This window comes from Chaetodon auriga, chromosome 11 (assembly GCF_051107435.1).
Source record: "Chaetodon auriga isolate fChaAug3 chromosome 11, fChaAug3.hap1, whole genome shotgun sequence".
Taxonomy (NCBI): Eukaryota; Metazoa; Chordata; class Actinopteri; order Chaetodontiformes; family Chaetodontidae; genus Chaetodon; species Chaetodon auriga.
The window spans coordinates 18239755-19367156 of NC_135084.1; the positions used below are offsets into that span (position 1 = coordinate 18239755).

At 42.3% G+C, this 1127402-nt stretch overlaps 28 protein-coding genes across 95 annotated transcripts; 12 read left to right on the plus strand and 16 right to left on the minus strand.

The window, feature by feature from the left end:
- Positions 1 to 3182: 3182 nt before the first annotated feature.
- On the minus strand, positions 3183 to 12651 carry klf5a (Kruppel like factor 5a). Of its 2 annotated transcripts, XR_013077825.1 has the most exons (5): positions 12270 to 12651; positions 10037 to 11204; positions 8722 to 8781; positions 3731 to 5839; positions 3183 to 3697 (listed from the first exon to the last, which is right to left on the minus strand). XR_013077825.1 is itself a non-coding variant. In XM_076743798.1 (4 exons), the coding sequence occupies exons 1-4, from the start codon at positions 12429 to 12431 to the stop codon at positions 5661 to 5663; spliced, it is 1569 nt and encodes a 522-aa protein (XP_076599913.1). In that variant the 5' UTR covers positions 12432 to 12651; the 3' UTR covers positions 3183 to 5660. The 2 variants fall into 2 exon arrangements, 1 of the variants encoding a protein (XP_076599913.1); XM_076743798.1 differs by having other exon boundaries at positions 3183 to 5839.
- A 1212-nt stretch (positions 12652 to 13863) lies between these two features.
- On the minus strand, positions 13864 to 30219 carry pibf1 (progesterone immunomodulatory binding factor 1). 2 transcript variants are annotated; one of them, XR_013077788.1, is made up of 18 exons: positions 29568 to 30214; positions 29266 to 29366; positions 28955 to 29153; positions 28700 to 28819; positions 27690 to 27823; positions 27070 to 27178; positions 26832 to 26951; positions 26667 to 26728; positions 26411 to 26536; positions 25513 to 25611; positions 21759 to 21924; positions 20419 to 20569; positions 19900 to 20040; positions 19278 to 19380; positions 17251 to 17381; positions 15718 to 15802; positions 14334 to 14513; positions 13864 to 14070 (listed from the first exon to the last, which is right to left on the minus strand). XR_013077788.1 is itself a non-coding variant. In XM_076743072.1 (18 exons), exons 1-18 carry the CDS (start codon positions 29832 to 29834, stop codon positions 14017 to 14019), a joined length of 2298 nt encoding a protein of 765 aa, XP_076599187.1. In that variant the 5' UTR covers positions 29835 to 30219; the 3' UTR covers positions 13864 to 14016. The 2 variants fall into 2 exon arrangements, 1 of the variants encoding a protein (XP_076599187.1); XM_076743072.1 differs by having other exon boundaries at positions 19950 to 20040; positions 29568 to 30219.
- Positions 29682 to 37371, plus strand: dis3 (DIS3 exosome endoribonuclease and 3'-5' exoribonuclease). Of its 2 annotated transcripts, none has more exons than XM_076743071.1 (21): positions 29682 to 29733; positions 31179 to 31336; positions 31593 to 31789; positions 31870 to 31943; positions 32121 to 32288; positions 32504 to 32668; positions 32857 to 32970; positions 33135 to 33272; positions 33433 to 33579; positions 33674 to 33790; positions 33883 to 33984; positions 34116 to 34180; positions 34362 to 34446; positions 34608 to 34735; positions 34996 to 35082; positions 35186 to 35342; positions 35703 to 35917; positions 36082 to 36250; positions 36396 to 36554; positions 36646 to 36768; positions 36990 to 37371. In XM_076743071.1, the coding sequence occupies exons 2-21, from the start codon at positions 31233 to 31235 to the stop codon at positions 37056 to 37058; spliced, it is 2583 nt and encodes an 860-aa protein (XP_076599186.1). In that variant the 5' UTR covers positions 29682 to 29733; positions 31179 to 31232; the 3' UTR covers positions 37059 to 37371. The 2 variants fall into 2 exon arrangements, with proteins under 2 accessions (XP_076599186.1, XP_076599185.1); XM_076743070.1 differs by lacking the exon at positions 29682 to 29733 and adding an exon at positions 30635 to 30949.
- Positions 37372 to 38635: 1264 nt separating this feature from the next.
- bora (bora aurora kinase A activator) lies at positions 38636 to 42086 on the minus strand. The gene is made up of 12 exons (XM_076743710.1): positions 42014 to 42086; positions 41555 to 41709; positions 41347 to 41453; positions 41146 to 41191; positions 40974 to 41052; positions 40805 to 40849; positions 40639 to 40695; positions 40255 to 40520; positions 39892 to 40054; positions 39226 to 39809; positions 38938 to 39078; positions 38636 to 38741 (listed from the first exon to the last, which is right to left on the minus strand). Exons 2-12 carry the CDS (start codon positions 41702 to 41704, stop codon positions 38721 to 38723), a joined length of 1659 nt encoding a protein of 552 aa, XP_076599825.1. The 5' UTR covers positions 41705 to 41709; positions 42014 to 42086; the 3' UTR covers positions 38636 to 38720.
- Positions 42087 to 42285: 199 nt separating this feature from the next.
- mzt1 (mitotic spindle organizing protein 1) lies at positions 42286 to 43670 on the plus strand. The gene is made up of 3 exons (XM_076743242.1): positions 42286 to 42485; positions 42657 to 42802; positions 43110 to 43670. Exons 1-3 carry the CDS (start codon positions 42434 to 42436, stop codon positions 43131 to 43133), a joined length of 222 nt encoding a protein of 73 aa, XP_076599357.1. The 5' UTR covers positions 42286 to 42433; the 3' UTR covers positions 43134 to 43670.
- An 8553-nt stretch (positions 43671 to 52223) lies between these two features.
- On the plus strand, positions 52224 to 75938 carry dachc (dachshund c). Of its 2 annotated transcripts, none has more exons than XM_076743628.1 (11): positions 52224 to 53002; positions 59788 to 59897; positions 63278 to 63388; positions 66685 to 66863; positions 68327 to 68447; positions 68528 to 68662; positions 71750 to 71946; positions 72414 to 72564; positions 73643 to 73771; positions 73955 to 74059; positions 75373 to 75938. In XM_076743628.1, exons 1-11 carry the CDS (start codon positions 52419 to 52421, stop codon positions 75408 to 75410), a joined length of 1860 nt encoding a protein of 619 aa, XP_076599743.1. In that variant the 5' UTR covers positions 52224 to 52418; the 3' UTR covers positions 75411 to 75938. The 2 variants fall into 2 exon arrangements, with proteins under 2 accessions (XP_076599743.1, XP_076599744.1); XM_076743629.1 differs by having other exon boundaries at positions 72417 to 72564.
- A 3051-nt stretch (positions 75939 to 78989) lies between these two features.
- On the plus strand, positions 78990 to 85943 carry ubac2 (UBA domain containing 2). Its single transcript, XM_076743846.1, has 10 exons — positions 78990 to 79180; positions 79630 to 79754; positions 80687 to 80806; positions 81209 to 81315; positions 81866 to 81989; positions 82121 to 82168; positions 82610 to 82718; positions 83613 to 83755; positions 83904 to 84050; positions 84190 to 85943. Exons 1-10 carry the CDS (start codon positions 79150 to 79152, stop codon positions 84295 to 84297), a joined length of 1062 nt encoding a protein of 353 aa, XP_076599961.1. The 5' UTR covers positions 78990 to 79149; the 3' UTR covers positions 84298 to 85943.
- A 19577-nt stretch (positions 85944 to 105520) lies between these two features.
- LOC143328042 (ankyrin-3-like) lies at positions 105521 to 231153 on the plus strand. 43 transcript variants are annotated; one of them, XM_076742901.1, is made up of 47 exons: positions 105521 to 106407; positions 168708 to 168809; positions 169092 to 169190; positions 171475 to 171573; positions 172158 to 172256; positions 173811 to 173996; positions 174439 to 174462; positions 176149 to 176247; positions 177835 to 177933; positions 178276 to 178374; positions 178961 to 179158; positions 179784 to 179882; positions 180086 to 180184; positions 180318 to 180416; positions 180519 to 180716; positions 182258 to 182359; positions 184280 to 184378; positions 186244 to 186441; positions 186575 to 186673; positions 187478 to 187576; positions 187674 to 187772; positions 187908 to 188003; positions 189371 to 189443; positions 194392 to 194515; positions 196012 to 196023; positions 198813 to 198900; positions 199770 to 199820; positions 200461 to 200570; positions 201403 to 201435; positions 202359 to 202583; positions 202836 to 202990; positions 203316 to 203527; positions 203775 to 203982; positions 204364 to 204460; positions 205368 to 205596; positions 206211 to 206336; positions 206767 to 206889; positions 207425 to 207451; positions 208990 to 209071; positions 210456 to 217733; positions 218648 to 218722; positions 219150 to 219281; positions 220072 to 220215; positions 223104 to 224583; positions 224785 to 224947; positions 227088 to 227179; positions 229106 to 231153. In XM_076742901.1, exons 1-46 carry the CDS (start codon positions 106339 to 106341, stop codon positions 227157 to 227159), a joined length of 13779 nt encoding a protein of 4592 aa, XP_076599016.1. In that variant the 5' UTR covers positions 105521 to 106338; the 3' UTR covers positions 227160 to 227179; positions 229106 to 231153. The 43 variants fall into 43 exon arrangements, with proteins under 43 accessions (XP_076599016.1, XP_076599010.1, XP_076599011.1 ...); XM_076742895.1 differs by having other exon boundaries at positions 182261 to 182359; positions 198798 to 198900; XM_076742896.1 differs by having other exon boundaries at positions 182261 to 182359; positions 198798 to 198900; positions 227091 to 227179.
- Positions 231154 to 232210: 1057 nt separating this feature from the next.
- On the plus strand, positions 232211 to 248687 carry LOC143328265 (coiled-coil domain-containing protein 6-like). Its single transcript, XM_076743333.1, has 9 exons — positions 232211 to 232532; positions 233685 to 233834; positions 235806 to 235934; positions 236590 to 236693; positions 237845 to 238005; positions 239973 to 240129; positions 241213 to 241313; positions 244097 to 244218; positions 247104 to 248687. Exons 1-9 carry the CDS (start codon positions 232278 to 232280, stop codon positions 247299 to 247301), a joined length of 1377 nt encoding a protein of 458 aa, XP_076599448.1. The 5' UTR covers positions 232211 to 232277; the 3' UTR covers positions 247302 to 248687.
- Positions 248688 to 253343: 4656 nt separating this feature from the next.
- LOC143328644 (monocarboxylate transporter 9-like) lies at positions 253344 to 262174 on the plus strand. 3 transcript variants are annotated; one of them, XM_076743913.1, is made up of 6 exons: positions 253344 to 253591; positions 254861 to 255118; positions 257066 to 257209; positions 258157 to 258252; positions 259394 to 260272; positions 260550 to 262174. In XM_076743913.1, the coding sequence occupies exons 2-6, from the start codon at positions 254920 to 254922 to the stop codon at positions 260732 to 260734; spliced, it is 1503 nt and encodes a 500-aa protein (XP_076600028.1). In that variant the 5' UTR covers positions 253344 to 253591; positions 254861 to 254919; the 3' UTR covers positions 260735 to 262174. The 3 variants fall into 3 exon arrangements, with proteins under 3 accessions (XP_076600028.1, XP_076600026.1, XP_076600027.1); XM_076743911.1 differs by lacking the exon at positions 253344 to 253591 and adding an exon at positions 253847 to 254104; XM_076743912.1 differs by lacking the exon at positions 253344 to 253591 and adding an exon at positions 254640 to 254755.
- Positions 262175 to 262504: 330 nt separating this feature from the next.
- LOC143327767 (protein FAM13A-like) lies at positions 262505 to 282506 on the plus strand. Its single transcript, XM_076742241.1, has 21 exons — positions 262505 to 262788; positions 263311 to 263512; positions 263690 to 263899; positions 264971 to 265151; positions 266938 to 267094; positions 268787 to 268908; positions 272847 to 273071; positions 273306 to 273429; positions 273664 to 273761; positions 274572 to 274626; positions 275307 to 275381; positions 276793 to 277000; positions 277909 to 278158; positions 278402 to 278534; positions 278840 to 278921; positions 279168 to 279403; positions 279532 to 279615; positions 279742 to 279846; positions 280104 to 280318; positions 280991 to 281092; positions 281538 to 282506. The coding sequence occupies exons 1-21, from the start codon at positions 262759 to 262761 to the stop codon at positions 281662 to 281664; spliced, it is 3021 nt and encodes a 1006-aa protein (XP_076598356.1). The 5' UTR covers positions 262505 to 262758; the 3' UTR covers positions 281665 to 282506.
- phyhiplb (phytanoyl-CoA 2-hydroxylase interacting protein-like b) lies at positions 281138 to 301429 on the minus strand. 2 transcript variants are annotated; one of them, XM_076742242.1, is made up of 6 exons: positions 301120 to 301429; positions 299280 to 301035; positions 289875 to 290071; positions 287996 to 288170; positions 286046 to 286163; positions 281138 to 284001 (listed from the first exon to the last, which is right to left on the minus strand). In XM_076742242.1, the coding sequence occupies exons 2-6, from the start codon at positions 299383 to 299385 to the stop codon at positions 283458 to 283460; spliced, it is 1140 nt and encodes a 379-aa protein (XP_076598357.1). In that variant the 5' UTR covers positions 299386 to 301035; positions 301120 to 301429; the 3' UTR covers positions 281138 to 283457. The 2 variants fall into 2 exon arrangements, with proteins under 2 accessions (XP_076598357.1, XP_076598358.1); XM_076742243.1 differs by having other exon boundaries at positions 299280 to 301269.
- An 8533-nt stretch (positions 301430 to 309962) lies between these two features.
- bicc1a (BicC family RNA binding protein 1a) lies at positions 309963 to 365481 on the minus strand. The gene is made up of 21 exons (XM_076743658.1): positions 365203 to 365481; positions 346824 to 346870; positions 337920 to 337989; positions 333951 to 334030; positions 332787 to 332945; positions 331306 to 331359; positions 326894 to 327076; positions 324037 to 324288; positions 322366 to 322497; positions 319971 to 320175; positions 317991 to 318152; positions 317184 to 317371; positions 316931 to 317072; positions 315016 to 315169; positions 314337 to 314496; positions 314204 to 314243; positions 313494 to 313648; positions 313117 to 313279; positions 312424 to 312587; positions 311642 to 311741; positions 309963 to 310296 (listed from the first exon to the last, which is right to left on the minus strand). Exons 1-21 carry the CDS (start codon positions 365393 to 365395, stop codon positions 310169 to 310171), a joined length of 2931 nt encoding a protein of 976 aa, XP_076599773.1. The 5' UTR covers positions 365396 to 365481; the 3' UTR covers positions 309963 to 310168.
- Positions 365482 to 367026: 1545 nt separating this feature from the next.
- On the minus strand, positions 367027 to 370104 carry LOC143328537 (ubiquitin-conjugating enzyme E2 D4-like). The gene is made up of 7 exons (XM_076743722.1): positions 369931 to 370104; positions 369350 to 369413; positions 369121 to 369152; positions 368696 to 368773; positions 368326 to 368431; positions 367556 to 367649; positions 367027 to 367461 (listed from the first exon to the last, which is right to left on the minus strand). Exons 1-7 carry the CDS (start codon positions 369952 to 369954, stop codon positions 367416 to 367418), a joined length of 444 nt encoding a protein of 147 aa, XP_076599837.1. The 5' UTR covers positions 369955 to 370104; the 3' UTR covers positions 367027 to 367415.
- A 5846-nt stretch (positions 370105 to 375950) lies between these two features.
- rgs7a (regulator of G protein signaling 7a) lies at positions 375951 to 426897 on the plus strand. Of its 3 annotated transcripts, none has more exons than XM_076742827.1 (18): positions 375951 to 376188; positions 377183 to 377301; positions 403207 to 403303; positions 407184 to 407234; positions 415994 to 416100; positions 417065 to 417116; positions 418157 to 418221; positions 418550 to 418626; positions 418829 to 418910; positions 419886 to 419960; positions 420130 to 420228; positions 420474 to 420535; positions 420993 to 421103; positions 421233 to 421358; positions 424645 to 424831; positions 425020 to 425109; positions 426263 to 426299; positions 426493 to 426897. In XM_076742827.1, exons 2-17 carry the CDS (start codon positions 377224 to 377226, stop codon positions 426281 to 426283), a joined length of 1380 nt encoding a protein of 459 aa, XP_076598942.1. In that variant the 5' UTR covers positions 375951 to 376188; positions 377183 to 377223; the 3' UTR covers positions 426284 to 426299; positions 426493 to 426897. The 3 variants fall into 3 exon arrangements, with proteins under 3 accessions (XP_076598942.1, XP_076598943.1, XP_076598944.1); XM_076742828.1 differs by lacking the exon at positions 375951 to 376188 and adding an exon at positions 376225 to 376328; XM_076742829.1 differs by lacking the exons at positions 375951 to 376188; positions 377183 to 377301 and having other exon boundaries at positions 403223 to 403298; positions 407178 to 407234.
- A 1132-nt stretch (positions 426898 to 428029) lies between these two features.
- On the plus strand, positions 428030 to 435378 carry LOC143328482 (gremlin-2-like). Its single transcript, XM_076743639.1, has 2 exons — positions 428030 to 428667; positions 433937 to 435378. The coding sequence occupies exon 2, from the start codon at positions 433938 to 433940 to the stop codon at positions 434514 to 434516; it is 579 nt and encodes a 192-aa protein (XP_076599754.1). The 5' UTR covers positions 428030 to 428667; position 433937; the 3' UTR covers positions 434517 to 435378.
- Positions 435379 to 435396: 18 nt separating this feature from the next.
- On the minus strand, positions 435397 to 473443 carry fmn2a (formin 2a). 4 transcript variants are annotated; one of them, XM_076743632.1, is made up of 17 exons: positions 471248 to 473443; positions 468248 to 468411; positions 464231 to 464383; positions 462068 to 462909; positions 461376 to 461517; positions 456146 to 456233; positions 452633 to 452694; positions 448599 to 448690; positions 448373 to 448502; positions 448126 to 448272; positions 447406 to 447465; positions 446624 to 446744; positions 444436 to 444528; positions 438883 to 438934; positions 437766 to 437915; positions 436678 to 436759; positions 435397 to 436496 (listed from the first exon to the last, which is right to left on the minus strand). In XM_076743632.1, the coding sequence occupies exons 1-17, from the start codon at positions 473418 to 473420 to the stop codon at positions 436470 to 436472; spliced, it is 4578 nt and encodes a 1525-aa protein (XP_076599747.1). In that variant the 5' UTR covers positions 473421 to 473443; the 3' UTR covers positions 435397 to 436469. The 4 variants fall into 4 exon arrangements, with proteins under 4 accessions (XP_076599747.1, XP_076599749.1, XP_076599751.1 ...); XM_076743634.1 differs by lacking the exons at positions 435397 to 436496; positions 436678 to 436759; positions 437766 to 437915; ... (1 more) ...; positions 444436 to 444528; positions 446624 to 446744 and having other exon boundaries at positions 447405 to 447465; positions 448128 to 448272; XM_076743636.1 differs by lacking the exons at positions 435397 to 436496; positions 436678 to 436759; positions 437766 to 437915; ... (2 more) ...; positions 446624 to 446744; positions 447406 to 447465 and having other exon boundaries at positions 448144 to 448272; positions 448373 to 448438.
- Positions 473444 to 478352: 4909 nt separating this feature from the next.
- Positions 478353 to 480308, minus strand: chrm3a (cholinergic receptor, muscarinic 3a). The gene has a single exon (XM_076743408.1). It carries the CDS (start codon positions 480306 to 480308, stop codon positions 478353 to 478355), a length of 1956 nt encoding a protein of 651 aa, XP_076599523.1.
- On the minus strand, positions 480206 to 639256 carry LOC143328331 (ryanodine receptor 2-like). Its single transcript, XM_076743409.1, is given in 107 exon segments — positions 480206 to 480327; positions 527264 to 527378; positions 577715 to 577781; positions 578944 to 578995; positions 580220 to 580320; positions 582100 to 582164; positions 582387 to 582543; positions 583688 to 583822; positions 584011 to 584157; positions 584528 to 584588; positions 585136 to 585143; positions 585421 to 585543; positions 586459 to 586501; positions 586719 to 586849; positions 587048 to 587210; positions 588404 to 588498; positions 588653 to 588797; positions 589120 to 589181; positions 589336 to 590627; positions 590743 to 590824; positions 590981 to 591085; positions 591277 to 591405; positions 591621 to 591709; positions 592448 to 592528; positions 592854 to 592927; positions 593067 to 593143; positions 593722 to 593801; positions 593949 to 594048; positions 594189 to 594239; positions 594554 to 594605; positions 595328 to 595407; positions 595810 to 595936; positions 596901 to 597013; positions 597853 to 597981; positions 598967 to 598987; positions 599081 to 599242; positions 599393 to 599479; positions 599591 to 599678; positions 600127 to 600364; positions 600465 to 600785; positions 600933 to 601045; positions 601442 to 601523; positions 601961 to 602208; positions 602653 to 602713; positions 602966 to 603015; positions 603269 to 603390; positions 604340 to 604416; positions 604649 to 604764; positions 605075 to 605198; positions 605389 to 605464; positions 605957 to 606034; positions 606185 to 606322; positions 606593 to 606682; positions 606835 to 606913; positions 607187 to 607350; positions 608727 to 608867; positions 608952 to 609042; positions 609406 to 609626; positions 610038 to 610207; positions 610515 to 610635; positions 611711 to 611806; positions 613622 to 613821; positions 614586 to 614721; positions 614916 to 615019; positions 615487 to 615619; positions 615833 to 615947; positions 616112 to 616386; positions 616824 to 616978; positions 617113 to 617218; positions 617466 to 617666; positions 617763 to 618371; positions 618481 to 618694; positions 618967 to 619193; positions 619471 to 619557; positions 619802 to 619961; positions 620098 to 620258; positions 620557 to 620671; positions 620968 to 621091; positions 621429 to 621615; positions 621770 to 621978; positions 622156 to 622330; positions 623034 to 623242; positions 623521 to 623668; positions 623956 to 624115; positions 624370 to 624453; positions 624606 to 624709; positions 624892 to 624996; positions 625150 to 625369; positions 625575 to 625767; positions 626272 to 626513; positions 628258 to 628391; positions 628774 to 628892; positions 629119 to 629214; positions 629441 to 629576; positions 629664 to 629847; positions 631286 to 631407; positions 631518 to 631682; positions 631869 to 632025; positions 632445 to 632519; positions 632618 to 632714; positions 633043 to 633166; positions 634282 to 634394; positions 634546 to 634624; positions 634745 to 634819; positions 636692 to 636796; positions 637305 to 637424; positions 639209 to 639256. Coding segments are annotated over 106 exon segments (14781 nt in total). The 3' UTR covers positions 480206 to 480327; positions 527264 to 527295.
- Positions 639257 to 640708: 1452 nt separating this feature from the next.
- actn2b (actinin, alpha 2b) lies at positions 640709 to 659702 on the minus strand. 2 transcript variants are annotated; one of them, XM_076743637.1, is made up of 21 exons: positions 659434 to 659702; positions 655791 to 655905; positions 655587 to 655706; positions 655363 to 655449; positions 655135 to 655222; positions 654736 to 654814; positions 651965 to 652046; positions 651658 to 651743; positions 651353 to 651445; positions 650857 to 651087; positions 650465 to 650612; positions 649967 to 650117; positions 647146 to 647254; positions 646182 to 646322; positions 645745 to 645927; positions 645291 to 645425; positions 644778 to 644957; positions 644390 to 644536; positions 643397 to 643462; positions 643111 to 643269; positions 640709 to 642902 (listed from the first exon to the last, which is right to left on the minus strand). In XM_076743637.1, exons 1-21 carry the CDS (start codon positions 659560 to 659562, stop codon positions 642744 to 642746), a joined length of 2688 nt encoding a protein of 895 aa, XP_076599752.1. In that variant the 5' UTR covers positions 659563 to 659702; the 3' UTR covers positions 640709 to 642743. The 2 variants fall into 2 exon arrangements, with proteins under 2 accessions (XP_076599752.1, XP_076599753.1); XM_076743638.1 differs by lacking the exons at positions 654736 to 654814; positions 655363 to 655449; positions 655587 to 655706; positions 655791 to 655905; positions 659434 to 659702 and having other exon boundaries at positions 655135 to 655165.
- Positions 659703 to 661036: 1334 nt separating this feature from the next.
- On the minus strand, positions 661037 to 676932 carry p4ha1b (prolyl 4-hydroxylase, alpha polypeptide I b). Of its 2 annotated transcripts, none has more exons than XM_076743825.1 (15): positions 676793 to 676932; positions 671568 to 671650; positions 671289 to 671385; positions 670935 to 671086; positions 670412 to 670549; positions 670022 to 670261; positions 668402 to 668622; positions 668129 to 668305; positions 664790 to 664860; positions 662991 to 663090; positions 662721 to 662774; positions 662567 to 662632; positions 662012 to 662080; positions 661469 to 661565; positions 661037 to 661235 (listed from the first exon to the last, which is right to left on the minus strand). In XM_076743825.1, exons 1-15 carry the CDS (start codon positions 676804 to 676806, stop codon positions 661165 to 661167), a joined length of 1650 nt encoding a protein of 549 aa, XP_076599940.1. In that variant the 5' UTR covers positions 676807 to 676932; the 3' UTR covers positions 661037 to 661164. The 2 variants fall into 2 exon arrangements, with proteins under 2 accessions (XP_076599940.1, XP_076599939.1); XM_076743824.1 differs by lacking the exon at positions 664790 to 664860 and adding an exon at positions 667182 to 667252.
- A 1122-nt stretch (positions 676933 to 678054) lies between these two features.
- Positions 678055 to 679987, minus strand: LOC143328332 (serine/threonine/tyrosine-interacting-like protein 1). The gene is made up of 5 exons (XM_076743410.1): positions 679968 to 679987; positions 679737 to 679867; positions 679465 to 679633; positions 678921 to 679057; positions 678055 to 678707 (listed from the first exon to the last, which is right to left on the minus strand). The coding sequence occupies exons 1-5, from the start codon at positions 679985 to 679987 to the stop codon at positions 678055 to 678057; spliced, it is 1110 nt and encodes a 369-aa protein (XP_076599525.1).
- Positions 679988 to 690176: 10189 nt separating this feature from the next.
- ecd (ecdysoneless homolog (Drosophila)) lies at positions 690177 to 695146 on the minus strand. Of its 2 annotated transcripts, none has more exons than XM_076742227.1 (14): positions 695013 to 695146; positions 694597 to 694828; positions 694371 to 694488; positions 694161 to 694248; positions 693854 to 694032; positions 693495 to 693687; positions 693159 to 693287; positions 692946 to 693071; positions 692705 to 692790; positions 692487 to 692590; positions 691776 to 692034; positions 691424 to 691491; positions 691098 to 691324; positions 690177 to 690992 (listed from the first exon to the last, which is right to left on the minus strand). In XM_076742227.1, exons 2-14 carry the CDS (start codon positions 694799 to 694801, stop codon positions 690756 to 690758), a joined length of 2019 nt encoding a protein of 672 aa, XP_076598342.1. In that variant the 5' UTR covers positions 694802 to 694828; positions 695013 to 695146; the 3' UTR covers positions 690177 to 690755. The 2 variants fall into 2 exon arrangements, with proteins under 2 accessions (XP_076598342.1, XP_076598343.1); XM_076742228.1 differs by having other exon boundaries at positions 695009 to 695131.
- Positions 695147 to 695523: 377 nt separating this feature from the next.
- fam149b1 (family with sequence similarity 149 member B1) lies at positions 695524 to 705059 on the plus strand. 2 transcript variants are annotated; one of them, XM_076743411.1, is made up of 16 exons: positions 695524 to 696037; positions 696558 to 696674; positions 697572 to 697716; positions 698448 to 698596; positions 698761 to 698904; positions 699615 to 699776; positions 699902 to 700083; positions 700184 to 700326; positions 700667 to 700735; positions 701273 to 701385; positions 701703 to 701927; positions 702737 to 702860; positions 703067 to 703192; positions 703284 to 703365; positions 703889 to 704026; positions 704169 to 705059. In XM_076743411.1, exons 1-16 carry the CDS (start codon positions 695991 to 695993, stop codon positions 704249 to 704251), a joined length of 2049 nt encoding a protein of 682 aa, XP_076599526.1. In that variant the 5' UTR covers positions 695524 to 695990; the 3' UTR covers positions 704252 to 705059. The 2 variants fall into 2 exon arrangements, with proteins under 2 accessions (XP_076599526.1, XP_076599527.1); XM_076743412.1 differs by lacking the exon at positions 700667 to 700735 and having other exon boundaries at positions 695545 to 696037.
- A 377-nt stretch (positions 705060 to 705436) lies between these two features.
- On the minus strand, positions 705437 to 707646 carry dnajc9 (DnaJ (Hsp40) homolog, subfamily C, member 9). Its single transcript, XM_076743413.1, has 5 exons — positions 707297 to 707646; positions 706430 to 706570; positions 705902 to 706156; positions 705667 to 705753; positions 705437 to 705574 (listed from the first exon to the last, which is right to left on the minus strand). The coding sequence occupies exons 1-5, from the start codon at positions 707468 to 707470 to the stop codon at positions 705473 to 705475; spliced, it is 759 nt and encodes a 252-aa protein (XP_076599528.1). The 5' UTR covers positions 707471 to 707646; the 3' UTR covers positions 705437 to 705472.
- A 799-nt stretch (positions 707647 to 708445) lies between these two features.
- ndnfl (neuron-derived neurotrophic factor, like) lies at positions 708446 to 718373 on the minus strand. Its single transcript, XM_076744007.1, has 4 exons — positions 717763 to 718373; positions 714776 to 715027; positions 712266 to 712390; positions 708446 to 710584 (listed from the first exon to the last, which is right to left on the minus strand). Exons 2-4 carry the CDS (start codon positions 714952 to 714954, stop codon positions 709134 to 709136), a joined length of 1755 nt encoding a protein of 584 aa, XP_076600122.1. The 5' UTR covers positions 714955 to 715027; positions 717763 to 718373; the 3' UTR covers positions 708446 to 709133.
- Positions 718374 to 731351: 12978 nt separating this feature from the next.
- On the plus strand, positions 731352 to 777256 carry ccser2a (coiled-coil serine-rich protein 2a). 7 transcript variants are annotated; one of them, XM_076743109.1, is made up of 12 exons: positions 731352 to 732203; positions 744081 to 745585; positions 745676 to 745887; positions 757028 to 757121; positions 759972 to 760080; positions 760203 to 760383; positions 762203 to 762268; positions 762411 to 762527; positions 764784 to 764930; positions 771244 to 771328; positions 772911 to 772950; positions 775948 to 777256. In XM_076743109.1, exons 2-12 carry the CDS (start codon positions 744124 to 744126, stop codon positions 776009 to 776011), a joined length of 2577 nt encoding a protein of 858 aa, XP_076599224.1. In that variant the 5' UTR covers positions 731352 to 732203; positions 744081 to 744123; the 3' UTR covers positions 776012 to 777256. The 7 variants fall into 7 exon arrangements, with proteins under 7 accessions (XP_076599224.1, XP_076599222.1, XP_076599223.1 ...); XM_076743107.1 differs by lacking the exon at positions 775948 to 777256 and having other exon boundaries at positions 772911 to 773289; XM_076743108.1 differs by lacking the exon at positions 772911 to 772950 and having other exon boundaries at positions 732095 to 732203.
- A 62598-nt stretch (positions 777257 to 839854) lies between these two features.
- grid1a (glutamate receptor, ionotropic, delta 1a) lies at positions 839855 to 1070409 on the minus strand. 4 transcript variants are annotated; one of them, XM_076743100.1, is made up of 17 exons: positions 1069960 to 1070404; positions 1068239 to 1068394; positions 934476 to 934760; positions 917848 to 918053; positions 889241 to 889294; positions 880101 to 880274; positions 877480 to 877641; positions 876337 to 876456; positions 867193 to 867294; positions 865768 to 865965; positions 864160 to 864490; positions 858391 to 858529; positions 851068 to 851263; positions 849117 to 849283; positions 846148 to 846388; positions 841792 to 841930; positions 839976 to 840748 (listed from the first exon to the last, which is right to left on the minus strand). In XM_076743100.1, the coding sequence occupies exons 1-17, from the start codon at positions 1070036 to 1070038 to the stop codon at positions 840336 to 840338; spliced, it is 3162 nt and encodes a 1053-aa protein (XP_076599215.1). In that variant the 5' UTR covers positions 1070039 to 1070404; the 3' UTR covers positions 839976 to 840335. The 4 variants fall into 4 exon arrangements, with proteins under 4 accessions (XP_076599217.1, XP_076599218.1, XP_076599215.1 ...); XM_076743102.1 differs by lacking the exon at positions 841792 to 841930 and having other exon boundaries at positions 839855 to 840748; positions 1069960 to 1070409; XM_076743103.1 differs by lacking the exon at positions 841792 to 841930 and having other exon boundaries at positions 839855 to 840748; positions 845914 to 846388.
- Positions 1070410 to 1127402: the final 56993 nt, after the last annotated feature.

A 1127402-nucleotide genomic window follows, 5' to 3' on the forward strand; every position in this document is an offset into this window, starting at 1 on the left:
GCAACAAAATTACTAAAACAACTTGTGATTGTGAAGAAAACAAGGCTTCACCCTTCAGAGCAGCAGCTGAAACTACTTAGGAATATTTTGCTGGTCATTTTTTCAAGTATTTCATTTCAAAATGGGAGATTATGAAATCACTACAGCCATAAAGTAAAAAACTCTACTTTGCCGAGTGAATTACAGCTGAGGTACCGCCTGCTGACCCTGCTGATTCACTGAACGATCGGTGAAGCGGTGCTGATTCGGTATTGATTACCAGCTGTCACCCACACATGATGATGTTGATGTCAGAGAGGGGTCAACTTGTCAGGGGGCAAAAATTAACTGTGGGTCTGGTTAATCCCCCTTTATCCCAGCCCGATAATCAGACTGAACGCAATTTCCTTTCCACTTTATCATTCCAAGGAGCAGTTTGTCGTGTCGATGGAAGAAACTGACCATTTAAAGTTGCACTGCGTATGTGGCAGACCAGACAAGCCGGCCTCGTTTTATGGGACTGGAATACAACCTGATACAGCCAGTCAGTTTCTGGTGATTTCAGGGCAAATACAGGAGGAAATCTAAATCATATAAGCATAATATCAGCTGAAAAAAGAATTTTGTTTCCCCTTCAGTAGCTTTAATGTAGGAAAAATCCCTTTATTCCACCCTGTGAGACTGTGTTGTATATATGATTTTTACAATAAAGTCAAATATTTAAGCCTTGGACTTAAAATTCATCCTGATATATTTGGTATCTATGAATGTTTTGGGATCTCAGACAAAGCATCAGTTTGTAAAGACTGATCCAACAGCTGGATGCTGCTTACGAAGGAGTTAAAGTCAATCTGGACTCAGGGGCCCTCTAAAAGAAAGGTACAAATTCAGGAGCCGCCTCAAGGCCTTTGTCATTTTACTGTTTATTCGGTTTATTGGAGCCATACTTTCCAACAAATTTGCAATTAATCAGTCCACAAACTAACTGCCCCGTTAATAATTTATCTTCAGCTGAGGCATGTTGAGTTGAGTGAAATGGTAAAACGGGCTGCACTGATGCAGAACTTTTATCCAAAGTGCTTTACTATTTGCCTCTAATTCACCCATTAACACACACAGATGGCTTCAAGCCGCCGTGCAAGGTGGCGGCCTGACGATCAGGAGCGATGTGGGGTTCAGCGTCTTGCTCAAGGACATGCTGACATGCGGACAGAAGGAAGAGGGAGAGATTGAACTGCTACCTGGTCACAGCCACCCAAAATGTGGTCCAGATGGCGCTCGGGGTGCACGTCCAGAGCGAAGAGTATCATGATGAGAACTTCAAATACAACTTTTGGATTTACCCTCTGGGGCTCATGTTTGTCCACACAGCTACTCCCCTATAGCAGTTCAGTACAGAAGACCTGAGGGCGCAGTCCCCTGCAGGGAACCGCTACGGACCATCTCAGCGGCCACAACGAGGCTCTGATATTTGTTTTCAAACCTCTAACATTTTTAAGCTCTGAGCAGATCACCTGAGGCAACATTTTTAAAAATGGACGTAGCGTCTCGGAATCAAGCCCTCCTCGATTTCTGATATTATCTTTAACTTTGTGATAGCATGTCAGCTGTTCTGGTATCTCCTCAATCTCTGATAACAACATGTTCTATTCTGAGAATATTGGGAAGGGTTGACTTTGGAGGGAGTTTCGTGTGCGTGTGTGTGTGTGTGTGTGTGTGTGTGTGTGTGTGTCTGCGTCTATCCGGGCTCCCCGTGGTCGTTCTATTGGTCTTCTGAGTGGGTGGTCTGTTCCAAGAGAGGAGCACTGGAAACATTACACCTACATACACACACATACACACACTCACACAAACACACACACACTCACACAAACACACACACACACATGCACAAAGGGAAACTGGGAATCACACCAACGCAGCACAGCAGAGGGTGGAGCAGGCAGGAGCCGTCTTCCAGATGTGTGACATTAATTTAGTTGATCCAAAACATGAACCGGTAGCTCCCACTCACTCATCACTGCAGTGTGTGTGTGTGTGCATGTGTGCGTGTGTGTGTGTGTGTGTGTGTGTGTGTGTGTGTGTGTGTGTGTTTGTGTGTGTGAAACATTCATCCTCACTTTTTAATATTCACACACTCAGATATACACCTGCAAGTCTACATTTTCATATATTCTGTATACTTTGGAGGAAAGGAATCAAGATAAGAAAAGAAAGTTTGGAGTTTTAGGTGGAGGAAAAGATGGAGCAGGACTACGGGGAGACAAGGTGGATGATTAAAGAAGGGGAAAAGATGAGGAGCGGAGCAGGTTATGAGAACAGTCTCCTCTCTGACCCATGGAGCAGAGCCCCTGGACTTTCATACAATACTTTCCACCGGGGAGGAGAGGGGGGGATACGGTGCATGGAAAGACAAAGAGAGACAGAAAATGAAATTAAATAAGAAGAGCGGAGGAGGAGAGCGCGAGGAGATGTAGGAGGACGGAAGTGGTTGATTGGGTCCCCCCAGAGATTCTTTTGTTTAGATTGTTCTGCATTTCACTTCTTTCACTCTCTCCCTTCCACCTCCCTCTTTTCTGACATCTGAGGTAGATTACAACAGAGACCCCGGGTCACATTTATGACTTAAATCAAGAACATATGGTGTGTGTGTGTGCGTGTGTGCGCACATGTTTGTACGTCCATTTCCATGCAGTGGGATTCCCCTCCGGTCCCCGAGTGGTGGTCAGATTTATTTTCTTGTCCATTGTCTCTCGCTGGGACATCAAAGGACTATTGTTTATTGATCAGCGAGGGTGCTGCAGGTTACTCGCAGGTCCCGGTCGAGAGCGCTTCGCCTCTCCTCCACATCTTCCCTTCTTATCTCCTTATGCCGAAGCTGAACTTTTAAGCGTGTCGGATCTCGGCGGAAAATCCGCAGGATCAGCACTTCCACAGCAACCATGTTTGGATTTTAAAAGATTAAGTGCGGTTGTGCCTCATTTGTTTCATTTAGGCCTTGACGAGGCTTGTTTTAAGGTCCCACACTCTCTCCATCCGCACGGCCCACTCTACAAAAACTGCTTTAACATAAACCTCATGGACAAAAAAAATAAATGTACCACATACTTGGATGGCTGCCGCACCTAAGCCCTGAGATTCAGTCATTGTTAGCAGGTAAGAGAAGAAATCTCCCCATTAATTTCAGCACAAGAGCACATCTGTAAAAGTGTCAGTTGACTTTATTAGGATCGGCTTCACTCAGTTGAAGAAAAACAACTTTTGTCTTTGGAACGTTTACCTAGGAAGAACACAAATCTACAAAATAAGTTGTTGGAAGGACAAGATATAAAACAATGGCATCAAAATATCTTTGACAAGAAAACAAAACCAAAGGAAAAAAAAAAGGCTCAAATATTTTTTGGATGCAGGGCATTTTCCTCTTTTTGCCCTTTTGTTTACAAAATAATAACAAGAGGAAAAAAAAATTAATAGTTATTTACAGTGCATATATTTACATTAAGGCATTTTTGCTGGGGAGAAAGACGGTTGATCTGATACAACCCCCACTTCTACACAACCAAATAAATAGTCAGATTTACCATGATACATTACAGTGCTATATTATCTTTATGCTACCTGCAGTGAATGAACAAATACAGTTATAGGCGCAGGCTAAATCACACCATCAACATGGACGTTCAAGTGTTTTTTAGAGGAGAGGTCCACTTTTGTTTGTCTTAAAGCAATGCTCTCATGTCTGTCTGTGCACGAGCAGAGTTTTTGATGGAGTGTTCCTCTTGATGCTGTGATGAGATCTCTTCCTGAAGAGATTTCAACGCAGGCGACGGGGGACAAAATCCTTGTTCTGTGCAAAAATGACATCTAAGTTTCAACCAAAGTTGCTATAAGCTAATAATGAAATCAAATGGGGATATTCCAAAGCCTTTACAGCCCTCTCTGTGTTATTCCTCATAGGGGCTCAACAGGAAACGCTGAGGGCTGCACTGATAAGACCAACCTTGAAAGATGCCCATGCCACTTTATCTTCAGCTGAGCTTCACAATGCGTTTTGTATTTCACTGTTGATTTTGTCTCCTATCATTTGTGCTAAAGATGTTTTAAGCAGGGATCTCTTCATGGCCAGTTTGTCAAGAGGAACACTTGCACCAACCCAGAATTTTTGACATACGTGCAAACCTGTACATGTGAACCTCTCCTTTAACAAAACATGCATCCATGTTCAATTGACTGATGCAGCTGAGTTGTATGTTAGTTGTGTACAGAGTCTGAGAGAACCCTCAGAGAAAGGACTGACTGTCAGTTTAACGAAAAAGCTCCTCATCATGTCAGGATGTCCGTGAAGTGGCCTGAGCCGAGCTGTTAAATCACAATGAATGATGGGTAAACTTGCAATTTAAAAGACTTGTCTTTTTTTTTTTTTCCAAGCTGAGTCTAGAGATCCAATAGATTAAGAACTAAAAACAGCACCATGTGTATTTAAAAGGACTGTCCACATTGATCACAGCTCTGCTACCACTGAACAAACACACATAAACCAGAGAAGGAGGCACTTAATAAGGTATCGATGATGAAGAAGATGATACTTTGGTTAAAACATCTGAAAGAAGTAAAACACTGGATGAGACAGACGGACACTAACTGTTTTTTGAAGACACTTCATTCAAGCTTGTGCATCAAATACAGTCGATTCTATTTTAACTGCGCGGATTGTAGGACATATCAAAGGGTTCTGCTTACATTTCTCTGGTTGGGAATCTGTCGAAAGACAACATGAATAATTCATCGGCTAATTGCTTCTCTTTAGCAACCATCCACCTCCCTCTGTTCCTCAGCTGTCCTCAGATCTCCTCTCTCTAAAATCAAAAATCTCTCCATCTCTGCGGCTCCACCCCTCCCTCGTTTTTTTCCTGCACTATCTTGCCTCTCTCCAGAGTATAAATGCCTTCAATTTTTAATATCTGAACAGCAATGATTTGTGTGGCGTTCACAGAGATTCAGTCTAGCAGTGATAATGATCGTTCCAGTGGTGAATTAGACGCCTGGGCCCGAAAAAGGCTCAGGCTTGGATTACCAATTCTAGTGCAAACTGAAAGATTTGGTTAAAAAAAAAAAATAAAAAATCAAATCTGGATATTCCAGTTATACAAACAAACTAACAAACCAAGGAGTAAACAAAGATTTGGCTTGACTAGTTTTGCAAACATAAACTTCTCCGTTATAAAAAAAAATTGAAGCCAGCTCTATATTAGAACAGAGACAAAAGATGTACAAGTTTTGAGTGATAAGTGCTTTCTTTCCAATCACACAAAAGAGTCCAAATGGACAGGAGACACATTTTGGAGCTACCATTTACTTTTTGTTATTATTTTTCTTCTTTGTATGTGTCCACAGAAATCTATACCAAGTAAATCTGCAGGTTAAGGGACCAGGAGCTTCATCTGGCCGTTATCTTTCTATTATACAACCTCCAAAGTGTCCCACTCTGGGTTAAGAGCAACACATTTTTTTAGGCAATCGTACCACTTTAGCACATGATACAGCACCAGGAGGAGCTGTGGTGTCAGTGAGAGTCGCTCTGCTTCAGGCAGCTTGTAGCGATGTAGTTGTGGGAGACGGAGTGAGTGCTTTACGTGTACCAAGACAGTGTTTGTGTATCTGCAGCGCGTGTGCAAACGCCGCTAGTTCTGGTGTCTCTTCATGTGCAGGGCGAGGTGGTCGGATCGGGAGAAGGAGCGCGAGCAGACGGCGCACTGGAAGGGTTTGGCGCCCGTGTGCTTCCGGTAATGGCGCGTCAGCTCATCCGAACGAGCGAAACGCCAGTCGCAGCAGTCCCACGTGCACCTGTAGGGCTTCTCACCTGCAGGACGGGAGAAAAGAGAGAGTCTGAGGAGGGCGGCTCTGGAAAAGTGAGCAAACAGCAGAAGCGAGCTGCATTTCTAGCGCGATCACATGATCTCCAGCAGTCTGTGAGCAGGGACGTGATTGTAAGCGCTCAGAGTACGGATGATACTGATTATCATTAGAACAGACTAATTCCCTCAGTTTCATGATTCATGCAGTTGGGTGGAGGAACTGGGAAAACAGGCTTTACTGGAAAGTCAAGCAGTGTAACAACATATACAGCCACAGGCATTCATCGAGCACTCAAAACTTAAGTTTCCCACGGACGACTCATCTGTATTGTCTGCTTTGGCCTCTGTGCATTTTTCTTTGATGGTTGTAGTTTGTTTCCCTGTCACTCTGCCATTCCAATAATCTTTCAGCTGCAGCCTCAGGCTCTCTGCAAAAACTGGTGTGACCTGTCTCCGTCAGCCCCAGTTCCATCTTAACCACGCAACCCAACCGCCCAGCCAACAACCAATCCAGGTCCACCGGCCCAAAGGTAGGCTTAAAGGATTTGTTCCCCCAAATTACTAAAAAGAAAAGAAAAAAAAAAAAAATCACACTCGTGGTCTCCATCCATGCAGATAATTTTGGATTTTACAGGTCCGGGTTTATCTGCCTCTGACATTTCTGCCACCACCCAAATAAAAAGGAGGTGAATGGAATTTCATCTGTGTCTTAAATTAAGACGTTTAGTTCTGTCTGGTAACAACGGACGCTTCAGAAAGAAGGCCAGATGGGAAGGAACTTGATTCTTGCTGAGCTAGATCCCCATTTTTCTTCTTTCTCTGCTTTGTCTCCTTTTCTTTGACCACTTTTTTATTTGGATTTTAAAACTTAGGCGAGATAACGTCCTATTTAAGTTTCCTGCCTCTCCGTGTAATTGATTAAAGAGCGCCTTAAGTGTTAGCCACAGTGCAATTAAAATGGAATTTAATGGAAACTGTGCTGTCTGCTTGGGAGTCTTTTCTTCTCCTCGTCCTTGTTCTAAACGTGTATTCACGTATTCAGAGTGATCAAAAACAGGGCAAGAAATATGCAGACTATTGGTAATCCTCCTGCAAATCTCAAATAATGACCCAACAACGGTGTCTCTGTCCAGAAACAATGTCCCCGTTAGTCTGGATAGTCCACAGATCTCGCTGTGAACAGATCCCACTGGAACTACTTCAATGGCGCAAAAATAGTGAAAATTGTTGACAGCGTGTTCTGCGGCTTGTTCAGACTAATAAGACAATGGTTCCGGAAAAAACAGTTAAACAGTTTTAATGTCATTTTTCAAAGCTCTGTGAACCATAAACATACTTCCATTCACATCCATTAAATTGGGGTGGAGGCAGAAATCTGGACAAAATAAAGACTATCTGCATGCTGGATACCACGAGAAGTAAGTAAATAAATATGTTTTTTTGTCATCCGTGTGAAGCAACTCTTCAAACAAGCAAAGCGAGCTCTGGTCACTAAACAAACAAGCAAAGTAAACCTGTTTGGAAATTAACCAGAGCGTCACCAAACTTGGAAACACACACCTGAGAGTGAACACAATGAGGAGAGACGGTGAAAAGAGAGAGAGAGAGAGAAAAAAAAAAAAAGAGTGAACTGGGAGGAGTGTTTTTACAAGACACACACATGCACACACATACACACACAGGCAAACAATCAAGGTAATGGATGTTGATGGAGATTAGAGTGGGAACTCCCACGAGGACCCAAACGCATTAGGAATCATCTCATACAGATTACTGACAGGTGTGTGCGGACCGGTGTGTGCGTGTGCGTATGAGTGTGTAAGTGTGCGTTCAAGCAGCTGAATAAGAGAAGTCGAATGAGTTACAGACAGAGACAGAAATGAGGGGGGAGGGCTGAAGGCGGGCGGGTGGCACAAAGCAGACAAGAGGGCGATTAGATGAATGAAAGCCATAGAAAAAGTGGGAGAAAATAACTAAGCGTGACTGACACAAGCAGAGAGGATATGGAAGCTGCTCCTACATCCCTCCGTACGTGTCATGTTCTCATCCTGTGGTCTGTAATAACTGCAAAAACCACAATCAGCCTGCAGCATGAATGACGCCAGATCTAATTGTCGTGTCATGTTCCCAATACTGAAATGCAATGCACGCACACCCACAGCCATGTTCTGAACAAGTAGCTCAGATTCATTAGTGGAGCAGATTCTGGATCAGTGCTGAGAGAGAGTTTTGATTTTGTGTGTGTGTGTGTGTGTGTGTGTGTGCGTGGGTCCAGATGAGTGAGGAATGCGTAGATATCAACAGAAGCTTTGTTTTGTTAGCTGGAGCGAGGTGGGGCCCAACACCTTAGTGCTTGTTTGTTGGCTTTGCTCGTGCAAAACTAACAAATCTAAATGCGAAAAGAGACCGATTGAAAGAGAGAGGAGAAGAAAGGCGAAGGGGAAGACAAAGGAACACGGACGGTGACGCGCGCACACATGACCTAACGTATTTTTGTGTCTGCACAAACAGATCTTGTGTATATTTATAGTGGCAAACGAGCCCAACTGGTCTCAGAAAAGCTCATCAAAGCATTTAAGCATCGATGTCTGAACAGGAACTGGGGTCCTAAGAGAGATGGCACCATACTACGTCCAGTGCTGGCCACATAGTCTGAAAGTCATCCCCTGGCAGAAGTGTGTCACTTCCACCTGTTTTGATGGAATAGTATATTGGGCAGAGGATGGGAATGGGGTAGGATACATTTACACACACATGCCAGGAACACAACACTCTGCCTAGCAACATGGTGCCAGTGCAGATACCGAAATACGAGCCACGCGGGCAGCGTCATTCTTTTTGACGGGTCCCGTTTAAAAAAGCTGCATTAATTAGAGGAATGTCTTACCCGTGTGAGTCCTGAGGTGGGCTTTCAGATGAGACGACTTGGTGTAGACCTTCTTGCAGCCTGACGACACACACGGGGAGATAAACACAAACAGGAGGCTTAATCCAAACCCAAATAATTCATGTGTCAGATATGCATTTACCCAATGAACTGAGCTGTGGTATGCCAGAAATGTGAACTAATGAAGAGCAGAAGCTGTTTGGAATCTGATATAGTAAATGGTAGTTTGTTTTTGTTCAACAAGTACATGTGACTGTGTTAAAGAAGGGGTCCGCACAGTCTCATTTGGTACTGAAGCTGCTTAAATTTGGTGTATTTACAGAGAAATTCGTTTAGCTGCGTGGCGCTAAGCGCACAGAACGCTGCTTAGCTGGAAACATCTGTTCACTGCACCTGTTAGTTTAACATCAAAGTCGAGATATTTTAAGTTCTGGATTACAAAACCTTTTGCACATTGTCACACACAGTATGTAGATTACAATGTCAAAAGGTCAGTAAGATTTTGAATGATTTACAAAGATATTCCTTAGATTTATTATGACTTTAAACGAGGGAATGACAGCATTTCGTGCATTGCAAAGACGAAGCAGCGAGCAGCTGCAGCAGCGTGACTAATATACACTTGGGTAAAGTGTGGATCTGTCCCTGTGTGGATATGATGAATCTGCTTCATCTGACTTTAAAGAAGTTAGACATGTGCTAACATGCGGCAGGAGGCTCCGCTTAAGCCTATTTTGCACGCTGCCATAGGCTAGTTGACATTACATGTCCTACAAGTAGCTGCACATCGTACAGCTCCAGTGCGTGTGTGTGTATGTGCCAAAATAAAGAATCTGTGCAAGCAATCTGAAGTGTGACTGTATGTAAATGTGTGTGGGTAAAAAGATCAAATGACTTAAGGAGAACATCTATCTAATTAACACACCCACACACAATTATACCAGCGGTGACTTCAATCCCACAACAATGTGTGAGAGCTCACGGATGAGAGTGTTAGAGCTGTTTGAGGTGTGATAATAAATGCAAAGCAGTTTTTACACCAGACAGTTAATTGAAAGGTACTGACTGACGATCTCCATTGCCAAAATATTTTAATTCCAGTGCAGCATGTGCTCTGCTGTGGCTGTGGTACATATCGTGACTCATAGGCCTGGGAAAGTCATTCGAAACACAACATATAATTTGCAAAAAATGCAATGCTGACCTTTGTGACTGATCAGACATTCACCTGACCACAGCCCAGGAAAAAAAAAAACACATACACACAGCAGTGACAAGAACCAGCATGCACACCCAGCTGTGCTGTAGCTCTAACCTGGGTAATCACAGTGGTGGATCCGCCGTTTCTCCAAATCCGGGTTGTTCCTCCGGTTGTAGCGGGCAGGCACGGTGGTCTGAGCTGGAGTTGGGGCTGGAGTCGCTGCAGGGGCTTGGGGAAGGCCTGCGGCTTGGCCTGGGACCGGTGTCGGACCCGTAGTGAGGGGCAGGGCCAGGCCGCCCGGTCCCGGGCCGGGGCCGAGTCCAGGGGTGCCACCTGCCAACTTGGAGGCGATGGTGGCTGCGTATGACGGAGGAGGGGACATAGTGTGGAGCACCTCCTTCTGCCTGTCAGGGCTGCCGGGCTCCGAGTTTGGCGGCGAGGGTGGCAGGTAGGGCACCTGCTGCTGGAGGAAATGGGGGTGCGCCTGAGCATGAGGATGCGTGTACGCCCCGCCGCCCAGGCCGCAGTAGGCGGGCTTGGCGGTCTCCTCTTGTTGAGATGCAGAAGAAGCTACCGGCAAATCATGGAAAGGTGCGTGGATCGTGGAAGTGGGAGTGTGTTGTATCTGCTGCTGCTGCTGCTGCTGCTGCTGCTGCTGCTGCTGCTGATGATGATGATGATGATGATGCTGAGCCTCCATACCATTGCCATGGTGATGGTCCAAGCCGGAGTTTAGTAGCTGAAAGAGCGAGCCGCCGTTGTCATGGTGGTGGAGAGCGTGCTGCTCGAACTGTGATGACATTTCCTGTTTGACGAACACTTCCTGCACTGACTCGACGCCGCGGCTGCTTCCCGACTGGTTGAAAACACTGGTGAAGTCCGGTAACCCCGTCAGCGTCATGTTTATGGCTGAGGTTTCCATGGCGACGCTGCCAGGGCCATGCCCGGACGTGCCGCAGCTACCGGCGGGCGTAGCGTTGGGGCAGTGCAGCTGTAGGCTGGGAGAGAAACACGGGGAGGCAGATTCTGTTTTGATTTGGGTAAGACCCGTGTGGTTCTGGTGCTGAGGGGGCCGCACCTGCTGACACAAGCCCATCCTCACGTAGGCGGCGTCGGGGAGGTACAGATTCATGTTGAGGGTGTAAGGAGCCCCAGCATGATCGTCGGTGAAGAAGTGATCCACCACAGACGCGCCGTCTCTCTGCGACTTCTGCTGGCTGTCTGCAGCAGGTGGAAGGGGGAGAGACTGAGGGGACAGATACCTGTCCATCTCACACTTTTCCTGTTGATCAAAGAAGACAAAACACACAAAAACATCTGGGTTAGACACATCTCATTTCACGGCTTTAAAGTAAACTTTGCTCAGATGATCATGTACCCAGCTCTGTCTTCAGCAAGTGCCTCTCATGAGCCACTACGAAAGTATTCTGAGGCGCTATTTTGAGAAGACAAAGGTTTGATAGGACAGTCACCGCGCAAACATTTATCATGTAGTCATCAATAGGCGGTTGCCACATTCCCTCTCTGCCTGCAAGGCTGAACTCAAAAACCCACCGGCTGTGAGGCCAGCAGTTGAGGATCAGGCCATGTTCTGGTGCAAGTACACAGTCAGACCTAACACCGCTCAATTCTGCAGTTATGAGAGCAGACTGAAGAAGCAGCCTGTCACTGATCAAAACTGGCATCGCTGCCGAACAACTTTACACCACACCGAGATCTGTTCATATTCTGCTTTGTGGTCTAATTCCTGCGAATCCGAAGCGTGTAGCTGGTGTAAAAGTTAGAGAAGCCCTGCAGCAGAGGATGAAACAGCAACATGAAAGGGAATGGGGAAACACCCATGCCTCCCTGTCCGCTGCAGCAGCAGCAGCAGCAGCAGTCTGGGGATGGGCTGCTATTTCTAGGCTCCTGATCCGACCAGCTGTTCTATGCAACTCTCTCCACTGCTGCACAAGTTTCCTGCTCACTGTGGGACAGAGTTTCCGGGACCTTTCTGTCCGAAAGCTAGAGTCAGTTGTTGTCAGCGTGGTATGATGGTGAGAGGGGGCGCCAAGAAGAGACCAACAACTGGTGACCAACTGGCTGGCAGAGAAAACATGCGGTGAATGCGTTTGCAGGCGGAGCAGCTCGGCGTCGCGTCCAGCTGGCCGCAGCCTGCTCGCTTATCGCCGCAAATAGTGCAAAACAAAGTGCTCGTTAACATCACGCAGCAAGGCCGGCTGACATTTGGAGGCCAGCGAAAACAAACAAACAAACAAACAACCTGGATCTACAAGCAATCTGCCACGCCCATTCAATGAAACGCATCACTAATGCGTGAAGTCGCTGGGATTCGTGGCCGGCTTACCTGAGTGTAGTCGTTTTGTCCAGTCTTGTCTGTGATCTTGCAATCCAAGCCGAACAACGCCGAGTCCTCCAGAGGGAATCCAGCGGGCAGGGTCGCCTTCTGCAGCGGATAGAAGGGATCCTCCTGCCCGCCGCCGCCGCTCATCGCGAGTGTCGCGGCCATGAAGCTCCGACGCAGCACCGCAAACGATCGTCCTGTTATGCAAAAGGGAGGATGCGAGCGCGCACTGGGAGAGAGTGAGGGGAGCCGACGGGGTGTAGTGCGTGTGTTGGGGTTATGAATGCGCGCCTGTCTGCTACATCTCCTTGCACTTGTTTCATCCCTCCACCGGCCCGCACACAGTTTTCTATCTCCCGTCGTAGGGCGGAGCGGCCCAGTGTAAATACAGCACACGCGCCGCCCACCAAACCTTTAAAAAGGCTTTGATCATTCATTCACTGGCCACCGCCCTACGCTCCATCTAAATACATTAGCAACACTGTCGTAAAGCGCGCAGACAGCCACAGAGGTGGAGGAGGTTCAACTCATGCACCAGCCTTAAAAAATAAAAAATAAAAAAATCATTTTCCTCTTTTCCTTTTGTTAGATTATATCAAAATCTACGAATCTGGAATGATTTCAAGGTTTTATAGAAAATATTCCCATGATAAAATTCTGGGAAACCAATTTTATTTTTGCCGTACTGATATTTGATATAATGCAGCTACAAATACAGTAGATAATATACAATATATAGTGAGTTGTGGGTCTCACAAGAGGCCTTTTAAAACAAGAACGGCCAAATTTGGTCAAGTTTTTTAGTTCCTAATATGGTTCAACATCCAAAAGCATCCTACATTTCCCATAATACAAATACAAATATCCAGTTTTTCGAGTTCGTAGGGCGAGCAGAGATAATTGATTTTGACAAACTCTGGAGAGCTCCTTCATAGAAGACATGATTCAAGTTTTCAAAGGTTGAACAGTGATAACATGGACTTCATCTGCAAAACTGGGGGTCACCCTTTAACATGTGATGGTCAGATGAAACACTGTCCAGTCAATATTATTTACATGTAAAATATCATATATTTATCATAGTTTATGATGGGAAATGGTTGCAGTGAATATAGAAAGTGCAGAGTCACACAAGTGATTCCAATGTATTTTATGATACAGGGACTATAGGCTCACTGAGAAAAGCATTAGAAAAGCATAGAAAAACTGGTGAAAAGGACAAACCAGCTTTAAAGCAGTTCTCTGGCTGAGTTTACTATGACACCGATAAGAACGCGGTCTGAAATCATAAAGGTATGCCTACTATGTCTATATTTAAAGCCAAAGGAGCCTCAGCTCTTGCAAATCAGAGGCTAAGGTTCCTGCAACGGTGTTTGTCTGTATCTGCAAACCTGGAAAAGATGAGGAAATAATGATAGACAGACCTAATAAAAGAGACCACTGCCAGGAAAGAGGAATTTTTGGGCAGTCAGTTAGCTCGGAATGTGTACCCCGTGGAAGGTAATACCTCTGGTTTTGGACCAGTATGCAGCGAATTTCTCCTCTCTGAACAATATGTAACCAAGGATAAGATCAACAAAACACTCGGACACCAGCAACAGTTTCTGCTTTTGTATTTCAAAAGTTGTTGAAATTTGAAGGGGAGTGTAATTCACATTTTTAAAGTACAAAGGATAAAACATAAGGTTGTTAAAGCCCTGAGTGACAATTAATAGCACCAGTAGTAACACACACACACACACACGACGGTTCATTTGGGTCTCTGCCTCAGCTTTTGGTACCAATCAGGAACGTCTTTATTGGTCTGCAGAAGAAAGGGGCAGAGAGGGAAAAGGATGGTGAGAAAAGCAGCAGCTCTTTTTGGATTCTGAGGATACTCTCACCCACTGCCTCAGGAATCAAAGACGTATACTAAAGCATATCTGTGCTCAGCTGACCGCAGTCAACAGCTCAAATGAAACTAAATGTCATTTCCTGTCAACCTCCTGCTCCTTTGTCTGAACTTGTGTCCGGGCAGGTTACAGCGGTGTGACTCACTCGAGGGTGTTGCCAAGTGGAGACACTTACAAACACAGTGGGTTTGGGTTTGTTTGGCGACTCTTCTTCTCTGGTCCCGTTAATACGTTTGGGCTGGTGTTTTCCTGCACCAGACGTCCTGACAGCAGCTTTATCTGTTTCCAACAGGTTGAGAGCGTCTCCCTGTCTGGACCGCATGCTGATCAGGACCTGCTTCATCACCGCCAACTCCTGGAGAATCACACGGTTCATAAAAAAAAGGGATGTGAAAAACAATAAAGGCGAATCTTTATGAGAATTAAGTGGGATCACCAGGTATGACTGAAAACACCATAATGAGAAGTTTCTACCCTTTAAGCAATTTGAGAGACCTTTGCTTTAAAATGTATGTTCTGAAGAATTTTTACTGCTGCTCTCTGATGACATGTTTGTCCTGAACCGCAGGCCAACACAGCTGAACTCCTGAAGTCCAACTATGGGACGACTTGCAATAAGCTTGACAAGCTCAAGGGTCTGCAGGGGTGGCAGCAGGGCAGAGGGGAGGACTCTGGGCCATTTCACGGTTCTATTTATCACCCCTGAGGACATGAGCCCTGGCATGTCACAGACACGCACGAACACACACACACACACACACACAGAAACACACACACACGTACCCTGGTGGCATCCCAAACAGCCAGGCTGAGGAACAGCTGTCTATGACAGGGCACATACCTCATACAGCAAACGGCTGGCTCGGGGTGACACACTCATGCACGCGCGCGCACACACGCGCACACAATCTTGAAGGAAGCTGCTATCAAAAGATTTTAATATAAAAAGTAGAGCTGTGACGATTAGTCGATTTATCGTTTATGTGTTGAGCAGAAAATTCATCAGCAGCTATTTTAAGAATAAATGTTTGTCGCTACGGTTTCAGGTTTTCAGATGTGACATTAGTTGCATTTTCCTTGTCTTAAATTATAAATAAATATTTTCAGGTTTTGGACAAAAGAAGACATTTGATGGCATCACCTAAGGCTGTAGGAAATTGTGATGGACTATTTTTTTTCTACAATTAACTGAAAGACTGATGAAAGTAAACTTAAGTTGCAGCCATAATAAAAAACTGTTTCATATTTACAGACTACAGTTTGAAAAGTGAAAAAGAGGCATGCAAGTGTTTGCATTTGTGTGTTTCCACAGGAGCACAGGTTAACACCCCGGTTGGCACTCTGACCTCGTCAAATGCAGACAATGGCCGATGTGCTGTAACTCGCTGTTTTTACAAATAAATCTGCATTTTCAAAGCAAGGTTTTGCTCCTGTTTACTATCCTGAAACAGCCCAATATACTGGAATAGACTGAGAGACATTGAATGCAGTTGTCCAACAAAAACATCAAATTTCTACCATAACAAACACCCAACAGTGCACGACATCATCGCATGTACCTCTCGATGGTTGAGGAGTCGCTCCAGATCGGCGGCCATGTTGTTTTTCACCTGCTGCAGAGCTGTCCGTTCTTTCCTCAGAGAACTGAGGTTACACCCAAAAACAGGCAGAGAGATCAGATCATGAGCAAACAGTAAAAAAAAACAAAACAAAACATTTCTATACTTCCTGTGAGTTATAAATTCAGTGTTATAGTTATAAGGTCATGTGACACTTCTTAAAACAGCTCAGTCCTGCAAATCAATAGTTTATGTGATTATTTAAGGCAGGACATTGCAAGACTGTAGACACGGTGTCATATACTGTATACAGTAGACATCCTTTGTTAATTAGCATGTGCTTTGCTTTGCTTCAGTGTGGGGTCGGGTTAGGGTGAACACAGGATCAGGTGTAAGGCGTGGTGTTTATCTAATTCCCCCTCGGGGATCAATAAAGCGTTCTGATTATATATTTGTAATTTGAATATTGCTTCATGTGCCACTGTGCACTTAGTGTGTATTTAAGGGAAAAACCAGCAAAACAAAGTGCTGGACTATAAATCACTCAGCCTACATGGCAGGTTTACTAGTGCTGCCAGTATAAATCACTGGCATAAAACCATCAACATGCAAACAAGCAAGTCATGATCTAAAATTGACCATACAACTCTGTTCGGCTTATATGTTGTGAGAAAAACTCTGTTGTGTTGTTCCAGTGTTTCTCCTGAGGCTGTGAAACATACAAGCAGGAGCTTGTAATGGGGGTGCTTTAAAGCAAATCATCTTGCAAATCTTGAAACAACAGCTTGGTAGCTTCACAACTGAGAGCCCTGGAAAACAGATTTCAACTCACGGGTCTAACAGCCTGAGTCGTTAGCTGATTGGAGCGGAGTGGATTTGGAATATCACCAAACAAACTGCGAACGCTTAAGACGGAGAGACTGGTAGCACATAAAGCGAGAATCTCCTGTGAGCTGTGTTCCTGCTGTTAAACAGATAGCACCGCACAGCCACAGGAAAACTTCAATACCTCCGTCAGATGGGGAGCTTTGAGAAGCTCGAGGGACTTTTAAAGGATTTTTTTTACTCTCCTGGTCGCCCCAGGTGAGCGCTCAGCGGTAGTGAGCAGCAAGCGAAAACCTGCAGTCTGTCAATTTGCATATTTCTCGGGTTAAAATACAGTGGGAGGCCAGCGGGGGGGGGGTTTAGGTCAGCGCCAGGTTGTGCTGATGAAGAACACTCTACATACTGGGCACAGACAAACGCATGCACACATGCAGGTTTGCACACAGGCAGAGCGAGGTAGGTGTGAGAGGGCCACAAGAGGACAACGGCAGATCCAGGTAAAGCCTCAGGGCAGGGAGGCACAGTATGGCGTACTGCCACGACGACCAAATTACAAGATACAAAATGTTAAGAATTTGACTGACACAGAAAGAGTTTGGCAAACGAGGCAGAAGGCCTGACGACCTTCAATTACTAAAAAATGTGTTCTGATTTTCTTTTTAGTTCTGTTCCGTCTGGCGTTTCCTCCGCGTGACTCTCAACGCGTACCTGACATCGTCCTCGAGTGACGTGATGCGTTCCTTCATGGCGCTGATCTGTGCATCCCTTTGTTTCACCGTCTCGATCAGGTAGCTATAAGGCTGCTGCGTCTGCTGTAAGAGCTGGTTGGCTGCCAACAACTGAGGAACATAATTATGCATAATTGAGCATTTATACAAACAATTACTTCACCAACATAAATCAAGGCCAATGTGGGTCATTTACATTTACAATTTACAATGCAACGAGAGTCTAAACATATGTCAACACGATGTTCAGTGTGTAGAACATGAGATTCGCCTTCACTTGTGATCGCTGATCTTAGCAGTTAACGAACATTTCCACTTTAAAACTGACCTCGTGTGGTTAATATTAAAAAATAAGACAATACTGTAGAGAATTGTGAATGACCCTGGAAGCGACAAACACAACAAAGATTTTATCTTAGCTCTGATGTCATCAGGAGTGGCTTATGTGCCCGTAAATGTGAGGTTTTATGAATGTGTATCAGAGCTGAGTCCTTTTTATTAATCGGAGTGGTACACTTTAACTTAAGATGAAGCCATAAAGGGGGAACACAATGAAAATTCACAATCTTAACAACCTCTTTCTTGCAATTACTGTCAGAAAAGCACCTTTGCATGCACTGTACAATACAATACTGCCCTGTCAGTGTCAAGCTTAATCCGCTAAACAATAGATAAAGTTAGGCTGTTACTCATTAAACCACTTTTACGGCCAGGCAGTAGTGAGTAAAACTGGGTGGGAGGGTAAAGACAATAGTTAGTTAGTCAGGGCATCTGTGTGGGTGGTGAAGTGGTTAACACCCTGCTCTGTCTAGTGACTAAAAAGCATAATATTTCACCCTTTCCTTTCATACTCGAGGAATTATGAGGTATTCCAGACGAGTGCCAGTCAATCACAGCTGACAGCTGAATGGCCAGCTTATTTAGTCTGAAATCTGCTCAGCCTGGCTTGCACAATCTTTCTTGTCAGACAATATAATAAAGAGTTGGGGGGAAAAAGGCAAGCGCACTGGCTACCACAGCTGTCATTCACACAGTCTCAGACCTTACTGGGTGACTTTTAGCATCAGAGCATGAGCAGTAGACACGTTAAGTTCACACACAGTCACGCACAGACAGAAATCACACACCCAAAATTAAAGTCTCAGCGTTGTACACACACGCACACGGTGTGCCAAACACAACAAAAGCCTTAATGATTGGTGTGGTGAGCTGTTGGGAGAGTGAAGAGCGTGGCCGTCACGGCTTTTGGCACTGTTTCCCACTGTGTCAACAAGTGTGACAGGTACTGAGGCTGCTCCGTGTCCGCTCTTAAACAACCTGTCATTTTCCAGGCACGGCTTTAAGGGAAGATCCAGAGTTTTCACGGTGCTATTGTTAAACTTGGACAAAAGTTTCAGGATAAAAATAAGCAGAGGAGGCTCTCATCAATGAGCCCTGAGGTGCGTTTGATTGCATACTGTACGTGATGCCGCACAAGCTGCTCGGCTCCTTTTTTCTGTCAGCCATTCTTCTTCCATCAGAGAGAAAAGTTACGACAAATGCGGTTGATGTCACGGCGGCGGAGTCTGTCTTTAAGAGAGCGATTAGATGCGCCGCTGAAGCTCACTTTCACAGCAGAGCGTCGTGCGATGGTGTGAGAAGATAAATGGTGGGTGATGAGAGAGGAGCCATCGAGCTTGGCTCTGTGATAATCGCTCTGTTATGTCATCAGAGAGCTATAAGCCAGTTAAAATAAGTGAGCAGGGCTTTGATAGAAGCTGTGGAGTAACCATAAACTGAGCTGCTGTGGGAGATTTGTGATGGTGGGAAAACAAGTGTGTGTTGCAGGTACCAGCTTGCAGACCTTTGGGTTGTTGTTTTTTTTTCCTTTTTTTTAAAAAAAAATGACATTAAATTAAACGTAATTCCATTAATGACGGTCCCCAGGCAGGCTCACACCTCATTACTGTACGCATGCGTGTGTGCGTGTGTGTGTGTGTGTGTGCGTGCGTGCGCGTGTGTGGTTACCTCTTCCGATATGTGTCCTGTCTGTGACTTGTGTCTCTCCAGCTCCCTCCTCAGCGATGTGTTCTGCCTCTCGAGCAGCAGCACCCTGCGGGCCAGGTGAACGCTGCGAAACAGCCACACAAACACACTTTTGGAAATTCCAAAACACGACAACGCCGACAAGTTTACACTGGTGTGTACTTCCACGCTGTTTCTCCTACACGATATGTAACAGTTACATCAACAGATTTGAGCTTTGGGCTGTGCATGCATGTTTCCAATCAACGACAATGTGTGGAGTAAAACGTACAACCAAATAATTATTCACTTCAATCTAGACTGAACACGTACTTTGAAGCCAGGAGTATATTCAAGCATAACCCTAACCCTGAAAACATAATGGTTGTAGAAACAATGACAATCATGGGTAATATGAAATATTAAATGTCTTATGAGGCAGAACATGCATTCATAATATTTATTAAGCCTCATAGATCGACAAACTGCATGCTGGTGACACATAATATATGCTGCTGCGGTCAGGAAGGGGCATCTGAGATTTTATGAAGTCCAATATCTTCCTGATATATCAGCATGCTACCATATTAGCATACATGCAATATATTTAGACAGAAGCACACACCGTAGCAGTGCGCCCTGTCCTCGAGGTGTGAAGCGTATGGTGGACTGTACCTCTGCTTCAGTCTTCTCTTGGCCGTCGTGGGGACATTGGCTCCGTAGCCGTATGAGAACAGAACCCTCTCTGCCTCCTCTTCATTCTCAACTGGCAACAGATAAATAAAATACAACACATGAATGCTGTCTGCGCCTCTCCAGCACCTTTATGAAATCAATGTGGAAGACTGTGCTTGTGTTGAGTTTGTCCTGCTTGCAGTTAAATTCTGCTTTTTTACACACCATCTCTCTGTTCTCCTAAACTTCTTTCCATCTGTCATTACAACTCCACAATAGCTAGTACAGATTTTTCCGTTACTGTTCCTGTCTTAATCCAAACGATGTTATCTGTCAGTTTTATTATGCATATTCTCTGATGCCAGACCCGGACATCTGAAGGAATCAGCGCTTGCTTTTTTATGCTTTTCTCTTCCTGCCGTCCAAATAATGTGAGCAATGTGCCGCAGAGCCAATGCTGTCTTCTTACTTTCAGCAGCCTGCATGGTGACTTGGTCCAACTCTTGCTCGAGTTTTTCATAGGTCTCCAGCCGGGACGCCTGCTCGGCATTCTGAGCTCGCAGCTCCGCCGACAGCTTCTCTGATGACGTCTGCAGTCTGTAAAACTCCTGGGTCAGGAGCTGAGGCACGGGAGGAGAGGAGAGGAGAGGAGAGCGAAAGGCAGAGGCAGGAGGACATAGAGAGCAAATATCAACACTTTCAGCATCGTTTTCTGTAGAAAAATCATTTCTTGCCCAAAACCATCTGCCTGAGGAATAATGTTCATGTAACTGTTACATTCTGTCAGTGTAATAAAATGGCAGATAATGGATTCATATCTCCAGAGTGGTCTTTTTCCCTGATTATTCAATATATTATTACATATACATTGCACACACACGCATTAAAATTAAAATGAATGAAATATTTAATTCAAACCGAATATGAATCCGAAACTCGACAAAACTTGTTTGTCTTTCAGAGCTGCTGGACGTGTACATTTACTCCGAAATGTTTACTTTAACCATTCGTCACTCCTCGTTTTCCCACATTTACCCTAACACATTTACTCCACAGACAAGTGAAACATTCACAAAAGAGATTTAGAGAGATTTTAGAGAGAAGAGAGAAGTTAAAGAAAAAAGAAGAAAAAAAACCCTAAATGAAAGGGTTTTTATCCCAAACTGGCTTTAAACCTCACTATTATAAAGAACTGGAGCTAAATCAAAGCTAGACAACAAAACCTAAAGTAGCTCTTCAGTCACAGAGACGGAGAAAAGATCTTCCTTCCTTCTTCCTTCCATAATCATGTGCAAGACATGATTACACCATGTATGCCCCTCTGGCAAGCAGGGCAGGGTTAAAGACAGGTGAAGAGGTGGATCTGAGCTAAGTGCATTCAAACATCAAGAACAATGTGCACTCAATTCACTTCTTGTATAAATGGGTGTGCTACAGTGGACAGAGATAAGAGTGGAGCCTCTGGACTGACATCCAAAGACTGAACAGACATATTCCAGAGAGAAGACCATTAATTTTTAAGTACTGTGGGTGGACTCTTCCCTCAATCAACACAGCACTGATGTTGAGCAGCTGTGAATTTTTGGTCGTGTTAATTCGTGTGATGTTTGCAGCAGGTGAGTAACTTCACCGCCGTCTTTCCTGGCTGTCACCGTGTTAATGAGTGGTGTCGAATAAGTGAATGTGCCACCGACAGCCTGCATCACAAGCACATGATGAAAGTGATTTTCCATTTCTTTTCCAGTTAATTTGACGAGCGTCGAAAACGCTGCTAATGAGGCAAAGTGGGATTTCTGATTTTCAGAGTACCTCCAGTTTCTTTTGCTGCTTCTCGCACTCCACCTGGCTCTGGGCCAAGGCCTTAGCCGTCTCTTCCTTGACCATCTGAGCGCGCTCGGCTTCGAAGGCGCGCAGCTTGGCCTGGTTGGACAGCTCTGCCACGCGGCTGTCGGTGCCCAGCTGCAGCTGACGAAACCTGCACGGATGCAGCGGGTGCGTTAAAAAAAGTGAGATACTGTGTTTTGGTGCAAACAGATCATGCGAACATGTCTAGATACTGCGTCTCACACAGAGGTGTAAGCTCAGCTCAGGCATGTCTGGTGGTTTCAAACAAGTGTTGCAATGTCTTCCTTCATTTAGATACAATTGCATTTGCTGCTAATTTGCATGGTGCCATGTTTGTTTGAAAAACTGCCAAGGAAGTGACTACCTGGTTCGCCTTGCGCAATGAACATTTTTCATGTCGAGCTCTTCTGTTCATAGTGTTCCGTGGCACCTTACAGCTTGGCAACTGCAGTGTTACAATAAGTCACCAAGCAGGAAAGCCAAGTCTTAAATCATTTGGTTTTAGATGAGTATTTCTCAATGGTGCTCGCAGCAATGTTTGGCCTTCTTTGATCTGTCATGAATGTAGTTGGCAGCTTGAGAAAGGTGATCCGACTAAAGTGTTCAGTAATTAGGAGAGAAGAACATACTCTACAGTCTCTGTAGTCAGCTGACACAGAGCAACGCCAAGTCGAAGCCTCGTCATATACATGCGTGTGGAGGGGCAGGTTTGGCACACAACATGGAGACAGTTACCAACACCTTGCCTTTAAAAAGCAATGATGACACCTTTGAATGTGCACAGACAAACAAAACTGCAAACAGAGCACAAGGTGAACACGAGCGGTTGATCGTTTTGGTAATATTAATCTGTTCTATAATTCTATATTATGTTATCTGTCAGTCGTTTATCATGAAATCCGCCTTTCGAAACATGAGGACTTTCTGCTTTGCTCTATTTGAAATCACTTTGAACTGAGTATCATCAGGATAAAAAAGCGACTCGAAGACTTTGCTTCATGTTTTTTTTTGATTATACCTCGATATTTTAGAGACAAAATAATTACCTGATTAATTGAAAAATAATCAACATATCAACAGAAAATGAAAACAATCATTTGCTGGCACCCTAAAAGCAAAACACGGACGAGCCCAGCTCTTCCTCAGGAAGCCTTCAAGCACACACACACACACACACACACACACACACACACACACACACACACACACACACACACACACACACACACACAGACTGTATCAAACCGTGGAGGTTGGTTGGATAATATTAATAACTCTCGATTACAGCTGACCTGATAGGATTTCATCATCCATCGAGCGCAGGCCTGCGCCGTGTGCTCACAGTGACAGACATGTACACTTGGTGGACATTTTAAACCTTCTTTTACTGTTGGCGGCTGCAATCTAGACGCAAAGTAGGAAAGTGTTCCTAAAAGAAATGTACTTTCTTTTCCCGGGGAGTCGAGTCAGCCGTGGTCCTTCTCTGTCCTTTCAAACGGCAATTTTAATAGCATATTTACAGTAAGTAAGAGCGGTCTTCCCGAAGGCACTTTGAATATAACATATAAGTCTGCTTGAGAGGTGACACTGAAAAACCGTGCTCAATACTTGGCCTTTTTTTTTTTTTTTTGGACGAGCTGATTGCCATAACCGGCCCGTTAGCCAGTGCTCTGATACAGAGCTGTGAGATTCAAGCTGGCCCTCCATGCTGCAATCATCCAACGCCATTTCAAGCTTGTCCGCCTCATTCTTTGCCCCAAAAATAGGGGCATGCGTGGGGTTAGGGGTTAAGGGCTTGTGGCTAGCATCTGTCGTTGCTGGCTTGCGATGCGACACAGAGAGGGAATGTGATCGCAGCAGAGACAGTGCAAGGGAGAGTGAAGTGTGTGTGTGTGTGTGTGTGTGTGTGTGTGTGTGTGTGTGTGTGTGTGTGCGCATGGAAAGACCAACAGCTGGTGGTTTGGATCTAGAGAAATGACCGGCATGTAGTAGTAACCCAGGACATGGACACTACTGCTGCTGCTGCTGCTGTTTGTGTGTCTGGGTCACTGTCTGACTGCTGTAGCTACAATACTTCAAAACAGAATTTTAAATTAAAAAAGCTTACAAGCGTTGAAAGGATATAACTAAGACATGTCGTGGAAACATATTTGTCAGCGTACTTCTGTGTGACTAGATGTATATTCACATGGCAGAAAAACAGGATAAGTGGTTCAGGAGGCTGACTGAAAACCTCCTCCAGTCAGAAAATGCAGACTCAAAGTATGTGTGTGCATGTGTGTGCGTGCAAAGGAGGGCTCACAATATATCTGTTGCAATTTCCAAGCAAGATGTGAAACTTCCTACAAGGCCATGGCCCAGAGGCACCTTTTCAGGCTACGCTGACATGGGCCTTGTTGCCTTGAGCAGAGACAGGGGCAAGCAACTTGGACACAAATCACTGAGAGCAACTTCGGAAAAGGGAAATGAATAAAAATAAACTAAAATTTAATAGGACCATAAATCAGGAGGGAAAAAAAACTAGAACAGCACACTCAGTACAGTGCAGATGTCCGCCAGGCGTGCAGATCTGGACAGGAACCATTCCAAAACACGGTGACGTGCATGCTCACGTCTCAGCTGCGTCTCACGAGCTTAGCTGCAACCTGAAGCATTTATTCCTTCTATTTACCCTTCAAGTCTACTTTCTGACTTCAAGCAGCCGTCAGCCCATCTGATTATTGCCAATAATACCTATGATTTACACTCATCATTTCTTGATCGTTGACAGTAACCTATCACATCAGTGCTCTTGATTTCTTATGATTCCTCTCATCTTCTCTGCTGTCTTAAACTTGATCAGAGCCGATAGGACCATGAGAGGGGAACATTATTCAGAGTGAAATCATCATCTAGCTGTCAAATATTTAAGGCCTACTGGTTTGGGCTCATAAAAATCTACGCACCAGCATGCACGCACACAAAAACAAATTCCGAATGACTTCAGAGTCAATCATCTGTGGTTTACACATGCAGCTGCCACATACATTGTCCCGAACAACAGACTGCCAATGGCTGACACATCGGAGCGAGAACAAGCTTTCAGGGAAATACGGACCATTTCACGCCGCATATACAGCTTACGTTATGATGAAACACACAATTAGAACTAAGTCGGTCATAAACACGCCAATGATGCCAGCTTTATCGATCACGCCCCCACAAGCAACACGCTAACATTTTGTTTACTGACCTACAAAGAATGAATTCAAAATATGGTGTGGTTAACCTTGATGCCAAAAAACTGTACCAACTGGCCTGAGTTTCCATGACAGTTGAACAACGGCCCTCAGGTGAAGCTCCATAACTTTCCCTGATACGTGCTTATTAACAAGGCATCCAGGAAGTGCAGCAGTTACAGTTGCCAGAAGTAGAGTTCAACCAATAAGCAGCCGCCGCAGCTGACGAACATGGCAATGTTTGCTAAAATGTTGATGTCGCGCCTTACGCCACCCATGATGCAATCCTTCTTGGACAGCAGAACAAGATCAAAACATATAACTATGTTTGTCAGAAAAGCAGCTTTTACCGAACATCCTTTCCTGGCTCCCGCTTCGCGCCATGCTGAAGGGTTGGTTTACTGAACTGCAGAAAAACACGCTTTCTTCTCCTGGTTTCTATCTATGCAGACAGGTTTCGTTTGATTTTCTTCAGCTTGTGATGGATGATAAAAACTCACTGGTCCAGCAGCTGGTCATATCTGGACTGAGTGTCTCTCTCAGCAGCCACTGCTCTGTCCTTCTCCAGCATTGCATTGTCTCTGGCCTCTCGCAGGTTCCTGGTCTCTCACACACACACACACACACACACACACACACACACACACACACACAAAGTAGAAAGATGCCATCAACACCTGTACAAAGGAAACGGCAGGTCATGTTACATTGTACATAGCAGAACACGTTATGTTGGCATTTCCTTTTATTCTAATGCTACTGTGAAGGACAATCCAATTCCAAAAATCTTGGGATGCTGTGGAAAACATGGATAAAAACAATCATCTGCAAATTAACTGTTCACTGACAACAGTTCTACAAAGTGTTCCTGAGTCCACGCAGTAATATCCTTTCTACAATCATGTGTTGACAAAGCGGTGAAGCTCGCTCCATCCTAGCTTGTGAACCACCCCTTTCGTACCCAATCATGATACTATCACCTGTTACCAATGAGCCTGTTTACCTGTGGAATGTTCCAAACAGGTGCTTTTGGCTCATTCCACCTCTTTCCCAGTCTTTAGTTGCTCCTGTCCCAACTTGTTTGAAACATGTTGCTGCATCAAATTGAGAATAAGCAGATCTTTGCAAAAATCAATGAAGCTGATGAGGTAGAACATTAAATATATTGTCCTTCACTGTTTTATTTATGTTTTACACAGTGTCCAGACCTTTTTGTTTTTGGGGTTGAATCTGGAGTGACAGCTCTTCCTCTATTCACAACTGGCGAGCTAAAAAAGCGATGGCGTGTTAACAAAATGTGTAACCTTCTCCGGTTTGAAAAGCGCACCTTGATATTTGTTCATGCTTTTTACCAACATACAGTTTCTTACAAGTTAAATAAAAAAAACAAACGGATACCTGTTCTCCCTCTCATACATCTCCCTGGAGGTTCTCTGCAGGTTGTCTATCTCGTGACTGGTTTTTAACCTGATGTTCTCCAACTCCTCTTTCAGCTTGGTCTCGTACTCTGACTTATAGTGGTCTCTGAAGTGGAGGGAAGGGGAGAAAAACATGAACAGAGTTATGGCAGACGAAACCTTCAGTGTCAACATTTGGTGCTTTCTACTGGCGATGGTTTGTGCTCAGACTGATATTCTGTGTTGCAGAGCCTAACCTGGATGCTACATATTTTTCATAGGCGTCCTCCCTTGCCTTCTTAGTGTCTTCTAATTGCACCTGGACCACAGAAACAAGAAGTGAATGCATGTTATATGAGGCCTTCCTGTTACTGACAACCCTTTGTATTTGATGAGCCTCCTATCTGATCAGCTGTGTGGACCTGCAGCCTCTCCAGCCGGTCTTCTTCGTGTGCACAGCGGACACTAAGCTCCATGTTCTGCCTGTGGAGGTACTCCTTGTCCTTCTGCAGAAGAGTCACTGACTGCTGCAATGTCGCCACCTGGAGGGCAAGAAGAGAAAAATGAAAAATGACTACAGAACACCCAAAAGACTTCAATGAGTATTATGAAGGCGAAATATTGCGTGCGCACGTGTGTGATTGGTTTTGTGTGAAGCACCTCTTTGCTGAGTGTGTTCCTTTCTCTGGTCAGCGCAGTGTGAGCCAAGTCTAGTGTCTCAAATCTCCTCGTTAACTCCTTCAGTTCTGCTTCGAAGTTGTCACGCTCACTATAAACCACAGCGTAAAAGGTTAACATACATTTGAACTTTCATATCCAGAAGTTAAATGTAGGGGAAAACCAGAATGCATTGTATAACATTTGTTGTCTTTATAAAAAATGATTGAAGTGAAAATTATTTCAGAAAATATTAGGACAAAAAAAAAAAAACAAACCAACCTACATGTTGGCTATGTTATATTTACAGTCATGTAATTCATTTCAGCAACTCAATGCACCAAGAAGCACATAGTTTGACGACAACAATCTGGTCTTCAAATAAAACAAAGTAAACTCTATATCTGCAGCTGGTCTCAGATCCAGGAGAGAGAAACCTGTGGTGTCAGTATGTTGTTTCCATGTATTGTTCTCTCGATGTTAGCTGGGTCCCATTTCAAGGACGAGCTCCTTCAAAGAACACAGCCCACAAAACTGTCCCGCAGCTTTCAGTGGAGTCAAAGGTGGGCTGACCCCTCCTCGTCAAATGAGCAGGCCCACAGAGGAGGCACACAAACACTCACCGTTTGATGCTTGGGTAGTTGTCTCTGCGATAGTCTCCCTCTTGGATCTGCTGTTTGGTATCGGCCAGTTCGAGGGTCAGTCTCTGGCTCCTCAGCTCCAGCTCAGTGCGTAGCCGCCGCTCCTCCTCGTAGCTCTGTGGATGCACAGAACAGACAACATTTACATTACCAAACATACTCATGCTGTAACCATCACATCCTTTTCCTGGAAGCATCTCGAGCTGATGAGTATTTAACCTGCTGGATGAATCAAAGTGAAAAAAAAAGAAAAGAAAGAAACTGTGACAGCAAAGCCAAACACCTGCTCAGTAACAATGTCTGGACACTCCGTGGTATTCAAATTATACTCATTAAGTCTCAAATGGTCCCCTGTTCACCGAGAATATATCCATCATGCTTCAAGCAGCACTTGCCTGGATTCATGCTATTTTCTGCCGAATTCTGACCCTGCCTTCAGCGTGCTGCATCATTATCTCATCAATGTGTCATTTGTGCCCACAGGGCCACTGGTGACTAGATTAACTGGATGGATTATTTTGTGAATCGTGCCACTCTCATTCTGAGCACTGCAGGCTGTGAAAAAGATCATTCTGAGGGTGCTGTGACTGACACAGAACAAATTTCAGGTGGCTCAGACCACGTGTCTTCCCCATTTTCACACTTAGTTGTTTAAGGCTAACTGAACCTCTTGACCCTTTCTGCGTTCTTCATGTCTGTGCTTTCTAAGCACATGACTCAAAGCCCGGAGGCGTGAGTGTTTGCTTAAAGTGAGTTTAGACAACGAAAACATCAAGCAAAAAAAGCAAAAAAAGCAGTGCCTGCACTAACAAGTTCAACAGTTACTTGAACTTTACTCTGTTAACAGCATTTGATGCGAATAGAGATGAAAGAGAAATAAACCAAAAATATAAAACACGTAGAATACAATAATGCACAAGTCAGATAAAATGCTAAATGAACAGCAACACAGAAGTGTAGTACAAGCTTGTGTGTGTGTATGTGTGTGGTACCTCCATCAAAGCCTTCATCTGGGTTCTGTGTGTATCCAGCTCTTCAGTCAAACTGCCTCTCTTCATACTGAGCTCAGCCAGCTGAGCCCGCAGAGGAGTCACCACCTCATAGAAGCGCATCTAAACACACAACGCAGAGACAAGGTCATCAGGAAACTCAGCGCCAGCCTCGTCATGTTCTGCATCATATCTGGTTACCATCTGTAGGGTTTGACATGGTGGCACAGAGTTTACGGAGAGCTCCCCCGTACTTACAGCTACGTATTCCTGTATGGAGATTTTGTCTTCCGGGAGGTCGCGGAGCTCCTGGTACCTGTCCTGAGAGATGTCCAGATCCCGTAGAGACCTCCGCAGCTCTCCAGCCTTCTCACACAGCTGACGGTTGGTCTCCTCTAGCTGCTGCTGCCTGAGCAGGATGGCCTCCATCTCTTGCTTACGCAGAGTCTGCTGCTTCCTGGTGATGACAACTGTTGTTAGGATGGTTCACATTTGTGCTTACCAGCTAACTGGCGGGATAGAAGATAGGTAATCCCAGTTAAAACGTTTTTCATGCTGCCGTTTCTCACCTGTTCTCCTCTTGAGCTAGTTTCAGCTGGCTGTCCAGTCTCAGGGCAAAAACTTGTTTCTGATGTAGAGCATCATTCAGCCTCTCCTCCAGCTCCTCAATCTGACATATAAGAACAAAAGCATGGAAACAATCACAGGGCTATTCTTGCATGATAATTCAGATAATGGTACTGTATCTCCAGTTGCTGCTTCTCAAAATATTACTAACTGTATACGAGATGCACAGTGTTTATGTTATTATGTTAGTAACGCTGCCCATCTTATCTCTGACTCAAACTTCGCAGCATTCCTGCCCCTCTACCTTGGACATATGATCGGCCTTCATGTTGTCAATGATCAGGTTTTTCTGAGAAAGCTCAATTTTCAGCAACTGGACGTTGTGCAGCAGCTCCTTCCTCTCAATCAGCTGGCGGGTCACCTTCTGGGAGCCGTTCCGCTGCTCGTCGGACGAGGAGACATCCTCTGTGGTAGGCACCGTGGTCTCCAGGCTAATGTCCTCCGACTCCAGGTCCAAGGAGCTGGAGACGTTGGCTGCTGTCGGCCTCAGCTGTTGCTTCTTAGGAGGCATTTTGTATTGCTTTGGTCCGAAGTTTGTGTCCTCTTTTTTGCTAGCCAACGTTAACTAGCAAGGCGAGCTAGTGGCTGCTAGCTAGCTTGAGGCAGTTACTGTAGCGGAGATTACGTGAGATTAGAAAGTTAACTAGTTAATTCAGAGTTTACCGACATCGCGATATGTGATACTTTAACGTTAGTTTGTTACAAGGAGAATTGAAAACAAATCCCGACACAGCACCAGTCTAACTATATACTTTAAGCAGAAACCCGATGTAATCATACTCAAGAAAATAGCATGTAAACTCTGATACAACGTTAAAGGGACATCTCCGAGCTCTTTTTATTTTCAAGGGTCCCGCTCCTAGCCGCCTGCTAACCGCCAACTGTTCGACTAAGGTGGAGTGGTCTTGATTACAGCGCCCTCTATGGTAGTGAACGTGTAATACAATCAACGCCCACTCGTCTATAATTCGTTGCAACGCACAGCAGTGCAGTACTACATCCGAAACACAGGGGGCGCTGTAAAATTAACTACCTCTTATTAAACCATCCACCCAGTCCCTCTTCTGCCTTCCTTTGCTTTGTTGTTATTGAAGAGACTTTAGATGGCCAACCAAAATTAAACATGGACTCGTAAAGTGTTTTACACGGAAACAGTAAAATATCGGTGTGTCCTGGTGCGTAACTTGCGTTTTATTTTCGGACATTGTTTCTAAATTGAGATTAAGATAAAGGAAAAACATACGTTAGAATACGAACTCCTAAAATTCGATTTTTCGTGTTCATCAAAACTCTGGGAAAGTTTTGTCGGCCGAGAGAGTTAGTTTACACATGGGTAGCTAACCGGTTGTTACCAAATTGGGGGATAAAAACATCGGGATTTACCATTTTGAGGCTTTTATCGTCGTCATGTTAAAATCTAAAACCTTCGTTAAGAAGACCCGGTCGGGTGGGGTGATGAAAATAGTGCGCGAACATTATCTGAGAGATGATATTTGGTGCGGAAGCGAAGGTTGCACTGTATGCAAACAAGAGTCCACGGTGCTGCAGAGAGACGCGTGTATTGAGAGCAACCTGTGCTCTTATCCACATTATCTGATTCCTGACACGAATGTGGTGCTGCATCAGGTAAAAAGAGTTCACCACTTCCACTGGATACGCAGCATCATACGTGTATTCAAACAAGAAGGCCTTTTGATCACCAAGCAGTCCATACTTATACTCTGTATAAGACCAATGTAGTATCCTATGTAACGTTATAACTGGGGCTAACCACCTTCATGATATGTATTTTTGAATGAATAGCAGGTCTTCTGAATATTGTGATGTTAATGTTCACAATTTCTGTGTCCTGCAGATTGACGTGTTGGAAGATCCTGTGATTCGTAATGTGATTATCCTGCAGACTGTGATGCAGGAGGTACGCCACCGCAGTGCACCCGTCTATAAACGCCTCAAGGACATCATACATGAGAAAGAGAAGCACTTCTATGCCTTTACCAACGAACACCACAGGTACAAAGACACCGCTGCCTTTTTTTTAACTTCATCACAGCATCATAATTGCACAATAGTAATAAAAAGTAAAACACTTGAAAGTAAATCAGCGACTAAATATATTGGCCACTTGCATATGAAGTTACATTCATCCTCACACAAAGATCTCCTTATTAGACCTCATGATAATCATTTGCTTGTGGAACTCATGAAAGATCCTTTTTTTGCCTTCATGTTTGTTACACATTCATCCATAAAATGTCTCTTCTTCCAGAGAGACATTCATTGAACGTGAACAGGGGGAGAGCGCCAATGACCGCAATGACCGTGCGATCCGTGTGGCGGCAGAATGGTACAGCCAGCACCTGAAGACATCCGAGTCCGGCGCAGATGGGCTCAAGGTGGTCCTCCTCACCAATGACCAGGGGAACAAGCAGAAGGCGGAGGACAGCGGCCTGCTGGCGTACAAATGTTAGTGGTCTTTCTTCAGAGAAAGGAAATATCAGTTGTATTTGTCACTTTGTCACAAACATTCATTCCCTTCCATTCAGGTGAAGAGTACATCAAGGGTCTGATCGCAAATCCTGAGCTTGTGGATCGTCTGGCTTTGTCCAATGACGACAAGGTAAACACAATGTTGGATTAATTACATAAAGAGATAAGAGCTAATTCAGAGACTGTATGGAGAATTTGTATCTGTACGTCCAGTTCACACCCCTGCCATCGCTTTGTGGCTAATCTCTATGGACATCATTCTCTCTATCTTCTCCTTCCATTCATGTCTTTTTCTTTCCTCCCTCAGAATGAGATCACGAGCAGTAAGGTGTTATTCCCGGAGCACCTCCCTCTGTCCAAGATCCAAGCCGGGCTTAAGAGTGGCTCCTTCCTCCAGGGCACCTTTAGGGCCAGCAGGGACAACTATCTGGAGGCCACAGTCTTTGTCCAGGGAGAGGGGGAAGACAGCACAGAGGTGTGTGTGCACGTTTGTTTGTAAATGTGCAGAGTTTCAACTGTTATGCAAAATCTGGAAATGAAAGAATCTTCCAGACCTCATCTGGGTTTGGGTCAGAATTCATCATGTTGTGTGTTTCCACTTGGAATTACTGCAAGTTAATTAGCTGTCAGTAACAGTAAAGTGCCTGCACTCGTTAAACGCTCTGTACTGTCCCTTCGGCTTGTTGCCAGGTTCTCATCCAGGGTCTTCAGAACCTCAACAGAGCTGTGCACCAGGATGTCGTTGCCGTGCAGCTGTTGCCACGGAATCAATGGGTGGCGCCCTCCTCAGTTGTGCTGCAGGATGAAGGCGTAGCAAAGGACGATAACACTGAAGAAGAGGACGAGGAAAAAGCGGTGAATTTGGGTTTTGGATTTTGATCAGAATGGCTTTGTCTCCGCTCAGTCTTGCAGGAGGTGTAGGTTGTTTCCCCTCCTCAGCTCAATTCACCAGGGTGTCTATTGGCATGGGCAGACAGTATCTGGGTGCTTAACTACACAGAGAGCTTGTACTTTTTTTAATGTATTCCTGTGTGTCTGAGCAGTTGAGGATATCGGCAGCTGAGGCAGCCAGGAAGCCCACCGGCAAAGTAATGGGAATCATCAAAAGGAGCTGGAGGCCATTCTGTGGCATGCTCAACGTCTCTCAGATTAAAGAGGTAAGTGTAGGCTGCTCTGTAGCACCGTCTGTCATACACAGTTTAATTCTGCTTGGTTTGAAAATTTGAAGCTGTCTCTCTCTGTACTCTGTACAAACTGTGCTACCACGTTTGTGTCTGTAACCCGTAGCACTGACCATCACTTTTCTTTCCTTTTCATTCAGTCAACCCGACATCTTTTCACCCCAGCAGACCGTCGGATCCCTCGCATTCGCATTGAAACACGTCAGTCATCCACACTGGCCGGCCACAGGATCATTGTGGCCATTGATGGCTGGCCCAGACACTCCAGATACCCAAATGTGAGTTGAACTTCTTTGAATGTCAGATCTTTGGAACTTCTATGAGTGGGTACATCTCCAGCTGCCAAAGTGTGACAAAAAATTGAATGGACACATAATAATATGTACAAAAACAGCCTGTGCATGGACAGAAATCTAGTTTTTTCCCCATCTTTGTTAGGGTCACTTTGTGCGCAGTCTGGGAGCTGCAGGGGAGAAGGACACAGAGCAGGAGGTGCTGCTCCTGGAGCATGACGTCCCCCACCAGGCATTCTCTCAGGCTGTGCTCAGTTTCCTTCCCAAGATGCCGTGGGCCATCACACCCGAGGTAATAGCAGCTGTTCTTGAGACACACAGTAATATTTTTGAAAGCACACATGTAAATACTTCTGCATACGTTAATGTGGATGTGTGTGGTAAAGGACATGGCGAAGAGGGAGGACCTGAGGCATCTGACGGTGTGCAGTGTGGACCCTCCAGGATGTACAGACATAGATGATGCCCTGCACTGTAGAGAGCTGGACAATGGAAACCTTGAGGTACACATATTGTACACACACTGTATATTATAAAGTAATAGTATTCAGTTATGTTTGTCTATATTTTACAGTGTGTTATTTGTTTGCTGCAGGTGGGCGTCCACATCGCTGATGTCAGCCACTTCATCAGACCTGGCAACGCTTTGGACAAAGAGGCTGCCAACCGCGGCACCACCGTCTACTTGTGTGGCAAAGTAAGGAAAAACACACACACCTCAGTGTTTTCACAACATCATTACAAACCTAAAAGCTAGAAATAAACAAAAGACTCCAGAAGCGTCGTGGTTTCACAGTTACATGGTGTGTTTGATTGTGTCTCCATCAGAGGATTGATATGGTGCCTGAGCTGCTCAGCTCCAATCTTTGTTCTCTACGCTCCAATGTGGAGAGGTGAGGACCAGAGATACACGCACACACACACACACACGCACACACACACACACACACACACACACACACACACACACACACAGTAATCAGTATCATCAGTGCTCATAGATTTACGCCATTCCATTTATTCATTTATTCATTCATTCATTCATTCATTCATTCATTCGTTCATTTTTACCAGGCTGGCTTTCTCGTGTATCTGGGAGATGAACCACAAGGCTGAAATTCTGAAGACCCGATTTACAAAAAGCGTCATTAACTCCAAGGTATACTGCCAACACGCAATGTATGACGACAGAAAACATAGATACTACAGAAAATTATAATAACACTACCCCCTGATTTCATTATCTGTTTGAAAGACACAGAGTCACAGGGTCCAGCGTGATTTTTGTTTATTCATGTTTCCTTGTTTGGTCTGGTTCAGGCATCTTTGACCTATGCTGAGGCCCAGATGAGGATTGATGACACCACCAAGAATGATGATACCACCAAGAGCCTACGAGGTCTCAACAGACTCGCCAAAATCCTCAAGAGGCAGAGGATAGAGAAAGGGTAAAGACTGGGAGTTTGGAGCAGTAGAGGCAGAAGAATAGATATACAAAATGCAGGATGGCTGTACTCTAATGCTATTGGTGGAAAATGCTGTTGGCTTGACTTTTTTTTTATTGATCTATGGCTCAGTTGCCTTCAAAATAAGGAAACATGCCTTCAAGTCGACAAACAACTTAAAATACAAAAGCATAACTCCATTAACTGCTGTATATTTAAACTGGCTGTATTGAACATGAATTGTGTTGCATTTGATCCTTCAGGGCGTTGACGCTGTCATCCTTAGAGGTCCGTTTCCACATTGACAGTGAAACCCACGACCCCATTGACCTCCAGACCAAAGAGCTCATGTAGGTAACCTTTTCTCCACAACAGCTGATTTCCTATTGTCTGTGTGTGTGTGTCATGCTGTGTTTTGGACGTGTGTGAATCAGCCCGTGTCTTGTTTATCAGGGAGACAAACTCCATGGTGGAGGAGTTCATGTTGCTAGCCAATATTTCCGTTGCCCAGAAGATTTATGAGGAGTTTTCAGACTGTGCTATGCTAAGGAAACATCCAGCACCGCCTCCGTCGAACTACGACATCCTGCTCAAGGCTGCAAAGTCCAAGGTGAGTGGGGAAAAATGCTTTGGTTTTCAAGTTATATGCTCACGCCGTCGCTGGACAGTACAAAACAAATCAGACACAGAGGCAAACATCCCAACAGCCCAGTGGTTCCCAAAGTGTTTGGCAGGCGTATGGTACCTCACCACAGCTCTGTCCAATGAACTCAAGTGTCCTCATCATCACGGCCGTTAATTACAACCATTTAGCCATCACTGTTAGCTAACTATTTCAACCATTTATCCTTTCCCTTTAGCCAACTGTTTTAGCCATTTATCCATTACTCTGCTAGCAGTGTATCCATCACATGACCAGCGACAGATACATTTTTTAAGCTGTCAACACTTTGTTTCCTTTTGTCATCAGGGTGTGGAGATCCACACAGATTCGGCCAAAGCCCTGGCGGACTCCCTTGACGTGGCAAAAGTGGATGACTTCTCGTATTTTAACACGCTGCTGCGCATCCTGGCCACTCGCTGCATGATGCAGGCTGTGTATTTTTGCTCTGGCATGGACAGCGATTTCCACCACTACGGCCTTGCTTCACCCATTTACACACACTTCACATCGCCTATTAGGAGGTATGAAAACAGATTTCTACACATTTTAACTTGGGTTTGGCCTTTTTAACAAAGAAATGTGCACAATTGGCAAACTACCACATGGCTGTTCTTTCTAACCTTTGAATGTCTATCTAAACCTCTACCTCCTCCATTCCTCCCTGTTCACCTGCTCTCCTCCACAGGTATGCAGATATTATAGTGCACCGTTTGCTGGCCGTGGCCATAGGAGCAGACAGCACCTACCCAGATTTGATGGACAAACATAAGCAGTCAGCCCTCTCCAATAATCTCAACTACAGACATAAAATGGCTCAGTATGCCCAGAGAGCATCTGTGGCCTTCCACACACAGGTAGACACACACAGACACACTGTCCTGTACCATCATCATAAAAATATTGACTGACCAGAAGTGTGACGATCAACACAGTGTCCACTGATAACCCCATGAACCTCTGCTGAAAATCACGCTTTTAACACAAATGATCTCTTTCCAGTTGTTCTTCAAGAGCCGAGGCATACTGAATGAAGAGGGATATGTTCTGTTTGTGAGGAAGAACGCAATCACTGTACTCATCCCGAAGTTTGGCCTGGAGGGAATGGTCTTCTTCGACACGAAAGACAAGGCAACCCCAAGCCTTGTTTTTGATGAGGAGGTATAAACACAAGTTATTTTTTAAAGATCAGCAGTGTTAAGCTGAAACCATCATGAAATGTTAAAAAGATCTTTCCTGTGTGTGCGCTCAGGGTCCCACTCTGAAGGTAGAGCAGCACACCTTCTGCATGTTTGACAAGGTGAAGGTCACCATCAGCCTGGATGACTCCAATATTCAGCACCAGAAGATCCGCATGGCTCTGATTGAGCCTGTGGTAAGGACTGACGACACGGAACATTCACTGTCAGACAAAATGATGTGATGGCTACCTTATGTCGAAATCTGTAAATACATTTTGTGTAACATTTAATGTTTTAGCCCCAGAAGTGGGTCTTTGTGCTGTGAAATGAGTATAAATAATGCTTTGTTTGTGAGTTTTGTTGTCCAGTGTCCTCCAGGTACGGCAGGATTTTTGATTTCTGATTGATTTTTCAGATCCCGGGTGTGAGTGTTCCAGCCCCAGATGTTGAGCCACAGGCCAAAAAAGCCAAACTGGACCGCTGACACAGAAACCGGCACAGTAATTCACCCAAACCACCAGCTCATCTTCCAGATCAAGAAATCATAGAAGACTATGAAAGAAGGAGTTTGGTGCATTGACACAATTAACTGTTCAACTGTCAGCAGGCGTATCTATTTTAATAAATGTACCACAGCGAGGCTGCACTGACCCAACCTCACACGTTACGCTTCTCCTGTAGTCATTTTATACTACGTGAAACACGTGTTTGTACACAGATGAGGACAGGCGCAAGGGACTGGAAGTCAAATAACAGAGCAGCAGTCGACTCAGTCATTAAAGCTTTCTTTTTCTTAACCCACTTGGTTCTGTGTGTTTTGTCGACTCACTATGAATCTTCGTCAGTAAAACTGAGATACTTGTACAAAGACGGTTCATAACTGATGGAAACAAGTTGTTACTGTCAACAGGAATAAAGAATTCTATATAAGATTAATATCATAACATCCTCTCAATAGATATGTGGCAACGATTTAACCAAATCCAACATTAAATGACTTAATCTTAGTAAATCAAAATCATTTTGAAAAATGGTATTCTGTGTATTCTCTACTGAAATCTCACACTGACATATTTTGGTCAAAAGTAATTTAAACAGCGTTTTGAACCACAATAATGAGAACTGTCACAATGCAATTAGACAGAGTGATAATAAGTGTTATTGAATTATCTGGAGCTCGACCCTGAACATCACGTCTCATTTCATTAAGTCAAAATACTCAGTGCTGAAAATAAACATGGTAGAAACACCCGACTCAAAAATAACTGTCCTCTCAAGCAAGACAAAGAATTCAAGTTAATTTAATGCGACGCTCCAGCCCATGCTTTCAAGTACAGAAAAAAAAGATGAACAAATGGCTCAATTTTAGTGGCATTATTCAGTGTTTCTTCACCAGGAATAAATATTCTACCAATCCAAATAAGATCCACAGGTAACCTGAATTCTGACAATTCTGACTCACAATAAAAGAAAAAGCTCTCATATAAAAACACCATGATAAACAGTTTTATAAAAACATAAATACAGTACAAATATGATGTCATCTGATAGTCAGGATCAATTCGGTCGAGCACCAAATAAAATTGAAATGATGGCATTAGCATCAGTCCAGCATTCAAGCTTATTGTTGTGCATGTTTAATACAGGATTGACGTTTTTCTCCACTCTTATCACACCACTAAACTTCTGACTTGGACTTATAGCTTTTCAGTGTCTTTAGTCTTCTCCCTTATAACCGGTGATAAAACACACTATGGTAGAGCACAACTTGAACTTTAAACCTTAACGAACCAATAACCACTAGAGCTGCAACCATTAGTTGATTAATCAATTAAATTAAATTGGCAACTATTTTTAATAATTGATGAATCATTTCATTTTAAAAAAAAAAAAGTCAAAACATTTGCTGGTTCCAGCTTCAATTAATCATGAAAATAAGCAAAAACAAGTTAGTTGCAGCCCGTTTAACCACTTGTGAAAGCTCTGTTCCTATTTCATTTAACATTGCAACTGCATTCACCCAAACCAAATTCATTCCACCTGAATGCTTCAAAATTTGTGTAAACTTTGTTGTATTTGATTGCAAAATAAGCATTTTTAGCTTCCACTGGAAGAGGCGTCCCTTTAAATGCATCAGTCAGATGGCTCAGTGGTGAGGATAAAATACCTGGAACACAAGAAACTTAGTAAGATGAAAAGTAAAATGAAAAAGCAACTAAGTCGCTAAAATAAACTGATACAGCTTTGCAGCATGCACAATACTGTCATAAAGTCTGCAATATACAGGTATTTTAAATAGCTACTGTATTAGATCTAAACACACAAACTGCACCCTGTACTTGTGTGTGCAGGGTTGATAGTACCTTTACTTTACTGTGTCGAGTGACCTGGAAAACATCTTCTACTGGGTTTGAACTGAAGGACTCTTTGCTGTGACAGTCCGAGCCGAGGCCGTCTATAAGACTGGCGGTGCCTGCTGAGGTAGTGTTGTATCCGCTGTCCACCTGAACACACATAAACAGCAGTGCGATGTAAATATTCAATTAGGCAAACGTATCAATATGTAATGACCAACAAGATCTCATTCATATAAGAGTAAGTCAAACATGCAGTGAAAGAACAAAGCAGCTCTTAGTGCCGCCTCCACCAACCTGCATGCTGGAGTCGTAGCGTATGCTGCTTCCCTCTGCCAGGAGAGATACAAACATCTGAGAGCTTTCTGTTGCCGACACATTGCCCATACGAGAGCTGGTCAGCTGTCCTGAAAGCCTTCCTTCTTCCTCATCCTCCTCATCTTCCAACCTCGGTTCTATCCCTGTGTCCTTGTCATCCTCCATTTTTACAGGTTCCATAGGATCCAGGCTAACTCTCTCAGTGTCAGCGGGATGAGTGTCACGGGCCATGGGTGAGGATGGATCTAGCTCCATAGGGGGGAGAGAAGAAGAGGAGGAGGAGGAAGAGGAGGAGCAGGGGACTTGTTCCTCAACCTCCTGATTGTCTTGAAGTTTTGGGTTGAGGATCGGGGAGATGAGGGGAGGGGAGGCCCAGCAGCGGACTCTGGACCGGGGCTTGGGTCTGCCGTTGTGCTGGGGCCCAGTGAGGCGGTGGAGCTGTTGTGGGGAGCAGCTACGAATGGGAGAGCAACCCTCGACAAACGGGCTCTCATTGGTGGAAGTGACATCTTTGTCAAGGGGGGCGCCATGCGGTGTCAAATTGTTCAGCTGCTTCCTCTCAGCTACAGAAAGAACACAGATTCATATAGAAAAACCATATCGGATTTTTTTTCAATACTGCTTTGTACAAAATGAATCATGTACCTGAGCCTATGGGTGTGCGTGCTACATTTGCAACGATAGGAGAGACTGATGGGGAGACGAGGCCAGCAGGAGACGACCTGTCAGGGAACAGAGGGCTGGTGATGCTGCCAAGGCTGCAGTCGCGGAAGCAGCCATGCTGGATGGGACTGGAGGAGAACTGACCCTGTAGTTAAAGCAAAGCCAATACATTTTTGGTTAACAGTGCAAGTGTTAATCTATTGCATTGTGTGACATATTCTAGAAAAGAGAAAAAATCTACAATATCAAAATTAAAGACACATCCACACAGATATTGTGGTGTGAAACTGACACATCAAAAGTATGGCACAGTAATCATCATGCTCAACACTACAGATCACTCACCGTAGAGGGAGTTGGAGCTGACACACCACAGGACAAAGGGGAGGAAAATATAGACGATATAGCTTCAAGCCCTCCTACAGCTCCCTCTCCCACACTTAGAGAAGGTCTCTGCGGCCTGGGATGGCTTCTGTCTGGGCTTGGAGGGCTGGAGCTGTCAGAGCCGCTGTAACTGCCCTGGCCATCGAGGAAGAGCTTTCGTCTTAAGGAGGAAGAACTGAGACTCTCCTGCACAGCTTCACATGCTTCCTCATGCCGGTAATAGTCCCCTGAGGACATGGAAGAAACAGACAGACAAAAAAAAAAAAAAAACCATGATGACTTGATGGGAGAGTACTCTTTCATAACACTCTAATTTGATTGTGCTGGCATTTATTAGAGGCTTACCTAGTAATTTCTCCAAATCAAAGGCCAAAGGTAACGACAGAGTCGTCTGGCAAGCAACTGGAAAAAAAGAGATCCAAAACAAATTAGTGGATTGTGAAGGAGAGAAGACATCATGGGAAACCGTTTGTAGAGAGTCATTTCAAACCCACTCAAGGAACACACCAACCTGAGATTTTCTCTGGCTCCTCTTCAATCATTGCAGATACACAACCTACAGGTACAAAGACACAATACAGTAACATGGAATGTACCAAAACCAGAATACAACATTACATTTTTAAGAGGAAAATGTGACTGTAAAAGATTTTGACGAGTTAAAAAGTAACATAACCTACTTTTCGTATAGATCTGAGGGCCTTTACGGGTGTCTGGTGCTGCCCAGGGGGACGGCACAATGGTTCCTTTGGTGAAAAACTTTATGGGGAAACAAACAACGTAATTACATCATGAATCTAAAAACTTCTCTATCATTATACAATATGATTAGATTTAATTAGAATCCCATACCTGCTCAATAGCGTTCTGACGCTTTTCCTCGATGTCAGTATCCATCCTAGATGTTTGAATAGAGAAGAGTTTTGTCACTTAAACTTCCTTTTTAATTCATTCTCTGAATATAATAAATCATGATGGTCTTAGTTCACAATGTCATCCTTATTATCTACATATCTCCTCCATCTCCTGTGACTACCGTGTTTCTGTACATACCTTGTCTGGCTGAGGTAGAAGGACTGTCTCTGGATTTCCTCTGGGTCAATGTGTACTGGGAGAAGACTGGCCATTTCATCAATAGACCAGTTAAACTTGGGAGGAGTCTTCAGGAGAGAGAGAGACGAGGAAATGAATCTTTGCAATAAGAGATGTGTCACATAAAAGTGGGTCTAAAAGATTGTAGGTGAGAGTTGTTCAAACTTACAGCTTTACAGGCCTTGGACCTGAAGACAGACGGGCTTGGCACCAGGGCTTCGCGGAGGTGGTGGTAGTCATTAGGACTTTCAAAGGGATTTCTAATGGAAGGCCTGCCTGGAGTCTCTGGAGTGATCTGTATCTCAACATGGTCCCCCATCTTAACTGACGACAGACAATATCGCAGTCAACATAAAGGAAAATAAGATTGCTAAGGAATACTTCACACAAACTGTCTCGTTGTACGGTGAATCGACGTTTTAGTTTGTTAGTTTGGTACGTTAGCTCCTTTACTTCCCTGTTTCCATGGCGTTAACTTAACCGACCTTCGAAGGAACCAATTGGTGTAGAAGGATTTTGGTCACAGCGAAACATTGCGTTGCCTCCTGCCGTATTTCTTAATACAACACTTTACTTAAAAATGAAATGTTTAAATATTAGTTATATACGTTTTGCCGTTGGTACTTACAACTGTTAATGAGCCAGGACTTTGAACGCACAGCTAAAACCAATCTTCATTGAAGAGTCTGCAAAGAAACAACAGTGAGAGGGCTCAAACGTTTATTTCAATTTCGGCCTCAAGCCCCGCTAGCCAATAGAAATGTTGCAGGAAGTTCTTGAGAACCAATCAGTGACCAAATGTCGTCACTTCCTCCTCCCGTATCGTACGGATTGGGCAGTGATAGTTTAGCAAGAAAGGTTGCTAGCTGCTAATATTGTCCCTTAAAGAATTTAGGAGCCCTTATCTAAAATGAATACGAAACATTTAAAGTCTGGCTGAACTGTTGCAATAACTTACTGTTGTTTCGCGTCAGAGACCTCTTCAAGTCCTGTTAGTTAGCCACCTCCTAGCAAGCGTTGGCTAACTGTATCCAGCGTAGTTTACGCCATGGCAAGCGCAGCAAATGCAAACCTAAACGCAGTCCGGGAGACAATGGACGGTAAATATATATTTGAAAAATGACTTTGATTCGGTCGCAAATCAGCTGGCTGTTTTGCGAACCCGCAGCTCGTGTGTAATCGTTTTGCTAACCTCGCACAGGACGTGCAGTAATCAAATGTCACCAGAAAATCTAACTGTAACTGGGTAACCTGTCATCTTTTTCATCCAGTGCTGCTGGAGATCTCCAGGTTGCTGAACACAGGTTTGGACATGGAGTCTCTGTCCATATGTGTGAGACTGTGTGAGCAGGGCATCAACCCAGAAGCTTTGTCTGCAGTCATCAAAGAACTGCGTAAAGCGTCTGAATCCCTAAAGGTACAGGAACAGGCACTCTTTCTCTCCCAGAGAGAGAACATGTTCGTATTGTTGTAGAGAATGTTTTTGGAGTTTAAATCGTGGGTTAAGTCCCAACCGCACTGCTGATAACGATTTTTTATGCTCTTTGCACAGATGTGGTAATATATCTTTATTTGTGAGGGGCCATTTCAATCACTGTTGAGACAAGTGTCAATAAAGAGAATTTGTCCTGTGCACAGGTGTAGCCCACCCATGAAGCAGCTGTAATTTGATTATAATGAATCATGATGATGTAACACTACTGTATATTCATTTTCTTTTTCAGGCCTCTGAAAACTGCACGAACTGAAGTTGCCGCCTGATCACCTCTGTTTGGGATTTCTGGGCTCAGGCCCCATTCCTGGATCCGAACCTACCATGGGCTCTCCAGCCAGTCAGATTTGTCTGTGTGTTGGCACTCTGTCCTCTGCGTGTCCTTGGTGACTAACTGTTCCTGGTCTGTGTTTTGACTTGTGTCAAAGTTCCTGAGTCGAGGTCTCAGCCTCGGTCTTCTTCGGAAACTCAAGTGTTCTCCTGGCACGAGGGCACGCTCAGCCATTCTGCCTCAAGTCTCTCACAAATTTGTGAAGGTCAGAGTGGTTTTAGCATTGACGTCCTGCCTTAATTTAAGAGCCTATTCCTAATTTGTGGTAGTCAACTTGTGTTGCACTTTTCGTGAGGAAATTTTTGTTCTGATGTTTTGCAATGTCTATAATTTGTTCTGAGTTGTTCTTAATTTTTTGTTAGCATAATGCATTTTTCATCTTAATCCTTTTGCAATTTCCATTGCCATGTAATTGTCAAGGATGGATCAAAGTCTAAATTAAAATGTTACAGTCGATGGCCACAAGGTGGTGTTGTGTCATTCTTCTGATCTGAGGTATCGGTGTTCACGGGGTGTTGGGTTCTAAACTATGCGAGTTTCCTGTCTTGAGTTTTTCTGATGTTTAAGACCAAATAGATATTGTGATTTTATCAGGTTCTTTTTAAAATCTCATTTTCCCTATTACCATTAAATTGCTGTCTTTTTCTGTGTGGTCTTGATCCCATTGTAGAATGTAGGAAAGCATTTTTCCCCAGTGATATCATTCTTACAGCCGTCAGATTTTACAAAGGAAATGATCTTTCCTGTCACGGTAGGTGAAAGGGACAAAGATTGTGGTAGAACATTTCACAATAATACAAACGCATACCACGCAGGGGTGATCACATCCACGTGTACAAAAGAGAAGACATTAACAAGGGTCATTCTGTACAGCAGGATGTCCTGTTCAACAGAAATCTTTGCCCCTTTATATCCGCACTCTATCCACAGAAAGTATTTGAGATGTATTGCAAACTTGACACAAAAAAAACACGTCTTTGATCAAGCAGAAACGAAGCTCCTACATCATGTGTCCAAGCACACAGAGCACTGTGTTGTTTCTCCACTGTCTGTAAAATAGCTCTATTCATCTTCGAGATGAGGGAAAATGCTGAGAGCACAGAACATTCCTCCACAGGCCAGTCTGCAGCCTAGAAGCGACCTCTCCTCCACGAGGGCTCCAATCAGTATCTTTTGAATGTATGTGTGTGTCCCTGTATGTGTGTGTGTCAGTTTAGTTCATGTAGTACTGTAGATGTCTACAAATGAGTAGCCCCTAAGCCATCTGACAGTAACGCCTCACCCCTCACAGGCGCACCACGGAGACAACCAGAGAGTGAGCAGGAGAGTGTGTGTAAGCATTTCTGTCTTCTCCTGCTTTGTCTCGCCATCTTGACTGACGGGGCCGTGAGTCTAAATCTCTGTACTGCTGCTTTGATCTCTTAACACAGTATCTCCTCTGTTCCTCAATACCAGCATCGTGTTAGCCAAGTATGAGAGGCATACAGATACGGCGCAGTGGCTCTGCTTGATGGCCCATCAGCCCCGGCCTCCGTGGGGGGTGACCTGCATGAGATGTTGATGGAGGGAGACCCACATTGAGAATCTGTATCTTTTACAAAGGAAAAGAGTTATGCATGGCTTGATTGGCTACAGTGGGCGTGGGATTCAGGATGCATTGCTCTCTGTTTGATGTGTTTGAAGGGTTTCTCCTGATCTTAGCCGGCTACTTTGATCTCTGTAAAACAAAATATTCACAAATCCCATAGTCCTCACTGAGAGATTAGCGTCCATATATGCATAAACATCTAAGAGGTGTTCAACTAGGGCACTGGTCAGGTCACATGACTGTATAAACTCAAGAGGCTAGCAGGTCCTCACATCAGAACTTCTAAAGGTGTTTATGTTTGTATGTCTGATAATTATCCAGGCTGAGGATTATTTTTCTGATAAATGAGGGCAGTCTCATTTAAAAGTGAAAGATGTATGTGTTGCAATTACGGTCCAGGTGTTTGCGTTGGATATTACAAAAATAATTAGACTGGACTGATTAGAAGTTCCTTATGCATAAGGAAACATGCTCTGTTGATGTTTGTACAAACCTAAATCACAAACATATTGTCTCACGAAAAACAACTTGCCTTGTGTGAAGCAGAGTTTAACAGAAAGTCAAAGATCTCCATGTGCACAGTTATCTTTGGGCTACTAATTACCATTAGCCATAAACAGCTAGCTTTAATGGTCTCCCTGCAGAGACAAGGCTTTGTTTATGTCCAGTTCATGCTTTATTTTTCATTGTAAGATGATTTCAGGGCCAGAATCTTCAGTCAGAAGATTTTTATTTCCGATGAATTCTGCTCGTTGGATGATTACAAAACAAAAATAAAAAAATTAAAAAAATGTGTCACTACTGCTAGTGTATTTTTGTGTCTTATAAATCTAGGTACTGGGAAAGTAACAAATATTTGCTCTCATACTTAGTACAATTCAGAGGTACTTCACTTCAGTACTTTAATTGTATGTTACTTTATACTTTAACACCACTACATTTTAAAGGGGAATATTATTATTGTTTAGTACTCTTCACTACGTTTATCTGACAGCTATAGTTTATCTGATGATTAAGAGTTTAAAAAACAATAATATCATGTAAAATATGTGTAATAATTCATTACACTAGATTTAACCACCCAACAGGCTACAGCTTGAATTAGCTCCACAGCAGCCAGCTATGACATTGAAATGCTGCTCACCTATTAATGCATCAGCAATACTGATCCAATAGTGTAATATACTATATAATAATGAAGCAAGTGAGAGGCCATTTTGACTGCATAATGACTACTTTTAATTTTGGAAAATTTTAACGCTGACATACTTTTACTTAAACGAGACTGTGACTTTTGTTAAATGGCGGCCATTGTCAGGCAACATGAGGACAAGTGGAATGGTACCAGAAGCACAGAACAACAAAAATGTCCCCTGTTTATTTACGGTCTGTTTACATCTTGTTTTAAAAGGTTTACCCTTTGTATACAACCCAGATTCCAAAAAAATGTGGATGCTGCGTAAAACATAAATAAAACAGAACATGATCATTTGTTTTTGACATACACACAATAGAAAACAGCACAAAGACAATATATTTAATGTTTGACCTCAACAGCTTCATTGATTTTTGTAAATATCTGCTTATTCTGAATTTTATGGCAGCACAAACATGTTGGGAAAGAAGCAACTAAAGGCTGGAAAAGATGTGGAACGCTCCAAAAACACCTGTTTGGAACATTCCACAGGTAAACAGGTTGATTGGTAACAGGTGATAGTATCATGATTAGGTATGAAAGGGGCATCCTGGAAAGGCTCAGTCGTTCACAAGCGAGGATGGCCCAAGGTTCACCACTTTGTGAACACATGATTGTATAAAGGATATGAATACATGAGCTCAGGAACACACTTTGTTTGCCATTGAGTGCATTCTGTTTGTATTTACGTCAGAGCGTCCCAACACTTTAGAATCGGAACAAGTAGGTTCAGTTTTATCTTTCTTAAGTTTGCTAACAGGAGTCACCATGAGATACAGATCATACCTGACCAATTAAGACTGCAGCTGCAAAGCCTCTGCAGCCTTTAACAGACCGTGCAGCTCTGCTCTGTGAGCTCTTATTTCTTCATTCAAGTTCTATAGTACAGCTTTACATATAAGGGACAATTTTTTACATGTGTATTTATACTTTTACTTAAATAAAGAATCTGAATACTTCTACCACTCATGACAAATGACACTAGAGTAGTGCAGATCCTGAGAAGATCATCCGTATATTAGTCTGTGTTCTGGCACTAAAATGACTGATTTATTAACATTTGTGTAACTGATCAAGTCTGTCTGGCCCTCATCTCTCCATCCTTCAGCAGTATGAAGCTTCACTGACTGTATTCGCCCTAAGAGGAGTTCTGTGACCTTGTTCGAGCAGACTGCAATACACCACCCTTGATTAAATACAGGCCACACTTTTACACTGTAAGATTATACTATTTAGATCCCAATTAAATTCATGGCAAGGAAATTGGATCATAAACTCTTTAAAGGATCGTTAACAATCATTAGACAGGATAATGGCATGGCAATCAAAATATGTTAAAAAAAAAAAAACTTCCAAAGTCTTTTAGTGACTTTGTTGTTTTTGGACATTTTCCAAGCTGATTAATGTAGAATTGATTGATTTACAGTTGTAATTAGCTGTCTTCTGCATAGATGCATAATAATTGTATATCTCCCTGCTTGTTTTTAAGTATTAATTGGTTTCATTAACAAAAGCAGTTAATTGAATAACAATTAACAAAGTTGGCGATGGCATCAACGAAGCGCGTGCAAACTCCCTTGTGTTTTCCCTCTGATGATAATGAAACCACCTTTTTATCAGATTGGAATTTTGTGTGTTGGACTATGTAATGACTAATATGATATTGGGCTTATTAGTTTATTTGAGTGGCTCACTGAGGCGTTAAGCTGGTATTGAACACGTTGTGTTTAACAGGTAGGCACCATATGCTGCCTTAATCAGACACTGGAATCACATTTGGTTGTCAAATTGTCTTCTAATAAAAGCAGGTAGTAAAACAACTTGAGCTAATTCAATTTCAGCCGAGTTTGGGTGAAGTGAACAGCTGTTCGTATTTGTTGAAATGTTTTCACATTCCCTCTCTTTGTTTTTTTCTTTTTTCTTTGTTTTTTTAAGGTTTAACTCCAACAGCCTGTTTGTTCTTCAACTTCTCTTGTAGAAAATAGAGATGGAGGGTGGACTAGCTGTCCACTCTCCTTAAAAGAAGACAATACCAGGCATATTGTAGTGACAGCTTGCATTGTGTGTGCGTGTGTGTGTGTGCGCGCGTGTATATGTGTGTGTGTGCTTGTGTGTGTGTGTGTGTGTCAGAGAAAGAGAGAAAGAAAACAGGAGAGTGAGCATGTGTGTGTGTGTGTATGCTCGAAAAACGAAAATTAGAGACTGTGTGTGTGAGGATGAGTGTGTGTGTGTCTGTATGTGCATGTGTGTATGATCGAAAAACAGAAAATTAGAGAATGTGTGTGAGGATGAGTGTGTGTGTGTGTGTGTGTGTGTGTGTCAGAGAAAGAGAGGAAGAAGACAGGAGAGTGAGCATGTGTGTGTATGCTAGAAAAACAGAAAAACAGGGAATGTGTGTGTGTGTGTGTGTGTGTGTGTGTGTGTGCGTGTGTGTATGTGTGTTACAGTGACAGCTTGTATTCTCCGTGATTAATGATGTGCTGTGTGACTTGATAAGTGCTTCGGAGGACCAACGCTTGTTTCAATTAGACCTTGTGAAGGTCGCGACGCCGCGCCGGCCTCTCATTATCATATCCATAATCAATCCACATTATCATGGGGGAATGTGGAATGGATGTGTGATATCTTGGTCATACACACACACACACACACACACAGACACCTAATCACATACCAAAACACAATGACATACTCTCTCACTCACAAGTGCGCACACACACACACACACACACACACACACACACACACACACACACACACACACACACACCCTTCACTCCAAGTTGATTTGAATCATAACAGTGGCTGTCGGAACGGATTGTCTGTTCAGATTAAGAGTGTGTTTCTGAGAATTAAGCAGCGCTGATGGTGGTGGCATTTCAGATCCCCTCTGCAGACATAAATGCCAAAACATCATTCTGTCACCCCCCCCTCCTTCTCGCTCACAACCTCATATAGGCTACGACCAAATGCACACACACACTCACACACTTAACCAGGACCCTGGGGCATTTTTAATAGAGGCGAAGTGATTCGTATGTTTTTACTGCTCTAATGAGAACAGATTGAGTGGTATTTACACTTCATCGGCTGATCTAACCACCTACACATTTCCCTCATGCTTCTGCTGCACACTGGCCAAAACAGACATGTGGAAAGGACCAGAGCTTGGCTTTCAAACAGCGACACAACATGAACATTATCTTTGTCCCTTTGGCTCACGATGGCACTACGGCAAGATAAATATGAATTATTAAAACAGGAAAAACTGTAGCCAGGTTTAGTTTCTTTTATTTGTCTCAGACAGTAAAACCTGTGCCTGAAAGCAGATTCAGATCTCTGGTAGGCACACTGGTCCGATCACTTGACTGCAGTTTCCCAGTGAGTCTTATTTTAATCAGTAAGTCTACCTCAGATCGAAATGTAAAAAATTAGCTCACCTATTTCCCCCGAAAAACATTTCAACAGCAAACTAACATGCACTGTATGATGCAGTGACATGAATCAAGGCAAATGTTGGAGGTCAGGACTTAAGAATCACACTGTACTGCAGCAATTATGGGAATTAAAGAAGTTATAAAAAATTCATTAGCTCAGTAATATTCAATGAGGGGAGAATCTTCCGAGATGGTCAAGACAGAGGAAGAGAAACTTGAAGTAATTAAAAGAGTATTCCACTGATTTAGCATTGAACTACACTGTCAGACTCACAATGATCAGTTTTTAACAAAATGATCAATATCAATGCAGCACAAGCACAGATATATTTTTTATTCCATGCATTCTTTGGAAAAAAAAAAAAAAAACTGGCACCTACATTACCCATAATGCAGCTCAACCTCTGGCAGCTAGGAGATTTGGGTGTGTTATGCTATTGGCAGCTAATGTAGCTTCGAGCAGAGATGAGGAGTGGGCTACAGAGGTCTGGTGAGCTCACTTCTAACTCCACACCTCCAGATTTTTTCCATTTTCGGACTTGCAAACTTCAGGCCCAACCCACGCTGACTCAAGTGACATCACTTGAGGCAATTCAACCCGCTGTGCAGCTCACAGTGGAGCCTCAAAAGGCTTCATCCAACTTTTTCACATGTGCAGTAGTGCTCCCAAAGACCTGTAAACAGGCTTTGATGGATAAAATCCGTGGAGTTCGCCTTTAATATTACCCAGCTGAGGTATGACTTTGTTTCTTCTCCTGTGTTACAGTACACCATATTTTCATACTTCAGCAACTGGAAAGATTTTGCAGCAAGTTTCATTGTTTCATTTCATGGGAGTTTAAGCACAATAGCGGCTGTACGAATTAAACCTATGACCTTCCTGTTGTGAGACAAAGTCACTTCCCACCAGGGCATCCTGAAACCTGCTGGTTACAGGGTTCTCTTCAACACTGCGGTTGCTTACCAGACCGTGGTTGGATGAAAAATTAAACAAAACCTACCATCTAAGGTTATAATCATTTCATTAGGCTGACATATTACTCATCAGGTCCTTGTTTACAATACTTTTTTGTGGGCTGACTGGCTTCAGACTCTCATATGGCCTGATACTCTATTATTAGATGATGCCACAAGCCTAAAAAGTTGCACAGCGCTGGCCTGGGAGGTTAAAACTCGACACTTCAGTACTCATTAAACACTTAAAGGTGGGAATTTACGGCATGAATCAGTTCTGCTTAACACTGATGGCTTTATCTGTGTGTTTTCTACAGATGGAGAAAGAGAGTCGTGACATTTCTTTTTGGCAAGGAAAAGGCCAGACTCAGCAGGAGTTATCAAAGGCAAAAAGTAAAAAGTTCGAGTTAGCTATCTCTCTCTCTCTCTCTCTCCCTCTCTCTCTTCCCCTGGAGATACTCATGTTAAGCATAATTAAGCAGATTTGATTAGCATCAAGCCTGGCTTCCTCTCTTGACTTTTAATGAATGTAAATCTACCATCTACATCCTAAAGATTAATTTCTGCCAATTAAAAAACACAAGAGGGCTTATTGGAGAGGGGGAGGGGGGGCTGTGAGGAAAAGAGTGTTAAAGTCCTTTGAGTTGGAGTACAGTCGGAGTTTTATCCTCTTCCCCCTTGTCTTATGGTGAGATGGTCTCTGGAGATCTGTGTCTCTCTCTCCCTCACGACCGAGATCATTATCAGCACAATGTTCCGTGAAAGCCACTTTGAAAGGACTGCGAGCTCCATATGTAAATGATGGGAGTGTGTGTGCGGGTGTCTGTGTGTGTGTGTGTGTGTGTGTGTGTGGACTGGATGAGGAAGCTGTACAGGGAACAGGTAAAGGGATCAATTTGTCAAGCCAAGGTTATTGCCCCCCACCTCCCCTCCATCAGACTTTGTACAGTCTCTCATCGCTCTCTGGTTTGACTTTTTCTGGATCCTTTTTTGAGCCTGATTCAGATTTTTGTTGATTTAAGACCACGATGGTACGGAGCACAAACAACATTACAACAATGACAAAACAATGGCACCCAGGAGGAATGAAGTGCAACATAAATTACTTGAACAGAGGTCAAACATCCTTTTTTTTGTTGTGGGGGCTTATCCAGCTATGGTGACAAAATTGAATTAAGCATGGATGTACTTCAAATCTGGCAGGTGCTGTTGCATCTCTAAGCCCTTACAGGATATTAGTTTATATAATAATGTATATTAATATAAAGATCACATGTTGACATACCTCAAACTTCATTGTGGCACCTGTATCATTTTATATTTGAGAAAAATCAGGAAAAAAAATCATTTTAAATGTCCTGTGTTTGTGGTTTCCTAATGCCTACTTTCCCCCCTTTTATTCTAAAACACTCTGTTACAATCAGCTTTAAGGCAGTCTCTATGATGGATCCATATTAACTCATATTTAGACATGCAGGATATTTGCTCTCAAGACAAATAACCTCAGCGATCAGATCATAACATCTTCAAGGATAACTATTAGTCCCACACGGTAACGTGGGAAGATTACAGCCGTACTATCATTTAAAATTGCTCTAAAGAAGACAGATTGAGTGCCACAGACACACTAAGCCCCATCAGAAGCATTAATATCAAAGTGTCTTCGTTAGGCGTTCATAAATAGGCTTATCCAAAGTTTATGTAGGCTAATCTTTGCTCTCTCTCTCTCTCGCTCTCTCTCTCCCTCTGTATGAATGTGTCTCTCACTCTCTAAGAACATGGCCAGGCTCCTCCTCTTTATGATAATGTGACAGTAGCATCTCGGAGACAAGCCTCCTCTCATTCTGACTCAACTATGTGATCTGTCTCTCCACACACGGACCTTGTCTCCTCTCCTCTTCTTTCATCCCCCTCTCCTCCTCCTCGGCACACTCGATGCGCACGGCTCTCTCTCGCAGAACAGCTGCATTTGTTCGGCGAAGTTTCTCCCTGTAATAGTTGACTTTGAAGTTTACTTTTGTTCTTAATTTTCGGACATGACCACCATGGCAACTCCGGCTGCTCCGGCTCTGCTCCCCGCCGCTCCGCTCGGGCACCACCCGGCGCCGAGCTCCGTCTCTCCGGCCACCAACTCTCCGCCACCTGCGGCCACCTCCGCCGCTTCTTCCCCGGCTACCCCGGTGGCGCACCCGGCGCTGCTTCACCAGTTCAGGGCGGACCTCTTACTACCGAACGGGACCCCGTTAAAGACCGGAGGAGCCCCTGTGTCCAGCAGCGCTAAGCCCGTGTACGCCACCCCGTCGCCCGTGGAGAGCACGCCGCAAAACAACGAGTGCAAACTGGTGGAGGTGAAAGGTGCCAAGCTGGCCTCGTTCACGGTGAAAGACACGGAGCTCATCTGCCTGCCGCAGGCTTTCGACGTGTTTCTCAAGCACCTGGTCGGCGGGCTCCACACCGTCTACACCAAGCTGAAACGGCTGGACATTTCCCCGGTGGTGTGCAACGTGGAGCAGGTCCGGGTGCTGCGCGGGCTGGGGGCCATCCAGCCCGGGGTGAACCGGTGCAAACTCATCTCCAGGCAGGACTTCGAGACGCTCTACAGCGACTGTACCAACGCAAGGTGAGTCTGGAGGGGAGAGGGGGGTGACCTGGGTGGAAGGACCTCTACTCACCTTTATACTGTCTGTCATATCAGTCTGGAGGCCACAAAACTTCCATGATGCTTCACAAAAATCCAAACAGTAAATTTCGTGTCAGCTGATAATGTGGAACCTTTTTTTTTTTATTAGAGTTTTATAATATTGCTGTAATATTTCAGGCCTTTACTCTGATTTGCATGAGATTAAGGCTAATGGAGTCTTCTGGCTGTTAAACATGTCAGCTACATGGGTTAAGGGAATAATCCATAATTTTTTTTCTGAAAATATAATTTGATTTGGCTTGTATTGGAGGGTTGAAACCGTTTGATGCTGAGTGGAGGTCCAGTTTGCCCCTCTTTATTTGGCATATTAGTGCTGCTTGGCCTGTCACTAATTACCATTAACAGATGATAAACACTGATGGGGATGATGGCGTTGACGATAATGAATTTTAGTAATCTCAATAAAGAAAAACACTCTTAAAAGTTTGTGGTGTTATCAGGGGCGATGATCTCTCGCTCTCTCCGACAGGCACACATACACACTGTCTCCCTGTCTCTCTGACACACACACACACACACACACACACACGCATTGAATCTGACACTGTCATTCTGAGAAATTGATTCTTCACAGAAATTAATTAATTTTCATTTGGCCCCAAGCGGCAGCTTAAATCAGGACAAGCTCACTCACTCACTCACTGATCCCTTTGCTCTCTCTCCTTCTCTCTGCCTCCCTCTCTCTCCTTCCTTAATAACTCGCTGTCTTATCATATCAACACTCTTTAGCCCTGAGCATCAGAACAGAGGAGATGATTAAATGAATTCTCGGTATTTATGATGCGATTATGTAAATGAGCTGTTTTGCAGAACTCCGATGGTGACCAACTACATGGGTCATCAATCCAATGCACCACAGAGATGTTTGGATAAAAGGGCTAAATTGGCGGGGATTTGTGGTTTCCTGGTGCCTCAGTCTGCTGTGGTGCACACCACATGCTCGCAACAGCATGGGTTTCAATCCAGAGGAGTGTGGATTAGCCTTAGTTTGGGGAATTTATATTGTTTGATAGTTAATCCCTGCTCCTTGGAGCACGAATGATCCCATTTACACCTGCCATTAAATTCAGATAGAGGATGTGTCAAGATGTGTACAGATAGACACCAAAAAACTGATTTTGCAAAGTATGAACTACTTCTTTTCCATTTCTCTCTGTTTCCTGGGGGTAGGTCAAATCATTCAGGTGCTCTTTTTTTTCATCTTTGAGCTGCATTTTGATTTTAATACCAGGTGTTAACTTTTGATACAAGCTTTGACTTGTTGAGCAAAACCAGAAGCAAACTAATCGTGAGAATCAGCTTCCAGCTCCACGTGCGTGGATGAACACCTGCGCCGCAGCGTTTGAGGCCCTCCAACCAGCACTAAATCCAGATGCATCTTCTTGCTGCTTTGAGATTTCTTCTATGTCAGGTGTTAATGGGAACGTTGTTCTACAACCGCCGAAAATACACAGCCTCCGTCGTCTCTAATTATCCACACAACACTCAAGCAGCCTTTAGTTAATGAGATCTGGAAACATCACTCGTCTGAAATCTTCAAACGGCTTCCGCGATTCTTTGTCTGAAAGCTTCAAATGTGCTGCGGTAGCCATTAGTACGTATCACCGCCCTGCGTTGGAAGTTTTTAAGTAATCCCTCGTGTAGGCATGGAGCATCATACGGTAGCAGGTGAAAAGTGGATTTGAGGTGGTTAACGCAGGAAGGCTGACCAACTGAACCTTAAAGTTGAAAGAACATCTTCAAGAATATGATGTTCCTGCTCTTTGACAGCGTCAAGGCTCAGTGAGGTTTTTGTTACTGATTAAGACAGCCATCACTTATTATTTTCCAGTCCAGTACAGTCAGACAGGCTGGAGGAGAAGTAACGACCTCGTCTGATAGTTAAACATGACGAACAGAACGCTTTGCGTGGATTCCTGCAGTTTGTTCTTTTGGCTTCCTCGTTCATTTAGAGATAAAAATGAAGCAAAGGTTACCCAAATGTCCTCTGTTTATCATTGTCTTTCCTTCACCTCTTTGTTTTGCTCTTTTACTCCTGCTGTGCACAAACACACACACACACACACACACACACACACACACACACACACACACACAAACGCACCCTGACCACTGACTCATCAAACCATGAAGAAGGGCCGACTGCACCCTCAGTCAAAGCCTAGTTATAATTCACGCATAGGTGGCACACAAAGGCACGCACACACTCTCTGTCATCTTCTAACACACACGAACTCACATGGTCACGCCTGTGTGTTTGCTGGCTTTGCTGCTAAATGACATTAGTTCCACAGAGAGAACATGGCGTGTAGGAGGCAACCTGATCCTCCGTCCTTTTCTTTCTCCCTCACAAAGGAACAGTTTCATTCTCTGTAAGGAACACACATCAAACAGCTCGCTCAGGTCCAACTGTGCGTGTGCGTGAATGTGTACATATTCTACGTATACAGTATGTGTATACTTTTGTGTGGAATACGCATACGCCACCCCACACATGTTACATAAAAGACGCATAATGTGGCGAGGTATAAGATCTCTGGTTACTTTGTAACAAAGCACGAGTTAAGAACAGCACATGGTTCCTGCATTTGTGTGCGTGAACACCTGAAAAGAAGCACAAGATCAGTTTCACAAGCAGTGTTGCTTTAAAGGCTTAGGTCATCTGAATTAGAAAAAGAGTATTTTATCATTAGGTATGTGTCTCCAGACCAGTAACATGGAGGCGACTGGAAATTTAAGCACTACTTGGGTGGAAGAAGGAAACTTCTGCAGCTCAAAGCCGACATGGCTACACGTATGTTTTTTTTCTATTTTGGGTAAGGTGACCCTTTAAGGGTGATGTTGGCAAATGACCTGAGTTCACATGTGTGTCTTTGCAGAGACCCTGTTAACAAAAGCGGAGTCAAATATGAAGCAGGTGCAGAATAAATATTAAAAAAGAAGTTGGTTAAATCAAATGATGAATGATAAATGAGACGAAGCGGCCTGCGGTGTACAACAAAAACCCGCTCTTTGTGTTTCTCTGTGGCGAACCTCGGCCGCGCAAGTTGGCAGCGCTAAGCCGTGTGTGTGTGTGTGTGTGTGTGTGTGTGTGTGTGTGTGTGTGGGAAGGTGGACTCCTCAAAGCCGAGCCCCACTGCCATGCCATAACTCACTGTCAAAGTCAGCAGCGTTAAGATGAAGGGGAGGAGGGATGTGTGTGTGTGTGTGTGTGTGTGTGTGTGTGTGTGTGTGTGTGTGTGTGTGTGTGTGTGTGTGTGTGTGTGTTCGGGTGGTGTGATTAGCTCAACTTTAACCTCCTCACTCGTTTGATGTTTTATAGAGAAAAGCACGATGAGATAGAGAGGGCCTCCACGTCTTCCACTATGACAGGTTTTAAGGGAGTACACACAGGCGCGCACACACTTTTCAAAACACACACACTCACACACACACACACACACACACACACACACACACACACACGGTCTTGACATCGTCTTGACCCTGGAATGTGGGAGAGGAATGCAAGGCGGTATCAGTTTAGGAGATCAGATTCTTGCCATGATCAAACGTCCTGTGTGTGTGACTGTGTGTGTGTGTGTTGTCCTGCCTGCTTCTTTCATGACATCATCACCCAGGCTTTCCTAATAACAATGGTGCATAAAGCTTTTTCAGCCCTCGATTTGAGAGGAAGATCACAACATCAATCTTTCCCTGCCTTCTCTAACCAGCAGCATAAGTCTTCCTGCGCACGCCGGCAACGATATGATTTATCAAACCGGACCGTGACAGCGAATACAAACCCGTGTGATAAACACAGATTGAAAGGATGGGAGCATGGGAGCTGTAAACCGCTGCTAATATATTCCAAACAAAATCTTGTTTGAGCTAGTTCTCTTTTTTTTCCCCCTCTCCTACACACACTCGCATAAACACACACACAAACACACACACACACACACAGCTGCTACCTATCAGCACCTCAGTCCCTTCAAGCCAGTAGCTGTTCCACTGTTTTGACTGTAACACTTCCTCTTCTTTCATTACTTTTCTCTTTCCCCTGTGTGTGTGTGTGTGTGTGTGTGTGTGTGTGTGTGTGTGTGTGTTAGCGAGGAAGAGAGAGAGAGAGATCTGTCATCTTTGTTATGTTTTGTTTCTGTTCCACCTGTGCTAAGCTCCAGCTGCCATGTTTGGCGTTTCGTGTTTCAGGTAACACACATGCTAAGCTTGGAGGGCAGAACTCAATGTACAGAGTACCCTTTAAAAAAAGTGTGTGTGTGTGTGTGTGTGTGTGTGTGTGTGTGTGTGTGTGTGTGTGGCCAGAGCGTTGGCATGAGGGAGGACGTCTGGGTGAGATTTTAATTAAAGTTTGAGACAAAGAGGTCATAAGCCATACACCCCCTCCTCTACACATGCACACACACACCTTGTACACACACTCACTCACACACACACACACACACAATACACTGTTTTCTCTCTTCCCCCTCCTCTCCCTCATTCCATCCCCTCAGCTTGATGACTTTTCCATGAAAGGCTTTTTCATTAATCCTACCTCAGGGAACCGGTGCTCTCCAACCTCACACACACACACACACACACACACACACACACACACACGCTCACAAAACACACTCGCATGCACAACACACACGTAGACCTCCCTCTATGGGTCACTTTGATGTATCAACGCACTTGCAGACTAAACACAAAATTAGGTTCCAGTTCTTTATTCCTCCCTAAAATGCAACATATACAAAGGCGCACACACACAACACACCCAGCCACCACACACACACACACACACATGCACACACACATACACAGAGGCCATTAATTAGTGTGTGCAAATAAACAGTAGTAAGGGAAAGGGAAGTGGCTGCAGTAAAAACCAACCACAGTCTTTGGTCTCTGTGTATTTTATTTCCCCCCACTGGTGTTTGCTTCTGAATTTGTGTGTGTTTGTGTGTGTGTGTGTGTGTGCGTGTGTGTGTGTGTGTGTGTGTGTGTGTGCATGTGTTCATTTGAGGTGTTTCAACATCAGTTGCAGTGGAATTGTGTTGCTTTACCTTCAAACTTGAGACCTAAAAATACATTTCCTGCTTTTGTTAAGCACAGTATGCTGCTCTATATGCATGGCAAAAAAATATTGTGTGTGATGTGGATGCACCCCCGCCTCCAAAAAAACACACACTCCCACGCACAGGCACACACACACACACACACACACATTCACAACTTCATCTGCACATTCCTGCTGTCTGTGTGTGTGAATATGGGTATGTCTACCTGAGCATGTGTCTCTGACTGTCTACATGCGTGTGTGTGTGTGTGTGCGTGTGTGTGTGTGCGTGTGTGTGATATCTGATGTCAGCTGTCACATCCCAGTCGGTCTGGGCCCATAATAAGAGACAATAATAACAACTCATTAAAACCGAGGGCAGGAACTGTGGAGCTCATCGGCTCATCAAATTAACCTTTGAACACTTCATACATACACACATGCCAGACACACACACACACACACACACACACACACACATGCCAGTATGCGCTCACACACACGCGTACCAGCTACCTGTTTTTCTCCCACAGTGACTACACAATCTTTCTCTCTGTCTTTTTGTCTCTCTCCATCTCCCCCCCCCTTCTCAGCCAGTGGGTGTGTCAACAGGGGATTGGTCCTTTCTGCTGGGTAATTGATGAATTATATGCAATATGCAAATGAGGCGCCATTAATCTCCTGACTGACAGCTTCGTTTATGGGGCCTTAATGACGGCTGGATTAGATTCTAATTAAAATCTGCTCAAAGACACCCCACGCTAGGAAGCTGCTGCTGCTGCTAGTCTATCTCAACCTTTTTTTTTTTCTTTTTTTTTTTTTACTCTTTCCCACCTTTTTTCACTCCCTTGGTCTCACCCATCTCTCACTTCTCACCTTTCCCTCCATCTCCTTCTTGCTCTTTCTGTTTCTTTTTGCTGTTTCTGTCACACCTTCTGCGTCGCCTCTTTCCCATGTCCCCCCCCCCCCCCCTCTTTCCCTCACTCTATCTTTTAACATCACACACACACTTCACAGACATGTGTGAACACTTGCCCACAGACTCATGTTAGCCAATGTCAGGCTGCTACGAGAGGAGATGAGCAGCGCTGCTTGTCATTAAGCCTGATGTGGCCCGTGTCATTTCCCCTGTCAGGACATTCACACCGTTTAGTCAGAGCCAAAGTGATGTCTGACAGCTTTTCACATACTTCCTCCAGGATTGATTGAGCATGCCTGGCACAATCAAACCATGTGAATCTGCTTGTAGTCACAGCCTTTATTGAGGGAATTCGCGACATGGCGGGAAAAGGGAATGAATGACCAAACGGGGAATGGATGGAGGGGGAAGGGGGCGAGCAAACACATTTAATAAGCAAACAAATGAATGAGTAAGCTGAACAGTAATGAGGTGCTTTATTGATGCCATAGGGAAACTCCTTTTTTGCTTGCTCGTATCCACAGGGAGGTCAGATTTGCTGTACAACAGCCTTCCTGGAACCGGTCAGGTTTCAGTGTTTTGCTTGTTGACACTTCAGCAGGATCAGAGGTTTAAAGAGTGAAGGACAGCTTCTCTAACCAGGCCACCCATCTCCGTCTCAGCATGAAAAACTGACTGACTGAGGGAGTAACGTATTAAACTGCCTAATGACTAATGTTAACTTGTGTTTTCCGCCTGCAGTTCGAGGCCCGGACGACCGCCCAAGAGGCTGCAGAGTGTGACAGAGGGCGGGACTCACCACATGCTGTCCCACAGCGGTCTGATGCACGCTGGGATCATGCCTCCTGCAGGTGACCACCCAGGCCTCGCCACGCACAAACAGTACACATGTACCCGCGTACTGTAGAAACAGTATCACACAGGCAGGCACACAGACATCCTAAACCAGCACTGCTGAGAGGAATCATTTCTGACACCATATAATTATGATTGTCCACTGTGTCTGTTCAGCTGACGAGTCTGCCATCATATTCAGGTTCCAAAATTTGCTCTTTCAAATACATATGGAAACATAATAAAAGCGTTTTTTTTTAAAATCTTTTGTTCAACTTAAATCTTTTATTTGTGTTTTAATTCTGCTTTTATTTAAATGTCCTGTTTGCGTGGGCAAGGCTGTAACTTTCATTTTTGACACGTTCTTGTTCGCTTCCTGTATTTTTTTATTTTGTCAGTGAAATAGTCCTGATCAGGATCACGTACAGTCCGTTCAGCAACTTCAGAGAGAGGCTCTGTGCACCGGGAATACAGACGTCAGTGCTCTGAGTCACACACAGGTTCATCTGCTGAACTGAAGACGTTTTTACCTTTACATCTCTGAGGAGGCCAATCAAAGAATCCTCAGTGACGATGATCAGTCAGCGACACGTCAGAGCCTGCGGCCCAACCAGGTGGCATTTTAGGATCGTAAAGCTGAGGACAACAAGGAAACGGGAAAATAGAGATATTAATTAAGTGTTCCGTGTTTGGAAATAAACTGCAGTCACTGACATGTGTGTCGTCATGTAGAATACTTCAATGCAAATGTTAAAAATTAATTGATCAGAACAAATTGAAGAATAAAATAATTAAAAAAGAAAAATAAGTTCAACCAAAAATATATTTTACTCCTTTTAATAAACCCTTTGACTCAAGTATAAATATATTTGAAATGACGTGTAATTGATATCTATGCTGTTTGAGAGACTACTTTCAAAATTTGATGATGTTATTAAATTTATTTAATTATTGTACACATTTATTCTACAATACCACTGAACTAGAGCTACTATTCCTACTAACTGTAATGCAAAAATAAAAGTGCACAGACCTATTTTCACATAATTCAGTTGAGCACAATTACGATAGAATCATTTTTCAATTAAAAGTTTAAGAGTTTAATCTCAAAGATAAAGCCTGAACAAAAATCTAATGGCCAAATCTGTTCAGTACACCCGCCAGTGTATTCTGTATCAAAGATTCATTAAAAGAAAGCCTCCCTGATTCTCTAAATCCTCCTTTTTCACAAGCTTTTCAGAAGGTCAAGGTTTGTAATTCTCCAGAACTGTACAGAAGTCACAGGAGAAATCCTCGTTTTGGCTCCAGGAGTGAATTAGCGTCATATTGTTGCTTCAGCCCTCAAGAGGAGCTGATCGTAAAGTTCAAATATTCTCTCCTCAGCTGTCGGAAAGTGAGAGCAATGACCTGGCAACCAGCTGCGTTAGCCCATCAGTTTGAAGAAAGAACAGGTTGCATAGGCGGAATAGATACACGGTGGCGCGGTCGTCTGCTTTCCCCTGCAGACCCTCACATAATGACATATTTCACCCATCATCGATAGTGTGAGGAGGCGGGGCTCTGGGAGGCGACCTGTGTGCTGATTAATAGAATTAGCATACACACTGCTGACATATGAGAAACAACTCATAAGTTGCAAGTTGGTCTTCTTTCTTGAATGGTAAGTACACAAAGTCCTCTGATAAGCTGGGCTGCATTGATCTTTAGGCCTCGGATCAGTTTCATAAATCCCTGAAAAATCTCCTGCTTTAAAAGGCGGGCAGGTTTGGAAGTATGTTTGATTTGTCTGACTGTTAAATTTCCCCTTTTTCTTTTCTAAATCACCCATGAATTGTCTCTCCAGGTATGAAATTCAGCTTTAGGATCATTCAGCTAGTTTTATTGCAGCGGCAGGTGAAAAGATGAGCGAAAATGTTAATGTGTCTGAGGGAAAATCTGTTATTTGTCATGTCAGAATCTGTCTTAGTCAAGTGCCTGCTAAAGGCCACAGTGCTGCTTGTTCTTGTCACAAACAGTTGTGTGTTTGAGTCCCTATTGTGTGTGCGTTTGTGTGTGTGTGTGTGTGTGTGCATGCAGCACAGAGAAAGGGAGAAAAGTAATTGTTGGCACCTCGCCGCTCTCAAAGTTGCCCTTGGCTTTGTGCTCTTCACTGCAACCTGATCTTTTCATTCCCCGCCTCAAAAGAAGCCATTTTCTGTTAGCGCCGCTTCCTCTCACTGTTCAAAGGTGCTTGAGTGTGTGTGTATGTGTGTGTGTACGTGTGTGTTGTGTATGCGTTGAGTGTTCAAGAGCATCTTTCTTAGCGGGAAAAGAGTCTTTTTCCACCAAAGGAGAGGGCACGGCGGCAATGTCAGCGCTACTGATTAGAACTGGCCACATGAGAGGGGAGAAAGAGACAGAGAGAGGGAGGACATTTGAGCGTAAAAGGCAGGGGAAATCTTTGATGTGATCCTCCTTAGTCTCTCTTTCTCGCCCTCTTGCACTCACACACACACACACACGCAACACGGTGGCTTATGTCCCGCTGTGATGCTGACATTTGAAAAGGTAAAGTAAGGAGAGGGGATGGGAGGAGAGCAGGGGAGAGAGGGAGAGGAGACGAGAAGAAAAGGAACAATTTGTTGTGGTTGTCTTGGACAGACAGACCGTTCGCCTCAGACGGCCATTGTGCAAGAAAAAAAAAAAAAAAAAAAAAAAAAAACACTCCGCAGCCCAGTTTGTTGCAAATGTTTCGACGTATCCAAGATCAGGAAATTAAGACTTATGGTTTGTTTGCATTTCCTCAGTGTTGTTTGCACAGTTGCGTGGTTTGTCCGACTTTAATAATTCTCCATGTTTGTCTGTATTAGTGCGAGAGATATTTAATTTTCTGTGGCGTAAGATTGAGTTTTAAGCTTTGCTCTGCGGGTCAAACTACCTTCTGAGGTTCAGGATACAAATTAAAACGTGGCTCAGCCCTCCTGCCACGTTTTGTCACTCTCCATTTCGTATCATCCAAAAGTGCACAACCCCTATTAAAAAGTGCCTCCGCTTTTTTTTCTACTTCCTCTCATTTGTACTGATAAAGAGGCATTTCTGGGGAAAAGGTGGAGCTGCTGCCACCGCCGAGTGTCGCCCTGTGTGCTGTGCTGTGGGATGTGATGTCCCTGTGTGGGAGAGATGGATGTCTTGGCTTGTTCCTATCACCGCTGATTCCCTGGCAGACTAAATGGCCAGTGCAGCGGTGCAGTCACAATGAATGGCTGGCCTCTGTCTTCCCATGACAGCCTCCTGCCTACCCACTGCTCTAATCCTCCACCGGGGGCCATTGATCTGGCTCATATTGATTCTTTCTCTTTCTTTCTCTCCTTCTTCTCCTTCTTCTTCTCCTTCCTCTCTACATCTGTCTGTCTCTCAGATCTGTCTGCCCTGGCCAAGAAGATCAAGCTGGAGGCCATGGCCGGTTACCACGGCAACCAACAACATGGCGGGCCAAACGGAGAGAACGGTGACCACAACCCCGGACTGGGTGAGTCCCGTGCGCACGCCGTCGCGTGACACATTGTCGTCGGTGCACATCTGCGATGCCGAGTCAGTACGACTCGAGCAGCTGTGTTTATGTGCGGCTGCTGAACCAAACCGATTAAAGACAGGATGTGACATCACCTCTGCTGCCTGCGCGCTTCCTCCGAGACGCTGAATGAAAAACAAACTGCAGCAGCAATGAGTCAGTTCTTCAGATGGAATTACAAATAGACATCTGGGTCAGGTAGTCTTAACATGAGGGCCAGATTTTTATACATATTTTTTATCAACCCCCCCCCCCTCCGCATTTCTTTCCCAGGTCGTGAATAAATGCCTGTAAAGCTGAATATTTATTTCAGCTTGGATTTGTTTGCATGCTTGTGGGATCCAACGGGATTCAGGAAAGGCCTCCTGAAAAACACAGTTGGTCATCTGCTCCGTGGCCTCAAAATGTTGCCGTCTAGTCATTAGCGTGTGTTAGTCATCGCATCAGGAGAGCGTAGACCCGAACCAGCTCTGTTACTCACGCTCAACATGGCATTGGCCTGTCATACTGAGTAACATTACCTCAGGATTTACTGTCTTTTCACAGCAAAGTAAGCCGTGTGTTCTCATTTACAGTCGCTTTGTCCCTGGAAAGCACAGAATCGCCTCGTTTTGCAACGGAGGCCCTTTGGCTGCTCTCTACGTGTGCAGGTATAATTTTTAGACACATGCCATTAAAAAACTGTTCCCTCTCCTGCAGCCGATCCCTGGCATTGCAGCCGCCAGCGAAAGTGGAGCACCGGCGGACGAGAGCGAGCGCGCCGGGATGATAGAGAGATGAATAAGATGAGAGGCTGAAGCCAAATCAATAGTCTTCTCTCTAATTCACTATCCTGAATGCAAACGACAAATGCTGGACAATCGATGGCGGAACGGACGCACGCACGCACACGCGCGCACGCAAACAGGGAGACACACACACGCAAACAAATGGGACGCACTGCCCCCACTGTTATCGACAGGTTAAAGCGGCATCAGTGTGTTTAGACAGATGACAGGGCTTATGGAGGCCTGTGTGGAATACACTATCAACCTGGGACACACACACACACACACGCACACACTTACGTGGCGAGGCTTTAGGACAGAAGTGAAGAAGAAGAATTTGTCCTTGTGTTTTGCAGAAATTAAAAGGAGACAAAGGCAAAATCACGGTTAAGCCCACTGCTTTTGTTTTTAACTTTGACCATTTGTGTGTGTGTGTGTGTGTGTGTGTGTGTGTGTGTGTGTGTGTGTGCGGTAACTTTTTTTTTTTCTTTACCCATGTCTGTAAACACTCCCAGTCTTAAGCATTGTTTACCATTGTATACACTCAGTTACGACTGCCAGCATCTGCGCGCAGTTAGATGGCATGGTTACCACCAGCTATTATAAACCTGTAAAGCTTAATCACTGTTAATGATAGAGTCAAGTGGAAACACACAAACAGACGCATGCACACACACACACACACACACACAGCGCAGGCATACATACACACATGAGCACGATGTGTTTTTCCATACCGCCACCCACGGCCTTATGGGAAGGATGGGCCCCTACCAGAGCTTTAACCACTACAAAGGCAATCTCAGATTACACACACACACACGCACACACTCACAAATGCTGAGTGTGACACCTTATGGGCTGGGGAAGAGCAGGGAGCAGCCATTTCTGCATTTAACAAGATCTTCTGGGAAATTTACAGTAACTGTTTGTTTACAGTAATGGTTTGTTTGGATAAACATAAGAGAGGCACTTTGACTTTTGATGTTTTTTAATGAAACATAAGAGAGAGTGATGGGAGGGCAGAGAAAGTGAAGAGAGGGGAGAAAAGAGAGTTAAAGAGAAGGAGAGAGTGTGAGTGAAAATGAAATTATAGGGGGGGGGGGGGTTTGGAGGGGAGGTGGGTGACAGAAAGTGGAGCGCTGGTTTCTAACCAAGGCTTAATATTTGGAGTTGGCTGCTCGTTGATTGTCGGAGCATCTGGTTATTTAGCTCCATTCAGACAGATCTTTTGTTTGGATTGGTTTCTGCTCTGGGCAAGTGAGAGACTAATCTGCCAAATGCACAAAGCACTGCACATATGTCCAGCGAGCCCGACTCATAAAATCAACGCCTCACTCTTTATTTCTTAGTTAGCCTTTTCTTTTTTTCTCTCTCTCTCCTTCTTCTCCCTCTCTCTCTTCTTTCTTTCCTTTCCCTCCGTTATTTGTTCTGTTTCATCTCTTCTCTTTGGATAGCCTTTTTTTTTGTTTCCATGCACTCGTTCTATTATTTGTGACAATTGTGCGGAATAGAGTCCAAGATTTTTTCCTTTGTGTTTATAATTACCCAGCGTGCATTGCTGGCCCAGCACCAGGACTGCCATCAGCTTCTTTTGTTCCACTTCCTCCCTGTGTTTCTTTTGTTTTTGTTTTTCCTTTTATTAAATGATAAATATTTATGTCATTTTCTACCCCCCCAACAGGATTGTTTGTTTCATGAATAGAGAGACTGCAACAACCCACTAGGGTGCTGTTGAGAGGAAGGATTTTCTTTAAAGATAGTGGATGCTTGTCTTAAAGAGAGGAGCGCGAACAACAGATTGGCCGAGATAATAAGACTTTGGTTTGAACGAGTGAAAACGTGTTGGATCATCATCAAGAACACCGGGGCATTGATAGAAAAGTTAGCCAGTTTGTCTCAAGTCCAGAGAGGCGGGATTGTGTTTTTGCGTGTGACACTCATGAAAAGCATTTAAAGCGTCACATACATATTGAGGCCATCGCCGTCTTTACATCTCTCTACATGTCTCTCAGTCACCCCTTCCTCCACGCTGCCTCCCGTTTTCTTCTGCTCTCCTTCTGCGCTCGTTTTTTTTTCCACACTCGACACCCCTTGACGCGCACATGCACACGTTTCCGAGTCGTGGTTCAGAAGCAGAGCAGTCATCCAGGTAATGTTGACATCACAGAAGGATGATATTGGTGTCCAGTTTCAATCCTGTCATCAGAGAACCAGAGACGCTGCAGGTTTTCAGTTCACTACACACTACAAGTCCCAGAGGAAGGCCTTTAAGTTGGGATGGGTAAATACAACTGAAGTAAAAATGAAAGGAGAAAGAAACCTGTTTCATGTTGGTTGCATGTGTAGCGCAGCTCTGGTGGCCTTTAAACAGAGCTGCTGGTCTGACCTTTGCCTTATATGAGCAGCAGCACACTCAGACTTACTGTACTCCACTGTGCTCCGTCTCTCAATACTTTTCTGTTTTATTCTCTTCTTTCCCACCAGTTCTGGATCAGTTGCCCTTCATGATGATGTCACATCCTCTGATCCCTGCCAGCCTGGCGCCTGCCTCCGTTTCCATGGCGATGGGCCAGATGAACCGACTGAGCACACTGGCCAGCATGGCCAACGTGGCGCATCTCCACGCCAAGCCCCCTGCCAGGGCTCCCACCTCCGTCATTAAGGTGAACTCAGAGGCCCATCAGCCCGGTGGACCTGACCACCAGCCAGTTTTCCTCAGAGTCCGCGTCGCACTTGGGAACTCGTGACATGAAAATTTGAGTTTTAAATATTGTTTCAAAATGGGATATGTACAAGAACGGAAGACATCACTAAGTTAAAGAACTCTCCGACTTGGCTTTAAACAGCCAAAGATTTACATCTCAAGATTATTTAATATTTTGATCATTTGAATGTAGAATCTCCATCTCTCTTTCGTCCAATAGTTATGGCTAAAAAGAAAGGTAATTGTCTACTGATGGATATCCAAGTTCTGGATCAGTACCAGAATGTAATCAGTTGTTCCCTGGCTAAAGGCCATTCCCATATCTATTTATATTTTTTTTTTCAGATATCCTGCATACAGGCAGATACCTTGTCAGCCAAGTTCGTCACTTTGCTTTTAACAGGCATCAACAGTGTTTTAACATGTTTCAGTGGTTTCACTCTTAAGGCTGATTAAAGAAGGTTTGGAAGGATGGCAAAAATTTCATATTGTGTCAGTCCTCACAAAGTATTACACCATGTCCTCGTCAGTCGCAGGATGCAACGTCTCCGGTCATAATGTAACAATGCATGCCATTGTGTTCCAAACACTGGCCTGGGTCCCAAAGATAGTTTACGAGGGATACTGAAACAAGCATCAGGTTTTCCCGTTACCACCAAACAATAACATATTATGTATTAGCCTTTCCAAGAATATCATTTTCTTTTGACCATAGATGATTGAATCCATAAATATTTTGTCATGTCATATCATGTCTTAAAATGTGTAATTTCTCTGAAAAATCTCCTGGCATTGCTCTCTGAACAAAGATATGGCCAAAGCAAAATAGCTAGCTTATATTAAATTAAAGCTAGCTAGCAAGATAGCCGTAGCTAAAACTGAATGTTCTTCTTTGTGCTCTTCGATTTTGATGATAATATTGGTAAGTCAGATTGTTAGCCATAACAAAATGAGATAGTATTAACTATATTCAGTCATGATGAGTAAGAAAACAGCTTAACTATTTCAGCTAAAAGGTAACCTAGCGTAACCTAGCTTAACCTAGCTCAGGAGCGTAGCAGTAACTGCTGTGCCAGCTTTTGACTGGAAAGTAGAATCCACCCCTTTTGATGTCCTGCCTCTAATTCACATGAATTGCTCAGTATCAACAGGACGTTTTTTAAGTATCATGTATAGTTCTGGAAGTTCATTTCTTTTGGTAAAATAATCAGCATTAAAGGGGCATATAATGGAAGCAGAAAAAGGTATTACAAGCTTTATGTAATTTTCCCACCACCCTAAATTTCCTCAGTTTCGAGGTTTTTAGTTGCTGCTTGGTGCCTCTGAAGGGAAGTATTGCTTCTTTATTTGTATGTTTTGTGTTTTGTATACCATAATATTCAGCTGATTTTGTGACCATAATAATTTTTTGTCGTTCGGCAGGAGCGAGTGCGTGACAGCCCCTCCCCTTCCCCCTCATTGGAGGAAGCTCAGATGTCATCCAATCACAGCAGCAGTGTGTCGAGTTCCCCATCTCACACAGAACGCACTGCGGAAACCACATGTACGTACTTACCTGTTCAGGTAGGATGCTTTAGCTCTAAGTTACGATCTTTTGACCTTTTTTTTGTATTTCCTTTCCAGACCCACTCGACAACGGGCTGCCGTCAAGTCAAACCGTGTTGGGACATTCCCCTGGTGTGGTGCAGGGGGCCAGAGAGACGGATGTGGCTTCAGCGGAGCACAGCAAGGAGAACAAGAGGGGCCAGACTGACAGAGGTAAGATGCACCATTATGTTTGTGTGGCATGCTTCAGCATTGCTTCTGGTTCAGCAGAACTCTTTAGACAGATGACGTATGTAGATGTATTTTGATGTCTTATTTCAAAAGCAACCTGACTTGTCTCACGTTGCACAAATTTATTGAATAGCATCGTCAGCTTCACATCAAAGGTCAAGTTCTTGCTGTTTTTTTCTTCCTGATTTATTTCTTGGACAAATCAATTTCCTTTAAACAAAGTCTCTCAATACAGCAAAGGAAGCACTCAGCTTCCATCCATCTGCGTTCATACTCTCGCTTGTTTCAACAGTGTGATGGTTTATTTGACGTTATTTTAAAAGAGAAAGGGCTTCTAACACTTTGACAGGGAAGAAATATCTCAGTAACAGGTCGATGAGGATTCGCAGTCTCACCACTTCTCTCCTCCTCTTCTCCTCTGCACTGTCGGTGGCCCCCCGGCTTCCCGCGGAGAGCAAAGACAAATAATTCTGCAAAACAGGGCTCCATTAGACCAGGAAGCAGTGTTACATTAGCGAGCCATTTGCCGGGCCGCGGCCTAACGAGCCAGGCGGCCTCCCGCGCTCTCAGCTGGACCTCATCTGCATAACGACCGCCTCCCTGTCGTTAGGGCCCGCGTTGCCACGGCGCTGCAACGTCAGTTGTTTGGTTCTCTCTGTCAGGGAGGTTTGCATTAGCTTAATGAGGACTGCTCAAGGACAAACAGTCAGCAGAAATCCACAGCGAGAGAGAGAGAGAGGGAGAAAGTGAGGGTTTGTATGTGTGTGCACGCGCCTGTGTAAATGTATTCTAATACTGAATCACATTATTCAGTAATCGAATCTAAAAATCACAAAGGCCTCCGATGTAAGGTTTCAAATGCTGTCAGGTATCTGTGAACGTATTGACAAAGCAGTGATGGCACCAACAACGTGAACGCCATGCATCACACATCGCATTTATGCAATTGATTTCCAATTTTTTTTGCCGCATGCAAATGAAACACTTGTACATTTGCTGGATCGTAGGTTTTCGTATTTGACCTACAACATCACAAGATAGGTTTATCGTGGATTTAACAGAATTTCAAAGAGCACTTCAGCGCTGTCACTCTATCAATCTATTGTATGATAATCTCTGCGTGTGTGTGTGTGTGAGTGAGTCAGTTTTGGCTGTGTGTGCTGTTTCAGTGGTCTTTGAACAACGTATCCATGCAGCAAAGATCAGAGGCCATCCCTGACACCTCACTCCCATTAACCAAACATCAGCAGAATTTTATTCTCTCTCTGTCTCTCTCTTACTCGTCCTCCCTCCCTCCCTCCCGTTCTCTTCCGCTGACTGGCAGTCTTCACGTGGTGAAGTTCATTAGCCCTGGGGACGGCTGGGAGAGGAATAAGAGAGATGAAGTTGGGAGAAAAGAGAAAAACAGACAGTGACCTTGGTTAGGGAGATGGGTAAATGATCAAACGAGCTGGCAGCCGTGTGTGTGTGTGTGTATTTATGCCAAACGTGTGTGTGAGTGTGAGGTAAAGTAGGCGTAAAACAGTAACTCAATAAAGGATCAGTCACATCCAAGGAGCCTGGGGAGCCCACGCTGCTGACTGCGCACTTCAGCGGCTACGATTGTGTGTGCGTGTGTGTGTGTGTGTGTGTGTGTGTGTGTGTGTGTGTGTGTCTGTATGTGAGCCACGAGAGTGTAGTTGGATGCCCTCCGCTGAGCTCGCCAGCACCTGCTAATTACCTTTCTCTACAGAGCAATGCTTTTAGCAAGAAAGAAGGAGAAAGAGGAGGGGGGCATTGCTTCTCATCTGTGAAACACCTTGAATGTGACAGTTGCCAAGACATGAGGCCGAGGCGGAGTAGGGGAGGTGGGTGGATTTGGAGCAGAAGATGCTGTGGTCAGCTAAGTGGAGAAAACACTGTCATTTGTCACAGACAGAGAAAAGTGCCAGATATCACATCGCACGTTCGCACCCGTCTCTGCTCCAATAACCGCCGGACTCCCAGGACGTCTTCGTCCTCAGCGGCTCGGATGACAGTCGACGCATGAAGTGAGCAACTGCCTGATGTGGGGAAAAAAAAATGCAGAAAATGGCTAATCTTCATCTCTCCCACTGTCACGAATCGGGAACATGCAGTCCTCAGGTTTACAAACAGATGGTCATCCATAATGCAGCTTCTTAGCTGTTTTTATGGGAGATGTCAAGCTGTGATGCATTATCAATAGGCACGGTGCCATCTAATAAAGGGTAACCACATTTTCAAATCCCCAAACCAGGACTTCTGTGTATGTGTACACACACACTGTAATTAGTGTAAACACCTATTTACTGTTGGGCTTGATATCTTTACAAGAAATTAAGTCAATGTATTAGTAAGCTACAAATGATAGAAATTTGCATTCAACCTTGGTTACATATTGTCTGTTTGCAGGTTTGAAACAAATATCACCTGAATGCTTGGAAACCAAAAATTAAAAACAGGAAAGACATGGTATGTTGGCGCTGTTAGTGGAGGAGACTGCTCACATTAGTCAGCGGCACAAGGACAGACAGGAAGTAAACTTCATTTACATAGCTCTTGTCAAAAGAGTACTTTCAAAGTCCTTCAAAGGAGGGAGGAAAAAAAAAGAAATGTTGAATTCACTGACTGTAAGTTGCCTCAGACAAAAGCATCTGCCAGATGAATGTAATGTAATATACAGAGTATACAATGCACATAAACAAAGATGTAAATGTGTATATATAATACCAATATAAAGACACAAGAGCAAGAAAAAGACAAGGAAAACAGGCGACTGTTAAGATGCTTTTAAAATGTTCATTTTGAAAAAAAAAAAAAGATAAAGACTAAAACAAACAACATCAAACACATTGATGTGTTTTTAATAGTAATTTGATATTTTAGGGACAGGAGTGGAGCTCTATGGAAAATACATTTTGGTAGGATCAGTTCATTGTTGGTTTTGATCTTTTCAAGAGAACAATATAGAAAATGTCAGCAAATGTGAGCTAAAAGCCTTTTGTGTTAAACTGATTCAACCAGACGAACCTTACTGACGAGAAATCAAAATGTCCCTCTGCCCTCCAGACTCCGGCTCCTTGGCAACTCACACGACCAGGGAGAGCTGTGATAGACAAGTCTACCAGAAACCCCCGTCAGGCAGGGAGAGCTGTGAGAGGGTATCTTACCCTGCAGGACAGAAGCTCCCAGCAGGTCTCCACCACACTCCCTTCATCTTCCCGGAAGGCTTGTCCTCCATAGAGACCCTGCTCACGAACATCCAGGTGAGGCTCTGGCGGGGCTTTATTATTATTATGCTCTGAGATGAATAGGAAGGGAGATGAGCCACTCTTTGGGATTTCCTGAAATGGCAAATGGCAAACAAGGCAGACATTTAGGATATGCAGTAATTGGGATGGGCGTGTGCTGACCTGCTTCTCAGATTCTACATGTCTTTGTTACAGCAGAGTCACAATGGACGCAAGAAAGCTCTCACTGGCTGGGTTTTCACAGGGAGGGGGGCATGTTTTTAATGCCACCTGAAGCTGATATAATGGCAAAAACCACTTTTTCTTCCTTCCCATCTCTGAGTAAATGCAGAAATTACACACCTGAGTTAAATACTTTGAAAATTTGTGCCAGACAAACAGAAATATTAAGTAAGGATAAGGTGATTGGACGGAGGAAGGGACGTCTCTCCTGGCCTTTGTTCAGTGCGTAACCTGTTGATGTCTGCCTGTGTGTCTCCAAGCAGGGCCTGCTGAGGGTTGCCATAGAGAACGCCCGGGCGCAGGAGAAGCAGGACCAGCTGGAGAGGACGGAGCTGAAGATGGAGCTGGTCCGAGAGAGGGAGCTCAGGGAGACCTTGGAGAGACAGCTTAGCATGGAGCAGAAAAACAGAGGTGGGCAGGCCGCAGCACATCAGGTGTCACATGCAGCGTCTTGGGGGGAAGAAAAGTAGAATCTGTATTTACTGCATTTTTCCAAGTGGCCACAAGTGCTGCCAACATTAGAAAACAAACTGGGGGCTCCACATGCTACACATAGTGAAATATTTACAACCTCCATGAAACAGGACCTGGTTATTGGCCACTGGCCATAATAAATTGAGTAATTTTGGCATTTTTTTAAGAATAAAATATGCCTTAAAAACCTGCCAGCGGGTTGCAGGGTTCAGTAGGTTAATTTCTGTTTCTATTTTCTCCCTGGAAATTATTCTAGTTGGCAAGTGTTGATTGGAACGTTGCTTCACACGCTCATAGAGCTACTATTCAAACCTATCAGAGTGTTAAATTTCCCCTCATGTAGTCATAAACACCGGCATGGCGTCGATATTTACGCCTAAACCCTGGTGGTCCAACCCACTTCTAAGCTGACAGGATGTCCAATCACTTGAAAAGCAGACAAGGAAGCGAGGACACCTACTGTATATTACCCCTCAAAGCATCTATAGAGATGAATTAGACTGATTTTGGCAGTAAACTACCAACTAGATCAAGTTTGGCAAGTGTTCACAAAAGCTGCTGTGTACATCGCAGTGAGAGCAAATGCCAATCAGGGAGGATTTGTTTGATTAGGTCACACCAGAGGGAGACGTGTGCAGCTTGTGATGGAAAGTGACTGTAAAACTTAGACCCAGATCAGCCAGTTACGTGATGTTGTTGACCTGCTGCAGGTGACTGTGTGTTTGAGGGGGAAGTAAAGCAGGATTTTCATCATTTCGAGCAGCTCTCATGCCTCTGTTTTGTCACAAACTCTGAGTTACTATCGACACAACAAACGCTTCAAGCTCACAATACCTTCAAAGTCCTTCAAACGTCTTGATGTAAAGATCCAGGAAACAGGGAGGCCACGCAGAAATACAGCAGAATAAACAAATTCCTACAACAATAGATTCAAACAAAGTATAAATATATTAGAAGCGTCTGAATAATTTGACTGTAACCTTTCCTCCTCTTCTTCTTCTTCTTCTCTGCTCAGTTCTGATCCAGAAGCGCCTGAAGAAGGAAAAGAGGAATAAGAGGCGACTACAGGAGGCCTTGGAGGAGGAGGTCAAACTCCGCGATCAGGCCGAGCACACCCTGCTGCACACTGCCAGCACACACACAGGTACACGCACAGAAACGGAAGATATCATGTTCCTGCTTTGGCTCAGAAATGAGCTCAAAGGTATCACAACCTGCGCAATTCTCATTTTCATATTGAATGTCACCGAGCCTTCGGTGCTACGTCGCCTTGGCTGTTTATTTGCTTCTAATTAAGTGTCCTTATAAATTAATGTCCAAACTACAGCCCATCAATCATCAGCAGCCCCTCCTCACACAGAGTCCGTGACCCAGGACGTGGACGGGAGCAACCACGATGACAACAGGCTGGACACCAAGACAACAGTACAAGGTACAGGTGTCCAGATAGCAAATACTGCCTCCTCAGTGTTTAGATATGAAGACGGCCTCGTGGTCCCATCAGTGGGAATGTTGTGGTTGTAAGGCAGAAAAGCTGCTGTCACTGCGAAAACGTTCCGTCTCCAAATGACAACTCAAAGGAAATTAAGACAAACAGCCTTATTATAGAGCTTTGAAATACCGTTTTTTTCCCTTCTTTGTGTGCTCTGTTACCTAAGAATAGAAAATACAAATGTTCACATTAAGCAGAAACATGAAACTTTTTGAAGCTCCGTGAAATGCAGCCTGTGATCTTTTCAGTTCGAGTCTAAAAACATTTGCGAGGACACTGCACCAAGTTTGCGGACGCACTTTAGTCACGAGCAGCGGCAAACTGGCCGTTCTGCTTACTTTGAACTGCCTTTTCAGTGCGAGGCTGGTGAAATAAACAGTGATATATACCTGCTGCTGGGGATGTATTTAGCTCCTTTAAACTGAGCTAGGACAAAAGATTTCATTAATTCACCTACTCACTGCTTCTGATGCTTAACTGACCAGTCTACTGGAAGGGTTTTCAAAGATCTCACAGGGAGACCGCTCCTGAGAAATTGAACAAAACTAAATGAAGCGTGAGGCAGTTCACCGGGGCTACCATTTTAATGGAGACAGGCGTTTAATATATTTATTTTGCCAACATTATTGTCCTCGCAGGGATAGATTAATGAGAAAATCGCACATGCAACATCTTAAACAGACAGAAAAAGAAATGGCCGTGATCTGTAGCCCGGCCTCATCAAATGGGTGCGTGGTTCCAGCCCACCTCTGCTCCGCGTCGTGCCAGGACCGCCGTACCAGACAGCACTCTTGTTCAAAGGCAATTTTTAATTGAATGTCAGTGAAGCAAGAAGAGAACTGGCCACTAATTAACGGCTGTCTTAATTGTCCTCGTGACGAGTTTGTTTGGACATCATTTGCATAATTAACACCCAGTAATAAATCATTTAAAGGGGAATTGTCTGTCAGACAGTAGGGCAGGATGTGCTTCCTTTGTGCCAGGAAGTTTTATCGCCAAAAACAGGGATCAGGGGCCAAAAAACACTTTCAACTGAGCCTTACTTAATAATGATCTTTTATTAATGATTCGGTCAAGGTTGGAGAAGACCTTGTTCAATATTTATATGAATACGTTAATAGCATGCAGCATCTTTCCTCCTACTGCTGCGGTCACTGTGGTAAAGAATCTGTCTGGATGTATTTAAATGAAGACTTCAGATGTTTAGAGTTTCCCTTTTGTTTTATTCATCTGCATTTCTGTGTGGATTTCAGAGGGCAGGGTGTTTCTGCAGACCACTGGGATGTACTGAAGGCGAGGTGGAAGGATGGATGGATGGACGGATGAATGGATAGATGAAATAGAGCGATGAAGATCCCTCCCTTTATGAGAAATACAATCGACAGGCATGCTCGGTCGCGCGGTGGCATCTCAGATCTCCACCTCGTCAGGAGGACTCCCCGACGTTTCAAGGGTGACATTTGAACTTTCCCATTGTTCTCTTGTTTAATTTATTGCATTTATCACCCAATCCCGCCCGTAGTGGGAACAGTACTTTCTGCTGATGATGTGTTTGACTGTGTTTCTTTCAATCAAGGTTTTTAGATTTCTAGATGAAGATGACCATAGTTGTTTTGTTTTCTCGTCAGTGCTGTTTATCTGGACACAAGTGATGAATAGAACTTGTTACAGAGTTGTGTACATATATAGTCATCATTTTTTGTTATTATTATCAGAAAATCGTAACGGCATGTTGTACAGTCAGTACATGACTTGTATTGTGTATGTTATGCAGTAGTGCAGTTTGACAATACAAACAATACAAATCCTTTTTATTAAATTGTGCCCCTTTCTTTATTTCACCACTGAATGCATCGTCCATTTAATTGTTTTTCATGCAAATAGATAGTTTTATTGATTTCTCTGAAACGCGCTGCACCTATCTGAAATGTGGATTGATGTTATTGTTTAGTTCGGTTTTCTTTTCTGTAACAAACAAAGCAGTTCTGCGTTCAGTAATACCTTGAGATTTATTGTGTGTGTGTATGTGTGTGTGGAAGAGAGAAAAGGTCCAGGTGCTTGCAAGTCTATACACACTGAATGTGAGGGCGTAGGGAGTGATGCCACATTGATTCTTGCTCCATCTCCAAAAACATACACGTATGTATTGACAGACAGACAGAAAGATGGTGGGCAGGGTCACGTGTAAGCTGTCCTTTAGTGAAACATGATGACGATGCACTCTCTCCCTGTGGTTGCTCCCCCCTCTCCGGATAGACAGTGAGGGGCAGGGTGCACCAGAGTGCATTTTGGGGTAAATTTGTAGAAAGATACGGCAAGAAACAGACAAAGAATTGTGTTTAAAAAAAGAACCATCATTCTCGCTGTGTGAAAATTTGTGGCTCTTTTATTATCTTTGCCTGCCAAATGTTAGTATTGCAGGATCTAATTAAACTAATGAATCACATTTTCTGACTCGCTTTGGATTGAAGCCCTGCAAATGTCCGCTGGTGTAAATCAACTGTAGCTCAACTTGTAATTTAGGATTTGAAAAATATATTTGTGCACACGTGTGAGAGATATTTGAAAGCATCATAAATTGAAGTCAGGAGTGTTCTGGGCCAGTGACAGCAAAGTGTGTGTGTGGCTGGAGACGTGCAAAACCACACCAAGTGTTCCTGGACTGATGGAGAGCGCTACGGGTTGAATGTGTTATAAATTATGTAATGAGTCACAAGAGATCACAAATCCTGCTGAACATTGATTGTTTAGAAATGTTTGAAGCTGATAATTTCTTCTAGGACATACACTAGATGCTCAAGATCCAAATTGGCAAGAAATATTAAGTCTTCAAGTCCTAAGTAATATATTTCACATTGTTCTAAACCTTTTTGTTGTGCCAAGAAAAAATCTTTTGCATTGTAGGCCAGATTTTTCTCATGCAACCTTGTCTGAATGTGCAGTGTGCCATTTCCTGGACAGAGGCAGATAAGCTGTGATGCAGAACTAAAACAATACCTCTGTTACAAGCAATTCTTCCTGAATACAGAGTGGCTGACAAGTGAATAGCAATGATTCACAGAAATGAATGTGTGAATGAGTCATCAGCTTTTCAGATGACCACCTCAGAGGCTTGTCTTTACTAAAAAGGTTTGTGACTTCATTCAGCACCGCTCTCCTCTTTCATGCTCGCTTGTATCTCTCTCTCTCTCTCTCTCTCTCTAGCACACACACACACACACCAATCCCTCACAATTCACCGAGTAGCATTGTCCTGCCGAGAGATGTGTAATGGAAAAGATAAATGGAGGATAAAGCTAAGGTGACAGGATCGAGCATGTGTGTATGTGTATTTGCGCGTGTGTGTGTGTGTGGGCCCGCATGTGTGTACTGCACAACAGACCAGCAAACCATCTGCTCATCTCCTCTTAATGAACAAAGCAAACAGCAGGAGTCAAGGCTGTCTCCAAATCTGGAGTCTCTTTATTGGTAAGCACACACAAACACACACAGAGACACATACACACATCTCTGCACTGTTTAATCTGATTATCTTTGATTGAGAACAGGGGCAAAGCAACCTTTTTAGACCTCACTCCTACATCAGTGACAGAGAAGGTCTGAAACACAATTAGCAAGCTGTTCCTGAGCTCTGCTTTGCAGTCACATCTGACCACAGGCGGCCAAATAGAGCTAATGGGTGGGAACTAACCAATGGGAACTAACACGCAACTGCATCTGTGGATGATGGGGAAATGCAACACTATTAGACAGCTGTTCGCCATATCTTTTCAAATGTACTTGGACGTAACATAAGCATTGGATCAATTGGCCCAGGCGCAATCACAGCCAGGGATGAAGGTATACACACGGTTTGATGTGAATGAAACTGGCAGCCTGTGGTGTAAGACAAAGCAGGGCCCCTGCAAAGGAAGTCTGGACCTTGACAAGATATGACACTGTATACATGAGGCCAGAGGACCATAAGAAAAAGTCATTAATCTGGACTTTGTGCAGCCACATCCTGCTCAAGGCCCCAAGCATAATTAACACTGTTACCACTCTGTCAGAAAGCTGACCACATGGCTTTGAAGACATGAAACACTCCCTGTCTACCACTTCTATGCATATCCAACACATAAACACATATTACATTCTGAGCAAATAGTCATACATAAAAGCAAAGGCTAAGGACCAGTGCTTCAGGGCCTGGATGTGCCGCATCTGAGGTGCATAAGAGAACAGCAGGGTGGTATCATGGGTAAGGAGACTGACCTTCATCTGGAGGATCATCTGGCATCTACAGCATCCCTGCTGAAATGTCTGTGAGCAAGACACAAAATCCCAGCTGCAGGGGTAGATCAGTGGCTCAAACGTGGGGTTACGGACTGCTTGGTGGCCACAAGGCATGCACTACGCTGTGCTGTACAGGGCCCATGATCTGTCATAAAACATTTTTACAGGTTTGCTTATATATACATTATTATTATTATTATTATTATTATTATTATTATTATTATTATTATTATTATTATTATTATTATCAGCAGCTGCAGTAGTGGTAGAATGAATTTTCTTTGTCAATTTTTGGCAATAAAAGATTTTACAAGTATTTTCGTTTGTAAAATAAATTTGATAAATTAAACTCTTAAAAACAACAAAAAATGACATTGTTATATTATTCAGATACATACCTAAATAACTTATTCATATACTACATTTTTTGTTGTTTCCTCAGTTTTAAAGACCTTCCGTGGAAATACGTCGTGCAGGTAAGGTTATCAGTAAAAATGTCCATGAGCCTTATGCGCCGTCAACATGGAGCGACAGCGCCCTCAGCAGGTCAGTCTCCTCCTAGTTTCAGCTGACTGCGGAAGAGCACCTTTTGGGCATTTCGGGCTTCTGTAGGAGATTCCCTTTCCCCTGTCTCTTTCTCCTTGTATTCACAGCATGGATCCTCTCTCCAACTTTATTTCGGTGTTTTAGTGTTACTTTTGCGCCGCCTTGGGATCATCGGCCGTCGTCTGGATTCCATAACTCACCTGGACACCATGTTTACCACCACCGGCTCTCGGGGCCTCTGTAAGTATCGCGGATCCGCCGTGAAACGACAGCCGGCCAGTCGCAGCCCTGTCGCAGCCTCCCCCGTTAGCTTCAACGGTAACGGCTAGCTTAGCTAACCGCTCCTAGCATTCCGCTGTCATTCATTTACTCGAGGCAGTATCAACCAGTCACAGCTGCGTTTAGCTGTAGTAATTAACAACCTAACGTTACATTTTGCTTTTTCGCTTAGTCGGTTGATTCGGTTGAGGTGTCATCGTTAAAAATAATCGAAATTTGGTGAAAGGACATCTTCTGAATAACTAGCTAAACTTGTGTTAACATTAGCCGCTTCTTCCATCGACACACCTCTTTCCCGATACACCTGAAAATATGCGAAGCTGCTGATTGGAAAAGGCGACAGTGCCACTTCCAACTATGTTGTGTGTGTGTGTGTGTGTGTGTGTGTGTGTGTGTGTGTGTGTACACAGACAAGGCTCCTCTGTCTAAAGGCCTCCTGCTGGTGCTCAATGGGCTGACTGTGATGCTCACCCTGCTGCCACAGTACCAGGAACTGTTCGTGTACAACCTCCAGGCTGTCACACAGCAGCACCAGGTATGCGTCCCATCTGTCAGTGTGTCAGTGAGTGAGACACAGAGGTGAGGGGCGAAACCCAACACCCAGTATCTCCAGATGTGTCTCTGGGTGCCACGCTTTTCTACTTTTGTTGTAAACACTCGCAGACACACATTGTTTCCTTTGGAGAGAGTAAGCACATTAAAGGGATAGTTAGGATTATTTGAAGTGGGTTTGTCCGAGGTGCTTATCAAGAGTCAGTGTATTACCTACAGTAGGAGGTGGGTGGCACGCCCCCGGTTTGGAGAAGCAGCAGACCAAACCAGACTCCTGTGACAAAAACACTCATTTTATCTTGCAGAAGGTGGGAGTTTCCGGTCCACCTCTGCCTTGATCGGTTGGTTGGTTTGTGTTATTGTGGGACTTCTGTCTTTTAAAGGCTTAGTTCGGATTCACTGAAGGCTCACAAAAACCCAAACAAACTAACTGATCAAGGCAGCGATGGACCAGAAACTCCCGCGTTCTACGGGGTAAAATGACTGTTTTTGTTAAAGGAGTCTGGTTTGGACTGTAGCTTTGGAGACAGCAATGTTTCAGAGCTTCAGTCCCCATCAGAAAGGGCTGTCTGACACAAGGTGAAGCGATGAAAATATTCCAAACATGGCACACGCTTAAACTGATAGTGATGTTTTAGAAGGGCCCTTTTTAGGTGGGTAAAATACATTTTGCTGCTGCTCCAAGTCTAGCATAGCTTCCTATACTGTACTTCTTCTGCCCCTCCAAACTGGAGGCGTGCTGGCGTCTACTGTAGACACTGACTCTGTTATCATCACGTCACCCACGTAACCTGTTTTAAATCCAATTTGGCATTGCAGTTCAGGACTTCTTCGTGTCTATGAAGTCATACTTATGTCTATCTTGCTGTGCGTTAGGTGTATGTTTGTATAACCTTGCCCTCCTCCGTGCTGCAGATGTGGAGGTTCTTGTGTGGCAGACTGGTCTGTCTAGACGTGAAGGACGCCTTCTGTAGCAGCCTGCTCATCTACAACTTCCGTATCTTTGAGAGGAGGTTTGGAACCAGGAAGTTTGCTGTAAGTACCAAAACCGCTGAAAGATGAATACAGAGATGGATACACAGAGTACAAATGTAATAAACTTGCTGATATTCTTTGCTACTGTCACACATCTGACATGTTCTGTGATGCCAGGTTTTTCTTGGTGTATTACTTAACCTCCTGTTACTTTCTTACAATGTTACAATGTTTTTTACAAGCTTTAAAAGTCTGATCATTGATTCTGATCGATGACCAGATTGTTGTTTCATCTGTGTTGTAGCTACATCTTTTAGGGAAGAAGAGACAACTTCCTCATCCGTCACAAAGCACTTCTCACTACCTTGCTGTATAATTGACATTCGGCAGTGATGTTGTGTTTGTGAAAATGCAGGGTTATGATAAGTGTCAGGTATGATAAGGTTCTCTTCTTTATTTCAGTCCTTCCTGTTGGGTACTTGGTGTCTCTCTGCGCTGATGGACTTCCTGCTGGCCCAGGCTTTCCAGTTTCTCTTTGACTATGAGGTGGAGGAACTGCCCGCAGGACTGTGAGTAGCTTAGTCACTTGAGCTCAGTAATGCAGGTGCTGCACCTCTGAAAGGGGAACAGCTTTTTTGACAGTTTCGTAGCCACTGAGGATGCTGCAATAAAAATATGAATACCCTGGTATTTAGTTTGGTTTATGATGTGTTAAAGTTCAAACTGAGCATCACTGAAGTGGAAAATCTTCATTTTTCATCCCACATATCACCATGTAAGCCTTGTACTGTATTCATTTTTTAATTTCTTAATCCCCTCCCTGCATTATATTTGGGTGTACGGTATTTAGATGGTGGTGGACTGTGACAGCAGCGTACAACCCACCTCCACAAAAGGAGGGTAATAAAAATGGCCCGACAGTTTTGAGATTGTGAGTTATTATTCAGTTAGATGGTGAAGTAACTCGTTCTTAAAGCCCTTGTTAATGTCTGGTGAATCGCTGTTACACTGATTTGTATGAAGCTGCATAAAGCAAAGCTTTGATTACACTGACAAGTTAGAAATTCAGGTTTGCAGTGTTGATGTTTACATTCCTCTTTTCCCTTTCTTGTCTCGCAGGCTCGCTCCAGTCTTCTCTCTGTTTGTGCCTTTCTACCTGTTGATCCCCAGGATGCCGGTCACCCAGGTCCTGGGCCACATCCACATCACCAACAAGTCTCTGGTCTACATAGTAGGCTTGCAGGTTAGCCTGCGCTCTGTTAGCGTGGCTCTATGTGTCTCTTCTACTGTTTATGAATTCTTCAGAATACTTGCTGTGCACCTAGTCTGATCTTCACTGTTTCTGTCTTCCTCTCTCCTCCTCTTGTGGTGCAGCTGTTGACTTCCAGCCCCTTCATGTGGCTCCTTGCACTCAGTGGACTGGTGAGAAGCCAAATTCTTCTTGTCATGTACAGTAGATGCAGGAAGTGTAATGTATTGCACAGTTTGGTGTCAATTCTCTGTCGGCTGGCACTGTGAACTAACAGGAAGTTTCCTTCATTGTAATGCTCACTCCATTACTAACTGTTGCTCAGTAGATAAATAATGAGAGATCACTTCTTAAAGTTAAACAAGGACAAAACTGAAATCCTACTAGTCAGCCCTGAAACAAAAGGAGAAATGCGTTTGATAATATGAGGAAATCATCATCATCATCATCAACAACATCAGTCCTGTTTATTTCCCATGACTTGGATGCAGCCACTTGAATGTATTTTCTGCACTTTTAGCTGAATTTCTCGTATGAAAGGTGCTGTACAAGTGAAGTTTGTTATTATTGTTAATACATGGCTTTTGATGTCAATAATACATCTTGCCTTTCAGATCTCAGGCGGACTGTACCACGCCAACGTTCTCTGGTTACAGAAGCTCCTCTTTGTGCCCACCTGGGTGTCTCGTATTGGACGGTTTATTCTGGAGCCTCTCTTCTCAAGTGAGTCCAACCGTTAGTGATCACAAACACAAATGCTGTTCACGTCCTTTGCACAGTGACCAGTGTTGCAGACAGACAGGGAGCTGTTGTCTCTCTCTGTCTAGTTGAGGAAGAATAATATTTTTAGATTCAGTCTGCGAGACTGTTGTGGCCAATTTCAATGCAATACAATTCAGCTGAAATAAGACTCAATATTAGTGGAAAGAATATTATTGGAAAACTGCAAAAAACAGAAGAAGAAAAACCTTTGACAGACTGTTCAGTATAAGCCAAAGAGGTGATTTGTGGGTCACTGATGTAATCATTAAACAGTGGTATGAAAACTTGCGGTGTACATTAATAAAAGTGGTTTCTGACTGACTGAAGATGTGCTTTCTCACATTTATGCATACACTACGTTTTTCTCTCAAAACTCTAACTTTACAGGTTGTTTCATTAAATGTTCTGCCTTAACTAGCTCTTAAATCTCTTGTGTACTGCCTGTCCTCTCATTTAAAGACTAACTTAACACCTGCTGAAAGTCTTGTCTTTGCTCACATCCAGTGGTTAAACTTTTCACCTTGATGCAACAGTGATGGGTGTGCTTACAGGTCCAACAGAGCACATCCACACCCAACCATACCTATCAGTGATACTGGGTGTGGTCAGGGGTGAAACAGGCGTAAAACTTTAAACTACAGGGGGCAGCAAATCACTGCCCTGTCAGCCTGGCGATCAGCAATCGAAGAGACGTTCAGTGCAGGATTTATTCTATTCACAAGCAACAGTTGCATAACTTGAAACTTCTTTTTTAAAAACAGGCTTTTTCTTTTTCCTGTCACCCTGTGTTACACTTTGCCTATTGATGCACAGAGATTTTCTATTAATGTGTCATTAACATCTGTGGTCATCAAGGCTCCCAGCCAAGCAGCGAGACGCCGCTGGGGATGGGCGCCACTCTGGACATCCAGAGGCAGCAAAGGATGGACCTGCTGGACCAACAGCTGCTGTTGGCCCAATACAACGAGGCCAGGAGGAACACCAGACACCAGGCACAGGTACATGACCACACACAGAATTAACGCTGCACTGAAGCACAGACTTTTAAGCACACACACAGTGTCTGAACTGACTTCACTTTAACTGTACTGTATGATCTCTACATATGAACAAAGTACTTGATTCTGCCTCCGTGTGTGTGTGCAGTCAGGGTTGTTACAGTGGACCAGGTTGTTCCCTTCCCTGAGACACAGAGGACAGAACCGTCCTCCAATGCAGCCCCGGCCCCAGGCTCAGACACCCCCATCCACACAGCCGCCACTGTTGGACAACTCTCCAGTGGCAGAGGAGCAGGTGGGTATTGGCCTCTGAGTGTCTGAGTCTATATATACAGACGTGCTTTTATTCTGTGTCCTTTGCAGGTTTTTTTCCCACGCTGTCTTAGCTGATGTCTCCAGCTGATGTTTTTTTTTGTTTGTGTTTTGTCGCACAGGTTGCAAGGTTGGTGGAAATGGGCTTTTCCAGGATTGATGCCCTCGAGGCCCTCAGAGCTTCAAATAACGATATCAACATGGCAACCAACTTCCTCTTGCAACACTGAGAGAGAGAGAGAGCTCAGTGAGGAAAGAAAAACAGAGGCGAAGGAGGACCGAGAGAGGAAGCAGGAAGAAGAGCAACCAAAGCAGAGGAGCAAAAAAACATTGAAAGGCGATGAACGATGGAGACAAAACGATACTTGTACAGATAATCTGAAGGCTGCGTCACTGCTCCCTGAAGTGGTGTTGGGCTGACCCAACCTGAACTGAGCCCGATAGCAAGGCTGATTGATGAAGAGGTGTGAAGCACAAAGTGGGAGACATTTGCGTCATTGCTTTCCTGATGGCCGCCGTCGTCGTGTGAAACGGGCGTCATCGCTCAAGGCAGACGAGTTAGACCTCCACCTCCGAGGGGGTTCCCTTTGAAAACCAAACAGGTCAGAGCTTTCCTCACAGTGCATCTTAAAAACAGCGGAGGACAGATAAAGTGGGTTTTCTCTTTGAAACAGAGCCGATGCTGAAGCACACAAATCAGCTGAGATCCCACGCACGCTCTCCACACGGATCCATCTTCTAGCTGTGTGAAATAGTTTCATATAACCTGCTGTCATGTACTGCCACTCTACTTCTGAAGTGGCTGCAGTGTAACCAGCAGCTTAGACCTAGTGAGTGGTGAGAGATGATACGTGTGACATGGAAAACAGATAACAGAGAGCATACTGAGACTTTTTGTTCTGGACTTCAGGCCATCCACTCTTGTTTTTCACTGACACAATAGGAGGAGAAACAGGAAAACAGCACCTGCTAGACGGTTGTATGTAACTCCACGAGGAGGTGCAAAGGTCACGATTACAACTTCAGAATGTATGACTAAAGAATCCATAAACGAGATAAGCTCCTCTATCACGATTTTATGCCACAGCTGTTATTGCTTTATGTTGGCAGCGTTGCCTTGAAGCAGCGGGGCTCAATCCTTTCCTGCCTCAGATGTTTCAACAAAGCAGTCGGCCTGACCGACAGCGACTGGAAAGCCAAATTTCTTGCGAGCTGATCGGTTTGGCCCGTTTGAGACTCTGCAAGCACACTGTTGGTGACAGACGCGGCTGTTTGGCAGGATATGGGTTAGATCTCAGGGTCTGTTAATGACGTAATCACATTACAGACACGAGTGCACGCACACGGTAGCCCTTCGAGGAGTTCATGTCTCACACCCGTTCGTTTCTTTCATCATTTCACGCTCTCACATTGCACACACTCCTCCAGGTTTTACTTATTTGTTTTAAGCTGTCCTTTCTCTGGCAGCACATGTGTCTGAATCATAACGAGTCTTAAAAGACAGGTTATATTTATTATGCAATGTCATGGCGAGAAGGATTTACGGAGACTGTGCACTGCATAGTAACTACTTTGTGTGTATAAATGTGAAAATCTTTTGTCCAAGAGAAGTAATATCGCAGCCACTATGTATTGATGTCAAAGACAGATGCTAATTTTATATTTTGTGCATAATAATATTGATAATATATGACCACTGAGATGAGTCTGTCCTCTGTGTGTATGTATTTTCTAGAGTGATCTAATACTATATGGGTGTGATGAGGGAGTTGTTGCATGGGCAGCTCTCTGATGAAATGTAATGAATCATATTTGATCTGTGGAATAAATCAACTTGCTGACTGAATTATTTATGTCACACAGGAGGCATCCATTCAACAGTGTGCGTTGTTCTCTGCATGACTGATCTTTGTCATATTAGCCGTATGCTTTATCACTAATTATCAACTATGGCACTCTAATGCAATCCATGCAAATGAGTTCTTTAACGTGCTGCCACTATCCCCAACGTTCCATCCAGCCAATGCCAATTCTAACACTTCAGATGAGCCCGTCATGTGAAAACTTGCTACAAATGTACAATTAGAGTCATTTATTCTAACAGCTTTAATGGGATAATACATCAGATGCTACCCCCCAGACACCATCATCACGTGTTTACAGGGAATCACGACACTGTCATCCCACTTTTCACCACATGATGACACTCTTGTGCTGAGATAGAGCGTGGGTTCATTGGGGTGAGGAGACTGTTCGCTCACAACGTATGAGCGATGGGGTCTGATTTTTATTTCTTGATTGTTGCTTTTCGGGTTGATGTTGGATGGTTCTGCCTTTTTATGCTGTCAGGCAGAAACTAGTCTTCTGCATGAGAACGTTTGTGTTTCAGGAAAATGATGTAGATATTAGAGAAAATATTGAATCACCAAAATGTACTATGGGTTTAATGGGCATGTAAAGGATTGCAGAATTTAGACTTTAACTGGAATGGGAAAATACAAGATAAAATCCTGCTGTGACAGATTTGAGAATTATCCTTTAAAGCAACGTGACCATGATGGAAAAAAATCCACCTGCTACTGTCAAGTTTCCTTTCATCACTAGATGGAGACATGGAGTCAGGTCTGCGCTCTTGTTATTGCCAGCGAGCCCTCTGCCACACCCTCCCTCTCCGATTATTCCACTGAGCAGACAGCTCCGGCAGACAGTCTCGCTCCAGGGTGGCTGAATATCAATGTAGAGAAATTATGCACATCTTCAAGTCAAAGAATTTCAAAAGCATATGGTTTGCCAACTATTCCATGAAACACAAAGGACAAATTTATCCTTTGAGCAGCCTGGATTTTTCATCTCGCATGTGTTGCACTTGAAATCTCATCTGAGCTCCCAGAGACACTCAAGAAAGTTTTTTTTTTTTTTTTTTTTTCTTTTTTGACTGAAAGGTCTCCTGAGTTCACCGTGACACAGTTCCTTCCACCCTCAGCTGACGTCGAACCCAGTCAAGCGGTGCAACTTTTAATGGCTGCTGAATTGAAAAGCAGCTTAAACCGGAGTGATTAATATCTGTGCGTCTCTTTGTGTTTCGGTGTTTAATTAAAGCACTGATTAAAAGAAAAAAAAAAAAAAAACTTCACTGACAACCAACCTCATTAGGCAGATTCTTTTTGGTGAAATGCCCGCTTAATGTGCAGCATTATCACGCCTCATTTGGGGGGCGATGATTTGGATTTTTGGAGCTTCAGGAGTACGTTAGCTTGTTTTTATTTAAAGATTATTTCTTGATGGGTGTCCATAGGTGCTAAAGCTTGTACTGAGTGGTATTTTTAAAACCACTGTGTGAAAATGAAGTTGCAATGTCCCGGCGTGAAACCAGGAGCATCAGCAGCAGTAGCAGAACGATGATGTATGTTCTGGGGGTTTCTCCTTGTCTGGCAGCGAAACCGTTTACAGTACAGCCGACTGTGGCCTTGAAGCATCAGCAGTTGTATCGGGCTATTTGTCATTCCAGGTAAGCCGTCTGCGGCTCTATTAGCCAAGGCCTACTGCACTGTATGTCATGACATAGCTCTACTGTATAGGAACAGAGTGACGGCTGTGTGGAGTTCTGCTTCTGCACTACTCTCCTTTGAAAAGGGGCTGAGTGAAGCCCGGTTGCTGGTACTTAGTGGCTAGCTGCCAATCAAAGGGGCCGTGCTCATAATTGTGCACAATTTAAGACTTAATATAATTCAAATGAGTGAGTTATGTAAATGTAAACCCTCGTACAGTTATCATGAAAGAGGATTCGTACCGTAAACATGTTCATTTCTGTAAAGAAATGGCGAATTTCATATCGGAGTCTACGAGAATTTACTCGCTTTTGGAGCCAGCCTGAAGTGGCCATTTGGGGAACTGCAGTTTTTAGCACTTCCACATTCATTTTTCAGGCCGGTTGCTACTTGGCGGAAACACGGTCCATCGATGAGTGCATTTAAACTATCTCTGCCATCCATTTTCGGAATCACCCTCTCCTACCAATTATTTCTCTTGCCAGTAGCTTCTCTCAAAATCACAGCTGAAGCATAATGTGTAAGTGATGTGTACCCTTCCTGTAAAACATATTTAAACTATCCACTTCATGTAGGAACTAGTTAACCTGATCCGTCTTGCTCTGATATTTTAAAGGTTGATTTTAGGATTCACTCTGTGCATCCTTGTTTAAATGTAAGGGGTATGTGGACAGGGGTAAGGGTGTTGGGACAGCTCAGGGTGGGGCACTGGAAAATACCAATGCTGACAGGTTTGCACCTGTTTCAACCAACTCTTTGTGCTAAGCTTATCAGCTGCTGGCTGTAGCTTCATATTTGACAGACATCTATGGTCGTGGTGTCAATCTTCTCATCTCACTCTCACTCTCCTATCACATGTACAGTTCTGGTGAACATGTGAGTTTCATCCAGCTCACATTATCCTTCATTTTGAGTCATGTTTCTGGCACCCCGTCAACGCAGCTTCAGTTTCAAGGTCCACTATAGAGTCGTTTTGCATGTCAGCACAAGCTTTTATTCACAGAACTAATATGTTGGTGTTTGTGTTTCAGTGTGAGTCAATTACTCGCTGATGCTGCGCTGCTGGCATGCATGCATCCCTTCAAACAGCCAGAGGCCAGCACCAGCTCCAACGCCGTCTCCGCTATATTCCCTCGCCAGCTCTGTTGCCATGGTGAGTGCATGCCGTTTTGTGTGGTTGCCATGGGGACCCCGTATTACAGCCTCCCTCCTGCTCTCATCATGTTTCTGCATGATCATTTGTATGCCTCCTGTACACTGATGCTTTAAAAAAAAAAAAAAAAAAAAAACATTAGCGGCACAGAGGAGAGCCCTGAGGGATTGCCTTCTCTAGAAAAGCACAGAGGTATTCCTGACGCCGTTTCATGACACAAATACCCAAAAAGTGTGAGTGACTCTCTCGCTGTGACTTTGCACGTATGACAGTGAAAATGCCAGATGTATGAGAATAACTCAGAACAATCTCTTTCTCTGTCTCACTTGTGAGCCCGTAGCTACGAAAGGCAAGAATGCCAAGTGCCTCCCACTGATATGGTAATAATATTCAAGCTAGTGTGCTTTGAGATAATGACATCATTTGTTTGCTCGATTCCTACTAACAATTACAGTCTGTCCGTGTCTTTGGCACTCACAGGTCGATGTATGTATGTGTGCATGCGTGTATGTCTGCACACGTGTCCGCTTTGTATGTGCGAGCATTTGCATCCCGTTCTCAAGGCAGAGAGAGAGCCGGCGGCGAAAGCCACTGATGTTTTGCCCTGGTCGTTTGAAGAGGAACTTCACAGTTAATGGGGCACAAAAACGTACCTGCCTTCAGGCCATTCAGAGGTTTGGCATTTCACATTGCATTGCTCGCTGTAGTATGCCACTTGTGATCTGTTTCGTCTCTGCTTGCTTCGGTTACGTCAAGAGGAGCGCAATCTCCTTTAATCATTCGGGCTTGGCTCTGTTCACATTAGGCTTTGTGGCTTTGTTCGACCTGTTTTTCATCCTGCAGTAATGATGACAGCTTGTGGATGGGCAGCTTGTTTTTCTTTTTTGTTTGTTGACAGCTCTCACCAGATCTGCGCCTAGACCTGCCTGAGACCAATTATGAGAAACCCACAATTCCTGCAAATCTAGAAAACAATCATTTGCAGCCCCAGCGTCTCCAGAAAAGTGCTCTCTACTCCAGCTCTCTAATCGGCATGACTCTGAGCCCAGCAGCCATCACTCCTGACCATCGGCTGTCACTGACCCCAAGAATATGCCCGGCCTTGCGTGTACAAATTATGAAAGCTTTGGGAGCAGTTGTCCTTCCATCACTGGGACCACGTAAACAGCACTTGGACGTTATGACAAAGATGTGATCACTACCTCTGTTTGTGCTGAGGTGACCAGGAGGAGATCTATGTGACCTTCAAAGACCACAGAAAAACAAAGTTATTAGTTGGTGGTTTTGGGGGGAGGAAAAAAAAAAAACTGTCAGTGTCATCTGGGCAAATTTGAGCTGATGTGGCTGTGGTCGTTTCCTGCTCGCTTACACACACCAATGAAAGTCTGATGCACCACAGACGCTCACAGTAAAACTTAAATGTCCAGAATGTTGACAGGAGTGGAAACAGCCGGCTTTGGTTGCTCCCTCCATAAATTTTACCACGCTTTTTTTTTTTTTTTCTGTGCCCCTGCATTGCATTGAGCTCACTCCCAGGAATCTCTCTGTGTCCTCTGACCTTTAATAAGGTTCACTTCCTCTGTAATTGTACACACACGCGGTATGGCATGAACGCATGCTTCGTGCGCGGGTGCGTTTATTTTTATGCATCTGTGTACTGTATGCATGCTTGTGTGTGTGTCTATAAATGTGATGAACACAGAGTACCCATTCAGACTTCTAGTTAAGGTGAAGGTGTTAAGCTGATGAAAGCTTTCTCTTCCGTTGCTCCTCTCAGTGAACTTCACAAAGCACACACACACACACACACACACACACACACACACGCACACTCCGGCAGATCCATTGCATCCGGTCTGAAACCAACTTTGCTAAACACTTCCGACATTGTCCTGACAGTGGAAGCGTCCAGCTGTTAGTGCATTTATCATGGAGGCTTAGAGCTGATTCTGGTTGTCTTTCTGCACCCCTGACACACGGCAGGAAGACATTTCCTTGACTCAACAACCTGGAGAGAGGCATTTTTAGCAGACCCATCCTCTTTCTCCACTCTCCTCTGCTCTCTGCCTACTCATGACCTTACCCTACCTGCTTTTCTGCTCCATCTGTCTTTCTAAGTAGTGCTAATTGGGCATCCTGTTCCTAAAATATATGGGCCGGCCATCCTCTTCTAGTCATTGCAGCCTCTGAGAACATCAGCCACAAAGCAGGTCTTCAGGTGGGTTTTGTTTGTCTGCTGTCCTTGAAAATGCTCAATGCTTTTGAAGATGATGATGCTAAATGCTATAGGCAAAATACAGAATCCAAAATCAGCCAGGCAAACTAATACCAGTCAGCTAACTCACTCAATCAGTCATTATTTGAATGCAGAATATGTACAGGATGTTCCTGTTGTTTTTAATGGGAAGTCCATGAAAACCTTTCAAGCCCTTTGCCCCATGATAAAGAATAACAGCAGATGCAAGCAAGTGATTGACTTTGACGTCATAAAAACATGTCAAGTTTATTTGATAGAGTTGTGAAATAGGTAAAATGTGCAAATCCTGTCAATAACGCCATGCTCACAGACATGCTCACTCCCTGCATTTTATGACATTGTCTCATATGTTGTGGTGAATGAATTAAAGGGGAAATTACATTTGATGTGCTTGAAAACACCACCAGATCAAAATTATACGGGTGTGTTAGCTGAAGACATGCTGGCACCTGTGCCGTGTCAGTACTGCCGATCACACTGACGGCAACACAAACCTGAAATTCACACATCTTTATCAGAATATTCTCGGCTCCTTTTCACATCTGCACGCACGGACGGTCGGACGCTTTGATCACCTCAGTATGGGGACTGAGATAACATGGAGCTCACAGTGTTCTTTTAGTCATGTTTAAACACAAAGAGACCCCCCCCCCCTCCCCTTCCCTTTTTAGTCTGTGCTGATTCACAACGGTCTGGAACCAGCCGGCTCTGGAAGCTTGTCTCCATGGAGACAAGGGTGGGAAGGAGAGTGATGATGTTGCTGGCAGAACAGCAGTCCCGAATCAGCCATGTGTTTCAGTGTGTGTTTGTGTGGGTATACAGGAGGCAAACATAGAGAGATGATACTCTCCCTCTGAAAAAGAAGGGTCATTTCTTGCCTTGCTCTGCTCCGCAAGATGGCTTTTACCCAGTCGGGGGGTTAATACGTGACCTGTCGAGTCTGAGGAGAAAAACAAGCAGCTTGTATCGATAAGTCACGCCACGCTCGACAGTGATTGACGGTACAGGTTGTGACAAGCAGAGAGTGCAACCAATTTCTTGTGGCATGCATATTCACACAGATTATAGATAAGAACACAGAAAAACAAAGGAACACCCAACGAGCAGCTCTCAAGCTGAAATGCCAATACGAAGGCTTGTCCCCGTCTTTGAATGTCCAGTTTGGAAGGGATGTTGGTAGAGGTGAAGAGTTTGAGGGGCATCATTTATAAATCTGACAACTAAACCAGTCAATCCGGGGAAGTAAGGTTTGACAGTTAATAGCAGTGTTCGTCTCAGCCTCTTAAATACTGTTTCAGAAACACAATTATTATACGTCCACAGAACTGGAATTTCAGGAAGCACTTAAGACGTAGACTGAGTTCACACTGGATTTGATTCACGATTTTAGTGAGTAATTGTGAGAGTATGGCGCACGGTCGCAGCCATTTTTCAGCTGAATTCTAAACCACCAATTATTGTAAATATCAAAATGGCACAAGTTTGCAGTTGCACAGAGAGCTGCAGAGAAGGCTGTGATGATGATGCTGCGGTACTATAATGCTGGCGTGCAACTTTTGAATCTGCCACTGAAAGCATCTTTGTTTTGTTGACCTGTTGTGACCCACTTTGCTAAAATTAAGCTCCGAGCTTTGGGTGCCATGGTGATGGAGGGGTGTTGCAGGCAATTTTAGAGGGAGGTTAGTCATTATTATGGCTGAGGTGTGTGTGTTCATGAGACGCGAGGGAATGACAATCAGTTGGTTATGAAGATGGAGAGACTGACAGCAAGGTGTAGCCTGTGCAAAAATAAGGTTCCCCCTACTGAATCCTGGTTTTTGTGTATCTGGTCCAACTGTAGCCCCAAGGACATTTGGAGGTTAAGGGAAACATGAATGCTGATATTTAGTGGTTGATTCTCTGTTTTGCCTGATTTGTAATTATGAACCTCAAGAAAATTTAAAACCCATTTTCATATTCGTGAAACTTTTCACCATTTCACAAAAGTGACAAAACTGAGTATTCTGGAAAAAAAAGTAAATACACAGTGACATGAAGAAATGCATGTGTACATTTAAAGTAAACACTAGACATTGTTCACAGAAGCCATGCTGCTTTTTCAGAGCATGAAAACCCCAGGTGTAATCAATCACCAGTGGCATTCATCGCACCTGTGCTTTTCATGCTTTGACAAGTCAAAAATGTCCGCTGAGAGAAAGTCAAAAAGCTGGTGGTGGGACAGCTCCAGGATAACTGGAAAACAAACAAAAAAGTAAAATGGTCATAAAAACTTTTTTTATTTCTTTTTTTTCCTGGAAGTACAAATTGTTTAAATGAAGTTTTCACTTCATGTTGTTTAAACCATAATTTTGAGCAGCCGAGTGAAGACAATTCTTCCGTCTTGTCAAACTGAATCAGAGATCCTGGGAATTTTGCTGCATTCACACAGTGCCGGCAGACTGGTAAGAACAGGAAAAACACTCCTTATTCTGAATTGTGAGTGTTCACACATTAATCTCGGTTAGCCCTGGTGCTAAGGCTGCATTCAAACTGAATAAATAGCCTAAATTGGAGGATGACGTGTAACTTTTTTTTTTCTGTTGGCTGTTTGTAGTTATGGTCTAAACACTTCTGACACACCTTGTGAAAAATCATTCTCCAAGTAACTCACTTGTTGAAGGATTGCTACAGATATGTTACAAAGGTAGCTAATTTAGGCTATTTTCCTGTCTGACTCCAAGGTTAGCACCAGGGCTAACCACCTTGGAATACTACCAATTCAGAATAAGGGATGTTTCTCTTGATTTTGCCCGTCTGCTGACATTCTGTGGAGGCAGCATGATAATCAAGCAGAATGACTGAAAACACCTGTTAAAGTGCGCAGGGTCTTCATAGGCTCTTAACTGTTGTTTTGTTGTTTTCTGCTGGGAAACGCCTGTAATTTTCCAAACCCTCAAGGGAGTTGAAAGAACAGGAACAGCAGCTTAATTGGTGTCCATCAAATAGGAAAATATTCATGTCACTTTTCCTGCTGACTAAAAATTGTTCAAATTGGCAATACAGAGAGCTTCAATAGGCTTTGCACCATGCATTGGATCATCACTCCGGACTGAAAACGATGCACTTAGGAGGTTTATGGGCATTACTGCAATACAAGGAACCTCCAAGTACACTGATGTTTTCCTTTAAACTCTAACTTCAACATAATCTTTAATGATGTTTCGCAGATACCTAAAGAGATGTTCACACAAAGGCAAAGACTTTGATTCGTGTTGTGCCTCCCTGTCCCTGTTTGCCAGAGTGAGCATGTGTAGAGGGCTTAGCACAGCAAAAGAACTCCTTTGCTCAAGGGCTGCTAAAGGAGATAACATAGCAGAGTACATTATGATGATATTAACCAAGACAACAATGAGTGACGTTTAGAGCTGCAGGGGTAACAGACTTTCCAGCATAATCAGATTTCTCAACATATTTCAACATGCAGACATAGTGATGTCGTAGCAGAGCCTCGGGGGAAAACAAATGACACTTTAATGATTATTTAAAATCAGACATGTCTAATGTTCAAAGAGATATGGTTAATAATTGTTCTTCCATTAAAAACAAGCGTTTTCTCCTCTCCAAAAATGATGCATAGTGAATCTTCATCCTGTCACTGGAGTTAAATTTTTGTATCATGCCAATTTTGGTCCCGAATGACCTCACATTTTTCCTGTCATCACCTCACTGCCTTCGGTTTTGCTCTCTCTACCCTCCTTAGAAAAAAAAGAGCTCTCTCACGCCGGCTCTCAATCTTCTGGGAATGCCATCCTGACACTAATGGCCCATTTAAGCAGGTAAATGTGATTTCATGCTATTTCAAACAAAGTTATGTCAAGCTGTAATGGTAGGTAATGGCGCTGTGTGCTGAGTCACTGGAATACGTTATCATCTGATTCCCAGGATAGAATGGCACGACCCACATGCCTTCTCATTTAGTCATTCCATGACTCAACAGTTATAATTGTAGAGAACAAACAGTGTTGATTGTCAACACCAGCACACTGAGCATTCATATAAGTGGTGAGCTATAAGTGGGATTTTGTTGCAGAAAAGGAGATTTTTGCATTGTTTTATTTTTCCTGTTCTTTGCACTGTTCTGTGCATAATTATGTTCTGTCATTCAGGGGTTTCCTCTCTTTGCACTCTCGAGTTTAATTACATGGGAATGCGGGAAATGTTATATAAAGCATAATATATGCTGCCAGTTCATTAGAGATATAGCACTTCTGGAATAAGACAATATGAATCCCCAAACAAACTTTATAGTGTCAGCTGAACATTTATTTTATTTCTAAGGGATCATGTGAAATATGGAAGTTTAAATGACTCAATCTGATGCTGAATATCAACTTTTATTCTATAAAGGAACAAATGCTTTTTTTTTTTTGGATAAACAATCATGAACTATTTTGAGCCATGGTAAATATAAATATAAATAAAATATAACATAAAATTCATGATTTTGAAAATCTTTTGAGCCTTAAAATTGTTGTGAAATTTAAATTAAGATTTCTAATCATACAGCCTGTTACTCCTGTGATGCCCTATAACTAATGCACTTTTTCCGAGCTCATCGTAAATGCAGGTGTTTAAATGAAGCCAGAACTCTAAGAACAGATGGATCTAAACATGTCAGAACTGTTTTGCTTTGTTGGATAGGAAGTAAAGATGAGCAACTGGGAAACTGGGGCAGAGAAGAGAGGTCATATGGAACAATAGGAATGAACCAAATTCAACCTCACACCTTTACTATTATGCACCTGAACCCATTGGTGAATTAGGCTAGATAAAGAGAAACACGATGTCAAGCTGACATTTTGAATTTTAGTTACATTTGTGCAGCCACGTCAAATTACCTGAAGTGAGCGGTTACGTTACCACACATTATGTAAATCAACAGTTAGACTGAAGTGAACCTGACTTCCATTAACAGAAGCCTCAGTAGTTTTTCCTCACCACAGCTGTTGACTGAGCCACATCATCAATCACAAAGGCACTTGTTTCTTGTCAAAGCCCTCCAGCTGTATTTAACATTTCAATAATGTGTGGCTGTTCTGAGGTGAATCCTGACCTGGAGTGCAAGCTTCGTCAGGTTTCATCATCTGCACCTAAAAAAAAAGAAAAAAAAAACAATGATGTTTTCTATCTTTTTGGGTCAATTCTTTCATGTTTTTTCAGACGTGTCTCATCACACTGCACAGGGAAACCTTCTCCATTTTAATTTAAAGGCACTAAACCTCACTTATTTTCTGTTTACTGTAAATTTCAGGATGAATACGGGTTTCTTTGTCTTATCCCATCATCATTGTTATTACCTTGCTTAGGGAGTGGTGACCTTATCATAACAGTAGTTATTTCATGAAATCAGGGTAATTAGAAAGGTCTTTTTGTGGTGCACCATCATGACTGAGGAAGTCTGTTGTTTGCCTGTTCTTATACCTTAAGTAACTCCCTTCCTCTGCTTCCCTGGCAGCTCCAACACAGAGAGACTGGATTGACTGGAGAGATCAGGCAGCCTCTGGACATTGCAGCGTCAGCAACAGAAAGGCAAGCGCAAGACTCTTCAGCACATCCACCATTTACACTGCGCTCACTAGATACAGGCCAATATTAAGACGAATCACACACACACACACACACACACACACACACACGTGTCCGTCTCTTAAAGCCCCTCTCCCACTGACACACACGCAGAAAGATGAATACAGATATTTGCACCTTCATGTACTGTACATGCATGCAGAGACATCAAAAGCCTCTGCATCAGCACCCCGGCCGTAAAACTGCACTTAAAGACGAAAATCAAAATGCAAAAATCGATAGCCGGCTCTTTGTCATGTTTGCATTGCATACTGCATTCATTTTCACAATAAGCAGCTAGTTGTGATGGAAGTGCTCGACACCAGGAACAATACACTGAATAATACAATACAACAGTATTGATTTTTAAGAACACCGCACCCTGGAAAGCAGAATATGCCTCTGCCAATTAAAGGATGACATGTTTATTTTCTCTAGCATGATGTGTTTGAATAGGCTTTACAGTGTTTGCAGGACGGATTAACTGGCTCTGAGGAAGTGACTCAGTGTGATACATTCCCGCAGATGGGGAAACTAGCAAAAAGAACTTTGAGAAAATTTTTAGTGGATATGTTGAGATGCATTTCTGTGTGTTTCTGCACATAGGAGTGGGATAGGGATTATGATTCTTGTCTGTTGGAAGCGCAGGAGGAAGTTGGGTGAAGGTCAAGGATCAGCAAAATGTGGTACTTGAACACCAGCGTTTCCAACCAACGGTCAGTGTCGGCAGATCATAAAACTGATTTATTTATTTATTTTTCATCCCTGGTTTTTAACAGTTTTTCTGAAGGCACAAGCAAATAATGTTGTTCTGTTGTGGGCAGCACCAGATAAGGAAATACTTACATAAGTCTTTCAGGGGGCACGAACAAAGGCTGTGCTTGTTGTTTCATTTGTTGAGTTGGACTTGAGAAATCTGAATATTTCAACAAATTATGTACGATTAATTGTGCAGAATGTTCTAATTCTTAATATTTGTACAAGTTTTGCAAATGTAAAGAAGACTGTGAGGGTTTTGCTGTCTGCTTTGCTTGTTTATATAATGTCCTTAAAAAAGAAACAAGAGGAAGGACAAAAAGGACGCTAGTGTTTGACTAAATTTCCAAAAATTGACTACATTCCTCTCCTCTCCTCTCCCCGAATCTAAATACCGTAAATCCCAAACGATATAAGCTAAATAACAGATGCATTGTGTTATAGCCCCTCTGAGGAGAATCAGGTTGCCTGCTGTGCTCATTTGTATGTTAATATTGGTGAGTAATACAAATGGCACCCCGAACGTTAAAATGAAATTGTCAGTAAAAATGGAGCCCTCCATCCTCACAGCTCGTTATCAGTCAGGGAGCACCTGTCCGGACCTGACCTGATTACTGTGAAAAGTAGGTCTGGAACCCTCATTGTTGTCACACTATGTGAAAGCACACAGCAGCGAATGAAGCCCTCACTCTTCTCTGTACAAACTGAGCACAGTTGAGAAAGAATTGTGTGCATGTGTTCGCCTGTGGTCCTGTATTTCTGTCTTTTAGAGATTGGGCATGTGGACAGCTTTATGCATTTCAGTGTGCATTTTGATGCAGGCTCAGTTCTTTCCAGGGTCTTTAATGGCTTGGCACTTGGCCTGGAATTAGTGTATGGTCCTCATAAGGACAGAAGTACAAGATGCACGTGCACGTTTTCTATTGTGGATATTTGTTTAATTATCTATCCATCCCTGCTGTTATATGTGGTAGCTGACTTTGAACGCAGTGGGGACACACTGGTCCACTACCCTAAACCTTCACCACAAATTCACTCCTGTGCTATGTTTGAGTCTGTGTGCAATTATAGGGACAACAGCATTTTTTCCCCTCCCCAATTTCTAGATCGGTGTGCATCAAATTTTTGTGGTAGTGCTCCATTTTAGTCAGAATATGTTTCACCTGTCCTGGCCCAGAGGCTCACCAACCACATCAGCACAGAAAATGACACGGTGTCACCCATTTCATCAGACTGTGCAGCCACTGCCAGCTGAAAGGTGGCTAAGATGAAAAAAGAAAAAGCCGTGTGCAGTTAGGATGCTGCTATGACCGAACATATTAGTCTTTAATTGCTTGGTAAGGTGTTGAAAATACGTTTTCATAGTGCACAGCTTGACTTGGCATATTGCTTATAGATAACTGCAATAAAACAAGAGCTGCTGCCAGAGGGAAGCTGATTGGGGTAATAACAACCTCGCTTGCACTTATTGATTGCAGATAAACATACCAGTCGATCTTAAAATGTGAATTGAAATGAGACAGAAGTTGCATCCGCTGTTATTTTGTGCGCTCAGGCTCGTTGAATTGATGCTTAGCTTGGTGGGATTGGTTGGAGGGTTGTTTCCACGGAGGAAGCAGCATTCATCTTATGTGTTGATTGATTTCTAGTGAAGGGGGCGCTTGATTTGTATGGCACTCCTCCCATCATGAGCCAAGGATGGGAACCCACTGTCGAGCTGTCTGTCAGGCACTATCTGCCCTCTGCATGCAGCACATTGATCAGAGACGTTCGATCCTGAGCATGATGGATGTGGGAAGACACTTCACTGTGGAGGCTTATAGGGTGGCTTTAGTCACAGGCTGCGTCGCTGACGTGTCTGAGTTAACAGTTGTGGCAGATTCCTTCCCAGATTTACATGCACATTAGCAACGCTGAAGCCACTGCAGCGGGGGCTTTCTGTTGGTGTTGCTCCTTGGATTAATGTGGATAAGTGACATCTGCACTATATTCCTGAAAGGACAGATGCCGGCTGCACAATCAATGAACCTGTCACTATTTTTAGCCAGTGTCCGAGCTCAATGGATGGTACTGTCAGTCAGTCCACCATTTTGATCCAGATTTCAATATCTCAACAGTTGACAAATTATATAGATGATGATGGTCCCCAGAGGATTGACTGAATCGCAGCAACTTTAGCTCTAGCGCCACCTGCAGGTTAACAGTTTTGGATCTTAGCAACAGCTGTTTTAATGAAACTACTGGATTGTTCCCAGACGATGAATCCTCATAACTCTGGAGATCTGAATTTTCCATTTGTGTCTCGACAACTGTTAGATGGATTGCCATGAAATTTGATTTTCTCATCCCCTCTTCAAGATGAATTGCAATCATTTTGGTGATCCCGTCAATTTTCAGTTACCGCGATAATCTGATAAAAATGTAAATTTGTCCAAACTTTCTTTATGACCAACACCTGAAAAACTAATGACATTGCCATGAGCCTCAGCTACACTTTGCATTTAGCATGGCCATAATTGAACATGTTTTGTCACTATCAGCATTTTAGTGTCAACATTTCGCATATGTTCGCATGCTGATGCTAACATTTGGCTCAAAGCACTGCTGTGCCTGTGGGGACACTCTCACAGAGCTGCCAGCATGGCTGCAAACTCTTACAGTAGAGAAACACAGAATCCGGGGTGGACCCATCCGAATGCACCGGTCCAATAAAAGCTCCGGCTGGAGGGTGACGTACTGCAAGTTGGACAATGTTCGGTTTTGGCTTCTCTGTTTTCCAACATGGTGGCTGGATCGCAAACTTTCTCATATTACAACTAAACAGTACAAGGCAGTCAACGAATCTTGATTCATATTTTACCAGCACTACCTAATTTGACAGTTTGATCTGATTTTCATCTGCTGGATGGACACATTTGCATAATGTTGAGTCAAATCGTGAGAAATTCAGACGCATCAACTGGTCTGACAACGAGCTGTGCTGTATCCATCATGCATTGCAAGGCTGGATCTCCCACTTAGTGTTTGAAAAGATCTTCAGAAGAGGTCAGGAAACAAGGCCACGTTTATACTTTAACTTGATTTTTAGGAGATCAGATTAGGACTTTTAAATTCTGCATGTCCGTACTGTTTCCCACAGGACTTTGTTTATTTGTACATCTCAGTTTCTTTTTGTGTTTGTCTCCATCTCATTTCATTGCCCAGACCCTGTGAATGAGCTTGACTCTTTGTAGACCACTTCCATCTCTGGTTTTAGAGGGCTGAAAGCAGTGTGAGCAAAATTAGATTTCTGTGCATCCCTTCATGTGTCTGACTGTGTTTGGATGATCAAAGTCACACTAATGGCAAATGTAACTGCGGCCAAAAGATCACAGTCTGATCCCATGACATTGTCTGGTCCTTGCCACAAGGACAAGACTCATATAATGATAGATCTGGAGACTGTGTGTCGTTGCTTACTGTCTGCCTCTGCCGGTTCCTTAGCAAATACTGGTGAACCACAGTCATTAAGTGCCCAGATTCTATATCCTGTACAAGCTAAAATCTATGAACAAACACACAATAATTACCCAGGAAACTGTGTTTATTCAGACCTAGAACCATATAATCCCCTTATTATGACTTACATCATCAAATCATTATTATACTTGGCATTTTATACCTTACTATCCTAATTAATATTTGTGCCATTATCAGTGCTATCTGTGCTATTATTGGTGTATTCATCCTTTTTTTCTAAAATTGTAATTAGTGGCATTAGAGCTCATTAGTCACTGTAAACCTATTAATATGGATTGGTAATCGTGGATGAGCACAGTCACTGATAGCCTTACAGATAACCTACTGTACTAAAGTGTCTCCTTACAATGAGGTATGACCTACCCCCACCCGCCCACCCACCTGACACTGCAGGCAGGAGTACACACCTGGTCAGGATCTGAATGTGACATATTCTCTGAATCTTACATTCAAAATATGGGGCTTGTTCGCTGGCACTTGTCATAATTGAAGCAAAAAAAGATGGATAGACATTTTTCATTTGGTCTGTTTTCACCAGAGGAAACGCAGTAACAGTGTGGGCTAAATATAAAACAGTTTCAGGAGAGGCTTGAGTGATTATCTAAACAAGAGCAGAAAAAATGCAGACGGAGGATGATGACACCACAGTTGACTGTACATCTTTTGTCTCTTTCTTTTGGTTCATATGTGAGTTTGATTACTATATCTGCTTCTGTCTCATACACCTTCTCCCTCTCTGTACCTCAAGCTACATTATCAGGGACATTACCCCCCCCCCCCCCCCCCCCCCCCCCCCCATGGCTGGTTTGGGAATGCTACGCCTGCCTCTTTAGCGGATTACTGCAATGAGAGAAATGCTCCTTTTGATATGGAAATCCCACATCCTCCCCACCAAATATAACTCCCCCTCTAAAAAGTCTAGCAGGAATAAGTGTGCGCACATGTAGTTAGGTCAACAGCTATAGCCACCAAATAAGCCAAGCCAAGTGTGTCCAAAGATAAATAAAGCTGAAAATAGTAGCTTCCATTTAGTGGGTAATGCAGCATGCAAACTCTTAAAAAACGGACACAACACAGTTATGTAACAGCTGAATTTTGCAAAAATTAAAGCAATGTAATCATTCACATTCACATGGTCAGTGCTCATCAATTGTGGCAATATTTAGATGGACATTGTTTTATATTTTACCCATTAACATGACAGCAGGATCTTACCGCCATCTTGACAGAACATATCTCCTTTGTATGAATGGAAGAGTGAGAAACGAGATCTTTTACTTCTTACAACAAGCGTCTGTCTTGTCATAGCATATTTTGACAAACCATCGTATGTTATAATGACTAACGTTCTCACTGTAGCCCAATTTCTTTCCCATGAGATGATCTTGAAAATATCTTCCCATCAAGAGAAATTAAGCAGACTTCATGGTGACGGTAATAAAGTGTATTACCATAAACGGAGATGTGAATGGTTTTAAATTCTGTATGACTTTGTGGTGTTCCCCGCTGTGAGGTGTGAGGCTTATAATTCCTAATAAGTGGCTCGCTGATGGAGCTGCCTCCTGGCACAATCAATAATAACTGCTGCTGGCACTGAGTCAGAGGAACCACACCCTGAAACAGACACACACACACACACACACACACACACACACACATACACACAGATGTTAGATTTTCATCACTTTTTGAGACATTACATAGACTTACATTCATTTCCTGGAGATTTAGCCTAACTTTAACCCAAAAATGTAATGATTTACATTATGGGGACCTGTGATTTTGTCCCCACAAGTAAGGTGAGTCCCCACAATGTGAGTAATACATGAGCACACACACATACACACACACTGCACACCGCGTGCATCAGCTGTAAGCACCCTCAAACTCAAACACATGCACACACCTCCATCATCTGTACTGTACATCCACACTTAGTGTGACACAAAATGGAGTGAAGAGAACATCTCCAGCTGCAGATTAATGCATGAAGCCGTGTGTAATCCTTCTCTTCCTCTCACTCTGAGGACTTGGTGTTGTAAGATGAGGGAAGGTGCAGTGAAGAGAAGCTGACAGAGAGGAGGATGATGGTCTTGACTGGGGGACGTCATCTGTCACTGCAGGTGCTAAAGCTCGTCATCTGGTGCGAGCTTTCACAGGGGTAGAGCACAGCGTCAGGGTTAGGAGACCTTTATTAAAGGTAAATCCTGCTTCCACAGTCTGTCTTCTTGTTAATGAGTCAAGTAGATTGATAGCTTTGACAGCTTTGGTCCAATATTTTGATTTAATGTGTGCATACATGACGCTTGGAGGAATTTGTGAACCACCCCGATTTCTGTCATATTGCAATTTATTCCGTAAGTGTGGCCACATCTTAAATGCATTAAGCAGTTAATACTCAGTGTAAATAAAACCCAAATAACACCAGTTTTACTGGTTTTATTTATGCATTAGTTTGATTTATTTATCATGGAATCAGCCTGATTTCGCTCGGTGGTTTGGGATGGGAAAGTAAACTGAAGAAACCTCATCATGCTCCCTCCATTTTCCTTCTCTAATGAGATGCTTCCTGTTTGCTACCAGACAAACTTACAAACATTTACCCAGTTACCACATCCGGTTTTTGTTTCTGGTTGTGTGACTTGGCCAGGCTTTTGCTGAAAAGGAAGTGAATATCTCAGTGGATCTCGCCTATCTATACAAGACTAATAAATATTTCAACATGTAAATCCTTCTCCATGGCATTACAGAGGGGGTGTGGTAGCATCCTGTAATCTTTATTCCAGCATGTCTCTGATTTCATTTCATTTGGAAACCGCCCTGCCGGTAATGCTTACTGACTGTGCCGGCTTGTGTCAGTAAAATAACCCATCTGAACTGATTTCCAGTGAAACAAGATTCATTCAGATTAACATCACCAAGATTGTTGCTGAACAATATGGTCACTTCCTGCACACTATTCTTTACTTTTTTTTTTATCATGAACCATATCTGCTCAAATTACATTTCAGAGAGCCCTAATCTCAGATCAGATCTGGCCTCTCTCTGTGCAAGGTCATCATAGCCTGACTGGTATTTGATTGATGGTCAATATTTGAGAGCATAAAACAATGTGCTCACAATATAACAGCCATTATTTTGGTCAGATTTTTGGGGAGATTTTGCTGTTAACAGGACATTTTACAGTTGAAAAATAACCTTGTCACTGCTCTGTGCTGGACAAACTATGTAATGGAGACACTTAAAGTCTTAAAATGATCATATTTTTGGTATTTCTGTACTGCAATTCCTTGCTATGTATCGGCTGATATATTTGCTGGTAATATATCTGCAAAAAGCTCATATTTGTTGATCAGCCCGCCTGATTTATTAGCCCAGCTCTGGCTGCCGTTGCTCAAGTCAATCAGTGTTAGCTGCAGGGCTTCACGTGCCTTCAGACTGAACGTGAAGCAAGTTTTTGTCACGTTATGATCGTGTGAATTTGACTGCTGGAGTGTTTTCGTTGTCAGTTTTTAACGTTCAGAGCCAGCAGATGGATACAGATGCTTGCTAACAACACATACCATCTGTGTGTGTGTTGGAGTGTGTTGATACAGCTCAGCAAGCACCAGGAATTTCTTTGTTTCATTTGGTTTGTTTAGTTTGCGTCTTGTCTCACGACGTGGCTTTCTGACATTACAGCGTCAGGATAAGGCCAGGCTGAAACATGCATCTGTGATGTTTTTTCTAGAGAATTCTTGAGAACGCTGATCTTAATCTCTCTGTTGGGAGGCCAAGGCCTAATTGACATCACGCAGCACAGTTTTGATGGCTTCCATCACTGCCCGTCAGGAGCCGGAGCGAGGGAGAGACGGTTAACCTCTCCGAATAAAGAACCTGTTGTTTGGCGGCCAATCACAACAAACGCTGCCTCTCTGTGCGTCTGCCTGCTCCTCATTTTTCATTTGTTCTTTCATCCTCTCCATGCCACCTTGGTTTGTCTGTTTCACTGATATCACATTGTTTTTTCACCCTCCCCATCTCTCCCACTGTCATTTTCGGTCTCCTGTCTGTTTCTCACCCTCCGCTCACCCCACCCCTCCCTCATATCTCTCCCTCTGTGTCACCCAGGGCTTTTTGTTCCCATTTTCTCCCCCTCTCCCTGATTCACTTGCTCTCCTCCTGTCTCATTAGCTTGATGTTTGATTGGTGGAGAGCTGTAGCTTGTTGAAGCTGGGAAGGCGTGGTCTTTCCTGTGTTTTCAAAGCCCCTCTCTGTCTGTTGAGTCGTCACAGAGACGTTTTGATGGTTATTGGTTGGATATTGTTAGGATATTATCAACCCTGTGTACACGTCTTGCTTCCTTCTTTACCCAAAGCCTGCCTGTCTCTGTCTGACACACACACACACACACACACACACCTCTATCAACCCAGTCAGTCAGTTAGTCAGTCAGAGCCGGGTGCAGTTCTGTTCTGTTCCAGTTTCCAGTAAGCTGATCCTGCTGGCAGAGGCTGGTGGGGAGACTTCCTTTTCTGGAAGGACCTGATGCATCGTGTTAATGATCCTCCCTCTCTCTCCCTCTCTCTCTCTCTGTCTCTCTACTGGCCTGTCAGAGGAGTGAAGAGTCTCATTTCATATCACGTCTGTGCAGGGAGCAACAGCAGAAATCATCCAGGCGGCAGAGTGAAGAGACCGTGTGGATCACGCCCCCCTCTTCTGTCTCAGCCTTGCGCTCTTTCTCTCTTTCACTAACACCAGTAACATCATTTCACACTCTTTTCACTCATCTCTTTTTCTTTCTTTCTGACCCACCTGTTTTTCTGTCTTTTCTTACTCTGCCTCTCTTTGTTTCTCCCTCTCTACCATTTTTTTTGTGTCTCTGTGTCTGTGTGTGTGTGTGTGTCTTTGTCTCTTTCTCTTTGGGAGAGTATCTCCAGTCTCCAGCCTCAGGTAGGCAGCACCCCATCCAGCCAGGAATACACTCCTTCAATCTCTATTTTTTTCTTCCTTCCTTCATCATACACATCCTCCTCCTCCTCATCTTCCTCCTCTGCCTCGACTGTCCTCCTGCCTCCACGCCCTGCCTCTGAGTGTGCCGGAGAGTGTCGCCAGTTGCACACGGCAAATTCAGCAAGTGGGAGTGGACCTTTGGCGAGCGTGATTGCAAGTGTGTGTGAGCGTGTGTGTTTGTGAAGGTGGAGAGGAAGAGGGGAGGAGGAGGAGGAGGAGGAGGGAGAGAGCATCAGCACAGTCCTCCCAGTCTCTCCTCTCTTCACGCGCACTCCCACTCTGCATGGAACAATCCTTCCTTCACTGCTTCTAAATGGACATTTCTGTGACAACGTTTCACCAGTGAAGACAGCAGCTGCTGCCGCTCTACTCCACAAGCTCCTACATGCTGGATTTTAAAAAAAAGTGAGGAGAGGAGTGGAACAGGGGGAGATCTCTGAACATGAGTGAGGAAGCTAAGGAGAAAGCAGGCGGCGGGAAAGCAGCCCATCGCAAGAAGAAAGGCAAAAAGGTATGAGAGAGGGAAGAGCTCTTTGTCTTGGTGTGCTTCATTTTGCTCAGTTGTTGCTTTGGCTCTGTGAAAGATCTTTCATGTGTTTGAATGGGAAGTAAGAGCTTCCTGGCTGAGGTGAAATCAATGGGTGAGGTTGGTGAACCCACTAGAAAGTGACTGATGGTGTGTTTGATCATATTTCTATTCGTTTTTAATAGATTTTGATCATTTATTCCGACCAAGTCTCCCTTTATCAACACCTTTCAGATGTTTAAGACTGAGTCGGTGTGTATTATGTAAGAACGGATTTATTTTAAGTACAGCCTACATACCTGGTTGTTTTTCTGTCAAGCGGTTTTGTCTGTCTTTGACAAGCTCGCATGTGGCTATTACTAGAAAGATAAATATTTGTCCAACCTCACCTGAAATGCTACTAAAGCCCATTGAAATGCCGTCTGTCAGTCACCAGTTCTTGTGATCCTGCCGCTGCGACTGGTCGGTCTGGTTGTTGTGCTCTGGGTGATTGGCTGGGGGAACAGTGGTATGTAAAGTAGAGAGAGAGAGAGAGAGAGAGAGAGAGAGAGAGAGGGAGAGAGAGAGCATAATGGGAGGCATGGGGATGTCCTCAGGGGTTGGGGCGGGGGCAGCAGAATGCACGCACTGCATAGGCATCTGTTGTACTGTCAAACTCCTCTACAGTTGTGTGTGTGTGTGTGTGTGTGTGTGTGTGTGCGTGCGTGTGTGTGTCTTTTTGTGTATGTGTATCTGAGACACATACACTGTATGGAATGTATGCATAGCTGTCCTGTTGTTTTCCTCAGGACTTGTTATTATGGTTTTTAATTTAAGGTGTTTTGATCCACAGAAACATGTTTTGACTCATGAAGTGGAATGTAGGGTGTGTGTGTGTGTGTGTGTGTGTGTGTGTGTGTGTGTACCTGTGCTCACATGTGTACACTTAATTGTGATTTTCAGGTTGTGGTCCACACCTTGAGCATGTCTGTCTGTCTCTGGTATAAGTAGTACCAAAAGCACGTCTGCTGTGCCTCCCATGCTGTTGTGTCAGTGTGGCTAGCCAATGATAAATGTGTTTTGGTGCTGAAAGCCACTGTGCACACACAAACAGTGCCACAAAATACACACGCTCACACACACACACACACACACACAAAGAGTATTTTCCAGAGCATTCGAAGCGGCCCTTGAGATTAGGGAATTGTAGGACAGGGGAAGACCAAAGCAAAGCAGGAAAGCACAGTTACAGCAGCCACTATAAGTTTTACGAGGCTGAGTGAATCTGTTATTGAGAAGGAAAATTTATTCTTTAAATAATTCACAGCTGCTGTCATGTGCCACCACCAGTGGTAAAGCTGTCAGTCTGGGTCGTCAATAACAGCAAGAGACAAGATGTCTTCAGTCATGAAACGTTGACACAAAGGAAAATCACACATTTTGTGTTGTAAGGGCTGTTGAAAACTAATAAATGTGAGCAAACGGAACCTTATTTAAGGTTCAAGTGACTGATATAGAATAACTGTTGAACAGAACAGTCAAACACTATGAATAAAACTAGAAGAACGCTCAAAGAGTGCCGACCTCCGCCAAGGCCAATAGTCCTCTCTTCTATGGTGTGCAAATCTGCAAGGGCAAACACTGTGCACGTCTGGATTTATTTCCAGAACTATTAGAATTTCACATGTGGATGTGAGAAGAGTAGAATTAGCTGCATATGTGTGTGTGTATGTTTCCACAGCTACACCTCAGTTTAAGAGTACAGCGTTGTCGCATTTGTGGCGATGTTAAAATTGTACCATGAAACCACAATGTGACTGTTTCCTGGATGAAGTTTGAGCTACTACATGTGTCCACTACCCCCAAAGGATCGTATTTCAATTGGCTGTACCATCTACTGGATTTTAAGATGTACGACATTTATTAAAAATAATTTGTATATCCACCCCTCAATCTGGACCCTCTCCAAAATTTAACAGATTCTTGTGTTGCGCATGTTACACCAGGTAGTTTTCTGTAATCCTGATGACAAACAGACAAACAAGACAACAAATCGGACAGATAATATGATAGCTTACATATATGTGTGTGTATGTGTGTATGCAGAAACCTTGTCTCCATCACGTAGTTCAGCAATGAGCGCTGAAAAGCTGATTTTTCAAGGTGAGATGTTCCACTCGCTACCTACTTTGGTCACAATTTTAAGGGATTTTAATCAAAATGTTCGCTCATGTCATTTATGTAAAAAAGAATATTGACAAATGTAACGTCATCAAATTTTTTACTCTTCCTGCATGTGTGCATATCAGTATCAGCCTCAGAATTCCAGTATCGATTGGGCCGTTCTTCGTTAAACAGAAGCAGGATGTTTAAGAATCAGATTGGAACATCCCAACACTATGAAGACTCAGTCTCCCTCCGGATTAAGATGAAGGAGGGTTGGGTTAAATTCACCAACAGGATTATCAGTGAGGCCCAAAGTTCTCAGCTGATTTCCAGCCGTTATCTCTCCCCCACATGCTCCAGACTTCCGCCATGAAACTGAAAACAGCGCCGCAACATGATGCATATTGATGCTTTTTACACATGTACGTATGTTTGTTGTGTGTGTGTGTATGTGTGCGCGTCCATCCGTGTCTGCGCTTCACCTTGTGCGCATGTGCGTGCCAGACGACCATGCCAGATGTGTTAATGATTGTAACCATGGCAACTAGTTTCTGTTGTGAGCGAAAGGTGTTGAGGGTGAGAGCAGGCGGGGGGGGGGGGGGGGGGGGGGGTTGGGGCGAAGAGGGGGTGGACTGGTGAACTTAGTGGCCAGAACAGAAATATATTTTTCATGAGGCAGCTGCTGTGACGGGGCAGAAGCTCAAGGATACAGTCACACATCTTTTGACTCAAGGCCCCAGACTTATCCCGATCAAGACGGGCTCGTAAATCAACACCGAACACGACGTTGTGTTTGCCTTTTTGTGGATTTTGCTTATCAGTGTGTGTGTGTGTGTATGTGTGTGTGCCAGCTGCGTGCGAGTTTGTGTAGCACTTTGATGTTTCTCCAAATGCTCTATGATCTCAGAGAGGCTTAATGATAAGAATTTGATGTAGTGATAGAGATAATGAGGTTTACATAACACGCAGACACACAAACACATACTCACAGTATTAACAGGGATTCAGTGCATGTAGTCCCACCACACAGAAGCTGCTGTTGGGTCAAGTGAAACCCTTTTATGCCATACATATATATATGTGTGTGTGTACGTGTGCATGAAGTACACGCTTGTCACTGGACATCTGGTTTGCTGCGCTCTGACGGGTGTTGGTGTAGTTAGTTTAGCTGCTTAAATTGGACAGAGAACAGTTTTCTTCCACAAAAGAAGACAGCAATAAGGGAGAAAAGTGTGCCTGCATGATAAAAAGACCGCAGGGGACTTTTATAGAAATATCTCACCTCCAGAATCCTAATAACTATAACTGAGCTCAACAAAATTCAGCTGGATGACTAAAGGAGGAAGTGAAGTGTTTGTATTATCGGGATGGTGGAGATGCATTTTATTTACCCTGATCGAGAGACTTATGTAAGTGTTATGTCCAGTTATGTAAACATATATCATATGTTTATATATGAAAGCCTATTCCCAATGAGGAGCAGACACAAAGTACAGAGAAGACGGAGGTTTCACATTAGTAAAGGATCTGCTGTGAGCTTGTGAATTAAAGTGAAATTCAAACTTATATGATGGACAAAAGGCTTTTCTGCCCACATCAGTGGCTTTTCCAAATAAATATCCCGGCAAAGTAAACACATTGTTACATAAGAGATCCTTCATAGCTTGAGAAACACCATCGTTTTACCACGTTTATATCCTCCAAAAATAAACCGCCCTTAACTGTGAGATGTGCTGTATGTTTACACTTCAGATGGTTGTGTAAGGCTTGTGTGAGGGACGATGGTGATTCTGTCAGAAAAAAACCGAAGCAGAGCTGGAGTTTTCTCTGTGTTTCTGTCAAACATGCTGATGGATGGAGACGTTCGAGATATGCGGTATTACCGAAACACTGAAATTCTGTCATAAACAAGCCACTGCTGCTGGTCATGTTTCTCCACAGTCAGTATGTCCTGCTGCCGCTCCTCACAGTATACATCACACTCACAAACTCACAGCTAAAAAGAGCACAGGGTTTCGTTTACTTGTTGCTATATTCGTGCCCAAATCGCAAGCACAAATGAAAAAATTAAGAATTAAGAAGCACTGATGCAGCTAATTTTCCTCATTCTTCCACCCCTCGCCCGTCTGTATACATCTCTCTTTTGTGTTGCCTCTGTTGTCTTCTTCCTAATGAGACAGCCAGGCAGCAAGGCTCGGGCAGCTCTGCTCTTTGTCTTGGATGGAAAAACCCTGCCAGAGACAGAGAGCCCCGCGTCTGGAGAACTGGTGAAATAAGCCGTTCTGTGACAGTGCTTTCAAAGAGATACGGCACATCACATCCCCCAGATAACAGCAGGGCACTGGTGAATGTGCTGATGGAAGATGTGAAATGTGTGTGTGTGTGCATGTGTGTGGGGGGAGAGCCTAAGAGGGAGAGAGCAAATGAAGTGCTGCTTTTGTTTTTCAGATTAGGCTAATGGACTTGGCACGGATCAAATCCTTAAGAGGGGTAGGTTGTGCTTTAAGGGCTGTTTGGGGGAGAATGTGCAGAGAAAATGTGTGTACTAATACAGTAAGTACAGTATACTGTAACAATTAATCCATTAGTTGATTGCAAAAAAAACATACAAACAACTAACTAGTAAATATTTTGATAATCAATTTATCATTGTCAACTGAATATCTTCAGGTTTTGGTCTATTTGGACAAAGCAAGACCTTTGAAGACGTCGCCTCTGGGAAACTGTGATGTCATTAATATGTTGGATTTTTTCAAAAGCGAGATGATATTACAGGAATGAAACCTAGTTAAATGTCAACCTTGGTTAAGATTGAAATCCACAAAACGTGTCGTGGGTAGATGTCAAACTTGTTCTGCAAACCTCTGCAGCAGCACACACACATAAAACACGGGACAAATCGATTGAACCTGAATACTGATATTGGTATCAGGCCAAACACTCCTGTAACCTGTGATTTCTGCAGCATATCCTTGGTGCAGCATAGAAATGTGATGACTTATATAAAGCTCTAGACACACACATGCACATGTGCTGTGAGTGTGGAGGAGTGAGTAAGTGCACATGTGTGCTCCCTCGGTAGATCTATAAATGTATGCATGCATGTGTGTAGGTAGGTGTATTCTTGCCGTTTCTGTGTGGATGTGTGTTTGGGGAGGTAGGCGTCGCAGAGCCCGGGCACAGCTGCACGCCCTGGGGAGAGGGCAGAGGGATCAGCCTGTCAGAGCTCCATCACTCGCAGATGAACTATCCCTGTTCCTCTCTTTTCACCGAGGGAGGGAGACTGGGAGCCAGAGGAGAGAGAGAGAGATATGAACGGGAGAGAAGGAGGTGAAATGCAGAGGGGTGAAAAGACAGAAGTGCGACTGAGGTGTGAGTTGGGCAGTGACAGAGGAGTACATGGAAGGGAAGGGGAGAAGGAGGTGTGAAGGAGGAGTGTTTCTCTCTCTGTCACTCTCCAAAGCTGGAGCTCTCCTTTGATCTCCACACTGCTGTAGGGGAGGTTTAAGGGGCCAGCAGCCTGTCAGGAACCCGATGCTTTTCGCAATTTTTAAAATGATCCAAAATTGACAAACTGACTTTCACGTCCACGTTACAGCCGAAATACATGGGACACGGACGTGACGCGACACATCTGCCCCATTATGCCTGCAGCAGAGCGAGTCCATTATAATCAACTAAAGCTTCTACACTGACCACGGAAGCCGCAGGCGTCGCGCTGCACATCTCTGCTTTCACGTCAGGTCTATTTTTTTGTGTTTATGTGCGGCTGTGTGGCCCTCCAACAGGTGAGAACTCTGTAAATAATGAGAAAAATCTGGTTAAAAATCATTGAAATAAGTTCATTGAACGTTTGGCTCACTGGTTGACGGGTTTCCTTACGAACTGACCGCTTAGACTGGCTTGCTGATGGCAGGGTTTGAATGAAAACCTAAGGCAGCTGTCGTCGTCGTCACTCAAAGAAAAGCATTCATACACCACTCCAGCAAGCTTTAATCTGTATCCAAGTATACAGTACTTGCAAACAGAAGCACAGAAGCACACAGAGACGAAGCATAGACATAGAGTGGCCTCGGCTGACTAACAAGGCTGTTGAACCAGACCTAATCAACAAAAGGGCCTAACAAGGTCTCACCACTCTTCGCTCCATCCATCCATTCCTCCACAAACCTCTCTCTCCCCCCCCCCGCTGCATCAACAAAAGCAAGCAATTTGAAGAAATGCCTTGGTGAGTTTTTTTATGTTCTGTTGGCGAGAATGAATCAATACCAGCGAGAGCTCAGCGCAATTTAAAACGAGTTTCTCTCCCTGTGAGAAACCGCTCAGGCCGGCGTTGACCTGTTATCTGGTACGAGGCTGCGTCTGTCTGTTAAACACACGTGAAACCCTGTCGGTAATTAAAAAGAGGCCAGTCTGAAAATGAAACTTCCGAATAATGTTTCGGGCGCGTGCTTTTCAATCAAAATGCAGCCATTTCATGTGAATACAATCGCTGAATCGTGACCAAATCTGAATGCGGAAAGGCCCCAACCTGGGCTGCTCGGTGGCCCAGACTGGAGCTGCTCTGAGACGTCTACAGTGTAATAAGGCATGCCTTCATATCCACTCTTCTGGTCTTTTTCTCTGCTGGCAGTCGCTGCTGCCTGAACCCCGCAGCCTCTTCCGTTTCCCACAGCTCCGTCCGGAAGACTCTTCACATCTCGCTCCGCTGTGCTTTTTCCACTCCTCTTCTCCTCTTTCACTCTCTTCTTCGCAGCGCGAGTCAGTAATAGAAAAAAACAAGCGGGAAAGGAGGGAGCCAAATGGAGAGTTCCACTGTCAGATTTAGAAACCTCTTTTTATCGAGTTTGGGATCCTCCTTAAGCCTCTTCAGGTTCGCCGTCGCCATGGCAACTGTTAAGCGCAACAGAGCGGGATAACAAAAGCTTTTGTTCTGTGAAAGCAGTAACAGTGGTTTATGCTCTGTCTGGCGACCTTGTTGTGACCGCAGCATTGTCTCACCTTATTTCTCAATTATTTAACATGAGCGGTTTTACTACGGCTTTGAAAACAGACAGAAACGTGTAAGCAGGCAGATTAAAGCCGCCGGTTTATTTATAGTCCGTACTTCGGTGAATCCAGTCGCAGATTCGCAGGCTGTTAATTGTTCTTCACAAAAAATTAGCACCACAGAAATGGATGTATGAGTTGTTAATAAGGCTGAGGTCAGGATGCAGGGAAGAGATCACACTGTTCCCAGAGGAGAGACGTCTAATCACATGATGTAAATTCCAGTTTATCACGTTTGATGTGCAGCCTGATTGTGTTTATCCACAATAAGATGCACAAAGCAAGCTGTGGTGGGTGGAAACAGTGGAGATTTCAGTCTCCGATTTCAGAGCAGTGGCCCGACCAGGACCTGGATGGCACCAGTGAAAGAAAAGCCATTTTTTTAATTAAAAGAACTTAATTTAACAAGGTGTCATTTTGTGCAAAGGAGGAAAGGAGGTCCGCATCCCTCACCGTCCCTGTGGTTCTCAGGTGTTGTTTATTTGAGTCAGATGATGTATTGCGAGATCAGAAATACATCCACAGTGGAGCCGAGCCAGATGGCTCACCCCTCCTCCGTGGGATGAAGAATTAAAGCTTGTTAGTGAATAAAGATAGGTAAATGAAATGAAAGATGAACTGTGTAATCCCAGGCACAGGATGGCTGCAGTCTCCCTCCAAAAGGCCACGTGTCAAGACCCTTCTGCTGGCTCCCAGCTTGAAAACGCACTTAACAGCAGGATCTGGCTTCCGCTGAAATTCAGATTGTCTGACAGATAGCCACCGAACTGAGGCTGTGTTTTGAAAAGTAGAGCTGATTGCCAATTTAGCACCATTCATGCTGAACTGTTACCGGAAAGGCAGGTGAGGGAGACATCCTGCACACTCTGCTAAGAGAGATTTGTTAAGGGCAATTCATTGATGCTTTTCATGGTCATAGTCTTATTTCAGACCAATGCTGGCTCCTTGAAATTACCCATGGACAACATCTGAATGTGTCTCTGTGATGTCACCCACAGGTTTCTGAAAAGCCACTGTGATCTCAGTGTCAGTGGCTCCAGTTGTCGCCATCTTGGCAGTGCCTGACTCCGCAAAGAGGTGGAGCATGGGTGGTGCTGAGGTGGAAAGAATGAAACCTGGTTACTGAAACCTAGCATCTAGCTGTCACTCGCAATAGCCATGGCCATAATTATGTATAACTTAGTTGTATGAAAATGTGCAGTTGTCATGAATGGGAATATAGAGACCAAAACTGTTTTTTGTTCCAGGCTGTTAACATGTGCATTCCTGCTGTAAAGCTGAGCATTTTCATACGGGGGTCTATGGGGATTGACTTTTTCAGCATTAAACAAAGACCATGGTTTTTCCCTCACCGACACCAAGTGCTGCAAGTATCTCAACATAAACATAAAAAAGTCAAACCATGCTTCAATTGCTGTGACGCAAGAGCTGAAATTGTATGAAATCTGGTGTCAATGATCATTTTACTGATATGGTCAACATTTGCAACTTGCAAAGCACGTTAATTAATGTTTCCTCATTATGTTGATTGAGTAAAATTATGCATGAATAATGGGAACTCCATCAGCCTTCAGCAGAGTTCCACAATGTTACGCTTACCTTATTCACGGTTTTATGGCTTTTCCCAGGCTGTCTGGCGGCTTTATACTGGGGCAACCCTGTCAGTGGGGCTTTTGAAACAGCACAGAGAAGAGGTACGGGGGTGGAGGGAAGTACGCCGACCGGGGGGACCATGCTAAATGCTCCCCTTTTTAAGATTTTAGTTCAGGGATGGCAGCAGCGTAATGTGAGTCCCAAGGCTACGTCACCTGAGCCAGATGCTATAGTAGCATTAGGGAAGAGGATTGGAAGGCATGAGTAGGTAAGTAGGTGGCACGGCAGAGGATGATGATGGATGAGAGACAGGAGAAGACAGGGAGAGTCACGCCTTTAAAAGAGAGCGAAGCGTAGAGACTCACGACAGGTGAAACCACAGGGGATTTTGAGATGTTAAGCAAAAGGGAGAATGGGAGGAGTTGTAGGAGAAGTGGGTGAAGATGTATGCAGGTGAATGCTCACATGCACGCCCTACAATAAAATCCCCACAGGCATGCATTAGATCCACATTCCCACGGGCTTTAGTGACAGTGATGGCACCACTACAGGTTTCTCTATCAGTGTTACATAACTCAGGAAATCGTCTCCGTGCTGCTGTAGTGGAACTGTGACATTTGTCAGGTTTCAGTGGAAGAACAAAAATGTTCAACTCGTCTCTTCTGTAACGCTCCCTGCCTTCCTCTCTCCTTTTCCTCTCTCAGCCACAGAGTGGAGGGGCCAGACAGATGGGATTTGCTTGATATTGATAACTCAATTTGTGTTGCAGAAAGACCAATGTGGTTTTGATTCGATGATATTCCATGCTCCTCGGAGAGGGAGTGAAAGGTGCCTGTGCTATTTGACCAGCCCTCCATTAGCCATTCATTTTCTGAGGCAGTTACTTTGTCTAATGCTGCTACAAGCAAACGTAAACCATTAATGATCAGACGGTCTCAGTCATTGTTACCATGTTGAAACGTTCAGCGTAACTCTTACTACATCATCTTCTCTTCTCTCCACCATCTATTCCCCCCATCATTGATTTTAATGAGCTGGCTATGCGCTCCGTCATTTTCCAAAACACCTGCTTCGCTCAGCAGCACTCATCCCAAGATGTTATTTCTCCATTTATGATGGCCATGGCGCAAACAACAGTGATGTAATGGCCTGTTAAATGAATAAGCTGCATGCTACTGGGGTGGCTTTCACAATCTCTTTTCAGATTCCTGAAGATAGTTGAGGATGTAACTATCTTTTCACCAAGCTACCACTGATTTTGTGTCTCAATAAGGCTGAACACAGAATAAAGGTGTTGTCATCGGCATATTTTTGTTATTTTTGTCAGACGACAGCATGAGCATGAGATAGTGATTTGACTGAAGGTGATAAATACTTCCTGCTAACTGGCAAACAGTAAATCCTGAGCAGCTGTGTAAAGAACCTTGACAGAAAGTTGGCTTCAAATCACTGCTGCTGCTACGTGGGAGTGCTCAACTATGTCTGCGAAGGTTGACAACCTTATCAGCATTTCTGAAAAAGCTCTGTTTTCTCCGTCGACACCACATGACACTGGCATTTTCTGTTATAGGTCTGGACAGTGCTTCGTCAAAGCTCAGTTTTCTGATGTTGGAAAGTACCTGTTTAGTACGGATTCGTGATTGGAAAAAGAGTGACATTGATCACTGATCATAGCCCCAGTGCAGAGCGCTTTCTAGCCATATCCATCATTGTATACACACACACACACACACACACACACACAGTGTTTGAATTGTGGTTACTGGGCTTGCAATACGCTGAAGTGTGAAAGCAGCATTGCCCAAGGCTTGGATGAGGCATGTGGGAGTTGTGCAGGGATAGCATGGTGATTTTTTTACATTTGATATATATAGGTGTGTGCGCGCGTGCGCGCGTGTGTGTGTGTGTGCATGTTGCCATTTAGTTTCGCTTGCATGTTGTGTGTATGTTGCAGTAAGCAGTGGTTCTGCAGAGGGCTGGTTGGTGTCTGGGTTGGTCACAGGGTTTCTCCTGCCCTGTGGTCAGTGACAGTACACACACAATGTGACAACCTCCAGCTGTGAGGGTGTGAGTCCGCTAATGAGATACCCTCTGGATGTGTGTGTGTGTGTGTGCATGTGTGTGCAGTTGTCTGTTAATGGAACAACCTGGACATCTTACGAGAGGTGATACAGGGCCCAGTCTGTCGTTACCTGCAGATACATTATTGACCTAGTAATTCCAAAAATATGGGCCTTCCCATGTCTTTAAATGGAATAGCATGAAACAAATTATGCAATTATAGCTCACGGACAAATGGACTGTTTATTTCATATCAGTTAAAGGAATAGTTCCACATTTTGGGAAACATGCTTGTTTGTTTTCATTTAGATGACATGATTGAAACAGCTCCCATGTCAATCTGCTCAATATGAAGCCACAACCAGCAGCCAGTTAGCTTAGCTTTGCGCAAAGACTGGGAAAAGTGGGAAACAATAAGTCTGTCCATTGGTCCCAGCCAAGAAATAGCTTGGTACATTACCCCTTGTTAAATGGCAAATTTGTGGATTTTGTCACCTTTGGAAAGAACCAAGATAGCTGTTTCCCTGTGCAAAAATAATCGAACCATCTGCTGATGGATTTTTTTTATTTTTTTTTTTTTTTTTAAATCCTACACTATGTGGTCATGCAGTTAAAATAGTCCCTTCATACACATTCAGTACTTTTGGGGGGGAGTGAAAATGAATTGCTCCTGACTCTGATTTGATATGATTAATATGAGTAGGTAGAAAATGAAGGGAGGGAGGGGGCACGTGGGCAGTATGGTGGGATTCAGCAGAGAAGAGTGAGGATGATGTGATGGTGTCTAGGAGGCAGCTGGGGAATGAGGGGAGGTGAAGGAAGAGAGAGAAAGGCTGAGTCTTCACCCACTTGTGTCATGAATAAATCACTGCTGAGATCTCCTTGCTGTCTAGCAATGGACCAGTATTGCTTTCATAGTTATAGCTCATCCCAGATGGCCTAGTTTACCCACAGAGAATAAGACAAGCCGTAATTTACCAGCTGGAAACTCTTTATGATTGCTCCATCCATCATCAATTACCCAGCACAACTGAAGTCAAACACCTCTAAAGTATCCGGGAGAGACTAAACAATGTGGACATCCCTGGTATTAAATATGACCTGCATGAACAGCAGAAAAACAGTGTTAAAAAGAAGACAGATGAATATCAATGTGTAAGACAGGTAGGGAGAGAGACGGCAAGTAAATAATGTATGTATACAAATCTTTTGGCGACTACAGTATGTGTACCTGAATCCTCCAACATTAAACTAAAATGCTGTCTAAAAAATCACTGCCCTCTTAAATACAGTCGCAGAGGAGGGTGTTATATAAAAGCGAGTGGGAAGACAAGATCATTGCCAAAAAAAAGGAAAAAAAAAAAATTGAGTCAAAATTACTAAATGATGTGGTCTTGTCAGCTCTGTACAGTACTGCACACCCATACAGACAGTAATGGAGTTGTAAGGGAACAAAGAGAAACCATTTCCTCCCTCAGCGTTATTAAACAATGGAGACATCCTCCTCGCTGGCCAGGACAGAGAGCGATTGAGTGGTTCTGGAAAGACCTATGTTTCACTATGGCCGTGATTGATAATGCTATTCGTCATGGCTTGTGTGTGTCTGTGGGTGTGTTTCTTTATTACAGAGGCATGTAAAAGGCACAGACACAAAGATGGAGACAGGACAGTACAATAGCACAATTGAGAGCAAGAGATAAAATATCTGTGTGTCTCTTCGGGGGAAAGCATCTGTCACAAGAAATTATCGCCATCACACAGTCAGAATGAAATGCCAACATATGTAAGCCTCAAACCACTCCAGTCCTCTGCAACATATGATTGTGTATTGATCAGTGACCACAGCTCAACAATCTCCGTGAGATTTATTTATCATTCTGCCATAAAGGTAACACGAGTAGTTTGTCAAGCCGAAGACTTTTTCTTCTGTTCAAACAGCGATTTCTGTGTCTTTCCCAGCCAAAATTAGCAAAAGTCAAAATTCACAAAATAGATCAAATCTGAGTGTTGCAGCACCTTACTCAGGAAGTGGACTGAGATTACATGCTGTTTGCTGTTTTCTGCTTTTGTTTGTCATTGCAAATGATTATTTGCAGTGTTGAGTGTCCTAATTCTTCAGTATAAAAAACCAAATGTGATATTTGGACAGAGGAATAAGGGCCTAATTTGGTGGGATTTCCTGTGGTGCAGTCAGCCAGATACAGCAGCAGGCATGTGCGTGGGCACTCAGATTTGGAAGAAGATCACCTTTTGTTTGCAAGTAAAGCCACATTAACACTGACTCTAAAATAACCGAGTTAAGAATTATCAGACTGTTTGAGCGTGATGTTGGGACTGAACTTCAAACCAAAATCCCCTAATTTGCAGGCTGCAAGGGCCCATAAAAACCGTCCTATCAAAATATTAGATGGAAAGATGCCGAATACACAGGAGAACTAGCATAATGCTAAAACACTGCTAAAAACATATTTAGCTAAAGCTCACTCCACAGAACTGACCTTCCATGCCCTTTTTTCCTCGGTCACGACTGGCTCCACACTCACCTCTTCCTCCTCATTTTTGGATGCATGGAAGTGTCAGCGCTCCGGTCAAAGCTTGTTTATTATTTTAGTCCTTTTTCAAGACACGACACAAGCACAAGTGGACATCTTTCCCTATATATCATCGTGCAAATATTTACTGGGCATTAATTGCACCATCTCACACGTCTCAAAATCGATATCGTACAGTCTGACACAGATTGCAGCAAAGATTTTATTTGACCCATCCTGCTCAGTATGACATCTAATGACCTTATAACACCTAATGTCTATAGGCACCTTTGCTCAAAGGTGCTCAGTCATGAACTGGTCTTGGACTTGACTTACTGCACTCGACTGCATCCCTGTATGTAAGACATGAAGTTTAATGCATCCTGTTGAGCAGCTGACTACTGAAGCGTCTCCAGGGTTCCCCTTGTGCCCTACTTCAGCCGTCCAGATGGCAAAAAATGTTAAAAATGTATTACTTACCCAAAGAAGCATTGCCAGAAAGACATTTCAAGCTGCATATTTTAATTATCCACATATCATCTTTCCAGTGATCTCAGAGAAGTGCTGTCCTCCATAGTACTATCTGCTATAAGACTGCACTTCTGGAATTGAATTTAATCTTAATCTGGTATTTAATTCTTAATCTGGTATTTAATTCAATAACATGAACACCCAGATAGTTTCCTGATTAGCATCATTGGAATAATGGCCCTGCACCCGGCCCTCTGTGTGTGCTAAAACGTCCAATACGTTTCAGAGAAAATATTATTTCCTGACTGAAACTGGCAGCTAATTGTCTGCTTCACCAGCACAGTCACAGTTAGAATTGGATAAAGACAGCATTAGTATTGACCCTACATAGGCCTGTGACTGGGTAATGTGCTGAGAGCTGAAGAGATGTTGCTGACAGTGTGGTCAACAGACGCAAATGGAGTTAGCGTGACTCCTGCTCCACTTTTGAAATCAGCACCTAACTTGGTTTGCACCGTTTAACTGTTTGGGTCTGATAAATCACAGCAAACAAATGAGAAAAGATCCAGAGGCATTTGAGGCCAAGACCAAGAGGTGCCCCTTTTTGGTGGCTCTCTTGGATTAAATATCCTTATAACTTTGTAGTTAGATTAGTCTCCTGAAGAGTGTTTCATACGAAACTCTGAAGGGATTTTCTGTCACCAGGGATGAGATTGGTGAGGAGGAATGATCTATGCTCTACAGTGGGGCTTTACCTTATTATTCCATGTATAATACCAGCTAATTGGAGCCGTCTGACTGCTGATAATCTGTATTAAAGTGCACCATTCAAAAAGGCACCGCACAACCTCAACATTTCCAAGAGAGATGATTAGAGAGTGAGTGTGTGTGAGTGCCAGGAGCCGAACGAATTAAAAAAAATCCTGCATCTAGTGAGTGAAAAAGGCCAAGCCCAACAGTGGTTTGTCTGACAGAAGACATAATGAAATAGATTGGTAATTCAAGAATTCTCCTCTGCTCTTTCTGCCTGTCTCTGAACACTTTTGAAGGCTTTGATTTTACTTTGTAAAGAAAAAGACAAGACATAAAATGACAGCCTGTGGCTCCGAGGCACAAACTACAGCACAGTCTTATGATGTTGTTGAAGTCTTTAAGTAGAAGTAACCTTAAATGATCTATTTTGCGCAACATAATCTTCAAGTCCCATATTATAAGTTACTTTGAGACTCTGCGCCAGTCAATTTTTCCATCCATTCATCCGACCATTTGTCATCTGCCTCTCAAACAAAAGCTAAACCTTCCACCTTCAGGCCTTCACACTCTCCGGCTCAGTGCAATAAAACATCCACTATCTGACCTCCTTTTCTCCTCACACTCTCTGCCTCCCACTGCACCTCCCTCTCTCTCTTTCTCTCTCACTGTCTTCTGTCTTTTTTCTCCTCCTCTCTTCAGTTTCCTCCCTCACTGTCAGCCTGCTCGTTTTCTCACAGCTGCCTCAGAGTGACAGGAAGGAACTGTGAAAACCTGAAGGAGGGTAGAATTTTTGACTGAGAAGCCTAGTAACACACACACACACACACACACACACACACACACACACACACACACACTCACAGGCGCACTGTCTGAACATCAAAGCCCCCGTCATCCTCTGCCTGCCGACAAGCCAGATCACTGGGCAGCCTCGGATGGAGAGAGAGCGGTGACGAGGTGAGAGAGTAAGAGGTTGGAGACAGAATGTAAAACAGATCATTGTTGAAATGTTCTTATCTTTGTGTGTCTGGGCATCACTACGTGTGTCTGTGCATCACAAAGCTGCACTGGAAATGTACGCTTTATGCAGAATCCTATGTCTATTTCCTCTCTTGGCACAGCCAGCAGCCACTCAGCCCAGCATGTGGCATCTGGAACCTGCCTGCGAGCACGCTCTAACAAGGCCCCCAGAGTGTGTGTGTACGTGTCTGTCACTGTATGTGTATGATGGACAAAATGTCTCTCCATCTGGGCTGCAAGCGTGCACGTCTAAAGTCACAGCATTAGCACTGATACAGGTTAGATGAAGAAGATGATGTTTCCTGATGTTGGCGAGGAAAGCCCTCTCTCGCCCCTTTCTCTCTCTGTCTCTCTCTCTCACTGTCTGCTGTCTCAGTGGCTCATACTCCTCTGTCTGGGTCAGCCGGTGCTACTTCACCATCAGCATCTGCAACAGCAAAACCGAACAAATTAGCTGTTTGCACACAATGTGGAATGAATACACTTTATCAGTATGGCCAGCTGTTTGCTAAAAAGAGATTTAAGGCTGCACATGTTAATTGAAGCCTCTGTCATCTAAGCCAGGGACGAGGTTGGTTGTTCCAGAGCAGCCACTGTTTGCACGTGCTTGACAGCAAAAGCCATTTCCCACTTTTGTGACTGCAAAGTTAAACAAACACTGTCTTAGTGTGTTTATAGCTATTTACAGATCCTCTTCGTGGAAGCATAACAGTTTCTTTATGGGAACTATAACAGTTATAAGCACAGAGTCATCACCAGACTGGAACTACATCCTGTTTTTGGAACTGACGAAAATAATAAAATCAATTTTATTTTCACAGCCGAGGCCAAAATGTGCTTAAACGGGAAATAATATGAACCATCCTTTCAAGGGGAATCTGTGTTGGCTTAAACATGGATTAAAAATGACTGGCAGCCCAGCCCTAAAGTAGTTAAATATACCAGACGCAGTTGTGTCTGACATATTTTTTATCCGGCTGAAGGCCTGTATGGGAGACAAACCGTGAAAGACGTGGGGCATCAGGTGTGCACTGACATGGCCTAATCCTGAATTTGTAGCATACAAACAACACTTTGTTTCCACGGGGTTGGGAAACATCTGGACTGGAGTCTGTGAAACGCCAGTAGCAGGACTCATGTTTTTCTCCCTCCCTTGCGATCGTCTATCCGCGGCTCCCGTGTGCCCGATCGTTCCTGCCTTTGTTTCCATGGAGACCAAACGAGGTGTGGAGGACCCTGAAGCCCCTCTGTGGTCACTGGCTTTGTCATACGTGCTGCCACCACTTACCCTTAATAGCCCTTCACAGCCGGATGCTCTGGAAAGGCACAATTTCTTGACATTGCCAATTAGAAAGAACAGGTGGTTGTACTAATTCTAGACCACATCCAGTGCCGTTACTCGTATTATGCTGTAACTCACACAAATGAACGCAGTCACAATTTGTCACTTTCAGACAACTTCAAATGTCTTGCTTTGAGACATGAAGTCAGCTCAATAATTAGTCCAATGCAAATTATTCCTGTAGAAATTCCCACCAGCAGGCACGGCTTAACGCTCCTGCTGTAAACTCAACCCACATTTTGATCTGAATTATGACAGTAATTCTTCCCTTCTATCCCTCCTGTTGTTCTCTTACACAATGGCATTGACCCAGTCCATTGTCTGTGGGGTTGTGTCCTCCTTTTCAGCACTGAGAGGCTCATTTGTTGATCTCCTAACTAGATTATCACTTGTCTGATTAAGTGCCTGTAACCCCTGCTGCTGCTTGTGGCTGACCTGGGTTGGGCAGGGCTTTATGTACGCTCTCACTGTCCCGTCTTTAGCCGGGTCATAGCCTTCCGTACACTTTCCTTTTTGCACCTGGTGCGCTTGCGGACAATGTCAGAAACAGTAGGGATTATCTGAAGATGCGTAGAGCTGAAAGGGTGAGTTGAAAAGCACAGTCGCGTGAATGTGTTTTACATGTCAGTGGTTTTCTATATTAAAACCTACTTACAGTACAACTTCCCACAGGGTTGCTAACGTTAGGCTACCAGGGCTGTGGTTGTGCTAATTAAGGTGTACTGCTAGCCCATTTATCTGCTTGTTGGATAAGTCAGTGTGAATGTAAGTAAAGGTGAGGTCATGCTAGGCAGGATCCTTATGGCTGTCTTTGTTACACCTTGTTAGCTAATGAGGCAAAACACACTAATGCAATACCTGATCTAATTCACCAGGATGTATGTTTTTGTAAGATTGCACTCAATCTAATAAAACTGCATGGTCATACTCTCATTTTGTTTAATTTTCATTTTTAGGCATCCTAACAACATCCACCACTTTGGTTCAGACTGAAATATCTTGACTGTTGGATGGATTGCCATTACATTTTGTATAAACATTCATGTTCTCTTAAGGAAAAACCCCACTGATCATCTTCTAAATTTCATGAGATTCACAGTTGTTGGTGAAATGTCTCAACTACAACTACGTGTATACCCATGAATATAAGATTTTGTGCAGGCATTCACGTTCCCGCCCTCTTTGAAATGACTATGTTGATCAGACTTCTCATCAGGTCAAAATTTTAATTTGTACAATACTTTGGTTTATGACAAAGTACAAAACTGATATTCTCATCAGCCTCAGCATTGTGCTTAGTATGCTAACATGCTAAAGAATGACAGTGAACATGGTAAACATTACACCTGCTAAACATCAGCATGTAAACATTCTCATTTTTAGTGTGTTAGCATGTTAGCTTAAGCTCAAAGCACACACTTGTTCGTGGTCTTTACTTCAGTGTGGTTAGTCTGATTGAATTCCAATATTTAAAGGCAATTTCCCAATTTTATATTACATTAACCTTTAAGGCATAGATTGATAGAGGATACTGGCCCAAGGGACTTCCTGTTTCCCCTTTGACCCATCACCTTTTCATTCTGGCCTCTGGCTAATTTACCATGACAGGTTGAACTCTAAGTATGAGAAGGTGAGCACACAATATGAAAGGGTTGAGGGAGGCGAGTCACGGTGGGGTTTTGAGACAGAAAGACACACGCATGGCTGGACAAATTTTTGCCTCCCAGTGCTGGAGTTGGGGTGACAGCCATCATGTGGGGACTCGGGACAATGGGCTGAGGGAGAATTGTGTGTATGTCTGTGTATGGCCTTTGCAGCAGTACTCCCCACGCTATGCAATCACTCAGACCGTCGACTGGAGTGACATTTCAGGAAATTTCCACTGATGTGGGACTCGGGCCCCAGCTGTCAAGACAGAGCAGCATGGAGGGGGTTGGGTGGGGTGAAATGAGTAGGAGAGATAGAGGGGAGTGTTGGATGTTGCTTATCGGACTTGGCAAGATCTCGCAGCTTTATGGCTTATGGGGGAGAACGCTGATAAGTTCTCTCTCTCGCTTCCTTTCTTTCTCTGTCTCTGTGCCTTATTGCTTTCACTGATAGAGTGAATGATAGCCCCTCTGTGATGTTAGCTGCCTATGACTTATCTCACAGAATGACATTGGTTTTGTTCTCGGAGCTACCTAGGATGAGATGTTTGCAGCTCCATGTTTATGAAACTCCATCACAACATTGGATATAGATGGGTTTCTGATCAGCAGAGTGTGTCTGAGTTGTATCAGCATTTCAACATATATGTTCATTGTTTGATGCTTTGGTGTTTCACTGATGTATTAAGGCAAAATTTTCAGTTGTAATAGGAAGATGTCGACCAATTTGGCATATGACAATGTGTTCTTTATACTTTTTATATGCATGTATGATAGATATTAATTACTATTTCTAGTTTTGCACATTTAAGACCATTTACAGCAAATAAAGACTTACCCCCTGATTCACTGAGGCTGGTGCAAACCGGCGAGATTTAAAAAAATATTTTTATGTTTGTAGCTAAATTCAAACATGCTTTCACTGGGCAGTAGATAGTGTAGTTGAATAAGTTTTTCTTTATCAGGCACAAGGGGCTATTATGATAATTAGAATAAACCAATCCTTCACATTGACACTCCTTAAAATACACATTTAGCATCTCTAAGGCTCTAAATGTTTTGATAAATTACTCTCATTGGCTTTTTGCTCGCAAAGCTTTTATTGTACTTTCGGCAGTATGGACAATCAACCTGCATTTGGCCTTCGATGGGTGTTAATTAGGGACCCTGCCTGTGTGTGATAGTGTGTGTGACTGTTGTGATGATGGCAGAGGATCAGTTGACTGTTTGGCCCAGACCTAATGTAATATTTTAATAACTTAGTGTAAACATGTAGTTTTACTTTGAGACAAACATTTTGATAAATAAAAGTCTGTCTTTTTTACATATATGAGTGGTAGAGGGCATAGGGATGGAAATGTTGGGGATCAGTCTTCAACTTGGTTTGTAAGAGGACTTGACATTTACATCACCTCTATCTTCCCCTGCACTGTGCCCAGGATCCAAACCATCCAGGGAGTGTGTGCGTGTGTGTGACTTCGCGGGCTGATCATTGCTAAGGTGTGAGAAAGATGAGGTTATTGGATGCGTGTGACCCAGACTTCGTTTGCATGTACAGTATGTCTGCATGCCCGCATGTGCAATTCACAGAGTTTGCTGCTCGGCTCTCACCGTGCAAACACAATTAGCTGATTTGCATCTAATTAAAACTTCACTAAACTCAATCTGTAACCTTTCCACACTCTCTCATTTCCAGATACCATATCAGACAGCATTTCAACCTTTTGGCAACACTAATATGGTAAATGGGATGAGCTAAGCGTACTAGTACTACATTTCCATTACCAAGAGTAAGCCGCACACGCCGGCTGTCTGGATGGCTAGCACCTCTGGCCGACACTCGGCCTCTTCTTTCCAGTGATTGAAAAACGAAGCCTGCATGTGATCAAACGTCCTAGCTGCTACTGTTACTAGGCCAGAGGTTAGTACTACTGAAACTTCATTCCAGTCGGTAGGCTTTATTTCACTCTGCACCCTACATGTGTATATTTTGATGGGAATCATGTTCAGGAAGTATTGCTGCTCCCAGAGAGCAGTGGAAAAGAAAATGTTTGAAAACACATTTATGGCTGAAAGGAGTAGTCTACACTGAACTCAAAGGCCGACTTCTGAAAAAGCTTTTCACATAAAACTCTGTCTGCTGGACTGTTCCCAAAGTGTACTGTACCGTATATTCCACCTGTTTGGCATGATTAACAGAGCAATGTAATTGATAGCGTTGAGAAACGGATAGGAGTGAGTATTTAAAAGTCACATTGCTTTGAGGATACTGCTAAAAATAGAAAAAGTTGCATTGATCCAACAGTTTGTTATTTGGCTTTATTTTACTTGAGCATTGCTCCAACATGCATGTATCTCATTGCAAAACCTGATATTCACTGCAACTTACTGACTGTCTTTACATGTTCATTTACCGGTATCTTTTTAAATCACTTCAACAGTACATTGGCTCAAGTATATTTGCCCAATATTTAGAGAGGTATACACATAATAGATGCAAGTTCTATGACGATTATTGTGCACATTGTGTTAGAGTCAGGTCAACATCTCTCGGCTCAAAAAAATACTGCAAATGCTCAAGTGGCAGTTGACCTTTCGTCTGTAAAAAAAAAAAAAAGGCATTTGAATGTGAGTGTATAAGTGTGTGTAAATGTATTTGTCTGTGCTTTGACTTAAGGGCTCTCTGGATCCGACTGTACTGTTCAGGTGGTTGCTTTGTGTGTTTGTGCAAGTGTGTGTGATGATACTTTGATGTGGGGCTGGCGTACTGTGTGAGAGTGAGCGAAGCTCCCTCGGCGGAGTGCTTCTTGGCACATCTCTGTGATCCCATCATGACGGGGGTAACTCGACACTGGGGAGGATATTCCACTGCCCAGCAGCTAAGGGAGAGTAACAAGGCTGCACAAACACACCACTCCTGCAATTCCAGTGACAGGGTCTGGTGAGGTTAAGCCTGCACAAGCACACAGGGCTTCACACGCTCCTGCACATTTCAACTTTGTCACAAACTCATGCACAGTACAGATTCCTTATATATATCTATATATAGATATATATGTATCTTCACACAGCCATGCACACACCTCCACCCCAGGACTGCACTAATGAACACTCCGATTGCTGAGCGGACAGTGAGATGATTGGCACAGAGAAAGCATTACACCAGCACATTCAGGCATATGGCATGTGGACCCACTGATGGGCACACACATATGGTGCTGGTGGCTTCTGCTGCTTCGCATGGGAGGAAGGCACTGTGCTCGCCTTTGATCAGACTCCAAATCGCAGAGCACAGTACAGAAAGTACAGCCTAAAAATCTCTAACTGTTTGGGTTGCATCATTTTGTCTCATTATTAAAAAAAAAAAAATTCAAATGTGACACCGCTTGCAGCTCCCTTTATTTTTTTGTGATTTTGCAATTACAGGATTTATTTTTAAATAATCAACAAAATACTGAAGTTTTTCACAACATGGTATAATGTGCAGTTTTACTACATAATTAGACTTTTTCTCGTAGAACAAAATGCACAGTTGTGTTATGGAAAACGGACTCCGTCGGTTGCGAACACTTATGAACACACCATCTGTTTGTGTTAAAGTTGAAAATGGTGTTTTTAAGTTTACCACATGCACAAAAAAACCACGTGTTCAATTTTGAACTTGAGATCTAAAAGAATTATAAACCTTATAAATTGTTTTATATCAGTTTTTGTGTTATTTCTAACTTATTAAATAAGAAATGGGACGATGCTCTAAGCTATATTCCTGGAATCCATGTAAATATATTCTACTCTAATGATACTTCAGTGAAAATGGTACTTATAACATCTTAAATCCACACTCACAGTGAGGTTCAACAACATTGATGACAAACACGGGGACGAAACAACACAACTCAAAAGCCTAAAAAGCCAAAACCAGTGACACATTTTCTGAAGCACATTTGCATTCACTGAGCATGAGTGAGTATGTGTTGCATTTATGGAGAAAATTGTTGCAGTTGTCAGTCTTTTAACACCCTCCTCATTCCCCTGTCAGCAAATCAGCCTCCAGTAACCATGGCAACTTTTGTTTTCTTGATGTTTCCTGTGTGTCAAGAATATCCCACCAGCTCGCCTCCCAGAGACTTCCTGAGGACTCTATAACTGCTCAGGGACTGTGTTGTCAGAGGAACCAGTCACCATGTTGCAAGTCATTTCCTCGAGGTTTGTGTTCTGGATCTGGCGTCTGATTGGCTGGAATGACAGGGGCATGACCTTTGAGGCCTCAGTCATGTACCTCCTTCTGCCTAATTCACCTGTTTCTCTTTCTGTTTATTGTTTCTCACCATCAGTTAAGATACACATCGTCAAAGACCCACACCTCCTTTTCCTTGTTTTGTTCCGTTTCTTCATTTTCTTTATTGCCCTCCCATTAAATTCAGGATATCAGAGTAAACGCTGCAGTTCTTTCCTAATGTTTTCAATTAAAAACCACTCAGGCCGAGTCTAAACGGTTGCCATCAGGAAATGGTGTTTTATTAATGCCCAAATTGAGGCTTCTCCCCAGCCACAAATATGATCACTCTTTCCATTTCCAGGACAACTTAATGTAATCGGGCGTACTGTATCATCAACAATGTACTTTGAATTACGAGACACATCTGAACAGCAGAACCATAAAACATTTTTGTGAGCACTATAATGGAAACTTTGCATCACTTTTGAATAATTACCCTGCAGAGTTTAGACACCGCCAGCATCAAGATGACCAATTCTGTTTCTCGCTCTTTTGTGTGACATATTGCTGCTTTTAAGATCCGCTCGGCTGTGTTGCCCCGTGGTGAAATGACTTATTGCAGTGTGGTGTGCTAATATAAAGCAGCCTGTGAATAGGAAGAAACTGGGTTTGATTGCGCGAGGTTGTGTATTACTGTTCCCAACAGACCGTGAAATTGTTTATTCTTCTGCTGCCATTTCTGTGTAAGACAGAAAAGGGATCACTTCCCCCACTGAACAGCCGTCGCAGTCAGAGCGCCACTTGTTTCAGCCAAGAAATTAACTCCCCGTTGGTTACCGGAAATTCTTGATCAACAGGCTGCGTTTGTGTGTTGTTGTTTGGATATCCCTCTCAAGTCGTGGCAATAGCCTGGAGATATTGTCGGAGAAAAGCTTCAGCCTATTAAAATTATTGATTATGGTTTCTGGTTTTTTCCTCATAGTGGCTAAGGTTCGTTCCACAACACTAGCTTCATGGTGAAATGGCCGATAACATGGATGCGAGCAGTTGTTCTTGTATTTTCTCATTGTTGTCAGGTGAAATGAACCCTTTCGTGGGTCGTTCAAAATGAAATATATTGCCGTTTTTGCTTGCAAGTGGTTTCTGGGTTGTAAATATGACTGCTTTGTTCCACCCGACTGGATTGTGGTTTTAAAGTGCCTGAAAGTGTGGCTAATGTTGGACAACCGAGGCTTTATAAAGTCATGTGAAACCTGGAGACCTAGCTCATGGGCTTTGGCTGCACACCACTTCCACTGGTGTAATAGAAACATAAATCCTTTTAAATCGCTTTTTGTTTCATGTGTAAATCCCACTTGCCTCCGGTGGGTTGTCCTGGGGTAACCTGGAACGTAGAGCAGTGGACAGTTGGCACTCTGCCTGCTCCACCGTTAACGCTGCATGAATCATAATTTTTTAAAAGCTTGCTTTGAAGTTGTTTGAAATTCTAGTGGGTTTCTCTATGCAGATTCATACGGGGGATTGTTTTCAATCTTATTGATCATCATCTGTGACCTTCCCTCTTTGGATTGCAACCACATTTTCATTGTTTTTTTTTTTTGTTGTTGTTGTTGATTACTTCATTGAGCGGCTTCACTGTGACCCACATTATGTGTATTTTTGAGTGTGAACTTGCTGATAGTCTTGTTTTAGTGCCTATCGAGATATATGCATTCACTGCTAACCAAAAAAAAAAAAAAACAACCATACCTCCCCCTACAGTCAATCATTGTTTAAGACCCCACCTCAAAGGATAGTGTATATTGGCTCTGTGTGTGTGTGTGTGTGTGTGTGTGTGTGTGCCTATTCCCTCCACTGTGAATGTCTGTCTGCCCCTCAGTGGGGAAACCATGGAAAGACATTTTGGTCTGGTTTGAAGGGGAGCGCTTGGTCGTGACACACATTTAGGTAGGTTACTGGTGGCTAACTGGGTTAAAGCGCACGTCTCATGGTACAATTTGCTTATCCGGAGGGGAGACATTAGAGTAATTTAGATGGAGAAGAGGAACGAGGCAGATATCGAAGGGGATAAGAAAAATACAAGGTGTGAGACTGTGAAGATGATGGGTGTGTGTGTGAGAGTGAGACCCAGTTTCTGTGTTTAGTTGATCCAGAGTGCACATGTAAATGATGAAGAGAGTAAAAACAAACCTCATCACAGCGACTGTTTTGCCTTCAGCTGTGGCCTTAATGTCCAGGCTGCAAACATCCTTCACGCGTCGTGTGGTTCTGTGAGGCAGGCAGAACTACAGTGGAACTGAATATGAATTGATGCTTGATGATTCATTTGTTTTGATCTCTGTCTGATTCTTAATTGTCTCTGCATTGTTTCTGCCCTGCCCTGCTCTCGTAATCCACCTCTCCTTTCTCGTAGGCAATTACTCCATCCAGAGTTCTCTCCTCTGAAACGCTCTCTTTGTATGCTGCGGTCTTATGATATGATATTCCAAACCCAATTTCTACTGTCCAACCCCCACCTCCTCTTCTCACCACATCCCCCCATGATGCATTAGCCCTGAGGCCAAGCGTAGGTGGTGTTAGGGGGTTCTCTGTGTGGGTGGATTTCCCATCAGTCTGAAGCACTTGCCATTTGACCTTGCACCTTTCATACCTTTCCTTTTCTTCTGCTTCCTGGAGGCGTTTCCAGTCCAGTCAGAGCAGACAAAGATTTCTCCGCTCTTGGGGACCGGCAGAGAGGAGGAAAGGAGGAGGTTTAGACACAGAGATCACACTCAGGTCCTCTCTGGTGTAGCAGAAACATACTTGCATTTCACTGAATCCAGTGAGAGAAAGCATAAGCAGAGAGGTAAAATACAAAATGTTCAATCTTGAAAATTTTGAAATCCTTATATGAGTGAAGTTATGGATTTGGAGAACAGGTGAAAAGCACTCATGCCATTTTTAGGTTTTAGGTTAGGTTGCCGAATTCCAACCTTATTTTGGTGCTGTTTTATCACAGTTCCATTTAAGGTGACAGATTGGTGGAGCTTACAGTATTTTTCCAATGTAACAAAAACAGCTTTCTTATTTCGATGCACTAAACCAGACCAACTGTGCACATTTTTGACTGTTGATGCTGTTGAACACTAGAGGGCAGCAGAGTACAAAGAATGGGTCCAGTCCTGTTGGACCACAGAGGGCTCACCGCTTATTATTTTACCTCAAAACAGATATTTAACATGACAGCACATGCACTGCAGTTTGTGACTTTATCCGCTCACAAACTACAATCCCTGCACTAGACTTCCTGCAGCATGATGACTGTGTTTGTGCATATACATAAATAATGTAGATGAGGCAGTAAAATGACCACAGTGAAGCAATATTCATATCTGTGTCACAGGAACTTGAGCATGACGTGGGCAGTGAAAGAAAAGGGCAGTTAGATTCAGATGAAAGCTGGTCACTTAGCTTCATAAAAACTATTTCTATAAAAACTGCCTGTAATCCCTCAGTTAAAGGTATCAGTGTAATTCCCTGTGTGCTGCTTATGGTGTAACCTCGCAGTGACCTGTCCAGCTCCAGCCCTCCAGATGCTGTCTTTGCTTGGCCTGGTTTTGTGTGTGTATGGGGACACGCTGTTGTGGCTGCAGAGGTCAAAAAGGCCAATGAGATTGATGCTGTGATTGGTCATGTTGCACCCACGGGAGTTGCCGCAGTGGGTTCCACAGACTCAGGACAAGGCAACTCACCGCAGATGAAAGACTGACAAAATGGTCTCAGGGGCATCTGAAGATATATGAGGGTTGGAAAGTTCGGCTTCCTACTTCCATGCTTGTATATTCATTGTGAGATACGTACAACCGTTCATTTGATTTGTGTAAATTGGGTTGATAGCCTCAATATCCTATGAGTGCTGCTACTACATTGCTATTACTACTACTAGTACAACTTGGTTTCAGTCCAAAAACAAGATTTATTAAAGTTATCAGAGGAGACCAAATAATCTAGCCAATATTCATATTTGCAACAGTAAAAAAAAGATGACTTAAACTAATCAATTATCAAAATTGTTGCCAATGGCTTTACCGCGTAGTCGTTGCAGCTCTAATTATAGCTACGCTCCTACTAAATGAAGATAACCATCTCGATAATGCTCTGATTTGACATTAGTTTCTCTGTGACTATTTTGTGCAAAATATTCTTCTTTGTTTGTGATTTCCCATTGTAGTAATGGCTGTGTTTTTTTGGCTGTGCGTGGATGGCATGGTGCCTGGAGAACGGTGGAAAACATCCAATAATCGGCCACTTCTAGAGTTCACCGGCCACCAGCCAACTCTGCTCTATTGTAGTAGTCGTGATTTTTCTTTTCCTGCAAAATGCTGGTGTTTGAAATATAGACACCTTGGCAGTGGCTTTTACTACGAGTGTGGCCGCGGGTCTCCTCTTGGCTATCGGACTGTGAATGGAGTTTTATCAATGAATGAATTTTTGAGAAGGTAGTAGGACTGGCAGCTACGAGCTGCTTGCTCTTGCACAATGACGTCGGTTCCTGGACTGTTTCTACACAACATTGTTGTTCAGCTGCAGATTCAAGGATTGTAATTTCCGGTTCATTCATTATGATTCCTCTGCATGTCTCTCCTCGGACAAAGGTTTTTCTCCTCAGAATAGCGGTTTGTTTATCATGTGCGCACATGCCCTGTCCTCTCCATGCATCTACATGCACTTGCACACATGTACCCACCCCCTGCTCCCTGCCTCCCCAATCCCTCTTCTTACCTCTCCACGCTCCTTATCCATCTATCCTGTTCTCCCTGAAGCCACCCCATCGGCCCTTGCCTAGCAACCGCATGATAATTTGGCATAATGTGACACCCCCTGATGCATGATGGGGGCTGCAAGTCAGCTTCATCCTCCCTTGTGCCGGTGGCTGCGTTTGGGGTTGAAGAGAAAGAAAAATTGGTTCGTGGAGGATGAATATATTTGAGGAAGAGAAAGGGGAATTTCACGCTCATATCGTTACATGACTGGTGTCCACCAGCTAAACCTGTCATCTGTCCCTGGAGGATTGTCCTCTTTCTTTAGCAGCAGTGACCGATCATCTCCTCTCATTCGTGGCTTTTCCCCATATGGTTCCCATTTATCCCATATGTGCAGCTAGAGCCGTGAACAAGTACAGTGGATTTTGAGAAAAGCAGACAGGCATGTGATGAGGCAGCCTCTCTGTGTCAGCAGGACCCTGCCAGGCTCATAGGTGCCTCTGACACGCAGGCAGGCAGGGAAAGAAACACAAAGATGGCCGCTGCGTGCTCCGTCTGTTCCCATGCTGCCATGTCTTACGTGAGCACGGCTGATGGGCAGAACATCCTGAATAAGACGCGTTTTTTTTCTCCTCCTCTGTGTCTCTTTTCTCCCCCTTCAGCCACAGAAAATCAAACAGGAGCTTTTGTTGTCTCTCCCTCTCTGTGCAGATCTTCCTGTCTCTCCCTCCTCCTCCTCCCCCTCCTCCTCCTCTGTCCCTCTGTATTCAACAAAGACCCGAGTGATTTGGTGAAACAAAAGCTTCCCTGGTCCTGTTTGACCTCTCCATCATGATGTCAATGAACCCAGATGGTGGGATGACCACACTGGGGTTAGAGAAGCACAGGACTGAGAGCTCAGAAATCGGAAATATACATTCACTTCCTCGACTTTTTAATTCATTACTTCACTTGGTTCATGGACTTGATAGGTTTTCGACATGGTTTTCAATTCACTCATTCAGTCATTGATTCATGCCTTTTGAGGTACACAAATCAAGCACATTCTCAAGTCCAAACAATGAAACCGGTGAACCTGAATATCATCAGTTATAGCTACCTTGTTCTTGTGAATGTGTGTCTGGGCATGTATTACTCATGTTGTGGGCACATAGATCTGTTTACAGTCTCATTCTTCCATTTTGCAACTCCCCATAATGTAATTCATTACATTTTAGGTTGTAGGTTTGGATTAAGGTTAGGGTGAAGGGTTAGGGTTAGGCAAGAAGTGGTTATGGGGCAGATTCTAGAGGTGGGACTCGGACGCATTGAGTCCCCATTCCAGTCTCCATCGCATGCCAAATCAAAATTTCTTCACCACCATTTACAAATAATATTGAATTCAAAATGTACACTGTACCATCACACCTTTCACACCAAAGACACCATATACACCAGCATTCAACACACCAAAGTGTTAAGCATTCGTTTTAGACCTTTCAGTCTCTTAAAAGACACGTTTTACCCAGAAACATGAGGACGATCCGGTGCAGAGCAGGGAGTGACACATGCATGCACCATATGACCGTTTGTTCTTCCCCAGTGTGATGGGTTAGCCAATGGCTGTGATTGGCTTTATGGCCGTTCAGTCAATCCAATCAATAGGTTTTCATGTATGGGGAACGCATTCTAATGTTTTTACAGATTTCCGTTTCATTTCATCAGTGACTATATCAGTGTGTAAGTCAATATAATGTCCTCTGATGTGATAGAAACACAACTCTGTGTGTGTGTGTGTGTGTGTTTTAGTGGGAGGGGGCTATGTGTGATATTTGTGCAGTGGTACCATCAAGATCACCCAGTCTCTCCAGCCTCCCCCTCGTCTTCACCCGTGTACTTAGCATGTTCTCTCCATCCTTTACTCCAGCTGGTAGTGTGTGTCCATGTGTGCACGTGGGTCAGAGCAGAGAGGTGGGGAGGTGTACACACACACACACACACACACACACACACACACACTCCCTGCCACCATTTGCTTTCCTTTCCCGACTGATGCTATTGCTTCATTCATGCACTCACACACCCTCTCTGTCTGTCTGTCTGTCTGTCTCTCTCTCTCTCTCTCTCTCTCTCTTTCTCACACACACACACACACACACACACACACTCACACACACTGGTCTCCACAGTGGAGCACGGAGGAGGACGGACTGAAACAGCGTGGTTGCCGTAGTAACCATTCCCCTCACACCCTCCCTCCTCTACCTCTATTCTCTCTCTCTCTCTCTCTCTCTCTCTCTCTCTCTCTCTCTCTCTCCTCCCTCCCTCCACCTCTGTGCTGGTGATGCTCGTGTCTCTTTTCTTTCCATCCGGTTTGTCCTCACCTCTCCTGGACGTGCTCCTCTCACACTGCCAGCGGATGACACACGAGGAGGAGGAGGAGGAAGAGGAGACAAGGAGAAGCCGCTGTCTCCTCTCTCCCGTCTTTCCATCACTTTAAAAAAAAAAAAGAGAGAGACAGAGAGCAGACCAGAGCAACAACCAAAAGAAAGGACACACAGGATATACATTCACACATAAAAGAAACCCTACTCTTCTCCATTCTCCTTTTCAAGGAGGGCATTTTTCTTCCCTTTCCCCCCCTTTCCTTTTCTACCCCGATTTTTTCCTCTGAGATCCCGGTTTTGTCAATTACAGCCCCTGAACTTCTCTGGGATTTCAGGTGAGGCACGCGTGTGTAGTGTGTGGTGCTTCTTCATTTTTTTCTTGCCTATCATGGCTCACGCGGCCTCCCAATTGAAGAAGAATCGGGGGGAAGTGGATGTGAATGCGATAGAGGACGAGAAGGAGAAGCGGAGGAAGAGCAGGAGAGCAGCGTCCCGGGAACAAAAGAGAAAGGTAACAGACGAGGGCTGGCTGGCTCACTGGCTGGTGGCTTCATCTGCTCCGCTCCACTAGCATCACTGGAGCGTGACTCTCTCTCTCTCTCTCTCTCTGTGTATGTGTGTGTGTGCATCTGTACATCTCTCTCAGCTTGACTGCCTAGATCAACTGGGTTTGGAGGTTGCCTCGTTACACATGTGTTCACACATGTTCACATTGCGCATAAATCGAGACACATGTTCAGTCTTCTCTCCATTTTAAGGAGCATCTTTGACCTTGTGTGCTGAATGTGTGTGTGAGATGGTGCTTCTCTGTTTCTACATCTGGGAGTGTGTGTGTTAATTGTCGGTATGCAAGTGTTTTCATACGTTTGTGTGTGTGTGTGTATAGGTCTTTCTACGTGTGATGCCGAAGTCAAAAATAACTTCACCTGTTTGTGCGTGATGATCTGAGCTGCCCATCTGGAGACGAGCTGTAGGGACACATGGAGCGTTTCGCCTTCCTGCCTCTGACTCTCTCAACGTTTCCTAATATTGTGCGTCTTTAGTAAAAAACTACGTCACACGGGGCTTCCTTCAATATTTGCCTTCCTTGTTTTATTGAGAAATGAGCTGGTGGTGTCATTAACATCCTGTGCGGGGCATGATTTGCTAATCTTCCCTTCCAAGGTGTAAGTCAACCTTGTTGTGGGATCTACACCAAATAAGACGGATTCTGGGACTGGTGAAGAGTGTGAGGCCATGTTTGCATTTTCAATAAGAACACATGTTATGAAATGGGGCAAACATAGGTCGAGATGGAGAAGACTCCTCTCAGGCTCTCTTCTCTTGATCATGGTTTTGGATCTGCGTGAGTACTTTAGTGGGTTTTTGCACGTTCTTGCTCATGTGTGTGTGTGTTTGTCTGCGTGTGTGCTTGGATGCACAGACAGCCATGTATAATGCATACACGACTGATTTATTGATGACAAAGCTTTTCGTATGATGGAGGAGGAACTGAAATACACGTGGGTCGCCCTCCTCTTCCTCCTCTCTCACATGTCGGCTCTTTACTTTGGACAGGCCAGTGGGAGAAACTCATGCAAAATAAAGAGGGATTCAATAAGATCACAGCTAATTATAAGCTCCTGCTGATGGAAACGAAAGCAAAAGTTTGCTTCGATCCACAGTTACTGAAATAAAATTTTCCCCCTCTGAACTATTCTAGTGTTTGGAGAGAGCATCCATTGCATTCTGCGTATTGAATGTGGGGAGATTTGACCGTGAGAGATCTATTCAATAACGGTGACATTTACTGCACTTCGTGCCCTGGGGTGCCTGGTTTTGAATTATGCTGCTGGCAACGTTATTTGACCTCAGCATAGACAAGAAGCAAGCTATCACGGCCTAATCTTTTCCAAACCAAAAAAAGAAAGAAACGAAGATTCGTAAGGTCAAGTGAATTTATGGATCCGCTCGTCTGAGCAGTCAGGTATGTTTTAGGTGTGTGTACAGAGGAGAGGGGACACGTTGTGTTTCGCTCTCCTCTGTGTTGCTGTGCATGTGTGTGTGAGAGTTATATGAGTCTGAGATGCTGATGTGTATGGGATTACGTTTTATAGTTCTCATGAAGGGTCATGTTTCATAGAGGAGACCAGGAGACAGGGATGATGAGCAGAGGAGAGGCTTGTATTGATTGGATTGTGCACAGTAGCATCCATGAAGATAATAAACTTTCTCTTCTCACCTCGGCCTGCCCTGCGTCCTTCCCTCTGTCCTCGCACTCATTGCCTTCTCTGTCTTTCTGTCTCTTTTGGTCCCTCTGGTTTCCCTCCTCACTTTTGGCTTGGTTTCTCTCTGGCCACTCACGCATCTCTCTCTTTGACTTTTTTTATTATTTATTAATGCTGTTGTTTGGCTCGTGCTGCTGCCTTAGAATAATACACTGTCCCAAAACAAAAGTCAAAGCCGAAAGTTAATTTGTTTGTCAGTAGTTGTTTACTTGAGGAATGTGAACCTTCAGCCTTTAAACTCACACACAGATGCACAGTAGTTGTGTTGCTCACACACCTCTTTCGCTGCGATGTTTGTGAAGAAACGACTCCTCAGAGGTTAAGTACCTGGAGCTCCCGACCAGTCTGTGAGAGTGAAGCCATTTGGATGAAAGGAGAAACATTTTCAAGTCCAGGTGCCCTTGATTCAACCCTCCTTGGACTCTTTTACTGTGTTTTTATTCCTTAAACTTAAGTTCAGCCGTGTCGCTGGCTCTCCTACTGCCACGAAACATGAGACTGGCTGACAGGTCTCAGACAGACTTAAAAGCTGTGTTTTTATCAGTATATTTTACGTGTTTTTTGAAGCATCACATCAGAAAAGATTGATGGAAATGGCAAAGTTCGAAAAAGTTCCTAAATTTCACCAAAAAGTCTGTTTTTTTAAGAGTTGATGCACTTAATGGGAGATTGAAACACCTTTTGATGTGCCTAATTAGTTGTTTGAATAAGTTCTGACATAGCAAACAACAAGCTCACATGACTGCACGTTAAAATGTCTCCTCATTGGTTAAATCACGATACATTTTGATGGATGTTCAACTTATAGAGATACATGACAAAAGACTGACACATGCAGAAAGACCTTAAGAGATAAGAGGACATTATAGTCACAGGCAAAAACAAATAATCACTGAGAAAACTCACATTGTGTTTAACAGTTTCCCTCCATCATTCAGCCTTAAACCCTTTATTTCTGTCTCCTTGCTGAACTGATATTGCTGTCTTGGTGCAAATTGTGCAACAGACTGCTTTGAGTCACTGCTTTCACAGCTCTACAAACACTATATTTAGATGGCAGAGCAGGTACAAAACTGTTTGCAGAGAGCACTTGTAAATGCAGAGTGGTATGTCTTCCATCCCATCCGAACATCTTTTTTTCTTTTTTTTTTGCATTAGTCACCAAGCAGGTGCATAACTGTATGTGTCATGAACTGCTGTAAACTATGCAAGACAATACGAGCCTGTTTTTGCCTGCTGTTTACAAACAATGTTTCATCAAAACATTAACAATTAAGTTATGAATGTTTAATTATTATTTATGAGTGTTGTTCGGTGTTAATTCATTAATCAAAGGATCTGCTAATCAGTCAGTTTGGGAGTGATAGCAGATCCCAGTCCAGAGTTTTGAGCGTAAAACATAAAATCACTGAAAATGCAAACCTCGTCTGTCCCTCTTTCACTCATTCACTACTTCCTGAGTAGTTTAGTGAGCCGTAATTTTGGTCTCTTATTGATCATCAGTTTGCACATGTTGCACCTATAAGATGCCATGAGTCTTGGTGGTCGGGTTGTGATATTAAATAGGGAGTGATTTTTTGGACACAGCCACAGTAACCGCATCAAAATGTAGGAGGAGATCAACAAAGTGCATGTGAGGGAGATGAGGAGTAGTTAGACGTGAGGCCTGCCGCTTTTATCAGACGGCACTCAGTTCAGTGTCGGCCTAATGGAGTCCGGGGTGTCTGGGGAGGCATCCCTGCCACAGATGCCTAACAACTTGGTGTAGCGCATGAGCGTGCTTGTAGTGCGTATCGTCAGGAAAGAGGCACAGACGGAGTTGAAGTTCCTACCATTATCGACATGGGAATTGGTCGGATGCTAACCTGAGAGACTGAGAACGAGGAGGAGAGAAGGGAGCACACCTGAGAAACAGTCAGAGAAACCTCCGAAGCCGCAGTGGTCAGCTGAACGGGAAAACCCCTGTTACACTGTTACATAAAGTCTCCAAGCTGCTTTACTTCTAATGACATTATCTAGAGCCAGGAGCCCCCAATGGATTCCCTGAGAGACAGAGAGAGAGAGAGAGAGAGAGAGAGAGAGCTCAGCAAAGCATAGATTTCCTACTGCCGAGTCCCAATTTTACACATCATTCTGGTACACAGAGTGTGCGTCGCTACAGTACCTATTGTTTCTCTCACAGGGCTTATATGGGCCATGTGCTAGCTTTGTTTCCCACAGGCTTATTCTCCAGTCTAATCTGATAGTGTTTCATCTTCCAAGGAAATTCTGCGCCTCTTCCTCAGCTGTGAACACCTGTGTCTTGACCGTGTTGTTGAAATCTAATATTGTGCCCTTTTTTTTTTGTTGTAAGTTTCGCTTTCAAGCTTCCGACGGGAAAGTGAAATTCGATCGACTCCATTAAAAATTCCAAAGATCACCAGCACGTCCCGCTCGTCAGCGGTGAATGTCATCATCATTTATCTCCATCATCGCTGTTCATTAGAGGTCTGAATCCGGATCACAGCAGTGAATCTAAAGCAAGACTTTGAAATGACTGCTGGAAGGCCGATGGCGGTGTTGAAATTGGATTTCAGCCCCGTGCTGCCTTCAGAGGAAGCCCTTGGCAACAGTGGTAAAGCCAAGAGTCTGCCTGGCCCTAAGAGGAAAAGTGAACCGTGGGGAAAGGAGTCATCTGGCTGTGGGCAGGCAGGAAGGGAGAAAACATCAGACCAGTGCATGTTTGAATATACTGCTCTCCTTTTCTTCTTTATTTCTTCCCTTTCTGTCTCATTACCCTCCACTCACTTTCTGGCTCGGCTGAAACAAAGCCGGCACGCGTGTTGCTTCCCTCCTCCTTCCCCCCCACCTACTCCTGCACCTCCCCTCCCCACCAGCCCATAATAGATGGAGGTTAATGAATTCAGCACTCATGCGTGCCTCAGCTAATTGCATTGGCATTGGGAACTCCTCCCAGTATTACAAAATGTTTTCACCATCAAGATGGCCACCGGCTGGACCGCCACTGAGCGTGACTTTGAGGAGGCTGCCAGGCTTCTGTTCCTGGAAATAATGACAATTGATGTAGCATATATTGAAATTTTATTTACTCAGTGGGAATATGATGTACATTGATTGAGTCAGATTAGGATAATCAGGTAAGAAGCGATTGACCAGCTTGTAGTAACACACACACTCACGCATGCAGCAGCTCATACACACTCATTCAAAGAGTGTAAAAGACACACTAAACACAAACTAGCAACATTACATTAAATTCCTGTGTTAACCAGAAAAACGACCATTTAGTGCAACTGTGCAAGCAGGTTATAATGACCCATATTTATGCTTATTGTTAGGCAGCGACCTCCAGTGACCATTATATGTTCCATCCTAGTCAAATCGAGTTATTTTCCAAAATTACAGGCATTTTGATACAAAATTCACTTTTTGTTACGATCCCTCCTCTGCAGCTCAGCACAGAAACACTGTCTGTGAGTAACTCAGACTGCTGAGCCCTCATATAAGCTTCAGATAAGCTTTTGAATACAATTTTGCCAAATGAGGAATGTGGATTTTGATAGGAAAGGGTCTTTTAATGGCCAATGTGAACAGGAGGAATGGCTACAGCAAGCACAGCCTGTTTCAGCGGTCACCTGACAAAATCAAAGACCGCCAGTAGAAGTCTCAGTAGTAGGGATGTATGTGAATGAGTTACTGTATGTGTGTGAGTGTGTGTGAGTGTGTTCTGCCTCTGTGCTGAGCCTGAATGGTGTTCACAGTTTGATGTTCAGTCTGCTTTAATTTTTGGGTGTTGCCAAATCAATTAGGATTGAAACTAAAAAGATTACAACTTGAAGGCTGCAGACAACCCATAATGCAACACTCTCTATAGGAGCCGGTGTTTTCAACATCTGCTTTTTCAAATGCAATTTCCATAAAAAAATACTATCCTGTGATTTATGCTCAAACCCAGAATGTCAGCAGCAACGGGCGTGCTCTGGTCCACTGAACCAACTTGTGATGTTTTCTGGCACATTGGTCAACTCTTCACTAGATCATCCTTCAGTAGTAACACCTCCTAAATCTTGACAACCCATGTTATGTTTCTGTATCATATTATCCCTTCACACACACACACACACACACACACACACACACACACACTAAGTAAATCAGTCCATTTTAATGCCCTCTGTCGTATTAAACCAGGCCTGAAACATGGAGGATCCTCCAATGGGCCGCACAGCGTCCTCGCTCTACTGTATGCTGCTGCCATTGTTCTACATTAGCTTCAGTCTCTAAGGGGAAATGAGAGCGTGTAATAAGGATTGTACTAATTATTGATCCACCACTTCAAGGGTCCTCACTGAGAGCTACTGCTGGGGGATGGTGTGTGTGTGTATGTGTGTGTGGTGATGGGATTTCTTAGGGAGCCTTCGTAACTGGAAACCCGTCTATGTGGGGATTTGTTTGTCCTACCACTGGGGAAAAAAAATCCATGTTGTCTAGTTGTGGTTCCTGGTCTGGTACATCTGACATAGACATCTTTTTCTTTTTCTCTTTTTTTTTTTGAGCATCAGGTGATTTAAATTGCATTCAATGCTTCATTTTTACATCCTTTTTCCAGTCACATGGGCGCTGGCTAATGTGTGTGTGCACTGAAGAGTCACACAGGAAAAGCAGTGGAAAGGAGAGATTGAGGTAGAATGAGAGAGGAAGAGATAAGGACTAATAGATGGAGGAAGAGTGTGAAGGGAAGGAGAGAGTGAGAGATAAGAAGAAACGGAGAGAATTAGAGAGGCAGGAAGTGAGGAGAGAGCGTGATCGTAAGCCTAAAGGTCATTTGAAGGTGACTGGCGTCTTTCTTGCCACTCTTCAAATCCACGTGCACCCTCCCTCCTCTTCATCCTTCTCGCTCTCTCTGATGCGTTGTCCCATGTGGAACTGCTGGATGTGATTTCACAAAAAAGCATATTAGAATTCATTTCATATGTCTTCACATGCTCATTTGTGGCTCTGTTTAAATGGGAGAACGACACACGGGAAAAGTTTTTTACTGGCTTGCATACAAAAAATGCAGCTTTTTCAATGGGTTTGTAGAGTGTTACATTAGCCAGAGATGTAGGGAAAGGGCATTTAATCGTTCATTATATCTGAAAATCTCCAAATACAGAGATACATGTTCCACACTGGACAGGACTGACATATTAAATTCATGTTGTATGATACAATATGAGATTTCACATCTCAGAAATATCAATTCATCACATGCATGCAGAAAAATCTAAAACAGGGCTTTTGGCTCAAGAGCTGAAACAGTTAAAATAATCTGCAGCTATTTTGAGAATAACTAAAAGTCCAATTTCAACTAAAAAAATAAAACTGCCTTATTTCAGCTTCTCAGTTTTGTTTTTTCTTTGTCCTCTGTGACTGAATAGTTTTAGATTTTTGAGTGTTAGTTGTGCAAAACAAGCAATATGATACCATCAGTTGGGATTTTACGGACATTCATTAGTCATTAATCAAGGAAATAATCTGCAGATTAATCAGTACTGAAAATAATTGTTAGTTGCAGCTCTAATGTAAGCACAGAAACAATATACTGTAGCTTGAGGCTACAGGAACAGAGAATATAATATGCATGTAAATGTACATTACCCAGTGCGTGTTGTGTAATTGTGCTGATACACAAATGAACTGTGTGTTGTCAATTTGTTGACATCACAGACACGATTCTCCAATCCTGCTTAGTAACAGAGGGTGAAAAGCCCTCTCAGCAGGATATGGGAGTGCTTTTTTGCAATTTCCCTCTCTGGAAATGTAAACTGGTGCCATCAGATATCCTATAAGGACGCAGGATTATAGTTCACGTTTAATGCAGCCAACTGAGAGGATAGTAAGACTCACTGGAGCAGATTTACACCAAACTGTAGACCACCTCTCCATCATTCATCTCATTTGGACAGAACCAGCTCACCTCCCATGCTCAAGGGTGAGACAGAGAAGGAGTTTAGCGCAGTAAGCGCAGTTCACCGTCAGATTATTCACACATAGTTACAGATACAGTGATGCTGCTTAATGATGTGATTATAGAGCTGAATGGTTTGGGGGAAGGCGGGGAGGGCAGAAGAGAAGGAAAGAGGAGGAGATAAGGGAGCACGGACTTGATGAGGCAAGGACAGAGGGACGGAACGAGAGGCCAAGGGGGAGCAGGTGTGGAGGAGACGCAGAAAGGAGACGGGGGAAGAGGTGACATTCTGAAAACGGGGAGTAAGAGAAAAGAGAGACGAGAATAGAAAACTGGACCACAGCCGATGCTGGAGTTGTCGGTAAAGGCAGCGCAGGGAGGCGTCGACTGTACAATCAGACATGACAGTGAAGGAGCAGCTCTCCCTCTCTCTCTGTACCGTCACCATGCTGCCTAATTGTTCTTTAAAAGCCTACCTACAGCTTCTTTTTCTGCCTTGTCTGTCTTGGGGTCACTCACAACTCGCTGCTCACTGAAGCAGCAGTGTGTGTGTGTGTGTGTGTGTGTGTGTATGTGTGTGTGTGTGTGAGAGAGAGAGAGAAAGAGACAGACAACACCCCCACTCCGACAACATCACACTCATTAATCCCCTGCTGTGCATCAATGCCAGACCTCTTCCATCAGGCTCTTAAATGCATCAAATGGTGTGTCACAGCCATATGTGAGTGTGTGTGTACATTTATGCATATATGGCAGGTGCTCCTCATACAGGCACAGATAAAGCTTATCCAATTGAAATGGTGCTGTCCTGCTCTCCCTCTCTCTCTCTCACACACACACACACACACACACAGCACTCTGTTGACCCTTGGGACTCACGCCTGTACAGCTTGATAATTACTTTCTTTTACTCGCCCCCACCTCCACCACAATGCCGTCTCCCTGTCCTCCACTTAACCACCTGCCATTCCACCGTCGCATGCAGCGATAACCAGAATGATGCGGTCATCAATTTTGTCGTCTGGCGCGATTAGCTCTACGAGACAACGGTGAAACCTGAATTTGATTAACAGGCAGCACAAGTCGATATTTGTGTAATATCACATCTCATATTTTATGGGTGCCGTCTCCGTCAGACGCCCTGGATCCAGTCTTCTCGCATTTTCTCCCCCAGAAAAAGCCTCTGTCCCTGGGCAAGGGCACGAGTGTGTGGTCCTGGCCTTGTGGAGCTCAGAGGCTCTGGAGCTGAGGAAACGGGCTGTGTTAGGACAGATCGATGGTAATCACACCTCTTCACAGTAAGCTCTCTCACATGGGGGGAGGGAAGGACGGAGAGAGGGAGAGCAAAAGGAGAGGGTGGCAGCAGGGGGTGGGGGGGGGTTTCACATCCCCCTTGGGAACAGAAAAAACACCCAGATTCATGATTAGGGAAAAATATTCACCCCACCCCCGGCCTCCTCTGCCAACTCCCAAACATGGATGCACCCTTCTGCCTGAACGTGCTCCAACCTGAGTGTGCTGGGAGTTTAGCTTCAACATGTGCATCCATCCTTCCAGCCACACCTCCATCCTTTTGCTGTTTTTTTCTCTAAAGGATGCAGCTGCTCTGGTTCTCATGCACTGCTTTTTTTGTGTATGGTTACTGTCTGAAGCACAATACACCTCCTGCACTGTCCAGCTAATAGACTCAGCTACAATACTGGCTCTTAATACCACTTTGTCACAACATATAGACTGTATTTTTGCTTTTGTCCCTGAGGGAAAGACTCCACTGCACCTTAAAGGAGGTAATTTAGTGTGAAAAGGTTGCAGTCTTTATTGCAGTGTAATATTGGCATGGAAATTCAGTATTTCCACTGTGTGTGTGTCTGGCCTTGGGTGTACTGTTCAGTACAGTGGGAGGTAAAACAAGCAGTGAAATGATCGCTTTTGTCATCTGCTGGCTAGTAGTGAACGTCTTTAAAGCAAGCCTGCAGAACGCAGTAATCCAGTATAATGCCTGCTGATAGGGAAAGGTTGATTGTAGCTCCAAGGTGGGATTGGTATTCTTTTACTCAGCCTGTTATGTGTCAGATCACCGGAAAAATAGACCTTTAACAGTAGAGCATCATACACACACACACACACACACACACACACACACACACACACACCAGAGAAGTAATTGGCTGCATTTCTTATGTTTTTATTAACAGTTGTGGGGACAGCGAGAATAGGAGCAAAGCGTTCTGTCGACTTAACGTTTGATACTGAATTATTCACAAGCAGCTTTGCCAAACATGTTTGGTCTCTGTTATCAGCGAACAGTCGCAGCATACTGTGGGAGGGAAGTGTGTTTTGTCGTCCCCATGAAGACTGTCCATGCTGAGAAAATTCTAAATAGTCGTAACACAACCTGGTTTTGCCACAGACTGACTGTGGGGTACTTTCAGAAAGGTCAGGGAGGATTCCTGTGGTGGTTCGACAGAATCGCACTGTCAAATTTGACTGGATGAAATTCAAGGATGAAGCTGGGGGAAGAGCAAAGTGGTGATTTATATCATGCCTAGGTATATTTGTGCTCCTCCCCAAAGGTCCTCAGATTTAAACCCACAGCCTGCTGAGATTTTTTCTTTTTACTTTGTCCTCCCCTCTCGTCCTCTTCCTGGTTCATTCTGACAGCAACCAGAGACGGAAAATAAATCCTCGGCCTGGAGCTGTTAGCAAAGAATTGTGGCTGTGTTCTGCAATCTGATCCAAACCATCACAGTTTCAATTACTGTCATCATATTGTCATCAATGATTACTTGTATGTTTTCATTAGGCTGGTAAATTGGAGTAAACATTTCATTTTCATATTCCTATGTGGCCTATTTCAGTCTGCTGATGATATCAGAATTATGATGGACTGTCATCTTTGGGGGATAGTTTTTTCCAGATTTTTTGCATGCAGGCCTAAAAAACATTTTAAGAGGGGCATTGTCTGTACATGTTGTGATACGAGTTTACCCCGAGGGCAGAACAGGTATTCAGGATTGATGCTGTGCTCTTGCTCGAGGTGCCCTCCGAGCCCACTGCTCCTGCCAGAAATCCATCACTAATACTGTACAGCGAGGGCAAAAACACAGTAGCAGAGGAGAGCAGAGGAGTAGGTGGAACCAAAAACAAGATGGTAAAGTGAAAGTTAAAGGTTAACACATCCAGACCAGATGTGTAAAAATGGAGAAGTTTCAGCAGATCAGTCATGAGGATTTGCTGCTTTATAACATTATAAACTGAATATCTTTGGAGTTGGTCGGACAAAAGAAGACATTTAAAGACGTTACACAGGCTTTACAGGAAACTGCGATTTGTATTTTGTATTTTAGTAGAAGCTGTTCGAGCTGAAATGACATTTTGTTGATCACAAGTCAATTCTTTTATCAATAATTGTGAAGATTCACTGGTTCTAGCCTAACAAATGTAAATATTGGTTGATTATTTTATTCCAGTGTGATAGTAGACGAATATATTTGTGGGTCAGTTGGTCAGATGAAGCAATCAGTCGAACTAAGTTAACTTGGGCTTTGGGAAATTGTGACAGACTATTTTCTGGCATTTCACAGACCAAACAATCAATCAATTAATAAACAAAATAATTGGTAAAGGTATTGATAATGAAAAAAAAAAAGTCCCACATCTCCAGGAATGTGGCACCACTGAAACTCTGCTAATGTTAAACATAAAGCAGGGATGGTGACTGCTATCGTTCTGATGATGATGATGATGATGATGATGATGATGATAATGATGATGATGACGACGGTGAAACTTAATCTTTGCTGTGTCAGCTTTCACCTCACACAGTCATTTCATTACCAACACATGAGCCTGCTTTCCCAGACATAACTGAGTCATGGCAATTCTCTCATCTCATGCGATTAATCATTTTTCTACACCGTCGCTGAGTGGGCGGCTTGCATATCATCTTCAGCATCATCCCTTCTTCTTCCTCTTCCCCTCTGTTTGGTACACAAACACCCATCATGTTGAAAATAGAAAAGACCTTCAGCACCTTCTGGTCAGCTCCCTGACGTGTATCGCCATGCTGATGCTCTCACACTGGATGTTTTGGGGTTTCCTCTCTGGTTCTTTTGAGAAGGGACACCCCACCCTCTGCTGTATCTGTGATCTGTCTCCTCTGCGTCTGACCAGAAATCCATCATAGTGTTACGATCCCACCCAGCTGTTTCCTACCTGGAGGGAAATGAGTAATAATACCAAGAGCTGCGACACTGCTGACAGTCTGTTTGTCATCATTTTGTCACTATTTTAGAGCAAACATGGACTGGACTCTGGATAGAGTAAATATAAAATCTGTTACTTTGGTTTTTGAGTTTAAACACAACTTGATTGTTGTAAAGTCTAATTTTATCAGTTTCTCATCATGTTGGTATTGCAGTTGTGCTGAAGCATTAATTAATTCAGTGATTAATCCTTCGGCTGAAAATTAAACACCAACGATTGTGAAGAGTGATTAATTGCAGAAGTCGATTATTAAGCTGAAATGCCAAACATTTGCTGGCTCCGGCTTCTCAAAGCATAGTGATGCACTGATCTTATGATGCAGATGTGACTGACACACACATAATACAGACCCTATTTACACCTGTTATTAAAATGCAATCTGTATCCAGACACATTATCAGGATGAGGAAAAATGCTGACTTTAGGTATTTTCCACAATAAAAAGTTGTTGCACTGTAGGATTCAGTCCCACAGGTTACTATCAGAAACGATGGACCTCAGTATTAGAAAGTCGACACTTGATCGTCTCCGTCTACATGAAGTTCTGTCTAATCGCACACTTTGCTCTCTGTCAGCATGAAGGCTTGATCTGATGCACCGAGACGCAGCAATATGAGTCAGGTTGTTGTTAGTGTTGCTGCTGACTAGGTTGCTGTCACTGTGTGTGTGAGTGTGCGTATGCCTATTTGTGCGTATGCGTGTGTGTTGCTGACTGGTATACTGTCAGCTGTGTGTCAGCCATCTTGACACCCACAGTGCACTTTTAACTTTTCTGGGACCTTCCCTCCTGACAGCCAAATGGCCGCTCCAGCCGTTAGGAAAAAACATGGACGCGCACACAAGTTGCTGAAGTGACCAATTAGAAGAAGTGTTGGAAGTAAGCAGAAATGACACAGAGTAGACAGCAGCGGAAAAGGCTGCGCTTGTTCTTCCTCCCGCAGGGTCATCGTGACTTTCGTGTCATTAAGGTCTTCACCTTTACAATCCATTGATATTTCTGATTAAAATGATCAGTTTTAAATGGATTTAAAGCCCTTGATCAGTTTCTTTGGTGACAGTCAACTGAATAAAATGGCGGCAAGGAGTCTCCTATATCATATTATGATGTGTTAGCGCAACTGAGATTGTTTCAATGTCACCATGATGCCAGTGTTGTCATGAGTCAGGCACAGGCCATTTTACAACTGGTGGAGAGAGGGAATATGGTGCAAATGGCTGATTGAATGGGTTGAGGGTATAGATATGTGTGTAAATATCCAGTGTGAGTGTGTGTATCCTCCATCTATGTGTTTGTGCTGTAGCTATAGCTTTCTGAATGTGTTTGTGTAGATTACATGTTAATGCTATATAGAAGAGACACTTCAAGGTGAGCTGAGTGCGGGGGCAGAGGCTGAACAAATGTGACTTCATTTGAGTTGTTGTTGACGCCGTCATAGCCTCAAAGTGTCCTTATGCACATACCTACCTTAACGTGGTGAAGCTGACCTCAGTTTCTCTGTCATTGCTGCTATGTGTGTCTTTCCTGACTGTACTGAGGGAACAGACGTGTGTCAATGACAATGTCACCACAAAGTAACAAACATGTAAGAAATGTGTCGCAAACATGTCACGCGCTGAAATTATTTCAAATACTAAAACCAAAAATTGTCAAAGTGTCTCTCAGTTTCGTTAAATGTTTGCATTTTATTGATGTCAGGAGTCGAGAAGCAAACAGAAACACTCTGTACAAAGCTGAGGTAAAATTAAGTAAAGCAGATCAGAGTCCTCCTCAGCGAAGAGAGCACATGCGGAACAATGATGCTGAGCTGCACAGAGCACAGCCCTCTGTGTGTGTCTGTTTATGTGTGTGTGCTCCTGTTGGCTGCTATAGCCAAGCTAACTGACTGTACCATCAGTCAAGGTTGTGTCTTATTATAGGTCATTAGTCTCTCTGCTCAGCTGCGACCTTGACGCTCCCTGCTGGGGCATGTATATGTACCACAGTAGGCAAAATGAGTGTGTGTGTGTGTGTGTGTGTGTGTGTGTGTGTGTGCGCGCACCTAGGCTGCTTGCACACTAAGTGTATTGCACTGCACAAAATTTGTGTTCAAGACTGCTTACTGTATGTATACGTGTTGTTTTTTAGGTGTGTGTGAGAGCACACGTAGCTGCAGCCTTGATGAGCAGTCAGCTCCAGCTGTGTGTGATGGATGGATGGACTCGGGGGGTCAGAGAGGGTCAGCCAACACACCCTCATACAGAGGGGGGCGGGGAAGGCTCATGAGGATGTCAGTCACAGATTTTAGTGCCACAGGACTAATGCTGGTCTAAAGTAAAAGTGCTGCCACCCACGATAAAAAACTGTCTGCCATGCAGGACAATAGGCTGAGTCCCAACTGCCAGCAGTCGTTTACTGGTTGTTGCCTTTTACTTACTCTGACAGTTACACAGTAATGTACAAACCACAGTAAATCACCATGTTCTCACCCAGATATTGGATGTATGTAAGCAATAAAGGAATAGTTCAATTGCCCAGCCAAGAAATACTCTGGCACATCAGCCCCTTATCATGTCTTTTTACACTTGTTTTTTCACAGATTGAACAAACAAGATAAAATGTAGTAATTAATGAGCTTTAGAGGTGCTGGTAAGTGGATTTTTCTACCTTGAGACAGAGTCTGGCTGTCTGTGTCCCTCTGTTTTCAGCCTTTGTGCTAGCTAAGCTAAGCTAACCAGCTGTTGGCACATCTATATACAGACCTGAGAGAGGTATCAGCCTCTCAGCAAGGAAACAAATTAGCATATATCCCAAAATGTTGCTGTGTTCCTTTGTAAACCACACTGATATACATAGCTTGCAACTGCACGACAGTCCGGCTAACCATCAGCCGCACCTTTAGACAGTTCTGTTGAACAGCTTGTCTCCACTGAAGAAACGGCTGTATTTACGCCTCCGTAAAGTATGCAGTGTAAGGTAGAGGAACCACCAAATGTTGTCTTGCATGATGCTCAAGCTGCTTTGCAAAGCACCCATCCTTGTGTTGTGTGATCTACGTGAGGTGGCGCGCATCCTGAGCCCAGCAGTGTAAAACCACGTCTCTGTTACCGGATTACTGTACACCAGTGGATCAGATTCATGTTGCAGTGTCCCGCAGTAAGAAAACAGCTGATCAAAATTAACCCAGAGAGGAGACGAGTGAGGGAGACATTCTGGATCGTCCTGTACCCCTCCCTCTATCGATTTCCGTGTCCCATGTCCTGTGCTAAACGCAGCACAATCGTTCGAGAGACACCGCTCATAAGCATATCCTGCATGAGAAAGAGAGAGCTGTTTATTTTCCTGTTTCCTTTTTTTTTCTTGAAGAAAGTCACATGATATGACTTCAGGGCCATTCCACCTCATGTGTAGGAACTAGGATTGTTGCACTGACATCTGCTGGTGTTATTAATCTAAATGAGTTGCTGCGAGCAGACAGACTGAATGGCCATTCCATGGCTCTGTCCCCTTAAATATATTGAAATCCTTCTTCAGGCCACGCTTGACCCAGTTGACCCTTTGAACTCTCGCGACCTCAGGGATTCATGTTGTGGTTTGGTCATGGCATCATTATTGCCACAAGGGGCCTAACATGGCTGAGTTTTTGCTGCTTTCCAACAAAATCAAATTCTGTTTCAAGCCTTAAAGATCTAAACTAAATTTCAAAATGCAGTTTTGCTATTAAAGAAATCCAGCAGTGGGCGTGGTGTTCTTTCTGGATATTGACCATTTCCGAGCAACAAAACGCAGGTGAATTTCTTCACCCTCCACACCCACAGTGCCTGTCTTGTAGCCATGTTTGGGGAGTGCTGCTATTATTGATTTAGGCGTCCCCATTCAACAGCCTATTACTTTGTGTTGCCTGAGGGGCAGCTGGCTGTTTCAGCATCTAATAGCCTTCCGTTTGCCAAGCAGAAACCCCAGGACCTGTAAGACCATTACTCCAGCAGAGGAGGCTGTAATGTGTAATAACCTCTGTATTTGTGGAGGGTACACGGATTTTAAGAAGTATAAATGAAAGATCAGCAGTTGTATTGGTGAGCGCGTCGGATAATTGTAAATCCCCTTTCACTTCCTCACAATATTTCACTTCTTTTTCCTCTTTCATCTCCCTCTCCTCCTCCTCCTCCTCTCAAACATCCTCCATGTCTGGATGGAGCATTTGGTCCGCTTGGCCTCATGTCAGAGGGTGATCATGGAGGATTAGAGTATTGTCCCCTAATTTTAACATGTTTACTGAGCCATGCGTGTGCGTGTGTACGTTTAGTTTAGGTCCTTGTGTGCAAGTTTACGTCTGCCTGCATATGTGTGTGTGTGTGTGTGTGTGTGTGTGTGTGTGTGTGTGTGTGCGTGCGTGCTGTGTGGAGATGGAGGGGGGTTCAGGGGGGACAGATGGCTCGTGGTCTGCTCTCGTCTGGTGCTTTCTGCCTGCCAAAGATCAGACGAAAACAGTTACAGCACTCTGCTCTTCATTCAGCCCTGCTCGACGGGCCAGAATAACAGATCTCTTTCTGTTTTATAGATGGCTTTTTGAGTTATCAAAATGTTATGGTGGGAGCCACAGAAATGACATTTAAAGCAGATTTTTTTCTGTCCAGTTGTCTCAATTTAAAGGCATCTTTTGCAAATGTGGATCCCATTTTCCATATTGATTTTAATGCTGATCGTCTATATTTTCCTTATTTTCCATTTAAAAGTTTTAGAAAGCTAAAGAAGTTAAAGCTGTCAGAGCTTTTTCTCTCCTTGTCACTGGAGACAAGTTAAAGTTCTGCAAAAGTTTTTCCATACAAAAGAATTGATGGTCACTCCCCAGATAGAGGAGGTGTTTTGCTGGATGTGAGAGCGCTGAGCTAAATGTATTTGTCCTCCATGGTGGTTCTGTGAGAAGCGATAATGTGGACAAGAAGCTTTTACACTTGGCTTTTTCCTCTCCATAAAGTCTGGCCAAGAGCCTCTCTGTCTGCTGTACGAGTCTCAGCAGACAGATAATTATCACACACACACACACACACACACACACACACACACACGCACGCACGCACGCGCACACACAAATACTGTACACAGTCGAAAGCACTTGCACATCTACTGTAGATACAGTGCAGCATATCTTTAGGAGATGCTCATACAAACACAAAAATGTGGTCTACTTTTCTAAAATTGACTGACCTAAGTGATCTAGGTGTGTGTGTTAGCCTACTGGCTCTTGAAGAGTCCTCAAACTTAATGTCCGGTGAAGACACAGAGAAAGAGACATTGAGGTGGAGAGAATAAGCTAAATAACTTGTTGGTGTATGTTGTTTGTGTAGATACGAAGGCATTAGGTCGTTTAGAAATCTACAAAGCAGTGCACAGTCTTTCCCTGTCCGTAACACGCATGCAGACACACACATGGAAATATCAAGTCTGGCAGGTCGGCTCAGAAGAGGCTGTGACGGGGGAGTACGCCGAATTTAGAGATGTTGAGTGGTGATTGCTGCGTATGAGAAAGGCAAAGGGAAGCAAGCAGGAAAAAAAAAACATAGATGGATAGAGGCAGTGGACAGATGGACGGGAGGAAGAGGAGACAGGGAAATTGATAAAGATGTGATGGAGAGAGAGGTGGAGGAAGATGGGAGGCAAAAAGGGGCCTAAAAGAGCGAGGATGGAGAGGAAGGAAGAGGATTATCAAAGCTTTTTTCACATCTGTCCCTCCATCACTCCCACTTCTTTTCCACCAGAAATTAATCTGAACAAGTTGAGAGGAGGAATGGAGTGACGATCATCAGTGATGGATGTCTGCAGTTGATGAAGTGGTTTAATCATGAACCTTTGCACACTGTTTTGAAAGAGACTTCGAGAGCCATTTCTCTTGTCTCCTTGCATTTAAAAGGCAGAGTTACAGGGAGGTAGCGGAAGAAATGAATTACTTTCTTGGAAGGAGCTGGATCTCCTTGTTCTTCCTCCTCCTCTGGATCATTGGCAGATCTCACATCCTGGTAACAGATACTCTACAGCTAAAACTGCCCTTACAAACTGAGGGAAAAGTCCATCCTGTGATTAATTATTTCACGTCAGTTCAGGCTGTCCAAGTTTATATGACACCCCGAGAAACAGAAGAGCAAAATGACAGGAAATAATTAATCCATGTTTCTGTCCTTGTGTCCGTGCATGTGTGCAAAGTGAGTTAGTGTGTCCATATCTGTCATTAGTCATCATGTCTACATTACAGCATCAGTCCATGTGTGCTGTGCAACCAGAGGAGCATGTGGCTGTAATCTGCTTACACAATGCTTTTTCTTCCTCTTTCATTTAACATGCACTGCATATACGTACTCATTTTGTTTTGAGTTTTAGCTCCATAAAAGTGTGAAGAGGGGGAAGTAGGGGACGTTCCTGAGGTTTGTGATTAAAACTCGGTGATATTAACTTTTTTGTTCTGCAAGCCTTTGTCTTATTTCTGATGTCTTTTCAATAGACTGACCTCTTTCTGTGTCACATTTTTCCCACACGCTCATTGAAATTCATAAATTTATGTGTCACATGGACCTCTTTCTCCCTTCCGTATGACCGCATACACACTTACAGTGCAACTCATCTCAATTTCAGCTCCCACAGCTCGTGTATGCTACCTGCTGTTCACACAAGATTGACTCTATTATTATTGGGAATAGTCATTTCAGTCCATCTACCGCTTAGTCATTTGCATTTTTATGTGTCATTACTGTATCGCAAAGATTGGAAACTCACTCCTAAGAAAAGAGAACTGCCTTTTTGACACAAAAGGTGTTTTAAGATGGTTTATGGACTTCTCTTCAGTCATTACCTTGAGATGGCTTCACCTCTGAGCCATGGGGATTCATATGGATTATTGAGATGATACAAAGGCTTTTGGAAATTGGAGGTCTGCTCGGTGAAATACATATTTGATGTCTAATAACTCCTAGACGTTGTGCTTGGGAGCTCGTGTGATTCTGTGTGTCTGTGTCTTGCACTGATTTCATTGTTGTTAAGTCATAAAGGAGCTATATCAATATTTTATAAGAGCTATGATCCGAATGACTGTATGTAATGTAAAAGGGGTCACTTATAGTGAAGAAGCCACAGAGTAACTCCACCCGACTGCACTTCCCCTCATCTCTACAGAGCTTTGTAGCCTCTTTCAGCTCATTGTTTTGGTTTTATGCTTCCACAGCTTTACTCTCCGCGCTCTAATAGCGTTATTTCCTGCCACAAAGCTCTAAAAACCCACTGCACTCTGCCTGCTCAGCACCGAACAGCAGACAGTCGCAGTTAGCAATTAGCTGGTGAACATAGTGGAGCATTTAGCAGCTAAAAAAACAGATATTTCCCTCAGAAGGTGGTGGAGACCAAAACAGAGTTAAATGGAGTTGTTTTGTACAAGGGGTAATAAAAGCAACGGCAAAAACATTTAGAGAAATGTTAAAATGTAGGAAACTACACATGATAGGTAAAGAAGGGAAAAGAAGGGCATCAAACAAGCGTAAAAAAAAACCCAATAGATGTACTCAGATGTAGCCACTGTATGTACAGGTATAGTTAATCTAAAAACATAGATTTGAATTTTAAGATCAGCCAAAGAATCAAGTTGATCCAGCTACGAGTCCTGTTGCAGTGTACTGACTTTGAGTGCACAAAACACAATAGTAGCCTTTTAACAAGCCATGTTTTTAATTTGTTATCCAAGAAGTGTTTTAGACAAACATACCACCAAGTGCAGATCTCCTCTGACCATCACATTTCCATCTACACTCCTCCATGAGTGACAGTGAAAAGTCCCAAAACCATCACCTAATAGTATTCTCGGACTGCCATGATGCAAAAAAACCACCAGTCGTGGACAAAATGTCACAGAGGGACCGGTGACGTTTTACACAGTTGTCATGCAGGATACTGTCCACCAGAGTCCAGTGTTTGACTGTTGAAAGCGACTGCTGCAGGTCAAACTGAGGCTAAAGGAGGAAGAGCAGTGGGGAGAGGAGGAGGAGGAGTTTGATGTCTCTGACTTTGTGGCAGATTTATCTAAACTCTGGTATGTTGTTCAGTTTTGTTTGGGCTCTTGTCAGTGTTTGGCCATTAACACCCTGTCCTTGTGTTTTCTAACTAAGTCTGTGCTGTCGTCATCTGTGTGTCCTGCTCTTCCGTTCTGTTTCTCCTCTCATATGAATAACCTTCCCGTCGCTTTACTCTCACTCTTTTCCACCACCTCGCTTTCTGACTCCTCTCAGCCATATGACCACCTCCACTTTCCTTTTACGTCTCCCCCTCCTCCTGCGTCTGCTTCATTGTCTCACCTTTGCTCTTCTGGAGTCTGTTTTAGGGTGACTTTCTAGCGGGACGGCTATTGATCCAGAACGGTGCACTAGTGTGTAGATTTCACCTGCACAGCTGACGAGTCAGTTGGATGAAATCCAATGCGACATTCAAGTTCTCCCCACTTCAGTGTCAGCATCATTGTCCCTGGTCCTCGACAGTAGAGACCAGGACGCTTCATGTGTGCTGCAGTGGTACAACTGTGTGATTACATACGGTGAAAAGGCTGTACATTTTCTCAGTTGTATGTCACCTCAGCACGCCTCCGACAGCCTCGAAACAAACACAAACAATAGGATTGTAAGAGCTAAAATTAATTCAATAGGCAGTGTAGGGCCTTTTCAATAAACTGGCTTCATAGTGAATGTGAACGTATACATTAGCCAAACTGGGCGGTGGTGGTTCGTAATGACGTCTGAGCTTTGCTGTTTCTCTCATTGCTCCAGTTCAGTGGTTCACCTATTTTCCTTTTCAAGTTCCATCCCTCCTCTCCTCCTCTTTCTCTCCTTTCTACCCTTTTCAAGTTCCCCCCTGACTTCCTCCCCCCTCCTCCATGGCGGTTTCATGTCCTAGGTGACAGAGGGGGGGCTGTGCCCTTGAGCGAGCTCCGTGCTGCAGGACCAGTAAATATCCGTCTGCTGGTTGTGTGTTGCATGTCCTCTACAAATATTCAGGATAGTCCCCAGAATGAGGATGGGGTGTGATATTTTTCCTCTGAGATGTTTGAGCTCACCTAATATGTTTGTGAAACCAGGAAAGGAAAGGCAGCAGGGAGACAAGTGGATTAGCCCTGAGCCATTTATATGCCTTTCAGTATGTAAGCATATCTGTTTTGTTAGGCCTGGATATCACAGGCGTATAGTCGCATACAGAAATGAAGCAAAGAGCTGCTTTCTCCAGTAATTACAGCATTTGTGATATAACACTTTTATTACTGTATGGTGACATTTGTCCCACCATATAGAAGATGACACAATGTAAACATGCATACATCAGTCAGTCTGTTAGTGTTTATCCACAAACGTGATGGTAGATCTCCTCTCTGTGTTATATCGTTTTCCTCTTTCTAATGATAGAATCTCAGTGCTCAAATATAAATACAACATAAAATAACTCACAAATGCCACCACAAGAAAAAAATCCTTTCAGCATCTGACCACAATGTTATTCTCCCAGATAACGTATTGAGCCATACTGGATTCGAGACCGTTGACAGGCACGAACATAAGAATGACTGAGGTGTTCTGTGTGTGTGTGTGTGTGTGTGTGTGTGTGAGGACAACTGTGTCAAAAGAGATAATTTTCCATAAGTAAGCTTGACTCTCTTTCTCTTCTGTTGTAACCTCCCCCAGTAGCCATGGTAACGCTGCTGTTTCAGAGGAGGGCTGCTGACTGCAGTGTTCGCGTGAAGGGATCTGTGATCCACCAATCACATGTTCAGCTCGTCTCTTCTGGTCCAGAGCATCTGTCACCCCCTCTGTCAGCTCTCACATAGGGATGTGATGCTATGGATTTTTTCTTACCGCGCTGAAAAAGCATCATGGCGGTTTACTTCATACTAAAATATGAACACATGTACTTATCAAACAGAGGGAATCACAAATAAAGGCCTGTCTCTAATAGAGTGCTGCAGGAACAAGTCCTAAAACCTAGAAAAGAGTCAGTTTGGATCCCTGGTCCAAAGTCAATAGGTTTTTTGAATAGATTCAGGTCTGGTTAAGAGATTTTCATGTTTTGTATCACAAAATAAAATGTGTGTGTAAATGAACAACTCTTGTCTGCCTTTACGGGCTCGCTGTGTTTACACTCATGCTCTCGCCAACCAGTCCAAGTTCAACTTTCCAACTTGCAGATTTATCAATCTTAGTAAAGTGTGTATAGTGTAGTGTAGCAGGAGGCTTCGTGGTGGTGATGCTGAAGTCATGCAACCATGGTGTTCAACAGTTCATTTATGCCCAACGTTAGCTTTTTACTCCTGGAGGTTGCATTCACACTTCAAAAATGATAGAAGTAGCTTGCCATGCAGCTTGTTTTCTGCAATAATCCAAAATCCAATGGTTAAATCCTGCTGGGTTTTTGTCAAGGGAACCAAGGAAATGCTAACTTCCGGGTGGGCCTACAGACATACGTCATCCCTGCAGCACTCTACATAAACCTACTGCAGTTAAGAAGCTTCGTAATCGAGCCTTGAACTGCTGTGTCCATTTGGAGACTCAGTAAAAATAATTATAATGATGAATCCAACATTGAATGTCTTCGGTAATTATTTATCTGTGTTTCCGTGTTGAAAACAGTTTTTGTTGACCGATCAGAGTCTGTATACCTGACTGGACGTGTGTGACAGTTTTGATCTCAAGCGCATTGCGCAATGGAGTAACATGAGATTGACCCCATTCTCCTATCAATAGATCAAAAAAAATTGTGGGGACGACAGTAATGAGCTCAACCCCATCGGCATCACATGACCGCTGTATCGCAGTCATGCGGTTATCATCGCAGTCCTGCTCTCACATACGCCACTCTGTCTCCCTCGCCTTTTCATTTTCTCTGACTCTCGCTCTCTTGCTCTCTATAACTCTCTTTATCTCTCGTCTGAAAGTTGATAGCACTGGAAAATACCCATAATGCTGCGGTGCCATTCCTCTGGAGTAGTGACAGAATGTGAAGCGGTGGCTGAGGGACGGATGGCTGCATGTGACTGTCTGTTCTGTCCGTGTGAATGTGCACGTTTGTCGGTGTGATCTTATAGGCAGAACTGCCAGAACAGCAGCATTCCTGCTATAAATAAAACATATGGCTCTGACACTGACGGGCTGTGTTTATCATTTATTATCAAAACACTGCAGGCAGAAGCAAAGGGTGACCACACAGCGGCGTGTCCCTGGGATTTTCCATATCCTGGAGGTTACTGACCACAGCAGTTGTTTACACATCTGTTGAGAGCGGCTTTTCCACTAACAATAAATTTATCTATTTAGCCGAACATCCCTAGGAATTATGCTTTTACTGAACGGTTTTGTACAGCAGTAAAGGTGTAGAGGTCACACTGGTGAATGTGTGCTTTGTGTGTCCGACTTTCATGCCAGAGACCAGAAGTTTGCGTCAACGATCATAAATTTTTCTTAACATTTATCAAGTGTTTTACTTGAACCATCTGTACCCCACTTTAACCATGGTTTATTTCCTAAACTACGCAATAAGATATCTATGTTTATCCACTTTCTTGGACAGAGTTAGTGAAAAGGCTAAAATCAAGCTCTTGTCTGTATGAGCCACATCGAGCAGCTGGTTGTCTTAACTTAGCGTAAAGACTGGAAGCAGGCAGAAACAGCTGGCCTGGCTGTGTCCAAAGGTCCAAAATCTACTACCAGCACCATTGAAGCTCACTAATTAATAAGTTATATCTCATTTTTTAATCCAAAAAAGCTTTTCAGGAGGTTGGCCAGCTGCAGTTATCACAGGTGTTTCCACCATTTGTCTGGCAGCCTCACACATCTCACACTCCAGGAAGTAGCTGCACCTGACAAATGTCAGTCTTATATGGTATAAATCTTCTCACCTATCTCTTGGCAATAAAGCTAAAATAAATACAACAACAACAGACCTTTGTGCAGCAGACTTTTTTTTTTTTTTTTTTGCTATGCAATGAATCATGACCTCTGGTCTAATAGCTTTGCTTCCCAAAGGGTAAAAAGATTTAAGCATACTAGCTAGCTGTGTGTGGTCCACCAAGATAAGATAATCAGATCACTTATCACCCACAGGTGTAATAGCCCATGATCAGACGTCTAACATGGATGTGGTAGTTTTGTTGCATGTTACGCTTGACGTCGACCGCCTTCTGCTCACACAGATAGCGATCAGATCCAGGCGTTTTCCAGGAGAGCGGAGAGTATTCTTGGCTCCTACCCTGTGCTGGGGTTCAGCTACGAGCAGGATTTGTGAGGGGGAATCAGTGGGGGTGAGCTTCTCATCCCCGGCTCCCACTCAGCTGGCTGCAGAGGGGCATGTCTCAAGAGGGGTGAGAGGTGGGAGGACAGAGGGTGTCCCTAATACCAAAGGAAAAGCCCCTAATCCTCTGTTAAAGTGTCCCCATTGACTGCTGGGGGGCGCCCCCACTGGTCCACTCACCCCAAAATAGCGTCTGGTGTTACTGTTGTTCATCTTTGCTGTTTTTGGACTCGTATACCCCCCCCCCCCCCCCCCCGCCGCCTTTAGAAGGCACATATAGAATCACTACCCCATGCGTTGAGATCCCCTGGTTGATTTCATGCAACCAGGTAGAGCAAGCCCAGCCTTAACACTCACCACACACACACACACACACACACACACACACACACACACACACACACACACACACACGCTGGTCTTTGTTAGGGGGAAAAAAGCTGATAAGCAGGATGACAATAAAGAGCATGCTGGCAGGGAGAGTGAGCCAGAGAGAATAAGTGGGAGGGAAAGAGGGAGAGTGGGTGGGAAAACAAGGGACAGGAGGGTGGGGGGGGGGGGCGATTTGACAGTTGAGTCATTTTAGCTAAAGTATTTGTTTCAGCTGCTATTTTCAGTTTGGCCCCTCTCCCTGCTTGCTTCCCCAACCTTGGATATCAAGATCACACTGACACGCCCCCCCCCCCCACCTCCACTCCCACCCCCTTCAGAGTAAATGAAGATGAGGAAGAAAAGGAAGGAGGCAGAAAGGGAGGGAGAAGCCTCATCTATTATGGTAAGTCAGAGTGCTCTTCCTGCGCCCTCCCCGCTCGAAGGTGCTTTCTGGGGCAGGAGGCGAGCGTCTGTGAGGCGGGAGGGATTTACCCTTGTTGACACATTTAAAAAAAAGATAGCGAGGGGACAGCGAGGGCGAGAGGCAGCAGAGGGGATTTGGCCTGTGTCCTTTCTGCAGCGTGAAAGACAGCGAGATGCTCAGCGCTTTGTTTACTCACTCGAGAGTTAGATAGATAGACCCCCTCTCATCTTCTCCCCCCCCCCACTCACTTCTTTCCTCCCACCATCCCTCCATCTGATGTGCAGGGTATCGACCAGACAGCGGAAGGAACTGCTGCCTCCAGTGCTTACTTTCGTTGGTGTGCTTTGATTTTTTTTTTTTTTTACTCTGTTACCTGAGCCAATGGCACCTTCCCCTTTTCCTCTGAGTGGGATGGATGCCCGTGAGGTTAAGATAAGGACAGACCTAGTTGACTGACTGACTGAATAGATGGCTGCTTGGCTGTTTGGCTGCTTGGCTGGCTGGCCACTCTGAGCTCAGGTTTCACTCCTCTTCACTCAGAGGAGAGGAAGAAAGAAGGAGGGGAAGTAAGTGAACATGGCTGTGGAAGAGGGTGCTGTCTTCCTAACACAAGTGAGTAGTGGGTTTATCCTGACGTTTATACTTGTATTTCTTTTTAATACTTGAACTTAGATCAGTGTTGTGATTTGGTATCACCTTAAAAAAATGCAGGAGAGGTTACTGACTGTCTCAGAGGTTGATGTTGTGAATTCAGTGGTGCACCTTGTCCTGTATCATTCATTTTGACTGCGTGGGTGTTTGAGTGTGTATGAACATGGAAAGCTGATCTGCTACAGTCAGATTTAAGGTGCATGTTTGTCTGCAGGGCAGTAACGTGCAGGAGTTTTTCAGCATACAGCAGGCAGTTTGCCGTACAGAAAGTTAATTGCGCCTGCATGTTCATGCTGTCTGTATACAGCACAGGTGTGTGTAAATTATGCATCCAGTTAGATGCTTTTTGGGAAGTGTGTTCCCCTTGTTTTCAGTCTTTATTCTAAGCTAAGCTAACCATCCCTTTGGTCCAGCTTCATTTAGCACACAATCAGTAGAGTGGTATCAGTCTTCTCCTTTAAGTCTTGACAAGAAAGCAAATATGGATTTCCCAAAGTGTTGAACTACTCCTTTAAGATGGAAGCAAAGCATGTGGTGTGGTATGCAGGACTTGTTTGTACTGCTTTAAGGAATTCACTACAAGTGCTATATTGATTAATGTATAAAATGACAATGTTAAAACAATATTCCCGTACGGGCAGTTGTCACCTGAATCTGGAGCTTTCTGTAGCTTTTTCTCTAGTTTCTGCTCATTGTTTAGTGCTCCATCCTGCATCCTGCTTTTTGGTTCACTCCCTCTGCTCTCATATTGTCATTTTTGGCCGTAGCAGACAGCTGTTATCAGTGAAAAAGCTCTAAAAAGCAGACTGTGCGCAGTAATACGCTGATGAACTGTTTTTTTTTTCAGTAAAGTATGAAGAACGCTGTCAAAAACATTTATTTATTGAACTCTTTTCAGTCATATGACACTTAACGGATCCAGGAAGCGATTTTCTGACTTATTCATTCAGGCATTCATTTACTGACTCATTCTGTCTCTCACAATCATTTCTCCAAGTGGCCATTAGGAATCATGACCCACTGAACTACTCCTCTTTACAGAGCTTCCTGAGATGTGTGGTGCTTTCCATCAGCAACTACTATAGAGGGATGTTTTAGAGTGATGTTGATACTTAAGACAACAGTGTACGTTGTGTGAGGTCATGACAGCTGTGGGGCAGATGATGATGCACTGCGCACAGAAAATCTTGTGCATTGAAATCTGAGGAGGCTCTTAAATGTAAAGACTGCTGTTATAGATTCATTGTCTTGCCAATAACATGATTTGCATCCATACCTCTTGAGGCTTTAATAATGATTTTCTGGTATGAGCATGTTGGGGGCATTAATTCATCAATAGCTTTGCTATATCCTTGAGAGAGAGAGAGAGAGTGAAATCAGGATGTCATGAGGGGCCGAGCAGGGTGGGGGATTTGAGATGTTTGACAGTTTAGGGGGAAAAGGATGTGGTGGTTGGTGGGGTGAGGTTCTTTGGCACCTCTGGGTGTTGTGGCCTGCCACTGGATGCCCCCGGCTTTGTGCTGGTGGAGCTCTGTCTGTTTTGTGCTGTCAGTACAGAGGGGGATAAAGTGAAACAATGCAGCCGCTGCTGGTCTGGCTCTCCTCTCCTAAGCTCACTCAGTTCACACGGAGCCTACAGCAACATGTGTGTCTACATTACACATGTGTGCATATTTTTGCCTGCATGTCTTTAAAGTGAACACTGTCCTTTTGTGACATTTATGTGTCGATATATGCTACCTTATACATGGATGCAGCGCCAAATGCTGCATGGGTTTGTTGTTTGGTTTCATGCTCGGTGCAGAGTGCCAAACTGACATCATCGCAGTCTGGCCGCCGGGGTTATCAGTCTTTATACATCTAAATATCCTCTATCCATCTAGACTATCCCAGCGTTGATGTCACGAGGAGAAGTGCCAAGTACAGATTCAGCAGAAATGAAAACAAATGCTCTGCAGCTCCAAAACCCCATGAATCTCCAAACCGACTGGCCAGCCTCTATTTGATATCATGACAGATACACTTTGTATTGTATTGTATTTTGCAGTTAGTATACAGAAAATCAATACACCTTATTAGGTTCTCATAAAAGCAAATGATACAATGCGTGCACTGTTTTTTTTTTATCAGACTTTGACTGTATTTCTACTGCTAGTCAAACCTACATTTTTCAGCAAAACTAAGTCTTCACTGTTATGTAGTGTTTCAGGTTTTTTCTCTCCCTTTTAAACAGCATCTGCACACACCAGTCAGTGGCCAGAGGGCATTTTTAATTAAAGCTGAGATGGTTAATTGTCATTTTTACAGCGACTTACCCAGAAATTAGCTGCATTTTGGACTTTGTGAGACTGTAATTGGGAATGATATAATTCTCGGCTTTTCCGGTTATCACTTGTGTGTCAGATTTTTCTCTCTCTCTCTGTCTCTCTCACTCTCTCATCCTCTCCCTTCAATCTAACATTAGATTATTGCTTTCCTTCAGGCTTAACCTAGTCTTTAATGGCCCCATTTTCTTTGAACCTCTGATCTGTGGAGGCTTAATGATATTTCTCTTACTAATCTCTTGCCCCGTCCTGTGTAATGCTTCATTCACAAAGACTTCAAGAACCCTCACGCTGGACATAGATGGGATGTGCATGGAGAGTTGGACATGTTGGTCACTGGTTTTCACAGCGAGCATTAAGGGATAAACTGACGAGAGCAATGAATGGTGACTTATGGATGAAGGCTGCTAAATCTGTTGCCACTCAAGCTTGGGCAGATGCAGAAGGAGAAGCAACGAGCGCTGCGTGATATTTAAAAGATTACTGCGAAATGGTAACCGTTGGAAAAACCTGCAAAATTTAGAAATGCTCTTAGACCTCCGTATTTTTAGAGATGTAGTCTATCTATTTCTAGAGCGAGAGCGTGTGTGTGTTAATATTTCATTGTTGTCGTATGTACAAACTAACTGTTGGACTTGTATTAAACATTTGTGTTGAATTATTCAGAGCAGACCACAGTATTACATATCATATTTGACTTACGTAATATTGGACAGTGTAAATCACTCAGTCCACAGCAGTGTGAGCCGTGTACTTCAATGTCTGCTTTTAGAGCGATGAAGCATTTGGTGACACTCAACAAAGCCTGAGAGTCGCGGGTCATACAGGCGTTTTACACACATGTCGGTTATGTAAGCAACTGGACAAGTGTTGGCGTGTGCACCAGCATGCAGGCTCGCACACAGACGCACATATTTTATTTATTTATTCATTTTGTTTTTGTGTGGTTTATTTGATAGGTACACATAGAGAATGCGTAGACAAACTGAATACAGCTATCTGATGCAAGTGTCATAGTTTTTTTCTGGGGTACTAATTTGCAACACCTGTGAAATTAAGAGATTAAAACACTGAGGTAAAAACAAAGTAAGATGAGTACGGCATTTAAAAAAAACAAAAAACATAACATTTAAAGACAGACATGAGGGCAGGTTTGTTGCAGATTTACCCACTTGGGTTTGGTAGCTTACTATGTGGAGAGAGTTTGACTTGAACCACTGATGATGACGCTGGGACTGATATACTGACTGAAATATTCAGATGACCTTGAGGTTGGAGTTTAAGTACTGCAGAAAGTCGAGTGAATTTATTCATAGTGCCCATTTAAAGACAACAAATGATGACTTATGTGCTCGACCAGAGGGGCTAAAGATGCGAGAAGATAAATACTACAAAATAATACTAAAGAAATTAATGAAAATAAATAATGATGGGTAAATATGAAAATATAAAATGCAAAGTGAAGTATGTGAAACTCCATAAATATAATAATCATATGATTGTCATCACAAAGACATTGTTTTCATTCCTCTTGTAAACAGCAGCCACTATAAATCATGCTGGCATCACTGGATGTGCAGCTTTAACGTGCAGTTATCGTGGAACAAGTGGAGTTTACTTCGGTGTCAGAGTTGAGGTGCGACAGTCTGATGACAGAGAGCTGCTGGCTGGTTTTAGACTGGATGGGATCCAAAGGTCGTCATGAAGGACGCTGATTCTTGGTGTCCATGTCTTACAAGACCTCGGTCTGGGAGTGTAGTGCGTAGTTCTTGTTTCAGCTATTGTAATTTACTGGTGTGTTTTTGAATTTCGATTAGTTTTGTTAGTTTGCTGTTCATCTTTGTGGAAATTAAAAACAAGCTAGTAGACAAGCGAAGGAGTTCTGAGGCTGAGACAGTTCATTTGCATATCCCCGATGTCTCTAAAGCGTTTTGTAGTTAGGCAACAGGAGATCCAGGCCACTGCACTGGTTGTTCATGAGATTTCACAGTCAGTGGCCTATTTCACTGTACAGTGCAGCTGTGCCAATATTAATGATTTTTTCATGTTTTTTTTTGGGGGGGGGGGGTTATTTTGTGCAGCTGCTTTCACATGATTGCTTACAACAGCCCTCAGTCTTCATGGACAGTCTTAAACTTTTATGACGCCTCTTTAATTTTTTTACAGTTTTATAATGTCCCCTCTTGCATGTGCGTCTCTTAATGGACGCGCTTGTATATTTTTGTCGTAATTGCTCTTGAACCACGGCTCGTGTTATTTGTGCTGGTTCAGTGACACAGTCTTTTATATCGTGACTTTTCTCAAGGCCAAGAACAGAAATATCATCAGTGGGTCAGTGCTATCAAGCAGCTCTCTGGGGGTTGGGGCTATGGAAAAAGGAAGAAGACGTTTCGAGATGTTGGCTGATTGGCTGCTTAATGGTCTCTTCTAAGCAGGAAATGACTTTGTTTCCAGTAACACTGCTCTATCTGCCATTGTTTTGTTTGTGTGCACATGAAAACACACAAACACAAATATTTTCCTCTTACAGTTTTGTGCAGCCTATCGGTGGAACAATCTGATGCTGGATGTCTTGTTCACTCACATTTTGGCTTTGGGTCAGATCCCTCTATGTTCGTCAGAGTTATTTCTGGAAAAGCACGGCGGAGGGGGGAGGTGGAGAGTACAATGTTGGATAACTGCTCGTAGCGTTTGGCCCTGCTGAGTTTATCCTAAGTGTCTCTGGACACAAGGCTAAATTTAGCAGGTCTGGGCTTTTGATAATTCAGGGGAATTTGGGTTTTGAGCCTCTATTATGGAGCAGCGTATCACAGCTTCTCTCGCTCCTGCTCTCAGCAGCTCCAGTGCTGACTTTTACAAAATGCTGTTTGCAAGGCAGCCTGCGAAGAAGGGACACAAAATGTGCAGAGTTTGCTGTGTGTCATTTTATGTCAAACCCGATGTCCTGGGAGTTAACATGAACACGGAAAAGAAACACAGCCTCCGTCTCTTCTATCTCCTTTCCTTGCTCTTTGTTGGCTCTCATCCTTCTATCCATTTCTCCCCCTCCCCTTCTCTTCCACACACACACACACACACACACACACACACACACACACACACACACACACACACACACACGTGCACATCACATTTGTTATGGGGCAGAAACATGCTTGCCTCATCATTTTATTTTGGTGTGCAAAGCCCTATTTCTGTAGTGTAATAAAGGACAGCCAGGCAGAATAGAGAAAGCTCGGCTTCTCATAGCACAGCGACATATAGACTCACAACTGCTTTACTGGTGGGTTCAGAAGACATCTCTGTGGAAGGGAGGACGTCTCTGTGGCAGCTGGAAGGACCACCCGGTCGCTGAACTTCCTACCTTTGGGAATCAGAGACATTTGGATTTAACAAAGCTGGAATAGCAGTCCGGCGGGATCTGATGGGGGACGGAGGATGACGATGGTTGTTGGGACGTTATGCTGTGGTTCTGCCGGCTTTCTCATGGATTTGCTTTTTGAGATGGTTGCGTTTTAGCTTTATCTTGATTTGAGACACCAGTGGACTTCACTGTATTGATTTTATTGGAACAATGGACCTACTGTGTGTGTGGATTTTGGCGTTGTTTTTTCCCTTTTTAAGATGCTTTTGGATGTCTAAGAAATTATGACAGAGTTCTTCCTGGTACAGTAACATTTTAGCATTTGTATGTGCTTTTGTTCTCCCATGTGCCTAATTCAATGCAGGTAAGCATGTGGCCAGAGTCTGAATTTCTCTTTCTCTGTCTCTCTTGTCTGCCTCTTTTCTCTCTTTGGCTCTTCTCCTCTCCAGTCTGACAGTAATGCCAGTTACCTGCGAGCTGCCCGGGCAGGGAACCTTGAAAAGGTCCTCGACTACCTCAAGTCTGGGGTTGAGATCAACATTTGCAATCAGGTATGTTTTCTGACGCTGTTATTAAGAAACTAAAATGATCTTATGTGCATCTGTCTCCCTTGTGGGTTCAAGTAGAATATCAAGTTATTTTTTTCTACACCCATAAACATGCTTACACCGTACTGCTGCAAATTTCAAATTGAGCCCTCGGGTCATCATGTCTAACTGAACAAGCAGGATCAATCCTCTAGATGGAATATTTTATGATCATAACCCTTTCATTAGGCATAATATCCTGGTGCACGAGGTGCAGCAACACCACTAAATATGTTTCTTTCTCAGAATGGTCTGAACGCTCTCCATCTAGCCTCCAAAGAGGGGCATGTAGAGGTTGTTGCTGAGCTGCTGAAGCTTGAAGCTGCTGTGGATGCAGCCACGAAGGTAAGGCCCACCCCGTCACCCATCAGAGCTCAGGTGATTTTACAGAAGACTACATTTGGGTCCAGAACAAAACATGGCTGCACTGTGGGATTAAACAGCATGCAGCTACTGTAAGTGTGCAGCCTTCATTAGGGTTTAATATTCGATCAATATTTAATGATCCCTGTGGGGATAGCTGCTGGAAAAAGTGAGAGAATTAAGCAAAACGAAATGAAATGTATGTCAGAATTAATCAAAAGGAGTTCAGTATGATAACATTAGAATGTATTAATGGGAAATATGTGTCATAAAGAAGGAGAGAGGTTTTGTTTGTGTACTGAACAATATGATGTCATTTGTTACGATCCATCAAGGGAGAGTCTCTTCCTTTGAAGCATCTTTACTCTGATGCTTAAAGGAGTGGAGAGGGAGAGCCACTGAAAACATTATCCAGATTTAAGCCCAGAAGGCTTTCACTCCCATTTCGTCGTCTCGTTCAGCCTCCCTGCCACAGGCCACGTGCCTCGTGCTGACATAAACACAGGACACAATGAAATATTCAAGATCAAGGAGAAAATCCCCCCAATTAAAACCTCTCTCTATTGTGACCCCGAGGATGCTGGGGGATTAGTTTGAGATCTTGGGAATCCACTGCCTGCCTGCACCCTGATGCCTCTAAATTTGTTTTTTTATGCAGCCGACGGAGACAATCAGGGAGTCGGTGCTGCTGAGGACACCTAGATTTAGTAACACAGGGTGTTTAATTTAGACTATGTGGGTGTTGAAAGTTAATTGTGTATCCGCCCCCAATGTTGTGCTGCTCTTGTTGTGGGAGAATTAAACATGAGGCCCTGTCCTCGGTTCATTGCCCCTGAGCAGGTCTGTACCAAACGCAACCCTTGTGAAGCTTACAGTGTCGAGACTGTGAGAGAGATGTGGATTTAACTGTGCTGTCACTTTTTTGCTGGTTTATTTATTTACTGGATTGTTTATTATTTGTGAAGCTCTCAATGTTCAGATTGAAATGGGCAGGAAAGAGTTTCTTCTCAAACATTTGTAGGCTGTAATGGTGTTCATGGAGCAACCCCTCTCTGCTAGACACAGTGGTGGAAAATACATAAATACAACTACAACTGTAAGGTTTTGTCGTATCGAGGTGGTCAGGGTTGATGGTTGAGGCTTGAGGCTACATTAGCCGCTACTAGCATAACATACACAAATCTCTGAACTGTCAGCAGTTGTGATGCATTGTGGGTAATAGGCAGCAGGCTGAATCATGCTTTACTTGCTACAAGCAGATACTCTCTTGCAAGAACAGATATTGTTGGGGAAAAAAATGTATTTGTTGTCAATCAGCACTAAATAAATAAATGAGCTGTCACAGTGGGTGTTCATAAGTTTAGTGTTGCAAAAGACCGCATCACTTCGACATTTTCTCACTTCAGTTGTTCCAAAATTAAAATGAACTTCAATCAGCACTGCTCTCAACAAACGCTGAACCATGTAAGCTTTAAGTTATTATTCTGTGTACTGCAGAGGTATTGCATGAGGCTGTATTATATCATAACATTGTTTCCACCCCCTGTAGAGGCCTAGAGGCATTTCTATGAATATATTTGCTATAAAAGTTTCCATGGGAAAAAAAGCGATAATAAATCTAGTACAAGTATGCATCTGCCATAAGTGTCTATATGAAAGCCTGTCAGCCATGATAAACTAACAGTACTTTCAGTTTATAACCTGATGATAGAATTGGTCTTACTGTTTTGTACTCATGTACTTGTCTTCAGCTACATTATATACCAGTAAGTCTTATCTGTCTCTTTATTAATCTGCCTCATGCCTCAGAAGGCATGGCTATCTGATTTCCATGCTACAGTATACAGTACATGTGACAGGTGATCATTATTGTGCAACAGCACTTGTCGCCCGGAGCCCGGAATCACGCGGCCAGCAGACCCGCTGAGGGTCAACTCTGCCTTCACAAGGACCTGTGCAGGCTCATAAAAAGCCTCCTGTAGTTTTATTTATGGCCGAGGCTCAGCGCGAGATCATTTATGTGTGGGACGTGAGGCATCGGAAGTGACACATTGTTGGCAGTGCAGGCAGGGGGATGCCAGAGCTGGAACACCAGCGGCACAAAAAGTGGCGTGAAGGGATTCACTGGGGCACATGGATACTGACATGGATATATACAGACTACAGTGACAAACAGTCACACACACACAGACACACGCATGTTATACGGTGGGACAGGTGCGACAGAGCTTAACACACATTCCTCTGGTTGTTCCATGTAATCTAGAAAGGAAACACCGCTCTGCACATAGCCTCGCTGGCTGGCCAAACGGAAGTCGTCAAAGAGCTGGTCACGAACGGAGCCAATGTCAACGCACAATCTCAGGTGGGATATGCTCAGCATGCACGCACACACACAGACATGTGCACAGTGTCCTGGTGGTCTGCAGTGCATTTAGGACATTAAACATCTTCAACGTTGTGACGCTGCTGTGGAGTTTGGGTGATACTGTATCATGAAGCCACTGACATTGAGGGAATCACTCAGTGGAAACATCCTCGCTGACAGAATCTGGCATCACGCCAACTAGGCCTCTGCCTCTCCCATGATACTGCTGTCCTTGCGTTTTACATTTAACTCTGTCAGATCAAGGTGAGAGGAAAGATTTCTTTCTCTCTGGTCTTATCAAACGCCGAAGCAGCCAATGGAGATGCAACAGCAACTCAAAGCTCCAACTTTACCTGAACAATTTGTTTTGTCAATGATCTTTTTGACTGAGTTTCTATCACTCCCAAAATTACACTGACATCATTTGATAGCGTGACAGTCATCATTTAAGGCACACTGGGGCATTTTACATTACATTTAGAGTGTTTTTATGATGTTGTTCATATGTGAAAAGCTGCAAAGTTCAGTCTTCGCCTGTTTCAACATGTTTCTAAGTGTGTGTTTGTGCATGCTGTGTGCAGAATGGCTTCACTCCGCTGTACATGGCTGCGCAGGAGAATCACCTTGAGGTGGTACGGTTCCTTCTGGAGAACAACGCCAGCCAGAGTATGGCTACAGAGGTACTGTGCATGTGTGTGTGTTTGTTATTGCGTGTGTGTGTGTGCTCATATGTGTATGTGTGCCGGTCCTGTGTTTACTCTGTTACAGTATGTCTCCATGCATTTTCTCTGCCTCAGTCATGTATGGTTTTTACATCTGTCGTACTAACCACGTTCGTCTCCTCTCCTCTCCTCTCCTCTCTTTCCTTCCTCCTTTTATCATCCCGACCCGACTCACTCTGCATCTGCCTGTGTCTCCGTATACTTCTCTCTCTCTCTCTGTCCTTTCTTTTCTTCCTTGTCTGTCTCTTTCTCGTCCTTTCTGTCTCACATTGTCGCTCTGTCTACCCTTTTTGTCTTTCCACCATCCTCCTCCGCCTGCCCCGTTCTCCATTTCCCCTCCTCCCTCGGTCCCCATCTCTTGATGAGGGACTAGGCAGAGCTTCATTGATTGGTAGTGTATGGTGGTGGAGGCAGAGTGACCTTGAGTGGGTCACAGATGAGGTCCGCTCCGCTCGCTGCCTCTCCTCCACGGCTGCTGCTGCTGTTACTGCTCTGATTTACGTTGCTCAGCCTGTGGAACCCATACACACATATACTTACTAGTCACCACACGTATACACGAGCATATGCACATACAGAGATAAATAGCTGATGGGGTTAATGGAATATCCCAGCCAGTCTCTCAGTCCACTGGTTTACATCTATGGGCTACATGGTAGAACATGGGATGCTCTTTAGGACATGTATACACACAGGCAGAGTATTTTTGCACATGCGCACTCAGATCCAGTACTTGTGTGAACGTGTTATATGAATGCAGGCACACACACACATTCAGACTTACAGTATGCAGACATGCACTCCTGTGGCAGGAAGCTTTCAGCTGAATTATGCATCTTAAGGGTGATATGTGTAGGAGATAGACGTGAGCCTTTTCCACCCCATCCTCTCCTTACGTAACTTGCATTAGTGTGCTATATGGTGAAGAGGCTTAAAAATGTATAGTAACCTCGACAGCTGTGTGACACATGGGCCCTTAGCAGGTCAGACGGTCTAAAGGTTGAACTCCAAAGTTGAAAAGCCAAAGTATTCAGATGACTCTTTTTCCCAAAAGACTCCCAAAAGCACCATGTGAAACTTAAACAAGAGGTTTGATAGAAAAAAAAAGTCACCTCCTCTTAAATTCATGAGGTACATTTGATTTCAATCAATCAGCTTTTTTAGTGATGTTTTCTTGACATTTATGCAAAGTCAAATCAAGTTTTATAAAGTTCTCAGACTAATTCATTTCTTTTAATCATTAATAACACATGCATTCAACCTTTTTTAAAACTTCTATAGGATTCAGAGGTCTTGCATGCTTCTCTGTAACCCTGCAGCTAAATAATAATTCAGCAAGATATAACATTACAGCATAATCTCTCCATTACCTGCTCCAAACCTGTAGGTGTGACTGGATGGATGATCATGTCATCCATCCAGTCACACCCAGCATCCCATATCAGCTCCGTCACCAGTAACGCATCACAGCGCTCATCCAGCCCAGTGACTCGTCTCTCCCCTCATACGCAGGATGGCTTCACCCCTCTGGCGGTGGCCCTCCAGCAGGGCCATGACCAGGTGGTCTCCCTGCTGCTGGAGAACGATACAAAGGGCAAGGTACGCCTGCCTGCCCTGCACATCGCTGCCCGCAAGGACGACACCAAGGCCGCGGCCCTGCTCCTGCAGAACGACCACAACGCGGACGTCGAGTCCAAGGTGAGTGACGGCGCTGATGCAGCCGGTCTCTGGTGGTGGATCATCAGTTGGTTGCCTTTTCTTTCTCTTTTCGTTTTCAATCTGTTTGATTTTTTGAATGTTTAATAGTTTCTTTGATTTTCGATGCCTTTGGTTTTCTTTGTCAGTTTTTGTTTCTCGATGCTTTTATTCTCTCCCTCTTTCTTGGTTGAATTTGCTTTTGATGCTGTTTTTGGCAGAAGGGGCAAAGGAGCAGAAGTACATTTTTGTTTATTCTTGAATATATACTAACGTCTTACCTAAAATCTTACCTACCTAAGTCTTAATAACAGCACTGATTTTATGATCTTGTACTGAGCTCCTTCTCCCCTCTCTCTGCTCCTCCACTTCATATCAGTGGAGGCCCTTTTCTGTTTTTTGCACACTAACTGCCCATTCTCTCCTCTCTTGGCTGACTCTGTAGATGATGGTGAATAGAACAACAGAGGTACACCTCTACTCTGTACATTACGTAGTCTCTCCATCGCAGCTCATAAAAACTCTGAAAACAACAACAACAAACACTCCAGTGCTCCTGACTTGATGCAGTAGTGTTTCTGCAGCCCTGTGTCACTTCCCCTTTCCCATTTTAACTCATCCTCCTCTCCATCGCTTCATTCATGTAGTGTATATCTCTAGACATTGACAGAGTCAGAGTAATAGCGCATGTTGCACTAATGCTAATTTAGGAAATCCTGAGGCTGGAGGCTCGGGTGTCAAAGTTTTCCTTGATCCTAATAGTTTCATGGTGTCCAAATCTTAAGCTCCGGCTGTTATTTTTGACTGTTGACAAAATCTTGTCCTGATGTGTCCTGACACAGTCCTTCCATGAAACTGATTAACGTGATAACCTTTATTAGCATGAAAAGTGGTTATCATTCATCAAAAAGCAGCAGTTTGTCCATAACCTGCATGGCAACCAAATCCCCATTAAGCTGTAAAGGAACCCAGCCTTCCAGCGACAGACACTTAGTCTGATGAGTTTACTAGCCTACCCTCTATTGATTTCAGTACTTCTAATCCTCAACCCTTGCACCTAAAGCATTTTGCATGGGACCAAAGCAACAAGCTACCTCAACACTGCTTCTATGTTAACAAAGGCCTCTTCGTCACACCAAAGAAAAGTGGCCACCCTCTGTGTGTGCCTGTTTTGGTTGGCATTGTCTCTGGCTTTGGCAGGCTGGCCAGTTATCTGGTATGATTCATCCAAAAACGGCTTTGTTGGTCTGAGGCTCCTGCATTGTGGTAAACAAATTTGGACAGTGCTCCGATCAAGACGGAAGAGAGGTATTGGAGATTTTATAAAAAGCACATGGAATTAACCAACTGTGTGTCCACAGATCAGATTGACTGTAAAAAAAAATGTGCTTATATCTATATCAATATCTTTATAGAGGCACCAGATATCAGTGGAGCTGAAACACATGTCTGAGACACCTGCTCTCCACTGGATTATTGGTTATTTGAAATTGGGATTCCAGCGATTAGATAGCTTAATGTGCGATTCATTCATCCATTGGACAGATTGTTTCCAGTCTCCTTCTGTGGCTTTGACAGCTGTTGCTCACTAAGCCCAGGGGTTTTGCCAGGAAATTACCTTCATTCAAGATGTTAACAAATGGACATTAGGTTCATTTGCGGGACAGTTCTTGCACACTAAAAGAATCAGGATGTTGTAACTGAGATCACACAGATTATCAGTAATTATCTCAAAATAACATCTGTCACACTGGAGTTGTATATTAATGCTCGTGCCTATAGTTGAACTTTACTTTGCCAGTGTGATAGTGTAATGACTTATATTTCAGAATCATGTAAGCACATAGAAGCCCTGATGGTATACTGAATGTAAAACCTCTGTAGCTGTCAGCATCCCACTGGCCCCATGTCTGATGCTTCAATAAAAGGACTTTCTCTGCCACTGTGAGGAAAGTCAGGTGTTAGTGTAACAGTGTATAGTAGAGTGTGTCCTTGTCTGATGGAGTGTGACTGTATGTCAGCCATAGCCCTGTGTAGACTGCTATGAAAGCCAAGTACAGAATTGTACCTGCGTGGTGTGTTTCACAGTCTGTAGTGTAACGTGCGTGCTTGTCTGTTTGCGTGTGTGTGTCGTCCGGCTTTCTCCAACCCTCAGAGTGGTTTCACCCCCCTTCACATCGCGGCTCACTACGGCAACATTAACGTGGCCACGCTTCTGCTGAACAGAGGGGCGGCCGTGGACTTCATGGCTCGGGTGAGTTTATTCTGCCCTCTGCTGTTTGGGAGGGGTATTACCAACATTGATGGTAAACAAGTGTGAATGTTTATATAGTTAAATACCACATATACTGAAACAAAGATCCTGCACAGCTGTGAAACAGTGCTTTAGTTTAGTTTCCATGACTTATTCTTGAGCAATCCCTCAAACCCCAGAGGCCTGTTTCAGACCAGACATTTTGACTTGTCATAGTAGAAAAAGCACAGATGTTAACATTAACAATGGCTGTGTTCTATTCGGGTCCCAGTAAGCCATGACAGTTTGACTGTGAGCCAGCATGCGCAATACCAGCACCCTGAAACTGAAGCAGCTCAATGGAATTCAGCCATCAATGATTTGACTTAAACCTGTGCTTTTCCTGCAGTGACATCAGTGTGAAAAAGGCCTATTGTATTTGTTGCACGCCATCATTTTTACAGTTATTGCAAACAAAAGCCATCTCTAAATGCTGACAGGGACCGTCATTGTGAGAGCATCAACTGAGGACACAAATGTAAAATGTGTGCAGAACTATCGTTATTAGTAGACTTGGCACTGAGAGGTGACGGCACGCCCTGCTGCTACTGCAAGAGAGAGAAACACTGTGAAACCAAAAGACCTCCAACGTAAAAGGCAACGTTAAAGTGTTGCACAAGTCTTCTCCAGCAGAGAAGTTGAGTTGCAGCACATTTCATAGAATCAAATAATTGAGGCATCTCTGTCAGAAACATAAGTTCAGGATATTCATAAATAATGACATGGAAGAGATTTGAGTGTAATGTGTTTTGATATTGAAAGAAAGAGAAAGAATTTGCTGTTTTTTGATGATTTTGACTCTGATGAAGGCAAGATAGCTCAAAAGGTCTGTTGAACTGTTGCACAGCGTGCTTTATGCTCGCTCACACTGGACCTCGGTGTGCATTCATTCTCAAAGTTACACACCATGAACAACGCCAGCTAGCACGGGGCGTCATTATCATTTGTCTTATGTGGGTGTTCTGTGGTTTAAATGAGGCATACAGCAGTGTAAGTGTTACTTTGGCTGACATGCCTCTCCGTGTTCATATTAGATGCATCATTTTACAAGTGTCCTGTTTATTTATTGTGATATTTACATTACAGTGCAAGAGTGGATTCCATTAAAAATGCGTTTGTTTCCACATTAGACTTTAGCCAACCAGAATCAACTATGGCCTGTAATTATATCAGCTAGTGTGTGAAGGAGTGTTTGTTTGTGCTGCTTTTTGAAACTGATTACAGGTTAGAGTCTGCTACAGCAATGGAATAGACGGGATTAAACAATGGAGCTGTTTTACAAATGTTTATGGGTAATAGAAGACTGTGTGTCCTTAGAGTGCAGGGTTTGTATCAGAGCTGACCAACTGGAAATAAATGACAATTTACAGTCTGCAAGATTACATGTTATATATCTAATTGATGAATTCAGTTTAATTATAAGCGTTTAAACGGGCCTGCATAATGTTTGCCCCTGTGTAAATAATAAACCATTACGTCTAATGAGACAGCTGAATCATAACACGAATTTCCTCTTCTTTTTTTTTTTTTTTTTTTTTTTTTTTTTAGAATGACATCACACCGCTTCACGTGGCTTCAAAAAGGGGCAACAGCAACATGGTCAAGTTGTTGCTGGACAGAGGGTCCAAGATTGATGCAAAGACCAAGGTGAGACTGTGGATCCAGTTATCAGATGCAGCGAGGCTGAATGTTGTGGTCTTTTGGAGGTCGACAGATCTCATTTTCAGCTGAAGTTTACCAGGCTGACTTTTCTTGTCTTCCATACACATGTGAAAATGGTGCCTGTTCCCCGCTATGCATACTGTACGTGTCCTTATCAGTAAAATGTAATGTATTTCAGTTTTATTGCCTGGACTACTTAACCATATGCAACAACGCTACAAACCACATTAAACCTTTAAATGTGTTTTATACCAGCGTGAGGATTTTTTTTTTTTTTTTTGTCTCCTGTGATGTATCAACACCTTTCCCATCTTTCCTCTTTTCCAGGATGGGCTGACACCTCTTCACTGTGGGGCGAGGAGCGGGCACGAGCAGGTGGTAGAAATCCTACTAGACCGAGGAGCTCCTTTCCTGTCCAAGACCAAGGTAGCTACTGGGATGATCAATTCAGGAGACGCTGCTTAGCTCAGAATAGGACAGGAAACATCACAAACACATTTTTTTTTTCACACTGGCTGTAAAAAAACAGAATAGATGCCATTTCACCTGAAACAGGGTACACATTGTTAAGAACATTCAAACAGAGGTTTTTGTATAAACTTTCCTGACCACTCAGAGCTATTTTACATCTGGACAATCAGGACAAGACAGCAGGCCTGTTGTTGTTGCTGTAGTGTTGTCGCATTGTCTCCATAACGTGTGTGCGACCTCTCCAGAACAGCCTGTCTCCGCTGCGTAGCCCTACAGTTTGACCGCGCAGGACGACCAGTGTAACAAAATAGACATTGTTGTAATGACCTCGTTATAACAATGCTTCTGTAACCTTCCCAACAACTTCCTTCACAGTCTTTCTGTGCAGCGCATTGGCCACGTCCTAACTTACCTTGTCTGTCTGTCCGTCTGTCTACGTGTCCGTCTGCGTGTTTGTCTCTCTCTCTTTGTCTCTCCTCTCTCTTTCTCTCCCCCCTCCTCTCTCTCTCTCTCTTTCTTTCCCTCTCTCCCCCCACTATAGAACGGCCTGTCGCCGCTCCACATGGCCACTCAGGGGGACCACCTGAACTGCGTCCAGCTCCTGCTCCAGCACGACATGCCGGTGGACGACGTCACCAACGACTACCTGACGGCGCTGCACGTCGCCGCCCACTGTGGTCACTACAAGGTGGCCAAGCTCATCTTGGACAAGAAGGCCAACCCAAATGCCAAGGCTCTGGTATGGTTAAATTGGGTTGAACAGGGTAGGAGGTGCACAGTCATATTGGACAAAAGCATCCAGTAAACGTAAATTGTAATATAAAACTATATGTAATAATTTAATCGAGGAAATGCACAAAGAACGTACTATTTTACCATCGCATTGAGTGGTTTTTGGTTTCAGAGGAACTGTATCATATACAGATGGTGCAACCTGAACCAGCCAATATGAAGTGATGGTTTAAAAGGAGAATGAGAGTAGAGTTATCCCAAAAGTGACAAAAACAAAAAACAAACTAATGCATGAGGTAGAAGAGAAGAAAAACAGACAAGAGGGAGAGAAAACTGAATTCTGAAGTCTTTGAAACTGACACAGAGGGATGAAAAGGCGCTTTCTAGCAATCGGGATTCGAGAAGGAGCAGAACAATTGAGAGATTAAAGGTTTCTTTCTCACCCTTGTGGTTTGCAGCTGACACTTTCCTGCACCACCCATTCATTTCCTGGCAGATCATTTGCTTCTCCTTATCAGCCTAATAAAAGCAGCCACACAGTCGCAGATGTTTCGTGGTGGTGGAGAGTTCGTTCCTTACGAGAGAACAGGCTGACAGTTTTACAGGTTTTGTCTCTTTCTCCCTGTGTGCAGAATGGTTTCACTCCGCTTCACATCGCCTGCAAGAAGAACAGAGTGAAAGTAATGGAGCTGTTGCTTAAACATGGAGCGTCTATCCAGGCTGTCACTGAGGTACCAGACTGGACCACAGTCCCTCTTTTCTGCCTGACTCTACCTGTCAGCACTTGGCACCAGAAGTGGTTTCTTTGAACTGTACTGATTTTTAACAGTTCTGAGCTGCTGCATTTTGGACTTCGTGTCGCTTCTTGACAGCTTTACTAAGATTTGATATATATTTCAATGTTTCGTGTGAATAATCTTCTGTTTCTCTGCAGTCTGGCCTGACGCCCATCCATGTGGCAGCCTTCATGGGCCATGAGAACATTGTTCATGCACTGACGCACCACGGAGCATCACCAAACACCACCAACGTAGTGAGTGGATCATTTCTGACGTGCTGTAACATGTTAGAAGTACATTTTCATCAAATGAATGTTTCTGTGAGTTCAAATCCCACATCATGGCACCTGAAAAGCTCCCGCTGATTACCGTGTCTGTGTCTTCCAGCGAGGTGAGACAGCTCTCCACATGGCAGCCAGGGCGGGCCAGGCAGACGTAGTCCGATACCTGCTCAAGAACGGAGCCAAGGTGGAGACCAAGTCCAAGGTTAGAACGCTGAGCCTCATTATCAATCACTGTGACGGGGAGAGAACTACAAACAATGATAAAACACCGGGCCAGAAGTCACTTTCTCCTCCTTCTCCGCAGGATGACCAGACAGCGCTGCACATCTCCAGTCGGCTGGGGAAAGTCGACATCGTCCAGCAGCTGCTGCAGTGCGGCGCCTCTGCCAACGCTGCCACCACCTCAGGCTACACCCCCCTTCACCTGGCTGCCCGCGAAGGACACCAAGATGTTGCTGCCATGTTGCTGGAGAACGGAGCCTCACTCTCCTCCTCGACTAAGGTGGGTCTGGTGGAGGATCTTATTCCAGTGGATGAGGTGAAGGAGTTGAATGTCTCTCTTTCTTTCACATGACGTCACATACAGTCAAACACAGACACACACCTCTGAAGAACCAAGTGACAGACCAGACCATCTTCATTATTTCAGTGCTATGTGTCTCCACTAGTGGGCGCCAGTCTCCATTTCCAATAGCCTCCATGATGCTTAGTAGTTGCAGTTGAAACATTCACTGTCTACACTTATGAGACAGTAACCTTCCTATAAACTGAATGCAAGGCTCAACCATGTTAAATTCCGTCACATAGTGCAGTCACATCAGTTTCACAGCTTTCACCTTCAGGTCAGCGGTTGCAAAAGTGTTTTCTTCATCCACACAGTTGACCGTGGATGAATAATGTCACTTTCTGGTTTTGGTGGCTTCATATATGACTAATTGCATGGATCGAGGGCTAAAAGAGATGGAAGATAGACTTGGAATTAGTTTGTGCATGTGTGTGTGTGTGTGATGTGTTGCTGGGGGCCGTCTTTGAAGGTGACCTCTGCCAGTGGAACCGATTAATGAAGAGTAAACCCCATGGTGCCAGACACACACATGCACACACATGGAGCATCTTTTGGGACATCACCTGAGTCAGCTGTTAAAATAATGTCATACCAATCTGGGAACAGAAGAACTGGGGGGTGGAAACCATAAATGGACCCATTTCTGAAACAAATTAATCAATATGGTTCCCACATTTTTAAAACGTTCAAATCTGACCTCCGTATCCACCAGCCATTCTTATCTAAAATGATCCTTCACCGCGTAAACTGTATGAATACTGACTGTAACCGATCGCACAAATGAGGTCGTGTGTTTCAGAGCGTGGAATGGGAATCTGTGGGAGTCCCACATTCCTCTGGAAAATATGACCTAATGCCTTTAAATATCTTCACATACACCCAGGAAGAAAGCCAAAATTAACATTATACAGGAGCCATTTATAGTCCTGGAATACATGAAGAAATGAGGGCCTTTGGATCAGCCTCTCAGGGCATCACAAACCTTAAAACAATCATAGTTCATGTGTTTTTATAGCTAAATTGGTCATGCAGAAATAATTCTTAGATCACCATCATCTTTAATGTAGTTTATTAAGTGGATTTGTGATAGTTAAAAAGCAGTTTAAATTGAGCTTCTTCTACAACAGTTATTTTAGTTTGGCAATGCCTTTGAAGGATTACGTCGTGTCAAATGTTATCCAAAGAAAAAGCTTTTATTGGATGGAAATTTTCATTTTTATTATGAAGCCATCTGTTTTAAATAAGCTAAATGGGCTTTGAATGGGGTGATAAGCCGCATCATTTTTCAGTTTGACTAAAAACTTTGTCTTTGTTACAGTAAGTTTATGTTCCAAGTGTGCTGCTACAGACATGCTGCAAATCCTTTATTTTTTCAGCTTCTAACTAAAAAGGGCTACTGTCATTCCTCTCATTCTTTCCATCCTCCTCCATCTCTCCGGCGTGTTTCATTTGGATGACTTATCTTGTTTTGTGTTCAGCAGAAAGGGTTCAGTCCCCTGCATGTGGCAGCAAAGTACGGCAAGATGGAGGTGGCCAGTCTCCTCTTACAGAAGCGGGCTGCACCCGACGCTGCTGGAAAGGTGAGATGTCTTAAAAGAAAAGAGTTGCACGACACACTGGAGAGCGTCAGTCTTAATCTTGAAGAACATTTAAAGGTGTTTTTATGTTTTTTGGTGCTGGAAAGTTTAAGCAGGGAGGGGCCTGGCACAGAAATGAGTCGACATACAGGCCAGGAGATGACGCTCCGACGCAGAGCGAAGTGAAGGCAGCAGGAGTATGAACTCAAATCATCATTACAAACAACTGGCGATATCTGGCCAAAATCAGGAAGTCATTCAGATACTGTGACCATTCATTATGCTCCAAGTCTCTCTGTCGCCTGTTCTTATCCAACCTGTCTGTGAGAGAGCAAACCCAATGTTTTGGAGTTGTATTCTCCAAGCTGCAGCTGGGCGTGGGGGTGGTTGTGTGGAGGAGTGGCGGGCTTAGGACTGATCCCAGGACAGCGCAGGCAACAGATGCTTGTCCTGTTGCAAAAACCTTCTGGGTAGATTTGCTTTTATTCCCCTGTTGACATGCACTCATTCCACCTCCACATGCACACGCATTTGTATACAAATGCACACACACATTGACACAGTTAGCACAGGCCCACTGGCACTGATTATGGTGTTTGCTAGTTGTGTGTGTGTGTGTGTGTGTGTGTGTGTGTTTGTCTGTGTGTGTGTGTGTGCGTCTGTGCCACCATCTGAGAGCATTTAACATAATGGCAGTCAGGTATGATAATGAAGCTTCCACAGAGCTCGGTGGTGTCGCGTTAAAATCAGTCTCATTGTAACTCTGAGTCGAAACATAAAGCGAAATCAGGCCTTCATTGTAGTTAAATCACACCGATTTTCTTTCCAGATTACAAGAAACACAATGATTTATTCGGCTTCCTCACATTTTAACCAACAAACGTTTTCTCCTTAAATAAAGGAATAGATGCTTTCCACCTGTCCAGGACAGTTGTAACAACAGCTCATGGGATGATATGAGTATATTCTGCACACTTTTTCTGAGTAAATTCAAGTTTTTGTTGAATACGCAGGACATTCCAGTGACTCAGTGAGCATCCTCGTGACTCAGGCCTAGCTGCTGAGTCTGGAGGGGATTTTTAATCCAAGATAATAACAACAACATGCTGCTACTGCTGCTGATAGCACTCTAACACTGTTACTCTTCATACTACTGCTAAACACAAATCTAATTGTCACATCATTGCCGTCCAATGAAAACCATCCATCTCCATATTTGGTGCTTTTAGATCTTTTCAGATAAAATGAAGGACTACAGATCAAAGTACGTACACAGTACTGTTGCATATGTGAAAAACGTTCTATAAAGCCTTTTGTGGCTGAGGTAATGACTCAAGTGATGTCACTTTGAGGCAGCGTCGGTTCAGTCTGAAGACTACAGGTTCAAAAATGAAACATATCTGATTTTTTGTTTGATTTTTTTGCAGGTGCAGGTTTACTCTTTTACACGTTATTTTACGGGTTGAAAGAAATTCTCCTTCTTAAGCTACTTAAGCTTAATGAACCATTTACATACAATTGTTGCCACAATGTTGAGTTAAAGTTGTCATTTTGGAGACACATTCCACAGGCCAGCAAAGACAAAATCATCCCTGTGTCTTTTGATGATGTCAGTCTCCCCTGACTTCTTGATTTCAGCATGAAGTTGTTGCTCTAAACTGTCTCTTGCACTAACTGTCATCTTAGTTCGCTGCTCATCTCTCAATCTCTCATCATGTCTTTACATTCTGTTGGTTTGGTTCTTTCATTTTACTTATCGGTGTGTGTGTGTGTGCGTGTGTGTGCGTGTGTGTGTTCAGTGATCTTCTAACCTGGTGCTGTGTTGCATGCTTGTGTGTGTGTGTGTGTGTGTGTGTGTGTGTGTGTGTGTGTGTGTGTGTGTGTGTGTGCGCGCGCACGTGTGGGTGGGTGTGGGTGTTTTAGAGCGGACTAACTCCACTGCATGTAGCTGCTCACTACGATAATCAGAGAGTGGCACTGCTGCTGCTGGATCAGGGAGCTTCCCCACATGCTGCCGCCAAGGTATCCACACAAACACACATAAAGACTCATACGCCTATAAATTCACCTGGCTACTTCCCCCAGAGCTGTCTCAAGCCACCGACATTGTTCTGTGTGTAATGTACATGTATGTATGAAGGTGTAATGCCCACCCATTTTCTCTCATATCATCTTGTCCAGTTTTTGAATGTGCAGCTTTGAAATCGCTCCACCAGCCAGAATTTAGCTCATACTGTCAGCATATTGAGCTTGGTGCTTTATTGGATGCTATATTTTCATATTTCTCTTAAAATAAAACTGGATAGCACATGTGAATGGACTGGTTATGTGGTATGCACGCCGTAAATTACTGCAGCCAATACTTCAAACCACCCACTTTTGTGATGTCTGTTCCATGGCTGTAAATTTTGTGTGTTCCCTATAAAAAGCAAACAACCCAAACAAAAAAAAAAAGCACGTTATTTACTGCGTTTGTTGAAATGTCTGACACACACAAACACACAGAGCCAGTGACATATGGTCAAGTTGTGGTCAGTCTCCTGCAGGGCTTTGGTAGTCTGTCAAAACCACAGAACAAGTACGAGCAGAATGGCAGAACAACCAAAATATGGCAGGAAATGTTTTTGGCTGGACCGTCGTTCAAGACAGACATCCTGCGAGGGGAGACCAAAGCTTGTAAAGCTAATTCATCTTTGCTCGCTGTCTTCCCTTTTTGCTACTGCCTTGTCTCCTCCTCGCTCTCTCTCTTTCTCTCCCTTCATCTGCATCAGTCTCTATTTATTCCTTTACTTTTCCTGCCTCCCTCCCACACCCTTAGTCATTCCTCCCTGCCTCCCTTTCTCTCAGTTTCTCCCTCCATAAATTGTTTTTCATTTGGCTGGGTACTAAAGTTGGTGCGCTTTGGACTAATTTAAGTGCTTTTGGAAAGGGATTAATCTCTGTGTGCTAGGGGAGTTGTCTCGAAGTGTTTGCACACACAAATACAAGCCCTGTTTGATCACAGCGCGGTGGCGTAAAACACGGTGCATGCGTCGTATCCATCAAAACACTGATTTAGACTTGAAATAAACGACCCAAGAAATGAAATTTCATTCAGAGGAGGAGGATGGTTTGGAAGTAACGTGTGACTTCAATGGAGTTTTCAGTTTTAGAGCTCAAACGCAGTGACGGTTGTGACACAGAGACCCTGGAAATATGTGTGACTGGTGCCTTTTCTACACTCACCTCTTCCTTTGACTTAAGATAGATGGTCATTCACAAGCTCTTCAATAAGTGCTAGTTCTCCCTTCAATAATAAATGTCCAATGTACAAACTGTGGCACAGCAGCCTTCATGATTGTCTGTAAACTGAAAGTCTACTCTTATTTTGATGAACTTCCTCTTCTTCTTCTTCTTCTTCTTCTTCTTCTTCTTCTTCTTCTCATTAGCCTTGGTGTCATGACTACGCGGATTATATGTGGAGATGCAAAATGTTAAATTTGGACAAATCTTGACTTTTGGGTTTTACTGCTATGGTTGCAGTAACTACTTTTGCTGAACTACTGAAACTTCTTGAAGCCTCTCGTGTTGATTCAGGATTGAGTCGTCTCAGAAAATGAGTATATCAAATTAACTGAATAGAATGAATAATAGACTATAAAATATAATGAATAAGCCTTACCGTGGTAGCCATCCTAAAACCTTGTCTCTACTTCAGTCTGTAATGTATGAATAGAATAAAATACATTAAAGAAGAAGGCAACTAATGAAAGTCTTCTTTGTTTTATGCAACACAGAGCATAACTAAGCCGTTCCTAAACTATAAATACATGAAATAATCCACCAGCCATCAAATCCAGAACTGGAGTGTGACATCCTAACCCCTGCATCTCTTCTGCTTGCCTCAGAATGGCTACACACCACTCCACATTGCTGCCAAAAAGAACCAAATGGACATTGGGACCACACTGCTGGAGTACGGCGCCGACACCAACGCCGTGACGCGGCAAGGCATCAGCCCCATTCACCTGGCCGCTCAGGAGGGCAGCGTGGACCTGGTGTCACTGCTGCTGGCCAAGAACGCTAACGTCAACATGTGCAATAAGGTACCCAGAACTAGTTCCCAGCGTCCTGTTTCCTGAGAGGGACGGCGTGTTTCAGTCTTGTTGTGTGCTCCCACTATAACAGATGAATTTGTGTGTTGACACGTGTTTGTGTGTGTCCTTTCCGCATATACAGAGCGGACTTACACCACTCCACTTAGCAGCTCAGGAGGACAAGGTCAATGTTGCAGAAGTCCTTCTCAACCACGGGGCTGATGTCAACCCACAAACAAAGGTAAAGCTTTCTCCGATAGTGCACGCACACACACACACACACACACACACTCACACTGTGAATACACACTGAAATATGGATCTAAATGTCTTTGTGAGGTTTGCTGCATAATCTTTTATTGACACGCATCATTGACTTCACTGCGTATGCTTGTCTCTGTGTTTTCTCTCTATTTGAACTTTTTCTAAATAGTTTCAGTGAATTCATGGCATCGGAAAAATACTCTCACACACAGCCACACACACACACACACACATGCACGTTCAGCCAGAATCATCTCAGGTGCTACATAAATAAAGGATTGATACCTGAGTGGAAGGTGTTCTTTATAGATGCATCACATGCCGCAGCAAACACACACACACACACACACACACAAGCATGCACATGCTCTAATATTCGGTCACACTCTGTCAGTTACATTCAGAGACACACATACGGGCCTCATAACAGGCTGCTCACGTTCATGTAGCTGAAGGTTGGAGTAACGCAAGGTCATCTTGTGTGTGTGTGTGTGTGTGTGCGCACGCGTGTGTGTGTTTGTGCTGATGTGACAGTTGTTTACAGCGAATAGGTTATTCACTCACTGATCTCATCCATTACCATTATGCACTGTACTCATAATTCAGCGGGGACATGAAGTAGAGATAAACACAGATAGCGTGTGAAGAAGTGGAGGCACCGTCATTTCTAAATTCTTACAATATCAGCCAGTTCTTTCAGTAACTGTACGGTGCTCTTCCTTTCATCCGCTCGACCTTTCATGCTGGCATCTCTTCCCTTCGTCTACTTTCCTTCACGCAGATGGGTTACACTCCGCTGCACGTGGCCTGTCACTATGGCAATGCAAAGATGGCAAACTTCCTGCTGCAGAACCGTGCCAGAGTCAACGGCAAAACCAAGGTAGGAAGACACAGTTTCGTATTCCTGTTGCGTAAATCTTCCTTTAGATCCAGATTTATGTATATTTGCCTGACTGTGTTTGTGTGTCTCTATCTAGAACGGATACACTCCCCTACACCAGGCAGCTCAGCAGGGCCACACCCACATCATCAACCTGCTGCTTCAGCACGGGGCCTCAGCCAACGAGCTCACCGTGGTCAGTGCACAAACACACTGGCACACCCCCACACACACTCTCTAACAGAGCTGAGGCTCCATGAAACACTGAATGCCCTTTGTGTTCTCGGTGAGCCTCCTGTGAATAACTTCCTGTTGGTCTGTCACTGGTCAGAATGGGAACACTGCCCTATCCATCGCCTGTCGCCTCGGGTACATCTCTGTGGTGGACACTCTGAGGCCCATGACGGACGAAAATCTGGCCGCCATGGTGAGACCCTGTCTTCCTGTCATCATCTCATGTAGTTAAATGCACACAATCTCTATCGCATCACCAAACTGATTTAAGTCTAATGAATATTTTGTGTAACTTAACCGTACACATAACTGTGTAACTTTCTCTTGGGTTTTTACCATATAAATAATAGAATTTTGATGTTTGTTAAGAGTGTTTCTGTTTGCTTAAAACTAATGGATATGCTTTAGAAAATCGTCTGTCTTAATGTAAAGTATCCATCACTATCGAACTAAAACCCGTAAAATTATTGAGCTGCTATATTGAACTACATCACAGACTCCTTGTCCGAATGAAAGCTTGGCCAATCAGCCAGCAGCATAGTGCAAGTGGAGTCAGTGTGTGAATCCTGCAAATCAGCCAGCAAGTAAGCCAGCGAGTCTCGCTGTGTCACATGTGTGAAGTTATCCTGATTAAGAGAACGAGAAAGAGGGCTTAGATTGGAGCTTAAGGTTTCTCCTCAAATAGCCCAGGTCACTCACAGCGATGTGATCACACACGTGTGGAGAAAGAGGGGCAGGGAGAAGGGTGTGAAAGTGTGAAAGAGAGAGAGGCGGTAGGATGATGAAGAGGCGACAGGAGTGTGTGTGAGGGGGGGGGGGGCAGAGAGTGAAGAGGCGGACACAGAGGTCGCTGAGGATCCTGCACAATCAGCAGCAAAGTGTATTAGTCATAAGTGAGGTAACTTAAAGATCAAGGTCGTTTCCTTAAACCTTTGTGTGATTGATCTATAATGTCTCTATTCAAGCCTGCAGGGCCTCTGCCGGTCAGTTACGAGGGTAAAATGGCCTTCAAACATACAGTATCATTACTTCTTACTGTGACAGGGGCCATGGCTAAGATTCAGTTTAATGTCCGTATTAGGAAATATGCACAAAGGTCACACATTGGTCGTTGTTTAATGACTACAGTTATATCTAAAACACTTTGTTTCATCTGATATAAGGCTTTCAAAATGATTAGTCTTCAAGGCATACTCGCCCATTGTATTACAGCAGATGAGAGCACCCCTAAATCCTGTATTTTACACTCAGCTCAGTGCTGCTTTGGTAAAGTCATTTGGAAGCTGCATTGAGTTTCAGAATTTTAGGGACTTTGGGGATTTGTGGCATTATTGGATGCTTTAACAACATCAGGAAGCATAATATTCAGGATTAGGATGTCAGTGTGTGTAAATATACAGCAAACGGCAAACAACTTTTTTGGAATCGCGCTTGTATTTTCCATTTGGAACTGGTTTATGCTTTCAGGGATTTGTTCAGAATGTAAATATGTTCAGCAATATCAACTTGTTTTTTCAAAACTGGGTTGTTCAGTTGTCCGTCTGCTTTTTATGTTTGCAGAGTGCATCAGAAAAACACAAAATCAACGTCCCAGAGACCATGAACGAGTTCCTCGACATGTCAGACGATGAAGGTATGTGAAGAATACTAAACTTTTCTCTTCATTCACGTCATTTTCAGCCACTGAGGTACTAAAATTAAATGAATTGATACTTGCGAACTGACTTGATTGGAATAAACACGCTGCACGATGTTCATACACTTGTGACTGTGTGCTATGTGACGTTATTTTCCTTAACGTGTGCATGTTTCACTGTATGTGTGTCCAAATCACACAGTCCGGGCCAATGTGCCGGAAACTCTCAATGAGGAGTCTTTTTCAGATGTTGATGAAGGTATTTGCCACCAGTGTGCCTCCACCGTTCTGTCTGTCTGTTTGTTTGTTTTCCTTTAACATAACGCACGTCAGCAGAACTCACCTGCCTTGTCGAAGAGCTAACCGTCAAGCCTTTGCTGTGCTACTATTCAGCTTTGCCAGAACACACACACTTTTGATACAGAATGATGTGATTATGCACATTAGTTGTTCTGCAGTTTAAAGCACTATGAATCAGATGTACTGATTCATACATAATCCCAAAGATATGTCTCTGAGGATTAATTCCTTGCCCGCCATCATCTGACGAAACATAAGGTCTCTGCTGTTTCCATGTTGTCCAAGAAATCCACCAGCGAACATTAAATTATTGAGCTGTTTCAGCCTCGAATCTGGTTTTCTGTCAGGTCTGAGTGTCCCATTTGTGTTCACGAACTGACACTGCTGATGTTATTTTCAGTGCGACTTGAAAACACATTTGTTATTTTTAACCGCTCACACACCGTCAGTCTCATACTGCATGATTCTCCTCATCAAAGACACTTTGTGAGGTTTCATCCTAACTTCAGTCATGCAGTCTCTTTGAAGGAGACACTGTGAGCGAGTGAAAACGAGGTCAGTGTGACTCACTTTATAATTCAGATGACAAACTGTGATTAGGCGTGCATACATCCAGTGAAAGAATCTCGTTTTACAGTATTTAAATGTTGATAAACGGCCTGAATGATATCATTGTTAGCTGCAGAGTAGCTGCTGTAGCTCTGCAGAGCACAGCCAAGTTCATGGTACAAGTCACATTGTGTCAGGCTGCGCACTTCAGTCTTCTGTCCTTTGTTTTGGAACCACAAAGCCAACAGGCCTGTAAAATTGATGAGCTTGTTCATGGGTTGTTGCTTAGGGGACAGCTGGGCGGGAGGGGGGTTCTGTGTCATGTGATACAGCTAGACTCAACAAGTTACGTACACACACATATCAGGTGATAATGGATGGTTTTGTAATGTAGCTGTTGGATGAAGGTCCTCATCGACATATCTTTAATTGGATGTGTTTTCACTACCAAGCAGGATTTATAAATGAAGGGTATCCATGGTATAAATACAGAGTATCCATGGCCTCATATACTCCACATAAACTGTTTATACTGTGTGCATAATTCATCAGCATTGTACTTGTGCACCGCAGCCTTCATATTCACTTTGACCAATGGTAGCAGCACCAGACTCGCTTCAGTTAGTGTGTGTGTGTGTGTGTGTGTGTGTGTGTGTGTGTGTGTGTGTGTGTAAAAGGAGTTAGAGGAAGTAAAGAGTTTCCACATCTCTCTTTAATCCTATATGAGGGGAGCCAATCCTGTTAAGCCGTAGGTTAGAGCGAGTGTGACCGGTCACTCCTGGTCTGGGAGTTATTGTGTGTGTGTGTGTGTGTGTGTGTTTGTGTGCGGTGCGTGCGTGCGTGCGTGCGTGCGTGTGTTTGTGTCTCACTCATGTTGTGGGTACATAGACCTGTTTGTGTTGTGGGGACTCATCTGCTAATGAGGACCAGATGTAAGTCCCCATGATGCAAATCATTACATTTTAGGGTGAAGTCTTGGGTTGAGGACAGAGTAAGGTTAGCTTTAGGTTAAGGTTAAGGTTAAGGTAAGGGTTAGTGTTCAGGAAATGAATGCAAGTACATGTAATGTCCCAAAAGTGTGTGTGTGTGGGGGGGGGGGGGGGGGGGCCTGCCTGTGCAATCACACGCTCACCTCATGCTTTCTATGGACTGCTATAGCTACACTAATTGTACCATCTTTAGAGAACAACTTAACTCTTTGTTACGCAGTGCCGTCAGAGCTGGTCTTGGAGAATATTATTACCACAGTTGGTGTTACAGAATGTATTCTTGGAGTCTATAACTGTCAAACACCTCTTGTGCAAGTTTTAGTCATTGTGTGCAACATGCAGAAGGAAGAACTGGGCAGAGAAATGTTGCTCAAGATGTATTTTAAAAAAAAGAAAAAGAAAAAAAAAAGGCAAAATGATGCCTGCTGTGGTTATTTCATCATTATTTTAGCCCCACGCGCAGCTTGGTGTGCAGCCAGACTCCCTCTGTAACTTCCACCATGGAGGAGGAAAGGGCAGGAGTGTTTCAGTGAGAGTTTTCTTCTGCTCCCCGTCACTGTCTCCTCCACTGAGGTTCCCAGGCATTCGCTCAGACGGCCTGTCAGCTGACTGTGCTCTCCACGGAGCGGTAAACACTTCCAGCCCCTGTTCACTCCCTGCAGCCGGAGTTTGTTGTTGGATGCTGTTGAGCCTGGGACGCACCGGGACTTTTCTCTCTTTAAATCCAATGAGATGAGCTTTTTTTTTTGAGCCGCTTGCAGGAGAATTAACCCCGGTGTGGCCGCTCGCATCAGATGGCTTGGACTGGCGCTGTTCCGGCTCAGCGGTGTGCACTGTTTTGCAGCGAGGAGACGCAAAACTTTGAGTTGGAGTCGCGTTTCTTTGCGGAGAAAAGGCGGCAGAGGTGTGCGCACCAGCTGAAAAAAACGCGCAAGTTCGAGTGGAGTTAAGTGCGTGGGGTGAAGAGAGGGCAGCGTTTTCCATCAGCACCACAGGCTCTGAATGGACCACTTGGTAGTCCTCGTCTCTCACTGGAGTTACTCTTCGTCCTGGGAACGTTTTGTGCAGCTTTAGAAAAATAGAAACAACTCCGGAATTAGAAGAATAGTTGTGATCAATATGGCTGCGGTGGACAAAGGTAAGTAGCGAGACGCTCACAGGGAGTTATTTGGCTTTATTTGGCTTTTGAAGGCAGAAAGTGGTGTCATGTTTTGTTTTGTTTTTAACTGTTTTCTTTTACTGGTTTTAGTTTGTAGCAGTGGATGAAGGAGATGGATGAAATTTGGTTTCTGTAGACATTTTTTTTTTTGAAGAAGAAGAGAGTATTTGATACGGTGACGGAGGTGTGTGTGTGTGTGTGTGTGTGTGTGTGTGTGTGTGTGTGTGTGTGTGTGTGTCAGGGGTGGAGTATGTGTGTGTGGGTTTATGTGAACTTGAATGGGACGGCGATACATTATTACAGCAGCGGGGAGCCGATTGAGACAGCTCGAAAAACACAGGAAGTTATGTGATCAGTGTTCCCATCAGAATAAAAGCACAACAAATGCACCAGGAAACAAAATCATAGCTACGCAGCTGCCTTGAATTCTAAAATCATAATCAGTGGGTTTATTCTTCTTCTTGCGTGGATCGACGTTTTGGAAATTGATCCCAAAAGTGGTATTATTATTCTGCGTCAGCGTTTTAGAACAAAGTTGCGCGGAAAGCTCCAGACTTGACTTCCTGTGGTAACGTCCACCAAAGTCCCCACGTTGATAACACCCTTAATGTACATAGTTTATTTAGCAAATAATCCCACAAGTTCATTCATAATGGGAAACGTCATGCATTTGTCAACACGCTCTTAACGTGCTGATGAATACAAAATGTTCACAGAATTGTCTTTAGATTGATTGAGAGTCATTTAAGGACAAGGACGTGTAAGAGCAAACAGAGAATGAGCTGTGCTGCTAAAGAATTTACTACTCTTCTTAATAAAAACCCTCCGGAATGCATTGATCATAAAGCAATATTTCAAGCCAAGGTTTATTTACCAAAGCATATTACTTTATATAGACCTATATTTCTGCTGAAGACTGTCAAAGCTGCAACACAAGTTGGTCACTTAAACAGTAAGACTGAGGGATGTAACTCCCGGTAAATGTGGCCCATCCAGATATCCAGAAAAATCTAGTGGAAGCACATGAATGCAACCAAGAGCACAATACATGTCTTAAATTAAACTTTTAAGTGAATGTTCAGTTGCCTAATGTAACCATGTTGCTTGGAGTTGACTTTGTCACGTGGTTCCATGAGTGCTGAGTGATAGGTGGTTAGCTGTTTTATCGTCATAGGTGAGGTTTGACGACTAAAACCCTTTCACCGCTCCTTTTATTTTGAAACGCAACACCGGAAACGCGTCTTTTAAATGCCGTCGAGCTTGACACTGGTGCTGGTGTCTGGTCGGAGTGCGGCAGTATTGAAGGTAGGGGGAGGGGCTGCGGTGAAGGAGCAGAGTGTTGCAGGCAGGACAGAGCCGGACATGAGGGAGAAGGGGAAGCACGGTAGCCGCTCCGCCGGCTTCGTTGACCGGCGTGTCATCGTCCACCGGTCCGCCGATCGAGGTGCGGTGCGGTTGTGCACTTTCCGTTTATTCTCTGCTTATGGTGCTGAGGCTTTGGTGGCTGTTAAACCCTCTGCTGCGCTCTGTGTTTGAGTGTTGTGAAAGGAGCTGCGTTTGGTTTTGCAGGGGAGCTCCAGATATACCGCAAAGTGGCTTTGCTGCTGCCTCTGATGGCATTATCACTGTCTCACCTGAGAAACAGTCAAGCATCTGCGCCGCTGTATGTTCCGGCTTCATGTTGTTGTTCTGCCCTGTCAGATGAATAGGCAAAAAGAAAAGTTGCAGGGGGCTATGCAGTTGCAGTGAGCTGTGTTTGGTTCGACGACAAAGTGATGTTGATAAACGATCCAGGGCCTCCTATAAGTACCATAATCAAATAAGTGAGAGACTGATGTCGGCAGTGAGGGCTTGTTTTTCATCCCGAGGTGCCGCATCGCATCTCTTTGCCGGATTAACTATTGAAGTTAACAGGATTTTATTATTTCACCCCACACGCACACACCAGGTGAGGATGCGATGACTGGGGACACGGACAAATACCTGCGGCCTCAGGACCTCAAAGAGCTGGGGGATGACTCCCTCCCTCAGGAGGGGTACATGGGTTTCAGCATAGGAGCCCGCTCAGCCAGGTAAGCACCTGTCATTTTTGTCACACACCTATGACAACCGCTGATGTACTCTGGTGCAGTGCTGTCAATTATTTGGGCCAAATTGTCCTCAGAATATCGTGGCCACATGATGTTTGTCTGACTACAGTAATTAAAGTGTGTAAGTGCTACTGATGCTGTGGTTGTTCACCCTTTACACACAGATTTATGATGCAATATCTGATATGATGGCCAGTTTTTTCTAGATTGTAAAATGTATGTTGGACTGAAGCTGATTATATAATGTACAGCCCCTCCAACACACACACACACACACACACACACACACACACACACACACACTCACACACACTCATGCACACACACGCACACAAACAATAATGGAAATCGCCAGAGAAAGCAGCTGGAAAGTTGCCATCTAATGATTCAACCTGACATAATGATTCAGCATTTTGTGTGGCCTCATTCAAACCCAGGCAAAGATTACAAATGGCCCATGGTATAATACACGAGATATACGCTGTATCTTTGAACTTTGATATCTTGTAAGTGAACAGCTGCACATCAGGATTCGGCGCAGGCCGAACCAGAGTTTCAAATAGCAGACAAAGCATGTAGTGGAAAACTGGCAGGCTTCAGTGAAAACACATCAGCGGCACACAGGACAAGTGCTGTGCAGCTCCACAGTGTATTGTGGCCGCGCTAACAGATGGCAGATGCACTGTGATGGTTGCATTGATAAAAACAACAAGGCTCACAGTGACAGGAAGCTGCTTACATCAGCGGGCCACAGCAAACAAGGGGAAACACTGAATTAAATGGAGAGATTCCATGTAAACAAGCTTGTTTGGTGAGCCTCATGGGTTGGCAGTGGAAAGAGTTAATGGACTGGATGATGCGAATAGTTGTCAGCAGTTTAAATTATTAAAATGGTACCAAAATACAAGCAGTTGGTGGCCATATTGGAGAGACTGAATTTTCACTTATTTTGAATTATTTTTCAGTTACTGCTGTTTACAGTTTATTGGTATTTCGAGAACAAAAAGGGTACTTCAGATAAAGTTAATATCACCATCTGCTGCAAAGTAGAGCTGCAAATACTAAATCTGTCCCTGTTATACTGCTGCTCTTCTGTTACTGCATGAGAAGTAGAAGAACAGTTTGTAAGATTCCTGAAATGTCTCATCGCAGGAGTGTGAATGTAATGCTGTGAACTACTGTATTTTATTGATCAATGAATGTCCGATGCTGAGCCAGTTCTTTCCTTTTCCTTACCTTTCTGTTTATGACATCGACATTGCATGGTTTGCTTTTTGACTGGGCTGCACACACACTCGTGACAGCCTAGGAACACTTGTGTCCAGTTGTGGCGTACAACCATGCAAAAGCACAGCATCAATGTCATATGGGAAAAAAAAGAAAGCCACATCATGCTTGAATGTCTTCAAAATGCTTTGCTTTTCACTCTTCTATTTTGTCCTTTTCCTTGTTTTCCTGCACCCTGTCCCTCATTCTAGCCCTAGAATCAGGTAAGAAAAGAGTAGTAGTTGTAGTAGTAGTATTAGGCAACATTAGCTGTGACTTGTGTCCCTCCCATGTGACCCCCTGAACTATCTAACCCCACACTCATAAACCGCTAACTCAAACCACAAGTCATCCATTCCACATTGGTGCCTTCCAGTGTTGCTGTGACTCTGTTTATGGTTGCAGATTTGTCACTCTGTTGCCGTCACGTGTTGTATTTTGAGACCCATTTAGGCGATCGCCATTCATCTTATTTTATCGTTGGCATTAAAAAACCCATCATATCTGCAAACTGTAAATGTATTTATTTTTTGATGCAGGTGTGGAAAAGAGGCAATCTTGCTGGAAATGGGAAAATAAAAGCCGCACCTTTTTTCTTTTTCTTTTTCTTTTTTTTTTTTTTTTCTTTTTTAGTTGTGTGGCCTAATCCCTTAACTTTTTGATGTGGCTTTTTATCAAGTGGCACTATATTTTGATAGTGCCCCTGAGTGTAACTTCCAGGGATCAAACACATCCGTTTGTTCATAATCCATCCCTTTTATCTGCCCTATTTATGTGTTAGCAATTGGAGATGTCCCAGCATTACTCGGGATGATTCTGGAGGTTAAATCATGGTTTGCAGAGATGGAAACTTTACTGTGGAATTTAGAAATCCCCCACACACATCAAGGAGAGACACTCATACACAGATGTGTTCACGTGCAAACACTCACATGGACGCACAAAGACTCAAACAGTTGTCTCTTTGAGTACACGCAGGCGCCTCGCTAAAAACATAGCACCATTGCACTGCAAAAGCTCAGCTCTCAGAAGCAAGAAGAAAAAAAAACAAGGAAATATTACTTAAAATGAGCAAAATCATCTGCCAACAGAGCTGGAAAATTTCACTGGCCAAGATTTCTAAAACAAGAAATTGAGTCTCAAAGAACTAAAAACAAGAACATTTGTCTGGATGCAAAGAAATTCTGACTTCGACAAAGCAGTTTTGTACTTGATCAAACAGCTTTGTGATTCTGGACATTCAAGTTTTAAGCGCTAAATCAGCATCAGTGATAAAATGTAGAAGAAGCTACACTGTCTTATTAAGATAGTTAAGGTCAAAAAACCCTGAAAAAGTGCCTGGTAAGAAGATCTTGTCAGACAAAAAAACAAGCGTATATTAATTTAGGATATTTCGTCTTACTTTTTGCAATATGGTGTATTCATGGGAAACAGATGAAAACATGAAAAAAGTGCATTTTACAACAAGGCAGACTTGATCTGCGAACAGTAAAATGAATGGAGTGGTGTGGAAAAAGGAAGGGAGGTGACGGAGAAGGATGGGGGTAAGAGGAAGGCAGCAAGGTAGAGAAAACGTGGAAGAAGTCTTCCTTTGAGTGAAATGAAGGGCGAACACAGTCGAGTCCGAGCAGCATGGCTCTGAAATAGAGCTAGCGCAGGCAGCATTAAAAGCAGAGTGCTGGTAGGGGCCATGACATGCAGAAATAGAGGAAATGGAAAAGAGGGCATATTTAGGGAGGAGAGGAGGATGGACAGAATGAGAAAGAGGAGGAAGCTGTGAAGAACAAACAGAGTCTGGCTATGAGCAGTGGGGGGGTTTGGGGTGGGGGGTGTGGGTCGTAGCACCGCGCTGCCATGCCAGCGAGTCCATTCAGGCCATGCAGAGTTGCTTGGTAACTTCGATGGTGGGGTAGGCAGGCTGTGCTGAATAAAAGGCTTCTCTCTGTGCTGAATAGTGTGCCCACTCAAACACGCTGAGCTCTGCATTTTCTCCCCCTCGCTCTGACCCGTCCGCCCCCCCCCCCCTCCACACACACACACACACACACACAGGACACATCCATACACACATACAGTAATACACTCTGACAAAATAAGGCACAGAGCTGTCTGCTTTGTCTCTGGGATTGTGTCTTTTTGGACGCCCCTCAGAGTGCACGAAACACATCGTATATGTTCTTCACATGTCTCTACACACACGATTTCAAGTGACTGTGAGTTCGCACAAACATTTTAGCGCTGATCAAATCCCCGTAGCAAAAACAGCACAAGAAAAAAAAAAAAAAAACCCTGAAAGGAATCTACAGCACCGCATCGAGTGAGTGGCTGCAAAAATAGGCACACGTCACCACACGCACAGCCATAAAGCAGACTGCAGCAAGGCAGACAGAAAAGACCAGCTTCCCTTTTGTATGTTGCTGCTCCTTGAAACAGACCTTGAAACAGGTCTGGGTCAGCTGCTAATCTTAGAATAAAGCGATGTCGCTCTTCCAGCTCAAGTGGGATTTAACAGTTTGATATGCTTTGGAGTAAGTCTTATTTCTGCTGCTGTCAATAAAAGAGCTGCACGGCGACTTCTTGCGACTCTCACCTGGCAGCCAGGTGCACATCTGCACAGTCCGCTAATGTGTCATATGTTATCATTTAGATAGACTTAGTTACATCCGTGTTCGTGATGCACGTCGACCACGCCCTCACGTAGAAATGATCTTTCAGTCTCGTCCTCTTTCCCTTCTATCTCTTGATGCAAACAAACTGACCTCACACTCATTTCCATCTCTGAATAACCTGCTGCAGTATCTGATCCTTGCTCAACCGCGGGCCCTTCCGCTTCTCTCTATTTTCCACTTGTCACTGTAGGACTCTCTCTGTCCAGTAAGAAAACTGGTTCCCTGGAGGTTGCATGTAGTAATGGATTCCTTGCTTTTTGTTTTATGTCGTGCTCCCCTGCCCATCACTTGTTGTTGCCCGCGGCTCTGGGTTGCGTGGTAACATGTAGCCTCCGCTCCTTCAGTTCGGATAGGTCCAACACACTCAACCGGAGCTCCTTCGCACGGGACAGCATGATGATTGAAGAGATTCTGGCCCCCACAAAGGACACGGTAAGATCCATTCCTTGTCCTCCTCATGTTTTCTGTGCTGTTTCTCGTCCGTTTTCACTGTTTATACCAAACCTGATTCTCTTTCTCAGTCTCTGATCACCTTCTTTGGTGTCTTTAGCTGGCGGTTTTTCAAGCTTTAGCTGTCTTTTTGTCAGTGGCCTTGTGAAAACAGGCTGAGTAGAATTATAGCAGGGAGCAAGGTAGCTTTCCTTGTCTTGCACAAAGGTCATAACAGAAGCAGTGCTGATGCCGTGCTTGCTTTTGCCAAAGTGCTGAGGGTGAGTGTACAGCACCTTGACGAGGAGTTTATTCAAACTTAAGGGCTTTGGGAGGCCCCCCCTCTGCTTTCTCATGGAAAAAAAGCTCTGCAGAGCTTGTCTCGTCTGTCCAACACTTGTTTTGACGGCGAGGAGTGAAAACAGGACTGTAACCTCTTACATTATGAACAGTATTAGTATTATAACCTACAGTGACAAGATCACTCAAGATCACAAACTATACATGGCCAAAATATGCCCTTACCTCACCTCTCTTCTTTTACAGAATGAGCAAATGTCTTGGACTTCTAAAGAGCTTCCCATTAAAGTGATATGTAACTGAAAATACACGGTTTCAGTTCCATCGTACTATAATCTGCTACATATGATCTGTGAAGTTTGGGTTACAGTCACACCTGCTACTATCTATAGTGTGATTGAATGAATTTAGATGCCTAAATCTAGTAGGTCGGTCTCATCTTCACAGAGATAAGATCATGTTTTCTTTAGTAGAAATTGGATCCTTTAGTGAAATAAAGCACCATAAATCACTCGTCTGGACCACACAGTGGCCTCAGCGTGACTTCTGAACTGTCTCTCTTCTCCCCTAAGCTTCAGAGTGTCTGTAAAGACATTTCCTACTTGGTTGACCCGCTCAATAAGGTATAAAATGTTCATGGGTGTCAGACTCATTCCTCACTTTTTCCGTCGCGGTGGTTCAGCTCACATTTGTCTTGAGTTTTGGTCTTTGTGTATTTGTTTGTTTTGGGTCTGCGCCACTCTCATCTCATTCCATTCCGACTGTGTTTTGTTGAATGGTCGTTCTCGTGCTGCTTTATGAGTTCCCGTGATTCACATATATAACGATTCATTACAGCTGATTTCCGTTTGTTCATTGCTGCACATTTCAGTGCCACAGCACAGTTATAGTAGCTCATTTACTGTTGTTGTCTTTTTGTCAGACTGTGGTCAGACTGTGGATAATGGCGACAAGTTTTGTTGAAATGTTAGTCAAGAAGCTGTAAATGTTATCAGCTCATTGCTCCATACCATGCATGACTCCAGGGTTGTGAAAAAAAGAAGAGAGGGTCACAGCTGTTAACTGTTACATCCGTGCAATGATTAATAACTAGCTTGCCTCTGTCTCCCTCTCTTCGTTCTGTTTTGCTCAATCATTTGCCTGCGTTCGATCGTTCTCATCTTCTCCATCTTGACTTTTCCCTCTTCATCCTCGTTGTTCTTCACGCCCCTCGTTCACCTTCAATCTTTGCTGCCTTTCCTCCGTCTCTATCCTCTTCACCAGCACCTGGCTGTGACCAGAGACTACAGCTCGGAGTGTATGCGGCGCTACAGCTGGACTCCGGACACCATGGACCACAGCCACAACACTGTGTCCAGCCCCATTCACTCCGGGTAAGAACAGCTGCTCTGTCTCCTCTTATCGGTCAAGATATATTGTACCAGCACACATTAACAACATGCGCAAGCTCGGTGCATGTATACAGGCACATGAACTGCTTGTACATCCACCGGTTCAGAAATCACACATTTTATATGCTTACCACACACAACTGTTGTATTGTCCTTTGTTCTCCCCCTAAGAGTCAATATTCAGCAAACCCTGCAGCACTGATGCAGACAAGGTGCAGGGCTGTGGGGGACTTCTGCAGTGCTGCTACTGTACACATGACATTACAGCAGCAAACAACACAGTTCATCCTCCAAAGCGCTCATGTCATACCATAAGTCGAGGGACATGTTCCAGAAGTCACCCGGCACGTTCGCTGACGCGCTCTATTTCTGTCATCGCAGAAACAAAGTGCAGACTCATGGCTCATACGCTCCATTTGTTTAAACTGATAAGATTTTGCTCTCATGTGGTACTTTGAATATATGACGCTATCAAATGTTAACAGTGCTGTCTTTGCACAGAACTTGATGCATCCTTTTGACGATGTTCTTCTCAGAAATGAAATGCTGGGATCTGTCATGTGCAGTTTGGGTTCTTTATTTCTATTTTTGTCTCATTATCACGTGTGTGTCTGTCTATTTATATATTATTTTTGTCATTTTGTCCTCGGTGCGTTTATGTTTTCCGTTCCCTTGATTTTCCACCCCTGTGGTTTTGAATCTTTCTTTGATCTTCAGTAGTTATTACAGATCCCAACAGTGACTGAAACTCTGATACTAAAACTAGGTTCTGGGGGTTTGCCTCCTGCATTGCCTCCATGTGTTTATTTTGCAGCTTCTCCTCCCCGCTCCCTCAGTATGACTCCAGGTGATGACTGAGTTCGCTGCTTTCACCCGTGATGCCGCAGTGATGTCACTCACTCCTCCACCTCTGTCTCCCCCGCTCATCTCGTCACTCTCTCTCCTCCTTTTAGCCTTCCTCTTCCTCCTCCAGTCTGTGCTCACATCATCCGTGTGGTCTGGTGTTTCATTTGCACTGCCTAGATATTAGAAGTGTGTAGTCGGCGTGTTTGGAATTCTTTCATTGATGTGCCATCTCTCTCTCTCTCTCTCTCTCTCTCTCTTTCTTCCTCAAAACCTTACAGGCTATTTGCAACACACAGTATAGGAAAAGCAACCAATAACACAACACAAGCCACATCTGGCTTTAGGCATAAGGACTGCTCATAAATAGTGCATAAACTAATTTTTTTCTAAGCCCACACCCCCACTCCATCCTCACTCTTTACTTGTGTCAATACTTATATTAATGTCGTGCCAGTGTTCTTAATTTGAAGAATGGGACACATCGCACACTGTATTAATCACATTAACCCGATGTTGGTGAAACATCTGTGCAGGTGTTTAATATTTGATCACTGAATGCTGCTTTAGGGGAACTGAAGCATTGGCAACAGTCTCACCTTCAGCCTCAGAGCTGGAAACTAAACTTTGAACTTTATTAGCACCCTGTTTAGTTTCAGACAGCGTTTTATGTTCTGAATCGAGGCAGGTGAAGGTGAGAACTGCCAACTTTCAGAACTCAAAGCATCTTTTTTTTCTGTCGTTCTGCCTTTTGCTCTTTCTCTATTTTTTTCTTTTCTCCCCTTTCCTTACTTTTGTTTGGGTGTACGGTGATCACAGCATGGGAATCGTCCTCCTCACTTGTGTCCATGGTATGGCTTCTGTCTATCTTTCTCTCTGTCTGTGATTTCTTTTCCTCCTCTGACATCGTTCTTCTTCATCTGGCAGGTTCTTGGTCAGCTTCATGGTGGATGCCAGAGGTGGTTCCATGAGAGGCAGCCGCCACAATGGCATGCGCATCATCATTCCCCCCAGGAAGTGCACGGCGCCCACACGGATCACCTGCCGCCTGGCCAAAAGGCACAAGCTGGCCTACCCCCCACCCATGGTGGAGGGAGAGGGCCTGGTCAGCCGCCTGGTGGAGGTCGGACCAGCTGGGGCTCAGTTCCTTGGGTAGGACGTTTGGGACTTCTTTTTTTCTGTGTCGATGAGTTGCGGTTTTCAGCAGAGCAGGGGGCGAATCACAGAGGATATTTTTCAGTATCTTCTTAAAATATCATGACTCAGAGAATGGTTATGGATTAGAGTGCAGCTAATTAACCAGAAATTCTCATTAAAACAGACAGCCTTTCTCAGATAAACTTTAGTTTATGGTTTGAGTATTTCCTCAAACTGTGTTTTATTGTGTTGTACTGCCTCTTTCAGGCCTGTGATTGTGGAGATCCCTCATTTTGGTTCCATGCGGGGGAAAGAGAGGGAGCTGATCGTGTTGAGGAGTGAAAATGGTGACACGTGGAAGGAGCACCAGTCTGACGCCAGACCAGAAGACCTCACTGAGCTGCTTACTGGAATGGATGAAGGTAAAGGAAAGGTTGTTCAGCGTGGTCCAACTGTTAGATCAAAGACAGGTTTTTTGTCCCTAATATGGGCAATATGTCAGATGGTGACCTGGAAAGTCAGATTTTCACTACAGAAGAATGTTTTTCTGTTTTATTAAATCTGTTTAGCCTTTTTAATGTCTTCTATTATAGTGACACTGACCAGAATGTCATACCTCAATATGACCTTACATTGAAATGCATTCATAAAGACAGAGTGTATATTTAATGGCTTCGTAGGAAAGAGATAATAACAATAAACGGCTGCTTTAAATCACATTTCTGAAAGCGATGTTTTCTGTCACAGAGCTGGACAGTCCTGCTGAGTTAGAGAAGAAGCGCATTTGCCGCATTGTCACCAGAGATTTTCCTCAGTATTTTGCTGTGGTGTCGCGGATCAAGCAGGAGTCTAACCACATGGGTCCTGACGGAGGCCTGCTGTCCAGCAGCACCGTGCCCATGGTCCAGGCCTCGTTCCCACAGGGGGCGCTCACCAAGAGGATCCGTGTTGGCCTGCAGGTACAGGAGGACTCCGTGGATCAGCTCAAATTTAAGCTGTTTCATGACTTTGCATTTTTGTTGCAAAAAACTGTTCACTGACTTATTATTTATTTATACGTGACCTATTTTTGGTTGAATATTTGATTCCGCCTCCATCCTTTCATTTCACGGAAAGTTCAGGAAAAGTTTGACAGACTACTTCTCAAAGTTTAATCAACAAACAAACATTATGGTTCTCTTTCTGTCTTCCTGTGTTTGTGTTTAGGCCCAGCCTGTGCCAGATGACATGGTGAGAGCGGTCCTTGGGAACAGAGCCACCTTCAGCCCCATCGTCACTGTGGAGCCCAGGAGGAGGAAGTTCCACAAGCCGATCACGATGACAATCCCTGTTCCCCCTAGATCGGCAGAAGGCCATCCCAGCGGCCACCGAGGCGACTCTGCACCCTGCCTGCGTCTGCTCTGCAGCATCACAGGCAAGTAGCCCTCGAAATAACTAGAGCATGACAACGCCGACGCTGCCTCTATCCATCATGCTTCTGCAGGACTAACTAGTTTATTGAGTAGTTTCATGCAAGTAGTTTTACAGTCATTGTGCACTTGATGCTAATAAATGTTATTTGAGACACCAGGCAGTTGTTTATCCATTTATTATACATGAACCAGAGTTAGCAACTCAGAGTCACCATGAAGTGAATAGCCGTGGGCACATCAGGCCTACTTTGATGTCAGAAGCTACTGATCGATGGAGGGAAGATGAAGAGCTGAGAAGATAAAAGGACGAGGATTATGAAAGCTAAAACAGTGGCCAGGCTGGAAAGGCAGTGAGCTCATCTTTTGGCTGCTGTTTCACACAGGAGGGACGTCCCCTGCCCAGTGGGAGGACATCACCGGGACCACACCACTGTCCTTTGTAACCGATTGCGTCTCCTTCACCACAAATGTGTCGGCCAGGTGAGACATGCATACACAATATATACATTTGATATTTTTGTTGTTTTTGTATAATTGTAAACTAAATATCTTTGAAGACCTGTGAAATTAATCACTGAGGAAATAATTAGCAGATGAATGGCTAATGAAAAGAGTAGTTAATTGGAGTCCGACCACTTACTCTATCACTGGAAGATACAAACAGTAAATGCAAGGAATTTTAAATCTACGCTCGAAGACATCTCAGAGGGCCTCAAAATGTTGACAGTGCAGAACTGTAAAGCAACGGGAAGTTGGCAGTGAAGCTATCACAAGAGGAAAACTCAAATGACTGTCAGTTGGCACTCAAATGGACAGTTTTTACTTCAGCATCTCCTTTTTTCATAAGCAGAGCGAGTTCTCCTCTTGTCTGTTGACCAATAACATGTATTAACATGTTATTGGTTTTTCTCCTCCAGACTCTCTATTTAAACAAATATTTTTCTCTGTGGCCCTGCACACTAACACCTCCTTCCTTACACATTTACACAAGCGGTACAACATCACATCAACCGCACATTGTTGCGGTCTGCCTAATAATCAGGCTGCTAAACTGACCTCAGCACATGAACTCCTTGCTTACGGTACGCAAAGTCATGAAGTCTCTTCCTAACCAGATTTGAATCATGCGGCGAGTGTGCAGCCTGATATTAACTAAACACCCTTAGGTGCTCTGTAATTAGATTACTACACAGCTGTCATGTGTTCACCCTTCAGAAGAACGACCCAGCTTGTTTGATTTATTCCTTAAGATGGTCACTTGTCCCGAGAAATGTGTGATACAGAAGTGGTTTGAATGTGCAGTGCAGATTTAGGCTGTTGCTCACCTGGCTGACTTTCAGAATTAATCCCCCCCCTTCTTCTCCTCTTTCCTCCGATCTCTCCTCAGGTTCTGGCTCGCAGACTGTCACCAGATTCCTGAGACGGTGAGTCTAGCGTCTCAGTTATACCGGGAGCTGATCTGCGTGCCGTACCTGGCCAAGTTTGTGGTGTTCGCCAAGATGAACGACGCCATTGAGGCTCGCCTGCGCTGCTTCTGCATGACAGACGACAAGGTGGACAAGACGCTCGAGCAGCAGGAGAACTTTGAGGAAGTGGCTCGGAGCAAAGATATTGAGGTGGGCTTGTATGTTCACGTGGACTTGCTAACGCTGCAATAAGTGGGTCTAACCCGCAAATTCCACCGGGCACGGCTGCATCGTGTTCTGGCTGTGACATGGCTGCTCAGGCTGATCGCAGCCGTTCCACACAATGCTTGTTTTTCCAACAGAAGCACCGCAACACGTTTCAGAACAGCGGCTCTCCACTCTGCTCCGGGTAGAATACCCATCCAGTCTATTTTTGACGGAAGCTGCGTCAAGCTGCACAGATCAGATTGAGCCAGGCAGGAAGTCAGACACAGGAACGGCATAGAGAATCTGGTCCACTTTCAAAATAAAACACCCTGTGCTGACTCTCAATCATATATCATCAATAAACAATTAAAACAAGCAAAAACAGGAAGCTATTTAACTAAGCAGCCCACTCACCTACGATAGAAGCACAAACATCAGGCAGGGAAACTGCTCTGCTTCTGAAACACTCAGTGGGATATGAGGCCGTGCGGAGGAAAGAACAAAACCACATCCCAGCGAAGCCCGGTGGAATCTCTGTGTAATAAACTGAAAAATTAACTGAAAAATCCATTATATTGTATTTATGTTGTTTATTTGGGGCCAATTAATTTCTGTAGGTTCTCGAGGGCAAGCCTATCCATGTGGACTGCTATGGCAACCTGTCTCCTCTCACCAAAAGTGGGCAGCAGTTGGTTTTTAACTTCTACTCCTTCAAAGAAAACAGACTTCCTTTCAACGTGAAGGTATGAAATGCACCCTCTCTCTCTCTCTCTCTCTCTCTCTCTCTCTCCCTCTCTGCTAGTAGTTACTGTCTCTTGTTCACTCTGGTTGCCTTGCTGATTGAATTATGTCCGCAATCATCATCCTTTCCTCATTAGCTGTTATTCATAGCAGTAGGAATTTTCCTGTGAAAGAGAAAATACCACAGTGTCTTACTGCAGAATGAAGTGAAAGTGAATGTTGATTATTCTCTCAGATAAGAGAAACACTCTGTAACTCAACTTTTGCCCTAGTCTTTTAATGTGCATGCCCACTCAGAAATTGATCCTCATATCTTTGTACTGTATGTCAACCCCCCCCCCCCCCCCCCCCGAGTTTTTCACTCAGCTGGGTTGTTCTTGAAATTCTTGTCGCGGTCGACTCGTGATGCAGCCTTTTTGCCGTCTTTTGCAGATCAGAGATATGGGCCAGGAGCCGTGTGGCCGCCTCTCCTTCCTGAGAGAGCCTAAAAGCAGCAAAGGCCTTCCACAGACTGCCATATGCAATTTGAATATCACACTGCCATCCCACAAGAAGGTAGGACCACCATGTCTGAATAGGTCTTCCTTTTAGGCCATATCACATCACCTACATGTAAATGAAATACAGAAAGTGTCCTGATATCAAGAGAAGCCATTGAAGTTCATTTGGTCTAGAAATGACTGCCTGCTGCTTGTGTCTTTTATTAGTGTTAAAGCCTGTGCCAGTCATTGGACTCCCACAACGTACACATGCAGCCACACCATGCTTTGTTCTATCGCCTGGCTTAATGTGGGCACACACCAATTCTGCAAAAAAAAAAAAAAAAAAAAAAAATCCAGACACTTCTCATTCGTATGTTTGTTGTGGTGTTGATGGATCACAAGAAACTGAAATTATTTTGCTTTTGCTTTTGTTACGTTGCTGTTTATTTTGTATTAATCCCAAAGATTTTTTCTGATGCCTTTTGTTGTTTTTGCTGCTCCATTTTCATCCCCTGAATTTCGTTTCCACCTCCCCGCTCACTATAACGTCCCTGCTCTCCATTGTGTCATCTTTCTCCTCTCCTGCAATGCATCTTGGAATACCACAGGATATGGAGTCTGATCCTGATGATGAGGTAAAACAGATTCTTCATCATCACATGGAACTGCTTCTTCTTTGTCGTCCTTTCTGTTGGCTTTACTGCAAATGCTGTAGTAAATACGCGTGTCGCAAATATTTTGTCTCAGTACGGTACCTTGGTGTGAAAGATGCACGTTTTCATGAACACAGCTACGTCATTGCTGAAGTGACCCCTTGTAGTGCACGAGTGGAAATGGCAGTTGTTGTAATCAGCAAGGATTTATTTATTGTTGTCTTCATCCCAAATCCACTGGAGCCAATTGCTGTGCCACGCCTCAGCTTGTTTTTCATCTCTCTTCCTTTCCATACATGTTCCACAGGATATCACCATGTCTCCATCCTTACTATTAACTCATAGGAAGTTTCGCACAGGACTATGGTATCTTTTTTCGGGCTAAAGATGAAACCCTAACGCTTATCATTTGTCTACTTAGTCATTTTGTTGTATTTGGGGTTTCCCTTCTTCACCATTGTCCTTGGCTTGTGTTTAACGAAGAATATTAACTCTCTCAGCTGCATGTCAAAGCAAAAGTTTGATCAAGGGGAGATAAGGCTGTTTCTGTGTTTGAGTATTTACATTATTTGTAGTGACCATATGTGTTATGTTCCCTCTACATAAATATATCAACCCACTCGTCAGACTGAATGTTGATATTGGACAATGCAGCACCCAGTTTATGTTCACTGACAGGATTTTTGAATGTTCAGTGCCAACATGAAAATATATATCCTAAAAACAACCACACATTGCAACTACGGTGTGATTACAGTATGGTTAAAGTCAGGCAAGCTACTTGGTTAAAGCTTGCAAAAGGTTGTGGTCATACTTTCAGAAACCAACATTGATTCTCTGAGAGGGAACTTTGGTCACAGCCATGAAAGACACACTAGACTCACATCCATCACACCAACCTCCACTCCTTCACTTTCCACTTTGTTACATAAAGGACACACTACTAACTGCATTGGCACTAGATGTTGGTGCATACTGTAAATCATCTAAAAGAATTGTCCAGTATGAACATAATTCCTAGAGACTTGGCTGAATATGCACCGCTGTCCTAATATTAAAATTTGACCCAATTACCACTATTGTTTGAATTTTAAGAAAGTACCATATCACCACATTTAATGATGACCTGAGGAAGGCATCTTCATGATATGAGGACATTCGTTTGAGATACCGGACCTATCTTTTGCCCATGCTTACCACTTACTGGAGTAGGCCTACAGACAAAGCACACATTGTCTGTAGTTATTTCATTGCAATGACATTGAGAAATGCAGTGAGTGAAGAAATGCAGGAAAACAGTCTGTTACTCCCCAGAGTAGACACTACAGTACACCTGCTGTGCCTCCTCGTGCCAGGACTAACAGCATGCACTGAGTCACTAAAAACAGCACAGTATTCGTGCACTGCAACAAAGTTAACAAGTTAACATTATCATTTAGACCTAATTCTGATAGATTAGAATAGCATTTCACAATATTTTTATGTTGAAGCATCTTTTGTTCTTTTTTTGTTTGTTTCAGACTGAAAAGCCAGAGCGACGTCATACCTTTGCCTCCTTAGCTTTGCGTAAGCGCTACAGCTATTTGACCGACCCAGCAGCGAGTGAGTTTGCCATTTTCACTTACATGAAATTTTTAATTGATTTCAGATATTTATGTGATTTTAATCAGCTTTAGTGTCTAAAGGTCCCTTTATACAGTGTACACATTTTTTTCATATACCCATAGTATAGACAGAGATCTACCTGACAAAACATGTTCATCAATCATTTATTCTATTCACCTGACATATACTCTTTGAACATCTGTCATTCATCAAACATTTGCATGGTTTACTGTGTGTTACGCTTTGCTTACCCACCCCATGTTGAAAAATAGTCTCCCTCTTTCAACTGTTATGTCATTTTACATTTGTGGAAACACTGGGATTCAATGTCTGTCTGCTCATTTATCATTTGAACAAAAAATGTTTTAATTCATGTTGAATAAAAATATTCTTTTGAATTGTTCTCATTCTTTTAATGGCCATTTCACTCTTATTGGCTTTAAGATTGTGTGCGGCTGTGTATATTAATGTGGAAACAGGTTGCACTTTACATTAACTTGATTGATTTTTCTACAATATTTTATTTTTGCCATTTACAAAATATTGGGATACATTTCCACACAGCCATTATATATTTAAGGAACAGATTTCAGACTACGCTTTGTGTAAAATCAGATCACAGATGTTTTAAAAACTCTGAGGTATTATCTTTTGTTTTATTATTCCAACCTTGTCTGTCTGAGCCTTACTGAAATCTAAAATCTTGTTGACATTGATTTGATAAGATTTAGAATATATTCATAGGTAAATCTTGGCAATTATTGATTAAACTGAAAACAGAGGACGTACTGGACAGGCCTGAATGGCTGATTTATTGTTACTTTTTGTAAAGTGCAACCTCATATTTTATTTTAAGTTATGACCAAACAAGTAAAGTGATATTTTTTTATTATTGGTATGCACTTATGGGGTCATCTCTGGCATTGAAAATGAACCAAATGAAGGATAAACACGTCAATCAAACATGTACAGTAAAAGGCACTGTTGCAAGGAGGCAAATACTGGAAAATAAGCACATCAAAAGTCAATGGAATTATGTTTTTTTTTTGTTTGTTTGTTTGTTTTCATTTCACTTATTTTTTTTGTCAACTCTACCATGTCAAGCGTTTTTGTTCCTCTACATGCTCTATTGTTTATTGGGTGCATTTTGTCATTAGTCATGATTTTAGATCATCATTTGTCATATCATCCTGGGTTTTTGAATAAGGGCCTTTCTTACATTTCATGTAAAATTTGTAAAATTTTGTCTTGCTCCTGTGAATGATACTGTTTCTGACTGACTCAAATTTCTCTTTCTGGTTTTTATGTTTTATTTCAAATTATTTTCCGTTACATTTTATGTTTACTTCCTTATTGCTTTTCATTTAAATTATTGTTGAAGAAACAACTGATCGAAGCTCGCCGAGAACACAGCCTTCTAGCTACCCTCACAAACCTGTCTTTTCAACGAGATCTTATCAGGCGTGGTCGCCTGTTCCTGTCGCCGTCCCTGGCCAAGCCAAGTCTGGGTTTGGCTCCCTCTCCAGTTCGTCATCCAACACGCCCTCTGCCTCTCCATTAAAGTCTGTCTGGTCCATCAACTCTGCCTCCCCCATCAAGACCAACATCCCTGGATCCCCTGCCTCTTCTGTTAAGTCAGTTAGTGACATGGCCTCTCCCATCCGATCTTACAGAACCATCTCCTCTCCTATAAAAACTGTAGTTCAGCAAGCCCAGTATCCAGTCCAGGTCACCCCCAGTCCCCTGGCCTCACCAGGTAAAAGTGCCCCAGATTCGATATCTATGAAAGGACTGGCTGCATTGTCTGCTAGGACCCCTCCTTTAACTGCCTCTGGAGGAGGAAGCCCTCTTCTTGAGAGAACATCCATAGGCCTGACACCACCAACCTCTCCTAAATCTTCTCTGAGTATGTTCAGTTCACCTCTGCCGTACAAGACTGTTATGGCGGGCTCTAGTGGCACAGCATCTTCCTCCTCACCTATAAAAACAGTCCCTGGTCTCTCATCTGTGCGTTCCTTCGCTGCAGATGCTATCGGCCCTGCAAGAAACCTGTTCTCCGCTCTTTCATCACCACTTAAATCCAACACCTCTCCAAGTGCTGCAGCTCTGATCAATGGAACTGTGTCACCTACACAGTACCGCTCTTCATCCCCTACATCTCATCTCACAAGCAGTCTGCAAGAGAGAATACAAGCAACCACCAATGCTGCGACTACAAGTGTCAACGCAGCTTTTGATGAGGTTGAAAAAACATTGAATTCTTGTTCTGCAGGCTATGGCACATTGAAGTCCTTGTCCTCCTCCGCATCCTCCTCATATCAGTCTATTAGATCATCAGCTTCTAATTCCCTGTATGCATCTCTAAGATCCTCTCCTAATGCCACCACCGCTGTAACATCCAGCACAATGACTGTTCCAGTGTACTCTGTTATTAATGTGCTGCCAGAGACCCATTTTAAAAAGTTACCTGAGGTGTCCAAGTCAGCTGCTGCACTTCTGTCCCCACGGAAGACCATGCACCCTGAGGTGAATGCTCAGTTGCAGTCTTCCTTTGCCAGAACTCTTTCCCCTATCAAAGCCCCTCTTTTCTCTGCTGGCCTGAAATCAAACACCACATCACCACTGTCATCCAGCCAAGAAATTCTGAAGGATGTAGCTGAAATGAAAGAGGACTTGATACGTATGTCAGCCATTTTACAGACAGACCCAAATTCCACAGCCAATAAAGGATTTCAGTCTGATTCTCCCAAAGAGGCTAAGATAGAGGACGAGGAGCCATATAGGATTGTGGAGAAAGTAAAACAAGATTTGGTAAAAGTGAGTGAAATCCTTGCTAAAGATGCTGTGAAGGATGGTAGAGTTTCCCTGCCAAGGGGTTCTTTGGATGACATACACTTCTCAAAAGTACAAGTTGAACAACCACCAAGTAATTGGAGTTATCCACCAAGATATGAGACTGTGGTTCCTCAAACCAAATCAAAAACAATACCAGATAGAGATTTCAATCTCTCCAAAGTAGTTGACTACCTGGTCAATGATGTTGGTGGCAGCTCTTTCTCCAAAATGCCTGAAACAAAGCATAAACCAGATGAGGGCAAGAGAGAAGGGGAGGGCAAGGAGAAGCAGAAACGTGTCCTGAAACCCACCATAGCAGTTCAGGAGCATAAACTCAAAATGCCGCCAACAAACATGCGCTCTTCAGCTTCAGACAAAGAGATCAGTAAAGTAGCAGATGCACTATTTGGAGCAGATACTGTGCTTGAATCCCCTGATGATATCTCACATGAACAGGATAAAAGCCCGCTCTCAGACAGTGGCTTCGAGACCAGGAGTGAAAGGACACCCTCTGCCCCTCAGAGCGCAGAAGGCATGGGCCCCAAGGCCCTTTTTCAGGATATCCCAGTTCCCCCAGTGATCACTGAGACTAGAACTGAGGTTGTCCATGTCATCAGGAGCTATGAGCCCCCAGAGGACAGCAAACAACCTGCAATGGAGGATGTACAGCCTGTCAGATATATTGATTCAGATGCTAAAGGATCTCTGAATCAAGCTACAACTCCAGAACAGAATAAATGCTACTCAATAAAAGTCAGCCCTGATGAAGATCCAATGGGAAAGGGGATGAGGGTTAAGGAGGAGACTCACATCACTACCACCACTAGGATGGTGTACCACAAACAGCATGGCAAAGAGGCAGCATCGGAGAGATGTGAGGAAACTATGTCTGTGCATGACATAATGAAGGCCTTTCAGTCAGGCAAGGACCCATCTAGAGAGCTAGTTGGACTGTTTGAACACAAGCCTGGCAATGAGGAAACATCACAAAGGGTCCTGGAGGACATCAACTCCAAACCTAAAGTTGAAAGAATAATTGAGGTGCACATTGAAAAAGGCAATAAAGCAGAACCCACGGAGGTCATCATCAGAGAGACGAAAAACCACGCAGAGAAGGAAATGTATTACTATCCAGGGAATAGACTGGAAGAAGAGGAGCCTGAGGAATCGCTACCAGTGTATCTTGACTCACCCAGAGTAAACACACCCATGTCACAAGAGGAAGACAGTCGTCCTAGTTCAGCCCAGCTCATGGCAGATGACTCTTACAAAACACTAAAGCTACTTAGTCAGCAATCTGTTGAGTACAATGAGGATGAATCATCAGAGCTTAGGGGAGAGTCTTATAATTTTGCAGAGAAAATGCTACTCTCAGAGAAATTTGACCAGTCTCATTCTGACACAGAGGAATACCTGAGAGATAGGTCTCGCTTCCACTCACCAGACAGAAGCAGTCACAGTGAGGGTAGATCAGTTGGGCCAAGGACAGAGTATGTCTTCAGGTCGTCAAGAAATGTGTTTGACAAATCTGGAAGAATGGCCAATGTTGATGATAACTTTGACAAGCTGACACTTTTGCAGTATTCTTCTGAGCCTGGTAGTCCAAAGCAGTCTGTTTGGATGCGTGTGTCAGATGACACACAGAATAAGGACAGAGAACAGCTTATCTATGAGGACAGAGTGGACAGGACTGTAAAGGAGGCAGAGGAAAAACTCAGTGAGGTCTCTCAATTCTTTCGCGATAAAACAGAACAGCTCAACGATGAGCTCTCATCTCCAGAGAAAAAATCTCGTAGACCAGACTTCAGAGAATCACGGTCAGGGCCCAGTTCTACACACAGCAGTCCAGAGAGGTCAGCCTATAGGAATGGGGGTAGTGGGGAAGAGTGGAGCAGAGAAAGGCTCAGAGACCGGTTCAGCTCCAGCGACAGGAAATGTGCCAGCTTACCGAGCAGTCCAGAGAGGAGAGTATTGCTGCAGTACAGCGATTCAGACCGAAGAAAACAAGGAGATGGTAAATCACAGGGAAGCACAGGTGAAAGCCCTAAATCTTTTCAAATGTCCTCTTCCAAAGTGAGTGCAGCAAGGTTAAAGTTTGAGCAAGAGGCTCAAAGGCAAGATAGGAGTCCTCAGGGTGGCCAAAATTCAAATCCTCCTATTAGGAAACTCCAGGAAAGTAGGCTACCAGTGTATCAGGTGTTTGCTGGTTCAAACATTCCAAAAACTCCAGATAGTCCAGGAAACCAGAGGAGATGTCTTGATAGCCAAACAAGCAACTCCTCAACCAAGAATGAGACCAGTGGAAAAGATAAGGAAGAGAAAAAGTTATTCAAAACTTGGGAGAGCCAAGAATATGGCAACTATAAGCCCCAATCTCCCAAATTATCTCATTCTTTAATCCATGATTCCATGAAAGATGGCAACAATAGTGATTCCCAAAGACAAGAAACCACCAAGAAAATAATCTACACAGAATTTGTTGTCCGAGAAAGTCCAAATAGCAATGATAGTCTAAAAAAAAACTCGGAATCACAAATTCCTGTAAGAAAGCCATCTAATTTCCCAGAAAATCACAAATCCACCACTATAAAATTAGATGCCTCTGTTGAACCATATGAGAGGTCTCATATACCTACATTAGCTAGAAATCGGTTACACAGCAGCTCTGAATCAAACAAGTCTACTCATGGATCATCAGTGGGAAAATCCACAGACTCATCAGACAGTAGCCAGTCAAATGTAGTGTGTAATGGAGTTGATATTGACCAAGTAGAGTATTTGGATCAAGTAACTCCAGTAGTAGTCACAGAGGGTTTCAAAGATATTAAACCCTTACCTGTGTATGTTAGCATCCAAGTGGGAAAGCAGTATGAGAAAGAAACAGCCTCGGGACAGCTGGGAACGTACAAAAAGATAGTAAGCCATGAGAGTAGGACAGTGCATGAGACTAGAGGTGCATTTTACACTGTCAAGCAAAAGCAGTCTCCATCCCCTCAAGGAAGTCCAGAAGATGACACTCTAGAACAAGTGACTTTCATGGACAGCTCTGGGAAAAGTCCTGTTACCCCTGAGACCCCCAGCTCAGAGGAAATGAGTCTGACCTCAAGAACACCAGACTCTGTGATAGGCTTCATGCCTGGCATGCCAAGCCCTATCCCAGAGGAGTCTGAGGAGGAAGAAGGGAAGACCTTCATCTACAAGGAGCCCTCAAAGGAAAAACCTAAGCTAGCTTCCTCAGAGAATTACAGTAAAAAACAGGATGGAGAGAGACAGAAGCCAAAGGAGAAAAGACTGGCTTATATCGAGTTTCCACCTCCTCCTCCTTTAGAAACAGAGCAGTCAGACCCTGAGAAAAGGGGGTCATGTGCTTCTTCTGAGGCAGAGACCGAGATGATGGAGGTCAACCTCCAAGAGGAGCATGATAGGCACCTCTTAGCCGAGCCAATCATCAGGGTCCAACCCCCATCCCCTATTCCCCCTGGAGCTGATAATAGCGACTCTAGTGATGACGAGTCTGTCTTCCATCCCATCCCTGTCAAAAAGTACACCTTCAAAATGAAAGAGGAGGGAGAGAAACGCACAAAACAAAAAAAACACGAGAAAAATGGAAATAAGGAGTCTGGAATCAATGGTGTTGTAAAGGGGGAGGATGTTGACTTTGACCAAAATGGCAATGACCAGTCAATCACAGACTGCTCTATAGCAACCACTGCTGAGTTCTCCCATGACACAGATGCAACTGAGGTAGACTCTTTAGACGGGTATGACCTTCAGGATGAGGATGACGGACTGAGCGAGGACCCCAAGACATCTAGTCTATCCAATGATGGAAAAACAACCGACCGCTCATTTAGTCAGTCAAAACTCGAAGTGATAGAGGAAGAGAAATGTGAGGAAGGGGGGGATAATGGAAAAACTAAAACCAGCACTTCATCAGTGAAAAGCAGTGGGGATGAAAAAGATTATACTCTTGAAGGAAGACATCCAGATAGGCAGGGTTTTGGAGAAAACTACTTTGGCTACCAACTTGAAGAAGAGCTGAATTCAACCTTCAAAACTGTTGCCACCAAAGGACTGGACTTTGACCCCTGGTCCACCAAAGGGGGTGATAATGATGGAGTTTTTGAGTCCAAAACAAAAGAGGAGGACCCCAAGCCCTTTGGGTTATCGGTGGAGGACAAATCACAGGCTACAACACCTGACACAACCCCCGCACGAACACCGACTGATGAGAGCACACCGACTAGTGAGCCTAACCCCTTCCCTTTCCACGAAGGGAAGATGTTTGAGATGACCCGCAGTGGTGCTATTGACATGAGCAAGCGGGACTTTGTTGAAGAGAGGCTTCAATTTTTCCAGATTGGTGAGCATTCCTCTGACCCTAAAACAGGGGAAAAGGGGAGAGGGGGCAAGATCCTGGGGGTAATTTCCTCCCAGTCAAAAACAGGGGAGAGGGCCACAGTAGATGGGATGGTGAAGGTTATAGATACTACCACAGACAGCAGCACTACACCAACAACACCAGCAGCAACAACAGCAAAATGCAGCCCTGCACAGCCTGGCAGTGACACTGGCTATACTGGTACTGATGCCCCCACCTGTGAAGCCATAGCTGAGACCGCCTCCTCATGCACAATCACAGCCTCTAAGGTTGACCCCAAATTACGCACTCCTATTAAAATGGGCATAGCTGCCTCTATAACTGTGAAAAAAGACTCAGGGGATCTCACTGATTGTAAAGCTGAGATGTCAGAGGGTCAGATGGTGCCAGAATACATCAGTCTTGAGGGTCAGTGTACAGAAAGCCAGTCGAGTAGACATGCTGAGCCCAAGTTAGAGAGAAGAGATTACCCTTCTGAAAACTGCAACAACAATAATAACCTTGAGTCCTCCAGCGTTCAGGCCAACTACATTCAATGTGGTAGTGTGGTGTTTAATTTGCAGTCCTCCTCTGAACCCACTCTTCAGAAAGCTAGCAGGATAGAAACACTGTGCTGTAGGGATTTAGAAGAGAGAGTAGAAGTACACAACAGCAGTCAAGAGCAGGAATTGAAAAATGAAACAGTTAAAGAAAGTGAAGTGAAGCAGCCCAAGTCAAGGCTCCCAGTGAAAGCATCAGGATGGTCATTTCACACACAGGGAACAGCCATAGGCAAACAGAAGCCCAAACAAGCAGTGACCGTCGAGGTCAGGAAAAGAGGAGAGCCAGCCATAGCCAAAGTAGAGCCCAGGTCTAGAATACCAATCAAAGGTGTTAAAAAGAGCAGTGCTGCTGCCACAACTAGCTCACTTGTTTCAGTTCGGGTTACCTCACAGCCAACAAGGGCACTGGACACAGACAGGGCAGTCATACAGTTGCCTGCACGGCTACCACTGAAGGACAGGCATCAGGTCAGCAATGTCACAGTTGAGGGAGCATGTAGACAGGACAGACAGGAGAACCCTAGCGAAGTTTGTAAGCGCACCATCGAATACTTTAAAGGCATTAGCGGGGAGACGCTAAAGTTGGTGGACCGCCTGTCAGACGAGGAGAAAAAGACGCAGACAGAGCAGTCGGAGGAAGACAGCACCTCCCGGAGCACCTCTCTGTCGGACGCCTCCCAGCCTTCCCAGCCCTCCCAGCCCTCCCAGCCCTCCCGCTCATCCAGGTCTGGTAGAGGTTCGAGGGCTGAGGCCGGGGCCGCGTCCGTAAGGGCAAAGGTGGCGACGACGGACAGGGCCTCCGGCAGTGAGAGAAGCAGGAGGAGTAGGCGGACTGGTGGGAAGGAGGGCAGTCAGGGACTCACAGGGTCTCGAACGCCTCCCATCGCGGAGATCAAGCCTAGTTTGTAAAACTTTCACACTATGTTTAAAATACATCTATATATTTATATACTTCACTTTTAGTTGCATGACATCGTTGTGATCGTTTAATGGATTGACTGGAATGCCTGTGGCGTGTTTACATATTCTCTTCAGAACAGTAGCTGTCATTTAAATTTATTTCTTTTTTGTCATTGATGTACTGTCAACTGTATTGTCCTTGTTGCAAGATTCTCTTTCCTCTGTTCCCCTCTTTCAACCCTTTTTAACCTCCGTATAGTAGAGTGAGCATGCCAGTAGTAGTGACTGGTCCACTGGCACAACCAGTCCCTTTTTTGACAACTCCCTGGTCTGTCTGTCTGTCTGTCTGTCTGTGCGGGGTGGCTACCAAGTTAATATAGTGGTTTGTTCTTAGAGAATTTTTCGTGCTATAAATTGTCATTTAAACTAACTAGTGTTGGCAAAGAACACACAAAAGCGTCTACGCATGTTGACATTTTAGATTCTAACATAGACCTTTCCACCCTATATTTGTAGAACAACGAGTCTGTTGTTGAGAGTCATGTTATGCTTTGTTTTGTGTGGTTCTCATGACAGTTACTGCCTGCCTAGAGGATACATACCACAAACAGTCACAGAGCACCACTTACTCTATGAACATATTTAAGTTGCCCATAATGTCTCTAATGTGAAATATCCTTTTCTTGCCATCCTGGGGAAATAATTGAACCTATAGTACAACTATATTGAAGCTATACTCCAGTAACCAATGTAATGTTAACATTTTTAACACTATCTTAATTAATGTCATTAATTCTGCTGAATAAGTGGCCAGAAAAGGAAAATTAAGCACATGTTCATTTTTCACTTACATTCGTGTATTGGGGGAGAGGAATGTGAAGGTTATTGATGAGTCATTGTCCTCTATCTTCCCAGGTCCCCAGAGTCCTTGTGAGCGAACAGATTTGCGCATGGCCATCGTTGCAGATCACCTGGGGCTCAGTTGGACAGGTGAGAAGCATTGCATATTGCTCTGTTTCTCTCTCTCAGTCCGTCCCTAACTTTCTCTGTGTGGCCTTGTCCTTTTGAAACCCTGTTAATTACTGCCATCTTCAGGCTAACAGAAAAAGCTACAAGGAATCTTCGCTGTTGTAAAGTGTCCCTGAAAAGGAGGAGCTTAAGATCTTTTGCTAAGTGCAAAAAAGAATAAAGCAAGCTCTTTGTTACAGAAAAAAATGAAATGTAGTGATGAGACGACAGAGTTATAAGCTGTTTCATCAATCACAGAACTTGAATCATATTAAAATCCAATATATGTATTGTCTATTATCCTCTGCAGTCTGTATGTTTGCACTGTAAGTAACATGGCAGACACTTAAAGGCTATACATTAGGGTTTGAATGTTTTTGTCTGAGTTGCTATCTGTGTCCTATCACAGAGCTGGCTCGGGAGATGAACTTCACAGTGGATGAGATCAACCACATCAGACTAGAGAATCCCAACTCTCTGACAGCACAGAGCTTCATGCTACTTAAGAAATGGGTCAGTCGGGAAGGGAAAAACGCCACAAGTAAGACTATTTTTATGACTGAAAATCTTATTTTTTTAGTCCACATTTCTAGTCCCTTTATATCTCTTTTTTCCTCTTTGCTACTCTTTTCCATCTTTCTGCTCTTGATTAAGGATACAATATGTAAGATATGGCCAAATTTTAGTTTTAAACATTGATCAAGTCAACTAATATTATCAACAGAATGTGAAGAAGTAATTCTGACATTAAGTCAAAGGTCTCTAGATAGAAAAATGTTGAGAGCCAGTAATCACTGTGTGCAGTTTCAATCCGGTCATGTTTGCTGGGAGGCTGCTGAGCCTGGTTCTGTTAACGACGGTGTTAGCAGCAACACTCCCCTGGTACACCGAGCTCTCGGGGTAGACTCCACTCAGCTAAAAAGGCCACTACAGGACAGCTAACTGAGCTAACTGACAAATGGTACAGCCAAACATAGCTACAGCGAAGGTGGTCTTATATGTTGTACCTTTAAGGCTGAAAAGTTTATCACCTTGACAAGACGAACGCTAGCTCATTAAAATTAAGTTTGTTTTTTTTTCCCACAAACGTGTGTGTGTACCATCTTACTCAGAGTGCCCTCTAGGTATTGAGGAGGTCTTTCGTCCTCAATACCTCTCTGCCTGTCCTTTCATCACTGTTACCTATCATCTGTTTAGAAGTCTTCAAGCGCCAGTGTAGAATCTGGAAGATGTTTAAATTTAGGAGGAGCCTTATTGTCTTTATTGCCCCCTTTGAAGAACAAAATTACTTTCACTAATATGTCTTTTTTTGATTTTCTTTTCCCCCACAGCGGATGCCTTAACTGCAGTGCTGACCAAAGTCAATCGGATGGATATTGTGACTTTACTGGAGGGCCCAATATTTGACTATGGTAACATTTCAGGCACGAGATGTTTTGCCGATGATAACGCTGTTTTCCGGGATCAGGCTGATGGTAAAGTTTAGCTCTGTCTAGCTGACCTCTTACCTCTCCCTGCTACCTTTTGTTGTGCCAATGCATGGATCACATATGTAGAGACCTTGTGTAAATCTCTAGAGAAGTTGATTTACAGTCAGATTTGGATTTTGTTTGGACAACTGGCTCCTACTGTTCCCCAAGTGCATTCCTGATTTCCCTGCTTTACAGTTTATGTGCCATTAAAATAATTATGTTATTCTATTTAAATTTCAATCCATCTTGCTTTCCAAATTAAATTATAACCAGTGATGGAAGAAGTACTGAGATCTTGTGCTTCTTGTTACAAGTAAAAGTCATGCATTTGAATTTTTACTTGAGTGAGAGTACAAAAGTATTAGCGTTAAAATGTACTTGAAATATGAAAAGTAACAGTACTTATTATGCAGTCTGACATTTCAGAGTAATGCATATTATTAGATTATAATTATTGATGCATTAATGTGCTCATTACTTTAATGTTGAAGCTGGTAAAAGTGGGTTAACTACTTTATATAGTGATCAATAAAATTTTACCTTCATCATTATTGAACTAAATCTGCAAAGTAACTAATAACTAAAGTTGTCAAATAAATGTAGTGGAGTAAAAAGGACAATATTTGTCTCTAAATTGTAAAGGACTAGAGGCATAAAGTAGCAGAAAATGGATATCCTCAAGTACAAGTACCTTGAAGTTTTACACAAGCACAGTACTTAGTTATGTTCCACCACTGATTGTAAACATGTTTTAATAGCACTTAAACACTTGCACTGATTTGAATTGACTTCTGTTGAATTAACCACCTTTTTTATTTAAATCAGGTCTTGCTCAATGTGAATGCTCCTCTATAAATCACAATAGTGTGTCCAGTTGTCACAAATGAGTTATATCCACTGTTAAAATCCCATTCTAAGTGCATGCTGCTTACTACATACTGCTTTGAATGTTTTTTTTTTTTAATTATGTCTGAGTTGAGTAGAAATGTTATAACCCTGTAGAGTCTGCTTTCCTCTGTTGATTTAGTTTAGTTCTCCTAGTTCTCCTCCAGTTCCTCTGAGCCTTCCTAGGATAGATGAGAGAATCTCTTCCTCTGTGAAACCAGACTGCCTCCTCCTCCTCCTCCTCCTCCTGCCTCCCATCACCTCCACACAGCAGTATACACTGCTGATAACAGCACATAACAGCTCTTAACAAATTAAGAGTCATGTGTTGCTGATATCTACGTGTACCCTCTCCTTATTCATCCCTCAAGTGCCTCCTCCTCCTCCACACATCCCACAGTCATGTTATTCATTCATCGTCTTGTTGTGCAGCATGTTTCACATTAAACATCTTTCGTGTATTCTGGTTCCCTCTTCATCCAATTCACTTTTTCTTTCTTCATATCTCTTTTGTATATATCTTACCTTATTCCTCTCCCATAGTTTGCATAATTATCCCTTTAACTCCGAGAAGCGATGAAGCTGCCTTCATCCTGCAGACACCCAGCCCCTACTTTCCAACGTTGACCCCAACACCCCCACCCACTCCCCTCACAGCTGCTACAGCACCCCACTGCCGTCCCTTTTCTTCACGCCGCTCTCCCAGTTACGAGTCCTCCATTTCGCTCAAAGACTTGGCCCCTCCAGCGCAGTTTGAATCGTCGCACTTCAATTTCCTCTCCCCTCCTTCCCCATGCGCCATCCCTCAGTGCTCCCCTGCTGACCCTCGCCAATCTCCTGCCTTCCCATTCTCACCCCACCCGTCCTCCCCGATCCCCCTCATCACCTCACCTTTACCTTTCTCATCTGCCACTAACTCTCCGCCACCCATTCCTTCTTCAGCTACTTCCGTTCCGACCTCTCCCACCTCTGCCCCAACCTCCCCAACACTTACCTCGCTGACTCCAAACTCTTCACAAGCAGAACCGAACACCTCCCCTCTCACACTAACTGGATCTATCTCCCCTTCTGTAACTGCAACCACACCCACCAACCTCACCTTTGTACCCCCCTCTGTTGGTCCTAATCAACCTGAATCCATCACCATACCTGTTTCTCCCATCCCCTCCTCACCCTCAGGCAGGGCCTCACCTTCTGTCACTGCCTCCTCCTCCCGCCCTGTTTCCCCTCTCTCCTTGTCCGCTCTCCCTCCCATCTCTCCCTCTGGGTCCCGTTGTCCTAGCCCCAGTCCTTCCTCCCCTCCTCTCCGCTCCCTGTCTCCCTGTCCTGTTTGCCAGTGTTCTTATGCGCCCTCCAATCCTCCACCTTCCGCTCAAACACGCACTGACCCTTCCACAATGGAAATATTAATTTAATGGCTCTATCCTTTATCTTGTTCCTTCTCCTCCTGTGTTCCTTCTCACATCTCTCATCTGTCAACTTTCTCATGTGAGCATGCAACAGAGCACCCTGGCAAACATTAATATCTTACCCTCATCACATCCCACGCGGCAGGAATAATGATAAATACGGCCTTACGTCACTAATGTCTCCCACTTTCAATGTCTTACCTCAACACAACTGTTGAATGAACACTCACTGAAAATCAACTACTGATATTGCTTTTATGATCACCGCCGTTTTAAATGTACTTCTTTATATATCTGAAATATTATTTTTGTGTTGAACGTGGCATTTTCAAACATATACAGTAAAATGTATGTATTTATTCCATTTTATGGCATATGTTTGACACTGGTTTGTCATTCTGCCATTATAAGTGACTGCTGACATGTCACTATCCCAGCTAATGGTTGTCTAGGTACATGCTTTACACTTCAGCCTCTGTGTCATTGTCCACGTCACACGGTGTGTGTTAGGGTGTGTGTGTTTGCAGTGTGTTGTATTCTTTTGTGGGATGCTTCGGTGTGTGTATGTCTCTACATTTGTCATCATGTCACCTACAGATTATCAGAGCATCCTAGCGGAGCTGCAGTCCCCCGCTGCACTGCACTCTAACCCCCACTTCCTGGAGCCTGAACTCCCAGTCACCCCCAACCCTTCCCTTGCCCACCACCAACACCACCATTACCCAGAACCAGACACCCCTTTACTGGCTGACTCCCAGCCTCAGACTCTGCCCTGGAGCCCGGAGATAGAGCCTGGTAGCGGAGAGCCAGACAGCCCTCCTAGGAGCCCCCCCAGACCCTGTGAGCTTGCCCTGTCCGTCCCCGCCTTTGAACTTCCCGATCCTGTCCCCTCTAAGGTCAGAAAGCCCCACATCGCTCTGAACGACCAGCTGCTTTTGAGCGAGGAGGAGGACAGGTCTTGTCAAGAAATGGAGCTGAGCCACAAGCCCAAGTCACACTCCCTCCCCACGATGTGCGAGTTAGACATTGACATGGCTTACTCCACATCTTCCCCTTCACTCTCATCAGTATCATCCATAACCCCTTCATCGCCTGACAGAGCACAAATGGGAGATGGAGTAGCACAGATGGGTGCCCCAAATGGGGTACGGGAGGATGTAGGTTTGAAAGGAGGTGAAAGGGAAGTGACAGAAGAAACAGAGAAGGTTGTTGAGGTGGTTGCAGCACAGATAGAAGAGGGTAATGGATTAGTGGAAAAGTGGGTAGAGCAGGACTTGATTAAAAATGTAGAGAGAAAATGTGAGATGATAACAAAAGATAGGTCTAAGTTGGCTGAAGAAAATAACATTTTGGAGGAACAGAAGGAGAGATTTGTAGAGGAACAGAAAGATGTGACAAATGAGCAGCTTGTTCTTATTCAAGATGGAAATAAGGAGGCAGCCTGTGAGGTGGAGGAGGTAAGAGATGTGCAGAATCTGTCAGAAGAAGATCAGAATCTCATAGAAATTTGTCATGATGTGAGAGAAGACAGTAGAACAGAAGCAGAGACCATCAAAGAGTGTATTGATGAAACACCCGAGGGTCAAAAAGTTGATGGGAACATCGAGAAAAGGGTCTACCAGGATGACACAGATGGAGAACTGCAGTTTAAGGATGAAGAAGGGTTGTGTGGCAGGGAAAGAGAGATTTGCGGGACGTCAGAAGGGGACGAGGCCGTCGAGGACCAGGCTGTAGCTCAGCTCTCCCCTCAGGCCTGGGTTGAGGCACTTGAGGAACGTCAACCCAATGATTCTGGATCCAGTGAGGAAGAGGAGGAGGGAGACGGAGTCAAAGAAATCACAGAAGAGGCATTGGGATCTCTGTTGGAGGAGGTGAAAAAAGAAGAAGGCACAGAGGAGGTGGAGGAGGACGAAGAGATGACCAAGGCCAGTGTTGAGGAGATCTTTGATCATGTTGAACAGGCAGAAAAAGACGTGTGTTCACTTTCAGGTTGGCACAGTGATTCATCCAGCGTCAATGTGGAACCGCCAACACCAGGCCGCAGTGTCAGCTCAGACCTTCTAGACAGGCGGGAAAGGTAAAGTATTATACAACTAAATACTCCTAACAAACAACAACAAAATATTGTTCCCAGAATAATTTTTTTCAACCAATTTATATTCCAAATCTGCCACTTTCCTCATGCTTTGTCTCCAGAAATCATTGCAGATTATCTGTTTATCAGCTCTTTACGTTAAGCAACAACTACAATCCTAATTCTGTGTTTCTTACCCAACAGCCAAGAGAACTCCAGTGACTCCATCACTTCCTCGTCTAGGGGAGAATCAGGGAGGTCCCGACAGAACGGCGACAACTCAAAGCACTCACCTCAGGACGGCTCCTCAGAATCATCGAACGGCAGAAAGGAAGAGGGAGCACTGGTGTCGGAGAAAAAAGTACAGGTAATGTTACGAGGAAATAATGAATGAACACTGTTGAATATTATGTTCTCTTTTGTCTGTAGCTGCTAAAACACTACATTGCATTGTGATTCTATTGCAGGAGAAATACCAAATTTTACGGTGTAATTTGCCCTAAAAAAATATAAACACCAGTGTTTTATTCCAGGTTTCTGGGGTTGAAGTACATAAAGGACATCAACAAAATCTCTCAACTAACTCATTTTCTTGCCTATACATGTGCACCTTTCCCCCCCTCTGTGTGTGTGTGTGTGCGTGTGTGTGTAATGACTTTATGATACCCTCCTCAGCAGCGGGTTAGCGTAGATTCCGGTTCAGAGGAAGAACAGACTGTAACCACCAGAATCTTCAGACGTCGTCTGATTTTGAAGGTACCCCGAAAGCCTGGAGCAGAAGCTGGGCTGAGCCTCGGTTTGGTTTGGTTTGGTTTGGTTTAGACCGGTCAGTCTGGTGTGCATTGTAGTGGTACTGCTTGGTGTCCTGATAGTTCTACTCTCTTTGTGTATTCAAAGGTGTGTTTGTGTTCACAACTGTTGAGCCTGTCACAGTTCATGGTACCTTGTACCATGGTGTTTACATTGGCTGGTTGAAGACTAACATAGCGCTCAGCCTCTTTCTGACATGCAGATTTTCTCTTGGGGTGCTGTTTCTGTGTGGTGATGGTGGAGGATTGTTTTATCATGTTTGAATCAGCAAGTTGTGAGTCTTTATTCATGTGCTAACCATGAACGTTCGCAGGGAGAACAAGCGAAGAATATCCCTGGTGAGTCCATGACAGAGGAACACTACATGGACCAAGATGGTAACCTCATCAGTAGAAAAGTAACGTATCACTTCATTCCCCATCCAGATCTGAAGTAAAACGGAGAGCAGCTCTATGTTTTTATAAAAGCAGACACCATCAGATCTTTTCCTCCTCTGTCAACATCCTTCTGCCACGAGCAGGTAATCAGGAAGGTCATTCGGCGGGTGTCTACTCCCACACCAGAAAACCAAGGCGGTGACATGTGGCACCAAGACCTTCAGCTCAGTCCCTTTCTGCAGGAAGACGTGTCAGAGGTTGGCATGAAGATACCCTTTTATCTTGTTCCTAGAGAACATTGGTGGGAGGTCAACAGCTATTGCAAACGTTAGGCTTAGAGCTGCACACACGTATTTTATCAGCCTAAATCGCAAAGTGGGGCTGTGACAAAAAACAGCATTGAGTCTGATCTAAATGAGAAACCTCTTCAACCCTGTGAGACCCGGCTGCAGGTCCGTCATTAAAAAGGTGGTCAAGCATAGTTCAAACTCACAGTATTTTAAGATTGAGATGGGAATAATGTCATGACCAGTTACATGGAAATGCATTTAAAATGCTATACACAAAATCTGCAGTATATATAGAATAATTCCACTATGTGACATTATCCTGCTAAAGCTTATGTAGGAATAATGTAAAGAGGGAAAAAGAGGGTAAAGAAATGCTGTCTCTGATAACACATTAGAGTTACATCTCACTGCTGTTTTAGTGCAGCTTTAAGTCAAACAGAGGATCAGATGTTTTCCTCCAGCCAGTGGCGGAGGTGAACTTTTGACTGACACTGGATTAACTGGTTTGGGATAACCGTCCTCATTATCTCTCTTCTGGGCAAAAATGCAGCAAAAAGCACAAATGCAGCCATTTGAAGTGTGTACTTGTGCACGTTGTGCTTTGACACTCTGTGGTGTGTGTTGTGTTTGCATAACAATGGGGATGCTGACTATGCACCTGACTGTGTGGTTTTAATGTTCTTTTTAAAAGTGTTTAACCGATTAGTCAACAGTATGACTAATGAGTACTGTGACTCTGCTGTGAAAATACAGTCTGCCTCTTTTGTTTCTGATTCTTTCATAATAACGTAATTTTTCTCCTTCCAGGTGTCTGGTTGGTGTGTGGTTTTTCAGTCCTAATCATATTCCTAACAATCAAGCGATGACTAACATTGGCTAGTTTCAGATTGCTGTTCCTACGCTGTGTGGACTTTTGCTTTCTCCTTTGCCTCAGTTTGCTTTCAGGTTTTTGTGTTGGCTTGCAGCTTGTTTTCCCCTTATGAGAAGATCAAAATGCCACGTCTCACCTATGCTTGTGTGTGTTTTCCAGCAGGGCCAGGGGTCAAGAAATGGCAGGCGAAAGGATGATAGAAGATCAGGGGATAAAAAGCTCCACTCATAGGGATGGCTATGCTCCACCAGGTACGGTAGCTTACTCTCTTTCACTGTAACACTGCCTTTGTGGATGTATCTGTGTGCAGTATGTATCTGTGCGTTATTGTCCTCTGTATCTCTTTATGCTGAATTCTTTTCCACATGAGTACATCCATGCAATACTCCACTGCTCCATCCCAGCTGCAGCACCGTCGCCCTCTTTACTGCATTCTGTTTAGCAGTGTTTTGTGCTGCTCTGTTCAATTCTACTGCAATCAGCTATTCCCTCGACAGCTGTACTCTTCTTTCTCTGCTTTGTACGTGACTCGCTATAGTGGTGCTTCATTCCTGTACTCAACTCACGCAATGAACTCTCTCCTCAAAAGGAAAAATACAACCTTTTGGCAAATATGCTCATTTGCTTTGTTGCTTTCTTGAATCCCACCAAAGTTCAAAAACATGCCTGCCAGCACCACCAATTACTTCGTAACACCAAGCAAACAGTGGATATGCTGCACATAAGCGCTGGACAGTTGGATAAACTGTTCATTTGGAAAGATTTTTACAGCATAAAACTCCACCTAAAACTACAAAAACACTGTCATGTTTGTGTTTGCTCGTGTTAGCGTTTTATTAATCCAGACAACATATCAGGTGTTAATTAGTGAGCTTTAGAGGTGCTGCTAGTTGTGTTTTCTAACTCTGGATAGAGCCAAGCTAGCTGCTTCCCTCTGTGTGCTGAGCCAATGGCCTCCTGGCTCCAGCTCTGTACCTAATGCACATGCATGAGAGTGGTATTGGCCTTCTCATCTAACGCTCAGCAAAAAAGCAAACGAGTATTTTCCAAAGTGTGAAACAATTCCTTTGATTTACCCCTCTCCAGATAGTTGCTCTGTCACACAGACTCAAATGTGCAAACGGCTGACTGGTTATCCTCTGGCAACATTTCTGCCCTGAGCGTGAGTGTGAATAGGGAACAGGGCCGATGGTGATGACACACCTCAGCATTATGTTGCCCCACTGATACCCTCCATTGCCAGTTTTTGTCCACTAAATCCCCAACTCACAATAGCTTTGCAGCATCCAAAAAGAGGTGGTTATCCCACTGGCCAGACTGTTGATCCCTACTGCTGTTCACCCTTATGTTATGTTTGCAGTGAATCAGTCCATCTGTACAAAACTGACTTGGAAATAATATGGCTCTACAATGTAGTCTGGCAAAGAGTTTCCATGGTAACAGAGGTCACCATTACAACCCACGGACCATCAGGTCTTGTTAACATGCTGTCATTTTGTCATACAAAGGAACGGGAGCTTGTGACAGTTTTCTGCCCTTTAAAAAGTGTTTTCACATGTAGAATAATAGTCTCTTATGAGAGAGAGGTTACACCAATGTTTTCTTTAAACAGGGTTCCTACAAATTTTGAGAGTTTGGAAGATGCTTCATTTTAACTGTTATGTTTTCAAGATTAGGAATATGCTTGAATTTGAATATACTCCTTGAAAAAAAACCTTGCTTTTCAACATAATCTGTTGTTTCATTAACACAGTTGCTCACATAAACCAAAAATCCGTTTGAAATGAAACGATCCTGTCCTCGTATTTGTTTGTTGTCTCCTGGCGCGTTCACTCGTCATTCATAGCTGCATAAGTCTGCTGTTGATCACTATCTCTGGAAATGAGCATTAAATAATCATAATCAAAACAAACAGTCAAAGTTAATATGAACAGCTGGTAAAATAGGCACAGTGGTAATATACATTGATTGCTGTGGGTGTAAAGGAATTCAGAAGGCTTTATTTTTCACAATTGCATTTATAGTAACAATTTAGATAAAGGCTTTGAGAGTCCGGAAATTTTTGCCTTAAGCATCTTGAAAGTGCTTGAATGTTATGACATTAATCATTATTATGGGAAATGTAATCTATAAACTAATGTGCTATAATATGTGATGTGCTATTTTGTGTCTTCCAGGAACCAAGTCACATGTTTCCTGGGATGAAGTGTTCAGAGGACTGAGAGTTCCTGTGTGAGGACTTCAGACAAGGGTCCAGACTGCAACTATCCGCTTCAAACAAATGGTTTTCACATGAGAGGAGGCGACCCTTCTGACTTACGCATGAGCATGAAAAACTCACCTCCTGTCAAAGGACTGGGAGCTTTCTCACTTTCTGACTGTGGTGGACCCGTGGACAATGATTCTGCTTCCTGTTTTGTGTGAGACGATACGTGCCATCGGTCCACTGGTATTTGTGAGAGCTTTTCGAGGAGCGTCGTTTGTTGTGAAAACGAAAATGACTCCCTTACTGACAACCACACAAGTGCAAACTGTGACCAAAGATGGCACAAGAGCTCAATCCACACGGTGGGTGGAAAGAATGAAGTAGACACAATAACACACAAAAAAATCTAATGGAACACTTCTGATCCAACTTCAACACTCGCCTTATAGTTTTTTCTTGAACCCATTGTTGTCAGGATGTAAATTGTTTGGGGATTTTTTTCTTCTTTCCTTTTTAAAACTTAAAACTAACACGAAAGCTTTTTTTCCTGTATATAAAATTACAATGTGTAAAAATCTTAAAAAAGGGGAAAGTTACTGGTTGAGAACGCACTGAGGAGAGCAGCCTTTTCAAGTGCTTTCGAAATTTATTGAAACAGTTCCACTTTTAAAGATTTGAGTGTAACTTCACGGGTTCTTGTATAATTAATTATTAGAGCAGGTATAATGTTTGTACATGAAAAAAGAGCTGGTTTGATTTTAACAGAAGAAATTTCCAGAAAATCAACTTTCAGTAATTCCCAAAGTGGGAATGGATCTAATCCTACAAAAAGCAGCCTTTCAGAGTTCTCATATTTTCATGCATGCTGTTCACATTATTTTAAGTACAATTTTTACAAGTTTGCAAACACTGTATTCAAATGACAAATACAACCCTTTATCTGTGTACACATATAACCCTAACATTTGTCACCGATTTTATATTTTCAATTGAAAAAGGATGCCATTAAAACATCTATCATGTTGGGGTGAGGATGAAAAAAAGTTCTATAGCTTCTTGAGGGTGTGATGTCTTGTCTGTCTATGTGAAACCGGAGGGCAGCTTCTGCTACAAGGACGAAATAATCTGAATGTAAATGCTAGTAGGCTGGCTCGCTGTAAAATTATAACTGTATTGTGCGTATTGGCTATAAGGTGTAGGAGTCTCTGTACACTGTTAGACTGTTTGTAATCATTTTAGCAGTGTGTCAATTTGGTTTTCAAATGGCTGCTGTGGTATTAAGGAAAACTGGGGCATTTCATTTTGGATTTTTTGGTGAAGTATTTCCTTAATTTACAACCTACTCACATTAAGGACACATAAAGACATTATTTGATTGTAGCTCTAAATAGCATATTGTATGACAAAAACACTGGATGGTCAAAAACAATTATTTAAGCATTAAATAAATTGTGTTTAACTCTGAAACTGTGTGATCTTTTTAGGCTTGAGAGTCTGTATATGCAGTGTCGAATAGAATTGTTTTCACTAGCTCATTGGCAATTTTTTTCTTTACATTAGGAATTATCTTTGTATTGGTTTTCATTAGATGCCCATGTAGTTCAAGTGTGGTGTTCTACTGGTGCGATGGCTCAGTATGCTGATGTCTATGCTGTGGACATGAAAACTATGTAACTTTTTTGGGGGGTGGGGTGGGGTTAAAGGAAGACAGGTAGGGTGCTGTACCACATCCCCTTATACTACTATGTCAATCAGGGGGTAGAGGATCCTTTGATATGGTTGAACTATCAATTTTGTCAATTTTGTTTGATATGTGTTTTCACCTGAGCAGATTTTTTGATGTACAATTCTTACTAACAGAGTGAAGCCATTGAAATGTAACTATTCTAGCACTTTGGTTATTCAAGGTCTTTTAGAGGCTATAGCAGCAATGATGCCACCACAAATGTTTCAGACGTCTTTAAAAAAAAATCTCCCTAAAAATTAAAAAAATAAAAATGCATTGATTTCGCAATATAATTGTCTCTGTTCTTGTCTTTGTGTCCTTGAACATATTTTGATATGGTAGCAAAGTAATGAAAGCAGGGTAGTTATGTCATCAGAGACAGTGTCCTTCAACCAGAGTCACGTGCTTCTTACCCACCGAAGTGTCCTTGAGCAAAATTCTCCAGGGCCGCTTGTTTGTATGCTTGGACCACATTGTGGGGCGAGGCAACAAGAGCTCTCCCCATGAGGATATAGCTGATTTCTGCTGAATAAGTAATTCATGGACTGCATTTGTATAGCACTTTTATCCAAAGCGCTTTACATTTGCCTCTTTCACACACAAAAATGTAGTGCTCAGTGTGTTTTCCCAAGGACACTCTGATGTCTGAACAGGGGGAGCCGAGGATTTAACCACCAACCCTGATCAGTGGACAATCCATTCTACCCAGAGCCGCCCCATGATAAATGATAAAATGGATAAAAAGCAGTCCCACCAAGTCTCTCCTCTCATATCTATTATTTATTCTCCTTTCATAGCCTGCTTAAAATGGATATTTTATATGGACAATGATGAGACTAATGTGTAGTTACTGTGGTACAAGTTGCTAATTAAATATTAATATTATTGGTACTCTTCGAGTTGATTGTGGTAGTTGTTTTTTTTTTTTTTTTTTTCCAAGGGGTGGAACACAATAAAGAAATTATCTGCCACTTAGCAAATCTTCCCACATCATCCTTACGTGGAGTAACAACAAACAGGATTTGTGGGCCCCTACTGACCCCCCTATTACTTGCTATTAAATGCAAATGTATTAAAAAAAATCCAACATGTAAATTTTGACACAGGGCTTGTTTAAAAAACGGGTAGACCTGATAGTACATACTTCAAAAGTCTTATCATTCAGATCAAAATTTGCTTTTTGGAAAGGTGCCCTCTTTGCTTGGTTGCAAATCCAGTCTTGTATGGAGCTGATAAAGATGCATCAAAGGTTCCAGTTTCATGTGTGGAGGATAAATTGTGCAGTACTGGAGACATCCTGTTGATGGCGCTATGCAGACAAGCGTGCGCAAGGTCACACGGTGTACCATTCTGCTGTCTGCGCTCCTCAAACGCTGCAGCTGCCGTCGTCTTCTCTACTCCACACTGTCGCACAACCATGGCGGACAGCGCAAGCGAGAGCGACACCGACGGAGCGGGGAGCAGCTCGGCCACCCCGATGTCGTCCTCCGCTTCAAATTCGGGAAAACCGAGCATAGTCATTTCACAGTTTCGGTTGGAGGAACTGACGAACCGCCTGGCCTCGTTACAACAGGAGAATAAAGTTCTTAAAATTGAGCTTGAGACGTTCAAACTCAAGTGCAAAGCCCTGCAGGAGGAGAATCGGGACCTCCGCAAAGCTAGCGTCACCATTGTGAGTAACGTTAGCTAGCTAACTACCTAGCTAGGTGCTATACCCACGCTACTTATTATATTGTATTTGTCAGTAAGTTAGCTATGTCTTGTGTTGTTTGTTTAGTGCTAAATAGTCAATATGAACCTATTTAACATGTTAAATGGAAACGTTACCCTTCTCGGAACACAACACTCTGGTGTTTTGCTGGCTGTACTAACATTAGCTAGTTGGGTATGTTGCTCATTTAGCCAGCAGGCTAACGTTTGCTAGGTAGCTGGGCAGCGATAGCCTCCTACTTTGCTTTGTTTTGCTTTCCGTTGCTAACCTTTGCTAACGGTAGCTGAACGGCTAACGTTACGTTAAAGGGCGTTAAAAAATAGGTGGGCATCTCACGATGCAAGTTGCCGGACCGCTGTTAGCTGTCTGGTCAGCTGACTACTCACTGCAAGACATTGTCGCCACGTTATGTCCAACGAGGATACGGTAACTGAGTGAAAATAAATAGCCCAGAAGCAGCACTGGCATGCGTCATATGTCTCCATGCTGGGTTTATCAGCATCAGCTTCATAAAACTGTGTAACCGATCTGTTGGATAGATGGGAAGTATGTAGGCCAAACTTAGCGAGCTAGCTATATGTCAGACTCATATGTTGGCAAGTGAGCCTCAATGCACCCTGTTCACCCTCTGTGAATGTGTGAAGCCTAACTAGCTGTTTGGTTTCTATTGTCCCTCTCATTGTTCTTGTACAATTGTCAAATACTCCCAGCTTGCAAAACAGAATTTAGCTTTGAGGTCAGTGAAGAATGAGAATGGACAATTTGAGACTGGTGCTAACAAGGACAGACGTATCATCACACTGTTATAGCTGTCCCAACACGTTTCGTTAGTGCCCCCCTGTTTCGCTGTTCCCCTCACTGCAAGTCACTCATTACTGCAATATCTCTTGAGTCATTACAGAGAATTCTGCTTCCTCTTTGGCTGGCAGACTTCACTGCAGCAGATTTTTGTTGATTGACGCTTGTGTTTGCAGTACGCCTGCATGTGCCATCGGTCATTACAATTTAATCAGGATAAATGTGTATGTCCGACAGTTTGATGTGCCAGATCTAAGAGTCTGCTTCACTGATGCTTGCCTCTGCCATTCTCTCCCATTTGTTTTTGTCTTGCAGCAAGCAAGAGCAGAGCAGGAGGAGGAATTTATCAGCAACACCTTGTTCAAGAAGATCCAGGCCCTCCAGAAGGAGAAGGAGACCTTGGCGGTCAACTATGAGAAGGAGGAGGAATTTCTCACCAATGAACTGTCAAGGAAACTCATGCAAGTGAGTGATGGGACCAGGATAGGAAAATACCCTTTTTAACTCACTAGTTGAAGTTGTTTAAACCGGACACAGTGGAGCCTGACATTGGTTTGAGCTTTCGCCCTTTCTGGTGACTTATCATGTGGTTAGAAGAGACATTTTGTTAATTCTCAATTATGCAAAGTTTTTGGCTGCAGTATTTTCGTGCATGTTCAGCTTGAGCTCGCTCGGTGTGTGTCAATACACACAGCCCCGTTTATGAGTGCACAGCAGCTAGTGCATTATCATCAACTGTATTGGTACTTGCCTGAAGCCTGGAACGGCTCAAGATGACTTCACTGCGGCTGCTAGCTACTCTAAACGACTCTCAAATTACTCTCATCCCGTCTGTCGGTTATTTGGTTCAGTCTGTTTTCCACATCTTATTTTCCCAACTGCAGTGCGTACAGCACGCACGTGCACGCTCTCACACTTTCAATGGCTAGCTGTAGGCTGACTAATGGTTTGTTGATGTGTAAAGAAGTGGGAAACTGGAAGGCACACATGCAAATGCCTCAGCAGACCCTGCTTAAGGTCATACAGATGGACTTGTTTGGGCTTTTGTTATCTTGCCTTGTCAGTTAACATGAAACAGACCTGTGTCTGTCTCTGCCTGTAGACTTGGTGCTGACAAAAGGTCCATAGTATATGTGTATGCATGCATGTGTATTTGGGCATGTGTTTTACTCTTGTGATGATAGAGGGAGAATTGAGCAAATGTGGGCATTTGTTTTACTGTGTGTGTAAACGCTCCTGTGCAGAAGCAGTTTTGTAAACAATTTTGTCTGACGTGCATTTTCCCCACCATTACTGTTGATGTCTAAACTCGAGTAGCCAAATGATTCAGGTGTCTCAGCAGGTATACAATCAATGCTCCTCCTTTCAGAACATTTTATTACCTGTACACTGTCAGTCTGAAATGTAATTTCCATCGCTCTTTTTAATATATATATCAATATAGATTGTTTTGTTTTAGAGAGGGAGCCGATAAAACATTTCAGACTATTTTGACCTAATTGTTATTATTAATGCATGAGATAATGAAGGGAAAAGACTTTCAGACAGTTGCCATTATGCACAGTACGTACACCCATAAGCACATTTCCACTATTCCGGCGTTGCTTACAGTCTGTGCTTGAAGGACAGAAGAACCCCAGTGGGATAAAATGTCTCTGCAAGGTGTCCATAGGCTGAAAATGAACAGATATAATTTCACACAGACTCAGACATGCTTGCCACTCACCGCATAGTACAGTGTGGTGGAGGCCTGTTAAAGGCTGTTAGTCGTATTGGCTGAAGGGAGGCACATTATCAAAACAATTCCTAAAATTGTTAGTGTGTCAATTAGAAGAAAAATTGCTGCACTGGGTGTGGCAAAACTTGGCTGCCTTTTCTTTCAGTCAGGATACCACAGAGCACTCGACTCTGTGTGAATGCAGTCATTGTAAGTTCAATCACACTGCGTTGTTTTGAGGCGTTCACGTTGTTTCTGTTAGCAGCATCATGGAAATGGTCATTTTTCCATCTCAAGTCTTTTCCTATGAATGAATTTGCGTCCCTTTCCCTGTAATGAGTAATCACTTATATAATTCATCACACACCGTCCCACTTTGAATCAGTGCTGAGCTGCACCCTTTCTTTGTGTTGGTGATCTGCCAATAGTGGTTACTTTGGTTGCCAAGTCATTATTTTAAACTGTTAAATTTCTGGGAAGTTTAACCATGAATCCAGTAGAATTGTTAACTTCCTGTTTTGCAATACTCTCAATGTGTAAGCTGAATGATCTGACACCAGTGTGTTTGTTCACTGTGGTCATCGAATAGTTTTTATCTGACTCACCATGAGTCTTGTCTTGTGCTCTCCTTCCTCTCCCTTCTTTCTCATCTCTCTTGCTTCATCCACCTCCTTTGCTTTTCCTCTGTCCGTGCACTGCCCTCCCCTTTTCCATCCTAGCTCCAGCATGAGAAGGCAGAGTTGGAGCAGCACTTGGAGCAGGAGCAGGAGTTCCAGGTTAACAAGCTCATGAAAAAGATCAAGAAGATGGAGAATGAAACCATCTCAAAGCAGCTAACCCTGGAACAGGTATGCTTGTTGTGGTAGAGCCAGAAGATTTCTGCATCCAGTGTGCAACAGCATATCCCTGAACTTGTGTGTGCAGTTACTGTTGTAGTGTGACATGCCAAAATTTCACCATCCTTAATTCTTCCCACTGAATGTTCGCTGGAAAGAACATTTTGGTCTGTGGCTGGGTTAAACCTGTGTGTGCAGAACCACTCCATAATTTTTCCATGCTCTGATGACAGGATTTTTCTGTGGATGTGCATCATACGTTCGTCGTTGCTGCTCACTCATGAATGTGTGTGTCATAGTGATGCTTGTGTAATGCCACTGTGCATTTTGCCCAGATGGGGTGTAATCAAATGGCATGTCTACAGAAACAAGGGACTTAATTTCAGCACAAAAAACACTCATGAGCAGCTTATTTTCACTTTAGGGTCATTTTATATAAATAAATCTCTATAGACCACCCTGCATCATTATTTTTCTGTCACTGTGGCTCTTTCACAAGCCAGCACAGGGACTGTAGCTCTGTGAAAGAGAAGCTTATCTGGACAGAGACCTTGGGTTTGCAGTACAATGCATTTGTGTGCAGTCCGATGAATGCTGTCTGCCAAAGTCAACGTCAAGGTTTTTGTATCGCTTAACATCACTCTCTGTTCTTCCTCTTATTCTCCAGTTGAGGCGGGAGAAGATAGACCTTGAGAACACATTAGAGCAGGAACAAGAAGCCCTGGTCAACCGACTGTGGAAACGCATGGACAAACTGGAGGCCGAGAAAAGGTGTGGATGATCGTATTATCTGCTAACCACTCAGTATCTAAACACAGCAAACATTTTAGAATCTGCTCCTCGTGGGTCTGGATTCAAGGCTTGTTTAAGCCCAGATACATACTTGAACACATTTGAAAGCTGCATTTTTTAAGTAGTATTAACAAAAGCTACAATGGCTCTTACAGGCTCGTGGGAGCACTTCTGAAATTAGAAAATAAGGAAAAATTTCCAGCGTTAATTCCCACTTCTCAGGTTCTCATCTTCCAGTTCCAGTTCCAACAGCAGTAGTTTCAGTTATGAAATCTGATGGGTGACATAAACTGTATAAAACTACTGACATTACACTTATATTCTTCACTCTGTTAAATATGTCATTACTTTACATTGAGTGGGGTTTTCAATACAGATATGTGTATCGCTTGTTTCGTCTGTTTTGATATTTGACGATGTTTGAAGCGTCAGTGTTAATAGTCACAAATTCTTTTTCGTAACGCAAACTAATTAACAAAATGAGAAATGAAAAGCACATTTTTGAGGCACCCTTCACCTGTCCTTAAGGCACCCACTGAGGTAAAAGCAAGCTTGATCGTGCCCAACAGTGAATTTCCTCTGACTGTCTCAAACACAATTACAGGCGCACGTAAAATGCTTCCCTGTCACCAAAAACAAGTGACTCAGCTTCACTTATGATGCAGAGTAAAACTGCCAATGATCAACCAACAGTAGCTTTCTGATTTAGCTTACACATTTTCAGGGTAGTGTTTTTAGAAGAGTGATTTACAGTTGGCTGATTAATTACCTCCTGAAGGGACTGATTACGTACGTCATTTCTCAGCCATTTCAAATCAGAGCCGTTTTCAATATGAAGATGCTGCAAACGAGGAAATGTTGAAAAGCTTTTTCTTTTCTTGAGAATTAACTACATTGTTTTACATGCAGCCAGGAGGCTCCAGGCGTATGTTAATTCTGTGGGATCTCAAATAGACCTCATCAGACGACAACTGCTCTTCCGATCGCCCGTCTTTGAAGATAAATGTTTTAAATGTTTAAGACTGTCATGCATTTTTGGTTCAGGCCGCAGCTGCCAAGCTTGTCATCATGCCCATCATCTCTGGTGATGAGTCGCGGTAACCAAGTGGGTCGTTTGTTTTCTAAACTAGAATCCTTCAGGAGAAGTTGGACCAGCCCGTATCAGCTCCTCCCTCCCCAAGAGACGTTTCCATGGAGATAGACTCACCAGAGAACATGATGCGGCATATCCGCTTCCTGAAGAATGAGGTGGAGAGGCTTAAGAAAAGCCTGCGCACCACTGAGCTGCAGCGTAAGTGGCCTCTCAACTTGTCACATGATCCAAGGCAGTGCGGGCTCTGAAGGGGCAGGTGCCCTCAATCGTTGATTAAGGATGTGATTGGTCCAACCAGTCCTCTGATACGCTATGAGGGCCGACACGCAGAGTCGGGTTGTTTTCCACAGACCAGAAAGTAAAGAAAGAAACCAGAAAGAACAGGATACCTTCTTGCCTTGTCTGACATAATTTATATCCTCATTTCCTCCTGCTGGTCACATTACACCTGAAGATGCTTAAGGGTATGTGAACTAGTGGAACTGCACAGTGACCAACAGGAAGCCCCTAAGAAAGTTAGTGTTGGTCCTAAACCTCTTTTTAAAGGTGTGCCCATTACACCTGAGCATCTCAGATTGGGAAAAGGTTTTGTTTTTTTGTTTTTTTTGGTGTAATTTTCCAAGTTAGATCTCCTGTCCATGTGCAGAAAGTTGTGGAAATTGGAGTTATGTGCCATAATTGTGGCAATGAATACAATACAATATCATACCCAACCATAAAACATTAAGGGACCATATCTGTAATTTGTTGTCATTTGCTAAATTCCTAAACTCTTTATCATGTCTAACAAAATTCCCAGCCAGTGTGTACTGTTTCTTTCATACATTGATACTTCATGGAAATGGAGTTGCGGTCATGTACCATAGAAGTGTCCTTGGTGCATTCAAGGACATGTTTGAGGACTATTGTGAAATGTTATCTTGTTGGTGATTTCAAGAGGGCTCCATCATATCATACTCTAAAAAAGAGCTACCTTTTCAATGCATAAAACAACCGCATTCATAATATCTCTTTCATAACATCACCTTTGTTATTATTTTATAGTGTAGCCAGAGACCAGAAAGATGACAACATGTTCTCTGTGAAATGTAACTTAAAATATAGCTGTAGTCAGATTTTCAGCTGTGTTGTTCAGTGAGGTGATAATGCCAACAGGTGGCATTATTATTTGGTTTATAATTTGGGATCTTACATCTGACACAATTATCCAGTGATTAATTAACGAAGAATCAGTATTGTTTTTTATATATTGTTGCTTCTGACACTGTAACGAAAAAATAGGCTTCGGTTTTTCTCTCGGATGAACACTAAATTTCATAAGTTCATAAAAATGAAGGGCAGGGTTAGGTTTAATCTGGTCTCTTAAAGGAGCACAATGCTCTTGTACACATGCCAAACCACCCCCTCCTACGATCTGTCTTCATGAACATGTCACTGATCCGTCCCACCAGCTTAAGTTAAGTCCAACCTTAACTTTAGTTTGTCTCCGAAACATGATGCTACTCAGTAAGGACAGGCCGTAGGCTGGGAAGGCATGTCATACCAGGAGGTGGAATCCATAATCCATACTAGGCCACAGCATTATCAACTGTGTTTGCAGGCACATTGAAAACAGAGCTTTTCATGTTCTGTGGGTTCTGCTAAACCTCATAGGGCGTGGACAAATTAGCAGGCGCATCTCAGTACAACAGCACAGCAGTAAATGTGATTTTTGTTGAAGATGATAACACCTGTTTGTTGTTCAGACAGTGTTGAGCCAGCTTCATGTACCTTACAGAATTTAATGAATTAATGATCAGTCTAAATGCATTTCTGGGAGTGTCATTGAGCATTATTTTGTCTATGCTTTACTTTCACCACTAGAGGGAGCTGTCAGTCCAACTTTGAAAGAAGCTGAGTCAAGCAGAAAGACAATATTGCTGCTGAAAAAGTGATGTTTCTATCATTATAATCCACTGTATTTATAGAGATCAGCACTGACCCACTTTCACTCTATTTTTTTAAACTGAATTTGAAAAGAAAACTACTACACAAACAATCTGTGTTGCACTTCGAGGTTTTTGGAAGGGTTGTTGCTATTATGGTATATTGCTGTGCAGAGGCCAGGATGGAAGCGTGACAATGTCTCAACTGATGTCATTTTTTGCATGTGTGTCCCCTCCCAGACACAGAGAAGCGTGCCCAGTACATAGAGGAGGAGCGACACATGAGGGAGGAGAACATCCGGCTGCAGAGAAAGCTCCAGAGAGAAATGGAGCGCAGGGAGGCCCTGTGCAGACAACTGTCAGAGAGCGAATCCAGTCTGGAGATGGACGATGAGAGGTAGAGGATGGGACACCCCATAGGACAGATGATCAAAAAGGCCTATAACCTAACAATGGGGTGCATATTCACGTGTCAGCAGATCAGGTCATGTGGATGAGGAGGACTTCATCTAAAGAAACTTATGCACTGCAGTGTGATGTTGCAGAGTGGCGGGAGAGGACCTCAGCCCATAACAGAGCTTTCCCTCTAGCCAGTTTTTGTGTTGCCGTTCTTTAGTTTTAGCAAGGTAATGGCAGGGTGTCCATGAAGCTTAGACTGATAAAATAAATGTTTAGAACTGATTTGCAGTTTTGATTTAGGACATAGCTGCCAGGATTGCTAAAGAAACCAGTGTCAAGATGGGTAAACATCAAAATAATTAGCTGTAGCTTAGCTTCATTTATCTGTGTTATCCTGATGTAACTGAAAAGGAGCCAAACTATCAGGACCGTTTAATTCACAGACGGCCTTCTTTCTTTGAATGAAGAGCTTATGTGTGATCTTTTTTACTACTGGCAGCCATTACTCTAATAGCTCAGGCACCCACTTGGTGCCCAGACGCCGCCCCAGTCTGTTCTGAAATCAAGACAGGGCTATGAGTTGGTTGCGATGGCTCTAAGGCTTAACATACAGTCACAGAAGCACTGACTATGAGGTCGTCTAGTAAGATTGAGTCTCGTACACATGTAATCATTGTATTTTATGTTGGCTAATGCGCTGATGTTACTGTTCGTCATGTCTGTGTTGTTGTTTTTCTTCTGTTGAGCCAATTGTCTTTTGATTCGTAGATTTTAAAATGGGTTGCGAACTTTTTCCTATCATCCTTTCAATTCATACAGAGGCCTCTTCTTTGGTGACTCTCAGCTGTCAGCTAAATATCTCCTCCTCAGACAATTGAAAACTTTCAGTGAGGCACGGTCACTTATTTTCATGTTTGGCTCACACACGAGTTGAAATTGTGTGTGAGAATACGTCAAGACACCAACTTTAACTAGCCATACAGGAGCTTTCATCTTATGACCAACTTCATTAATGTTGAGTATGACTGTCTTTTGTTGTCTATCTAGTACATTAAACATGTGGATTGATTGCTGCTTTCAGGTACTTCAACGAGATGTCTGCACAGGGATTGCGAGCAAGGACTGTGTCCAGCCCCATCCCCTATACCCCCTCCCCCAGCTCCAGCCGACCCATATCACCTGGTACGTACATTTAAGTTGGCTGCTGTCCAGCTAATACAGCAGTCAGACAGGTATATTACATCAGAGAGAATGGGCCAACGTGGCAATAGAAAGCACCTTTGATATCAATTCATGTGAACTGTTGCCAGACGAGCTTTATCTTTGCGACAAAGTTTGCCATTAAAATACATTTTATCTTGTGTTAAATCTAGAACAAACAGTCATTGACATTCAAGTCTCTTAAAGGTCAGTGAAACCATAAATACATTTCCAGTGTATATGGCTGTGAAATAAAAACCATTGCCCTGACTCTGGCCAATCAAATCCACTTCTTGCTCTCTTCTGCACATAGAAGGAGCCACACAGCTTCTGCAGCCCTTGTTTTTTTTCAAGAGGATCATAAAAGTCATCATGCTTACATAAGGAATGCTTACTTCACAAATTCCTTTTTCTGATTTGAATTTATGAATGCTGTGTAGAACAGTTCAGTATTTCACTGGAAAAATAAATGACACACAATGAGGGAGGTTAATGCACATAAAAATGGAGATTTGTGCTATCAAAAGGTATTTTTAGCATCTAAGCTAAGCAGAGAGTCCGAAGTAAAAAATATTTCAGAGGAAGATCACACCATTCCAGGTCTGCTCTGTCTTGAGAGATTAGATAAAACTTTATTGATCCCATGCCAGGACATTAAGGAGTTTGAGCCAGCAAAATATTGAAGAATAGACAAAAACAGTGGCATAGAAGGATCAAAGATAAAGAGTACAGGATACATTATGTGCAGATTAAAAAAGACCGTTGCCATTTTTCTGCAATATCTGCCAGTGCCATGTAGCACTGAAATTACATGAGTCAATATGGTTAATAAATACAGTGTTTGTACTGTTGCACAGTTGAAAAAAAAAATACAACATAGTAAAAAAAAATGCACAAGATGTAATGGATATGAGCTAGGGATGCACATGGTTAACCGTTTAACCGTTAACCGATAACAGTAACTCTAACCGATTAATACTAACGGTCAATTTTGTTTTTAAGCTACGTAATTCAATCAACTCATGGGGGCGTGTCGACAGGTGCAACACATGCCATCACGTGCTTTCCATCACAGCCCACTTTACAGCGAAGATGAAGAGAGCAAAAAGGAGTTCTGTGTGGGACAGTTTCGACCGGAAATGGGAGGAGGTCATTTGCAAATTATGCGGTACAGCACTGAAATACTCCAGCAGTACGAGTACAATGCAGTACCACTTAAGAAATAAGCATCCAGCATCAGACGATGGAGGACCATCGCAGCGAACTTTGCCCTCCATGATGGCCGGGAGAAAGTGTGACGCATGGCGCATGTGTCTCCATGCACGCTGGCATCATATGCAACATTAATATTACAGATATCAATGACGGCTCTGCAGATGACACCTGAAGTCACTGACTAATTCCAGTCTCCTTCGTGTTGTACAGTAGGGGAGGGTGTGTATCCTTGTATGCAATTACGCACAAAACACAGATTACATTGAATATTATTTTTTTATCTCCAGACACATCGCGGGTCGTCCAGGTTTACAGTAAAATTGTTTGGAATGAAGCCGCATCATCCAGATAAACATTGAGCTCCATCAGAACTGTTTAAAAATCAGATTTCAGAAGCTCAAACTTTATTTTGGAAATGAAGCAGAACACACAATTAAAGAAAACAGCAGCGCGCTCGCTCTCGACATAATTTAAAAAGCAGTAGCAGACGATTAAAGCCTACAGTACTGTTAATTATATCTAAAGCTTGTAGCTTTTTTTTTTTTTTTTACATTTTAGATGAGTAATCTAACTATTTCCCGTCATTGTAAATCTGCAGTTCAACACCGGACAGCGCCGAGTCAGTGACTCTCTGATTCCAACCTTTCCTTACATGGAAAGCCTTGTCGGAATGGTGGGACATTTGTGTGTCGGAATAGCGGTATTTCGGGATGGTGATATGTCTAAATGGTGGTATGTCGGAATGGCAGCATGTCGGAATGACAGCATGGAAGGGCATTTAAATCTTATCGGTTAACGGTTATTAATCGTTAAAGGGCGTCGGTTAACGGTCATAAAAAAAATCCAAAATGTGCATCCCTAATATGGGCATATAACAGTTGTGCAAAAAACACAAGGTTTGTGATGTTGAAATGGGAAACAACATCAACACAGAGCTGCAGTAGCATTCTGTTTTACACACTGGATGCAGCAGTCTGCTACTGAAGGAGCTGCTTCAGCCCCCAACTGTCTCGTGCAGGGGGTGGGATGGTTTGTCCATGATCGATATCAGCTTGGCTAACATCTTCCTGTGACCCACCTCCTCGATGGTGTCCAGAGGGCAGTCCAGGACAGAGCCAGCTCTCCTTACCAGTTTAAGTCTTTTTCTGTCCCTCTCAGAGCTGCCACAGCCCCAGCAGACCACTGCATAGAAAACTGCAGATGCCCCCACAGAGTCATAAAAAGTCTCAGTGTCCTACATACTCCATTGTTAGGTGTGATTCAGCAAGATACCACATTACAGCCTAAATATTTGCACAGTAATTCTTATTTTAGGCACCAGGTCAGGTTAGTTTTTTTGTATTCTGTCAGCCAGCTGCAAACTACATTCATCCATCATTCTTGGTCCAGGTAATCCTGGGACTGGTGTAAGAAATAGAGTAGAGAAATAGCCGGTCTTTGAGTCCCAACAACCAGACTTGAATTTATAGTTACAGATAATGACATGGAACAAAATTACATATGGTATGTCTGACTTTCTCTCCATGTCTGTCTTCCTGTCTCTGTCACAGGTCTCTCATATGGCAGCCACACAGTTGGCTTCACCCCTCCAGCAACACTGTCCAGAGCTGCCATCTCCCACTACAACACCCCAGCCCTGCACGTCCACGGAAGCTCCTCTCACGCTGTAGCGGTAAGTAGCATCCACCCACAACTTAAACGGGCAACTCCTGTTTTTGGGATCTCACAGCTTTATTTAAGATTTTTACTTGAAGTTGATGGAAGAACCAAAAATAAATGACCACCAGACCCCATGTGTTTCCTTTTCTTCAGGTGAATTTACACCCTGCCTACAAGTTTGAATGTCAAGGCCAGTTTTCTTCTGTCAATATTGGGACAGTTTGATTTAAGCATAATGGATTTTAAACAAAGTGATGACAGAGATTAAATGCAGCCTTTCAGTGATTTTTTTTTTTTTTTTTTTTTAACTACAATAGAACTACAATATCTACAAACAGTAATAAGGTCCTGCTCCGTACACCCAGCATGGGTGTGAACATGAGCAAACCTTAAACCTGCCAAAGAAAACTAGTTTGATCTTGATCTTGACACAGATATTGTTGTTACATCACATGTAATAGTCCACTCTCATTGATACGAGGAGAACTTACCGTACCTCCATAAATGTCCCAAGGTCCAGTCGGAAGTTCCTTTATCTGCTCAATAACACTGTGATAACTGAGTCAACACACCTTGTTTGCGTCACGTATATTTCTTTTATTAACTTTTTAATTTTTTTATAGTCATGGTCATTAAAGCTTCTCTCCTAACCAATTAATGTGGTTTTAGTTTCAGTAATAACACTACCTGCATGTCTAATTAGGTCATGTCAGTCTGCAGGACTGAAAGAACATGTGTGTTTTTGCTCTCATTCATGTTTTGCCTTGTCTTATTAGTAATATTTTTAAATATATTGCTGGTTGCAAGATACTTTCCAAACTAATGAACCTGAGTGCTCTGACTAATGTCAAAGGCAAATGTGCCAACAAAGTGATATGCCTAGTATTCAGGGGTAAAGATCAGAGTCAATGAAAGGTTTGGTTTTGGATTTTGTACGTCGCATGCTTGCAAGCAATTTGTGTCCTTTTACTCATATTGCTCAGCGACTCAGTCCAGAGAACCCCAGAGTGAAGAGACACGACTGTCACCAACGCTCCAGTTCATGAGCCCAAACGTTGTCATTGCAGTTGTATTGGATAGTTGTGTACTTGTTCCAGATACATCGTACTTCAGGGAGTAGGCTGCAAACCTGTTAGTCAGGTGGTTCTGTTGGTTTTAAGATGATTTGATGAATCAGTGAATAAAAACGAGTGTTGAAGATGAGTCAGCCACCACTTTGGTGGTATCCAGGTCTTGACTGAAACTGTTTTTCACCTTAGCTTTTTTTCTTCAAGTAAGACCTTGTAGAGTTCCTTTATCTTTTACAAAGTCCTTTTTTCTCCTTACAGGTTTACTTTGAATCACATCAAGATACGTGACCTGTTAGAAACTGTCTCACTGCTGTAAAGGCACGTTTTTGTGATCCAGTTTAGGGCAGCACCAGTTTAGCTGACCACTATCGTGTCCTCGGCATCCCTGTATTCGCTTTATAGAAACTTTTCACCGAACTCCCTGGCAGTAGCAACATCCATATGATTCATGTTCAAAGCATAATGCTATACCTCTACAGACAGCTGAAATTACTGATTCACTGATCGGTCCTCCCACTGTTCCCTCATTATTAGGATGGTCCAGACCACATCTCTCCCATCATCACTCAGCCCACCCAGGAGTTAAGACAGGGAAATAAGTCCCTCTGGGAGATCAGAATCTCAGACAGATTATTTTTTCTCTAAACCCCTGTTTTTTTCTTTTTCCATTCCTCTGACTGGAATTGCAGTTGTCGTGTCATGACCAGTAGCTCAGCGGGGGAAACTTGACTGAGACTAGTAGTCTCGCCGCAGTCTTATTTTCCTTCAGTGGTTTGTAACTCTAGAAACAAACAGTAAGAGACAATACTGCCATATTTACCTCTGCTTTTACATTCTGTTATTCAGATGTACCATCTCGCTGTGTCTCTGGTTCTCGTCAGCTCTGGTTCTCACATTTTAGCAGATGGATTTACCAGCATCCACAACATTGACCCTGGGTTAATTTGTTGGTGGGCTGACTTTTTAACTGACAGGTCCGTGAAAGTCAATGGCCTTTTATATTCCACCAGCTCCTCCGACGGGTGTGTCCTCTCACCGCTTTTCTTTGTGTTGTATACAAATGAGTGTCATTGTCATTATGAGGGCAGACATATCGAATTTGCGGATAATTCAGTTATTGTGTCGCTTCTCAGTAACGATGAAACTGACTGCGGTCCAGTGGTGGATGAATTTAATGGCTGGTGTTTTAGATGTAAATGTCTCAAACAAAGGAAATGATAATTGACTTGAGGAGGAAGCCTCCTCCTGCTCTTCCTGCTCGTTTTTATGGCCAGGCTGCTCTTCTCAGTACAAGTATCTGGTGACAATAACTAATGGCAAGTTAACCTTTGAAGCAGAATCTGATGTTTGTGCAAAGGCTCATCAGCGCGTGTACTGCAGAAGCTGAGACGTTTTCATGTTGACACCATCGTTACGATAATGTTTTACTCTTGTTTCGTTGACTCTTTTTGTAACCTTTTGTTTGCTGGTTTGGGTCACTTACACTTACTTACTGCAAAAAATCCAGGCACAAACCTCCCAGGTGTGCAAAGTCAGAGCCACAAAGAAGGCACAGTCAGTCCCTGCTGACCCCCGTCACCCTTTGTTCAGTGAGTCCAGGTGTCTTCCATCTGGTCACAGATATGATCTGCCATGGTGCAGGACCAGTAGATTTAAGTTTACCTCATTGATCCCTGCTGCTATTGATATTTAAAATAATATTAAGTAATGTTTTAAAATTGTCTGTGTCCTGATTGGAGTGATGATTGCAGAATGCCACCATCCAGTTCCATTATACAAGATGAGACACATTTATTTACTTTTCTCTCTCTCTCTCTCTCTCAAACAGAGGCCCTCCCCAAGAAGAAGCGCCAGCCCCGACAAATTCAAACGTCCAACGCCCCCGCCCTCCCCCAACACGCACTCAGGGGCCCAGCAGGCTCAGCCTCCACTACCCCCACCAGCTCAGCCCATGGTCCAGTCCATGTCCTCCCCGGCAGCTATGTCGCAGCACGCAGCAGCACAGCAGCCTCCCTCCCAGCCTTAACGCAACACACAGTCTCTGTCTTTGCGCGTGAGTGCGCCCACTGAATGCCACGACGCTACCGCAACAGCAGCTTCCATCATTACGAGCTCTGGAAGTCAAGTTTCTTACTCTTTACCAACTCCACAAAAGAAGCAGCTTCAAAAGTTTTCGAGGGGAAAGAAACAAGAAGGCGGCTCACCCTCAATGAAGCTAGCCGCCTGCCAAATCCACACGTGGCGTTACTTAACTACTCTTAAAGGAATGGATGGACTGAAAAATAATCGCTTCTGGGATTTGTAGGCCAATTATCTGTTCCACCTTCTGTCGTGTACATGTTATGTTTTTTTTTTCTTTGCTTGGGACTTTAGCTGGTTGGAATTGTTGTTGTGGCGCTTCTAAGATAGCACAAACAGCACATACAGTATGTTTCATGGTGGTGTTTTCTGATAGGTTGGATGTTTGGATCAATGGGTGGATGTATGGCTAGAGAAATTGTTGAATTGATAGGTGGGTGTGGTCGATTCTTTTCATGCCTATAATATGACACTCGATTGCAGTAATGTCCTCCACTCCTGCTCCTACTCCCTCTGTCTCTGAAGCAGTGTCAGCGATTCCAAGCTTTGATTAGGTCAACAGGAGGTGTCACAGCAAACTGCTCAGAGTTTCTCCGTTATAGGGCATTGATTAAACAGAGCTCGCACCACAGTTATTTTTGTTTCTCAGCGCAATCAAGGCACTGCTGCTCTTCAGTTGAAATGAAAAGGTAAAAAAGCATCAAGGAGGATGGACACTGGTACATAAACCACAGATAAATGTCGCCTTTTGAGGTGTTTAAAAAATGTAGTCTGAGGTGTTACAACTTAGTCATGTACTCAGTCTCTTCTCTGCTCTTCTCTCTCTCTCTCTCTGGTGTATTTCTGAAAGCTTCTATCATCCTTGTGGATATTCCTCATCAGAAAAAGGAAAAAACGTAATGCTCTTTACACTAAATATACATACTGCTAAAACATTCTAAATGAATGGTACTGTTGAACTAAATTTCTATGTATGATTAAAGCTCTTGAGATGACAACTTCTGTTTTTAATTGTCAGTTTTATGGATAGCGTATGCTACTCATCTGTAATGTGAGAACTATGAGTTTAACATTGATAGCATTGTAGACTTTCAGAACTGTTGCAAGTAACAATCAATCTGCTCTTTGTGATCATTTCTTTCCGAACGGGAGACTGTGATATGATGCACACGCTGACTTTGACAGGTGCACAGGTTCAGAATTGCATTGATCTTTTTGTGTATTTAGCTTCACTGCAATGTTTCCTTGTGGAAATCATGACGTCCCACCAAACCGCTACAGTAGTTGATGGAAAATGTTTGTGCCTTAAATAAACACGCACCATCAAAGCTCACACCCTATCTGAGAAAGTAAAAATGTTAATTTTCTTGTGAGAAAAATGTTCGGTACATTTGGCGATGTGTTGCACACGCACAGATGCGACTGAAGAAGCTTTGCGTTTGTCACAGTAAACTGATGTGTCGGGCTTCTCTGCACTGGTAAGACTTGATGTTTTATTATCTTACTACCATTGACCTTGTCTGGCTGAACAAACGGATTGCTATCAAGTTTGAGATTTTCGAGGTCTCTTGAGGATAAATTAAGATTACTGAAGTGATTCCCCCTGACTCTTCTTGATCAGCAGGTCAAGTTTTCAGTTCTTCACATTCATGGTTCCCAGATGATGCATCCTTCTGACTTTTTCTTTCTTTTTCGTCAGCAGGTTGCCTCTCAACAACTGATGAATGGATTGCAGAGAAATTTGGTCGTGGTCCCCAGAGGATGAATTGAAGCCACATCAGGTCAATTTCTTTTTGTCCAATGCTTTTTTTTTTATATATATACTTTATATACAGCCTCGACAGTGCTTTTGTTTAGTGCTAATAAGCAAATATTAGCATGTGAATTGTCAAACATAGCCTGCTAAACATCAGCATGTTAACATGTTTATGTAACCATTTAGCTGTAGGAACTGCTGTGGCAAGTACAGCCTTCACAGGGAACCGCAGCAAATACTGTTTAGCCACTTAATGTCAAAATGAGGTGAGCAGTGACTAGCTCATAGCTGCAGGCAGAGTTTGGGACTGATAACCATATTTACTGACAATTGTGATGCCATTGTTAATTTAAAATAAATCACGAAAAAAATGACTACATTTTGCTCTGCATTTGCTACGTCCAGGCCAGTTACATTTGACCCCTCAAGTGATCAGTTCAGCTTGGACCACAGCAAGTTGACCTCACAGTCAATTGCCAGGGCCGACTACATAGAGTACATCTGCACCACCACCACGTTTCATGTATTTCTTGTATATTGATTTTAAGGGTAGTGAAACACAACAAAAATGATAGCAATAATGCAGTAATTGTTAAAATCAATGCAGTGTTGGTTGAGTTATTTCAGTCTGAACCAAAGTGGCAGAACAATCAACCAACAGACAGATGTTGTCATCCCTACAGTAGAGGTAAACACTGAAATACAGGCCTATATATAAGCCTTTTAAACACCAGTGCTCCATTGACTCTTAATTCTGTGTCAGTATCTAACGCTCATTTCCTTATCTACAGTGGTTTTATCTGGTTCTAACTGGTTGGTGACCAGGGGAGTGTTCATGTTCCATGAATCAATCACTCCAGGATCATTTGACAGTGTAAATGATTGTAAAGTGGGTGCAATAAACTGTGGTGGCAGAATAACAGGGCGAGAATGACAACCTATGCAACACATTAGGCTCCCTTTAGGTTTCCAAAGGTAACTGTAGCCCATTCACACATACGGCCGGTTCAAACTGACCAGAATCAAAATATACACCCCATCATTAGAGTGACATGGGTATAGCTTTGTCCGAAGACTTGCTGAGAGCTCTGACACAGCCAAAGTGTATCCTGTGTTTTTCTACCACGTTGCAGTGTTCTCTCTTGCGTCTGAAGCCAGCAACCTGAACTAATCCAAGCAGGAATCTGGACTGGAGGCTCAGGGTGGCCATGCTGAGTGCTAAAGTGGCCTTTCACCTCCGCAGCTTTATGGAGCGTGATGGCCGAACCAACAGACATTTATCCAGACTGCAGGGTGGCTCTGCGCGTTTACACCTGCCAAGCCTCTTACGGAAAAGAACAGCAGGCTGCCACATCTCAGGTGTCACAAAAGTGCGAGAGAGAAAGAGAAGATTTCTTAAAAATGCCAGAATATCAGGTCAGCTCATGTAAAACAGAAATATGTGCATGCATGTGTTTACTAATGGGCTGCAGATGAGTAGGAGCTCTGCAACAAGGGCAGACGTAAGTGATACGTATATTATAATAGGCCATAATAGGATGATTTTTAATATTTTTCCCCATTGAATTCTCATTGTGACCATACATTTTTGAGGTATATTGCACATAAACAAAGAAAAAAAAAACTTGTTCCAGGGCAAAGTAGTCTTGGGCAGAAATATATTATCTCCAGTTATCAAGATAAAGTATTTTGGAAGCCATATTACGGGGAACATCAAACAGCTGATACCACTGCATGTGCTTTTACATCAAGTTTGCCTGTGATCCTCCTGATAGTCGAGGAGCACTTGCTGAAGTTTGTCCAACGGTTTAGAAAAGGTAAATCATTGTTTTCCTATTTTATTGTTGCAAGAAGAACACCAACATAAAAAGCTTAGCCTCACCAGTCATCCTGACCAAAGCAACGGTGTAATGATTAAGGGTTTGAGCTGCTAACAAGGTGACCTATAAGTTGCTTAACCCTAGTCACAATGTTTTGATATGATAATGTTCATGGTGTTTATCTCACTAATTGCATACACATTTGAAAAATATGGCTGAAAAAGGTTATACTGACCTATTTTAAAGGGTTTTACGTATGTTGAAGCTCACTATACTTTAATTATAATGTGTCAAACTTTACACAAATTACATGTGATATTCTGTCACACAGACCATTAATTTGCTACATGTGATTATACATGTTACTGATTTGCGGTAGAGCCAATGAAAGATGGTATTCATAGAAAATTGTTTTTTGAAGAAACATTCCGTATATTAATGAATACATGTAAATATTAGAGTGCCCCAAAATGGATCCTTGTGGGACACCAACATTTCAGGGGCTTCATTTCCAAACATCTGCAACAACAGTTTTGAGTTCTGCCAGCAGTGTCTGGGTTAAACAGCAATGTGCAACTTATCTAGCCAAACATTTTGATCAGCAGCCTCAAAAACACGAGACAGACTGCAAGACACTGCTGTTTTTTATCAAGCAAATTAACAATGTCGCAAACAACAACAGCAGTCGCAGCATTAGGTCTGAACCCTGATAGCTGTGACTGGAGGACATTATTGACCTCCAGGAAGGCACAGGGTTGAGCGTTTACTGGTGAGTCTGGGATTGTAGACAGCTTAGATATAGGCTAAGAATTATTCAGGTCAGCAGTGTCCCAGCCTCTGCGCAGTGGAACCGCCTGATGTTGTAATTACAGGGTCACCATGACAAAGAAGGCACTGATCTAAAGTATTTTCTCCAGCAGACGTTATACTGTATGTGTCCTCAAGCTCTCTGTGTCGTCTCAGTGTAGAGTTGTTGAATTGTCAGCTTTAGTATTCATACATTAGGAATCAATGAACAACATCATTGATACATTAGGAGAACACAATGATATATTTTTTGTCAGTAAGTGTGGGAATAGTGAGGGGATTTTAGCCAATGCCAGACTTTTCTGTGCAAAGATCGCAACCTTAAACCTTAAAAGCCTTAAACTTAAAACTTAAGCATCTATGCTACTTTTCTGACCCAGTTGAATTAGTAGTCTATTTACAGAAACAGAAAATGTGTCAATAAATGTATTGAATGACTTATGTAAGCAAGTGAAATTCAGCACCAACATTGATTCTAGGATCAGTCAATACTGTTTACAGTGAACCATAGTGGCACTGTAATCCAGTCCCAACCCTCCTTCAGATTCCTGCAGACTGTCCCCCACATGCTCTACATCTGGTTGAAACTGGTCTGGAGCAACGTGTCAATGCAAAGCCAGTGTAGAGTACAATTAACTGTGCCTCCCTTGTTCTTTTTTCACTTAATTTTTCAGGCAGAAGGGGATTATGGAGCCTAAATCTTTTCTGTAAAACCCTACTTGGCAGCAGAACTCGGCTATGGGAAAAAGTATCAAAGTTTCTGAAGAATTTTAGGAGCATTCAGAGTGAAAACCACGTTTCACCTCTTGTCTTCTCTTCTCCCCCTCCCCCAGTCTTGCTCTGCTCCCCAGCCTTTCATCTTTCATGGCCACTTTTCTTTGAGTTCCCCTTCCCCTGTCTCCTTTCTCTTCTCCACTCCTCTGCTTTTTTCCTCCTCCTGACTTGGTTCATCAGCGTTTCTGACCTGAGGTTATGAGAATGGCTGCGATCACATTGTGAAATCATTTTTTGATGATGTTGCTGTGTTCTCTCTGCTCCTACACCGCAGCATGAATGCAGAACTTTGTCCAGTTTCTGTGTGTTGCTCTGGGTAGAGAAAGGACTGTTTTTTTTAAGTTGGAGCCAAGTTATGCAGATCTTGCAAAAATAAAAAATGTCAAAATCTAGACATTTAATCCAAAATATATTCCCGTATGTGTTTCCTTAGCTACATCTACTTTATTTTACCACTCAATGTTAATGTAGGCCTCCTCTTTAGAGTTACTAACAATAATATTCATGCATGAACTGTCTATTATTAAACCACTATCAACAGTCACCTATCTCTCCTCCTGCAAGACTCCCTTCAGGCTATTTTTAACTCATGACAGCTCTCTGGTAGACTGCCTACATGCTGCTGCTGCTGCCTCTTCCTGTATCACTGTCATTTTCGTCGAACTCCTCTTAATTTCTAGTAACGATAGAAAGGTCGGCTAAGATTTGATGCCAGAGTTTTGTGCATGTGTTGCTTTAATCAAAGCTCACCGGGGAGGACTCCATGGCAGTGCACCCTGCTGGTGCAGTGTGGTTTTGTTGTTAACATCCGTCAACCGGTTCAGACTGGACTGATGGCAATATTAACAGTTCCTGGAGAGGAAGCGGCTCATTCACTCAGCACCCCTGTTGAGCGCATCAACCCTAACTTTCAGCATGACTAAACAGAAGTGTATTTAGATAAGCAGGGTTGATTTCGGTTAGGTTCATTTTTCATGTGTTTATAGTATATTTCTACGTATTTTCACGTTTTGCAGTTGATTAATGCGGTGCTTTGTTGAAAGACACTGATTTGTGTCGCACGTGCCGGAAGCCCATCAGGTAAACAGTGTTGTGTTTGTGCATGTGTGTGTATGTGTGAGAGTGCGCTTCCCGTTGAGTTTACCAATTACTCAAGACATCAGACTTAGCCCAGACAAAATAGGAAGTGCGCGAAATGACCTCAAACCCACGACCGGTGCATCCCTGAGTTCTGCGCTCCTCTGTCTGCTGTGCGCTCCAGGCGCGCTAGAGGAAGTTGCGCTCTTCCTCCCGTGGCTGCGTTCGAGCCGTTGCTGGACCAGCAAGAACAGCTTTGAACCGGTTTTGTCACCGGCTACAAAGCAGTATGAAACGGATGCAGAGTGCGCATTGTTGATGCAGGGTGCTCTCCTCACACACGGACATCATAGATCCCTGCACAGACAGACCGGCGTGCATGTACGAGGCGTTCTTCTTCATGTTATATGTAGTGATTTTGTAAGAAGGGGTTTTAACAGGGAAACCATCCTACATGGAAAGTTCCCGTATAACGCGCAGCTCTGCAGGGTTCCGCTGTTTTTTGTAGATGCTGAGGTGAGTGCTGCATGTGTTTTTAACAAAATAACAAGGACTGTATTCCTGTGTTTGTGCTGAAGTGTTGAAAATAGGATACGATGAGAAAATACGGTTATTGCTGGTGAAAACAGTGATGTCATCAGAATCGGGAGCTTGCGGGCATTTAGTGACTTTCAAAGAATATTACTGTGTAAGATTTTAATGAAACATTAGGCGTCAAAATGCTCAAAGCTAAGAGATCCCCCCCCACAAAGAAGCCTAATTGTAAACAAAGTGTGACCAGGGGGTTAAATGCTGCTGCAGGTATGACGTTATGAAGTTGCTACAAATTATTAATACCTGAGGTCTGAAAAACTTGCAGCTAGCACAAGAGATGGGTTTCTTTAATATGTATAACAAGAGCTGAATCAGGGAAGAGCCAGGTTAAAGGTGCAGGGCTGAGGGGGGTGGGGGGTGGGGGGGGGGCTCAAAGTAGTGCGGCTTACTTTCTCCTCCTTCTAGGTGTGGTTATAGACTCAGGAACAAAAGGAGCAGCTGCCTTTGGGGAAGTTTTAGTTAGTCAATGTTCAGGACCTCACACACACACACACACACAGGTTACCTGTTTGTGCAGGCCGAGTGCTTTCACTCCATCAAGGCGTTGCATGAGTGTGTATTTTGGAAGCTACTGTAAGTCCGTCACAGGAAATAACTTTCTTGTGCTCCACTTGTCATCGTTTGAATAATTTTGCAGCCTAACCTCAGCTCTAATGTTTGTTATTTGTTCCTTCCCAGGAACCCCTCCTCTGTCAAAGCTGTAGCAGATCCCAGAGGGCAGCAGTAACATCAGCACCATGACTACATCTACCAAAGTGCTGGATGGAGGCTGGGGATGGATGATTGTTGTGGCCTCCTTCATGGCCCATCTCCTGTCGTATGGATCACCCTCGTCGGTGGGCGTCCTGTACCCTGAATGGCTGCATGCTTTCCAGGAGGGCAAGGGCTTGACGGCCTGGGTGGGCTCCCTTGTGGCTGGAGTGGGACTAATAGCCAGTGAGTAGCACACACTGTAATAATGTAATAATCCTTGACAGGGGTCCACAGCGTGGTTAAAGAGCCAAATTCCATGGAGAGGGTCCTTTGGAGTCATATTAGAGTGGCTTTTTAGATGCAAATGGAGAAAAATGTCTGTAATCTTTCCCCACTTTGCCTTCCAAATTATTGTTTTAGCATCTGCTAATTCTACGCTGAGCCATAAATTGATGTTTTGGCACAACATATAATTCTGGGCAATATATTTGCTGATGCGTGTGATTGAGGGGGAGATAGTACGCAGTATGTGCTTCGCACTTGAAGTAGAGCAGAAGAACCTCACCTTTACACTTACCTTCCTATTTCCTTCTCTATCATCATGGCACATGATGCCACTGATAACAAAGCAGACAAAATGCTTGTTCAAAGTCTGACAAATGACTGGAGCAATACAGACTATCACAAGGGAATCTGTTTGTTATAGCTACAGGTGTTAAAGAGGTCCCCTTGCTGTAATGCTTCAATGGGATGGAGAGAAAAGGCAATGCTGTGACAAAGATGGGCACTTTGTGGCTCCCTGAGCAGAGTCGCTCTTATTGATTTTCTAGGAGAGCAAGACAAGTGCAAGTCATCTATGCTATGAATGTAGGAGGATCACTTACCCTGTAATCTAACCACAGAGGGAGGAAAAGTAAGACAGATGGAGAGACAGGCAGGGAGAGAAACATAGAGACTTAAACATACACAGACTTTGTTGAGCAGGTCTGTGTATATGAACTTGCTTGAACCCAAACAGAAACAAAAAGAAAGAGCGTGACAGCAAAGTAAAAGCTGATGCCTGAATGTAATGTACTTGTTAAGAGAGAGGAAAAAAAAAAGAATGAAACTCAGGACCTCCCAGTATTGTCTGGAGATGATTATGAAGGTATGATCCACAACTGTGTTGAGCAAACAGGATCAGTGATAGATAGTGCTCTTAGTTGACATTTCCATCTAAGGCAGAGCTCACCCGCCTGTCTGGCTTCTTGCTGTACTCTTCCTCAGAGGGGTGAGGTGAAAATCATGACTGGACAGATCTGGCCTTGGGCTTGGCCAAGACCTGGACACGTGTCCCAGCTGTCAGACAGCTGCAGCACTGCAGTTCCTGCTGCACAACGGCACGGTCTTCCCCCTGCTCAGAGGGGAAGAAAGCAGTAAATGTCGCATGGTGAATGAGTCAAGCAACCCGAGGACACAGGAGTATTCAGCCAGCAGTGAAAAAACATTCTTGTAGCTGTAGTGAGGAGGTGAAACAAGCTGATAAATATATTTTCTAGGTATGCTGCTCCTGCAGCTTGGAATTTGTTCCAGAATGATTTGTTTCTGGGGGAGCTAGTTGCTGTCGATTGAAGGAGTTGGAGGAAGGCTCATCAGGCTGTAGATGCTTTGAGCTATTTGCCCACGTGTGATCCAGGACAAAATGACCTCAAGTCTTATTTTGTACACTCTTACTTTGATCTGATATCTTACTATCAATGTTGTATAACTGTGACTTTGTTTAGCATGCTGCTGCCTGTCTTGGCCAGGACACTCTTGTAAAGGCAATTATGAATGAGGAATAAGTTGATTTCTCCAAATTAAAGTGGAAGGATGTTGACATGTTAAACAATCAGCACAACTGGTTTGAAATGTTTGAGGGAGGCATTCACACTGGACCTCTCATGGTTCTCCTCAGTGATGTGACCACACCTCTGACAGGTTGCCAGTTTGAATCTAATGTGATTTGGCAGTCGTGGTCAGACACTGCAGTGCATTCTGAGATGGGGTGTGATTTTCTCACAGTCCCTGTTTGTTATCCAGAGTTAAGCAGCAAAATGTATGTGAATATATGCATTAATATTTTTGTTCCTCTGTCACCTTTTCCCTCTTTGTATCCCTTTCGCCGCCTGACTTTGTCTCTTTTCTGTCTTTCTACCTCTTCTCCTTCAGGTCCTATCTGCAGTGCATGTGTGGACAACTTTGGTGCTCGTCCTGTGACCTTTTTCAGTGGCGTGATGGTGGCGGGCGGCCTGATGCTCAGTGCCTTTGCTCCAAATGTCCAGTTCCTCATCTTCTCCTATGGAATTGTGGTCGGTAAGGAAACACTTGATGATAAATTTGGTGGACATCCTGTAAGGTCAATGCAGCAATCCAGCCCGGAGACTTACTTCACCTGACCGTCAAATAGACAGTCGTGTAGAGGCTTGGGTCTTGTAAGTATGAGAAAAAAATGTGTTTGATGTTGCCGTGGTCATGGGAGTTAACTAAGCTTCTTATCCGTCTAACAGAAGAGAATCTCATAACACATTGTATAATCATTTGAAACAAGCAGGGCCACACGTCAAGTCCAACTATTATGTAACATCAGGGGCTGACTATATCCTAAATTACCAGTTAATGAATACCACTGCCACATAAAGTATGTGGAATTACACCAAAACGAGATAAAAGTTTCAGCATCGCACCATTTGTTTGACACCGCTCTTTGTATTTATTAGGGATGTTGACAGAACAATAACATTACGACGCAGCCTGATCTCTATGTGACCCGTTATTGCCTCAGCACCCTCACCAGTGTGCCCGCATGGGACCAACACCACCTGTTATCGCACATTAACTGACAGCCCAGCCGTGCTTAATCCTGGTAAACCCTTCACAGTCAGCACTGCCTGTGCAAAAGGCAGAGCTGACTGTGGACAGGGGAGGCCATGCATATTTGAAGACAGTCATTTATTTTTAGAGAGGCCTTCAGATGCTGGTTCTGGCTGTACACACACGTGCAGCTTGTTTACTGCTCATTGTAGGCTTCTTTTGTGATTTGCTTACTGTACTGCACAAGAGACCCTATGCACAGTGCCCTCTGAACTCATGCATTTATATACATTGTAATTCATACGTTAAACATAACACATTTGGCTGACAGGTACTGTGAACTGAATTGCCTTCTTGTGTATTTTTAGAAGTGAATCGCTAGCACCTCTTTCACCCCAGGTTAAAAGAAATCTGTTTTCTGTTTGTCTTTGTCCTCTCTCCTGCTATAGGCCTGGGTTGCGGTCTGGTCTACACAGCCACGTTGACAATCACCTGTCAATATTTTGACAAGAGACGCGGCCTTGCCCTCGGCATTGTCACCACAGGTACTGCCGCCCACCCTCTGCGCTCACTGGGTGCACACCAGTTCTCCATGCTCACTTCTTTCATGTTTGAGCTGCTGGGAGCCTTGGGATGCTGAGGTAAACATTTGTAGTGTAGCAAAGGCAGAGTGGTCTCTTATGTAGGGACGTGGAGTGTTGACCAGTGACTAGATCGATGGTAATGGTTTGGGAAGGTTGACAGGACATCGAGGGCAACTTCATGCAAGGTGTAGATGCGTCATGATTGGAATGTGATCAGATCTGCCTGACCACATCTGGAGGTAGTCTGACTTGCATTGCGTTCAGATCTTGGGTAGCAATGTACTGGCATCCACAGGATACACAACATACACACGTGTTTTTAGCTAACATGAAATTGTTGTTCGAATTTAGCGAGAAAGCGAAAAGGCTGAAAGAGACACGGCTCTTTACTGATTATTCATCTATCATGTGCCATGACATCACCAAAAGATAAGTTAGTCAACTATGTGAAAAATGAAAGCATTCCAGATGGGAAAAGAATGATAGACCATAAGAAATAACTGTGTGTGTGTGCGTTGTCTGTGCAGCTGATCTGCTGAACAAGGTATCATTTATCTAGTCACAGTAGCCTACATGCTGGTACTGCAACACGAAGGAACAACATGACACAATATTTTTCATGCAAAGAAAGGAATAACTTCAAGTGTTGATTTGCTGAATTCATATGAAGGGACAAATAACTGTTGTAGACAGCTTGTTACAAAGTTTAGAAAGATTCCCCTGTCTCAAAACTCACAAGATCCCCAAAAATCTTAGGCTGATGTGCCGCCACCTGGTTCTCCTCTGGAGGACAGTGATCCGATCTCAATGATCTGATCTCAATGAGGATAACAATAAAGCATTAGAAATATCAGGTGTTAACACTAAGGCAAGACTGGATCATTTATTTCCTGGATAATGTATCCAGATACACACCCCATTTTAATATCAGATGTAAATATGGTGAATGCATAGCTCATCAAATAAAAACACATGCCATCAGAATAATTTGAAAGGTGCCATACTCACATAAAATTCTACACATAATGGCTTTAATTTGTATTGATTGATCTGTCACTCTCTGACTCAGACACTGAATTTCTGCGTCCTTCTGCTCACCCAGGCACAAGCGTTGGAGCATTCATCTATGCCACTGCTCAGAATGAACTGATTGTGCTGTATGGCCTGGATGGCTGCCTGCTAATCATTGGAGCTTTAGCATTAAACCTCATGGCCTGCGCCGGCTTCATGAGACCCCTTAACATGCCAGGGTACTACCTCAAACAGAAGGCCGCCCTGGAACGCAACACAGAGGAGCAGCTTTTCGAGAAACCCCCATTGGATGACCTGAAGATCACAGCAGGTTCCACTGCAACCACTCCAGAGAAAACTTTAATGGTGAAGGAACTGCTCATCACAATGGATGCCAAGGACTTGGCCAATCAGACAGAAAAGAAGAAAAGCAGCTTTCTGTCTGGGTTGGCCATCATGAAAGTCATTAAGAAGAAGCAGCAGGCTTACTCGAAGTACATGCACTCCATATATGCGATCCTGCAAGACCAAGCCATGGTGGCCTTCTGTATTGCTGTCTTCCTGTTCAGCCTGGGGGCGTACCCTCCTGTGCTCTTTATAGAGGATGTTGCCCAGAGTCAAGGACTTATTGAGGAAGTTAGTGTCATTCCTCTGGTATCAATAGGGGCCATCGCCACTTGTGTGGGTAAATTAGTGCTGGGTGTGCTGGTGGACATCAGGTGGATCAACAGCATCTATTTGTACGCCTTCACCATGTTCGCAGGGAGTGCATCAGTGCTTTTCATCCCTATCACTAAAAGTTATACGGGACTGCAGATCCTGTCTGTCATCCTGGGTTTCTTCTCTGGAAACTGGTCTCTCACCTCTTACATTACCACTAAGATTGTTGGCTTGGACAGACTGACACAAGCCCATGGTGTCCTCATGTTCTTCGGAGGATTTGGGATCATGCTGGGACCCCCTGTAGTAGGTAGGAGGGCTTGTTTTTATCTAAATTTGTAAGCGTTGCAACACTGGCCTTATTAGTTAAATAGAAGAGGTATAGATATATAGGTATTTATTTTTTGTGCATAGATAAAAGTGTTGCAAGGTCACGTTTTCAGAGATATTTTAAAAAAACTAAATAAGCCAGGGGCATGTCGACTTCAATAAGAAGACAGCTCGTCATCATTTCGCTGACTGCTGTATCTGCCAGGAATCCCTGCTGACTATGCTCACAATGTCTGTTTTTCTCATCACTTTCCCAGGGTGGTTCTTTGACTGGACACAGTCATATGACTTGGCGTTCTTCTTTAGTGGGGGCTGTGTGCTCCTGGGAGCAGTCATTCTTACTCTGCTCACCCTTCCCTGCTGGAACAGGAAGCACTCCGAGACGGAAAGACCAGACGTCCATTACACCAGCAACTGTGACAAAGTTGCCTCTGTAGCCTGAACACGAGCGCCTTTCAGAAGGACGCAAATCTCACCCCTACTGCCCAGCAACTGTCCACTGACAAACTATACCTGACCGACCTCTAGGAGGAATTTTCTTTCTGTAACTATACTGTATAGGGCTTGCCCCCTTATTTCTGCTGCCAGGTTCTAATATACCAAAACACTTGTCAGAGGATTTGAAATACAGGCCTTTGCTCTGTACTTGCCTGCGTTTCTCAGGTTCAAACCAAATGATCTTTTTAAAGGTTTGACTCTGAGACCTGTGTTGATTTTTTTCATTATTGCCTCATTTTACGAGGTCAACTGAACAATATTGTTCAACTCCCCAATTCTACATCATGTTTATGTAAAAATAAAAAAATAAATAAATATGCACAAAGAAAAAAAAAATCTCCCAGGACTTAAACTGGAACAGAGAATACAGGGATTGGAATGAAGTAAGAAGCCGTTTTTTTTGATAATGGTAATTTTAGCAACACATTTTTATTTTGTATTCGAGTTTTAATTTATATCTTAATTACATCACTATGTATCTTACCAAAGCATCAATGATAGTCAATGCCTGTCAACACATAATGCCTGTTGGATCAATACAAAAGCCTTGCTTTGTTGATAATTTTCAGTTTTCAAGTGACTTTTTTTAAAAGATGCATTAAGTTCTGCATACCTCCTATTTATGGATCACTCAGAGACTTTTTGAATAGTTATGCTGATTCAAAAACATGTAAAAACACTGAAGAGATCTTACTGTATTTCCAACCATAGCAGCATGTTGATTCTCTTTGTGGCATGATTATCATGACCTTTGCTGGCATTCGGTTTGACCAGGCTGGTCCTTTTCCATCGTGTGTGTGTGTGTGTGTGTGTGTGTGTGTGTGTTTGTGTGTGTGTGTGTGTGTGTGTGTGTGTGTGTGTGTGTGTGTTTGTGTGTACACTATGTTGTGTGTGTATCTGTCTGCACACGCATGTTCGTATACCAGGTTCGTCTGTGTGCATTGTTTGATAAACTTTTGTATTAGCACTAGTTTGTAAGGTCCTATGTGCTAGTGACTTTTATATGCACAAAACGGCCACAGAGCTGTAAGAAACTGTTTCGTTAAGTTGAAAGTTGATTATTGTGATCATAATTGTAATGAATACATTGCAATAGGCTTTTAGAAACACTTGAATGTTGTTAAATATACCACTACAGATATTTTTGATAGTTCCAGTTTCAGGCGTAAGGGTAAATCTGGGACGTTAGTGTTTGCTTTCTGTGTTTGTAGAGGATATTTACAAGGTGCAGATGAGGTACAATTAGTACCAACCTAGAAGTGGAAGTATGTTTGGCTGTCACATTTTAGCCACTCTTATTTTTTATGCCAGTATTATATATGTCTATATTCCTGTTTTATTATTTTATTTAAAAAGTGCCAATAAAATATATTTGAATTAAAGACATTGAGTAACTAGGTTTGTAACGTATTTATCATGGAGTTGGAAGAACATCTGAATCCAAAGTTAACCCTAAATGCAGCCTTGCAGCCGTGTCTGTTGGCAGAAACAGGCACACGTTTGGCAAAGCTCCCATGAAACCATGAAAAACATGCCGACCTGACGATATTCTTCCCCTCTTAAGCTCATCTGATAGGGAAATCATCAAACTGCTGCATGGGGAATCCGGATACGAGCATTTTCCTTCCTGTTTAGATCAAATAAAGTCAGTCGAGCTAGCTTTAGCATCCCGAGCCTCCTTCTCCTGCCACAGGTCACTATGGTTACCCGTGTCACGTGACGAGCAACATAAACAATCTTCCAGGGCGCTAACGTTGGGGAGGAAGTAAGCTAACCCTGCGCGATTTACACACAATTTCGTATTTAATGTAATTGTAACGTTGAGATATGAGGTCGAGAGCGGTAAAAACACCTCCTGCGTCGGACCCTTGGTGTGTTCTGAAGAGTGGAGCATCATGTGGAGGAGGAAGAAATGCGTCTCGTTCCGACTGAGAAATGGAGAGCTGTCCCAGTCCGCTGAGCTGAAACATGGGAGCAAGCGCCTCAGTATCGCTCTGCGTAAGTCAAGCAACTGCTGCCTGAATGCGTTCTTCTGTGTTTTCCAGCCGACGGTCCAGTCGATAACGCTGTGTGAACGAGGGTTTTACCTGCTAATATTAGCTGTGAGGGGCAGAGCACGTCTTTCAAGGTGTTATCATCAAGTAAGGGTAACTCCACTCGAAAAAGCTAAGGATCTGTTGTTATAACATGGAAATATTCAGTGTCTAGGGTCTATAACGTTAGCCACATGTTGTTGTCTTTACTAGTTAAATGTACATTCATTTCAGGACGAGAACAATCTTCATCCAGTGTCATGATAATATGGATCATTGGGGTCTAGGTAAAGACTCCTCGATGAATGTAATGAAATGGACACCTCTAGATCACATATAAGTTTATAACATAAGCGTTTGAAATGATCACTACTTTTCTAAAGTGCCTCCGGTCATCCAGGAGTATGTCCACCGTTAATTAAGTTAATGATGGAATAATTTGATTTCTGTGCTTGAATTAGCTGCTGCGTGTCCTCTTTCCATGCAGAACGACCCGTCTTCAGTGAGAATCCTGAGACCCGGTGCTAAGGTCAGCCCGGAGCCCATTGCTTCCAGCCTGGTTTCGGAGCCTGAACTGGCCACCAGGTGTGTGTTTGGCGTTGCCTTGGAAACACTGAGAGAGGCTGGGCAGATGGTCTGTGGAGTACCCCTTGTGCTAACAGACATGGTGGAGTTCCTGGATAAGAAAGGTAATTTAGGCACATCCTTGCAACGCTTGTTCTGCATTTTTATCCTATACATCTCTTCTTCCTTCTCCCTTACTTCCCTCTTTCTATACCTCTTTCTATAGCGCTCTCAGTGCAAAAAAAATACTCAGACATTGCTTGCGTGTGTGCTGACTAAACCTACTTGTTTCCTCACCACAGGAATGCAGCACAGAGGTCTGTTCCGTCTGTGTGGCTCAGTGGTGCGGACCAGACAGCTGAGGCAGCGGTGGGACAGTGGAGAAAGGGTGGACCTGGACCAAGAACAAGATGTCCCCACTGTGGCTTCGCTCTTCAAACTCTTTTTTAGGGAGCTGCCCACCCCCATAGTTCCTGAACTTCAGCGAAAACAGCTGGTCCTGAGCCTCACAGGTACTAGGAAATCATGCAGCACTGTAGGGATCAGATTGCAGTAATGTTGTTAGTGGTGTTCTTCAGATTTGAGCAAGGCACAGCTGCACTCAATCAATATGTTACTGTACATCTGCACCCCATTCAAGAGCTACAATGCAAGTATTAAACTGCTGAGTGACATAGTATGGCAACGTTCAGTCTAGGCCTGCTGTGGGCAAGTGTCTGCCTTCAGCAAGAGGTTGAATCCCCTACAGATTCAGCATCGATATTCTGAAATATGCACTCCAGCCGGTGCGTGGAGAAAGACAAAGGAAGCAAGCACGCCCTAAAGAATAACTTATTTATGAGGCCGAGGTAATATAGACAGCAGAAGCTAAAAGCAGCAATTCATGACAACAAAGGTCACTAGAGGGCCAAGAAGCTCTTATATAAACAGAACTTTATGATGATGTATATAGATATTAATTAGTAATTAAGTCAAAAGTAATTGCTGTACGGTCAATGAAATAAATCAATATTAATTGAGGTGTAGACACTTAAAGAAATGTTGAACATTTCTTTCTGGAGACAGACATGTTATCTTGTTATCCCCTTCATGGATGAAGGATTAAAAGTCTAATGACTGAAGCCAGAATGAGAACTCGTGCTATTACAATAGGGAACAACTCTTTGCTTAGACATCAACAGTAGACACAGCTGGAGCTTCAAGCATTACTCAATCTAATGATTGAGTTCTGAGTGACCAGTTAATTATTTACTCAGTGAAATGCAGCAATTACTGACAAATGCCCATCTCAATTTACTAGTCCGAAGGGACTTAAAATGAATCATTTAGAGTGAATTTTTATATTGTGTTTTTTTATGTGTGTATGATGGTTGTTTCTAAAGGGGTTTGGTACTCTCGTATTGGGCTGCTTATATTCTTAAATTTCATGCTGTATTTAAGGCCAAAAGGTGCTTAGTCCAGTTTGTTAACATACCAACAAATATGAATCTGAGCCTTGTTATATGCTCTGTATCTATAGATTCCAAAGACGAGTGATTAAAGTGCATGTTAAATACTGTTTTTATGTTTTTGGGTGTTTTTAGGATACGCGGATGAAGCAGGAATGAACCAGTCTCTGAGGGAAAATCTTTGCCACCTCCCTGATGACAACCTTGTTATTTTGTCTTACCTCATCCACTTCCTGTGCAGAGTGGCTGCACAGAGCCAGTCAAATGACATGCCTGTGGAAAATCTGGCAACCATCTTTGGGCCTTGTATATTCCAGTACGTTGCTGTTTTGAATGCCACATTCAAATCTTCTCCAGACATGTACTAGGACACAGGGTTCCTCCAGACAGTTCTAATGAATTGTCACTGTATAACTTTTTCTGATTGCTCTGCTCTGTTTACATTGTTGTTTTTCACACTTAGGTTCGAGGGAGATGTTCTACAGCTGGAGAGATTTCTCTAGAAGTACAATCAGCAGCGCTAGAGTTTAGAAAATGAGAGGGCCAACGCTCTATTACAGTTACTGGAAGCAAATACTTATGCTCTCGCTTCAAGCTTGTCTTTGTCAGATGCAGATGTCGAAAAAAAAAAACCCTCTTTGTCATGAGAGCAGCCTCCTTAGTGTCTGGCCCAATTCATCACCCTAAGTGGTTGTGCATCTGTTCCATTTTTCCACAGCTGCACCACTAATTCAGGGGTGGAGTTGGGTTTGCCACCAAGGAAATGGGTTTGGATTGTAGCTGATAACGCCGAGCGTGGCACACAAAAAGACAGACGGATGTAACAGAGGTCATTGGGATTTAGTCGGTTGCTTCTCCCGTCCTGTTTACAGAACTTAGCCATCACTGTAAACAAACACAATCTCTGAGGAGACACACTGACAGTTAGACTTGGGTTCAGTTTGTGCCACAGTGGAAACTTCTGATCTTCTGATCACCGCGCTTTCAACTGTTCCCCCATCCCTCGATCTCCCAGTCTCATCTATGTCACCCCTGTTTCCTCCCAAAGTTGTCAGTGGAATGTGGAGTTAGTCACGCTGTTAAGTTCTGCATTTGAGGGGAAATGTCAGATGATTATAGCTAGGGGAAGAAGAGTCGGCTCGGGGGTGTGGATTTGGCAGCAGAGGCTCGGAAAAAGATGGGGCTGGGTTTGGGTTACGGTAGCTGCAGAAGGAGAATGTCCCGTGGTTTTTGCTTCTGCTTCCACAGACGTTACATCCACGACAGAGGGGAGAGGTACAATGCTTTGAATGAAAGCCATTAGAGGATAGATTATGAATGAGAGACACATGTTGCAAAAAAATGTCCAGCTCAACTGAGCTTTCAGGATATGTTTAAATACTTTTTAATGTTGCTGTCAATTTAAGATTAGTGTGACACAGGGTGTAGCACGTGCTCCTGGCATGCAGTATTTGTGACAACTTATTTGCCCCCTCCAGAATAACATATTTCTCATCCAGGCTGTTTTGGAAGCAGCCTGTTGCCCTTGTTATGTGTCTGTTACGTAATCCCTGTGACAGGCTACTCCTGTCCTGTCATTCCAATTGACCTGAATGACATGTAAACACACATGTATTAATACTCAAATTATTCAAATTCTCTTTGCTGGGTGCATGCCATGTTAACTGTTATGGACCTTGTATATGTTGGATGAGACCTCAAAACAACCCAGACTGGATGATGTCAGCAGCATGGCAACAAATGAAAACAAATAGCTGCTTCCAGGTAAACACATGAAGACTATTTTGGTCCGAGGTGGAGCTTACATTCGTATTGTGAGTGTTATGACCAGAAGCTGCTCATATCTGTAAAGTTAGAAGTTGTCAGTGTCGAAGTGAAGATTAGTGAGCTTTCACCGCCTGGCTGTTTTCCAGAGTGTTAGGTTTTGATTCACCTTGTAATTCTGACCAGTTATCTCAGTTTGTGTATATGCCCTTCCACTAGATGGAGCCTTCTTCCATTATGTTTGTTCCAACACTAATCAGAGGACCATTCAGAATACACAGTGTGTAGTACATGTAACACTGTGTTGTTGTTGTTTCCCCTCTCTCTTCTTTATGCAGCGTTCCAGCAGGCCCCAGGATGCTGGAGGAGCAGAGTGTGTGTAACGCCCTGTTGCTCCATCTTCTCAGGCATCAGAAGGTTCTGCTTCCAGGGACCGCCTTGATCGCCTCCTCCTCGCCCCCTCCTCCGACTCTCTCTGCTCTTTCACACTTTGAGGTAAGCCGTGTTTTGGTTCTTCCCGTTGACAGAAATTGTGAAGTAAATCCATGAGATACGCTCAGTAGTTGCATTCCTATACAAAACATTTAAAAGCTATCTATACCTCAAACAGCTACAACAGTAAAATTCTGCTTACATATTAATGCATGAGTAATGATTGTCTAATGGTATATAATGATATACTGTGTCAGTCGCAGTAGCTATTTTTTCTGTGTTGGGTATTTTTACTTGTAATAATTTAAGTACATTTTCCTTATTATTCAACCTTCCACACTTTTACCTACATAAGATTTTAAATGCATGACTTTTACTTGTAATGGATCTGGATTTGGATTATGATGAATTGGATCTTTTGACATTCTGCTAAAGAAAACCGGTCCTGAATAAAGATATTTGCCCGCTACTGGAGAAACTGATTGACTTTCAGTCCAGCATTTCTTCATATGAGGCTCTGTTCTGACCTTGGGGAAAGGCACTGAATCTTTCTTTGCCCTGAAAACATGGCTGATGTTGGAATGCCTCACACCTGGGATAAAGCTTATTGACAATTTCAGTATCAACATCAGACCTCTTTAGACCTGATGGGGTACATCCAAACATCACTGGTTACAGACAGCTCAGCGACAACCTGCAACATGATCTCTGCATGCTGTTCCAAACAAGAATGCACAGACAGGTGCCAAGATCAGCGTGCACATGCAGAAGGCCTCACTCAACCCTCTGCTTCACATCACCCAAGGCTCTCACACCCCTCTCCCCCCTCTTCAGCCCGTTCTCAAGGGACGTCTAAGTGCTTTACAAAGGCAACCGGACTTGCTTGAGGGTCTAGAAAACATTTAATCTCTCATCCAAGAGGCTTCTTCAGTTCTAAGAGATTGGTGGGGAGAAATTTATCCTCTTGCATGGTCATTGACCCTCGTAGCCATCATGTGAGTCGTTCGGGTCACTTCAGTTATGGTGTCAGTGGGTGTTATTAGGTGGATGGATGAGAGGCAAAACATATTCAATAACCTCAAGCAAGTCCAGTTGCCCTTTAAAGCACTTAGAAGTACCATGACCTGGATGAACGAGAATCTTCACAGACACCCTCCAGGGACCCAACCTCCACAACAGTCACCAGTCAAGAAGCCAGTTAAAGCTGCCACACTGAAGCGTAGTCAAACTGATGAGCTATTAAACAGCAATAACCTCAGACATCATCAATCAGGGGTCTGTCAGAAATGAGACAGACACCGTGCCACTTCCTTAACAAACAGGTGATCTTAAACAGCCGGTGGCATGGTCGCAATCACAGACCACCTGGTGCCTGTCTCAGTAATCTTACATTTGTCAACGTTCAGCCGCAGTCAGTCTCCTCTCCTCCTTCAGGATCCGTACAGCTGAAATGACCTCTTTTTATTGTCAGATCATCGGCTAAACAGCACCACTGGTGTGGCAACACTGATAGAGTCTTCCAAATTCTAATTTTCAATCAGTCAGACAAATCAGGAACAGAGGAGGCATTGCAGCCATTTTTTCTAAACAGTTTGTGTATATTGACATTGACCTGGGTGAATTTACATCATCTGAACATCTTGCTCCCGCACAAAGCTGAATGCAAAGTATAATAATGCAAAAAAAAGCTTTGAGGTTTAGTTATCTCTCTATCGAGGCGTGTATGCGTGTATTCAGTGTTGTTGTCGTTGATAGGTCCGACCCGGCAGCTGTCAGTCAGAGTGGAGTGGCGTGGAGAAGTTGGATGGAGAGATCACCTCGGTCTCAGCGACCAGTGCTTTTAACCAAACTATATGGATGCAGTCTCAACTCAACAGGTGCAGTCATCACCTCAACATTAACTTTGTGACTTCACAAGATAGATGGATGGATGGTATTCATTACTTATGTACATGCAGTTCTTTCAGATCCTTTTTTTTTTGCCTTAACTACAGTGCTACGCTGCCATCACTACACATACTTTCAATACACACAAGCGTCTCTCCTTATATATCGTGCCCTGTGGGAATAATTAGGACCTGACCTTTTTCCCTGCAACAGCTCACTCAGTGTTCAGCATTGTTTAGTCAGTTGTCAGGTTGATGGTTGTATCATAGGTGATAAGGCTGAGACGTCATTCACAGGCAATTAGAGCCAACCTCTGGAGGTCCTTTGCACTCTGTTCATGGGAGTCACAGAGATGTCAAACTGTGTCGCTGTGTTTGATGTTTGTCAGACGAGGCTTCCGACAGGCTTAATCAGATGTTACAAAAAGAAGAAGTACACCAACTTTACGATAGTTAGATATTCAAACTATTAGGCTGCAGGTCAGTTGTTCCTTCATTCAGTGACCTAAGGCTGATAGATTTTCATTTGCTAACAATATCATGGTCAGAAGGAGCAGGTGACAAGTTGCTGAAAAACAAAAACTTACTTTGAGCACGAGGTGTTCTGGAGTTGTGGACAACACCTGCCAACAGAGACACTGAATGACACCGAGTATCTGCAGTCAACAGGGACAAGCGCTGCTGCTTGTACAGATGACTGGCCTTTCAGTCTAATGTTGGGTAAAAATAGCACCACAGTTTTGCTGCTTGAAGGAGCAAAGAAGTGGAACAGTGGCAAATTGGTCCCTCAGACAGAATCTATATACCGAAGGCCGTCTGCTTGTGGGGAACTTTTCCCTCTCGCTACTTGGAGGCGACTGTGCTATTTTCTATTTTAGGTTGGTTGCCACGAGGCTACAATGCAGACGCTTAATTACATTCATATATTTTGTGGTTTTGTCCGCCCCAGTCACCATGCGACATTCCATTCACGTGCACGAGCTGACTCATTTTGTAGCCGTCACCCATGTATGCCAGTACAGTTGTGTGTCTGGCATTTTAATTTGTGCTCGTGTGTGGATGGGAGCTCTGCTTGAAGCTAATAGAGATAAAAACATTTTGTTATTGTAAGCAGACGTGGTTCTGTATACTTTGTGATGAAAAATATCTCTCAGCGAGATTCAGGTTAATGAAGATGTTATTTGAAAACAGGCACGAGGTATTAAAATTAAAATCCTTCTGGGCTAAAAGCAAAACGAAGCATGAAGGTCACAGAGATATTCATAGGCAGCATGGCAGCCAGATGTCAGACCGGCTGGACCGTGGTCAAACAAGCACACGTGTCAGTTTAAAGACGAGTTGTCAGCCGCTGTAGTTGTGCAGGTCCAGCAGGTGGCATGAAACGTGCACCGTGTGTTTGCGTCTCTCGCAGCTATCGTGTGGAAGGGCTGGTGGCCGTCTCTTTGCATACCAGCAGACACGACCCTCTATTTATTTCCACAGCTCACGTTGACAACAGGCAGTCCAGCTGCCCAACTGAATGCCCCCCACACACACACGCACATGCCACTAAAACCAGACACCGAGGAAACATCCCCATGTAGCCCACAGCAAGAAGAGCTTCATCTGTATAGACTGTGGAGTTCTTATCCAGGCTTTAGGCTCCCTCTGTGGGCACATCATCTCAGGTCACTTCCTACAGCGTGGACACTCCTACACACACAGCTACATGTATTCGATTCTAAGCTGTAAAGATTGAGTGCCAGGCTTCATACCACGCTTCTCACTGCTTCTAAGTGTTTGTTTTTTCATCGCTCACAGAGCAAACAAATATCAACAATTTATCATCCAACAGCTTCCCACTCTCAGCTGTTCAGAGGGGATAAGATGCTGCATCATCCCGACTGTCTGTCTTTCCAGATCTAATATATTGCCTGAAATCTAAGGCACACAGCTTTCCCTCTTTCCTTATTAGTCCAAAGCCCTGTTTCCTCGACTAAATTAGGGACTGTCGATGTCTGGCCCTCTAGTCTTCCCACTAACGTCACACTCCATATTGATTCTGCTTTAATTATAAAAGGGTTTGATTTCAAAACAAGGGCCTGTTTTCTGTCTCTCAGCAGTCATTCTGACTGTGCATATCAGCATTTTAACTGATGTGTTTGAGTGCGATTGTCTGCCGCTGTGGGCAGTTTGTGTGGGCTTTCTTGTCTCAGCCTCTTTGGCCTACGTCCACCTATATCACAGTGCTACAACTGGCAGTGTTGACCCCAAATATGACTAAGTGCTGGTGTATATGATTTTCTATCTGTGTCTGTGTATGTGTGCTTATTCACAAGTGTGTGTGTGTGTGTGTGTGTGTGTGAGTGTGTGAGTGTGTGTGAGGGAGGGAGAGAGCGCGGGTAATTGAAGGGGTTGGGTCAGCCCTCTGCCTCCGGGTGTCACTCGTGTCGCTGACCATCAAGCACTCAACATCTATGCTCCCTTTTCTTTATCTCTTTGGCTTTCTCCGTCCCTCCAAAGCTGCAAGCTCTTCACTGTCACATGTATTTCTAGGCTGCAGTGAGTTCAGACGTTTTGTCAAAGGATGTTTTCTTGTCTCATCTGCTTCAGCTTCACTGACAGCCATGGGTCTACAGTCCTCTACAAGTGAGTGAGAGAGTGCAAGGTGGTCTTCAGCCCAGGAGAGAAGTATGGTTGCTTACAGCAGGGGTCACTAATGTGTAAAGATATATCGATAACGACAAACAGATCTGTGGTTTTAGAAGCATGGGCTAATTTGTGCATCTCGCATATGAACTTACTGCTGTCTGGGTTGTTTGTCTCTCTCTCCTTGTTATCGATGCAAAGATTGTTTTGTTTAAGCTCGAAGCAGAAAAGGAATTTGCGCTCCTAACGCAGGCTGCTGTCTGTTTGGCTCAAACTTTGACTGCTAGCCTAAGTGGCTAACATTAGTTTCTCACTGCCGCTACACTGACCCATCTGCTGTCGGTTACAGCTCTGGAGTCATACACCGCTTTAAGCGAGTGCGTGACTGATGGGCTGTTTTTGGTTCACGTCGCCGCAAATCAGCTGTGCTTGTTTTCGCTGGGAGCAGCTCATTAGAGCCTCGTGACACGTGTCATAGTGTGGTATTAGATTAAGCACTGCTGATTCATGAGCCGCTGGGTGTTTGTTTTCCAAACTAACTACCTGGTGCAGAGGACAGCAGTTCTCATTGTTGGACACTCATGTCAGCCTTGTGATGCACTTAAGATCTGTTGTTTTAGATTTTCCGTTTATTGTAATCCTGCTAATATAACAAGGATGCATCTTTTGATTCTCGTGCCGTTTTTCAGTGTTTGTGAAATTTTCTACTCATTTGGTTGGAATTTTTATTCTTTCTTGAGTGTCTTCAGTTTTATCTATCGGTATTTTTTGGTCTTGTGGTCCTTGATGTCCCCCTTCTCTTTCTTACTTTTTTTTTTTTTTTTTAAGATCTGTCTCTCTCTTTTTCTTTTGCCATTGTCACATTTTTGGTACCACCTTCTCATAAGGCACCCTTTGTAAAGGGTTCATACATTGTAAACACGTCGTACTGTGAATGCTATTAATAGTTTACTAATGCTTTATAGATCAGAAATAAACCATGATTAAAAAAGTAATTTGGGGTTGCCAGGTTGTGAGAAATCCCTTTGCCTGGTATTTATCCTTGTGACATTTGCTTTGAAACACTGGACACCGTCTTTTTAGCTAGCTTTTGTTCTTCAGGAACACCTCCACAATGGACCATTGAACCACTTCCCTTCTGCACGAAAGGAACACCTGGATCAAAGTCCATTCATTAAGATTTTATAAGCCTATAAAAATGTGATGACTTCTTGTGAGGACCTGATAAAGGACATAATCCCCTCCTGTGTGTGCACCGTTTCTGTTTTGCTCACTCGTTCTCTATCTGTGTCTGTTCATAGTCCTGACACACTGGCGCAGGGTTGTGAAACCAGCTCTGACGTCAGCGCTGACATTCAGAGGCTGATTCCAGACCAGGAGGCTCCGGAGGAGAGCAGCGGATGTACAGAGACAGGCTGTGTGCTCTCCTGCACTGCTGACCCAGGGTCAGAGCAACACCCACGCCAGAGCAGACCATCCCAAAGCCTCCAGGGAGAGGCACCGGAGTTGGAGTGTACCACACAGGGGTGAGTGTTTCTTCAGTTTGTTCCTCCTTTTTCATGCACAGATGATGTTTTCAGCTTAAATGCTTAGACAAGGTGACAGCGGCGTCGCACCTGTGTGCATCATTTGGAGATGAAAAGAAACACTGGACCCTTTGCTTCCTCCTCTCTGCCCTTCTCAAAACTCAAATGTAGATTAACAAACATACAAACATTTAGGAATTCTGTGCAGTTAAATGAGTGTTTCTCTATCAACAGGATCTTTTCAGAGTACAAGATGCCATCAGTCACCTCCATGTCAAAGGAGAAAGAGGAGGAGGAAGGGGACGAGGTGGAGAAGAGAACGACACCTTCCTCATCCATCACAGACGCCTGTTCAACGGTGTGCATTGTTGATTTCCTCTTATTTTATTCATCTCCAGCTGTTGACACTCCTTCTTGATCTAGAACAATGCTGTAAATGAAAAGAAAAAAGCTGCTGCCTCCTGCATGTGCTGCAAAGTGGTGTTAAATGAAGTAACAAAGCGCAGTTATGCTGCTGATGTTTAAAGTGGAAAATCTTTTAGCTCATCGTGGGACTGGAGGGAACGGTTACACAGGCTGAATTGTTTTTCAGGCTTCCGCAGATGCGGGACAGACTTCGTCTATTTCAGACTGCTGCATAGCGAGCGAATCGCAGAGCAAAACCAGAGCGCAGACTCAGCACGCTGAGAGGTGAGAGGGAGATTTCAGCATGAAGACTACACAACATGACGTTTTGTTGCAGTTGTGTTTTCCTCCCTTGTGCTTGGCTTTGTCACAGCATTCATCATTTGTTCGCTGATCTTGACAGACAACATCCAAGTGGATTAAAAATGCCCTCAACTTAATCAATCAGCTAATTGGCATTGAACTGAGATTCAAACGCAGTCTCAAGACAAAGAGAGGAAATTCATTCGTTAGTAATTTTGGAGCAGTTTAAGTGATCAGATTTAATTTAACCTGATTCCTGCTGCCACAGTTGTTTTCGTCCCCCTCACTCTTGCTCATTTCAGCTCATCCCTCAGCCCTGCAGTCATTTGAGAAGTAGGTTATCGGAGCAGTGAGCGGCTCACAGTTGTGGTTTTGATATGATTCCAGTCCAAATAACACTGACTTGCCACGGGGGCACACTAGCTAGATTAGGCCAACCTTGCGTGGTGGCGCGTTGACTTTTGTGCTTGAGCTGCTTTCACAGAGCCACAGGACAGGTCATCTCAGTTATACCTCATTAGTGTCAAACATGAACAAGCCATAGCCGTAATGGCAGTGCCAGATGACCGCCTGGCCTCAGAACTACACAGCGCTGGGCAGTACTGCCTGTGAGCAGATTTTATACAGTATTGATTGTGAATACAGACAGAGCACAGTGTGTATCTAAGTCAAATGGACTGTGAAGCAGAGGGAGAAACAGCGTTGTGACAGATTTTGTGTGTGTTTTTTCTCACTAATACATAATGTGATTTTATTCTATTTGGCTGGTGCTGACAGAATTTTGTTTTTCAGCGTCCTGTGCTGCATGGAGCACCAGACAGAGGACAGAACAGTGTCTGAGTGGAAGGTAAACAGGCCTTTGTGAAGCGTGTGGCTGCCATCTTCAAATCATTTCCGCAGGCTCCCATTTAAATTCTAGCCAGTCTGTGATAGCGGGGACTTTGAGTAGCAGCCTTAGGCTTGTGAGCTAGCAAAATGTAATGCACTAATGCACATTAAAAAAAGAAAAACACACTGCTGAAAGAGCCGTAAAGTCAGTTCAGCGATATGGATGCTTGGTTACGTTCCTGACTGACACAGAGGATGAAGGGAGCATGTTAAATGGTTGTGTTGCTAGTTTTTATTGACACCAGGACGGATATACAACACTGTTACCAGATTACTCCATAAGAAAGGAAGATTTGGTTTAGCAGTAGGTAAAAGAAATAAAGTCAGTGCATCTTTTTTAGTTTTGAGGATCACACAGATGGATAATAATAAAAAAGAGGTAATTGCTATCAAACCCAGACCAGCGACTTCATTTCAGCATGAGTTAAACTTGAAAATATGTGGACTTTTGTTAAAGAAAGTCTTTTTAGCTGTGCCTGAAAAACTAACTGGCTCTGTTGAAGATTTAAAAATACAATCATTGTCTCTCTCTATGTGTCACTGTGACCTACATTTTTGCATGTGCCCACGCTGGCTTGTGTCAGTAAATTGGCTTCGGGAATGAGACTTCATCACCGCATATGCCGTCTGTTCCTCCAGGGGAGACGAGCAGGAGGGTGTAGTGCTTCTCCTGACAGACACAGTGATTGCAGAGGCAGGAACAACAGCCGTGACGTAAGTTCTCCTTCCCCACGGTCTTTTTAGATACACAAATTAGCACTTTCTGTAGGATGAGGCTATCTGTGACAACAGGACGGCAGATACCTCCAGTGATTGTGTGTGTTTTGTGTGCGTGTGGTTAAGTGCATACCTGTGTGTGTAGCTACGTGTGAGCTTCCTTGCCTGTGGGTGTTGTGCTTTAGTAATAACAGCCTCACTCCTTCCCCTCCCCTCCATCCTTCCACCTCCTCTGTGTGACGCACAAAGCAGTGTTTTTTTTTTGTTTTTTTTTTATGAATGAACAGCCGAGGAGGGTGAGAGAGGAGAAGCCGAGCCCTTATCTGCCATTGATGATGATGATGATGCTGAGAATGATGTCAGAGCACCTAAATATTCCATCCTTCCCACTGCGTGTCTTTGGTGCAGCTCGGTCACGCGTCTTTTCTTTTACACCGTCAGAATTCGCTGCTTACACACCTACATGCACACGCTCATACGGAGGCAAACGGTTATGTGACTCCCCGCAGCTCCATCAAATCGTCTCCTTCGCTCGGTCTGACAACGTTGCCGTGGAAACGCCTCATCACATACAGTGCCTCTCTCCTCCCTTGCACACACACACACACCCACACCGCACGCACCGACATGAGCGGTATTCCTGCCGCCCCCTTCTTCCGCGCATGATGAATAATCCATGTGGAGGCAGTTCGGCAGCAGAAGTGCCGGGAATGCCGGTCGGAGGGAAAACCATGTGGATTTAAGGACTCTATTTGGTGGCAAGCTATGCTCTCATACACTCACACATCCACAAACACGCACATCAGGTGATCTGGGAACCATAGCGGCTCTGCTAATGGAATTACAGCGTGTTGCTCATCAGGGATCCCGCGCTGGACGCTGATGCATGTCAGGAATTTGACTCACTGTCTGATAAAAGGCAGCAGGGTTCTTATCTCGCTGGTCGAATGTGGCACAGAGACCTGAGCAGAGCTAGAGCGGAGGAAAGTCCGTTTGTGCGTTGCTGAAAATACGCACCACCTCACATGTGCTGCTTGTAATGACCGCTGCTTTTGTAACTGACTGGGAGTCGTTGACCATCAGAGATTTGCTTTTGTTTTCTGAGAAGTTCTCATACTTCAGCCACCCCCGAAATCAGCCTGCTCATAGAGCTATATTCTACCCTTTGACTCATTCCTTTCTCAGAAGGACAAGACAACCACTCATTTCACTTCATCCTGCAACTCCCTCACCAACCACGCTTCAACGCCAGGATATCCCTTTTTATAGGAGAGACTAAAATTGTTTTACAAGACTTCTCAGGATTCCCAAGCAGCATGTGAAGCACTGAAGATTTCCTCCACACCAACTACGACTCCTCTCTCAGCCTGTGTGCATCCCTGAAGCCATGTTCTGCTTCTGTTTCCAGAGCCCATCCCTCAAGCTACAGGCCCTCGAGGCTGACTTGGGACCCCTGGCACCACCAATAGACCCCCAAGCTCAGGATAACCTACCTGCCCAGCAACAGCCTCTTCCTACTGAAGAGCAGAGCCTGTATTTGACCAACAAGCTGCTCCTGCACCCAGCACCGTCACCACCAGCTCAGACTCAGCAGACGGTCGACTCGTCACAGCCCGGTAAGACTCTGGCAATCAAGTGCTGATATGCTGATCATAATAAAGTTTCTGAACTTCTAATGTTAAGTATTTATTTAGGGCAAATAAGAAAATGATAAAGTTGTTAAGGTTGTAAAATCCAATAATTACGACTTCGATCCTACATTTATTTGGGGAGTTCTGTCAGTATGTTCTTCTTGGGGGGTCTCATTGGGAATCAAACCCATAACCCTGTCAGCGCAAGAGCCACAGTTCATTCATACCCTATCGCCGCTGTTATTTATAGTATCTGATTCGTCGTGTGTTTTGCTTCAGAGTGTCTCCCTAGCTGCTGTAATTCCTTTGGTGCATGTTAAATAACAGACAGTAAATCTTGACAGCGAGCTGAGCTTCATCTTTTCCCAGAGCTGGGTGTGTCTTTTCTCGATTCAGCTAAGATACGATGCTGCTTCTGTTACGTCACTGCACATCATGGAATGAATTGGTACATATTTTCAATGATATGTAATATGTTTGATATCCAGACACTGATTTAGATTTTATTTTGTCTTGCTGTCCTTCATTTCTATATCTATGTCCTCGTTATGACAGGAAACCAGTGTTTTTTGAACCAGAGAGATTATAACTGCTGGAAATGAAAACCGTTCACACGTGTTCATCACAGACAGACCACAGAAAGATGTTATATATGAGTAGCTTGAATGGAAAAGAGCCATTTGTCCTTTTTCACTCTCCTTTTTGTCTCTCTCTCATTCTCTGCCTTCCTTACTCCCTCCTTTCCCCTCTTTCTCCCTCTCTCATTTTGTCCCATCTACCCTCCTTTATTAATTTAAATAAGAATAACAATTATGCTCTAACAGGCTTGAATGAAATTGTTGTAGTTACTATAGATGTCAGTGAATATTTTGTCCTTCCTCTCTCTCTCACAGTACACACCCCGTCCCCTCATTCATCACCGTCCAGTCCTGTCCTCTCCACTGCCGTTCCGTCTGAGGGGATTTCAGGAAATGACACCCTGCCGAGCCCACCAGGTCCTCACACCAGCCCACTCCTCTCTCGTTTTGCAACCAGCGACTGCCCCGTACCGTCCCCACGCTGCCCCAGCCTCAGTCACAGCCTGCGCTACAACCTCGACCCTGATGCAGCCCCTTCTCCACCGTGCTCACAGCACATACGCATGTAAGACAACCGTTTCCTCACTAACTTTATTCAGGAATAGTGACTCACAGATGGGATAGTCTCAGAAGTGGTTTGAAAATGTCACAGTGCTAATGTAGCGCTAACACAGATGTATAGTGGAGGATTTCTACCACGTCAGGTGATCAATACACTATGTTAAATGAGAATGAGTCCTTATATCTTAGAGCCATGTGCAGAAGGTGAAGAGTTCAAGTGAATAAATGTGCACTTTTCTGCCTCCAGGGCTCGTAGCAGTGTCCACACAGAGCCGGACGAGGGCTTTGTGTCCATCTCAATGCTCAACAGACACATTCACACCCTGAGGAAGAGGATCAGGCGCTTTGAGGAGCGTTTTGAGCAGGAGAAGCACTATAAGGTGAGGGAGGAAATCTGAGCTGCGTGATCAGCTGGATTCTTGAGTTGTGATTGGTTATCGGCTTTGTTTTAATATTTGCTCTAAAATGATGCTGTGGATGCTAACCACACAATCATGTTAGAGTGAAACACTCCCTCTGCTGGTGCTTTGGAAAAATAGTATTTTGTTCCACAATAGATCCTTGGTCAGCTGGTTGATGGGGCTGTTTGAGACCTGGACCAAGGGAGCAAAGTGAGATACTTAATGAAAGAGACGAGCCTCTGCTCTGTCACTGATGTGAGTTTGTTGTTGTTGTTGTTTTTCAGCCGGCCTACAACGACAAGACGGCACATCCAGAGGTGGCCAGACTGATGAAGGAGCTCATCAAGAGTCGCAAGCAGCTCAAAGGTCAGTTACATAAACATAATACAGGAATGAATGAGTGCTGTGGTGCAAGAAATATTCAGATCTGTGTTTGAGTAAAAGTACAAATAGAGCACTGTAAATGTACTCCACTACAAGTAAAAGACCTGCATTTAAAATCCTACCGAAATGTAATTAAAGTATCTAAAGTAAAAGCACTCTACAGTCTTAGATTCACATGATCCCTGCTTCCATATCACCATATTTTTCTGAACTGCTGTCCCCTTTTAGAGCTGAAGCTCAGACAGTCAGAAGAGGGGGGGCTGAGAGGGCAGGGAGGCTCCAACCTGTCAGCTGAAACATGCAGGACCAACATAGACCAGAGGGAGGCAGCACTAACAGGCACTGAGCTGCAGCAGCTTAACAACAACAGCAACAGCAAGCCAAAGGTGGAGGAGACGGTCAACATGATAAGCAACAGACTGAAGGAAAGGCGACGAGAGCTGGGCCTGCCTGACGGCATTAAGGTTGGTGTTGCAAAAAGCTCTTCACCACATACACAAACACTGAGTGTCCGCCAGAATCAGTGTGTTACTGCTCCTGGATACATGGACTGACTACCTGTTAACAGTTTTCACTGTGCTTGTGTGTGCAGGAGATGTCCCATTTCCAGATGACTATGGAGAAGACGAGCCTGCAGAAGTGTTTGCTGTACTTTGAGAGTCTGCACGGACGGCCGGTGAGACCAGCCTGGATGTGTTTAGCTCTCTGTGTTTTTCGTCTTCTCTCTCTCCTTAGATCCTTGGTTTCTACTTCCAGTAACAAAGTGGTTTCCATATGTGTCTCTTTCTCTCTGTGTCTTCAGAGTACCAGACAGGAGCGAACTCTGATGAAGCCTTTCTACGATCGGTACCGCCTGCTCAAGCAGCTGCTGCTTTCTTCTGCTGCTGCAACCGTCATCACGACCATTGTGAGTGAACACCTGATGCTGCATGCTGATTTTTGATGGATGAAGACATGATTGAGAGGGATGAGATCTCAAGAATAACACAAACCCACATGTGGGTGAAACTGACCAAGCCTTCAGAGGCCAGTACAGAAGAGTGTTACTCTACTGCCATCTAGTGGCCAGATATAAGACCTACATCAGACTACCAAGAAACATTTCTCTTAATTCAAGCAAAATAAATGATAAGAGTGTATGCATGTGTGTGTATGTCAACATAGGAGGAAGAGGAAGACTCTGATGAAGAGCATCCCAAACAGCGAAGTCCCAGGCAGCAGCCGTTCCGGCTGAAGTCTCCCAGGTGTGTGTCTTCAGTTGAGTCGGTGCATCAGCCGTCCACGGAAATGTCTGAAACTCCTCTGGTGTCCCCGCTGGAGGAGATGAAGAGCCTCCAGCCACAGATCATGACCATGGCAACATTACATGAAGCTTCCAGGTATGGCGTGTGTGTGTGTGTGTGTGTGTGTGTGTGTGTGTGTGTGTGTGTGTGTGTGTGTGTGTGTGTGTGTGTGTGTGTTATCAACAGCTCTAGAGTGTGATTTCTAGTTTTTAGGAATATTATTTGTTATACAACAGCCGAGCTCGGAGGCATGATGTTTTTGGGTTGTCTGTCTGTACGTCTGTCTGTCCCATTTTCATGAACACCATATCTCAGGAACGCCGTGAGGGAATTTCTTCAAATTTGGCACAAATGTCCACCTGCATTCAAGGTCACTGTGACCACGCGAAACACATTTCTGGCCATAAATCAAGAATTCATACTGTAATTATGGCAAACTTTCACACAAATGTCTCACAGGATAAAATGATGAGGTGATGACATTTTATATCCAAAATGTCAACTTCACTGTGAGATCTTAATGATCTGCAGAAACACTTTTCTGACCTTTATTCAACGCCATAATTCAGGAGCAGAAGGAGAGATTGTGACCATATTTCACATGTGGTCAGATACTGAATTGGTGACACTAATCTTGGGCATCCACCTTCAAACTGTGCTGATCCTCTGTGCTGTCGGGTTGAAGATGTGCGTGAAGCATCTGTGTTTTCAGAATTTGTTGTCCTTTACTTCAGATATCTAAGAAATTCTTTGATTCTTTCGTCACAGACCAGAGTTACTGGATCACCTCAGGATGGCTCGTTCAGAGAAGCGGAGGCTTCACCATGCGCTCCGCGAGTTCGAGGACCACTTCTACATGCAGACCGGCAGGTAAAGCTCCCACACACAAACGACGCCCACTGCACGCATCCAAACGACTTTGCTTCTGAGTTTTATTTTGTCTTTTAATAAACTTGGAACATTTTGGTTTTCAACAATGCCTTGTGAAAAACAAAGAAAAAACACCCACAAAAGAAATTCCATCGTAATGGTACGACAGTGTAATGCACACTCACTTAACGTTAATACAGCACAGAGAGCTCAGGAAAGAGACGAAGAGATAGACGTTTGCTCTGAACTGTACACATCCTTTGTACTGTACATGTTAGTCCTCCAAAGTAAATACAGTAAGTTTTTGATTACAATACACACTGTACAAAGCTATCTGAGTAAGGCAACATAGGGACTATCAACCAGTTATGGAAGCTGCTGCAGGTTGTTTGAAACTACTTTTGCCTTTTGTTTGCATCTTTTTTCCTCCATGTATTGTTAACAGGGCTTGTCAGAAGGAGGACCGTGGACCAATGGCAGAGGAGTACTGCCAGTATAAGAACCTCAAAGCGAAGCTCCGTCTACTGGAGGCCCTGCTCAGTAAACAACAGGACTCAACCAAGACCAGCTGAGTGAACTCACAGTGGGACCTTTATCTAGCTTAGCAGGACTCGACCGTTCCTCAAAAATAAGGGTGTGAAGTCGGTGGGTCTGGTCTTGTTTCATGTCATGCTTATTATGTTGATGCACTTTACAAGAAGAAAACTGACGGAAATTGGTGACAATCTGAATTAAATGCAGGGCGACTGCAAAGTTTTTTTTAGTCCCAGAAACACATCCATGGTCATTCATGACGCATCATATAATAAACCTGATGTAGCAAGTGTATTTCATGTAGCACTAATTTATGTCAAGGATGAAGAGCTCTAACAACTCAATGTTAGTTACATATTAGTCATTTTTAAGATTACTGTACGTATATTATGGCACTTTGTTACTTGCTTTTTTTGCCAAAATACTATTTTTGGACATGTCTGTCCATAGTTAAGGTGGAAACTGCATTTAAAAAAAGTGCTATCTTGGCAAAAAAAAAACAAAAGTGTAAGCTTAAATGCAATCAATGAGACAATCCTGTAGTGTTTGTGCATGTCCGTTTTTTAGTCCTACATTGTGCTATGATATGCATTAAGGATTTCATAGTTGAGCTAAATTGTTCAATTTACATGTTCACCTCGGAAAAAAGGTGAACTTTGGTGAACGTCGGTGTAGTGCAAGTTGTATCTGCTGTCAAATTTGCGATTATCCCCTCATTTTGCCTATATGAAGTGAATTCCCCCTAAATGCAGTTGTCGACAATGATCAGAGCTTTTGACATTGTGCACTTCTGGTTTATATAATTTTCTATATATATATAGACATATATATATGAATGTATCAATAAAAATAAATATTTTTTCACATTTATTCTGCTAAACACAGTTTATGGTTCTACTTTCTTTCCACTGACTACATTAAAATAAGAGCGACTGTTGCAGAAAAGGTTGCAATGGTGGAGGTACTGACAGCTTTCATACTCATGCTGCACAGAACTGCATCATGCTTTTTTTTTTTTTTAAAGGTTAACAAGTCAACAAATAGTTCACACTTGGTCATCAAAGACTTTGTGAATACACATTTTAGAGGCTTTTGCATTAGTGCTGTTCAGATTCCACAGCGGTTTCATGTCTGGTTTTCAATACCTTTGGTATAAAGAAAGAGAACTCTTGATGCTGCAGCCCTAGAAAATTGTAGTACCAGTCTGTGCCACTAGTCGGAGGTAAAATGAAGTCTGAATTTGTCTCCTGTGGAATGAGAACAAAGCATTTCTAAAATGTCAAACAAAGTGATTGGAAACAACAAAATGCTTCTTGTCCACGCAGACAGCGGACACTCGATTAACAGCATATCAATAATAACAAGGCAAAGGTCATTGACAAAATATGGGACAACTTATTAAAATGAACAACAGGAAATTGAGTAGAAGCAGCCCATGTTCGTTAGTACAGTTAAAGGGTTTGGTCAGTGCGCCAGTGTTGACTTGCAGGATGGATGGATGGATCTGTGTTGTGGTGTCCCAGGTTTCGATTGCTCAGTTTCAGGTATGTCTTCAGCGTTTAAGGTAACCCTTTCCAGATGAGGAGACAGCGGTGCAGGTGTCAGTGAGTACCTTCCTCTTCTTTTCTCTCCACTCTTCTTTGGGAATGATGGTCTCTTCAGAGTACAGAACGGTGTCAGAGATATGTTGGTGTGCATGTCTGGGAGCCTACTAAATCTGCTGCGTCATGCATGTGTTGGTCTGCTTCATCAGTACATGTGGACTTCCTGTGTGTGTGTAGAGGTCAGTCACCTCCAGTCCTTCCCTCCCTCTCCTACATTCTGCCTCTCCTTAGCGCCCCACACTGATGTTGCAGGTCTTGCAGCTGGGGTCCTTCTTGGCGTTTACTGTGGACAGACTCATCAGCTGGTGCCCGCTGATCTCGGCCACCGTGCCCAACGCCAGGTCTAAAGGCTCCGTGTAGATCACCTCCAGGATGACATCCTGGGCGTGGTGAAACACCAAACTGCCGTCGCCCTCTTCCTCCTGCTTGCAGGTGAGGAAGCGGTTGTTGGTGATGTCAAGCGCAGGAAGCCTCTGCTTGCAGAAGTCGTCACCCCTGGAGCCCTTTGGTGCCAGGACCAGGATAACATAGTGGTAGGCTGTGTACATACAGTAGAAGTCTCCAAAGTACAGGTTGGTGTCGGGGTTGAAGAGCACGTCAGCCCGAACCTCAAAGCGGTGGCGGCCGTAAGGGGAGTCCTGCGGAGGCTTGCCCGTGTTGAACTCTGTGTTGCAGCTGAAGAAAATGCCCTCCAGCTTGCCACTGATGGGTGAGCCATGGCTGCCGCTGTTGTCTTTCACTGACGGCAGCATCCGGTTCTCCTGCACCTCCCTGGAGTTTTGGAAAAGAGAACAAACAGCCAGCATGTTATCACTTTCCCTTTAGGCCCAGTGAGTAACAAATCTGCACATTGCTTTGATCAAAACAAGTTTTCTTTTTGCTCCCCCTTCAGCCAATCAAAGTTTGGATTTTGGAAATGCCAGAAGGCGGCGTCCAGTATCACCAGCAGCGTTCCAGACAGTTTGACACATGGGACAAAGCTGATTAAATGTCTAAGATGCAGCCTGAGGCTCAAGACAATAGAGTGAACTCTCAGAATGGAAAACATATCTAGTGTCTGTAATGCCATTAGTGAGAGAAAACAATATTTATTTATCGTCGTGACAAACTGTGAGAAAACAAAAGCAGCTCTCAGAAAGCAAATTAACACGGAACATTCAAAGTGAGTGCTGCATATCTTCCCCACAGAGTAAATCTGAGCTCCCAAGCTCCAATTACAGACTGTAATTATACTGCCATCACTCCAGAGGTTGTCATTATATCCGTAATTGATGCTTTGTTGTGTGGCATTATGGAATTATTCACCGCAGCCCAGGTCACGGGAGCAGGGAACTAATGCTAATGTCAGTACTGTCACTCGCCACCTGATGGCGCAGTTTAACAGAAGCACTCTCAGTACACTCCACCAGCTGCAACTCAGCAGAAGGGAGAAGTCTATCCGGATGACGTCATGCTGCACAGCTCCAACAAAGAGTGCTCACAAGCTGTGGCTTTAGGACAGAAACTGTGTGCTTTGTTAGGCACTGAGCATTTCCTCCGAGGGAGAGAAGATACGAGGAGAAAAGACAACGACGTTACGGGAGGAGGATTGGACGGGAAGTTGGGGAGAAAAAAAAAGCACTCACATCAAACCGGAGAAAACTGCACAAAGCTTCAGCAAACAACTATAGGAGGTGCCTCCAGAGATATTCTTTCTCTCCTTCGCCTGTCACACTCTCATCTAACATCAAAACAGACTTGCGCAGCTTTTTCCCCGCCGCCACATCCCCTAACAACTGTCTGCTATTGTCTGGCGCAGCTACACCAGGATCTGGTCCTTCGCAAAGAAATGACAAGACAGAAGAATAAATGGCCATTTTCTGTTGCACTCATATGTATGTGTGCAGAGGACATCACGGCAAAAAACAGACTATGACTTTAATCAGTAGAGCCGGCTGCTACAGTGTTTCTGATGCACTGGATTTATGGAGCTAATTAGCATGCTTTGTGCAGCTGCACCCTTCAGCTGGATCTCCATTTTTGCAGGTTTCTATAGAGGGGGAATACATTAGCCCGAAATGACGTGATCATCATACTGTTTGCAGGTGGCAAGGCGCTGCTGTGGCACACAAACATATAGTGCTAAGTCTTTGGAGAGATGTCTTTTAATGTAAATTTACTCATTATCAAAAATACACTATTATCATCACAGCATTGATATAACAGCAGCTTATTAACACTATGTGCAGTGCAACTTTAGCTTAAGGGTTGTGTTAGATTCAGAGATTCAGTAATGCAGACTCTCCCTTCATTGAGTATTTTTGAATTACAAATGAAAGAGAAAGAACAGCAACAGGCAAGGACAACAAGCTAAGTCTTTAACAACAAAAATGAGAATCAGATCTTTCTTTTTAATTGATAAATTAAGGAAAAAGTTACCCTCCAGCCAAAAAGCCACAGTATGTTTATTGGCTCCAGTCACATGTAATAGAAAATAACAATTCTGAAAGCGCTGAGTTAGACTCAGTCTAGACTGATAATGGATCTTCAAAACTGGATGAAACTACTGTGGTAAAAGTGGCGAAGCTTCAAATGTGACCAAAATTCTACATTAGCAAAGCAGTGACATTTTAAAAATCAAAGAAATCAGAGAGAAAGAGTAGAGCAAAGCAACACAGACACATATTTAAAGATGAATACGCACAACAGCCATTTTCACACTGTAATCATATAAAAGTGGTCACATTAAGTCGAAACTAAAGAAAAGATCAAAATGAAACTGATGGACTGATCGACGACATGCACTTCTCAGTAATAACTGGGGTGTGTTACCAACCTGGCGTGGTCAAAGTACTCTTTATTCTGGTTCCTGTAGAAGACAGAGAAACGCAGCATCCGGCCGGCGATGACCTCTGCCTTTTCCAACAGCTGGTTTAGATGAACTGTGGAATAATCTAGAAAACAGACACGACACATAACAATGTGGAAATGAATGCTGGAAACCAACGTACAAATGTCATTAAAATCCAGTTCTTCAATCATAAAGAATAAGAGTGACCGTGCGCACTGCATAGGATGGAATATGTGCTGCATATGTGTGCTCTCATCCTTAACTTCTTCATCTTCATAGCTTGTAATGACTCAGCATTTAGGCCAGACACACTTTCAGTACGTCCTGTAATGCAGTCTGCTTTCACTCACCACCATGTGAGCAGCTCTGCCAAATGGGTGCGGACCCAAAGCAAATAATAAGATGATCATCATGATCAAGGCTCTTTACTCTATTCTAGTTTTCCGACAAGCGCTCACACTCGCAGACGTGGATGATTTGCAGAAAACTCTCTGCTCTTTCATGCAAAGATAAAGCACCTTGAACAAAAATGAAAGAAGACATTGAGGCTATTTTGATAGATTATTAATGTCAAGCAAATTTCAAGCACAGGCTGCCCGTAAGGTGTGAAAAATGCATCCAGCAATGCAGCTGTCAAAACATATGATCTGTTATTTTTTTAACTAAATCATGTAATTTATAAGACAGGGCTTGGACTGTTGACAGAGAGACATAATGGAATCAATGTCAGTTAAACAATTCATCTGAGAGATGAGGATTTTGCAGGAGTGGAAGCTCTTGGCAGCGGCATCTTTTGCCCGCTTGGGATGTTGAAGATCAATGATATCATTAAGCTTTCTCCTACATCAGTCTCTCTTACTACACCTTCGTCACACACACTCTCCTCCTGCCCGTTCTCCCTCTCCCCATCTCAGCGGCTCCTCTTTGTCCATCTCATAGCTGCCCCACCCTTTTTAGACCAGCTAGCGGGATGAGAGGATACCACGAGGCTCACGTTGGTGATTTTGAGTGAAATGTCTGACTGACTATTGGGAAGATTGGCCTGAAATTATGCACATTGATTCATGTTACCCTCAGGATGAACTTTAATACATTTATTGAGCCCTCATCTAGTGCCATCACCTGGTCAATATTTATATTTGTCCAATACTTCGACTAAATATATCATAAATATAAAGAACTAGAGACATTCCCATTAGCTTCAGCTGCACTTTGTGCTTAGTGCTAATCAGCAAATGCTAGCATGCTAACATGATAAACTAAGATGATGACGTAGTAAACATTATACCTGCTTTACATTAGCATGTTAGCATTGGCGCTGTGAGCCAGTTGTTATGCTGACATTAGCATTTAGCCTGCACAGCCTCACAGAGCTGCTAGCACGACTGCAGACGAGGATTTAACAGAAGTGGAGGGTGTTTGACGGATGACACAAACCATCACATTCAAACACCCGCCTTCATCAATTTCTCCCGGCCTTCATCGCACAGACTTGCCTTACACGCCCGTTCTCAACTGCTGCTCCTCATCCCTCTCACAACTACCCCTCCTGATGAATTCTACCCTCCAGTCTCCACCCCATCATCTCCTCCGCCATCCTCCCCTCCCCCACTCTAAGCCTCTAGCCAGCGATGTTGAACTTGTTGACCCCTGCATCAGAAGATATACAGCACAGCTCCCCTGCTTGCTTTAATCCTTATTTCTCCCTTCCTCCACCCATCTTTCCCTGCACTCAGTGTAAATTAGCTTCCCTTAAATGTTCTCCCTCATGTTGTGCTCCATCCTTTACTCCATTGTATTCCTCTCTCTTCACGGCCTACGCTATCGTTCAGTAGCTCAGTTGGTCAAGCAGAGGCAAAGATCAAAGGCAGCGCTGACGTCACGCACGCTGAAAATATACGTAGTCATGGTACTGCTAAGCTGTATATTACTCACCAGCGGTGCAAAACTCAATGATCTCGCTCCACTCAGAGATGGCGTAGTCCCCGTCGGTCTGTTTTGATGCGGTCTGGACGGCCACGGTGTACTCTGTGCGTGGGCTCAGGAACCAGTGGCCCCGAACCGTCATGGGCAGGGGCACTGCCTTGGCCACCAGCTTGGTAGGAACATCCTGGACAGAGGGAGGGAGTGCAGGAGGGATGGAAAAAGGAGGTGAATGAGTCAGAAAGAGACACTCCAGTTATGGCTTTCTTTGAGCCACATGCAGGGATTGCATGTAACCGCACACGTGCACACATTTCATATGAGCCGCCAACTGCAGTTTATACTTGTGGCTGCCCTTTCGTTTATGTATGTACACTATTTGTACACTATTCACTCCCCCCCCTCGAGTCTCAGTGGGCCTTAGCAGCTCATTGATTGGAGCAGGAGCCCCTGCCTAGCAACAGAGTCAGCCCATTAATCCACCAGCACTGTTGCTGCACACCAAAATCTAAATACCAGTATGAGGTCGTGAGCTATAACAGAGTCGAAAGAGGAGAAACACTCAGCTACGCAGCACCCAGGAAGTGCTGCAGGAGGAAAGGAGGGAGGCTGATGAAACAAGTCTGTAAGATAACTAAAGCAGATCACTGACTGATCCGCTGGAGGAGCTGGTGGTGCAATTACTCTCAGGCAGAGAAGGCCGCGTGAGTGATGTTATTGTATTAGGAGCAATGGCTCGCCGTGGAGTCAAAACCACCATGAAATGGGTCTTTTTGCCTCAGGCACGAAAGGTTATCTTGAGGTAAAACATGGTGTTCCTCTGTTACGTGCTTCGGCTTCAAATCAGTTGTTTTAGCTTTCAAACATCAAGGATTATCAGAGCTGCAGGTGTTTATAGCATCACAAAATGTATCACTAATCTGAGATCGCAGGATGGTAACGGCCATGACCCTAACCCGAACCCAAACCCTGAGCCTGACCCCTAACTCGAACCCAAACCCTGAGCCTGACCCCTAACCCGAACCCAAACCCTGAGCCTGACCCCTAACCCGAACCCAAACCCTGAGCCTGACCCCTAACCTTTAGTCCACTGTATGTTCCACAGTATGAGGAAAGCGAAGCCTTTAAATACATTGTTCCTTCCTCTGGGATCAATGTGCAGAAGGACTTTGAAATTGTCTGATTACTTTTGATGGTAGAATGTGTGTTTATTCTGTTTTCATAGTTTTGGAAATTGTTAGCCTGATGATGTGTTTGTATTTATTTCCTAAGGCCTCTTGGCCTGGTACAAGCTGAAAAATAGATTTTAATCTCAAGGAGCCGTTTAGGTGGTTAAATACAGGAATGATTTTTTCTTCATCAAGACTGACACATTGCCTTGTTTGTGCTTTCAAGACTCATTTTAATTTTTCAATTTTCTCACACAAATGAATCTCATAAACACAAAACCTCTTATTCGTGTGCAGACGTTACTACACTTGGAATAAATATTAAACATGCGTGAAACTTGTCCATTTTCGCCTCATGGCTGGTGGGAAGAAGCTACTTTTTCTTTAGTTCAGTTCCATGTCTTGACATCCTTCATGCCTTTAGGTCAGAGGTCACTGGGTCTGTGTGTGTGTGTGTGTGTGTGTGTGTGTGTGTGTGTGTGTGTGTGTGTGTGTACGTATGTGTGTGTGCTCCTCCACACACACTGACTGTTAGATTAAAACATCACAGTGTTTCTGAAATAATTTAGCTTCTTCTTATAGCCATGAGCTGCACATTTCTGTCTTATTTATGAAATGCAGTAAACTCTGTTCAGTGAGTCTGCATCGAGAGGCCTCCAGGTGAGTCATCTCCCCGTAGTGTTACCTTTAAACGTACTAATCTGCGCTGATTCAGCCGTTACCTTGTGTTTGAACTTGTTTGAGTTTTTGTTCTCCTTCTTGTTCAGGTCAATGAAGTAGTGCGTGATGCGCTCCTTGCTGCGAGGCTCCATGTCCCAGCAGATCTTGAAGGAGTCGCAGGTGATGTTGCTGATCTTGATGTTCTGAGGAACAGGGAGCTCCTCCATCTCGGAGATGCTGCCGTCCTGGGATTTACTTCCTGGGTAGTTGAAAAGCGGTGAGTAATGTTGATGTAATAACAATATATACAACAATAACAATACCAATATACCATAAAAATATACCAAAATTAAATCATATGGTTCGTGTTTACTGCAGGAGTTGTTAAATTCGATACAATATCAGCTCTGAATCTTTGCTCGTAATAAGTTAAGCACTATAAGACATTGATCAGTGATTGTAAATCAGATTTTTACTATCTGAGAAACCCTGTTAAATCAGTGCACTCCTTTAAATGTTGTCCAGCTTAAATTCAGACCTCAGAATTACCTTGTTTCTCTTCTCTTTCATACTAAAAACCATCCATACTACTGCAGCTTCTCAGTAATTACTCCACAGACAGCACTAACAGTAGTATATCCACCACACACACACACAAAGAAATGCCTGTGTTGCCGACCATATATGTTGCCATGGAAACACATCAGCCCCTCAGTACACACACACACACACACACACACACACACACACACACACACACACAAAAAAAAACCTATCTGCTTTCCAGAACATAGGAGGCATTAAATATTTCAAACGCTGCTGATTGAATCTTCCCTCTTCTCGGCAGAGATGGATCCATTTATGATCAGAAGTAAGAAAAAAAAACAAAAAAACTCAGCTACCACACTTCAGGAAATACACATGACCCTGCAACAATCACTGAAATGCTGCACTGCAACATCGTTTTCCATCAAATAGGCTGGTGAATCTCACATTTCATGCATTAGTCAGGTCCCTGTTAGTAACACAATATGTAGCAGAGGCGTACGACCCAAAGTGCACACTGAGGCCAATGCAAATGCGTCTAAACACGGGTGAATGAGAGCTTTGTAGAATTAGGGTGAATATAGACTTTGCGTCACATTCGGAGTCGCCCACTTGGCATGACAACAATGTGTTTTCTGTGCGCGCTCGGGGGTCCAAACACGAGAGTGAGTAAAACACAAGAATGCAGAATTTGGGAGTAATGCACAACACGACTGAACTCTATAGAGAGTAAACAATGGTGGAAGCAGCGGAGCATGGAACATCCATCTCCGCTCATCAGCTGGGAGAGGGCGACATGAAAGAGCAATCCCATAATTGGGTTGTGTGGACTCTCCTGTCTCGCCTCCAGACAACCCTCTGACAGTGGAGCATTTGTAGATTTAGGAAATAGCCAAACAGACGGTAATTCCTGCACTCACTGTGTATCTTCCCTTAAAAGCTGAAAACAGATAAAAGCAGCCGAGCCAAACGATTTTATCCTCGCTTGGCCCCTTTTTTCAAAGCATGGCTCACCAGACCAGAACAGGCCAGACCCCCCACTTACTTTTGTCCTAATAGCTAGTTCCTAATCACAACTAGCTGATTAGCAAAAATAATCTTTAACCTAAAAAGAAAGACCCCCTGTTGTTACATGTTTGGACCACACCGCTGCTCATACTGAATGAAACTAAGTGTATCTTCTGCACTGAAAAGAAAAAATGCACACAGCGGTTCCACCCTCAGCCTGACCGCGCCATGCTTTGCTCTCTGCTTGTGAAAACATCTCGTCCTGCGGCTGGTCTACATTTAAAGCCCATCTCATTATACTTAAAGCCCACTAAGTTTGGCTCAGACTGGGAGGGTCATGACGGAGCAGACCTCTGTCAGAAAACGCTCCATCAGGTCAGCACGCAGCAGACAGTGAAGTCAGCACTGTAACGTCCCACCTGAGACTTACTGTTGCTGACCTTTACCAAAAACAAGAAGAAGACAAGGCCTGCTGACATTCTCTGACTGAAATATGCCCAAAGGGAGTGAAACACTGCCAAAGATTTCCTTCACAAGTTTTCAAAATGTGAAAAACTGAAGTGTGAAATGCTCAGTAATCCAGGCTTTAAAGAGCAGATGTGAACATTATTTCATATTTTATCTGAGTTATTATCACTGTTATATGTCCTGTCAATCGTTTTTGCAGATTCCTAATAATAATAAAACATAAGCTCCCAGGTTATTCTTTCTAGTCCAAACTCTCACTACCTCAGGTCGCCATCAGCATATGACGGTAAACACTAATGCCTTGCCTGTTGTGCCTTGAAGCAGAGTAACTTCCTTGTTCTCTCCTCCTTAAAGCGTCAATATCAACACTGATGTTTTTCTTAAAAACTCTGAAAGGAGACTCCATGTGGGCCCGTGTCCTTACAGCTGCCTTTGACTCCACAACGCTGATTTAGCTCCTGCTTACTCTAATGCTTTCCTAATTAACCTGCAAATGAAGACACCACACAGACAAAGTAAGCTTTTCAAATGCAGTCGATATCGCCTACGTAACACTCTTGAGGCTACGAAGCCGAACTGAAAGTGATGTTATCAGGGAAAACCAGCTCTGAAGGCTGCAGTTTGCTGGGCAAAAACTCAAAAGGAAATGCTCATGAGACAGACAGAAATGTTTTAAGAAACACGCAGAACAGTCATGAACAAGCTTCAGACTTCAGTCAGTGCATGCTGGCAAATGAATGAACCAAATTAATGCACAGAAGTGACTCCAACTTTCTGGCTCTAAATGCCAATCTATGTGTGAATATAACGTTGACTCAGTAGCCCTGCCTGCAGGTAAAGACGCTGGCTTTGTTGAGAGGCAGGGCTAAGCTGTGCTCTGAATCCTCTGGGACTCCGAGAGCACAGGAAGAAAGATGGAGGAGTGAAAGCCAAGCAGGATGAAGGTCAGGCGATGAGGGAGAGTAAAACACTTTTACAATCTCACACGGGAGGCCTAAACCCTCAGTTCTGACTTATGTGCTTGTATTGTGCCTCGCACCTGGGTTGCTACTGTAGCTGATCATCATTTTGTTGAGTCATATGCTTAAAATTTACTGCACTGTATACGATACTCTGCAGGAGGCGGACAGTGGGGGATTTTTGCCTCATCATGATCAAGCAAAATGAGAGTTGTTTCTTTGAGCATTTTCTCAGGAGCGCAGATTACTCACACTGAGCACACATGTACGGTACAGGAGGTCAAAACGACACACACGGAGCACTGAACATGCTTGAGCAACGCATCAAACTGTAGCACACAGAAGATGGAAGGTGACTCCAGTGCATCTACTGAACCCTATTAAATGGACCTTATTGGGTATTGCTCTTTTACTCAGTGTGCAGTCAAATGTCACAGTGTGGGACTGCAATAGATGCAGAAGGATCAATAAAAATCCTGTTAACACGCATACGTGGAGCCATCTTAATGGCTCTCTGTGGCAGGATTTGTTCCAGTCACACCTGGTTTGATAAATGACTTGTTAGCATGCTTTACCAGTGAGAGGAAAGTTATTTGATTTCCATTCAGGCCATCTACATAACAGAGATGTATTGTCTGAGTGGTGGTTGGTGATAAAAGCGTCCGCCATGTGAGACCATGAGGCTCCATTTGAAGGTGCACGCTTCTCAATTTCAAAACTTTCAGTCAAGGTTACCGCTGAAAAATCAATATCCCAAGTACTGTTGGCAGGTGTGTTAGTGTGGAAAAAAAAAAAGATCTGGCAGATGATAGGAGCACTGATTGTCTCTGACTGCACAAGTGGGCACTCAGTTCAGACAGACGAACCTCCTACTGTTTAAGTTGCTGTGTTCAGTCTAAAACTGAACAGTAGACATGAGCTGTGCACCAGACAGACGAGGCGTCTCTGCTCTCAGGCCTTTGAAAATCACGCCTTTTGTTCCTCTCAGTGCACAGAGCATAAACGACGCCCTGTTCATCCAGGCTCCACAGTCTCTGCTCCACCTTTTACACATCAGTGAGACCCTGAACAGCAAACAAAGACCAAGACACTAATAACACAACCCTAAGTGGGGGAGAGGACTAGTCGGTTCAGAATCGACCTGTCATTACAAATTCATTAAATACAGAGGACCTTCAGGGAGGACAGATCTGGTTTTCTGAACTTTAACAAAACTAGAATGAGTCATTGTTTCTTATTTGCATGATTTGAATTCCCAAACAACAGGCTGCTGTAAACTAGGGAGTTTATTTAGGGTGGAGCTGGTATGAAAGTAACATGGGGCCAAGAGTTGGCATCACAATAAGATCACAATATGATTTTTTACTTTTAATGACAAGCTGACGTTATTGTTTCATTTGTTGCAGTCATGGCCATTTGACAGATTATTTAGTACTTTAACACATCCTGAAGTTTGCCATGCAGGAGTTTTTCCAGTATTGAAGCAAGTCAGGTTTAACTTTCGGGAGTCATTGGCTTTGTTCAGACTGCAGGCAAATCACATTTGATTCTCAAATCAGATCTTTAAGACTGACAGACTGTCCGGACTGTATTTTGCAAGTGATCAGATTATTTTTATGTGTCCAGGCATCACTAGCCTATCTGCATGGGCTGCTGTGGTAATGACGTACGCGTCAGATGCGGCTTTCCAGTAAGGAAGCATGAGACACAGAGATCCATCATCTTGCCTTCCAAACAATCGTGCTGTCAAGTTGCAGTGCAGACAATTTATTTCAGCGTCTGTCCACGGGTTGTCGTTCTCTGTGTTGTCCTTCATCTCGCTCTGCTAGTAGCAGCATGGACCCGCGCAGAGGCACTTCCATCACTCTGGATTTGACATTGTTGTTGTTGTTGTTGTTGTTGTTGTTGTGTTACATTGTGAATGACAAATAAGAAACTTCGAAAACCCAATTTGAGCGTCAACAGCGTCCAGACTGAAACGCATTTGTAGAAATATGATTGGAATCACATCTCAAACCACCTCCAAAATGTGGCTTGGCTCTGATTTACATTTGTTTGGGTTTTTTTTGGTTTTTTGCCAGTGCAGACTTTCAAAAATCGATCTGGATACAATCTGGATCTGCCCAAAAAGGTCATTATCAGGACAATAGTGATGTCTCTTTTTTCTCTCTACAGTAACGAGTGTTTCTTTTGCTCCGCTGTAGTTACACTGTGTACATAGCTTCTTCTTCTCTTCTGTTTGAAGAGAACCTCACACCAAACTCCATTCTAAATATGTGATGTTTAATAACTCTCTAGTGCATCCGTAAAGGTGAAGAGTGGATCTCCCAAAAACAAGAATAGCTTGGTATTTAACTACATAATCCATGGAGCAGCAGTTTATTTTAATGAAACTTAATTTTTAGATGTAAAGGTCAACTAACAATAACATACATACGTTTCTACATACATTTCTTACATTACTTAGCCAACATGTTTGGTCAGAATAAGCCACCTTGTATGTGTATCCATGGCACCGCTGTCTGATCTGCTAATTATCTGTTTATTCTTAACTAACCAGCCCTTATTTCATGAAGGTGTGATCATTGAGTCACACCTAAAGGAAGTCATTTCTACGATTTCCATCCAGTGGAAATCTAGCTGTTTATTTTTTGACACAAAACTGAAAATTTAAATTGAAAATGAATAATTTTATGTTTGAAGTTACATACAAGAATAATATAAACAATTACCTCTGATCCACCCGTGTGCTACTTTCATCCCAACTGACAGTCAAGTAACGACGTCCAGCTTCCGCCCAAATGAAAATTTGACAAAATAGCACCTGATAGTGACAGAATACACATGTGAGTGTGTGATTACAACCAAATCAGTTTCTGTCCATAATGTTATATTTTAAGATGAGGTTTATCTGGAAAGTGTTTCATAGCAGCATAATTAGCACGAAGCAGATTTTCAGGTTGAGATTGCACTGCACTCAGTCTCAATGAATGCTCTGAGCTGAAGTCAATAGCAACTGAATATTTTATGCAGCCAATAAGTGCCTGCATAATGTGTACCTGTAACTCTTGCCAGCACAGTCATGGCACACAACTGCTCACATTGAACATCAGCCAAACTAAAATGCCAGCTTACTCAGATGATGCTGTATGTCGTAAGGGCGGCTTGCTAATGTGCCATGTTGGAACATAAACTGTACACAAGTCCACTTATTATGACAGGAGTTTTGCTTTCCAGGCATGCTAATATTAGCATGCTAACACATCATTAGCAAATGTGTTAGTACTCTGACATTTGCTAATTAGCAACAAGCACAGGACAGCTAAGGCTAATGGTAATGTCATAACATTTGACCTGATGATGGGGCTCGGTGAAAAGACAGAGTTGCAGTTCAGCTACTGAGATATTTCAGTCTGGACCAAAGTGGTGGACAGACTGACGGACCAACATTGCCATCCATACAAGTACAACACTGGAGCAGAGGCTCCAATATGCAACACATTTGGGACAGTGAGATAAGAAATATTGCCCCAGCACAATCGTTTCTCCACTGTCTGTTTCATCTTGCAAGTCTTCTCAGGGTGTTGCTCCGGCTCCTTTGTGGTTTCGAACGGATTGAAAAGTAAGCCTTTTGTTCAAGTGTTGCAGCACTGTGCTTGAGGAAACAATGCCGTCGTCGACTAGTAATTGGCAGGCTCGACACTGAGGGAGCTTTACTTCAACTTGACACAGTTACTGACGATGTTAAGGAATATTTGGAAGATGATTTGCTATTTATCTACTGGTCTAGCTACGCATCTGTCTGTCTGTCTGTCTACCATGGGGGCACACACACACACACACACACACACACACACACACACACACACACACACACACACACACACACTGCCAGACTGAGCATGTCACAGCCTGAGCAGCAGTGTTTCAGGCTGAGAGATTTCAGACAGTGCAGATACAGTACTTGGTTGCATAAATGGCAGCCATCCATCATGACAACTTAATTATGTCAACAGCCATGGCACAAAAGCCTTGCAAGACACGTAGAGTGTATTTCATTACTCCCTGTAAGTATGCATTTATTGCGAATATAAAATCAAAATGATGGTCTCCTTTGCAGCGGTTCTTTGTGTCCCCAGACCTTTGCACACCAGTTGAGGAGACTTCTTAATCACACAAGACAGTTCTGTAATATTCCCACTACTCATCACTCTCAGCAAAAACCTTCCCTACACTCATTCAAGTCGCAACCCCTTCACTAAACTGAACCATTAAGTCTGTAACACCCTTTAATGCAGGGGACACACAAGAACAACTTGTATCCCACTCTTTCTTTTGTGCATTGAAACGCTCAAACAGTCGTCGGTTTGTGTGAGAGAGCTCTTTCCCACAGACAGTAGGCCTACTGAAGGTGCACGCATTTCCATTTGCTGGGTCAGCATAGGCACATAAGCCTCTCATGCTGCCAATTAAATATTAATGGATTTGGGAGATAAATTTAGAATGCTACGTGGAACTGAAATTAATACAGTCCTTGGAAAAAAGTACGTATTGACCAGATGATAAAACAGCCAATTTCCAAGAAAGCTAAAAGAGGGCTCTGCAGTCTTCTACACAGGGTGTGGCAGGGAAAGTGTGAACTAGACAGTTTGCTGGAGGTCATTTTAAAGTGAGAAACCGCTACATCAATATTCAGGGGGCGGTCAAAATAACAGGAACACTAATATAATCCAATCAACACTTCAAACCATTCCCAAAGAAATTCAACATTGCAGGCTTCACTTACTTTAAAACACAAATCTCAACCCTCACCATGAAGCTCCAGGATGTTGTCCACAGCTCATTTCACGCATTGTGCAGTGACAACACTTAAACTGCACTGATGTGTGTTTCAAGTAAACCACCTACACTATATGAATTACGTATCTGAACTAACAATTCTAGGAACTACTCAGCTGTACGAAAACCACCAATTGCTCCACACAATCAGCACAGAAGGTAGACAATGTAGCTGTGTTGCTCCATAAACAGAGAGCATGTGGGTGTCTCAAGGACACAGACACTATTTACACTTAATCTTCTTGATAAATAGGAAAGTGGCTCTCTTGTTGGAAAGACCGGGCTTATCAAAAAGAAAAAAAAAAAAAAGCTCCCCAATAAACCTGCAGCACAGGAAGCACAAAGCTGGCACAGGGTCCATTAGAGAAGTCCAGCCCGAGCCTATAAACCATTATTAAAATTACAGCTTCAGAATCAGGCCAGCAAAGCACTAAGAGGATATAAACTATGTGCTGCTGTATTACATTATGAGAAGAAGCCCAGGCAGATAACAAAATGAGGCAGTGTGCTACAATGGCTGCACTGTGATCAGATACTGGGGGTCGTTTGGAGGCTCAATGAAGACACGCCATTGACTCCACCAGCGCACAAAACTGGTCAGTCCAAATAGAGATCAAGAAATTTGGTATAGCTGAGAGAAAAAAAAAAAAACCCAATTCAATCCATTCAGCAATGAAAATGTGTAATCTCATTTCATTGCCATGGATGTGAATTAACTGACCGTCCTGATTAAAAAGGGGTCTCTGAGATCTGGACTCAGATGTGGAATCGATTGTGTGTAATTGCTCTGATGGGTGTGTAGGGCTGCACCGCCTGTGCACACACGTGGGTGCAGCCATGTTTGAGCCTCTCATTCTCTCCTGATGATGACTTGCTTTTTTTCTCCCCACCATTAAATTCGCATCAGGGTGAAGCCTGCTGGTGTAAAAACTGCTTATCCACGTTGACATAAATTTAGCTTATTGATGCCTTCTGATCTATGATCAGATATATGTTTCTTTGTTTGATGGTTAATAATCAGAAAACTTTTGAATAGAAGTCTGACTATCCAGCATGGGTGCAGCTGCATGACTTGATGATTTTAAACGTAGGGGGAGAGGTTCTCTTAAATTGAGGATGGGATATAAGATTTAAACCCGAGTCATTTGTAATATTAAAAATTATGCAGGGTGTCATGCCTTATGTGCAAAGAAATTGATGGAGACAGCCCCCTGAGAAATAGCCAAGAGGCAGCGGTTATAGGCGGGGTAGCTCCGGGCTCTGTCCATGTCTGCGGTGCTGAAATAAAGCCAATCATCACTGAACTCCTTATCCTCGCCTGTGCATGTTCAGTTTGCAGAAATATGCATTTCTTTTGAACAGAGACCGCTTTCTTATGAATGAACAAAACCGCCACCGTAGACACTCAGCCATTCCACACACGCACAAGCGCACCATCCATCCCTCTATCCATCCACCTCGGAACCGGCGGAGCGGTCGGCCCCTACTTCCTTTAGACACACAATAAAGGGACAACATGCAGCTAAAACCAATGACAAATCAGACCGTCCGCGCTGCCGCGGCTCTGAAATTGACATTAGCGCCTAATGCGCCGATATGCGCAAATGTCTCAACCTCCCAGTGAAAGGCAGACAAACCTCTCCTTACCATCTCGTTCGCACAGTTGTATGGCGTCCAAGCTCAGGTCCTTGATCATCCCCTCGCAGGGACTTAATGGGCTGGTGATGTTGTGCGCCAAGCCTGGTACCTCCATCTCCGCAGAAGAGTCTGGATGATGCTACTGGTGAATTGCTGTCACTCGTTCAATATCGTGCACCGGACTCGCGCGACGACGGGCTTCCGTCCACGGTCGTCAAGGAAGGAGAAAGGAAAGCGAAAGAGAGACCGTTTTCCAGTCAGTCAGTCTGTCAGTCGGTCCCCTGTTCGTTCCGCCGCTCTCAGCTCTCCTCTCTGTCTCCTGGGTGGTGCGGCTAGTGGCGCGTCAGCGGCATCGTCACGGGCGCGAACAGCACAAGCCGCCAGTTCGAGTTGGCAACGTGATTCATAGCAGCTTCTGCAGAGACGCGTTTGAATATACGAACCTCACCGATATCAGCGCGTGCCTTTATCTTATTTCACGCGTCCTTCGTGCGCTACTGTGCCTTCAGAGCCACAAGTGTGCGCGCGCGTGTGTCCTGTGCGTTATTGCGCCGCGGGACAGTTGAACATGAATAGTTCAGCAGATTAGTGCACAGACGTTCCGCAAATTCAAAGGCCTCTTATGTAACCAGATTAGGCCGGTGTTCCCCCTCCGGTTTAGGTCTCCATCTAAACCGTCCACACACTCCCGTTCTTTTGCTATTTCACGTTCAACGTCATCCCAACAAGGGTCTCTCACATGTCCTTATTTGGTGAGGTGTAGCCCTCTCTCACAGCAGCGCAGGTGCAAGTGGACCACACAGTAATGAGCTGCTGGGGGACGACTTTGACATATTGCACGACATAATGAACAAACAGCCTCTGCTCTTCCATCTTATAGACGATCCTTCTTGCCTTGCAATGGCACATAATAAAATATTAAACCCCGTGGGTGTCAGAAAGCCATCATGCTTGGCTGTGGGGTGTGTGTTTGCAGTTATCTCCCCTGCTCTACTACACCCTCTTTATCAGTGGCTCCCAGGAACAGAACTGCCAAGGCAATAAAGGTCAAGTGCACGCGTAAACAGTGGCTTAACACACACGCTGAAGGCTGCAGGCACCTCTAATAACACCAACATGGAGTCATTTTCATTCCTATATTTCCTAAAGCAGTGCTCTCTCCTCTGCATTCTCCGTAGGTGAGCATCAGAGTGAGGCGACGTTACTTTCTATTTGTTTTGTCTCTGGCGGCGTTACGCAAGGAGCCCTGAGGAGAGGCGACAGAGTGTTTATCCATTCAGCGGACAACGAATCTGCAGCTGAGTCACGCTGTTCAGAAGGGCTGAGGGGGAACTGCCGCACTACAGGATGCACTGTTGAATTATGGGAGGGAAGTCACCCTGACATGTGAGTGAGGCTCACTGACAGCATCATCATCACCGGTGAAGCAGGAAGAGTTTGTCCATGCTTCATGATTCATAGAGCAAAGTGGCTGCTGAGCATTTTCATGCACATTTTGAGGATTAGAAAATGGGGTTACGGCGGGCAGGCGAATTAAAAATCCCGGTAAGCTCATAATCACGGTGGCATTCAGATTCAGAAGGAAAGGTATTACACGCACCAGGCCTGAAATTATTTCCATGCTCGGTTTCATTAGACCATGGCTGCATCTGGCTCAAATTTCCTGCCCAGGAAGCACAACTCATTAAAAGTGAAGGTCAGCATGCTGAAACACACCAAACCATCTGTGTCCGAGAGGATGCTGCTAGATTCAGTGTGAAGTGATCTATAATATGAAACCAGTTATTAGTGCAGGAATGTTAAATGCAGAATTATGCTTTTATGTGTTTACTATATGAGAGTAACTTACCAGCTGCCCCCCTCTGCTGTCTAAGATGGCTTGATTACTAAAGAGCTTTGCACTGATATCCACAGATTAACACAGCATCTGTTTAAATGACTCTGTTTCCACTGTAATTCCATAAACCCGCGAGTGAGCTCATCAAAAAGCTACGGGCAGCAATCAAAAACACAAACAAAAAAAAGAACTAGAGCTCAGCTAATGGCCCTCGGTACACCAAAATGATAAAAAAGCTCATTGTTATGTATGCCATCATGCATTTCTCTTCACTGCTCTGCCTCCACCCCCCTCTTTCCCGCTCAGCCTGCTGCGCTTATCTGGTGTGGCTTAGGAGGAGGAGGAGGAGGAGGAGGAGGAGGAGGTGGAGGATGAGGCTGACCGATTCTGGAGGGTTCCTTCTCATCCTACCTCCATCCGTCCTCCTTGCCATCCCTCTCTCCACCCACCCATATCCCCTCCAGCAGGAGTCATCATGTGTTAGCGTCAGTGCTTCCAGAGCTGCAGGAGGATGAAAAAGAGCGACACAGTGTCCCATGAAACACACACCCAGCCAAGTTCACCCCCTCCCCCCTTCTCCTCCCTCACCCACATCTTTCCTCTTCACCCTCTTTTACATTTTTTCCTCTTCATGTCTCATCTCCTTTCTTTCTCTCTATCTGCCACTTTTCCTATATTCTCTCCTTTTACTCTAGATCCCACAAAGTGCATATTACTTTGCAGTGCAGTGTGTGCGCTACATGTCATAGTGTGCCCTGTAGTGGCAGTCCACTCTGATTTGCTCACTCTGCCGTGCTCAGAGGCCGCATGACACGCAGTGACAGATGGAGAAATAGCGGGGAGAAGGGTTTGTAAGAGTCGGAGAAAACAGGCCAAATAGGTTAGGTGATCCAAAATCCAAGTGTCTCTTCTCTTCTCCATCTTCTGCTGTCTCTAACACTCCCACATACACGCACCCTGCGGTCACTGCACATCACTTCTCATCCAAGAGGTCAGTCATGAGCCAGTAAATGGAGCACGCAGGCCACAACATTTTAAATTAGCAGGAAACAATACCAAGTCTCCAGGCTGTAATGTGTGTGTGTGTGTGTGTGTGTGTGTGTGTGTGTGTGTCACTGCGTACCACAAACACATTTGTCTGAGGGAAGCTAGTGAGGCGTGTCATTGATTTGCAGCGTGAGCTCTGGCCTTAGCTTTGCCGCAGCTTGATTGATAATGTCCATGTGTGTCTCTGGGTCTCCAAATGAAATCCCAGTTTATCTGAGATTTTCTCCCATGGTAACAGTAAAATCTAGCGAATAATGAAATTCATTCTTAACCAACAAGCCCACATGTTTTAATCAGGAGAGACTGATTGAAAGCAGGGATGAAGGACTATTAATAAATTGAACTTAATTGATAGATGATGCACTGTATCGGAAAAGCTTCAAGGAACAGTTTGACATTTTGGGAAATATGCTTATTGGATTTTTTGTTGCAGAGTTAGAGGAGAAGATCAATATCTCTGTGCAGTGCGGATGAGAAATATGTGGCTTAAAGGCAACAATTCATCGTTGGACTACATCTGTGTGCTGGATGACTTCTTGGCTGGGAACATCGACAGTATGAGTGGAGGTAGCTTTCTAATGGCCTGCGGGGGGCGACTCCACTGGATGCACAAAAGAAGTGATTGTATGTAAGCTTATGAGAAAACAACCCTACTTCTCATTTGATTTATTAAAGCAGTAAACATTTTCCTAATGAGTTTATGGTCTCAGTCTCCAGTTTCACATCTTCTTCAAAACAGCACGACGGTCATTTCGTTTTATGTTTTATGGTCCATTTAGAGTAAAACAGACAATAACGTAGCGTACGTTTTGGGTTTGTTTACCTTGTGTTTGACAAGTCGCTACCGCAGCGTGTGCTCAGGTTCTCTGTCAAATCCAATCAGGATCGAGACACAGCAATGCACATGCTTCCCAGCTCCACCTGCTTGTCCTCATATGGTCACTTCTGGGTCCAAAAAAACAAAGATGGCGACGGCCATAATGTCAAACTCAAGGCTTCAAAATGCTAGTCCACAAATCATTATACAGTCTGTGACTGGGAACAATAACATCCTGGAGTCTCTGGTGACCGGATCAAGAAATAATGGAGGCATAACAATCTGTAAAAACTTGTTTTTACACTTAGTTCTTGTACAGATTTAACAAACAAGACACAATGTGCTAATCAGTGATCTTTGAAGATGCTGGTAGATGGGTTTTGCTACCTTCGGGCAGAGCGAGGCTAGCTATGTCCCTCTGTTTCCAGTCTTTATGCTAAGCTAAGCTAACTGGCCTCGCACTCTAGCTTCTTAGTTAGCAGCGAGTGAATGTAAAGTAAATGAGCTATTATGTCTATGCCTTTTAGAGATATCATGAGAAGTATTTTCAAATTAAACCTTTGTGTGCAATTACTATTTTTATCATGACCTGCAGAGGAAGATCCCCCAGTGAAGCCCAGACAGATGTGGATGGACGAGAACTGAAGGGGGATACCTGGAGATCTCATGGATGGACTCAAAGCTGTGACACTGGCTCTAATGAAAACCGGAGGTGGCAGCTGGAACGACAGCTGACGGCAAGACGACTGGATCGGATTGGTTGAGGTGAATTGGTTAAATGCCTTCATCCATCTTATTGAGTTGGAGGTGGGAAAAGAAAATGCAGAGAGTTAAAGGAAAGTAAAAGTCGGATTCTTGAAGCTTCATTTTGGACCAGCGTTCCCCCTCTGTTAGAAAACATGCCCGTGAGGCCGAAACCAAAACAAGTGTTGTTTTTCACAGTCTGTCCTGAAAAAGAAAATGTTCACTACATCCATATTTATGAACTCTAAACTCTTTAGAGATGCAGATTAATGAAAGTAATAGAAATGCATAGTTTTGGATCTGAAAGGACTTTTTTCATAGAAACAGAACATTTGAGAACAGTCAGTTTTCAGCATCAGTTGCATTATAACTACACAGTCTCACACTGAGGAACTGCACATATTCAAACAATAAAATCATTTTCTGTCTTACTGAGATTTTTGTCATTTTGCATAAGAAGACTGAACAGGCGGGAGAAAAAAAACACACAATCAGCCAGACTTACCAGACACTGTGAGCATATGGTCCATTGGCTAAGAGCCAGGTGTGGTGAGGTAGCAACCAAGTCACAGCTCTTCTCATTTACACCTTTCCTGCAGAGGCAAGCTGCCCGTGAGAACAATATGTGATACTGTGGACTCAAGCTGGTCTTCAAGTGGGGAGGCCGCCAGGATGCAGACTAAATGCATGGTCGGTTAGTGATAAAGATCCCATCCCTTTCTCTGTAATTTAGCCGTCTCTCACTCTCTGTCTCTCACAATAGAACATGAAATTGAAATTAGTCATGCTGGGCACTGAGAATGATTGCCAGCTGTGCCGCACACGTAATTGCCTTAAGTGAGGCAAAGAGAGGCTTTCGTAATTGTGATTTAATAGCTTTTCTCTGGAACTATTATGGTGCATGTATGTTTCATGGGGTAAAATACAAGTATGTGTGTTCCTGTGGTGGATAAATCTACTTAAGATGAAACCATTTTCTGCACAAGGTATAGCTGAGCTTTCACCATAGCTCTGATCTGTTTATCATTAGCCAGCAGACACTGTAATGAATGTTTTTGTTCACATCCTTCCTACACATGACCCCGAGCTCCTCAGGACAACATACCAGTATTTACATCCTAGTCCAGTGTTGTGGTGTTACCGTGAAGGCGTTCTGTGATCTATACTTCGCAAAGCTCCTGTGGAAAATAATAACAGAGGAGGAGAAAGCAAGTGAGTCAGCAGCTGCCACAAAACATAGTTCAGTGGCACCACCTGTTTCTGTTAAAGGCTCATTTGCGTTGGATGAGAGGCTCTCTCTCCCTCTCTCTCTCTCTCTCTCTGTGTCTCTCTGTTTGCCATCTGAACAGTAATTTGTTGCCATAAACAAAGAGGCCTGTGGATGAGCTTGGAGGAGTTTAATATGATCAGAAATAAAATGGACAATTGAGTCCCGTTCCTCACCTCAGGCAGCTTGAAAAAGTGGCTGATTTGTATTTTTTGAATATTCATGCAGTCACATACACACACACCTAGGCAGCTCTTAAAGGTGCAGTAAGTGATTGTTGAGTTTCATTCCCATCTGATGAGCTGGAAATCCAAAGAGTCGGGTTGGTATTTTGGAGACTGAACTAACTAAATTCTGATGTACAAAACTACAAACTAATCTAAAAGCACTTTCATCTTATATATATGCAGGCCTAGATGTTCACAAGCGAGCATGATTGCATAAAGAATGTTACTACATGAGCTCAGGAAAACTTTGTGAAACTGGTCTGTTTTTATTTACATTTCACACAGTGTCCCAACTTCTTTGGATTCAGGGTTGTCCTGTATGTGAGTGTCTCAAGTCTCATAAGTTAATTTTCTTTTTGAAGGTGTCTGTTCGAACCATTGTCCACGGCATCCTGAGGAGGAGAGTCATTTTAAGTGACAACACTGCCCCCTTGAGGTATTTATTAACACTGCCTGAGTTTTTGTAATAGATTTTAGCAGGAAAACGATGCATTAAGCAGAGTGGTTGTTGATTCTTTGTCAGTCTTTCTCTCACTCTTTTGCTGAGCTGCTCATTAAGTAAGAAACATCGTCATGGCTTAATGTAATTAAATGTGCCTCAGCCAGGAAACACACTGTTGAGTTTGTGACCACTGTGACCTCAAACATGATTTTCAAATCTGAACTCATCGTGGAAAAACTGGATTATGTGACCTGGATAATGCCTGAGAAAAAAATGAAAAAATGACAGAGAGGAAGAAGAAAGAATCAAAGATAAAAAATGTACAAAATAAAAGAATATCTCGAAATAATTCTCACTTCTTTGACGGTCCAGTTGCCAGGAGGACAGGACAGATGGACAATAGTTTAAGAGCTCCAGACTTGAGACGGATCTTAAATTAAATTGCTTCTCATGCATGACGGTATATTTACTGTCTCTGCCAGAATCTCCATCAGTCACATCAGATTCATTCTGTTGGATTAAGCAGATCCTGGTTATGCGGATTAGCTCTCATACAGGCATGCATGGCACCGTAACCACATGGCATGAGATGGAGTTGTTTCTCAGCTTGAAGGCTATGGATGTTTCTGATTATGGTTAGCTGTGAGGCTTTCAAAAAGAGAAACCAAGATAAAGTAAATGCAGTGTGCGGCTTCACAATCGGCTCATATTCATAAGTCTGATTCTTTATGGGTACTAACTTTGTTACTGGTATTTTTTTGCATGAATATTTAAAAAGTACTGATTTCAATCCTGATTGTAAAAGTTGGGACGCTTTGTAAACCATCAGTAAAATAAGGAGACAGACAATTTCATTTAAGTAGCCTATATCAAAAGCTGATCAGTACCCATACATAGCTGTGTTACTCACTGAGCGTGGATGAAAATAGATCAAACTTCTATCAAGGTTTAAGTATGTAGGCTTAAGTCATATTGCAATATACAACTCCATTCCAAAAGGAGTTGGGACGCTGTGTAAAACATAAATAAAACAGACTTTGCAAATTCTTCTTGACATACACTCAATAAAAAACCAGCACAAAGTCAATATATTTAATGTTTTCCTCATCAGTTCATCAATTTTTGTAAGTATCTGCTTATTCTGAATTTGATGCAGCAACACGTTTCAGACAAGTTGGGACAGGAGCCACTAAAGACTGGGAAAGATGTGGAATGCTCCAAAAACACCTGTTTGGAACATTCCACAGGTAAACAGGTTCACTGGTACACCTGTTGTTCTGGTATATAATCAGGTCAGTAAGTAAATTCTGTTGAGATCTGACAACACTTGAACACAACACAGAATCACCATCAATAAGAAGAGCTCATCTGAGAAAAGTGTGCTGTGATGTGTTGCATCAAACTCAGAATGAGTGAATGTTTATATACATATAAAAATCACTGAAGTTCATCAGTTTGAACATTAAATATCTTTCTACAGTATTCAGATGAATATAGGTCAACACGGATTTGCAAATCATTGCATTTTGTTTTTATTCACGTTTCACACAGAATCCCAGCTTTTTAGGAGTTGGGTTGTAAGAACAGCATCGACAGACGTCACGGTGAGCAGAGCTTTGGCAACATGGAAATGTTTATTCAACTTTTCTCTGGAACTTTGTGCAGAACCGTATCTGTCTCACACAAGCACACTGATGCATACGATGAAAAAAGTTGTACAAAAGTTATGAATTACACCATTTTCTTAGTGGTTTACATTTATTATAAATGTACCATTTGATTGCAGTACAAAGACTCCTTCAAACAAATCCCTTTGGGGACAACAATATGACTAATACAACAACAAATCAAAGACATAATTGTGAAACTATTCTCTCGAGGGCAAAGACTAACCATGCTGGCAGTAAACGTTTGACTTGATGAGTCCCTTCACTGATCCGTAATCAATCCGCATGCATCAATATGTTTTTTTAAACAACATTCACTTGATAAGAACCTCTATTGCCCTCCGAACAAACACATCCGAACAAGGTGAAGCATGAAAACAAATGTCTGCTAGGCAGGAACACGAGTCACAGCACTGGGAGAATCAGTGCTCAACAGTTTCAATGCAGTACCATGATGAGTGGGGGCGAAGCGGCCCCGGGTTTCTCTCAGGATAAAGAATCCCTTTCTATATTAGCTTTCTCCCCCCTCAGCTCTTTTCTTAAGACTTCGGAGGAAAAATAAACAATTACCTGGTTGGCGTCGGCAACCGTGTCAGAATAATATTTAGCATAGTGTTATTTAACTTGACAACCACATTGAGAATGGCTCAAATCAGATGTGAGGGAGAGAGGAAAGTGGTTAAAAGAGAACATGATGGAGTCGCCTTAAAAGGGAATCGTGACAAACGGTCGACTTCTGTTTGAGATGGTGTGAGGACTGCTGGTACTTTCTTCCACAGTTAAATTTGTTGAGAAATGTTCAGGCAGTGATAACCGAATAGATTTTACACGCTGTACTCTCAATTAACCAAGATAAGAAATTCTTCAGTCGTAGCTTTTATACTTATTGAACTGCAAATATAAACACATTTTCCCAGGAAAAAAAAAAAAAAAAAAACTTTACAAAGAGGCACTTAATTGCACTTGATACAATATGCTCAGGACCTTGAAAGATGGACCGACTTGTGGGCTAAACTCTCAGATAAATCTGAAGAACATCACACACAATAAAACACTTGAGTTATCCAAAGTTAATGAACTGGTGAAAGAGGATGTTTTCCTTTTCAAAGCACATGACCGAACATAATACAGGAGCCCAGAAAAGACACAAGCTTTGAGGATAAACACTGCTGCCGCACGCATAATTCTGCTACTTCATTAAACACTGCTTAACCAGCTGCTCTGGATATTAGATCGCAAGACTGATACTAGAAAATTCCAAATTCGTATTTGTTTTCGGCTTAAATCTCAGTCCTTCTGATGGCTTTGGTTCCCTCGCTGTGTGTCTTGCAGAGACGCTCGTATGAAACCGACTTGGCTGTAAGAAAACTGGTTCTTTGTGTGATGCACCTCCTATCTGGAGAGCACGATCAGAGCAAAATATTTGTGTTCTTAACGAAATATTTCCCTGCTGAAAAACTAGTTATGTACATTGGCACTTCTCGCTCCAAAGGCTTGGCCTTGCTTTGTTACCAGCTCTTTTCTTGCTCTAAGTGGAACAGCCAGTGAATAGGAAGACAAACACACGCTCACAAAAAAAAACAAAAAAACAAAAAAAAAACAACAACAACACAGTTCTAGCATAGCAACTCATGGTCCGGATACATGGAGGAGTGCTTTGTGAGATTTTAGTCACACAGAAGGGGCCACAGCGAGGCCAACACTGACAAATAACAGATGAGACAAAAGACCATGTGCTATAAACAAACACAGAAGGAAAACCACAGAAAGATGCCTGTTGACACAATCAGAGAGAGGCCTAGAAAGCTGAGCCTAACTGCCTCACGTCTCTGCTGCTGTCTAATGGCACAGCCATATCACGGCTCCACAGATTAAAGGGCGGGGGGGAAAAAAAAGTAAAAGATACTAATAATCTAATTACAAAATCATAGAAACTCATTCATGAATGTATAAAAAATACATATGTAAACTGATTACCGTTAAACATCCCACCCGTTCCCCTAAAATGGTAATAAAAACTAAAAATCATAATGCATAATGAGTACAAAATATTTGAATTTTTTTTGTTTTGTTTAGAAATACACAGACACACAAACGAACTGTGGTCGGACACGAACACTGACCTCAGAGGAATGTCCACCAATCAAAACACTTAAGGCAGCCAAAGGTCAAAGGCCACAATACTTTCCTTTGGTACGTGTGTTAAAGTCGATGACGTCGCCACTTTGGCGTGCTGACATATTTCGCACTACATCTGGCGGCGCCCTAAATCTCACTGGTTAAGTGCTTACATTTGGTTTGGTACAAAATGCATCTGTGCTTTTAGTCAATACAAAAAAATGCATAGTTATTATTATTTCAATCTAAGGAATCAGGCTCTCACAGGCAAAAGTCTAGTATTATTAAAGTGCATGTCACTGATACAACAGCATCACACAAATGCAGGTAGTATCAATGTGTAAAATGATTGTACTAATCATTCTGCCTGTTCCCGTGAACAAGACGCGGACAGAAATACTGGACAGTACCCTTCTTCAGAACACAACAACAAACTTCATATATAAATACTCCAGATAGGCTCAATGGCTCTATCAGGAGTGAACACTGAACCTCATGTATCTGAGACATCCCTTTTTTTTTTTTTCCTTGTTGGCACTTCAGGTAAAACTATGGCTTTTTTAATATACTATGTATTTATACTATATGGCAACGTGAACATTTGGAACAGTCTTAATTCAGCTGAAGCCGAGAAGAGGGTAAACGACCACTGAAACCTGGGCTGCTGAGGAACAGAGAAATACTGGTCTCCATCGTGGACGGTTTTAGGACGGCCTGGAGGTCTGGACGCGTCTACCATCGCCCACTGATGCTGGCCATGTCCGCGTGGAACTGACGGGAGAGGCGGCCGCTCGCTCCCCCTTCCAGGAAGGAGGATCTGATGGGTGGCTCAAATAACTTCCTCCGGTTTTTGTTTAGTTCTGTTAAAGAAAAAAGAAAAAGAGCACCACAAAACACTGGTGGTCACAAAGGTGATACAAACATGGTTTTTAATGTTAATGTTCTCCCTGTGTTGTTTTGGGAGCTGCAGTGAATCAAAGGAAAAGAAATAAACACAACCCAAGAAGAACGTTAACATTGCTTTTTATCCTCCATTCATCGAGAACGACAAGAAAATTGGATTCAAATCGCTGCAGGATTTCTCAGATCAACAAAAGTCCTCATTGTGTCCATCTGGTTTTACACAGCCGTTTGGACAAAATGTCTTCATAAAAACGTCAGAAGCACGCTCTGGAATCTCTGAGTTATTCATATGATAGCCGCCTTCGGTCGCTGCCAGCATAAACCTTCAGTCTGATTACTGGAGACAGGCAGCTCGCTCTCGCAGCTCTTTTTACTGGCAGACTTGCAGGAAGCTAAAACCTGGATTACCTTGACTGGTGTTCTATCTCCTTATAACGAGCGGCAAAAACACAGAAAGACAAAGAGACAGAGGTGTGCACGTTCCTCTTCTGGAGCTCTACAGTCCGTCAGCAGAGATGAAAGCTGACCTGTTCTTGGCTGAGGCGTCAGAAAGCAAAACTAATTCTGGCCTTGGATCCCTCTGCTTCCTTAATAATCAGAGCACCGGCCTCGCCATTTCCCCTCGTTACTCTCACTGTCAACCCTGGCTCCGGTCTGACATTTCAGTCATAAAATCCATGGCAGGAAGCTCGCGATCCCAACACGAGCATGAATAACTTGCGCGGCCTAACAACTCCAGCTATTACAATGTCCAAAATATGACATCAGTGATGAAGCGTGACACCCACAACATTCACATTAGATCCGGTGCAACAACAGGACAGAGTCTACATCAGCATCAGGGAGGCAGCTGGAGCAACTGGAGAAGCACCAACACGCTCATCTGAGAGGAATGCGTCTTAGTCCCATTTACTCCTGCTGGTGCAAATTACTGTAACATGATTTTTTTTGTATCTTTACGAGATAAATAAATTACAGCTGTACTGTCTGGACTTCTCTACTAGTCACCTATAGCTTTCACTTCCAGTGGCTGGCGGTGGGGATGACCTTTGTCAGCTGGAGCACACTCGCTGCCTCCTGCACAGCTGGGCTCCACTCGGGCGGCTTGTTGCAGCGACAGACAAAGTAGGAAACAGTAATGAAACATAAACCGATTTGTGTGAGCGAACGCAGCAGGAGCGAGCTCGCCAGGACAGAGGCGGCCGTATGTGGGTGTTCTGCCTTTGCAGCTGACGGCAGACGGGGGCGAGGGACAACATGAAAAGTACAACGTCACAAAGGCATGCTCTTCTTCATTTGTACCTGAGATGGCGAGCAGCATTTTCCTGCGGGCTCCAAAGGTGGTGATGCCCAGCTCCTTCAGGTCCTGGTCTGTGAGAGTCAGGAATGTCTGGAGGTCAATCTGAAAGCAGCAATGAGTCCATTTAACACGACTATCCTCACAATTCAGCGGCTCCTACTAATAAGAGACCTTGAACCATAAACGTGACAAAAAGTACTATGAATAGACAATGAATGGACAGTTTCTACAGCGGATGTCCTCTACATGCCCTCCTCCAACACGTCTCATCAGCAAGGGAGCAACAAAAGTTGGCAAACCCGTTCCCTCACATTTCCCTTAGTTTCCCCACTTTCGTTCCTTGTTGCATGTACAAGAAACATTAAAAAGACACTATAATGCAACTTACTGCACTGTGGACATTTCACTTAATTTAATTTCAACATACTTCGGAGGCCAGAGGAAGAGTAAATATGACCACAAAGAGTGAAAATATTTTTTCAGGTACAGCTCATAGCTTTAGTTTCAGCCATGTTAGCCTTAAAAGTCTGAGCTAATCAGCACGCTAACATGTTCATAGTGATCATGCTAACATGCGGATATTTAACAGGTAAAATAAACCAGGCTCATCATCTTAGTTTGGCCTGTTAGCTTGCAAACATTTGCTAAGTACAGGTGAGGTGGATGGCATTGCCATTTGTTTTGCAGGTGTTTGGTTACAAACTTAAGTGATGATAAATACTGTGAAACATAAAAAGTTAACGTCCTCAGGTCGACTATCCCACGGTTAAAATCATAACGCTACCTCTTGTTGCTGGAAGACGTCTGTGTACTTCCCCAGGCCCAGCTTGCTGAACAGCTCAGGCAGGTCTGAGCCTTTCAGAGACGAGTTCAGGCTGCAGCCGTTGCTGCCAGTTACTGAAGAGATGCAGTCCATGTAGTTGCTGCTGCTGAGGTAATGCTCTGCAGCTGTCCATTAAAGGATTAAAGCAAAATGAAAAAGAAAAACACACAATTATGATCATTTTGAAGTAAGCATAATAAGTCATTTGGCAGCTATCACCGATGCTGCAACAAATGCAGACTTCAGAAGACTTAATGTGCTACCAATTAAGAATGATTAGACTAATAAAGCTCCTGTTTCAGCTAGCTAGGATGGTATTAGAGGCAGATTAAATGGAAGTTAGCTGAAGTGCCATCTCTGAACTGTGAACGCAAACTGCAAAGTGAGTGTGGAGATAAGGGTGCTCACACACCTTTCAGTAGAAGGTGTTTTCTCGAGTGTTTAGTGTATAGTGTGTGCTGTGGATTTAATGCTTCTTCAACACCACATCAAATGAAAAATGTGACCTCCTCTCTGTGATCTTTGGAGTCCTTCTGTGAAATCATTTCACCATCAATGCCGAGAATGTAACAACATAAGTGAAGCACCAGTGAAGTGTTGTTGTCTGTGCCCGTATGTCGTCGCATAGATATTACAAAACTGTGCTCAACTGACCAGATTTGTTCTGCTTCCTCTTTGGGCTGCTGACAGCGGAGGGGAACTCGGCGTGACTCGGCAGTCCGTTACCGGTACCATTCCTCTCTCGCCAGTTGTCTGAGTCACTGCCGTTCCCGACGCCTTCCCGGCTGCTGGATCGAGACAAGGACAGCGGGGAACCCTGAGAGGAAATAACAAACATTTAACAAGGAGTCCTGAATGCCGGCTGAGCTCTGAGAGACGACACTGCGTCTCAATACATGGTACAAAAACACTTCCTACCTCCCATCGTACACAGAGAGACACATAAAATCCGCCATATTATGCACACAATGACAGCAAATGCCAGAGGCTGAACGATCTATCAACAAACACTGATGCCTTCTATGTCTGACCTCGTAGGTGGTGCTCATGCTGGGCTTGTATGGAACATGATTGGCTCTCCGAAGCTCCTTGATGGTCTCTGCTGGCATGGACTTTGAGAAGCCCAGACCACTCCAAGTGTTGGTAGGGGTCCGCACCTCGGTCACCACAGGCTTCTTCAGCATAGCTGTGAGGGTACAGACATACAGTAAAGCACACATACACCTGAACAGAGATGATGCAAAATAACACTTCTAGTTACAACTGTATACGATTTCTTTTTTTAATCACACGATTGTCGTCCATGTTCCTCTTTAGTTAAAGTTAGATGAAACTAGTTTTACACACTGATTACACGTTAGGTATCGACTTGTTTTAGCACTTTCTATAGCAGCAGCAGCATGTGCAGGGTTTAATATACATCTTTGGAAGACTGAATCTGAGCTACATATTTCTATATAAAGTTTTGCGTGTTTGAATTTCCCTTGAATTTGTAATTACGGCGCCACCACAGACTTAGTGCCAGTTTCAGAGCTGTGGGTTCCGTATTTTGGCCATTACTAAAACGTCTTTCTGCAGCGATAAATGCTTGCTAAACTGAAACTGAGTCCTCTTTTGAAGATACATAACTGTTGATGAACTTACAGGCAGATGTGATCTTTAGATTAAGTGGCAGTAAGTCTTTAAAAAGGCAAAATTATGGGCAACATCCTCGCTACTAACGACACTGTTCGACACTTACCTTTGGTTGCCAACAGCTTTTTCTGTTCGTAGTCAAATGCCTGAAAGGACAGCAGACAGTTTTATTCCTTTTTTGCTTAATACCCTCAAACTGTGTCTTCTGTGTGTGTGTGTGTGTGTGTGTGTGTACGTACCTGCATGTTGGCGAAGGAGGTCTGCGGTGCCAGTCTGATTCTCTCCCTCTCGTTCTGCTGTGCCGCCCTCTCAGCCGCCCGCTCGCTACCCGGTGCCCTCTTATCCGCCACAGGACTGTCTGATGAGCTGGACTCGGCGTCCGAGAGAAGACAGTCAGAGCTGTTGGGATTACGCAGAAATACAGAGCTGTGAGCGAATGAAACAAAGCTTTAAAAAAAAGTACAGAGCCACAAGGCATTGCATAACCTTCACCTCATCGTTATCACTGAGGCTGTTAATGTTCCAGGCTCACCAGGTTTGACTGCATACGTACAGTAAGCCTTTATTATGAAGAAACAGTTGGTTACTCTTATAAGAGTGCTGTCCAGGGTGAGCATGTGTAACCCAGCCCGTATGGCAACAGATACCAACACTAAATCTCCATATGCGACAAAACAAGCATCTCTGTCACTTCGTGTCATCATCTAGTCCAATTTTTAAGAATAAAATCTGTATATTTGGGTTTGATTCAACGAAATGCAGCTTCATCCCAGCATTTCTGTGGCTGTCACTTTGTCCATGTGTGAAGGATTTTCAAGAGCACTGCCAAACTTTAACAGCATGAGTTGTAAAGGATCTCAGAAGGGATGCTAAACAGCAACAAGGCGAGCTGTAAACGGGCTCTTGATTCACGCTCACTGTAGATGGGAGTTCTTGGTGCCCTGCAGGAGCTCCACAGCCTGTCGCTTCCCTGACGACGTCTTACACGAAGCCAGCATCTGTTTCAGCTCGCTCCCGTTGGCTGAGTGAGAGGGGCTTCTGGGCATGCCCACTTCCACAAATGTGTCAGAGCCTGCAGGAACATACACATATTATCATTATCCTTTTCATTTCTTTCTAGTTAATTGGAAAATAGGCAATATTCCCCAAACCATAACTGAATTATTTCATAGTTCAGCTCTTTTTTTTTTTTTGCCATGCAGAGTCTGTCTGACTGGGTCACTCAGTGTGTGTAGGCTGGTGGGTGTGTGTCTAGTATGTGTGCACGCGTTTGAGTGTGACAAGCCTCAGCTGAATCCTGGATTAATTAAAATCACAGCAGCTGCAATTATAGAGCGTTTTTTTTTCCCCCTGCTACTCTGCTTTCAGCCTGACAGGAACCTGCTCTGTGTAAAAGGATGTGCACGTGCGTGAGTGTATGTATGCATGTGTATAATCAAGAATATCTGTACGTGCATGGTGTCCTGTAAAGTGTAAAATAATATGATGTCAGTCAATCTAATGAAGCTCTCTGGGGTCTAATGTTTGAACAAACTCCCTGCTCTCCCACCTTCGAGTTGAGTCAGACTGGGCGAGCCAGTCCAAACACATTCTGGGACACAGGAGGAGGTAAGGGAGGAAGAGGAAACCTTACTGGGATGCACCACATTGGGGGAGGACCAGCTCAGAAAACAGTGGGGAAAACCGAGACGCGTGAGAGTGAAAGTTTGAGGGGAAAAACCGCGAGTGTAAGACACAGAGGAAATAAGGGCCTTTCTGAACCGCTGGGAGACCAGCAGTTAATCTGTCTCCGTTCCAACACAATAAACGCAGTCAGAGGGAGTATGAGGTTAGGAGGACAGTATAGAGAAATAGAAATAAGTACATTCAAGGCATTTTTTCCGTTTTCCGTGCGTTTAAGGGTTACATAAATCTCAAGTGGAAAAGCTTAAATTGGACATTTATGTTACGTCTGCAAGGCCGAGCCGCCAGCAGCGTGGAGAATGTTAACAGCTCAAAAATTCTGTCTATCCAAGGTTACAATCACACATAAATCAAAAAGAAGTTCAATGTGTCTTTAGCATAACATAACCCACAAGAGGACAAGACTCCTGCTATAAGCAGACCTTCACGAAGCAAATTGAAAGTTAGATTTTAAATAAACACTGATTATAACTTCCTTAAAAAATACAAGGCCAAAGAAAATACTTGACAAAAGAAGAAATAATCTTAGATTAGGCTTTACTTTAAGTGTCGTGGGTCTGCCAAAGAGCCGGGAACACAGAGTTAAATATACTGCTGGTCACGAGGTTAGATACACATTACAGGTGGGTGCTCTAACGGCCTAATAACTTGTAAATTTGAACAGCATGGGCTCGATATTTTCAGTGGGATGTGATTAGCAGATAAGATATGAAATGCGGGTGCCTTCACCGATCTTTGCATTCTGCAGAGCTTAATGTACTCTGAATAAACTGAAAACAGATGCACATCCGGTTGTCTCCGTACATTATTGAACATGTTTAACACGTTTTTCAGTCTTTACATCCTGCAGACAGTATTTTCAGGCTGCATGTGGGCCTTCGCAACATGGGCAGATGATGCAGTTAACCTCATGCTAAGCCACTGTGTGGCCAGGTAAGCTTTAATTTGACCTTTAAGCACAGACAATATCACAACCCTCCTTTTATCTTTCTGTCCTGATACAGAATAAGTTACTTTTTATAGTAAAATAAGCGCAATGATGCATGATTTTGCAGCAAATACTGTAGCTCAGCCACTGAAAAATGCACATTTAGTGCTGACAAGGACGTTTTGCATGACAAGTTTCTTGTGAGTTACTGAAGAGGAATACCTTCATCTGGGCTGGACTTGCTGGACAGCGGTTCTGATGGATTGTGTCCACTGGCCTCCTGGACTGAGTCACACGGGGCTGGACTCAGAACAGTTTCTGCAAGTGACGCAGTTGCTATCCTCCCATAGACTGAGCCTGGATGCTGAAAACACACATGCAGAGCAAAATACATACATGACAAGTGAAGTTTACCAAACAAGACAGTCTGAGTGAACTGAAAGGAAAGCAGCACACAGCGCAGAAATGGGCCAACCTTGACATGTCCATTAAGAGTGCAGGGGCCCTTGGTGCAGTCTGGGACCCCGTTGGGCTGCTTGTCTATGGGGGCGAGGCCGGGCGGAGGGGACGGTGTACTCTGTGTGTAACCCTGCACGCCGGACAGCAGGATGCTACTCAGGGTGGCCTGGGTGGCCGGGTGCAACATCAGCTGAGATGAGAAGCCTGGAAACAGAAGTGGCGTAAAAAGCAGCATCAGCAATTCTGAAGTTTTCAGCAGTTTAAAGGGGACATGTGGAGAATTACCCTCGAGACCTGCAGGCTTCTGTCTGTGTGTCTGTCCATGTAATCAAATTAAAAGAACAATCCACTGATTTAGCACTGAATTCATCGTCAGATGCGTGACGGACTGTTTAAAAAGGACAGAAATTGATGCAGCAGAACGAGACATATCGTTTTTTTATTTATTTTGTTTTTTTTAGCTCATGCTTTCTTCTTCCTTGTCAAAACCTGGTGCCTACAGCACACACAATGCAACTTGACCCCTGATAGTTTGGTTGCTGATTTGGGTGTGTTATGCTAGTAGCAGCTAGCCTCAAGCAGAGATGAGGAGTGGGCTACAGAGGTCTGATAGGATCACTTCTTTTTGGCTCCACACCCCCAGATATTTGTAGTCTTCAGACCTTAGACGGTCTCTGACGTGTAAAATCAGCACAGTTCATGTTTAACTTGAACATAAATGATGTAGAACACAAATTCGCTCCATACATACATTTATTTTTTTTTCTTGAAAAACATGAATTGAAAGAGATCTTTGAGAGCAGACACTGGTTATCGTACCAACCTTGGGTGCTGGTGAGTGAACTGGGCCAGAGGGAGGGGGAGGGTGTGGGGGTGCTGGGGCTCGGGGTCTGCAGGGGGCTCATGGAGGAGTTTAGGCTGTTGAGGACGGCGTTTGGGGCAGCAGAGTTGGTGAGGGAATGGGGTGCCGTCGCACCCAGGAAACCTGAGCAGAGCGGAAAGGAAGGAGGGGGGCAGGAGATGAACAGATCAGCAGCAGTCCTGTGAAAGCGCACGGCCATTTTTCGAGCTAATCACATGCTACACTAAGGCCCTCCGAAAAAAATCTTGGTCTTCCAGCTATTTAACTGGAATTCCGTCAAACTGTCATCAACCAGGCAGCAAATGAGAGGAAGAATTTCTTAAATTTCTACAAGGTCATGGATGCAAAAGTACGTATCTAGTGTGCCCTCATACCCAATAAAACCATGTTATTGAGAGCACCAACAATGTGGTGCTTGGTGTCTTAACCCAAAGACAGTGTATGAAAACAGAAAGAAGCAGGTCTGTGGCTTTAACAAGGGGCTAGTTTGGCTCCAGGAATAAGGCCAGGGATTCTTCTGGCAGACTGGCCTGTAATCTGAGGAAGACAAGCATGTAGCAATTACTAAAGGCCAGGATGTGGCCGTCCACAGCTTCACCCCCGGGCCCCTGGGTTTAAAAGAGACGGCAAGAAAACATTTCTACTGTACTGGGACTTCAAGGCATATTGTTTTGTTTTGTGACCAATCTTTTAAATCTCATTTTCTAATCTCATTCGGTGGGGGCTAAAGCATCTGTTAATTAAAGACACACATGTGCTTTCATCCAAAAAGGACAAACGTGTTGAAATCTCCGTGCTTGACTATTCAAAATCAAAAATGAGCAATTCCAACAAATTCATTTTGCATTCATCAACACAAAAACAGATCCAACATCAGTGCTCACCTACCCCGTGTGTCCTATATAACTCCATGGCAGCAGAAAATAAACAAACACATTATGGATATAGTTATACTACGGTCACATTTCTCCTCTTTCAATATCAATGTCTAAGTAATATAACATAGATTTGGTGTGGTTACCATGCTATGACATCGATACACACAACAAACTGCATTTCTATCTGACCACATAATACAGATAAACTGTGATGGATCTACTGCCAGAATGCGCTCAGAGCCATGAGCCACTTCCTGTCAGCTTATTCCACTATCTGCTTTTCCTACTGCCGCTGATGCATTACTCACGTCCCCATGTCCACGTTTTTAATGTCTGAACCCAAAAAAATGATAAGCAAAAGCAAATAACTGAGGCTAAATATTTATCCTATAATACTACTCTCGCTAGAATCAATTAGAAGTCACCCTCGGAAACAAAAAAAATCCCGACATCTGTTCCAAGCCGAACTCTGTGCCTCCATGTTGAGGTCAGCGCTGCAGAAAAACAAACTCCTACACGATTCTAACCATTCATCATCCTATGATTCATAAGCTCACGATCCATTCAAAGCGGCGCGACTAAATTCGTATTGAGGTTATTTTCTGATGGTTCGCTGCTCAAAGATTTGTACATGCGGGACCCATTTCTTGGCAGCAGATTCAGCTGTGCAGACAAACAACTCCTACTGTACAGAGCCTATAGAGATGACGGTGCCATGACTCACTGGCTGCTGTTTAGGCTGGATGTTTAGAGGACATTTATATCCGGTTTTAAAAACACTTGCACTCAATGATTCAGTTAACCAGGTAATAACAGGCTTTCAGGAGATCAGGGGCAGATATATCTTCATTGTGTGTGACTGGTACAGATGTGAATGACGCTGATGTATGAGTACATTTATTCCTCTACAAAGACGTTTAATCTCTAATGCATTTCGTGCAAGGCACCAAGGGGGTTGCTTCTTATCTTTCCCGGCAAATTTATTGTTCCCCTCGCATCACGGAGAAAGAAAAGACAACTAACACAAGTAGCACTTTCTTAACAAGTCAGCCAGCGTCATTACCCAGATTGCTCAGCCCCAGGCCAGCTGAGGCCAGGATGTCCAGGCCGACGGGGCAGATGAGGGACGGGGACGGGCCGTTGGTTGCGGGATTCAACCCCACAGAGGGCGAGGAGGACGACACCCCATTGCTCTCCAGACCCAAGAGGAATTTTCGGGCTTCGTACATGTTCACCGCGTTCCTCTCCACGCTCTTCACTATCACAGACTGAGAGATTGAGGGAGAAGGACGAGGGATTAAAAGGCAAAATAGAAGAGGGGGAGAGGGAATGAGAGAGGGGCAGAGGAGGAAAGGCAGGGGAGGAGAATGTTAGCACCAGAGATAGGGAGCGCAACGGAGGATGAGGGGGAGACAAACATAAAAAGGGAGGAAGGAAGAGAGAATTAAGGGTAGATTAGAAGGATAAACATTGAGGCAGTGTGGGAGAGAGAGGGAGACATGAGAAAAAAGTCTGAGAAACAGCATTTCTTAATCAATTGCATAACACACCATATCTCGCTCATTGATACCAGTGAAGAACATATGAGGCAATATCACTCAGTGAATGTTACACAGCACCACGAGGCACTGAAGCAACACGAATCATAAACAGGAAAGATTTTAAACGAGTAGACTTTTACATTTTCCACATCACCAGGAAGCCTGCCCGTCAAAGCCGACAAAATAAAAAAACGAGCACAAATCACAAATCACGTCCTAGCTCTTTGTGTTGTTACCAGTGTTGAGGTTTTGAAAAATGGATTCCAATCACGATCAGTCCCACGCACACGCACACGCACAGACACACACGCTCACTCTCCTTCACGGATCTGCCAAAGTGCCGGGAACACAGAGGCACAGCATTTGGACGGGCCTTTTGGATTACTGCTGTCACCTCGTTAAAATGTTTAAGTGAAGGGTTCTTAAGAGGATCTGGGCTGGGTCAGTGTTTACACTGGCACCTCCGCACCGGTCCCCACAAGCCTGTCTGGTTTGGGCACTGAGCCCTGGCTCAGGGTGGGACGTGGGCACCTCAAAGAGACAGTCAGGACCGGGCCAAGTGGTGAAATATGATTAGGAATATTATATGTTGTAGAACAGTAGAGCATGGGTAACATCAGAGGTTGGCTTTGGGTAGAACACAGGTGTGCACCACAGTTACTGTAAGAGGCTGCAAATCACAATATAATATGGAAATAAACAACATAATTCACTAATTTACTCTGAGCACGTGTAAATCAAGCCAGTCGCTTCTTTAGCTGGAATATTTGAAGCATAATAAAAAGGCCGAGTGTTCCCGTCCATCAGGTGAAACATGCATGGTGGGCTGCGTGCAGAGCGATTCCCCGCTGTGGCAGACGTCGATCTGCCAGAACTCCTCTCAGTGTTGGTATGGCGCGATTCCCCTCGGTGGAAGGTTCCAGTTTCACTTTTTATACTTGACGGAATAGTGATGAAATGTGACATGGCAATCTATAATTTATTCCAATATCATGCAGTGACATTTGACGAAGTGTAACTCTCAAATGGAACAGAGGCTCATCTGTTTCTTGGTAGTCTTTTTCCCCTCCGTCTGACACAGCGTTCGAGCAAGTCAGACAGCAGCCATTTTCCTCAGGGTGAAAACTTTGATATGTTTCCTTCTAGACTTTACAGTTTAGTGGAGGTTTAGGTTTATTGGCCGGGATATTCTATGCTGCAACACTGTCCCTTAAAACTGAGATTACCTCCCGCAGATACAGGTGCCAAAGTGCAAAATGCACATACTATAGGTCAGTGCATCAGAATACAGATCATTTTTAAAGCCACTGAAAATGCTTAATAAGTACGATCCCGTATGCAAAGTCAACTGGATTAAGAAACCACCTTTAATTAGAGGCCCATTCGCTGCCTTGAGCTAAAAGCTAATGTTAACATGCTCACAGTGCTAACTTGCTGGCATACTGTGTTATCATGCTAACATTTGCTAATTGGCACTAAATACAAAGTTGAGGTTGATGGGAATGTCATGTGTTTTGCAGGTACACCAAAGGATTGTGTCACTGCTAGTGAGTTTTATATATTTTAAAAGCCCATCTAGAAACAGGCAAACTAACCCAGGCTAGAAATGCTGCATGTGTAGCGTTGGTGCGACAATACATTCTTGTCTCTACAGAAATAAACACGAACTCAACATATTTAAATAGCATGATGAGGCCAGATGAAACGTCAGGAGATCACCAATAATATCCAATGCATCCTCAGGGGAACATGAATGTCTGTGCCAAATCTTACAGCAATCCATCTGATAGATGTCGAGATATGAAAGTGACTGTCCGACCAGCTGACGTTGCCATCCCCGGAGCCATACCACTAGCGCGGTTAAAAAAATCCCCTGAACTCTTTGCGTGCTGTGAGAGTGTAAGCCTGCTGTCATACCTTGCTGGGCTGTTTTGGCTTTGGTTTGATGCTGATGAAGACGTCCAGCTGCTCCATGAGTGCTGTGATACACTGCGGCTCCACCTCAATGTCCTCTTTAATGTCAAACATTAATACCAGCGGCAAGCAGCCCTGCGGAGCACACACAAAATGAAAGTTTTCTCATGCAGCTGCAGATGAATATCTTTCAGAGCCATCTCTGTCCCTATATTACAGGCTGTCTCTCAAAACAGTAGTAAATTTCCCTTTATACTACACCATTTGTAGACCTACATGTTAGCCATACCAATAAATAGAAGAATCACTGCTGGATCCATCCCACACAGAGCTTGGGAAATTCCGCCAAGAGCAATCTGTTTTGCATGATCACCACCACAAGCGCCACAGACATCTATATTTTGGGCCGAGTGCTGGACAGCACTCCTATTGTGAGTGGGTGTAATTAGCAGCAGAGTATAGAGCCAGGCTGGCTCTGACAGCGCCTGAGATTGGAGCTGTAATCTACAGTCTGGCTGGAAGAGGCCAAATCCCACAGCACACTACAGAGAGCAGGAGTCCTCTCCTCACTCCTGTATGCCCACTCTTGGCTTCCACTTTCAGAGAGAATACCCCAGTCCTCTTTTTCCTCATCCCTTCTTTCTCAACCTCCTCTCCCGCCTCCCGTCTCCTGCTCTAACTCCTCTCTCATGAGTCGTTTTTCACTCTCTCGCTCAGACAGACAGTGACAGGCTCCTTCTTGTGTGTCCACACCAAGAGAAAGTCATGTTTAGTCACTGCAACAACTCTGGCATTTGCTAAATGTCTTTGGGGCCAAATGGGAGACCGCAGACAAAGAGAAGGCAGCTCTGGCAGAATTATTGCCCCACATTATGGATCTCCACACAGAGAGCCAAAGCTGTTTACGCCCGAGATGTCTTCTACGCACCAGCTCAGCAGAAGCTTTTAGCCAACGGTAATTAAAGAGCCATCACTTTTACACATTTTTGAAACAGACATCTGATTATATTCCTGAGTAATTCAGATAAGGGTAGCCTCAGCGGTCACAGGCAACACAACAAGAATGACCACAGAGCATTTTTAACCAACAGAAATTTAAATGTGAGGCGCTTCCTCCTGCTCCAAAAGCTAATGGTAATGTGCCGACCTCTGAATTACAGACAGGGCTGAAATTTAAATCCACCAAAACCTACTGCGTACGCAAGCCAAACCAGTACCATTAACACCAATAAGGATCATCTGCATACAGTCAGGACATTAAGAACTCAAGCCAAGCTGATGCAAAAGTGTGTGTCCATCTCACATGCAGGTATGTGGCTATAAATCACGCAGGACAACCTTGAGTCGGCTTCAGATTGTTGTATAACTGGACATTTCAGCAGCATGAGCAGAGCCAAGCAAACCTCTCCCAAGGCTATTCAAAACCCCCAAAGGCAATCATGGTTTAGTTCTTAAAACCCATCTCAAAACCCACGCATCATTCACACATACCATGATGATGTTAGTGAAACAATGACACCCATTATTGCTACCACACAGCATGTGAAATCTGTCTATGTAAGGGATATGCTGCCAATGCCATCCCTTCACCACAAAAACAAAGCTTAATAGTTTAAAGCCAACCTTTTCAACCAGCGGATGCCAATAAGCAAAACACACACACAGTGTACACACCATGAGGTACTGCCGTGCCAGGCAGACCGATTCAATGGTGCCCTGAATGTAGACTGTGGATTTCTTCTGGGGGCTGTTGGGGTCAGGGAAGTGGATCTGGGCTCCCGTCCTCTGGGTGATGTGCTTGATGTTGCTGCCGTTGCGGCCCTTCATGAAGAGGTGGTGCTGGGGTGCGATGTCCAGGTGGGTAGTGACTGAGATGGTGCTTGCCAGGCTACCAGCCAGGTGCTCCAGCAGCAGAGCCGTACCCCTCTGGAGGAACGAGGAAATGGAAAAAATACATGAATTTGATTATTTTAATATTCTAACAAGAGTCTAAATTCATTCCAGCGAGTCTGTGAAACTACTGAAAACATGCTAACACGCTAACACAAGAGCCATGTTTACCATTCACATCTCAGTTTAGCATGTTAACATTAGCCAATTAGCTGAGGAGAATGTTATTAGATTGCATGTATTTGGTCATGAACCAAAATAGTGGAAAATTTGGCCTGACAGTGGTTAGACATTTTACATGAAAATTAAAACCTTCACACTCGCAGGCCTTCAAATGATGACCATTTTCATAATTATTTCATCTGTTGATCATTTTATGATTAATTGTAATGTCTTCAAATTTCTCGTTTTGTTCCACCAAGAGCTCAAAACTCAGAATATTAAATTTTCTGTGATATGAAAAAAAGCAGCTAATCCTCTAATTTGAGAAGCTGGAAGCAGCAAATGTTTGGGATTTGTCCTTGATAAATAATTAACAAAACTGCTGGAGATAAATCATCTGCCAATTAATTGATTAGACCAGTTAATCAACTTATCTTTTCAGCAGTAATGCCAACATTCATTCTGTCTGAGCAGTGTGGAGTATAATGAGTGTAATACATGCTAACTGTAGAGGAAGATTTAACAAGAAAATAAAGGATATAACAGTTTACTGACTTGTCACACGATTATCAAACATGAGACGGATGAGATAAATAGTTAATGAACAAAGAACACGGCTGAAACAAGATTTCATTAACAGCAACAGCCAGATCACATTACAAACTAATTGGTTAACGAGGAGAGCAGCAGCAGAGCCACGTTGCCCAGAGAAAACACCAGTGTTTTCTATATAACCAGTGAAAACGATGGTATTTTCCACTGCGTCTGCTGGCCGCTCTCATTCCTCGATGTCTCTGCAAAGCCATCACTTGGCCTAGTAAAGTAAGTAATTTCCAGAGTGCAACAGGAATTCACACACTGCAGCCAGCATAACACAACAATCCACAGCGGTTTTGGCAATCCTTGAAGGTGTTCCAAGGGTCTCACACCACCACATAACATAGCACACATATTCCTCTCATCCTCTCGCCTTAGTCTGGCACGCTTCCCAATCCGGGCTGACCCTTCAGACCTACCACACACTCAGAGGGGGCCGTGCCTCTCCATATGTACATATGCACATATCAACTGTACGCAAAACACAGGAAGGTAAAGCAATACACGCTAGCGTGCAAATTCGAATTGAAGTGCGTAGGCATGCATGAATAAATAAATGCATATATGCCAAACGCAGTCACTGGCAAGACGAAATGAGCCCCATATTGTCAACAGAGTCCCGGTATTGGAGAAAAGCAAGTGGCTAGAAGATGGTGAGATGACCCCTTTGCAGAATGAACCACCTTTCAGATGCCAGTTGAGGAAGTGCATGTGTGTGTATCTACATATATAAACTGTAGAGTGGTGGCACTCTACAATAACAATGGAGCTCAGGAGAGCCTTCTGCACGTCAGTCGTGGGACAGTGTCTCTTTCTGTTACGGGGGGATCTGACCCAGCAGCCGCCCAGTTCAAGCGACCAAACATCTCTCAGCACTCTCTTGCCTCCGCGGTGTTAAAAGTAATGAGGCAGTTTACATGAGAAAAGTGAGGAACGCTGACAGTGTCGGTGGGTTTTGACACAGTAGCTCTGGAAACCTTTTCTTGGTCTGCGGCTCGCTGTGTAAACGGGTGGAGAAGAGTGAGGGTATCAACGCAAATATTGTTACACTGACAGGACTGACGAGGAGTGCGCGGGCCAGGGTTCAGCCGGTCGTTCGGGCATCTTTCACAGGACACACTGGCTGCAAGTCGGCTGGACCTTTAACACTTTGTCTCTTCATATTTTCAAAGATTTGCCTCTTTTCTTTATTTGTCTCTGAATTGAATATCTTCAGATTTTGGATCATTTGTCAGACAAATCAAGCAACTTCAAGGTCTCGGAAATTGTAATAGGCTTTTTTTCACTATTTAAAAAAATCATCAGCATAAATGATAACAGTTGCAGCTCTTTTAACAAAATAGATTTGGATGACTCTCTGCTTGCAGCTTTAAGACAGACTCAAATTCATAATTCAAGGTTGGCTTGTGAAGAAAAGCAGGTCATCCAGTAATTTGGGGTTCAACTGCCGACTCCTCTGGTCCACACGGTGTCCTTGAGCAAGACACCGAGCACCAAATTGCTCCAGAAAACTGCCTTTCATGTTTCAGCTCTGCTGCCATCAGTGTGTGTGAGAGTGGTGTGTGTGTGACTGAGAGGCAAACTGCAAAGCACTCTGGGTGAAAGCTCTCCATAAACACAGTCCATGACTTGTAATTTTTGCATTTTATGGTGGCTTTTAGTTTGAAGGCAGCAAATGGAAAAATGTTTACAATTCAGTTTGATTGCACTGATTTCAATGACTCAGCAATACAGAGTTGTGTATTCACAATCAGATGTTTTTGGGTAAATCTTTAACTTCTATTCAATAACCAAGTAACAGAAAGCACTGATCATCCCATTCACTTAGCTGTCCAACACCGCCATCCAATATTCACTTCCAAATTACGAGACCGCCCCTCACCTTGACGGCGTTGGCGTTGTTCTGTGAGCCGCGAACCACGCCGGTGGCCCTGTAGAGGCGAGTCGGGGGCTTGAAGGAGACTGTGAGGTTGTACGTCTGCGAGATGTGCTGCACGGTGGGGGAGCTGGGGTCCGACTGCATGATGGCGGGAAGCTCGAAAGACAGCACGAGAGGGAGCAGCTCCTGCAATATGGTGGGACAGAAGGAGAAGAGAGGAGGGAAACGCAAGTGTCATCATACATACAACAAACATAGTGTCACTGACACATCGCGATGGCTGCTGAAACACTGCAGTTACATAAAGTTAGATTGCTCATCATTATGCTCCAACTGCTGCTGCGAGAAAATCGGGAAATGAAACATGTCGTACCAGATTTCTTAACAAAATCACAACAGGCACAGTATGGCGGCTTACATCACATAGTGCTGTCGCTCACACTGATCGAGACCATTTGGACCCCAAGAGAAAACACAGAAGTAAAAGGGTGATTTATTTATACAGTGCAGACTTATGTGAACTGACACACAGACATAACAATCCTTCCTTTAGCAGAAGGTGGCAAAAAATGGAATCTGTCAGCTAAAATAAATCCAGAGACGTTAATCAAAATGAGGTCAGCAGCGCCAGCACTAAGAGAGACACCCTTTGTTACAGTGAGTATGCTACAGGGTCCTGGTGGTATCACATGGGAGGACTGATTTAGACATTACGGCTTCACGGTCTTGCAAGCTACGGTTTAAAAGTTCTGCAAAGTGGGTTCATTCTCAATCATACATTAATTTCAAGTCGCTGAATCAAACCACAGGAGCTGCGGCGGACCTCGTCGTTTGCATCCCAACAGTCATTCAAACAAAACACATGCAGACTGGAAGGCCTCGCTTCACGCATACACATATTTATGCATGCATGGGAGGCACACACCCACACAGAGACAAACTGAAGGGAATGTACAAACACACACTCACAAAGAAGAGAATGAATGCACGCTCTCACACACACACACAGTGTTATCCAAACAGTGACTCTTGGGCAGAGGGCCACTATGGTTTTGGCTGCCAGTGAAGGGCAAGCAGCATGAATTGCTCTGACCAAAGAAATGCAACCCTGATCAGTCCCATATGCGCTTGGCCTTACATTTATATCACGTTTCAGCACTCGCTCTCAGAGGTCTCGAGAAATTTAGGTCAGCACTGAGGGAAATGCAGGAGAGGACAAGCAGAGCAGCAGGAGTCAGGCGCTGAATGAAGAATAGGCTGATTTTTATGGTGGAGCTGACCTCAGCTTTTTTCAAGACGTCTACCTGGCAGATATGAGTTTCACATGTATTCAGTCTGAAAGCGCTGTTAGAGAGCCTCAGTTCTCCCGACACCAGCGTGAGACATGAAGAAAAATGAAAATATCGTCGAGGTAAAGCAACTGGCCAGACCTTTCATCACCTGCCCGTCAGCTCCACCTCTGAGCGCTCAGAGAAATCTCCAGAGAATCCATCACCTCAACAACTGCCTTGCTACAGACTCAAACAGATCTCCACCCAAGAAGGCCTCAGAACACAGAAGACTTACATGTCCACTGTCGTACATCTGAACGTTAAAAGGGACATTACGTCCATCGCTAATGCAGCCCAGGGGGAGAAGTCGCAGCCTGGCCACGTCTGGTTTCAGGAGAGCTGGGGGGAGGATGTGGTCTACAGGCCACCCAGGACCAAACACACATCATGCTGTATACTGTTGTGCACTGGCAATCTCAACAGTGGAACACTTTTTGTTTGGGGGGGGGGACAAGAAAGAGGAATAAGCTCTTCTTCCCTTCATTTTACAGTGTGGTGTTTTAATATCAGCACAATGCAACCTTAAAAAATCCCCTCTCACTCTTCCTTCTTAAAAGAACATAAAAACGTAATTGCAGTGTCAAAAGTAATTATATTCTCTCTCTCTCTCTCTCATATATATGTATGTGTGTATATATATATGTATCTATGTATGTATGTGTGTGTGTTTGTGTGTGTGTGTATATATGTATATATGTGGCCTATCTTATTGGCAAATTAAATCAACAAGGTGTAAATTAGCAGGCTTCAGAGATGTTAGTAGGTTGTTTTTTCCACTTTAGGACAGAGGGCTAGCTGCCCAACCTATATGCTGCTAAGCTAAGCTAACTGTGTCCTGCATTGTGGCTTCATACTGAACATACAAAATATGAAAGCCAACTATTCATTTAAAGCAAAACTGGTGCAAACATAATAAATTTGTTATTCATCAGTAAAGCAGACAGGTTTGCTCTACAATCAGACACAAAATTGCTTCAAGGCTAAGTGATGCGGCTCATACATAACTTAAAGCTGCGTATGGAAGGACTGTCTAATTGTGATCATTGAGTATTTTATAGAACAGCATACAAGGTTTTGGGGTATAATGGAATGAGGTGAGCATCAAAAGGTCTGGTTCCACTGAAAGGAGCCAACGTGACTTCAGGGGAAACCTGTCTTTTGATCCGCCCTCGTCATCCCGTGACTGTGTATTCTCGGGAAGCCAGACCAACCTCTGTGGTTCTCTACAGCTTATATTGCTACGGTTAGGTCTAGTTCTTCGTTTTTTCTCATCCATAGGAAAAAAGTAGATGAACTGGGTTGTGGCTTGCTGCTATGAAAACAACCATTAAGCATGGAGAGGTATGGGTATGCATACACGCCGACATCTGCCAACACACGCTGCACAAATATCCAGCGTGACCTTCTCCTTCCTCTCTCACTCACTCAGTCATCCTCGCATGCACACATACACACACGCACGCTCGGTAGCGTCGGTCAGTCCACAGTGAAGGAACGTGTTCACTGCAGACAACTGCCGCGGTGTGGAAATAAAGCAAAAGTTCAGGGATGTAACACTTCACACGACCACAGAGGTCCTCCGCCCACAGAGCTGAGGCTGGAGGTCGGGCTTCCAGTCAGGCTGAAACTGAAGATGGAGAGGAGGCTAAGAAATGGGCTGGAGATTCCACAGGGGCTGAGGCTCATGCTTGTATTTTACAATTGCTCTTGGGAAGTGGTGAAGGAGTAGGTTAGGAATGGTGCTTGCGGCTTCGAGGAAGTGCTGAAACTGTGCCTGGAGTGCACAATTACCTACTGTAACCCTGGAGCTCTTCCACTGGTCGGATTAGGTAGAGCACTTGGCCGGCTTGAGTCTGATGTTTTGTTTATTGACAAAGTAACCGCTTGGAGTGATGCATGTGGGAGCCAATAAGTAAACAACATCAGGATTTCTGACTAACACGTGAGCTGGAGGGGCTTAGTCAGGCTTAGAATTAATTTCATTAACAAAGACTATGACTAAATACTCTCCTCAGCGACCTTTGTTTCCATGAGTAAGACAACAGTGACATCATTAAACTGTGACTACATCAACATGCAATACTGTTATTGTCAGTAACAAAAAAAAGAGAAGAGGCAAATATTACAGACTAGAGTGGACTCTAGACATAAGTTAGATTAAATATTTTACAGGAAGCTGGTTTAAGTCAACAACACGGCTCAGGAGAAAGAACCAAGGTTTAGATATCTGGGCCCATATTGATTACAGCGAGGCAATGCTTTATCAGAGGGGAAGCAGTGTGGCCGTAACACACTGAGGCTCACCACAAAGAAATGAAGGTAGATTAATGGAACATTAGGTTTTTTTAAGTCGTTCTGACCAATGGAAGAGCAGGAGATGGGTACTCTAAGGCTGCAGTCAGGTTGAAATTTACTCACGTGTCGGAGGAAAGAGGAAATAGCATGAGAACGGTTGTAAACAAACACTTGGGCTGGTGTGGCTCGCAGGCTATCAGCCCCAGTCCACAAATGAGTTATTTAAGCAGGGTTTCATCAAACGTTTCGGGCTTTCCTGTATTTAATCTGCGCCGCTGTCCTTGTGCTCGTTACAGCCGCGCTGCAGCCCTCCTTCGCTGCTGCTTGCATTACTTTGAACCAATCAATACGTGCTGACTGAGAGGCCGATCTCACCTCCTCTCTCAAAGTGGCAGTGGACGTGATCTGACTGAGCTCTGCACAAAGCGAAAGAGGCGCGTCACTTCGCGACCTGAAGGCAAAGGCGTCTCACCTTCTTCCACACAGAGATGAATGGCTGCACCATAACCTGCAAAACTGACACACACGCCTGCACACGATGTCGGCGGGGTCATCAGGGCCGCGTGTGCAAAAACTCAAGCAGCCATATATTTGGCAAAAAAAGTGATGATGCTTTTTCCGCTGTAAAAATCGGTCAGCACTGCAGTCAATCGCAAACTGTCAGATATTCAAGTCGACCGCAATCGTTGTGCTGATTGTAGGTGAAAACTACAGATTTACAAGCCTGCTGGGAGCGCGTGTTTGGGTGGAGTATTCCTTTAAAACAAATGTGGCAGAGTTCCAACTTACCCTTATTTTTACTCGCGCTGCCTCCACCCCTCCTGGCTGCCCTGCAATGGACACCTGTTCACAATAAAACATTACATGTAAATCAGTTGGCCAGTTCTACTCCGATCCAAGACAAACAATGGCTCAGATCGTTGCATACAGTTGCACTTAATTTCAATGTTGAAAGCAAGATCAAGAACAATCATAATGCAAACCGCAAAAGTTTAAAGGCCTCCTCTAAACTGGAACCTAATCCCTTTTTGTGACATATTTCCAGTTCATGTTTTATGTTCTTGAACCACATCGTTACAGTCACCATGAATCCAACATTGTGATTAGAAATGGCCTCAACAATTAAAGTAATTGACCTTTTAAGTCAACCACAAACATGAGAGGCCAGATTAAGTTCATTTCCATTGAAATGAAAAAGGTGATAAACAGTCTCATTAGATTTCTCCTCTCCTCTTTCCCCTCTTTCATGGTCAACTGCTCACCACTGTGACCCAAACCAAGATCTGATCTGCAGTGTTGCTGCTCCAGAGCAAATAAAAACCTGATTTTGGGAGCAAAATCCTCAAAAAAAAGAAGAAATGAGTAAGCAAATATGAAGCGGGTCAATCTGGTTCATCTCTGGCCCCCATTACTTCCACACTAACAAAACTCATGTATTAAACATATCTGCACACACACACATGTATGACAGGGTGTGAGCAGCAATAATACTGGCAAACGTCTGCCCTCCTGAATCCTACCTGCTCCAGTGAGAGTGACGGGTGAGCAGCCAATTCACTGATGTTCACAGTTATCTTTATTTGCTTATCGACACTAAAACACTTGTCCGCACCTCAAAGGCTCCGCTGCGGTCAGTGAGCCTTTGACAAAAAAGAGACAGCTTAGGGGGTCTCAGGCCTAAAGGAACTGCTTGCGGCTTATCAGCATATACTTGCATCATCAGAGTAAGACGGCAGAGGGCTGAACAGCCTGAGATACAGAGCACTGCTTTAATGGTCTACACAGAGACCACTGAAAATCAGTCAAGTAGGAACTGACTTTGATACACAGGTGCACTGTGGAGCACCACGCAGAGATAAGTATCTAATGCCAGCAGTGCACTTTCCAGGACTCCTCGCTACACTATAATGGTAATTACAGCAGGATCCCATTGCTCTTCCAGTGAGTCCAGACAAAACACACTGGCTTCCTCCGGGTTGGCCAATCAAAACAGCCAACTGGATCTACTCTCTGCAACCTGTTTGGATCCTTAAACCCAACAACCAAAGCTACTGCTGGAGAAAACAAGTCGTGGAGGGAGCGACGACAGTAGACACTCGAGTCAGCAGAATGCAGTACACTTACACTCAAAACATAATCGTGGTGAAATGTTGTGGTTCAAGAGATTAAAGCGAACGATCCGATGAGAGAAACCCTTTGATCGGCCAGCAGTACAAAGCCCGCTCCACCCACTCTACGCCCGTGTAAATCTATGTTGTAGCACAACAAACCTGGTTGCTTTTCTCTGCCTGGTTGTTCCTGTTGGAGTCTGGGAAATGGATGTGGCACCCCGTCTCCTCCATCACCCTCTTGATGTTGTTGCCACCTTTGCCGATAACGTGCGAGTGCTCTGTGTGGGAAACGTCCATCTTCAGGGTTACCCTGTTACTCTAATGAGAAGGAAAGAGAGGGTCGGGGGGGAAACGGTGATTGAATGCACAGCTCAGTGAGTGGAGCATGGCACTAAGACAAATGTGTTTGATACATGTATTTTAAAGGCACTTAATAACAAAGATTGAGATCACGAAAAAATATTAAACTGTATAAATTTCCACTGTCAAAAATACTGAAGCTGTAAGTGTCTTTCCCGCAGTGGCTGCTGGGTAATGAAGCCATCTAGAGCAGTGCAGTTGATGGTGTGCTTGATAGCGTATCCAATATCACCACAGACAGCTTACTGAGCTCACCATCATCTCTGGTCAAATCTAACTTGTCTGTTTTTATGGCTATGTGACGTTTTAAAGCGCATAAACAAAAAAAAGCTGCACTCTCTGGTTCCCACCCTGCTCCTCGGATTAGAAACGCCAGAGCAGCAGCTGTCCCCGTTTACTCCATCTCCAAGACCAAAAACTTACAATCCCCCCCTCGTTTAAACACTTTCACATGCTGCAATTATTTAGAAAAGTGGCATATGAGCAACAAAACATGCAGCACTTAAAAAAAAAAAAAAGACTGAAATGATCAAATATCTCTGCTGAGTCTCTACCAGAATAAAATGGCATTCGTGACAAAACCATATGAAATGCTACAAACTAAGCCAATCATGTGTTGCTCCTTTGTGTCTGGCTGTTCAAAGTGCATGGATGATTGCCTGCCCCCAGGGGGTGCTACAGCGCAGTCGCCCAGGTATGTGATTTTCTTGGGTTGCCATGGCAATGAAGCCTGCAATGCACACACTGCAATCCCCGGCAAAGCTCGGGATGCGAGTATCCAGCGAGATTAGTGCCAAGTTGTACCACACTGCTGAGCGCAATCTGTCACTTAGACAGCGGGAGAGCGGACGTGAAATACATTCAGTCCAACTGGGCGTCAGGAGGGGGTGAGACACAAAGAACAGACAGAGGAGAGGACACACATGAAGTCCATCTTCAGTGGGATGAAGACGTTTACTGTACCTTTGTGTCAAGGACAGACATAATTCTGTCTTTGGCTTCCCTCACATTCTCCCTCTTCCCGCACACCTTGATGTGTGGATCTGCAGGAGGGGGGAAAAAAAAAAAAGAGAAACATTAACAGTGGAAGAGGAAGAGTGCGTTTAAGGTGCGAGTGAGTGCAGAGACAGAACGTGAGAGCGAGACACAAGCCAAACCCGTTTAATCAAACATGACACAGCAGTCTGCATTTGTCAACAAATTACAGCGCGTCAGAGAACAGCTCTGCAACAGTAATTGCTGCTTTGATATCTGCCGAGACTCATTTAAGTCGGCGAGCGACCACACCGCGCGGGGAGGGGGAGGGGTGGTGCAGCTCAGTGGAATTACATTCAGCCAAGCCATCAGTCAGAAGAGCCCACAGAAACACTGGAGCTGGAGTGAGCTGTTCTGCCGCAATTTAGCCTTGATAGAAGACAGAGACAGTCATGTGGTGCTTATCGCTTCATTTTCCTGAACCTCATTCTGTCAGTCAGTCACTGCAACTCACACAAGAACTCCTTTTTCGGCGTCTTTCTTTGAGACTTTGTCGCACATGACGCAGTATATCTACATGTGCTTTTTATCTGACGTTTCCTCAAGAAACAATGATTTACCACCCTGCAGGAGAAACTGTGACCTCCTCTTTTAGTGTAAATACGCTCAGTGGGCACAGAGAAGATGCATGTAAATGTCCTCAGAGCCGGAGTAAAGACCTCCTCAGCCTTGAGATACTTCAGCTAAAATAACCAAACACTGCATACCTAAACCATTCAAAGCTAATACTTGCGTCTGTGTAGTGTTGGGTAAGCCTACATCTGGCTCCGCCGCATGCCGGACCCCTGGAGAACGCAAATGTGAAAACACGTGAACGCACGCACACAGATTGAAATGTGCACACACATTTACTACACACCCATGGTCCATTGGCCCTGTGTTAACTGTACTGAGAAGCAGGAAGTCGGCTAAGCCCCCTTCCAGGAATACCCCTCCCCATTCGCAAACTTACAGCATCTCAGATTTACAGTACAGCCTTCAAACGGGACTCACTGATTCAGATTTAGTGTCACAAAGTCGCTGGGACCTTGGAGAACCTCATGGATGCATGTTTACACTTTGGTGCAGAAATGAAGACACCCCGAGAAAAGATGGTCGGAACATACTTTGTGGTGGGGATGGGGAAGGGTCCCGATTTATAGAATGCTTTGGATGATGTACTGCTACGTCACAACTCACAAAAGCCAAACCAAGATGCTCTCTGTGGAGCAGCAAAATGCAAGGAGAGCGCATGATCTCAGTTCTCTTTTGAGAGCGGCAGAACACGGGTTGGCTAGAATGAAGAATTCTGTTCTGACGGAGGTTCAGCTCTCGGTTTAATGGGAAACGGGGACTACGTGGATCATACTGTGCTAAGAAACTGATTGTCACAGTGGTCAGGCACGCTCAACACACACTACAAGAGGTACTAGATCAAATGAGAGAGTTCACAACAGCTCTCAGAAGGCTCGAGGGGTAAGAACTAAACAAAAACCAAGCTGAGACAGGAAAACAAAACCAAGGAAAACAAAAGGAAAACGAGCAGAGAGAGCGGTCAGAGACCTATCACAGCCTCAGCGTTGGTTCCAGGAAATTTTCCCATCATACAGCTGCTGCTGTGAACAAAAGAAATCCCTCCACTTCCTCCTGCGGTGCCCCGTATGACCAGTAGAGGGAGTAGGGTTCTTCCAGTGTCTAACCTGCACAGCACATCTGGCAAACATTAGCCAGCCTAAACGAGTGTTGCAGTCGTGATGTAGAACACCCCCGCATTTTTGAAATGGACTGTGCTGTGTGCTCCTTTTTGATGATTGATTGTGGAATAAAAAAATGAACACTTTAAGTCTCAATTTGGCTCACACAACACCTAGAAAAGCAAACAAAAAACAAGAGAAGACTTGCAGCTGCAAAAAGTGTTTCAGTCGCACAGATTTTACACAGCTCCACTTGACAGAGAAGAAACCTTTTGACCCGGAGCTCTGTACTGGCAAAGCTGGAGCATATTTCCAGCTGAGAACTACATTCAAAAATACCACACAAATGAAGGGAATTAAGCCCTTTTGGCTCTGCGTTTCTCATTCAAAACATCTGCAGAAATGTTGAAACAGACAATTGGCAAGAGGGAGCGGTATTAAGATATTTATCACATCGAAAACAAAAACTCTTAATGAGTTTTAGAAATAAGAACACGTGTTGAACATAAAGCATGTAACAGCATCGACCATCGTGTCACACAGCTCTGAAGCTGCAGATCTGACTGGTGTGTGTGTGTGTGTGTGTGTGTGTGTGTGTGTGTGTGTGTGATATGGCTCCTCGCTGTGTTAAATCACTAACAGGGTGCTGATGATGGCTAGCCCCGCAGGCTAACAACTGGCCTTATCACGCGTATGCAGGTGGCGGGGATGGCTAGCTGCAGGTGATGAATGAGATGGAGGAGCTGGCATTTTGATGGAGCGTCGTCCTGTATAGGGAGAGGTTGCAACATACAAATCTCCTCACGTGCGCTGCTATCCAGCCGAGTGTAACTGGTTCCAGACGGCCCATGAAAGCGAACGCACAAGTGCAGGAAAACAAGGCAAACTAAAGCTTACAGAGTATGAGTTTACATTAAAACCACCGGCACCAGCAAAACAACTACGTCACTGGCTATTTTAAGGGCAGAGCGAGTGAGTTTTGCGTTGCTCATGTCCAATGAACGAGTGATGAAGGGAGAAAGGAATGCGGACGATTGTTTCAAGCAATTTTCCTGACGGCTTCTGTGAGGTGTCAGCTACCAGGTGTTGCATCTTAACTCATCCACAGCCGAATTTAAGCCTGAGTGGAATATTCTTAATTTAGCCCTGGTGCCCTCCCATGAGCTCACACGGTCAGTTGCACATATCTCTTCTCCCACAAATGCATTCGCTCATGAGATAAAGTGAGAATGCAGCATTCTTCCCCTCCGCTCCTCTCGGTTTACGCAACACAGGGCGAAGAATCAGACTGACGATGGGTCAAATAGCTTCACTTCGTATGCAGAACATCTGACCCAGGTGGTGATGGATGCAGGTTTTGTGAATGAACTAAAACTTTGGGAGAAATGGATGGTTGGAGGTGAATGGATTGCCAGGACTTACAGTTGATTAAGCATCCAGGGGGAAGATTCTGATGTAACCCCGTCAACTGTTTTCTGTGAGGAAGTTACATAATGTCATTGGATTCCACATCTGGCTGGAAGACGCACACCAGCAATTCCCCAAAGGACAACAAAGTGGGCATAGCTACATCGACTCCTCACCCCCGTCTCACCTCCTCCCGGAAGAGCTTTAAATAACCGTGATAATGTTTTATTGGTAACAGAGCGCTGCAGCAACTTAGCCAATAAGTGCGTGAGCTCTGATACAAGCGACTCCCACCACTCCGCCTCCTCAGCTCTATCACGAATTCCTCAGTGCACATGAAGGTGCTGGCTCGAGAGGAACGGAAAACATGCAAACTTCCGTCTTTTCAACCTTCTCAATTAACTTTTTAATAATTCATGCCAGTGCAACCTTGAATCCTTCCCTCTGATCAGTCCAGTGACTTTCCTGAGAACATATTTCCAGTTCAGGACAACACAGACTCATGATCATTAACCTCTCAACTATGCTGTTATGCAAGATTCGCACATTAAGTTTAGTTTAGCTTTTACTTTCATTGCTACACATCATAGAAATGACCTAAGCGGCGTTTAAGTAAAACATTTCAGGGCAGGTATGCAAACTGCGCTTATGGACTTTGATGCATGGCAAGTTAAATATTTATTTGAAATCTCATCACACATTCTGTAGGTGCATCCTTCACTAAAGTTGCACAAGGCAAAAGCAATGGAAGCAGCACATGGATCCAGTGTAACAATAGCCTGAGTACGGGATTAAAAAGGAAAAAAAAAAAAGTCACCTTTTTTGGATTTGGCTCCGATTTTCAGCTTGGACGGCCAGGCTATCTGCGTCTGGGTCTCGTCCATAATCTGGAAGAGAGGGAGGGAGGTCTGACATCAGCTGATCGCAGATATGAGTATTGGCAGGTGAAAACAAACAAACACAAAATATAATGTTTAATGTTGACATCATGATTACATAGTTTTGCAGCAGCGCCCTTTGAACTCTGCTGCTCGCATCGGTTTGCAACACGTGAGCAAGCAGAGGAAGAACAAATTATCAGCCCGTATGCATGCTGATCATAATTATTATGTGAAAGCTAGTGGGGGTTGGGCTGCAGTCAGTATTATATAGGGCGTTTGTAGAATTACTTCAGTGTCTCAATGTGGTTTTGGCTGAGCTTGAAGTGTGCTCGACTCCTCGCTGCTCCTCCTGTAATAACAAACATTCATTTTCCTGATGTTAAAGAACATATGAAACAAGGTATCAGCAGCCAGCAGTTACAAAAAAGCTTTACATGAAGTACAACGGCTCACAAAAACAATCTTTAAGGGTCACAGAACCCAAGAAGTCAAAATAGCTGTGAGTCCAGTTTAAACATGTCTGGTGATATTAGTTTATATGATGTTTCCAGACACAGCTTCATTTCTGCTCGACACCCAAATTCTCCCAACCGAACGCCACCAGAAAGAAGAAGAAGAAGAAGAAGAAAAACCTGAGTGCACTTGGCTTTGGTACATGTGAAAAATGCCAACAACAATCTATACGAGAGCCCTTTGACAAGTCTAGTCATTGCAAACCAGGAGCATGTGTATCGATGTGAAAAAAGCAAGCTGCTGGCAGCACACAAAAAGAGTAAAGAGCCGGTCAGGACACTGTCAGTGTTCCAGTCAGGGAAAATCTATTATCCAAGCGCCTGCTCCTCTTTTCAGCCATGAGGAAGCTCTCACCTTGCTTGGCTTTCTGGCTACAAACCCACAAACAAACCCCTTGAGAGCTGCCAGCCATGGCTGATGTTAGCGAGGGGAAAAAAAAGCAAGTGGAAAAACTGTCAAACTTTCCCAAAAACGAGGAGCTGACAGTCTCTCTCCTCAGAGCCCTGTCCTCCATGTGCACTACCCGTGTTTTCACAAAGGTCCTGCGGTCTTTTCTTTGTTTTATTACTTTCCGGGGGTTTGTGCTTTCGGGGTGGAGAAGATATGAATTTCTCAAAGTGTTCAGCCACGTGATCCAGCACTGCTTCAAGCCATTACACGAGCAGCACTTTAGGCTCCTCGGTGGCCCAGCGCATTAAGCAATGAGCCATGTATTGTAACCGAAATGGGACAGAGGGTGCATTAAGAGCCATCAGCGCTCCCAGTGAAGATTAGATGTTCGGCTTATTAGCGCTGCTACGGCGATTCGCAGCCTTCATTATTTTAAAAACACTTTCAAATTATATCTGTTTTTTTTTTTTCTTGCCAAATAAAGAGCTGCAGCCTGTATTCCTGCGAGGACTGATGCACAAAACGAAAAGGGAAGTGCTTAAATTCCTCCATATGCTCTTCTGGAAGTAGCACAGTCTGTTTGGCATCCTTTACAACAAATTCTGACAGCTTATCCTCTTCCAGTCTCACACACCTGTAAAACAGAGAGGCAGCTTTGAAAGGCTGATATGCGCCTTTCTTTACTTTGGGCTATATACCCCAGAGTCCATGATGGTTGACTGGAAGCCTTTTCAAGCCTCACCGATTTTCTACAACATCATGTAATCACATAGAAGCACGAGAGGCCAGACGAGGAATGAGGCGCCGATGCCATTATTCTGCCACTGGCAGACTAAGATAAAACTTTATTAAGCACCGTTCGATTTATCAAAGCAAGCTGGAAGCCATTTCTTTCGGCCTCTGCATTGTAAATTCACAGCAAGAAAATGAAGAACTCCTCCTTCAAAGGCGAGTTTGTACGTTCTTTAGCAAAACAGGATTAGGGCATTCCTCAGAAAAACTCATAAAACAGATCGGTGGAAGCCAATAAAATCATTGCAAAACACATTTGCACAACAAAAGTCTATTTACTGATGTTTTGTTACATTCTTCCTTCTCCCTCTTAAGCTCTTGGCCCAAGTTGCATATCTTTGGGCATCATCATTATTCATCTTATGGCAGAGGAAGACTCTTCCAGACATTCTTCATGATTTATCCTGCCTGTGCCTCCATGTTTACGTCTAGGTTCTACTGAATGAATCACAGAACCAAACGGAATTTTCGTATCATCTTGAGCAAAGAAAAGAAAGGCCGAATTCCTTTCAGATGATCTCACCCAACTGCTTTTCTAAGGAATTCTTCTGTGGCATCATCAAAGTGACGAAGATGAAAACGGTTCCAGCTTTAGCATCCAGCATGCTAATGATCCTCCACTAATGTCCTCCAACTGGAAAGCTTCCCATCCCTGTTCTCTGCAATAATATCACAAGTGCTGCAATAACATTATCAGTCTATTCGCTCAGAATAGTTTTACACGCAATAAAATCAGCCTGAAACCAAAATCTGATGAGTTCTGCCTTACTGGGTTTCAAACTAACCCGCGGCAGAGGCCACTCTAATCTACAACATGACACCCTCCTGCCGTCCTCTCGTATATGTGAGAAACGCTAATAAATCACTAATTCCAGGCAGCTAAACGCAAACCTTTTCTCCATCAACTGAAGGCACGTGCTCACCACAACAGCTGGATGTAACAAAGGACAAAGAGAAATCCCTTTAACTTCTGCCTTCACTCTCTTCTTTTTTGGCTTTCGCACTGAAAAACAGTCGTACGTGACAATGGCAGATGCGTCTGGATTTGGCCAGGGAGACTTTCAATTTAAAACCACAAATTAAAGAAATACAACACTGTCACCACCTCTCAGGGGCACAGTGGCAATGTGGGAGCAAATGAGTGTAACGTGTTAAACACAATGCAGTGTAGAAGCCCCAGAAAAGCAAAAGTTTACTTTTCCATTTGTATCAGAGACAACTCTAATTATTCTTTCCTGAAATTATGAAACTATATGGCTTATGCCTCATCAACTTTTTCTCTAAAAGGGCCTTGTCCAGAGAGTCCTGTTTCCTGTCCAGCGTTGCTGTTCTTGGCAGCGTCCTGCAGATGGGACTGATTTCTGACAGACCACACACCATTTTAAAGGGTGGACGGCGTTTATTTTTATGAAGGCGCTAGCAAATACCTCTCAAATGGGTCACGATATTTGCACAAATTAAGTTACCTACACATTTAACGTTCCACCCTTTCTTCTCTGCCACTCCACCCTTTCTGGGATGAATAAATACATAAATGACCACGGTTCTGATCAGTTTCACGGTGCAACCTTGACACGATGATTGGCTCTTAGAGGTTTGCAGCTGGTGTACGCGGACGTGTGCGGAGCTGTACGTGAAATCAAACAGGATATCATTAAGGCGGTGTCCAGAGAGAGACCACATGTGCTCAACACACGTGACTGTGTGTGTGTGTGTCTGTGTGTGCGTCTTTGTGTGTATACGCATAAAAACAGCAGCAATCAACATGGCAGAGGCATGTTTCCTGGCCCGTACTGCAATGGCGCAGCTGTTGATACAGCTGGAATGTGTGTGTGTTTGGGAGGGGGATACGGAGGGCTGTTGTGGGGTGCAGAGAGGTTTCGAGCCGAGTTTAGAGGCTGACTGAGGGAACTGCATGGACTGAATCTTCCCCACGAGACTCAACAGTCATATCTGAGTTCATGTTCACAATCCAAGCGCCAACTTGCAGCTACAGCCCCCGTTACACCTCAGGGCTCATACGGACATGTGCACCGTTATGAAAGAGCAACACACACTGCAAGGAGGGAACCTCTGCAAAAACAGTGTACTGTTGAAATCAGGGCTGCAGCGGTATCACAGCACACCGTGGTGTGAAGATCGACGGTTATCATATCGTGTACCTTTACTTATCTTCGGTATTGAATTCTACATTTTTTGTGTCATTAAAAGCATTTTTTTCAAGTTGATAATATCAAGTTTCAGGTCTGTCTGGACATAATATTTTGTGAAATTATACCAAAGTTCATTTATTTCTTTAACAACAACAACTGAGTAATACCGTACACTCTGAGGCTTTTTCATCATACAGTGAATCTCATACCACTGCAACCCTAAAATGAATCAACCCTACATGTCATTCTAAATTAATTTAAGCCACTTAATAAACACAAACATTCGTTCATTTACATTTTGCTTCAATATCACTCATACTGACCCAGTTCTGTCAACATCTCACAATTCTGTGCCAACCAAATATTTCATCCTGACAGTGTTAAACCTGCGCTGTGGAAATTCTGTCTCCCCCGTCTGGCAGTCAGCATAAGTACACAAACACTGTCGACGTGCTTATGAAGCCACAGGCTCCGCCATGCTCCGAGTTGCTGTCGCCTACTCTGCTGCTACGTTGCTGAACCTTCAGTAAAACGGATCACTACTGCAGTGCCAGATTTAATAACTCCGGTAATGACATATCTGGTGGTGATAGGTTTAATCAGATTGTGTGAACTCGTTTGGCAAGAGCTTGAATGTAACGGATGTTCATTTATATATAAAAGTCCCGCACCGCAGGTTTAAGTTTTCCTATTTGCCGTGTCAGCGCAGTGAAATACAAGATGGCTCAGTCCTATAAAGCGAATGAAATGAATTACGCCTGGCCGGAGATCTGAGCGCACTGGCACTTCGACATCACGCCTGGCATTATTTACACAGCCACAACTCCTGGGATGGAGATGGAAGGGAGATCAGAGATGAACTCGCCAGGGGTTCAAAGGCATCTCTCAACCCAAATCCACTCCAAGCTCTTCTGTGGCGCACAGCTATCGGCTCGACCAGGCGAGCTTCTCGGCTCTCTGCTGTCCCACGCCTCAACTCCCGCGCAGCTCTCCAAACGGCTTTGTGGTCTGTGCCAATGATTTGACACTCCAACAGTTTAAAGTCCAAAACTTTCACTGCACAACAGCGCGCTGAACTGTTCACCGACACACGCTTTCTGCTAAACCATCAAGCACTTCATTTGCAGAAAAATCCCCTTTGTTGCACAAGCCTGTTCACAATGACACAGCAGCGGTTTCATAAAATGCAAAGATGAAATAGAGTTGAAACAGCAGGCGGGAAGAAGAGGAACGGGGGACGAGCAGGAGGGACAACACGAGGCAGAGACCAAAACAAAGACAAAGAAGAAAGAGGGACATGTAGCTGTTGAGATTCCCTCATGTGAGCAGCGGGGACTTGCACACGGCTAATTTCCCAGCTGTGGCACCCTCCTGTGGTCTGCCATCCTTTTTACTTTTTCATTGACTGCACAAAGAGGGTGGACTGTTTGCTCTCTGTCACAAAATGTTTCTCTGGACTCAAAGGAAGTCCAGCAGACAGTGAGTAAGAGGGTTTGATCAACCACAGCGAGCGGGCCTGGGGAGAAAGTGCGGGGGTGGACCATTTTATGCTGCTCTCGTCAGCGACTCCAAACTTAAGTCTCACTGCTGAGGCAACTACGAAATCTCATTCCCAAAGCCGAGTGAGTAAAAAGCGTGAGTGTCAGAAATGACCATATGCTGCCTTACGTGAGGGAGAGAGCTGCTATGCACTCTCACTGAGTGTGTGTGTGTGTGCGTGTGTGTGCGTGTGTGTGTGTTGTGGTAGATGGGTGGTGGACGGGCAGGAAACGGTCCAACTAAGAGTTTCCATTTTCATCAACTTCAAGGTATTTCACACACCTCATCCATTTTCTTTCAACAACAGTGTTCCACAGTCGCACTCAGTGTTTATTTTCCTGACTTTAATTGAGCATGTATGGTGATCACGCTATCAGAGGGAAACTGTACAGACGTATCCAAATGGAAATCCTACAATAAAAACAGGACTTTCGCCCTCCTCCTTTACTGCTCTTCGCCAGCCTGCCAACCCAAACAGCTGCACGCTAATTTCTAATCGACAGTTTAACCTCTAGTAACCACCGGGTCTTTGAACGAGCTGTGACAAAATTCAAGCCAGAGACTTTAAAAGCTGGCGAAGTCAAAACAGCAGCAGCAGCAGCCGTACGGCGAGGCAGACACCTCCACTGCATATCTTAAACATTGGAGTTATATCCAAACCAAAAGAGGTGGAGGCAGAACTACAGCATATCTAGAGTCCTTGTTAAAATTCCAAGGAGGGGAATCTTAAGGCGCCTGGTTTGCATTACTTGGTTTTTTGAAAACTGCTTCAGGGACAGTTAAATTGCCTCCTTCTTTGACATTTAACTCAGCTTCCGAACCTCCAAAACCAAATACGGAAAATAGACAAAAGAGGAATGCTAAAGCAAACCGCTGCCCATCATTTATTTCATTACAGCCCATTAACATACTATAGAGTTCAACATATTCAGGAAACTGGATTTTAAACAGGAACGAGTCAACTCGAGATGCTTACAGAGAACCACATAATTAAAGAGATACCTTCATAATAACTGCTGTCAAGATTCAATTAGTGTCAATGGTTAACTTTGCTGAAGATGTGATTGCTTTCATTTTTGGTGCCATGTGAAAAGTCTGTCTACGTTCATTCTTGGGGTTTTTATTTTTTTGATATATTGATTTTGTATTTTATAAATTAAACAAATTGCAGACCGAGGTCGTCTTTTTGTCAGTTCATGAACACGTTTACTGTCTCAACAAACATTTATGGTTGCTTTCCCTTTCATTGTTGATTATTCTCTCAATTAATTGATTAGTTGTTTGGTCTATAAAATGTCAGAAAATGGCGAAAGAAGTTCAGCAGTGTGTCCCAAAGCCCAAGACGATGTCCTCGAATGTCTTGTTTTGCCCACAACCCAAAGATATTCCATTTATGGTCACAGAGGAGTGAAGAAACCAGAAAATATTCATGTTTAAGAAGCTGAGATCAGAAAATTTTAACTCTTCTTTCTCAAAAAAATTATCCAAACTAAGTGATTATCAAAATAGCTGGCGGCCAATTTAATAGCTGACAACTTATCAATGACTTGTCACAGCTCTACTTATACGTCAAAAACATCAGAAAACGTTGTTGCCAAACAGGTCACTGCTGTCTCGACTGTTCACAACATTTTCGATAAATTCCAATCTGGTTCTCGTTAGAAGTGTTCCACTGACACGGCTCTTCTCAGAGTCTCCAGTGACATAATGACGCCTTCTGATGTGGGTCAATGCTGTCTTGGTGCTGCTGGTTGGCACAGCTTTCATTACTGCAGATCATAGCATCCTGACTGGTTCTCCTCCTTTCTGTGTTGCTTGGTCCTGACAAGCCTGAAACCGCTGCTCTTTCCTGCGGTGTGCCTCAGGGCTCTGTCTTGGGTCCTATATTATTCGCCTTGTATTTGCTTCCCTTAAGCCATATTATTAGCAAATTCAAAAAGGTATCACGTATCACTGACGGCATCCAACTGTAATCTCTTTTAAGCCTGATGAGACCAACAAACTGAAATGCTCTGATTGCCTTTAAGGACTGGATAACCAACATCTTTTTACAGTTAAATGCAGATAAGTCTGAGGTCGTTTCATTGCCTCAGATAACATAGCCTCCATGATTCCTCAATGTCGGCTCTTTTTTCAGTGGTACATTCAAATCTTACAAATCTCTGTGTTACATTTGATCAGGCAACGGGCAAACTGTTGACCTGCACATGTTTCTTCCATTTAAGATGCCAAACTCAGCTCTGCTGTATCACTGCCTGAGCTAGAGATGATAATTCATGCTTTTCTATCATCCTGACTACTGTCGTCTCTGGACTGTTTACAAATAGTACAGAATGCTGCTGCACGGCTGGTGAACAGGTCCAGCAGGAATGCTCATATCACACCCATCTTATCTTCCTTACATTGGCTTCCCATCAAGTTCAGGATTGATTTTAAGGTTCTTGCGCTAACATGTATAGACCTGCATGGACAGACATCTGTGCACATCCCTGACCTGCTGTCCTATCACCTGCAGGTCACTTAGATCAACTGTAAACAAATGGTGATTGTGGTTTTGAGGTGGTGGCTCCAACACTGTGGAGTGCTCTTCCTATATACTTTTATTGATGCCTTTAAAAAGCAGCTAAAGGCTAATTTATTCAAACTAACCTTATACTGTCTGGAAGTATAATTCTGTGTGTGTTTCAGGTCTGTTCTTGTTTTTTTTCTTTTTTTTTCTTTTTTTTTTTTTTACTGTTTTAAGTTGTTTTTATTTTGCAAAGCACTTTGTAACCTTGCTCTGTGAGAGGTGTCTTACTTAATAAACCTTACTCACTTACTTTAGGAAAGTCACTGCAACTTCATTAATGAACGTTCAGATATGATTTCATTGTTCGAGACACGGAGGCTTTAGCAGAACAAAGACTAATCCTCGTAGTTAAAATTTGTTGGACAATCATTAATTAACAGAAAGAACTACTTAAAAATGACAATAAACCCAGACAGGGTCACACACTCGAGTGATTTACGTGCACTAGTGTAATGAGTTGTGACAAAAAAATATATTCAAGACTATTAAAGATCACTGAGGCAAATCTTTGCTTTATTGCATGTAATGAAGCTTCAGAGCATTAATTAATTAAATCAGTGACAAAGACAAATCAATGAGGCAGAGCTGGCTGGAGCAGGCCTGTGTTCAGCCTCTCTCTCATGTTAGACTGCAGGTGATCTGATATATTATGTAAGTGAGAAAGGCCCACAGTGTTGTGTCAGCTGTGTTATAGGATCGGAGCCCTGGAGTGACTCCACGTCAGTGTTGTTCCCTTGTTTTTGTTTGTTTTGATGTGTAATTACAAGTGACTGAGGAAGCACCTGACATCTGCTCCTTTACCAGCAGAGAATCGCTGGCTCAGTGGGCTTGAACGCAACCCAAAGACAAAGCAAACACGGTCCAAGTTCAGACTGCAAACTCACCTTCTGAAAGAAATCCTCCCCGCCGTTGACTCTCCCCTCAGAGGCAGCTACAGTGAGACAGAGAGAGAAAAATAAATTCCTAAAACCACACAGAGCCATCAGTTTTACATACACAATGTAACCTTAACACGGCCAAATCACACGCAGATTATCCAGTCTCCTTGAAATGTTACGGTACCTTCACTCACAGCAGTGTTTATGGTGGATTGCCATTTCTTTGGATATTGTGTTTGGCACGGCCACTGATGCTGCCCATTTGCAGGAACGGACGAAAATGTTCCAAGTCATTTTCTATAATCCTGGAGATTGGACACAGCTTCCGTGTAACAAATTGACGGATACTTTGAAAATATTTGGGCATCTTACAGTGGCCGTTAATGGAGTATTTCAGACCACATTTGGTGTCCCTTTTCACACTTCTTAAAAGAAGCTTTCACACTCTAGAAATTCGTCTGTCAGCATACTGTACACTTCCAGCTTTGAATGAAAGAGCTAGCAAAAATGAACAGCCCAAAATCACCTGTAAACAAAAGAAGCACTTAGGAAAGCCCTGGTGTTTTAAAGTAGTTTTCCCAAGCAGGTAAAAATGCCAAGAAAGTCCCTGAGCTCATACAGTAAAGCTGGACAGAGACGAAGAGCCAACCACCGAAGCAAGTCAGGCCTGCGGTCGCTCCAACACATCTGCAAGTCCTTCAAACTGTGGCAGCTCCGTTGATGCAAAATACATATCTGCTCTCCAAGGAGAATTCTCATGTTCCTCTGTCATTTGGGAATACAGGGAATGTTTAATGATGCATTTCAGCCAGCGTTCTCGGGATGGATCTGCTGCTGTCTGTACAAATCTGGGTCAGGAGCAGCAGCACAGTTGATGTGGGTTACACAGTTCAGTCATAAATGCTGACCCTGGTGCACCGACAAGAATTAAGCCACAATTAGAAGAAAACCAAAGTTCTGCTGCGTTTCATCTGCAGATGACAAAGCTTCGATTTGAGAATAAATAGCTGAATTACTTCAAATATCAAAGTGACTGGGGAGTTTCAATTTCTGAATCCTTGTTCCAGCTTCGCAGCTGTGCTGATTTTCTTTGTCTTCATGAAAGGAAACTCAATATCTTCATATTCTGGACTGTCGGTAATCTGAGCAATCTGAAGACGTCTCTTTGGGCTTCAGGAAACTGTAACAGGCATTCGTCCCTCATTTCTGATTGACCAAATAATTTTTTTAAACATTATGTAAATTGGTAAATTAACTGATAATGAACAGTCCTTTGTTGCTAAACTTCAAAAAAATACAACCCTGATTCAAAAAAAGTTGGGACTCTGTAAAACATAAATCATCTGCAAGTGAACGATACTGACAAGCTTCTTACTAAGTGTTGCTGAGCTCATGTATTAACATCCTTCATACAGTCATGTGTTCACAAAGTGGTGAAACTCACTCCATCCTCGCTTGTGAACAACTGAGTCTTTCCAGGATGCCCCTTTCACACCCAATCATGATACCATCATCTGTTACCAATGAACCTGTTTACCTGTGGAATGTTCCAAACAGGTGTTTTTGGAGCATTCCACATCTTTCCCAGTCTTTAGCTGCTCCTGTCCCAACTTGTTTGAAACGTGTTGCTGCCATCAAATTCAGAATAAGCAGATATTTACAACAAAGTCAACAAAGGTTAGAAAAGTATCACACTGTATCACATCCCTACACCAAAAAGGTGACTATTAATATATATTATTAGGGAAAAAGGAGAGAGAGGACAGAGTTGGGAGTCTCCTCATCAGTACTTTAGTTTTAATACATGATAACATCCTCCAGACTGAAAATATTTCATGACTGTAAGCACAACACACACTGTCATTTCAGCTGTAATGAAACTGTGAAGAACACCAGAGCCACAATAGGAAAACCTGTTCCCTTGAAAAGCACTATATGGTGATCACCATCCATGTGAATCCTGGGTGTGAAAGGCATTGTTATGACTTTCTCTATCAGCACCACATTTCAAGGCACAAACACAGAAACTGAAAACCCTCACAAAACACAAGGTTCATTTTCATCTAGACGCGCCATTATGGCCCTCAGCGATGCAGTAATGCCAACATCATGAGCCTTTAACAAGTGTTTGTACTTACACAGTCTGCCCAGTAAACAAGCTCAGGCCACAGTTTATGAAGACATGGAGACTGGTGTGCCTTGGCTCAACGGCTAAGTCAATTTCACATAAAACCTGTGTACATCAAGCACTCATCACCCCATTACAGTGAGTGAACCGGTGGAGTCTGGCTACTCGTTGGCTCAACGTTCAAAACAAAGCATAACAAAAGGAAATCTAAGAAGGATGCAGATTAGAAACTGATTGTCAGTGTAGGGTAACAAAAGTTTAACGGCATTTCAGAGCCTATTTTCATGAAACGATCACAGAAATGAAAGAAATATTCCCACCACCATCACCCTTCCACTATTCTTATCCTCCTTAATCTGCTGCGTAGCCTCAACGTAAACAAGACAATGTCCAGTTCAATACTTCAACCGCAAAGTAAAGTAAATAAACAGACTGCCAATCCATTGAGCCACGGCACATTCAATTACGCCAGCGTTTTAATCACATGACCTACTTTGGAAACACAGCCGAGAAAATTCCAGCCGTCTACTGGAGGAGTAACATTAACAGATGGAAAGGGTCACAGATGGGGAAATAACAGCGTTGCTAAATCAATGTGGGACGCCTCTTCAGCTGCTTCAAGAGCAGCTAACGTTACAGTAATTTCACTGAGTGGCTGCCGCTCACGGCCATGCACGCAGCCAAATGCTGTGCAGAAACAGTAAATACAACGGAAATGCAGCAAGCTGTAAACACTGATGTGGACTGAATATAACACAAGCCACATTTATATTAAAGAGTTAGAACTATGACGATTCAAGTTCAGAGATAAGTGATTAATATTGACAATTACATAAATAGTTTATTTCGCAAAAATTCGAGTTGTTGAAGGGATGGGCCCTTGTCCTGATCTATGTCCAGGACAAATAGTGGCAGTTTCATTGTGGCTCTAGCTGATGATAAAACTATGTGTGCCTCATTCACATAAACAGAACACATTTGGATCATTTGATGATCGTAAGCAGAAGCGTTCATGTCCAATATTCAGTTTGGAGAACATGCAGCTTTGGGGTATAGTGACAGAAAACAGCTCTGAGTGAAGAGCTCAGCTCTTTGGTGGCCTGAAGTTATCCAAGATTATGAAAGACCCTGCTGCTGGTGACTGCAAGCGTTTCCTGTAAGTACTAAGACAAACAAAGCGGAGCACAACAACAACAACCAACAGACTGGTTTTTTCCTACTGTGATCGAGCCAGTCGCTCCTTTTCTCTGTGGTCTCAGTATTTTTTTTTTTTTTTAATCATCCAAACAAAAGTAAATCCTAAAGGTAATTCTCTGTCATGGAAAATGAATGAGACATAAAACAGGCCACATGGTCAACCAATTAAAATGCCAATTTAGAAACATTGGCACGAGGACAGTAATGGAATGATATAATGACGCTGAACTGGATTCTTTTAATCTTCTTATAGGTTTCACTTGAACTGTCGCTGATTTGTAAACTCACTGGATGCAGAACAGAGGTCTCCTGTTCTTCACAGAGGAAACGTGCTGAGAGGGAAACAGAAGAATAACCTCTCTGCTGTATGTCTGCCTGAGCTGTGCGGATGCTGTCATGCAAAGTGTCAGATGTGACCTACTGCTCCGCCACTAAGTACCACAATTACGCCCAGTAATCACCATGTGACAAACACCACCAGCTGGGCAGGCCTGTGCAGGTAGCATTAGCATGATAACTGCATGTTAATACTAGGGAATTCAAATTTCTGCCTGAAGGAATTTGATTTGAAATTTACAACATTTATCCATGAAATGAATCGGATTTGCTATGGACACATACAAATAAATACAGATTTAACATCAGCCTCTAATGTTCATAACATAGCATGCACCTAAACTGACACTGCTTAGCTTCTGTGTTGGTACTCGTGCCTGCTTCTCCAAACTGGGGGTGTGCTGACTGCCATCTGGACTGACTATACAGAAAAACCTCACACAGCTACACTTCCCATTACCCTGATCCCAGAGTTTCCTTACTGTATGTCCACTACACCTGACCCCAACAGCAGTGGTGGCACTACAGGAAACACAACTCTAATACAAGGGGAACATTTTCCAAGGAGGAACCAAGGAGGAGCAGCAACAATAATGGCGACTGCTACAGACAAGACAGACTGCTGCTATCGAGGCTGTTCTTTACCCGAGAAACAGCTTGTGGCCTTATAGTGATGTTACATTCTGCTAGAAATCAGCTGGATTGAGGGAATGTCACCCTGAAGACAGAAATGATGGAGTGTAAAGAGTTTTCTCATATGAGGCAAGCCTCTCGCGGAGAGTCATACACATGCACAAAAGGCAGTCGTTTCCTTTTTATCAGCCGATGAAGCCAACTGATGAATTAAAACAGCACACAGACCATTAAACCATGTTTTCTGTGGCACTCTGTCAGCAGTATTAGATTTTCAGTTATTAACATTTAAGTAAAAACTCTGAAGTCCAAGTCAAAAAAAAAAACACAAATTCACAAGAAAGGCTTGGCTTTTAACCCCACAACAAGCAAAAAGGCAAACACAAACAGTGCAACAGCAGCTTCGGCATTTGAGTGCAGGGAGCTGAAAGAAATCTGATATGGAAACATGAGTGAAAACATGAGCCATGTGCGCAGGCAAAAACATCCTGGTGGCACATGTGTGCCGTGTAAAGCGGCCGTGGGAGAACCCAGAGCAGAGACAGCAGGGGCACAGCAGGGCGTCCAATGAGCTCTGGAACATGTTAGCATATGGAGGCTGATCCTATGTTTCATCCTATGCACCACTTATTCTAAATCTGTGCTGTGTTAGAGGTCTTAAAGTGATGGCTCAGCGCTCTAAAAACAATTGCATGACAACTTTTGGCTTGAATTCGACTTAAAGCAATTTGTTATCAAGCAATAGCTAATTGAGGCATTTGTAGCTATTTGGGGGGCTGACAAACTCTCCTCATTACCCTATGAGCACAAGTCTGGTTCAAGACCTCTGAATGTAAGGTTAAGCTTCCTGTTCACTGATGACCGTGTCCCTGCTTGGAAAAACAACTGCACCAATGAGAGCCTTGTAGCTGGGATTAAGAATAGGAAGGTCTCATCTTGTGCCAGAGTCAGAACAACGGTGACATGCATGAATGAGATCACTGCAGCTACACGGTTCATTGTAAGAGCAGTTACAGAAACAAATCAGCGTTTTCCTTTGATTGACATGAAAAACATGAAGAGGGGAAACTCACCGACTAAACATATCAAAGTCTGTTTACGTGTTTTGGGGAGTGCAGCTGTATTTGTGGTGTAAAGCCTTTTGTGGCTCCAGAGGCAGCTGCATAAAGTCTGACTAATTGCCTTGAGTGATGTCACTTGAGGCAGCAATGGTTGGGGCTGTAGACTATAAGTATGAAAAGAGAAGAAACCAGATCTCTGTAGACCGCTACCCATCTCTGTCTGAGGCAAGCAGCTCGAGGACATGGGATGCTACTAGCACCGAATCCCCTACTGAACCCCTGGGGGTTGAGTTGCATTATGGGTAATGCAAGCACCAGGTTTTCACAGAAAATACAACCCATCCCAAACGGAAAACCGCTAACACAAACAGGATGTGATGGAATAATTTAGCAAAAACATGACTAATGTTATGACATCATTTAAAAAGGAGCCATGATGGTTTTGCACCCTTTTGACTGTAAACTGCATCTATTTTTTGATTGTTACTGACCATCTGGTTGAAATGGTCATTCAAGGGCGCACCAACCTCTGAGACTTGAGAGTCAGCTGCTGACTGGCAACCTTTTCGATGCAAATTCAAATATGGTGGTTCACAACTTCACATTCTTCACAACATTCACGTTTGCCATCTTTTAAATTTGATTTGCCAACAACACAAGATTAGAAGGGAAGAAGCAAAGATCTTTTTTCGTCTTTGCCCATTTTCCCAAAGAACTGACAGGGATATTACCACAAAAATGCATAGCTTATGCCTCATTACTTAGATAACCAAGAAACCTATTATTTTGTCTGCCATCTGAAAAACCCAATTTTAAATTATAGGCCTTTCTTAAGACAAAAATCAACTGAATGGCTGGACAAGACTTTCACAGCACATCCCCAGTTTAACATATATTCTTCAGCATTCAGTAGCTCTGATTTATGTCCAAGATGCTTTGTTTCATTCGTTTCTCAAGCACTCAAATGGTCTAATAGTGTTTTTTTGTTGGCCCAGGTTATGTGAGGACAATGCAATGCTCCTCCCTTCCAGCACAGCAGACTGGAAAAGCATCACAGCTGAAAAACGACACAGGACCCCAGAGCACAGATCACATGTTGCAATCAATTCTGTCCTCTGGTGTTTTTCTGAAAATGTGGAGCTAATAATGTGGCACTAATTCAAAGCAGTTATCTCTGTTGTCCATTAATTTGACAAAGTAAACATGGTGGTTACAGTTCAGATACCCACCCTGTAATTCCCTCCATCTAATTATTTAATGTATCTAATCACTGTCACCGCATGTAAAGAAGTGAGAGGAGTTGCTGTGAACGGCAAAAAGGACTCGACGCTGGCAGATGGAGCGAGGTCTGCTATCCATTATTTTGTGGAGAAGCTAACTTTCTGGGAGATTCCGCTGTTTGGACACTGAAGGAATGTAAACAGTGTTGATTTCTACAGTTATGGCTTCGATCCACACACAACAATCAAGAAAACAATAGCGACATAAGCCCTAATAAACCAGATCAAGACATTTTGACGTAGATGTTTTCACTGTGAGATAGTTCACATCCTACACGACTCAGGCCTGATAGAAAAGACTGAGCAGCGGTTCAACGAAAGCCAAATGAGAGCGGACAAATCCACAATGGCTCCCAAAAACAAGAGGGCAAACACCTCATAGTGCAGATGGAAGCCAACATCCATTTATTTTGACCATGCTATATCAGTCGCTCAGTAGCCATCAAATAATAAAGGAGAGTTTATACACCTGGTTACCTCAATATTTGTGCAGTGCCAGAATTATCAAGCAAAAATGCCTCATGTCAAAGGATTCCTATGAAGACAGGAGCTTTTTAGATTACAAAAAGCAAAGGGAGCCCCTAAAGGCACCAGCTAAATCTCTAAACTGCAGAGCTGCTTAGACAAAATCCTCTGCACTGGCAATAATCACAAGAGGGCTTAAGGTGAAACTTGGGACATTCACAGAAAAGTCTGCGCAAGCATTAAAACGAGAAAAGGTTATACAACGTCGGTTTCCTGTGGATGGGATTTCACAAGAAATGACAGCTTTAATCTGGGAAAAGTTTGAGATCTCAGTCCACCGTCTGCTCGCACGCCTTTGCTGAAGTGAGGCAGATTAATATTAAAGCCAGACTCATGAGCCGGCCTGACTGAGAGGACGACGACTCCAGATGAAAGGACTACATTTCCCATGTGTCATGAAAAGAGCGAGAGAGCGTGATGTTTTCACACCAGCTCTCCGGTGTCCCTCCTCTCCAGTGTGCAGCCGCTCTCAGCTGATTCAACATGGAGCTAATGAGAGGGCCTCAGGCAGCTGCAGCCAAACACCAACACACACGCAATGTGACAAACTCACTGGCTGAGAACATTAACACATGCATTTTGAGTGCATCGTACAGATGGCAGACTGAAGAACGTCCAATCTCCTGCTGTGATTAGTTTCAAGTGTTAATTTCAATGTAAAAGGGGAAAATGTGTCCAAATGAATCTGCGATCTGATTTTGGATAAATGTATGTAAAGTGGGTAATCTGCTAAACCTTTTTGACATAAACTCAACTGAAAACAGCACAAAGACAGTAGCTTTAATGTTGGACCTGATCTGCTTCATTGATTTTTGTAAATATCTGCTTGTTCTGCATTTGCTTCAAACAAGTTGGGACAGGAGCAGCTAAAGACTGGGAAAGATGTGGAATGCTCCAGAAACACCAGTTTGGAACATTCCACAGGTAAACACGTTGATTGGTAACAGGTGATAGTATCATGACTGGGTATGAAAGGGGCATCCTGCAAGGGCTCAGTCTTTCACAAGCGAGGATGGAGCGAGGTTCACCACTTTGTGAACACATGAATGGAGACACTTTGTGAAGCTGCTCTTCTGCAAAGCTGCCAACTTGTTTGGAATCGGGGTTCTATATTTCCTGGAATTTTTGATAAAAACAATGTCCGATAGGGAACGCCCAATTTTTGCTAATCAGCTGATGACAAATCAAGGTTGTTAATCGCGTTGCAACAATTGTGTAAATCCAGCATTGCCATCAGGCAGATCAGCTAAATGATTCACCCACAAAATTACTGGACAAAGCCTGAAACAACCAGAGATATTAAAAGGAAGCTACCGCTGTCTAAATGCTGCAGCAGAGTCTTTGACGGCTGACAAATTCATGTCTCGCTGTATCTTTATATGACCTACAACTATTCCTGTCTCTCTTTAGACTAATAAGGAAACATTCAGTACAATCAATAGCATTCAGTCAAGCTGCTGTTCTCATCAATCAAGCCTGAACGCTTCACCTTAAAGACAGGATGTTTCTACGAGTGTATCACCTTGCAGCTGACAGGGAGCTGCCAGTAATTAGGCTGACATCTAAATGAATACAGACCGGTGCCAGCACTCTCGCTCCCCTGTGAACTGCCTTGCACAAGTTGGCGTCTAAACAAAAGACCCCAGCGCCTGAGAAACACTTTAACTGCTTTTCCAAGACAACGGTGGTATCTAATCACCAAGTAAGGTTTGGGGAAGTGTACACATAAAGCAGAACAGGCTGTCTGCTTTATGTGGTCCTTCCTATCAACAGTGCCAGAGAAGTATCCTGAGCTTTCAGCACTAACTTCTTTGTCTCTGTGAAAAGAAAACTGGGAGATTATTAATAATTGGTCTGATACGCCTCCTTCTACTAATCCTGCTTTTGAGATAAAACTGTTTCACCATTCAAGCATCTTGTGCATCGAGTGATTTTTAATTTTACCTCATTGGTTCTTGTCTGTTAACACCTTTCAGTGTGCATGAATCTGGAGGGTATCAGATCTCAATTGCAATTATTTATGACTGACTTCTTTGATAAAAGTCCTCTGTTGCATTTCTGACAAAGCAGCTGCTCAGTGGGTGTTTGCTGCAGCATCAGTAGCAGCCACGGGCATCACCACCTCAACCAGAGCTGAAATATTTAGGAACTAGTGCAGTGGTGATGGCTTGGCCTGCAGCGTTGCTGCTGGCAGGTTTCTCAATATCAATGCCCTGCAGAGCCGGAGAGACCCCTCAGTTCTAGACCCACAGTTTCAGACCTACCAATGTGTCTGAATTTTTAATAATAACAGTTACTTCTGCTTCTTTGTTAAGTGACATTGAATTGACTGAACGTAGGTCAAAGACACAACGCACATGTGAAAAGCAAAACTTACAAATGATGCTGAAAGAAAAGCCCTGTCACTCAAACTCTAACCTTCATGCAGATGTGAGCAGTGAATGAATGAAATCTTTACTGCTAAATCATCACTATTGATAAAATTCCTGCTGAAGCTCGCCAGCTGCCCCATGTTTCAGCTGGTTCCCCGGGCGTTACAAAGGATAGGCTGACACTGTTCACTGACAGCAGCTAGCTAACGTTAGCTTAATAACAATAAGTCAACTGTGCGGGGTTATGAACACATGAACATCAAAACTCAAATTAGCTGAGAGAGGTTCATCCTATCCCTCTGGGTATGACGTAGTCACTGACTGTTGAAGCTCCTGCGTGCTTACGTCTTGAACTCTGGAAGTGCTGCATCTAGAACTGCAGGGGCCCTGCAGGGCAATGCGTTTCAGCTTTCTCGAGAACCGCTCACCCAAACTACTTCACACTCGACACCGCACTTACTTGGGTCCTCAGAAACACACCCGCCAAGTGTGAAGCCGATCAGATGAATGGTTGTTGAGAAAATCAAAAGAGACACGGAGATTCCTTCCATTTCAGTTAAACCACTATCACTTCTCCAGCTTCAGCAAATAACGTTAATACCCACAAAATTGAACACCTGTCATCGCGTTTCTGTGCCGAGCAGAATTCACCCTCTGCACTCAAAAACGCTCCTCTCTCCTCTCAACTCCTGCAGGGTTGCCAAGCAACTGCGCTATCAAATACATGCAGTAAGTGCCACACGTTGCTTTCCGGCAGAGAAAGATGAGAGCCCGACCGAGAAACTAGACTGACCCCGAGGTCACGCGGATGAGAAGCTCTGCAAATAATTACAAACACTGAAAAACTATTTATGCCACACTACAGCTTGAAGTATATGTCCATGCACGCCGAGTCCATTCTGACCTCATGTTAACAGATTTATTTACACACAGGCCTCTCTGCAGCGGGACCATCCAGCCCAGGAAACAGGACATACAGCATCAAGCTGTTTTTGGTAACATGTTTGGGTTATCGTCTCCTCTTTTATCTCCCCTTGCGTGAATGCTGCCAAGTGATTACACAACGCTGTACATTCCTGGTGCCTGGTATCTGCTGCGAGAGATCCCCCACGGAGCATAGGGAGTCAGTCTCGCTCAGGCCCAGAGGTGCACTGTAAACATTACATTGTACTGTTGGGAAATCGCTGACACTGACATCCACCAGCATTTCCAATCAAGCAATCCGTGCAGGATTTTAGTGACGGGAGTATTTCCTCGATTGCTGAACCTCTGTCCAATCAGAGAAGTTGATTCGTAACAGAATAGCTCAAAGGAAATGAATATGATGGAGAAACTCCTGCCCTTGGACTAACTTAAACAGGATGAGTTTTCCTTTTCTTCTCCCCCACCTTCCTCCTTTGTTCAAGTGGAGAATATTCTGGAAACAGCCAGCACGAGATGAAAAAGGTACTCCTATAAAAACGCTTTCTCTCCAATCAAGACAAGTGGAGAAAAGGCAGATTGTACTGGATGTTGAATGTGGAGAGAGAACAACAAACCAAAACCCGAGGTTCTCCAAAGATAAACACTGAAAGCTCTTGGGGGGGGGGGTTAAGGGCTGGGTGGTGTGCATGTGTGTTTCTACATTTATGTGTGTGTGGTGAGAGCACACGCATGCGGGATAAGTCAGGAACCCCCACCTCCCCCCCCTTCCACTGAAACATTTCTAAAATAGCAACCGCAAACCAGACAGAATGTAAATCTGCACTTTGAAAAGGGTTGAAGAAAAAGAGCTTTGAGGGACGTAGAAAAACAGGTATTCATTTCAGCCCATTTACAGTTCCAGGAGCATAGAAATGGGTCACAGCACTCCAGCTCCACTTGGACTGTTGAAATAGGACTCCTGGTTTTATTTTCTTGAGTAATGAATTACAGGTTTTTCCACCGGCTGAAGCTCAATTATATTACAGCTCCTGAAAGCTTCATCATGCCCAGGATGAAGGAATTCAACGCGTAAGCAAAGTCGAATAGAATTGTTTAATTGTATCAGCATGTTTCAGGAAAAATCTGCAAGAAGGAGCGAGAGGAGAAGAGAGGAGGAGAGAGGGGAGGTGGCAAATGAGCAAAATTGACTAAACTGAACTGCTGCAATTGCAAACTGAAGGATCTGATGTGTGTTTGTGTTCCACAGAGCTGGGATTAATTACCACAGTGCTAGATGTGATCAGTGTAGGTGTTCATGATTTGTCTTGTCAACACATTTTACTTCCTGTAACACTTGTTACAGGCATTTTGGAGATAAAAGGTTTTCATTGGGCAGGAAGCAGCAACATATAAGAAATCCTATCTATAGCTATCAATCGGTAGTGTCTTGTTCTTGTCAGATAGAGAGGATTGGAAGTGATATGTTATGATTATGAAGCAGAAGCTCGTGGAGCGAGCAGGGCTAGCATGCTAACTTTAGAGTTGAAAACAATCCACCGCTTTAATCCAACACTTTTTTCCCTGCATGCCTCTCTTCTCTCCTGCCTGTGCTCATTCATCATGACAGTATATACAATCAATACTTCCTGCACCACAGGTCAAGCCTACTCTTCAGCTCAAAACTGCCAATTGACAACTGCAGAGCCCCAATATTTCACAGGTCAAAGTTCAATCAGACTGATCTCTACTCTCTGCTCCCGACAGAAGCAAATGCATCACTGCTCCAGTACGTTTTTTTTTCTTTGTTCTGTCGGTGGCAGCTGCTCTTATGGTGGACCACAGCCTCAAAATAAGAACAGTTGCCGCTCTGGCACATTCACAGTCCAAACACACATTCTGCACAGAATCCAGGTCAGAATCTGGTTTTTACATCACAATATCTTCAAATGACAGATGACAATCTCATCTGAGGGAATAAACAATCTTCACATCTACACACAAGAGAAGGATTTTCCTCTCTGGCGCTGGCTCTAGCCTTCGCTTTCCACTCTTCGCTGCATTTTTTCCAAAGGGTGGTGGTCTGTGTTAGGTTTGTCTCCAAGTTCCCAGCTCCTCCATCTTTACTTTCACTTTAGACCACTTAAATAGACTGTAATGGGGCAGTCAAAACAACTTGATGATGTATGATTGTATACAATTAATTGTGCAGGCTCACTTATCAAGTTTTTAGCCACAAAACTGAGCGTGTGTTTTTTTTTTGGGTGGGGAGGTTTCGAGTGATGATTGTGTTGTAGTGTGAGGATAAAGACAAGGGAAAGTCCAACAACTCCACAGTGGATCTGATGGAAGCTGGAACAACAGAACAGTGTCTGAATGCTCAAAAGGGAGCGACAGAGGGGGAGAACAAGAGCGAGAGGAGAGAAAGCCTGCAGCACATTCCCCACAAGACACTCACTTCCTGTCTGCGAGTCTTACTCAGCACCCAGGAGGAAGAGGAGGATGAGGCCCTCACACACACACACACCCTCATTATGTGGGTATAAGAGCAAGCGAAATCATATTCTCGAAACAATAAAAGGGGGAAAACATTAAAAAATATAATGATCATACTCTCACCGGAGAGCCGCTGGCGTCCAAATGAAGCCGCGTGAGAAACATTTCAACACGTAATCAGAGCAGCTCCTAGCATTAGCATCCTCTACACAGGACATTAAGCAAAATGGCCGCACCTACTGTCTAACATACTGACACGATGACAGCACACTGAAAATACCTGAAAACCGTGTACGTTCTCATCGCCATGTGCAGCTGTTTTTCCGCTCAGACACAAAGCGACCCAATAACAGTCTGTGGTTTAGGAGCAGGAAAACAAATTAGTTCAATGAAGAAAATGATTCACTTAGCCTAATTGCAGGTTGTTGTTGCAGCTACTCGGCAAACATGTTGTTACGATGTGTGCACACACTGGCCCACCAGGAGGCTACGCTCAGTCACAGACACCACGAAACTCTCATCTCGGCTGGTCTGAGCAGGGAAACTCACAGCTCTTCAACCTGACCCACACACGGCACAGAGCCCCGCCGATGTCCGCTTACAACACTCATGGAAAACCTTGTTACGCATGCAGACACTTAATTTGGATAATCTGGGTTGGAGAAAATGTTACCTCTTTCCCACACTTGCCCCGAGTCTCTTAACATCATAATGAATGCAAAAAAAAAAAAAGAAGAAAAAGTCCTCTTACACTGCTCCCTGTGCACATAAAACTATCTTTCAAGCCTCCATGCCTGTGTCAAGGTCTCCAAGCCATTAACTCGGGAGTTCTATTCTCGGGTGCCAAGAGCACAACAGTTAAACCCAGATGGCTGTCAGGGTGAGATTTTGTTGTCACTTTACACCCTATTTACTGATCTGAGCCCAGGAACCTCGTCCCTGCCAATGCGTGAGACAGTAAATTTGTAATTGCTGAGCAACAATTTCCATTTTCTCCTGATGCAAACGGTGCCAGAACAGGGGAGTAAAATGCAGCTGATCTAAATAAAGGGCAGTTTAAGTGTGTACGCTGGGATTTTGCTTCAGCGTGGAGACATGCTGGTGAGTCACTGGCACGTATTTTAATGGGCACCAAGTGCTTCTGGGTCATTTTTATCCTCCACAATTTATGCAACCCCTGACTTCATGGCTCTTCTCCAGTCTGATGTCCCACTCTGACCCCTTCCCTGTATCCTCGGAGTGCAGCGAGATTTACAATCAGGAAAACATTCTCAAATACCTGTTTAAAAGCTAATAATTATTACCTATAAGGCCGAGGCAAATATATCCATCGATGTTGTTTCTTGGGGCGATATTTATCATTTTATTTTGCTGAGTTAATGGTCTGCGTCTGCTGTCAGTGACAGGGAGCTAACCCAGTGGCACGAAGAGGCCAGCGACGGCAGAGAGAGGCAGAGTATTTTCACATCTAACGCTGTGAATTCAGGTTTTATTTCAACCTGAGCTGAGCTGGTTTGCTGGAGCAGTGGAAAGATTAGCCAAGACTGTTTTGGTGAGTTTTATTTCTAGTTCTATTTCTGTCAACGTTGAATGAAGAGTGTTTTACGAGTTAACAAGGCAATTAAACCAGTCTTACAACTCAGATTCACAGAAAGTTGGGACTCTGTGTAAATAGAAACAGAATGCAATCATTTACCAAAGTGTCCTGAGCCCCTGTAGTCACATCCTTCAAACAATGTGTTCACAAAGCGGTGAACCTCGCTTCATCCTCGCTTGTGAACGACTGAGCTTTTCCAGGATGCCCCTTTCACACCCAATCATGATACAGTTTTATTTCCCTGTATAATAAGGAAACACACACCTCCATGAATATAGCAGCAGTCACCGGTTGTTGGAAAAGCTGTAACATATCGCCCAACCCTATTTTGGATTTCAGCCACATTGAGGTCAAATTTTTCTGACCACCTTAAAAACTATAGCGGTCTGTCTGCTGTGTGAGTCAATCAATAACTAACAGATAAAAACAAATAAAGTAGTACATAAATAAAGTGTACATTTAAAATATATCCAAAGCTCAAATTTTCCTTTTTATTAATTGTCATCTGCTATTAGATTTCACAGCAATGTCGCTTAAACTGACTGAATCAGGCCAACACGTCCATGACAAAAGCATGTAATCCGACAGAGTGTCAGGCTCATCACACTGCAGCTAACGTTACCCTGCATCACACCATAACACTAATGAATAGGCAGCAAAGCTAAAGTACTTGATCCAAGTGTTCAGGCATCGATCAACCAATCAATCAGGCACAGTGTACACCACAAAAAGGGGTCTGATCAATACAGCGTGATTATCATTTATTGGATGCAAATGAAACTGAACTGCAGCAACTAGATTTAATCCCTGCATCGAAGACAAAATGTGTTTAACATCTTCATGCTGTAACAACTCTTAGTTCATTGATCGACTAGCTGCAAAAATGCCCAATATTCTGTGGAATAGCTTCTCCAATGTGAAAATTTTCAGTTTTTTCTGTTTTATATTGCAATAAATGAAATATTGGGATTTTAACTGCTGTCAGACAAGACAAGACATTCACAGAGGTCTTCTTGGGCTCTGGAAATTTTGGATTTTCCATTATTTTGTGACCTTTCAAACATGAAGCAGTTTATCGAATAATCAAGGACATAATTGTCAGCTGCATCCCAATTTTAAATCTGACTGTAGTGAAATAGTATAACATACTGTAATATAAAATATATATACGAAAACTGAAAAAAATCTATGTCACTGTCACTCAAAATCCGTCTTGTATCTGAAGAGCAAAGGCCTGACAGCGAATTAATGTTTAGCCACACTGTATTCAAGCAAGTGTACATCACAGCAGCTTAATTAAAAATTAGCCAGTGACACAACAATGCCTAAAAGAGGTGGTTGTGAATACTGTTTCCACTGCAGAGTGATCTCTATCCATCTCTGAAACATAATCTGGAGTCACAACATCTGATATCTATCAATTCTGAACCAGACCGTCACTGAATGCAAACGAGCTCAGACGTATCACCTGGATCTATCAAGAAAACTTGATGCTGCTGTTGTTTGGGAAGAGATCGCAGCATGATTCGACCCGTGGCGCTTTGCCGAAGGTCCAGCGCACTTAATTTTCCAGGACGGGGAAGCCAGAGATACCGTCACAGACAATAAAACACTGAGTAAAAATATACTGGAGTTCCCATAAAATTATTTCATGATAGACCAAACTGGCCCCAAGAACACGATGTACCACCTCAAAGTCTCCATCTTATCCAATGAAAACACAGCCAGATGTTTCGAAGCTCTGACCCAACTGGATGGGACTGAAAGATTTATTCAGACTTAAATTTACACCTACGAAGACGCAGGAAAAATGAGACAAGGACCTCTGATTCAGTGAGTTGCAACAAATCTAAACCATGACTCCAGCTTTGTGGACTAATTAGTGCATCATGTGGAAAACTCAACACATGCCAGGACTGTGTACCAACATGACGCGACCAGACATCCTGGATTCTTCCGGAAGGCCGGAGGTCAAAGGTTACAGCAGTTTCACAGTTGAGATAGTGTGACATTTAATCCTGCACCTACAACTCAGCAGACAGTCGAACACAGCAGCCGTTTCTACTCTACAACCCAGCTGCAACGTCAACATGAGCAATGTGCGCCATGATGTCATGATGCAGCAGTTGGGAAACAAGATGCTGGCAGAGATACGAGACCAAACTAACAAACTGTAAAGTCCCAGTGGACTGGATGGATTATACGTAACACATACAGACGCACACACAGACGCATTTGGGCACGGCGCGAGACGTGGCGCGTGGTATGTCCGGGACGCTCGGATTTTAGGGCCGGCCTCTGGTTAAGTTGTTTTCCTGGAAGAGTTGGGGATGACATGGAGCTTTGAGGAATGTACCGAGCAGCGAGGCAGCAACCAGGACACTCTCAAGGGGAGCGACGTGTGTGCGTGCATGCGTCTGAGTGTGTAGGATAAACATATCAAGACAAGCTGCTCGCTGAGGGTTTCTCCAAACTTAACGCACGAGTGTTACCGGCAATGTGGACACGCTTAAAACCGTGCTTGTTTTAATTAGAGTCTGATTGTGAGTGATAACGGTCCTCCTCCTGAGGTCCCGTCTGGCTGCTTCTCAGCTCTGGCTTTCTATAGGGAATCCAGCCCTCTTGCCTAAGGCTCCACTGCTGCACACAGTTGTGTTTTGAAATGTGTGATAAATAACCACGGCCCGTGCGTTTCCAGGGACCTCTCAGCAGAGACTGGCCGGCCCGGTCTTTATGAGCCTGTCATCGCTTGTTTAAATGTTCACTGTCACTTGCACGTCATTAGAGGCGGGATCACACGGGGAGTAAATTTAATCACCACAACAGAACACACCGTAATACAAGGCTGCGGCTAACGATTATTTTCACTGTTGATTACTTTCTGGAGTCACCGGCTGGTTGGAAAATGCCAGAAAATGGTGCAAAACGTCAATCAGTGGTTCCCAAAGCCCAGGATGACGTCGTCAAATGTTTTGTTTTGTCCACAACCCAAAGATATTCAGCTTACTGTGACAGAGGGGTGGAGAAAGCAGAAAACATTTGCATTTAAGAAGCTGGAACTTCACTCAGACTGATTCTCAAAATAGTTGCTGATTAAATTAAGGATTTTTTAAAGGGAGTCTGGCATTGCAGTGGCCGTCATGTTAGTAATGTACACAGCCTCTTCCTGCAATTACAACTTTCAGTTCCCTTTTGTTAATGTCAGCCAAAGCTTTTGTATCAGCTGCCTCTTTGTGCAGACTTTCACTTTGAGAAGTCAGAAAACTGCATGTTCAGGTCAATTTCAGTTTAGTCTAAAAACAAATGCACACCATGGGAGTTTGTGCAACGACATCTTGTGGTCGGGCCGTGCCACTGCATCCTTCAGCACAGCACCACATCACTCATGGCCCCTTCACGTCCTCTGAGCTGTTCAAGCTGTAGTTTCAGGCGCTTATATGACTGTGAACTTAACTTCTTTCAGTGTTCAGCATCTCATCCAGTTGTTCGTGACGTGGTGGCGCTGACTGAAAGCCCAAAGCTTACTGACTCGCGCTAATTGCCCTAATTGATTCGTTCCGGATCTCGCGCATGATATCTGAAAGTTTCCCAACAATGCCAACGAGGAGCGCTAAAATGTTAAGTCACCGGAAGTAGTAATTATGTACTCAAAGTGTCATTTTATGCGCCAAAAATAAACAAAGGGCAGCCAGAGAGCTGCAACCCCGTGCAGCTTCTCGGAATCGACGACAGGCTACAATTAAGGTTACAGCAGATGAAACGTGGACAGCACAGAAGCTGAAAACGTGAAAACACTTAAACATGGCACCAACTTTCTCCTAAGTTACCAACTTAATTTTCCTCTTTTCTTTTTTTTTTACCTAATAACATGATTTCCAACTTCTTACGGTCCACCCGAAACCTCTCCTCAGTCCACTCCGGATCTGGCAGCGGATGGGGTCCGCTCAAATCCTCCTCGGATCCCGGGAGAGGAGAGTCGGTGCTGCGCTCGCTGTTGGAGCCATGGTCCGACTGCTGCAAGTATCCGCTTAAAGTGTCGCACTGGGCAGCCATTGCGCTGCGCACAAACTTCTCCAGTGGCCAGGTTGTCTGCCGAGTTAACGGAGCGCCGCACAGCACACAGCGGGCGTACCAACCAAGTCCTCGGGAAAGTTTCACGTGTCATCCCGAGGAGGAAAAAACGCGGAACTCCTCCCACAAACACCGAGCATCCACCTCCCCCTGGGCTCCTGCGAGGGCTTCCACAAGTGACTGTTTGTGAGAAATTCACTGGATTCAATTTGTGTTTTTGTGGGACCTGGACTTTTATTATGGGAAACTGCAGAGGGATTAGAGCCAATTATAGCCAACAAAATCATAGTCATTATGAGCTGAAAATCATATTACAGAGTCAATTTAACACAACTAGATATGAAAATAAAGTCGCTATAAACGATTGAACACAAAGGCAGGCTTGACTTGAGTATTTCATTGCCACTTTTCAGCCAGGCTGGCAGTTTATAATAACACCCCATGCAACCAATTTATTGGTTTATAGAGGAAACACTACACATCCTGAGAGTGGGTGAAGGGAAGCGATACAGGAAGGAGAAGGCAAAACAAATGAAGAGCGAGCTGACATTAAGTCAAACAGAGTGAAAAAGGAGCCAAAACCCAGAGAACAAAGATTCTGTTTATGTGCTGATGTTGAATAAAGTAATACAGAGCCAGGAGGTGCGATAAAGGTCAGGGAACTCAGTAATGTACACAACAGAAAGTTGCTATAAAAATATGATTGTGGGGTTTTTCTAGTGGCCAGGAAATGATTGATGATGTTTTCCGTATGTTAAATCTACATTTTTATGGTTTAAGCTGGTTTCTATTAATATTTTGTATTTTGCGATCTGCCCTCCACAACAGGAACCTGCCAAGCCAATGATGCTGGACCGTCATTGTTATTCCTCATATTTAAATGAACTCATGTGAGAGTCTCACTTGCTGGCCATGTCGGACTTCAGATAACCTGATGTCGACAACCTTCATCCGACAGCTGGAGCTTTTGTCACAGAGCCAGTTAACCTCGGTGCTGCAGTACCGCGGCGCTCTCACTGTCCATTTCTTTCTTTTGTGGAGTTAAAACTCCCATCATCTAAGATTAAAGGTGATTACTGTGCATCTGACAGTTTCAATTTAATCTTGACAAAAAACATGAACTGCATTCAGTTGCCCAATTATTAAAATGTTTCATTTCAGCCATTGCTTGTGTATGACTCGTCCTCACTGATCACAGTAGCCTGGTTAAATCGCATCAGCACAGCATTGCAGAGATGAAATATGTGTGATCTGCTCAATTAAATGTGTGTACACCAGCTTCACCAGCAACTGTGCTGCAACAAGCAGAGGTGAGAATAATGGGTGGTTTAATTTCAATGGACAGAACATCTCTTCTCATTTTCATTTCACTGCTAAAGCAAGACACAATAACAGCCACTATTCATACGAATAACCATTTACTAAATGGGCCTGAATTAAATGCGAGACAAGCATGAGAAAGTTATCCAGGAGAGAAACTGCCTGATGTAAAAGCACTGGGCGGTAAAAAGTAAAGGCTACCACCTAGTGGCCATGTCAATAATAGAATCAGGGGCAAACTGATTTGCTAGTTATACAATATACACAAGGAAGTATGTTATGCCACAGCAAGGTAGATCAGAACTTCAGTTTACTTGTGTGCATTGCCAAGAAACAATTTACAATTCACTTTTTGATTAATGTTTTTAATGAAAAATGATGAAAAATAAATCCAGTATAGTCTTGTACAATCTATTAAATGAAAAATAGACCATCCGGCCACCTCAAACTAATAATAGTAACAATAGTTATAATAATAATAATAATAATAATAATAATAATAATAATAATAATAATAATGCCAATTTAAGAGAAAAATAAACAGTAAAAACAGTTAAGTCAAGTAAAGTCCGAGTAGAGAAAGTGCCTCAAGCGAACAAAACACCTCAACTAGAACCAGTGTGGATGAGCATTTGAACCAGTATTGTCATATTTTGAGGTGTTCAGGGAAGCCTTACTCTCTTCACATTGCAAACTTCTGAGTCCATTCTCTGGCTACTTTGTTGTACCTGAAGAGAAAAGAGAATCAGAAGAAGTTTCTAAAGAGTAGTTGACTGATTCAAGTTCTTCCGCCTGCCAAATTCTGTGGCTTTTTGTACTCACTGTTGTCTGTCTGATTTGTAGATGTGTGCAATGTCCGGCACAAGTGGATCGTCTGGATTTGGGTCACATAGCAAAGAGCATATGGATAATAAAACTAGGGGGGAAAAGGAGTCAAAAATCAGTATGCACACAGGTTTCAATTAAAAAAGAAATGACTTTTTTAACTTCTGAGCTCGTTCTCCATATACCAATTTAAATACAAATGGACAAGCTTTGATTTTCTACTCCTTCATATCAAAATTCCCTTAGCCACTACTTTCATCACAGATACTTGAACATTCCCTCATTTGCTCTTCCAATTATGCAGTACAAGCCCTGAAATTTCACAATTTTCAAAGTGACAAAAGTACGCAGGGTGCAGAGGTTCGTTTTTGTATAATCAGGCCTGAAAATCCTGTTAACAGTGTTCATGGAGGCTGAAAAGCATTCATTTGGAAGAATCCAGATTTGGTGACAGCACACTGGATTATGTCACCCAATGGGCTTCACTGATGTTAACAAACCCATCTTTGGCATTCCCTCCTCGTGTTATCTTTTGCTTCAACATCCTTATATAACCTCAAGTATATCAAGTTAGGGCAAAACACAATTCTTATTTAATGAAAACATAATTTGCTGCCAATTGACCCTCCTAAAACATACATACTGGTCCTTTAAACAAATCTTTCCTTTTGACTTCAAACTAAATCTTAGGTACAAACCAGAGCCTATGCAGTGCTGCCTTAATGTACTATAATGCACTGTACAGGCGAAATGTAGACGTTAGTTACCTTTTGACACTGTAAGAGCAGGTGACCACTGTGACCTCAAGATGTCAAGGCAGATGCTACCATTGCTGTTTATGTTTGGGTGATAGATTTTCGTTGTAAAGGCAACCTATGAAAATGACAAAGCAGTGATAAATCAAATAACATGTTTTCCAAAGTGGATTCTGAAGGTGGCTGAGGGTCTCCATGAGAGGACACTCTCGTAAAATACATATATTTAATCATATACCATTTATGCTCTGAGCAGGGCTGCAAACAACAATTCATCACCCATTAATGTTCTCTATAAAATGTAGGAACATACTGAAACTTGCCTGTTATAACAAGGTGATGCACTTTTGAGCTACCTCATCGCTAAGCTATATAATCTTACCTTTGGTGGTTTAAAAGGATAGTCAGTGGGGAAATGGACCGAAAGGAAGAACACTCCTCCAGTATACGGGCTGTCATTCTGAAACAGAGGGGGAAAGGATTGTTAAACTATGCCTAATACTGTATCCATATGTGATAAAATGCTAGAGAGCAACCACACATTTAGATTATTATTTGCCTTTCTTTTGTTAAAGATTCCCTTTGCTTAAATTAAGACATTGCAGTATTCCCCCTTCTCCTATTGTCTCAGCTAGGCCATGGGCTTCAGTGAGGAACATTGGTATAGAGTGTGCTAGTCTGTGCTCTCCATACATAATAGAAAGGGCTGTAAAGTCAACATAAAACACTATTGTCAAGAGATCTAGAAGCAGCTTGATTTAAAAAAAAAAAAATAATAACACAGGAAACCAATCCAGAAAAGCTCACCGGTCCCATGATGCTTGCCTGCCAGTGAAACACTAAGGAAACAAAGATAAAGACATAATCTCTGAGACCATTGTTTAATATCAAGGTTTTACACCCACAATCAAATAAACTGCATCACAGTCCCCAAAGCACAACAGTATTGCTAACATATTGACAGGGTGTCGGAATACAGGGATAAAAAGTGAGAATGTGACAGGTTTCTCAACACGTCAGGTGTTCTCACACTTACAGTCGTCCCCTGCAGGTCCGGCTGAACACGAAGCGGGAGGGTCCCTCCTTAACTCGTTTAACTCCTGTACAAATCGACAAACAACAATTTTAGCGCTTGACAGCTTCCGCCTTCATATAGCGTTACTTACAATACTTTACAATGCTAACTAAGTTTACAGTTTAATAATCCGTATATTAACGTCTGCGGACGACAGACTGAAACTCCAGGAACTGAAAATACGTTGACAAGAAGCCAGAAACACACCTCAAAGTGCTTTCACATTACTCGCCTGCTAGGCCAACTTTAGCTGGCAGCGAAGTTAGCGCATTTAAGTTTATATGCTTAGCTAAGCTAACTGGCTTCTGTGTAGTGTCATCGCCACTGGCACGAAGTACGGACTTGCTAGCAGTAAAAGCTGTCTTACGAATTCATTTCATAGCGTTAACATATTTGCAAAACGCTGGTACAATAATCAACCACGCTGGGCTATCAAATAAGTGCGATTAGATGACTGACTAGCTAACGTTATAGCGACGCTTCCGTATCGCTCGAACCTTTTCTGTACATTAAATAAATTACGAAAGGGCGAATACTCTTACCTTCTGTATTCTTTTCAAAGCCATGGCAAATGCTTCAGAAGGGCTTAGACAAGCTACTGAGTTAACTTTTACAGCTGTCAGCTACAACTGCGCTCACTTTCTGCCGACTCGGTGTTATTTGTTTTGACAAACTGATTATTTCTTTTGTTTCCGCGTTTTTGTTCGACGACGAGGAACAGACCGGTGCATTATGGGAATGCGAGTTTTCAGCCAATCGTCTTAAAGGGGCCGTTCACCGAAACATGAGCTTTAAATCAGATATGCGGTTTAGCTCCCGGCCATAATTCCAACTCATAGCTCACCTTGCACACTCTTTCACACCTTCAGTTTCCCACTCAAACCTTAAAACATTCCAAATCTTTCACGTATTATGAGTTTTATTCAACTATTAGATTACATTTATACTTTCTGAAAATATTCCACTTTGAAGTTTAGTTACAGTGAAAAAGGAAAACCTTCAAACTAGCTCACCTTCAACCTCTTTAAAGTCATTCACACACTCGCGCAGAAACTTCACTCAAGCTACAAACCAGTCAAAACACTTTCTAGCAGCTTTCTAACAAACTTTTTCATATCTTTCATACAGTATAGGGGAAGCTTCTTGCTCTCTTTCATGTATTCATACATGTGTGTACAAGCAGGCACAGACACATTTTCACACCTTTTCGAGTCTTATCTACTCATTCATACTTTCAGCTACAAAGTATGGCTGCACTCAGAACCACCTACTATATACTACAGACAAATGCAGTGTAGAGTATGTACTACATACTGCATGCTGTTTTTCATAGTGGTACGCAGTATAAAACTGTTGAATTGATTTATTTATGCAGCATGCTTGGCCAGGCTCAGCCAGTTTCCAGTTTTGGTAAGCAGGAAGAATAACAATGGCAAACCCACGGTTACCATGGGGTATCCCCTAATGCTCTTAAAAAAAAAAGGAGAACTTATACATGTGGATGTTCCTGAAGATTAACATTTACTGGAGAATGGGTAACGCCTATCTGATGTTTGGAAGGAATCTGATTCAACCACATTTTTTGCATTACTTCAGTGCAAAGGTTCTCCTGGCATTTCTGTTACTTTGCGTCATGTTGTCTTTGTCCTTGCTTCAGTCAACTGGGTGCCTTTCAATAGGACTTGCTGACTGATTTTTGTTTGTGTTAATGTCCATGCTGGTTTGGTCATACTGTGATTATTCCCTCCTTGGCAGAAGCAGCATAATTTCAAGAAGATATGCTTAAAAAAATGAATGTAAAGACAGAGTACTGGGACACAGTGAGTGAGGTAGACTGGTGTGATGCATACTGGAGATTTTTGTAGAATCAGTACAACATCCTGGTATTTTTTGCATACTCAAGATTTTGCTTTTGTTTGCATACTGTATAATACATGCTGCATTTTGGCCAAATCAGTACGCACTGCTAGTATGACAGGCAGGTTCAAATACAGCCTATGTTCACAAAATATGCTCCACTATGCAAAACATGTTTTACCAGTAAAGACGGAAGCAGTCAGACATTTCATTCATCTACTCATTCACACTTTCAGCCAGAAAGTACATTCGGCTTTCAAACACATTAATTCAAAATACAGGTGAGGATTATGAGGCGTTGGGATGGGGGAAGATGGATAAATGGCATCATCATTAGCACAAAATATTGGTGGGCTGTATAAAAACAAGGCAAAGTACAGCAAGATGTCAGAGGAGCAAGTTTATTTGTCTTATACCTCTCTGACACAGAGCCAAAATCCACCTTTCAAAATATAACAAAATGGATGCTAAACTGTACTGAAATAGAATGAAATTAACTCACAAAAAATATTGATTAAAAAAGAAATTTTAGTACAATAATGGAGCAGGAAAGTAACAAATGTCTCAAAATTTAATAAGGGAAATAAAAGTGCAGCAGATTATATAATCAATCAAAGGTGCAGGATAATAAGGAAGTATTTAATTTAGATTGGAAAGGGGCTAAAGTTGGGGTGCATTTAGGATCATCGGGAAGCTGATTCATTCTGTGTGCAGCATAATAGCTTAATCCAACACAGTGTTTGGTTTTGACTCAAGGCACTTTTAGCTGAGTGCTTCCTGAAGATCTAAGGGGCCCACTGGGTTTATATTCTTCAAGCATATCAGAGATATATTTTGGCCTTAAGCCATTAAGTAATTTATAAACTAACAGCAGCACTTTAATGTCTGTTCTATAACTAACTGAAAGCCAGTCTAAAGAAGTAAGAATGGTTCTCGCAGCAGCATCCTGAAAGGGTCTGTGGGGATCTATTGGTCTCTTGAGAAAAGCAAATGAGGGAAAATTGTTGATGAAGGCATGAACAAGTCTCCCTGAATCCTGTATGAACATGAAACTTCCAATATATGCTGATTGTAGATTATAGAAGGGTCATTATTAGTAGTAATTACTGCTTAAATATGGCTACTGACGCTCAAATCTGATTCCAACACCAACATTTGTAACGCGTGTAGTCCAGTAACAGCCATGAGGTGAGTTTAGAGTAACTTGCAGGATTACAGAATTTGTCCTGAAGGTAACATATACTCTCAAGTGGAAAAATCGAGCTCCAAGAACTGAGCTCTGGGATGAATGTGCACATCATAGTGATTGGTTCAGATTCATTATAGCAACATAGCTCCTTTTCCTCATATACAACTTGTGTGTATGACATGGCTGTTGACCTGAATGAAAAGAGTTTTCTCCATAATTTCTCAATAAACTTAGGATCTTACTTGGGTGTATTTAGCACAGAAGAATCTAGGTTGCATGTTTTTAAAGATGCATTAAGTGACTAAGAAAACTGCCTGACCCATTAGCAGCACATCCAGTTTCAAAATAGGCTGTCTCACACAAACACATGACTATCATAACAGATGGTAAGGAAACAAGTAAAATAATGCAAAGATTGGATTAAATATGGACAGGAGTTGACACAGTATCCACCCATGGCTCTAACATCTACTGCTGTCAGGGTTCGTAACCTATTAGCTTTGCAAAGTAGTTAAAAGCACATGATGGTCATACGTTGTTGTAATTCTACTGGACTGAATGTTTCGTTCCACATGGCACAGAGCTTCAGTCCAGCACAAGGAAATAGGAAGGGAAGACAGAGAACAGATAAACATACAGACACATACAGTACATAGGGAAAAAGGGGCACATCTGTCATCTTTCACGCCTGGACTGCTGCATACCTCAAAGCCACAGATTGCAGCAAATAAAGAGATTTTCTACTTATTTATTCAGTTATTTCATGCAGCACTGGGTGCATTGAATCACACAAATGCAAAGCTAATTTATAATATTTTCTTACATTTGCAGTCAGTGTCTGACACAGTTTCATGGATGTTAGTGTAAAACGTGTGCTGAATTTGAGTGAAATAATTTATCTAATGCAGGTGAAAAATACATTTTCAGCTGCTCTGCATACCCCCAGCTATTCCTTTTAATGAAATAAATGCTAATCTGGTTTCTTTGGGATTAAAACTCTGCTAAATTATTATTATTTTTAAAAAAAAAAGAAAAAAAAAAGAAAAGGAATTCAACTCTGACCTTGATGCTTGTTAATTGCTGATTTATTTTCAATGCCAAAAACAAAGAGATGATTTGACAAGATCTGTTTCTATTCTGGTCTTGGAAGCAATTTCACTTTTCATCAACATGCATTTTATTATTGGAAGTTTTAATGAAGACTGTAAACCCTTAGGAATATTAGGCACAGCACCTCCAGATACTTATGAGCAAGGTTAGAGGTAACAGCAGAAAGTGCACTTTATCTCATGAAACATTAACCTTGTGTAAAGAAGAAAGACATCAGCTCAATTGGAGCAGCTAGGGGTAGAGATAGCTTTTCTTCAAGACACACTAAGAGGAGTAGGTATCATAAGACCTTTTCATTCCAAATTCAGCTCACAAGTTATACTCACAGACATACTAATGCACAAGGATATCACTTTTGAGAAGGAACAAATGATTGCAGACACAAATGGCAGCTTTATCATTATGACTGGTCAACTATTTAACAAGCCTGTAATACTTGCCAGTGTATATACCCAACTGGAACGATAGTGTTTTTATTAACTCATTCTTCTCAATTATCCCTGAAATCGATAACCATCATTTGATTATTGGGCTGGACTCTAACTGCGTGCTATGCCCTACACTTGATGGATCTTTTCCCTTGTTTAAAATAATACCATAGTCATTTCTAACTTAATGAGCAATATGGGATGGTCGAGCCCCGGCGCTTTCATTTCCCAGCAGAGAACTTCTTTTCCTTCTTTTTGCCAGTTCACCACTCCTTTTCAAGGATTGATTATCTTATTTCAGATGGAAGGCTTAAACCCTCTCCCAGGCCTGCCACTTACCATAGCATGGTGCCCCTCTGTCTTTTGAGTTGGTTTTCACTGACCAGCTGCTTTCAGTCAAAGTGTGGTGCTTGAATTCTCTTCTGCTGTCAGATAATACATTAAAGACATACGTCCAATCCCACACCAAGTTTTTTATATTCCATTCCACGGTTGATTTATATTCATACATCTTGAATCTAGACAGTCAATATACCTCAGCACCATCTCCAGAAATCTAACAAAAGCCAACTTGTTTTCACTGAGAGGAGACTGAGTTTGATCTGGTTTCTAATCCGCAAAACCAGACAAACTCTTATTAAAATCCCAACATATGTTTCATGAGTTTGGTGATAGAGCAGGTAGGCTCCTTGCCCACAAAGCCCAGTGTTTAAAGGGATTATATGGAGCAATATTACAAGCAAACTTTCCTTATATGCTGATGATCTCCTTCTGTATGTTGCAATCCCACTGAGTGACTTAACAATTTAATCATTTAGTTGTGGTGGTTTTAAACTTCATGCAACTAACTGTGCAAGCAGGATATAAACCACTGGACTATGCTGACCCTATCACCAGCTGGTCGATTTCGTCAAGTCAAGATGGATGTTTTCTCTAGATTTGTGTGTTTGTTTTAAAAATATACCAGTGTTCATTGCTAAAAAACACTTTGACATCAGATCACCTTACAGAGGCAATTTGGGAAAAGATCTGTCAGTCCCTTAGTGTCATGTACGACACCAAAATTGAGCTTTAGCTTTCCACTCCCCTCTTTGGAGTTAGACCAGGGACGTATGATGTTATTGCTTTTACTGTCTTGATGGCTCTTTCTGTACAGTGTGTGTGTGTGCGTGCGTGTGTGTGTTTTGGGGGGCTTGAGATTTATTTGAAATGTTGCAATCTTAATTGATATTGTGATAAAATCATTCTGTAGAATCATAAAAAATGTAGGCACAACAACTGTGCTTCAGTATTTATGTCGATCATTGTGTTTTGATTATTTTAGCCTCAAAGTATTTGCAGCAAAACGTTAAAGTAGAAATATAAATGCATCGCCAAGCAGGAGAAATGAGCTCTGTCAGTGCTTCATTATTATATAATTGGATAATAGCCCACTGATGCATTCACATGTAAGCAGCACTTTAACGTTGTAACAGCCTGCGGTGGAACAACCTCCACCCATTTTATGTACTGTAGGTAGGTTTTAATTGTATAAGTGCATTGTGTTTCATGTGTTCATTCTGTGGAGTGGAAATATGAAGTATCATCAAATTTCAATACTTTAGCTCCTGAAAATGTTGCTTAAAAACACTGAAAAACTGTCCAGATTGTGACTGAATATCCCATCACGTGCAGCAAACAGCATTGTCTGGCACAGGCTACATATGAAAACACGCTTTCTCCTCCTGGTTGAGAAAACATGGAAAATGAATATTTTGTCCCGTCTTGACCCCTGATAGAAGATTCCGATTGTTAAAATATTAATATACTGAAAGTCTGTTTTATCTCGACCTAGATTTGTGTGCCAGCCTATCACCGCGGTGCACATGTGAACGCATTTTGTGCTTAAAGAAAAAAAAAAAAAATAGCTGTACTATCTCTCCAAAACGGGTTGTAATTTATTCTTCACACGCTATTGGTCATGGATCGATGCGCGTTCACGGCGCTCGGAGGTGGCGCGCCCGTGCTTCTGAGCATCGTTTGGGAGAAGAGGAGAGGAGAGAGAGAGACAGAGAGCTGTACCACACCAAGTGTCCACCGAATGTCTGCCTCTTCACGCTGCCAATGAATAATCCTCGCATTCCTATGTCTGCCAGTTGACATACTGAAGGCGAAGGACCAGGCTTCCACCTCTGCGAGGATTCAGGAGTCCAACAGCGGACTGCGCGTTTTTTCAGGTGAGCGCCCCCCCCCCCCCCTTCCTCCTCCTTCTCCTCCGGTGACCGATGTCGCTGTGGATGTCTGTGTATTTACGCGCTATTCAGGATTAAGGAGAGGGACGATCGCGGGCGCGGGGGTTTTGCGGTAGCTGTCCAAGGTGCTGAAACGGACTGTGGTAAAGAAAAACACAGCGTGTAGTAACGCTAGCGTCCTCATGTTAAGAGCAGGTTACATGACTTCGCTGTTTCCATGCTATAGGCTATTTAGTGTTGCAGACTAAACCTCCCAAAGATGTCGTGTGGGTGTCGTAAGGGGAAGGAAGAATGATGAAGCTGCAACGTGCATACGATATCCGTTACATTTGCACAGCCTCGCACGTTCCGACTATGGCTGCTCGACCCGAATGCATGTATCTAAGCTGCATTGTAGAGTAGCCTACCTCCTCCAGGGACGGTGTGTTGTTTTAATGCATTTACCGTTGTCAGGGTCCGGGTCTTCACCTCACCGGATCTTGTCATTTGCAATCTGAGGATGCATAGCGAGTGCCGTGTAGGGCGCGAGCATTGCTGCTGAATCCTCCGATGTCAACAAACAGTGAAAGGTTGTCACTGTTTCAGACATTGATTTTTCATCTGAGAATAGAGTGATCGTGGTCCTGAGTGGTGTCAATCATTGCTTTTCAAGTTGAACTTTTGCCCCATTCACTGGGAATTCGCATTGTGCCGCCAGCCATACCACCTGCAAAAGCAGCTCCCTTTCTTTAAAAAAAAAAAAAAAAAAAAAAAAAATGTCCTTGTCAAGACCTTGTGAAATGTGAACACATGTGGGGTTCAGAGTACAACGGGGTAGGAGCTCTGCACAGATGTTCCATGGGGAAATGTCATATATGTTGAAACGTGATCCCCGGCCACATGTCATGTAAATTGTTCTCTTCTTGGCGAGGTAAGGGCAAGTCAGTTCAGGCTCCATTGTTCTTCTGATGGACCAAAATATCCGTTCTGTCCACACCAGGAGCACCTGACATTTCCTGTGGCAGATTTAACTACTGGATCATGGCACAGACCAACAGCGGTGGGCAGGGGACCAACGGGGTAGCGGATGAGTCCCCCAACATGATAGTGTACAGAAAGGTAAGGTGGCTGCTATTTTTAGTCTGCACGTGTGTGTGTGTGTGTGTGTGTGTGTGTGTGTGTGTGTGTTTGGGAGTGTGTGTTGCTCTCTTGAAACAATTTCCTTGACAATGAGCTGTGTTTTGGAAATTGCTGCTACAAATGACGACGGTGTTCATGCGCCATGGTTGATTTAGGGTTGTAATGCTGCATCAGCTTGATGAGTGCATGGAGGGATCATGTCGTTTTTCACACACATCATACACAACATGCAAATATTCAGAGCATGCTCGCACACATGTACAAACACACACACATCATGAGACGCTGTGATAGGCTTGCACACATTTTCGCAGTTAAAGCATCATCTCTTATTGCGACATGTTGGAGGATGGATTTTTAACTGACTGATATTAATGGAACCGAGAGGAAACCAAGGGCTTTTTAACCATTGCTCATTACTCTGCCAGTGTTGTATTTCTTCATGGTTAAATCTGTTACGACATTAGAGAGTTGAGAGAGAGAGAGGGAGTGGAGAGAAATGGCCCGCTGCTGAGGCACCTTAATCCAGTGCTGCTCCAAACATCAAACAGATTAATGAAATAATAATCTGCAGGGAAGGTAGCATTTGTTTACTGTGAGGCTTGAGGTCCAATTATAGTTTACAGAAATTTCGAAATCTCTCATGGTGAGCGTGTGTGCGCTGCCCTTTGTGTCTCCTCCCTGCACAAAACCATCCAAATTTAAGACAAACCTACAAATAAGTCGTTCCGAAAATTGCTTTTGTTGCCATCAGGAGAGGCTTCTGTTCCCTGGTGGAGCTGTTATTGTCTCATATTTAAATGATGTTTCTGATCTGTTTTAGCATAATCCACGCTGCATATGTTACATTTCTTGCACATAAAATCCACTGCCTATAATTCTCTTATCCCAGGTATCATTATTCTTTAATTAAGTGGAGCTGCGTTCGAGCTTATGGTGTCCCACGAACGTATTAAACGTCTGCAGTATCACACCAGAGCAACAACAGCTGTGTGTATGTGAATTCAGCGTTGCCTGATGGGCAATGTAATGTTTTACTTCACTCTCGGATGCACCAATGAAGTGATCATTTTCTCATCTTACTTGTGGATGACTCAAGCGTTGAGTGAATTTCTTCATTTCATTCTCTTCACCCTTCAGCGAATGCTCCCATTCCATCTGCGACGGCTTCTGCACACCAGAACGAGGATACACTTAGCATGATATCATGGATTGACGGTATTTTATAGCACTCACAGTGTGTTAAGCAATATTACTGCCAGTGTGGGACAAGATTTGCTGGAAGAGTCGCTACGCTTGACGCAGAAAGGAGTGCTTTCTATTTTATAAGTCACAATTTTCAGGATCTTCCCAAAGCAGGACGACAGGCTCATAAACCAGATTGTTCGTAAAATAGGACAAATATTGAGGATAATGGAGGTAGATGAATGTGACTGCTTTTGTCATTCCTTGTGCGTTTTATTTATGGAGACGTGCAGGAAATCATGCCTCTTACTGAATTATCAAAATATGCTAAGGCATGAAAATTAGTTGCATCCTGTATAAAAGCATCAGATATTGACGTCCAGCTATTCAGTTACATGTGATGTCTCCTCCTTTCTCCTGCTATTGATCCGTCAGTCCAGCTTTTTCGATCATGCCATGAAGGATTGTACGACCAAATATGCAGACAAGCAGTCCAGCTTTTACCTTCAGCAACAAGACCTAAATATTGTTGTTTTTTTCCCACTTCTTCAATATTAGCATGCAAGATAGAATTTAGACTTAAAGAGCTGTTTGGTCAGATTAATATCTTGTCACCCAGCTTTCATACATCATCAAATGCTTCACTTCTCCGCACTTGACCACACATGGCCGCAGCTTGGCTCTGTACACTGACTGACCTAGATACACTGCAGAATGAAAGAACATGGTGAAGGCAGCGAGGATGAAATCGTGTTTCTGGAGTGGGTTTAGCTTAAACTGCCATTGGAAGAGCGCTGTCTGTAGACATGTGGACACCGCCAGGATGAACAGGTGCCCCGAATGCTTTTCAGATGGAGATGACTTGGCAGAGGTGTACCAACCCACACTGACTGAGCCACACTAAGACGAGGTGAATTCTCAAGTGGGAAACATGCTTTTATGCTCTGTTTTGCTGCTTTTGCCTCATGTACATCAATATCGTAAATACACAGTGGAAACGCTAATGTTGATATTAAGCAACTGGCCACATCTACTCGATAGTTGACAATGTGCTAGTAGTGTATAGTAGTGGAAGAATTATGTAACATGAGCAGAGCGAGTTTTATGGTTGAGGACGGCAGAAAGTGGTTTGATAGACTTTCCACCGGGAGCATAACTATATCCTTTCACTCTTTCAATCTTTCTTTCTCTGTGGCCTGTCCACCCCTCCACTCCTGTCATTAACGTCTAATGAAAATGGATGGGTGAGCTAAGGTGTTGACCTACTGCGTGGAGAAGCACGCAGAGATGTCTGTTTTCCTCAAGGACGCATGCATACAATCAGCTTGCTTGATTGCATGCACATACATACATACATACATACATATATACTGTACATACATACACATATAAACACACACACACATATATATGGACTGCAAACAGGCACACATGCACACACATAAATGTAAATACACAAGTACACACACCTCATTTAACTAGTTACATGTGCAGAAACACACACATACACAGCTGGCTTTGTGACAAACTGATTTATTGACAACAGTCGCTGCTGACCCTGAAAATTTAATCAGTCACCAAATATGAATGCAAAGAGGATGCTAACCAGCAATATGTCAGAACTCGTCTGGTTTATCAGGAAATGCCAATAAAATGTGCAGTGGAATAATTCATCTGATATGCATCGCATGTCTGGACCGTTGTTTACCATATAAAAGCCTTTGTTATATTATGCTGCTCTAAGGTTAACCATATCGGGCTTATATCATCAAGTGTACCGGATTGTTCTGTGTGTGTGTGTGTGTGTGTGTGTGTGTGTGTGTGTGTGTGTGTATATGTTTTTTTCATTGCTGCTCACATGTGTGCACCATGAATAATGCTGTGATGCATGTGTGAGTATGTGTGTGTGCTGTATGTAGGGCGAATGTTGCTAAGATAGAGTCCTGAATTTTTTATGCGAGCCTAAAACAGCTCTGGCGAAGTTCATAGGCACTCAGCACGAGGAGGGAACATCTTCTCTCACCAGCCAGCACTTAATGTGTATGTGCGTGTGTGTGTGTGTGTGTGTGTGTGTCCGTGTCCTTGTATGTATGCGCCTGTGTGCATGGCCATGTGTGTGCTGTTTGTAATTACGTTGGTGGTAAGAAAGAGGAAAGAAAACAGTGAAATGATTGGAGCTGACATGCAGATAAATATTAAAATACTGAGGTTTTCTCTACATTTATCACATTCATCCATTCAGTGAGAAGCCACATTCTCCCAACTGAAATTTTGTCATTTACCAGACACCCACCTTTACAACCTCACCTATTATCATATCTTTGACACATTTTCCCTCAGAAATGGCACAAGCTTTTCTCCATCGCTACCGTGAGATATTTTCCGTGATCGAAAATCTTTTCTTCAACCGCAAAAGCTGACAGACCTCTTCAAACTGTGCAGCAAAAATGTTCTTCCAGCAATTATTTGTCTTGAATGTAATAATATCTCAGAGAATTTTTTCAAAGAGAACAGTTAATGTCACATGATTGAAGAAAATTTTTCCTGTAGTTTCTCGAAAAGTAGGATTTTTATGAGTCCATACAGATAAAATAAGTTGTTACAATTACAATTTCCTCCATGTATACCTTACAGTATTGTAACTACTGGAGTCTGATCTTCCTTTGTGGTGGAGTATCTGACAGCTGAGGCACCAGCCCACTCTTATTTACATCTGAACTGCTGACGGGCATCCAGTAATTGTTCGTGGAGCAGTCAGTGTGGCTTCTGTCTCTGTGTAGAACCATTAATTCTATACTGTATGTTTATTTTCTGTTCTCTTTCTCATTGAGCACTCTCAACGTTATATCGCACTGTTATCTTCAGTCCATACGGGAGCACTTTTTTACATTCTGGTGCTCACATAAATGTCAAAACTGTGCATCTTTGAAGTAATTGGTCCCTGGTGAAACTTGGTCTTTTCTGCAGATGTCAATGATGTAGAGTGTGTGAGTCTGTGGTTCTTATTGCTCTTGGACATTTCTCCACTGTACAGTATGTAAACACACTAACTGTGGGTGTTATGGCCAAACAATGTCAGATAATGGAATACACAACCTCACATAACGTTAAGTTATCGTCACTCTCATGTCTCGTTCAGGTAGCTCTTTGCCCTGACAGCTGACATGGAAGACAGACGTGTTTCTTCTAGTCGTTCCTTTACAAACATTAGCTTCAAAACAACATACTCAGGCAATTTATTTCATGTCATATGACCAAACACTACATTACATGTCATATTTATAACTTTGGCAACAATTTTGTTTGCTATGTGGAAACATTTTCCAGCGTTTATGAAAGCTGCCAAAGAATCTCAAAATGGGTTTTGCATGTAACTTATAACAGGAATTACCATCTCAGAATATGTCAAAAATAGTATTATAGTAATAGTTTAGTGATCATAAGTCAAAAATATGATTAACATTTCTTTATCAGCTTCCCTTCTTATAATGTTAGCATCCTCTCTGTGTTTTCAGCTTCAGGAAACTCTGTCCTTCACACTTCTGAAAAGGGTGTTGATGAGGCGCTGTGAGATTTGAACCATTTCCCCTTAGCGCGACTTAGTAATGAAGTAATGAACAAATAGAAATAACAAACAGGGCAAATGTATTAGTGCATGCTATTGATTTGTCAATTGATTAAGTGGTTGTATACAAGAGATCATTTTGCAGGAACACGATTGTCCCTCTCCTCTGCATCATTGCAACACAGCAGTAATACAGTATTGTTTGACGATGCAGAACTGCAGCCATTATTAATGCGCCGTTCCTTGGTTTAGACTACAACAAATTCAGCATAGAGCTCCTCATTGGAAAGCATTTTTCAGTCCAGGCCTAATCTACATCTGTTAAACCTACCCTATATCAGCCTGCTCTGTTATCAATATGATTTCCCGAGCATCCTACATTGTTCGTGAGTCATAAAGCGGAGGGAACTGAATACATTTTCAGCTTTTTCTCAGTTAAGAGCCAGATTGAAGGGTTCTTGTACTGCCTGTCTCCCTCAATCTGCAATCAGAAGATCAGGAAGACCAGGAGAGAGAAGGGGGTGGGGGGGGGGGGGTGGGGGGTGAGGTGGGATGATCTATAATTGCCAGATCAGAGAGAAATCTTTGTGTGTGAAGTAGGGCTCTTTGTGTGTCAGCTTGCCAGCCAGGCGATTTCTCTTCCTGTGTATGAAAACACGCATGTTCTTTTTTGCACACTCTGTTGAGGGAAAGTGTGGGTGTCTGGCAGACACTGTTGGATGTAAAATTGGCATTTATGGCTTTGTGCATTTCAAACTAATCCATTTTGCTTGTATTTGCTGACATCAATACCTAAACGGCAATTAGAGGGGCTGGCATTAATGACACACACCACAGGCGATGGGAGAGTAGTTTCAGTATATCTCATCATGGTACTGTGGACTGAAATAATCCACCTGGCCATGCTGTATCTTGTCACAATGCAATGTATAACTGATACAGTCCATAGATGCCATTAGCAAATAGATGCGTTCTTGATAAAACCAAAATGATATGTGTACAGTATAGTTTATGAGTAGTTAATTCTCCACACTCCTACTTTTGGTCTTTAAAGAGACTAAATAAGCAGAGAGAGAGGCACACAGGGAAGATATACACAGTAGACGGCATTATCAGAGGCAAGTTATGACTATCACTTACCACATCTGAATACTCATAAGTACTCTCTCTGTGATAGCTTGTCGATTAATCAACATTAGTGGCTATGAAACATTTAAATCCTATAGCCTCTTTTGGTTGGAGCTATTAACTGTGCTGGAGGCTGGAGCCATTAAAGTGACACTCTGCAACCAGATAACCGAGAAATATTTTCATATAGTATCCAACTATTTTTCAATAGCAAAATAGTGTTGGGGCACATGTAATGCTGCTTTGATTATGCATAATCTGACAAAACTTTAACACCATTGGTGCCCCCTGTGGTTGTAACAAAAACGACATGGGGGCACACAGCATTGCCACACAGCTGAGCTGAGCATATGTGACACTAAAGCTCACTAATTAACATGTTTTTTACGTGTTGTACAGATTAAATACATTCGATATGCTGTGTTAATTAGTGAGCTTTAGAGATGCTGGTAGGTGATTTTTGTTTCCTTCTGTTTCCAGTCTTTATGCTAAAGCTAGGCTAACCAGCTGCTGGCTCCCGCTCAATGAACAGACACATACTGAGAGTGATATCAACCTCCTCATCTAAATCTCTGCAATAAAGTGAATAAGCATATTTCTAAAAAGGTAAGACTATTTCTTTAGAGTGTGGATAACTTCAGGCAGAGGTTGCTGAATGATTGTGCTTAAACATTACAAAATTCAACATTTGAGCATATGACAGGATCCAAACACACTTTATTTGGCCATTGAACTCAAAATGGCACAACACTTCCTGCATTGACACTAAATGCTACCAGTGAGCATAAATCAGGAGCATTAGTTGCATATGAATTGCATTGTGGGAGACAAAGTTGCATGGCAAAAACTAGCTTGGTACATTAAATGAAAAATTTTGGCATGGTTCACCTGATTCTGCAGGGTTAGTCAGTGAGGTGAAAGATGTAATAGTGGACTTCACCGGGTTTGTTTTGGGCTGCTCTGTGGAGACAGTGAAAAGATACTTAGGCCTGTCTTGCTCTAAGCTCTCCTCTCTGTGTATGTCTGCCACAGCTGGAGTCTTTAGTCCTGTCTGTTAGGGTTATATAAGGGTCTAAGGAAGCCTGGGCATTAAGATACAGACTGACTCAGGCATCGCTTCTGTCTGGTCATTTAATTCCAGCTCAACATTTAGCCAAAGATTACAGGAGAACCCCTGCCAGAGTTGTGAATGAATCTTCTGCCATCTCTAATGTGATGGTCTTAATGAGGACAGAGATGCTCAGTTCGGACTAAAATGAAAAGGAGAAAATGAGAGGATGTAGAGGGAAACAGACAGGATGACAGTTTCATCTGAACGCCTTTGCTCTCTTTCTCTGCATTCACACGTGCTGGGTATGTGCCTGTGCATCCGTCCAAAACATCTACTTGTCCTTATTCTCTCGTTGTTTATATCTCCGTCCCTCCTCTCCTGACCCCCCCCCCCCATCTCTACATAGACCATCTGCATCGCAACTGTGTCCATGCAGTCTGTACTTCAATGCACTCCCCTGTTGTTTCTGGTGACAGCTCGTTCCTTCCCACACTCCGTCTACGAAGTATAAATTCCCGCTTGCCTGCTTGTCTCTATGTCTTGATGGGTTAGACGTTGTGTCTCTGTTTATCGTAGATGCTCTGCATCCTGATGGCTTCTCATTTTGCAATTGCGTCCGCCAACCGAAGTATCTTCGGTTGCGTTTAGCCCATACTAAATGATTCCTTGTCACGTACTTTAAGGCAGGTCTACAGCATTTTCCTCCTGATGTGGCCTAAGTCAGATAACAACTGCAAGGTATTTAAGATCTGTGTACACTGTGAAAACTGTCATCTTATGTGCATTAGTGTATCAGACATCAGATCCACTATGACACTATCACCTAATTTTTCCTGTTTGCAAAAATAAACTTTTTTTTTTCTCCAAAAATGTCAATGCTTCTCAAATCTGTGAATACAACCACTGAAGCATTCGGCCAAAGATAAATAAATTATCGGAGGAACGCCGTTCTCCAAAACAAGCACTGTATATTTCATAGCAGCCTCAAATCATTGCCAAAGCTAAAATCATATTTGCATGTCAAGAACCTTCAAAAGTAAATAGAAATAGGAAATCTTATCTTCTCCGCAGAGTATTTCACGCATTACCTCCCTTCTCTGCAGTGTATTTTGGCAGCTTGAAGCTAGAATGTAGTTTCTCTGCAAAACATCCTTTTACTTTTCTACGTCTCTGTCTCTGTCTCTGTCTCTGTCTAGACTTCTGAAAACATTTCTCTCAGTCCCAAGACTTTTTTCATCCAGCTTCCCCCCTCTCTCTCTGTTCACACTTTGCCCTCTCCTATTTCTGTTCCCCTCCCCTCCCCCCCACTCTCCCCTCCCACTCTCATGCCCTCTTTTGTTCGGTTTCAGGTCTTTGATGTTTCGCATATAGTCGCAATATCGCACTAACTTTCTCTCTTTGTATCTCTCACCCTGACACACATGTGCACTTCACTCTCTTTCTACCCCTCCCTCCTTACCAGTGAAGCATCCATCCACCTCTGTGTCTCTGTCCCCTCCTCTCACATCCCTCGCCTCTCTTTGAAGTCATCAGAGCCCTAGTCAGAGCTCATGCCACTCCAGTCAGCTTTTATCCTCACACAGGGAAAAAGAGAGGAGAGGAATGTATTTAGACCCTGCCGGAGCACAGTCATCTCTCCTCCTGTGTGAAATGATTCACTTGTGACTCATAGCTTTATTGGGAACTCTCTCTAAACAAACAACCAGTGGATGTGGCATTTTCCATCCAAATTGACTGGAACTGTAACTGAGAGTGCTGGCCTGATTGTCCCCCTGCAGCTCGGTGCCTCTCTCAACAATGAGGAGTCGGTGTCCCAGAAGCAATCGTGTCTCAGTGATGAGCCTGCCATGACATGCCGTTGCACAAATTCAATACCAGCGAAATAATAAAAGTCAAACAGCAATTGTTCCAAAGGGTACATTTTCATATGTTTCAGACATACACTTTCATTTGCCAAACAGACAGAGACACACCTTTGTCTAGAACTGTGTGCTTTTCAACTCATCATTGTTGCAGTCAGACACACACACACACACTCAGCTTGCAGGTTGCACTGTGCTGAGCAGCTTCCACCTGCAGCCTACTGAGGCTCACAGCTTCACACCATTAGTTCAGCTTAGCAAGCACAGCCATCCACAGTACAGCCTAGTCTATAAACCTCGGGCGCCATCTTGACTCAACCTGCTGCTGCTTCTAGCTCGTTTTGTGCCTTTCACCGCTAATATGCAGAAAATAATGATTTCCAGCCATAAACAAAATGTATGCAGCTTTGGTGCGAGTGTTGCATAAGTGTCCTTATATCAAACACTGATGTTTCAGCAAACTTCCCTGATAATGTTCAAGCCAGCAAACTGTTAAACAGTTTAGGTAAGAGCTTTAGGTTATATTTAAATACAGGGAGGCGAGGAATGAATGTTTGATTTGGAATGTGAGGTTTAATTAGCTTGGCTTCCAAGTTATGTAATGCTGAGCAGCCTATATTATTTCCATATACCAAAATATTTGGAGGTGCACTTAAAGGTATTATGGCAGCTGTAAAATATGAGAAGGTAAATTAGGATCTGGGTGGAGGAAAGTTGGCCCTATTAAATGAATTCAAAGTCTGTCTTTCATGTCCAGACAGCTATGTAAACAAGATGATTAATAGCAGCTATTCTGACAAAGTTGACAGTGGAAATTCATATTAATATACAGTTAAAAAAAAAAATAAAAAAAATAGATGTTTTTTTATGATAAGAGCTGTTTTTAGTCATACTAGCTGTGTAGCTCTGTATGGCACGGTCAGTTCACTTTGATACATAATGGAATAACACAGGAACTATTGGAAGGATTTTGTACAGACATTTGTGTTCCCAAGAGGATGAATTGTAATCTCTTTGGTGATCCTCCTCACTTTTCCCCTAGTGTCATCTTCGAATCAAAATTGTTCATTTTCTCAATACTTAATGACTAAATATGTGCAAAACTAATGCCATTATCATCAGCTCCAACTGTACTCTGTGCCCACTGCTAATTAGTAAATGATAGCATGCTAACTCACAAAATTTAGATGGTTAACATTACACCTGCTAGCATATAGCACACAGCCCAGCCATGCTAGCAGCCTCACACAGCTGCTAGCATGGCTGCAGACTCTGAGGCTGAAATTCTGCTGTGGTAGCTGGTGGCTGCTCTGTTGGCATCCCCATGACAACCACACCAGCAGTCTGTCAAATGCTATTATCTCAAACACTTCAACAATGTGCCCGGCACACCCTTAGCTAACAAAGTGACAGGACGCGAGTGTGTTTATGTGTGCGTGTGCATGTGTGTGTTGCAGACTTTCTGTGCTAGTCCATGCATATGGGTGAGCAAACATTCACACACTTTAAAGTGCTGCTCAGTCCATGTAAGCCTGCAGTGTGTCAGCACCCCATCTTTAGTTTTAGTCCTTACACTTCTAAACTTTTTGAATTCATATTTTAACAAATGGATAAAAAGTGTTTCACCGCCCTCTCTGGTAGAAAGTTCCCAGATTTGCCACATCTCAGCCACCATTACTGATGGGTATGGTCTGTTACACCTGACCACAACCAACAGTGAAGCCACAGTGTACCGACACACCCTTGGGTGCACCTCACATCACTTCAGACCACAGTCACACTTCAGACAAATTCAAGCCACAGAAGGTCAGCAGAAATAGGAGTTATTAAGTTACTCTTTCAGTACATTTTGCTGCTAATGCTAATGTACCTTTCCTCAGGTTTACACCATTTATTGCTACCTTTTAAAGGATTAAATTACTTTGTCCTGTTAATTAGAACATACTGCATATCAGATTCTCCATCTCTTCTCTGTAAGTCAGTGACTCAACAGTGTTAACAGTTTCTCATCTCGTAATAAAGCCTCACCATAGATCTGGTGGACATGTATATTGGCAGCATTGCCTCTTCTTTCTTGCTGCTTGTGCTGGACGAAAGATATAAAATGTAATCTAAGCTTGCACAGAGCGAAAAAGAAAGACAAGGTCAGGTTTAACAGTGCATTAGGATATGGTGGGAAAGGTCCCGTATTCCTCGCAGCAGACTGATTTGATTTGTCGATATTAGCTTCCCTTGCCTGTAATGTCAGCAGAGCTCTGTTGTTAATGGAAGAGCTGGTATTAGAGCAAGTGAGAAAGCGTATGTCCATAAGTGAGGATGGATGTACTGATTTGAATCGCCCGAGTTTGACAAGATGTACTATTAATGATGCTGTCCTGCATGAATGTACGAACTGAGTTTTTTTTTTCCCAGTGGCCTCATTTGCAACATCCCTGTCCTCTAAATTGTTCGTATATCCAAATTTTACGTCTGCCTGTATCTATATTTCTGTATCATGTTAATGGTCTCTACCTGATGATGGTCTGAGACTCTCCACAAGTAGCTGTCGTTTTGGAAGGTTCCATCATCTTCATTGCTCCGTAGTTCAAGTGTCACTTGCGTTAAACAGTCTGCTCTTATCGGTTTATTGTCTATCCTGACTGTTGTGTCCTCTGAAGTGTGCATGTGTGCGTGTCCTGTCAGATATCCAGTCCTTGTCTTGTCTCTGTTCTGCAGACAGGAGAAGGCAGAAGAATGTCAGCCTGCCAGTATCCAGCTGCTTCACTCTTATTGGTATTCGGGGCACACAGAGCCGTCCTGAGTGTCTGTTGCACGTGCCAAGGAGGAATGTGGGAAATGAGGGGATGGAGAGAGGAGGAGAGGAGTGAGGGCCCCCTCCATCTCATGTTATGTGGACCTAAAAATAGACAGCATCCTCCCTTCTTCTCTATTCCCAGTGCATCTCTGTTTCCATACCCAGCATCCCTCCCTGGATCTCTAGCTCTGTTTTCCTCTCATCCTTGTCCTCTTCCTCCTTGTCTCTGTGCTTAGTCTAAGTAAACATGCTCTCTGGTGCCCAATGATAAGACTCCTCAAGTGTAATGCCAAACAGTTTGGACACTTCTAACAGGCCCGCCTTGATTAAGGATTAACTATAGGGGTGATTTCATTTAACACAACAGTATTCCCATGGCCAGACTGTGTTGTTTAACCTCCAAAAATAAAAGCATGATTATTAAATGCACCAAGCACAAATCCCATTAGTGTCAGCAAGTGCTGATAGCAAATCATGAACAAGTACTGAAATGACGGCCTTTTGTTATGGTTTTATTGAATTATAAATGAGGACATGTAATTGTCTGTGCTAGGCTGATCAATCACATAACAGCATGCTTATTTTAGGTGTGTGTACATACAAACATTAGCAATCAGATAAACTGCTGTGTTCATTTTCGAAAAACTTTTGCACACTGCATCTGAAAGTAACGCAGCTTTCTTCTTCCTTTATCTACTAATTTATGATAGCATGCTGTTTGAGTGATGAAATCATGGTAGGTGGGCAGGAGGGATATTGGCTTTCAGTGGATTATGTTCTAGCACATGGCCAACCTTGGCTTAGTCATCGCGCCCACGGCCCGCCCACCAAGAAGATGAGAGTGAGAGAGAGATAGAGCGAGAGAGAACGAGAGTGAGAGAAAGGCCTTGCCCTAGGAACACTATCCCACCACCAGCCAGGAACACCAGATCATAGTAGATTTAGAAATAGACAGAAATCAGCGCCTAGAAAACAGTCAGATAAAGCTAGAGACAGGAGAGGGAAGGTCTAGGCCCCAGGTGTGCTGTTCTAACGTGAACCAGAAACTGATACGTAGTGATGAGATTAAGCCAACAATAAAGATAACACTCAAAACGGACATTTAATTCAGAGCAAATTAAGTGTGTGCGAGTGTGTGATACTGTGCCTTGGGTCACCTGTATCACACAACCATGGTATTACATTTGTTAATTATCAGCAAATAAAAGCACAAACAGTTTTTTAGTGGATCTTTTCCCAGACATAATCAGTGTCACCACTTACTGTCCCCGTGGTTACTGCTGCCTACTAATAAAAAAACTACTACAAGGAATACTATTACTACCGCTTGTACTGCTACTACTGCACCTGCTACTGCAAGAACCGCAGTGCCACGTACATGACAGTAGAAAAAACTACAAAAACAAGATTGAGTAACAATATAAAGGAGAATGACCTTTGGATAAAAGCAATAAAAGGTACATGTGTTCATTTATTTTAAAGCAGTATTCATTAATTTTTTGACCACCTTGGAGCAGAGCAACAAATGTAACTGTAAACGTGTTATCAAAGCAGTTGCCTATTTACATATTCACCAGATACAGAGCAATATTAGCATTATTTGTTTCTAGCGACCTGCTGAATGAAAATTTAACTCTTTTTTGGTCTCTTGCACCTCCTGAGGGAAACATCTGGCTCTTTTGCAGCCTGATGTTCTACCATGTTCATAAGCTAGCTGCTGAATGTAAGTTTATTTATTTGCCAGGGAAATATGGTTATTATAACCACCCTGGACAGAACGTAAGGATTTGGAACTGCCGTCCGTTTCACTTCAGTTATTGGACATAAACAAGCCTGGTGCTTGCAGATCATAGTTGATGGAGAAACACACAAACAGCACCAAGATTGTTATACCATTTCAAGTATAAAAAAGAAAAAGGGGAAAGCTGTAAGAGTAAAGCATTCATTATACCATAGATTAGAATATGAAATTGTGAAGCGCTCGATATTAAGCTAAACGGTTTGTTAAACCCTGTAAGAATCAACGACAACGATGGTAAGAATTGAAAGAGCCATCACATAGAGCTTTAATTTGCATTGGAACATGGGGCTACACTATAGTCCTTCGAGAATCGTATAATACTTTAAAATGTGCTGTAGATGCATAAAGCATGAGATGGCAGAAACCCACCGGCTGGCAAATTTGGAACAAGAACTGCATTAGCTGCAGCAATGTCAAACGAGGATAAATGCCAGTGTTTTTTTTTCAAGGAGCAGGCATTGCTGGCTGACTTCCTCTCATCCATGATTCAATGCTTGTCTCTGTCTCTCTAGTAGAGGGTTGTCCCTCTGGGAGGGTGATGTTGGGGAGTCGGGGGAAATATTGAACATCCTTCTGCAGCCGTTCGCCAGGGACGATGATTCTCTGGGGACGTGAGGGGGAAGGAGGCCGTGTGTTCTAAAAAGCTGTAGAAGTTGATGAAAATACTGTGAAGGAGGGCGCCGTGGATGCTGATCTGTTGGCAACCATCTGGAAAGCATTCTAAATGAAATAGTGATAATGCCATCTGTCCATCAAAACAGCTGACAATGCTGCAACTGCTGCTTCTGCTGTTGTGCGCGGGAATGCTTTACCACTGAGTTTTGATTATTACACTTCCAGCAAGGAACTGATGGAGATGATGATCCACCACCAACCAAGTAGTACACTGTGAAAGGTGTGTCGGAGGATTAAAGGGATAATTACTCAGAAAAATAACTAGATTACCTCAGTTTCCTGGAAGGATAAATTTGCGAAGTGAAAAGAATCCAGCAAATACTTATTAGCCTGCGAAGATCATGCAGATGTTCACTTTGCTCCATGTGGTCTGGCAAGGCCATGGATGACAGACATCAAAAAGGCTGTACAACAGATGACCAAAAGTTCTCTGCTTCACTCAGAGGTGAACCTTTCCTACACCTGATTAGACAAAGGCACCATTCACTGGGCTGTGATTGGTATTTCCTTCTGATTTTCAACCCGGAAATATTCCAACTATCCACTGAATAAATTAGAAGTAGATTATGCAGCTGCAGCATCAAGCTCAGTTAATGTCTTCAGCACCACATTTAAGTATTTGTTTGTGCAGTTAGAGTTTCACATGACAGCGAGACCTATCATAAATAATGGTTGTTACTTCTGAAATCCTGCAGGAAAAACGCTGCATAATAGATGTAGTCTGTTTGAAAAAACCTGCGTTGCTACTGCAGCACAACAGTGTCAGAAATGGGTTATGGGTTTGACACTAAAGGTGTCAGTATGCTCAAAATGAACTCGCTCATATGACACCTCGTCTCAAGACAAGTGTCTGAAGTGTTTATAGCTTTCTTGAAAGGCCACATTCAAAGGCAGGGTGAAAAGCCAGCTGTCGTATGGAGGGGCGAGTTGCAGTGAAACATCCAAATTGGGGTATCCGTGCACACTTTCAGACTGTCACTCCATGAATGCATTTATGGTGTTGTGCTCGGTTGCACTCGCAAAAAGTGACAGAGGTAATTGTGTGAAAATGAAAGAAGAGAGCTCGAAAGAGAAGTTCAAACACTGCCTACATTCTCACCTCTGCACACCAGGAAATTTGATGTGTGAGGTGGGCGTGCTTTTGGGATCGTCGGTTTCGGAAAGTTAGAGAAATTGTCGGATACAGCGCAATCACTTCTGACATCGGGAAGGTGTTGGGGGAGAGGAACAAGCACTTTGAGAGAAGCATACTGACACCTTTATGAGTCCGATGCTCATTTCTGGCACTTAATTATCAGCCAGGTCTTGCACTACCTCTGGTGACAGTTTCAACACATTACATATATACTGATTTATAATATGTGTTCACATTTCACCTGACAGAGAGGCTTAATGTTATTTTCTCCAGACCTGATGGGTCATTTAAAGTGAGAAGAGTGAGAGAACATCCTGATCCTGGTTACATTCAATCATTGGACTATTTTTCACCCCATTCTTTTGGTTTCATTCAGTAACCGAGAAGAAACAATAAGGAAGTAGACAACACACAAGCAACAAGTCTATGAGCCTATTATGTTGCTATATTAAAGGCTCCCAGTGGAGTTTTGACCTCTAGTAGGGCTATGGAGCTGTTGTTTTATGAGTGGGACTTGTTTATCTTGTGTATGCGCACACAGTTTTGCCAATGGTTTCACACTTTTCCACTAATCTGCAGGTGGCGGTAAGACGCCGAGATATGCTGCAGTGCACCAACAAAGACAGGGAAGTCAAGACTGCTTGCAAGTAAAGATGGATGAAAGCACTTCTGAATTCAAAATGCTTTAAATATAGCTTTGCAAATGCTTTATGAGGAAGGAAATGCATTCAAGACACTTGTTAGAATACATACAATTCCTTCTGGTGAGCAACGCTGAGTGTAAACAACTTTTTTTTTGTTCACAGGCGCACCTTTAACACCAGGATCAATCCACAATTCAGTCTGCTTCAAGTACATTTGATTTAGTTCAGTTATTTGATGTATTCATCGCATTATCATCCTTTCAAACAAACTAACAAATAGTGCTCGGAAGAGAAAAGATGCTATCTTTAAACACACAAAAAAAACAACACAACAACATGCCGCTAAGGTGACCGTAAGTCAACAGCAGCACACGAGGAATCAAAGATCTTCTTGTTTGCCTGCAAACATCAGTCTCACTTTCATCCATTAGCAAATCAGACCAAATCAGATCAAGCCACTGTAAGGCTCTCGGTCACACCTCGAGGAGCATTTGAAAGCTGAGGGGACATTATTATTGACTTCATCCATTTGTAATCATCCAGAAAAAAAACAAAACAAAGTCTAAAGTAAGACGGCCATCTATCCTTCAACGTCCATCAGAGCTTGCTTATTATAAAACTGCTGCTGTTGCTGCTGCGAGCAAGATTGTTTTACAGTGACATCGGGTTTATCTTATCACAGTCTTCTGTGGAAATAATGGACAAAGCAGTACCAACTGGTAAATTATGAAACACATTAATGATATTAGGTGTGAGGAGGGAGAGGAGGCATCGAGGAGGAATAATTATCATCTAAAAAATTCATAGATCTTTGCAGTTTGCTGAAAAAGATAAAGACACGAGCTGCAAATGGCAGAGGAACATTCGGATTCCTCAGGTTTCCTTATACTGTACGTTCTATGATGTGATGTTATTACAAGTGACATATACTGGAGAATAAAGACGACAGAGGAAACAAATGTGCAGAGTGAGAGAACATCCTGAAGTGTGAAACAGTGAAGTGACATCCCAAGAAACAGATGCTTCATTTGACTGATGGCTCAATGGAGCTTGATTGTGTACACAGAGACAGAAGTGTATTGATGAATGCCAGTGAAAGCAGCGCTTATCAAGCACCAAACTGCAGATGTTGTTAAATGGCTAATCACTGGTTAGCCAAATCTGCCTCGTAGCATATAGAAATAAACCTTCAGTTTGGATGGAGTAATTGCCTACACACCAGGCAGTGCTGTCACCTGGGCATCTGTTCCTCATGTTCTATGATCCTTGCCTGCTGTGAAACAGACTGTTGTCCGTTCTCCATCTGAGAGCCTCAGCGTATGAGAAATGAAGGGTTGGATGGATACGTGGAAGTGAGAAAGAGACAATGAAAATGCAAAATAGGCAGCCGTAAGTACAAAGACAGAAACTCGACAGAGATTCATTTAACATAGGATGGATTATAAATCAGGGTAAGTCATGTAAGATTAAAGGTGAGCAAAGCAAGCAGAGCGTGACCATCTGTTGCCAAGACGAAGGGAAACCACCGAGGTTTTCTCTCATCACGTATTAGAGTCTTTTCCACTATATAACCCTGAGTCATTTATGTTTCACCCTCTGGGTTTGGGCTGAAACAATTAACGGATTGGTTTAGTTTTACGTCTGTGACAAGTTTGTAGGCCAAACAATTGATCAATTAACGGAGAAAGTAAATGGTATATTAATCAGCAGTGAACATAACTGTTACTTACAGCCGTAGTGAAAAGTGGGCAACAGCTTTTCATAAAAATAGTATACCTTTGGAATAATATTAATCATACTGTGATAGTTGTGAACTAGTAGTAATAGTAACTAAATTTTATTGTAATGTACCACATTACATTCGTACAGTTAAGTTCTTTAACGCAAGTAAAGTTAAGAAATTAAAGTAAACCATATGTGATGGGAACAAAAGCAAAGGAGCAGCAATGTCCATCTTTCTCTCTATCTTTTACACCCTCTGCACCCGCCCCCATGCTACCCCCACGACCACGTTCTTTCACTCTTATGAATGAGCGATGGCGAGCTGCCAAAGATGTCCTTGTGATAGTGGTCACAGACTGTGTTGCTGTGGTAACTCGGAGACTTAAGATTCATGGCATCTATTCAACAACCTTGTCAGCATGAGCTCAATAACTTCCCCCACCTATCTGCAGGGTCATTTTTATTTTGAATGCCCAAGTGGTGCAGTGCTGCACAGGTGCATGCTGGGTGTCTGTTTGTATTTAGCCTGTAATGTAACAGTGTTTTGTTCATGTTAATGGACAGCAGCCAGTGAGTCGAGCCAATACGTTCATTGTTTGATCTGACTCTCTCCGTTCATGCACAAAATTGCAGGTATTGTACAGTACAGTCATGGTGCAGTAACAGTATGCAAAGTATGTCGCTTGTACTGTGTATTTGACAGCTGATATATGAATGGCTGATTGTATTCAGGTGTTGTCATGCCATGGGCGTAGGATTTCAAGTGTATTATCTGCAGTGAATATTTAAATGAAAGACTGACAGCTGGAAATTGACTTTAAAATTTCAAAAAATAAAAATATTGATTGCCATAGGACTCTTTAATCTCTGCATTTTGTCATTGAGTCATCATAAAGCTTTGTTCTCAATGATGTAAAGACTCAGTATCATGCATAAAGAGTATTAACATAATCCATAGCAAATGCATGCATTGTGATAAATTGTTTCCCTTTTGTTAATCATTAGGTTTATTTTGGCCTGAATATCATGTACAGCCTAATGCTCTATAGATTAAATGGTGGAGCCTTTTAGTGAACCCAGTTGTATTTATGTAAAATCATGGAGAGTTATTAAAGTATTGTTCTTAGGCAATATTACTGATTGACTTGTCTGACAGCCTGCAGTGATATATGAGCATGTGGGGCATACATCATATCAACACTGTGCTGATACTAATTCATCTTTTACTTTCTCTGAATATATTTAGAATAATTTTACTGTAATAATTAAGATTGGTATGAGGGCTTTCAGTTGTTTTATTGTGCTGTTGTGCTGTTATGTGATTTATTTAAATGTTCTAGTCGAATATAAAAGCTCCATCGTGCCTGTGCAAAGTGCTCTTGTCTCAAAAAGGCCATTACAGTACAAATGCCTCTGGTCAGCATATCTCCTGTGTTTCACTTGTACGTGTATGTTTAACATCTCTCGATGAGTAGAGAAAGAAAGTCCTTCAGTCGGAGATAAACACTAACCTGTCCTCCGAGATTTGGAGCTTATATAAGAAGTGATAATCTAATTAAAGCTGTTTGAAAAAAGGTGTTTGAGTTCATCAGGTGCTGAGATTTCTCTTCATCACCTAAATCTAGGTCACCACTGGAGAGGAACAGCATGATTTGAATATATCACAATTGTATGCAGATAGAAAAGGTAAGGGTTAGACAGGCAGGGAACCTTGTCTATTGAGGAGAGGCAAAGTTATATAGCTAGTGGTGAACTCAGGCTGTCTGAAGGCAAGGGGACAAAATAAAAAGGGATTCCAGCAACAGACGTTGGGGCACTGGAGCACTAAAAGGCATGCAGGGCAGCCTCTACAGCACTGCACTCCATTTTCTCCACCAGAAGGGCACCCTAGAGGGCACGGCATCATGTTTTCACCACTGGAACGAGCACCTTTGAGGGCCCTGCATGATGTTTTCGTCACTGGAAGGGCACCTTAGAGGGCCCTGCATCGCAGTTTCTCCACTGGAAGGGCACTGTTGAGGGCACTGCATCACATTTTCTGCCTGTATTGTGTCCTACCATTATCCTCCAAAGTATGGCATGAAGAACATTGTGTTTTTGGATTGGCTCCATATGCAAATGAACCAGCCTGTCTAGAAAAGATGTGTGAGTCATTTGTGGAAACATATCACTTCACTATGCTTTAATGCAGCTGTAGTGTAGACCTTTGAGCTGGTTTTGTTGTCATAATATTGATCCTATTAAAAGTTATTGACCTTGAATCTGGTTTGTATATTGGATGTACTGCTGTTTTTTTAGGGCAAACAAAATATGAAACACTATCTCTAAGACTCTGCCACAGGTTCTGCCTCATCTGTGCAGCCAAGGACTGCAGTTCAGAAGGAAATGAGATCAAGCAACTGCAAAGACTGTTTTATCTAGTTGAGCTGTCATGCTATATAGCCGCAGGTTCTATTCAGGCTGCTCTCTCACTGCCTTAGGCAGCCAGACTTGAGCTGGGAGTCACCTATTTTGATGTTGTGCTTTTTAAAATATAATAATCCCCCACCTTCTGGGTTCATAAGCTTTCATAATATGTGTCTGTCTGTGCATGTGTGTGTGTGTGTGTGTGTGTGTGTGTGTGTGTGTGCGTGCGCGCGCGCATCTCTGAGTTCTGCCAGGGTGCATATGCTCTGCTTGCAATGTGACTGATAATCACTGTGTGTTCTGAGTGTCATGGGAATATCTGTGTGGTCTGTGTGTGTGTGTGTGTGCGCGCGTATGTGGATGCATGTATTCCTCTGTGATGTGCATATTTGTTGGGAGGAATATCTGTTCTCTCATGTAGACACACTTGTCCTCAGATAACACCGTCAATGTAACACCATTCTCCCCGTGCATCTTGATGCAGTAACATTCACCCATCACAGCGCAGGCAACGAGAGCAAGGGAGAGGAGAGGAAAAGAAGAAGAAGAATAGGACAGCTTTTAATTTCCTCAGCAGTGCAGTCAGTGAGGTTTTCACATCTGCACAGAAACACAGAAACTGGCATGAATTCTAGATGAGTTCCCAAGTGAATGAATGAGTTCCCAGGACAAGCTGCGTTTGAAAGAGCGTACTAAGAGACAAACGCAGGTTTCTTACAGAAATTGTACTTGATGATGAGCTCACCTTTAATTTTGTAAATAAGTGCACCGTTTTGAGTTACATTTTGTTAGTGGGCATTATGTCAAGGCTTTTCTTCATTAAAATGTATCTTGATGGGTCATTTAGTCTCTTATAAACACTCATCTGTCTTAAGGAATTTAAAGTGTATGTAGGTATTGATCTAATTATCACTGCTTGAAATATACGTGGGACTTCTTTCCGTCACTTAAATCTAGGTCAACGCCAGAGACGGATAGCATCATTTGTTAAGGCAGAAAACTATTTTATGCAACCTGTAGGTTGTGCAGCACAATCATCATGATCAACAAACGAGTGTGTAATGGCTTGCATGTAGTTGCTTACTTCAAATGTCAAGGTCATAGTCAGCTCCCCGCAGAGCTGTCGTAGAAAAATAGTTTATAGAGTATTTTGTGTCCACATGCTGAGTTTATCTGTACCTATCATGAGTCAGTTTTCATACATATTTAATTGTCTGGACAGGAATCGCACCTAAGCTAATCTCTCACCTTTTTCTTTTTGAAAAACACACCAAGGTCAAGCTGTCAGTTGTCCTCCTCCTCTTTTTGATGCCATTCCGGCCACAAAATCACAAAGCTGGCGATGCTGCTTGCAGTCCTATGTTCAAGGGTATTTAAATAAAATTCAAGGAGGTCTGGTTAGACAAATAATCCTCAAGCAAAGGTTCAGAACATCATAATGTCTACCTTTCATTATGGTTCAGTACCATTCACATTGCCACCTTTAATAATCACCACAGTCTCGGAACGTATAAGACATGCTGGTCTATTCTTGATTAAAAGCTTTTTAAAACAGAAAAGCTCCATGAAAATGTAATAATTTGCAATCATCCGCTGCTTGTTGATCTGAGTCCAGATAGAACGGCTTCTGGGTCTGGACCATGACCTGCCTAATAATGACCTCGTGGGTGATAAAGGGATGCCCCCAGTTGAGCCAGCAGCAGTTTATCCACCTGCCTATTCTCAACCTATACATAGTAAAGTCTAAGTAAGAAAAAGCTCTCCAAAATAGTTGACATATGGTACATGCTTTAAAACACTGACCCACATGGACACAAAACCACTTTTCCCTTTCCTCCTTTCTGTGTCCTTTCCTTGTCCTTCATCCTTTCTCTTCTCGCTGGGAAAACGAATGGCGGTCACTTTCTTAGGACACACAATACAGCTGCTTAAAATTCCTCCTAAAAACATCCCACCTTCCCGATGTGCTCAAGATAGAACCTTTCTAATAAATGATTCTTTTATCACCTCGCCTGTCACATAAAGGACTTATGGTGCACTTAACAAAGGCTAAAAAGAAATCTAAGAGTCCAGCATTGATTTACAAACCCAGTTTGAAAATGTTTTTTGCTCCAAATGGTGCTTCAGAACATTCTGATTGCGCCCTGAGTGCCCTCAGCGATAGTCTTTGAAGTGCCTGGAGCCGTGTGCTGGAGCTCAGTGTGCGCTTATATCCGGAGCTTTTGTTAGTCACTTCATATGTACTGAGTCCTGTGCCATCATTATTCAATGATTCACACTGTGCAGCCAAAACACTCACTCTTATCTGTTAAGAGGCTGCACAGACGCAGTCAGACAGCTCTGGGTGGGTGGATGGGTGGGGGGTGGAGAGAGAGAGAGAGAGAGAGAGAGAGAGAAAGAGAGAGAGAGAGAGAGAGAGAGAGAGAGAGAGAGAGAGAGACTCTCGCTCTCTTGTGGGAAACGACTTTCCTCTCTTCCTCACAACATGAAGCCAGAGAGCATCCGACTTCAAGAGCTTTAGATCCTGAATATTCACGCTGGTGGCATTTTACCATGTGTAGGCGGTGAGGGTTTGCAGAGATAGGAGAGGGTGTGTGAAGTATTGATCACTGTTGCTGTTGTCCTTGTTTGCTCTGTGTCTCACAGTGCCAGCCAACTCTCAGAGAAAGACAGTGATACACAGGTACAGAGAGAAATTATGGCGTTACAAGACACACTTATTCAACAGATATAAGCCGAGCACAGTAAGGATTGATTGAGAGAGATACGTTTAAGAACAACAAAAGGAAGGATGCATGCGGCGCTTAAAAGGCAGCCATGTGAATGCTGGTAGTTTTTGTTTTTCCACTGTCAGTTTTGGCTGACTTGTTTGAATTATATAATGATATTTTAACAATGATTTTAATAAAGATATTTGATATAATGATATTTGGTTTGATTTTAGAACGGTTGACTTTCTTCCTGAAATGAAACACACATCTTTCAACTCTAACTTTAACTGGTGTTGGTTGAGGAACACCAGAGAAAAATCTCACCCTCTGATGCTTAAACTGTTAGATGTCTACATTTCCTGAACTTCAACAGTCTCCATTATGTTGTGATCAAAGTCTCTCTTTGAAATGCACCCTTTTTCCTTCAACCTGCCTTGTCTCTCCTCAGTTCAGTCACTGACTTCCTGCACATCCCAGAATGATTATTAAACCATATAGAGAAGGTCTATGATTGCAGCGGTGCCACTTATTAAACATGAATCCAACCTTGTGGCTGTATGCGTTGTCCAGAACAATCAGTTATGTTTGGGAATAAGAAAAATCCACCAATAAAAAACAAAATGGAACCATAACTTTGGAAATAATGGATAGCCAGAAGCATCTTTCCTGATATTTGGTGAAATTTCTGTTGTTTATAGAATTTTATAGTTGGTGAACATGGGTGATCTACTACATTTTGTTAAGGCACATCACTGACCTGCATCATGTAGTACATCTGTGGGGGCGGGAGGTTAACAGAACACACTGACACTAACTGGAAAACAGTATTTTTGTCATGAATTCAAGTTTTGCTTCTTTTCATTTCTCTATCTCTCAGTCTTGCTGTCCCTTCAGCTCTCCTCCAGCAGCTCCTTACTTACAGCACTTGCCTGTGCTCCATCACTGCCAATTAAGCTCCAATCACTTACTGGGAGGATTTTAGCTCCAGGGTATTTGACTAGCTACAAGCTTTCGTTATAACATCATGCTACAGTGCTAGCACATGAACTGCTAAACCCTTGTCGTGACAGATTTGCAAGTCAAACTCAGCTTTTTTTTTTCCACCAATATGGCCACAGAAATTCATTTTCACCCACACTGAACCTTTGTTTGAAACAGACTTGGCTTATTTGAATTGTGTTAGCTCTACCCAGATGAGTTCCACGGATAAGTCGTGAATGTGTCATACGAAGATGGTGAGGAAAGAAAATTGAGGGGGATGAACCATGAAGTCAGACCTGTGAGAGCCACATAACACTTCAGCGCAGTGCACAGTCACCGCATTGAGACACCACACACTAAGTTAGTGTGTGAGTATGTGTGTAATCAGATAAAAAGGACACCAATACACAGCACAGCACATTACATAACATAGCTGTCTAACCAGCAATAGATAGATAGATAGAAAGATAGATAGATAATCATTGTAACATTTGATGGTAGGCAACAGGCTTAATTTTGGACTTTATGTACATGATTGTTACATGTTTAAACATTTAATTAACAGATGATTGAGAAAATTGAGTTGCAATCAAAGATTTGACTTGACTCATTCTGCTCTTACTGTAACTCTACAGTCCCTCACCTGTCATGTGGTGTTCCCCAGGGGTCTATCTTGGGTTCACTGTTGCATGCTATCTTTGGGGATTTTTTTTTTCTTTTTTTTGGGAAAAGATAACCTTGATTTCATGCCAAATCTAGTGGAAGTGGCAACTTTATGCATCTCATTGCACCTGATTGAAGTCAAATATCCTTTTATTATTATCAGACTGGCAACTTGTCTGTACTGTAAATGTGTAATTTGGGCATATTTTTTTATTTTCTTTTTAAATACAGGGGTTGTCTAGTTGAGAAACATAAACAAAAAATATGTATTATTTAAGACCTTGACAAACTAATCAATGCTCTTTTTCCATCAGAATACTGTACCTAATATTGCTTCTCTTTACTATGAGGTTCAGAATTGATTTTAAGATTTCATCAAAGAAAATATTTGACTGAATCAAAGATTTACAGGGTCGAGCACCCCACACATTGCTGCCACAGTATTACTATAATGAGAATCACAAACCATTTCATTCTGAAGTTCAGCAACTGTAAGCAAAAATCCCACTTTAATTAATTTAACCTCAGACCTTATACTCATGACCATCTCTTTTCAGAATAAGCTTTCAGTAATAATGCTATCATTAACTGTCTGTGTTAAAAATGGATGAACCTTGACAGAACCACTAGAGCTGACAAAACAGGAAAAAGACCATCCCCAGTGAAAACCTCTCAGGTACAGAACAGGTGTAGCGATATAAAGCAACACATGTGTACCTGTTTATGTAGTACATTAGTGTGCTGCCAGGCCGTTGAACTCCGTCGACATATTTTCCGTGTGTATATTTTTACATGGAGGGAGGAGTTTGGGGAAATCTCTTGACATCTGATCCAGCTGACATATCAGGGCCACGCTCTACTCTCTGCTTTGCTCCCCTCTGTGTGTTCTTGGAAACATGGCTGCTGTGTGTTGCCCTGCCAGGCCCTTGAGACAACTCCCAGTACATTTCTGTCTCAGTGACGCGTGTGTGTGTGTGTGTGTGTGTGTGTGTGTGTGTGTGTGTGTGTGTGTGTGTGTGTGTTTGGATGTGTGTCTGTCTGTGTCTGTTCGCCCTCAGTGCAGCTTTTGGTTCAAATTTGTAACTCATTCAATGCTGAACATGAAACATTTGTGTCTTTTGAGTGATGCTATGAATTCTTCCTCTCTGTTCTGCAAAGTTTGGATGTGTGGCTGTTTTGGGACATAAATATTCTGTGATGGATAATGACAAGAAACTTCATTGCTAGACTTCCAAAATTCAATAGCTGCTGCAGAATTCAATGAGTGCAGCTTACTGGTGGTTTTATGTGACAAATGACACAAATTAGAGAGATTTGTCAGAGGAGAGGCAGAAATCTGACAGCAGTGATTGTTAGTCACTAACTGCCTAGCCTCATACTCTGTCCCCTGGAGACATGGCTAGGCCACACAGGAACCTGTTAGTATCTGTTTACCTTGTTCTGGCTGGCTCACACACAACCTCCACTTATTAGGCAAGTTCAGGAAAAAAATAGTCATGCTCTCACTTGCTCTTTCTCCCCCTTCCCTCCTCGTCTCCTTCTCTGTCTCTGTGTTGTCCAGATGGAGGAAGTAATAGCACGCATGCAGGATGAGAAAAATGGCATCCCCATCCGAACGGTGAAAAGTTTTCTAACCAAGATCCCCAGTGTTTTTTCAGGTAAGGCTTTTATATCTCTGCTCTGTTGCGCTGGTCCCTTCTCTCCTCTTCTCTCCTCCACTTGGCTCCCACCCACTAAATGCCCGAATAGTACTCTCTTCTTGCCAAACAAAACACAGAAAGTATTTAGAGATTTGTCCATTTTGCATTTCACACCAGCATAGCCAGAATGTCAAGGGGATCATATTGGATTTCCGAGCTGTGCAAACTAATAGATAAGAATCCACTCTGGAGTGACACTGTAACAGATTAGTCAAGTTAAACACTACTAAGAGGACGGACGCCATCGTCGCTGTTATTTTTACTGTAAACAAAGATAAAAAAAAATCAACAATGCACTGAGTACTGTAATATATATGAATTAAATTTACAATATTATCAGTCTGACCTCACCAGGAAAACAGCCGTATAGGTCGTCTGTGCAAACAGGTTATTACGAACCATATTTATGTTTATGGTCAGGCTGTGACCTCTAGTGGTCGTAGTAATTATGACGGGAGCGAAGGAGGAAGTCAGGTGACGCAGCATAAAGAGCAAGAAAGTCTGCACATGGAGGAAGGTGTGTTGGATGGACAAACACAGGACTTTCACCCAGGAGACTGCTGTTTGTGTCTGACGTGAAACTGAAAATCAATGCTAGCTTATTTTAACTCATGTGACGTACTTCAGTTACGTAACGCACGGAACAAATGTTAAAACTCAAACCATGATCTTTTCCCTAAACCTAATGAAGTAGCTTTGGTGCTCCTTATCACTAAACCTGTTTCACAGTGTGAACCACCAGGTCCAGTAGGTCCACTGTTGGAACTCTCCAATATATGTCATTTTGAGAGTCATATCAATTGACCTGTTCAGTCATTTTGGTGTGAGGACAGGTTGGTATTACAGCATCAAATTAAAAGCCTTTATCAGTTCATGAAAAACTGATTAATACAGTATCAAATCCTGATAAAATATTAAAGTTTTCTAAACGTCTGATGACAGATTAATAACCCAAACCTTGTAATTCTTTCACTGTAAGTGCTTGTTACTGCAAATTGTGCACAAGCCTGCTCTTTTTACATGATTTTGCCTCAGGGCACCAAAAACCAGCCAGAGCCATCGCTGGTCCCCACTGCTGCTAACTAAGGACCATGTTTGACTTGTCCCAGCCGGTGACAAATCCAGACTCTTTTGACAGGAGCACAGATTCCCAAAAGGTTGGCAGTGAGCACCAACCTATGAACACCCGACACAGATAAATTTAGATAGTGAAATTTAGCTTGATGACGTTAGTGAAACATTGATGCATGCTTCGGGCATATAAAGGGCAGCTAAGGCACAGCTCTTTTTTTTTGTTTGTGTCCTTTTTGGTGCAGATCGCATCTGTGTTTGTCTTTGTTTAAAAACAGTGGGAAGCTACACTGATTCATTATTTTGCATCTGGCCAAGAAAAACAGATCAGATTCATCTCTTTTTGTCAGATATTATACGATCTGTACAGCTAGCACACCCCGGGTACGTCTGAAGGAACATGACAGCATGCAACAGATGGCTTGTATTTGCACTTGACCCTATGGACAGTATATTTCTATACTTAACTATAAAGCCTTACTTAGACTTCATCCACATGTCTGAAAGCTCCATCATAATAAAGAATATCAATTAAAATTCTTTCTATTAAGATAGCATTATTGTGGAGCAAAAGTAGCGTCAGTGTGCAAAGGAGTAATGCTCAGACTTCATGCTAGTATCTCCTCCAAAACACAACTCCCCTGGCAGTCTGTGAGGCTTCAACAAGGACACAGTCCCTCTGTAGCTTCCCCTCTGTGAACACTGCCACTTGTGTTCAGTGGAGCACTTGGCCAAGCTGTAAGCACAACAGTCAGGGATGCAGCCCAGGTTGCTACAGTGTGTTTTTCCTCTGCACCACTCAGACCTTTAATTTTTCATAAAACACATTGATTTCTTCACTTGCCAATTTATTCACTCATTACAGCAACAGCACTTGCTCTCAAATGACTGTATTGCTGACAGAACCAGTGTGTCTGGATCCCATACTGAGAGGTTTTCATAATAACTGTTGAAAATATGGTTATTTTTCCTTTTTTTTTTTTTTACTGTTGAATGGAGCTATATAGAAGCATATTTTTCATCTCAAAAGTTATAAAGTTTGTAATCACACAGGTGCTCAATCTGTTTGAACTTGTACTCGTATTTCTTATACTTCTTGTGTGTCGGTGTGTTGTCGCGGTGTGTTTTTGTGGTATTTTGTGTTAGGTGTCCTTGTGCGTTCCTTCCTTAAAGTGAACAACAGAGCCATAGCTCAGAAACAAGTCTGCTGCTCACTCGGTTTGTTTTCCATTCATGCTCGTACAAGTTCAACACAAAGCAGAAGTCAGTGAACGTTCACATTCTACAGGTTTTTACAGCTTTTGCAACTGTACTGTGTATTCTAACTTTCACATATTTTCCTCCTAATTTTAGCTTTGCCCTCGACTCAAATAGCTCTACAGTTATGATTTTTACAACCTCTCAATGTCAGTAACTTTCATTCATGTTTTCATTTCTCCTTAATATGCTCATGTATTCTTTCTCAGCTCTATCCTGTTAGTATTTGCTGCAGCAATGATCTAATATTTACCACCACCGGGATCATTTATTATTGAAGCTAATGCTTATCACTCCATTTCGTCACATTCTGACACACGCATACCCACCATCACGCATGTACAGCCCAGTCTATGGGCATGATATTAATCAATTCGGAGAGCAGCCTTGTTAGAGGATTACCTTACACATCTCATTTAAGCTCTCTCTTAGAAAGTGGGTCAACTTTGATAGTGTGAAAATGGGGCTGTATTAATGATGTTAATCCATGGAAAATCTCATCTGGCTGTGGGGGCGCCGAAAAGCAAGGGGGTGCAGTGAAAGAGAAACGGAGAGACGAAACACAGACGGACAGAAAGATAGCTTGATGGACAGAGAGACAGCCACAGGGACTGACTTTCTCACTGCATGAATTCCCTCATGTCTCCATTTCACACCTTTTTTTCTGCCTTCTGTGGCTCTCATCTCCTCAACACACCCTCACCTGTCAGCATGACAGGCAGTAATAATAGCTTGGAAAATATATATTTAGCCAAAGTGCCAAAGTCACATGTTGTGGTGGGGTGCGAAAATGCCCAGGGGGCAGAGGATGCTGCTATGTGTGCATGTATGCTGTATTTTCCGAGATGTGAAAATGATTCAGTTTCTCAGATGCAGAAGATGAATTGCAAAATGGAATCCGCCATGAAAAGTTTGATGTCAGTTCTAGAAAAATGGCAGAGGCGACTTATAAGTCATCTCTAGACCTTTACTCAAAATAGATTCTGATGGTTGCATCTTTTGTGTTTAAAGAAATGCTGAACATTTAGTGTCTTGACTTGTTTTCTGCTCAGTTTCTACATTTCCTGCCCTCTCTGAGACCTGAGCTGCTCACATCAGAGTTTTTGTTTGTGACAGTGGGAAATGTTCAGTGTGATGCATTGACTTATTACATCAAACAATAGCAACTGCAATGACTGTGCTGAGACTGAGTCAGACAAATTGTGTTGTTACTGTACACAATGAATGCTTCATTATGCCATTGTACCTTTCTGGTCATTTATATTAATGGACTACAGCTTTGAGAGGGTGTCAGAAAAGAAAATTTGGTAATGGATGGCCTATTACCCACCCACAGGGTGCAAGGCAAGAGGAATTGGTATGCACTGTGATGATGAGGGCAGGTGGGTCGGGCTAAGAGTGTCATTGTTTTCCCTTTCATTCGCATCTATATGCAAAAAGGTGTTTCAACATGCTGTGAATATATTAGATGTGTCAGTGCTTTGTATTTATGTGCTTTCTCTCATTTCAGGTTCTGATATTGTACAGTGGATGATCAAGAATCTGGACATTGAAGATCAAGGTAAAAGAGCTGATTGATATTGATCTTGGAGGTTTTCAATAGGGATTGACGTGGGGCAAAGATACTGTGTGAGGTGTGAGAGACAGGTGCATGCTGACGCTTTAACAGCTACTTAATTATTACAGTTTGGTCGGTGATTTGGTTCCGTTAAAAACACGAGATGGAGCTGCAGCAATGGATGTGACACACTTAAGGCGCTCACTCAGCTAGCACGTAGTCGCCACAATTCACGTCAAAAGTCGTACTCCTCCTCTGAGTCACATCTCAGTCAAATCATGACACACAGACGTGATACACATCTATTTGTATTAAGTGTTACTTTCATTTTCTGAAGAGAACTTTATCGTGAATGTCCATCACAAAGAAGTGTCCATAAATTATAGAAAATAGGCGCTCCCTATTTCTTTAGAATTTGCCTCAGAACCATCAGGTTTTTAAGCTTCCTTCAGTATCAGAGTAATCCAGTGACAGCTGTCTGTACGCCCATGGATGCATTTCAAACACACACTGCTGATAGCTAATTTGGCATACTTTTAATGGTATTGCCTTGCCAAAATGTACACAAATATAGTCTGAAAATTGTAGCTGACTTCATGGCACCATTGTATTTCCTGTTAACATCCCTCCACCGTCCTTCAGTGTCACACCCTGGAAACCCCAAACAGTAATACGAGTCTCCTCTTTATTAATGTTGACTGAAAGAAGTTTGCTGGTGGTTCTCAGGGTAAGATGAGAGGAGAAGTGCTCATCACCATTGAATAATAGACAACTTTATGAACGAAGATGTTTTTATTATTCTGCACGGACAAACAGGAACACCTATGTGCCTCTGTGGAACCTATGTGTACCGTTAGCTCACTGTGTTTAAAAGTCTGCAGCTTTCTTTGATCTGTCTTTTCATGTCCTTGAGCTAAAGCAGAAACTGCAATTCTTGTCGTTATTCTTCCTCTTTTCTTTCTCATTATTCTTATTTTATTCCAGTAGATAAAGCAGAACTAGGCTGTCTTGAGGGAGTTGCCAGATCATTAGTTGAGCCCCTCAACGCGCATAGAATGACTCAAAAGTGGGCTGGTTCAACCGTGATAAATATGAAAAGTTCAAACCGGTTCCTTGCTTGCATTAAAGATAGTGATGAAGAAGTATAGCTAACAATGCGAAGAGCGGCCCTTTCTGAGGTTTAGGTGTATGTGCGTCCTGTAGGTGTGTGTTTACTTGGGTGTTGGAGTGTTTATATGTGTGGGTGTGCATTCCTGTGTTTGTCTGCTCTAGTGTTCGCCTCAGTATTGTGAAGCCAGCTGTGATACTTAGCTGACTCATCAACTCACAGTCCCTTTGTGTGTTGTTTCATTTGCATGCAAGGATCTGTGTGTCCTTTTCTGCGTTTGTCAGTCAAGCATGTTTATATCATTAAGGCTTTTTTTATGCCGTGTGTGAGGGGGTTGTGTTGACTTTGCGCGGAGCATATGTGTGTGATTTTTGAGTGCATTTGGAGACAGATCACGGTAAAACACATGAAATACTTGATAGCAGATGAACTCTTGTTTTCTTTCTTTTTTTTGTCCTTTTGTTTAAAAGTTAAAGTTTCAGATCTTAAAATTTGAGCCAAAGATTCATCTTGTCCTCATGCGTCGGACAGCAGCACTGTCATCAGTGATGCGTCTGTATCATGGCATCTCTATGATGGCAAAAAATAAAGAAACACAAACAATCAACCACAAAAATACAGGTAGTTGACCACTTCTGCTTATTGTGCTAAACTGGACCTAAAATTCCTATTTTCGCTGCTCTGTTTCTGAAGTCTGGCAATTCCATGTCATTCCCTCAAGCAGATTTACATTGATAGTGTCACATTTTGTATCGCATGCAGTATTGAAAGTGCTCTACCATAACAGAGCTCTTGATCGAAATTGTCAAAAGCTGTAACTGAAAAAATGTGTCCACAGACAGATGTTCCTTATCCTTTAAGACTAAATTATTACTTTTTTTTATGTGTGTGCATTTTTTTTTTGCAAACAGACACAAAACATGCTGTCAATCGCCCTGCGGTGGTGAACAGAGTGTGACTTCAGAACAACTCCTGACGGGGCTGACAAACACAGCAAAGTGAAATGCAATTAATTTGGCTCACGGCACGATAGCAGCATGTTTATTATGTAAAGGCAGATGAGCTTATATCAAAGTTGACTGGGGATTTAGAGCTTTTTTTTTGCTAAATGAATGCCACAGATAATATACTGACACAATCCAGATGAACTCATTATCATCCTATTTGCAGTGTTTGTAGTCCTCAATTCAATTTTCATTCAATACTGCATTTGATTAGCTGATGCAAATTCCTGCTTCCAAAGTTTTTCTCAAAAGTTTTAGATGTTCTAGCAGAAAGTTTTGCATGTTTAACTCTTGGCCATAATACTGTCACAACAATTTAGACCATTACAGATCATCTAAAGCCTATTGGTTTGTCTGGCATGGGAACTGTTGGAACTGCTAACCACATTTAAGGTGGCCTGGACTTGATTCATTAGCATGCACTAATGTGCAGTCCAGGCCAGACAGCTAACAAATGGACTGGAAACACTGAGAAGCTAAATGTGAATGTGGAGGTGCGGACGCTGCATACAATCCTTGAATTATTCATTTGAACAGTTCAGTCATACATCAGGAATCTCAAAACTGACCAAGCATCTGCCTTCTGAAAAAGTATATAAGGTTTTTAACACTTTGAACCACCACCAGCTTTACTTACTCTTTCCAGTGGTGTGAGAATTCCTGATCCAACGTCCATAAGTCGACTTAGAAGTCATTTTCAGTTTCAAAAGTAATCCATTTGATTGATGTTGGTAGATCTGCGGTGACAGAACAAAAAGAAACAGCCAGCAGCTCGACTCTTCATGATGCAGGTTCACCAAAATGTTAACATAAGGCTTAAACTGAGGCTTAAGACTAAACTGGGATCTGTGGAGCCCACTGGTAACTGACTGAGTCCATGCCAGCTTTTTCACTTCCTGTTTACATCACCCAAAGCATGATGGGAACCCTGGTGGGAAAGTCTCCAAATATATTCATCCCCTATGAGAAAGAAAAACAGCAGAAGGGACTAAACACATGAATATAAACCTTTTTTACTTTGTAAATGTTCTGTTTGGCGTCCCTATAGTAGTGAAGACATGTAGCAATAAGCCTGTAAATGAAGGGAGAGGAACTGAACACAAACAGCCTGAGGTGCAGACAGGTTAATGGACTACAGATCACTCCGCTCACAGTCGCTTACAGTATGAATTAGTTTTGCTGTATTATCATTTTGATTAGACGGCTGTAACAACCCAATCAGCTTCAGCATGAGTCTGCAACTCTTCTGACCTCTGACCTGCCTGAAATAAATCCCTGCAGGGGTATTAATAACATCCTGTTACTGATGAAATAAATTCTATGACACCGTAAGGCTCTTCACGTCTGTCTATTAAATATAAAACAATTATTCAAAATAAAATACTAACAATAATAACAATAATGTAGATAAAATACTAATAATTCATCTTTAATGTTGTTTATAGTAGATTTCATCACCAAATTGAAAAGCTAATCTTCTTTTTCACAAATAAAACATAAAAACAACAACATCAGTTTGGACTTTTGCTGCAAAATGTTTGCAGCTTTTAAGTATCCAGACCATTATTAGCCACGTTAGCACATTAGAAGTTAGCTGGGTAAACGAATGAAATGCTTATGAGTGTGTTCTGTGTGTGTGTGAACATCTGTGCATGCATCCGTGTGTGTGTCTGTATGAGGAAAAAGCGAATAACTGAGCTGAACAGCGCTGAGATAAGAAGATGACACTTTCTTTTTTAGTCTAAAGCCTTCCCACAACACCAGGTAAAATTCCTGAGGTTGATATAATCTCTCACTCTGAGGAGAGTGTTTTCTTTGACTGACATGTTGTTGGCAACGAGTCAGAGGCATTGCATCTGTTTTGTTTTTGTGTGTGTGTGTGTGTGTGTGTGTGTGCGCGCTCTGTACCTGTGTGAGAGAGAGCAGAAATGACAGATGAATGAAATCATTATAGCAAAAAATGACAGTCTTTCTATTTTAATTTTGTAAACGTCATCACGGTTTTGAAGCAGTGTATTCTGATGCTGAACACGTGATCGAATTAGCCTGTATGTATGTATTTATGTTGAGGAAACTAAGTTATGTTCATTAAAGAAAGTTAATTTGACTCATTTAATCCAGTGAATCACTTATTAAATTAAATGTAATTTTTGAGGATTTTTTTTTCTTTCTTTTTTTCATTTTCCGGGTGATGAAAAAAATAGAGGCTTCAAATGTACGACACTTGGTAAAATCAAATTCACCACACGACAGAGCATCAGCAAAAACTGTCATCCAGTCAGACTATCAGTCAAGCTGTCTGCGAATGTTATTAAGGGTGTGAAATGCATATGAAAGAGCCCTAATCTGATCACTGGAACACCAGGGAACGGTAAAATGATCTCTGAGGGAGGACACGTGGCTCATCAGAACAGCATGGAGTGGGTGCATGCTGTTCTGTATAATGGTCCTGGTTTTCTCCTCCAACCTTCTTTAAACCTCCTCCTCATCAGACTGGAGAGTCACTCTTGTAGTGGAGCACTTTATATGATCTTTTCCAGTCTCCTGAGATCACCCCTCTGCACACTGCTACCCCGGCATACAGATGGATAAAATCTTGTAGCTTCCTTGAAAAGAAAGATTCATGAAATAGTGTCAGTATTCTTTCACCAGTTTCACTGATTGCTCAGTTACACGGGTTATTTGTATGAATCCATTATCTTCTCCTCTTAGTCCTCCTCCTCTACTTAAAGGATCAAAGTAAAAGTACAAATTTTGCAGAAAAATGGCCCCCGTGACTGATAATACTGGTGTTAGCTTGTTAATGCATTGATGCAAACAGTAAAGAACAGAAGGCCGCAGGATAAATCTGAGGGGTTCTGACATGAATAGAAAGCAATAAAAATCAGAGGCCTGATCCACATTTTTTTTGTTTTTATGTGAAATGTTGGATAACATTACCTCCTAAACATGGCTAGGAACTCCAAGCAGACGCTGTTTTGGAAGTGGCCACAAGCCAAAACGATGTATTAAGATGATTGAGTTTTTTGTTTTTTTTTTCCATGTAAAATCTGGAAAGGAGCAAGAAACAAAAACACAATTTCGTGCGAAATGCAAAGGAGAGTATAAAAAGTACTTCCCACAGCTGATCTTCCCCAAATAGCACATACTGTAGAGTGCAGACCACAATAATGAAAATATAACTATGGTACAGCATCTCTTCCCTTATCTTTAGCTGAAGCTCAGCTGGAAGAATACTTCCACACACCAACTGGCAGGACTCCAATCTGCTGGGTTTTTGGCACAGAGCTGGTAATATGATGAAATCAAAGGGTGTTTTCCCCTTGGACTCTGAGGCTGGCCTTTCTTGACAGCTTGACTAATTCCAGTCCAAGGTTTAGTCAGCTACAAAGCTTATAGAAAAGCCTGCGATATGTTAAATGGAAGCCAGAAGCTCCCTTGCTACCAGGAGTTGATCTTTCTACTCTTTCTAGAAAATCAACAACAAAACCACCCTGGTTAATCTTTCTTTTAGTCTGATTTTCTATTTACAATTTATTCTTTTGTGCCCATTGTATTATTTCTATACACTTAGAGAAATTAAATCTTTGCATTGGATACTTAATGAACTCTCAGCTGCTCAGTTTTATCACATTTTCTGTATCTGCCTTTTAACTTGTGCTGATTTCCTACATCTGAAATAAGCAAAACAAGAGAGGAAGCAGGCAATGCAGAAACTGTTGTATCAGATATTGTACGTGGGGATGGCATTCAACATCCATCCTTACAACGACATCAGAGCAGCCCTCAGCTTCACTTCAACAAAAGGAGAGAGAGTGTGAAAACCATCAGACACTCAGCGCTGTGTTTGAAGAATGGGTGACAGCGAGCTCTAACTGCACTGTCCTGGATGTCATTTTTTCAGACTTTGCTGACTTTACTTTCATCTGACATTCATCCTGTCTGAGATAACGATCCAGAAAATGACATTTTTGAATGGATAATAAGTGAAAAAGTATACGGATGAGTGGATTTTGGCTTGTAAATGTCTGTCCTGAATTCCTCTGTATTTCATGGATGGATGATATACACAAGCACAGTCCGTCCCTGCAGCTCCCCGACAAAAATGTCTCTTTCTCCTTCTAACTTAATAACAAACCAAAATGTAACACACAGTAAATTATACATATGCACGTGGGACAATGCTGCTGTAAGAAATAATACAGTAGGAAAGGAGGAAGGGCTGTGTTTGTAAGTAAACAGCTTTAAATAACTTATGAGTCATAATTTATTAATAAATGGAGCCGAGGCGCACATATGTGCACACACACATGCATAAAGACAAGCATCCTGACCTCTCAAAGCTGTGACAGTCACCTCAGAGCTAAAGGAAAAACCAATCTATATTTATCTCATACACACACACACACACACACACACACACACACACACACACCCAGTGCATGTGGATGTGTGTGTGTATCAGAGAGTGAGGGAGCAGATTTGTGCATATTTTATGCATGCATTCAGTAATCTCCTGTTATGCCTTCTCTGCTTATTTAGACCACGTCAAGCACTGCAAAATGTGTGTCTGTTAGTTTATTGGTGTTGTAGGATCACAGTTTACTGCTAGCCTCCACTGGGCTTTACACAAAAAGACCTAATAAATAATCAAATTGCATGGCAGCTGGGGTATGAAACAGCATATAAATGAACTGTTTCCTATACTGTTCACAATGACAGAAAGGTGTCACCATTAAGAGACAATTATCAAAACGTTCTAGTCAACATGAATAGCAGACGTCGACACCATGAAGGGGTTACAGGTTGAGAGCAGCAGGGAATAACTGGCGGCAGACGAGACACACGCTTGATGATGATTACATGTTTTCATTATCTGATGGTTTTAAATCAGGGACAGTCAACCATGTGCTGTGGAGCACCAGAGGGAAGCAGGTTTTCCCTCCAACCAAGCACAACACCAGGTGATTTGACTGATGAGTTCCGCCTCTCCGGCTGAAGGTGGGCTAATCAGCGAGACCTCCTGCTGGGCTGTTTGGTTGGAATGGAGACCTGCCGATTCCTCTGTCAGAGCAGACTCTATTAAAGCAGCAGCTCCTTATTCAGGCTGTGTGGTGTTCATTCTGGCCATTTTGTCAAGGATCAATTTATACCAGGGGATGAAAAGTGAATAAAGTTAATTAGCTGGTGGGACAAAAAAAACCTCAGCATGCTAGCTCAGGGTGTGTGATGAGGAACTATTGATTGCAGGGTAATCAGAGAATCTTCTTTTAATCAAAGGTGAGATAAAGTGAGATTCCAAAGCAGATTTATCTTTTAATACTTCAGTATAAAGTGAATAAAGAGACTTTATAGAGAGGATGAATTAGAATTTCAATTAGGGAAGGGCCTTATCACTTTCATCCTTAAAGTCTGACATTTTTCAAGATTTGCTCATTCATTTTCCGGCCAGAGTTAGATGATAGCATTGATACTGCTCTCATATCTGCTAAATACAAGGCTACAGCCAGCAGGCGATTAGCTTAGCTTAGCAGAAGATAACGAAATCCACCCACCAGCACCTGTAAAGCTTAACAATGATATTATATTTTGTTTGGTTAATCCATAGAAAAACTGACGTGTAAAAATGAGAAGTTGCCATTTTACAGGCATTATTGAAACTACTTTTAAAGAAATATAATGTGTTATGAGTTGCTCATAAGTGGATTTCGACATGGTAGCTCTTTTCCCATTTCACGTCTTTGTGCTAAAATAAGCTAAACCAAACTAAAATAAGCTGGCTGCTGTCTGTAGCCTTACACTGAGGCTAATTGTTTTCCCCTGCTCTCTTTGTGCTAAGCTAAGCTAAGCCAAGATAACTGGCTGCTGGCTGTAGCCTTATAATGAGGCTAACTGTTTTCCCCTGTTCTCTTTATGCTAAGCCAAGATAAGCTAACTGACTGCTAGCTTTAGCCTTATATTCAGGCTAATTGTTTTCCCCTGTTCTCTTTGTGCTAAGCTAAGCTAACCGGGATGTAGTCTAACATATAAATGACAGACATTTATATGTTAGACTACAAACGTTCTCAGCTGCTCATTCTTATTAAGCTATCTGTATCTAATCCACCTGATAGCAAATATACATATTTTTCAAAGAATAGATGTATGTGTATGTATGCTTTTAGTTTTTTGGGGGGTTTTTTTATTTTTTTTTTTAAAGATAGGCTATAAGAGCATATTAGCTCATAATTTAGTGGTTGTAAAGATATTAGTACTCTTTGTTCTTTCTAGAGGACAAAGCTACATACACATATATTAAACTACTGATTAAAGATCTATATTTTTTCAGTTCCCACCACATCTCACTCTTTTTTAATAATCCTTTAACACATTTCTGAGAGCACAGAATAGCCATGTACTGCACGACAGTTGACAGTGTTGTTGAATTGAACTTGTGAAACGTTCTCAGCTGCTCTCTATATGGGAACAAAACCTTCCTGCCCACAGCCATTTCATTTCACACACTCTCGAAAGATGCTGATGCATGTGTGAATGTTTTATATGCATGAAAGCAAAGGTGTATGTGCTGGTGTGCAATATAACTGGGAAAGAGCTGACAGAAAGAGCAGTACAGCACATTGTAAATTGACTTTTTGTCTGTTTTCTCCCAGTGGAGGCTCTTCACCTAGGAACTCTGATGGCTGCACATGGTTATTTCTTCCCCATCTCAGACCACGTCCTCACTCTCAAAGATGATGGCACTTTCTATAGGTTTCAGGTAAGAAGAGTAGGGATGCTCTGATTCTAATTTGTCTCATGATATCTCTATTAGATAAGCCAATACAAGATGAGGAAATGCCTAAAAGACCTTATTTGCTGTGCTGGGATCAAGAACTTTCAGTTAACTAAGTCCAGTAAAACACATGGCTGTAAACTTTTATTTGTAGACTGTATTCTTTCATCTACATTTTTATTAGGGGCATATTGTGTCAAATATGTTTTAAGCCAAATAACTCTGTTTAAGGCATATTAAGGCTGTTCACAAGCAATTTTGGTTTGAAATATACTTCATCATGCTGTTGAAAATAAGGAACAAAAATCGCTTTACACATGACAGATTTCCAACTCAGTACTTAATAACTCAATAGCTGCAGTCATGAGAATTTTTGAATCCATAAATGGGGGAACAGGCCAGAGAAATAACCTGTTAAAGTGCCTCTGTGTGATGTGCTGGAGCCAAACCAATGATTAGGAGTTTCTGTGGCACATACTTATTATAGGCTTCATGAAAAAAAAAGAAAAAAAAAATGCATCCTTTTGAATGTCAATACTGGGATTGACAGTTTTAGTGATTTTTCAGTAAGCTCCCCCAAGTGTGCTGCACAGAACTAACCAAAATAAATCAATGCCTGAGGCTGTTTGTGTTCATAGCAGGCTTCACTTTGCTCTCCACGTGTAATCGGTTTTCATGCAAGGCCGGTCCATACAGTGCTGCCCCGAGGAGGGTCAAGATTCATGCTGGTGTCTGCTCTCAGCGCTCACCAAAAGGAGCTTATGTGCTTTGGACGTTATGCAGAGCCTATTATACAACAAAATGTTTTATTGTGACAGATGCAGGGCCCTGACTGCGTGCCCACCTCACATGACAGTGCATGCTTTGATTTAAAAACACCATGTGGTTAGCTGTACGCTCAAACAGTGTCTTTTAGTTTTGTTACTTAATGACCTGTTTTTCCCTTCAGACTCCATACTTTTGGCCGTCAAACTGCTGGGAACCTGAAAACACAGACTATGGTGAGAGACCTGTACTCCTCCTTTGTGCGTTGTGCAGTATGTACTGAAGAATAATGATTCTGACTATTTTTGTAGCGCATAAAATATTTTTGTCAATGTGTTATTACTGCTGATGTTCAAAAGATGAAACCCAGATGATGCAGAATCTGGATGGTCGATTGAAATATAAAATCCCATTTTGTTTCAGCTTGCTTGGCCCCCAGTAGGAATCAGTTATAGTGCAGTGGGTGTGCAATATCTCTGTGTGCTTCCCTTCGTATTTCTACTTTATATACAGTATCTTCAGTGTATTCCAATCTCAGTCAGTTTTGTCTGCTCAGTCATACTCTCTGACTGATGCAGACTGATTACAGTGAAGGAAATGAGGGATGTGTCTGTGTGTGTGTGTGTGTGTGTGTGTGTGTGTGTGTGTGTGTGTGTGTGCGCGCGCACCTGTTGTGCACATTTGCCTGAACATTTTAATGGTGATGCAGGGATGAGCTTTTCATTGTGAATAGTGGAGCAGAGTGGAGATAAACATTTCATAATACCAAAAATGGCTTGGATGAATAGCCACAGCCTTGCCGGTCTTTCATTTGTTGTTTTAATTGTAGGAGAGGAAAAGGGCTGATGCTCCCTGTGGGAATAATCTGCGAGCGTTAGGGGGAAGGTAGAGCATCTCAGATGTAGCAACTGATTCACGTGAATGATACCCCGTAATGAAAACAGTCTAATGGCATAATGAAGCTTCCACATAATGGTCAGTTAACAAAGGGATGAAGGGATGGCGATAGTGCAGGAAGACATCAAAAGTCAGGCGCACACAAGCACAAGCACACGCCGTAACAGACGCTCAGACACCACGCACAGTCAGTGACCTTTGTGATTTACAGGCCAGTTTAAATGTGCAGTTGAGAGGATTAAATGAGTAAACGCAGGGCCACTTAAGGCTGTTAAAACCAAGCTGAGATCCCGCTCTCCCTCTGTTACCAATCTCCCTCCCTCTCCCTCCCTCCCTCTCTCTCTCTCTCTCTCTCTCTCTCTCTCTCTCTCTCTCTCAGCTGTTTACCTCTGCAAAAGAACAATGCAAAATAAAGCGCGTCTGGAGCTTGCAGACTATGAAGCGGTAAGTAAAAGAGGTCTTTTAGTGTCAGAACTCTTCACATATCTGTTCTCAGGTTTAATCTCTTGCCTTTTTGCTCATGCTGAAACTGAGAACATTTGTTCTTCTGTTTGTCACCGCAACTTTCCTTTCACCAAAGCTATTAAATGAATCACCGGCTTAGTTGTACTCTGGGTTTTTGTTTTGGTTTTTTTGTATGGGAGCAGGGACCATTAAAGATGGTATCCAGCCATACACTGTACACATCATGCGCAGTAAACATAATCAGACCAGATCCCTCAAAAGCCTTTTCCCCCCTCCTCCATTTTTTTGTTCTTTGTTTTACTTGCAGGAGAGCTTAGCAAGGCTACAGAGAGCTTTCGCCAGGAAATGGGAGTTCATTTTTATGCAAGCAGAAGCACAAGCGAAGTAGGTTTCTATAAGAACCACACACGCATTGAGCTGTTATGAGTGAGTCCTCTTACACCCTCATTATGACACGATTAAACTTAACTTAACAACATCACAGATGAGCTGCAAACTAAACATGTGACGGAGCAAATGGTTCCTACATGTGTTGGAATGAGCTACATGTAAAAACTGCTCTGAACCCCTTTTTTTTGTCTCTCAGAGTGGACAAGAAAAGAGACAAAATTGAGAGGAAAATTCTCGACAGTCAGGAAAGAGCATTCTGGGACGTGCACAGACCAGTGGTGAGTAAAATTACTGATGCTGTCTTCGTTGTCACCTTAGCTGTTAACCGATATCATTGCTGGCATTATCAAGTACATCTTAATTGTCCCTGCAAAAGTTTTTGAAAAATCGGAGGAAAAAAAAAAAACATTTCAAGCTGACCACACTCCGCTCCACCACACACACCGCAGCAAAAGAATAATTACATAGTGTAGATATGGCAATCATTCACTCTCTCTGGGCTATTTGAATCTATTCCACACATTTCACAGGCTGTAAGGATGAATCACGCTTTGTGTCAGAGACACACAGATTTGAAAATGCATTTACAGACTCCTCATACTTTATGTAATTTATATATATGAGCATCTTGACTCCTCTGACACATGAATGACGTAAGGAGGTGAACACACTGTAACTCCCCTGGCGTGTATTCCTCTGCCACACACATGAAATGCCACATCAATAACTGTCACAACACTTCAGCTTCACTGCTGCTCTTTACCTTGTTCATACGCACTTGCTTAGCATTAGCATTTAGTTTCCCCCTGAGGTTAAAGGGTCTCCTCTGCAGCATTTCTCTGAAAGCCACTGCTCCATGCTTAATTGGAAAATAAGTTCAATTTATGCGTCCTCGGAGCAACATAATCAATATTAATTCAAATTTCACAGTGATGCTGTCAAGCTACTTAGCTTTGTTCTTGTGGAAGAGACCTAGATTAGACCACTTGTTCAATCAGCCAGAATTTGCACACTGAGACTCTGATTTCCCGCTGGTTTACTTGTTTTGCCAAAATTGGCACATTCCATGTTTCATTAACCAGCGTCTGACACATTGTCCTGAAGACTTCTAAAAATAGCATCACACCCCAACTAAGCATATTGTATTGATTAAGTGAAACTCATATGATAGTGGAGAAATTGCACCTTCATCCTACAGGGTGAAGCATAAAGTGAAATATGATTTTCTGATTTTCTCCTCGCTCATCTCGCAGCCTGGATGTGTGAATACAACAGAAGTTGACATAAAGAAGTCCTCCAGAATGAAAAATCCCCACAAAACCAGAAAGGTACAGTACAGCGTCCCACTGATGCCCCTTTCTTTTAAGGTCAGGGCTGATAACTGTAACACAGACATGAACAGACAGGCTTATTGTTCCTCACTGTGCTTGTCAGCAGCTGTAAGACTACCGCTATTGATGGTTCTATTTAGTTTTTCTGGTTTTGCGTTCGTTTCAGTCTGTGTATGGGCTGCAGAATGATATCCGTACCCACAGCCCAACTCACACCCCTGCCCCAGAGGCCAAGCAGCCCACAGAAGAAGAACTGCAGGAACAGGTTCGACCTGCAACCGAATCTCTACTTAAACACACCATTTTAATTCAATGCTAGCGTTCAAATTTGACTTTTCCATCTGTAACTTTTTGATTAAATTATGTTATGTACATGAATTAAAAGCAGCACAGAGTGCATACCTAAAGTTAAAAATCAGGCAGTTGGTAGGCAGACTTGCTTGCAACCATCACTGTCTTGTGAATACATGGAGATTGATGTATGCTGATTGTTCCCTGCTATGGTTTCAGATCACCTTTTGGCAATTGCAATTAGACAGGCATCGACTGAAAATGTCCAAAGTGGCAGAGAGGTGAGCGATGTTGTTTGTGTCTTTATTCAGTTTAGCCATCGATCTGTTTATTGAGCCTTTAAACGGCTCAACACGGTGTGGAATTAAGAGCTCCGGTGACCTTGCGGAGCTGTTGGGCCCGGACAATGCCTTCAGTGAGCGTCAGCGTTGACGATACCAGATACCGGATGGCTAAACAAAGTGTCGATTTGTCATTTCCTCCACTGAAAAGAGAGGTGCATTCAGCAAAGAGTTCTCTATCCTTGTGTCCAAACACAGGGTCAGTCCCTCTTGTCAGGCTCTACCTCTATTTCAGTTTGAAGGACTTCACTTCTCATTTATTGATTGAATCTTACAGATAGACAGCTCAGTCATAATCACTCACAGACAGATGTGATAGCTAGGTTATAATATGCGTCACATTTCCAGCAGACTGATGTCATTCATGTGGTCTCTGTTGCTCGTTCTCAAAAAACAGTTTGCTGGGCTACACAGAGCAGTACGTTGAATACGACCCCTTCCTCACGCCTCCAGATCCATCCAACCCCTGGATCTCAGATGACACCACGCTCTGGGAGCTCGAAGCCAGGTGAATACATGAGAAAAGCAATATGGATGTTTAGATGGACACTTTAGATTAGTTGATATTTATGGTTAATGCTGTAGAGTGCTTTGTTTCGCACATACTTCACCTGCATTTGTATGTGTCCTCCTCCAGTAAGGAGCCAAGCCAGCAGAGGGTAAAGAGGTGGGCTTTTGGCATCGATGAGGTCTTCAAAGACCCTGTGGGGAGAGAGCAGTTCCTCAAGTTCCTGGAGTCTGAGTTCAGCTCGGAGAATCTCAGGTACATGATAAAACACACAAAAGAACGTTGCATTGCCTGACATTCATTCCTCTGAGGCTTGATCTAACTTTAAAGCCGAAATCTGTATTTGTTACTGCATCGATATGAAGTATACTCACATGCATGGCTACAGAGTTTGACTCACACCCAAATTAATTGCTTCTCATCTGATCGTAATTGGAAATATGCTTTTTTACTGCCACACACACTCCGCAGTGAGGTAAATACATTTTTTACATCATCATAAATCTATCATTTAGATTTTATGTTAAAGACTTGGTGGAATAAAGACTCAGATGCTTTACTTTAGTAAAACAGTAATCATGCTATGGAACGGCCCCTCTCACAGTGTTACAATATGATAATTAGTATCTTATTTGATTATTATCATTAGACTGTTAAAATGTAAGCAGCATTTTAATGTTGGTCACAACAGACCTCATTTTAACTGCTATATGAATATGTATTAGGCAGTGGTGGGAGTAAGTCACGCACATGATCTAATATCCCTGTGATGGTCTTGTTCCTACAACACTGTAATTATTTTGCTCAAGGACCGTCATTGCAACTGACCAGTTACACAGAAATACACACATGGGAGACATTAGCCTTTCTGACTCGTGGTTAACATTGTGACAAGTCTATTTTAAGCCAAACTATGATCTTTACATAAACCTAACCAAGTAGTTTGTTGCCTAAACCTAAGCAAACTACAACAGAAACTGAAAATAAAGAACATAAGCTGAAAATAATGAGTGTACCAAGTCTAAAAATAATAAGTCCAAGCTCCACATGGAATACAAACCTCCCAGGTCTCCCAGGTCAAAGTCCTGTGTTTGACTCCTTGCAGCAACATTAATCATGTCAAATCAACAGCAACGGTTCTGATGATCTCCACCAGTTTCCACATTTCAATTGCTTTAAAAACAGTGGACATTCAAAGCTCAGTTTCATTTTAAGTATTAAAGAAAATTGCTGCAGCCTGCTTACACCTTATAAATCTTACTGATATTCATGTACGTACTGAACCAATGTGTGTTCCCATGCTACACAGTGATATAATGACCCTTCATTTATAGTTTTATTGCTGCTAACGGGAAGCCATTGCATATCGTTTCTAATACGACAGTGACCATTATGCATTAAAAACATACGCTAGTCTCCAGTGAATAGGTTTTTACCACAGCTGTAACAACACTGATTGTTACATAGCGGCACGTGATTCAATTTAATAATGTATTAAAGAGGCACTTAAAGCAGCAGAGAAAGGCACAGTGGCACGTCATGAGAAGACTAAACTATACCTGTAACCATTTAGTCATGAGCACGCAGCTGTTAGCTAGTAACGTGCCTGCATAGGTTGTGGATGAAGTTGGATGTCCTTGCACAACGCTGTCCTCTTCTTGCCACTGTCATCTAATCTCCCACCATGATAGCTGCCATCTGCATTGGCCTCTGCATCCTAGTTGAGTGCCAGGTTTTGCACACAGTGCGCTAGAAATCACCCAATCATGTTTCAGAAATAAAACCTCTCAATATCTGGATAAATGCAAAGATTTAATGAAAAAAATCAGATCCTCTCAAGTCATCTGTCTCAGTCGAGTCGAGTCTTTTATCAATGTTAGTCAAGCAAGTCTCAAGTCCTCAAATTGGCGACTCGATTCTGATTCCAGTTAAGTCCCCCACCTCTGGTATTTGGTAATTTAAGCAACCTAGCAACTGCAGCTGTGAAATAAACATAGTGAAAAGTACATTTGCCTTTAAAATGTAGAGAAGTAAAAGTATAAAGCAGCATGAGGTGGAAATGCTCAGGTCAAGTACCTCAAAAATAAGTACTCTCCACCACTGCCTGCAATCAGTGTAGCAGTGAAGATAGCCGGATCCAGTCATGTGTTTTGATTTGGTTTATGGCCTGTGCCTGTAACCACAGATGCCACATGTCTAATCTCACCCCTCACTGGCGTCTAAACCTTTAGAAACTGTAACCTCAACCACAAACCGAGCCTTAAGCCAAAAATAAATGGTTAACTTTTGTGGGACCAGCTTTTTGTTCCCACATGGGTCCCCACAGTGTGACTGTGTGAACAGATATTTGTTGCCTCTACGTGATTAATACAAGCACACACACACACACCTACACGCAAACACACACACACACACACACACACACACACACACACACACACACACACACACAAATGCATGCTTGAGAGACTGTGGAGGATTTAACTCACACTTGACTCAGACACTCAGATGAAATGTTCACAAACACTATATGAAACACTCACAGAAACATACAGTTTGTTCATTGCAGGACTCCCGCTGTACATACTCATATGATCATATTGGAATAACTGAGCATTAGTTTTCTGTTTTCTCTCATGATCAATAACACCTCACTGGAATTAGTTTTTACTGCACAAATGCTCACATAATGGTTGGTACATTTCCAACTCAACTGTAGCTGTGGCTAGAATAACACAGGTGGGCAAGACTGTGATGCTAATCGGTTTATTCATGGCAACAGAGCTGAGTATCAAAGGTGCATGCTAACAGCTCAATATGAATAGAGTAACCACTGTGCAGGATAGCTCCTCCGCTGCCTCTGATGGTGCATTCCTGTGTTTTTTCTGCCCAGAGCTAATCATGTGGTCAGTTTGATTACATTATAATTTAATATCTCAGTCAGTTGAGCATCATTTTAACTCTCCTGTAATTGAACAGATGTAGCATTAACAAAAACACATGCTGCTATTCACGGCCTTTGTAAAATTAAACTTGTGGCATAGAGCTGTAACTGTCCGCTATTTAAAATCACATTGAAATTAAGACATTACTTCACATCGAAAGTCTTCCTGTTGCAGTTACTGCTACACATTTCTTTATTTTCTATATTAATCCAGAAACATAAGATGTAACAGTTAAACATTGACAGAGACTATTTTTCCGCAGAAAAGGTACTTTTACTTTTGATGCTTTAAGTACATTTTGTAGGTAATACTTTGAGACTTTCACTTGAGTAAGGTTTCGAATGCATGGCTTTTACTTGTAGTGGAGTCCTTTTACTAAAGGATCTGAATACTTCTTCCACCACTGTGAATGTCTCTTTCACATACCAACTGTCAGTGGACAATATCCAAGAATGCTATCATTATGGATTACCATTGCTAATGATTATGCCATCATCTGTTATACATAGCTCATTTGTTGCTGTGCCACTTGTAGCTTGTGGTCCAGAGCTACTGTATTAACCAGCTACTATCTGTCTGCTACCTTTGGGCTGTAGGTTCTGGCTAGCGGTCCAGGAACTAAAGAAGCGCCCCATCAGAGAAGTTCCAACTCGAGTTCAAGAGATCTGGCAGGAGTTTCTGGCCCCCGGAGCGCCCAGTGCCATCAATGTGGACTCCAAGAGCTACGACAAAACCACCCAGAATGTCAAAGATCCCGGACGCTACGCCTTTGAGGATGCACAGGTGCAAATGATGCAAACACATTAAATCACATCAATGGCTTATTTCTGTAGTGGTTTATGTACAGTTTTACACTGTGATCTGAAACTGCATGGTGCAACTGATGTATGAATCACAGGTCTGTTTTGGTGCAAAATGAAATATTGCATTGTATAATTTCTTTATTTTCACGTTATGTGCTTCTACAACAGGAACACATCTACAAGTTGATGAAGAGTGATTCATACAGCCGTTTCATCCGTTCCAGTGCCTACCAGGAGTTATTACAGGCCAAGAAGAAGGTAAAAAACACATAGCCTGACTCAAAACACTGGATAAATGTTTTAGTTTGAAACTCAGGTGAGATGCAGGGAAGACATTGTATACTTATGTCTTTGTAGCACCGACTCTTTAGTCTTGGTGATGCTGAAACCTGCCTTCCACCACAGTCACGCCTTGTCAAAGTCTATTAAATCACACTTTAAGCCCATTCCCAGTAATCTGTTTACATAGAAAACATGCATGGAAATTTAGTTGCAGTTGCACACACCTGTAGTGACATAAATTCTGCTACGAGGGCAGAGTTGACATAGTTCTGTTCACTGAGATATTTTTGACCACTAAGGGGCAGAAAATCCTAGTAGATTTAGGACAACAAGGGCACGCCAGTGGAGATGTGTTTCTGTTCCACTAACTCCTAAACGAAAGCTAATCTGTCTTGAGCTGCAGAGTTGGGGTGAGTTAGTGCACTGCTTTTCTCCCCAGTGGATTTGGCACATTAAGCAACTCCTTGACATTATGCATGCAGTCATTTGTTTCAATTTAGAGAATATCATGTAATGCAGGTTCGAGCATATGTCTGCTACAAAGATGGGCTGTATCTGAAATAGTTGGAAGTTGATGGAAGTAGATGGAGTTGCTTAAAGGTGCAGTCCAGGTCAAACCAAAGAACATGTCAAACAAAATGGCACCCACACGCCACTGAGGGGCAGAGAGAGTGAATACAGCGGTTCAATAGAGTCTGCTTCAGGTGTGGAGGATGGAGAAGCTGATCAGGACTCCTGCCGGGCTTGTAGAAACCATTATGAACAGCAGAGACCAGAGGCTGTCATAACATGATGGATAATTCAGAATTATACAGGTGTATTTATGTGCCTGAAACCTGCTTTGTCTCATACCGCCTACACTTTCTCTACCCGTCAGTCTGGCAAAGAAGATTTCAGTATTACAGTCAGGGTTTCTTGATAAAATATCATGTGAATGCAGCACATTGGAAGTGACTATGGAAGTGATAATGATGGCAGGGAACTCATTCTTTATTCAGAGGTTCAGCTCTTGTCTATCTGGCTCGCAAACCGTTATTCTCTACATATTAAGATTTATATATAACCCCCTGAATCCCCTACACGGTAACAATACTTCACTTAACGTGTCCTTTTTTTTTTATCCCTACAGAAAAGTAAGAATTTGTTCTGAAGACTCTTGCTTCCAGGTAACCAGCCCCAGTGTTACATTTACATTCAGCTCAATACTTAAATATGAAGTACGTGTGGTACAAAATGTCCAATTCCAGCACCGCGCCCATGGCTGCTCACATTGTTACTAAACCAAATAAATGCATTTATTCTCTTACATTCCCACTTAATGACCTCATTCTCTTTTCCAACTTCCTTTCTCTTCTCCAGTGGAAACCACTAGCATCCAAGAGGCTGACCAGTCGTGTGCCATCATGCTAAAATCAATGCCATCCCTCTCTCTTGGACATGGAGAAGAGGACCATCTCATCTCTTCGTCATCATTGTCTGTCCATCCGCTCTTGGCTCAGCCGGGCAATGAGCTGGACCGTCTGTTCGTCTGTTGTCCACCGGATGTTGCATGTCCATGGAGAGGATGTCCCTTCTTCTCTCTCCTCTTACAGTACCTGATATATTTCCAGTATTCTCAGAAAGGAGGCACTGCTGGACTTGTGAGGACACTGACAGACTGGCGAGATGAAAAACATCAAATCCGGTGCTCCGGTTCTTTCCATCGAAACTGCTGGATTGGCGCCCCCTCTCTCACTTCCAGCTGAAACAAATGATGTCAGAGAGAAAAAAAAGAAAAAAAAGAAAAAAAACATAGAAAAAATCTAGAAAATGACAACTTAAACTGATCTAACCAGTGTCATCGCTTTACATGATCTGAGGTCACAGATACTTTGTCACACTATGGGAAGTGTTGTGCAGAATGAATATACTATATATATATACATATATATATACATATATATTATGATTATTATTATGATTATTTATTGTGCATTTATTTTGCTTTGCATTATTTAATTTCACTATAATAATTAGCACATATGGTTTTCATTGCACTTGTAAAGTCACATTCAGAATTACAAAAATGCTGTCTCCTGTCTTATGTAGAACATAATTCTTTGTTATTCTCTCCTGCATTTATTTTTATACCATATTTAAAGACACTTTTACTTACTTGTATTATTAAAGTTGGCCCTCTATCTGTTCTTATGGCCTGGGCTTGGATTTTTATTTTACTTTTCAAACCCACAATGAACCTTTCTAGCAGTGAAGACGTAGCATAGCACTCATTCTGCGGCTTAAAAGAATCCACTAACAGTGCTGGAGCAATGCACTTTTGATTTTTACCACTAGATGGTGTTAAATTATTTCCTATAGCAGAGATCTGCCTCTTTTCAACAACCAGCTCCTCCTCAACACAGGTCAGCAAAATGCACCACTGTACTCTGCAGACAAATGAAGTTTTGTCATGCGAAAGTGTCATCATTCTCTGGTGTGCTGAAGGGGTTATTGTTCAGACTGTACCCGTCTGAGGTTTTTCAGGGTCTGTTGATGTTTCAGCTCTTTGATGGCAGAAGTCACAGTCAGTGTTTTCAGTCTCTGTGCCCAGTGGTCAGCTTAGCAAGAGCCACAAAACAGACAAACATTATTGTCTCAGTTGCATCGAGGAATGTGAATTGTGGCCTTTTTCAAAGCGTCCTTTCAGTGTGTCTGGGTACAATACATACAATGATTTATGGATCGGAGATTAAGGGGTTGTAATGTGATGTGGTCACAGTACCAATCAGAGAGGATAATTTAGGGGTTTTGTAGATGATCGTTGTTTCTTCACAATTTTGTCCTGTATTGTCCGTGGTGGCAAAATATCATCCACTTCCTAAAACTGTAAATGTAAATGTCAAACACGGGAGAACAGGCAGAGAAAACTTACAATAGAAAAAGGACGACAAAGGAAAAGCTGTCATTTGGAGAGGTTTGGTGAGTGGGCATTACAAAAAGAGATATCAAAGAAAAATATCAATGGGCAGAGAGAGAGGCAGACACAGGGTGAGACAGACTTAAAAATGAAAGAAGTGAAGCTTGGTTTGATTCACACAATGACCAGGGCCAATAGGATAAACCCTCCCAGTCTTGAGGAGGGAAGGGGGTGGTGGGGATTCAAACTAAGGCAGGCTTTAGAGTGAGTCAAACACTCTCAAAGACAGACTGCAGACAGTCTCCGCAGCACTAAGATACGGGCTTACTGTGACTGAAACGTGGAGCTTCTGTCTTAAACCTAAAAAAACAACAAGACTAAGAAGAGAAACTGAGACTGGGAGAGGAAGTAAGAAAGAGATACGACTGGTCCAGGAAGATGGGAAACTGACCGCGTCCAAGACTTTGAATCTTTAGTCGAGGGGGGGAAGAGGAGCAAGGACAAGCCTGAGGATACTACAGATTATGTTGCCATGGAAACCAAAACCTGGAAGCGGACGCAAGGACCACTAAAGGTGGACAAGCTCCCTTGACTGCATCCTCAACACGTTACTGTCCCGCTGCGCACCGTGGTGAGAGGTACATAAACCATGCTTTATGCTTCACTGCGATAACACCTACTTAACACGTTAGCACTTCACTTAAGAGCCCAGTCAGCAGTTTGACCAGCTTTACTTTCTGAGGATGTTTTAAATTGTCAGCTACCACAACAAACAGTATGCGCCTGTTCAAAATGAATGTCATTTCATACGAGAGAGTTCTTGGTGTAAGGTGATACAGGTGATAAAACAGCCCACCTGACTGGCAGAATATTTATGCTAAATAATGTGAGAATACAGTGACAAATGCTTTGAAGAAGCAGAAACAGTGATTATATATGTGAAAGTACCACGTGCCAATTGGATTCACAGAGAAAAGTGAGTGCTGGCTCGATATATCCCACGTGAACAAAAAAAAGTGGGCCGGAGGAGACTGAGATAGTGAGACTTAGTGACTCAGTGAGTCTTAGAATGACTAAGCACAGAACCATGTAATTCGACCAGCAGTTGTTGTTCTGCTATTCAGTACTTCTACCACCGGTGAGGGTTTGATTCCCACTGGGGCCACCCATAGCAAAAATATATACCTTCAAGGTACTGTAAGGTGTTCTGGATAAAAGCGTCGACTAAATGACTATAATTAGCGACTGGAGGTTCCAGGGAATTAGTGTTGTGAGTGAGAGAATTAGTGAGTGATGACAGTATGTTGTACTGCACATCTTGGTGAGATTAAGAGGCAGCTCAGTTCTGCCAGTGAATATGAAAAAGACAGAATGACAGATAATGGTGTTAATGAACATGATGAACTTGTATTCTGTGTGTACAAAATAATTCTATTCTTTTTCTATTCATGTGTACAGGTGTATGTCCTGGTGTGCGTGTCTGTTCACTATTGTATCCTGAGTGTATTTGTGTGTAGTCGTGTGTGTACTGAGGTGTATCCAAGCTGGTGTGTGAACATATGTGTGAGTGTGAGTGCGTGTGTGTGTGCGCGTGTGTGTGTGCTCCTGCAGTATGCGTGCTGTGAATGGTAGGGAGTTTGCCTTCTGATCCTTCTTACAGCTCTGGTGACTGCACCACCTTGTACAGTCCGCTCTGATGTCAAATAGGATTTAGCAGCACACAGACAAATTACAGTTTCTTTAGCAATAGTTTACACTTCATTGTAAGCCTCTAAAGATAGTAAAACTGGTATTTGATAGAAGCCGTAACAACGATCTTAACACGTGAAGATTACACATGAACAGGTTGGAAGAAAACAGCAAGGAAAGCGTGTTAAAATGTTAAAGTAATGCTGCATTTTGGTCATTGTTGGCAATTTGTTTCTGTTAGAATCAACCTTTTTCTAAATCAACTGAACATTGGCCTCGCTCGTGAGCAAAATATGGTTTAAAAGAACTACTTTTAAACCCCTTTACACGCAGTGGCCTGTCTGTGTGCCAGTCACTGCAAGCTCATGCTGTGCAGCCAAACATTGCTGAAACCCACAAAGCTTTAATTCATATTTTAGTGGACACCCTAAAGTTTCCACCAAATATATCTAAAATGATGGTTAAGACATGAAGACTGTTTCTATTTGATGGAATGGTGAAGCTTTAAAACACATCTTGGGCTCAGATACTTCACTCATAAAAATCATGTAACGTCAATAAAGATCTGGAAGAAGCTGATACAGAGTATACATGTGATACTATAAAACAGTGTGAAATAAGGCTGTTTTAGCAACTGTGAAGCTACTTAAGGGGAAAACTCTATGTTAAGGGATTAAACAAACAAATTCCTTTCTAAGTGCAAATGGAAGGTGGTGTTAATCACCACAGCTAAGTAGTGCCATCCTGATCTGAAATGAGAAACGCTGTACTATCATAGCATCTCTAATTGCCCCTCATCCGCCACCAAAGCACTTAATGTCGCTGAGGCGAAGGAGTTGCCTTACATTCTTGCCAGCACTTAGCTTGGAAAGCATTATATATGGGCTGCTAGTCATTATCAAGATGGATTGTGGTGACAAATGGCTGCCCAAACTGCCTAAAGCAGCCTCCTGGCAATGTTGGCATTAGACACATTTACACAGAAAAGCCCCCAAAAGGACAACCCCCCACACCCCCCCCTCCACCCCAACTGTTAATGAGCCAACAGCCCGGCGTAGTTTGGGAAAATAGAATCCGCAAATGCAGATAATGACATGGTTCCTCTTTGTGTAATTGGCTCCAAGTGAAAACATTTCATTTACCTCTCTTTCCCTCTCTCTTTATATCCTGTGTATGTGTGTTTGGGTCTGTGTATGTGTGTGTGGTCACGTATGAGTGTGTGTGTGTGTGTGTGTGTGTGTGTGTGTGCGTGTGTGATTGAGGTTTGAGCTGCACGGTGAATTAAATGCAGTTCTACTGTAATTAACTGCACTTACCAGTCTGTGTGTGAGACTTTCTGACGCACCAATAATTGAGGCATCAGGTTTTGTTTGTTTTAACCTGCCTTTGAAGACATGCTGGGAAGATGTTTCACATGGTTTAGTGGAAGTACATCTGTGTGTACAAATTTGAGAGTCTTGAAAAGGTTCTTTTTTCCAATTATTTAACAACTGAATATAGGAAATATTAACATATTTAGCAAGGAGACTTGATTTTCATGGCTAATTATGTTTTTCATTTCACTTTGAGATTTAAAAAAAAAAAAAAAAAAAAAGACCCATTGTTATCCAGACAGGAAACATTACCATGGTATTATAATGCCATTCTGAAAAACAAAACATAACAAGTTCCCACTGATGATAATAGCTGTTTTCAAAAAGGCTTGTGTGTAGCTCAGCAGTCTCTCTGGTATTTGTTTCTGGTATTTGTAATTTCATTAGAGGTCTGAATTTTGGAACCAAGGTCTGCCACAGTTCAGTGAAGCATGTCCCCCAAAGTCTTTGCGGTTCTTGTAAAACATAAAGCTGTGTTTGTGGACAATATTAGCGTTGAGCAGACAGAGAGGTCCGGTTCAGTTCTGTCTCAGCATTATCACACAAAACCACAGTCTCCTTCCGTCTCCAGGACTCTGTGATGATTAGAGCTGTGCGTCAAGGAGAGACAGACAGATGGAGTGACAGAGAGATACAGATGGGGAGAGAAAGACGTAGAGACAAGCAGCTTGTGGAGAGACATACGGTGGTGGGAGGAGGGCATATACTGTGCATGAAGCCCAAGTGGTGTTGGTTTTGGTTCCCAGTAGGTCACCAGTTCAAAACCCCATTCCTTCTATCTCCCAGCCCCAACCGCTAACCGCCCACCCATCCACCTCAGCGCTCCCCCTAAAGCCCCTGAATCCCTGCCCCAAAACCGCAATTTGTCCCGCAGCAGAGATTGATGAGGATAGCTTAGCAGGGCCGGCACTATCATACTTAGGCCGAGTTTTAGGGTGGAGAGGGAGCGCGGCTGCTGACTGCCATCCGTCATGCCCTGTGTACACAGTCGGTCAGGTCATCCCTCAAAAGTCCCTGGGGCTTTGCAGGCTGTAGCTCACCGGAGTCACAGGATGCCTCTTTAAGCGAAGGATAGCAGGAGAACAGTGATACAGAGAACAAGAGGCTGCACACAGAAGCAGAGCCTGTTCCTCCTACCAGGAGTTCATGCACTTAAATACACAGTCAGCAGGAATGAGACAGAGCAGCCAAAGACAAATGAGATGGTGTTGTACATGGAAGGTAGATCACTGGAAGATGGAGTGAGGTCGTGACTCCCTGATGCTGTAGGTGGTGGAAGGGCCCAGCGGGAGTCTTCGGTTTAGTTATTCTAACCTTATGATGGGTGTGTGTGGGCGTGTGTGCTGGCTTTTGTGTGTATGCAAAAACGTGTCTAGAGAAGAAGCACAGATCTGAGAGGCGGTTTCTGCCCTGAAGAAGATATTTCAGGAGTTCTGTTTGGCAAAAAAATGATGACGATCTCAATGAAAATTGACTTTGTCCGCTGGATATCCATAGGTGAAAAATACCATGTGTCAAACATAGGCTTGGCTGTGGGTGTAGAGCATTTAAATCTGCTTTCTTGTCAGACGGTCGAAAAATACTTCATTTCTCCGCAGGTTTGATCTCCAAATGAAGAAAACAAAAAACAGAATGAAGAGATCAAATTTGCACAAGAAAGCGTTTTCTGTTCCAACTCCAAGATCTATGGATGTCTTTTAGAAAAAGCCAGGTTAGAATTCATACAACACCTCTGCTCGATGGACAAACAGCTGCTGCGTAGCTTAAGGCAAGCGCTGCCGCGACAGTGATATACAGATTCGAGTCGTCGTGCAGCTCGGACACAGCTGCCACGACCTCGGGGTCAAGGGCAGAAAAAAGGAGACAAAAAACAGAGTGGATTATGATAAAGTAATTTGTTCCATGTCAGAGTGCGTTGCTGGTCCAGGAAAGGAAGAAAGAGAACATACAAATTTGCACAGCAAAGAAGAGTCTGTGAATAGGAGCAGCCAATGGCCTTGAGGCAGTTTGGTTCTCTGTCAGAATTTCGGACTTGATGTCATGCAACGCTTGTCAAGAGCAACATCTGCTGAAAAGATGCTTGAGTGATGGTCAAAAATGTGCTGGCGCAAACACTGACAGCATGCACACGGACAGATACTCCATCCTGAGAAGCGGAGAAATAATTTCTCCCGATCATGCTCTCTTTCTGGTGCTAGAATGATGCAAGGGACACTATGGTTACTATAGACACTATGGGTCATTCTCAGTTCACTTTGCTCCATAGTATATCACCAAAGAGTAGAAGAGTGGACTCCCAAAGGGTACTGCAGAGTTCCCCAACTCTTCTCCTAATAACATGCAGATGGGCCTCTCTAATGCCTGTTTACATATCTGCGGCATAGTTCATGACTAAAGTAAGCAAAGCCCTAATTATTTTACCCGGCGACGGGACCAATAAAATCAACTTCCCCTTCTCGTTATGGGTGTTTAAGTGTATCCTTTGATGGCAGGGCTTTGTTTATTTTTGGAAGAGTTGCGTAGCCGAGAGGAAAGCAAATAGAAGTAATGACACAGGGATGCTGACAAATGGGGGCCCTGGTGATGGATTCATTTCCTCAATGATGCCTGGAAGGCTAGGCTGCGAAGGTGGTTCAACATGAACGCACATTCACACAATTGGCAATATTAATATCATATTAGCAATTGTATGACTGTCATGTATCATCATGGACTGCCTGAAGTAGTGTTACAACAGTTAATAATTCTGCGATGCTGTCATGTGACAACATGTGTTACTCCTCAGAAACCATCTCTTCTCTCTTCTCTTTAATGCACTGTAACGTGTCTCTCTCTCTTTTTGCAGAATGCTGTGGAGAATAACTATCCCGGTCATACTGGCTGGGGTGCTCTGCATCACCGCAGAGACCAAGAAGCCCCGTCCCCAGGGATCCATCCCATCCCCACACAAGAGCAAAGGGAACCTGTCCTCAGAACGTCACCACCGGCTATTGCAGCAGAAACCAGAGGTGCTGTCGTCCAGCCGGGAGGCCTTGGTGGTGACAGAGCGCCGCTACCTCCGCAGAGACTGGTGCAAGACCCAACCCCTCCGTCAGACTATCAGTGAGGAGGGTTGCCGCAGCCGCACTGTGGTCAATCGTTTCTGCTACGGCCAGTGTAACTCCTTCTACATCCCCCGCCATATGGGCCCCAGCTCGAGTCAGGGCCAGAACCGAGGCCAAGCCTCAGGCTCTGGAAGGAAAAGCCACAACAAGGCCCAGGAGCCATTCCAGTCCTGCTCCTTCTGCAGGCCACACCGCATCACACAGCTCACAGTGCAGCTAGACTGCCCAGACCTGCAGCCGCCTTTCAGACACCGTAAGGTGCAGAGGGTCAAACAGTGTCGCTGCATGTCTGTGGATGTGGGTGGTCATGGGAAACTGTGAAGGACTGAAAAGGTCTTTGAACTGACATCACATGAGTTTTGTCAAAGGCAGAAACTGACAAACTTCGCCAAACAAGGACTGGCACCAAGCTGAACTATTCTGCATCATGTGGTACAAATAATGGCTTTTCCCACAATAACATGACATGAAACATGGAAGTGGTATTATTCAAAGGCACAACATTGATATAATGAGACTAGCAGCCATGTTGGCAAGCTGATGCTGTTGAGACTGATTCAAGTGGCTGTGCAGAGACACCGAGGACGAAGCAGCCAATGTTCAACATTAAACAAGTTTTTCCTCCTTCATATCTACCTGGCTATTTGTCATTAGCTTCCTTTGTGATAAAGGAGTTAAGAAAAATGCCTCAAAACATCATTAACACTGCTGATAATGCAGTCTCTTAAAGAAAAACTGTAGAAGTGTGACCCCTTTAAAAAGTTTCCCCGACACTAATTACACAGTTTTCAAGCAATGTTTTTACCTGTAGATGTTAACAATGTTTTACAAGTGTTTGATCTGTTATCCTGTATCTTTTCCTTAACGTCTGTGATGTCCCAAATGATACACGAGTTGATTTCAAGGAAAAGATTTCAAGGAACAGGAAACTACACAGCGAAGACCAGTGCCATCCACCTGTTTGGACACAAGCCTGGCTGTATACTGTACATGCCACAAATATACTAGCCAGTAGGAAAAACATATTGAAGCATGTGTAATGGAGGTGCAATTCAATATATACAGTATATATATTTTATGTATGTGTGTATGTATGTATGTGAAAAGTATATTAAATCTATTTCATATAAAACAGCAGTGGTGTTTGGAGTGCATGTAGTTCTGTACCACCGCAAAACACAGACAGATGATAAACAGAAAACAATCAGCAACTGCAGAATTTCTATTCAAAATTTATGTAATTTCATTTATTCAATAAATAGATTTTTTCATGGTCAAGGGTCAATCAAAACATGTTGTTGGTATTGCACATGAACGTCACGTCAAACGATCCTATTGCTCCATTAACACATGGGAGTTCACACACTCGCACATATTAGGAAAGGCAAAACTAAGTGCATAGGATTCTGCTTAAAATGTAAAGGACGCTGACGACACGGCTGAATAAAACAAACGCAGGTCTGGATCAGAGCACGCCATGGCTTTTTTGGGATGAAAAAAACCTATGAAACCACAACAGAGAAGTGCTGTATGTAAAACACATGTAGAATTATAACGAGGTGCTGAGACACATTTGATGAAGCTATGAAGGGAAGTTAATCTGTCATGTTTCAGCTGGGAAAAAAAAAAAAAAAAAGATTTTCCTGTTTACGTGTAACATTTAATGACATGATATGTCTCAGAAATAAGCTCAGTCCGACAGCACTCGTTTGACCTCCCCGCTGTGCGATAAGGCACTTTCTGTCTGGCAGGCGATCCAAACCTACCGTATAGAAACGTTATAAAATTCTGTGCTTTTCACCATTAAGGAAGATATAAAGAGGAAGTGTTCATGCCTTCCTGGTAAACTAGGCTTGGGAATTACATTAAAAAACAGAAATAGGCTACATATGGCTTATAAAATACTGAGAAAACTCAAATATAGTGTTGCTACACATCTCAGACTCCAGTGAGCATTTTCTGGCAAATGACTCAACTTCATTTAATCATCTCGGCTTAAGGACGTCTTTTAGTAGCCATATTTCATTTAATTATGCGAGTGCTATCAAAGGGTGGCTGAGAATGTAATTTTTCATGCCACTTTTAAACAATATAATATCTACATACTGTTATATCCACTTTGAACCAACTCACAATAAACAACAGGTCTAAATCAATTGAAAACAAGTACTGGAAGCAAATAAATGTTGTAAAAATGACTGATGAGTCATTGTCAGATTGTACAAACAGTGCTTGTGCAATAGGCTTGGTGATGATAATTTTCCATTCTCTGCTTCAGATCTTCTGACCCAGCTTTGCTTTCTGTGGGATAAAAAATGGGTCGGAGTTATTTCCAGCTGGCAGCACCGGCACTCATCTAGATAGGTTACTGTAGGAGCCAGACGTGCTGTTTCTGACAAGTGTTTGTAAGGAACAGAGTCTTAACACATAAAAGCGCAGATGAGACCATACAGAAAGTGTGGTAAGAAGCGTAAAGACGTACGATTCCAGTTGCATGTTTGGGTTTCACGTTGTAGGAAGCCTTCTCCCTGGCCTGTTTGAAGCACTCTTCAGCCATTTTGACCCTGAGAAAAAGACCGTTAACCATCAGTCAACCTATGGAGATACACTCATTCACACTGTTGAAATTCACCATAAAAAAAAAAAAAAAAGAAAGACAAAAATTCCAGCTTGGACCCTCCAGACTATGGTCATGTGTTATGTGGACACAGTGATCTCGGTTTGTCAATGTGCCAGTCCTCCTACTTTGAAATGACTCACTGGAGTTTACTACTGCATGGAGAGAGCCAGCGGTGTCGCTACTCATTTGTGCTTTAAAAAGACAAATGATCAGCATGTTGGCGTTGAATGAGTTACAAAGTTTACACCAACAGACATGCATCCTGCCTCTACTCATGAAATGGGTACATGTCCAAGCAGAGAAAGCAAGGATCAATATCTATAGTTCCACTGCAGTCTGAAAGGAAAAGCAGCAGAGAGAGAACTGGGATGTTTGCCGATGGCAAAGGGCAAAGAGTTAATGCTTTCAAATTTGCTTTTATTCTTTCCTACTGAACAAGCAAAGCTTGTGACATTTCGCTTCTCTTGCAAATACATATCACAATTCAATCTTCATTTGGCATAATGGACCAATTTGCTTTTTGTTGACATATGCAGCAGTATCTTTATATTCATCAAACCACTGGAAGCTAACTGGATGCTGCATGTGTTCCTTTCATTACTGGGGTGAGGACAAAGATTTGGGTCATTTAACCTCTTTTTCCTTCATGAATTTGAATGAATCTGATAGGATCTTCAGTGAACACAAGATGTACTGCAAGTTATTAATGGTTTGGGAACTTATGCTTGGGGAAAATTCTAAATGTAGGAACATTGGTGTATCTGTAATGACATTTTGAAGGTCAGAGAGTTGTGCGCCCTTCCCAAAGACACAAAGAACTGAATGAAAAGACCCTGATATCTCAGCAGGATTTGACTTTAGGACAATAGGTTCAAGTAGAAGACGGTATCTGTTGCAAGTGTAATGTCACATTCTGAAACAGGAAACCAGTCTTCCCATCATATTCTCACCGTTCCTGTAACATCAGCTTATTCTGCTTCTTCCACTGGTCTTTGAAATCGGTGGAAAACTCATGCCAAATGGAGAACAAAGTGTTGGGAGAGACCTCTTTCTCGCCCGCCTTGGGTTTAACTGAGAAGGACACGCTCAACTCCAAGAAGCTGAGGACAGAGAAGAAAAACATCACTTCGAGACCAAACTGTTACAACACGAGATTTCAGAAACCTTCAGCGACTGTTGTGAAACCTGGCCGTGCTGAGCAAATATGCAAAATATGAAAGTTAATCTTACAATAATATGCTTTTTCATAGCTTTAATCGTAGAGTAACATAAAAACACCAACCAATGATGACTGTGCAGTTCAGAGAAGAACAGTGAACACAAAATGGATTTACTGCCACTAAAGCTGCACAGTCACTCTGTTTTTCTGACGGTTCAACTTCCAGGACTAAATTAAACTTTTATACATCTCATATACAGTGTTTAGCTTTGTCACTCCTCTCCCTGGTGTGCATAAGTCTGTGTAAGTCTGTGTACATATACACGCACATGCTGTAATCATGGGTGAGGAAAGAGGGGAAGGAAAAAAAAGACGTCCACCCAGGAGACAAAGACAGATCTAGCAAAAGGAAAGCAGTGTGGCACGGGGATGACACATGTTTAAGTGTTAAACGTGGAGGCAATTTGCAGTGGATCAATACAGTGGACAGGTTGGGGTCTCTTTGTTTGGAGTGTGCTATAGGAACACATTCCTAGCCAGCAGTAACAGAAGCCTGGAGCCAAGGCTGTCTACTCTCGCTCCGCTTAGATAAACAACACAGACACCGCACAGGGGGCCTCCCGTCTACTGAAGGCCCTGCATGATGGCCTGCACCTTCCATGAAACTGAAGGAACCAGGAGTCCTAAATATTGACAAAGCAGCAAGATTATGTTTCTCCTCCGCAGTGAGAATATATCGCTTCAAACTTATTGGATTGCATTCGTCCTGCGACGCCTTTGCTTTCAGCTTCACAAGCGTGATCACTGTTTTGACGCTTGAGAAAAGACCAAATGAAACGGAACAGAAGCGTTTGTGTTCCAGGTGAGGAGGCCGAAGGAAAATGTTTAATGATAAGGAAAGCCCTTACATCTTCTGAGTGTCTGCCAGCTGCTTCTCCTGAGTTTCCAGGTCGGTTTTGGCTGTAAAGGAAAGCATATATAAATACAGGATTAGATTAGGATTAGGACAGACACAGGATTTCCTGTATCATCAGAAAATACATCGTTCACCTACAATGCAAGTTGTATGTTAGGAGGATTCCACATGTCATCATTACTTAAATCAACAGCCCTCTTCAAGGTCAGTGCTGTGCCACCAGGTTATTAAGTGCTGGATCGTCCGCTGTTGCACAACTGACAAATGAGCGCTGCAGATCGCAGGACAAGTGCTTCTTTGTGCAGCGTTACTTCGAATGGAGACAGATGACTTTGTGTGTGTGTGTGTGTATATGTGTGTGTGAGTGTGAGAGAGGTGTGAGAGGCTAAAAGAGAGACGGCGAGAGGGTAAGAAAACTGCGAGAGTTGGACACCATGGTACACATTAGGAGATATTTCCAGCAGGCCACAACATTTATCTAGCCGGGCCATCAGGATAAATTCTGATATAAGAGAACAGCAGTGAAATGTGACAGCTTCAGTCAGGAAAACGCTGCAGGTCACGACTTATCAAATTTCAGATCTGATTTATCGGCCCATTTTCAAATATAGCCGAGCAGTAGTAGAGTCAATCCAGCTGTATTGTATTTATTTTTTTTGCTGGCTTATGTCTTCACTCTGCTGATGTGCGACCAAAAGTTAGACATTAAATCCTCCCCCCTGACAGCTCCTGGTCTGTGAGCTGCAGCTGTCGAATGGTCAAAATGAACTATGACCTCCTCATGGCTGTCCAAGACAGACACGACAGTAGATGGGACAGAGGATCTTTCCTGGAGCAAATCTGTGTTCCTCTCTTATCCCGGGAACATCTGGTTGCCAACGTGTAATTGAAGCCAGAGCAGCATCTCAAGGTCTCAGAGAAACGTGTTGAGACCGGTGCCATGATCATTCCACAACCATCCACCATCTCTCCCTGCTCATGGCTGATCAATAAATGATGACAAATTGATAAATCATAGGAGTGGGGCTTGCAACGAGCATCTTAATACCAGGACCGCGCTCTGTTGTTTGAGCAATGATGGTACTTTGCCGCTTACTATAATACTGAGGTGGAGGATTATGTTGTGAGTGATGTAAAATTTATTTCCAGAAATAATGAACATCAATTAAAATAGATAAACTGTGACATTCCTGCAATGCTGAGTGATTCAATGTGTGCTCTTACACAAGCCAAAAGAGTTTGGACGCTGTGTAAAACATAAATAAAACAGAATGTGATAACTTGAGAATCCTTTTTGACACATACTCAATTGAAAACAGCACAAACACAATATATTTAATGTTTAACCTCATAAACTTCATTGATTTTTATAAATATACGCTTATTATGGATTTGATGCAGCAACATGTTTCAAACAAGGAGCAACTAAAGACTGAAAAAAGAGGTGGAACGCTCCAAAAACACCTGTTTGGAACATTCCACAGGTAAACAGGCTCATTGGTCACAGGTGATAGTATCATGACTGGGCTCAGTCGTTCACAAGCGAGGATGGAGCGAGGTTCCCCACTTTGTGAACACATGAATTTCTGAAGGACATTTCTACACGGGCTCATTGTGAAAAACTGCTGTCAGTAAACACAGTTCATTTGCAAATGACTGCATTCTGTTTTTATTTACGTTTTACACAGCGTCCCAGCTTCGTTGGAATCAGACTTGTACTTAAGAGTATTATTGTGGTAATATGAAGACAATGTGGTATTGTGGGGCACACTGACTAAACCAATAATTGTATTTACAACAAAATACAAGGAAGAAAACACTCCAAGGAAGATTATTTAAAGATGTCAGTTCTGTTATCACATCATTAGAGTATAATATGGTATACATTAGCATGAAGGGTTTTAACCCTATCAGGACACATGATGTGACATCCAGAGCAGCAGAGTTGCAGCACGTCGAAAAGGGAAGTGGAGTTTGACATGAGTCTTACTAATCTTAATGTCCATCAGAAACAGATTATCACATGGCCAGTGCTCTCTCGCTAGTCACAGAGACTCCATCAAAGGCCTGCATGCATGAGAATTTGTGAAGCGAGCGGGGAAAATCGAGCTAGACCAAACAGCCGAGCTCCAACAAGTCCGCTCCCACTGTTATTCTGTGGTTAGTTTCATGGTCAGAAAATAAACAAAAGCGGTTTAAGCTGTGGAGCCAGAAACAGTTTAACCCCAGGCTTTTTAGAAATTACAGAAATAACAAAAATAAGACATTTGGCTGTTGTTCTTTTTTTACCACCGCAGTGGAGGAACCCCAAGAATCCCGTCTGGAGCCTTCTGAGTCACATGTCCACGTTACGGTGCTTACATTCTGCTCTCAGAGGAAAAACCTCGTCATTTGCATCAAAGAGAGAGCTCCCATATTTCTCTCAAACACAGAGAGAGAAAGGAAAAGCGAGGGGGAGAGGTGGAAATGGGAGCGATGCTTTCATCTGCAGACTTCCTTTAAAATGGACAGTGAGCATTACCACGGAAGAACATATGCTATATATTATACTCTCATCTGAATACAAAAGCAGTCGTAAGAGAGGCCCGTGAGCCGGGTCCTTCAGAAAGATTGGTCACACTCAACTGTATGCAGCCAGGGTCAAAGTCAATGCTACATAAAGAGTGACATTTGGCTTGTTATGTTAAAACAAGCACAGCAAACTAAAGTCTTACACCTTTGAAGTGGACCAATATTGTTTTGCTGTAGATGTCAGATTATGAGAAAAAAGCATGAATGTATGACATCTGGTGAACATGACGGACAAACACGACTAAATTTCCATTCGATTTTGCTGTAACAACATGTAGAATGAAAAAGTAGCAGGAGCTGTTAGCCTCCTCTGGAACATGAGCATTTTTTTCTGTCTTTAGCTTCCTCTCACGGTGTCTGCAGGAGATTTATTTGGAGGAGATTTAGCAGCATGACCATAGGGATGGCGGTGTTGGTCTGTCAGTCCACCACTTTAGTCCAGACTGAAATATCTTTGCAGCTATCGGGTGGACCGATATTCATGGTGCGCAGAGGATGAATCCTAACAACTTTGGTGATCCTTTGATTTTTTAATCAGTGTCTCCAGCAGGTCGAACTTTTCTTGTATCCAATAAAATATCTCCTTGATGGATTGGCAGAAAGATTTCCCTCCAGTGCTCCCATGAGGTTGACATTTGTGGTTTTGAGTTAAATGTTTCAACAACTAGCGGATAGATTGCCATGAAATTTGCGGTAAACATTCCTGTTCCCCTCAGAAAGAACTTTGGCGATTTTCTGACTTTTCATCCATCATTATGTCAAATTTCTAATTTGTCCAATACTTTGATTTATGACCAAATCAAAAACAAAAACATTTCCATCACAATTCATGTTTGGTACAAATTAGAAAATTTACGCATGCTAACACGCGAAACTAAGACGGTAAACATGGTAAACATTATACAACCCCCATTCCAAAAAAAAGTTTGGACGCTGTATAAAACATAAATAAAACAGAATGTGATAATTTGCTTATCCTTTTCGCCATAAACTCAATTGAAAACAGCACAAATATTTAATGTTTGACCTCATCAGCTTCATTGATTTTTATAAATATCTGCTTATTCTGAATTTGATGCAGCAACACGTTTCAAACAAGTTGGGACAGGAGCAGCTACAGACTGGGAAAGAGGTGGAATGCTCCAAAAACACCTGTTTGGAACATTCCACAGGTAAACAGGTTGATTGGTAACAGGTGATAGTATCATGACTGGGTATGAAAGGGGCATCCTGGAAAGACTCAGCCGCTCACAAGCGAGCTCTGTTGGATTCAGAGTTGTATCTGCTAAACATAATCATGTTAGCATTGTCATTGTGAGCATGTTAGCATGCTGACATTGGCATTCACCTCAAAGCACAGCTGTGCATACAGCCTCACAGAGATGCTAGCATGGCTGCAGACTCTTAGTCTTGTTAGAATAAAAGGGCAATGGAAGAGGAAGTGCTCATCATTTACAATCAATTCATCATCGTTTTAACAGCCCTCTTAGTAAACACCTCACTGTGAAGGATTATTTGAATTCCTAATAGGAGTGAATGAATGATAGAAAGAGAGATGAGGTCAAGGGGGCAACGGGGTGCTTCTAATCTCTCTGTCGTTCCTCTGACAGAAAAAAGAAAGACACCTTGTTATCAGAATGGTGGAAAAAGAAAGGAAGGCAGGAACTCCGGAAAAATCTTTACCAGGGGGAAAAAAGGATAAATATATGACAAAAACATGCCATGACGTCAGAAGCACTAAGTGAAAGGGATCAGGTGCCAAACAAGTCAGTTTTATTCCAGCCTCTCAGGCAGCCAGCTCTGTTCTCCGCAGTCAATTTAACAGGCTGCATGACAGGTTCACCTTCGGCCATCCTGAATCTGCCTTCGAGGCAGAGCAAGACGTTCGCTGTTTTATAAAGGTAGAGATCAAGATAAAAGACCCAGCTACCAAGTGCAGTCATGATCTGTCAAAGCAGATAGGCATACTTGAAACAAAAGCTTTGAGTTATTCAATACACCCTGGAGTAAACAGGCGTCCCTATGGAAACGACACCGAGTGAACCCTTGTGTGTGTACCGTATATCAACCAGAAAACAGCACGAAACAGATTTGGAAATGTGTCTGTAGACGGCGAGGACTTAAATCATTCTGACTGATGAGCTGTTTCGCATACTCTCACGCCACAGATGCATTTTCAGCCTCGATATGCCAAGACTATACCAGCACCAGATACTTTGGAATCAGGAGAGATGAATTATTTGCCTCCTTTGCTTTAACTCCCTGTTTGATGGTGAGACAGACGAGCAAACTCTACGTTTGAACGGACTGACCATCACTTGTTTCATCATATTTCAAGGACAAGACTGGTCATGTTCTATTTTCATCCTATTGTCAACAAATCTCACGAAAAGACCAAACTAACATGCAATAGTCTTAATATCAGTACTTTCCCTTTCCTCTCTGTGGTGCTCGACCCCGAGCCAATTTTTTTCCTTCTGCAAAAAAAAAAAAAAAAAAAGAAAAAAGAAAAGGGTTCCAAGCATGGTTTGAATTTATCATCCCACAGAGAACTACAATTTTAATTTTTTATTTATTTATTTTTTAAAAAAAAGGTTAAATAATTTCAAAACTGGAAAGTTTGTAGCGAACTCAAACAGGGGTCACGAGTGTATTCATTAGGGATTCTTTTCAGCAGCGGAATTGGTGAAATTTGCAGTATTTATAGAAGCAGAACAGCTTAAATGGGACTCAAAATACGCCACAGTGCCAAAGTTCAGTGTAATGAAGGAACATGTCACCCAGTGAAACAAAGTGGCTCACTGATGTGTTTTCAGCAGTTTTTGGACAACATTGGAGGTCTCTAGCAGGCTTCCCACACAATACTTGTTAGCAGCATCTGTAAGTTGGATAATATCACCAGACTTGTGCTTTAATGAGAACGGTGGAAGTTGTATGAATCATCAGTTTCAACTGATTTGGAAAACAGTCTCACCTTGGCTAAGAAATTCGTCCATCTTGTCTTTAAAGGGCTGCAGATTCTCTTCAGTCGACAACTTGCAAACCTTCTCTGTCTCAGCTGAGCATGCTGAAACAACAAGAGGCGATCATGATGAGAGGGGGAAAAGTCTTTCAGAACAGTAATATCTTATCCAGCATTTGTGCTGCAATTATAAAATCTACAGTGCACATCATCAAGGTTGGACTTGCTTTGATAAATCTCTGCTGAATTTCTGCTGAATAAGTGTCAGCAAAGACGTAATGATCCATAAGGACTAATAAGGCACCCCCAGGAACCAGCAAGGCCTGCGCTCTGATCCCGGGAGAACCTTATCGTCACGCTCTATTGGCAACCATAACGGATACACAAACTCAGCTCAAGGCCTTAGAGGTGCAGAGGCCATGAGACGCCTCAGGGAACGTGGAGGTCGGGACTGGGCAAGTGGTAATTCATAGACCATATGGTGCCTCGACCAAAAAGGTACACAGTGAGCTCTCTCCACTGTGTTCAATGCTGATGTCCTTAAGGCCAGCCAAGGCTATTTCAGCGCCGCCTACCTATCGGAACCCCCCCTCTGGGAACTGTCATCGAAGCCCACGTCTGTTAGAGCACTCAGCTGGCTCCTGCTAGGTAATGAAGAGGTCTGCAGGTATAGCATGTGATGATATATTTATGAACAGTCAGCATGTGCCACTGCCGCTGGGGTCGATGCAGAGGCAAGTCCATTTCCCCTGCGAGCAACTCCATCTTTATGAATTGCAAATAATGAACAGCCTAAAGAATCATTATGGCAGAGGAAAAACAATATTTGGCAACACGGATGAGGCATCTGATTGGTTTAGCAGCAAAGATACATAAAGCATGATAGAGGACAGATCGGGTTTTGGGAATTGTCGATCACGCTGCAAAGCACACAAAGTCACACGTACGCTACGTACCCACACGTGTGCACACATATGTTTGCACAGAACTACACAGTCATTTTTTACCACCTGTAGGCACTTGAGTCCTTGGAAAGTGTTCTGAGTGCTGAGTGACTTGAGACAGAGTAATGAAAGGGAGCATTTCCCAACTGCCTCATTCATTAAGACTCTTTGCACTCAACCAATCAGTTTGGTATGTCAAGCATAATCCAATTTCCACAGTGTTTTCTGAGGTCTTGATATGCAGTAACATAACACATTCATTCTTACAGTTTTTCTCTCTTTTTTGTAAGCCTCTTGTTTAGCTTTACTTTTCATTGTGATGAATGTGCTTGCTATATGTTTAATACCAAAATGCAACACACAAAGTCCCTTCATGGAGTAATGCTTTCATCATGTGTTTCATTGTGTTACGTAATTGTAACCAAAGTTCAATGGAAATTTGGAATCCCAATTCTTTGGCTTGAGAAAACCACGAAAAATATTTTTTGTTTTTTGTTTTCCCTAAAATTGAGGGTTAGTGGTGACGATGATTTTTAACTGAATAATAATGATTTTTTTCACTACATAAAAGCATGTTTGTAGAAAGTTATGTAATAGATTCGCCACGTGTATCTGTTCAGGATGACTGAAGATCTGACTGATGAACTACTGAATGAAAAAATGAATGGATTAAAGAGTCAGCTATTAGCCAAATCATTCCATGCATTAACCATATTGAGGACCCTCCTGATCAAAGTGATCATGCACAACATGAACAGAGTGAGTCTCATTGTTGTATGTTGGAGGTTTGCATCTTGCAGGGTGCGGTGATTCGGAGCATCCAGTTCAGTGAAGAGCTGATGAACCTTTGATAGTGCACACAGGTAGTGGAAGTTCCTTGACCTTGCCCCCTCTATATTTTGATCTCTGTTTCATGAGGAAGGCAAAGGCACACTGGGTCCAACAGGAGTCTACATCTGACAAGTCACATCTGCTTCTGGTTAGTTCGTCTGTATGACAAACAGATGCTATCTCTCTGTTGACCTGCCTCTACGATCCACACATGACCATAGCTGGTCAGGTTTGGAAAATTACTTTCCATTGTGCTAGGGGATACGTGCATGGATTAATACAGAATTTATCGCTACATACATTACTATGTGATGGTATTTTAAACATGATGTGACACCTGTCATAATTTGGCTAAGTTTACTACCTGATAAGCTTGTTGTAAAGATGCAGTTTAAAGCTTTTGGAATGTAGGATGGCAATCATACCACTGAGGTCTTTCCTCAGCTTGCGCAGATCTCTTTGAAAGTCTTCAAACTTCATCTGGGAGGCCTGGAAAAGGTCCTGGGGCTCAGGCAGAGGGTAGACACACGTCTCTCTGCCCGCATCCTGATAAAGCACAACACACATTCATGCACAAAAAACACACACACACCAATGTCAAAGTCAATCTTCCTCAAATGGGAGAGGGCCTCTCTAGTACACAGAACACACCAGGCACCAGGCTGAAATAAATGTCTTCAGAGACCTACATGCACTTATCAGCAGTCCAAACATCCTCGAGAAGATACGGCTGAAACTGCAGCGGATAATGAGCGTTAAAGCTTAATGCAGAAACTACACGGCAGTTCTCTCCGTCAGAGCTACTACGGGGCCATTATGAGTGCGAGAGTCATGTCATGCAGGTTGATTTTGGCAAGCAGCACTCTACTGAGTTCATCTCATCTGGAGAACCTAATTATTTACACTAGCGCTCCTTTGGATGCTGTGCCAGTGAACAGACTGCAGGTTTGAATGAACCCAGACCAAAGCACAGCAAGAGCAGGAGATGAAGAGTGAAAGACAGAGAGAGAATTATAAGAGAGAGCCAGAGGAGGAGAGAGATTTGTTTCTGCCGTAAATGAGGAAAGAGAAAATAAATAATTTGATAAAGGATAAGCCATGGTATCCTCTGGCAAGAGAGGAGATGAAAAGAGAGCTCTGGAAGGATTTCTAAGCAAATCAGACTAAAACAGAAAAGTGATTCAAATAAACAGGAACCAAAACATACCTCATCAAAGTGCTTTAGATAGTAAGCAACAATGTAGGACAAAAGACTCCGGGAATTATCCTGAAAGAAAGAAAAATAAGATCCAAATAAATAAACCAAATTCCCTTTATTTATTAATTTAATCATTTTGGAGCACGACGGTTTAATTTGTGGAAGGCAAACAAGAGCAGAGACAGCGGTCATAGGAGTTGGGGATAAATCATGACATTGAAAGAGCAATACAACAAAACACAACTGCGCTGGGCTGGCTGTCATAACTCAGAGTTGGTGGAAAGTTTGATGTTCTTTATGGATACCTTACTCGGCCCACCACCACAAAAACACAAACCACTGTGTCCTTATATGGCAGTGCCAAGGGCACACTGAGCCCTTTATGATATTGAATAAGAACAGTAAACAGAATGGCCTCTCCTCTAAATCTGCACAGCTACAGCACTCATGTTTGGCAGCAGTGAAGGCCCCTTTCAGCTCCCACACACTCACATGAGATAATTGTAAAACTGAATCAACCTTTAGTCCCATATCACCTGTTTTCTAGTTCAATGTGAATACAGCTGTGTTTCTGTGGGTGTCCATGTACACAAGTTTGTCTCCTTTACTTATGTTACACAACTTAAACATACATTTCTGGCCTGTTTGTTCATGAATAACACCTAACTGAGTGTCTGCTCTTGTGCACTGAGCGATGTTTGCTTTTATTCCTGCAACACACAGACTCACACTGCTTTTAACGTCCTTCAGTTTTGGCAGAATGTCCAAGGTGAAGCCGTCAGCCTGCCCTCGAGACCGATTACCTCCATTCATGAAGTTGCCAAAAGCCAGCACCAGGCCAAGTACCTTCAATACACATTCACCACTCTGGAGAGACTGTTGCGCACACGCACGCACACACAAATGAGATGAAGATATGAAGGTTAAAGTGAGTGACAGAACGGAAAATGAAATGAGAACAAGCCCAGTGGCTCACCTTGCATACTCTCTGAAGGATTTCTACTTTGCGAAGGACTGAGGTGATACATTCATGGAAAGTTGACTGAAACAGGATGCAGAACACTCGTTCAGAGAAGTTGGGGATTTGGGACAACTGGAATAGAAACCTAATGAAGGCACAAAATCAGTCACCATGACGCATCTGTTTGATGACACAGGTCTCATGTACTAAATTTGGTTCAGGAAGTAGGTTTGGTTCTTACTGTTCAGGCTTGTCCAGTGGCTTGGCATCCTCTTTGTCTTCGCACGATTTAATGTGCTTCTTAATGCCATCCATCTCATCATTTTGAGCTCTCTGTCAAATGAAAATGCAGATTAAGATGGAAATTCATTGCATATGGGCAGGTGGAACCTAAAGGCACCATTAAAATGTCTAAATATGTTAATGTAAGTATGAATAACGAATAAAACTGTCTCACAATTGAAAGGGATTTTTTCTTTTTACTCAAATCAAAAGACTAGCTGATTAAAATATAATATGTACATAGTTTGGCATCAAGGGCACGATTTGATCAGTTCCTGATGCTTCCCTGATCAAACACATTGGCATTAAACTGGAATTCCGCTTCTCCAGGCGGCTAATAAGTGAACATACACAGGTGTCGTTTGGACACATTCACATATGTGTTTCTTATAATCGTAAAACAGACCTGAAAGAATTTGGATTTATCAACATAAATGGACATGATGGGAAACGATATGAAGTTCACTTTACCTCCACAGAAACATGTTCCCAGCTTTACAGTACATTAATAAATTGAGTATGTTGGATGTTGCTCTGAGTCACGGCTGATCAAACAAATACACAGATGGTACTGACCCACCTTAGTTTTCTGCTGATGAAGATCATGCGATATGATCAACAGCACCAGAACACTTACTGCATCACTTAAGAAGATGTTTTGTCAGCTTTCCAGGTCAAGAATGAAGCTTGAACCTCAACTTTCAAGCCGACATGGACGAGAACTGCCCTAAAATGCTCAAACAAACTGGAAATTTGAACAGCCACAGTTTCATAACAACTGGCAAACTTCCTCTGCTCATGAAGATATGCGAGTTGATCAAAAGCTCCAGAGCAGCTACTAAATGGAACTTGAGGTGGGTTTGTTTTGTCAGCTCGGTTCTCCATTTCATTCTGCAGCCAAACTGTAGCTGAAGCATAAAAGAGCTCCGAAATTGTGCAGTTTTGTACTTAAACTCAACCGTATGCCAGTTTATACAGTATAAGTTTTATAAATGCTAAAGAGTTGCCTTCAGCCAGACTTGCATTCCTGACTATTATCCTGCTGTCAGGCTCTGGACCACAGTTTTATACAAGGTGGTATAAAAAAAGCAGGCCAGAAATGCCCCTGTGTTGTGTGTTGTGGCAAAGACAATAGATGTTAATGCGTCTGACGCAGTTGGGCAAAACAATAAAACCATCCCCAGGAAGAGAATGTAAACTCTCTCTCAGTCCTTCCAGAGCCGATAGACCCCCAAAGAGTCTCAGCAGTCTGGTCTCTCCCTCTGATTCTCTCCATCTTTCTCTCTGGGGTTTGGCCTCGGCATGGATCCTTGGGAAAACATCAAACACCAGCATCAAACGCGCTGAGGGCCCGATTAGTATTCTACACACCGCTGCCTTCTGTCGACGAGGGCAAGCTCTCCTTCGCCTTCTCTCGAGATGTTTTCAAGTGTAAATATATTTAATACAAAGCAGATCCTTTTCAAAGGGCAGCAGCGGAGCCCAGCAGTGTTTGGTGTAATTGGGGACAAGTAGGCATTAGCGTGTGATCTTTGAATTGCTAGGGCATGTAGCAGTGGTTGTTAGCATGAGAAATAGAGTCCCATGTGGAATATCAAATGCAAAGGAAAGTAGGATGATATTTGTGATGCCAGAATTCTAGCGGTAGCCAAGTGGTATTCATTAGCAAGGTTTCTAGAACAGAGCTAAACAGAGCCAGGCAGGGCTTAATCACTATTTATGTCACTCAATTTTCAATGGAACAACATTTAAGAGATTATTTGTACATGTGAGCTGCCAAAGAATGGTGTCTAAATGACAAATTGCATCATGTAATAAACACGTCAAACATACTCAGACATCACAAGGCCTTGTCGTAAAAATAAAAAGTGGTATGAGGTGATTATTTGTAGTGTAAAAGTTCGTAGGAGGGACTGTGGCTCTCGCTGACCTCTTTGACATTTAGCTACTGTCAGCTGAAAGGAGTCTGAACTTCAGACATCCAGTCTGGGCCCAGATTATGGCTTGTGATATTAGAGGGGAGGGAGCGGTGTCCCACTATCACTGTGACCCCTTTAATGGCGGTGGCTTATTGTTCAAAGAGCAGGAGTGGCTGTAATCTGCAGCTCATAGACTGAGCGACTCTGTCCTTGCCTGTGTGTGTGTGTGTGTGTGTGTGTGTGTGGGTGTGTGTGTGTGTTGCTGTCTGCATGCAGTACGGCATGTGCACATTTGTGTGGGTCAACATGTTTGTTTGCAAGCATGTTTGTGCGTGTGAGCGAAAAAGCCAGCGAGGGAGGGCAGTGTGTGATCTCGCTCCTAGCACAGTGAGTGAGGGTGTAACCATTAGAAGCCCCTCGCATTCCTCAAGACAGGCTGACTGTGCTGCCAACTGTGGTTTAGGGGGCTGGAGACCCACAGACAGGATGGAGTCTCGCAATACAAAAGAGAAACAATTTGGCTCCTCGACTCAATAACATAGCCTTAGGCCATAAGGGGGAGAAGGAGAGAGGGAGAGGGCTTGAAGTCTCGGGGTGAGTGGAGAGGTTAGGAGACTTTTGATCCTCAGTTATGACACATTGGTTCATAACTACAGCTTGTCTCAAGCCTCAGTCTCATTCCCATGATCAACATTATTAATATGCCTCTGGCAGCCAAAGGTCCAGGCCTCTCCTGTGTAGTTGTGCCAAAAAGCAACTCACAGGAATTTCACAGCATCTTAAAACTGTATTACAGTTGAAATGTGGAAAACATGCTCGTTTTCATGTTCCATTATTTACTGACCTGACTTCGAACGGGTCCTGAACCGCTCCTATCAGTGAAGGCTGATGAATATGTATTTACTGTGTGCAAGCAGCCCCTCATAGTCAAAATGGAGACATATCAGAGAGCAGCGATGACAGCTCCGTAACTCTTTTTATGCTAATATTATACAATACGATGTGGTCACTTCACTTGGCAAAGCTCAGTGTAGTCTCCCTCTCTTTTTTTAAACCACACCAGCGCTTTCGAGAGGAGCCGCGTGACACAAACGCTGGAGTTTCTCAGCTATCATCTGCTCTGCACAGGCGCACTGCAAAAGTCAATCAGACCCAGTGTGAAGAAAACATGTTTACTATGTAAAAGCGCTGGTCCCCTTCCAGGCCAGCAGACAGACCTACACAAGACTGACTCTGTCGCCAAACAGCACGCATACCAGTACGGTTTGTGGCTCGCCTGTTTGTTTTGGTATCTAATGCACACTTCCTTTAGTTCACCCTGTCAAGATGGAATCAGAACACCACACAGAGAAATGCTCGCAGTGAAGTGACGCTGCAAGATGCTGTTTTATGCAATACACATACCAGTTTAATTAAAAGGTGGATTTCTTTCCCGCCTACTCTGAATGTAGAATTTTTGATAATCTTCGAAAGGTATCATTTGATGGATAGCAATTGGTGTGTTGTGGTTTACCCTCGGGGAAGCGCCAAATAAAACAACACTCACAGCTGATGAATGATTTTTTGCCATTTTGTTGATATCTGGGCTTGTTGCGTCGTCTTAGGTTTCATTCTATAATAAAATGATTGCATATATGGCATGAAATGAGTAACCATAAATCATTCTATTTGTCACAAGCAAACTGTTCCAAAATAATACTTTTACTGCAAACCGCAGAGGAAAAGGGAAAAAAAAAAAAAAAAAAGACTGCAAGGTTTTCCCAGACCGAATGCTGCAGTCAGGATCAGCCTGAGCTGTCAGTGGTGTTACTTGTATAATTATACTGGGTTTGTTGCTCAACATTGTATATTTATGTGATTCTGCATTGGCAGGAAAGTGCAGAAATGTATTTCAGTTTGGGATATTGTCTTTTTACTGGTCTATTGACTTTACTGAAACCACTGTCCACATGAGCCTTGATAATCCTCCATTCAAAGTCAAAGATTGGCAAAGTTAAAAAATGTTTGTTACTGTTGTGACCACAAAGACATACCTCTAATTCCAAGTAGCGCTACAACATGTTTTTGTACTCACATTTTCATAAAGAGCATGCAGAGTCTCCAGATCAACGACTGCATTGTCCATGTTTAGGACAGCTGCGGATGGAAGGACAGGATGACATGGGTTAAGGTGAATGTGATGACGTTCCCCCGCCAGCCTCGAGGAACACCTTTAACAAGTCAGACATCAAACACTCGTAGCATTTTTCTTTGGCTGAAACAAACATCACAAATTTCACCTTTTCAAATCTGTGAGTTTTTTTTTTTTTTTGTCTTGCTTTGCTGGACTTGAAGGTGGCATGAAACAACAGAAAAATTCTCCCTGCACGGCCCACGTGAAGCGTCATGTGCCGTATGCTGTGAGTTACATAGATATCAGCTCTCATCACGCCAGCAAAGCAGGGGCCACAAACTAAAACATAAATATGGAGGTCTTAGAAATCTGTCAGAGGCACAAAGATCTGTGTTTGAACTCCTGTGTTTGAATTCCTGGTGTCGCCTTTTTGTCTCGGCGCGAGGACCTGGCGCCCGTGAGCATTAATCCTTTGAAAGTAAATGTTTAAAGACAAACAGAGCCCGGGGGTCTGTGGTGTTGAGGCTGAGGTGTTGCTGTATGCACAATCACCCAGCGAAGCACTCGACACCTATATATGTATTTCACCGTGCTGTGGGTGTCCAAATTACTCACATTGTTTTGATCTGCTGATTTGCTGTTGAGGTGCAGCGGGGGAAACGAGTGTCAGAGGGGATAAAGGAACTTGGAGTAATGGACTCAATGCACGGTGTTCACTTTGCATCACATATTATGCTTGGACACGGAATAGGACTGGACTTCGTTTAAGCTTTCCACCGATGCAAACTCAAGAAAGAAAAGAGTAAAGAAGATTATGAGATAAACTAAATTGGAGAAAGGACAGGCACTTGGAAAAAAGCCTCAAGTGACTGTTGTGTTGGTCCAGTCAGTTTAGTCTTGTGTTTTTAGCTCTGATATGGCTTTATCTCTCTTTATGTAATCCTGCAGCCTTTTTAATCGCCTCACTCCTGTTCCACAAGGGCAAATCCACCCCTTCTTTCCCAGTTCTTTGCTGTCACTCTCTAACCTCTTCACACTCTCTCTTCTTCCAGAGCCACCACAGAAATAACTTCCTCCTCTCTGACTCTCCCCTTTTCTGTTTCTCGCACTCTTCTCTTGTAACCATTTGGTTTTCATTACTATCTGAACCAGAGTCTGGCTGGCTGGTTTGATTGGAGACGGGTTCTAAAAGACATGGGAGAAAACCGTATCATCGCTCTGACACAGACCTCTTATGACCAAAAGCCAGACCCATCTGCCTGCGTCTACCCCAACTACCACATTCAACCCCAGCGTGGCGCCGGCAACCACCATCTAATACTGCGACTGGCGCTCCAAAGCCTCACAGGAAGCAGACACCGCACGGAAGTGTCCTATGAAACACGCAGAGCGCCGGCCAACTCTGACAACAAACAACAACAGCTGTGAGGAAAAGAAAAATGTGTTGTCTCCTCTCTGAGCAATGGAGCCGTCATAAAACCGACGCGATCTAAATCAATGACTCAGAAACTGTTTTTCCTCTGGTCAGAGATATCCAAGTGATGAAGGCTTTGCTGGTCACAGTCTTCATCTTGAAATCAAAAAGAAATAAAACAATGATTCACTACACCGTGAGGGGCAATTACAAAGTGTTGACGAATGAATCTTTTTCTTTCGCAAACAAATTGCCCTTTGATTCTTTAATCATCTTAAACCTCTAATGGCACAAGGGAACATGAGATCATTTCAGGAATGGGAAAACAATAGCATTGTTAATACACAGTCTTTTGGGTTTTGTTATTTATGTGAAATAATGAGTAGTTTTAGCCTGTAATCATTCAAGCCTAATAATCATCCCATTAAAATGCAGGACCATACACTTTTTTGGGTTATTTTGTTTATGCAAGGAAGAAGGCATCTGACTGTTTGTGCAAAATAACAAGTACTTCACCAAACCACTGAGATATCTTCTCCCTGATCTTACGCTCCATGATATACTGAAGTTTCCAATCAGCGCTAATTATGTACTATGGAAAAACTGTCCTAACATAGGAGATGAATGACAGCGCTGATGAGAGTGGCCTTTGCTTGCCCTCCCACTCTGTCCTGAGATGGATGCACCAAAGACTGACATGAAGGCCAGAAATAGAGGAGTGAAAACTGTGACTACGTCATGTACCGGCCATGGTTTCTGTGGTACACATTTATTTTGATGTAACATATCCAGCTGCCATGCAGGTTGAGATAAAAACTTGAAGCTGGAATAAAGGCTCCACTGTAGGAGGGTCGAACAGGATGAGGAGAAGAGGAAGAGTGTTTAGACACATGGATGAGCGAAGACTGGAGAGCAATCAGAGAGTAACTAAAACAGGAAAACAGTCTGTTCCCATCAACATCTCCCGAATGACTTCACTTTAACAAAGCCGTTTAGACAAGTTGGTGACAACTCATCAGAGAAAGAGAGAGAGAGCTGCGGAGAAACGCGCTGTGGATGTTAGATGGGGAGAGATTATGCAAAATGAGAGCAAAGAAAAACAGACGGGAGGAGAGTTACAAAGGAAAAACAGCTGAGATGCCTTCCAAAGTTCTGACCTGTGATAAAGCTCATTTCTACAGGGAGGTTAAGCTTTGACAATGACCTCAGCCAATATTTGATCTTCATCACTTCTCAGTAGACTGAGAACAAGATTATTTTATGAACAGGGTTAGCAGCGCTCCAAACACAAACAAAACAAACTCAGTTTGGCCATTTTTTTAACTTTGTAGAGAGAAATTGCCCTGAAAGATGTTCAAGAGTGGCGTTTGAAGTGAGCGTTCAGTGTATGTTTGTACTGTACGCTTCTGATGAAAAGGCTCTTTTGTTTATTCTGAGTTAATGTTTTCTCCTGTACACCTGGGGGTGGCTCCTAAACCTCTACAAAATGAGGAGGACACCAAAAACACATTAGCACAAAGATAAAACGGTAAACTAGTAGCTTTAGTAGTACATTTAAAGTTTGGTCCTGCGGGGAACATGAACATCTGAACCAGATTACAAGGCAATTCATCGAACAGGACCACAGAAGTCAACCTCATGGCGGCGCTAGAGGAGGGGGATCACCAGTGAGCTTGCCTGGAGCTGGCCCATGGCCCTAATGTGTCTAATAAAAACCACCAAATGTATTGACTTTAACATAACACTCTTTAGTTAAGCCTTTTTGGTGTATAAAATACAGGCAGAATCAGTGTCAGAACAATATTATGCTGCATATATTTTGGAAAATGCTGTAAAATAAGACATCAATCACAAATAAATCCACTATACATAGAGATACTTCATTTTCCCCACATTGACCATTACTGTAGTGCTTTCAGTACCACCTGAATACTGTAGTAACATGCAGGCCATATCAAGTACACTTATTGTGCAGAGACATACTGTTTCCACAATGTCATTTTACTATACCTGTGTCATTAAAGCTATAGGAAAATGTATGCCCACATGGTAACACTTACCATTCTGGATGTCCTTCATATCAAGATGAATACTGGACATCAGGATACCAACAGCCTGCGAACGCTTGTTGCTCAAGAGCTTCACCACCTGAGAGTCGAATCAGACAAAGACGTGTGAGCAGTGGGGCTGCACGAAGCCAACGAGAGCAGGGATGATACCACTGCACCAAGACATGCACACACACATACAGACAAGACGTTTAATAATTGACTGGAGACAAAAGACAGGAACATCACTCTCTTTTGTCTGTTTACTTCTGTGGGAGGAAAACTTAAGACTATTCACCCGCAAACCTTTGCAAAATTATAATGCTGTCGAGTTAAATTATGATGATTAACAATTTATCCGTTCCCTCCAATTTTCCACATCCATCATTTTTCAGTCGTGCAAATGAAACCAGCCATCCAGAAGGCACACTTGCTGAGTGGTGAATGAACGCATGATTCAAGTCCTGTGACTAATTAAATATACAGAAAATCTCTGGTTGTGTTTACATTAGATTTTATGGAATTGTGCGATGCAGGGATATGACTTACCTTGTAATCAAAACTATTGTATCACAAGATCAAAACCGCTCCAAAAGCTGCAGTATTAACAAATGTCAACTGAATAATAATAGCTTCCACTTGTCAAACAGCCAGGAGTTGAATATCAAGCCGGTGTTGTTATTATGCATGAAAAACTGCATCCAAGGGGGCCATTACGAACCACAGCTCGCCTGAATAAGCAGAAGTGTGCGCCGGGTAGCAAAGCAGTGAAGGGACAGGACAGGAAACCCGTAGCCTACTGTGATCCAGACAGAACGCTTCCATCTAAACCAGATCACAAAGACCACAGACCTCTCAAACACACAGGAAGTTATATCACCAGGCCCCAACTGTCTCCATTTTCCCAGCTCAACCACGGCTTCAGGGGACAGGCCGTTTGAGACCTGATGCCGAATGGCTTCCACCATGAGCCCGTGAGAGCTGGTGCAGGGTAGCTGCTTAATGGCAGTGAAAGAATTAGTCATTAGTCATGTTTTATCAGCTGACCCGGCTCTTCCACATGTGCCAACAACTTTAACTTACATAAAACAGAGTTCAGTGGTTTACTACCTAGCTGAGTTGCCTGATTTTACAGAGGATCACTTTACAGCATTTTACATAAATCTAACATGAAATATCCCTCGCATCAGTACTATCATTTCGTAATGAAACACAGCTGGATCCGTGAACCACTAGCAATTGAAATTATTTTCGTGACATTTTCAGCTGAACAGAACAACCCTGAAAATTTCATCTAATACAGTGTCATTAGAGGATCTTATGAAATCCATGTGTGTACGTTTTTGGTTTAAAGAAATCCATCAAGTCACATGAATTATATCTTGATCTTTCATCCATTTATCATTTCAGTACTGGACTTTCAACGATGCAGCACAGCTCCAAGTCACGTGTAATGTACAGCTTGTTCTCTCAAAAGAAGCTGAAAAAAAGACCTGAAAATAAAACGGTATGTAAGTTCTGAGTTGTACAAAACAGTAAGTATTGATCATAATCTAATCTCTTTGTCATTTCACATTGAGATCAAGCACTGAGAGTTGTGCTGGACTGCAGTTCACTCTTATTTTGTGAGAATTGGGCACTGAACTGAGCAGTGGAGGTGGAGCAAGTTTCTGCAGAATCCACATATTGATTGATTACACAAGAGCCAGATGTTATAACCAGCAAAGACACCGTATCAGGTGAGAAAGACAGTTGTATGCCGCTGCTGCGAAAAGGAAGGGAAGTTACCGTCGGGCCGCTGATTTGACTCCTTTAACAACACTGTCAGCAGTTGCAGCACTTAGTGTTTGATTGCCGCAATTTGCATCAGAAATAGCTCTCCTTCTCCAAGTCATTAATCCAAATACTCAGATATTATACACATATTTTTAGATTTAGTGTGACCTCCACCTTCAGAGGATATCATTACCTCCAATAAACATCACAAATAAACATCCAGAAATTAGAAATCATTGAGAAAAAAGCTGATTTAACTCCAAACTTGCCCGAGAATCATCACATTTTACATCTTCTTCAGTATCAAAGTGATCCATTCGTAGTATTCTGTATCCATGAGTATCATTGTATTATTACAGGCAAAAAGCAGCTACTCAGTGACTCCATGGTAACATTATACTTCCTGTTTACATCATGGGAATTGTAGTTCCAAACCTTACAGAATGATTCTCTCCAAAAATAGACTCAAGACAAAGACTAAAAATAGGAGAGACAAAATAAGCAGCGGTGATGGGCTGCAGCTGTCTTGATTTTGTCTGTTATTGTGGGGCCCACAGTGTAAAACTTTGAAGGCCCCTGGATTAGCTGATTGACAGTAAATGAATTTGCAGCTGCTTTGATAATCACTTAACTACTTAAGTAATTTTTAGAGAACAAACTCCAAACTTTCAGCCTCTTAACTGCGAGGATTTGCACACAAATTTGATTGCAAATTATATATCTTTGGGCTCTGGACTCTTGCTCAATGATTAACTGATTAATTGAGAAAGTAATCAGCAGATGAATCAATGTAATTAAACAATCATGGCCTTACAGTCATTCATATCCACTCTTAGCAGGCCAATAAGAAATCCTCATTCATGTGGGATGGAAAACTTTAAGCCTTGGGGAGCTTAGGACCCAAGCTGCATATTAGCATTCATTTTTGATCACAAGTGAAAACACACTTCTCATCTCAAAAACCAAGCACTGGTAATACACAAAATACTGACAGACTGACAGCAGGTGCCAAGAAACAAAAGCCCCAAATCTTCAGTGTTGAACAGATGCATATCACATCATTTAGCAGCATATCCTACAGCTACACTCCACCTCCGTATGAAAAGGACAGCAGCATGTCCTGAAAGACAGCTCCTCTTTTAAACCTCTCTGCAGAGAGGCAGCAGGGTCAACATGTGATACTGGGTGTCAGTACAGTATTTCCTCACATCTGATACTGATGTCAGCAGAGGCCTTTAAACTGGCCCAGTACTGACGCCAAAGCTGCTCTCTAGTGGTAGCTCTTGAGAAGATGCTTGTCTGCTCTCATCAGCAGAACAGTTGAACTCAGAACATAAGTGGATCGAAATAGCCGCAAATAGCAGAAGATGGGATTGATTGTCTCGAGGCCTGGGGCCAGTCCTCATGAGCTGGAAATGTCAAAGGTTTGGTTCTAAATTGGGGTCAGTCACAGTTCTGCATACTGCTTGTTTTTCTCTTTCTGTGATAGGCTTCAATATATCTTCAGCACCATTGTTGTGCTGCAGAAACTGCACAGCAATATCATGCAGTGATGACCGAGGGAGTTCAATCCACACCCAACTCAATTTGTCTCTCGTCTCTCACAATTTAATAATACAACCACAACACGAGTGGCTTTGTGATGTGGTAGCCGACTCGCTCAGAGCTCCATCAATCAGAACAACACGTCAAGGAAAGTCTGTTTTAATAGAGATGACGACACTCATTCTGGTTGCTGCCCTCCTCCCTGCCCTGGGTCATCTCCTGTATCTAGACAGGTGTCATCCTGCTCTGTGCAGAAGTAAATCCCCTCTATCATGTCTCTGAGGTGTCAAAGAAACCACCTGACAGCTCCTGGAGTGTTAACATGGTTAATGACGGCTATTTTTGAGGAGTGTTTGAAAAGGAATTTGTTATTTTCTCGTGAAGGGTAAACTCACTTAACTTATCTACGGTTTCCATTGCTGTTGACTTTTGTGCTCTGTTGGATCAAAGCTGCAAGGGGAGTGTTTTTTCTCTCCTGTCCTATACATAGGGCCTTTAACTTAGCTACCGCAATTACCAAGTTACTTCCTGATAAGTGCATATTCCTCATAACAACGTAAACATAATGTAGCTCATGCTGATGCAAGCGCAAGCTGCATATTGCCTTATACAGACCTCTCAGGACTCTTCACAGCTTGAAGATCCAGAGCACTGAGCATTGCCAAGAGTGTCACGCTCAAGTGAACCCGTGAACAGATTAAAACAATAAACACATACTGTAGAGGCTGGGGTTGATCAAGTCTCAGATGTTCAATTCGTGATTGATTTCTTTGAGAAACACTCAGTGGTGGAAAGTAACCTTCTCCTTAATCTACTTAAGTACACTTTTGAGGTACTTGTACATGTTTACATTCATTTCTGCTGCTTTAAAAAACACAATTAGCTTAGACAATACAATGGATTAATAAGCTTACTAAGAAAGGCCTCCTTAAAGTGGTACATTTAAAAGCTGGAGCTAAAAGAAATGCCAAAAGTGGGTCCGTTCCACACGTGGGATGAACCACGTAACAAGGGCAAACACAGCTTTGAAAAAGAAGCTATGTGATTGTGGGTTATTATTATCATCATTATTGTTATTTTATGCTAGCGTAGAGGAGTTCAACCAGTGTTCACGAGTCAAACTTTCTTTCAACTTGAACCGTCTTTGGAGAAGGTTTTATGTTTTAGTATTAAGGTTCATTTCATCACATCCCATAAACTAAGAGGATTTCCCACCAATGTCTGTCCCTGAGACCAACATTTCATCTCAGCAAAAACTGTCGGGTGATTCTACTGGGTCTCAATTAGAGGGGTGTAACGTCCTTCCCTGGTGAAACATTATTTGTGATTTAGACACATAATTTTGGCAAATAGTACATTAACATAAAAATCTTGACTAGAGCAGCTTTAAACTGTAGATCAAATCTTTGACTTGCAGATTGATGGAGTGACATAAAGGGCATTGGGGAGGCAAACAGTCTGACTATTAAACTAAAAGTCATACAGAAAGCACAATGGGAGGAACCGCACCACGAAATACAGCTCCCAGGCTTCTCCCTCCCTTTTTTCCTCTCTCTCTCTCAACAGTCATCACCGTCGTGAGGTTTCCTCACCGCACGCGAGACATTGGCTCGGTGCCACTGGATGGTCACGGGGGAGTCGGGTGGGAGCCAGAGCTCACACCACATAATAACTGTCTGGCTGTAGCAGTTCCTCCTGTCACTCAAAGCAACTTGGAGAGCGGAGAAATGGAAAGGACCAGGGCATCAGAGGAGTGACGTTGGGAAAAGCCCTGAAGAGTGCCATATTTGGTGACCCAGCAGGATACATGCCACATTTATGTACATACAGAAATTAGCACGGATGTAGTGTGCTGTGTTTTTCTGTATATACATCAGAGACAAACAGAAGGGAACACACACAATCGGAAAACATACTGTACCTGTTTTGCCTTTGACTTGCTGATTGTGTCTGAAATGGGCTTTTTCTTCTCCTTAACAGCACTTTTGGAGAATAGTTCCACAAATTCTTCAAAGTCTACAGCTGGTTCCTCGATTTTCTCCCACACCAGTGAAACAATGGGTCTAAAGATAGCCGGAAAGAGGAATTATTTACAGTACAAGTAGGCGAGCTTTAATCTGCCATGTATTGTTTGAAACAGTACCCCAAAGTCCACTTTTATAGTATAATTCATGCTGTTGTTCAACCACAAAATGCATTTTTGACATTTCTAGGGTGGATTCCACTGTTTTATGAGAACTCATTTGTCATCTTTTACAGTGTAAAAAGTTATGCACTTGTCAAATCCGTCAGCCAAGAAATTACATTTAGGATTCATTATCAAGTTCCTCACTTGCATGTAAATCAAGCGGTCTATTTTTGGACTTGTATTCAAATACAATTTTCCAAGCCTTATTAAGGAAAAGAAACCTGGTTCAAGTCAAGTCACTGCTGACCACAACGCCTGGACTGCATCAGGTTCATTTTCCACAAGGTTAGCATCTCTATTGCCGTCACAGCACGTGGTCGATCTTTATCTTAAGTGGACAAGCTTCCTCTCAATTCTCTACTGTTCACAGAATTCCTTTGTGCAAATGATCCACATCTATCTCCACTTTATGCAGCGTATCTTACTTTTTATTATGCAGCTGTATGCGTGTCCAGTAGAGTGGCTTCATTGGCTTGGGGGGCTCGATCACAGCTTTGGCAGGGGCAGCTTCCTGGACCATCATGGAGGGCATGGGGCCTGGTGGTGGTGGAGGCCCAAAGCCTGGGGGTGGGGGTGGAGGAGGGGGGCCCATTCCAGGCGGAGGGGGTGGCGGAGGAGGCGCCATGCCCGGCGGTGGAGGAGGTGGGGGTGGAGGTCCGAAACCGGGCGGGGGAGGAGGTGGTGGAGGTCCAAAACCTGGTGGTGGAGGAGGAGGAGGAGGAGGGGGTGGTGGACATGGTCCAAGCCCAGGTAAGGGAGGGGGGGGTGGCGGTGGAGGAGGAGCGACACCCCCTGATAAAGATGGTGGCGGTGGAGGTGGGGGCATACCTCCAGAGATTGGAGGGGGAGGGGGAGGTGGAGGTGGGGGTGGAGGAGCTGGATGGCTGCTGCTCTGTTGCCTCTGCTGGCACGTGCAGACAAAGCTCTCTGTAGATTTGGGGATGGAGGATGAAACGGAGGACGACACGCTGCCTGATCCTCCGCTGAAAGGCACGTCAAACTTAAAACCCTCCTCCACAGGCGAGGTCTGGACAGACACCTCCTGGCTCATCTTTCCCAATCTTCCTCCTCGCATCTGTGAGGCCTTGTGGTGGGCAGCGCCCAGAGCGCCCATATTATCCCAGCTGCCCTTTGCCAAGGAGGCCTGCTGGCCCTGCAACACAGCAATCTTAATCCGCAGGTCATCGATGGTCCTCTCCAGCTGAGGGATGAGACAGCTTTCATCCTCTGAGGATGACTGACCTGACGTCAACCTGCTGGATTCTGTCTGTCAGAGAAACAAAAAACAGATTTTAACTTCATGCACAGCTTCATCAAGGAAACTGTAGAAAATAAACCCCATGACTTTGTGTGCTGCGCAGTCTTTAAAAGCAGGTTGTCAAGCCTACGCTGTACTCTCAGTGTTGAAAAGCAGACATAAAATTTGCTGTTAAATCTTGGAAACATCATCATTCAATAAATTACGCTTTATAAAACAACAAAACAGCCACAACTGAGGAAGCTTAGTGACAGAGCTATGAGCAAAAGAGGGGTCAAAAAAGTCCATCATGTCTAGACTCCATCAGACCTCTGGCTCCAGACTGGTTAGAGAGCAGGGATGAGGGGATACCGAGAGATTTGACCCCAGAGACAGTGAGTCTCGTTGGGCTCACATGGGGAGGGTCTGTGTCTGCTAAAACACATTCCCCAGTTGTGGTCACATCGTTGAATCTTAAGGAGAATGTTCAGCCAGTACGGCCTTCCTAATTTATTAACTCCTCTACAAAACAGGGAGGTTCACTGTGATAATTTAACGGGTCTTTCAAGACAAGCCTGCCCTCTGGTGGCAAAAGAACAACTCACACATATATCTCATTCAGCTCACCCAGCACAACTCGCAAGTGATGAGATTACATTACATCTGTGCAACTTATATTGTGCAATATATACACATAATCATTGTGCAATAAACCAAGATCCACTGTGAAGTTGAGCCAATCCTCGCAGAGCATACCCTTCATGCTCATTGTCTATTTGTTCTACTTGTTATTTTTCTACCTCTCCTTTTTGTTCTTGCTGTTGTAAAATGTGAATTTCCCTGGTGTGGGAATAAAGCCTTGTCTTAAAACTCTATTAAAGTTGTAATTTTAAAGCTAAATCAAGTGCCAGTCCTCTACATGCAGCATATCTCCAGTACCAGTCAGCCAGTGGGTCTTACAGAAACATGCAGTTTTGCAATGGTACTGAAAGCATTATTTCAAAACATAATTTGCTCTGTAAAGATAACAGCTTTGAAAATAGTCTACTTTGCAAGAAACCTGTGAAGTTTTGCACTTTGCATATGCGCGCTTTCATTTGTGTAGAATTACAAATGGAAATATGAGGCACACACAAACACCCTGAAAATAAAAATAGCACAAAAACAAACAATAGCTGCTTATCTATCATACTTTATGTATGTAATAGGTTACTAGAGGGAAGATGCTCTCTGATGTTAGTAGTAACACAAAAGGCCATAAATCAAAGCAAGCATCATGCACAGAGTGCAGAGTGTAGGCAGGGGAAGCATATTATAAAATATTTATAGATGAAGAGAGGATTTAACCAACCTGAGAGTGCGGAGCTCCTGGTGCCTTGGCTGATGACTGATGCAAAGGGGATCTCAGGCTCTGCTCCCTGCCTGTCGTTCGGCCTCCATAGAGTTCCCACAGGTGAGAAGACACCGGCAGGCCGACAGATGCCCAGGTGTACAGCTGCTCCTCCTGCACACAGTTTAGAAAACGAGCATGTACACATGCAGAAAATGAGATTAGATGTTTGTGCTTAAAACTACTTGCTCCCCCCAAGGACTACTCTGTTTGACATACAAGATGAAAATGTGGTGGGATGCATTGAAAACATCCACCAGGGATATGAGTCAAGTGGTAGCTCTTTCTGCAGCTTCAAGCATGGAAACACTTGAGGATAATAAGCAACAGTGGAAGCATAATTTTTCTCCCCCCCCCCCTTTGCACAGTCAATGTAGCACTCAGAGCCAGAAAAACTGAGGCCGTCAAAGCTTATCCTCAATCTCTCGTCTATTCTTTATTGTCTCAAAGCGTCATATCGCTTACACAGGTAAAAGCTACAGTAAATAATGACTAAAAGTGCGGTTTAAATTGGATTTCTGGCTTTCTAAGTTAACGCTCATGTCTGTATTTGTTTTTTCAGCAAAACCTCCCCAGTTCCATCACGAAACCTCATGTCTCCACTACACATTACTAATGTGAACTAACTGCTGCATCAAATTTATCAAGGGCTGAGCATCAGTGGTAACAGACTACAGAACCGAAATCAGACTGAAATAATTATTCATTTATTCCTTCTGCCTGTCTCTTCAAATGGTCCTCCTCATAACCACTCAGACACTTGAATGAAATATTGCCCTGCAATCACAGAGCTTTGTTGGCAGCATTGCTTCTTAGTAAGTGTTGTTATAATATGGTCCCTGGTCAAGGTGAAAATTACTCCTTTTAATACATAATATCGGCTAAATCACTTCAAACAGGCAGCTAATTATAATCTGAATGTTAGTGCATTTGTATTTACTTTCATATTATTATACAGCACTTATAAAAACTCTAAAGACAATAACAGACACGACAGCCACCAAGACTGTAAGGCTAATGCATGGGACCCAGTTATGAGCCTGCTCGGAGAAAAGCAAAGGTAATTATATCAAATCTAACAGTAGTTGCTGTCCCCATACCAAAACGTACCGTTATTTAAGTTAGTCCCTAAATTTTTAGAAATTTTCTAAATACATGTGTGCTTTACAGTTTCCCAATGTAAGTAATTATTTCCCAGTAAACTGACATGTAGAGCATCAGGCCACACAGTGATGAACTACAAGCTAATACACAACAAGGTAAAGCAAACCATTAGTTAGATCAAATAAATCTGCTTAATTACAGTCATTTCTCTAAGACTTCATATGAGCGCAAATCACCTGCAAGCATACGTTTGTCATCCATTAGCTGGATTACAGTAGCATGACCTACAGCAAGAGACATACACACACAGAACAAAGCATGCCCGAGTGATGTAAGCCCATGCCACTCATTAATATTTATCCACTCAGCAGTGTTTTGCCAAGCGTAAAAAGGGATGATGATTGATTTGCACAGAGTTCTGACTGCAGATACTCATCTTCACCAAACCCCATTTTTGGCCTGCGTGAAGCTGCTGGAGTATTTAATTTCAGACGGTATGCAGAACAAGAAACAAACAGCTCATACATTTGTTCACTGCAGCAAAATAAAGTAATGAAATTGGATACGATGCCATATTTAGGTAGCAAAGTGGAGGACAAACAGGAGATGAGCGATAAGGATGGAAATAAAAGGATGGGGAGATGGAGAAAGACAAGACAGAGGTGATGCAGTAAGTGATTCATTTCAAGACGGAATTTAACTGTAAAAGGAAAAAGAATATAAACGGGAGATATTAAAAGGGTTTAAGTGAAAAGGCTGCAGAGACAGACTGTGATGATTTATTTTGAAAGGGAGATTAGCCGTAACATGGAAACCAATAACAAAGAGATCTGGACTCTCAATGGCAGCAGTAAAGGTTGTTTTTGGTCAAGCTGAATAATGCAGGGCTCCAGGCTAAGCCCCAGACCCGAGCAGGCAGAGTGTGGGGACAAAAGAGAAAAAAACATGGGGGCAGGAGTCCAATCCTGTCCAATCCTGACATGGTGAGCTTTTTGCCGGGAAGAGCAGCCTGAGCCCAAGGCACGTGGAGCTGTTACATAACATGGTCAGCAGATTGTCTACGCAAGCACAGATGTGTGTGTCCATTTGTGTGTTTGACTGAGAGAGTGTCAGAGGGGCTGCTATTAATCCAGCCATGCGAGGAAATGCCTGAACATGTATGGGTGTCTCGGGCAGTCCTTTTGTATATATGAGTGCACATGTGGCAGAGTTGTACACAGAAACAAGGCTCTCTGCATTCGTGACTGCACCCAAAACAAGCAGAATAAGATGAGATTGTATTTGAGAGATTTGCATTCATGTGAGCAGAACAGCTTTAAAGCATGCATTTTCTGGTGAGTGAACTTGTTTTTGTCTGTGTGTGTGTATGTAGTTGTTGCAAACTGTACCTTTATGTGCATATGAGCGTACAGTGAGCATATACAGTGTGTCCATGCATGCACATCTGTGGGGGAGGTGCACTGTGTAGTTAGAGACCAACACTAATCTGCTCACATTCGTTGATATTCAACAGATACAACAACAAGACTAAGAGGAGACAGCAATGCTAGCAGCCCACTGAGCCTGCATTTAAACATAGAGGTGCTTTGAGATAATATGAACATCAGCATGTTAGCATGGCCACAATTACAGTGCTAGCCTGTACCCAAAGTACAGCTGAGACTGATGGGAATGTCATTAGTTTTGCGGGTATTTGATCATCCTAAAACGTGAAGGGGAACATGAAGGCTGTTCAAGATTTTTTTGTCTATGTAACATTTCATGGCAAACATACATTTCACTGAAAGTCAGATAAATCATCTGGGATTGTGAATGTTCGTGCGAAGATTTCATAGATGTTGAGATACTTCACATCTGATTGTGGCATCAAAGGAAACATCAAGGGAAATCACGAGTCATCAATAGTGGGCAGAATGGATGTCTGCAGGAAATTTCATGGCAATTTAACCAATAGCTGTTGAGATATTTCATCTGTTATGGACTGACCGACATTAACATCTGTACACATCCACACAGGGCTTATGTAAAACAGGGTTAAACATATATATACACTGAAGACAGAGTACTTCGAATGCATATATGGAAATATAATTTTACTGTACATAATCTCTCCAAAGGTATATGTTGCTTAACTCTAATCTGCAGTATACCAACATGAAGGTCAGCCAGATGGTCGCAACTCCAAGAGGACCTTGACAGAAACGGCTTCGACAGTGGCTGTGCTGAACTGTGCAGAGGAATGTGATGCACACGAGATTAGGTCTGAGCAAAGCATTACTGGAACGGAGAATTAAAGATTCATGAAAACAACTTTCACATGGTGACCCTGTCTGCATGCTCCACTGCTCCTCAGATAATGAAATGTCTCTGGGATGAATCACGGTAATACAGCAGTAAATATAGAGCACCGACTGGGAAAGCTTTGCGTGACTCTATATATGGTACATAAGCTGTTGACTGCAAATAACTTTGTGCTACATCCTTCGAGTATTTCATCTGATAAATACATGCTGTCTTCTGCATACCAGCCCATGTTATACTACCTTCAGGCTATCAATTAGTAGGAAATAGAAATACATATCACTTTGTCCTCCAGCTCTTGGGACACTCACTAACATGTATCACAGTTTGGTAAGTTTAATCAAAATTGGAGCAGTGGTGCTGCAGTTATTGCCTCACAAAGAGTGAAAATTTTGACTTTTACACTTTTTTTAACACTAAAATATCTCCCCTTGAGTTAAAAATCAGTGCCGTCTGAGAATGCCACCTACTCACTCCTATAATTTGGTAAGCAAAATCCATTTCAGCTGATGTGAGGCAGCTCATGGCATCATTTTTGTAGAACAAGCATGACAGTGAAGACAAAGGTCTTACATTAAAGACTGCTGAGACAGTGCTGTCACCCTGGAGCCCCGCGGTGCTGTCACTGAAGGGGCGCAACAGACCCTGGACCAGCATTCGGTGACACAATTCTTTCACTTCCTCTTCTGTGGACCCATCTCCAGGATGCATACACAGCCAGTCCAGCAGAGTGCGACCTGAGAACAGAAGATACAACAATGAATCCTTAATCTGGACTGTTTATTTCTTATTTTTGTGATCAAGAAGACACCCTGTCTTATACTGACCAAAGAGCCGAAAATAGATGTTTCAGATTTAGATGTGATAATGAAACACCTACACATGCAAACTCTATTCACACCATTTTACATGTGGGTGACAAGAGAGATGGTGTTAATTGTGCAGTGCAAAAAGTTAACGAATGCTAAAAAGCATTCAAGATGCTAGTTACCACTCCATCTTATAATATCACTTTTGGTTTTTAAACAGTGATAGATGAACTCCAGATTGTATTTTGAGTGTCAGAGAGAGAGAAAAACAAATGGTTTAACCTTGTGGTGTGGATGTAAGGCTTATTAATACTACATTTGAATAAAATAAATTGAAAACAGCAGATTGTCTCCAATTTCCAAGCTGTGAGAAATATTAAAGAAAGTTGTCAAAATCATTAAATGAGCAGGAGGTTGGAAAAAAAATACTGACTATGTGACATGAACAGAGGATGCAGAACCTAGAGTGAAACAGCTTTATGACTTCAGAAAACCCAACTATGCCACGCTGTGCAGTCAGTTTTTAATGTTGTTTGACTCGCTCAGTCTTTCTTTAAACCATGTGATTCAGAGGACAGTGAATGAATTAACAAAGTCCTGTGACTCATGGTCCTCTGGACACTGATTTGAGAACTAAAGTCTGACAAACACTATGTGGGCTAATGCGGGAAATTCATTGTGTTTAATAAACTGTGACGTAACTTAGAGGAACAGGCACGATCTTCAAGGCACAAACCAACTTGACTTGATACAAATCCAGAATTTGTGTCATCAATCTTAATGTCAGTTGTTTGACAGTAAAATCTGCTTTATTTCTACACTCACTCTTTCTTCTCAGTCTTGCCGTTCCCCCACGAGGGCTGGATGTGACCTGGAAAACTCGCTCACATGGAGCGCTGAGTCTTTGTGAATAAAAACAGGATGGCGTGTTCTCTACTTTTATGAAATTCCAGACGGGCCAAATGTTGACATTAATGTGGATTCGAGATATGATGTACCTCCACTGTTTGGCTACTGTAACTTCACCTGACAAAATGAGAATGGATCTCTTATCATGACTTATTTTTGTCATGCAGAAAAACTGTCACTTGGCTTTAGCATCCACTAGTGTGCACTGTGCATGAGTGTGTTTTTTTGGTCTGGATTCAGAGGATGGCATCGCCTCGGGTCTGTGGCAATGTTGTCATTTGGACCTCTGATTTATGAGCACAAGCGCAGACAGTGGAGAGCAGCTGAGCTCTTGAAAGGCACCACAACAGAAAGGAGGACAGAGTGGCATTGTTTTACGAGAAGGATGCATTTGTGTCTGAAGACACTTCAATAAAGAACCCCCACCGTTTCATCATGGTTTTCATGAGCTTTTGCACTCTTAAATCATAACTTTAGTATTCCCACTGCGATAATTTCTATAATGTGATCATTTGTAAGTCATTAGAATTTAAATCACTTGGCAATTACCATAACCATTTCACAACAACATTACATAACAACTTAATCTCAAATGAGGACGGGGCTTGGAGCCAAACAAATAGGAGTCACTTCTGGCTCATTGGGGATACAACAATAGTAGCACATGATGAACAAACAACAATATTTCAATGGAAAGACTCCTTGTTTCCCTCTGATACATAGTGTGGTCAGGAAAAGGCTGCTCCTATGAGAGCAGAGGAGTAACGAATGACAATTTTTTACTCTGTTAAAAATGTTAAGTCTTGTGATATTCTAGATTTTTCTCATTGTCAAATCCCATAAAAAGCATGACAGCCTGATAAAGCTCATTCTTCTGTGCCATAGACCTCCACTGTTGTCAAAAAACAAACAGCACATTAATGAATCACAGTTGCAATGGGTGTCAGACATTACTATGAATGTTGTTTATTTTTATTCATTTTCCTACAAACACAATATGTGGCTGAAAATAATCTGTAGCAAATGCACCATTTAATCCTGTCTGAGTAGCACTTGCTGAAAGCCACAGTGCACAGCTGTTTTATTGTTTTACAGTTTAAATGAAACCATAAATTTGTGACGTCTTTGTTTTGAAAGATTTTAAAAATGGGCTCGGAGCTGAGTTTCACAGACAGGTCAGGGAAGTTGGGAAATATCGAGAGGAGGTGCTGACATATTGCTTCATCCTCTTATGGGATTTGTTGACAATAAAAAATTATGTTTGACCTTCATGTAAATTCATGCAAACATTTAATGTAATGTTGTCCTTAGCTAACAGTCTGTAAATGCATGTTTTGTTCCATATTGCAGGGCTATGACATAAACCTGCCAGCTGTCTTCAGTTAGGCGATCCTGTCTTCATTCATTGCTTCCTCTCAGACAGACCTCGTGGTTTCTATCCATTCATACATCCCTCATCCCTGTTTCATCTACTACCTCCCAGTTCACACCATCCAATCATGAAGCCCGAAGTACAGTGCTTCTCCTTCTCTCTTACCTAAATAGGAAGCTATCACAAACCACTGTGGTCGTCATTAACCAAATTAGCCACATATAAGTTCATGAAGTTGAGATCCAGATCAAACTACTACCACTGGAATCTCAATGCCATCCAGAATCTGTGCAATGATGGCTGAGGTGTGGGGTTGTGTTGCTAATGGATTACAGGATTATTTTCCATAATCAGGCATTAATCAGAGAGGAAGAGGAAGTCAACACCGAAAGTCTAATTTACTGTGTGTTCTAGTAACAGCACTTCATATCTCTCTGATTGAGCCTTAGGTGTGGCAGTGGTTCAGTGTTACATGTGACTCACCAGAGAAGACATCCAGGTAGGGTACTGTGGTGGTGGAGGCCTTCCGTGTATAATGTGCTCTCCTGGAGCCCAGTGTCCAGTAAGTTCCACCTGTGTAACTCTTCTCTGGTGTATCCTGCTCTGGGAATTTGGCCCCACCACCTTGCCTTCTTCGTAGCTCATCCAGCTCTTTGGACCAGTCTGCAGACACGCTGATGGGCCCAGCAATGGAGCAGGACCTCTGCTTGTGCCTTTTAAACTCTTTGGCCTCACTGGATTCCACTGAAGCAACATTGGCATCTGTTTTCCTGGGCACATGGGGGCTGGTGATGGGGGAGCCAATTGGAGAGGTGAGCTGTCTGGTGGTGGTCTTAACATAGGAGGGGTGGACTGGAGGGTAGAGCTTGACGGTGGAGGGAGAGGTGGAGGACGGCCGTCTAGGCTGAGAACCATGGAGGTCAGTTGTAAGCTGGCTAATAGACAAGCTACTCTTCCTCCTTTTCAGTGACAGGAAGTCCCGCCTCCCAGCTTCCTCTCCCCCCTCCCTCTCCATGGACAGGTCCATGCTGCTGACACTCTTGTGTGACCCCATTGGTCCCGCCCCTGCCACCACAGGATCCAAGCGCACACATGTCCCATATGTGTTTTTGCTCTGCTGAGGGCTCTCCAGGTCCTCCTGGGGCTCCTCAGCACTCTCATACGAGGTGGTGGTTGTTGTAGTGTCAGGGAAACTATACGTGCTGTTAGTCTTTGGTAAAAGACTGCCGCTGCTTCTCTCTGTGTCCGGGGCTGACGATGGCGGACCACTCTCACTCAGGGACCCCGGACCAGATGAATTTCTTGATATGACATGGCTTTCGTTCTCTAATTTCTTGCACTCCTCACTTACTTGTGGAGGTACACACTCACTTCCAGCAGGGGGAGGGAAAACTTCCTCATCCAGATCAAATACTTTCTCAGGGGCTTTGCTCCCCACAGAATCTGACCCATCAGGTAAATGGCCAGCAACCATTTCCAGCACGCTGTCACTGGCCTGCTCTCTTATGGCCTGCTGGATGTCAGACAGCAGATCTTCATTTTCAGCTGCTGCTGAGTGAAAACTGTAGAGGTCAGCATCTGACCCAGAGCTTGTCTTCCGGCCAATCTCATCCACCATAGAATGATGACTGTCTGCGGTCAAGCGGCTTAGATCCCCCTCGACATCTGATAGCATGCCCATCTCATCGGCTGACAGGCTCGCCTCTGCTGCTGGCTTGTGCCCTGCTTTGTCAGAGTGTGCTGACCTCCCATCTTCCAACATGTCATCCTTAGACAACCCTTTCACCTTCGATAAACTCTTCCTGATCTTCATGCCAGAAAACACAGATCCCTTCGACTCTGACTTAGGTTTTTTCTTACCATTTTGCTCTCCTCCCCCTGATTTACTTATCTTATTGTGGGACTTTTTAGATTTTTTGTCCACTTCCCTCTCATCAGCATCACCATCGCAAGAGACATCCCCTGTTGCTCCACCACTTCCTCCTCCTTTCTTGTGCTTTGTTTCCTGGTTCCCCATGTTCCTGAGCAGGCGGACTCCCTTGGCTAACAGGCCATGTTGCTGGGGTCGAGGCTGGGCATGCTGGGCTTCCTCCTGGGCTGCTACTGATGCTGGTCCTCTGTTGGTCAGAGCCCTTTCAGAGCTGCCTAATCCCTGCTGTCTGCCCACCACAGTTAACGGCAGCTGTGAGAATGATGCTGCCTCCCCCAGTGCTGCTGATGCTGATGATGAAAGGAGGAGGAGACTGGCACTGACAGCCGCGGGCTCGCTACCACTCACTCCTCGCTCTCCCCCCCTCGCCTGCACAGCCTCTCTGACTTTCTGATCCTTCCTCTCTTTTTGCCCCTCCTCTCCATCCCCATCTGCTCCTGCATGCTCAGCTGTCTTGCATAACGGGCTGCTGGTCGAGCGAGCAAGGCGCCGATGCTCCGGAGTGAGCTGCCCTTGTCCATTCTCATCTGACTGGGGAAGAAATTGCTTAGGATGCTGCTGCTCTAAAATGCACTGTTGTTGCTGGTGTTGTTGATGGAGGAGTGAGTGCTGTTGTTTACGGAGGATGTTGGTAACGCTGCTCTTCCTCCTGCCTTTGAAAGTGGTAGTGAAGAAACTCTCTTTCAGAAAGGGCACTTGGGTCTCTACAGTCTTGAAAGTCTGCATCCTGACCGCTGAGGCTTCATCCAGAGAAGAGATGATCTAGATGGACTGGAGTAAAGAGAACAGAGCAAGTTAAAGTCACACTCGCTCATTTTAAATCGAAACTTAGCTTCACAGTAGCAGAGGACAGGCAGTCGGTTCTCAGTGGAGTCATGAGGTAAAGGTTGAATGTAAGGGCAAGCTGACGTCAGAAATCTTATGTCCCCTCTTGTCTTCATTTTTTTCTTTCAAATTCCATTTAAGACTCCTTCAGTTTTGATTGTATGTTTTTGTACTTTGTTAAAATGTATAAGTCCTTGTAAATGTTTTGATTTCCCAGACAGACAGATATCTGGACTGATTCAGGAAAAGATTCATGTGACTCCACTGGTGACAGCAAGATAAACAACATGAAACTGCCTTTATTAATGACAACGCAGGCATATACAAAAATGGACAGCTGAAATGATGTCAAGTAATCAATCAATACAAAATGACATTACACAAATAATACAGACACAGAAATAACTTGCAATAGTTTGTCATTTTTTAAGTAAAAACACCACAATTCTAGTGATTTCAGCTTTCTTAAATGTCAGTATTTGCTGGTATTCTTCACCTTCTATGACAGTAAACTGAATGTCTTTGAATTTTGGACAGCTGGACATTTTTCACGTCTTTGACATTCTTTTAGACTAAACCAATAATCAATTAATCTGCAGACTAACTCATAATGAAAATAATGAAGAGTTTCAGTCCTCATATAACTACACAGCAAATATCAATTAAAATCAGATTGTGCTGAATCATTCTCATGTCAAAATGGGAAGTTTAGTTTTACAAATTATACATTGTTCAAACTGCCATTTACTCTATTTATATATTCATCTACAGTTAAAGACACAGTGCAGTATTATCACTGTACATTTTACTGACAGATATCTCTTTGATAGCTGATAGCAGACAGTTCTTCAGGCATGCATGAAGGCATGCCTGAGGACTGATTAATGCCTATGGGTGTGGTGCCGACAAAACTGAGCCATTTAAAACCAACGGTAAAGTTTGCTTTTCTTACTGAAAGAGTCAAAAGTAAGTGTTTTAAAATAATAATTCAAACACAACAACACAAAAATAAATAAATGGCACACATTGTCAGAATGAGGATCCTAATTAAAAGATAAAGTATTTACCAGCTCATACTTTCATTTAAGTTTGTGTTTAAGCAACTTTGTTAAGTAACTTTCTCCTTTGAGCACACGTTGGTCTGTTCTTGGTAAACAGACACATTACATCATCACTTTGCAACATGAGTCAAATCTGAGACATTTGTGGTCAAATTTAACAATATATGAAATGGTGGAAAAACTGCGAAAAAGCATCTTAGCTACATATTTTGGGACTTAGAAATGACAGTATACTTGCCTGACTGGTGGATTCCCCTCAGTGGATGAGCGCTGACTGAAGAAAACAGCACAAACGGGTGTTTGTCTGTGACGCTCCTTAGCCATGGGTCACATGAAGTTGGTATTTTCCTCATCACATGTCTGGTCTCCTTGGCCATCTCCCATTAGCACTGTCTGAGACTTCCCCCTCTAACTTCATCAGACTTTATCATGGGAACATACAGAACTGTGCAAAAGTCAAAGACCACTCCTGTGTTTATTCAGTTTCTGGTTAACATCAGACACTGTGTGCTAATATTGTGGTAGCGTGAGACAGTGATGCAGGAATCATATTTAACAGAAAATTAGATTTCTGCCTTCAGTAATCAGTATTTCCTACTTTTGGTTTCATGCTCCCTGGTGCCACTTTTAAGTCCATCCCTCCAATCAAGAAATGAGTTTCAGCTGTGTCGTCTTCACAAACGCAGCTACCAGAACTGATATTTAAAACAACCACAGGTTTCTGAAGACAGTGGAAGTAAGATAATTCAATTACAAAGAGAACATTAAAGTCATGGGAGGGAAAGGAAAAAATGAATTCTACAAACTACATCAAGAAAATAAAATGGGAGTCCTACAAGCATATAACTGTGAAAGAGCAGGTAAACCACTGAAACTCAACATCACAAAGACAGTATTTGAGATTTTTGAAGAAAAAATGTAAATACCTATCTGTTATCATATCCAATACTCTCTGACGGGAAATTAATTCTACAGCTGTATATTAACCCATCATCCTGCTAAGATAATGATGCTATGATGTTTGTATTTAACAGACCTGAGTTGGTGTAGAGGTTTGTGGTATCATTTTCTGGCTATAAAAATAAAATAACTTGCACGTAATGTCTCTGTTTTTCTATTTTTACACACCGTGACAGTGAAAAAAAAAGCATTAATATCCCCCTGACATTTCTACAGCTGATACTTTCAGCATTAATGGAAAAATGCTGACATCAGATAACACGAATTAAAAGCTTTCACCCACGCTGGCTACATAAAGGTACAAAAAAATTAAAATATAGCGAAAAATAACACAATCATGACATGCACACGGACAAAAAAAAAACATAGTTTGTCAAAAAGTTTTTTGTTTGTTTATTGACTTAAAATATGAGTATGATCAGCATACTTGAAATGTAACAAAATGTTTGTGTTTACCATTTTGGTAGTTTACATTCCCAATATTGAAGTACAAAAGTCTCATACTTTAATGAAGAATGTATTATGACAGTAGAGCATGTTGTGTTGAAAGCAGACAAAATATCCACTGATGACAGGCATGGGATGTTTTTTAACATCTCTTCTGCATACAGCACATAAGCCATATCCTTACATATGACCATTGTATCCAACACTGTATCTTAAAATCCAATCTGCTCATTCTTCAGTATGCCAGTAATATAGTTTACCCTTTATCTTCAATTCCTTTTGCACAATATTCAAGATTTGGGTGCAGCAACAATTTAAAAAACAACTCCTTAAGATAAGAATAACATAATGTGCATTACAAATTAAAATGAAAATAAATTTTTGCCTTTGTTGACATCTTTATGCTAACTTGTGTTGGTATGTGGTGTTTAACCACCTTCTGTACAGAGAAACCTGATGCACTGTTGACCAAGACAGCTGCTGATTCTCTTTACAATCCCGATTCCAAAAAAAAAGGTTGGGACGCTGTGTGAAACTTACAATCATTAGCAAATGAAGGGTGTCTCATAACAGTTTTACAAAGTGTTCCTGAGCCCATGTAGTACTATCCTTCATACCATCATGTGTTCATAAAGTGGTCGAACCTCGCTCCATCCTTAATTGTGACCGACTGAGCCTTTCCAGGATGCACCTTTCATACCCAATTGTGATACTATCAGCTGTTACCAATGAACCTGTTTACCTGTGGGATGTTCCAAACAGGTGTTTTTGGAGCGTTCCACAACTTTCTCAGTCTTTTGTTGCTCCTGTCCCAAACTGTTTGAAATGTGTTTCTGGCATCAAATGCAGAATAAGCAGATATTTACAAAGATCAATGAACCTGATGAGGTAAAGCATTAAATATATTGTCTTTGAACTGTTTACAATTGAGTATATGTGAGCAAGGATTTATGCTTTATGCAGCAACCCAACTTTTTGGAATCGGGGTTGTACAAATCAAGTGCTGTCAGTCTATTTAATTAATAACTTTAAAGAACAATTTCACCCATAAATAACATAAAATTAAGCCAAAAAATGTGATAATGACAACAGTTAAAATATTGTACCTTCAATGTTTGTGGCCATTTCTGTCTTCATATTGGCAGAATGAGATTTTTGATGCTGCACTGTGAAAGTTGGACTGACAGCGATTCAGCCTGGATGACATGTCTTTCTCAAACCACTAGAGGCTGCCGTTTCTCTACTATATCAAAGATGAGCGGCCATATACAAAGAGCTCCTCAGCTGAATCATTTTGTAGAAATTTAAAAGATTGTGTAAAACCAAAATGCACATCTTTATAAATGGACATCTTTGTGTTTGCAATCAATCATTGTGTATCAAGTCAGAAATATCCAAATGTACACAAACAGAATATCATAATTGTATAATCATTACTCTTGACAGAGAACTGCAAGTACATAAAACACAACCAATGTACTTATTGTCTCCACCATAAAAACCACAACAATCACATTAAACACAACAGCAGTTCACTGACTGTGGTGCCACACAGAATATTCACAACTCAGTTCATCAGAAGGATCATTTTCAGACTGGCTCAAAATCTCAGGAATATCTAGAAAACCAAAGATGAATATCACAAAAATAACAGATCTCTGTTGACAGAAAGTAAGGACACAATTTAAGAAGTTTTTATATTCCATCAGACACAGGAGAGCTATATCCATGTAGAAAGGCAATGTACAGATGTTCTGATAAGAGCACATGCCAGTCAAGACAGGCAGGTCAAATCAGTACAATGTAGAAGCCTGCGAGCGAAAAGAGTTTTTGTCCTGGCTTTCAGTGGCGTATTACAGATACATAGTTTTGTTTGAAATGCAAAACCACTCTGCACGTTACAGATCTAGCTACCCACAGAGAGAAGTGATAAGAAATGTGAATCCCCAGCCCTGTGACAAACATATCCTGTCCCCTTGTGTCAATTGCACTTCAATAATTCACCTGCAATGCATTTTAAAGCCCTTTTCTATTATTTTCCACTCAGTTCATTTTCTCTCAGCTGTACTGGCGTGAAATGGTAAACAGTTCTTCAAGGACAGAGGGAAAGCTGTTTTCTCTGGACCTCACCTTATTCAACCCCTTACGCATACACACAGCTTTGCTAAATGGATGCACCAACACAAACACATACCTCAAGACCTCGACATAGGATTGCTGTGCTTGACATCTCAGCAGAGAAACACATTAAGGATCTCGAAGCAAAGAAACTCCACACAAACAACTATATGGATGCTTCTTCCTTTTCCTTGTCTTATGACAAATCTTTCGATTCGCTATTTCAACCATCCAAACTTCTTGTCCTTTACGTAGACTCCCTGGGGATCCTCCTGTGGAAGACCACTGACTGCCTCTGCTGGAACTGCTGCTTCCTCCTTTTTCTCTGGTCCCAGCGGCACAGCAGTATCATCTTGAAGGTCGTACGGAAAGTCTTGTTGCAAAGGGCGTAGCACATGGGGTTGACTGTGCTGTTGACGTAGCACAGCCAGTACCCTACTGCCCACAGGGTCTCCGGGATGCAAACATTACAGAAGGCATTGATCAGCACCATGATGTTATAAGGTGTCCATGTGATGATGAACGCAAACAGGATGGCGCTGAGAGTTTGAGCTGCCTTCTTCTCCTTCACTAAGGACATGCGCTTCCTCTTGGTGATCTGAGTCCGAGCTCGGGCTGCAAAACGCTTTGCCAGAGCTGCCTCTTTGAAGGACATTGGAACAGAGGGAGATTTAGTGGTGGTGCTGGTGGTACTGTCGGTGGCAGTGGCAGTAGCTGTTGGGGGATCATCCGAAGAGCCTTGGTCAGAGGCAGCCTGGATGGTAGGCATTGACTGAATCTTACGTGAGCAGAAGTGTTGGTGGTAGCTATTTTCTGAACTGTTTGCTCCATCAGGAGTAGTGGTGGCAGTGGTGTTAGTGGTGAGTGTTGAGAGGCTGTCTCGGCTATACTCTGCTCCCCTGAGGGGATCCTCCTCTGTGGCTGCATCCAGATCCTCACATGAGGTAAGCTGGGAGTTGACAGCAGCCTTTATTCCAGGCAGGCTGAGAACAATGGAGAAAATAGCATGACTCTGGGAAATCATCTCTTGGCCGCCACAGTCCTCATCCTCTGAAGATCCAGAGTGGTCCAATGAGGCAGCAGCATCATTGTTGTTCCAGCTATCGCTGCTGCTCTGGTCTGGATCGCCGTCTCCATGCCGGGTACTACCAGGTCTCCATGAACGAACCCCTGGCCAGCAGTGGAACCGGCCAACTAGCTCCCGACATGCGCTCTTTCTCTGGGACAACCTGGTCAGCTCGTAGCTGCTGCAACTTCTAGAACTTCCTGTCTGATGGACAAAACGAGGTCTCTCGCCTCCAACATTCCCTCCTCTTCCTCCTCTTCCACCACGACCTCCTGAACCCTGCAAGCCAGCCAACTCTTTCGAGCGGTTCTGGGTCTCCTTGTAAATGCGCCAGTAGAGAACACTCATTATCGTCACAGGCAGATAGAAAGCTGCCATGGCTGTGCAGAAGGTTATAGTCGGCTGTGAGAGGAACTGAATATAGCATTCATCTGAGGGTACTGTCCGTTTACCCTCAAAATATTGCCATAATAGGATGGCTGGGGCCCACAGAACAAGAGAAACAAACCAGGCTAGGCCAATCATGATCCCAGCTCGCTTTGTGGTCCGTTTGGCCCGGTAAGTTAAAGGTCTGGTGATTGAAAAGTAGCGGTCAAAGCTGATGACCAGTAGGTTCATAACTGATGCATTGCTGGCTACATAGTCTATAGCCAGCCACATGTCACAGGCCCAGTTGCCCATGGCCCAGTAGCCCATCACAAGATAAGCTGTGTAGAGGTTCATGGAGATGACCCCTATGATGAGATCAGCCACAGCCAAGCTCAGCAGGAAGTAGTTATTGACCGTCTTTAGCTGGCGATTAACCTTGAAGGATACCACTACCAGGATGTTGCCGATAATGGTGACCAGTGACAGCATACCTGTCAGCAAGACAATGAGAACAACCTGCCACACAGGATGGCCACCCAAGGGATCAAGAACTGTGGTACCATTCTCATTTTGGGATTCGGAGGTTAGGTTTAAGAGTTTGCTGGTGGAAGAGGAATTATCATCCAGGGTATTCACATGAAAAGCCAACCAGGGGGCTCCTCCAGTTCCTCCTTGGTGGAGAGCATTGGATTGTGGGAAGGCTCCAGCTGCTGGGGTTGAGGTGTTGGCAGTCAGGAAAAGGCCAGGGTCCGTGCTGTTTGAGCTCATTGTTATGTCCTGGCATATTCTAAACAGAGACAAAAAGAGAGACAGAAAAGAGAGGTCAGAAGGGAGAGAGTGAGGGGGAGGGGGACTTGGCAGAGAAGGAGAAGTAGAAAGGGATAAAATAGAATGACAAAGAGAACGAAGTGGAGAAAAGGACACATGAGTGACTGACATTCCCATTCATATCCAGTAGGTGAGGCTAGAAACCTATTCTACCAAGCCAGGTGGAGATGTTTGGGTCTAATCTGTCTGTCCTGTAAAACAATCACTCATAACTTCATTTGTAGACGATCTGTATGCACACTGTCAATGGATTGCAAGCCATATATTAAATTACAACTTGACATCTCTATGAACAAGACTAGACAGCCGACACTTTAAGTGAGGGGGCATGACTGCAATCAACACCTGTTTCTTATGACACCTAGCAAATTGCAAAGACATATCACTTTTATACATAAGTGATGGGATTGCACCTTGCATAACATTAGGCGGTGGACAAGAATGTTTTTTTCCTGTCCGATCAGGCGTGGTGGTAGCACACTGGTGATCTCTATTCAAAATTTAGCTATGGCGTCGCTCTGGTGGCGGTCTGTCTGTCAGTGTGTCAGTCAAATATATGCATCTGTCTTTTTCCAGTGATATGTTTTGTCGTTAATTCTCTCAAACCCTGTTGATTGATTTTTCTAAGATATGAACATGACAGAAAACAGCAGGTGCCTGTTGGTACAAAATCAACAACAGACAGAAGTAACTGACAACGTTGCTGGCTCCTGCTTGGCAATAACATGATACAGGCTTCATCCAAAGTACGGGCTTGCAGCATGCGCAAAGACTAGAGGGCAAAGAGGAGATGCATTAATTGAGGAAGCACTCTTGGGAGGTATTCTGGCATTTCCTCCTGGCTGAATACAAAATTCCTGGTGCTGGTTAATTTGTCACCAGATTTGATCTACTGTTCCAGAAGCCATCTAAGAAAATTAAGGCAGATTTTAGGCAAAGAAAGCAACACAGAGACAAAATGTAATGGTGAAATGTAGAGAAAACAGCACCGCAAGAACTAATAGCAGCATGATCTTGAAACGCTGTTTGTTGTTTGATTGGGGATCACTTCTCGATGGAAACATAAACACTAAACAGAAGATCCTGCTGTTTTTGTCGAAGCAGCTCTTCATAATTGGATAATAAGATGAGGAACTGTCATTCTGTAAAGCAGCATGCGCTATCCAATTCAGGTTTTGCTGTGCAATCATTTGTAATTACCGTAGTGTTTTACATTCAGATGTGTGCATGTCTGTGTGTTTATGTTCTTGACAAGAAACACAGAAAAGTGAGGAACGAGGGATGTTTCTGTTGAAAAAAGTGTGCGAAAGTGACTCTGACTCTAAATGTCTCTGCAGTTCCAGCACACTGTCTTGTAGAAAGCAAAGCTGTATAAAAGTGAGTAATCTCATTCTGTATATTCTTTGGAATATTTCAAATGTTTTCTGAATTATGTGGACATGGATATAGTTTACATAATAACTTTCACATACCAAAATGTGTGTTTATTAGGGTGCACTACTTTCTTAAGATCTGCTTTGGATGAATATAACGATGTACTTATGAAAACTTTGCATCTCAGTTAGTCATCCGTTATGTGGCACTTTCAAATCTGACAACTGTAGCACTAATTCTCTAATTTGCATTAATTTTAAATCAACTATGGGTGATTGCTTTCTTTTTATTGTGAAAGCCACAAACGTAGTCTTCTTCCACTTTTAAACCTGACGCTGGCCTTAGCAGGCCTCTGTTAAGGTAACAGACCACGACCTGTTACCACAATTAAGAACATCTAGCCTCTAACCCATCCAAACACACACAGCATTTAAACAAATATAGCGACAAATTCATGCGCTGGAAAACACACTCATCCCACAGGCAGAGGTATTTGAAGCTGAGTGCCACACCTGTGCCTTGACAGAATCTCAGACTTCCCACAGAGCTGTTAAAGAACCCCAGTAGCCGACAGCGACTGACAGCTGCTGGTGACACAGAGCGCACACTGCTACTACTATTATCAGGAGGCTCCTTGCTTTCCCCACTGTGACATGTATCGGTGCATCCATGCACAAGCAGAGAGAGTATGCTCTCATATTTCACACATATACCGTTTATGTTACATGAGAATGCACACACACGTACATGCATCCTCTGCTGTACATCATATCTGCATGGAAACATACAGTGCATGCATGGACACACACACCAAGTCCAGTGTGTGAAAAACAAACTCATGGAATACAAAAGACAAATGAAATAACCCCCAGTTGAGTATAAAACAATGCCTGAGAGAACAAATGTAAAGAAAGGCAGGCAGCTTGACATCTTAAAAGTCTAATAAGAAAACAAAGTCTACTTTTGACTTTTCACAAAACAAATTCTACCGAGACAGCGATGTGTTGCAAATGAGTGTTAAACATCTTTTAATTGGTTTATGAGGGCAGAATGTGCCTGTGTGAAGATAAAGGCTTTAACAGCAGGGAAATTGGTCATTAATCTGCTACCTTGACTTGCTGCAAACACGGAGGATGGAAAAATGAAATCAGAAAAACAAATAATGAATTATTAAAAAATGAAAATCAGACAAACGACGGCACAGTGAAGTGCTTGGTGTCCTACGCGGAGAACTCAGTTGCATAAGGCTTGTAGAACAGGGGAGGAAAGACCGCATCCTATGGGAAAAGGCCAAATGTCGGACTCCCTTTGAGAGTCACGGGATTATTCAGCATGGTGAGTCGAGAAGCCCCTCAGATGAAGGGATTTAGAGTGTAAAGCACGCTGACAACAAAATGACGAAATAGTCAGTTACAGTGACTGGAGAAAACGATGCAGTCTATACTGTGTATGTGTCTATGTGTGTACACTGTTCATTCATGGACTTATCCACTCACAACATTGACTTATACCACAGTAAAAATATTTACAGAACAAACAATTAAGCCTTGCTGTTGATTGCTCTGGTTAACTATCTTAAATTTACATCTGCATCTCCTGGGAGCAGAAACTGGCAGCACAACAGAGGGAGAGTGGTTTTTGTATTTGTTTTCCCCTAAAATTGAGCTAATCAAGCCTGTGTGCTGCAGATGACAACATCCTTTTCCTATATGGGTGGGCTAGCAGACTTTTGACAACCCGCTGCAATTACAATGAAGCCATTACAGTGTCTATCTCTGTCCAAGCCCACGTTAAGCCTTATATCTTAACTTTGACTCCCAGGCACGTAGGTGGGGTGATTTCAGGTACACAGAAAGATCGATACTCGTTTACTGTGTTGCAACACAATGTCTTCCCTGACATTTTGAGGCATGTGTCCCAGCAGGGCTGGACAGCACAATCCAAGTTGGTTCCAAGAATCCATCTAAATGATTGGGTGACTAATGCGCGGCCATTTCAGATTTCTATTTTAGGCAACTAATCTGGCAGACCAGTGATACAGGCAGATGATGTCCAGCAAGGATGAGTCATTTAGTTGAGTACTTCTTTAAAGAAAGGTTAAAGCTGCTGTAATTTGAATCTTGGTCACTTCAGCCTCCCCTTGAATGCTACAACATATGTTCAGTTTAAGAGACGTCGCTCTCCAGTTTTTATTTACAAAGCTTTACAGTCAATCAGGTTTAATTAACAGTTGCTGTGTTGTTAAAGAAAATAAGGAAGATTGCCATCTTGCTTTTTTTTTTTTTTTTTTTACTCTGCTTTATCTAAAACTTTATAGTTTGGTCTCCTATTGCTCATGGAGCTTCTTATGTAACATGAAATTTTGTGCTAGAGCCAAGTGCAAAAATACATCTGGAGGCAGCCAGGGGTTTTAGCAGTTTACTATAATAAGGCAGTGTTGTAAAAAAAAATGACAAACAAAAATGCTGCTGCCAAACAAGGCAGAAGTAGAACCATAAACTCAAAACAAAAACACTGGCTGCTGGACAGGCTGAGAAAAACTAATCAATAATTGGAGAGCTAGATTGGACTGACAAAACTAGAGCTGTCAGGCACGGGCAATTCCACGACAGCAGCCACAGACTGAACACATACTGTACATAATGTCGACCCTGCAGATGATAAACACTGGCTTTTTGATAACCATGACAGGCTTGGCAATGCTGCATTGTCAAATAGTGTGCATATTGCTGCGTCAGGAGTTCAAACAGTGAATCACTGACCACGTACTAAAAGCAACATCGCCTTTGATTTGATCCAATTAGAATGTGTTATTTAGACATCAATCTACTGTAGAAAACCATCTCTGTAAAGCCTCTGCTTTCCCTCAAAGCTGGACGATGTGGTGCTACATGATAAGGGATAACACTCAGAGATATACCATGCCTGATCCAGGTCATAGTGAGTGATAAAATGTGGTGAGGGTGCTTGTTTCAGGGTGAAATGTGAACTGGAAAATAGTGCCACAATGCCGACCGCTCTGTGGAGTTATTGATTTCTGTCTACAGAGCGAAGTCTTGTTGATAAGCAAAACCCAGAGCGGAGCAACTCAGACCCACAAGTTTTATCGTACATTTGCAAATACTACACCACCATCAGGTGTACGCTGCATAGGTACTGGCTAAAAATAGACAAACATCTCTCGAATAATACACTGTACTGTCTGCCCCATGGGCTAAAGCTATACAAGTATACAGAATCTATAAGCTACTTCATATTGACCATCTTTAAAGGAGGTGATCGAACAACAGCTAATAACTCTGGATGCATAAAACTAATATTTTTACGCAATTTGGGCCAGAGTAGAGACCAAATCTCCATTAATCCAGACACATACACACAGTGACTGCCAGAGCAAAATGTTAATAATAATGACACTCATATCTGTAAAGAATGAGCCCTTCAAGAAGCATATTAAAAATTTTAACCCTAGTGCAAGTTCAATGTATGAAAGCTTTTTTTTGGTAAACCTCCCACTGTACACAACACAGGAAGATATGGAGTGGCCGCAGTCTGCTGCTCTTTCCCCACCACCTCTGACATGTGCTCCAGTGAAACATCACAGAAACTGTGACAGACGTCTTCAAACGTTCCTTTTTTTCCCCCACAGTCACAACGTGAATAATGGCTGATCTTTTTTCCCATGTTGTTATATAATTGTACCTAGACAGAAAAACGTGAGATGCTTATGATGGATAAAATCTGAATATTACATGAAAATTATCCAATTCATTATATTTTCTAATGAGAGAGGGTGTAGTATGTAATGAAATGGTGTTGGCCTTGTCCTTCATAAAACAAACGGGGACTTTGTCGTCGCACAGGATGAGCTAAATCTAACACAAGCTGGCGATGATAGGGATGCTGCCAGAGGATGGCGGCAAGGGTTGTGAGACAGCGCAAGGCCATCTGTCAGGTACTCACTGCTGACAAGAACAAGCATTTAGTGCCTACTTGGCAGGAGATGGGCTTGCTGGAGTCCATGAGCGATGCTCTTAGTCGACTCTTAAACTTCACAGATTTTCAGACAGGCAAATCTTAAGTGTGTGTTATTATGTGAAGCCTTTACAGCACCTCCTCCAAACAAAGGCTGTGAAACCTGCACATGATGACACAGCTCACAAAGGATGTCCACCGCCATGGTCTGTCTCAGTGAAAAGTATGACAAAGCAAAAGATGACTTGCTGGACAAGTCATTGCCGGTGGAGCCGCGCTTCAAGACACAAAGGGGTAACATGAATGATGCCATGAAGCTGAGGGTGATATCTGATGGCGCAGGGCGCCCACGATCCATACACTTCAAAAGCATTTTGAGGAGAAGCTATGGAGGAGGAGGTACAGCCAGCTGCTGCAGCTTCACCTGCCAAGGTACAAATAGATAAAGGCTATTCAACTTGCTTTACTACTGTAAGTACTTTCAGCCGGCACATCTCTGCCACCAGTTCAACCTCCGACAGGATTTGAGTGAAGAAAGAAACACTGTGCCCTGTCAGAGGGCAGCTCTGAAACGGCTGCCCTGTAAGCAACATTACTTAGAAAACTTTTCTGTTTTGACTTCAAGAGTACATTTTGAGTGAAGCTGCTTTAAGTTCAAATCAAATCCCATTTTTGACTCGATCTATGCTCCGTTCTTTCTGCAATAGCATTGAATGTATTCAAATTTAGAAATTACCTCATTGTGGTTTTCATAGTTAGCGGCAGGGCCCAGCAATCCTGGCTTGGATTCAAATTGCCCTCACATGCAAGAGGACACAATGCATGTGTATAATCCAGTTACTAATATCAGCCTCACTGTTTACTGTTCACTCTCCTACAGCCGTATCAGAGCTCTGTTAAGTTCCTGGTAAAGCAAACCATTCCTACTGTTGCTGCTTAACATTAATGGTCCCGTATTATGCTCATTTTCAGGATCATACTTTTACTTTGGTGTCTACTAGAAAATGTTTATACGCTTTAATGTTCAAAAAACACATTTTCTCTCATACCGTCACTTGCTGCAGCACCTCTATTCACCCTCGTCTGATGTTAGTGTCTGTCTCTTTAAGGCCCGCTCCAGAAAAGCCCAGTCTGCTCTGATTGGCCAGCTCTCACAGGCCTGAGCAGGAACCACTGCATTTCTGAATCAGTTGTGCCGGTGTTTGTTCAGCTACAGCCATGCTAGGGGCATGCCAGAGGGGGGTCACTTTATAGTTACGACATGACGGCTCGTTTAAAGGCACAGTTTCGGAAAATATGGGTTCAGCAACCAGCTCCTTACTGCTCCCTGCTGTTTGGTTTGAAAACTACTCTACTGAGTGCATGAAATTAGATCGCAGTTGCTCATGGCATGGTGGAAAAAGGCAGACTATCTGGCAACTTCTTTATCAAAACAATGGAGTTTGTTTGGCTGCACTGTAAACCGATAGACCAGTTGAGCTGCTCTCTGTTGTGTTTCTGACAGAGTTGCTGCTCAAGGACTGTTTGCAAAGGAGAAAGAATTCTGGGAATTATTAAACTTTGCTTTTAACTGAAACTTATCATTCCCACAGAAAGTCCTGTATGGGTGTCACCACATTAACCAGAAGTGAAATCTTCAGGATTACAACTTTATATTTTCTTAATTTGCAAAATTATGTATTTTTTAAAATGACCACAGCCCCTTTCCACTTTTTTGTGTTATTTTATAAATGTAATATTCTTCCAATACTAAGATAAAGTCACCCAAATACTAAGAACACTTGGAACAAAGTGGCCTTATATTTCTAAATTATAATAACTTAAAAGTAAATTTCTATCATGAATTGACTATTTAAATAAGATTTCACACTAAAAATGATCAAACTCCTCCTGACCAAAAGAAAAAGCATGGATGGCAACTCTGTCTTCTTCTGTTTGTTTTGTCCTTTTTTCCCTCTCTTTGTGATATGTGTGACAGACCCAAACTACTCGTGGGTCACATGACAAAAGCCTGTGAAGCATCACCCTGTCTCCTTGACAACTTGCATCATATGCTCAATAATACTGAAAAATTACGGAGCAAAAGTGCTCGTCTAAACATATTTGCATTGTTCCCAAAACTAACATGGCATTTAGACTGGAGAACATCCCCATCTGCTAATATCGTGCTTGAATTTCAGACATGTTGATCCTTACAGCTGTCTCTAAAGCATAACCTTCAAATTTGGGTTTTGGTGTAAATACGGTCCATGTGGTATTAATATTAAGTATTTGCATGATTTACCAAGGACGTGTCAGGCACATTGCAATTACTCTGTGCCTTTTCCCAGGAGCCAAGAGTCAGATAAGGACACATTCTACTTTACATATGTCTCTGTAATTCAAGTCCAACTGACAAGAAATGTCTCTCTCAGAAAGCAGCCAACCATTCATCTCTTATCACAAACAGCGCGTGAGAGGTTCTCTGCAAGTAGTAAACATTAGAGGATGTGCTGAGCTGATAAGGTAAATTAAAAAGCCAGAAAAATAATGGTGAGTTCATTGCACTGGATGACAAAACCCTCGCCACGGTGAACAATATTTAGGGTGGCTGTGCCAGATTTCCCTGGGAGTCAAATCAGGACATCCTTACATGAAATAAAGGACCAGAATTGTATTAAGCTAATGTCTTTCAGCTAATGTATGTCACCAAGTCACTGATTAGCTGTGCCTCATGCCACATGTTTTTTTTCCAAAGTGTGAGCAATAGTTTACTATTAAATTGTTGATTATGTGTTGATACATAAAATGTGGTCATCCTAAAATATTAATTGAGGTTATACCCCTTTTACAAGTTTGCCTCCATATTTCATTATTTTTCCTGCTGTCCTGTAAACAGATAGAGTCTGGTCTGTTTTACCATCCTCAACATCCAGTCGTCCTACTTTACTGTCTGAATTTGCTCCTATCTCCCTGCAGATCCTTACAAACACTGGAGCTCATATGCATCCCTCCTCCGGTCCATGTGATAGAATTCCTACGAGATTCCTAAAATCCATCTTTCCTGTCTTCAGCTTGCGCTCTAAACAGAAATTTTTAGTTTAATACCAACAATCAAGTGTCCTCCTCAGCTCCCCTGCTGTGTGGTGTCCCTCAGGGGTCGGTCCTCGGACCAATCCTTTTTTCACTGGACATGCTTCCTCTGGGTCATTTGTTCAGCTGGCTCATATCACTGTTACGCCGATGATACTCAGATCTAGTTCTCTGTTCAATCCAATAACCTGAATCAACTGTCCTCCCTCCATGATTGCTTAGTTGTAGAATGGATATCTCTTAATTTCTTCCACCTAAACCCTGACAAAACAGAAATTCCTGTAACTGGACCTGATGACTTTTCCTCTGCAGTCCATTTCACTCTAATATGACATTTACTTCTATTTTCTATTGCATCAGAAATTCATAGACAATCACAGGTTTCTAATGCTAGATGGTCTCAAATGAGTTAAAGGTTGCTAAGGTCAAAGTAAGGTTGATATATACAACTTAACAACCCTGGCAAACAATGCAGCGATCATAAAATAATTACTTTATTTGCAGTACAACAGCAGGACTGCTGGTGATGGTGTGTGTTGAGACAGTAATAAATAAAAGGCATCATTAAAAATTAATTTTAGGTCAACTGCCAATAATTACACGCATTTACATATGTCTCTTTTTTTTATAGAATATCTGACTGAATTTCATGGCAATGCATCTAATAGTTCAGATGTTTCACTCTGGATCAAAGTGGTGGATGGACAGACCAGAATAACCACACAGCTAGTGCAGTGTAAAGAAACACATCTGAGGCCAGGTGCCAGAGAAGATCAAGTCCTTGTTGAACAAAGCACTGCGGAGTCTGGTTATTTACTTATTTCTTACATGTGTTCACACTTTAGTTTCCAGGCCAGCCCAGAGAAAAATGAGGATTATTTACGTAAAGGTTGTGTAAGTCATAATCATTTAATTTACCAAACACTACATTTTCACACTTCTGGATATTGTAGTCAAGATACATGTTTGTTCACATTTATCTACTGTGAAGGAGAGAAGGAATCGTATAGAATGAAGTGCATAAGTGAGTAGGCGCATGTACACAAGCAGAAATATCAATACTTAAGTCACCAAGTGTGAATCTTGCTCTTCAGGTGGAAAACATAAATGTGATCAGTGTAAACTCCTCTGCTTGGACAGCCAGAAAAACAGGACTGTCTGTACAATGGAAGAAGTCCTGTAAGTCCCTTAATACCAGGAAGCAGCTCAGCATAATTATTCTGCCTAACCTTGTTTATTCTCCTTTATGACCGTGGGCAGCCAGGAGATCTGCTTTTATTGAGGTGTCTTTTTTGCTGCAATCCAGATTACTGCAGCACAGTGTCTGAGTCCTGCTTACACTGGCACCACCAGCCATAAACAGACGGCAGTCTGACAGTAGCTTAGTCTGATAAAATAACAATGTGAGGAAGTTAAATAATAATCGGTGTGAGAGGTTATGCAGGGTGCCAAGGATGGCTGTGCATGGGATCCAGCCATAAGCAGACACTTGGAAGGATCTCTGTTGTACCAAGAGCAGGTAGAGGGATAATACAGCTATTTACAGGTTGGTAAGTGTAAGCTATGTCTCTTCAAAAGGTTTGTCTCTTTTGTTTTATTACCTGAACATTTACATTTTGTCCCTCTGATGATTTACATTGACTGGAACATTTAGTTCCAATGCAGGAAGTAGTTTAACATTCTTGCAGTGCTGCGAAGGCTCAGAGAGGAGGCCGAGGTGGATGGACGGCTGTACAAAGAGCTTGGCTGCACCACAGGAGTCCAGGGCTCACGTTCTGTCTCAAGCAAGGTTTGAGTTTACAACATGATCTGTCTTAAGCGCTTTTAAGTCCCCCAAAGATAACAATAAATACCTGGAATATGATTTAGCTGCCATGATAGGCAAACAAGCTTGTTGGAAAAGCGAATCAAAAATATTTACAGTGAATATTTTTCCCATATGTTCACTACAAAATATCTTTAAAACAGAGTGTCCTTCCAAGAAAACATCAGTATCATCTGTTTTATCAAATTCCCAATATATGAAAAATGCCTATGCTCAAGTGACAGAGCCCTCTAGTGGCCACAGGAATTATGACTCCTGTTCATATGGAGCAGAGCAGGTAATACCGATAATAGTGTGATGTTGTTACAGAGCCACAAAGTAAGCAGAGCGAGGAGGTTGGTGCCGTTGCATGGCTGAACAAAACACCAGACTCTAATAGAGGAAACCGCCGTTTGTTTCCCATTTTCTTCCGAAAGTCAACATTGGTTTCTTTCCATGACCGCAGTCCTTCCCTAAACCTTAATGACATCATAATTTTAACCCAAACTATGATCTGTCTTGGCTTGGCCAAGTCATTTTTGTGCCAAAACCTAACCAAACCTCAACCAAGCTGCGTCAGAACAGTAAAACTGTTTTTTTTTTTTTTTTTTCCAACAATGATTTGTAACGGTCTCTAAAGGCGGCTGCCAAAAGAGGCATCAGATTATTATTGATATGTGGATTAAAGAAACCTAATCTGGGTGGTCTATACAGTTCAATACGGTACGAATGTAACTCTTATTGTTTCAGGCTTCAGCTGTTATATTACAGCAGTTAGGTGTGAGGAGAAGAATCTACACATGGAAAGAGAAGAAGGATGCTGTTATGCTTCAGACCAGTGCTAGAGGCTCATGGGATTTCACACACATCCTCACCTCTGCGGTGGGTCTCCGTGCTTTTTGACAGCCTCAGTAACAAGCTGCTGGAACTCTTTAGACATGGCACTCTTAGACACTTGGACATGCCTGTGTAGTACGTGTGTACGGGAAAGCGAGAGACGGGAAGAAAAATACAGAGGCAAAATAGAAAACAGTGGAAGAATGACTCAGGAATATGTCAAACTAAAAGGCTGCAGCCACTTGAGGATGACTGCACGGAGAACGCTGAAAGTCTTTCTTTCATTCTCACAGTAAATCTAAACCTGGATGAGGTCCAATGCATACCTTGTCTGTGTTTTAAAACAGAGCTAAATTACTGTCGCTGAAATTAAATTTGTGGTGGATGTCAGAGTGGAACACGGGGAGGAAAAAAAAAAACATACGCTTGTGCATTAAATTTATCACAGTGACAGCTCATTCCTAACAATTCCCACAATCCAAACTATGAAATACCACACTTTCAGAAACAACGTTGTTTCGTGTGAGGCTAATTCCAGGCCTGACCCTTTGCCTTGCTCCTCATGCCTGCTCTTCAGTACAACCCTACACAGATGCTATACACATGTAAGTGATAGGCTGTTGGGATCAATCCTTAAAAGGAAGTACAACCATCCGTCTATTGAACAGGCACTCGACGGAGACAGAGAGGGAGAAAAAACACTCACTCCTATGTAAACATGCTTCAGCAGGAGGAGAAGGGGTCTTTAAATGCCGCAGGCAGGGATGGCAGGTTGTTCAGGGGGCTCAGGAGAGGGAGGTGAAGCGATAATGTCGGGGGGCTAAGAATGCGCAAGGAGTCGTCACACCTCCTGCTGGGGGAGTGTAAGTTATCCAGCAGCGGGATATTGTGCGTTTATGTGAGAGGAGCAACAAAACAGACATCACACCTCAGGAAAGAGCTCCGTCAGGTGATGGAGACCATGTCTGCCACAAAACACACAAGCATGTGCACTCCTCTGCACAGATGTGCACAGATAAGGCTGCACACACACAAACACACATACACTCCGTTTGTCTCTCACGAACACACTTACAGGCATGCAAACAGACGCACCGTCAGCTGCCAAAGCTCAAACACTCGAGAGGGCAGTGAGTCAACAAGGTGATTACAAGGAAGACTTGACAATGATCCAAGTACCGTATCGCCACAAAGAGAGGTAGCGCTGACAGAACTGGTTATAATGCAGTCCAAACACTTCTCCTGGCGGATGTAGACAGGCTTACATAGACAGCTAACAAAGCGCTAACTGTATTATAAGCATGAACACTCACAGGGACATGGAAACACACTCACACACACACTTATACACACATAATCTCACCTCTGTCTCATTCACTCAGACATTGCCATCCCATCCCACCCTTTACTGCTCTCAAGCTGCTTCTTTCCCCACAAATACACACACACACACACACACACACACACACACACACGCTTGGCAGAGGGAGTATCCTATTTCATCCAATAATTCAACCCAGGTGACGTGACTGTACCTGGCACTGGAGCCTAAAATAGCTTCTAAATTTGATTCCCTAAATTCTCGGGGGAAGTCATAGCGGTCTCATCTGTCTTTCTCCGTATCAAAAGCCCAGCGTCTGTCAACCAGCTCCAGCTGAATCGGACCCAGACGTGCTGATCAAGACAGACAGGTCTGATTAAAAAAAAAAAGCATCGGTGGGTGGGCTTGTACATACATTCTTTTTTACACATGCATGCACATTCAGAACTTAACCTCGGCCGAATATTCAGAAAAACATTTCCAAACTCACTCAGCTTGGAAAAACCATTTGTTTGTTTTTTTCTCATGCACAACCTCCATTATACCCATGTTACAGAATACAGCCTGAGCTGTCCCAACAGTCTGCAACATCACAATAGTGCAGATTTCACATTAGAAAGTTGTGTACATGCAGAGCTGGACTGAGTTTACCTGACGGTTGCGTCTCACATTCTTTTCGATCAATATTTAATGCCTTTGCCAACGCAGCATCTTGTACAAACTACTTGTCCATACAAACTATTTATTCGTGTTTACCTCCCTTGTATTATTAATTGGAGCTGTTCTGACCGTTCAGCATAACTGCATTACATTTAATTCGCTGAGTTCAGAACAAAGTTGGATTGGGTAGTGATTATACAGAGTGATGACACAGTCCATGCATAAGTTATGGACGGCTCAGAGGTTTTGAAGCTGGTTGCTCAAACAAACAACAGAAATGATGCTGGTGATGATGTGAGGAAGATGAAGACAGAGACTGTTATTTTCGAATGGTGGGTTAAAGTCAATCTTAAGATGATGGTGGACATGAATGGATGAAAATCTTCCCTTGGTGGTGGGAACTGAGTTATGGATGTGTCCACGGAAATTGAAAATGTTCCAGAGGCTTTAAGACAGCAATTAACGAACACACAGAGCTTGAGCTGTAGCTACAGTAGATACGCTGGCTGTTTGGGCCGGATGAAGACAGAGACAGTCCACTGGGCATCGAGCGAACGACAGTAATGTCTGAATGCAGGGAAAGTGCTTCTCTCTTTAGACTCTTAGGACAGTTGAGTTACTTTATTTCATCTATCTCAGGACAGCATAAATCGATTAACATAACAAAATGTGCCACATTCAGCCAAATGGCTTATTTTCACCTGCAGCTCCTGGTTGGTTGATGAAACAAAACAAAAAAGGTTTAGTGAGTCCACATAGTGAGAATAGAGGGACCATAAGAAATTATAGCCTACAATTATATTTTATATTGGGTGATTACTGGCTAATGAACCTTGAATGCTAATGGCGACAGATGAGTGATGGATCAGCCACACTGACGATTGGCTTTTGCCGCAGAGGCCTGTTGTTATTGGTCTGTCAGGAAAGATCCGTCACAAGAGGGAGACATGAAACGGAGTCCATTCATGGCTGAGGACTCTCCATGAGCTGGATTACAACGGAGCTGATCTAACAAGAAGCCAAAGAACGAAACTGACTTATTGTAAAGTAAATCTGAATAGTGGAGACGTGTAATCCCTTTGACGAGAGCATCTTGTCTTCTGCCGTCCTTACAGCTAACCACAAGGTGCACGAGACACCCTCTGAAATTAGCATAACGAGGAAAACCACTGCGCTAATGCACAAATGGACTAATATCTTGCATAATAAAACTGCCAGCGTTTATGGGGGGGCCCCTGCATCGAGTGAATGATGATCTGTGGCATGTAATAGTTCCCATCCGGCACACTGACAGGAACATTATGAGGATGGAGAGTGATGAGCTCTTCATAAGCCTCTGATACTGTATGGAGCCATGCTGAGTGGAAAAAGACTCGCTTTGACTCCTATTGCACTTACAACACGGCTAATATGAGGGGGAGCACTCACTGCTAGAAACAACACAGACCAGAACAGGCTCTGATAATATTATGTGGGTGGTTCAGCCATAAAAATCATTCTCAGGCTGTAAAGGAATCATACAACCAAATTACATTTTGGCTGTAATGACTATGAATGTTCACCTGCTCTTGGTTTTCTTCTTCAGGTGTCATCAGTTTAAGTTTTTCGGTGCTGGTTTCAAACCCTTCTCCTCTCAGGGCTCCGAGAACACAGCATGTCCAAAGCCACGTATACCACAAAGGGTAACACAGGCACAGCACGAAATAACATAACAAATCTCGCAGTAACCCCCCTGCTATTTGTCAAAAATTAGCAACAACTTGAGAACTTTCATTTGTCATAATCATTTTACACGTGCCGTTCCAAACGCTTTGCACCAGAGCGCTTGCTGCGTAAATCACACTGTTTATTGATACTTCACTGCTGGACTCTCATCATAATTTGTGCTAAAAGCAGCAAAACATCAGTAACTGTGTTGATTTTATGTGAGAAGAAGCACAGAACAGTCTTACAGCTCTTAAATTTCTATTAAATTAGTCTATTATTCCTGCATTTTTTCTTTCCTCTTCAGCCACTTGTATCCACTGCCAGAAAATATCTATCCCTTCTTTCCTCCTACAATACCAGGAATGAGGTTTTCTGGGTTTTCTGCTTTGAACTACCCTCTCTCTTAATCAACTGGACCATTTTTCTCACCCTACAGGCTCTCGTGTCTCTCTGTTCAGATGTCAGCACCAAACGAGGAGGCTCTGAGGCCCTTAAACTTATTTAAACAGTGCTGAGAGTGAGTATATTACTCAATGCTGAAGCTAGTGGATGAAGATAAACACCATAAGCATTGGAGGGTCTCAGTCATTCCTGAGGACTATGATCCAGAGGTTGTAGTTGTCTCCTAGCCTTAAACATAATATATAAGCATAGCAATCAAAAAAAGCCTACTGGGATACGGTTCTCCCTCTTTATCTCTTCCCCTGTACAGAATTTCTTTCTGTGGGCTAATGGCTTTATCTCCTGCATTTAAATGGACTCATGAGTGTTTCGAGGGAGAGAAAGAGACAGGATATAAAGAGAAGCAGTTAGACAAAGGAAAGCAGAGGCTAAGAAAGACACAGCAGGTAGGACGATCCCCAGTGGCCTGGATGTGACTGATATTATTCCATTATCTCTCCGCCTGATTTTCTCCCTGGGTGACCTTAACCTAAGCTATGTTGAAATTACAGTGCACTGGCTTGTCATTCGTGAACAAGGTATGAAGCTGCTGTATATGCAGCTGCACCTCCTGTACTCTGATTCCACAGTCTCTCAGACATCTCTCAGACAGTTATTTCCAATTGTATGCATTGTATGTTTCTGCAAAGCACGGTTGTGATGACACTTAACATTTCTGTACGTTCAAACATGATTTTCAGGTATATGTTGTGAAAACACTATAGTTAAGGTCTGGTTAGGTGTAGGCACAAAAACCTCTTGGTTAGGATTAGGAAAAGGTCGTGTTTTGGCTTAAAATACCAGGGTTTTGTCGCCACAAACACGGCTGGAGCAGTGGTCTGCTGGCCGGCGGTCACATGAGCACCATCGTCTCCTCCTCCAAATGAGAAGCTAAACTCATATACATGCACTGCTAATCTGTACTAAGTCACTTTGATACCTATTGTGGAAGCCCTTGATATGATACATATGAAACGCACTGATTTAACGTATTTGTGGTTTGCACAAATTATTCTGGCAACTTGGCTGCTTACGTCGTCCAAGCTCCACGAAATACACAGGGAACACATTTTCTACTGGCTGCCACACCTGCAGCGTATGAGCAATCAATATGAAAGCACCCGACCGTGATGGCAAAGGGTTACCTTATTGAAAAATGCAGGTCATTGAGCTCTGTAAATATTGAACAAACGCCTACGTTAAAGATCAACATGATGACGCACAGAAAGCGAAATGAGTCCACCGCACATGGCGCTGTCATTAGTCTGATATCAAAATCAAAGGGTTGAGTCCGACCTTTTGAATAAGTGATGTCAGAACATTTTGTGCCATTTTGAAACTCATCAAAAACCAGCAGGTAACAACACCTACAACTATGTTATCAATAATTCTGCAAAGGTGAACACAATATCTCTGATGCATTTCTAATTTGTGAGGAGGAAAAATCAATATCTCCGAGCATTCTGCTGTAATTATTAACTAAAGCATGTTTTCTATTACCTATAAGAGCCGAAATGTGTGAACTGAAGGGCTGAATGAGGGGCTGACAGCTCGAGCAGACAATCGCCTTGCTTGAATCACTGAACGTGATTGATGCTTGTTGGATCAGCTGATGATCAGCTGCCGGGTGCACATGACTTACAGAACACGTCCTGCCTGAACTAACACAATGCTTCATTAACTTTTTATCTATTCTTCTTCCAAGTCCCAAAATGGCCAGAAGAACATTCACTTTACAACTCACACTGAAGTACTGTACTGCCTTCATGTGCAAACCGTCATGCGCAAACACGAATCCCAAATAAGCCCCACTGTCAAATACTTTCATCTGTTTCACACAAAACACCGCAGGAGAAAGGGCCATTTTTGGAGACTTGGTCATCAAGCTGAGAGCAGGAAAATCAGGTCAGAGGAGGCAACGAAAAAAAAGGATTTCTGAGAAAGTGCAATTGACACTTTTCAAGTTCCTGCACAAAGTTCAAACTCAGTTTCCAAACAACTCAATAAGCATTAGATTGCTTGTTGGGTAGCTGAATTACTGTACACCTAGATCAATAAAAGATTAAGGTGTTAGCAAACACAGGACTCTTCATTACTGGGTTTTCAAGGTGTTTGAGTTTGAATTTCAGTGCAAATCCACATCCGGGATCTGTCACATTAATGGATGCTTGTTTATTTAAGCGAAACAATGCGGCTCTGCCTTTCATGCCTCATGTGTGGAGGGCAAGCCTCTCTGTAAACATGGCTAAAATCAATCATCCAACACAGTGAGAATCACCTTTCCCAATCATTCATTATTACATTGTTGCATAATAAACAGTCCTTTTTTTTGTTTCTTCTGCTAAAAAAACAACTCTCTTGATCTGGAAAAAAAGTAATCCATGCCTTTACTTCATCACGCTTGGATTACTGCAGCTCTCTGTTCTCCTGTCTGAGCACGAGCTCCACCGGCCCCTGAGGCAAACCCGCACAGAACAACACTTGCTTCCCTGCAGCAGCTTCCCCCTAATCTAAGACTTGAATTTAAGATTTTACTGTTAGCTCTGTAAAGTTCAAAAAGGTCCAGCCTCGTATCACTGACCTTATGACCTTCTAGGTAATTGAGCATGAAATATGTTCCTGGGTCCATTCTTTAACCTCAAAATGACATTTTCGCACTGTCACTGTCAGAGCCTTTTTTTTTTTTTTTTTGCAGACGCTTAAATCTCTGCCCTTAAAAGAGCGCAGGTGCTTTCACCTAAACATACCCTTTATTCTGTGTTGCATTGTCTCTGCTTTTATCTTCCAACACGCCTTGAGAGAATTTTCTCTTTGATGGTAAATGAACCAAACAGAAACTTTGCAAGAGTCAAGTTTCTGTTGCAACAGAACGACAGCTGTCATCAAGATACAATGAAAGTGTAAGCAAGCTGCTCGGGTGGCTTTTGTTTTATTGGTAAGGATGATTCATAGCATGCATGCATGACTTTGTGCTAATGAGAAACTATGTTTGATGGTCACAGAGCGAGTTAGATACAGTGAAACATTTCCCAGTGTCATGGTGGTGTTCAATTCAGAGCCTGTTAATGTAGACTTACCAAAAATACCATATTAGGCTCCCTGCGTCTGTCAGAGCTGCGGACATTTAATGAATACTTTCTAAGAAGCTCTCCCTCTGGGGGTGGACAGAATGAGGATATTTTGGAAACGCAGTCTACTTGTTGGTGTTCGCTGACGCACATCAGATCCGCATTCAAACTAATGCTCTGATTTGCCACCTGTATGTATACAGTATGCTATGATCCCAAGAAGCTTTCAGAGAGTAGCTGCTTGCTGAACAGCATCATTACTGCATGTGGGTGTCATGAAAGCTCCCGAAAAGTGAAGCCCAAACATCTCGATCAGCTCCTATAAAAATCACAGTATACATCCAATAAATATTTCCCAAAGAGGATTCTGTCATTTTGGATTTTAGACGCTAGATTTGATGCTATAAAAAGGTGTGTGACGTCATGATTGACAGCACGTGTGTGCTCCTGTATGGGTGGGACCTCGATATCGTGGCTCCACATTTCGATATTTTGGCCTCGTTTTTGTACAGTGGGAGGACGTGGAGACACATCGTCCACCTTTACATACAGTCTGTGGTGTGTACTGTTAAAAGATGCTGCAGAACAGTCAAGATTATGGCATAAATTGAAAGGGACAACTGTCTATGCAGATATGCGAACATTTTTATTTAGACCGAACTATGATAAGTGACGGTAAGGTCATACAGCTCAGTGCATGATCCCAGTTTGATAAACTATCCAATTATTCTGCACTAGATTTGATGTTGCTCTTCTGACGTATATCATCGTAGCTTTTTAAGATCATACATCAAACAGGCCAATGTTTTATCATGAGTGAGTCTCTGTTTTTATTGACAGGGTGATCACTTTTTGCTATCGAGTGCAAAGTCAATTTTTGGCTTTCAAGTTTCATCAGTGTGAGTGAAGATGTGTCCACAGGGACCTGAAACCAGGATTTAATGTGAGCAAGAGAGCAAAGACGCAGGATTTCAAAGCTGCCTTTTGGAGTATTTACACATCAAGATCCGCGTTGTGCAGCCTCGAGATCTGAGATATGTCCACCATATTCTTAATTCAGCTGTCTGACATTAAGGCAGCTGAACAGGTTGTACTGACTGCGTGGAATGAAGGGGAACAGTGACTGTCTGCTTTGGTGGACAACAAGGGAAACGTAGGCTGGTGTGAAATGACAATAATGCTGTTATTTGCACTTTCTCACTTCTCTCCTTCTCTTGAGCATGCATCTTATTATTAGACTAAATATCAGTGTTGTGTCCTTTTTATTTGTCAGGAGTTTTGACGAGTAACATCTGAAATATGGAATTATCACCAGCAGTTTCTTTCTGCAAACATGAACTGACCTTAGTTTGGGTATTATGGTGTTAAGCATGCTAACAGAGCAACACGACGAGCTTAGTAGGGTTTGGTCAAGAAGAGCTTTTCCTGACTGAAGTCGTGCGATTTCCCTATGGTTTTAAAATGCAACATAAATGCTTGGAAGCTGCCCTCTGAGAGGCAAACGCTTGATATAATTAACCACTGACAGTCTGCAGGTGGTGTTTCTCTGTTCTATGTGGGAGGCCGTCACCTCTGCTTACAGCCTCCTCTGATTGTCAAGGACACGACTCGCAAACTGTTGCAGTTAACAGTTTATGTTCCTCGCAGACATTTCTAAAATTTGCCCCTGATGTGAAAAACATCGGGTGATAACTGCCTTTCATGTTACTGATTGCAGTCAACAAGAGCCGCCATCTTTACGCTCAAATCATTTTTATATGAATTCCTTTCGCTAACTGCTGTCAGAAGAATAACACAACCTGTCAGGTGTGCGCGCAGATCATCTTTGTATGAATCATGGAACAGTATATTTACAGTATTTATAACGTAGAGGCGCAATGCTTTGAAAAGTTAGGGTTCAGTGGGACAAACTTTAAAGCTGTGTTGATGTTAAATTGTCAGTTTTTGGCATGTGTTGATGTTTTCACCACATTTTCTCCTCTGGAAAAGAAGCATTGCTGCTCAGTTGATGAATTAAGCATAAATCCATTAGATTAAATGTTCTATTGCTTCATTTATGATGCAGCTTTTCAATTCACAGCCTATATTTTTTCTTAAGTGTGAGGACTGTAACGCAGTCAGCAGGCATTATTTTAGTGTAGCTTTTGGTGGATTGTTCCAAGAATAATGTGAAATGCTATAAGAGAGTCTTTGGTCTACAGAGGATGAAGACTCGTCCATCAAACAGACATTATATTAGCCCGTGGGCAGCGTACATTACAGCCGATGTGGAAGTTACCACTGAAACATGAGCACAGTGTGAAGGCTCACAGGATGTGATGCAATTAGAGGTCAACCAACACAACCACGGAGGCCTTTAGGTGAACTTGCACCATGTGGCGCCCGCAGGCCTCACAGGAGAGATAAAAACCAGTGGAATTCATGATGCCAGTTAACTTCAATTAAGATTAGCTGCTTATGTTCTGTTTACTTAGGATGAGTCTGTTTCCCTGCCAGTGGAATTTGAGTGTTTTCATCTGGTTAGTTGTTTTCATCCTGAGGGAGAGAAAATTAGGAAAGATTTTCAAGCAAATGGATGCATTGAATATCCCTTCTTCATGTTTTCAATCTTATTTTCTCCTTCGGTGGATACAAACTGAGGAGATTTTGGCAGCAGCTTGTTTGGTACGTTTGGAAAATTTAGGATTTACAGCACTAAATACAAAGGCAAACTAAAAAAGACTACATTTAAATGACTGGACATGAAGCATTTCAGCTACATAAAAACCCAACATTATCATTATATTGAACATAATGATTACGTGCATCAAATTAAATTAATAGCAAACACACTTATCTCCAAATAATGTGCTGTATCAATATTTCTTAGATTTAAAGTATTTGCTCAGCTTTAGAGTTATATTAGTATCAACAAAATCAGTTTTCCCTCATTAGTCTGCAAATTTAAGCAGCAATGTCTCACAAATGTAACAAGAACATGTATTTCATCAGAGTAGTCAGCATGGATGGGTTACAGAGATGCTTTTCCATCACTTAAAAAAAAAACAGTGGTCTGAAGAAGAATTGAAGAAATAGCCTTCAACAAAGAGGCCATCATGACAGCTTCACAGGGAGTGTTTCTCCCCCAAGGTTTTCTTTAAAGCTCTCGACTGACACCCTGCAACACGGGCCCTCTGACTCTGGGGAAGGGGGCTGTGTGACATTTCTTTCATGTTATCCTGTTAAACCAGACAATTTAGGCAACTGTTCATCTACTATCCATTAGTTCAACGAATAATTATGTAGGAACAAAGAAATGTATCTGTGTAATTTCAATTAAAACATTTACACATACTGAGTGAGCTGTGGCTGGAGGGAAAAAGGAAGCGTCATGTCTGTTGTTATAACTTTTCATGTTCCTACCATGTTTGTTGTAATTAGTTTCAAAGCAAACGACACAAAATAGACAAAATCAGCCACGAGCATAAGCTTATAACTTATGAATCATGTCTGAAATTATAGCGGCTAACAGTAGAACACCTCAGTTCCTGAAGAGAACTGTGAAAAGTATGTCAAAAATAATCCACCAAGCTCTTTTTTTATTTAATTCTGTATCTCAACATCTTCTCCTACCAAGTTCTGTTTTCATTCTGCTCATCCTCTTAGCTCCTTTTTGGCATCTTAAGAGAATCTGGTAAAGGACGTCGGCTTTACGATATTAATACGTCACTTTAATTGTAAATAGTAACGCCGCCGTTCATTAAAAAGGTCAAACTTCGTTCAAACAAGCCTTGTAAAGTGTTAATTTAGTCCTTTTGTGGCTTTTCTGCCTCCCATCCCTCAGTCAGCCTCTTCCTGTCTCTCTGTGCTCCTCTGACTCTGACACTCTGCCGCCTTCAGTCGAGGGATTTGTGCAGTGATATCCCTGCTCTTACAGGAGGTTTAGACGGAGAAGGGACGATGAGATTTCATTGATCAGACGCGACCGACTATAGTGGATTGCTTTGATCATGTCTGTGCCTCAGCTCTGGGCAAGATCAGCCTTTTTCATACTGCGCATCATTTCTGAAACATTTCCCCTGCAGCTCGCCTCCTCCGCTATCACAGGCCGTCTGCACAGAGTTTGTTTTGAGTCACAAGTTTGGACGCAGTCGGCAAAGACTGATCTTAAATGTTGTTTATGCACGCAGTAAACATAGCTCAACATCACCAGAATTCATCATTTTGTTGGATGTTACAGAGTATTTATTTGGTGTTTGTTTTACAGTCTGAAGGACAACCTCAGTGTCCCGCTGTCACTCTTCCTGGTTGTTTGGTTGGTATAAATAATACTTCCTGTCTTCGGGTTGAATGATGGGATTTTATGTGAGTGAATATAAAGCGCACAGAAGGTCACTTTAGCCTCACTCGCAATACATTTTACCCGAGCAAAGAGAGTTCTTGCTACAGAAAAGTTCAAGTTCAAGTCTCATTTATTTTAGAACATCTCTTGGCCATAAAGGGTGCACTCTTACACCAGAGGGTATTTCTACTGTTGGTGCTACTTTAGTATGCATTGCATTGCTGTTTAGATAACTTATACGGGAAGCTATTTCAAGTATAAAAAGTGCTATCTGTAAAACCTAACCCTAAAGGTATCTGTGTGGCAGCGATAAAATCGTGTGAAGGGAAATTAATTAACTTCCACTGACCCGACCAGAAAATTAAATGAGAAAAGCAAAGTAAGACAAATGCTCGGTGGTGCAGAGTTCCAATGTTTGCTCAACGTTCAGTCACACTCATCATCATCTAGTCTATCCGGTCCATCAATCCATGTTGCTGCGTTTCCTCGCACAGGGTTTTGTCACGGATGATAGACTCCCAACCGATTGACCTCCTCATTATCCACAAATGGGTGAGGGAGAAGTCAATGGACCCCAGCAGCTCTCTCCTGGATACCCCCGCAAAAGATTTTATCCCCAAATCCAATCTCAGACATCTTTTGTCTACTTTTATCTGTGGTGGAAAAACCTGAATGACACGTCTTATATGTTGCTCACTCAATTCTTCCAAAGAACAAAAGGCGAATGACAGCGTTCGTTTTCTTCTGGGGAAGTTAATTTGTTTTCTTACAATGGCACATATACATGAGCAGACGTCTATGCTTTGTCTACTTTCCAGAGAAATTTTAAGGATACACATAATGGATTTATATGTTCTATTTTCCCCTTTGCATAGTTAACTAAATGGCATACTTAATAGGCAGCTATAATCAGCTTCTGCAGAAACGTTTGTAAACTTGGTGCTGAAGTCAGTTGCTTTTTGAACACGGCACTTCTGAAAGATTTGAAACAGCTGAAAGCCACATGCTAAACTGAATAACGCCTGCCAGGATTTGTCAAAACCATCCTCTGTTTGTGTGTTTGTCTCCTTCCTGCATTTGTCACACTCCGACACACAAACTGGTCCCAGCTCGCCACAAAACGTAGTCGGGTGAAACATCAAACATTAAATGCCAAAATCAATTCAAGTAAGATCTAGTTTATAAGAGCAAGCTCGGCTTATTAAAACAATCCACCTGTGGATGTCTAAGCTTTTAGAAATCAATGTGAATTTTTAAGTAAGACTTGCACAGAGGCTGCACAGAGGCGCTTTGAGCTTAACGCTAACGGATTCTTAGCAGGTGTAACAGTTTCGATGTTCACAATTTTAGCTTAGCACTTTAGCATGGTAGCATTTTACTTTAATTTTGCAGGTATTTGCTCATATGCTTAATTTGCACCAAATGTCAAACACATGGTGGCACAACCAGTCTGAGCTGCAGCTTCCACTGAGAACACTGCGGCCATGTCCACTGTATTTTTCCAGGAATTTGGCAAACTGAACCACAGGTTACGTTCCACAGCGAGTTAAACAGAGAGGGAGCAAAGTGGAAACAAATTCAGTCACCTTTAAAGGGTGACACGCGTTACACATTTACAGTATGACTAATAGGTTTGTCATTAAATGTGTGCATACATCATTAACGCTCACTGGTGGTGAAGAGTCTATCAATACAAGAAGACATTACAGTCAACTCTGTATTGACTTATCGTCCCCTCTGAAAACATGTGGTGGCTGCGTGCTTCCTTTGGCAAGTTACACTGTTTGTTCTACTATTGCCGGGAACTGATAACAACATTTGATTGTCACTCCACCTGTAATTGTACCTTTATTTCTCCTGTTAGTGTAGTGTTATTGCTAAGCTGCTGAGAGCTGCACAGCAACATCTTAAACTCTTGGAAAACTTTGCATATCTCAACTGAGGTGGATGTATGGTGGCACTTCAATGAGTGAAAGCAGCGAGGCCTGTCTTTTTCAATATTCACCCACAAATAAATGTTAATGCTAATGTGGAAGTGGAAGTAAAAGATACTTTGGTAAAAACTAATTTGATGATGCAATTGCGAGATGATGCAATTTGGATGCAATTCATAATAAGGTTTTAGCAAACTACACAGGAATAATTGGAGAGTAAGACTGAGACAGAGAGGAAAACCACCAAATTGTCTTTGGAGCGAGAGTGTTTGTCATATGTTCAAACAACAGATCTCACTTAAGTAAGCCTTATTAAATAACTGCCTTAATTTGCATAGACAATCAAGAAGAAAAAATACAGCTTAGTCTCTATTTCTCTTCCCAGAATTTCAGAGTTAGGGTGTTTTTCTTTTTAACCAAACGGCAGCATCAGCACAGTAATTTCCAGTGGGATAATAAATCACCTCTACCCTGGAGACAGACAAACACAGCATGTGTGATGGATAGCCAAGCTGTTAAAATGTGATGGAGACAATACAGTGCTACAGCCTATGCCAAGAGGCATTTTGCCAATATGAAACTACCCATTATCATGAAAAATAATCTTTAGGGAAAAAGGTGATTTAAAACTATGTTGCTCAGGGTGACGACCGCGATAGCGCCATCAGGGGAAAAAAAAAAATAAAATGTTGGAGTGTGTCATTTGTGACATAAACACATAGAAGGCAAACTATGAGCAAACACAATCTATTTAACTGACTGCCAAGACGAAAGACAAATGAGAGGGAAGGAAAAAGCTTAAAAGTGCAAACAGGTTGCAGCAGCTGAAGACAGAAATGTTATGAAAGAGAGACGCCAGGAAAAACAAGTAGGCAACGATGCATGACAAAGGCGGGTCAAGGTAAGAGGAAAAATATAAGCACATAAAAACTAGTTGTGATCTTTAATGGAGTGAGGTGGTTGTGACATCCGACCGTGCTGGTGGAGTTGTGTGAGGCTGGAGCCCAGGAGGCGGGTGTTGAGGGGGGGGTTGAGGCAGAATGTATCTTCTCTTCTGGGGTAAATTGTCTGTGACTGCTTTGCGTGTCCATCATTTCTCTCCACAGTCTAATTACAGCCGGTTCCACCTGGCTACACTGCTCTGTCCTCCTCGGTGCACAATGATGGTAACGTACAACCGCACCGAGGTTCTGGGAGCAGGAGTTAAAGCTGGGACAAACTGCCGCAGGATTGTCGCAACATTTAGTTGTTTTTTTCCCTCTTTACATCGCAGACTCACACCCGGTTACATCCAACAAAAATCACGAGTTGTGTCAGCAGCTGTGCTTTTCAATTTCTGCAAAATCTCCAAGACGCAAGCTTTTAATTTCAGTTCTGTGGCATGAATCATTACGACAAAAACGCCAACCTGCCTCGACAGTGACTGGCCAGTCATAGCTTAGCAGGTCTGTTTAGCAGTTTCTCGGCATGATGAAGTGGTGTGCATGGGGCTGAAGTGAGAGAGATATTCTGTAGTATAGTTTGGAAAGAGGCTTTTAATTGTTTTTTGCAATTACTATTGGTTTTTATCTGCTCTAATGCAAGCTGCAAACATCAGCATGTCCGGCTAGCTTGCTGCCTACAGTAGAAATATATACTTCCAAGTCCAAGGAGCATTAACAAACTACTTTATAAGGCCCGTTCATGATAGCATTTTACCTCTGTGGGCTCGAGTCAGCAGCTCTGTCCTATTTATTCAATTTGGGGAAGTTTACACTCCAGCAACTCCTGCTAACGTTGTTATCCAAGATTGTGCTACGTTTGCCGAACATGCAGGTCCGTCCTCATCCTAAAACCCTTCTCTTTTGCACACTCAAGCATACATCTTACCTCCTTCTTGCTTAACCAAGTATGCACACAAAGCAGCCACACAATCCCATGGTTTTACATTTTTCCATATTGTAATACAAGTATTATCCAGCTTTACACTGCAATACACGAACAATGCTGTTTCCTGCAATGCCATGGACTTTTTGCCTGAGACATGCAAGTGCATACTTAAGATATTTGCTTTAAAACAAGTCAGCCAGAGCTGGTTTTCAGAAATTCATGGTACTAACATTAGCTTAAACGGATAGCTAGCAAGTTAAAAAGAATAAGAATTTCAAGTTATCACTGTAAACTGCATGTGCTGTGCAGCTGGGTTTAACGAGCGGCGTCCAGTAGTTATCGCTTTATCTGGTCATTTCTTTTCATTGGGTAGCCTGTCATTATCCCAGAGCTGGTGTGCAGCAGAGGCATCTGAATGCAGACCCTTCCTCAAACATCAGCAGCTCAGCTCCCTTTAACATTTCTTGAGATCTAACAGAGCTGCTCCTAAGATGCATCACAATGAAAAGTCCCTGCCTTCACTGTTTAATGAGAGGAATGTTCTTTTCTTCTTCTTTCCAAATAATGATGGAGACTGAACCTGAATAATGGAGCAGGGAGACTCACTTCATCAAGCAACAGATTCTTGCCTTCAACTCCCTGCTTTCTGTTATCATTATCCCCAGGACTCATTTGAAAGCCGTCATTCAGACTAATTCAAAATTACTTTTGAGAGAAAATTCATCATTACAACAGAAAAAAAAAAGTCTGGGGAAAATTAAGATTGGTATATGAAGGTGATGCCTTTGAAGAGACGCGACCAATAAAAACATAAATCCACCAGTGCTGCCTTCAGGTGTCAGTGCTCAGTGTGGTAACATATTCAGAGAGGTCGAACAGAGCGAGAATACAGAGACCCCGTCATTCAGACGCATAGCACACCAGAAACACTGGCATACATTTGCACCGACAAACACCGTGGAAAATAATTAGTCATTACAATAGCTTATTATTTTCAGCCTTTAAGCCTAATTGTGCAACAGGGGGGTGATACTCAGAATTACCCTGTCTTTTGTGGTCTCATTAGCAAGTGAAGGGATTCATTTTAGTCTATGAAACCCCAGCCACCTCAGCTGAATAACAAGTGGTCCACATCGGAATGCACGGTGAGCATTTGCTTGACATCACAGAGGCTTTGGCAATCACCCTTTAAATAAATAAATAATCAACTCATTACAAACCCTGACAATTATCACTGAGTGTACCGATTAACGAGGTGACAGCTGACAGCCTTTCAAAATTAAGCAATAGCACTAATTAAACAAGACAAGTGCGTTGTACAACTTTTATGCTGTGTGACTTAATAATGTGTCTAAATTGCTTTGTCAGATATGATTTGCTGCATAAAATAGATGCATAAAGCAAACTGCTCTTTGTAGTGCTCTGAAAATACAGCACAACAGATGGAGGGTATGAATGAGGAATGACAAGCATGGAGCCCTCCAACTGTACAGAGGCTACCATCGCTGTCTATCAGAGGAGACACATGCCAATAAATTTAACAACATCCTCTTAAAGGCACAGGCAGCAGTTCAACAAGGAGGCAGAATGACTAACAGCTGAGAGTCAACACCCATCTACCTCCACACACTTTGGTGACAGGACACTTTTCAGCTGTCTTCAACAGCTGGACACACAGGTGATCTCACTGAGAGCGGCGGCTCAGCACCGAACACCTAGACTCTCTGCGCCACGTTTCAGCAATCCCAGTCGCTCAAGGAGAACAAGAGAGGACTTCCCCAAAAGTGAGAGTCCTCACAACATGGTGTCACTTCAAATTCAGACGGAGAGCGCTCCAAGGCACTAGGTTGAAAGACGTTTCTCTAAAAGAAATCCATTAAGGGAGCTAGGCTCTTCCTCTGAGGACACATCAGTCACTCCGTGGCAGAGCTGCGGGGAATCAGCAGACTACGTGCACTGTATAGAGACGGAACGCCTCTTAATACCACCATACATTTCATATTATGTCTTTTATGCTTCGCTCACAACGCTGACAATCAGTCAGTTCCTCAGCTGGCTGCAGTGCAGAGCTTCTTTTTTTTTTTTCTTTTTTGCTGATTCATTATAAAACCTGTGTGAGGTGAACATGCATTTAAGGTGTCGAGGACAGGCAGAGATAATGTTTCATGTGAGGGATGAAATAGCGTTCTAACTGTAGGAGGTGAGACAACAGAATCAAGTGAGCATTTTATAACCTGAGCGCCTCGTAAGTAATGAAATACTGCCATGTGAGACATTTATTGCTGTGAACCCTAAATTATCCCCGTAGCCATTTGGAAGTCAGATTTCCGGCCTGTGTGGCTGAGGACATACTTTATGGCCTTCTCCTGCTCTGCCCCGCTTGGGAATTGAATTCATTGGTATTAAGTTTGCGAACAAACAAATGGCGGGCTATTTTTGGCTATCAGGTCAGGTGTCAGTTACACCACCGGTGATTGTGTTAGCGCACGGGGTGACTTTACCCTGTGACCACGGAGCCACTTACGCATCAAAGCAAACCTCAGTTTGTTATGAAACACATCTTGGCTCAGTCTTGTCTGAGTAATGCCAAGTATCGGCCACCCAAACAGAGGACAAGATTGTGGCTTGTGTTGGAATGAGATTGGAAAAATAAACAATAATAAAATGAATTAATATCTGCAATCACTGTGGAAAACTTAGATGATGTAGTTTGCAAACATACAGACGCATGCACACTGCTGTAAACAATCAGAGATACCAGCTAAATATGCAGTCTAATTAACAAGCTATTGGGTCATTTTAATCTCATTTCAATTCTAGCTGCGTTATGTAAAAATGTCATGCTCTGTGTCTCAGATCGTGCACTCTATTAAAGATTAAGTGATGGCGAAAAATATGACCTCCAAGTATCAGGAGGGGTGTCACACGAACAAACTGATATACATCACCATGTCAGCTGCAGAACAGGCCTGTCTGGCATGTCATGCTGCAGCAATTTCATGCTGCAACTAACGTGACTATTCAATCTTCTATCCGGTCAAGTCCAATTAACTCCAGTGGATGCGCAGTCACTTAACATGATCCCATTTTCTGTCATTTGTCCTCTAACCCACCATGTGCATGAGCTTTTGCCACAGAAAGACCATAACTGACAGATGGCCATAGATTTTATTAACCATGCCCACTTATCATTAGTCTGACTGTGCAACAGCCACTTGGACAAAGGACAGCTGCATCTCTTCCAGCAGCACTGCATGCTCGCTCTCCGGCTCCCATCTCTCTTCTGATGAACCCACGCTGTCTTGCTCTCTATCCTCCCGTCTTCACTTTCAAGGTTCTCTTCTTTTACCATCATCAATCTCTCTCTCTCAACTTCGGTTTTCTCTTGATCTGCCCCTGCTTTTCCACATCCCCATCCCATCTTCGCCTTTAATTTTCTCCCTTCCTTGCAGAAGCCAGTGAAACTTCCACAGCCTTTGACCACTTTTGTTGTTCTCATGCATAGATGCCCATGACAGCTTTAGCACGGTACCATCATCCTCAGCCAGATACCTATGAAGATGATGAGATAGGGGCATTTGATTTCAGACATGCTGAAATTGTGAATTAAAAACACAGACAGATTTTGGCTGTGGGGGAACACTTTGAAGTGACTGATCTCTGCAACTTCATGCCGTGGCTGTGATTAGAGCAGCTGGGTACAAATCTGCATTTCCATACATCGTCACGGGCCGAGTGTTAAATACTGGGAAAGGTTTGTCATTCATGCTCCTCTCTGCTGCGTCCTCACAAGGACAAATTCATAAGCATGGGTAAGCCAGCGAGCCGTGGCATTGGATTTTGCTTTACGTTGTCCTGCTGAAGCCATTAACACAATGTCACTGGTGTGTTTCTCTGTCAATGGCTACACACAGACATGGCTATCGGGATTCTCATCAGATCAAAGCTCATTGTCTATGCTTTCGTCTCCATCAGTGGCAGGTGCAGCCGCAGAATCGGCTAGGCACTAGTCATTGCTGCAAGAAAATTTCACTCTTTTTGGGTCCACATGTGTGGACAGACAGTGCAGGGGAAGCGAAGGGAATGCAAACACAAACCAATACAACATTGACACTGGGTGAGAGACAGAAATCCATTAGCGAGTTAGACGTAGGGGTTGTTTCACTGACGTCAAGGTGGATCTGCCACATTGTGCAGGTGAGTGTGTTTCGCTGTTGTGTGCTTTATAAAGGTGAACACTTTATAAAGCAAACTCTTCTTGCTCCTGAGCTATAACCAATTCCTGTTACAAGAGCGAGAACGAAAAAGCTTTCACTTCCATTTATACATGAAAAGGAGCAACGCACTTCTTCTCATTACAGATAGAACGCACAAGTCAGTAAATTATGCTTAAGGAAACTCTGACCCTCTGTTCACACAGAGCGCAACGTGATCAACGAGGCATTCATTTCCTAAAGAGCTGAGAAACCAGCAGACGAACGGATGCCCAGCAAGTCTGTCAGCTGTGAAAAGTGAGTCATCGGTCATCTCAACTGCGATCAGATTTTCATCCTTCATTCAAAGCTCCGAAATTCTCCAAAACGTGTATTAGAAAGATTCAGGACGACTTATCTGAACAGAATAATACAATCTCTGCACTAAAGTGCAGCAGGATTATCAGGAAGATGTACTTTAAAAATGACAGTACTCACTGTGCAGCACAATGACCCCAATCAGTGATATATCATTAATTTATTGATGGTTATTATTGATGCATTGACATGTACACTGTATTTTAATGCTGTACCTGGTTGAGAACAAGCTAATTTTTAACTAACTGATGTGCAATTTAGTCATTCATCTGACAATGATCCATATTCTAGAAACTGGTCACATGTTTTGTGTAGAAAATAAGATAAATTGAATAAATAAATCTAATAGATCTAATCTAATCTCAATAGCAGTAGTATAAAATTCTGTGCAAAGGTAATACATTTCAGTCAGTGTTATGACCTGTCACTGTTCAGACACTACTGTGAAATGATTTCAAAGGCGATCACAGCATGTTTTCTTTAGATTAAATACACTGCACGAGACCTTTGCAGTCAGAGTCTCCAACGGTGTGCACAGATCAACCAATCATCAAGATCACGAAGTGAAGAAAATCCATTAAGGGTTCATTCAAGGTAAATTTTTTATGCTCCATGCCGTAAGTTTGGAAAGTTAGCAGTTTTCTGGCTGAACTGCATGCTACTCAAAACTCTCTGCAGCCTGTTTTCCCCTCTCAATACATACCAGAGCTCCTGGTTCCCTCTCAATAGGCTTCGCCCCTGCCTCATACTGCAGGGCTCTGTGTCCCTCAGTATTGGATCCTGACCAATAACACAGTCCCTTGCCCTATAATGCTGATGGAAGGCTTTCTATACCATCTGCCAACCACTGCTGTACAGTTATTTCTGACAAACACAGTATGCTGTGCGGAGGAAGGAAGGGGAGAGAAGACAGAGGAGGAAACAGAAAGGAAGAACTGGAGGAGGATAATGATCTTTTTTCTTAACCGCTGCCATTCCTCAAAGTAACAATGGAGAGGAATATCGTGAGATGTCAGAGTGTGGTTTCAGCCATCCTGCTGAAATCCACTGAGATGAGCAATAATCCACCATACTATTTAAATCTTGGCTTTCAAATCAAATCAGACTACTTCTAAATGAGCTGAATTCCGTTAGCAAAAATAATTTTTTTTTACACAATCCGAACATTACTTTGAACTGATCATGAATATTCAGAGCTCAGCCGACTTGAAGTGACCTCAGTCACTGGGTGAAGTGTCATGTTGAAAAGCAGACATGTTTGACTGGGCATAAAAATCCACTTTAACACAATGTTCTGGGAAGACTCTTCATTTAGGGTCTGCTGAGGTTAATATTTTGGTGAAGCTTGCCGGTTATGTCCCCAGAGGAAAATTTAAACTAAGTGCATTAAGCCAAAGAAATCTGTGACTAACATAAGCATCCCCAGGGAAGAACAACCCTCTAGAGAGCTTTTTTCCCCCTGCCAAAAGGGAATGGACTGAATCAATGGAGTGTCATTAATTGCGGGACAGGGTGGTATTCTTGGCTCCAATAATTCACAGAGGAAATGGCTGTGAGCATTATTCCACCGCACAAATCACACTGGCAGTTAGCTTAGCTGATGGACAAGGGGCAGCCGGGCTTGAATGTTCCTGAAAAATGAACACGAAATTATACATTAGAGCCGAAGCTCCATTAAAGTCACATTATCTGAATCTGGCCAAAAATCGGAGTACTTCCCACCCCACATCCATCCCTCTGTCTATCTCATAGGTTCTGACTAAAAGCAAGGACGAAGGCACAGTGATGGCACAACCTGCCAGAGGAACTGCACAGAAGTGAAGGTATTAAATCTAAATATCAGGCATCATCAGTAAAGAGAAAAGACATGATTAATTTTGCACTCCGGGTGGGCGATATGGATAAAATCCTCTATCACTATGTGCGTAATTTTAATTGTCTATATATAAGATATATCAATATATATTGTAATTAATTTATGTCTACTGTTTCCAACTATTTTCATTACTGATTAAGCTGCCAATTATTGTCTTGATTAATCATTTGGTCTATAAAAAAATGCCCATTATAAATCCTATCCTAAAGCACAAAAGGTTTTGTCTGACCGACACACAACAATCTCCTGTTGATCAATCAAACCAGCAATTTCTCACAACTGTCAAACCTGCTTTTTGCTTGAAAAGTGACCAAAGTTATCAATCAAAATAATTCTCTGTCAACTGACTAATTAGTTAATTGTTTCTGATCTACTGTTGGCTGGTGAATAAAATCACTAATCCCATGAATTAAACACTTGACAAATAACATAGATCATCACACTGATTCAAAAAAGCAAATACAAATCCAACATTGGCATGAGGTTGCTCTGCTCACTGATTTGCATCATTGCCCATGATGACACTTAGACACATCAAAGAGAGAGACGCCACAGTTAAAACACTATATATCGTCATTTACACAACAATGCACCCAACTGTCACTGGCAGAATCAGCACACCAGATCTTTGCAAACTCAGCTTTTACAAACGATAATATGAATACATGTGCACAAACAACTGGCTGGCAAACAGCAAAGGGTAAAAACATGTTGCATATCTGCAATAACTCAAAATTATGTTTCCTCAGTGCACTCGCAAATTACTGGGATTCCTTTTACTTATCGTATGTTCTCGCCTTGATTTACTGCAAATGACAAGCGATTACAGCCTGTTTGTCGGCTGCAGGCTATGATGCAAAAGAGAGAAATTCTCCCTCCGAGTGCCTTATCAATGTTTGGAGACAGAGGGAGAGATGCTCAGCATGTGCGATCGCTCATGCACCCACACACATAGTGGGTACCTCATAAAGTAAGCCAGCTTAAGAGCCTATAGCTGCTCAGGCATAACACTTTCCATGCATACAGTTTGCAGAGGAGGGAGGTAATGAGTTGAATTACTTTGCTAAATGGAGGGGTCTGGTGCTCTGGAGTATAACACTGTGCAGGGGTGACCTCAGGAGGCCCTGCACTTTACTCGCTTCTCTTTCTCTCTGCTGATGGGCAGGATTGAGCTGGGATGATATCAGGAAGGTTAAACAGGATCACTGAGCGGTGGAGAACAGGTAAGGGGCGGCGAAGGAGAGTCAGTCCAATATGTCATTACTGTCATAAATTTGCAAGCTATTAAAATATTATATAGGGATATCCACAGTTTCTGTATATCCATATTTTTGCCTGACATGTGAGCAGTGGGGACAAAAAAAAGCTATACCAATTACTTCCAAAGTTACATTAACATAATTACCCAGAAAAATTTAAATATTATTTCCATTGATGAGGTGATTGAGGAGAGAAAAGACAGTGATAAAAGCCAGACTGGGGAATAGATAATTGAGAGCATTAACTTCATCGGGCTTTAGTTGAAGTCAGGGGGTGGGGGTGGGGTAATGCAATCATTGGCTTTCTGTAAAGTCAAATGCTCTCTGGGTTTGATTTAAACAGTCACATTAAGGGTTTAAAAACAGCTAGACAAGACGGATGGAACCTTAAACATGCAAGTTAATTGCTCTTAGCCATAAAGACAGATGATTTCTCAACATAGATGTAGATAGCATGACATGGTGGGCAGTAGCTAATACGCCAAATACCAAAATCAATCACCCCGAGTTGAAAGCATGTTGCAAATTTCAAAGCAATCTGTGTGTGTGTGTGTGTGTGAGAGAGAGATGAGAAACTGCAGAACTTAATCATGAAAGCTTAATAATGATTAATGGAAAATTACTTAAACCATTAAGCTTTAAAGGTCGTACATGAGAAAAACTCTATGGGTGATTATGTTAATGAGAGCACATTTCCTCTCGCGGCTGTTTCAAAGTGAAGCCTGCACAGGTGGATTGATAGTCCCGCTCGGAGCCAGACAAAGCAAAGAGGGCTTTAGGGTTAGCGTGAGGCCAGTTGCGCTCGATGCATGTGTGCACATGCGTGTGTGTTCGCATGCGTTTATCCGCCCATCACTGTGTCTGTCTGCATTTTTTATCAGGGTCTGATCCAAGTGCCTCCAGATGCTGGTGCCATTTGCTCCCCTGCCAATCAAAGGCCACAGCAGAATGCCAGTCCCTCAGAGCCCTGGTTTACAGGCGGCTTACCTGTATGTCAGTATTACTCGGATACGCACTGCGCTCCAGCCCCGTAGTGGCAAAGTCACACAAAGGGAGGATTTTCCCACACTAAAAGCTCCATTTATAAGTTGTAAGCAATAGGTGTGAAATATTCTTCTTAAGTGAATTCTGTTCAGTACTAAATACGCATAATCTGATTAGCATGAAGCAAAACTGCCAGGATTTAAATCTTTGTTTTAATCCTTCAGATTTCAGTTCTGTGATTACTGGCGGTAAAACTAAAGCTGCCTTCAGATGATAAGAAATTTGCTCTCCGCCAGGTAGAGTGCAGAGTTAAGCTAACTTTAGCACTGGATTTAGCAGAAGTTTGTAAACTATACGCGTCCTCAGAAACCCGGGACACATCTGGCTGCTGATATTTAGATCTTGGTACATTTTTAATGCTGTGTTTTACTGGCTACGTCACACACAGCTGTCATCTCACTGGTTGCGCTTTGAAAGGTCAGTGGCTCAGGAGGTCAAAGTTGAAATTATTTGATCTTTGAGCGGCGCACGGTGGCAACTTAGAACGGTGTGCGGGGTTTTACTGCTGATCACGTGGTGACATCGCTCAGTTCAGTTCAAATATGACAGATTTTTCAATCTCTGGGGGCAGAAAATAGAATGCGAGCAGCTATTCTGTGCAGCCGTGATGAAACTGTCCCCTTTAAACATTTGTGTAGCTACACTTACCAACACAAATATTATTTCATTTTCAATATGCCAGGGACCAAATGTTCTGCTCTGACAGATGACATCCAAGTTGTCCAGTCCGTGCATGCATTGCTTCCTGCGAATCCCTCGTGCATGTGCACACCATCTGAATCCAGCAAGAGAAACACAGACTCTGACAATGCAGACTACTATATTGAGAAGTAACTAATGAGTGTAAATAAATTTAATGGCTACAGCATAATAAATGTAAACAGAATCAAAAGCTGCGTTTGATATGATGGAAATCTTCAAGTTTCCAAATTTAAACAGACATAACATCAACCCTGATCAAGCTTTTTCCACAGGGATTACACAAAGTAAGAACAAGACACAGCATCACCCATTTATCACTGCTCAGGTCAATGGCTTTCAAGGACTGGCATGCTATGAAATTAAGTGTCTACAGGTTAGACACCTCTAACACAGCAGGTTAATGGAAAACACACCAACAGCACATGGCAGCAGCTACTGCAGCCTGTGTTGTCCATATACTTTTCACACCAATCATTCACCTTATCCAACATCAAAAGGTGAAATGGGAAAACAAGGGGGGGGTGAGATACTCACATCATCTTTGACATTTACACACATCGAGTTGTTTCCCTGTGGATGTTTCAGAAAAGGACACTTGATCGCAGCACATAACACGTACGTATAGATTGACCGTTCACAGGTTTTATTCTGGTAATTCCAAATTCTATCTCGCTTATCTGTCTGCACACATGCACCTGGACAGCCGACCTTTATCAACTTCCATCCATCTTGATGAACTATTTTTTTTGTTGCTCTGCTATATTTCAAAGCATTGCCTCAAAACCAGCAACAAATTAAAAGAGAAATTCAGGGAATGACAACAGTGCAATAAACAGCCTTAACGTACGTCATGGAGAAACGCATCCGTCCCAATTGCATTGCTGATTCTGGCACAGATTAGCATAGCCTGTAAAGAATTGCTGACATCACTAAAACAGGCTATACTAATTAAAGCCAGAATCATCAATTCAGATCTTCGGACACCTCGAACCCTAAAAATGGAAGAGAGGTTTGGTTCCAAGAGGAGCTAAAGTTGGAAACAAATCAGACGTTAGCATCAGAAGGTGAGTAGATGAATGGAGGATAAAAGAAACACGAGAAACTGGATGCTTCCATTGTATGAAAACACAAAGAATATCAAAAATCTTCAAATTCTAGGTGAAATATGACAAAATCTTTACATGCTATGTAATTTTCCGTCCTGTTACTGGGAGAAGGGATGCCGGGTGTCTTCCCTTTTCCCACCGTGAGTGTTCAACACATGGTTCATTTTAGTTCAGAGCAGCCCAGGTCCACAGGACAGATGTCCCCTTGTTCTATAAGCAGTCTTTATCACACATAAGCCACATTTGTAAATTATACCTCACACAACGCATTACACCAGGACCGGCTTTCTCAACGACACCTCGCCTATAATGGATGGGCTGGTGGAAGAGAAACGAGGGAAGCATTAGAAAGTAAAGGAGAAGAGTGGGGTGTGAGACAGAGGGCAAACAACCAAAGAGAGAGTTGGGATGGTACAGTATGCATGAATACAGCAATTTCAAGGAAAGGTGAGTCAAAAGCTCTTATAATGAAGATGTTTTACTGGCTTTGACTCTCAGACTTATATGTCAAAGAGATGACGTTCCCTGTGTTTGGTTTGGTTTGCTCTTTAAAACCTTTGTGAATAAAACTCCTTCAGCTGCGCCGCTTTGACAGAATTGTCCAATGAGACAAATCAGCACTCAAGATGCTCTGCTCAGAAGTCTCAGTCCTTTACCATCTATCTGTGGCTTAGCGAAGGTGGAGGCTGCGCTCATTCATCATCATAATGATACTGACCCAAGACACAGTGTTCAGCAGATGCAGGTTACCCATTCATCACCACGCCATTATGACGCATGCCTAGATTTCTATCACTCACGTTGAATAGGAAAAATTCCTAAGGGGTTGTGTAAACCAAATAACTAAAGTGGTATGACAGAAGGTCAAAAGACAAAAGGAAGAAAGTCTATTTGGTCCTTTTCAAGGTTGTGTCTGACTAGTGGCTTGTTAAATAATCTGACACAATGGAATGAAAGTCATACTTGAAATACCGAAGAGATGTTTGTCTTCCTCTTATCTCGTCGTTTGCCACTGAATTGATGAACTCAAATACATCAAATATAAGTTGCCGGCCTTTGTTCATTCGTGTATCTGTGGCATACACAGTTTGGTTTTGCACGGAACACTGCAGATAAGAACTCCTGTAGAGTGTATACTGCCTCAGGATAATATTGTGACACTTCCATTAACAAGACTAAGACTCTACAGGCACGCTAGCAGCTCTGAGAGACTCTGCTTTACCTGCACTGATTTGGGCTAAATGCTAAAGTAATGCTAACATGTTCAAAATGGCAATGCTAACATGCTGATGTGTACCAGGTTACCATCTTAGTTTAGCTTGTTAGCACGATGACATTTGTTGATTAGCGCTAAATTAGTTTCACAGGTATTGGACAAATTCAAATTTTAACCTGATGGTGGCGCTAGATGAAAACTTAAGGGATCACCCAAGTCCTCCTGAGGGGGCCTGAATGTCTGAACAAAAGATTGTTGAGATATTTCACTCAAAAACAAAAATGTTAACAGAGTCAGTCAAAGTCACTGGGATTCATCCTCTGGAGACCATGAATGTTTGTAGATACTTTCATGGCTGTCCAATCCAGCTGTTGAAATATTTCAGCCTGTATGAAAGTGGTGGACCATCCGACTGACAAGCCATCGATTAGCAGCGATGCCATTCTTGATTAAATACAGTGAACACAGTATAGAGGAGACAGGAGCTTAAATGGCTGTGACACTAATGTTAGAGCAGTGCTGCATAACACACACTCACACACACACACACACACAGCGGGCAACAGAAGCTTAGAGATTAAACCCAAAACGAGGCTGCAGGAATTTCCAAATTCATTTAGCAAAGAAGCAGAATTAAAGCATAAAAATCATTGACTAAAAGGCAAATATATTTTTTTCCACCCTCAAATAAAAAACTGCCTCGTTCCAGCCAATAACTTTAAGTGCTAAACAACACTTTTAGTGTGATGGAGTCATTCTGAGCTAATGAAATTTAATGAAGCCTTCTGACTATACTATGCTCTTGCCTTCAAATGGACTGTTTCAAAACATTTTTCTGTGCGTATTTGAGTGCTGTGACCTGAAATACTTCATCATTTGTCCTGCTTGTACATTAAAAAATTTGTGTGAGGTCTAGTGAGACAGAAAGTCTATGAAATGGGTAATTTACACTACAATTAAATCATATTGTTCTGTAAGGACGTTTTGTGGCCAGTTAAGAAATATTTCATGTTGTGTAAACATATCCGGTAAAAACTACATTTCCAAGTTATAGCCATCCAACAGCAGGCAATGTGTAGCAGGTGTCCATTAAAATTCCTGGAGTGTCTAGTGAGAAGTGATAAAAGGATGCATTAAATATTGCAAACATGCACAGAGGTTAGACTACAGTGCTGTTTCCACCCGAGCATTCCACATCTGCAGAATAACATGTCTGCTGGTTGAGTGAGGAGGCGCATGGATCGAAAGCCACCACATAAAAATATATTTATGCCACAGGAGAAAAGTTGGAGAGATACATCTGGACACTGTCTCCAGCAGGTAGGGGACTGTGTGTTCTGGCAGCTGATGCAGGAAGGATAATAAAACAAGGGAATTTTGTGGATGGCGGGAAAGGGAAAAAGGGAGGAGAAGGGAGGTGAGGGGAAAAAATGATCAAAGTTGTGTCGCTCATGTGGAATTTTGAGCAGATTAGCGAAATGCATAATTTTCCTTTTAGCTTTCACTGTGGGGGAAATGGACGTACAACCAGAGGGGGCGCTGTGTAAGACTAAAACATGTGTGACACATACTCAACTGACAACAGTACAAAGACAATATATTTTATGTTCTACCTCGTAAAAATAATTGATTTTTGCTTATTCTGAATTTGATGCAGCAACACATTTCAACCAAGTTGGGACCGGAGCAGCTAAAGACTGGGAAAGAGGGTGCAATGCTCCAAAAACACCTGTTTGGATCATTCCACAGGTAAACAGGTTGATTGGTAACAGGTGAGAGCATCATGATTAGGTATGAAAGGGGCATCCTGGAAAGGCTCAGTCGTTCACAATCGAGGATGGAGCGAGGTTCACCACTTTGTGAACACATGACTGTATGAAGGAGATTACTACATGGGCTCAGGAACTATCGTAAAACAATCTGAAGTGTGCTGTTTGGTCAGCTGTGCCTCACTTCACGTACTTAAATGTAAACATGAACACTTAACCTGACGATGGGAGCTGAAAGCATATTCACAGTTAAGACCTGGCAAGCGGAAACTACGAGAGACAAAAAGGAATTCAAACATGATCAGAGTGTTGGGAACAGCTAACAAAGGTACCATGCTGCAGTAAATGACAAAGATCATATTCAGGAGATAAAACAGAAGACAATTAAAGGGGTACCAAGGGCACATAGTTTACATACTGAAGCTCACTATTCCTAAAGAGCTGTGGACATAAAGCTGGTTTGTTTCCTTGGCTAATGCAGTCAGAGGCAGTATGGAAGAAAAACAAATCTAGGTTTAAGATGCTGGAGAGGTCGTGAAATGAGTCTGTGTACAGGAAACACTTTGAAACTGCCTATATGAAGTCGATATGGTGCACAGGCACGACGGTGGAAGTATAGAGCTTATGGTGCCAACGGGCTGATAATGAAATCTGAAAGAAGCACCTGAAAGGCATAATAAGTGCCCTGGCATTATTGGACAAGTGTACCGAAGGTATAGAAGATTAGCGCTGGGCATAGGGCAAGCTTTCTGCAGCCAGAAAACTGGATCACACAAAAGACTAATTGCTATGGAGCAAACATATTGACAGAAAGAGGCAGCAATTTGAGACAAAGCTGCCTTTGGACAAAGCAGTCAGTGGATGAGAGCTGGTAAAGTGCAGGAAAGGGACTTGGCTACAGGGTTGTGCAATATGGCAGGAAACCAAATTAGACTCATTACATGCAACATAATATGTGGCATCACCCTCCCCTCAAACCTCAGTGGGCGAGAAAAGACGAGACGACACTGGAGAATAGCGCTGCACAAAATAAGCATCATAACTCAACATTAAAAACAAGACTTGCATCAAAATAGTGCAATAGCAACTCACAATCGAATTATTGTTATAAATCATTTAAAGGTGCAAATTATCCAGCGATCATTGATGTTTCACACCAACATAATAACAAAAGTGGAGCAACACGTCTTGCTTTACTTTCTATTAAAACAATCACACACTGTCTTGACTTTTAATCACAATGTGTTGCAAATGTTTACCATATAGAGCATCTACACAGCACTCAGTGTTGACGTGACAGCACCTCGAGTAAAAACGAAACAGCGTCACAGCTGTGGCTCTGCAGAGCTGCAGCTGTGGTACTTTTCCTTTCCTCAACACGCATGCCTTCTTCACTCCGTCCCCCAGAGGCTTCACCTCACACCCACAGGGCCGCTCCATCTCAGCACCCCTGTGTCTGTGAAGTTCACCACTGTCCCCTACAGCACCCAACGCACATGACACAGGCATAAACAGCTCCACGCAGGCAAGAGCGGACCGGAAAAGACGAAGGATTTCTGCCTATGAGTGATACACATTCATGACAAGGTGTTCGTATGTTTTCTGTTGAACATAATTCACTTTGTGTTTGTTTCGTCCCGAAAAGCAACATGTAAGTTATTTTATTTTACACAACCTAAAACAAATTCAGGTTTAAACAGAGCACTTTGTATCACAACTCTTGTTCTTCTCCTTGTAATAAATTCATCAATTTCACAACTGCTGCAAATCCATGTGATGTTCAGCCTGTATATACAGTATGAAACTTTACGCTATGCAACACATGACAACACTCTTCACGAGGAAGAAATGTCTGAAGCTGCTCAGCAGGATCATTAAATAATCCAAGAAGGCATTTTTTTAAATAATCACTCACAGCTGTATAAAGGCTGATCCAAATCACATAATTTCTCCATTCTAATCCATTCTGCTGCAGCACCAGCTGTAAAAAAATGTCCCATTGTGCTCCGTTCAAACTACTGCGAAAATACGGTTTAATTTGAGCTGCGCAAGAAATGCGCAGCAGCCAACTGTTTAGACGAAGACATACATACACACTGGCAGCAGAGAGGGATGAGGTTTAAAAAAAAGAGTCGCTTTGCATCTTTTTCAGCAGCATTCTGCACAAGTAGCAGCTTCTCAGGCGCTGCAGCTGGTTAAAAAACGTACGTGAACTTCAGCGTTGAGGACAGCGGCTGTCCAAACACATCCCAGCAAAACACACACTCCGCATTCAAAATCTTACGCAAAGAAAAGCAATACAGAAACTTCAGGCAACACACAAAATACCTGTCAGGATTGTTATTCAAGTGCTCTGCACAATGAACAAGTATTGAGTAAGTTTAAAACGGTGTGGGGGGAAAACCGAGGAAATAAAGTGGTTCGATCAAACATGTCTAAACTGTTTTACTAATTTTAACAAACACCACATTTAGTATTCAGCGTGCTGCTGCTTTATGTGAGTCTAAAACTATCAGTTTGAAACTCTGGAATCAACAGACACTTTGCCAAAAGACGTGATTAGTGCATTCCTAGAAAACACACATCATTGACAGCTGCTTTCATACTTTAAGCTGAAATTTGAAAAAGTCTTAAGAAAGATTGAGATTCCCATTTGGCACAGCTGAAGAGTTTTTCAGGAGACATGGAGGAAAGAAACACAGCAGTGTTTAAAAATTCCTTATCTTTTTAAAAACAGTGTGAACAGACTGAAGCAGAGTAAGTTTAGGCTCAGTGTGCGCGTGTGTGTGTGTGTGTGTTTGTGTGTGTGCAGTCATGTGTGTATAAATGGACTTGTTAGATCAGAGATTTCCTAACTTAGTCAAGGATTATTCTGTAATTGCAAGTATGAGCTCCTGAGAAGTGCAGCTGAATACCAATTTTTTTTGACAATGTTTGAAGTATTATATCGCAGAACCCCGCAGCCTAATGAAGTCCCTCTGGACTGGCTTTCCTCTCTGTAACTCACCTTTCGTTCTCACAGACACTCAGTTCGATTTTGACACACGTGGTAGGATATCCAGCCAGAAACAGCAAAAGATTATGACAGAGACGGAGAGAAAGAAAAAGGGGAGCACGGCACAAAAATGATGTAGTTACGGTGAATTTGCAACTTCTAAACTAAATCTTTCCTTCAGAAAAAATAAAAAATAAAGTGTGTATTCACTCACTTTCTGTCACACTGTGCTCATCAAGTGCAGGACAAACTGCTGTTATGATTAGATTACGTTATTCTGAATTTCTGCTTGAGATAAGACTGCATCTTCCATCTTGCTTCCACACAGGAATTAAGAGTGGCTGCCACACATCTGCAGCCTGTTGCAGCAGCTGTGTGTGTGCGTGCAAACTCAAACTTTGCCTCTCTAACATTAATTATTACTAAGTTGTGATTTATGCATTACTGAAAGAAAAGCGGTTGCACCAGAGATGCAGCGAGTTACAACATAGCTCTGACTAAAAAATACGCAGTTACACATGCCCCTCGGCTGGTTGGGCAGATTCTGTTCACTAATATTAGAAGAGCAGTTTTACTGTAAAACATTTTTTCTTAATTGAACGCCGTTTTGCAACACAGCAATCCAGCAGAGAAGTAAACTGGTGAAATTATATTTCAATATCAATCTATTGTACTACGATGCAAAGTGACTCATGCCAGCCAGAAAGCAAATGTGCACAGTAACAATGACGACTGGTCTTTGATCAGTGATTGGCCGATTCTACGTCCAAACTGGTCATGGCCAATTTGAAATGGCTGATTTTGAAACCAGCTAATAGTTAATAAGCCTCAATTTTTGACTTGACTTAGAACTAATAACTGGAGCAGGTGTGCCGTGTGTGTCAGCACTTTTGCCAAAAAAGAGAAAATTTCACATAATTACTGTCATTTCAAACTACACGTCACTCAGTCAGGAGACAGACAACAGAACATGTCCTAAAGTTTCTGGAATATCACAGTACACATTTCTCCAGTGGCCTCCTCAGTTGTGGGTTTTCCACAAAGCTTTTCAAGCCATAAATCAATGATTACAATCTGCCACTAAACACCCTGAATGGCCAATAAAATAAGACGGAGCAAACATTGGACAAACACATTACTTCGGACAGGTAATCATATTCTAAGAAATGAGGTGACACAAATGGTTTATCTGTGCCTTCCTGCTCTCACACACCCAAATGTGCTCGTCCACGATCTCTTGTATAACCACGTCTGTGCCTCCTGTTGCCGCAAACCCGAAATTAAATGCATGCAGACTGAATTCTATCCGATGCTCGAGTGCTTTTCATGCTGTTGTACTCGCACTCCCAGATGTGCTGGGCGTGTCAGCCCACTGAACTCTGCGGAGCAACAGCGTGTACGCTTTGCATAACCATCATTTCTCCCATGAAAAATGAGGCGTACCGTTGGCTTGTTGATTATTTTTTTATGTTGGCTTGATTTTAATGTTTATTTGTGTTAGTTTCACTTACAGAAGCTTTATTGATTGTGGCCTGAGGTTCTCTACGATGCTATCAATCATCACCTCAGTGCAAAACCTGATTTCCATAAAGAGGCACTCTCGCCAAAGGCCACTTCATATAAAACTAACTTTCCGGACGAGTTGAAGGTAATATTTTATCACAGAACAAGCTTTGCGGTGTGATGCACCATGTAGATAGTACTAATACACAAAATCAATGCAGTGTCTGTTTGGCTCAGGGGATGAATTTTATTACAAGCAAGTTTTTTTTTCTTTCATTTCTTCATTTGCTCTCATTCAGAAAACAAACTAAGCTTTTTATGTGTGATTGAGCCACGCGTTTTAACAATGACAGATCTCTGGCCATGACTTAAATAAAACATAACCTGCACCAACCTGTCACTCAAAAGTCCACATCTGATTTTTATTCAAGGTCAGAGGGCTGGAACAATCGGAGATAACAAATAATACTACTCAGACATCTTCCAGATACATTCACACTAGTTATAGGAACTGTGCTCGAGAGAAAATGAGACTTTGTGTATCTGCGATCTAGGAGCTGATGGCAAATTCTCTAGTGTAACATCAATGTGTTAACTTGGCAGGAACAACACACAACGCTCTTTCCAGCAGTTAATGTCACCATGACAGTGATGTCAATGATTGGGAAATAAGCTGCGTTAAGATCACATTCATCTCAGCCTCAATTCAACAGTTGGCCCACGTAAATAAACCAAAGTGACGCCTCTTGCATCTAACAGACGAGCTTTGTGATTCTTTGTGGCTATCCGCAGAGCTGAGCTATGAATTATGGTCTTTTTGGCTCATTTTCAGGGGTTGTTAAGATAATCAACCATCACTCTCAGGACAGACTGGGCCTCTTCCACTGGTGAGGAACGTTGGATGTGCACATTTTGTGAACTCAGTAATATTCTGAGGCCGGATGGGAATGTGGCGGGCTGGATGTGACCAGCAGGCTGCCTGTTGATGATAGGGGCTGAGGAATGGCCTGTTCCCTGCTGTCACACTAATACTTTGCCTTCAATGACATTTCTAGGGTTCATATTTCAAATCAAACCCCACATGTGCCGTGTTCAAGCAGCACCACGCTCTTGATTTCTGTGGGCCTCTGATCACACATCACACGCATCAGTAGCAGCAGGAGCAGTAGAAGTAGAAGTAGTGGTAGTAGTATTGCTGCCTTGGTATTGAGGTTGTTCAAGCTATCATCATTATGTTTGTTTATTTTTTCCAGCCTTGTGCGTGCTGATATTTAGTTTCCACAGGTAACAACTTACAGATGGTCTGGACCTGCCACTGAGGGCTTCTGCCCTATATGGGCCTTTGCTTATGCTAATAAACTGCCTGGAATGTGCATCCAAATTACGACCAAACATGATTCACCAACATTGTCACATGGGTAGTTAAATCTTAGCGTGCGCTGGTTTCAAGGATGAGACAGAGCCTTTAATTTATTGCTTTTGTTCAGATTTAACATTTAAAGAATAAGTGTGGTGATATTCTAGATTTTTCTTATTATCAACAAAGCCCATGAGAACACCAAAACCAACGACGTAGTGATCCTATTAAGATGTACTGCATTAGCCACAACAGTACACTGGGTAACATGTTCTATAACAACAGACTAACGTGGGCATTGTAGTCTATTTTGAGTCAGTCCCACATTAACAGTCCTGCCGCCAGAAATACTCACCAGAACACCATTAAGTCTGACTAACTAAAGTTTACTTCAAGCTACAGTGCCCAGCTAATTTAGGAGATTACTGAGCCCTTCAGTGTAGTTTTGTTCAAATAGGAAATTACATATTTGTGAGTTTTTTTCCGGATTTTGAAGCCTAGCGTTTGTGAACGAGGTCATATGTGCAGTTAAAGCACAGTCATGTGATGATTCCCTCAGCGCGGGTACCTGAGCGGTGGTCGTTAAATGTGTCATTATGAAACACAAACATGCAGGGGGAGGATGTGAGTGTTTAATGACTGATTCTTCACCATCTTCAACACACACATGCTGGTGTAAACTGGTGCAGGTGCATTTTGTACGAAGGCATATTGATCCTATTGATGGCCATTTCTGATAAAAGACCACTTAATATGTTGGTCATGAAGAAAAAGACATTCCCTTAATTAAGTTTTTTTTTTTTCCACTTGAAAGGACAAAGCCACTTAGGCCAAAGGGGAAAATGGCAATTCTTAAGCATGGAAGAGTCAATCAGCGCTTCAGGGAGGAAAAAAAGAAAAAAATACACACTGAACTTTTCTTTTTTTTTCCCCCCCCAAAGGCAGTGGTGATAAAAGCCGAGAAAAAGACATTAGATAATGTGCTCTGTTTTAGAGGACTTCATTTAAAATGTCTAACATGAGCATTAGCAAATGGCTTGGAGCCGCACACCCTGCCAAACGCTGACAGGGGGTGGGGGGATCACTTGTGAATACAAGGAATCCTGTGACTCACCAAATGTTTTTGGGAGGTGAAGAGTCTGGAGGTCACCTTTCAGCCGAGAGCTTTTCGGTGTCCATGCTGTCTACTGGGGGTGCGCGATTATCCTCCTCAGGCCGGATCATGGTGTCTGGGAGGCAGACAAAGGAGCAAGGGGGCAGAGGGAGAAGGACAGGGCAGGAGAGAGTTAAGACGATTTGTCCAAATTAGGCAGTGGAACACCTATAGCACACTGGCTTTCTGTAGCATTTGAATCAGAGGCCAAGCTTCAACAGGTGGGAAAGACCATAAAACACTGTGATTTTAAATGACACTTTCTCTACAGAAAACATACATTTTGTCTCTCAAAGCAGAGCCAAAGGTCTTTAGTCAGCAATTCATTTCTATATCTTTTCATGTATGTCGCTGCTAAATAACTCACACTGCTCTCAAAATCTTTCATGTTTCATTTCTGCAGTATGTTTTAATCAAGGATGTACTCAAGGAGTGGAGCTACCATTCCCCAGTGGATAATATCTGTCAAAGGGAAGAATGGCATGTCTTCATGTCTAGGGAAGTGTTCATGCCTTATATAGTCTTGGTCGAGTTGCCTGCTGCACATAGCTGGATCTAGCCAGGGGCTAAGGAAGCAGACCTTGTGAGAGCTCATTAAAACAGTCTTCAAGTCTTAAGAGACGATGTGAATGCACTAAAACATAAATGAGTTTGCCATTGAAAATAATCACAAGTAATGGAGAAGTTCCAAGACTGAAAAAGCATTTATTAAAAACGGAAGTCGTGTCTGGCGTGGACGGATCAATGCAGAGGGGTGACAGAGTGGAGGACAGTCAATGCAGAGGCTTGACACTAATATTCAAACACCTCCAGTGTTGTGAAACAAATGAGCACACTTCTTTCCTTTTTTCTGTTAGGCGTACAAATTACTCCTCAAAGGTCAAACATTTCGCCTCTAATGGGAAATTGTGTGACATTTCTGGGTAAGGAAGTTTCCCTTTGCATTGGCATTTTTTTTTGTTAATAACCCATTTTGACATTTTCACTGAAGACTAAACTAAAAACACACCAATTTAAGTAAAAATCCACAACTGTTTTCTAACAAGATGGAGTATTTCATCCTAATACTGACGACCTCACTTGGCCTATCGGCTCAACAGTTTCGCTGAGACTGCAAGAGCGCTCTCAAGTGAGCCATAAAGAGGACTCAATGTGACAATTACCGTTCTCAAGTTTCCACTTTGAATCTGTAACAAGACTTAATCTGATTCTCAATTTGCCCAAAATATTCACAATAATATGAAATGGTAATTATCCAGATAGAGCGTGAGTGTGAATGTACAATAGCTCATTACAGCAATGTGTCATAGAGTACACATGAAGGCCACTCCTTTAAAGTCACAGATGAAAGGTCAGTAATTATATAAGCTTTAGTTCTTGGTCGCACAGCAATTTAGTCTGAGAAGAAGAAACTCATCTCCAAAATGCAGCCATGAGGAAGATGGAAGAAACTCATGTTTCATCAGCAAACGTTTGTCACACGTGAGAACATCCTTTCACACAGCAACACGTGGACGACACGGGAGCAAATCACAAAACACTGCAACAGTTCCCCGCACTGAAGACAACATCAGCTCCTACAGCAGGATGCACGTTCAAATTTGTAGCAATGTGGGGATTTCAATTGTTTTACAGCAGCCATTTGTCAATTCATTACTTAGTTTTACATGTGAAGTCCCTCTAAGCTCATCTGCAGCACTGTCCAATTAAGAAGAATCAATTATGTGAGCAGGAACTCAATGTAGCATCACATGCCGTTGCAAAATTTCCAAAAATTACAATTTTAGGGGCTGTAAAACTTCTCAATTCTAATATGTAGGTGTTACAGTCGTGTTCATGCATTTTAGAACGAATGGGAAATACCTGATTATGCTACCCGAGCTAACGATGTTAGGCCACTATGAAAACATTAAAGTAAACAGCATTTTATAAAGTGTCAGGTCAGATGTGTTGGTCGTAATCCATTTCATCTCTTTTACTCTTCAGATGATAAATCTGCAAGCCACAGTTCGCTCGTCAGCTAGTTATGTAACAGCTACACCTGACAGTGACTGGGTGTAAATATTTAGAACAACCGAGCTCAACATAACAATCAGTCTGCAACCCATTTTAATAAAGTGATGCATAAATCTCCACTTCCTGAGCACTTCTGTTATAACTAGGCTAAGTAAACCTCTGCATGCATTATGCAACAGTAAAACCTGCTGGTGAAAAGAACCACCTGGTGACTTCATGTGTATTAAAGGAGGCACACAGGAGTCTACAGGCTCCTTAAGCCGATAGAGGGGATTGACCGTTGCAGCACGCGGTCACTGTGGTACACAGACACCACAGCAGCAAGAACTGAAACACGATGTGTTGGATTGCGCAGATTAAATCCAGTAAAATCTCGTGACCTGTCATTCACAGCCCCACTTCTGTCTTCACCCTAAATGCAGCCCCTTATCTCACATAGCTATGGTCCAATATAAATCTACTAGCAAAGCTCTTCGAATTTATGGGCCGAAAATACACCGATATCACCTTTCACGGGCTGTTTATCGTTCCCTGTGGACGCGGCAAAGCTAGAACAGCTACAGAGACCCTAAAAAACTGCCCCTGATTAATGTCTTTGGGGATTTATATTACATGAGTCAAATACCCAGCGTCGGGTTGATTTAAGAGCTGCGAGTTCTGTTGGGGCATGATAAAAATGAAGCTAAAACTTTATTGAATGCTTCGGAAAGAAAAGAGAAGGATGTTGACTGAACCTGCTTCTGATATTAACTATCAAGCAACATTTTAACCTTGAAGCAAATACTTCATCCCACCACGGTAAACGCTACAAATGACTCAGTATGTAATCGCCTGCTTGTAAGGGCATTGCAGGAGGCTCGGTGCTTTTTTTTTTTTTTTTTTGATGAAGTGATATTGTGGAGGAGTGTATATTGTCTCCAGCTGTAACACCCCATGCAGGAATGTGTAGGAGCAAGGCAGTTTGTGTGCGTGAGAGGCAAAAAGACAGAGACGTGCAGAGAGACAGACAGAGAGGGACAGAAAGTGTGTGTTTCTTATGGCTGAATCGCAGTTGAGATTCAGCCAAGGTCATCCTCTTACTTATGACATACATGGAGCCAGACTGAGCCTCTCACTTGGACGCTCTTCATCTGCTCCCACTGATAAGGCCGGCTACTTCATGTGCAGCAGACAGACACCACGGCTATGCATTGTGTGGATATAGCATGATAAAAACCACATTAAGATTTTCTTGGATCACAATGAAGAGGACTAACAAAAGATCTGAATGAGGGCTTAGACATTTAGTTCAGATGTCATGTTATAGTACACCTACCAGGACTGAAATGAAGACTTCTCTGGTGCATATTTTTAATATTTGTAGGTGCATTTGTTTAAATATGAAATGAGGCAGTGGGGTAAAATCAGCCAGCTTCTATAAAGCAGAAGACGCAGGCTGCATTCACACCAACTGCAAAGTGGAGAATGATTTCTCCGTAGGACCTCTCCGACCACAAAGGTGGACGAGGATATTCTGTTAATTGGTTTATGCACGTCAGCCGGGAAACTCAATTGCAGGATATCAAAGAGGTCTGAAACAGCTTAACCCAAATTAGACCTTAACCGGACTGCCAGAAGTCCACATATTTTTCCTCAGTGTCTTCTGAAGCTCCGTAAATTGGGAGAGGTTAACAGGTGAAAGTGGACTCTGCTCCCTCCTGATCAACACTCAGTCACCACCCGGTGAGCCAAAGCTTCCTTTAAAATTTATGAGAGAAAAGAAAAAGAAATGATTCAAGCACATCGGCGGATCAGTGGATTTTTCTGTAAGCCGTCTGTTTTGTTGCACTCAGAGAAACACAGGAATTCAAAACTAGGTCTCGACGATGGGTGGTAATAAATACTGTATGGGTGAGGCATTACTGTTTAAGGCAACATGTTGGTGCCAGTCCTAAACAAATGCATGACGATAATAAGAGATTACAGCGTTCAAGAAAGTGGCAATAAAGAAATGAAGAGTCGTGTTTGCTGCAGTGGGAGGATGGTTTGTTTCTTACAAACACACACGATCAGATGTCTGTGTGTGACTTTCAGCTTGCACGCCAAACAAACTGTGCAGAAACACGTCAGTTTACAAACTGCAGAGTCTTTGACAGCAATTTGACCACAAGCACATTTTCTACATTACATTTTCACTTTGGTAAATTGAGTAAATCAGTGAGCCATCTGCTGAAACGCCACCACACACACGCACACACAGCCTCCTCCCCCTGTGGTCTTCTACAGGGCTACATATAAAACTTCAAATGAGCAGCCAAACTCCAGGCGAGCTTCTGTGACGCCGAGAGGCTCACGGACTGATCACCATAACTGCAGCTGATGAGCTCAACATGTGATGCTTCCTTAAATGAGCCTCAGCCCATGGAGGTGGACCAATTGGCAGGAAATGAGGCCAAATTGATTGGGAAACAGATGGAAGAGAAGCAGCCACTATAAAAACCCAGGAGGCTGTAAAGGAAGGAAAGAGATGAGGGGTGAAGATGAAAGTGAGACAGAGAGAGCGAGAGCAGATAGCTTGAAATGAAAGCCAAATAAAATGAACTGTGGGACATGACTTTTAAAAGCTTCTAACGGTGTAAAGCAATTTCCTCCTTAAAATCAATTAAGCTATAACTGAGATCTATATTTATCTTGCTTTCCGCCAAAGTCCAACTTGCGGCAGTGCCACTCAGACGTGTCATGATCGCATTTAAACAGAGCTCACCTGCTTCAAGGAAACACTGCGAGTGATCTGTGAGGCTGTTAATCTGTCTAAGAAAAAGGAAGCAAAAGAAAAACAGATGCCTTGAAAATCTGCCAGAAAGCAAAGCATCCCCCCCCCCACTCACATTTCTTTAAAGTCATCTTTCTAAAGAGCTCCACACAGAGACAATATCTCCACCGTCACAGCCAATTTTGAGACACATGCGAGATTCATTCAGCCTTTGTTTTCAGACATATCGGCGCTGACGGCAGAACAGGTCTTTGTGACCTCGCAAGAAAGCTGCCGTTGCCAAGCTCTTCAAAGGCCCAATCCAAGATCCAAACATAAACACGTGGGTCGGCCCACCACCGAGACTCAAAAAGAACCTGCTACACCCTCTCAAATCAACGCATCTTTCAGTATATACTGACTCCAGACAGCAATTAGATCAAAGTTATCGATTAAACAGAGGCTGCACATCATCAGCATAAGACAAATCTGTCTTATGTTATATGTTTAGATTATGAACAGAATTTATATTATACTATACGCAAGTTAAATGTGTGTATGACAGCTTAGTGACATCACAGACGAACAAACATAATTTGTGCTGGCTAATCTTTACTGTCCTAACGACTATGATCAGTAAATTAGAAGGTAAACTGTGGAGTTTTTAGGTGAAAAGATGAAACTTTTTATCTGTATTATGTATATGAGGATGCAGACGCTCACATGTAAGTTTCACACTATTCCACTGATGTGGCAGGAACAGGTAAAGAAGCGTGGCAACACACCAACAAAAGCACAGAAGAAGAGGACTGCACAGCGCATGTTAACAGTGCATGATTCTAAATACTCCAAAAATCATCTTAGAAGCAGACAGACAAGGCCTTGAGGATTTTAAGTTTTGGTGAGTATCAGTGAATGTAAACAGAGCTGTCTACTAGAGGCAGAGTGGCATATTTTACAAGTGAAGAGCAAACTATAATATTAGACAAATATGAAGAAGTGAAACACATAATCCAGGTTAAAAGCAACAAATCGCAACTGTGTGAATCCATAAATTGATAGGCTTATAATATCACTGCCTCATCAAGAAGGTACGGATAGATTTGACTATAATTGTATTTGTATATTCCGTTAAATTAATGTATTGCTTGCATGTATTTTTGCGGTGTGTTTGCTAATAGCCTCACTGTTTCAGCTGCAAACCCGACGGTGTCAAACGCAAATAAAGAATAAATGGAAACACATAATTCAAAGTGGCAAGAAGGCAAAGTACGACAAGTACAAGGCTTCAGTGCCTCAATCAGTCTCTGTTGCAGGATGACATTGATGTACAAAAGCTGTATCTCTCATATGAAAAACCTGCCAGGGAAAGTCAATGGCTTTTGTCTGTAAGACCGTCTGTGAGACCCTCTCACAATCCACACACCGAGCTCCACGAGATCCTCTATGAGCAGTGAGGCCACTCTCCAACAGAACTGACGGGTCAGTGCTTTTATATTCATTGATCTGCTATCTCAAACCTGCTCTAATGCACGTTCGGCGTGCAGCATCAGTTACTGTGGCGCAGCAGCCGGGAAGAAGCGAAGCATGGTCGGAACCCTGAAAACGCAGGATTACACCTGAAGTCACCTCCCCAACCCCAAATCCTGCTTCACAGTAGAGACCTCAGGCCTTTGAGCGGAGTTACATATGATGGTTATGACAACAATGACCCCCCCGGTGCGAGAGATACCCACATCGAAACGACTGATTGCGTCCACAATAACTGGCTCTTGAAATGCCCCCGAATACCTGCTGGGTTGATACAATATCTACTCTGAATGGCAACTCAGACAAAAACCTTTTGTTATCAGAGCAAATGACTCATGGCCATATTAATGAATCTCCTGCGTTGAACTGGGGCATGCAAACACACACACACACACACACACACACACACACACACACATACACAGGGAAGTGTGTGTTTATCTAGCTGACTTCTCTTATTCCAGGTCAGGGGATTACAATCTATCTTGTAGGGCCGGATATGAAAGCTTCATATAAATCTCCACATACTGTCTGAGCTGTACAGCAGCATATTCAAAATACAAGCTCTCCACTTCCACAGCACATGTGGACGATGGCAGGGTGTAATATGGCTGCACCGTTTGCTCTGTCCGAGTCAGAGGTATCGCTGGTTTTATATACACTTAGAGAAACAGGAACTTACATTAAGAGAGCTGTAGCGGAAATGCGGAAAAGATCTCAGGAATGCACCACTTCACTGTGAATTACCTCCATCTTCAAGTGAGCCTCTGTACTACAGGATACTTCACGCCATCGCTGAGTTTAGACACGCCGTCCACCTCGTGTCTGCCACCATCAAGAGGCTATTGATCCTGACGAAGTAGACACTGTCAGATAAGGACAGATCTGAGCCACTGTCAAGTGTATTCATACAAAGTGCTTTAAATAAACAGGTTGTTCGCAAAGTGCAAAGTGCGTGAGTCATCATTGGAGGGATGGGACGTGAATGGTTGAGGGTAGTTATCTGCCCGGGGTGTGAATTAAAAATCTGAGCGCGGTCTCCACATCATTAACCCTTCGGAGCTACACTGACCTTAGATGTTCATTTGATCTCATGGTGTTGTGGCGAGTGTGGAAGTGGAATGGGGTGAGGATGCGGGGGCGCCCCTTTGATGTTGTAATGCAAAAATTCTTTTATCTCTTGTGGAGCGCTTGAGACCGGGCCGGCTGTCCAAAAACTCAATTAGAGCCACTCTGAATGTGAGCTGACAGCATAAGAGGAGGCGTGAGGTGCGAACGGCGCAGGGGAGGGGGGAGGGATAATGTAACTATTACGACAAAGAGGACCACAAGCTGAGCAAAACAAACAAAAAGAGCAGATTTTTAAGATGAAATCTGCTCCCTTTAACTGCAGGGGACGAATTGTGAAAAGGAAAAATCCACAGCCACTGTGCCAGCTCTGCGCCTGGTGGCAAGATGACCGAAGAACAGCCAAATTCCCGTTTATGAGATGGTCTGCCTGTGTGACATCCAGCTGGTGTACAAATAAGCTTTCCATTGAAGTTCATGTTAATGGCTAGTATTGTGTTTAATGGATAATTGAAGGCAGCTTGCTTGACAAATGATGTGTAACCTTGCTGCACAGAGTGAAATTCCTCAGCCCATTTAGCCAGCTGTCATCCAGGGCTTCATCACCACAAATACCACAAAGTAGCATAAAAGAATTCAGAATCCCAAAAGCTCAAAGCTCTTAGCGTGTTCATTCAGCCAAAACTGTGTGGGTTGTTTTCCGCCCCCACGAAGTATATTGTACCTCAGAGACAAGGTGGAGGATGGGAAAAAGTAGGAGGTTGGAAGGGATGACAGGAAGAAGAGGAGGAATATGTGTCTTTGCATCTGTTGTGTATATGCACAGGACTGGGACTGGCACAGGACCCCCCCCCCCTCCCCAATCTTTCATGACTGTGAAAAGATGCACTGCAGCTTAGGTGAGGGAGAAAATGGGAGAGGAGGGAAGTGGGGAGGAAAAGAAGCAGAGGCATGGCTTTTTGCATTAGGCCTTTCATCTCTCTCCTGCCATCGGTCATCAGAAATGGGAGAACGCCGACTCCCAAACACTTCGTTCCAATTCCATTTAGCTCAGGACCGGCTGAGACACGAAAGAATGAGAAAATAAAGAAGGCTATATTACAATGTCCGGAAAGGAGCAAAAGAATTATTCATGCACAAAGGAATTTAACTGCATTGTCCCAGCGCCAGCACCAACAAAAGGATATTCTTGGTTTTCAAATAAAGATGGCTTTCCATCAGGCGAAAACTATTTCTAACCTTCATCTTGCAAGACCACTAATAGTCATGAAATACTTCCTGTGGACGCTGGAAAAAAAGAAGAAGAAGAAGAAGAAGAAGAAGAAGAAGAAGAAGGAGAAGAAGAAGGAGAAGAAGAAGAAGAAGAAGAAGAAGAAGCGAAAAATCTAGGCGAAAGGTCAACGTTAACAACATCAGGAGAGTGAAATCTATCTCCTTTGGTTTCTTTAATCAGAGCACACTGCGTGTCCTGACAAATAATCATGCAGATAAACATACAGTCTTTTCTCACACATCAGCGACACTCGCTGGGTGATTTTTAATATGTTGTGGCCATGATTCGACATCCATAATGCTGAGAAGTGTTTGTGTTTTCAAGGAATCGCTTCAGAGGGGAATCCTCCGTTTACCAGTGTTGTGAAAAAGTGCCTTCAGAAATCATGGGAACAACATCTTTGGGCCATTTGTTTGCTTTTTCACAAGTTATTTGTCCAGTTTGAACTTTTAATGCTGCACAAACAGCAGGCCATAAACAGCGAGGGGCAGGCCCTGGCTCCTCGCTGACATGCTGAAAAATGAGATCTGAGCTGCATCTGTGCAGCGTTTTTAAAGAGCAAGTAAGACATTTAAGCTTAGAATTGTGCAGACAGTAAACAAACTGTTAATATAAAAAATTTAACACATGTTGCTGCACAGACAAACAAGCAGCAGCAGTCACCCAGTCTTATTGGAAAAACTGTCTCCTCAGGACCACAGACAGAAAAACGGAAACGAAGAGAAAAAAGGTTTAAACCAGCCTGCAGCTGGCGAAAAATCAAACCAGGGAATAAGCTTGTAGAATACCAGGCTACCTGCTGACTCGTGTTAAATGGAGCAGTCAGCTTTTCTGTTTCACAAACAGGTGGCCACAACATAAGCTACATTAGCTTTAAAGGTAAAATGTGGAAGAATCAGCCACCTGTCGAAGGCCACTACAAACAAATGTGAGCGGTATATCCACTAACTCTAAGCGGCAGCTATCTTTGGCTGTAGCTACGAGCTACTGTTAGCTAGTGAGCTCAGTTAGCCGTGCAGCTAGGGGCTGTAGAAGCTGATTTTAGACCGGACTGGGACCAAACACAGCCTCCGAGGGCGATGGAGGCCAGGTTGATGACAGGGGATGCAGTACTGAGATGATTTGTTTTGCGATGAGTCAACTTAGCATTGAACTCATCTTAGCTCAGTAAATGAGAGAAACATGATTCCAGAAGCTGTGCCATGGAATTTGTATAAGAAAAATCAGTATAAGAATATTTCTTTCTTCTTTCTTGACATTTTGTGTCTTTATTTTGATTATCTACTGGACAAACGATGCAAACTCGCTCTACATCTCCCAGATAAAACTATGCAGTGTTGGGGGGTCTATACTGTGGCCTCTTGAGGTAGAAAGTGGTATTAAGAGACAGGACAGGCTGCAGCTAGCTGGTTAGCATGCTAACTTTATATATAGATATCTCTGCAAAATCATACAGAGACGTCTTTGACATGTCAGAACTGTTACCTATTTTACACATTGCACCGTTAGAGATACACTCCATAGAGTTCAGAGAGTTTCAAAACGTCAGCAGCGAGCTGGAAGGAAACTTAATTTCAGGGTATCTTTTGGCGCTTAAACGAAATTACAAAGCGTATCTTTCAGACTCATTTCGCAGCCGTCTCATTGTCCAGTTGGATGCCAGTGACCTTATCTGTGACGCACAATTTATTACCCAGTGATGATGCTGAGGTACATGCTAATGTCTCCGCAATTACCACACTCCAATTTCGACCGGGCGTTAATGAAAGATTTTAGAATAGCAAACACGCTCGCCACCATCAGACACTTTGACGACGTACCCGCACAGCGCTGTCAGATGACCTCACCCTTTACTGACACCACCATGTTCAAAATGTGCTCATTTGTACTAATTTTAAACTCGATGTTATTTAACACTTGGGGCCTATAAAGGCGGGTGTTTTCATACATTTTTCATGCAGTTGAGCTGTCAACTGTACCCCTGGTTGGGAGCTGTTATTCTATAACATATAGCCTATTTAGGGTTTGACAGGGTCATTTATTTAAAAAGAAAAAATTAGCAGCTGCTGTGATGCTCTATCACCCACTGTAGAATAGAAAATCATCTATTCAAAGCCTGAAAATACCTGCAGCACAGAAGAACAGGAGGTCGGGGAATAATGAGAGACAATAAAATTATAAAAATGCAAAACACAATCAAAACAACATGCATCAGAGAGCATGGCGTAACGGCCTTATTAGAAAACACCCGTCCTGTCAACACATAAACGGATCCACAGTTTGCCGTTTGGAGTGAAACAAATATAGAGAGGCTCATGCTCCTGCACTCCTTTGTTCCTTCTCTGCTCTGCTGGATCAAGAGTTAATTCTGCTCAGTGTGACTGCAGGCTGCAAGTGACAGCAGTGAATTAATGATTCATTATGCCCAGTGTAAGCAAATAGTGAGCCGGTGATGGAGGAAAATGGATTTACGCACATGCAACGCCAAGCATGACATCTCTTCAGCTTTTAAAACAACATTCAGATACCCATGCAGAAGAATTTAAAAGCAGCACTGGTTTGTAAAACCACAGGATGAAAAAAAAAGACACGACGTGCCGAATGTGCTGTTCAGATCCACCGAGATTTTTTCAAAACTACTTCTTAAGAAATCTGAAACCCAAAAACTTCAACGTGTATAATCATTCATTATAAATGTGCTATATTGCGTGCTCTGCCCGGGGCTTTCTTCTAAATGAATTTTCCATTTTCTTTTCATTCAGGCCAGTCACTTCAGTCTCTGCATCCTAGCTTTACCATATGTTCAGTCAGACCTCTGTTGAGTGCAGGCCGTTTGATGCTGTAAAGGGCATCATAAAAATTTGATAGTTCACGTCAAAAATATTTCTCCAGTTTGGGATTATTAATACAGAAAAAGCTGCACAATTGCAGAACGTGTAGTACATGCATATTCCATCAAGAGACACACGGTTTTACTGACGCTGTGCTTTGGGACAGTTTGTGTCGAACACATCCGACTGTTTTTTCTGGTTAAGAAGTTGTGGCGCAGCTATAATACGAAAGCTCTTTCAAGGTTCACACATGCGAGTGTACAAACCTCTTAATCTCCTGTGTCCACGGATCACCTCAAGGCTGCAGGTTCAGCCGAGCATCACAGATTAGAGTCTCGCCTCTCCACTTTCTATTTGAGGGAGAGTGTTGTTCAAGTTCATAAATGTTATTTCACTCATTCTTCCGACCTCGTCCCATCGCGCCTTTCCTCTCTTTCTTTGTCACCACCCAAAGGAACAGCAGGTGTGAATTATTAAATTTGAATTCACATTTAAGTCGAGCAAAGGCAATATAAAATACTGAAAGCTTGTAAATCTCCAGCGCACCCATATTTTTTCGCGATTCTGCTATTGTAATAAAAAGCTTAATATGAGTGGTGACAGGGAGAAAGAATTAAATAACACATCGGCAGGTGCTACAATCTCTCAAACTCCAGAGATATGAAGTTTTAAAATGGATGGCCTTATTCAGTCAGGACTTATGAGCAGGTTAAATATGGAGCCAGTGACGTGTACAGGTCTCTTGGATGTACAGCGAACCATCTGCATTTGTCACTCTGACGGATGAGGCCGGAGCAGGGATCGAATGGCCTCGCTGTTTAGACAAGCCTGGTGTTAGGTTGGGCCCCGTTCTGTCACGTCCACTGACTGATGGTTGCACTGAACGTGAACACGCCCGAACAATCGCGGCGACAAGGCTCCGATAAGGGGGGGGGACTAATCAATGTGAAGTGTGCATACATTTTTGTAGTATGTAGTAGCAGAGTAAAAGCAGAGGTATGAGTCTGTGTACTAGACTACAGACCAGAGCAGCACTCTGCAACCAAATAAATTCAGTGCATAAGAGATGAGGGGTTTCTCATTTCATTCCTCCGCAGTCCTCAAAATTATGTTACTATGAAGGAATTGATTTTCTTTCAGACATCCAGACCTCCAAAGACTGCAGAAGTTACCACAGCAGTAAATCAAATAAGGAGGTGAGGGATTTATTAAAAACAGCCCAAAAAAAATGTCCAAAATAGAAACACAATTTCAAAGTTGATTCAGTGACAATATGACACCACTAACATGTTTTTCTCATACTTGCCGGATACTTTACAGCATAGTGGTTCTATGGTGGGGGCTGTAATTACAACAGACGTACATGACTAAACTGAAAATGTTTATGCTTTGGTAATAGTGGTGATTTTGAATCTGCTTTGTAAAAAAGTCACTGCAGCTCCACAACTGGAAGATGTCGGCTGCATCCGAGATGTCTGGGATGCAGCCATCTGCAACACCAATTGTCATTTCATTTTTTCATGGCTCTTTGAACAATTTCACAAAGAGACAAATGAAATCCTATTCAGGCTCCCAGTCTCTGACACACCCAGTGGCAATGGGATTCAGTGGAGCTATGGAAAAAACAATGCATCGGCATCTTAGGAAGCAGGTGCCTGTATTATGACCCACCACAGATGCAGGAAAACCATTTAGTGGTAGTTCCTGTCCGAGCCAGTTCTGCAGGAATGTTGAGGCGATGGTCAGACATGCTGCAAACTAACAAACCAGCACGCTGCAGAGCCCGTTTGACGGGTTTCTACATGAAGCATTAAAGGATAAAACTGCTTAAATCAGCACATCCTGTCAACGCTGCAGGGATGCACGTCACACTGAACTTAAAGAATTGTCTCGTAAACGGCTGCACCTGAAACTTTTGAGCACAGTTTGTTCTAATTAAATAACCTGATTAAAACACAACTCGACGTCTGAGGTGATCAGACTTTTGCTGTGGATCTGCTGCTTTTTGATCACAGGCAGGCAAACTCAAAATCCTCCATTAAGTCTCTTCTTAAGACTCACTTCTATCTGGTTTATATCATAAGCTCTGGATTGTATTTAATTTTATTACATTTATTACAAAGCATTCTGGTGCTTTGTTCTTGAAAAATGCTTTAGAAATAAAGTTATTTTTAATATTTTTATGGTTACTATGTTTTTAAGCATTTTTGACAGATTTCTGATTTCAAACTTCTGCATCTTATTCAGCAGGGAGACGAATAATTTTCGGTTGAGACACCTGGCACTGCAAAGACTGAAAAGAGTCAAAATATATGAGTGGAGGAATTTCGACTGTCTGGAGTCTCGAGCTCTCATCAGTATTCTTGCCTTGTTAATGTTACTGTTCAGTGACAAAGCATTTCAGAGCAGAGCCAAGTGGCCTCAATCCCAGCCTCACCAAGCCACAAGCAATTAAAAGACATACAGTAGATTTGGCAAGAATATGATGAACTTTCTCTACATTAGCAAAAGATAGTGTTTGGAAACTAACCATGGAATTAAGAGGAAACCCAAACACTGGATTGTGAACAGTGTAAATAACCTCTGTCACATCCTGATTATGATATATGGACAGCAAAGTGCGGTACTCAAACCTGCTGCCAGAGCTGAGATACAATAAAAGGGGTCATTACCAAAGCAGGGATATGACTCAGACTCACTTGCTCTCCAAAGAACCAACGATCATTGTTAACTTATTACATCAGCCCAGATCCTGATATGGAACGAACAAATAATAAACAGAGAGGCGGCGAAAGAGGTCACAAGGTTATGTGGCTCCCCTGGTGGCTCTGAGCAGTAAAGGATTAAGCAGGATGTGATGGATGTAATGATAGGAGCTTAAGGAAAATGAGGCAGATGACTACAAACTAACTGCCCCTCCACGTCTCTGCTGAAAAAGAGATTTAATGAGATTAATTTAAAGAGCTTTAGTGAGACTAATCTGGGTGAAGAAAAAAAAAAAGCGAGTGGTTAAATAAACATGAACAGCAAAGAGGAAGTAGCAAAGAGGTGGCGCAGTCTGGGAGAAAACTTCAGCACTTTACTCAGGGTCATCCACAACATGAAGCCTTTTTCATGAAATACCACTGAGGAAGGAGAGTGTGAGCGGAGAAGAGCTGCAGCACTTTATACCTCCAGCTCAAAGCCTTCTGTAATCACACCCCCGGTATTTACAGTGGTTACTGCATTTGCTAGTTCGCACTGCCATGTTGGAAGTTTTCTCTATTTAAAGCCACTATGTGCAGAATCATTATGTAACTATAGCATGTGTGAAACTTGTTGCTTTCAGTCCGCTCATCTCAGTGGTGAGATTTCCTCTGCAGAAGTGTGCATTTTTTAACTTTCCACCATGTGGCACTAAAGTTGGAGCTTTTAGCTTGCAGCACGGCTGTATGGATGGGTGTTGGTCAGCTGCTCTACCGTTTTGGCCCAGACTACTGCACTGATTTACATGAAAGGATTCGATGGAAAGGATTTTGGATGGGTTGCCGTTAAATCTGGACCAGATATGACGTCCACCTCAGGATGATTTGTCAACATTTCAGCATTTGGTTATGATCAAAATCAAAATGAATGCCTTGTCTTTAGGCCAAAGATTAGCATACTAACACACTAAACAAAGATGCTGAACATGGCAAACATTTTACCTGCTAAACATCAAAATGCTTGCATTGTTATTACAAGTATGTTAGCATGCTGATGTTAGCATTTAGCTCCGCGTACCACTGTGCATAAATACAGCCTCACAGAGCTGCTAGCATGGCTCAGGCTTGTCATGTGTGTGCTGTAAATGTTAGCGGACGGATCACACATATGATTCCTGCTGCTGTTTGCTAACTATAGGTACAGTATTTAAGGCAATTCTTACATCTTTCAAGCAGGTGTAGATTACATTTTTGGTAAGAATCACCCATAGAATCAAACCTGCTACATTCCTCTGCAATAATCTGATTAAAAATGTAATTTGGTGTTCAAATGTGTTCCAGATTAAATATTCGTATCGAAGCACAAAAACAACACAAACATCACCCGGTGGGCACACACTTGTGATAAGAGGTGGTCTCGGTGGACAGAACTGTGGACACAATTTCACGCCAAAATGGCTCGCAGATCTGCATTGCATCTCCTAATCTATATGAACGCAACATCAGCTGTGCTAATTCATCCTCCTCAGTGCAAGCGGCTTTGTTTCCCAAACTATAACTAGAATGGCATCTTGTTTTGTGCCTTGGCCAGCTTTGCTACTCCAGAACGAGAGCCCGCAGTGTCCTCTGTCTTCCCTGTTTGCCACTTTCATTTGGAGAGATTTAAACTGACCTCTGTGCCAGGAATCCAGACTTTATAAATCACAATGATTTTACCATTGTATTTTCATGTTTACATCATATATTTAGCTGAATAAATATTGATAAATAATAAGCTCCCACATCTCCAGTACGTTGCCTGTATATGCAATAAATATGCCAGCTTGGGTTATGATTACATTTCAAAGAAACACAGAGGGTACTAAGCCAATAAACAGTTTTCTTTTTTCTACCCTGCCAAAAACTTTTGTATGGAGATGTGCCAGGCAATTCCATCCATCCTCTCCTGCTTCTGGCCTGCTTTTCATCCCAAAGACACCACTAAAGTTAACGTCCTCCCCTCCACCAAATCCACCTGGTTGTGTAATACCCCAGAATCTGATGAATTGGATCGAAGGCCACAAAAACGCTTCCAAAACTTTTCTTTCGCAAAGCTGCTCGATAAGGCTTGTGCCCGATGTTTTTTATTGCCAGAGGGTTTGCACAGAAGATAAGGACGAACAAAAAACAGATGACCAATCCCAACACCTACTCCACTGATTCATGTCATTGCACTTCTCCCACAAAGCTTTCATGTCATGCCAAGTTACACACATCCCTGCGATGAGCTCCAGATTATTATCACTTTGCTAAGTGGAAGTAATCCCTGGGGAGGTGTTAAACACTTTCACTGCTCCATCCACAGAACATGGAGGAGTGAAAATACCAGCAAGGGAAAGCTGGCAGTCTCTGATCATGACAGAGAGCGTTGACTCTAGACTACATCAGAATAGTTGTTTTGCATTACCTTCATTGGTTGTGGCACTGATTAATTCTCATTTCCTGGCTTCAGCTCTCAAGCAGAAAGTTTATTTTGACTTTATGTATCCGAGCATGTGTCCAGACGCGGGTGCGCAGTGCACCAGAGGGCGAAGAATCACAGTAAATTCTTCACAGAGGATGAAAGTAACGGTACATTTACTCAAGTAATGCCCTCAAGTACAGCTCTGAAGTACCTGTTCTTTACTCGATTATTTTCATTTTATGCTACTTTAAGTTCTACTACATTAAGATTTTACATAAAAACACAATAAACTTAAAAAACACAACTCGCTATTACACATTAAACCAAGACTTCCTGCAGGTTTACCCTGTGTCCAGAGAGATGTTATAATAAAATAAGTGTTTACTGGTAAAATCATCCCAGAGATGTATTCTATCAGTGTAACAGTGCTGTGATGAATATTGCTTTATACAGTCTGTTAATATACAGGCCTGCAGAGCTAAATGTAAAGGATTAAGCTGTTTGATGGACTGAGAGGGTTTCACTTTCTCTTCCTTGTATTCAGGCTGTTGTCTGCTTGTTATTATTATGCAACACTTCAAATCCCCACAGGAACGCTGTACATCTGCGCCCCTCTTGCTTAATTCTGTCTCAGCTTTCAACCTGTCCAATAGGAGTTCCCCACTGTGCAGTAAAACAGTGACAATAAAGTATTGAACGAAGCCCTCTTTCAGACACACACTGACAACATAGCAAATTGGAGTCAAATTATTTTCATCCCCTTTTGTTGCTTTAGACTCAAGTAAATGTCAGCTGAGGATTTGATTTGCTGGCCTGGGGGAATTGGGTCTTGTTGGCTTGGATTAATTTTCCTCTACAGAGTTTAGCCAGAGGGCTCGCTCTACATCTTGCCCTAGCCTGGTACAAGTTCTACAACTCCCCGTCTCTTTCTGAACTGTCAATCAAACTGAGGGAGGATGGAAACTCAAAGACAGGTGCTGGTTTGAACTCCCTTAAAGAATGGGGCAAATTGTCACTCTTACACCTGCTTCAGGGGAAAACTAGGAAATCGAAACTTCAAGTAGACTTGTTTCCTTGACTTTACTTTGAACACGTCATTCTAACTTTGGCATTTGGTGGGAACTCGGGCAGGTGATAAAGCTGAAAGAGGCATAAAGCTACACAAGAGGCAACCTTCAAGCATCATTTAGACTGCAAGAAGAACAAAGAAACTATAGCAACACATTAATCGGGTGAATTCTTATAATGACAACCCGCTGTGTAAATAACTAACCAGTTCTATAACTGTAACATGAAAGTAAAGATCAATATTTGATCCCCAGAGCATGACTGCAGCATCTGCTCAACATCATAATAATACTAATCAGGGAAAAGGAAGGACAGATGTTTTCAAAATGGCTCATAATATGTTCAAAATGTGGTTTGAGAGAAATGTAGAATGGGCCCTCCACCTCCAGTCATATGTATGTCACGCACACACAGACAGTGCATCAAAACAGCCCGGATTTGGGGTTTAGACACTAAGCTGAGCACAGGTGCAGGATTTTAGACTACAGCACACACAGTATAGTTAGCTAATAGAAATGCTGCTGTTTTGCACAGCAGCTCTGCCCAGATCTTCTCAAAAACACAGTTGGCAGCGGCTCAGCATAGATCTTAGCCCTAACAGGTTGGCACAGCAGCCAATGAGCGACTCCAAATCCCTTTGGAAAAAGCACTCGCTCACCTTTTTACAACTGTACCCCATGAGCTCGGTAAGAGTGTCCTTTATCTGCATCCAGAGCTGTGATCCTCTCTGCAGAGATAATGGCCAGCCCATCCCATCTCTGTTGTGCCATATGCTGCTCCACAAGCAGTTTTTTTTTTTTTTAATTGTGTGACAGGTGTTAAATAAGAGTGGCAAGGAAAGGCCTATACTTCACTCTAAATTACAATAAATAAAGAGTGCAGACATGCTGCTGAACGTAGATGAAACAGAGGGATGATCCATGTTCTTAAACATGTCCTAAATGCATCCAAGGGCCAAATCTATGGGCTGAGTAACACACTGGCTATACTGTCTGCTTGTCTGTCACTTGTCTAAACCCTGAGGTGAAAAGCTTTGGGCTAAACTGATGCGGTTCACCTCCTCATCACATGGTCTTAGGTTTCCTCCAGAGGAAAACAACAAACAGAAATCATGTGAAATGAAGGAGGCAGAAAGTATCGAAGGTGAATCATTGACGTTAGAAAGTTCTTCTCCTCACTCCAAACACGATTTGGAGATGGAGCAAATCAAAGCCAAAAAATGTCATTTATTAAGGATGCGTGTTGTGCTTGACACACAATTTGACTCACTTGATATGTGCTTGATGAGCTGTATTACAAAAGCGAGACGGAGTCAGACCAAAACAAACAACTGGAGGGGGAAAAAAAAGGCGCAGCAGGTATATTTTTCAGTTGTAATGTGCCCGAACATGTCACGGCAGAATCCTAAAAAGCTTACTTGCTGATAAAGTCTGACAAATTCATTTCGACAGGAGCCTAATCACACAGCAGCATCTCGTCTAACTTTACGTTGGAGTGATTAGACTTCAAACACTTTCATTTAGTTTTAAATCAAGTGCTTCTTGTTGTGACATTAGCAAAACATGATTCATCAGCCATCATCTCACACCGATGATGAAAAGATATCTTCACTAATCAGGAATATATGTGCCTGAGCACATTAAGTGACGGGTAATCATGCTCACTGGAACTCATATCCGAGAGTTAAAGAAGCTCTGAACGAACAACAGATGTGTGTTTGCACCAACATCTGTCACAAGAATTCATCATCATTAACAATGAATTATCTTTAATAAATAAATGCTGATTTTGTCACTTAAGAGCGGTGCCAGGGATCTATCCACTCCTCCCTGTGTAGAACAGCATCTGCTTTAACCCCGCCATGCCATTATTCAATGCACTGAATATGTCACAGCTTGCGGTAAACTTTGGATTTCTTCATTTAGGAAAATTCAATAAAATGTGACGCTGACAGACATCTTCGCTTTGCAATCATAACCCATAAGTGCAAACGGCGTGGTCCGCAGTGCTGCCTGGATGCTGAGAAAAAGCTTCCTTGTGCGTGTCAGACAACACGTTTGATGAGTGAAAACATTGCAGCTGATTGTGAGAATTCATCCCATTGTACATAAATGTCTCTGCTCTAGACAACACATCTTTTTGTGGAAATGAAAAAGGACAATGAAGACTGCATTGTTGGGAGAGTGCAGAGAGCAGATGTACTCTTTGGAGAAATCAGCAATGTGGAAAACATGGATTAATAACATTCAAAGAAAACTTGAGGAAAACATGGCATCATTGTGTTTTAAATGCATTTTTAAAACTCTTTAAATGACGGGGGGGTGTAGATTTAATGCTGAAATCCATTTCCAAACATGTTGGAGACCCTATGGTGGCCTTCACTTCAATGTAAAAATGCAAAAGCTCTTCTCTGGAGTCAGTGTAAGGCTTGTCCAGAAGATGGCAGAGAAACATGGCAAGCTCCACACTTATGATAAAACCCTGATCCTAAATCTGCTAATCCTCGCTGACTTATACTCAACTAAAAACAGCACAAAGACAATAAATTTAAAGTTTGACCCCATCAGCTTCATTGATCTTTGTAAATATCTGCTTAATCTTTGAATTTGATGCAGCAACACGTTTCAAACACGTTGGGCAACTAAAGACTGGGAAAGATGTGCAACGCTCCAAAAACACCTGTTTGGAACATTCCACAGGTAAACAGGCTGAGCTCAGGAGCACTTCATGAAACTGCTGTCTGTAAACACAGATCCTTTAAAACAGGACTTGGTTGTTGTTTTGTCGCTCTTTTCCCTGGTGTCTGAAGTATTTTACATTTGTTCTTTCTTTCCTCCTGCCTTATTTCAGGGTCCCTTCACCCACGGTAGCAGGTCACTCATACTTACAGGTGTCACTGCTCCTGAAACATGATCTTGTGTTAGCTATTTTCAGGATTATTAGCTGTATCATGCGACTGAAGCCCGTACAAATGCGTCAACAAAGGGTAATTGCTATTATTAACACTTAACCTGCAATGACCAGACGCTGAGAAAAATTAATGTGGTGGACCAGACATGGGGTTCATTCAGGGGACATTCTGCTCACGTTATATAAAAATGCATAGGAAGAGCATGTTCATGTCAGAAATGTCTTAGTTTTACATAAACTTCAAGGTTCCAGAACCACTTTTTCATAGATCAGAGTGCTTGAGTGAGGAAAATGAACTGTGCTGTATGTTAGTTTCATTTGCAAAGCAATCTTTTGTGCAATCAATACTGTGTGAAACCACATTAACTCAGAATAATAAACAAGCCGTCAATGACAGCAACATTAATCGGAACAAAGAAACATATGGCTGAATATTGAGAGTCTGAGGCTGTTCCAGGCTCAGTCAAACATCCATCAACATCATAATTTCTCCCTTTCTGTGTTACAGCAGCTACCTCTGTCCAATACATGAGCTGTTTTTTATTTACAATATACATATTTAACTACAGCTCTACCACTCTCTGTTGTCTTGCTCCCTTTCTCACTCTCTGTGTGTACAGCACTTTTTTTTTTTTACTTTGAATCCATCCCTCTGGACCTCCCTGAAAATGATGTGGAGCAAGTTGTTATTGATTTATTTACTACGAACAAAGAGCAGACATAAAAGAGCAGTCATATATTAGACATGAAACGGAATTCCCTCAAGTGAGGTTTACTTTGTCAAGAGAGCCGAACTAAAGAGAGTGAGACCGTTGGAGAGCGAGAGGCGGCGACACATGACAGACGGAGTGGGTGAAAGAGAAAGAGCCATGCAAAATTCGGAAAAGAAAAAGGACGCACAGAGAGCGCATTAAAAGAGGAAGAAATAACTCAGGACAAAGATTGAAAGTGCAGTGGAGTGGACCAGGACTTGCTAGATATTCCCAGACTGTATGGAAACGCCGGTATGGACGGCAGCACTGCGGGCTGTTTCTTAGTGCAACATTTACAGTCACGGCTGACAGATTCACATGTGCACCACCCTGCAGAGTTTACATATACCTTGAAGACCTGCACGAACCTCTGTCCATAACATCGCTGACCTCAACTCTGCCTCTATAAATCACCTGTGCCTTCCTGCCCAACACATGACCTCTGAACTATAACTCACCTGCATTATCTTGATTTGTGTGTGTGCATGTGTGTGGACTGCTGTGTGCTGAACATACACAATATCCTAAGGTAAACACGGAGCAGCGTTGTTCACAGGCCTCATCTGAGCACCTTATTGCCACCAATAAGGGGCAGCTCCAGCTAAGCTTATGACAACTTGTAAAGGTCAGGGAGTGATGAGTGTCAGTTTAACACATGTTGTGTCGGCCATAAAAGTCTCAATTGCATCCGCAGGACACCATTATTGCAAGTAATATAACCATGGCACAACAAAAAAAAAACGGCAAAGTCAATGACATGTTATTTGCATGAGGCACCAATATAATCATGATCAAACACTTTTTCAGGTATTGTATGTTAATTACAGCCCATATAAAATACCTGCTGAAAACATGTCAAAGCCTCGCGTCTGACAGTGTCTTCCCAGCACTGCGCCTCTGACGCTAAGCAGGTGCCGTGAACATGGGACAATGACAGTAGCCCAGACAGACAAAGAGGCCAAACACTCAACCCACCAGGCTTTACTGTAATCGCCCCCTCAAGCAGCATATCTACTTACCGGAGAAACACGAGAAGATGGGAGAGCGAGTGCAGGGCGACATAAACACGGCTGTTTATGGACAAGTTAATTGAGCGGACACTGATTGACAGTTTTCTATCCGACGCTGACATCACCTTTCCCAAAACTCATCAAATGAGACATTTCAAGGCCAGCTACAGCGAATCTGTGCTTTTGTTTTAATCATGAAAGCGAGATGGAAAAGTTTCTGCCCATGCACTGTCTAAAGATAGAGCCTCTGCTTTGCTCTGTTGTGGTCTGCGTGGCTGTGAAAGTGGATTAAACAGGCTTTAACATCAAGACGAGCTCTAATGAAACCCAATGGGGGAGTTAGCCCGTCTGTTTGGCCAGCTGACTCCTGTAAAATACCCATCACTGTCTCCTGTTGCCTGCTCTAAAAGTAGCCCAGTGGTGCCAGTCAGCATACGCTGCGGCCTGAGGGTTATACTGTTTGACGCTTTTGTGTGGATCAAACAGCAGCTGAAATCCTCTCTCACTTAATCATGCATGCTTATTCCACATAACTTGCCTCTTTAGTTGTTTTTTAAATGATAACACTCCAGTATCTGCGTCAGGATCTTTGCCCAAGACGTCTGTCACACTCCCATTACAAAGAGAGAGGGCTGATATTTACCATATTCATATTATTTAAAGGAACATTTTGGGCTTTTTGCTGTTTTACTGAGAGTTCAATGAGAACCCTAATTAGCCTAGCTTAGCATAAACAGGTAAACAGCTAGCCAGGCTCTGTCCAAAGAAAAATCCTCCTAAAAGCACCTCTAACGCGTATGAATCAATTTGTATCTCATTTGTTTCTTCCTTGCAAACGCCTCGGTGTAAAATCGACAAGTTGTGGATTTACGAGGGGTGATTACATGGAGTCACGGCAGGAAGCAGTGACTTCCTGGAGTCTTCTTGTCAATGCAAGATGTACATTTTCAAGCCTGTATTTCGGCTTTTGTATGGATTAAAGAAAGATATTACAATGTTTAGAGGTGCCGGTGGTCATTTTGTTTTTTGACCTTTGGACAGAGCAGGGCTAGCTGTCCCCCCTGGTTTCCACTCTTGATACTAAGCTAAGCTAATCAGCAGCTGGCTTCATGTTTACTGGACAAACATGAGAGCAGTGTTGATCTTTTCATCTCACTCTCAGAAGTTCCAGTAAACTACAGCAGAATAAAACCCCACATATCATCCCTCAGCAGTGAGCCTAACCTTACACTCCTCAACATTATTCACTACCTTGGGACTGATAAACCAAAAGCACCAGCATCTGTACTGATGCCAGCGCCCACGCAGAACTACAGGTAGTGCAGAAGGCAAAAAGCAAAGACATTTGGAGCCATCTACACTTCTGTCACCACGGCCAGTACTATCAGTGTACTATCCTCCACCCACAGCCCATTTGGGAAAGTCATAACAATGATCAATACGGCAGCGGCACGGTGCACAACAATACCATCTATCAAGAGAGGAAAGCCTGAAAAAATATTACTCAACCAATATTGACCGGGGCTCCGACAATACATCAAGCCATGAAAGCTCTATTGCTGTTCACCTTTGTCTCCCATCTTCTCCTTCATGTGTCTCTTTTCTCTGAATGCCCTCCGCTGCGTCTCTCCACACAGCAGGCAATGGAAAGTCATAATCATCCAAACACATTCCTGCTCCACCTTTAACGGACTAGTAACAGACCGTGCATTCACCATGACATAGAACTTGACTGCAGTGTTCCCTAACAATGGCTTTGTTGATATATTGATATGAAAACATGCTGGTTGTGTTGATATATGCAACATATTAAAATGTTAAACTATCGAGGTTTGCAGCCATGGTGGAATAGTTTGTGATTCAGATACAGCTACTGTATTGTCAAACTCACACTCTGGCTTGTGTGATGAATAACTGCAGCTGTGGACTAAAAGGAAAATATTTGCACCATGGCACAGATGCCATTCCCTCTGCTCTTACTCATTATCCAGCACAATGTCAAAGTACCCCCAGGTCACTCAGAGGGAACATTCCTTCACATTGCCATCTATGGACATCATAAATAAACAGTCACCCCAATTCATGAAAGCCTTCCACTTGCCATGTAAGGACACAATTAATTTCCTCTTCTGTACACAGCAATGCTGCAATAAATGCGTTATATCTGATCACCAAAATTATAGCAGATGTGCCACAAGAGGGAGATTACGCATTACTGACTACCCCATGTGGTGACAACGCTTTTCTTCCTTCTGATGAACTTTCACTTTGGGCAAATCCAAATATAAAAACAAATATTTTCTTCTGTTTTTGATTAACTTGAAGAGAGCACATTGGTTTGAGAAGCCCCGTCGCCTTTTTGGAGGAGAAGCATCTGAGGAGTGCAGAGCGCAGAGGGTTGGGCAGAGATGCTGCGCCGGGCGGCAGCGGCGGCGGCAGCAGCAGCAGCAGCAGCAGTACTTGTTTGCCAAACTTGCATTTAAACAAAAGCACATTTAACACGAGCTCGCAAAAAATACCCTGAATGTAGGAAATCCACTTTGGAGTCAAGCACAAGTCATTAATAATATTCTGCTGTCTGCGTCTGCAACTTCAAAGCGCAGCGTGGCGCGGCGAAAAACGTGGCAAAACCACCGCAGCTGGGAATCGGTTCTGACAGCAGATCAAATACTTTGCTGTGACTAAATATTTCCAAAACTTTACGGGTTTTTTTTTTTTTTTTTGTCTTATTTTCACCTACCTCATCACATGTAATTGTGCGCGGGTCAGAAGCAGTACAAGTGGATGGGAAAATGGCAATCCAGTCAAACTTGTCACGGGTCCATGTTTGGCACAGCAGCGGTACGGCAGTCCAATCTAAGTCACATCTGAAGCGCTAACGGTGCACAGCCACCTTCCACCGTCACCGAGCCGTAGATTGGACGGCGATGCGAGGAGCACCGCGGGATCTCCAAGGGCGCAATTGCGTCGGGATTGGTCAGAGCAGCCGTGACGCACCGGCAGGTGGCACACCCGGCGAATAAAGAAAAAAAAAAAAGTCCAGATTCATTCATTGATAATAGCTCTGGGAAACTATAGGAGCTCAACACACACACTGGCAGATAAAAGCGACAGAAAACTCTGTGGGAGTCGCACAAGATCACAAATGTCAGGATCCTTAATTCATCTCTGTCTCTCTACATGCTGAGTCTGTGCCATTTTTTCCGTTTTAATAATGGGACAGTGACACCAACCAAAAGCTTCAAGCTGCTTAATTTGGCACAAAACACTGAGCTACATTTGGCAGAAGGAATGTTCTGTTTTCTAATTGCAGTCTGTTTCCAGACATGACTCTGCTGCAGTCAGCTCTCAAAGAGTGCTTCTGCTTTTCTGCAAGGAAATGATTTATTTGACACACGCAACAATGAAGACAAAACATGCTTTTTTAATGATTTGTAGCATCTCTTACCTTCTGATGGGGCTGAGGAGCTCTCAAATAATACCAACAAAGGAGGAGGACGAGAAAGAGAGGAAGAATAAGAAAACAGCAGCACGCATGCAAGCAAAGATGTGGTCTGACTCTGGGGACGACTGCAGACAGTTGCACGTAAATAAAATAAAGAAAACTTATGACGGTGTTTAATCAGAGCTGGAAAAAAAAAAAAAACATTTCACTTGTTTATGTCACCCAAAGTGGGAAAAACAAGGCAAGTGGAAAGTGAGTGTGTTTTGACACTTGTTTGAGTCTAATTCAGGCAGCCAAAGCAAATGTTTTAATAATTTTTTTTATAAACACAAATAAGGAGCGAGTGGTAATCCTTGGAGGAATGTGTAAGCCAATTACGGCTGGCTGCGGGGACTTGTGGAATGGAGCCTCGGAGCTTCCTGCTCAGGCTCACTGCAGACCCTCGGACCACATTTCCTGTTCCCCCGTGCAATATTTCTATGAAAATACAGAACGGTTCGAGACACGGATGGGATACTGTGCCGACTTCCTCCAACATGCAGTGCTCTCACCAGCCTAATGCCTTGTAGGCTACTCGACACTGTGTCTGTGTGTACATTCCCAACAGCGGCTTGTTTGCATCCTGTGAGTGTGGAACCAGCTCTTTCCATCTGGATGCTGGTGTGTATACGTGTGTGTAGGCTTACATAATCTTCTGTCTGTTCTAAGTAGATGAGAAAGATGGCTTGGACACTTGCTGATCTGGTTAGTTAGTGTTCTGGCGTTCATGTTGGGTGTGCTGTGTACTCTCCTTTAGCATCACGCATAATTGCTAATCTGGGTGGTATTGAAAGAATCTTTGCAGAGATGCAAAGCAGAGAAGCAAGAGACAAATAAATCAAGGTAGAACGAGGGCAAATATTGACGTTAAAGCCAGTTTATTTTATTTCAACGCTGCCTACGCCCAGGCGGGTAGAGCAAACACTGCAAATGACATCTGGGACACTGGGTATAACCTGCAGCAATGATCACTGCATTACACACACAATGCCAGAAGTGTAAACAGCTAATAGAAAAAAAAACTGTAATAAAGTGTCAGACGTCTCCAAGTGAGATACACAGGATTTATTTTTCAAATCATAAATAATAAAATGTTAAGGAGAACCCAGTCAGTGGTTCTAGTCCAGCACACCTGCTATGTGGGCTTCGATAAACACACACTCTAAGCTGAGCCTCAACAGTCACCTTCCTGCAATTTCACACTGTCTGATTCCTCAAGAACTGCATGAACACACTGATAACCAAGTCACTGCCGCCAACTGGTCTACAGAGACAGTTTTCACTTCATAATAGCCTCTTCTATCCATCTCTCACTCTCAAGACTGTCAACAAAATACCCAGTTACAAAGAAAAAACGTGGAAACGTTGACATAACCTTCTACCAAATCTTTGGGTTCTGCTGGAAACTTCAGCGTTTTCTAAACAGAGCTGGAGTGAAGAGTTTAACGAAAAGAGTTTGGGCTTCGGCTACTCTAACTTCTTCTGCGGGAAATAAAATTCGGTGAAACAGAGAAAAAAGCTTTGCCCATGAGGGGGACCGCAGGGCAAGAGGTGCTGGGAACTGCCAGATGAACATGTAGTCAGAAAAAATGAACCACACTCAGCACATAAAAAATATATGATCAGCAATCTCAGACGCTACCAGAAAGACTTGTGGTTTATTTTTTCTTACGTAAGATTCACACTGGACCAGAGCTGCAGCGATGAGTCAAATAACTGACTCGCCGAGTGATAGAAAATTAATCTGCAACTATTTTGATGGGTTAATAATTACTTAAGCCGATTCGTTTAACAAAAATGCCAAAATCTTTAATGGTTCCAACTTCTCAAATGTGAGGATCTGATGCTTTCTTTTGTCATACATGACAGTAAAGTGAATATCTGGTTTTGGAGTATTGATCAGACAAAACAAGACATCTGAAGAATCACGACGTGGGATGGGGGAAATTCTAATAAGCATTTGTTACTATTTTCTGACACTTAACAGACAAAACAAACCATTGATTAATTAAGAAAGCAATTAGCAGAGTAATAAATATTGAATGTTACACATTCATTAAGATTCAACTGCTCTGTTGTCTGTAAATACAAACTCACTACATTCTTTATCTATGTGAGCAGACGAGCTCTATTTGTATTGGGAAAATTGTATCAAATAAAGAGTTTTGATATAATGCATAAAGTTTAAAAGTTAAGGCAGCGTAACAATAAGTCTGATTTCTTCCTTGCTGGGTCTTCAGTTAGAAAATGCTCACAGCTTCTTCCCCATAAAGGATACAACAAGGCTGATCAATAAAGTATGACAATCGCATGGAAAATCACATGAATGACAACAGAAAAGTCTCAGCAATGTAATATTCTCCTCCAAACTTTTCTCATTTGTGCACGAGAAACAGCATTTGATGGGCGCCAACAAAAAACTACGTCAGTCTGCCCAGACAAAAACCCAAAGCCTGAAAAATGCTCTGGATCGGCTCAATTTCATTTTAAAAAATTTGGCTTAGATGTGGTAATTATGAAAAAAAAAAGAAAAGTCGCAGCATGAAATCCTCATGCATCTGCTTCACTCCGTGAAATTTTCGAAGAACCACAGTCGGGGTCATTCAGGGTTATACTCGGACAAAATATTGCCTGTCTGATCCTGCATTTCTGATTTCACAGCATGAGTAATTTCCACCAATGATTACAGCTCAGACATTCTGTTATAAAGCTTTAAAACATCATGTGGGCAAATATTCCTGGAAAAACATCAGTGCTGATTAATTAATTACTACCACCAAGAACTAATTATCACATTTTTACATCACCTTTCTGTTAATACGCACACCAGCAGCACTGACAGAGAGACAAATTAAGACCATGCATCCTCGTAGTTTGTTGCTGGTCGGGCGTTGCGCCAATGACATGTTGAATACCAACAGTGTTTGAATTTCTGGAGGGCTTTTCAATTAAGGATGCATGTTTGTTTTTTTTTCCTGAAAATTAGAGGCTAACACCCTGAGGGTGATTTCTCTATGTGTGTGTGTGCTGGGGGGAGGGTCTGTGTGCATGTGACTGCGTCCCTGTCCTTTGCTGACATGTACAGTGAGATATTAGCATCTGAATACCAGTGAAGTGTTGAATTATCAAGCATCCCCAGCTCTACGCTGCATTGTCATCTTATCTCCATCCTCCAACATCTACTGTGATTCAAACACTTTTTGACCTCAAGCATACACATTCAGCCCAGTATTTTCCCTTTTATGGCGTCTCTTCATCCCTCCCTCCGCATGAATAAAAAACTAATCCTCTCACGATGTCCACACAATTCTGCTTCTTCGTACACATTTTAGCGCTGACCTTGATCACAGCCTGACTTGTCATCTCCACTGTCATCCCTGTCATTTAGCAAGTTGTTAGTAGAATATACAAGTAGGCCGTCTCTCGCTGTCTCCCTGCAGAGCTTATTTGCCATTCTGCCTGTCAACAGGATGCTCCGTCCTTTCACAGTGAAGATTGCTACACAAAATGTGTGGCTGCTTTATTTCTCATTACTGCTGCGTGCATGCTTTGAAACCCCTCACGCGAGCTCAGACGAGCAGAAATCACTGTAAACGCAACGAGCGACTGCAGCGCGTCAAAAGAGCCCAAGTCTGGTTGTTTCATTTGTGGGGACACCATGGGGACAGCAATCAGGCAGTAATTGCTCAAAGGTCAACAGCCTGTCGTTAGAGATTGTGCCACGTTGTGACGAAAGAGTAATCACAATCAAATGGAGTTAAGTGTAAAGAAAGTGCTTCTCTCAGACGGGAGAGGTGACACACGCTGACTAGTCAATCAGCTTTCCACTCAGCTCTAATTCAGGTGGGTTTAGGTTTTTATTGAAACTTAAGACGGAGAATTACATTTGGATTTGAGAAATGTGTGCGTCGTGATCAGAGATACTGTGCTAGAAAAGACGATAATGGTGGCAGGTTTATCATTTGAAAATCTTGGTAATTTTTTAAACAACGAGGCCTTGATTTCAGACAAAACTATATTATTTCAAGCTGCCAACTGTTGAAGTTGCAGGCTGCAATAACAACTATGCTAGCAGCAAGCTAACTTACTAGCTAGCTCATTAAGCTAACATTTGCTCAATGAGCTTTTTCAATGTTTCCAGCTGATTTCTTTAAAAACAAGAATCCTTTAAAATGAGCCTTGAATGATGGCCACATACATGATATCAGTGATCATACGTGATTCAGTAGCTAAAAGACAGAAGCTGAAGCTGCAGGGAAATAGTTAGCATCCTCACCAGTTGATGATGCATGTTGAGGATATGCATCACATGTGGAGCGAGTAATAAACAATGAAATAACTCGATGAGGAAAAGTGTAGGCCAATATCAGACTGCTATGATATGCTATCATAACCTGTCTGGATGCATAGCTTACAGCTGTTTTCAATATCTCAAATACACTACCTCATATACATCCTCTTTCATTAAAGGTGTGTTACACCTCCAGGCCTATGGTCTCAGGTGCTCCTTACAACAAGGAAACCGATCTTCATGTGTGAAATCGTGCGATTATCCCTTTAAAATTCAAACATCTCTGTGTTTGTTTGTTGAATTTCCACTTCCTGTCATCAGTGTGACTCATAACCTAACACAAATCCACCTCCACCCCCAGCCACAAGATCATTTGAAGCCTTGATAATCACCACATGCTTCCTTTGTCAGACTCAAGGTGAAGAAGCAGGTCACCGGTGCTTGGTGGTGACGCAAATCACACAGTGTCCTTCATAAAATCTCACAAATTCTTCTCTGTGCAATCAGATCAAATTAAAATGATTGCTAAAGCGAACAGAGCAACATGCAGAACAGACACACAAGTTGAAAAACACAATCAGTCACCCCAGACTTTCCTGTGTCTCCCTGTTTCTCCATGTCCCATCTGTCACTAGTCAGCAGCTATTCAGTCAGAACAAAAGTCAGATTATCAAGCCTTTTAATTACGCCAAAGGCATAAGCTAATTAATTATCACTATCAGTGGTATGGAACATCCCTTTAGATAAAGAAACCGAATCTAATTATCTTTTGACCTCTCCCTCTCCCCTCAGTAAGCTCCTCAGCAAGTGTACAGTCAACACACGACACGCATGAACTTGAAAGTCAAACATAAATATTCTGCTAAATTTCACTGCAGAATCCGCCAATGAATCGTGTTCGCTGGCATTCATTGTCTCGCAAACACACGGGGGGATAGACTGAAGCTTTTCCATGCTTGAGATAACTTACCAGCACGGCTCAGAGCTTTGACAAACCCAGTTGCACTAATTCCTCCTCGAGCCACAAAAACAGGGCTTTCCCCACATCCAACAACACAATGCCAAAGTGCATAAATCACTTAGTTGTATCAGGATGCTACGGACCGACCACTTGCTCGCCATATGCTGCTTTGTCTCTCCTCCCTGAGTGCCAGCGCCGCTTCTTTCCTAATGATGTACCGACCGCGCACCTGGCTGGTCAAATACTGATCTCCCAGTATTCATAGAAGAAAGACACCCAAAGGGGGTTTTACTGGGTACAGTTTAAAACGCCAGCACTCACGGGGCGTGTGTGCGCGCCAGTGATAAGGACTGAGAGTGTGACAGAGAGAAAACAAGTGATAGAAAAACAAGTGGAAGGATGGATACTGACAGTATTTTCAACCTTTGTACTGTATGTCCTGGACAACAGCTGAACCTCCAAATGGCCCAAATGAAGGTGCTCATCCTTTCGGTTTCAGCAGATTCTTGGCTTGGTTCCTTATTCTGAATGGCCAGATGTTTAAAATCCCAAAGACATCTAAGGCATGGGAGAAATCATCAAGATAAACAAAGGCAAACAAAGGGATGCAATGCAATAACGAATTGATGTGTGTGTGTGTGTGCTGCCCGCCCACACATACAGCACAAGTCTGTCTGCATGTCTACCTTTAAGCACCCAATTTTCCTCCGTTTATCTCTTTGCACTTATACAATCAGGTTAAGTGCTGATAAATATCCTCCTCTTCCCCAGCCCTCTGAAGAAAGACCACATCTGGTCTTGGTTGTTAGACTCATATTAGCTCTTCATGCAGGACTAATCAGAGCCATCCCAGCCAGTCTTACGGGATAATTCTGGATCATACTGTTTTGATGGACTGGAAGACAGAGCTCCGCTAACAGTTCATCAAATCTCATTACCTCATGAGGAGACATCCACAGACCCTGTGATGTCTGCACGAGCATCACTGCTACTAACAGGAGGGTAGATATGACGCTTACGACTCAAATGCACCAGTGTACATGTGAATGTCTTCATCTGGCTGACAGACTGGCTACAGAAATGTAATGGGCAGAAATAGTTTTCAAGTAGGATCCATGAATTATACAGGAAGAAGTTGAAGTCGTCTTGACTTATTGATTGAATGATTTTATTTCCCTGCCCACAATAGCTAGCCTGGGAAATTTGTCTGAAGTGAAAAGCTCATAGAACATCGATCAATGATTTCAGACGCCGTTAAAAAGTGAACATATAAACTGTGGGAAGTTTGTGTCTGTGATGATTACACTTCACTCAGCATGCTCAAGGTCGAGTGATGCATTAGATGAAATGGAAGCTTATCTGTTCTCTGAGACTTTGTTTGTGGATTAAGCCTTGAGGGGCTACAGCCATGCTAGCCACTATGAGGCTACAAAGCAAGCTAACATGTCAACTATGACACTGGTAACGCGTTAATGTTTAGCAAGTAAGGTTTTACAATGTTCACCTTCCTAGTTAGGTATGTTAGCATGAGGTCATTAAGTAGCACTGATCATAAATACAGCTGAGGTTTATGAGAAGGACACTGGTTTACGACCAAGCAGGAACCTGTGGGTGGAAAATCAAGCCAACACAGACCTCAGCTCCACCAACGCTCCACTAAATGCCTGCAAAGCTAAAGTCCAGTTTTCCAAATTTAAACTTTGACCTGATGATGGTGCAAGAGGAAAGGTTTAGTAGTTTGAAACATTTCACTCAATACCACAAATGTCAACCTCATGGTGAAGCTAGAAAGGGACTCACCAATGTCAATAGGAGTCATCCTCTGGGTATCAATAACTGCACCAAATTCCATCCCAATCCACCCAAAAGTTGTGGAGATATGCTGGACTAATATTGCCATGTCTTTCTGCACCAGTAGCTTGGTGAAAAATAGTCGAATTCATATAATATAATGTCTGGAAAGGTCTTTATTTTTCAGGGATAAATCCACTGTGTGTACACTGCACCGAACAATGTATACCCTTTGTACTAGACCTAGTGACACCTAGCAGTGTCCCAGTTGACAGGTCATTGATGAATGATTCAATACTGCACACTCATGTTTCAGAATGAAAAATGTCTCATGTATTTACAGTACCACCATAAAAACGACAGAAACACGTCTCACAGCTGAGCTGAGCTGAGCTGAGCTGAGCGGTCTATTTCAGTTACCCATGACAGGCAACATAACACAATAAACATACACATAATATCAGGTTATGAAAACTGACAGACTATTTATCATATCCCTGCGGATGATAAACAGAGAGAGGGGTGAGTGGGAAAGAATGAAGAGGAAGAGGAGGAAAACAACGGAGAATGTACCATAAGTTGTTCTCACTCTATAATATATTCAGCCTCTCACTTTTGCTACAACACATGCCAAGAGGTTATCTTTTAAATCCAGAGCAGATGACACAAGTGACACTTTCACTTTATTTCCTACCAATGTGGACAATAAACTAATTAAACTAGCTATAGCCCCTTTAACACTGGACAAATCCACTAATGCCCACTAACATCTGGCTTTTGTCTTCAGTGGGAAAAGGTCCAATTAGCATTCATTATCTGCTCCAGCTGCGACTGGAAGCGATGGAAACATGAAGGTGGACACACTAATTTTCTTCCCTCTTCCGGCACCATGATGAAGTGCGCAGAAGTTCTGGACGTTGCTATGTAAACATTGCCTGATATCAGACAGAACTGTCAACTCACTGCTCTCAATTTCCATCTCATCATCATTATCATCATCATCATCTCATGATGTGCTGCAGCGTGTTCGTGACATTGAATGTGACACACTGTGGGAAAAAAACAGAAACGCAAGCTCATCTGAGCCAGTCACCTATTTTTGGCTTGTTTACCCACATTTAAAAGACTCTCATATGCTTGGTCATTTTGACGTAAAACAAACTCAACTTCAGTGTTTAGACGTTTTACCACAAGAAAGAGGGAGCTTCTTTCCTTCAGTATCTCAAAATAAGTTTCTACAGTGGAAAATTAGACTGTGTGGTCCTTCCTCAAACGATTCCCCGAACGGGACCCCTCCTTTAGATGCAGACTTAGAGATTTGATTAAAGATTAAAAAGCACTAACCTCAGTTAATTAAGAAAGCAGATTAGATACACCTATGCCAAGAAGATGTATCTGCTGCCAAATTGCTCCTGACTCTTAAATATGGAATTAAAACACTTGCAGATTTTCATTTGTTTTTTAGTTAAATCAGGCCCATGTCAATGCTATGCAGAGAGATAGGAATGACTGGAATAGAAAGACAAATCTGAAAGTCCCAAGCCGGATTCAAACCTGGGAACAAAAGGCGTGTGGCCAGCAGGCAACCAACTATACTTCACATCCATCAACGAATATTAGAAGTAGCCCCAAACTAGCTCGAATTTAGAGGCTGGTTCCTTGGTAAAGGTTATCCTGGTTATGTCATTTTCATCTTGGTCCTCATTAGCCTAGATTGTGCCACCATGACTGCTGTGTTATGCCAACATGCAGTGCAACTCCAGTTACCAGACAGTTTCTCTTTAATAGTTCCTCAATGGATAAAGCAACTTCCAAAAACATGCCTCTTTTAACCCGCTTTGCAGCTGGACCTGCATCCTGCTGCAAAGTCCAAATGATCCTCTTATCTCCCGCCAGGCATGGCCTCCACCAATGTAAACAGTTTGAGATGTATTTTAAAAACTCCAAATAACTAGTTTATGTTTGCACTGAAGCCTACAGCTCTTATTAAAGATGAGCAATATCTGCTGCTGAATTTACATTTGATTTTTAAATTTGGAAATAAAAATGAAACACAGACAGAGAATGACACAAAATGCCATCCTCTGCATCTCCTCCGAATATCAGTTAACAAAGTAAACAAGAAGGAACGTGGAAGTTCCCTTTGCTCACAAAGCAAACTTCTTTATTCCTGTTACAGCAGTAATAAGCAAATAAGGAAGCAGATTATGTAAAACCACAGCAAATGGACTCTAATTACTGAAATATTGTAAGAATTGTTTGATCCCAATTATTTAAACAAATGGAAATTGAATAAATAAATGCATGAACGAATATCATCTGAGTCAAGTCGCACCTCTCTGGTAATTCTCTAACAAAGCTCCACTGTGGCTGCTCCATCCATCAACACATTCTCCAAAAAAAAAGGAGAATAATATGTTGTAAATTGTTTTTATCACTTGCTGGGGACTGTGGCATGTAAGCAGTCACTGCACGGGGAACTAAATCTTTGTCTCTCACAATATAGCCTCAATAAAAATAAGAATCTGTGCGTGCATGTGTGCACATTAATACCGCTTTGACACTCTGTTAGTGGTTCTCCATCAAGGACTTCCAAGATACTGCCGCCACTGGGAGGAGAGCCACAGCATGTAGCGCAGGTGCAAATAACATCTGCGAGGGAGAGGACAAAGAAAGGCAGAGACAAAAAGAGACAGACGGAAAGACAGAAATAGACGCCGACACCCACACACTCACGCATGGATGCACAGATGTCTCATCTTTCTGATGAAAGTCAAAATCGACTTAAAATTTTAGGATAATAATATAAAAATGCCATTCTGGAGGAAGTATGAAGCACTGATTTTCAAATGAAATCTAAATCACCACTTCTGCACACCGACAGCTCCACGCTGCTGATGTTCATGCTAACACTAACAGCAGAAACACTTTTGGCTTTCAATAAAAGCAACGCTTCACATTTTACAGATATGAAAATCACTGTTGTGCAACTCCACAGCCATCAGCAAGAAGACGATGATCAAGTGTCTGAAATCTCAATTCTCACAGCTCACTGCTGAGAAAATGACTGTGTGTTACACAGGGACTAGAGGAAGTGAATGAGGAATTGATTTCAGATGCAGCTGACGTTCCAAAACTTCCAGCTGCACGTTGTGGCATTTTCAGCTGATGGAGCTGCTCAGATGTCATGAAGATGGTTGAGCTCGAGTCCCCTGAATCAGCAGCGGCAGACGTGGCCAACCGAGCCTGAAATGCCTGAAAGTGCTCTGTTACTCTCCTGACAAGTAATGTCTCATTGGCTCAGAATGACAAGTCCCGGCTCAGCGTACAGACAGACAGACAGACAGACAGACAGACAGACAGACAGACAGACAGACGTAAACTGTTAGGGCTATGAATTTTCTTTATTTTGCATGTTTATTATCTATTCTTTTATTGGTTTTTGTTTGTTTGTTTGTTTGTTTTTTTAAAAAGGGGGTTTTGAAGAGCACTGTGGTGCTCAGTGTTTGGCTCTGGCTGTCTCCATCTTGGCAGTGCCTTACTCCACCAAAAACTCCTGGCTAATCCAAAAGTGGGCAAAGAGGTGGAACGTGGGTGGACTGAATGAAGCCTGGTTGCTGAAACCTAGCGGCCAGCTGTCACTCAAAGCCGCCGTGCCCATAATTATGCATCATTTTAAGTCTTAATATAATTCAAACAAGTGAGTTTCTTCTCTGCTGCTGTCCACAACAGCCATCGGGCTTCATTTCAAAGCAGCCGCCTACACTTTGGGGATGGCCCACATCCATCTCTCCACCCCCCTCCTGGAGTTCGGACCTTAAAACCCTTTTGGAGCCTTTTTCAGCCAGATGCTCCCAGCTGACCCTCACTGAGCGTTTGGTTTTTCCTGGACTGCCCGTCAGCTCTGACAGCTCTGCTCCTCTCTACATCTGAGCTTTTGCTAAGGTGTTCTGGTACAAGGTACGTTCATGAAATACATGTTAAAACAAGGTGTTTCTTAAGGATAGCATTTAATCTTTTTACTTTTTATTAATTTTACATAATGTCATCCAACACCAAGCCACTGAACCAGCTGACCCCCCAGTTCAGAAACACACTAGAACAATTATTGCTTCGACCCACATCACTTAGCAGTTTAGCTGGGGTTAATTCACAAATCCTAAGTTGATTTTAGAGTTGAACTCCATGATTAAATTTATAATTTAATAATTTATTATATATTTTTCTCTCCCTCTCCTACTCAAACATCACATGCATGAGAATAAAATATAACCCCCACAACTGTAAACAGCACTGAGCCAAGTTTCAAAACCATCGAATTATAAAGCTGCTAAATTGAACAACTCTCAAGACTGCTGTGTGTGTGTGTGTGTGTGTGTGTGTGTGTGTGCCTTAAATAAACAAAATGCCATAAACAAGCAGGATGATATGTTTGTGCTCCTCATTAGAAAGACGAAGGGTTGTGACGTGCTGGCTGCTCACTCTAAATTGGGCTGGGTGAGGAACCAATTAGTGCTGCGTAGAACAGTTAAAATCCTCATCCCCTCCTGTGCCAATCATCATAATGCAGTTTCAGCTGACAAATTAAGTCCAATTTACTGAGACAATTAAAGTAACTAAAATCAGAAACTAGGTTTGACCCCCCTTTTGCACCCTCGGGGCTTCAGTAGCATTATGTGTGTATTATTTCCTTCTTTTTGAGAGGAGATATCAAATGAACCAACCTCTCCCTCAGTCACACTCTGTGATAGGACTCCTTGTACTATCCGCTCACAGACAGAGGAGCAGAAGGAGTAAGAAAGAAGCAGACACAGCTGAGGGAATCACTATTGGATCCAGCATGGCTGCTTTGGAGATGAGCAGCCACTGGTCAGGGTAACTCAACAATTTCAGTAATAAAGTAAGTGTGTGTGTGCCCAGTGTGAAGCTTATTTACACCACACAAAGGGCCTACATAAGAGACATACTGAAGTGTGTGGATGTGTGTGTGTAAGAGTGATAACGGTAATCCTATTTGGATGGACAGCTGAAATGAAAGGCAAGTGTCCAGGACAGATAATAGTGATCAATAGAAGTCTGAATGCTGGTCTGTATCAGATCAGAGGAAGAAAAGTATTATTATCTGAAAGGACGAGGCGGCTAACCAGACCAGGTGAGTCTTCTTCAAGGTTTCAAAAGGCAGCTCCTGTCGGTCAGTTGATTCAAGCGTTCGTGATCACCTCAGGATGAACCGTCACAACTGGCCTGACTTTTCAACCAGCACCACCATCAGGACAGAACGTCCAACACTTCGGTTCATGACCAATTACCTGCAAAACTAATGACATTCACATCAGTCTCAGCTGTACTTGAGTTTAGTGCTAGTGGGTGTCGTTGCTTTACGCATTACTGACTGATTATTGTCTGTCCATGACACAACAATACATGTTTGCACCTAATTCTGCAAGTTTAATAAGCTTGCTCCAGATCTCCTGAGAGATGCTAAAACAGAGACAGGTCTCAAACAAAATAAATTGTCTGAAAAACGCCATCTTAGTGTCAAAATGTTCCCAACATTTACTTCTGTGACTGCGGGGCCAAAGAATCGGTCATGATCTGCTCATTGGAGGGAACACACTAAGGACATAGTCTTCTAAAGGGGCGGGAAAGTGGCAAAACCCATGTGACACAGGCACAGGAAATGCCTCTTAAGGGCACTGTCTCGTCTCTGAACCGTCTCTGGTTCGGCCTCGCAGAGCCGCCAGCATGGCTGAGGACTCCTCTTGCTCCACTTTTTACTGCAGCTCCCATGAAACCATATCTTCCACTCCAATCATCATCACTGTCCTAAATGCTGTGCCTTTGAGACCTCCTCCTTTTCCTGACAGCTATTTCCTGTTTTCTCATTCTGACATTGATGAATGAATAAGTCACACCACACTGGCTATTTGTAATGAAAACAAGCAGAACACAACTGCTGTATTTCTAGAGGTCAAAGTACTGTAAACTCAGGACAAGGCTCTAGCGTTTGATAATGCAAACTATGTATTTTTGCTTGGTTTTCCTTTGAAACCAAAGGGGGAAATCTGCATATTTCCTCCTGGAGTGAATATGGCCAAAAGTCACCTCTTGGAGAAAGAAAGGGAGACGAACAGAATACAAATTTGGCACTTGGCACTACACCATGTCTGTCCTAATCTATGGAAGCCAAAGGGATTACAGGGGAGCAATGTCCCAGCATTTTAACCTGACATATTCACTGACTGCTACGCTCAGTCTATCTGTCTGACACTCTCTCTCTCCCTGCGTCTGACTGTAGGGAAGGCCTCATTCTTCATCAGTGGTGGACACAGACAGGCGGACACACAGAGGGAGGGACGGACGGACTGACAGACGAAGCTAGCAGCTACAGTTGTCTGGGAACAGCGAGTCCAATGGTGGCAACACATTCTTATCATAGCCACAGAATGTTCCCTGAGTCGTACATCACATAACGTCCCTGAAAAGTACCCATGGGCAAAAAATATTGAAACTTTTCCCTGGCTCTTTCCAAAACGTATTAGTATTGTAGAGCTGCAGAGTCTTACTCTTCATAACCACAAATCCCTCCAGAAGTACAAATATTGAAAAAGGAACAGCTTTGGGCAATTGGGTTAAAAACTGAAATGTCTGAGTGGCTGCTTGGTAGAAACACTGAGCTACAGTTACAGTCACAGTGTCTCAGAAGAGTCCTTTTACAACGTTTGGTGCAGCATGGTACAACAGGCCATTTGGATCTCTGATTAATTGTAGTTGTGAAGGTGAGAGATTCCAGGCGTTCATCGTTATTTACTTAAATGAATTCATGAAGCTTTTTGCATCTTATTCCAGATCATGCTTAAAGACATGTTGATTATTCGTCAAACTGGGCAGTCGCTTGCACATTTTGCATGCAATCAGTGAAGTGCACCAGTCCTTCTTATTGCACAAGCATTTAAGGAAGGATTATGCAAAAAAAATGGGAAATGTAGAAGTGTGGCTGATGGTACATTCTGTTGGATTTATTAAGGTCCACGCAATTTGCAAGGGTCAGTTTGTATGGAAAATTACCTGCACTGAAAGCAGGTGCTGATATGCCCACATACTTAATGGAAGGTGGTGATGAGGAAAAGAGAATTTAATTTCACTTTGTTCCAGGAAAATTTCAATGTGTCAGACAGGGGGCTGCACTGAATTAGATGACAAACAAATTCCAACATTTTTCATAGGCCAGGGTGCAGGAATAATTAAAGGAACACATTATGTGACTCCAATATTAACACAAACCAGGAGCGAACTGAGAGTTGTGGATCAATTAAAATAATAACACTATGGTAATTACATTCTTTTGAGAAAACTCATAAACTGTGGTGGCTTATTTTATACGGCGCGTTTCATAAGGCCATTCAATCTTTCTATTATTCCCTTAAGTTTGTTTAGTTATTTCTACTGCATTAGTTGTTCTTAGACTTCAGTGTCAGTGAATTCTTTCCAAAGTCATTTTATTGCTGTTCTTAACAGTCCAGTGTGTGGGATTTAGTGACATCTGAGGTTGCAAATTGTAAACAACTGCATATCCTAACCCTTTACAAGGGGCTAGAGCCAATCTGTGGTTTGTCTGTTCTGGGCTACTGTAGAATCATGGCAGTGCAACACGGCGGACCCTGTGGAGGAGGCTCCCTCTTAGATATAAAGAGCTCAATCTAAGGTAATGAAACAATTCTTATATTCAGGTGATTATACACTAATGACAACATAACTACGAATATGATATTCAGTTTCTCCCAGTAGATCCCCCTGAATGCTGCACACTGGACCTTTATTTTCATGACTGCTAGCTTTAGCATGAGGAGATTTCTTTTTGTTTTTTTGATGTGCAGATCGTAGCGCTCAAATTATTGATGCACGCAGTTGGTTTGTTGCTCGCTGCACCTTGCGGCACTGCTGAGCAGCATTCCAGTCGATTAGCATCATCTTTGACTTAACGTGGACTGTACCGACTTCAATCGTCCCCTTACCACCTGCCTGGCAGCGATCATTTGTTCTCGACGTCACTCGGCAGTTTGCTTTCCCTCCAGTCATTTTGTACTTTCAGCATTCTTCCTCTAACAGCCTGACTGACTGAAATGTTACAGTTGCCTCTGATAGCAACTGATAAATCTGACACACAGTATAATGGTACTGGATTATCACTTAACTAAGGCATGGACGCATGCACAGAAATCTGGCATTACTCCAACTGTCACATCCTCTCATTCATTAAGCGTTAGCCAGTGAGTGAGAGACAAACTGAGATAAACTCAAAGGAACTAGGCTAAATAACTTTGAAGACTACCGCCACCTCATCAAAGCACCTGTGCGAAGTTGTCCGTGATAACTGATATCAATCAATTTGGCACTGTATAAGAAGAAGGTAGCTTAATGATCTGAAAATAATGACAGAGATAAGCAAGAGGGACAGACAGCAGCAGTCATCCATCCAAATCACAAGGCAAAACAATGAGCCTGTATTTATATTCAGAAACCTCCGTAGGCCAGACACACACACTCGCTCGCTCGCTCGCTCACAGAGCTTAATCAAGAGGCAGATTTTGATTGCAGGACTACTCAGAGAGGGACGTCTGCACAGGGCTCAGATCGAGCGTGACGATGACTTGCACTCAGTGTGTTGAAGTGATGTGATGAGACTTTTGTTCGGTAGTTACACAAGTGGACACAAATGTTCGGAGTGACTGATGAAGCGCCACTTTCTCTGTTGAGGTCAGTCTGATGCATTCCACCGGCCACACTGCGCAAAACGACACAAATAAAGAAAAAGCAAACAAACGTTTGATGACTGTACTACAGATAGATATTGATCATACAGATTAGAAGCGACCAAAAGACAACGACAAGAATGACAGAAAAGAGCTGCTGGATTAGAGGCTTTAAATGGAAACTGCTAATCAAACATGCTTCAATGTCTCAAGGCAGCCGGCCTGAACTCTGACCCCTGAGGAAATCATTGGAGATTAGCGTCAGTCAGTAACAGAGTCAAGTCTGTCTGTGGCGTGTGATAATATCGCCATGATAACCTCCAGTCAGGCTTTCTATCGTTAAGGAAAAAGGTTTCTCCATGACCTTGACAGAGGAGCAGATATCTTTTATTCCTCGGTTCCTCTCTGTGACTGCATGCAGCATTGTTGCCTCTCTGATTTACAGCAATCAGCCGTGGCAGGTATTCAGAGCCAACGGCTACACGATGAAAGAAACCCAAACTGAGAAACTATGCTGGCTTGTACAAGTAAATAGTACTTGGTATTTTCAGAAGTGAATTTTGAGGGTTTACTGGGAATTACACCAGGTTATGTGAGGTCTGTCATTGCCTTGAGCCATAATTAATGCACACAGAGTCTAAAAAGCTGTTTGTATTTTTTTTTAACTATTAGAAGACATCATTGGAGTCAAAATGGCATGTTTCTAGTGGGCTATCTCCGCTTCACAGGGTTTAATTGGTCCACTCAGGAACGAAAATTGTTGGTGTGTGTGTGTAGTTCATTGTAACACTAAGCTTAATTATGACTGTGTGCACATGTGGGTTCCCCTTGGCAGTATCTGGGTCAATTTAGGACACAAGAAACAAGCCCATTTGCCAGAAGTCAGGCCATTCACACCACATTTGCCCTCATTCAACTGTGCTGCCATCAAAGCCAGCCAAAGCCATCTGCCACCCTGCACCGAGCAGCAGCCAGGTAGTGCAGAATTGGTGCAGGCTTATCATTTATTCCCAGACCGTGAGGGAGCATTTGTTTTAAAATTTCCATTTCTGCAACCTTTTTGTGCAGTGTGTCAAACATACTTTTTTTTTTTTTTTTTTTTTTTTTACATTTTTTTTCCCCCATGACAGTCTGGCAAAAAGCGACATGTTTGGTGCAGGAGCAGTACAGGGACGGTTTGGGATGTGAGCGCCGTTTCTCACATTTCTATGCAAAACTGAACCTCAGGACATAATGAACAGGATGATTTCTGCATCCATGTCTCTTATCAGACGCAGCCTCTGTCTTGCATTTAAAACACTTCAAACAGAGCGTTGGCTGACAGAGCCACAGCGTCTGTCTCTCTCCCCTTCTCTATCTCCACTTGAAAAAAACACTGAAGATCTCAGATTATCCAAATCAAACCTGATCAACCTTGATTCTTTAAGAATCTGTGTCATTTTAATTTCTATCAACGAAAGACATTTTCTGTGAGATGCGAACAGAGGGATTTTCAGAGGTCTTGGTTCATGGGCCAGATTATCGCTGCATGTGCTATCAGATTACGCCTTGGGAGGCAGGACTGGGGGTAAAGTACCACAGAAGAAGGAAATCTAGATTCAAACAGCGATCACAGAGAGTAAAGAAAATTTTCAGTTTGTGCTTTTAATTGGACATTTGTGTTTATTGTAGACATAAACCGATTAGTTGATAAATCAATTAGCTGATAGAAAACTCAGTTAATCAGCTGCCAGGAGCTCAGTGGTCAAAGCAGCTTTCTTCATCTTCTATCATAGTTCAGTAAATACATGTGGGTTTTGGACTGTTGGGTGAACAAAACAAGATGCTGGACATCAACTTGGGAAAATTATTGCATGCATTTCTAACTATTTTCTCATAAAGACCAAACAATTCGTCCAGTAAGCTAGAAAATAATCACCAGGTTAACTGAAACTGAAAGTAATTGTTAGTTGCAGCCGTAGTTTCTTACATTGTTTGTTGTTTTTCTAATAAGAACATCATAATACCAGAGTACCAAAAGCTGAAGCACTATATTTCAACCAGTACCCCAAATACTTTGTTTTGTTCCAAATTGTGAAAGGGCAACAGCACAGCCTGAGATTAGCTTTGGTAGGACTTTAGGCCTGGATGAGTTTGTGCTCGGAAGTAAATTAAAACCAGCAGAGAAGAACAAATGGACATAGAGAATGAACAATAGCTGCTCAAAGAGGTAAAACTACGAGAGACACACAGACACACACACACACAGACACACACACACACAGAGACACACACACACACAGACAGACACACACACACACACACGTTTCCATCATTTTTGGGGACATGTAATAGACTTCCATTCATTTCCTGGAGGCTCACCCTGACCTTAACCTTGACCCACGTCTTCACCCTAAAATCTTGTGATTTTGTCCCCACAATGTGACTGTGTAATAAGATTTATGTCCCCACAACATGAATAATACATGGCAGCAGACAGACTGACACCATGCCGCGGTAGCATATGAAAAATGATTTTTTTTTTTTTTTTTTTTCCAGCTGCTCTTAAAGTGATGAGTAATGAGACTTAATGAGTCTCACTGGCTGCATGCCAACTCGAATGCACAATGCACGGCCATATTCAATATATTAAATCCACATTGGTTAAATGAAAAGCTTAGAAGGAAGCATGACTGATGTGCAAATATAGATGCCAGAATGACATCATCTGCAGTTCATATATGCCGTTTATGGATTGTTTATTGGTGGATGAGGTGAATGATGTGCAATATTATGCAGCTTTTCAGACCAGTGATAAAATATACAAAGATTTCTTGCCCTTCATATTCACTAAGAGTTCGGTTTTTTTTGAGCAGTTTAATTGGTTAAAGTAAAAAAATAGACAATACTTATCTCGCTCTCACAGAGAGAGAGAGAGAGAGAGAGAGAGAGAGAGAGAGAGAGAGAGAGAGAGAGAGAGGATAACAGCTGAGCAGGCAGCTGTCCAGGCAGCTGTGGATACAAAAACAGTTTTGACGACTCTTTCTTTTAAAGGAAGCCAGGCTTGAGAGTCCCGATTAAAGTCTTTGGAAATTGAATACAATGATGATTAAGAATAATATTGATATTCATCTCTCTGGGCTTCAGGTTAGTCTCCTCATTCCTGTGCAACAATAAAAACCAAATTGATGTGTAATTACTAATAATTCCTGCCAATAAACAAGTGCTGCTCAAACTGGATTCTTTGAAATGCACATAATTCCCCTTGGCTGGAAAATGGGTCATTTCCCCGACTGCTGGAGCTTACCTTTGAGTGAGCCAATTTGCCAGTTTCAATTATTAAAAGGCAGCACCTGTCTCCTTTCAAATTTCAGTGGCTCAGATCGCTGTGCGAACAGCCGTACAGAGACAAAATCCACTGTGTGCAGGTTTTAAAGTAACAGCCGTCGAAATGAAAAGAAGATATTGGCGTGATACGGGACTCAAAGTGGAATGATGCAAACACACCTCATCTTCTCACTCTTCCTCTGTCCCTTTCCTTAGTAGCCCCTCAGAGTAATTGGCTTTCTCTTGGCATGAGTTGTCCAATCTAAATGGTAATTTAGAGGAGGCCCTCCTCTCGTCACTGGTGGTAATGCTTGTTTGCTGAAAGGCAGTTGTTCCATACGAAAATTAGAGTTGTAATGAGAAGGCAGGGGTCCGCCTGACCGTCACGAGACAATACATGTCAAAATGGAGAATCTGTTCTAGAGCACTTCATGTAATCAGCATGTTGAATGAAGCAAGGCAGTTGTGATCCCAGAAAAATGAAGTAGAGCCTACACTGAAATATCTGCTGGTTTTTTTTTTGTTTTTTTTTTCAAATTGAATCTATTATTGAAGACCTTTCTGAGCGTGTACGTGTTGCCTGTTTTCCCCCATGTGCTCTGGTTTCACCCCACATTGGAAACACACATGCAAGGTAGGTGTAAGGTAAGGTGAATCTCTTGGGTGCACATTTTCATTCTCTCTGTATTGGCTCTGATGGATGTGACATGTCCGAGGTGCTTCCATGCCTCCTCCCAAACAGATCTTGGGATAAGAGCCAGAAACTTGAATAGAACTAATGGAGTGAAGAAAGACAATAAATCAATGTGTTGAACAAATAACGAGAGTAAGACGATCTCTCTGCAGACTTTGGGTTCTGGTTGGTACATCGCTGTCTTCCACCGAAATTTAATCACAACAGGACTTCATCGCCACAGTCCTCGTAAAAACACTTATTTCCTATGCATGTTTTTTATGCCTCGGCGCTGGTGGCCGCTGTGGGCAGATGCGTTATTTTTCAGGTAGTCCATCGCCCATTCTCATGAAAATATGCGAATTTGTTCAAATTTGGCACAAATGTTCACTGGACTGAAGAATGAATTAGAATTTGGTGTTCAAAGGTCAGTCTGACCTCAAAAACACATGCTTTTAGCATTACTTAATATGCTAATTATGATCATTACGAACTCGAATGGTGAAGGGTTGAGGATTGGGGAGCGATGATTGGTTAGGGTTCGGGAAAGGAACAGAGGGGCAGATTGCGAACATGTTTCACATTCGGTCAGACACTGAATTGGTGACACTAATCTTGGGTGCTCGTCTTGAAACTGTGGAGATTGTATGGATCTTCTGTGTTACATCACTATCTAGATGGTATAGACAGATACATTTTATAGGCAACGATAACTCCCTCATGTTAATTTAAACATCCAATCGAATTTCAGCAACGGTTGAGAGCAGTGGCCAAGTCTGATGGAACATAAATACTATTTTGTCTTGTTATAGTTTAGCAGTCTGGTGTTGGTTGCCCATTATTGAATGAGTGTAATCTGAGGGGATCGACATGCGTCATGGTGCAGCGCTTTTCAATTTAGAAGCTGTACTGATGACTTCAAATGTCTGGAAGGATTTAATCAACTAAAAGAGCTCTCGAACTTCAAGAACCTATTGCCAATGCACGACCAAGACAACCTGTGTCCCTCCCTAAGACGCCCTCATAAGCTACACAGCAGCCAGCAGGCTTCAAGTGATTTCCTGACAGGTTTGTGAAACTGAGAAGAAAGAGAATGAACAAAGAAAATGGCTTTGCAAAGAGTGTCTGGGGATGACATCATAGATAAAAAAATAGATAATTTCTAGAGTTTAATCTCAAAAGGACAATTGTCCATACAGTACTCATATACTGTACTGGAGAGGACGAAATTGGTCATTTCTTCATGTCACCAAATACGTCCTTTTACAGTGAAACACAAGCAGCATGTCTGGTCCCGGCACTGCAAATAGACAAAACTATTAAATTTTCATGAGAACACAAAAACAAACAAGCGAGAAAGGGCTGCCCAGCAGAATTAAAATGAAATCAAATGACAATTACAGAATCCTTCCTGCAAAACAGTCACAGTTTTAAGGCAGACAAGAGCTCCCGAACTGAAACCAGAGCCAGTAACAAAAAGGAATCATATTTAATTCAGGACACTTGGCCTCAGGTAGGAGTAAATTCACAGCTGCACTAGTCTCCCCGACTTTCTTTCCTCCTGTCATCTTTTATTGATTTACACCTCAGATTACACTGCCATGATATATTTCGGTGCAGAGGCAATATCTCCCAAACAACCACAAGTACGTGAGGCAATGCTCTGAATGATCCAGCCACATGGCACCTTATCCATAATCCATACTCACAATGCCCTCTATGTATACCCAGCTGCTGTATGCCAACCTAAAGCCAGCTGCCCATGCATAATTCCTTGATTCCTCATTGCCTGGATATTTTTCTTTTCTTTTTTTTTTTTGATTTGTACATTCATGTGAGCTCCTACCATTGTGAAAATAAAATGACTTTGCCTCGTGCCTGTGAAACAAAATTTCAGAAAAGCATGCGTAAGTGTTAAATATCAGTATGTCTGGGTGGGGGTTTATGTGAGAAGGATGTGACTGAGGGAAGCTGCAGTTTGTTTCATGAATAGACACAGTGATGTGGTGGCTGCATTGTCCTCAGAGGACGTCAAGCTGATTGTCCAGCCTGACACACACTTCAGTTCTAAATCATTCTAAATCAGTTTCATCCCTCGCTTTACAGTGAAAACCCAATTTCATGCGCAATGTTTTCTTCTTAGAAGTCAAGGATCTGCTCTGTCACGTAGTGCTACCGTTCTGTTATACTACCATTCATACTTTGAGCAGTGTGAAAAAGCCTAAACTACATCCAGACCTTCTGGCCTCGGCATTACCCAACCACAGGATGGAAAGATCATTAAGGGCAGAGAGGGAAGCTTGGCAGCTACAGGCGAACATCCATCTTATCCACTTTATCTTTTGATCAAGCGGATGTCGCAATTATCCACACAGTCCGTATATTTAATTTGGGTTGTTTCAGGGGAAGTGAGGTGTCCTGCCTTGAATACATGGTGTTTCAGTAAATCAACTGGTGGAGGGCTTGTACTCCGTATCTGTTGCAGATCTGTGGTGTGAGAGAACTGCAGAATGGGGTTGGATGTCTGTGGGCTTGATGTTATGACGGTGTGATTGATTTTTTTGCACACTGGAATGGGATAAAATTCCAAATGAAATGGGCTTTTGATGAGAGGTTTTTCTCTGACCTTGGGACTAAGGCTACATGGCAACTGATCAGCTAGATTTCAATCTCTGGTAGCTACAGAGCTGACAGCTACAATCCTTATGAATCTTCAACAGGTACACGGGCTTCAAGGTCGTCGTCCTAAAGATTATACTGGTGTGAAATGGAGTGCTGCAACAAAAAATTTTTTTTGGTGCTGTATATAATCATCCTCACATGTATTTGTAGTGGTGATATCACTTTTATAGACACAACACTCAACCAAGGAAAATACGACAATATGGTCAAGTGACCTAATTTGTTCAGCATATACTGTATAGCTGCTCCCACAGGTTGGGAACCACAGGAACACAAACATACAGAGTGAAAGTACGAGGCTATGAGATCATTTCAAACTAAAGTGTATGGAAATGTAAATATAGCGATTGGCTAAGTGACATACACATTTCACACGTGATTCTGACTTCACAAAAAAAGCAATATATGATATCATGAAGTCTAATTGGATGAAAGAAATGTTTAAATAATCCAACTTAAAATCAAAAATGACATGTATCACAGGATTAATCACATGTTTCGATTTGCACCTTTCAAGGATACAATGTCTCAGAAAATGTGTCAAAATATGTGGAGCAAACACTAACAGTCCAGTCACACTCCTCTCAGATTTCAACAGGACAGTGAAAACAGGCCTCCATCCAGATTGAACTAATAATCACACGGTTGAATGAAATGTATTTTTCCCAAATCAGCTGCCACCTACAGGAACCAGCCACAAGGCCCAAAAACCAAAAACCCCAAATCTGGCAGACAATTGTGCATTCACATAGATCCCAATCAGCCATGACAAGAAGCTAATAGAGAAAGTGAGTTCTCAGGGCCTTGAAATCATCTCTCTCATCAGTGATGTCTGTCACATACTGTAGATTAACGATATAATTAAAACATTGTTAAGCCCTTATCTATACCACCATTACTCTTTAAAGGGCAGTAACTGAGCACCCTGATTTTTATTAATTCAGACAGAAGCACTTTTACATAATTAGAAAGCCTGACTTTAAATAACGCCTTGGCCACCTGGCAAAGATTTGTGTTTATGACAGAAACATAATCAAAGATTTTTCTCTTTGTCAGAAAAGAGAACTTGTCTTTTGTGTAAAAACCTTTTTTTCCTGGTCCTTCAATGAGTTATAACCACTGGACAAGCCATAACTCAAAAGCAGCATGGCTATATATCAGCAGCACTGTTTATCAGTGTCTGACCTTTGCATAATGACAACGATATCTGTAGGTGGCCCTCCCTCGCCTGTCATCCCGCTGTTAAGCTCTGTGCACACATGCACACTCAGGGGTGAGTTTTTAACACTTTGGCACCCTCCTTAATTCGGCGAGTTATACCCGAGGATTCCCTGAAGACTTTCTTGGCCATTGGTGACAGAGGTCAATCGCATCATTAAGCTTGGTGATCCACTTCCAGGGCAATATTTTGATAGGAGCACCGAGACACCTGCTGGCATGCGACATGGTGGCCGGCAATTACAAGGGAAGAGAGGCGAAGACGAGGGACGAGAGGACAGCAGAAGGAAGGGGGAAAAGAAAACAAGATGCAAGGACAGGAGGAGGAGAAGGATCCTGGAGAGATGAGCACAACAGACAAGAGAGAGCCTGGAGAAAGAGGGACGAGGGTTAAAAGAACAAACACCAGAGGGAGAGTGTTTATCTGGATGTCACGCAGGGGAAAGGGATGGGAGGCTGTGATTAGAAAGACAAATCACTTCATTGACAAAACATGAGCTCTACAGAGACACATCCAGCCAGCAAAGTGGCGTGGAGCTGAATGTGGATTGCCAGCTTTGCCTGCTTGAGATAATGATGCACAAAAACAGTAAACTTTTGCTGCAGACTCAAGGAACGAGTGAAATGAGAAACTTCCTATCCACAGGACCCCAAAACAACGCGAATATTAATTTTGTATCCAAAAATAAACAGTGGTCCTCATTCTGTAGTTCCCAAATAATTTAATAAATGTGACTTAGAAATACTGGTGTGCATAAAGGATGTGTACTTTGAGGGAAAACCACTCCAAAATCAATACAGTGCACACACAAAATTCAAGGTAATTAAATGAGTCCAAGGGCATCAATCAAGATGGCTTCTGTGTGGTGACATTATCTAGGGAGGCTTTAGATCTCTCAGATTTCCCTTCATCCCAGTTGATCCTCATATTGCTTACGGAAACAGTCTCCCACAGGAAAGAATTCCCAGGAACGCTCCTGGTACATTTTCCACACATAGGATTCCTGGCAAAGACAACAGAGCGGTGATATGTCTTTATGAACTATGACAAACCTGAGCTCATTAGATCAGTAAAATCTAAGCAGAGAGAATACAAGTTGGATTTGAAGTTCTTCTGAGGTTTGTGTGGCTTGATGGAGAAACAGTTTCCACATTGCACCTCGGAGCTGCCTCCTTAACCTACAGCTGAGAAAAACACCACGCTGAAAGAATACCCACAGCGTATCTCAGGCTGAGTCCCAGAACCCAACTCAGTTTGGAAACTGCACCCAATTGTCCAAAATAATTCAGGCTGATAAAAAATGTAATATTTGTTTTTCCGTCTATCAATCCTGCAGCATCACATCCAAAATGAATTCTGTGCCACAAAGATAAATGCGAATCATTACAAATAAGACTGGATTTATTATTTTCTATTACACTGTGCAGCATTAAGAATTGTCCTCATCTGTACTGATGCATGTCCCTTCCATAGAGTGTGAGACGAAAGAGAGACATGCAGCTCTTTTGAAAGTGAAAATGTTTGCACTGATTGAAGGCGTTCCTTTATGGGAAATGTCATTTAAAACATGTTATAGTGAAAAGATAAGAGGACAAGTGAAGCAAAATACTTGCCCACTTCAATATAAACCCCCCACTGGTTATGGCTGATGAGTAAAAAGAGAAAAATCTAATCAAGGGGTATGCCTGCCATGTATATTATCATAAGTGTGTGTGTGTGTGTGTGTGTGTGTGTGTTGGGACTGATAAGGCTTTTGAAAGACAGCGTGAATACAGATTCTGTCTTAGTTGAAAAGGTTACACTACAGCTTTGTCATTGCTGTGGCAAATTCTGGAATAAGAAGGTCGCTGAGACATGGAGAGACCATTGTAGAGGGATATATATGAAGGAATGGGAGATTTGGCAATGGCAGCAGGATTGTTCAAGAGCTTCAGGGTGCCCCAGTAGCTCACCCATGTAATAGGACTGTGTCCTGACCGCAGCAACCCAGGTTCAATTCCAACCCGGGCCCTTTGCTGCATGTCATCTCCTCTCTCTCCCCCCTTTACTGTCTCCGTTCAGCTGCACTATCCCATAAAGGCAAAAGGCCAAAAAGAGCTTTAAAAGTGCACACCTTGTTCCTACTTTTGGATCATGCAATAAAACAGAAGAGATAGGTATTATACCTGCCCCGTGTGCTCGGTTTCGTCCTTGTTAATAAGGTACATCAGAAAAAATCTGTAAGGACACAGAAGCCGGATTCATGTCACATCGCTCCCACAGTTTGTGCACAAGGTGTAGGATTGATTATGGAGTGATTATGAAATCAACTGTTAGATATTTCAAGTGGAAATACAATCAAGTCAAATATTTAATGTTAGCAAATATCTAGTGATTGACAAGAAGCAAGGAATACTCAAAACGACTTTAATTATGAGATTTCAGTATGTAGATCTTTAGCAGGTAGCTTAAAATGACCCATGAAGGACCACCATGCATACATATACATGAGCAGGGAAGAGTCCATCAGTCACACGATGACTGACTCGGGGAATCCATGCTAATTAGGCTAAAGAAGCTCTCGACAGCGGCAATTATTGATGTGGTGACAGTGCACAACACAACACCACTTTCCAAATAACGTTTTTTAAGCATCCACATAGCAGAAAAAAGTTTTAATTAACTGCGATTAACTGTGCATCCACACAGGTGATGAGTGCTGTTTGTTGATTTGTGTTGTATGTACGAAACCATTGACAAATGAAAAGAAAACTGTGTTATAATCAATTGATGACTGATGTGGTAATTCTTTTCTTTAATGATTTCAGTTCTACACAAACACCGTCTCACTTTTATTGGCAACGCATCCTTTTGTGATGACTTGTGAGCCTTTTCAGGCTGCACCCCATTTCTATACGTAATGTCACATTTGGTGGAGCCTCTGGACATTTTAAGCCTGCAGACCAGCGGAGGACTTTTCGCCTCCTCTCAGTTTAGAGTTTGGTCCTGAACACCTGTCACTAAGACTGCGAGGTGTGCAGCATTTAATCTGATTGTCATGGCATACATCAAAATGACAGTACGTTAACTGATGCCGATTAGTAAAATACTGATAAATATATAAAACAAGACAGTGGTTTGAATCTGAATTACAAACGCAAGTGCTGCGGTGGTTATTGGGGAAGGGAAACATAACACATTTAATATTTCACACCACGAGCATGCCGAAAACAAAACAGAATAACACATTCTCTATCAATCATAATTTTGGTTTTTAATGTGCTTTTTTGCTTCTTAGAAAGGTTTAGTGTTGGTGGAGCATGCAGAATATTTATGCTTCACTTTATCTGTGAAAGGCAACGTGACAAATGCCTGCCTTGTTAGTGATAACATATCAGGCTGTGAGTTTTAGTATTAGGTTGAGACACTGACAACCCGAGGCATGAAGGCGAGTCAACTCACAGATAGTTGGCCAAGTTGTGCTCCTGTAGAGTGTGAGTCTCAAAGCCATGTGGGACTTTATCAAAGTACTCACTTCCTATTCCACATATAAAACACTTGGTCTGCAGGAGGAGAGACGTAAGACATGTAAGGATTCACAAAAAGGATTGGACATACATGATGTTCTCTGGTGTATATGAGGAAAAAATAAGATCCGAGACCGTTTGTTTTAGTGCTCTGTGTCTCAAACTCCGCATGCGAACACAACAGTAAGATACCTTTTAAGTTGTTTTTGCAAAGAGACTCCAAGGAGACCCACAAAAGACAAAAGACTGTAGATAACAGCAACTTGATACTTCCAGGATTACTCGCTGCCAGGCTTTCAAAAGACACTGAGGGGCACATTTGCTGAGGATCATTGTGGGAGTACTAAACAATCAAATTACCCTTGCCCATATCTACTGTGGAGCCATACGAAGGTTTTGTGCTGGTAAAATGAAAATCAAATTTGTGTTTTTGGCTTAATGCAATATGGATTTTAGGGCATTCCTATTCAGGGCTTCAAATTATGGGAGGATGGAAGTGACAGCTGAAACTGATTTATCATTCCTGACTGCAGCAGACCGAATTGCATCTGAGAAGCAATTCTGAAAAACAGGCAACTGTAAAATCTGTTTGATTTTTTGAGAAACAGTGAGACAAAGACTATATGAGACTAAATAAAGACGTAAATAACTGATGTCAGAGAAAATGACAAGACTATACTATATACTGATATATAGTACCATTCATAATCGTTTCACAGCCTCTGCCTGTTCTTGTTCTCTTAAGCTTTTGGCAATCAGTACAATATTTTGCCTGAATTCTTTTTTAATCTGTTTTTTACTTGACTGCACAACAGCTCTCTATTTTCAAGTGATGTGTTTTTTCCACGTGACGGTACAGTGGCAGATACTGACAACTGTGTGTTTGCCACCATGACAACTTTGTGCTCAGTGACATCAGCTGTGTACCTGTTATATTTAGAGGGTGGCTCACCACTGTTTGTCACATCCTCTGTGCTGCCTTGTTGCCTCAGTAGTCCAGTCTTTGATTGCCCGCCTGCCTCTCCTGCACCTCTGAGCTTGTTTACCACTTCTGATTACATGCTGTACCTGTTGCTGATTGTCAGCCTGCGTGGCCACATAATAAAATCTCTTTTAACCTCGCTCGTCCTGCCTGCAGAGAGTGCCATGGTAGGGTTCTGTTCACACCTGTTGCAGAGGCACGCCACTCAAGGACGCATGCACTGTTGCTACCCTGACAATTAAACTACTTCACTCCAACCAAAGAAGCATCGCATGTAACCCTGGCTCAGTAACTCTGAGCAATGCAATGTGCAGAATCATTATCATAAAGACGAAATGCATCTTCATTTCTATCCTACTGCATCTAGCCTTCACTTATTATGCTCCAAATACAGTTACATTCTCTAACCGCACTAATTGTGTGTGCGTGCAAGCATGAGTGAAACTAGACTCTGAGAGAGAAAGAGAAACGACTGAAACAGTCAAATGGTAGGGATTTGTTTTGCTCAGACCGAACTTTCTGTAATTAATCCAACTAATTATTCAGGAGAAAGAGATAATGGTATCCTCTCATTAAGGACAATGGTGCGATCGTTTCTGGTGACAAGAGCTCCAACTGAATCCACTTAACAGACTTTATCTTGTGCACACATTCATCTCTTCACACACACTTAAAATACAATGACTGCAGCATCTATCCTTCAATAGTCTTTGTATTCAAATCTGACACAGCACTGCACACCGTACAGCCTTAATGCCCACACAAAAAGTGGTCGAACTGCTTAGATGGTACGTATAAGTAGGGCAAGAGAGAGGGGAAGTGTCAAATCTCACCTCCATATCCTCTTTCACCTGCTCCTGCTGGTCACGCAGCTCTCCAAAGGCATCAATTATCAAGCCTGAAAAAAGATCATGATTGCATTCATCTGTGTATCTGTTTGTATTCAGGTGTACATGTGCAAGAGGTGCTTGTGTCTGAATGACCGTTATCACTCACAGTCAAGGACTCATTGGAATGCATTTTGTGCGTGTCTTGGTAACAACATATGGAATATGATGCTAATGCACATCAGCATGACCTGAAGCTGAGCAGTGAAACAAATTCAGCGTGTGACACTCACCCTGGATGATGGCCAAGAGGATGACAATGACAAAAAAGAAAAAAGTGATGTCGAAGACGATGCGTTCCACTTCAAACTCATCTCCAGCAGGGTCCTCAATCTCGTCACCAATGCCCCCTCCCGCACGCACTCCCACATACATGTGGAACATGTAGCACTGAAAGAAGAGACATTATCATTTATTATACAGTATGCATTCCAACTGAGGATGAGGACACTCTTCGCCCAAACTATTCATGCCAGATACACATTTCCTCCAGCTGTCTTCAACAAGGGTATGGGGTAGGGGGAGAAAATGTAAAGTATCTAAGAAGGCCTCCAGTATTATTCCTCCAAACTCCAACGATAACACAGTATTTTAAAAATTCAAACTGCAAAACAACATGAGAATATATTTACTGCATTTTCATGCCCGTGTCCACGCTGGTTGCTTTTGGCAGGGTGGGGGCATTTAAAATTTTCAAACAGGCAGCATTTTATACAATTTCACGGAATAACAGAAGGTTTTTTTAATCAATGTTCTTTGCCTCAGACAGTATTTCCCCGCAAGGAGTTCATGTAAGAGTGTGAGGTAAAAAGAATTAACATTCAACCTGTCGAGCAAGGACGGTGCTGTGCTTTCAAGTAACACGGACGATATTTTCCATGAGAGACCTGAACAAAAACAACATGAACATTGTCCTGCTAACTTTCAAGGTAATTTCTCCTGTTCATGAGACTCTGCTTATCTTTGTATTTCTGCCATTTTGCATTGTACTTGTGGTGTTGTAATGTTGGTGAAGGGACTGCAAATCACTGTTGCTGAAGTGCTGCTAAAAGTGGCGCATAAACAACACAGCGAGTGTGACTGAGGAGTTAATGCAATATCCCCTGCCTCCTATAATAGTAGGGTTTTATTCAAATGGTATCGCTGCCCATCCGCCTGCTAGTGTGAGTGACAGCGGAGTCCACATTATAATAAAGCAGGCGGTGGGGTGTTAATGTTGTGAATGGCCAAACAAAGGGCTATGCTGAGGCTTGAGGAGCTGTTTTGTATCCATGTGTCCATCACTTTATGGAAAAGTAGAGGAGGAACTAAGACAAGGAGCTGTTCTCAGTCCAACAATGGGGATCACTGTCAGAATCCTCCTCTAGCCCTTTCACTCTGAAGAGGCAGAAAATGAGCTGTGTGGCTGAAGTTGTACTAGAAAGATCAACATCAAGAGATAGAGGGAACAGATAGAGGCATATACGAGTGCAGAGACAGACTACTCTGTGTGTGTGTGTGTGTGTGTGTGTGTGTGTGTGTAAATTTAACTCACAGTAAGCATGTCATTGCACTTCATGTCTTGTGTATCTTTGTCGTCATTCTTGTTGTAAAACTTCCTGAAGAAGTTGAAAGCCACGACAGTGTAGAGATACACAACAACCGCCAACAGGCCCACAGTCAGGACCAACTGAGACAAACACACACATAATTACAAAAAGACAGACAGAGGCAGATGGGTTTTAACACGCTTCTTCATCTCAGAAAAGTCCCAATATAACCTTACAGCGTGAAAGCAAACATCACACGCATGCAAACTGCAGCGATGACCACACATTAAGACAGATGGATAGAAAGGACTGACATGCACGCACACACCTGTTTCCCATTGTGTGTGACAGATGAAAGGATGGTACGAAGTGTCTTAAAGCCCATGGCGATGTCCAAAAGATGGGCAGCAAAGAAGAAGTTGTTATAATGACCCAGAATTGACATGGCCATGTACCAGGCCAAGTACAGGAAGGACTGTGAGTACACACACACACATAAAACAGGCAATATAGATTACTGGGACAGATACAGAGACAAATGTGTGTTCTAGATAAGGCAGAATCACAGGATATTACCACCGTCACTTCTGCAGCATGTGTGTGCAGCATGTGTGTGCAGCATGTGCATTATATCAAACAAAATTATGGCACTGTAGAACAAGAGATTAAACAAATAAGTCATAAAATATCTGATATGTTATACACATAGTGCTTGGTCATATTAAATTATCTGTCAACATAAATTGCAGGGAGTAACACCTTTGTCTTTATCTTTGTAGGAACAAGAGGGCATGTACAAACAAATCAAGTAGAAGCCATTAAATATTAGACACAACCAAACTTACATTATCAGTGAACACAACTCCTAGTTTCCAGACCCGGTACTTCAAGTCAATGGAATTAAATCTGAAATAAACAGGATTATCACAGAGATACATGATGGCAAGAACCGTTAAAATAAGATAAAAACGTCCATGTCTAAAATCAGACCCTTGATGCTACAGTGTCTCGTCTTAAAAGGGCATGTCTGTTATGTGGCCTCATCTCAGACAGTCCTGTTCTTCCTCAAGTGCAACATAATGTTTGAGGACCGTCTTTGTCTGGCCACCTGTTAGGTAACGAGCACAAACGCACAACCAGTACTCAATATTACTGAAATGGCTACAAATGATGGCATGGGCTATTTATAATTAACCATTTGAAATGTTACTTCAAGGTGTTACTAACAAGGCCCGGACATAACAATAAATAGCTCAAGGTTTTAATGTTCATCAGTAGGGCTCATTTAGGATTTCTATTCAGCTCTGCAGTAAAATGAATTAGAGGAAGAGTGATATCAATTTCCTAATGTTTCCTTTTAATGCCAGGTTTCCTGCAAACATACATGCAGCTGTCCTTCAGAGAAGGATGTCACATTGCTATCATTAATGTAAGATGCTTTTTGTACAGCCACCTGCTCAACTGCATACTATATTACCCATCAAAGGCCAGGATTATTTATTATTTATAACAATGATATATATATGCCATACTGAAATGAAAGATCCTGTCCTTTGATGCCTCAGTGTACGACAAACATAAACCATTTAAAATGCTCTCCTATTTAATAATCCACCATATTTTTTTATGAAACTGCATACAACGCAAAGTAAATGACAGACTGGATACAGTTTCCCATGGATCCCTTTAAGACATGGGCTGTTTTTTTTTTTTTTTCTACTCACAGAGCACTCCAGGCAATGTCTCTCTTGAGCCTCTTCCTTTCTTTTTGCTCAGAGCTGAAGTCTAAAGCAGCTTGGTCCAGACCTAGGAGTTCACTGATCTTCTCACAGCCGTAAAAGTCACCATACTTATCCATCACCTGACGGGGGAAGAAGACAGGTTTACACAGTGTCTCTTCAGTGTCTTCTCATATGAATAAAGAATGACAAGAGTTCGCAAGAGGTAACTGGCTGAATTTCTCTGCACAGTCTGTGCCATGATGAGATGACAGCTACTGAACAAAAAAGGAAGGACTGTTGGATACCTGTGCCGACAATATTGTTTCAGGTGGCGTAGTGGATGCACCCACATCCAGTCATCTAGGCTTGTATATTACCATTTACCTTCTTCCTAAATTGTGTTTGTACAGTGAACCTTGGTTAGTAAATACTTGATTTAATAACATGACAGATGCAGAGTTTCTCCTTATTGAGCTGCTGTGGCTCTAACAAACTTTATGTCACTTAATTTATTAACTTGAACTGAAGGCCAACCACAGTCTAGCTTTATTACAGAGCCATTTTATTATTACAAAAACACACGGTAAGCAATATCTACAATCTCCAAACTCAAAAGTGGATTACCAGAAGCACTTGAAGGCATTATACCCTCTTTTTTACTGCAGGCTCTTAAACTGATGCAATACAGCGTATAAAATGAAATGTGGCAGTGCTAAGTGTACTCCATACAGGCCATGTGGCCACCCAGTGGCAAAAAGTTGAGGCCCACACTGAAGCACCTTAGGATTCATCTCCCTTCGTAACATGAGAGGCAATCAGAATGAGGACACTGAGCGCTTCACTGTCTCTGGAGACAATAAACTCCACTGTGGTGCCAGATAGGGGAATAATTACACCTGCTGTTAAATGGCTCATTAACTTTCAGTTAGTTTCTTACTGCTGTGACACTGAGTGAAATACACACACAGTTGCATACGTGGACAAGAACATTGAGAATAGAATATAGAATATTTTTGCTGTGCAAAACCACAACTGAGGTCCTCTGAAGATCTCACCTTCCTCTTCACAAATTTATCCCAGTAATTACTTGGAAAAGATCTGAAAAGACAAATGAATATTATAAAACAATTTAGAATGAAAAAATTAGAAATGTATTGAAAACTAAAACATCGCTGTGAGTGAAACACTTCTGTACTGAACAACTTGTAACATGACTGATGCCAGCAGTGAGCGCCTCATATTATAAGGGTAAAACACGTTTTTATTTCATGTTAATATGACATCAGCGCAGCAGATTATGTGGCGACGAACATACGGTGTATTAATGACCAGTCGGTCCCAGTGCCCTTTGATGTCTTCCTCAGGGGGCTGCTCTGTCACGTACAGCCCGTCAAACTCAAGCCTTCGTGCCACTTCCTTCTCACGTTTGAAGATCACCAATGGTACCTGCCAATCAAATGCAGTACAGTGATCACTTGACTCTTTCAATTATCCGTTTGTTGGTAAATTGGCAAAATGAATTAAACACATATTTGCTAGCAAAGTGCTTCATTGTCAATTTGTTTTTGCTTTTAAAAGATGCTCTAAGTCTATGTGATGGAGAGAAACCGGTATGATTTCATTACTGTGCTCAAGCTGGTATACCTTGAGGCAGTAGTAACCAATAATACAAAAGAAGGAAATGACTGTGTGTGCCACAGCGAGGAAATGCAGCGACGGCTCCATGTATCCACTGCTCTCCTCCAGCACAAAATAAACGGAGCCCTTGTCGTCATCTTCAGCAGCATCTTCAGGGTCCAGGTCCTCACTGTAAACAGATGTGATTCCTCCTTCCTCTTCTTGTGATGCAGGCAAAGATGCTACCTGGGACGACAGGAAGAGACCGAAAGAAACTACAGCATCCAAAAGACCAAACAGTTAAATAAAGTCCTCTCTTAATGCAGGCTCTGGTGAATCTATGCAGTGTGGTCATCGGTTTGCAAATTAATTAAGGTAAGATAAGATATTCCTTTATTAGTCCCACAGTGGGGGAATTTCCAGTATTACAGCAGCAAAGTGGATGGCAAAAAATGGAGGGCATCAGTAAAAAAGACATTAAATAGCATTACTGTTGTGTTCCAGTGAAAATAAAGTTTTTAACCTTGTTCACATGTCCATGGAATGTTTTTTTCTATGCTACAAGACATAAACACCTCGGCTGAATATTTCAGGTTTGGAACTGAACCAATCCAAGAACCAATCTCAAAAACCCTCATTCACACAGCCAGGATTTCACACAGGATTTGCAGTGTGGGGCTTTCCAGATGATAATGTAGTTAAGGTGAAGGGTCATGTTATCTATTACGTTTACATTTCTAATGTAGAGTGAGACACATATATTACATTACCATTCTGATACATTGACTTGTATGCGATTCTGTACAATCATGGCTGAATTACTTCTGTATGACCACTTGCTATTGTGTAGCATACCGCAGCTGGCACAACAGAAAACAAGCAGAGGTTTGTGTGTTTGATGAACAGAGTCGAAGGTGAGTCAGTACGCTAGAGGTGCAGGCGAGCAGCAGAGGGGTGGCGCTATTTGCATATTCATAGAGCTGCGCATACTAAATGAAGGCAAAGGTGTGGAGTTACATCTAAGACATTTTCAAGGATTTATTTCACGAAAAAAACTTCTAAATATGTAATTTAGATGAAGAGAAGTGAATTTTGGGGTTTAATCAATGCAAGGAGAGGGACTTTACTTAAAAAGGTTTGAAAGCATTTATTAATTAAACTAGATTTCCCTTGCTTTGTTAATTCCGAGTGGACAGGGCGAGATCAGCAAATTATGCTCAAGCCTGTAATACTTGAAATTGTACAACTTTGCAGGCATGGAAGAAGTACTTCATCATCCTTTACATAAGCAAAAGAAGCAATACCACCATGCAAAAACACTCTGTTACAGATCTGTGTAGAGTACCTGAAAATTGTATGCAAGTACAGTACCTGAGTAAACGCACGCTCACCTTATAGAAGAGGAGGATGAAGTTGATCGCAAAGGCAACAAACAGGGCCAGCAAGCGAATATTATAAAAATTCCTTGCAAAGTAATTCTGGGGGGGAAAAAAGAAATAAAAAAGGAAAAAGGTTTGTGTGTTTTCTGCCTGTATTCTCAAACTGAAGTGCTTGTAAGAGTGCATCTTTATCTGTTGGTACAGAATATGTATCCATAAGTGCACAATATGTCATGTTGTATTTGTCTATTACCAGCAGGCTCTTGTTATGAGTGCTTATCATCTCCCAGAGGGCTGACTGCTGGCTCTGTGGTTCCTCTGACTTATTAGAGCATCTGTTGCCTCTCCATTCTGCCTCTGCTCTCTCCTTCCCAGTTTTCTTCTCAGATTCTGTCCATCTGCAAACAGTCCAACCACAAACAGAGGGAAGGTCAAAGAGCTTTATTTCGACAAGGAAACAATATATGGGATGATGAAATCAAACTTCTTTTTTAGTTCAAGGTGCTCTTTGATAAAGTGTGACATCGGCATAAGACTGCTTAATTTTTCCAAAATTACACTGCAGTTTTTCTTAGTTTTAAACCCGCTGTACACTATCACCACTACCAAATCCACTCTCTATTTTTTTATACATTAACTGAGTCGGCATCTCATGCTTAGGATGTTCTGAGGAAGTTAAATAATCCCTCTTTGAGGATTTAAGTGAAGCAAGACACTCACTTTGTATCAGGCGTTTTCTCATCTTCTATTTTCTCCTCTGTGGCGGTGCGGGCTTTTAGTTGCTGTCAGTAAAATTCATGAGGAAATCAAAATTTAATATGAATCAGAAGAGTATCAAAGCAGTACAAAATTAAGAAAATTATGCTCAACAAAACACACTGAGCACCAAAATTTGAAAATGGTGAATGGACATCTCATATCCAAATAAATTCATACCATCCCTTGATCCTTCTCCGCAAAATCAGCGGTGGCATCTGTTCTGGAGGTTGTGTTGAACAGGTCGGTCAGGCTGGCGGTGAGGTCCTGTGCTATAAGTCTGTAGTGACTTCCCTGCCTCTTCACTTTGAGGCCGAATATATCCGACAGTACATCCACCTCTCTAGGGGAGGTCACAGCTGCCACCTGCCCAATCTCCCGCAATTCCCTCTGGGAAGACAAACTGGCAGAGCACTTCCTCAGTCGATCCACACCACTTGGCACCCCCATGACCTCATCAAGAGTTGGCTCAAGGATCCCACCCAGCAAGTCTGATATACTCATCCTTTTGGCTCCCTCTATGAGCCCACCGTTCACAAAGGCTATGTACAGCACATACATGATGCTGCGAACTGCAACAGAAATACACCAGACCTGAGCCATAAAAATCCATCTGAGGAAGGCAACAACTGACATCAGGATATCCTTCAGGGTCATCTTCATCAGTGTCTTCAGGTGTTGGACAGAAAGTACAGATATGAGCAATAACAACCAATGACACAAGAAAAACATTCCTTTGTTGTCCAGCCCTTCTTCACTCTTCCTCTTTTCCTCCTCTCCTTTGTCAGCATTCCTCTCTCCAGCATCAGAGCCAGATATCTGGGCTGCAAGCTGCATCTCAAAGATGGTGTCCTCACAGAAATTGACAAACATCTCCATTTTCTCCTTCTCTCCACCCTCATTAACCACATCAAAAACGAACTGCCTTTTGGATTCTTTGACCTGAGGCTTCTCCCATTGTGTGCGGCTCGATTCACTGATCTCGAAGTAGACACGTTCAATGCGCTTCCCACTGCCAAGGATCTCAATACGTCCTAAATAGGGCCGGAAATAAGTCAAGACACATTCTGCCAACTCCAAGAATGTCTTGAGTCTTGAATCGTTGGGCATGTGTTCAGACAAATTGGTCAGGAGAACGGCGATGCTGAAGCCGATGTCTTTGGCTGGCTCATGGAAACGATCCACAAAGGCCTCATAATCCACAGTTTCACTATCGTCGGTCTCCATGCAGGAGAGGAGGAAGTGAATCTCAGCTTGGGAGAAACGCTTGCAATTCTCCATGGCTTTCTGAAAGTCCTTCCTGGAGATGCAGCCCTTGCGATCAGGGTCGTACTCTCTGAAGGCATCTGAGGAGGTGAGGTCTTTGAGTTTGAGGAACATGTCAAAAAACTTGAGGATCATCTCCACATTGCCTGATGATTCCACCAACATATCCACCATCTGCTTCCCAATAGTTCCATTAACAACATTACCTGCAGGGGAGCGAGACAAGCAGAGAAATACAGTTTATTTAATAATGATATTAAATATAATATTGTATTTATGATTATAAATTGTGTAGAAAACAGGGTTAACGGGAAATCTTGCCTTCTAACATGGACAGCAAAAAAACAACCATGTCCTTTTGTAAATCCATGAGCTCTTTCAGAAGGTCAATTTGCCTTGAATCCTGTAAATAATAGTTTTATGATAACACTTTTAGCACATGTATTTTTCATTTCACACTTTTCGTTTACATATTATCCGAGACCGTTTACAAACACTTCAAGACACAAATGTAGAGGGAAATGAGTTAATTAAACGTCAGTGAGTAAGTGTCGTATACCTGAGAGAGCTTCATCTGCATGTGGGCAAAGACATGGAGGAATCCCACAACAGCGTCCCACAGACGACTGTGAGCTAGACTCTGTTGGTTACCAGTACACGGGCCCTGCATGAATACACTGACGATGTGAGCTGCATCATTTTAAAAAACATCCCAACTGGCATAAAGGTATAAATCCACATTTCAGTCAAATATACAGTTTAGTATATCCAAAGAACCAGAAGGCTGATGTTTTGTCTAGACGCTCACAGGATGAAACACTATGACACTATATCATGTAATGGACACTGACTGACCTGTATGTACTCAGTGAGTGTGTTGAAGACCTGTTTGGCCACTTCAATGGCCTTGGAGAAGTTGTGTTGGCCGTGTACATCAATCACATCCCTCCCTGAGTAGTACCAATAGAAGTCACTGATTGACTCCTACATTGTGGCACAGACAAACATTTACAGTTCATGTAGAGTAAACATACTGCTGTGATTACACACATCATGACAAATATACTATTACAGGATCTTCAATCTGATGACATATGAGTCTATATTCACACAGTACCCAAATCATAGAGTACAAATATTGTTGGACAGCAGTAAGTTAGTTCAGCATCACAAAGGAAAATCTGTCACTGTGGACTTACCTGTACTCTCAGCAAATAATCCACTGTGGATATTATGATGTTGACAGTGGTGTTGTTGCCCGTTTGTGTTCTCAAGTAATTCTGGAAATCTAACACACGAAGAAAAGAAGAGCTGAATGTGAAAAGAGAAGTGCAATGAATTTCATCCTGTGTAGACACTGTAATCAGACAGTGTTAAGTTAACTAAGTATGTGTTATAGAATATGGCCCTTTCTATTCTATTCTTCAGATATTACTATAATCTATGTTAACTTTGTGACAATGTGTAAGTGGTAACAGCACAGGGAAGGGTATCTCAATGTCCAGACTTCAGTCAGCAATGCGGACCCAGGCCATATCGTCACCTGGCGGCCTGTGGGTCACACCCAGCCCGCCACATTCCCATCCAGCCTACAGAATATTAATGACCACAGAAAACGCTTGCATCTAATGTTATTCACCAGTGGAAAAGATCCAGTCCGTCCTGTGAGTGATGGTGAATCAGCTTGCTAACACCTGGCAACTGGCCAAAAAGTCCCCAAATGAATGTGGTCTTAATGTGGCTTAATTCCCTATCATTGACATCACTGTCATGGTGGCATTAACTGCTGGAGAGTGTTGTGTTGCTGCTGCTGAGTTCACACATTAAGGTTACACCAAAGAATCTGCTATTAGCTCCTAAATTGCAGAAACAGAATGCGTCTCCTTTCATCTAGAACACAACTTCTACAACTAATGCAAACGTCTGACTCTGAGTAAGAGTCATTCCAGATCTCCGATCTTGAATAAAAATCAGATGCAGACCTTTGAGTAATAAGTTTGAGAATCCCTGGTACAGGGCAAATAACCTGAGTTGTGTCCTTCACAGAGCAGCTGTAGGAAACGGAACAGGTCACAGGTTATGTCTTTGTCAGGCATCACCTTCTCTCCTGAGAAAAAGGAAAAAAAAGAGGCTAGAAATAAGGGATGAAGAGCAAAGACTGGAGTACTACTGCAAGAAAGGTATGACAGAATGAATGGGAGAGCATAAGCAGAACTTGGAGAAGTAAAAGAACAGAAAAATCAGGCCACAATGGAGTGAAGGGTGACAGCTGTTGATAATATTCAAGACTGACAAAAGCAGAGAAAAAAAGGGCTTTTTGGAGTGTGAATTTAGAGTATGTTTGAGGCCAGGGATCTCACAGCTGGCTGCATGCTATGACATGGCTTCACAGAAATTGATTTTTCTTTTTTATTTCCATATGAATACAGTACCTGAGCTCTCGTCCATGGCCATGCCTAATCCTTCTGCTTTGTTCTGCCGCTCGAATGCATTCAGATCCAGAACACTGGATAACAGAAACACATGCACAAAGGGATAAAAAAAAAAAAAAAAAGATTTTGCACTCTTACCATTTTTATCAATCTGTACATGAAGCCTTTGTGACATTTGACAGGTCTTGTCAGAATATTCCAATTGTCACTCACCTACATGACAGCATGAGTCCAGCCATGCTCTGAAAGAAGCCCACATCGCGCTTCTCTCTCAGGTAATCCAGCATTTTCTATCAAACAACAGCATCAAAGACGAGGTCCAATAAATGTGGATACTGGAAGCATTGCTGCAGTGTCTCTGTGTCAAGGCACTGTGTTTGGTAATGAAAGGATGTGACACATTGTGAATAAGTAAAAACTCCTCATGTTGAAGAAAGAGCCCTGAATTTGAAATGAAATACTATGGCAGGAAGAGTCCAGGTCCTCCATGTAAGTGATGGGCTGTGTCATGAGTTATTGCATAATGCGTCACCAGGACATCTCTCTACATTAAATTTATCATTACTACATACTGCAGATGATGGTTCACAGCTTTACTTTTCTAGTTTTAATATTTCTACTGGATTTCTCATTAATTTATTCTAATATATAGAACTATGAATTCAATTAATCTAGCAATTATCTAGCTGCTGCAACAACCTTATTTCTTAGTGTCACCTAATCTAATCTTGCCTTGTATCTATCTTGTCTGTGTTAATTATAATTATCTTCAGTCAGTGACCTGTGAAAATGCAAACCTTCGTATTTTTGGGTCTCAAGAAAAACAAGTCGTATAATTTGAGGCAGAGAAACCAATGTAGTGTTGTACCTGTTGAACAGTGGCATTCCCTCCGCTGAGAACAGCAATTCCCAGCTTCAATGTAGGGGCAATCATGGAGCCCATGGCCCCTGATGGGAGGTAGATTTATCACACAATCAGAGGATATACAGTGCTGACTCAAAAGAATAAGAGTGCTTCAATTTATTCTCAGCTTCTGAGTTGAGGACTTGTCTCAACTTACAAGTTACGTAGTTCAAAATTTAACCTTGTCTGACCTTTGCTGGCACTGAAGGTTTGCAGGACCATCTCTGAAGCTCCACGACAATGCAGCCTGGCCTGCTGGTAGAGCAGCTTCTGTTTCTCCATTTGCTTCTCCTGAACCAGAGAAAAAAATTATATTATTTTTATCATTGCAATAAAAAAACAAAGGTGAAGAATATCAATCAAATCCAATTAATTACTGCCAGCAAAAAATGTTTAAAACCTATTTTTAAATTAAGAGCCCATTCACTCACTTCAAAGCTTTCGGCTTCCTGTTCTTCATCATCCTCCTCTCTGTGGCAGCTCTGGGAGAGCAAACGTACAACAGTGCAGAAAATGAATCAGATACAAAATACCCAAACTTACTGTCCCTCGCATTTTGCTACACAGTATATTGCACGTAACATGCATGATATGAAAGACATGACAAAGAAAGCAATCTTTAAAGAAATCCCATTAAACTACACACTCTGTCTCTTTAGTGTTTACTGCAATAAACAACCTTTGTAGCAGCGTTTGTAAAATGTCAGTCTTATTCTAAGCATATTGTCAAATTATTTGAACACAGTAACAAACATGTAGATACTCTGACTCTAAAGCATTCTTCATGTTCTATTACCTTGGCCATAATAGCAGCGTAGGACTGATAGAGATTGTCATTTTCAAGTTTACTGTGAACAGGGAAGACAGATGAGATAATATTAGTGTATATCAAGGTATGAAGTGATGCAGCATTCTCAAAATGGCTGGTCAGCGACAGGGTCTAGGCTAATCTGTAGCTGATCCTCACTGGATCTGTTCACAGCACTCAAATGTGACCCCCTCATAGTTGGAGGCACCACCGCCACACAGTCCAAAGCACTGTGTGGATCAAGAGTGTGTCTGCCCTGGGGCATTGAACATTTTTATTGAACACACTACTACACCTGAATCCAGCTGATTTGAACACATCTTTGCAGTGACTGTACAAGTGAGAGTGCTCTCCAGTTCCTAAAGTCTTTACAGTGATGTGGAGAGAAATGGTTAATATAATGTTACACTTTCAGACTCATGTAATATCATGGGAATATCACAGCGATGCCTCGATGGGATTGGTGGACCAAATCATGCATTCATAATGCATGCAATTCATTAATTTATTCACCAAATAGAAACTTTCGTAATCAGTGGTGTCCATGCATAAAGTAAAAATGAGACAACAGTATGGAAATACTGTAGTGAAAAATACATATATGAGAGAGAGAGAGAGAGAGACAGAGAGAGAGACAGAGCGAGGGAGGGAGAGAGAGAGAAAGAGGGAGGGAGAGAGATAAAATATTGGGTTTGACCAGTAACAAATGTAGACTGGGGTTTTTACTGCATGTGATCTTTTATAATGAACACACGCACACACCTCCTTTCTGTCAGGGCGCTTCGGCTGAAGAGTGTAATGAGTTGTAGGAGAGGATCGATTGGTTTGGCACCATCATCAATGTCCTTTTCTTCCTCTCTGTCGCCTCCACACAGCTTCATCACTCCTCCCTTCTGCAGCCCACAGAGAGAGAGAGAGGGAGAGGGAGTAAAGCCACTAATGTGTGCTCTTAAATAATGTCACAATCTGACCATCCACAGCTTCTGGTGACGACTTTGCAGGTTTGCTCTCCTGCAAACACACACTCGGCAGTATATACAAAATATAAAGAACCGGATCATGTTTATGTGCACAGTGAAGACAAAGCTATTTTTATTTGGAACTTCTGCTACATACAGACATACTCAAAAGGCCGTGTAACAGGTGTAACAGTTAACCAAATTTTGGGAAACATTTTTCTCATCACGCCATCAGAATTCAAAACATAGCCCTGTTTAATTCTTGTTACATAATTATTTTTTAATGATGTCAATATAGCTTGCTTTGCCACTCACAGCTAAATCCTCCACAAGCTTCTCCTCAAAGCTGTGGCCGTCAGCTGATATCCAGGATTTATTGTAGCCTTGGAGGAACAGGTTGACAGCCCTGTGCCTGGGGAGGAAGAGGAAAGAGTGAAGAGACAACAAGACATGTCCATGTCTTATTTGCAAATAAGACATGGACATGGACAAATGCAAATCAGAGATTACAAACAGGCAGCATAGAAAGAAACTATTAAACTATTAAAGATTAGACCCATTATTGCTCATCAATCAAGGCCTCTGATTCCAGTCCAAGGTGATGACTGTTCCATCCACCAGTACGTGGAGCATTCTTATATCACCTACATACCACATGCAGCGACATGGTCTTCGTATGCTAATGGAGTTTAGCCCTGAAAAGGCCATGCCTAATTAGGTTTTACATTACCTCTCAATCACAGTAGTGTCTCACGCACAATGCAGAACTGCCATTTATACACTTGAAAAGGTTCACAGTCAAATGCTACTAGTGTTTAAGTTCACACAGTATATTCACCTTTTCTGGGGCAAAGAAAGAAATGTAACGAAACTATGGTTTTCCCTGATTTATCTGCACTATTACAAATTAGCCGAAATATTGTCTTCGTGTCTCAAGTTGCTAATCGGTCTGTAAACAATGACTGACAGTCTTGGCCCAGATATCTGTTATACGAATCCACTGACGAAACCAGAAGCCCTAAAACTTTGGTTGTTGCCTCAGTCCTGGTCAGATGCCAGCCGATGGCTTCAGAGATTGCCGTGATTTAAAACCAGTATCACTTAAAGCCCACCTTGTTGATTACCCTTGATTTCATTATTTTTCCTACCATTTTCACTCTTCATGTTGAGGCTTAAAAATTTGAAGCTTGAAAACACTACCCCAACAAAAGACTAAATTAAATCTACATGGCATATCATCAGATGATTATCTCCCTCTGACAAGGGTCATTCAGTACAAAATGTTCACTAACACTTGATCTAATGAACAATTCACCAATAACAGCACTTTTGTGGGTGCAAAGCATTCATACTGTATATACATCACATGTTTGTACCTGGGTAAGTTGTAGAGGGGAGCCATCCTTAGGCAGGCCACCACTGCTCGTTTTCTCTGTTTGGATAAGACCTTGTGCCACGCAGGCTTTTTATTTCTTTGTGGGTGTTCCACCTGAACCCAACCCAAAGAGAGATAATGTAACAAGGCAGTGCATCTGAACCTCCAATGATAAAATGGGTTTCAATAGTCACTGTTGTTGAGGTTCACTTTCATGCAATTGTCTCGCCTTTATCGTGCATTAGCACTGCAGGTGTGAGTTTCTTTGAAGTAATATATTCAAAATAAATGTGTATTTAGAATAAGATGACATTTTCTTATCTCTGGCCCTGTCATATCAAACAGCTGAAAAGCAAGCAAATCACATTTTGTATCAACAGCTATTAGCAGTTAATCAAAAGTGCTGTGCTGTAGTGCAGCCAGTATGCAGTGAACGTGGGGCCTCTATAATTGTGCATTTGTAAATTGTTCAAAACATGTTACCAGAGGTCTGTCAAAGCCATGCAGAGCTAACTAAGCACGCTGGCAGAGTTTAAACAGATGAAAACAGAATTCAGCAACACTACTGTAACTACCAGCAGTAGAGTCTCTACTCAACAAACATATTTTCTATGACAGAGGAGAGTGACACTCCATGAATGGCTTAAAATACAGCCTATACATACACAACAAAATACCCCGTACAGATACTTCAAAATTTAAAGTTCATGTAATAATGTTTAACGGTAAATACAATCACACAAACGGTTAAAATGGTAACAAATATAACAAACTAAATATCAAAAAGGTGTTAAATAACTACAAAACTCAGTGAAATGCCCTCATGTCACTTGTCTTTTTGGAGCCAACAGTTGACTAGAGAAGAAGTGCCAGCACACATTTTCAGATTTGATTAATTATTCCTTATCTGAATAAATTACTGGTAATATTTTCATATTGCTTTAAAAGCTCACCTGGTCCAGGTAATAAAGGACTCGAGCTATTTCCAAAATCCGGTCTACAGTCCTTTGGGTGTCAGTAATGGCCTCTTGCTGGCTCGGGTGTTCTGCATGAAGGGTCCCCTGCTTCAAGCAGTTTGATGCCTGTAAAGAGAAAAAAGAATGGCACATTCATTTATTTATTTTTCTTCTGGTATTTCAACCATTCAATTAAAGAAAATTTTAGAAAGGCTGCTAGGTAGGTGCTCAGCGCAGGGGAATGAGCTTTATGGCAATGAGAAAAGAGAATTAGGAAGCACCTTTCACAGGGCAAAACACATGGACCAATGAATGAAGGAGGCTGGTTGAAATGGGTAGGGCTACGAAATCACGTTGTTCTTGCATGAATTCTCATACAATCAACAGCAGAGACTCACTGCTAACTATTCCACTGCAAACAAACTTTCATGCCACCAAAAAATATGGTCAAATCTCCCTTTTAAAGTTTGTTTATGCTAACGACAAAGCAGACTTTTTTTTTCCCATCAATGACTTATGAATAAACATATTTTTCACTGACTGATAAACAAACAAATATTGCATGCATACTCTGTATCTCTTGTGAGCAATGAGTCACTGACTGAGATTATTAAAAAAGCAGCTTTGAATTTTACAGGCTGCACGAGCCTCTTCAGTTTAATTTACCACACACTTCTCTGGCATGTCAACAAACATGCAGAATGTCTGCAGAATGTAGAAAAGATATGAGCTCTGCTTACACTCAGTAGGGAATTCATACAACTGATATATAGTGTATATGTTGTTGCTTGTCATTCGCACTTCAATTCAGCTCTAACTAAGCATAGATTTTCAGCCAAGATTTCCATCCAAACCAGAAGAAATAAAAGCCACAAAATGTGTTTCAATAGAACACAATTATACAACGTTCATATTTAACTAGAAATTACGAGTAAAAAATGTTTAGAACACAAGAACTAAAAAGCAGCGACAGCCTTTTACCTGACTCTGAAGATGTATAAGACAACTGAACACATGCTCTCGAATCTCATCTTCAGTTTTCTTCTGTGGAAAGCAAACAATGCCCAACTTTAAATCATCACACATACCACAGATATTCAAAGACACTCACCTTCACTATGATCACACCACACTGCAGATTATCAAAGAATTATTGCACATTGATTGAGATCTTAAAATTATTTGTCATCATGTTGACATGATGGTGTCCACAGATCCAACCAACCTGGGTGAAGCCATTCTTAGCCAACAGGATAAGGCTCTGGTCACTAGGATAACAAATCCTGAGTCCCACAGGGAGCAGTCTCTTCATGGAAGCAACAATGAGAGAGGTGTGTGTGGAATAACGATCCCCTTTCGTCTTCATCCTCCTTTTCTCATGGTTGAACTGAGTATTGAAAGCCATGAACACAAAATAACTTCTTTGAGACTTGACTCACAAGCTTTTGTGTGATTATTATAGAACTACCCGATGAACAAGTGTCTACGATGTAAAGAGATGCAGTTCTTGCACATCAATGTTAGAAATATGGCTGACCTTGGACATTTTGTCATTGTTGACCAGGAAAGTCAAGTTATTGATTTCATTTTGGACCACATAGTTCTGTTCCTCCCATTTGAAATTCTGTCACAGCAAGCACAGGTGGAGAAAAATTACATGCTTTATAGGGTACAATTTTCACTTGGACAGTCCTGACGTGAGGGAAAAAAAAACACTATTATGTTTCATCCTTACATGAGATTTTCCCCAGAATATAAAGACCTCTGCCACCATGCTGAAGAGCTGCTGGGCATCAGGGTTTGACTCTTTCAGCCAGCTGGCTCTGAGACAAGACAACAAGACAGACCAAAAACCACCACATTATCATGGCAGAGTTTCTTCCTGTAAAACTAGACACATACCGTACGCCTGAAATAATAAGCAAAATCAGTTCTATGCATCTTACTCTATTTGTATCACCAAAAATGTGTTTTTTTTTCTGTATTTACAAAACTAGTTGCAAGTTTACAATTTTCCAACAGTTGTTTAACTCAATGATCAGTATTTTACCATTTCAATAAACATTCATGGAAAATGTGTTGTTCAAAAGGCTTCTGAAGAACTAAAAGAGCTCAGATGATAATTACTGGCTGTGTAATGTCAATCTAAAATATATTAAAATAAGTTTCACTTTCTACTGAGTCTATACTTTGAATTTCTCATCAAGCTCGTGGTCTCAGAAAATAAGCCTCTCTAGGCCTCTCTCTAAGCTCCTTGGTAACATGCCTTACCGATTAGAATCCACGAAGGGGATGAGGAGGGGATAGAAGGCATAGAGGTCTCGCACCAGCATACTGAACTTCTCCTGTATCTGCAACTCCATTTCAGAGGTGTCACCCCCTTGTGCTTTCATCTGCTCCTCCTCTATCAGCACACATTCTGCCCTCTTTCTCAACTTCTCCATCAGTGGGATGAAGTGGCTCCTTAACAGCTCAGAGCGGGATTTGCATATGATTGGCTGAGAAAAAACTGGAAGACATGATGTTAATAGTGGGAAAAAAGGAGAATGAAAGGTATAATTGATTTGGAATAAAGAAATCCACACCAGAGTTGGACATGACCACAATACCTGCCATCTGTTTCATCCAGTCACCCTGGCTAGCGCCCACATGGTTGTGGATGATACAGAGGATGTGGCCAAGTAGGTCACTGGCACGCTGAGGAGTAACAGAAGTGCAGGTTGGGCTGTCTGGCTGGCCCTCGGGGCCCCAGCACCACCAAAGGGATATGTAGCTGCACAACATGGGCAAGGTGACCTCTGTGACATGGATGTAGTGAGCCTGGCGAGCTCCAGCACCTGCACCTGCCAAATCCTCCACTTCCCCCAGAGCCTGTTCCAGGGAAGGCAGGAGGGGACACATGTCCTCCACCTGACTGGGCAGCCCCAGGTCTAAAAATGAAACATATGGAAAATAAGGCTGGGAAGGGTTACGATGTGGGTGTGAGCAGTCATTCCAGATGCCCAAGTTTAGGCAAAAGTGCTAAATATCAGTGTGTATGCAGTGTGTTTGTTTATTACCTTCTCTCTCAGTAGCACTCATGGTGTTGAAGATGGAGTATGGGTTGTTTTGGTTGAGCGCTGGCTCAAGGAAGCATACAGGAAAAGTCCCAGTCAAGGCAGCCAGACAAGCGCCTGCTGCTGGTCTCTGCCTGTTTGGATATGCTGTGTTAGAAAATACTATATACTGTTTGGGGTAGGATTGCTCACAGAAGTTTACTTGCCAGCTATTTTCATTTGTATCTCAGGCTCAAAAATGGTCTTCCATCGTACCTTGGCCTTAATACATGTATTGATAGCTCTAACACATACTTCTATGCCCCAACAATAATGCATAATCAAACATTACATGTATTTCATCATTTTTGTCATTTCAGTTATTCATATTTTATATCGACTATGTATAAAGATGGTCTAGTTAACATTTAAATAAGTAATTTGTTTAATAAAAAGCTTATGTGAAAAAAGAATAAAAGTATAGACATAAAACTGAGAAAAACACAAGACTAAAAGAAAACTCTGAAATCATATAGCTATACAGACAGTACCCCTCCATGTAGATGCTGCTACTGGTGCCAAGAGAGTAGAGGCTGTTGAGGATCCTATAACAGGACACCTGGACACTCCCCACTGGAAAGACAAGGTGATGCTTAACACAGAGATCCTTGTAAGGTTTGCTTCAGAAACAGCCACAGACACAGAGCAGGAAAGCTGATAGCATGCGATCACAGAGCGATGGGGCTGGATAGCTGGATGGCTGCTGATTCAGGTAATGAATGATTCCTCAAAGGTCAGGATATTAGTGAGGGAGACAATATGCTCCTGCTGCTCTGTGGCTATGACTGAGACACTTAATGAGACCTGGTTTCAAAGATGTGGAAGGTGAAGTGGAGGGGAGGGTGCCCCCGAGTGATTTCAGGGGTGTGATAACCAGCTGTTCATCCAGCTCCAGAGCATACGGGAGGAAAGAAATGAGAGTACGGAAAACATGTGGTGGTGGTAATCTTAATCTTACTATTGTGAGATGATGTGCAAGATTTTATGCTGCATGTCATTTTAGCTCTTACCCAGGAGGTCCAATCCATAGTTTTGGATGCCAAGATGCTGGAAAAGGGAAGTGAGGGTGGGGAGAAGAATGGAGGTTGTGTAGCTGACAACTCTGGCCACTCCTCTAGCCTGTTGACTCCTACTCGGAGGCAAACAGACCATAGTCACAGAGAGGTTTTCCACAGTCATCTCCAGATCAGCTGCAGCTGTCTCAAAGAACGAATGCAGAGATGCTTGGATAGACTCTGGGGCTGACTTCATCAGGGTCCTAGGGCCAAGGGAGGAGAAAATGCATTTTGTGACGAGCAAAATTTTTACTGGATACATTGTATGTTTAATTAAAAAATAATAATAGAAAATGTAAAAGGAACAAGAGTGTCAAGAATTACAATGTTGTCATGCAGTGCTCTTTTGGCAAGCTACGATAAAAGCAGTTAAGTGAACTAAATCAGTTGCTAATCTATCCACCAGACAAGCCCACATGACATCAATCTCTGTCGAGCCAAGATTCTACTTCCAGCATCATGCATCAGAGGCCTTGTCCTCAGGGAGTAAAAGTGATATCAACCACAATTAGATAGCATCAGTGTATCAGTAGCTCAATTACGCCAGTCATCTCATCCTCAGACATGGCGGTGTGACACTGATGTGACTGCAGGCAGAGCGAGTACATCGATTTAGGCAGAACGTGACAGTAGTGCCATCTAGCTACCTGGCATCCAGAGCCTGAGCCAAAACATGGAGGCAGCTTGCCACTGAGGATGCTTCATTTCCTGGAAAAAAAAAACCCAACACGCACATACATCAAATCCAAAATGCCCACACACATGCACAGACAAAAAGATATGCAGCGACAAAAGATTCATAACCACACAAGGAATTAGATGAATCTCAATAACATGATTACAAAAATGAACAGAGACACAACTGTGGCCAACCAAAGAGCAAACCAAGGAAGCAACAAACCAGAGAACAAGTGGTGCAAATTAATGTTTGAATAAGGTTTATTTCCACACCGTCCTTACCAAAGAGTGAGATCCTGTGTCTTATTAGAGCTGCAAGCTTACAAAAGAGGCTGGATGTGAAGAGAAAAGACAAGAGAAGTAATGAGGAGAGGAGAGGGGAGTGGAAAAAGTAATTCCAGGACACGAAATCCGAAGAACAGTAGCACAGAAGAATGAGCCGCCTTCTGTTAAAACACCTTCAATTACAGAAAACTTACTTAAAGAAAACTAAACTAACAATACGGTGTGCAAGAACATGAGAACATTTTAAAATGCTGCTGGTGTAAACAGCGTACTGCACAGTTTGTTGGGGGTGGCACAGACCTTGCAATCATCTCCTTTTCCTTTTTTGAGGCGTGAGTTCTGTTACCACTTGAGCAGAGAGAATTGGACAGGAAATACAGACGGTGGCTCTTCACATATTGTTCCATTAGAGGAAGGATAACCTGTTGAATGGAGTAATAACCAACGGTCACCTCATAAACCAACATGCATTACCTCACATTCCCTTTAAGTTTCCTCTGACTAGCTTCAAAGTTTGATAAAAAAAACAACCTGAACCCTCTTTGACTGCATCACATACACACTGTGCCCGCCTGCACCACAGCTTCACTGAAGCTCCATCACACTCACCGAGATAAATATTTAATTCAGACACATTTTATTTATGGCTGCCCCATTACATCAAATAGATAACTTTCGAAGTCTTGTTTAGCAGTTCTTAGTTCAACACATTTTCCCTAAACTCAGCCAACTGGAATGTCTTGTGATCAAGACTAGAATTTCAAAGAAGTTCTGGGGGTCTGAGCAGTGCCGTCTGTTTAATATGAGCTCCTAATGATGAACCCAACGATGACCTAACGGGACGAGAGGTTAAATATTTTGCACTCCATTAGCTCTTCTCATGAAGCATTGGCAATTCACAGACAGACGGACAGCCAGCCAGCCAGACACGTGTGGTTGTGTGAGTGTGTGGCTACGTGGGAGGTGTGTGCTGTCGAGATCTCAGGCGTGACGGTTCATGGTCTTGGCTGACTGTATCTGACTCGAGGGGTCCCATCGATGAAAAATAGAGCCTTTTCATTCGCTGCCTCCTTAGAGGCAGAACTATGTGGGAAGCTTTAATCAATCCTGATAGCAATCGACACACCCACATGGATTTCCAAAATGGTTAAATAAATTACGCAGCCACCAAGGGTTTTAGTTAGAGGGGTTGCCCGTGGCAACCATCTAACAAAACTAATTAGATGACGTAAATGAAATAAGAAAAAAAGCTACGGAGGGGAAAGCAAATGGCATTGGAAAAATGAAAATGGAAAGGGGCTAAATCAATGTTAGATAATCCATATCAGACAGAGTTCGACTTGTTCAGATATGCACTGATGTGAGGCAAACCTTGGACAGAAAATGTACTGGCTGCTGGGGTGGAGCTCTCTCTCCTTTAGACATTTGTCCTCTGGCTTGCATCACCTCTGGAAAGAGAAAAAGGAATGAAACGCTGAATCCTACACAGAGACTGAAACTACCATGGTACCAGACAAAACAGAAAAACATAATTAACAAAAGTGTTTATATATAATTTTCACTTAGGAAAATAAGTTTTTTGTGATGGTGCAGATCAAAATTACCCTGAGGTGGACTTGCTGAGTGTACACTTAATGAACTGTTGTTATTCATAAAATGAAGAATCAATGTTTACATTACCCAGCTCCAACATGTGTTCCTGGGCATCCTCAGTGTGAGAGAGAAGCCTCTGAAGGAGAGTGTAGCCAAAGCAGTTGGCTACGGCTGGAAAGTCCACCTCCACTGTCTTGCGATCCCTGTAGTGAAATCAAATACAGCTAAAACACTGCAACTTGAAAAGACATCAAGCTCTAACCTTAAATACCACAGAGTCTGGATTATGTATTTTATTCGCAGAAATTTACTGCAGGAATAAGTAGGAAGTGGGAAGATAAAGAGGCAATTATTAACTGGTTGTGCTGCATAGACTGGGGTCTGATTGCTGTGAAGCCTGCTAAACAGCGTTAAGAGAGTAATATCACTGTGACACGAAAATGAAACAACTCATTTGCTGCCAACCATGTATCTCATTGCCCTGTTGCAATCATGAGCTCATTCTGTACTCACCTCCACACAGTATAGCCATTGAGCTGAAGGAACTTGAGGACATCCTGGGCCCTTTCTCTGAATTTGGTCTTCTCCTTGGCAGTCAAGGTATCATAGGGTACAAGCATTGAATGGCCACCCCCTCCTGAGAGCAGAAATGGGTCAAAAACATTGTAATCTTGTTAGCTGTTCTGTGCTCCACAAGAGGAGAGGAGAGGCGAGGAGAGGCAAGGAGAGGAGAGGAGAGGAGAGGAGAGGAGAGGCGAGGAGAGGAGAGGAGAGGAGAGGGCTTGAAGAAAAGGAATAGAGTCGTTGCTGACACCATGGTACTGTACCTTTACTCTCACGTTCTAATTTCTTCCTCTTAGCCCAGGCATTGTGGTAGTTTTCTGCCAACTGTTCGGCCATGGCCTATAGACAAAAAAGAAGAGGGTAAAACCTCTCTTACAACTGTCTGTTTGCCAGACTTTTTTACTAATTTTGACCACAGGAATGCACATCAGCTCATAAAGCATGCAAATGGGGCAGGAGGAAAGTCCAGGCCCACACGAAAACTACTTCTGTCAAGGAAAATGAGTCCTAAACTCCAAATATGTTACCAGCGGCAGATGTTTTATCTTTTTAAGGCAACTTCACTTTTCAGGCATTCAATTTGTGCCACCAGCAATTTGCATGATTTCATAATATGACAACTCCAAATAATAATCCTGTTTACATGCAATGAAATACTACTTGGATTATTCAGATCTGCAACGCAAAGTGAAAACCTCTTTACCTTATACACAAATACACATAATGGGCCCACATTACCACTATTGCAGATCATGTGACAGGATTACAGTGGAACCAAAGCTGTACTTATTTTAATGGTGAATGAAAGCAGAAAGAAAATGGATTACTGACACACTGATCCCAAGATAAGGTGATGCTGCTCATGTCCATTGGTTTGGGGCTGAACGTTGATGCTCCTTCAAAAGACAGCTAGGACAGACAACAAATGGCTTATTACTCAATTAAAAAACATGTAAAATCCATAAGTGGAGAAGTTTAACTGTATATGAGATGACTGGAGAAACACGTTTAGTGCAGAGAGGATAAGTGACTGCGGCCTATGAAGTGCACATACAGTACCTGTCCTGACTGAGAGACTCTGCGTGCACATGTACGGGTGCCAAATGCGTCTCCTTCTTTGGTTCTCTCAATGGTCCATCCAAACGCCAGCATACTCTTTATTGTCTCTTTAATTGCCCAGCGGTATGCCTCCTTCTCCTACAACAAAACAGAACAGAAATAAACTATCACGTAAACCTGGAATTAGCAGGTCATCACAGGACAACAGAAGCACAAAACATGCTTGAACTTCAAAAATGAGAAGTGTGTCCGATGCATTCATCAAAGACCATGAACTGAGGCATTTTAATCTTATACATTACATACACCACACTTGGTATTCAAGTGCTTCTGGGATTTGTAAACTCACTGCGTTCTTTACTGAGGTACATTCTCCCACTCACACACACCATAAAAATTGACTTCTACCTTTTCAGCCAGAGCCCTGTATGGCTTGAGGAGAGGGTGGACCTTGGTGTTCTCACATAGCTGCTCCCCATGAACCCAGCCATGGGCGAACTATCAGTGAGAACGTATCGATTCAGTGAAAATCATGCTTTAGAAAATATGCATTGTCCACATAATTTTAGCTAAATCACACCACGGACAGATGCTCTGACACTGTCGAGCAGAATAATTATCTTACTGTGGAGTAGTCATTGTGATATTACCTTGTCCAGCGACCACTTCTCATGAGTATGCTCTGCGTACTTGTTCACTACAAACTCCAGTCTCTCTGGCACCGACACACTAGTGCAGGGACAGAAATATTACATCACTTACTCTACTGCGCATTAGACATTTAGATACAACTGCACGTTAATGGAAAGACTTATCAAGAGCATGAAAATAAATGTTTACATCAACACCCCTCTGCACATGCAACTTCCTAAAGTCAATTCTGTCAACCAAATGACAGCTTACACTTGTCATGGAGCAGAACAGGTCATCTTCAGGAGATCCAGAATCAACATGTGCTACTTTCTGTTCATAATCATTTAATATCCCTGGTCAGTATCTTACTTAGAGGTATCGACAGGCTGGGGGTCAAAGTGTCCTTCTGTGTCCATGGAGGCATTTCTCTCTGTATGGGACACGCAGCTTGAGTCCATGTGTTCAGGAGGCAAGGCCATGGCCACCGCAGCAAGGCACTGGACACACAGCCTAAATAACTGAGGCTCATACGGCTAGAGGAAAAGGGAGGTATGAGAAAAATAATGTTAGAGGGAGGAAGAAAGAAAAAAGACAGCATGGGACATGATAAGACAGGGTCAAAGGAAGCTGGGGAATAAAATGGGACAAATCATACTGACATACAATATAGAGAGAACCAAGTTTGTGATTGTTGATTTCAAAGATCTGATTTTGGGTATTTTAACATCAGTTACAGTTTTGTCCTTTTTTTTCTACTGTCCATATGTGTCTGAATTTTACAAACAGAACACTGCTGAGCTGAGGAAGCCATTTTATTTAACTCAAACTTAATCACATTGGATTAATAGTTTTGGAAACAAAGACATACCCCTGCTGTACAAATAATTCCCCTGAATTAAGTCTATCTCATGCAAACAGTGTCGCCATGTAAAAACCCTGTTAGAAACCTACTTAAGTGGCCAAGAAATTCCATTTCCCCAACTGAAATGCAGCTGTGAATCCCTTACCACAATAAAAGAAGTTTATTGTTTACATGTGTAAGAAATCCAGTTACAGCAGAAAATCACACAAATCAAAAACACAAATCTGCTTACTTAGTGTAAACTGAGGTAAACGCTGTGCATTATACAAATGGTAACATACACATACATATATACACACTGTGCATATAGATATAGAAGTCACCCTGCATCCCTCAATGCAAGTTCAATTGGTATGAAATTTAGTTTACAAAACTAGTTTTCCTTATTGTGCAATTGTTCTCAATATGTCTCCACCTTTGGTTATTTTTCAGTTATAATCTACACATCATTGTACAATAAATAAGGCAACACAGCTGAACTGAGGCTAAGCTACAGAACACATACAGTAAGTTATACTCCATTAGACCATTTTGTACAATGCTGACTGTGGCTCGTTTATTGAGGCGGTTTGATGTGGGCCACAAGTAGGACTGGAACAACCTTACGGACTTCTTTGGTGTTTTCATGTTCTTCATCAGTCTGGATAGTGTCTGTCACAAATATGCTGGTGCATGTTTACAGTGAACTGAGGAAACATTCACCTTTTGCTGACGCCTCACAATCCAACAACTCTTGCGTCGGGGTGGGGGGTTTTATACTAGCACATGAAAAATAACTCTCAATCTCAAGTGTGTTATATCTTCCTCCACTCCGGTTTTTCGACTAGTTCACTAAAGGCGAAAATCAAATACACATTTCTCCTGAACCAGACTTTGAGAAGGATAGAAAGAGAAAAGAGGCCATGAATCAATGGTAGGATAATTGTCAAAAAGTGAAACATTTATTCATTTTCTGCCACTTTTCTGGTGCTCCAACAAAATATTATTCTAATTCCAAATCATTTTAATGTGACCATGAGATTGACACAGGTATTCAGAATGGTTTACCTTCTTTGCCAAGGCCTTAAATACACCCCAGAACAATTTTCTGGAGAGGTGGAGCTCTTCTTCAGAGACCAAACCGTGGTTATCCTGCCCTCCAGTTAGCGAGTAGTACTTCGACCTCTGCTCGTAGTGACTGGTCAAGAGCTTTTAGGGGAAAGTATTGAATTAATAATTTTGACTTTGTGTATTCTCGCATATGCTGGAGTAAACCGCAATTTGTATATGCACCTTTAGTGGCATCTTGTTGTGGTCTGTGAGATGAGGAACATCAAAGACCAGACGTCGAAGAAGAGGCTGCATCATAGATGGCTGGAGTTTACTGAGGACACCAGTGAGTGCAGAATTAGTCACATGAGCAGATACACACCACATCCACCAACACACACACACACGCACAATGAGTGATGTTATGACTAATTATCACATCTAACAAGAATGACACATGTAATTGAGAAGATGCCAAGGGCAAGATGTTAATTAGTTAATTAGTTTAATTGGATTTGGTAAATTATATCCGAATTGGGCAAAACAGACAGTGATTCATTAACTATAATGAGTGGGAATAAGATTGCACTGATGTGTTAACAATGATATTTTGCCATTTCTCTGCTCAACATATGAGAGTGGAGACAGAACTTTAGCTCTGTTGTCTGCACCATCACACAAACTAAAAATACCCTACCTGCACACAGCCAACAAACAATCTTCAATAGTGTCTCTCTGAGCCTTGGTCAAGCTAAGAGCCCTGGAGAGGCTGTAGATTGCCTGGATAAGAGAATCCACCAGAAAGGCATGGTCCTCCAAAGCACAGAGGAGAGCTGAACATTTGGTGAGCAGGGGAAGCACAGTTGTACACAAGTATCTGTTGAGGGCCAGGGCCATATCAGTGGATCCTAAGTCAGCCTGCAATGAAAAAGAGAAGTTACACTTATGCAGAGTCCAATTAACTATGTGGGAACTAAACAGACAAGCTGGAATGAGAGGGCTGCAAAGACAAACACTTCCTCAGACTGAAAATACGCACACATTTTACATTTTACTGTATATACTTATTGTATTTTGCGCAGATTTTAAGCAAATTAAAACATTAAGATGACCAAATATAATGTGATTCAGCATAGTTCATCACTCAACTCATGTTCAACAAAACTACTGTACAGTCGATGCCAAGGACGAGGAGGAAAGAGGTGGCTATTTTCATTGGCGACGGGGTGCCGCTTGGATTAATACAAAGTCACAGGTCACTCCTACATTGTTAGACAGGGTGTCTCAAGCAGGTCAACAGGGCAACTGAATTGAATTTTCTCTGCTCACAGTGTCAAGAGAGACAGCTGCCTGAAGGTCAGGCAGAAAGCCAACATCTAGTAGGTGGAGAAGAAAACTTTGGTTGTCGATGCCATAAACCCTGTCCAGGAACAGAACCATGGCTGCCTTGTGGTCTGGGCAGAACACAGTGGATAGGTCAGGCTCAACCACCAGCCCATCTGGACAAACAAATGAAAAGTAAAGATTAGATGTTAAGACCAAAGGCTATGATGACGTAATGTGTACTGTACATTTATTTATGCGTGCACATCCCTGTCATCCAGACTCAGCTATTCACTCACAATCATGTACAGAACTGTGACGTAACAGAAGAACCAAACGGTCACTATAACTACAAAAATCTCAGATCTTAAAGGAAATCTTAAATTTGCAAGTGGCCATTGCAGCCAAGCCAGGTTTCTGAGTAATGTCTTAATAAAAGTGACGTAAGTAGTGTAAGTAAGTGTAGGTAGTAACTCATTTCACCTTTAGTCACTGAAGGGATTTGAAAGGAGATGCTGATAACTCCCTCAAGATCCTCAACGGGGATGAGCGACCTCAGAATGGCTCTGATGCGGATTGCTTCTCCTTTGCCTCCTTGAATCAACTGGAAGACAATTCAGAGCACATAATTGTTTTTGGGCAAGTCATTTACATCTTCCACTGGATTACTGATGGACATAACACATAACCATACAAATGAATACAACTGCAAATATACTGTGTATTATGTACACAAACTATATTATATTGTATCTTCAGTGTAAGGATGTACACTGTAAAATATTAGGGACATGTTCCTCATGTTGAGTTGCAGCCCACATTGCAGTCCAAATGTAATTTGTGTCAAAAGTAGAGAAACTGACTTTATTTTCTGAAACATTGTTGTGTATCAGCTCTTGTTGATTACATCCTGCAAGTGTTGCAGTTCTGTTCATTTGTCTTTTGAAAATCTCCTTTTTACAATTGTATTTGCTTTTTCCCAATCTTTTAAAAGTTTTAATGGATTTTTTATTACTTCTGTAAAGTCTTTTGAACAACACAAATAATGGCCTCGTCTTCTTTTGCCTTTGTACTTCTGTGTCACTGCAATACAATAAAAAAGCATCCTTTTTAAAAGGCACATTTATCATCAGGTGCTTACGCTGACAGAGGTACATATGCTCACTCCAAAAGCTGGCCTAGTCTGAGGTTTTGCTGCTGAGAAACTCACACAAATCCAATTGCTCTATTAATGTCCAGTAAATAACAACTAGGATGTTAGAGTCTTAAAGGGCATGACAAAGCTTTAACTGGGATGGCAACATACGCATGACAAAATGTAAACTTAATGAACAGTGTTTCAAAAATTCTATATATGCACAGATCAATATATTGTGGTACAACTAGAAGTCTCAGTGTTGTGGAGTTTAATCAGATCAATACTGTGATCATTAGTATTGAAGCAGTAAACCAGCTTACGAGCAAACACTCAGTTAAATGTTTCAGTTTTATGTCTTAACATACTGTATGGGCACTAGGCCATTCTGTGGAAAGGTAAAAGCAATGCACTTTATATTTTTGGTCTCATTCTGACTCATTCTTTAAAAAGCAGTGGCAGGCTTTCTCCATTAGGCTTTATTGTTTGAGCCATCAGTAGATATTGATGCGGAAAGGCTGCTGAAGGCTGGGAAAACACTCACATGCATCTCTGGAGCACAGCGACCCAGCAAGTCGATAAGGGCTGAGTAGAAGGTCATGATGGCGTGCCCCATGTGAATGAGGTCATCATCATTGTCCTGGACAACATCTCTGTTATGGCAAACAATCATAATGGTCAAAAGTTTGCCATGAACTAAAAAAAACAGTCAAGGATGCTGCATTCCATCCATGAAATGCTCCAAAAAGCGTGAAAGAAAATTACTTCTTAGACTTATTTATTATATAAAAAAGGAGTGCTGAGCAGACCTACATCTATTACAATGTTTTACTACATTGGGAGACTTTTCATCATCTGTATATAATATTTTGATGTTATTTTTGGTAAACCTTCATCGTTGCTGTGGAAAAACATGCAAAAATGTGATGCACTAAAACAACTGAACTGTTTGCAATCTGGCATTGTGTAGTCCCAACTATTGCAATGTTCAAAACCAGTACTTCATCCATTTGACAGCTTTTCATGCATATGCCTTTGTGTATGTGTTTGTACAATATTTACCCAGTTTCCTTTCAGTCAATTAGCTCAGTACAACACATATAGTCCAGGATATCGCACACTTGCACAGCCTGACTGAAGCCTCTATTCACGCCTTTAGACAGACATGACTTATGTAAAGCCTGCCTGCACATATATACATCCGTCAACATGGTCAGTGCAAATTTTGAGTTTTGTTTAATCCACAAGCTTTGTGCCTCAGAATGAGTCGAGGGATCCAGCATCGTCCCACAGAGAGGAGCTTTTGTCCTTTTGTCTTGAGGTGTTTGTTCCATCAGAGAGCACTAGCCAGCTGCAACTTGGGCTAGCAACTCACCGTGATGATGGTGATGATGATGATGATGATGATGACGTGCTGGACATTGGCTCAGACATGCATGAGTTATCAGAGGATTAACTAGAGGCTTTGTTTGTGTATGATACATCCTTCTTCTCAATGTAACACCAGTGCGGCTGACAAACTTGAGGAGTGGGCCTCTCCTCTGCCCGGCTATGGGCACCATGTTGTATTTGGATCTGGATGGAGCCGAAAAAAAGTTGGTTAGGTCAATCCTCCACCTATTGTGCCATCCCTGGCACTGATCTGGGCCCATGCCACAACATGGGTCTGTCCCTGATCCTGGTGGACCCTCAGTGGCTGGCAAACTCGCGGTATGCCGACATAATCAGTCTGCTGGCAGCAAGGCCCCGCAGCTTATTCTCCACAGGGAACTCCTCTCTCAACTCACTCATCCGCACCCATTACTGTGGCAGCTGCATGCCTACCTGTTGAGAGATCCAATTTAATAGCAACGGGTCTGTCCCCAAACTGTGGTGGCAACGATCCAAAATGCGGGGGCATCATCCACTGGAGGCCTGTGTGCCTATAAATGGTGGGCACTCATCCTGTCAATTCCTCTTTTAGCCAGTTCACTTGGCTCAAAGGTTACATTGCGCTGAATGTGGCATATTTGCCTAAGATTATCCCTGCAGCTTATAGTTCTATGTGAGTGATATCTGTACTAAAGCTAGCTGGTCATTACCATTTGGATGTGACAGCCCCTTTGGTGACTCATTCTGACCTTTCTACTGGGTCCATGATGCACTGGAGTGCTGGAGGTTCGACCAGGTTCGACCATGAATACATGGGCCACACTATATATGTTGTACCAAGTGAAATCAACTGAAAGGAAGCAAAATCTTATTACTATAACCTCTGTTCCCTGGAGAGAAATTAGGTACAGCAATCTGTGATCATCAGCCTTAAAAGCGTTACTGGAGGTGTCTTCAGTCTGACCATGTGAGGGTGATATCTCATACTATATGCGTTGTACCTTATTCCCCCTTCAGGGAACAGAAGTTATTGTCATAATATCTCATTTTCAAACTACAGAATTAAAGTTATTTTGCATGCAACATCTAATACTGACAGTGTCCTGTTGGACTGGTATGCGGTGCAAGGTCCGTCCATAGAAGGGTCACTTGAGATCCTAATGGCCTCCTCCATGGCTGCTAGGAGACCATTTCCCCCATCACCTCGTAAGGCAGGACCAAAACACTCAGGTCGCCGAATTAGCAACTTCAGCACCACATAAGCATTCTCCTCTACACTCTCACCTGCGGTCAAGGATGGGACAGAATATAAAGACTTACCATCTGTGGGTTGGATGAAATTGTGGATTGTGTGGGAGGTTATTTGTTTGTTTGTCTTCAGAATTCATGGGACAGGAAATTAATAACTGAAGAACATATCAAGACAATCAATAGAATGATACCAAGGTAAGCGGAAATCACTGAGGCACATAGTGCAGAGAGCCAATGCCATTTGGCTGAATTGTCAACACCCTCAAGGACAATTTGAACTGATGCCTTCTGGGCACTGCTACAGAGTAAAAAAAAAAATCAATATCTAAAGAACAGCAGAAGTAATTATTTCTATTGCAAATAGTTTACCTAGTTGGGGCATGAAATGATGCAGCTCTTCTGCCTGTTTAACTGTGTTTTGCTCTTACTGTTCTCACACTGAGGCAAATATCTGAGAAGCGATAAAAGCCCTGCATAGATTACAAGTCTAAGGTACAATTAAACACAAAAGTATAACTGAATACTCAATGAAATAAATAATGTAAATAGTTAAATATTTCAATTGACTGTTAAATATTAAAGGCTGCTAAAAAATACAAAGACAAATGATCAAAAAACATAATTAAGCTAATCAAATGTCTGTAATGGGGCAGTAAAGTAAATATTAAAGTACATTTCGAATAATATGAACTGACTAGAAGGATCAGAATAACATTTTGCAAACAACTTTTGAACAAAAGTGTTTCAATATTTTGCCATTTAAGTTATCACAGGATGTCTTGTGAATACAACATTACCATTACAGAAGACAGCAAAACGTAGAAAATCTAGGTAACGCTCGCCCTCCACAGGGTTCCATCCAATATCAGGGTAGCCCTTAGCCAGTAGCATCGGACAGCTCTGGAGACCACAGCCGGCAAGGTAGTGAACCACCTGGATAGCAGATCAGACTAGTTTTACAGACCGGAACGTACATAAACAGAGATGAGTGAAGGAGTGACACTGCAAAATAATTTAGAACGGCAGATCATTTTTAGTACAAAGCAGAGCATTTATCTGCGCACACATTACATATTGTATAAAATTAACAGCAGCATTGTAGAGGAGGGCACAGAATATAAACTCACCTTCTCTAGGTCAGGTTCCCTCAGTGCTAAGGCCAGTTCATTATTATCCATAACAGAAGCTGCTGCTACATCCAGAGGAGTGGCCCCACGCATGGATGGTGAAGCTACAGGAAAAAGGGATAAAACAATCTGAACAACAACTAATTCTAATACCTTCACAAGGTCACTGTAGACCTAAAATTGAATTCACACCAAAATGCAAGCACAAAAGCAAGTCAAACGAACTATTTTTTCCATTTTCTTAAGTGCAGGATAATATCCTAGTAAAGAGGTAACGCATCAGACAAAACTCTTGAAACAGATTTACTCTCAGTAAACTATTTAAGTGAAAGGCTCAATGTTACATATTTGAAACTGAATGCCCATTCAGCACTTCAAACTAAGGCCTCAAAAATTACCAGAAAGTTGAATCAACGCCGCTCTCAAAAAGCTGAGTATTATGTGCTTGATAAATGGAGTTGTCGTGTAATGAAGCCTTGTTGTATCGTAACGCATCACAGTAGATTGTACAGGAATTTCAGTTACTTTGCATCTATACATGTACACAGAAAAGTAAGAGAATAAGACTTACCAAGACCAACACTGCTGTTTTCCAGCAGGTAGCTGAGATGGTCAAATAGGGCTCCCTGATTGTGACGGCTGATGCGGCAAAAATAACACAGGAATCGACAGCAGCTGGCCACCATCTTGGGAAAAGTTATCTCCTAACAAAAGAAAATGATTGCAAGGAGTACTGCCCTATTAATGATGCACATCAGCTCACACATTATTGTGCATTTGGTATTTTTAATCATTACCGTTCGGAATACGGCCTACATAAAGCCGATACTGTTCAAGTAACAAAATACTGAAAAAACCTGCTTCATTTACAACATATATTTTCATATTATCACTATGAATTTCAATGTATCGCTCACCTTTGATTCCCCTTCTCCTAGAACATTGACCATCACTTCCATTACAGTTTCATGCATCCCCAATGCCCTCATTAGGTTGGGGTGCTGGTAGAAAACTTTATTATTCATGATGTCTCTGTACATAAAACATTGCATATAAATAAATGACAAAAACAGTAGGAATACTTTCTACAACACAGAGGATACATTAGTAATTAATACAAATAATTCCACAAGGTAACAACAATCACGAGGAGTCAAAAGCAGCAAACCAATGTCGTATTGCAAATGTCTCCCTACCCTAGTTTTCTGATCATCAACCTCTCCTCTTCCTTTCCCATGCGGACACTGAGGAGGGAGCGGATTTGGCTCAGGGAGGACAGGAGAGCCATGGTGTCCTCTACAGAAGCCTGGCTGATGGTATAGGCTCTGCTGAGGGGTCCTGCCATTTGGCCACCAAGGCCTTGATACTGGCGGTGCAGCAATGAGAAGACAGCCCTAACCAGCTCAGGGTTCTCCATCTCACTCTCTTCAGCCCAGTGCACCATTGTTGCAGAGATCAGCTTTTTTAGGGACTCTGAAGAACCAGCAGGTGAAAAGTGGTGATAAAAGTAGAAGAGAAGAACCCTCCCAACCTTGTGTATAAAAAAGCAAGGCCAGCATGGCAAGAGACTGGATGTCATGCTTTTACATTTTTGGATTTTATTTTTATGTTACATTTTTAGGTAGTTGTCCCAGAAAAAGATTTTGTTGGACATGCTACTGCAGATATGTCCAAAAACAAATTCAGCATAATGCTTTATATCCTAATTGACATATCCACTTTCAAACTCCTCTCTTTTTACCAACCAGCTATGTTTCCATGTGGTACTGATCCTGAACCAAAAGATGTTACATGACACACCATATACAGGTAAATTAATAGGGCATGTAAAGGTAATAAAATGTAATTGTTTTGGTGTGGACAGTATCAAAAATGTATAAAGTGAGATAAAGAAATGGCTTTGACAACACTGATTCACTTACTGGCACTCTGTGGCCTACTCTCCTCCACCTCTATGGGTTTCCTCTTCAGTCCAACAACTCTCACCACTAGACTGAGAAGTCGATCTTTTACAGACATCTTGGCAATCTCATCATCCTCTGTGTCATTCTCCAATTCAATGCCTGCACAACAACACTGAATAAGATGAGATTCCTACAGTGGCAATCATTATAAGTGCCTTCTCAAAGCATTTTTACAGTCCCTTGGCTCAATGAAAGGTAATAATGAATCAGTCAGAGACAAATAGTGTTCCAACCGCAGTGTGTGTTGAGGAGATGATGGAAGTCTTGCAGGAGCTGTTGAATTTCCGCTGGACATGGACAGTTCAGCTCATCCTCTCTGAAGCTAAGCAACATGTTGATCTAAAGACAAGTGATAGGTAACACAAACAATATAGACAATATTCTTAGTAAGGCCAGTTATATTGTGAAGCGTGAAGAATGCAGAATTTCTTCGTGTAATATATGCTTTATGTATCTTTTTTAGAGTCCACAGCTCCTTGAACACAGGAGAAACCACAACCCAGTGTTTTATACTTAATCTTCAATGCTTATATTAGCACCCGCTTCCACGAATATAACAACATAATTTAATTTCAGCCCATTTAACCTGCTCCTGTGGAGGTGAGCGGAACTCCTTGGTTTTCCGGGCAGTAAGAGCGGCAGACATGTTGAGTGCTTGCATGACTTGGTTGTAGCGAAATCGTTGGTTCTCCTGCAGCCGATGCACAAAGTTGTCAGAGAAGGCAGCCACGGCCTCAACCCTGTGGCGCATCTGGCAGTCACACAAGTAGGACAGCAGGTGGCAGAGCTGGAGAAAGAAATGTATTAATTCGTCCTCTATGGTTGGTTGCAAAGTGCTGACAGGAATATAACAAACATCAAAGAAACCTGATGGTCCTTTCACCTCAAGTTTGACAGCTTCTGGAAGCTTCATTTGAAGAAGTCCTTGTTTAGGGGTGTCATCTTTTTTGTTGTCCCCTTTCAATTCTTTTTCATCATCAGTAGTTTCTTCTTCCTCTTCCTCCTCGGGGGATTTGTAATCTGCAGAGAAGACTCCCGGCTCTATCAGTCTCAGAACATTTCCTAGGTCCTCATCCTTAAATACCCCCATAACCAGCAGGGTGTAGAACAGTCTAATTAGGGGAACCAGCAGAAGCTCAATGCTGCCTCCTACAGGATCCCTCACACCCTGACCCACAGTCCATACTCCGGCCGTCAACATCTCCACAGTCAGGTTCTTCAATATGTCCAGAGGGATTTCTGGGCTGTCTGAGCACGCTATTTCAGCTGCACAATCTCCTTCCATCCCACCACTCCTGACAAAACAAGGAGTTGAAAAATGAATCTGTGGTTTAAGGGATGTGCTAAGATGAGTGCTGGGTATACCACTACCCCCATTAACACCATTAGCAAGGCTGGGATAAAGGGAGATTTCTCTTGTCTGGTCAGTCATAGGAACAATGTATTCGTGGTTCATCATGAGACATGCTGTGGCGTGGCTGCTGAGGTGAACCTGAAGAACAAAAGTGCTGATTTATTTTCTTGTCAAAGACCAAAGTCTCCTCATCCTGTCATTGATGAATGTTGCCTAAACAAAAATATCAACTTGAACAAGCACTCACCTGAATAAGCAGCTGGTAAAATGCAGAGCGGATTTGGCCAGGGAGTCTGGGATTCTGAATGGCATGAAGGACCTGGGACTGGTCAATGTAACTGCAGAGGGCATGGCACACTCTGGTGTTTCCATGCGTGCATAAAGAGCAGTAGAGGAGGAGTGTGTGGTGGTGAAAGGTCAAGAGGTCCTCAAGTTCTGACAGCTCCGAAATGTCAACACACCTAGATGTACATCATCAAAAAGTAAAGACAATTTCAATGTTCCTGCTCTCTCAAGATCAAATTAAAGCTCTAGTGGAGAACTTGGCAAGATGTCACCACATGGAAAGAAGGTCAGAGTTATCGTGTCCAATGTGCACTGCCTTGTGCTTGTAGATCACAGCGAACAACAGACATGTGTGATGATAGCAATATTATAAATAACACATGCACCAAGTCCTGTGCACTCAAATCTGCCTAAATCCAAAAACACACATTTATTCCAGCTCTTTAACCTGTTTTCATCAGGGATCTGAAGGGTCATGACTTGCAGGGGCTCAGAGCACTGGATTCTCCATCCATGGCATTCATCTGGCCGATCCACCATCACCTTTAAAGCACAGTCAGGTGCTCTGGTCCATGAAACTGGTCTGAGATGCTGAACCTGAAGCCTTGGAGGACACTGAGGAGTGGCATTCCTTCTTTGGCTGCGAAGCAAACCTGCTGACAGCGGCATCACATTCTGGGTCGAGAGGGGAAAAATAAAGAGGAAACAGCCCAAGAGACCGTCAAACATTTATAAAGAGTAAAATAGGCTGAACAGTACTTCACAGAGCAGAAACTTCCCAACACTGAACGGTTCCCTGACTTCACAAGCTGCAGCCTAATTAATTACTGATCTGATCTGTCAACAATTCAACAAAATTTCTTAAAAATGTTGTTTATTTTTATATCAAGCTGACACAGCACAACATTCTTCTAATGTCTTTGACAGGATTAGTAATTAAAAGTTCCTCTACCTTAATGCATCCCACTTCAAACTGAAACATGTTGCTGGTGGTGGGCTTGACAAAAACAGCAGGAAACAGCTTTGTATTGGCTTCCACCTGATTAGTGGTGAAACAATATTACCTCAGTTTAATAATGCAGGGCGCCCTGTTAAACAGTCTCTATAATTACTTTAATAAGTTATTCTACCAAGCGTTACATTCACAGGTGAATAAGGTTTAATGTATATTGAATTTTGATTAAATACATAAATAAGTGTACCACATTCAACAAGAAAATCTGAATAGAGAGGAAAAACACTCATTAGAAAGAACAAATCAAATAAATTCCTGTGTGACCTACTTGGTAGAAGGTGGCCATCTCCACACCACTGGAGGTGAAGGTAAGCAGCCCAGTGGTCGTGTCGATTAAACAGCCAATTTCCAACCCTGAACTTCTCCGGCTCTGAGAAAGGCCTGTTGCCTCTCCAGCGCACACCATGTAGCAGTTACACCGCTTCACACTGTAAAAACGGAAATGTATGTGTAACTGGCAATAAGAAGGACATTTTGACAATAACATATCTGACTGCAATTAATATTTAAATTCTTGGTAAAGTCATGCATACCAAAAATATAACTCTCTTAGTGTGTACTAACCTTTCCTGGACTTTGCCACTGTCATCTCCGAGGGTGACAGTCACAGTGCGGACATTATCTACGTCAAAAGTCACGTCATGTTGATGAAAGTCAGAGGTCACCCAGCCTACCCACACATTGAAAGGCTCCTGGCCTGGAAGAACCCTCACTGAGTAATAATACTGAAACAGAGAGGCTGATGTCACTGTCTGGTATTTGCATTTTGCATTCTGTGTTTTTTATTGTGGCTGTATCTACCAGCAAACAGCTGAGGCACAATGAATGTGCATAAGACCAACAATGCAGTTTGTTTCATTTTACTACACTCTGAGTGTTCAAATATATTTTGTCTTTTCTGCTCTTATTTATCAAAATTAGACATAACAGTAGAAAATGTCTGTTTTTCAAATTGGTATTGACTTTTCACTTGTTCTGTGTTTATCTGGTTAATATGAGATGATGAGAAAATGAGAGTCTTACTCTGGAGCTCTGGATAAGGTGATCATAGTTAGCTTTGTCAACTACGACATCCTCTAACAGCCGTGCAGATGAGTTGCTGCTGATGAGGCCTGGTTTAGTTCTCTTCAGCATGAACCTACAGTACACAAACACATATGAACTTGCAGATTAATTGCGACTATGGTGAGACAGAGAGGCCGTTTGCTACTTCTTTTAACAATCTTCATTTTGTTTTCTAAGATTTCACTTGAAAAACTTAATTCATAAACAGGCTTTTGTCATTTTATTGTCCTGGCAGACAAATATGGACAAACATACAATACATAACATTTCAAGTACCTGCTACATTATTATGCTAACATACGTAAATAACACCAATGACCTAAATGTCAACGCTTTTGTGCTTACACAATCAATTTTATTACAACCTACCGTTGTTTCAATCTTGATGCTTTGTCTTGACTATGATCCTTGTGGTTCAGCTCATCTCTTGAGCCAGCAAAGCTGTGGGCCGATTTCCTCAGCACTTCAAAGTCAGAGTCTACCTCCTCCTGCTCTTTCCTTCCTAAAGGACAAGGGGAATTAATTACAGCAGGGCCCTGGGGAGCTTAAGCAAAACAACTCATCAAGGTCATAATGGTAGAATATCAGTAATCTGAATAGTGGATAATCTGGATAACTACAAAGAACGGCTATCCAGATCTCACATACTAATTATTTCACTCTTGTTATAGCTCTGTAATGTTCTTTGCTGCATCAGGGGCACCGTCATTTGTTGTTTGAGCTCATGGTGAACAATCAGGCTCTTACTGTGGTCCTCCATGAAGTCATCTCTAGTTCTCTGTGGCTAACTTGAACATAGTGTATAAGATTTGACGCAGTATCACCTGAACCTGGAGAGAGAGAGTTAGAGGCCACAGGAAGCACACCCCCCACAGGGCTCGTGAGGATGGCAGCACACTCGATGGGCATGCTGAGCCGGTAAAAGCTCATCTCGCTGTCTCCACTGTGGTGAGCAAACAACCGCTGAGACACCCTCAAGCTGGATAAAGAATCTGTTGAGCTACTGACTCTGGTGACCTTGAATAAGATTTGAACAGGTTTTCAGGATTAGTGCTGTCAATTAACCAGTGCTGCAAGAAACTGTGGGTCCCTTAGAGGACCGCGTTGAAATACTGCACAAAATACTGCACCAACCAAGATACTAAAGGCTACTACAGACCGATAAACTTACCAGTAAATTGCGATCATCAGGCATTATGGAGGTAAATTGAGGCACTTTCCAACTCATCCACAGGGCTGGGTCTCTGTCCATGTTGACAGCAAATGGTTGATAGCCCTCCTGCAGGCCACACACGGTGAAGTACTGCAGTGAGCAAACCTGGCGGCCCAGGTTCAGCCTCCCGATCTGGTTCACCCCAACGCTGACTATGGGCAAAAGGCCTGGCAGATATGGGGAAAGCAGGACAAAAAAATGTAAGTCTGATTGGTATATACGTTGGACTTCATCAAGATAATACTGCAACATTAAAAATCAGTCTTGATTTATCATCTTTCAGGTAAATAGACAGTATCAACTCAACTGCAATGCACTGTATAAAGTCAAGAACTCCTTCATACCGTCTCTGATATCAAAGTCCTTGGCAGCCAGGTCTGATCCTCTGTCATTAAACAGCACCTCTCCATTGAGCGTGACCATCATGGTGCATTCAGCCATGTCCACCAAGCAACCCACCACATCTCCTCTCTGCCACGGGCGTCCCAGGGGCTCGACGCCCTGATGGCACCACTGAGCCTGAACGCAACAGGAAGATGAGAATTTAGAAAGAAACAGAGACAAGTGTAAAGCCTCAAAGAGGAACAGGAATAGAGGTAAAGAAACCAACACAGCACAGGATGAGATGAGATGAGATGAGACGCTAATATCAGACTCAGCTCAGGAGATTACAGTGGCTCCACTATGTCTATGTCTATGTTCCTGATGCTACATAGTGGCAAATATATACAATGTAATATGCGTGCTGAATTTTAATAACATGGAAACAGTCCAGCAGACACTGTCACTGTTCGATCACACCCATTGATTAATCAGAATCACACATCTCAATTACAGCTTCACTGGAATTATGAGCAGATGTGAAAGTGTTGAAGTTAGCTATTCTGCTGAGGATTTTAAAGCGTCATTTGAATTCCTCTCATTAAAGTGTAATTATACAGACAAGTATAAGGCCACAGTTCTGTCTCTGCCTGCTCTCCAAAATATCCTTCGGCATCACTAATGATCACACACCCAAAAAACACTGACTTTTTATTAGATCCCATTATATTGTAATTTTATGTATGTGTAAATGTATGTGTATTTTATGTATTATGAGTAAATCAAGGAATTTCTAAGACCTGTGGGAAGATAAAGCCCCTTTTCAACACATCTGAGTTGTATTATGATAAAAATGTAAGAAAAAAAAATATTAAGAAGTGGCAATTTTTTAATATCTCACCTCAAATCCATCAAAGACATATGCCTGGTCATCTGAGCCGAGCTCTTTATCGGGGGTACAGCCTGGTCGGGCCCAGCCCACTCTCATATTCCCCGCTGTCACTATTTCAAATTCAAAGTACCACTTCCCCCCGGTTACAGCGTATGACTTATCTGGTCTGAACACTCTGCACTTCTCAGCAGAGAAGAGACAAGGATTTGATAATGTGGCTATAATCCCAAGAAACAGAAAAAGAAAAAAAACATTATTTCCTCAAATATGATTGGCATCCAATTCGCATTAAATAGCATGTATCTTTGCAATACAACAGTGATAGGCTTTTCAGTTTTGTAAATATTCCGTAATATGGTGCAACTAACACTCTGTATGAATGTATTTGATAACAGAGCCTTATCTTAATTAAACTTACATTATTTTATGCTGGTTACAATAAATAAAAGTGAAATGAACTGAGCTATAACTGATACAACTTTCATTTGAGACATACTCCTTTCTTGGCTGATGGGCTCCAGGCTGTAACCGTAGGCCAGCAGGGTACAGACAGCCTCTCTGACACTCTCCCTGCCCATTCTCATACTCCTTTCATCAAGAAGACTGTAGGGCACGAGGTGTGGGCTCCGCTTTGCTTTCACATCCTAAAAATACAGATGCAAAGAGTCAAACTAGGCAACCGTGTTTGTCAGAGAACAACGTCAGCGTTTGTGTTGCCAGAGCATGTTGTTGCTATGTGCATTTCTGTTCTGTGACTCAGAGACACTGTGCAGTGAATGATTTTTCATATACTGAAGTAACACGAACTGAAAACAATTGAGACTGAGCATGAGTGAGGCCATGTACAACATTATAGGGTTAGGGCTAGTGGTTCAAATGCACTTCCTCAGCAGAGCCTGACCAATGCAGTAACACTGCACAGAACATAAACCTGTTGGGCTCCATAGGTCCATCCCTGCTTGATACGCTCTCTGGACCAAACGTTGTGATCATTCTCTGCCAGCAAGTTAACCACTTCCTCGAGGGCTGGACTCAGATTTACTTGGCTCAGGTCTACTGGGGCAGGTCTATAGCCACTGGGCTGCTCATACCTGAGAAAGGGAATTAAAAAAATGGACCGTCAAGATCGGAAATGACATTCAAAGCTTACTGTAAAATGAGTAGTTATGATGTTGTTGGGTTTTTACAGTAACCATGAATAAGATCAGACATAAAGATTCCCTAAGCAAATTCACTTATGGGGTTATAATAACAGTGGCTCATGCTGAAAAACTGAACCCTCCCAAATTTTTCCTATGAGCAAGGCCTCCAAGCAATATGCAATTAAACGTGAACATGTACATACTTCGTGGCTAGTCTCATGTATTTGACTCTCTCCTCAGCGTGGTCATCAGTCAAACCAATGTGCAAACCAAGGGCAAGGAGGGTCCTCGGGTGGAAAAACAAACGGAAACATTTACTAATCATGAGTAAAATTTCTGTTCACATACATCTTTTTATTTCTTTCAAATAAAACTAAATCAAAATAATCAAGTAAAATAAAAGTTTTGTCCACTGTGTGATGTAGATGGTAGAGCTTACCGAAGGGTGTCCTGAGCCATCTGAAGGTTCTGGTTCCTCTCCAGCTCTGGCAGCTTGGAGAACTCCACCAGACAAGGGTCATGTCTCTTCACGTCATCTCTCACCTGTTTGACAGAATTTAATCATTTTTGAGCTGCAAGTAAAACTGAAGTGAGCAGGACCAGTCAAATTTCAAGTCAAGCTTTATAGGTCAGTGCTCTCCTATGTGACATGGTGACACAATAATTACATGTTATTTAATTTATTCAATGTTAGAATATTATTGATCTTGTTTCTCTGTTCTTACCGGTCCATGTGTCCATCCAAGATCAATCTTGTCCATTGCCCAGAGTTCATGTATATTCTCTGCCATTTTTTCTCTGATATCCTCAAGTTGTGGGGGCAATTCCACCTATGAGAGCAATGTGAAAGTGACTAAACTACATCAATATGGTATATTTCAACACAAAGGATCAATGTAATGTGTTTTCTAAATCTAATATTTCCACATGTAAAATAAAAGAAACGTAATAAATGAAATCTGTTTGACTATGCTGAGTTTTACCTTGCTGATGTCTAACGGTGTGGGAGTAAAGGTCACTGGAGTGGCAGGTACTAAGGGGCCAATGAGCTCTTGTTTCCCTTCTCCGTGATGCACGATGTGTTTCTGACATGGCTCTACCTTCAGCTTGACTCTTGGGAGCAAAGCGTCAGAGCATGGTGCAAACCCTGGTGGGGGCAAGAAGCGAAACTCTCCGTGCCTTCCCCCAAACAGAAAACGAACCCTGACAAAAGCATGAAATGAGACAGAAATCCATAAGAATGATTTTCCACTTCAACTTTTGACACATTTTCAAAGTTTATTATTACTCTTTACTTCTGAAAGGGGCATCTGACTAAAGGCAAATTGTAAGTACTATTGAAGACAGCATGTTAAGTCAAAAATAAAGTTCACAGGTAGTGAAACAAAGTCACATCTCCATTACTGACCTGACTCCAGCAGAGAAGCTGACCACAGGATGCAGAAGTCCATCAGCGCTGAAGTTCTCCAACATGCCCTGCACAGGAAGACCGTTGACTCGGAAGGAGATGCAGGGAGCACTGAGATCGAGACAGCAGCTGACGACATCATCTTCTTTCAGCAGGTGAGGGAAGGGAGAGCTCACTCTGCGTCCCACACAGCCTGACATTCAGGAGACACGGCCTTTAAAATGTTTAAGTGCAGCAACACATTACTAGGAATGCTGTTTTGTATTAGACCTGTTTTTTGTATTATTTCCATAAGATACTAGAAAATTGACTTACATTAAGGTGACATATTTTGGAACACGCTGCATTCAATTTAATGCACTAAGGTTAATTTTTTATCTCTTGTACCATTTTCTAACATCTCTAGATTATGATGTTTGTCTCAAAAAGTATTCTCCTTACCTTAGTTTGGGAAACATTAAAGAATACATCTCAAAACTACATGATGGGTCATTTATCATTTTTCCTAATAAATCTCTGCAGTAGAAGTGATATCACACCCTTCACTCTATCACAGAAAACATGTCTATTGTATGTGTGTATATGTACAGTATGTTTATATTGTTTTGCTGACAGTTTCTGTCTAGATTTAACTCAGTATAATCCTGTGACTACTCACCCCTACAAAACTGAATTTCTTGTTTGATTTCAACCTCACCTGACCATAGGTGAAGCCCATCAAAGCCGTAGGAGAAGAGGTCGTCTCCCACTCCGTTGCCTCCCCAGCCTTCACCTCCTGTAGGCCTGGGCTGGTAGCCCTTAGCACAAGCCCAGCCAACACGCAGGTGTGTGGGCTCAGATGTGAGGAAGGAGTCGATGTGATCCACAACCAGCTCATAGTACCACCTCCGATGCTGGGCTGAATCTTCCCCCATAGTCAAGAAGATGTTTGGTCTCATGCTGTGGTGGAATAATGTGAAAAGAGTGCCAAAGTCAATTTGAATTTAATGCTTTTGGTATATTGTAAATGACACGAAATAACAATTAAGAAGAGCAGGAAATGCTGAGGAATAGGAAACAGATCGCCAAACTCAGGTGTTACGCTGGAGGGTATAGAGAACTGGAGTGAGTTACACACACTGTTTTGTTGTACCAAAGAGTATCTGATTAATAAATTAACAGTCTCTAGTAGATGCTTCTTTGATTTTTACCATACTGCCCTGTGTAAGACCACATGCAGGGTATCTGATACTCTCTGCAGCCCACATACACACTACAACTCTCATGGGCACAGCACAGTGCACTGTTATAAATATATAAATGAATAAACAAATACAGAACCAGGCTGCTGTAGATGTTCTCATTTTCACCTCCTAAAATCAATGCTGAAACCAAATTACCAGAGATAATTTGAAAGCAGTGTATGAGAAACAATAAGATGGAGAGGTATATGGAGGAGAAAATCACCAATAGCCTGGTCAACATGGTGTCTGAAGAATAAATGCCAGTTCATGTAGTGACACTAACCCTGTCCTTGACAAAGCTCTCATGACAGTGAAAACATGAGGAAAGAAGGAACCGAGTGAATGGAAAAAGGACACAGAGAGAAAAGCATAATTTGGATTAGATGATATAAGGGATTGGATAAAAATGGAAAAGAATAGGAATAAGAGCATCTGGAAGAATTGACAAAATGTGGTAGGCGTGCAGGAGAAAACAGAAAAAAGAGAAAGACAATTGAAGACAATTGATGAGATAATGGAAATGAGAATGAAAGCAGATGTACTAATGGGGAATTTAGATGAACAAGAAGTAAAAGAGATGGACTGAGAAATGGCTTGAGGAGGAAGAGCGAGCTGGGGAATGGACTGAGCAGGTGTGAAGAATATGAAACAAAATAAGCTGTGAGGCCTGTGGAACAGAAGGGGTTGTTGATAGAGAAAAGCACAATAAAAGACGGCAGGTGAGGTAAAGAAAGAAAGAAAGAAAGAAAGAAAGAAAGAAAGGGGAGGAAAGAAAGAAAGAAAGAAAGAAAGAAAGAAAGAGAGAAAGAAAGAAAGAAAGGACAAAAGAAAGAAAGAAAAAACAAGCTCAAAGGGAAATGGGAACTGCCTACAAGATCAGACTGGCACAGTGGACCAAAACATTGACAGAAGGAGAACATGGAAAATGATGAAACTGTCTAAAAAGTGTCAAAAGATTAACTTTGTTGAGCAACTTTTCCAAAGTCTCATTGGAAGAGGCTGAGACAAGGACATCTGTTGGTCTGAACAGACCAGACCAAAAACGTTGCAGAAGAGACGACACATAAGGAGACAAGTAATTCTTCAGTTAACTGAAGTCCAACAGAGAAAAAGATGAGTGACGTACTGTGGAGAAAACTAAAATCTCTCTCGTATCAAGCATGCAGACACCATTACAGATCGAAAATAAAAGGATACCAAGACTCACAGCAGTGAGATCTCTACAGTTGACAAAGAGCACACAGCTAGAGAAATGCATAGACAAGAATGAGAAGAGGGCCTCATTCAGTGGTAGAGCCAAGAGTAAACAAAAGCAAGGATGGCATTGGAAAATTGCAAATCATATTTTGATATGTTTTGTGTAACTTTTGTATGTCTGATTTCTGTGTGTAGTGAATGACACAAACAGAAAAAGAAAAGCATAGGGCAGAAGTAGAAGTCGTAAACACTGTAAATAGTACCTGGTGACCTGATTAGCCAGACGCGTTTGGAGCAGCAAGTCTCTGTCTGGCAGCAGGTTGTCACAGATGAGGTTCTGATTGGACCGCAAGGCCACACCATGGCACACACACAGAGAGCACAGCACCTCCAGCACCTGGAACACAACCTGTCAGCACTTCATCCAGCAACAGCTCCATAAACACATGGAAATGATCCCACATTAGGGAACAGATCAAAAACTGCCATTACAGCCATAATATTTGTTTTTATGTTTTTGTGCTGGTGCAACACTGACCATGCAAATGCATAAATAAATAAATATTGAGATGACATTTACACTTAGATAATAATGGATGTGTTTTTCCCCTAAAAATCTAAATTTCGATGAGCTCTTGAATTTTTGCCAATAAATAAATAAACATGACGATAATAACAATTATTGGTTATTTCGCTTCCATTTCTGATAAAGCATGCACATTAAATCTCATGATTTGTACTTCAAACATACACACACACAAAAGCCTCGCAAATATTACCTTGTGGTTGCATCCATGCTTGTCTAGAAAAGAGATGATAGAGTGAATGTGTCCTTCTTTGATGACATTGAGTGCTTCAGGACTTTCCACTAGGACACACTGCAGAACCTCCAGTACTCCTGTATGGGACAGTTTGCAATTGCTCGTCACTGTATTTACTGTGTAACCACATATTAGAAATAATGTACATCAGATAACTGTGTCCCTGGGATATTTCACTACATAATCGTTAAAGTAAAACAACAGGCATACCAAAAATATCATAAGATGAACATTTTTAATGCTCTGAATGCTTTGTAAATTGAAAAAAGGATTGTTGATGAAATGGGCAAAAATCCAACAAACCACAAGAGGCCTCCAGCCGGTCTAGTCTGCTAATCAGCCAGTCTAGAGAACCTGAGAAATGTGCACAGTTTGCACGGTTTCCCCGGAGTAGAGCAGCTGAAGGGGTAAAAAGACGAAAACATAAGAACAGTGCTTGTGCATAATTTTAAAGATGAAAGTATTTTTTTTAGCAAAATGCATTTAAGTGAGTTATGAACAGCTTTGTAGATAAACAGGGAAAAATGTGTTTGGTATCTGTGTCAGTGGATGATCAATGTTGTGGTGTCAGTACTGACAAAGTGGTACTGAGCCACTTATACAAAGAAGGCGTGTTAATTCTCACCCAATAGCTCATAGAAGCGGTTGAGGATGGTCTCCCACTCTTCTCCTGCATCACTTTGAGCAGACTCAGCAAAATGAGATGCACTACTATATTGGTGGAGACGATCGATGCAATCCAGGACCAAATCTATCACACCCTGAGAAGAAAAGGAGGTGTAGTAATGGAACAGTGACAAACACATCATACGTAGGACTGATTCATTCATTCACACATAAAGATTTACCTCTTCTTGAAACATGTTCTGCCGATTCTTCAGCGCTGTCAGGTTGTTGTGTTTAGCTTCACGGTCCAGCTCCTCCGGTGGAGGTTGGAAATAGTTTATTAGATCCTGCAGACTACATGTCACTATCTCCAAAGGCTGGCTGACTGACGTGACGTTTCCATGTTGACTAAAGCCATCCAGTTTCCTAAAGAAAGGAGGGATCAAGTATAATGAAACAATACATGATAGAGGTGATTAGCTTCGGGCCAAGGCTAAAACTACCAAACGAATCTTTCTGCTACTGTTAAAATAGCAGAATTTTGTAAGTGAGTAATACAAGGAGTCCTCATAATTTTCTGTGATATTTATATGTTACCCTTATCTGAAGGGTCTAAGGACATTGACTACCACTTGTATTGGATTGACTGTTTTGTTTATGGAGAGAAAGTGTGACAGCATACGTGAGCCTAAGTTATTCCATCTTCCCGAGTTTTCTCTCAGTACAGTAGTAGAGACTTAATTATGCAGCTGCAACTGGGTATGAAAGGGAATCCCACAAGCAAGCAAATATGGAGCGAGGTTCACCACTTTGTGGAACACATTATTCTATAAAGCATATTACTACAGGGGCTAAGGAACACTTTGTAGAACCATTGTCAGTGAACATAGTTCATTTGCAAGTTTTTGTATTCTGCTATTATTCACGTTTCACACAGCGCCCCAAGCAGGGCTGGACCAAACACTACTGAGGCTGAAGCTGCAAAAGTCTGTCATCATATTTTACGGTATCATCACCCAAAAGAAAAAACATCAAACAACATCCTCAGTCTGAACAAAGTGATTCTTCTTTCGCTAATGATTATACCTTATCAGTTGTCAACATAAATACAAATAACTATACTTGTATGTATTTAGAGCTCTGGAACAGCGGCCTCTTTCTGTCTGTAGGCACCAGTCTGTAGCTTCACTCAATAATGCGCCCACAGCGCTGACTGATTACACCCCACGTGTAATAGCCTATCAACACTGAAGGCTCCTGTGCCACAGAACGCATGCACAGACTGCACTCGGTAAGCGAGCACAGCCAAGCACGTTCCATCCGCGACAAGTCCAACAGAGTTCATAGCTGCCATTCTACACAGGGCGCAGTCCATCTCTGTTTCAGAAGCGTTCCTCCGCTCTGCTCTACTTTAGTTTATTTTTAAACAGAATTTTGATGTCAATCTGGCCAGAGCAGATGGAGCAAGACACAAAACAAACACAGGAACAGTGTAGAGAAATCAGTAAATTTTCAAAACAACCTGTGCAGAGCACTGATTGTACACCAACAAAAAAAAAAAAAAAAGAGTTTTTGTTTTGTTTATGTTTTTTAACTTCGACCAAGACACTGTACATACTGAGAGGTACATTTTACAGTTGAAAAGTCAACTTGGCAATGGAGATACTAAATTACTTCAAAGCAAGTTTGGCATCTCTGTACTGCAATTTCTTGTTACATTATATACACATATGTATAATCAGCCTCAATCTTTATTGAAGTAGAGAACACTGCAGCTGGAAACAACCTTCACTATGTGAGTGTGACTATGTCTATATACTGGCGTGATATCTGTGAATGAGAGTGTAGATATGGCACCCACTACCTGATAAAGTGAGTAAAGAGGAGAGTGGCACTCCGGATGAGTCTGGCAGTGTGAGATTCTTCCCTGTGAGAACGAGACAGCGTCAGCCCATCGTCCATATGACCCTCGCTGTGCAAAATGGCCTGGAAACACATCATTTGCGATTTGTTTTCAAAGTTAAAGTGCTATTCAGTATATTTTCACAGTCACACTCTTAGAAGATAGTCGATACATAAAGAGCCTAAAGGTTTACCTTTCGCTGAGCCCCTCCCATGCGTGTAGATTTGGCTTCAATAGTTTGGTAGGTGAGCCAGAGCCCAGAGTCTACATGCTGAACATAACAAATGGAGTCGCCATACTTGATCTCTGGGTTCCCCATGCCATCGACATTAGCCTTTGTGCCACAGTCAACCTTCTCCTACAAACAAAAGTTTATTGTTACATGCATCACACATTTATCTGATAATAAACTGATCTGATTATAACCTGTAAACTGTGCTACACTGATGACCTACAAGTCTCACGTCTATAGAAAAGGTTGGATTATGAGTTGATCAAAGCGGCCTAAAAAAACAAAAGTTCAATTTCTTATGTGACTCCTGACCTTTGAGGGGCGAAAGCAGAAGGAGGTTGTGTTGATGTCAGCCTTGTCCCGATCAACCAGATGCAGGCCTTTCTCCTCAGTGAGACCCAGGTACCTCCCAGTGGTCATGTGGCAGAGTCGGAAAGGCTGCCCCCAGCATGTATGCCTACCACTCCAGCTGAGGGATATCAAGAGCGCTGTTTTTTGTTATTGTTTTTTACCCTTGAAGGAAACAGCACAGTCCACAACATTAATATTTAACCTCTTTATTGTTGACATGGCAGGGGAGCAAGCAGAGGACACACAACTCTAATTCCATTCTGCACCTGTGCAATTAAATATGGTTCCAACACCTCTGTATAGCAACAACAGCAGAAACAGATATTCTGGGCCCTGCTCCACCAGTGACCAGCAGCAGTGTGTGCAACACTAATCAACTACTGTGTGTATGTGTGCATTATTTTCTTGTTTAAATTTGCCGGTGTTATCCAATAATGAGTTTAAATCTGTAGAGTTTATAATCTGATTGTTTTATACAAGGCAAAATATCAATTTAAAATGCAAGTGAGGGCATCATGACATCCCATCTTTACTTACACGACACGCAGAATCTCTAGCCTCCAGAGAGAGCGGGCATGGCTGGAGGCTGATCCAGTCTCGTAATGCATTATCCTAGATTAAAGAAAAAAAAAAAAAAAAAGACATGACCACAGAACAAAAGGGACGTTTTGTCTAGATGGCATGAGAGGAGACTGGTCTTTTCAACTGACCTTTGTAGCTCCTCTCCCTGCTCTGCAGACGGAATAGTCAGACACGCGTCACTATGGGTGTGCAGTAGTCGCAATGTGTCACCCCCCGTCAGGTATCCTAGAATCAGCACAACAGAGTCCACACATAATCTCCACTGAAAGAGACATTTTACTGCATCTTTCAAACAGGCCTTTTTTGGCTATAACTGGTATCTAGACAGGGGTAACTATTCCAAGCAAAATAGCACAGAGGATATGCATCACAGTAATTGTAGGCACAGCTCTTACATAAGTGCTAATTATCATCATTAAAGTCTGCATTTTAAGATTTGTCACCTGATTTTGATTTCAACATCAGTTTAGAGAACATAAAACACCACAAATAGCTGGAATACCTCTTTGACCAATCACATTTCTTGGACACAACGATCAGTTGTCAAACTTGCCTTGAGCAACTCCACCTCCAGAGCAGATGGGAGCAACACTCCAGAGAGTCTGCTGGAAGGCTGCATTAACAATCAGGCTGTCACTCAAGCTTTTGTTGTCAAATACAGTGCCAAAGGACAGGTGCTGGGAAGAAACACAATGGTAATAACAAAAACGGGCTCATCAACTGAATCCAATTTCTGATTTTTTTCTACAACAGATGCTGTTATCTTAAACAATTATGCTAAACAGCTCATCAGAGGCAGAGAGAACACAGATTACCGACGACTGAATGAAGTCAAAGGAAATTACACGAATGACATATAAATGGTAGTTACTGATTCTGTAAAGCTTCGAGGAAAGATGGAGATGAAAAGCAGGACAAAAGACACATTCAATGTACCAACTTCAAATGTTTAATCGATAGTCTTTCATTCTTTCTTTAAAAGTATACTATACAGGATTTTATCAAAAACAATGTACAGACTCATATGAAAGTAATCTCTATCGATCATCACTTATGGCACACAAGAAGTGAGCAGTGGTGTGATCATGCCCTCTGCCTGCATCTTCTAATTTTCTTTGTATTTTGCTGTGGTTGGGACATTTCTGGGCGTCAGCCTATGGGCAGTTGTGTGCTACCTACAGCCAATAACAGCGCAAGGTCAGGACTCTATAAAAAGGTCGTGACCAAGTAACATCACTGTCTCTTCCTCTCTCCCCTGCTCTCAGTCTCTGTCATGGTTGCATATAGAGCTGCACGTCTGTGAGTGTGTGTTTGACACACACACACACACACACACACACACACACACACACACACACACACACACACACACACACACACACACACACAGAGAGAGAGAGGCCAAACAGTGGACAGGATGAAGTGCGTGCTTTGGTTGCATTCATACAAAATCAGGCAATGCGGCACCGTCCTGCAAGGTTGTGCAGAGGTGAAGGTGTGTTTATTTGTGCTTCAGAACGTAAATGCCACAAGAAAAGGATGTCTCCCTGATTCACTGCTCTACAATGCTCCCTCTCTTCATTCACTTTTGAGCTCACTTGACCACCACTGATTTGTCAATCTCATTTAGCTGGTGAGGCAAATTCAAATGATTTGTTTTCAAACAGCAGCCAACAAGTCCTGCATAGTCTGGCTTTAACTGAAAAACATGATAAGGGTGTATGACACTTGAAATGCTCACATAATCTTTTGTCATCTAAGCCTTAAAAAGTCAACTTCTTTACTGACTCACCAGATATCTCTCTGAGGACACGTTGACCAGTATGAGGTCATCTCCAACACGCACTTTCTCGCCCTCTGACCTCTGCCTGGATGCTGGGTGGACGGTCCACCAACATGCCTCACCTGGGCCACAAACAGAACAGATACAAAGTTAATTTTCTGTTCTTCCACATGCTTGACAAAGGCTACTGGTAGACACTGTTAAGAGCATTACAATAGAAAATGTATTGATATTACAATTATTAATTCTTTCAAAAGGTTCAATCACAAATACCTGCTTTATCCTCTTTCAGACCAACATCAAAAGCCAGTTTGTCATTCGAACAATGAGATGAAGACAAGCAGCTGAGATACTGGCAGTGAAAAGGACAGTGGATAAACATTTCAGTGAAGATAAAAACAAATACTTTTTTTAAAAAAAGTTGATAAGACTGTAACCTGATTTATTTCTGCATTACACGCAGAACACTCACCATGCCACTGTATGAGTGCAGAAACAACACGGCCTGACCATAAAGAAGGGTGCGATGGGTGGCTCCAGCACCCACCTGTAAGTGGAGTAAACACAATTACATTACTGCGAAGTGAATTAACCCATTAAGTGATAAACATAAGGGTAGACTATATTAATAAAATATTACAATTATCAGTTTAAACAAAGGCCAATAATAATAATAATAAATAATAAAGAACAGACAAGCATCATAAAATGCGTGCTTAATTTTGTTTGCTTGTTACTTAATATCAACACCAGCTGTCCAAGTTTTAGAATAGCTTGTTTGTCGGTATTATAAGATAGCGTTAACCTTGTTGCTCCAGGCGAATAAATACAGTCCAAACCCTGCTCAAATTAAGTCTCAGATAAAATCATGGTCTCTATCAGTGGTTCCCAAACCTTTTCTGCTGGGTCCCCCTTTTGTAGATAAAAATATTTTCAAGCCCCCCCCCCCACATGCATCCAGATAAAAACATTCTCACCTCTCAGGCACGTGCTTTGCTTGCAAACTCCTAATTCATTTTAAAACAGCGTCTGTCATCAACACAGAACTATAACTTCAAAAAACTAAATAAGGAACAAGTCTTTTTTAGAGTGGAAGCATCAAAAGTGACACTGCAACATGCACCTTTTAAATTTTTACTGTGTAACCACAGTCATGGTTTTCAACAGATTTTCTCAAAATTGGCTCTCTGCACAAAAATGGCAAGTTTACCAATTCCCTGGAAATAAATGAAAACCTGAACATTTTCTATGCAAGAATTACACTTACACAATCTTGTCAGTGACTGGTGTGGGCTTGCTTTGGGCTACAGATGCAGCTGTGAGACACTCTGAACTAATTTTCAATGTCCAGCTTTGATCTGGATTTTGTCTTGATTGAGGAAACTGCAGAAAAACAGGTAGGATGTGGCAAACAGAAGGAGTATGGCCAGGGCTCTCCCCTCTAGCAGAGTGGTGAGTAGTGAGTTGTAGTGACATGATGTCATCTGCCAGCTGTGGAAGGTGTGTTGGTGTCCTGCATCTGCAGATTTAGATCCCTGAGTTTTGAAACATGTCACTGAGGTACACAAGTTTCATGAGGAAGTTGTTATTGTTAAAATTGTGCACAAGTTCATTCCCAACTTCCTCCAAGAAGATTCTGATCTCATCCTGCAATTCAGACAACCTGGATAAAACTTTCTCATTTGACAGCCATCAGGATTCACTGTGAAATAAAAGAGCTGTGTGATCGGACCCCATTTCCTCGCACAGTGTGAGAAAATGCAGGCTTTGACAGGCCTTGTTTTGATGTAGTTTACTGTGGCAATGATGTCTTCAGATGCTACTGCCTCTCGATGCATCATCGTGCGTCCACCGCACATTGGGGGAAACGAGCCTTTCAATAGTATTGTTTGAAGGAGGAATAGCCTTTAGTTTGCTAGCTGTTGGTTCATCAGTCATAGTTGAAACAGGATCAATAGCAGAAGGAAGCATTAATTCCTCAGCTATAGTGTGCAGCTTTTTACACCAAGCAACTCTGTCGGCTGCTTGTAGAAGGCGTTTGAAGGCACAGATGATATTTCAGTAAAGCAACTCTGTTGCGCATTACAGTTGAGTCATTTTTTTGTGCAGAAATCAGCAGGCTACCTTTCTATAACTCAGGGCCCCCCCTTGGGGGCATGCCTTCCAGATTAGCACAGCTCAGTAACATAATAATAAATAATTATAATAACAACATGTATTTTCAACCACAATCACACAAAGGCTGATATGAGGTCAGCTTAACCTGGCAACTTATTGTGGCTGTAGTCTTGAAGTCTTCATAAAACTCATGAATGTCACCATGACATTGATAAATAGCAAATAATATCTGCTTCAGGAGTGCTGACATGCATTGGGAGCGGAGCAGAACAAAGCAGAGCAGAGAGAAGAGAAGACTCACCTCTACAGACAGGTGCTTACTGTTTGTCAGCATCTCCTGCAGGGCCCTAACAGAGAGACACTGGGCCAGGACAAAGCCACATACAGACAAATCTGGTGGAACATTCTGCGAGAAATGAAAAGACAATAGAGCTTCATATTTGTCTACTCCTCCACACGCTAACAGTGCAATGAGCAGTGACAAGTACAACAGCAAAGTGGGGATTGGGCAGTCCCAACTGAGACAAAAATAGGTAAAATTGGCACACAAAAATCAGACAAATGCATAGATTATAAAAAGACACTGGATATAAAAGAAACATATAAACATTAAAGAAATATTCTGAAACATTAATGTGATAAGTTATCAATTTAGAGGTTAGTTAGTAGGAAACAACAGAAAATAAACTTTTAGATACTGTAGAATAAAATACTGCTCAGACACAAATATTACAATATGAATGTCTGATTCCTTTATATCCTGGTGCCAAACATACACAAGGTACGGGATTTCTGTACATTCTGACGCTTAATAGTGAATTCTTTGCTCATTTTACACATTTCTCTTTTACTATTTCAGATTTCAAAATGGTGAGGTGACGATTGTGTTCAATCATTGGGGTGGAGCTCTTTACCTTGCAGTTGGAGGTGGCTTCAAGCCTGCAGAGTCTGCTGCCAAATCCCTCGGCAGCAAGACAGAGCTTCAGATGTTCCTCCTGGGAGGTGAAGACGCTCTGCAAAACCACGTCATCTCCCTGGGAAAAACACACACAGAGATGACAGAAGTAAGCACAAACTCTAATGTGCATGAGCGATTCATCTTTGTGTGTGTGTGTGTGTGTGTGTGTGTGTGTGTGTGTGTGTGTATAAAAAGCACATTTAAAGTGCAAATTAAGATTCAGCTGATCTGTTTGTGATTGTGAATCAGAGATCTTCTTCATGCCAAGGGGGCACAATTAAAGTAAGCACAGATCCTTGTTGATATACCAGGAAAACATGTTCTAGCCCTACTGTATATGCATTTACAGTACAACTCTGCCACTTAAATTTTATCTTATCTTAATTTAAATGCCAAATGGACCACGTCAAAGAAATTAGGCTTTTCACATCTATTTACGGAACTGTAGAGAGGGACAACAGACGGCTGGTCTCCAAAGTCCAGCCAGGACTACCAACACCTCCCCATACACAGGCTGTATACCTCCATATTGGGAAGATGCTGCACTGTCTGACCCCTGATTCACCCTTCTTTCCACTCTTCATATCAGCAGTACTCTGGAATCAGTCAAACACACTGCACAACGCAGAGGTCCTGTGTGGCATTCAGATGGCCAGAGGACTCAGCTCTTCTTCAAGGTACATTTGACCAGTGAAAATTCAACTAAGCCACAATACTTAAATAAATGTTGAAAGCCCTGGCAATTGGAAATGCATGGTCATCTGACTGCAGCAACATTTAAAAAGCCTTATTTTGGATTTGAATTTGATGATGGTCTATACATTCCAGTCTGTACATTTCAGGGTTTCCTGTGCTGTTTTATAAGGGAGATGGATCACCTTGCCTCAAACAATGATCAACTAACCAGTGTGGCTATTATGTTTCTGCTCTATCTACTAACTAAAGTTATCATGAGACAAGATTTGTCCAGAGCTGGGTGGCCTCTTGCTTTGGCTGAAGAACGTCCTGGGGGAAGCCCTGAATTTAATCTAATAATGTATAACAGAGATATCTACAGGGTAATTTCATATTGTGGATCGATCTTAGAAAACAACTTTGCCCAAATCTGGTTATTGGGTTCAGTAACCATCTGCATCACTGCCAGTGTTGAGTATGTGCATTTGTCTCATATCGATACCAGACACTCTCTCTGTGACATGGCCTTATCAGAGGGCAAAGATAACAAGCTGTGAGACACCATACAACTTGGGAACAATGACAGGATCCTGCAGTGAGGGTGAAAAAAGCCATTTGTGGTCTTTACTATCAGTGACTGAATAAAATAAAGTGATAAAGATGACAAAAATGCTGCTGGGAGCTATACACTAAATGTAGCACAGAAATATAAATTAACTGCTATTGTTATTACTTTATACGTTTTATGTTACTTATGAATAAAACATTACCATTTCATTAAAAAGAAGAACATGAAATCAACAACTTGAAAACGACAGCCTGTGGATAACGCATCATAAGGTCACACTTGATTTGGTACACCCATGTTTTGTCACGAAACACAAGGTTAGGCGGCAGTAAAACTGAGGTTACAGGGAAAATGAACGATATTCTTGAACTACTTTTTAAAAAGTGGCCAAATTTAAGTTGGTCAGCAAAGAAGAACAGTTTTAAAACGTAAGATAGGACGTTGACCCACTGGCTCCCTTCCGAAGACTTAACGTTAGTTTAGGTGGCGTTAATGGTTGACGCTTTCAGAGCTAGCTAGCTAGGTTAGCTTAATTTTAGCTAGCAAACACATCGTTTCTAGCTTTACCGAACATTAACCGTTACTTTTAACACCAGTTTGAAAAACGTCTGACTCACCGTTCGTAGAAACTGGAATTCATCTTCGCCCTCTCCGGTGTCACCCATAGTTAGAACCAAACAATTCGCATGACAAGAACTAATGCAGGACAACTGCCCGCAGCAGAGGGAAGGTGTACAGCCATTAACAGATGGGCGGAGTCTACTGATAAGGTCCCGTGACTCCATTTTTTTAACAAGCGCTCTTTTGGCGGGAGTACGTTAATGTCAGGTGAAGAGCAGTTTAAGATGCCAGCATCCACTTTAATCCACATTAGCTCACAGTTCACTTCAGCTCTCTGTATATTCATCTGTAAATATCACTGACTCTTACAATGCTTCAAGAGTACTTTTTCTTTATCCATAAGAAAGCCCTCCAGAATATAAACTTATACAATTATCTGATAAACTGTCACTCCATATTAGCTAAAATGACCATTTTATCATGTAATAGGGATGCTAACTGACGAGTTATTTCTCTTTTTAAAAGCTAAATGGCAGTGCTAGTGTAAAAAGTATTTTAATGCTTTAAATAGTGGCAATTCCCCGTTTAGTTATTTTAGATTAATACAGCCTGGTAATTGAGTATCATTTCATGAGCTGTTGTTTTCAATATAATTATATACAAAATCTTCATTTCTTTTTTCTCAAAGGGACCAGTCAAGCCTTTGGTTTCATACTTCTATTTAATATCCTTGTAATTTATTAGGAAGTTTCCTATTAAGCATTATGTTTTCTTTGCAATAGGGAAAATAGGAATGTCATTTTAAGAACTGCTCCATTCAAACCCAAGTAGATAACCTTTCGCTCATTCATTACTCGACACCTGAGTCGTGTCATGATTGAATTCATTGGAAGTGCACTGACTAAATAATTTCCCCATAATTAATATCAAATTGTGCAGTTCTTCCCAGGAAACTTCATGGAACTTATAATGGCAAAAAAAATCCATAAAATTGTCTGTTATTGGAATTTGATATGGATGTTCATGATTTCCTGTATTTCCCCTCAAACAGAAAGAAGCCTTTTGATTCACTGACCTGTACTGTAATGCCATTTAGAGGTCCTTTTCTATTGGTCCTAAGAGACGTTGCTCAATAGCTAAATCATTAACACGCTCTTTCCTTCAAACAATTTCACATTATGGGCTAAAGGAATAATTGCAGCCTCTGAAGATGACATTGCAGATGTCACTTTTCCACAAAGTCTGAACTATTTTACCAAGTAATGCATTTTAAATGAGGTTAGCTCTGCTCTTTAGAAAAGCATATTGACATATTCTTACCTTGTAAAACTGTGCTTTAAAGGTAGCTCTTCAAGCATTGCCAATACATCCATCTCACCAATATCTTCTCCCAGTCATATAGCACAGTATCTAATGTAACGTATAGAATTTCTGACCACATAAATGTTAATTATAATCTCAGATATTAAAAATTTGACACATAGAAACTTGATAAGAAATGAAAATAAAGGCTTGTTGTGTTGCTATTTTTATAACCAGTACTGATGGGGCTTTTCTTTACATGTGGATAATGACAAACATTTTCCAATATAGTGACAAATTCCAAATGAAAGACATAGCACAAGCAATGATTTATCACGTTGAAATACACGTTTGAATTAGTCACAAACAGTTTAATTAATCCATGACCCTCAAATACAAAGTTTAACTCACTGAATTCTTTGATAACAGAGCCAGCAAATGTGGTCAAAGTGTCAGTACTGCCTGAGTAACTTTATTTTTCCTACCAAAATACAACAAATCAAAGCTTTCACCACAAGACAGCACCTCTTGGATCTATAGAGATCAGTGGCATCTAAGGCAACTTTTCTTTTACTGGGGATGCTTGCATCTAAATAGAGTTTTAAGCTAATCGTGTGCATCAGTGCCTTGTGTTCAGTCTGTGTGAAGTGGCCAATGATCCTCTTTGCAGAAAATTTCATTATGATAACTTCGACAGTTTTCTCGCACTCTTGCATGTTTCATAAGTTGCCTGTGTGTGTGTGTGTGTGTGTGTGTGTGTGTGTGTGAAATCAAGAACACAAACTCTTTATCATTCGTTTTCATTAAGAGCATTACATATTGTTTTAGCAGAAAATAATTTGTTGTAGCATCAAGTGTTATGAGCACATATATAACCAGCACATTTTGGTTAAATCATTGCCACTGCTGTATATTTAAACAATCCATTTGTGACAGCATGGACATTTCTTCTCAATACTGTGTCTCCATTTTATGCTCAAATGGGATAGAAGAGTATACAAAAAGGCCAAAAATATACAGTACCAACAAAGGAAAACTGGGACTTGACAACAAAAGTAAACATATCTAGTGAGCACACACATTAAACATGTGCTACACAAAGACGGCTAAGTGATGCTTTTCAAGCCAAAACTTCCTTGAGCAGGGACAAGCAAAAGAGTGCTTACATGTCTGCTGAAATAGCTGGGAAAAGACTGAAGAATGCCAGCTTGATGACATTGGCAGCCAAAAGACAAAATAGAAAAATATCTATAAAAAGATGCTGGACATACTGCATCTCAAAAACATGTAACGTATAATAAAGCACAAATGCAGGATTTAGATGTACACTACCAACATGGACAATTTTATTTTTATTCTGGTCATCTTAATCTGAGGTGCTATCAACGAAGACTTGACTTGTGCTTTATTTAATCTTTATTTATATTTATTTTTTAAGTTTATTGGACTTATTTCTAGGCACATGTAAGCACTAGCATGTTTGTTGCTGCCTTAGAAAAATGTTTTATCTTGAACATATTACTCATGAATACTGCAAATTCAGTCTTCCATGTTGTCTGTTTTTACACTGCTGAGCAAATGTAAACATTTACTTTTGCATTCATGTGGTTTCTCCACTTGTCCTCTGTTGGTCTTGTATATTTCTGGCCTTTTGGAAACCCATTTTCGACACTGTTTATTATTGAATGGCAGTAGGTCTAAAATTGCTTTCACAGACTGCAATTCATTTTAAACATCTCAGAATGCCTTATCAGAAGACTCCCAAAACAAAGGCACTGCGAGGAAATGTGAAAACAATGCATGACGCTGCTAGACGAAACAGGACTTTCATGTTCTTTCTTCTTCAAGTGATAAACTAAGGAAACACCATAATCCTGTTGTCGTATTAAGGGATCTGTACTTTTCATGGGCGTAAAATTTCTCTTCTGGCTTTACCTTCATCACAGAACTCTATTTTCTGCACTGGTATTTTGCAATACCAAAATGCTCAAGATAAAATGCACAATGCATTGTTTCAATATCATTTAAGTACGGCAATTTCTAAAAGTTTAGGGGGCGTCTTTTATCCAAGAGGACACAAGAAGAGTACCATGACTCATGACGATGCTCAGCATGATTGCAGACAGTCTAATGCTTCCGAAAACTAATCAACAAAAACCTGGTATGGTTACAAACACATTTCATTCAACATATTTGATCCAACTTTCTTATAGATTCCTTAAATTCATCAAAAGATGGGGGGAGGGGGGGTTAGGTAAACGGTCAGTAGATGAAAGGTTTTCTAGTCAGTTAAAGGTCGCTCTCTCCATAGAGGGCAGTGGAGAAGGCAGTGTAGTCCAGTGCCCCTGGTGGTGCTCCATGGCCAGCGTAAGGCGGCATCCTCATGATGCAATACTCTGCCTGCTCAGGGGGGAGTTCTCTCCTCAGCTCCTCCACTAGTATGTAGGGCTGCAGTGGTGGAAAGAAAATGCGCTTCAGACATGTTCCTTCTCCTTTTTTACCATTTAAAGCTCATGAAAAAAAACGTCAAACATAAATCAACATGCCAGCGCAAATACTTGGAAATAATGACTGCAACAGAGCAAATTAGTGTTGGCTAAGAAAAGCTGCCCATATGCCAGTAAATCACACTACCCCAAAACACACACACACGCACCTTGTCAGTTGCCAGGATCCGGAAGGATGCCACAACCTGCTCGGCAGTGTCTGTGTCAGCAGTCTCTCTGGTCATAAAGTCAATGAAAGACTGGAAAGAGACGATTCCGGTCGCATTGGGGTCCACCAGCATCATTATACGGGCAAACTCCACCTCTCCCTGAGAGGAAATGGATGGAGAATGACAAGATTTTGCACAGTAAAATACAGGATATCAAAAAAAAAAAATAGTGAGAGCACCTGATAACATAGCCCCATCCACCCACCCACATTTTGAATTACCATACCAAGTCATAACCCATAGAAATGAGGCAGGCTCTGAAGTCATCGGTGTCCATCGCTCCATTCTTCTTCTACAGTCAGAAGCCAAATTTCAGGTGCACCGTACAGGAAATAAGGAGGAAATCAAAGTCAGGAAAAAGATTGAAAAGCTGAACAGAAGCACAAGCTCAGTGCATAATATACAGTACAACATGCTTGTGAATACAGTATTAAATATGACAAAAATATTAAAAGGCATATACAGTGTTTTCCAATGTTTTCCAAATCAGACACTGACAATTAGACAACTCTGAGGGAGAATACTACCTAATGTTTTAGCTGACATTCAAGATGCTGAACATTTCATGATAAAGGAGGATTGAGAGCTTGAAAAACCAGGAAAGAAGCTGATCTGAAAAGATTGTACAGTACATAATGCATACATGCATGCACAGACTACAGCTGTGTACATAGAAGTTTAATACACTGAAGTACACAGCAATATTTTGCCACTTTGAAGTTTGTATTTGTCGGGCGTATTATCCATGCTGTTACTCCAGCATGGTGAGGCATAGTCAGTCTGTGGAATACAGATGGAGCTTGAATAAAATCAAACAGCATACTCGAATAAGTCAGCCATTGTTGCACTTTCAAAGATTAAAGTATAGCTAAATTAGGCTTAATATTTCACAGTACAATAGCAGCTCCTGTTTATAATGCATTATTTCTGGTAATCTGTCAGGGCCAAAGGATAGTTTTCATCCACCGTCACCACCAGGAATTACTTCGGGTCAAATGTAGGGTCAGCTGCTCAGTGGTGCTCCTTGGTCTGGTAAGAATTCAGCATCTTGCACACAAACACCTCTCTAGAGAGGACATTTTGGTCAAGGTGCTCACAGTTACAGAATCGTCTCTAAATACCAGGCTACCACCACCCCTGCTCTGATTCCCTCAGATTGCTTTAGATCAGTCACTCAAATGGAGAAAAAAAAAGATGTGAAAGTGGTGGAGAGCTGTACCCTGTCAAAGTGGTTGAAAGAGGATCTGAACTCATTCATCTGCTGCTGGCTGATGCCTTTGGCATCCCGGGTCAAGATCTGAGTCTCAATCTCGTTGATGGTTCGGGCGATGGTTGTGAGGAGCAATTCCCACCCGACACGGATATGCTGTTGATGTGATGACAGCGCAGGTACGTTAGCACAGAAGCTTGAACCTTGAGCAGTTTCATGAAAATGGAATGTTTAAAAACTAAATCTATGTTGACATATAAATGTACACATTTATGAATTTTAGTGACCATTCAGAGCTGTAATCACTATCGTATGTTGGAGCATGTGGGTATGTTTGCATATACACAACTCCAATCATGTGCACATTCATGTAACGCTGTCTGCCACTGTGCTGTACCTCCATAGTATAGTTGGTGTGTTTGTTATCAAACACCAGCGACTCCTGGATCAGCTGGTGGTCTCCCTCCAACTTGTCGATGTTGGGCTTGTAAGCGACAATGACGTGCTCAAACTGCTTCAGCTGGGTCATCTGGTCCTCCAGGGTGCCTCCTATCTCCAGGGAGCAGCGCCCAATTTCCTGTTAGGATAATACACGAAACAAGGTCAGCTTAATTTTTCAACCAATGTAAATGATACAAAGCCGGCCTAAAGATCAGATGGTTTGCTCATTGATAGTGCAGGGAGTCATTTAAGAGTTAATTCTGTCAGGACATATAACATTTGATGAAGAAAGATTTTCTGTGTATAATAATACTTGGCATTATCAAATCATCATAATTATCAGGAAAGCCACCATCATTGTACCTCCCTCATGTACAATGCATTTGGATACAATTATCTTCCCTTTAAGGTCTTTATTTGATTAGATGGAGATAAATGTCAAATTGCTTATGAGGCCTGTACGTCTAACCTCCATCCTGGCCTGTATCCAGGGTCCAATGAGATTAGCCTGTGCAGCAAACTGTCGTCTCAGCCTTTCATGGGCATGCTGGCGTGCCATCTCCTCCTGGAGGGCTCCATCTCTCTGAGGCACCAGCTTCTTCACCTGGAAAACACAGACATGCACATGCTTATGTGTAATTCTGAGAATACGGCTCCTCCTGAAAAGAGCCATTAACATTAAGCAGAATGGTGGTAGTATATTTGGATCATATGCTTTGGATACTTACTGGGTGCTGAGTCCTTCAACTAAGTGATAAAACATTAGAGCAGCACTTCTTTACTTTGTCACTGGAATACAGATCCTGCACTCCTTGTTCCTATTTCATAATTAATGCTTTTATATGGCCAGGCAGTCACTATCTGAATAATGACTTTATTCCTCGATATATGAGTCTTTAAATGAGTTTTAAGGCTGTAGGTACCTTTTCCCACTTGTTGAGAAGCTCCTCAATTGTGATGGTGCTGTAGGGGTTGATAAGGTTTGCCTTAATCCCATAGCTCTGGGAAATTTTCTGCACCTCACTGTGGATTCCCAAGATGGCCTGTCTCTCTGCATCCGCCTCGGGCAGAGTAGCTTTGAACTGCTCGTGAGCTGCAACTAGACTCTGGAATGGGAAAAGGGAAGTTTTAATACAATTTTTATTATGCTTTCAATTTTGCGTGATATCATTTTGTGGTTTTCTTTTGGGTGTGACACATCTAATAACATTGCTCCTTATATAACATAAACCTTCCAGACATGAATCATAATCATGGGAAAACTGTGAGCAGGTTAATCGTAACTGGACTTTTTAACTGCAACAGCACAGTGAATTGAAACTGGCAGTAAGTGTGTGAGTCTGCAGTGCTGTGAGCCCACCTGGACCTCCTCACTAGTATGCACTATGAACATGTCCTGCAGATCCTCCATGGCTCCTTCCATCCAGTTGTTGAAAGGAGCTGACCTCTTTGCAAACTCCAAGAACAGCTGATCAATAGTCTCCAGCAGCTTATCTGTCCGCTGAGAGGATTACAAGACATCACGTATGTTTTGTATATTTCTTAAATCCTGAAAAACACATAACATCCAGCCTACGGCTCAGCTCTACTCCAAACTCAGGAATCACCATCTTCATATCTCACATACGAAATCCAAAACAAACATCCCCTCACCTGTTTTAATGGCTAATCCCAGGGTGCATAGCATTGATATGGCCTTGTTAACTCCAAACTCTGGCTTGATTTTTCCTGACCGAATCCCCCCCCTCAGCACAGGATGGAGGGGAGTGGAAGATGGACAGAAAACAGACCCCTGTCCCTGTCATTCAGACTTAATCCTTGGCCCTTTTCCCGGGCCCTCACACATTTGCAGGTCTAGAATTGCCAGCATGGATCAGAGGAAGTGGCTAGTGGGCTTTCAGCCAGTCACTTCATGTACAGGACTCTTACATCTATTTCTCCTTTACCCCCTCCCATCACCACTTTCCCATTTTAACATCCTATCTGGGTCAGGGATTTTAGAGGGGATCCAATTATCTCTCCTCATCAATCAGCTTTGTCTTCACTGTTCAAATGTCATTGACAGGCAGCTAAATATGCTTACGCTGCCATTTTGATTGAGTTGGTCTTGGATGCAATTTCATTCTGCAATTATTGTTGTCCATGTGGAACATTAGCACACTCTTGTGGGAGGACTTACCAACTTATCATAACATGATCAAAGAAATGAATACTTCAAGTTTTTGGAGAGCCTGGTCATAGATATGGATGTTTTATCTGCTTTCAGCCATAAATTCACATATCATTAGACATTTTAACTGTGTCCTTGTGATTGATGCCCTCACCTCCAGTGCCTCTCTTCTCTTCTGAGTCAGGGTTCCCAACTTGTCCCACAAGTCACAGATGCTCTGGCAGCGTTGGTTCACAGCAGCCACATCGTGGTAATCCAGCTCACTGGAAAAACAAAGCACGTACTGGGGTTTGTTTCAGTTGTGGGAAAGAGCTTTACAGTGTTCCCAAGGCATTTAGGTGTCTTTGTCAAAGAAAAAGCACCACCGGATAGCTTAGAGTGTAAAAAGGAGCAACGGAGCAAAGTCAGACTCCACCGTGGTAGAAAACTCCCAACTACAAGGTTTAGAAAGAAACTGCTCAAACTGAGGTGTAAATTGAAATGTGCACCACCATCCCAGACACTGAGATGATGAAACCGTATGTGCAAACTCAGCATTAAACTTATGCCCGTACAGCTAAGTAAATACCTTCAAAAATAGGCCTGAAAAGTACATTTTCACAATAGTCTCTTCATTTTTGGTGTTAGAAAAGGCAAAGCCACAGTAACAGGCAGTTAAGTCTTAAGTTCACAAACAGCTGCAAACCATTTTCAGACTTTAGACACCACAGTATAATTTTAAGATCAGGCTATGAGCAGAAAGTGTCACAAGTCAAGCCTTGAGGCATCATTATCTTGTCTGGACATTAGGACAGACAGCCACCTTGTGCTGCACCTTACCAGGCTGTTTGGACTCCTTTTTATAGCCACAGTGACTTGACCAGAGCCCTTAACCTCATTGTTAAGGCTCTTGACTATGTTGGATTTAACACTGAGGATCTGCTCCTATGTTGACTGAGTTTAATGTTTTGTTTTTAAAAAAAAAAAAGAAAAAAAAACAAAAAAAAGCAGAACCTGAAGTTTTGTATTCTTGTTAACGCTTTCAGGTGTCAAGTAAAATTAAAAAGCCAGGACCAGCCAACCCATACAGAAAAGGAAACATGTTCATTTAGCATTTTATTTAAATTTCAGGATGAAAAACCTCTTGACAATCACATTTTAGTAAACAAGGTCTGCCAGAGTTGCCTTTATATTGATCTGTCAAGTTGGTCTTACAGTCCTAATTAAGCCTTGACGGAGTACTGGGGCTGCTGCCAAAGTCCATCTCCGGAAACCTCCTGGGTCTGTGTGGTGGTGGTTGGCTCTTGAGACACAGGATAGTATTTTTCATAATGGACTTCACTCCAGTGGTCTCTGCCAGTCTCGTAGTCTGACTCGAAGTGAGAGACTGTGCCAGGAGGAAGTTGACTGGTCAAGAAGAGATAGTACTCGTTTGGTCCCATTGGTCCCAGTTCTTGTGAAACTGGCTGCACAGGGCCCTCAAATGTGGAGGCAGCAGACAACTCAGCTCCCTGTGGAGCTGCAGCATAGGGAGGCAGGGGCATGAACCCTTGTTCTTCCGTTTCCCTCTCTTCATTTCCATGCTCAAAGATGGATTCATAGTTCATCAGCTCACCAGCCTGGAAGCCAGGTCCCTGATGTGGAACGGGTGGTGGTGGAGGCGGCGGCATAAAGCTCATTTCTTCAGTTTCCATCTCTGAATTACCATGCTCCAAGTTCTCATTATAGGTCTCAAGGCTACCTGCCTGAAAGAAAGGCGGAGGGGGAGGAAGGCCAATGTCAGGTAAGGAAGTTCTTGACACGGTGTAGCCTGGTGTAGATTCCTCCACAGGATTCCAACCGTGAGCAGGAGTCCATGAAGCCACGCCGGACACGCCTGTTGTAGGTCTTGCAGGATAGGTGTCAGGACCAGAATACACTCCTTCGTTCACTGGTTCGTAGAAGAATGAGACAGCAGGGTGATTCATACTGGAAGGCTGAGCAGGAGCACTTTGGGGTGAACTATAATGGAGGCCAGGAGACGCCGCCATGTTAGTGAGACCACCCTCATTAGGATTACGCTGGCTCCAGCCTAGGGGGGGAAATTGTGGTTAAATTTAATAAAGGAAGCGTGTGATAAAGTGATTTGAGTTTAACACCATCAGTATATTCATGGTCTCAGTGAAGTGATAGTCTTACTGTTTTTAGCAGGAAAGCAATGGACATTCCAGCTTAACAGTGCAATGAGGAGCAACTGACTGTAAGAGAAAACCACATGGTCAAACAATCAAGTAAAACAAACCAACCATTAACCAAAAGTGAACAAGCAAACACAGGCATTTAACTATCACGTACCTTGCAGGAAACCACGCAGCCATTTTGCTTGTCAGCTGAAATGTTATCTTCCTCCCTCAGGGCACCGTTTAAATATGAAACGGGACATACTCTGTGGCCAATCCCAGACTGAGAAGGCAACACTGGACAGGTGTTCGTCATTGACTGCTGATTGAAAATGTCAGCGTGCCTGTAAACCTCACCCTCCACCCATCTACTGATACACTGTGGTGATGAGGACTGAGAAGAAGAGGGTTTAAGTGATTTACACAAAGACTTCTTTTGTTCGCAATCATCACTGTGGAGACAGTGGCTTCATATTGTTCCAGATTATTTTCAGCACTGCTTGTATCCAGGTTTTTTCTTCTTCCACTGTCTCAAATGTGAACAAAGGCAACAGATGTTTTTGAAACCACTGAACTATCGCATGGTCTGTGTGAGTGCAGCATCATGTAGTGCACATGTCTTTCGTTGCGTGTCATCCACAATCTATCCAGGCAATCATCCCTGAAGGTTATATATTGTTGAAAGCCAAAATGCTATTAAAATAATATTTTACAATGATTTACAAGAGAGAGATTGCATTAGTTGATTAGCCCCCCCGCAGTGATGTTGTGTTTGGCAGGAGAGACAACACACTCTGTGACACATAACTGCAAACGTCTGCTAAAGGGAGTGCGTACTTAAGTTCCTGTGCAATGGCGGCAATCTGCTCCACTCTGTCCTGGTGGGCTGCCAAGTCACTCTCGAAGGCCTCGTGTTTTCGAAGCAGTGCTCTGATTTCTGTCAGGGTGGCTGTTTCATAGTCCTTCTGGGAGAGGATCAGTTCTTTACCTGAACATCAAACATATGCAAAGAGAGAGAGGAACAGCAGCGTGATTAGCAGGTTAGATCTAAACACAGGCCTTATTTGGTCATCGCTGATGGAGAAAATGACCTGTTGCAGTCCTGTACAGGCTGATTGCACTGGACACTCTAAAGCCCTTAATTAAATCTAATTAGGACCAAACTGCTAGGTTAAAGGAAAGACTTGAACACTGAAAAGCAGGAATAGAGATGCCTGTAGATAAGCTGGGTGCTAACAAGTCACGATGAACAGATAAGCATGCAGACCTGGAAACATACTGTAGCAGTGCGAGATAATGAGAGTAAAGCAAGCATGCAGCCAAACTTCAACTGACCACTGGCCCAGTTCTCATGATTGGTGGCTTTCTGGCGAAACTTTTCAGCGAGGTGGTCCAGCCTCTCCAGCCTCCGGATCTCTGTAAGGAGCCACTCCTCGAAGCCTTTCTCTGCCTGCTCCAGGCCCTGCCACGCACTGGCTATGTCCTGAATGAAAAATCACAGTTTAAACTGAATCACTTCAGATGCTTGGAATTGATTCTCCCCTGGCAAATAAGAAAATTTGATAAAGGTGCAAAAAAATGCAAAACGAATGACCCCTCTATTGGTAGACTGTCAGAACTGTCTAAGCTCTAAAGCGTTTATCATGAGACTTGACATAAACACTGGTGCACACAACCATTTCACGGTTGAATTGTAGGCAGAGAAAGAATCTGGAGTCATGACTTACAGATACCATCTTCCCCTCAGAGGGCATGAAGGCAGGGCGATTGCTGATGCGCAACTTAGTCTGCAGGGTGTTGAAGTTAATTTCCAGCTGGCACTTCTCCTGCACCTTAGGGGGCTTGTGCTGGCGTCTGTAGTCCCTGAAGTCCTCCAGCTTCCGCTGCATCTCTGCCATGGTCTTCTCTGGGGTCCGGTTCTCCAGCCAGGGAGTGGTGCGGCGGATCCACTCCAGCAACTGGGAAACACAACATGGGAATGAGTGGAGAGGCAAGAGAGCTCCATGTTAAGATAGCAGTGTGTTAAGGAGGACCGTGACCATTTTTTTTTTCAGGGTTTCAGCTAATCGCAGCAATGCGATATGTCTGTACTATTACTTTGAAGTGCTTTCATGTAAGAAGCAGAGGACAAAGTTTAGTGGAATTTGATCTGAATACATCCATTATCCACAAAGGTTCTTAAGTTTAAGATTCTTTTTAATGAAATTTCAAATCATGCTTTACCTCGCTCGCCAGTCTCTCATACTCCTCCATCATTTTCTCATTCTCCTGGTTTACACCGAGCACCTTACAGATCCTGTTGGCAGCTGTCTCTGCCTGAGAGCACAGGGCATGAGATTGTATTGTAATTACAAACGCAAAGTACCACAGAGGGCCATGCTCCCATTGATCCTTGCAATATCTCTATTACCCTCAGAATTGATTTGTTGCTCAGAATGCACTTAACTTTGAAAATACATATGAGCACGAGGGATAGGTAACTTATCTAAAAATAGAAATTGGTGAAGAAACAGATTCAAGCACCTTACCTGCTCAGCTCCAGCAAAAGCGTGGTAAAAGCAGGACACGTAGGTCATGATAGCTCTTTCATCGGGCTTGGGGGTGTTGATGATATCTGTGGCGTTGAGAGGGAGGAAAAGTCGGGGTGGTAGAAATGAAGAAAAAACAAGATGAAAAATCAAAAAAGTGGAAAATTACTTTGGAGAATGGAAGGAGACAGAAGCAGCACAATGATGTTTATATTGCACACACACATTTCAAAGAAATGTATGTGAGAAAGTTAAACATTTTAATCTGTCAACTCAAACTGGGTTCATCTATTCCAGAAAACATTACCTTCTGCGTCCAGCATTTTGGGAATGTCCAGGTGTTTCTCTGCTATGTCAAAAGCCAGGTTCAGGTTCCCCAGAGGATCATCCTAAATAAAGACACACAATTCTACATCAGTGAACAGCAATGCTGGACTTAAAATGCCACCGCGCTGACCTCCCTGCTATGGTGGACACATCATACTCCCTGCTCACCGACTGTACACGCACTCCTTTTAAATTTATATGTGAGAGAGCTACTGCACAAAAACCTACAACAGGCATTAAAGGTCTTTATCAAAGGTCTCTGAGATGAGAGATGGTGGCAAAGGCAAGCAAACCTTCACATTTATGAATCCACAACCAGCAGTTGCCACCTGTTTTTACCGACTCAAATGACTTTACTATTATAACAACCTGTCATAAATGAATCAGGCAGTAAAAGAATCGACTGACAGATTACACCAGAAAACAATTTACCCCACAATATACAGCATATATTATGTTTAACCAAAGAAATAAGCTTTTTCACACAGTGAAGGAAAGTGTTTTAACAGAGTGGGAGAGGTGCATTAGACCAACAGCTGACAGTGAACCCTTCCCCGCTGATGGGACAGTCAGTGAGGTGAGTGAGTACAGTGGGGCAAAGGGATCATGCTAGCATGCTGCTGCTATTGTCCCCGTCTCTGTCCCACTGTTCCATAATGGTAGGGGGCTGGGGGCTTGCACACTACATGACAGGACCAGCTGCTCACAGATCCAGAGCGGGACAGACAGACGGATAGGGTGGTAAATTGATGATGGGACGGAGGGATGAATGGACGGCCTGGACGGCCTGTGTGTGCGCTCCCCTGACCGGAGATGTCTCGGCCGGCTGTAAAACTGCGAGCTTAACCGACGCTCTCACCTGGAGCCAGACTCAACAGCTGCCTGCCGCACAACGCAACTGTCTGCTGGCAGCGTGATCAGACATGAAAAGTCAATGTGTGACTGAATGTGTGAATATGTGTGTCAAAGAGATACAAAGAGTGAGAAAAAGCGGTAGCGAGGAATAGATATGGTGTGTGTGTGTGTGTGTGTGTGTGTGTGTGTGTGTGTGCGTGTGTGCCTCATCCCTCATGTTTTCCTTCAGTGCCCTTTCCTAATCATGAAAATCAACACCAGCCTTGCAGTAATCCTTCAGAACTGACTACTAAACATCTCAGGAATCATTTCATAGACGTCTTCCTGGCTTTGATGAGGTCCGGCTGCCTCTAACTGGGGAACACTACGTGACAGCGTGGACAATGGCCGAGGTGAAGCTAAGCCCGGGCTCTGCAGGGACTAGGCTCGTGTTTCTGTGACTATTCCGGGTCAAATCAGAGTCAGGCCAGTGAGTTGTGTGTCTGAAAAGTGAGCGCTTCTGTTTCCAAAACAAATGAAAATGTCACTCTTCTTAACCAGCCATGGTGTTTCCCCACGACACACACACAGTGTGCTGACTAAATTTGGCTTAGCAAGGTATACTTTTCTATTTGAGCTCAGCAATCTGGTTTTTCATGAATATGTACTCATGTCTGATTCATGAATAGACACACTCACATTTTTAGGCCACAAACAGTCACTATAAAAACTTACAGCCAAAATCTCTATTGCCATTTTTTTTTTTAAACTTGCAGTTTCATATCAACACAGACTTGTCAGTGGAAGAGACAAGCCTCAAATATTCCCACAGCAGCCACGGCCTTCACATCTGGCTAAGACAGCACCTTCCTCCAGGAGGGAAAAGCTGCCTTTCTTCTGCATTACTGTTACTTGACAAACACAGGAGGGCTGTCAGCTGTGCTCTCTCGCTCTCTGAATGCACAGCGCAGCTCACTGGGGCCCTCACCTGTTTACACCCAAACACTGAGGCCATCCATTAAAACCAGCTACACTTACATGAGCTGTGGCTTTGTTTGCCATGAAAAACATGTGACAGCACAGCCCTATCTGCTGGAGGAGGAAAGTCAAACTCTACATTTGTCATAATCTGAAGGCAGACCTGCTTTCATGTGCATATTTAGCACAATTCATGTGTGTGTCATAGAGCAGAGGCCATATAACGGCATCATTAAATCCACTGTTGCACTGGGCACAGTGAGGCGCGCAAAAAGCAGCCTTTAAAAATGAGAGCAGTCTTTTTCATGCTAATTAAATACTGAAATTGTGTACCAAGAAAACTGCTTTAGTTAAGAATAATGAAGCATGAGGTCAGACTAAATGAATGCACTTAGGATGAAAACATTCATGCGGGGAAGAATAAACACATCCATAGATTAAGGTAACATTAGATCCATTAGCCAAATAACACACAGTTTATCTACAGCACACATTACGGCATTCACCTTCACTCATCTGAAATAATCTACACTGTCAACAACATGGAGCAGGTCCTGTGAAATGGCACATATTTCAGCTGTAAGTGCATCCAAAAGCACCATAAATAGTCCCAACAGTCCCTGTGAACTGCTTCAAGCTCAAGCTGCTGTATTTTGTAATCAGGTCTGAATCAAATAATAAAAATAGACAGCAAGGTGAGCGCTGCAAGTAATTCCTCAGCAGAGGAAAAGAGGAAAAGGCTCAAAAAGAAGGCACACACCTGCAGTCCTACATGTAATGGAGAACATAAGTCAAAACAAGTAGCCCAAAGTGCCATGAGTTCAGCGTGTGTTTGTTTTCGTCAGTTCACACTGTGACAGGAGCGTTAATCAGGTGGAAATCAGTCTGTTAGTGTCTGGGGGCTGAAACACAGCATCCTGGTTACAAGGGAAAAACCACCTTGTTGAGCTTAGAGTAGTCGAGGAGGTCGGGTCTGTGTCTGTGAATCAGGGCGCAGAAGGCCAGGCCATCCTTCCAGCTTCACCGGCCGATGAGCAGAGAGAACCAACAGGTCAGTTCAGACGTGCTGACTGGACTCAGACATGCTGCTGGAGTCCAGGTCCAGCCTCACCCATTAGAGGTAGATATTCTGTTTTGTTTAAAGTCAGCCTCGGGAAGAACTTAGCACTGAGATAATGCGATCAGGTGAACTAATTCACTGTGCAAACTCAATAATGCTGTGATATTTCCTGCTTTAATAAACTGTCTTGTATGCCTAACAGAAATGAAAACAGCCTAATCGCTATAATCAAACAGCAGTTAAGACTGAATGAAAAGTAGTAGGCATTGAACACTGACCTGACGTGGAAGTTTTGGACATTGACATTCCTGTAGGGGGCAGTCTTTCTCTGACACCACAGGAGGAGACCCTCCTTGGCAGATGTTTCTGAGGAGAGAGTCAGTTCACAGGTAGGAGTTACTTCATATGCAGCAGCTCTGCACAGGTCACAGATGCTTTGGCTTCTAAAACTCCCACATTTCCATGTCACGCCATCAGATGTCGTCCTTTTATTTTTATGATCTCACCTTCCACAGAAATGTCCTGGATGGCGAAGCGGAGGATGATGGTCCAGATCATTCCAAGGGTCATCTTTACATTCCCGTCCACAATCTCTGAAAGGCAAACGAGCTGTTACAGTCAGTCTGCACTAGAGCGATTAATAAAATCTGATTGTTGCTTATATTAGCGGTTCATATCAGACAGCTGACGGCCCGGAGAATAAGCATATATACAGGGAGGCTTCAGTTACCTTCAGCTCCGATGGAGACCAGTTTCACTCCTTTGCTCGTGATGAAGTCCAACGCTTTGTTGACGTTAGCGATCTTATGAAACCGCATCTTCCCTCTGTCTGGCTTGGGTAACCTCTCTCCTGCGAAGCGCACATTATAAGATGAATGTGATGAAACTGCTGCTGACAGTGAATAAAACGTGCCTTTTCCTTCGGTCGTCTAACCTGAGATAACTTCCAGAAGCAGCATGAGCTTCAGTCCATTCCTGAAGTCCTCCTCGATGTTCTCAATTTGAGTACCAGCTTTCCTCAGATGGGAGTTACACCAGGCTGTGAAGGTCTGACAGGAAAGGTCAAATAAAATGGGATTTGATAAAATGTCACCATAAAAAAAAGAAACACTACCATGTGCATGAATATTACTGCGATTTCTGCACTTCCTGTGAAGCTCTGTTGATCATTGGAAACAGAGAAAACAGGAGAAAGACCTCTAATTGGGTTACACTATAAACATGAAATTCCTCTCTGCAGCAGAGCTAAACAAACTCAGGCTAACAGCTTAACAACTCCTCACTATAAGAGGATATACCGAATTGATGTTAACCTCTTTGACCAGTGCTACATTTTCAGATTAACCCTCAGTGACCCATTAGTGTCCAATTTCAACTTTTTCCTCCCGCACTTCCACAGCTAACAACCATCAGAAGAACCATGCGGAGGACTGAAATACTGTAAATCAAGTTAAGGCAGGATCATTGTCTTTCTCTTCCTATTTTTATAAAGCAGAGTTCACGGGCGCTCAGCGCTGTCCGGATGAAAGCTGGAAGCCGACCGCAGAGCACATTCCGACCGATATAAGGTGTTAAATTTAGACCGCTCTGCTGTGCCTCACGATAAGAGACCGGGAGGGAAAACGTCAAAACGTCTCGCCGTGTCAACATGAGCGAAAATGGCACGTGGACACAGGGCAAGTTTTCCCCTCACGTCACTTTCTCTCACTATTTTGCCACTTCGAATGTGGTCGGTTGCTGCTGCGAGGTGAGAGCGTTATCGCAGTACACGTGTGCTGCTCCTCCAGGTCACACTCATTATTATGCTGAGGTATGAAGACAGACAGCAGAGGATAAGTGATGGGAGCACAGGCCAAAAGTTCAATTTAAAATCATTTGAAGGATACAGCAAAAGGGTGAATTAATGCAAAAATTGAAATATATTTGAAAAAACAATTAAAGATGCTACAGTCAGCACGTAGAAGTGATTATTTTTATGTTTATAAGTGTTTAAATCAATGAGCTGATCAATAGATAGTGCAGCCCATATATTTAGTAAAAAACAGTGGTCTATAGTGGAAAAACAAATGGGTCTGAATGAGTACTTGTACCTTTTTGAAGTACTTAGAAAGTCATTCTAAAACACTGATTACAGAGTAATCAGCAGCTAATAGTCATTCAGGAACAGAAGTGGGCTTTACTTTAGCATTTTTCACGTTTGGATTCATTTCATTTTCCATTTTTTGGCACTTTTTTCATCCATTTCTGAGAAAATAAGCTGGTGTATTTATATAAATTTCATATGAGCTACTTTTAACTTTCACCTGAGCCGATTTTTACACCAGGCGTTTTACATACATATCAATTCAGCGAAGTGAGAACATTATTTGAGAAAGTTACTTGAGCACATTTTCCAGTCTGACTCTTACACAACCTTGTACCAGGACCTCTGGGTGCTGGTGCAAAAACCAGAATATTACAGGCTTTAGAGTGAAGGCCATCACATTCCACACTGAGTCCACGGGGTGTATGTGACATTGAACTGCTGCCCTCCTTGTTAAAAATGTGGCCTGCACCGGTCCTCCAAATTTGACTCAGCCCCAGACGAAGAACCCTGCTGCCCACTTTCCAAGCCCCCCCCCCCGTCCACCACCCTCCCTCTCAGCGCTACTGACCAGTGACGATTAAAGCTAAATATATTTATGAATCACATCCAGCGAGGACCAACTCTCTCACTGAACTGGCCGATGCCTTTGGTTCTTGTCGAGGTCAGAGACGGGCAGGATGTGTCCGGGAAGACGGAAAATAAATGTCGAACATCTAAAAACAACAGAGCCTTGTGAAGGGATCAGAGGGTTTACTCATACTTCTTTCAGTCGGACTTCTGTTTCTGTTTCACTTACATATGCTTACCCATAACACGTCTGCACTTTCACCTATTGTAACACAGCACCCTGGCAGTGCAGACTTGGATTAGGTCTGAGCATCAGTCTCTGTAACAGAAATGGGCACTGAAGGAAGGGCACTTTATCAATCTCCTTGATAAACCTGAGTCAATCCGGGTTGTGTGGTATATAACAAGCTGGCTGGGCACAGAGCAACTTCATCACAGTGGAAAGAAGAAACACCATACTGTTCCTGTATGTAACCATCAGTCATCGCTTGGATCATTTTGAACAGCTGCTCCAATGACCATCTGTGAACTCCGAATTATAATGAGTAAAAGGATAAACACTGGAAACAAAGCTGTGCATATGGACCAGGGACCTGGCTGTACTGTTGCTGCTTTGTGTTACCAAAAATACAGTTTTGTCATAACTGTGGGGGCCTCAGGAGGTTGTAGACATGGCGCTGATGGCTTCCAGTTGTGCAAAGAGCTGCAGTTTAAGGCCCAGGCCAACTTTTTTAAAACCCTAAAACCAACTGACAGTGTGGGAGGCCGAGGCTATATTGAGTTGAGCTGGTGCGCTGGTACAATATCACTGCATGGTTTCTATAAACAAAGGAATTCCGTACCAAGGACACTGGATTAACCCTACTATAATGCCTTTTGGCCCCGAGGTTAAAATTAGATGTAGCGTCCATTCTAATCCCAAGAGCGTCATCATGTGTTAGAAGCATCTGTTGACAGCTCGCATTCCGCGCGTATCAGTGGAGAGGCAACAGTCTGCAGAGCCGCTGGAAGGCAGAGCTATTGTTAGCTGGTACCCACCGCATCCGTCCGTCAAGCCTGGACCTCGGCTTCAAGAGCACAACATAGAACTAGAACCAGGCCGGACGTTGAGTAACACTGCCCTTCAAAATAAAACTTGAAGTACAACATATGATGCAGAGGCCGTTTATCCAGACGTACATTAATCTGTCTCTTCGCATTTTAGATTATGTAGCTTTGCCTTCTTACATTTCAGAGAGCTATGGAGTAAACAGTGACAGGAAATTCGCACCTATATGTACCGCATCTAACGTTATCTGCTACAAGCTAACTTTGGCTTAAGCTTTTTTTTTTTTTTTGGCTAAATCTGATGCCGTAGATTCATTGTTTATTGTTGTACTTTTATAATTCCTCTGATTTGATGCTAACGAGTTGGCAAAGTTAACTTACCGCGCAAGTAACGTTAGAAAAATTCTGGCGGTTATGGTAATGAACGGTGAAGCTAAAGTTACCGACGACATGTCATGTCCACGTATCCACCCCATAAACAATAATAACAGACGACAAATACTTCATTAACTTTGCGTATATGGTAAAAGAAACACCAATTTTACTTTCATTTGTCATATTTTATGCGCTTGACGCTGAAAAAATTAGGTTCGCCATCGGGTATTTAATTTTGAAACGGTTGACCGGATGTTCAGCTCCTTAGTATGGACTAATGACGGTCGTCCTTATAAAGTTGTCAAAACAAACTTGTCAGATTACTGACAGAGTATGAACTCTTATTTTTCCTTTTACTTTGATTGTACAGCCTTTGAAAACAAACTTTTAATGTAATTATGACAGTAACAGTTTTCTTCTTTGCATCCATCAGTGCGTAATCATAGCTAGGGCTCAGTCTTATCCTATTCTTCGGAAACAGGCGCTTTCTTCGTTGACTTACTTTCCTCTGCTGTTGTTCCCAGGCAGGGTCCAGCAGCATGTCCCTGTCCCATTCGTCCTCCTGTATCATGTACTCCTCCTCGTAGCCGTTATCATAGTGCACCGTGGTCTCCACCTGGGTCATCATCATTGTGCCGTTAGTGTCTCTACTCCTTCACGACGGACGGATGGATGAACTAATGCTGAGGACAGTTTCCTGACTTTTTCTTCTTCGTGCCTTTTCTCTCTCTCTCACTCTCTCACGCTCGCCCTTGTCCTCCCGACCTGACAGACGTCTGGCCCTGGTTGCCACAGATGAACAAGCGATGGTGTCATTAGTACTGGAGAGTCACGTGACACCTGCATTACCCCCCCCCCCCCCAAAAAAAAAAGAAAAAAGAAAAAAAAATCCCCATCACACACAGACACACACACACAAACTGCAACAGGTCAGTTTATTCACTTCAGATCAATAAAACAGTCTTTATTGTAAAAACCGAAAAACAACACAAAGTTCAGACTTTCATTTAAGACAAAAACAACCCACACAAAACCGGCTTGGGACATATAAATAAACTGTTTCTTCCTTGGAAAACCCATATATTCTTACACTGACGAGCACCGACACAGCAGTCATTCACTCTATGAAAAGGCCTGTCAGGGCACAATGCGGTGTATCCAGTCCACTCTTCCACTTCCTGACGTCCATGCGTTCTCCTTCCTTTGTTGGCCCTTACGAGACACGCGGGATGAACAAGCTAAACGTGTGAAATATAACACTAAATTCTATGCAGCAGAAGGATGCGTGTAACTGTGTCTGTGTTCGTCAAATCAAATGTACTGTGACCATTCAAATGAGTTAAAAAAACACAGCAACCAACAAAGTGTGCGATATGTGGAAAAAGCACTGCATCGATGGAGACTTAGTGAGTTCTGATTAGCTGCTACAGGCAATAATTTGTGTTTTTCTCTACCAAAGCACAACCGTGGACTGTGATCCCATTTTCCAATATATCTATTTATGTTTAGTTTTCTGATGTGCTGTGAGTCCTTTCATTCCTTCCACAGAGCGCTTGCTTTGGTTTTTGAGTCTGAGCGACTGGAAGCAGAGATTGCTACCACATGTAAATAAACAAAAGAGACATTCAGTGAGCCTGCTGTGCACCTACTGCAAAGTGAAAAAGGAAAAGTGGCTGTCAATATGAGTCAGTTTGAGAAAATATTTAACCGTAATTTTACGAAGAAAGTTTGCAGCCCCATTGTTTAAAATGTTTTTAAAAATCCTTTAATTTTCTAAGAAAGCACAGGCCGAGGTGCTCTGTCAATGAAACCAAAGGACTACGACGAATCAGGCGGGACTGTTAAAAAGGTGACCTGTACCTTTAAGTTTCACGCTGAGAAAGAGGAAGCTGCCCCTACTACTGAAGGATAACCTCGCCACAGAGCTGGAGTTCATACAGAGTGCAGAGAAGGACACGCTGGAGTGAAAACGAAAACCCGTCAAACAACCTGAGGAACATGTTATCTGTCATGCCGTTGCTAATACTGTTCAAGGGACTCGACATTAACCCAAACAATCTCTGGGCTCAGAACGTAACAGCTGGGAGAAAAAAAGCAGTGTTTGTCGTGAAGGAATGAGCTATTTGGACCCCATGTGTCCGTATGTATCATCTGTGGCCTGCAGCAGTTTTCTTTGGTCCTGGGTGGTTCTCAAGGAAGGGGTGAGAGGGTGGGGGGGGGGGTTCTGTTTCCATCATTCATTTTCACTCAGGCCACAAGGTCGCCGCCACTCCTGGCCTCGTTCATGGATCCATTTGTTTGATACTAAACACAGAAGAAAAACAAAGATAATAATCACAGCCTTAATGTAGCCCTCTGTTGACTTTAGACCCAGTGTGAATGTTTACCCTTCCTGTCTTATAAACTCAACACCAGGTCTGACTCTTTGTTGCTTTCGCTTTTAAAAATGTCTCCAGAAAAGCCCATGATCTCATCAGAGATATGCACTCAGGTGTTTATGGGCGGTTTAATCAGGAACCAGACAAAGAGGAGCTCACCCCACTTGTTGCCGACCAACACTGGACAGGCTGCATGTCGGGTGCTGTAGTCTCCCTCCCCGCTGGCAAACAGATTGTACCAGAACACTGCAGAGCCCTGGAATACCCACAAACAACAGGCGGCAGATGTTAGCGGCCCTGCAAACCGTCCAGGAATAGCCAGGCATCCCAGAAAGTCAGCCTCCTAAATTAATTCTAAGAAGTGTACAAAAAAAACATCCTTTCTATGACAGGAATGAACAAATAGGCAACTGCTTATAGTACATGATCTTATTTTGTACATGTTGCTCAATTAGAAGATTGTGTTGTGTGTGTGCAGAATGTACTGTTCCCGACCGAGTGGCAAAAACAACAAGTCACAGCACACTGCACAATTTTATTTTGTTATTAATCAGCAGTTTCAGTGTATACTAAACTTCAGAAGCAACACAAACACAGACAAACAGTTGTAGCATTAGTTGGCTGCATAATGAGTCTGATTCAGGCACAGCTGCAGAGTCAGTGATCATGTGTGGCAGTAAGCGGTGGATCATAAGCGGTTACCTTTTGGGGCCAAACTGCTGCACCGACATCTGGGAACACTGTGGCTCCTCCGGCTGCTACGTCACTCATCTGCGATCAGAAACAGAGAGGCAAAAGGTTCGCTCTTTGTGGAAGCTCAGCAGCAATACGACTGTAACAGTTGCTAAACACATTTTATCTTTGCATCGCATCCTTTAATAATTAATCTCTCTGTTCAGGCGCTCCTTATACGAAGTACCACCGGCTGTATTTTGGTCTTTGCGCATTCCAGCACGTGTAACATCCTCATTACGCAACAGCACAGCTAGTCCTGCTTTAACTCAGATGTTACTTTAGTGACAGTAAAGATTTTGCACACCGACAAAGCCCATAATAAGAGATGACAGATGGTCCTTGATGTGTAATACCAGGTTGTCACCCAGAGCAAAATCAAAGGGGAAAATTTATGCTGAGCTTCATTCGCCCATTTCATTGGCTCAGTTTGTACGCCGCTTTTCTAATCACAGGAACTAAATTTTACTCCACACTTTGTTAACAGCATTGGTGTTTAGGTGCTTTTAGGAAGAGTTTACTCACATAGAAGAGCCATGTTGCTATGCGGTTCCCAGTGCCCAGCTCTTTAAAGGCATCTGGCTCATCTTTCTGTGGAGAGAGAGTCAGGTTCAATCAGGTTATTCTGTCATATTAGCACTACTGTACGTTTTTAGAAATGAATCACAAAGGGTCTTACCCTTCCAAAGTCAAAGTGAGGTTCGTATTGACCTCCAACACCATAATTTGCAACCTACAGGGATCAATAAAACATGATCACAACTGCACAAATCACATTTCCAACAGACTAACACACACACAAAGAGAGGATTCCTGAGTAGGAGGGGGACTCTGAGATTGTAAGAAATAGGTTCATTTTGTAAGGTTTTGCCTCATAAACACAGAATCAACATTAAATGAGATAAACTGTGAGTGAATATCTGCAAGCTTCATCTCATGAACTAACTACCTGCAGCTCCTCTGCGGTGTCCATTTCCAGCCCTGAGAGGTCTTCAATTCTCTGGTTGATCACGTCAATCATTGGATCATCATAGCCAGTAAGCCAAGCACTGGAACACAGGAGAGACAGCACAGTGATTGAGACAGAAGAGGAACACGCTGTACAGTGATGGTCTGTCAGCAAGGCACAGGTTTGTCCACTAGATGGTAGTAAAGATTTCTTCTGAAATAGGCAAATGTCATGCTGAAAATTTGCCATGAGAAGCTCGGAACAAAAGTGAAGTTAAGCAAAACGAGATGGAAGAAATGGAAAGTGGAGGCATGAAGAAAAGGAAAAATTGGAAACCAGCCCAAGATTCAGAATCTCCAATCAGCTGAGGGTACAGAGTTGTACTGACTTCAATCTTTGCGCACTGTTCGAACAAGAGTCTGGTTGAGCACTAAGGCAAAATATTTTCATGGATTTAACTTTCCTCACACTACCGGCCTTTCATACACACACTCACACCCCAGTTTAAGTATAGGCCTCTGATAAACATGGCACTGAACTCTGTCTTGTGACTTATTAACACATGACACAGCCGAGGCTCTGAAGACCATCTTAAAATTCAAATTAGCATTTTGTCTGGTTAATGCATTAAAAGGCCACAGCATCCACATAAAAACAGCAAAACCACAACTAATACTATGATAGACTTGAAGATATAATTTATATGAAGTTACCAACACACGTGACGTGTCAAATTTAGGGGTGTTTTTATGACATCACAGCCTATGAGATGACTCCCACCCCCACTGTCTCACAGAAGTGTTTCTGAGAATATGTGTGCATGGGAGAGACAGTGTGATGAGTCATCTTTCTTTATTGAGAGTGTGTGTTGATAATAAGTGATATTTTTGAAGGGATGCTGGACCAAATGTGAGCCCACAGATGTTTTCCTGACGTGTTTGCAGCCGGTTCAGAGAGAAGTCAAACTCTTGTGAGTGTATCCGTCTGCTCTCTCTATCACTCGGTGTTCACTGACTAACACGCACGCATAGAAAAACATCAAAGGGACACCACACCCCTGAACCCACACCCAAGAAAAGCTAAACCAAAGAAATTTGGGGGTTTTGGTGGCCTGTGAAGCCTGCTATTTTTAGAGTGGGATGGAAATTTAACCTACAATAGACAACAAATCTATAAAAGTGGAACAGCAATTTTAACTACAAGGTGACGGCAGGAAAAGTACAATCTCTCTTTCCACATGTGTGCAGCGTACAGCGAGCTGTGGATGTGCATCCAGACTCAGCTTCTCGATCTCTCATGCTGATATGGAAGTTGAAGCAGCACAGCAAAACCGTAGCAGCTGTAATGAGCTCATATGAGAGTGTGACACAGATTCATTCCTGGAAAGCGCAATGGGGACAAGAGATTCAGTGCTCTGGATTTCAAACAACCTGCAAAGGATGGCAAGGGGAAAGAAAACAGGCTGTTACTGTAACTGCAGTTCCATGGAAATCCCTAAAAACTGAAAGAACAAAGAATATTTCAGCTGCACCCAAAAAAAACTACAACAGAGGATTGTTTAGCTTGGCTTAAACTCTATTTTAGCTCAATTCAGTGGCAGAAATCTCTTGAACTTTTCACTTAAACCAAATTAAAACCTCCTCTAGTGACAGTTTTCCAGGTGTAGCTCAACATTCTCATTTCTTCCATGATGCTTATTGGCTGTAGGGCTGAATAGTGTCAGCGAGGGCACTGAGATAAAGATGAAGAGATGGATGGAGGAGGAGGGGAAGGCATTGCAGTAACCTGTGACCCCTTACCTCTTGGAGACTCTGTACTGGGCCGTGGTAAGTTTCCCAGTTTGAGGGTCATGCACCGTGGCTCGCCTTAACTACAGTAGTTTCCCCAGCAGAAGGACATGGAGGTCGAGGAACAGAAGATAGAAAAAGGATGGAAAAAAGGACGATGGAATGTGATACACACAAGAGGACGAGTGGAAAGTCAGAGGAGGAAAGAGGGAGAGAAAAGACAGGCAGAACCGGTCACTAGGTGTCAATGTTATTCTGAAGAAAATGCCAGAGGGTGTTTCACGAGGCAACGCACGGAACCAAGTTTCCTTTTTGTAACAGGGTTGCCACTCTTTTGGAACAATACATTTCAAGGGCTTTTCAAGCACTTTTCAAGGACAAATTATTTCAAAATAAGAGCCATTAAATCACACAAATGTTCACATATACCAGTCCAGCACAGTGCTGGACAAAGATGGTTCACCTTAATTAAATGGCATTAGAAAGGCCAGGCACCACACGGGAAAAGAGGGACAATCATTATCATGTGTTAATCTGCACATCAGCAGAAAACCTTTTTAAGCCCAAGAAATCAAGTCATAACCTTCTTTCTTGCTGGTAATGGTCAGAGCCTTTCATCAAAGCATTGTTTTAAATGTTTTTTTTATGCTGAAAAACATGTCATATATCCTGAAAACAGGATTTTTGACAATTTCTTCACATAAAATGCATCAGAAAATTGAAGTGAAAAAAGCCTCCGACCATTAACGGACATATCTTAAGGAATCTGTATGTAAATTTGGTCCAGAGATTTTTGGTTTAGAGTGTAAGCGAAAGGTTAATTTGAGAAAATGGCCACTGAGTTCAGCTGTTGCTTTGGAATGGTTGTGTCTGGTCTTCTCTTTTGTCATCAAGTCACCACTACAAAACAAATCAACATGTTCACTCACAAGAAAATGGGATTTCCAGCTACGCTCATTACTTCATACTTATGCCTGTTAAGTTTGTGTCATATAGCATCGTACATAATAAAAACAACACATTTCTGTGCCCTTTGGACATTTTCATGATACCAGTGTTAAAAAAAGATATGATTAAGAAGCGCAATAACCAGAAATCTCACAATATCCAAACATGGTATTTTCCCGGGTGGTGGCTCCCCTGAGCAGACACTGTGCTGACATTCGAAAGTTTTCGTTTATTTGATGAATTCTGGACTTACTACCAAAAAGCATGAAATTCCATTTTAAGACAGTTTAGTAGAACATGACCCTCAAACTCGCGTGCCCATCTGCATCACGCTGTCTTTGCCTCTGCCTTTCCAGGATGCCCCATTCATACCCACTCATGATACTATCTCCTGCTACCAATGAACATGTTTACCTGTGGGATGTTCCAAACAGGTGTTTTTGGAGCATTCCACAACTTTCCCAACTTGTTTGAAATGTGTTGCTACCATCAAATATATCATACTGTTCATACTGCTCCCTTTATCGTTGATGGGTGGAGAGAGAGGTGTGTGGATTGTTTATCGAGAGTCAAACAACCAACAACAATGGCTGCTCTTGTTCATTGGACATTGGACACTTCTGACACGTGTCTTCACATAAACGTGTGTTCTTCATTAGATGCTCCTAAACAAAAGTCCTTTCAGTCTAATTGAGTAGTCTACCATTGGCAGTTTGGACATGTCCAGCTCCTCCTTCTCATTGGGCAGGTCAACATTGAGAGATAGAGAGTGGGGGAGAGAGAGAGAGAGATGTGGCTTGGCCCAGCCCGGTTATTATAGGTGAATTTTGATACGACAGAGGCTGAAAGTCAGATTGTGGGAGGTACTTTATGGGCCTCTTTATTGCTCTCTAAATCACTGTCAAGGTCTTTCCAGACCTGTGGCAACCCTGTACAAAAGGCAAAACTTCCAATGGACACTAAATGAGTGCCTTTGATACACCTCTTGGGTCACAAAAAGCAACTATGTTAATATCAACTATTAGAAAAAGCAACACATTTCCCCTCCTCTGCCTTCCTGTGTTACCTTTCTGTAGCAGACTCCTGAGCAGAAACATCCACAACAGATCCTCAAAAAACAACAGCGCAATTTCTAGGAATGCATTTGGTTTTTTCTTTCATTTCTGTGTCACTGGTTAAAGCACCATGAGATACTTGTAAGGAGCAGACCTTTATAAACCAGTGATAGATCTATAAATGTTTACATAAGCTTTGATCACTCTCAGCTGGATCCTGTGCTTCAGCTCAAGAGCCTTTAAGCTTTGGGAGGGCGGAGAAATTGAGATAGACGGACGGACTGAACTACAGAGGAGAAATGGGATGAGTTACGGAGGGAAAAAGGAGAAGAAATCTCACTTTCTCCCTCTCAGCTCTCTCCTATATCCTCTGTTCTTGGCGGCTCCTAGCTATGCCTTACCTTTTGCTGATCCGGTATGGAGCTGTCTCCAGCACTCCTGTGACGGGGTTGGAGATTGTGGCCCTGCGTAGCTGTGAAGCCAGGGACACAATTTACCCACACACAGACATACATGCACATACATGCAACGATGTGCATGCCTGTGTGCTTGCCTAAGTACCAGCATCACATCAACCAGCCTCACAGCTTTGACCTTTCACCCCTCAACACGCTTAAGCACATAATAGAAGCTAAGGAATGTTCCAACTAGATCACAGTAAACCTTACAGTGATCAATGTAGCTTTATACACTCACCTGCCACTTTATCAGGTACACTTGTTCAACTGCTCGTTAACACAAATATCTAATCAGCCAATCATGTTGAAGCAACTCAATGCATTTGGGCATGCAACCAAAGAAGGGTGATTCAAGCGCCTTTGAATGTGTTGCTAGAAACTGCTGATCTAGCGGGATTTTTTCACACAACAGTCTCTAACATTGCCCGATCAGACGAGTCTCGATTTCTGCTGCGACAGCCAGACAGCAGGGTCAGACTTTGCCATAAAGAACATGAAAGCATGGATCCATCCTGCCTTGTATCAACGGTTCATGCAGGAGGTGGTGGTGGTGTAATGGTATGGGGGATATTTTCTTGGCACCCTTTGGGCCCCTCAGTATTACTGAGTATTTAAATGCCACAGCTTACCTGAGTAGTTTTGCTGACCATGTCCTTCCCTTTATGACCACACTACACCAGTATTCTAATGGCTATTTCTAGCAGGACAACGCAGCATGTCACAAAGTTCTAATCATCTCAAACTGGTTTCTTGAACATGACAATAAGTTCAGTCTACTCAAATAGCCTCCTAGGACACCAGATTATTAGGTGTACCTAATAAAGTGGCCGGTGAGTGTACATGCATCATGTGACATCACGGGAGCACTGGCACGATTGAAAATCCCTTACTCGTGGCTTTGCCAATGTCTTGACCTTCTCGATTTCTTTGTCGGAGATGATGTCAAGGTAGCGGACGATGTAGGGGCGGTCCCACTCGTCCTGCTGTTTGACGGGTGACAGCACATATTTGGGGTTGTGATTGTTGTCATAGTAACGACAGAAGAGCCGACTCTGCCTGCGGGGGGTCTGGTTGAGAGAAAAGCAGAGAACAAAGGGGTTAAAACAGAGCTGTATATTTAAAGTTAGAAGTGGTGCTTTTGTGCATCTCTTCGTCTGCCTCACCATTTTGATGCCCTCCCCACGACAAAGCATCTCATACTTCTTCCTCTCTGGGATCAGCTGAAAAGAGACCTTTTTGGACTTCTTCTTCTTCTTCTCAGTTGTGTCTCTTTTCTCTGGCTCCTTCTCTTTTTGAGTTCCTTCATCCTCTGCAGCCTTTTTCTGCTTCTCCAACTGAAACTCAAAGTACTTCAGGTTGCCCTTGGCGCGCTGGTGCTCTGGGTCTGGGGAAAATGAGAGACCAACAGACATAATAGAGGTGATTACAAATAGTGATGACTGCAGCGATGTCATGAAAGAATATTCCGCCCATCGTAATCAAAATAACTGACCTTCCAACATGACACGATTATATGCTATTAATTCAGTCTGACCTTATCAAGTTCTCAGAAACAAGATGTACAAACACAGCAAATGAATTCAGGGGCTCATTTGGAGGAAAATGTGGGATAACACGGTCATCACCGAGGCTTCATCAGAGCAAACTCACATTTCAAGACAATCACGGGAAATGTATTGCAGCATTATAATGAGTATTATTCATGAGCAAATGTAATTAACTGACTTTTTAGAAAATAAACTTGGGTTAGAAAGTCCAGGTTGGTGGGATGGTGTTTAGCACCACCCACCACTGAAAGGATATCCTTCTTACTGTCATTACACAAAACTGAACCCTTTAACGCCCACCATCAACTTGTCACACTGTTCCACCAATTCAGCCTTTCCTACCAGAAAAGCTCCTTATAAGGTCTGGAACTGACACCATACAATCACTGTATGAAAGAAAGAGCAATAATAGAGCCCTCCGTCAATCACTTTCAACTAACATTCAAGCAATCTCATTTCAGGACTAACTTCACCCCCGATCCAAATCACACAACTCTGAGGAAAAGATCATTCTGTGCAATCTCACCACCACTTATCTAGACAAAGGCTGTGATCCAATCTAATTGGATGCAGGTTAGAGTTGAGAGTACAATTCACACAAACTTCATAAACACATAAACCAAGTCCTCTCTGATTACCATTGAACCACTACTACCAATAAATAAAAGAAGAACAGCTCAAAAGTCATCAATAACAGGTCCTTTCTAAGAGAGGCTCTATCCAAATGTCTGAATGGCCCTGACCAGAAGGCTGTTGTTGTTAATGCCAAATCTATAAACAACTAAGGCAAATTTGGTGGAGATTTTAGACGGTATATTGTTTGTGGACAAAACCTCACAGACTTGTGATGGCATGGATGTTTTGGCCCAGACTGTTTATGTGTGGTTTGGAAATGCAGGCCGGTGTTTGGTCACTCAGTTCAAACCAAAGCAAATGTCTCATTTTGTGCAAATTTAGCCAACTGACTTTCTGTCTTAATTCTCACAGATTTAGATGATCAACACTGATGTTCTTTTCTCTCTTAGAAATGTTTTTGTATGTCTGGTAAAATTAAAGCTATTCCCACATTTATACAGTCTTATCTAATCAAACAAAATTAAGTCTGGTGTCTGTGTAAGTCTGGACAAAATCTGATAAGAAAAGTGCACCAGTTTCTAATCTATTTGATGTTTATGTGACAAGATCACTTTACATTGTAAAACAGGCCTCCAAGTATACTTTTAAATAGAGACTCACCCAGCTCAAGCAGCTTCTTGGTGTACTCCAGGGCTCGCTCTACCTCCCCCTGCTGGTAGATGGAGTAGCTGAGGTAGTCGAGCACTGTCACCCTATCTAAAGTGGACTCTTCTCCCTCATCGAGCTGTTTCAAGGCCTGGGCCATCCACAGCTCTGTGTGGTAGTAATCCACGTCAGAGTAGGCAATTTTCGCCAGCTCGAAACAGTCCTCCACTGTCATTGGGTTCTTGTGTTTCACTCCTAGTGTGCAGAGGATACGGGAGGGGAACACTGGCATTGAAGAAAACTAAACCATCTCCTTTATAACACAGAAACCAAGAGAAAGGTATAATCCCCACAATGAGATACAAAACTTTGTGCCTGTGGTATGCACAGATTTAAGCCCTTTACCAGGTAGGTTTCCTGTAGAGATGGTGTTGGCATCCAGTCTGTAAGTGTCTTGTAACCGGAGGAGAGCTTTAGCAGCGCCGGTCTGATCCTCATCTGTGGGGAAATACTGTCTCTGGATGGTCAGGTTGGAAATAAATCCTGAGAGAAACGGACAGGAAAGGACAGAGAAAGGCATAGTAGGATGATTCTGTATACATAACAAGCAGACAAGTGGACAACAAATACTCTCTCCTAATGGTCAGAGAGACTGCTTGAAGTGACTCTGATCTTGTCTGAGAGAATTATAGTTACATTAAGCAAGACATTCTGTATAAATGAATGAGTAACTCTCTCTTCCACCTCAATAACTTGTGTCAGGGGTCTGAGCAAGCCATTTGACTGCTACTAAAGTATTTCAAGTATGAACGGGCAGCATGGTATTGCAAAAAAGCACAAAAAAACACATTCAGTCAAAGGAAATTCATAGAAAGCACTGGACCAGACCAACGTCAGCTAGTATTGAAAAATCCTTCTTTTTCCATACCATCAGTGGTGTCACTGAGGACAAGGCTCTCCAGGTCCCCCCACTCTGTGTTCAACCTCTTCATCAGTTTGAAGGCATTGACAGGGTGCCCCAGGTAGCCCTCTGGGTCCTGTGTGGCTGTAGCTGACAGTGAATCCAACTTATCAGCCCACCTATCAATATGGAGTTGGGTAAACTGCTTACATTTCACAAGCAAGCAATAACAAAGCATTAATCATGAATATGAAGACTTGTGTGCAGTAAAGTATCTGCACAAATGTCTGTTTTCATGCACTTCTGTGTAAGATATTAATACGCTTGTGTACATGTATGCATGTCTGTGTACGTTGTGTAAGTTTGTGTCCACAAACTCACTGTTTGACACGCTCAAGCTTGTTCTCCTCTGCTCTGATGTAGTCCTTCAGAGAGGTGACAAGGTCTTTTTCTGTGTATAACAGATCAGTCATCTGGCCTGAGGAATACAAGTCAGACATGGTGAACATCGATACTGCGATAATAAATTACACATGGCATCACTTATCGTATCAGATCATTACAGGATCCCACAATGTCATGCTATTTTGCTTCCATATGTGTGGTAAAAATAAAAAATGAGAAATTGAAGGACCAGTGAGTGCCACATGATGCTTTTACCTGTGGAGGTGAAGAAGTCATTGTGGGCTGACAGAGACTGCAGGCAGCTAAGCAACAATAAACACCAACATGGTAACTCCATTCTGAAGAAAGAGTGACAGAAATATTCTTCAATACATTAGTTGAAAAGTGAATCATGCATATGATTGACACTGATTGACACTATTCCCTTCCTATCTGTTCATATCCATACTGATTTTAGCTCATGTCACCGTTCCAGCTGGATGTCAGGTGACATAACCCTGCCCTCCAAATGACCTCTCCATCACTACTGACACACCGTGGTGTCATGTCAGACCCATTTTATAGCCACAACTACATTGCTACATCCCTATTTTTCAAGTTTCAGCCATCTACCGCCTGCCTTACTCAAGCTAATTCCCAGTGAGCCACATCAAACATTCCAGTTGGGACGCTAATTAAATTTTATTTGGAATTACAATTTTGGCTTCCAACAATTATGAAAACAAGATAAAATTATGATTGTGACGCATTTCGTTTTGCAGTAATGCTCTTGTTTTGTCTGATTTCCTTTACAGCGGTGCTCTTCTGCCTCTCCCTAAAAGCCCAAACTCACTCTCAGCCAGGCTGCAGCATGTTTCTTTCAGCTCGGGAGCCTTCAGTCAATGAAAAAATGTAAAACCAATTCAGCTGTTGCACACGAAGCACACACACTCACACACAGTGAACTCATGATCGGTAGACCAGACAGGGACGGTTGTTACACACTGTGACAGTCCCAAAACCTCATACAAATAGTTAAAAGAGAGCCTAAACACATTTCATCACAGCTTACAGCACGTGTATCGGCTGTATCTGTAAAGAAAATTCAGACATATCACGCAGATAGAACCAAAAAAAAGGCCTCAGAGAAGCCTGCGATGCAGCTGCACATATTGCATTTTTGTTTTGTTTTATAGTTGAATTATATTTAAAGTTCAAGGAAATCCACTGTTACAAGTTTCTTTAAGTCCAACAAATGTTTCCAAAATCAATGAATAATCATGATCAGTAATTGTGATCTCAATCTTGACTTAAACAATCATGATTATGATTTTTTGCCATAACCGGGCAGCCCTACGTTCCAGACCTCAAAACTCATCCAGCTTACTGCTGTCCCCGTTGTCATAAAGCTCCCTTTACTCCCTCCACTGAGTTCAAGACCTGGATGGCAGCACCATCTATAATCCATGGATAATCCACAGACCTACTGTGCACAGTTTCACTTTTTTCCTGGAGAGGCGTGTTGCTGTTGAGTGAGCAAAAGCCTCAGCCCCAGTTATGTCAAAACTATCTGCATGGTTAAATACTATTAGGGGTTAGTGGGAAAATAGGGTTTCTTGTGATTTGGGTGAACTGACCATTTAGAAGATGTAAAGCAATAAGAGCAAATCAAGAGTAAGCTTGAGCCTTGAGCTGAAAAACTTGGACAATCTCTTTAATCCTTTTAGACGTGCTGCCTCGCAACCACCACACAAAGTCAAATATAAGTCTGTGGTTGCTGTTGCTGTGTCCGGTTTGGCTTTGGCCTGGCACTGTGATCTGTCTGCCCATACAGACAGATGTTAGAGGAGAACACAGACAGGCTGGCAGGAAGAAAATGTGCAGGCACACAGTGCGATGTGAATGTCTGTGTACACATTGTATCTTAAGAGTATTCACACAGATATTGCGGTTGAAACTGAGCAGCAGAGGATGTGCTCAGCCAATGACACCTTTGTCACTGTGCCATAAGAAAAAGTGTATTTAAAAACTAAAGCTGCATTTGGATTTGGATCTACATCAAAACCACATAACAACAGACACCATGGGACACACGTCTGACAATTTAGGGACGTTTGTTGTCACATTCTTTAGATATAGAAGCTGGAACTGAAACTACAGCCAAAGATGAACCTTGCTGAACTTCTGTAGAGCACATAGTGATAAAAATGCTTCCAATGCATTGGACAAAGAAAGTATACTTGGAGGAAAGAGGTGGAAAGAAATTACTCAAGTCAGTCTGAAGCTGTGTATAAATACAGACTTCAGTTTTTATCCTCTCTCTCAGAGGGACCTTAACAAAAAAGGAATACCTAGTTTGTGCAGCAGAAATTAGCAAACTATGTCTACGTGTGTCTATGTGTGTTTTAACAGATTATGTAGTTATAGATAACACAAGTAAGAAAAAGAAACTCTTGATACTTGTAAAAAACTTTCTAGAGCAAGACTCCCTTTATGTTCGGTATAAGAAAGACAAAAGGCACCAACAATAACATCACTGACAACAACAATAACTTACAATGTCTGTAAATGGTCAAATAAAAAATATTCAGAGAATCCATGATTTAGTGACATCTGGGTTCCGTTTCTTCCTAAAATCACACTTTAGCTTAAATAATTCATCATTTAAGTCATTTTTAAAGCAAAAAGACCAAACACCTGACAGTTCCACATTCTCAAATGAGAGAATCTGCTGCTTTTCTTGGTTTTAAATTATAGCACATTCAAAGACTCCTGAACCGTTGGTTGAAAAAAACAAGACATTTGATGATATTTTTCACTGTTTTCTGATGTTTTATAGATCAAACTATTATCAAATCAAACCAGACTAAACAATTGAGAAAGCATTTGGCAGATTAATCGAAAACGAAAATATCTGCAGTCCTACTTTGATTATCTTATTTCTAGATCTGCTTATGTTGAAAAAATATATATATTTTTTCAAATAACATAAACACAAGCTGAGCCTGGTACAGTAGAAACAATATCACTGTAAACATTCATTATAGAGTTAAGTGCACAGGCAAGAACCACTCACACAGGCCTATTGGCAAAGTAAAGGTCAAATATGAAACGTGCGTCTATTCAAATTTCTAATGCCTTTCAGTGGAAGCAGACAACAGGCTCAGGCAGGTTCTGGCTTTGCCACATTGACAAACCTTGAGTGAGAGTAAAAGAATGGCATCCTATGACGTTTTAATTTAGGCCAACAGCATGCAGCAGATAGGAAGGAAAAATAAATCTGCTCAATGTATTTGATTCAAGCTAAATTAAATTTAAATCTAGGTGTATTTAAATAGAAACTGCAAGGCAAAATGCAAATTACCATTATCCTTCACTGTTACAACTGTATTTCCAGAATCTGTGGTGCCACTCAGTCCACAGCACCATAAATATGCCCCTACCACTTTTCAGGATAAAACCTCAATAGAATATAATTATTGTAATGACAGGGTGACAGCTACTGTGCCACCCTTGTTATAATGGTGCAGCAGTCTAATGTCAAGATTAAAGCGTCAAGTATAACAGTTATAATTTAGATTTATGCGTCACACCGCACATTAAGTGAGAGTGTTGGTGTGCACACATATGTGTACGTGACAATGTGAGGACTCCAAAACATTCCTGACCTCCCATTTAACGTTTAACCTGCCACACACTTGCGAGGCAGAAGCTGTTCTGCATAAAATTGGTCTGAAAGTATTTTGTTCCTCACCTCTCAAACTATGTTTCAATCAGGCTGTGATCTGTTCAGACATGTTCATTAGGAGACTCTTTTTTACCTCACAGCCTGGTGTTAATTGTAGGAAATGAGGATATATGGCAGCGCTTCCATTAGCAGAGAAGGACCCACCCTTAGAAATTCCTCCACAACTACATAATGAGTTGTGATGTGTTTCTGGTGTTATTAATTCACTGATTTACTGTTTTCCTGTCAACTCTACTCTCTGCTTCTTTGCCTAGGATGACTTTCAACAAGGCAGGGACAGGACTGAACCAGATATTGTTGATTTTAAATGCAGGAGAGAGAAGCAGCAAAAGTAATAGAAATACTGGCAAGAAGTCGTTTCTCTTGGGGGGAAAGCTTAACTGCATTTTCAAAACATGATGTTTCAAAATGATGAACGCTTGAAGAAGCCTTGCTCTTTTATTTTAAAGAGAGGCAGAAGAAGAAGCTATGAAAATAACCCAATTGTTGTTATATCACAAACATTTATCCACACTACCTGCAGGGGAAATTTAGCTTCCAGTAGGCAAAGAACCACACATAAAATAATCAATATTATTTATGTTACATTATTAATCTATGAGTTATCATGACTGTGCAATATATATCAGTACTGTGTGCTGTTTTCTATAGAAACTGATAAGTGTAAATCCCTACAAGGCTTATAAACAATTCACTCATTCAAAACCCGTTAAAGTCTAAAGAGTATATTCGAGTATTATCATGAAATATCAGTTTTTCAGTCCATTTTGTCAGCCTCTCTGCAGTCTCTACAGTTTTGAACAAATGTCAGACTGCTCCTCTCTGTCTTCACTGTGTTCTAGTAGCTTCTTCGCTGAGAAACTGGCCTCATCACGACTAGTCTGCCTGGGAGTGAGGCTGGAGAGTCAGATAACACAGGATGTGGATGGAAGAGGACTGCCACGTCTTCGCCCCTCCCCGCCGGGAAGACTCATGAGAGGGCTGAACACAACCCGACGGAGTCCGACGCAATTTCCTTGCAATAACCCGTCAATAACCCCTGCAAACTCACTGACACCTTTCAGTTTTCCAAAGGGCAGCTGGTGCTGTTTGTTTACCCCAAAACTAATTTAGCTAATTAGTTAACCAACGAGAATATGACGTTTAAATGAAAGTTCCCTGTGAATATTAGCTTTTATCCCCAAATAACCTGATGCCATGGGGTCACCGCAGTGTCTACGTTTGCAGACTGTGTGAATGTCAAGACTGTAAATGTACAAAATGACAAATAAAATCAGCGGAGGTCTCTATTCTGCTGTTATTGAGTGTGTAACACAGAGCAGAGTGAAGGCAGCAGCATCCCACGCTGGACTGCACTGGAATGCCATAACGTGGAAGCTAGTTTTCGGGGGCAAATCTCAGGCTTTTCTCGCTATTTTTGTATTGAACTGACCGGGTTTTGCTAATTGTACTCCCTATTAATCAGTTCAGTCTTTTTATATTCTTTGCCACCACCCAGAACCATCACACATATTAAAGTTTCAGTCCGGTTAGCTAGTTTTCAGCTAGCTAAGCTAGCTAAAGTTTACCCAACTGTAAATGGGCTAACTGAAAGAAGTTTGCAGCGTTTAACGGTCGCTCCTGAAAACTGGAAACACGGTAAAAACAGACGCTCCATCACTGCAAACAGACATGAAAACTATCCGAAAAGGCTGCAAAGTGTGCAGTGTGCCTAGCTTTTGGCATCTTATCTGACTCAGGAGGTGATATGTACCTTAACGACAGCATCCTGTGGCAGAAATGCGTCCTCGGCGTCGGGGTCCTCTGAAATCCCAACTCAGGCGGACTGTGTGCAGTGACCGGTGAGTCTGTCTGGTGCTTCGTCCTATCTGTGATGTTTCGGCGCACTCTTGGCCATCTGGTGGTTAGGGCTGGATTTCTAAGAGCGTGAGTCTGAATGCTACGTGCAGATTCTCACATGCATACAGCCCCCTGCTACCAGAGACTTTAGGGGTTGTCGTTTGTAAATTTCGAGGGGAGGCGTCTTGCAGTCTTGACCCTTGGAGAGACAGACAGTATTTAAATTGTGTGTACCAGCTAACGTCACCCCTCTGCCACGTGTTGAATTGTGCTGCAAATCTCAGATGAGCTTTCCTCTTTTCCACTGAGGTGTCCACCATTTAAAAAATCACCATTTACCATATGTTTTCATATAGTGAAGAACAAGGCACGTGTTCAATATCTCCATTCACACTGATGCCCTGTGTAGATTTTGCATTGTTTAAATTGGCCAAAGACATATTTTTTCACCATTTTCAACTGCAGACTCCTCTTGCTAATTCTCCCACATTCCAGAAAATTCCTCCCCTCCCATCCAAAAAGTGTGACTGGAGGGAGGGAATTCCTGCAGCCTGCTACTGAGTTCAACAGGGTGGAGCTAAGTGTGTAGGTGTGTGTGTGTGTGTGTGTGTGTGTGTGTGTGTGTGTCTCAGTAGCATGCCCTATGTAAACACTACAGATTGTTAATGTATGTGATAAACAAGGGCTGTTCACAAACCTCGATTCAGTTTCTTAAACTGCTTTTTCACATGAATACTGTTGAACGGACTGCATGACACAGGAGTATCAGACTACCGTCATCTCATGGAATAACACTGAATAACAGAAACCTTTCTAATGTAAAATGCTATAAATGCATTTTATGTCTTCTATTAACGATCACCCAGCAAAATGTCCAAACAGGGATTTTATTATACTGAGTCGCACAGAGGCCACAAAATTCAACATCTGTATGGTTATTTTTGTTACTTAGGCATATACTGTAGAACAAGAAACACTGTGTGGGCGTTTAAGATTAGTATCAAACTTGTGGGGGAGTACTCCTCTCCAGTCTTTGGGAGTTTTTCTTCCAGTACAAAATTCTCCTCCCTTTGTTCATTCTCAGCATATTTGACACTTCTCTCAATGTGAAATGTAGAAAAAAAAAGAACTGTAACATCCAATATAACCTTTCCATTCCCATTCCTCTTCCTCCAGTCATCGGCGGATGTCGTCCAGGGAGGTGAGTCTGCTCCCAAACAGCTGCTCTTCATAGGTAAGCAGCTGACGCAGGAAGTTCACATTGGGCGCCGTGCACGCCCTCCTCTCCTTCAGCCAGCGCAGGGCGTTAAGCAGTGACCAGCATCGATGCTCCATGAGGAAGGCCAGCGTTATTGCTGAGCTGCGACTCCTTCCCATACTACAGTGAACCAGAACACGGCCAGAGGGCTCAGCCTTCAGCGCCCTGTTGATGAACCTGGATGCCAGCGGCAGCGCCTCCACCAGGTCCTGCTGAGCATCATCGCTCAGGCACAGCCTCAGGTAGCAGAGCGTGTTGGGGAAAGCATCGGGGGAGTTGGCAGTGGCATTGACCACATGTGTGATATGTAGATTCTTGATGATGCGGTAGTCAGCGGCCTGGGAAACAGAGCCCTGGTAGAGAGCCCCTTCCAGGATCTCTGAGGGATAGATGGTGAGGGTGTGCCGCTCAGGCTCCAGCAGGACCATACGTGGCGTGCAGAGGAAAGGGTAGAGGGCATTGAAGGCTGAGAATCCCCCTAGTAGGATGACAGGGTCCATTCCCAAAGCACTGAGCTGGAAGAAACAGCGCTGGAGGTCTGGAGAGTCTGCCCTGGCCTTCACACTGCCCACTGAAATAAGCACAGACACAGAGAAACAATCACAGTGACAGAACAGACAATACAATCAGACAACCAAGAAGATTTCAACAAGGCAAAATGCTAATGTCAGCATGCTCACAATGTCAGCGCTAACATGTGGATGCTAGGCAGATATAATGTCTATTTGTAAGAGTACTTCAGTGCGTTTGTGTGCATCCTTAAGGCTGAATGTGGATCGCTGACCTGGGCTGCATCCCTCCTCTGCATACAGCAGTATTATAGAATACTTCTGCAGCTCTGTACAGCTGATTAGACAGCCCAGCCCAGGGTGGATCACCGTCACAGCGGCCCGCGCTGTCACCACGTGGCTCACCTTGTACCTAACACACACATTCATTCATGATATGCACATATATTAGGTATCATAACTGAAACAGCCACCTTACACGTGTTCTTCCAGAGTAAATACATTCTTAGAAGTAGAGGCAGGTGATATTTTTTCTTTTCTTTTTACTCAAACAATAGTGCGTTTGTTGGGGACTATTTCCAGCAGCGGATTAATACACATTTGGTGTTCTAGTATCTCCTGCAGCAGGAGAAATTACTATATCTGTGAAGTTTATAATGATCAGTTTTTGATGAGATAGATGTGTTGATTCAACTGTTGAGGCCTGGTGGTGCTGTGGATGGATTGCATTTCACTGTACCTTTAATGTATCTGCTCTTAGCATCTAAGCAGCAGAGTTTCTGCAGCTGAAGAGCACTGGTGCATCCGTGCAACACCCACCTCTCTGCGCTGCGACAGTCCAGGATGAGAATATAGTATGGATCATACAATGCGGGCTGGCCTTCCTCTCCATTCAGCAGGTTATACACTTGATGTGGGGTGATGTAGCCTCGCTCCACGCAGGCTATTTCTGGACAAGCAGGGACTAGCACTTTCTCTGGCTCACACACTGTTTGCAGTCAGAAATACAAGAGTACAGTGTGTCTGCGTGTGTGTGTGTGTGTGTGTGCATCCATTCTTCTTTAGGTGAGAGGGAAAAATACTCCTTTTACCTTTGTTCCCAATAGCCATGATGGAGGAATGATCACTGTCTGCACTATTGACCTCCCTGTCACAGATGCTGCTCACTGTTTGGGATGTGTTGACAGGCTCTCTGGAGGCCACTCTACAACTGTTATTCACTCTGACACATACACAGAGACACAAACACACACACAGAGAAGTGCAATCTAAAGATGAACACAGCAACATTATAGGAGAATAAACAAGTGAAAACTCTTTACCTGGACAGTACTACGCCCATCTTGTTTAAGTAATCTGACAGATGCATCAGCTGTTCCCACCAGTCCTTCATTAGAAGAACATGCTACACTAAGAAACAGAGAGACACATTTAAAAACTTTGAAAAATATTGCATCAATAAAAGCCCAACAGGAAGTAAAAGTGAAAAATGTGGAGAAAACTCACGATGCACAATTTGTTGTAGCTGTTATTCTTACTCAGCCAGCCCCACTTCAGCCTCTCCTTTAATGTAGCTGGTGGTCTTGGAAACACAGCAATGGTTAAGTGCTCTAAAGGGCCACATGGTAGCTGGCTGTGACAGGTGACTGAGGAGAGACCTGGACAGGAGTCCCACTTCACCCAAATTAACTCCCAGTAGTTGCAGTGTACATGGAAATTTGGTCAGGATTCAAGTTTCTTTTAAAATCATACAAAGATTGAGGCAGCAGTTAGGTAACAGAAAGGAAGAACGAATAAGAATAAAAGTACACATAGCAGGACTCTACTATAACACAAAACTGACTGATGTTATGTGTTAGCATGTGTTAGCATGCCATTAGTGATAGAATTGCCATCTCTTTGTTTGTAAGCCAGATCAGATCAACAACAAGAGCCGGGCTTCCAGATGGCTCTTAATTTAGCATACATTTATAATTCAGCCAAATGTAGCTTTGTTTTGACCTATGCTTGGTTGATTTCCACATTTGTCACTTAAATTATTGATCGTAATCATGCAAAACCTTTGATGTCATGATATATTGAAAACATATAGAGAATTACATCATATGAATGGTTAAAATATTTCCTTTTGATTTCAACCTCCTCTTCCATCCTCTAAGCTTACACTTCATGCTGGACGCTGCTGAAGTGGTACACAATAGAAAGAGGAAATGACATTGACCTGTTTTTCCATAGTCGGAAATGCTGTTGTGTATTGTGAAATGTTTCCTGAAATGTTGCATTTTGTGAGATGTTATTGTGTTTTAGTGCACAGCATCATGTTCTCTCCACTAGCAGGGCACCCTTCAGGGTGTAATAAAAAGACAGGAGCTGGAAAAATTCACCTGATTTGACTGACTCAACTGCTAAAGCCTCATATTAGCTTCAGGTGAACTTATTATATTTTTAAATGAGAAGAGGACTGTGAATTTTGCCGTCATTGACACAGGAACCACATCAGGAAGGACTGGTCATCTGGACAGGAAGAACAACTACAGCGACCAAAAAATGTGACTGTTTTTATAAGACATACTGAAAAAAGGGGGAACCTGTCCTTTAATCTGTATGAAATAAATGTAATGGATGTTATTTTCTTGACACTCATTCATCGTCCAGTCATGTCCTGAGGTATGACAGTTGCGTCCACCAACGTCAAAAACAGAGCATGACTGCCCCCTGTTGTCCTCCTGAGAGAGTTGTACACTTCGTGTGCTTGTACAGTCATGGAAAAATGATTAGACCACCCTTGTTTTCTTCAATTTCTTGTTCATTTTAATGCCTGATACCACTAAAGGTATATTACCTGAAGAACACAATGAACATGACAAAAAATGCGGCTGATTCCACAATACTTTATGTCCTATTTGTCATGTTTAAGTGTAATTGTATTCCCAGGGTATATAAGAGGCCATTTCATGTCATAAGCAGCACTGCACATGCAAAGGCCTAGAGTGGTTTCCTGCTTACATTCAAGCTGTAGCACAACTCAGAAGTTGTCAGCTCTCACATAATGCCTGAAACAAAAGAATTATGTGAAGCCACAAAGGCAGCCATCTTGGCACTGCTGGAAATTGGCATGAGTGAGAGACAGGTAGCCAAAACTGAAGATCTCCAAGACAGCTGTTCTTTACACAAAGAAAAAGCAAGCCGAACATGGTACTACCAAATTGCTAGCTGGTCGAGGCAGGAAATGTCTTTCTACCCCACGAGAGGACCGTGCACTCATCCGTTCCTGTGTCAGGAATCGTCGTCAGACCTCCAGGGACCTTAAAAATGAGCAGGCACTGTCGAGAAATGTGACTTGTTCAGCAAGGACAGTTCGAAACCGACTTCTTGAAGCTGGTCTGAAGTCACACAGGGCACGGAAGAAGCCCTTCATCAACGAAAGGCAGAGGAAGGCCTGGTTACTCTTTGCTAGGGATCACAAGGATTGGACTGTTGATGATTGAGCTAAGGTTCTCTTCAGTGATGAATTCAATTTTGAGTTGATGCCCACTCCAGCCAATTTACTGGTTAGGAGGAAGCCTGGAGAAGCCTACATACCAGACTGTCTTGCCCCTACAGTGAAACATGGGAGTGGATTGGTGATGATCTGGGGTTGTTTCAGTATGGGTGGAACAGTGCAAATGCAATTGTGTGAAGGGTGAATGAACCAGGTCACGTACAGGGCTACTCTTGAACAGTCTTCTTCCACCAGCTGATAAACTCTTTCCAGCCTTGAATGACTGAATTTTCCAACACGACAATACCCCTTGCCACACGGCAAGGTCAGTTAAAGCCTGGATGGAGAACCAGAGCTTTCGAACCATGCCTTGGCCTGCTCAATCACCAGATCTAAATCCAACTGAAAACCTGTTGAACATCATCAAACTCAAAATGGAGAACCACAAGCCCAAAAATGAAGCAAATTTGTTTGAATTTTTGCAACAGGAATGGGCTGCTGTGACAGCAGAACAATGTCAGAAGCTGGTGGAGAGCATGCCAAGATGCATGGCTGCAGTCATCAAAAACAATGGTTATGCAATCAAGTACTAACTGCTGTGTGTATCATGTGACTAACAGACAGAAAAGAAAACATGGAATGCCTAAAAGCACTGCTTTTGGCAGTACAATGCCATAGCTATTGATGTAAGAACTTAAGTGATTTGGGTTATTTTCAAGAAAACCATGGAAAATGGCTAGATATCAACTCTTAAATGAAACTCTTATGAGCTATTTTTGTTGTTATCATTATATTTGTCCAAACAAATGTATCTTTAGTTGTACCAGGCATTAAAATGAACAAGAAATTGAAGAAAACAAGGGTGGTCTAATAATTTTTTCCATGACTGTATATTATATGTTCACATGATCAGTCACCAGTGTTGCTGGTGTTTTTTAACACTCAGCCAGCGGAAATGTGGATCAATCAGACGCCCCGGTGCACAATGCTACTGTGTTTGCCTGAGCTCCAGAGCCAACAGATCACCATCCTCTCAGTCAGATGAGTCTGTTTACTTAAGCAAACCCTCTCTCATGCACCCTTATGGACTCCATGAAGGCCTCTATGCAGCCACATGGATGCAGACAAAGGTGGGTGAGGGAACATGAAGCTGGGGAAGAAGTGTCAGGAATGTCACAAACAGGTGTCAGAGATGGGAAGAAACAGGACTGGGGTTTTCCTGCGGTTTTACACGCCAGCTGGAGGCCTCAGAAAATGTAAAACACTACAGTCAGTTTTAGATAGATCACATGGGCTGCTACATAAGCAGGTGGAGTTCCTCTCATGAGAGGGCCGTTTCTCACTGCCCGTAATAAAATGTGTCAGTAAACAAATAGGCTTATGTTAACGGACTTGACAGATGCTGCATGTTCAGTTTATTGTCGGAGAAATATACTTTTAGAACTGTCCAACTAGATTTCCCCTTTAATTAACGGAAGACAAACAGACCCGGACCAAAGTCCACCTGGTGGCAGCGGGGAATCAAATGAGGTGAATGACCACAGCAGAGAGCAGGAGAGCAGTGCGGCTCGTTCAGCAGAATGGTAGCAGAGACACATTTGTTATGACAACTACTAACATTATTATAGGCAAATCATTATAAGTAATAGTGGTGGGAGTAAATGCTGTTTCCAGCCATGCAAAGGGAATGATTCATTTCAACATTTAATATGACCTTATGAGGAATTGGTGAGTAAAGTTTTGCTTTGGCTTTTTTCACTGTTTCATTTATCCAAATAGATTTCATTTTTGTGTTGTTGTGTCCCAGCAAATAGCTTCATTTCATTTTGCGGCTGGGCTATTTGTTATGACTTTTCCCATGTTATTTTAAGGAGGATTGGTTTAAGCATGGCATGCGTTAAGTAAGTCTGTACAGCTTTTTAACATTCAACACCACTTGTGATTTTTGTGTACTGTCTAAAAATGTCTACAGCTTATTTTTTGTCATATGAGATAAGATTCATTTAGCCATATCTAACTGCTCAATAAGATTATAGATAGGACGAAAAAGTAATTGCCTACATTGACAGCATGTATGCCTTCATTCTAAATTCAGTGTGTAATTTTCTGTATTAACGGTGTACCAGAAATATAACAATAATTTGTATTATAGGCATTTTTTAACAAATAGGTACTTATTCTCTTACTACAGGGTACAGCCTGACCTGCTGAGCAACAAAGCTTTTAGTCTGGGACAAGATTGGTTACTGAGTCCTACGTGGCTTTTTATAAATATGCTGTGATCTATTGCAAAAACAACGTAAACTACTTATCTACACTGGAGGCTTACAGATGATAAGAAAATAAGGACAGACAAACATAGGTCCTGAATAAGTACAGGATGCATTGTGTTTGTACTTTGGAGCAAAGACAGAGGAGAGCACTGTTAGGGACATGCTGTACTGTCATGAACAGCAGAGGACAAAAACTCTGTCCTCGACTGCATATCATAATAGAAAACCTGTCCTGAGAAGCATTTTGTAAGGCTCAAGAAGGGGGGAGGACAGACTCTGAGTGTACATGAATAAGAAAAGGTTTACTGGCTGGTTTCCGGTGTGTGTGTGTATGTGTGTTTGTGTATGTGTGTGTGTGTGTGGGGGGGGGGCTGGAGGCTGGTGAAGCGTGGCTGAGCGATGAATAAGTAAGCTGGTAGGCAGGCCGTGATCCTGTGGCACAACACAAACAAACACACGAGAGATAACTTGAATACACAAGATAATAATGTAAACGCCGACTTAGACTGAAACAAAGATGTGGCGATGCGTGGCAGAAGAACCGGGGTTGGTACATGGCAGAGTTCGAGAGCTGAAGGACTGCAGGTGTGCAGGCTGAACAGCAATCGGGGGGCCACGGGAGACACGAGCAGTAACTGGAGACATGGCTGTGACACAATTTAAAATATGATATGACAAACTCTTAATTCAGAACTTTCAAATGTCTCGTCACCTCTAAACTAACTTCACCCAGCAGTGAATAGTACCCCGAGTGAGTACCCAACAGCTGGAACTCCAGTGGGCCTCCTTCGTTCTAAGTGACTGGTGGAGAGTCACAGGTATTTCACCTCTGTGGGGTCTTTGTCAAGGTCTTTGATATCACCTTGTCCATTAGTGCCCCTGGCTGTGAAAGTCCTTTTTTGCCAATGTGAGAAAAAAAAGATTCTTTAAGTGATTAGAATGAGAAACCATTTCAATATAATAACTTATAATCGCAAAATAATGAGAAACTTAAGCAAAATAATCACGTACTTATGTCGCAATTATGATGTAGTGTCCCAAAATGATGATTTGGTCATTGTGTTGAAATACCAAGTCATTATTTTGAGATAAGTCATTATTTCAAGAAAGTTTCTCATTATAATGACTTAAGTGATTTTTTTTTTTTTTTTTATGACTTTTTTTTATTACTGGCAGAAATGGGCTTCCATACCTGGCTGCTGTCACCGTTTGAGTCACGTAAGGCCAAATGTAAATGACAGGCTGTAATTGACACTTGCAGGGGATCAGAGTTCAGCATCAGGGATGGGTGATATGAAGATTCTTATCATCCCAGTAATGATTATTCAAGCAGGGGTTGAAACAAGAACAGCTCGACTGATGACGCTTGAAAATGTTCATCTAAGGAGCTTCTTTAGCACTGAGCATTGAGTTTCAACATTTAAAACACACTTGATAGTGAAAATGTGATGACAGTTAATGGTTAAACTGAGGACATCCTGTCCATTGCCCTTTGAATGAAGTATGGATTTTCTTATTGTTTTATAATGTTATATTCATGAACATGTCTCTTGTCCTTCTCACACTGACTCCTAATAACAGAGCCCTGCACTCAACAATCTCACAGAATGACAGCATGTCTTTTAGGTAAAAGGTAATCTAACTGGCTTTTTACCAATTATACATTATTTCTGCTATTCTGGGAACTGGGATCATTAGAGTGCCAACTGTATTTATATAGGCAAACTTTATTTGCACTCATACACAGTACATTGTTATACAACATCATAGTTGTTAGACTAGACATTTTTGATTTCCAGAGGCCAGCCAAGCAAAGCAACTCCAGCTGGTGAGCTTATAAAACATTAGCGCAAGGCCAAACATTAGTTAAACATCATGTGGGTTTTGAAATCATGTGGGTTTAGAAATTTTCTCTGGAAGAAACTCAGTTCTTGTCTCAAACTGGTTTCCTGGTGGAGTTAAATTGGCTTTTGTCGTTTATACTAAAATGGAACTCTCATCTAACTGCATTTACAGCTGTGTAATCTGGAAAGTTGTGCAAACACATAGATGTCACTGTTATGACATGATCAGTGTTTGTTCCTGTGAGCAGATCGAGGAGGTGGAGGAGGGGATGGTGTGGCTCGATGACGAGAAGCCTTTCATCTGGTCATGTCATGAAGCCGCTTGTTCCCACCCTCTGCCTGGTGGTCGTGGTGATATACAGCCTGAGTGACAAACTCCGAAACTTTGTGGTCAACGTCTTCATCCCTCAGTACCACTACCCGTACCCAGTGGCGCTCTGCTTCGCCCAGGTGGGTGCCTGCTGCCTGGCTTGCTTCTAAAGACAAATTCACACTTAAATCAGGGTTAATCAAAAAATGGAAGCACTGTTTGCCTGCTGCCAGAGTGACAACGCTGCACACTGTGGCTTATCTGCTGTTTACTTTGTCCGGACAGGGAATTTGCTTAATATTACATGCGCTATTAAAGTATTTCTGTGTGTGTGTCTGTCGAGTCGGTCCTGGTAGAGTTGGTTCTTGGAGACCAATCCTGCATTTTTTTGACATTACTCTCAAGTTCAGTCCAGTAAAATGTCTTAACTGCGACTTTTTCTTCGTTAAATCAGTATTAAGTAAAGAACATTTGGTGAGGAACAATAATCCTGCTTTATTTTGATTACTTCGCTCCAGTTGTTTCATAAAATGGATGTTAAAATATTTCATTTACTTTTTCCCTTCCTTCCTTCCTATTTGTCTAATTAATTAGCAGTACTACTACCACTAATAATGCAAGGGTGAAGACTGAGGATAGGATTATGGGTCAGGTATAGGGTTAGGAATAGGCAAATAGTGGTTATGGATAGGATTAGGGTTAGGGTAAGTCTCCAGAAAGTGATGAAAACCCCCTTGTGTGTGTGTGTGCCAGTCTGAGGGTGGTGGCATTAGTGGTGGTTTGGAGTGACGGAGGGCGCTCAGTGTTGATAAACACTTGATGAATGTTTAAGCAAATGGCTCACCCATAAGACTTGTAAATGTGATCCCGTCCACAGGTAAGCTGGGATGGGCTGTGAACGCTGAATGACATCATTAGCTGCTTTTCGTCCAGAGGTTAAAGTTGCATTTGTCCATGTGACATTTTGATGAATATGCACAGGAGCTGGATGGGTGTATTCTACTTGTCTCAGTGGTTCTGCTGATACTCTGCTGAAGTTATATCAAACGCTTCGTACCACTGGATTCAAAACAACTCCAGTTTCTCCAGTTGCTTTGACCCAGACTAAATCTGACATAGCATCTTAGAGTTCAAAGTCATGTCCTCAGTTTGCTTGTTTTGTCCAACAAAATCTAAAGATATTCAATTGACAGTAAAAGCGAAGGTGGAACCTGCAAATGTTTGGCATATGTGCTCGATAAATTACAAATTGTTATTAAAATTTGTTGCCAATCAATTTTAAATCATTTTACTAATCAATTTCATTAATTAATCATCTCAGCAAAAATCTGATTGGGTGCAGAATCAGCATATTATTGTTTTGCATGCAAGTCGGGGATTTAGAACCAATGTGAAAATGAAATAAAGCTTTGTTGTAATTTACTTTTTGTACATGTTTCTCCAAAAACACCTGTTTGGAACATTCCACAGGTAAACAGGTTGATTGGTAACAGATAGTAGTGATAGTATAGTATCATGATTGGGTATGAAAGGGACATCCTGGAAAGGCTCAGTCATTCACAAGCGAGGATGGTTCACCCTGTGAACACATGACTGTATGAAGGATGTTGCTACATGAGCTCAGGATCACTTTGCAGAACCGTTGTTGGTAGATTCAGTTTGTTTGCAGACGATTGCGTTCTGTTTTTATTTATGTTTTAGTGCCGCTGGCTTTCTGTTTGAGTCGTTGTTGTTTGTTTACATTGACATTGTCTTTTCCAGGTTGTGGTCTCTCTCTCATTCTTAAATCTCCTCCATGTCCTGGACGTGGTGCATCTGAAACCTTACTCCAGGTTCCTGGGTGAGAGGGTGCTGGTGCCGGCTATCTGTAAAAGCTTCCATGATGTGGTGGCCATGTGGGCCAAAGCTAACAGCTTATATGCCGGCCTCTACGTCCTCACCATGCCTCTGCTGCCTGTCATAACTGAGGGCTTAAGTTTCTACCTGAAGCTGGCAACCCCACAATCTGTCCACATCTCTATTCTGGTTTCCACCCTGAGTGGGACATCTTTTGTCATCACAGGTAAATGGTTAAATGTTATTTAGGAGTGAAATTGATGGGTCTTCACATGAGAACAAACTATAATCACCTCCCTCTGTCTCGCAGCTGTCGCTCAGGGTCTGGCAGGTGTCGAGACTCTCGAGTACATGTATGCACCTCTGGCTCTAGTCTTGCACAGTCTCTCTCTGACTTGGCTGGCAAAAGTGTTTGAGGCTGAGTGCCGCCACCCCCCTGATGTCCAAGCCTCCGTTTTTGACATCTACTATGCGCAGCTGGTCAACCAGGCCTGGGTGCTGGGCCACATGTGGCTGCTGCACCCGGACACTCCCTGGAAGGTGTTGAGTCATGGCAGCTGGCACAGCCTGCTCTTCAATGCATACCTGCTTGCTATTCTCCTACTGGGGATGGTGCTGAACTTCATGGTTGGTGTATTGGCTATGCGTGTCTCACCACGTGCTGCTGCAGTGTTACACTCAGCGAGGCAGGTGACACAGCCGTTCTTCTACCTTGTGTAGTTTCAATCAAAATGACCAAGAAGACAGATTAAAAGCAGCAGCGTGTCAGCACAAGAGCAAAGTAATTTTAACATGAGGTTTTTACCTTTGACTTTTTCCTCACGTTGTTGTTGCTGCATCACATATTTATCTTAAGTACTAACAAATACTGCATTTGACTGCACTGTATCTCTTTACATGTCTGTTTCTGCATTTTAATTGCTTCTGGTTTTATGATGTTTGAGGTCTTCTCTTGTAAAATATTTGCCAGGATGTGACTATCAGAGGAGTGGAGCCTGTTCCTGTTATGTGATGAGCATTAGGTATTGTTTTACAACAATAATAGACGGACCCTGCCTTTAATGGGAGGACAGCCATTTCAAAAGCAGCTCTTCGACAATGAAAAAGCACAAATCAGCAGCATGGGTCCAACAGTACCAGTTTTCCTTTAGAGCTGAAGGTGATCGATTGATGACAAATGTCAACAAGCATTTTTTATATATAGAATTAATGAAAAACAGTACATTTGGGGAGAATTGTGGCTAATGTTTTAAAATGATTGTCTGATAAATAATGAAACTGAAAGTTCTTGACAGTGAACAGACTTTGAACACTGATGTTTACGTCATAAACATCATTTAAACAGCATTTAAGAGGTTTAAGTTCTGTGGAAATCGTCCTCGAATGATTCTGACAGCTTTTTCAGATGAGAGGGGATAATGATGATGGTCGTTTGTACCGGACGCAGACTGTTAAACCCAAAAATATTTAAATTCAGATTCTTAATGGAATGAATTCTCAAGCAGAGGTTTGTGGAAGTTACCCTTGAATGAATCTGACCGCTGAGGTTCGTCAGATGAGAAGGGATCATAAGAAAAGTTTAATAGTACTGATGTCAGTATCTTTGAGCTAAATTATGCCTTTATTTAAGACCATGCTTTATTATTTATTAGCCTCCTCAATGTATATGTATTAGGTTTAAAAATAAATTCTTTTACTATTTCGTGTTTAAATCTATGTGATAAGAATGCTGAACTATGACCAAAGAGAATCTGTGTCTGTCTAATAAACTGGCACTGAAAGAAGGCTTTCTGTCCAAAAATGTTTATTCTAATTTATGTGCTGTCAAAAACCAACAACAGGAAACACATTCCAACATTATGCCAGGCAGCATGCATTAAAAATACTCCGAACACCTGGTCAAAACGCTGAGCCATAACTTCCTGTTGAATCTTTGAAGTTTTATACTGCGCTCAGTAAGTTTTGGTGAGAAACACTGAAACCACATTTGTTAACAACAGAAGTGCTTTGCTGACAGAAGTACAATCAGTGTAAATTAAGTGCAAGGAATGATGTATTTTTGTAGGCCAAACCAGAAGTTAGCATCACTGCAGGTCCCCTCAACAAAAAGCCAACGGGATTCCTCCAATGGATTTCTGAAGCTCGGTGTTTACCACAGATCATATTTCAGGCAACCAAAGACCTATTCAAAAAAAAACATCAACTTCAAGACAAGGGGCCCAGAACTGCAACGATGCTAACTCATTTCCAGGTTCTGACGGCGCTCTGCAAACAGCTTTGAGGGAAGGCTCCTCGACTATAGATGCCAGTTCTTGCTGTGTGTTTGAACCTGCCAAACGTCTTTATCTGAGGCTACATCTTGTTGTTTATGAGGGGTCAGAGTTGGGTGGTAGGTGTATACCCAGGCTCTGCAGCAGGTTCGAGGCCGGTCCAGCCAGTCCGGCCTGGCAGCTGAGGGACTCCAGCAGGTTTGTGACCAGATTGAGGTCGATGTCAAGAGGCTTGATCTCCTCCTCCATCTCTTCCAGCCCTCCGTGCGTAGGGAGGTTGTCTTTGGCAGAGGGATGAGGGGAGCCATTGTCCAAATCTGTCTTGTTGTAAGTCTGCAGAAAGGACAAATGTTTAAAAACAAAGTGTTTCGTAACTACATTCAGGTTGATGCATGTGCTTTATTCCACCTTGAGGGTGTAACAGCAATCAGGATTTACCGTCAGATTGAAGCTTTGTCCTATATTCGTGCTCATCAGCTCCTCATCCATTTGATCCATGTATCTTCTGAGACCATCCAAAGTTTCTGTCCCGTTCATCTCCGCACGACCAGACGACCCCTCCTCTTTTTCTTCCTCCTCGTCTTCCTGTTCGTCATCATCATCGTCGTCACCATCATCATCATCATCTAAATCATCTGAATCTAGCTCTTCTTCTTCTTTGCTTCCTATAAAAATTTAAAGACAGATTCAGTAAAGAGAGGAAGATGTGGCAAGTTTCTGCTAGTTATTAATTATTTTTACTTTACTTCATAACTTCTACATACTTAGCAGTTTGTCCACAGCTTTGGCCATGGAGTCAGGGTCAAAACTAAAAGGCTGAGTTGAGCTGCTCCTGGAATACAAATAAAGACAATGTGAAGCCAGAACTGGAGGACTGTTGTTGGGAATATGCACCTCTACATACATCAAACAGATGGACTAGAGTGTGAATGCAGCAGCACAGGGAGAGCATCCAACTGCACGTTAATGTGTTGTTTTTCTGTTCATTTACTTTTCGTATCATGTGGAAAATAATCCTCAAATTATTTTATTCATTGACCCAAATGTTCCTTTGATGATCTTGGCTCAATATTGTCAAAATCAATCTTAACTGGCCAGATAATCAGTGAGTCTCACCAGGGCAGTTCAGCACCCTCATGCGACGACATGGCGTTGAGGAAGTTCTTCATCCCCTGACTAACTGCCACCAGGCTGTACCCGCCCTCCCCTTCTTCCTTGCTGTCCTCAGTCTCCTTTCTCCTCTCCTCTGCGCCCTCGATGTGCTGTGTCTGTTTGGTGGAACCGGAGTTTTGCCTGCCAACATCAGCTCTCCCTCCACTCCTCTCCTGCAACATACGTTCCAAATCCTGAGCTGTGATATCCAGCCAGCTGTCACCTGGAGATAGAGACAAAGAAAAACTAATTATGGGAAATGGCTGAAAGAGAGACAGGGAAGAGAATGGAGGAGGCATACCAAAAGGACAGAAACTGAAAGGAACTGGCACAAAGCAGAAAATCCCAGGTGGCAGAGACAGACATAGGCAATGTTTACTTTCTAACACATCATATAAGCCTTACTTGAAGTAAGTATACAAGCAAAAATGAAGATCTCAACACACAGATTTTACTCACCATTACGATACTTGTTAAGGTCAAGCATGTTGAACTAAGTACGTTACATTTAAGAGAGGGGTAATATCTCCAATCTGAACCTGTTCTTTGTATGAGAAATACTAACAACATAAATGCAAATACTAATGGTGTCTAAGTTTCTACATTCAGACACTTCGATGTTTTATTTCTCTCAAGTTTGGTCACAAACTGACCCAAAGATAGATTTTCACTCACTGTCCTCTTGGGGGAGCTGTGACTCTTGTTTCTTCAGCTCCTCTGAGTTGAATGGACTGCAGTTGTGCAGCAGCTGGAGAACCTCCTCACCTGGAGACGAGGCGCTGAGACAACATACACGATAGGTACATTCAGACAGATGCACTTGGATGTGACAGGCAGGCATATTCACACAGCATTATGTCACGTACACACATGTTCTCAGTCACAGTCCTCACCTTGATTTGGAGGCGACAGACTGTTTGAAGAAGTTTTCTGCAGATCTTGTCAGTTCTCTGTACTGGGCCGAACCTTCCAGTTCTCCCTGCATTTGACAACAATTAAATCAAAAGCTTTAACTTTCTGCAGGAGAGAAATGCATTTTTAAAAACATGCACTTTTACATCCAACCGAATATTGCAGGTGTGTTTAATTAGCCACCCTTCCTCTTGACTTCCCCACCCAAAAAATGCGACTAACCCGGAAGTATCCATTCCTTTTCAGACTGTCCATGAAACCTTTCCACTGAGGGTTGCAACTGACGGGAGCGTCAGGCTCTGACGACGGCAGCCTGCTCTTAGAGCACAGGATCTCAAAGCCATGGGCCTGACAGAGACAGACATAACTCCTTCATTACACGCCATCCTACCAAATGCATAACAAAAGACAGGTCAGAATGAAGAGGAAACACACCAGTTTCATGCCAAGCTCATGGGCTTTGTACTGGGGATGAGAGCGAGGAGGTAGGGTGAAGCCGCTCCTCCGGTCTGGGCTGAACTGTTGCTGCTGCAGCTGGGCGTACAGGCAACGCGTGAATGTCACCTAAAAACATATAAACCAGTACGAGGTTAGAATTTGCATGAGACATTCCACAAAAGATGAAACATACTAATAGAAAACTATACCAAACATGAAACAAACATGTTCACAACACAACAAAGGAGCATTATTTTGAAATATTTCCTTGAAAAGAGGTCAACTTCTTGTTTTACCTAGACCGCTCAATCATGAATCTTTAAGCGTGTTTACCGAGGTGAGGACTCGCGTGTCAGGAGGAAAGGTCTTGAAGCTCCGACACGCCTGCAGATCTACTGGATCCCGCAGGTAAAACGCTGACACTGCAGGGGCGACAAGGTCTGGTCGTTGTGATAAGACCGCGGCAATACCTGCTGGTATGAAGCAGTGGGCTCGATGGAGGCCAGTTTCAATCTTCTCTGGGTACCTAAGAGGAAAGAAGAGATTGATATGCTTTTTCACTTTATCTGCTGTTACCAGTCAGATACTCCTTTTATCTACTTACATACAATATGTAATTTCATATTTTTGTATATTTGTGAATATACTGTATATTAAAAAGAGGTTTTTATGAAATTAAGACATCCTCTCACCCCTCTAGTCGCTTCTTCAGGGCTGAACAAATCTTGGGGCTTGCCTGACAGGCCTCTGGGTGGGTGGACAGCAGGGCTAGAGCTTGTGCCACACTTGGTACAACATCTTTTGAGAACCCCACTGGACTGGATTTGGAGGGACGCGGCAGAATATGCAGTTCTCCCCTATAGAGGAAGACCTGCAAAAGGGAGTGAGCGCAGGGATGAAGGCTTACAGTAAATACAATGCCAAGAGGAAGATATTTAAAACACGGAGCAAAAGATCATGAAACAGCACTTTATCTGTCATCTGATCTGGTCATTTTACCCTGTTTTCACTGGAGTCTGGATTCAGCCACTTGGGAAGACAATCTGCGGCTTCAATCAGAAGAAACTCCCCATCATTGTCCTCAACGCTTCACACACAAACATAAAGTTAGTTAGAAGAGGAAACTTGCCCAAGTTTAAGCATGGCAAACAAAACAAACTGTTAGCTTTTCCTTTTAAAAACATAAAATCAAAGCACAGTTTGTCTCACCTGGCTGCGAGTTCTGGGAAAGCCTCCGTGATTTGCTGCAGGAGGTAAACAATAAACCACTCATCCTCCACATTGTCCCCAAACTGAGTGCTGCCTCCAATGTGAGCGGGGACGCCTCCTGTCAGTAACAAGAACAAACATCAGACTTTAGTGTGGGTTACAATACCGAGGAAAGCCAAACTGCACCAACATTTAAATCCATTCATCTCTGGCGTGTTGACGATACCTTTCTCGGGAAGATACTTGAGGTTGAATGCCTGATGCTGCCAGATGTATCGCATCAGGAGAGGGGCAACCTTTGCCAAAATCTCCTCGACTAAATGTGTGAGATGTTCCTTCGTCTGCTGTGAATTTGAACCATCTGGCTGGATCAAGAAGAGCTTATACTGAACCGTGTCCTCCAGAAACACCCTCCTCTGCAGGGCATCCATTTTAATAGTTGTTTTCTTTTAAAGGACCTGATAAAAGACCAAAGTGATACAGACAAATGTAGGGTGGACATAAAGCCTTTGTATTTTGTACAGATTCAACTAGACAGTTAGAGTAAAGTACTAGCATTAGTTAAAGGCTCAGTCAACTGCGTAACAGCCAACCGCAAACAATGTACGACTGCTTATTATGGAGAAAGTCAGTGAAACTCACCTTGTCTTGTTTTTAAATGCGGGACGTTGCGTCAACGCAGTCCGGAGAAATTTAAAGGCGAGTAAAAATTAAACTATCCTCATTCCATGTCGTACGTTTCTATCACGCCTGTCCGTCACTGTTTAGGTCCTACTGTGAATTCTACTCGACTACCCCAATCGTGTAACAAATAAAAGTTCCTATGTTTTATATTAACAATGTTTCGCTGTTTCCGATATAAAATAACCTATATTATAAAAAATGTACATCAAAAAATCAAACATATTTCTACTCCATTTCATGGAAGTCAAACAATTCGTTAAATAATGTACAATTTGAGTTTAATACACGCCATAATCAACCATTGACAAGCGGATACATTTCAGCAACGTAATACGTCGTCGCAGTGAATGATGGGAGTTGTAGTACATTAACCATTCATGCAATGGCAATTTTGTCGTAGTCCGAAATCTATTTCCCGTGAGACAACGGGGATACGAAGCTGCGTATCCATGACAGCCGTATTATTGTTGTTGATGGTGCTAACGTTAGCAAAGGAAAGCCTCTGTGGTGGCGATAGTTAGCTCCACTAACGTTGCACACTCATGTATTTTAGGATGTAAACGTAATTCATAGGCAGCTTCTGGATCACACAAGATGCTAATTTAATGTAGCAATGTTAATCTAACGGGAAATGTCTTTTGATGAATCATACAATGCTGTTCGTGCCTTGTTGATATTTTTTTTGTGCGTCCATGTAACGTTAGCTAGCTTACTTTTACACGTAATGCTAGCGTCCTCCTAACATTAGCTGCAACAGTTAGAAACAACGTTAGCATCTGTAGCCAAAGCCTTGACCTGCTTCCTTGCACTACGGGTGTTTATCTGCGGACTAGAGGAAATGTCAGACCTCCCTTTAAACTGTTCCCACCGAGTCCAGGACGTGGAGGCAAGAATGAGCGACGAGGGCTTGAGCCTCTAAAACGGAGACGAAGGAGAATGATTTCACGATACAACAGACGACCTGTATCGCACAAACTTGAAATGTGAGTACTTAACATAAAGGGTCAGCGCTGACATTGCTCCTCTAGCAGCTGAGCACTGTAAACAAGGTCTTCCCAGCTGTTAGAGCCCGAATGTTACTCTGGGGGAAAGTGAGACGAGTGATTGACCTCTCAACCACTATCGAATGACGGTGTAAGATAATACTTTTATTGATCCAGACAGCCCAGCTGTTACATCAAGGTCTGCTGCCTGGTTTAGACAGATGTACAGTAAATGATGATGTCCAACAATTCAATTGGGAAACGCATTTATTCTTATTTTTTTAAACCACCAAGCCACCCTATCATTTGAAGGAACAGCATTTCCTTGTTTTCATGATGTCATGCTTTGGATGATGGTCAGTAGTGAGGTATATTTGTATTGAAACGGCGAAGACATGCATAACCACCAGTATGGCCCTGCGATTGGAAGCAGCAGGTTATCCTCTTCAAAATGCGACGACAGACTCACTTTTTTATTTAGACCTTTTTGATTCATGCTCTCAATGTTTCTGTTATGCAGTCGTGGGTTGTCACGAAGCAGCCTCGACCACCACCCTCTGCCAGAGGAAGCAGACGATAACCAAACCCCTCAGCGCTACCTCCATGACCTCCAGGAAGCTGTGTCCACTCACAACAGGTAACCCAGTCCTGGCTGCTCTTCACATGAGCAGCCTTGGTTTGTTCTGCATGAAGAAAAAAACCTTGGTAAGGGCCAGAACAAAGCAGAGATCAAACTACATCCCACTAGTACACACATACTCTTGCCCGTGTGTTTTGTAATATTATACCTCCTTGAGTGGACAGCTGATTCTCAGGGCTCTCTATGTGACACAAGACACCCAGAAGCAGTGGATTAATTGATATCACATTGCCTCCTTCAGATGTGCAGAGAAAAGAATAGATAATGAAGCAGGCTGTTGGAATATTCAAGTACTTTGACACTTGCCCTGTATTTTCCACTTTGAGACCTGGCTCATATTGTGCTAAAGAGAGTCAAAGTGTTTGGATGTACTTGTTAAATTCACTGATTATGTGTGAAACAGGGAAGGGTTTGCTGTGGGATGAGGGAGTGTTAAATATCCCCTAAGCACAAGCTGATATCACTGTTTTGGTATGTAATAATTATGCTGCTCTTGGACCATCACTGCAACTGGCCAGTCACGCTATTTTGATGTCAAAGCTTTGCGGCGTGGGGGGAAAAAGGCTGGAAAAGTATGCACATGGTAGATGTCAGTGGTTAACATGTGGTTAACATTGCGACATGGGACAAGAACCCCAGTCTCCAAGATGAAAGTCCAATGCATGACCCATTCATCTATCTAATCTGCTCCCTGTTGCTTTTTGGTCAGATGAAATGATGATCCTGCGGCAACGTTAATTATGATGTTGTAGGAACAACTGCGATTGGTCAGTTGCAGTGATGGTCGTGGAGCAACACCAACGCGGCAATATCAGATAAACCATCCTGGCAACCTGAAACGCGATGAATCAAAGTGTACATAAACGTCACACCTCGCTTGTCCTTCCTCTGTAGCTCAGAGACGTCGGCTGCCTCAGGCCACTCTGACTGTCCCACCGTCATCTCAGTAGACTCCAACCAGTCCTGGTCGGGTATCCACAGCTCCACGGGCACGGGCATCTCCACAGAGAGGAGCTCTGTCTTCTCCTGGGGCTACGATGTAAGTCTGTTCCTGCCCAAACGATCGTAATGTGAAGTGATGACGCCAGCCTTGCCCTGTCTGCATCGCAAGAAATACACAACATTGTTTTTCCTCGAGCGTTTTTCCATCCTCTCTGTTATTCTGTTGCAAAGATGAAAAACTTTTACTTTCACGTTTTAGTGTCAGTTTTAGATTTACTCATGAACATTCCCCTACAGTCACCTCTGGGAAAACCTGAGGAAAACCATTGAACAACATACAAGCAGTCACTGTGTCGTTTGGTGTTTGTCTGTCTTTGTATATGCGAGGCCCGATCCCGCTGGGCATTGGTTTGTTATTATGCTGTGCTTTCTAGCCTCAGCTGGTCCTACAAAACTTTTCCAGGACTCAATGATTTATTTAGTCTGTTATCCTCAAGCTGCTTCTGAGAAGAAAAAAACCTCAGTTACACAAACTAACTCACTCCGAACTCACCTCTATCTCTCCGTCCCTCTCTCGTGTTTTTATTGCAGCATATGAAGAATCCATGTTGACCGCAAACACATACACATCCCAAGGGGCTGTAGAAGCTGATTATTATGCATGTTGAAGCTTGCCATAAGATAAAAAGAAAAGACTGTTGCAACGTGTTGCCAATAACTGATGAACAGACTGAAAAGCATCAGCTTTCAATCACAGAGCTGGTGTGTGAGAACAGAGGATTGACTAGGTCTCCTTCCTGTGTCTCTTTCTGTTTCTCTGTCCCACAGGAGTTCGACAAGGCAGCGTCACGGCAGGTGCAGCAAATGTTTGAGGAGATCGACAAAGAGCTGTACGAGGGGAGAGGCAGCGGAGGAGGGATACTCCAGGGGCTGCAGGATGAATGTCAGCAGTGGGCCACACGTTTCCCACATCTCCGGTAGGTTACCCACGGTCTCCTGCCAACCTCCTGACCTTTTACTTCTGAGGGAAGCCTGGCAGCAGTGGCACCAAAGCCGATAAAAAACATTCCATTCTTGAGTGGAAACATAATGGATTTACTTATATTTTAATTGTTTCATCATTTGTGTGTGTGTCACTCAGGATCCAGGGGACTCAGCTGATGTGTCCGAGTGATGAGGGCTTCCAGTGGTATGCCACTTCAGGGAAAGGCAGCTCTGCCAGCAGTCCATCAGCAGGCAAAGAGAGCAGCGTGAGGTACCAGGAGAAAGATAAAGGTGCAACAGAGTAAGTCTTAACTGCACGGCACATGAGCTCACCTGTTAGACAAGTTTCCCGGATGTAAGTTTAAATATATAATCGTTTGTGAGTTGAAACCTCAGCTTAAGGAGACGCAAAGGCGGATTGCATTGTATGATAGCCACATCGTTCTGTATACTGACTTGAAACATATGCATCATCGTTGGAATTGCATTGCTCCAAAACTGCTCGGCACAAGTTTATTTGGGCATTGATGGTAGAAAACTGGATTGCGCGCTGCTTTATTATTTAAAGAAATTTGTCAGAAATATTATTCCTGTGCATCTCGAGCAGCTGTTGGCTGGCTGTCCAGATGACTGTTGTGAATGCATCAATTATAAAGGAGTCTTGCCAGACTCTGAGGTTTTGTGACCTAGATCTTCTGGCTTATTAGTCAGGTTTGTAGGCCAAAGGCTGTGATTAATAGTTAGGGCTGTCACTTTTAATGGTAGACTGGTTGTAAAACGGCAGTGCCAATGTCTGACTACTCAGAACTGGACTGAACATAATGGTTTGTTTGTGTGAGAGTGTGCATGCCGCTGGGCTTTTCTGCTGCTTTTCTGCCTGGAGTTTGGTTTGAGCATATTTATTATTGATAGAATACACATAGCATGTGTGTCTTGTGTCTGTTAGCATACCATGTTCTGTATGCCTATTAAAGTGTTTAACTTACGTGTGTCCCTGTCTGGGCGGGAAAGGTTGAATGTGCAGGGCAGGAGAGCAGCGCTCATAAAGTCCTCCTCAGCAGAGATGGATGGGCTTCCTGGAATCTCCAGTGGCTCCAGCAGCCCCAACAAGCCGAGAGTGATTGAAGTGGAGGGTCTGATGGAGGAATACCTGGCTTTTGATAGCAGGGACTTGTGAGTTACTCAGTTCCCTCATGCTACAGTCATGTTCTTCTTCCAGGAACTAAATCTGAACCTCGGCTGCTGTCAGTACGTTGTTCAAATGTGTTAAACTGATTTACGATGTCTGTCTTCAACAGGGAGGACGAGTGGGAGCAGGATTGTTCAGAGTCCGGTCGGAGGCATCACTGTCTGCCGCCTGTCTCGCCATACCGGTGTCGTCGTCAAGCGGTCCTCGACCTGCTGTTTGACGACGTGTGGCGGCAGCTGGTTGGTTGGATGAAAGAGCTGGTTCAACGCCACTGGGAGTGCTGCACTGCACGTAGGGCTGAATCTAACTTTTGTCCATGCATTACACCTGACTTATGTTAACAAATGTCCATTCTTACGCACGGTATTTGGATTGGATGTGTGATTGACAGATGATGAAAAGATTTCTGGGAACTTGAGCCCCGTGCAGCAAGACTCCCAGAATCCCTTCATGCTGCTGTCCATGCTGCCCACGATGTTGCCCAAGCTTGGCCAGAGCAGGGTGCCCCCGCTCACAGCTGGCCTGCAGTTCCAGGTAGATAAGATCTGCTCAGCTTCCCTAACTGGGAGCTCTTTGCTCACTTCAGAGTCGCACACAGTCCACACTTGATTGTCACCTTTTTTCACTCCTGCTTGTTGCTCTTTCAGTCTTCCAGTTCATTAACTTGTATCACTGTTTTCTTTCCTTCCCCCTTAACTCTCTGCTCTTCACCTTGCCAACGTGTTTTGTGTTCCCTCTTTTCCTGTTTTTCCCCCTTTTTTCCGTTCTTTCTCCATGTTTTTACTTCTTTTTTTCCACCTCTTTGTTCTTTACCCTCCTTCCCTCCTTTCCATATCTACCATCTTCCTTTGGTCATGCCTTTTTCCCCTTAAAGAACACAAAGTCAAGGGGCTCAAAGCACAAGTCCAGACGGAAATCCAAAAAGCAGAAAAGGCCTTCCACTGTATGTAACTCCCTCACTTTGAGCCAAAATGGTGGCGTTTTGTGTGCGCGCCGTCCATTATCTTTATCTCTACAATAAATGTGCTTGTGCCTGTTGATTAACACGAGGCCATCATTGCTGTTTATCTTTTTCATTAACTGCAACTTGTCTTCAACATGAACTACTTTGATCTTTTTTTAGATCTTTCCTTTCTTTCACGAGAATGACGGAATGCTTTGTGTTGCTAGTGACGAATCTTGTTGCGTTTTAAGTGTTGTGAATGTTATTTTTGGTTGGTGGCATAGCTGACATGGGGGCTTCTTGATATCACTGCATGAGGAATAACCATTTCTTTGACAATATGCTATATATGGAATGAATTAACCATGTAGCCGTATGGCCTTCATAAAATACATTACTTGTATTTAACGTGTCTTTCTTCCTATATTATGTCTTTTGTCCCCTCTACCTTTCTCTGTCCCTGCCCCCTTAATTATTCCTCCCCCACCTTCCCTCTGTCTCATTACTTCCTCCTCTTCATCTCACACCGTTCCCCAGGCTGGAAGGGTCCCAGTAGGAGCAGCAGCAACCCAGCACAACCTGAATGACCTCATCGTGATCCACAGCATCCCCCTGCAGCAGAGGAACCTGGGTGTGCTGGATAGAAACCAGTATGGACACGTTTTACTCTTATGAGCATTGATGCCAAAATGGAAAAATAAAAGCAAAGTCAACGACACGCCCACCACACTTTGTACATTCCTAATATGCTATTTTAATCTTGGAATGGGAATGAATAGATGTGCGGGAGATCTTGTTTTCCATTTGCAGGTAAACACATTTTGCAGATAAAGCGGGACATTGCCTCACTCCTGCCATGTTTTTGTCCCTGGTCTTAACACCTTGTTTGGCAGAGCGCGCAGCCAGTTGGCAGCAGGTGGAAATGCACCATTCATCGATTGTGTTCCATCTCTCCTTCCTCATGCAGGGAGCCAGAGGAGCGGCCGTGTCACAGACCAGGCTCCAGCGCGGTCCCCTCCAGCAAAGCTCGGCCTCGCCGAACCCTGGAGCAGAGCTCTTCCTCGCTGTCCCGCCCGGCACAGTCTGCCCGACGCAGAAACCCTCCTCCCCGAACCCTGCTGCCACTGGTTCCCACCCTGAGCCAGTCCAGCGCAGCGGGATCCATGGATGAGGTCATCCGCGGGACACGTCTGTGAGTTTTGGCGTCATGGGAACCCTGCCAGCCCCAGCCGTACTCCTATCTAACTTTTAACTCTCTCATTCTTCCATGTGGTCTCTGAGGTTGTGCAGAGGCAGAGAGAGATTACTCTGAAAACAGACTCCCTTTCAACTTGTGCCTTATGGCTCCGTGCAGCAGAATAATGGGGAGGGGTGATAGAAGTTTCATTTGTGAAACCAACTTCGCAGATGAACTCATCGTGAACCGCGGCTGAAAGAGTAGTAGTGTAAAGTACGCCACAGTTTTACTGTGGAATATCAATTCTGCAAAATTCAGCAAGCACTGTATCTTTCTATCTGTTGGTAAACTCATGGAACACTTTGTTTTATAGGAATAGGTCAGTATTTTAGGAAACATGCAGATCTGCTTTGTTGCTGTGAATTAGCAGGACAAGAAACAGTCTAGCAAATATTCCCCCTGTTTCCAGTCTTTATGCTAAGCTAAACAAAGCGTCTCCTCGATCTTCTCATTTAACTTTCAGCAAGAAACTCCTTTAACATCACACCGCTGTCACTGTAACATCCTGCTCATCAAATTCTGTCTGTAGACTGTATAACCTTTAACATTTTATAATGCCGTGGCGAAAGAATTCATTACAGCACTTAAGAGCAAACACCTATAATTCACCCCGTTCTTTATTTTAGAAAGCATCCATGCTATCACGAGAAGTAAAATTCTACCTTTGACTCTTCTTCACACGGAAGCTGTGAATTTTCACAACTCCCACGGCCTTTTCAGACACGAGTATAGTCTCGTATTGAAGTGTGTGACTTCTTCCACAGACCGACGGCCAGCGACCGCCTGTCATCTCCACTGCTGCCTCTGAGCAGGAACACACTCCTTCCTCCCATCAGCACTGGAGACCCAGAGGCATCTCACTCAGGGCAGCAGTCCAAACCTGCACAGGTACACTACAACACAACACAACTACACAGACAATGAAAACCTCGTTGCAGCACCTGAACAGAAACACTGATTAAATGAAAGCTTTCTAAATAGAGGTAATGCTGAAAAAAAACTTAAGACAGTAGTCCCGATATTTAATACATTGGCCAGTTTTTGTGACCAACTGCTTAAAAGACTGTAATTGTCCATTTATTCCACCCGACCAGCGTCAGAAAGGCCCGTCCAGCCGCGCCCACAGTGCTATAAACGACGAAGCTGGCAGTTCAATACCAAGAGATCGCCACCACCTGCTGGACGTCTTCTCTCGCCCCAACACCACTCACACATACAGGGTAAGATTGATCATGGCAGAATCCTGTCAATGCATACGGCACGCTGTCCGTGTCAAGAGACGGTATGTTTGACCGCTGGTTCTGTTTTCAGTCGGACACTCCGTACCGTCGTTCCTTCACAGTGCTGGACAACATCGGGCAGGGGCGGCAAGGCAGAGCGTCCGTGGGCACAGGTCAGACATTCAGCTTGAATGGTTGAAGAAAAAACATACCTCACAGCCCTGTCACATTAACATAAGTAATGCTTCCTCAACACCACACCGCATAACCAAGATATGTCCATTTAAACTGATCTTAAAGTAGATTTTATTACCGTATAAAATCAGATTTAATAGTGGATGTCAGAATATTTTTCATACAATTGAACTGTCAGTGTTTAGGTTGATTTAGTTTAGTCAGTTTGTGCAAAGATGGACATTTTAACCATTCATCCAGTTTGTGCTAACTATTTCAACTGGTTTTTATTATATTATACTATTTACTGTTTCATCAACCATTAGTTTAGCTGTCAGTGTCAAGTGTTTATCTGTCAGTTACTATTTAAGCCATTTATGCATTACTTTGAGCTCATTTTAAATGTTTATCCATTACTTTTAGCTAAATATGCCAATTAATTATCCATGATTTTGTAGTGTACTGAGTTTGTAGTACATCAGTTAATCTCTTCTCCATCAATTTATTCATTCATTCCACCAGACTCTCTTGGAATTGGTGTGACTGGCATCAGTCTTGGCATCAGCAGCTCATCTTTCTTCGACTCGTTTTCCCATCACCCCTTGGGGCACTCGCCCATCAAAGATGAAGAAGAGCCCGACCCACAAGCCCCCGTCCCAGGTCAGCTGATTAAAGCGGCTGATGAAACTCTTCCAGTCTCGGTTCTCAGATAAACTATGAATGAAGACGACTGGTGAGATGATTTAAGTCCACGGATCATTAACTTGAGTGTTTTTTTTCTTCTTCTTCTTCTTTCCCACAGCTCCACTGGTGCCTGTGTCGGTCCCACCTCGCTCTTACACCCGGGGAGGCATCTCATCCAGAGCCAGCAGACCTGGCATGTAGTCTGCCTCCGATCTCCAAACTCTTCAGCCATTCACCTTTATACAGCACAGCAGCGTGCAACATCTGCAGCATCTGTGCCCACTAAACTTTTTTTTTTTTAACAGAAGTAGCAGATTTTTTTCATATCATGCTGCTTTGGTGAAGTTTTTGTTAGAAGCCTATTTTTGTATTTCAGAAATCAGCTTATGTGGCTGCCAAACACAGATAACAGTAACTCTCATCTTCATGTACAGTATGAGCTGTACGTGTGGACATTTCTACTAAGTATGTATGGTCTGAATGGGTTGAAATCTATTTACTGTATATGTGAATGTACTGTATATTATCCTCTGCGGTGTGTTGTACTGGTGAATGACTATGCAGCGAATAAGACATCCACACAGACAGGGATAAAAAAGGACAAAAAGCACTTTTCCCCCCTCTCTGATGCTGCATCAGAGAGTTTGGTACTGTATCTTTTATATGGACACAACTTCCAAGCACCCTGTCCTCGCATTGCGCACTGGAACGAGAACAAAAGACGCCACCTTGCAAGTTTTAGGTTGCCTTTCTCTCAGTTTATATCATATAAATCACAAGAGGGAATGTGGCGGTTATATAAGCACTGACAGAACATCTCTGCAGCCCTCGTGCTTTCAGTGCACCTCAAGATAATGTACAAGAAGGCAGTTGTAGGAAATTATGTAAATAACTAAGGGATTCGTGTCTGTACAAAATGTTGTATTTGTGGTAATTAATTTTTCCTTTTTATCTGAGCAAAGCCATGTGGGGACACTTTGAGAGGTGACATCAGGGTTACTGCACAAAGGGTAGTTTTCCTTTCACTCTTTATTAAGATTCTATATCAGACAGCCATGCTACAAAGGTGACAAAGCTTGAAAATCAAAGCTTTTCTTCGATGCATTTTCTTTGACTGTTTTATACAAAAGAATAAAAAGCTGTGTACAAACGATGTATATAAATACGAATTTATTTTGGAAAGATGCATTTACATTTTAATACGTGTCACATGAAAAGCTATGTTGTCCAGATGAAAGACAGTTTTCTGAAAGGGAGCAGTTAGGCAGCTGCTCATACATGTACTTGAACGCTCTTTTTAATCTGTAAAGGTGTGTGTGCGCGTGTGTGTGTGTGAGTGTGTGTGTGGGGGGACTGAACAAAGAAGGATATCTGCGACAATAAGGAACATTTTATCTGCTATAACCAGAACCTGTGTACTTTTCACTTTTTTCCTCTCTTGGATTTCCCACTTTTTTTGGAGTATTTGGCTTCCAGGTCAGACAGGAAACTGTTAAAATTCGACTCTCTGGACTTCTGTCTTTGCTGGAACGTGAGAAAGAAAGGATGGTTACAGAGACAAAAACACACAAACAAACCCTTCATCAATTTCACACGTGTGCATATGCGTCTTTTACCTGAAGCATCATCACAAGACTGTCGTCCTGATCACCGAGCCCCATCTCTTTCTGCATTTCTTCTGCTTCTTGTCGCTCTCTGTCAGCCTGGAAGGTCAATTGCAATCATAATACTGACACTGGATGTAGTTGTGAGATACTTGAGCCTACTCGTGTGTGTGTGTGTGTGTGTAGATATATGAAATAAATCTGAGCTGTAAGGATTTTGTGGTGTTAACACCAACACATTTCTCACCCTCTTCCTACGAGCCCTCTTCTTCTTTTCACTCTCCTGAGTGAACGCTGGGAATGCTGCGACGTCTCCGCTCTCGATGGCAGCCTGGATGATGCTGCACAGCCTGGGCTCGTCTTCCTGGGAGCAGCACAGAGCTGAGGCCGTGATGGCGTCCATATTTCCCTGGTGCTGCACATACAGCTGGATCACATCCTGCCGCTCCTCATCAGAGCCCTTATATTTCTTCTCAAATTCAAGGATGTCCTGCACTGTTATCTAGGAGATGGATGGAGAAAGAGAGCAGTTTGTCAAGACAAAAAAATGTTTGGTTTAATCCACCATTTTCTCTGAGTACATCTGTATTGTGGGCTTTAATTTGCTGTATCCTGGCAGATGCAGTGACACAATAACTTCGATTCCCATCTGCTTTATATCATGTCAAATAAAATAATCCTGGAATACAAGTGACTCACTCGACAATCACATCATCACATGTGTAACAAAGCCATGCGTGTGACTCATTGCATCAGAAAACACCTGCTCCAATACCTTAGGGAAGAGCACCCTCCAGTAGTCTTCCCAGCAGCGGTCTTGACTCAGGACGTCGGACTCCTCATCCACGACCCCCTGCTCATCATAAACAGCTCTCTGCTCCTTATCGCTCAGCACCGCGTACAGCTTTCCCAACACCTGGAGAGGAGGAAGAAAAATCACATGAGACTCATATTTACACACATCTGCAGCCCTCAAATAAAAGAGCAGCTTCTACCTGGAATTACTGGATTAACAGGATTGCTGCATCAATGCTATGAAGTATCATAACATGCTGGGTGTTTAATTCTAGACGCACCAAGAAGACAGACAGTTCCATCTGGTTCTTAGATCTACACTTTAGTCTAATATACAGTGTGATACATCAATATTGTGACATGAAATTACATATTAGCATGATGAAGACTTTATCCATGTCAGCCTGACACACCTGTATTCTTTCACTGATGACATTTGGTTGATCAGATTTAGGATTTTTGTGATCTTTATTCCAAAGTGTATGTAACCGAACTGTGGTATCAGAAACACAATAAATGAAGTTCGGTCTTTCTAAACATAAAGACATTCGTGACGAGTCTGTTTAGCACCTTGCTAAAATTATACCAAAGCTCTTATGGGCTTTGGCATCAATAAGAAAACAATGCTCAGAAACATGTCTGCTTGTGCGGCAAACAGCACAAGTGCATGACAAAGTCTCCATGATAATATAATCGGAGTTCGTGTGAAGAATAAACAGGGGGAAGAAGAGACTGCTCACTGCAAAGGCTGAAGTTAGCTGTGTTTGCTAACGTTAGCTAGCTGGTATACTTAGCTCGTGTTCATTGTACGGGTGCCGTCCGACAGCCAAAAACGAGGAGCCCTCACCTGAAATTTCTCTGTGGACAGCGGGTCTTCGGGAGCCCGGTCTGGGTGGACTTTCAGCGACACTTTGTAATACCTCCTCCGGATCTCTGTCTCGGTTGCCTCTTTGTTGATGCCCAGCACCTCGTACAGGTCTGCGGTCTTGAAGAGCTCCTGGCACCGCTCGAGCAAACCCATCCTGACCGAGTGCGTCAGTCCGAGTTTTGGCCGCTAAAATGTTTACTGCCGAGCGTCTGAACGACGTTCACAGGTAAGTTTGATGGTTAATTACTCAGAAGTCAAGTAAGCCCTCTCCCTTTGTTGGCAAAATCTATTTGGCGCGCTGGCCTGTCAGATGCATCCGTACGTAAGACGACGTGCTTACGTAACAAACACAAACGCCCTCTTATTGGTTCCATTATAGAATTCGTCAGACTATGTAATAAGGATTTATTACTACCGATTTTATTTTCAAATCCTTAAAAACCTGACTGTGAAGAAATTGTTTTATAAATTATTTATTGAACAATCATGTTTTAGATATTATTTATTTAAAGATAAATAACAGAAATAACTGTGCTGGCAGTATGTTGAGCTGTATGTTGTGTGTTGCTGATTTCATGGAGTTACACCAAATGTCATTTATCTGTCGATACTCACCTATAAGATGTCAATAAAATTCAACAAATCCCTGCATAAAAATAAGACTCTCATAACCTCTCTTGAGATTATTTATGGTTACTTGTTAGTTAATTAGGCTTTAAACCTGACTCAATTTAAAATGTTAAATGCACAATGCTCATAAGATCAATCCCAAACCTATGATTCAGTGGACCTAAAACTATGTTTTAACAGTACGTTACAGTATGTTATCATAATTATACAGACAAAGTAGTATAATCGTGTTTGAGGTAATAATTAGACTGACTTATGCAGCATTTTTTTGGTGAATATAAACAATATAAATAGTAATTAGTTGTCAGCCAAAAGATGGATTTGTCTTTAGGAAATATAAACTGACGGAGCAGGGCCGCTTCAAACAACAGTCACTCTGAAACTATATTTTAGTTCTCTTTCCTGAGCGGCCCCATCTAGTAACCAAAATGAATACTTTAATCTTCATAAAATAAAATAAAAATCGAATTTGACAGTCCAGTTTACATACATGCATCAGTCAGTCAAGAACGAACAGATACCCTAGTATTTATTGGTGCGTTTGAAGCAGCACAAGAATACATCAAAGACAATGAGGCAAGTCACTAAGTATTTTTCACTGCTTCATGCGAAAGCAGAACACAAAGATACACACTGACTTTGAACTAAGCATCTGTAGATTGCACCCATCTGTGTTTATAAGCCTGTACAATATGCAGCACTGGAGATATACACTGCAAACCCCCCTGTCTCAGATGTTATCCAATTATTGCCCCATCTGTTTCTGTTGCATATTTGGCACAGTCTCTGTTGTTGTTTTTGTACTGACTTTCTGTTATCACAAACCTCATCTGTCCTTTGTACTCACACACAAAATAAGCACTTGGACAACTGGCACATCATTATCATGATCAACGATGAAAAAACAAAATGACAAAAGCACTAGAGTTGTATTGTAAATGTTATGAACTTTTGCTGGTGTGCAGATCCTTCTCATGTGCTTTCCATCCACTTGCATGGATAGTGCAAGTGGAGTTTGAATATAGCCACTGCTCCTCCAGAGGGAATATTTCTTTGTTATGGTAACAGTCTCTCCACAACAGTCAAATGGCTTCGTTCTCATGGTCAGTCTTTACAGCATGTCCATGGCCGATGCAGTTTCCCCTAAACCGGGACAGTCTGAAAACCTCCTGTAGGGGGCGGCAGCTCAGCACTCCTTTCTGGTCTTCACCATCTTGCTGGCGTACTTGATCGGGATCCCCCAGCGTCTCATTAGATAGACATCAAACACATAGGCCATCCCTGGCTCCAGGCCCCCGATCACAGCTGTAGTGACAGCCCGCCGAGGATTCAGCTCCTGGAAATACTTGCAGAGAACCCTCTCTGTGTCAGAGCGGGACTCTGGCCCCAGACAGGGCGCAGTTAGAGCTGACACTCCCCCAGCCTCTGCTTCACGGTTTCCCAGCTTCCTGCGGTACACGCAGTACAGGCTTCTTTCCTCTGTGCCCATCCATGCCAGGGTGACACTGTTGCAACCACGCAACCGGTTGAAGGATTTTATCTGCAAGGTGGAGGGCAGAGAGGGGACCCCTCTGCGGTGGTAGGCTGAGGAGGTCTGCATTTTGACTGAAGCTGTCAGACCTCCTGGTAGAGCTGGGTCTGCAGCAGCAGAGATGTGGCCTGTGGTAGTTCCTTCTCTCTCCAAGTGGATGAGATAAGAAGGACTTCCCTGGAGCCAAATGTGCGATAAATCTCCTCCAACAGCCTGGGAGGTCAAAACCTGACCTTTACTGGACACGGTGACCTTGACCTTCTCACCTACACCGCAACTCTGCAAGGTGAGGAGGCCACTCTGCTGCAAGCCCCGAGGACGGAAACTGAAGAACTGCTCTGAGTTGGAGCCTCTGTCGTTGAAGGTCACCCACCTCAGCTCTCCTTCTCTGAGCGCGGTGATCGTCGCCCGAGCCTCCTCGTGCGTTCGAGCTAATGTCCCCTTGTAGGCCATGCTGGTCCTGTTCAACCTGTCAATCACGAAGACGTCAAAGTAATACTGGGTGTCAGGCAGGAGCTCAGAGATGGTGCAAACACTCTCTGTCCCCTCACACACACACTGGAGATCAGCATACTCATCAGTGAGCGTAGACGGTGGACTCTGGGGTTCAGGGTAAGAGTCCCACTGCTGCCACCACCACTCTTTCAGAATCGGCCACACCGTCACCCTCCTCCTCCTCTCCTTCTTTTCTTGTTTCAGGTCTTTCTCTTTCCTCATGCTCTCTCGTGCAGCACAGAGGCTTGGGTAGTTTTTCTGAGAGTTGACAAGGACACAGTAATCATAACTTTTCTGAGTGTGTGGGAGGCTGGTTATGGAAGCACTGGGCGCCCAGCTGAGGGTGACACTGGTCATGCCGACGCCTAATGTGTGAACTCGAGGGTCAGCTGGGAGCACGGGGAAGACACCCGAGGGCCCCGGGCCTTCATGGAGATACACTGTAGCTCGAGTGTTCTGCTGTTTGGAGCGAAGCCTCACGATGTAAATGGAAGCATGGGGGTAGGAAGAACCCCTGTAGGTGTCCACTGCGTTGCCTGTGAAGCTGTGCATTTTCTCCTCAGTCCCGGGACCTTGCCACCACACCTCGGGCATACTCTTTTTGGTGCTCCCTGTGAGGGAAAACAAGAAACAAGATGATGTGCAGAGTTTGACACTAGAAGGTTGTTTTCACATTTGTCTTATGAGTTTCTCTGTTCTATTAACATTAGCATTAGCAGAAGTTTTGTGCTCATCATGAGGTTGCGAAACAAACAGACACCTAAAAGTCGTCCGACCAAGAAATTGTCAGTGCTGTCATGTTTGTGCACAGATGAACATGAATACACAAACAAGACGCACCATGAGCGTTTTTATTTTAGCTGTTTTGAATTTTGTACTGAGTCAAGCTAGCTGTTTCTCATTGCTCCCAGTCGTTATGCTAAGCTAAGCTAATCACTTCCTGGCTCTAGCTCCATATTTAGCATTCAAGTATGAGAGTCGATCTTGTTGCAGGACACACACCTGCTGCAAATTGCATACAACAATGAACAACTGAGAATATCCTCAGCACCTGATTTATGAATAAACATTTTCCCCTCAGGGATCAATAAAGTATACCTGATTCTGATTCTGATTCTGAACAAATAAATAAACAAATCCTGAACTGCCACTTCAATAATGGTCAGCAGCATTTTCATTCATACCTAAAGTATTGTCATTTTGAAGTACACACTCTTCACTAGAATGACGCAACTGGCAATTAAACACGAAAAAACCCGCCAACGCTCGCCTTCACTGTTCAGCCCTCCTCAAGATGAGAAATCACTCCTCAAATGAGACCAAATGTTTCAGAATCAAAGTGAATAATTCAGGCAGGCGATGGGGACCCATGAGCTCAGGGTCTGAATGATTCATGTGTCATTTTATAACTTCATAATGTTATTTTACCATGTAGAAGCTTGTTTAGTTAACCTGGAAAAGTACTGGTGGAGCACTCCAAGGCGTATCTTATTTCCAAAGATCTGCGCCCTTTTTAGGTTGGAAATTTGGTTTGGTTTACTTTCAGCACTCGTTGCACTGACTTTTAAGCCATTTTGTAAGTTTGCTGCTCAATAGCTTTTTTTATTCTTCCGAGTTTATTTGGTTTCTTTGGTTTGCGAAGCAGAAAATACTGCAGACTAAGAGCACCGTTTTATTTTATTGTTTTTTCGATGTTTGAATCAAGAGTTGGCAGGCCTCTCCAGTTCAAGTGTGTGTGTGTGTGTTTTATGAGATTTTAAAATCCAAATCCAAAGCCTCATGTAAGATTTATGACAATGTGACAACCTGATATGATCACACTCACCCTCTCTGTCCTTGTCAGAGGTAGTGCCTGGCATTTAGAACAAATATATAGTATTTTTCTGTCTTTGAACTTAAAGAAATGGGTACAACGTGCTGATAAGAAGATGTAGGATGAAAATAATATCTGCCGTGCTTTTGGTTTAGTTTATCAGTCTGGAAATGTGATCTAACTGTGGTGGTAAATGAAAGCTATGACCTCCAGGCTGCAAACATCAAAAGGCAATAAAGTATTATTCCTTATATGACTTCTAGTAGTTTGAGCATCCTTACGACTGCACTACAAATTCTGCTCGTAAAGCTGTACAAAGTTAAGTAAGATTAGAGTCCTTGCCCTCTACTAAATCCCTATCTGTGATGTAGTGATGATAATATCTAATTGATGGTCTTGGCTGAGCCAGATGTACTGATGGCCTGCAGGGTGAAAGTCGGTATGTGAAGGTGCAGGTTGTGGTCTTACTGCTCACTCACACTGCAGGCTCTTGAGGGGTTTGTCCTTCAGAGTGCGGGCAGCCAAGCTCCATTCAATGGGGAGGTCACATGGGCTGACGGTCACTGACATCACCGGAGCCTTCTTCTTCAGTGTGAAGTATAGCCTGTGGAAGAAACCCCACAGACAACCACAAGAAGTTCATTCATCACGCCGAATGTCAAGAAGATAACGTCCTGTTTCAAATCAGCTGCAAGGCGACGGATGAGCAGACAAGAGATCATCCGGTGCATACTGTGCAACATTCTTTCATTTTGTTGGGTGATTTTCAGATACGCCGGGCTGATTGTAATTTTCATTCCTGAAGCTTGAAAATTTCAACGTTGCAGCTGTTTCAAACATCTGCCAGTCGCTGTCTTTCCATTTGCCTACATGCTGATCAGACATTTGATAGCAGATCAGGAGAGGTGACCCGGGAATCACACGATAAGGCCGCATTGATGGATATCTGCCTGTTTGCTGTAACTATCTGGGATCGTGCTTAGCATAGAAACTGTTACGTCCCGTATTGCAATCCAGCGCTTTACAGATCTGCTGGCAGTTCAGTGGAAGTTTAAGGATGTTTAACATTCACACTGTGGTGGTCTGATCTCATTTTTATTCAAATAATCACTGTTGTTGACTCTTGAGTCAATGTGAAACCGTTCACCTCCACAAATATAGAAGAAGTCTGTCTCCTTTAAACCCAAACTGTTCTGTTAGATGTCATGTCTTCATACATAGTTACCCTTTATGAAAATTAAGCAACTGCGTCGTTATTTGTGAATAAATATTTGTTCTCCTTCCTTACAAACGTCATTATTCATGAATCTGTGCAGATGGCGGTTGTTCCCAAACAGATGTGCGACACTGTCATTCTCAAGGACACTTTTAATAGAGTGATTAATTTCTGAATCAGTGTTTTCTCTCCATTATTTGTTGTGCAGACCTGCATGACTGCACCGGCGGACAGACTGTAGCACACAGGGAGATGCAATTCGTAATTTTCAGCTCCCAGTTTCAGAAAGCGAGCACTGGCACTGTTGTGTAAGGTTCAGGCCAAATGGGCTCCACTTCCTCTAGCTCGCTCTACAGTGGTGCTGGAATCAGCCACTGTCTAGAAAGGTGGTTGGGGAATGGCTGGTGACTTGTTATTGAAGTGGAAACAAGGGTAAATCTGATGAGCAGGCCTCAAGATTTATTCATGGGCCTTCAGTGAACTGCAAGGGAGCAAAACTTTTTACTTTTCTGTAGTCAGTGGTGGTGTGAAAAAATGCATTTACTTTCAGACAAGAATTCAACTTCTTTCAGCAGCAAAACAAGCTGTTTCAAGAATATTCTGCTTGTATGATCCACTCTAATTCACTTTTTCATCCTCTTGTTGTCATTTTAACTTTATGTCAAGTCTCTTTTCCAGACAAAATTGTTGTTAAGATATATATTCATCTTCAAAAATCAACTTTTATTTGGAAATTGCTCTATTTTAGACAACAAGATGGCAAACATCTGCTGGCTCCTCTAATGTGAACATTTTGTCGATGTTCTCTCTTTTATATGATTGTGGATTAAACTTCTTTTGGATTTGAGGCTGTTGGTCGAACAAAACAAGCAATTTGAAGACCAAGGGCTCGGCTAAATTGTAGTTGGCATTCTTCATTATTTTCTGACTTTATATACGTGGAGTGGTTCCAAACCTATTTTGTCATATTGTCATACTCCCACGGGCCCATCAGATGAGCTCAAGTACTCCTTCATGTACACCACCCGCCATGTTCAATGTGTTCGTTTAAGTGGATTTGAATTGGGATGTTATTTAGCAATGTTAATTATATATAATTTTTATTGTTCGACTACTGTTTTCATACAAGATACAGTCACATTGTCCATGTTCAGGTTTGCTCTCTTTCCTTTCTTGATGTTAGCACCGCTCGTAGAAACCAGACATTTCAAACATTTATGCACTGCTTCTGCTCATAGCTGCTTTTCATGCACTGCCAATCACAGCCAGTGATAGAAAGTAACAAAGTACATTTACTCAGGTGCTACTAAAGTACAATTTTAAGGTATTTGTACTTGAGTATCGCAATACTCTTCTACCTTATGCTTCGACTCCACTACATTTCAGAGGCAAATATTGTTCTTTATACTCTACATTTGTTGTAGATAAGTTTAGTTACTTTTTAAATATTAAGATTAATCATACGATCTATTATGAATAAATAATGAAGATTTATTATTATAGGTTCAGATAAGATAATTCTCAAGCTACCCAGCAGTATAACAAGTATCTAAACTTAGACCCACCTTAACCTTGCAGAGCTGTGGCGTGTTCTTTAGAAGAGGCCCATTACAGATTGAAGTTTCTTGGATATTGTGACAATAAAGAACAGCACCACAGCGGGTTGTAATGCTACTTTGTGAGATAATTTCCCTCCTTAACACATCTGGAGATATGCATATCACATGACTGCATATTGCTTCATACCTTTCCCCATCCCATCTGTCACCCTACCTGCGAGTTCGTCCTTTGGGAAGCGTTATGGAGGTGATCTTTCCTTCCGGTAACCATGTCGTCGGCCGAAGCGGCACCTCGTTCTCAGGTGCCAGGGCCGAGTGCGCCTGGGGCCATGAAGGGCCACAAAACAGCACCAAAGCTGCACCGAGACACCAGGACGGGGACATGAGCGCCATCGCCGGCTCTTGCTCTCTGTCTCTTTCACTTGTTCACTTCCTCAATCAACACGTCTTGGATCTCTCCCAGGCTCTGAAAATGCACGGTGGAAAGGTCAAGACCATCAATCAGAGCCCATCAGTAACACACACACACCCACAGTAATGCACTCGAACACACTTAGTTAAATTTCTACTGTACCATTCACACAGACGCTAAAGAGCTGTAGTTGCTGATGATTCATTGATATGAAGAAACATCCTATCCTATTCAGACAGAATTATTCATGCAGCGGGAAAGAAATTGCCATGCTATATTACTCTGGGATGTGTGTGTATATGTGTGTGTGTGTCTGTGTGTGTAGCACAGCTTGACACTCACTGTATAAAATCACCCATCGCACTACTTTTCAAAGTGTGAAGTGGGTTGCTAATATCACTCTGAAGTCGATGCCTTTACATCTACATTTCTATTTTTAGTCGGGGTGGTTCAAATGGGTCTGTTCTCCAAATATCTTTCATCATGGGTATTAGCGGCCATTTTATCAGGAGAAAGTGACGCCATGCTGATGTGCAGAGAGGTACACAAACAACACCTGGAGGTGCTCTGATGCAGTCAAATCCAATCAGCATACATAAATGCAAAGCCTAACAAGAGGAACTTGCATCAGACTGTTCTCTATCTCCTTTTCTTTCTGTCTTTTATTGCATTTCTTTCACACTCCGTTGCTGCTTTCTTTCCCCTGTCTTTTTTTATGCGTATATTTATGTATGGGTTTGTGATCGTGTGTGTGGTTGGGATTTAGTGAGAGCAGATAGGATGATTACAGGTCTCAGTATTCTTCTTTCTCCCCAGAGGAAACACATTTGTTCAAAGTCACACAGTCTTCACAAACACACTCCCCGCCTTCCTCTAACAAGGTGTATTATGTCAGTGCTGTGCCCTATAGATCAGATGACAATCACAGTGGAACCATGAAGGCGGCTACAGAAGGTACATCTGAGCCTTTCGGGCCCCGGGACGCTCCGAGATCCAAACTCACAAACCGTCGCACAGCTACAAAGTCGCACAGAGGCGCCTGCTCATTATCCTTGCAAAGAAAGAGGGGAGTGAACGACCCATAAAGCTTTAACTGAGAGACATGCAGTGGGAAGAGAGGCAGATTGAAATGGGAGGGAGGGAAAGGAAGGGGAGGCTGAGGAAGGGAGGGCTGTGGAAATGGAGAGCAAGAAGAGGAGGATGTTGGATCCTGGAGTAATTAGAGGCAAGGAGACGGAGAGAGGAAAAGAGGAGAAAGTGCAACTGGAAAAACAGAGGGTTGGAATCAGAGGAAAAAAAAACATTATTGCCACGCAACAAGGTTGCAATGAATTTGTTTCGGTGTTTTAGCCAGACACATGAAGCTGATCGGTGCTTACTTCAGCCCCCATGTCGAATGGGTTCTAATGTGTCACATATTACCAGACGGCCGCACAACCTCACAGCCCTTCTCACACTCCCCCTCATTCAATCTTGATAAAGATGAAGACACAAAAAAGCTTGGCGGGCTTGTTTCTTCAAAACGCGCCCGCTAATAAAATATGCATACGGCTCCTCAGCAAATTATGGCCAATTGAATTTTCATAAGGCAAAAAGGCTGGGTCGTACAGAGAGAGGGAGCCTAGTGAACTTAACTACCGCCCTCTATAAATAAATACACACTCCCCTTTAAACACAGGAGCTCATGACTTTGATGGTCCCACTCACTCTCTGCTCAGCTCTCTTTTTCTTTCAGATGAGTTTCCTCTTTCCATTATGTTTATCCCAGACTGTCAACTGGCTGCATTTATTCTGGATACTGTTTGGGTTTTAATTAAAGATACTTCATCCCTGCTCTGTTTGTCCCTCTCTCTCTCTCTCTCTCTGCTCTCCTCTCTCTCTGTCTGCTTTTCACTTCCTTTGGCCCCCTTATTTAGAAGTTGATGCAGGCTCAGTTTCAGAGGGACAGGTTGAGTGCTGTGTGCTATCTGTCCACACATTGTATTAGCTATCTTCTATCTCCCTGTGCTCTGGCAGGACCATCTGCCTTCTGTTATCTGTGGGCAGAGACAGATTAAATGGCATGGGGTGGTCCCTGCAGGATCCCTTGTCCCCCCAAACTACTGTGGGCAAAGAACTGGCCTGTGGTTCATGCTGGGGGTTGACGAAATGATGGCGGGGTAACGTGCAATGACCATGGAACTTGATAGGATTTTATGGTTGATTTTCTTCCTCGCTGCATGTGCATTTGAATATATTAACCCCTCTCCTGCCTTTCTTTCTATCATTGTCCCTTTGTGCCTGCATTTCACTCTCCTTGTCTTGTACATTTCCCTCTCACACACTTTGGCACAGTATCGCACCCTTTCTGGATACACACTTTACGCTGGCTCTTTTTCTCTGATCCCTGCCCGACTCCATAGTCATACTTTTCTGTTCACATGACAGGAGCATTATTAGTACTCAGAGAGGAAAGACAGACACAGAGAGCAGTGAAATACACAAGTAACAGATAAGCACAGCCTTCAAACATGCAAAGATGTGATGCTGTCAAGATGAAAACGATCCTGCAACAAATGAAAAGTGCCCTGCATCTGTCTCAGCTTTTTCAAAAACCCTCCAGAGACCACACACACACACACACACACACACACACACACAAAGAACTGATCCAAAGAAACAAGTTGCTGACTTACACATCCAGTTGAAATATGAGACGCTGACGCGCACACACACACACACACACACACACACACACACACACACATGCTCTGCAAGGACAACAACATGCATGCATGCATCCCCCTTACCTTCTCTCAGTGCACGCTCTCCCTCTCCTGCGCAGGGAGTGAGGGATGGGATCAAATGAGAGAGGGAGCGAGGATGGAGGAGGAGGAGGAGGAGGAGGAGGAGGAGGAGAAGGGGATGAGAGCCGGTCGCAAGGAGAGGAGGAGCGACAGCAGGTTGTTGTCGGGTGTTCCTCCGTCTCCGTCTCCCATGGGGTGCTGCTCACTCTCTGCCTCAGGAGGTGTCTCTTCAAGGCTCAGGTGTCCCTTCGGGGCTGCCCCACCTCCTGTGCGCCCTGGTGTGGTGCAAGGCTCCCCTGACGCCCTCCCCACTCTTTCTCTCCGTCTCTCAGTCCTTCACACGTGGAGGCTCGTCCTGCTAAACACTGTGTGAATGTCATCCGGTCAGTGACGCCTGTGTGCCCTCTTCTCTTCTTGTTTTCTCTCTTTTTTTTTTTTTGCCCCTCCTGTTCTTTTCACTTGTTCCCTCTGTTTACCTCCTCCGGTAGTGAACAGAGCTCACTTGCAATTCAAATGGGCTCATGTGTGATTGTGTGTGTTTGTGTATCTGTATGTGCAATCTGAGAGTGAGGGAGTGAGTGGGTGAGTGTGAGGGGGCTGGCGGTGAGGTCGCTGAATGGGGGTGGTGATGAGGAGAGAGGAGAGAGAGAGAGAGAGAGAGAGAGAGAGAGAGAGAGAGAGAGAGAGAGAGATGTTGTGAAGAGCAGCGTTAGGGAAAGGGGAGGTGATGTAAAAGTTAAATACATTAACCATTCTCTGGCTGGTGTGATAACATCTGTAAGAGGGGAGCGCTGCAGACTGCATGTTAGAGGTTACACTGTCTTTGTGCTCTTATCGCTCGTTCAATCAGGCGCTCAGGCTGAGTCTATATGAACATGTTTGAATGGAAGAATGGCCTATTAGACGCTTAATGAATTTATGCAAAATAATTTGTGTGCCTTTTAAACAAATTAAAAACGGTACCATGTCAAATTAAAAGAGGAAAACTGGACTTTTGTCCGGTTTGTAACAGTGCTGAGGAAATATTTGTATGATTGTTTTGCTTGTTTATTTTTTGCATTAAATTAAAAGAACGGGAAATTTCTATTTATCTTTTCTAAAGATATATAATAGAAAATAAAAAGAGGATGGACAGTTTGATCATGGCTTGGTTGTGACACTGACTAAAATTAGATTTTTATATATCATATAATTTTCTGTTCTGCACAACACTACTCAGAGCTCAGATATAGGTTTTGCTACTGGTTTTGAATATTATTTATTGTTTAAAAATACCATCAAAAATGAATAAAAGATTTTTTGGGGGGGATTTCAGTGTATTTTAGAGTGTATTTTAAATTCAGAAAATGTGAGTGTAGCTTTGAATTGTGCATGGTTTTGGGATTCAGGTATAGATATACACATAAATATAAATACACAGAATTTGACAGCAAACTACAACATACATTTTTTAAATTTGCAATTCATGCTTAATCTCTTGCATGCACGGTCAACAAGGTACATCCTCGTCAAAGGGCTGGTTGAACTAGTTAAACTGTTGCATTTAATAGCAGACTCACTGAGCTCTTGTTTATGTTTCCTTTGCAGGAATAGTTTGACATTTTGGGAAATATGATATTCACCTTCTTGCCGAGCTTTAGATGAGAAGAGCGATATGACTGACACATCTGGAAACATGAAGCTGGAGTCAGGAGACGGTTAACTTTGCTTAAAACAAAGACTGCAAATAGGTGTAAACACATTGAATCAATTTACTCATTATCTCTCGTTCGTTTATTCTGCACAAAAACTGAGAAAATATCCGTTTGTGGTTTCATGTGTGCGACAGTTTCTTGGCTGGAAACAGAGCCAGGCTAGCTGTTTCCAGTCTTTGTGCTAAGCTAAGCTAACCAGCTGTAGCTTCATAATTACTGTGCAGACTGCTGTCCATTTTGCTCTGTTTCTCCCTCTGCTTTCTCTCTCTCTCTGTACTTTTCTCATATAAGCCTTCCTGTGCCTGATTTCAGTCTTGCTGAAGTTGAGTCTGGTAGCTCTGTAGCTTGTGCTTGCTGCCTGGAGCATAGGGCTGGGTTTCAGAGTGAATCCCCCTCTCCGTGGAGCTGAAATTAAAAACCTGTGCTCCTGCATGTTATAGTAGGGCATAATATAATGAACTGGAAATCTACCAGACAGAGACTATATCTGTAAGTCTCCATACAGGACGGCCATATTGAAAGCTTTATGTCTTCCACCTATAGGTCAAGTGTAGATCTCAAAGGATTGAGTGGGGGGGCATTCATATCAGTGGCTCTCCAACCCCACCCAGCCCTCTCATCTCCACACAATGGTGGGCCTCATGTACCGTGCTCTCTCTCCTGAGCTCTTTAATCAATATCATTGGGAAAATAGAAAGAAGCCCGCCACATTGTGCGCTAACTCCCCCTTGTCCATTCTGTGATGGGGCCTTTTCTCACTCATTTACCAGGTACTTCAGTGTGGGGCTATTGAGGTCGCTCTGAATGGGACCCACTCCACCCAGAGGGAATATTGTCTGACCGCAGGCTAAGTCTCAGAGACCCCCACTCTCCCTTCCTTTCTGTCTGCCTGCAAAATCACTTCAAAGAAGAATAAAAAATGTGGCACATGAGCGCTATTAATAAATGTATCACAACTGGTCTTTTTTTTTTTTTCGGAGTGAGGAGACCCTTTACTGCGGCTGGACCCCCTTTCAAAGCCACCAGTCTTCCTCTCTGCATCCCTCTCCATTCGCTGGCCCACTTTACAGTCCCTAAGAAGTTCTGAAAGTCGGCAGTCTGGCAGTGCTTGATACGCCGGCTGCTTTTGAAGATTGGATGGTGATTAACCTTAGAGAGATTACTGCACACATACAACTTTCTATATGAGCTGCAACCTTACAACTTTTTTTCTGGGAGGAGAATCTGATTTGAGAATCACGTTGTAGTCTGTTTTCCTAAGACTTTGGACATCTGTCGGACATCTGTCAGACCTGGAGTTGATGCACAGGCCTGGGTGACACACGCTCACCAGCTCTCACACACATCCTCTCTCCGTTTCGCTGCCATCGTGACTGGCCTGAATATTTCTTTTGATCCCACAGCTCCTCTCCTCTTGTGTTGTCGTTTAATAATTTATCAACACACAGTCACTGGACAAACTCCATCCGCACAGAAAGCGACAGAAAGTGAGAGTAAAAATTTCATTTGGCATAATTGCATGAAAAGAAACTGCAAAACTGGCCTTTTCATCTATTATTGATGTCTGCTTACAAGCCATGCATAATGCAGGGGGCCGTCTTTGTGACAAGCATGTATTAAATATCATGTTCTGGGGGTCGGGGGTCTCATACTGCATGCTTTCACTGCCACGGTTAGCTGGCTCTGGTACTGAGTAATAGCCCGTGTTGTAAAAGCAAAGAGAGAAAGAGGGATTGACAGTGAGAGAAAGCGATGGAGTGAGATTGACAGAGACGAGATGAAATGGGGGGACATGAGGGAGGGAGGGCGTGCTAGCTGACAACGGGTTAACAGGAATCTTTATTTTTAACAACATGTCATCACCAGCCGCCCATCTGCTCCTGTGCTGTCAGAGTCCCTTGGGAGTGTGTGTGTGTGTGTGTGTGTGTGTGTGTGTGTAAATGTGTGAGATAGAGAGAGAGAGAGAGAGAAAGGAGAGAGATCCAACCAAGCCATCACAGATCAGATCACTGATCAGCCCCCAAAGGAGGAGGAGGAGGAGAACAAGGTTAAAGAGGTGGGTGGCACACAGATATCTCCCTCCTCTAATATCCAAATGGGGTGTGACAGGGAGGACAGTAGGACTGGAGGTGTGTGTGTGTGTGTGTGTGTGTGTGTGTGTGTGTGTGTGTGTGTGTGACAGGAAGGTAAAGTAGGATTAGGCGGATCAATCTACAACTGCCCTTTCTGTGTTTGGATGGGGGGATGGAAAGAGGTGGAGACGGTGGTCCAGAGGTAATGAGAGGGAATCTATTAGCACAGAGGACGTGGGGGTATGAGGACACACAAAGAAAGAGCAGCGGTTAGGAGGAGGAGGAGGAGGAGGTGTGGAGGCTATGTGGACCTCCAGGGGTGGCCCCAACAGCTCATTTTATTTATTTTCTTTTTCGGATACATGGACTAGTCCCTCGGGAAGAGGGAGGCCATTGAGAAGAGATGTTTGTTGGTGGAGGAAGTCGGGGTTTGGACTTTGTATTCAGAGCTTCTTTTTTTTTTTTTTTTTTTACTTAGCAGAGAGACAGGACCAACAGCGAGCCGTTCCGCAGGTCACTCATCATTAGCAAATACAGTTCAGTACAGTTAATCTCTCCGCTTTTATTCTCTCCTCATGTCTGTTTTCCTTTTTCCCCCCAAAGTTTAGACTTGTTTTTCACTCTGCTAAGATGAACTGCAGTCCTCCAGTGGTCCACTCCACTTTATCAAAAGTTTTCAGTGAAAATCTGGTGGAATGAAAACAGCTTGTTTTCATATTTATGGTGATGCACTTTCTTGTTGCACGACATGTAAAGCAAGCTGTGCTCGGTCCTTGTTGTGCCAGGCGTCTGCACTGAATGTGCATCTCATATCGAGTACTGAAATCTCTCCCCCGTTCTTCATCTTCCAATGTCTTTCTCCCCTCGACTCATCCTTCAGGCGTAGTAAATTTGAAGGCTAATTAGTCCAGAGAAACCAGCCATACCAGAGATCCCACCCCGGGCCACACTCGCATCCTCCAATTGATCTTGTAGGATCAACACAAGCAAAACCACACATAAAAACATGCACAAAACAGAGGCAAACAAATAAGATGCAACAAGAGTTTTTAGAGCAGCATGTATTATAGATGGTGCATACATACAAAAAGTCAGCAAGCTTGCATTATGCAAGTTTCTTGACCTTGACAGAGGTCAACTTTCAAATATTCTGCATCATGCTCAGAGATGCTATTTACAGAGTCGGCAGTGAAGGAAATGTTTTGCAGCATCAAAACCTTTTTTCTTGCATTTCCTCTTCTCCTCAGTTCCTTCTCAACCTTCCCCTTCCCCTCCTCCCCGCCCCCCCTCCCCACTCTCCGTTCTCAGTCTTTCCCTCATTTCTGATCCATTTTTTATGCATTACTCCATTACTCTCAACTCCCATTTACAGTGCATTACCTCCTCCCATCTTTCACAAACACACTTTGTACTTCTCCCTCCTTCCTTCAGTCACTTTGCTCCCCACCTTCCCTCACTCGCTCTCCTCCAGTGCATTATGACACTTTCCTCTACTTCTCCCCTTCAGCCCCTTTATTATCTCTTTGTCTCTTCTCCGGTCACGTCATCTCATGCTAAGCGTTTCTTTTCCCCTTATCTTTGCTTCCCATCTAGTTTGTCATTCTGTATACATCGTGCCGTCTGTCTGCATCGCTGTCATCCTCCCTTTTAATTGGTTATTCAAAGCATGCCATGTAATTTGATACTTAATGTCGCCCCTGCTCTTTTAAAACACAAATGTACAAATGTCAGCTAATGTAATTAACAATACTGGCAGTCAGTCCGTCCACACATCTATTTGTCCCCTTTGAGCACACACACGAATGCACAGACAGTCAGCAGACTTGATTTGAAGATGTGATAAATCACTGAATTACAAGCTACTTTACAAAGTCAAATGGATGAGTGAGCAGTGTGTGGAGATGCCATTCTGTAGCTTTTAAATCAGATAATTGCAGCAATGTTGTCGTCAATGAGTTCTTTACAAAAGACATGCAGACGTTCATGGCTGTTTTTCATGTTAAAGGATGTTCTCTTTGATTGTAGGACACAGCCTGCGGGAACCCATTCTCATTGCTGTGGAAAAAACAAAGAACAAATCAGTTTGGTTTGAAATGACCTGTGATACAAGTGAGGAAATTGGGCTTTACTGGCTTGGGAAATCAAATCAATAAAGAAATTAAAAAATGTTTCTTGTGGGTTGCACTCTGTGGAAGCAAATAATGGCCATAAAAATTTGAATCTGATACAAAACTGTAGACTTTGTTGTGAATTTTAATCACTGCTCAATATTTAATGTAGAGATTGAAGGACAATTGAATTCATAGCACTGCTAAATATCTTACATCATGAAATTTATGTGGCCAGTGTCAAGTTGTGCAAATTTAATTTCCAGTAAAGTTATTTTTAGGGTTAACACATTCACAAAGAAAATTAAAGTGCTCAGTACTCAAAAGTTTCTTATATTCAGATCTGGATGTTCTGATCTGAATTTCTTATTTTGAATGTTAGTGTCTGATTGGTCAAAGTTAGACACCAAGGATTAACAATCAAGCCTGAAAAATTTTACTCATCATGACGTGTACTACTAAACCTCTCGGGGGAGAGGTTTAGTAGTATTCACTACCGGAGGAGGTAAACAAATTCATAAAAGTCAGGATATCTTGGTCTCCATTGCATCTATTTTGACCATATATTTCCCCTTTAATCATCCAGTAAATTAAGGAGAAGGGTTTTATACCTAATTTTAGAGTACTACTTGTAGCTAAATATATGGAATGAGTATGATGGAAGAACGTGTATCATAAAGTATCCTGTTAAACTGGAAGAAGAATCTTTGCTCTTCTTCAACTGCAACTTTTAACCTGGAGTTACAGTAAATGTTGTTTTAAGTCATCTCTGAATTTCATCAGTTTATATCTGTAACCACGAGCAACTACAGACACGCTGAGCAAAAGTTCTGACTAACACATGAAATGGTAGAACCAGGTCTCGGAGCGATCCACCATGCAAGCAGTCCACTCTTGCAGGGTCACCTTCCTGTTCCTGTTACGGTCACATGACCTGCAAACACAGCACAATATAACGCATGGTGACCTCATCACATAGCACCAGCAGGCAACAGGGCAATTGCAGAAACACGTGCATACTCTCACGCTCCAATGGACCTGTGCACAAAATGACAGATTGGTGTATATGCACACAGAGATGATATAAACACATCCATAAGTATGGTAACAACTACATTCAGGCTCTTCAACAGCCATTGTCTTTCAGCTCACCCTGCAGCGTTATCTCTGAAGGGTACTCCTTCAATTTGTGTTAATCCATGGGCAGCGGGAGACACAGCGGGTAATAAACATTATCATTGCTGGGAATGGCTTGACATTGACACAGCCGGCCCAACTCCCACAAAACCTGTCACTGCAGACTGGCAGAGAAAAGGGGGGTTGCGTGGGAGATAGAGAAAGGGGAAGAGATGGAAGGATGAAAGAATGAGACAAAAGTGAAAATGAAGGAAGGGTTGACGGCGAGGGAGGCTGCAGATAAGTCTATTTGTAGGAGAGATGAAAGGCAAGTAGGAAGCACAGAAGGGGAAGAGACGCGCTTCAACACTGAGGAGGAGTAAGATGATGGAGAGGTGGTGTGGTCATGAGATCGGAGGGGAGGAGGACACAGGAAGAGGGTACTGGCATGGAGGATGAATGGATAGATGGCGTGCAGAGAGAACAGCATGGTGGGAGGTGCAACTTGGTCACAGAGCGGGGGAGAAATGCATCGCGGTGTGACATTTTTAACCCTTGGTGTTTCAGTAATTAGCTGAAAAATAACATATTGCAAGAGACAGAAGGTTCACATTAGGAAGCTTTGTGTGACATAAGGTGATGGCGATATGAACATGGTGAGCAGCACTGTCCTACCTTATTGACCACCAAGTCACCTTATGGTAAGTGAGATTTTACCTGCTTATCAAATAGGCCATGAAATGAAAGTTTGTTTTTTTTTTCCTCCCATGCTATTGGCTTCCTGAAAATATGTGCATCTCTAGAAATTAATCAGGGAACATTAGTTGATGACGTGCTCTGATGGTATGTGCTTCTGACACAAAACATGCCAGTACTGAAGTCACTCAGATGTGAGTCAACTAAATGAATCATCATATAGGCCTAATTTGCTCCTGTCATTGATGTCATTCGCTGCTGAAGGCGGGACTGACTGAAAGAAAGGTGAAGCACAGTGCTCCAGTGGCATCCTCTTGTAACGCAGCTTCCTCAGGTCCTTGCGGCTCAACTTGCCATCTTTGTTCTTGTCCAGTATGGTAAATCTTTGCTAAAGGGACAGAGGAAGAGAGACAAGTTATCATTGTTTGAAACGTTTCTTTAATATATATCCCAATAAATGAAATAAATATGCATTGTTAACATGACAACAAAATAAACTAACATGGTGAACATGGTAAACATTAAACCAGCTAAAAATCAACATGTTAGCTTTGTCTATTGCGAGCATGTTAGCATGCTGATGTTAGCATTTAGCTCAAAGCATCCGAGCTGTTAGCATGGTTGTAGTCTCTTGTAGACTCAACAAAAAGTTCATCCATTCTAGAGTTAGTGTTCATGTAAGACAACATCCTTAATCTAGGGAGAATGAAGAAATAAAGAGTGGTATACAAGCAATTCCAAATCACTGGATCAGTTTTCATATTAAAATAATGTGTCTTCTTTTAATTCATTTGAGGCAAGGAGGTCAAGGTGGCTGGCGGGAGGATATTAAGTTATCCCTCCATTCACCGTCTTTTTGAATAATTTAGTGGTTATTGACCAAATCCTATTTATACATGGTGTTCTTGAGAGGCCCCGTCTCACTGTGTGGATGACCACACCACAAGCAACACAACCTACTTTCCACTTAAAGTGGGTTGTTAACATCGATTTCTCACCAGACAGTCCATGAAGTGCAATTTGTATACTCGCACAATAGTGGTGTCTGGTGTCAAAAACAACTTTATGTTGAGCGTTAGGTTACGGTGGGAGTGAAAGTGATTCCTGGGTATGTTTTTTCTTCTGCCTGTACTTTCTTTAGTGTAACATTCTGTTGTGGATATTGATTTAATTGCTTCATCATTAGGTGAGGTCATCATGTATACATCTTCTCCCATTGGATGCAGACTATTGATGTCAGTCTGGTGCTTTGGCTCACTTCCAGCCTGAATTTTCAGCTACCTGTGCTAGTTGTGTCCTCTGGGCATGGCTGAGGCAGCTCTGGGGTGGAGCAGCAGGTGCGTAGGACTCCCCCATACGACTCAGGAGCAGGAACCAGTCCAGGAGGCGATATGGAAACTGGCTTAACTCCTCCTCGGTGCATTTAGCTTTGGGGACTGATCAAGAAGGATAACAGAGCTCATTTGGCACGCTGCAGTGCACAATGGAAATTGTGGGTAATATCTTATGTGTGTTTACCCAGACAGGGTCCTGTGTGAGCCAGGCCAGTGCGGCGTCTCTTTCTGCAGGCTTCCTTATGCAGCAAACACTCATTCCCATAGGTCCGTCCCAGAACGCTGCACACTGGTGCCCTCTGCCTGATTGCATGAGCCAGTGCCCACATGCAAAACTATGTGAGGATGGATCATACAGTGTGCACAGCTGGATTAAATAAACTGCTGAACTTCATGATTTCATCCCAAAAACTTTGCATGGAAGTGAAGGATGCACTTCAGTACTTTTGCTGGTCAAAAACAGAAAATTACCAAAACCCCAAATAAGTGATTACTTGGTTTGAATGCCATGGGGTGTTTACCGTGGACAGGACTGAGGACAAACACACTTGGGTACGAGGACTCCATTTTCCTGAACCACCTGACACCAAGATCCCACTGGACTATGGCACTTCAGCAGCTCACAAAGCTTTTCTGCAACATGAAAGGACGACCTTGTCACTGCATATTTTTTCAGTTTCATCATTTGAAATGTGTGTTTTCTTTGCCTGATTACAGGTCGGCTCTGATGACCACTTACTCTCAGAACTGATTGAAGGTGTTTTGGATGACGGCATCATATAAAATGTCTCTTAAAGGTCAATTTAAGATAATGAAATGGCATGGAGTGGTGTATGGAATAAAAGTAAGTTAGATGTGATGTCATTTGATGTGACAGCCACCTTTCAAACATTGCTACACACTCAAGTTTTTGTCCAAAATACCATATTGTTCACATATGTGACAACACAGTGGGTCCGTCCCTGCTAGTTTTTGGATGGTGACTTCATTGTTTACCAGCTGTGTCAACAATTTTAAACATATCTTTCATCACTTTGTGCTTTTTTTGCACCTTGGACTTTGGAAAGAGAGTAAATACCCTTAAACTGAACTTACACTGCAGTCAGAAAATAGTATTCCTCTACTGAACTGCACAACATTAGAGACTTACCTGGCTCTACTCTGCCAATATATGGTCTTAGGCTCTCCTCAGCTTGTCTCTGTTTGCGCTGGCCTCTGCCTCCCTGACACACACACACACACACACACACACACACACACACACACACACACAGATACATTTTACTGAAAGTTTCCCATCATGGTCTAGACAGAGCTGAAAGGATGAAAGGATCAGATTTTTTAATGTCATTGCAGAGGCATGCAACAAACTCTGCCTGTTATTGTAAAATTATAGTCTTAAAATTTGGATCATGCTTTGTCCCCACATGACAGTAATTTCTGTTTCCATCAGTGCAATGCATAACAGGTGAAGAGGCCTGCTATGAACCTCAGTGTAAAAAAAATTGTATAAACCGCAGTGAAAATGGTATGCATTCTAGATCGCATCCATCTCCTCTCATATGTCCCAATTCCAAACTTATATTCCCAGAACTTTGTAGTTGGTGCCAGGTCCACATCTGCCCCCAAACCTTCCCAGATTAGATGGAAAACAGGTGCAATGCTGACCCAAACTTCTGGAGCCTCACTTCCATACCTCAGGACCTGCTGTTTAACACCTATCGAGAAAGAATTCTGATGCCTGGAAAAGCAAACAGGTGGTGAAGACTCTGTGCACTAAGTATCTGATAGGACATCCTTTTATTAATTATCTACAAGGTGCAACCCTGGTCACCAAAATGCTCAGATCATTAAACAATAAGATCATTTTCTTCAGGTTTGCACCCAAATAATTTGAAGCTTTGAATACATCTTTCAGGTATGAGACATTAGACTCACCATAGCTGTACAAGCGTGCAGACTCAGCATCAGAAACAAGGCAAAGGTCAAGCTCAGGTTCATGGTTGAAACAGCCAGTGGGCCACAAGAGGAAATGGACAAATCTTCCTGCAGGAGGAAAATATTGGACTAATTCACTCTGATCTTGTAAGCATGCCTTTGGTTGCTATCTCTGCAGTGCATTTACATGACTGAAAAAGAAAAATCATACACCATACACCTTTACATTTCTTGATATCAGTCATATTTTAGTTAAACCAATATCATGTTTTGTTAATAGATGCATTTTTTTCTTCTTTCCTCTGTGGTGTCATTTACTGATTACTCTATTTCCAGTCATTCCAGTAATTTAGCAGGAAACAATGCAGCGCATTGAACCTCAAGAAAACACTCATTTTCCATCACAGAGGAAACAGAGGCTTGAGTTACACTGAGAAGACATTTAGCTTTCAGTTGAGGAAATTATTACAGACTAACAAGTCATTTTCTATCTCCTGGCTGCTTGAAAAAAAAAGATCTTACCTCTATCGCTCCTTTCTTCTGTTGTTATTCCCTTGTTAGTGTTCTCCTTCTTCTCCTTGTAGCCAGATACCTTTTTCTCTCCGTCTCACCGGCTCCTCTGAGGGTGTATTATTTTTACAGCCCTCTTCAGCACTCTTTACCTTTTCTTTTCATTTGATCCATCTTTTTTTTTTTTTTTTTTTTTACATTCTTGCCTTACCCAACCTGTCCTCTCTGTTCTTCCCTGTCTGACTTTCTTCCCTTCACATTAGCTTCTTGATGATTGCAGATGAGTGCACAGGTATCTGAACTCAGTGTTGCTTTAAGGCATTGTGCAGTTGGATGTTGCTTAGATGGAGTACACAGGAAAGTACAGAAGAGCTGTACTTGCTGAGAGTGAGAGCAAAAGAGAGTGAGAGAGGATGAGTGGTTCTCATTGCAGTTGGCACTGGTCCACAGGAAGATTTACAGGCCAGACAGAACATGTGGTCACACTTCTTCCCGCTCTTACACTCATATCTCTCTCTCAGTCCTTCTCACGTTCAAACTCTGGTTATATTTCAGACACATGCATCGATGTGCAAACACACACCCAAAGGCAGACTAGAGCCAATGTGCCAGAGGAAGCACACCTCTGAAAATATGATCTGTCAAAGGCAATAATATGGAAAATGCTGCTCTCTGGTGGTTATGGTGGTCAGTAACAGTTTCACCATATGGCTGGCACAACCTGTTTGGGCAGACAGGTAAAAATACACAATGTATTTTAACTAAAACAAAGTATCTGTCAGTCTGCTGTTTTATTTCTCCTTCAAGGAAGATGGTGATCTTGTGAACTCTTGATTTTAAAGTTAGCTTTTTAACTAAATATTTAATGAAACCATGTTTTAAACATTCTCCCTGAGTAAGCTCCTCTCATTGTACGGAAGAAGCATTGAATATTAAATTGAGGAGAAAACACAACAAAAAAAAAACATCAACTAGTAAACCATAAAACCTAATTAAATAAACATATCCTTGAAAAAACAGTGTGTGCAGCCTGTTGGTAAGTATGTTTTTTGTGATTTAGGCTAACTTAGGCAAGACTGGATTGAAGACTGTGCAAAGCAAGGAACTACCCCTGGGCTCTAGTTCCTCAGGGCCCCTGAAGGCCTTCGAAGTACACACCACCAAATTACAATATCACCAAAAATGATAGCAACCTTAAGGGTGGTCTTGTTTTATTGCCTGCCTTGATCAGCTGTCTTGTGAAAGTCCCTGAATCAGACTTTACATCATAGAAATGATCACAAACTGGGGGCCCGAAGTTCATTTTTTGCAAGGGGCCCCAGGACAGTCCATCTCTAAATATAGAGATATATTAGGCAAATTATATATGTCACGTTACATTATGCTAACTATAAAACCAGGATGAATTGACCTAAATAAAATAGCCATGGAATAGAAATTACACCACCATAACAGCATCTGCTATTGGGTGATTATATCCAAATGATACTATATGGGGCACAGAGCAAATAATAGCCTAATAAATGCTTAAAATGGAGCTTGTATAACAACTGAAGGTGTGACCTTGATGAACTGTTTTTGTAAAAGCTTACTTCAGAAAGCATGAGTCTGTAATTTCTAACATGGCAGCTTTGGTGGAGCTTTGAAACTTAAGATCTCATAGTTACTGTTTTATTCATGCTGTCAGAACACTTAACATGCTGCTAAATCTTTAGCCACCACTTTTTATGAACGCACCCTTTAAAGGGTTTATAAGTTGCAACTAATGACTTTGACAAATAATTTTCTTTATAATGCCTTATAGGTTAGGTACAGGTTGTGGAAAAACACCTTTAGTTAATCATACAGACAGTCTGACTAGCCAGGGAGGGATTTTTCACAACCTGGCAACCCGAATATATTTCTTATTAATAGCATACGAGTGACCCACACAGCATACTGAACCGTGTTTTTCACCCAAAGGCCATTATATGAGTATGAAACCCATTATAGATGGTGCTATCCATACTAATGCTACAACCAACAGCAACTTTCTATTAGCGCGGTCACTCTAATACTAATCATAAGGTAATAACGCACGAGCTTTGTGGTCCGAACTTTCGCGTGTACGCCTCATTACAGCGTGACGTCACATCAACGGCTAGCTGAAGACTGTAGCGGTTAGTTTACAAGCTAGTTTGCTTTCGGTGAGCGGAGCGACGATTTGAAAGAAAAAAGAAAAACGCGGCTAATACACTCCGAAAAACTAATTGAGTTAATACTGAACACACAGACGACATTTAAAAATAGCGCACGCATGTAGGCAAAGAAGGACTTTGAGGTTAGCACGCAATGTCACCCTTTGAGACCCAGGTGACATGTAGACGCTCCGCCCCGCTGGAAGCGACCGGACGATGTCGGAATGATAAACTGCTTTGGGAAGTCAGTCTGTGCCGTGTGGTTTCCTGCTGTGAGTAGTTTATTTAGAAGGCTGTGTAGTGTTTTGCATGAGGACTTCACGTCGTTTACATGGCTGGGTTTTGTTTACGCTCCCTCGTCGCTTTCCGGACTGTCTTTTCGGCGGATCGTGCTCGGTATCATCAGATGGTCGGTGCTGACACCGTGACACTTTCAACTCACGGCTCACTGGTACAGTAGCTCCGGGCTATTTTTAACGGTGAAGTGGAAGTGCTTCATGGAAATGTGAGGAATTGTGATGAGTTTACAGTGAGCTCGTCTTATTTGTAACGTTACAGCACTCAACATAGTTGATTTGGTTGGCACAGAACCGGCTTGATATCACGGTAACGTTATGAAGAACTCATGTAACCTAAGGACTACCGGCTAACGTTAGCTGTCCCTTCATGAACCACTCTTTTAGACGTTAGGTGAAAGGGTATTTTTGCTTGGCCGCTCACTTTACAGCATGTTGTTTAGAAGATATCGAGCAAGTGGATCTTTGAGCATGGAAATATACTTTTAACGGCATAAGTTCAGGTAAGTCAAATCATATTGTGCATGTATCTGGTTACATGAGTCCTGTTATGATTGTCAAATGATTGTAAATCACTACAAGCTTCTTTGCTGGTAATTTTCTGCACCTCTGTATGGTAATAATTGTCCTTATTTGTCTTATTGCTCATTTGTGGGTACATAACATGATAGTTAGCTACATTATTATTAATTACACTGATGAAGACAACCCAACGAGCCTTCAGTCTTTCTCTATCCTGACCAGTGAGGCAGAAGAGGCCGTGTTTTCTGCCGTCACATCACCCCCCACAGTCATAACGTGCTCTGGAAAGAGTCACTGTACCATGAATAAGGATGGCCAGGCCTTTATGTAATAAGCATATAAAAAGTAACTTATTATATAATAAGTTATTACCAGAAGTTATGGACAGTGCACACTCATCCATTAATGTGGGTAAATTGGAAAAATCTTTGAGTGTTGCTGCCTGACAAGTGTCTGGCCATGGCACGCAGTCTCTTATAAATGGGAACTCAATCTTGTTTGAGACGCACCACTCAGATGTGTGTTCCTCATGCACATGGTAGGATTAAAGGGTAACTAAAGCTGACTCACGCGCCTCCATGCTCCGCTCAGACAGGAGTTCAAATTTAACCGAGGTTTTTATACCGTGCAGTGAATTCTCACATATTCATTTTTTATGCCATGACTGAAGTTGCTGTCAGTCAAGTCTCATAACTATGTGGTGTGTGTGTGTGCGTGTGTGCAATCTTAGGCTGTGATCTATTACAACCCAGACAGTGCAAAGCTCCATGGCATCAACAGGCCAGGACACACCAGGATAAGGCACGACTAATTGCCCTTAGTGAAAGTGAGATGAACGGCCCCTCTGGTGTTCCAGTGTTTGGGTGGGGTTGCATTCACACACAAACACACACGTGCAAATCCATGTGTGTGTTCTTCAGGCACCTGTTGGTGTAGGTCCTGAAGCGCCACCTTGGCTGAGGGTGTGTTTACAATCTGCTTCCCCACATCAACAGCTGAATGTCTCCGCTGTGCGCCCGCCTGCCTGTTGAAGACCCCCCAAATTGCAGTTTAATATGTGAGGGGGTTTTCCAGACTGTGTCCCAGTTGTCCCATCAGTGTTAATGTTGTTTGTTTTGTAGCTATGTGTAAAGATATACATTATACACATTACTCTCTGTGTGTAGTCATTCCAAGACACCATAAGATGAAGGCCAACAGATGATGTTAATGTGTGCTTGTATGATGCTAAAGCAGCACAGAGAAGTGTTGAGTCATTTGTGTGACAATGCCAGAAATCAGACTGAGGGCATCTGTGTAGAGCAAGGTGAGTGCTAAACACCTCTTCAGATAGTCACAAAGAAGCTGTATCCAGCCCTTCTTTCCACCGTATCTGTTGTGTTCACAGTATGTTGTGATCTCATTTGTGGGAACTTAACAGATGGAATTTCTCTCTCATTCCTCTATTTTCTCTGACTCTTTGTTTGTGCATACTCCACCCTACTGACTTCACTTCAAATCAATGGGGGATCTAAATAGCCGAGTATTCAAAGTGCCCAGAGATGAGGTCATTGAGGATAATTCATTGTGGTCTTAGTTTTGTGCAGGTTTTCATGTGTGTGTCGTGGTGTCGTGCTCAGAGCTTAGCGACTTGATTTGACTTTGGCTTTTCTCTGATCCTCCTTGCCCTCTTCTCTGTCTGTATATGTGGCCTATCATTAGAGCTATACTTAGCCATGCTTATCAGTTCTGTCATTCCCTTGGTAAGACCACAGATTTTTAAGGGCTTGGAATAGCTCAGTGTGTAGCTGTGTGTAGACACAGGAGCTCAGATGCACTGACACAGGGTCAGAAATTGACAGGCACTTGGGGCAACAGTGGCCTTCAGAGTTACCACACATTTTAATCTCTGATTGACTTTCATGTGTTTGTGGGATGACTGGATGATATGAAAACAACGGAAGATGTACCCTGAAGTAGTAGAAATTTAGCAGCAATAAAATAAATGTTGTCTTACAGCATCAATAGGACATAAACAACTAATATGTTGACAAAAGAGAGATGAAAGACAGTGAAAGATGGGACAGTTGAGGACAGTTGGGGTCCCATTTGCGCTGTGGTATATGTGGTTCAGCTTTTAACTGCTCTCTTATATCAGAGTATAGTTTTTATACTGACGCTCTCTGTTCTGTACTCTATTAGGCAGTATTGTATAGAATAGGTCGTGAGTGCTGTTTACGTTAGCGAGTCCCTCTGTTCTTTTCCTTCAAATAGTGTGTTTGCACAGGTGTCATTTTGAACACAATGCAGGGTGGTGGAAGCACGCGATGGTGACATTTATTGTTGTGATAGAATGAGCAGTTGTTTAAATGTCAGACATATTTTTCACAACAGGCATTTTGATTTGTCGTTGTAGGAAAAGCACGTGTTACTAATAAACATTAACAATGGCTTTATTCTATTCAATATCTCAGTAAGACATGACAGCGTGACCGTGAGCCGGCGTGCACAATGCTGAGACTTTGAGGGCTTGAGCATACATTTATGCATATTTTGCAAAATGAACGTTTGGCCCAAGTGTTCACTTACAAGTGCCATTTAAGGTCACTGAAATTAAGATTTTTTAAAACGCCTTCAAAAGTGCAAATTTTTTAAAACTCTGACTGTACATTTGAAGCTATTTGAAACTATGATATTTATTGCAGCAGGTGATTAGCACTGGCAGTTACAGACCTTTTTTACCGAACACATTTTGAAATGTCTCCATGAAATGGCTGGATTCCTTTTAGCTGCTTCAGTTTCAGGCCTTTCTGGCACATGGCCTAGCAGTGCTACCAGATGTAAACTAACCAGTAGTCCGCCAGTGTTGTTTTGGATGCATGCTCATTACACAAAACAACAATGGCATGCGTGAAACGAGGTGATGACATCATCGTTTCCCAAATGCTTTGTTTTACATGTACGCACAAACACACAGAAACTGTCCTGTGGAAGGATAATTATTAAATACATTCAGCTGATAAACACTACACTAACACTAACATCCCAAATTCATTTATTGTCATTGCAGTCATTAATTTCTATTGAGAGTCCTGTATATGATGTTTGAACTGCTGTTCCTATATTTGCAGCAGAAGCACAGCATATTTATTATGCCTCACTAGGTGTCTGCTCTTGCCAGCGTATCAGCTGTCATTGTGGCTCATATCAGTTTAAGTGACAGATATACACATGGGCTCCTGCTTCATCCTGTGCCTCTGTGCTAATGTAACTGCATGGAGCTTGCACTGCACCGGGTAGCAGGTCACTTTCCTCAAACTTATATGTCTCATTCAGTAATCCTTCAAGCCTTTGAGTCATGTGATATTATAGAGTCTTTAAGTCCTTGGGATCAGGCATAGGACAACGAATGTGCTGCGCACTGTGAGCTGTGCTTTGAGGTTGAAACGTAGCTTTCCATATCTCTGTACAAACACTGCTAGTCACATGTGACCTGCTGAAATCTGCATGCATCTGTTCAAAATATGTGTCTTTCTTAGGACATTGGCTTGTTTCCAGAGCACTGGCCACTTACTATAGTGTGTGTGTTTGTTCCTGTGTGACTGTACCACTGTCTTTTGGCACATCGCCTCCTTTGGTCACTCATGCAGTTCCGTTTCACCCAGGATAACATTGTCTCTGATGGCATGCCTGTAAAGTTTATGCTCTCTGTCTGCTGGCTGAGGTGCGGTGAGTCTGTACTGACATTAGACTCATGACACATGTCCTACTCAAAGGCAAAAAATAATACAGTGTGAAATGTCAGTCTGTGTGGTCACAGTTGGCATTCAAATACTGTGTTTGCATGCCAGACTAAACTCACCATAACACTTCATTGTGTTATGGTGCCTTTCTGTCTTCAAAGCAGTTTCAACAGCAGGGATCTATCTAGCCACGACCAACACTATTGAGTATTCAGTCAGTTTTTCCCAGAAGGCTCCTGAGGTGAACAGAAAGGTTACTCTGTTGTATCAGACACTCTTTTGGATAGGTTCCCCTCTGCTTGCATCAGTTGACCTAATAGCTTTAAACCCAGTGAAAAATTGGACACAAAGACATTGCATTTGATGAATGTTAACCAACGACTGTGGCCTTATTTGATTTTAGGAGGCCATGTTCTCCCTGGCCTCATAAGGTTGTTTGCCAGTTGCAGTACAAAACTGTACCGCCTTAGGAAACAGTAGGGACTGGGGAACGCATTTGTTAAGAAAGACAGCTTGATAGAGTGAATGGAAAGGCAGGAGGCACGGGAAAATATGGAAGTTGGGCAGAGAGGAAGTTGGCCTAATAGCAGTGTATTGTGCATTTACAGAGGATAAGTCCAAAAGGAACATGATCTATTAAAAGCTTACTATTTAGTTTCATATTCAGACTTTGTGCTATGGAATGATCAAGGTTCATTGTCTTAAAGCCAATCTCTCACTGCACTGTAACATGTGGCGATAAGAAATGAGTTAGCAAAGGCCACATCAAAGCAAATACCCAGTAAACAGCACAGTGGGTATATAAGTAGGACATGTGTTAAATGAACTCTCATATCAGTGTGAAGAAAAGCTGTTGATACAGCAGAGAAAGTGATGTCATGATTCTGGTCTGCTTTGCAATCTGAACAACAGATCATGAAATTTGCTGTCAGCATAACTTATTTCCTGTGTGCTGCCGATATACATTACATGAAACAGTCTGTGACCGTAGGCTGCTGCACTCAAAACTTGGCTCGCCTGATTTAGCTCCATAATAAACCATTGCTAGCCGATTGCTATACACAGTGATGGAAACACAAATAATGTTTTTTATGACAGAAAGGTCAGCCCTCTTATTTTGGATAATTTTACTTACAGTAGTTCAGGTGAGCCACATTTTTTCTCTTTTCTAAATGGGTACACTGGTGGCAGCGGTTGTGTGATCAGTCCGTGATATGATGTTCTGTGTTCTCATTGAAGTTTGATGAGACTTCAAAAAGAGAAGCAAGCCTCGGGCTGCTGTCCACCCTGCCTTCTGCTCCCATCGACATAAACGAATCTAATGACGGTGCTGACAGTGATTGACACCTGCGCTGTTGCTCGGCGACACTTCATCAGCCTTTCTTAGCCCTTGTGACCAATCAGAAGGTGAGAATTAAACTGGGCTGTCAAATGCACTGCAGGCTTCTCACAGTGTGGTTCAAGTGAAGGTCATATATGGGAGAGGGCACAGATACTCGTGGCTGTCTGTGCACATACACTAAAAACTGTGAATGATAAAGCAGAGAGAGGGGTGGTGTGATGAGAAATGTGATTATTATGGTGAAGGGTGTGTGGACAGCTGGGCTGCTATAACAGTGGAGATAATTAGCTTTTTAAGTCCTACCAGCACCCTTATGGATGAGTCAGGGGGGATGATGAGGATTTTTGAGGGTGTTTCTGTGTCGGGACTAGTCAGTAGTGTGACTCATTTTGGTTCAGACTTTCTTTGTCTCTGTCTTGATTCTTAGAAACCCGGGGTTTTAGCCTTTGCTTTTTTTTGTTGCTGGTGTGGGTTGCATCAGACCCCGTGCTGTGATTTATGAAGACAGAAGATATTGAGGAGCTGGCTGTGGTTCTATGATTTTACTGTTGCCAGTTAACAGAAAACGGTTGACTGAGTGGAACCAGTATGCTGTCAACCATGAAATGAGCAGAGGAAATTGAATTCACACTGAATCTTTAAGAGGACCACCACAGACTCCTCTTCACTGGAGTCACCTTTCATGTGCAGCTGAGTGCTAGGCAGGATCTGCTTTCCTTTATTATCCCCTCTGGTGATCTCATGACATTATAGGGCAGCAGCCTGTGCACTGTAAATTGCTGCTTTAGCTTGTAGATACACTTTCTTGTATCAGGAGGATTATATGGCTTAAGTCTTTAGACTTTGTACCTTGTTGTGGTACAGCTACAAATAATCTTTTTTGTACTGGAACAAGTCTTTGTAATGTTTTTCTTTTCTTCTCTTGGTGTGTTTCCCAAAAAAATCATTTCTTTCCTCCTCCCCTGCCCTCTCCTCTTGCAGAATGCAGAGTGGGGCTCCTAAAAGATGCCCTATCAAATATTAAACACACCCATGAAGGCTCTGTTGTCTCCACCCACACACCCGCCGCCACACACCACACACGTCGCATTTCACACATGCACACACACACACACACACACACACACACACACACACACACACACACACGCACGCACAGGCACACATGCAAGGGGAGAGTCAGGCAGCAGGCAGATCAACCTCTGAAGAGTGTCTTCCTGTTCCTGTGCTCTTCTCTGCCTTACTTTCACTTTAGATGATGGAGGAAACAAAGTGCAGAGTCACTAGGCAGGGTGTAGCTCTTATCTTAATGGTTGACTCAGGGATGAAGATGATGGGACTAGGCAACATAAGTTCACTGAGTTAAGGTAATAATTTCTAATCTACTTTTCCATAGTACGTTATGAGCAATATCCTGCTACAAGATGGATTTATGTGATGTGATGTTGTGTCCGTGTGTGTCTGTGCTGATGGTGGTCCAGTACAATACAACATGCAATGTGTACACATTGTAGTTCTTAGTGTAGCAGGTTGCCACACCCTAACTTTCTGCACTTGTCTCGACTCACTGTTTTCCTCTGTTGGTCTCTGTCATTTGATCTACCAGAGTTAGTACACAGCATTACCAAACTCTCGATGCTGTCTCATTGGATTAGCATCTCTTAGCATCAGTGCAGCTCATCCCAGTATTGCTTTCACTCAATACACATTAGCCTAGCGTCAGTGTTGCTTTCATCCCTGTCTCATTCTATTAGCCTGCTCTAATGGCACTCTGTTAATCTCTTAAGGGAGAGAGCTGTGGCCCACTACTGCTCTGTCCAGATGACTGGCCTAGTTATTGCTCCACTGAGACACTGGACTCCGCCAATATATGCAAATGAAGGTGCACTTTGGCTCAGATGCAGTGGATGAGGTTAACAAGAGCCCCTGGATTTGTTTAGAGTCTTCACTGAGTGAGACAAGAGGGAAGCTGCTCTGAGATTGTGGTTATGTGTGTGTCTGGGGTCCATTGCCTTGAAAACAAATGTCTTTTCTCAGAGTAGAGCCAGCTGGGTGATATACTAGGCTCTTCAGACAGGTGCTATATAATTATTGATCCATATAACTGATTAGTTCAGCACCATGAAAGACAGATTTGCCAAGATGGACACACTAAGGGAGGTACCGATGAGTTGCAGTACCTTCCGCATTGTGCCAAGAAGGAACCAGTACCAGAGGAGAGGTTTTATCTTTTTTCGAGCTCACTCCATCCGTCCTGCCTGTGCCTCCCTCTGTGTGTTCCCCACTCCTCTTCCTTTCTTCAGTTCTGTTTGTAATGTAGCTTAAGCACAGTCCATGTGGACTACTCAGATAGTTCTTTTTTTCTGTTCAAAATAGAAAGTTTTAAGTTGTTGAGTCTTGATAAAGCTACTTTTGTTTGCATTTTTAATCTCCTGCAGCTAATGCTGCAGTGTTTAGGAATGTATTCTGAAGTTGTAACAATAAGATGGCCATTACTTTACACAATAAAGCCACTTCAAGAAGTATATAACAATACAGACACTATCTCAGGGAGAAGAAACAAGAAGAAGAAAGAAAGAGACACACAAAGTGGCATTAAGTATGTCTGAAATAAAATGTGCTATTGCAGACAAAGAAAGGTCCAGTAATGTCTGAGATTGTAAAACTTTGCAACCCAATTGTTTCTTCATATCTCTTTTTTGTTAAGTCTAAAAAATGTCTTTTCCCTCAGTAAATTCTACATGACATTCTCAACAAATAGACACATCCATTAAATGTATGGCATTTGCTGTGTAAAGTAGCACTGCTGTTATTTTACTGAAGATTTATGTTGTACATCATATTCCCTTTTTGTGACGTTGTCAGAGTTGGTCCACTTCTGCTATTTGTTTTTTAAACTAAATTATCCATACAGTGATTAACAATCTAAAAATGTGATGATACGCTTTGGAAAACACTTGGCAATAATGTGTACTGCAATAATATACAGTAATACAAGCTAATACAAGTCATCAACAGCTTTGTATACTACCAATACAATACTACCAGGAATGGGCTCTTGGTGTAATCCATCGTGTCAAGTTTTGATTAACTTTTTTGATATTTCATACTGTTTTCTTTCTAAAATACTACAGAAATGAGGGTTGCTTTTTTGTAATGCACTGCTTATCCTGCACCCTTTACTCTTTATGCTTCTTTGGATGTTCCACAGTCTGAATAAAGTCAGATAAAATTCTCCCCTTTATCACTCTCTCACAATTGAGTGAAGGAAAGGTTAGAGAGGAAAGATGGATGTAGCCTGACACGCTGTTCTGTTGAGAGATGGTGCTGAGGCTTTGTAAGGATAGGGAACTATGAGCTTTGGGAGATGGGGACAGACCGGCTGTGAGGATAAACAGCAGGGTAGGGGATTTACTGTGTGTAGTAGAGCGCCTCCATTCATGCGTAGCTCCAATGACCCAATAGATCATAGCCCCTGGCCTGTCGCATCCTATCTGCATCCATCCTGTTACTCCTGAAGAATGCATCTTTGTAGTGTGCGTGCATGTGCGGTTCGAAACCGAAAGCTTTGCCAGAAGAGCAATGAACGACCTTACTCCTGCGGATTTGATTTTTCAGCCCTCCTGTATCTCTGCCAGGTGCTTTCTGTCTAACTGTCCTCTCAGTGAGAAATCAAGTAATGCCAAACAGCTTGCTGGCAGACAGACAGAAAGCTCCCGTTCTCTGCACAACACAGAGGAAGAAAAGATGTCATCTCACTTTTCTGCTCATTTCACACTCGGGGATCCCTTTTGTTGCAGGTCTAGTGGGAGACCTCTCTATGGGAAAAGTCTGAAGTCTTGTCTACTTAACAGTATCTGTCTCTTCGTCTGCTTCTCTTCTCAGAGCAATCATTTCCACTCCTCCTCCTGATCTCCCTCTTGGTTGGGAGTGAACCCATGGCTGCTACAGACAAAATCTCTGAAACAGTGAGGTCTTGGGACAGTGAGAAAAACTATTTTTTTTGCTGTTGACTAGTCCTCAGCGCGGTGAAGGATTTAGACCAGAAAACAAAAATAAACTCAATTATTTAAACTATCTCCATCAACCTCAATGTCGAAACAGGTTCAAATGAGATCAGCAGCACTCGCTAGAGGATTGCTCCCGTCATTGCAGTGCACGTAATTTGTTTTCCCTTAAACATTATATTTTCATTATACAAAAGTATGATTATAACCCTGACTTAAGTTGGACTGTGTCTTCCTGGACTCTTTTCTATACATTATTTATCCTTTCACACTATCAAGCTTTATTGTCTCCTGTGCACTGCAGAGCCAGAGAAAGCACATTGGTGACCTTGGTTAACATGGGGTTTAGTGAAGGCCTTGTACTTGATCTTTGTGAAGCTTAGGATATTTATTTACAGAACTGTACTCTGGGGGGAGGGGCACACTTTCATATATGAGCGTTTGACAGATGGTGTTCATGGTTTACTGCCCTACCTCTGAATGTGTGTCAGTCAGTTAGGATCTTGTTTATTTGTGGTCCTGTTGAGCTGATCTGTGTCTGTTTACTCGTATTGGGAATTGGGCGGGATGTCAGCCATATTGTGTCTGTTGCACTGAGTAACATAACCAGTTATTTATTGATATTTGGTATAAAGTGCTTTGTCAGATTCTTCGGACCAAATACCAATTACACACTGATGTACATGGCAAGTGTGTCTTATTTTGTTGATGAAAAAGAGATTGAATTTAATTAAGATTAAGAGTTTTGTTAACACATTTGTTCAAATTCAGCAGTGTAATAATGTAAGGTAATTTAAGCAGCATCGTTTTTGGCTTTGGTACAAACACTTGTGCATTGATTGTGCACCAGTACTGAAAAATCAATATCGGCAATATCTAGCTTTAGAACTGGAAAAATGCATTGTTTATGGTGGAATAAAGTAGCTTTCAGCCAGTTTACCAAGGCACCATGTTTCGCCGTAGACTCCACGGATCCACTGGATATGAATGGAACTTTACAGGTCACGGGGCCACTGACAGTAGCGAAAAATCTAATTGCTACCCATTAAACACACACAGACGCACAGTCACCACCCCCTCCTCAGGGCGAAGAGGCTTTGGTTGCCCTGCCTGCACATGCTGACCTGATTTTGTGTGTGCAACTGTGTGTTTTTGTGTTTGTGCCCATGTGTGTTTATGAAGCAGATTAGGATGGTGGCGTAGCCAGACACTTCTCAGTGGTGAGTGTGTCTCTTTGATTGTAGACACGTGTGTCTCCATGGGAATGTGGGGCAGCGTGGTAGGAGTTTTTTTCTGAATAGGAGACCCACATTGTAACACAATACCCCTCCCCCACCCCTTCAAAAGTTGAGTGGATTATTGCCCCAGTATATGCCTTTGTGTCTTTGTGCCAGTTTGTCAAGGGATCCACTCAAATGGGAGAAACTGCTTGATCTACTGTGGAGCAACAATGCAGCAGGCATTTCTTAAAAGATAATTAGTATTTATGAATATTAATGTTATTGGTTCAGGAGTTATTTTTCATTGGGATCAAGTTTGCAGACAGAATTTAGAAACTGCTTTGCTCCTCATGCAGATGGGTCACTTTCTGCTAACTGCACCTGCCATCTGGCTCTCAGTAACTTTTCTATTCATATTCTTCCAGCACTATCCAGATGGATGTAACACGCAGGTGCACCACCAACACATGTGCACTTGTCACATGGCTGATTGGAATTGAATTAATCTAACAATGAGTGAAAGGAAACAGCCTTGTGTTCTCCCTCTATTGGTTTTACATGCTGTATAATCTCTATTCACTATTCACAGCATGCTGGCCACCTTCCCAGTACTGGTTTTCCCTCGTCCCCCAGGCGTTGTCTATCTGTTTGCCCATTCTTTTGTTAGCCAGGCATGTTGGCGCCATATCCTCCAAAACCAGTGCCAGCCACAGGTCATGTCATGTGTGAAACTCGTTGAAGACTTGAAGTTCTCCATTCTTTTAACTTCTCATTAAGAATATTCTACTTGTTTTTTTGTTTACTCTTTCATTTGGGAGATTTTGTGTAACAATTACCTAGAAACAAATAACAGCAAGTACACAATCCTGTTTGCTGCAGTTAATTTGGTTTTGTACATTTTTGCTGTCTGCTTTGAATTAAACACTTACAATAAGATTTAAGGAGCAGATGTCAGATTTACCTTATGTGTTTGACATTTGTGACTATTAAGCTGTGTGCAGCATAATAAAGCATAAAGACAGAGACTCATTTAACCTTTATGTCTCTCACATGACCTTGTGAAAGCACCAAGGCATGTTCACATGTGTGTTGCTGATGTTTGTTTCTCAGCTACATTTATTCTTTCACTCAGCATGTCATGGAATTTTTCATGTTAGTGTTTTTTGTCAACACAGAAAAAGAAAAGTATAGCATTGTTTGAAACAGCATTTAGTCCAACACAAGATGATGCATATAAGATGAAAATAATACACATATAATTTGTGCTTGTATGGCGTATAGAGTGATTCTGAAGTCGTAATTGTATCTAACTTTCTATTTAAACATAGAATAAAGCCTCAGTCTAGACGGAGTTTGACAATGGAAAGGCACAGTATTGGTTTGATTAATTTTATTTGATATCTCTAGCTTTAGATAGTATTAGAAAAGCTACATAATGTAGGAGCTGTATGCATTAAAGAATTTAAGTAATGAATTGATCTATAAAGCTGCTTATCAGTGTCCCAGGTCAAGTTTCACTTAAATTTAATCCTCTCTTATTCTGTCTTTCTGTCTAATCTTTCCCCAGTTGTGTGTGATTCCATGTTCCTTCATGCCTTTGTTGGCATCTAATGGAAGAAAAAGCACCCATCAGGTCTGCCATGGTATCCAGACTGCCTAAGTTCGGTGGACGCTCCTCTACTGGTGGCGCTAGCCCTTTGTCCAATGGTTCCACACAGTCAAACACACCTACCCAGGATGGTAAGACCACCCCTCCAGGAACACGCCCAAATGGCATGATCTGTGCCTCTTCTTTTTCCTTGAAATGGAAGAGAGATGATGGGACAACCCTCTCCAGCCCCACCACTCCCACCAGCCCTGGGGACGGAGGTGAAGACAAGGCTCAGACACAGCTTCCTTCTGTAGCAAAGGAGACAAAGAATGGCTCTCCAGCGACACCCAAGATGCGGAGGTCAGGTTCTTTGATGGTGGCTGTCTCCAGTCCCAAGGCCATCCCCAAGCAATCCTTGAAGATGAGTCCCAAAGTTGGGACCAAGCTAGGCCAAAGTCCACTGAATGGAGGTCCAAAAATAGGCCATAATGGCTCCAGTATTCCTGCTCGAACAGGGTCAGAGTCTCGCCTTGTGCGGCCGAGACTAGGCTCCAGCTCTCCCAGAAGCAGCTCTCAAGACAGCCTGTCCCAGTCCAGTGACAGCCTGAAGACTTTGGCACTGGACAACATGGTGCGCTCAAACAGCTTCACTCACTTCAAGCAGATTCCCTCACCCACCAGCCAGCCTATGACACGGTCCTTTTCCTTTAACCGGGCTGTGGAGCTAGCCAAGCCTCTTGCAAACACTCAGCTCCGGCCTCCTCGGAACAGTTTCCTCAGACCCCCTCAGCTGAGCAATGGAAGAGTTGGTTTAGGACTCGGAGGCTTGAATGGCAATCTTGGAGGTTCAGGAGGTCTAGGTGGAGGACTTGGAGGACAGCACAGTAGAACTCCTCCAGCTGCCTCCTCCCTGCCCACCCTCTCGATCCCACAAGCACCCGGTACCCCAGGCACTCTGAGGAAGCCTCTGCTCCCCAGTTGTGTGCTGACAAAGTCATTGGGCAGCAGTGGGGGGGCTTTGGGGTACAGGCTGGCTCGAACTGGGCAGTCCAAGCAACAGAAACTTCTTTTTCCAGGTAGGGTCAAGGGGGATATCAGACCTTCAGCTGCCTCTGAATGTGGAGGCCTGTTAGGGATAGCAATAGACACTGAGCCGACTGGTCTGACTGACAAAGCAGACTCACACAGTGACAGTGATGGAAGCTGTGGAGATGGAGGAGGAAAAGGAGGAGGACGTGGTCTGCTTAGACAGAGCTCTGACCAGGCAGCAGGCGAGACTCTGGAGGACATGTCCTTATCTTCTGCCTCATCTCTAGATCGAGGCGACACCAGTGAAGAGCTTCTAGATGACTTTTACAGTGTGGGAGATGTGCTCAGTGAGGGGGACCTGCCTGACAATAGGAAAATTGGCAACACTACTCAAACCCACCTACACAGCTTTCTCAGTGAGACCCTTGACTGGGACAATATGGATCTGGAAGGTAAAAAAATTAATTGAAAGGAAATTTAACTACATTTTTGTGTTATATTTGTGTCAGCTGTCCAGCCCTGTGTTAATATATCTCCTGCAGGACATAAAGAAGAAAGCCCTATGCAGGACTCCCAGGGACCACTGGTGTTGTCTCCAGACCGAAGTGATGTCCTTCAGGCCTCATCTGTGGAGCTGTCACCCTCCAATAGCTCAGGAGGAACCTACATGTGGGATGAGGATGGCCTTGAGCCCCTTGGGGGGCCTGTGACACATCCATGTGACAGCTATGATGACTCAGAGCTCAACAGCATGGTGAGTCCCATTTTCCAGCTTTGACTGATTTTGAACAGAATGTGTACAATGCAAGAAACATTGTTAATGTGTGAGTCCTAAAATCTGGTCACTCTTAAAACTGTTTTGCCAGTGGTTTCACTTCTTGCCACTGCTGTTTGGGTTTCAGGAAAAAAAAATCCAGAAGAAAGTGGGAAAATGACAGAGTTCAAGAAAATTCTTATATGAAGTAAATGATACTATCTGCCAGATTACTACTCTTTAAGTGAACAGTGATGTATTCATAGAACATCAACTCACAGTTTTAGCTCCAATATTTTTTGATGTATAATATCGTAGTGCTTTCTTAAACTGATAAGAAAGTAAATGCTGTTGTTGTAGCGTCTGCCAAGAGCTCATACTCTCCTCTCCCTCTCACTTCATGCCAACTGGCAGATTGCTCTGTAGCATATTTCAGAAAGGAAAAGGGGTGGAGAGCAGCCAAAACCCTTTAGCAATGATACGGTTATTAAGGCTAAAAACTTCAGAGAACACTTAAAGCTGTTGCAGCTTTAACTGATTGATAGCTGGCAAAGAATGGGCCTGTGTGACTGAGAAGGCAGTTCATTTCCAAGTACAGTAGTGCTATAAGAGGGAGAGGGTTGAAAGAAATGTTAAGGTTATGACACCTCGAGAGTAGTCTGATTTACATTTCACAAATAGCGTTCTTCAAACATACATTATGTCTACCATCTATAGTCCTACGTTGTAAGTGATTCCGTGGGTGTGATAGCCCTTATGTTTGCATGCCCTATAGTATCAGCTATTAAACATGAAGTTATGGTATTTTTATCTACAAAAAAATCTCCAGTATTCTGCAGTCTTAGAGGTAGGGTGAGTCATTCTGGAGAAAGACTGTTGATAGAATGTCCCCTTGCTGTCCGCTAGCTTCTGTGTGTGCTCTGAAAAAAATCTGGTTTTTGGACACGGCCCTGACTGTGTAAATGGGAAACAAACAAAATGGCCACACAACACTACTTCAGCCAATTAGCAACAGGTGGTGCCTGTGCTCATGCACAGGACAAGGGGAAGGGGAAGGGAGATGGGAGGGATTGAGAGCAACAATAAATCTGGCATGCTAATGTGTATTCGCATTGTGAACAAGGAGAGATGACAGTATCAGGAAGACTTATTCATCTCTTTTTTTGCTTTGTAAGTTAAATTTCCCTTAATAGGGGGTTGACCTTATTCAGCTAATATACTTTGAGGCCATTAGCAAACACATACACAGTACTTGTAGGCTTTAGGCTAGCCTCCTGGTTAAAACTTGCATTTTTAGCAAGGCACAGTGTACACACCCTAGTCTATTAATCAGTTCCACTTTCAGATAATTCCTGCTTCTTTTCATAATTAGGACTTAAAAAAGCAGAACAAAGGCTGAAAAGGAAAGCAAAACTGTGTAGTTTTCTGCCAGCTCTCACTGCCAGTTTCATGCCAAGACTTCTCTCTTCCTGAGAGGAATGCTGACCTGGCCACCAACTGTGTGTTAATTGCATCGCTGGCCTTGCTTTGGTTCTCTGTTTTCCTGCACCGAGGCACCTGATCTCAGGAATGCGTAAAGATCTTAAAATGAGCTGGATTAGAAATAATATAACAAGCTTTGTGTGTTCACTACTTTTGCCACGTGATTTTGACTCAAACATCAAGTCACTGCAAGCAACTACCAAAGCACTAAGTAAAGGAGAGAGTTTGTGTGTGTGTTTGCACACATGCTTGTGCTTGTGTGGGTTGCCTGTATGCTTGCTCTCTCTGTTCATTGTTCCTGTCAGTACAAGCACATGTGCCATACCCATGTGTATCTGATTAAGAGTCATTCAGCATGTCTTAAGGTGTGTGTTTGTGTTGTCTGTCCATAATGGAGACAATGGTTGAGACCATAGCTTGTGTATTTTGCCATCTCGTGGTCCATATAAATCTATTTATTGACTGTGTATGTGTACAGTATTCTAGCTAACAATGCTTACATCATTGGAGAATGATCACACATGTATGAAATCATTTTGATTAGTCTTAGAAGAAGCATATTCTGCTGATGGTGCCACACAGGATCACATAGAGTTCAGAGGAACAAGACGGTCTTCACATGAACTGACTGCACTTCTACAATAGATAAGGCTCTTATTATTGTTATAAGAGCAATGTAGAGCCAAAATTCAATGCTCTTCTATTCTGCTGGAAATAAAACAGCCTCAGGGCTACTGGTTTGTGTTTAACGAGAGGATTTGTGTCCCCTGTTAGTGTAACTGGAGCTTGGTGTTGCATCAGTTGCAGCCATCACTCTCCCTGTCAGCCAATGCACTGAAACACAACACCACCAGAAATCTGTGGAGAAATTAATGAATGCATATTTGCCACTTGTGTGCAACCTTCCCATTAAACACGCGAAAAGAAAATCTTCCCATTATCTTATGTGAGATGGCCACCAAAGAAATCTTGAGTACTGTCTCGCCACATCTTTCAGTTATAGCTCTACTCTCTGAACATATGCAGTGTGGGCAGTAACACCTCTTGCTGCGGCTCAAATCTCTAGTCAGAGGAGAAGGGAATAGTGATAGTCTTTGCAGTAAATGAGGGGAAATTTAGATGATGGCCGTTTTGAGTGAGTGGGAGCTAGTAAGGAAAAAAAAGGAATGAAGAGGAAAATGAATCAGAAAGAGAGTCTTAACTGATGTTCATGTGTGAAGATCAGCTCTATGGGGAATCTGCCTTTGAGATATTTAACTGAGCTGTTTGATTAGGGGAAATGAGCCCACTTACTGTAATTGGATGCACTGAGCTCTCTCGAATCCACCCCTTTTTCTGCTATTTCCTCTTCATCTGTTTGCGTCGCTCTCTTACTCATTTGTCCCTTGTTCACTGAATAAGTCTTTCCTCATAATAAGCTAAAGAAAACCATCACTAGAATCCTCTCACAAAGCAGTGTCCAAAATGATTAGTAATTCTTTGGATTTGTCCTGCATAATCTTTGCAGCATCACATAATGTGTATCACAGTTTGTTAGTTAAAGCCTCTTTCTTGATCCTGTCTCAGATAGTAAAGCATGTGAAAAGCCTGCAGCTCTGAATGCTGGACAAAATGTAGGGTAATTAGGCCCAATCTTAACGATGTATAGAAAGGCAAGGCATGCAATCATCGCTCTAAGTAAAAAGAATGAATGCAACTGATGTGTGTAGCATTTATGTGACCAAAACTCTGCCTGTTTTTTGTTTGTTTGGGAGAAAGGATTTGCTATTTAGCTCCTAGCACTGCCATACTGCAGTGGCGTTCTGAGACCACTTGGAGGCACTGTGCATCCTTTAGACAACACAATGTGCGTGTGCTTGCTAGTGGTTCTGGTTTGTGTGTCCCAGTATTTTTCTGGCTATATATGTCTCTATCTGCATTCTTATGCCTCTGTGCAAAATCAGGAGTGGGCTACCTGAGCTGATAATAACATTCCCATGATGCACCATGCAAGTCAGTATAGTACCAGCTTTAAAAAATTGGCATTGTGAAATGGAGGGCCACTCTTACTGCGACTGCCTCAGTGCATTTTGTTATGCAATGCAACAGGGCATAATTTATATTTAAATGGTCTTTGTACTTTGGAGCGGTTGAGATCTCTTATTTTATTTTGGCAGGCAACTCACAAGCAATCACATGTGCATAGAATAGAGGAAAGTACCTGAAACAGTCAGAATTCACATGCTGTTAAATGCTTTCTGTTATTTCCACGTTGGACACAATAATAGCAGCATCTGTGCAGTGTACTACAATTTGGTGCAATACCTCAGTGGTACATAACCTCTGTGAAGCTTGGGATGTTTGGTCTACCTGAGATATCATATAATTGAAAACAACATAAATTATAGAGTAGAATCAACACATCTCTGTCTACAGTGTAGCGTGCATTGCAGGGTCATTATGCTGCACTCTATTACATCATCATCACTGTTTATCATCAGACACCAAGTTTTATCCTTACATGAACTCAAACTTCATGCTTACATTTAAATGGATGAGTAGATTAAAGAATTGGCTGAATCAAAGTTCAGCTAGCTTGTGGACAGCTAGCTGTTTTTTTTTTCCCCTTGTCCCCCCCCCCCGCACCTCTTTTCGCCTTCTGTTTTCCGGCCAAACTCCTGGGGGGCCTGTAATCCTTTGGTTTCTCCCTTTGCTTCCTCAAAGCTGCAGAGTTACCACTGCCTCTTATCCCTGATTTATTTATTTTCCTCTAATTTTAGGCTTTTGCAGAGCCAGGTTGAGACAGGTCAATTCATCAGTGTTGATCATGAGTGAGGTGCTTAAGCCTTTTGTCTGCAGAGTGCTGAGCCGTTTATGGAGCATGCTGCCAGTGAACCGGCTACACTGTTGCATTAATGAGGCTTATAGCTCACCTGCTTTTGTTTGTCTTGATTTTAAATTGACAGCAGCAGCCCTTTGAGGTTAACAGTGTCTTGTGTCTACCTTAGCTTTTGCTTGTGACGCCTGGGAGTCATTCCCAAAATTACAGCCTATACTTCCATCACCATCGATCATGACTCAATTTAGTTTCCGACCACAGTCCTGTCCTGTTATTTTACGACAGACCATTACCATGCTGCCTTTTTTAACCACTTTGTCTCTCAACTGGCCCTCACATATTGTAAATCTTTAAATGGCTGCTTACTGGGCTCCTCCTGTGAAAGATAAAGGCAATGACTTATTATCTGATTGGCACAATAACAGCGGAACCACTTTTACTGACGAGATTGAGTTGATTAAGTATAATCAGTGTATTGATGATATTTTACTTGCAGTCACATGATTGGTCATGACACAAAGCGCATCTGTCTAACAAATCTTATTGCTTAAATGTTTTAGAGGAAAAATGAATTACAGCATCGTAACTTGATTTATGAGCGTTATCTCAAACTAGAGTTGCATTTGAGAGTGGATTTACAAAAAGTGGTCAGAAGATAATATGTCACCGTCCAAATGTTCAAGAAAACATTAGTACTTCATTATATTACTTTTCATTAGTCACCTATAAATGTTACAGAAAGTGAATTTTCACAAGACTTATTTTATTCAGTAGATAGATAAATTGCTCGCTGTACTGACATTTGAAGAGCTTTTTTTACATTTCATTCGTTGAATCTTCCTCCCTTTCATGTCCAATTCATCTTGCAGTATTCTCATTTACATTTCATGCTCCTTATGATATTTAAAATTCTGCTAATAGAATTCAGTATCTAGTCTTCCGTGGATACTTGGTCTGTTCCTAGTGATGATACCAGCTGTCCATTTTGCGAAGACTTGTGTGAAAAGAAAGTCATCTCACCTTTCTAGAGAGAACGTTCAGTTCAGTCTCCAAATAGATATATTCAGATGGATTTAAAAAGAAAGTTTGCCAGCAGAGAGGAGATCTATGCAACTATTGTGTTGCGTGAACTTGATGAGTACTTGATGAGTTTATTTGCAGTCTATATGTAATTATTGTATGCTATATCTTATAAAACAGTGCAGTGTGTAAACAGCACAGAAACCTGCTTTTTGGCATTTAGTGCCGCAAGACTTCTGTATTGATGCAGTCTCTTCTTATCTTGTGTGGTCACTTTCTTAATGAGTAAGGTTTTATGTGTCACTATGCATATATAAATTGGAGATGTACAATATATATGTTATGGCAGAGGCAGTTGTTTTTTAGTCATCAATACATCTTGAGCACAAAGTGAGATGGGAAAAAGTAGAAGCTGGGAAAAACATGCTGCTGATTTGAAGGTTCTCTAGTTCTATTTTGCTTTGCTTTGCAGCCGCCATCACTCATTAAACAGTTTCACTCTGCATGCCTCCTCCACACTGCCTCTGTTTCTTTCTCTGAATGTTTGCCTCTACATAGCATTATCCATCTGAAATAAACTGTTAATAGAAAGGATCCTTTTTTCCTTGTCAAATGCGGAGGAGGAAGCAACCAAACTTTAATCATTACAGTAATAAAATCTAAAATATTAACACCAGCAGCAACAAGTGTCATGGACTCAATCATGGGGTTGAATGCAGAAGTAGTGAAATTATGACCCTCTCCTACAACTATAGATTTTACAGATGGGGCTTTTCTCAAGAGGCGAGTTATTATTAGTTGAGATGGAATGTAATTAGAGATTAGCTCTTATTGCTAATTTCCCCAGCTTTGTAAGTATACCTTATCATATTTTGATAACTGTGTGTTTCAAAGTAAAAGCTGCCTGGCAGTTCAGTTCATACAGTATGATGAGCTTCATCATCTGTGGCTTTCTGTAACGTTGAGAAAGAAATAAAGTAGAATTAATCAGTGATTCGTAAAAGCTTTTTCTGTGTTTAACAGAGACACTTACAGCAACAGAGTGATGAATATGGAATGAAAAGGAAGGAATTAATGTTGTCTTTGAAACTGGTCACTGTTTGTTTTAATATTCAAGACCTTCTCAATGCCTGTTTTTGTTGACAGCTTGTAGTTTGCTATGTCACTGTTATTTAAGCTGTAGCTACCTTCCTTTAAGCCCTCCCACTCTATACCAATGGGATGCCTATTTAAGCTAAAGTTAAAAGGGGAGAGAGTGAAAGAAGAAGCAATATAGAAAGATGATTCTTCTCTTTTAAGATTTTCTGGTATTTTTCTTTATGAACCCATAATTTGATGTCATTCTTTGGCTGTTTGGACCCTCACAGCTCATACATTTCTCTAACACTCAGAGCTTCACAGTGGACACCTAATTATCCCGTAAAAGCCAGTACAGTAAGACCAATAAGGCTTTTGCAGTGGCTGTACTGAATTATAATTATCCTACATTTAACACAATGTAATCTGGTTATATTCCGTAAGACAGAAAAGGAAAATGGACTTTCTATTGAAAACAGGTCTTAGTTCAAGAGCTGCAAATGAGTCGGGTAAATGGATTACAATGACATCCATAAATGACTGGGCTAGAGGACATATCCTCCATCAAAACCAGCAGCGAGTCCCAAGATGTACAGTATAAAGAATTATACTGTTAAGCAGGGGTGCTTATGTTACACAAGAGATACATACTCTCTACACTCACACAGTGGCTGAGCACTTCTCCCCTAAGCCCAGTCCATTTCTATGTAAATACACTGCTTTTGCTGTCATGTAGTATTTCAGCATTTGTCAGGACATTATTTTGGAAAAGAGTTGACCTTCAAAAAACTAATGGTCCTGGAAAAAGATATGCTTTATGTTGATTTCTAGCCCTCCTCTCTGATGGAGTACCTCGACTGAGATTTCACTGGAAACTAATAGAATGGTGCTGGGTTGAAAAGAGGGGCTCACTTCATGTGAGACAAAGGAAAAGAGACAGACAGAGATGTCTGAGAAGAACAAGTACAGTCAGTCTAAAAACCTCTCCCTGGCATATTATTTGTAAAGTTTGTGGAGTTTTTTTTTAGAAGTTGTTTGATTGAGCCAAAAATGAGCTGCTTAGTTTGCCTTTTTACCAGATTGTGTGCTATGATGCTGATTTACATTCAACCCGTGAAGACCCAGTTTCTACCAGAGATTTCAGAAAGACACTCAAAGAAAGCAATGAGTAGAATTAAGGTTTCTGTAATGAGCTTTTATTTCACTTCGCAAGTTTGTTGTGGAGACCCCCCAGTCATTTGAGGTTAACTGTCAAAGTGAGGAAAGTTCAGCCTCCAAACTTTCCCAGTGATTTTGAAGGTTTTAATCAGGGTTTGATCCAGCCGTGTTGGTTGGAAGATTCAGCCGATGCTGTGGTGGGAGCAGAGTATGTTGGAAGACCTTCCCTCGCTGTTATGATTCTGAATGCTGCACATGCCTCAGGGTTTGGATTGATGGAGCACCTCAGGGTGTCTAAGATGGATCGAAAATGTGCATGTCATATGTCAAATTCATATACTGCTAAAAGTCAAATCATTATTCCCTTGGTCAGAACAAGTACAACGGCTACAATTTAATTGGCTCAAAGCTGCTGTTCAGACTGTATTAACAGTTTATAACAGCTATTGAATTCACAGTCGAGTCTGAGGTTCCACAACTCATGCAATCCTTAGGATTCATTATTAATGAAAATAGTTTTGACGCTCTTCATGTGCAATGAATTTCAATAAATCTCATACTCAGCACAATAATCGGTATCAGAATTGTTTCTCTCTCTTCCTCCATGGAAGAGGTCAGAGTGCAGGGTCTTAAGTTGATATATATTATATATGATGGGATTTTTGCTGGGGTCTGTACCAAACAAGCATGTCCCCTAACGTCTGCAGGGTGGGGCATCTCTGCAGCACCGCAATCCTTTATTTATATCGGTATGTTGTGACACATTGTACCTTATCAAAAAAATTGCAGCTCCTGCAATATTGCACATGGCCATATTGCAATTTTGATAATATTTCGATTAACGGCTCAGCCCTAGTAACTTCAGTAATTAACCTAGGCCCAAATCCTTTCTGGAGTTTGGTTTGCCCTCATAAATGACTGCTTTGGACTGTCTTCACGCTTGTGGACCATAGTGGACATATACATCATCTGATCCACCACTAACATGCATGTGCAAGCGCACACACACACAAACTCACACCCTCTCACTCCTACTGAGAGATGTTGTGTGCTGCCAGTGTGAAATGTAATTTCCTCTGGAGTTACACACTGTAACAGATACAGTCAATGAAAAGACAGAGACGGAGAGTGAGTTGTGAATGTTACTGGAATGAAGAAAGACAAAAAAAAAGATGTATTATTGAATGGTTTGGTGCTGATGTTATGAAACTGAGACAGAAAAGTACTGCAGAGATGCTGTGTGGTAGTTCAGGTGCTGGAGTGGGTTGACCACTAATCATGGGGTTGGTGGTTCAGTCTCTGGCTCCTCCTGTCCGCATGTTGAAGCGTCCTTGAGCTAGAGTGTTTACTCCTGCTGTGTGCACAGTATGTCAGGAAAAAAATATTTCTTTGGACAAACACAAGAAGAATATAACAAAAGCTGGACTGAAATCTAAATTGTAACTCACAATATCATCACAATACATTTCCAATGAAATAAAAAGAAATTCAAACTCCTACCTTTACGTCTACCTTTATTTCGATCCATCTATCCATTAGCTATGACCACTTATTCTTTGGAGGGGTCATGGACGGGCAGGGGCCAGTCACAGCTGACACTGGCAGAGAGGCAGTGAGAGACAAGATGACAGTGCTAACCACTGCACAACACTTGATGTGTTATAGCATCATCCTTCTGTTGGAGCAGATACAAGTTCTTTTGAACCACTGCATCTCTCTATGCCCGCCATGTGACCGCTCACATTTGGCCCATAGAGTGCTTTAGTTTTGTTTTTTCTCTTACACACCTAAGTGTGTGATTTTGTGCTGGGCTGCGAGTTTTGTCGAACACCTCATAGTGCACATCAGCACTCACAGAGGACTCGCTGCTGCTGCTGTTTTGCTGCTGTTGTCTTGTGTTTGGTGAACTGTACAGAGGATGCGAACTGTCAAACAGCTGAGAACTTCCAGACTGACTGGAGCTAAGGAAGAATGTACTTGTACCATAGTACTGTATCACAGTATTGCAGTTTTGATGCCAGTATATCGCTAACATTTCACCAGCACTGCGCAGAACAGGCTGTTCTGGAAAAACACAACATCCCTCCCAGTGAAGCTACTCTTGTTGAATCAGATTCTTTAAAAAGATATAGTATATCATGATGTAATGCTTATCACATATTCGTCTTACCTCTTGTATAAGATCAGAAGGTGGAGGTTATTAGGTTAGAGAGAAGAGAGCGACAGGGTGGAACAGAAAGGAGAGACAGAAATCTGAGGACGGAGGAAGTGAGAGAGTGAAACAGATGAGACAAGTTGATTCAAACAAACAACAAAGATTCCACCCACATCTTGGTCAATAGTATTTGGAGGACTGCAGAAGTATGATTTCTTCATTTTATTTCCTTCAATATTCCCTCTTCATTAAGCCTGAAACACTGAGCACCAGTCGCTTATCATGCAACACATGAGATTTTCTATAATGAGTAATTTTATGCTTGTGTCTTCTAGTCAAAGCCTGTCAATTTAGTTTCGCGAAGCACAAAATTGCCTTGAAAAAATAAAGCTTTGAACTATTGATTCATTCCTTTGCTTTTGGGTACACTTTGAATTGTTGGGTAGACAGTGGGGAAACAGTCAGTCTAACTGCATATTCAGAGGCTTTTATGAGAACTGTTTTTGTTGGGTTTTCAGGTTGTTCTGAATCATCAATCATAATTGAGTGATATTTTTCCAGAAGCTGCTCTGTTATCTGTGTCTTGATGTATGCAATATGCTGTTGAAGTGAAAGAACTGAGAAACACTGTCACAGAAAATTGCCATTGATAGTGTTTCATTGTGTTTGTTAATGACAGTAAAACAATCAATTATGAGGAATGAAAATAGATATTAATAAATGGGACATAGAGGATAGAAAATGAATATACAAAGGTCATAATACAATTAAAAAGAGTGTGTATAGTAAGACATCCACTTAAAATGTATAGTGTGATTACATTATACATTGTAGAGTTGTTCCAGTTACTGTATTTGTGTTTCTGTCCATTCATGTCACCACCCAAATTACGCAGTAAATCATTAAATAAGAATTCTATATATCACAGCATAAGTGATGCCTTTGTGTGCTCAATTTCATGACATATCCTGGTGTTTAGCAAGAGAAAGCTGGCTTGATGCTGTTAGAAGACATTGCTCATGCCAGACCAAGAACAGAAGGATCCTGATATATATCAAAACAAGATGATAGTTGTATGTGAACATCCATGTCTGGCTAACTGTAGGAGGGGGAATTAGGCTTATGGACATGATCCACGCAATTTCAAAATGATGCTTCACATAAAAGTATGCTTTAGCAGGCAGACTGCGCCTGTGTGTTTGTGCTTTTGTGCATTATGTGTTTTTTTGTTTGGTTTCTGAATCTGTGCACAGTTACATGGATCTGGCCCATCATATTTCTCTCCCAGCAGTTGGTCTTACCGAGCAAAAGCACTTTTGTCCAGAGACAAAATGATATAATGACTTGAATGCACTCATTACGTGCCTATAATATGTCATCTAATGCCTGACATTTAAGTGCGCTTTACCTGCGATTTTCATCGTTCTCAGGATATCCTGAACAACCTGGACCCTCCGGGAACTGGAGAGTTGGACGATGATGACCTCATGCTGGATGTGGACCTCCCAGAGGATGGCTTGCATGGTTAGAGCACACATAGACACACAACACTGTGATTGCAGCTACTAAGATTTAAATTTGCAAGGTTATTCTATGGCCATGACAGATGGTACAGTTTCATTGGCTAGAGGTTGGCCATTATTTTTGTATAAGCAGGCACCTCCAGCAAAACTGTTCTGATCATAATTGTAAATTAATGCATTGCCAAGGTCTGAGCATTCTATTTCCGGCAATATCCTTTTATGGCATGTAGTGGCTTGAATAAATTGAATTCTGCCTTGCCTTGGGTGAAGATTTACCTCTGCAACATCCATTAAAATTTTTTAATGGACATCTTGTTGTCTATTATGCACTGTTACTCTTTTAATATTTGGTTGCTGAAGAGTTATTCAATCACATGCCTTGAATGACAGCTAGGCAGCTGACTTTGAGAAACATTCTGCCAGCTGTCTAGCTCTGTTTATACGAACAGATGCACACATGTATGGTACCAGCACAACCACGGTGCATATGCAGGCTTAGAACGAACAGAGTTTACATTTGATTGCCTCGACAACAACAGTATGGTGTTAGCGTGATTAGTTTAATAGCTTACTATTCCAAATTACCACCCACTTTCAGCTTGATGTCATATCTACTGAAGTCTTAGGAGTTTTCTCTGTAACCCATTTTCACTTTGTAAACGTAATCAATTACCAATCAGTAAAATGACTTCTTTGTAGGTGTTAAAGGTAATCAGGTCACATTATTACCACATAATAACAGTGTTGACAACGTTAAAATGGATTCATCAGATAGTGTGTGTCACATATATGAGATGAGGAGCAGAGAGGCAAAGGAGGGTTTAGCAATATTGACCTCAACTGTCATGAGATGTAATGAAGTCTAGGAAGTGAATTTTCCCTTGTCAGTCATGAAGCCAGCCCTATCACAGCACCACTCATGGCTAATGTGTTTGATGGACTAGTTTACTATGGAATGACTCTGACACTGACGGACTTGACTTTAAGAAGCACCACAAAATGCAATATACAGAGGGCATGTTAGCTTACATGTGCACATACAAGCATATGGATGAGCACGAGCACACGCAAAGTTGTGAGTGTGTTAGCTACACTTTGTCTAATGCAACGACCTGCAGGAAGTCGTACCTGCCTCTACAGCAGCTCATACAAAAACTGAACATTACATCCTTCATGAAGTTACAGTTTATTGCAGGCTTTTTGAATTAGACAGAACTGATTTTAGCAAGGTGTACCAAATAAACCTTCAGCTGTGTTTTCATTAGAGGCAGCTTTACAACCCTGGAATCATTATTTAGTCTGTAAACAGTGATCTTCTTGTTTTCGAGACATAGGAGACAGAGAGAGGGGGAGAGGAATGTTCACTCCAGAGGAATGTGAATTGGAGTGTCGTACCTTCCTACTCCTTTTCAGGAAGCGGCCATATTTATAGCACTCTATGTCATGGCTAGAGCTAGTGTCACAAGAGGCAGGGTGAAAGCAAGACAGGCTGGTGTCCAGTTAGACCCAGCCCACAGGGCAGGCCCTGAGACGTGGGATAGGGATGGGTGTTTCCTCCCTCAAAGTTCACCCTGACTCTGCCATAGAACAGGAAGAGGGGGAGCAGAGAAGAGGAGTAAAAAAAAAAGGAAGGACCTCTTGTAAGATTTTTGTCCAGTTGTCCCGTGACAGGAGAGAGGCCCCAGCTTTTCTCCTTCGCCTGCTTCAGCTGGTGACTTCGCAGCTTGGACACAAACCAGTCACCCCAGCCTCTCTCTCACCACCACCACCACCACCACCACAGTCATCTGTCCCCAGCTCCAGTTCCTAGGGAGTTCCCAGAAAAACAAGACTGTCAACAAAGACAGAACCAGGCGGGGAGGGAGCTGCTTTGACGTTCTCTCTCTGGCCCTTTAACTGCTCACCAGCTGACTGGAGAAGGAGTCATTTCTCTCCATTCTGCGTCTGAGTTTCTCTGCCTTTATGGATTTTTTTTTTTCCAAGTTGGAATATATTCCGGTCGTATTACTTTTTTGAGGACTTTTTCTGAGCTGAAAGGAAAAGTTATTGAGAGTAGTCAAGTTTCCAGTACAGAATGAAACAGGCTGTCTGCTCCTGTGCTATGTGGTGACACTCGGGGTAAGGTATTTAAACCACCACTGCTGCATTCCTTGGATTGGGTCTTTAAATCTTCCAAGATTTCTTTATCTCTTTTCCTCCCTTTTCAGAGACTGTCTAGCATATAGAAAGCCAAGGGTCCTTTTGATTTCCTGGGGGTCGCGCTCTGTTAGCTGTCAATTTTGTTACAGTCATGGTTCATTTCACAACTATATGCTATTGAGTGTTGCCAAATACTGTGTCCTTTTACTTCGTGGAAAATAAAATAGCCTGTCGCTGTCTGTGCAAGTGTGTGTTTGCATTTGATGGGGGAGACAGTTGAGAGAAATAGAGAATAAGATGGATCAGATCATGATTTATATGCAGATATCCTAGAATAGAGTATTTGAAATGTACACAGGAGTATTCATTATCACAAGATAAGAAAAATTGACCCATAGTCTTGCATTTTGCATGTGTGTGTACACCTTAGGGTGGTAGAAGAAGCAGACATAGAAAAATAGAGAAAAAACTAATGCTAACCTCTGAAAAATACAGCTCATCTCCCACCACAAGCACGTACTAGTTTCAACAAGCAGAAGCAGAAGTTTCTTTGCATCTATATTGCAGCTGCAGTATATCACAAACGCTGGCTTTATAGATTTCAGGTCAGATAGCTCAGTGTATATTCTTTTTTATCTTTCACTTGCATCCTCTCTGTTTCAGAGATGTTTCTTTACTCTGACTCACTATGTTATAAATTCTGCCTGTATAGACGCAGACAAGATGTCCCACATTGAGCACTCAGAGAGGGCCGGTCGGCAGGGGCAGCGGCGTAAACACCACCGCTGGAGCGGACCAGATCATTTCCACAATGATAACAGGTTGGTTAGGCTTGAAAGATTCCAAAAATTTGCCAGAAAAGAAGTCAAAAGTAGAAATGTAAAACTGCAATAACAGCAACACCATTCTGTTTTTCTGACCGCCTAATTTGTCTGTGTCTCAGGGCCCACGTCTTCCAGCGCTATGATGGTCTCAAGGCTTCAAGGATCTCTTCACGGCCTGTCTCCTCTGAAGGCAGGCAGCATGGCTACATGGCGATGCTGGATGAGCTCACACTCGAACACATGACTCAGGATTGCAGCTCGCTGAAGAACCAGCTGCTCAGGCTCAAAACGCTATTACAGGTTTGACCCACGTTTGCAGGAAGAATTTACACAATGTGTACGCTTGCATATATCAAAGCTTGCACACACTTACACATACGCATGCACATACAGTAATACAGTACTACTAACACTTATACCAAGTCCATATTGTCCAGTGACAGAAAATGATGTGACTCATATATGTTTGTCATGGTTCTAATGCTGTAGCATCACCCTTTGAAGATGTCACACACAAATAACATGCAGACCATGTCACCACTCCCAGGCTTGGTCTTATAATGAGGCCAGATAACTGTGAAGTGTCAGGATTCTGGGTATGATTTCAGCTGCTGTTTGGTCTATTTAATGCAGCTTTATATTAATTTGCCAGAGCAATACTTTGAATACTCTCCCTAAGATTCCCAGCAGTACACCACATCAATAGTGTCCTGAGGTGTTCAGCTTGAGCAACATGAAAAGTATCTTCTGACAAAACTGAACTAAGCTAGTTTTAATTGTTAATATTGTTCTGCTTTAAGTATTTAAAAGTGTATAAATGTTTAATTACATCAGTTTAATAAATCCTGTCATCACACAGAGCTGCATACATACTGTATATAAACAGAGAGATGTTATGCACAGATGTTTCTAGGTAAAGGTCGTAGCAACTTCTCTTGAAATGCACAGTTTGAGATATGTGTTGTGCGTTTGTGCTTACATATGCTGTACTCCCTATCTGTGCTTGCAAGAATCTGTTCACTTAGTAGATTTTTCTCTTTCAGCTTGTCAGTCTGAGAAATCCATTTAATGTGAAGAAGAGAGGGTGACAGGGGAGGAGAAGAGAGAAATAAAAGATGTCAGCTATACAAATGTGCACTTACATATGAGATGAACACACAAAACCCACACACATACAAAAATGCACAATCTCATCTAGGAAATTGCCGAAATGCACAGAGACACAAGCACTTCACACCGCACGCTCCGTAAAATGAAATTATCTTGAATGCCTCGACTCAATTTGCCCTCTACACCATCTTTCAGATGTGTTCATTGTGCTCACTGCAATTAGTCAAACGCTTTAGCTGTATAGCCTCAACAGAGAAAATATTTTTGTTGGCCCATTAGTAACTCTGTTCTTAATTGTGTTTTTTGTAATGTGATGTTGAGCTCAGGGCAGCGATTATAAAATGAGCCTCCAGCCTTGCTGAATCCTAATTGACCTTTATTTTTTTTTGTGTCAGTCAGACATCCGCTTCCACTCTGTTTGCATGTGCTGCTTCTGACCGAACCAGTCTACCTGACCTGAATGAGGGGCAGGTGGAATCTAGTGTGAAGTTAAATATATATTTCATGAAGTTGAGTGAATAGTTAAAAATTTGATAATTTTCCTCCAAATATGAGGATTCACTCATTTTTTTTCCCATTTCAGGTCGCTGTCCATTGAATACCTTTGTGTGACGCTAAAATGTGCAATTTCAAGACACACTTAATCAAATAGTAATTGGGAAAATAAAAGAATGTATTTAGCGTATTGCACTGAATATTCTGTATACACAAGGTGCATTTTGACAAAAACCCCACCAGTGCTGAGCTAATTTAAGCAGCCTCTGAAGTGAGGGGATTTTTTATCCTATGAAATGAATGTATTGAATGGTCAAAAACATACTCAGCAACTCTGCCTCAGGTATCTAACATCTGTGCTGACAGTTCAGGGTCAGCAGAGTATATGTGCTTAAGAGTAAACTTATTCCACCGTAGTGAAATTTTGCTCTTGAGGCATGCCCAAGGCAAATGTCATTGATCCAGCTCACTGTGTACTCTGCTTGTGCACGCGTGTGTGTTTGTTTGCTTCCAGCTTGAGGATACAGACTCTCCAGCAGATGTTCCTGAGGAGATCGAAGATGATACCACTCCATCACAGGTAGGAGACTTTACCTGAGGTTTGCAGCCTTGATTGATTGGAAATGCTGTATGTGTACCGTAAATATTTTTTGTTTTTCTCCACTTCCAACGGAGGCTGTCTGCTACAACCTTCAGTATGCTGTATGTGTGTGTGTTTTCAGTTGGAGGATCTGATTAAGGAAGTGCAGGTGCTCAGAGAGGAGCTGAGGAGTCGAGACAAGACCATTGCTCAGCTGACATTGCAGTGTCAACAGCTACAACATCAGCGGGAACAGATGGTGAGTTTGTGTGAGCAGGATTAATACAAGTGAGACTGTATACTATAAGTTGGGGGGTGTATATACTTACAGTATAACCATTCAATCTGGGAATGTATTGTCAACTTCCTCTGTGTTTGCCCAGAACAAAAAAAAAAAAATTGTAGAAAATATGATGGAAGCATGACATTTCGGCCCATTTCATGTATTAATGTGAGGAAGGTTACAACAAGTCTATTGCAGGATGTAGACTTGTTTTCCTTGAGTGCTATGATGGCTGCAGTGCTCATGGTTGCTCATTGCTTTCATGCGGCTTTCATGTGCTTCAAGCATATAGCTGCTGTTGTGGTAGTTCACTTCTCCACAGGTCCGAGATATTTAAGTGTGTCTGGCACAACTTCTGCCTTCCATTATCTGTCGTTTACACCAGTTCCATATTTATCAGATCCAAGAGAATGAATTCATGAAAAGAAGAAACAGAGTGAACAAACACAGGAGAAATGATTTTCTATGAGTGTAGTCAACCTTTGTACGCTTTGTAGCATATTGAAGACAGACAGGGATGTATAAATACACACCATGTGGTGAGAAAATGATGCATGTTCAAATCCACTGTGTTCAGTGAAGACATACTGGAGTACCCCTGCATCAGAGGTGGGAGTTTGGGTACTTCTTGGTATGTTACTGGACTCCTACATGCTCTCTTGTGTGAGTACTCACATGGTTACGACTGCCTCCCAATAACCCCTCTTCTGTTCGCTTTTAGCTGCCTCCATCCGCTCTCTAACATTCATTAGTGTCTTGACCAGGCTCCCTTGTTAGCCAAGCAACCGTATGCTTGGCTGACATTATTCAAATCCCTGCCGTATCAAGAAATACCAAAATGTCAAAGCGGGGCCTGTGCGCCAGCCTCCCTGCCACACGCTATCTCTCCAATTAGAATTAGCACCCACCCACAGCAGGTTCTCCAGCCCAGCACAATGTTGTTGCACCCTCACCCTCAATGAGAAAAGAGAGTAAGAAAAAACTAGGACGTGTTTCTGTGCCTGACATTAATGAGATTAGATGCCGAAAGAGTAAAGATGTTGGGGGAAAAAGAAAGAGCAAAACGAAGGAAACAGAGATGTTTACTCTGCTAATGCTGTGTTGAAGCATTTGGAGGGCACCTGAAGTTAGGTTAGAGGAATGCTGGAGAGAGTTTGTGTTTTCATGGCCTCTGATGTCCCTGCTGTACATCACTGAACAATGATGAAGCCAAGACAAACAAAAACAACAACAAGCAAACACAGTTGAATGTGCTGGTTCTGGTTGTGTGAAAATAGCAATTTGAACAACACTAGTTCCGAGCCTTTGAGCACTGCCAGTTCATATGATATCCAGAATTTACAAAGTCAGAGGCAACTGGACCTGCTGTTTGCCCTTGAAATTGGTAAAGAGATGATATTGCAGTTGGTAAAGAGTCAGGTAAACAGAGGGAGGTGAAGTGTTACAGAGAAACTGCTGAGAGACAGAAGGGGAGAACACTTGACTGAATTGAACATAATGGAGTAATGAGAAAACAATAGAGGAGCTGTGTGCACCAGGCATCCAGTCTATTGCAGTATACTGTGTGTGTGTGTGTGTGTGTGTGTGTCTGTGTGTCTGTGTGTCTGTGTGTGTGTGTGTCTGTGTGTGTTGAGGGAATGGCAGAGAAAATGAAATAATGGGAGAGAGAAAAGTGGAGCTATCAAAGATAGAAAACTGATTTCTCAGTCTTACTTGACAGAATGCAGTTTTGGGTGCTGCTTCCACCGCTGCTGAGGCAGACGGCTCATGATTATGCACTCCTCTTGTTTGAGATGCATTGAAGTTTTTCACCAAGGCTTGCAAAAATGAGCGTTGTCTGTCAGACATAGTTTTGGTAACCAAATAGAGTTGCTCCGCTATTTATGTATAAGTTATGCTGAATTTTTCAAAAAATACTTGCAAACTAATTGAATGGACACCATCAGTTGCTTTGATGGTCTCTTACCATATTGGATTCAAGTTATAATGTGAGTTTAAAAAAGGTTGATAAATCACACATATTGCTCACATCAGGTTGTCAGTCAAAGCGGTTTGACAACATTTTAAATGTATGTTTGTGGTTCTCCTGCTCGTAGAGTGGTGAGTTTTTAACCAGCATGAATGTAGAAGCAGGAAAATGTGGCTCAGGTTAGCAGGACGATAAACAGTAAAACATTCAGTTATTGTGCAATGAGCTTTCTTTCATCGGTTTGTGTCCTCTTGCTTCCTCAGCCTGCCCAAGGCCGGCAGCTCAGGTGTCAGTGCTACCACCAGAGGGCTCCCTCTTCACTACGACAGAACGACAGACAGATGGACAAACGGATGCAGCATCACTATGACAAGGCCACCCAGACGTACTGGAGGCCACCCAACCACACTGTGAGTCCAAACATTCACAGCACCCACAACAGTACTCCTGAAGAGTGCTCTCTTTCAACCATCGTGTTACGAAACAGGATATCTAAAAACTGGTTGAACAGTTTAAGATCTTATTTCAACAGTGATGAAGATAATGTTGCAGTAGTACACTGTACAATATGTTCCTGAGTCAGTCCACTTCATTCAGTCAGCCGCTTTCCCGCTTACCTTCAGCATCTCTCTGGCCAGCCTTGTCTGAATTGCCCCCTGCATGGAATACAGTTTATTAGGTTGTCAGTGGGTTTGTCACTCTGTCTCACACTCTCAATACCCACATCTCACACTGAACAGGGTCTGGTGTTAATGCTGAGTGACGGAGAAAAGGAGGATGTGCTGCAGGAGGGTGGCAGGAGAAGGGAAACTCATGGGAGGGTGGAAGTAGACAGGGGGACGCAGAGAGAGAGAGAAAGGTGGAAGATGGATAGATGTGTGTTCAGTGTGTTCGGTGTCATGCTATAATAGCATGCTGTGTGGCAGCCAAGTATTGATTCAATAGCAGGAGTGCCACAGGCAGGGTGCCTGGTAAACACTCCACTAATTGACCCGCTCTCAGCTAAAAGGTGACAGTCACACACACACACAAAGCAGTATAAGGAGATTACATAGAGAAAAGGTATACCACTGTTTTCAGCATAGCTGCATTAATAAATGATAGAAATGAGGTCCAGCAGCTGTTAAAAGGTATTGGTCAAAAGTGTATTTTAATGTAGTGCACATAGGCTGCAGAGGAAAAAATAAAGGACATCAAGCAAGCTCACTAACTGTCGGTCCCTGCTTACCACAAGAGCGTACAGGTTATTAGTTGCTATGGCAACAGTCAAAGCAAGGCTAACTGTGCTCTGTGGGAATCATGTCCGTGGTGGGATCATCTACCTGTGACCTGTAGAACCTGGTGTATAATACCCACACCACAGTTAGATTGAGACTGTGCTTTTCTCTCTATTCTGTTACTCCTGTTTTTCAGCTATTTCTCTGTTGGCCTCCCTTTTCTCATCCTTTAATCTACATTACTGTGCCATCACCAGGGTGAAGACTATTTCCTGCCCTGTGTTCTGCAGCAAACACATTATGTTAGTGGCATTTTTACTGTTCAGAGCGAGCAATTGCTCTAAAATGTAAGCTGTGAATTTTTATGGCAATGTAAGAAGAAAAGCGAGCACGGAGTAAACAAATAACAGAGAGAAAAGGATGTTTTCTCTCTCCGTTTTTTCTTACTTTTAGATGGTATCAAAGCTCTTCCTGACAGGTTTAGCACCTTCAGCAAACTCAGGTTCACAGTGTTCCTCATACAACGCTTCCCTTTTAACTCTTGTGTTATTTCACACCATCTTCCAATGTGGTTGTTTATTTTTTGAGTCTGTCTCTCTGGTTTGACGTTTTTGACACAAATAATATTTTCTTTCTTGCCACTCGCACATACATTGAGTCTGACTTTGTTTCGCTTTTCAGTACTTCTGTCCCAAGATATGCATGCACATAGGCCCTCAGAAATTCACAATCTGGTGTCATCTTTCTATTTTTTTCCCCCTTCTTACTCTCTGAAATGCCCTTCTCTGTTGATTTTCTGCGCTTCTGACATTTAAAGTGCTGCTGTATCAGTGCTCTGGAGTAGCTCTTGCCCTCTGATAGTATTTTTGAGTGCTAAGCTGAACGGATCAGCCAAGAATAATTTTGATGTCAAAGGCCAGTAACTATAATCTTTTTATATCTTGAATGTTGATATCTAGTTGCTTTATCTGTAGCCCAAAGGGTAAAATTTACACTCTGATACTGAGAGGTCTAGAGTTGAGTCCCTAGCTTTCTCCCTGGAGTTCTGCCAATAACTTGAACATGGTCTTCAGGGAAATCTCACTGTGCTCTGAACTCAGATTAAGAGTAAAACAAAGATGTAAGATTGTGACTTATGACCCTTGGACCTAGCTATTTAAGGACATCTTCTTTTCAGTGTGCAGCTTATTATTCAGGCAGCGTCTTCGTGCAGTTGATATATTCTCCTCAAGCGAGCCATTAATTCCCATTATTTATTTTTTTTATCAGGAATCAAAGCATGTGCTATTGCTCTGTAGGCTGCGTTAATCAGTTCCTCTGTTTTTGGAGACCAGGGATGTACTCATCTCCTAACTTCACAGTCCGTAGGAAGGCTTTGGCAGCATATCCCAACCAACTGCTTTGGGCACCAGCTCCTGCAGCTTCACATTTTAATCTGCTTACAATCCAATTTGGAGTCCAAAAGCATGCTCGGGAAAAAAGAAGTCTCACATTATGGTATATGCCTGTCAAATTACAAATTGCAGCAAATACTGTATTGTACACACTTGTTGCTGCAAGACGCGCACTAAGTGTGACATTAGACGCTACTTAAATGTCACTTGTAGAAAAAGAATTTTCTTGAATAGCTCCCCAGAGCAATCACAGCAGCAGATATGTTTTCTGTGCCTCCTCTGCCTTTCACAACAAATACAACATGAGCAGTATGATTTTAGTAATTTCAGACTCACCACAATAGAAGACTACACAGTTTGTTTTTGTTCTTTGTGCGTGTTTGAGAGAGAGAGAGAGAGAGAGAGAGAGACCCTGATTGTCTGCATATGTTTGTGTGTGTTTGCTGTGTGTGGGATGTGCCACACGTATCTCTTGTACTCAAGTGCAGGGCACACACTCAGCGTGACTGCACAATGAGTTCAGCAGACTGAGGACTGGGGAGCCGACCTTGTTAATAACCCAGATAAACAAACACGCAGATGAGCAGCAGCAGTGAAACAATGGCAACACAATAGTCAGTGTTTCATCAGTGGCAGACAGAGAAGATAATTACAGCTACCCTCCTACTCCCTCCCTGGCTTTTAAACATCCTCTTCTTCATCTCCTCTTCTCTCCTCACACCTCCCTTCATGCCTTTTTATGGTTTTGCTCTCTCACTCTGTTATTTGCTTTTTTCCTTGCCTCAGTGATTTCTTTCTTTCGCTGCATTTTTGTCTTCTGTGTCGGTCTTTGTTTGACAGTACCTCTGCTTCTTTTCCTCAGATGTAATTAGATCAATTTTTTGTTATGGCAAGACAGAGAGAGAGAGAGAGAGAGAGAGAGAGAGAGAGAGAGAGGCCAGGGGAGGGAGGATTGAACACTGTTAGTGATCAGTGTTCAGCTGTAGGTTGAAAGAAGAAGCTTTTCCCTCTCAGATCCTGACATCTCTCTCCACCCACATCCACGCACACACACACACACACACACATGCACACACTTACTTACACTCATTAATACACAATGCACAACAGAGTCATTTTGGACAGGTGAGGATTTAATTGCCAAAGTCAGTGAAATGAGACATTGTGGTTCGACCTGAGGTATTAGCTGTAGGCAAAGACGAGAAACTGTGTAGTGGATTAAGGGATTCAAGCAGAGAGAGGCCGTTTAAGGGGCACAGCATCATGGTTTCTTCTATATACTGTTGTTACTTGATAAAAAAGGCTGTAGGATCACAAAAAACAACTTTTACTCGACCTTTAAATTCTTGTCCTACTTCGGCAAGTTTCACAGCCAAAGTAGCTTAACAGATGAACTGCTACCGTCACTGATGTTCTGTTCATGAAAATGATATTTCAGACACAACTGCTGCTTTACTTATTAATGTTCTGTCCCTTTATTTCTTTTTATATGACCAGCTAAATGTCATTCAAGCTTTTTGCCGTAGAATGAAGCAATATTTCATAAGCCTATAACAAGCACCTACTTCTTTATGCACAAACTGAAAAATGACGTACCCAAAGAACAATCTGTGCTATTCTTGCCAAATTCCACATGCACTGCAGTTCTTGTCACTGCTAACTACTGTTGTCCCCGAGAGTACTGCAGACAGACTTCCTCCGCTACCTCGTGAGTTTTACCAGGAGGTTGTAATGTGGTTTAGGCTATCCTCTCAGCGCCGGGGACCTAGTTCACCTCAGCTGTGCAGGCACGACCAATCAGAAGGAAGAAGTGCAGCAACCTTTGTTCGCTTTCCACTCGTGAACAGTTGTGTGTTTTGGAAAGAACCGAGCTGCAATACCACTACTGAGCATCAAACCCAGGGTCTTTGCGCTAGTGGGTGTGAAATGAAAGAACTTTTGATGAAATTTATGAAATATGAAAAACTTTTAGATTTCCCAATTTCTTTCTCCCTGTCCTTGTGAAGCTCTGTCAGCCGCTCATTGGAGAGCCTTTACAGTGATAGAAAATTGCAAAAAACTGACAGACTAAGCTGCTGCCGAGGTCTAATAAAGCTGCCAGACACTGTCAGAATCGTTCGAGAGCCCTCCAACATACCCTCCTGTTCTCATCGCCTAAGGTTTTACTCTCTGCAAATGAAGCCTCGACGGGAGTCTTCTGCCGAGCCCTCCCGCTGAAACAGTTGTTGGTGTTCAAGAAAGGACATGGATGAGAGCAGATCAGGGAAACTCATTCCTCTCCCCTCCAGCAGTCACACTAGGAGGCCGCTGAAATAGCCTGGACTGGACCTGCTGGGAAGTTTCCCACCCCCTTTTTTGTCTACTATTTCTCTTCTCTGTGTTTCTTCTTGCCCCTGACAGATTTGGTACTTCTCTTTTCTGTATTAGAGTCCTATTTGAGCAGCGGCCCTCTCCACAGCTGAGGAAGGGAGTAGCATTTGATAAGATTTTAGTCTGTCTGTGTGCTTAACGTGATGGCCCTGCTGCCTCTTCACTTTGCCTCTCCGATGGGGGTCAGGGATCTTTGAATTGCTTAACCTGAAGGTTGGTTTGGTATCAAGAAAAAGGCTTGTGTTCTTTCAGGTGTATGTTTGGGCACAGACAGATGCTGGTCAAACAAAGTGTTCAGACGACAGAAAGCATAGTGTGATAAAATGAGAAAGTAGATTAGATGTGGTAAGAAAGTGGGCTGAAATATACCATTTATGTAGAGCTGGGACAATGAGCCGCACTGACAGTGATTCCAGCTGTCACATTGTGTTTCCATTAGAAGCTGTGTTTAACACCTATGGATTTGCCACTTTGTGGAACTAATTATACTTTAAGTGTTAATTTATCATTCTGGCGAATCTTCCGACAGTGTAACATAAGACTGGTGCGCTAAAGAAACTCAGAAAAACATCCTCAAATATTCAGTAGATGTCAAATTCACAATTAGTGATGGCATCACAGCTTTATGAAAAATCCTCCCACTTCCCTTGCCAGCTTATAAAACTGTCAGCTATCAGTGTGACAGATAGAAAGGTTGTATGGTTTGTTTGGTTCACCTGTGTGAAGTCTTTTCCTTGGATAGAATGCTCTTCTACAGTGGGTTGTAGGCTAGGCACAGGGGACGGTTGGTTACATATTTGACTCTGTGTAAAAAGTATTAACAATTATAAAGTAGGAGGAAAACATGGTTGTGGTCCAGGGAAAACAGCATCGGAAGTCTCCAGGTAGTGGATGTTTTGTAGGATAATGAGTATAATATTGTATCAAACAATAGGAGAAAATCACCTCCTGGGTTTTAGAAAGTCTAAATGAGCAAATACAAACATTGTAGTGGCTGAAGGTTTGGAAACCAATGTTTTGCTTCATGTTTGTGTTTGGATACTTAACAATATCTTAAGATGTTGATGTGTTTTAAGTGTAAACAGTACTTATTTATGTATGTTCAGATTGTTGTGCTGTAGGTGCAACGCCATTGGAAATCAGCACTGAAGAAAAGACCAAGACTGGGATCAAAATACTGATCGTTGAAGTTTATTTTGAATTCTAGTAGAGATCCACAGATATAAAACACCATATGTTTGCGAAATGGGTACAGAATTCTACACAAGACATCTAGAATATTTCCATTTCAAGCAATAGTGCAGCCAATAAAACATGGATCTTTGGCTCAATATTTCACTCAGTGTAAACATCAAATATATGTATGTAGCTCGAGCTAATAGTTGCAGCAAGCTGATGCAGAATGTATATGATGTTATCAGGGTATTGTTCCCCTTAAGGGGGGATAAAAGAGGGAAACGTGATGTTAAGGACTTCATTTTGTCTCATTAACATGGAGTAATGAGGATGGATGGGTGGATGGTGTGTTGGTCTGTGCATGGCAGTATATGTGTGCATGTCTGCCCGTGTGTGTTTCTGTTTGCTGTGTTAACTGGGCTGTCCATACTCATTAACAATGTGTTTATGCCTGTGAGTGTGTTTTCTGTGTGAGCATGCTTCTGTGTGTGTGTGTGTGTGTGTGTGTGTGTGTGTGTGTTCTGGTACGTCATGCCTTTTGTCCTTTGTGTTTTTTTTCTGCGTAGGGTGTGCTGCCCACCCCTCTGCTGTCCCCGTGGCAGGCACAGCACCAGGGCTTGACCCGTACCAGCATGCCCCAGCGCAGACAGAGTGAGTCACTAACATCCTTTGCAACCTCTTCTCCATCGTTTCATAACACAACATATCCAGGGGTCTGTAAATAGCCTGAACTTTATCTCCAATTAAAACACTGTAAACTGCTTTTTTTTTCACAAGTAGACATCAGACAACTATTCCTGTATGGACTATTTGTGCTGGATGTCTACTTTCAGATTCATTTGTAACAAGATTAGTGACATGCAAAATAGGTTTTTCTTCTTTCTTTTGCTGAACACAGTCTGACTTCTTGTCCCTTTACAATTAATTATCTGGTGTCTTTTTCCTATGCTGCCCATTGACAGCATCAGTTCCCCTCTGTTATCTGTGTTCAGTCAGACCTGGCTAATTAGTCGACTTTCTAAAACCTGCAGGTACCTGTATTTCTAATCCTGACTGCACTCTGCTGTTTGTAGACATTCGTTCAAAAAGAACATATTTACCATAATTTGCAGTAAGAATAGTGTCAGTGTGATATAATCGTAGTTCCTCGAACAGAAGACCTTTTTATCTGTTCTTGAACAGGTCACATGACCATAACCTGATCTTTGCTTTGGATATAAAAGTGAAATTTCCAACGTTTTCCTTCAGACTTAAACAGTTTGACTTCATGGAGAAAGACAGCGCTGTCACAACAACCTTACCTATGTCAGTGCATCCCACGACAAAGCTTTTCTGTTATACTGTGCTGATGTGGTAACAAATAAGGGAGGCCAGTAAAGAGAATGACAATAAATTCAATGTGCATAAGTGAGAGAGGGAAAAAAGCAAAACAAAAAATGAAGAAGGAAACAAAGAAAATAACCCCGCGCTTTGTTCCTTTGATCTGTGCCAGTGCAGCTCGGTGTTGTACTGAGATGGAAGGTGACACAATGTGACACAAGCGTGTTTTTGTAGAATATCTCAGGTTATTTCAATATCAGGTGCACTCTGTGTTTACAGGCTTATTTTGACAAATACAGTATGTGAGCACAGCCCAGCATTCAGTCAAAGTGCATTTTCTCCCACCAGTTGATTGTGTGGTCTAAATAGGGAAAACACAGGGTATCAAAAGAATATATATGGAGTGGGAGAAAACAGTAGGAGGAAGAGGTAATGACACTGAAGCATACTAATATATAGCCGGTATGCAGTCATGTTTAGATATAAGATGAGAAACAATGGAAGGGCCCACTAATGATCTGACCCCCCATGGGGAGCTCTGGCTGTAAACTGAGCAGCAGAGAGTTCTTGGAAAAAAGCTCTTTAGAATAGAAAATTTCTGTCTTCACACAGTTTTCTCTGAAAGGAGGATGCAGTAATTGTATCTTGGAGTAAATTGGTTTGTTTGGTGAGCTAATGCGTGATCTTTTCTTGCGAGCATGGGCCGGGTGTTAATTCTGCATTTACAATTTCTTAACCCCAAGAGCTGTCTCACGTCTGGACCCCCTCCTTGTTTTCTCTCTTTCTCTTGCATCTCCCTCTCTCCCTGTCTTTTAACTCTTTTTATGTCCTGATCTCTGTGCTTAAAAGCTGAAACTAAATCTCCCATGTTCTCTTCTGCCTCTGCCTCCCCACACATAATGCCTTTGACAAGGAGTGGAGCGCCTAGTGCAGTACTTCTATGACACAGCGTGGTACAGTAATCCTTTCTTGCAGTCAACATGCTGCCCTCATGACCCCACCTCCTGCACGCTGGGCTGGGGTTTGGCATCATGTGGCACGACAAACGCATGCCCTTCTACATCTGCGTGTGCATGCCTTTTTTTTTTTCCTCTCGAGTTTTTGATCTTGTGTATCTTTACTTGGATCTTTGGTCTGCTCTTGTTAATGGAGGTCACAGTGATGCTGTTTTAGTTTTCATATTTTTCATCTTTCATTTCCATGTTCTTTGTTGAATTTTTTAGGACTGTTTTGCCTTGTTTTTGTGCTTTAGTTATTCTCAGTTTTACATCGGTGTCTTTTTAATTTGTTCCATCCTGTCAAATTAAGTATATGAGAACTGTTATGCATGCATTGGTAAATCTCTGTGTGGATTTTTTCTATATTTTATTCGTCGAACAGGTGCTTCATTATTCTAGGTGTTCACCTTAAAGTGTTTTGTGTTTTTAAGGGAGCACTTAACATTTAAGAATACCGCGCGTTATCGGACGTGAATGGGTGTAATGGCTGTCCTGAGCAATCGGCTTCATTCTAACTCCCCTATGAAAAGCAATTAAACACAGCAAGCAAAAGACAAATCTGCGTCATCACATGTCCTCTGACCTCACACTGTTTCCATGGCTTCAATTCAAAGACAATCTAAATCACCATTTTCACAGCCACCTATATGAAATGATTCTACAAAACCTAAGATAGCTTTGAAATGGATTGCCACCATATTGCCACTCTCATCTGCTTACGTGCTGCAATCACATTCATTCGTCTTCTCACAGACATAATGCGGATTATTTACATCCATATTCAGATTCTTGCATGTTGCTTTTCAAATCACACAGCCGTTTTTGTGGGGAGAGAGCCTGGAGATGAGATTGGTTGTGGTGGGGCCCTGATATCTTCCAGGTGCCGCAAATTGGCACCTTTCTCCGTTCGACGGGTGTTTTTCTGTTGAAGTGATAGCTATCATCAGGGAGCTGAGATATTTACTTCTTGGCAGTGCAGTGAGGAGCGCAAAATGATTGCTGCTTATTATTAGCACTGCAGCAGACAGCTGTAGGTGCGAATAATCATTGACTGCGACCCCATACTGTAGATTCTGCATGTTGCTATCCATGTCAGAGGCCCCTTCCAACTGGATCAGCTATAAATATATGCACTCAGTGCAAACCTCACAATCAGAGGTATCCTATATTACTGGTATTCTTATATTGACACAGACATTTCAGTTGGTATCTTCAACATGAACCACGAAAAAATAGCACTAGGCCTGCATTTATAATGTTTCACTGTGTTTTACTTTATCATTTTGAAAATGGGATTCTATAAATAATGTCTCAACTTTTTGATGGTTTATTTAGTTGATTTACATTGGCGACACCTAACACCGTGACACCGTAATTGTGGCTTTGAACAAGTCCTTTGTGTGTTTTTGAGTTGTGGAAATCAGTAGGGAGTCCTCAGACTGAGCAGTATGTCAAAGCTAAAAAAAAAAAAAGACTTAGTAACATGCTTATGATCTGAATGGCAGTCCAATTAGAGTTACTGTGAGAAGCAAAAGAAAGGAGGAGTTTTTAAAGTGCAAACTTTGAAATCTAAACAGCATTGCTTTGCTTGGCATGAACAAAACATGCAGCATCAAACTGAGAGGTGGACTAGGGTTTTGTAATTGGCCAGTGGACGCATTGTGGCAGAGGACCAGGAGATGGAGCTGTGGCCTCGGACATTTACTCCCACTCACAACACAAATGACTGATGGTAGAGATGGGCAGAGCAGCTTGGCCTGCACAGCTACATATTCACGTCCTCTGAGATCATTTTACTTTGAACTCACAGTGGGTACAATGCTGCTAAGACTGAGTTTAAGCTTTTTTCAATTCTGGATGTTCCAAGTGGGTTCAGGTTCTTTAGGTTCTGCTGTTCTGGCATCAGTTTGCCTTACAGCATCACTCTCAGACTAAGCAGGGCAGCATGAGAAATAATATAAAGGATTTTGTGTAGATCTCGAGGTCATAACATATTCAGAAAAATGTACTCATATACTGTAAGATATTCATATGTAGCTCAGTATTGATTTTTTTTCTGATCTGAAAAACTCTTCTCTGCTGCCGGTTGTATGGACTACCACTGCCGCTACCATTGGTCTTGTATTCTGCTGCTTATTTGGAAATGTTTTCCAACTTAGTTGTTTGCAAAAAGTTATTATATGAAACTACACATTATCTGGGCATATAGTGGTAACTCTTTTAAAAGCAAAATTGGAGTGGAGCTGTGATGCAGACAGTGTCTAGAATGTGCGAAGTCATGATGAGTTTTTGTTGAGTCTGTGCTGGAGAGGTGTTCATTCAGCTCATCTGAAGTCGTAGCTTGGAGTCATTGTTGCAGGGCTGTTGTAGGGTTGCATTGGATTGTACGGGTGTTTGTGATTTTTTGTTCACATTCTGGATGTCCCCTGGTGGAGGACAGCACCATTGTTGGTCTAAATTTCATGCGGTGTGCAGCTCAGCATGCTCTTACATTGGCAGGAGACACCGTAGCTCTCAGTTTGAATGTTTTGAAGCCCGTCTGCAGCAGCGCTCACAAAATGACTCAAAAGACTTCAGTGGATTCCAGGAACTCACATGGCAAGGTTATTCTCCTCTGCTGTTTTTAAGTGCTGAATCAGGGCTTCCTCTGTGACTTTGCCTCTGCCATTGTGGAAATAGTTCAGTGACTGGTGGTGGAAAGAGGCTGTGATATTGAAGACTAAATAAACAAGTCAAAGAAAGGCACATTTTTCAGTTGTTTTTTCCATTACGATTTCCTTTGCAGCCGCAAAATATTCAAAAAGTCTGGATTCCGCAAGGATTAAAGATAACCAAAAAAGGAGAAATTTAAAATCCAGTCATTTCAGGAACATAAAAACAAGTCCTACCTCATTATTCACTGAATGTTCCTGTTTCAGAAACTTATTGATGTGTTGTTTTTCTCCTCTGCAGCCTCAAATACTACAGCCTTTCAACCACTGCCTCAGAGAGCACCTCCACCAGGGAAGACGAGTAAAAACTCCCCCCACCGAGGGCCGCAGTGACCTCACGAGGAATACACCAAAGGAAGGAACCCATATAGATGCTGCCTGTCCGCTTCAAGACCCTATGGAATATGTGTGTGGGTCAGCAGTCCCAGACGAGCTGAGTCATCTCCTCAGCACCCACCTGCACCTCCCAGGCACTGGGGCTCCACAGGGGGTAAATGCCAGAGACAGTCCAGCATCAGCAGCTCAGCCTGCAACCCAGCGTGAGTGGAGGGCCCCCGCTGGGATACTGCAGAACTCTGTCACTCCTACATCTGCTAGTTCGGCTTCCCCTCGCATGCTGCAGCCTCCTCGCCTTCACAAGCGCGTGTCTCTCCCTGCACTCAAGCCAGGGGCCGCCGGTGGCTTTGTTTCTCTTAAGCCTGGGTGTTCCTTAGGGCCTCTGGCTAACCGGACCAAGCAGCTGCCCCCTCCGTCCAGAGGCCTTCCCTGCTTTAACGGGGGACCCCAGGTGCAGCCTCGAAGTCTGTGTCGCACTACGCTGGTTCAGCCTCGCAGATCAGAGCCTTGCAGTGATCCACGGGGCATCAACTCCAGCCTGGAGGAGCATGACCAGCAGAGGCTCAAAGACCCTGGGTCAGCCAAGATCCTGATCCCTGTGAATCGCTCATGCCTCCCCAAGCCAAAGATTCCCTGAGGAGCTTAAACCCACTCATCAAAACTCAGAACTAGAATCACTCTGACACTGATATTCATCCCCTTTTCTCTCCCGGCCATAACAACAGAGTGATTGTTTTACCGTTTGTGTCAAAGGAACATACACTGCACTCATAAACCCACATGGACCATTCAGGGACTGCCTGTGTCGTTGACATTGGCATTGCAATTGCTGTACTGTTCCTAAATTAGCCTCTACAACTCCAGCCTGGCTGATTGATCGACTGACTGAGGATCTTATCTGCACAACAATCCATAGCGGTATATGACAGTTTTCAGATAGAGGGGAATTTGTGGAAGAAGAAGTTTGCTAGCCTTGCACATGCGCATGAACGATGCAAGAAGAAGAGTGTTACCATTCAGAGAAGTCAGCTTGTGTTCTTTTGTAATACCCACTGGCTATTATCACAGTTTAAAGTCCAAGTTCACTTGTCCTCACAAAGCTGTGCCCTCTGACACGCGGGTACATTGGGTTTTAAACGTGGAGGTGACATGAATGTGACCTTTGCAGTGTAATAGAAAGCCCAGGGGGAGATGGAGACAAAACAAGAAGTGGGAAAGAGAGAAAAAAATAATAATAAAATAACAGTAGAAGTAGAATGGGGACTGGAGACTGGAAAGCAAATTTGTCAAAGTGCTCTGCAGCTGTCACATCCAGAATGAAAATATGTGTTTGTGTAAGTGTGAATGTGAGAGATGAGAGACACAGAGGTGAGGGACAAAGAGGAAAGCAGCTCCACACTGAAGGTGCATACATGGCTCTTCTTTACTTTGCTACACTTACATCCTGAGTGAACTTTTGAACCCTGCACACATTAGCAGAAGGGGTCGCAGACCCTCTGTGTAAATGCAACTCTAATGGAAATATAGGCTGTTAAAAAAATAGAACAATGCTGCTGGTGGAGATATAATCAGGAGAAACAATACACAAGTGACGAATTACCTTTCATAATGTAGCGGAAAACTTAAGCACTTAAGTGTGCTCAGGTACAACGTAGGCTCACTCATCCATGTGCAAATAGACACAAAGTACTGTGGTTACTTTGTGCATTTTTAGATAGAAAACAGTGTAGAATAACAGGATGTGTGATGATGAGGGGACAGCACATATCAAATCTAATTTAAGTCTTACAGTCTTATAATTCTTACTATAAGACAAACACAGGCAGTACAAAACAGTCTGCCCATGATGGGAGGAAGCGTCACTTCCAGTGCAAAGAAGTCTGTTGCAAAAAGGTTAAGAACTTTTTAAGTGGAAACCCCCCCCCCCCCCCCTATAAACTAAAAACGAGCCATCTGCCTCACTTGATGACATCATAAGGTGATGTAAGAAAATGTAACAAGTCAAATTCAGGTTGAAAAGAGTGGCGCTTGATTTGAGAAGTCAATTAAATAACTTGTCAAGAGGGACATTTGATCTGTCTCCTTCAATGACCCACACATGTAAGCATCAGCTAACAGAGGTTGATTAGATGCTGCTGCGGGGTGTGTGTGTGTGTGTGTGTGTGTATGTGTGTCTGAGCTGTTCTTGCACCCCCCCTCCTCCACCCCCCTCCCCTTCCTCTCGCTCCCTTGCACACTTCTTTGGGAACATCAAAGGTATTAGCGTGGTATTTTCAGGTAGGGAGCCTTCAGGGCTTTAGTGGTGCTTCTGTGGGAGTTTTGGAGAATTGTGTTTATCTCTTCTTTGCTGAGCTCTTTTGCAGTCAAATGCTCCCGAAATGTCCCCGAACGGAGAGCAGTAGTGTGTTAAAAAGGCCTTCTGACAGCAACTCTGCTCTCTTTTCTGTCACGCCGCGTGACCGCTTGGTGTACGCCCCTGGCACTGTCCGGTCTACTGCGTCCAATAATGCACCCTACATAGAGTGAGACAGAGAGAGAGAGAGAGAGAGAGAGAGAGAGAGAGAGAGAGACACGCACACACACATCACACACATATACATCTGGACACACAAGCTCCATGGATGCACATGCACGGGAACTCTGAAGAAACTCAAAGAGACACGAAACTCAGAGGGAGCACGTACACCAGTTCTCACTTCCCAGTAGCTGCACAAACACACTTTGAAGTCTATAACAAAGTGCACAAAGGTGTATTTATATTGTTTTGGTAGCTCTCCGAGTACACATTGATCCATCTGTCCGCTGTAGCCAAAAGAAGATGGCCGGCTCTAGATTACCCTGGAAATGGGCAGAGGCCTGCGTGTTTGTGAGTGTGGATCCATGTGGCTGATGAAACATGTTTACCTGTTGGACAGTACAACATTGTGCCGAACCAGCCAAGAAGTCAGCAGTGCCGTGCGAAGCCAAGAAAAAAAAACATTTCTTTTAATGAAACACGGAGACAGAAATGCAAAGGATGAGGAAGATGTGCAGAGAGGGAGGCAAAGAATACGAGATGTAGAGACGAAATAGAGACGATCAGGAAAAGCAGTTTCTGGCAGACTTTCCCGCTCATGAACGTCTGTCTATAAAATGTTGTGAAGGTGTGTGTAAGAGAGGAGAGGGAGACAGAATACATAGCATGTTTGTTTGTTTGTGTGCACTGTGGTCCAGAGAATAGCCCGATCCCCTCAGCTGTGTCACTCACTGCTTAGCAATGCCAAACAGGAAATCAATGTTGCCCACTGTGTGTGTTTGTGTGTCTGTGTGTGTGCGTCTCCAGACAATTGTGGCTGCCAGTGTTTCTCTCTTGGATGTGTGTGTGTGTGTGTGTGTATGTGAGAGAAAGAGAGAGACAGAGAAAGAGATGTGTCTGCCCATAGGCCAAAGGCAAAGCCATGCCAGGGAAAGCAGGGCAGTGCCATCCCTCTCTCCCCGTGCTGTATTCCCCGTCTCCAAATCAATGTCCCTGCTCAGTTTAGCAGTCAAGCCGATCAGTCTTGCTAGCCATGCTATAACAAAACCACAACTGGGCTGAAAACTCTGCAGCAGCTTGGATCAATTCTGATGCAGGATGTTGATTCACTTTATTTTGCGAGAACACAAATTATTAAGCTGCATTGCACAACAGGAAAAAAAAGTTACCAAAGGGCCCGGGGTGTTCGATACTGTGACTGTGAACGGCACAGGACTGCTTTTCGGCACCTTGTACACGTCTATTTATGAAGATTGCAATACATTGAAGGTGCACATCAACTGAAACACATTACTTGACTTGTAACCAGGTAATCCATCGATGTTTAGAACATATAGTAGAGTTACTGCAGAAAAAAAGAGGCACATTTGCCGTTTCAAGCTTTCAGATTTACTTTAAAGCTGCTATATTCTATGTATTTATAGTAACCATGGATCAAATAACTGTGTGTATGTCAAGGGAGTCGCTTGTAGTGATAAGAAACATTGGACTTGAATTAGTCAGATGAACACATGACTCCCAGTGAACGCTAGTGCTGTTACACATCTGCTGAATGATTTTGCATATGTTGGTGATTGCGGCTTGTTTCCGCTGCTTCTGAGTGGCCAGAAATGCACTTCATGCAGGTTTAAAGCCATCATCGGGGCAGCTGTTTTCTAGCCACCTCTGCCTGCGTCTGAGGGTGGTTTTAAAGTGAAATCCACAGCTTGAAACCCCAAATAAGCCTTTGTCTGTTTTTGAGTAACTGCTCTTATACTTGACTTGTGTTTTAGTATCTTTATTGTCAACAGCAGCAGACACGGTACAGTCCATTGATGTACTTTTACAGCGGTTTCAAATCCACCTCTCAAATGTTGCAGTTGTCATTTTCATCTCAGCTGAATTTCCACTTTGTTGTTAAAGATATAACTCTGTATTGTAGCTGTTCATATTTTCCTCCCATAATAGGCAAGGTCACCGTATTTATCGCCACATAATCTCCAATATCAGCTGCTTGCAGTTGTTCGGCACTGTCCCCAGTATACTGTGCAATATTGTTGAAGCAAAAAGACGAGGGAACGCTACACTATACTTTTAGCGTCCTTTTATGCAAATAAAATAAAGCAAATAAAGCTTTTAAAGATTCTACTGTGAAGCACTTTAAATGATGTTAGTTGTTGATGCTGAATGAACGTTAAACTGGATTTAGAGGCTACATGGAATCCATTTGGTTTTACAGTATCAGGTCTGATTTCTCGTATTCTTTCTTTTTCCCGGTCTGTCTCTGTTTGCAAAGTCACATTTTTCCGGGAGGCCATGTGAGACAGTAGTAAAAGTCGAGCCAGACATCTCGATGATGGTGTTTTGGCTAATCTTCTGTTGGAGCTTTGCCACCATGTTGTCTGAAATATGTTGTTTCCACTCAAAGTGCTTGCATGTTAGACCAATAACCTCCACCTTAAATGCTTAACTGTAGGTCAACAGCGAAATATCAGAGCAGGATGTGGCGCTGCGCCATCAGTGAGGAGCCACAGGTGAAAACACTGGGTCCCATCTTGGGAGGTACCACCTTGACATTCAGTGTTATTCATTGATCTGGATTGTAGACCTTCGCCAACGCTTACACACACCAACAAAGCTGCTGATCTCAGTTCAAGATGAAAGAGGAAACTCATTCTCGGTTTGTTTTCATTGTTTTCACTGTCTACTGGTTGTATTTCTGTGGAAATAAAGTATGATTGTGAAACTAATTTCAAATCTGACGTTTTTGTTTTTGTTTTTTTTACCTGTAGAATAATTATCACCCTTTTTCTTGTAGTCTCTTAATTCTGCTTAATAACAACAAACTTCAAAGGGTCACTAAATGTAAGCAGCGTTCAGGCTCCTCAGAGGCTGCTTTGAGGACTTCAAGTAGCTCAGCTGCACAGAGATGAGGACTGCAGGTGTCCACAGTTCATTCTGACAAAACATGAAATATGACGTAGATTCACTTTGACTTGGATACGACTCTATTGTGTTACCTTGACAGGAAATGTCTCGAAGCGGAGACATTTCCCTTCCTGTGGAATAAATTAAACTAAGCAGCATTACTCATCTCTGTTCATTACAAACCATGCAGCGTCTGTACACCTTGCATATAGTGCACTTACTAATGAGGTTACGCGCTCCGGAAGCGATGGGTGGATAACAGCCTGCCAAGCAGTAGCGTGACACTGTCATTAACTTGGAAACGTGGGAGATGGAGTGCAAAAGGTTTTGTCTTGAAAGGAATCTGGGCTCTTTTATCATAAATTCAAAGATTTCCACTGTTGTAATGTGAGAGTGGTGCAGGTTGCTGTAGTAATTTTATGGATAATACTGAGGAAAGTGCACATTCTGTGTGACATAAAAAATGAAAAATTGTACAATGGGTTCTCTTCAATTATGCAGATTTTTACTATGAACTCATCTAACAGCAGTGTGGTAAAACCCTTAACATTCACTTTTTCCTTTTTATTTGCTCTTAAGTTGCCTTAAGGTTGGGAAAATCATATTTTTCCACCCCGTCTGACAGTATGACATTTATATTCTGAATTATAGCACTGGAGCTCCGTTTACACTGAGTCAAATGTTTAAAAACCTACTTGATTTATTTATGACTGTGTCATTCAGTGAAACAGAAATATTGTAGGGTTTTTTTGGGCATCATTTTATACAAATTTCCTCCAAATCCAGTGTGACATATTTAGTATCACTGGAATTTCTAAGCCTCCAATAGAAAATAAATTCTCTCAAGGGCAACAAGCTGCTTTTTTTCCACATTAGCAGTAACCCTTAGTGCTCCTCCAGATCTGTGAATGGACTTTGATGTGTTAAATGTGTGAAATTGGCCTTTAAAAACATCACCTCCTGACCCAGATAGCCTAGATTGACGTCATGAACGCGGGAAACGGCCATTTAAATAATCGAACAACCAATCAGATGGGACCAGCTCCCCCAGGTGACCAATCCCGGCGGCCGGACTTCATATCAAACGCGCTGTTTTTGAAATGGAGGTTAATTTAAGCTGTTTGTTTGTGTTTACGTGTTTTTTTTTGCGCTCTGCTCATTTGCTCACCGCGCTGTTCACCTGCCTGCAGCTACGGTTCACAAACACGGACACAAACAAACTGCCAACATGTGGTTTCAGGAGACTTTGTGGACAAATGACTAATTATTTCAGCTGCGGCCTGAAACGGAACCTCGAGCCGGACGCAAACCGTCTGATGCGGCTTTGGACCAGACCCAGTCCGGAATCCAGTAAGTCCAGTTTGTTTGCGCTGGTTGTTGTGGCCTCGTGTCTCGGCTGTCCTGTTGCTCTGCTCGCTGATGCGCTCATGTTCTGCTGAATGCATGTGCAATATTTCTGCTGAATTATCTTCTTGTGCTGGCTGAACGTTTCTTCAGGGTTGTTGTCTTGGTTGTTTTGCGTTTTTCTGCTTTAATGTCGTTGAATGACTTGAAATATGAGCGCTCATTATTTGAGTATCATAAACGTTGTGGTGAATTGGTTTTGAGGCATATTTACCCCTTGATTGGATTGTTGTTGTTTGGAGGGATTTTCCCATTGGCTCGCTGCAAACTTGGCTGAAGATAATTATGTAAATTGGCTTTGGAAACGTAAACATTGTCGTTGTCTTGCACATGGCTCAATGACATGGTTAATTCCCTGTAACATTGGCCTCATGGCGCACTCAACATGGCTTTTGTCATGCATGAGATATGTGGTCACATACACGTTTTATCCAGACACTTAATATGCAGCAAAGCATCGGAAGAGAAATATTCCTGCTCCAATCAAAAGGTTTAATGCCACAGCTTGCTTTGCTATTCTTCATATCATAATTACATTTCTTTCTGTTTACTGCCGCTGCGCTCACTGCTAACCTTAAGCCTTACAGTGTCATGCCGTTGTCTGCTCAGAGCCTTGATTATTTATTTGTGAGTTTATTATGCTTGACTCGGTGTTATTTCCTGCACAGTTTGTAGTTCATTCACAGTCCTTCATAGTTTGAAGTGGCCCACATGGGACTGAGGCCACGTTGGCTGGTGCAGGGCTCTGCGGTGCTCAGCTTGCTTTTGATTGAAGTGTTCACATATTAAATCCTTTCCATGTGAGTTATGTGACTGTATGCCACAGCGCGTCAGGCAAACCCTCAAGGGTTAACCAGGGACTAAGCAGTTCCTATATTTGCAAAAAGAAAGAAAGCGTGTTTTACTAATAGCAGTTGCTTCACGATGCTTCAGGGTTTGCTTTTGGAGAAGAAGAGTTCTCACATATAAAGCTGAACTTGACTCGCTCGCTGGCAACAAAGTAAAACTCAAAGGCAACGTCTAGTGTGTGTGTGTGTTTAGTTTTTGTAAGATCAGATGTTCATTGTTGTTTCCTTTCTGCTGTCAGTTTGTATCATATTGGGTAAAGTTACCATGTTCATAGCTCATACTGTCACAGTAACCTGTAAGGGTCCAGTGTGTAGGATATATGGTGATCTATTGGCAGAGACTGATATAATATTTATAGTTTTCATTCGTGTATATTCATCTTAAAATAAGAATCGTTGTGTTTTCGTTACCTTAGAATGAGCTCTTTACTTCTACACAGGGATCGGGTTCATGTTTCTATGGTAGCCCAGACTGGACAAATCAAACACTGACTTCCAGAGAGCGTCTTTTCCTTTTTTGGGGGAATTTCACAGCCACCGTCGGTTCTCTTACGCTCTTGGAGAGGGAAGGGTGGGGTGAGGTGAGGGGAATGCAGAACCTGATGCACTTTGTCTCATGATCAGTGTAGTTGGATGATGACCTCAACAATAGCCGCACTCATTAAGTGTACGGCATTGGCAGTGTGAAATAGCACCTCTGTGTTTTCTCTCTAAAGGTCAATGCTTTATTTCATCTTATTAAGACTTTATGTGGAGGTGGTCTTTGTTTCAGATGAGGTGACTCACCTCTGTTATAAAAAACAACTCATGAAAACCTAACTGTTCTGTTGAGTGGCTGATAAACATGGCTGTTGCTGCACTGTATTTTGAGGTGGGTACTTTTAAAAAAAGTTTGGGCCATGGTTGCTGTGACTGAACACAGTGTGCCCAGCGGTGAGTGGTGCATAAAAGGTAAACAGGACGCTGTTAATGGTAACTGTACAGTATGTGATTTTAATCCCTGGCGTGTTGTAGCAGGGTTAATGTACGGTCTAGGCTTGGTTAAATGAGTAGTTTCATGGTGTACTTGATTAAGTTGCAGAACGCCTCTGCTGAGGGCAAAGCTGACATTCTTACTCTGCACCTCAGGCTCCTCTTTCTGCCATCTGAGGTGTGTGAGAAGTAGCTTTAGTGTGCAAGTAAAGTTCACTGCATTTTCAGATGTGGTTCTTTAAGATGTGGTAGTTTGATTTTTGGGCCTGTTTTGAACAAACATGGTGGAATTCATCTTGAAGAAACGTCACATTAAAGTCTTTACATCTAGCCCACTCCTCTGCTTTGTCACTGTTGATTCGTGTGCTCTGTCCCACAGAGATGATTAAAACAAAACAAACAGATGTTTGTGCCAGCTGATCTTTTAATTAAGGATTTGTTTGTATTTTGAGCTCATCCTGTTCGTCCGCCTCACTGGCACTGTTCCTTAAAATGCTGAACCTCCGGTGACAAAGTGCAGGAGAGTTTCATGAACAGTTAATCAGCGACAAAGACACAGAGGGCCTTTGTGTATTTGGCTTGTGTTTTGTTTTCAGGCAGAGACTTTCTGCCACCAGGGTACCCGGCCACTTCTCTTGAAGGAGAAATGCCAGCCTCGTTCTCTTCCTCCGGCAATACTTTCAAATATTCACAAACGCTGCAGGCGAGACGGCTTAAGTTGAGTGTTGACGGAAGGTGTGCGGGGAAAACACAACACTGGAGGTTGCACTGTGGGATGGCAAAGGAATATGACCATAATTGGATCCCCTGACAGCTGTTTGACTTCTACCTCCTCGAGGACGGGACCCACGCACTCTGATGCTTTAATTCACACACACAGGCTCATTGTTATGCATAGCTGTCCGGATCAGTTTGAACTACACAGCGGTGATCACCTTTAATGACCTACAGATCACCCGTCTACCATTTCAGAGTGCCTGCTGTCAAGGCTTTTGCTCTCTTTGCAAGATGGCAAATAAAAAAATGATGTGTAGGGTGGTTTAGGTCTGTGTGGGTCGTGTTTCTAACACTGTAGTTTTTTTTACCCTCTGAGGTCTGAGGTTTAAACATGTTTAGAGAAAAGTTTGTAAGACCTCTTTTGTTTTCAGATTTGGGGCAGTTTTGCATTTATTAGACAGAAAACAGAGCTGACAAGAAATAAGGAGAGAGCAGGAGATCTATACGTTGTATATACATATGCAGCATACTGTAGCATCGAAAAGGCCTCAGCACCTCATCTAATGTAGGAAATACCAAAACAACAACACTTAATGAGAAAAGATAAACTGTGAAGTTAATGCGATGTCAATCACATTAATTGACTTCTTAGAGAGATATTTTTCAGGCTGCAGGAGACGATATGGAGACATCATGTCCTTGTTAATATGACTGATCTCCTGTTTTTGGTGCAGGTTGTTTGTGTTTGGCTCGTCGTCATTATTTTTATTTTATTTATTCAATTTGGCCAGATGCACCTACAATTGGGCTCAGATGATTTTGAGCTCTGTTAATTATCTCATGTGTTTGTGAAAACTTCCATATCAAAGAGTCGAGTGCCAGACCTCTTTTATACCGGTCTGGCACTCCATCAACAAAAGCGACTAATTGGCATTCAAACTAACATAAGTCGGCATTTGTTGCTACGCTGAAGTATCTGTAATAACATTAATTGAACGTAAACTACTGACTCTTTGGACACTTTAGAAAAAGTTGTGAACACAACACTGTCTTGTCACCTTGTTTAGCCAACAGTTTCCTATTTACATATCCAGCAGACACACAGCAGATCAGAATTCAGTTGCAGTCATGTTTCTGTCCACCTGACAAATAGAAATATCTGGCTCTTTAGCTGCTAATGCTCTCTGTACTCTTTTTGCCATGTGGTACTGGATTTTTTTTGGCTGAAAAAACTACCTGGTGATGCTGAAAACACTGTCGATGAGAGCAACTAGAGTGTGTTCACATTATTTTGTCCACCCACCTGTTTCCATGGTAGATGTGAAGACTGGCAGCTGACAAAGGAAATGGCTCACATCCAGGAGCCCAGTTTTTTTTTTCTTCTTTGCGAGAGAACATGTATGACCACTGTTGATGAAGTCACATGCAGAGCGATATGTAGAGCGGAGGCACTCCGGAGTGCCACGGTCTGCCCTTTTGTTTGAAGAATGGAGTCTTATTTTATCACATGATTATTTCTTTTTCTTTGTCTGACTGCGCGCATTGATAAATCAGGACTATGTCTGTGTGAAACATTTGGCTGAATGAAGAGGGAGCTGGTACTCGGTGTTCTGATAATGGGCACATGAAAATAAGCTTGATTTGTAGCCTGTTCTTCTACTTCTTCTTTAGTACTATAATAGACTTTTCCTCTCAGGAAGGATGTGGATGAGAGAAAAACAGATGGCTGGAGGTCTGTCTGCACAAAATGAAGTCAGACAAAGCAGTCAGGGACCTGTCTGCAGCACTGGTCCTTTGAAAACTACAAGGTGAATGAAGCCGCTGTTTGCTTAATATTGTTTCACAAGTCAACAAGTTTAGACAATGTCCTCAAAGCAGTCGGTTACAGTGTTTAAATCTCAGTTTGAACTTGATTGTCAGTCACATTTTTCATATTTTCAAGCCCATTAAAGAGCGTTGTCTTTTTTTCAAGACAAATTTCCAGCTTTTGTGTAAAGATCTCGTCCGTTAGACCGCATAAAAATTGGCAGGTGCAAAGAAAAACAACAGAAAAAGAGAGCAAGCGAGCAGAAAACCTTGAGTGCTAAATCATAACGCAGACTCTGCTCTGTTGGCCTTCAGTTGCAAAGAATGTGTCAGGAAGCCAGGAAGATTAAACAAACCCATTGTGGGTTTGAGTGCATCTGAGATGAGTGTTGACATCCAGGGTTAAATCAGCACCTGCCGAAGAGGCCAGAGGAGCCACATTCTCATCACATTCTCAGGGCTTGAGGGTGCGTCTACTCCACAATATAAGTCTTCTCTTCTGCGGCTGGTGCTGGTTTAAATGGTCATCCTGATGGTCACGATGCATGTGTTATAGCTAATTTAGCAAAACCAACCTCCAGTAGGTGATATGAGGAACCTTAACCTGCCACCCCTCCTCGAGTAGCAGAGAGAGTGCAGGGCAGAGGGGTTGTTTAGTTCAGTATGTTAGTCCAGTCTGCCTGACTCACTGATCCTTTATCGGACTGAGGTTTGTGCAAGTTCGAATCCATGGCCCCGACCATGGATCTGAAATATCAGTCGTCTGACTGTGCTGCGTGCTGATGAATCCATGGTGCTGTCCGTGGTGCTGAAGTACCAGACAGCTCTGTAATTACGCCTTTTTCTCTCAGTCCCACCCTTCTGTCAGTTTCATCTCAGATCTATAATATTATCTAAAATATATACTATAAATATTCAATCCTGTACTATATTGTAGCCTGTACACTCTATAGAGTAGCAACATGTAGTCGAGGTAGAGTGAGAGGATCAAAGTGTCACACTGCTGCCTGTCGTTTTCCTATAATAATAATAATAATAATAATGAATTGTATTTGTGGAGCGCTTTTCAGAGTACTCAGAGACACTTTACATATGTTAAAATGATCATAGAAAATATTAAAAATGCTATATTATACCCAACATTAATCACACATTAAAAGAGCTTTAATTTGTGATTTGAACATGGACAGATCAGTGCAGTCTCAGAGAATTTCAGAGGGAGGGGGCAGCTACGGAGAAGGCTGTGGAAAGGAGTGTGATGGTGGAGCAGGTCGGTGAGGTCGGATGCGGGCTGGTTATTAAAGGCTCTGCGAGTGAGGAGAGCTTTGAACTGGATCAATTGTGGGACAGGGAGTCAGTGGAGGTTCTGGAGGACAGGGGCAATCACTTAGGGGAGGCAAGACTGCAGGTATAGTTTTACTGTAGGGTTAGGGGTTAGGGTTAGTGTCAGTGTGAATCCACTAGATTGTTATATTAAGTGTCAGAAACGATGCTAACAGAGAAAGACTTGTTAAAGAGTAAGATCCGTTTGACCAGAAACAGCTGTTACATCGCTCTTGCCAAAGCCACCAGGCTCCACTTCCAGAAACAGTAAGTTTACCAACATAAAACAGTCTTCATTCAAATGTGACAGACACAAAATGACACTCACCAAATCAGGAGAGGAGCAAGAGGGAGGGCGTACATCAGAGGAGCAGCAGGGAAAACATCCCAAGTCTGCACTCACCTGTCCACACAATGGACCAAGGACACCGCCAAGTAGACTGCCAAGGCCAGGGATTGAACAACGGACCGACTTACGGCTCGACCTCCTGAGAGCTGCCGCCGTGGTAGTGCTGCTTTTTTCCCCAGAATCGAATATTAATTTTCACAGTGAGTTTAAATCAATTATACATTCGATTTTAGAATAGCTGTCAGCAGCTCCAGTGGAAGATGACCACTAATCTTACCTTTCAAATCTCACTATTCAATATCAAATCCACCGTGTCTCCAGTTCTGTGTGTCTGAAATCTGCAAAAACTCTGTGAAAAAGGATCACAGTGAAAGGTGAGGTCTTATGCCAGTAACCGCATGGCACGGAGCTGTAAATTGTTGGCCCATAGTGTCTTGCATGTCTCAAGCTTCAAACCTGCATTTATGAACCTGAACTCGTCTTCTCTATTTTGAGGATGATATAACTAACTCACCCACACAGCCACCCACTGACGGTGAAGCAGGCTCAGATTACAGACATGCAGACACTAACAACACCAAGAGAGAAACAGAAAAAGACATACAGTATAAGCACATCTGAAAAGCACGGTTCTTATAATCGTGCCAAAGAACAGGCTGATATGAATATACTATTTTCACAGTCTTGAGCGAATGCAGCGGGAAAATAAAAAATAATTAAATGAGTCAGAGACCTATTGCATACTTTAATACAGCATAACATTGTTTGCCTGAATGGCATGAATTCATTTTGAGGAGATTCAAAATCCTCCTAATATCATATATTTTCAGTTCATCTTGAATGCAGAGCACAGCCGGCCGGCTTTCCGATGTTCAGCGCCCGAAGCCTTGGATAATTAGTTTAAGAAGAGATGAGTGACTTCTCTCTTTGTCTTTGTAGGGTGTTTGTTGGGATGTCTGCAATGTCCTGTCAGAGATTTTGACATTTGGTTGATTGATGACATGGAAATAAATGTTATCAAGCTGCTGTCGGCCTGTGTCAAACAGTCTGAGACTCTATGGAGCATGAGTCCTGTAACACAGAGCTTTATGTTAGTTTAGGTTATTATCCATTTTAAGATGAGGAAATATGACTGAGCCGAATGAAGTCATGATCATCATTTCAGCCTTTGATAAGAGAGGTGTTGAAAGGAAATCTGTTCTGCTGTGGGGTGACTGGGCAGCATTGGTGTCCTTTGTGCTACAGAGGTAAGTCTCTGCCCTTAGTTTCTTTCTTATGATCACATCAGAGAAGACACTGATGACACCTCAACTGGCAAAATTGACTTAATTTGCATGTCCCTTGTGCCAGATCCTGAGCTTCATCTTCATACTCTTATACTGTCGTGTGCATTTTTAGCTAAGCTAGCAGCGTGGCTCTATGGATGGCAGCGTCGTTTGGATCGTCAGTCCAGCACCTCAGTCCAGACTGATCTCAGCACTGCTGTGTTTCCAGACGATGAATCTTTATGATCCCCAGTGATCAGTGCAGAGATTCATGTCCCCCTCAGGATGTATTGTAGGAACTCTGGTTATTTTTCATTAAGTACCATCATCGGGTCAGAATTGTAATGTGTCCTAATGGTCCTAATTTGTTAGCATTGTCATTGTGCTGACATTAGCATATAGCTCCTGTGCTACTGTGCTCGTGTAGAGCCTCTCAGAACGACTGGCATGGCCGTAGACTCCATCAGTACCATCAGTACTTTCAGCCCCAAAACTGTAGTTGTTGGTGTTCAAATGACAAAAAGCTGGAGGGGAAATGCACATTAATCAACATTTCTGTGAATGTGCCAGTTGTCAAATTTTTAACTGCAGTCCTTAGGTTGGTTTTGGTTTTGAAACAGATGCAGTGATGGTTGACATTTACAGCAACAAAACAAGCAAAATCAAGCAAGACAGTGCACGAGCCATGCAGAGCAACAGGTAAAAACAGTAAAACACTAGTAAAATAAAACAGAAAAAATATCCACTATTCAGTACATTTAGCCACGCAAGCAACATCAAGCAGCAAAACACAGCCAAGCCTCCTGATTTCAGCCCTTTACTGACACATACAGACAAGCAGTGCAGCAATTAAACATGAAAATTTTGATCGTGATAAAATGTGAAAAGCTACAGTTGCCAGTGAAAGTTGAAAAGACACAACTATAGATTATATCACAGAAAGTACTCGTAAAAATGCCTTAAGTACCAAAGTCATGCAGCACTGACCATCTGGCAACAGACAAAGGACATGAGACAGGTTAGCAGCAGGTTAGCCAACAACAACAACAACAACAACAACAACAACAACAACAACAACAAGAAGTTAGTACTTCTGACTTCTTCTCAAGGCTCCATAACGTTAATGAATTACCTATCTGAACCCTAACCATGTCCTTTATTTGAGTAATTCTTTTTTCAGCAGTGATTTGTAACAGTTTAGGAAGTCACAGACATGATGTCGCCCTGCAGATCGAGGCACCAGATCAGAAAACGCTTCTATGTGTTGTTCTAAAGGGCAGAGCCAAACATCATCATTTGTTGTTTCATTTAGAGGACTTGTTGAACCTTGTTTATGTTGATTTTGTTGTTGCCATTTAATTGTTGTGTCCCCACTTTCAACTCCTGCCACTTATTTGACCATCCTAGAAGAATCCTGTCTGTGGGCCTGTAATGTTTCAGTCGGCGGTGAATTTGTATTTGGGGGGGTTTCATGAGGATATTGTAGACACTGTGAAGGAACAACCAGTCTGAAGCACTTTCTCTGCGTATGGATGCAGCCTGCAAAACCAAAGACAGCACGTCAGTTAGGGCTGCAGCTAATGATTTTCATTAACGATTAATCTGATTCTTTCTTTTTTCAATTATGTGATTCATCGTTTAGTCTATGAAGTGTCAGGAAGTTGTGATAAATGTCCCCTCACAGGTTCCCAGAGCCAATTTTTCCAATTGTCAGCCCCAAACCCAAAGGTATTCAATTCACTCTGTTGGAAAACAGTGAAAAGCAGAAAATCCTCACAATTAAGCAGCTGGAAACCATGAATGTGAGGGTGTCTTCTCTGATAAGGGACTGTCTGCCTTGACTATCAACCACCTAATCGATTAAATGATTAATTGTTCTTGCACAAATGTGGGAGGGATAAATTGTTAAAGGCACAGCATGTCATTTCTGCCACTAGGGGTCTCTCAATCAAAACAACGACAGACGTAGTTTGTTGATGGTATGAGGTAGCGTGGGACAAATCAGACACATCATCCGGGTTTCAACATTATTGGAAACATTCGGGATAATTCAACAAATAAATAACACAGGTCTTGTTTTTAGTCATTTTAATGCAGAAATGTTCCATATTAAACCCTTAAGTGATTTGATGAGCCAAGTAGAAGTGATTTGTTTTGTTGTTGTGGTTAAAAATGAAGGCAAAATGATCATTTGTCATCATTTTCTATCATTAACATTGGCCTCAAGCATATTTTCACCGGCCTGCAGGCATAACATGAAATGACCAATATGAAGCAATTTAAAACTATTGAAATCTGTGATAGAAATAAATTTCAGTGAAAGGAACCGCATTATGAATGTATTACAATCATCATTACCAGCAGTAATGTGAGAGAAAAGCAGCTGGTACGTTTCCATTCAATGATTTTTTTTTTTTTTTTTTTTTTCCTGTCAGTCTTGACAGGAGGGTGTCAGCTGCCTGCTTTACTGACTCATCGCTGCCACAGATCAAAAGGTATAGAGAGTGTGCGTTTGTCATATCTGTGGGCACCTTAAAAAAAGCACATCATCTCGATCCTCCTTACTGACAAGTTGCTTTAAATCTGTGTCGATCCACCACCTTTATCACAAAGAAACATCCCATTTCACACGAGCCCTTTCGCTTTTGCCTCTAATTTGCGGCGGCCCTGTCCAGTCTGATTAGTCACAGGAAACGCGTTCAGTCATTGGCAGAGCAGATGGTCAAATACTGGCTGATCACAGGCTGGAAAAACAAAACGACAGCAAACTTTTCTTCCAGGGCAATGGCTCTGTTATCCTCAAAGCACCACTGAGCACTGACTAAGGGCCCTTTTACGGCTGCCTCGCTTGGTCCAAACGTTTTGATCTGAATCTAAGTTACAGGTGTGAAGCCCTTGGACCAAACGACCAGACTTGTTCTGATGAAAAGAGGTGGTCTCAGTCCATATCAAATTATTGAAACCAATATTTGGTTTGTTTCTAGCGTGAAAACATTGTTTTTGGGTGGTTTGGACTTTCAGAATTCATGATACATGCAATAAGTTGAAACAGATCCAGTCCCTCAGTGTTTAACTTGTCCAAAATGACACACATCTCTCCCCGTGTTCAGCGTTTGACATGTTCTGTCCTTAGTTTGCCTTTGATTTCACAGCAGAACTATTTGGCATGCACTCATGTGGATGCAACATGATGATGATCGGTAAACAGGAAAAGACCGTAATAAAGACGAGGCAATTTCCAATCCACTTGAAAACAGAGCCGGCCGGATGCGAACAAAAACATCAAATCTAAATGCAACATCACAAGCAAAGACAGAATTTGAAGATTGTATTGCTGCTGCATTTCAGATGTCCTTGGATGCACCTTGTGATTCATAATAGGGAAAATGCAGGGGCAAACCACAAGGAGCTCAAATACTTTGCTATATCTGTAAGGAAATTGGATCATGGCTGCTCATTCCTGTTTAGTTTCATGAGTTTTGTCCATGTTCCTCCACTTCAGTGTCTCCGTCAAAGGAGAGATTAACTGGCCCTGGATTCTTTTCATCCGTATTACACTGAAAAGATAATTCCGACCTTGAAACTTTGGATGAAGCAGGACACGTCTCCATGCACTTTACTTTTTCTGCATGTTATGTCCTTTTTGGATGTCCCCCCTCTGTCTTTCTCACATCGCCTGCCCCAGCTCGGTTGGAGGGATCGGGAGGAGATTCATGTCCCAGGGAGAGTATTTGTCAGTAACAGATCAGCCAGTGCTGCTGCGGTGGCAGGTATCTCCATCACCTCCGTGGTGCCTTTCCTCCCCTGCATGGATCAATTCCCTGTGTCTGGCTAAGTGGGGTCTAGAAATGCATTTGTTGCCTGAGAGACCCTCTAACAACCGGGGCCTCAGTGGTGATCCATACTTAAAGCTCTGCGGAGGCTTTGGCTCATATCTCAGATTGAGTGTAGGTGCTTTGTCTCCAGCTTCAAGGCTCGCGGAGAAGCATCTGCCTGAAGAAGGGGGCACGCTAAAAAAAAAAAAAAAAAGAAGGCCTCAGCAATTGGAGACCTTCATACGTTGTCTGCTGTCTGCTGAGCGCTGGATGCCGTTGCACAAGCCTCTTCTGTCTCAGATCACATAATAGACTTGTCCAATATTCAGTGTCGTGTCAGCACTGGCGCTCACTAACACACTCTGACGCCGACTCCATAGCTCTCCGATATTCTCCTGAGTGAGACCAGGAAACAAGGTGTTGTGTGATGGACAGACACAATCACAGTGTTTTCTTGCCGGGACACATCTGTCAAGCGCCTTTCCATTTTTCAGATACATCAGTATGCTGTTTGACAGGACACGTGAAACAGGTCCACAGGGAGTTGGTTGAGGAATAGCTTTGCTGGGAAAGTATAATCTTTTGGTCTTACTGGCAAAGTGCTTTGAATGCATGTGTCCTGAAGATACTTGTACAAAATATCTCATCAAACCTTATTATTTTATTCATGAAAATAGACTACTTTTCATTTTCTGGGTTGCACTACTTGTCACTTTTGACATTTACTGATAAATCAACCCCTGCACTAAAAACTTTCATATCTAATGTGTTGCAGACGTGGAGGACATGATGAAAAATGACATACAAAAACAGATGGGTGAAAATCAAAAGGTTCTCAAGATCAAAAGAGTTTTGCACAGAGGGCTCCTGAAAAGGGACGGAGTTAATCTTCATCAAAGCTCCTCTCATTACCTGCCAGGTGCAAACATTTAGCTCTTAACCACAACCGTCTAATGTGAGGGAGCGAACAGTGAACTACCAGGGCCAAATAGATCGATGTGAACCCTTCCAAACATGCTAAACTGGGCTTTGGCTGTAATGAAACAGTGCCTCCCTGGAGGCCACCACATAATGCATCGGGATGGAGAGGGGATGCATGAGCCAGCAAAGAAGCTCTCAGTTCAATGGGCAAAATAAGTGGATCGCAGAAATTGTAAGAGATCATACATCGTTGAACAAAGACTTTATGAATATTTTTCTTCAGGCTTGCAGAAAGTGAAACCGTCTTTGAAAAGGAGAGAGACCTTGCCTGGCCCTTGTGCACTGAACTCTAAGAGTCTTCTGCTGCTCATCTGTATTCCTAATAACTGGATAATACTGTGGCGATGAACATAGCATTAGTGCTATTACAAATGCTATTCATGCTTTTACAAAGCTTAGAAAATGATGGCAGAGAATACACTAATTAGGTTTAACATCCTGTGACAAAATCAATGAATTTAGCTGTTTTTGAAGGTTGTGAGACTTGAATCGTTTAAATCCGTTCAAGCCAGACCGACAGGGACATAGTATTAAAGGTTTTCTGAGGCTAAGTTCCAATTGAAGGCAGCACCAACAACAAAAAGAAAAACCTATTCACTGAGTTACGAGATATGAATGACAAAACGCCCTGGCCACCATGCTCCAAGGTGAGGAACGGTGCTATATTTTTCCCGTTTTGTACTCCAGTGATTGAATTATTTCTCTGCATCAGTTTTAGAAACGTCACATTCAGATATCAAGTTTTCCGAGCTCAGAAAAGCTCGTGGCTCGAAGGCCAAGTTTTAGGAGACAGCTGGACATCCTCTGCTGTGTCAGGCAGGCCTCGCCAACACCACGGTAAATGTAGTCACTTGTCAGCTGGATGCATGTCTTCTGTAACAGTCCATGAATATCAGAGTATTGGCATATTCCTGGCTTTTCAATGAATGCCACATTTAGAATTCAAGGCAGGGCACAAAAAGCTGAAATTGGTTTCAAGGCAAATAGCTGTAATTTCTAATATTCAGTTGCTCTCGCTCGCTGTTTCGCCCCAGACAGCCTATTTAGGGTTTGAGGCAGACTTTGTCAGTTGTCACATTGGCCTTGGCCTGCCACATTTTTGTCAATTATCCAGCAATGGTCCAGGACACATTGGAAAGGTTGAGGTGGGGCCTTTTTGGCAAAAGCGGGATCCGCTGATGTAGACTGACGCTTGGCATAAAGTGCCCTCACAGAAATGGCACAGAGGTAGAAAAGTGTCAACTCCATCAGGCAGTGGAGGAAATCCCTATCAAGTCTGTTTAAGAGATCTCAACATCTTCCTCGTCTGCGTGTCAAATGACAGAGGAGTCAACTCAGCCATCGTGACTCGTTGATATGACCTCCGCCGTATGGGTCAGAATGACTCAGCACCTGTGTCTCTCCATGTCAGTCTCTCTCTTTCTTTTCTCTGTCTTTTTGTCTGTCAGTCCGTCTTTTTCTGCAATGCAGTAGATGATAGTGTCACATTTATGAGTGAGTTTGGGGGCAGTGGAGGGGTCGGTCACGTGCTCAAACAATTAGTCCATATATCAGTTAATAGACGGATTGTAGATCATTTTGAACCATTTGAACCAGCCATCAACCATTTTGATAATCGATTAATGGTGTAACTCATCTTTTAAGCAGAAATGTCCAACATGCTCTGGCTCTGTCTTCAGTTAACGTGATGGTTTGTGGCTTTTTCTTTGTTTATGTGATTGTAGATTGAATATTAGCCACGGTTTTGCACTGTTGATTAGACAGAGTGTTTGAAGGCCTCACCTTGAACGCAATCTTGTCACATTATTTGACAATGAAAATGATTAATTGGTTGTCAGTCGCAGCCCTAATTCTATTTGCGTGTGTGTGTGTATTTGTGGCTCTGTGGACAGCAGCGTCTGTCAGTCCACCACCTCGGTCCAGACTGAAATATTCTAACGACTGAATGGATTGCCGTGAAATCTGGTACACTAATTCATGGTCTCCAGAGGATGATTTCTTTTCACTCTGATGACCCCCTGACTTTTCCTGTAATGCCACCATGAGCATGATGTGTTTGTTATTTAGTAAAATCTCCATGAAATGTGCCACAGATATTCATGTCCTTCGCAGGACTGTTTGTATCTCTCAATGTTTCATGTGTTGCCAAAAGTACATTGGTTAATGAATGAATACCTGCAAAGCTAATGTCATCGTTTAGTGCTCATTTGTAAATGTTAGCATGGCGACAAACTAAATTTAGATGTTTGAGTTTAGCTCAAAACACCACTGTGCCTAAGTACAGCCTCACAGAACCACTGCCATGCCTGTATACTCCTCGTCTCCTCTTCATATGGGTTTTATGTATGAGTGATTGTGTTTGTGTGTACATGAGTTTGCTGGAGTTGTTTCTAGTCTGTCTTTTGTCTTGTTCTGAGGTGTTTTATTAAAGCCCTTGCATGCAGACTATTTAGCTCAGTTTATTATTTCGGATTTAATTTTGATAGCATAGCAGAAACATTGAACGGATGTGCTGCAGAATGTTGTGTTGCTCTTACATGCATCACTGGATATGATTTAGGAGCCGATTGACTCATTGCACAAAGGTAGAGCCTCAACTGAAATAGAAGATAAATCCCTTCCATACAAGCATCTTAAAAAAATCTCAGCTCAAGTGAGAATGCAATAAATCAAATGAAGCGCTATCAAGGGCATGCTGAACCAACAGGTGGCGATAGACTGGAGGGTAGGCTAGCTGCAACCAGTGGTCCGCTGCGGCGCTGGCAGTCGGTTTAGTTTGCCCCTACTTTGTATTAGTTTGTTCTCGGTTTAATGTCCACAGAATGAATCATTTTTGATGTGAAATCTTTTCTATTTGTTGGAAAATTTTGATCTGATTGTGATTAAGTTGAAAATTGGCAGTCCAATGAATTAATTTGAGTAATCTTTGACAAATTCATATTGTTTATTAAGCAAACATGCCAAACATTTGCTGCATTTGCTGGCTATGATTGATGTAATTCATAATCAATAGAGAACAAATCATCTGTTGGCAGCTTTAGCAACTTTTTCAGCATTAATTAGTTACTTTCCATTTTTATAGTTTACACTGAAAAAAGTTCCTCTTTGTCTTAAATTTCTTGCTTGTATGTTGTCTCTTCAATACACATTGGATGAATTCACTGGCTGTCCACTGTCCCCTCACTCTGCCTGACTTCTTCCCTCTGGCTGTGTCTCAGGAGTGGCTGTGTGAAGTCGCTGCAGCCGGTGTAACAGCAGTGGGCAGCAGAGAAAGGTTACCTGTCGACTGCAGCTCTTTAATACAGCTTGTCCTCTAGAGCGTGTTTGCCTGTTTGTGTCTGTACTGTAAGTGCGAGTGTGTGAGAGGAACAGTGGCACTGTGAGCTGATGCAGAGAGACGAGGCGAAGTTTTCTCCCTGAAATATTTATCAGCACAGGCCCGGGAACGACATCTCCCTAACTTTCACACTCATCCTCTTCCACAAAGGGCAAAGGGCCAATGTAGCGGCCGCATGTGCATTAAATGATGTCTTCCGATCCAGCAAGTCTTTGCTGTGTCATCTTGAAGTTTTTTTTTTAATTTGTCTCGACAGCGAAAGTGCAACTAAGAAAAGGAAGGGACGCTCCAATATCCAGTGAAGAGTGTATCAGCTCAACTGGACTTCTGTAGCTTAACAGCTCAGCGGTAATGTGAGCAAATAATGTGCCTCATTTGAAGTAAAAGGTTCTGATTGGTCTGACTGCAATAAGCTTTTCCTCTCACCTCTGCAGAGTGTCTCCAAAACTTAAGTTCCCCTGAGAGGCAATTCGCAGAGCAGCATTTATTTTCTTATAACAGCATCAAACATACCACAATATACTGTACAAACTACATGTACTGCATATATGGTTCAGATTAAGAGCTGCAACTAACAGTATTATTATTATAATGTGCTAGTTATTGTCTCGATCAATTGTTTGGCTGGTAGAACTTCAGAAAACTGCCCATCTTAATTTTCTAGAGCCCAATTTTACGTCATCCAATGTCTTCCAAAACCCAAAGATATTCAGTTTACTCTAATGGAAGTCATGGAAAAGCAGAAAAATCACTTTTGAGATGCTGGAAGCAGAGAATGTTTGGTATTTTTGCTTTAATAATTGGGAAATGCCATTCTGGCTCTGAAAAGTGACTCAAATGATTGCATTTATTAAAATATTTATATATTCCTCTTTCTTGGTTTGTTTTTAAGCCATGCCCACAATGTGAGGAACCCAAAGGATGCTGCTGCACTCGGAAAAGCATGAAGTGATTCATTAAATTGCAACTTAAAATTAAGCAATTAATAAAAGTGTAGAAGATACAAGTTAATTTGGTCCATAATTCATTAAATTGTTCTCTCCTCAATCAGGGAGAACAAAACAATCGGTAAGGTTAATTGAGAAACTCTGTCGAACATCCGTCAGAAAACACTTTCCAAATGTTCCGTGAATGGATGGAGCCGCGTCCATGTTGACGAGGATGGTTTTCAGCAATGTGACATATGAAACCCTGGTTCTCTGAAGACGTATTTGTGAGGCTGTCATTGGTCCACTGTGGCGCTGCTTATGTTGCTCATATGCTCGACCCCCTGCTCCTGCAGTCTGCATGTCGAAGTGTTCCTGGGCAGGATACCTGAACACATGGCTGTAGTTTACCACCAGGACTTCAGCAGAGGGACAGATGTGGAGCAGAGCACCAGTGAGCAATAATTCTAATATAATGATCTGTGAGGAGAGAAACAAAGAGACAATAAGAGGTTTTTGGCAGTATCGTCAGGGGATGCAGGAAGCAACAGCTTCACAATGCACTTTAAAGGAACACTTTGGGAGTCACTGTAACACAGAACACAGCTCGCTGACAAATTATTGATACCCAGAACAGACAATTTTTGCTGCAGACCTTGGCAATAATGTGCTGCTGTCGCAACATCGCTCAACCGAGGCAGTTTAACTTGGGGCTAGACATCTAATACTGGCTCAGATTATGTGCCTCGCAACAGGACTGGGTAATTATAATCAAACTATTGCTTTTAAATTACAAGTGAGGTAATGAGATGGTTGTAGGGAACAGCGCCGTGGCTGTCAAAGCGATGGTCAGAATGCAAGTGGATTGTGTGACACACTTCCACGTGAGCTTCCCACATTACGATCTCCAAATGGTTGTAAGACAGAACTAAAAAAGAATCGACTTTTGTGTACTTACTGTGTGCTATTCTGCAGTCTGCGAAGATGAGGCAGCAAAAGATTTTTCTCTTTTGTGCTGTAAGGAAGACTGTGTTGTATTTCAGTTACAAATTAAATTCATCATCTGTGTGCAGAACAGAGTCGTTACCCCGTGCCCAATCTAATTTAGGGAAATACGGTTAATACACCGTTTCTTAATTGACTGTGTGCTAAACCTTTTCCCCCTGCCAGTGTTTTTTTTTTCCAATAACAGTTTAGCAACCATCACGACTTTGTGTTTACAGTAAAGTCTTTGGAAAGTGGTGTGGGCAATAGATTAAACAGCACTATACACTATACTACTGAACATAAAAAAAGGTGTTTATTTGTGTATCCTCTGGATGGATAACCAGCTTATGAGGATGCTAACTTTTAGCCTGGGACATTCAGCTTTAGCCTCAGTCTTTTAGCACCAAATCATGCATGCAGCTACTCAGGTCTACCTGTAGGACCCTTTTTACAAGATATGTTTCAAAAGAAGTCTGCTGGAAATGTTAAAAAGTCAGCAGGAGACAGCGTTTTCAACCAACTCATGGATCTTACGTTAGCGGAATTAGCTGTCTAGAGATCAGAAGTCTGCTTTCTTCTACTTCTGTCTGAATTTAGGCAGTGTTTCAAAATTCAACCATAATTTCAAGTGATAAATCTGCCATGATTGTATTGTTAACTACATAATGGGCTGTGTGAGAATGGCAATGTTAATTAGGGGCTTGGATCTTAGTGATTGATCAGTTCTAACACCTTTTGACCAGGATTACTGTCCCAGGAACCCAGAAAATACACTGTGCTTTTTTATTATCCCACAGTTTAAGGTGATATTAAGTATTCAACTTACTGAAAGTTTTGAATTTAAATCTCAATTTTAATATTTTTTCACTGTTTTCACTGGTCCAAAAACTTGGATTAAAGTTTGTCAGTTCTGACTGCTAACCCAAGCCTCGGCACTGCATTACATGTACAGCATTCGTTTACTCACCTGCAAGCAAGGACAGGTTGTCACAAATAATCCTGTGCACTTAGGATTTTCATTTCTGTTAACGATGACACCTGCGTGTCTGACTAGTCTAGATTTTCTTGTGGAGGTCTTGAGGCACTTAGGACGAGGTACTCTTCAGCGTCTTCATATCAACAAGTGTTTTCACTGCCACTGTAGGATCAAGGAAATATGCTGCTGCTGCTGCGAGTGGGCAGAAACTGGCAGAGTTTCTGACACAGTTGTTGTCATTTCCGATAATGCAGCTAAGTCTCCGTGTCTCGTCTTCCCACAAAAATTTGACAGGAGGCTGTTAAGGTGAAACAAAGCAGGGCTCGAGGAGGACAGGGACATATTGTGTGTCTTCTGCTTTTTCTTTGCACTGTGAAAGGCAGTAGGGGCTGTTTGTTGGCAAGAGGATGCCGTCAGTCCTTTGGTTAGCCAACTCACAGAGTGTTTCTTTAACCCGAAGGAGCGGGCATTCTTGTTGATGGTGATAGACCATCTGGTTGGGCAGTCGCAGAGGAAAAAAACGTACTTCCTGCAGCTTCTCTGTAAATTTGAAGGAGTTCTTCCTTACAGTAGTTCTAGCTTTGTCCAACAAGTCTCTACATTGACCTCATTCTGGTGATGCTCAGACCTATCTTTGGCTCATGTTCATCCTATAGCCCATTTGTTTCTTTAATGTTTGTGAAATTAAAGCCAAATGTCAGACAGCTTTTGGCCACAGAGCCTGGCAACGCTTCATTATGAACTGTAGGATTCATTATGTGCACTGATTGAGCTTCTGGCAGCGATTGTAGCCGTCACCCATTCTTTGGTACTTGCTGTCATTTCCCTCCCCCTCTTCGTTTTAGCTGAATGTCAGATTTCCTCGGAGTTGATTGGAGGGTTATTCAGATCACCTGTTGCGCAGAGTGTGGAGACTGACTCCTGAATAATAACTGAGAGCAGCTTGGTGCCTCTTGGCCAGTAATGGTGTGACTATGCCCTTTCTTTGGGGCTTTGAACACCCAGGTCACCTGATCCTTCCTTGACTTACTGCAGACCTCATTTTAACCCCTTCTAAGACTTCTTTGCTTTTGTCAGGAGTGACTTTGAGCATCCTGGAGTCTCGTTTGAGTGAATGTTAAATCACCTTTCAACAGGGATGTCTGCATTAGAGCAGATTTTAGTGCTCTTTTTGCAAGAGTTTTTGCCTGCCTCATGATTATCTGATGGCTTTATTGGTTATTTTGTTTATTTTTCTTGAAACTTCCTTTACACACATTCCCAAGTATTTGCATTGAAGTATTTATTCATCATTATTAAGGAGGCATTGTGAGACATGTTTCTCCCAGTAAATATTTTTGTACTTACGTGGTGGGAACTGGTTCTCAGACTTCTTCCCATCAGCTGAAGTCTGGGGAATCAGTCCCGCCACACAATGATGATACAGTTAATCCATCATACTGTGCAAAGGTCTGTCAATCACTGGGAGAAGAAAATTTGGCTACCGGAACTGCTACTGAATAAATATGACTGCATTGTGGTGATATTGGAAAAACATGATTTAGTCACTGTGACATTTTGTCACATTGTCATCAGCCATTACTGAGAACGAAGAGACTGTGCCATGTGACACTAAAGTCAATTGAGAGTGACATTCTTCAGGAACTGGACATGAAGGAGTTAATGAGGAATTTTGCTGCCAAAGAAACTAATTGTACACAACTCTAATTGGAAGTCAGTCTTTAATTATAATGCTTGTTGTTATGGAATTAACATACTCGAGGCTGTTTATACAGCTTACAGTGCATCTGGTGTGGCCAGTTGTGTTGGTGATACTGTTTACAGCAGTCTGTAGCGTGACATGTCGTACTGTTAGAGAGAAAAGTTTGTGTCATTTGAAAGATGTGATGAAGTTTAAACTAAGTCAATTCACACACATTACCTTAGTTGCGGTGACACTTGACTGAATCGGTTCATTTTGTTGGTGGGCAGCAAAGGGCAAACAGACTGAGCCAAGCCCAGCGGCATATGACCGGATTAAATCACCCCTGCCACCAGCACTGTTAGGACCTGGACCACAAATCCAAAAATGTAGCACAAATACCTAGAGAGAGGACAGACGTACACACCGGAGGCAAGAATAAGGGTACAATTCTCATCAAGAGAGAGGAAACGAGAGATGCTAAGTGAGGATGAAACAGTTAATTGCAGACAGCACATGAGGTGAGAACAGGGGCAATCAGGGGCTAATTTTCCAAGGGAACGGGGACTAAATGAGCACTGGTGTGTGGACAGGCAAGTACAAAGCCATGGTAAGGTCAGGACAGGTGACTTGGAAAGGACTGCAGTCAGGAGGAACCCACAACATCGCTGACTTCAAGTAAACCAACTTGAGTTATTTGAAGTAGTTATAGAGGATGGCTTTTAGTCGAACAATGTTTTTGAAAATGTCTTGACTTACGGTGAGAAAATTGCTTGTTTTGAAAGCAATTTGCGGAAAAATCTTAGTTTCTATGGTGCCAAAAGCAACATAGTCATCTGCCCGACATCAGCCTCCTCTTAACAGCCGCTGCTCGTTCAGTGTTTATGGAATCTACTGATAGGCAGTTCCACGTTTTGTGGTTCTCGGGTCCCCAGAGCTGGTCTGGCCTTGTCCAAAGGTAATGAAATCCAGCTACCAGCACCTCTGTCTGACTATTTTTTGAAACTACTCTTCATCATCACATTTTTGATATGATATAGGCTCAATAAAGATAGAAAAAAGAGCCGTCTATATGTATAAAAAAAGTACTCGAAGGACGTCTGCAGTGACCTCTACTGTATCTACTTTATTCTGCCCATGTTTCCAGCTATTCTGTATTTATCTTGAAAAGTGACAGGGTGTTTTGTTGTCAGAGTGTCCCATGGGCTGCTTGTTTCATATTCAAAAGTGCATGAAGGGAAAGAAGAGTTGTATTAATGGTGATGGATGGATTTTCCCCTGTGGCTGAGACAAAGTGCTTTAGATCTACAGTATGTTTGCCTTGTTTTGTATTTTTCATCCGACTTGTCCCACTGAACTGCAGAAAAATACACTGTCCAGCATTCACTTTAAACAGCAACGGAAAATACATCTACCTGATGGTTTACAATGAAGTCATGTGATAGAAAATGGATTGTAAGAAAATATAATCCTTGTAATAAGATGGAAATACATTACAGTCTTTTAGCAGAAGTTATTGTGCTGCGTAAATTCCTCTGTTGTAGCCTCTTTACTTCAGGCTTTACTTTGCAACAAACAAGTCAACATGAAAATTTTAACCTGCAGATAAAGAAACTTTTGATTTTCTTTAATTTCTGCAGGTGTTTTTCTGTTGTTGTTGTTTTTAATTAACTAACACAGACTGCTCCTGCATACTAATTTTCAGATACCTTAAATACCACATTGGAAACATCAATTATAAACTGCAACAGTTGGCAGCTTTGTGTGTGTTTTCTTTGACACTTTGTCACTTCTTTTCTGTCATTTCTCCCAAAAGCCCTTAAATTAAATTGGTTTAGGATTTATTCTGTAACTAATGAAACTTTGGATGATATGAATAGTAGCAGATGCTCACAGACAAGGTCATGTTCTACCCCTTGGCATTTTTTCTTTGCAAGTAAATTCATATATTTGCCACTTGAATAACAACATTAGCTCAAATTACAGATTTTCAATTTTATGCGGAGAAAAGTCCTGAAAACTTTATATATTATATACGATTAGAAAAGGTTTTGGATATGTAACATTGGAGATTTCTATTTTTATTCTCCTTGATTTGAATAGGGCAATAATTAAATGTTAAAGTCTAATTGAATGATACCTAAAGATGTTTTTTTTTATTTATTTAATTAAACTGGGACCTCTGGTTGCTTCCACAATAATAGACAGAGCACTCAAGACATGTAGACTGTGGTCACAAATGCAGAGGTCAGTGAAGTTCACTCCTTATGGGCTGAATAAAAACTATGTGCAGCAGGAGTGAACACCATCAGAATTTAAACTGATAGGACATAATGCAAAGTCAATATCACTCACAGGCTTAAGCGGGTTAAACCTCCAGCTCAGCACACAAGATTTTCATTATAGGTCATCAGCTGACCTCTGATGATTTCTGTCAATATGCAGGTACAGTATGTTCCTTTCAGCACCGAGGTTCCAGCATTTCTGTTTAGCAGAAAAAGACAGATTTCAGCGATCTTATTGATGTTACCTTCAGAGAATGTAGATTTTTTTTTCCTTTTGGATTCCCGCTCTGGAGATGACATTTGCCTTTTCTGTGTCCAAATATTTCTGCTCTTCTCTTGTAAGCTTGTGCAACAAGGCATCAGTCCACGGCACCTGTTCAAAGGAACACCCTGCTAATCAAATGCCAACCACATCAAAATGGAAATCCACGGGTAGATGTTATTTAACAGATGATCATGTGAGCAAAAAAAAAGTCAGAGCTTACTGCAGATTCAGACATGTTTGCCTTGGATTCTGCCATGTTTTAATATCTGATGGCCATGCAAATTGAGGAAGAGTCTTTATTGCTTTTTTAGTTAAGGTCACAGTCACTTAAACTCATTCTCTCCTCTTTGGATGAAACACACTGAAAGAAGAGATGCAAATACTGCGTGAAATGATTATGACCTTCACGTGAATAATTTTTACCTCTTTAGCTGGAAAGCTTTTCTGGTGTCCAGTGGTTGATTGATTTTAGACACCATCATTGAAGCAAACCTTAACGCAATGACAAAATGTGTCTCGTCACATAATATTGAATCCCATTTCAAAGGGATGTCAGAAATTTTACCTTTCTCTCTCAATGCTGATCTCAAATATTTAAATATGTCAAGCTAACAGATGCAGTTCCACTTAGTTTAACCAGTTAACAATTTTCCTTAAAATCTTTGATGTACATCTGAAAACAAAAGTAGTAAAAAACATAGAAGTAATTCCTCACAGCGTTACATCATAAAGCCTCTGAATAGCCGCTGTCACGCCCCGAAAAACTGATGTATGCAATGGTCTTGGCATCAGACTTTGATAGATGCTCATCTGTAAAGCCCATAATTTCCTTTCTTTTGTCCGCCATCACTTAAAACCTCTATTCTCGCTGTATGTTAGACAGCATATATTATTATCTATAAGCGCCTGCGAGCGCAGAACAAGGGTCATTTTGGTTTTTGCAGCAGGAGAGAATAGCCATTTCCTATTGGACCATCTGTGATGGTCAGAAATCCTAAACATGTACAAAAAAAACAATCCTTTGTCTTGCTGACAGTGCTCTGTGCGATCTAGGCCGTCAGTATAAAGAGAATACAGTATGTGCGGATTTAATTGAATCTGCTGCAAATATGAGACATCCCCTCCAGGCTTTCTCTGCCTGACACTTCTCTTAATATGAATTGCTGCACGACTGCACAGGTATTGCATATAAAACATTGGTTTAACACCACAGGTACTGCTTATATTCTTGGGTGATTGGGAACTGAGAGGCACATCTAAGGTGGAGAGTGTAAGCTGTCAACCTTGTCAGACTCTTTAGTAATCTTCTGCCATTTCGGTGGCCGCTGCAGCTGAGTTTCATCTAAACAGAAGGCTGAGAAACCTGTGCATGTTTGCCAAGGGAAATTACTCTGTACCTGTGGACTCTTGACAGTGGCACTGGCATCCAACCTACCAGATCTTTCATCAGCCATCAGAGGCCATCAAAGCTTTTAGATGGGCAATTTTCAAAAGCAATTTTCAACCTGTGTTTAATAAGAGTCCAAAACATGTCAGTCATCAGGTACAGCTTTGTGTCTACCACATATTCTCCAAATTCACCACAGTTGCAGAGAGAGAACAAGGACTTGTCTTGAATCAGTTTCATGTTAGAGACGCCATTTTATTTCTGATTTCCCCTGTTTTAAGAGTGTTAAGTGTTAGAGCTCCACCGATCAGTCTTCTGAGATCCTATCTGAGATCATGTCACATTCGGCCTTAAAAGTGAAACAGACGGTGTGTGAAATAAAAACATAAAGCATAAATCTAACCTCTGTTTTGCTTATCAAAGTAAGAAAACTAAGCATCCAGACAGGAGTACGATAGAATGAAATTAGATTCTGATCTCATGTTTTTATCATACTAGAACTACCTCTACACTGCAGTTCAAGAACAATGTGGTTACCGACTCTACAGGATGTTGATTCTTTGCCTTGGACATGCATCAAGGACATATTACAGAGGTCTTATTTTAAAACAAATCAGCTTGAAACTTGTCTAACATTCTGCTGGTGTGGTTTTTCCTGATATATTACCCAGACCAGAACCACATTTATGAGCAAATGCCAACTGTGCCGTCGCTCCATGTTGAGTATCATAGCGATGTTTCTCTCACAGAAATATGCACTTTATTTACTTTCTTCTTCCCGCCACAGACATCCAGTCAATTCAGTCATAAATAAAGTTTGAGACACGTAGCAGCAGTAACTGAGGGGGGCATGGCTTTGTGAACAGTTCAACTCCTCCCTCAGTTATTTGTACCTGGCCTTCATTAGCAACCAGCCTTTGTTTGTTTGTGCTGGACGCCGTGTGCTGGCTTTTAGAGACTGTGTGCACATTGATGAACGCATGTTGCAGCACCTACACAGACCCCTGAGATCTTTGGGAATAAGGACGAGGGGCCTCAATCAGCAGAATGGCCGGTGAAAACATAAAAGCTGAGAAATGTAACAAATGCAGGATATTTGCTTTGGTCTTGACAACTTCTGTGTACTGCTTATCGATAGAACAAATGTATTTATTCAGCAGTACTGCTACTGGAAAACGCTACCTATTAAGTGATAATGAGAAACTAGGGATGCATTTCACCAGGATATCACTATCCATTGTTGTCTTTTCCTCTCTGTCAGTTGTCTGGACTTTTCTTTTTCTGCCTAATCTCAGAAGACTGCTTTGACTCATTTGTTATAGCTCTGACTTGCTGCTGATCAACACCTGTAAGAAATCTTTCTTTACTGCTTCGGCAGCTCTGTGGATGATTATCCTCTCTGAAAATCTGCTGTTCTTCTGTCCGTGCCCCCACTTCTGTTTTCGTAATTGTGTATTTTACCTCTTATTTAGCAGTGAGAAGATACTGGTAAAAGAAACATACATTTATTTCAAAGCATTTCTGTTCACTCTTCTATGTGCCTGCATCAGCTAAAGTATTGCAGCATCAATGTATCCTGAACAGCTCTGCTTATTTTATTTTTTTTAACGTACCCTGTACATGTGCTTGTGCAGGGATGAACATCAGAATATCTGTGTTTTCGTCCTCTTAAAAGTTTAAAAAGGCGCGTCGTATCGCTATACTGCACTCAGCACTGCGAGCAGCCGATCGAGACGCTGTGGGTTTATTTTGAAGGAACAGAAACAAATCAAGGCGCTGAGCAACAAATCAAGTCAAACAGGATCTTATTTGAAGCCGCAATTAAAAACGGCCTGCACCGAAAACAGACAATAATTACAAAACCATGTTAATGAAAGTGTTCACTAGAAAGATTTGTAGCACGGCGGATGAAGACGAGGGAACATGGGAAAGAAGACTGAGTGTTGCCATGGTGATGCTTGGCAGTCAATAGACAGCTTGTGTGTGCTGCTTCTTCCTCCTTTTGAAAGCTGATTGAGTCGACCGGTGGGTAGCAGAGCAGAATGCTCCGGACAGCCTGTCCATTCCCCCCGCAGCCCTCGCCTCTGGCCTATGTTTCATTCATTTTAATCATTAATGCGGCGTGTGTGTTGGAGAGTGCTGTGGAATAAGTGATAATTCCTTTAAGGCCTTTTCAGCGTGTCAAAATAAAACTGCATATTTCCATACGGGCCTAAATCAGCGGCGAGGTGACGGCTGCGAGAGAAACTGTGGAAAAAGTCTTCAGCTGCAGTCGTGTCGAGAAAATGATTTTTCACATACAGTATAATAGAAAGCCAGAGGTGCTGAAACAACCCGTTGATTAATTGATCCACAGAAATAGAGGCTGGAAGGATTAGTTGATTAATTAATTAGGTAATCGTCATCTATTTTTCTAATCAGTTCAATCATTTTTCTAGCAAAAACTGTCTGGTTACAGCTTCTCTTTATCGTATGTGATTGTAAATTCAGTATCTTTAGGTTAGCAGCAATTCTCCTCTCGGTCTCTGAGAAATTATTATAGGAATCACTGGGAGTCACTGTTCTTTGGGATTATTTATTGACCAAACCATTAATCGCTACTGAAAATAATTGTTACTTGCAGCAACATAGACACTACAGTTAGAGCTCATAGATTGATGGATTTGATTCATTGATTAGTCGATCAGAAAATGGATTGGTGATGATTTCATTCATCAAACAAAACAGCCAAACATTTTTGTTTTCAAGCTTGACGAATATCACTGTCAGGTAAATATTTTTGGGTTTGTCAGACAAAAGGAGCGATTGAGAGATGTCAAGTTAGCTGGTGGTAAATTCTGATGGGCGTTTTTTGATATTTCCTGATGCATTCTGATCTAATATGGTGATTGAATAATTTAAATAATGATCGAAATATCAGTTAATGGTAAAATATTTGTTAGTTTCAGCCCTGACTACAGTGTAAATCAATGGCCCACAGGTGTCATGGAGTTTGAAATGATTCCTCACAACCCAGTGTGTCTTCATAGCAATGAACTGAAATCTTCAGCAGGAAGAGGCAGAACCTATTTGACTTGATGTGTCCACCATATCCACATCTGATTAACTCTGAGATGGTTCAAGGCAGAAGTTAATCCTAAAATAAGGTTGAACATTGAGTCATCATAGCCTTTGTAAATGAAAACCTAATGATAAGCCACAATATATTTAAAGGAATTTTAAATGGTAAATGCAGTCAGCCTAAATACACCCAGTGGCAGTGAGTTGTATAAAAATGCCTCTTGGCAACTGGGAAACGGAGATTTAGCTCAAGCTATACTTGCCTGGCTCCAGTATGAAAGAGACAAGAACAAAGAGTCATTTCTTAGGCTCCCCACTGCTCGAACATAGTCAGAAGAAGGCCATTCTTATAAATTGACATTGGTGCTGCGCTGAGTAAATGTCAGTGGGCTACTAGAATAATGTGAGCCCACACAGGAACTCTGAATCCTGGAAATCCATCCAACGCTTATTCCTGGTTGCAGTACCATAATATACAAAGAGTTAAGGCACAAAGAGCTGAACTTGAGCACTTGAAGAGGATATTGGGAATTCAGTACAGCCATTATGTGACATACTAACGCCCTGAAAACGTATCAGTACAGTCTCCAGAGGAGGATCGTAGCGTGGCGAACGGGCAGTATAATAGTAGCAGATATACAACAGTCGATCAAAAACATGAGGAGCTGGACAGCACAAGTGCCTGAAAAGCTTCACAAATTCTTCTGTGTGTTTCTGAGTTTATTCTTAAGTATCCTTCTGTTTCAATACCTCAGGTTGGATATGTGTAAATATGTAACCATAGTCTGTTATTATTACAGCCTGAAGCACTTTCGAGATGAGATTCTTTAGTGCAAACTCCAATCAATATATTAGACCATTGTGGGCCATACTGCAAGCGGTGCGGCTGTAGTGATGCAAGGTCGGTCTGTTTGTGTGATGGTCTCTCCATCTCCTGCTCTCCGTCAGTCTGAAACGCAAGATCGCTGTGGAGTTTAATAGAAATTCATGGTCCAGAGAGGATGACTTCCAATGACTTTGGTGATAATCTGACTTTTCCTCCAGGGCCACCATCATGTTGTCATTTGTGGTTTTGAGTGAAATGTCTCAACCACAAGTGGATGGAGTGTCGTGAGATTTGCTACACACGTTCATGTTCCTCTCAGGATGAATTATAACAACTTCACTGATCCCTTCACTTTCCATATTGTGCCATTGTCGGGTCAAGTTTGAAATGTGGCCGGTACTTTGGTTTGTGACCAAAACTAAAGAAAACCTCTGCACTTTGTGTTAGTGCTCATTAGCGAATAGTAGCATACTAATGAACATTGTGAACAGCAAACCTGCTAAATGTCAACATGTTAGCATTGCATCGTTACCATTTAGCTCAAAGAATCAATATGCTTACAAATAGAGCCCCAGAGAGCTGCTAGCATTGCTGTAGACTTTCACAAGTTAACCCAGACCTGTAGGCACTGAAATCCTTACAATGCCCCAGAAGTTGCCATGTGTATCGTTACCTTTTTATTATTGTGGTAGTTGCACCTCTGTGTATTGGATGGAGCTGCATATACTGCATGCACAGTGAGGACAGTGTACCACAATCAATACATGACAATGATAAGACCCTGCCAGACTTGAGTAGAAAATAAATTATTATACACCAAATCCATGGGCATTAACATGCTGCTGCAAGAGCCTTCACTCTTTTGGCAAAGTTTTCTACAAGATTTTTTGACCCGGCTGCAGGGATTCAGCCACAAGAGCATTACTGAGGTCAGGCACTGATGTTGGGCAGTAAGGCCGGGCTCACAGTCAGTGCTCCGGTTCATCCTAAAGGTGTTTGTTGGAGTTGAAGGTCAGGGCAGTCTAGTGGCGGTCTTCCACACTAGACTCAGAAAAGCTTTTCTTTGTGGACCTGGCTTTGTGGACGGGGGCATTGTCATGTGGAAACAGGAAAGTGTTTTCACCAAACCCTCTCACAACCGTTTAAAGTGATGAGGGAGTTGGTATCACATGAAACATTAAAGAGGTAACACTGATACATAACCTCTATACTGTAGGGCAGGCAATGCTAAGTGAGAGAAACCAGATAACGTATGACTCCTGTGCAGCAAAAGTAACAAAGGAAAGCAGCACACGGATAACAATACCGTCAGGAGAATGAGCATTTGTGGATGCTTGACATGCGCTGATGTCACCACATGCCGCTGTGCCTTCTTGGCATTGCTGCTTTGTGATCAGAGATTGCTTCTCCATCACATTACCTCCCTGTTCTCCTGAGGCGGTGATGTTTGGTAATCAAAATCATCAGCTGTGACATATGCCTTCCCTGCTTTGTGGCACGCACGCAGATTTGAGCCGTTGCTCAGGATACCAATGCTGAAAAGGTGTCGTTCTGGAGTTTTGATCTTTCATTGTATGCAGCTGAGAAAGGACTTAATTTTCTGTGTATCCAATTAAGGTGATGCCTTGGACTCCCTGAAGATGTAGAAATGCCCAATCTTTACCAGGTCTCCTTTACTCCGAGCTTCACTGATGCCAATGCTGGAGGCTTGCATCTGTCAAGAAACAGTTAAAATCTGGACCCCGATATCGGAGACGAGCACATGGCCCTCGAAGGCTACGAGGGCTGTCAGCTGATGTGTGCTGGGCAGCTCAGGCACTCTGAAAGATTATTGGGCTGATTAACACAATGCATTTAGACCCTGACAATCACAATGGGAATCCCTGAGTTCCTGCAGTTCCTCTAATACTCACATCAGTCAATAGTGTCTCAAAGCTAGCCTAAATCTCACAAGCTGAGTTTTTTACTACAAGATATCAGTCAGGCAAATATTCACTGATGCTTCACTGAGCCAAGCAGCTGGAGGCTACACCGAGTTGAATTGAGCACTGACAGAATAGTTACACATCACTGTTTTATGATGAGATGGTTTAAGTTTGGTTATATTTAGGCACAAATACAACATGCTTAGGGTTAGGGAAAGGTCATAGTTTGGATTGAAATGCGTGCTTAGTTAAGGTTAGTGCTGCTCTACATCATGATTAAAATCATAAACAGTTAAAACATGTTGTTGCATCAAATTCAGAACAAGCAGGTATTTACAAAAATCAATGAAGCCGATTTAAAGTGTCCCAGCTTTTTTGGCATTGGGATTGTATTTATCTGCAGAGACTCTCTGTCCTCTGTCTGTATTTTCTTATTTCCCTTTTATTTTGTTGTGGTCGGAAAATAAATGGCGGCCTCCTGTGTGAAAATCTGATCTTTTGTTGATGCATCCATCCACCCTGACCTCCTTCCTGTGTGCATGGCTGTTAAATGATGTGTCTCTTGAGGGTAAACACACAGTACGTTGTCATTTGGGGGCACTTGCAGAAACAATTAATTCTTGAGAGGACAAGAATTAAAGCAAAACTGAAAGACAACTGGACAAGTGCTCGTTCATCCAGTCAGCTGCAGGAAGGGTCCACGCTGTCATACGTCACGGCATACCGTTAGGTTTTCAGCCACCTGTTAGTTAAAGGCTTATTTAATCACCTAATAAGCATGCAGATCGATCCATGGTGCCGAGTTGGGCTAGGATTAAGTACATACTCTTTCACATCACTTTGTTTTTGTGCTCGTCATGTATAATTAATTAACAAACTTCCTTTCTTGTTCTACAGTCTGTAACATTTTGCATGTCTTCACATTTGTTTGACTATTATTGGAATGCTCTCAGTGTTTACTTTGTTCTAGTCATTAAGCTGATTAGACGACACTTGATGTTTGTTTTATTACTACATAACCACGCAGTCTGCAAATCCCAAGTGAATGCACACACCTGAGAGGTTACAGGAAACTAGAGGGGAAAGAAAAGGGGGACACTGCCCTGGGGATGCTGATCACAGTATAAGACACTGATGGTCAACTTGCAGCCCTCATCCAGCCCCCCAGAGCTTCCCTTCCAGCCTGCACAATATCACTAAATTCACAAAATCAACTAGCGGTAGTCACCAGTGGAAGAGGTCCAGTCCATCCTGAGAGTGATCGTCTATTAGCTTTCCAACCCCTGGCAACCAGCCAAAAAGTTTGTTTCATTCATAATTCATAGTCCACCCGATCCACAGAATCAAATTATTCTCCAGCTCCATCCTCTCTACTCTGTGGACCCGCCATCAAACCGGCCCGCTCTCAGGCTGCTCATTCCCCGGACGGATACGGGAGGTGGTGTTGTCTGAGAATCGCTAAGCTTGTGTATTACACACAAGAGGCAGCACTTTTTATTTTCATTGGCCAACTGTTATTTTTGTTTGCTTCCTGGGATCCTGAAGAGGAGTTTTTGTCGAGATAAGGACTCATTCAGTGGTAGTTGAACTGTGGGTTTTATATTGAGCATTGACTGCCTCCTTGGTGGAGCATTTTCTAGCTCAGTTATTATTATGGATTTTCTTTCTTTAAGGAGTCTGTTCACACTGATGTAGGTAAGTAAAAAACGATTTTGGAAGAAAGTGAAAATATTAAACAATAATAGGCTAATTAGGCCAAAATAAATATATATATTTTTGAAAGTCCAGCCCTCTCGATCTCTTCCCTGCCCAAATAGTTGATGCATCAAACCACCAGAACACTCAACATCAAAGTGTGACAATCAGTGACGGATGTTAAAGAGTGCGATCCTAAGTCTGTTTTAAGAAACTCACTTCACATCTTCACTTCCATCCGCTGCTGTTTCCATCATCTCCAACAGGTTTTCTGTATAGTTTTTTTTTAAAGTGATGACTGCAACATATTTCATATATTATATTAACTTTCCCTGTTGCCTGTTCCACACACACAACAATCTGCTAGAAAACACAATCATTTTGCACTCCAGCTGGTTCACTTGCCCGTGACGCTTACCCTTTTCTTCAAATATTGCTTTCAAATTAGATTATAATTTTATTTGATTTGGAGAGGAGGGAAGTTTAACAGTCACGCCATGATGTCATTAATCACACTCCTCGAGCTACGACTGTGCGCTGTGCTGTGCTGTGCTACAACACAATTTTTCTGAGTTCCTGACATAATTGACATTTCAGGGATCGGCAGAGTAAAGTTGGTTACACTGAGAAACACATGATAACTTGTGCCGTCGTAGTGTGTTCCCACCATATCTGTTAATTTTATTAATTCCGTTTGGAACATTGTCGTCCGCATTTAAACTCGCTCGAACCTTTTTTTCAAAGCAGTGAGCAGCCGGCAACAAATGAGTGCGGAGTCAGATAGTTCACCATATTAATGACTGTGCACAGAAGGATTCGCAAATGTATTTCATGGTTTCTATATAAATGACTTGCACAAATGCAGTGAGGTTCACACGTTAAGAGCAGTTCAAGTCAGGTTCAACAGTCTGCATGTGAATGGAACAAGATCCAAGTACTTCAGATGAAAACTTCAAATACTTTTAAATATATTTATGGATGTCTTTTGCAAAACAATAAATGTTTGTGGAAGCATCAGACGTGCATTTATCAGCCGTTTTTTATAAGTACGTTTATATACAAAGGTAAATACTTTTGTGTGAGGTTAAACATATTTTTGTGGAGAGAGCCGTTTATATATAAATCATAAAGTACATTTGTGAATCCGTCTGTGCACATTTGTGACTATCGAGACACATCTGATGCTATGAATGAGCTGCCATATTGATTTCTAGGACTTCGTTTCTTGGTTGTTGAACAGTAAATGATGCAACCACGGCTGTCAGACCATTTTGGTACCTCTGGCCAGACACCCACCTCAGACCTTGTTGATGTGTTATAACTTTTTCATTCTAGTGCCAATACAGTAGCTGGGTTCAAGCTATATATGTTTTTAAGTTTCACAAAAAAAGAAAATAACATTTGTGGATGTTAAATGTTGTCTAAACACAAGCAGCTGTGCAAGAAGTTTGCTCTAAAATCGACAAATTGTGATTTAAATGCTGCTTTAACTGCAGTGCAGACTGGACATGATCCTTGTCCTCGTTAACCTTCTCATTCATTTTTGACAGATGACTCTGCAAAATGTTCACTTTTAGGATGATGCCAAATTGTGGTTGGAATACTTTATTTATGGGTGTGTATTTTAATCCTTTGACTGGTTTAATTCAACAAAGTGCTCAGCAACTGGGGAGGTTATGTCATGGGGCGTCAGGTTTGTGTTCAGATATACCTTTTTTAATAAAAAAAAAAAAAAAAGATGTTTATCAGTTCGTAATCTGCTGGCCAGAATGACATCACTCAGAGACTTAATCCATCAATTGCATACAGTATATCTTTTATCTTTAATTAAACAAATGAACCCCCGATTTCAAAATGTTGGCCTGAGTGCAAATGTGCACTCCGTTTGCTTCTGAAACTGCCAGAAACCATTTCCTTCAAAGTTTGTAACACCCACCACGGTTCAGAGGAAACATTCACTCCCTTAAAACACTGTGGGACGAAGAAAAAACCTCACAGCAACAATTTTATAAGATTGTTTTGAGGGCCAGAAATATAAATGCTGTATTTGTTTTCACAGCATCTTTTGTTGCAAAGATATCATTTAGTGATCCCATCTACCTGTAAGTCTGTCAGAATACCAGAGCACTTTAAAGTCAAAGTCTGAAGCACTTTAGCACGTCCCACACGTCTTGTGTTTGAGGTCAAAGGTGCACATGAAGAGCACAGTTTCTCACTGCATCACAGTGTGAGCTCATGCTGAGCCGTCTTCTCTGCTTTCAGTCAAATTCAACAGGAGTTTTCTGGGCTCAGTGTGACTGTATGTTTTCAGACACTTTGTTTCTTATCAAGTGATCAAACACACAAACGGGTACTTTTCATGTTCCTCTCTTTGAGCTGTACTTCTGCTCTTTACTCAAGTATATTTTTGAGGCAGTAAGCTACATTTCTCTTTGCTACATTTGCTGTTTATGCCTTCGATATAACTAGTCTGCTCTAAATGCAGGACTGAGTGTAGGCTCGGAGAGTGCACCTCCAGCCAGCCGAGCACAATGCAGTGATTGTGATGGAGCAAAACCCAGAACAAGAAGCAGCTTCTGATCCCTGTCCACATGTGGCCGTCTGTTTTATGCCAAAATCTAAAAAAGACAAATCTAACTGATGGAAAACACCAAGATAACCACTCTAACCTCCACCAGAACATTGATGAAAGCTGCACATAATGGAGGTGAAAATGTCATCCGCTAGCTAACGTTAGCTTTGTTAGTTTTTCATGTGTAAAGTTAATCTTTGATGTTGTGATAATGACAAACTTTTCTTGTAGCCTGCGGCCTGTTAAGCTTTTAAATGGGCATACTTTAGGAAGCAGCACCCTAAAAGATGTAAAAATACATAGTAACTTGTACTTTGAGTAATTTATTAACCAGGTACTGTCTTACTGTTGCTTGAGTATGTTCTCTCACTTTTCGTTGAGTCGTCAGTCTCCGGCCTCTCGTGAAGCTGTAGCTCTGTGTTTGTTGCCTTGTTGAGGTAATCTACATGCTCTCCTCTGACTGGACGATTGTTTTCTCACGTAGCTTCAACATGACCCACGAGGAAGTCGTTCGCTTGTTTCCCATCTGCAGAATAGCCTCAGTTTCTTTTTTTACCTCGAGATACGTGTTCTAATACTTCACTGAAGCCTCTCTCTGCACTGATATATTGATTTGGGGGGATTATTGTGTTACCTTCATCACTGCACAGTTGTTTTTACTTTGTATTAACTCCATGATAGAAGTGTGTGCAGCTTCTGGAAGACTGATGACTGACTGCATGATTCCTACAGAGACGAGTGGCGACTCTGTATTGTCCCATGGTGCATTGGTGGCAGTGACCTCTTATAGACCTAGTTAATAAGCAATTCAGCTGGACGTGATCTCAGGACTCTATATTTTATCAGCTACCTGAATCTGTTCAGTGGGGAATACAGTAACGTCGGCTGCTTGGTATTCCAATGAAATGAAATGTCAGTATCTGAATTGAACATATCTTTAGAGACAAATTTCAAAGTCAGAGCGAAACAGACGAGTCTCGTGGTGCACAAGCTGAGAAAGATGTCGTCTGACAGAGAACTTCTCGGTCAATTTAATCCGTTCATCTCAACTTTTTTTCAAAGAAACAAACAAAAAAAACAGACTTTTAACATCATTCTTCAAATTTACCTGAGGCACTCTTTTCTTTGAGTTTCATCGTGAGTGATAAAATATCATCTAAGATGCCATTAAAGACAGACATATGAAAAGAATGTAAAGTGTTTTAAGACCGGCCTGTTCAGACACAAACTACATGAGGTTAATTCAGACGCTGCCTGTGAACATCCTGTGAAATACCTGCTGACATTCATGATGTGTATGGCTGTGTGTACTCGTGCATACCATAATTACCCTAAATGAAAGAAGTGCACAGAGTGGGGCCCTCACAGATGTGCTCTCTCTAAGCACCTTTTAATGAACTAATGATAGTGTTTCCAACCTGTGCCGGTGTACCTAAAAGCACAGCTAATTTGCCCATTACAGCTTAAATTTGACATATATGGCAAATATAGAGGAAACTATAATTTGCAGTTTGCTGGCTCCACCTTTAGTAAAACCATAATTATCGGCTCTCAGCTGTAAAGAATCAGACGGCTGCGCTGCTACAAGTCCTGCAAGGCTGGGAAATTCAATCCAGGAAGCTTGAATCATACATCCATGACTTTGAAGGCTTATCAGGCACCAGAATGCTGCATAGCGGTTTACAATACTGTGAGACAGGATTTGAAAACTCTGAAAAGTTATTACACAGACGATCATTTTATCCTTGGTCTTGACGGTTGCCAGGCAGAGAGTCGAATTACACGATTCATGTTACAAAACTAAAGAAGGTGTGGATTCATCTTTGTTGCAGGATGTTTTGATCCTGCATTTTTTTTCTGGCTGGAGGCGCCTGTGCTGTGTTCGTCTCATTGAAGTGAGACTGATGTCGGCCTGAGCACGGCCTCATTCTGCCCGTTAATCCACACAAATGTTTGTGCATGAACATCAAAGCATCATGTGTTTTGTTATAGTTTCTTAGATCGCGTACGTGGCGAAGCACGGACCTCCACAGCAGATGATTTAAAAAAGGTTGCATGAGGATGATCAGCCGTCACTTTCTGGTATTTGGTGACCTTTAATGGAAAGAAATGCTCCTTATATGCAGCCGTGCCATCTTTTGTGTCCACATTATGTTCAGTGTATTGCTGCTCGTCTCGAAACAAAGTAAAACTCCAGTAGCCCATAACGATATATTATTAACGGCCTATAAACAGACCAGTAACCCTGTGTGATTCAGAGGCTTTGGACTGGCAACAGGAAGGACACACCACTGTTTAGAATACTGTCTGAGCAATTAAAAATGCTGATTTTTCCCTCACAGCAGCTGCTGGGAGATCAGCTGCGTATGAAAATGCAGAAATTCGCCGACCTTTTCACTGCTCACAATGTTCCTTGAGCAACCTGCTCAGTGCTGTTACCCATGGCTACGAATTATTGCTCAAAATCCAATGAGAACAAAAAGGTACAAGCCACCTCCTGCTCACAATAAAGAGGCTTATGTGGGGAAATAAATGGTTCAGGGGACACTTTAGATCACTATGTGCTTACATCTGCATCTCCATTTATTCATCGATTGGGCCCTTTGAGTGCTCACCTAATGCACGGTCATTTTAAAGATGAAGTGTTTGTCCTCAGTGGCTAAAAATGTGGCTTTCCAGACAAACTTGAGACGCATTATTTCACATTAAATGCAAGATCAACGGCACCTAATCGGCACAGTTGATTCAACTGCTTTTAGCTAATTCAAGAAATTTGTCCTAAGAGAAGGAAACTCATAGCTCTTTAAAATAAAATGCAGTCTTTATGCAGATGTCAAATCCTGAAGTAATTATATTCTAATTATGTTTTGCGTAATGAGAAGCCAGTTGCTTCAGTGCGGCTGACAATTTTAATCAGATTTGTTTAAATTCGACTGCGTGTCTTTGAGCAACGCCGCGTCAGCGTGAACTGTTTCTCAAGAACAAAAGGTAACATGAGTGTGAGACAACAGGAGCGCGCTGATCTTTTCATTGGCGAGTTATTTGACATTATAGTTTAATTCAGCTCTTAATTTTACAAACATCAGCAGCACGCAGTGTCACACCTTTAAAGGTCTCACTGCGTGTTTGAATTCCTCATTTTTCACCCTCGTGGTGGCGCCTGGCTCGCCTGTGCCTGAAAACGACCCCGGACGAAAGTACAAAGCAACGTAACAATGTTCTCTCCTCTTTGGGCTAAACTGCAGAACGATAAAGAGAGAAGCTGCCACCGATCCATGTCTCAGTCACACACACTCTTTGACAAGATGAGACAAGTTAGGCTTTCCTGACAGATTGGTTAAAGGACAGGACGATAGGAGCGGCCACAGCTTTCACCGATGGGGGGGGGGGGAGGGAATCGATGTACAGCTTTGATTGGACACAGAAGATAAACATCTCACATGGATCAGAGTCACTTCGGAGTCTGCAGGGACTGAATGTCTGTTTTCTCTGCTCACAAATCCTCACGCCTGCATTAAAAACAGTCTACAAAACAGTGAAACATGCTCAAGTTGCTCTTTAGAGTCAAGGGTTAGAGGTGTACACAAACAAGAACGTGGCATTCAGTCATTCAGAGGTCTGGCATATTAAGAAGCTTTTATTCAGGCATGCGTGAACCCTCTGTGCCTCAGCAGCAGCCTCACACCCCGATGAAACCTTCGCTTATTCAGATTTCTTCCTTTTCATTTTGTTGGCAGCTACACTTTCGCAGTTGTTGCTGGATTGACTGTGTGACACTGAAAAATGACATGTTGAGAGCAGTTTCTATGGGAACGACTTCCACGGCTCTGGGGTGCCTCTCCAGTTGTCGGAAGATGAGTCGAAAGATAATCTGTGGAAACTGATAAACTGTGGACCAACAGGTTTTGATTTGCATCCTTGATGAGTAGTTTGCATGCTATTACGAGCTCCAGTAGACAGACAGACAGAATTACGCGCCACAGAGATTTAAATGGTTGATGACACGTATAGAGAGCTATTAATCACCTGGTAAACTGGCAGTTTGCTCATAAATATGGAAATGTTACGCGGCGAGTGTATGAGGACATCACGTGAGCTCGTGCACAAAGTGTGACCATTGTTACTGTCAAAGATGCTGTTTCAGGAGTGCTGCAGGAAATTTAATTTATTTTACTTAAAGGCATACTGTGCAGGAGAGAGAGAGCTTTGAGGAGAAGGAGTGGCGATAGAACAGAACAGAGCAGAGAAGGAAACCTTAATGTCTGTTTTCATGGTGGAGATCTTCACAGCTAGACCCAAACCTGCAGACCTGAGACCCGCCCACTGCGCGCTGTAATTGGCTGAACGCTACACACCCGCTGCCCAGCGGTTGATGTCCAGAAACGTCTCAATCTCTTGTTTTTCCCACAACCCAAAGATATTCAGTTTGCCGTCATAGAGGAGTGAAGAAATCAGAAGATGTTCACGTTTAAGAAACTGCAATCAGAGAATTTAGACTTCTCCTTCTTAAAAAATGTCTCAAACCCATTGATAGTTGACAGCTTATCAATGATGAATCGTTGCAGCTCCAGTGTTTACGTTTCCATAACCAGACCACAGGTGTAGAATAAGGCATTGTTACCACTGTGGCGATGTTACAGTTGTGTGGTTCCTCCATGAAATCACTGTCCCTGAGCGCTCCACAACCACCGCTGCTACATGTGTCGACTAACCAGAGGATTACTGGTACTCCAGAGGATTACTGGTAGCTGTGAGTGTGGATTGGGATGTGGAGTCGTGGTATTTCTACAATTGGCTGTTTTGCCGATATTGAACTTTACCACCATCTATTGGATTTTAACCTGTGTGACTTTATTGAGTTAGGACCAAATGTCCTGTCTGGCAGTGTGAACAAAAGTGAAAAATAATTTGTGTATCCGCCCTGTGATTCGGATCCTCTCCAGAATTTAATATGTTCCTCCTTGGCCCGTGCTGCACCCTTCCACCGAGTTTCATGAAAATCGGTAGTTTTTCTGTAAACCTGCTGATGAAGGAACAAACAAAACAACAAACTGCACTGAAAACATAACCTGCTCTGCAGAAGCAATAAGAAAATACAGGCAGAGGGCAGGGCCACACACACACACACACACACACACACACACACACACACACACACATACTTTGTATGATATCCTGCACGGTGCACCTTTAATGTGACTGCTCTGTTTAGGAGCACAAACACTGTTACAAGGCCACTTTATATTTGGCATTTTTAAGCTTGTTTTCCTGTTTTTTGACAGCGAGTTCGTTTGTGTTAAGCTTAACGCTTTAAGAATTTTGTCATTTTGGGTTTTTTCTGCTCTCAGATTGTAAAAAAAAAAAAAAGCTCTTCAGAGCAATTTAAAGTGACATGTCAGTCTAATCAGAAATGCTGTTTTCTTAATCCATTAATGACAAAAAGAAGTATTTTGGTGTTCTATAAATAATTTGACGTTTGGATATGGAGGCGGGCTCATTTTATTTATTTCTCACCCTAATAAACAACATGTTATATACAGAGGTGAGTATGTGTGTGCGGCTGCGTAGAAGTACACAAACCTACCTATATTTCTAGTCTACATGCATGTTGAAGGCTCAGTAACATTAATTATTCTCAGCGTATGTGCAACAGGTTGTTGCATTAAGCTCAAGAATAAACAGGAGAGACAGAAAGTGTCTCTGTTTGGCATTTGTAGGTGCGAAGTGAAGCGCTGTACGCAGCCAGTTTTACAAAAATGCCAGGAGAAGGAGGAACGTGGGACAAAATAAAGACACCTGTCATAATAAGAGCAGCGCTTCAGCACGCAGGCAGAGAGGTCCTGTCACTTGGATTCAGTCTTCAGGGGTTTTTTTTTTTTCTAAGAAGCATTAGGACAAAGGTTCCTGAACGAGGATGAAAGCTGTTGATGGGGAGTGGGAGGAAGAGCCCGAGGCTGCTCCGTGGTGTGGATGCTGATGAACTGATGTAGTAATTTGCTAATGAGATCTAAGCTGTCTCCTCTCTCTGGCTTTGTCCATATGAAGGGACATCTGTCCCGCCGTGGGCACTGTGACAGCAGCAGCCTCACAGTGAACAAACCGGTCAGTAGGTGTGTGTGTGTGTGTGTGTGTGTGTGTGTGTGTGTGTGTGTGTGTGTGTGTGTGTGTGTCTCTGTGTGTGTGTGAATGACACAGACCTACACTGTTCTCACCTGACATCATGCTCTGCTCTGCTTGAGCTGCAGGAGACAGAAGTTGAGAGGGGGCCCAAAGATGCTGAGGCGTTCAAAAACGTTTCAACACATTTATAAATAGCACGGGGGGGGGGGGCCGCAGCACAGACGTTTGGCAGGTCACCCTCTTCAGTGTGCTGTGACAGAACTCTCTGCAGGCTTTTTATGATCTGTGTGCAATTACTTAATTAGTGAATGCATTGAGTGTAGCACAACGCCATGCCAATCACGTTTTTTAGGCCAAGCAGGAGATCATTTAATTCTTGCCTGTCTGGAATTTCGGCTGGACAAGTGCGAGTATAATAAGAATATATGAGATATTCAGCGTCATCACTTTTATGCAGTGTAATAGATGAGACATCTGTTCTGAAATGAGATCAACACTTAATCATCAAGGCTGCGACTAATGGTTATTTATTTGGAATTACACGATTTGTTTTGTCTGGAAAATGTCAAAACTGTGAAAAACGCTCGTCACAGTTTCCCATGATGACGTCTTCAAATGGCTTGTTTTGTTTTGTACGGATGGCGTTTATGGCCTCGTTTAAGGCTCTGTGTTCGAGCGACATACAAACACGGACGAATCACAGCCCTCAGTGAAGTTAACGGAGCCTTGTTCTCAGGTGCTTGACTCGTACATCATGTCCTGATTCATACATATTCTAATGAAGGTTCCCTGTGGAGTTCCTGACCAGCGGTGGTGCTACGGAGCTATTTTTCGATGTTGAGCTCCACATGCAGGTGCACATGGACACGAGTGATACTGAGGCTGCAGCTAACGATCATAATCAGTCAATCTGGGAGGTTTTTTTTCCTGTTATTATTCCAATTGCCTGCCTTAAAATAGCTTGTTTTGTCCGACTGATGATCCAAAACCCAAAGAAATTCAACTTATTGTCTAATTAGTGTTTGTTTACGCAGGTGAAAAATATTACACTGAAATTACACTTTTTCAAGAGTGTACTAAGTACACTTTGTGCTATTGTTGTCACCTTCAAGTGCACCTAAATTTACTCAAGTAGTCTTTGAGTACCACTTGAGTAAACAGTTGCTAAACTGGCACAACTTGCAGTACAATTGTATTGCATCACCAGTGTGCTGGAAAAATACTTAAATCTACTTAAAATTATGTGAAAATAAAATGCACTTTAATAATACTAATAGTGTATTACAAAGGACCTGAAAATAAGTACACTTTATCAGCGTTAGGTTGTAATTTAGTACACTTAAGCACAATTTATAATAGGCTTACAGTAAAGTACACTTTTTATAAGTGCTTTGGAAAACCACTTTAAGTATTGCAAAATTAGCATATTAATTTAAATACATTTAAGTAGAACTTAATTGCATCTATTTAGAAGTACACTTTTTAAAACTTTTCTATACTGTAATTATATTTCGAATATGAAATTAGAGGATGGTCATTTTTGAACTGGGTAGTAAAATCAGCAAATACTCACATATTGATTAGCTCTAGTGACACGATACAGAATCCTGCTGACGGTGGACACGTGGTGGACACGTGGTGGACACCTGGTGGACACCTGGTGGCTGCAGTGTGCGAAATGAACCAGCAGAAGGCGTCCTCCCAGCTGTGAACGGGCCCCAAACAGCTCTGCTTCCAATTGCCATAAAAATGTTTTATGCATAAGAAAACCCCGTTCAGCGCGTCCAATTCACATTCACAACGCGTTTCGCCGAGAATCGCTGAGTGTTAACACGACGGCGTTCGTTTACATGAACACACTGCAGAGCAGAGCATCAGGAATCAAATTGTCTCACACAAACATGTTTTTTCACACAAGGACAGCTGAAACACGTTTCGTCTATCGACTCCACCAAAGCGCGTTCATGGCCGTTCTTTCAGGAGAAAAATCCTTGAATGGTTCCACTGCATTCCCGAGCTTCATTCAAACAGAAAACAGACTTCTTAGTGTCATTAGATGATAAAATATATAAATAAACGGCAAACTGAGCACAGTTTTTTCTTCCCTTTTTGACATTTTACCGCATCGGTCTTCATTGCTTCAGCAGAAAAAGGCAAGAAGAAGAAGCCGACTGGCCTCCAGTTTCCTTTGTCCGACTTATGAACACAGAATGTTAAAAGCAGACCTAAGTTTTAATTATTGAGCGGGCATTTAAATAAGCAAGCCGACTTTGTGATGATAATCCCAGTTTGACACTCACGACTCACCTTAAATCCACTTTGAATTCAATCGGCAGAGCAGCTACTGAAGCTTGCAGCAGTTTAGTTCTGCCTTGCTGACACAACTTGCGTGCCGCTACGGAACTGAGGGCACTTGGAATTGAGGCACGACACCCTCCACCCCCACCCCCCCCTCCACCAGCTACAGCGCGCACACACACACACACACACACACACACACACACATTTGTACTTCTATCTTTGTGAGGACTCTCATTGACATAATGCAGTCCTTAGCCCTTTGAGGGTTTGTCTGAAAGTGAGGATCGGACAAAAATGTCCTCAGTCTCACACACACACACACACACACACACACACACACACACACACACACACACACACACACACTCAGCTCTTGTCTGCTTCGTAGAGGACAGGCTGACTCACCCAAACTGTCAGCATGAACTTCAAATGCGGAAAAACTTGAACTTGAGACATTAACAATGACCGACTTCATGTGAGAGCTGTGGTGTGTGTTTTATGTGTGTGTGTGTGTGTGTGTGTGATTGCTTGTCTTTCTCTGTTTTTGCAGGGGGGGGGTGTCCGTTTCTCTGTGTTTTGTCATTTTACTCACTCCAGAAATTAATTTCTGTTCCGTCCTTCTACCAGAGTGACCACATCTGCCACACTTTTGAGATTAATATTCAGCTTTGCGGTCGTCTGCCGACCACCATTATTCATCTGCCGTCTGCATACGAAGGTTTTCACCACAAGGCCTACCAGCGCTACCCAGAGTGCACCAATTATTTCTAGAACTTCTATGTCCCAAACACAATTTATCAGACGAGATGCAGTCTCTGACAGACAAACACTGCTTCTGACTCCAAGCCCCCAAATGGGAGACGGGCTTGTTTGATGCCGATTGTCAAATCGTCCGCAGATAAAGCTGCAAGTTGAGTAGATAATCTGAAAGATTGGCACACGGAAAGGGAGCAGCTGTTTCTGTGGTGATACAGTCTCCTTGATGGGCAAACATTTGTTTAGTAGCACACTAGAAACCAGGTTAGTGGAGGAAATCTGGGTCGTTGGTGCTGCCAGTGACATGCGTGCAGTGGCCTTGATCTTTAGTTTTTATGAGGCTGCATAGAGGTGTTGAGCCAAGGTAATATTGTTGTACTTAACTGTACCTCAGAGGCAAATATTGTGGTTTTACTTTACTACATTTATTACAGTCTACAGATTACAATTTTTAGTTCATGTCGATTTTAGACTTTAGATAATTTAAGTAGATTTTTCTGATAATACTTAAAGACGTTGAGTCAGGTTCAACTTTTCTTTCTGGACAACGTGTTTTGTCTCAGCCCTCATTGAAATGAATGATGAGGCTGCTTTCTCCTCACACAGGGCTGTTGTCTGTCTGAACCCAGCCTGAACTTTGGATTTAATTATTTCGGATACAAGGAAAAACCACTTACAGGTAATAATATTCCTTTCATCCCTTCGCGCCGCTTCCACAGCAATCCTCTCCCGGTGTCTGTCACACACATGCACTCAGCACTAAAACCACGCTACAAGAAATCCAGTTTCTGCTGCTGAAAACCAGCTGCGTTAACCAGGATTTCTCTAAATCCTCTCCCTGATTCCACGTTCTTGTTTACATGACATTTAAGAAATCGTTTTACCACAGACAATAACCTGATTACTGACATGGAAATTCATGGAAATGCTCTTGCTGCGGTGAATATTCATAACACGCAAACAGTTGCTGCTGTTGTGTAAAAGGTGTGCAGGTGCACTGGATTCATACATTGTGAATGTCAGACATCTTTGGCAGAAACATCCGTTAGCATTAGATGACTCATAGTTTGACAAATGCTTTCAATTTCACTTCTGAACAGACAATCATCAATCACTGCACTCTTTGTGTGAATTACTCAGCAAAAAAATCCACATTTTAAACAAGCCATTTGTTCTAATGTTGAGTCCAGTCTTATCCTCTTAAAACAGGAAAAAACTCAGCCAGTGGGGACACAGATCATCATTTTCTTAACACAGATATAAGAGTGTGGAGATGTGTGAGAATCTGCGGTCATTATTTTGTTACTAGCGCAGTAATTTTTGTTTATTCCTCACCGAACGGCCTGACAAGTACGTTGCACCATTAGGGAAACACTGAGGAAGGAGAAAAAGCCAAACTGCAAATGACTTTGACTAGTGCAACATGGTCACTGGTGCTCTGAAGTCGAGTCTGTGGATGCATCTCTTCCTCCTTTGAGCTGTGGATCTCTGAGGCTGTTTCCTCTGTGCCCAGTGTGTTGGCTGCTTCTCAGTGAACAGCAGCAGGTTCATAAACCTACACGCGGCCGCGGCAATGCCGTCCACGCTCGGAGGTTCTGTCAGAGGTGGCAGGCTGATGCGAAACAGAGACAAAGACGTACATGATTTAACAGCCAAGTGAAAAAAAAGGTGCAGTTAGGAACTGAAATGGTGGTTGGTTTCTGTTCTCGTGGTTGCCTGAGGCTGTGTGAAGTTGTAGTTTTTTGTGTAAAATATCCGTAACAATCCTCCAAGATGTATGTAACCTCTGGCACTCTGTAGCGTGTGCGACATGGATAATGCCAGTCTGAGTCTTTGCACAGTTATTCAGAGAGAAATGAAACAAGTTTGATAACAAGCAAACTCAGTTTCACTTTGTTTCAACAGGTTTATAAGTGGAAACGCCAACTCTGTTCTGCAGAAAAATAATTGCTCCTCAAAAAGTCACAGAAGTTGCCAGATGATATCTCAGCAATTTGCATAGGAATATATTTTCTGCAGCAGAGCAAGAGTCTAAACTCTGCATGGGAAGCGCTGTGATCATCAGATCTTTTTGGATTAAACACGCAAGTGGAACAAATTGGTATCAGCAGCACCACCTGCACTCCAAATGCTTTGGTCAGAAAAAGCATCACGCTTCAGTCTAGTAAATAAAGTGATGAGGAGTTAAGTTTTTTTTGCATAAATGACAAATTTCTCTCCTGTTTGAGTAAATGATGCCTGTAAATTCAGTTTCAGAGCAGCAGAATGTTTGCAGATTAGTGGACGCAGCAAATCACAGACAGCATTTGACCTTATATCAAAATTACATATCATTGGGAATACATGATTCTGAACAAACTCCCGTTAGGGTTTAAGGGATTTTATGGTACGTGGATCTGAACATTTCTGACTCTCCACGGCTGGCAAAGAACGACTGTGCTGACAGCCACACGAGTATTAATTTTGACTGCCGTCGTCTCATTTTTCCACAAACAAAAACTTGTGCCATCAGAATAATGTGAGAGACGCTATAATCACATAAAACTCCTCATTTATTGGCTTTAATTTCCATTCACTTAGTATAATGGGAATTATAATGGTTAAGGTAATGGGCTGGTGGGTAATTTGGTAAATGTTTCAGTCAAATTAACAAGTAAATATTTCTCCACATAATTAACACTTAGGCTCACTTGTCAAAGAGTTCAGCTCCTGAAAAGGCTCTTTGTTGAGCCTGGCTTATAGATGTTACAAGCAGAATAATGTTAAATGAATCTTTCATCTTTAAAGCCATTTGGTGTGAGCTGAATTTCTTTCTGAGCATCTAATATCTGCTGGAGGTGAGAGTGACACAAGGACACCCTGTTTTATCAAAATGAAAAATGTAAAAAACCTGAAAAAAAAAAAAAAGGAAAAGGTGCAGTTTATTGTTAAATTGCAGCATTTATTGCCTCCTTTGGCCAAAGGGAAACAAGCCAGTTTCACACGGTGCAGTTTGTCTAAACTAGACGTTACAGCCATGTTAGCAGCTCTGTGAGCTAGATGCTAATCCACATGCTAACATACCAGCAGTGACACTGCTTGCAGGCTGATGTTTAGCAGGTGTAATGTTTACCACGTGCATCATCTCAGTCTAGCGAGTTAGCACGCTATCATATGCAAATTAGTACTAAACAGGAAGCACAGCTGAGTCATTAGATTTGTACGTATTTGGTTCTAAACCAAAACATTGGACAAATACAATTTTCAAGTTAAGAGATCACTGAAGTTAAAGTCGTACTTTCGTCATGAATGAATTTCTCAGCAGTGTCACTCAGTGCCTCAGATGTTAGCCTTTGTGCCCATCCATGTCATGAACAATCAGCGGACCATCAAAGGCATCAGAGCACCGTGAACGTCTGTGCCGTCCGTTCAGTAGTCGTTGGAATATTTCAGTGTGGATCAAAGAGGTGGACTGACGGGCAAACAGTCATTTCCATTCACGGAGTCACACTGCTGTTGTGGCTGAAAAGTTTAAAGCGCTGAGAACTCCTCTCTCTCCACAGGTCCTGCAGTTTGCATTCATTTTGTTCTGTGGATCACATTTCATGTTCTCTTGGACAAACCTTTGAACATATTACTGGTAATGAAAGCGGACAGTCAAACCAGATCAAACGCAGACAAAAACATTTTCTTACTTCCCCTCCGCATTCACATTGATCATCAACAAACATGTCAACATATAAATTTAAATATTCTAACTGCAGGCATCCAGAACGGTATGTCCATGTTTACACTTGTTTTTTTGACTGGGTGCTTCTCTGAAATGTAACAGTCAAACTCGTGACACATCTGCATTTTAATTGGAAAATGGCTTCAGTGTTTTCTTTTCTAACTGCCCCATTCCCTGGTGAAATAATTTAGTCATTAAATTCATATGCATTAATTCAATTTCTAAATTCGGTAAAGATAGTCATTACAGAGGGAATGAGAAAAGGAGATAATGGAGTGCAGAGAGAGAGAGTGAGACAAGAAGGAGGGCAGAGGGAGTGAAAACGGACTCTTTGGTCTCCCACGATCCCATTCTGTCTGGCCGAGCTGTGTAAAAATAGACCTGAAGAGTAAATACAGACTGTTTTTGCAGTTTCTCCCCACCAGCATGATTTTGCTACAACAGAAACTTTTTATTACATTTTTCAAAAAGTTTAATATCTTCAGCGCTTTGTGTCACAACCCCGATTCCCAAAGTTGGGACGCTGTGTAAAACATAAATAAAACAGAATGTGATCATTCGTCGATCCTCTGTGACATAAACGCAACTGAAAACAGCACGAAGACAATATATTTAAAGTTTGACCTCATCAGCTTCATCGATCTTTGTAAATATCTGCTTATTCTGAATTTTGGTGCAGCAACATGTTTCAACCAAGTTGGGACAGGAGCAGCTTAAGACTGGGAAAGAGGTGGAATGATCCAAAAACACCTGTTTGGATCATTCCACAGGTAAACAGGTTGATTGGTAACAGGTGAGAGTATCATGACTGGGTACGAAAGGGGCATCCTGGAAAGACTCAGCCGTTCACAAGGATGGAGCGAGGTTCACCACTTTGTGAACACATGACTGGATAATAGTACATGAGCTCAGGAACACTTTGTTGATCTGTTGTCGGTTTTCTTTTTCTTTACATTTTCCACAGAGTCCCAACTTTTTTGGAATCAGGGTTCTGTGTCTGAAAGGATGATTTCTAAAAATGAATAGGACGGATGACATTGGCTGTTTGGGATACTTTTGTTCAAGGAGAGACGTCACTGAAATAAATGAGCTGAAATAGAAAATGTAATTTTAATGTTTTACAATTAATCTTCATATCTCAGTTATTTAATGACAAGAAGGTTAGTTGATGTGGCTGGTGATGGCTGATGTGAACGTCATTAATTTAACAGGTATCTGGTCATTTTTTGTCATCATTTATTTTACTTACAAGATGCCAACATGGCAGCGCACAGTTAAAACATGCACAGTGACAGCTCACCACTAAACAAACAGGACACATAATCCAAAGTTACATGCAGTAATACATCACTCACACACAGCGCACCAGCAACAAGTGCATGTTAGACAAATAAGCAAAGTAAATAAAGCAAAATACTGGACAAATTAGAAATCTGAATTGATGATGGTGCCGAATGTAAAGTTTAATGATCACCAAAGTTATCACAGTTCATCCTGAGGGAGACGGCAATGTGTGTCTTAAATGTGATACCGATCCGTCCAGACGTCTTGTACAAAGCAGAGGACCAAACCACCGACAGACCAACATCCACATCCCGAGAGCTCGTGTGGCTAAAAATAATCCCTCAGTAGTCGAGTGATTAAATCTCACTCCCTCACAAAGTTCTAAATCAAAGGGAAGAAGATTGTGAGGAGCATCCTGGCAGTAATCAATACCCAGTAAAATGTGCCAAACACTGCATTGATGCTGTGAATGGACTGTCTCCATCCAGACAGGGTCACTGCTTATTTTCAGCTCTGATCATCTGAAGAATAAGACACAGTTTCATCGGCTGACATTACTAAAATACCTCTGCTGCAACGTGATGAGTGCAGCAGAGCGTGATTCGCAGATTGTTGTAGTGCAGTCAGTTTATGGAAGAATATGTCAGGTGAATGATATTAAAACAGCAAAGTGATGGATCTCTGAGGTCTGTTTATTTTAGTTGGACCAGATGGTCACACAAGCTGCAGCTCTAACGACAAAAAAAAAAGCTCCAGTCCGTATCACAGATATCCTCCGAAGCAGTGTGTGTTTTTACTGTTTGGACGTTTAACTCTGCTGCTTCCTCTGCACTTGAGCCACATGCTGTAGAAATACCATCTTCATTAACTGGCCGGTTTCAGGTGACGAATATCAAGGCTCATTCAGTGTGGGTGCACAACAACCTGTTGGCCAGCGCAGAACATTTTTCCCAAGCGCACAAGAGAAAAATATCTCCAAATACAAAGTCAACACAAGACCAGCCAGTGAGAAAGAGGCATTTTAAGCATATTTGAAGAGACAGAAATAGCGATGGAGAAAATAGATGGAAAGAAATATTGGGATTCTGCCGGCTCCCTTAGTTATGTCTGGTATTGGGCGAGAATAAGAGCCTCTGCGGCACGGAGCATAAAACTTTCATAGCTCTGTCGGGATGCTGTGTTTCTCTTGGATTATTTATCAAATAGTGAGAAGTTGTTTATCACACAGCTAATACTGCTCTGCTCAGGTAGGAGCTCCGCAGCTACTAATATATCGGGCCACATGATAAATATTAATCTGTTCTCCGGCAACATGAAGGAAGAAAAATGGATGTGGCACGTTCATTTGACCCAAGTGAGGAACAAGGTGGATGTAGTAGCTCGACTGGAGGACTCTTCCTCTGATGTTGTGTGGAAAAAACATTGAGGCATAAATGATTTAATGAGGATATTATCAGGGATAGATATAGAGCAGTGCTGTGATTCGCCCGAGCTGGAAGACAACTGAGTCGGTACAAAACGAAGCAAAATACGAAGCAAAACAGAGCACGTGCCCAAAACAACCGACAGCGAGAGACCTATCAAAAGCAGTTTCTGTTGAGGTAATCAGAGGTCACTTCTAATTGACCCTATTGAGCTCTGAGGGCATTGTTTTGGCTTCACAACAAAGTCATTATCTCATCCTAATTAATCCCATTATAAGCCATGCACAGGTCACTGTCGGCTGTATGATGTAGAGAGCGTGAGCTATCGGAGGCCCCTACAGTTCTGACCTGCCAGGGCCGCTTTGTTGTGCAGCACGCCACAAGAATAACAATAAGACATATCAGTAATGTTGTTGCTCCAGTTGACTAGAAATATAATTGATGGTGTTATGAGCGAGCGGTTGGCTTTTTCTTGTAGTTCATAGTCCCAGTAATAAATGTAGTGAAGGTAAAGGCTGTAGTGCCTCATATTGACATATTAACTGTCACCACACACAAACACGCTAGTCTTGGTCCTGTCAGCATGTAAATGCGGTGAAAGTGACTGCTGAGGTCGCTGTTTCTCCTGAAGGTGCCCTTTGGACTTTTCTCCTACAAGGTTTCTGTTTACATTTAGTTGAAGTCTGACAAATGTGGTTAATGCATCTCCGTCCTCCATAAAAAATTAGCTTCTTCTTCTTGTGTGCTGTGTTTACTGCCACCTGTAGATCAGTGTCAGTGTCACCGGTGTGTCTGTGCACATGCAAACAAAACAGGGACCCACTCATGCCATGTACTATACACGTTACCTGGTGACCTAGCTGGATTTATGAGATCAGAAGGTCATGCAGCACTTACTACAGCAGTCTTGCAGGTGATGATTTTTTAAATTTAAAGGTGTAAAATGGAACAGCTCTGCAATAAAATGTCTAAAATCAATTAGACCCGTTTTATTCGTTGAGTTGTGTACTGACATTATCCCAAATGTTTCCAACAATGTTCAACCCCAAAGAAATCAGTAATTTTATTCAAGGTCGAGGTGTGAAACAGTCAGGGTGAGGAGGAGAGTTGGTGAATGTGGCTTAAAGTCACATGAATAAAACTTTAATGTGTTACCTCGTCCATGAATGTGACTTGTGTTGTTCAGTGGTTTGCTGTGTATTGTACTTCACTGCGCGCTGTGCTGGTGTCTTGGTTATTTCGGCCTCGTGAAGCCTGCAGCAGCTTGCAGTTTTTGCTGTAATGTAACGATAGCATTAACGCCAGCTTAAGAAACAGACGAGGCTTGCTGTGTGAGATGAACCTGAACTCATGCAGAGAGACGGGCACGTCAGTAGTCGTTGTGTTTCTCAACTCGTTTTCCTCATCTTGACCTGCGTGTGCACACATGCTACTATATTTAGGCATGTAAACACGCAGGCAGGGACAGTATGGCGTCACATATGTTTCCCTTGCTGTTACCGCTCTTATCTCTCTTGAGAGTCGTGGTGTCGTAAGACTGGTGGTCTGAGTGGAAACCAGCCACAAGATTAGCAAAAAACAATTAGCGATACCTCACAATAACAAAGTGGAGTCTTGTAAGTAACGAGTTGTGAGCAGCCACATCCTGGCTGATCGATTGATCCGTACAATGTGAGGATAAAAATTGCAGGTTCTGGCTGTGCAGACCGGCTGATTAAAACTTGTGGTGTGGGTTAACACAACAGACAAGATCAATAAAAACGCGCAGTGTCTGCCCAGTTTTAATTGACCCAGAAAACTTAATGTGCTTCTTACTATGAACAGTCAGATTCTAAACCAACACCACAGTTTTCTGCCAAAGTTTGGTTCTGTTTATTTCACCACTGAATTCTGTCTTTGGGTTTTTATCTTTACTTCTCTCCCTGGTCGTTTGGGAAAAGGTGCTGCTGCTGCTAAATGTTGCATTCTGGCCAGTGGCTGCAGCTGCACTGTAATCTGAACCAGCAATGTGCTGCTTAAGTTGATTCATGGACATAACCTTATCAGCTATATTCATTTGAAACTACATGTCGTCCAGTGCAGGGGTTCTCAAACGTTTCCCTCAAAGCTCCACATCTGATTCTTATTCACGGTCAAAGGTCCAGAACAATTGGCAATAACAAGATAACATTTAATCAGTTAATTGAAGTCATGTCTCTTGTGATTGGGCCAGCATGAAACCGAGGCAGATGAGGCTCAGACAGTTAGTCCATTTACACGAGGAACAGAAAGAAACCAAGGAGACGGTCGGTGCTCAGTACAAAACCCACAGTTCAACTACCAATCAATGAGTCCATATCTCAACAAAAATTATCTTTGGGATCCCAGGAGACCAAGAAAAAAACTCAGTTTTACACTCAAAACAACAACTGGCCAACCAAAATAAACCCAAGTGATGCCTCTTGCATCTAAGAGACCATCTCTGTGAGTCTCTGTGGAGCAGGTGAACTATAAAGCACAAACTTTGTGGCTCATTTCTGGGGTTGGCAAGCAAATCACCATTCAATCTCAGGACAGACTGGACCGCTTGGTTGAATTCATTCATATTCTGCATGTGGGATGGGAGCTTTGGTGGGCCGGATGTGACCCTTGGACCACCATTTGATGATATGAGCTGGGTCTGGATTAACTAGACGTTTGGTTCAGACTTTCAGAAGCTCTGAACCTTGTGTACCATGTGTACAGATAACCACAGTTGTGTTCACTCTTCTCCCACTTGGGGAATATTTTTCTTTCTGCACTATAAGAGGACTTTGTGACTGTCTGGGAAGCTGTTTTTGAATACAGACATTATGCTGAAGTCAAATGTATTTGCCTCAGTAGAAAAGGGCAGTCTCCCACATTGTCACATTCTTTCCACAACACGAATGCAAAGAAATTGTTTTTAAAGTTTGGATATTTTTATGCAGGTATTCAGATTTAAGATCTACTGTAGGTGGACCACGAAATAGTCTAATAAGGAGTGAAGAATACATAATTTATTGGTGAAGCACTTATGCAGCTTTACCAATATGAAGGGACATTGTGTAACACCTGTACTCACAGCAGAGGCCCTTTTGCCTCATGAAAAATTCAACATTTTTAAAGCTGCAGTGTCTCTTATTATAATGCCAGGAGTGAAGTGCAGCCTGCGCTTCAGTGCTGTTACAGGCAGTGGGTTACCCGCTAAATTAATGACAATCCCATCAGCCTCTGTCCTACTTTGCGTTTAGTGCTAATTAGTAAATAATGTTAGCATGAAAATCTTATCTGCTAAACCTAAGCATATTATGCTATTGCAAGCACGTTAGCATTTAGCTCAAAGCAAGACTGTGCCTCAGTACAACCTCATACAGTTTCTAGCTTGGCTATATTTATCTTATGTTTGTATTTAGTTCTGCTAACATTACAGCTCAAGGCATGGCTCTGTTACTCTCTCTGTCAGTAAGCCCCCCATTTTTGGACATTTTTGAATCTTAATAATATTGATGCTCATGACTTTTTCACCTATCTTATGCCTGATACTTTGTTTAGTGTTAATTAGCATACATTTGTATGCTAATAGGCTAAAGTAAGATGGTGAGAACGGCAACTACCTTTGCTAAACCTCTGCTTGTTAGCACTGTCATTGTGAGCATGTTTGGATGCTAACTTTAGCTTAGCCCTTCAGCACAGCCTCACAGCGCTGACAGCACATGGCTCTTGTTTTTATGCCGCCACTTTCTTTATTATCCTCATTCCACCTTAAACTGTTCGTCTGGCCACCGTTTCATAAGAGTATTGGCAATAATGACTCAAGGCAGCATAAAAACATTTTTTTATGAAAATGGCCCAGATAGAGAGCATCAGTGTGCCACTCTGCCTGTTTACCAAGTTTGTTTCCTCTCATTGGAACAGTGAGTGTGTTTATAAAAAGTAATGCATGTTAAATTACTGCAGTCTGAACAGCCTGAACAACCTGTCTGGATGTCTGGATCTCACTTCTTGAGCTGCCAACACGTTCGCAGAAGTTGAAAATTTTTGCTAATCATACACTAAATTTCACTGGCTGACAAACGCTGGAAGTAGGTCAAGAATACAAGACTTGGAAGTTTTATTTACATCTCTTTGTTAAAAATAATCATACAAAAAAAATCATAATACAGCAAGTTGACATTTATTTCTTTTAAAAATCTATTTCTTTATATATTTTTAGGATGAGAGTGTATCAGATTTTATAGTTGTGAGGCCCATTGGTGGTGAAACAGTCTTCTTCCAATTTATTTGGATTTATTGGATTTTGTCAGAGAGTTCTATGAATGGTTATGTGCCAAATTGTGCCTTTTTTTTTTTTTTTTTTTTTTTTTTTTTTTACATTTTGTTTAATGTGTACAAAAACCAAACTGGATGCAACATGTTAATTATTGAGGTTCAGAGGTGCTGGATGATGGCTTTTGTTAGCAGGATCGCTGTGTCCCTGTTTTCAGTCTTTATGCTAAGCTAAGTTAGCCAGCTGCTGTCACTTCATCTTTACAGACATTAGATGTTTATCAATCCTCTCATCTATCTAACAAGAGCAATTAAGCTTATTTCCCAAATGTTAAATTGTTTCTAAAGACATGTAGCTGTTTCTTAATTAAATCTCCCCGTCTGCTATTTATGTGCTTGAAGGAGTGAAATATCAATCAAAAACAATGATCTGCCTTGAAGAGAGGATGAGAAACCTCAGTATGAAAATAAAAACCTGTGTTTAGAAGAGTTCATCTTAAACTGTGTTATGCATTTTATCAAGTAAAGCTGAGAGGCTATTCATATACCAAGCACTAAATGTGGAAGCAATTCAAGACAACGTCATCAAAATTGAAAGTTTTGGGGGCAAAAAAGGCAAAGAGCTTCCCTCAGGACAAGAAAGTGAAAGCCCTGCATGCAGTTTAAGGTATGATGGCCCAATGAATGGATAATAAGGCTGTAGAGGCAGTCTGGACAGACGGTCAGCGATCTCCCGGAGGGTGAATAGAAGTTATTTTTCAGCAGATTGCCTCACACTGCCCACACGAGCTAATTATACAGACTATTCATGCGAGTCTTGTATGGCAGAATTGTATAATTACACAGACCCTGTTCCTGTGATAATGTGCAATGCGAAAAACTGATGGAGATTTTGTTTTACAAGTACTGTGAGTCTATTAGGTGATTTTCTTCCATGCACAAAAAATGATCTAGATTTCCACATTAAGATATTTTAATTACGCGTATTCATTTCATTCTGAATTATGCAATATTTAAAACTGGACTTCTCTTTTAAGATGACCTTTTCCGTAATCTCCTCAGAGGAGAGTAATCTCAGTAGCTCCTCTGGGAATTGGATTTTATTTTTAAAGCGTGCAAATTGAGGCAGAGTGTGTGCACTGCATCTGATGTGGAGGTGAAAAAGGCCATGTCATAAGATGAGTCTTGACATAAAGTGGTGGCAGTGGACTGTTTGTGTTAGGCAAAAACAGGAAGTACGTCCCTGACAGGACTCAGCTCAGCTCTCAGAACAAGGTCAGCGGTTCCTTTGAGCACAGCCACGGAGACTTCACAGCATCGCTCAGCACCACGTCTAAGACTGGCAGGCAGGACCGCCCGACAGGAAAGGTGACGGGGGCAAATCAACAATCTCACCACACATATGAGCACAGACAGATCTCCTAACGCCGAAGTGCATGCACACTCTCCAACTTGAGGGAAGCAATTTCAAAAAGTTCTTACTTCCTTTTTGAAGTTCTCAACTTTTGGGGCACTGCGCAGTCAAGCGGAGCCACCTTAATTATTATTTTGGACCAACGCTTTCCCACCATCGCATGAACCGGGCCAGGTGCCCTACCAGCCCACACAGATGGCGGCGTTTGCAGTGAGGGATCACGTCCTTGTTGCCGTCGCAGTGACTCCTTCAGGAATTTTCATTGTTTTCTCCCGGTGAAACTCTTTGCCTTCAGGTGAGAACAAGCAGATGGTGACTCCATGTGTGTCGGAGGAGGCAGATGTTAGTCTACATCCGAGTCAGCCCAGCAGTGTGGGTCAGTGGCTGCAGTGACCGTGGTACACAGGGGGAATAGCTGTTGACTATATTTTTCTAACACATGAAAGTGCTGTTGAAGAACAAGCTCCTGCTGACGATGAGGGTGGTGATGGCTGTCATGGTGACGAGGTGAACACCAACATCATGCCATTGATACCTTGAATGAAAAGTATGGTTGAGAAGTTAATGGCTCACAAACTGGTCTGTCCCTGAGACCTGACTATGTTTCCTCTATAATGAGTTGTTGTTACCAAAAAGATCCCTCGGGGGTCTGCAGCCAGTGGCTGTTTTGATCTCGGTTTATTTGATATCACCGTGTTGGTGCTGCTTCAACATAATTAATGTTGTTACAGGATCATTATTGCAAGCAACCAAAAAGGGACAAAGTCTGCATAAAGAGCAGGTAGATGAATGGCTCAGACAGGACTTTCACCTGGGGGATTGTGTCCGACGTGGAACTTCTTGTTATATTGTTGACTTATTTTTAGACTTAGTTCTCTTATTATTATGTTTCTTTTCGTTTTATCTTGCAGTTTGCTTTTGTTTAGGAAAAGATCAGGATTCAGATTAAAACCTTTCACAACCTTAACCTCCAGTTAGAAAGGCTAAATTCTCACATGTGCACACTTTTCAGGTCTTTTCCCTGAAGCCGCAAAACTATGACACCACAAAACGTGATTGGTCTTTAAATGAGGGTCCTGGAGGATTATTAATCATGCTGTAGGAACAACACTGACAGGCGATATTAATCGTGTTATTGTGTTTTGATCTACTTGCTGGATTCCCACGTGGGAAGTCAGACTTGGTGTTTGTAATGCACACCCGGTAGACAGGTGCAGAGAAAATAAACTGTATGTGAGGTTGAATTCTTGAGTTTATCAGACGCATTTTGTAAGATAAGTGGATCATCAAATGAAAGCTCTGATGAATCCTTGCTTGGCAAAAATGTGTTTGTTTCCTGCTGCAGGGACACGCTGTCATTTACAGTAAACCATGTGTTCATGTCAGAAACCGCGTTCAGAAAATCAAAATCTAAATATATATCTATCGTACAGTGGTTGCATTGCCAATGGTGATTTTCAACTCTAGTTATAACAGGTTTTTTAATATTTAAAATATCGACTCATCAATTCAGATTTTTTTTTTTAATGAAGCATACAAAAGAGCCCTAATCATCCTGATGAAACATCTGAGGCTCTCATTTCCCTCCTATTGAGCTCTGTTTTATCAGTGACCCCAGAGTCGCAGATACACGCTGACAGCACGGCGCTGCTATGCTAAATATGTTTTCAGGCACACATCGCAGTGTTTTTTGTATTGTAATTTTTATTATTTTCATATGAAACAAATCAATTCTTCCAATGTCTTTGAAGTGGGAAATGTATTTTTATCATGAATTCTCACAGTACATTCAGTTAATGTTGATCTGAAAGAAAACATCGTTGAACTTGGCACTTAGAAAACAACCACAAAGAATTGTCACCTTTATTCATTTAGAACAAAATTTACAAAGCCATTCAAACAGTCATTTTTTTAATACTTTTATGTTTTTTAAACTCAACTGTTGAGAATATTCAAAATACACTTTTTAATGGTTGCTTCGCTCTCTTTGTACTTACAAATATGTACATTAAAGTCTCAGTGTCTTGTCACGTGTCGTCCGTCTGACTCTTCATCACCGGTAATAAAAATTCTCTTTTAGTGTTTTATTTATATCTCGTCACACTGTTAGCACTCTGTCAGCTCGTCACTATTCTGTTTGAGCTCGAGTGTCTGTGAATGTTCGGCGTGCTCAGATGGATGTCCCGTGGCTGGGCTCACTGGCTTCTGGGATGGGTCCTCCTGGCACTGGTTGGTAGGACATTGGCATGGGTGTCTTGACTGGGCTCTGCCGGAAGAGCCCCCCATTGGGCGCCCTGTGTTTGCAGCGGATAGAGGGCATGGTGGCACTGCTGAGGGGCAGGGGCAAGGTCCTGCCGGCGGCCGTGCCCAGTGTCCTTCCTGCCCCATGACCCTCCTGGAGGAAGGTGGTCACAGAGAGCCGTGGCGGCCCCCGATGGGCTGGGTAGTCCCGAGCAGACAAGGCCTCTAGGGACTGGCTGGGCTGCATGCTGCCAATGTCCAGGGCAGAGATCTCGATAGACTGGCCTGGCAGCTGCTTGTGGGCCAAGTCCTCGTCCAGGAGGCTGTTCAAACGCTGGTGGACCTGTTCCAGGTTCACCTCTTTGTCCTAAAGACAGATGGAAAGAAGCCATAGAGAGTGTGTGGAATAAAAGAAGCCAGGAAAAAGGATAGTGAATAGAGGTTTTAATGGAAGGGAGAGCATGAATGTAATTAATGGGGAGTGTGATAAAGAATAAAAGTGAAAATGAATGTGCAGTGAAAGGGGTTAAGAGGTTAAAAGAGAGAATGGGATGGAGATAGAGTGAACGAAGACAGAGAACGACAGGTTACAATGGTTGTTTCATTTTCACCATCATGACCAGTTCACATGCACTGCAGTATCTCTCTTATTATTCAGTTAGAGCAAGTCTAACACACATCTATTAATATTCATGTGAGTCTGAAGGATGCTGAAATAACACGATGGCTTATTTCAGCTTTATTCAGGAAACCCAAATATATTAATTAATAATATGCTGGATTTTCTTTCAAGCAACCAACATGAAGAGAGACATTACCTTAAAACACTACATCTTCAGTGTGAGGTCGTATAAGGTAATGTCTCTGCCTCTGAGATGAACTTAAACGAAGATGTCTCTTCATGCAGAAGTGTTTAAATTTTCTCCACAATTAGGTGACCACACATCTACAGTGGGTGACTCTTGCATGAAGAGCATCAGCTGTTAACCAGACAGGCTCCGATGGAGGCGCAAATCTGATGAGTCAGACTTTGCGAGGCAATAAAATCTGAATGAAGACAAAGTAGTTTATGTCGCTTGCCTAAAGGAACTTTTGAAATATTCCTATTTCTCTTCCGAAACAGACATCAATGAAGCGACACAAATATGGGGGAGGAGAGGGAGGAGCCAAATAGTCTGACTCATTTTGGCTGCACCCTGCCCTCCACACAACAATATTTGATTGTATCATCATGCACCCATGTAAGTCGAGCCACACTGAAGACAGACAACAGCCAAATAACAGGAGAGACCATGGAGTGAGATGACAGATGAAGCAACTACAATCTACCCTTGCCCGGCCCCATGCCCCGCCCATTCACCCTGACACAGCCAATGACCATCCAGAACAGCGTGTCAGGCCTCTCCTGACCTGTGTCAAGAGCCTCGGCCTCTTCCCAGTCTCTCTCTCTGTCTGTCCATATGTCCCGCCACCCTTCTGGTGAAGCGCTTGTTATGTCATTATATGTCAATGGACCAGAAACCCTTTCCAGACCGTAATCCTTCACCTGCTGAAGATCATAGACAACCATACATAACCAAAACGGTCCCCTGTGAATCCGGACATTGACATATAATTGCAGTTAATTACTAGTTAGATAATAAAAGGAAGAATTCGACATTTTGGGAAATACTCTGATTGGCTTTCTTTGAGAGGATCTGTGCTGGGCGTCGACTGATGATCAGCTCGGAATATTTAAACTTACTGCATGTATTTTTTCATCCGATTTCCTTCAGAATAAATCGTCTGCTGTCACCACTCTGAGGTCTTGCTCAGTAACCCGCCGACAGCACTGTCTGTGGTGTAATAGTAATAGCCTATCACCACAGACGGCCGCTGTGCCACAGACACACACAGAGGAACACAGCAGACTGGAGCTCTGTTGTCTTCTGGGCGGCAGATTTTGCACAAGTTGCAATAAACATCACAATCCGCTACGCTGATGTTGCAAAAACGCCACAATCTCCCACAACTTCCCTGTTACACCGCTGAAAATGGCCGAAGTCACAGCCTGCAGGATTTCACTGAATGAAAGCGAATGCTTTGAAATCAGTCGCTCTTTTGCCGGAGTCCTTGAATAATGCACTTTGTAGCTGTGATTTATTGTTAACTATTGTGTAACAAGCCTTGTCTGTTCCGGGTGAGTTCGCCTTCAGTGAAGTCTGCAGTTTATGAGAGGAACAGAAGTGTTCTCACTGGAGAGCTGCTGAAAACTGCCCCCCAGTCTGCTGCTTAAGAACTGAGACTGCAAATTGGGGACAGGGACTTTGAGAGGACTCAAATTTCAATTCAAGTTTTACCAGTTCTGATTTATTTTTACTTAATTAACTTACTACAAAACTTTGGGGAGCTATTTTATTATTTAAAATTTTGTTTATTTATTTCAAATTTCAGTTAACTTCATAAGAAATGCTGTTGGGAGCTGCCTGTACTTTGTTAAGATAATGTTGAAGAGTTCTTCTGCAGCATTTAATTAAACATAGCTTAAAGGCATTTAAACAAAGTTTTGTGTTGTTGGAGTTTATTGTCAGTGGTGGAGGAAATACTCCTATCTTTTACTTTAGTAAAAGACGCAAAACCACAGTGTAAATATACACAAGTAAAGTAAAAAAGTACTCAATGGTCCATTTCAGAATAATTTCTATTACAGGATTATAATCGATGCATTAATGTGTTCATCACTTTAATGCAGCAGCTGATAAAGGTGGGGCTCATTTAATTACTTTCTCTACTGTTGGGTACTAATTCAATATTAATAATCTGAACCTGCAAAATAATTAGTCAATAAAGTTATGAAAAAAACGCACTGGAGTAGAAATATGAGGTAACAATTACATTTTATCACTGTTTTTTTGTACTGCAGATGTATACTGGTTCCAAATATCAATTATTGGTCTCTTTGATTACTAATGACCGTTTCAGCCTTGAAAAAAAAAAACCTCATCGGTCAGAATTCGCCTAAAGTTCACAATTGAACACAAACCTGAAGGTGTAAAACAACAACTTGTGGTTTTAACGGAAGCGACTCGCTCTATTTCTTGGTGAATGAAAGCGGGCCACAGTGACTTCCTGGAGTCTTACAGCGACTGTGAGGTTGCTAGTCAACCAGCAGAAAGGCTCCACAGCAGTGCTAATCTAAGCTAGCTCACCACCTCCTGACTGTAGCTTCTTAATAACACACAGATATGAGAGTGGCAACAATCTTCTCAGCTAACTGCTGGCAAGAAAGCAAAGGAGGCTATTTCCCAAAAAGTCGAATTATAGACCATATTCACATGGAAGCCATTTTCCTCCGACATCACACTCAGGGTTGGAAGATAATTCCTGTTATCGAAGTAATAATGTCCCAGTGCTGTGTTCAGGGTGCAGGTCGTATAAACGTAGGGAATCTGACAAGTCTTTATCATTTCTCCGCTTCTCGACTGATCGGCAATCAACAAACAATAACGTATTTGATAGCCCATTAGCTACGATTAGCATTCAACCACTTCCTAGCTAACATTACTGTTTGATAATGTTACACGATACGAGAGGAAAGAAGTAAACTAACTCTGAAATGCCGACATACATTTTGACATTTATCTAAGCCCACAATGAAAACACACTGGATGTAATCAAGCTAACGTTAACTGTAACAGTCTCTTCACCCGACCTCACCCAAAGTCAGTAACATTTGGTGACATGATGCTCACTGGAACACATTTCTGTGTAATGTTCGTACAGACGACATCCAACACAAAAGTGTGTTCCAGGCACTTTAGCAGTGAGTGTTTGTGTGTGAAGAGGCAGGCAGGACGTGCCCGCTGTCGTTACATTATGTTACGTTATATTGCAAGCTTGACTGCAGCCAGTGTGCAGGCTGTTGTCTAACAGTAGATAATGGGTTATGAAATATGTTGTTTTGCCTTGAATGTGGCCCAGTGAGCCTCCAGATTGTCTTTTCAGCTGCCGATCAATTGAGAGGCAGTGAAATGATAACGATTGGTCAGATTCTCTGACAACCTTGAACACAGCAGCATGACATTCTTACTCTGATAACAGCGTTTGAGCTTCACACCCTGAGCGTGATGTCGGAGGAAACCGGCCACCGTGTGAATATGGTCTATACCTTTAAATGACTAATGTGTTCAGGCTTGCAGCAGGTTTTGTTTTAAAATGGCTGTCATAATGTCCACATACTGTATGTTTGTGCTGTCATGTTGCCAGCGATGCTCCACCCAGACCTTCTGAATATCATACACTCACTCCTGCAGGCTTGAAAGGCATCTGTGTTCAGTCTCACATCCATCTGTTAAGCAATGATTACTCTGTTTTATGGTTGCAACTAGCCATTATTTTTTAGTGATGATTAATCAATTGGCCTATAAAATGTCAAAAACAGAGGAAAAATGTCTCCTACAGGTTCAAGTCCAAAACCCAACCATATTAATTTTACAATGTTATAAAACAGAGAAGCAACAAATCTTCACTTTCAAGAGGCTCTTTTTGCTTGATTAAACAAGTGTAACGTTTAACTCAATTGATCCAATTGCCTTTGCTCTTCTTAAAAATTCTTGGTAATTATTCTCTTTTTATCAACTAATAATGGTCTGATCATTTCGACATTACTGAGAACACAGATGGACAGCAGCAATCAAGAAAAAACTATGCATGCAGTCACATTTGAAGCCCACAGAGGGTGAGTGTTTGATGCTCAGAAGATTTTTGAGTGGAAAATTGCTTCAAGACAAGTCTACAAACACAATAACAATGGAGCACACAACCATGATTATACTCAAACACATCTTGTATAAATAATGAGACAGTGATGCCTGTTGCGAGTCTCACATGACAGCAGTATCTGGTCATTATGAGAGCAGCTGCACACAAAGACGGAAATAGAAATCATCAGCAGTAACTCAAACTCTCACAACCACCAAAAAGCAGCATGGGTGGAGTTTGATTTACTGTGCGTCTTTTCAGGACAGGACTGGGTCTTAAATGGGTGTCCTCTGCCAGTGGTTCTTATTGGACTGTTGGACTGTCAGTCAAACAGGCAGGTCAAGGCTCAGATTCTTTGCTATTGGCTTTTGCTCACACTTTAGTTTAGGGATCCATGTCAAGCCTTAGTTGTCTGGACGCCTCATGCAGAGGGGCTGCCCAGTCGACAGCAGCAAGTCAGAGCTCTAAAGCATTAAGACTTGAATGGATTAGCTAAAGAGAGCTATTGTACAACTGAAGCACTCAACGACTCAGAAGTACAATTTCAGTGTGTGGTTTTGAATTTGTGATTAAACGTAATATGTACTGTTATCTTTCCAGCTGCGGATCTCTCACATGAGCACCAGTGACTGTTTGTTTGTTCAGGCAGTAATGTTGCCAATTACTGTTTTTATGTGTCATGTGAGAGAGAAGCCTCAGAAGTCCCTAACAAAGCACCCCAACCTCTCTCCCGACATGAGAAGGAATGAATAGATTGATCACATGATGTCTGGACTATCATTAGGGGCACACCTATTATAACTGGGTGTACTGCAGCTCTACTAAATCGGGGCTGGTGTCAGCGCCTGCTGGATCCATAAAGTAGAGTGTGGCAGTGGCATCTCTGGGCAGGACCGGGGGGCCCGGGGGTCTGGGTCTCGACCGGGGCCTTGGTGGGGCAGGGGGACCCGTGGTGGCAACCATGGCCCGGTTCTGGGTTAGCAGGCTTGGGCCTGGGCCCTGGCCCGACGAGTTGTCGGTGGTCACCTCTTTGGGCTGCTCTCTCCGGCAGTGGTTGCTGTTCCACCATGTCTCCAGTGCGGCCACCAGGAGGGCCAGCAGCAGCCCGGCAGCCAGGATGCAGAAGACGCCGGCAAAGCTGTGGAGACGCAGCGCACGTCCCTCCGGCTGGGCTTCTGCGTGGCTCTGCAGGTCACAGCGGCCCTTCTTTGGCCACCATTTCTGCTTCAGGATGTCCAGGTCCCCTTTTTCCTGAAGCTCCAGTATCCTGTGGAGAAGAGGCAATCATATAACACCTTTCAAACAAGTGAGTGCAGTTCAAAGTCCTTCACAGATGACAGACAAGCCGATTAGAAGACAGAAGAAGAGTTGACGGTAACAAAAACTAGATTAAAATGAATGAAAAAAAAAAAGAGATTTAAAAGTTATAATAATAGTTATGAAATAGATAAAAGCTCAACTAAAAACATTAAAAAGCAAAACAAAATAAATAAAACCAAGGGGTAAAAGAGGCAGAGGAATGAAAAAGTATGTACAAATATTAATATGAATAAAATAACAGATAAATTAAAATTTCATAACCTCAGGCTGAAGAGGTAGATTTTAAGTTTCCGTTTAAAGACTTCAACACTTTCAGCTGCTCTCAGATCCTCAGCCAGACTGTTCCAGCAGCTCGGACCATCAAAAGCTAAAAGCCGCCTCACCAAAGGTTTCAGTCCTGCACTTAAAAACGACTAACAAACCAGTGCCAGAGGATCAGACAGGCTGTACTGGTTCATACGCTGGAAGCATGCCAGTGTGAGAAAGTAATGTGGTCTACTTAGCAAGGACACAAGGAGGTGGACAGAACAGTGGAATCCTTAAATAGCACTGATTCACACTATAAGGCTGGTTAATCAAATTACAAAGACAATCGAGCAGAGAATGGGAATTAAATAATTTTTATAGATAAACATGAAGGATAATTAGAAAATCAATATGACTGCGCTGAATGACTGTAATTACATTATAATATGGTGTAGCTCATGAAATAAAACTAAAAAAAAAAAAAAAAAAAAAAAAAGGAACAAAAAAACCCCTCCACACTGTTAATGTACTGCATGAGCATTGAGTGTTAGCTCATTAAAGATCCATGGTGGGTTAAATGCCATTAAAAGCTGCAGTGTAGCACAGCTGCAGTGTAAGATGTGATCCTGATACACTGTTGCTAACGAGAGCTAAAAGAAGAGTTCTATATAAACACTTGGAAGATTAACCGGCTTCGTATCAAACTGTAAGAGTGGAAACGAAGAATCAAATACCATCAGTTAGCGTACAGGCAGGAATGGATGGATGTTGTGGAGGAGAATGATGACGGCTGATTACAAACAGAGGCGAGACACTGAATCTGTCCCATCGGAGAGGTTAGCTTTCTGCAGTCATTATTCAACCTCCTCAGCAGTGACATGTGTGTCTGTGCACAAGCCTTCACACACTCAGCCCTTAGCACACACAGCTGCCAAAGCTTTTGACATTTCTACTCATGGAACAAGACAACCTCAGACGCTTTCAGATATTCACATTTCTTTTCCTGCAAGTCATGTATTTAAGATCATTCAGCGAGGCACTGTGGTCTGTGGGTGATCAATCCTCCCGTTTCAGATGGTGTTTGTCCTGAATTTATATTTTACATGAAGGAGAAAGTTTGCTGACATGATTTGAATTTCATTCCCATCAATCTTGTAAAACTGCACTGAAAATGTGTGGAGCAGCATATTTCTGTCTCGTGTCTGGGGGGAAAATAACGACAAAAGTAAACAGAGTGTGGACTGATATATGAAATATGTACTTCTCAGTCTGCCTCTTCACGAGAAACTAATGAAAAATGTTCAGGTCGCAAATGTTCAAACACATTTAATGCTATCTAGACATCAGTCAACAATAATATGAAAACTACGGTTTATTGCAACTAGGGTTATATTTTCATCTCTCATTATTCCATTCTCTGTTCTGTCCGTGTGATAACACTGTACTTACCTAAGTAATCACTGAGAGTTGGAAAAAGTCACATCGCTAGAAACAGGTCCAGCAAGGTAAAAATTACGAGCATTTAGGTGATCACACACGTCATAAACAAACCTCCAGGTTAGTCAAACTTTACAAACCCAATAAAGCAATGATCAGGCTAAACTGTCTCTTTTACAGACCTGTCTTACTGCCCGACAGCTGGTGTTACATGTCCAGTTGGACCAATGTCTCCATGTTTCCAAATCCAAATTTTTTGGTGTGTATGTTATCATATCTGAGAGAGCTGATGTCCAGAATTACCAAAATAAAACCCAAGGTTTTAATATGCCGCAGGGGTCCTCAACTATGTTTGTCCAAGGGTCAGAACAGACACAGAGAGGGCTGCACTTTAAAAAAAATATTTAGGCCTAATTAGCCTTTTATCATTTAACATTTTCACTTTGTTAGAAAATGAATGTTATTTTTATGAGCCTAAATCAGCATGAGCAGACTCCTAAAAAACATGAAAAATCCATAATGATAACTAGACACTGAACTAGAAAATGCTCAATACAACAGTTGGCCAATGAAAACACCCAAGTGACGCCTCTAGCATCTAATAAACAATCTTAGTGATTCTCTGACAACCCAGGAGTTACCTCCCTCGGTCAAGCCAATACGCCGCCGTCAGCTCCAGGGAATGTCCAGGAGCTGAAGTGGTTTGATGGTGGATCCACGGCAGGGAGAACGGAGCTGAAGAATAATCCAACTCTGCAACTATGAATTCAGACTTTATGTCCTGTGCCAGAGGTTTGCAAGCTGATCGACAAACACTCTCAGGACGCACCGGGTCTCTTCCGCTGGTGAGTAACGTTACATGCACACATTCTCTGAACTCAGTAATATTCTGCAGGCTGAATGTGACCCACGGGCCACCTGTTGTGAAATATATACATACATACATACACACACACTCATACACAGTATGAATAATATACCAATCTACGTACTTCTGAGAGAAGAGGTCTCTGTAAGGACTGCCGTGCTGCAGGGCCATGCCGTAGCCTCTGGTGCTCATGCTGTTTCCTGCTACAGTCAGAGTGCAGTCGTCGTCTGTCAGAGCAGCGTACTCCACCACCGCCATGTCCCACAGGAAGGCGTACGACTCTCGTTTTGTCTGGATAGTCCAACAAAAGTTCCCACAGCACGCACACGCAAGGACATACACAAAGGATAGATACATGAATCACGTGTTTGAAGCGACACTAGACTCATTTATTTCCCTCATCAGAGACAAAAATTGTATTGTACAAATGACAGATTCTTCTAGATATGGTGCATAGATAGAAACAAAACCACCCTCTTAAAGATGCACCCCGCGATCCTGAAGAAATGGACCGTAAAGTCAGATGAAACATGTTATTTCTGACTTATGGTATAAAAATCTAATGAATTCTTACTTGAATTTTCATGGTTAAATCTGCCTATTTGTGGACTTTTCCCCTGTTATGTCCCAGCATCCAGTTTTAAGCACCTACATGCTGAATTGCAGAGTGAGGACATTATCAGCAGCAGATCTCCCCGTGGCTCTTATTTTAACGAGTTAGCAAAGAATTACAGCAGCCGGGCTGAAAGACTTTTTCCCCTGAAGTTTCACTCCTTGAACCCATGTGCCTGTGTTGGTGGTGGAGTGGCGCACAGCAGACTTTTCACTTGGAAAAAGCAATGAGTAGAGCAAACAGTAGAGCTAAATATTTGTGCATAAATTAGCATAAACATTTTCCCCCACTCGGAGTACACATTGAATAACATGCACAACATTTGATTTCTTCACAAAGATGATGAAAAGATTTGCATCCCTATTATTTTCAAGCTTTGCATCCCTCTGCGTGGAGCATATTTTCAGAGACACGATCATGTGCCGTAGCCTCAAGCGCACACAGTGGAGAATATGTAGAACAACCACAGTTGAAAATATGTCTGAAATCCCTCTGGGTTTTTTTTTTCTTTTGTTTTGCACAGTTCTCTGGATGTCTTCCCTGTGGTGTCCTTACATCCTGTGTCTTATAGATTAACAGTGTGCTCTCGACAAATACAGCTGAACAGGCTTTTCACCTCACATCTCGTTAGGACTACAGGGCTCTCAGGTTCACTAACCTTTAATAAATAAATATGTGCTGGATATCTGAAGTGTAAAACTGAAGTCAAGAATGAGGCTAATGCAGCAGTTTGAGCAGTAACTGTGAATAAAATGGTTTCCTCTCATCTAAGAATTCTGCAGATGAATTTAAGAAAAAAAGAGTTGTTTTCCATTGATGTATGTTCAACGCCAACTGGCCTGACTACACTCAATGCAATTAGCTACACAAATAATAAAGCAGTTTAATGACAAGTGCATATGCTCCACTGTAATTTGTTAAATTATGGATTGTTCTTCTATGTGTTGTTTGCAACTGTGTGTGCCCATTTGTGTTAACGGAAGATAGGGGGGAATGCATACAGTTTTAATTTCGTAGCACACTCACTTTGAGAGAATAATTAAAACCCCTCAGAATTCATTAGATTCAAATGATCACTTTACTCACACGTCTTCATGAATCAGGGACGGTAATTATTCAACCCGGGTTTGTTGTTACCTGGCTGCGTGACAGTAAAAAGCTCCGGTTAACTATCATCAAGGCTGAGGTATGCATTTCTCTCCCAGCTTTAATACTATATATCGGTATAGCTGAATTTTCATATAATTGACACGTATTATTTGGTTCGTTAACCTTTGAAACAACAGACTTGACTGAATCTGACATTATTGCATAGGCTGAATGTTACTGTTAAATAATACTGTGTAAAGTTTGGTTTGGTTTCCCCAGTGTGTTGCGAAAAGGCCCAACAATAGGCAACATGAGTTAAAGTGTTCTGAGACACAACACGGTTTTGTTTGTGAATACCAAGATAAATCCTCACCTTCTTGATTCCCTCTGACGGGCTGGAGACAGAGTTCTCAAAGCCGTTGTTCTTGTTGATGGTCTTCCAGAGCTCAGCAAACGTGTTGTCCTGCTCCAGAGGGTTGGTGCCTTTGGCCTGGAAATACTCGTACACGGCGGACTCCCTCACAGTCCCGTAAACCAGGTCCGCCTGCCTGGACAGGTCCTGGAACGACCTGCAGTCAGGGTCACAGCAGCAAGTTGGTTTACTAGATTTGAAGACTGTGAAAATGATGCAGGAAATAGGATTATTGTGGAAGTTCAGCGTTTCCCACACATAGACTTTACTTGGACGGGCCACTCAAATACAGGTATTTAGGGACGTATTGTTGCCTTTTTTTCAATTTTTGTGTTTTTATCTGTCTGTGAGAATGACACCAATCACGATAGATTAATTAGCTGACGATCACGCTGCCTCTGCAGAGAAACACAGAGACGCAGTGAAAAAATCTTTAACTTGAGTTTTGGGTGACTGTATACAACCTTCTGCTGACAAAGAAAGCCAAGAGAGCAGACACACACACACAAGGAGACAGAAAGAGAAAGATGGTGGAAGCCGGTGTGTGCGCAGCACTGAAGGCGAAAGCAAGGTGAGCAGATCAAACTAGAGAAGGAAAAGAAAACACCTGAATAAGAAGGAGAATTAAGTTGTATTAAAATGGTGAAATAAATAACCTACTGAGGAGAATGTGGTAATGGATTCTTTCATATTTTCAATGGAGAAATATAATCTCATCCACCCATTCTGTGGGAAACACTGAAGTGAAAGCACATGCATTAAAGAACACTGCAGAGGATATTAAAGGCCTAATGAACCATTTTCTCCACTTTTTTAATGTGAGCTATACTCAATGGACACATACTGTATACTAGAGATGGAGTTTTAACTGAATTATCAACTTTTTGTGCATTTATTAACCGGTCATTATTAAAATCTAACCGTGATATACACACCTCTTTACAGATCCAACCGATTCAAAGTTAATCAGCTGTTTTTATTGTACTAATCTGTTTGAGAGCCCATCAGGTTCTGATCCTGTGTTTTCATTTTTGGAAATGGGAATAGCTTTTGCTTCTGTTTGGATCACAGACTGTCTGTTAGAAGACTTTTAATGATCCTGTGTTACAGGCTCATACCATTATTGCCTTGTTGTTTCAAATGCACAGCCTGTGCACTGCCAACAAAGCTGTTACTGCTTACAATGTGTCAGCCTGTAAAGTCTCAGCCTTGTTTCTTCTGCACATATGATGCAAGAAATCTGTGACTTAGGAAACACTTTTATACGTATGAACGCTTGACAATTGAACTATTAAATTAGCACCTTCTGCCAACAGACTCGCAACAGATCTAGGCTTCATCTGCAAATTCAGTTGAGTTTATAGATAAAACATATAGATGGGGATGTCTGTCTGGCACTAATCCAGTGAATTTATGACACTACTGTACAGTGTATGTAGGATTCGGACATTTCTGACCTTGGTGCCCCTGCAGTGTCAGCATCAGAAAAGATAACACTCCTCTCCTCCTTCAGTCATTACTCCGCCTACGCCTCTTGGCTTCTTCCCTTTCATATGAAGACTTTTCTCTCTATTTAAAATTCAAGTTCCCTCCTCCCTTAGCCTAAAATCACCACCTCCCTCTCATGCACACATTGGAGCAAATCACCAATCAGCATGTTCTTTATCACCCAAATTAGCTGCACCTGTAGTGTGCTGCCTGCCAGTTTTGATGTCAATGCCAACACTTTCCCCAGCACAGCGAGCACTGTGACGAGGTCGATTCAGAGTAATGATAACCAGGTCGGGAGGTTAAGTTGCTGACTGTTCATGGGGATTGGGCTTTAGTCCCGATTAGGGTCTACACCAAACTCTAATCTACTTTTTCTGAACAATACTTTATATCTGAGAACTGGTCTCTCCTGACTGAAATGCTTATTATGCAGATGCTATGCAGGCAATAAGGAATGAGGCTCTTTGCAGCAGCTGTATTTGATACGTGGAGATTACTGACAATTATGTACAGCATCATATTTGCTGACTGGTATTGGGTTGATATGTTGCATTTCTTACGAAAATCACCATGTTGGAACAGCACCAGAATGACTGTGCAACTAAGATTGTCTTCTCACTCTAATAAATGAGAGAATCGAATGGCTTATCTCAAGATGATGTTGTTGAACTAATTCAACCATTTAATTAGAAGCCTATATGGTGTAGCAGTGGTGGCTGAGGGGAAAAAGCAAGCGAGACAGACAAAAAAATGATTAGATATTGCATGGTCTCCATCTTATTCCTTCAGATAAACTGCAAGCTTTACTGCAATGAGTAAAATATTCTGCTTTAATTTTGACTAAAGGCTCACTTTTATGTAACGACACGAGCACCTACACATGTGGAACTATAAATATGAGATAAATCATCACTGTAAATGTTTAGATCACCGGCTGCGGTAAAGAGAATGAATGAAAGCGGTGAAAGACCCCAAAAATATGAAAAACAAGACAGATGGTAGAACATTAAAAAAAAGAAATCAAAGATCAAGTAAAATTAAACCACTAACATTTATCAGACAATGACTATTTGTCATAGATACTGTACATGTACTGAGGACATCAGTCAGCCATTTTTAAGCACTTTTCCTTGTTTGCTTTTTCTTTGTCAAAGCAGTGCAACATACACTTTGATTCACAATCAATACAGAGAGGTCCAACCCAGCCCTCCGTTCATTAGCTATAATGGCTGAAACAAGACAACACGCACACACACACACACACACACTCTTTTCGCTCTCTGCCATGCACTGCTGCACAGACACATGCCTGGAAAGATTATTCTTCTCTTCTTATGTGTATATGTCACTAATTCCCTGTAAGGTGTTCTTTGTTGGAATCAAAGCTGCTCATGGTTATATTTAGCTTCATTAATGTAAAATTGGCCATAGCCGCAGCAATTAAACCAACGCAGTTTTGTAAAGGCTTATTTACGGAGAGAGCAAACAAAAGGGGAAAAAGCCACGTAGAGCTTAAACAAATGTTTTAATATGTAAATGTTGGCTTATTTAAGTAGCCACACTATTTTGAGAGTGATTAATTGTTCCCTTTACACCAAATTAATCTATCATGCACATGCAGATTTAGAAACAAAGCGCACTCATAGTGGGACTCATGCTCTCATACATACTGTAAAAGGAGGATATAAGGTGTTTTTTTGGCAAGCTGCTGCTTTTTGTAAGTGTACCAGTGTCAGTAATAGACTTCTGGAGGGAAGACAGTTGATTTCTCCAAGAAAAGAAAAAAAAAAAACCCTTTTGCTGTTTTTAAAATGACAGGAGCTGGACTGCACCTCATTATCTGGTTTTTAAAATTCAAATCATATCTGTCAGAATCTTTCTCAGGGTTGGACAATGGATTTGTGTTGGAGGACAAACTGCCAATGCTTTTATTACAAACATTTCAAAAGCAGGGAAGAAATTTCAGATTTGCCAGTTTGAAGGTATCCAGCCTTTTCTGAGAGGCACTTTGTGTTATTAGTAGATCTTTGGTCAGCGGGTTTAATTAAAACCAAGGTTGTTGTCTGCATAAAAAAAAATTACATTTATACACGATCTTGCCAAGTTTGAGCGTGAAGTGAGCAGTGAGGGAACTCTCAAAGTGCAGTGAATCTGGAGAGAAAGATAAAGAAACTGCCAACAGCAATCCAAATTCTCATAGCTCTTTAGCTCCCATACTTAAACATGGTCTCAGACAGCACAGTCCGTCCGCCTCAACCACAACGAATCCAAGGCACCAAGGACGTTGGGGAGGAAACAGCTTTCCTTCTCCAGGCCAACCTACAGCCTGTCCACAGGCTTTCTCCAGTAAGCTGATTTCTTAAATGTCACATGAACAAGAAACCTGGTTTCTGTGATCGCGGGAATGTATTTAGGGAGACCTGATTTCCACAGATAGATTTTTATATGGGAAACCAGTTTCTCATCTGCCTTATGCAAGTACACAGGTGCATGACTAAAGACTGCAGACAGAGAGAGTTAACAGCTGAGTGGCTGGATTAAAGGAGAGATAATTACAAAGCAGCGCATCTTCTTATAGAAAATGACTCCATCTAAAGTCTGACAGAAGCTGAAACTAAGACAAAGTACCCTGCAGAAATCTAAATAAGTCTGTCTCACCACTGAACATTTGACTACTGTAAAATGCGGACACTTCAGGAGCAGCTTCTGTCAGTACTACAGTCCAAATTAGTATGCCATGCTTTCTGATTTAAATGCATGCTGCACACAGACATTGTGTGCTGCATGCTCCATTCCTGTGTGATTTTCCAATCTACTGTCCTCCTGTGGTTCTACAATGGTGCAAAGACAGTTGCTGCCCTCAAAGGAGGTGAATTCCACTTCTGACAGGAAGAAAACTAAATTTCCATTGTGCCTGACCTTTAGGTATGTCTGTGAAAATGATGCATAGGCAGCAAGTCTTCCCTCTCTCACAGGAAGCCTGTGTGCAAAGCACAAATCCAGTCTTAGAGGTCTTAATTTGTGTCCATACAACTGAGTTTCTAATGTCTCAGCACTGTCTCATTTAAATGGATACGATGTTGGCAAACTACGGGCTAATGTGACATGGAGACTCTGTGCTTCATGTGGTGAATTACAACTGTGTTTTCAGTTTTTTCTTGATTAACTTTGACTTCATCACAGAAAATGAATCATTAGTGTGCTAGAGAGATTCCCATGTTGATTATAGGAAATGGTAGGAACCACAAGGTAGGCAAAGAACCACAAGCAGGCTTAAAAATAGTGGTCAATTGTGTCATTAAATAAAATGGAGGTGAGGTCAGTTATTTCCTCTGTGTCTGTAATAAAAAGGAAGCAGTCACTTCCCCACACTTTTCTGTAGTTTAGTTTTTCTTTTTTTTGGAAAACAATTATCTGATCCTTCCAAAATGCTAATCAACATGTTCTCAATATGTCCATGCCATTTGTTTGGTTTCTGTCTTCATTTAGAGTGTGCAGGGCAGATTTAAATGCTACCAACTTATAGTCAAAGATTTTGCATCAATGTGTTTACAGTGAGATTCACACTGGCAGAGTATTCACTCACACAGGTTGTCATTTGGTAACTGTAGCAGCAGAGGTATCTTGAACACACTCCTGCTATGTAAGACCTGATGTTTGGTACTTTAAGAAGTGTCTTAGACATGTCAGGAAAGTAATGGAGTACAAAAGTAAAGTTCAGCTTGAAATACTGGTTGAAGAAACCAATTAACATATTTTGGGATTGCAATAATTTGCTCTTCTCATCACAGTAAGGAAAGCTTTAGCGTGCACAGGCTATTGAACTGAATACATTTTGTATCACAAGGTGCTGTAGTTCTGTACAGTTTTCACAGTTTCTTCTAAAGAAAAAGCCCATGAATAGTGTATGTGCATAATTTTGGTTTTGGTTTGCACTGTTCAGGTTTTGTTGCTTAAAATCTGCTCAGATTTTCTGCATAATGAATGACAAGTTTTATAAAGTAGCTACGACTAGAGACATCAGATAAGGACATGCACAGCATGTGATTGTTCCAATTTGTAATTTGGTCACAGTGTACTTCTCCAACCCTCGAACTCCTAAATGCAATCAGTTACAGTTACGTAGGTTGATTCTGTTCCCTAAACGGTAACAAATGTAATACGAGAAAGATTAATGTCACTGTAATTGCCAATTGCCATATATAAACAAACATACACACACACACACACCTGCAAAGAGGTGTGTGTGCTGCTTAGCATTCGCTCCCTCTTCTCACATGTCCACATGTGGCTATTTGTTCAAAAGAAGACGGACCCAATGCAATCAAAAGCCTCTCTGCCCATTCTTTGGGGAGACGGCAAAACCAAATTGGATTCACTGACAAACAGCGTTTGGACTGAGGACAGGCTAGTTGTTAGTCAGCAGGTCAAAAATTACAGACAAGCACACAGACCAAACACTCTGTACCAACTGCAGCTGACGAGAGATGCTCACACATGTAGTTAAAATATTGACCGGACCATAGCAGACATACCTCAAGAGACATACACACACTCATTCGAGGCTGATGCACAGAATGATTACATGAAAGCATTCGGAAGCTTAAAAGGGGAACTCCACCGTTTTTATACATCAAAGCATGTTTACAGGTCTCAGGGCGTGCTGCTGGATATGTGAAAAAGTTGTATAATCCTTTGGTGCCTCCAGAGGGAGCTGTGAGAAACTTGATGAATTGCTTTAAGTGGTATCACTTGTGGGGCTGAAGACTACAAGCCCCTCCTCTTCTATGCTTTAGGCTAGCAGCTTGAGTTAGCATGTTCTCCCCATGCTTGCGTGTATCTTGTGTGTATCTGTATCTTAGGTCGATTCTCCTGTCAGTCGCTGCCCCCTGCTCCTCAGGACATGGGTTAAAATGGTGCAGGCAAATTTCACTAAGCTGTACTAAGTGTGATTGTATGCGACAATGAAGACTACCTTTAGACGATCATCTTCCTCTTACTGAACTCTACTGTGTAACATTCATCTCAGCCTGCTAATGCTGCAGCACTGTTCTCTTAATGACTGCTGGGCTCTACACTGTGAGCATTTCACTGCATTGCAGAATGAAAATGAAAGTGCATTAATGTGAAAAATGATTTGGTTGAACCTGTGACTGACTCTCTTCTGACACCCGGGCTGGCAAAATTCACTGCAACAGTAACAAATCCATTATTTTCTCCTCTCTTTTTCCTCAAAGTTCAGTGTACAAAACATTGACTTCGTTTCTGCTGTTCCAACAACTCCTACAGAGTGACACGTCTTCTCTCTGGCGGATCGCTTCAGGTCAGCTCTTTCAGTTAAGCTTTCCTTATTATCATTACAATAATTCAAGCTTATCAACTTAATAGTTTTGAGCCAGGACCTTCAGTATTCAGCTGGTGAAAATTAAGGTGTATCAAAGTTGGAGGGCCACATCTGATATTTCAGTCTCAGATACATATTTAATCAAGATTTAGGTAATTTAGGCATTATTAGGCTTTAAAGGATTTGGATTGAGGCCAAAAACAGCTTCATCTGGACATTGTTAATATTAACAGTGTAATTTATAGAATGTACTATTCACAATCATAATGTAAAGAAAGAGGTAACACATTTCAAGATCAATTGCAGTGCTATTGACATTGAAGGTAAAATACCTCAATTAACCAGGTAAATCCCCTGTTGTGTTGAGGTTCCACAAGAGGAGAATCAAGTGCATTTGACTGTGTTAAAACAATGTGACAGAAAATGTTACATGAGGGTATTGTCCTTACCGGACAGCATTGTCCATGCGTGACACGGTGAGGTAGGCTGCCAGGTTTGCTGTGTAGGACGAACACACAATGAGGGTGAAGAGCCACCAGCTGCCCATGACGATACGCAGAGCCACCGATCCCAGGATGGAGTCACTGCCTGTGGAGGCGCAGGTATAAACACATGTAGAAACTGCACACAGAGGCACACAGCACCATCTTCACTGTGTACTGTGCAACATCGCATTACTGATTACCAGACAGGATTTCAGGCAGCCGTCCTGCTCCTAACCTAATGTAAATACCCCAAAACAATATGTGCTGCAAAGACAGAAAGAAGACACTGGAGAAGGAAAAAATAAAATAAAGCCAAAACAGAGAAATAAATGGATAAAATCAGGGACAAATAAATTAGTGGATAAATGGATAAAACTGGCTTTACCGAGCTGTCCAGACCCGTCCTGGCTTTACCCGACACCTCTTCCACCCCAGGGCCCGACTGATCTTTTTGAGTTTTATTTGTATTTAATTTTATTTTACCCTTCTTTTTTCTTTTCATCCCCTCTGTATCTTTACACACACAAACACGCACAATACTGATCATTACATAACCTTATCTGTATTTCTGTATTTTTTAATTATGGTTCTTGTTGTTTCTCTGTATTGCCTCGTCATGTCATCATCCCTTTTCTTTTCTCTAGCTTTGTAAATATACCCAAGGAAAACAAAGTTCTTCTTCTTTAAATGTTAAATGGGATAGTTATTATTGGACAGTCTTTTACTCAGACTCACAGTCTTACGTTTGCATGCCATTAAATTAAACACCATTTTGCTCTAAAGCTGCTGCAAGTAGTAATTTCCTCACTTTGCATTTGCATGTAACACTGGAGACATTCAGCTGTACGCATGTGATGTTTCTGTGGAACTACTGTACGTTTTCATCACTTATTTTCCCAAGAGCTTAGTGTATTCAAAATCACCTACCCTGAAATGTTACTTGCACTTTAATATTCTATTACACATCCCAATCCAGTCTTTTCAAAGAGTCTAGCACTCATTTATATTCATATTCATGCTGTCTTTTTAATGTTCATTCCTTCATGTCTTTAATCATTTGCCCTTTCTAGTTTTCTTTGAGGGGAAAAGACCGGTTCGTCACATTAGCTTTTCTATCTTCACTTTTTCTCTGTCATACTGACTCTTTCTCTCCAAATATCCAACAGCTTATGAGGTGCATGAGAAAAATGTCAGCACACATTCTAATTTTGAGGAGTATAGCCACAGAAATGTCATCTGAAAGATTCAGGAGTGTGAAATGTAATGAAAACATATTTGTCTGAAAGTGTCACAATCAACACAGCTGCGCCCTTAGGACAGCTTGGCCAAAAAAAAAAACGAAGGCCTTGTCAAATGCACAGCACTCCAGCATCAGTCACTTTTATTACATATGGCTTTGACTGATTTCTTAAGGTCATTGAATGTGAAATGTGCATCTTGAAACTTTACTGGAACTTACCCTCGACTGTGGTGCAGTCTCTTCTGTCTTTGAAACAAATTGATTAAACTCTCTGAGACATTCAGTTGGCAAACAGATTCAATATCTTGGATCATCCAGCTTCCCCCCCATGGCAGGTCAGTATCATCCTCCGTCACTTGCGTCATCGGATGGGTCACAGCGCCCGCCATCGCCACTGCAAACTCTGCCTGGACCCTTGGCTCATCCTGGTGTGTTTAATGGTAAGTACCACTGAAGTATGACCAAGTCATGAAGGCCTCCATTGGCTTGCTACTTCATCCCAGATTTGACCTGCTTTGCCTCCTTGTCCCATCTCATCTGACATTTCTCCACCCCCTCATCCCCCATCCACATTAGTTATTGGCGCCTCCATTATGTGGAACGTGAGAGGAAACTCAGCTGTGACCCCTTGCTTTCGTGACACCAGTCTTCTGGATATTGTAAAGCAGATCCAAGGTGTTCTTGATAAGCATCATCTTAGTCTTTTTGATACACTTAAAGCCAGCAGCAAACTTGTCTTCACCTCTTTCCTGATTCCCTCTCTTGGAGGAGGTGTTGAATGATTTAGCAGGATTTTAAGTCTCCACACCTGGCTGCAGTCCACCTGTCCATTACATGGCATACATTTTAATGATAATTTGAATCTCTTCTGGAAGCATCGATCATTCTTTAGGAGGGATGGTCTTCACCCCAACGGCCTATGCACACGCATTTTAACAGATAATATACTTTACTCAAGTGGCTGCGCACCTCAGCCACATGTCTGACCTCAACACTGGCCACGAAATCCAGCTTCTTCTGTCTGCTACAACCTCAACAAGCTTTCAGACTGACTGAAGGCCTTTTAACCACCAAAACCTTAAATTATCCGAAATTTAACCCACTCAGACTAATCCATTACAATCTCTTTTTGTTTTTGGCAGAAATTTGCTTAAAGGTTGGTGACTATGGTCAGCTGAGTGGACTGTGCCCCCCATGCTATGAGTGTTTTTCAGTGCTCCCAGGGTTACTGGACAAGGTCTTAAATAGTACTGTCTTTAATCTGGTTCAACATGTCTCTGGCCCAACTCATAGCGACCATGGTCATATTTTAAACTTGGCTCGGTATGGGCTTAAATAATGTGTTTATGATGGACCACCAGTGTGTTGCAGACTGCAGTAAAAACTGTAAGCACACCTCTCAGTTTCAGGCAGTTGCTAAACATACAGCCAATGAATTCTGTTTCCTTTTTAACAAGGAAAAGCACTACTTGTCTTTTAAGTCAGATATAAACAAATTGCGAGGAACACTAAATCAAATTTGTGAGATTATACTGAACCCTGTTGCCCTACTTCCCGCTAAAAGACAAAATGTTGTCAGTTCTTTCCCATGGATCAATGAGGGCATTCAAAACCTTTAAAAAGCATGAATAGAATGCAACTGGAGGACAAGAAAACTCCAAGTCGTTTCCCTGCAAATTAATCTACAGTCATCTATAATCAAAAGGAGGCACAATACCAATATTTCTGAGTTAATAACTACCAATCAGCACAATTCCAGATTTTTACGTACACCCATTCATCAGCTTGTCAAACCTCCCACCACTCGTCCCTCTGCTTCATCTGCTGCTGACTGTGAGAGGAAACTTTTCTCTCAGCAAAATTCACCAAATTCAAGCAAACATTGCCCTTCCAACTTCTCCCATGATTGTTTCATGTCCTCATATGCTACACAGCTAACGGCCAGTTGATATAGAAACTTCACTGTGTCCCACATGAAACCCTCAACCATTTGTCTGGATATCATTCAACTAACCTGTTCAGAGACGTGATGGGGGAAACAGACCCTGGACTGCTCCAAATTTAAACAGCTCCCTTTGCTCTGTATGTGTCCCAGATTATTTTAAAATAGCCTGTATTCAGCCTCTGCTAAAAGGACCTGGCCTTGATCTATCAGTTTAAAAAAAAGGTTTAGATCAACCTCAAAATTGTCCTTCTGTCCGTTTCCAAAATTCTTGAGAATCCAATTTCAGAACAACTTCTGGAAGCTCTTAATAGCAGCATTTTTGATAGAGCTCTTCTTACTGATGGCCACAGACTCTAGACACCGCTCTGTACTGGTACTGCTTGACCTTTGCGCAGCTTTCAACACCATCATGCTATGCTAATTAATAGACTTAAGAATGGGGTTGACATTTCTGGGAACAGCCCTGGACTGGTTCTCCTATCTGAGAAAATGTTATGTCTGAATTGATTCATTCATCTCTTCAGCTGCACAGACGACATGTGGCGTACCTCAAGGATCAATTCTTGGACCAATTCTGTTCTCTATGTACTACCACAAGGTCATTTCATTCATCACGATAACATCTCGTTTCACTATTATGCAGCCTATATATGGTGATGTCTCTCTATTAAAACCTCTGAATGCAAAAAGCTGACGTGAAAGACTGGATGCCAGAAAACTTTTTGCAGTTAAACTCTAACTTATGCTTATCAACAGCCTTGAGCAACTCCATTGTCAAGTACAGCTACTGCTCGGTCCCCTTACCCCAAGTATTATGTGCACTGTTAAGAACCTGGGTGTTATCTGCAACAGCAGGTTTTGGACAAAACACACAAAAAATGGTAGAGTCATGTTTTTTCCAACTCAGGAATATTTTCAAGATCAGAGCAATGTTATCTTTTAGCAACACAGAGAAAATTATTCATGCTTTTATTTCCCCATGCCTAGTCTATTGTAACACCTTGCTTACCTGCCTCTGTGCCTGAGAGGTTGCACAACTTCCTCACATCGCCTCAGTTTTAGCCTCCTTTCACTGGTTACCGATTTTTGTTTGAATTCATTTTAAAATCTTGCTCATGTCTGACAAGGCTTAACAGGGTCTGGCACCAGAGTACATCAGTGAACTCTTAACTCCTTAACATCCAAAAAGGACTCTTAGATTGGCTGGTTTAAGCCTGCTAGCTGTTCCAGAGTCCATCTGAAGGTCAAAGTGTAATTGAGCATTTGCTGTACTAAAAGTCCTTCAGTTAGTATTTGATCTGCTGACACTGTTTCTGCTTTTAAATCCTGACTTAAGACACATTTTTGCAAATGTTTTTATTTACATAGTACAGCTTTGTTGTGCCATCACCAGATTTTGTTTACCTTAACAGTTTCACTTGTTCTACTATTTGTAGAATTTATCTATTCTGTTCTTTTTCTATTTGTGATTTTTTTTGCTACCTTTGGAAAGCACTTGTGCTGTTCTACACAAATAAATTATTACAAGCAAAAAGTTATTTTCATCATTTCTCCTCGACAGTTTCAGATTATGTCCTACCTCTCCCTGACCTCATTATGGAACATAAGGGGCAGTCCCCGTTTGAAAAAGGCAGCGAGGACAGTCAGTTTGTCTGTGCGTGGATAGTTTAATCTGCACTGAACACACAACAAAACTAAGCCAAGTGCTGGTATATCATTATGAAATCATTGGGGGGGATATGGATGCCAAGTTTATGCTCTCTGATAATAGCACACTATGCATCAGTAGTCAGATCCATATCAAAGTGACCTACGTCATCCCGAGAAATAATGTAATCCACTTGACTGAAACAAAAGATGGCAATGCTGGAACGCGAGCCAGAAAATGAAGAATGAAAAAAAAAAGAGGCAGAGGAAGGATGTGGAATTTAGCTTCTCTTGAAGTATAGTGGGAGTTGGGTTAAAAAAGGCTCAAAGGCAGCATGCCAGACTTTGATAGATGCAGTTCAGGCTTTAACATCAGTTGCTGAAGTAGTCATTTATCGAAACCGGACATTCCTGGATCTCCACCAGACCTAAAGATGGGACGTTCTCCTTGACAAGGGCACCTTTAGAAAATGCTAGGGTGGGCGTTGTGCCTCAAACTGACACTACTGAATCAGCATTTGTATACTTATGTCCACATACGCATTTTCATTGATTAGACTTTTTATTTTAATCCTCTGTCCTTAATTCCTTAAAGTAGTTTTGAACATTTTTAACATTTTTTCCTCCCTTTTGTTTGTTTTGGGTTTTGCATTTAAGAACTACGTAGGTGGTGCTTGGTGTCCAATGATGTATTGCTGAAGACCAAGAGCAGGCAGGTTTTCATTCATCCAACACTGACTTGATCAGTTAATACACCCTCAAACAGAAAAATGTAAAAAATTGTTAAGAGGTTGGTGTATGGGAAGCTTGCCTCGCCTTGGCCCTCCCATATATGACAAACATGAGTTCTAACAGCTGTCCTTGCATGTTGTGAATGCCAAACTGAAACCATATTACCCACCTTGTTGCACAAAAGCACCGTAGACAATCCAGATGGCGCTCTGAAGCGAAGTGGAGACAGAAGGTGGCGGATGGCCTCCTGCACTGTTCTGGCAGCGCACTGCCTGGATGCGTCTGAGTAGGAAGATCATGATGCCCACCACAGGGATGGCTGCAGCGATGCACGCCCACACTGCCAGGTCAAATGGTGCCAGCAAAGAGAAAATGTTAATCTTTTCCTCGGCCTTGCGCATCAGGATCCCCACTGAATAGTCCAGGTATCGCTTGCTGAAATCCACCACACTCTCGCGCTCTGGGGTGATGGTGATGGCCGATACGGCCAAGTCGGCTCGCTGTGGATGGAGAGTCATACAGTACGTTCTCATTTTCGTAACCTTATAACATTTCTCTTTAAAACAACAGCATGTGTTTAAGACTTTTATATGTTGCTTTCATGTCCCCACCATTCTAACTATTCACTTTTCAACTGAGCTTCCATCACACGTCTAACTAGAACAGTGGTTTTACTGTGGAAACCCAGTATCTGTTTCTCTAGAGACACCGTCAGGCCACCGTGTCTCTGGCATATCTGTACAAGTCACAGTAAAATTGGAGGGAAATTTGGCATCCACCTTTTCATTCCCAAAAAGAAGAAACCAATTGGTTTTGGTAATGCTAATGCTTTTCTACAAGAACTACAGTCAGTACACATTTTCAATTTTAAAATGCACATATTTCTCGACTACCCGCTCAGACAGATAATTTCTTTGTGCATCTTCATGCTCTCAGCAGGAGGAAATCCTTTTCATTTTCTGACACGGTGATCTTTGATCATTATTAGACCAAACTTTACCTTGCCTCATAGAACTACTCTGTCATCTACCCCGAACATTGCTAACTTTGATGGCCCAACTTTTCTGGAATCTAGGTTATAATAACCAGGGAGATCATTAAGCCCTCATGGAGGTTTGAACTCAAGAGTGCTTTTTAAGTCTAGATTATTTCCACTCTGAATTATCTGACTACTCTATGTTGAAAAAAAGGATTATCCATCATCAGTAAATGTAATGTGGTTTGTCTGAGGAAACATAACTTGTGTAATGAAGTATAAAGTCTATTTCTGTCCAACAGAAAACATTAGTTGCCTCCAGTAATTTCAGTGAACACATGCTGGAAACAGAGGCAGTAATCACATTAGGATTCTTGTGTTTAACACCACATTGTTCACTCTAATTGGTCAATCGCACAGCTCCCTCTGATAAATAACAAAATAAGATTGTGGGGTGAGAGTGCCTGTGTCTTAAAGTAATAAAATATGAACAGAAACATGGGCCATCATTATGACTTTTGTAAAGTTCTCAAACTTTTTCCGTGTTCTCCTAAAACCCCAAATCACACCCAACTCAATCAATCTGTGATATCATCCACTGGAGAAAACTGATTTGCAGATAGATGCTGTTGGCCCATACAATGTTTTTCTAATCTTTTCCACTTTACTGAGCCTTATAATTGGGCTCCCAGTTCAAAACAGGACAATGTGGCCTGACTCCCAGAAAAATAATCATTTTGAGTGAAATCTGGACAATGATCGACTGAGAATTAAAAAAAATGGAAAAGAAAACACACCAACCTTGCCAATGAGTTCTCCAATCATGCCATTCCAAGATCCATTAGGGAGCGCTGAGCCGTACTTCCCATCTCCGACTTGGTATATGTCATACTTGAAGCCAAGGATCTTGGCCAGGGCGTCCAGGACATCAATCGAGAAACCTTTGTATCTCTTGGGTTGACCCAGAATATTCTCTGCCACCATCACAAAAGGCTCTTCCTGTTTGGATGAATATGGTACAGCTGGTTAAAGGAGTTTTTGGATAAGACGTCACTGACAATGATAATGCTGAGGAATTTGAACGTGTGTGGATTCTGTGTCTAAGCCCACAATTTATCCTCGAACTCTCCTCAAACTGGAAGATAGAAGAGTATGTGTACTTAATCACAAGCATGCCATTTGTCAAGATGCACCATAATCTCCTCGGGGCCAGATTGGCGCCTGAGGTGAGGACACATTTAGTCATCTTAAGAACGTTGGGGTGACACCTTTATGAAAAGCTTCTAAGGTGATCCAACTTAAACTCCATCTTAATAAAATAGTTTCCTCCGCAACTGTTGACCTGTAACACATGGCGCCATGGCAACTGCTATGGTTCATCAACGTGGAAATTGCCATTTTAAATTTATTGCAGCCCACCGTGGTTCTTCTTTATGGGTTGAAAGTGTCAGGGCAGAATTAAATGGGTGAAGAAGTAAAGAGAGCTGAAGAAGATAGGGAGAGAGGGACTGAGAGGAGAAGCGAGGGAGGGGTGTTAAAGTGGGCAGAGGCAAATGACTTGATTAAGTGACACTGCCAGGGGAGAGCTGAGCAGAACTTATGTGAATAAATATGGTGCAGGTAAATCATGTGTGAAGAAGAGGAAAAAACGTCGAGAGGGAGGAGAAGTGACTGAGGAGGAGGACAGGAGAGACTTCAGCAGCTAGAACTGCTGATGTTAGTTGGAGAACAGCTGCTGCAAAGTAGGGTCGATTTTTACCAGCCGTCTGTTCCTCTAGATTCACAGGACAAGATGCAGAAGACGTTAAGTTCATCTTCCAAGTGAGTGTGACCAAGACCCCGTGATAACAGCTCCCCGTCGCTGGTGTTTTCTAAGAAGCCTTCTTATTGTCTTTGCTTGCTCCCTGCTGTATACTTTTAATGCAAATGAATTGTCTTACTGTGTAACATCTGTAGGAAGTGTTGAGTGTCATTAACATAAAGAAAGCAAGGCAAGTAGTATTAATCAAAATTCACGTTATTGTTTTTATTAAAACTAGAATTCACAGTATTCTGTGTGTTCAAGTGTGTGTTTCAGAGAAAGAATTGCTTAATCTGTGGGTGTGAGGAACAGCCTCATTAGTGTGCTGATGTGCTTGTTTCTATATTGTGGGGTTTGTTTTCTTACTCAGATATTAGCCTACTCAGGTCAAGTGTTAATAGATTCAGTGTACTCCCACAACTTACCAGCAATGTTACAATCTTGAGCGTCACTCCCTGCATGCCGCTCTCTATCCGATTCTCCTTCAGGCTACCATTCAAGCCACGAGTGGAATCCCAAGACGCCAGCTAATGGGAAGAAGGAAAAATCAAATTTATGAGGAGAATGGAAAAAAGGAGCAGGTCTGTGAGAGACAAATGTGTCATGCACATCATTAATAAATCTACTGCCAATGTAACTAAACTAACAAAGTGAGTGAGCTGTGAGTAAAGTCACCATCCTGTCTGCCATTTAGTGACTCAGTTTGCAGTGACACTCAACACTGAGTGGCCAGCGTCTATGTTAACACCTGAGCTGGTGACCAGACAACAAGCATCTTCTTTCAATATGCTATTAGGTCCCTCTAATCAAGCAATGCATTGACACACTTTGTAAGCAATCTACACTTAAACCGTCTTCATACACATGGAGGTGGTGATGATGATGATGATGATGATGATGATGATAGGAGGAAGAAAAGGCAGGAGCAGAAGTACAACATTAAATAATTAGGACGTCGTGCTCGTCATGTAAAAATTGCAGAATAAAAACCAAAGACATAATTTCAGACACGTTACACATCAGTTTGAGTTTGCCTCTTCTATCTAAACTATCTCTCATCTTTAAAACTCTCATTCCACGCTGTCAACGTTTTGAGCTATGTCTCAAGTTGGGAAGCTGATGTTTGTTCAATTCTTAATCAGTGCTGCTAGCCGGACAAGGATTCTCGAGGATCTGACACATCATTTGGAGGAGTCCATGAGATTTGAGCTGACAGGACAAGAATGGTGGCCCAAGGCCAAACAACAGGCCTTTCTGGCCACAGCACCTGTCAGTCTGCACATGTGCCCCATCGAGATACCTTTCCCACAGAAACACACTGCACTCAACAATGAGATTAGCAGTAAGCTTTTAAAGGCAGATTGCCAAATGCATTTTTTTTTGTTTTGTTAAATTACTCAATTTAAAATGTTCATGTAATTGCATGCATGCTTTGTTTTTGTCCTAGCTCTTCATTTTGGATCACTGTGGTTTTCTGATTAGAAGGATGTACCACAATTACGTGTTTCTGTTAAACTCACAAAATATAACATCTTATATTTAATATTTATTCAATATCTTTAAACACATTCAACTATTTGTGTAGATGTTGCCTCTGTGAAGCACTCAGCCTGAGTTCAACCTAGGTACTTCTGACTGGGAGAAACTGCACATGTGTCTCATTCTGGCACAATTACATCGAGCTGAATCTTAATAGGCAGCTTACATGACTCACTTCCAACAGAGAGGGAAGGTTTTTACAAAATGTTGAAAGACTGTTGGCCCTTGAGAAGATGGCTCTGGACATTTCATTCAATATTAAGTCCAAAAAAAAAAAAAAAAGGGTAGCAGAGATCAAACCCGTGAACAGGAGTAGAGATATTTTTAAGCTTCAAGTTTTCATCATAAGTCCTGCACTTAACTTTGAACTCTAGTTTCATGAAATATTGAGGCTCCTTTACTCTTTTACTTGATTGGACAGAGGCAGCTGGGTTTGGGCCTGGAAACATCAGAGCAGGAAAAAACAAAGCATATTGTCCTTACATTTTTAAAAATGGGATTCTGAATTCTTGTGATGTTCCGTTTGGCTACCAGTCGAGATTGATGAGAAAAACAAAATGAACAAACATAAATCACTGTCACCGACACCATTTGCAAAGGCAAACGATTATACAATCAGGATGAAACAACAATTATTACAGATACAGACAGCAGCAGCAGAGGCTTTCGACTGTGAATGAAATAGACGCATGTGAGGCAAGGAAACAGGCTTGCAAAAACTTCAGAAGAATATTCCATTATTAGTTAAATCTTTTGTTCATCACAAACCATCTGCACAGCATGTGACCCCTCCAAATACTCTCTCAGTCTTAAAAGTTACATTGCATTTCTATGTATAGCTTCACTGCAAGCTGCTCGTGAATCATGTTCATAACTTGCCAGCTTGTGTGGGTGTATATAAACTGTTTTCTCCGCATGCAGGATGTCACTCATGAAATATGTCTTCTTTATCTGTGTGCTGCGTGCACATAAACAATATGGAGATCAGTTGTTCATGGAGCCGTTCATTGTAAATATAGGGTTATGAAGTATGCATTTACATGCTTTTCATGCGCTGCACTTTGCTCAGAAAAATGTTAAATAAGATTGTTTGGTGATGTGACTGCATCTTGAGCCATATGTGGGTAATGAGTTCAATTTAGGCAAGAACTGCTCACTCTCATTGTAACAGTCTACTTGTTCATCTGTGCATGTGGATGTGTGTGACTGTGTCCAGCCTCTGTGTGTGTGTGTGTGTGTGTGTGTGTGTGTGTGTGTGTGTGTGTGTGTGTGTGTGTGTGTGTGTGTGTGTGTGTGTGTGTGTGTGTGTGTAGGGGCAAAATGTCAGTCTGCGTAGCTTGCTTCACAGGGGACTATTTTCTCCATGAGCAGCTTCGTCCTCGGTGAAAAACACTGAGCAATCTGTGCTCTGTAAACTGAAGAACACTAAAGAGGAACACTTCTACTTCACAGAGCTTTGCACACCAACATGCCACCGGGAAGGTCACAAACAATACATACAGCAAAGCCACACCACCTGCATATGAACGAGTCACACTCCACTGCAGACACGGTGATATTTGATTACCAGCTTTGAAAATGTCATTTGTGGATGAATAATTGCTTTGCTGTCAAATGTTAACACATTATTCAGGTTTCTTCTGCTGAGAAAACCACAGCAAACAAACATACCAAAACATGCCATTTGATACCAAATCTCCTCAAAAAAGAGGCTTTTCTAGCATTTTTCCTGTTTCTTTCTTTTAGGTGTCAGCTCATGGTGGATTCAGGTTTCAGACAGTCGTCCTGTAAATATGCATTGCAATCGGTCATGAAGAGTATACCTATAGTATGTGCGATCAAAACATTGAGTTTCTTTCTTTAACTTAAGGTGCATGCTTTGTTTTTATCCTCCTGGCAGTATGGAGAATATCGAGTTAATGAGAATTTGGAATATCCTTTAAAAAGTCACACCAATAACAGGACCGCCATTTAGTTAATGCTTATGATGCTCAATACTATAAAATAATCATCTGTAATGGGGCTGAGCAAATGCCAATGTCCACTTGAAAACGACAAAGGGATGGAAGTCAAATCGGCCTGGATTCATAGCGCCATAACTGTCTCAATTACAGTAGCTCCTAAAAATCTTATAGAGAGCACTCGGTTCTCTTTCATGGCACAATTTAAACTGCATCATTCTGGACGTGGAACCATAGTTTGAGCCAGTTTCTCCATTCTGCCTCTCCTTTTCCCCATAGTCCGACAGGTGCTTACATATCGACAAGCCCATCATGCTACCAAGCTTATTATTGACCCACACTCCTTTGTGTGGCTCACCGAGTGTGTTGAATATGTCACATTCGAGTCGTCCGCCTCATTTGCTACTACTGAACCTACTGTTCTTACTACATGTGCTGTATCCATGCCTTTAATAATTATGCATATATATATATGTGCACACCCATGGGATAATATTGTGTCTGTACTGCATACACATAGCACATGTATATCTTAAACATTCATCTTTATATTTTTTTTATATTCTTTGTGTCCTTCATCTTAGACGAAAAAAAACTGGAATGGTGCCAGTTGTATTATCTCTAATCACTAAGGAACACCGCAGAAAATAAGTCGGCCATTTAAATTAGTCAAGACGAGAGACATCTTATCTGTCCTGATATACTAGAGATGAGCTGGGCTGACATGGCGCCAGTCTATCACTCTAACCTCTAATGAACAACGTGAGGCAGGATTCGCTTTGCTCTATCAGAAAAAGAGAGTGAAACAATAATAATGTGAACAATTTCGAAGAAGCAAGAAGAGAAATGAGCAAAAATGAAACACGAAGCAATTAGATGAAGTGAGTTCATTTTTTATTTCAAAATGAAATCACTCAAATGAAACGCAATAAGAAAAGCCTCGTGTGAAATAAAAGCTCTCAGTGATCAAACTTTTCCTGTTTTCTTTCATTCCTGTATTTATTTACTGTATGTGCTTTTATACCTCCTTAGCGAAAACGCTTAAAGTTACATCAATACAGTATTTAGCAGGCAGACTTACACTCTATCCTCTATTCAGCAGAAATTGCTATGTTGCTTTAAAAATACCGCATGAAAGATAGAGAGAAAGGCTGAAAGAAGTCTGTAGGCTCACTGTATGCACTGTGGGCTTCAAAAGAGTCTTTCAAGGACCATTCACCTTAAAATCAAAAATACTTTTCTTCCTCTTACCTGTTGTCCATCTACTCTCTTATCTGTAATCTGGCATTGCTGGTGTGTGGGGATTAGTTTGTAGCTGACCGATACTGTAAACTAAAATTACAGCTGTTTACGTCCTGCGCTGTCACAAGAACAAGCTTCTCATCCATGAATAGATGATACGGTTGGCAGGTGTAGAGGTCCATAGATTAATTTTGACTAATTGGCTCATGATTGTTGGAAAGAGACACTGTCGAGTGCCAGTTACTTCCATTATATCTGCGAGAAGGCAGAACTCGGCAACTCGCGCCAAAACAATCATGATGGATAAATATCACTACAGGTGGAAGGAAGAAAATGTATTCTGGGTTTTGGGGTGAACTGTCCCTTTAAAATAAACATATGACAGTGAGGAGGAGGCAAACTTGAGTGAGAGCCACAAAGAGCAGGTGATGCAGATGATGTGCATTTCAATGACCTGGATGGCTGTAAGGTTGGCAACATTTGTTCGATTCTGTTTTTATGATGGATTGGAGCACATGAGAGAGAATAAATTAAGGGATATGAAGGAATATCATCCACTTTTCATCCAATTATTTGAGCCTCTCAAGAGGGCTTACTTTTGCCAGTGTGGCAGTAGAAACAACGATAAATGGTGCTGCCAGTTTAATGCTTTCCTTTTAATGCAGACTCTTGTGAGAAAAGGCAATTTGCACACAATTACAGTTCATCATACAGTATAACAGTATTAATTATCTAAGGCAAAATAACTTCACCAGTCTAATACAGTTTCTTTCATTTCTGTTATAGGAGCTTTAAGCAATTTGTTAATTTTATTGACGCTGATTGTCGACTGATGAATTCCAGTCTATGCCTGGTATGCCCACAGAGGTTTGTGAAATTAAATATATAAACCTAATTATCACTTAAGAGATGGGTAATAATCTAATTAAAGCATAATCCATCAAAAGTAATTTTTGGAAATGTACCAATACACTATTATGATGTACATTTTAGAAAATACAGTTATGATTGCTTTCATGTTGGCCGTTATGGCTTGTCAAATACTAGTGGTATTACGACTAATAGCTGTTAATCATAACGCTGTTCTTTACCTTCGAGCAGGTGAAAATTCAAGCAGGCAGGGGAGGTTTCAAAACCCTATATGAGCCAGAACATTTCTAAAAGCTAGAAATCTCAGTGCCTGGCAAATTAATCACTGGATGAACAGCCCTATCAACCCCCTGCAGATCTATTGTTGGCGAGAGAGAAGCACCCTTTAGAGAGTATTTAATGCCTTTTCTGCTTCATGAGCCAGTCGCAAATAGGGTTGAGCAATTGGACAACTACATCACCTGTGAACAACAGCGGTTTGGTAAATGCAACATTCAATGGGGGGCATGCAGTTCATGTGACCTCCACCACCAAAATACATTGACTGTTACTGGTTGAAGAGTTGGTGATGGCCAATAAGGAAATTCCTTCATCTGACATCAATTAACCCTCGTAGCCAACTGCAACCAAGTCTCAGCACCGTTAGCTTTGTCTGAGCACTGGAGGAACTAATGTGAGCCGGCTGTCAGATTTGGCTAGGTTTGGGGTTTAACGACTTGGGCTGATTAAGGGTGACAATCAGCTCTAGTTAGGTGTACTTAGGTGAGCATAGGGGCCAATGTTTGCAAGCAAAATTGGATGGAAATACTTGTGCTGATTCTGGTGTGTTATTCTTTAGTGAGGACACAGCTACAAGCTATTTTGGCTATGTGGTAGAAAATGGAATGATATAAGTGATAAGACTCCTTTAAATTTAAAACATTGCACTGACAATGGCATTGCAGGTGACAAAGCCAACAGATTTCTGTTTATTGTTAAACCTGATGCTGTTTTTCACTTCCTCTCAATCGAAGGCTAAAGGTGTAGTCACATGTCTCAGGCAGCCATTCTATATATTATTTCCAGCACAGGTCAGCCTATATAGAAATGGCATTATGGCATGTGAGTGGTGCTACATAATGTTTTTTAAGAAGTTGATGAAAAAAATCATTTTTATGCATTTTTCAAATGGAAAATTGAATGAGGAGAATTTGGAGCTGTGACAATACACAACATCAAGCATACAAATGTGACCAAGAATGTGATTTTGAATTATATGATAATACCACACTTTCACTGTGGACACATTTCAGAGATAACTACTGCATGGTGCTTGAATAAGAAGGAACAATTACATTCAAATGAACTGACTTTCCTCTACGAAGAGCTTCGTGTAAGCTGGAAGTCATTAGCAATATCTGCTTAGAGACGAGCTGACACATCAATAAGAGCAAACTGGGAAAGCAAAACAACAACAGCATCGATCACTCTGCAGCAGCACTGGATGGTGGAGAAAACTCACGGTAGCCATCCAGGAAATAGTATTTCAGTCTTCATTACAGTTTCTAACCAGAAAGACGCCTCATCTAAGAACCATCAGGCTGGGGAGAAAATGGACTGAATGCAGATAAATGATGATGGAGAGGGAGGAAGCCATGGCTGAGATATGGGGGAAAGGGTTAGGGAAGAAGAGAGTGGAGAGGAGAGGATGGGAGATGAAATGAGAGGAAAAGATAAAAGAGAGAAGAGAAGGGGACGTAATGAGGGTAGCTCTGAGGGGTGGATGTGGGTCGGGGGGTGGAGAACGTGCAATCATGGTGACACTCCACTTGAAAAACCCAAAGTAACATGACATTACAGCACATTGCAAGGAAAACCATGTCATGGTGTGGCTTTTCTTGATGCTAGACACCAGTCTAACACAATATAAATGTATATAAAAATAAACATCCTTTTATAGAGAAACAGTGAGGAGAGGTGCACGAACCTGTGTCTGCTTTCTCACAGTAAATGGTTCTGCCAAGTAGCAGGCAGACACACAGATAGACATGCCAGGTAATGACCAAGAGCACTGAATGCATTTGGCATCCTATTATCTGGCTTTGCTGTCCCCTTCTGCCTCTAATGATTTTGAGATACAAGCGCCCACATGTTAGTGTGTTCCCCGGCCTCTGTTCTCTGTTCGCCTGGCTGCATGCTCTTAATGCCTGAGATCCAAAACAGAGCGCACACTACATGTTTGTGTGTGAACGTGCACCGGGGCTCCGCTGTTTGTGTGCGTCATGCTGTGTCTAAATGTGTGGCTCTGCTGGTGGATGTGAAAGTGTATGCTTGTTCCTGTGAGTGTGTGTATGTATGTGTGTGTAAACACATGGCACTGCGTGTAGTGCGTCTCTTCCTAGCTAATGCTAATGGCCACATTATGATGAATTGGCTTCATGATTTCAGTTAGGCTGAGTGGTGATTAAATCTTCATTACCGCTTCTGGTCAGTCCTGCTCTACATAGATTGCCAAGAAACTCGATTCCTCTTCATTCTGCAAGAAGTCCCTGACTGAATCAGGGCATCCATGGCGACAAACAAATCACAGCTAAGAGAAGAGTGCACAAATAATGCTCTCAATGTCTCACTTCAGCTCTGCAACACTCAGAGATCATACATGTTTTTCACAATAAGCTCATGTAGCCTGCTTGTTATTTTTTAAGCATGAAAAATGTCGACGCTCAACACGTAACCACAGATCAAACACACTATGACGAACAGTCAAGGGCAAAGTGGAAGTGGTGTGATTTGTTTGCGAGTACAGTTAACACGAACAACACACTCAGCTGTCAATTCATTAACGATCAGGACAGAATGGTTGGTGTGTGAAAGTGAAAGATAATACTCCAGTAGAGGGCACCCTCATACCTGACACCTCACTATCACGCCTTGTGACCGTGGTTTTCAGGGATCACAGAACAGCCGATTTTCAATCTTACCAGTACTTAATTGCATTCACCTGACATCCCAGAAAAAGGGAGGAAAAAACAGCAGGGCTTTGGATTCTGAGGATTAAGATTGAGAACCACCAGCCTTTGAAAAAAACATGCAAAAATAGACAATTGGAAGCCTTTCCATACAGTATTTGTTCCTATTAGAAACTCTGATGGATCCCAAGGATTTCTAGTAAAAGTGTTACTGGTGGTGTCCTATAGGGCTGTCTATAAGCCCATTCCAAAACAGTGGAGATGCTGTGTGAAACATTAATGAAACAGAATGTGATGATATTTACATTTTACACAGCGTCCCAACTGCTCTGAATCGGGATTGTAGAAGTGGGACTAGTGGTGTACTGCAGGTCTTTGGACCTTCCTGGTAGTAAATCAGCCACGCTCGTATGTAATGGATAATTAACTATTAGAGAGGAGCTGAAAGCTGCAGGACACCAGTTCTCAAGCACTGAAATTGAGTGCCCAACTAAGAGGTTGCAGGCTTGAAAAATAGAGAAATAGTTTAATTTCACTTTCATTTCCCTCCTCACACAGTAAGTGGTCACACTGAGACAACGTCTAAGAAAAGCCACTTTGATCAGTGGTTTCAGAGCACCTACTGTTTCTTCAACACCTACAGAATGGGCAGTTATGTAAGTCCATGCAAAATCACATCTACCAACAAAAAGCTGAAGTTTGATACAGAAGCTCTAATTGATTGGTCTATGGTCTAATGCATACAGTGCAGAAGAGTGACATGGCACAGCTGTGAAATGAGAAAGGTGGAGCACCCTGCTGGGGCATACATTACACCATCAAGAGAAAAAGAGACCACTGGTACTGAATCTCTGAGCTCGCCAACTGGCCAGTAATTGAAAATTTTAATTTTAACCTACTTGCTACGCCATCTGATTTGAGCTAAAACACTGAGATATACTAAGTGTACCATGAGGTGTCCTTTACAGACAAGTAGACAATATATACATATAAAACATTATAGACTGACCCGTTTCACATCTTTCCCAAACGTCTCACTGTAGCTGGTTCCAAGAATCTCAAATTGCACATGGGAATTTGAGCCTTCAGCGCGGAAGTCCATCAGTCCTGTCAGGCCGCTGATCCGTCCCTGTAGCAACAACAGACAGAAAATAGTTACCGTGTATGAGTCAACACTCCGGAGAAATAGTAGTGTTTCTGCTCTGTAGGTGTAGGCAAAGGAAAATAGCTTGCAAGAATTAATTAGTACATAGATAAAGAGATTTGAACTAATGAAACCAAGTTGGACCAGTTACAGAATTGTGACATTTTACAGTGTATAATCATCACAGGGAAGCTTTCAATGCTGCTTGCCATCAGTCACACCATACCATTTGGAAATAACGCCTTTAATCACACAGTCATTCAGTCAGGTTTGTAGGTACCAGCATTAGGCTATTTTATCATTTCAGACAAACAGAGTTTCGTTGGTGAGGTAAAACCACCTTACACGAACCACTCTGGTGCATTCTTGAAATAAGTACAAACTGTGACAGGAATCAAATCAATTTAAGTTGACAGTTTGGTTCGAATGACACCAACACAACAACATATGGAGAACACCCCTTCTTTGTTGTTCTCCATGCCCCGCTTGGTCACCAAATGTCACACTTGAGATTAAACCTGCATGACTCTCTCCAAGACTGAAAAATTCCATTATCAGACTGAAATGGATAAAATCAAGCCACTTTCCAGGATATGCGGCCTAATTTCGGTGAGAGAACTGAGAGGGTTACACAAGCATAAAGAGATCAAAGCCCAGATTCTGCCACAAATCCATCCCGAGGCCAAACCTTGAGATCACATCTAATAATCAGCTTCCTTGAGGGTATTTTAAAAATAAGTGAATTTGAATCTGATGGGAGTTTCCAACAAGCATGACAGCAGGTCAATGGACATTCCCAAAGAATCTTTTGACTGTATAAACCATCTTTATACTTGCTAATGCGTCTCACTAATCCTTGGATGTTAATCGTTCGAACGTAACTATTCATATAATCATCTATGAGAATAATCCAGAAGCTGTCATTTGGCATTTCTTAGAAAATAGAAAAAAAAAACAGAGCAGCAGCTTTGTTAAGCAGAAATAAATGGTAACTTCAAGCTCAAATACCTTTTGGATAGTGTCCAGCATTGACCATCCTCCATTCCACGGCTTGGTAGACTTCCTCATGCAGTTAAGGCTGGCCATGCTGTGCCACTTCCTGTCTTCCAGTTTCCTATAGAAGGCGTTGGCCAGCATCAAAACACTGTCGTACAGGTAGAGGTTGGACACCTGTTAGGGGAGGGGGAAGCAAGTAATTTTAATAAATGCATTCTAGGATTTGGCTGTTATTGTTTGTGCTGAGCAACACAGACAACAATGCAAACTCGGGATACAACAAAGAAAACAAATACTAGTTTTTAGGCCTCAAGAAATATCACACAGCGCCATTGTGATCCCCTGTGAATGAAGCAGTGACACAAAAGCACTTGTCTTTCTGTCTGGTGAAAAAAACACTCCCAGTGGGGAATAAAAGCTTGTCGCCTCACTTGGAGAGAGAATGAAAAGCATCGTGAGGAGTTCTTTTTTTTTTGTTGTTTGTTTAATAATGTTATGGTGGCTGTTCGGTGTGGACATGAAGACCCGGCAGTAACCTCCCTCTGACTCTGGCATGTTTACACCTGAAAGAAACTTTGTGGTGAAGCACTGACATTGATTTGCTGACACTCACAGGATTCCTGCGGCAGGTGAAATGATATATCTGACACGACAACGGCAAAAGGTAGAAGTGATGATTAAGTACCGTGATGTGATCTGAAATTGCAAAGCAAAAATTATTTCTGGTTTAATCGTTCCGTTTCCATCCAGCTGTCTCCCTCCAACCTCAGTCACTCTGCCAGGAATCATGTCTCCTGCCTCCTGTCTTGGTGTGACAGTCAATTTGATAGATCCTCTGGGTCGAGTCAAGTCAAGTCAAATCCTGCCACAGCAGAAGATCCATGGAAGCAATACTAGCTGCCACTCTAGCCATTCAGCTCCTGACACCTTTAAACTTCGGTCCGAGACTCAGCGGTAAGACATCGTACGAGTCACGTTCACTTGTCTCAAGGTCACTCTGACAGACGGCGAGGAGCTCAGGACATCTGAGGTTTCACCACATCTGACGGGTTGTGAAAGGGATTAGCACCGGAAAGCACTGCGCTCTCTCTCAGCATTTAACTATTCTGATGGATGCTTAAACTGCCATTACCCGATATTTAACCCTCCTTCATGTGAATTATTGAAAACTATGGGTGCACATACCACATGGTTTTGCCATCTGTCCGGAGTATGGCTGAAAAGGAGAATGAACATTTCAATAGAGCCACGGGGAACACAGCCATTGTGCTCCAGATGGATTGAGCAAAAGGAAAATGCAAGAGGTGTAAGGAGGCGCTCGTATCTCACCGTAGAAAGCATGAAGAGGGAGACGGATCAAGGTTACTATGAACACCCAAAAAATGACATGACATTGTGTTAGACAGCAAAACTGTGACAGTGCTGAAGGGCATATGGCCCTCATTGTCAAACTGAATTTACCTAAGCTCGGCTTCCTGGCTGACAAATCCTTGATACAAATCATAAACAGCATAATCTGTTTTAGAGCACACAGCACTTTTGGCGATGGAAGCTTCTGTTAAGCCTGATATTTCAGCAGTTTATTAATAAATAAGATATTGTTTTTAGGGGCCTACAGTTGGTATATTCAATTTTAAGTAATTTTGTACATTAATGTAAAACAAAGTTAATATTTTACTCTGTTCGTGTCCGTTATTCCCCAGTCACGCTGAGCTCAAATCATTTATATTCATGGACGTTCATGTACCTAATCATTACCTTATCTAGGGAGCTTAATATTTATTCAGTTGCATACATAATCAGCTAATATTTGTCTTCATGTGACACTGGGCAGATGCTTATCTACAGTGTCTTACACCATGGCTGCATGCGTATGCTGTAAAGTCACTACTTTAACTGTGAAAAAGGGGTGTGATCAAGCAGACAGCATGCTCATAACCCCTCACAGCACATGTACTGTACTGAAAGTGAAAAAAGACCAGACCACATTTGTTTTATGCTTCTGTTCTCCAGCTGATAACAAGTCACCTCCTGTTTGCTGCTAGAGAAACTGGATGAAACACACTGGTTTGCTTCTAAAACACAAAGTTGCTGTCCTATAAATACTCACAACAAAAGAGATGAAAAACAAGGAAGAAAAACAACCTTGCCACTAGTCAAATACTCAATACAGCCTCATCCATCATACTGTTTCACCGTCCTCAAAGCTCATATTCCCCTCTGAAAGTAGCTTGTGTTGGTGAATTTGTGACTGTTTGGAACACAGTGGGTATTTGCAGCGGAGAACCTGGAGCATTTGGAGAATTTCCTTTGGATGTTTTGAATTTTTTCTGATTACAAACATTGTCATTATTGGAATCAGCTGTGACCATCACCACCACCGTTCAAGCCTGCAGTGGACGATGATTAGAAAGCCAAAAGCAGGAATTTTAAACCAAACTGAATCACAGCTGAAACAAAATGATCTGCTTATTGTTTCTTGTGCCTGTACTCACAGCAATGTCAACATCTAAACTAATAATGATGTTTTTCATGATTGATTGCTGAGTACATTATTTAAGGGCCACATTTGTTTTAGTAAAACATTCTTTATTTCTGATGAGTTCAACAGGGAATCTTTAAGGGCTTTTTACCTCCAGAGACTGCAGATAGCCTTCCTGCGGGTCGCAGAGCAGGGAGGAGATGCGATGATTGTTCCTCATGCAGCGAACGTTGGTGTCTCTCCACAATGGGAAGATCTGACGAATGATGGTCATCCGCCCCAGCGAGCTGTGAACCAGCTCCATGATGTCGGCGTCGCTCACCTCCTGAGGATGAAAACAGGAACGATTTAAGTTTATCAAGTCTTCTCCTTCATTTATTCTCAGAGTGAACTGGCACTTTTAAACTGTATCTGAAAAGCACTTTTCTGAGTGGAAATTTGGATAAGAAACAAAGCCTCAGAGGGGTTTCCATTGGCTTTGCCTGCTTTTTAAGCAATTAAAATATCAGATGACACATCGCAAAGAATGCCGCCAGAGTGCTAATTGCTATTATGCATATCAATAATGTCTTTCATCCCAAGTTCTATTGATATGCTTAATATTAATTAGCACTCTGGCTGGATTATTTGCACTACCCTGGTCACATTTTGCACACTTACAAAGTTGTGCTTGGTATGAATTGCCATGTCCCTTATACTAGCTATGTAATTCATTCTTGATGTTGTTGCTGATGTTGTCCTTTTGTACTCTGTGAACACACGCTGCATAATACATTTCCACTAGCAGAACAATAAATATAACCTTGAGCCTTGCAAGAACTACAGAGCAATGAGAGACAGGACAGAGAGAGACAAAGTAACTCCAACAAGAAAAATGGGGAAAACTGAGAGAGGGCAGGCTTTAAAATATCTACCTAAGTGCTCAACTTGAGTTTGAGAATTTGCGAACATAAACCCAGTGGAAATTAACAACCATCACCAAAAATTCACAGATCATTTTTGCCCCAGCTTTGGTTTTCACGTTTTTAAGCCAAAAGACACAGACAAAAACATTTTAACCAACTGTCATTTCTATACGTCAAATATAAGACGTAGTTCATCACCGAGGGAACACGCTGGTTTTGTTGTTCACAGGAGACTGAAAAATCAATGGACATTTCGAGTAGACCCTTCAAAATAATTGTGCAGGTGACCACTGGCCCCCTTCTGGGGGTGGAGGGTCAGATCAATATTCATGAGACACTGCTGGTCTCCAGAGCTTGACAGTGGTCAATGCTGTGGCAGACAGTGAGTCTCTTGGGAAACGCAGGGTTCATACACTATCTGACAATAAAGCTGTGAGGTTCCTGTCTGGGTGGAAATTTAAGCAGCTCTGGGTTGATATAATCCTTCAGCACACATGTTTGAATCCATGTTCCCTGTCTGTTTTCCTAATCAGACATTCTGTCCTCTCCCTTTTGCATCGACCTCTGTTGTTACTGCGGGTCTCTGTCCTCCCTCAGTGTTCATTTCTCCTGGCTTCTGTCTTTGTATCTTGCTTCAATCTCATATTATCTTACCATCACTCTTACTTTGTCTTTCTTTTCATGCTTACCTTTTTTCAGCTGACAGTCAGTCCTGTTTTAATCCAAACATGGTATAACTTCCCTTTAAATTCCCTTTTCTGTTTTTTTCTCATGTGCATATCTCACGTCATATGCATATTTATTTTATTCATGATAAGCAAACTGAATTGATAATATGGATTCTGTCCACCAGAGCAAGTATTCCCAGATACTCTATCTTTGTGCAGCAGGAGTACAGCAGTCCTCAGGTGATTCTACCTCAACTAGTTTTATCCTATGAGTCTTTTTCTGACTCTTCACAATCAGTCAGGTGGAAAGTATGAATATTCATGAGTTGCCGTGACACATTAATCAGATGAATTATGCCGCATGGTTCACGGAGCTGAACCCTCACGTCCAAGCTAATAACTTCCAGTGCCACCCAGTCCGAGTGTTCTGTCACCATCACGGGTGACATTTGTGTCATAGCCTGACCTGGAAATGGCACTGACCAATGGGACATGGCTGACGAAATGCGTGCCCTTTAACTTCTGTTTGAGGAGAAAGTACAGACCATTAAGTCACAATTTAGACACCACTATGATATATTAAAGTTGTGCAATATGCACATAAAAGTTACGGATCTGTACTTAAAGAATACAAAGGGCTGATTACAGTGGTCATCTAGTGGATTTTAGCAGCACTAGAGAATGTCTGCTTGTCTGCACACGAGCATATAACATCACAAACAATTATCACACAATCAGTTCAGGTGTTAAGCTCCCCGGAGGTAACCCACTCAGATCTCTGAGTTAATACAGTACAGCCATGTCTCAATGACAGCCTCTGACCAAAATACATTAATCAAATGAAATTCAGGCAGATTAAGCTAAATTATCCTCTTTGTGCTGCTCAGTCAATGTTATTAATCTTTCACCAGAAATACATAAAAAAAATTAGAGGTAATCATGACAGCAATTGAATTGGAAGTTAAGGTGCTTTTTGGAGCAGGAGTACGAGAGGAAGAGCAAAGCACAGTGGGAATGACAATAATTTGACTTGTTCTTGCCTATAAAACACATACATGAATATACGTGTATGTGTTTTATGTGTTTTCAGTTGAGACTGGGCAATTAGTTAGGCTGAAAATAATATCAAGATTCGTTTGTTATTTGGTTATCCGGTGGCAGAACTGAGTGATTGGTGTCCCATTGTCCTTTTACAATGTAGAAAACAAATTCAAACATCACAAACATGAGAAAACATCAGGCACAAGCCTTTGCTGATTTGTGAGACTCTGATCTTTCTTTTTCACCTGAGTTGTAATTTTCAGTTTATCACATTTGTATTAAATTGAAGCTTTGCACTTACACACCAAACAACAGGAATGATAACTCGTTATAAATTATGCAAAATTGAAGGGTTTGCAATTAAAATCAGTGCCATGTCCTGTTCAGGCAGTGCTGTTGTGTTGAAAATTGATCATTAAGGACTGCAGCCAGAATCAAATAAATTACTGAGTATGAAAAAGAGAAGAGACACAATGTTCTTGTTTTAACAGAGGCCAAATACAACACAGCATTTATCTGGGAAAAAACAAGCAAGAGACTGCTATATTGTGTCTTACACAATATCACAGTATATAGTTGAAATAATGAAAAAAAAAAACAAACATCCAATCACAAGGAACCAAATCTTGAAAAAGGTGCTTACGAAAACCTCTGTCCAATTTCATGTAAACTAACTTAAGTTTCCTTGTGACAGCAGTATAAAGTCTTCTATAGCATTATGAAACACAGTAGTTTATTTCTTTCCTGTGTTAAAATTTTCAATCAAAAAACTGCAGCAGTGAACGGACATGGCCTTCTTTATAAGATTATACATATAATGAAAAGGTCAATACGGAGCAGAGGGAAAATAATGTGGATAACATGGTTCTTTGTGCTTCAGATTACGGGGCAATTACTCACTTTTTTGATTATCATTTAATCCCCAAATTGGCATGTTATGTCCAACCAGGTTTTTATTGGGCTTTATTAATAATGCTCTCGAGCACTGGCAGTAAAGACTGATTAGTAAACTCAACTCTCGGCAGCTGATTTTGTGGAAGTGTCGCTTCCCCAGGAGATCAAAGTGGTTATTTCTTTTTAACCAATTATCCAATGGTGGCTGCATCTCTGTCAGCACACACATTTCAATTAGCAGCGTGCAGTATGATGAAATGTGTTCCTATCATTGTCTTCTTCCTAGAATTGACCAATTATCAATTAAAACAGCTGTATTCAGTTAATCATATGCAAGACTCCACTACCTAAAATAGTGTAAGAAAAGCAACAGTGTGGCCGCTCATGAATACCTGTCAGGGAAAGACTTTAAATGAAACTGAGACAAAGGACCATTTGCAATAACATGTGGTGCGAGCAGGCGGAAATGCAACGTAATTTCATGCCAAATTGCACGGCACCATCTGATCTGCATCAACACATCCTTAGCTTCTCAGAGTCTCTGTGCAAGCCGGTTTGTTTTGAGGAAGAGACTCGCCAATCCAGCTCAAGTGCAGAAACATGTACTCTGACCTAAGAGGACAGCTGTGATCTCACGTGTGTTTGTACTTCAGATGAGACTGGCTAAGCTTAATTGGATCAGGACATCTCAAATGTGACATAGGTGGAATGACATGTAAATAATAAAATTCATTAATTAATGCTCTTATTTTTCCAGTTCATTGCTACTGTGTAAGCCATTCTATTATGGAGCTCATTGTCCATGAGAGACAAGATGTCCAGATTTGTATCTATACGTGAGTCAGTGTTGATTTTATTGCAATGATTCAATGTACATTTCAGCCGAGGGCTGCAGTGGGTCTTTAAATAAATGCCGTGAGTGATTTGAATAGCCCACTTAATAACCCCAATGATATAAAAATGACTGTCACTGTTGTAACGTTTCGATAAGGTGGCTGGGGAAGGAAGTCGCCTGTCTGGGGTCTTTTAGATTTATGACCATGACGCCGGATGTCTCCTGTGGTCACCATTTGTGGGTTAGTTCATCATTTTTTGACATCTGATTTGGATTTCTGCATGGATGCTCATCGTAGTTAATGGCACAAAGGATCATATTAGCAAAAGCCAGTGTTTTGATAAATGCAATGTTTTACGGTACTTTGGATAAGCAATAAGCTAATTGAAAAATGGAATATTTCTTTATCTCGTAAGTGGCCTCCTCCAGTAATCCACCATCCTGTTCTACAGTCTGGTGCGCTGAAGATTGCATCAGGAGAGTAGGGTTTCCATCTCAGATACTCGACGGGCAGTTACCCAAGACATCAGTCATATCACAACTGTCCTCCTCGACTCTGTCTGTCACAGTAGGCACAGCCACCTAATCCATCAAACATTCTGGAGGTGTCACCGTCCTGCCTTTGAAGGGGAAAAAAAGCAACAACAAATCCTCCTCGTATGTGCGATCCATCTGAGTCCACCAGACAGTGTCAGACGCAGACAACCTTCTGTGTGCTAGCAGCTGCAGCACGCTGGCTTAGTGGGTGTTTAGGGAGATGCACCCCTACCTGTCATCCCCGCGCCCTCCTGCTCACATCAAGTCCTGCCGCACTTCTTACACTCCAATTTCCAAAGCTTTTCTCTTGTTTCCGTAAGATTATGGTCATTTGTGTGTTGGATAAGTTTCATACCCTGAGGCCTCATGAACTGTGTGCCACCCAAACCCACTCCTTTGCTTTTAAAATGCATTAATGTCTGTCTCAAACTAAAAAATGCTTGCAAGTGAAGGAAAGTTTGTTGAGAGAGAAGTTCATTGTTTTACAGACTTTTTTCTTTCTCATTAAAGGAGCAACTGATTTTATACTACTGTTTTCTTTTGTCAAGACAGGTAAGGTCTAAAGAAAAACTCAGGTTGCATTATGGGAAAATAAATATGGTTTTGGAGTTTGACCACATTAGGGACTAAAGGTCAGGACATCTCAGTCTCTGCTGCGTCAGTTTTGACTTTTTTTTTCCAATCTGTCTTGCAAGGACAGAGTTTTCCATAAGCGCCGGCTGTCAGCCGGATGGCTGGACATTAAAACATTTCCTGCCCACTGCTTTCTCACTGTTTCAAGTCACATCACCGTCACTTTTCAGACCAGCAGCTCGGCACGCACCCTGACATACTGTGTCTGCTGTAAGGCGCCGCAGAGACACTGATTTTGAACACAGTATTTCCCCACACATTGGTGTACTTGTGGTAGCCTGCCACAATATCAACACTGCCCACCACATATTGATTTATTGATTGGTTGTGATTGTTGGAGCTGTGCAGCCCGTTCTCTCTCCCTCACCAACAAACACATGACAGTTCAGATTTTACTCGGGCAGGTGTATGTTAATTATCAATTAACTAGTGGACAATCTCCCCAGGCTCTACCCCTCTCGTTTACTGACAACTGCACATACTCTGCAGAGTATCTGTCTAATCTATTTAATCTTAAAATAACATTTTAATTGACTATGGCCAAACATTTTTGAGATACACAGGGTGTCCACTCAGCAGGGCAAACATTAAATAAGAAAAGTTGTGAGTACTGGAGAAGAAATACTTGAAAGCAATATCTGAGAGCCTGACTGAAGTACATTCCATCATATATGGAATATATTGTCACCTGTGTTTTCCTTTACATAAATAAAGACATTTCAACATAAATTGATGCAGAAAAGGCTTAAAATGGTGCATAAAAATTCACAGAATGGAGGAAATGAAGTGTTTAAGGCACAACATTTTTTGACTTGTAATCATCCTCGGTCATCATCATCATTTTCCCTCTCCATCCATCTCACTCTGCTGTTACCGCATTTCTTGCTTGACAGCTACATTCATTGTGCCACATGTTGCTGTTGGAGGCAGATTAGCATAACTGCTTGTCATGAGACTTGAATGAAATGCAAGACGTCTGTGTGGGGTGTAAAGGCTGGCGGGAGCCTGGGGAGCTGATGGGGTGGGCAAGCGACAGCGAGCCTCAGGATCACCTGGTTAAAATTAATGTAACAACTCGGTCATGACCAGGCGGCTGAAAAGGACCAACCATCCACAGGGACCGCCGCTGCATACGGGGACAAGAGGTAACATGGAAAGCAGTTTTTTTGCAGCAGGATTTTGTGATACAGCTGAACTGTGTCTGGTCAGGCTAACAGGATTTCCATGAGTGCAGGAAACAGTCTCCAGTATAAAATAGCTGTGTAGTAAACTGTGAGTAAGGAATTCATGAGGTGTGGAAGGAGAGTGAGACAACTAGCTATGATAACTATACTATGTAAAGATACTGTGACTCTCATTTGGAAAAACCTCATGCATAATCTTTGTGCCATCAACCATGTTAGCCTCTGAGAAATCAAACCACAGGCTAATGGAAACAAACCAGCTTTGTGCCTTCCTTTTAATCTCCTGCCCCTTTAGAATTGTAGACAAACCACTTGCAGTTATAGGCACGCTTGTGTTCAATTTACATGGTGACTCATTTGATAAACATATCTGAATTTAAAAGGCTCTGAGAGAAAAATGTGATTAACTGAAAGGTGGGCTAGGTGCGAGGAGTCTTCATGTTATTTTTTCTGTACATGAGAGGAGCTCTCGAGGCCAACATCGTGAGAAAACTGGGTCAGCACGAGTGGTAACTGAATTTTGCTGCCTTTTCAACATGTCTGCGTTTTGCTCATTTCAAGGTTGATTGTCAGTTTCATGTGCAGTTTATCTTCGTGATGAAATGAAAGGCAGGGAAAGAGAGAGAGGTGAGAAAATGATAAACAACAATTACAAAAAAAAGAGGTAGAAATTGAAAAAACTCGCTTTTCACCATCTTTGGAAAGGAGGACAGAGAAAAAATTACGAAATCAGCAATGAAAGACAGTGGATATATATTTCATAGCTCATAGATACAACCAGGCACAGTATTCGCCTTTAAATTTGTACCGGGGGAGATAACTCTAACCATTAAAAGGGTACATCGCCCCTGGAAAAATGATCTTTTCATACAATTGGGCTATCTATGTAATAGAAAAATTGGTGCTACATGACCAGAGAAAACAGAGGAAAAGGTGATGTGGTGTTCCCAGAATGCACTGCGCCGCACCAGACCACATCATCTCAGTGACAGCTGATGTTCACAAAGCTGGGCGGAGCTTGGTTATGGCGGTCTGGTCCGGTTACTTGCTTTCTTGCATTACAGCTAAGTTGTACACACAAAAATGTGTTTCTGTAAACACTGGAGTTGAGGAGCAGGCAATGCAGTAAGAATTTTTAAATAATTTCATCAGCACTGCCTAGTTTCACAGTTTGATCTGAGTTTCCTGTCATGAGCTGCCTCCCTCCATCCAAGAGAGAGCTCTGGGTGCAGGCTACATGGAAACACTATTCATTTGCACATACTACCCACACTGCAATGATACAACACTTGTTGCAAATCAGCAAACTGTCCCTTTAAGGGCGTGCCACAGAAATGAGCGTGCTGTTAGTTCATACTTTCCCACAGTCTGATGCAATTAAAGCTAATGTCTTCTTGGAGATCTGTGGTAATTGGCTGAAAGGCATGCAGAGTGTGTTTTTGAATACTGCTTCAAATTAAGAACCACAGGCCTGATCTTATCTTGTTTGAGACTATGCAAGGCTTTTTTGAGACATAAATAAAATAATATGACTGAAGCTGCCAGACGCACAAGAAACTTTTAAGGAACTCAAGGTCTCATCTGCTGTTGTAAATCAATACTTGAGTAATCTGTCTAGAGAAAAGCACAGCGAAAATAATTTAAAGCAAAGAAGGTAGTTATTTTACAAAAGCTCATTATAGTCAAAAATCTACCAGATAGCATTTCATCACATTGAACCTGATTAACTTTTGTAAATCAATATCTAAGCTACTGATATGCTGCCTTGTAAATGTCTAACTCGTGCATAAATGGCAATTACTTTATACTTGTTGGTGTATACTGTGGCTAATGTGTGTTTTAAGCTTCTGTTCATTTGTGACACAGTACCAAATTTTGCCCCAGATCTCCAGTATCTTGAATACTTCTATGAATATTGCATAAATAACATGGCTATCTGCAGTACACACACACATTAATAATCCCCTGTGGATAAGAAATCAATATGTGTCATGTTCTACATGTTGAGCACAGGTTCAGACGAGGTGAAGAGATGACATTTCAATAAAATATATATGTGTGTGTTAGACGTGGAGGCTCTGTTTGGCATAGCAATGCTAATATTCCAGGTGAATCAACTGGGAGTAAACTTTAATCTAATGTCTTTCATCCACTGCTTTTAGTTTCAGGCCAATTCTGTGACTCCCCCCTTATCTCCAAATCACTTTGAATCAATGGAAATGCAGCGACGAGGCACTAAAGCTAAAGACAGAGTCCGCTGCTCTGTATTCACAAAGTGCACCTGAATTTTGTGCTGTTACAGCCACTTTAGAAGACCATTTAGGTCAATGTCAGACACACACGCACGGGCACAGAGAAGGAAAAGACGCACTAACATCAACAGTTAATAAAGGCCCAGTCCCTAAGGCAGCCCAGACAAAAACAAGTGATGTGCTGCTAATCTAGGCAAACATGAAATAGCACAGAGTGACAGTGCTACAGGTTTTCACGTGTCTGTGTGTGCACTGGCAGCATATGAGACTCCGTGTTGACAAAGGCAAACTGACACTAAGGTCTAAATTCACTCGGGTGCAAAAAAGTGTGTTTGGCCTCACCTCATTGGCATATACCCAGTGACTGTCCTTGGATGCCAGGTTGGTTTCCACAGCCTGCAGTGATGAATAAAAAGAAAAAGGACAGACAAAGAGAGAAGGACATTTTAAGAACCTTGTGAGCAATTCATTGAGATTTTACAATAGTCCAAGTCAGTCATGCCATAGGTGTCTGTGGAGCTCAATTTGTAAATCGAGACGTCCTGGTCCGATGTGTCAGGGGACTAAAAACATCATGGGATGCATCAAAATCACACTGCCTGGAGCATGTTGGGCAAACCAGCCATTATAAATTATGCAGTGAAAAGACCTGCTATATACAAGCTGAATATTTTTACATTGGATGTGAGGATGAAGCCTGGAGTACAGATGCACGCATTATGCTCGCTGCTGTGAGACTTACTGCATTAGCCATACTCATTTCACCTTACCTTAGAAAATACATTTTGAGAGGGAAAGAGAAAACATAGAGGCCACAGAAATAGGTGCCAGTGTTGGATGTAAATCTGTCACATTCTGTGGCACTAGAGGGTCCAATTGGAATAAAATAATAAAAATTACTAGTGGCTTGACCAAAAACTGACAAATGAGGTGTGTAATGAGGTGTTGGATCAGACAGACAGACAGACAGACAGACAGACAGAAGCACACACCTTTTTACAATGAGTCAACAGTTTCTGCAATCACAGCTATCAAAATTTGTGACCCTATCTGAATAAAATTGGACCACTCTTCGTGGTATTTATTTGGGAGCCATACTCATTTGCTGTGAGGACAGGCTCTCTGGTGAGCGTGCACATCTTTTATTTACAGTGACAACTGTTGAATTTTAAGAGGTCAAAACTCCAGCAACACTTGTACCACCCTGAATCCAAAATCCAGTTGGGAAGCTGTGTAAATAATAAATACAACAGAATGTGATCTTTGACACGCACTCAGTTAAAAAGAGTATATACAAAGACAATATATTTAATGTTTTACCTCATCACATTCATTGACTTTGCGTTGCAGTTAACAAGGCTCATGTTCGCTGTTTGCAAACGGTTCAGTTCATCAGAACACATGAGCATATTCATGTTGTGACACAATGGGCTTGGGAACTACGTGAACCTGTTCAACAGCAAATGATTGCATTGTGTTTTTCTTGGTCTTACACGCATCCAGACCTTTATGAAATCAGGGTTGTGGCATAACAAACAACTTTGTTGTGAGACCAACATGTTTCAGCTTGTGGCCTTGATGATGAAACACGTCGGTCTGACAGTAAAATGGCTCCTTATATAAGTGTTACACAAGTTTTGACCTCCTCAGACCTGTTCCTTTCTCCATGCACCTTGGAAGTGGGTGACGTTGAGCCACAAATCCCTACTCTGCTTTTACTGTTTGAATTTACACAGTCAGTGGTGGAAACCTTATTCAGTTACTTTATGAACACAAGGATGCACGTCACTCAATATTCTTTCCTTCCATTCAGGCCTCTCTACGGTCACAATGACACTTTCCTGCTATCTTAAGTCTTTAATGGGCAAACACACAACTATAAAAATCAACTTCTCCCTTGAGAAAATCAGGTTTCTCTACCGCAATTACAGAGAGACAGTTTCTCATATGCATGATGTTTAGGAAATCATGTCACGGCAGTTATGTGGTTACTGAAGTGCATCTAAACGCACAGGACGACCTAAAACCTTCTCAGCACAGGTGAAAATAACCCCCAGTGAAATTACCAGGAAACCGTCCCTCTCATTATGGAGGTCCTCCACCTGTCGCGGGACTGCACAAATTTGACATCCGTCATGCTTAATGTCTCAATGCATGCTCTCTCCTGCAAATTGCTATCATTACTGTCTAAATGAATCCGCTTCACACAAAGCGATGAAGACTGATGTCTCAACGCATAACAGACGAAACCCTGCTGCATGTTGACTTGACAACACCGTCCTCATGTGTGAGGGAGCCTCCAGATCACAGCACCAAAAGCTGCCAATCGATCTCCTGACCTTGGAAGGGTCATGATTTCATTTTAATGCTCCTCTCATTCTAGACTGAGCTCATCAAACTGCAAGATGACCACACCAGTGCAAGAGCAAGATTCCCCCCGTGGTTGAAATGAAAATTAAAGAGTGCCTGAAAAAACGATCTGAAAACATATAATGATAATGACTGTTGGTGATGAAAATATGTTCAGACTTTTAAAAGTAGAAAACCCTCGCCGGGGACAGGGGTCGCAAACTAGCCGTGGCTAGATATCCTATATGCAATACATCTGTATCATGTTATTGTAACCTGTGCAGTGCCTTTTACATTGTCCCTGAAAAATAAACTCTTAAATAAAATAACAACTAAATCTAGTTGGTAAAAGAGCAAGAGCATGTGTTGTAAGGACTACCCATCAGTCCTCATCAAAGAGAGTTGATCACTGTTTCAGGGCTTGACTTTGTGATTTCTGAGCAACATTTGTACAGAGAAAATGGTTAATTTCAGTCTTGTATGGTGGGTGTGATGGTTATCTGTGAAACGATTCAGCCCAATTAAGTCATATTCAGATCAAGAGGTTCTAGACCAGTGTACAAATCGGATCAGAGTACAGGAAATTACACACACGCATTTGTCACATTTGTCCATAAGGAGACGACTCACACCAGCTGGTGTACAGTGCTGCACTTCTCTTCCAGCCATCAGGATGCATGTGGTCCATGTGAGACTGTTTACATTGCATGGACATTAATTATGTACATTCTAGGGTGGTCAGTTGTGGTTAATTTTGATTTGGATGGCCTGACACCCATTAACGGGTAACTAACCAATTAATTCTCATGAACAAACTTCCATAATGTTTTTGCTGTTGTGGTGGATGCAGGCCAACACACAGCCACTGAGGTCCCGTGTCTCCACCGCACTTCTCGCCGAGGTTCAGACATGGCAGCCAGGTGCTCGTTCTTAATGTGGCATAGTGCTAGTACTACTACTAAACTAAATTTGACTTTGGTGCCTTGCTGGAGGAAACTTTTGCACACTAAGCAATGTAATAGCATGCTCTGTTTTTTTTTTTTAACCTCATAGGCTTTTCCCACTGCACACAGCCCCAGGCTAAGAGGGCTGTTAGTGGAGAGTGTGTGTGTGCGTGTGTTTGTGTGTATGCAAATTAACCTATAGACCAACATGCCTAATTATTCAAAAATATTCTCCACTGTTAACCACTGATATCCTTAAATGTAGTTAATATTGTTATTTATGTAATACAGGCATTGACAGTTAAAATGAGCTAAAAGCAGAGAGGAAAGGAAATATTTCACTACTGTGTCACACAACCTTCAGGCGCAACATAACACTGGAGGGCCTGTGCATGTGTGTGTATGTGGTGTGTGTGCGTGTGTGCGTGAAAGGTGTGGAACAAAGCAAGACTTGGAGAAAAAAGAAGGTTACAGTGCTCTAGGTAGAGCTGTAGGGACAACTCAAGGCAAAAGGTGAGCAAAAAGAAAGAGCCAGAAGCACACAGAGGTGGTGGTGGAAATAAACGCTAAAAGGTGGTGCTTTAAAATCTTTTTCCTTTTCAAATGAATTTGAACTGCATTTAATTTTAAAGTGAATACAAATTTTCTTAACAAATACAAGGAACCTTTTTTACTTCATAACTATTTTATGATAATGTCTGAGTTTCACTCTCTCAGCGGCAGCTTTCCATCCCTTCATGAGCCGAGTAAAAAATATCGTCTTGCAGATGGTGCGGGGCAGATTTTTCACATGGATAATATGCATGGCCGTTTGAACCGTCCCCGAATAGTACAATAAGACTGTTTGACTTGACGAGTAAAATAACTTGACACCTTCTTTTATTAGTCAAACGCAGCTTGTGAAGCTCACCTCAGGCGAAACAACTGACTGTAAACCTTTAAGTTAAAGCAGAGGATCAATGGGGGTTCCGGTAATTTGTATGATGGGAAAATATCAGCAAAATCCTCTCATGTGTGAGCAATGCATTAATTCAAATTATGATAATGTCTCTCTGGTCCTAAATAAAATCTGACAATGAGAACCATTGTCTGCCTTGAAGAATAACCTTGACATTCAAGAGAGCTGACAGCTCCTTCAGCTGCATTCATTGTTCCAGACAAAATCTGTCACATGCCATGATGGTAAAAACAAAGTCAAGTACTGTAGTGTGGGTTAGTTAATGTGTACCAGCTGGGATGCAATGTTTTGTTGAGGCCCTGGGCACAACAGAACGCACCACTTGAGAGGTTCAACCCCAGTTCACAGCGTTAGTGAACACTGACAAGTTTGGACACTCAAGAAATAAAACCTTATTAGGCTAAATGATGTTTGGGAGCTGCTGTTTAACCTCGCTGCTGAAGAGATGTGACGGTGTGTAAAATGTCTGAGAGCTGCTGTAACAGACTGAAAGTGGTGCTGAATTCGTACTGTAGGTGATCACCGTGAGGTCACTCGCTGTTAGTCATCATGGCCATTTTCTCCAACATCAATCTAAGAAAGCACAAAAACGACTGTGGCTTTGAACTTCATGGGGATCCACACATTCTGTAACAGAACGCTAGATTAACATTCATAATTGCTTTGTTTCTCCTCCAATTTCTAAGACTGGCCCATAGTCTAGATAGTGCTTCATTCAAAAAGTGAAATTAGATTTTAATTGAAAAGAGCCTGCATGGTGAGAATTCAGAAATATTACAAAACATACTTGCAGTACTTTAGGGAGTTGCTCATTGGGATTCAAACCTTGCTGCTCTTAAATAAAAAAGCCCTTGTGTCTCCGTACAATTCTTACATTATTTTGCATAATTAGCCCTTTTCTAATCGCTCATAGTCCTATTTCAGTTGAACGAAGCAAGGGTTTTCCCCTTTGCTCAAGATTTATCACACCAAAGCCTAAAAATCCATTCGAGACCTTAAATGTTATCGACATCCAGGCAGAGTAATTTTGGCTTTGTGTGTTTTCTTTCTTTCCATTCACTTCAGGAGATGATGTAACAGTGAAACTCTGGAGAGCAATGTGGTTTTGGAGGAGGCATAGACAAGAGCCTGGAGTGACATCTGAGGAATATTCTATACTGTTGATACAGCCAAAGCCTGGCGACAGTAAGATCTCCGATCAGAGAGGCAAAGTACCCCAGGCATGTTCTTATACAGTAGCAATGCCACAAAGGCAGCCACAGAATGCCAACTCCAATTTAAAACCGTGACAGCTGAAAAGGGATTGAGAGGAACTGCAGTTAGAAGGATGTGAAAATAGGTGGGGGGAGTTTTGGGTAAGCCTCAGACGACTGAGGATGAATCTCCTGAATGTGAAAAGATGAGCGCGCTCAGTGTAAACTCACTCCATACAATTATTTTTGCCGTACAAAATCATGTTTTAAATGTTAGAAAGCAAAGCCAATTTGGATTATACACTCAGTTGCCAGTTTGTTAGGTAAACTAATTCAGTCTAATCCAACAGTCCTGCAACAAATCCAACTTTCATGAAGGTCTTAATGTTCAGTTTTTGCTGTAGAGAAGTTTAGAACTTCAGAGGATGTAGTGTGCGGTGCTGTTTAACTGCACCGTGTTATACTGTTTCAATTATTTTGTCCACTTCATATATCAGTGAGGGTAAATAACACAAACACCTCTTAGCTTCTATCATTTACATTAACCTGCAGCTCATCATATTAACAGGAAGTCATTGTAAAAGGGCCGATCAATCCACAAGTGAAGAACCCTGCAGTGAGACTCGAAGCAAACTGCACTTGAACTGCTTATTAAAACGGTTGTTTACGATAATTACTGTAGCTGTTTCCTTCTAGTATGAGCTACTATAGCTTAACATGACACCAATTACTGGATGTGTTCGAACTGTGGCCTCTTCCTGAGAGCTGGACAAAAACTCATAAATTTACAATGAGTCTAACACTAATTAATAAACAAACAAACAAAAAAAAAAACCAAAAGATTAAATGCCTTGCTCATAGATGCACACATCCATATATACACTAAATGTTTTGTTGTTGGTTATGACCACAATGTTCTCATTGCTCACATTACAGTTTCTGGATCTTGCATGTGAAGCCGATGCCCACCCCGCAGCTTACAGTTTAGATAATGATCTAAATTCAATGTGTCTTCAAAACAAGTGTCCACAGAATCACCATGTGGAATGAGGATCCTTCCTCCCGGCTGGAAAAAATAAACATGTTTATTTGTTCACTCAGTGCTGTTCACTGAATAATACTTGTGACTGCTGTACAAAAATGCACGTTAAATGTTTACAGTTAAAAATGTATCATTTGTTTCAACCTATCTATTATAATTACTCTATTTGTCTAAATCTCTGCATCAGTCTGTCTGTAAACTACCTTCCCATCTATTTGAGTCTGTATATACCCATCCACAGTATGTGAATCTATATATACAAGTGGTGTAAAGATGAATCACCCTCTCCAATCGCATACGTGAGAGGACATCCGCAACATTCCCACACTAAGATAAATAAGACCACCATGTGCAATGCAGCCTGAAATCCTTAAATTGCATATGCAATCTTCAAAAAGTACACTTACATAAAATATGCCGGTGGCACCTCAAACATCGCTCCTCAGTAGTTACAGAGCAGTCATCAGGAGGACAGTCTCAGCAGTAATGCTAATTTGAACTGGTTCGAACTCCTACTGGCTCCTATAGCCATGTGCAACTTCATATACATAGACATGAACCTGAAGAGTGTTACTAAAAATATGAAGTTCAGAGGGATGACACTGGCCCAGGAACTGAGGTAAACGGTGCTCAGTCGACAGCATTTAAGGGCTGAAACTCAACTTGCCACAGTTACCCAGTGTCACTGCAGGCGTCTACTTCTGCCTGAGTGGCAGAGGACATCGTTCTCTTGGGCATTTTATGAGATAACAACTGAGCAGAATTTGTTAAAATTTATTTATTTTTGTCAAACATTTCTGATTAAAAAGAGTTATGAAAATCAAAACTTTTGTGACTGAAACAAATTGGTTTTTAATCTGCTGCAAATTCAGGTTTGTCTCTATTTGAGGCAATGCAGTGTTTGTTAGTTTTAATCAGGCCGGGGTGCATCTGATGGATGAGAGTGCGTGCCTCTCTCACAGTTTTTGGTCTTTGGCTATAATTTGATGGGGGTGGAAAGGGTTTTGGTAGCTGTCACACCTTCCGTGTTCTTTCGGTGTGAAGATCTCACAAAGAAGGAGTAATGAGGTCTGTCATAAAAGATTCACAATAGTCCCTGTGAACCCAGCCTTCCCACCGTTGCTGTGGAAACACATCTTCAGACCACTTAATCTGCTCCGTCGACACAGAATTGAACACAAAGGTGCCGACTACCCTCGGTACCCCTTCAGCCTGGTATAGACACAAACAGGCATACCTTTTACACGAACACATATCTAAACATGCCCCTTTGAAGCATACATGCTCTATCAATTCATGATTCATGCTCAAATATGCAGCAACTGGTGAAACCAACAGAACAGTCAGTCTGGGTACTGATCAGCAGTCTTTCATGATAATCCAACACCTGAACAAATCGCTTCTGACCTTCCACTGTCAGTATTCAAGACCAGGTGGCCCTCCCAGGAAGATGGCACGCGTGTGTCACATTAAAAACAAATCACGACTCCCATCTGCCACGGTACTAAGGCTGCTACCTTCTCTCTGCACTTAGTTAGCTTCCCACAGGCTTACACCACAGCCATGAGTGGAATAGCTAATGTCCCCACTAGGAGGTTCACCGGTAGGCACATTAGCCTTGGACTAAATTTGGAGGAACCTTGACACAGTGCCCACAGCTGCAACAGAGGGTTGTCATTTATGTATATAAATGCACAGCAGGTACATTTGATCAACTGTGTTTGCAGCAATGTTTAATCATAATCTTTGTGCTAGGGCAGAAAATTTAACTCGTCCAATTTTACCTAAAAACCTAATACCTGACGTGCTCCAATCTTGGGAAGCATTTAATCAGTTAGCCTGTCACATGAATGAAGAAACGCAGGTGTTCACAAAGATTGGTTGAACCACTTTTTTTCTAAAAGCACAGTCAATGAAACATTCAACATGACACCTGCATTGTTGTCATCTTTGGTAAAGTACATGATGGCTATTCTTTAACTGTTGCTTTGACATATTCCGTCTGTGGGCCGCTGTACATATTGTGAGTTGTAATGTTGAGAGGGGGTTTTTAGAGAGTCACTAACAGGATTAAAACTCTGTGTGACATTTTCTGAATACCGTAGCAGGCTGAAGAGCCTCCTGAGTGCAGGCATTCAATAAGGCCGTAAGAACCTTCAGGGCGAGGGTTTTATAACAGTTGCTATTTTTCAAACAGTGCAGTGGACACGGCCGGATTTCACCCACCACACCAGCAAGTACACTGAGACAGACTTGTAATGAGTATGTACATTAAGGAAAAAAAAAAACTGGATCCAGTCACATCCCTCTGTAGCTATTACATGAAACATTTTTTGTCCAAACAAGTCTAGAAAATAGTTTTGTTTTTTTTTCTTTTTGCATAATACAGTCAAAATAAGTCATTCTTTCTGTAAACAACCATCATGACAGAAGGGGCAACACTTACATTTCCAGAACATTCAGCTTTCTTTCTTTCATTCAAGCACACATCTTACACGATACATCTTAACACACGATGAATTACTTTGCATTCCTGCAGGGTGCCCTTGGGGAAGCACTGAACATAAACTAAACCCCTGCACCTGGAGGAAATTTATGTTGTGGATCTTTGATGATATTTGCAATTGAATTTTTATTGCGCAGCTGATGGATGTAATAAACCAGGATAATTAACACAGACAAAACTGATTACCTCACCAAAAGTTATTTTGTTCAACTGCAACTACAGTTACAACACAAGGACAAGATGATATACAGTCAATGTACTGTAAAAAGCAACACACTGCAGGACACAAGCTTCTTTTCTGTTTACATAACACAAACACAAATGTTGCATTGTGGATTAAAAATGGTATTTTACGGAGAAGACAACATTATACAAATTCATTACACTATAACTGTACACTACATGAGGACTGTATTTTTGGAAATAATTTTGCCAAATCTCTCCTAACCTCCCTAAAATCTTTTTTTATTTAATTGTTCAACACATTTCCACAGGACTGAAGCAGCTCTCTGATGCTCTTTGATGCTCTTTGGTGTTATTAGTCAATGATGATCAAGGCTGAAGAGTGAGACACCACTGGCTTAAGGGAGCAACTGTGGCACACAACCTGGAACAAAGACCTGTGCAACGCTCACTTTGAAGTTGACAAGAAAAATCATATATAAATGAAATCTGTAATTCATGGGACTGGATCCAAAGACAAGAGATAAGCAAAAGAATGCTATTCAAATGCAACTAAATAATGCATTGCACCCTTACCTAACATAGCCGAGTGACTTCAGGTGAGTGAAATATAACAATTGTTTTCCCTAAAAGCACATCTTACCATTTGAGGGCCATTAGCTTCAAATAATGAACCACAGAACTTTGCTTTCACAGTGAACTTCACACCTGAAAAAACACCTCTTAAGAGAGTGAGGTAAGTGATTTTTATTTGGAAACATATAAATAATTAAGCTGTCCCTTTAGTCAATGCATTCAGGGCAGGATGGGTAGCTTCTTACAGACCAGCGCAAAGAGAAATCTCTCAACTCTTTACTCAAACTTCTTCAAACAGTTTTGTGCAGAGGGTCATGTCTTAATAGAGGCGACACTTTAATCAGTTTTGTTCTCCATAAAAGCTGATAAAGTGGAAAGTGTTTTGTACAGTCGGCAGCTGCACAAGGCTCCTACCTTTACAGTATAGTTGTAGAGTCGTCTCACAAACCCCCCTATAATCACCACAATTGAGTGTCCTTAGGTGGCACTCAAGGCTCCTGAGGTCCCTCAGTCTCTTCATGTGCTGCGGACTTGTTTTTCACAGGAGACGCTTCCCACCACGTAAGAACAACTGGACACTTTTGCAGATGACTGCTGTAATCTTTGCTCAAGGGTACACATTCACACTCTCATAATGCTGCAACTAGGGCTGTTCCTGATGACTAATTTCCCTGACGATTAAACCGAGGTTTAAACTTAGACTAGCGTACTAGTCTAAACGTCAGAAAACACTCAAGTCAAAATTTAGCACAATTTAATCTATAAGGTTAAGTGAAAAATAATGAATATGGTAGAAAAGCCATTTTAAACCGTTAATCCCGGCCTTCAATGACCAAACTGCATTTTAAATGCTGCTGAAATGTCAGACAGTTGCCGTGCACCAGGGTTTCACTCGTGCTAGTCCACATGTCCAATTTTAATGTCCTGTATAAATGGGAGAAATTCAGGTCAAATATTACTGTGTTTATGGACCATATTTTCCCATGTTTTTGCGTGTAAGTGACTAATGGCGACAACAATTTTTGAAATTGCCTGTAGCCACAAAATGGGCTGTAATGAAGTCCCTCTGGACGTTTGCACACTGTCAGTGTACGGTAACAGTAAGTGTAAAAGTGTTATTGCCACTGAAGGATCTCTTTTTGTTTAAGTAAAATCCTTTTTGTTACGCAAGACACAGCCACAATTTCAATTTTGCCAATTATTTGCCAACAGACTCCATTTACAGGACCAGTAATTATATCCTCATAAAACACACTTCACACTAGAGAGAAACGAAGTAAAACTCAACAAAGTCTTCATGGTTTGCATTTTCTCTGTTCCAACACCACCACCAACAACTGTGACTTGGTAAAAACCTTTATTCCTCACATCGGGAGAGGGCGGACATAAGCAGCCGGGGAAACAGCATGTAGAGCCGGAATGTTTTCACATCTATGTCGGGAATTATTTTCACTGGACATTATGATCAGAGAGTTTTAAATATCAGACAGACAGAATAGATTTTCCCGGTAAAGAAAACTAAATAGCTGTTTCCAGATAATGAAAACCCTGCCATGCATTATCAACACATTATCCTGTAATTTAAATGAGTACATTAATAAAATAATGACTTTAACCGACAAGTACATCTGGTGCCAACTAGCGAACTGTTTCAAATTCACTACTCATAGGAAGGACAGCAAGAACAATGATGAGGTGAGAAACCTGAACTAAAACTAAGGTAGTATTAAGATATGACCATATCATCCATATTATATAGCACTTTTTCCACTATTGTTTTCTCCTTTTACTTCAAACTTTCTTTTTAAATGCTTTGTGGAATGTCCACATAACTGCAGCCTCGGGGGAATGGAGTAAATGTGAAAAGAAGTACTGTAGTTTCTTCAAAGGTACACAGATGACATGCTTCTGAAAACAGCTTTTCAAGTGTCAGGCTGGTGTGCAATTTCTAAAGGTATATAAAAAAGTCAAAGGATTAGAAATATTTGTGGAATGATTAAGTTGTACAGTCACCAGCTTCTGCTGGTGCTAAAAGGCTTTTATTGCCATATCACATTTTCTTGCCCCTCTTTGGAGGCGTGATTTAAACCTTCAATTCAAAGCTGGAGCTTAGCTGTAATTTGTGTTACTTTCATTGTACAACAAATACTGCTGAATCCAAACAGGGCTCAAATACCATTTTGAGTTTATTTTACCATTTGATGAGGTTGAAATCCAGTTTGCAGCTGAAGACAGGAATTCCCCCCCCCCTTTTGTTTTTAAGGTAAGACATTATTGATCCCACGGATGTGTTTCATCAAAGGTGTCAATGTCAATGGTCAAGATAAAAAGTATACAGGATATAGAATAAAAAAATCAACTGTGTATATGTACACTACGTACAGATTATAAAAATACTGAATGCCACAAAAATACTATTGCCAATATTCTTATGCTGCTGTGACTAGCTGCCACTCGTGCGGTGCCATCTTGGCACATGGCGAACATAACTTTCATTATCAGAGATTGGTTGACAGCATATTAATCATGACACTGAATAAGCTGAATGTATGTTTGCCTCCCTGTACGCAGGAACGTCTGTGTTATTTCACAGGTTTTCTCATCTAAAGAGCTACTTTAGTTTTATCTCTATAATGTCCTCCGTGGGTCAAACGCACACATTTATTACTTTTCCCTGAAAATGAGCTTTTTCTCATCCATTGTGACAGAAAAGGCCGCAGAAGGAGATGTGTTATTGCCTGCCAAAAGAAAAAGATGCTGGGATGTGGCAAGTGAGGGAGAGAGTTGATTGCTGCTCTTCTGGAACATCAAGACTGGTAAACAAGACAGGTGGTGTCCACCTGTGCAGATATGTATCTTACTGCCACTGCTGTGTGGAAAATAACGGTGTGGCTGTCCTGATGCCCCCCCCCCCCCCCCTTAACAGCTAGACCTGAGGTACCATTAAGCATGGCACAATAGTGCGCTGTGGTTGGTGGTGTGAGATTGTAGGTGTACTGGGCAGCTCCCTGTTGTATGGGATATGTGTATGACTAAGAGGCAAGGAGCTTCTGAAAAAGACCACTCATGCTCAAACCAACTCTAAGTAAAGAAAGGCAGAAAAATAGCCAGATGCCCATTGAGTAAAAGATGTGTTGAAACACTTACTGTAGGTCTGTGACAGTCTTTCTTCCAAAACAAAAGTGTGTGTTCCCACTGCCTCTATTTTCAGAGGAGTAAACAGGGATATTTTGAAGTGAAAAGCCTGAGAACACAGGCTAAGACTAAAGAGAAAAGATGAAACCAGAGGAGAGGCCACAACAAATGACAAAAAAAGTACATCAGGTACATGGTGCTAATGCTTTGGTTTCTCCGAAAAAACACCCTAAACAGAGATGTTTTATAAATCACTGCCTGATGGGTCTGTATTGATGCTGTGTCCCTCTTCTTCTGAGAAATCGAGGACTTCTGTGAGCTGGTGAGTGTTACAGGTCGGGGTAAGTAGACAGGATCTATGCACCAAACTCTTCCTGATTAGGCACAAGTAAGCAAGATAAGTGGGCAGGCAAATAAGAAAGAAATAAGAAAAGAGGGAGCAAGAGAGGTAACAGCGGGAGGTTAGCTAGGCCAAAGATGAATGTGAATCTCCTCCTAATTATTCCAGCACAGGGCGAGACATGTCTTCTTTGAACACCACAGGAAAGAAGCGCTGTTATGGAGAGTGGGGGTGTGAAAGTTTATGTTTTGACATAATGCTAATTCCAAACAGCTCTGGCAGCCAGGGAGGCTGCAGAAAGAGAAGGAGTGATGGAGGAGGTGGTGATGGCACATTGTGAACTACATCACCCGACAATATTGAGAGTTTATGTACGTTGTTTACTTTATGAAATGTTTTTGGTACTGTTTGCTTAATCAGCATTATGTTTACAACCATGGGCATGTGAACTGCCACGTATGATACTTATTCAGGCCCATAAGTACTTTTCTAGAGGCTTTATAGACAATAATTCTCAGTAACAACCCTGCGGAGCAATTTGAGCAAAGTCTGAATAGGCTGCAATTGTACAGACAATAAATTAGTCAAATATGCTGTAAATAACGCATTTCATTTCGTGTATGTTTTTGTATTCCCTCGAGACCACTGTGGCAGCATCAGAGATACAAAGCGTTTTCTCTGAACAGTGGTTTATGCCTTGCTTGAGAGGAATCTAATTTGCCAGCCTGCTCTTGTAGTGGCCTCAAGTAATGGTTTTGCTACTTTATAGCTGGCAAGCTTTTCAATACACCTGAGGAGCACTTTAATTTAATCTGTCTCATCAAGATCAATAAATGTGTGTGAACTGTGATTCTTTGGGACATACTGCCCGTTAATAGGCCACAATGATTTTAGAGTGACCATTTTCTACAACCTCATATACGTAGTTTGGTGCTCTGCAATACTGGAAATCAACTCTAATCAAGCCGGTTAGCTGCAGCACTGCCACAATGTGCAAAAGCAAAGCTTTTATGCACATTAACAGAGGGTTGCAAGAAAAGAAAGATATGGAGGGGTGGGAGAAGAGGGGTTTCCGAAGCTGAGGAGAAGGCGGAGTTGTGGAAGAGGATAGAAGGTGCATGATCAAAGCCTATATTTTGAAATCACTTACTTCTCCATTAGTTTGATTAATGGGGCCAGCCTCATAGTCAGACAGAGGCAAGGGGCTTGAAAAATGATGCAATTACTGCTTTTTGAATAGAGGGCTGAAAAGGCCTGCTTGAAAGGAGGATCTGGAGGAGATTCTACAGGGCATCCTGGACAGCAGACTACCTCCTCTTCATCCATCTATCCCCTGTGCCACACACCCTGAAGCCCCACAGCACTACTATAACCCTTCCCCTCTGAGGCATCTCCCATCAGGCTTAGTAGCATGCTTCACTGGTCTTCTCTAAGCTAGGGAAGCATATTATAAATTGTGATTAATACGCATCTACAGCATCTTTCAATCTCTGCGTCGCATTCTGTTTAACACTGAAATGAAGCTCCACTCCATTCCCTTAATGCAGTCTTTATTCATTTAATGTTTTTTTTTAGCAACACAGCACATTTACGCTAATGTCCATGTTACATAGGCTTATCAAGAAATATAAAAAGAATATTATATAAACCTCTTGAGAGACCAGCTGCAATAGAAAAATCTAAAGTGCCACTTGTGACGATGTTTTAATAAAACATTATGATGGTCCAAAAGCTTTGAAATCAGGTCCATTGTAACTGGGTGGAAATGATGACAAACGATACATACAACAAAGGAAGCCAATATTTCCTTTTTTCATACCAAATCAAAAGTGCTTGGATCTCCATTACATAAGAACAACAGAAGAGTTAAGAAGACTGTTAATGTTAGGTCAGAGTGTGAGTGCAGTGTTAGTTATAAATTATGTGAAAAGGGACAAACAAAACAGTTGAGTATAGGAAATTACCTGGGGCAATGCTGTTTACAGAGATTTACAAAAGATTTACAAAGAGATTAAAGCTCTGCAAAAGGATCACTCTGACAGACTTTTCATCTGGACATTAACCTTGATGAACTTCACGGATATCACTGAGACGATAATGCCCCCATTGTCCAATTCTAGCTGCCTTTATCAGCCAGTGTTTGGGAAGCAGTCTACAGGAGACTAAGTAACAAATAGGGCAGTTTGATTCAGGATAGCTGATTATCTCAATCATCGTACCACCAAGAAAATGGAGAGGAAGACATTAAAGGAAAAACTGAAGGAAAGAAAGACAAAGATTAAGAAAGAGGGGCTTGTGACGCAGAAGTCAGATTTGTCAAAATCTTTATAATGCAGTGCATTGGAGTTTTCAGCAGCTACTTGGCAACTCTTCTGGAAAGCAGAAAGGGCAGGGGAACCTTCACTTTTATTTTGCAGTTCTTAAATGCCACCCAGTCTGCATAGTTTTGAATAATAACTACTTTCACCAACTCTGTTGTAACTGTGATTGTATTTGGTGCTCTGTGGGGGTGTCCTGATTATTACTGCAATGAGACAGCAAATGTCTACTTCCCAGACCTCTGAACACTTTAGTTTCCTTATCTGTGTTATTCCAGAGTGCGTGTTTGCATGTGAGTGAGAGCACTTAAGGAAAAGCTGTAGGGATCCCCCTTTGGAGAAGAGTGAAGAAGACATGAGAAGAGCAGAAAGATAGAATCAAAAGCCAAAAAAAAAAAGAAAAAAAAAAGAGATCAGATTCATGTAATGCATTTCTGAAATGGTCCAAATTTTAATTGGACGGAAAGCTTGTTGGCATGATACTGTTGCAAGTATTTTGGCTCTTAACTATATTTAAATTAAACACAAGATCATGTGTAAGCGTTGGCACAATGAATCAAGCAACATTCTTGGTAGAGTGTGAAATCCCAGTTCCAACTTCGTCTCCTGTGCACATTTATGCATTAGCATTTGAAGCGATTCTCTCCAGAGAGCTCTTTGGGTTTTACATCAAAATCAGTTAAGGATTTCATTCAATGCTCCCAATGCAAAGTAAATCCACTAATGAAATTGCAGAAGCACTCACAGCCATGGGAAACTCCCACAGGCTTGTGGGAATAACTCTCCTCAGAACAGCAGGTTTCTGCACTGAGGTGCTGACGACCTTTTCCAAAAATAATAGCTATGTTGAAAAACTGGGACTGAATCCATATGTGTGATTATGGATATGTGGGATTCTATATTCCTTTGTAAGATGTTAAAATGTAGCAATCAATCAAAGTTACTGTAAACGTCTCACTGAACGTTCTGTGTAAGACTAAAAAGGAATAGTTTGTTTTGTAGCTGTGAATTCCTTCATAACCAACAAACCTGAGGCAAACAAACAAATCGGAAACAGCTGTACTAACGCGCTGTGCTGGTAATTTCCCAAAGACATAAACTGACTGATGCATGAGAAACATAGTGAAAAACACAGACATAAAATAATCTATGCTGCCGATATATTTTTAGAAAAGCCCACTTTTATAAACAGCACATTCGTATGGACACGGAAAACAGATCCTCTCTGAATAATGCCACCTGCATATCTTGCAGTAGTTATGCCTAAAATGAGATACAGTATATGGCCGTGTCTTTCAAATGTGGGTGTTAACACAGACCTGCGAATGAGACATCAAAGGAACATATGAATATGCATGTGCACATGCTGAACACTGACTCATACATATTTGTGTAAGAGCAAAATAAGAGGAAAAAATAAGCAAGTAAAAGAGGTAAGAAAAGGGTAACAGGACACCTGAACAGGAGTTTATATTTATATTCCTTCCACAGGGGCTGTACTTTAATTGAACATTTTCTCCAGAGCTTCTGGACTGATAGGCTCTGTGCTAGGTACCAATACAGTACTTGTTTTCCAAGTGGTTGGCTTTGCAATTACCCTTATAACTCTTACTGTATTTTGAGTTTGCCACTTGGGAACTGGGCAATAATCCTGAGCCCACAGCAACAATTTCACAGAGACAGAGCTTTCCAACAGTATTGTAGGGTTTTGGTATAATTGCATCTCATATTATGCTGCAGGGAGACAAATATACAGAGTGATAAAGCTATTAACATATACAGCCAAAGTAACTGTGTTTTTGCCTATTCCAATTCAACAAAAATATAAACTACACATGTGCTTTGCAAGAAAGGAAAGAAAAAAACCATTAGAGGTGGCTTTAGAATGTTTCTTAACAAAGACTAATAATTATTAGACATATGAGAAATCACTTAACATGTTCTAACCAGCTGGGCTTTGTGCTCGGATCCTGTTGTTGGCCGTTTTAATGGAACAAAAAAAAAAAAAAAAAAAAAAGAACATCAGGCTCTGACAGAGCAACTCTGCTATTTAAAGGACTTCTGACACTCATGTACAACTCTAGAGGTCACCAGATAAATGAGACAGACTTCATCCGGTGCCTTTTATGAGATTATCTGTTATCCCTCCTGATGAAATAAAAACTTCCCAAGAGTTTACTGTTTCAATAATGCTAAGCATGACTCATAATCGCAAACATCGATCAAAGTTTATCACCCTCTGTCGAGACACGGCTGTGTTTGGGTGCTGCCACTGAAATATAGAAACTGGGAGGTGTTTTCATTCCATATGCCTGACTGTATTCAGTACTGACTTTTCTAAAAAGGACAAGGCTAGAATGATCACAGAGGCTAGGAGGCGATCAATTACGGGGCCAATAGTGCGCTGTTGTTTTCATCACTTTCCTCCCCATCATCACGATAATCACTTTTACTACTACCACCATCATCATCAGTAACACAATGTTCAAGTTATTTACCCTTTGAAGGCCCTTTCCCACATTTTAGACAGTCCCCTGGCATTGATTAATGTGATGGCATAAGCCATCACCTCAAATACACCGCACTTTTAATTCTCCAGCATTACTTATGAAAAGGCAAATTATTTATGAAAAGCTCTTTTAACTTCAGCAGATGATTCATACTTGTGAAAGTAATAACAATCCATCAAGTAAAGAGCTTGCCAACTGCCCCGGTTTCAATTTTAATACCCAAGTTTGGATATACAAGCATTTCTCTTGATTATTCCGCCCTCCCATGAAATATGTACCTGAAGAGGTGGTTTTATTTAGATTTTGCTGGAATACAACTTTGTTACAAAGTGCTGTGCTGTTGGAGGTAACCTATTGTATGCAAAGTCAAACGTGTGCTGAATATTTCAAGCTCGAGTTTCCCCACCAGCTCCCAGGAGGTACCGTTAATTGATCATGGACAGAGAGGGAGCCATCTATCATTTACCTGTCAAATTGTAGCGTTTATTCATCACACAAAGCAATTAATGTTTTCTCTGTGTGGACTAGCCTCGACTTTTCCATGCTCCATAGTAATAACACTTGGCTTCCTATGGAGAAAAATGACATGGAGTTGCTAAATTTAGTCTCACGAACTATATTGTTTTGCTTCTAGCCAGGGATGGCATTGGAAATTATTTGCTTGAGTACACAAGGGCTACAAAACGGCACTTTCACTACAACACGTCTGCTACAAATATTTGGGTCTATTATTGTGTGTGCTGTATACATTATAGTTGTTAAACTACTGCAGGGGGAAAAATACAACTGATAGTCTAAAGAGTATATGAATCTATACCATAATGTATCTGTCTGTACTGCAACCAGAGGGGTGACGGAACAAACAGAGATATTACAGAACAAAACAAGTTTGTGGACAAGGTGAGGAGAAATGAGCAGAGGAAGAGAAATGGAGACACAGACAAAAGTATACAGTGCAATAAGAGAGGAGGCAAAATGAGGTTATGGGGGAAAAGCAAGGGCAGAAAGATGAAGTGCCCATGTAGAGAGAAACATGAAACCATTAAGATGGGAAAAACACAAAGAGGAAAAGAGGGAATGTCCTGTAACAGGGACAGAGGGAGAAAGAGAGACAAAGAGAGAGGGCAGAGAAGGATGAGATGCAGGACAATGACAGATCGCTTTCTGGCAGACTCAATTTGTCACGCTGTTATTGGGAGGAAAATGGAATCGGGGAGCAGCAGTGAGGGTCAGAGGGAGAGGACAGGGGTCCAGAGGTGGGAGCGCTAAGCCAGGGGGGAGCAACACCAGCGGACGGTAAGCGAGATAAACTCTGCACACCTCTTCACCTCTGGCCTTCAACAGATGATCACTGGAGGTTACAGCTCTCTGATGACTCCATCCCAGTAACCAGCGGCCCACCGTACACCAGCTGATGTTTAAAACATGACTCCAAAGTGTCAGTACTGTATGTGCATGTGATTGTGACTTGGATTCATGCACTTCAGATGAAACTTAAAGCAGGTTTCTGGTGTGTCGGATGGATGTATTTTCCTCTTATGTGGTCATTTAAAGATACATTTATGTATTAAAGGGGCACGCCATGATTTTCCACATGACTTCAGTTTAATAATCATAGGGAGCACGCTCACTCTACAAGAGGTTTGTCAAGTCTGAGAAAATAAGTTTGGCCTTTGTGGCAGACAGCCTGCATTACAGAGCGGAGTGTGAAGTTTGACAGAAATGGGCAATTACTACACAGGATGGTACGACAAAAGATGCCACTGAATTGAATGATGGGAAGTGCAGGATCCAGTTTGGAGCTTCCATACTAGGGTCTTAAAGGGTCAGGATAACTTGACCTCTGCTGCACAGATTCTGACCATTATTTTCCTAAACTGTTCCTCCAATTTCACAGACTTGTAATGCTGTAACACTAAACAGCACCATTAAATCACTGAATGCCCTCCTAGACCTCAGTTGGGAATCGAGTTTCAAGACATCAGAACATTTAGCTGCTGAATTTTATTTTGCAGTTGAGTTGTTGGATTTATTCAGTGCAAAGTTGTTTTCTCTGTGTGTCAACAACACGACACATTATAGAGAGGTTTGAATATTTGGGGGTATTTCTGGATACTGTGAGTATAGCTTTACCATGAGCACTGAAAGTGGACACTTTTTAAACACATGTATTGAATTTACAGTTTATGGCTAATGCATTTTTTTCACCCACTTTCCTTTTGACAAATAACACATATTACAGCTTTACAAAAGCTAGGAATTATGTATATATTACAAATATGCATAATAGCAAATACATACAAATTCCATTCCGTGAGACGTTTACACAGCAACAATACTGTAATTTAGAAATAAGAAACTGCCCTAGCCTTTCATCATGTTCAAGCTGTGGCATAATTCAACCTAAAACATGTCTGAATTATAAATGAGGGCAACTCCCATCAACTCAAGAGGACATTCCTCTAAAGAATAATGCTATCAGTAAACATGATTCAATTCCCAGACTGCGAACATTGTTTGTTTTCATAGTGCAGATAATCTTGATACTGCATAATCTTTCATATTATGTCCTTTACCTGCACGCCCCTGCTAAGTACCGGCCATCCTTAATGTGTTACTTTGTTTGTCACCTCCATAAACTCTCCCTGCCTCTGATTCCAAATGATGCCACTCACCAAATAACACACTTTGGCCTTCATTTGTATTCTGCGCCAGTCTAATTGAATCTTCTGGGTGGCTGCTAGTGTGTTTTCCGATGGTGTTTAAAAAAAAAAAAAAGTGAAAAAAATCAGACTGAAAAGTACTTTTGGAGCTTTGTAATTATACCTGGCCTCAGTCATTAGCACTAAGGGAGGGGGTGTAGACGGAACTGGCAGTGATGGATCTGGGGAAGGAATGAGGGGTGATGCAGAGAAGGTGTGCATGTGTTTGGGCATCCTTCTGTGTGTGTGCATGAATGCAAAGGATGTTGTTTGTGCCAGCACTACGCTCCCCTGCACCAACACTATGCTCTCCGTGTCAGGTTAATGAGTCATGCTGGGATAAACACTTCCAGGTCATGGCCAGCTTTATTCTGTCTGAGGGAGAGGGGAAGTCCAGGTGCCAAGACACAACTGTGCAGGAGTATTTTGAAAAATGTGAGAGAATAAAAACAGACCAGGGAAAATTTGCACAGCTACAACAATCTAAAGATTATGATCGGTTTTGTTTCATCCTCAAAACAAAGAAAAACCTGGACCACCAATAAACATGGGCTAAAAATTGGAAAAAGTAAGCAAAAGGAAAATAACTGGGCACAGGAAATGAAGACAGTCTAGACACAGGGAATATTAGCTCTTAGTGCTGAGAGAGATAATAAGAGAACTGAACTGAAAACATGGCACATAGAGACAAGGAACTGAAGTGGACAAAATATATATATATATACTTATTTTCCATGGTGTTCTCAACCTGTGACACTGTGACTTTGACAAAACACTTGTGAAGGACACAGAAATGTTGCAAAATGAGAGCTTTCTTTCAAGAGGCATCGAAGGCTTTCATGTCAGAAAGATGTGGTTGAAGTGTGTGTGTGTGTGTGTGTGTGTGTGTGTGTGTGTGTGTGTGTGAGAGACGTGCATGCTTATGTGCATGTATGTCTGTCTGCCAACCAACAAGCTGTCATGTCAACGGCACTGAATTCCCCCAGCAAGAAAAACCATCATCGCTGTCTTATTCAAAGCACCCCATAATAGCATGTCAACTCAGGCCGCTTCTAAATCACCGTCCACAAGTGTTTGTGACAATGAGACGGAAGAGTCCTTGGAATCAAAACACAATTGCTACCAAGGGCAAATGTGTTTATTACATCTCACACTGACGTGTCACAATGGTCCAGTTTTAATCAGCGATTCATGGTCTCAATTTTTGACAAGTGAATCTGTTTCCAGCAGCGCAGCCTCGTCTGCCATGCAGTCCAACGGGTACACAGACATGTTCTGTAAGCCCTTCCATGCCTCTCGTTGTTCAGACAAGAGATAAAGGGAAATCTGTTTCACTGTTAGATGTGAAGATTTGTCACACCAGAGGACATTTTAAAAGTGGACAAAACAGAAAGATAAGGAATTATTTACTGAAATAAATCCTTTTAATCATCAAGCAAGAGTTGTTGAACTCTGTGAAGTTGTTCTGGGACAGAGCGAGCAAAGAAAAGTAGGATTCATGCCACATTCGTGTTGAAGAGCAGATGTGACCTTGAAAGAGCACAAAAACAGCTCCGGTATGTTTGGTGTTATTGTGTCCTTCCCTTTGAAATAAATATTTGAATGTTAAACAAGATATTTCAGTTGGCAGAGATGGCAGAAAAGCAAGATGCTCAGGAAGCACCAGCTCCACTTTGAAAGAAGGCATGAGGAAAATGCAGTGATCTACCTCCAGTCTTTGCTTATTTACTGCATGTCTTCAATCCTTCAGCATGTCACATGGAGCCCCGTTGATACTACTGGGCATGTCCACTTTCAGCGTCGCTTTTATTCTATTTTTATCTTTAAAAGATTCAGGATATTTATGTCTGAAAGACAGCTACTGTATAATACAGTATATATCCCCTACATACAGTATGTGCTACAGCTGAGTCACCAGCTCTGAATTTTTATTTCTGCACAAACATAACTCAAAAATAAGCAGAGGCCATTCTGCAATGAGACGGGCTGGTGACTGCCACAGTCCATTATTTAAAAGAATTTCAGAAGAACACAACATCATAACAATAATAAAAATAACAATGAAAGTGAATTAGAAAATTGGCTTTACCAAATCAAAATTATGATAATTATGAACTCTTCTGTGCTACCATATGTTATCAGATGATCTCGCTGCAGGTTTCAGAGGCGGGTGATTCAAGTTTAAAGGGAGGGATGGTAACAAGGTGCAACCTAGTCATAGCTGAAAGGTGGTGCAGTCTGTTTTCCTTAAAAAAAAAAAAGAACCCAGCAGAGCTCATTTTAACTGTCTTAGTGGGAGAAATGTTTTAGAAACTTGTGAACAAGTTTTCGTCTTTTCAACATTAGATGTGGAACCATGGCTTGGATTCAAACTATCATGGGGTCCAGAGTAAAATGCTCAAAGCTGTCCAAATCAGTCCCTTAATTATCTGTTAAAACAAAAGCCATCTCTCCCACTGGCTTTAAAATGCTGCATTCTTAAAAAGGTTCTTTCTGTCAGATACAGACTCAGTTCCAGCCTCTCAACCCTCACCTCTTTTGTCTCTCTTCACTACCATCTCTTCCATTAGATTTCACCCATTACTGTTTCATAAAGAGCTGCTTTATGTTGGAGGAGCCCCTCTAGCTCTAAATCTCTTTCTCATCTTTGACCTTTCCTCCCTACATCCATCTCTCCCTGTCCTTTATTCCTCTCCCTGCCTTTGTATCCCTCTTATCTGTGCTTTCTCTCTCTCTCTCTCTGTTCTCGTCTTCCTCTCTTTACCTTCCTGCCACCCTGTGCAGCATCTCTTTCTCCCTCTCACGTTCCCTGGCAGCAGGCAGCAGTGCTTGTCACTCTTGTAGTTTGGTGTAGCCGGCGAACAGGAGGCAGACCTCACCCAGCCTCTCTGCTACATCCATCAACAGGCCTGCAGAGCTTGCATGCCAGCTGACACCACCCATTCTGTTTCCCTTCACATTGACACCTTCAGGAGGCCACTGTCCCGCAAGCACAGAGAGGACGAATGCAACATAATACGAGAAGAAAAAAACATCTAATCTGTGTTTCATTACTAACACTGATACAGACCACAATGCTCACAGGCCTGTGAGACTTTAATCCATAACTGCAACCTGGAAATGGTTCCTAATAATAATACACTGTAAATATATTCTTTTATTATATCTATATGAGATGTATTAGTCTCAGTATTCATTTTCAAAATTCAGATTCAGTGCAGGTATTTCAATTGCTTAAAGCTTTTTAATCATTGGTGAAAATGAATGACTATTTCCCAAAGTCAGAACCCAGAGAGCCAAAAATCTCATTTAGGTGTATTCAAGATATGTAGCTCAGAGCTGCACCATTGACAATTAATTCAGGAGTGACTTTGGTAACTCATAAAATATGTCAAGCTTTTCTACCTCAATGTGCATCATTTTATGTAAGTGATTTAGCAAATGCTCACTAATACTACCAAAGGACGTCAAAATGGGGCAGCTGAAAGCTTAAAAATCCACTTTATGGCCCTCTAAAAGGCTTGCGTGACTCAAGTGAATTTCAGAAATCATGAAGGGAGCAGAGAGAAGTTGGGTGTCAGGAACGAGGCGGCACTGAAGCTGACAGAAGACGCTACATCCTCTCATGGCCAAAATGAACGAGAGACGAGATGGCAACTGTCTGGACGGGAGAAAACAAGAACCCAAAATTTGAGAATAGAACTGCAGACACTGTCAATTGCATGTGTATCTTGTTCAAAGTATGAGACATGACTGTGGCCTTAGAGTAGACCGTAGAAGTGACAACTGACTTGTGACAGAACATGTTACCCAGGGAAGCAGAGCATCGCCAGAATAGAATAGGCGACTTAGAGTGACTTTTGCTATTGCACTTATGTCCTTTAATGTTAGTCAGGTAAATTAAGAACTTGAAATTTAAGTTATGAATATGGTCTAGGTATATTAGTCCTGAACTGTCTTCCTGACAAAGGTGCTTCTCTTTAATCTGCCCAATGCATATTAGGACATTTTTCTTTCATCCCCATCTGACCTTGTAGAGGAATAAGTAGGTATGCACCGATTGTGAGAAAATGGGCCCCTGGGCACAGACATGTGAAAGACGTCCTACCCCTGTACATAGGAGCCAAATACCCAGACTGAGAGAGACTGTAAGAGACGGAAAGAGTCGTTTGCAGCTGTTCAGCGTCTCCTTATAGCTGTTTTGTGTCTTTGTAGCCATTTAGAGTATTGTTGTGTTGTTGCTTTGTTTCTCTTCAGTCATTTGGTGGTTCTTTATAGTGGTTTCGTGTCTCTTTGTAGTCACTGTGTGCCTCTTTGTGGAGGTTTTGTGTCACTTTGTATTTTTTTTGTGTCTCTTTGTAGAGGTTTTTTTTTCCTCTTTGTAGTCACTTTGTGTCTCTCTCTGTAGAGGCTGTGTCTGTTTGTAGTTGTTCTGTGACTCTTTGTACTTGTTTTGTCTCTGTAAATGTTTTGTGCTTCTTTGTAGTAACTATGTCTCTTCGTAGTAATTTGTGTCTCTAGTTATTTTGGGCCTCTTTTGCAGTTGCTCTGTGTCTCTTTGTAGTTGTTTGAACTTTATAGCTGTTTCTGTAGTCATTTGGGGTATCTTTGCAGTTTGCACTGGTTTGTGATAATTTTGCATCTCTTGCAGCCAATTTACATCTCTTTGTTGTCTTTTGTGACTCTTGCTGTTTTCTGTCTCTTTGTAGGTGTTTCACATCTCTTTGCAGTCATTTTGCATCTCTTATCATAGTTGTAGTGCATTTATTTGCTTTCGTTTCATGACTCTTTGTAAGCCTGCGTAGTAGTCTATCCATTTACTAGAAATACAATGAATGAGCGATGAGCAGAGTAGAAGAGAGGAAGAGAAAATAATGGAGCTGAACAACCTCTGAAATGCACAGATGACAAACTGAGAAAAGAGCAGAAAGCAGAGCAGGTCTCTGTGGTAAACAGCACTGCCACATGTTTCATTAACAATACGCTGCATTAATGCATCCTTGCCCAAATAGTTGAGTCCATTAATACATTAATCCCCTTAATTACCCACACTTCTTATGGTTACATTACCATTGTGGAAAAAAAAAAAAAAAACATTTTCTCGATCCGGCATTGTGCCAGTTTCTCATCACCATGGCAACTTTACCGTTTTCCCTCACGCTGAAACAGTTCATGAGTACTTAATTCTCCAAGGCATCATCATCATTTGCCGTTTAGATATTAGCATACAGTATTTACATTTTTCCTCCAGTATCTCTGGTGGAGATTGGGTACGCTCCGTGACAACAGTTACCAAGGTATCAATGACGTTGTGATGAATAAACCAATCTCCACCACTCGTCATATATTACCATATTCACAGGAGCATCTGGGAGCTGTGCTGAACGAGAAGCTGTGTTGATTTCTTAGTCCCCAAGATGCCACATGTTAATTTTATTAGGAATGATTAAGAATATAATTGGCGAGATTAAATGCAAACTTATGAGAAGAAAAGATGTCTACAGCAGTGTGTGTGTGTGTGTGTGTGTGTGTGTGTGTGTGTGTACTAAAACAGAAGTATTTCGAGTACAGGAAGAGATCAAAGCAGAATGTCACTAATGAAACTTGAAGGCGTTGGCGTATTCACAAACTGCACTGGTATATTTGTATTTAAGTGTTTCACCTTCAGATTGATATTGGAGCATTTACATGAAGCTAACAAGTTTTTGACCCACTGTTAGTTAAGACGGTTTTCTATAGCATCTGACTCACAATAGACAGAAAGATGAAACAAGTCAGCGCATTATATCTGCAAGGCTAAAATGAAGTTCATCGAGAGTGAAACTTTTTCGACACACAGAAACAATCACATGTATGCTGTATATATATATATATTTATATATATTACGGACAGGATTGCAGAACATATAGCACAGTGCTGTAACAGATTCTCTTATTCTCCAGTGATGTTTAAATGCAAGTGAGCTCCAAATGCAATAAAAAGATGAAAATTTGGACGTATGTTTTATGTTCCTTTTACAAAGCATTTCCATACGTCATCATGACTCTTTCAGTTCCTTCTATCTGTTCTCTAGCACTGACTCCTGTTCGCAGAGTAAGATGGATAAGTAAACTTACAGTGGCCTACAGAAATGTCATAACGCAGAGCTTAGTGTTAAGTCTTTCTTTCATGGCAAGTGACATTACACGAAATGTGAAAAGGTTCTGCACTAAGAGAAATATACCTTCTCAGTGTCTCAGAAAATAAAAATAAAAAAACATGAAACAGCGGGCTTGATACAACATTTTATATCTGTGTTTTTAAGAAGCAATTTAGAAGAAACTTAGAAGTTGTGAAGAATATGGAAAGTAAAATGAGAAATACTAAGAGCTATTAATTTTAACTTGACATTTAACATATTTCACACAAAATAAGATGCCAGTCTTTAAATTCTCTGCAATGTCTTTTAAACTGTGTGTGTGTGTGTGTGTGTGTGTGTGTGTGTGTATGTACGTGTGTGTGCATGTGTGTTCATATTTTCTGGACAAATTCAGGCTGCTGATTCAAATGATATGAAATGTGCAGATTGTTTGTCAAATGCTGACACATCATAGACAGACACCACACCACATTTTCACTATTAATTCAGAATCCCATTTTTCTGTAAAATTAACCGCGTTGGTCTACTGACTCTGTAGCCGTGACTTATTTGGATGGCATTTTGCTTTGACGTGAGTTGAATAGCAAAGATGTTGAAAGCTGACTTATAAAACATCAAAAATAGATTTGTCATAGACTATGAATTTGTCTTTTGGTTAACAAATACAATTACCACCTCGTGGCTGCATGCCTCTGCCAACCATAAATATAAATACAGTCCATTTACTTTGAAGGAATTCAATTACAGGTATTAAGTGTATTTTTTTGGTTAATCCAATTTATCACCATATTGACATGTGTGATTCCACTGAAGAATTTCCAGTGAGAAAGACATGCTGTCTTCACTTAGACACTCAGAGGACAGACAGAGAGCTTCATCACACCTGAAGCTCAATATCAGCAGAACCAATGAGCTTGTGGTGAACTATGATGCTCCAAATATGGATGACGCTGCACAGAAGCCACAGAAGCTTGCTGGGCAAAACAAGACACTCAGTTCGCTTCTATGTGGCCATATTTTTCTCCATCACTGCCAATGCCATGCAAGTCTGTTCTTCACTCACGCCAAAACACAATCAGGCATTATTATTTAACACGGTTTAACTGAGAAGAAGATTAAAGGAAAACCTTCAACTTCTGGCTGCCATTAGTGAGGAGAGCATAGAGAAGCATTTTTTACAACACCTACCTCAACTATTTTTACTTGACTGGTATCTAGGTCAGCCACGGACACATCAGTTCACATATGAACTGATCTGAAGAGAGGGCAGCTGGATAAACTTTGAACTAAGCATGGTGCGATGAATGAGGAGAAGATATGCGCTAAAGTGAGAGTTGGATGCATCAACTCCTACATGGTCCCCTAATTCTGACTGCTATATTTAGCAAAAATGATGTGGATGGAGAAACTAGGGGAGAGGTTTGTATGAGCTTCAAAGTGAGGATAGTATGAGCTGAGAAAGATGCAAACCCTCTGTGGCTCCACACACAGTATGTTTGACTTTGCCTGGGGTTATATGCAGCGTTGCTGATCTGTACAATAAACAAAACTCAAACACAACTGGCAGTCCAGAGAACGTTGAATTAATGTTTATGGTGGAAATACTGTTTCTGCCGTCCAGAGATGTGTCCAGAACATCTGATGCAAAATATTGGCACCTGAAATGTGGTTTTCTTTACAATATTGAAGGCAAAACACATCCCAGTCTGATCTCTGCCATCTGCTTTGGGTTTTGTCAGAGCACCACAGGGGTGTGGATAGGCAGTTGCATCTTGTTTCATCAGTTTTAATAAGGGAAGGGTCGCTTGTCTGGTCTTAGTGGCATGTTCCCAATGAAAACTAGGCCATTCATCTCCTACTACTCAATAATTTTGTTGTTTTTCATTACTACACAGGCAACTAAATCTTTATCGGTTGTTAGATTCGGGATGCCAAGCAAATCTGTTTCTCCTCTGTGGGTCATCATCTTTACTGAATAAATGCTTGTTTTCACTGTCTCTCTGCTTGTATTGCTCATCCCCTGATGAAGAAAAGCCTCAGCAGTGTAGCCTACCTGGTGGATGAACACCTGTGCACCTCGAGGGCTCATGAGCAGCACGGCCCGCCGAAGAGTGTCCCGGTACCGATTGAGCTCCTCTGTGCGCATTGTGTTGAAGAGGTCAGTAAAGACTCGGCTGACGTTGCGGTCCACCCTCTGCAGGGAGACATCCAGACCCAGCCGAGACGACTGGTCCATAAAGGTTTGCAAACCCCGGATATCTGAAGGAGGAGAGAGAATGACAGAGGGTGGATGTTATTGGGGGCCACAAACAGACAGAGAGAGAATAACACTTTTGGCAGGTGCTATGTTATAGAGTACTTAATTCCCAGAGCATTTAATCAGAATTGTGCGTAAACAACCTGTACTTTCAACACCTGCACATGGCTCTGTTGCAGGCTCCATTCCAAAAGCTTCAAGGCAGGTTTCATTCTTTGCTCCTGATCTAAAGCGTGACAAAACACAACAAGCACTCCTGTCTTTCTGTTTCCTGGGGTTTGCAGGATATGAAACTGCAGGCAGGTGTTGCTGTCCTCAGAGATCTGAGTGTGTGTGTGTGTGTGTGTGTGTGTGTGTTCTATACAGGAAACCACTTAAAAGAAGTCTGCACTGCACACACAAATAAAAAGGTGATGTGCAGCAGAGGGCTCACAATAAGCACACCAATGCCAGCAGTCACAGGGGGAGCAGCAGCACAGCATGTGCCAAGTCATGCCGCATTGTTAAAGAGAGGCCGGCCAAAATCGCTTCTGCATCCACAACTGTGTGTGTGTGTGTGTGTGTGTGTGTGTGTGTGTGTGTGTGTGTGTGTGTGTGTGTGTGTGTGTGTGGAGGTAGGTTTTCCCCTGTTGCATCTCTGGAGTTCGGATGAGGCATCAAGTGTTTGAGTGCAGACTGGCTCAAACACACGTATGGCTGCATAAATGCACTTCACATGCACAAGCCTGTAACATCATACCATAAGGGTGTGTGGTCGTTATTTGGGATGATAGGGCACATAGTTTTAGATGCTCAGGGCAAAAACTGGTAATTAAGCTAAAAAGAAAGCCCCCTTGAACTGGTCTGAGCACCGAAGCAACACATTGGTACATCTCCCCCATTTCTCAGTCCATAGCTTGGGGTAAAGTGAAACGGTAATATGACTAAGTACAACATGAAGCAAACCATAAAGAATTAGATGCAATGCGCAATGTTTTTGTGGCATTGTTGTAATGCAATTTGTTTTGAGGGTAACATAAATACTCACAGAATAAAAATGTTCAAAGGCTAGAACAAAACATGAAATTAAATCATTCATCATTTTGAAGTGTCGCCAAACTCTTAGTGCAGCACTCTTTGAAAACTCTTTGCTTTCCAATCACACACACACACACACACACAGACATACACACACACCTGTTGGCTTTCTTTGTCTCTAAATTGAAACTATTACCCTTGGTGGAGTTGCTCTGGATACAATGGGTAAAAGCTTGGCGTAATCCTTCCTTTTGTTGCAGCACAAACACAGTTTGTGAGTAAATCATAGCTCCTTCCCTGCTGTTTCATGACTGGACCAATGCAATTAATTTTGGCTACAATATTTTCTATGTACTATATTCGGCTGCAAAAAAAAACAACAACAACAAAAAAAAAACATGGATATTGACTATTGACGAAACAGAATGTGATTTCATATTTGTTCTGTTCTTCAATGTGACACATCTGTTATATAAAACCCATATATATATATATATATACACACACACACACACACATATATGTGTATATATATATATACACATATATGTGTGTGTGTGTGTGTGTGTGTGTGTGTGTGTGTGTATATCATATATATACACACACACACACACACACACACACACATATATATATATATATATGACTCAATAAGAAAACAAATTACTAACTCATATGCTCAACGTAACAAGTTGTAGAGTTAGACAGTCATTACTCATCCAAGAGGCTTCGTCAGCTGGTTTTGGATCACTATTCACACTATGACATATATGGGAGTCTTAACATGATTGCTGTACCACCTGCATAAATGAGCTGAACTTACACAGATTTTTAACAATCTACCTATTAGAGCCTTACTAACGTCGTCAATAACAATTCAGTTCAGATTGGATCCACATGGCAACAGATCCAATTATCCATTACCGCTTATCCTTTGCAGCGCCGTGGGGGCTGGAGCCGATCCCAGCTGACACCGGCCCAGCGATGGCGTACACCCTCGAGGTGGCCAGTTCACCATAGAGGCAAACAAGCATTCAGGCTCACATTCACACCTATGGCAAGTCAGAGTCACAAATTAACCTGCATGTCTTTGGACTGTGGGAGGAAGCCAGCAGGTTCAAATCCAGGCCCTTCTTACTGTGAGGTAAGAGTGCTAACCACTGCACCGCCGTGCATTTTTCATCTTATTGTTATTTTTTCATCTGATCTTGATTAGATAAGCACTTTTGGCTTTGTATCAAAGATGCTATAGAAATAAATTTATTATTTATTTATTTCTGGACAGCAAGAGATCTGATCAAAAAAAGCCAAAAACCACATTCAGTTGCAACATCCTGTAATGTCGCTGTGAAAACCTTGCATCTCTCAAATGGAAAATAGAAGAAACATACTGTAACAAACAAACAGCTTTTAATCCCATGAAAAGCCGAGGGAAAGCAACCATGCGATAACTACTCGAGGACCCCCGATAGAAACATCGGACTTCAAAGCCAGCGTTCCAAACCGGTAGCAAGCTTTTCCATGGGGCAACCGTGTCAGCCATGGACGGGGCTGCAGTAAAGAGGATTAACGTGGAATTAAAGGTCTGATTTCTGGACATGTTTACCCAAGCTTCGTTTCTGAACACAAATCTACTCCTGAAAGTTTTAGATATCAAAACTTTACCCTTCTCCGCCTCTCCTGCATCAGCATTCTGCTCTCTCGCTCTGACGAATGGCAACTTTCTCACTGCTCTGATTGCTCACTGTCCCTTTGCTATCCTTTACTTAACAGTATGTATCTGTGATCTAAGAGGGAGGAGCGACAGATGGAGGGAGACTGAGAAATACCCCATGAAGTTGCTCTTAAATCCTTTTCAGCTCTATCTTACTCGAGTTGTAACTAAAGCGGGACTCCCTCTTGGATTGGAGCAATGCGGAAATGAGCATATCATGATCAAAGGGCTCTGAGGTTTTTACTGAGCTTTCAAGCTGTGCTGCAATCCAAGCAGAAAAGTCTGAGAAATGGCTTCACTACCAACCTGTGTTTACTCAAAATTGAGATGAGACTTAAAGCAATCACTGTTATTTTTGCTTCAACATCAGTTAATTATATGCGTGTTTTATATATATATATATATATATATATATATATATATATATATATATATATATATATATAAAAAAAATCTGAAATGTATCAGGTGTTGTGCATGTTATGCATTGCCACGAGAGGGACTACAGCAACACAGGGAGGCAGAAAGTCAGAAAAATACTGCTTCAGTTTCAACTGCTCTGTCTTTAGTGACTGCAGACAGATACTCTCTGTTAACACAGTAAAATTGTAAACGTGTCTATATTAACTATCTGAATAAAAGGATAACTGATATCTTACAGCATGGACATAAAGTCTGTGCATCATACAGCAGTAACTCTGTCAGTCATGATTTCTGCAGCTTGAAGCAGGAGTTCAGTTCAAGACTGAAATTTGTAATTTGAGCTTACATCTTCTCCTCATGCTAACCGTCTCTGGGTTTTAGATGTTTGAAATCATTTTCACTGGGATTTTAGCTTTTTCCTTTGCAATCAATGCAATTAACAACACATGGGGACCTCCTGGCGACGAGCAAAGGTTATAAACTGCTCCCCGTAACAAAAGCAACAAGAAAAATGTGGAAAAAAGATAAAGTAGCAGCTGATTATGCACCAGAGTTAGTAAGTAATAAGAATTAACAGTTCAACTACTCAGGATTTGTGCTGCAAACTGTGCTTATAAAATGACATTTTTAGTTAGATTCAATTGTATAATGACTTTTTAACAGCCTTTAATGAAGCCATTCTAGTAGCTAAAATAAAACACAATCTTTTGATTAAGAAACACTCATAATGAGTCCAAGACACTCTGGAAACAACATAGCAGCATTTCATAAAAAATCTCTGCAAATGACAAATTCAATTAATACAGAGAGATCGCAGGTCGCTGTTTTAGATGTATGTAGATATCTGCACATATCACATGTGCAGACAGTCTGTCTGTCTGTCTGTCTGTCTGTCTGTCTGTCTGCACATCATGTGTTTTGAACTGGCCTGTGGAGACAAACAAACCCAACACTTTTCAGAAGAGAAATACAAGGTGAATAAAAACTTATTATGGTCTTACATCACACAATACAGCATAACAGTGCGTGAACAGTAGTCCATCAAAACATTGATCAAAAGGCAGCTCCAGACAGGGGCAAGGCCAACTGACAGGCCCCAAGCATCAGGGCAGACTTAACACGAAGCAAGAATGAAAACAACTACAACTAGAAAACAAGAGGAGGCAGCTACATTCAATCGATCTGTACCTACAGCTCTGCCACTTTTAGTGTAGAGGTGGGATTTCAAACACAACTGAGGGAAAACAGATTTTAAATAAAAAAAAGAGAAATGTGAGGCTCAGAGGGGGGGCGTAAACAAGGTGTACCACTAAAGGAGATAGTGTGCAATGCTGCAACATTCACGATGGCGAGTAGGGGGAACAGTGAACTGATGACAAAATGCTAGTTTGCAGCATGTCAGGAAACTGAATGTTCACATCAGGAAATCACTAATATTCCGACCCCCTCATGTATGGAAATAAAGGTGGTCAAATCAATAGCAAGATCTCTAAATATAGTGCAGTCCAATACAAAACCACTACGACGTGTGGCTTGACAAACGAGTGACGGTAATGACAAACTGTCGCTGATCTCATCTCGTGTTGGTATAATCTCTCTGCTCTCGCACGACTTCACAGATAACAGTTTGTGCTTTCCTGCTTTATGGACAGGGATGGGTGATTTACTAAACATTTACTGTGATTTCTGTTGAGCCTATTGACATTAAAATGATCACTACTCACCCTTAAAACTTGGCCCTCTGCTTTTCTGCATTGTTTGGTTGCAGGGGGTCTAGGATTAGGGTTATGGTCCTTTCACTGTGGTCCATTCATCTGGCAAGTTTTAGAGAGCAGCAGCTCACTATTATACATTTTGTAGGAATGAATATATTGCATCACTGTTTCTTTTGTTGGTCACATACAAAGAGAAGAAAAGCTCTGTCCACAAAATGTTCCCATGTTTCTCGTACAATCATTCTGATCTGAATGTGCAGAGTGGGCTCGGCTGGAGTCGCAGCTCCTGGACTGAATCGTTATCTCAGTCCAGGCCTGGTGAATGGTCACAAAGATGCTGTCCAGTCACTGCATTTTTGGCTTCCAATACGCCATGTGAGTTTTAGTCCAAGTGGGGAGTAAAATTAAATGCCCTACTTTAGTTTGGCTGACACGCTTTTGGGGTGACACACTTCTAAAACAGAGTAGTAAAAACTGGAAATAATGCAGCATCAGAAATCAATAAAAACAGGAACATCAGTCCTGCACAAGACTGTGGGGTTAAATCTTTAAATTAGGTCAGTTTAGGGTTAAAATAATCTGTTGGAATTAAGACAATAGGCCTGAGACATTTTGTTGAACTTGTACTTTTTGTCACCTGACTGTGGACCATCAGCACAGACCTATGCAAATGAGGCCTCAGCAGTTATTTTACCCTTTCACATAAAGGTTAAGTGCCTTCTGTGTGGTCATGCAGGATTCATTTGTTCATTTCCAACTGGTAATAAATATTTGTTAGTGAGGAGAATAATGGAGCAATATCTATTTACAGTATCTGTATACGTCTTACTTCCTATAATTTCCTACTATCATAGTGATCAACCTTCTGGCTCCTGAGTTTTTCCAGATGAGGTTTAATACACCATCAGGTGTAAAGCTATTTCCTGAATGGTATTTATATACACTGCATAACCTGAATGTATTCTCCATGTTTCTACAGCTTCTCTCCCTTTATACCCCGTTCCTTCTCTATTTTATGTTTTCTTCTCCCCATTCTTATGGAGAGCCAGTTAGTGAAGGTCACCTGCATGTTCACTCCCTGTGAAATTACCTGGCAAGTTAGTTGGCAGTGTTACAGACCTTATGGCCTAAATGTTGCATTAATTCAGATGACACAATAAGAAGTGCATGAGAGAGTATGTCATTATAGATGTCTTCTTTTAACATACTTGACTTTTTCAAAACAATTTTCGTATATGCTTCCAGATTTACAACTCATGAAGAATTTTTAATCAGAAGTTTGAATTGAACACAGGTCAGATATGGCCAACAGGCTGAATACTGCACACAGGTCTGTTCGAGAAGGAGAGGACACGCTGATAACTAACCTTCTGGTACATTTTCATGATGTAGTTAGAATATTTTCATCTAAAGTCCACGATTTTTCAGACACGTCTTCTATTTTCCTTTGATCAGTCTCCATAAGATGTGCTCCTTAAATCGTACTTTTCCATTTTATTAAATCTGGGGGTTGTTTGTTCCTTTCTTTTGTCATGTTCTCCGGCGCTGTGATTCTCAGGATCCTGAATAAATAATTATCATTGACTGAGGCCTGCTGGTATTCAAATCTGCTCTCCTTTTAAATACAGTTATTTTTAAAACCTCTTCTACAAAATCAAAAAATTCTTACAAAAATGTGTTTAATAATACTCATGAATAAAAGATTATTTGCATTATACCCACCACAGTACTTCCAGCACTGAGAGCTTAATCATCGTTTATATTTAGAAAAGATTTCTGGGATCAAGACATATCTCATTTTTATTTTCCAAGCAAATTCTCTGCAAAATAACAAATTGGTAGTTGTGTGACTTTCATTGAAGAATATGTTTCCAACTCTTCTGCCCATTTTATCTTAATAGTACAGATTGCTGTTTCCTCTCTCCTTGTAACATTTTATACACACTGTCCACTGTAACTGATGCTGACATGTTTCAAAAGGGGACTAATTTTTAATTTTTTTTAAATAACTTCTTATAGGCAAGAATCTATAAAACTGACTATTTGGTATGTTACAATATTTAGAAATATTTTCAGAGAAATCCATCTCAGATTGAGTGAGAATTTGTCAGAATATAATCGATCCCTGCACAAGAGTGTCTTTACTCCTCCCAAAAGGCTTGCTTCATTTTCTCAGATCTGTCACACACACTAACCCTCACATTACACATTACTGACTTGCTCCAGACTCTGCAGGAGATATCCTTTGTGTTTGTCTACGTTCAGACCCTGCCTGTGTTATAAATGCACTTTCTACATTAGGAACCACCTCCTACTTGGGACCAAAAGCAGCTTAATCAATCTCACACCTAATCCCAGCCTAATTCTCTCCTCCTCTAACAGAGAGCCAGTCACCACAGGGTGGGCAGAGACAGATGTAGCTGCTCCACAGTCATTACTAAGCTCATGTTAACTCAGGCAGACCTGCCAAGGAGCCTACTGATGTTCAAGAAAATCGACCCTTCCTTAAGATTTCCTATAACCGTGCCTCAGTCGCCTTTTATACTCTCCTTGTTATGATAAAATGACAAGGCAATTTTACAGAAGCTTTTGTTTGCAGATAGTCTACCCACTGTCTACCCTCTCACACAGAATCAATAGCTGGCTTCTTTTTACACACCCACAACGGTGAGTACTGTGCAAGCACACCGTAAGAGGCATTTACAAAGGCATACTGATAACATACTGCAACCCTTTACAACAACACTACGAGTCTACAGCCATACTAACAGCCCTGTGAGGCTGTGTGTAGGATTCTGACATACCAGCTTGGTTTAGTATGTTAGCGCTCGCTAATTTGCAGCAAAGACAAAGCACAGCTGAAGGCTGAGGAGAATGTCATTAGTTTTGCAGGTAATTTAAATTTTTACCTGATGATGGAACTATATGGAAAGTGAAGGGATGACGAAAGCTGCTGTAATTCACCCTGATGGAGATCTGAATGTCCGTACCAAATTTAATGATCCATCCAATGGGTGTAGAGACACTTCAGTCAAAACCACAAATGTACACCTCATGGTGGTGCTACAGCAAAAGTCAGGGGATCACTAAAGTCATTAGGCTTTATCTTTGGGCACCAATAATGACTCTACTAAATTTCATGACTATCCATCCAGTAACTGTTGAGATATTTCAGTCTGGACCAAAGTGGTGGACAGACAGATGGTCCAACACAATGACGATACCATTCCTGGAGCCATCCTTTAAGATCACTTATGTGAGCAGAGCAGGCGATTTTGGTAAACTTGGTTAAAAAATAATCTGACTGGTTTGGGGTTGAATGTAACAAGCTTTATGCAAGTTTCATATTTAAAATAATGGACATTTAATACCTGCTTGAACAGCGAGAGATGAAACAGTGACTCTTGAATTGTATTCAGGGTGTTTTCAGTAGCTTACTGTTAGAGCAAGTGTGGCACAGAGACAGGCATGTTGTGTCAGATTTCAAACAAAGCATGGCATGACTGACTTATTCAATTTGCTGCCACTCTGCAGAACGCTGTCTATTTAAAGACATGGTTGCTTGCAAAAAAAACAAGCAGAGATGAGCATGAGCCTGCATTGTGTCTGGTCATGGTCAAATGTAAAATCAAATGGAATAAAACCATATCTTCGGATTCACTGCAGGAACTCAACCCATAACTGCGGTTTCAGTCAATGTCATCTGAATGCAACAACAAGCAGTTGTTTGTGTATGAAAGTTTCGCCTGATATCTGAGCACTCTGGTCAGTTTGAGAAGAATGCCCACAATGCACAAGGGGCTGCACGGTCCTTGACGGCAACGCAAGCGTTTGCCGTCAAGTTTGTTTTTCAGTGGGTGGGAGTGGGAGATGAACTTTTGTGGCCTTGACATGCGCTGGGTCTATTTTGTGTTTTCTGAAATAAAAAGCTGAGGCACATGACTACACTTCAGCACTGTCAGAGAGCATGGCTGCAATCTGCAACGGTTAAAACAGTATTTGCTATGAAAGAGAGAGAGAGAAGGATGACAAAGAAAGAGAAAGGAGGGAAGACAGAAAAACAAAAATGGACAAAATTAAGAAAGCACCAAAAACAACTAAACTAAAAAAAAGCTGAATCTTGGAAGGCATAAAGGGTCTTTACAGTTATAGGATTATCATATAATTTTGTCCTCTCTTGTTTTCCTGAAGGCACAAAAGGCAAAATCACATAAAGACGCTTTGCTGCTGTAGCACAATGTCGTCCTGCTTCTTACGGAGCTACAACAGCATAAAAATAAGGTTATTTCTGCTACTTGTGAAAGAAATTATGGAACACGCTCTCTCACAACAGAGAATCAAATTATGTGCAGAAAATGTACAATGACAAATAGAACCAGAAGAGGTGAAGCCTCAGAAGCTGTTTACATAATGTGCCTTTTATGCAACTGATGCATTGGTGGTGACTGGAGTGAATTGGCTTCCCTGACACACTTCATTACACCCAGCTACTCTTTGGCCCTAAGGTCGGAGAAGCCAGCTGTTTAAGCTGTAATAAAACACAAAACTCACCCTGCGCTCTCCTGTTGGAGTTCCTGGCGTTGCTCTCACCAGCCAAAAACAAAAGGATTAAAGAAATTCGGTGGATTCTAATAACAATTATCTAGATAAGTCTAATACAGATAATGAGGTTTTGAACTATTCTCTCTATGCTGCAGTGGGAGGCCTGGGGCTACGTGAGAGTAGGTGCTCTATCTTTTCTAACATCTCTCAACAAATTGATGACACAGCACGCTGGAAAAACACAGCCTTATCACACCACATCGAGACATCCATCACACAAAGTTCACGCCTACTTTACACGTTCGATTAAGATGGCCTCAGTGCAGAGAAATCATGCTTCTAATACATTTTCTGAACATGCTCATTTTGACATTTTGTCTGTTTTGATATGAGTTTTAAACATCAGATAAAAGTAATTGAATGAAATGATCTGTCAGACTTCTGAAGTAATCAAAACTCCCATCTTTCTATAGACAGTTATACACTGCAGTAGATGGACATACATGGCCTCAACGCGCTGATCATCACAGATCAGCATGGTGTCTTCTCATAGTCACAGTCAATCAGCAAATCTGATTATGGCAGAAGAAGAAAAACGCATTCTTTGACAGTGCCGACTCCACAGACAATGAGCCACATGTTTTACTCTCGTGCTGTGTACATAGATTTATATACTTGATATATGGATATATACTTGATAAACCATCTCAAGGCACCCTGCAGCCGTGTTACTGTAATGTTAAAAATAAACCACAGCACACACGTTTTCTGCACTGGTTAATAACTCAGGATAGCAGCTAAGTTTCCTATAGAGAATAAAAAGAGCTTCCCATGCCACCAAATGTGATGAAACCTGGTCATTTCACTGGTTCCACATTCTTAAATGTGACTTTTTCTGGTTGTCTTAGTTCTACATGATGGTGATGGTGATGATGGTGACCTGAATATACGTGGGTTTTGAACTGTTAGTCGGATAAAACAAGCACTTTAACTGCCTCAAATAGGGCTTCTGAAAAGCTCCCATCATCTTTACAGTTCATGATGAAACAATCAAGAAAATAATCGTCACATGACCTGTAGCCATTAATGAAACTAATCACATGATGAAGAACATAATTACATCTAGGCATTTCTGGAAAACCTCACCAAAAAGATCAGCACTACAGCTACTGGAGATGGATCAAGAGCGTGACAAATATCATGGGAGGAACTCTCCGAGTGAAGGGGATGTCACGGCGTTGTACTTCCTGCCCCTTTCATGCTAAACATAGACAGAATGCTGAAGAGAGAAGACTGAGAGGCTTTGACGAGAGCTCACTGAGAACCTGATCTGAGCTCCTGCGCTGTGAGTAAAGTTACATAATCTCATATCTGCTGTTTGATGATCACTGATCTGACAGCATGTGTTGGAAGCAATGTGATGTTCCAAACCTCTGCGCTCATGAAAGGTGATCGGAGAAGTAGGAACACAGATGAAAGCAGAGTTTCTGAAAAGTTAGCGATGAAATACGCCACATAATCATAAACGGAAAAATACATATTATGTGTTGTATTAGGGAGATTAATCAGGGAAATAAAAGGGAATACTACAGTATATGAAAGAGAAAATGGTTAATAAGTATTTAATGTTTCTGTATATCTACTGGAGAAACTGTACCTGCTCATACCTTTAATACACCTGATAATCCATTCTGAGTGTTTTTGTCACCTGAAGTAAATTTTTTGGTTTCTGATTTGCTCCGAATGATTGAGAGAAATAACTAAAAGAACTTGAGAAATCAATCCGTGGTGAAACACAGCCAACTTTTCTGCTAATGGCTGATTCTGAATCAACTCTTATTAAGCAGCATATCAGGCCTCTGGCTGAATAAACTAAGTGTAATGGACCAAATGTTGTCGAATGAAATACTTTGTGCTGTTTTCACTCTTTCCTCCTCAGGTTGTGATTACAGAACGTAAACAAACTTTGCTAACTAACTTTGTTTTTGCTCAAAGAGAATTTATATTATAATCAGGCATTTTCATACACCTGCTTTTGTGCACATTTTACATTTGTACATAAAAACAGCTGGATGAAATGAGGCAAACAGAAAAGGACTGAGAAAGTAAATCAGGGCGTACATAAAGCATGCGACATAATGTCAAACGTTAATCACAGATTCAGGTTATCATAAGCATTCAAAGCAGCAGTGTTATTTACTTGCGCTTGTTGTGTGCCATTACTATTCAATAAGCACCTTTCAACTTGAAAAGATGTGAGCCAACTCCAATCTTAAATCAATGTCTGCTCAATATTTCATCAGAGCTCTGTCACCATCACATTCTACCCCCGGAGCGCAGAGGAGAGGGCCTGACTGTATGCTAACGAACTGATGAAATTCATCATGAGGAACGCCATTGGTTATAGAAATCCGAGATTACATCAAACAGCATCAAAGAATTGCAGAACTGCAGAACGTCAATAATTTTTAATAACATCGTCTAATACTGTTCATGGATCAGAAGTACAACTTCAGTTGTTTTTTGTGAGTAAAATCACTGCAGTGAACATGAATGTGCTGCCAGGCGCACAGAGTGCACTGCAGAGCACCTCGATTTCTGCACCAGAAAAATGTGTTTTCCTTCTCTTCCTCTCATCTGTTGCCATGATTCACTGTAAAGTCCCACAGGCTTGTATGCATCAACACGCGGTTCTTTGCATTGACCATTTCTGGTAGAGCGTGGGCATGCAGAGGGCATGATGTGAGGCGGAACTACCTGCACTACCTTTTTATAGAAGAGACGGCAGATCCGTAAACTGTAGTCAAATAAAATTAACACATGAAAGAAACAGAGTTGACATATTCCCATCATGTTTTCCACCATTTGAGCTTTGACTGGCGCTCTGTTAATGATGTGATTTCATCGCGACCTCTTCTTTTGCACTGGTTGAAACCTGACTGGAGAATTAGCACCACCAGCTGCTCCACTTCTAATATAACATGCATTAATTAGCATGTTCATTTTTGCTGATTTTCTGTAACTTTGGTTAAAATTTGGACAGAAACCTGTCTACTGACACTCAAAAAAAACAAATAGATGATAGTGAATGAATAATATGAATCTTACAGTGATTTTACAGACGTGTGCAGGATACAGCTAAAAGCAGCTTCGCCAAGTTTGGATGTGATTCTGAGAACAACAGGCGATATCACAGGTCTAGTGGGTGATGTTCAGATGATCAGAGATATTTTGTCCAAAACCATTAAGAGCTTTAAAAACAACCAGCAGTAACTCTAAAGGCAACCTTTGCAGGCAATTCAAAGTGATTTACATAATGAGACTGAAAACTGGAAATCGAGGACAAAACATTTAAAGCACAAATCAAAACGATGTAAACACATTTTTAGACTAAGAAAGGAGGTATAGTTCAGGATTTAATCACAAGGTTGAGAGCAGTGTGGATGCTGAAGATTTTGTGGGAAGCAGCAGAGAACAGATTGGCTGTTAAAGGTTTTAAACGCAGACAGAGACTGTGTGTCACATAGTAATGAACAGCTGCTTCGACTGCTTCCACTTCGACTGAACTTTAGGAACAATTAGCTGACCGCAAACAGACCACCACCAACAGGCTCAAGTGTACAGTGTTTCTGGGACCAGACTTCTGAGACCTTTACAGACAATGAGGAGTGTTTTAAACTCTAGAAGCAGGTGCAGAAACCTGAGAACTGGTGAGATGTGTTGACTACGCTTAAGCTGCCAGAGGACTTATTACAGCGGCCTAAACTCTTAAAGATTTTTTAATTCTTGCGATTTTTTCTTTCAAACTCTGACTTTGTTATTATGTGGCATTTGGAGGCAGCCTCACTTAATGTAATATGTAATGTAATTAATAACATTTCATCTTGCGTTGAAAGATACTTTCATAACTAGCAGCCTTTTAATCCTGTTCCTTAGCAAATCCCATGTTCAGGTCTAAAATTGACAGTTAAGCTCCGAGCCAACAGCGGAGCACATTCACAGAAGTGTTTGTCGTTTCTTTTGATTAGACTACTCCTCAGGATCGAGTGAGTGTGTACACAGTGCACTTGACTGACATCTCCCTGACTCTTTAAGTGTAAAGACTTTGGCTACCTGAACAAATCCACAGGAATTTCTCAAAAAAACTAAAACTGAAAAGACATCTAATCAGGCCGAACAACTGAGAGCACCAGTGTGGGTGTGCGGCGCTAGCTACTGAACTTCAGCACTTCTCTGCTATCGACCGAGTCTCAGAAACTGTCAAACACCAAAGGCTGTAATCTCGTTTCCTCGTTCTTTGATCCATTTCTAATTTCAGACAAATTTTAGTAAATATTAACCTGTTTATTTGTTTAGTAGAATTTGTATTTTCTTATACTTGAGATTTGAAGACTTTGGCTTCTTTTGCTGAATGAAATAAGGGTTTTGTTGAATAACACATTTATATTTCTTTAAGTATATTAAAAACGTTTTTTAAACTCAATGACATGTTTTACAATACCCACCGCAACAGTGTTTCCCGCCCGGGTATAGTGATGGCCACCAAAGTATATTTGGGGACCCATGTTAGTATTTTTTTTTTTATTCTTATTTTTTATCCATCTGAGTGAATGACGCCAGATGTTCTCTGGAATTACGTCCCTCCTGTAGATGCACTGACTGTGGTGCTCTCTTGTTTGACGCAGGCCTACTCACGTCACTGATTTGAAAAAGCTTGTAAGTGCGCCTGGTTGGTGTCGATGCCATTCCTTTTCGAAACGCTACATCATTAACGACGAGCCTCCTCCAGCCGCAGCTCACCTGCTGTGGTGAGAACTGAATTGCAGGTCTAAAAGGTGAGTTGCGTTTTTGGGCGTCTATAAAACGTACTGCTGAAGAAGAAAGTGAACGCAGCACACAGGCAGACGGAGGCGGGGTGAGGCAAGCCGGTGTGAGAGAATTAAGTAGAATTACAATGGTGAAAAAAGAAATAACCCACTATATCCGATAGACGAATATAACCGCAGTCCCACGTCATTCTGTGGGAAACGCTGCACACACAAACACACACCCACACATAATCTGAGTAAAACTGAGTGAGCTGCTGCAGCTGTTTCTCCCTACTCATACGTCTCACGCTCAAATTCAGCATTCACCATCTCTTTAAATACTAAGTAGCGCCAACACAGATTTGCAGACAGTATTTCTCTCAAGGCAGTGGTGTGGGTCACTGTAGTACCGCTCCAAGGCAGGCACCACGGGTATTTTGACTGTTTTGTGATGAGGATCCTAATTAGCCACTACATTCCTTAATTAAACGAGTGCAGAGTTAAACAGTGTAACACAAGCGCAAATGTCAATGGTGCTGACTTTGTAGCACCTAATTTAGCAGACTTAAGAAGGCTGTTTTGTTAGAACTAGTATTCCCATCCATAATTTCTCACCAACAGTGCCTTGTTAAACTGAGCTTTCATGCGTTAGGCATAGGGTCCCTCTCACAGGACTTGTAATTTAAGGCTATAGTGTACTGTGCTGTACAGAAAAAGTTCCTTACAGAACATAATTCAGTGAATGCATGTGTAATGAACTGCTTTACAAAGGGCTGTAAATGCAGGCGGATGGATAGAAAGTCAGACGGGCAGCTGGCTACTCAAACAGAGGGCTAGTTAGTCAGACAGACAGCAAGTCAATCAGAAAGACAGATAAACAGCAAGACAGCTAGCTACTCACACAGACAAGGCGAATAGCTAGATAGATAGTAAGACAGCCAGAAGGCTATTGCAGCTAGCTAGTTAGACAGACAGCTAGTCAAAAAGAAATACAGACACATAGATGGACAGCTAAAAAAGTCAGAAAACAAGACAGCTTGTCAACAGACAGACAGGTAGTCAGCCATAAAGAGAGCTAGTCAGACAGACAGGACGGATAGATAATGGATAGATAGCAGCACAGAGAGTCAGAAAGCATGCTAGCTAGTCAGACAGACAGATAGATAGATAGACAGAAAGAGGGAAAGGTAGATAGCAAAGCAGCTTGTCAGACAGATAGAGAGACAGATGCTCCTCCGTGGTGGGATATTAATCGATCCAATGCAATGCTGATAGTGCACTTTCTACAAAGAGTGCCAATGTCAGAAACAAATCCAAGGACAGATCTCTGTAAATGTGAAACAACACGTCCCACACATTCACATGGAGCGCTGTGGTTGACCATAGCGCCCAAACCGTGGGGTGGAAACTTGGAAAGGGTCAGTGGGTGGCTGTACTCCCTTGAGGGCTTGCTTTACTATACACTACATCAACTGTAGTTTCCACTGCCCTGAAAAAAATAAAACAGATTTACACTCCCTCCTAGTTTGCACTCTTCCAAGCACTAAAAAGATTAGCCAGCAGTAGCAAAGTATCATCTGAGGAACGCCATTTCAGCAATATATTCTCTTCATGTCTCTGTCCTTGCGCTGTGTTGCCAATCACTCCTCGATCCACATTCCTTTGCCTTTTGCCAAATGTGGGTCAGAAAAGGTCTGGTCCACAGGGAAAACGTGGTGAGAATAATGAAAATGGAGAACATCTGAGAATACATAAAGTACTGCTGGGAAACACTGTCATTCTCTGGTGCCACAAATGAGCCAATTAGGCTCAAACTTGCCTCTTCATAAGGATGCCAATAACGCTGAATGAGGCGATGAGATCATGTTTTTCCCTACAATTTATACTAACTTTGATTTATTTTTTAGCTGTGTGCATGCACTGTGTGTGTGTGTGTGTGTGTGTGTGTGTGTGTGTGTGTGTGTGTGTGTGTGGGCACAGTGATGCTCTTTCATCTTACTTCCTACTCAGTCTATTCTTTCCAGCATATGAATTCTTACTGTTAATATGGCTTTACTTCAGTGGCAGTCTGGTCTCCCCCCCGCCATTAGAGATGGCTGTGGAGCATTTACATTTAAATGAAAGAGCTGAGATCATCTTACGTATGAATACCATGTTTATGAGATACATTTAACCATCAACTGCTCTGTATTGGTCCCAACTCACCGTAGTCGCTCTCATAAAAGATGATGAACTTCTGCCAGTGCAGTTCTGACACAAGCGTAAGCAGGACGTCATTGATTCGAACAGGTGGACGGGCGGCCAAGGTGTAGCTCTCTCCGTCTGGGCTGGGGTTGAACTGGCAGGCAGTGCGGGGCGCACCATCCCCGTTTCTCTGGATGAAGAGGTGAGGAATGTGCATTGCGTCTGTCAGAGACTGCAGGGCACTTGCGGCTGCACAGCCCGTGGATGTGACCAGAGCGAGGATCCCCTGGTTCATCAACTCACATGCTGGACAGAGGATAGAAAAATAGACGGGAAAGAGGTGCAGAGACAAGGATTTGAAGAAAGTGTAAAGATGGAGGACACAGACATGTACAAAGGAATAGAGGAAAAAGAAAGAAATAAGAAAAAAAAATCAGAAATATGGAGAAAAAGGGGGGCCGGGAAAGAGAAGGAATGAGATAAAACATGGTTAGATATGCTTTTCCAGCCATTTCAAACTGTACTCAATTCCGACACGATTTTCATGTCAAAATCATTTTTTCATTTTTCACTGTGCAATATTCAAGAAAGTGCGCTAAACTGGGCTTAAGAATTCAAGATGGTTCTTTGTGTATCCTACTTAGGATTACATCTGAGCCTCTGCAGTCGAGAACAGATCACAGAAAAAGAGGGGGTTGGTACTGAAGTTGTATTATAATGTGCAGATGAGAGATTCAGTGGGGGGCATCCTCTAATCCTTGTCCCCAGACAAAAATGAGACAGATGATTAAAGCGAAAATGCTTGTTAGAGGTAACAGTCACTTGAAAACAGCAGATGAATGAGAGAGCTACAAGAGTCAGTGTGGGTCTTAGTGAAAGCACAGAACAGCGACTGAGTGGGAGGAATGTGCCATTAATGAAATCAGAAGTATTTTAGCTGGATACAGAAGGTTAGACGCAAAATGATGCATCCCAGAAGTCTGAACTCAATACTGTCCCGCACATCCTTGACTCGTTCTCTCTCTTTCATGAACGCATGGTGAAAATCTGCAAACCAGCCCAGATTAAGAGGGCAGACACATGCTTGTAATGTCTGTGTTGGGTCTTAACGTCCCTACATTTTTATTTACACGTCATTTGGGAAGAATCTGTTTTAGATCCTCTTAGGTCAGGTCAGCATGTATGCTGGGACAAAATGCCAAATGTCTTTTAAAGATGAAAATGCCATCTTTGACATTATTAATATGAAGGGAACTGATGAGAAAAGCTGTTCTTTCTAAGTGGTGGTAAATATTTAATGACAGTGGGTAGACTTGACGTTGCGGTGATCTGACATATTAGGCATTCATTATCTGCTCTTCAAATTATATGACAGTTAATCAATGACCTAAAAAGATGATTCATTCAACCAAAACGACCATATGTTAAGTGCATACACACAAAAGCTGAGTTTATTTTATGCTATTCAGGTTTTCGAGTGCTTTCGAAACATTCATCTATAGAAAAATCGAAAGCTAAAACTCACCCCATCGAATCAGGCAATATTAACAAGATAGCAAAACACACACTCTCTTCAGTGACAAGATGAAAAACACAGAAACAGATAATTAGCAGCAAGAGAAAGTGCTGTGAATCCAAATGCAAAAGTTTAAATGAATAAAATTGAATTTGCATTTCATTTTAAGGCCTATCTCTGTTATGAGCTGCATAATTGTCTTCTGCAGGGAATGTCTAATTTTGCATGTGACACAGGACGACAAACGCTGCGTTTAAAATTCAAGTCACTGTTTCTCAAACAGCAGGCCTCTTATAATTTCAGCATTAACAGATGAGCGTATTGTACAAAACGGCAATTAAATATCCTCTGCATTTCATAATACCACGTAATTATACAGTCTTCTTCAGTGTTTGCAAAATTTAGCACAGAGCAACAGCGCTGCAGTCCAGGACCAAATTAGAGTATATCATTCAAACGACTGATACTGAGCGTTACGAGAGACACAAGAACTGCACTACATGAACACATCATATACATATACAGGTAAGTTAAATCCACATTACACTAGAGGAGGAGAAGAGAAGCAAGTGGCGAAAACTTCATTAGGGATGAGGCAAGAGGTCTAAGAAGGAGGGGTGAGGAGGGGGAGAAAAGGAAGGATGACAAGAGGGGGTGTTGAATGGAGCTATACTGGGAAAGGGTTGTGTACGTGTGTGATTCAAGGCAGAGGGGGAGGACTATTAATGTGACAAATGACGATTTCATCTGCTGACTGCAAGCACAGGACTGCATTAAGGCTCTGTAAATCACAAGTACAGGGGCAACCAAATAACATACTGAGGAAGAGCAGGGGAAGCAGGGATGTCAGGCCGTCGAGGCAGAGGGTGATGCACTGTAGTTGTTCTAGTAGAAGTACAAGAGAAGTAGAGGGATTATTTGTAGCTGTTTGCATGAATGCTCAGGAGAGTGCAGAAAAGACAATGTTCTTCTCTAGAGCAGGAAGTGTGTTACTGTTTCTGTGTGTGTGGGAGCAAGACAGAAAGAGGGACTTAAACCACGTTTCCAACCAGCAGACCGGTTAAGTTCAGTTTCCATTGTCAAAAGTAGTGGACAGTACCAACAGAACCTTCTCATTCAGTACCTCACACACTGATCCTGTACTTAAAGGCGGAGCTAGAAACCCTGCAGTCCTTTAATTGTTTAGCAGTCTGCCTGCAGCCTTTTCTCAAACAAAGTCTGTCTCATTGAAAAAGAAAATGAAACAAGAGATGTCCTCTATTGTGTGTGTGGATGAGCGAGTGAGAGCGAGCGAGCGGTGGGAAAGTGACGGTGTATGCGAGCAGAGTGAAGGAAAAGGTTTGTAATGAGTTGTCAATGTGGCACTAGATGTACAGTAAAGGTTACAATGGGTCAGTTAATAAACGCTGCAGCTTCTCAAGATCAAAGAAAAGTCGTGTCTGTTGTTTCCCAGCAGAGCATGAGATAGAAACGTGCAACAGCTCTAGGGTTTAGGTAACAAGCAGGTACTGGTTATGTTCTGTTTTGACAATGTTGTGGAAAGACACTTTCACATGACAGGACATGGGAAAGTGTCTGTCATGTGAAACTGTCTCCAAACCTCAGACTGGTACTGTGCATGGACATCAACATTAACAACAGGGAAGGTGGCAAATATTCTTCAGTGCAACATGAGATGGTAATACTCTGCTCAGTAGGAAGTCATGTGACTGACTGTAATACAAGTCTAGGGCATGCTTTAACACTGACACATGTCTGAATAGGTCAGTTAGTAACAATAAACTATTACTGTTCCTGAGAGCTGCTGGTTTCCTGATAACTTAGATGCAGCCTACTGACAATAAGCTTTACAGGGCTGAATATGGTGCATGTACTATTTTTAAGAATACATAAATGCATTAGAGCTGAAAAAATTGGTTGATGGACAGAAAATGAATCAGCAACCATTTTGACGATCGACTAACTGGAAATGGCAGACATTCTCGAGTTTAAGCTTCTCAAATGTGAAAGCATGCTGCTTTTCTGTGTTTTACACTATTTTAAATGGCATCTCTTTGGGTTTTAGACTGCTGGTTGGACAGAACGTCATCTTGGGCTCTCACAAATGGTAATGGCCATTTCCACCCTGACACTTCATAGAATAAGCAAATTGACTGCAGCTATAAAATATATAAAGATCAAATTAATTGTGATATCTTGGCATAATTAAAGTACCCAAAAAAGGCTGTTGTCAAAATGCTTGGCAGCCTTCATTCTGTGCCTGCTGCACAGTTGGTGTTGGTGTTTTGCAAAATTACTGCAGTACTAGATCTGTCACTGATTTCCTGGTTTCACCATCTGCCGATGCAGGAAACTTAGAAATCTGTGCTTCATCTAGATAATTTTTACGAGATCTTTACTTCATATGCATTTTTCTTTTTTTTGATCCATACCCCCTACCTCCCATCCCTTGGCCACTTACAGCAGACTGTGGCTAAAGTGCGTCTCCGGCCATTTTGGCTTCGTAATGGACACCCAGGGCCCATTATACAGGAGACAGCCCGCTGACAGGAGGCAGGAGTGCTCCACAGTCATTGGCAAGGATGATAATGGTGGAATAATGATTCTTAAATGTTTCCCCTGAAGGAGACAGGGGCCATCACTCATTTCCTGCTAGCTATTTGACATCAAGCGTCATCATATAACAGCAGTTTTAAGCATACACCTTAAAGGAAGGGCTTCCTTTGCCAGGATGATCCATACGAAGCATCCTAAAACCACTGATCTAATCAAATCCTCTTTATTTGGAATAATTTGCTAAATGCATAGACTGTGTGTATGGATGGAAGTGGATTGATGGATTTTAACAACAACTCCAGTGTAATTAAAAGCAACCAGATGCAAACAACAGCTGCTTTCTTTGGAAAGAGATTTACTCATCTATCAAACCCATTGTGGTTGCTGTCTTCTCAGCAATGGTATGGTTGATCGATGGATGATCAGCAGAGGTGGAGGAATTTTTCAACACATCTGATCATCACTGCATATCTTTAAAACCCTGACACAATTACCATAACAACGAGATTATATATTATTGCTCAACCGTCAGCAAACACCTGATCAGGGATGGGGCAGGGAGACTGTAAGCAAATCTTTCATGTTCCTACTCTCATAATTGAAACTGTTATAAAGGACAGCTGCCATGCAGATTTAAGCTGATCAAGCATGCAGCATTTTTCTGCATGACTCCTCGCCTCATCGGACCAGTTCAGTTACGCACGGATAGTCTGGGACAAGGGAAACTTATCATCAACACACCCAGCTGAAAGAGAACATTACAACTTTGTGCCACACAATCTGTTTGCCCCATAAAACATGATGTCATCAGTGTATCTGGCCTCATTTTACCAATGTAATATGAAGGGATGAAAGAAACCACCACGCCACTGCTGTAGTGAATATTGCATAAATTGGGTCTGTCTAAGTGATTTCACAGTCTAAATAAGACAGTCTCATTTAGTTTGCTCTGACTCAGAGCACAATCCTGGGATTCAAAGGAGAGAGTCACCACTGAGATAAATGCTGCGATGTTGTCAACACCACTCTACCCTGCAGTGACAATAGTGTAACTCTGATCTAATTGAGACAGCTTGTAATATGTGATTCAGAATGAAATGCTGCCTGTTTTGTATCATCAGAGGCCGCCTGAAAAGGCTTCAGTGTATTATAATCCTCCTTGTTATTTTTAGGATGAGCACTTACTTATTTCCTGTAAATATGAAATCATGAGATAATGATGACATATCATCACATGTATCACATTAACTACTGAGTTTGAGTTGAAATTGTTGTTGGTGAAAAAAAAAAAGATATCATACATTTACAGACGTACTTCAGTGTATCAGTCATGTTTCTCCTCTCCTCAACACAAATTTCTGATTACAACAAGAAGCGCAGAGATTGAGATACCAGACCGCTAAATTGGTCATTGATGGTTTTTCAGCTTTTGCCAGGGAAAACTGGCACAGAGTGCAGGTTTTTTTATGTTTTAGCTGGCGGAAGATTCATAAAAGCTTTAAATGATCCATATCATGCTCAGCTAAGAGGAGACTGGGTGTTGTGTCATTTCCTCATTATGAATGGGCCCTTCCACTCTGCTTTTGGCAGCTTCTCACAACATAATAGCTCTTCACCACATAGAGAGGGAGAGATGGGAGAGATCCGTGTTATATGGCAGCTGGACCGCAGCTTAGCTCAACATTTAAGAGTATAGCACCTCCAGTAAGAATGAATCGTCTCTCCATCGCTCTCTCATTCATTCACTCACTCAATCTCTGGCTCTCTTCTTTTGGAAAGATAAACATCCATGGCCCTTCTCCCAATGCCTGCACTCCTACTGTCAGACAAAGATAAGGGTTCATATCCCCGTCAATAGTATTGATGCCAAGACTGCCCATGTCATCTCAACTGTGAAGGAGTGTTTCACTGCTCTAAATTATACCCTGCAGACAACTGACAGATAGAATGTCAGAAATAGGCTTAGTACAGTAGATACTGTTTATATATAGGGTAGTGGACAGAATAACAACAGCACCTGTAAAGTGCATCACAGGCCAATGTGAGAGCCCAGTAAGTTTTACCTTTGTGAAGCTTAAAATTCTGTTGTGTCCACAAAGGTGGACATGAGCACTTCAAGATAACACCACCACAACCCTCTGAAATTAGATGGATTGGTACCTGGGCACAGTCTCAACAAGCTTCACAAAGGATGTATTTATTGCAGGTATTTTGCATTAATATGACATAACAGGGGCATCTAGGTCGCCTTAGAGTTCAAGATGCTGACCATGTCCAGCTGGTCGATGTTTTTCCTAGGATGGTGAGGAACTGACCTACCCTTCTGTGCCTCTGACTAGCTAGCAGTCATTGCCTTTGTTGGTTGGGTTGGTTCGGTTTAGGCATGAGGAGGTTAGGTTAAGGCATGGATGATGATTGGTTAGGGTTAGGGTAAGAATATCAGGGTAAGCCAATCAGAGGCAGAGTAGGATGGGTAATTCCTTCACCATCCCAGGAAAAGCCAGGGACATTTGTTGCAGGGCATCTCACTCCAGTTCCTGCAAACTCTCTACTGTCACCTGTCAAAGAAAGGGAAGAAATCCCTCCAAAAGTATTTTCTGAGTGATAATCAATAGAGAAAAAGGTGAATGATTGTTCCACACAGAAAATTGATTGATCCAAAACAATTAATTCTGAATAATTACAGTCCTTCTATGGAACATATATACATTGCTCCTCTTCAATATCCAAAATCAAATAGCCTTTTCTCCTGGACGAGGGCAAGAACTCAAAAGTTAATTGCTCCTGACTTTTAGAGGAAAGCCACTTAATGTGGATGTAAGCACTTTAAGACTAATAGCTGAAGTGGCTCTACTAACTTGTGAATAATTCACTGTGATTTGGCAGCATTGCAGTACACATGTGTGACATGTGAGACAGCTTGTGTCTATGTAGGTGTTTACACAACATTACAGACATTTAGAATCATCTGACCTGCATCATGCAGGCCTTACTAGCTCACAAAGCTGCTGTTTTGACTTGTGTGAAATTGAACCAGATAAAAACAATCATGTGCAGCAAACACGTAGACCGTGTGTTGTGGTTTTCTATCACTCCTCTTGTGTTAAGCTTAGCGTTACAGCTGCTGTTTTGTGTTTGTACTCCAGAGGCTGCAATCAATCAGAAAATATAGAGTATATCAAACATCAAAATGGCTTGTGGGTTGACAATGAGCACCGGTTTGTTCTATACTGCTTTCATGTCTATTCGCGTGGGTCTGTGTGTTAAATATACTTTTGAGAGCTGGTTCTTATTATTCCTGACATTGGAGCTGACAAAAGAAGATAGCTGCTGTGCCCTGTGAAATTTATGCTCTGGGATATTTTTCGACTGCTGGCACTCGAGGGATGCGACAGAAAAAGGCCTGCAGTCTCAGTCTCTGCAGCCTGGGAGAAGAACTTGACCTGTGCTACAGAATCTGCTCCTTATATATTTGGCAAACAAGGTAAAGAAACAAAACAGAAACAGAACTGTTACACTGGGGAGACACACCCAGTGCGTGGGTCTCAGAAAGTGAAGTGCTGAGTCACTGTTGCTGTTATTCTGGGACTGAAACTGATGCTGCCAGACAATGATATAAACAACAACACCAAAATGTGATACAACTAGCTGCCATGTCTAGCATGCCACACCAGTTTCAACTGTCGCGTAATTGGTAGTGACTTCACCCTTTTCCCCGAGGCATGGAGCTTTTGGTGTGCTTCACAAAGCACACACGGGTGAAAAGTCTCATCCTGAAACAAAATATTACGATTGTACTTCTAATATCATATTAATGTCTCTGTTAGAACAATAAGACAAGCATCAGTCTGAAACTGCATTTGTATTAAGCCATTTAAATGCCCACCACTCTGTGTTTCCTTGTTATCTTTCCACTCCCTCTCCTTTTCCAGAGTGCTTTCGACTCTCTGTCACTTGTTCTCTCATCAACTTAGCACAACGCACAACCGCTGTTCCTTCCAGGGCTAATATGGTCAGTCTAATGTGCAGAACAGAGTCCTTTGCATACACAATGATGTGTGTATGTTTGGATTTATTTTCTTTTCTTTCTTTTTTTTTCTTGCTATTGTGAGGCTGATTAGCCCCTCTAACTATTAATATGCAGCAGGGCCCTGTTGGGGCAAGGTACTCCATTGGCAGCACTGTGCTGAATGTTGAAACATGTGACTAGGGAGCCTAGTTTTTATATGGCAAACACGTGTTTGGGTTTTGTGATGATTGATTTGGATGGTGTTATCGAGAAAGATTGGCCAGCATTGTCGGAGGATAATCACGACTCATTCACCATTGGGACAGGGACAGGCTGGATGTTTGCTTGTCCGCAGAATTAGGAAACTTCTCACGCTCTCTCTTGGTAATGTGTCATTTGCTCTGATATCATCTCTTTCTTGGTCTCTTTCTGTTTCTCCCTGTCTGTATATCTCATTCACTCTTATGTGTGTTTGCCTCTCACTTGCCCTCTTCATCTCACCCCACATGTTCCTTATCACAACCTGCCCTTGTTGTTCTCAGCCCATCTGCATCTCAAGCAATACCCCAAACATGCAAAATAAATACTGAAATGCCATCAGAGCATTCAGGGATGCACGCTGCCTTTGTGCTACAGGTGTAGAATATGAGGAGGATGGAGGATTAAATAACACGATTTTAATCATCTTTTATAAGGTTGTTGTTTAAAAATCAATTATTCACAACAGTGGTCATCATTTGGCAGCTTACAAGAGGACCATGTCAAGAAGTAAATGAGTACAGTCAATGGTTGCTTTGAGCAAACTTTGCTTTTTCTATGAAAATCAGCGCAAATGGAAATTGTCATGTAAAGTCTGACTTCCAACCTATCTTGTCCAGCCCCTTATTCTTTCATTTCCGTGACAGGGCTAATATGTGGTTTATGTGATAACTGCGTAAAGAGGTAGATGATAGGCTCAGGAGTATAACCTCTTTAAGTGCCAGAGTGATTTATAGTTCTCCCCCAACAACTCACAGATACGAGTTTCTAAATTCTTGTGGCAAACCTGGAGTCACTCTGTAAGTCGACTCAGTTTGCCCGCAGTAGTTAATGCTTCAGCGGCAACAGTGAGCCATTAGCAGCTGCTACACTGAGATGTGGTTTTGCACATCAGTGGGAAGAAGTGAGTCTCTGGTGTTCAGACATCAAGAGGAAGCTACCGCTGGCAGAGTAGTACCACTGCTGGTTGTTGGTTCAAAGTAAATGGAAGGCGACTACCCTGTGGAGGGTTCCAGATAGCTCGTACTTAAGTGTAAATGTGTCATGTGACAAAGTACTGGCAGGCAGATATTTTTCATGCAGTTGTTTGTGTTTGTAATTTTTTTTTTTTTGCGTTGTTATTTAGCAACCAAAGTTTAACTGACTTCTAAAAAATATATATATATTTTGGAGGAGGAGGAGATTTTCTGTTGGGACTTTGTTGAGAAGAAGAGAGAATAGCACGATACAGCATATATCACGTTATGCTAATGACAACACTAAAACGGTATGCGGTGCTATAAACAACACCAACATAAAGCAACAGAGACTGGGAGCATACTTTATTTCAGGATGTTTGGTAATGTTCAAACTGTGCCTGTCTGTACATCAGTGACTACTAGGGATGTATACCGTGGACCGGTACTTTTCGGTACCGGTCCGTAATTGGGTCGGTACCAGGGTACCGTTAAGATTCTTGCCTAACGGTACTCTTATCGGTCCTTTTTTTTTTTTTTTTTTTGAGATTTTTATCTGCGTCTACCCAGCCGTCGCGTAATTACGTCACTGCCGCCGTCTACAGGTGATGAGCTCAGGCTGAGCCATCATGTCGGTGAGGGTCAAGCGCTCAAAAGTTTGGGCGTACTTTGTCAAAGTTAATGATAACGTGGCTCGATGCAGTCTCTGTGTGAGAGAGGTTGCGTCCAAGGGGGGTAACACTAGCAATATGACCAAACACTTGGAGCGCTCTCATAACATGAAGCTAAAGCAGTGCGGCGTGTTCGATTGCTATAAGAAAGCTAGTCACGTTAGCAGCCCGACGACGGCTAACGCTAAAGACTGCATCACCGTGTCAGCGCCAGCGGCACCCGGCTTCGTTTCTGCGACGTCAAGTCACGGTAAGTTTGCAGATGTATGGATGGATGCGGGCATGCATGCGTGCGAGCGAGCATGCATGCGTGTGTGTATGTGCGTGCGCATGTGTCAATATATACTGTATGTATGCCTTGTACAGGCTCCAGTATATTACCATGTATGGCTCTGTCTGTTTACAGTCTGGTTTGAACAAGATGTTGTTCTGACACTGTTCTGTGAAGCTTTATTATTACCTTGTGGTATTTAAAAAAAGGTTGAATCTTTTAACATCTTGTAACGTCTTTATTTTTTACACCAAATTACATGTTGTAGTATCGATAAGAGTATCGATAAGTATCGGTACCGATAAGGAGTATCGGGATCGGTATCGGTATCGATAAAATCCTAACGATATACATCCCTAGTGACTACCCCACCAGCACCATGCTACATGACTGCAACATTACAAAAAACTCAACGTAACAATGCATTTTTCTTTCACTAAAACATACATGTAGGCTTCAGTCACTTTACTGTAGAGGAATAGTCTCAGTTCTCCATCATACACTGCAATGATGCTGCATTCACCCTTTCAATGGCTTATGAGAAGCTAAGGTTTTTAATCCACTGCATAGAGACTGTAGCTTCTACAGTATGTTGGCCATAATACTACAAATGCCGACCAGCTCCACTGAGGCTCATGTTGGCACACAAGATCACGGCCACCTGTTCCCACAGCTTGAACAAAGCCGGACATGTGGTGATATGCAAGCCTGATGGCAGATAGGTGCTCACCTACTTCACAGAATAATTCATCCAGATCCACCATTACTATTAACTGAGACCTGACTCATAATAAGGAATACCCTTCTGAAGTCGGAAATCAGCTTCATGGTTATTATTATGTTGCTGATTCATTTTGCTGAACTGAGCAACACATCAGTGTAATGTTAAGTCGTTAAAAGACACAGGACCTGTGTTATGTAGCTTTGGCACTGGTACTGGAGGGTAATGAACTATCTTGTAGGTCCACAGTGCGAAAAATGCATACAGTTAAGTGCTTTAGACAGCCAAGTGCTTCAGACAAAATGGGCACATATGACATGTAGATGTGCTCTGCCATGTAAGCTCTGCAAAACTTGGACTTTGAACTTTTTCTGCAGCAGGTGCAGCTTTCAGCCACTTTAACTTTATTTTGGTGTGCCAGTCTGTATGATTGAGTTGCTCTGGTGCTCAATGACCCCAACAGCTAAACACTTGTTGGGACCCAACTTCTCTATCACTCTTCTCCCGCTTCACACCAATCCGGTCCCGGCCTGAACCTGCAAGGTCTTTTTTGTCCCTGGAGTCATAGTCCTGGTCGTAGCAGCTGTAAATCACCTCGCTTCTGTATTCGCTATCATCAAACTGGCCTCAATTGGTCTTGGAGGTTGTGTTCGGTCCCGGTCTACGAGGCTGTGAACAATGGTAGCCGTTATGGTGCCACTCTCTGCCAGCATTCCCCGCTGAGTGCCCTGTACCCAAGGTCTGAAAACTTCCTCCTCCTGGAGGCCCAAAGCTCTTCTGCTAGTGGTATAAACCCCAACACTCCGCCGGTGCTCTGAGCTCCCATTCCAGGCAGAGTCAATCTGATAGGACCTCTAGCTGCACAGCGAACTGGGCCTGCTTTTACAACACAGAGGCAATGATGCCAGCTGGTACAGCAACCATACTAGTGCACAAACCATCCACCTATTTGTTGATGTAGTAGTGTGACGACGTTTGTAGGACTGCAAAACCCATGTGAGCAGGTGCAGCTCCACAGAGCTATCAAAGGTCTAAAACTCCACAGAGAACTTCGGTGTAGCGTCAGTGTTTATGATATGAGCCCACTCAATTTATCTTTATCATTGTTTATTTTGTTTAGTGAGTGCTGTAAACTCCACAGGCAGTCACTACAATTTAAAAGAGGTAAACATTCATGAAACTGCAATTAACACCAGTACGGTTCTAGATGAGGGTAATGGTGTGGGCAAAAGTAAACAAACAGCAGTGAAGCAGATGCAAGACTATTTATTTAACCTCTTCTCCATTCTAAGCAATGTTTTTCTCTTAGGGGGGTCGGCTTATATAAGTCATTTGGAATGATTTAAGCAAATTGCGCATGAATTCATTAATGCAGAAGATGCAAAGTTTTTCTGTCCTTCACTTGGGGAGGAATGTAATCGGTATTCATTTCCTGTTATCATTATGCTTTAAATGCAGATCACAAGAGTCTTCCAGGTTTCAACAAGCTTTTGTTATTATGTGAAATTTACATGCACTGCTTGTGCAAAAAGATAGTTCTTTTAATGAGATCAACAGCCGGCAGCTTATCCATCATCCATTTGCTATTCAAAGTGCACACTGTAATTAAGAATGTCTGTGTTTAACTTGCCAATCACCAGATTATATGTTAAACACGAAAGTATCCATGAATCTATGCCGTATTGTAACACTAAACTATTTAGGGCCTGTAATATGATATGAAAACTCTTGCAAGAGTAATTTGTAGTTTTGCCTCTCAGTTTGTGACAGCCATGTTGGCCTTTTGGTGGTAAGAGGCTGTTATGCTTTCACCCTCATCTTGCACACGTGACCCTGTCCTGGCAAATAATGAGCCGGTCACAAATTGACTGACGATTGAAAACGTATCTTTCAGAACAATTCTCCATCACATAAAGATGATGGTTCTTTGTTTTGAAGAACTGACTTTTCCCTAGTGCTCTGCTCCCTTCTTAGCATTAGTACTGTCCTGTTGAAAAACAAATTAGCTCATTATCCTTGGAAGGCTGGGCACATAGGAGCAGCATGCATGACGAGCCAAGCCTTTGAATGTGCCAAGCTGAAAATGTCAACATACTACCTTGAGAGTGCACATTAAACTCGGGCGGTAATGGCTGTCACAAGGCAGATCCCCATTATCAAGTCCATTAAGGTACCCCCCTCTTCCCCCACCCAAAAAAAAAAAAAAAACAGCAGCAGCTGGAAAGTTCTGAATGAGCATCTGTAGATAAATGCCAAGGTGACACACTGTGCTACTGCTGGAGGAAACATGTCAAAACATACTTTTATGTATGTGTGCGGATATTCAAGGACTGCCATGTGATGCATAATTTCACTTGCTTGAAAAAACATGTGGTCATCTTAATTCTAACTTCCAAGTGTAATGAACAATTCAGAGTGCACTGGTGTCATGGCACCTCTTTCAAACTGTCTATCACTCACACATAGCATCATTCGTTATGTCCTTAACCAAATCTTCAAAAGAAACTCTAGACAAGGTAGATAAGCATGTTTCTGTTCCTTGATTTTAAATGTCATCATTCACTAACCATTTAGTGCCAGGATGAAACTGAGGCGTGTGGCACCAAGACTACTTAAACTCAGTGAGAAATGCTGTTCTGAGGTATAGCCCAAGCAGCCGTTGGGTTAATTCCAGCAGTTGTTATTGTCTCAAATCCTAAATTGCAAACTACTACTCATTTCTTGAATTAGGATCCAATTTCCTAATCGTCAGCCCTGCACGCTAGTTTTTGTTAATTTCCTCTTTTGGGAGATGAGCAGTGAGAAGAGATACAACAAAATGCAGAAGAGAGGCTCATCATGCATGAAATGAAGCAGAGCTTTGCCCTCCTATAGGGGCTGATACTGATGTATTCTCCAAAGGTAAAAGCCTGCTGCATTCATTCCAGTCACTTACTGCACACTACCACCCTGAGTTAGACAGGCCTCAGAAACACACATCTTCTATATTTGTCTTCAACCTTTCATCAGTGTGCATACTGTCAATATACAATATGTGGGTGCTCCCTGGCAACCACTTGACAACTGTTTCCAGTGTAACGGAAGTATCCAAGATGTTAGCCATATTCGCGTACTTGTCGTCGAGCGTGTGTTGGCCTGCATGTGAACAGCTGTTTGGGACATTACCAGGTGGTACATTAACTTTGTTGAGATGAAAGAGTATAACAAAACAAGAACTGCAGCATTAAGATGCACACGCCTGTACTATTCTCAAATAACATCATGGGTTGCACAAGTGAATTAGTGGAATTGCTCTTCTTACATCATGAGATCAGTCAATGCAATTATTGACCAAAGCTACCATAACCACGACAACTTGTCAGCATATTTGAATAACCACCACAGCGACTGACACACGACAACAACATGGATTCAGATGGGACTGTTGTGACATGATGATGTCTTTGCAGAAATTTAACAATATTATTTCAATTTATAGTACACAGGTAGACGCCACAACCTCTGACATATTTTTCATCGCCCTTCAGTCACTGAAGGATTGTGTATTGTTAGTCACTGAATTCCCTGCATTGTTGAATGGACTGAGAAAAGAAAACAGTGTATAGCACAGAGGGTAGCTCCATTCTGGGACCATTCTTCATTCATTTTTCAACAGGACAATAAAAGAGTAACAGTATTACAGAACTCCGATCATTGTGTTGTCACTAACAATGGGAAAGTTGACAAAGCTACAGTATGTAAGTATTAACACTTTCATAAAAAAAAAAGTGAGAATCACTTGACTCTATGTATTAATTGAACATAAGCAATAACTTAACTAGCATTAGCACTGGATAATTCCATAATGCCATACTGCATATTTTCATATATTTGATCAGCGTGTTGTGGCCCTGTTCTTAATCTCTGTTAAAGCTTTTGCTACAACAAAATAATCTCCAAGGGTATCAATTGAATTTCATCTAATCCGAGATTAACCTTAATGTAGTGGGTGTATCTCCAGGTACTGCTCGAAGGAACGCAGTGCGACATATTTTTCGCTGTGCCAGTTCAACAGGTGGCATGGAAGACACACAGGCCAGGCCATCTGCTTGTAGATACTGAGGTAAATGTAAGCAGACAGAGAATCAAGTGGAAATATGATCTACTTTATGTAGTCCCTAAGTAAGCTGTCATACCCCATAATGCATGAAGGGCGCTGGCAAAAGTAGGTCTATTACCATGTTGATAACATCAATTTGAAGTGTCAGTATGTGTGGGGTGAGCTAATACTGAGTCTAGCAAGGCTGCTCTCTCGTCTCCGCAGCCACAGGGTTTCTGCTTTGATTAAAATCACAAAACAGCCATTCTTCTATATACCTTTCGCCCCACCACCTCCTGTAACTATTAGATTAATTTAACACCCCCAGGATGTTTTCACTTTTGCCATGTGAGACAGAAGGTGTTGTATCTACTGGCAGAAATGTCACATGTAGTGTTTCTGGTGGCTTTTGCCCTGTTAATAATATCTAAGCAACAGTAAAATGTCCCACTTTATATAGCCACTGAATATTTTTCTAAGACTGTATCCATGATGAAAGTGATATGTAATATGGGCAATATTGTACGTACCACTTGGGTTTGTACTTATCAGCTTGTTACTCCCATACTGTACAGTTTTGTACGTTTTTGGTATGAGACACAGGTGGCCTACTGCTGAATCACTGTCTTCTGTAGTGTGCTCCAGTGATCACCGCTCTGAATGACCAAGCAGACCTGAGCTGCCGCCTGCTTGAGGACTCCTGCTGCTTTGTTTCGGTCTCTCAGATCTTAAAATGTTGTACATATGATGTTAAACCCTGCTTCTTTTGTCTGTCTTCCTACACCCCCACCTTTCCTGTCTCTGGTGTGCACTCCTTTCCTTCAATTATTCCTGTTAGGATTCGATCTCTCCACAGCCGCATGCATTTCCAGTGCTTCAACAGTTTCTCCTCAAAATGCAGTGCAGTAGATAAATCATAACACATTAGCTTTGCAAACAACCTTTCATAGCTAAATGCTATCCACTCCTACATCTGCTGTCTCTCCTATAGGGGCTGCATCACCTGCCAGCACAGCGGTATCATTACAGTGTCCAACTGAGAATTAATCAAGGTCTCTAGTCAGCCTGCATATAATTAAGTGTATGCAGAAAGTACCAGAGAGTCTCTAAATCTACACAAGTAAAATGACTGAGTAGCTATGAATAAACCACACTCCCGACAGGAACTCTCAAGGTCTACATGACATGAGAAGACCAGCAACACCTTTTGGGTAACGTTTGAATGAAGTGTGTTTTATAATGATAAATGTACTGTTTCTGTAAATGCAGTCTGGTGGCTGGGGCAATGTAGTGGCTGTTTCTGGTTAGACAAAAAAGGATCTTACTCTTTTACAAAAAGACACCTCTGTAGGCAATTAATGACAATCTGAGCCTGTCAGTGGCAAAAACAAACACTTTTAGTGGACGTACACTGATGGTGCACAAATGCCCGGAGGGTTTACTTTGCAGCTTGTTTCACAGATGCCGGCTGCAGCGCTCTCGCTCAATGCTGGACAATTTCAAAATATGTTATCCCCATTAGTCATTCAGACACAAAAACATGGGGAAATAAGGTCCATAATCACACCTTAAATTGGACCGCAATTTCTTCCGTTTGTCCAGGACATTGAAATCTTCCAGGATACATGGACCAGACCGAAAGCAAACTCTGGTCAGAAGATGTGGGATTTAATCCCTCACTGCCACTTGCTGATTCTCCCCAACAGCTCTACTGGTCAAACCATCTCTCACTGGTGCTCTCTGACTGTACTTTATTCTCCAGTCCTTGGCCTCATCTCCAAGTCCCTTTTGCTCCTTGGATTTTGCCATCTCTCTCTCTCTCTCTCTGTATTTTAAATGAGTGCAACAAGCAGGCAAGCACTCGATTTCCCACTGGCTTTGTAGTTGTTTAGCCCTGAGGTCAAAGTGAGAGCGGAGGAAGAGCAGAGTGAACCAAGCCCAAGATCGGCTGCACTTGTGTATTCTCATGAGAGCAGACAGCTTAGAAGATTATTTAATTTTCATGCTCTTGCAATCAGCTAAAGAAAAGCACATCATTAAAAGGGGTAGTTCAACATTTTTAAATATTAAGCTTACAGCCAGCAGCCAGTTAGCTTAGCTGCTGCATGCAGGAGGAAACAGCCAGCGTGTCCAAAGGTAAGAAAAACAAATCCACCTACAGGCACCTCTTAAGCTGACTAATTTCCATTCTTTATCCAGTCCTGTCCTCTAGAAATTATACTTATTTACAACTACTGTAATTAGCAACAGCAAACAAGTTTTTGAGGGAAGCATAATGCCTAACAAATTATGTTTTGTATTAACATTATAAGGAAATGCTGTTAATAATATACCTGGCAAATCGCACAAATGTTGATACCGAACATGTTTACTGACAACATATTTCATTTCTTTTCCACCAAAAAAGGCAATCTTGCAATGCACTATCCACTCGTAGTCACTACAGAATCATTCAACTTTTTCATGCTTATGTTTAGGCATTGACAGCACTTGGTTAAGGTTCCGGAAAGATCACGGTCTGCGTTAATACAGAAAAAGTGAGCAGGGACTTCAGCCTTTCTGAATTCAAGTTTCTCTCTTTTACCAAACTAAAACGACTGAAACTGCAAATTCAACTCATAAAACTCAGCAGAAACAAAATAAAACTCACCAAAACCATTTTGTCTTTCCACTGCTACAACAATCACCATCTCTGGTTTGCTTCTTTGAGTTAGATGTGATGTTATTCTGGTTCAAGACGCTGCTTATCAACACTGGTGATGACCGACCTTCCTCCTGCTGCTTTTAGCAGTTACTCTGGTGATATGTTGCTCCCTATTTGTTTGGAGTGACCTTCGACAGGTAGCCAATTCTTTCAGATTAAACTTTCAAGCAAAACCATGAGCCCTGGCCATAACCAAAGTGCTTTTGTTGCATAAACCTAACCACAGACAGAAGTCTGGACATGAACCCTGGACTCTGGTGTCTGGTGGCAGCATATAATGCAGCAAAATGCAATTCAACCAATCACTGTGCTCTTGGAGTTCAGTATAAATCTGATGGACATGATTTTGGGCACAATATCACCAATGTAAACATTTTAATTTAACACTGTAATATACTGCACCAGATGAAGAGAACACTGATATTTCTCAGCTTTGAACTTGTCCTCCGCTCCATCTGAAGGTGGATAAAACAGTGCAATAAGTCTTGATCTAATGGTGGAGGTGGCAGAGTGGGTTAACAAGGGGCTGATGACACACTGAGCAAGATCTGGGCTCTATCTGCAGCATTTAATGGATGGGGAATGACTGACTAGTCCATCTCTGTTAGCAATCTCACCCAAACTGATTACTGACATCCAGAGCCCTTGTTGTTGAGCACCTTTTGTGTACCTCTCAATCATGATTGATAAGTGAAAATTAAAGTTATAAGAAAGCTGTCCCTCCCACTGCAGGCCATATGTTTTAAAGGATAACGAGTGAAAGTCAGCTGTGAAATATTTAAATGATCATATTGTATTTAGCGTTTTTATTGTTTTTTAATACTTCTTCATATTATTGTCAATTTTCTATCTTCTATTTATGCTTCTTGACTTGCAGTATTTACTTTCTACATTTCTTGCAGTTTTTGTATGTGCTATATCTGTTGTTATGCACCAAAACACAAAGGTAAATTCTTTGTATGTGAAAACCTTGCTTGACAAACCGATTCTGAACTCTTTCTCACATGTCTTTATCAAGATAAAACTGCTATTTTAAGCTGAATATATTTTCCTTGAGCTTTGACACATTTGGAGCTCACATTCATATAGAGTATAAAGCATTATTTGTGCTTTACTGAAATGCAAGCATTGGCACGCAGCGCAGTTCTGATCCAGCATCATTCACAAATACCTCTTAATGTACAAAGTGATTTTTTTTAAACCCTGTATCTGCTTCTCTTGTTCATGTCATGTTTGCGTTGCAGTGTGTAAACCCTCTGAGGATTGTGTTTACAATTATTCAAAATTCCTTCTCATGTTCTGCCTCAGGTTTCATTTTACATCTTCTTCACTGTTATTTCATGTACCTGTTCCAAACACTTAACGCTCTTGTCTGGTGGGCTCAAAATCCTTAAAAGATCCTTAAGATTTGTACCATCATGAAATGCTCCATGCACATCTGCTGCCTTTATCAGGCTCATATGTGTTTCATTCACTGCCCCTTCCATTCATTCACTATCAATGAAAAGATCAGGTGTTTAATGCATGTAGAACTTGGCTATCTTATCCTGTTGAGTCCCCCAGGCCTATTTGTTAGCTGTCAGTGACTATCTACCTTCATCCCTGCCCCATTGTGTTTGCTGGCTCATGCTGCCAGGAACTGGATCTGTCAAATGCCTGTCCCCGCAGGGTAATAGCAGAGCTCTGCATTTTGTTAAATCGATCCTGGGAGATACATTAAGAAAGAAATAAAGAAAAGAGTAAGAGAGCAAAGATGAGAGGGAGAGCACTATAATACCACACCAGGATGCTAGTTAGAGGGTAATGCTGAGGAGTAGGCAGACAGGTTTTGGCTGAAAGAGCATGATGGATGGTGGAAATGAGACAGAAGAAGGAGGGGAGATCTCCTCGCGCAACAGATGGCTGGTAGGTGAACGGACAAGATGGGATGAGGGATGTGAAAAGAGAGAGATGAAATGAGCTGAACAAGTATGAAAACTTGCTTTTTTGAGTGGAGCTGTGGTTGTGCCGACAGCAGCTACCAGCAGATTAACATGGAACGTGTGAATTACCTTTGACCAACCCCTGACATCTTTTCAACCAACAAGTACACACTCTCAATGAATATGCTAACAGTTGGATGCCGTGTGTGTGTGTGTGTGTGTGTGTGTGTGTGTGTGTGTGTGTGTGTGTGCGCGCGCGCGCGCGCGCGCGGGAGAGGGAGATGGTCAAGGTCAAAGAAACAAATTGAAATTTATTAGAGAAAGGAAAGGATAGAAAAAGTCGAGAGCAAAAAAAAAAAAGAGACAATCAGTGGAGGAGTGGCAGATGGAAGGAGGGATAACCAGAGAGAAAGAACTGTGATTGAAGTCGCATGCATTTCTGCAGCAGGGCAGCCGGATGGCAGTCTGCACCGAGGGCCATACATCCTCATTAGGAACCCTGCTGCTGCCTCAAACATACAGCAGCAGAACCACACAGAAGCACACACAAATGTTGGGAGGAGTCACATGTACAATGGCAGCTAGTTTGCTGGCAGTGGAAGTGCATTTTAAGTGGGCAAAACAGGAATAAATCTAAAAATACGTGTCAGCCATAATAAATTTTGAAACAGAAGTCACCTCCTCAGATTCTCGTCCGACCCTGTCCAGAGGGAGAGAAAATTGGAAATCCAGAGGAAGTCCAGATTTTCATTCAGGAAATGCCAAGCTTCCATTTGCACAGAAAAAATATTTTCCATCGTAAACACTGTCCTCTCTCTTCTGTACGCAGACAGACGCACACATTCACACACTAACAGGTGCACACCCATGTGCGAACAGATACAGAGGGCAGAAGCGCTCTTTTATCTGACAGCAGGTTTGTGGTTAGTCGAGTGATGGAAGACAGACCGGCGACCTGACAAGGACAGACAGCGACATCTCTCCCTCTCCTTCCCTCAAAGCTCGAGGGCATTGATAAGAGCAGCCATTTTAATTTGCTAGGTCAAAACAAATGCTTCAAGGCCCGAGTGGCAGGCCCAGGAAAACCTAATGGGTTCTTGAGTACCGCACTGGCAGAAGCAGCATCATTCTATGGTGGTTTCTTCTGGTCATCATTTTCTAATGGGTCCTTGGCCAAAAAATGCTAATGAACAAAATATGCCATAATTAGTATATAAGTATGATATACTGTTGAGTATGCCATTTATAGGGGACAAGATGCATTGCATTGTACACTCAAGGTACATTAAAGACAAAAATGAATAGTTAAGCATTTTCAGGATAAACTTTTATCAATTTTCTGCTGAGAGTTTAGTTGAGAAAAAAAGACTGAAACTACTCTCATATCTGGCCATTAAATACAAAGCTCCAGCCTGGAGACAGTTATCTTAGCTTAGCATAAAGACTGGAAGCAGGGGGAGAGAGCTAGCCTGGCTCTGTCCAAGATAAAAAATAAATAATTACCAACCAGCACCTCTAATCACTAATAATACCATGTTTGTTTAATCTGTGGGAGTTGGTCACTGTCAGACAAGTAAATGAGCTATTGACAATCAAGAAATATTCACAACACACACACTTGCTTACTCTTCCATCTTCTCACTGACATTCTACAATACCCCCCCATTCACAACAACTGTGTAATATAATGCAATTTGGTGCAGTGAACTGCCTATAAATACTTCAAATGGTTTTATAAAGGCTGTGGTGGTGAAGTGCTGAATTAACTTGATGGTTCAATTTAGGGCCACGGTTCCTGGCAGAGGACATATAATGTAAATGCCAACCATCACGACAGGCCAGAAAATCAGCAAGTCTTCTCAGACTTGGTCTTATTTTGTTCTGGCAACTTCAAACTACCAGCCACAGTATCATTACACAGAGCCATTACACACCACTATACAGCGACAACCATAATAGCCACAGGAACTGACTTATTACTAATGAGATAATCCTCAAATACTTTAATATTTTGTATAAGGAAAGAAACAAGATGTAAACTGTATCCACTTGTATTAGAGTAAGATAATAATAATCATACACATATGGTGCAGCTACATGTGTTATCATATTGAAGCTGTAATAGCAGTAATTACTTCAAGCACTGAAGATATTTAAAAAAAAAACAAACTCTAAAACATCACCTTAAATCCCTCTTTGACGTTATCCATTTTTTAAAGACAACACTGAATCCTTTTCATGCTCTGCTGAATAATATCTGTCCCCTGGTGTATCTAAACAATCTCTTTCAAAACACCCACGAAACCACTTTTGGTATTGTCCTCCAGAAAGTTGAAATGTTCACCACAAATGGCCCTGCAATAATCTGCCAAAATGTTGTATTTTAACACACAAGTTCGGGTCTCATGATGGGCGTAGTACAAACTGTTTCTACTGCGACACTGTCAAACATTTGGTCGTCTCTGTGCAAGCAGGTACGTAGAAATCAACTAAAACCTTGACTTTGCACTATTAGATACTGAAAAATAACATGACTGCAGGAGCTTTGAAGTATGTCCTTAAACAGCACCGCATGTAACCACGTGCTTTGTATAAAGTAACACACCGACTGGCCACTGTGATGCTACATTGTCTTCTTGGTGACGACTTCAGTTATCTTAAAACTCATCTCGGAGTTACTGTGCTGTAAATAGATTTTCAGTTGATCAGAAATGTGCTCAAACATCCCAGGGTACACAACAGAAGTAGAATTCTGCATCATGCTCTCAGCAGGGTTCACTCTCACTATGCCAAGTAAAAATATTTGCTCTGTGCACAGTATTTGGAAGGGTTATTACCCTGGAGTTGCTTCGACACGTTTTTCAGCATGAACAGACTCCAAAACTGCTCCGCACGGTGCACAAGACAATAGAAGTGACGGCATGTAAAGTAAGTCAGCCTTGAAAAACAGATCTCTTGAATTCTCACATGTACATAAATGCAAAGGCAATATTTAATAAAGAAGCAAATCTGTAAACAGCAAACAGAATCAATAAGGTGCTTCTATAAGACCTACTTACTGTTAACAAGAAAGACAAACACCAAGGCAAAGACAGGGTTTGTTTGCATGAAATCTGACTCCCAAAGCTATATTAAAGACTTCCACATTGAGAAAAGTATTTTGACTTACTTACACTTTTAGACCTGGATAGATGCTGAAAATTTTCAACAAGAAAAGGAGAGTAAATCCGACTCAGCCATGTACCACGGCCAAGAGGCAACCTCCGGGGCTGAAAATGAAGCCAATTTAGAGGTGCAACAAACTGCAGTTCCTCAAGTGGCCATTTGAGGCTGTCTCCACAAGTGACTAAATCCCCACAGACCCCATATTAAAATGCCCAGCAGAAATAAACATGTTAACAGCCTGGTACAAAAAGCAGTTTTCGTCTCTGTAGCTATTTCCCTGTTCATGACAACCGCACGGGGGTGAATTTTTATATGAGGCTTAAAGTTATGCATAACTATGGGCATGGCCGCTTTGAGTGACAGGTCTAGGTTTCAGCAGCCAGGATTCATTTGGCCCACCTGAACTCCACCCAAACTACACCTCTTTTTTTGTATTCAGGCACTGCCAAGATGGTGATGGCCAGAGTCACAATGGCTTTTCAGACACCTATAGGTGAAGCCACAGAGACAACGTCCATGTTCTATACAGTCTATGGTCTAGACGTTTGTGGAGTTCCAGCTTTATTTCAATATGATGTCGATATTTTGATGAAGTAAAGTAGGGCAGCGAAATGTGATGGTGTAGATTCAGAGGTATTAAGCAGTCAATTTGGAGCGTTCTTTGAAGCCTGCCCTGGTTGACAAGATTCTTCAGTAATGAGGAGGTTCAAGGTTTTTCGCTCTTTCATCGGGGAGCTTTAAAAACCTTGCTTGGCTCAGGCTGACAAGTCGTGGAGGTGCAGAGAAAGGTAAGCTCTCAGTGTGTCATTTTCAGAAACAAAAAGAGAAAGACAGGAGAAAAAACTCCTTTTTCTAGCTAAGGATTAAAACTGTTAAAGCCAGAACTGATGACACCTAAACACAAAGCCTCATCAAAGGATCAGTGTAGATACAATACTGAAGTACTGAAGAGGGTACTCTTCTTCTTTTAATCTTCATTTTTAGCCTAATTTTCACACCTTTCTGGGCCTATTTATTGCAGAAGACAGATGTCAGTGCTCTGGATTGTCAGGTGCAATTTAAAAAAAAGTGTTCATTCAAATCCTTTTGCAAATTGTTTCTCATCAAACCCTCAAACAGCTAACAACCATTGATCCCTGTCCAGAGTTATATAACTCAGGGGCACCAATGGAGCTACGAATCATCTTCAAATCCAATAAGTGATGCATTTCAAGTGGCTTTAATTGAAGGATAGTTATTGACAGAGCTGTTTATGGTCATGCTCCATTATCCTTACATGTTTTGTTTGTGTGTGTGTGTGTGTGTGTGTGTGTGTGTGTGTGTGTGTGTGTTAGCAGTTTGGCTAAGAGGATATATCAAACTGAGCGATGCAATGTTTTTACTTTGCTTGTATTTCTGTGTGCACACATTTTGCAGGCTGGTATGCTCTACATGCAAACATCTTTCTTTAATTCTCCTAGATTTTGCAAATTCGACGGCTGATCCCTCAGTCATGCTCATCCTTCCCGCATTAACTGTGATTTACCTGAAAGATGAGCTTCTATACTTTTTAGTAAAATGCATAATCTCCCAAAGTTTAAGATCAGCTTTACTTTGACAGTAAATAGCGTTTTGCAGCAAAGATTTGTGTCAACTGTTTGTGGAGTTTTTGTCAGAGAGCAACAATCCTTCTGTAGTGATCAATCGTCGTACCAGCAAAACAAGCTCCACCTGCTGCATCCATCCATCTATCCACACACCGGGAGGCAGACAGACAGGCAGGAAAAAAAAAGGTTCACTTTCATACTGATGGATTGCAGTGGCGAGACCCACACTGCTGTAATTCAGCCAGTGGTTACAGGATGAATGGACTGATAAAATAAACTCATGTCCTTCTAAAATCAGCAAAAATTGATTGAAAAGATTGTTGCCCAGGAGAAGTACTAGACACAAGCTCATTAGAAACATTCTACATTATTTACTTTGTATGTGAAGAAATGCTTTCTTTCATCAAAGTGCATGCCTTGACATTAACATGGATCTCTATGAACACAACTGACCCTGCACCCTGTGTTCTGCAAACACAGGGTGCAACAAATTGCCAAATTCAGACTCTTGTTCTTCAAATACTGAAAGGATATATCGTGAAAATAATAAATAGTGATAAATAATAATAAATAATAAATGAGTCAATCTGTGACATTACATTCATGTGTGATGATATCATCTGCTCATTTAACTATTTCCCTATTTACTGTATATGGTATTGTAGGCCTTCGATATAGGAAACATGTAATACCCTTCACACTATAATGAGACCATAAACACAACATGGACATCTGCAGCTCTTTAGTGCATTCAGGCATCCTCCTGGCTCTCTCCTTTCCTTCCCACCATTTCTCTAGTGCACCTGTTGTAGTAAACAGTACAAAGCCCCTGTACGCAAATGAGCAAAGGTATATTCAGGATGTCAGTGCTCAACCTTGACCACAATAGTTTTTCACTCCCTTCAGTGTTGAGAATCCTCATTCACACACTGCTGTGGCCACGGGAAGGACCTGAATGATTTCAAACAGGTGGCTTGTGAGGGTGAATCTCTTCCCGTTATCATCCTGGAAAATCAGTGCACGCACCTCAAATGTGAACCGTTGGCACTGTGCAAGTGAATTAAATCCATCCACTCTTCCTGTACTTCTCGAAGGTTGCATCCATTTCTTTCCAGCACAGACTGACAGTGTTGGCAGAGTCTGGTGATATGGTAATTGTCGTACACTGCCACATCCTCTTGGTTCTTTGGCTAGTCACAGGGGCAGCCACTGGGCAGCTGCAAACAGGTCTTGATCAAAAACGTCAAACTGCTGTCTGAGGTACTTCTCCATGCTCTGAGAAACATTCTTTCTCTTGTCTTCAATTTTTCCATCCACACAGCCAACTATTCCCTCCTTAGTCTCCTTCAAAAATGCATTAAAGTCTGGCCCTGGTAAAAACTGCATTGCCATGAGAGATAGATACGTCTTCTCCTGAGGCCGATGAAAGTCACTCGGTATTGTGGTGTTATCTTGCAGTTTTAAGCTCAGGCATGACAAGTGATCAAGAAAGTTCAGTAAAAGGAAGACAAAGTGCAGTGCCTTGTACCCTTTCAAAAACTTACAAGTGAAATAAGTATCGTCAACCATGTCTGTACTGTTTTCTTTTGCCTGTTATATGGAGGAAGTAGATCAAAGTGGCCTCAGTTAGTAGGGTGGAATACAGTTTGCTGGTTTTGTTTAATGTTGAGCCACAAGGAAAAAATAAATCAGGATGCTTGTGGAGTTGTAATGCTGCACTGATGAAGGCTCACAGTATTGGGATAAAACTTACTTACCTACATGGAGTATTCGGTGGCCCCAAGGTAACTTTCTGTGGCCACAGTATCAGGACATGGTTAATGCCAAACCTTGGTATAAGTATCTGTGACGAGACACAGTGACTTCCCAGAAAAGACCACCTGGCGTACTTCAATATCCAATGTGTGGTGGAAACTCTTGCAAGATAAAGGAGGGAGGTCACCAGGAGACTTCAGATGTCTTAAGCAAAAGTATTTATTGCAGGCTTGATGCATTGCGGGGAAGCTGATGAGCACTACAACGTCAAAAAGTGACCTATGGTACCAAATCCTGAAGATGTCCTCTCTAATGGGATATATATGTGTCATCACGTTTCTACCCCCTACTCCACAAACCATTCCCTATTATGAATATTCTATACCTATCTTCTACATGTGGTAATTCTATTGGATACTCAAATCTAAATATTAGCTCCTACCTTACTATGTGCTGACATCCATCCTACTAACTGAGGTCACTTTGACCTACTTCCTTATTAAAACTGTAAATACTTGGGCAATCCTCCTTGAATGGTCCTCCCTATGTGTGTGTACAATTTATCTATAAGACCCTGGTTACTATGGCAACTGAGCCAGGGAGTGACTTCCTACCTACCATTTGCTAGAACGGTCTCTAAATATTGTGTTGATGTAAGACAGTCTGAGGTCTCTATACTGCCTAACTTTGAGACCCTTGTGCTCATAACCTAAGAGTGAGCATATGATAGAAAATTCCTCCACACAGTGTTGAGGTAAAATTGGCAAAGCACACACGCATCCAAACACATGCAGACAGAAATGGCTTCTTGTCCTCGAGTTGAGGAGAAGAACAAGCCAGATATTGGCATTGACCACAGGGCTCGTTAACAATGCCAAAACAAAATGCAGCACTAATCCCAATTAGGCATCTGTAATGAGGGGAGCCTGCACACAAGGAGGAAGTGCCAGGCTGCATCCCCAAAACTCAATTACACAGCTATCCAGGCAAGGAAAGCAGTGACAGAGTCCAGTAATGTGTGTATATGTAAATTTGTGCGTGTGTGTGTATGCATGCAATTGCACAGATATGGCTCTAACTGTAAAGAAACAAAGATGGACACAGAATGGGTAAGCAGAGGGATTGTGTGGTTGCGGAAGAGGCTCTAACTCCAAGGGAACACACACCGAGAGGCTTAATTCAAAGCCAGTGTTCTTTAAGGGAGCCAGAGGTTCAAACATGAAGTGTGTTTACAGCTGCAGGCAGAAACCATTCGAAATAACCAACAAGTTAGAACAAACTTTGTTACTGAGCTGACACATGAGGTTATGTGGCACACAGGAGTCAACTGCAGGTCAGGTAAACACACACAAAAACATCTCAGTGAAAGTGAAAATAGCAGCAATAACAAAAGTTTCAAAAATATTCCACTGATGTAAACAAGAAGTGCCTCATCAACAAGACCAAAGACATATAGAAAAATATTCCAAGGCAAGTTCATTAAAACTCCACAAGTGCAGACTCACATCATTTAATAGCGACAGTGACAGTGAGCCCCTGGCAGATGCTGTTCTTACCAACTCAGCCATGTGCACTCAGAAATGAGATCTTTGAAAGTGTAGAACCTGCTCTAATTCAACTGCTACATTCTAATAATAATGTTGGAGTTATCAAAGTTCAGTTAATTAAAGCATTTATGTGACAGGTGCTGAAATAAGCAGGAGAACATGCACTGTTTCGCAAGGTAACTCAAAAGGCCATTTGCCTTTTTCAAGAAGGCTCATTGACACTCCACAAGTGGAAATAAGGTGTGAAAGCCGTTTTACCATGGGACCAAGTTTTTGTGAATATTCTCTGAGGTGTAAGAAATCTCCAGCCCAGCAGACTGAGGTGAGGTGCTTCCATTTCAATACAATTACATCACACAATTACACACCGTGCACACAAATTTAAGTGACCTACAGACAGCAGCCACTGTCATAATGTGATACTGATTTAGTATAAGATTGAAATTGATTTCTTAACTTTCTCTGCACAAAGTTTGTGATTCTCCGGCGTTTTATGAATCCTGCACGTCTCACTTTCTCGGTCCGTGACTGTTGGTAGAGAGGGATGAAAATGTACACAATGGACAGGAGCGTCCTCATGATACTTTAATGTTTTGGTTTTGATGATAGGCAAAAAGTTTAATTAGAACAAGGTCTCATAAAGTAATAGCAGAAAATATGTTATGCTATATTAATGGCATATGATGTGGTGACGGCATGCTAACTCATAGTCCTTAATAGTCCTTAAATGATGCTTACAATGGAAGGATGCTGTACTGTGTGTGTGTTTGGGTGTGTATATATAATGTATATGTCATGTGTGGAGTGTGTGGAGGGAAGGAAATAGGGTGTCTCCTGCAAAGGTCACCCAGTCCCCGATTAGACACATCAGCAGGCTATTAGCAAGAAGGGAACCGCCACCACCCTTATCCAATCAATGAAAAGGATTCCATGTGAAAGAACAGCTACCAGTTGTAACCCCTATACCATTTAATTCCCTCATTCATCGTCAACCTCTTATCAAAGTATTACACTGCGGCAATAGATGACAAAAAAAAAAAAAAAAAAAATTAAAAATGAATAAGATATCTGGAGGTTGAATTGGATAATGGTTTGCAATGTTATTACAGGACCTAAAAAGGTGGCTTTTGGAACAAGATTCATACTTTACAGACAACTCTGTGTATGTGCATTTGTGAATATGTGCCCTTTTCTTTTAATTCTCTTATCACTTAATGTTTCAGGCAAACTTAGCCCTGAGTTTTTAAGCCCACTGCCACCACTGAAACACCTCAAGAATGCCTCACCTCCAAATCCCTTCACACATGCATGCACAGCCATAATTGAATTCCTCCTATTTTTCAGAGTAATCGGTGAGAAACCCTCACCTCTGGCTATTTTTATGTTCATGGCACTGCAATTCAAAGTTTGAATGACAGCAGCATTCTGATGAGGTGCCTTTATGACTGCGCACACACACACACACACATGCATACATACACACATGTTGAGTCACAGTGCATTCCTCTGTCAGCGCACAAATCTTTTATCTATGACCAGTTTCTCTTGTCTCTTGATGACTTCATTTGAATAATGCCCTTGAAGAGAGATAGTCACAAGAACATTAAGGAATGTCCAGTGTGTTAATGCGTGTTGCCTCCAGGAGTCATTGCAAATCTCCACACATGGGTAACACAAATGCTTCTGGCAGCCTTGTGATGTGTTCCTCTGGTTTTATTAGATTAACAATCAGTCCAGAGATAAAGATACCCATGGCTTTGGATGGACAACACAGAAATGTGCAATAGAATATGAGAGTGCTTTTCCATTTGTATCCACGACTGAGAGCTGTCCAGGAAATGTTTGAGGAACACTGAAAACTAGACGGGTTGATTGGATTGGCGCACTTAACGGGGATTACTCTGGACAGAACTTAACAGGGATGGCACGCTTTTGTAACCTGGCTCTAACTTTGGTGTTTCTATCATTTCAATAGTCATTTCAATATTACACAATGAAAGAAAACCTTCACTAGACTGTCAAATGTCAGACTGTATTATCCCAAGATAGCCCTTCACCAGCAGGATTACAGTAATTGAAAATGGCAAAAAGTGTGTTTGCATTTGGATCCGTTTTTGTGTGGCTAAAAAGGATTAATGGTGAGGGTTTACAAACTATAGTCTAAGAACTAATAGTATGATTAGAAAATACTTTTTCTTGTTCAGTGAACAGGTCAAGTGGGGACTGAACTAATGGAGAGAGCGTAGCAATAAAAACCCCTGCCTTTTATCTGGCTCCTTTTCATTTCCGTCACTCTGGCTTTGTTTCCAATCGGCCTCACTCTCTCACAGTCCTCCATCCATCTTTTTGTTGTGTCACTCTCGGTGTGGGTCTTCCTGTCTCTTTCTTTTGGGCCCTAATTTCATCAGCATGGGAATGTGGGACACAAGGGGCTCCTTTTCATTTTGTAAAAATGTGCAACAAAGAGCTGGAAGCTGAGAGCCAATTTTGGGACAACAGACAATTAATCTCCCTTTATGCATTTTAATCTCTACTCTCTATTTCTGTATTCTGGTCTTCTTTCTCTCCGTCAACCCCCTGCACCTTCTACACCCTATTATGGTGGCCAATGGAAAAAACAAGAGCCTGGTGGTTATACGTAATTCCAATTATGCAGACACAATAATTAGATGAGAATAAGAGGTCCAGCAATTACCACAGACATCGGCTACGTCCAATGACTGTATTTTAAAAAGTTTCCAACGCTTGTAAAGAAGTGATTCATATGCCTACTTTTCTATTTTTGAATTGAGAGAAATAATGATTTGCATTTAGCTTTTTTCTTCTGAACTGCACAAATATGCTGACAGACTTATATCACTGATATAATTCCTCTGCAACTGTGCTCACAGACATAAAGTAAATCCATTGGTTCTGCTGCTGGGTTTGCCAGGAAAAGACGACTTCATTCAGCCACAGCTAAATAGCCCATTAAAATATTTTTATAGTGTCTCCTATTCAAACAAAAACAATTATTCTTATAGACATGGAGACCTTTTAGCAAACAGGCTATTTTAGAAAACAGTCAAAAACATGAGGAGCTAATATATAATCCCTTGGGTTATGTGTTTCTCTCAATGGAAAGCCTGTCTTTTTATTACTTCCACTGTACAGTGACATTACCCTCGGAGTTTATTGTAAGTTATGCACCAAACTGAATGACTAGTCTTGTATGAGAAAATAGACAACTGTGGCTTCAAGGATTAATATTTTCAAAACCTACAGGTGACTAAAGCACCTGCTCCTGAATCATGTGAGCTAACAGGACAATAGCTTTGCCACACAGTCACATGCTGCAGAAACTTGTACTGTGTCTCTTTGGAAACAAAATGACTTACAGCCTAGTGTGTGACTGTTAGCTAATCTCCTGGTCTTTGGGGGTATAGTGTTTTTGCCCGAAACAGTCAAGACAGTCAAAAATAATATACAGTATCTGATACAGACATCAGTATTCATAGTAGTAGTTAATTGTAGGTAATATTCTAAGGGCGAGAGCAGCTATCAGAACTGCTGAATAGTGCATCACTTATCATTTGCAGCAGCCAGACTTTAAGTCTTCTTTGATAACTAAACATTTAAACGGCTGCCCTCTGGTGCAAGCAATGAGTCATCAGCAGGAGTTTGACATACATTTTTCAAACTAACATTTGACATTCATCCTGCCTCAGCAGTGGAAATCAAACACCAAGAGGGCCAGACACTGAAGCCCTTTGTTTCCTCTTCGATCTGAAATACCATGAATATCCTGTCACTCTTAATTGCATGCATTTTGCTGGGTTGTCATCCAACTGCCCCAGATGACACCACCCCTGGCTAGAGATCTGTATTATCTTGGCTTGTTCTGGTATTTGTGTCAAGGCTGAGGGGTGAAAACTAAGCTGAGAACTGGGGTGTGTGTGAACTGTAGATCCTCTGAAAAAATGCCATGCTTAGCTGAGCCAAGCTGGCTTAGTGCTTTCAATGGGTGATCGCATTTCTGCTCTTTCCAAGGGAGGCCTCGGCATTAGAAAGTGCTTACTCACCACAGACCAGACTGGACTGGACTGCGCTGTGACGCAAACACAGAGCTTGCTGAATTCAAAATGTACAACCCAAGAGAAAAACTGTGAGTTTGTATAAACTGAGGTCATTCAAAATCAATTATCCAATGGATAATGGAGACAAATGCAAATGTTGCTTCCGATGTGACCAGCAAAGGACTCCATCCATCCTTGGTGCACTGTAAGGGCAAAGGTCAGAGTCAAACTGAAGGAGGAACGAGTCAAACTACATCAATTACATATTCAGCAGACTCTGACATATCTTCTCATCAACTCAGGTAGGGCAGGCAAGAAAAAAGGCAAATCTCCTGAACCCCATTATAGAGGGTACACTACAGTCAGGCAATCAATGTCATTTAATACTTTATAGTGAACCAAGCCCACTTAAACAGGAGTGAATGATGGTTGAGCACTCAGCAATCTTAATTAGTAAAATATTAAAGGCATCTAATAGGCACTTTAGCTTTGATGGATGGTATGGATCTGTACCACCTATTGTGGTGTCACAACAGTGACCTGCTTCTGCCAACCACTGAGAGGAGAAATGAAGGGAGTGGGAATATGGGAAGGCCTGTGATCAGATTTGAAAGATGAAACAACATTAGCGAGGGTCTGTGTCCTCCCACTCGGACCACCAACAAGGAGGCGCAAGTCCATGATCTGGTGGCACAGAGGGAGCAAGTGACATCAGCCTGATCTAATGTCATTGTCTCATCAATTCATTGCACTTTTATCCCGTTCATATTAATAGTTTTTGACCCCATTACACTCTCCTGCAAGGTTATACACATCTTTGTATTTTTTCCCCTCGGTTAAATATCTTTTCTATTTCTGTCACTGAGTTGATGAGCTGACCTTGTGCTGATTGGGCAAGACTGATCACTGTTCAGATGGAAGGAACCAAAGAGACATAAAACTGCAAGCAAGATCTCAAGACTCATAAAAGTGTAAATAATAAAAGCAGAGGGACACTCTACATTCCGCATGCCCTCATGGAAACTATAAACAAAGGGTCATTACTACGGCTGTCAAAACTGTCCAAAAATGACATATGAGTATTCTTTCTGAAGAAAAAGAGAGAAAAAAAAAAACACCTACACATTACAAAATAAACAAATAAAATAATGTCCTATACTGTGCCCTTGAATTCACACATTTCAGCTTGACCTACCTTTCATTTTCAAAGTGACGTCATGTGCACAGTTTCCAGTTGGTGTCGGTCCACATGTCCTCAAAGACTGCAATGTCTCGGACAAATGGGAGAAATTCTGGTCATGTATTACCTGATTATGGGTCAATTTTCCCATGATTTCTGTGCAAGTGACTAATGGAGACAACAGCTTTTGAAGTTTTTCCAGTATTGAACAAAAGCGCTGCAGGCAGCAGCCGCGAAACGAGCTGTAATGTAATCCCTCCATGGGTTAGTACACTATCGCGGTACGTCCATTAAAAGTACTTATTTTTTGCCACTAACAGGCTTAGATTGTTATTATCAGTGTTTGACAACATGATGGAACGGATCCGAACAGTGAAAGACATGTTTCTTAAAGAGTAAGATCAATTGTGTTTCATCAGAAACAGCTGTTACAGCACTTACGCCAAAACCACCAGACTCCATTTACAAAAACAGTAATTTTAGCACTGTAAAACCCACTGCATTCAAATACAACAACAAAATAAAACTCACCAAAAACATCTTGGTGCATCTTTCCACTGTTCCAGCAATCATCATCAACCCTGGATATGTTCATATAAACCCTAAATTCTCTGAATCAGGAGAGCAGGTTAGAGAGAGGACAATGGACTGGAGCTTCTTATGCATATATGATCGAGGTTGGTAACTGACTAACGTTAGCTAAACTGTGATATCTAAATTAACCCTGAGCCCATTAGTCTATAATCTATAATCTATATATTAATCTACATTTTTTGATAAGGTGACCAGGTGTGAGGAAGATTAGCCACAACAGGGTACCAGTCAAATGGGATTACAGTTGGTTTTTATCACAGCAGAGATTGCTTCATTCATAATCACATTGCATTATTTTCTGATGATCAAGTTCATTGTTAAAAGTTTTTTTTTAAAAGCTTTTGATAATCATTAAATATCCTTTTGTTGTTTTATAGTTAAGGCTTACTTTATAGCATGCTAATATACAATAATCAGAGAAGTATGATAATGTATCCGTTGAAAATGTGCTGTTCCCTTAACACGAGCTGTTATTATCCCCGTCAATTATCACAATTTGGATTAATTTGGATTATTTATTGCATGCCCTCTACTTTAATTTGTGGAATATGCTGGAATTTGTGAATTTCCATTGGGGATGAATAAAGTATCTCTCTACCTCTCTATCTATCTAAAGCAGCCACCAGATAAGGAAATATAGATTTTGTTAGCAGTATTTATTTATTTTAAACTAAACATTTTAATTTTTAAGAGAGGGATACTTGCAACCTTTTCTTCAATTGTTACATGGTGAGTGTTTTGATGTGACTTGCCATGAGCCCTGTACATTACGCCTATGATCATCTCTGGATACCGTTTGGAGCCCAGCAGCAAAGAAAGCACATTTGGAAAAATCAGTCACTAGCTATTCTTTGAAATGTGTTTTTCATCATGTACAGGTATTTATTCATCAAAGGTTGTATAACATAGACAGGGTTTTAGTATGCTTCTCAAAGCATCTCCCATAGGTTTCAAGAGAACTGGCATCAAAGTCTGGCATCCAGCCGAGTTTCCTTGCATGTGTTCTGTGACTCGCGATAATATCCCAGTTTGAGCACCGGTGGGCAGTAGCAATCATCTCATCTCTCAATTTCCCTTAAACTAACACTATCTATCCTATGAAACTCCATGCAGCTTAAAGACATCTTTATACTTGTCTGTATTTTTCTATTCTCGTTCCCCTACCTGCCGTGCGCTAACGTTACTCTTTAAATAACCTCATTTATACACAAAGATGAACACATCTCTTGCGGACTTGGCAACTGCTGTGCACCATGACTGTAGTTTGTGTCCAAGTTTAGTTCCAACTGGCATACAGCAGAATTCAGCAGAATATGTTGTTTTCAATGCTAAAATGTAGCATGACAGTGTGTATTGCCTGACCGGTTCCAACATGGCAGCAAAGACCGATGCTGATGGAAAAATAACACATCTGCTAAATTGTTATGTTACCCTGGTGTCAATAAAAAGAGCAACCTCTGACCAAAGTAGAAGTACTGATGCACACAGACACTTAAATCCTTGGTCAAGTGTTCAGTGGGACTCCACTAAAGGGTTACTCCTGGAGAGTTGCAGTGGACAGTATGACCACTAAAGGAGGAGAAATCTTTGGTGTACAAACATCATGGAAGAAAGCAAGCAACCTTGCACTCCAAAGGAGGCACCAACTGTTGATAGGTATTCTCTTTGCAGGCTCTTTCACTATCTCTCTCTACTGGAGGAAGCTCAACAGTTAAGCTGAGAGGCTGTGCAGTAGTTGAGATGGAAAAGCACCTGAGGCTTGTCTGTAATGTTTTATGGAAAATGCATAACTTTTGTGCCTTCACATCAGAGTAGTGCTCCTCCACACTACTGAGGCTTTGAGCCAACTGAACCATTAGGGCCATACTGTACTTTGAAACTGTGTTTGCTGGGCAAACAGACAAAACATCACACACCTCTGTTGACAAAGGGGAGAAAAACACTGTGCAACACAACACATTCAGTCCTGAATATATCAACTATTCAGAGGTGATATACACTCAGTGAAAAGACAAATCCCTGTACAATAATGCAATCTAGTGCAACATCACCACAAACTAAAGCCTCAAACATTACCATAGAACTGACATCAGCAGCCCTGTCTGCTATATATTTCACCTCTATGCTATTCTACGCAACATTTAGTGCTACACTCAGGGCCAACACAGAAAGTAGAGTGCATTCGTATAGTGCTGCTAAAAATATGGTTGTCGAGTTCTCGGCGATGGATGGTTGTGTAAATGTTTGCCTTGAATGCTTGCGTTCCAGGTGTATGCTCCATCTCATTCTAGCAATCTGTTTTTTTATTTAACCTTTAACATGATTTTTCCTGCTCTTATTCAAATGTCAGTAGACTCACAATTATTTAGTTTTAGCGGACTGATGACCTCATTCCAGGTAAAGTCACTGTCACTTGTAAATGGCAACAGTACCAACCTAAAAGAAAGTGGTTTAGGTTGAGAGGAGGAGTTCAGTTTCAGAGGGATTTTAATTCTTGAGAACTCTAATACAGGTCCTTTTCATGGTTCCTATTCATAAACGTTCTTATATTTAGATGCTTGTCACACTACAAGTCATGAAGCGAGAAGGTCCTGTACACTTACCTCACTGAATAGTCGATGTGAAAATGTGAAGGTAATATCAAATGCAATGTTATTAAGGTTAAAGATGGAGAATTTTCTCATTATTATGTCTGTTGGACTGAAGGCTCTTATTTTGTACCTGTGGAATATATCTTTGAACAACAGCTACAAAAGGCGAAGGGAGTTACACTAATGCAAACAGGTTAAACCACTCGCAGGAGGCTTGTTAGAGACATTCAGAGTACAAACCCTGAGAAAGTCAGTTTTTCCAACATGAAAGTCTTTGCATTGCACACTTAGTAGTATTTAGTAAAACAGAACAATTTGGCAAATGCAGGACAGGTATCACAGAGAAACTAGAGGGGTTATATCAATGACACTGTTTTGTAAAGCCAAAAAGAAAATGCTGTCTTGGCAAACAAAAGCCACATCTACAACAAATAAAAAAGGATCTTTTTTTTTTACAGGCCTTTCAGTTGTTGGAAAAAGGTGAGGTGGGCTTTAAAACTTTTATGTCCTTTTTTTAACAGCAGACCTTGGGCCCCTTCACCACTTTGAACATAGAGATGAATGTGTCCTTTATTTTATCTGACAGATTCTTACTTTGTTTACTTCTTTGAGATAAAAATCAAAAAAGACAGTCGCCTCTTATAACAGTGACTATTGCGGAGTATGGGAGATACTTTCACCCTCAAAAAAGGGGAAAATTGCTAATAAATTAACCATTAATGAATTATTCTTTCTTAACAATCACAGATAATGTGGCCACAATAAAATGTGGGGATTTTGTTTTCCTCCCTTATTTCAACTGGGCCATGGAGAAACCTCATGAACACACTCTGATTATGTAAGTGCACAGTCTAATTTACACTTGGCATCAGTCACATAACCTATATAATTACCTTTTTGCTCCTAATTTAAATAATCTGGATGTCATTATTGTGCTGTAAAACCAATAAACATAAAAGCATGCAATGCACTGCACTGTAAATGCATTTTTATCTTCGCTCTATGAAAAGGGAGCTATAAATTCCCTCCAATATAAATTTCCTTTGCTGTCTCCTCTGTATCCAGTAAAGCCTAAATAGAATAACTTACAGTTAATACATATTTAACATAAATATTTTCATTAGAGCCAGGCAGTAAACATGTACACATAATCCTGAAAAATGTGATGGGAGGAACCTGAAGAATGAACATCTAATTCCTCAGAATAACAGCTAAAACAAGTGTACCGCAAATATTTTATAATAGGGTAATACTTCTCATCGCACTAATACATAGGACGAAATACTGTCAGTGTATAAGGGCACAAACAATATTACCAACCAAGAGACATTCGGGAAGGCACATTTATCATGTGTCTTTCCATCCGCCCCCCAGTTTCATGGTCTTCCTGTGTGATTGATAGTCAACAAAACTGTGACTAACGTGTTGTCCGACTTAATTAGCAAAGATGAATAGCAGCATGTTGAGCCAGTGTCAGCCTTGTTTGTGGAAAAAGAAAAAAGCTGTGCGTGGAGGACTGCCCACCAGAAGCAGTGAAGAGTAAAACCACAGCACCTTGCCAGCACAGGTTAGTGTTCACTGCACAGTGTGAAAGACAAGGCAAAGTTAAGCTATTCAGTGCTTCGAGACAGAGGCAAGAATTCTTGATGTGTAACTTAACACTCCGGATCATCACCTAAGGCAAAGATACATCTTCAGTCACCTCACCTACCACTCACCTTGATGTCTCTCAGCCATCTGTCTAGTTTCTTAATTCCATTTTGTCCCAAGTTTCCCTCTAATCATTACATTAAACATTTAAACAATGATCCCACAGGGGGACTGACCAAAGAGTACCACCTACTGCTCCAATTTCTCACTTCTCCATGTCGTAAAAATTATGCAGCATTACATAACTCATAACTGAGCTGCAAAAGTGAGACATGGCTTCACCCCAAACTACCCCAAATGTATAACAAGGCCAGTGCTTAAGAGCTTCAAACTTAAATACTAATAATTTAACACTGAAGCATGGCTGTGCTGCTGACTCAAACAGTCAGAAATAGGAAGCGCTGTCACACCGTAGTGGCAGCAAAGTGGAATCGCTTTTCAAGCTAACCTTGTGCACCCTCTGATAAGCAGCCCACTCCACTTCACTACAGAAGGGACAACCAAATTTAAAGAGAGAGAACTGCCTCTTCATATATCACTGAATTATCCCCACATACAGGACAACTCAAATCAACCTGTGATGAACTAGCGGATGCCCGGAGGGTTCTGGGATAGGTTGTATCCCCGTGTGAATGCCCCATGCTCTGTCGTATTCTCCTCGGTTCAAAGATTCAAGGCCCATTCACACTGGACTTATTCCTCTAGGGGAGGTGGGTGATTTTAACATTTCCTCTGATAATTACAGCTGCAATTACCTGCTGTTCATCCATGAACTTGCTGTTACTCGTTCCCCATTTGGAAGGGTGTCTTTGTGTTTTAAGTGGATCTGTGGAGTTTTTCTGCATTAAGAGCTGCATGTCCTTTGACTGTAGTTGTGATAATGGAGTAAGTCAAACATGTTTCTGCTAATCTAATAGAGACATGTTAACGCCAACATATAGACCTATTTGGAAAGCAATAGGTCAATGAGAAATAAAGCCCTCAGGAGAAGAAGAGCTCATCAAATCATCTCTTGTAATGTCAGCTACAGGCTGGTAATGGTATTCACTTTTGGTGAGTCCTGCTGAAAGTTCATGTCTATTATATATATAGACTACCTCTTGTTAATTTGTGATGGTTAAAATGATTAAAAATAATGCCTTAAATTACCAGAGAGCACAGTGAATATTCCATTCCCTACCTTTCCCTTTAATGTTAATCTTGTCCAAATGGGGCTGTACTGTAGTTAAAGGACTGCGCGGGAGGCCAGACTCCAAATAGAAAAAAGTGACTCAAAAAATCCCTGTGCCGGATCTAACATAATCAAGATCAACTTCACTCAGACAAGGGACATCCAGGCCTAACCCTGCATCCATGCAGGCATGCCCTTTGGATCTGGGTGAACCCTGTTGCTTGGCTGCGCACAGCACTTACAACACAATGTGGGGCACACTCTTTATGGGCTCAAATCCTTTAAGATGAAGTTAGAGTTCAAGTCCAATGGTCACTGGCCAACAGCAGAAAAGAAGCTGATTTTGGCACTGAGGACCTTGACAGTGGAAAGTGACCACTGTGCTCGGCTGTACATACAGCACTCGCTCTGGAGGCAAACTCTTATAATTTGTGTTCTCTCCAACTCAGGAGTTGTCAAAAGTGAGTGAGAGGGCGGGGGCTGGAAATATTTTCCAGGTAGCTGTTACACAGCTGGAGTTGTGAATGCTTTAATGATGAGGTAGCTTGGCTGAATAAACTTTACTTACTGTAGCAGCATAGAGGCCTCTGGACAATGCAGCCCCTGACTGTAAATGATACTAGGGCTGTCAATCGGCATACTACCTGTACATCATTTCAACATAAACATATCTTTTAAAAGATCTACACACAAATAAACAAAAAATGTCCTATACTGACATGTACAAGATGAATGAATTATGCACTTGTTTCAGCTTAACGCAGAACAGAATGTGATCGTCTGCTATTCCTTTTTTGACATATACTCAATTGAAACCAGTACAAAGACAATATTATTCATGTTTTAATCCATCATTTTGATGGTCAACATGATTTTTGTAAATATATGCTTATTCTGAATTTGATGCCAGCAACACATTCTGCTGGGAGCGGAGAAACAAAGGTTGGAACATTCCACAGGTAAATAGGTTCATTGGTAACAGGTGATGGTATCTGGAAGGGCACAGTTGCTCACAAGCGAGGATGGAGCAAGCCTCTCCACTTTGTGAACACATGACTGGATAAAGGAGATCACTACATGAGCTCAGGAACGCTTATAATAATTTGTTTGCACATGATTGCAATCTGTTTTTATTTCTATTTTACACAGTGTCCCAACATTTGCAGAATCATGGTTGGAGCAGAATTCTGCATATGAAATGACTTTTTTCTTTTTACCACTTGCAGAAAGGCACTGTTTCCCTTTTTAAGTGTAAACAAGGCCAGTGGGCTGTCAGTTTGTCTGAGTTAGCATCTGTTGCCCTTGGGAGTCGCGCCCCATGTTTGTGGCGTCACACTGACATCTGGCAACTTAACTTTGCTCTGTTGACAACATGTATTTTTAATGTAGTGATTTAGTTTGAGATACAAAAAAGGGCCCTTTGATGTGAACACTGACAAAGTGATGACAACACAAACAGCAATTACTGACGAAATGTGCTCAAAACCACCAATTTACAGACATGATAGACAGAAGATAGACATATGAGAAAAATCAAAACAAAAACACAAATAAACTTCCCCCAGCAACCCAAACTCTTCCAGGCCTTTGCATGAATTTGCTATCATTCAAAGCTGAGAGGAAGTGGGCAACTTACACCCACCACATTCTTGGCAGTTCAGTCCATCAACGACACCTTCCACGATAAGAAAAACTGTACACCAGTATTAACCAAATATCCAGCCAAGCAAAAACAGTAAGAAGCTGAATGGAAGAAGAATGGTCATACATACATCTCATGTGGGCCAGTGTGAAAAGACCTTGACCTGCCAGGGTCAACAGCCATTTCTGTAATATCCTCCAAAGCACAAAGCTGTCATATCAGTCATGTAAGTATTTTGTAAAAACCACAAGCACAGTGAGTAACCACTGAAAAGTGAACATGGTCTCCAGTTTGCACGTGCACACACACACTCAAATATCTGCACATATCCATGCCTCGATGTCAGTTGCATCCAGTGAGCCTGGAGGTGACACGGGGGCACGATGCTGTGCTAATGGACCTTCTACCTTTTTAAATGAGATCATGGTTCTCCACAAATGAGGGACTTGGAGAGGGGCAGTGGTGGGTTACTGCAAAAACCATCATCCTGGGCTGCTCAGTGGATAAACAAAAAAATCACCTACACACACACACACACACACACACACACACACACACACACACACACACACACACACACACACAAACACAGCTAGCTGCCAGACTCTCATTAAACCATCAACACCTCCTGAAGTCAACTCATCCGGTGGGTGAGATGGCAGCAAAGTTTGCAGCTCCCCTTTCTCCATGCCTCATTTACCCCAACAGGACGGATGTCACTAGCAAAATAGGCACCATGAATATTTACATGCGAGCGACTGCTGTTGCTGGGAATGCAGTCTGCATGTTCAGTGGTTTCCATTATTTATCTATTTCTTTCCCTGTATCAGTTTATTAAAAGAATCTGAAAGCTGTTGGAAGAAAAAAAAATCCATAACATCATAATCAGTAACAATGAAAAAAAAATACCCTCTACAACGTACACGAGAGCTTGTTAGACAGGAACAGAATAACCTCTTAGAAGAAAAATAACGTTAAACACAAAGATTTGTGTTTCTTGAAAACACACTATTTTCTGACTTAATAGCAACCTACACCAGACCAGCTAGTGCACTTCTCCAATACCAATGAATATTTTTTCTTTATCCACTTCTCTTTCTCACTCTATTTGTTTTGTCTATAATAGAGGGAGGCCATTTGGTGATAAAGCAGGAATCCATTACATGCTTTCACTCTCTCCTCTGACCTGTGAAAACAGTTTGGCTTTGTCTCATGAGGGGAGGGTTCTGAGTGAAAAATTAATCACTGAAGTACGTGACAACCTCTGCTACGGATGGCTGTCACAGTGAGGAACTGCAGTTAGAATTGGCCTAAACCCACGACAGGGCAGAATAACTGGACAGACCTATGACTCCTCTGACCGAAGCATCACAATGAGGCCACCAGAGGCAGCAGGCTCAGCAATCACACAGTATGTCCTCCAAAAAGGCAAACAGAAAACTGTCTGGGAAATATGCTGCTGTCTCTCCACGCTGTCAAGAGGTGAAATCTGATGTCATCTCATGTGTGGAAATGAATCAGGTTGTACAAATTAGGAACCAAATCTACGCAGCACTGAAGTGTGTAATAGAAATTATATTGGAAAGATGGCCTTGGTATGTCTGTGCACTATTTGGTAAAACTGTGGTGCAAAATGAAATTTAATTTATTTAATATCAAGCTGTTTAGGGCCAGATCAATTACAAAACAAACTAATTTATTTGAACATGGAGTGACTGACTTGAACGTGCAAAATGTTTTAATTACATGGATTTACTTTGGGGAATCACATGTTTTCATTCAACATGATGAGAAAAACCAGAATTATGGCCGTCTGGTTGTATGCTTTGAAGACTTTGAAAGAATTTAATTAAAAGGTATTACATGCATTTTTTGGTAAAAAGGAAGTTATCATTGTATTGACATGTGTGAATCCAGTGAATCATTTCCAGTGAGAAACATGTTGTCTTCACTTACAGATTATTTTTCCAGAGGAGTACAGAGGACTGACAGAGAGCTTCATCACAATGTGCAACAACAATCACCTGAAGCTCAATATCAGCAGAACCAATGAGCCTGTGGTGAACTACAATGCTTCAAATATGGCCAAAAGTGCATTTTGTTGGGTCACAGTGACAGTTAACCACCAAAGCCTTCTCAGTTCATCCTTGAGTCCCAATGAAGATTTATGCCAACTTTAAAAGAACTCCTTCAAGGTGTTTCTGAGAAATTGCGTTCATGAGATTGAGTACATTGAGTTGAGTTCATCCTTGAGTCCAAGTGAACTTTTGTGCCAGATCTAAGAAATTCTCTCAAGGCGATCCTGACATATCACGTTCACGAGAGCAGTACGGACGGATGACAACCCAAAAACATAATGCTTCTGGCCATGGCTGTCGCCAGCGCAGGAGCGTAAAAATAGAAAGTGAGAAATAAAACAAGAGCAAGAGCGAGAGAAAAGAGCGGGAGAGGTCAATTACACGCATGGCATGCAGAATCAAAGCGGCTCCATCTAAATGCTTTTCTTCTGCTTCATCCCCCCCTTAGATCTGCTTCGATAGACAGAACATACTGTATTGGTAGGCCATTGTTGAACACACCGGATTTCATTAACACATGTGATATATGATATGTAAGAGAAACACACGTAAATAACCATGGATGAGCCAACAGCTTTCACACGCCAAGCTGACAGAGTGTGATGTATGCCATGGGGAGATAAGGCTGAAGGTGGATCAGTGGGTATCCATAGCTCAGGCATATCACGGTGCTTTATGTCTTCACTTAATTGGTTACAAAACAAGGAGAACATTCCTTTTTGCACTACACTTTAAATTTAAATTAAAAAATCAAACTATGGCAAAGTGCACCTGCATATAACCAGCATGCTGACATGCTTAATCAACAAGGATGTTTTCAAATCATTTTAGATGGAAATCTTCAGTCCTTTAGAGTCTAGCATACTTGCTGCAGACTGAGCTGCTGCTGGGTTGTTTTAGCAGAGCTTGAGATGGGTGAAGGATGAAAGAGGCTGAGTTCCAGCGCATCAATGATGTGTTTTGCTCTTCCTATTTCCCTGCAGCTATACATAGTTTGGAGTTCTTCTCAGCCAAACCAAGCCACTGCTCTGCGCTTTCAAATCAATCCAAAATGGCGGCATACACAGTGCTCCTCTAGGCTTAGTCAAGAGGCTAACAACATATCGCATAGATGACCATCACCAAAAAAGTTGAGCCCTCAAGCACTGAACTACCAGTTGATTAAGTGTTGGAGCCCTATGTAGATATGGAGTTATGCCTCCTTTTCCACTTGTCTCAGCAATGTTTTTCCAATTCACATGTTAACTTTCTCAGGGCCAATTTCCACAGTTTGGCCTGTCAGAACTACTGTCTCTTATTTATTTTTTGCTACACATGTATTAATGGATATTGCTGTTTGAGGGAAAAAAAATCGGTAAGGTAGCTGATGCCCTTTTGTTTGTACACAAATCCAAATTGTACCACCTCATCAATTAAAACTATTTAACATAAAGCCAAAATGAGTAATGATGCCAGAATGAGTAAAAACAAACCTGGCACATTTGCCATGGTTGAAGATGTTCTGCTATGGTGACAAATGCTGAACAGATTTTCAGGTTGCACCTATCCTAACTGACCATGCCACATAAGTCTATCAAAAGCAGAGCCAGCTCAGTGAATGCGCCATGTTTTCACATGCCAGTCAATAGATTGATTTGATTACACACACATTTCCCCCAAAATGACAACAAAGTCAAATGTAAAATTTTTAAATTGTGGGACACTACTCATCAGTTTATGAGTAGTACTAACATTATGCTGTAATACTTAAAGAACAAGAAAACAAGCACCAGGCTGCCATGGGATGGGATCCAAAGATGGCTTGCAGAGGCCATCACCCAGTTGGTGTGCCAAACGACTGAGATGCTGCCAATCTGCCAGTCAGTGTGGCAGAGGTCAAGGGAGTCAAAGAGCTAGTTCAGTACCTCAAACCCAAGTACTTTATCGAGAGCTACTCTAACTAAATGCATTGAAAAACACTGAGAAGAAAGGTTTGATAAAAGTCAAGCTAGCCAGGCCAGAAAATCTAGCTCTGATGACTGACTGCTGGGCAGCCCTCACAAACAAAAGCTACATCACAACCACCCGTCACTTCATCAGCACTGACTGGGAGATGCAGTCCAGTGTGCTCCTAAGCTCAATATTAACTGGTTAGTCACCAGTAAATGGGTATCAGGCTAAAAGTAAAATTAACCAATTAACTGGCATCCCTAATACAAACATTAAATAGCTCTTCTATTGCTGCAAAAGAAAACATGGCATGACAAACAACTAGTTTCTTTCTCACAATGTTCTGTTGAAAAATGTTGTTGACAATAAAAAAACAATAAGTGACCTGTTTTTTAGAGTTAACATTCTAGCTGGTTTTGTCACCATGAGGAGTGAGCCTACTGTAATCTCTGGACCCTTCTTAGCAAAAGGGGAGAACTATTGAAATGATTTCCATTTCTGATCCTAGGTATTCTGAAAAGTTACGTATTGTGGAGCCAAATAGTGATAACATCCACATCAAACACAGAAACTGATCTCCATAATAATCCATACCGCAGTCAGCATTATGTCTTCATCCATGAGATTATTTACAATTGTAGCTAGCAGTATTGATTTGGCATAATCCTAAGAACCTGGAATTTCACCAAAGTGAACTTGTGGGTTTATGTGCACTGGGAAAAGAAAGTGGTTCCAGAATATCTTAAATGTTGCTCTGGCTATTGGTGATGAACTCTGAGTGGGGAAAAAAAAAAAAAAAGACACAAAAAGATAAGATCATGGGCATTCAGCCGGTGTGTGAAGTGTTTCCATGCATACTTATGTGTAAATGTGTATGTATAAGAGGCCGAATAGAGAGGAGAACATGGCTGCTTGAAACCCCTGGAGCTCAGTCACAGAGACAAAATACTGATAGAGAAATCCACAGTCGTCACACTCCACTAGCTCCCATCTCTCTGCCTCCCTCCACCTCACTGCGTTGCTCTGAGCACTAGCCCTGATCTATCCCTTCCTATTTCAGGCTTTCTCTGTCATTCTTATTGTTGATTCATGCACACCCCAAATATTCATCTCCTACAATCCATTCTTACCCTGGTCAATATTCCTCCCAGTAAATACCACTTTATCTAATCCCTCTCCGATTCTCGTACGCTCCATATTACCACGTTTCACTGCCCACCTCACTTCACTGCTTTCTTTCCCACTGCCTAAATGCTTGTTAGCTTAAGCAAGACTTGGGAGTCCCACTAGCTCTGCCATCTCAATTAAGAGTCCACAGCTCATTCAATGAGACCGTAATCCATAGCGAGGAGTAACATGAGCACCTTTGCCTGTGAATATGTTCCTCTTAATATAGGCTCAAACTCTGTCCCCACTGTGGGCCACTACTCCGTACTCATGTGAAAAACATCTTCTAGACAATCAAGTGCAGAGAGTCTACATGTATTTGATCAAATCTCTCGTCAACCTTTTTTTTTCTGGGATACTCATTTGGTTCTTACTGAGTGACATGACATGCAGTCCAAAACCTAGAACAGACAGGCAGCGGCTTGCTTTACCAAATGGGGCAAACCAGAGGTAGCCAGCCAATATTCACCCATGTTGGCATGCTTTCCTTTATAACGTACAGAGGCATCTGTTTTCCAATCCGTTCCTGCTCCCAAGGCTGTGCATCTCATTATAAACAGAGAATTGAGCAACATCGCTTTTTAGGCATTCAAAAAAATGTAATTACGTGCACATATGGGCAGAGGCTGAACCCCCCCGAAGTGTCGTGGCTTAGTGTGGGATTATGACAAAGTGGGCCAATGTGATTCCATTCAGCATTCAAAGCCATACCAGCAGGGAAGACAACAGCGCTGTCTTGATGAGTGTGTGGATTTTTTCAGGCCAGTGGGAGGCAAAGGTTCTGAGGCATATACAGTGATGTCTTCTTCTACAGTAGTACCGGCAGACTGCTGCCTTTTTTTATTTAGATCACGTGCACTGTAGTTTCAAATTGAGAGTGTGTGTGTGTGTGTGTGTGTGTGTGTGTGTGTGTGTGTGTGTGTGTGTAGAAAGCTTAAAACTTGTCTTACCTGGTAAGTAGAGGAATGGCAGCATTGATATAAAAGAGTGAAAAAGAAACAAACGGGTAAAGGAGAAAAAGACACACAGAGAGAAATGTGACAGAGAAAGAGGGAGAGAAAAAAAAAGGGACACACAGTTAGTCAAGCACTCTACCAAATCCATTTCAGAGTGAGTTAAAAGTGTCAATGGCAAAGTGACATCTATCAATGTCATTGTTCCCACATCACGTTCCCCATATTTGAACAGTCATTAATCATGGAGTCTGGACTGATGTGGGCCGTAATGACACATGCTAGTCCCGGGCCTTTATTATAATTGGCATGAACACCTAGTTGGAATTTGGCGTAATCTCACACTGCCAGGCAACATTTGTGAAAACCCTCACTTAACCAATCACCTCAAAGCCAGGACCTTGCAAAGCTGTAGCTGCATTTATGTTGGCTTAGAGTCATTTCTCTTTTCAGCGAAAATGAGGGCAAATCTTCCTGTGATTTCTGCACCAGTCTGTGTTATACTTACCACTTGACCTTGTGCAGAAAGACCAGATTAATATTCAAGATTATAATTTCCTATTTGGCATGCAAAAGACCTACGTTGAATATTGTCAGTGAAGGGCCAAGAAACGTAGACACTAGCTAAAGGATTTCCGCCCCCGATGAACTACCACACAGCATACATTTTACCCCGACTGACAGGGGAGACATCCTCAAAGAAATCTAAATGCTAGCCACTCCAAAGTGTGGTAAAATGCTTGGGCCTTATTGTGTCATTACTGTCTTATTAACTTTATAGAATTAGAAAACAGAGGATTTACAGTTGTTTGTTAACTGCTTTTACAAAGCCACCATAACTAAAGCCATTAAAGCTACTGTCATATGGCAGCTGTGGAGCCTTCCCAGTTGAAGAGCCAGGTTGTGCATTAGAGGTTTAGTACCATTTTTGTCTCCTGTCCATTTTCATACAATATTTAAACTCTGTGTGTGAAAAACCTTTTTGTCACATGTGCCATCATCCAAATAATTAAATGATTGCACAATGACTCCAAATACTCTAATCACAGTGAAGTTTAAAAAAAAAACAAAAAAAAAAAAAAAAAAACACACAACAGCAAAGCTTTATTTGTTACAGTCTCTCCTTTAAACCACTTCTCCCACTCATCTAGAGGGAACAAATATCCAGTGAAGTTAATCTTCATAGACTTTTCTGTAGCCTTGTACACAATCAAGGATTAAGAAGATTAAGAAAAAGCTCATGTCACATAAGGAATTAGTTACAAACACTTTAAGTTGAATTGTAGGCCATTTTTGTACTTTCATGACTGGCAAAATGCAAACATTGAACATTTTCTGTGAAAGATCTTGCAAGAAGCACTAAAAGTGCTGAAGCCATGTTTCTGATGAGGTGTGTTGAATATTTCAGCTAACAAAGAACAAGGCAATACCTTAGAATGCAAGGCCATTCCTCAACTGATTAAACACAGGAAAATTAACTTTCTGTTAAAGGCAATCAATGCTTTGAAACAAACAAAGATTTAATCTGAACAATAAAGTAGAAGTTGTTTTTCCAAAGTTGTTTTCCAAGGGGAACTCTTTGATTACCTTGATTTATTGAACCCACCTTAACAGGTACTGTAGCCTGGTCTGGCAGCCTGAGCTTGAGCAATAAAACCACTGGGGAGTAGGAAGATTAGTAGAAATACCCTGTAAGGTCAATGTGTTGACTCAGCTCTAGCTCAGTGAACTCTGGGGAAGGTATTTTTGACTGCCCTAGTTACACACACACAGCCAGATGTCTGTGCAGTACATTACAGCACAGTGCAAAATTGTTTTCCACCTTTTTTCCCCGCAAAGGAATACACACAAATGTGAAAGGGGCATGACACTGATCACTTGCAAGTCTTTAAGATGGCAGGTAAATGGCATTTCCATTCTAGTGCACCTGTCTAATACATGACAGGTAGGCCTTTGTCTTCAGGCACAGAACACATCCAGCAGTCTCAGCTTGCAATGCATGTATGTGTGACCCCACTTCACTGTGCCTAACTCAAGATGATACCAGTAAATAACAAGGTGCTGATATAGCATGGTATGAAAATTGGCAATTATCAAATTATACATTTGCTTATTTACTGTATTGAATTCTACCATAATAGTGTTATTAAAAACTACACCAAGTTCAATGAAATTATAATAAAGCATTTGTTCAACCTAGAAAACCCTTCTGTTTTCATTCTCTCAAGGGTCAGTGAGATTTTCTAAGACAGTTATCATACCGTAAAAATGTCATACCACTGCAACCTGACTACAGAGGAAGCAGGTCCTTTCCTAGAGTCAGCCATGTTGCACTGCCATGTTTCTACAGTAGCCCAGTGCGGACAGGCCAAACACTGATTCTACAGAGCGCCTTTCACTGTTTTTGTGTTTTTAGTAGTCACTGTATGGGGAGGATGAGGCAAGAGATATTCAGCTGGTTACACGCTGCAACCTTACCACTAGATGTCACTAAATCCAACACACTGGACCTGTTATTGACTCCCTGTGGAGCTACAGTGTTAAAGGAGAATGGACTGTATGTTTGTGTTGTGCATAATTTCTTTGGTGGTTTTATTGTTGGAAAGACAGATTTTCCTCTGTGGATAATAAGAACAGGCTTGACATGAATTCTTTTCAGCCTCAGTCTCTCCCGCTCCTTCTTCCCTCAGCATGGCGATAAGACACTTACCTATTTGAACCAGACTATTCTGTTTGCTCTTATCAGCGCGTCTGATCACATCGCTTTTAAAATGGGTGGCCTGAGAATAAACGCTCCTTGCTCTGTTCTCTCCTCACTTGCCCTGTCATTGCAGTGTTCAATTAAGCCCTGTGGGCCCCTGATCCAACCCCTTTTAGCCTTCCCTTCAACCCCTTCTAAACACCTTGACTGTGACCTTCCCCATTTGCTGTCTAGCCTGAGGCAATGAAGCAACACACACGCAGATGTACGTGCACACACTTCTAAATGCATACCTGATTAATCACAATTAGTGTGCAATTATGTGCTAATAACGTGTGAGCATCTGTGTTTGTGCATGAGTGTAAGTGTCTACATTGAGCTAGTTGTGTGTGGTTCCTAGTGTCTGTCAGCATTTCAGTCTGTTGTGTTCTGTGACTGCCTCAACCTCCGAAACTCTCTGCAACCACTCACAGTGTGATCATTACTGCAAAAACCTAAATCTCTCTACATTGGTTTAGACAGAGTAGAGACACTTCTCAGGACTTTGAAAAAGCCCTGGAGAGTTAAGCAAACGCATTATAGAATATAAGACGACATGCACAATCTTAGGCTTATGTTGAAATCTGAAATACAGGATACGTATATTTACGGGACCCTGTGACATGACCATCGGTGAAAATGCAGAAAATGCGACATAATGGTTAATAGCTTTAGTAAGCTTTCAGAATATCTGAAAACCATGTGAAACATGTTTACTGGAAATGCTCCCAATTATTGGATACCAAGAACACCATCGTTATTGGGATTGTGTATGGACAGAGTAGTTTTTGGATAAAGCAAGTGATCACAGTCAGAATCAATCAATGCAATGTGCTCATTTAAATGGATAGCATGGGGCCACGGGGGAATGAAACATCACCCAAGGACAGCTATTATTAGATGTTTATAATTGTGGGCTGCTTGTTCATCTGCAGTGCCTCCTTCATCATAATCAAAGTGACACAAATACAACACACATCAACACAGGGAACAAAACGGACACCTAAGCCCTTGTCACCTACAGCAATAATGCTACTTTTTGATAGTGTCTACACAGAATACAACCACTCTAAAATAAAAAGTATAGATTGCTTCGTTGAGAAAGAACAGGACAATAGAGCAAAAACAAAACAATACAAAACAAAACCACCCTTTGCCTCTCTACATTCACCAACAGCAATAAAACCACAAAATCCTCTGCAAGTTCCACTAATTCAAGCCACAAGAGGATGGTCACATACCATATTTGACGACGTGGCGACGTGTACGAGATGAGCGAGAAATGGACACGACGCTGATGAGCCAGAGGGATACCAGATGTGTAAAACAGGCTTTGTTGGGAGGAAACATTAGTTGAAGGGCTGTAGCAGAGTTTAAATAAGAACCAATGGCAGGCTAAATGAAGTTATTGAATTCAATTGAAATGAAACACGTATGAGGTTAGTGCTGACTTTCAGCTTAAACCTCTCTGTAATTGGTTTGTTCCAGGTGTGTATTGTTCCTACGTGCTATTTACTCTGTCCCCTTGATCAGTTGTGGAAAGGAGGTAGAAATAATCCCAAGGGAAAGTCAAGTTGCAATCATCTGTTACAAGACTTTATGGAGGCTGTTTACAGAGGGACGTATAGAATTCTGTAAACAGTAGCAAGGCTTTAGTAAATGTTTGCCTGTCTATCCAGACCTGCAGTTTGATGGTTTAATAATGCTCCTTTCGGTGCCTTCGGTGAGATTCATGCACCACGCTGGCTAGCAGACTTGGTATTCAGGGGGAAAAAAGCATCAAGTCAAGACATTCAAAAGTCAAATCCAATCACAATGCCCCCACAGCAGTACTTCACACCACTAGCTGTCAGATAAGCCTTGAAGGAAAATGCCATTTCAACTGCCAAGTTGTCAACAGGTCTGGAAACAATACCAAAGGATTCAAGTAGAATAAGTAGGAAATCTGTATAAATAGAAGCAAATATAACATACTGGAAGTTGGCCTGTTATGAACAAATGTAAAGGGCAGCCTATTTAAAATGTAGCCTGCTTAGAGTGAAGGTCAAAGGGAAATGCCACTTGCTGGTATTCACAATGACTTGACACAATTCACTTTCTAATTTCTGTCAACCTGCCTTATCTACTTATCCTAATTTTCCCAAAGTGATTCTCAAGCCTTCTTAGAAAATGTGCCTGGACTTGTTGTATCCAGTAACTGACTACGCAAAGGAGGAGAGAGCAAAAAACAGCAGGAATACTGATAATGACAGGAGAATGGAGATGAAAGTAAATATCAGCTGTATAGATATTAATAGATACATTTATTCTAAACAGATAGAAGTGTCATCAGAGCCAGACATATCTGCTTCCTGCGTGCAATCATCTGGGTGTTATATGTAATCATTTGAAAAGCTTTCAGATGATTGCAACCAGGAAGTCCTTGAGAGAAAAATAGCGACTATTGATGACAATTTCTATTTCACAACCTGATCATAGAAGCTTTCGTCGAAAGAATGAATGACTCCAGTTTAAACATTGTACTCAATGTACTTGAATAGGAAAACAAACGACATACAGCTCAACAAGGACAAAAAGACAAAAAAAACAAAAGACTGAATATAATATATGACAGTCCATGACAAGTGACTTTTTGACAGCCACTCATTTTTCCTTTGAGCTCTTCGAACTGCAGTTTGCAGTCAATAAATAGTGCACATGTATCAAGCTGGTAATTTTTTCTTATTGCCACTGTGCAAAGGTGAATGTCTGTGTGCAATTTAATTTCTTCTTTCACAAAGAGTTTTAAAACACAATACTCTGCCATTCATGTGGCCATGTACGATGAGAGAAAATGGGCAATGTCATGCAATGAAATGTCACACAAAATATTCTGTCATATAATCATATAAAGCATTGGCAGACAAGAATAAACACCATGGACAAATCACCATTTCAGTCCACTTCTGTTGTGCATCCTCTCACTGGTATAACTGCAGACATCTTTTGAACTTCAGGGATACAGTTGGACAGGCTTAGCTTTGCTCCTCTAAAAGCGGTGCAACACAGTGAGTCTTGAACGAAAGAGTTTCATTTTAGTTCTGGAGGGACTGAGAGTAATGATCACAATGAAGAATGTGTTGATGTGACCTGCCAATTTACAGATGTGTCGGTGGGAATCATCTCTCTTTTCTGCACCAGCATGATATATGTCATCAGAGCTGAAAAAGTAAACAGTCCATGTCTTAGAGCAGGACAGATGAGTTAGATCTGACAACATTTTTGGTGTGGCAGAATTGTAAAATTTTACTGGTCCTAGAATTTGTTTCACCGTCAAAAAAACCTTCAGTTAAACCATTACGTGTGCATGATTATAGGCCCTGACTGAGTGTTTGGTAAAGATTAATCAGGAAGCATGATTACACCCTGAAGAAGTATTAGAACAACACTTACAGTAAATTACAGTAACAAGAACAATGTAGGTCATTACTTGTAGCTTTCTTTTCCCTACTGAAATTAACTATTCACAAATCAACTGGGATGATCTGACAACTGCCAGCTCGGTTCAGCAATTTACATGAACACTACCACCAACAGTGGAGGACACGCTGGAGCAAACCGCATTAAGGCAAGAGCACAGGACTGACTGGGTTCAAATTTTTCTCTTCCCTCGTAACCTGTTACAGTAATTGGGTGCTTGTAGGTAGGTAGTCCCCCCAGTCTTCAGCAGGAGCTGAACCAAATTAGTCCAACTTGTTTAACAGCCCCCTGACTATTGGGAGGTAGTCTGTCCATTGCATGTTGCCCAGATTATATTAATTTAGCCTAATATGGGTTCTAATGGGAGGGCCTGTGGGGTGCACTGACCCCCCCAGCTAATACCAGTGAGCAATGGTCCCAATCAAAGTAATGCAGTCAGCACAGTTGTGCCTGGTAGACTAAAAAGTAAGAGTTTTTAGAAGTGAAAAGATCTTTTTTTCTTAATTCTGTTGAAACTGTTTCACAAGATATTCTCAAGGTTTATTATACTCAAAGAGTGCAAGTCTGTTTTTGAAGAAAGATGCTGAATAGAATGAAAAGAGGTTTAAGTCTTGGTGTTATGCATATGTACATCTCAGTCTATTGATTAAGTGGCATGGTTTGGAAGAGCTAAGGCGTAAAGCTGGAATCGCAGTAAATCAGATCTTGACCTTAAATTCTGTCCATTGATTTGAACATTTACTTTTGTTTTGTCTGTGTTGTTTTTAAAAGGACACAGTAACTTGCATAATTTACTGATCTCATGTGGGCATTGGGCTTTGAGTTTGAACTGGGCGCCTTTGCTTTTAAATAGTTTGTGTTTGAAGTGATTGAACTTGGCAATGATGGGTTGATGTGATTTATTCAAACATGATCCAAGACCGTGAACCAGATCGTTTCCCAACTCCCTTCATTGTGTCCCCATTGGGAGTTTGAGTTGGGCTTTTTATGAAGTCTTTGATCAGTGTCTTGGGACTGTCAGACGACTGTTCTGTGATATCAGAGATGAGCCCTGTAGGCTTCTTGTTTGAATGTTTAGCATGAGTGAATTCAAAGCTTGAGCAGAGTTGAAATCATTTTTATTGTGGCACCTGAAGAAAGTCCAGTTCATTATTGATAAAATTCTGGTGTTCTCTGAACTGCTTGTTGATATCTTCTTTTGTTTATGTTGGATGGGTTGTTTGGATGCATACTGAAGGTTACTGCCGTCTTACTCTGCTGGTTGTAGGAATGGTCAGTGTATGCTTCCTAATTTATGATGTTTTCCCAGTATGTGTGAGTAATCTAGTGTAAATGACAGATAGAAAGTGTGGGTGGTTGGCCAGCTGTTTGGTTTATACATGATTCTCTCAAGCATGATCTTGATATACCATAAGCCACCTTGGAATCATGAGGGTTCAATTTGAGTTGTTCATAGACTCTTGTTCTGTGACAATTTATTAATATTATGTCAGGTGACTTAAGTTGTATGCTTGTTTGGCCTTTTTAATCAAGAAAACAGTAACTTTAACTTTGTTCTATAAGGTTCTATCTGTGAGTCAATCAGCAGTTCGAATGCACCCAGGACGACCAATCAGACTCTGGTCCTTTTTCATGTTGCCGTACTGCTCAGTGTCAAAGAAGACAGGAGATGTAAACTTGTCATGCAACATGATGTGCATAAGAAAACTTATGATGGAGGATTTCATTGCACCTCTCCACTGGACAAAGTATAGAGCACTAACTTATATACTTAAGTAGTAGAGTAGAGCAGAGTAGTACGTATAAGTAAATAAGTGTGTACGTATTGTATATATTGTAAATTACCATAGGGTATATAACACGTGCAATATTTTCTTGTCTTCTTGTCCTCTGACTTCTTGTTTTATAACAACGATTTGTCATAAAACAAGGAATAAGTGTCATAAAAACTTTGTAGAAAGCATTAACTTTAACTTCATACACGTAGACACTGATGACAAAACAATTCCATTCACTGGGAATCATTGCTTCTATCAGACAGAATCTGATAATTCCAAGCAGATTCAATTTGCATTTGAGCTGCATAACAGGTCAAATGCAGATTGAATCTGCTTGGAATTGAAGAATGACATTACAATCAAACTACTCCATGTTACTGTGATTATGCTTCATCACTTTAGAGCTTAATCACATTATCATAATCAAGAGGATGGTGGTTATGTGAGCTCTGATGTACGAACATGATTGAATTAATAAAATCATAGTTGAACTTCTGATATGAACAAAGACTAAATATGGTTATTGAAAGGATAACAAACTGATAAAGTTTAACATGCACAGCAGTCTTCAAACAGTGCACTCTCTTCTATTGTTTGGGTTCAGGCACAAAATGGGAATGAATTTAACCTTTTCAACCATTTGACAAAATGCAGTTACAAGACAACACACTCTTTTGTAGTGATCAATCACACTAAAATGCGCCTTTTAAAGGGCACAAAGGCAAAGTTACAAGATGTTTTCTTACTGCTGGCACATTAACGTCAACACGACCATATATCAATGTTTAACGTGAACATTACTGTCTAACTTACTCTTCCTAAGAAGCATGAATGGCTCTTTAATGCACTTCAGTTCCTTGAAGATATGTTTTTGTTTTTGCTTTTTTTTTTAACAATCCCTAATTCAGCATCACTCTATAATCTTCTTTTCTTAGTAAGGAAACAGTATTGAACCAAACCCCTGAACGCATGCAGCCAAATGCAAAGATCTGAGGAATGAATGTGACAGAACATATAATCAACATTTTAAACTTCACACACACACACACACCGTTATTTTTAAGCTGCCTCACCTCTTACATTGCCAACTTCACTAATACCACTGCTGTGCCAAAATCCATTAGAGATGTCAATAAATGTTCAACACTACCACTGTCAAACTAGAGACTGCTGACTTTCAGAAAGCTGTTCCATGTTCAGGAAGAATCACTCACTAATCCTTCTCTTGCCTTCTCTATAACAGCAGATGAACTCACTTGAGTTCTCTCCAGTCCAATGCTATTTATTGTGACACACTGAATCACTTAATTGGGTAATGCATGTATTTCTTTTACCATCTGTAAACTCTCTGCTCTTATCTGTCTGCAGCTGTCCTTTATATCCTCCAACCTTTTTTCCTTTACCTTTCTTTTGCTTGACACAGCCAAGCATGATATACCAGAAAACATCTTTGTCCAAGCTCTAAGCAGTGTGAGACATTAAACTTCAACACTCATAATAGCATGAAAACTGCACATGAAATCTATGAGGTATGCATACAGGTGTTAACCACTGAAAGCAATACCTTTGAATGTGCCAATGTTTGATGGAGACAAAGCCTGGGGGTACCTGTCTGTGCAGGTCAGGTTGAGGCTGTTTTCACACTCTCTGGGAGTGTTTCCAAAGAGATGGAGACATAGGCATGGCAGCTTTCACCACTTTTTACCTGAGGAGCAACCTCAGCTGACGCACTAGGACAGCAGCCAACACTCACTGCAGTCACTGTGCTGACTCAGCCCATACAAGCACATGTTCGTGGTCTGTTCTGAATGGGTTGTGGCTGTGTTGCTTGTTTGCAATGTGTTGCTTAATGATGCCATTGTCATCACTGTGAGTCAGCTCATAAAGCATAGAGAGCATTCTTGGCAAAAAACACTAGAAACAGACACATACAGGCGGTGTGATTATATGCTAATGATTTGGTTATAACAGCTTTGAGGCAGTGCTTTGATTTCATTTCCCAACTTTTGCTTAAAGTGATGAAAGTTGAAGGAAGAATTTGAAGTGAGCAACATTGATAAATTTGGCCTAGCTTAGCAATCTTTCAGTTCACTGCAACATGCAAGTCTGACTTCTTTGGTTGACATTGGACATGTGTTAGGAGGGCCAAGAGGTGACAGATGCAGTTAAAGCATATAGTAAAAAATGGGGGTGACACTGAAAAAGCTTTTATGAACAACTCATGGAGAAAACAAATGCATTCAATGACATGAAAACAATTCACAGACAAAATTTCCATTTTGTTTCTTTCACTGTAATATTTTTGACAGATTTTGAGTCTACTATCATCAAACTAGAAGAACCGCCAATCAAGCTACAGTTTATATCCATGTCTGAGCAAACTCATATAATACTGAATATGTGGTGAAGAAGAATTCAATAAAATGTTAGAAAGTGTATTTTTTGGCTAAACAGAAGTTATCCCTACAATGTATGATTCCAGTGAATCATACATCATAGAAAAGCAAAGATTGACGGACCTGCCAGTGCCTACTTACTGTGCCGTTACTAAGCTAGGACTGGACAGTTGCTGTTCAGAAGAGGTGTTTAGAGATTTGGTTGTGATGTGCTTTAAATGCTGCTCCAGGTTATTAATATTGGTTAATACTGCTGAATATTCTACTTGTGAACTTTAATTAAGACATTGCTGGACATCAACAGCTTTGCTCATCAGCTATTTAAACAGTTCCTCGCTGCAGCGCCTTGAGCGTGAATGTGGTTTTTTTTATTGTAAATGGATTCTAAACAGCGGGAGGTACAGTGTGAGGGAACAGTCTGTGTGAGCAGTGTGACAAGGAGGGTTGTTTTGAAGTTTGTTTTCCTGCTCTCATAATCCACCTACTCAAACCCCTCTGGAAGGAGGCAGAGCTCTGTGCTGCAGAAACACAGCTGTTTGAAGCCTGACAGCCAAAGAAAGAAAACGCAGAGCAAAGAGGACGATATTTATTGGAATACTAAAATTTCATTTAAAATGGCACTTTTACTCTAGTGCCTCAATGTCATTCACAATAATAGGCATAGTACTAGTCAAAAGTTTGGACACATCTTCTAATCCAATGGTTTTTCTTTATTATTATTATTATTTTCCACATTGTAGATTAATACTGAAGGCATCAAACTACAAAGAACGCATGGAATTATGTAGAATACAAAAGCGTTCCAGCAAAATATGTTTTCAAGAGAAGGGGAATGTGACAAGATCAACAGCAAATTGGCCATTTTTGGAGGGCACCAACGATCACTTGTCCACTATAAAAACCCATCTGATTAGGAAGTATCAACCCATTCCTCATGGTGTAACTTGGTTAAATTTAAGCTTCAACAGCCATGTAACATCATGCTGAGACGCACTGAGCACAAGACCTAAGAACAGACAGAGGAAATGTGTGACAACAGCTTTCATATTTTCTCACCTTGAGATAGATGGGAAGATGAAATGAAGACCTTTAGTATCTATGGAGGCTATAACATATTATATATTACACAGCGAGAGGATAGATGGAATGATAGCTACTCAGGATTCTGGCATAAATGCAACGTTATCTACAGGGGTAAGAGTGCCATCTGCAGGCTGTTTACTGTAAGTGTCAAAACGAACTGCTGAACTAACACAAAGCACACTACACACTGAATATGATTCCAAATACGAAATGTCACAGTATACCCTCAGACACAAGGGTAAGTTTACGTTTCATTTTGTTAGAAACAAGCAGATTTATGATACGTGATTAGCCAACATTTTGTCAGGATTTAGTTAGTATAAAGCTAGCTATCCCTAACCCAATCACTAACCAAACTCAGTTTTGTAATATATCGCTCCTTTGCCTGTCATCTGATCTTTATAGCTCCAAAAATGGCAGTGCCACCCCAGAATGCTCCAGGATTACCATGTCCTATATGTTAGATTGTTTTAAATAACCACCATTTGCTTTGATGGCAGCTTTGCACACCACTGACATTATTTTAACCAGGGAAAGTCACCTGGAGTGGTTTTCAGCTAACACGTGTACCTTGTCAAAAGATAATTAGTGGAATTTCTTGCCTTCTTAATGCATTCAGTAAGGAAAGAAAAAGATAGCATTCATTACTGTAAGACACAAAGATCAATCTGGAAACATTTCAAGACGTTTGCATCATTAAGTGCAGTCACAAAAAACATCAAATGCTACAATGAAACTGGTTACCTCTGCTGCAGAGGGTAAATTCATCACAGCCACCAGCCTCTGAAATCGCCAGTTAATGGTTAAGTAACCACTACTGACAGAGGAAAGCAAGGCAAGAGAATTGCTTGGGCGAAGAACCACGAGGAATGGACATTAGAGCAATGAAATTCTGCACTTCGGTCTGATAAGTCCAGGATTTCTGGCTCCGACGGCCATGTCTTTGTGAGCTGCAAAGAAGGTGAACGGACGGTATCTGCATATGTGCATATTCCCACCGTGAAGCTTGGAGGAGAAGGAGGTGTGACGGCGTAGGTGTGCTTTGTGGCTGACAACGTTGATGATGCATTTAAAATTGAAAGCAATATCTCCAAATATAACTGAAGTAACCATGACGTTGCTCCATGCAAGTCCTCTCACTGTCTTGATCACAAACAGATTCTCAAGGGCTTACTGTATGGCGCTTTATAAATGCAGCTCTTCATACATCGATGGCTGATGAGCAGAGTTAATTAGCAAGCGGCAGGATGGCTCAAGGGTTTATGTAATGTTACACCCACTCTGTCAGACCAGATTAGCCCAGTACAGAGGGGAAAAGGGCATGAACAAGCAAATGAACAAGGGAAATAAAGGCACAGACTCCTTCCAGTCATGGCTGTGACATAGCCCCTGTAGATGTCTTGCGATTCTGTTGGGATACAGCTGGCTGCAAATAGAGAATAATTCAGCATAGCAGTGCAACGTCAGAGCGTGTGAGGGGGAAAGAAAAAAAAAAAAAAAAAAAACCAAGAGGGAATGATTCTAAATCATCATAACGCTCCATGTCTCCATCTTCTTTAATAACTCTCAGCTCAGATAATCTATTCAGAGAGGCAACTTACACAATTTCCTTCCATGGAACTGTGAAGTAAACTACCTGACAATTAGTTTTGACTATGGGAATACTGACTTATGAAGTGTATTGCTGCATCCCTTTGCACAGCCTCTAGTCCAGGTTTCAGTGCTTTCACTGCCTGCAAAATAATCCAAGAAAAGAAAAAAATGACAGCTCCCCAAGTTTTTGCCGCTAGCAACTTGGCTGTCTGTCTCATCAATGGCAACTAGGAAAGTAGCATATGGTGTAAATACATTGAGCTGAAGAAGCTGCATGTTGCAAATTTTACAGAGGCTGTCCTACAGAGATACAGTATGTTTGAGTGCATGTGGCAGCCAACAGCAGGATTCCTGGAAACATGCCATAAGACTGACACCTCTATAGGGTCATGGTTTACATCTTAAACTAGTTTAAAATCCTCAATAAATGGTACTTGTCCATTTTCCTTCTTTTCAACTTTTCCATTGCAAAGCAAAAGAAGAAAACAATGAAGTGAAATGGATTATGCTTTTCTCTATTTGTTCATGTCATTCTAGAGGCACGACACAAGTGCAGTGCTGTTGTGCTTTTTGTTTAATTGCATGTATGATGTAGTTAACCTTAAAGTAATGAAAGTGTTTCACATTAACTGCATCTACGATACCATATACAAATTATGCCATTACATGTTTAACCTTAAACGTGAGTGAGAGTATCCGTTTAATTGAATATCAACTAGAATCACAACCAAGAATATTAGAAATAGTGTCAGTCAAAAATCACTTTTGGTGTTGTCTCATTAAACATGTTGGAAGTACTCTTCCAGGCAAAATAAGTTTTGCTGGAATTGCTTCTAATGTTATTGCTGTCACTGCTGCTGCTGTTAATTCTGAAATTATTGAGAAAGTCTGCCAAGTTCCCATTCAACAAGCAGTGATGCCATTGCCTTCAGGGGCAGCATTTCTTCTTTTCAGAATAATGGAGCTCGGGAGAAACTCATTTAATGTCGCTCCTCGCCTTCCTTTGTTTTTGCATGAATGAACATGATGTAGTAGTTGTTTATAATTGAGATGGAATCAAGCCACCTTGTGTATATACATTGTGATAAATGCTTTTGAAAATGGAGTAAGCATAATGTGTACCACCACCATTGAGAGCTACATTGGTTTGTCTGCATAATGGTAGCACAACTGTCTGTCTCAGCTCATGTGAATTTCATAGTAATAACAACATAAATAGTAAAGCCTGGTCAACTTTCATAGTGCAAACATCAGTCTATACACAGAGGCTCTAAAGAAATAAAAGAGAAATCCTTTACACTTGAGTGCATTGCTGCAGTTGCCCATTGATTTGCTGACTAGACGAATACATTCAGTAGCTACTGTCGAAACATCTGCAGGGCATTTAGCAATCACAGTCAGAGTCATGACTTTCGACCTTGTGGGTTGAGTGCCACCCACTGTGATGGGGCATTAGAGAGGAACCTCAACCCTAGACTAACCCCTGCACACAGGGAGTCAGACTGACCTTGGCATGCACATAAACTCAAATGCACACACACGCATGCAGGCAATGCAGATTCCGGTACACAGTGGCTCTATTCCAGTCAGTGAGCACGGCTCAGCAATGTCATGCAGTTTTATACTCTGAAGACAGACCTCAGAGGAAGGATAAGAGGAAGTCAGGCAGCACTACGTTGCTTTGACCTTCAATAGCCACTTACTTAGAAGAACTTCAAAAGGAAAACTGTCTCTATAGGTCATCTAAGACAGAGAGCTACTGTATGAAACATCAACAGAGACAATAGCTATCAAAGACTGATGAGCAAAGATGAAAAATTAGTCCCCACTTATGACCTGCGTCTGGATAAGGACAAGAAAAAACTGCATGGTAATACAAGTGTAAATGCATACAGCACCTATTAGTCAGCAAATCAAATGCATACAGCACCAATCTGAGCCAGGTCTAGATGAAACCCCAACAGCGCGTTTGTATTTCCAAAAGTAATAAAATAATGCATAGCAGGATTCACAGCAGATGTGAAGCTGGTAAATCTAAAGACTGAAAAAATGACCCGTTGTTTGTGGTCTCCTTGTTGAGAGCAGTATCTCCCCTCTTGCTGTCTGCTTTGCAATATGTGTGCAAAAACAAGAGCTTTACACGTTACCACTACCGTTAACTCAGGGATTATCTGTTAGACATGTTTAAATCATTAGAAAGAACGACACACTATTATCATTCCAGTGAGAGACACTGAAAAATAAAGACAGAAATAGGGATAAATGGAGAGTTACAGAGAGCATATAATGTTCCAAAAACATGATATGAAAATCCTTTCTGCCTGTGAATGAGAACGCACTCTCACCTCATCCTCTGAAAATGTCTGGCTGCCAATGTGACAAACACTGTTAGCTAGCTCACAGGAAGGGAGCTTGTAGAACAGTAGCAGGGGGAGAGAGGTACCACTCTAACACCTGGCTTTCCTATACAGCCAGCAGCTGAGACATGATTGCAAAACTTTCTGTAGCACATGGAATGGCTAATTACACTTAACAACACACAAGTTCCATGTTGTTTTTTCCTGTATATCATCATTTGTATAAGTCTAGTTTTGTAAATGAAGGGAACACAATGTTTGAACACAACAGTTTCGCTTCACAATAATAATATTTCTTACATTCACGTGTTCATGACATAGTTTGTGTTTTTCAGGGTGGTGTGAGGTTGTATGAGGTATTTATGCATAGTCAGTGCATCGCCTACAGTAGATGGTGGTTGGCATGACCCCAGTTTAGAGGTACAGACACTAATACTGGGACAGAAGCTGAGCAATGTGCTGCTGTGGACAGGTACAGCAGTAAAATGTGTTTTATCAACCTAAAAAAATAAGTGTACACCATATATTTTCGGTGCTTACTGGTGCTGACCTTACCGTCAGACAGCCCATTCCTTTTTCCCCAACCATACACCTTCTGTATTCCAGAGCATGCTGCACACTGTATTATGCTGCTGGTGAGTTTCAGGGGTTTATGGAAGACACGACAAATACAAGAAAGTAAAAATGAGTGATTATGTCAACAGCAATAATGACATGCCATTTACTGAATTCAAGAGGATACCTTTATGAACCAGACAACACAGAGGAACTTTAGCAGGTGGAGACTGAACAGGTCAAATGAGAGAGGGGAAACTTCTTTTGGAAGTGCATTTCTTTACTAATTGTGTGGTCAGTCGTTTCATTTACTTTTAGGTATTTAGCAGTATATCACCTGATGGTTGAGTTCAGCGGTGGCCTTCAGCAAGTGTCTGTGCTTATGCCTTGGGCCTTCTTTTAGGTGCCTAAAAGACGTTCTACTGCCTGCTCTGTCCACATCAATGCATACATCAGCTTCTGTGCCAATACTGCAGTCTGCTTCTCCAAACTGGGGGCATGATGGCCATCATTGACCATAGGTAATACATTGACTATGCATAAGTATCTCAAACCACCCCAAAACCAAAACTATGAAATTAATACATAGTCTTCACAATATCTTGGAAAAATGCAACATAGGCACCCTGACCGTGCACAATAGGATGAGCACATTGTACGAAACAACCCCTGTATGACATCGTATAATGTTGTATTTGACTACATTGGTTTGTAGGTACGTGTGGACAAACAATAAACTGGCATTATATGACCACAGTCTACTAAAGGAAGCTGCCGATACATTAACGCATTTAAAATGTGCAACAGGACTGTAGCTGTACCATTAATTTGCTGTTGAATCTTTTTCCTCTTTTTTGTGCCAGCTGTCTTTGGCTACTGACCCCTTCTTCTCTTCTTTTACTTGGGAGACCCTTGATCAAACAGGTTCTTTAATCAAAGCATGATCTGACTGCTACTCAAGACCTTGTGTCTCACCTGGGACAGACGCTTGGAGCTTCCCTGGACAGGTAGAAACTTTGTGGGCTGTCCAGGGCAACAAGAACCCACTGTGACCAAGCTGTGCAGTCTATCAAAAATAGGTTGGAGAGTGAAACTGCTTTGCTTTTATGTGAGGAAAACAAAAACAAATGCAATTAAGCTGCTTCAGAGGTGCTTAGCAAGGGTAGTTTGTAAAACTGGCCACAAACCCAGTACCCCAAGCAAAGACCACATTGAGCATTCATAAAGAGGTGAGGAGAGGTGAGGAGAAGCTTAATGAGACAAGTGGTACCGACTCCCCTGTCATCTTCCCTATGTCTCTTTGCTTTTCTAAGTCTGGTGTTTCTTCCTCAGAGTTCCACCTCCTGAAAGAAACAGTGGGGAGATGGGTACAGAGATATAAATGGGACCCAGGTGCACCTCATTGGTTCAAAGAATCTCCCTTCACCTCTTTCCACCTCGCTTACTTGTGGCTGCTTCTCATTTAGTGACTGACAGTGCATGCTAGAATGGTATGATACTGCCTGCTAGATAGCTTCATGATTCCCACACTTTTAATTCAATTACTTTTCTCCCTGACTTGTACAATATCGTAGACAAAAGGAGCAGGGTCTTAAACAACCTCATTTGAATAATCCTATAGTAGAAGAAGGCTACATTTACATAACCACAAGCTGGATTCCACTCAAGGCACTGGATGCTTAGACTGCATCTTCAGATTTGTTTCCATCTCCTAAAATTGGCTTGGAATTCATACTGTTTTCAGGAAACAACAGTGACTTTCTTAAATTGCTTCTTTTTGAGAGACAAGAATTTAATGCATCATTCCAAACATGTGTCCTTCCTAATGAACAGCAGCATCCCTTTGCAAAGACTTGTGACTTATGCTGCCTTCATGTGCAGAGTCCTCAGTATCTCAGCCTGATCAAAGTAGTGTCCACAGCTCAACGAGACAAGGCCGGAAGATCTCCAGATAGATGAATAGATTAGCATCATTAATGGCAGTGACACAAGGATTTAATTGTTGCTCTTGTATTCCGGCTAGCATGGCCCCCGGCGGGCTATCTCTCAGTGGTGAAGCACAGCCGACTCCAGCAGTCACAAAAAGGCAGGGCTGACTGATTGGCTGAGATGTTAATTTCATAGAACTATATCCATGGCTACACTTCCATTTCATTTGAAGAGAGCCGCTTGTTCATCTAGTTGCGTCCACTTGACAAGCAAGCTAATTATCTGTGGCTGGGACTTGCCCAAAGATCGCCAGATAACTCATGCGAGAAGAAACTGAAGGAGCTTTTTGTGTATCTTAAGGAGCAAAGAAAAATTAGGAGGTAAAGGACTGTGAAGCAGAGTGATGAATGATAATGACTTAACTGGTATTTGGTACTGATGTAGAAAATAGAGTCCATAAAAACATGTTCTCAATAATGAATAATGGTTATAACACACAAGCAAACAGAGAAGTACAATATCAAACACCACCTATGCATGCCATTTTAAAAGACGCCTTTCCTGCTATGTGCATGTGCTTTTATAAGTTTCAATGGAATGTCAAGTACAGTTTAATCATGAACCTAGACCAAGGCACTGCACACCGTTACAATCAATTTGGTTACACTGTTTAAAAGAAAATTAAAGTATGGAAAAAATGGATTTAACACAATATAGTCCTCTTACTGTGTGCTGCAGTTGGGCAAAAATAACAGTGTCTCTGAACTGTGTACATCCAAAGGCAATGAAAAAATACTGAAATCATGACAAACTAATATTTCTTCATCACTTTCTCTCTCCAGCACAGGGATTGGATATCATGCACAGAGATGGTTCTGTTGGTTGAGTGAGTTTTATTATGTTGCGCAAACTTAATCGATGACAGAAGTATTTGAGAGAATATGAAGCTTTATTCAATATTTCTCAGCGCTACAAAATACGATTTGAGCTTTGTAAAAGTGATCTACAGCTCTGATGACTGCCTCCATTTTAACCTTTTTCTTTGTCTATCCTATACTATCCTCCCCAAACAGATGGGAGAGCAGAAGATGAAGCAAAAGAAAGCACCAGTGATAAAAGGGAGAAAATCCCACATGGCAGCACAAGGGAGGCCTATTTAATTTGCCAGGACCAAAGCGTGACCAAAGCTCTGGAACATTATGAATAAATGACATGCATTATTTCACATGGATCTGCTTTGACTTTCACTGTTTTTGTTAACTTTGTCATTTTGCCGCTCTCTCTGCTTGCAGCGCCACGCCTGCACAAATGGGAGCTCCTGAAATAAATCCAGAGAGCCGGCAAGCTCCTCCTTCTCTTTGTCTGTGCTGTAAAAAATGTCCCCTCAGTGCTGCTGTGTAAATGTCCCCTGCTTTGATGACAGATCTTCACAGGGTGGATTTAACAGCGGCGTCTGATTGAATTTCCCACCATTAGATTAATCTCAAGCAGACACATGAAGCCACCTGTACAGACACATTAAAAATGCATATGTACATCAACATGTATAACCATAATCACATTCACAAAAATAGACATGCGCACACACACAAACACACGCACACACAGCAAAACCCAGAAAGTCCCAATCCAAACTAATGACAAATTCGATTACCCAAAGTTTGAACCATTAGAATATCAGTTGTGTGCATTATTCAATAAGAGGGAAAATCAATACGAGAGATGTACCACTTGCATTACTTCAACATAAACGTGTCTTAAAAGATCTACAAAACTTCACATTACAAAATAAACAAATAAAATAATGTCCTATACTGTGCTGTTGAATTATTTGCCCCTGTCAGTTTAAAGTACATGATGCTGTGTGCAGTTTCCAGTTCGTGCTGGTCCACATGTCCTGGAAGATATCAATGTCCTGGACAAACGGAAGAAATTATGGACCATATTTTCCCATGTTTTTGTGTCTAACTGATGAATGAAGACGACAATTTTTAAATTTTGTTCCAGTATTGAGCGAGAGCACTGACAGGCTGCAATGTAATCCCTCAAGGCGGGAGGGATTACACTGAGGTTGGATTTGAATAGATTTTCCAGGTTTGCTAAAAAAATAAGAAGAAGAATTATTGGACAACAGAACCTCTGGCTTTGTGGCTCCTGCCCATCATGCATTTCATTCCGTTTTGCCGCAGAGGCAGAGTGGCTTTTTTTTTTTACTTTTTCCACAATCAAATATTAATTTTCACACCTGAACATTTGGACTTCTTTACAATTCCAATTTCAAATTTTGAATTTTCTTTGATAGTCCTACTGCACTGTGAGGTCAACTTTTGTCAAGCATTTTGCCCCATGACTTGCCCTTGCAAACACTTAAGCGTGCATGGCATGCAGTGTACGTACAGAAAATAATCTTCACAACAAAGGAAGCTCAACAGCCACAGACATAATTTCAAGAATAAAATCTAATGCTGGAAACTATTCACATGCAAACAATCCACCCTTCAAACCTAACTACCTATTTATCACGACCACAATGCAACGATATCAATATAACATTAACTGTTAAAAATGTCCACCTATTCTTTTAGAGCATACTGTTGTGGTCCTCTGGTGGAGTCAAGCAGTAAAACAAAAACTTGAGACGGAATGGTAGGCAATGTCTATGTGGAGACAATTATCTCCTCATATTTAATTTAAGCACAGTGGATTTGGTTTTGATATAACTGCAAGTTATATTAGGAAAAATTACCATAATCATCTCATTTAAAAATGATGTATTAGCTAAGTCAAGGCTGCTATGACTATGCCTCTCAACTGTTTATGATGATTTTTTGAAACAATGGGAGCCCATGACCTCTGCTAAATAAAGTAAACTTACAGAGACAAGCACAGCTTGTGGCAAATACATCAGTGAATTTAGAACTAAATGCATTAGCAAAACTGAAATTACAAAGATGCTTTAGGTTTCTGCTGCAGTCTATAATTGTTATAATACCACTGAATTGATGGTTTATGCTTATCATTATGTCTATTTAAACTGGGAATTATGAGTCATAGTCACATAGCCACGAGCTCTAACGTTATTCTTGATCATTTTTCATGGTTTTTGAACAGTGATCAGTTTTGCTGGGTGAATTCCTCTTTTTTTCTCACGGTTTCCATTCTGTTTAATTCGAGAAAATTGGATCAGATAGTTGTGTCTGGGCTCTAAGTGCCACTGCTGCTGCTGGACAGCTGCTTGTAGATGGGTTAAAGATACTTAGAAGGACTTTATTTGTTCCTTGTGCATATGCTCATGTTCAGAGAAAGGCATTGGAATGAATCTCTGTGGAACAGTTGGTTCCTGACACATCTGTCTGTGCCCAAACAAGGGTGTCATTTTTAACAGTCTTTCTGACTGTTAAAGTACTCTGTGTAGCAGTTGATCCTAAATTAGACTTTCACTGTTTCACTGTGAAAGGTTTATCTTGATTATAGATCTTTTGTGCCACTTTTGAGTGTGACCCTGTTACTTGGATATCATGTGACAGTGATAGTGTCAAGACTAAAAATTTTGATTAACTTTAAAAAATAATTAAGTCAAGATTTCTAATAAAGCAATTTGAATTTTTAGATTATACTATGAGCTACTTACAGTTTCCTACTAGTCTGAGATTTGCTTTGTGTTTGGCTACTGGCCTATAGATATGAGGTATGATGAGTCCCTCAGAGGTGAAAGTTAGGTTTTAAATTTAAACAAGACTATGGAAATTCAAAATGTAATCATTATATTTTGAGAATGATAACTCAAAGAACAACTAAATCTAATTTCTGATGCTGTTAAAAGTTTGGTTAGATCTGCAATGTTGGAAAAGAAAGACTGACCACTGATCACAAGTATTGTTGTAAAACTGGTAATCATACTGCAAGCATTTCTATAAAATGAAATGTAGTGAGTGCTTTTCTGTGTATGAGGTTACTCTATGGCTCACCGCTGTTGTACTTTGTCGTTGTAGACTATTATTTGCTTAAAAATTATGTCCCTGACTACGTAGAGTCCATACATCCGACACCAATTCCCATAATTCCTAGGAAATGGCTGCCATATTGGTACACGGAAGCCACACCTCCTAATGTATGTACTAAGTCTATCAAGGCAGAGGGTCTATCAGCAAAGTCGTCATAACCTGTTGAATTTTCAACCAATTTTCAGGTGGTTTGGTTTGTTCCAATTGCTTGATAAGTACTAATACTACAGACTAAAAGTGTGGGTTTTCATACCAAAACAAACACTGCCTCAGAATGGGAAAATCCTCAGGACACAGGTGCAGTTTATAGAACTTGAGCAGGGAGAGGTGCTCTACTTAGATCAGAGCTCATTATTGCTTTGCATCTCAGTGATTTTGTGTTGAAGGTTGTCAGGCACATCAGTCTGGTGGGTTTGGCGAGAGCCATATAGTGGCTGTTTCCTGTTTAACAAAACAGATCTTACACTTCAACAACAAGGTATCTCTGTAGGGATCCTTTCCATAATGTTGTCAAACACTTCAAATAACAATCTGAGCCTGTCAGTGGCAAAAACAAGCACTTTTAGCAGACGCACATGGACGGTGCGCCAACACCTAGGGAATTACATTACAGCCCCTTTCACAGCTGCTGCACTGGACCAATTAAAAAAAATGTTGCCATTAGTCACTTTCACACAAAAACACTGGAAAACAGGGTCTATAAACAATGATAACATTTGACTGGGATCTCTTCCATTTATCTGGGACAATGAAATCTTCCAGGACAACTGGACCAGTGCCAAAATCCTAATGCATGGCACAAAGTCCCTCACATTTTTGTGGCGTTTAAAATGTGATTTGATTATTGAATAATCTGATTTACGGTTTAAAATGGATTTTATAATATATGTAATATTTCTTTTGGACCATGTTTCACCTTATAGATTAAATTGTGCTTGATTTTTACTGTTTTATAAGCACTTCCTTACTTTTACTCTGGCCAACTAGTCTAAGTTTAATCTCTGTTTATTTGTCAGGGAAATCAGTCGGAAGGAGCATCCTTAATTCTTACCCGAGTGCAAACAGACAATTCATTAGAAATTTCAGGGTTAAATGGACTGCATGGCTGTGTAGTGTACTAACTATAAACAGATATTCTGAAATGAGGAGGCCAGTCAAACCAGGCTTTGTGCTTCTAGCAACATTTGTGGTGCTTTAATTGCAGCAGACAGCAAGTAGAAAGTGTATTGGTTGCCCTTTCTAATAGAAGTCAGACATTATAAAAATTATTCAAACCGTAATATAATTTTGAGGTTGTGTTTTGTCTACTGAAACACAAAATATTTTGTCATTTCCTGTCATAATACCTTAGAGATATTTATGTCATCGCTTACACTGATGCTTAATAAGGCATCTGTTGTATCATGTAACTTAAAATTATGCATTAAATGAAATAACCATAACAGCAACTTCTGGCACATCAAGATTTCTTCAGTTAATATTTGTGTGTGTGTCTCAGATTCCTTCAAGGTGAGACAGCAATATCTCTATTGATGCTGGCAAGACAAGAAAATAAAGGGAAAAACCTGCATAATGTGGGTAAATGTTGGCCTGAATGTAATAGTGCAGTTTAATTAAGTGTGCAGCTCATAATGAGGTCCAAGGTCGGGGACAAGGAATAATGCTTCACTCGAGATAATACTCAACAATAATTATATTTTGGAGAGAGACTACATACAAACCTGGAGTATACTTTCATCCTTCTCATTTTCAAATGAATACTACTGAAATACCATCTGAAATATAGATTTAGTTGAATTTTATCCTTCTGAAAAGGTAACTCGTGCTTTAGCAAGAGTGAGAAAAACACCATATTCTACAAAGACCACAAAACCACAAGCAGCATTAGATGCAACACATGTATATCAAGATGGATGGTTTCTTGGAAGCAGGCTTAAATGACACAAGCATCATCAGTAGCATCACTTTCATCACCATCGACATCAACAGTAAACACAGGGCTGTTCATTAACTTTTGTTGCACATAGTACTGGTGCTACAAAGGTTGAAAGTTACCATCTGAATTATTATTCGCTAACCTGTCGTGTTTTGTACTCCTTGGAGAGGTTTGAAATGTTTCCTCCCTTGCATAACACTGTTTTATAGCACCTTTTGCCTGCAGGCTTTGTTGCATCAGTGGGTTCACTCTCTGTATCGGCTGTGTAGGCTAAGTAGTCCCACAGTTGACTTCAGCTGCCCATTTTGTTAAACAGGGTGTGTTATTTCCGAAGATGACACACTGTTGACGTCAGCAGGAGACATGTTGAGGAAGAGGCATTCCTTTTCTCTCTAAATCGAAGCTGAGGTTCACACTGTATCAACAGGGATGAATGCACAAGAGCATGTCCCCTTCACCATAGACAATAAAGGCGTAGAAGGTAGACTGTTTATGATACATATACTAAATGGTTGTTCAGACAGAGAGGCGAACGTTAGAACACCAACATTAGGCCAAAGCATAATGGTTAGCTACCTTGGATTGGAGCAGTTAAAACATTATAGGCATTACTCTCACAGAAAGCCCACCAACCCCACCACCATTTCTCTACAGATACACTGTATTGCATTAAATGATGCTGGTGTGGTCAGTGAGGTCATGGATATGCTGCTGGTTTCTGCCTTCACACCAGATGGCAAGCCCTGTCTTACTTCTTTCTTCTCTTACCTCAGTTTTACCAAAGATGGCAGTAAATGGTATTTTTGCTGAGAGAGATACTGCCTGCTGCCGAAGATGGCATCATGAGGCCCGCCGTCAAGTCAAATGAATGTAGATGCATTTATGAGATGCAAGCTTCTGTTTACAGCAATAATTTCTCTCAGTGGGGGTTATCACTGTGAAGCACCCTGCGTATAGATCATCTGTTAAGCACATCTCATCTCTCATGCTCTCTCCCATCTAACCTCCCTCTGCAAAACAGTGGCTAATTAGCTCTACCCAGTTTTGTATTAATTTACTGCAGCACATTTGCACCCGTCCTTAAATCTCAAAAGGTGTTTATAGATAAATGTGTCTGCACTATTGTCCATTTGTGTGTGCTGATGCTTGTCAGTGTGTTCTGCCTGACGAAGACATGGATGATGTATGCATGATAAGCATAAGCATAACTGTGAGTCTAACAGTAGCATTGGAGAGAAAATGACAGAGAAAGACTGAAAGACACTGAAAAGAGAGCACAAGAGACGAGAGCTGCTGAGCCCTTGGGCTGGGTAATTGTAATGGTGTCAAATGAATAAGGTCATTACTGTTAATGTCTTTCAGGGCATTACAGTCTATTTGTTATGTCCTTTATAGACTCAGGCAATGCCTGGATTATGACACAAAGGCTAAAGTATAATTTGCATCACTTGGATATATAACAAACAGACACATTCTCTGTCTATTTTATTGTCTTACTTTTATATTTCACATTGATGACTTGGAATGAAATAATGGAGCAACTCTCGGCTGTGTATTATCTCAAGTGTATACTAAAAGGAGTGAACATTCTTCTACATATATCTTTTTTGCTTTTTAAAAAAAATCATCATCTAGCTTTCCCTACTAAAACACCTAAGATTCAAACGTCTCTTCCAGGCAGCATGTACAAATCCCAACAGTCAATTTTAAATGAAACGATTTTAAAAATGTAGCTGTAAAAAATGGTAACAAGTAGAAATACCAACTGGCAGCTTGTGTTGGATTGGTTGCTTTCGCTGTTTAATGTAGTAACCAGTAACTTGATGGCCACCATCATGATCACCTTGGAGTTAGGAAACGGTGATGGGCCTTTTTTCCACTTTCTTTCTGACACAGAGACCAAACGATTAATCAAGAGAATAATTGGCAGATTAATCAGTACTGAATTTGTTGGTTGCAGTCCTAGTTGTTACACAGAGAAATGCAAATATATTTACAAGGACTGCTCCTGTCTCAGAGCTACTGACTGTTGTCACGTGCACCTCTGTGCTGCTAATGACCCTTGACCTTGTTGGATGCCCCCAGGCCTCGGACAGCCCCATTTGTCCACTTGATGCGGCTGACAGTCTGTCTCCCCAGCAGGTCCTCTCAGGCCTTACTTTCGGCCACTGACCCACACTAATGAAAAACCAGGCCGTCTGTTAGCTTTCTCAAGCCAGGCTTGTTGGCACATGGTGCAACCCACTACAACAAACAAATATGCACTCATGAGCACATTTAGACTGCCCAAAACGGTACACATGCAGGCATTTTAGCACAATTATTGGTGCTAGCATGTAAATACTATACACATAGATGAGAGTATACACACGTGCACACACACATACAAGCACAGTTGCTGTCTTAACATGTTTCAGCTGGCGCTGACTGACTGTGCTAACACCATGATCCCTGCCATATGGCCAGTGACATACTGCTCTTCATTAGGGCTCAAAGAGACAGCCCACCAGGGCTAAGATGTAACTCACTGACACATCATGGACAAAAAGGCTTCTGCCCAAATGGCCTAAATTACCTCATGAACATCAATTGTAATGCTTCATTTCAAAAGAGAAGCTTCAAATAAGGCTTAACAGATTTATGCACTTAAGGCAGGAGGTAGTCCTTTACATATAAAGGAAAAATTTCAACATTGGCAGTAGGTAAATACAATTATACTTGGAGAATGAGGGGTGTACTTCTAAAACATGGCATTATCACACACCCAATACACCTACTGCATGCTGAAGTATTAATATTCCTATGCAAGTCAAGTAAGCATCTCTGCTATCTTTGATGAATTCAGACAGCTCTTGAATATAATATGAATATAAATACCTATTTTGTAGGGTAACCAAGACTGCTTGGTCAGCTAATCTGTTTGTACTACCAGAAGGCAATAGGGCTATGATGACATGCTTATCTGCTGATTTGATACTATAATGATACTTTGGTGCGAATTTAATATGCATTGAAATAAAATATTTTTAAGCACTGATTCGATATTACAATTTACTGTGGTTTCTGTTTGCTTTTTTAAATCACTAGACCAATATAGAAATATATAGCAAATTCGGGAAACAAAAATATCTATTAAAACAATCGTACATAAAAAATAAATCACAATGCATAAGTGAACCAAATGTCCAAATGTTTGTGATTGCACATCAGATCACTGTGAACAAATAATAGCTTTCCTTTCATCTCTAAAGTTACACTCCTGTCTCTCCTTCATTTTTCTCATCTGTCTGCCTCATCCTGTACAAATACATTTCAATTTGTTCTGAGTGCACTTTATGTTGGTGAGAGTACATGTCTGAAAATGGGACTACAGTATGTGAATGAGTCTTTATGTGTGGGGGTGCTTTTCAGGTTGAGATAACAGCTAGGCTGCATCTTTCATTGCTTTCCTTCTTCAGTGTTTTTCTTTTTTCTTTTCAGGCATTTGTAGGAGATAGTGGGTGCTATAAGTATTTCGTGCTGTAACACCTGTAGCTCTACACCCCACAACTGCAAAAACGTAATTTAACTAGTTCATTCTTTGATGTCACATAGTCAGATTGTGCCATTTAGAAACATACACATTAAATAGTTTCCACTGCACCATCAGATTGCTTTGATGGAAATTATTACTCATGTTTCAACAGACTGTTCAGAACCATGGGGCATTAAAGTGCTTTGAAAATGCTCATTCATTTAATCATTTAAAATTCCACTTGAGCACCCTGCTCACTCCTACTTCAGTTAACCGAGGTTGTGACTCACTACAATAACTAAGTGGCTATGGGTTAACTGTAATTTTAACACGTTCTTCAATACCTTTACCTTTACATTATATTTTATTGGAGCACAGAGCTGGAATATGTGTTTGGCTTTAAAACCCCTCTTCTGCTCTGTGAGCAGGGCTGCAAAAAAATGTACTTTTTTTTGTATATTAATCTACACGAGATGATTACTGTAATTTTATTTGGCAGTTCCTTGAATCACCACTCGAGGCTGGCTCAAAAAGCGAGTCAATCCCCATAGACCCAAATATTAAAAAGCCCAAATTTACTGCAGAAAGAAACATGTACAGCCAGGTACAAAAAGCAGTTTTCATCTCTATATATAATGTATCTGTTCATGACAACTGGGTTAAAGTTAAGGATTAAAGTTGTGCATAATTATGGGCATGGCTGCTTTTCAGCTAGCCAATGGGCAATGGGTTTGAGCAACCAGGCTTCATTTCACCCAAATGAACTCTACCCACACTCCACCTCTTCACCCATTTTTGGATTAGTCAGGAGTTTGACAGTGTGACACACTGCCAGGATGGGGATAGCCAGAGTCACTGACACTGTGCTGCACGGGGGCTCTTCAGAAACCTATTGGTGATGTCATGGAGACTACATCCATGTTTTATAGCCTACAGTCTCACCCCCCAAAAATTAAAAAAAACATTTGGACTACTTTAACATGCTGTCTGAAAGTGACTGAAACCAAGTATGACAACTGTTTTACTTTTTCAGTGCTTTAAGAAAATGAAAGATAAAGTATTCATATGAGCTGTTAAATGATAACGATAAATAGAAAACATTTTTTTCAATTGGGCTTTAATTTGTTACAGGTATGTATGAGGTCAATGTTGGTCAAACGTATTAATACTGTGTCTCATCATACGCAGTGTATTGCAATAGAGAAAATGGTTGTTTAAATATCAAGAAAGGGAACTGTATAATTGTGATCTTCATGAAAGCTAGCATGTTCCAGTAGTTGAAGAGAAAACATGTTGGAAACTTCATTAACCTCCTTCAAATGAGCCAGTCAGTAACTGTAAAAAGGTCAGGACCTTCTCACATTTCCATTACGTTGCTGTCATTATTGCAGAAATAACAATATTTTCTTTAATTTGATGTCACTTTTTATGTATTAAGTTGTGCTTTTGGTATGCATGCAAACACATTCATATACTTAAAATGACAGGCTATTTTCCACAGCTCTCTCATAGGTTCATGTGTCTAGAGGGCTCGTCGGATTAAGAGGGCTGATGCATTCTGCCAAACCATGTTGCTTTTCTCTGTTTGTCCCCAGTGCAAATGTTTGAACAGCTACTACACTATATGATGAGGCCTCACTATGAATACAAAAATGGAGAGACAGATGTGATAGGGGCCAGAAAGATTAGACAAAAAATCCATCAGAGGTGGAGTGAGGGGGAAGCAGGGAGGAGGTAGGAGCTACCAGTGGGACTATCTAACTTCCCATCTGCCCTGCAACCTTGCACAGATAACAACAAGACTAGGCGCCTCTACAAACACTCCTGTCAACGCAGCACCAAGAACAAACCCCACCTGAGAGAGATAAAGACACAATGAAATTATGATTCACACTGTAATGGTGGTTGCTGTTTTTTAATCAAGATGTTTTGTTGTTCTGTTAGCCCAATGTCACCCCAATTCATTCAAAACAGTTACCACCAAGCACCATTATCTGTTTGCCAACTATTGATGATTACAAGAGCACTGCAATTATCAATGAAGGAACAATGTGCTCAAACTAAAACTATTCCTCTGTTTTCCACAGAATGATAGAGTAGGTTATTTCTTACTTCACAATTTTCCAATTAAACTTTATTTTCCACCTTATTTTAGTGTTTTTGTACAAACTATTTTTTATCTAATAATTAATTAAAAATAATTAACTAATTTTATCAGCCCACCTTGCCTTTCCCTTCAGACACACACCTGGCCTACACCTCTGGTCCCTTGCTGTACATGCACATCGGCTCATCCCATCCCGGTCTGACTGTTTCTCTCTCCCTGTGTGTCTCCTCTGTTGACTTTCTTCATCAGCATACTGATAATATACTTTAACCTCTGTTAATATGCCTTGGTGGTCCACCAAGTACAGTCTATGTGTGGGAGGGAAACACCATTCTGTTGAGCTGCTGAGCTACAGACTTTTTGTATTCCACTGTAAAGCTCCCTATGAAATCTGTTTTCATTTTTCCCAAATTCTGTGTTTCCCATTTTAATTTTTCTGAATTCTGTGTTTTACAATTTAAGCATGTGTTGTCATCAGAAAGCATGCGTAATTATGTGCTGGTTGAATAAAATTTCAACAATCCAATAAGAAAATATCAAAATTCATATTAATATCAATGAACTTGATGTAACCCAACATTTTTTTAATCAAACAGACCTTCATATGCAGCTCATACACAGTGGGTCCACTCTCATGTTCAAGCAACGCTCCTCCTTGTTCACAACGCTTGACCAGAAATGCACATAGCTTTTCATTTTTCCAACAGAATATCTGACTCTGCCCATACAGCCATAAAGTCTTCAACAAACTTGCGTCTTTCATCTGCCAATGTGTAACAGCCGATACGGCTCGTAGACCATCAGCGGCAAAAAAAATTGATTAAGGCATCCCTAGTTTTGTGGTATGTACATGCACAAATAAATAATTCAAAATAAGTATTTGTGCTGCCTTTCTGTTTATTGGCCTAACTGGTCAATGGAGTGTGCAAATCAGCACTACAGCAGCAATTCCCATAGAATAACAGAAAACATTATTGCCTGGAACCATCAAGTCATAGGTGGTAATTGTGTTTTAGATTAAAAGCTTAGTAGGCTGATTGTTGGTGCCGGCTGAGTCAATAAGCAGGCTTGGCGAGAGGAGTGCACAGTGGACCCGCCATGGTGATTAACTACATGTCCCTGAATTTTATTTGTGATCAAGCATGGAGATTAAAAGCAGCAGTGGTCAGAGAGGAAACTGCATTAAAAAGGGTACACTGAGTGCCAAAGGGTCTTGGAGTTCAATACAGGCTTGCTAGTGGATATTTCTGCAAACACAGAGCCCTCAGGTGGCTGTATCTGTTAATAGTGCTTGGAGGTTCACAGCAACACACGCTGAACATCCAATGTGTTGCCAGTCGATTATCGCTATCGTAAATGACTCTCCTGAATGCGTCCTGGTTTGATAGGGACTCGAGATTCTTTTGGATAGCACATTTCCACCCTGACTTTAGGGCTTGGTTTCTTATTAAATGAGATAGCCGTGTCACACTGAGCAATCACACTGAGCTGTTGACATTTTGAGAAATCTCTACTGTGTCATCCCAGGTGAAAAATGATCTTCAGCTCAATAACAATCTATTATGAATGGGGTTTTGTGGAAACACTGAGCCCTCACAACGGGTTATCATCCTAAGGAGGAAAATTTACTGGTTCTCGGGAGGTCTCTGATATGTAATTATTCACTGAAATATCTACCTCCTGTCACAACTACAGATGACGGTAAATCAACGTTTGCTAACAAAGTAACAAACAGAATGCAACACAGATAATCACAATTAAGATATTCATATCGAAGCAAAGTCAGTTCATCAAATCTATTTTAGAATGTATTAAAAAAACACAGTAATTAAAAGGAGCAAGATGGCTGCGTACCAATTTGCTAACAAAAGAAAGCAGAGCAAGATTCAAGGCCCCATCTCTCAACTCCTCCCCAGTATGGTTCAATAAGACAAGGAAAAGTAGGATTTGTTTTTTCCCCAAATCACAACAGAGGGATATAAAACATACAAAGTGTCTCTTAGAGGCTCAGTCTTAAATCATGGTAGGTATTTTCTGCACACACAAAGCTTTGAGGTATGTGAGCTTGATTTGTGTAGTATATGCTCAGTTTTATATGCGTGTACGCATGTCGGCAATCCTTTTACATATGTATACACTGACACAAACACGAAATTTCTTCCAGGAAATCCACACACACAGTTGTCTTGGTCCCTATATAATCTCCCTCCCACTGTACTTCATCTGCCTTTCAACCTGTCTGCAACTCTGCCAGGTAAAACGGTACTCTGTCACACATAAACAAGAAACCCGCTTTTTCCGCTCTCGTCAGGCCATCAATTCATCCAAATCAATTTGCATTAGCAGAAGCATAGAAGTGTGTGGGCCACACCTGCATGTATATACAGTTTTTACACATCATTCCATAGAATATAAATCTGAAGAGCAGTATTTTCAGGATCATTGATAGATGGTGTCTTTCAGTGACAAATATTTTTTTACAGTTGAGGTGACAACTCAACTAGAGGCCCAAAAGGAGGCAAACCTATGGTAAGTTAGTAGTAACAATGCTTTCATTCACAACAAGATGTCAAAACTGGCCAGCAAAGTTTTCCTGCAGTGTGTCAACACTTGATTTGTGCAGCACTGACCTGCCTTGACTGTAAGTCTCACTACTTGCTGTGCAGCCAGCTTGCTGCCAATAATTCATGTATCTGCTATAATTCATATTTTTTGTATGTGTACGGTAGGGCTGACGCTTACTACCCGAAATGTGAACATTCATTCAAAAAGAGAAAAAAAGGGTAACGTTCAAACTGTAATGAACGATTCAAATCAGCAAAATTTCAAGTCTATATGCCTAACAGGCAATTTGAAATCATTTACCTTGTGGTCTGACAGAGGGGGTTCTACAAATTCAATCAGCATGACCTATTGCATATCCTGTTTATTGATCAGTAAGAAAATATAACAAATAAAAATAAGGTGCACTCTGAAAAAGAGCCATGCTGAACAAACAAACTGAAACATCTCAGAAGCAGTGAGTGGAAGTCTTTTTTCCAATTTTTTAAAAAGCAGCTGCCTTACCCTATAATAACAAATCAGACAAGTCACTTGTTAGACCGCCATTAATTGAGGCAGCAGGAACAACTGGAAAAACATCAACTGTACCACCTCGTCTGACTGCCTGCTCAAGACACATAGTGCAGTTGTGTGAAGCCATAAATGGGGATGAAGTGAATGAGGGGGCGGTTAAAAACTGCAAGGGGGAAACTTTTTCCATAAAATAAAATTCATTGATTTAACCATGCCAATAGCCTCAGAAAGACAACTAATTTCAGTCACACCCCCTACACACAACACATAGCACTGTCCATGGTTCTAAAACAGCTAAGCAATAGTTATGTATGTTGACCAAAACTGAGATTTTGGCTATTTTTCTACACATGTGCAATACTTATACAGAGGGGGCAAAAAATACAACTGAGCGGGCTAAACAGCCTAAAGACCCCTCATAGTGCTGGGCTCGAGTGTGGCTATAAGTAAACATACTGTCCCATCAGTCCGGGAAAAAGGCTCAAGCCACTATGCGGGGAGGCGGCGGCACTGTCATGGTACAATAACAACAAAAGCATTCTATATTTAGATTACTGCATTCCTGTGTTTTGTTTGGGTTCACACTGCGAAGTCACAAGCATGAGTAACTACAGGTTTTCAGATGTCACCATCCTTCTGTGTGCACCACTGTGATCAAATACATTTTGAAGTGATTTCCAGAATGCTGGAAGACAAAGAAGACCAATTTTTCAGGCAACTCAGCAGCAGTTATTTGTTGTGACCTGATCTTATTTTTTTGTTCAACTGGCCAAAGGATCCGTACTATAGGAGTAAATGCTCCAGACTGGCTGGCGTAAACACACCTTCAAAAAGTCCTTGAGCAAGACTCAGCCCTATCTGCAGGAGAATTCACCTATAGCAGACCTTGTGCTCTCAAAATAATGTGATATGAGTGCTTTCAGAGACTTACCCTCTCTTTACAGAAGCAGGCAGACAGCTTCAATATTCTGATATGAAACATTGTGACGTGTTTGCTGTACTGTTAAAGCTGGCCGTTTATATTGTGAGATAAATATTTTAAGAAAGAGCTACCTTGTTTATTAAAGACACATTTATTTTATAAACCAATGCAACCCACAACTATCAACAATCACAGAGGCTGCTAAGCTGTTCCTGACAAACATTTCAGGCTTGTTAAAATGCTCTTAAATTTCTTTCAGGGGTTGGTTTTCTCACCACATCTAACCTCTCGAATAGCAATTATGAATACTAAATTTCACACTAGGCATTCACATGGCTTGCGATGTTATGTGATCAATTCCTTTATCCAGAAAGTATAAAGTACTGAAAGGCTCTATATCTGTCCTGAAAATAATCAATCATCAACCACCTTACCAACTAAACTGTCGAGGGACACCAGGAGCCCCTGCAACTCATAGCGAGTTATCACTATCTATACCAATCCACCTAACACCACTTAAGTACATGTCCGAAGTATTTTTATCCATGCTCTTTTGAGCCCCATTCATCACAATAGCATGCCATTTTTCATTTCATCTGACTAAAATCGACAGTTACAGGCATAGAGGCGCACTTGCCGTCAGCCTATGACCGTTGGAACAGAAACGGTAGCGGTTTTCTGTTAGCTAACAAAACACTACTCGAAGTTACCGTCCTCAAGCAGCCTCACAAGAACAAAGTCTTTACAGCACAAACTCACGGCATTTAACATTTTACAGCATTTCATGCAATAAGCCCGTTAAGCTAGGAGCACCATAGATACAATCAATAGCAGAGTTAGCTAACTAGCATTGATGCAACGACGTTACCATTAGCAGCCTGATCGTCGCGGCGAACTGGTCCATCTATCCCAACCGTTGCTGGCGACCATGTAGAAACAGGAGCAAAAAGTATCCATTTTCTTGAGCTGGGAAACTTCTTTCCTCTTCCTTTTCCGATTTTTTCCACTTAGGAACACTATTTCAACACATATTCGGTATTTGAGTTAAACAGCCGTCGTCCTCTCGACAAACTTTTACTGTCACTTAGTGCGCAGGACGCAATTCTGTTAGAGGCGGGTTTGATTTGTATCACCTGGCGTGCTGGTTGGGCGGTGCATTAAGTCAGTGACAAATAAAGTTAAGGTAAACGCAATCTACCTGAGTGGATTTACAACAATAATAGTAATGATAATAATATACATTGCAGTACAGAGATTATGTCAACTTTATGCCATTGTTTAGCAATTTTGACTAATTGACTGAATTATTTCAATAATTGATCATTGAAGTCATTTTTTTAAAGCAGAATGATCCAAAATGTTTTATTCAATTGAGAACCGAATATCTTTTGCTTTAGGAAATTGTGATGGTCGTAGTTCACCATTTTTGGACATCTGATGGACCAAAGGATAATTGATGGTGAGAGGAAACAATCACAATACAATAGATGATGATGGATAGAACGATTAGTTCCAGCTTTACTCTGGATTCATTCCTTATTCATTCCCAAGTCACTATTCAGGCATTTTGTGTCCTTTACTGTGAAATGTTACCAGAATCCTGATAGTCATTTATCACTCACATGTATGCTTATGGAGCACTTATGCAGTGAAATAAAAGAATAACTCATCCCCCCCAAACCTTGCTGTATTTCCATAAGTAATGTGGAGACTGACACAGTTTTAATAGACAAAATGGTGTGTTTACTTTGCATAATTGTGTTTTCAGAGAAAGGAGCATGAAAAACTGCTGGTTCCTGTCATGCATGAATGTGCGTACAAGCATGTGTGTATTTATGCATCTCCATTTCTATCTTTTGTGTACGCTTGATGCGAATCTACCTGAATATTTCCACTATGATTGGAGGAGTACTGTATCACCGCAAAAGCCCATCATTGTAGTTTTGCTTTTCTCCACCAGTCACACATTTTCATGTAAAGAGCTGACAGCTCATTGGACATCATTACAGATGTGCTTTTGGTACCTGGAACTATAATGAAAACCTCTTTTTGAGGGACAGCAATGTGAAAGTAAACAGTACCCACTGCTCCTTTACATCTGTCACAGAAGCACACACACACACACACATTGACACCCTGAAAAATAGACTGATTTGATACCTGTAGCTATTCAGATATACTATGATATTTCATGAAAATGCTAATTCTCTTTCTCTCTCCTATGACCACACACTCACCCAAATGTATATATTGCAATGGTGTTTGGTGCGTTTGAGGGTGAAGAGAGCTGGCGGGTGGGAGTGGGGCATGCATTTGCAGCCATGCTGCAGTAATGGAATCAAAGACTGATGAGTGTGCATACCAGGCTATTTACTCTGCCTGGCTCCAAAACAAAAAGCCATGATCCCCACTATCTTTCTTCCTGTGGCCCTTCCACCCCATCTCACAACATATGTCCCTCTGCCCCCCTCCCTCCCTCTGAACTCTGAGTTAATCATTTAGAAATAATTAAATTCAATAAAGTGGAACAGATTAAATAAGAAACAACGATTGGGCGTTAAGGGGCAGGGTGTGTAGCAGTAGCTTCCTCCCCCACTGTAGGAAAGAGCAAATGATCTGCTGAAACAGATCTAGACAGAGACAGAGGGAGATTGAGAGCAAGGGGAAGGAATGACTTACAAGAGTTTCAGAGGGAGACACAGGCAGACAAATGTGTGCAGCAGCAACAAAAAGGTATGACAGAGGATAAGAGAAAAGCAAGGGAATAAAATGAGGAGGGCGGAAAGAGAGCAGAGAACCTTGAGGACTGGTTAAATATTCATAAAAACTGCGTGGTGATGGGTTAGTGACGTAGAGCAGCGAGGGAGAGTGAGGAGAGAGTCGAATAATGAGCATGGGGAGAGACACCCCCATGCTTTACGACACAGCTGGAGGCACACAGGCGGCCAAGGCTCAGACACAAACTCACAAATACAAATGTGCAGTTGCAGAGAAGCAAACTCATGGACACACATGCACGCCAACTTGCACATGCTCTGCAGATAAAACCTCTCCTTAGACCTGGAAAATTATTGGTTTGCTCTGAACACATGAAAATTTCATCATGAGTAATTTTGCAAGTATTTGAAGGATGAATTTCTATATTTTACTTATTGTCAACAAATTCTATGAGAGATCAAAAACACCAATGTGTTTGTTGTCTTTCAATACTTTCTGACTTCCCGACCGTACCTCTTGAGGCCACTGGTTCATATTGAAGATGTAGCTGTTTGTAAAGGCACTTTCATTTCAATTTCATTTTCTGAACTGCTCAGTAATTTCCTGAAACAACTGGGAATTGCAGTTTTCAGCAAAAGTTACTTAAACAGGTGTGAATCGAAGAAGACACGTGTGAGCTTGTGAGTATTTATGGCAGCCGGACAATGTATGTGCATTGATTACAGTGCCCATGTTCATTGTTATGTAGGAGCATGTCAGCCAGTGCAACAGTGTGGCTCATTGATAGGATTTTAATGGTTTCTGGGGAACAATGGAGGTTTATGGCACAGAGGAATAAGCTACACGAGGCTTTTGCTGCACACAGGTAAAAACTGTTAGTACGATCAATTCATTTTCACTTTTTATGGAATTTGTGGCAACTAAGAAAATCTAAGAATATTACCAGATCTTTTTAAGAACAAAGTAAACTGGTTTAGAGTGTGTTTTGCACAGATTGGATTTCATCGGCCGCTGCCTCCCAAGAGAAAGCAGTACCAATATTAACCTTGATAAACACATTTCACCTTCTCGATGTGGTGTACACTGCAGCACTTAACCACGGCTTGATATTTAAGTATTCTCTCACAAAAATTAATAAACTTGCAATTCCCTCTGCAGAAAGGAGATTATTTGTAAGTTGCATTGTAGTTCCAGCTGACATGTAGGGCTTTTCAATTATGTATCATTTTTAAAGTTGGCTCTGGCCCCAGTTAACTCCCTCTTGGCCTTGCACTGGAGAAGAAGCTATTGACCGGGCTGCACTGGATTGGACATAAACACTGTATTAGTGTGATTGGTTGGATAGAGCTGATCCATGCTGGGGGCAGCCTGTCTGCCTGCCTGCTGCTGCTAACCAATCTCAGAGGGAAAATCGGAATTCAATTAGTCTGGCCAGAGGAACTCTCTCTCTTTTTCTTATTTTTTTTTTTTTATCCAATCTCTTGGCCCATCTCTAACTTGCTCTCTTGCTGTCCTCCATATTCTCTGTCTCTTTTTCTCCCCCTTTCCTCTTTTCTCCCTAACTCGGTCAGAATTTCCTTATGACTGCTGCTGCTAACCCAACTCAGAGGGGAGAGTTGAATTCAATTAGTCAAGCCTTAGGAGCTCTCTCTTGTTTACTATTCATCCTCGCATTCTTGTACTCCATCTGATGGTCACTCTGATCTCTCCCCTCGCTTCTCTCCTTCTCACACATATCTCCTCTGCTATCCTCTTGCCTGCTCCCAGCAGTGGTATAAATCCTTAAAGATGCAAGGATAGGGCATGGGTGGAGAGCAAAAAAAGAAAAGACGAAGGAAGCCAGAGGGAGAAATGCGGAACGATAGCCATAAGAGGCAGTTGACATCAAGGAGGCTATTAAAAAGAGAAAGGGAAGATAAAAGAGGCAGGAAAAGGAGCGATGGACCTGTAAAGAGGAATGATGGGATAAAAGGTAAATGAAAGGTGTAAATAACTGGTTATGATAGCGGCGAGAGAAATAGAGACACAGAAACAAGAGCCAGAGGAGGTGTTGGAGAAATACAAGAAAAAAAGTGATGGACTAAGAAAATAGGATGAGACAATGAGGCAAAGGAATATCTAGATATGCATATTAATATGTACAATGGAAGTCAGAGAAATGTAGAAAGTAGAGTGACAAGATAGAAGTACACAGAGAGAGCGAGAAGAAAATGTGTGAGGCTGATATGAAATGTATTCATCATGAATATCTGACTCCCGACACGACAGATGTTCTGAAACCCAGTCAGCACATCCCTCCACTCCCCACTCCCTACATCTCAGCCATTATCAGGCTTCTCTGCCAGTAAACCCACAAAAAGCCTGCATTATCAGAAACCCATACAACAAGCTGCTCTAGTCAAAGTGCAGATGCCGGCTATTTTCAAATCCCCACAAACAGCATTACGCAGTCATTGGACGTAGTTTTTCGAACAACTGGTGTGTTACCCACCCTGAACACATGCCCACCTTTCACTGCTTTGAGTCTTCAGTGGAGGGAATTGGTGAAAGTTGCCTGAAAAGCACTTCAGACTTTATTAATATTACTATAGTGTGATGCACACACTGTGTTCCAGCACCTGGCGACAGCTTGAGCTATGCTCATACACAAATCCCAGGAGTATCATAAGAAGTCCACTTCCCTTTGACGAGCATCTAATCTCAGTACTTTGCAGGGTTGTGGAGTGTGTGAAGTTTTCTATTACAGTCTATCGAGGGGGAAGTAGCGCGTCATCAAAAGGCAGCAGTGTTACACGCCAGGCGCAATGTCAAAAGAAGTTGGCATGGAGATGGAAACAGATTTCAAGTGGAACAACATTTATCTGGTTGTACAGACTGCAAGTAGTAGCTACAGTGTGTTACAATCACTTAAAGACAAGTGTCAACTATTACCTTTGTTGGATTCACCAGTGCTTTCAATGGAAAGGCTCACTTCTGTAAATCAGGTTCATCCTTTCTGTCATACATATGGAAACCTTGATGCCTTAAAATGACTTCAGTCTAATTCCACATCCTTGCTTTCATGAACCGCGACTGCATGAAAAAGGGTTGTTTACACTGCAGTTCCAAAGCTGAAATGCTCAGGCACACTATTGACAGCTTATTAAGCTCCTGATATGTCTCCTAGCAAAAAACATCCCTTGGACATATTAACAAGGTTAAAGGCTTGAAATTCATTGGATCAGGTCTTTAACACTCTAGACAAGCCTCAGTGTTGTAGATTCTCTGTACTGTGAACACAGTCCGGTTAGACATGGGCTCCTTTTATTGCCTTTGTCAAATTGAGAGGTATATATATATATGTATAAATATATATATATATATACTACTCTGTTTTATATTGCCATTGACTGCTGACTCCTCTTAACTGGCCAGTAGGGGCCACAAGTGATCAACAGCTGCTTCAGTTTGCAATCTTGTTTTTGCTTGGGATAGTGTAGCAAAAGGAATTTCCTGGAATCAGCGCAATCATCTTGAACTGGAGCATCTACAGATGTATCCATTGAAATTAGTCATGAAACAAAATCATCATTTTTGTTATCTTTGCCACCATCTTGAGTGTAATCTTGCAGTGATCTGCAGTCTACTGAGGGCACTCTCAGCATATATTAAGTAGCATATTGCAATGCAACTGATAGAGAGCTTTATTCTCCAAGAAAAAAGATAATTATCTTATCATGTTGATCATAACTACATTAGCTAGCTGGGCTCCTAATTGCTAATTTGTTTTTAATGTCATGTTATATTTTATATAATATGTTTGATTTCGGCGGCACGGTGGCGCAGCAGGTAGTGCGCGTGCCTCACAGCAAGAAGGTTGCTGGTTTGAACCCGGGGTCGGGCAGGGCCTTTCTGTGTGAAGTTTGCATGTTCTTCCCGTGCATGTGTGGGTTCTCTCCGGGCACTCCGGCTTCCTCCCACAGACCAAAAACATGCTCATTAGGTTAATTGGTTTCTAAATTGTCCGTAGGTGTGAGTGTGAGTGTGAGTGTGTGAGTTGTCTGTCTGTGTGTCTGTGTATGTTGCCCTGCGATCGGCTGGCCACCGGTTCAGGGTGTACCCCGCCTCTCGCCCATTGCTAGCTGGGATAGGCTCCAGCCCCCCGCAACCCCGAAATGGGATGCGTGGGTAAAGAAGATGAATGAATGTTTGATTTCAGCATTATGGCACAAAGAAAAATCACATTACATGTTCAACACTCACTGCTCAGTGTTTGCAAACATGACATTTTTCTCTTAACATCTCATTTTCCTTCGTTGTAAACTGATGGGATTTGTGTTTAATGTCTCAGGTATGTGTTTTAAAGTCATGCATGTGCACTTCTTAAACCTAACTATCCTTACTCTGATTACATGAGTTCAGAATTAACTTTAGGAAACAGCTCCTGGTTCAGATTGTAAAGGTCACACTAAGCTCTGCTTTTCTGAGCCGTCCCCATGGAACATCCCCATGAAGAAGAAGCTTATAAAATGTGATTTCTTTTACAACGAGGTCTCAGATATTTAGCTTACTGAAGACCTATTTGTTATGTCCCTTTCATCACTTTGTTGGCAGTGCTGTTTCTCTTTTTCATGTGTTCACATGGGATTCAAAGCCAACTCCACACCTGTGTTAATTTAAAAGGTGTTGCTTTTAAGTCATTCATGGCAAGGGCTTAGACAAAGCTACTGATCCCACCGAGAGATAGCAGGGCGCGCCTGCTTTTGATTAGCATGCTGTATAGGGAAGATAAGATGGCATGGAGGAGTGGTAGAAGACTGGGGAGCTAAAGGGTTTTCAAGACCAATCGTTCTCAACATCTTTTCCTTTTTGAAAAGAATTGCCTTGGAGCAAGCAAATACAATTTGCAGTATTTTTTTTTTTTTTGAGGGTGCGTGTGCATGTATATACACCTAACAGAAGGCACAAAAAAGAAGAGGAAGAGGTAAACGGAAAAATTACGCTGTACGCATATATTTGTGTCTATGCGAGAAGGAGCTTTTTGTATCCCGAGAGAGAAAAGTCTGTTTCTTATCTGTCCTTGTGTTTCAAGGGGGGATGAAAGCAATCTTCAAATGGCATCTGCAGTCGAGGAGCACTTGAACCCAATCAGCACCCGTCAGACCCAAATGGACCACAGGAGAGTTTCTGTGGCAAAGGAAGCTTAATGCCAATCACACCAAACACTTACATTCACACACATCAATCTGGCGTTCTCATACCGTCTGGGGTAATAAAAGCAGTACAATCGGACACCGGTTGCAACCCTGGAGGGATAGCAAACAAACACTCCAAGAGTGAATAGCACAGCTTTGTGGCAGCAACAAATGCAGAAAACCTGTGGTTATGGGGCAAATCACACAGGGGACGGCCACAGCTCTGCAACAGGCTGTTCATTTGTTTCGCTGCCCAAAAGGATGCAAGTCTTCTCTTTGTTTCTCCCATGACTGCTGCTGACACTCCTGCAGGGAAACACACAACTTTACATCCACCGAACCCCTCCATCGTCCACGAGGCTTTTCAAGCTTTCATTTCTCTGAACTTCAGAGGCCACATTGCCAAAGTGATTCACATTCAGGCCACTGGGCCTGCTGGTCCTGAATGTCATCAGCAGTGCAACCAGTCAGTGAAACACACGCAGGCTTGTGATAATGGACAAGGTTGGGCTAATAAAAAATAATGAGGTGTGTGGGTTGTCCATGTGCCTGCCATAAGCAAGCTATATCATGCACTTTTTCACAGAGTAAAATGATGTTATTTTACATGAGTAAACCTTTAGTTCAACATCCAGAAACTCCCATTTAGTGAATAACACTTTGTCATGAGCGACACATAATCAAAAGAAATATAAAGGCTTGTTTTGATAAATGTACCAGAGATGTACCAGTAAATGTGATCAACTTTGAACTATAAGTGGGGCAAAGCAGCAGGCAGAGCTTGAAGATGATGGTGAATTGGTTGCTCCGATCACACAGTTAAAGCCAGTCGGACTGACAAATCGGACTTGTCCCCTGTTAAGGTGCGGCCTTCAGCCAGACTCTCCATTCATCATTGTTCACCTTTGTTCAACAGTGTGAATGTTACACTACCGCGTGCAGCATTGCTCTCATGGTTTAAAATTCATGATTGTCATCATTACTTAGGCTGGAAACATGACTTCACATCCCAGCGTGGGCCACTTTTGATTGACTGAAGGCTATTGTGACCATTACTTACTATGTCAGTTGCATATCTTCCCTTACCTGTGCTGTATTTGCCAACCAAATCTGGCCTTTGCTAAGTGTGTGAAACACAAGTACAATGTGTAATCACACTTTTCATATCGCCTTCTTTTAGTTTTGTGATCTTCTCTCAAAGGCATATAGAATAAAGAGAAGCACACCACATGTACACTAAAGTGAGCCTCAAATGGCATGCGCATGAGACGCGAGCCATCAGTCTGTTGGTATTAATGATATATGCCTGTCCATGGGGACACATTTATTTCCCTGCAAACATTGCAAGTTTCCCCACACAGGTCCAGCAAGATCTGGTTTAGTTGTGGTTATTTGAATCAGACTAAATTCGTGGGAATAAAAGGGAAAGAGAACAAAACAAGTGAAAAGCCATGACTGAAGTGGATATATGAATTAACTTAATTCCTTAGTGATCACATCAAAGGAAATGCATTCAGTGTAGTGAGGACTAAAGTTCCTTTTAGAAACTATAAATGGCCCTAAATGCAGGTATGTAATCTATGTTGAGCCACCTGTGAACCACTGATTCACTTGAGAAAAGTGTGGTGCTTTGCTAAATTTTTTGTTTCACCAAGACAGAAGGAGAGGACACAGCTAATTAACCTCTGCAATGTTCAAGTGGCTGTTCAAACAATCATGACTTTTAAGTGACAGCCAACACAACTAAGGACAAGTTTTTAGGAGATTGAGAGGAGAAAAAGAAAAAAACTCTATTATAGTGTAGATGCTCAGTCTTCTGAATGATTAAAGAGTTTAATTGTTGGGCTACATTTGGGTTAGAAAAGGGGATTATGGCGACCTCTTAGATCCAGATTCTGTTTATCAGATGAGATTGGGCTGCACGCCAATGCCTGTGTTACAATGACAAACTCCACTTGTACCCATTTAATCTGTCTTGGCGGGACATGGAGTGGTTCGTATACTTTGGAGAGCCTATCCCATGGACACTGGGAAAAGGGCACTGCCATGGCCAAATGACGGTTTGTCACAGTGCCAACCTCTGCCACTCCAAAACCACACAGGCAGGAAAGTGCTCTTATTTATACTCTAAGGACCCGGGCGCAAAAGGTGGCTCTTAAGATAAAAAAAACAAACATTTTGACAGTGTCTGTGGCTCTTCCTGCTGTGTAAGCATGGCAACATCTCATGTAGTGAGAACAGGCCGTTCTGCAGTACACGGTTAAGTTTCTTCAGATTCTGCCCTCTCACCTTTCAACCAATCACGTGCCACATGCCTCTCTTATAGTAGCAGGTTTAGCCACTGCTACCGATTTAACCACTTAGTTCCTGTTAGTTGGAGCTAAATGAAACGGAGCATTTTGAAATGAAAATGTCTGTTATGAAATGAAAAGAGGTCAGATAAAACTCTGGAATAACATTTTATAATAATGAGTTTTAATTCCTTAAATCATTTCACAAATTATTGTATCATTGGTATTTTTTCCACAGTTTTTTTTTTTTCATGTGATTAATTATTCAATAATTAGGAATTCATTTATTAAACATTGAACACAGTGGAGGTCCAATTATGTGGACATACAATCATCATTTTGTAATTTGTGTTATATTCAGTGACTAGTCTGGAGTACAGAGAAGACCTTGGCTGTCTCACCATCACCAATTAGCTGAGTAAAAACTGACATAAAAACACAACAAAGAGAGAAAAAACTGAGAAAGGGGGGTCTGAAATTTTAAAAGCATCAACACAACATTTAAGGAAAAAGAAGGCCAATGTGTTTAAAATGGATAGCAACTGTCTCTGAGTCAAACGTAGAGAGAACATAAACATTGACTTTCCAAGATGAAAAGCACTCAGTGATAAGAAAAAGCCTGAGGAGTGATGCAAATGTGGCTCTTGAATTGCTTGTCTTTTCTCTCTGCTTGGCTCTTTTTGAACTGGTGAATTTTACCCTTGTTTTTTAGCTGCAGTCGACCCCGAGTAGCCTCCTCATCATTGTTTAGAGCCACTGCCCACACAGTTTGGCATTCATTCTAGTGAGGGAACTTACTATGTTTTGACATTACACATTTTTTACATTTGAGTATTTGCTTTCTGATTTCATAAATGTAACTAAACAATCATCACATAACACGTTTGCTGTGTCCATATAATGTAGTTCACTATCTCTGTAGACAAGGTCACTCGCTGTGACTGGGAATCTTTAATTTACTGTCACTCCAACAGTCTGAGCAGAGCAGCCCATACTTATTTAATTGGAAGTTAGTCCAGTGATTTCCCTCGCAAAAAAGTTATTACTGGGAGATGCAGTGAAAAACAACAGAAGCAATGATGCTTATCACAAAAAAATATGTCCCCAGTGAGACAAAAACAAAAAAGGCAACTAATGAATTGTCAGCTTCGTTGTATCTTTAAGATAATGACTTTTGCACCGTGCTTGAGGAAACAAACAGAGGATATGGTTAGCTAAGAACTGATTGCCTGTGGAGCACAGCAGAATGGAGACTGACCAAAGCAGGGAACATGTCACAATCCCTTCATATGAAATGCTGCCCTGCACTCAGTGCTTGAGTGGTGACCAATGGCATCAGCTTGTCAATGAGCAGAATGAAGTCAGGGCCCACGATAAAATCATCCAAATCTGACCAGGATACCAGCGACAGCGGCTCTGATGTGACTTGAGCACGTCATTCTGAATTTAGGAAAGTGATAAATAAGGCCGTCTCTTTATTAATAGAAACAGCTGCAGTTGACCTTTGACCTTCCTGTAGAATAACCACAACGCGACCATCCTTCTTAGAAAGCAGCTGAGATGAGGAGGAAATGAAAGGGATTTATAAAAGTTGAAAGCGGGAGGCAGTAACACACTGGGGATCTGGTGTTTATGCTTTTGAGTGTGTCTGTGTGCATATGTTAGTGTACAGTATGTGTCTATGCATGCATGTAAGCAATGGAGAAATGCGATGCGGATAGGGGAGTGGAAATGTGTTTATGTGCGGTCCTTTGAGATCTTAGCATCTGTGTCACAGTAATTATTAACAGATTAGCCCTGAGAAAAGTCACCAGAGATGGGAAACAGATCCACAAAGTTGGATTACAGCGGCCTCTACATGTTTTGATCCTTTGTCTCTCATTTCTCTCTCTTCTTGCCAACACTACTGAACGGGCCCATCCCCCCCCCCCGCAAACAAAAAAACCCTCCAAACACACATATGCAACCAAGTAGTCTCACACACAAACACACAAAACAATGATAGGCGAACAATTGGATATATACAAATCGTGGTGACACAGAGTACAGGAGTGACACAAAGTGTATGTCAGCTCCAATCAGGAAGTATCTGTGTGCCTTTCTCTTTTGTTATGTTTTCCCCTGTGCAGTGTTTATCTCCATCGCTTCACGCTTGCACAGGCTCATCCAAACTGACTGGGAGTGAGCAGCGCCCCTGGAGTTTAGTGCCTCACACATCCAACACAGGCCTAAAAGCACAAAAGGGACTGCTAATTAAATATGGATGGAGCTAAACTTATGGCTTAGGACATTTTGCCAGTGGTGCCAGTTAGAGCATGGAGCCACTTCTTTTGTTTGTCACTATCTATTCATCTAATCCAAGGATTTTCTTTTATACCGTCGGCCACTAAGTTAATAAACAAATTACTCCCCAATTAATCATCATGACCACCTAGATTACTTCATGACTCTTTGATAGGGGCCCGACCCCAAGGTTGGGAGCCACTCGACTAACCATCTGTATGTATAAACTTATTAAAAATAGCACCTCGAGCAAAGGCACATAAAATTCTACTTATGATGCATCAGTAACAATTTAATAAAAGATTATACATGGGGATTATACAACTCACAGTGCTGATTTATTTTAATACGATGCTGATGACACTTCTGCACTTTTATTTAAGTAGGATTTTAAATGCAGGACTTTTACTTGTAATAGAATATTTGTACCAATGCACATATTGGTAAAAGACATAAGTACATCTTCCACCAGTGATCATCCTGTTATGTACATTTAGCTTTGTTCTCCAGGAGATACATGAGCTGTGCAAATGATGTACAGCCCTGAACAGACTCCCCCATGGGCTTTACCTGTTATGTTTTCAAATTCACGCTGCATATTTTATTACCATATAGGCGCTAACACGCCACCACAAAGGACCAGAGCCAAGCAGAGCGAGGGTATCCTCTCTGGAGAGCTGCTATAACAAGCAGGCAGTTCTAAGCAGATGGCAGTCATGATGTGTGGTATGGTCGAGTGCACTTGACTTACAATGTCAGATCAGCCACAGTTGTAAGAGAATTTTGCAAATTAAACCTGAAGCGGAATAGATGGTTTCATTAAGGTCTCATTTTGGTGATGGAGAGGCATGGCATGGTCAATATATTGGAAGACATTTGCTGCTTACAGGAAAAGGTCAAAGAGAAAAAAACAAAATCAGTGAATAGTTTCCTCCCAATGCAATAATTGACAAGGCTGCAGCTCCCAGAGGGGGAGAATGAAATCACAAATGAAAGGAGGAATATCTGGTAAAAGGCCCCATGTGCTAATATCACGCTGCAGGGAGAAATGAGATGGAAGATTATTTATTATCTAACCTCAGAAAGCTGAGCTGATATGAGATGAAAACGACAAGCAGGGGGACACTTTAGCGAAAAGAGTGTAATGGGATAAAAGAGTAATTTGAATTTTGTTGCATCATGTCATTGTTATCTTCGTGTAACAGAACCCTCGCCGTCAAGCCAGTTTTCTGTCATATATTTGTGTACTGTGTGTGAACCCATTTGCCTTTGTATAGCAAACATGAACATATTCCCAGATGCCTTTATTTTCTTTCAAGCTCAGCTCTCTACACTCCATGCAGATGAGTTTAAACAACCTACATATGTTAACACACACACACACACACACACACACACACACACACACACACAATCTCTTGCATAGACACACAGGCACGCAGACACTCATTCACACTCACATTGGCCATGGCTCATAAGGAACATCCATCAGGGACGAACACACACCTCTGAATCTAACGCTCAATAAAGCAAATATAAACCTCCAGTTCCTGTTATCTGTCTTCAACAGGAGCCAAAGCGCTGACAGAAAGAGAAGAGAAGAGAAGAGAAGAGAAGAGAAGAGAAGAGAAGAGAAGAGAAGAGAAGAGAAGAGAGGAGAAGAGAAGAGAAGAGAAGAGAAGAGAAGAAGAAGAAGAAGAGAAGACCACCGTGGCCATGCTGATGCATCAACTTTCCTACAGTAAGCGTGTATGAAACAAGGCCCCATTTTCAGAATATCACACTCTTTGGTGTAAGCAGACACATATGCAACAAAATACCTCCATTGTCATTATTCCATCAAAAGCCACATGCACTCAGAGACAATTCAGGAAAGAAAGGTGGTGCAGCAGACTACATTAAGCAGAGGCTGAGTCTTGTCATGGGAGAGGAATTCAACCCTACATTTCTTGTGCCTGGCTCTGTTTTCTCCCTTCCTCTTTCTTTTTCTTCTCTCATCATCTCATTTTACTTAACATGACTGAGTTTTTCCTCTTCAGCGAAAATCCTACATGTTTCATTTGTAGTGGTGCCACTGAGGCCTTATACATGCAAGACTGTGTGTGCAGAAGGCTGAGCCTGTGTATTTGCATTCATACTGTTATGCAAATGTGTGATGGTGAAGGTAGCAGACCTGCTCTCACTGTTCATGTGAGAGTTTGTATTCATCACTCTGTATGTGTGAGAAACCTACTGTGCATATACTGCACATGTGCATGTCATCAAGGCTGTTTCATTAATTTCCCTGATCACTTAAGTGGCACGTGACTGAACTTGATGGCATCAGCAGAAGGAGCATAAAGCTGCACCACTGCCGACAGTGTAAAGCTGTGTTCAGACTGGATGGGAAGAGAACTTAGAGCTGGGGTGATCAATGCAAAGGTATAGGTGGATGAAAATTCAGCTGAGGCAGCACAAATTGAGATGCAGACGCACTAATTCTGAGGCTTTATAACTCTGATATATTACAGAAAAAAACAAACTGGGTGTCTTGTTACATACGCACAGTACATAGCTAGTTATCTTACAGCTTAAGTCCATCCAGTGGGTACTTTAACTGTTTGGGATCAATAAAGACACACTGAACAGACTTTGCTTTAAGTCTGAATACACGTTAAAAGTGCCCTGTGGAGTTTTCTTGTAAACAAACAAAAGTCATGTTTGCATTGTGTGTGACTCAGCAAAATGCATCGTCTCCTTGAGGTCCAATAAACATTCATTTCCTATCTCATTTTTTCAAATGTTTTAACTCTCACGTTGTTAACGTCCCTGTTTACTCCTGAAGTGAATAGTCTTCTTCTTCCTTGACTTTGCTTGATGCGCTACTATGTTTCTTTGGCGCATTACCACCTCCATCTGTCTATCAGCAAATGGCATGAAACCAACAGCAGAAAGGGAATTGCTCCATCTGTGTGCTTAAGCATGTGCATGTTTGTCCTTGTGTGCATGCACGATGCAAGCGGAATTTGAGACCCCCTGTAAAGACTCTCCATAGTGCCATTAGTGTTCAAAAACTCCACAGAGCGCCTTTAAGGCAGCAGGCTGGGGTGGTGATCAACTGTACAAAGTGTGTGACTTAAATGCATATCAACGACCAGTCAACAATGGTTTACATTAACCATGACGGAGGATATTTCAACCATGACCACAATGTTTGCCCAACCTGGCAGTCTTATCCATAGTTTGATGATGGACATATGGGTCGTTTTGGAAAGCAGGCGTGCACACACACACACACACACACACACACACACACACACACACACACACACACACACACAAATTCTGTCATGAAGGAATGAGGACTTGTTGGTGTTGTGCGGTTGAGGTGAAAAGAACCATCTGGCAACACCATGTGTCATGGGGGTAGCACATGTCTGTCTGCAGCCCACCTCAGGTGGATAGTTGGCTTAGTAGTAACAAGGACTGGGGACACAGTGAATCTGGCAATTCAAATTGGGGGAAAACCTTGGACAAATCCCAAAAATGGATGGAACATATGAAATTTGGATTGTGCAAAAAGGGCTGCAACTTATTTTCTACATTTCTTTAATATCTTGTGCACAGTGTTTGCATAAGCAGCAGATACAGTACATACAGTATCTGAGAGGACAGACAGATGTGCAGACGTGTGTCTCTGCCCAGCATGCAAGTATTTTTTTATGAGTGATTTCCTCCTTCTCAGGGCGCTGTTTGTGGATGTTGGGGTTCAGCTGTGTTGGTTGGTTAGCAGACACTCTGTTGTCCCTGCTCCCTCATGAGAAAGGTCAAGCTTGAGTGAAATCAGCCAATGAGACTGTCATTGGCCCCCGTGGCAGTCGACACACACCGCTGCATTTTCTCTGGCTGACCATTACTGATTTCCCTCCTCCCTCTGCAGCCATTTATGACTCTGCCTTGTGTTATCATAGCCCCCAGGTGAGGCTATGCTTCCCTGGAAGGAAAGAGGGAGGGAGGGACTGATAAGGGAGTGATGGAGGGAGAGAGAGAGAGAAAAGAGGGGGGAGCGATGAAAGGATGAACAGATAATGGAAGTGAGGTTTGTGTGTGGAGATAAAAAAGATGGAGTCAGACTTGGCTGATGTCACTGATATGATTTTATTTTCTTTTTTTCTGTCTCTGCTGTGTTTCAAATAGCTTATATTACCAACTTCCTTGCACAGTGTCGTTGATTGACATTTTTGCTGAGATTTAAGCACAGAACAGGTTACAGTGGCAATAAATGTTAACGTGTTGGAGGAAATGCAATGTTCAAGGTGCCGTGGAGCTTAGTTGACTAATTAATTAGATGGTTCTGTGGGAGGCACTGAAGCATGATGGTACGCTATCAATAAGCGCACAGCTGTCCGAGATTTACATCAAACATTGAGCATGGCTGCAGCTGTAACTGATGTTTCTGCATTTAAGTTAATCAGTTCTCGTGATGGCCCCCATACAGTGGCTGATACGTTTCTCATTTTACATTCAGCGCCTCCCTCTTTGAGTGCATCAGATGTCCGGTTATTATTTTAGGAGAAGCATTTCAGTGTATTCAGAGGAACATCCAGGGATGATGGGTGTGTGTGAGATAGTGGGAGCGGTGATTTCCTTGTTGGGGAGATTTATTGTGCTTTGAATCCTACGCCCTACCATGTTAGCTCACAACCACGATAAGCCAGAGCTCACTTACACAAACTCACACAGAAAGGAGGCAGAGGAGAATTTGGAGCACCAACTCCTCCACGACTAAGCCCTATGCTCTTTGCGCAGGGATACGCACTAAGATAGGTGACATTTGTTTGGGCATATTCAAACAATGACGGACACTATTGATCCAACATTTCAAACGATGATATCTCGATATGCATGAGGATCTCGACAAAATAAAAAAAAGAAAAACCCAAAAAAGACAAAGACAGGCCAGAAATGACAAACCTGTCCGTCTTGTTTCTCCTCCGTAGTGTGTGATAACATGTTTATACAAGATGTTGGTCAAACCAATCAACCATAAAACATTGTCTTTTTTTGCGTCCATTCTCCTGGGAGCTAATCGCGATGTGAAAAATAGCAAGTTACGCACATCATGTAGGCGGTGGATGCCAGGCATATGACTACTCACCCTTACATCTATTTACAGCGGCAGAAACATCACAGATGTCATATACTGTATGTACATATACAGGAGAAAAGAGAGTTGGCTGAATCTCAGCTCTATGCTAAATAAAAGCCTTTCACAATTGAGGGCGTGTTTGCTCTGTACTGATTTGTGGGCTGTCAAATGTCAAGAAACCCAGGCTTTAATTTGTTGTTAGGTGGATGACGACCCTGATTGAGTTGAAACACTGGAGGATAATACAGCAAATGCAGTGAGTGATACAGAAATGTCCTTGTGATTTAATGTTCTGAGAGGATGTCAGTGTGAGAGACATCTATGTATGCTGAAATCTCATGCACAGGTTTACATGACATCCTATGTGATTTTGGCCAAAAGCTTTCAAAGCTTGGCAGCATGTTCAACTTCAACACATTCCATACTGTGGCTTAAATCTCACAAATATGTGCAGAGGCTTCTGCAGTTTCTGTACAGAATGACTTCCTGGTAAAAAAACAAAACAACAAAAAACAATGTTAGCTTCATGCCTGCTGTAAAGGTAGGAAAGCCTTTGGTTTGGTTACAGTCCAAAGCATTTTAATGTCTGTGTATCTTTTTCTTAGTTTGGAAGGATAAAAAAGCAAATCTAATCCCCATCCAGCCCACCATTTCTATCAGAATTCATAACCTCCGTGTCAGAGCAGGCAAGGCTTTCTGTTTCGATTAAACTTTGCTCACTCCAGGACGACATTTACGTGAGAGGACAGCTGATATTTCCGCACTGTAATTACAGGCATAGGTCAATGAAACACAGACGCAGCTGCCACAAGCCCAGTTCCTACTGCCTGGCAAATAAGAGCTGAATACCACCCTGAACCAGAACTTCAGTGAAGTAGCTCCATGACAGCTTTGAAAATGTATGTCTCAGTCAACAGTGAGTGAAAATAATCCTGACATTTCATTTCTATTTTCTCCGAGAAAAGGAAAATTACATTGTTTTTGATAGTAAAGTGTAGCTTTTCAACATCTTTCTGTGTGATTAAACATATTTTATGGATATTTGATTAATTTCTACCCTGCCATAAACTACTAGTATGTCGCATATCTAAAATAATAAATCTGGTTTTAATCTCTGCCTTTTTTTTTTTTTTTTCCCTTTTTTTGTGCTATAATTAATGATTATAATAAATAATGGTGATATTCTTGCTTTTATTCTTAACAACCAGGAAGTAAAGATTGGTCTAACGGCCCATCAACCCATCACATAAACTGTATTATTTGGTAATAATCTCCATCTCAGACTGATTTAAGTGAGGGTGTGTTGAACTCTCAGGAGAGTTTGTAACTGATTAGTTTGCCTATGCCATTAAAACCTCTCCTCTGTGCTGGCTGACTTTATTGATCTTGAAGTCAACGTGTCAAATGACTAAACAAACACAGAAATTGTGCACATTTTCAGGAATCACACATTTGTTTTTCTTTCATTAACCTTTAAGCCAAACCCTTATTTGCATACTATTAAGTTCTGTCACTCACTTAAACCATTAGCAAACTTTTCCGTATAAAATGCCTAATTAGTGTTCAATTCAAATTTGAGGTCTAGTAACTAATCACCTCTATTTTAATTAGGTTGTCTTTGAACTTACTGTATGAAATATCTTCGTTGTTTGATCACTTAGTGCTTTTCATTTCACAGCATTTAAAGGTGGAGTGAGTCATTCTGGGGAAGGGTTGTTGATATCGTCATCTCTCCTTCTTCACAATGCCATTACACATTAGCATGGCGCTCCCCTTCCCCTCATCCTGTGCATGAGCACCATACACCACCTTTTGCTGACTGGAGCAGTGCTGCACTGCTCAGTGCGGGCAACTTTGTTTGTTTCCCATTTACAGAGCCGGGGCGGTGTACAAAAAAACAGATTCTTTTTCAGTGCGCACACAGAACAGACAGCTAGCGGACCGTGAGGACAAATTCTATCAACAATCTTTCTCCAGAATAACTCACCCCCACCTTTGAAACAAAATCTATTTTTCATCAACTTATTTGTTTTTTCCATCCTCCTAATGCAGATTTGAATCAGCACATCTGCATACCTGCCTCCCACACTACAGAGGCTGATTAAACATCCCTCTCTGAGGGGGCTCAGCTGGGTCTAGCTGTGCTGTCACCCACTACAGCGTAGCCTTTTCATCACATGCAGGCTGGTGCAGGGAGAAGCCATGTTGGGCTAAAGGGAGGGGGGATAACTCGGCACTCAACTGACTTCAAAGGGCAAACAAGTCTAGACACACAGCAAAACTAGGTGGTAGGCATTCTGTATGCAAGGCCACGCCGACACAGGATGTGTGTGCAGGTGAGCCTCAACCTGGCCGACAAACTTGTAAGAGTCAAATCTGGAAACACACACAAACACACGCTGATGATGCTGTGATGAATTATCAACCTTTACGAAATGCCACCGATGCTAAATTGAGCTGTCATGAAACAAGGAATATCAAGCTGTGCTAGATGTGCTCCTGTTGATGATCAAGCTCTGTCTTATAGAAATTACATCTATATAGAACTAATCAACAACAGCAACCATATTGCATTTTTTATTAATATAATGAGGAAATGTTGTTAATTAACTGCCAATTTGCAAAAGTGTTGACACTGAGCGTATGTGTACTGACAAAGTATTTCACTGGTTTTCTGCCAAAATAGGCAATCTTGTATCCACTCATAGTGACAACAGCATTATTCTTCCTTTTATGGTTACGTTTAGGCTCTGACAGGACTTGGTAATTAACAATAAGTCCTTTTGTTGCCTAAACATAACCACAGTCTGTACATGAACTCTGGATTCTGATGTCACATTCCGGCAACCTTCTTTATGCTCACTGTAAAAAAATGCATGAATGTCTACTCTGAAATATCAGATCCTAAATGTACATAGATTATCTTCTTGTAATCTGCTAGTGCCAGTCAATTATTAACAAACACATTTACACCGCAGTGGGTGAAACTGAGTTTTACAGTGTTAAGGATATGGAGCAGACAGACATCAGAGAGGGACAATAGCCCGCTTACGGCATGCAGAAGCAAAGATGTGACAGCAGACTGTATGTGTGGGTTTGCTGAGAGCGAGGGGTGGACACACAGGAAGAGACAGAGGGAGGACAGAGCCTGCATGCTGTCTGGAAGTCACAGCACAGACATGCAGAGGGGGGCTTGTGTTTTTCGCCAACAGGCGTGTGTATTGGAAGAGCAAATATCAGATGTGAAGTACATGAAATGTTGTAGTCAGATGGGAACATTTCTCCAGTAATTCTTGACTAACATCCAATTTGTAGTGTTGAGACAGTTGCTCAGCTCTGTGTTTTAAAGCACGTTACTGTTACTGTAAAGTCTTCTCTTAGAATAAAGGATCTGGTACGATCCAGTAGGCTGTAGAGGATATTTGACTTTACTGTTGCGTTACTGATTGTACGTCTCTATGAGAAATAACAAACTGTTTGATCACGTTAATGACGTAGTTTCTGAGACAGTTGAATGTCTTGACTTAAACAATGATATTTCATGTCGGTGGCAGTGATGAACTGGTTGAGGCCCTGATTCAGATATTGCTGGTGAGTGATGGCCTTTTGCAGCACAATTAAGGGCCGTGCTGCTCTCTGCAAACTGATGTGGTGATTGCACTCAATGTTTTGAGAACTGTTTCAGAAAATGTGCTTCAGCAATTGAGAAAAACTGTCAAATTCCAACACGGCAATGAGAGCTCAATGACTTGATGATATTCATGCTTATGATGAATGAACATTATGATAAATGATCTGGGTGGCCTGCCTTTCACCTTGTGCATAACTGCATAATTGCAACAGTTCGGGATTATCAGCACACATGCAGCCCACACATGCATTCAATCAATGGAGCACTGCACATAAGTCACTTAGAGACATATCTACTCTGAACATAAGCCATTTTGTAGACGTGTGCAAAGATTGGAGTTGTCATCTGAAGCGGTGCCTGAGGGGCAGCGGCAATAAATGGTTTGTTTGATCAAGGGTGAGACAAAAAGCTGCAGGTTTCTGATGATCAGCAGGCCTTTGGCTATATTAACTGGACATCAATGCACAACCTATGGTTCTCTTATAGAAAACCTTCAAATCCAAGTAAATACAGGCAAATAGTGTATACTTCATTGACAGGCATCTTGTGCATGTGTGTGTCCGCGTGTGTGTGTGCATATTTGTTTGTTAAATGCTATCTGCCTGTCAGCATCTCTGGTCCTGCTTCTGTTTCCAAGTATCTGCAGGACATGATCAATCCAAGCACCACACAGCAGCAGGAAATCTATAGAATATAGACATGCCTCTATCCAACCCCGTGTATAATTGGCAGGTTAGAAGTTCATTCTGCCAGAGAGGCCTATAGGTAATGTGAACCTGGCATTCACAAGATGTGAACACCAAATACTCTAAATGTCTCAATTCAATCATGAGTGTAAACAGTGTGAAAGAAACAAGTACAGAATTCATTTCTCCTGGTTAGTCCGCCTTATTACTTTTAGGGCAGAATCCCTCAGAGGAGCAGTATATGGCATGTCCCATTCACTTTATTTGATGGTCTCACATGTAGGAAACACGGGGGCGTTGAGGAGGATGACAATTTCATTTTTGGCAAGTAATTTATCAGCGTGGAGGGGCCAGAAATCTGAGGTGTAATGATCTGATTCACCGGTCATCTTGAGAAAGGTCAGAACTAAGATAAATGCCATCTGTGGTGAATCCAGGGGAGTTGCCAAGACTTCAGAAATAAACAAAAGAAAGGTATTGACTTACAGTGTGTTAGGTTTTCAAAGGGTCACCCTTGCCTCTGAACCGATGGCCATTGACGGATAATAATAAAGACATTCAAAAGGCTGACTTTTCTTTATCTGGTTGAGCTGAGTGCATAATATCTGATCAAAATAATACTATGCTGGCCATGAAATAAATCAGAAGAGACAACTTACATAGAATAATGGCTGAGAATGCCCGCTACAGGTACCTTCAGTATAAATAGTGCATCACATGATTTCCCTATGGACCATATCAACTTCAAAGCACTCTTTGTATGCTAAAGCACTGCATTAGAAGTGCAGTGATTGATCTCAGCCCCCCACCCACACTGACAGTGGATGATGCAGTACCTAAAGGCTTGACTTGGTGCCAGGTAGAAGAAGATGGCTGAAGAGAAGTTGGTCGAAGGAAGCGACGGAGAAGACGAAGGGAAAGATAGAGAGGACTGAGGGGAAACACAGAAGGAAGTAGGAAAGGATGGATGGGTAGATTTTTGACTGGCTGCCTTCTGTGCTTTGATTTTCAGAATAACACATGACTCATTCTTTCCCCACTTAGTTAAAATGGTTTTGTGGAAACAAACATTACAGGTGAACGAGGTTTCGATTGATGGACCGCTGGAGTGGCCAATAACATTCATGCTGGAGTACCTATTAAGTGATGCATTGTTTGTGTCTCTTTCAGCTTTATTTGTCCCTGGATGGCGTTTTAAATAGACAAAAGTGCACAAGAGGAAAGCAATAGGCATAAGCAATACAGCACAAAACAATAAACATAGCGCGACAGAACAATATGCAGTAAAACACTGTGGATCCTCATGGTTTATGACAGTAAGAATATCTGCAGGATCATAACCTCAAAGCTATGATATTCAATAACAGCTCCAAACACTTATGATGGGTACCAACAAGAACAATGACTTTTCTATTCTGTCACCATCACCATCATGTCATGACCACCATCATCATCATCATCACCACCATCATCATATGCCCTTTGAGAAATATGATTTGGGCAAAGTACAAAACAAGCTACAACCTCCTGTGTGTGTGTGTGTGTGTGTGTGTGTGTGTGTGTGTGTGTGTCTGTGTGGGAGAGAGATTGAGAGAGGAAGTGTGTTTGCCTTGATCACTCTGCACGGCAGCACTCTTTAATCCCATTTGTTTCCTGCTCCTCAGATGTTTTGATCAGCATGACACAACTGCGTGCAACTTTCCGGCAGGGAACATAATCCATGCGGTCCATATGGCTTTTATTTAGCAGTGCGATAGTTGTAATCGCAATTTCCACCATCTACTTCATGAGTCACCTATGGAACAAGTGATTTGAACACTAAAATAGACACAGAGAACTGTTTCAGTCTGAGACACAAAAAAACCCCCTGGATACTGGATTGTACAAAGACACAAACATCAGATACTGAGGCAGCTGTGTTTTATTCAAAGTGGAAACAGACAACTACTCAACTTTCCCTCCCCTCAGCGTCTCAGAGTGGTGTCATTGTTGGTGCTGCTGTCACGAAAACAACTGGATCACCTTCTGTTTCCTCATGTCCCAGCAGCTACTAACAACACTCATCTGTGGGTCCACAACACTACAGAACACCACTGCTACATGACACCAACCGGCGGCAGCTTCATGAGGTCTGAGCATCAGAACTATTTGGTTAGATTAAGAGAAAGATCATGGTTTGGATAAAAATAAGTATGTTAATCCAGGAAGTTATTCAGACAGTCTGTCATGTAGTGACATGGGTGGGTGGTCTGGACACAGGACACACTGCATTAATTCCCAAATTTCAACTTTGGAAATGAGAGAGAAGAAAGAAGCTTGATCACTGAAGAGGTAAAGTGAAACTGTCATGATTTTATATGGAGTAATAACTAGTTTGAGTATTCACTCATGCAAATAAGTTACTGCAGCAGGGGTTGGCGTCGGGGTGGATGAGGGAATAAAACATTAGGAGAAAAAGTGTGAGTTCATTCATTCATTTAGTTTATAATGGAGACACGAAAGCTGATAGAAATTCTTCAGTATGAGTTGAGGAAAGTGAATTAAGTTGGAATCATCTTGTTTTTACGAAATGAAAGAAACTGCACAGCAGAGATGGTGATAGTGTATTTTCTGTCTGTTGATTTTCATATGAACCAGTAGATTGATCCAGTCAGCCTCACTTTACCTTTATTTTCCTGGGAGATCAGACGGATTTGCACGGTGCACGGTTATAGAGAACCAGTCTAAACGCAGATGGTGTCATTATTACACAGCAGTTACATTGTTCTTCATAATAATAAGTTAAAGCAAAAAGTATTGCCAGTTTAAGTAATGTGTTGATTTAATGTGCTGAGGCCCTGAACAAACATGCCACACCCGCACAGGCGTCTTCACTAATGTTGGCTGATTGGATGTCTTCTCAGGACTCGGGTGTATACAGACTGTGATTGACTGACATCGCTGTCACTCTCCTGTCAGCTTTGTTGCTCCTGTGTGGGTTGAACAAATTATACCTTTATTATCCATGCATATAGTGTGGTGACTTCATAGGATCCCCATAGCGCCAAACTATTTTGAACCTGAGCAGAGGTTTAATCAGCCAGAATAACTGAAAACCCCGGAGTGGGTGTTGAGGGCCACTGACATTTAAACTTTAAAAAGCATGTAACCAACTACCTGACAGGCCTTTTTCACAGCGGACATTCTGACTGCTGGTGGAAGGAAAAACATGGATGTTTCTAAAAGTTTTAAAGGACGAGTTTGACACTTGGAGAATTTGCTCATTCATTTTCTTGGAGTTGGGAGTTAGATGGTAAATATGGTGCAGGAGCCAGGACTTAGCTAAACTTAGCATAAATACTGGAAACAAAGGGAAACAGCTAGCCTTGCTCTGTCCACAGGTAACAGTATTCAGCTACCACATGCTTCTAAAGCTCTTTAACACAGGGGGAATAAAACTATTTCTCGAAACGTCAAACAATGATGGCTCAGTTCTAGAGTCCCTTTAGACCATGACAGTGAAATAGTGCATGAGCTGCATGACATTGAATTCAGTCATCATTAATTTTACTATTCACACCTGTGCTTTTCCTACTGTGACATGTCAAAATGTGTGAAAAAGACTTGTGGTTTGAAAAAAAGTTAAGCTTTTTAGGAACTTTTTGGATACCGACATAAGTAAGCCCAATATTGTGAACCTCTTATATATATGCCAGGATTGGATTACATGATATCAGCCTGATAATGGCCCAACCCGACACACAAGGGACGTCAGGCACAAAAATGAGCATCCGGCGTGATTTTATCTACAGTACATCACAGTGGAGGAGAAGTGATGCAACATCCGCACGCCTCACGACATCCCGACTAGTGTGTCAGATATTTTTTACAGCTTCTCTTCCGCCAGGTGGAACAGCAAATTCGGTCCCTGGCACCTCCTTTCTGAGCACCTATGTATGCCATTGCAGGTTGTGAAAGACGGCAAGCTAATGTGTCAGTGTGCCAGGTCCCTCCACCACTGACAGCAAGTATTTCTATCTCTGTTTGCCAAATCTGACACAATCTCAAAAGGCAAGAATATTGTGTGGTGCAATCTTGGCATTACATATAAAATATGAACCCAAACTCATTACACAATCTTCCTTCCTGCAATAGACTAAATATCTGCATCCCAGTCCCCCTGCAGCCTGCATCTTCTGTGTGAACAGTCCTCATGTGGAACATGCATCTGAGTGTGAATGTATACATTCCTGCTCGCGTGCCTCTTTGACTGGCTGTCAACAGGGTAATCCCAATAAAACCAACCATATAAATGATTAGGGGTCTCATGCAGCAAAGTGATCAATACAGAGATAGAGAGAGGGATGAGCCATAGGCAGCCGGCTCTTCAGATGTCAGCTGCTTTCAGCAACATCAGAGAGGACTTCAGGGAAGAGCTGAGGGAGAAATGAGGGAAGGGGACTGCAGGGTTTTTTAATTTCTGAAGAGCAAACAGCCCGCCTTATCATTGTACCAGGGGAGAGCCAATCTGTGACTCACATACTCAAACTTTAAAGCCATCAGACCCTTATTCAGGAACACAAATGCACAGTCAACGACACACACATCAGGTTATACAGAAGATTGAATTTGCATCACAGACACACACACACACACACACACACACACACACACACACACACACAGATATATGCACTCATCTAAGTGAAACTCTGGCACGCACACAAACGCTTCGAATACACAAGGCCTCATCATTGTATCTGTTCAGCACAGCTGTATGCATGTGCACATGGGACCAGATGCATAAACATACAGTTTTCATCATGATTCCTCACTATAACTCACCGCCTGCCTGTTGAGTATTACATTGTGTTCCTTGTTCATATGAAATGCATCATTAGCGGCTATTCTTTACTGTTAGCATGTAAAACAACACCAACATGTTTGAGAAAGTCAGTAATGAAATCTCTGCAGACCCTAAGTGTATGACCTCTGATGCTGTACGACACATTTAGCCACAGCCTGACAATAAACTACAAGCACATAGATGATAGATTGTCTCTTTTTACCTGCTCTTTTCATGCATAATATATGCTTGTGTGTGTGTGGGAGAGACCAAGCAAATGATAACATCTTCCACTAGTCCTCAACGGACAGGACAAATTCCATAAACTCTTTGACTTTGTTCAGCCAAGAACAAACCAGTCCAAGCAGACTCTTGGGAGACAGAGACTCAACCCTCTCTCCAACCAGCACAGAGTCAAAACACCTCCAGCCAACATCAACCAGAAGGTCTTCAGCTCCCATTTAAGTTCAAGAAATTCCCTCGAGTGACTTTTTCAGACCAAATGGTGCCAAACAGCTCCCACCGTCTAACCAGCAACCTTGTCTAACTCTCACTCTGAGACCACTCACAGACAAGAACAGAAAGAAAGAGACAAACACGAGTGGAGTGCTTTTGAGGGTTTGCAGAAGAGACGGTGAAAGAGCAACTGGGCTAATCACAGGACAGCAGAGGCGATAAAGCTGGCTAATGGCTCTGACACAGCTGCCGTCCCTCCACGTGATACCAACTCTTATCTCTTCAGGGCCTCTAACTCACTGGCCAAGTATAAAGCTCTCTATTTTTTTTGGAAATCGCAGCGTATGCTATATGATGTACCCACAATACTAGACTGACAGCTCACAGCACGCTGTTGCCTTCATGGTAACCTCTGGATACCTTACTCATTACTCCAGACCACATGCTGACTCATCAGGGGCCATTTTCACAAAGCTGCTGAGAAAATCTTTATAAACTGTGTCAGTGCTTTTAGGAAAACATTACTTGTCAGGTGGATTGTATCTGGCATCAAACACCATCTTGATACTGTGATAGTTTTTCCAGTTAATTAAGAAACTCATCATCCTTTGATGAGGTAATTCTGCATATACAGTATAATGCCAGTGTAATCGGGTAATCCCAGGATGGCCATGAAATCGTCTTTATATAGCCCATTTATTTATTTATTGAACGTTGGTTATTATTTAATGTACATTTAATGATCTGTCAAATCAAATGGGGTCTGGAGCACATTTCGGCTCAATGAATAATTCTGACAGATGGCTGAGATGTGTTTAAGTTCATCAGCGCTGCAAACTTTTTCCTGAGTCACAGTAACAGAGAGTTGTGCAAACCATCACCTCTGGAGTTACTGGATTGCTCTGATTAGTTGAAGAGCCCGCTGAATCTTGGTTAACTCACCGTCAACAAAATATGCTTTTAAAAGTTAATTAAAGCTACATTCAAGTGCTGATTCTATGAGTCACATTACTGGCAGGAGCTGACTGAGCGTGAGCAGATGTAGGAGTTGGTTTTAGCACTTAAAGGCTTTGAATTATTCTTTGACCAAACACTTAACAGTCTCAAAGTTAGGACGGACAAGCTCTTTACTTTTAGCAACATCTCTTAAACCAGCAGTGTGCAACTGTTGTCTCCCCCTTCTGGCAATGAGAGTATTTATACAAACACTGTTGTGCTTGAGCCTGGCCTCATTCCCATCAAATACCGACAGTTTCCCATGCCCCTCTGCATCCCATACAGACATACAAGGCACGCTTTAGCATTTGTATGAGACGCACAAGGCTTTCAACTAACTCTGTAACTGTAAACCCATCCGCAGCAACATTAGATGCTCAGTAAAAGGTGATGTAAGTCCTCAGAGGGGTGGAGATCTGAGTGGAGCTTTTGGTTGTACACATGACCTACACCCAGGAGACCGGGGGCCCATGACAAACCAAAAGTGAAAGATTTTTTCCTAAACCTAACCAAGTAGTTTCGATGTCAAAAGCTAACCAAACTGTGACCATTTCATGACATTAAGCAGCTGTTAGAAGGCTTTCTTGCAGGAGGGGTTAAAGCGATGCTGTATTTGACAGCCTGGAATGAGAAAGTGTTATTTGACAGTCTAATGCATCTCATACAGACTCCAAGAGGTACTTTGTATGTCTGTATGAGGTGCAGAGGGGTGTGACAAAGCATTGGCACTCGATGCTGTGGGAATGAGAAAGGGTTTCATGCTTATGAAGCCATAAGCTCTGCTATTCTCCCTGCTCCTATAGCCTACTACTATCACCACAGTTTCTCCCCTCCTTCATCTCTGGCAAAGCAGTTTCTGCCAGTTAAGATACAACACATCATTACCATCACGTTAGCCTAGGAAAACTGTCACAGACTCCAGATTTAAAAAAGTCTGGAACACTGAGAAATACAGAGGGATTTATCTGGCAGTGATTAGCATTGTGTGAATGTGCTTGACAAGGACTTGAAAGTAACTGATGTTCACTTATACGCAAAAGTCCCACTCTGCAACTCTTAGGAGCTACTGTTAGGATGCTGTAAATACAGCCCCTGGTGTCCAGGTATGCGTTCACTGTCCAGCAGCATCCTATTGCTGCCAAAACGACGAGAGCACAGAGGCTCTATTGGAGAGCAAGCACTACTGCATGGGGCAATGGACTATGTCAATTTCTGTGAGCGGGAGTACATTTACTGTGAAATTTGTGAATGAAAGTGGTAAGCAGTTATCTGACCAACAAACCCTGGATCACAAATAGCAGCCCTCATCTTCTCAATAGGAGAAAGTCAGCTTGTGGCGATAGGTAGAGGGAGCTGAATTGTAGAATTAACCCTGGAAAGATCTCCCACTGAGAGAGGAATGAAGACGAACTGCTGTAAAACAGCATGACGTGAGGAAGGGGATGAAAACAAAGAGGAGGAACTAGGACATAGCAAAGGAGAGAAACATCTTTTTTCTGGAACAGCGACCCTGAGGTCATCTCCCTCTCTTACCACCTACCACCAGCCCACCACACAAAAGTCGCCTGAGTGCCCATCACACCAGGGATCAAAGCTACGGCCCTGCTTGAAACCACGAGAATTATGTTCCTTGATCTCCCTGCTGCTCGCTCCACTCATCATTTTGTTCAGTTTTACTGTGTGATCATGCCCTCATCTTTGCATTTATTAACTGCTCAGATGTTGCTTTCTCTCCTTCTGGGCACTACAGGTTGCTCTCTTGTAATGATAAATGGCACCATTATTCAAATGATGATAAAGGATGAATAGCAAGAAGTGATGATAAACACCAGCGGCGGAGTTGTTCAGATCTCTTAGTTAAGTAAAAGTACCAATAAAAACATGCACAAACAAGTCCTGAATTCAAATCCCTACTTAAATAAAAGTGCTGGGGTATTACAAGCAAAATGAACTTAAAAAGTACTCGTGAATAGCGATGGCTCCTATAACTTTGATTGTGAATAATGATGCATAGAAGCATAAGCAGCTGTAGGAAAAAAACAAAACAAAACACAAAGCTCTGCAACACAGATCTGTTTATAAAATAACTTAATTAAATGAAATTATCTTAGAAGCTTAGAGAAGAGGATTATTCTTTAGTGGAGCTACTGACAAGCCAAAGAAACCTAAAACAAGACAGGCAGCTCTTTAACAAAATGTTCATTTCATAAGATAATCAGTATGTTTTTAAGCAAAGTCTTAGTCTGAAAAGTTTCTATGAACTCGAGCTGTTGGGTAGACGTAGTGGATAAATACTCAATAAACAAAGCAGTGCTTTAGTACAGTACTTGAGTAAATGTACGTCACACTGAGCTCAGATTTTTGCTAAAATCAGTTTGATAAAATGGTGCAACATAACCCACACACCCATTTTCATCACAAGCATTTTCCCATAATCTGCCTCAGCCATGTCAATTCGTTCCTTTTAACAAGTTACTTGTGTATTTCTCAGTAAATTAGATGGTGTCAGGTCTGTGAGGTGGTCCAGTGCTATGACTGAACGACTCTCTGCAACATACTGTATATGCAACACACCGTTTGCAATAGGGCAGTGTATTTAAACCCTCAGTGCTCTGCTCATTCTTCAGCCCTGCCATGCCTGCTGCTGCACTGCTCATCCGAAAGCACTGCTGGAGATGCTGCATAAAGAGTTTCATAAGCTTCCACATCCACCCCAGCATCGACCCGTATCCTCCGAGTCCAAGCTTCCCTGGGGGCCAAATTATTATCATCACTTCTCATTCTCTGCAGAGGTCGATGTATGGTTACGGGGGGGTGATGTGATGAAGCCACAGCCTAGATGCCACATATCAGTGGGCCTACTAGGGCTGTAAATACTGATTATTGTCATTATCTTTGAGTCTCTGTATTGTTTTTTGCATTAAATGAATAATCATTTTGTCAATAAAATGTCAGAAAATATTGAAAAATGCCTGTCACAATTTCCACCGGCCCAAAATGACGTCTTCAAATGACTTGTTTTTTCAAACGTATATGATTTACAATTATATGACAGACAGTGATTGCTTTTTTTTTTTTTTTTTTGATAAATGACAGTTAGCAGCAAAATCAGCAAAATTATTGTTCATTAATTTCACATAATAATGCTCTTTACATGAGTGACCGCTAAAATAGTCTAGTATTGAAATTGCAAGAACAATGTTTGGCCTCCCCTGTTTTTCTGTATTCTTATTCATACAGTATTATTTTATTGGGCTGCAGCCCTCAAAAACACAGTCTTTGAATATCTAATCATAACGTGATACTTGATAAACACTTAAAGTTAGAGTGTTTGTTTGCCTACCAGCTGCAGTCTGGCACTTACAGAACTTGCGGAAACATGGCGTCTAGTTCAAGGATGCTTTGGCAGAAGAGATGCAGATGTTTGCTAATATGAGGGCATAAACCTGGGACCTCTAGATGAAGAGTGGCTTCTGTGCACACTAAGCCACTCCTCAGCCTCCAGTGAGCCACTTTGCCGAGGAGGCTGAGAAGAGTGAGGACAGTAGCAGCGTCACCTTCACAACCTGTTGGCCAATGATGTGGGAGAAGGGCGAAGGGTAATTAGTGAGGCTGATCTTGTGATTGCTCCAGGGAGAAGACGTAAATGACCCCTTCCAACATGTAATATTTAATGGATTATACAAGCGTCTGGCCCCCCGGGAAAAGGAGACAGAGAGGCCTTATTATGCATTATACGACCTGGTAATTTGTCCTGTTTTACCACGCCATCATGCCCTCATCCTTCGAGGTGAACTAATCTGAACACACACACAAACATATGAACGCGAGCAGTGAGTCATACACTGTCAAATTCCTCTGCATACATTATGAAACAAAGGAAATCTTTGAGGTCATGGGTCTATAAAACTTACATAAAAATCTGTGTGATGACAATAGTTTGATTCTTTCACAACACAGCATCTGAAAAAACATGAAAGGAATGAACAACGTGGCTGCGTTGACATGAATATGTGAGTAAGAATGGATGTTTCCTTACGCTCTTGTTTGTCATTTGTTCTGCACATATTGTTTCCAATTTTGGTGCCTGACACCCATTGTGCTGTTTATTATATAACTTTGCATCCCCCGCCTCCAAACTCTTCATTCAAGAGCGTCTATAAAAAGCAGCATTCAACTCAAAATGAATACCTTAATTAACGGTTGCAAAATGATATTGAAAAACACTGTCGTGCACACTTAGCAAACATGCATTGCAATAGCAGAGGCTGCACGCTGTTCCTCTATGGTGAATGTGCAACAGTAAAGGAAATAAAGGCATCGGTGGGTGGGAGATTTTCAGCATTGTCTGCTTAAATGCAGGAATAAACAGTGGTGTTGTGATCCTCAGAGCCCCTCTGTGTCTCACCATGCCCTTGAAGAGCTCCTGCAGGAGCAAATAGGAGAGCCAGAGAGAGCTCTAATCAGCCTGTGACAAATCAGCCTCTTCTCCGGCTTGTTTTTCATTTGGATAATGCTAGCCTCCTCTCTTAAGTGATAAAACAACCTCTGTGGAGTGGTCTTTACACGGCCAGATTAAATGTGATCACCTTGCCAACATACCCTGGGAGATTGCCATGATTAACAGGCAAAAGAGAATAATGATAATCATATGCAGGATAATAGCCCATACCAAATGGCTGCATGATCTGTACATAAATCACAGTCCATTTCCCACCCTAAAGGACACGGTTTTACCCTTTGGCTGGATTTACGCAAGAACAATCTGGTATTTTAACCCCTGTGTGACCTAGATCTGATTATCTCACCACCAATTTAAAATACAAAAACCACTCGTTGTAAATCTGGATCACAAAGTGTTAAAAATGAATTTTGTTTTCTGCTAGCTCCTTCTGTTTATTCTCTGTGATTATGCACCGTCAATGTCAGCTTAAGGGCTGCACACTGGAAAACACAGAGCAAGATTCAGACCTCATGAATGTTACAATGAGGTTAATAACCCTGAGCAAATATTAGCCCGTCTTCAAACAACATCATAATGACTACATGAGAGGGGTGGAGTTGGAGGGGGAACAATTGTAAAGCCGCTTTATGAAACCAAGTCCAAAGTGCTGAAAAAGCTTGCAAAAGTCAAAGCGTGAGCGTTTAAGTTAATGCACGTGAAAATGGGCTTGTCTGTGTCCAACATACAGTCTACAGGAAGTGGGAATGGTAAAGCGAACAGATTTGTTGGACATAAATTGTGCAATTCTGGGTGCAAATACCTCTTAATGAAGGCCTAATCACATCAGAAAAGCTTATGGCACAGCACCAGCGCTTTATTCTCCCTCGTAAGCAGAGCGGGTTCTAGGTATTTACACAAGCTCTATATCTGCAGCAGACATAGCGATAACTGGCACCATCCCAAGTAAGACATGGTGAAATTAATTAGCATCAACTCAGTTTGTGATCTATGTGATACGGGCAGAGCTAGCATCCAAGTAAGACCTCTGACAGGCTTTAGCATTACCCACAATGCTCAGGGAAATCGATGCCAGAACTAATCCATATGAGTGGGGAGGTACATGATGAGAAAAAATGCAGGAACAGAGCACATTATCAGGCAGAAAAAAGAGTAACAGAGAAAGACAGAAAAAAAGTAATGAGAAAACAAGTGGAACTGCATTTTCGCATTTAGTCTATAATGAGATTGCCTCTAGAGACTAAACATGGGCAAAGGAGAAGAAGAAAATGCAAAAATAAACACGCATCAACGACAAGAACCGCTCTTTGTCTCTTCTTGGCAGGGTCAGCGGTGTTCGGCAAGGAAGAGGGAAAACTGCAAATAGGTTGGAGCCCCGGCAGGCTGCTATTACTACCTTTGTGCTGTACATGTGAAAAGCAAACGACGCTGCCAGGCAACTAATCCACTATACTGTTGATGAAGGGAAAAGTCATCTTCCTTTTTTGGCACAATTACCAAGTGTGATGGAAAGGTCACACACATCGGGTTGTGTCTTGTTGTTTGTTATAAAGCATGTGAGGCAAATACCAAAGAGGCTCCACTGACTCAATGTGATGATTGAATGCATCGAGTAAGCTGCTAAGCTGCTTCACTGTGGGTGGAGGACCCATTTTTCACATCAGAATCAACGTTATTTGCCAAGTGTGTTGACACATGCAATGAATTTGACTCTGGTTTTAAGTAGCTCTCAGAGTAGTTCCTCATTGCAGTGCCAAGAACAAGTATACAGGAGGAGGACAACAAAGCAAAACAAAGATAAGTTAGCAGCTATTATGTCCAAGTGGGTACAACATATATATCATTTACTTCCGCCTACAGCCTGGATTTGTCTATAGAACAGGGGGAAATACAATGAATCGCTCTTTGTCTTGGTTAAGTGTAAATGACACTTCTTATCTTGTTTTATATAGATTACCTTCACAGCTACAGCTCTTTATAGACACTTTCTAGAAACCTGACGTTCTGTCCAGACAGACGCCACTATTTCGCTTGGCAGTCATCTGAGGGTGGTTTTTTATTGGCCCCATAACTAGTTTAATGCAAAGAACAGTAAATTATCAAGTAATGGTGCCAGGGAATTCATTACCATTACTTCAGAAAATAAAACACTTTTAAATAAAATATCTTGGGTGGCTGAAATGACTCCGTTGCCAATTTATTAGGTACACCGAGGTTAAAGTAATGCAGTCTAAAACAGCAGATGTGCAGTAAATCCTCCCTTCATGAAGGTAATAATAACTGAGGCGTTAATTCACCTTTATAATTTTGGAGGATGTAATTTGTGTTGCTCTTGAACTGTGCTGTGAGCTGTTTCTGTTAAAAAACATATCCTCATTGATACATATATAAAACACCTGTCACTATAAAGCACTACAATTTATTAAAGTCATTTAAATTTATCTCAAACCATGAAAGCATTGAGCCTTTATACTCTTATTTCCAGAGTCCACCAAGACTGAGTTTATGAAGTCACGACCAGTAATAACATTTGAGAACATAAGAAAGTGATAATGACACAATGGCTGATATTTTTACAGAAGCACAAGGTAATAAAGGGCAAAGACGCGTATGAGTGAAGGACATGTTACAATTAAACAGTGAACGTGTTCAGGACGAATCCCTTACGTTAGTGGACCGTCGAGTAGACCGCTTTACCTCCTGGTTTACTCACAGAAACGCTGTAAGTAATTAAAGTTAAGGACTAGACACTAACAAACAAACTAAATAAATAACAATCAATAAAAATATAAAATCAACAAAAAATAAGCTCAAATATACAAAAACTACAACATATAAAATTCCACAGTATCTTTGTGCGTAACTGCAGACAGTCAAAATGAGCCTGGAGAGCTGACTTCAGTGACATAAACGTCTTGTAAATAAAGTCTCTCTTCACTTCTGCCTTTACGTAGCTAAGACTTTCCTGACACGGCCCGAAACGTTTGCGCTTTGCCTCGCACTCATGCACTGCTGCACTTCAATTAAGATATTGTAATTTTCTTGATTTTCATACGGTCTTTGTAGTCTGTTTTTAACTTTATTTAATCACAGCTATTTAGCAGGTTTTTTTTCCTCCATTTTTTGCTTTCTCTTTATTCTACTTTCACCTTTTTTTTTATCTTAATTTTACTATTAATATCAATTGGGTTTTATTCTCCCACTTTTCTCCGGCAATTTTCTATCCCTGTTTTCTGTGTTCATTCGTCTTTTATTCTGTAAAGTGTTTGGTACATGGGATTTCTCCACTTTGAGCTTATCCAGCATGAATACTGTGTCACAGTGCCGATCATGTTCTCGGAAGGCTACAATCTCATCCTGAAATATCCTATTTCTCATAAAAGGGAACTTCAAAGGTTCTTTATTAATTGTGTGGCCTGAACTCTGGACTGGAGTGATTTCTGCTGAGTGGATAGAAAGGCATCTCTTCCTTTGATCATTACAGCTTTTAGAGGAGGGAGGTGAGGTCATTTAGAAGCTGGATCCCCAGGAGGAACTAAATGAGGGAATCATCAATTCAGACAGCATGGTCAAATCCTGTTGCTGAAACACTGCTGATCAGACTTAATCACGGGATCGTTACACCGTGAGGCTGTGATGAGTCCAGGAATGAGCTCAGAATTGACACCACATCCTGATGAGGATGATACAACTCCAGAGAAAGATGAGCAGAACTTTATACCCTATAGGCACCCACTCCTCTCGAGCCTTCTGTGAACAAAGACCTACACCTTCACCTGCTCTGTCTACGGAGAACAAATGCACACATCATTAGAGTCAGGGGTGGCTGTGAGGTTCAAGAAGTGAGCTCATAAACTGAAGTCCTCAGGCAGAGAAAGGAGTTGAAATCAGATCTTTTTCACTCTGTGATGGCCGCTGATATGACTTTTAGTGGGCACCACTGGAAATAAGCGCGTAAAGGTCGGACTTTCATCGTGTTTGTTGTATATTGTTGCATATAGTTATATGTAGGTTGGAGAGTGATCATGGTCATGATTAAAAGAAACCAGTGTTGACTGACTGTCGGAAACTGGAATTGTGTACAAAATTTGTTGACCCACCGCAGTCAGTGACAAATCATGTTGAAAGCAATGAAAAAAAAAAAAGGCTAAAAAAATCCACTCACATTTGTTAAATTTACCTTTTCTTTGAGCCTTTCAACACAACCTGTCATACCTTAACCAAGATAACGTGATCATGCCTCTGCCTTCTGTGTTTGCAGCTGCACCTCTAATCAAGCTAAACTTGCAGCTGAACAAAAACCAAAAAGAAAAAGAGATTGTTCCTGTCAGTAATGTGCAGTTTCTACCGCCTAGGGAAAAATGACAAACGCAAAAAACTGACTTGGTTCTGTGTTTCCTTTTATAGAAGAGGTTGAGCCCCAACCTTTTCTCTAAAAGCACGGCCGACCTTATCACAATGGAAGTGCTGATACACCTCAGAGCTTTTCAGATTTGGGTGATACTTTGCGGAGATGCAAGAAGGGAAAGAGAAAAAAAAACATGGAGGAGAGTGAACGTCAAAGAATAGGATGAGCGACTAAAAAGTTACTTGAAGAGTGAGTGCTACTGTGAAGTAACTTTTTAATGAGGTAACTAGTAAGAAACTACTATTTTTCAGTAACTAGCACGACACTGAGAATGTCATGAAAACTTCTTCTGCAACTAAATTCTGATTGAAATAAATTATTTCCCAGCCCTAATGGAAATTTGGAAATGAATGTGCCCCAAAATCAGACAAACAAAGCACATAATACAGAAGTTTATGTATAATTTTGGCCTGTACCCAAAGCAAACACTGCACATTCTACATTATTTATTGAGCTATGTCGCCCCCAGCTCCACGTTTATAGAAGCCACTTTGTATTTAAAAACCTAATAACAACCCTCTTAAATTTGAGGTCGGTGAGTAAGTAATTATCAACCCTAATCAATAATCAACACTGCCCAGCTTGTCCAGGGTCAGAGAGCATTACAGGAAACACACACACTTCCACTACTGTGGCTTTGTTCTTCCTATTTCAAGCCCAATATTGATCCTAACCAAAACCAGTGCCAGGTGTTATCTACTTGTGCTGAGGGCAGCAGCTACAAAGTTGTTAAAGCCTTTTGCTCTTCGGTGACACAGCAGGAGGATAAACTCAGTTCATACTACACATGCAGTCAGTAATACAGGGAAACGGTGACATTAAGAAGCAATAAAAGAAGCTGAGACAGGTTGTGTTGGATTAGAAAGGGTGAGAGCAGCCACAGTACGGGTTAGTTCAGAAGGACAGCAAAAGCTAAAACGGCATTGACGGCACTGAAAAGTGAGGATTGAAAGGCATTACAGGACTACTGAGATTATTGATGACACATTCCAAGAGCTTCTCCTATTGAGACCTCACGCTCCAATAGAGGAACACGTAATCAGAGATTTACACAGTTTGAGGCAAAATCCTAAAAGCTGTGCGCGGGGTTGACACTGAGCCTTGGCAAAAGCATACATGCACACACCAACACACCCAGCCAGACACATGTATTAATATTTGCAAACACATTAATGAACACAAACAGCGGCACAATCCTGAGCTGGCTCATAACAAAAGCTGCTATTAGCCCCCTAACAATTGGACTCGATGCCAGACAGGAATTTTCTTTTTTTTTTTTTTTAAAGATCAAAATCCCTTCCAAATGAGCAGCTTGTCTCAGTGCTGTCTGAAGGTAAAGCAAACAGAGCGACGCAATAAACTACCACACTTGTCCTCCAAGAACTAGTAAACATGGACAATGTGTTGAATTTGGAAAGTTGATGCAGAGGTTAAGGTTGACTGCGATCCTGGTGAAATCACATTAATATTGTTGGAAAGCCAACCAGCATCCAAAACAAATTTAAGTACTTAACTCGAACTAAGCAGAAAACAAAAACAGATGTATGATCTCAAGACATATTTCATGCAAATTCTACAAAATTACCGATAGCAGTCAGCCTTTGAGACATGGAGAGACAGCACACAAACACATGCTGCAGCGTTTCCATCACCATTCATCCTGGGACAAGCAACAAAAAGCAAAGGAAATCCCAGCAGCTACAACCATACAGCATCTTTGACTTTCAGCCTGATGTATTTTCTCTCCTCTGGGCTCAGAAGGGAAGCGAGCGGGGTCATTACTGCTCGCTCGCTCGCTCGCTCTCTTTTTTGAGACGCCGAGCGTAGCTGAATATTTCTGCTTCTAATCCCCTGACACCATCTCTGTTTTCTCCACCTCACAGAATCATGTGATTTCAGGCATTTGTGAAATGAGAGTGGCTAATTTGAAGGAAAAGAGGGCACTGCTCAGTGCTCATTAAGACAAACAGAATCTGAATTCCCTTGAGAGTCGGCACTGGCGTTTCAACGAAAAAATAAAATACTCCAAACATCCCCCCCCAGAGACTGATTTCACCATGCGCTTATTCAGTTATTGAGTAGGAGACAATCATTGTACCTATGACAGATGTTTTAAATGATAATGCCTCCCTTGCGATCCTGCACGTGCCTTGATTTTCATCCCGCCAGCATCAGCAACACATTTCCCTTCTCACGTCTCTTGGCCAACAGGTGGACAGGGAAAATTTGTTCTCGGGAGTAAGAGGCAGTTGCCATATCAACCAATGCATTGGATCAAGGCGTTAGATTACTCAGTCCAAGTGCAATTTGAAACAAGAGACACGGTTTAACAAGATGAAAGTACAGTGCCTCAAGACCATACAGCATCGTGGTATCTTGACATCTTGTTACAGGGTTTTTTGAAGAATTGTGATTCATTAACATGCTGATGCAAGAAAAACAGGAGCTAGTTTGTTGTACATTCACACCCACATCCTGTTCACACACATACACACACACGCACACACACACACACACACACACACACACATGCACGCACACACACACACACAGAGTGAACTCTCAGTCACCACATACAAGCCTGTGACAAAAGCTGACACACTTTGTGCCGGAATGAATGGTGCTGTGTCCAAGAGTTTCCATTTTTGTGCTGTTACAAGGAGGGATTGTTATGGCAGCGAGTGGGCATGTGGCGAGTCAGTGAGGGACAACTATTCACCGGGGGGGGGTGCCTCATTTTCTAGCCTCTCTTCCCGGTTGCGTGGCCTGCCAGGGCGTTGCTAGGAGGAAGCAGCCACTGCCAGAAAGGATGACATGGCTTTGATAGACATCCTCCTGCTGTCCAAGAGGAAAGGGAAAGATAGAGAGATGATCTGAAACGCTGCCACCTCCTCCTCCACCGCTGTTCGCCTCCCTCTCCCCTCGAGGCGATTTGCTTCGCTCCTCTTCCTACTCATCTCTTTTGTATATTTTCATCGTGCCTCAAGGCATCTTCTCCTGATTGTGATACTGTTCTTGTACGGGAGAGATAAGCCTGTACATACCGAAAGTTTTTGTCATGTTCCTCATGTTTGACCTCATGAAAATGTACCGCTTCTGAGTATTTCTTTACATTTTCCTCTGTTTTTGCTGAGGACACAGTGCCTGCTGCTGTGTGGACTGGTGAAAACCCTGAAAACTAAGACTCTAACTGGCTGAAAATCACCCGAGCCGATCTTAATTTCGCCTGAGGTGGTTTGGCTGTTTTGTTGCAGTGTGTGTCTGTGTGTGCACCTACCTTCCAATTTCTACCTGGATGGAGTTTGAGACACCCGGTTACAAAGTGCACCATGCCTAAGGCCAAGCCACATCACAGTTTTGTTAGTGGGTGTTGTTGCTTTTTCCAATGTGAAAATACTCTTGTGGTCCTTTCCCTTGTCTGTCTGCAAACTGACTGTATTTGAATATTGGCAATGGAAAAATCTGCTGTGGTTTGAACCAAAGTTATGAGTCCATCCGATTGTTTAAAGGCTGATTTTGTTGTTGTTTAGATGAATCCTCATTCTCATAGCATCAACGACGAGAACTGCAGTGTTCCTTGTTTTCTCTTTTTCCTCTTATTGAACAACAGACGATGACCCTGAGGCACGGTGGTTGGTATATTACTCTTTTCAAGAACCATGCAGAGACACTGTGAAGGTTCCTATATATACATGTAATTCATATAATGGATGAGAAAATGAATTATTCAGTTCCTTTATGGCGGAGATGGGGTATATGCTCATAATATTTAAATCCACTTGTCATTTGCCTTCGTATCCTGAGCTCATATATTAAATGTGCGCAGTTATCCGGGGGGCATGGCTAACCCTGACCAGTCCATCACAGTATGTTTCTTCTGATGACTGACCCCCTTCTGTGGGCACACTTAAAAAGGCTCTTTGCTCCACATGGTATCTATCATAGAGTTATTTTAGGGCAGCATGGGGTCAATTATACACAAGTCTAGCTGAACCAGCCCTCTGGAAAGTCAGTTTAAACAGAGTATGGGTGGGAGTGACGAAGCGGTTTTAACTATGCATGTGCAATGACAAGTGCAAAGTAGTCGGTCTTGGGCACATGGACTGTGTGGGCATCACCAAGCACACCTGTTACTGTGGTTGATGTATGTGCAGTCACATTACTGGTCTCATTCCTCTGAGAAAACTGTGCCAATCACCGTGACTCATGACAACAACTGCTCAACAAATATAGAAATGGATTCTGCAGGAAACTGTAGCGGCAACACAAATCTGCAGCCAAAGCAGTGTGTGTGTGTGTGTGTGTGTGTGTGTGTGTGTGTGTGTGTGTGTGTGTGTGTGTGCGTGTGTGTATGGTTTTAAACAGGTCATAAGATCAAAACATATAAGAATTTGTTGAGGCAGTTTACATGATTGCATCAATCAATTTGTATTTGTTTCATTTCTAAATTTGTTTGACTTATTTAGCCGTATTCTGCTATTGCGGCACATTTGCTCCAAGTATTTACAGTAATTTGTTCTTGTTGATAAAATTGCCAAAGTGGCAGCAGATTGATGTCGTGCCAGAAACAGACATGGTTCTGACGAGTCTATTCTCAGCGCAACGTCTAAGACACATTTTCTACCAAAATACCAACAACTCGCTTTGAGCTGCATCATCTGAACAAACCTCCCACAGTTTGTCCTCCTACTTGTGAGCACCACACGCTCCGCGCACAGCGAACACACCAAAATACCACACAGACGGGCCAAGCGAAGTCTGAGGTCAGGAAAACATCAAACTGTAGGAGCGCTGATTGCATGGGATTGCTGCGCTGCCTAGAAATAGGAGTAATAACAATAATTGTAATTGAGTCTGGTACGCTAGTGTCTCTGTGGGGCTGCGGTGCTTTGAGTTAAATGCTCACAATGACAATGCTTAAGAAGGAATAGTGTTACTATGTTTACCATCGTAGTTTTCTGTGTTTACATGCTAGCATTTACTAATTAGCAGTAACCACAACTTATGGTGAGGCCAATGGGAATGTCATTGGTTTGGTTATTATTTTGGTGGACAGATGACCAGACACTTGGTCAGACTTTGCAACAAGCACGGCTAATAACTAGTTAAATACAAGGCCGCTTTCCTCACTCATTGCCAGTCTTTGTGCAGCGTCTCTCAGTTTTCCAGTTTCACTCTAACCCTGTGTACATCTACCTGGACTTCTACATCTTTGGAGGTTGTGTTTCTTGGGGCACTGGGCCAAACTGGAAGCACGACCACCAACCACTGTCAACATTCAAGGCACACAAAGATGCATCAAACCAGTGGGACACTCAAATGCTAGTCAGTTCTACACACAGTAAACATTATGACATGTATGCTGTGATCACTTACACAGCTCTAATATGCTTTCCATTCCTTTGAGAGAAAAGTAAACATGATGATTGAAGTGGCAGCAGAAAACTATAGCTGCAAATGCTTTGGAAACATGTTGAGGCAAACAAACTGACTGTGTGTCTCAGAGTGACTGATAATGTGACACGATGAACCTGCTCTGTCTCCCTCAAGTCAAATAATGAATCATTCATATCACCTTGGGCTTGAAAAGGCTTAAAGATGTAAACAGTACATTAACATTGCTCTCTTCATCATGTCTTTCTCTGAGTAAAGTGACTCTCCTTAACATGTCAAACCCTCATGCAGGTGAAGGGAAAAAAAAAAAAAAAAAAAAGTCAATGGCTCAGTCAGAAGCCTTTATGGTGGCTTAAAGCCTCTTTTTCTGTGCTGTGGTTCAAGCTTTGAAAACAGCAAGTGATACATTTGTGAGTGTGAGCATACTTTCCTTTCCACAAAGTACACAAAACAACCAATCAAAGATCTGGTTCAACACAAAAAACGACCTCAGACGCTGACAAAATGAAGAAAGAGGACAAAAGATCCTGCACCCTGTGAAAAACACATTTTACCCTGTGAATGTGAAGGCATTAGACCTGTGTACAGACACAGCAGATAAGCTAACAGTGATACTAATGACAGCTGGTACAACAGGATACCGCTGCAATACCAAGACTCTCCCCTGCATGGAGGTGGATAACGCTGAATCCTCAAGTACAGAATGAACAATGTGCATTACAGCATTCACTTTTGCACAAATGTGTTAAATGTGGTCTTGCATGCAATGTTAAGTGGTTTTATGTGCATGAATTTACTGCTGTCAATTCACGTATTTACAACCGGATTTGATTTGAGACGTGAAACACTTTCATGCATACTGATTGAGTTATTTGTTATTTTTACCCACGCTGGTGGTGTGGCTCTGGTCTGTCAGTCCACCCACAAATACCTCAACACCTATTATTATTTTGTACAGACATTCTTGGTTCCCAGACGAAGTATCCAGCTGATTTTATGAATCCCCTGACATTTCCTCTGGTGCCACCATGAGGTTCACATGTGTGGTTTTTAGTGAATAGTCTTGTAATATTGGATAGATTGCTGCAGTTAATGTCACTTCATGGCCATGAAATGACACTGTCCAGGAATATAAGAGTCTGAGATGTACTCCTAGGCTGGTGCTAAAATGTCAATGCACTGTGGAGAGCTTTCGTGGCTTCGCTTGACGGCAGGAGTAGCCATCAGAACTAATAGCAGCACTCACACATTCCTTATGCTCCTAATGTATACGTGTGTCTGTTCATATGTGCAAAAATCAGTATGGAGAGTTTTTCCAGTCGGAGGGACACTATTCAAGCAATTTATGAATAAACAACTGTTTTCATTCCTGCTTTTGGAAATGAAGCGTTGGTCATGTTGGTGTGGTGTTGCCTGTTTCTGCTGAACGAGGCTTTCTTTTAATTAGACGCTCTTTGCATTGAGATAATTAAAGGAAAAAGAGGGATTCAACGAATTCTGTGTTCTGTGATTCAAGCCAATGACAACTGGCTTTGATATGACCCACAGAGAACATGTGTACTTGTAAAGGGTTAGTACAGACGAAATTAGGTCTACACATCCCACGAGTGCTCCCAGAAGGATTTTTCTTCATGTGGTAACATGATGCATTTGATAACATGACCAATCGTGGCCCAGTTAATACTGAAACACACACTTTGAAAACAACAACAATAGCAAATCAATAATTTATGTGAGACGTATCTCTTTATGTTCAGCTGAGACAGTCTGTGAGTAAGACGGAGCGATCTTCAGTTTCACATGTTCAACATCCCGTGTTAGTCTAAGGTCTCTGTGCACAGCAGCTAACTCAATGGATGAAAAGGTGCTTAAAGTGAGAATAAGAGCAAATATGACTGTTAGAGGAAGAAAGAAAAGGGAATAAATGACAAAATAACAAAATAAAAAAACAATAAAATAAAACAATGGCAATATTTTGGTGTCTCAGAGTCAAATGTAAGAGGTCTCTGGTAATATCACACCACATGGGAGCCCTGAAAATGCCAGAAACGGCTTCCAAATCTTGTAAAATTTCCCATCAGATCCATCCTCTCAAGCTTCAGGCAAGACATTATGTTCCGAAGCCGCTGAGCATGTGTGTGGGGCAGCTAGCTAGAAGACGTCAGACCATTATGTTTAGCTGTGCTCAGATGTCCGTCCTCATCAGCAGCTCCAAATAGAGCTGCTGTGGGGTCGGATTCAATTACAAAAGTTTGGAGTCCGAGATCCGCTGAATGTCTCTAGCCAGTGCGTATGGATCAATGAAGCATTAACACAGCTAGGTTTGACTTTAGGAGAGATTTTAGATAGTCTCTCTCTTTAGACTTACATTGAATTAATGAGTGAGAGGAACACACCTGCTTCATCATCCCACATTTTGTCAGAGATGGAGCCGCGTATGCTACTTTCATTTTAGTTAAAGGGGGTCGTTTCAGGCCTGATAACATCTTAGAGAGCAGGATACCGATCCTTTGGTTAATGGATTGAAGGGCAGCATCAGCTCAATATAACTGGTGTCAGGCGTCTTGGAAAAGCAGGATATGTGGGACTACACATAGTGTCTGATGTGAGTTTGCAATGCTTTTCACTGTAGAATCAAATGAGAGACTCATTCATCAGCCTTACTGTTTCAAGCACATTTATATTAGGATGCATATTTGACCCAGTTTTCATTGATGTCTGCATGTTTTGCCCTCCACACTCTTTCAGGCTTTCACTCATGAGGTTTAAGCTGGGTTTTGATTTCACTCAGAGAGAGCTTACACACTAGCTTAGCCTCATCTTTGGATAAAATCCATGTTGCCCGGGCATGGTAGAGGACCCATGGCAGAAAGAGAGAGACAGAGAGTCAGAGACTCAGCGAGGAAGACGGAGGGGGGATTCTTGTGACAGATGGTCCCACTTGGTATCCGTGTCTGTGGGCAGTAATGCAAACAATGGCTCCCAAATACATTTTGGCATCTCTTCATCAATGAGGGTAGTGAGTCGAGTCCGCAGTTTCAAATGACTTCGTCCCTCTTGTCTTCCATACGGCCCGAAAATTTCACAGCCCCTGCTCCTGCATTATCTTTCCCTCTGCCCCGGCCATCAGCTGCTTTCTCCTTCGTCATCACGCTGGCTCACCAGTTCATTCTGCTTCACCCCTTTGCTCTCGCTAAGACTCCTACTCCACCCCCACTCCTCATCCCTCACCCCCTGCATCTTTCTCCTCCCTCTGTCTGAAAGGAGTGTGAAGGCAGAGATAGCCGCACAGCATTTCTTTGGCTGACTCCTGTTTAGTCTCTAATAAGATTTACTCGGGGCTGATTTTCAGCTCCTTGCCTTCCTTCCTGGAATGAAGTCTTCTTGCTGCCAATGGTGCAGGTGGTGGGTAGTAAATTATACACACTTCCCTTTGAGCTAGTCAGCATCACAAGTGAGTGAGGGCGGAGGGGGTGTTACAACCTCCCATCCCCAAACTATTATCACCACCAGCAACACCACCTCTCACCAAACGCAACACAAGCAAAAAACATCCACGAACATGAATCTGTGTCTATAACACAACCTCAAACACACACATCACAGCACACACATAAAGGCTCGTATTCATACCACAATGCACAAACAAACAAATCCTCTCCTACCATTCATACACCCACTCTACCTCCACTACCCTCCTCATCTCTGTCATCTCAGCCACTCAATAAAGTCCAAGCATAACAGTGCGTACAAAGAGAAATGATGCCAGTAAGATGCAGGACGGCGATGTATTGCAATGGACGGAGGCCGAGGGCCTAATCAGCATCAATCTGATAGTACAGGACATCACCTCTGGGCCAACTCTCTCTCTCCGTGTCTCAGCCTCACTCAGTCTCTCTCGTTCTAACAGGTAGAGTACTATTGATGGCCAATCCCCAGCGGTGGTTGGGGGCTGTTTGGGGTCGTGGCAAAGCACTAACATCTGTCACAGTGCTCTCCGCAGCTCGTTATAAATCTGTCACACCAGAGAAGACAGGAACATGAATAAGACATGGGGCTGTGAGACCTGTGGTAGGGAAAACATATGTTGTGTGTTCATGGGTATGTAGAACAGCTGAGTTATATGTGGCATGCATGCAGGTGTTCTGATAGGCATGTATTTTTTTGCTCTTTTATTCATTTGTCACACATCAGATGCGGCTGTCATATCGGAAAATCAATGCAGGAGCTACATTTCTCACAAACAACGACCGCAGGACCAGGACAGGACACGTTTGGTCGCCTGCTAGTTTGATGTCCTTGTCTGACAGCGCTAAATGACACAAATAATACTCTCTGATGCCAAATTTAGGGATCCTGTCTGCATCACGGGAGGAGCAGCAGTCAAACATCAATCAAGACATTCCTCTACTTTGCCGATTTTAAATGTATCTGCTTTTCAAATGTGTCTTCCCTGCATTTGTCCTTCAGGGACAGACAGCCATCATACCACCCAGAAGCCATTAGTCAGCTTATACACAATGACCCCCCTGAGAACATCCTCAATCAAACATGGCAGTGTGAAAAGCGATGAGAATACTTTGAAATCAGCTCTCAGCTGTCAGCCAGTGAGGCAGCATGCCGAGTGTGATGAATACATAAAGTGCCGAGACCCAACGTGACTGCCACTCTCTCTAATTAGTGCAATACACTAATTCTGATTGCATCGCAGACCAAACATAACTTCCCCATTTCCTGAAAACCCTGCAGAAAATCTGTTGAGAGATTACAACAAGCAAAGCAGCACATTGCTCTCTCTCTATTTATTTATTTGTGGGACTGGGTGAAAACTTGTTTCTGCACTTCACAACAACGCTGTTTACTCAAATTAAAAGATTGCTAAAATCCCCGCTCGTGGTGACATTTAGCACGCTGCCGATGATTCCTTTGAATACAGATCAGACGTGGCATTTAAGTGAATTGACGCTTTTCTTGAAGTTAATCAGCGGACCAAGCTTTCTGACTCAAAAGCCAAAACCACTTTCAGAGTCTTCATGCTTTTTTTTTTTTTTTAATAATTGCATGCTTAGAAATGTCTCGATGCTCCTTTCAAGGGTAGTCTGAGAACTGCCAAATGAGACATCTACTACAGATGTCGAGACTATGTGACACAGAGGCATCCCGCTGCAGGAAAGGCCGACCAGCTGTTCCATATAGCACAGAGGACAAAACCTGAACGCCTACTAAGCAGATCTAGCATTTAGCAGCCTTGACCTCTCTCTGTCTCCCTGTTTCTGTATTCTGCTCTTTCTCTCTGCTCTCTCTGTGGCACGTACTGCTCAGCAGTTGCCAGACATTGCTGACTCTGGCTGAAAGCTGGAGGAATACATATTCTTTAGTGTGTCTGTCAGCCCACAGTGGATACAGGTCCCATAGGGCCTCCACTGTGTCATCCACACTGTATGGTGTGAATGGCAGAGGTATAGAAGGGCAAGTGGGGGTTTGAACAGTCCACCGAACTGCGCTGTCACTTACATAACAGGTGCATTGTGACAAAAAAAATGACCTGTTGGAAGAGAAAAAGCAGAATTTTGCTCTTCCAGGTGATATTATGAGTTGCAAGGAAGCAGACAGACAAAGAGTGAGTGTAACAGGGTTAGGGGGTTACAGTATGCAGCCAGCAGGGAACCAAACCAGCACACCATGCAGTGCTGCAATAATATCCATACCACACAAACAAACCAACACATGCAGGCCCTCAGATACGCTGTTAATCACACATTCTTAATTGGGCCGTTGCACAACAAAATACATAGACAGTCCTTGCAAGCCCAGCAGCTGTGAGGGCTTCTCTCGCTGTTATCGAGGCTCAAACCAGGCAGAATGGCACAAATTCAACACACAACTTATCAAGTGATCAGGAGGCAGGACAGACATCTGTATTTCAAGTGTGTGTATTCATGCCTCAGCACTCATTCACCCCATCCAACATCTCACCCGCAGTGTTTTTGATATGGCAGATTTGTAGAACGACATAGACAGGTAGTTTTTTTTGGGTTATTGCGACACTAAATATAAATTGTAACCAGTTGCAGTTTGTATTTGTATGTTTATTCTCCTCAAAACACAAATGCGTTGACACAAATCGCAATTTTCATTTTTTGAAACTACTGAGCTACTAAATCTTTCCATAGATCTTTTCTATAGAGGAAGCCCCTTTAGCTGGAAATCACTGATTAATTCGAATTATTATTTTGGAGAGGCTGAAATGATGGCTCTTCCTCTGAATTAAACATTTTCTTTACTATGAACTGGACCACTAGTGCGCAAACACAACCAAGTAACTAAAGGCTAACCCTCCAAAGATGCTGAATAGTGGGTCTTACATTGTGAAGGGATTAAATGTTGCAACATCACTTAGTTGATTAAGGTACCAGCAGGCCTTTATACAGCCCATTGAGAAGCTTATGACGGATTAAAATAACCGCTGGGTAATTAACAGGGGCCAGTAAAATGGCCTGATCATCCGCCCTCTGTGTAGAGCTGGTAAAAAGACATAAAAAAAACAAACAAATCCATTACCAAGATTTATGCAGCATTATTAAATTCACCGGGACAATAATAGTGAAAGGGCAGCATTCCATCACGTTTAGAGCACGAGGAGTAATGAGTTGTCATAAGCAGAGAATCAGATGGAGGATATTACATTACCCATGCCAACACTTTCAAAGGAACCATTATTTCAACTTTTGTCATTGCAGATTGAGCCAAAGAAAGAGTGAAAAAAGGAAGAAGAATTGCACTGCGAGTTCTTCAAAGTCTGTTTGGCTTACAGGGACAGAAACAGCAAAGGCTCAAATCCTCCTTGACGTTACCTTGGCAGGGGTTAGATGGAAATGGAGGGTCACCAGTGGTGTGGTGTGTGAAGAGGACTCAGTGGGACAGAACACTCAACAAATTACGGCACATTAGAGGAGCAGCAAACGACTTTCCCTAACTGTGGCCAGATGGCTCTGTTTTTTACCTGCTTTGTTCTAAATGTATGTATTAAAACCTGCAGTCATTTGACAGAACTGCAATGAACCCTCATAAAAAAGCTTTGTAAAATCACTGTTATAAGACTGGGCCACAATAGGTTGAATGCCAATTAGGAGAAACTGTAAACCCCCTATACAATTTATGTGTAAGGCATCAACATTGATTAGTTTCAACTTAGGGCTGATGTTCCTCATTTGACTGGATTTTCCAGACTTCTGTCCAATTTTGAGTCACGCTAGCTAAGGTTGGTCAGTTCGCCACTTTTGTTCGGACTGAAATGCCTCAGACCGCTGGAATATATTGGCATGAAATTTGGTACAGACATTCACGGTGCACCAGAGGATGAATCCAGCAGGTTTACATCTTTGGCTCTGTGTGAAATATCTGGACAGCTATTGGGTAGATTGCTATGAAAATAAGATATTCAAGGTCCGTTCAGTACAAATTCCAATCCCTTTGGGAATCCTCTGGCTCTGTTTAGCGCCGTTATTATATTATCATCAATATATTCATGAACAAATACCTTGAAAATGAATGACATTCCCATCAGCCTCACCTGTACTTTCTGTTTAGAGCTAATTAGCACATATTAGCATGCTCACAAGCTAAACAGTGTTGGTAAACATTATACCTCCTTAACATTCCCATGTTAGCATTGTCACTGTTGGCATGTTGGGGTACAGCTGCACAGAGCTGTTAGCATGGCTGCAGACTCTTGTTAAACTTGCTGTATTTTCACCGTGCACCTGCAGTCACGATGGTGATTTGACTTGGCTCTCTTTTCATTGTCTTATGGTACATTAGAGTATCTTTATATCAGCTCTTTACATTGTTATGTCTATCCCCAAAATGCTTTGATGGCAGGAAAAATCAAAAACGTTGCACAAACACTTTACCGTTCAACCCCACCCCATCACAATCCTTTAAATTGGAGAGCTCTTGTCCTCTGAATAAATCCACCTTACGGGCTAAACTTTTCTTGAAATATGCATAGATTCGGATTTACATAATCACACAACAAGGTGGCAGCTCTTGCTCTCCCCTTTCTGCCACTTCCTTTGAATAAGCACGAGACAGAAAGGTTATAAAGGCTTTGTTTCTTATGTATACTTATCTGGCCCGGAGGACAGAATTCTCCTTTTCAATCAAGCTGGAAAGAAAATCTGGGCTGCAAATCTCAAGATGTGCGAAACACCACTTTCAATACAAATTCATTTTCTTTTAAGTTGCCACAGCCTGATTCAGTTTAGTCATTCATCAGAAATGCTCTTGAGATGTTCAGCCGTGAATTGAACATGATGTAAAGTGTGACACTGGTACCTGAGGCCGTGCTCGTGCTCTGAACTTTAACTTTCTGAGGTTATTACTGACTTTGCTGATGCTCACACCCTTGTGAGACCCAGACTGGCTCTCCTGGGCGATGACTGACCGATAAGCGAGGCGTTTATGTTAAAATTGATCGGTGACAGAACATGCAGTTAGATCGTGCACAGCCACATTATGGGTCTTTCCAACCTGTGCATAATTTTACAAATAATGATTGCGCCCATCATTATTGCTGTTACATTGCTGTTTATGGGGCTGTTGCAGTGACCACACATTCATCTGCTTTTTTCTGTGTCAGTATTGCAAGTTGATGGCATCTAAAAACCTCGTGACAGCCATCAGTACCCAAATGTTCCTCTGAGTTTTCTCCCCTCGTGTTGAAATCGCACTATCCATTCTCTCTAGTTGCTCCACCCTATAAATAGTACAGCATCTGCCAGTAGCGTGGTCAGCCGGTGTATCTAACCAGCCTTGAGCCGTCATCTTTTCACGATAAGAGTGTGGGAGGACTGAATAGTCGAGTGTTTTCACGTGCATGGTGTCTGTGTGACAACCTCATTAATATATGTTCCACCAGCACAAGGACGAAGGAAGCCAAATAAGGACAAACATGACTCTGCAACTGCTCCTTTCACTAGGCTGCCAAATTTTCCCCATCACCTCCCTCCTATCTTCACTCTGCTCCTGCTCTTCTTTTGTCCACTCATGTTTATTCAAGTCTTGATCATAATTCAATCGTTTTTCGATTTTTTTCCCTCACCGTCGCCGGTGCTCATGGTTATTCTTATCCTCATTGCTCTTCTCACCCTTAATCTCCTTCCCTTCCTCTTTTCTACAACATTATATATATATATTCTCCACCTCTATCATCTCATCCTTGTTGCCCTCACTAACCCCTCCACCCTCCATGTTTATGCCCACACTCTCCTCCTCTTCATCCCTCTTCACCAAGGTCCTGACTGCCACTCACAGCGGGATTGCAGCCGAACAAAAGAGCAAAGAAAAGGTCAACTTATCCCGGTTGTCGCTTAGCACTCACCACACTGCCTTGTGTCTAGTTTGAGAATCCGGTGCCACCCATCGATCCTCATGTTATCGACTGCATAATATTCCCCACTCTCTCCAGAAACTGAAAGCCCCCTAATCACCCACTTCTGCAAATATTTGATCACCAGGTGCATAGCTGTAAACAGTAATTAAGAATGCTAAATGATACCCAATCAAGACTAACAAAAGGCAGTTCAATCAGAGGAAATAAGCTCTGAATAAATTTCAAGAACAGTAAGTCACATCTTAATTTTTTTTTTTTTTTTTACAGCATCATTCTGTACGTCTTTAAGCTTTAGCACAGGCATGACATTGCGCTTTAATATTGTCTGGATGCATTTTAAACCCGCCATATTTAACTGTACTACTGAACTAATCAGAGTACTGCAAAAAAATGTCAAAAGAAATGCTGGCAAGTCTTTTTAATAACTACACTTTTGCACCTCAAGCAACAGCAGCTGATAAATTAGCCAAGTCACATGTGTGTAATACGTTTCTTTTCTCGTCTCTGCAGCAGAAACCAGGACTATCTCCTCTGTATGCTCCAGGTTTATTAAAAGAACACGAACGCCAGTCTGCTCCACGCGAGACTCATCGGGATTTAAGTTTACTAAAGCAGTGTGAATTTGACTCCTCGATATCCGAGACATAGTTAAGGCGCACAGCTAAATGACAGGGAATAATTATAGCAAAAGGGAGGACATATTATCATCTTTCTGTGCCTGTCAGGGGCACTATGAATAGCAATGACTCATCAAGGCCGTTGTGCAACTGGGGACGAAAGTGCAGGCTGGTACCAAAGTGCAGGGGACATAAACAGCCTTTGAGGGTCCCAAGGAACCTATTAAAGACTTAATGATTCACTTTAGTGGAGGAATTTTTAATCACTTTTGCAGGCAACAGTGTCTGCAACCATCTTTTGTTGAGTGAAAGAGATAACCTTGACTAAAAGAAACGTATTGCTAATTTCTGATCCATTTTCTGGGCACTGAAGGAAAATCCAAATGAGGCAGATGAAACATTTTAAGGAAAAAGCTGAAAGTTGATAAATTGTGCATAAGTAAGATCCTTCACAGAGACGTAAAAGCCAGAAATAATTTTATGTCCTGTGACTAAATAAGTTTAGTATTGTAGCTGGAATTACATTTCATATCGTCTTCAAATTGTTTTTATTGCACACAACATATTATTCTTAGATGCTATGCTCTAACTCAATGCTTCCACCTAGCTTTTCAACCACAGAAGACACCTTGGTACAGTGGCACAGCAGAGAGAGAGAGAGAGAGAGAGAGAGAGAGATAGAGAGAGAGAGAGAGAGAGAGACTCTTTGGGGGACATTACATACACAAGTCTCCTCCTGGAGTCTTACCTAAACCATAACTAGAACCTCTACCTGCCTAAACATTAACCCAAGTCTTCACTCTAAAACTGAATGACTTACATTATGGGGACTTGCATTTTCTCCCCATAGAAAGGCGAGTCCCCACAATGTGACTGTGTGACGAGGTTTATGTTCCCACAGCGTGAGAAATGCACGTGCACACAGCCATTTCGCTCAGAGAGACAGATGGATCATCATCAGTGACTGCTCCCCGAGCGACCACACTGACTGATCAACATGTGAAATGAACATCAGCTCGTCCACCCCCCCCCCCCCCCCCAAAAAAAAACCAAGAAAAAAAAAAAAAAACGTGCAAGATCAGGCTCTGAAAGTAGACCGCCTTCCTGACGTGCTCCAAAATCACCTAAACTAACGGGGCCAGTCTTACCTTCCTGCACGGCCTGGAAGGGGTTGTTAGGCTCGATAAGTTTCACAGAGTGGGTGATTTTCTCGCTCTGCAGAATGTCGTCGTTCAGACTCAGGTCTGAGATGGCAAGTTGGAAAATCTCATCATCTCTCACGGCGTTTTCCTCGAATATGGCACCTGTTGAATAAAACCCACCACATGTTACATGGAGTGTAAGAAAACAACGAGGTGAGTGAAGTGTGACTGCAGGGTAGAGTTGAAGGTGGAGGAAGCGGTGAATGGCTTCATTGCTGGACCAGCGCTATTACAGACCAGATAGAAGCAATGACATTCCCCCAAACCGGTCAATGATGCATGATCTAATAATGGCACGTGAAACGTTTTATTGTTTCGTGGTTTATTTAGCCTTGAAGTAGTGCAACATGTGCGTCTCAGTGTGCGCTGACATGATTCCAGCACCATGGACAGCGACGCGGCCACACCACATAAATATCATTGGATGCGTAAAGTGGCCAAACTTCGAAAATAAATAGCTGTCACGTCTACTAGATCACTGGCACACATCCCGATAAGCGTTATAGGCCTTCGGTGGGAGGCATGCTGAATCTTAACTGCGCCCCCCCCCCCCCCGCGTTTCTTCCTCTGTTTATCAAAATGGCATCAGCTGCTACTGAGAGACGCGCATATATCACGGGAAAGGGTTTCAGGAAATGAGAAGTATAACAGGGGTACCCTAACGTAAAGCAGCGCATCAGCCAATATCATCTGGATGGAGTCCCACCTCTGTATTAAGCCAGTGACTGAGCACCTGCTGCTTGCCAGACTGTTGCAGTAAACTGTGAGCAGCAGCAGCAGCGGCGGCGGAGCACCGAGACCAAATTTGCTCTCAGTGACATTGACATTTTCATCTGAGATGACATTCAGTCATTATAAGAGGACGAAAAGAGGATACAATCCACGGCAATCATTCAGCGCGCGTGTGTGGAGACAATCGTGTCTGTATTTCAAAACTGTAAAATGAAATCTAACGGGATGTTTAGGGACAAACGCCAGATCTGAATCAGTGATGATGAGTTTAAAGCTCTGGTCAAAGAAAAAAAAAAAAAAAAAGGCAGCTCTGGTTTGAAGTTTGAGAACAAAGAGGCTCTATGCGTTTTGCATCCTAAAACCAAACTCCACTGACATTCCCTCTGTCTTCATATTGACATTGCAGTCACGTTCCGGTGAAAGTTGAGGCTTGACGGGTTCAGACAAGAGGTAGCTTGGTCTGAAAAAGCCTCAGCCATTTGGCTATTGAACATTAATTTCATTAAAGATTGAAAGATACCGGCCTTTATGCGCACTGTAATCCGTGTTTTGAATACAGAATTGCAATTTACAGGCCGACAGTGGTGAGAGGTTTAGACGTGAAGCCAGCATGAATGCAGTGATCATCCGTCGAAAAGTCTAAGGAATGTCTGCACAAACCGGCTGATGAATAGATAACGGTGATAAATAAGAGCAAAAAATAGCAGCGGCAGCAAAGGTCAGAGGCATGGCCGTTCACAAAACGCCAACTTTTCAACTCGCTTGAGAGTCAAAGTGTTGCTTTAACACAGGATGCAAACTGAATAGACTATTTATCCCGCCCTCTCACCCAAATCCTGTGATCAACGCAGTATGCGCTGCTGAGCTTTATCCCCGCACGCTTTGCCTTTACACCTGTCCAACCCAAACAGCATGCTGCTTTATCGGACGCTTACCGATATGTATGATGGAGTCCGCTTTGGCCGAATTACATTGCAATATCCACAGGGAAAGGCAGATCAGCAGCAACTCCATCTCGGGATTTCAGCGAGGCGGCTCATCCAAGCTCCGCTCGGCTGTCCTACACTGTCCAAATGGAGCACCCAAAGAAAAGGGGGGAAAAAAAGATGATCAAAACCCAGTGCGAAACAGAACCGCCGTCCTCCTCCTGGCAGACCAGACCCACACGAAACCCTGCAGAAATTAGCAGTTTTTTTTTTCTCTCTCTCTCACTCTCTCTTTTTAAACCAACAAAAACAAGTCGACCGCAGGAAGGTGGGCTCAAAAAGACGAGGAACAACCGACGGGGACCCGAGGTAAGACTGAAAAGACAGGTAGCCCGGTGAGAGAGACCGGTGTTACCTCTCTCACTCTCGCCTCTCTCCCTGCGCTCCGGCGTCTAAAGCATGGCAAGCAGCAAAAAATGCGGAGGAGGGACACCCCTCTAACTACACACGGAGAGACGCTCACATACACACTCCGAAAAGAAAACACACACACACACACGCGCGCGCGCGCGCGCGCGCGCGCACACACACACACACACACACACACACACACACACACACACACACACACACACACACACACACACTTCAGTCCTGTCTTCGTCACGTGACTGCAGAGCCTTCACGATCGGCTGCTGTCCCGACAAGCCGGGTAGAAATGATTTGGACTAGCCGGAGAAAGACGCTTGGAAAGCCGGTATCTAAACACATGATTGGAGGTTACAGCAGCCAAAGAAAAAAAACAAAAAACAAAAAACAAAAAACTGTCAGCCTGCACGACTTGAAAAGAAAGACAAAAAGCTCACGCGCAAAACCAAACATATAGATTGACTCGAGAGATGAAAAGTCGACGGCGGCGAAAACTGTTTACTTTTGGAGAAGTTGGCCGTTTCAGGGAAGATGTGTGTGAAAGGAGCGGAGAGACATATTTTCAGCGCACTTCAGTGGCGACGGAGCGCAGCTGATGTGGCAGAGAAAAGGATTTACACACCATGTTTGTCGGCGAGGGCTGATGGATGAGGGACAGACGTGACAGAAGCCACAACGCCTGACTGAGCCGGGGAACAGCTGGATGGAGTTCACCCGGGAAACATTGCGCAGAGGAACAAACACAGAATAGCTCGATGTGTTTTATAATAATGATTATTATTATCATAGCTGCATGACTTGTTCGGTTCACTGATGGCTGCTTCCGCAAAATCGACGCCCTCCTTGTCTTTTTTTTTTACATATATATATCGCGGGATGATGGTATTGGGGCACATTTTAAGGACAGGCTTTCATTTGTGAATCACACTACAGGGTGCCAGTAATTCCTACTGGGCACCACTCACACGCCTCACAACGCTTGAGCGAGTGCAGAGCTGCGAGGAGGAGACAGAAGTCGCGCAAGAGACGGAGTTTCTAGACGGGCATGGTCTTACAATTAAAGGATATTTCTCGTGAGTGCAATAAAAACGGAAATATCTCTTAATTGTTTGGTTAAGTCCGTCAGAGGCGCAGAGCGCAAACTTTCAGCACCGCCGGCAGCGGACAGCTCCTTCACTCAACTGCACAAGTGCAGGAGAAGCAGGCACCTGTAGAGCCACCCGCCGTCTCACCGCCTGCTCAATATCTCCATGTTTACTGACTTGTTTCTTTCTTTTCCAGGCACTAATTTAAGTTTTACTAATGCTTCAGAGGCAAAATACATCCACATCATTCTCATGTCAAAGACTGACATGTTCTGTGTCACGGTGATCATCTGGGTTTCATCGCAGCCGAGGAGAAAACGTCCATGCCTCCAAAGTTGTTGTAAAAATCACACACTACCCCTACTGGCCACAGGTGGCCACTGCAGCTGTGGAAGCGCAAAACGTCTCCAGCTTTTGAGGACGATTTCTAAAAGTTCTTTGTCATTTACATAAGAGACGGCTAAAGGGGAGGTTGGAGAGGCAATTTACACAACGCACATTGTGCCCGTGACACTAACATTACAGCAGATATTCATGTTTCAATACTTCGTAAAGGCTAACCCACATATCAGTGTCACATGTCAGACTTTATACGCAGCAATAAGTCTGACAAAAAAAGGGAAAGGCTGTAACTCATCGCAGTTATAGTTCCCATAACACAGTAGATCAATGTAGACTCATTCCGAGGGGACTAAAACAGAAAGATTAACCTTCAGACTTGTTTCTGAAGATGACAGTCATCCAAAATACCATAAACAATTCATCACAGCCCAGCAGAGGAATAAATCTCTTAATTTCATTGATCTATGAAGCAATATGTGTCTGAGATTTCATCAAAGAAACGATAAATTATTCATTTTACTGGCAATTCACCCAGGTCTTAAAAAGACTTGATTCTATGAGATTTCCTGTGTTTATTATGACTGTATATGATGCAAGCCTGCCGTTTCTCTCTCTCTCCTCTTCTGTTGAAGGATGTAATACATTTTGTGCAAAATCTGACGTATGTTTCATCTGACCACCACCTTTGAGGCTACAATGAAGCTTTTCAATAACAAGAAGACGATGAATAATTAAAGATAAACATTTTTGTGTCCTAAACTGTCACTGAGCAAACAATACACTGTATGTGTAACTAATAACTGTACGATTTAGCAGCTGAACTGCATATTGCATCACGTGACAGTGTTGTTTTTCGTTCACAGGTGAGCTGTGATGGAACAAGCCAAGGCTCCATATATTGAGGATGCGTTTGTGTAAGTGGTGAGTCTTGCTATGTTTGCCATTATCATACAGTAGGCAGACATGCTGGAAATAATGTATGTCTTGTAATATTTAAACTCTGCATATAGAGAGGTATTTATGGTATATTTGAATGAATAGCACAGTGTGTTTGGCATCATGAGTAGGTGAGTTCCATGCATTAGTAAGTGGATTTGACATATTAGAGTGAATTCCTTTCCATAGAAAGGAGGCCATCCAATGGATAATCACTCTGTTTTGGACTTATTATACCTGCTCTGATTTTGGTCCAGAAAAACATCCCCTACTGATTATTTACAAATTTTAAAAATTGCTGGCATCTGCCAGTGTTTTGTTCCTTCAGCTGCAGTTGCGGAGTGCACCTCATGCATCTCCATGGGTGTCAACACAAGTCAGTCTCAAAAAGTGCAGCAAACAGTCACCGAGACATTGGCGAGGAGGTCACGCCTGCTCTCAGTGATGAAGGTGGAATTTCATTGTCACACAAACCTGAGTCATTAATGTTTATGGCTATGAGCAATGGAGTGAAAAGGAAAGAGTTCTCCTTCTTTTTGGAACAAGGCCAGACAGTGAATTTAGATGAAGAGGAGCTGTCACATCCAGCAGGATCAAAGTAAAAAACCCTGCTGTTAGTCATGAATAGATAAATACTTCTGCTACACAGTGACCTTTTACTAATGGACTGCTCTTTGATAAACTCATTTACTTCATCCAAAATAATACGCTTTTCTGACCAAAAGCCTACAGCACAACTCTTTGCTTGATTAATTGTTTTGCCAGAATAGCGTCTTTGTGTTCTGGGTCCTCAGTTCCCTCTGATGAGTCCCATCTCTCAGTTTAATCTTTAGTTATTTTCCTATGCATTGCTTGGGGCTGTGCACACTGCTGCCTGTGCAATAGTTGCTGTGTAAAATGTAATACACGTGCCTTGTTCCTGTGTAGCTGGTCTCTGTCTTCACTGATTAGTAGTACTATTCGTACTAGTGTATATTCACTGAATCTGCTTTTGACTCCAAGAGGAGAAAGCTATTTAAACAGTCATCCTTGCACAGTGGTGGGTAATTGCTGACTGTGTCTACAGCATTTGCCTTTTCCTTGCACATGGAGCCGTGATTTGATAACTTGTGATGTGCTACAGAATTAGTCTGAGTTTAATCACTTCATTAGCCTTTGAGCCTAACATATTCTCGGTCAATGGAAAAAAGTGGACGGAGCCAGCAGCATGCAGGCAAATGTACTGTAAACCAACATAATTAGACAAGTTACTGCAGCAGTTGTGTGGCATAAATAATAATACATAACGTCAGTACCATAAGTGAGGAGTCCACTGAGAGCAGCACCACTGCTCCACAATGATAGACTTATATTAGCATGTTTATAAAGTAGTTGGTTTGCTACATTCATAGTAGAATACTAAGAGATGACTCCTTAATGTAGTTGAATCAAAAGTCTATCACCGTGCAGTTGGACTGGTCCATCCCATTGAGGTACTGGATGTTGTCATATGAAGCCCCTGCATCAGTTTGAAGGAGAGTTAAATCTCAGACAAGTTGGAAATCCATTCATGTCAAGCAGAAATGTGCAGGGAATAGCAATAAGTGTCTGCAGCACTGGAGGTGAATAAGCAAGACTCTCTCTTCCAAATACACAGCCTGAGGTAACATTATAGATTAATCATGTTATGGGAGAACAAGCGCAACCTCCTTCACAGACTCTGAATTTCAATGAGTGAATTGTTGACTACCCACATCATTATATATTTCAACATTACACTGCACTGAACCTAAGTGAAATATGTAGTAAGTAATAAATATAGAAGATTATATATAAGGAAAAATATACCAGTGGACAAAAGTTCTGAAACAATGGGAAATGTAGGTCTACCTGTGTCAGCCCACAACTTTGACAGCTGCCAGAGCAGAAGTTGTAAGTTTTCCAGACAGGGACACAACTCAGGATTCAGTCTCCTTCAGTGCAAACATCGAAAAATGAGTCTGCTCATGGATTTCGAGCTTGTTCTGGTATGAAGCTGCTGGTAGATCCACACAAAGCAAAGACCTGTTTCAGATGTGCCCAATAGTTTATGTTCGTCTGGAAAAACCCAATTTTTCAAAAATCTGAACCAAAGCTTTTCACATCTCGTACAGCGTAGTTTATATTCATGCCTCGCTCTGTTCCATTCCCGCTGAGAACAAATGTGAAAAAACGAGTTTTGAAAAACATGCTCTAAATTGCCTGCAGAATAGACTGGTTGTATGATCACTTGTGGTTTGAGAAATGCAAAAAGCGGTTGTTCTTGCTGGATTTATTGTATGAGTCTGACTGAAGCAAGCTGCTCATGAAGTCAAGAGAAAAAAAAAAAAGAAGAGAAAAACCCGACAGCTCGACTGCTGTTCTGTTTCCTTTTCCTCCCCAAGCATGTGCCTCATCATCATGTTGATGTCCAACTGGGAGTGGATTGTGGTTACTCCTATTAAAAATAAAGGAAGGGGAACACATGCTGCATACCAGATGTGGTCAGTCTGTTTTTCCTGTCCACAATTCATTGTTTACACTGATCTGTGGGGACCGTACAGTAAGCGGACAGTATGTTCACCTGTCTGTCGGCCTTTCTACAGCGTCTGAAAAAATATCTCAACACACCAGAAACACCAGCAGCTCAGAGTCTGAAAGCTCCTGTTTGTTTAAATAACGGTATTCATGTGGAAAATCTGCCCATGAATTCATAATGACATAAAAACTTGTTGTTTAAGCAGTCTTATTATTATCCGGCATTAGATGAATCTGCAAGGAACTCATTTTGCCTGCAGAGATGTTTACAATTTATACGCCTAATAGCGACTGTACAGCCATTTGTTTTGGGTGCCCTGAGCAGCGCTATTGAACCCAGTGCCTGTGTCAGCTACATTTCACTCCAGCTGTGCCTGCAAGAGAGTCATTAGTGGATGAGGTTGTTTAAAGGGGATCCACTTAGCAGAAACACACTTAGAAATCTACCTGCAAAGAGGCACGCACTGCAAATGAGCACAACAACAAAACCCTTAGAGTATTTTGGTGTATAAGAGCAGGTCAGTCTGGGTCATTATTAAATCCAGAATGAAAGGAAAGCTAACAAAGGTAACCGGAGAACACACAAAGTGTTGAGACATAGAGAGACTTTGTCTGAAATTTATAAAGCTCTGCTACCGCTTGGCAAAAATCTATTATTCCAATTATCCACATTTTGAGGCTCGAGACCACAGGAAAAAAAAAAAGTCTCAAAATTATGTTTGCAGACAAGTGCTTATGCAAGTTCTCAATTTTTGTGACCATTATGGAAAACAAAAGAATCTAAAGGCTTGCAGCTGTAAGCTGAAAGTATCTCCATGCAAAGCCACCGTTCACTGTACTGCAGTCGACTCCACACAGAGGAGTGGAGCTGTTTTTACGATGGACTCCATAGATGATGTGGTCATTATCATTGTGTGCAAAACGTACATTATTACACAAAACATGAATAATTGCAAAGATATTACAGTTCAGTGGGAGTGAAGAAGTCAGAAGGACAGCACAGCTCCCAACAAGCTGACACTTTTTAATCTATTCCTGATGAAGTCCAGGTTGGGTTCAGCGCTCTGGAAAGTTGGCCCTGTCTGGTGAACTAACAAAGTGTCTGTCTCTCTCTGCCATTTTCCTCTCTCCCTCTTCAGTCTCTCTCATGTGGTCCCAATCTCGCGCTTTTCCTTTCTTGTGCTCACACTGCCACCTTCACAGATGTGCTTGAAAGATCTTTCTCTCTCTCCCACTGTGTGTAAGAGGTAGAGATGACAAGAGTCTTAGTATTCAGCTCAGTTCCTCATCGTCTTTTAACTCTACAGGGTTCCTCCCTTCCTTTTGGCCCCAAGCCTACTTTTAAGAAGTTATAGCCTTAGGTCTAATGACAAAATCTAACACAATAAGCATTTCTGATATGAAACCAAATTAGATTTCCTTTCAGCGGCTCCAAATGTATGCTTCCCTCTTCACTACTTGTGAAGCTCGACTGATAGTTACCAGAATTCCGATGCAGAAATGTTCCCTGCAACCACTCACAGCCAAGATTCATTAAGACCTTAGGAGGTCTGTTACTTCCATGCTGAGAAAATGCAGGAATATGCCTCATTTCCTTATTAAAAAGCAGATATTATTTAAAAAGAAAAAAAAAAGCCTCTGCAGTCAGATTATTGGCTTCCATATGGGTAATTATCCTTCAAATTTGGAGTAAGTGACAGAGTATCCTGATGGCATCTGATTAATTAGAATGGGATCTAATAGGCCTAGCTAGGCTCTATTGGATTAATTAATTGGCAGATGATATAGTCTAGTGTTGCAGGCCTATTACGTGAACTGTCACAGTGCATTTGATGACAAGGTGCCAAGCCATCCATTCAGTGACACAAACACGATTGGAGTAGGATATTATCCTGCTGACGGAGGCCTTAAATCATTTTAAATACACACTGCAAAGACTTAACAGTAATGACAAAGTCATGAATAGTCCGATAAATGTACATTACTGGTACAGCTGTCATTCAGAATGAAAGGGGCTCCCCTGCAGATAGGAGCGACCATTCACTCAGAGGAGATAGATCTTTCTTTCATTTGCATACAATTATCTTCTGGCGTCTCTGAACATGCGTATCAGTGCATGAGACCGCGCGCTGGCAGGTAGAGCCAGTTTGGCCTTGACAGATTTAAAGGGACATTCCATAAAGTTGGGGAAGCAATTTTGATCAACACTGATTAAAAAAAGAGACAAAATTGAGATCTTGACCCAGACAAGTCATCCAAAATAAACTACAAAATACACAATGAACGACACATGGAAGCATCTTCTTATCAGCCGCCCCCATTGGCAGGGCAACATCACTTGTCTTTCCATGACCGTTACGGATCACAGCTGGAAAATTAAAAGCAGTTTTTATAGGCAAGGTTTGATTTGGATTAGGCACAATCCTGACTCAGTTATGACTTGATTAGAGTTAGAAAAACATCTTGCTTTGGGTTAAAACTACTTCTCAGTTAAAGGGTTCCTGACAACGTCAGCCTGCTTCCTCTTGTGCTCCTGACAGACCGACACTACCCACATTGCAACTCAACAGCATGTTTCATTCATTTCATTCACTGTAGCTTTCTGCAAACATGGCAGCAGGAGCTGATGTAGGCTCCTCCAGTACAACATCAAGGGGGATCTGTACCTTCCTCCCGAGGGAGGCGGCTCAGAAGCTCATCCAGGTGCTTCTCTTCTCCCGTTTGGACCTCCTCACCACAGCCCCTGTGTCAGCCTCCAGGCCAGAGTGCTGTGGCCAAACTGGTGTTTTGCCACCCCACTCGTCTTCTCCATCCACTACACTCACCCCCTGTTACAGCCTGCATCCGGGCGGCTGACTGCACTTTCACTGTCTGTGGTCGCTTGTCTTTGCTCGGATTCTAATTTCTTTTGGCCCTGGAGTGGTGGCATGAACTCCTCACATCACAACAGCAGCGCCACTGGCAATGTTCTGCTGCAGGTTGAAACCCTTCTTCAGACAACATCTAGACAGCTCGTGCTAGCACTTACAAGTATCTTATTTCTAAAAAAAACAAAAACAAAAAACAAACAATAAACCCCTTAACACACTTGTGTCTGAACACACTACTTGAGAATTGTGGATGACATCTAACTCTTGTTGAGTTTCTTTACTTTACTGCAAGACGCTCCTCCAGAGCCACAACAGGCATACAACTATTTTAGCAGGCTGACTTGTACTTGGTGGAATGCCTCTTTAACTTCAGCTGAAAAGAGTTCTTCAGATTCCTGATGCATAAAATTACGTGCTGTTTCTACAAGCAACAGAAATGAAATAAAAAAACAACCAAATGCTATGCAGAGGATGTGTGCTTGGACAGAATCCTGTCTCACAGGTCTACGGACAATCCTCTCCACCTCGTGGTTTGCTTTTCAGCCTGACACACACCATCAGCAGTGAGACCTTATAAAGACAGGTGCATGCCTTTCTGAATTATTCCCAGCGAATTCAGTTCAGCACAGGTGGACTCCAGTCAAGTTGTGCAAACACCTCAAGGACCACTAACAGAGGGAGAACGCACCAGAGCTCAGAGCATCATAACAGAGGGTCTGAACACTTGTGCAAACGGGATATTTTAAACTTTTATTCTTAATAAATTAACAAAACACTCAAAAAATCAGTTTTTGCTTGAACCATTACATTATTGAATTGAATCCATTTAAAGATGAGTCTGATACATAAGATGTGAAAAACTTGACAGGATCTAAACTTTCCTTATGCACTTTTTAGATGTATGAAATATATTTGTAGCATTATTAACTCTGACATAAATCTTATCAGCTCATCCTGTCGGCCTGTCGTTGGTGTGTATGCAGGAGAGCAGAGATATGGGCGTGATTGTGAATGCGTCGCTGTTAATAAAACTGATTTAAACATTGTGTGTGACTACAAGTGTCTCGTGGTTTTGGCCCGCCGCAGGCTTTTTGTGGAAGGATAATACTTTATTTCATCTGCATGTCTACCTTAGCTGCGGGCAACTTGCTGTTTCCTGACAGATCACAGCATTTATTCACAATGACTGTGACAGGGAAATGTGTGTGTGTTTAGTTAGAGAAAATGTGTGTTTGTGCAGGCTCCTGCATTTTTCATGTATACTTTTGCCCGGGGGAATATTTGATTGTAAAAGGCTTCTGTATTGTCAATTAAATTTATTTAAAGTGCGGCTTAACTAGTGTGCTGTGACAACTGTTTGATCACCACTCTGAATAAATACCTTGGTGAGATCTGAATGTTCAGTTTAAGCCATACAGTGACACACAATCAATAACATAAATGGGCTTTCAATTTGTTTTAAAAGGGCAAAATTAGCCTCAGTCAAAGCCTAAGGCTCCAGGAGATAACTGATTAAAAATATCTTTATTCTTTATACCTCAGTGCACCCTCATCATCAGTCTGCACATTGAAACTAATATGAAATGTGGATATCGAAGAAAAACAAAAATCCTGATGCAGTCATGATGTGTGTGCAAAATATTTCAGCGAGCAGTGTTATTTCATTATTGACTACTTTGAAGAAAGCAGTGTGTGTGTGTGTGTGTGTGTGTGTGTGTGTGTGTGTGTGTGGATGTTGCTAAGCAGCAAGAGAAATGATCCAAAAGGTCTACCTTTTCCAACATCTTCCCAAGCTTTAACCCTCGCTTGCTGCTGTGTAAGAGCCTTCTGTTCGGGATGGTAATGGATTCTGTGTGTGAAGGCTGCAGCGTCTTTAACCAGCTCAGCACTGAGCCACTGTCGTGCTTCAGTGCTTCCACACGTCTGAGTATATTCTCTTGAAGTGATGGACCTCAGCTGTTTCCTGTTTTGCTTGTGTCTGTGTGTGTATGTGTATTGAGTGTGTGAGTGAGAGACGGCACCAGTCTGAACCCTGCCAGTTTCTCTCTCACTCACTCACTCACACACACACACACACACACACACACACACACACACACACACACACACACACACACACACACGCTCTCCAGACAGCGATTGTCTCCCAGTGGCTGAATCACAACTACAGCCTGCAGAGTCCAATAATACAAACAGGTGAATCCCTGGCAGAATCTTGAACGTACAGACATGCACACCTTGTTCTCTTTAATTGGTACACTGAGGTATAAAGGTGATTGCAGCTGCATGTAGATGAGTTGCTTATTACTGTTGCATGAGGAAACCTTCTGACTCCAATTTCAGTAATCTTTCATGTTGCATTTGAAAGATGATAACCACCAGCATCTCGGTGGAGGAGGGTATTAAACAATGAAAACTGAACAGCACATAAAATGAATGAAAGGCTTTTAAATTCCATTAAATAGACTCAGTAATGAATGTCAAGCTATAACTGCAAAGTTGTTTTTCTTCCTTGCTCAAAATTTAATATGTACTTCACATTCAAGGATTCCACAAACATTTAGAGCAAACACAACTTGACATCCAAGTAATCTCAATGCAAACAGATCAAAGGTATGGAATGTATGCTATGCTATTGTTTCATCTTTTGTCTTTTGTCAAATTTTGTCTGCGTTTATGCGTTTTGTGGACTGACTTTTGTGGTACCGGATGCATTGCTACGAGTCATTTGCTCCTTGTTGAGGCGAAGTTAGAACTGTGTCCGTATCCTTCGCAGAAGGTCAAGAACATCTCTTTGTAGATGATGTGTCTCTGTTGGCGTCATCAAACTGTGGCCTTCAGGTTGCACTGGGGCGGTGTGCAGCCACATAAAAAGGTCTGGATGCGAGGCAGCACTTCTAATTCTGAGGTCTTTGCCAGAAAACCATGGGTTGATCCCTCCAAGTTTGGAGTTTGGAGAGAGTTACTACCCCAAGTGAAGGAGTACCTTGAGGCCTTGTTCAAAAGTGAGGGTAAAATGAAGAGTGAGGTTGACAGGCCGAGTGGTGCAGCATCAGCAGTATTGCAGGCATTGTGCTGGTCTGTTAGAGTGAAGAGGAGCTGAGCCTGAAGGCCAAGCTCTCAGTTTTTCAATCAATCTATGTTCCAACCCTCAGCTTTAGCCACGAGCTTTGGGTGGTGACCAAAAGAACAAGATTGCACATATGAGAGGCTGAAATGAGATTCCTCTGATGGATGGCTGGGCTCATCCTTAGATAGACATCTGATGGGAGCTCACAATAGAGCCGCTGCTTGTTTGCGTCGTAGAAGCCAACTGATGTGGTTCAGGCACCTGATCAGGATGCTTCCTTTGAGGTTTACTGGGCACGACCAACTGGCAGGACTCCCAGGAGGAGATGGAAGACGTTACTGGAGAGAAGGACGTCTGGACTAACTTGCTGAGCCTTTTGTCACTGCGACCGAGCCTTGAATAAGCTGCACAAAATGGATGCACAGTATGAATCGCAAAGGCTCAACATGATTTAATGATATGCAAACACTCTGATGAAAGTTATATGCTGTCAAAATAAAAGAAGTCTACAAACACCCCAAAATTAGCAGTTAAAGAAACTCAAAGCTACTTAAACTTCTAAATCTGAAGAAACTAATTTTCAATCTTCAAGTGAAAATTATTTTGAAAAATGTATGAATAATCTTGTTAAGCTACAAAAATGTCTGAAGTCAATTCGCACCCCCTGATTGATTTGTCCAACAGCTGGTGTGCATAAGAGCACTCTGTGATTTACAGCTCGATCGATGCCTGATTGTGGTTCTTTGTCTGATTTCTGAAGACAAAGAAAAAAACCAGCTGAGCCACAACAGCAGAGAGAATGGACCAACTCCTGTCAGTCACTACCCTGTTGCCAGTGGAGTTACAACAAAAAAGCTTGTTTGAAGGGCTCCAAAAGTGCAGATAACAAACCACACAGCCAGTTTATTTTCTGCGGATGTTTGGTTTGTTGTGGATGTAGGTGTGGCATGGGGTGGTCTGTTGTGTTTCAGTTGTTTTCTTGGTCTGTGATGTAAAATCCCTCCTGAGATATAATGCAAGCGAGCTGACTTTCAAAAGACATCACGTTGTGTGTTCAGACTGCTGTCGGCCACTCTGCTGAGCGAATGTGACGTTGCTAAGATGAGCTTTCATGGAAGTGTGAAGAGCAATTAATTAAAAGAAAAGCCATGTGCAACAGCTCTGACTTTAATGCAGTTGTGTGAAGTAAATCAACCCCTCCACCCCCACGCGCATGCACACACACACGCACACACACACACACAGAATCTCGGTTTTCGTCTTCATTTTAAATTTGTGTGAGATGAGCTCGGTTTCAATCACATCAATCAAAAACAAAATCTAATATAGAAGATTCCCCTTTGTGCCATTATCTCATATGAGTGATATTTTAGCCACTGGTTTACACACTGTGCAATGAGCGCAACAGTGGAATGAATATTGTTTCGGCCATGACTATAAGTCCTCTGTTAGCACACCTAGAAATCCAGAGCTAGGTGAAAAATAATTCCCTTTAAACCAACATATAGCAATATGAAGATGACTTCACGCCTAACTGTTATTTTGCAAAGTAGTGCCCACGACATATGCAATCCAGCAGCCCATTGGAAAGAAGATGAAGAGGAAAGTGAAAATGTTTCTCCATGCAGCGATGAGGCTGGTGAGAGCCAGAGATTGACTGTGGAGGTGTTTGATAAAGCAGCGGTGAAATTACTCTCTCTCACTATTCCACTCTCCCCTCTGGCACAGCACAACTACCATCGCCACCTCCAGACGTGGCAATTGAGAGAGAAAAGCTGATCTGTGTGTGTGTGTGTGTGTGTGTGTGTGTGTGTGTGTGTGTGTGTGTGTGTGATTCTCTGGCTGCCTGTGCTCTCCTGTGGGCATGCACGTCTGTGCTTGTCTGCAGGAGAGTTTCATTATCCAGTTGCTGATCCCCTACAGTAGCCAGATAGCCTGATCCCAGCATCAGTCTCTTGAGGGGCACAGCTAAGAGATCCCTTACTGTATATGGTACAGAGCTCAGGCAATCAGAGCGGGGATATCCATCAAAGAGCTGGCCACGCAGTCGTGTGCAGCTCACTGAGCCGATTTTGAGCCTCATAATACTTTCCAAATCATCACCCCATTAGTCGAGAGAGAGGTAAATAGGGAGGGGGAGAAAGATGTGGTGGTGAGGATAAGGAGGAGGGAGAAGAAGTGACAAATGAGACAAAGCTCATTGATTTTTGCTTTAGAAGAGATCATTCAGGGCAGCAGAGCGTGTTTGGTGTTTTTGGAGCTCTTGAATGACAGGACAATAGAAGAAAGACCCCGAGGGCAGGTGTCTAACAGACAGGCTGCTATCAGAAAAGTCAATTATGCAGAGAATATGGAAGAAAAAGATGCAAGACCATTTAGAGAGGTCTTTAAATGTGACACTGTTTGAATACAGCCGCCCTTATTAAGCATAAGCATTACTCCTCTGTGACAACATGAAGATGCCAAGTTACCCATGACAGACACTGTCTTTACAACACCGTCATCGCTGGCCAATAACCATTTACAAGCTAGCTTGGCATTTTATGCCTCTATTTATTTAGATACATAAAATCATAACATGCAATATTCCATACTTCATGAACTTTAAGAAATTACCGTGCTGAGGAGGTCACTCAACTGCTTGAGACATTAACCCCAAGGTCATTCTTACTCAAAGTTTTATATAGAGGCATGATGAGAGGGAGCTCACTGAGCAGATTACACCATTCTGTAAAGTTTTACCGACATTTAAAGCGGCAACAGACGAGTTTTTAGCTTCAACGTATCATTATTATGGCCATTACACTGCACAACGTAATGGCCGTAGAACAACGATTAGATTGGTTCAATATAAGTCTCGCTTTCAATATGTAGTTTTGTCCGTCACCAGGTACGAGAAAATGAAGGCTGACTGGTGACCCAGTCAGGCTGACACGTCTCTAATTGCTTTCATGTCTCCATTATAAATTGAATGAGTGAATGAATCAACTCGTGCTTTTTCTCCTGGTTTCTTCTACTCCCCCCACCACCCCGATGCCAACACCTGCTGCTCCTACCTGTGAAGCAATACTCAGACTATGGTATTATTCACTGTTATTCACTTTACGTCTTCAGTGAGCATGCGTCTTATTTCCAAAGTGGTGGTGATTGTTTTTTCATGGAAATTCGGCATCAAATGAAGTGTGTCCAGTGTTGTTGGTTGTTGCTGGTCTCTGAGGGAAACAGAAAGCGATCCGGCTGTCTTTGCCACATCGGCGTCAACAATGAAACCCCTTTGAAACGCTTGGCGGAGAGCGTCTATTTCCAGTTTAAAATCAACAGTTTCAGCATTTACCAGACATACCAGACCACATTATCATAAGCTCAATCACTTACAGATAGATAGAATGTATGAGGTATAAGTAATTTCCCAGAAGGAGATTCGGTTGAGATTGAGTGGCTAATAAGAAAAAAAAAACAACCTCATAGAAATGAACCTACAGTGCTGCCAGACCATATGATTAACGCTACATCCATTCAAAATCCGACTTCCCTTGTCAAGGCCATCCTGGCAGTAACAAATTGGGTACCAGGTGTCTTGTGGGCAGCAGACAGAACATGAAGGAGATAAGCGCGGCCTCGCCTTCCTGCCAAAGGACACGACAGATTATGAAAGAATTCATGCATATTCTGCACAAGCCATTGCCGTCTCCATCCTCAGAGGAGACAGCCACTGTTCACTGACTTTCTGTAGAAGACGAGAGACCACAACACGCCACCGTCAGCACCACCATCCCCCCACAGCCCCTGATATGTAGTCATAAAAAAGGATTTCATGGCTTCAGGGGTTATACAGAGGGCTGGTAATTGTTCTGCTGGTGCCAACCCATAATGCACAGGCATACACTCACGTACAAATACACAACTACACACACAGATAACCATACAGAATGTTCATATCTTCCTTAGGATTCTGGTCTGCAATCATGTACACACACGCATGCACACACGCATGCACACACACATGCACGCACACACATCTTTTCCATAAGCGTAGGAGCACTGCCACTGGTACATTATTTCCATTTGCGTATTTTTAAAAATGGATTTCGAGTCTATAATCTAAAAGCATCTCTTACATATGTGTTTTCAGGTTGTGCAGCTGCTGTGACATTTAGTGTTGGACTTGCTGATGTTTACACCATGTTACCGTGATAGCTTTGCATGTTAGCATGCCAGTGTTTGCTATTTAGCACTAAAAACAAAGCGCAACTGAAGCCGATGGAAATGCCATTAGTTTTGCAGGTATTTAACTTAAAATCACAAATTTCAGACTTACTGTGGTGCTGGAGAAAATGTCAGGGAATCACCAAAGTCATTAGGATTTATGCTCTAGGGACCATGAATGTCTGCACAAAATTTTATGGTGATCCATCCAACAGCTGCTTGAGATATTTCAGTCTGGATCAAAGTGGTGAGCCAGTAAAATGGCTGATAAAAATATGAATGACCTTTTGGTATTTAATTAATTATCAATTTTTTTAAATACTTTTTATAGTTGACAGACCAAAGGACACATAAATGCACATCTACATGCACAGTCACCTCACCGCACAAACACACAACCTCCACCATCTGCCACGGGCTCATATGATATGATTTTCTCAGAGTAATTCAATATTTATACAGTTAACCTTTTCATCCTAAGTGAGTTAGAAAGGCTTAAATGAGCAACTTGCTCTCATTGTTTCAATAACGGCTGCTCCACGACCTGTCTAATGGAGCAAACTATCTGCTGTGCATGCCTCCATTCATCCAGCAGCACTCACTTTAAATGAAGGTATGAGCAGAAGCAAAATAATCAATACACATGAATCTATTTTATAGTAGTGTTCGCCACCGAAGGCCCCGCAGTCTTTGACCAGTGTCAGAGTAAATATTAAACATAAGACGCTGGTCGTCTGTTTTTTTAAATGTACCACATCACTGAGCCTTCAGCTAAAATAATCTGCCCTGTTACATGTTACATTAATTTCTAATATAATGTTTGATATCTTAAAATAAATCTGTCTTGAGAAAACACACGATTCACATACTGATGTGAAAGTGTCATTATAGAGAGAGAGAGAGAGAGAGAGAGAGAGAGAGAGAGCAGCGATGGTCAAGCGAGGTAGAGCGTGAACTAAGTGAGGGAGCAGCATTAGCAAGAACAAAGCAGTGAATCAGAGACATAAAACATTAGTTATGTGTTGTAACTCCAGACTCTATGAGTACAGGAGTAGCCCTTTAACAGATGTCACTGTTGGATCTCTCAGGTCCTTGTGTGGAATACCTAACACTGTCAGGACCTCAGCTTTGCTCCCAAAGCCAGTACTTTTTCCAGCTAATGCCAGTGGAACAGGGGGCCTATGTCATAGAGGGCTACGTCTGTACTCATAGACCAGCTTTTCAGCAAAATTCCTGTCAAAACAAATCATCAGGTAAGCTAACATTGCCAAAGAGACTGAGTTATGCTGAGGCTATAGCAGCGATAGTGATATTATTACAAACCACAACATATAATGCTGGTCATATTTCTGCTGTTATTCTGGGGAAAGCAACACAGCTCTGTCATTGAAAACACGTTACTCCAGAAGCTCCCCCAGCTCTGCTGTTACCTCTACCTGATATGATCCTTTCCACCACATCGAGAAAGGGGTGGGAGGTCTGGCAAACTGGTGCGTGTAGCCTCTGGAAATGAGCCTTGACATCCATGTTTTCATGGCTAGCAGTCTTTGCCATGCTGGGCAGTGCTCTGTAAGTGGGAGCGCACATGTCTGCGGAGCGTCTGTTGACATATTTTGCAACTAGCTCAAAGCCACTGTGGGAAGCAAATGCTCGTTCATCACCACCCATAGGAAGGCCATCTCGAAAGGGCTGGTGCTGGCTGTGCTGCTGGAATAACATAACAGAGTCAGTGTTCACCCCCGTGAGTCTGAAACAGACCATGCTGAGATATCGCCACTAACTCGCACTGAAGAGTGGGAGGATGGTGATAATTTTTTATGGTCGGTAATTCACATTTTAAGTGAGGATTTATTACTAAAGAAAATGTTAGGGAGGGACTGGACTGCACCTGCTGCTGCTGCTGCTGCTGTGTGTGTGTGTGTGTGTGTGTGTGTGTGTGTGTGTGTGTGTGTGTATGGCAGCAACCCTCTTGTTTTCTCTGTAGCAGAGTCAGTCTGGCTGAGTGGAAAGTGCCCTTTCAGGAAGTGTTTGGCCCTGAAGAGGACTGTTTGTTTCCTTTGCTCAGCTGGGTTGAGGCATCCCATCGTCGCCACTGACACCGGTGTTGTTTGTGAGGTGAGGCGGCCAGCAGGTTAGACCAGGTGCTGGTTCTTGCCAGGGTAGCGTGGAACCTGCTGTGCTGCGGCGAGGGAGAGCTAGGTGATGAAGGTGACGGTCATGGTGGTGACAGTGTTGCATACTGTACAAAGGGACCTGAGAGAGGCGACTGTGCAGTGTACAGTGGCGGGACAGAAAGTCTTCATGACTGTGCAAACATGCAGGGATAAATCCAGGAACGACAGCTCTTAGAGGGCAAAGCCTGTACGAAATGTTATTTCATGATTGTTTCATAGTGGTTACGTTCTAAAGCAAAAATAAACACACCCAACACCTTCACACGACCCTGCAGGAAGGTGTGTGCGTGTGTGCGCATGCAAACAGACACCCAGACCTGCAGCTCTTTGTACGTTTTTTTTTTTTTTTTTTACAGTCCTGACCTCACACTCTGCACGCTGTTATTGGCTGGGGACTACAAACCCACTACAGAGACGTTGATGCTCAGAAACGTCCAGAACACGGCAAAATAGGAAGAAAATGATAAAATACAGGCAGAGGGCAGCGTCTCAATGGACACCAAACAGTGCCGCATACCGCTAGTGGATCATGAGTGATCACTGAGAGGGATTACTGTTGTATGATTCTATGCATTTTCTGCATAGAAATGCTGTTAAGTAATTTTTATTATCAATAAACATATTTCACATACCCTTTGATGTAGATAATGTCACACGTAACATTTAAATGTAAGCAAGCAATTAAAGGGCAGATGATTACTTCCTTAGCATACGCTTGTATCTCTTTGGATCAGTGACACATCATCAGTATATGAATATCAAAGAGAAAAGATAATTATCAAAACAGCGATTAGAGAGAAATGTCTTAATGTTCGCTTTTAATCTTTTTCAACCCAACTAAGCTTATCAGTCACAGCTGCATGATTGAAATGTAATGTAGAAAAGGTGTAAGATCAGCATAGTTAATGTTGGAGACATGTCGTCAATGAGCTCAATGTGTGGAGCTACGTTAGCATTTCATCTGTACTAATACTACAAGCATGGCGAAGAGCATAAAAATAAACACGAAGGTGGAGAATTACACTCGATACAGTAGCGATACACAACAGTGACGAGGTCAAAGCAGCGTGGACGTGGTGAGGCTGCTGGGCGCTCAGCTCTGAGTCAATGGCAACGCATCAATCGCTCATTCACATTTTGACCAAACAACAGGGCTCCGGAGGGCAAGAGAAGAGAGGAACACAAGGTCAGTGGATTCTACGGATGCAGCGAGAAGAGAGTTCATGCAAGAGTAAAGATGACAGCGGTCGTTTATGGTGACAGGCTGAGAGGAAAACATCTCCTTAGGACTTAACTCGCTCTGCATTCAGAGCAAGAACGGCAACAAAAGCTGTGTCTACAAGCTTAAGTGATGGAAAACAACCTTTGAACATGCAGGAAATACTGTACGAGCTTCACGCTGGGGAAGCAGAAGCAACAGAGGTTGCACAGGCTGACAGCGTAGTCCCCTCAGAGCCGCAAAATGTCTCTGCAGAGAACAGGGTTTCGACTGATCCTGTGCAGTTCATGACATGCTTGCTTGAACGTCAGACTTGTACCAAGGAGTGAAGCACAGTCTGGATGAAATGTGTGGTGTTTTCATTTCCCTTTCACCGTCTGCAGTTTGATATGCGACTTGGGAGCGGAGATTAAGGACTATGAACTGAGTGCATCGGGAAACCTGTCATTGAATCATGGGGGAGAAATAAGATCTGACTTTCACGGGGGGAATTTTCTAGCCGAGCTTCGCTTTAGCTCACTACAAATATGTAAAAGAAAAATATAACCTTGATATAGAAAAGCAATAAAAATGGATCCCTGCGGTGGGTAAGTGATGAGATTGTTGCAGAAGCAACACAGCGTCATATGTGCATCCTGTCTGTCTTTCGCTCTGTAACTTGGTCTCTTCTCGAAGCTTCCATTAATGAGTGGGTGAATATCTGCTGCACAGGTGTCCTTGAGCTGTTCTGTAACTAATCCTGAGCTCTGACCTGCCAGGGAAGTGAATGCACAAAGAATATTTCCTCGCAGGGATAAAATGTATTACACATGCACTGTATAGCCTGCAGTGTTTAACCATTCAGTAGGTCCATTGTCTCAGTATCATGTAGTATCTTGTATGTTTTATCACCCCAAAAAGACTGGTGATATTCTGTATTTTTCTTATATTCAACAAGTCCCATGAACAGTAACATGTGTTACCTGTCCATCTAGAGCCTGATATAGATTATTCCTCTGTGCAGTAACCTCCACTGTGGCCAAAGACATTTTACCAAGACTCAGCCCTAGTTCACACATACACTGGTTTTTCTTAAAATACATGTTTTTTTATTCTCTTTTCCTTCAGTCTCAAAAAAAAAAAAATCCTGTTGACACAAGCACTGTTTAATTAAAAAAAAAAAAAAAAAATTCTCTGTCCGTATGAAAACGACAGGTGGTGATATTATCCTAACTGTAAAACCGTGCTAGCCAATGAGAAGCCTGAATAAAACTTATATCCAGTAGGCCGCTATAGTCTGACCTCTGTATTACCTGCCATAGCAGGATTCATAATATCACAACTGGGTCTTGTCCAAAGCCAGCAATGCTACCAGCGGGGTCTGTGTCACAGGAGTGTTGGAGACACACACACACACACACACACACACACACACACACACACACACACACACACACACACACAAAAGCCTTGATACAGCTTCACTTTTGTCGTCACCCCCATACTGAGGTGCAATCCAGCCATCCAATCACATCCCTGGACTCATTTTCATGATCACTGTGAGTGCGCCTAAAAAGCAGCTTAGCAGATGGAAATATGTACTTTCAGTGCTTGGAAATATTCACAGTACTTCAATTTTATCAAAACTCCTGAAACAACTACTACAATAGCTCAACAATGCAAAGTTCGTGGAAATAAACCCCACCGAAGATGAGCCGTCTGTAGCCCTAACAACTGACTACAGCTAATCTCTTCCACTGCTGACATGTGGAATGCAATTAACAGTTTGTGCGGTGTAACGCAAAAGCAATATAACAAGTAGCATAATGAATTACTGTAGGCAGGGAGTAATAAGTAAACTAATAATATTACTGTCAAAACAGTATCGAGTAATGATTAATAAATTACATTTTGTGAGTAACAAGCTCAACGCTGCTAAAAACACATCAATCATCTGCTGCTGGATATTCTCACTAGTGCCCCAAATCCATGGCTGAAAATAGTCCCAGTGCCTAAATTTACTCCTGTTTGCTAGAAACTACAAGGCTCATCTGTTTTAGGGAATCATTTATCCTTTTATAAAGATGAAATAGTGTGCTTGCTGGTGTCTAAGGTTTACATTCAGTAGGACTGAACATGTACATCTCCTGGAGGAGTGGAAGCACACTGAGTGACAGTCTAACACAGTACTGGTTTTGGTCTTTAATGGAGTTTGTTGATTGATGGCTGCAACCGCTGCCACACAGCTTGCATGAATGTTGGTAACCCTCCTTCACTCGCCTTAGTCACCTTAGTTGACTGTACACTAGTTTCTATTCGTGGTGCACACATTCAGTTATCTTCAGCACAGTCACTGCAGTTTGTCTGTTTAGCTTGTCTTAAGTTCTAATAGTTTGTCTTGTGAGTTACCAGTGTTGATGGTCCGGCTGGTGCTGGAGGGACATCCGTCTAGGCCATCTGTCCAAGCAAACCATGGATTCATGGATTGGTGAGAGGTCCTTGTTGTGGCTAAATGATCCCTTATTACTGCAACATTAGAGTCACTGTATCTGAATTAGGGGGTCTCAAACTGGAGCAGGCCCCCTCCAGCTGAACAGATCAGCTTTATGTGGGAACAATAAACAAACTATTTGACTTGTTCTGTTGCTACTTCTCCCAAATATTGTCATATTCATAACAGTATATGGGTTCAGTGGTTGGTGGACAGATTTTTTTTTCTTCTTCCAAAGGACAGCATGACAGAAAAAGTTTGACAAACACTAAGACGGCAGCTACAAGTCCTTCCAGAAAATTTCGCCTGATGCCACACTTTAGTGAGTTTAATCTGTTTTTACATTTTTCGATTTACTTCCCCGGTATGTGCGCAAAAGCAGACTGAGCTGTCTTAACTTGTGGCACCATCTGGGGAAAAGGGAAAACGAAAATCACTGGAACCTCAGTCCAGTACAGTTTTGATATTTTGTTTGGAGGCCCATTAAGTACGCCTCCTCTTCTCGTCAGTGTTTCAACATCATTCAAGTTCAGTCAGTGACTCAGCGGAGGTCGACCACGCTGTGGGATGCGTTTGCATGCAGTTGTGTGTCCGTGAGTGTGTGTGTTTGAGCCCTGCTATCTCTGCTGTGCAGCCCTGCACCCTGGGCTCCGACTGACTTGACAGACTTGCACTGCCACCTGCCCGGGATGCCACCAGCAGAGAATCCCTCTTGGCTCCAGTGGTTGAGTATCTGTGCATAGAAGTGTGTGATTGCGTGTGTGGACATGTTTATGTACAAAAAATAGATGTATATTGTTTTAAGTAATGCAGGTAGACCAGATACTACAACAATGAGTGACTCAACACAGCAGGAGTCACACTGTCATTCAACACCATCATCATGTCATCACCATAGACTGTATAAAACATGGATGTGGTCTCCATTACGTCATCCATAGAACCCTGAAGAGTCACTGTGAGGCTCACGACACCGACTCCGGCCATCACCATCTTGGCAGTGCCTGACTCTGCCTAACTCCCAGCTAATCCGAAAAGAGGTGGAGCGTGGATGGAGCTGAGGCGGCCGAATGAAGCCTGGCTGCTGGAAGTTAGCAGCTAGCTGTCACTTAAAGTAGCCATGCTCATAATTATGCATAACTTTAAGCCTTAATGTAATTTAAGTGAGTGAGTTACAGAAAAAAATCACCCACTGTACTGTTGTCAGGAATGGAGAAATTAGCCATAGAGAGCAAACATTTTTTTTTCCAGGCTGTAAAAATGTTTATTTCTACTGTAAAGTTGGGAATTTTAATATAAGGGTTTTGGGGGATTGACTCACTTTTGGAGCCATACATGCAGCAGTTTTTGGCACTTCTGTGTTTGCTTAATTTTCCAGCCCCGGGGGTTGCTGCTTGGTCAACACCCATCTTAGGACCAACTGACTTTCAGTAAAAGAAGAGGAGAGTTGTGCTCATTTGCTAAAGTGACTGCTGTTTCCAGAATCCTTGAGAGACTCAGATCATACATCCATCTATTATTTAAACCTGCTTATAGAGCTGGAGCAGGTCCATCACAGGGCTGACAGACAGCCATTCACACTCACATTCACATTCACACGTACAGGCAATGTCTGCTTGCCAATTCACCTAACCTGCATGTCTTTGGATGTGGGTGGAAAGTGGAGCACCTGGATAGAAATCCAGGGAGAACATGTAAACTCTGCACAGGAACCGACAAACCCAGCACCTTCTTGGTGGAAGGCAAAAGAGCTAACCAGTTTAGGATGAAATATCTCCCAGCCAGCAAATCAAGAACAGAAGACATGTTACCATGCCAGCAGACAAAGCAGAGGAGGACTTGGAGCCTGAAAAGAGAGCACGGGCGCGACCTTGTGAAGATGTAAAGCTCTGAGGCTGGACAAAGAACTTTTGAGCAAAAATGCTTTTCCAGTCAGACGCACTCATATCAAGGAATCAACAATAGCAAATTCATAGCAAATAGCTCAATGATTCTGTGAAGAGAGGCCACTTCATCCAATGAGCACAAGGTTTCTCTTCTTCTCAACAAAAAGGCCTGGAATGAGGATGTGTCAGAGGATGCTGTTTTCATAAAAACATGTACTTCAAGGAATGGACTACTTATAGCAAATAGTCCCACAGTTAGTGGTAGAAGCTTTCAGCAGCAACATGGGTTTGGCTTGGAGAACTAATGCTCCCTTAAAAGAGTGCTCCAGTGATTTAGCATTGCACTCAAATACCACTATCAAACCCAAAAAGGACAGTTGATTCCACAGGTTTTTACTGTCAAAACCCTAATGACCTACATTAGGAAAGATTAGATTAAAACTTCATGTCACTGCACAGAATACAAGTACTGATAGAGTAACGTGCATAGTGGTATATAAAGATTAAGGGGTAGATATGAATACTCTAACACATACTCAGCACTAACAGTATTAACATATGCAGCAGTTACAGTTGGCAAAAAGTATAGTCCAGGTACAAGTTTGAGTAAAAGTAATACGAAGACATTATATACAGAACAGCTGGAGGTATGATATGAATATGGTGTATACACTATATAGACAGTATAAATATATTTGTGTATGTGAGAGCATATATAGTGCAGAGTACTGTGGCAGTAGTAAGCAGATTTTACCTGCCAGAAGCCAGTGAGGCAGTGACGGTTCTCATGCAATTCATTACCCATAATGCAGTGCAATACAGTCAGAGATTTCGTATGTGTTATAGTAGCGGCCAATGTAGCCTCTAGTCTCTAGTTGCTCAAATGTTAATTGAAGATCTGTGACAAGACATAAACTCTGATTTCCAGTATGACAGACTGAAGGTCAGGTAGTAATGGAAAAATCCGACATTTGGTCTGAAAGGTGTTTCTAATTGATCCAAACAGCGTAAACTTCCTGTCATAGAGAGGGCCAAGATGCAATAACTGTTTGGATATTGCCACACATTTTCAGACAGTGTCTTCTGGAAGGCATTCTTAGCGTCGCTCTCATTTGCACTCACAGAAAGTGACGGAAAAAGCTCTGTCAACAATAAAAAAAAAAAAAAAAAAAAAAGAGCTTGAGAGAGAAGTTCAGTCCCAGCTTACTTTCCTACCTCTGCACACCTGGCTAATCACTGCGTGAAGTGGGTTCAGCGCCACATAAACGCATGAACGCTGCTTCCTGCAGTGGCACTAAACTGAAAACTGAACACTCTGTTCTGAGCACTGAAGTCACGCTCGCATCAGGTGATAAGCGTCAGCTGCTTTATTCTTCCTTCACCATTGGACTTTTGTCATTTTGAGGAGCCACGGGAGGAAAAAACACAGGTGTAAATCAAAGGCGAAATCTTCTTTTCTAAGGTTCCACTTACGAGCCCAGCGCCACCCCCGCCCATTGCACCCCCCCCCCCCCCCCCCCAATGTCTGATTAAAGATTTCGCCTTTCAGAAGAAACTGTCTGAAAATGTGTACAAATGTCTGAACAGCAATTGCATCTAACCCCTCTGTGACAAGAGCACTCGTATGAAATGTCATGCTTTCCATTATTATCCGACCTTCAGTCTTTCATGCTGGAGACCAGTGTTTGTGTCACAGATCTTCAATTAACATTTGACTTTTTATTTACCGTAAACACAGTTACTCCCGAACCTCAGGCAGTGTTTTAGTTGCCTGACTCATGGTCTAACCATTGTTTATTTGCCATAACCGCAATCTTTCCCAAGCCTGAACCCTACCGCAGCCGCCATGCACGGATTTAGAAGGAAAGGAGAATTTGGAAAATGCCGGCAGTGTGTGTAAACTGGGGTTTTTAAAGAATCATATCAGAGGTGGTTTGCATTTCAACTGGATTAATAACAAACTGAAGTAAGTAATCAACAGCAGAGAGGAACATTTGATGAAAAATATGTATGAAGACTCGTGCATGTGGATGTGAGAATGAGGCTGAACGTGTTGGCAGGGGGAGAAGCACGGGGGTGAAGGCAGGTGTTGGCCCTCGATCATTTTTTTCATCACCCGTGAAGAATGAGGGTTCACAGGCATTTACTAATGCATTTACTGTTAGCAAATGCATATTAGCTACCCTACGGGCTACTTGGTTGTCTAGTTTTGATAATTGCGCGAACCCTTTTATGGCTGCACATGAATTATCGACAAGTGCATTAATTTGTAATGTCTGTAGGAGTGAAAATAGCCACCCCTGCTCACACCAGCCAGGAGATTTCACACCTCTCTCCTTTATCCAGTCACTATTGGCTGCCATTCAGTTACTGCACTGAAAGACATCCTCCCTGATAAATCACAGCACTTAATTACACACAAAAACATGTGGTGTTGGTTAGGTTTGCGTCACCCCTGCAATCATGCCAAAACTAGCAGACTGACAGGCTTAACGCGTTTATTACAAGACTCTTTCTAGATGAGAGGTCATTACTGCGGAGGGAACAAATAATCTGTCAGGACTGATGGATCCTTCGCCAGATTAGATGTTTCAACACTGCGTTCGCCTCACGACACATTAATGATCTGAAAGTCATCAACAACATCAGCATCCTGGAATTCACTGATAACGGCGGGAAATGTTAAATATATGTAAGCAAATGAATACTTACAGCATTTTACAACCTTAAAGCCCAATAAAAACATAGGCTGTGCTCAGCCTCTGTGGTGGCGATATGAAATAAACTTATTTCTGTCTCCTGCTGACTGGTTGATGTTTAAAAGTTCCGCAGTCAAAGCAAATGAAGTGAAAATTATGTGTTCCTTCATCTCATTTTCATGAGGCGGATCAAAATGTGATCAAACACTGTCTGCAATAAACTTTGAACCTTTGAAGAAAGGTCCTTCATGAGAGAAGAAGAATATCTATGTGTATATATATATATGTGTGTGTGCGTGCGTGTGTGTGTGAGACACAGATATGGAAAGAAGGAGAGAGACAGAACTGTTCCTCTTAAAAGTGTTGCCCGGGGCTTTTCATGCTACAAAGTCTATCCTCAGATCAAATACGTTGGGTTAGGTCTTCATCAGCTGGAGAATCGTGCACACAACACACCCACGAGAGACAATAAGCTACATTTACTCATGTAGCTGCTTCAAACATACAGTGTTTACACATGTGATAAATAATTAAAACCATACAAGACACTTGACTCTGCTCTCACAGCAACTTTCATCCACATTAAGCTGGTATTTACTACAGAAGACAAATGTTTTTCCAAAAGCTCTCAAAAATGTGTAGGCTCATCACTGCAACTGACATTTTCACATCACACACAGTCCTGTGATTCTTTGTTAATGTACTAATTATTGATTAGGGCAGCTTTAAGTTTTTGTTTTTGTTTTTTTATTATTTCACAGTCTCCACGTGGGTGAAAAGCTTTTAGAAATATGAAATAGCAGAACGGACAGGTCAGCTTTGAGATATGAAATGCTTTTTCCAAAAGCTGAAGTGCAAAGAAGTGAACCAGCTGTGGCACACGTAAAGGACATCAAAGGGCACTGCGGTTCTCATTTAAAAAATGGCTGTCCAAGCAACCTCATTAACATGAAAAGGAGAATGCTTCCAGGACAAATCCAAAAGAAGGGGGAGCTGACGAGAGCCAAGAGATGGAGAAAACATCAAGTGGAGAGAACCAAGAACAAACTGCAAAGGAACAGAGTAAGAGATACCAAAGGCTGCCTTAATGATGCAGGAAGTTAATACATAACAGCTCAAATTGTTTGATAGCAGGTTTAATATGAGGACTGCAGGTCAACTCCACCCTTCACCACCCACTTACCCCACTTTCATGCTGCTCTTCTTATTTAGTGGTGACAGGTGACATGTATTTACCAGCTCCATGTCTTACAAATGAAAATTGGCTGTATAATCAGTTTTAAGCATGTTCCCACACATTTTGTTTGACCCAAATTAGTCAGCATAGTTAAAGGATGCATTTACTGATGTTCTAGAATTTTTCCCAGTGCCAATAAATCCCATGAAAAGGCCAAAATGAACAATTAATTTCTCCAAGTATCAAGTGTGTCTCTGTGCCATATTCCTGATTGTAAACATGGGAGCTGTAGTTTATGTTTGAACCAACACATCATCCTGCTGCTCACTAGTGCATCAAACCCATCTAAAAAGTCCCCAGCAAATGTATTATTTACTCCTCTTTGAGTGCTGTGAAAGCATGTGTTAGTGATCCTTTTTTAAAGGTGTTTGTTTGTAGTAGGAACAAAACGGCTTGGGGCTGAGAGCCAAAGACAAACCGAGGAACTTGAAAATATCGAGAGATGGATGAACACGTTGTTGGTTTTGGTCTTTTCGTGGGATTTGTTGACAATAACAAACATGTAGAATATCGCTAGGCCCATTCTTTAAGTGTTTGCTGTAAAATAACAGCAGCATGCTCGTTAGTGTGACTCCGTCTGCTCAGCCTCACAGAGCTTTGTGGCAAGTTTCAGCTCGTTGTTTAGCTGTCTGACCTGCAACTTTACTGTTTTTTTGTTTGTATTTTACTTCCACTGCTCTCATCAGACCGTTTTCTGCCACAGCAGGTGGCTGTTTTGGAGAAAAAGCTCTAAAAATCCACTGCACAACAGACAGACACCATTAAACATTAGCTGGTGAACAAAGTGCATTTAGCAGATACAAAGTCAGTTATTTCCCCGAGGACTCGGTAGAGACCAAAAATAGAGCTAAAAGTGAGGACTATAAAATATGTATCAGACAGGTGGACAGAAACATGACTCCAAATGAATCCTAATGTTGCTCCATAAAACTGCTGGATAAGCAAATGTTGGCTAACACGTTAGTCACATCATCTTAGAAGGTGATGATAGCTCAATCTTGTGTCCCCAACTTGGCTCTGTTGCTAAAAAGTCAGTTGCAATTGCAGGTTTAAATGATGCTTATAGTGCAGGTCCAAAACATAAACATGAAGTGTTTTCATCCATTCACTATAAACTTACCAGATACACCCCCATTCATATAGAAAATCTATATTAATATCCAGCTACTATCACTGCTGCTAACACAAGGCCAGCGGCCTCAAGCTGAAAACACCGCCCACACCTCCAGTCTTCACCCATGTTATTTGATTTAGCTGATTCATGCAGTATTATTTACCCTTCAGTATATCCATTATATAAAACATTAAGCATTTGAACCTGTATTTCATCCAGTTATTATGATGGCATTTGTGCAGGATGCACAGATATTTAACCAGTTCCTGAGAGATGGTTGTTTTCATCCTGAACAATGTGACGCGGCTGAAGAAAAAAAGCTGCTGTATTGACTTATTAATAAAATATGAACAAAATGTTCATGAATTAAGTTTCTCAATTTGGGAAAACTCTCTACCTTGTGCAGGTACGCCAGGCCCAGGCTGTTTTGACCTTGCATTTTTTCATTCAAATGAGGTCTATTGGCTGTTTGAACTGCCACAACCAGCCACCACAACAACCTGATGTAGAAAAGAAAGTGCAGCGAATTTCTGACGCATGTGTTTAAACGGGGCTTGTATAATCTGAGAACATTGCAATTAATTACAGCCACAAATGCTCACCGTTACTCACGGGACCTAATTTATATTCAGTTGGACACTGTGTGCTTTAAGATGTATTTGTTCTGGCGAACCTGATTGATGCCCATATGATGGGGAAAAAGAAAAGCCATTAGGAGAGCCAGATCCCACAGGCTCATTAAATGGCCTGTAAGCTCAGCTGCAGGTCAGTATTCAAGTCAGATCCACGATGTGTTCTGCAGACTGTCACAAAATAGTATAAATGCAGTTAAATATTTTAGATTATTACCCAGCTGCACCACATAAAGACTATTATCCTATTGATTTTATGTCAGGCTTGAAATGTGGCCTCCAATAAAAAGCATTTCATTGAGACAGTGAATTCTTGTGCAGCATGTAATACAAGGGTCATTATATTATTGACGTGTCCATTTTTTCAAATTTAACACACAAACTACAGGACTTTTAAATATATATAAGACTACCTTAATGTTAGTTTCAAGCGTGCGTGTGTGTGAACAGCGAACACATCAAGCAGAAGGTCTATTGATTTTCACATTTACATAACCTGCCTTTTAAAAATGCTCACACACATAGCAAGTGTCATATCACAAGATGAAAGTCCTGAGGGTGAAAGCAGGTGTGTGTGAATATGTGTGTGAAAGAAAAAAAAAAAGATGTTCTTTAATCCAGATCTATTTTCAGCTTGAACCTACACACATCTAAGGAGACCAGATATCATCTCGGCTCCATATTTGTGTTTGAAAACAAGCCCAAAAATAGTTAAGCCGACAACTGACTGACACAGCAATCAGGACGCTATTAATAGATCATTGAAAATCATCTATTAATACATCACGCCATGGAAACTGTACAGCGAGAAAAAGTTACATGTTTTGAGATTCCTGTTTAGATAAAGCTGCGATCCATGAAAGGTGTTTCTAAAGAGCTCAGTCACACACAGCACAGATGCAGAAGAAGAAAACTTTGGCATTGTACATTTCTGCAAACCATGTTTCTTATGTGTCATATCAGCGTTTCTACAATAGGTTTCAAAATGATGTGGTTCAGATTACCGGTGCATGTCTGAGAGCTGAGTTTCAGGAGGAGTGGATGGTGGTGGCATGACATCCAGGCGAGATGACTGCCAAGCAGCAGAACACCGTTCGAGCTGTGTTTGCAGTGACAAAACCAGGTATTTCAAGCCAAAACGTGATCTTTTCCAAACCCTAACCGAGCCGTTTTTGTGCCTAAACCTTTACCAGACACAGTTTTACAAAGTGTCCTCTAAGCCCATCCTTGATCTGAGCACTAGCATATTCTAGAAACCACAATCCATCTTTGCCAGATGAACTCTGCCACAGGGAAAAGGAGTGTGTGGGAATATAACGATGGCCGCCAGATTATCCATATGTTTCCCTTTTCCTGCGTGAGATATAAAGCCTAAAGAAGGACCTGGTTGAGATAATACACCCCCTGAGGCCAGCCGCATTATTGAGCTACTCTTGCCCATGTAATATATCTGCTTAGGTGATATTTATTACTGCTATAACTAAAGAAAGGAGCTAGAGCCAATAACCTTCATTTCCCCCCTTTGTCCAACAAAGAGGACCCATTAGCTATTCCCTTCTGTGTGGTGCTTACAGTAAATTTTCTAGGACTGTACCACATTGTTCAATTGCCAGTAAGTTCATTTGCTCTCATTATTGCGAACGGCAGCCTTGGAGTAATATAAATTGCACCTAACTTAGTATCTATTAGTGTTTCAGGCCCCCTCTGCGGGGGGAGGGCCTCACGTGTTCACATGCTGTCATGTGAGGCTACATCATATGCAGGAAGGAAGCCTGACGACCTCAGTCTGCGATGTCCGAACACAACCACAGCTCACACGATAAACTTTTTAATTCATTTGCTCTTTTGTTTCCTGCCGCCATCAGGCTGAACATGTTTAGCTGGATGATGGAGAGACAGCTTTGCTATTGTTGAGCCCTGACTAATCATCACATTGTTGTCTGTGTGTGTAATGAATATCACAGCTTTAGGGAGCTTCCTCCAGATGAATGACATCTAATTTAAGCATCTAACTTTTCTTTCACACCTCTGCCTTACAATAGACATAAGTAAAGAAACCCTGCCTGTCTGCTGGCTCTTTATGGGTTAAACTAGTGGGTGAGTGAGGTTGAAAGTGCAGGCAGATGTGAACTGTGAGAAGAATAGGTATGTGAAAAGACTGCCCTGTTCCTCCCTGTCATCACTCACTGCACTGTGCTGCCTTTGGCCTTTAAAGCAGATGCTTTGAAACCAGAGCCACACTGTCACAGCTTATCTTCGCTTCAGGATGTGTTTATTTGCAAGTGCATGTCTATGTGTGCATGCATTAATGAGTGACTGTGCATAGTACATAGTGTGTGCACGTGTGCTGTCTGTTAATCCATGTGTGCATACTACGTACAGGCACATCCATGTATTCATGTTTATTCATGCATAAATGTGCGAGTGCATCACCTTGAATGTACTACTTCTACTGTACTAATACTGTATGTCCTCTGTGTGTGTGCTCATTTGCTCAGGTGTGTTGGTGAAAGTGAAACGTGATACACCATTCAGTCACTTCACCTTCTGCACCTTTATCTTATTTTGAGCTCAAGTATGAGAAAGAAAGCGTAGCAGTTGGCTCCCTTTATGTTTGCACAACAGACCATTTCCAATTGAAACTTATTACTTGAAAGCTGTTGCATATGTATGAGGATTTAATTATATGTGTATGTCATCTAGATTTCCCAAATGAGCTGGGAGGTGCAAAAGCGAGAGCAGATTAATAGCACAATACAACAGATTTACGCATATCGTAGGTGTGTCTACAGAGTATATGTGTGTGTATGTGGTCTTGTACTACTTTATGAGGACCAGATGTCCACATGACAATAACTAGATGAGGAGGGGATGAGTGGTCTGTCTTTGCAGGTTAATGCTGAGGATCAGAATTTGGTCCAGGATTAAGATCAATTGTAAAATTTGGCCATTCAGATTAGGCTCAGCATTAGGTTTCTGGGGACCCAACAGCGTTAAGATTGGCTGCAAAAATACTGCAAAATAAAAAATGTTGGTCCCACAAATAAAGAAAAGTCGTGTTTTCTCAAAGGGGATGGATGGGGGTGTGAGTGGGTAGCTACATGTTTCAAACCGCTTCAATCCATATGTTCTGATGTACCTGCACGTGTCAGCATCAGTGTATTTATATGATGTTTATATTGAGTTTATGCATAATGCAGCATGAAGTGTGTGGATTCATATAGTACAATGCATATGAAGTACCTCTATCTGTCAGAGGGAGAAACACAGTTAGCAGTTTATCAAAAAGGCCACAATGGTGCTAGCAATACACCAGGGGTGTGGGTGTGTATTTGATGGCTGCCGTATGTCAGACTATAATCAAATTAGTAGAGAGCTGAGTGACAACCATTTCCTATACACCATCTCTGATCAAAACGCTCTCCTGATATCATATAGTTTGTGTAGAAATTCAGCCCTGGAGTTGTCTGCTGGGACCGGCAGATAAGTCCCCGCCTCCGGTTGCATGGCTGTGATTGGCCAGTGGGCCCAGTCCTGGATCAAGCTTGCAGGACACTCACATGCGCAGCCCGATTGACATACAGAGGGACGGTGAAGAGACAGACTGGACCCGGCGGCTGATAAAAACTTTAAGGATTTTTTGACGGCCCACTGGGATTTATCCCAGTATGCCAGATGGGCAGTCCAACGCTGCCATGAAGACATATTTGTCGCCACAGGTAATTGTCACATGGGACTAAAGCTATTTAGTAAACTTTATCTTTAACATCAGTCTGCAAGTCACCTCGTTGCCCTCCCATGTTGCCTCACTGCTGATGAGGTTAAAACAGTTCCGGTGCTCTTTGTCTCTGTCTCCCCCCTGAGGCCAGTCATTATGCCCATTTTCTCGCCTGTCTTCTCTAGTGTGCTGCCTTATAGAGTCCCAGCAGCAAATTGCTTAAAAAACACCAAAGAAATAGGACAGAAGGAGAAGGAGTCTGTGGCCTCAAGTACTCCATTCAGAGTTATGATAACAATACACGGGGGTTATTATTAACATCATCGTCACTCCTGGTCAGAAATGAGATCTTCTAAAACAAACGCACAACAGGAGGATGTGACAAAAGAGGTGCCAGGGGACAAATATCTGCAATGAATAAAACAGTGAAGGCTTTGCAAAGTGTGTGCGTGTGTGTGTGTGTCTGAGGGGAAGATGTGTGGGGATCTATGTCTGACACTGTTCCTCACTTCTAGATGCTCAGCAGGGTGCAATACAGCGACTCTGGGGGCGACTCAGGACGTGTGTGTCACAGCTGGACCCGCTTTTGTGAAGGGGTAGTTTTGCTGCACAGTGTAAGGTGCTGTAGTTGCTGACAGGCCTCAGGGGTGCAGCACAATGGTGCAGGATGTTCAAGGCCGTTGCAGAGTTGTGCCACTGCAACAGTGTGGGACTGCCAATGTTATGTCCCTTATAAAGTGACCACCGGGTGTACACATGGTCCCTGCTGACGCTTAAAAGTTTTGGAGGGCGTCTTGTTTTTTTTTTTTTCATGGTGGTCAAAGGTCACTGCGACCTCACGTGTTTTTGGCCATAAATCCAGATTTCATACACTGATTATGACAAAATTTCTAACAAATGCCCCAAATGATGAAGTGATGACATTTCATATCCAAAAGGTCAACTTCACTGTGAGATCTTAATGTTCGGCAAAAACATTTTTCTGGCTGTTATTCAGCACCATAACTCAGCAACAGAAGGGGAGATTGTGTCCATATTTCACATTTGGTCACATACTGGACTGGTGACACAAATCTTAGTTGTTCACCTTGAAACTGGGCTGATTTAGATCCTCTGTGCTGCCGGGTTAAAGATGTGTGTGAAACACCCACATTTTACAGTTTGAAGCTTCTTTGCAGCTTTATCCATATTTGAAGCATTGTAGTTCACCACAAGCTCATTGGTTGTGCTGATATTGAGCTTCAGGTGATTGTGATGCACCATGTGATGAAGCTCTCCATCAGTCCTCTGTATTCCTCTGTAAAAATAGTCTCTAAGTGAAAACAGTATGTTTCTAACTGGTAATTACTGCAGTGATGCACACTGAAACAAGAGTCTGCATTCTAGAGGCTCTGTGAGGCTGCACTCAGGCACAGCATGTCAATATCAGCACGCTAACATGCTGATTTTTAGCAGCTAATATTTGCTAAAGCACAAAACAAAACAGCTGAAAGCCGAAGCAAATGTCACGAGTTTACTGGAAGTTTGTCATAAACAAAAGTTGATGCTGATGAAACGTCAGGGGATCAGTCATTAGCATTCATCGCTGGGGAGCCATGAGTGTTTGTGAAAAATTTCATGTCAATCCATCAAAAAGTCGTTGAGATATTTCAGTCTGGAGGCCAGTGTGGCTAAAAACACTATCAGCTCACATGAAACATTAGATCTGTGTCATAAATCAATCATTTTCTTAAGCTCATCAGTATGTAATCATGTTTATTAAATATGCACACGCACACAGAAACATCACTTGTCAAAATATGTTGAGTTTTATTTGAATGACTTCTGTGTCTTCTACGTTTGTCTTCTCTTGACATGTTCAGCCTCTCACACCTCCCACTTGCATGTGTTGGTGAGCTTCATATTTTCACTTGTAATCAAGGTGAGTCATCTCTCATCAGTTTCTACCCTCTGATCTCCAGCTTTTTTTTTTTTTTTTTCCATTTGACATTTCAAAAGATTCCACATAACACATTTACAAGCAGCATTTGCGACAACTCACGAAACTGAAAACTGCTTTGGACTATTTTTTTCATAATTTGTGACCTTGAATGTATATGACTTGGTTTCTTAAGTCTAATTTGTTAGTAGGACACTACTCAATACTAAGGTACATGTGAAATATTAAACAATGGCCCACAAAGCTGCCGGTAAAACTTAACAACACATGCAAGGATGTTCTGATTTTACATATTTGATCTGGGCAGCAGACACAATACATGAAACATTCAGCCTCTAAATATGCAGACACTCGTGTAACTGAATTAGCACAAGGAAATTCTCACATTAAAATGCACCACCATGCTGTTCTTATTTACATAATTAGGAAGTAAAGTCTCCATCCCATCTCTCTGTCACTGCAATAGAAAGCTGGTACAAATGTTTGATTAGAATATTGGAGTCCACTTTCAAACAGACGGGGGGGGTTGAGGAAGCTTATCCGCGGCTCAGGGGGATAACTCATTCAACTTTGATGTCAAACAACTGCAACGAAAGCTTTTAATGACGCACCTAAAGACAGGCAGAAAGAGGCAGCGTGGACCACAGGGTGAGGTGGTGCAGCGTGGAGCCGAGCTAATCTGAGGAAACGGAAATATCATAACACGGCTCCCAGTCCAGAAACTGTATCTGCAACTATTTTGATGACTGATTATATTTTTTCAGTTATGTTCATTCCACCAGCTGCTACCCAAGTGGTAAAGTTGAATTACGCTAAACTTGATTAAACCAACTGAAAAGAAAAAAAAAAAAAAAAGAAGCACATTTTCGAATAATACCTACAAACTCTTTCTAAAAAAACATTGTGTTTTATATTGAATAGTGTTAGACTACATCCAGGTTTGGAAGGTGAATGAAGGGGTACTTTGAGAGTGCTGCAATCATTAAAGGTCGGAAACTATACGATAAAACTATAAATCAAACTGAATGTCTCACAGCTCAAGCGGTGATCCTCTGAGGTTGGTGGTCTTGACCCCTGAGCTCCCTTTCAGGTTCTTGAACTGGTTCTTGGGACCTTGGTGCAATAGTGAACCAGCCTCCACTTCCCCAGAACCACAACTGAAGTAAACAGTAGCAAGATGGCGGATTGCTTTGACTGACCTGTGAGCTTTTGCTCTGTTAATGCAGATCATCGTTTTTATCCAAAAAACTATAAATGGTAAGAAGATGTAGAAGACTAGTGCCTTCTCCATCCTCTCTAACCTGTAGAATATGACTTGTCATCATAGTTCGCACTCCAGGTCATAGAAAACCAGCTATTTTTTGGTTCCAGATGGGAACCAACCTTTCATGTTCCCAGCCAATTTATTTTTGGTGAAAATGCCTCAAACGGTTCAACGTTAGATACATGAACCAGAGCAGAACCCGAACCGTGTTGGCGGAAAAGGACTTCCTGTGAGGAGGGACAAGTGAAAAGAGGATTCTCCCTTTTGGGCGACCGCAGACGCCCAGCCCCTCACCACATAATGTCTGTAAATGCTCTCTGCATAGGAGCACACATCAGTCACACGCTGCTCGTTTCATTCTTCTCCCTGCTGAGGGGGAGGGTCCCGAGGGGGATCAGTTTCATCATGATCCACGCACACCATCCACACCTCCACTCACTTGACTTGGCACACTGATGCCCGACTTGTAGTTTTAAAAAAAGGAGAGGAAACATTGGGAGAATCAAACATATCTCCTTCAGTCCCACCTCTCCTTCTGGTATAAATGACATACGAACCAAGCTGCCGAGTTATATTTAGTCATGCGAAGTGCTATGATCCTGTCAGTACTCATCCCTACAAGCTTTGTTAATACAGATTCTGGCTCCACTGTAAGAGCCTGCCTGGGGATTGCTTTCTAGATTTAGTCCAGCCCTCACCTAATCTTCTCCTCTGCGCTGTTTCTTCCCATCTCATCATTCTCGCTCTATTTCTCTTCATCTCCCTCTTGCTGTCTGTCCATCTCTCTGTTTCTCTGACTGTGACCCCCTCTCTTTTTTTGTGTGCGTTCCTCAGAAGCTGCCAGAGGAGGAGGAGGAGGAGGAGGAGGAGGAGGAGGAGGAGGAGGAGTGTGGCAGGACGGTTTGATTATTCATCCAGAGAAAGGCAGAGAGCTTTTTCCTCTTACTCACTCACCTACTCAGCCCACGGCCAGTTTGCCTATCTGTGATTAAATTCATCAACACCCTCCCCTGCTTCCCTCCACACAGACACACGACTCTCCTTAGAGAGAGAGAGAGAGAGAGAGAGAGAGAGAGAGAGAGAGAGAGAAATCTCTGATGGCAACTCTGTTAGAAATAGCTTCACACGCAGAAACTCCCTTTATGCCAAGTTCAGTGAAAGTCTACGCTTTCCCCATTTAACCATGTATTCCCTCAACACTTCCACTGAGAGAGCAGGAGTTGTAGCTTTGTGCTTTGACCATAAGCATCACTTGAATAAGGTGTCTGCATTTTTTTTGTCTTATTTATGGAAACTTGCAGATCTTGTTCTCCAATAGTCCACTACAAACCAAATTGATATTATGCAAATATGGAGAGAAAATGAGCATGAGAGTCGTACTACTGGGATGGTCCAAGCCTGCCAGCAGTATGAATTAATTGTGTCCTGGCATGTGGGGCCGGGGGAAGCGAGCTCAGGAGGGGGTTTTATCCCTCTTGGTGCGGCCTGGAGCTCAGCTCTGAGTTTTAGATCTGGTGATTAGGCTGTGAGGTCGAGCTACTCAGCGGAAATCTCCTCTGAATTCTGAGGAAGCGCTGAAGGCATGTTCTTCACTGCATCAGAGGAGGAGGAGGAGGAGGAAAAAAAGCTTCTTTTTTTTTTTTTTTTTCAGATGCAGGCTCAGATACAGCTGGCCAGTACACAAAAGATGAGAGGACTTCAAGGTCCTGTGATTTGAATGCAGCCTCTCTTTGTGAGACTTCTTGATTGGACCATTTTAGTGGAGGCCAGGGGGGGGTTTGAGGAGTTTGAACTTTGTATTTGGCACCTTGTGTGTCTCACTTTGTCATTACCGTTAAATACAACATGTTAAAATAATTTGAGTAATCTAAAAAACTATGAATACCATTATCGAACATCTAACCAGGAGCACTTGAGTATTCCTTTTTGTGATATTGCTCACTATCCACGTGAAAATAAACGGCTGAAATGCAAATTCCTTAGAGAGTCATACTGCAAGGGAAAAACATGCCCAAGGCTGGATTTCCACCTAAGGCACTGCATTATTCACAAGATAGTCTGCAGTGGGTTTTGGTGAACAGCATGAAAACACGCTCCCGTCCCTGATGGACGATGTATAAATCCGACACGATACACCTTCACCTGTGCCTGCGCTCTGGCTGCCCTTTCCATAAAGCAAGCGCGCTCTGTTTTCTCAATGAATGATATACGCGGGCATTCACGTGTGAAAGGAAGTGATCACACACATAGCGAAATCAATAAAAGGCTTCAGTGTACAAAACAGCAGAGCCCTTTGTGTTCGCAAGTGACATCCCATAGAAAATAAGCATGCCGCGTCTAACCATGATACCCTCACCAGAAAACTGAGAAGTGACGACATGTTTTCATAAATTTCCACTTGTTCCACTTTCTTTCTTTTCGTCAGAGCGGCAGTTTTTCTCGTTGAGACGACAAATTGATCATCTAAGCGATGGGTTTGTGAAAGAGGCAGTGTGTATTGAAGGGGGACAAGCTGAAAAGAACGATATGCTTCCGTACACCAAACACGTCGTGCTTTCAATAGCGATGTGAAACGATCTGGAATAAATCACATAGCTATGATTGCGAGTCCCTATACAAGACACGCTGCATCAGGGAGCAACACAAGGCCAGTGCTAGAGCAGGACATTTTATTATATTGCGACAAATACTCTTTTCTAAAGTAAGCGTCAGTGTGCTCATTAAGTGTCCGATGGTCGAACCTTTTTCCCCACAACTCTCTCATGTTGGAGCTGTGGGACGGCATGTGTGAATGAAATGAACAGCGTGGTCTTAAAGAATTGTTAGAGGTGATCATAATGTGGAGAAATGGGTTTTAAACTTCCGGTTACTGACTTTGCTGCATTGAGAAAGTCTTTTAGGAGAGAATCAAGATGCCTCTAATGGTCAATTTGTTTCCCCAACACCTGTGTCTGAATGTGAAACTGACAATCCAGCATCACTTCGCACAGTGACTGGCCAGGTGTGTGAAGGTGAGCGAGTAAGCAGGGTTTCAACCTCTTTTTTTCATTCTTTTGACAGCTACAAAAGAGTGCAACGCCACGGATGCCTTCAAGGAGAGACTTTCTGAAGAGCGCTGTACTCTTACAAGAGGTTTGACGGCTCTTTGTACAAACTAGCCTGCTTTGTCTCGACCGTACATACCCTGGCCTTAAAGTTTCATTTATACTTAAGTGTTAAGGGGTGACCCTGACCCTCCAAAGCTACGCCAACCGCTAAACTGTAGCTGACCTGCACCACCTAAAAATGAACCACATGTCAGCGCCACAGTGGCTGAGTGCAAGAGCTGTGATTATTCAGCTATGGGGTGCTTGTGTGCTCTCCTCCAGTGCTGGTGGAGATTGTGTGTGAGTGAAAAAAAACAGGAAGTTGTTAAAAAGCTCAGTAACACTTATCTATCAAAGCCATTTCCACTGCAAGCTTTCTGTTCGCTGTGACTCTCCCTTCTTCACGGCGTATGAATGCTGTGTTGATTTCAGGTGAAATCTGATGCCGAACTGTAAAGGAAAGCCTACACCTGAAGTATCAATGATAGGCGTCCTGTTTAAGCTTTGTGTTGACCATAAATCCTACTTCAGTCAATGAATAGACTGATGGATTGACAGGAAAGTAACTGTCATTGAAGCCACTGATGCAGCAGAAATGCCAACAGAACAGCTGCTGTTTCCAGCTTCCTAAATAGGAGTTTTTGATGTTTTTTCAAAATCCTTGTACATTGAAAAACTTCAGGTTTTTGAGTGTTGGTCGATCAAGCAATTTGAAGGTATCACATTGAGCTCTGTGAAATTGTGTTCTTCACATCTTATTGTCTAAATCAAACCAGCAGGTCAGGAACAGACCATGGGAAATTTTCAGTGGGCGGCTGAGGAAATTATATAATGATTTATGTATTATGCAACTTTTATTCTAACTTATTTTTGTGGTTATTCCCTTGAACTCTGAATTTTTGCTCATCACTCCCTGTCATTTCCCCAACAATAATATATAGATTTTTAACCAAGGTAGGTCAGTAAAGAGATCAGCAGTCTGTCACTGCAGCCTTTCAGCGTTTAACAGTCCATGTCCGCTCACTGAATGTTGCTGAGATCTGTGTCTGTATTATTTTAGTTCAGTATAACCACACAGCTAGGTTTTTTTCTGTCTTCTGTCTGGCACCTTCTGTCTTCCCAAACGCTGCTTCAATTCACAGATAAATTGACAATCAAGATTAAAGACTGAAGCTGGTGGCAGCTCTATTTTTAACAATGCAGATTTCTTTAACTTTGCAGTCCGTCTGCTGAATTAACACCATCAATCCCCTCTTCAGTCCTGATCTTGATACTGAACATATCAACAACTTGATACTCGTTTTCCTCTTTTTCTATACACACAAGGAAAAGCTGCAGCGAGGCACAGCAAACTATAACAACACTGTCATGGGAAGGTGGATACGTTGGACCCACTGCATCGTCAATCAGACTTACACAGCCTTAAGGTTTGCCCACTAGACTCTGAGTGGCCGCCTCTGTTGACCCCCTCAATTTTCCCCCAATCAACACGAGTGTGTGCCATCTGAATCTTAAGTTCAGCAAACATGTCTTTTCTTCATGCCTCTGCTGTACACAATGAATAACCACTGTACACGTCATTCACATCTCCAGGCCTATTTTCAGCCATGACATCTGCATGCTGCAAGACACCCATGACACGAAGATGAGCTGCTTCTAAGCTACACGTTCCTTTGAGGTGCTGCCCCTGCAGCAGCTCCAGTAAAGTGCCTCCAGCAGCAGTAAAGTCCTGCACTGGGAATTCTTTAATTGCATCACTTGGCATTCATGACGCTCTCTGATTCCCTCTGGAAGATGGGTGTTTCTTTCTTCCATCTGTGTCAATCAAGCTTGCTGGGCTTAACCTCCATCACCTGTCACTCATCTGATTTCACAGTGCAAGTAATGAGGAACGCAGACAGGGGAACTCTCGCTGGGTGTCACAGGCCAGCTGTTACAAGCTTCAATAATGATTCTTAATTGTTTACAAGTATATATATATATATAGTTTCACTTCTTACTTGTACATCCCAACATCGAGGTTTCATCAATCAAACAACTCGGTGATGATTTGCATTGCTCAGTGAGTCTTCAGTTAACTTAATAATGTTGAGCTGAGTTTTCGTACTTTTCTACAGTCTGTCTTATTTATTCTGCCATGCAGTTGGTAAAGCATTTTGAACAGCCACGATGAAAGAAATGTGCGTTATAACAAAATCAGCTTGCCGTACATTTGGAAAAACAATATGAGGTGGTGCTCTCCTCTCTGATAAAAGTAATCTCATTTCGCTTCACTTTTAATTGATTGCTCACAGTGTGTACCGCAGGGCTGGACGAGGGGTCCTTAAAGTGCTCGACGGTGCTGATGAACATCACATGACAGGATCAAAAGCCCGGGACGCCTACTAAATGGACCTGATGGTGAGACTGTTTCCTACAAAAAAGAGCGTGTGCCAAAATGAACTCTCTCAGTGCTTTTTTAAGGAAGTGGAGTCAGACAGTATAAATAGTATGTGTCTGTCTGTTCCTGTACAGACCAAAAACTGAATCAAAGAATCGCCTCAAATTGAGATATTTCGGTATACATTACAACAGGACCACAAGACATCAAGACCCATGTTTGTGACTGGGAAACAGCTTACATAGTTCAACTTCCAGCAAAGATTATTGTCTTTCTAGGAAGTCAGTTCAAAATAATGAGTTTCTCTCCACATTTGGAAGCACCCACTCTTCTTAAATTTGCTAACTCCAGCATCTGTCCTCCCATGCACTCATCCGTCTTCTCCCACTTACAGCAGCTGTTGCTAGGTGACAGTTCACGCCCGCATGATGAGCATATTAAGTTTTCTATCAAAACAATATTCGGTGTGCAATGAATCGGCAATTAAATTAGGCATCATGGAATAGTTCTTGTTGAAATTCTAGAACAGAAGTCGCTTTTGCTAGTTCAGTACTTTAATATAATTACCAAAACTTTAACTATAATGCATCATGCTTCTTCATCAGGAAGGATAGTAATATAATCACACTAATGTGTTATTTAGTAATCAATTAGTCATGTTGAGCCTCAATCTTCAGGCTCATCAGTCTCGCTTTCCCCTTACATGACCCAGAAACCCATGGCTGAACTGCTCACAGTAAATATTCTGCTTTGTAACCAAAACCTAGAGGGGATTTCTAATTAGGTAAGGAAACAGCACAACACTGTGAGTAGGAGATGGGATGAAGGGGAGGATATTGGAGGAAGCGTGGAGGAGGGTGCTGATTGGGGAATGAGGAGAGGAAGCAAAAAACAGGAGAGAGGAGGGAAGAGGGTGGAAGACAGAGGAAGAAACAGCGGAAGATGACAGGAAGACTGGGGACTTATCAATTAATTATAATGCGACGGCAACTAGAGTAAGTTGTAGGAATAGCATGCAGCGAAGAAGTCCCGATGATATGAGGAGAAGTAAAGCGAAAGACACCAGAAGCATATGAAGATCTGCACATACGGGACTGGATAGAGGAATTTACACATGAAAAGATCAACACTGAAACTGGATCGAAGGCATGATGGAGAGGAATGAAAGCCCTCAAAAAGGCCTCTTCAACATGCTCCGAGCAGGCAGAGGGGCAGCCTTCAAGCCATGTTGTGCTGACATACCTGTCTGTCAGCCTGCCAGCTCTGCATATCTCATGGATGATGTTCCAGACCGGCCAGGCTCCGTGCCAACACATTCCAACACAGAGGCCCTTTGAGTAGGTATGAGACGGTGGTTATGTGGCTAGGGACCAGTCTGGGTCAGCCAGCACTGCAGAGCTAATACGTGCCTAGACTTTAACCACAAAGCCCCTCAGGCCCCACAGTCGATGAGCCCAGCGATTGCTGTGCCGCTTTCACTTTGGGAGCTCGGGATCTGAGAGCGAGAGTGGAGGGGCGAAGCCACGGTGCCTTGGAATGAGAAGCAAAACAAACAGACGTTTTAGCAGAGGGTACGGCTGGCTGCTTCTGCATCTTGCTAGCCCCTGATGTGGATTCAGCATCAGCAGCAACAGAGCTTCTGAGCAAAATCCTGCAGCCGCTCTCCTGTCACCCATGGCTGAAAACGTATTTTTAAACATGAAGCGGAAATCAGGGAGTTTCGAGAGGTTTTTCTCCATTTCTACTTATTTGCAATTCACACAGGTACTGTAGGCCTTCTCCGTATCATACTTGCAAATGATGCATGGTGGGTTCACGGGGATGTTGGGAGGTAAACTACAAACGACCTAGCCAAGCAAAACCAAAGTTTCAGGAAATACCCCAATGAGAAAAGCATTGCAGAGAGAGCTTTTTCAAGGCAACTAAGACACTCCCTTAAAGCTATCAACTGCAGTGGCAGTGCCATTCAAGTGACGGATAAAGATGTGTAACACATTTGACAGCATGAATTTATGTTCAACAGGGAAGCTCTGCATGGTAGAGTGAGCGGCTGCACCGAACACCTTAAGGATAATTACAGAGAGCCAAAGTCCTGCCCTCTATTTCACAAGCCTCGGCCAGATATCGCCTCCCATTCTTCCCTTTTGCATTGCCTGGTTTTGGATAAAGGCTATTTGAGAATAAACACTTTGAATAAAACAAGATAAGGGGATATCTAATGTGTTTTAAAGCTGGTTCACACCCATGTTACAACCTCACAGGTGTTTTCACTTAACCTGAGCAGAGGCGTAATCAGCCAGGGTAAATGAAAACACCTGTGTGTGTCCAAGAACTTTGAATGTGCTGGAACAAAACTATAGCAAATTCATTGTACCTTCTCTGAGAAATATCAAATTAGTTGGTCTCCATCCTTGAAGCCTTTTGTCTTGGTAAAGTTCAGTAATTTCAAATGAAAGTATAAAACTCACCATTGTGTGTTTTATCCACTTCCACAGGTCTGTTTTTTGGGCTCACTGTCCTCTAACATGACATTTCTGTGGCAAACACTTTGGAGTCCAGAAAATATAATATGAGCCAGTTGACTGGAGACTTGTTGGGATCACTGACATCCAGCAAACTGATAGACAACATGAAGGCTACAAACAACCCATAATACAATGCTCTCTTAAAGCAACAGGCACACTTGAGATGAACCCATGGCAACACAAGAGCTACTCAAGTCATGAAAAGATGTTCTAAATAATTGAATGTATAATCTCCTAACATGACCTCCGCTTTGTGTTTTCTCTTGATGAGTAGCTGAAACTGTCGTAGGATTTGAGCACCTTGTTATGTTTTAATAAAAGTGATTATTTTGTCAGCATTCAACAACAACATACCTGGCATAACAGCTCTCAAAGCCTCAAGGGAGCTTTTTTATCTGCAGATTTTTCTAATCAGTGGTAACTAGTAGTAGCTGATTCCCATTGAGCACAAATTGAAAGGTACTTTTCTGAAAAGCTGAGAATGAAACTCTCAATTAAAGTGAGCAATTAAATTTAGTGGACCAGAGGCTGACACAGCAGTGTTACTGTGCAATCTGTAGCAATCTATGAAAAGGGGTGTTTTTTTTTTGTTTTTTTTTTTTTTTAGATCTAACACATGTCAAATTCTTTTCAGCGAAGCTTCACGTCCTCTGTCCATCTGTGTATTTCTACTGCAACAATAGCAAACAGAACCTCTGAATACTTTAGAAAAAGTCAAATTGCAGCGAGGCAGGTGCTGTGCACCGAATCTCTGCAATCTCAGGATCAAAGAATCTCCCATATCCAGGTCAATTTCATGATAGATTCATCAGAGTCGAGCTGGTGTTTGATTGAACATTCTAAACCTTCATGATCGCCGCATAAACGCCTGAAACCTGAAACCTCTCTCTGCTCAGTCAGATCTCAGCTTTCTGCGAGGTGGCAATTATCATCACTGCTTCTCAACATGAAAGTTGATTTTTATTTCATCACAGACGGTCATTGGATTTTTTTTTTTTTTTTTTCTTCTGTGAGTACAACATATTTCAAAGACCCTGTGAGACTGAATGCTATTTTGGTCTTAGTGCAGGATGGTTTCAGGTGAGGCCCAGACTGAGTGTCGGTGTGATCGGCATACTGAGTGACAGACACACCAATAAAGAGCGAGGAGACAGAGAGGGAGAGAGAAAGTGGGATGAAAAGAAAATTAATGAGAGGTTTAAAATTAAATTACAAACATGGGAGAAGAAAAGGCATGCAGCCAGAAATAAGAATCGCCCAGACAAATCCAACAATCCATCTTGATAGTGAGCCTGTTAGTATTGAACTCTATGAGAGAGGTTTGGTAACAACAAAATCCCGAGCAGTCACGAGAAAGAAAAACCAATTAGTTTGGTACGATGATGCACTACTGAAGGGACCCAGAAATGTTTAGTAATGGTGAGGTAACCATAAAGTAATGATGCATTCCCTAATAACTCAGCATGATGCATTACTTTATTTGAGGAGGCGCAAAAATAAAAATTATTTATGCGTAATAAGGAAGTCATGATTGATTATTCGCTATGTGCCATTTAGCAGCTGATTCAGAGCTAATTAAGGATGATTAATTAAGAAAGCGGTCAGAGGATTTAGTAATTAAAAGCTGGTTCATTAACACAGTGTCTAACAGTCTGTTCTCAAGTATCATATTGTTTTCTACATTACAGACCTTGATCGTAGACTGCATTGATTCAGAGTTCTTCAGGGAAAACTTGTTAGCTATTCATTTATTACATTGGTCGTCTTCCTTGGTAATTACTCTAGATTTGGATGTTTCGCTGCTAAAGATTTAGATGACAAATTGAAACTTTAAAGCAGCACCAATCAATATTTTTATACGAACAATGGATCAAGTGACTATGTGCAAAGTGAAAGGAACCGTTGTTGTGATGAACGTACAAATAATTATCAGCCGACTCTGCAATTCTTCTCAGGATTAGCGTCTCTCAACTCATTGTTTGCGATTGATGGCCCGCAACTGTACTGCTTTGGTTCACTCTCACAATCCTAAACAATGTTGTTTCCAGCTGCAGCAGGCAGCAGTTTTCAGCTAAGAGTGCTAAAATCCTGCTGCACATGACCTGCCTGCCACCTGATAGCAGACAGAGAAAGTTAGCAACTAGCTGGTGAACATAGTGGAGAATTTAAAGAGCCAAATATTTTGTCCGGGTGTTGGTAGAGACCAAAAACAGAACTAAGAGGAGAGTGAAAAATGGACTTACCTTTGCCAGTTGGCCAGAAATACGACTCCAAATTTATGCTGCCAAATAGTGCTGCTCCGTGTCTGCTGGATGTGTGACTGGGTAACTGATTGCTAACATGTTCATTGTATCTACTCTGGATGATACTATGGGAATGTTGTGTTTACAGCTTGTTCCATCGTGGCTGCAGAGATTTAAAAAGTGGATTTAAACATATTTGTATCATGTCATGTGACAGTACCTCCAACATTGTCTTGGGCTGCTAAAAACACTCTTCAGTAAATGTCTGTTTTGTCATTTTGTCTGTCCTTCTCCATGCAGTAACAGGGCCGGGGCAGGCTATGACAGGGCTGACACGTACAGACATTCATTCACAGTCACGCTTGGCAATTTGAGAGCCACCAGCTTGTACCAAACCTGCAGGTCTTTGGACAGTGGGAGGAAAGTGGAGCACCCAGAGGAAACCAACACAGATATATTTCCAAAACAATGTGTTTGGGTTAGTCTGATTATTTTAGCAATACTTTGAGAATCTTTCTGCTTGAATGTCCTCTGTTGTCTCCCAGTTTTGTCATGGCAGTAGCTTCAACATTTTAAGTCAGCCATTTCATTCACCTGAACACCACCTGTCTGTACACCTGCTCCAAATTACCTCAGCAGCTTCCCAGTACCTGCCCACAAACACCAGTCCTTTGCCAAATGGTCTATTGTGCCACTGTAGCCATAACAGTCCAGCCTCTGTTCTTTTTTCGCTTGCCTGCCTGCCAGTTAATAATTACTGCCTGTCTGCTCCCTTTTTGGACATGTCTGCCTTTTTCTGCTTGACACTGAACTTTGAATTTCATCTAAGAAACCTAATTTTAATCCTACCTGCTCTGTTTGTTAGTCTTGCCTTTGAGTCTGAGCCTCCTTTGTCAGAAACATGACAATCCTGAACAATCCTTCTGTAATGACCCCAGGCACCAACTCTGTAGACAAGGTGAACATAAAAACAGGTAGAAAATTAATGTAAAATAAGATAGAGAATAAAACCAACTTGATAATCATCATAAGAATAAGGATGAAAATAGAATAAGGAGAATGCATAACATGAGATGGGACATGAAACTCACTTAATAGTCATGATCAAATCGAGTTACAAATGGAGTACACAGAATGCATAAAATCAGGTAAAATACAACAATTTAAAATGCAAAGCGCAACAGTTTCAGCCCTGTATCCCAAAGTCACAGCTTGTTAAAGGCTTAAGTGAAAAGATAAGTTTTTAGCTTTCTTTTAAAAGTATTCCTCAAGCTGGCTTCCCTGATATCTATTGGTAGTGTGTTCCAGAGCTTTGGGGTGCAATTTCTTTCAGCTGTTGCTGGAAACCTCAAAGAAACCAGCAGCAGATGATCGCAGCGTTCTTCATGGCAAGTGGTAAACAAGGGATTTAGCTTGGTTCTAGCCCATTAAGGACTTTGTGTACAAGGAGGAGGACCTTAAAATCAATTCTAAACATTACAGGAAGCCAGCGCAGAGCAGCTGCAACTTGACTAATGTGCTCTCTCTCTCCTCTTGGCTCTGGTTAATAGCTGAGCTGCAGAGTTTTGCATTAGCTGAAGTTTCTCAGTGTTCTTTTTCTGTTTCTTCTTTTTCAAGAGGCCAGTCAATAGTGCATTGCAGTAATCGAGTCGGCATGAATCAGTGTGATTTATAAATGGTTATACTTTAAATATGTTTCTAAGGTGGAGAGATGAAGGTTTCGTCATGGTGTTAATGTAGGACTTGAAGCATAAATCTGAAAAATTATGTCTAGAATTTGTGTTACAGCACTTATCTTTAAGGCAGTTCAGCATCACACCCTGAAAAACAGCTTTAAAGGAAAATGTGTTCCTCTCAGAGGAGATGTTTATGCATTCTGCTGCATCAAGAATGCATGGGGGTCTATTGATCAAGGCTGGCCTCCACATTCATTTGTATGAAAGAGAAACCTGCCAAGTGAACACCTTCAAAAAAGCTTCGCATAATGTTTGCTGTTACATCAGTGATGTAATTATTTTCTAATTCACAGGGATGATTATGACATTCCTGAGGCAACCTTAATTAAATTAGCCATTTGATTAGTGATTTCACGCAGTGTAGTGTATATTCTGTTTCTGTCTCGTTAAAAAAGTCAATGAATCGACTGCTGCAACGAGTCTCATGCATATCCACCCCAGGTGTTATCCCGTGTATTTAAAATCCAAATGGGTTTTTGCCCTTCACACCATGACAGAACCTCTGATATCCAATGGGATCACAGCACCATCCATTGGTCAACAGCACTGCTGTCATTATCGCCACAGTGTGAGTCTATGCACAGCGCGCATTCATCCTCGCTGTGCCCCAACAACCGAGCAGCCTGGCAGGCCTGAAATTAGATGCAGCCTCCCAGCAGGAGGCCAGGCCGGTGATCCCCAGAGGCACGTGGTCTCCTGGCTGATTGCTGCTCTGACGCACTGATGGAGAAGGTAATTAAAGGAGATGAGAGCATTAATAGTGCATGAGACAATGTGTGTGTGCATGTGTGTGCAGAGAGCAGGAGGTTGTAATGTTGATCTAGATCTCATGTGTAACACATTATTCCTGTCTGTCAAACCACATCCAACTGTAAGGAGATACAAAAGGCCTCAGCGCCCATTAAACTCTAAAGCACACTCACGCAACCATTCATAAACCACACGTGTGAACAACAGGTCCGAGGGGTCATCCAGAGGAACGTCTTACATTAACACCCTCCACAGCTGCTGCTTCCATGGCTACTATAAATTACCGATGAGACGCACACAGACATGCACGCTTAGGATCACAGAGTACATCCATACGATAACAAAGAGCACAAAGAGATGACACACACAACAAAAGGTCACAGGACAACATAAAAGTGTCCAGTGCAAGCTCATAATGTAGGGAACAATATACTGTATGTGTTTGTACAGAGGGAAGCGTTAGCAGCCAATTTCTGCGTCCAATATGTTCCATGGATTCTTCCTTCAGCAGCCTATGGCAATACTTTTTCTTTGTCTGTGTGCTGTCAGAGTCTGAGCAAGAACAGACACAGGAGATTGGAAACACTGCGGACAGTGAGATTGTGAGAATGAATAAGAATGGGTGAGGGAGTCAGAAACAGAAGTGCAGCAGAGAGATAGAAAAGAGCTATGAGGGTAAAAATGGTTATGTATTCTTCCCCCAGTGCATAATGTGTAGGGACAGATTCTTTTCTTTTCTTTTTTTTATGTGTGGTGGTGGTGGTGGGGGGGGGGTTCAGGTGTAGCTCTGCCTGGACAAGTGAGGATAATCAGAGCACAGACGCAGAAACTCTAAGTGAACTTTGCAAAGTCTACCAGACTCATTCAATACGAGCAGGGGCTTAGGGAGAGCAAGGGAGGCACACATTGTTGCTCTGGATTTACCATGCAAATGTTTTTAGCCATGCATGGATTAAGAACAACAAAGCCACTTTAACACCGGCAACCTCAGTTTAAAATGTTTTCACGCCTGGCAGACTCACCTCAGCTTTTAAAAAGGTATAGACAAATAGGTGTCAGAGAGGATTATGCGCCCTGTGTTGATCAATAAAGGAAATGCCCTGAAGTTAGATGGATCGGTTTACCTTTACTAATGAAAAGACTTCAGGTTGATATTTACTGTGTGAAAGTTTGAAGTCAGAGTTGTAGTTACATATTCAAGTTCCCCTCTACATGGACGACCTCCTCAATCATCAAAGGCAACATTTTGTCTGCTGTTATATCCAGAGGTTTGATCGGGATGTTAAGCAGAGCTGCTTGTCATCGCCTTCACTCACTCAGCTCGTGTGGCTCAGACTCAGTTTATATATCGAGCGTTATGTTCAATGCAAAGGTTCATGATCTCCAGAGCTGTTGTCTCTATGGTGGAGCAGAGCCAGTTAGTATTTTTCATGTTCATTTCATGCTATAAGGTGAATACAGACTCACAACTGAGCTTTAAAGAAAATCACAAATTCTCACTGCTAAAATGTTAGTTTGGACCAGAAAAAGGTCGTTTTTGGCCACACTAGCAACTTACCTCGAGGGACGGCAGTGTCTGTCTGGAAGCTGGTCCACCACTTTGGTCCAGACTGAAACATCTCTTAAACTGCTGGGATGGATCACCAGGAAGTGTTGCACAAACATTCAAGTTTCACTGACAATGTCAACAAGCTCTTGTTGATTTGTACTTGTCCAGTACTTAAATCTATGACCAAATACCTGCAGAACTAACGACATATGAGCCAGGACGTTCCCACCTGCCTCAGCGACACTTTCTGTTTGGTGTTTATTAGCAAATGTTAGCATGCTAAGCAAAGATGGCACCAAACATTTTTCCTGCTAAACATCAACATGTTAGCTTTGTCACTGTGAGCATGTTAGCATGCTGAAGCTCTGCTCAAGGGTCTGTGCAGCCTCACAGAGCTGCTGTGATCTTGACTGCCTATTTCCAGAATACCTGGATGTGAGATTAGATGGAGTACATGGAAAAGTCCACTCTCAGATGTTGCTGTTAGCTGATGATAGATTGAAGCTGGTGTCAGTTTTTGGGCTAATATCTATATTAAAAGAAAACTAAAACCAGCACATTTGCCACACTTTCGTTTCTCATTATACTGGATAACATGTTATGATGCCAGTGAAGTGTGTTCAGAACAGTCAACAAACTGGAAATAACAAGTTTTGCACCATGTTTGATGACAGTCTTCTCCTCAACCATCCACAACGCTTCAATTTTTGGTGTAGAGTAAACATTATTTCAATTATCTCTTACTCCTGCAGAGGATGACAGTGTACAGGGAGTGCCGCATGCCACAAACGCTCAGTTTATTATAGGTTGTACTTGACTTTTTTCCCACTTTCCCTAAAAATTGCTCGTCGACATTTCTTTCAATAACTTGGAGAAAAAAAAAATGTTGAATTTAGCTGTGGGTTATGCTGGAGAGAAGTAGGGATTTAGACAGTTAAAGCAATAATACAATGAGAGCAAGATAGTGACAGCTTCTTTCCAATAAAGAAAAGTGAGACTTGTTTTACTCAAACACTGCATGTCTTCACAATTGCATCATGGTCCATTAGAGGTGCTGCTGCTGGAGGAGAAACTGGCGTCTCTGCTTCTATTATGATATATTATATACAGTCTGTGGTTGTGATAGATTTCTCTCTGTATGATTGTTGACTGATGTTGAGTGTAAAACGAAAATGTGTTTAAATAACCCTTAAACTTTATGATTATGTTGCTTTAGATGACTGCAAATGCTTTTTCGTCAGTATTATGACTGCAAATAAAATGTCTCGCATTCAAAATCAAGTTAAAACATAATAAAAAATGCATTGACAACAGTTTTCTTTTCTAACACCATTAAGGGCACATCTTCCCATAAGCACACATTTTCATTTGTTTTGCTGTTTCCTGCTCATGAACTGTGTTTGTGCTCAAAGAGTTTAATATGCGGGTGGTTTTTTAAGAAGTTCTCCAGTTTAAAATGTGATGCTACCATGTCTTAAGAATATGAATAACTAGGTGCAAAACATAAATCTATACAAATCAGCCTCTGTATGATTTTATGAATTGAGGAGATTCATGATTTTGCCTCTCAGCACCTGTGTATTAAAATGTTGAATCTTTCTGTAGCCTTGAGGAAAGACAGTCATGTTTATAAATTTGAATTATAGCTGCTCAAGGTTATAAAATAAACATGAATCATTCTTATGTATAATGGACTGTGCTTTAATTTTGACGGTGGAGGAGCGCTCTCCAGCAAATGTTGAATTTCAAATTTCCTCATAATGTGCTCCTGACCATTCAGTGAATGCTGCTATACAATGGTGAACTAGGGAGTATAACATGCCTAGAGGGTGTTTTATCATCTCTTCACTCCACGTAGGCTCTGGAGAACACGCCAATCTTTCATTGTGTTGTGTTGTCATTGTACAATGTGCACAGAAACAAGTTTGTGCTAATTAAAGAAACAACTTTTTCACTGAATTCCTTTTACACCTGGAAGAGATTTGGATTTTGATGATGAACGCAAAGAGATAAAAGCTGCTTCCAGGTCCAGAACCTTTATTTCAACTCATAAATACACTGAGGTAGAGACTGCACTTACAAAAAATACTGTAGATACACTATACCAGAAATACTGTACTGTAGAAATCAAAATAAGTTCCAGTGTTGTCATGAAGCTGGAAATTGTAATCAGTGTGGCTAAAAGCACAATGCTACACTTGGGAGATAGCGGCCTGAAAGTTTGCCTCGCTCTAAACTGTTAACACTCTCACCGGGAATTAACTGCTTGTGTGCAAGTGTCATCAGCTTAAAGGAAAATCCAAAATCCAAAACAGGGTCCTGAAAGAGAAAAGTTTCTCTGAGCAAAAGCTCTTAGCAGGTTAGTTCAGTTTAGAGCGTTGAGGAAATCCTAAGCAGTCCAGCAGCGAAGCCATTCAGGCAAAATAACATGCAAAGGAGACAAAACACTCCCAGATCGATGCTTTCCTTTGTTAAAAGCGTAACCACAAACTGTTCCTCACCCTCCGGGGCTAAACTGTTTTGATTTTATTTTCAAACTCTGAAAAAGTTTCACACTTCCTTTCTTCCTCATTTCCTCCTCCTTCTACCTTTGTAGCCCAGAAAATGCATCTCAGGAGTATCGTCCATTGTCGTCCACCAACAAGGGATAGGTTTACCTATATCTCCATCCCATTATGTTAAGAGGTTTCACAAAAACATACTGGCAGCTATTCATTGTATTAATTCAATGTATTTCTGTATTTTTCATTCATCCAGCTTCAAAATATTATTCATCTCTGTGCTGTTCTGCTGTTAAGGTGCCAGTTGTTTTGTTTCTGCAGCCATCGTGGTGTCCACAGCTCTTTTTATTACTGTTGGTCATTTGTGTTTAACTGAGCTGAGTTTGTCCTCTTTTCTGGTTAGCTCTAGTGAGTCTATATTTATAACTGATCATCAGTTACAAGCCAATAGTTAATCAATTTGATGCTCTGAAGGCAACAAGTGCATTGCCAATGAATGTTAGGTTAGGAAATACAACATTTGCCCAACACACTATAAAGATTTGTTCATGTGTGTAAACATAAAACTAATAATCACATAAAAAGTGTCCTCATAGCTGTTTACAACTCATTATGGTGTATCATACACAACGTATTAAGTGTTCACAGACTGATTAGAAATGCTAAATAGCAGGTTAAAGTGTGAACTAAAAAGCTTTAACAGCTGATATTAATCAAAAGCAAGTATCAAGAAAGGAAAACCTTAATGGTTTGAGCTCCCAGGCTCGTGATAATGACTCCCGCTCATTTCCTTTACACATTTTACATTGAAAGGATTCAGCTAATCTACTCCCTCTGTAGTGGTGCAGAGTGCTGGAGTTTCCCACGAGTGTAGTATTCACAACACCGGCTCCGCTCTATGTGATCGCCTCACATCTGTAGCCTGCATGTATTCGAGTTTCCCTGACATGTGCCACCGTGGACTTACTGCTGTTGTTTTCTCAGCTGTGTGGAAGAATAACCTAACAATGCTCTGGATTAGGAGGACGGCTTGAAATTCTGCTTTATTAGACCTCCTCCCCAGGTGCCCAGGCTCTCGAGGGCTCTTAAGTCAAACCCTGCAAAGCACCGTTTAGCCACCTTCCCTATGATGCTGAATATTTTACTTGAAGAGGATCTTGGCATGTTCTCCCCAGTGTGTCTCTGTGTACTTCCCCAGGCGCTACAGCCTTACAGGGCAACCTGCCACAGGAAAGGATTAATATTAATTCCTCCCAAATTACTCAGAGATTCAATTATGCAAGATAATGCAAATACTGAGTCTTTTTACTTCCTACAGACACACAAAAGACAAAAAATAATTTTTAAAAAAATCTGCCAATTGGAGCAGCATTGTCTGACACAGCTATTTTGTCTTCTCTCGTTAAGTGTCCCTTTAGTGAGCAGGCTTTCTCTCTGCGTTATCTGGGTGTAAGGGTAATGACATCTGGGAGATATTGCCACTGCTAATGTGTAATACAACCAAAACTTCGCCATCAAATGCAGCTTCAGCATCAAAAGCCCTTTTCACCTCGTCTAGTGCTGCATTGAAAGTTTTGCCCAGCTGAACTCCAGCCTCCAGGGAAGTATCACAGGGGCCATTAGATCGGAAAAAAAGCAGGTCTTCAAACTCTTTTAAAGAGGCTTGTGCCGCTGGTGTTTTGGTTTGCTTTTCTGAAGCCACGGGGGTCTCTGCTAGTTGGGCTGGCATGCCCTCAAATGCTTCGTACTGGCAGTTAATCACTTGGATCTCCAGCAACAAAACCAGCCAGTCCAAGTGAGAAAAATATATGTAAGAGAGACGAAAGAACATGGCAGAGAAAAGTGGTGGAGAGACAGATAGACGGACAGAGAGAGAGAGAGAGAGAGAGAGAGAGAGAGAGAGAGAGAGAGAGAGAGAGACTGGAGGGGTAAAGGAAAGGAGAAGGAAGTAATGGTTTGAAACATGGCTACTGCAAGCAGATTTTCTCCCTCAGATGTGAGCTTTATCAATTTATATAGTTTAAATATAAAAACGAAAACCATTTTATTGGTACAGATTGTAGCAGTAAGCCACACAGGCAACAGCAAAAACCTGTTGGCCATGCTGTTGGTGTTGAACTGGGCCCTCGCTTGACAGAAGTTCTTCCAACTAGCAGGAAAAACAACAGACAGTCCCTCCGTCTCTCTGCTATCTCACACAAATTCAGAGGTAGCTGAAATGATTTCACACCAGCTAAGCTGATGGCACATTTACTGATACGCTGGACATTACATTAGCTTAGGTTAGCTCTCTAGTTGCTATGAACAACAACAAGCTTCTTCGTGCAACATTAGCAACTGAGCTAATTAGCTTGTTCGCTAACTGTCAGCTTGTAGACATATGTATACCTTTAGCAACTAAGCTAATGAGGTTGTGAGCTTATTTGTCCCACATTAACAAAGCTAATTAGCTTGTTAGCTAACTGTCAGCTTGTGAACATATTTGTACCATCAGCAACTAAGCTAATGAGGTTATAAACACCCCTTGTCTGGTGTTTAGCAACTAAGCTAATGAGCTGATGAGTCTTTATCAAATGAAACTGATGTATAATCCTGAGAAGAAAATGTCAGGGGAGATTCAGCCGAGGAAAGCTGTTGTGACTGACTAGCGTTAGGCTGGCTCGCATGTTAGCAGTTAGCTCTCCAGCTACACTAGTTCATTAACTATCCTTGTGAATTGTTTCTATATCACCAAGCTTTGAGAACAAAATATTACACAAAGACAGATGGATGAATTTTGCTTTATCACTTTCTGGTGTGACATCTCTGCCTGCTCTTGCTGTCTGTTGCATTTTAGTAAGTGTGGTATCCAGCGTTTTTGGAGCTTGATGCATAGGGACTAAAGGTCAGGGTATACTGGCCTCTGCATTGATTTTTACCACTCTTTAATAAATAAATAAATGTCTCCTGTGATTCCCTCAACTTTATAGAAGAGCTATTCCATATCACTGGAGCACCCCTTTAAAACGTTAGCCCCAGCAGACAAAAATAATCTTCCACTGAAGAAATCCTGGAACTGTGCTCTACCCTATTATCTACTATCTCCTGTGAAAATAAATGTGTTTCAGTTAAACATGGCAGGATAAACTCTAAGTGCACGGATGGGGATCTAAGATACCTCGAAGATAATGATATCTAAGATAAGATACTCTGAAACTGCCTGATTAAAGTCGGAGCGGCCAGGGCTCTTTGTTGCATGCGTCAACCTTTCACTATGTTTCCTTTAAGTCTGCAGGATCAGCCTACAAAAAAAGGCAAAAACGTAGGCGTTGACAGTGTGCAAACGTTGTATGCGTAGCATGGCTGGCTCTCATTTTGCAGTAGTTAACAGTCATGATGTATACAGCGAGATAAATCTTTTACATGTCTCCATAATTGATATTATTATATTCCTTAAGTTCCTTTCTCTTGATCTTATGATCTCAGGGCCAACGCACACACAGATGCTGTGAATGAGCAAGTGTCCCTGAGGTTTTCATAACAGTCTTACAACCCAACGCACACCTCCTTTCACCGCAACCCTTCTAAGAAGCAGCCCTGTAAAGAAAAGGGAAATTCAAAACATCAGAGATAAGTTCTTTTCCGGTGGCTAATTTGTGAATGTCTGAGGATGTTCGGCCGTGATGCGGGGATTTCCTCATGAATGTGTGCCGTAAATGTGTTTATGCAGGATCAGACATGTCTGTGATTTGTGCACTGACATGAAACGTTTTGCAGCTGACCAAAGAGCTTCAGCTGAAGGAGCTTGCAATGATGTCTGTCTCAAATTAACAACATAGACACGCACACGCTGCTTCAAGGCCTAATGCACACACACACACAGATGGACAGACATAAGCAGACACATAAAAACAGCAACCCAGCCGACCCCACACAACACTCATGAGCCTCCGCCCTCCCACCACAGACAGAAAGGCTGACTGAGCCTGGAGGTGGAGAATAGCAAAGGGCAGAAGTAGTGTGGGGTAGTAATACTACCACTCTGCTCTGCTCCTCATCTGGCTCGCCTGTGGACAAAGCCCATCCGTTAGAGTGCAGGTCACGCACATCCAGGAATACAGATGGGCTGGTGAGTCTTTCCGCCCTGCCACTCAATGATTTAAGGGGTGAGATTAAACAAGAGGAGCTACCTGCACGTGTGTGAGCAGAGAGGGACGTGTACTAGCTTTGTTTTGTTAGGATGGGAGTGTATTTATGGCAGTGTGTTTACACATTTGACGCTGTGCACATGTACCTACTGTTGTGCCTTTTTATTTTTTTTTGCAAGCAGTTTGCAGGCTTGTGTGTATTTTTTATACGCCTGACTGACTGTGTGCATACCTGCAAGTGTGTATGTGTGTGTGTGTAAACAAGACAAGTGAAAGCATCCATTTAGGCAGCAGAGCACAGTGTGCTGTGGCAGCAGAATGGGGCAGCAGTGGTGGACAAACTGTTTGAATAAATCCTTTGTAGTAAAAGCAAAATAATCTAAGGCTTGCAGTGTGGTCAAGAGCAAAGTTCCTCATGCCGCTGACAGTGTGATGCTCACAGTTGACTCTCGGTTCTTCTGTAGTTTCAAGATAATACGCTCAGTTCAGCTTCAGTGTTTACCCTCTGACTTAATCTGTCTTGACATACAAATTGAAGAGCAGGAGTTAGAGGGAAAGCAGTTGTTCTTGGTTTAACAGCAGCGGTGGAAAGTACAAAGAGTTACTTGTGCTGGAATACAACTATCTCCTAATGCTGCTTTATATTTTGTTGCTTGACTACATTTCAGAGGAGAATGTTGCACTTTTTACCCCAATACATTTGACAGCTGTATTAAAAAATGTTAGAAAT

Bases quoted from the DNA above. Each gene is read 5' to 3' on its own strand.
- ecd (XM_076742227.1), bottom strand. From the start codon at position 694,801: ATGGATGCCCTGCAGAGGAGGGTGTTTCTGGAGGACACGGTTCAGTAT. The intron at 694,249-694,370 runs GTGAGACAAACT...TTGTGTGTGAAG, and splicing joins TTCCCAGAACTCGCAGCCAG to CGTTGAGGACAATGATGGGG. The intron at 691,325-691,423 runs GTATGTAGAAGT...AAATTTTTATAG, and splicing joins AGCTGTGGACAAACTGCTAA to GAAGCAAAGAAGAAGAAGAG.
- ccser2a (XM_076743104.1), top strand. From the start codon at position 744,124: ATGGAAGAAAAAGCACCCATCAGGTCTGCCATGGTATCCAGACTGCCT. The intron at 760,081-760,202 runs GTTGGTTAGGCT...TCTGTGTCTCAG, and splicing joins CATTTCCACAATGATAACAG to GGCCCACGTCTTCCAGCGCT. The intron at 764,931-775,947 runs GTGAGTCCAAAC...TCTCCTCTGCAG, and splicing joins GGAGGCCACCCAACCACACT to CCTCAAATACTACAGCCTTT.
- dachc (XM_076743628.1), top strand. From the start codon at position 52,419: ATGACCACCATGGCAACTCCGGCTGCTCCGGCTCTGCTCCCCGCCGCT. The intron at 73,772-73,954 runs GTACACGCACAG...TCCAAACTACAG, and splicing joins CACTGCCAGCACACACACAG to CCCATCAATCATCAGCAGCC. The intron at 74,060-75,372 runs GTACAGGTGTCC...TGTGGATTTCAG, and splicing joins CACCAAGACAACAGTACAAG to AGGGCAGGGTGTTTCTGCAG.
- pibf1 (XM_076743072.1), bottom strand. From the start codon at position 29,834: ATGCCTCCTAAGAAGCAACAGCTGAGGCCGACAGCAGCCAACGTCTCC. The intron at 28,820-28,954 runs GTAAGTACGGGG...TTGTGTGTTTAG, and splicing joins CCATACAGGAATACGTAGCT to ATGCGCTTCTATGAGGTGGT. The intron at 14,514-15,717 runs GTACATGCGATG...GTGATTCTCCAG, and splicing joins GACTCCTCAACCATCGAGAG to GAGTTGGCGGTGATGAAGCA.
- mzt1 (XM_076743242.1), top strand. From the start codon at position 42,434: ATGGCAAGCGCAGCAAATGCAAACCTAAACGCAGTCCGGGAGACAATG. The intron at 42,486-42,656 runs GTAAATATATAT...TTTTTCATCCAG, and splicing joins AGTCCGGGAGACAATGGACG to TGCTGCTGGAGATCTCCAGG. The intron at 42,803-43,109 runs GTACAGGAACAG...TTTCTTTTTCAG, and splicing joins AAGCGTCTGAATCCCTAAAG to GCCTCTGAAAACTGCACGAA.
- grid1a (XM_076743100.1), bottom strand. From the start codon at position 1,070,038: ATGGAGTTGCTGCTGATCTGCCTTTCCCTGTGGATATTGCAATGTAAT. The intron at 865,966-867,192 runs GTAAGTTGTGGG...TCATCCAAACAG, and splicing joins TCAAGATTGTAACATTGCTG to GAAGAGCCTTTTGTGATGGT. The intron at 849,284-851,067 runs GTGAGGATTTAT...TGGACTATCCAG, and splicing joins CGTCAGAGGGAATCAAGAAG to ACAAAACGAGAGTCGTACGC.
- phyhiplb (XM_076742242.1), bottom strand. From the start codon at position 299,385: ATGGAGGTACCAGGCTTGGCGCACAACATCACCAGCCCATTAAGTCCC. The intron at 286,164-287,995 runs GTGAGTAATATA...TCTGTTTTCTAG, and splicing joins CATTGAGTTTTGCACCGCTG to ATTATTCCACAGTTCATCTA. The intron at 284,002-286,045 runs GTTGGTAACACA...CCAAAACTCCAG, and splicing joins GAGTACTTTGACCACGCCAG to GGAGGTGCAGGAGAACCGGA.
- LOC143328332 (XM_076743410.1), bottom strand. From the start codon at position 679,987: ATGGGCGTAGTACTGTCCAG. The intron at 679,634-679,736 runs GTAAAAGGAGTA...GACTGCAAACAG, and splicing joins CATGGCTATTGGGAACAAAG to TGTGTGAGCCAGAGAAAGTG. The intron at 679,058-679,464 runs GTGGGTGTTGCA...TGTGTGTGTTAG, and splicing joins GACTGTCGCAGCGCAGAGAG to GTACAAGGTGAGCCACGTGG.
- LOC143328265 (XM_076743333.1), top strand. From the start codon at position 232,278: ATGGCGGACAGCGCAAGCGAGAGCGACACCGACGGAGCGGGGAGCAGC. The intron at 236,694-237,844 runs GTGTGGATGATC...TTTCTAAACTAG, and splicing joins AAACTGGAGGCCGAGAAAAG to AATCCTTCAGGAGAAGTTGG. The intron at 244,219-247,103 runs GTAAGTAGCATC...TCTCTCAAACAG, and splicing joins GCTCCTCTCACGCTGTAGCG to AGGCCCTCCCCAAGAAGAAG.
- fmn2a (XM_076743632.1), bottom strand. From the start codon at position 473,420: ATGCAGACTTTCAAGACTGTAGAGACCCAAGTGCCCTTTCTGAAAGAG. The intron at 438,935-444,435 runs GTGAGACTGTTT...TTTCCTTTACAG, and splicing joins GGACGAATTTCTTAGCCAAG to CCAAAACCGACCTGGAAACT. The intron at 437,916-438,882 runs GTAAGGGCTTTC...CTCTGTCCTCAG, and splicing joins CTGGCAGACACTCAGAAGAT to CTTCTTGGAGTTGAGCGTGT.
- klf5a (XM_076743798.1), bottom strand. From the start codon at position 12,431: ATGGCCGCGACACTCGCGATGAGCGGCGGCGGCGGGCAGGAGGATCCC. The intron at 11,205-12,269 runs GTAAGCCGGCCA...TTTGATCAACAG, and splicing joins GACAAAACGACTACACTCAG to GAAAAGTGTGAGATGGACAG. The intron at 8,782-10,036 runs GTTAGAGCTACA...GTGTGTCGTCAG, and splicing joins CCACCACTGTGATTACCCAG to GCTGCAAGAAGGTCTACACC.
- LOC143328042 (XM_076742895.1), top strand. From the start codon at position 106,339: ATGAGTGAGGAAGCTAAGGAGAAAGCAGGCGGCGGGAAAGCAGCCCAT. The intron at 180,417-180,518 runs GTTAGAACGCTG...CCTTCTCCGCAG, and splicing joins AGGTGGAGACCAAGTCCAAG to GATGACCAGACAGCGCTGCA. The intron at 205,597-206,210 runs GTGGGCTTGTAT...TAATTTCTGTAG, and splicing joins CTCGGAGCAAAGATATTGAG to GTTCTCGAGGGCAAGCCTAT.
- chrm3a (XM_076743408.1), bottom strand. From the start codon at position 480,308: ATGAGCTCAAACAGCACGGACCCTGGCCTTTTCCTGACTGCCAACACC.
- LOC143327767 (XM_076742241.1), top strand. From the start codon at position 262,759: ATGGGAGCAAGCGCCTCAGTATCGCTCTGC. The intron at 262,789-263,310 runs GTAAGTCAAGCA...CTTTCCATGCAG, and splicing joins GCGCCTCAGTATCGCTCTGC to AACGACCCGTCTTCAGTGAG. The intron at 278,159-278,401 runs GTAAGACAACCG...TTCTGCCTCCAG, and splicing joins TGCTCACAGCACATACGCAT to GGCTCGTAGCAGTGTCCACA.
- actn2b (XM_076743637.1), bottom strand. From the start codon at position 659,562: ATGATGATGACCCAGGTGGAGACCACGGTGCACTATGATAACGGCTAC. The intron at 650,613-650,856 runs GTAAGTCATGAC...TTTTTCATTCAG, and splicing joins CTGAGGGGAAGATGGTATCT to GACATAGCCAGTGCGTGGCA. The intron at 645,928-646,181 runs GTGGGCTCACAG...TTCCCATTCCAG, and splicing joins ATACTAGTGAGGAGGTCCAG to AGTCTAGTTGCAGCTCACGA.
- LOC143328482 (XM_076743639.1), top strand. From the start codon at position 433,938: ATGCTGTGGAGAATAACTATCCCGGTCATACTGGCTGGGGTGCTCTGC.
- dis3 (XM_076743070.1), top strand. From the start codon at position 30,731: ATGTTAAAATCTAAAACCTTCGTTAAGAAGACCCGGTCGGGTGGGGTG. The intron at 34,181-34,361 runs GTGAGGACCAGA...CATTTTTACCAG, and splicing joins CTACGCTCCAATGTGGAGAG to GCTGGCTTTCTCGTGTATCT. The intron at 35,083-35,185 runs GTAGGTAACCTT...CTTGTTTATCAG, and splicing joins CTCCAGACCAAAGAGCTCAT to GGAGACAAACTCCATGGTGG.
- rgs7a (XM_076742827.1), top strand. From the start codon at position 377,224: ATGGCACAGACCAACAGCGGTGGGCAGGGGACCAACGGGGTAGCGGAT. The intron at 377,302-403,206 runs GTAAGGTGGCTG...TGTGTTGTCCAG, and splicing joins ACATGATAGTGTACAGAAAG to ATGGAGGAAGTAATAGCACG. The intron at 420,229-420,473 runs GTTCGACCTGCA...CTATGGTTTCAG, and splicing joins AAGAAGAACTGCAGGAACAG to ATCACCTTTTGGCAATTGCA.
- dnajc9 (XM_076743413.1), bottom strand. From the start codon at position 707,470: ATGGGTTTGCTCGAGCGGTGCCAGGAGCTCTTCAAGACCGCAGACCTG. The intron at 706,571-707,296 runs GTGAGGGCTCCT...CCTCCTCTCCAG, and splicing joins TGTCCACAGAGAAATTTCAG to GTGTTGGGAAAGCTGTACGC. The intron at 705,754-705,901 runs GTGAGAAATGTG...TTGACCTTCCAG, and splicing joins AGAGGGCTCGTAGGAAGAGG to GCTGACAGAGAGCGACAAGA.
- ubac2 (XM_076743846.1), top strand. From the start codon at position 79,150: ATGTTTACCACCACCGGCTCTCGGGGCCTCT. The intron at 82,169-82,609 runs GTGAGAAGCCAA...CTTGCCTTTCAG, and splicing joins TCCTTGCACTCAGTGGACTG to ATCTCAGGCGGACTGTACCA. The intron at 83,756-83,903 runs GTACATGACCAC...GTGTGTGTGCAG, and splicing joins ACACCAGACACCAGGCACAG to TCAGGGTTGTTACAGTGGAC.
- bora (XM_076743710.1), bottom strand. From the start codon at position 41,704: ATGGGGGACCATGTTGAGATACAGATCACTCCAGAGACTCCAGGCAGG. The intron at 41,454-41,554 runs GTAAGTTTGAAC...TCTCTCCTGAAG, and splicing joins GGTCCAAGGCCTGTAAAGCT to ACTCCTCCCAAGTTTAACTG. The intron at 38,742-38,937 runs GTACTATCAACC...CTTGTGTTCCAG, and splicing joins CTCGACACAGTAAAGTAAAG to GTATTTTATCCTCACCACTG.
- bicc1a (XM_076743658.1), bottom strand. From the start codon at position 365,395: ATGGCTGCCCAGTGCGACACTTTAAGCGGATACTTGCAGCAGTCGGAC. The intron at 318,153-319,970 runs GTAATGACGCTG...CGCTCTGCTCAG, and splicing joins CCTGGGGCTGAGCAATCTGG to GTTTCCTGGGTGCGACGGCA. The intron at 310,297-311,641 runs GTACAAATGAAG...TTTCTTTAACAG, and splicing joins AATGCTGCTCGCCATCTCAG to AACTAAACAAAAACCGGAGG.
- LOC143328537 (XM_076743722.1), bottom strand. From the start codon at position 369,954: ATGGCTTTGAAAAGAATACAGAAG. The intron at 367,650-368,325 runs GTAACTAACGTC...TTTCCCCCCTAG, and splicing joins TGCTCTTACAGTGTCAAAAG to TTTTATTATCCATATGCTCT. The intron at 367,462-367,555 runs GTGAGTACAAAA...TTTTCTCTTCAG, and splicing joins TACAAATCAGACAGACAACA to GTACAACAAAGTAGCCAGAG.
- p4ha1b (XM_076743825.1), bottom strand. The intron at 668,623-670,021 runs GTGAGTCTCTAT...CATTTTCCCCAG, and splicing joins CAAGAAGCTGCTTGAGCTGG to ACCCAGAGCACCAGCGCGCC. The intron at 661,236-661,468 runs GTGAGCTCCTCT...TTCTGTGTTTAG, and splicing joins GTTGGTCGGCAACAAGTGGG to TATCAAACAAATGGATCCAT.
- LOC143328644 (XM_076743913.1), top strand. From the start codon at position 254,920: ATGACTACATCTACCAAAGTGCTGGATGGAGGCTGGGGATGGATGATT. The intron at 257,210-258,156 runs GTAAGGAAACAC...CTCCTGCTATAG, and splicing joins CTCCTATGGAATTGTGGTCG to GCCTGGGTTGCGGTCTGGTC. The intron at 260,273-260,549 runs GTAGGAGGGCTT...TCACTTTCCCAG, and splicing joins GCTGGGACCCCCTGTAGTAG to GGTGGTTCTTTGACTGGACA.
- ndnfl (XM_076744007.1), bottom strand. From the start codon at position 714,954: ATGGCGCTCATGTCCCCGTCCTGGTGTCTCGGTGCAGCTTTGGTGCTG. The intron at 712,391-714,775 runs GTAGGGTGACAG...TTTCTTCCACAG, and splicing joins CCCAAAGGACGAACTCGCAG to GCTATACTTCACACTGAAGA. The intron at 710,585-712,265 runs GTGAGTGAGCAG...TTTCCCTCACAG, and splicing joins ACCCCTCAAGAGCCTGCAGT to GGAGCACCAAAAAGAGTATG.
- fam149b1 (XM_076743411.1), top strand. From the start codon at position 695,991: ATGATTTCACGATACAACAGACGACCTGTATCGCACAAACTTGAAAT. The intron at 701,386-701,702 runs GTATGGACACGT...TTCCTCATGCAG, and splicing joins GGTGTGCTGGATAGAAACCA to GGAGCCAGAGGAGCGGCCGT. The intron at 704,027-704,168 runs GTCAGCTGATTA...TCTTTCCCACAG, and splicing joins CCCACAAGCCCCCGTCCCAG to CTCCACTGGTGCCTGTGTCG.